The following is a 1,153,433-nucleotide window of genomic DNA, read 5'->3' as shown; positions in this document are numbered from 1 at the left end:
ATCCTGGTAAACCACTGAGATCCACATATCATGGCTGTTTCCTCTCTAAGTTTTTTCAGAAGCTTTTCTTAACAACCCTTTGTCTTGTCAAAGATACCTAGTAGAAAGTTGTGCTGTCACTTATGTAAAATGAAAAAAACTAATTTATGTTTCCTTTTGACAGAATTTCTCATTAAACTAGGATAGAATTTGTCAAACATCCATTAGAGTAAAAACTTTTGTAGGATCATGTCCTTTTAAAAGAGAATTGAAGATTTATAAATACATGTTGGAGTAACTGAAAATGTGAGAACCTTTAGAGATTCTAAATTAATAAAACTTACTAAATAATCTACAAAATACTATAAAAATAAGGTTGTTTGGTTTGAAGAGATGGTTCAGCAGTTAAAAGCACATGGTGCTCTTGTAGAGGACCATAGTTCATTTTCCAATGCCCACACTGAGTGGCTCACAACTACTTGTACCTTCAGCTCCAGAAAAGCTTCTGGCCTCTCTTGAAACCTGTACTTAAGTGCGCGTGCGCGCGCATACACACACACACACTAGAAGTTTTAATACAATTGTTAACATTAATCATTCTCTATAGCAGGTGTGATAAATTTCACAAGTTCAACACCTAGAAGAAGGAAATCAATAACTATTAAAAGAGGAAGAAACAGTCTTCCCCAGGGAATCCCAAACAGTCAGCTCTAAACTCATGAACACTGGAGAAACATTAGTGGACGTAGGAAACAATATATAAAACAATAATAACTACAGAAGAGGTCATGAATTTCGAGAATGTGGGATGGAGGAAGGGGAGAGGGAGGGATAAACTAACTGATCAAAACACAGTAGGCATTTAGAAAATCCTTAGGGAAATGCAAATTCAAATTACTTTAGATTTTATCTTATCCCAGTCAGAATGCTGTGATCAAGAAAACAAGTGACAGGAAAATTTAAATTTAAAAAATATATCTATATAATGCAAATGCAATAAGATACACTAAAATAGTAAGGCATATGGAGAAAGAAGAGAAACATATTTTACACTTTTGATTTTCTTTGTCACATGGTGTAACATTAGCTATGGATCTATAAATAAATTCCAGGTAAACAAATGATAAAATAAGAGCAAGAAAGCAAAATAGCTTGATTCTCAATTAGGCCAATATTTTACAAAATAAAACATAAATACACATGATCACAAACTTTCTAATGAATATGATGGTAGCTCAAGAAAAACAATTAATTTAACTGAGGCTCATAACAGAGCTTTGAATATGTGAAAATTATGAGACCTGAAAGCTAGAAAACTTTTAAGTCCTGATAAGTTTAAAAGAGATAAAATCATGTTATAAGTCCCATAATTGATGAGTATTGGGTGCCATAAGTAGTCAGTTATCTTACATAGGAACCCAGGGAAGAAGGCACAGGATCTATCTGCTTTCTGCTGCTTTGTATGCTTACCTACAGGTTGTTTCCATCTGGTATTGTTTTCCTTCTGTCTGTAGAACTTCCTTTAACATTTTTTTTTTTATATATTCAAGCCTGCCAGCCATAGATTCTGTCAGATTCTGTTGTCCCAAAAATGTTTTTATTTTGCTTTCATTTCTGAAATACAGTTTTGATGAAGATAGATTTCAGTGTTGAAATGGCTTTTTAATCACTTTTAAAGTATCTTTCTATTGTTTCCTGGAATTCTTTGCTTTATATGGATATCATGAATATATCCTTACTATTTTCTCCTTTCTATGGGACTTTTCTTTGCATAGAAAATTATTTTAAATGGTCAATTCTAAAGTTTACTATATTCAAGTTACTTTGTTGTTGTTTTAATGTTTTTGTTGTCTGTTTGTTTGTTTTGTTTTGTTTTTAATACATAGGGTCTCCCTGCGTAACCCAGGTTAACTAGAAATTCCAGTAATCCTTATGCCCAACCTCCTGAGAACAGGAATTATAGGGATAAAACACCACATTTGACTTGGAATTCTATGGTTTCTGAGTATCTTAGTCAGGGTTTCTATTCCTGCACAAACATCATGACCAAGAAGCAAGTTGGGAAGGAAAGGATTTATTTGGCTTACATTTCCCACATTGCTGTTAATCACCAAAGGAAGTCAGGACTGGAACTCAAGCAGGTTAGGAAGCAGGAGCTGATGCAGAGGCCATGGAGGGATGTTCCTTAGTGGCTTGTTTAGCCTGCTCTCTTTTAGAACTAAGACTACCAGCCCAGAGATGGTCCCACCCACAAGGGGCCTTTCCCCCTTGATCACTAATTGAGAAAATGCCTTACAGCTGGATCTCATGGAGGCATTTCCTCAACTGAAGGTCCTTTCTCTGTGATAACTCCAGCTGTGTCAAGTTGACACAAAACTAGCCAGTACACTGAGTATATGCTTTCTTTCTTACTTTTGTTTATTATATTGTTTCTTATAGTGCTTTAGGGTTTAAATTCACATCTGTAAAGTTAGAATCTCCATTGTTCATCATGTTGGGGTGTTCTCATCTCACTTATGCATCCTGTCTTGGGATACCTCTGTTGCTATGACACCTACTTCATCACTTTAGTAAAGTCTTATTATCTAGAATGTTTACACATAAAATTGCATCACAATTCCAACACATGTGCCTCACTGGGATGGCTCATGAGTTACAGGGCATACCTCAAGTGTTCCCCTTCTATCAGGCAATTCAGATGTGGACAGCCTTTTCTTCATAAAAGTGTATTTTCTTTAATGTTATAGAAATTCATCATGCAAGGATAAATTCTGTTTTATGGGCAGACACAGAAATCATATGCTAAATAATTTGGGTAGATATGTAGCTACAAAATCTGTATACATATTTTGGGTTTATTAGCATTTGAAACATTGGCTTAATTTTTAATAATACATTGAGAAAATGAAAATTAATTAATAGGAATTTTTTTAAATTGGCACTTTCAAACTAGAATTGGTGCTTAATAACTTGCAGACAAATGATGCAGATCCATTTGATGAAGGAAAACTTCAAATGAGCAAGGATATGTTAAATAGAGTTAATCTAGTAACACAAAGAGAAAATTCACCAAGTGTTCAATAACAGAAATAGAAGAACCATTTAACATTAGAGAAAAGTTAGAACTAGAAAAAAGATCTGTGTCTTTCTTTTCAAACATCCCATTTTACAGATGAAAAGGGATGGTACATTCAGAGGACAGTTGCACATTTCTATGGGTGAAATACTTTGTTCTCATGGGTGCTTTTGTTATCCAGTCCCCTGATCCAAATATCACTGTTTCCTCTTCCTGTAGAATTGAGTGTGCTGAAGTATATAGTGTGCAAAAATATTTAGTCAATATAAACAAAAGGGCATCTTTCTAAAACGTATAATTACTTCTCAATTTCCTAAGCATGCATTATATAAATTGTTAATTAAGAGAACTCTAGAATAAGTCCTGTTTTATGCTTTGTGGCTAAACTTTCTGCTAGGAGTCACAAATAGGACAAGTGAGCTGCAGAAGTGGGAAGGAGGAGGTGAATTGGTTTGAAGCCTTCATCTCACCTGTGCACGCTCAGTTCTACTGAGCTTGAGGCTCAGAAAACAGTTCCTATTTGATCTCATAGAGATATTGCAAAAGAATTACATCCTGCATCAAGGATCTCAAATCATTGTAAAGTATCTGATCCCCTCAAGAGTCTTTTTACAGTCTCACCAACCATTCAGGCAAAGAGGCAAATAATTCACTGAGTTGTCTGCAGCATGAGTTGAATTTTCAATGAGATGGTGATAGACAAATTCAATAATGTCCTGAATGAGGTTCTAAGTTTCAAAATTAGGAATCATAAATGAAGTACATAGTTCCCTTCCCATCTAACTACTGCTTTGTTATATCTACTTTACAAAAGATGATTGAGTTCACAGGAGACATCACAGGAAATGTACAAAAAAAAAAAAAAAAAGAGTATCCAGAGCTTCTGAGCTCCAAATAGCCTCATTTCTTTTTTTTTTTTTTACTGGCTTTTCAGCTTATATTTATTTTTTTTTAATTTTTAATATTTTTATTACATATTGTCCTCAGTTACATTTCCAATGCTATCCCAAAAGTCCCCCATAGCGCCCCCCACTTCCCTACCCACCCATTCCCATTCTTTTGGCCCTGGCATTCCCCTATATTGGGGCATATAAAGTTTGCAAGTCCAATGGGCCTCTCTTTCCAGTGATGGCCAACTAGGCCATCTTTCGATACATATGCAGCTAGAGACAAGAGCTCCGGGGTTCTGGTTAGTACATCATGTTGTTCCAACAATAGGGTTGCAGATCCATTTAGCTCCTTGGGTACTTTCTCTAGCTTCTCCATTGGGAGCCCTGTGATACATCCAATAGCTGACTGTGAACATCCACTCCTGTGTTTGCTAGGCCCCGGCATCATCTCACAAGAGACAGCTATATTTGGGTCCTTTCATCAAAATATTGCTAGTGTATGCAATGGTGTCAGCATTTAGAAGCTGCTTATGGGATGGATCCCTGGATACAGCAGTCTCTAAATGGTCCATTCTTTCATCACAGCTACGAACTTTGTCTCTGTAACTCCTACCCTGGGAGTTTTGTTCCCAATTCTAAGAAGGTGCACAGTGTCCACACTTTGGTCTTCATTCTTCTTGAGTTTCATGCGTTTAGCAAATTGTATCTTATATCTTGGGTATCCTAAGTTTTGGGCTAATATCCACTTATCAGTGAATACATATTGTGTGAGTTCTTTTGTGATTGTGTTACTTCACTCAAGATGATGCCCTCCAGGTTTATTCATTGGGCTAGGAATTTCATAAATTCATTCTTTTTAATAGCTGAGTAGTACTCCATTGTGTAAATGTACCATAATTTCTGTATCCATTCCTCTGTTGAGGGACATCTGGGGTCTTTCCAGCTTCTGGCTATTATAAATAGGGCTGCTATGAACATAGTGGAGCATGTGTCCTTTTTACCGGTTGGGACATCTTCTGGATATATGCCCAGGAGAGGTATTGCTGGATCCTCCGGTAGTACTATGTCCAATTTTCTGAGGAACCGCCAGACTGACTTCCAGAGTGGTTGTACAAGCTTGCAATCCCACCAACAATGGAGGAGTGTTCCACTTTCTCCACATCCTCGCCAGCATCTGCTGTCACCTGAATTTTTGATCTTAGCCATTCTGACTGGTGTGAGGTGGAATCTCAGGGTTGTTTTGATTTGCATTTCCCTGATGATTAAGGATGTTGAACATTTTTTCAGGTGTTTCTCTGCCATTCGGTATTCCTCAGGTGAGAATTCTTTGTTCAGTTCTGAGCCCCATTTTTAATGGGGTTATTTGACTTTCTGGGGTCCACCTTCTTGAGTTCTTTATATATATTGGATATTAGTCCCTTATCTGATTTAGGATAGGTGAAGATCCTTTCCCAATCTGTTGGTGGTTTTTTTGTCTTATTGATGGTGTCTTTAGCCTTGCAGAAGCTTTGCAGTTTCATGAGGTCCCACTTGTCAATTCTCGATCTTACAGCACAAGCCATTACTGTTCTATTCAAGAATTTTCCCCCTGTGCCCATATCTTCAAGGCTTTTCCCCACTTTCTCCTCTATAAGTTTCAGTGTCTCTGGTTTTATGTGAAGTTCCTTGATCCACTTAGACTTGACCTTAGTACAAGGAGATAGGAATGGATCGATTCGCATTCTTCTACATGTTAACAACCAGTTGTGCCAGCACCATTTGTTGAAAATGCTGTCTTTCTTCCACTGGATGTTTTTAGCTCCCTTGTCGAAGATCAAGTGACCATAGGTGTGTGGGTTCATTTCTGGGTCTTCAATTCTATTCCATTGGTCTATTTGTCTGTCACTATACCAGTACCATGCAGTTTTTATCACAATTGCTCTGTAGTAAAGCTTTAGGTCCGGCATGGTGATTCCACCAGAGGTTCTTTTATCCTTGAGAAGAGTTTTTGCTATCCTAGGTTTTTTGTTATTCCAGATGAATTTGCAGATTACACTTTCTAATTCGTTGAAGAATTGAGTTGGAATTTTGATGGGGATTGCATTGAATCTGTAGATTGCTTTTGGCAAGATAGCCATTTTTACAAGGTTGATCCTGCCAATCCATGAGCATGGGAGATCTTTCCATCTTCTGAGATCTTCTATAATTTCTTTCTTCAGAGACTTGAAGTTCTTATTATACAGATCTTTCATTTCCTTAGTTAGAGTCACACCAAGATATTTTATATTATTTGTGACTATTGAGAAGGGTGTTCTTTCACAAATTTCTTTCTCAGCCTGTTTATTCTTTGTGTAGAGAAAGGCCACTGATTTGTTTGAGTTAATTTTATATCCAGCTACTTCACAGAAGCTATTTATCAGGTTTAGGTGTTCTCTGGTGGAATTTTTCGGTCACTTATATATACTATCATATCATCTGCAAAAAGTGATATTTTGACTTCATCTTTTCCAATTTGTATCCCTTTGATCTCCTTTTGTTGTCGAATTGCTCTGGCTAGGACTTCAAGTACAATGTTGAATAGGTATGGAGAAAGTGGACAGCCTTATCTAGTCCCTGATTTTAGAGGGATTGCTTCAAGCTTCTCACCATTTACTTTGATGTTGGCTACTGGTTTGCTGTAGATTGCTTTTATCATGTTTAGGTATGGGCCTTGAATTCCTGATCTTTCCAAGACTTTTATCATGAATGGGTGTTGGATCTTGTCAAATGCTTTTTCCGCATCTAAGGAGATGACCATGTGGTTTTTGTCTTTGAGTTTGTTTATATACTGGATTACGTTGATGGATTTCCATATATTGAACCATCCCTGCATCCCTGGGATGAAACCTACTTGGTCAGGATGGATGATTGTTTTGATGTGTTCTTGGATTCGGTTAGCAAGAACTTTATTGAGGATTTTTGCATCAATATTCATAAGGGATATTGGTCTGAAGTTTTCTATCTTTGTTGGGTCTTTTTGTGGTTTAGGTATCAGAGTAATTGTGGCTTCATAGAATGACTTGGGTAGAGTACCTTCTGTTTCTATTTTGTGGAATAGTTTGTGAAGAACTGGGATTAGATCTTCTTTGAAGGTCTGATAGAACTCTGCACTAAACCCATCTGGTCCTGGGCTTTTTTTAGTTGGGAGACTATTAATGACTGCTTCTATTTCTTTGGGGGATATAGGGCTGTTTAGATCATTAACCTGATCTTGATTCAACTTTGGTACCTGGTATCTGTCTAGGAACTTCTCCATTTCATCCAGGTTCTCCAGTTTTGTTGAGTATAGCCTTTGGTAGAAAGATCTGATTGTGTTTTGGATGTCTTCAGGATCTGTTGTTATGTCTCCTTTTTCATTTCTGATTTTGTTAATTAGGATGCTTTCCCTGTGCCCTCTAGTGAGTCTGGCTAAGGGTTTATCTATCTTGTTGATTTTCTCAAAGAACCAGCTCCTTGATTGGTTGATTCTTTGAATAGTTCTTCTTGTTTCCACTTGGTTGATTTCGCCCCTGAGTTTGATTATTTCCTGCCATCTACTCCTCTTGGGTGAATTTGCTTCCTTTTGTTCTAGTGCTTTTAGGTATGTTGTCAAGCTGCTAATGTGTGCTCTCTCTAGTTTCCTTTTGGAGGCACTCAGAGCTATGAATTTTCCTCTTAGAAATGCTTTCATTGCGTCCCATAAGTTTGGGTATGTTGTGGCTTCATTTTCATTGAACTCTAAAAAGTCCTTAATTTCTTTCTTTATTCCTTCCTTGACCAAGGTATCATTGAGAAGAGTGTTGTTCAGTTTCCACGTGAAGGTTGGCTTTCTATTATTTATTTTGTTATTGATGATCAGCCTTAGTCCATGGTGATCTGATAGGATGCATGGGACAATTTCAATGTTTTTGTATCTGTTGAGTCCTGTTTTGTGCCCAATTACGTGGTCAGTTTTGGAGAAGGTACCATGAGGTGCTGAGAAGAATTGTATCCTTTTGTTTTAGGGTAAAATGTTCTGTAGATATCTGCCAGATCCATTTGATCCATAACTTCTGTTAGTTTCACTGTGTCCCTGTTTAGTTTCTGTTTCCATGATCTGTCCATTGGTGAAAGTGGTGTGTTGAAGTCTCCCACTATTATTGTATGAGGTGCAATGTGTGCTTTGAGATTTACTAAAGTTTCTTTAATGAATGTGGCTGCCTTTGTATTTGGAGCATAGATATTCAGGATTGATAGTTCCTCTTGGAGGATTTTACCTTTGATGAGTATGAAGTGTCCCTCCCTGTCTTTTTTAATGGCTTTGGGTTGGAAGTCAATCTTATCAGATATTAGAATGGCCACTCCAGCTTGTTTCTTCATACCATTTGCTTGGAAAATTGTTTTCCAGCCTTTCATTCTGAGGTAGTGTCTATCTTTTTCTCTGAGATGAGTTTCCTGTAAGCAGCAAAATGTTGGGTCTTGTTTGTGTAGCCAGTTTGTTAGTCTATGTCTTTTTATCAGGGAGTTGAGTCCATTGATATTAAGAGATATTAAGGAAAAGTAATTGTTGTTTCCTGTTATTTTTGTTGTTAAAGTTGGCATTCTGTTTTTGTGGCTGTCTTCTTTTAGGTTTGTTGAGGGATTACCTTCTTGTTTCTAGGGCGTGGTTCCTGTCCTTGTATTGGTTTTTTTCTGTTATTATCCTTTGAAGGGCTGGATTCATGGAGAGATAATGTGTGAATTTGGTTTTGTCGTGGAATACTTTGGTTTCTCCATCTATGTTAATTGAGAGTTTGGCTGGGTATAGTATCCTGGGCTGGAATTTGTGTTCTTTTAGTGTCTGTATAACATCCGTCCAGGATCTTCTGGCTTTCATAGTCTCTGGTGAAAAATCTGGTGTAATTCTGATAGGCTTGCCTTTATATGTTACTTGGCCTTTTTCTCTTACTGCTTTTAGTATTCTATCTTTATTTAGAGCATTTGTTGTTCTGATTATTATGTGTCGGGAGGTATTTCTTTTCTGGTCCAGTCTATTTGGAGTTCTGTAGGCTTCTTGTATGTTCATGGGCATCTCTTTCTTTAGATTTGGGAAGTTTTCTTCTATAATTTTGTTGAAGATGTTTGCTGGTCCTTTGAGTTGAAAATCTTCATTCTCATCCACTCCTATTATCCGTAGGTTTGGTCTTCTCATTGTGTCCTGTATTTCTTGGATGTTTTGAGTTAGGATCTTTTTGCATTTTACATTTTCCTTGATTGTTGTGCCGATGTTCTCTATGGAATCTTCTGCACCTGAGATTCTCTCTTCCATCTCTTGTATTCTGTTGCTGATGCTGGTATCTATGGTTCCAGATTTCTTTCCTAGGGTTTCTATCTCCAGTGTTGCCTCATTTTGGGTTTTCTTTATTGTGTCTACTTCTCTTTTTAGGTCTAGTATGGTTTTGTTCATTTCCATCATCTGTTTGGATGTGTTTTCCTGTTTTTCTGTAAGGACTTCTACCTGTTTGATTATGTTATCCTGTTTTTCTTTAAGGATTTGTAACTCTTTAGCAGTGTTCTCCTGCAATTCTTTAAGGGATTTTTGTGCTTCCTCTTTACTGTCTTCTACCTGTTTACCAGTGTTCCTTTGTATTTCTTTAAGTGTGTTATTAAAGTCCTTCTTGAAATCCTCTACCATCATCATGAGATATGCTTTTAGATCCGTGTCTAGCTTTTCCGGTGTGTTGGGGTGCCCTGGACTGGGCGAAGTGGGAGTACTGGGTTCTGATGATGGTGAGTGGTCTTGGTTTCTGTTAGTAAGATTATTACGTTTACCTTTTGCCATCTGGTAATCTCTGGGGTTAGTTGTTGTCGTTGTCACTGTTTAAAGATTGGAGCAGAAGCCGTGTTCCACTCACCAGCAGTCTCAAAATCCTGTGGTGGGGGTCATGGGTAGCTGGCGGGTGTCAGCCGACCCTGCGCTCTAGCTACCCCAGTGCTGGTCAGGCCGGAAGAGGCCTGTGGTCCTACTCAGGCCGGTTTTCTGCTTCCCTAACTAATGCAGTCTCAGGTCCAGCGCGCAATTGGATTGGAGCAGAAGCTGTGTTCCACTCACCAGAAGTCTTAAGATCCTGTGGCGGGTGTTGTGGGTAGCTGGCGAGTGTCAGGCGACCCTGCGCCATAGCTACCCCGGCGCTTTTCTGACCGGAAGAGGCTTGTGGCCCTACTCAGGCCGGATTTCTGCCTCCCCAACCAAAGCAGTGTCAGGTCCCGCATGATTGGACTGGAGCAGAAGCTGTGTTCCACTCACCAGCAGTCTCAAAATCTTGTTGCAGGGGTGGTGGGTAGCTGGCGGGTGTCAGCCGACCCTGCGCTCTAGCTATCCCGGTGCTGGTCCGGCCAGAAGAGGCCTGTGGTCCTACTCAGGCCGGTTTTCTGCTTCCCTAACTAATGCAGTCTCAGGTCCCGCGTGCAATTGGATTGGAGCAGAAGCTGTGTTCCACTCACCAGAAGTCTTAAGATCCTGTGGCGTGTGTTGTGGGTAGCTGGCGAGTGTCACCTCCTCATTTCAATGCTCCATTTCACTGTGTCTTTCTGATCCAGCATAACCAAACTGCCTATTTTTTTTACATATATCAAAATGTAATTATGAATGCCTAGCATGGTAGCTTGGAAGTCACTAGCCACAAAGCCCCCAAACACACACAGAGGCATAATAAAAAGCCAATATTTTTTATAATTAATACATGCTTATAACTAATAGTTCAAAGCACATTGAGTCCAGAAGAAATGGACATTCAGATGTGTGTTTCATGATTTGTTAGCAGATCATTCATTACTGAGATCCTACTAGGAGATATCTAAAGAATAATTCATGTCAAGCATAAGTCCCAAACATGTATATACTTTGTTATTGCCTGGTTTCTGTATTAATCATTATAATTTCCATCTAAGGATAAAACTCTTTCAGAATATTGTTTTTTCATATTATATCCTTACTTGACAGAGTAGTTCTTGGCATCATAGGCTCTCAATAAAAAGTTTCTGGCTCTTTAGGTAGATTAATGAACAAATGAATAGATAGATGGATGGATGGATGGATGGATGGATGGATGGATGGATGGATGGATGGATGTTACTACCTTTGCAGTTATTAACATAAGTTTTTACCATAAAGAGTTGAACAGAGGAAGGAGTGGGTTGAAGCTTCCACAATCTTTATACTAATCCATCCATATCGTGTTTGGATTATGCCAGTGTTCTTTCTATTATATTTACTTACCTGCATCAATTTATGTCACACTTTCACAACAATAAATTTGGCAAACCAGATAATAGAATCACAAAATGAAACAACTAGGGAAGAAGAAACTGGTAACACCTGAGTGAGGCAAGACCATGTGAATTCTCTATGATTACCTTAAGGTCTACTTGAGTTTGGAATCACCAGTATGTTTCTTGTTAAGGAAATTATAAATTCAAAGCAACTATCAAAAATATAAAATCTCTTATTTAGGTGACAATCAAAACAGAATTAATTTTCCACAATGGCAAATGACCTAACATTATCCACCTCCTGTCCTTCCCCTATTTACCCTGCAGAATGTAGGCAGTCCATTACCACTCACCTACAATGTGATCAAATCAAATCAAACAAATCATAACAAACACCACACAGTGTTGGGATACATTGTGTGAAGGTGTGTCTCTATATGTGGTTAATTCTGTACTGGCAGAGAGCTAAATACTGGCAGGATTTTGGTATTGTCATTCCATGACCCCATATTACTGCTCCCATATTTTTCAAATTTTCCTCCTTCTTCACCTGCCTAAAGCAATCTAGAATTGTACCTGATTGGCTGTAATAAAGATAGGAAGACCAAATAGCTAGACAGGAAGTTAAAAGTGTATTTTCTGGGCAGTTAGGGTTGGGTGTACACTGAGAGAAGAATCAGAGGCAGGAGAATCAGCCAGCAGATGTGGAGGTAAGTGGATGGATAAGAGCAGAGCAGAGAGGTAGAGTGGCCACAGAGTGGTAACATAGTGCCAGAATTTGTTGGGGTAAGTTTAGAGTAGCTGGGAGACTGCCTAAGTTAAAGGCAAAGACTTTAAAATATTAAAAAGCTTCTGTGTCCCATGTCATTATTTATATTGCTGACAGGTCCAGCATAGTCATTCTATAACACAGAAGCCTCTGCCTGAACACACAGGGGACATACTAATCAGCCAGCTATATGTGGCAGCTTGGTTCTGTATAACCACCTTTATTCATCTTAGTATAAACAAGTTTGCAAATAACAAAGATTAACATCTTTTACAAATTATTATTCATATATTACATATTTTATTAATCCTTTGAGAATTTCATGAATTATATTTCTGAATCCATTTTCCATTATAGCTAAGTAGCATTTTTTAAAACAATAAAAAATTTCTCCAAAATAGTACAGTTAATAAAGATAAGTAGTAAGTCCCCACTCATTGGCATACTTCCAAGTCTAGTGCTGTTAACTAAGACGCGCCTCCTGTAAGCAGTGTAATTTATTCATCATTTGCCTATAGCAGGCACTGCACCAAATGACCTACAAATGTCCTTCCTCATTGTGACCCAACTAGATATGTGATTACTCACATTCTACAAATGAGAATCTGAAACTCAACAAAGACCAGTTGACCATAGTCATACAGCAAGTAGCATAACACCATCTCAGCTGGATCCATCTGGCATTTTATATTGCTCTCCACCATCTTATTGTGAAGGTTTGGTCATTATGATACTCAGCCTATGACTTCACATCAATTTGATGAGTCTCTACTTAGACATCTTCTCTATAGATGATTTTCTATTTTCTGTCAAAAAAAAAAATGTCAGCAGTGTGTTGTTCACCACTGCTTGATCTTACCCATTCACATCCTGGATAGTCTAGTAGTAAGAAATGTATTTGTCTTAAGTCAGAGGTGGTTCTTCTTTAAACTAATGAGAACCATTGTTCTTTCCTAAGTGGCTGTAGACAGTTTTCATTAGTTCTGTTCTGTAGTACAGCTTTTCATATGTCCGATTCATTCTTTGTTCTTCAGAATCTATTTGATATATCTGTACAGAATTACATCTACTACAGATACAATTATAAGAATACAGGCTCCCTGAATTCTGACTTACTGTTGAGACAAACACTAATAAAATAACAACAAAATTGGCATATAATGACAAAATGTAATAAGAAGCATAATAATGAAGGAAATATAAGACTATCAAAGCATATTACAAGTAAATTAGGTGACACAGGCTATAATCTAAGCTAAGGATTTATATGGACGAAATAAGAATATCATTTTTAGATGATCCATCCTTTCATCACAGCTCCAAACTTTGTCTCTATAACTCCTTCCATGGGTGTTTTGTTCCCAATTCTAAGAAGGGGCACAGCTGACACCATTGCATACACTAGCAAGATTTTGCTGAAAGGACCCAGATATAGCTGTCTCTTGTGAGACTATGCCGGGGCCTAGCAAACACAGAAGTGGATGCTCACAGTCAGCTATTGGATGGATCACAGGGCTCCCAATGGAGAAGCTAGAGAAAGTACCCAAGGAGCAACCCTATAGGTGGAACAACATTATGAACTAACCAGTACCCCAGAGCTCTTGATTCTAGCTGCAAATGTATCAAAAGATGGCCTAGTAGGCCATCACTGGAAAGAGAAGCCCATTGGACATGCAAACTTTATATGCCCCAGTACAGGGGAACGCCAGGGCCAAAAAAAAAAATGGGAATGGGTGGGTAGGGAAGTGGGGGGGAGGGTATGGGGGACTTTTGGGATAGCACTGGAAATGTAATTGAGGAAAATACGTAATACAAAAATTAAAAAAATATAGAGTATCATTTTAAGTTCAAAGTCAGCTAGGGCAACTTAATAAGACTTGTTACCGAAATAAAGGGTAGAAAGGTTAGGGGTGTATCTTTAGGATGGAGAGTTTGACAAACACACACAGGGCTCTGGATTCAACCTTTTGTTCCAGGCAGAGTTAGTTAAACAGCAGAAGTAGATGCAATAAAGCCTCATAAAGATGGAAGATCATGCAAGTCTTCCAATCTGGGAAACATAAGACATCCTAGCAGCAAAGGAGGAATGAAGGCTGGAGACCCAGGGCCTCTGACAAACAATGGTATGAAGTTTGAATGGAAAAGGACAATTATATTACAGTAGATATATTGTTTACTAATTGTCACAAATGTAATTCATTAATGCAAGATGCTAATAAGGGAGATTTGACATATTATCATGTCCAATTGTTCCGAATTTTTTAAAAGTAATTTAAAGCAATTTCTTCTCCCTGCCAGGGATATATTCTCAACTCCCATGACCCATCTCCTCATCTTCATGCTGATGACATTCCCCTACCTGGCTGTGTTCTCATCTTCCAAAGTTAACATGTCCATAGCACTTTCTTATACAGTTCCACCATCTCTCACCACCTGATTTCCTGTAGCAGCTATCTCCTTAATTATCCCTCATCTTGATTACTCGCTCATAACTAACACTCTCCTCCATGATCACTTCTCTGTCTCCTTAGAACATTTTGCCATCCTAAAATAAAGATTTCTTGAATGTATTTTCCATTGTCAAAGAATACTGGTGCATTCATTAAAGACTTGTAAACGACTTTTTCTATGAGATAATGCAAAATTATGTCTCCAACCAGAAAAGATAACACTACTCAAAAACATAGGCATCACTAACCTGGGACACATCCATGGTGGAGTGCATGTTTTATGGTTCTTCAATGATTCAATTTTATTCATTTTTCTCTGTTGATAGAGCATTAACATGGGGACACTGTTACCCAGATGGCATTAGCCTTTTTCCTATTGAGTTAGGTTGTAGACTTGCCAAAGATTCATGTTGGTTTCTGTAATTCATAAATAATAAGGGTTAAGTAGGATATGTTGTGCTGACTTTGTCATAGGCTACTAACATTGACTTTTAAAAATTATTTTTAATAGTCTACCTCTAAAATGATTTGAGACTGCTATTTTTCTTTTTATGGACTACAGAGAGCATAAGAATGAGTGGTAGAGACCAAGGACCCTGACAATATGTAAGACCACACTTGCAATTTGTTTAATATAGATCTGCCTGCAGCCAAGCTGAGTCCTTGAGAACAGGATCATTTTGATGTGTATTTTGTGCACTGACTACATCAATGGGAGCTCAGGGTCAATAAATTGAGGGTGAAAGCAATGGAATAAATGAATACACAGAGCAATGGCATGCCTATCATCCATTTTTAGCTGTAGAATTACACAGTGTTTGGCCTTAAACATGAGACAATGAAAGTTAAATTCTTCAGTTTCAAAAGCAGAAACAATAACTGCACACTTAGCTGGTTTCAAAGACCTTTGCTTAGGGTAGTAACCACAAAAGAACAAAGTGTTGCTTTTTATTGAGCAGAACAAATCAATAGCCTACATTTCAGAGCCTTCCCCACCAATAGGACAAAGTACATTGCAACCAGTCTCCAACAAGCATTCCTTCTAAACACTTGGTATTTCTCTTTAATTAAAGATGCTGGGTTTGCATAGTTGCTTAATTAATTTGGGAGAACATCAGTCTCAATGCCTTTAGGAAAGTGATTACAATTGCAGTGCCAAGCTGTCAGTAAAAGTAAAAGGACCAAAACATTTTAATAGCGAAGTTATAAGAACAAAGACTGAATATACTAAGTAGAATCCATAACTAATAATTATTCTTGCTATTAGCTGAGTTTTACAGAAATTGTTCCAAGACTTTGAATACATAAACAACATATAAAATTAAATTTTAAAAAGAATCAGACTTTTCAGACTTTTAAGTGAATATGCTATCCCTAAAAATTTCAAGAAATTCTTGCATTCTACATGACATCCTTCATGTTTGAAGAAACAAAAATAAGAGGTGTGTGTATGTGTGTGTGCATGTGCATATGAAGCCCTGATAAAAGCCAGAAGTCACTGAATTCCTGAAGACCTAGAGGTTTAGGTAGTTGTGGACTGCCAGGCATGGTGCCATGACTTGAACTTCTGTCTTCTAAAGAACAGCAATCACTTTTAGCCATTGTGTCATCTCTCCAACTTTCTTTATTCTTTATCTTGCAGGATATATCCTAACAAACTGTCAGCTACTTTATTTATTATTAGATTTTTGAGGTTCTCTCTGTAGTTGCTTTCTCTAGAAATTCTTTCTCGTTTAACTCAGTATTATCATTCTGGTGCTCAAGGAGGGTTCTGGGGAGATGAGAAAAAATAAATATGAAACAATTTATGAGTTTCTGACATATTTACCAACTGCATGGTAGCGAAGCCCATATAAGACTTTAGATGAAGGTAAGAGCATTGTAAGCCAGGTAACCATAACTCAACTTAGAATCATACCTTTGCTCAAATACACATTAGTGTGTTCATTACACACATATTGCAGAGCCAAAACAGTTTCCAAATTGTCTCTCATCATATAGCCATTCAGGATCCAGACACAGAGATGAGTTGATATCCTTAAAGCATGTTTTGTTAGGTCACCCTGGACTTTGATAAAATATTAATAAAAATTAAAGTCTTCTTTGTGTCCATATTATCTCCCTAGCCTATTAACTGAAACTGAGACAGAGAGGCATTCTAGTCATAAGGCTGACTAACAACTGGAAAGACTCAGCTAAAAACGCAAATTATCAAAGAATAGGAGAAATTGGATCATAAACTTCTTCATCTTTTCCTTCCTTGGATGCCATCTTTTCAGAGCAATATTGGCTAACAGTGTAGAGAATAAGACTCCATTAAGGAAGGATAACATAAAGCTCTTAGTACTTAGTAATTTTTTAAGCTCATCTCTACATCCTGCCCCCAAAGCAAATATTGAGTTGCAAAGAAAAGTATGGCTGCTCCTATCTCTCAAGGTTCCTTATCCTTTGAACAGCAGACTTCATTCTTGCTAGTGGATCTTATTGAACTCCTGACACTGTGTGTTCAGCTAGACTATAGGCAGATGAGGCAACAGAAAGTGAGAAATCCTCATATTGAATGTTGCTCATTGGGCCTATTATCCAGACAGACTTCTCACACAAAACACAAGACTGAAAATAAAGTTAAGAAATTTTAGGCTAATGTCTGAAATTCAGAATCCTTTCACATGGTGCCCAGTGAGATCACACAAGCTCTAGTCTCAAACTGTAGCCTTGTGTGGCTATATGTGGACATATGGAAAAGTGTGTCTTCCTGAAAGCATAGCTTTCTCAAAGAATTAGTGTTTGGGAAAGAGAACCTGGATACACATGGCTTGACTGTTGTGTTTTATGTTCTATTTATAATATAGTCATCAACTGCCAATCACCCAGTATCAGACCTTTCATGAGTTTGCTCTCATATCAATGACCATGGAATATATATTGTTATTATCTGTAACTAAATAACATGAGAAAAGGAAAGAATAAATGGAAAGTTAAGTCTACAGACGTTAAGTGATACTATAGGATGACAATCCCATGCAATGACATGAATATCTATTTTACTCCAAAACTTTTTATCCTATAGATGTGAATGCTAAACATAGATTCTTAGTAAGCAGTTAAAATCATTATTTGAATATATTTTCACTACTTACAGTGCACTCACTACTGGTCAAGGCAAGCTAATAAACCTTAGAGTTGGAAAGAATTCTTATCTAATCAAACATAACTCCAGAGAGAAAACATGACTCCACTATGTGAGAATACTAAGTGGATATCCACCCCTGGCTTTACCAGTCCAAGTGGAGGAACTACATCTGTTTCCAGGCAGACATTCCATTTGCAAATAGTACTCAACAACAACAACAAAAAAAAAGAATCAAGCCAAGTGTTGTAAAATATTAGAGTGTTCGTTTTCATGCCATAAAACAGTATTCCAAATAAAATTTTGGCTAAGGAAATATCATTTCTTAGGAAAAACTATCTAGCCAATAAAAGTGTATGGAAGTCATGGGAAATAATTTTCTTTCATCTATTATTACTAATGTGTAATTCAATAATTTCCTATGGAAAAAGAAATCCTGGCTTTCAGACAGCTGGGGATACCTATCCTTCAGGTATACAATCCTTCAGATTGAAGACCCTGGTCTGGTGGGTCTCACATTTTGATGGGTAAGTGAGAGCGATATTGGCTACAATAGAAAAAATATTAGAAGGAACAATAGAAAAAGTCATGGTGTACTATCTTAATATCAAGCGTGCTTAAGTCTCAGTTCCAGAAGTGTGCTCATGTTGCTTGTGTAATGTTAAAGAAGTTTAGGGTTTGAGTCCTCATTTCTTCATCTGGAAAGGAAGAAAAATAACAGCTGCCTCACAGGTGTGTTAAAAGAACCACATGTAATCAGATGAGCTGGTACATCTAAATGGTGTCTATAAATAGCAAGCTGTTAAACAAGTAGAGGTGTCATTAGGAAGATGAAGGCCTACTAAAAACATAGAGAGCAAGAGACAAGAATGAAGGACAACATGAATGAGTGGGAGAATGAACTTGAGGGAAAAGAGTGATATGCTTTATACCAACCTATAGAGAATTTTTTAATCTGGTGTTATGCTGAATGACAGGAAAAAAACGGCAAAAAATGTGACTCTGACCACAACAAATGCCTACCAATGCCTCCCATCAGGATGTGGAAGCCATGTCACTTCCTGACATACCATCCAATAGACAGTTTCCATGATCTTGATTAGTGAGATAACACTTCTAAGTCACTTATATCTCTTGTATGTCAGCAATAATAATTTCTTTCTTCCTAGATTGTTGATGACTATGAGGAAGGTATCTGTGAAAACACATTTTGAGTCTGTGAACTACTCGTACTACTCTGTTGATAAGCACACACATCTGAGGGAACATCAGGAAAACAGAATCAGTGGCTTATAACTCTGTGTGAATCTCAAATGGTATTTGAAGCAGAAACTGGAGAGCAGCACGCTAAAAATCAGCATCAAGAATATTTGGGAAACTACATTTATTTGTTATAAGTTTTAGCTCAAGGAGACATGGTTGGTTGGAGGAGGTGAAGAGGTAGATAGGGGCACTGGTAGTGGAGGGAGTGAGACGTATAAGACAGAGAGAGAGAGAGACAGAGACAGAGACAGAGACAGACAGAGAGACAGAGACTTATGCTCTCTCACGAGGTTCCAGATTCTAAATATACACTTAGAAGACAATAACATCTGAGCTTGACAAATAGAGAAATCAACCTACAATAGGTCAGTCAAGCATAACAAGAGACTATTTTTGAAGACTGTAGTGTGGCACAGTTGCTAAAAGCATTTGCTGCTCTCAGCAGAGGTTCTGGTTTCTGTTCCCAACATCAAAGTGCTAGCTCAGAACATTGTGTGACTCCAGTTCCAGATAATCCAGTGTCCTCTTGTAGCCTCTCCAGGCAATACACCCACAATAAAATACATACATACATTCTCATACACATATTAAGAGTGCATGCTGGTATCTCCTTCCATGGGTATTTTGATTCTCCTTCTAAGAAGGGCTGAAGTATCCACACTGTGTTCCTTCTTCTTCACCTTCATGTGGTCTGTGGATTGTATCTTGCATATTCCAAACTTCTGGGTTAATATACACTTATCATTTAGTGCAAACCATGTGTGTTCTTCTGTGATTGGGTTACCTCATTCAGGATGATATTTTCTAGTTCTATCCATTTGCCTAAGAATTTCATGAATTCATCGTTTTTCATAGCTGAGTAGCATTCAACTGTGTAAATATACCACAATTTCTGTATCCTCTGTTGAAGGACATCTGAGTTCTTTCCAGCTTCTAGCTATTATAAATAAGGCTGCTATAAACATAGTGAAGCATGTGTCCTTACTACATGTTGGAATATCTTCTGGGTATATGCACAGGAGTGGTATAGCTGGGTTCTCAGTAATAGTATGTCCAATTTTCTGAGGGACCGCCAAACTTATTTTCAGAGTGGTTGTACCAGCTTGCAATCCCACCAGCAATGGAGGACTGTTCCTCTTTCTCTACAAACATGCCAGCATCTGCTGTCACCTGAGTTTTAATCTTAGCCATTCTGATTGGTGTGAAATGGAATCTCAGTGTTATTTTGATTTGAATTTCCCAGATGACTAATGATGTTGAACATTTCTTTTGGAGCTTCTCAGCCATTCAGTATTCCTCAGTTGAGAATTCTTTGTTTAGCTCTGTATCCCATTTTTAATAGGGTTATTTGGTTCTCTGAAGTCTAACTTCTTGAGTTCTTTGTATATACTAGATATTAATCCTCTATCAGATGTAGGGTTGGTAAAGATCTTTTCCCAATCTGTTGGTTGCCATTTTGTCCTATTGGCAGTGTTCTTTGCCTTACAGAAGCTTTGCAATTTTATGAAGTCCCATTTGTCAATTCTTGATCTTAGAGCATAAGCTAAGTTCTGTTCAGGAAATTTTTCCCTGTGCCCATGTGCTCGAGGTTCTTCCCCATTTTCCTTTTTATTAATTTCAGTGTATCTGGTTTTATATAGAGGTCCTTTATCAACTTGGACTTGAGCTTTGTACAAGGAGATAAGAATGTATCAATTTGCATTCTTCTACATGTTAACCACCAGATGAACCAGCACCATTTGCTGAAAATGCTGTCTTTTTATAACTGGATAGTTTTAGGTCCTTTGTCAAAGATCAAGTGACAGCCACAAATAACCCAATTTAAAAATGGGATATAAAACAAACGACATTCTCAAAAGCAAAAACCCAAATGGATGAGAAATACTTTAAGAAACATTCAGTACCTTAGCCACCAATGATATACAAATTACTTTGACATTTCATTTTATACCAGTCATAATGGCTAAAGTCAGCAAAGTAAGACATCTAATGCTGACAAAGTTATGGAGCAAAGGGAACACTTATCCATTGCTAGTACGAGTGCAAACTTGTACAGCCACTATGGAAGCTAGTGTGGTAGATCCTCAGAAAGATGGTAATTGATCTTTGTCATGATCCAGCCTATAACATTCTTGGGCACACACCCAACATACACTTCATCCTGCCACAAAGACACTTGCTCAACCATGTTCTCTACTGTTCTAGTCATTAATAGCCAGAAATTAGAAACTATCCAGATATCCACCAACAGAAGAATGGATAAAGACAACGTGGTACATTTACTAGGCCATTAAAAATGTAATCATGAACAAATAGTACCATTAACTACTTTGCATTTAAAGCAAATTGATACAGCAATTGATACAGTTACTTTGCCAGACATTGTTACTACAAAGAAAATAGCAACAGAAGCCAAACATACGTATTTACTGTATCTACTACCTTATTGATTACATATGTAAAAGTGTGTTCAGGAGCTAGAAATGTTTGTAAATCTGTTACAATAAATTTCTAGCTGATGTAAAAAAAAAAAACAAAAAACAAAAAAAAAATGTAATCATGAAATTTTCAGGTAAATGGATGGAGTTAGAGCAAATCATTCTGAGCCAAGCAATGCAAACACAGGGTCTTAATCAGGGTTTATATTGCTGCACAAAACATCATAACCAAGAAACAAGTTGGGGAGGAAAGGGTTTATTCAGCGTACACTTCTACATTGTTGTTCATCACCAAAGGAAGTCAGGACAGGAACTCACACAAGGTAGGAACTTGGAGGCAAGAACTGATGCAGAGGCCATGGAGGAGTGCTGCTAACTGGATTGCTTCCCATGGCTTTCTCAACTTGCTTTTTTGTAGAACCCAGAACTATCAGCCCAGAGATGGCACCACCCACAATGGGCGCTCGGTCATTAATCACTAACAGAAAATGCCTTACAGCTGGATTTCATGGAGGCATTTTCTCAAGCGAGGCACCTTTCTCTGTGATAAATCCAGCTTGTGTAAAGTTACAGAACCAGCCAGTACACCCAGTAAGACAAATATGGTTTGTATTCACTTATATGTGATATTACATTTTAAGCCAATGATAACAAAGCTATAATATATGGAAGCAAAAAGATTAGATATAGAGTAGGGAACTAGGGGAGGATAAATAGGTTTTCCTAGGAAATAGGAATGGAATAAATAGTTTTGGATGGAAGGGCAGAGACTGGAATAGGATTATCAAGTGGAAAGAGAAGAGTGAGAAAGGGAATATTGGAAGGACAGCTAAAATTAAGGGCCATCGGGGGTTGTATAGAAACAGTACAAGATTATTAAAATATATACATGTATCAAGGTGATCTAAGTGCAACTTCCCAATAATGGAGAGATAGAGCCCCAACTGGCAATCTTTTGCTACCAAAAGAAGCTTGCAGTATCTGATTGAGTCACTGGCCAAAACAACCCTCATGCAACCCAGGCTGTTGTAAAGGCTAGAAATTGCTTTATACAAACTGATAGAAAGGCCACATTGCTGAAGACAACATCTACACAACTCACTGATCATGGAAAAATTGAGTTGGTACCAACATAAACCTTTGATCTACAATGATTTACAATGGCACTACAAGATATGCTAGTGTAGTTAATGATTGCATGAAACCTTTGGGAGTTACCAACCAATTCTTGATTTGACATAAGGCCCATTTCATTAGATAAAACCCCTACCTGGCACTGCTTAGGTGACCAAGAACCTTAGACTAGATAGCTAAGGGACCCAGGGTAAAACCAAATACTACAGTCTAAAAAATAAACAAAATATAAAGTAACAATAAAATGACCCCTAATGACATATACCAGTGCTCTTAGTTATCATCAGAGAAGCTTCCTCCTGTAGAAGAAGGAAATGAATACAAAGACCTACAGCCAAATATTATACAGAGAGTAAGAAACCTTGAAACATTCAGCCCTAAACAGGATGCCTCTAACAAATACCTCACCTCGGGGCTCAGGAAACCTTGAAGAAAATGAGGCAGAAATAATATAAAAGCCAGAAAGGATGGTAAAAACCAAGGTCCTCTATATACACATGATAACTGCACAGAGACTGGGGCAGCATGAAGAACCTGCATGGGTCTGTACTAACTGGGGTCATAGTACTGAAAAAAGTAGACACATGTCCCCAAAAGCAATCTCCAATTAATAACCACTTACAAATGAAAATTTAATTTTCTCCAAGACTGTCTCATTGGTGAAACAAACTATTAAGGGCAGGCTGTATGACCAGCAGTACATAGCCAATAGAAATGGACTCAATGGCCTCTGTGAGGGTTCCTTGACTCATAATTTCATGTTAGGGTTCTTCATTCTTTTTATTTTATCTTATTACTTTTCTATATTCATATTTTATTCTCATTCTCTCTTTTTGCCCTACTTTGCATACATATTATGGCTTCCATTACTTTTTTTTTATGAAATTCTTGAGTATATAAAAGAAGAGATCTCTGGTTTTTTTTTTTTTTGTGGTTGTTTTGGGTTTTTTGTTTGTGTGTGTGTTTGCTTTCTTTTGGGCACTTTTCCTCTGTTAGTTTGTTTTGTCCAATTCTGTTGTGTTAGGTTTTGTTTTATCTTATTGTGTTTTATTTTATTATATAAAGAATAAACAATATTTTTGTTTAGATTCAGTAGCCTTTAACTGGGTTCATGGAGCTTAACAAAGGAATAAAATTCAGTTGGAGGAAGCAGGACCTCAGCCTCATTTGGTTGTTGTTTAATTTCCTCTTGAATCTAATCCATCTGCATATCTAGGTGAATTGGTACCAGGTAAACATTTCAAGGTCATATGCATGTTTTTTTCTTGAACGTTTGCTTGTTTCCTTTCTCTGGGAAGAGCACTTCATCTTTTATCTTTTAGAACTAGAACTTTATTTCTGCATAGACTTTGTGGACCACATACAAAGGTATGATTTCATTGTCAAGTGGAAGGTTGTGTGGGTTATCATTGGCATATTGCTAATAAGATATTGGTTATACATCGTGTTGGGGAGCTGACTCATCTGGTAGTTTTCTGAAGAGATTGTTACAAGCTTGTTCTACCCAGATTCTGCACAAGCTTCCATGATTCCTGATCCTTACATGATTTTCTAGCAGTCTGTTTAGGGATTTCATCTGAGGAAGTGAAACCTTCCCTGCCAGAAGAAAAATGGAGCCTCATAAGATTCAGTAAATAAACAAAAATACAAGGTTTATGAAATTTTGGAATCTAACAAGGTTCATACGGCTTCCCCAACATTATACAGGGCATAAGAATTATTGTTGAGAGGAGACACTATTAAGTGGAGCATCTTGCAAATTACCTGCAGAATTTCAGGGATATAGCTTTTATGAATGGTCACAATGCTGGGGTGGCCTTTGTGGTAATCCAGCTGTCTTTCAGTCACCTATGCTCCTGTAAGTAATTTCCGTAAGCCAACCAGTTCACTAAGATACACTTGACTGGTATCGTACCTTTGTCCTTTTACCAGAAGTGTGGGCAAATGAGGGGGTGTGGGGGAAGGAGGGGGGAAGAGAGCCCAAGTCTGGCCAGAGTTCCTCCTAGGCTCTGGGTAGGCAGATGTGGGAGGGCTGCCAGATGCTTTCCACTCGGTCCCAGGTGGGCATCTAAGCCACTGACCCCAACCGGGGGAGGAAGGGGGTGGACAAAGGGCAGCCCCCATACCTGGGGCCCCAGGGTGACACCCACAGCGCCAGGATTATGGGAGAAAGGACAGAAGGAGAGAGGTTCCCATGCAGGTGAGAGTCCTTAGTCCAGTCCTTGACTGGAGTACTGGAAGATTCTTCCAACTGGAGATTAGAAATGGCTCATTAGAGGAAAGCCTATCCCATTGTTCAAGCACAGCAGGCCTTGATGAACAGAGACAATCTATTGTTTTAGAGGTTTATTGTTGAAAGGCAGGGGGAAAGAGAGAAGGTAAAAGAGAGAGAGAGACCAGCATGGCCAAGAAGAGAAAGGGAGATAAGGGAAGAAAGGCTAGAGTAAGAGGTTAGAGAAAGAGAGCCACAGGAGAGAATGAGGAAAGCATGAGGAGAGAGTTCGAGGAGAGGAGAGAAGAGAGAAGGAGGAGAGAGCAAGGTGGGGCCAAGCAGCCCCTCTTATGGTGGGCTGTTATCTTACTGTTGCTAGGTAACTAGGAGGAATCTAGCCTGAATGTCAGAAGCTTGGGACATTGTCTGCGTGACTACTAGCCACACGTTTCTCCTGTGGGGGCTTAAGGGTCGCTAACTTCAACAGGAGCCTTGAGTCCAGGAGACATGAGAGAACACCTACCGTCCATGTAGGTGAATTATCACCATTGGGTTTCACCAGGGTTCACACCTCAGCTCGACTGGAGACCAGAATGTCTGTGTATAGTCCAATGCCCCACAAATAGATATTTGATCTAACTCCTCAAGCAACATCACAGAAGATAGCCCACTCATAACAACAAGTAATAATTTTCTTTTTGGAGCTAGGTCTGCTGCCACCCCCATTATTGGAACCCAATGATGTAGTGCTACTCCAACTTTGTAGACCTTAGAAAATGTTGCTCATTCAACTCTAAACTCCTGAAAACAAGGAAGCCTTTCTCAGCTGTGCCGTCAACAGGAGAAAGTCTCTAAATGATATAGCAGAGCTGTTCTTTGGCCTCACTGGGAAAGCAACTCACTCTGTGGGCATGTAAACCTGCACAGGTAAAAATGTTGGTAGTGTCTAACTTCTAATTTGGATATTTTGATTTTGTTCTGAAATCTGCATTATTCCATGAACTAGTTACTTTTCAATTGCAGTGATAAAATGCCATGATCAACAGCAACTTACAGAAAAAGCATTTATTTTAATTTATTGTTCTAGAGACAGTCTAAAATGTTGGAAGAGGCAGGGTAGCAATTGGCCAGCATAGGAAGCTGATAGAACACATCTTCACAAAGAAACAAACAAATAAATATAAAATAATAAAGAAAAAGGAAAGAAGAAAATGAATAAACTAAGCCCTCAAAGCATTCCTTCAGGGACATACATCTTCTTTCAAACTTCAAGTCTCCAACCTCCTAAATGTTTCTTCAGAAAGCTCCACCAGCTGAGGGTCATAACACATGAACCTATGAAGGAACGTTTCTTATTCAAACTACCTCAGTGAAACTCACCAAAGTAATAAAAGTAATAGCAGTAATATACCTTAAAAGAAAATTCATTAGACTGGCTTTGTGATATGGTCAGAATATTACAACAATGGCGGTCTCTCCAGAGAGGCTGACAAACGGGATAGTTGCTTAGTCCAAGAGGCAGGATACTTCAGCAGTCCCAATGTAGGCATAATGGCCTGGAGTATTCCTGGAGAACTGATGGTCCTCAGGTCACACAGGCAGCCCAAAACAGCAGCACCTAATATCAGTGAATATCAGTCAGCTGTTGCAGCAACAAGGAATATGACCTTGCCAACAAGAGGAAAGCTCAAGTGAGCAAAACAATAAAGTACTCTTTCTTTCATGGCCTTTTATTGAGGCTGCTACCAGAAGGTACTCCCACATTTAAAAATGTATCTTCCTGATGGTTGGCTGTGAGCCTCCATATTTGTATTGGTCAGGATCTGGTAGAGCCTCTCAGGAGACAGCTGTATCAGGTTCCTGTCAGCAAGCACTTTTGACATCCACAATAGTGTCTAGGTTTGGTGTGAGCCCAAAGGAGAAGTTAGGGGAAGGACTGGAGGAACTGAAGGGGCCTTATCAGCATCAATGGGAATGGAGGCCCTTGGTCCTGTGAAGGCTTGATGCCCCAGTGTAGAGGAATGCTATGGTGGTAAAATGGAGTGGGTAGGTGCAAGAGGGCACCATCATAGAAGCAGGGTAAGAGGGGAAGTCGGGAAAGGTGATAACATTTTAAAATGTAAATAAATAAATATAAAATAAAGACCACACATACAAATGTGTCAATTAAGGCAACCAAGACAGTCCCACTGGTCAAAGTGATATAAACAATCCAACAGTTGAGCTCTCATCATAGGTAATTCTATGTGGTGTCCAGTTGATAATTAATACTCACTATCAGAATATCTAGGAGATCATCTGATCATTTAATATCATAAGGTTCAGGAATGGGTTGTCTTAGGATTTCTACGGCTATGAATATATAGTTTAGTCAATTTTCATCATGGGAAAAAGAATCACAGGATGCAGGCAGGCATGGTTCTAGAGAGTAGTTGAGAGTGCTAAAATAAGAACAGCAGGGAACAGGAAAAGAGAGTGAGACACTAGGCCTGGCATGAGCTTCTGAAAATTCAAATCCCACACCCCTAAAACACACATTCTTAAAAAAAAAAAAAAGCCACACCTACTCAAAAAAGGCCATACCTACTAGTAGAATCACTCCCTATGGGAATACTGGAGGGAGGGGGCATTTTATTTATTTATTTATTTATTTATTTATTTATTTATTTATTTATTTATTTATTTATTTATTTATTCAAACCAACAGGAATCAGGAAGGGGGTATGCATTCAGGTCTTGTATTTAGTCTTTAGTCCAGTTTTCTTAGTTGGTTTCTGTATATGCTGTGCGTCAAAATGAGAAATTTAAGATCAAATAGAAGCATAGTGATTAGAGTTAAGAATACTTCACTATACCCTCAAAAGTTTCTGAGTAATCCCTACAATCTAGTGATCCTTAACATTTTCATGACACCCAAAAGTCGAGACTTTATGTTAATTAGATTGATGTGTATTACAAAGGACATACACTCCAAAGCTTTGTGTGATGTACAATAAATATGCAATATTATTGGACAAAACAAATATTGGATCTCTCTCTCAATGGAGAAAAAAGTAGTTTAAGCATTGTAATTCTCAAGCCCAAAGTAGTAGGTTATTGGGTAGGAAGGAGTGCTTACCATTAAAACAATGCTTCTGACATGTGTGGAATAAAAGAGGGCTGGAAAGTTGTGGCTTGGAGAGCTTCCACTTTCTTTTTTTTTTTTTTTTTAATATTTTTATTACATATTTTCCTCAATTACATTTCCAATGCTATCCCAAAAGCCCCCCATAGCGCCCCCCCACTTCTCTACCCACCCATTCCCATTCTTTTGGCCCTGGCATTCCCCTATATTGGGGCATATAAAGTTTGCAAGTCCAATGGGCCTCTCCTTCCATTGATGGCCGACTAGGTCATCTTTCGATACATATGCAGCTAGAGGCAAGAGCTCCGGGGTTCTGGTTAGTACATCATGTTGTTCCAACAATAGGGTTGCAGATCCCTTTAGCTCCTTGGGTACTTTCTCTAGCTTCTCCATTGGGAGCCCTGTGATACATCCAATAGCTGACTGTGAACATCCACTCCTGTGTTTGCTAGGCCCCGGCATCTTTTCACAAGAGACAGCTATATTTGGGTCCTTTCAGCAAAATCTTGCTAGTGTATGCAATGGTGTCAGCATTTAGAAGCTGCTTATGGGATGGATCCCTGGATACGGCAGTCTCCAAATGGTCCATCCTTTCATCACAGCTACGAACTTTGTCTCTGTAACTCCTTACCTGGGTGTTTTGTTCCCAATTCTAAGAAGGTGCACAGTGTCCACACTTTGGTATTCATTCTTCTTGAGTTTCATGCGTTTAGCAAATTGTATCTTATATCTTGGGTATCCTAAGTTTTGGGCTAATATCCACTTATCAGTGAATACATATTGTGTGAGTTCTTTTGTGATTGTGTTACTTCACTCAAGATGATGCCCTCCAGGTCCATCCATTTGGCTAGGAATTTCATAAATTCATTCTTTTTAATAGCTGAGTAGTACTCCATTGTGTAAATGTACCATAATTTCTGTATCCATTCCTCTGTTGAGGGACATCTGGGTTCTTTCCAGCTTCTGGCTATTATAAATAGGGCTGCTATGAACATATTGGAGCATGTGTCCTTTTCACCGGTTGACATCTTCTGGATATATGCCCAGGAGAGGTATTGCTGGATCCTCCCATAGTACTATGTCCAATTTTCTGAGGAACCGCCAGACTGATTTCCAGAGTGGTTGTACAAGCTTGCAATCCCACCAACAATGGAGGAGTGTTCCTCTTTCTCCACATCCTCGCCAGCATCTGTTGTCACCTGAATTTTTGATCTTAGCCATTCTGACTGGTGTGAGGTGGAATCTCAGGGTTGTTTTGATTTGCATTTCCCTGATGATTAAGGGTGTTGAACATTTTTTCAGGTGTTTCTCTGCCATTCGGTATTCCTCAGGTGAGAATTCTTTGTTCAGTTCTGAGCCCCATTTTTTAATGGGGTTATTTGACTTTCTGGAGTCCACCTTCTTGAGTTCTTTATAAATATTGGATATTAGTCCCTTATCTGATTTAGGATAGGTGAAGATCCTTTCCCAATCTGTTGGTGGTTTTTTCTGTCTTATTGATGGTGTCTTTAGCCTTGCAGAAGCTTTGTAGTTTCATGAGGTCCCACTTGTCAATTCTCGATCTTACAGCACAAGCCATTACTGTTCTATTCAGGAATTTTTCCCCTGTGCCCATATCTTCAAGGCTTTTCCCCACTTTCTCCTCTATAAGTTTCAGTGTCTCTGGTTTTATGTGAAGTTCCTTGATCCACTTAGACTTGACCTTAGTACAAGGAGATAGGAATGGATCGATTCGCATTCTTCTACATGTTAACAACCAGTTGTGCCAGCACCATTTGTTGAAAATGCTGTCTTTCTTCCACTGGATGTTTTTAGCTCCCTTGTCGAAGATCAAGTGACCGTAGGTGTGTGGGTTCAATTCTGGGTCTTCAATTCTATTCCATTGGTCTATTTGTCTGTCACTATACCAGTACCATGCAGTTTTTATCACAATTGCTCTGTAGTAGAGCTTTAGGTCCGGCATGGTGATTCCACCAGAGGTTCTTTTATCCTTGAGAAGAGTTTTTGCTATCCTAGGTTTTTTGTTATTCCAGATGAATTTGCAGATTGCACTTTCTAATTCGTTGAAGAATTGAGTTGGAATTTTGATGGGGATTGCATTGAATCTGTAGATTGCTTTTGGCAAGATAGCCATTTTTACAGTGTTGATCCTGCCAATCCATGAGCATGGGAGATCTTTCCATCTTCTGAGATCTTCTATAATTTCTTTCTTCAGAGACTTGAAGTTTTTATTATACAGATCTTTCACTTCCTTAGTTAGAGTCACGCCAAAATATTTAATATTATTTGTGACTATTGAGAAGGGTGTTGTTTCCCTAATTTCTTTCTCAGCCTGTTTATTCTTTGTGTAGAGAAAGGCCATTGATTTGTTTGAGTTAATTTTATATCCAGCTACTTCACCGAAGCTGTTTATCAGACTTAGGAGTTCTCTGGTGGAATTTTTAGGGTCACTTATATATACTATCATATCATCTGCAAAGAGTGATATTTTGACTTCATCTTTTCCAATTTGTATCCCTTTGATCTCTTTTTGTTGTCGAATTGCTCTGGCTAGGACTTCAAGTACAATGTTGAATAGGTATGGAGAAAGTGGACAGCCTTGTCTAGTCCCTGATTTTAGAGGGATTGCTTCAAGCTTCTCACCATTTACTTTGATGTTGGCTACTGGTTTGCTGTAGATTGCTTTTAGCATGTTTAGGTATGGGCCTTGAATTCCTGATCTTTCCAAGACTTTTATCATGAATGGGTGTTGGATCTTGTCAAATGCTTTTTCCGCATCTAACGAGATGACCATGTGGTTTTTGTCTTTGAGTTTGTTTATATACTGGATTACGTTGATGGATTTCCATATATTGAACCATCCCTGCATCCCTGGGATGAAACCTACTTGGTCAGGATGGATGATTGTTTTGATGTGTTCTTGGATTCGGTTAGCAAGAACTTTATTGAGGATTTTTGCATCAATATTCATAAGGGATATTGGTCTGAAGTTTTCTATCTTTGTTGGGTCTTTTTGTGGTTTAGGTATCAGAGTAATTGTGGCTTCATAGAATGAGTTGGGTAGAGTACCTTCTGTTTCTATTTTGTGGAATAGTTTGTGAAGAACTGGGATTAGATCTTCTTTGAAGGTCTGATAGAACTCTGCACTAAACCCATCTGGTCCTGGGCTTTTTTTAGTTGGGAGACTATTAATGACTGCTTCTATTTCTTTGGGGGATATAGGGCTGTTTAGATCATTAACCTGATCTTGATTCAACTTTGGTACCTGGTATCTGTCTAGGAACTTCTCCATTTCATCCAGGTTCTCCAGTTTTGTTGAGTATAGCCTTTGGTAGAAGGATCTGATGGTGTTTTGGATGTCTTCAGGATCTGTTGTTATGTCTCCTTTTTCATTTCTGATTTTGTTAATTAGGATACTTTCCCTGTGCCCTCTAGTGAGTCTGGCTAAGGGTTTATCTATCTTGTTGATTTTCTCAAAGAACCAGCTCCTTGATTGGTTGATTCTTTGAATAGTTCTTCTTGTTTCCACTTGGTTGATTTCGCCCCTGATTTTGATTATTTCCTGCCGTCTACTCCTCTTGGGTGAATTTGCTTCCTTTTGTTCTAGTGCTTTTAGGTATGTTGTCAAGCTGCTAATGTGTGCTCTCTCTAGTTTCATTTTGGAGGCACTCAGAGCTATGAGTTTTCCTCTTAGAAATGCTTTCATTGTGTCCCATAAGTTTGGGTATGTTGTGGCTTCATTTTCATTGAACTCTAAAAAGTCCTTAATTTCTTTCTTTATTTCTTCCTTGACCAAGGTATCATTGAGAAGAGTGTTGTTCAGTTTCCACGTGAAGGTTGGCTTTCTATTATTTATTTTGTTATTGAAGATCAGCCTTAGTCCATGGTGATCTGATAGGATGCATGGGACAATTTCAATATTTTTGGATCTGTTGAGGCCTGTTTTATGACCAATTATGTGGTCAATTTTGGAGAAGGTACCATGAGGTGCTGAGAAGAAGGTATATCCTTTTGTTTTAGGATAGAATGTTCTGTAGATATCTGCCAGATCCATTTGATTCATAATTTCTCTTAGTTTCTCTGTGTCCCTGTTGAGTTACTGTTTCCATGATCTGTCCATTGGTGAAAGTGGTGTGTTGAAGTCTCCCACTATTATTGTATGAGGTGCAATGTGTGCTTTGAGATTTACTAAAGTTTCTTTAATGAATGTGGCTGCCTTTGTATTTGGAGCATAGATATTCAGGATTGATAGTTCCTCTTGGAGGATTTTACCTTTGATGAGTATGAAGTGTCCCTCCCTGTCCTTTTTAATGACTTTGGGTTGGAAGTCAATCTTATCTGATATTAGAATGGCTACTCCAGCTTGTTTCTTCATACCATTTGCTTGGAAAATTGTTTTCCAGCCTTTCATTCTGAGGTAGTGTCTATCTTTTTCTCTGAGATGAGTTTCCTGTAAGCAGCAAAATGTTGGGTCTTGTTTGTGTAGCCAGTTTGTTAGTCTATGTCTTTTTATCGGGGAGTTGAGTCCATTGATATTAAGAGATATTAAGGAAAAGTAATTGTTGTTTCTTGTTATTTTTGTTGTTAAAGTTGGCATTCTGTTCTTGTGGCTGTCTTCTTTTAGGTTTGTTGAGGGATTACCTTCTTGTTGTTTCTAGGGCATGGTTCCTGTCCTTGTATTGGTTTTTTTCTGTTATTATCCTTTGAAGGGCTGGATTCGTGGAGAGATAATGTGTGAATTTGGTTTTGTCGTGGAATACTTTGATTTCTCCATCTATTTTAATTGAGAGTTTGGCTGGGTATAGTAGCCTGGGCTGGAATTTGTGTTCTTTTAGTGTCTGTATAACATCCGTCCAGGATCTTCTGGCTTTCATAGTCTCTGGTGAAAAATCTGGTGTAATTCTGATAGGCTTGCCTTTATATGTTACTTGGCCTTTTTCTCTTACTGCTTTTAGTATTCTATCTTTATTTAGAGCATTTGTTGTTCTGATTATTATGTGTCGGGAGGTATTTCTTTTCTGGTCCAGTCTATTTGGAGTTCTGTAGGCTTCTTGTATGTTCATTGGCATCTCTTTCTTTAGATTTGGGAAGTTTTCTTCTATAATTTTGTTGAAGATGTTTGCTGGTCCTTTGAGTTGAAAATCTTCATTCTCATCCACTCCTATTATCCGTAGGTTTGGTCTTCTCATTGTGTCCTGTATTTCTTGGATGTTTTGAGTTAGGATCTTTTTGCATTTTACATTTTCCTTGATTGTTGTGCAGATGTTCTCTATGGAATCTTCTGCACCTGAGATTCTCTCTTCTATCTCTTGTATTCTGTTGGTGATGCTGGTATCTATGGTTCCAGATTTCTTTCCTAGGGTTTCTATCTCCAGTGTTGCCTCATTTTGGGTTTTCTTTATTGTGTCTACTTCCCTTTTTAGGTCTAGTATGGTTTTGTTCATTTCCATCATCTGTTTGGATGTGTTTTCCTGTTTTTCATTAAGGACTTCTACCTGTTTGATTAAGTTATCCTGTTTTTCTTTAAGGATTTGAAACTCTTTAGCTGTGTTCTCCTGCAATTCTTTAAGGGATTTTTGTGCTTCCTCTTTAATGTCTTCTACCTGTTTACCAGTGTTCCTTTGTATTTCTTTAAGTGTGTTATTAAAGTCCTTCTTGAAGTCCTCTACCATCATCAGGAGATATGCTTTTAGATCCGTGTCTAGCTTTTCCGGTGTGTTGGGGTGCCCTGGACTGGGCGAAGTGGGAGTGCTGGGTTCTGATGATGGTGAGTGGTCTTGGTTTCTGTTAGTAAGATTATTACGTTTACCTTTCGCCATCTGGTAATCTCTGGGGTTAGTTGTTGTCGTTGTCACTGTTTAAAGATTGGAGCAGAATCTGTGTTCCACTTACCAGCAGTCTCAAAATCCTGTGGCAGGGGTCATGGGTAGCTGGCAGTACTCTGGTGCTGGTCCAGCCGGAAGAGGCCTGTGGTCCTACTCAGGCCAGTTTTCTGCTTCCCTAACTAATGCAGTCTCAGGTCCCTAGCGCAATTGGATTGGAGCAGAAGCTGTGTTCCACTCTCCAGAAGTCTTAAGATCCTGTGGAGGGTGTTGTGGGTAGCTGGCGAGTGTCAGCCGACCCTGGGCCCTAGCTACCCCGGTGCTTTTCTGACCGGAAGAGGCTTGTGGCCCTATGTAGGCCGGATTTCTCCCTCCCCAACCAAAGCAGTCTCAGGTCCCGCGTGATTGGACTGGAGCAGAAGCTGTGATCCACTCACCAGCAGTCTCAAAATCCTGTGGCGGGGGTCGTGGGTAGCTGGCGGGTGTCAGCTGACCCTGGGCTCTAGCTACCCCGGTGCTGATCCGGCCGGATGAGGCCTGTGGCCCCACTCAGGCCGGTTTCTGCTTCCCTAACTAATGCAGTCTCAGGTCCTGGGAGCAATTGGACCGGAGCAGAAGCTGTGTTCCACTCACCAGAAGTCTTAAGATCCTGTGGCGGGTGTTGTGGGTAGCTGGCGAGTGTCAGCCGACCCTGCGCCCTCGCTACCCCGGTGCTTTTCTGACCGGAAGAGGCTTGTGGCCCTATATAGGCCAGATTTCTCCGAGCTTCCACTTTCTTTATGAGGACCTGCTCAATCTTCCCAGCACTCCAATTCCCACCTCACCCATACCTTCATGATCCTGCTGTCTTCAGTGTGCAGTCAATGCCCCAGTGTGTATGTACTGGGGAAGATTTGGCCTTCATGCCATAAACACATAATTTCATTATCAGTATCTTAAAATAAGCTACTGGTATCTGATGAAAACATCACTCCATCTGCATTTATAGGACAAACTGAGACCCAAAACCTTCCCAATTCAATTAATCTTTAACTCATTTGTCCACTGATTTTGGTTTTTCATGAATACCAGACATCATGCTGAGATATAGAAACATAGCTATTACCAATGCCACAAAGAGCTCACTATTCAATTAAGAATGCAAAGATTACACAGGTGAGACTCATTAAAAATTCAAAGAACAGATTTCTGTCTGTACTCAAAGCACTGAAAAAGCTGAGGCAAGAGGATCACTTGAGCCCATTAGTGCCCATCCTGGAAAAATAATAAGACCACCTATAAAGCAAATAAATCATAAAAGGAATAAAGAAAGACAGGGAAGAGGGAGAGGCAGAGAGGGATAGGGAGGAAGGTAGACAATTTGGTATATGGAAACAAGAAAGTACTTCACCAGGAATCCTAATATGATTCTCCCCATGTGGTCAATTTGCATTCTTCTTCTATCATTTGTAATATGTATTGAGGGAGGTGGAAAATGGTTTAGTTGGTAAAAATTCCTGGTGCACAGAAATGAGAACAAGAGTTAGAATCCCAAACATCCATGTTCAAGCAGAATATGGCAGTGTGCATCTGTCCAAGGGACAGAGCTGGCAGATCTATGAAGCCCATTATCCATTCAGTTTATTAAAATCAATTAGCTTCAGGATCATTGAGAGAAATAGCCTCAAAAAAATAAGGTAAAGAGAAAGAGAGCAAGATACCCATCATTGAATTCCCCCCCCCTCCACACACACACACACAAGACACACAGAGAAAGAGAAAGAGAGAGAAAGAAAGAGGGGGGAAGGAGAAGGGGGAAGGGAGAGGGAATCTGGGGGACGGTATTTAGAATTTTATCAGATAAAAGATAGCTTGCACGTAGAACAGACATGGAAACTCTGCACAGTGCCATGGTATTATGATTCCACACTGCCTTAGGGGACAATGACTTATAGTGCCTCATTTCACTATGTTCTCATCAAATAGTACTTCCATTAATAAAACTGCAATCTCTACAATGTTGAGGTTCTGCACTAATGACAACCTGGGTCACAGGTATTCCATTAATACAGGCTACCAAGTTGCTGGCTTCTCACAGCTCTACTGTTCTCACCATATCTTTATAGTATCTAAGCTAAGGGCTCATACTTCAAAGAGGAATGACTTTGATTTTTAAAACCAATATAGGTTTACAGTTTCGTGTGTCTGTGTGTGTGTGTGTGTGTGTGTGTGTGTGTGTGTGTGTGTGTGTGTGTGTCAACATGTGTATTTGGAGGGTGGCATTGTGTTTTGTTTGATTTTTCATTGTGGCTACTATTAGCCTCAGTGAAAAGCCTCACTACAAAAGCCTCACTTGTCTAACTACAAGTGGTGACATTAAGCCATACCCACACATAGTCCTGTAGGTAGCTCTCAAAAATTTCAACAGAGTAAAACTGAGCCCATGACTCATTTTTATCAAAATGAGCCATACTTAATTCCAACAACTGCCTGTAACTGCTACACTAGGAGAAGGTGAGAATCTTGATGAAAAGCTTCCAGAGACAATGGAATGGATATCTAAAGTGGATCAGCAGGACAAAAGCACACCCATTCCTCATGTTTTCTGACATGAACAAACACTTTAGTAGCACAATAGTGTGTATTCACTACATGTCAGACCACTGAAAGCTTTCTGTAGACTTTCTGAAACGTCTTTCTAATGAGAAATTAAATCTAAAAGAATGATGGTATCAGAGAGCATTCTCTCTGCTTTCTTTAAATTTGAAACAAAATCCCTGAATAGACTTTTGTGGTTCTTCTTACTGACCATTTCTGGGGCCTTGGGGAAATTCTTTATGTGGTCATTGAGAAGATTCAATTCAGGTGGGAAATGTTGATGGCTGTCAGCTAATCCATCCTCTCTCCAAACCATGCAAACAAGAACAAACTGAGCGCCCAGCAGCAGCTCCTCAGACGTGCCATTCACCTAAGCTAGGAGACTGATTTCTTTGGATAATATCCTATTTTAGTTTACTGAGCAATTGTAGTACAGCAGACAACTGATCAAGAAATGATCTAACTGGATCACAGCTTGTACATCATAGGAAAAGACTGGAAAGTAAAAGCAGAGAAAGATGAGAACAAAGGAACTCAGTCTAGTCCTAGAAAGCTTGAAACTACTGGCCTTCTGAGGAAGCATATTACATCAATGGCCACCGTGGAAGTGCAACAAGGTGAAACTGAACCTTTGCCTTCCTTGCAGGTAGCTAAGCAGACATCTGAACTGCTGTCTGGCTTGAGAAAACGGGACATTAAATCTCAAATTCAAGTGTGCAATCCTCATGCATTTAAGATTCTAAGGATTCCTCTCATTGAATCAGGGGTATGACCCAGTGTCTGGGCCTCACTTTGTAACCAGCAAAGAACTCAACTGCCTCATCCATCATCTTGTCTCCAAGCTTGGCACCATGCCCAAAACACACTCACTAAGTAAGTGATAGATGGAGAAAGACAGAAATGCAATAGAATAAACCGGAAGTTATTGTGCACCTGTAAAGTGTGCCACCTGTTTCAATTTGGCTATCAATTTAGCTGTTTCTCTTGATTTTCATGTGAGATTTTATAAAATTGGATAGGCTGAAACCAGATTCTAAACAAAGAGTGTTTGCTTTAATATTTTTTTCTTTTTCTTTCTTTTTTTTTTTTTTTTTTTTTTTTTTTGGTTTTTCGAGACAGGGTTTCTCTGTGTAGCCCTGGCTGTCCTGGAACTCACTTTGTAAACCAAACTGGTCTCGAACTCAGAAATCCTCCTGCCTCTGCCTTCCAAGTGCTGGGATTAAAAGTGTGCGCCACCACGCCCGGCTTGCTTTAATTTTTGTTTGTGCTGAAGACTGAGACCACACATCACAAATGTGAAGTTGGTATCCTTCCTGTTGTTTGTATCCAACAGGATATAGGACTTTTCTCTAATCTGTTACAATGTTACCCCTTGCCTCTCTGATGAACTGTATATGCCTGCCTCTAGAAGAAAGAAGCTCACATAGGACCACAATAGTAAGTCTCCCATGAGCCATACCAACAGCAAAGTCCAAGGGCACACTATTTGTGTTTCCTCTGTTCTGTGCTGGGAATCCTCATCACACCACTTTCCAGACTGTCTTTACTTTCTTCTCTCTCTTTTCAAAGCAGTGTGTCTCTTTTCCTGTGACCAGACTCTCCTCCCCTGCAAGAAAGATGGACAATACAACCTTTCAATCTCAATTTCAGGATTTCTGTTATTGCAATTATGAGATGTTGAGAACATTAAGATTTGAGGATGGATTGATTAGCTGCTACTTTGGGGACAGAAATTAAATTCTCTTATACTTCTCTTTTGCTTACGTCCCTATGGTGACCCCAGTCAGTCTGACAGTCTGCTGTCCACTTAAATGACAGCTATGGCATGCACCAGTGCAAGAAATGGGTACCATCAGCATGAATGGTCCATTTGGTCTGTGATGGAGGAGTGCATAAATGACTTGTTGATTCAAGCCAGTAACTGTGGAGTACCGACTAGTATGGTCTAGAGTCTTGGTACCAGTTCCTTTGTTAATTGATTCTAACATTCTAAGTAAATTATATCTCTTATTTATTTTCTACATTTTTATTATGATCACTGTGTGTGTGTGTGTGTGTGTGTATGTGTGTGTTTGATGTTGCTAATCAGTCCATAGTCTCACTCATGCTGCACAACTGAAGTATATCACAAACCTTTATGTTTTAATTTTGAGACACATTCTTGCTAAGTTGCACAGGGTTGTTATGAATTTACTCTGTTGTTTTATCTGGCCTTGAACTTGCAATCCTCCTGCCTCGGCATCTTGAGAAGCTGAGATTACAACCTTGCACCATTGTACATTGATCCTAGGTTGTGGTTATCTAATGATGATAGATACATGATAATGGTGATGATGAGGATGATGGTGATGGTGGTAGTAATGGTGATGGTTATAAATAGAATATAAATAGATGATAGGAAGATAGTTGGTAAAGGTGAGCAGGTAGATGATGGGTAAATGGATGGATGGATACATGATCAATAGATTATAGATCGATAATAAATAGATAGATAGGTATGTAGATAGATAGAGATATAGAAAAATGATACATGCATATATATATACATATATATGTGTGTGGCCTTTTCTTAGTCTCTACTCCACTCTTTATTACTGTATTTCCTTAGACAAGAGCAATTCTGGGTCAAGATATATATATATATATATCCCAAAGTTATCTATCTTGCCTAGGATGTTCAAGTAACAATGCTGCTTACTTGATTAGCACAAAACGCTTTCAGGAGAGCAGCATCAAAAAAGGAATTTCAGAGACTGACAAAATAATAAAAAATCAACTAAGTCATGATTTTGTCAAAGCCAAGTTCACTTTACATGCTCTAATGCCACACCCTTCTTTGATATTTGAGAGACCACAACCTTATTGTCAATCATAGCTTTAATATTAGAATATAAAGTTGCTCCTAATTTTCATAGCATTCAGAATAAAGCAGATTCTTTCCTACATAGACTTTGTCAAACATCTCTTAATTAAATCCTATATTTTTCTAACATGCTGTTTATTGAAACACACCATAGTTCCCAGTGATTATGATCTTCCTCACAGCAAACAATTGTTACCTCAACTTTATCAACTTCTGATATTTTTCTTGTTTTTACCCCAAAAGGATAGATGATAAATAAAAGATAGATGATTGATGGATTTGTAGATGATACATGATAGAGATAGATAGATAGATAGATAGATAGATAGATAGATAGATAGATAGATAGGGTATAATATACACATAGACATATTCAACAGTGCCTGTCATATGGTTAAGTATTTGAAGAAGTTTTCTTTTTTTTAACTGTATATTTTATTTTTTACATTTCATATGTTATTCCCTTTTCCAGTTTCCCCTCTACAAACTCGCTATCCCATGCCCCCTTACCATATTTCTATGAGGGTGCTCCCCCACCCACCTACCCAGTCCTGCTTCACAGCCCTAGCATTCCTCTACACTAGGGCATCAAGCCTTCATAAGGGTCTCCCTCCCATTGGTGCCAGAGAAGTCCCCTTTAGCCCCTCCCCATAACTGTTTCATTGGGGTCCCTGTGCTCAGACTGATGGTTGGCTGTAAGCATCTGCATCTATATTGGTTAGAATCTGACAGAGCCTCTCAGGAGACAGCTATGTCAGAATCCTATCAGCAAGCACTTCTTGGTGTACACAATAATGTCTAGGTTTGGTGTCTGCATGTGTGATGGATCCCCAGGTAGAAAGTCTCTGGGTGGCCTTTTCTTAGTCTCTACTCCACTCTTTATTACTGTATTTCCTTAGACAAGAGCAATTCTGGGTCAAAATCTTGAAGATGGGTGGATGGCACCATCCTCAAATGGGAGGGCATGCCTAACCTCTGGATATGGTCTCCCCAGATTCCAAAACTCTGGATATGGTCTCCACAGGTTCTCCCTCCCATTTGTGGGGTATTTCAGATAATGCCATCTTCATGGGGTCCAGGGAGGCTCTTGCTTTGTTCACATCTGTGAATTTCCAGTTGCTACCACTTCTGTTCAATTTCCTGACACTGTACATCTCCTCCATCTCCTCCCAAATCTGATTCTTCCCCTCTTTTTCCTCTCCCCCTCCTCTTGTCCTCCCAAGTCCCCTCTACCCTATACTTCCCTTGATTATATTGTTCCCTCTTCTAAGTAGGACTGAAGAATCCACTTCAGTCTTCCTTTCTCTTGAGCTTCATGTGGTGCTTAAATTGTATTGTGGGTATTCAACGTTGTTTGCCTAAAATACACTTATCAGTGAGTACATACCATGTGTGGTCTTTCTTGACTGAGCTACCTCACTCAGCATGATATTTTCTAGATTCATCCATCTGCCTGAAAATTTCATGAAGTCATTGTTTTAAGAGCTGAGTAGTACTCCATTGTGTAATGCACCACATTTTCTGTATCCTTTCCTCTATTGAGGGACATCTGGGTTGTTTCTAGTTTCTGGCTATTATAAATGTGACTGCTATGAACTTAGTGGAGCATGTGTCCTTATTACATGCTGGAGCATCTTCTCAATATAGCTGGGTCCTCAGGTAGTACTATGTCCAATTTTCTGAGGAACCGCCAGAATGATTTCCACAGTGGTTGTACCAGCTTGCAATCCCACCAGTAATGAAGGAGTGTTCCTCTTTCACCACATCCTGGCCAGCATCTGCTGTAACCTGAGTTTTTTTTTTTATCTTAACCATTCTGACTGGTATGAGGTGGAATCTCAGGGTCGTTTTGATTTTTACTTCCCTGATGACTAAGGATGCTGAACATTTCTATAGGTGCTTCTCAGCCGTTCAAGTTTGCTCAGTTGAGAAGTCTCCATTTAGCTCTGTTCCCCACTTTTAATGGGGTTATTTGATTCTCTGGAGTCTTCTTGAGTTCTTTGTACATATTGGATATTAGCCTTCTATGGGATTGGTAGATATTATTGATAGATAATTATTGATACTATTGGTGGATGTATTTTCTGAATGTATTGTTTGTTATTTTGTCCAATTGACAGTGTTCTTTGTCTTACAGAAGCTTTGCAATTTTATGAGGTCCCATTTGTTGATTCTTGATCTTAGAGCATAAGCCATTCTTGTTCTGTTCAGGAAATTTGCCCCTATGCCAATGTGTTCAAGGCTTTCCCCACTTCCTCTTCTTTTAGATTCAGTATATTTGCTTTGATGTGGAGATCCTCGATCCACCTGGACATGAACTTTGTACAGGGAGATAAGAATGGATCAATTTTCATTCCTGGTGACCTGATGACCTGCATCCTGCTGACTGAGAGTTGAAGCTGCACCATTTGTTGAAAATGCTGTCTTTTTTCCACTGGATGGTTTTAGCTCCTTTTTCAAAGATCAAGTGGCCAGTGGTATGTGCGTTCATTTCTGGGTCTTCAACTCTATTCCATTGATCTACCTGTCTGTTACTCTACCAATAACATGCAGTTTTTATCACTATTGTTCTGTACTACACCTTGAGGTCACGTATGGTGATCCCCTCAGATGTTCTTGTATTGTTGAAAATAGTTTTTCCTATTCTGTTTTTTTTGTAATTCCAAATGAATTTGATAATTGCTCTTTCTAACTCTATGAAGACTTGAGTTGGAATTTTGATGTGGATTGCATTGAATCTATAGATTGCTTTTGACAAGATGGCCATTTTCACTATATTAATCCTGCCAATCCATGAGCATTGGAGATATTTCCATCTTCTGAGGTATTCTTCAATTTTTTTCTTCAGAGACTTGAATTCTTGTTGTATAGATTGTTCACTTGTTTATTTAGAGTCACACCAAGATATTTTATATTATTTGTGACTATTGTGAAGGGTGCTGTTTCATTAATTTCTTGCTCAGCCCTTTTATCTTTTGAGTAGAGGAAAGCTAATTATTTGTTAGAAGTAATTTTATATCCAGCCACTTTGCTGAATTTGTTTATCAGGTTTAGGGGTTCTCTGGAGGAATTTTTGGGCCACTTAGGTATATGATCATATCATTTGCAAATAGTGATACTTTGTCTTCTTCCTTTCCAATTTGTATTGCTTTGACCTCCTTTTGTTGTCTAATTGCTCTAGCTAGAACTTCAAACACTATCTTGAATCGATAGGGAGAGAGTGGGCAGCCTTTGTCTAGTCCCTCGTTTTAGTGAGATTGCTTCAAGTCTCTATTTAGTTTGAGGTTGGCTACTTGTTTGCTGTATATTGCTTTTTCTATGTTTAGGTATGGACCTTGAATTCTTGATCTTTCCAAGACTTTGAACATAAAGAGATGTTGAATTTTGTCAAATTCATTTCAACATCGAATAAAGTGATCATGTGTTTTTTTTTCCTTTGAGTTTGTTTATATGGTGGATTTCATTCATAGATTTCCATATACTGAACCATCCCTGCATCCCTAGGATGAAGCCTACTTGAACATGATGGACTATTGTTTTCATATGTTCTGGATTTGGTGTTCAAAAATTCTATTGAGTATTTTTGTATCGATGTTCATAAAGGATATTGGTCTGAAGTTCTCTTTCTTTGTTGTGTCTTGTGTGATTTTGGTACCAGCATAACTGTGGCTTTGTAGAACAAATTGGATACTGTTCCTTCTGTTTCTATTTTGTGGAATAATTTGAAGAGTATTGGTATTAGGTCCCCTTTGAAAGTAAGAGAATTCTGCACTAAACCCATCTGGTCCTGTGCTCTTTTTGGTTGGGAGAATTTTAATGACTGCTTCTATTACTTTAGGGGTTATGGGATTGTTTAGATGGTTTATTTGATCCTGTTTTACCTTTTGTATTTGTTACCTGTCTAGATAATTGTCCATTTCATCCAGATTCTCCAAGTTTTGTTGAGTATAGGTTTTTGTAGTAAAATCTGATGATTTTTTGAATTTCCTCAGTTTCTGTTGTTATGTCTCCCTTTTCGTTTCTGATTTTGTTAATTTGAATATTCCATCTGTGCTGGCAGGTTAGTCTGGTTAAGGTTGGTCTATATCTTTTTTATTTTCTCAAAGAACCAGCTCCTGGTTTTGTTGATTCTGTGTATAGTTCTTTTTGCTTCTACTTGGTTGATTTCAGCACTGATTTTGATTAATCCCTGACTTCTACTCCTCTGGGTATATTTTCTTCTTTATGTTCTAGAGCTTTCATATGTGCTATCAAGCTGCTACTGTATGCTCTCTCCCAGTTCTTTTTGGAGACACCCAGAACTATGAGTTTTTCTCTTAGGACTGCTTTCATTGTGTCCCCTAAGTTTGGGCATGCTGTTTGTTCATTTTCATTGAATTCTAAAAAGTCTTTAATTTCTTTATTTCTTCCTTGATCAGGTTATCATGGAGTAGAGTGTTGTTGAGCTTCCATGTGTATGTAAGCTTTCTTTTGTTTTTGTTGTTGTTAAAGACCAGCCTTAGTCCATGGTGATCTGATAGGAAACTTGGGATTATTTCAGTCTCCTATCTATTGTGGCCTGTTTGTGTTCAATTTTTGAGACAGTACCATGAGGTACTAAGAAGAAGGTATATTCTTTCATTTTAGCATGAAATGTTCTATAGATATCTCTTAAATCAATTTGATTCATAACTTCTGTTAATTTCACTGTGTCTCTATTTAGTTGCTGTTTCCATGATCTGTTCATTGATGAGAGTGAGGTGCTGAAGACTCTGATTATTATTACGTGAGGCACAATGTCTGCTTTGAGTTTTAGTAAAGTTTCTTTTATGAATGTGGGTATCTTTGCATTTGGAGCATAGATGTTCAAAATTGAGAATTCATCTTGGTAGATTTTTCCTTTAATGTTATCTTTTTTGATAACTTTTGTTTGAAAGTTGGTTTTATTTGATATTAGAATAGCTACTCCAGCTTGTTTCTTCAGACCATTTGCTTGGAAAATTGTTTTCCAGGCTTTTACTCTGAGCTAGTGTCTTTCTTTGTCCCTGTGGTGTGTTTCCTGTATACAGCAAAATACTGGATATGGTTTACATATCCAGTCTGTTGGTCTATGTCTTTTTATTGGGGAACTGAGTCCATTGATGTTAAGAGATACTAAGGAAAATTGATTGTTGCTTGCTGTTATTTTTGTTGTTAGAGGTAGAATTATGCTTTTGTGGCTGTCTTTTTTCAGATTTGTTGAAAGAAGATTATTTTGTTGCTTTTTCTAAGGTGTAATTTCCCTCCTTGTGTTAGAGTTTTCCATCTATTATCCTTTGTAGGGCTGAATTTGTGGAAAGATACTGTGAAAATTTGGCTTTGTCATGGAAAATCTTGGTTTCTCCATCTGTGTTAATTTAGAGTTTTTCTGGATATAGTAGACTGGGATGGCATGTATGTTCTCTTAGGTTCTGTATCACATACCCAGGATCATCACCTTTTACAGTCTGTGGTGAAAAGTCTGGTATAATTCTTATTGGTTAGCCTGGATATGTTACATGACCTTTTTCCCTTACTGCTTTTAATATTCTTTCTTTGTTTGGTGCATTTGTTGTTCTGATTATTATGTGAAAGGAGGAATTTCTTTTCTAGACCAGTCTATTAGGAGTTCTGTAGGTTTCTTGTATGTTCATGGGCATCTCTTTCTTTTTTATTTTTTAATTTTTAAAATTTTTATTTATTAGGTATTTTCTTCATTTACATTTCCAATGCTATCCCAAAAGTCCACCATACCCTCCCCCCCCCACTCCCCAACCCACCCACTCCCACTTCGGGGTCCTGGCTTTCCACTCTACTATGGCATATAAGTTTGCAAGACCAAGGGACCTCTCTTTCCAATAATGGCCAACTAGGTCATCTTCTGATACATTCGCAGCTAGAGACACAAGCTCCAATGGGTACTGGTTAGTTCATATTGTTGTTCCACCTATAGGGTTGCAGACCCCTCTAGCTCCTTGGGTACTTTCTCTAGATCCTCCATTGGGGGCCCTGTGATCCATCCAATAGCAGACTGTGAGCATCCACTTCTGTGTTTGCTAGGACCCAGCAGAGCCTCACAAGAGACAACAATATCAGGGTGCTTTCAGAAAATTCTTCCTAGTGTATGGAGGCAAATTATGGGATAGATCCCCTGGTATGGCATCTCTACATTGTCCAACCTTTCCTCTCAGCTACAAACTTTGTCTCTAACTCCTTCCTTGAGTATTTTGTTCCCAATACTAAAAAGGGGCAAAGGGTCCACACTTTGATCTTCCTTCTTCTTGAGTTTCATGTGTTTTGCAAATTGTATCTTGTACCTTGGGTATTCTAAGTTTCTGGGCTAATATCCACTTAACAGTGAGTACATATCATGGGAGTTCTTTTGTGATTGGATTACCTCACTCAGGATGATAGCCTCCAGGTCCATCCACGTGCCTAGGAATTTCATAAATTCATTCTTTTTAATAGCTGATTACTATTCCATTGTGTAAATGTACCACATTTTCTGTACCCATTCCTCTGTTGAAGGGCAACTGGGTTCTATGCAGCTTCTGGCTATTATAAATAAGGCTGCTATGAACATAGTGGAGCATGTGTCCTTCTTACCAGTTTCAACATCTTATGGATATATGCCCAGGAGAGGTATTGCTGGATCCTCTAGTAGTACTATGTCTAATTTTCTGATGAACCATGAGACTGATTTCCAGAGTGGTTGTACAAGCTTGCAATTCCACCAACAATGGAGGAGTGTTCCTCTTTCTCCACATCCTTGCTAGCATCTGCTGTCACCTGAGGTTTTGATCTTAAACATTCTGACTAGTGTGAGGTGGAATCTCAGGGTTGTTTTGATTTGGATTTCCCTGATGATTAATGATGTTGAACATTTTTTCAGGTGCTTCTCAGCCATTCGGTATTCTTCAGGTGAGAATTCTTTGTTTAGCTCTGAGCTCCATTTTTTAGTAGGGTTATTTGATTTTCTGGAGTCCACCTTCTTGAGTTCTTTGTATATATTAGATATTAGTCCCCTATCTGATTTACGATAGGTAAAGATCCTTTACCAATCTACCAATCTGTTGGTGGACTTTTTGTCTTATTGACAGTGTCTTTTGCCTTACAGAAGCTTTGCAACTTTATGAGGTCCCATTTGTTGATTCTCGATCTTACAGCACAAGCCATTGCTGTTCTTTTCAGGAAGTTTTCCCCTGTGCCCTTATCTTAGAGGCTTTTCCCCACTTTCTCCTCTATAAGTTTCTCTGTCTCTGGTTTTATATGGAGTTCCTTGATCCACTTAGATTTGGCCTTAGTACAAGGAGATACGAATGGATCAATTTGCATTCTTCTACATGATAACTGCCAATTATGCCAGCACCATTTGTTGAAAATGCTGTCTTTTTTCCACTGGATGGTTTAAACTCCCTTGTCAAAGATCAAGTGACCATAGGTATGTGGGTTCATTTTTGGGTCTTCAATTCTTTTCCATTGGTCTGCCATGCAGTTTTTATCACAATTGCTCTGTAGTACAGATTTAGGGCAGGCATGATGATTCCACCAGAGGTACTTTTATCATTAAGAAGAGTTTTTAGTATCCTATGTTTTTTGTTATTCCAGATGAATTTGCAAGTTGCCCTTTCTATTTCACTGAAGAATTGAGTTGGAATTTTGATGGGAATTTCATTGAATCTGTAGATTGTTTTTGGCAAGATAGCCATTTTTACTATAATAATCCTGCCAATCCATGAGCATGGGAGATCTTTCCATCTTCTGAGATCTTTAATTTCTTTCTTCAGAGACTTGAAGTTCTTGTCATACAGATCTTTCACTTCCTTAGTTAAGGTCTCACCAAGGTATTTTATATTATTTGTGACAATTGTGAAGGGTATTGTTTCCCTAATTTCTTTCTCACCCTGATTATCCTCTCTGTAGAGAAAGGCCATTGACTTGTTTGACATAATTTTATATCCAGCTACTTCACTGAAGCTGTTTATCAGGTTTAGGAGTTCTCTGGTGGAATTTTTAGGGTCACTTATATATGCTATCATATCATCTACAAAAAGTGATATTTTGACTTCTTCCTTTCCAATTTGTTTTCCCTTGATCTCCTTTTGTTGTTGAATGGCTCTGGCTAGGACTTCAAGTACTATGTTGAAAAGGTAGGGAGAAAGTGGGCAACCTTGTCTAGTGTCTGATTTTAGTGGGATTGCTTCCAGCTTCTCACCATTTACTTTGATGTTGGCTACTGGTTTGCTGTAGATTGCTTTTATCATGTTTAGGTATGGGCCTTGAATTCCTGATCTTTCCAAGACTTTTATCATGAATGGGTGTTGGATTTTGTCAAATGCTTTCTCCACATCTAACAAGATGATAATGTGGTTTTTGCCTTTGAGTTTGTTTATATAGTGGATTACGTTGATGGATTTCCATATATTAAACCATCCCTGCATCCCTGGGATGAAACCTACTTGGTTAGGATGGATGATTGTTTTGATGTGTTCTTGGATTCGGGTAGAGAGAATTTTATTGAGTATTTTTGCATCAATGTTCATAAGGGAAATTGGTCTGAAGTTCTCTACCTTTGTTGTATCTTTCTGTGGGTTAGGTATCAGACTAATTGGGGCTTCATAGAATGAATTGGGTAGAGTACCTTCTGCTTCTATATTTTGGAATAGTTTTTGAAGAAGTGGAATTACATCTTCTTTGAAGGTCTGATAGAACTCTGCACTAAACCCATCTGGTCCTGGGCTTTTTTTGGTTGTGAGACTATTAATGACTGCTTCTATTCCTTTAGGGGATATAGGACTGTTTAGATCATTAATCTAATCCTGATTTAACTTTGGTACCTGGTATCTATCTAGAAATTTGTCCATTTCATCCAGGTTTTACAGTTTTGTTGAGTATAGCCTTTTGTAAAAGGATCTGATGGTGTTTTGGATTTCTTCAGCATCTGTTGTTATGTCTCCCTTTTCATTTCTGATTTTGTTAATTAGGATGCTGTCTCTGTGCCCTCTAGTGAGTCTGGCTAAGCATTTATCTATCTTGTTGATTTTCTCAAAGGACCAGCTCATTGTTTGGTTGATTCTTTGAATAGTTCTTCTTGTTTCCACTTGGTTGATTTCACCCCTGAATTTGATTATTTCCTGCTGTCTCCTCCTCTTGGCTGAATTTGCTTCCTTTTGTTCTAAAGATTTTAGGTGCATTGTCAATCTGTTAGTGTGTGCTCTCTCTAGTTTCTTTTTGGAGGCACTCAGAGCTATGAGTTTTCCTCTTAGAAATGCTTTCATTGTATCCCATAAGTTTGGGTGTGTAGTGGCTTTATTTTCATTAAACTCTAAAAAGTCTTTAATTTCTTTCTTTATTCCTTCCTTGACCAAGGTATCATTGAATAGAGTGTTGTTCAGTTTCCACATGAATGTTAGCTTTCTATTATTTATGGTTTTTTTTTGTTTGTTTTGAAGATCAGCCTTAGTCCATGGTGATCTGATAGGATGCATGGAACAATTTCAATATTTTTGTAACTGTTGAGGCATGTTTTGTGACCAATTATATGGACAATTTTGGAGAAGGTACCATCAGGTGCTGAGAAGAAGATATATCCTTTTGTTTTATGATAAAATGTTCTGTTTATATCTGTTAGATCCATTTGTTTCATAACTTCTGTTAGTTCACTGTGTCCCTGTTTAGTTTCTGTTTCCACGATCTGTCCATTGATGAAAGTGGAGTGTTGAAGTCTTCCAATATTATTGTGTGACGTGCAATGTGTGCTGTGAGCTTTACTAAAGTCTCTTTTATGAATGTGGCTGCCCTTGCATTTGGAGCATAGATATTCAGAATTCAGAGTTCCTCTTGGAAGATTTTACCTTTGATGAATATGAAGTGCCCCTCCTTGTCTTTTTTGATAACTTTGGGTTGGAAGTCGATTTTATTCGATATTAGAATGGCTACTCCAGCTTGTTTCTTCAGACCATTTGCTTGGAAAATTGTTTTCCATCCTTTCACTCTGAGGTAGTGTCTGTATTTTTCCCTGAGATGGGTTTCCTGTAAGCAGCAGAATGTTGGGTCCTGTTTGTGTAGCCAGTCTGTTAGTCTATGTCTTCTTATTGGGGAATTGATATTAAGAGATATTAAAGAAAAGTAATTGTTGCTTCCTATTATTTTTGTTCTTAGAGTTGGCATTCTGTTCTTAAGGCTGTCTTCTTTTAGGTTTGTTGAAGGATTACTTTCTTGCTTTTTCTAGGGTGTAGTTTCCATCCTTGTATTGTTTTTTTGTTTTTTGGTTTTTTTTTTTTTTCCTGTTATTATCCTTTGAAGGGCTGGATTTGTGGAAAGATAATGTGTGAATTTGGTTTTGTTGTGGAATACTTTGGTTTATCCATCTACGGTAATTGAAAGTTAGGCTGGGTATAGTAGCCTGGGTTGGCATTTGTGTTTTTTTAGTGTCTGTATAACATTTGTCCAGAATCTTCTGGCTTTCATAGACTCAGGTGACAAGTCTGGTGTAATTCTGATTGGCCTGCCTTTATATGTTACTTAATCTTTTTCCCTTAATGCTTTTAATATTCTATCTTTATTTAGTGCATTTGGTTGTTCTTATTATTATGTGTCGGGAGGAATTTCTTTTCTGGTCCAGTCTATTTAGAGTTCTGTAGGCTTCTTGTATGTTCATGGGGATCTCTTTCTTTAGGTTTGCGAAGTTTTCTTCTATAATTTTCTTGAAGATATTTGCTGGCCCTTTGAGTTGAAAATCTTCATTCTCATCTACTTCTATTATCCATAGGTTTTGTCTTCTCATTGTGTCCTGGATTTCCTGGATGTTTTGAGTTATGATCTTTTTGCATTTTGCATTTTCTTTGATTGTTGTGCCCATATTCTCTATGGAATCCTCTGTACCTGGGATTCTCTGTTCCAACTCTTGTATTCTGTTGCTGATGCTCACATCTATGATTCCAGATTTCTTTCCTAGAGTTTCTATCTCCAGCATTGCCTCACTTTGGGTTTTCTTTATTGTGTCTACTTCCCTTTGTAGGTCTAGTATGGTTTTGTTCAATTCCATCACCTGTTTGGTTGTGTTTTCCTGTTTTTCTTTAAGGTCTTCTACCTGTTAAGCAGTGTTCTCCTGTATTTCTTCAAGTGAGTTATTAAAGACCTTCTTGATGTCCTCTACCATGCTTTTAAATCCGGGTCTAGCTTTTCCGGTGTGTTGGGGTGCCCAGCACTGGCTGAGGTGGGAGTGCTGGGTTCTGATGATGGTGAGTGGTGTTGGTTTCTGTTAGTAAGTTTCTTACATTTGCCTTTTGCCATCTGGTAATCTCTGGAGTTAGTTGTTATAGTTGTCTCTGGCTAGAGCTTGTTCCTCTCGTGATTCTGTTAGCTGCTATCAGCTGACCTGGGAGACTAGCTCTCTCCTGAGTTTCAGGGGTCAGAGCACTCTGTGCAGGCAAACTTTTCTCTTTCAGGGAAGGTGCACAGATATCTGGTGTTTGGACCTGCCTCCTGGCAGAAGACGAAGGCCTGAAACAGGGCCTGTCCCAGAAGCTGTGTTGCTTAGGCCTGTCCCAGAAACTGTTAACTTCTGTAGTTAAAACTCTCACCTGTGCAAACTAGTCTAGGAGTGATCCGGGAACCCAGATGGCTCCATCAGGTGCTCTGGCAAAGCCCTTTCGGGTGGGATGGACACCACTCCTCTGGCAGGGAAGGTGCTGGGATGTCTGCAACTGGAAACAGGGTCTGCCTCAGAATATGTGTCACTTCTGCCTGTCCCAGAATCTGTTAGCTTCTGTAGTCCACATTCTCACCTGCGCAGACTAGTCTCAGAGGGGAGCATCTCTTTCTTTAGGTTAGAAAGTTTTCTGCTATAATTTTGTTGAAGATATTTACTGGCCATTTAATTTAGGCACCTTTGCTCTCTTCTATACCTATTATCCTTGTTTGGTCTTCTCATTGTGTCCTGGATCTCCTGGATGTTTTGGGTTAGAAGCTCTTTGAATTTTGCATTTTGCATTTTCTTTGACTGTTGTGTCAATATTTTCTATGGTGTCTTCTGCACCTGATATTCTCTCTTCTATCTCTTCTATTCTGCTGGTGATGCTTACATCTATGACTCCTGATCTCTTTCCTTAGTTTTCTATCTCCAGGACTGTCTCCCTTTGCAATTTCTTTATTGTTTCTATTTTTAGATCCTGGATGTTTTTGTTCAATTCCTTCACCTGTTTAGTTGTGTTTTCTTATAATTCTTTAAGGGATTTTTGTGTTTCCTCTTTAATTGCTTATACCTATTAACCTGTATTTGGTATTTCCTTAAGAGATTTATTTATGTCCTTCTTAAAGTCCAGTATCAGCACCATGAGATGTGATTTTTAAATCAGTGTCTTGCTTTTCTGATGTTTTTGGGTATCCAGGGCTTGCTGCCTTGGGAGAACTCGGTTCTGATGACGCTAAGTAGTCTTGGTTTCTGTTGCTTATGTTCTTGCACTTGCCTCTTGCCATCTGGTTATCTCTGGTGTTAGCTAGTCTTGCTGTCTCTGATTGTGGCTTGTCCCTCCTGTAAGCCTTGTGTCAGCACTCCTGGGATCCTAGTTCTCTCTGGGAGTAATTTGTATATAAAGAGTTGTGGCACAAGTTCAGCTCCCAGGCTCAGATGGAAACTGGAAAGATTGTGTCCCCAACTCTTCCTTGGTTCTTATGTCCAGATGTCTCTGAGAGGGTCCTTTTTGGACCAGCAGAAGTGGTTGTCTTACCTGTGCTCTCAGGTATGTCAGCACTCTTGGGAAACCAGCTTTCTCCTGGAAGGATTTGGGTATGGAGACCTGTGTCACAGGGTTAGCTCCAGGCACAGATGGAAACCAGAAAGATCCTCTCCCAGGCTGCTCCTAGGTTCCTCTGTCCTGAGAGCTATGGGAAGGTTCCTCAGAACAGAAGTGATGGTCTTATCTGTGCTCTCAGGGGTATCAGCACTCCTGGGAAACCATTGCTCCCCTGGCGGGATTTGGGTATCGTGAGCTTGGCACAGGGTAAGCTTCAGGGTGCAGATGGAAACTGAAAGCTGAAGAATTTTCTTAATTTTAATATATACAGCTTGAGAATATCAAGTACATGTGAAACCACAAAACTTTTGATGTTCAGGCTTATTAATCAAATAATAAATGTTTCAACAACAGGAAGATTCTAAACAAGAATATAACATACTAGTTGTCTGGGGTTTTCTGAGGCCTGAGGTTGGGAAACATGAAGACATGATAAAGAGCAATGCAAAATACCTGATGCATAGACACATGTAGATGTAGGAAGCAGTATATTATACATTGGAAGCATGCACATTATGCTGAGCCAAAAAATGCACACCAAAATTTAACCACATTTTATCATCTGATTAGACTCTCAAGAAGCACTTGGGATTGAAATGAAGTTTTCTTTGTTTACTCTCTGTGCCTCGGGAAGCAGAAGCATACTTCATGCATCCTGGAGTAGCATATGACAAACTACCAGGAGGCTCTGCTCTTAGGGAGTACCTGGTATTCTTATCTGTAGCTGGAAAACTCAAATACATTTCTGTACAGCAATCATCATACAGTCATTTGGCATTTTGCTCTATGGCCCATGACAGTCATTTGCAGTGTAAATTCAAGTCACATCCCAGTGATTTTTTGCTCACTCTTACTGTAAAGTCACCTTGCAGGCTCCTCTACCAGTCTGAGATGATTTTTCAACTTTATTGCTAAGCTGATTTGTTTCCCATTTGCTTACTGATGAATTTTGCTGTTAACCAGAAGTATTTGTTCAGTGGCTAGTAATAAGTTCAGGGAACCCTTCCAGCACAAGTCTTATGAGCCAGCGGGAATAGCAGGTGAGACTAATGGGACTCTGCCTCTCATTGCTCATTCGGCAGCCTCTGTTCCAGCACTTATCAATTTATTCCACAGATAAGAGAAGCAGGCGCACAACAAAGTCATGGAGAAGTAAAAACAATATGTCTGTGTCCATTACTTATTCATGCCTGAGTCATACAAATGAAAAATGCAGACCGTTAACAGCATAACAGCAATCTTTTATGATAACTGTGTCATTGCATTCTTTACTGTTCACCCCATAGTGGGCTACCTGCAGGAAACAAATGGTAGTTGGGTAATTGGGTGTTAGTGGTTCCTCCCCCACAACAGGGCTATAAGGCCAGGGCACATAAATAGTTTCTGAAGTCTAGCATCCATATATTGAACAAAAATTCACACAACAAATCTCAAACAAAACCAGCCAGCATATGGATGATAGCCATACTTGGTTGTCAAGTTGACAACATCTGGAATTAACTAAACCTCAAATGGCTGGGTATACCTGTAAGGGATTGGTTCATAATTAAAACCTTTGAAGTGGGAACACTGAGTTTTACTATGGAACTTTTGAGGCTGGAAGATTCACCTGTAATCTAAGATATACCTTCTGCTGGCAGACTGTATAAAGATCATGGAAGAAAACTTGCTCCCTTTACCTGCTTGCTCAAACACTTCCTGGAAAGTTCATTCATGCACTGGCATTAGAGTTTACTAATTCATAATTCTGGCATATAATGAATACCAATAGGCATTCAGTCTTTTGTACTGAACAACTACAAGATTCTTGTACTTTTCATTGTTAGATGGCCATTGTGGGCTATGTATACATGCAGAAACATATATGTATATATGTATATGTATTTGTATGTATATATGAAGTATACATATATTTTATTTATACGATTTAATATGTATATTCATTATGCATATAATTTTATATGGAGAAAAAATATAGAATATAATTATTATATTATTTCTTTCATAGAACCTGACTAGTACAATATTAATGTGTTGCATATATAAGTGATCATGGTTATGCTATTATGACTTTAATCTAATTTTCTTAACTTCACTAATCATTTTGAGGTAATGTTCTCATATTCAGTGAATATTAAAAATAATAAATATACTGAGAACCTATTATTTCATACTCCCAAATCTGTTGTTACTGCTAGTACTTGAGCCATTTTTTAAAAATTTCTAAGTTTGTATGTAGATATATATGTATATATGTACAAATGCATGTACAGTTATTGACACAAGTGTGCATATGTATATACTCTATACATATGACTTAAAGACATATGCAAAGTCTCTCACAGCATGTATCATTGAATCCTCCTTGTAGATCAGACATATTTTTCAAGTGTTCACTAGAAACCATTAATCTACACCAAGTATTATTTTTTTAATTTTTATTTCCCTAGGTAAACTTATTTTTCTTACTATATAAGCAATTCAAAAGTCTTAAGTGCAGCCAGGTGCGGTGGCACACGCCTTTAATCCCAGCACTTGGGAGGCAGAGGCAGGCAGATTTCTTAGTTCGAGGCTAGCCTGGTCTACAGAGTGAGTTCCAGGACAGCCAGGGCTACACAGAGAAACCTTGTCTCAAAAAACCAACAAAAAACAAACAAACAAAAAGTCTTACGTGCAAGGCACTGAGCATGGCAGAATAAAGGGAGTGGAAGAAACCCCTCATCCTGCCAGAGTTCTGGTGCTCTGGGCAGGCAGATGCGGAGGACTGCTGTATGCTTTCAAGCTACGGACAAGGGGCAGTCTTAGGTCTCTGGGCCTCATGGAGGACAGAAATAACAGGTTCTCAGTCTTGGGCATCCCAGACACCGCTGGACACCATGGAAGAGCTGAGAAAAAAAATGGGGGCTCTGGGGACGGTTGAGTCAGCTCCCGGGCCAAAGGGAAAAGAGGGCAGGGAGAGAGGAGGCTCTGGGTGGTTCCCATGTGGGTGAGAGTACTTGGTCCAGTCTGTGGCTGGAACACAGGAAGCCCTTCTGGTGGGAAGTTAGACACGGCTCTTTAGGGGAAAGCCTATCCCCATTATTCAAGTACAGCGGGCCTTGATGAGCAGAGACAGTCTATGGCTTTAGAGCTTTATTGTAGAAAGGCAGAGAGAAAAAGAGAAGGTAGAAAGAGGAAGAGAGGCCAGCGATGGAGAGAGGGGGTAAGAAAGAGAGAGAAGGAGGGCTAAAGATGAAAATAAGAAAGGTGAGAGCTTAAAGAGAGAGAGGAGGGGGCCAAGCAGCCCTTTTTATAGTGAGCTGGGCTATCTTGTTATTGCCAGGTAACTGTGGGGGTAGAGACTAGCCAGAATGCCAGGAGCTTGAGAAATTATCTGAGTGACTACTTATAGTCACAGAATTATGGAGCTGGGGGCTCTGTAGTGTCAGACACCTGTCTCTGGGAACGTGACTCACTGTTCCATCCCTTGTAGAATTTCCTACTGGGTCTCTACTGGGTCACTGGAGCAAGCCTCATTCAACAGAAACAAGCTGCTTTTCATAGCCCCACACATCTTTAATATATTATTTTTGAGACTAGTGACATTGAAATATATATGCATATATATATATATATGTATATATATATAAATATATATGCATATATGCATATATATATACATATATATGCATATATATAAATATATATATATATATATATGTATGTATATGTGTGTGTGAGAGAGAGAGAGACAGAAAGAGAATAAAGACTATAAATTGATATTGGGTATGGGATGTGGATGATCACCTTATATTTTTAGACATACTTTCCCCCTGAACCTAGCCTAATCGTCCCCCCTCAATCCGTGAGAATCAGGGGTTCTGGCAGATGGGCATAGAGTAGGCAGGAATTGGGGTGACAAACAGACTCGACACAAGGGAGTGTGGATCTGAATGTAATTTGTCAAATCAAGCATCAAACTTTTTATACAGAAGAAAATAGGGAAGTTAGGTGACACACCAGCAAGGTACAATGAGGTTACTGGATTCTTACACAAAACAGAGGAATGCAAACAAGGAAGGACTGGCAGGAACCAACTGGGATAAAATTCAATGTTAACAACTGGGATCAAAAACAGCTCCACCTAAGGTCCACTTAATCTTAGAAGCCAGGGGCAAGGGCTTCATGCCCTTGACATAGTTCCTATTCTAGTCTATTGTATAGTCCACCTTCCCCCTAGGGCATTGTAAATTCTTGTGTATGGGTGTAACTCAGCTATCTATGGTTCTAAGTATCTTACTCTGGTTTCTGCTTATCACAAACTTCCTTCTTCCTAGATAATGGTAAATTCCTGTGTAGGGCAGTGACTTAGCTATCCATGCCCAGGATTGGCTCAAGAACTGACTAGGACTGGTGAAGAAACTAACTTAGCTATATGTCAAATAGAGGCACTTATAGTAAAGCAATATTAAGGGAAAGCACACAGATCCGTTTACCAACTAATGCAAGGACATTGGAACATTCTTTATACAGAATGCCACAATTCCAGGAGACTAAGTTTCCGTGAACTTTTTGCCTTGGGACAGCACCCAGGTCTTCGGGGCCTGTTGCACTTGTCACTACTGGAGTAGATGTAGCAGTGCTGGAGAGGTGGCTCAGCAGTTAAGAACAGAGTTTGCTGTTCTGGAGAATCTGGATTCAATTGCCAGCACTGACATGATAGTTCAAACTGTCTATAATATCAGTTCCAGGGATACAATCTTGTCTTCTACCTTCTAATGCACTATGCACACATGTGGTACACAGAAATATATGCAGGCAAAACACTCCTATTCAGAAAACAAAGCAAGTTTTTAAAATGTATGTGGGGTGGGGTGTATATGTATGACACTGTGTGTGTATTATATGTATTTGTAGGTGTATTCATATATGCATCTGGTGTGCCTGCAAGAGAATGTATGCACACATGTATGTGTGTGTGTTTCTGTGAGTGTGTGTGTGTGTGTGTGTGTGTGTGAGAGAGAGAGAGAGAGAGAGAGAGAGAGAGAGAGAGGGAGAGAGGGAGAGAAAGAGAGAATAAAGACTATAAATTGATGTTGGGTATAGGATGTGGATGATCTCCTTATATTTTTAGACATGTTTTCCCCTGAACCTAGAGCTAATTCATTCAGTTAGGCAGACTGGCCAGTCAGCACTTGAGTCTACCTGCCCATTGTCTTCCCAGCACTGTTATTATAGATTTGTTGCTAACCCTGGCTTTGTGTTACATGGCTGCTGAGACTACAAACTCAAGTCTTCATGTTTGCACAACAAACACCTTACCTACTGAAGCATCTCCCCAAGCCACAAGCAATTGAATTCATTTTTATGTTAGTTGCACATTACAAACCTTATTTCTCAGACATTTTAACAGTATTAGAGGTAACATATTAATGTAGGGTGACCGCTTTGATTTTGAACTCCTCTCCTCCTACTTAGGCACTGAATGTGTCTACATAGAAGCCCTTTCCAGTTTTATGGAGCTCCTGAGAGGGATATTAAGAGAATCATTCCTACAAATAAGATACATATTGCTGAGAGAGACAATGGACCAAGAACAGAGGAAGCAATATAGCAAGACAGAACTGAAGAATAATAGTTACAGAGAGAAATCCACTAGACCAGCTCCTTGCACACATTGCAATGGCTGGGACAGAGTTTGAAGATTTTGTATAATGAAGGAGCAATTAGAATGAGTGTAAAGCTGCCTTGTTATTTATGACTGAGCAAGGTCAACGTGATTAAGTCTCTTCCATTATTTATAAGTTTGCATGTAATTACTATAAATTCTAGGTGTTCCATATGTTATATTAGAATTCAAGGTAATGTTATTTTGATCCTATGTGATGCGTGCATCTGTTTTGCCTCCAAATTTTCAGTCATTAAACCAAAAATACACACAGTGTACTTTGACATTAATCAAGAGAAAGAGCAAAATAATTTTGGCATCCTGAATTTTTCTTTTAAGGAACATAGACTAACAAAACTATGGCCACTCATTCTCTGCCCTTTACTTCTTAAAAAGTGTGAGTCAGCCTTCAGAATGTTTTACAAAGTATCCATTTTGATAGCCACTTATAACTAAACACACAATTCCTATGATTCATGTCAATGTTTGTTTTGAAATGAGTTGATTGGAGCATCAGCTATCTCCCTGAATCATAAGAATGAACTATGAAAGAGCACTCTTTTCTGAATTTGCATGACTAATATTTCCATGTTGATGGGGGAGTCAGCATACAGCATCTGTTTCAGACACATAAAAAATCCAATTAAACTATCAGCTCTCAAGATCACAGTGAAGCAAATATCAACACAGGAAACCATGACCTAATTATATTATAAAGTTTAAACTAGAGGTAAAAATTATGTTCCAAGTCACTCACACTGACTGACTCATACCCCTGAAAGCTAAAATTTATTTCCAAAATAATGCATTCTTTGGAAAGGTATAAGAAATTCTTCTTTGGAAACAATTTTTTGTCAGATCTTTATGAGACAATTTAATAGTATCTCTTAATGTAAATTCTAATAATTGAAGATCAAAACTGGAATAGAAACAGGAGATTAAATTGCTCAGCTCAAAAATGATTTTTCATTTATTATTATTATTACTATTTCACCCAAGCCAGTAAGAATTCATAAGCTATATAACTACAAAGCACATAGATATGCTGTTAGAGAGTGGCAGGCCCAGGTTAGAGATGCAGTCATCTTGCCAGGAATGAACCTAACCTGGCTGAAGGACTGACATCTTAGAGAGAGATCATGAATTTAATATTTGTCCTTTAGGATTGATTAACCCTCATGGTATCCAAATGGCACCATTCAACAATCTTCTTTTTTAAGTCATAAATTGTGGGAACTAAAAAAGGGGGAACAGGGGAAGTGGAGGAAGGGGAAAGACTCATGCCCCCCCCAGAGTTTTCCATATTCTCTGGTCTCTCAGGCATGGGAGAGCTGCCATACACTTTCCACTTATCCCTGGGTGGGCATTCAAGCCTCTGACCCACTCTTCAGGGAGTGGCCAAGGGGCAGCCCTACCTGGGGAGCCCTGGAGCTTCTTTGCTAAAGCCACCAGGGTTATAGGAGAGAGGGATGAGGGAAGAGGTTCCCAACACCTGCGAGAGTGAGTGCAGCAGATCTTGATTGGAGCACAGGAAGGCCTACTAATAGGGAGATTAGAAATGGCTCATTAGGAGAAATCCTGTCCCATTCTCTAAGCACAGTGGGCCTTGATGAGCAGACAGTCTATGGTTTTAGAGCTTTATTATAGAAATGCAGGGAGAAAGAGAGAAGGTAGAAAAAGAGAGAGAGAGAGAGAGAGGGAGAGAGAGAGAGAGAGAAGGAGAGAGAGAGAGAGAGAGAGAGAGGCTAGAGAGGCTAGAGAGAAAGAGAGTAAGAGAGAGGAGAGAGGAAGACAAAGAGAAAGGAAAGAGGAGAGAGGAGTGAGAGAAGTGAGAGGCAAGAGAATAAAGGAGTGAGAGGTAGGAGTGAGGTGAGGCTGAACAGCTCTTTTTATGGTCTTTACTGTTGCTAGGTAACTGTGGAGGAGTATAGCCTGAAGGTTAGAAGCTTGGGCCATTGCCTATGTAACTACTGACCATGCTTCCCTTGTTGGAGCTGGGGGGAGGGGGGGCGGGTAACTTAGGCAGGAGACAGAGTTCCAGGAGCATAAGGGAATGCCTACCCTGTCATGTAGGTGAATTATGACTTCGGGGTTCAGACCTCAGCTCAATGGAGACCAGCCTGCAATTCCCCACAATAAATGTAGTCATGTTTACAGAGTGTACAGTCATGTCACAAAAAGGATACAAATGCTAGCATCCTCTATGATCCTTGAAGAACATGCCCTGAACAGTCTTGTATCTCAATCCCAGGATATAGTATGCTCTCATCTGACTGACAGATGGCAATATGAGAAGTCTCCTTCAGCAACTGGTGCTCAAAATTGGTTGATGTAGTGTTAAGGAAATGACTAATCGTTATTGATGTAGTTATTTAATTTTTTAACTAATAATAAACTGAAAGATGAAATTTTGTGGGATGAGAAATGACCAGCAGGCCCCAGGGTTGATTTTCCCTCTTAGCCTCTTTCTTCTGTTTTCACTGGCTTGATGAGTTTACCTTCCCTGAGAAATTTAAGTATTCTTTGTCAAAGAGTCTCCAAGACATGCTCATTTTGAACTTCACTTTCTCCAGTGCAAAGGAATCAATCCCCCATCCACTCAACATCTCCATCAGAAGACTGTAAGATCTTGAGCTTCCATGTCTGCAGCTGAAAGTCTCATCTCCTCCCAAAGCTTGAGATCGTCCCTCTCATTCTTGTTAGTAATGTAAGAGAATCCATGTGCTGAGGATGAAACTAATCAGAAATTCTTGACTAGTTAATCTTTATGCCTTATTCACTTTTGTCAGTCATTTTGGACTCTACCTTCAAAATATTAATTCAGGCAACTAACTATTCCAGAAACATCCATGGGAAGACAGTAGACAACTTTATCATATTTCTTCTCTCCCTCTCTCTTTTAAATTATCTTTAATCCCTTTTTACAAACCAGTCATTATCCCCTTCCTGGTCCACCCTCCGACAGTTCCCCATCCCTTCTCCAAGAGGATGCCCCACAACACCCCACCATGCCACCCCAATCTCTGGCCTCAAGTCTATTGAGGGGTAGGTGCTTCTTCTCTCACTGAGGCCAGACTAGGCAATCCTCTGCTATATATTTGTTGGGGACCTCAGACCAGCTAATGTATGCTGCCTGGTTGGTGTCTCAGTGTCTGAGAGATCTCAGGCTCCAGATTCGTTGAGACTGCTCATCTTCCTATGGGGTTGCCCTCCTCCACAACTTCTTCCAACCTTTCTCTAATTCAACCACGGGGACCCCCTAGCTTCTGTCCATTGGTTGGGTGTAAGTATCTGCTTCTGTCTCAGCTACTTGTTGAGTCCCGCCTCTCAGAGGGCAGCAATGCTAGGCTCCTGTCTGTAAGTGCACCATACCATCAGTAATAGTGTCAGGCCTCCCCTTGAGATGGATACCAATTTGGGCTGGTCCGTGGACCTTCTTTCCTCAGTCTCTTCTCCTGTTTGTCCCTGCAGTTCTGTTAGATAAGAACAATTGTGGGTCAGAGTTTTTGACTGTGGGGTACCAATCCCACACCTCCACTTGATGCCCTGTCTTTCTACTGGAGGTGGACTCTACAAGTTCCTTCTTCCAATTGTTGGGCATTTCATCTAAGGTCCATCCCTTTGAGTCCTGAGCTTCTTTCACCAAACAGATCTATGGTACATTCTAGAGGGTCCCTCCACCTCCTACTTCTCAAGGTTGCCTGTTTCCATTCATTCTTCTGGCCCTCAGGACTTCACTCCTGTTTCCATCTCCTCACACCCCACCCCCGATAACTGATCATGTCCCTCCTTTCCCGCCCTGTTCTCCCTCCCTCTGCACCCTCCTCATGATTGCTTTGTTCTTTCTCCCAAGTAAATTGAGACATCCTCAGTTGGGCCCTTCAGTTTGTTAACATTCTTGAGTTTTGTGTATTGTATCCTGGGTATTCTGTAATTTTTGGCTAATATCCACTTATTAGTGCGTACATACCATGCATGTCCTTTATGGTCTGAGTTACCTCACTCAGAAGGATATTTTCTAGATTCATCCATTTGCAAGCAGAACTCATGATGTCCTCATTCTTATTAGCTGAATAGAATTCCATTGTGTAAATGAACCACATTTTCTCTATCCATTCTTCCGTTGTGGGTCATCTGGGTTATTTTAGTTTCTGACTATCACAAATAAGGCAGCTATGAATCTAGTGAAATATGTGTCCCTGTGGCATGGTCCAAAATATATAAAGAACTCAAGAAGCTAACCACCAAGAAACTAAATAGCCCATTCAAAAAATGTGGTATAGAACTAAACTGAGAATTCACAGAATTCACAACAGAGGAATCTTGAATGGTCAAGAAGCAGTTAAAGCAATGTTCAACATCCTTCATCATTAGGGAAATGCAGATCAAAACGACCCTGAGATTCTACCTTACACTGATCAGAATAGTTAAGATCAAACCTCAGGTGACAGCACATGTTGGTGAGGAGGTGGAGAAAGAGGAACACTCCTCCATTGCTGATGATATTGCAAAGTAATACAACCACTCTGGAAATCAATCTGAAGGTTCCTCAGAAAATTGGAAATAGATATACATGATAATTCTTAAGTATTCTTTCACATCATCCCTCTATTAAATTATATTTTTTTGGATTTTTTTTTGTTTACATTTCAAATGTTTTCCCTTTTCTAGGCCTCCCCTTCTGAAAGCCCCTATCCCATACCCCTCCTGCTGCCTCTATGAGTGTGCTCCCCAAACCCACCCACTCCTGTCTTCCTGCCCTGACATTCCCCTACCCTGGGATATTGAACACCCTCAGGCCCAAAATCGTCTCCTCCCACTGATGTCCAACAAGGCCATCCTCTGCCACATATGCCACCAGAGACATGGGTCCCTCCATATGTACTTTTTGGTACATAAAAAGTATGGTTCAGTCCCCAGGAGCTCCAGGGAGTCTGGCTGGTTGACACAGTTGCTCCCTCCATGGGGCTGCAAAACCTCTCAGCTCCTTCAGTGTCTTTTCCAACTCCTTTATGGGGACTCCTGCACTCAGTCCAATGGTTGGCTGGTGAGCATTTGCCTCTGTATTTGTCTGGCTCTTGCAGAGCCTCTCAAGAGACGGCCAAGTCAGGCTCCTGTCAGCAAGCACTTCCTAGCATCTGCAATAGATTCTGGGTTTGGTGACTGTATATGGGATGGATCCCCAGGTGGGGCAATCTTTAGCTGGCCTGTCCTTCTGTCTCTGTTCCACACTTTGTCTCCAAATTTCCTCCTTGAGTATTTTTCCCTCTTCTAAGAAGCACAAACATCCACACTTTCGTCTTCCTTCTTCTTGGGCTTTATATGGTCTGTGAATTGAATCTTGGGTAATTGAACTTTTGGGCTAATATCCACTTATCAGTGAATGCATATCATGTGTGTTCTTTTGGGGTGAAACTGGAAAGCATTCCACATGAGCCATCAGAAGCAATTGCCTTCTTCCTTCTCTGACTACATTCAACAAAAGAAAAATTAAGTGTTTGCTGAATGTCTGCCTTATTGTTTTGTAAACATCCTTCTCCATGGAAACCATTTACTTCTGTTTATTATTATCAAGTGAATGTTCTTTCCCTTGCTCCTTTAATGTTTTAGATAGCCTGTTAATGTAATGTATTCCATTTGTGAGGATAATCAAGGATATATCATTTTTAGCTTATTAAGCTTGCATGACAGGCAGCAAAAAAAATCATTCATTTGTCACTATCTCTCTCTATTCAACTATCTCTCCTTTCTTTGTATGATAAAATATATATTTATATCCCAAAATGAACATATTATCCAATATTCTCTAAAGCTATAAAACATTTTTTATGAAAGGTGGTACAAAATTGCAAACTGTACATAGTAAGAAATTTACATTCATGTCACTGGGAAAAAGTATGAAAAAAACCCAACAGTTTGCTTTGAATGTGGCACTTACTGATCCCGCTTACATTATTGTATATTTATTCAATGTGTCTGGCACACTGCTGAAGAATGCTGACTCAACAGTACTTTACAGCAAATGTGGTTTCAGTCCCTCAGTAGGACTTGTAATTCTGATTCTTAACAAAGAAATATACTACAGCATTAACCTTTTGAGATGGAGGAAGACAAAAACACCAAAGAGGGACACTGGGGACAGCAGGAAAGGCCTCTTGGAGAAAACCACTTGTAAAGTGCAATCTGAAGCATGAGCCAGGTTGTTACAGAAAAGCAGAAGAAAAGTCCTTTGCTAAAAAGCAGAATCAGGAATAATAAAAACATTAGAGAAATCTCCTAGGATACAGAAGTGTTCTAAGGTAAAGATAATGAAAGTCCTGAAACCAAAAAAGCAAGACAGAGCCAGACCTAAATGACAGCAAGATCTAAGTCACAAGAGCAGCTTTTGCAGGAAGACTGCACTCATTTGTGAGCCATCGAACATGGGCTTCAGAATTCTCTCTCTAACTGTGCTGTCAGCAAGACACAAAGTAGCAAGATCCAAACCCAAACCTGGGTCTTAAAATAGTTGACATAATCTTGGAGAGGCACTATGACATTCTGATCTAAAGGAAGGAACTAGGCAGAAAGAGCGGAAAGAATTGTACAAGTCTGGATCCTAGCCAGAAAGAACCCCAGCAGCACATTGGAATTCAAATTCCAAACACATATCTTCTCAACAGAACTGTTGGGCATCTGCTACCAAAGTATGCAAAACATCATCTGCACACTAGCTCACGAAGAAGAAGTTAATTCAATTAATTAAGGTCATACAGTTAATTACTGGCATGTCAGCATCTAAAATAGGTCTTCCAACCCAATAACTACGGCTCATTTCGCTATGACTATGAATGTACCAGTTATTTTAATGAAATAAATGCATGAATGTTCATCTAAACTGCACTCACTTTAGGAAGGCTATGCAGTATCATGTGGAAAGCGGGCTCCATTCTGATCTTTAAGACTCATATTACACAAATGTTAGTTAGTTGGTTGTGTATCCCTTAACTAACAATCCAGGCCACTTAGACTTATTCTATACATTAAGCTGCACTTTTTCACTGAGAAAATCCCCCTTACTATCTGTCAGAGGTTGTCCTTGACATGCCAGTCAACTGTCCACAGCATTAGCAGACGTACCTATCTTATTCATTAACATGCAACCATGAGTGGAAGGTTACTGAAATAATGACAAGGAATATAAAAATCATGAATAAAATATGAGAATCAGTGTTGAAACTTGCAGCCTAAATGTGTACTCAAAGGTGGCATCTCGCCTTGGGTAAATCCAAAGGATGATGACTCTTATTTATGAAAGGGATCTCAGAGATGATCAGCACCTTGGCTTGGGTTCTGTCAGCAGTATTATCAGATGGATTCAAATAAAATGTGTTAATTTTTTTTTCTCAGAGTTCAGCTGTGAAAATGGAGATGTCTTATGTAGCAAAAGTAAGAAAAGAAGTGGAGATAAAATAGATATTTGCTAAAGATAAAAAGGTTGGTACATGAAGGAGAATGTTTGTATTATAATTTTTTTTCTTAGAACCAATACATATTTTTAGCTTGCTTAGAAAGAGTGAGGTATAGAAAATACCAGGTTATTTGTTGAACTCATCTGTGGTAAATCTGCAAAAGTGGATTATTACAATATAAAAAGAGTAGAGGTGGGCAGATGAGATAGAGCTTAGCATACAGAAAATATGTTGAGAGTCCTGGATTGAATTATCTAGGTATGCCTTGATGAAGCCATAAATATCTTTGGGCCATTCTGCTGACTCTCCACAAATTCACTCATAATTTAAAGACTGCAGACAGACTAGCAATTTGAAAGGGAACCAAGTCCTGCTGAAAAGGATCAGCGTAAGCAGAAGCTTAGCTGATCATTTCCCCTGCCCTGATGCTTCACCTACATCCCATGTTGGGATCTACTTTAAGTTGACATGATCATGGGAGCACTTAAGAATCTAGAGTGCTGTACATAAAAATAAGTCACTCTTAAAATTTAGACTTTTACTTAATTTAAATGTGTGATTATTCATATGTGAGCCTCCATTAGGTATGTTTGTATGAAATATATAGAATGATCATATGCAAAAGGTAAAGGTGGTAGCTGGGAGTCTTTTCGTTTTCTCTTTCAGGCACTGGCATGGCAATTAAAAGGCCCCAGTTGTAATGATGCCAGAGAGGATGTGGTCTCCCACAGAGGAATGCTTAGTAAACTTGTTTAACATTTCATCTTTACAGCAGCCCTGACTGTAGATTTGGTCAATTACCCTTGCATTAATACACCAGAACACTTGGTTTGACATTTACTCGTGCAGTAGGTGTTTATTCAGTGTTGCACAGTGAGCACCGGATAACCTTCAGGTTTTGGCCTGGCTAACTTTGGCAGTTTTAGTCAGATGAGCTATTGAAGGACCTCTAGATCTCTCCCAATTCAGCAAATTTCCTCACTCGGAAAGTCAGTTTATGAGTCTATAAATCCACCTCCTAACCTTCAGCCCCCTGCCTGCTAAGATAAGGTATGTGCAAGACACTGAGGTTGACCTGTAGCCATATTCTATGTGGCTTTTTCTTTACTGTGGCCAAGGAGAAGCCTGTAGTCAGAGATTAGCATCTCTTTTCTTGTCACTGAACTTGTATGTGGAGTCACTTGGTTGAATTTAACAACCATCGTGTCTGTTTTGAACTTATCTTCTACTTCTAGTTTATGTGTGAGCAGAACATGCAGGGTTATTTCATACTTGTCTGTCTGCTCCTTTCTGTTACTGTCTTCCTACACATCAACACCACCACACAGTTCTCCTGGGTGCCATGTCCATGAGTGACGAAGCAGGTATGCCAGCCAGCTCAGCTCTGTGATGCCACCTCTCCATCTGTTTCTAATACCAGTTCACCTACCTGGTTAACTTGTCTTCAATTGCTGCTCTCAAAAGACAGTAGCTTTTAGTACAGACCAGGGAAACTATATAATGCCAGTTTCTCTGAGTATAAAAACTAATTGTAATTATTTTATGATGCTCCTTTCTTGATTTGATATCACATTTTAACAACAGTCTGAGAAGCACTACTAGGTGCAAGTTAGAAGCCAAAAAGTATTTTTTAAAAGAGTGTAGTGATGTACATGTTGAATTCTAGCACTTGGGAGACAGAGATAATCAGATCATTATGGGTTGGAGACCAGCCTGATATACATAATAAGTTCCAGGTTGGTATAGCTACATAAAAAAATCCATATTTAGAACCAAAACCCAGCACAAATATTTCTTTATTCTATTATTGACACAATCATAATATTTTGTTACAATAATAATAATTATTATATGTGGATGTTTGGTGCTTATACATGTATAAGACTATAGTATACAGACTATTCTAATGTGTAGACATGCATTTGCATACAAAAGGAATGACTTCTATTGTCAATCTGGCATCTCTAAACATGAAAAACGTCCTTGACCTTATGCTTGTCAGTGGTGGTGCACACCTTTAATACTATCTCTTGGGAGGCAGAGGCAAGTGGGTCTCTGAGTTTTAGGCCAGCCTGGTCTTAACAGTGAGTTCCAGGAAAACCAGGCCTACACAAAGAAATCCTCTCTCCAAAAGGAAAAAAAAGAAAAGAGAGAGAGAGAGAGAGAGAGAGAGAGAGAGAGAGAGAGAGAGAGAGAGAGAGAGAGAGAGAAAGAAAGAAAAAAAGAAAGAAAGAAAGAAAGAAAGAAAGAAAGAAAGAAAGAAAGAAAGAAAGGATAGAAAGAAAGAAAGGACAGAAAGAAAGAAAGGACAGAAAGAAAGAAAGAAAGAAAGGACAGAAAGAAAGAAAGGACAGAAAGATAAGAAGAGAAACAGAAGCAAAAAGCCTCAACCTATTTAAATATCAACTTCCTTCTCAATGTTTTATTCTGGGCTATCTAAACCTAACACCCAATACAAAGGTCAGGATGGAAAAGGGCAACCTTTTGGCTTAGCTTTAATCAAACTTAAATGAGTGAACTAGTCTCCCAAACAATAAAATCACAGTCCCTTGCATTGACACCTTCCTGTATGGAGCTATATTCAGGGACTTCATAGCAAGGCAGCACAACCGAACAAAAGTCCAATTCCTGTGTCTGTCCTGAGGCTACAACTTGGTACACTTTGTGTTTGCACAACGGAATGCTCAAGAATGGATGTTTGGCAGTGAGTGAGAAAATATAGTTGGCTTAGGGATCTGTTTGTCTGAGGACTGGAAGGTCAGTGAGCTTGGTCCCAGCTTTGGGGAAGGTGTTTCATTGTTGTGTGACAGAAGGGAAAAGGCAAGAGAGCAGGAGCAAGAGGAAGCCAACTCACAGCCTTCTCTCTTTCTCTAGGGAGAACATTTGTCATGAGAGTACACCTCCTTGTACTGTTGTATGGAAATTAAATTCCCAAAACTTGGATCCTGGAATACATGATCGAACCCCTGTAGACATTATTGTACTCCAGTGATTTCTCTTTAGTAATCAATTCTTTTTTCCCCATTTAAATATTTTTCTTATGAGAGGTGAGACCTCAGAGGTTGAACATCTCTGTGTATTTTATGATATTAGTGACTATTCTACTTATAGAAAAGTGTTGCATAAAATTGATTGGAAATGCCCCTCTTTGTCAAATTAATTATAACTTATAAGACTACATTGAGGAAGTCTTTTGTCTGCATGATTTTCTGTCATTGGAAATAAGGACATTGTATTTTAAAATACAGATATCTATACTTTTTTCAAACTTGCAAGGCTATTTCCTGTGTCAGTTAGCCTCAGATCTACTCGCTACTGCCTTGCTTTGTGCACTGCAGATCATATAGTGAGTCTGTTACCTGGTGCTTCATTCAGTCACATTAAATCATCATCAAGAAGCTCACAAAGACTCTTTGACCCATTTTCACTTCAATCTTGATTGTTTTTTTAAATCTTTAATATATAAATAAGGAAGCAAAAGTTTATTTATTGGCACTAAGAATTTACTAAAAAGAAAAATGATGTGTTTGAATAAGCGGTTTTCCTATAAGGATTGAATGTGGTTGAAGGAAGCATGAAGAAATACCCTATTAGACCCGCAGTACACAAAAACGATGCTAGCATGTCAGTTAAAATTACCTTTTCATTACAGACAGTCTGCTGACACAAGCTATGCTCTGACTGTGTCAAACTTGATTTTATAATCGGGCACTAGCCTTATGGGGTTTCTCAGCAAACTACAAGATTTCATAGTTTCAATTTTAGTTGTATAATCAAATGGGCATAACCTGAGACAATAAAGAGGACTTTAAAATATTTTTATATTTGCTTATTTTATCTTACTCATGCATTTTGCCTGCCTATTTGTATGTGCACCCCACATGTGTACAGTGCCTGCAGAGGCCGGAAGAGTGTATCAGATACTCCAGATCTGGAGGCAGAGATGGTTATGAGTTACTATGTGGGTGATAGCAACCAAACCTGGTCTGCATGAGCAAAAAAGTCCTCATAGCCACGGAGCCATCTCTCCAAGTCAAGAGGTTTTAAAAAGGCATTCTTGCTTTAAAATCTTCCTAGATTATTAGCTTAGAAGAAAACTCCAGAAATGAAATGAAATGAAATGAAATGAAATGAAATGAAATGAAATGAAATCTAGAGCTCTCTGCTAATGTAATGATGTAAAGTTCAAATGTCATTGTGAAGATGAATCCATACTGCTGTTTGGAGTGGCATACAACTCAAGTGGTCCTTGATCAAGGTGTCTTTAATTATGATAAGCAAGTATTATATATCTGGCACACTATTGATTCAGCACCAACAACACTGTGGCAAGCAAGCACCAAGTTATATTCAAGACATAAGATAATAAATTATCCATTTCATCAGGTCTCAGAAATTACATCTACAGAACAGAGCAGGTCTATACACTCTAAGATGGGGATAATACCTTCTCTGTATGTGTGAGGCTTTAGCACATTCTAGACCCCATTCAAGAGAATGTTTAAACCATAAGTCTCATATTTTCACAAAGTGATATGATGAGCTGAGCAACTTCTTGAGGTGCAGAGAACTGATATTAATCAAATGCTTAGAACTTTACATGTATGATCTCTTTTAAGGCCTCCATGTGCCTCAGAGGTAACACTGCCACATCCTCTGTTGGGGAAGGAACTGAAGTGGTGTGGTTATGAATCAACCCTCATCACTTGCTATTATAGATAGCCTAAAAATAATACATGAATCTAGATCTAGACCTGGCTCCTTTTGTGTCTTCTCAAGACTTCCACAGGGTTTAGATATCAGGACATCTGATTATCATGCAGATATCTCCAATGTTGTCTCTGACTCTACTCTCCAATGCTAAACATGACAAGTAATTAAGTTGAATGCAGAGGAAATACAACTAAATAGTTGTACTGGCTGGTTTTGGGTGTCAACTTGACATAGGCTGGAGTTATGACAGAGAAAGGAGCCTCAGTTGGGGAGATGCCTCCACAAGATCCAGCTGTAAGGCATTTTCTCAATTAGTGATCAAGGGGGAAAGGCCCCTTGTGGTTGGGACCATCTCTGGGTTGGTAGTCTTGGGTTCTATAAGAGAGCAGGCTGAGCAAGCCAGTAAAGAACATCCCTCCATGGCCTCTGCATCAGCTCCTGCTTCCTGATCTGTTTGAGTTCCAGTCCTGACTTCCTTTGGTGATGAACAGCAGTATGGAAGAATAAGCTGAATAAACCCTTTCCTCTCCAAGTGCTTCTTGGTCCTGATGTTTGTGCAGGAATAGAAACCCTGACTAAGACAAATTGGTACCAGGAGTAGGGTATTGCTGTGGTAGGCCTGACCGTGTTTTTATTTGAAAGAATGTGGATTTTGGGACTTTGGGTTTGGAAAGCAGTGGAATGCTTTAAATGGGGCTTAATGGGTCATCCTAGTAGGAATATGGAAGATTTAGTTGCTGGGAGTAATTTGAACTGTGTTGACCTGGCCCAAGAGATTTAAAAGGAGAATTTCGGAATGTGGCATAAAGACTGTTTTTGTGGTATTTTGGTGAAGAATGTGGCTACTTTTTGCCCTTGTCTGAAAAGTCTGCCTGAGGCTAAGGTGAAGAGACTCAGATTAATTGCTTTGACAAAGGAAGTTTCAAAAAAGCCTAGCAGAGACTTTGTTCTCTGGTTAAGTCTTATGAAGAGAAGTTTGAACAAGCATAGCAAGCTTAGAAAGGAGAAATAAAAAATATATGGTTCAAGTATTAAAGGGAAGTGAAATAGAGCAAAATCTTGTGTTTTAGGAGATAACAGATTAATGGAGTGGGATCTTGGGGCAAGATCCTACCCAGCTAAATTTAGATCCAGGCATGGTGGTACACACTTTTAATCTCAAGAAACAGGCATGCTGATATCTACATTCAAGGTCAATCTACAGAGCAAGATTCAGAACAGCCAATCTTAAGTAGTGAAGGAGTTGGAGAACAGAAAGCTGGTGATAATGTAATAGAACAAAGGAGCCATATTCCAGCTCCTGCAAGCAGCAGAACTCTGTAGTTTCAGCCATGTGGCTCTGGCTTTAGAGTGAATAATAGAAGGGACTGCTTGGACAATTGATTCTGGCTAGCTGGAGCTAAGAAATTAGCAATGATTAAGAAGAGACCAGCATCACTGAGGTGAAATTTTCTGGGAAGTGTTTTCTGAAAGCACAAAGAGACTGTGTTCCAGAGATAGTCAAGGTTGTACTCCTGCTCCACAGGACTTGGTAATGTGTAAGGGTCACCCAGGTGGTACTGGTTTTGAAGGCATGAAGGGGTCATGCAGAGGAGCTGGGGCTCGGCACTGTGAGAGGCCATGGAAGGTCATTGGTGAAGGTGAAGCCTCAGTTGAAGTTGATGGCTCAGGACTGAAGGGGTCATGCAAAGGATTTGAGGCTTGGCACTATGAAGAGAGCCTATGAGAGGCTATTGGTGAAGCCTAGTTGGAGGGGAACACCCAAGTGTATTAGCGATGTCAGATCCCACCATGGGATGATCATCAAGAACAGAAGCCATGGTGGAGTAGATCAACGTGAGCTTAGACTGCTCTTGCGCACACCCAACTGGCCAGGAAGAATGACGCTCCAACAGGATCCTTCCGTACACGTTTATTGGGAGAGCTTGATTGCAGAGGTGAAGTGACCCCAAGCCCAGAACTGGTGCTGCTTATATAAGCCTAGGAGAGGCGTTCTCTCTCATCTGATTGGTTAACTTGTCTCTCATCTGATTGGTTAACTTGTCTCTCATCTGATTGGTCAACTTGTCTCTCATCTGATTGGTTAACTTTGGTTAATTCTCAAAACCTCATCTTGGCAAAAGAACCTTTACTGCCTGTGTATGTGTGGTGGCCAGCAGTAGCCAACTGCCACTCTTCAACTGCCACTCTGCAATGGCTTCCCACAGACTGCTACAGAGGGTAGAGCTGGAGAAGTAATGTCAGCCCTTAGGAGGAGCCCAAAAGATCAACTGGAATCCCAGACACTGAAACAAGAAGCTGTAGCATTGAAATTGCCTTGGAGACTCAAAGATATTAAAGATGCCAGTGCCATGGGATACATGCTGAGGAAAGCTGCTAACAGGGAGTGGAACCAGCCCAGGAGAAAGCAATTTGTTGCATTCAACAAAGATGAAAAAGGAGTGGAGATCTGAAGACCACTATGACATCAGCCATGGAGATGCAGAGTTTAGAATTTGCCCAGCTGGCTTCCTGTCTTTCTTTGAGGATTACAGTTAAGTGATTGGATGGATCTCAGAAGAGACCTTGAACTTTGGACTTTTAACACTGTTGAGACTGCTATAGACTATGAGTACTTTGAAAGTTAGACTAAATGCATTTTGCATTATGCTATGTTTAAGTATGGCCCCCATAGACTCATGTGTTTGAACAAGTCTATTGGGGCCAGGGAGTGGAATGTGATGGTTTGTATATTCTTGGACCAGGGAGTGGCACCATTTGGAGGTGTGGCCTTGTTGGAATAGGTGTGACCTGGTTGGAGTAGGTGTGTCACTGTGGGTGTGGGCTTAAGACTCTCACCCTAAGTGCCCGGAAGTCAGTGTTCCACTAGCAGCCTTTAGATGAAGATGTAGAACTCTCAGCTCCTCCTGCACCATGCCTGCCTGGATGCTGCCATGCTCTCACCTTGATGGTAATGGACTGAACCTTTGAATCTGTATGCCAGCCCCAATTAAATGTTGTTTTTTATAAGACTTGCCTTGGTCATGGTGTATGTTCACAGCAGTAAAACCCTAAGACAGTAGTCTCTGTACTTTAAAAGCTATACAAGATTAATTTGGAACGCTTCTTAGCAGGACAGTGTTGTCCTCCTGAACTCCCAGATGCTGTCATTACTCAAGTGAGATCTTCACAAGACTGGGCTCATTAAGGATCTTCCAGATCAGGGCCAGGCTCATGAAAGTCTGCCTTTCTCTGAGGATATACAAGCAGTTATCAGTATTTGAGAGAGACATTTTTTAAAAAGTATAATTGCTTGTAAGTCACCCACTACCTTATAAATGGACTTTTACCCATGGTCATACATGTAGAAGGATTGAGTAGAATAATGCATTTGATCTGCCACCGGTGCCTTGTTTAGGGTGAATAGATTTTTGTCCATCACTTCAAGAAAAAGTCATACAACAGGCAACTTGTCAGTGGTTGGTATATGAAAGGTGCTATAGCAGGAGTTTGTTGGCTTCTTTGTCATGTTGCCTTGTGGCACATTGGAGTAACACTGGTCGAATAACAAGAGCTCCAACATCACAATATCTATGCCACTTCATGAATGATAAAACAGTGTCTCCGCCAGTACCACTGTATATAAGCACAGACTGTGTTAGATTCACTGTCAGCTGGTCACTTATTTGATGGGGTTCTTGTTGTTGTTGCTGTTGCTGCTGCATTGCTGTTGCTGTTGCTGTTGTTGTTGTTGTTGTTGTTGTTGTTGCTATTGTTGTTTTGAGGCAGGATTTTAGCACCCCAGACTGACCTAGAAGTACAATCCTCTGGTTTCTGTCTCTTACTTTGTAGAATTGATGACAGGTATACAATAACACACCCAAGTTCCTAGCAATATTTTGCCACAATAGATTCTCAATACTTGTTAATGGAATCGATGAATCAGTAAGTGAAAGATGGCAGTGTGCAAAGCCATTTGCCTCAATGTAATCAATAAGCCATTTCTCTAGCTGATTGTCTGAAGACAGATTTTGAGATGTTGGTGCCAAAGGGAGCTCTGGACTTTGATGCAGAATCCGTTGTTCACCTCCATGAGGACATCACTGTCACTGAATATCTTTGAATATTTTCTCAGGAATAAACTGCAGCGTCTGTTCAAAGAGGAAACCTTGATGTATGCTGTAGAGTGCTAAGCAGTATTCTTTGGAAACTCATCTGTTTTATTACAAAGAGGAAGAGATTGGGTTGGACCTGTATCTGGTCTACAGATCATGTAAATAAAGAAATGACACAGTGCAGGAGCAATGATTCAAAAACCCCATCAGCTTCTACTGTCTCTGCAGTGTGTCAATTCATGAAAATCAATCTTCATGACACAGAAAAGATGATGTATCAAAGACCTCCTGAGGCTGGAGAGATGGCTCAGCAGTTAAGAGCACTAACTGCTCTTCCAGAGGTCCTGAGTTCAATTCCCAGCCACCACATTGTAGCTCACCACCAACTGTAATGGGATCTGATGCCCTCTTCTGGTGTGTCTGAAGATAGCTACAGTGTACTCATATATACATAAAATAAATAAGTAAATCTGAAAAGAAAAAAAAAGAGACCTTCTTGGTGCTTCACACACACACACACACACACAGAAGGAAGTAACAAGTAACAGAGATATGGCAAGCAATGCCTTGCTTATGACCAAAGATGTATGCATGCTTTGGCAGGTTATTTTTTATCTCCAATGTCATGGACAGAGAATATATTTGGATGACCAGCACATGGTTTCAGATTTTTACCTCCAACCATTGCTTTTGTCTTTGAATAAGCTGGCACACTTTTATGGGCTTTAGTGAACTCATTCGTGAAACAGATATAATTACAAATACCTCAGTGGATGTGTCAGTCTGCTCTCTGTGGCTATGACAAACCAATCAATATGGAAAGAGAAGATATTTAACTTTGTCCCTAATTTCAGAGGTTTTAATCAATGGTTATTTAGTCCTTACCTCTCCTTTTCTTTTGCTAGTCCTGATCTTCACAACATAAAGAATTTCCTATCACCAAATTGGCCATCTCATGACAGACAAAACAGCAAAAAGTGAGCGTTCCATAGAAAGAAGAGAGAAAGCCTTTGCAGCAAGGCTCTTTCATAGACACCTATAATCTATGCATCTGCAAATGGACCATCATTCATTACTTCACAGTATTTCAGTCCTCTAGTCTCAGAGACCTGATCCAGTTACCACCTCCATCAATGAACAAATTCATTCACAGAGTCAGAGAGCCTTCATGATCTATTACCTCCCACATGGATGGATTAAGAAACATTTTCTGCCTCATACACTATCTTAAAAATTTGTTAAAGTACATCAGGGAGTCATTTTTGAGAAATAGGTTGGCCTGCAGCTCATGGTATAAGCAAGGATGACTTTAAACACTTGATCCCTTTGCTTCCATCTCCCCAGTGCTGGGATTGCAGGCATGGCCCACACACACACTTGGGTTGGCTCTTTGCCAGCAGTTATCTGTGAGGAGAGAAGCCTGGACCCACCAGGTCTTTCCAGGGCTGAGCAGAATGGTGAGTGTTGGCGACCTGAGAAAAACCACAAGGGCCCAACACACTCAGGTAATTTTGTAAAGACTGATAGATAAGAGTGCTCTTGCAGCAAAGAAATGGAACCAGGAGCTGAGAGAGAGAGGGAGTTCAAATAGCAGTTACTCTACTTAGCTGCCTAAATATCAAGCCACTGGAATGTAGTTAGGCAAGTTGTTGACTTAAGTGGGACATGACTCTTACTTTGAATGCAGGTTATACTTTAGTGGGATCCTGGGTTGCCTAGTCTGGAACTGCTACCTGTTTCTTTGTCTTACTTGTCACAAAGATGCACCTCTGTGAAAGAAAGTTATCAGTCAACTGCTCCCTCCTCCACTGCACAAGCGCATTTCTCAGCAGCAATTACATCTCCACAGTATCTCCTCCCAACTTCCCTTTTTGCTTCCTCTGATGTGTCTTCTTCAATGTTCTTTTTTTTTTTTTTAAGATTTATTTATTTATTATATGTAAGTACACTGTAGCTGTCTTCAGACACTCCAGAAGAGGGCGCCAGATCTCGTTACGGATGGTTGTGAGCCACCATGTGGTTGCTGGGATTTGAACTCTGGACCTTCGGAAGAGCAGTCGGGTGCTCTTACCCACTGAGCCATCTCACCAGCCCAATGTTCTTATCACAAGATGGATTTTCTTAGATAAGAAGACTATAACCCCTCAAGATGGTGACAAGATTTAAGGGACATAAACATTGAAATCTCAAATACAATTTACATTCTAAATCTAAGCACAAATTTGGATTACATTGATTCCTGAGAGGGGAATATCATAAGGAAACCAACATAGTATGTAACTTCAACTTAAAAAGACGTTAGAAATAAGCCAGATTTTAAAACATATATATCATGTTATCTCTTATAGGAGAAATCTGGATTTAAATGTCTGTTCAAGTATATGTTGGTGGGTCATAAAAGTAGAAGGAGTGCATGAAAAGAGAATAGAGGAAAAGGCCTTGGGGGAAGAAATTTGAGGACTAAGAAACATATGTGAGATGAAAGCTGAAGGAAGGACTATTCTGGAGCAGAAAGTGACAGGGTAAGGGGAGTTGGGAAGTAGGAAGAGTTGAAGTAGGGAGAATGAACAAAAAAAAAAGAGCAGGGGTATCCAGGTATGAAGATGTCACAGTGAAACCCACTACTTTGCATGTAAAAAAAAATGCTGAAGACATAATTAATCCTGATCAGCGGTGTTCAGTATCTGCTGATGCATCACAGTATGCCAGAAGCTGTGAAAAGGCCTTTGCTGGAGCTTATTCAATCCCTAAAGCATCCAAGTTAACTTGGAATTAACTTCATTTTACATGAGTGAAAACTGAGTCCTAGAGAGTCCAAAATATCCCAAAGTAGTGCCTGAGATCCCAACTTCTATGAGGGATGAGGCAGTGGAATCCTCTGAAAGCGCATATGTTAAGCCAGCCTGAGCCATCAGTAAGACCCCATGCCAAAATAATGACAAAAGAGAAGAGTGGTGATACTTGTTTGCAACCCCTGCTATTGGGAGAGGAAGACGGGAGGATCAGGGGTTCAAGGCCAGCCTCAGCTACAGAGAAATTTTGAGCCAAATCTTGGCTACATGAAATCTATTTCATAAAACCAACCCAAACAAAACAAAAATAATAATAATAATAATGTGTGTACATATAAAGTTTGGTGGCTTACAAAGATATTTCAAAGATCAGCCAGGGATAAGTTACTAGGCAAAGATTTGAACCTTCTTCTATAATGCTCTAAAGATGAAGGTGTGGAGCTAAGCTGTTTTGTAGTCTTTCATATTTTTCTCATTTTTATTAATTATTTGAGAATTGTATACAATGTATTTTGATCAAATTCAGGTCCTCCCCAACTCCTTCTGGATCCATCTTCTCCTCCCAACCCATCAAACTTTATGTCTTATTTTTTAACCCATCAAGTCCACTTTCTTCTGTCCATATAATTTTGGATGTGTGTCCTAATAGTGGAGTAAGGTCAACTTACCAGGGACTACATTGTTAAAGAAAACTGACTCCCTCTCCTAATAGCAATCAAGTGCCAACAATCTTCAGTTAGGAGTGGGACTCTATGCCACCTCCATTCACTGTGCTAGGACTTTGTCTGGCTTGAGCTCGCACAAGTCTTGTGCATAGTGTCTCACCTGCTGTGGGTTGCCTGGCAGTGGAGGTACTGTTCTCTTGTCATCATCCACTGCCTCTGGGTCATAAAATCTTTCTGCTCTTTTCCCTGAGCTTTACGATGGGGTTTGATAAATATATGTTTTTATCTTTGCAATGACTGTGGATATTATATTATGCAGCTTTGTGTTTAATAAATGTTTTCTAAAATTGTTGAATTAACACAGAAAATAAACATTCAACCCAACATTTTGAGTCACAGTACTAAGTGATTTCCAACTATCATTTTATTTGAGTTTCAAAGCAACCTTAAAAGATAAGTAACTGTACAAATGTCTATATATTACAGATAATGAAGAAGCTCTGAGAGGCTAAACAATTAGCAAGGTCACCGAGCTCAGAAATGCCTCCTTGTAAATTCGAGAATGTGTGACTGAAGGGCAACCCATGTTCTTAGGTAATGAGATAGTGAATAGCAAACTGAGAACACTGAGAAGTTCTGCTTTCTAAAAGTTTCAGAGTCAATGTGATTTGTCTAGAAGTGGTATGTCTTCATTTTCACCTGTTATTTCCATGGAACTCGAATTTCAGCAAAGGCTCAGGAGCCCTGCAAGATCCTGGTTGAAGTTACAAACAGCTCTGATGGCAAAGGAGTGCACAATAAAGTGATTGCACTCACCATTCCAAACAAGAACCCCCACACGGCTCTCCCAGGAGATTTTGTAGGACCAAGGCTTCAGATGGGAGTCCACTGGACACCAGGAAGAGAACAGATAAAGAATCCTTCCAGGTTAAATACTTGGTGGCATCAGGTGATCAGCAGGCCTGCAGCTTTCTTATAGACTCCTTGTGGTAGCACTTCTTTCCATCTGTAGAGATGGCTTTCAGGACATTCTCTTTAGGAACTTAACAGGCACAAAACAAAACAAACAAACAAACAAATAACCTTAAGCATTCTTCTTTGTGTCATTTGGAAGTCCCAAATCTACATTATAAGAAAAGCTCCTAAAGTGACAGAGACATTATTCACTCCTCACACTGACACCTCATGTGCTGAGCATGTCACTTCGGAACACTAACTCTGGTGTGTGTGAGCCACAGCAAACCTCCTTATCTACTATATGGTCTTTAGTGATTTACTGTGAAGCCCCACAAAGCTGTTTGGGTTCTTTGCTGATAACACATACCACATATTCTGGGCCTGTTTGTGACATCTGGACTGCCTTACAGACTTTTCTGTCAAATCAGAAGATGCCCTTGTTTGTCCAAAAGATCACAAGACCTGCCTCATAGAAATGAGCTACAGAGATGTCTCAATGAGCTGTAGAGTCCTATGGCAAGAAACATGCTTGTAGTTTTCATAAAGGCCTACATGGGAGTCCATTGTTCACTTTGATGGTGCTGGAACCTAAAAGATGAGATTTTTTTAGGACCCAGGCTTGAGATGGTAGAAGTAGAAGGTAAGGTCCCTGCAGCTGAGTTTACTTACACAGAGATCACACTCACATGTCAGACATAAAGTGATCCAAAATAAGATTTACAGATGTTCACATCTGGAAGATCAATCTCAAATGTCAGTAGATGGAGTTGAATTGGTTGTACTGATGCAGATTATCTCCTCACATATGGCATAATTCCCTGGGAAGACAGTGCCAGTCATGTCTGGTCACCATCAGGCTAATCCTCTTTCCAGGCACATATAAGAATCTTATGCTGGCTATGGAAGAAACGTCCATCATTGAAAGGAAATCTATAACCTTTAGTATTTGCAGTTACTTACAATGCATGGAATTCATTCTTAGAAGGTGATGGAGTAGCTAGAATTCTGGATCCAGGCCTTCAGTTTACTTCGGTAGACTCTGAATCATCTGATGAGAATTTTAAAAAAAAATCGCTATCTATTTATCACCTCTGCTAAGAGATTTTTCTGCCAATAACAATGGAATTGCAATGCTGATATCTGTGTTTAATTACAGGAAGACTACAGCTCAAGCAACACAGATCAGTAAGAGTAGTAAAAGCCCTTGCAACAACACAGTTCAGCATTCCTCCCAAGCTTCTCCCTTCTCATAAACTATTTTTTGAATTGTAAAATTATTTTAGCAGACACAGAGCATGATGCATTAATAAATGATCAACCAGTATGTGTTTTTAAATGTTCGATTTGGTCTCCATAAAGAAACTGGCAAATATTCCATTAACTACAAACCATGTAGTCATTATTTAAACTTGAAACATATTTTTCCCATCTCCTGCTGGAGGAGCTCATGGAGGCTGCTTAGTCTGTGCACTTGAAAACTGACTTTTAAACAAAAAGACCGAGCTGGATTATTTATGAATGTGTGTAAATTATGTAATGATTTCATTGAGATCTCAGGGACTTCTAAGAAGCAGAAAGTCCCCTGCAGTGTACACATCTCATTTAATACCCCTGTTTCATCTTTTCCTCCACTTCAGAGATTTTCAACATTTCCAGATTCATTTTGAAACAATAGCTCATTTTGAAATGTAATTTAGAAATATATTTATTATGTGTTCTGGTGTAGAATAAAATATTGCTTTGTTGGGAAAAAAAAAAGGAAAGAAAGAAACTCAAGCATTACATACAATCTCAGAGAAAATTGTTCCTGAGAGCCGTCATTCATTCATGATAACAGGGGCAGGTGGTGGACTTACACCACCAAACAAAATCACGCTGAAGAAGGACAAGTAGGAAAGTCAGAAAATAATCGTTGATGTGAGAAACAGCATGTGCTTAGACAAATACCCTCTCCTGACTTTACCAAGAAAGGTGGAGGCAAGAATTGCTGGTACCATAGTTGTATCACACAGAGCACCCCAGAAACATAAGAGGAGAAATAGCTCTGGCTGCAGACAGCTGCAAGAGAAACGAACATGTGTGAGGAAGGAAAGATGACTTGAGAGTGAGGAGAAAGAGAAATCGTGAAATAAAGAGTTGGTGATGCAAGGTCCTGGAGGGGTTTTATGGACCATTTTGTATTGTTTTGTCAGAGTAAAGGAAGGACATATGTTAAAGAAAAAGGGCAAAGGAACAAGAGTCAAATGAGGTCCCTGGAGATAGCATAGCACCTTTGTGTGTTTTCTTTATGGCCCCTCCCTATCCAACCTAAATGGAGATTTTGGCAAAACAAGCAGGTAATGTTCTTCATGTTATAAATATTTAATATCTTAAGATGACACATAGACTCTGATGTGTGCTTTGACGAATGGGTATAAAGACTACTTTTAAAATAAAGAGATCTTATGTGAAAGTACTTCAAAGTCTATAACATGTTAGCTAAAATTATTTATCCACCACAAAATATTATTCTAATTGTTAATGATGTAAGGAAAGAATCAAGAAGTCATTAAATCAATTCTTCCATGAACCTTGCTGATCCTAAAATTATGGATGCTTTCTGAGGCCAAAACAATAATTAAAAATATAAATATGTATTTCTATGGCGAGTCAAACAATTGGAAAATGAGAACTCATTAAGAATACTTTAATCATCTCATTATTTCTGCAGCAAGGTTGTATATAAATTAGTTTAATTGTTCTCAGGCTGAATCTAAGCAAAACATTTGAAACAACAAGTTTGTTTTTGTTTATTTCCCTAGGTAAAAGCTGAGCTTGACAGAAACTGATGGACTTCCACTGGGATAAATTCTTCAGTGACAAAATAAGGTACAAAGGCATATGGGTGTAGTGACATTTTGGTTTAATTATCTATCCCACTGTACAAACACACATTGATAATAACAAAACAAGTCTAATTCCAAGTTGCTGTAAACAGAAATGAAAACTATCCAGGAAAGACATTTCCACCATAGAATTCTCAAAATGGCCTTTTCAGGTTTTATGATTCAGCTGGTTAATACAGATTCACTTATAGCTACTCTCTTGCTAATACACAGCCCAGCACACCAGTGGTGTGTGTGTGTGTGTGTGTGTATTTATTGTCTACACTGCCTCAGCCATAGAAGGAATGAATGGAGTCCCCTCTATTGCTCCCTTGTCTCCACCTATTGTACTTATTTTTATATGCACTACATAAAGAATTAGACTTTCGTAGCCTCCTCCAGATCAAAAGCAAGTTCCTCTCAAAACAATACATAAATATGCTTAATATGCTGAGATTTTTGCTTCACAGGGTGTCTGGCTCCTCTTCCAGGAATCTATGGATGAATATGTCTTTGATCAGTGGCATCAGAAACTGGTTTAGCAAAGCTTGACTTGTGTTCATTAGACTTTCATTCCCAGTGAGTCCAGAGATGTCACTGCCCCAAATCACAACAAAGTCTTTTTGTTTGTGTGACTGATGTTTCTTTGGAAATTCAGCACACATTTGTACACACACACACACACACACACACACACACACACTACTTACCCCAATACAGACTGAAGTATGAATACCACCAAAGTTCAACTTGGTGAACCAATGAATTTTATTAGGGTTGCTTATACATGTGAAAGGATACATAGAGGAACAGAATGACTCAAAGATAGTTGCATTACCAAAGCCTACTCCCAGGATGAGTGAAAGCTCACAGAAGTTGGGAACCTGAAGCACACTGTACAGTCTGACTTAATGAGTTTCCCTGCAGAATGAAATATTTTGATCTCAGAGGAAACTGCCACATGGCACGTTCTCTACTGAACACAACATTTATTTGCTCTATTGCTATAATCAAATGCCAGGCAAAAGGCATCTGAAGGCTTACAGTTCAAGGACAATGTCCATCTTAGCAGGAAAGGCATGGTGGCAGGAGGGTGATACAGCTGGTCACACTGTTTCTGTGTTCAGAAAGCAGGGAGAAATTCTTGTTGGTGCTCAGATTGCTTTCTCAGGTACACTCCCCGCAAACCTCTGAGATGTGTTGCTCATCTTCAGGTTCTTCCTCCTTAGTTAAATGTCCCTGGAGCCAACCCTCAGGACTACTCCACAAGGTTTGCCACACTAATGGCTGAAGCACGTATTAATCCAATCAAATTGACTGTCAGGATTACTACTTCATAGAATAAGGCACTACTTACAGGATTGTCAGTTATATTAATATCTCACTATGCACAGACCCAGATAAGGGCTGTCAGATTTTATCAAAAGAATAACAAACCCTGCCAATTCTTTTGGTCCAAGGACTGCTTGACAAATGTACATATTTTGAATTTGATTTTTAAAACTATAAGAATAAATTCTGCCTTTTAATGAAAAATTTCCACATCCTTTTTTGTCCTCCAATTTCATTTCTCATCTCTGTTACTAATAAACAAAAAAAAAAATTACAAAAATGAACCAACTCACTGGCCATGTAAGAAAAGATTCCCTTGAACAGAAAAGAATATACTTAAGGTACTAAAGACCTGTGTCTGTAGGACAAAAAACTAAACGGTGAAGAAGAAAGGTTTTAACATTGATAAGAAGAAAGATCAGTGCATCACATAGGGGGATTAAAGAATGATATTTACTCCACAGATGATGTAATCAAAGTATCTCACTACAAATGGGAAGGCTCTGTTTTTTTATTATTATTATTAGATATTTTCTTTATTTACATTTCAAAAGATATCCCCTTTCCTGGTTTCCCCTCCGAAAACCTTCTATCCCCTTTCTCCTTCCCCGGCTCTCCAACCCACCCATCCTGCTTCCTGACCCTGGCATTGCCCTATATTGGGGCATAGAACCTTCAAAGGACCAAGGGCCTCCCCTCCCATTGATGACCAATTAGGAAATCCCCTGCTACATAAGCAACTGGAGCCATGGGTCCCACCATGTGTACTCTTTGGTTGGTAGTTTAGACCCTGGGAGCTCTGGGGACATGTGACTCAGGATGAGAATGAGCCCCACTGTGCTCCCTCTTCCTGTTGACTCTCACTTCTGAGTAAGAGAAACTTTCTAGGACCCTTCCAGGGTTGCATCCACCACTGCCACCGCAATGGGTTTCAAACCACAATAAATAAATAAATAAATAAATAAATAAATAAATAAATAAATAAATAAATAAATAAATAAATAAAGCTAGAGGAAGCCTGTGAGCAAGGCAGAGTTATTTTCCTTAGTCTGACCAATAACTTATCAGCCTCAAAAGTTTTGCACTCTGCTGAGAAATATAAAATCTGATGCAGAGAAAATACAGGAAACTGCCACTCGATATGCTTAAGGCTTAAAGGAATCAACAGCCCCTGGTAGTGTTACAGGTTAGTATATTCAACAGTGCTATGGTTCAGTAAGATATAGGCTTATGTGTTCAAACACTTTGTCTCCAGCCAGAGAGAGGTTGTGGGTTCTTAAGGTTGCATTGTTTTTCAGAATAAATTATATTGCTGGGGTTCCCCTTCAATGTTATATCTGCCTGTAGTTATAGCTCTAGCTCTCTGTTTCCTGGTTCTCCAAGATGTGAGAGTCCTCTGCCAAACACTTCTGTTGCTACAGACAGATATGTTCCTATTGTCAATGCTAAAATCAGGAGCCAAAATAAATCTTAATTCCTGCTCCTTCATGTGAGCTTTCTATGGTCCCTGGTCACAGTGATAAGTCATTAGCAAAGGCAGATCCTGATCTAAAAACACAGCTCATGAGCATTTCGTACTCAAGGATGTGAGCTATGCTTGATCCAGGATGGAATAGGGCAGAAATACTCTTAACTAACTTAAAACTTAAACTTGAAATGTGGTCTCAACAATGCATATGAAGAGATGTAGTGTGAGTGTTCACACAAGGGGACAAAACACTGTGAAGCTCAGAGATGTGAGTAAGTATAGAATCATCAAAATAGACTCAGTAGCCACAGATCAGACAGATAAGCAACCAAAGAAGACAAGACACGCTCTGTGATATTTAAGATGAGCAAATACTGAGTCAGTAAGTATTCAAATGAGGGATGGAGGGACCGGTGTCTAGTCACAGAGTCACCAGTTTTTGCCCAGTCCCCTGTATTAGCACAAAGTTATTCAATAGAACCCCACATGTTTGCTTCTTTTGACTTCCCGTGGTTTTTTTTTTTTTTTTAATCAAGTAAAAAGGAAGCTGAAAAGTGAAAGAAGAAAAAAAAGATAGGTATATATTTCCAATTCATCTAGAGTCAAATTTATTCTTAAGTGAATGGCCACCATTTGCAACAAGGTGCAGACACAGAGCCAGCTGTTGGCCTGTCCCTCCATAGTGGGGTTTTATAAAGTTCCAGCATGGAAACATCTAAGCTCTCATCTTCCATGGAACCATTTAAGCAAATTTAAGTTTCCACATTGATTTTCCCTTTGCTGTTTAATGCAGTAATTGGTTTTTACAAAAAGAAACATGCTTTAGGTTTAGTGTAGAGTTCTATCAGACCTTCAAAGAAGATCTAATTTCAGTTCTTCACAAACTATTCAACAAAATAGAAGCAGAAGGTACTCTCCCCAATTCATTCTACGAAGCCACAATTACTCTGATTGAAAGTTCTGCTTAGTATAGTAGCCTGAGTTAGCATTTGTGTTCTCTTAGAGTCTGTATGACCTCTGACCAGGCTCTTCTGGCTTTCATAGTCCCTGTTGAGAAGTCTGTTGTAGTTCTTATAGGACTACTTTTGTATGTTACTTGGCCTTTTTCCCTTGAAGCTTTTAATATTCTTTCTTTGATCTGTGCATTTAGTGTCTTGATAATTATGTGATGAGAAGATTTTCTTTTCTGATCCCATTTATTTGGTGTTCTATAGGCTTCTTGTACCTTTATGGCCATCTCTTTCTTTAGGTTGGGGATGTTTTCTTCTATGATTTTGTTGAAGACATTTTCAGGTCCTTTGAGCTATAAGTCTTCATTCTCCTCTATTCTGATTATGCTTAGATTTGGTCTTTTCATTGTGTCCTGAATTTCCTGGATGCTTTGGATTAGGATATTTTTATGTTTTGAATTTTCTTTAACAGTTGTGTCAATCTCTTCTACTGTATCTTCTACACGTGAGATGCTCTCTTTTATCGCTTGTATTCTGTTGGAAATACTTATATCCGTAATTCCTGACCTCATTCCTAGGTTTGCCATCTCCAGGTTTGCCTCCATTTGTGTTTTCTTTATTGTTTCTACTCACACTTATAGGTCTTGGATCACATTATTCAATTCCTTCAGCTGTTTACATATGTTTCCTTGTATTTCTTTCAGTGAGTTATTGATGTCCTCCTTAAAGACCTTATTATCTTTATGAGATAGGATTTTAGGACAGATTTTTGATTTTCAGGTGTGTTGCTATATTCAGGGCTTGCTGTGGTGGGAGAACTGGGTTCTGATGATGCCTACATATTTTGGCTTCTGTTGCTTATGGTCTTGTGCTTGCCTTTCATCATCTGGATATCCCTGGTTTTTGTTGGTTTGGATGACTGTCTTGAGTCTGCCTCTTTTGTCCCTAAGTTGCTTCAGGTCTCCCAGTAGGCCTGTGGCCCTGGCTGTACCCTACTACCCTGGCCTTCCAAATGGGCTTTCTTCACAGGGGCAGAGAAGCTGCTTATCTGTTGCCCTGACTGCAGTAGATCTCCTGGGAGACCTTCAGACAACTGCTCTGACTGCAACGGATCCTCTAGTATGGATCAGAATATGGAGTCTTCACAGAAGTAGACCAACTATGGGTCTGCGCCAGCAGCAAGGACTGGGCAGAAGGGCAACAATTTTTTTAATGTTACTTATATTCAAAAGATATGTTCATCTCTGAATGGCTGAATCCAGTAATCAGAGGGAGGGACAAAAGCAGAGAATAAGGAATTTCTGAGAATGAATAATGAAGACAGCTTAGAGTTAAAGGGCTTGAGATCATTTGATCACATGGTGGCAGAACTTATGACAATATGTATGGATTTGGAAGTTTAATGGGTCAGTTTTGGACCACTGATACTGATTTTCATAGTAGAAAACAAGAAGCCAGGGATTAATGGCATCATGGACTTCAAGAGAGGAGAGAGACTTGAGACAGGCAAGAGAAGTGGCAATGTCTGGCTTAGATAGGAAAAACCCTATAGTCAGTGTACTGGCTAACTTTGTGTCAACTTGACACAGCTGGAGTTATCACAGAGAAAGGAGCTTCAGTTGAGGAAATGCCTCCATGAAATCCAACTGTAAGGCATTTTCTCAATTAGTGATCAAGGGGGAAAGGCCCCTTGTGGGTGGGACCATCTCTGGACTTGTAGTCTTGGTTCTATAAGAGAGCAGGCTGAGAAAGCCATGTGAAGCAAGCCAGTAAGGAACATCCCTCCATGCCCTCTGCATCAGCTCCTGCTTTCTGACCTACTTGAGTTCCATTCCTGACTTCCTTTGGTGATGAACAGCAGCATGGAAGTGTAAGCCGAATAAACCCTTTCCTCCCCAACTTGCTTCTTGGTCATGATGTTTGTGCGGGAATAGAAACCCTGACTAAGACAGTCAGTGAAAAGGAGTCTTGAGGATGGAGTTGCAGAAAAGGAATCCCAGTATTAGGGCTGAGAGTACATAAGAAACAGGGAAATTTCTTCTTTCTTAGTTCAGTCACTAGAGGCTGTAACAAGGAGATTGACTAGAAGGAAAAAAACCAATGATGTGTATAATCACCAATGTATATAATCACCAGAAGATAGGGATTACAGATAATGTGGATGAAAAAGGATAGAACAGTGAAACACATTGTGGGCAGGAGGCTGAGTTCAATAAGACAGAAACTGGGTCAAGGGGGCATTCACAAGTGGATTGTGGTTCCTCAGTAGAATGCCCAAATCACAAGATATGAGCATTTTCAACCAGATGACGGTACACAGTAGGGTATAGCCTAGCAGAGCATATAACTTTATAAGACAGTAGAATGTAGGTGGGCAGCCCTGTAGGTGAGGAGAGATGAGTGTGTAGTGGAAGTGGAAGTGAGCTAAAGAGACTCTAAAATTTGAAGTCAAATATAACAGGGGCAGAGGCAAATGATTTTTACTTAGAGAGGGATAAATTTTGGGGGTTTGTTGTTGGCTTTTATTGTTTCATTCTGCTTTATTTTTCTTTTAGTTTAGTTAAAGAGGGATAGGATACCCAAAAAAAGTCAGAGGAATCCTCTGTATTTTAGCCACAAATGTTATCAGGCATATCCTGAAACCACTGAACACAGCCATTCTACAAGGATAGAGAGAACAGTTTGTATAAAAGAAAACTGGCCTGCTGCCTTGAACAGTAGAGAACAGCAGCCAACTGTAAAAGCCTATTGGGTTATGGAGAGGTATATGAGGCAGGGAGGCAGCTCAGACAGAAGAGATATATCCCTCCGTAGTGTCCAGAAGCATTCAGGTGTTGACATCTGCAGTCAGGAGCAATCAGACAGCCATTAAGGGTTTCTGAGAAAAGCTTTTGGTTTTTGTTTCCTAGCAAAACCAAGCTTAGGTGAGGATCAATCAAGTCACTGTCATCAGCACTGCCATTTTGGGGACTGACACTTTTTGAGACCTAACATCCAAGACCTGGGAGGAGATATTCAATATAAATATTGATATTTAGTAGTGCATATATATTAAATAAACTCACATTTATCTGGCACTTTGTAAAGTTTTTCTACATTAAGAATCTTATTAAATGATTGCAATAGTCCTACAGGATGCTGCATTAATTACTTTTCTGTTATGATAAAATACCATGACCACAAGCAATTTAAGGAAGAAAGAGTTTATATTTGCTTTCAATTTCAGAAGGATAAGAGTTTATCATGGCAGTGAAGACATAGTTTGATTATAAGAGCAGAAAGTTGACTAATGACATATTCATCCACACACAGAAAGTAAAGAAAACCAGCAAGGATTGATGCAAGATGGTAAACCTTTAAAACCTACCTTCAAGGATGTTCTTCCCCCAGTAAACCTCTTAAAGGTTCCATATCTCCCCAAAGAGCATCTCCAATTGGAGTTCAAGTGTTCAAATTAGTAAGTCTATTTATTTATTCATTTATTTATTTATCTATAGATAAAAAAAATTAAGTTTTCTTTCAGACTACCAAAGTAATTATTATTCCCACTTTTATAGAAGGAATAATGACACCTTCCTGGACCCATGTTCTCTTAAATCCTTGATTCTCTGACTAAAGTCAGATTTGCCCCCAGGAGAATACTTGACAATGAAACATTCTGATTGTTACACTTGAGACATGACATCTGTCCATTAGGTATAAACCATGGCTGTAAAAACATCCCAACAAGCATGGAATAGCCATAGGTAAGAAAATGTATCAATACAATGCTAAGGGTGAGTAAGATGACACAGAGAATAAAGAAGTTACAGCTACCCTTGACTTCACCTTTGAGAAATAAACATTTTCATCTCTTCCAAAACATACACTAGTGACCATGGACAAAGAATGAAATGGTGATCACAGATCAAATATATTCCTTCCAAGAATGGATACAGGGCAGGACACAAAGTATATCCTCAGTTAGATGATAGTATTAATGCATTGAAATTAAGTAATTATGTTGTGATAAAGGAAGTCAATGACATCTTAGTGGAGGAAGAATAAAGGAAATACTATCAAGTTAGTGTTAAACAGAAGCCTGCCAGGCTGTGGTGGTTCACGCCTTTGATCCCAGCACTTGGGAGGCAGAGGCAGGTGGATTTCTGAGTTCAAGACCAGCCTGGTCTACAGAGTGAGTTCCAGGACAGCCAAGACTATACAGAGAAATCCTGTCTCAAAAAATAAAAAAGAAAAAGAAAAAGAAAAGGAAAAAAACAAGCCCAGGTCATGTTGGTATAATTGAAAGCAATAGAGAAATGGGATGATGAGAAAAAACTGTACAAACCTGATCCTCAAAATGTGCTGTATTTCTAAAATCCAGCTGTAGAGACAGCACAGTATCCATCACAGAATAAAGCTGTCTATCAACACTGGGTATTAAAAGTATGAGGAAAGTACCTAATACAAATATTTTTTTTAAAAGAGTATTATTGAGGTCTAGCAAGATGTTGCTGCAGGCAAATTCCCAGCTACTGAGCTTAAACCTGACTTTGATCACCAGAACTCATGGAAGGAGAGATCCTGCAAATTGACCTCTGATTCCCACATTTGTGCTTCAACATGTACATACATACATACACACACACACACACACACACATGCACACACACACACAGATAAATAACTAAAAAGATAAATAGATAATACATATTATTAAAATAGTGTGTTACAAGCCTCAACATATATAAAAATACTGAAATTGTCACATGCATCCTATCAGATCACCATGGACTCAGGCTGATCTTCAATAAGAAAATAAATAATAGAAAGCCAACATTCACATGGAAATTGAACAACACTCTTCTCAATGATACCTTGGTCAAGGAAGGAATAAAGAAAGAAATTAAGGACTTTTTGGAGTTTAATGAAAATAAAGCCACAACATACCCAAACTTATGTGCCACAATGAAAGCATTTCTAAGAGGAAAACTCATAGCTCTGAGTGCCTCCAAAAAGAAACTAGAGAGAGCAACATTAGCAGCTTGACAACACACCTAAAATCTCTAGAACAAAAGGAAGCAAATACACCCAAGAGGAGTAGAGAGCAGGATATAATCAAATATAGGGGCAAAATCAACCAAGTGAAAACAAGAACTATTAAAAGAATCAACCAAACGAAGAGCTGGTTCTTTGAGAAAATCAACAAGATACATAAACTCTTAGCCAGACTCACTAGAGGGCACAGGGAAAGCATTCTAATTAACAAAATCAGAAATGAAAAGGGAGACATAACAACAGATCCTGAAGAAATCCAAAACACCATCAGATCCTTCTACAAAAGGCTATACTCAACAAAACTGGAGAACCTGGATGAAATGGAGAAGTTTCTAGACAGATACCAGGTACCAAAGTTAAATCAAGATCAGGTTAATGATCTAAACAGTTCTATATCCCCTAAAGAAATAGTAGCAGTCATCAATAATCTTCCAACCAAAAAAAGCCCAGGACCAGATGGGTTTAGTGCAGAGTTCTATCAGACCTTCAAAGAAGATCTAATTTCAGTTCTTCACAAACTATTCCACAAAATAGAAGCAGAAGGTACTCTACCCAACCCATTCTTTGAAGCCACAATTACTCTGATACCTAAACCACAAAAAGACCCAACAAAGATAGAGAACTTCAGACCAATTTCCCTTATGAATATCGATGAAGAAATACTCAATAAAATTCTTGCTAACCGAATCCAAGAACATATCAAAACAATCATCCATCCTGACCAAGTAGGTTTCATCCCAGAGATGCAGGGATGGTTCAATATACAGAAATCCATCAACATAATCCATTATATAAACAAACTGAAAGAAAAAACCACATGATCATCTCATTAGATGCAGAGAAAGCATTTCACAAAATTCAACACCCATTCATGATAAAAGTGTTGGAAAGTTCAGGAATTAAAGGCCCATACCTAAACATGATAAAGGCAATATACAGCAAACCAATAGCCAACATCAAAGTAAATGGTGAGAAGCTGGAAGCAATCCCACTAAAATCAGGGACTAGACAAGGCTGCCCACTCTCTCCCTACCTATTCAACATTGTACTTGAAGTCCTAGCCAGAGCAATTTGACAACAAAAGGAGATCAAGGAGATACAAATTGGAAAGGAATAAGTCAAAATATCACTTCTTGCAGATGATATGATAGTATATATAAGTGACCCTAGAAATTCCACCAGAGAACTCCTAAGCCTGATAAACACCTTCAATGAAGTAGCTGGATATAAAATTAACTCAAACAAGACAATGGCCTTTCTCTACACAAGGATAAACAGGCTGAGAAAGAAATTAGGGTAACAACACCCTTCTCAATAGTCACAAATAATATAAAATACCTTGGTGTGACTCTAACTAAGGAAGTGAAAGATCTGTATAAGAAGTTCAAGTCTCTGAAGAAAGAAATTAAAGATCTCAGAAGATGGAAAGTTCTCCCATGCTCATGGATTGGCAGGATCAATATAGTAAAAATGGCTATCTTGTCAAAAGCAATCTACAGATTCAATGCAATACCCATCAAAATTCCAACTCAATTCTTCAATAAATTAGAAGGGGCAATCGGCAGATTCATCTGAAATAACAAAAAAAAACAAGGATAGCAAAAACTCTTCTCAAGGATAAAAGAACCTCTGGTGGAATCACCATGCCTGACCTAAAGCTGTACTACAGAGCAATTGTGATAAACCCTGCATGGTACAGGTATAGCGATAGATAAGTAGACCAATGGAATACAATTGAAGACTCAGAAATAAACCCACACACCTATGGTCACTTGATCTTTGACAAGGGAGCTAAAACCACCCAGTGGAAAAAAGAGAGCATTTTCAACAAATGGTGCTGGCACAACTGGCAGTTATCATGTAAAAGAATGCAAATTGATCCATTCCTATCTCCTTGTACTGTGGTCAAATCTAAGTGGATTAAGGAACTCCACATAAAACCAGAGATACTGAAACTTATAGAGGAGAAAGTAGGGAAAAGCCTCGAAGACATGGGTACAGGGGAAAAAATCCCTGAATAGAACAGCAATGGCTTGTGCTGTAAGATGGAGAATTGACAAATGGGACCTCATAAAGTTGCAAAGCTTCTGTAAGGCAAAAGACACCATCAATAAGACAAAAAGACCACCAAAAGATTGGGAAAGTATCTTTACCTATCCTAAATCAGATAGGGGACTAATATCCAATATATATAAAGAACTCAAGAAGATGGAGTCCAGAAAATCCAATAACCCCACTAAAAAAATGGGGCTCAGAGCTGAACAAAGAATTCTCACCTGAGGAATACGTAATGGCTAAGAAGCACCTGAAAAAATGTTCAGCATCCTTAATCATCAGGGAAATGCAAATCAAAACAACCTTGAGATTCCACCTCATACCAGTCAGAATGGCTAAGATCAAAGATTCAGGTGACAGCAGATGCTGGCGAGGATGTGGAGAAAGAGGAACACTCCTCCATTGTTGGTGGGATTGCAAGTTTGTACAACCACTCTGGAAATCAGTCTCTTGGTTCCTCAGAAAATTGGACATAATACTATTGGAGGATCCCGCAATACCTCTCCTAGGAATATATAGAAGATGTTCTTACCGGTAAGAAGGACACATGCTCCACTATGTTCATAGCAGCCTTATTTATAATAGCCAGAAACTGGAAAGAACCCAGATGCCCCTCAACAGAGGAGTGGAATCAGAAAATGTGGTACACTCACACAATGGAGTACTACTCTGCTATTAAAATGAATGAATTTATGAAATTCCTAGGCAAATGGATGGACCTGGAGGGCATCATCCTGTATGAGGCAACCCAATCACAAAAGAACTCGCACCATAAGTTCTCACTGATAAGTGGATATTATTCCAGCAACTTAGGATACCCAAGATATAAGATACAATTTGCTAAACGCATGCAACTCAAGAAGAACGAAGACCAAAGTGTGAACACTTTGCCCCTTCTTAGAATTGGGAACAAAGCACCCATCGAAGGAGTTACAGAGACAAAGTTTGGAGCTGTGACGAAAGGATGGACCATCTAGAAACTGCCATATCTGGGGATCCATCCCATAATCAGCTTCCAAACGCTGACACCATTGCATACACTAGCAAGATTTTGCTGATAGGACCCTGATTTAGCTGTCTCTTGTGAGACTATGCCAGGGCCTAGCAAACACAGAAGTGGATGCTCACAGTCAGCTATTGGATGGATCACAGGGCATCCAATGGAGGAACTAGAGAAAGTACCCAGGTTGCTAAAGAGATCTGCAATCCTATAGGTGGAACAACAATATCAACTAACCAGTACCCCCCTGGAGCTCGTGTCTCTAGCTGCATATGAATCAGAAAATGGCCTAGTCGGCCATCAGTGGAAAGAGAGGACCGTTGGTCGTGCAATCTTTATAAGCTTCAGTACAGGGAACGACAGGGCCAAGAAGTGGGAGTGGGTGGGTGTGGGAATGGGTGGGGGAGCATGTGGGGGTCTTTTCGGATAGCATTGGAAATGTAAATGAAATACATACCCAATTAAGAAAAATAGTGTTACTATCTTCCCATTTCACTATGAATAACTTGTTATTCTCTTATTTATCTTTTGTTTTGATGGACTCAATATTTTCAGATGCTACACATAAGCTGCTGTGTCTTATAGGGCCTAATGGAATGCCTTTCAGGTTCATAGGTGTTCCCAAAACTATTAGATTTTCCTTACCTTTATGAGGGACTACAAGTTTCTCATAATTTAGCATACAGTCTTTAGCCAATTATCAGTTAATGGACATCTTAATTGCTTCTACATCTTTGGTTTTGTGAATAGTATTTATGACTGCAGATATCATAATATACACTTAAACACAGACAATTCTATATGTACTTATACTTCAATAAAGATAAGGGTTATAGCTTGCATAGAATGGTGCAATTACTTTAGAAAATAATTTTGGATAGTCTTCGTATATTAAATACATAGGCACATGAGCCAGTGATTCTAATCCTACATTTATATGTGTGTATCCAAATGATCTCAAAACATTTATATACAATGACTTTAATCCATGGATTTAAACCATATGTGTTTATAAAACTTGCATTATAAGACTCCCAAATTGGGATGCAGATGAGTGTCACAGCTCTTATCTAGCCTACATGAGGCTCTCCGTTTCACCCAAGCACTGCAGAAAAAAGTTAAATTGGAAAAAAAAAACCCAACATTAATTTAGAAATGATAAATGAGAAAAAAAGGCATATTCATAGGCTACAATATGGATAAATATTGAAAACACTATATTGAATGAAAAACAATGTACAAAAGTCAGATATTGTTTGATTCTGTTTAATATTACCACAATGGTAAATTCCACAATCAAATAAATATGCTTGCAACTTCATAGGCGTAAGAGGAAAAAGGAAGAAGCAATGACTGGTAGCTAGCCTGACTTTCTTTCTTTCTCTTTTCTCTCTTTCTTTTAAAAGATTTACTTATTTATTTTATGTATGTGAGTACACTATGACTGACTTTAGACACACCAGAAGAGGGCATTAGATCCCATTACAGTTGGTTGTGAGCCACCATGTGGTTGCTGGGAATTGAACACTACCTCTAGATCAGTCAGTGCATTTAACCACTGAGCCATCTCTCCAACACTAGCATGTGTTTCTAGAGAGATCAATGAGAATGTTCTAAAATTTAAATAGTAGATTTAGTTGTACAAGTTTATAAATACACTAGAAAGTAGTTCCTTGAAAACATTCAAAGGAAGAATTTCACAGTATGTAAATTGCATTCCAGTAAAAGTGCTTTAAAGTATTTATTCCAGTGATAGTATACAATAACTTTACATTTATATTACCCTGTATGTTTAGCAAGTATTAAGCTTTGTCTTAGAAGAGGAAGTTGAGAGATTCTGAATTCACTGAGATATATCATGACTAAGACTTACAGATGATATCTGAAGGTAGCTTTGCTCAGGATCACTTTCCACAGCCAATATAGGACCATATCTCCATCTTAATCATCAAGGATCAAGGTGCAGCTAGATTTGCCATATGACTCTGCAACACACTCTTGGGTATATATGCAAATGAATCTAGAGAACCACCCAATAGAAACACTTTGATAAGAATGTTTACCCTAGCACTGTTTACCAGAATCAAGGTTAAGAATCACCTAAATGACTATCAGCACATAGTCATATATGGAAAATGTGGTATGTGCACACAATGTAGATGTAGTCACACACAAAGTGAAACAAAATTAGGCCACTTACAGAAACACCAGACAGGGAAGAGGAAAGAGGGCCAAAGGTACAGGAAGGACACAGGGAGCATAATTACAGTGGATATAATCTAGCAGCATGTATGAAAATGTTATGATGAAATCTATTATCTTACACAAGCAATGAAATATCATTTTTAAAACTCTTACTGTTTTCCATTTAATTTTTAGACCTTTTCTTTAAAGAGAGAGCACCTGTTTTATTTTCTTGTATTACCAGTTCCCAAGTCCTTTCAAAGCTATCAGGAAACTTTTGTTTTGAAAAGTCCATCTGCTGTCAGTTTTGAACTATGTCTATAATTATTCAGTATTTCCATCTCCATATTTATTCACTATATCAGCAGAAATAGTTTTAAAGACTAAATGCTAAGGGACAATCATATCTTTCCAAACTTTGTTCTTTTATGCAAACCATGGTCATTGACTGTTCAACCCATGCCCTTATTGGCCAAGTCTGCCTTGTGGGAAAGAAAGCAGATATGGACCATGTATTCTTTCCAAAGAATAGCCCAGAATGTTGGGTGATTTTAGCCACTTATCAGGAAGGTAAAGAATACAAAAGCAAATAAGTCAGTTCAAAGATTCTGTCAAACTCTATAGCAAATATATTGAGTGTGAAAGAACATCTTAGGCAGTTACACTGTCTTTCAGGTGCTCTAGAGTTCTTTCTGTACCAATGGGCTCAGGGACCACTGGAAGCATAGAAGTTCAACTTTTCTTAAAATACAGAAAATTTTTTTTACATGACTCAAATTTTATTTAATTTTCAAAGCTTATTATTTTTTAAACAATTTTTATTAGATATTTTCCTCATTTACATTTCAAATGTTATCCAGAAAGTCCCCTATACCCTCCCCCTGCTCTGCTCGCCAACCCACCCACTCCTGCTTCCTGGCCCTGGCATTCCCCTGTACTGGGGCATAGAATCTTTGCAAGACCAAGGACCTCTCCTCCCCAATGATGCCCAACTAGGCCATCTTCTGCTACATATGCAGCTAGAGACATGAGCTCAGGAGGTACTGGTTAGTTCATATTGTTGTTCCTCGTATAGGGTTGCAGACCCCTTCAGCTCCTGGAATACTTTCTCTAGCTCCTCCATTGGGGGCTCTGTGTTCCATCCAATGTATGACTGAGGGCATCCACTTCTGTATTTGCCAGGCACTGGCATAGCCTCACAAGAGACAGCTATATCAGGGTCCTGTCAGCAAAATCATGCTGGCATATGCAATAGTGTCTGTGTTTGGTGGCTTATTATGGTATGGATCCCCAGGTAGGGCAGTCTCTGGATGGTCCTTCCTTCCATCTCAGCTCCAAACTTTGTCTCTGTAACTCCTTCCATGGGTATTTTGTTCCCCATTCTAAGGAGGGATGAAATATCCACACTTTGGTCTTCCGTTTTCTTCTTAAGTTTCAACTGGTAATAAGAACACATGCTCCACTATGTTCATAGCAGCCTTATTTATTTTGTTTGTTTTGTTTTGTTTGTTTGTTTGGTTGGTTGGTTTTCTGAGACAGTGTTTCTCTGTATAGCCCTGGCTGTCCTGGAACTCACTTTGTAGACCAGGCTGGCCTCGAACTCAGAAATCCGCCTGTCTCTGCCTCCCAAGTGCTGGGATTAAAGGCATGCTCCACCACTACCCAGCAGCAGCCTTATTTATAATAGCCAGAAGCTGGAAAGAACCCAGATGTCCATCAACAGAGGAATGGATACAGAAAATGTGGTACATTTAAACAATGGAGTACTATTCAATATTAAAAACAATGAATTTATGAAATTCTTAGGCAAATGGATGGATCTGGAGGATATCATCCTGAGTGAGATAACCCAGTCACAAAAGAACTCACATGATATACACTCACTGATAAGTGGATATTACCCCAGAAACTTAGAATACCCAAGATACAATTTGCAAAACACATGAAATACAGAATCTTAACAACCTAGAGAAACCTCGTTTTAAATATCTCCTTCACAAGAAATGGCCTAGACCTCACTATCATCCCACCAACACCAATGGGATAGTCAGTGTGTACAGAAAAAAAAAAAAAAAAAAGAACTTCAAGTCCTATTTGAAGAATCAAAAGATAGAATATAATTGTTTTACTTTTTAAGTTAAATGTAGTTCACCAATGTTACCTTTCTCATTTTCTACTCTGAGGTTCAGGTTTCCATCTTGCTCTAAACCAAAAGACATAGAGCAGAGCAGATAGCAACTCCTAGTGAGACTCTCCCACCTTTCAGTCCTAAATGGGTGCCCAGCAGATAGAGGAGAATTCATCTGAGGAAATGATTGTTAATCTGGGTATTAAATACAATTCCAAAGTCAAAAGAGTGATGCAAAGAGAGTCAATGCATTTTCCTCAAAAATGAGTCAAGACACAAAGGTCAGTGGAAGAGACGCCACACTTTAGCTAACAAAACCTGCCTTGTGTGGCAATTTAAACTCAATGTTTAAAGTAGATCATGAAATATTTTAAATACAAAATAAAACCTTTAAACTTCTCAGGTGAAGCTAAAAATCTTCCAAGTTGTATTGATAGGTGTTTTAGTTAATAAGATTAAAATTCAGGGTTAAAAGATAGGAGGGTTTGGTAAAGAATAAAACAGAGCAAATAAATAAAACTTCAGTTTGATTGTGATTTTATTTAATCCACATTAGTTCACATAGTATTTTCTAGGTGATCAAAGATTTGGATACAGGCACTGCTGAAACTGAGGTAATAACAACCTGCTTAACATGTGTGATACTATTTCTTTTTATTTTAATATATTTTATTACGTATTTCCTCAATTACATTTCCAATGCTATCCCAAAAGTCCCCCATAACCTCCCCCCTCTCCCCCATTTCCCTACCCACCCATTCCCTTTTTTTTTTTTTTTTTTTGGCCCTGGCGTTCTCCTGTACTGGGGCATATAAAGTTTGTGTGTCCAATGGGCCTCTCTTTCCAGTAATGGCCGACTAGGCCATCTTTTGATACATATGCAGCTAGTCAAGAGTTCCGGGGTACTAGTTAGTTCATAATGTTGTACCACCTATAGGATTGCAGGTCCCTTTAACTCCTTGGGTACTTTCTCCAGCTCCTCCATTGAGAGCCCTGTGATCCATCTACTAGCTTACTGTGAGCATCCACTTCTGTGTTTGCTAGGCCCCGGCATAGTCTCACAAGAGACAGCTATATCAGGGTCATTTCAGCAAAATCTTGCTAGTGTATGTGTCTTAGTCAGGGTTTCTATTCCTGCACAAACATCATGACCAAGAAGCAAGTTGGGGAGGAAAGGGTTTATTCGGCTTACACTTCCATGCTGCTGTTCATCACCAAAGGAAGTCAGGACTGGAACTCAGACAGGTCAGGGAGCAGGAGCTGATGCAGAGGCCATGGAGGGATGTTCTTTACTGGCTTGCCTCCCCTGGCTTGCTCAGCCTACTCTCTTATAGAACCCAAGACTACCAGCCCAGGGATGGTCCCACCCACAAGGGGCCTTTCCCCCTTGATCACTAATTGAGAAAATGCCTTACAGTTGGATCTCACTGAGGCATTTCCTCAACTGAAGCTCCTTTCTCTGTGATAACTCCAGCTGTGTCAAGTTGACACAAAAATAGCCAGTACAGTATGCAATGGTGTCAGCGTTTGGAAGCTGATTATGGGATGAATCCCTGGGTATGGCAGTCTCTAGATGGTCCATCCTTTCGTCACCGCTCCAATCTTTGTTTCTGTAACTCCTTCCATGGGTGTTTTGTTCCCAATTATAAGAAGGGGTACAGTGACCCCACTTTGGTCTTCATTCTTCTTGAGTTTCATGTGTTTAGCAGATTGTATTATATATCTTGGGTATCCTAAGTTTTGGGCTAATATCCACTTATCAGTGAGTGCATATTGTGTGAGTTCCTTTGTGATTGTGTTACCTCACTCAGGATGATGCCCTCCAGTTCCATCCATTTGCCTAGGAATTTCATAAATTCATTCATTTTAATAGCTGAGTAGTACTCCATTGTGTAAATGTACCACATTTTCTGTATCCATTCCTTTGTTGAGGGGCATCTGGGTTCTTTCCAGCTTCTGGCTATTATAAATAAGGCTGCTATGAACATAGTGGAGCATGTGTCCTTCTTACCGGTTGGAACATCTTCTGGATATATGCCCAGGAGAGGTATTGCTAGATCCGCCAGTAGTTCGATGTCCAATTTTCTAAGGAACCACCAGACTGATTTCCAGAGTGGTTGTACAATCTTGCAATCCCAACAATGAAGGAGTGTTCCTCTTTCTCCACATCCTCGCCAGCACCTGCTGTCACCTGAATTTTTGATCTTAGCCATTCTGACTGGTGTGAGGTGGAATCTCAGGGTTGTTTTGATTTGCATTTCCCTAATGATTAAGGATGTTGAACATTTTTTCAGGTGCTCCTCAGCCATTCGGTATTCCTCAGGTGAGAATTTTTTGTTCAGTTCTGAGCCCCATTTTTTAATAGGGTTATTTGATTTTCTGGAGTCCACCTTCTTGACTTCTTTATATATATTGGATATTTGTCCCCTATCTGATTTAGGATAGGTAAAGATCCTTCCCAATCTTTTGCTGGTCTTTTTGTCTTATTGACGGTGTCTTTTGCTTTGCAGAAGCTTTGCAGTTTCATGAGGTCCCATTTATCAATTCTTGATCTTACCATGCAAGCCATTGCTGTTCTGTTCAGGAATTTTTCCCCTGTGCCCATATCTTCAAGGCTTTTCCCCACTTTCTCCTCTATAAGTTTCAGTGTCTCTGGTTTTATGTGAAGTTCCTTGATCCACTTAGACTTGACCTTAGTACAAGAAGATAGGAATGGATAGATTCGCATTCTTCTACATGATAACAACCAGTTGTGCCAGCACCATTTGTTGAAAATGCTTTCTTCCACTGGATGGTTTTAGCTGCCTTGTCGAAGATCAAGTGACTGTAGCTGTGTGGGATCATTTCTGGGTCTTCAATTCTATTCCATTTGTCTACTTGTCTGTCACTATATGAGTACCATGCAGTTTCTATCACAATTTCTCTGTAGTACAGCTTTAGGTCAGGCATGGTGATTCCACCAGAGGTTCTTTTATCCTTAAGAAGAGTTTTTGCTATCCTAGGTTTTTTGTTATTCCAAATGAAGTTGCAGATTGCTCTTTCTAATTCGTTGAAGAATTGATTTGGAATTTTGATGGGGATTGCATTGAATCTGTAGATTGCTTTTGGCAAGATAGCCATTTTTACAATGTTGATCCTGCCAATCCATGAGCATGGGAGATCTTTCCATCTTCTGAGATCTTCTTTAATTTCTTTCTTCAGAGACTTGAGGTTTTTATTATACAGACCTTTCACTTCCTTAGTTAGAGTCACGCCAAGATATTTTATATTATTTGTGACTATTGAGAAGGGTGTTGTTTCCCTAATTTCTCTCTCAGCCTGTTTATTCTTTGTGTAGAGAAAGGCCATTGACTTGTTTGAGTTAATTTTATATCCAGCTACTTCACGGAAGCTGTTTATCAGGTTTAGGAGTTCTCTGGTGGAATTTTTAGGGTCACTTATATATACTATCATATCATCTGCAAAAAGTGATATTTTGACTTCATATTTTCCAATTTGTATCCCCTTGATCTCCTTTTGTTGTCTAACTGCTCTGGCTAGGACTTCAAATACAATGTTAAATAGGTATGGAGAAAGTGGACAGCCTTGTCTAGTCCCTGATTTTAGAGGGATTGCTTCAAGCTTCTCACCATTTACTTTGATGTTGGCTACTGGTTTGTTATAGATTGCTTTTATCATGGTTAGGTATGGGCCTTGGATTCCTGATCTTTCCAAGACTTTTATCATGAATGGGTGTTGGATCTTGTCGAATGCTTTTTCCGCATCTTACGAGATGATCATGTGGTTTTTGTCTTTGAGTTTGTTTATATAATGGATTACGTTGATGGATTTCCGTATATTAAATCATCCCTGCATCCCTGGAATAAAACCTACTTGGTCAGGATGGATGATTGCTTTAATGTGTTCTTGGATTCGGTTAGCAAGAATTTTATTGAGGATTTTTGCATCTATATTCATAAGGAAAATTGGTCTGAAGTTCTCTATCTTTGTTGGATCTTTCTGTGGTTTAGGTATCAGAGTAATTGTGGCTTCATAGAATGAGTTGGGTAGAGTTCCTTCTACTTCAATTTTGTGGAATAGTTTGTGCAGAACTGGAATTAGATCTTCTTTGAAGGTCTGATAGAACTCTGCACTAAACCCATCTGGTCCTAGGCTTTTTTTGACTGGGAGACTATTAATGACTGCTTCTATTTCTTTAGGGGATATGGGACTGTTTAGATTGTTAACTTGATTCTGATTTAACTTTGGTACCTGGTATCTGTCTAGAAATATGTCCATTTCGTCCAGGTTTTCCAGTTTTGTTGAGTATAGCCTTTTGTAGAAGGATCTGATGGTGTTTTGGATTTCTTCAGGATCTGTTGTTATGTCTCCCTTTTCATTTCTGATTTTGTTAATTAGGATGTTGTCCCTGTGTCCTCTAGTGAGTCTAGCTAAGGGTTTATCTATCTTGTTGATTTTCTCAAAGAACCAACTCCACGTTTGGTTAATTCTTTGAATAGTTCTTCTTGTTTCCACTTGGTTGATTTCACCCGAGTTTGATTATTTCCTGCCGTCTACTCCTCTTGGGTGAATTTTCTTCTTTTTTTTCTAGAGCTTTTAGATGTGTTGTCAAGCTGCTAGTGTGTGCTTTCTCCAGTTTCTTTTTGTAGGCACTCAGAGCTATGAGTTTCCCACTTATAAATGCTTTCATTGTGTCCCATAGGTTTGGGTATGTTGTGGCTTCATTTTCATTAAACTCTAAAAAGTCTTTAATTTCTTTCTTTATTTCTTCCTTGACCAAGGTATCATTGAGAAGAGTGTTGTTCAGTTTCCATGCGAATGTTGGCTTTCCATTATTTATGTTGTTATTCAAGATCATTCTTTGTCCATGGTGGTCTGATAGGATGCATGGGACAATTTCAATATTTTTGTATCTGTTGAGACCTGTTTTGTGACCAATTATATGGTCAATTTTGGAGAAGGTCCCATGAGGTGCTGAGAAAAAGCTATATCCTTTTGTTTTAGGATAAAATGTTCTGTAGATATCAGTTAAGTCCATTTGTCTCATAACTTCTGTTAGTTTCACTGTGTCCCTGTTTAGTTTCTGTTTCCATGATCTGTCCATTGATGAAAGTGGTGTGTTGAAGTCTCCCACTATTATTGTGTGAGGTGCAATGTGTGCTTTGAGCTTTACTAAAGTGTCTTTAATGAATGTGGCTGCCCTTGCATTTGGAGCATAGATATTCAGAATTCAGAGTTCCTCTTGGAGGATTTTACCTTTGATGAGTATGAAGTGTCCCTCCTTGTCTTTTTTGATAACTTTGGGTTGGAAGTCGACTTTGTTCGATATTAGAATGGCTACTCCAGCTTGTTTCTTCAGGCCATTTGCTTGGAAAATCGTTTTCCAGCCTTTTACTCTGAGGTAGTGTCTGTCTTTTTCCCTGAGATGGGTTTCCTGTAAGCAGCAGAATGTTGGGTCCTGTTTGTGTAGCCAGTCTGTTAGTCTATGTCTTTTAATTGGGGAATTGAGTCCATTGATATTAAGAGATATTAAGGAAAAGTAATTGTTGCTTCCTTTTATTTTTGTTGTTAGAGTTGGCATTCTGTTCCTGTGGCTGTCTTCTTCTTGGTTTGTTGAGGGATTACTTTCTTGCTTTTTCTAGGGCGTGATTTACTTCCTTGTATCGTTTTTTTTTTCTGTTATTATCCTTTGAAGGGCTGGATTCGAGGAAAGATAATGTGTGAATTTGGTTTTGTCGTGGAATACTTTGGTTTCTCCATCTATGGTAATTGAGAGTTTGGCCGGGTGTAGTAGCCTGGGCTGGCATTTGTGTTCTCTTAGTGTCTGTAGAACATCTGTCCAGGCTCTTCTGGCTTTCATAGTCTCTGGTGAAAAGTCTGGTGTAATTCTGATAGGCCTGCCTTTATATGTTACTTGACCTTTCTCCCTTGCTGCTTTTAATATTCTATCTTTATTTAGTGCATTTGTTGTTCTGATTATTATGTGTCGGGAGGTATTTCTTTTCTGGTCCAGTCTATTTGGAGTTCTGTAGGCTTCTTGTATGATCATGGGCATCTCTTTCTTTAGGTTTGGGAAGTTTTCTTCTAAAATTTTGTTGAAGATATTTGCTGGCCCTTTAAGTTGAAAATCTTCTGTCTCATCAACTCCTATTATCCCTAGGTTTGGTCTTCTCATTGTGTCCTGGATTTCCTGGATGTTTTGAGTTAGGATCCTTTTGCGTTTTGTATTTTCTTTGATTGTTATGCTGAAGTTCTCTATGGAATCTTCTGTACCTGAGATTCTCTCTTCCATCTCTTGTATTTTGTTGCTGATGCTCGCATCTATGGTTCCAGATTTCTTTCCTGGGGTTTCTATCTCCAGCGTTGCCTCAGTTTGGGTTTTCTTTATTGTGTCTACTTCCCTTTTTAGGTCTAGTATAGTTTTGTTCATTTCCATCACCTGTTTGGATGTGTTTTCCTGTTTTTCTTTGAGGACTTCTACCTGTTTGGTTGTGTTTTCCTGTTTTTCTTTAAGGACTTGTAACTCTTTAGCAATGTTCTCCTGTATTTCTTTAAGTGAGTTATTACAGTCCTTCTTGATGTCCTCTACCATCATCATGAGATATGCTTTTAAATCCAGGTCTAGCTTTTCGGTTGTGTTTGGGTGCCCAGGACTAGGTGGGGTGGGAGTGCTGCATTCTGATGATGGTGAGTGGTATTGATTTCTGTTAGTAGGATTCTTGCATTTGCCTTTTGCCATCTGGTAATCTCTGGGGCTATGCAGAATACACTGGGCGGGGTCCCGGGACCAAGATGTCTGTTGTGGATGCTCAGGCAAAGCGCTCCCTTTCTGCTCAGACCCCTTTCCTCTGTCCGGTAGGTGGCCAGATGTCTGGGGCCTGTGCAGAATACACTCGGCGGGGTCCCCGAACCAAGATGTCTGCTGCTGATGCACAGGCAAAGCGTTCCTGGGCCGGTCAGATCCCTAACCACTGGCCAGAAAGTTAGCCAGCTGCCTGGGGCCCGAAAAGGGGGCTGCCTTAGAAGCTCTGTGGCTCCCCCCCCCATCCCAGAAGCTTTTAGCTTCTGTATTCTCTACTCTCACCTGTGCAGAATACACTCGGCGGGGTCCCGGAACCAGGATGTCTGCTGCCAATGCTCAGGTAAAGCGTTCTCGAGCCGGTTGGATCCCTAACCTCTGTGCAGAATACACTCGGCGTGGTCCTGGAACCAGGATGTCTGCTGCTGATGCTCAGGCTAGGCGCTCCCTTTCCGCTCAGACCCCTTTCCACTGGCCGGAAGGTGGCCGGGTGTCAGGGGCCTGTGCAGAATACACTCGGCGTGGTCCCGGAACCAAGATGTCTGCTGCTGATGCCTAACATGTGTGATACTATTTCTTTTTAACTAGCTCCATTACAGGGAAGACCTGGATGTCTATTAGGCATTTGAGAAAAACCTATGAAGCAATTTTGTTAAATAATCTTAATGCTGAGACCTAGATTCACCACCATCCACTCATCAAATATTTCCTTATCTTTGCAGATTAAGATGTCAATCTTATACATAATAAGATTTTTATAAGTTTATATTTTATTAAGTACAGATTTGTATTTTTCTGTATTTAAGTTCTATGGATCACATCTCTTTTTTTGCAAACATGTCTTGATCTAGGTTTACAGTATGAAACTAGAAACAATTCCCATTAAATCTTGTATAATTCAACATCTAGTACAACATTTACCACAGAAGAGAGACTGTGAAAACACTGGATAGATAGATAGATGGATGGATAAGTGGATGGATAAATGTATGTATGTATGTATGTATGTATGTATGTATGTATGTAGGATCCATAAATGAATAATATTTAAGCTTTTTTTCTCCATTTTAGCCCAAGTAAAGTTAAAAGAATTTTCATGAAACAGCCAAGGCATGTAATTGACTTAGGTTTCAATCAGATAATTCCTTCCACTTCTATTTCTGATGGGAATCTTTACTCTGAGTTAATTTAATCATTGCATTCACATTCTCTTTAGAGGAGCCTAAGGCACTAAGGTTGTAGGTTCTGTTAATTAAATTAGATCAAATAATAATGATTTTTAATTTCCTAAGATCAGGATCCCTGAGCATATAGGAGGTATTATTTAAAGAAATTTTATATCATTCCTTTTCTATAACAACAAAAGCATGGATATGCTCAGTGTCCATATCAAGAAGAGATTCACTGGACAAAAAAAGCCTTGAGTCTTTGCTTTAAAATAACCCCCCTGTCCATCTGGTCTGCTCTAAACATCCACCATCAATATTTTATTCCTTTAGGTCAATAAAGAACCGCTTTCAAAAAGTCATATAACTCATACCAGAAAAAGCAAATTATTGTCTGATTCATCAAATACTTCTCTTATGTTTTCTGTACAAGGAGGGGGAAACTGCACAGTTCACAAATGTTATCTACTTCACACTCAAATGCCATCAGCATGGAAGATAAAGTCAAGGGAGGCAGCAGGGCTGGGAGCTATGCTCAGCTTTTCTGGCGTTGTAGCTCCTAGACTTCATTGAGCTACTTTATGTCTGTTGAGGAAGAGGATCCCAGAGAGATACAAAGCTTAGGAATACAGCAATGACTGGGTAAAATTACATCAGCAACAAGGAGAGACTCTGAACTTCTGGTCTTCCAAAAAAGGCAGTTATGATATTTTCTGACCATAGAGAACTCTAGGCTCAGTAACTAATTATGGATGATACTTAGTTGAACAAAGTTTTTGTTTTGTTTTGTTTTGTTTTTTGTTTTGTTTTTTTGCTTGTAAATAGAATTCCTTACACAGTCAACAGCCATAACTAAACAAAATGCACACAATGAGGTGTTCTTTTCTTTCTATTGTTTTCAAAACATATAGAGTTTCCAAACATTGACTAGAAGAAACTATTTTCAGAGAAAGACTTCAGAGATTTGTAGTAGTTTGTGAAGGGAGAATTGGGAACTGCCCAGCAGTGTCAAAGCCTCTGGGTCCTTTTAATCTGACTCAGAACCATAGGGCTCTGAACCCAAGTGAGACTGACTTATGTGACCCATCCACCTGGTCATCCATGTTTACTAAGGCACTGGGCTGGGTGTTATGGAATGACAATGGAGATGAATCTGATTTATGACATTTAGTCTTCCAAGTCAAAAGTGCCCTGAGCAAGTCTGCATTAGACACTCAGGGTGACACAGCTACCTATTCAACCTCACTGCCTTTACATAAATAAGTTAAAATCAAGTCTACATGTCTACAAATTGCAGGTTCTTAGCAGATTTTCCCCTTTAATTTCATTAAAAGTCTCTATGGAAAAAAAAAACCTGCAACTTTTTATTTTCTAGCATGAATTAATTCTTTTCTTTTAACCTTTATGCTCCCTGGAACTGTAAGGCTGGCATTGAAAGGGTCTCAAGAAACTTGTAAAATCAGGTAGTAAAAGGCTAAGCTAGAAAAACAATGTGTAGCAGCCATAGCAGCCCTGGGTGTCTACTCAAAGGACTCCACAGCCTTCAGTAGAGATACTTGAACAATCCCTGTTTATTGCTGGTCTATTCATGATCAAAAGAGAATGGAACTGGCCTAAATGTCCATTAACTGATAAACAGATAATGAAAATGTGGTACATATGCATAATGGAATTTTATTCATCCATAAAAAATGAAATCATGAAATTTGCAGGAAGACTGGTAGATCTGGGAAGCATGGCATCGATTCTACCCAACCTTAGAACAATGGAAGCAGCATGCTCACATTCTCCGGGCCTGTAATATATGCATAGACGTTCCCAAATGGCTGTAATTGTGGTAAGACCTAAAAGTCCAGGGAGGGCACCAATCTTGTGTAAAGAAGATGGAAATGAAGTGGGAGGTGCAGAAAGATTCATTTGACATGGAAGTGGAAAGGAGATTGGAGGACCAGGAGGTGGAGTTGGGGGTGGGGGGGTGCTGAGGCACTTGATTTGCAAATACCATAATGATAATAATACCTCATATACTAATTTTATTCATTTAAAAATAAGGTTTGTCTTCATCTTTGATTTCTATTTTTAAAGGCCAGCTGCACCTGCACAAATATTAGCTGTGGCTGCTGTAATGCACATTGATGAACAATGAAAACTTTATTTAAAAAAAAAAACAGTCAGCAGAGACATACAGATCATAAATCAGAATAGAAAGACCTTACCCACAAAAAGAAAGGGAAGTCTTTGAGGGAACAGCCCCGGTGATGCAAATAGACTGACTCTTCCAGCCACACTGTCTCCTGGTGGAAGCTGGACAATAGGCTTGTTCCTTAAATGGCTGGAGAGAAGCTCTCATCCTTATTTGTATTCACTTTACCTTTTATTTTATTCCTGGGAAAAAGAAATGGCAGAGGAGAAGCTCAAACAGATTAGCCTGTGAGTACTGGATGCAGGATATTACATCATAACTGTCTCTAAGCACTCTCCCACAACTGACCTGTTTATATTACCAGGCAGGGTCAATTTCCATTCTGGGGACTCTTTTGATGTTGCTGAATAGTAATGCTTCCCTAGAATGCTGGCTTTAGAATTACAGCAATTGAGCCATTCAGCTTCTATGATGCAATCTTTCTGCAACTAGATAGGATTCTATGCAAGGATTCCATTGAGCCACACAGCTTGGCCTGATCAAAGGCTTTGCTAGAGCCATCAGAAAATAATGCTTTAAATAATAGAGTCATGGTAAAACCATTTTCATTCCAGTTTGTAAGGCTGCATGTGAACCTGTATATACATGTAGGCACACACTCACAAAGCCACAACATTGATTCTGTTGAATCTGAGTGATTAGGCATCAAAATGTTGCAATAGGGCCATTTTCATGACAATTGCCCCAAGACAAAGAAAGAGCTGTAGAGCTTCATAAAATACCATAGGAATTGCCTGGCTTTGGTGTGAGCCACACAATTTCAGCATCAGTGGTTCCTGCAGAAGTGTTTTTAACCTAATCCTCTAATGCCTCACTTCTTTATTTTAACTGACAGGTGAAAAGTCTCCAAAATTTTCATGTAATTTGGGAATGCCGTATTTTGTAAAATTGAAATGACCATTAACCTTATAAATGTTTTACAGCAGAATAAATGTATATACAACAATAACAATGAAAAATGGTGATCACAGTGTTTTACAGTAAACGTGTATTTTCTCAGGCAAATCTTCACAGCATCATCATGAAGTAAATAAACTATACAGTTCTGGATCCATGTAGAAAGAGTCTGAAAGAGACAAAATGTGTGGAGAAGAAAAGTTGTCAGTCATTCACCTGAGCAAATTCCCTTTAAGATAAGCCAGATGAACAGGTCCGAGTTTTCTGCCAAAGCCATACCTTGAGAAAGTAAGTTTGTTTTGGGTTGTTTTAACATTCATTTATTTTTGAGTATGGGTTTATGTTTCACATGTGGTGGTCAGAGGACAACCTCCATCATTGGCCCTTAGTGACTACCTATGACTTCTACATGGGATCTGGTAAACTGGACTGAGGTCAGCAGATGTGTGTGGCAAGCATTTTTATATGCTGAGCCGGGCACCCAGCCCTAGTGTGTATTTTTAAAGGGAAGGTAGTTTCATCTCCCTAATATTTAGTAGTGATTAATAAATTTACAGGATATAGACTCACCTAGGAGACAAGCATTTAGATATGTTTGTGGAATTTGTAGACCAGGCTGTTAAAAGGTAGTTAATGTCTACTGTAAATTTGAGTAACACTAGTCCAGGAGCTGGGATCTTAAATGAAAAAAATAAAGGGGAAAATCCGGGTGAATTGCAGCATGACAAATGTACCAATACAATGATCATTGAATCTTTCAACCTCAGAAATGGAAGACTCCTCATGTGCTGAACAGTCAAGTTTCCAACTCCTAGATCAGGAATTTAGAAGCCAGCATCCATAGCCACCATCCACACCACCATCTATGGTACCAAAAGTAGGCAAGTCACACATCAGCCTGATCTAGGCTTAGAGAGTAACACAGTACTTCTTCAGAAGATTTTATTCTATACCAGGAATCATAAAATTATTTTCATTGCTACACTAACTGTAATTTTTCTATTGTAGCTCCCACACATACCAAAGGACCCATGGGTCAGGAACCATTGCTTTAGTCCTAAAGGCACTCTTAAATTATTCAAAGAGTAGTAGTCATGTTTTCCCTAGCCTCTGTCAGGTTGAACTTCCTTCATTCCTCAGTGGTCTATCTCATTAGTGTGTTATCCCAATCCTGGTTTGCTAGTGCCTACTCTCCATTCCCCCAACACACACAGACACACACAGAGACACACACACACACACATACAGGCACAGACACACACAGAGACACATATACACATAGATACACAGAGACACACACACACAAACACACACACAGAGACAAAAACACACACACACAAACAACAGACACACACACAGACACACACAAACACACAGACACACACACACATACAGGCACAGACACACACAGAGACACATATACACATAGATACATAGAGACATACACACACAAACACACACACAGACACAAACACACACAAACAGACACATAAACACACAAACACAGACACACACACACAGACACACACACTAACCAAGGCTAGCTTCACTGTGGATGTACATTGGGTCTCCACTTTGATTTCTCATCAGTGTATAAGAACAGTCTGGAGATTTATGAAGAAGAGCATGGCGTCATCTCTCCTTGCCTGTGATTATCTACCTGGGACCCAGGTGTCAGGCAGCTTCTCTTCACCCCTCCATCTTCCACTGAAGGCTTCATGGCTACTTCCTCTGTTTCTACCAGAAAGGTCTTTGACATTCAGATGGAGACAAGTCATGAATTATTTAAATTTTATTTAAATGCCTTTCTGGAGTTTAATCTTCTCTAGCCAGCTGGGCACCAAATGTTTGATAGCTTAAGTTTTATACTGGCAGGTGAACCAGACAGAGTCTTTCAAAGGAAATACTGACTCAAAAAGCTTAATCACTGAAATTATAATTTGTTCCCTCTAGGGCAAGAAGGCACTGAATTAAAGACATTTTCTTCCCAGAAAAGTAGGGGATTCTTTATATATAGCAGTGGTCCTAGGGTTCAAATTGGTTAGATTTTTTGAATGTTTGATTCCATTTTTAAGCAGTAGTAAAATGTACTGATATTACTATCTGGTCATCTTGCCTATGGCACCTCTGTGTGTCAAAATTTTCTGTATAAAATGGGTATAACATTGATGTAACCAGGTATGCTCTGACAACTCTAATCTGCATGACAAAACATAAACATTTCAGTACCATTATCATAGCAAACTCACTCATCTTTTCTTGTCCACAGCAAGGCATACATGAAGGCAGGGAAGAAAGGCCTGGACTTCTATGATATCAGATCCGTCTTTAGAAAATAAATAAATAAAAGTACATGAAAACAGAAATGATGTCTACTGGAGGTGAGGAAGATGACCAACAAGACCTGAGCAGAAGGGAAAGAGGTTGGCAGCAGAGAAGAGAGGTGAATAGAAATAATGATGATGATGCGTGTATATATAAAGATGCCATAATGGAATCCTGTGCTTTGTATGTTAGCTTTAATAACTATAATCATTATCATCTTCACCACCATCACCACTACCACCACCACCATCATCATCATCAAGAGTGGATTGTGAAGTTTTCAGAATTCTTCAGAAAAACAGAAGTAAAACAGTGTGTGGATATATTAAGCTGGCTCACATGATCCCACAGACCCAGATATTGAATGGTACCCTTGCAAGGCAACAGCAAAACTCAGTTCAAAAGCCAGAGACTCTAATGATAATTCCTCCAGTGGAAACAGCCAAAAGACAAACCACCCAGTAAAAAGGACACAGAGAAATGCCCCTTTCTCTGCTCTCTCATTTCCTCAGTCCAGACTCCACTGAGCCTCCATATTTAGTACTGCCCTTCCAAAAACAGTGCCACACTTCTGAAATGTTACCCAAGGACGCTCTGAGGAGATGGTTCCATCCTCTAGGCATCCCAAATCAAATCAAAATCAAAACTCATACAAGTGGATTTTCAAAAATCACAGTAATAATGAATTTAAAGAAAGAGACTACACACAGGATGCAAATATCACAGAGCATACTTTACTGTTTTGAATAGGTTATGTAAGAAATTACAATAAAACTCAGATGTGGAAAGAAAGCAAATAAGCACTGGAGTTAAAAAAATAATTTTGATTTACTTGGAGAAGGAAGTTATAATTTTATTTAAGATCATATCCTAGGCAGCAACTGACCAAGAGGAAGGGATGAATTCTGAATATCTATAAGGAATGGGCTTCTGAATTGTTTAATAATCTAACCACCTGAAAACTGAGCTATCTGACTGATACAGTCTAGGGCCCTGAAATAACATTGTCTAAGGGTCTTTGGGGATTCATTTTCTCTGCCAGTCACAGGAAACATCCGAAAAGCAACATGTAGGATCAGAGAAATCTCAACCACCACACATACACAGAACCATCAATTGGAGCTATTTCTTGGGGTGAGGGAACAAATACACGCAGCAGACATACAGAGAAGAGGACTCTTTCCAAAGCAGAAAGGGGCTGGAAAACTGAAGACCTAGGAGTCTCTACTGGAGGGCTGCTGGCTCTAAGCCTCTGAAGAGCTTCTGTCATCCTACTGTATGGTTGGTCAGTTTGAAGGAAGTTAGAATGGTAGATTGACCCAGAAGTGTTCTATGACACATCCGGAGCAGACTTGACTTTGTTGAGCAGCCGAGGTCTGCTGATGGGAGACAAAAGCCTACAAAGCTGTTGTTTTAAGCTGCCAGGCATTTTTCAAGTCAGGAGGGTGAGGAAGAAGCTGGCCATCTTGGAAATTTGCCACCTTTATTACCTGGCCATGGCTCTCTCCGCCCTGTCTGACTGACATTTCTTGTCCAGAACTGTGCAGACCAGTGTTTCACTCCACAGCTGCTATTCTTTCCTCTCCCTGAGGACTGTAGATCTTGATGCTCAGAGCAGAGTGTAGAGCTGAGCTCTCAACCAGCACAGCCTTTTATTCTGAACTTTACTTTATGCCACTGGTTGAGACAGCCTAGTGGGACATTGTATTCTTGGAAACTATTCCAAGTCAGGCTAAGGGCTGTCAAAGGAGATTATTGCCAGCATTATGTGTGACCTCTGTGTGTGTGTGTGTGTTCACATTTGAGAAAGAGAGAGACTTCACTTAACACAAACCAGAAGGACCTTTATTTTTTTTTACCTTTACCTCTTCTTAGTAAGATATCAGGATTATCTGTGGCTATACCAACATCACCAACAAGAGGAAAAAAGATGGAGGGAGATGACAGGATAAAAAGAAACATGGCTTGCAAATTTTAGCTTATATATCTTATTCTGTATGTGTGTGTGTGTGTGAGTATGTGTATGTATATACGTATATGTATATGTGGGTGTGCATGTGTGTGAACATAGGCTATCACATCTGACAGATTATTGAAGTATTTTACAAGTGAATTGCTCTGAGGCTTAAAGTTCAGCCATTTTTATGGCCCATGTTCTTCTTCCTGGCACAGGAATATTTTGGTTTCTCCAAAAAGAACAGCTTTTAACAAATACAGGCCATCTCTGTGTCCCTGCTATCAAACTCATTAGTTTCCAGGTCTTTCTACCATCTAGTCCTTCCTCCCAGCATGGCTCTATCCAGTCCTCCCTCCTGCACAGCAATGCTTTGTGCTTAGGAAATCACAGATTTGGGTAACTTTCTTATATTTCTTATAAGTATATCAGTATTGGAAAAGAATAGACACTTAAGATTTCATTGGAAATTTTATCATGAATTATAAAGGACATCTTTACACAGTTATAAGTCATCTTCAATAGTAGAATCATTAATTAACAAATTGAGGAGACTATGGAGATGATGCTATTGGATAAGTGTCTCTTGTTCAAGTATAAGGACTAAATTCAATCCACAGCACACAAGTAAGAGCCGGTTGCCATAATCCCAGCATTAGAGAAATTAAGGCAGGTAAATTCCTGTGGTTTACACGGCAGCCAGACTATCCAGGCTCAATGGGAAATCCTGTCTCAAATTTAATCTGGAGATTAAGGAAGATACCCAATATTGATCTCTGGTCTTCATACACACCTATACATATGTGCACACATACCCAATAATAGCATTATGCATATCAATGAACAGTTAGAAGTGATTTCACAGCAATCAGGCATCTGAACAGAGAGATCCCAGACCCAGCAAGGAAACACTTTATCTCTTGGTGATATGCATTACCCCTGCATCCATCCTTTACCACATACACCATGGCCCCCCACCACCCACCCTTTCTTTTCTCCTTCCACCCTCTCCTAGAGGGTGCCTCTGACCCCTCCCAATAAATCTCTCACATGAGGCCTGCTACATGGTATGATTTGTTCTGGACCATGTGACTTATTTCTAACATTGGTGACACCAGACTTGATGCTCTCAGTCCAGGCAGTACAGGTCCAGACAGGTTCATGGTTCTACCACCACCACATGGGGCCCAGAACCTGCTGCCACATGGAGTGCCATGTGGGTTATACCCACAACTTTAATTTCATCCCAACAAGTCCACATGTTACACAGGCTCATTTTCTGGTTATCAGATCACTTTCCTCCATCCCAACACAGGCTATTTGGTAATTTTCCCACCCTAGTCAGTGTATAAGATCCCCAGTCCCTGGCTACCTGCTACTGGTTCCAGAGGCAGAGTAATCCACCGTCTTTATGACTGGCCTTCTCACTGATGCTTTCCCTTAAGTGACATTTTCTCTCTCCTCTAAGTTGGTTCCTTTTCTCAGTGCTTTGAAATCCTAGGCCTGTGTGAAACATTCTTCTCAGCTCAGGTGCTAGCCTGAACTCAACCCTCAAGTTCACCTCATAACAACTGGTGATCGGGCCTCCTACATATAGATCTGGCAACTATATTTGTCCTTGGGACACCAAAATGAGCAAGTGTCTATCTTCTACTCACCCAATGGGTACCTTGTTTCAACCATGTCTCCAAGCTCCCCAGTGGAATGTCTCCTGGAGAACCTCAAGTCCCTGAAACTAGTGCCTGACTTAAAGGCCTCCAAACTTATCCACTTTTGCAATCAAGTCTGATAGTTGGATAATGATTCCAAGTGGTTGCCTGTCTTAGTCAGGGTTTCTATTCCTGCACAAACATCATGACCAAGAAGCAAGTTGTGGAGGAAAGGGTTTATTCAGCTTACCCTTCCATACTGCTGTTCATCATCAAGGAAGTCAGGACTGGAACTCAAGCAGGTCAGGAGCTAGGAGCTGATGCAGAGGCCATGGAGGGATGTTCCTTACTGGCTTGCTTTCCCTGGCTTGCTCAGCCTGCTCTCTTATAGAACCAAGACTATCAGCCCTGAGATGGTCCCACCCACAAGGGGCCTTTCCCCCTTGATCACTAATTGAGGAAATGCCTTACAGTTGGATCTCATGGAGGCATTTCCTCAACTGAAACTCCTTTCTCTGTGATAACTTCAGCTGTGTCAAGTTGACACAAAACTAGCCAGTACACTGCCTAAATGATCCTATCATTTTAAAGAATCTTTGTACTTACTGTCATCTGAAAAATGGAAGAAGGTTCTCTGTGTCCAGAACTTTTCTCATCTCCACTCGAAACCTTCTTTTCTCTCTTCCTATTCCTCAACTAAATTCTTATTAGCTATGAAATCTCAACAAGAAGAAACTTCTACTATTTTAGATCTAGCTAAGGAATCTCCCTGTCACAGTCCCCAACCTGCCTCTACAATCTCTCCTACTTCCCCAGTCTCCTCAGCTTCCTCTTCTCACCAGTCCTCTCTAGATTATCCTTGATCAGCATCTCCAAACTATTCCCCTCCTGTGACAACTATAGGCTGCTCTATCCATCCTACACTGGCACCTAGTTTCAGCCCTCCAACCACTCTCTCTCAATATACAGCCAACTCTTCCCTCCCCCTTCATTCCTCTGCTACACAACCTAACCTAGCTTTGGACATTTATTTAATGGAAGTCAGTGGGGTAGATTGTCTGATTAGGGTACAAATCTCCTTTTTGGTAAATGAGTTTTCTCACATAGTAAAAACCCTGGGGTCTTATACCTCTAACTCCTCTGCTTTTACTAAAGAATTTCAGTATATCACTCAATCTTATAGTTTGACTTTCCCTGATGTCTATATGATTTTCAGTAACAATTTACTCCATGAGGAGTACAGATGAGTTTGGGAAAAGGCAAGAATACATGCAGACAAAGTGCAGCAAATCAGCTCACCATACATGATCAGGTCTAAGGCGGTACCTCAATGGAATTATAATACCCCAGGTAGTATTTTAGTTACAGACCATTTCATAACTTCCCTCCTGTACCCATAAATTTTTAAAAACTCCAAGAGGTCATCCAGGATAAACAAGAAATTCTGTTTCAATTTTTACAGCACCTTACAAAGACCCTATTACAATATACTAACTTAGCCCCAGAGGACCAACAAGGTAAGCAGGTAAGGTCTGATGATCTATGTCTATTCCCAAAGCTACCCCAATATTAAGTGCTATCTTAGATGCTTGGAGAGGGGATGCCTAACACCACAGGCAGAAGTCTTGGTGCTGGCCTTTAAAGTGTACCATGGGAGAGATGGAAAGGCCTGCAGTCAAAAATAGCATATGCTGGCATTTCCTGGCCTTCTAAGACTCAGGAGCCACCAGGCCAATGTTTCAAATGTAGTCAAGAGAATCACTGGGTGAGGGTGTGGCCTAACCCCTACAAGCCACCAAGGCCACGCCTAAAGTATCATCAGGAGGGACACTGGGCTGCCAATTGCCCTCATAACACTCAGTACAGAGGTCTATCACCCCCAGATCTCCCTCTAGCTGATCTTTTAGCTTGGCCCTGGAAAACTGAAGGGCCTTGAGCTCCCTTGACCTAACTACTTCCATTGCCACCAGGGAGCCCAGGTTGGTCATTGTGGTATCTAGGCAGCCCATCTCCTTCCTCTTGCACACCAGGGCTACTTACTCAGTCTTAACAGAGTTTGGTGACCCACCTCTCCTTCTCATTTCCCTATTATCAGGGTAGGGATCACCCTTATAAACCTCAACAGACCCCACCACTTTGTTGCATTTAAGGGGTGTTCCTCTCACCTATTCCTTTATGGTAGTGCCAGTGTGTCATGTACCCTTATTGGCAAGGGATCTTCTAGCTAAAGTGGGAGCCTTTATTTCTTTTGCTCCCCCATTTGCCTAAACCCAAACTCACCAGAAGTCCCTCTCTTCCTCATCCTAGCCACACAATATACTAATTCTAACATGTCATTTTCTTTGTCAGCCTCTTATGTAGAATCCAACATCTGGGATGTCCAGAAACCCTGTTGCTAAACACCATTATCCAGTTGACGTCCAATTACAAGATCCTACCAAGTACAGCACCCAAGCTCCCTGTTTCTCTCCAGAGCCTCATGAGACTTAAGCCTATCATCTCTGACCTCCTAAGGAAAAACCTCTCTGTCCTTCCTCTTCCCCCTTTAACATCCTTATACTAGCAGCTAAGAAATCTAATGGCACCTATCACCTGGTTCAAGACCTCAGGCTCATGAATTCTGAAGTGGATCCTCTCCATCCCGTTGTGGCTAATCCTTACACACTTCTTTCCACTATTCCCTTGGGAATTTCTCATTTCTCGGTCCTAAATATCAAAGATGTATCCTTCTCTATCCTTCTAGATGCCCACTTACAAGAACATCTGTGCATTTACTCGGACTGATCCTGATACCCAATTTCTACCCATTTTCCCCAGACTGTTCTACATCAGGGATTGGGGGACAGCCCACACCTATTTTGCCAGGCCCTGGCTTCCAAATTATACTTTCTTTCTCTCCCTAAATCTAAGATTGTCCATTATGTAGATGATATTCTTCTCTGCAATCCCTCTCTAGAAATTAGCCGCGCTGACACCTCTGATCTCATAAACTTCCTGTCCAGTCGAGGCTACAGAGTCTCACTTTCTAAAGTCCAACTGTCTACTCCTCAGATCACTTATTTGGGACTAACAATTATTCCAACTCACAAGGCCATTACCTTAGATTTAAAGAATCTGATTCAGTCTCAAACAGTTTCTTCTACAAATGAAGAAATTTTATCATTCCTAGGAATGGCTAGTTTTTTACATTTCTAGGTTCCTTCCTTCCTACCTCCTTTCCTGCACCTTATATGAAGCAGCATTAGGCTCCACCCATGAACCACTTCTCAAACCTGTTACCAAGCCTCTTCAAGGGCTCCAACAGGCTCTCCTCAGCCTTACACCTCCCTAACCTGACCCATCCCTTCTCCTTTTGTGTAGCTGACTAAAACAGAATTGCCCTTGGAGTCCTAGCCACAAACTGGGACCTCTTTTGTACCCATAGCATATGTCTAAAAATAACTAGACCTAAGCATCCAGGGTTGGGCAACTTGTATATGTACTTTAGCAGCCAATGAACTCCTCATTCAAGAGTGTTGCCTATCACCATCTTCTCTTCTCATAACCTATCATGACTCAGTTTCCTTTTTCTGTCAGCAGACATGTTTTTCTCATGACTACCTGACAATATCCTCATAAAAATCGATGTAAATTTTCTGTAGAAGTAAAATTGTTGGTGCTAGAGAGATAGCTCAGGAGTTAAGAGTAGTAGCTGCTTTTGCAGAGGGCCAGGGTTCAGTTTCCAGCAACCACATGGCTCACACTCATCTGTAACTACAGTTCCAGAAGATATAATGCCCTCTTCTAACCTCCTTAGGCAACAGACATGCACATGGTACTCATACACATGCATGCAAAAATGTAGATATAGCAAAAAGATAATTCAACACTTAGTTCTAAAGTCTGTTGTATAATTACTTTTTTGTTGCTATAAGAAAACACCATGGCTAAGGCAATTATGGAGGAAAGTTCGTAGTTCTGGAGAGATAACAACCCAGGATGATGGAGCAGAAGCAGCAACAACAGGATGCTAAGAGCAGACACTCAATGTTCACATCTCAAACCACAGGCACAGCACAGAACCGAGAAAACTAACTAAAAATGGCTCAAGCATTTAAACTTTCAAATTCTGCCTACTGTGACAAATGTCTCTTAAAAGGCCACATTTCCTGAAATTCCCAAACATATTGAAGCAAAAGCGTGGAGTACACAAACTTTCCTGAACATTCTCTAATTCAACATTATAACTTAAAAATCCTTTGGAAGTTAACATTGCAACCGTCACAGTGCAGGCACTGACCACTTACTAATGTAAGGTCCTGAGAGCTTTACAGTGTTCTCTCTTTGAAGTATGAAAGGGTGAATTAGTGTTCCCAGCCTGTGAAAAGAAGATAATTCTGAGCCTATCCAAACATCCATCACTTTGACCACTAGGCTACATGGTGCACTCAGCAAACAAGGAGATTCTTACATAGTTCTGTGCATTTCTGTGTAGCCATCCATGACAAATGCAAAGGACTGGATAACTAATAGGAGATAAATAAAGGCACAAGGGAAGAAAGGGGAGGAGATTCTTCAGTTAAAAAAAAATCACCAGCCTGTAAAACAAAATAGTATGTTATATGGTTGTGACAGTGGATGGAGTATCGTCACCAGGAAGCAGTCACAGAGACCAGTGTGTGTGCAAATATTTAGAGTTCTGATTTATATCCAAGAGGTTAGGCTGTGTACTCAGCTGTACTTATTCCTGGGTCTTTCTACAGCCTATAAATAGCACCAGCAAGATATAGTGATGATATAGGCAAAGCGCTCGTAGAGCTCTGAGTTCCAAGCGCCCAGATTTTGGGGGGCCAGGTCTACACCACAGAGAAAGGCTCTAACTGATCTTGGCTGGAGTCAGGAACACCTTGAAATGACAAAAGAGTTGAAAAGCCATAGTCATCAGCACTTGGTTGTCATTAAATCACAAGTCTGTTTACTCCAGAGAGTCAGATTTTATGGGGTTTTTTTGTGATTGAGTTTTCAAGCCAGCCACAAAAATCTCTCAGAAAATGGCACAACTTTGCCTAACACTCATCTTTTTCTTCCATCATGAACCATAAAAGGCTACCCTGGGCTAGAGGGATATCTCTGAGGTTAAGGGAGTTTGATGTTGCTCTTCCAGAGGACCAGAGTTCTGTTCTACCATCCAAATAGGGTAGCACACAACTGTGTATGACATCACCCCCAAGATATATGGTGACTTGTTCCCCAAGGCTCTGCTACTCTCACATGTGTGTGATGTATGTGTGTGTGTGCACATTCACACACACGCGCGAGCACGCACACACACACACACACAAACACACACACCACTCACGTTACTCATATATTTAAGATGATTCTAGTGTGTGCCCTATGCTCTGAATATGCTGTTGGGGAAGACTCTGAGATTTTGGGTTTGTTTTATTTTGTTTTGTTTCTTAATTTCTTCTGATCCAGTTGAGTGTTTGACAGAGATGTAAAGTGACAATTTGGAGCTCTCCATTAGTGAATGATGACCTTGATGCTGTTTTTAAATCTTAACCCTCATGGCACCAAAGCTAGACCACAGAGAGGATATTTTTAGAAAATATGGCCTTAGAGACTTGATGACTTTTTTAAAATTTATTTTCTAAGCATTGAAGATACTGGCTTTCACTGAGGTGTTTTCATGTGTCGTTTTTTAAAATTAGCTACTTTCTTCATTTACATTCCAAATGCTATCCCCAAAGCTCCATATACCCTGTCCCCATCCCCCCTCCACCCCACCCTCACCCCCCCGCCCCCCCCCCCAGGTCCTGCTCCCCAACCTACCCACTCCCATTCCTGGTCCTTGCATTCCCCTGTTCTGGGGCATATGATCTTCACAAGACCAAGAGTCTCTCCTCCCATTGATGGCCGACTAGGCCATCTTCTGCTACATATGCAACTAGACACACAGCTCTGGGGGTACTGATTAGTTCATATTGTTATTCCTCCTATAGGGTTGTAGACCCCTTCAGCTCCTGGGGTACTTTCTCTTGCTCCTTCATTAGGGGTTATGTGTTCCATCTAATAGATGACTGTGAGCATCCACTTCTATATTTGCCAGGCACTGGCATAGCCTCGCAAGAGACAACTATATCAGAGTCCTCAGTCTCTTCTTATTTGTCCCCTTACTTTTTAATTTTTTTCTTTTTTTTTAATATTTTTTATTACATATTTTCCTCAATTACATTTCCAATGCTATCCCAAAAGTCCCCCATATGGCCCCCCACTTCCCTACCCACCCATTACCATTCTTTTGGCCCTGGCATTCCCCTATATTGGGGCATATAAAGTTTGCAAGTCCAATGGGCCTCTCTTTCCAGTGATGGCCGACTAGGCCATCTTTCGATACATATGCAGCTAGAGACAAGAGCTCCGGGGTACTGGTTAGTACATCATGTTGTTCCAACAATAGGGTTGCTGATCCCTTTAGCTCCTTGGGTACTTTCTCTAGCTTCTCCATTGGGAGCCCTGTGATACATCCAATAGCTGACTGTGAGCATCCACTCCTGTGTTTGCTAGACCCCGGCATAGTCTCACAAGAGACAGCTATATTTGGGTCCTTTCAGCAAAATCTTGCTAGTGTATGCAATAGTGTCAGCGTTTGGAAGCTGATTATGGGATGGATCCCTGGATATGGCAGTCTCTAGATGGTCCATCCTTCCATCACAGCTCAAACTTTGTCTCTGTAACTCCTTCCATGGGTGTTTTGTTCCCAATTCTAAGAAGGGGCATATTGTCCACATTTTGGTCTTCATTCTTCTTGAGTTTCATGCATTTAGCAAATTATATCTTATATCTTGGGTATCCTAAGTTTTGGGCTAATATCCACTTATCAGTGAATACATATTTTTTTTAATTTTTAATATTTTTATTACATATTTTCCTCAGTTACATTTCCAGTGCTATCCCAAAAGTCCCCCATAGCGCACCCCACTTCCCTACCCACCCATTCCCATTCTTTTGGCCCTGGCATTCCCCTATATTGGGCCAGATAAAGTTTGCAAGTCCAATGGGCCTCTCTTTCCAATGATGGCCGACTAGGCCATCTTTCAATACATATGCAGCTAGAGACAAGAGCTCCGGGGTTCTGGTTAGTACATCATGTAGTTCCGACAATAGGGTTGCAGATCCCTTTAGCTCCTTGGGTACTTTCTCTAGCTTCTCCATTGGGAGCCCTGTGATACATCCAATAGCTGACTGTGAACATCCACTCCTGTGTTTGCCAGGCCCCGGCATCATCTCACAAGAGACAGCTATCTTTGGGTCCTTTCAGCAAAATCTTGCTAGTGTATGCAATGGTGTCAGCGTTTAGAAGCTGATTATGGGATGGATCCCTGGATACGGCAGTCTCTAAATGGTCCATCCTTTCATCACAGCTACGAACTTTGTCTCTGTAACTCCTTCCCTGGGTGTTTTGTTCCCAATTCTAAGAAGGGGCACAGTGGACACACTTTGGTCTTCAATCTTCTTGAGTTTCATGCGTTTAGTAAATTGTATCTTATATTTTGGGTATCCTAAGATTTGGGCTAATATCCACTTATCAGTGAATACATATTGTGTGAGTTCTTTTGTGATTGTGTTACTTCACTCAAGATGATGCCCTCCAGGTCCATCCATTTGGCTAGGAATTTCATAAATTCATTCTTTTTAATAGCTGAGTAGTACTCCATTGTGTAAATGTACCATAATTTCTGTATCCATTCCTCTGTTGAGGGACATCTGGGTTCTTTCCAGCTTCTGGCTATTATAAATAGGGCTGCTATGAACATAGTGGAGCATGTGTGCTTTTTACCGGTTGGGACATCTTCTGGATATATGCCCAGGAGAGGTATTGCTGGATCCTCCGGTAGTACTATGTCCAATTTTTTTTTTTTTTTTTTACATATTTTCCTCAATTACATTTCCAATGCTATCCCAAAAGTCCCCCATACCGCCCCCCACTTCCCTACCCTCCCATTGCCATTCTTTTGGCCCTGGCATTCCCCTATATTGGGGCATATAAAGTTTGCAAGTCCAAAGGGCCTCTCTTTCCAGTGATGGCCGACTAGGCCATCTTTCTATACATATGCAGCTAGAGACAAGAGCTCCGGGGTACTGGTTAGATCATCATGTTGTTCCAACTATAGGGTTGCAGATCCCTTTAGCTCCTTGGGTACTTTCTCTAGCTTCTCCATTGGGAGCCCTGTGATACATCCAATAGCTGACTGTGAGCATCCACTCCTGTGTTTGCTAGGCCCCAGCATCATGTCACAAGAGACAGCTATATTTGGGTCCTTTCAGCAAAATCTTGCTAGTGTATGCAATGGTGTCAGCGTTTAGAAGCTGCTTATGGGATGGATCCCTGGATATGGCAGTCTCTAGATGGTCCATCCTTTCATCACAGCTACGAACTTTGTCTCTGTAACTCCTTCCCTGGGTGTTTTGTTCCCAATTCTAAGAAGGGGCACAGTGTCCACACTTTGGTCTTCATTCTTCTGGAGTTTCATGCGTTTAGCAAATTGTATCTTATATCTTGGGTATCCTAAGTTTTGGGCTAATATCCACTTATCAGTGAATACATATTGTGTGAGTTCTTTTGTGATTGTGTTACTTCACTCAAGATGATGCCCTCCAGGTCCATCCATTTGGCTAGGAATTTCATAAATTCATTCTTTTTAATAGCTGAGTAGTACTCCATTGTGTAAATGTACCATAATTTCTGTATCCATTCCTCTGTTGAGGGACATCTGGGTTCTTTCCAGCTTCTGGCTATTATAAATAGGGCTGCTATGAACATAGTGGAGCATGTGTCCTTCTTACCGGTTGGAACATCTTATGGATATATGCCCAGGAGAGGTATTGCTGGATCCTCCGGTAGTACTATGTCCCATTTTCTGAGGAACCGCCAGACTAATTTCCAGAGTGGTTGTACAAGCTTGCAATCCCACCAACAATGGAGGAGTGTTCCTCTTTCTCCACATCCTCGCCAGCATCTGCTGTCACCTGAATTTTTGATCTTAGCCATTCTGACTGGTGTGAGGTGGAATCTCAGGGTTGTTTTGATTTGCATTTCCCTGATGATTAAGGATGTTGAACATTTTTTCAGATGCTTCTCTGCCATTCAGTATTCCTCAGGTGAGAATTCTTTGTTCAGTTTTGAGCCCATTTTTTAATGGGGTTATTTGACTTTCTGGAGTCCACCTTCTTGAGTTCTTTATATATATTGGATATTAGTCCCTTATCTGATTTAGTATAGGTGAAGATCCTTTCCCAATCTGTTGGTGGTTTTTTTGTCTTATTGATGGTGTCTTTTTTTTTAATTTTTAATATTTTTATTACATATTTTCCTCAATTACATTTCCAATGCTATCCCAGAAGTCTCCCATAGCGCCCCCCACTTCCCTACCCACCCATTCCCACTCTTTTGGCCCTGGCATTCCCCTATATTGGGCCATATAAAGTTTGCAAGTCCAGTGGGCCTCTCTTTCCATTGATGGCCGACTAGGTCATCTTTCGATACATATGCAGCTAGAGACAAGAGCTCCGGGGTTCTGGTTAGTACATCATGTTGTTCCAACAATAGGGTTGCAGATCCCTTTAGCTCCTTGGGTACTTTCTCTAGCTTCTCCATTGGGAGACCTGTGATACATCCAATAGCTGACTGTGAACATCCACTCCTGTGTTTGCTAGGCCAAAACATCGTCTCACAAGAGACAGCTATATTTGGGTCCTTTCAGCAAAATCTTGCTAGTGTATGCAATGGTGTCAGCGTTTAGAAGCTGCTTATGGGAAGGATCCCTGGATACGGCAGTCTCTAAGTGGTCCATCCTTTCATCACAGTTACGAACTTTGTCTCTGTAACTCCTTCCCTGGTTGTTTTGTTCCCAATTCTAAGAAGGTGCACAGTGTCCACACTTTGGTCTTCATTCTTCTTGAGTTTCATGCATTTAGCAAATTGTATCTTATATCTTGGGTATCCTAAGTTTTGGGCTAATATCCACTTATCAGTGAATACATATTGTGTGAGTTCTTTTATGATTGTGTTACTTCACTCAAGATGATGCCCTCCAGGTCCATCCATTTGGCTAGGAATTTCATAAATTCATTCTTTTTAATAGCTGAGTAGTACTCCATTGTGTAAATGTACCATAATTTCTGTATCCATTCCTCTGTTGAGGGACATCTGGGTTCTTTCCAGCTTCTGGCTATTATAAATAGGGCTGCTATGAACATAGTGGAGCATGTGTGCTTTTTACCGGTTGGGACATCTTCTGGATATATGCCCAGGAGAGGTATTGCTGGATCCTCCGGTAGTACTATGTCCAATTTTTTTTTTTTTTTTTTACATATTTTCCTCAATTACATTTCCAATGCTATCCCAAAAGTCCCCCATACCGCCCCCCACTTCCCTACCCTCCCATTGCCATTCTTTTGGCCCTGGCATTCCCCTATATTGGGGCATATAAAGTTTGCAAGTCCAAAGGGCCTCTCTTTCCAGTGATGGCCGACTAGGCCATCTTTCTATACATATGCAGCTAGAGACAAGAGCTCCGGGGTACTGGTTAGATCATCATGTTGTTCCAACTATAGGGTTGCAGATCCCTTTAGCTCCTTGGGTACTTTCTCTAGCTTCTCCATTGGGAGCCCTGTGATACATCCAATAGCTGACTGTGAGCATCCACTCCTGTGTTTGCTAGGCCCCAGCATCATGTCACAAGAGACAGCTATATTTGGGTCCTTTCAGCAAAATCTTGCTAGTGTATGCAATGGTGTCAGCGTTTAGAAGCTGCTTATGGGATGGATCCCTGGATATGGCAGTCTCTAGATGGTCCATCCTTTCATCACAGCTACGAACTTTGTCTCTGTAACTCCTTCCCTGGGTGTTTTGTTCCCAATTCTAAGAAGGGGCACAGTGTCCACACTTTGGTCTTCATTCTTCTGGAGTTTCATGCGTTTAGCAAATTGTATCTTATATCTTGGGTATCCTAAGTTTTGGGCTAATATCCACTTATCAGTGAATACATATTGTGTGAGTTCTTTTGTGATTGTGTTACTTCACTCAAGATGATGCCCTCCAGGTCCATCCATTTGGCTAGGAATTTCATAAATTCATTCTTTTTAATAGCTGAGTAGTACTCCATTGTGTAAATGTACCATAATTTCTGTATCCATTCCTCTGTTGAGGGACATCTGGGTTCTTTCCAGCTTCTGGCTATTATAAATAGGGCTGCTATGAACATAGTGGAGCATGTGTCCTTCTTACCGGTTGGAACATCTTATGGATATATGCCCAGGAGAGGTATTGCTGGATCCTCCGGTAGTACTATGTCCCATTTTCTGAGGAACCGCCAGACTAATTTCCAGAGTGGTTGTACAAGCTTGCAATCCCACCAACAATGGAGGAGTGTTCCTCTTTCTCCACATCCTCGCCAGCATCTGCTGTCACCTGAATTTTTGATCTTAGCCATTCTGACTGGTGTGAGGTGGAATCTCAGGGTTGTTTTGATTTGCATTTCCCTGATGATTAAGGATGTTGAACATTTTTTCAGATGCTTCTCTGCCATTCAGTATTCCTCAGGTGAGAATTCTTTGTTCAGTTTTGAGCCCATTTTTTAATGGGGTTATTTGACTTTCTGGAGTCCACCTTCTTGAGTTCTTTATATATATTGGATATTAGTCCCTTATCTGATTTAGTATAGGTGAAGATCCTTTCCCAATCTGTTGGTGGTTTTTTTGTCTTATTGATGGTGTCTTTTTTTTTAATTTTTAATATTTTTATTACATATTTTCCTCAATTACATTTCCAATGCTATCCCAGAAGTCTCCCATAGCGCCCCCCACTTCCCTACCCACCCATTCCCACTCTTTTGGCCCTGGCATTCCCCTATATTGGGCCATATAAAGTTTGCAAGTCCAGTGGGCCTCTCTTTCCATTGATGGCCGACTAGGTCATCTTTCGATACATATGCAGCTAGAGACAAGAGCTCCGGGGTTCTGGTTAGTACATCATGTTGTTCCAACAATAGGGTTGCAGATCCCTTTAGCTCCTTGGGTACTTTCTCTAGCTTCTCCATTGGGAGACCTGTGATACATCCAATAGCTGACTGTGAACATCCACTCCTGTGTTTGCTAGGCCAAAACATCGTCTCACAAGAGACAGCTATATTTGGGTCCTTTCAGCAAAATCTTGCTAGTGTATGCAATGGTGTCAGCGTTTAGAAGCTGCTTATGGGAAGGATCCCTGGATACGGCAGTCTCTAAGTGGTCCATCCTTTCATCACAGTTACGAACTTTGTCTCTGTAACTCCTTCCCTGGTTGTTTTGTTCCCAATTCTAAGAAGGTGCACAGTGTCCACACTTTGGTCTTCATTCTTCTTGAGTTTCATGCATTTAGCAAATTGTATCTTATATCTTGGGTATCCTAAGTTTTGGGCTAATATCCACTTATCAGTGAATACATATTGTGTGAGTTCTTTTATGATTGTGTTACTTCACTCAAGATGATGCCCTCCAGGTCCATCCATTTGGCTAGGAATTTCATAAATTCATTCTTTTTAATAGCTGAGTAGTACTCCATTGTGTAAATGTACCATAATTTCTGTATCCATTCCTCTGTTGAGGGACATCTGGGTTCTTTCCAGCTTCTGGCTATTATAAATAGGGCTGCTATGAACATAGTGGAGCATGTGTCCTTCTTACCGGTTGGGACATCTTCTGGATATATGCCCAGGAGAGGTATTGCTGGATCCTCCGGTAGTACTATGTCCAATTTTCTGAGGAACCGCCAGACTGATTTCCAGAGTGGTTGTACAAGCTTGCAATCCCACCAACAATGGAGGAGCTTTCCTCTTTCTCCACATCCTCACCAGCATCTGCTGTCACCTGAATTTTTGATCTTAGCCATTCTGACTGGTGTGAGGTGGAATCTCAGGGTTGTTTTGATTTTCATTTCCCTGATGATTAAGGATGTTGAACATTTTTTCAGGTGCTTCCTGCCATTCGGTATTCCTCAGGTGAGAATTCTTTGTTCAGTTCTGAGCCCCATTTTTTAATGGGGTTATTTGACTTTCTGGAGTCCACCTACTTGAGTTCTTTATATATATTGGATATTAGTCCCTTATCTGATTTAGGATAGGTGAAGATCTTTTCCCAATTTGTTGGTGGTTTTTTTGTCTTATTGATGGTGTCTTTAGCCTTGCAGAAGCTTTGTAGTTTCATGAGGTCCCACTTGTCAATTCTCGATCTTACAGCACAAGCCATTACTGTTCTATTCAGGAATTTTTCCCCTGTGCCCATATCTTCAAGGCTTTTCCCCACTTTCTCCTCTATAAGTTTCAGTGTCTCTGGTTTTATGTGAAGTTCCTTGATCCACTTAGACTTGACCTTAGTACAGGGAGATAGGAATGGATCTATTCGCATTCTTCTACATGTTAACAACCAGTTGTGCCAGCACCATTTGTTGAAAATGCTGTCTTTCTTCCACTGGATGTTATTAGCTCCCTTGTCGAAGATCAAGTGACCGTAGGTGTGTGGGTTCATTTCTGGGTCTTCAATTCTATTCCATTGGTCTATTTGTCTGTCACTATACCAGTACCATGCAGTTTTTATCACAATTGCTCTGTAGTAAAGCTTTAGGTCTGGCATGGTGATTCCACCAGAGGTTCTTTTATCCTTGAGAAGAGTTTTTGCTATCCTAGGTTTTTTGTTATTCCAGATGAATTTGCAGATTGCACTTTCTAATTCGTTGAAGAATTGATTTGGAATTTTGATGGGGATTGCATTGAATCTGTAGATTGCTTTTGGCAAGATAGCCATTTTTACAATGTTGATCCTGCCAATCCATGAGCATGGGAGATCTTTCCATCTTCTGAGATCTTCTATAATTTCTTTCTTCAGAGACTTGAAGTTTTTATTATACAGATCTTTCACTTCCTTAGTTAGAGTCACACCAAGATATTTTATATTATTTGTGACTATTGAGAAGGGTGTTGTTTCCCTAATTTCTTTCTCAGCCTGTTTATTCTTTGTGTAGAGAAAGGCCATTGATTTGTTTGAGTTAATTTTATATCCAGCTACTTCACTGAAGCTGTTTATCAGGCTTAGGAGTTCTCTGGTGGAATTTTTAGGGTCACTTATATATACTATCATATCATCTGCAAAAAGTGATATTTTGACTTCATCTTTTCCAATTTGTATCCCTTTGATCTCCTTTTGTTGTCGAATTGCTCTGGCTAGGACTTCAAGTACAATGTTGAATAGGTATGGAGAAAGTGGACAGCCTTGTCTAGTCCCTGATTTTAGAGGGATTGCTTCAAGCTTCTCACCATTTACTTTGATGTTGGCTACTGGTTTGCTGTAGATTGCTTTTATCATGTTTAGGTATGGGCCTTGGATTCCTGATCTTTCCAAGACTTTTATCATGAATGGGTGTTGGATCTTGTCAAATGCTTTTTCTGCATCTAACGAGATTACCATGTGGTTTTTGTCTTTGAGTTTGTTTATATACTGGATTAAGTTGATGGATTTCCGTATATTGAACCATCCCTGCATCCCTGGGATGAAACCTACTTGGTCAGGATGGATGATTGTTTTGATGTGTTCTTGGATTCGGTTAGCAAGAACTTTATTGAGGATTTTTGCATCAATATTCATAAGGGATATTGGTCTGAAGTTTTCTATCTTTGTTGGGTCTTTTTGTGGTTTAGGTATCAGAGTAATTGTGGCTTCATAGAATGAGTTGGGTAGAGTACCTTCTGTTTCTATTTTGTGGAATAGTTTGTGAAGAACTGGGATTAGATCTTCTTTGAAGGTCTGATAGAACTCTGCACTAAACCCATCTGGTCCTGGGCTTTTTTTAGTTGGGAGACTATTAATGACTGCTTCTATTTCTTTGGGGGATATAGGGCTGTTTAGATCATTAACCTGATCTTGATTCAACTTTGGTACCTGGTATCTGTCTAGGAACTTCTCCATTTCATCCAGGTTCTCCAGTTTTGTTGAGTATAGCCTTTGGTAGAAGGATCTGATGGTGTTTTGGATGTCTTCAGGATCTGTTGTTATGTCTCCTTTTTCATTTCTGATTTTGTTAATTAGGATGCTTTCCCTGTGCCCTCTAGTGAGTCTGGCTAAGGGTTTATCTATCTTGTTGATTTTTTCAAAGAACCAGCTCCTTGATTGGTTGATTCTTTGAATAGTTCTTCTTGTTTCCACTTGGTTGATTTCGCCCCTGAGTTTGATTATTTCCTGCCGTCTACTCCTCTTGGGTGAATTTGCTTCCTTTTGTTCTAGTGCTTTTAGGTATGTTGTCAAGCTGCTAATGTGTGCTCTCTCTAGTTTCCTTTTGGAGGCACTCAGAGCTATGAGTTTTCCTCTTAGAAATGCTTTCATTGCGTCCCATAAGTTTGGGTATGTTGTGGCTTCATTTTCATTGAACTCTAAAAAGTCCTTAATTTCTTTCTTTATTCCTTCCTTGACCAAGATATCATTGAGAAGAGTGTTGTTCAGTTTCCACGTGAAGGTTGGCTTTCTATTATTTATTTTGTTATTGAAGATCAGCCTTAGTCCATGGTGATCTGATAGGATGCATGGGATAATTTCAATATTTTTGTATCTGTTGAGGCCTGTTTTGTGACCAATTATGTGGTCAATTTTGGAGAAGGTACCATGAGGTGCTGAGAAGAAGGTATATCCTTTTGTTTTAGGATAGAATGTTCTGTAGATATCTGCCAGATCCATTTGATTCATGATTTCTGTTAGTTTCTCTGTGTCCCTGTTTAGTTTCTGTTTCCATAATCTGTCCATTGGCGAAAGTGGTGTGTTGAAGTCTCCCACTATTATTGTGTGAGGTGCAATGTGTGCTTTGAGATTTACTAAAGTTTCTTTAATGAATGTGGCTGCCTTTGTATTTGGAGCATAGATATTCAGGATTGATAGTTCCTCTTGGAGGATTTTACCTTTGATGAGTATGAAGTGTCCCTCCCTGTCTTTTTTAATGACTTTGGGTTGGAAGTCAATCTTATCAGATATTAGAATGGCTACTCCAGCTTGTTTCTTCATACCATTTGCTTGGAAAATTGTTTTCCAGCCTTTCATTCTGAGGTAGTGTCTATCTTTTTCTCTGAGATGAGTTTCCTGTAAGCAGCAAAATGTTGGGTCTTGTTTGTGTAGCCAGTTTGTTAGTCTATGTCTTTTTATAGGGAAGTTTAGTCCATTGATATTAAGAGATATTAAGGAAAAGTAATTGTTGTTTCCTGTTATTTTTGTTGTTAACGTTGGCATTCTGTTCTTGTGGCTGTCTTCTTTTAGGTTTGTTGAGGGATTACCTTCTTGTTGTTTCTAGGGCGTGGTTCCTGTTCTTGTATTGGTTTTTTTTCTGTTATTATCCTTTGAAGGGCTGGATTCGTGGAGAGATAATGTGTGAATTTGGTTTTGTTGTGGAATACTTTGGTTTCTCCATCTATGTTAATTGAGAGTTTGGCTGGGTATAGTAGCCTGGGCTGGAGTTTGTGTTCTTTTAGTGTCTGTAGAACATCTGTCCAGGATCTTCTGGCTTTCATAGTCTCTGGTGAGAAATCTGGTGTAATTCTGATAGGCTTGCCTTTATATGTTACTTGGCCTTTTTCTCTTACTGCTTTTAGTATTCTGTCTTTATTTAGAGCATTTGTTGTTCTGATTATTATGTGTTGGGAGGTATTTCTTTCCTGGTCCAGTCTATTTGGAGTTCTGTAGGCTTCTTGTATGTTCATGGGCATCTCTTTCTTTAGATTTGGGAAGTTTTCTTCTATAATTTTGTTGAAGATGTTTGCTGGTCCTTTGAGTTGAAAATCTTCTTTCTCATCCACTCCTATTACCCTTAGGTTTGGTCTTCTCATTGTGTCCTGTATTTCTTGGATGTTTTGAGTTAGGATCTCTTTGCATTTTACGTTTTCCTTGATTGTTGTGCCAATGTTCTCTATGGAATCTTCTGCACCTGAGATTCTCTCTTCCATCTCTTATATTCTGTTGCTGATGCTGGTATCTATTGTTCCAGATTTCTTTCCTAGGGTTTCTATCTCCAGTGTTGCCTCATTTTGGGTTTTCTTTATTGTGTCTACTTCCCTTTTTAGGTTTAGTATGGTTTTGTTCATTTCCATCATCTGTTTGGATGTGTTTTCCTGTTTTTCTGTAAGGACTTCTACCCGTTTGATTATGTTATCCTGTTTTTCTTTAAGGATTTTTAACTCTTTAGCAGTGTTCTCCTGCAATTCTTTAAGGGATTTTTGTGCTTCCTCTTTACTGTCTTCTACCTGTTTACCAGTGTTCCTTTGTATTTCTTTAAGTGTGTTATTAAAGTCCTTCTTGAAGTCCTCTACCATCATCATGAGATATGCTTTTAGATCCGTGTCTAGCTTTTCCGGTCTGTTGGTGTGCCCTGGACTGGGCGAAGTGGGAGTGCTGGGTTCTGATGATGGTGAGTGGTCTTGGTTTCTGTTAGTAAGATTATTACATTTACCTTTCGCCATCTGGTAATCTCTGGGGTTAGTTGTTGTTGTTGTCACTGTTTAAAGATTGGAGCAGAAGCTGTGTTCCACTCACCAGCAGTCTCAAAATTCTGTGGCGGGGGTCGTGGTTAGCTGGTGGTACCCAGGTGCTGGTCCAGCCGGAAGAGGCCTGTGGTCCTACTCAGGCCGGTTTTCTGCTTCCCTAACTAATGCAGTCTCTGGTCCCGCGCGCAATTGGATTGGAGCAGAAGCTGTGTTCCACTCACCAGAAGTCTTAAGATCCTGTGGCAGGTGTTGTGGGTAGCTGGCGAGTGTCAGCCGACCCTGCGCCCTAGCTACCCCAGTGCTTTTCTGACTGGAAGAGGCTTGTGGCCCTACGTAGCCCAGATTTCTGCCTCCCCAACCAAAGCAGTCTCAGGTCCCGCGTGATTGGACTGGAGCAGAAGCTGTGTTCCACTCACCAGCAGTCTCAAAATCCTGTGGCGGGGGTCGTGGGTAGCTGGCGGGTGTCAGCCAACCCTGAGCTCTAGCTACCCAGGTGCTGGTCCGGCCGGATGAGGCCTGTGGCCCTACTCAGGCCAGTTTCTGCTTCCCTAACTCGAGATCTGTTTTCTAAAAGAGCAGTAACACTCAAGAGTTCTAACGCTGAAATCTTCAGAGACCTCCTCACCAGGGCATTTATTGCCAGACCTGGATTCTGAAGACCCACTCATTTCGGACTTCATTTTATGTTTTCCTGCCTGGTGTGTATCAGGCACAGACACCTCACAGAAGACCTTCAAAGAAGACCTAATTCCAATACTCCTCAAACTATTTCACAAAATAGAAACAGAAGGAACAGTACACAATTTGTTCTATGAGACCACAGTTATGCTGGTACCAAAACCACACAAAGACCCAACAAAGAAAGAGAACTTCAGACCAATTTCCCTTATTATTATTGATGCAAAAATACTCAATGAAATTCTCAAAAACCAAATCCAAGAACACATCAAAAGGATCACTCATTATGATCAAGTAGGCTTCATCCCAGGGATGCAAAGATAATTCAATATATGGAAATCTATCAATGTAATCAACTATATAAACAAACGCAAAGACAAAAACCACATGATCATCTCATTAGATGTTGAGAAAGTATTTGACAAAATCAAACACCCCTTTTTATAAAAGTCTTGGAAAGATCAGGAAATCAAGGCCTATACCTAAACATAATAAAAGCAATATACAGCAAACCAGTAGCCAACATCAAACTAAATGGAGAGAATCTGGAAGCAATCCCACTAAAATCAGGGACTAGACAAGGCTGCCCACTCTCTCCTTACCTATTCAATATAGTGCTCAAAGTCCTAGCCAGAGCAATTAGACAACTAAAGGATATCAAGAGGATATAAATTGGAAAGGAAGAATTCAAAACATCACTATTTGCAGATGATACGATAGTATATATAAGTGACCCCAAGAATTCCAACAGAGAACTCCTAAGCCCAATAAACAACTTCATTGAAGTAGCTAGATATAAAATTAACTCAAACAAGTCAATGGCCTTTCTCTACCAAAGGATAAACAGCTGAGAAAGAAATTAGGGAAACAACACCCTTCAAAATAGTCGCAATATAAAATAACTTGATGTGACTCTAAGGAAGTGAAAGATCTGTATGATAAGAACTTCAAATTTCTGAAGAAAGAAATAGAAGTTCTCAGAAGATGGAAAGATCACCTATGCTCATGGATTAGTAGGATTAATATAGTAAAAATGGACATCTTGACAAAAGCAATCTACAGACTCAATGCAATCCCCATCAAAGTTTCAACTCAATTCTTCACAGAGTTAGAAAGGGCAATTTGAAAACTCATCTGGAATTTAAAAAAAAAAACATAGAATAGCAGAAACTATTTTTAACAATAAAAGAACCTCTGGTGGAATGACCATCCCTGACCTTAAGCTGTACTACAGAGGAATTGTGATAAAAACTGCATGCATGGTACTGTTACAGTGACAGATCAATGGAACAGAACTGAAGACCCAGAAATTAACCCACACACCTATGGTCACTTTATCTTTGACAAAGGAGCTAAAACCATCCAGTGGAAAGAAGACAGCATCTTCAACAAATGTTGCTGGCTCAACTGGAGGCTATCATGTAGAAGAATATGAATTGATCTATACTTATCTCCTTGTACAAAGCTCAAGTCTAAGTGGATCATGGAACTCCACATAAAACCAGAGACACTGAAAATTATAGAGGAGAAAGTGGGGAAGAGATTCAAAGATATGGGCACAGGGGAAAGATTACTGAACAGAACAACAATGCCTTGTGCTGTAAGATCAAGATCAACAAATGGGAACTCATAAAATTATAAAGCTTCTGCAAGGCAAAGGACACAGTCAATAAGACAACAGCAACCAACAGTTTAGGAAAAGATCTTTATCAATCCTAAATCTGATAGGGGGCTAATATCCAATATATATAACTCACAAAGTTGGACTTGAGAAAACCGAATAACCCTATTAAAAATGGTGCACAGAGCTAAACAAAGAATTCTCAACTGAGGAATACTGAATGGCTGAGAAGCACCTAATAAATGTTCAACATCCTTAATCATCAGGGAAATGCAAATCAAAACAACCCTGAGATTCTACCTCACATCAGTCAGAATGGCTAATATCAAAAATTCAGGTGACAGCAGATGCTGGCAAGGATGTGGAGAAAGAGAAACACTCCTCCATTGCTGGTTTGACTCCAAGCTGGTACAACCACTCTGGAAATCAGTTTAGTGGTTCCTCAGAAATTTGGACATAATTCTACCAGAAGATCCAGCAATACCACTCCTGGGCATATACCCAGAAGTTGCTTCAACTTGTAATAAGGACACATGCTCCACTATGTTCTTAGCAGCCTTATTTATAATAGCCAGAAGCTGGAAAGTACCCAGATGTCCCTCAACAGAGGAATGGATACAGAAAATGTGGTACTTTTACACAATACACTCTGCTATTAAAAACAATGAATTTATGAAATTCTTAGGCAAATGGATGGATCTGAAGGATATCATTCTAAGTGAGGTAACCCAGTCACAAAAGAACACACATTATATGCACTCACTGATAAGTGGATATTAGCCCAGAAGCTCAGAATCCTTCTTAGAAGGGGGAACAGAAAAATATAAACCAGATTATTTTCATGTTGGTTAACAAGACTCAACCAAACTTAGTTTATTGCATGTCTATAGTAAAGTAAAGCAAAAGTGTTCTGCTAATACTAACCAAGCATTAGCCCTCACTCTGGGTTTCATGAAGAACGAATCTGGAATGGAGAAGCTATCCTCTCCCTCACTATATCTAAGGGAATAGTCTCCGGCAAAGGCTACATCAAAGGCAGTGAGTGAGCCTTCTAAGAGGTCTTGAGTCCTGACCCTGCAACCAGTCTTTCTATGTAACACCTGCATTAGTGAGTGATCACTCAGTACCCAGTGCTGTGTGTGTATTTTCCCTGGGCAGAAAACACCAGACAGCTGCTCACAAAAACATTAAAAATCATGGAGGCTGTGTGTACTATGAGCCTTATCAACATGAAGTTCTATAATCTGGGGTTTGAGAATACTACATGTTGTCTTGAAGCCCTTTGGCAGAGTCTCTTCTGCTGTTGCTTACTGGATGGTTCTCAGGAGTTAGGAGAACAATTTGTTGGAGGCTGGTGAAATGGATCAGCAGTTAAAAACACTAGCTGCTCTTCACAGAACTTGGGTTAAGTTCTTAGCATCCACTTGGTGGCTCACATCCATCTGCACTTCCATTTCCGGGAGATCTGATACTCTCTGATCTCAGCAGGTACCAGAATAGATTTGGTCACAGACATACATACAAGCAAAATTCATATGAATTAATAACAATAACAACAACAAAATAAAACATGTTTTTAGAGAGACTCATTTCTTATGTCGAAAATGAGACTAGGAGCTGGGCCTTCATTCCTCTTTGTTCATAAGCCCCAAACTTTCTGACTCTGTTTACCATTAAAATAGTCTTGCTTCTTGCTGCATTATTTACATTCTTACAGGTGAATTAGCTCCAACAGATCATGTGAAATAACTCAGTCTACCTGCAATCATCTTTCTGGCATGTTTGTAGAAATATCTACCTGAAGGTATAAACCTTAAGAATTATAGTCTGCTTCACATAAGTCAAATACCAGTTACAACATGGTTCAGTGTGAAGCACCGCTTGTGGGGAAATAAAGGAGTGGGAGACCCGTGTCCCACCAGAGCTCTGGTAGACTGCTGGGGGACTCCACAGAACCACCCAGAACAGGTGTTGGGCCTTGAGGCCGCAGGACCCCACTCCCTGGGGTCGGTAGACAGTCTCAGCTCTGACTCTTGGACACCATAGATCGCTGGGTACCTCGGGAGAGCCAGTTTTGGGGATCCTGTGCAGCATGGAGCTATGGGCGACAGGTTCTAACTCTCGGACATCCCAGAACGATGTATGTCGTGGAAGAGCTGAGAACGGGCCCTTGGATGGCCCAGGGGCTGAAGGGGAGGGAAAGGGGGAGAGCTCTGGCAGTTTTACTGAGGTGACTGAGAGTCTGGCTAGCTCAGGTTGCTAGCTAGGAAGATGGCTTGGGTTGGCTGGCCATGACTGGAGCACAGGAAGGCCTCCAGGCGGGAGGTTAGATTTACATGCAGCTTGTTAGAGGGAAGTCATTGTTCCAGCATTGCAATCTCAGTGAGCAGAGATGGTCCATGGTTTTAAGGCATTTATTGTAGAAAGTCAGAGAGAGGGAAGAGTAGGGAAGTAGAAGCTGGCCATGGCCACATGGAGAGAGGGGAATAAGGGAGGGGAGAGAGGAGGCAAGAGGTAAGAGACAAGAAAGAGAGCGAGAGCTTAAGAGAAAGAGAGAGAGAAGGGGGCGGAGCAGCCCCTTTTACAGTGGGCTGTGCTACTTACTGTTGCCAAGTAACTGTGGGGCGGAACATACCTGACTATTGCCAGGTTAACTGTGGGGGTGGAGTCTAGCCAGAATACCGGGAGTTTGGGACTGATAGTCACAGTATTATGGAGTTGAGGTCTCATGGTGTCAGGCACCTATGTCTGGGAACCTGGTTCACTGTAGAGTTTTCTACTGGGTCTCCACAGTAAGCCTCGCTCTACCGGAACACTTACTGCCTTTCGAGGTCCCACAGTTCAAAGACATTTTATCATTGCAATAATGATGTGTCTCTTTACTGAACACTATAAATCATACATAGCATTAGGAGCTTATAACAACAGCTCTTGTGGGAAGTTTTCATCATTTCACAATATGTAAGAGAGAGAGAAAGCTTGCTTTTCTTCTCCTTCATTTGAAGTTCTGGGCTTAAGAAAACCAGAAACTGTCATTTATAAGTGAGAGAAAGAAGTTATTAATTAGTTCGGCTCCTAGCATCAGGCTTTATTAGGAATAAAAGACTGATAAGTGTTCTAGTTTGACATTGTACCTCCTGAGTTACTGGCATGTAGAGACTTCCACCAATGCAATTATATACTGTTGAGGAAATTGTTTTCATAAACTAAGCACTAGGCTTTAGACACATGACTTCAGGAATCATAATTATTGAACAAGAACTAGTACCTTTTTATTTTTTGTAGTTTGTGTACATTTGTGTAAATACCTGTGTTTCTGTATTTGTATGAATGTGTATACCCGTGTGTGTGTGTGTGTGTGTGTGTGTGTTGTGTGTGTGTGTGTAGGCTAACGGATGACATTGTGTGTCTTTCTTCTGTTGCTTTTCACCTTAATTTTTTGGAACAGCATCTGCCACTATACCTGAAGCTAGACTGGCTGGATAATGAGTTGCAGGGATTTGCCTGTCTCTGTCCCCTTTTCTGTAGCACTAAGGTGTCATTCATTCAAAGGTACATTGCCATGCCTAGCATTTCTCTCCTTCTCCCTCTCACCTCTCTCTGTTTTGTTTACTTTTGAGAAGGTAATTTAGTCACAGCATTTCCCTTTTCTTCCCTGCAAACCCTTTCATATATCTCTCTTCTCTCCTTCAAATTCATAGTCTCCTTCTTCCAATAATGGTTAATTGCATATATGTGTGCATGTGTGGGTATACATAAATAATTCATTTAGCCCATGCAAATATGAATGTTTTAAGACCTGCTCATTTGGTAGAGGACACCCAGTTGCTGTACTCTTCTCTGGAGAGGGCCAGCTCTCCTATTCCTAGCTTCCTTCAGTTTCTTCCAAAGATGCTGGGGATATCTGCCTGCACTTAAACCTCAGACGTCCTCTGACTGAGCCATCGCCCCAGCCCTAGGAAGTAGCACCTCTCTGGAAGTTTCTGGTTCACACTTAGAGAAGTTTAAATTAGAGGCAGGGTATAAATCTGATAGCTGCTGCTTCTGGAAAAATTCAAGGAAAACAAAGTTCTAAATCAAAAAAAAACCTAACTTTGTGTCAATTTACCAAAGACAAAGGCCATTGGATTCCTTGGTTGTCAACACTTTCATCTCAGTGTGTCAGAATCGTGATGGAAGATGAATATGTGAACTATGGTTTCTAAGTTGAAGACTTTATAAAGAGTAGGTTGCTTGCTTCTTTGCTTGAGGTCTTTGTGGTGCTGTTAATAAAATCAGGATGACTGATTCACCTTCTGCAGTGGGAGGAACAGTGTATAGATAGAATGACTGGAGAAAGCATGAATATCTCAGTGGTGTAGAAATGCATCTTATCAATAATAACAATGAGGAGCAGCAAGGCAGTCAGCTGAAAGAGTGAAAGGCAAGACACTGCTACGCTGTTTGCTCATAATTAGGAAACCTTTGGCTTTCTTCTGCATGTGTCACTTTCCATTGTGCTGGAGAGAATAAAATTTCTAGATACAGTATGAGGTCTCAGGGGTTCTTGAAGACAGACTTCTCATGAAGTCAAAGTCCTGTCACTCACTGTCTGAGTTTCCATGTTAAGATCATTAAAAGATCATTTGTTTACCCTTAATGTCACCTCGGCTGCATTCTCTGAGATCATCATAGCAGAAATGTAACCTGAAAAGAAACATTATCCCCAAGTTTACTTCAAATGGCCATGTAGTTCTTTCATTACTTGCATGTATTTCCCTATTTGTCCAGCTTTACAGGGATCAAAGGGTGAAGTGACTAGAAAGAGAAGAAGGGAAGATTTTATTTATATTTAAAAAGTTTTGAAATTAACACAATACAATGATGTCAAGCTTCAGTATTCTGGCAGTCTCTGTACTGAGTATCCGTGTATACTCATGACATACCTGTGAGTTTTCAAAGGTATCTTCCTGCTTTCAGCTGTGTGAAATCAAGCCAATCAACTGCTAACATCCATATCTCTCTATCATCTCTGTCTCAAATGTCAGTTTAGTTTTAGAAATCAATAGTACTAAAATATACATGGTATTATGTTAAGATAGTATATAAGATATTATATAAAATAATGAAATTCATTCAAAGGGGAAATTTTAAATATTTTATGATATTTACTTACATAGAGCACATTATGTGTATATATATTTTCCATGTGTGAGAAAGTATGATTCAGAGTAAATTCTATCGATTCAAGAAAATCTTTTCACACAAAGCAACCTTCCCATAAAGGAGATAATTAGAACGCATAGCCAAGGGAACAGAGCCTGTAGATCCTCAGTGAGAGCTCATGACACTGAAGTCTGCCCTTCACCTGCTGAACATAGGGAAAGGCAGACACTTGTTTCCAATATGGTGTTGGCCCCACTGATGCCAAAGGAGTGCTGGGAGTCTGAGGTTTGCATTCTGTGATTAAAGTGCTCTCATTTGAACATTTGTGCATAAGATGGTTTTTAAGGAAGATCAGAAATCAAGTTACCCTGGAGGAATTTTGTTTTTGTTGTTAAGCAGCTGCTCACAGGCCTGCAATCTTTAATAAGCCACAGCACCAGGGAAATGTTACAGACAGGGATGTATCCTGTCCATCACAGCTTAGATTGGTTTGGCAAAGAATTCAAATGATTTGGAAAATTCCAGAACTAGCTTGATGTCAGGATGTTAGGAAACACATTATGCTGAGGCCAAAGAGGTGACTTTGAATCTCTGGGGACAGTCAATTACCCAACTGAACTATACATGTTTTATTCAACACACTATCTTAAACCCTCAGAGAGGCACATTGAGAATTATATACTACACAGTGTCTGTTCTGAAAGACCTGATAACTTAGCTGGAGAAAACTCAGAAATGCATGGAAAATGAGCAGAACAAGACAAAATGGGTGTGAATGTGCCCAATGTGAAGCAGATGTAAATGTTAACAGAGAGCTATGGATGGGTTAGTGTTCTTTAAGTCAACAAAAAGATCTGGATGACTTGGACAACAGAGAATTCATTAGGATACCTTAGGAAGTCAAAATTTCTGAGAATTCTTGAGAGTTTGGCTTAAAGGCTTGGAGACATCAAAGTTGGGATGACCTAGAAATGTTGGGAAGACCTAGAAAGCATCCAAATAAGTGCTGTTCAGAGAGAGAGAAATGCTGGAAGTCCTGTGAGTCAAACATGTTAGATCTCTCTAAGCTCTGAAAATAATAGCTACATTCTTCCACTTTCTGCACTGTAGAAATAAATTCCCCAATGCTTTACCATATGCCCAAGGCAAGTGGTTCTTAAAGAGGTAAGGTTTCTTTCTATGACTGACTGACCCTACTGTTTCACAGCATATAAGGGTGACAGGTTGTGGTGCAGTCCTTACGGCAAGTAGGAAAGAGATGGGGAAAAGCCCTCCCATAAGTCTCCACCTCTTACAGTTTTCAACATTTTCCAAAGCACCAAGAATTAGGAACCAAATTTTTGATATAGAAGTCTGTGAACAACACTTCTAATCCAACAGATACCAGCAGTAGGGGCAGTGATGATATAAACATCATACCTGGTTGTTGCATACTCCAACCTCCTTGGATTAAAAATGTATGCACCAGGGAAGAAATACAGGTAGAGGTTGTTAAGTGTTGTAATGCTAAGTACTTGTCTCCAGGATCTGGTTGCCCCAACGGATAAGAAAATCCTCTGTCCACCTTGCTTGATAGTTTAAAACTATCAGTGGAATAAAGATGTCTACAGCCTATAGCTGGGCAGAAGAAGAGAGATAGGTGGAGTTTCAGTTCCAGAGCTTGGAGTCTGAGGCAGGACCAGGAGAAGAGGAGAAGGTGGAAAGAAGAGAAGATACCATAGGGTATGTCAGGAAAACCCGGCCATGAGGGCTGGCCAGTTGGAGTGGCTCAGATGGAACATAGCAAGTTATAATTTGGGGTTATTGATAGGGAAGTAGATACTAATAGCTTAAAAGGGTGACACTTGCACAGTAGTGTTGTTTAAGGCTTATTATAAATACAAACGTTCTGTGTGTTTTATCTGTGAACTGAATGATCAAAGGCAGGGTAGAAACCCACAATAGAGATTAAATATTTACTACAACAGTTGGAGAAGCCTGAGAAGATATAGGAGTGCCTTATGCACATAGCAACATTAACTTACTGCCAGTGCCATTAAGTAGGAACACTGAGCAAGGCCACAACATGCTGAAAGCTATAGGGGACAGCATGAAATACCAAGCCATTCTCTAGAGAGGTCGCTTGAAAACGTCTCGATTTGTTCTACAAATATAGCGCTACCACTTATTAACTGTGGTATCTTTTTTTTTGGGGGGGTTGGGTTTTGAGACAGGATTTCTCTGTGTATCCCTGGCTGTCCTGGAACTCACTTTGTAAACCAGACTGGCCTCGAACTCAGAAATCTGCCTGCCTCTGCCTCCCGAGTGCTGGGATTAAAGGCGTGCGCCACCATACCCGGCTTGTGATATCTTAATATTGTCAACACAACAAGTTCTTGAGTCATGTAGGAGACGGACTTCTGAGGATGTCTGTGAGAGATGTTTTGGATATGGTTAATTGATGTTGAAAGACCCACCCTGAAGTGTCGTCCCATGAGTATGACTCTCAGACAGAAGAAAGAGGAAGACAACTGAGTCCCACCGACACTGTGTCTCTCTTCTTCCTAACTGGAGCTGCACTATGATTAGCTGCTTAGCATTCCTGCTGTGGTGCCTTCCCCACCAGGATATATTGTACCCTTCAAAAATAAATTCTTCACTAAGTAGTTTTTATCACATACGTTGTAACAGTAACAAGAAAAGTAAATAGCACATTAGCTGTAGAGCAACTTTGGGCTGGGCAAGCACCATTCTCACTCTGAGACTCAGTTTCTACTTCTGTAAAATGACGTGTTTCTAGTGAGGACATAAGATTTAAAACACCAAGGCTGGGCACTCCCAAGATTCAGGCAATGCCACAGCTGACACTTTTTACTACTGTAGTTGTTTTCACAACAACAAGATTCATGATAGTCCCACAAGTTGCAAGTGCAATCATTTACTGAATGCATCTGTCAGTTATTTTTTACAGCAAGCTTATGGCAAGATAGCATTATCAGCTCCGTTTCTACAGAGGTGTTCAGGTTGTGCGTCTGAATCCTCCTCCTCCTCCTCCTCCTCCTCCTCCTCCTCCTCCTCCTCCTCCTCCTCCTCCTCCTCCTCCTCCTTCTCCTTCTTCTTCTTCTTCTTTTTTAAAGCTGGGATCCAAATCCAGCTCTGATGAGCTCCGAGGTCTTCCTTCCTTTGAAGGTGACAAGCTGCCTGTAAGGAGTGATTGCCACTTCAAAAATCTCACTCAGCCTTCTTAAAATACCGCTGTTCTTCAAAGGAAATGCTTCCTGTCAGTTCTAAATCTGAAAGACTTAGGGAATTAGAGCTTCCTGAGATAATGCTGCAATGCTTTCTTTGTAATACAGAGTCCTCAGACACAAGGGTTAGTATCCTCAGGCAGCTGTAGTTCACAGATGGCTAGTTGGTCACACTGCCATCTATAAGGTATTTACGAAGTCCTCCAAGCTAATAATGCTTATACGTTACTATTTCTGCAGATGGCATATTTTTTAGCACTACTGAATATATTAGCTCATTACACTCATTACCTGATCACTAAGAAAGATGTGTGCCAAGCATTAGGGAATGCATACATTTTGACTTTGAGCTGGCATCTTAGAAGTATCCAGTTGTCAACATGAATTCTAAGTATAGTTCCATGTCAGATGTAACCAATGGTAGAAAATACATTTGTAGATATAAATTTAAGAGGAGTTGTACTGTAAATGGTTAGGGCAGAAACAGAATCCTCTGACTAGAAATTGGACTCTTGCCAGATTTCTTCTGAAAGATCTGAGACCTGGGGAAAGTAGTCAACTTATAAAATAGAATTTCCTTTAGTTTTTGCTTTGTGTCTTGAAGTGCAGTGTACCCAGGCAACCTCATCAAATCCCATCAAAGCTAACTTGAATAAATTTTTTGTAACACTGAAAATATTTAGTAGAATAACACAGAGAGGCCATTTTCTACTTAAGTGTGAATAAAACCCAGATCATTAGGGCTAATTTTCAATCACCTTTCCTCTCTTCCCTCCCTCCTTCCCTTCCTCCTGCTCTTCCTTTCTCCCTTCCTTTCTTCATCTCTTCTTTCCTCCTTCTCCATGCTCTCCCTTTTCCTCTTCCTTCCTTCCTCCTTTCTTGTCCCCATCTTTCTATCTCCCCTCTCCTCATCTTCCTATCTCCCCTCTCTGTCTCTGTCTCTGTCTCTGTCTCTGTCTCTGTCTCTCTCTCTCTCTCTCTCTCTCTCTCTCTCTCCTTCACCTCTCAATCAGCTCCAATCCTTGAAAAGAATTAAAAAACAAAACATGGTGAGATAGATAAAATCAGGAGTAATGCTGTGGCCTGCTTTCCCACAAAGCTAAACCTCTTGGATTTATAAACATGCATACAGTCTGTTTTGAGATTAAATGCTTGCATTTTTCTGACCTAAAATGATGTTTTCCTTATGAAATGGTGGCGACAATGACTGAGACATTGCTTTTAATATATATGGCAAGATATTACATTACTAGATTTATTTCTGCTTGGAACTTTTTGTTTGCTTTTAATTTACTGGTTTGTGTGATGTTGGTCTGAAAATCAGTGGTGTGGCAGAAAGAGCCCAGCCTTTTAGATCGGAAGCTCCTGGGCTCACATTCCTTCTGTATCTGCCACAAACCAAATGCTTTGGGACTTAACTCATCTCCGTAGAATCCATTTTTATTGCTGTTGTTTCCATTTGTACTATGATTATACTGGTTAAGTGTCTAGAAGGCTGTTGTAGCTGTAGATGGGATACATCCCCAATCCTCTTTTTAGTCTAGCAGCAGAGATCAAAAGGAGAGGAAGAGGGTTATCACATGCTGAGGTTTTGGAGGTGCAGAAATAAAGTAGAAATCCTTTCTATAGGAATTGTTCTCTCCCCATTAACTAATGTCTGGGGATACCGAGAAAGGCTTTGAAGGGTAGGTTCATCTTATCAATGCATTGTTAGTATTGTGTAAGCCAGAGAAGAACTGGTACAAGAGATGTGGCTGTGATTTGGTTATTTGTCAAGGTAATTTTTGGGGTTGTACTGTTCAGTAAAGTCTGCAAGGTAAGAGCAAGTAGAGCCAAGAAGTCTCCCCCAACTCTAGGGAGTTTTGGACTTAGACTAATCTTGTAGAATTTCCCTGAAACAGGGCAGTGTCAGGCCTTATACACTGCTGCCTTGAATCATTCATACGTTAGACTGATGTAAAGAAGGAGTATAGCTTGAAAACAATGGCTTTCTATAGCTGAGAAAAATTATAGAACTTTATAACTGTGGACTCTAAGTTGCTCTTAAAAGAAACTCCCCCAAAATGTTGAAATCCTCCCAATACATGTGAATGTGACCTGATTTAGAAATTAAGTCTTGAAAAAAAAGGTTATGAGTCCATTGTGGTGGTTCCTCACACAATATTACTGTACACAAAATCAGATGTATGAATGAAAAATTAGAGGAGAAAAGAGGAGTGCCATTTACATGCTGTGACATTCCTAGGGTTGTATAACAAAGGGGAGAAGTTGGGAGTAGATACTCCTTCCTCAGAGCCCCCAGGAGCTCTTCCTTCCACACACCTTGATCATGGCCTTCTACTTTTCTGAGATATATGTGAGGTAAGTCAGTTTAGTTATAGTACTGTGCCATGAACCCTAGACTCACAAAGTCACAGATCAAGCTAAGCAGAGGTCCAAGGTGAGCCCAGTTCTGAACTGGGTCCTTCGGTTACTCATCACTGACTTCCCAAGGGAAGCTCACACTGTTGGGTATGGAGAAGCTGCTGTAGCCCAGTGCTGATCAATGCCTATGGTTCATTTCTATCAACTCAGACACACATTCATTCTTCTCCCCACTGAGGTTCACACATCTTGCAAGGATATGCTGAAGTCATCTCCTGGATATCTTCAGATACTTCTGCACATGATAAGGTGGCATACTTAGTCTGAGGTACCCTACAAATCAGAAAGACAAGTCTTCCTATTGCCACATGTCCACCCATTGTCGAGTAATCCTGTCCTCATTTATTGTGAGGGCCTGGAAATGCAAGCTGTGGAATGCTCAACTGGACAATGGCCATCATATCACCTATTCATAACACTCAACAAGTGTTTCCTAAGGAAGGAAAGGAACTAATTAAATTTCCCCCTTGCTCCTTGCTTTGACATTTAGATCATGTTAAGCATACCTTGTACTCACCTTGTGAGATCAGGGTGAAGCTTGGGGGAGAAAGTGACTAGAGAAGCCTAGAACATTCCTAGTGCAGGGAAGGCATCATCCGCTCCCACAGTTCCCTCCTTTGACATCTCCCAACCTCTCCTTTCTAGTACAGATCCACCAAACATGCCAACTTCAGCATGCAACACAAGATTATATTATTTTCCTCTTCTGTTCTATTCACTCCTTTAAAAATCTTCATTAAACATTTTGAGTATCACCTCCTTTCTTCCTTTTCTGTCCTGTTTTCTTTTTCCAATCAGAATCAACCAACACATGTTCAGCCTTTGCCATTTTAAGGGTTTGCTATGCATACCCACACCTAAACTGCCCATACATATGTGGTAGAAAGTGTTCTTTGTTCAGATCTAAAAAGTACCTTTCTGTAGTCTGTGGAGAAAGCAAGCACTCCATGTTGGGGGTTACCCTGTGAACTTCACTGATAAGAGTGAACAAACTGTCAGTCCAGAGCCATGCACTCTGGGTGAGAAACCAGTGGATCTCCCAGAGCTTTCTTCTTTGAGGACCCCACAGGAGGGCTGACATTTTGCCTGCTTCCACACAGAGATGCAGATGGCTGCTAAGGCTATTTCAGTGAACACATAAGGAATGGGTGGAGGGACTGTCCTAGGCATCAGGATGCTAAGATCAAAAGACAATTAAAAATGTATAACTTGAGGCATTGCATGTAGAGAGACTGTACACCTCACTGAAAAAGCATCAAAAACTTGAGGAAAGACAAAGAAGAATTATTCTAAATTTTAAGTTTTTTAAAAAGGAATACTCCTCAAGGCTAACCTGTTCTGAATAGGGTCACTGGAAGCATGACTAAGCAAATATAAATCTAATCAGTTTTCCTATAGTGTTTTTCTTTAAAATGGAGCCAAACATTTGTAATACTGCCAAGCTCCAAAAGAACAGACTGAAATATCCAATGTTGTAAATTCAAATTTTTTCATTTGAAATGGTATTTTAATTTCTTTCCATAGAATTCCCTGGGGCTCTCTCTCTCTCTCTCTCTCTCTCTCTCTCTCTCTCTCTCTCTCTTAAAAGATACTTATTGGGTTTAATTTTTAAAAGACTTTTAAATTCAAACAGGTAGAAATACTTAAAAAGGATTTGATTTGAAACCACCTGGGAATCCTTAGTGAAATTCTAGAAGAGAAATGATATCCATGTGTTAAGATAAACTAAGTTAAAGATATGATACTGCTTCCTGACAATCTAGGGCCAGGATCGCATCGACTTAGTTCCGTTCATGTGCTATAAGTGCACATTACATTTTGTAAAGGGTTTTTATTGTTGGTTTTTCCTAACTTGTCTTTACAGTATAATGTGTAAGAACTTAATCTGAAATCCCTGACTTGGACTTTAAGTCCATTCCATCCATCAGTGGCTAGTTGAGTGACTGGGTGAACTACCTCATTGTTTATAGGAGACCATTTTTCACATATGCCCCTAAGATCTCTGTCTGTGAGAATGACTTGGGAATCAATATGAACATCAATGAGGGCATCAGTAGAATAACAGGACAGGGATCTCATCCCTCCTTCTAACTGCATCAAAATCCACAGTGAAGCTGAGCCATGTGCATCATGGGTGTACCTCCCATTCACTAGCCCAAGTGTGCCATAAGCCTTTCCTTTTCACCATAGACACCATAGCCACACAAGTGTCCATAGGTAGTGTGTGAAAATGTGCAGGTGTCTCACTTGCTTTTTCAGATTAGAGGAAAGTACTATTCCTTAAGGACTTCAAGGAACCACTCTTGGGGAAGCAAATGTCAAGAACTTAGCCCCAAGACTGGCTTTGTTTGACTTAAAGAAGGTGTAGGAAGGGAAGAAAGACTTCTGAATGGGAAATACCTAAGACAAGTTCTGGAGTGCTGAGAAGTACCCACACAGGCATGCAAATGGCTGCCTGACTCAGTTCTTTTCACTCCAAAGCCTACAAATTATATATATATATATATATATATATATATATATATATATATATATATATATATATAAGTTTAATGTGGAAGAGTTAAATTTATTTACTAAAAGCAAAATCAGACTTTGTAGAAAAATTTAAAAAATAAAGTAACATGAACTTACCGAAGAAGCAATAGTTTTCTGCTGGTCCTCTAAAAACATGTAAATTCCTTAAGTGAATTCAGATCAAATTTTCAGGATAGCAGTTAATTACAAAAGAAAACAATGTTACACAATCATAGGAGAAAGAAAAAGAAAGGAACATGTAGAGCTGAGGATATAACAGTGAAAAGGGGAATAGTTTTAAGAACAGAATCACCCAAGCAGAAACACCTGAGAACTAACAGACAATTCACTGACTGAGTCACTTCCATCTGAAGCAAACTGAAAAAGTGAAGAAAGTCTTCCTAGTGGATGTATGAAATATAGTTAAGACAACCTCTATGTACTGTTTAGAATTCCAAGGAGAAAAAAAAGAAATTGAGAAGGAAATAGGGAAAGGGAAGGGGGTGGTGGTGGTGGGATAGGACAGTGACTTCAACCTGCTTAACAAAAACAAATAAGGCTAACCAAGAATATTATACATGAAAATTTTGTTCTTCAGGATGAAGGAAAAACAAACATTCCCAGACTTATTTTCAGAGGAATGCTAAAGAAACTCTGTAAGTTAAAAGGATGTAGATGAGACATATCAAAAGATACAGAGGTATAAAAGTCAGTGAATTACTGTATCCTTGTAAGTAAGTATACTGTCCAATTCAGAATACAGTCCTGGTGTAATGATGAGACAAGAATCTCTATTAACTCTGGCATAAAATAGAGAAGATGAAATTACTAGTGATAATTTATCATTATAACAATTTGTTAGTGAGTTCGTTATATAAAATAAGTTGTGTGATCAGCAACAATCTCCAAGAAGTATAGAATTAAAAGTGTAGTTTTATGTGTAATCAAAACTAAATTACTATCTGGAAAATGTGCTTTTATAGCTATCAGATGTTTTATGTAAATACTACAGTGACAAAGAACTGGAAAAAAATCAATGAATAAATACATAGAAGTGAAGAGAAAGATATTAGAGACTGCTTTAAAAATAAAGTAGCCTCAAGGATCATGGTAAATGGGAGAGAAAGTAATTACAAGACAGTCAGACAACATGCAAAAAAATTATAACTGTAATAAGGAAATAGATGGCAAGATAATTTTAAAGTAATATACCATGTGAGTAACCAATAGCTGTCTAATTAGACTTAAGGCTCACTTATTATGAGGGAATGCAAGTCTGGTATATATACCTAGCCAACTATGCATAGCTGGAGATGTCACGGACCCTAGAGGAGCACCTACTATTACCACTTTACTATACCAATATGATTGATAACTGTATTATAAATACTCATCTTTACCGACAGATAGAAGTATTTTTTACCCTTTATCAAGAAGACTCTTTTTGTATCAGTTGGAGGATAAATAAAGAAATCTATAGTTAGTCCAAATGCAGAGAATAAGTAACTCTGAGGTGCCTTGTTCCAACTGGCATATCTACTGTACAAGTCTTACATTTAAAGCTCAGAGAACACCTTAGAGGAAGGGATGGAATGCTTGTAGAAGATAGAGGATCAGAATTCGTGCTGGTAGTGAATACCTTCTAGACCCGATATGCTATGCGTGCTGCATCTGAAATCTCAATGGTATAGTTGCCTAAGAAATACCTGCATTATAACCACAACAGTTAGTTAACATGCCAGTGGAAATGGGAGAAATGTCATAAGGTCTCATCTGTAGATGAAGAAATATAGTCAATGAAAGGCTGCTGTGGGAGAATCAGACATCTCTAGGAACAATCTCCATGATAAGTTTTCTGGTCGCCAAGTAGTCACGCCTAACACAAATTCATACATTCAACACTAAATGGACTCAGTAGGCTACACATATTTGCCCCATAGTCCTGGTTTCTCAAATATCTTGGGGTCTCCGCTACAACTGAGGTTGTGCTTTCACCAGTGACATTTCTTAGCATCTAATGGGGACAATAATATTTATAGAAGGAGCTGTGGTTCAGAGAGGGAGGAGTGCAGAGGGGATTTGAAGGTGGAATAAGGAGCCTTGAAATTTATGTAAATACAATGCATGAAAATCTCAAAAATTTTATTTAAAAATTCTAAAAAACAATAATATCTTTAAAAGAAGTAAGATCTTACTAAACAACTTTATGTTTCAAGTTATTTAGAGCAATTACAAAAGAAGACCAGAACTAGTATAGGAAGAAGATAGCAAAGATAAGCACATATATAAATGGAATATAGACCGGAAAATTAGTGTACCAATTTTCCACGTCAAACAAACCAAGCTGGTTTTGAAAAGATCAACAAAGTATAGAATCTGTAGGTGGACTAAAGAAAATGATATAAAAATTAAGTAACTTATAAATGAAAGACAAATCATCAAAATTAATTCCTAAAAACAAACCAAGAGTTACAGGGAACTATCTTGAGTGATTAGGTCAAGAGGTTAGATATCTTAGAAGAAATTAATACATTCCTAGAAACATACCAGGATTGAACCAAATACACACACACACACACACACACCAGATCAATAGTGAATAAGGAAGTTGAATCAATAATTCAAACATTTTAACACAGAGAAGCCCATGACTAATTGAGTTCACTAGTAGATACTACTTAATACTTAAATAATTAAGGCTAAAGTGTCTCAAAATATTTTAGAAAATTAAAGAGAGTTTTTCTAAATTAATCTTTATATAAAATTCAGACAATGACACTTTCTTATTTCAAGATAACTAGGGCATAACACCAATTGGACATGTGTGTATCGCTATTTGCACACAATCCACAGTTTACCCCACTGAGATACCATACACAGTTGAATCTAGTACAATTTTCACAGCATTGTTGTTTGTATTCTATTTTTCCCCATAAGCAATGCCATGTTTACAAATATCAGTATTCTCAAAGTGCAGGACTCTTCTATGGGGTGCTAGGTTTTGACTCACTTTAGCATAATTCTGTCCTCTCTCTTCTGAAGGTATTCTCAGTACTATCTCAATTACAACCAGAGTTCCAGCTGTGCCATCGTAGACAAATCATTACATTTCTTCACATATTTACTCTCTGTAACTAGGGAAAATAATCCAATCCCATCTCCCAGAATTATTAAAACAAATGTGTTTTATTTATACAGCAAAAAGAAGGTATTTATTATTACTAACACAGATGTAAGTCAGTCTGTGGGTGATATAGCCCAAGCCAAAATCAGATATAATATTGGGGTGGGGTGTAACTTTTTTAAAAATTCTTCAAGCCCTGTGCTGAGAACATGTAGATGTAAATATAAAATGGCTCACTAGAATGATAACTACCTAGACATTTCAGCTGCACTATCATAAGAAATTGCTCAACAACCCTACAGCTGAGTTGCAACTCCAAGTGTCAATACTCATGTTTCTCTCAGGGCTGATGCTCTAGGGCTGATGACTTCTGAACCAGTGGTCAATGATTTCCAGACACAGTTCTTTTCAGGCTTACAAGTTATCCTAAATTCATGGAAGATGTCAATATTTCCACAGACAATGTCCCATATGGACTCTGCAGGTGTAGAGCTGTTCTTTCCTCAATGTAGTTCACTATACAGAGGTGCTTGAAGAACTGTGTTTGAACAAATAACTGTGTGGACAGATCTAGGGACCCGTTACCAGCTTCTCTCAGAACTGAAAACAATACAAACAAACTGAAGTGAAAAATGAAGGTTAGATACTGCATTCTTCTTGGATTTTGTGAGCAGGTTCATGGGGGATGTTGCAGCAGCTTGTGTGTGGTAGCATTGGTAATCATTGATGGAGAACTGGGGTATACTGCTATCCTCAAAATCACACTTCCTCAACCCTTTCAGGTTGTATCAGAGAGACAGACTGATCTGTGTGGGAGAGGCTTAGAGTGTATTGTTCCTTCCCCTACATTTCAGGAGCAAAGAGGACCATGACAAGAACTGCCTATATGTGCACCATCATTAGATTCCTGACTTCTGTATGGATAAACATTTGGTATAAGAAACTCCCTGTAATTCTTGGATTATCTTCTGCCTCTCTGTGGAGCTGCACTAAGGAAATATACAGTCTGAAATTAAGGAAAATTAAGAGAAAGGTGAAAATGGACACACTGAATAAAAACAATGAAGGATCTAGAGAAAGTACCCAAGGAGCTGAAGGGGTCTGTAGCCCTATAGGAGGAACAACAGTATGAACTAACCAGTACCCTCAGAGCTCATGTTTTTAGCTGCATATGTAGCAGAGGATGGCCTAGTCGGCCATCACTGGGAGGAGAGGCCCTTGGTCTTACAAAGATTCTATGCCCCCTTATAGGGGAATGCCAGGGTAGAAGTGGGAGTGGTTGCGTTGGGGAGCAGGAGGAGGGAGAGGGTATAGGGATTTTCGGAGAGGAAACTAGGAAAGGGGATAGCATTTGAAATGTAAATGAAGAAAACATCTAATTAAACATTAAAAAATACAGCTGTTTATTTTCTATAAGTAGTTTTCCACTTACTTCTATTACAAAGTGACATTCTAAATCAATGACCTTTAGAGGAAGGTCCATGCCCAGGGAGTCAGGCAGGATTTTCTGTTTCTCAAATGTGAAACACTCAGTAGTATATTATCTACTTTGCATTGACTGTTCAGTTCTGAAAGGCAGGGACTTTCATTTCCACCTTCCAGATAAGAAAAATAAGCCCATTGAGAGACTGCCATACATTCCAAACTAACCAGTTTAGTAAGTGAAAGGTCCCAAATTTGAGCCTAGAGTTCACCATAGAACAAAATACTGACTCTTGAGTCAGGTGACCATCTTTTAACATTAGCAGCAGAGCTGTGGGGACTGCTAGGTCCTCACCGTGCACCAGCTCTGTGATACCTGAGCAATCCCAATAGGAGCTTGTATGTGCAACAAAATTATTTCAAGTTATCCCATGTTAGTTGACTGAAGTTCCTAAGCCTCCTGTTTATACAAAGAATAGTAGCTATCTGAATTTGGCCTCTGATAACCTAGTTGCAAAACTGTGTTCATATTTATGTTTGATATCACCTAGGTCTAGATTTAGCCCCTCTATATTTAACTGTGACACTTCTCTGCTGGTAAGTCTCAACTTATTCATTGTCATGACAAAGAAATCATTTAGATAAACTATAAAATCCTTTCCATAAGTGTAAGCCATACACGGAATGAATGCTTACATGAGAATCCCATACTATTCAGACTGATAGCTGCCTGGATTCTACAGTAGAACCCTGGGCAGCAATAACCATGAACCTCTTCCCTGGACCCTGAGCTCCTGACACAGAACTAAGTTTCATGACTTCCAGGGACAAGCGTTGTCTTTACTGTAGGGGTTTTCTGTTTTCTGCTTTGTTTCTCATTTTACCTGTAACTTTCTTATCAAAGTAGAGATTTCTTTCAATGTAGGCAAAGTCAAAATATATGTTGCAAGGAGTGGGTATTGCAGAGGCAGAGGGTGGAGAGTCACCTTGCAAGGTCTCCTTTCAAGTTTAGTATAAGTGAAACCTCTTTATGATTCTTAGGTCTTTATCTTCATTAAAACATTGACCCAACAGAATTTCAGAATAACATTTTAAGGTTATATAGTGTATCTTCAGGAAAAGAGTATTTCCTGGGGACTTTATTTCATATTACCTTTATAGAAGTTTAATTCACAATGTTTAATCAAATGCAGAGCCTGGCCATTTGATGGCAAGAGGGAAGTCTCAGGGAAGAAGCCCCACATCTGTAAGAAGGAACCCACGTCCTCTCTGTGTCCTTCATCTCTATTTGCAGCACAGCTGCTTTGAGGATATGAATAAAATTTAAGTGTTCTACAAAATGCTCACTCTTATTCAGTTTAACATGAAATTTTAGAAACTCATAACTATTCCCAACTTGTCCACAGCAATAATGGAAGCCTTTGTCTCCAAGACTTTAATATCTTCTTTGCATTCTCTTTCTTTCCTCGTTTCATTTTCTCCCACTGACATGGAAAGACCAAAAATCCCATCTGTATCTTCACTAGGCCAGATGCAAGAGAACAATCTGTACTGATACATGCATGTGTGTATGTATATCATTCTCACACCATACTCACAGAAAGCATTCTTATCTGTTGAGCTATCTCCTTATCACTGGCAATGTCTTTTGTGACAAAATAAATTGTATGTACTTCTCAGTGCTTTGTGCATTGGAGTAGAGGTGCCCACTGAGCCCAGAGATACATGGTTTCCCCTGGAGCTGGAGTTACAGGAGGTTGTGAAGTGGCTTTTATAGATTTGGGGAAGCAAATTTGAGTTTTCTGAATGAACACCAGGCCCTTTTAATCACTAATTGCTGGCTGCATTTTATAAATGATAAAGAACTTGTTTCATATTGGTAAATGTTCACTTAATTTTAATAAAAAATTACTATTACTTTTTACTTCAATTAGACGAATTTAAATTTTGTTGAGCAGATACTACTATCCTGTTTAGTGGATGGATCTGAGGTCCAGCCCAGATTACCTTTGCATTACTTTTGTATTTGCTACCCATTGACTCCCCATTGAGAGGGCTGAGTGATAGCAATTCACAGATACTCTGATAGTAGAGAACTAACTATTAGTTGAGAACTTCTGTTGGTTTGCATCCTACCTCCAACTCAACACCACTATAGACTTTCAACGACACTGGACTTCCCAGTTTTCTCAAAGTGTGACTAACTCAAGTAAAGCATGTGTTCCACATGATCAATAAGAAGTGTCTGTATTTGGTGGAATTTTTATTTTCACTCATACCCTGACCTAGAAATGACTGCAGTTGTGTTCTTCCTGAAAGCACTCCCACTTATCTTTCAGGCTTTGCTTCCACATCCAAGACATTTGGTACCACAGATAATCTTGGGATGAGGTTCTGAAGTCAGATCCTTCATTGCCTAAATGGAGCTAGCAACCCCTTAAGTCTATGGTGAGTCACATCTTCATAGTCGTCGGCATGTTATAATAGTATAGTTGCAAAGATATGTGAGCTGGATTAGCACACATGGGAAAGGATGCCTTGGCTGTGGCCTCATTTAGGGTTGACATGTACAAGGAAACAGATGCTATAAGGACTTACAGAATTAGGAATCTGGAGAGGATTTCCTCTTTAAATGAATATTCTGTCTTTTGAAGATGGAAAAACACATACGAGAGTCAGGAGCAGGACTTAGAGGGCAATTGACCTTCCATAAACTTAAAATTGCAGCCTCTATATCTAAGAAAAGCCTCTATGCCTAAGCCACAGTCACTGTAGAGGAGGAGTGGGAATGTGAGATGAGGCTGGGAATGTCCTCCAGAGCCTTGAATCTAAACTGTCCTCTGCCTCCTGATATCCTGTAGAGTTAACTTCCTCTACACTGTGTTTGTGTTAGAGGACCATTGCTTGAAGACTATGAGGCATTTCAGATGAGGCAGGTACTTTTCATGATACCCTACAAATGATAACAGATCCTCTGCACCCAGAATAGATAATTAAGATCAAAATACAGTATGACCCAGATCTTCTAATGTATTTGAGGATTGCATTGCTATGTTCCGGCTGGAACTGGAGAGATCTCTGACTGGCCCCTAGTGATAGTGTGTTGAGGAAGAACAAGAAGCTGGGTAAGCAAGCTTATCTAATTGGAAGATACACTTCTGTGACACAAGATTTAGTTCCTTGGAAATGACCCTGCACACTGGGCAAGCTTTCAGAGTTTGGAAATAAGCAATAGATCATATTAGATAAAATCAAATCAATGTATGAGAATTGTTGCAGCAAACTGTAGAGAGAGGAAAAACACTACAGAGTAAAAAAGTCAACAATCTGGGCATATTAACCAGGAATGCCTACAGGACACTATTTACAACATGGTAAATAATGTGTTAGTGAGGAAGTCACTAGCATCACTGATGATATCTTGGTGGTTTGAAGGAGATCTAGCTACAGAACTGAACTTTGTATAGCAATAATAACAGTGATCATAGTGTTCAATCAAGAACTGTGACGACACTTAATAGTCAGAATTAGGAAAATATGATCACTGTCGTGGAACAGGATTGCAAAAGCTGACAGCGGGCATCATCATAAGTCGTGAAGATACTTCATGCAACAGGGTGTTCTTGGTGGCAATAAGGCTCAACTAACAACTTTAGTGCATATTGGTATCTATATCTCTATATATTTTCACAACTACAATAACTCAGATAAGGGGAAAAGATTGAAGTTAGGTGACCTAATGAAAATTGTATTTCTTGCCCACTTTCACAATTGAGAAAGTTCTCAGACTTGAAGGCTATCTATGAGCTGATGAAAAAAGCCATCCTTGATGAGGATCTCTGAGCCTTAGCATCAGTGCCAAAATGTGTGAAAATCTTGCTCTTACTAAGCTTACATGAATAGCCTATGGGCACTGGTTATCTAACTAAGCATTACCATTAAAAAAAGAACAACACATGGAAAATTCATTAATTAGATATTTGATCTTGATAGAAATTCATCCTGGGTGGCATTGACAATAGTCTAGCTGGTCACCTTTGCCTATCTATAGTTCCCCAGTCAACCCCACTGACTTGGGATTCCCCCAAACACTGTCTACTCTGCATAAAAGATGATATTACTCCACATCCATCATTCAGCGTCCACTGGTCCTTTATTCTGTCATAATATCTCAGTGACTACAAGCTTGCTGGTAAGTGCAGAAAGCTTTTGCCACAGCTAAAGCACCAACTTTGAGAAGCCACTATGAAAGGCAAGGATATATCATCTTAAATGATTAATTATTGTGATTTGTGGGTGGTGGGAAAATGACTTGCTTCACTCCTAATATTAACATTTACAGAATTGATGCTTTCTACTTCTGAACATTGATTAATCTCTAAGATGAGAGGTCTTAGGGTTGAAAGGAGGATGCTTACACCAGGGGATACAACAGAATTGTTCTTTATCTAAAGTTACAACTGCCCTTGTCCTCTCTGTCCACCATCAAATCCACAAATCATCAGCAAAAGGAAAGAGTTTCAGTAATAGCATTGACAGTTAACCCTGGGTATCATGAGGTGGTAGAAGTTGTCCTATGTAACACAATCAATGACTATATTTAGCTCGAGTACCTTAGTAACTACAAATTGGCAAGTAGAATAATTATGGCCCAAATGAAACACATATAATTAGGGGTTCACAATGCCCTGGAACAGAAATTAAGATAACATTTAGGTAAGTAACTTAGATAGGGAGGGTAGGATATATGAATTATCATCAAATCCTCAGTAGTGTAGCAGAGGCAATAGCTAATTCCAATTGTGAACACATAATGAGTTATTTAAAATATTGTAATCAATCAAGATGGAGTAAACTTAAAGTTAGAAACAAAAATCTATAAATAGTATGGAGTGAGAGTCTTGGGTAGATGCTGTTGCTACTGCTTCACCTAGGACTTTAAACTAGCTGATGTGTTCATAACTCACCTGCTAGGGATGCTGATTGGGTCTCTCTCTCTCTCTCTCTCTCTCTCTCTCTCTCTCTCTCTCTCTCTCTCTCTCTCTCACATCCATCTTTCCCTTTTTTCTCCTTTGAAACAATCTTAAGTAAAGACATTGAGTAGACATTTAAAAGGTGGGTCATCTGTCCCAAAGTGGCATGAAGTCAGTGTTCCGATCTGTCCTCTAAGCTTTCCTGTGGCATCAGGACAGATCATCTCCACCTGATTCCATCTTGCTCCCCTTCCTTCTGCCTCACCCACATCACCAAATTCTATTTCCTGAGGAGGATGCTTCCTGAATAATCCACCTCCATAAACTTTTAGGAACCCTTACCCAGCACATTCTAAAGCTATTATCCATTAGTTCTTTTTTAAAGCATGGTCCTTCAGATAACAAGAGAATTCTTAAATGACAAAGAAATGAATGATGTAGCATAATGTGATAATGAAAATTCTTTTCTCACCTTGAAACTCCCTCACTCTCACCTCTAGTTGTATTTCTTTGCTTGTCTACCCATAATTCTGGTTTAGTTGTAGGATGACTTATGGAGAACTGTCTGAAAAACTCCTCAGGCCTGACAACAAATTCAGGTTTTTGAAGCTTCCACCTTCCATTAGACATTTGTTCTGCTCTGACCCCGTGCTCCACTTCAAATCACTGTGATACAACTGCCTACACTTGAACCCCTGATTTGACAGCTTTCCTGTACTTGAGTCTGTTTAAAATGGAAAGATCTCAGAGTCTACATGAGTCTTATTCTGGTCATATTTCTACAAGTGGTGTCTTGTATCATGTTGTAAGCTTCTACATGTGCTAACTGCATAGTTTCCTTTAAGTTCTCCCATTTTTCTAAGTGGGCTTGTGATAGTTCATCTTCACTGGCAACATGACTAGATTCGTACTGAGCTAGAAATTTGGTATTTCGTCTGTATTTAAACATTGCCTCCTGAAGGGAGGTCCAAGTGACTCAGCAAGCAATGCAACTCATCAAGACTCTGGAGGACCTCTCACTGTGCAAGGGTCACAAATCCCCTCAAGGTTATAGAAACAATTGTTGAAGAAACAGAGACTCATTGATGGAGTTGACTTAGACTTTGTCAAGAAACTCCAGAGATGTGGCACTGTAAGTGTCACTCACTGTAGGATGGCCTTTTTATTGGAGCAGCTACTGAGGAGTTAGACTTACTTCTGTAAATAACTGCAAGGAATATATTGACACGGACTAATTTCTTATTCTGTTCTTGGTGTGCCCTGTCTAGAGTAAACAGACACTGGCCATGTGTCTCTTGGAGGAAGATCTTCCTTGAATATCCTGACTCCCTACTATGTGATGAGTAATTAAGAGGAATGAACTAGAAAAGCCAGTAAGTGCCTTCATTCCTCTTCTCTGTGATTCCTGGCTCATCATACATCCCTGACTGACTCAATGGTCCTGAGTCACTGTATCACAGGGCAACTTAAGCACACTCATGCTTGCACACACTCATGCTTGCACACACTCATGCTTGCACACACTCATGCTTGCACACACTCATGCTTGCACACACTCATGCTTGCAGTCCATACCTGTATTGCGCTCAGGTGCTCTTTGCTAAATGTTGTTCTCTTCAATTTTTCTTCATATATGAAGTAGAACAGTTGTTTTTATAAATTTAGTTTTAAAAATTATAAATGTGTTTGTGTCTGTGTGGGGATATGTGTGTATTTGTGCAGGTTCCCATTGAGGCCTGAAAAAGGCATTGGATTCCAAAGAGGTGGAGTTACATGGGGTTGAGACACCTAGGTACTGGAAACAGATCTTGGGTTCTCTAAAAGTACAGTGTGTGCTCTTAATCATGGAGTCATTTACCCAGCCTCATGGGGATAGTTCTTCCAGAAGCCCTCTAACCCCAAGAGAGCCATGGTGTGACTTCCCATTTTCCTTATGGAGTCATTAATTTGGCTGTCTGGATGAGAGATTCTTTGCAATAGGTTAACAGAATGCTCTCATTTTATTAGTGGAACACACAGAAATACTAATGTGTGAAGTGAAAGACCAGTTTTTTTCCAGGAGAGTTATTCTTCTGACTTGGGGTTCTAAAATCTTGTTTTTATGGACTGTGGTTCTTTGTACCTTGCTTGTTATTATATGAGCAAATTTTGCAAATGGAGGGATTTTAATAATCACACACAAAAAAGACACATAGAAGCAAGCAGTCATATAGACACAATGTAGACTTGTACACACAGAGGAAACACATACTCACAGGCAGAACATAGATACATGCCACATAGATACAACACAGATATATTAATATGTGCAACACAAATGGGCTCACACAAAAAATCAACACACACACAAACAGCATATATATATACATACACACACACACACATATACACACACACACATTGACTTTAAACATTTTTAGATATATTGATTGGTCCATCATCTTAATTTTATGCTGTTTCTTTGATCCAGGAGCTCATTCACAGCTATCTAGGTGGACATGCACCACTATGAATCAAGAAAGTAAAGGTGTGTTAAACAGAGAGGATCCCTGGATCACTCAGTCCCAGCTCCAAGCCTTTCTAGAGTTACCAGTTGTTCATTTGCAGTAAGGGGGTTTTTCACAGGTTAGTGAAGGTATTCATACAGTGCAGTAACTAGTGCCTTGGACAGGGAAGTACTTGGCAGATATTGTAATTGCTACAGCTTCTTTTACTGCCTTGCTCTTCCACAAACTGGAAGTTCAGTAGTTTTCAGTTAAATGGATGTATATAAAGTTTGTACATAAAGGATAGGAAGAGAATACACCTACAATGCTGAGCATCATAGGGAATGGTCTTCTAGGTCAGGATGAGCAAAAACAAAGCTAGACCAAGGCGAGCAGGGAGTGATCCCATGCCTAGCTGTGGCTCTCAATCTCCTTCCCTAAGCTTTATAGGAAGAATTTGCTTGCATCTAGTCTATAGGTGCTTCGGCAGCAGGGCTGACCAGCTGCTCTATGTGCACGTTGACCTCAGAATTTGAAGTGCTGACTATCTGGCCCAGCATAGAACACCTTTTCTTGTCTCTCACCTAGACAGAGAAGGGTCAGCATTATTCATTGAAGAGAGACCAGAGTACCCGCATCTATGGACAAATGTGTGAGAAGGGTAGGGCTGGAAAATTAGGCAATGGATTATAATCTTAAGGAAGGAGACCTGGGTTACATTGTCAAACCCACTAGCTTTTAGGTACATGATAGTGGCTGTTACCACTCCAGGCCTGAGTTTTCCAATCTGCAAAATGAAGAGGTTGTGTTAAGCTGATTCTATGTCCACTTTCACGTTCTGTAATTTTTTTGGAAACAGCCTAAGGCAGAACAGAGGTGAGACTTGGATCAACATTCTCTTCATACACTGAAGCTTCCGTGTCTCTTTAGAAAAGGTGGAACCTTTTTGAACCTGGCCTGGAAACAGGAATGGGTTCAATTTAGAGACGGTTACCAATGCACTCACTTCCTCCCACAATGGAAATGAAGCACAAACTTTAACACTTTCTAAAGTCTAAGGGGAATAGAAAGGCTGCATGTTATAAAGCTATTTTGGGGTTTGTCAGCTCCAATAACCATGCAGTACAGAAGAGCGAGCCAAGCACTAAAAGCTTTGGGCGGAACTCTGTCCCACAGAGCTTTGTCACTTGACATTGTGGCTGCAAAGCACTCAGGTTCAGAAGTTTCAAGAGGTTTTTAGAAAGTTCTCAGGAGAAATAGATTTTAGTATTTAGAAAGTTTATGCACATATATTTCTTTAGATATAGACATTGATATCTGAATATACCAGTACTTGTGTCCTGGCCTGAATCATATTTTTGAATAAATAAATGAAATTCACTGGAGAATATAAAGTAATGCAGATTTTCAACTCAGCAAGTATTCATTCTCTGTCTGCTATTTGAATTATTAGATTTTTTTTGAAGGGATTTCTACCTTAAACAAAGGGATGAAATCTTCCCAGCATCCAGGTCGGACCAGGAGTTCTCTGAAGGCGGCATGCAATAACCAGACACCAGAGCCTCATTTCTAGAGCCAACACCTGGGAGATACCCACATTACTGCCAAGATTGACTTATCTAAATGATCCATACCAAAGGAAATACTGAGATTACCCTTAATATTTCAGTTCAATGTGTTTCTTTTGGTACTGTTCTCAATATATAAACTTCATCTAAGAATGTAACAACACAGAGAAGCCTTGACCGCAGTGAGGGGTTGTGTGTCCTGTTTAATACCTCTAGGTTCTTTATTCCTTCTTCCATTACCAGAAGTATTTATAAACACCAGCTCTCTGGGGGGGGGGCAGTCCATTTCACTTGGCCAGGGATTAAGAAGAGGCTCACCTTCTAACAGTAACACAAACCCCTCCTGAAGAGAGATCCCCAAAACTCTCTTGCCCTCAGAACTATCTCAGGTACTGGCCCAACACATTATTTTATGATGTCCTCTTCCCATTCTAACACTTATAATCTTTAAGACGTTGAGGGCCACATCAATATCCTTGTCATCCTTTGGCACACTCTGGCTCTTCTTTCAAACATTTAATTTTGTGTCAACTGTAACTCAAGATCTATTTGTGAGAAAAGTATAGCTTGCTTGATTGCTTGGCACTTATATTAGAAACTGAATGTGTTTTCCTCACCACACCATGAACTCGTTGAAACCCTGACACAAGAAGGAAGCTTTTAGGAAAGGTTATGGGAGGTGACTGAGGTTAGTTAATGCCATGATAGTGCTGTAGGATTAGTGCTTTGACCTGAAACCAAAGACTCTTCTTTACCTTCTCGCCTATGCTCACAGTCTGAAGAGAGGCAACACAACAAACTGGAAGCTGCCTGCAACCCAGGAGAAATTGCCTTACCAGATATCCAAAGTCTAGATTCTTGAACCACTGAAAGAGAAACTTCTGTTCTTTAAGTTACCCAGTCAATAGTGATTTGATACAATAGGCAGAGCTAATTAATAAATTAGAGTTTAATATATCATTATAACTAGTATGAATACCAATGTCTTCCACAAACTTACAGCATCCAAAGCTGTGCAGTCTGTCTTTAAGTTTTAATGTTTTTCTAAATGAAGTCCACCCCCCTCCACTTGCCTAGTCTACCAGTTAATAAAAAGTCTGGCTGATTGAACATATTTTTCTTGGGTAAGAATTATGGGAATTTTATCTTCATCTGGTCAATAAAATGTATCTGTTCTCATTTCTAGAGGTTGGAAGTCTGAAGTCAACACATGACCTCCTCAAAGCCTTGATACCTCAAATTGCTCCCTAGTTTGGAGCTGTACATCTTCAGTCTATCTCAAGCTCTAGTCTAACTCTCACCACCTCTGTAACTGCTTCTCTTTGCACAGCTCTTTTCATTTCTTTTCCACTTTTGAGGAAATAGTTGTGCTGGATGAAGTCTACCCTAATCACCTCACACTAACTTATTTGTAGATAGTTCCACATCAACAAATGTTACCTGTTAGGACCTCAACACATATTTTGAGTGATGTATAATCTAATGTAACAACAACATTCACTAAAATACTATTTTTCCCTCCCACTTGCCATGATACTATCATCCATTACCAGTTGTGACTGCATATTATGTACCAAACATGCTGCTTAGGATTTAATTGTTTCAGTTTATCTTTTCAACAAGTCCCAGGGGTGGGAAGGATTGTAATTGTCAATGGCTGTGAAATTGGGTCTCAGGGAGGTTAAATCCCTCATACCAAGCCTTATAGTAAATGGTGGAGCCAGAATTTAACCCAGATAGATATCCATTGATTTTTAGAGGTCATGTTCTTAAAATTATGTTCTCTCTCTCCCCCATGGTCCTGTAAGTAATTTTTCCTGTTCTCTGTGTCTTTTAACTTCAATATGTCTTATTTCAGTACCAGCATTGTGGGGTTTCTGTTGTCATACAGTTGCATCTGCAGAATCTACACATAGGCACTGTGAGGCTCTCTATGATCTGATCCCCTCAGCCCCTTTCTGCATTATGCCATCTGGCAGTATCATTTTGTTTCTCTCTTCTTTTGTCCTGATAATCCATGCCATCCTTGGAACAATTTCTAGATGCCAGCGATAAACTCAGTGGCTTTCTGTAGGCTCTGTAATTCCAGTCTTAGTTATAATCAGTCTGTGTTAAGAGAGCCTAGCATTCATCTTGCCTTATCTGGTCACTGTATCTTTACCATGGGGCACAGACATGGAGTTTGATCAAAATGCCCTGGATTTGGAACCTTAGCTTCTACTTCTTTCTTTCACATTTTTATGCTTCTGTACTCAAATCACTTAGCTCAGGAAACTCAACACATTATTTGCAATTGTATTTCTACAGTTTGGAGCTGTTTGAAAAATTCCAGATTGATTTTCATCCAGGCAGTGCAGCCTCAATCCTAATAAGGTTCAAGTACTGAAAAAGCGCAGTGATGAGCCATTGATTAAGTTGACACTACAATCTATTTTCCCTGGCCCGGCTCGACTGGGCTGCCTTCTTGTACTTGAATTTGTTAAATGATCCAGGCTTTTGTCTTTGTGAATAATCTTATCTGAAGGCAGGGCTGGTCCTGGGCTTGGTTTCTTGCCCGGGTAACTGTCAGTGCCTCATTTCAGAGCTGAGAAAATGAAAGCTGAGGAAATTAAGGGAAGTACACAGGGAATTCTCTAATCTAAAAATTCTGTGCGTGGCTCTGCTACTGGGCACAGCCTCAGTTGTAGAGCTGGAAGGAAGATGGGGGTGGAAGATGAACATATCCATTGGGAAATAACAGCAGGAACACAGAGTATGCAGGGACTGTCAAGTTTAGGGCATGGATGGCCTTTGCACATTAGGCAAGTCTCCCTGGACAATGGCAGCTGTTGCTTACATAAATCATCAAGATATACAACACCAGATTCCCCTCCCTACATGTCAACACACATCCTTTTTCAGCTCCTTCCTTTGAAATGAAGTACTTCATGTTGAATCAGAGCTATGAAAGTACTTTTATCTGTGACCTTGGAAATGATGCCAAATGTAGCCTCTACATGCTTATCCCTAAAACGGGTAGGTAAGCATTTACTGCCTATATGGGTTATCATTTCAGTAATTAATCTGAATGCCACATGAAGCTTAACATACATACAGGCCACATACAGTTTCCTATAAATTAAAGCAAGGTTTCTGTTCAAGATGGATAAAATCAGCCCCTAACAGCAACTATATTTATATGTATATTTGCACACTCTTATTCAGGGCCTGGTATTTATTTATTATATATTTTTACTTTTAAATTTTGTATTAGATATTTTCTTTATTTACATTTCAAATGTTATCCCCTTTCTTAGTTTTTCCCTCTGAAAATCCCCTCCCACTCCCCAACTCACCCACTCCCATTCCTGGTCCTGGCAACTCCCTATACTGGGGCATAGAACCTTCACAGGACCAAGGATGGCCTGGTATTTAAATGTGTGATAAATATAGTTTATTCTGATAATGGGGATGATGGGAGTGGCAGCTTTCTTTCAGAGACATTGTATAAATCCCTTTACATTGAAGAGCTCCCACTGGGAGAAAGGAAGCAACTCAGTAAGGAAAGAACCATTCCACATCTCAGGTTCTCTTGGGAAAGGTCCACGGGCCCTCATCAAAGCTGTACAAGTCAAAACAATTTCTGGATAGATAAACTCTCTAGTCTTCTTGGGTGCTGCCTATACATGGGGCAGAGAGCTCTGGGTGGCACCTTCTGAGTCATACCCCAAGCTGGAGTGAGGTTTGTGATGATGCAGCTGGCTTGAGGTAAGTCATCCCTCCAGCAAAACACTGCCATAACTTCAATAAGCCCACTAGTACATGGAGGTAGACAGGCAGAATTGTTTCTGTGGCCTATTTTGGATACACTCTCTCGGCAGAAGAGATTTGCATTTATCTTCCTGTAAAAGTCATACAACAGACTCTAGAGAGAGCAGGCAGTCAGGGCCACAGTATCATGGATTGGTTTCTTTATATACCACTAATTGTGAGATTAAAAAGGAGGACTGCAGAAATTCATGTCCTCATGTTTCTCCTAGGTCTCTCACTCAGAAAGGTCCCCTCCTTATTCTCCTTTCGTCAAAATCATGTCTTCTCACACAACAGTTGTTCCAGCATGGTAAACATTAAGTCTTTCAAATCTAATGTGAATGAATTTTAATCATGCATGTGGAGTAAATACACACACCTATACATATATATTATCTATCATGAATATTTATGGGGAACTTATAAATGATGCAGGCTCATGCACCCACATCCTAGGAGAATGAAGCTGCATGCAGTTCTTTGCCTTGTGACCTCGCCACCCCATAAGAATGCAAATAATCTAACCCTAGACTTGTAATTATTCATATACAGGTTTGTGGGAACCAATTCACATGTGGAACATATATCCCAGAGAGTCCTATCAGCCAGCTTCCTCACTGATAGCCCCTAGGCATTTCATACCAGACCTGAGCTTGCTGCCAAATGATTCTGAACAGTTGTAGAAACCATGATTGTGCACAGATGTAGGCTGAGGGGAGCTGGGGTCAGATTCAGTGAAGTTGCTACATCAAGAGCTCAGGCTGAAGGGGACTGCTTAAGAGGCACTGTCCAAGAGAACTTCCTGCAAAGATAAACTTGCCAAAGTTAAGACAGTACAAAGTCAGAGATGACATGGGATTCTGAGGCACTTGAAATATGGTTATTGTGACTGGAGTGTTGAATTTTTAATTTACTTTACTCAAATGTTACCCTGTTGAAATTTAAGTAGACATGCACACTTAGACAATGCTATTGTGAAAAACACGACTTTTATAAGATAGGCATCTTATAAGACCTCCTGGCCTTAGGGAGAGGATCAGCAAGTAGTGGAGAACAGAGAATGAACTGCAGATGGAGGAACACACAAAAAGAGGACAAAAAAGATTTCTCCATTCATCTGTTGATGAACACCTAACCTGGCTCAATTTGGCAGCTACTGTGAAGAGCAGAGCAGAAAATATGGCTGTGAAGGCATCTGGTTTGCATGCTGTTTTAGAAAACTTCTGCGATATTCCCTGAGTGTTGTAGCTCCCATGTGGTGGCTCTGTTCATAGTTTTTGAGGGACATTCAAACTGAATATGCCAGTTCAGTTCTTACAGGCAGTGTTGATAGCTTCCTCTTTCCTCACATCCATGCAAACCAAAGAACTATTTGAAGAGAAGGAGACTCCTGAGAGAGGAAAAAGAGTCATGTTAGAACAAACCAAAGAAAGGGGACAAATCCTCTTCCGGCCGGACCAGCACCGGGGTAGCTAGAGCACAGGGTCGGCTGACACCTGCCAGCCTATCAGAATTACACCAGATTTCTCACCAGAGACTATGAAAGCCAGAAGATCCTGGACAGATGTTCTACAGACACTAAAAGAACACAAACTCCAGCCCAGGCTACTATACCCAGCCAAACTCTCAATTAACATAGATGGAGAAACCAAAGTATTCCACGACAAAACCAAATTCACACATTATCTCTCCACGAATCCAGCCCTTCAAAGGATAATAACAGAAAAAAACCAATACAAGGACAGGAACCACGCCCTAGAAACAACCAGAAGGTAATCCCTCAACAAACCTAAAAGAAGACAGCCACAAGAACAGAATGCCAACTTTAACAACAAAAATAACAGGAAACAACAATTACTTTTCCTTAATATTTCTTAATATCAATGGACTCAAATCCCCGATAAAAAGACATAGACTAACAAACTGGCTACACAAACAAGACCCAACATTTTGCTGCTTACAGGAAACTCATCTCAGAGAAAAAGATAGACACTGCCTCAGAATGAAAGGCTGGAAAACAATTTTCCAAGCAAATGGTATGAAGAAACAAGCTGGAGTAGCCATTCTAATATCTGATAAGATTGACTTCCAACCCAAAGTCATTAAAAAAGACAGTGAGGGACACTTCATACTCATCAAAGGTAAAATCCTCCAAGAGGAACTATCAATCCTGAATATCTATGCTCCAAATACAAAGGCAGCCACATTCATTAAAGAAACTTTAGTAAATCTCAAAGCACACATTGCACCTCATACAATAATAGTGGGAGACTTCAACACACCACTTTCACCAATGGACAGATCATGGAAACAGAAACTAAACAGGGACACAGTGAAACTAACAGAAATCATGAATCAAATGGATCTGGCAGATATCTACAGAACATTCTATCCTAAAACAAAAGGATATACCTTCTTCTCAGCACCTCATGGTACCTTCTCCAAAATTGACCACATAATTGGTCACAAAACAGGCCTCAACAGATACAAAAGTATTGAAATTGTCCCATGCATCCTATCAGATCACCATGGACTAAGGCTGATCTTCAATAACAAAATAAATAATAGAAAGACAACCTTTACGAGGAAACTGAACAACACTCTTCTCAATGATACCTTGGTCAAGGAAGGAATAAAGAAAGAAATTAAGGACTTTTTAGAGTTCAATGAAAATGAAGCCACAACATACCCAAACTTATGGGATGCAATGAAAGCATTTCTAAGAGGAAAACTCATAGCTCTGAGTGCCTCCAAAAGGAAACTAGAGAGAGCACACATTAGCAGCTTGACAACATACCTAAAAGCACTAGAACAAAAGGAAGCAAATTCACCCAAGAGGAGTAGACGGCAGGAAATAATCAAACTCAGGGGCGAAATCAACCAAGTGGAAACAAGAAGAACTATTCAAAGAATCAACCAATCAAGGAGCTGGTTCTTTGAGAAAATCAACAAGATAGATAAACCCTTAGCCAGACTCACTAGAGGGCACAGGGAAAGCATCCTAATTAACAAAATCAGAAATGAAAAAGGAGACATAACAACAGATCCTGAAGACATCCAAAACACCATCAGATCCTTCTACCAAAGGCTATACTCAACAAAACTGGAGAACCTGGATGAAATGGAGAAGTTCCTAGACAGATACCAGGTACCAAAGTTGAATCAAGATCAGGTTAATGATCTAAACAGCCCTATATCCCCCAAAGAAATAGAAGCAGTCATTAATAGTCTCCCAACTAAAAAAAGCCCAGGACCAGATGGGTTTAGTGCAGAGTTCTATCAGACCTTCAAAGAAGATCTAATCCCAGTTCTTCACAAACTATTCCACAAAATAGAAACAGAAGGTACTCTACCCAACTCATTCTATGAAGCCACAATTACTCTGATACCTAAACCACAAAAAGACCCAACAAAGATAGAAAACTTCAGACCAATATCCCTTATGAATATTGATGCAAAAATCCTCAATAAAGTTCTTGCTAACCGAATCCAAGAACACATCAAAACAATCATCCATCCTTACCAAGTAGGTTTCATCCCAGGGATGCAGGGATGGTTCAATATATGGAAATCCATCAACGTAATCCAGTATATAAACAAACTCAAAGACAAAAACCACATGGTCATCTCCTTAGATGCGGAAAAAGCATTTGACAAGATCCAACACCCATTCATGAAAAAAGTCTTGGAAAGATCAGGAATTCAAGGCCCATGCCTAAACATGATAAAAGCAATCTACAGCAAACCAGTAGCCAACATCAAAGTAAATGGTGAGAAGCTTGAAGCAATCCCTCTAAAATCAGGGACTAGACAAGGCTGTCCACTTTCTCCCTACCTATTCAACATTGTACTTGAAGTCCTAGCCAGAGCAATTCAACAACAAAAGGAGATCAAAGGGATACAATTTGGAAAAGATGAAGTCAAAATATCACTTTTTGCAGATGATATGATAGTATATATAAGTGACCCTAAAAATTCCTCCAGAGAACTCCTAAGCCTGATAAACAGCTTCGGTGAAGTAGCTGGATATAAAATTAACTCAAACAAATCAATGGCCTTTCTCTACACAAAGAATAAACAGGCTGAGAAAGAAATTAGGGAAACAACACCCTTCTCAATAGTCACAAATAATATAAAATATCTTGGCGTGACTCTAACTAAGGAAGTGAAAGATCTGTATAATAAAAACTTCAAGTCTCTGAAGAAAGAAATTATAGAAGATCTCAGAAGATGGAAAGATCTCCCATGCTCATGGATTGGCAGGATCAACATTGTAAAAATGGCTATCTTGCCAAAAGCAATCTACAGATTCAATGCAATCCCCATCAAAATTCCAAATCAATTCTTCAATGAATTAGAAAGTGCAATCTGCACATTCATCTGGAATAACAAAAAACCTAGGATAGCAAAAACTCTTCTCAAGGATAAAAGAACCTCTGGTGGAATCACCATGCCGGACCTAAAGCTCTACTACAGAGCAATTGTGATAAAAACTGCATGGTACTGGTATAGTGACAGACAAATAGACCAATGGAATAGAATTGAAGACCCAGAAATGAACCCACACACCTATGGTCACTTGATCTTCGACAAGGGAGCTAAAAACATCCAGTGGAAGAAAGACAGCATTTTCAACAAATAGTGCTGGCACAACTGGTTGTTACCATGTAGAAGAATGCGAATCGATCCATTCCTATCTCCTTGTACTAAGGTCAAGTCTAAGTGGATCAAGGAACTTCACATAAAACCAGAGACACTGAAACTTATAGAGGAGAAAGTGGGGAAAAGCCTTGAAGATATGGGCACAGGGGAAAATTTCCTGAATAGAACAGTAATGGCTTGTGCTGTAAGATTGAGAATTGACAAGTGGGACCTCATGAAACTACAAAGCTTCTGCAAGGCTATCAATAAGACAAAAAAACCACCAACAGATTGGGAAAGGATCTTCACCTATCCTAAATCAGATAAGGGACTAATATCCAATATATATAAAGAACTCAAGAAGGTGGACTCCGTCAAATAACCCCATTAAAAAATAAGGCTTAGAACTGAACAAAGAATTCTTACCTGAGGAATACCGAATGGCAGAGAAACACCTGAAAAAATGTTCAACATCCTTAATCATCAGGGAAATGCAAATCAAAACAACCCTGAGATTCCACCTCACACCAGTCAGAATGGCTAAGATCAAAAATTCAGGTGACAGCAGATGCTGGCGAGGATGTGGAGAAAGAGGAACACTCCTCCATTGTTGGTGGGATTGCAAGCTTGTACAACCACTCTGGAAATCAGTCTGGCGGTTCCTCAGAAAATGGGACATAGTACTACTGGAGGATCCAGCAATACCTCTCCTGGGCATATATCCAGAAGATGTCCCAACCGGTAAAAAGGACATATGCTCCACTATGTTCATAGCAGCCCTATTTATAATAGCCAGAAGCTGGAAAGAACCCAGATGTCCCTCAACAGAGGAATGGATAGAGAAATTATGGTACATTTACACAATGGAGTACTACTCAGCTATTAAAAAGAATGAATTTATGAAATTCCTAGCCAAATGGATGGACCTGGAGGGCATCATCTTGAGTGAAGTAACACAATCACAAAAGAAGGTCTAATCCCAGTTCTTCACAAACTATTCCACAAAATAGAAACCGAAGGTACTCTACCCAACTCATTCTATGAAGCCACAATTACTCTGATACCTAAACCACAAAAAGACCCAACAAAGATAGAAAACTTCAGACCAATATCCCTTATGAATATTGATGCAAAAATCCTCAATAAAGTTCTTGCTAACCGAATCCAAGAACACATCAAAACAATCATCCATCCTGACCAAGTAGGTTTCATCCCAGGGATGCAGGGATGGTTCAATATACGGAAATCCATCAACGTAATCCAGTATATAAACAAACTCAAAGACAAAAACCACATGGTCATCTCGTTAGATGCGGAAAAAGCATTTGACAAGATCCAACACCCTTTCATGATAAAAGTCTTGGAAAGATCAGGAATTCAAGGCCCATACCTAAACATGATAAAAGCAATCTACAGCAAACCAGTAGCCAACATCAAAGTAAATGGTCAGAAGCTTGAAGCAATCCCTCTAAAATCAGGGACTAGACAAGGCTGTCCACTTTCTCCATACCTATTCAACATTGTACTTGAAGTCCTAGCCAGAGCAATTCGACAACAAAAGGAGATCAAAGGGATACAAATTGGAAAAGATGAAGTCAAAATATCACTCTTTGCAGATGATATGATAGTATATATAAGTGACCCTAAAAATTCCACCAGAGAACTCCTAAGCCTGATAAACAGCTTCGGTGAAGTAGCTGGATATAAAATTAACTCAAACAAATCAATGGCCTTTCTCTACACAAAGAATAAACAGGCTGAGAAAGAAATTAGGGAAACAACACCCTTCTCAATAGTCACAAATAATATAAAATATCTTGGCGTGACTCTAACTAAGGAAGTGAAAGATCTGTATAATAAAAACTTCAAGTCTCTGAAGAAAGAAATTATAGAAGATCTCAGAAGATGGAAAGATCTCCCATGCTCATGGATTGGCAGGATCAACATTGTAAAAATGGCTATCTTGCCAAAAGCAATCTACAGATTCAACGCAATCCCCATCAAAATTCCAACTCAATTCTTCAACGAATTAGAAAGTTCAATCTGCAAATTCATCTGGAATAACAAAAAACCTAGGATAGCAAAAACTCTTCTCAAGGATAAAAGAACCTCTGGTGGAATCACCATGCCTGACCTAAAGCTCTACTACAGAGCAATTGTGATAAAAACTGCATGGTACTGGTATAGTGACAGACAAATAGACCAATGGAATAGAATTGAAGACCCAGAAATGAACCCACACACCTACGGTCACTTGATCTTCGACAAGGGAGCTAAAAACATCCAGTGGAAGAAAGACAGCATTTTCAACAAATGGTGCTGGCACAACTGGTTGTTAACATGTAGAAGAATGCGAATCGATCAATTCCTATCTCCTTGTACTAAGGTCAAGTCTAAGTGGATCAAGGAACTTCACATAAAACCAGAGACACTGAAACTTATAGAGGAGAAAGTGGGGAAAAGCCTTGAAGATATGGGCACAGGGGAAAAATTCCTGAATAGAACAGTAATGGCTTGTGCTGTAAGATCGAGAATTGACAAGTGGGACCTCATGAAACTACAAAGCTTCTGCAAGGCTAAAGACACCATCAATAAGACAAAAAAACCACCAACAGATTGGGAAAGGATCTTCACCTATCCTAAATCAGATAAGGGACTAATATCCAATATATATAAAGAACTCAAGAAGGTGGACTCCAGAAAGTCAAATAACCCCATTAAAAAATGGGGCTCAGAACTGAACAAAGAATTCTCACCTGAGGAATACCGAATGGCAGAGAAACACCTGAAAAAATGTTCAACATCCTTAATCATCAGGGAAATGCAAATCAAAACAACCCTGAGATTCCACCTCACACCAGTCAGAATGGCTAAGATCAAAAATTCAGGTGACAGCAGTTGCTGGCGAGGATGTGGAGAAAGAGGAACACTCCTCCATTGTTGGTGGGATTGCAAGCTTGTACAACCACTCTGGAAATCAGTCTGGCGGTTCCTCAGAAAATTGGACATAGTACTACCGGAGGATCCAGCAATACCTCTCCTGGGCATATATCCAGAAGATGTCCCAACCGGTAAAAAGGACACATGTTCCACTATGTTCATAGCAGCCCTATTTATAATAGCCAGAAGCTGGAAAGAACCCAGATGTCCCTCAACAGAGGAATGGATACAGAAATTATGGTACATTTACACAATGGAGTACTACTCAGCTATTAAAAAGAATGAATTTATGAAATTCCTAGCCAAATGGATGGACCTGGAGGGCATCATCTTGAGTGAAGTAACACAATCACAAAAGAACTCACACAATATGTATTCACTGATAAGTGGATATTAGCCCAAAACTTAGGATACCCAAGATTTAAGATACAATTTGCTAAACGCATGAAACTCAAGAAGAATGAAGACCAAAGTGTGGACACTGTGCACCTTCTCAGAATTGGGAACAAAACACCCAGGGAAGGAGTTACAGAGACAAAGTTCGTAGCGGTGATGAAAGGATGGACCATTTAGAGACTGCCGTACCCAGGGATCCATCCCATAATCAACTTCTAAACGCTGACACCATTGCATACACTAGCAAGATTTTGCTGAAAGGACCCAAATATAGCTGTCTCTTGTGAGACGATGCTGGGGCCTAGCAAACACAGGAGTGGATGTTCACAGTCAGCTATTGGATGTATCACAGGGCTCCCAATGGAGAAGCTAGAGTAAGTACCCAAGGAGCTAAAGGGATCTGCAACCCTATTGTTGGAACAACATGATGTACTAACTAGAACCCCGGAGCTCTTGTCTCTAGCTGCATATGTATCGAAAGATGGCCTAGTCAGCCATCAATGGAAAGAGAGGCCCATTGGACTTGCAAACTTTATATGCCCCAATATAGGGGAATGCCAGGGCCAAAAGAATGGGAATGGGTGGATAGGGAAGTGGGGGGGCGCTATGGGGGACTTTTGGGATAGCATTGGAAACGTAATTGAGGAAAATATGTAATAAAAATATTAAAAAAAATAAATAAATAAAGGTAGGGGGAAAGAAAAAAAAAATGACAGGTATTCCAGGTTTTGAAGCAGGGGCTCTCCAGGAGGAGTTGGGGTACAAAAGGGAAAGAAGAATGTGATGGAAGTTTATTTACTCAAAATATGTTTTTAAATGTTAACAAATTCAGATAAATTGAAATTATGTATCTTTTCTCATCATAATGCAATAAAATTTAATTTAAAAAATTGAAAAAAAAAATTAATAAAGAAATGAAAAACAAAAAAAAAAAAAAAAAAAAAAGAACTCACACAATATGTTTTCACTGATAAGTGGATATTAGCCCAAAACTTAGGATACCCAAGATATAAGATACAATTTACTAAACACATGAAACTCAAGAAGAATGAAGACCAAAGTGTGGACACTGTGCCCCTTCTTAGAATTGGGAACAAAACACCCAGGGAAGGAGTTACAGAGACAAAGTTCGTAGCTGTGATGAAAGGATGGACCATTTAGAGACTGCTGTATCCAGGGATCCATCCCATAATCAGCTTCTAAACGCTGACACCATTGCATACACTAGCAAGATTTTGCTGAAAGGACCCAAATATAGCTGTCTCTTGTGAGACGATGCCGGGGCCTAGCAAACACAGGAGTGGATGTTCACAGTCAGCTATTGGATGTATCACAGGGCTCCCAATGGAGAAGCTAGAGAAAGTACCCTAGGAGCTAAAGGGATCTGCAACCCTATTATTGGAACAACATGATGTACTAACCAGAACCCAGGAGCTCTTGTCTCTAGCTGCATATGTATCGAAAGATGGCCTAGTTGGCCATCAATGGAAAGATAGGCCCTTTGGACTTGCAACCTTTATATGCCCCAATATAGGGGAATGCCAGGGCCAAAAGAATGGGAATGGGTGGGTAGGGAAGTGGGGGGCGCTATGGGGGACTTTTGGGATAGCACTGGAAATGTAATTGAGGAAAATATGTAACAAAAATATTAAAAACTAAAAAAAAAAATAAGAAAACATTTCTCTGAGATGACAATTGATGAAACAGTGTGTACATTAACTTTATTCAGGGGTGAATCAAGGGTTGTATAAACCTTGGAAAGTGAAAAGGGGTTCTTCATAGAATAGAGTTTCATTGGCTGAGATTTAAGGTTCTGAGCTTAACATATTTGCATAGAATGGTATTTCAGGACATTGAACTTGTAATTTTGTCAAGGATTACATGACAGTTGTCAGGTAGAGTGTAGGGGTTGAGGCTCTCCATATGAGGTAGAGAAGATGAAGCCCTGATGCAAAAGGGAGTCCTCTATTTTTTGCCAAGCTTCTGCAAGCTATCAGGATATGTTAGACTTCAACCTTAAGTAGCAGGTTTTCCCAAAATCTTGCAAAACAGATTAAAATTAAGTCCATGTTGGTATTAAAGGCAGTCCTTACAGGGGCGCTCTGAGAACTTCCATGTTGGCAGAATCCAGTACATCATGGGAGAGACACGTATATAAATAAATACTCTAAGAAGCTAAAGTGTTTGGGAGAAAATACATGGATTTTACGGAAAAGAGTTCATTTTTGGCACACTCTTAGAGACAAAGAACTCAGCCTGGTAATGAAGTGTTAACAAGCACCAGCACAGATCTGAGTCTGCTGACTACATAGTCCTTGGTTAATAGTGTGAAAATTGGATGTGTGAATGCTAAATCTGTTTATTTTATAAAGCTAAAGTGCCTTTTAAGATTATTGATTCCTTATGGAGATTCTCAGCTCAGAGAATCCTAGTATATTAAAAGAGGATTCATTTGGTTACTCTGGACTAATTGTCCTGGTATAAATTCTATTTCAAACTGAATTTTATCTTACTTTTGTTTCAGTGTCAGAAATAGAAAATAGGGCCATATACATAAGTCTCATATGTATTTATCCTCAGCCCCTTAAACAAGGTATTCCTTAACTGTATACAGAAACTAAAAGTTAAGATGTTGTAAAACTTCAGACATCTTTCCTGTGAAATAATATAAATATTTGAGAAAGCTAATAATTGCAAGATTTAGAGTCTTTAAACTCAGCCATTCCTTCAATCAACCACAGAAAGATGAGGTGTTAAAGCCAATAAGCAGAGCACATCACTGTATGGGAGAATATAGTATAACTACTTTTGATGTCAGATGTTGTACTGGCTGGTTTGTGTGTCAACTTGAGTTTATGTATTTGTAGGAATATAAATTTACAGGAATCCACAGAAATGAGAGGGCCAGTGGATAAGTTTCATTTTATAATTTGAATATTCTACAATGTAGACTCCCCTTTTTTGTAACAGAGATATAACAAAAATGAAGGCTACGAACACAACACTTTAAATCTCTGATGATATTTTTGAAAAATAATTACATATGACTATTTCAATTTCATCCTGCTGCTGTAATAAAGAACATTCTGACCTAAAACATTTTAGGTAAAGAGGGTTTGTTTTAGCTTATAGTTCCAGAATGATGGAGTCTATTGTGGGAGTGAGGGAAGCCATGGCAACAGTCAAGGAAAGCTAAGAGACAAGAACAGGAGGCTGCCTAACCACATTTTCATCCACACTCAGGAAAAAGAAATTGTGAACTGGAAGAATGGTCAAGCTGTAAACTCTCAAGGCCAGGCTCTAGTGATGCCCTTCCTCCAGAAAGGCTTCACCTTCAAAGAGCTCATACCCTTCCCAAGTAGCAACAGTAACTGGCAAACAATGTTCAAACATGTGAACCTGTGAGAAACATTTCTCGTTCAAACTTTTGAATTTCTCTGTGTCTGGCAAGTATTGTTTTACAGAGGTGTAAAGAAGCACGGCACTAAAGTGCTCAAATACAAAATCAAACTGACGTTATTGCCAGGATCTTCCTTGGTTATGGCTATCCCAACTATAATATGCAAACTACAGCATTCCTGACTGTAATCATAAAGGCATATAATAGAATTACCGTATGATTACCCTCTTAAGCATGAGCTACAACTGTGAAGCAGGGTTTCTCACTTCAAACTTTCAAAGCACATTCTATTCCACACCTTGGAGTTATGGACTTTTAATAGGAGCCAGAAAAAGACGAACAGACATTCATAAGAACAAGATGAATGATATGAAGTGGAATGCTTTGCAATTAGGTCCAATCTATGTGTTCATGCCAAAGTTCTTGGAGACCCATTAGCATCAGAACAGAAAGTTAAGACCAAAAGTGCTCAGCTATGGAATACAAATTTTTCATGACATAAAATGAGATAGCTGGCAGTTTATTCTGAACTGGGTTGGACAGAAGGAATGACAGAAGCCATATGCTTACACAGACTCAGTTAGGGTTTTTTACTTGCTTAGGCAATGAGTGTTATTTAGCATACACCACTCTGATACAGGAAGTTAGAACAAAACTTCTAGTGATGTCATGCTACCAAAGGAACCTTGAGAAAGACACCACCTGTACGCTTAATACTTGCCCATTTTTTATAAGGCAAAGACCATGGATAATGCATCCAAGGACTTCTTGTAATAGCTTGAAAGAAGTCAGGTTGTCTTTGTGAAGGAAATAACTGTTCTCACAGACTAGTGTTTACTAAGCTTGCACTAAGATGTGTTGACACCCTGACATGACAAATATGAGGGTAAATCGTCTCCATAGCACAGTGGCACTGCCTCTTTCGTGTCTGCTCTCTAAAGGCACAGTTCCATGTCAGCCAATAGCATAGAATAGCTGCACTGTGGGTGTTACTAAGACTTCATTCCTGATTTATCCATGTTCTCACCTGCCCAGGGATACCTTAAAACATCTAAAATTTGCAAAGGACATTCTGGTGGCCACATTAAGTGCCCGTCCTTCTAGCCTCCTTAGATCATCAGGAAGCAATGTACTTGGACAACATTATCAGAGTTCTCCACAGAGCATCCATCCTCTGATTGATGGTTGGAGGTTTTGCCCTGAGCCTTTGCAGAGAGTGGATATGACACATCATCAGTGTCAGTTGCTCTTCAGAGCTGTTGCCAGGCAGTGCTTGCAAATGTCAGTTCTACAGAAATTCACCTCCTTTAACTTAATTCCACAAGGGTTTCTTTCTGTTGTAAATGTGTGGACTTTCTTTGGTCTAAAGTGAACATTAGGTAACTAATGAGGTTTCCTTTCTGCCTGGGGTCTCAGGAAACTTGACTAAATTCATGCATACATTATACATACTTTAGAAATTTACTCACCTCAGGAAATGTTCTTGATTCTTTTCTTAGGTTGTTTCTCCACTTACCATGTGCCAGCTTAGAAGAAACTTTTAAAACATTTTCAAATTCTATGACAAGGGAAACTAAATTCAGTGAACATCTGATTGATACTACATGATTCACTGTGATACCTTTCTTTTCTTTTCTTCTCTCTCCAAGACAGTCTGCTTATGCAGCCCTGGTTCATCTGGAACTTACAATGTAGAAGAGGCTAGCCTTGAACTCACAGAAATCAGCTTGTATCTGCCACTGAACGCTCAATTAAAGGAGTATAACATTAAGCTCAGCAAAACCTTCCATGTGTCTTGTTATCTCTGTGTCCTGGTTGGAAGATAAATTGCATATACTTCAAATAAAACTCTTAGTATTTCAGAACTATCAGTAGTCAGGGTTGATATTTGAAATCACTGCTTCTCCATCTGTCCAAAGCAAAAAGTCTGCCTAAGTTCCATAGTGTACACTAAATAGCTAATTAACAATTGAAATAGTGGGACTGTTTTGTTATCCTTAAATTTATTATTCAGGTAGTAAGATATCTATCTTTTTTGCATTGCACTTGCAGTATGATCATGGGGGTAAAATAAAATTAAAGTGATGAAAGCACTCTGAAAGATTTCTTAAATGATATATAAATGTGAAAGATTTCTTTTACCTGCAGTGAATATTAGATAAATATTTTTAAAAAAATGATAGCTTCTTACACTGATGATTACAGATTATTATATTAAATCTAGTGTTTATATGTGAGCATAAGGTTCTAAATCTTGATGTATCTACTACTTATACTATACAGATCAGCAATAGTATGAGCTAACTGAAAGGTCCAAAGGTGTTTTAACAATAGTCCTGAGATAAAATCCCGACTGGAAATTCATCAACAAGTATCTTATAAAGTAAACTGCAGCTCATAAAGATGACATTCCGACAAGAGAATTGACACATGCCTACAGTTCCTTTCTGAAGCTATCCATTTGAAAAACCTACTGTGAGCCTCTGATCCACAGGCAGAGAATTTCTATTTCAGTTTGTCAAAAAGCAGTAGTGGGGAGACCAACTGTTCTTTTCTGTGTCCTGAGGATCAGTTGTAGGCTTTATGAAGTGATCAAGCATTTCTCAACCCAGACAGAAATAGTCTCCTCACTCCATCCCAGCCCAAACCCTCAGCCAATATTTAACTGCAACTTCAGCATTTCCAATTCTGTTTTATTCTCTCTTCTCATTCCAACTCTTTACCCTTCCATAAAAGGACTTTCAATGTTGCCATTCTTGATTCTAATTATATATATTTTTTTAATTTTGGGTTTTCTCTGTTTCCTTTAACTTACAAGTAAGAACGTCTTTTAAAGCCCACATATCATAGAATATGCACATTCTTCCTTAGGCCTCAATACCAGATGAGCATAGTTTGTCACTTTACTGAAAAAGTTCTCTGTGCCTTCATGTTTTTGGTCAGCCACTCAGCAATTAGACTGTAGGACCTTGTAATGTTTTAAGACAACTTTCTACTTTTGCAGGGCATTTAGCAAGCTGCAGAAAACATGCTTTCTGCATTATATTTTTAGATTAATGGATTGTGGTAACACACTTGTCTTCCTCTCCCCAGAATCACTGATGTCTGAGCTGAGGAACTAACGTTTATTTGTATTATAGGACATTGAATAAATCATGCATTGTGAAATACTTTGTGAGCCTCGGGGGCTATATAAATGGTAAATGAGAGAACTGTATATTAGAACCAACATGGAAAACTTTTGCAGGACATCCATGGTCTCAGGTTACAGTTAGAGTCAGACCAGGAGGAAAGCAGAATGGAGATGTGGACTTTGTCACCTTTTTTGAAAGAAAGAACATTGATCCAGAAGATGAGTTAGAGGTAGCTGTGAATATGGCTCCCTAATAAAGCCACTGCAAACACAGAAAACAGTGCAGTGAAAGAGGCAGAAGAGCGGGAGGGGGAAGAGGAGGAGGAGTGCAAGTATGCATGTCAGGTTCTTGGGATGCACAGCCTGAGATGAAAGTAGGGATACTAGGACACACAAGGAAGGGCAAAGCACAGTGGAAGAGATTAAACCAAGTAAGGAAGCAGCACCAAGCACCTCTGAGCCTGGCCTCCTGGTATCCAGGGATGTGAAAAAGATGGAAGGACAGCACTGGAGGGGTGGAGGCAGCAAGACTGTTCAGGGCTACTCCAGCTGAAACTATAGATCAAGTTCTCCAAGCTAGTCTAGGACACATGAGACTTTCCATGTTTTATGAAAACAAATCACTATATTTGTCTATGCTTGTGTGGTGCTGTACACTTGTAACCAAATATCTGAAGCAAGAAATTCAGATGTTCCAAACTAGTCTAAGCTACACATGAATGCTTGAGAGCTTCCTGGGCCACAAGACTCTGACTCAAGAAAACATGTAACAACAAACTAAGCAACAGTTAAAGCTTTTATGAAATGGCACAAATTTCAAAACAAAAACTCTAGATAAGAAAATGCATTTATTAATCCCACGTTCCCTTTTGCAGGTGGATACTAATCATTGAGTGACTTCTTGCCTAACTAACAGCTCCGAGATAGCTACTTCTTTAAAAGAAGATAGAGCCCTTTGAATAAATGATCATTTATAAGTTTTTCCACATGGGTATATTGATGCCTTCATTAGTATTCATTGACATACTAATCCTTGTTAGGCTCTAATCTCTTTTGATAATATAGGCCATATTTATTTTCCCCTAATTTTATAACTAACATTCTCAAGAAAAAAGAATTCTATGCATTTCAAGGCTGCATTGAATCAAATTTCACTGGAGACCTTGAGACTGGTAACATATAGAAAATAAGGGTTTCTTTACTTAATTCCAGCTATAACTTCTAGCTTATTCATTTCCTTTATTTATCTTATCACAAAATATAATAGCATACAATTGTCAAATCTCAGTATTTCTGTTCCTTTACATCTAACAGTCTAGTTAGTATCCATGCATTCTTATGAACCATTATATCTGGCTCACAGACTTTCTACAAACAGATGACAGCCCCCAAATCTTAACATGTGCCTGTGCAGTCTCTTAAACGCCTATGGATCCTTAATGTGGGGTAAAATATATCTTGGGCCATATGTTTAAATATTAGCATCTGTAAAGCCAAAGAGAGAATGTGACTTGTAGTTGTGACAAGCTAACTGACCAGGCCAATCTATAGAATTAAAAATAAATCTACCTAAGGAGTAATAATTATGAAGTTACTTCAGCCCCAGTGTTCAGCTGTTAACTAATGATGAGAAGTAGAGCAAGCAGAATGTTAAAATGGAAATAGATATTGACTTTTAAAGGTCTTACTAAATTTAGGGTGTGTGAAATGACTCAGCTGGTAAAACACTTGCCACTCAAGTCTAACAAACCTGAGTTTAGTCCTCAGATCCCATGGTAGGAGCAGAGAATAGAATCCCTGACGTTGTGTGCTGACCTCCTTGAGTGTACATGGGCTCACACGTACTTAGACATGATTGGATGCCTGAGTGTGAATTAGTTGAGAGCTAAAGTACATGGTAGCAATCGATTTTAAACAAGTAAACGGGGAGAAAAAAGTATCCTATTACAATTTCTAATACCAAAGTGAAATGCTATAGTCAGGTTACGTGTGGTAAAATATAATGTAAGTTAAAAATATATTATAAAGTGACAAAGAGAGAGACAAAGAAAGACAGAAAGACAGAGACCTAGGAATGGGTCCCCTAATTGTTTATCCAGGACCACAGTACCCAATGGTCATTCCAGAAAACATACATATGCAAACAGCACTAAACTGACACATATTTCTCTTTCCTTCTTTCTCTCTCTCTCTTTCTGTCTGTCTTTCTTTCCATATAATAGGTGGTGTGTGTGTGTGTGTGTGTGTGTGTGTGTGTGTGTGTGTGTGTGTGTGTGTGTAAATAATAAGAGAAAAAGGCCATTAATTTGAGATGGAGTGAGGGGACATAGAATGGGTTAAGGGGAGGAAAGGTTGGAGGAAAAATGGTATATCTGGTTAAAATAAAATTTGGTTCAAAATAAAATGTCTTAGAACCATCACATATAATTTTATAATATTTAGTAAAATGACAAGTGGTAGTAAAAAATCTAAAAGATATAAAGGAAAAAATTTTAAAAGTCTGTATTTTTAAAAAATCCAGAAAGAACAAATCAGAAAGGGATAATCTGTGAAAAGGTATTTTGAAGATATCATACCAAAAGTTACATTGCTCTAGATCTTTAATTTATTTTTATGTTAGTCACCAGAAAAAGAAATGAGTACAAGATATTATGCTTTTCCTTTTTTTTTTTTTTTTTTTTTTTGGCACTTTAAACTGATTACAAAAGTTTGCCCCCTTGTTGCTGCTGCTATTTGTGGGGAGTTTTTTGTTTTTGTTTTTTATGTCTTGCTACATATTCCAGGATGGCCTAGAATTCCTTTTTCCTCTGCTTCCAGGGATTGAGCAAGGGCCTCATGCAAGCTGGTCAAGTGTTTTAACTTTGAGTCATATCCCCCAGGTTGGCGTGGGATTTGGGATCCATGTGCCTCATCCTCCCAAAAGGTGATGTTGTAGATATAAAATACTGTATCTGTCATTGAATACATTTGCTACCAAAAGAGAAGAAAAGGAAAGGAAAGGAAAGGAAAGGAAAGGAAAGGAAAGGAAAGGAAAGGAAAGGAAAGGAAAGGAAAGGAAAGGAAAGGAAAGGAAAGAAAAGAAAAGAAAAGAAAAGAAAAGAAAAGAAAAGAAAAGAAAAGAAAAGAAAAGGAAAAGAAATATCTTATTTGATTTTCTAGTGATGGCAGCAACCAGTTAATGGCTTGTCCGTATTTCCAAAGGATATAATCCCATCTTCCCAGTTTCTCAAACTATAGATCAGATCACCTCTGCGCCCTGACATTTCAAACACCAAGAGCAGTCTCTGCCCCCTTTGTTGCCACAGACACTACCTTCCACCAAACCACCAACAGCATCCTTGATTCCTAAGTATCTTTCTGATATTCTGTGGTTTCCTTTGACCTCTCAATCCATCTGCCAACTAACAGCCATAGAAGGATTCCAAAACTGTAAACTAAAGCTGGCGAAATGGCTCAAATGCTAAAGACACATGCACCAAGTCTGGGGGCTGAGTTCAGTTACTGGAACCCACATGGGGAAAGATAAGAACCAACTCCTGACAATTGTCCTCTGACTTCTAGCATGGGTCATGGCATACCCCAGCCCCCACCACTATGCACACATACATACATGCACACAAACAAGATAAATAAAATTGTAATTAAAATGTTAAAATATAAGCTGCATGTCACTGCACACCTGCTAACATCTTCCAGGGCAATTAAGTCTATATCTAATCATCTTAAAATGCACTGCAGGACCCTGTGCCATTTTGCTGTGATAATCTCAATGTTGAAACTTCCCACCCTAGCTTCCATCCCAACCTGTATGGAGTTGTGAGTGGTATAATACTTCTCTTCCCTAAATGATTATGAGTTCTATGAAGGGTCCATCAGCGTTCCATCATTTGCCTGTAGCAAGCACCTAACACACAGGTTCTCCACACCAAAATGCTAAATGAGCAAATGAACTTTGTAAAGATTACTGCACTGAGTGGGAATGTGTTAGTTCATATGCAGCCAATAAAATGGAAATTACAAACACAATAGGCAAAAGGTTTAATATACCATATGAGAAAAGCAAAATAGCAAAGTCATGTTGAATCTAGTGTGTACCATTTGCAGTGAGATTAGCCTCACACATACAATCTGATTGAACCCATTAAGATAGTGAATGTGAGCTTTCTAAAACCACTCGGCTTGTAAAAAGGAGGAGAGCTATTTAAAGCTTAAATGCAGGAACTGTCTTCCAATGTAGAAAACAAAGTTTTTCTTAGGAACACATGATTTCTGTCTGGAAGATGTTTTGGTACCAAGCCCGTTAGTTATTCTGGATGGAGCAAAGCTTCTTTGAGGTACAAAGATGTGACACCTAACTGTTCTTAATAAAAGTACTTTGAATGCAGTACGTAGTGAAAATCACATCTATGGCAATTTCCTTTTTGAAAAATCTGAGCTAAGTCTCCACTTCCTCTTTGTGGGTAGCAGGATCAATTTGGCCAAGCCGCTATGGCTTATGCCTGAAATCTTAGAACTCAAGGGGCTGAGACAGGAGGATTGACAAGTTAGAGGCCAGCTTAGGTATAAAATTAGTTCCCATATTCAGTGCAACACACCATCTCAAATGCTAATTCCAGTACTAATAATTACAGTGATATTAATAATAGCAGTAAATAAGAGGCTTGGAAGTTGAACTCTGTGAAGAAGAATGCATTAGAAATATCAGTGCTAAAGCCAGGCTACAGTGACTCTTAAGACCCAATTATTTATTTTTCAGAATTTTTAATTAATTGAAATTTAATTAATTTAACTTGTAAATGTAGACATTGTTTAAAAATTCAAATATATAATTTAGATTTAAATGCATTTCATTAAAAATAAAGGAAATAACCCTCAAAGCTCATTAATACCCTGATTTGTTTCTCTCACCTATGCTTGGGGTTGTTTAATGCCTATCACTTGTGATTGGTAGAGATCAGATGCTGCAAAAGTTCTGCTTTCTGATGGCTTGTGCATAGCGTTGAAGTTGACAGTTATGTTTATAATTGCAATTTTCAAATTGGCAGCTTCTATATAATGGTGCTCTGCTTATTTTTTCCAAAAATTTAACATTTATGAAAGTGCTATGGAATGCGGACTTCTGGACGTGATATGGGTGTTATGCTCATGGCTTTGGTTAGCTACCAAAGGCCTCACAAATCGGAGGCCTGCAATATTCCACCATGGACTGGGAAAGGGACTATGAGATCCCACTCTTACCTTGGGGAGTTATTTGCAGTTGATGGCAACTGGGAAGAAGACAATTTTCTTTTCAACAGTGTACACAAACAAATTGGTGCTGCTCCAGTATTTAATGTGTGTGTGTGTGTGTGTGTGTGAGAGAGAGAGAGAGAGAGAGAGAGAGAGAGAGAGAGAGAGAGAGAGAGAGAGAAAGAGATCAAGAAAAGTTCTTTGATTAAACTCAGCAGGTCACAAAAATGGGGTCCACAAAAAGGTGGACTTGTTGGGGTTCAGCAGCAGGCACAGATGGATAGTAGACAACTGGGACATGAAAATAACCAAAATATTATTAACTGATATAAAATAATAGATTAGAAAAAAGGAAATGATGAATATATGTGAATAATGTAAATGATTAAATTTGATTACATGTCTCTTGCATCATAAATAGCACAGAATATTGTAGAGATAAATTATTATCCAGTCCAGCCAAGACATTCCTTTTATCATAGTCAAGTGAGTGATATCCTGACATATGTTTTTATTGTTTAAATTTTGCTATAGCCTTGATTGCAAGCCAAATCTCCACCCTGTTTGTGCCTGAGCTCTAGTTGCTTGTTAATTACAGCCATATGTTGTCTATGAGCACTAAAATTCAGCAAAAATCAATGAAAACATTCTGTGAAAATCAATGACTATATAGATTTTACTATGAAAAATATTGTATATTTTATCATTATTGTAAATTGTTCTGTGTGGCCTTTTTATCAGGAACGTGAATATATAGATATATATTTTTTTCTTGGAGAGTTAAGTGTTGAATTATAGCATGCTGAGCCTGAACGACTTCTAACACCAGAATTTGAAACTATGAAATCCAGACCTTCTTTATGATACACAGACTGTGTGGGAAGGCAACCCTGCTAGGGAGCACAGAAGATCAGTACTCCAACTCCTGGTGCTTGTGATGAAACTAAAAGTAGAAACAGACATGGGTCAGCAGTTAAGAGCACTGACTTCTCTTGCAGAGAACCCAGGTTTGGTTCCCAGCACTCACGTAGCAGTCCACAACTCCAATTCCAGGGACTCTACACTCTCTTCTGCTTCCACAGGCACACAGGCAAGCACTTGGTGCACAGAGATAAATATAGGCAAAATACTCATGAGTCATAAGCACTATAGTAGTTGGTCAGCATTGTGCTACTAGGAGTCATGGATGGAACCCCAAACCCTTTTATTATATGAATGTGGGTGAAGCTATGCTATGTTTGTGTGAATTGCTTCTTTAATGGTCAGGGGACACCATGTCGTAAAATGTCTGCTATCTACCTCCAGACAGTACTTCATTAGCTGCCCTCAGTTTCATCTCTATCATTAATGTGACAAAAAAGGAAATATATCTTAGTAAGAATAAATATATATATGAATAAATTAATGTTCATTAATTATAGGAAGTGCTCTGTTTCCTAACTTGATGATGATAAATTAAATGTTCTGAGACAGATACATAAGTTGCCTCCCTACAAAGCCCAAAGGACAGTGCAATTTTGCAAAATGCCGTAGATGACAGCAGGTTCTGAGGATGACTGTCTCTATTTGGAAGGTCTTTGTATAGTGACAACACTGGAACTTCATGTAAAATGTTATGGAAAATAAATCCAAGATAATTGCCCTGTGAGATGGAAGTACTGTCAAATTGACATTCCTGTGGTTAAGGGGGTTGGGTCCAATTCACCAAGGAAATGTTATTTATTTTAATAAGTGACTTCCTACCCTCATTATTTTTGCTACTTGTGATTGGAGTCAACATGAGATCAATACCATATCCTTACCTCATTTGTTCCTATGAGGATTGAATATTATACATCCCATGAAAACAGGAAAGGATGCACGCTGCGAGTGGTTACTATTAATCCACACCATCACTGCCATCATTAACATCATTCTACATGTGGGCTGGGAAGGCCCTGCCAAGACATGGTCCCCAGAGGGTGTTGTTGGCACCTTGTCACTGTCAGAGAAAGCCTGTGCCTTAGTCACTTTCTCTGATACTTGTCTGATACTTTATCAAGATTTCTCAGGGAATCTCTGGCTAAGTGGCAGAGAGAAGTTCATCTTAAGTCCAGAAGGAAGCCTGCATTCCATGCCCTCGATTCTTAGAGAAGCCTCACGGGTTATAGTTGCTGTTCAGAACCTGGATTCATGGTCACACAGTAAATGCTATTCATAGTATTGTTTTGTTTCTTTAGTCATTTTAAAATTACAATGTGTTTTACAATTACAATGTGTAAGTGTACAATGTGTTTTATCCAATATAATTTGAGATTGATAACTAATTATTTTTCAATGGTCAACTTAAAATTTTGAGTGAGAGTCAAATTGAAAAGTCAATTAATAAAAATTAAAGAAGAAATAGTGAAACTCCCCGTGTTGATGTGAGTCTGTCCTCCCTCTACCACCTTCCTTTATTGATGAGAGAGGCCTGGCTTCTGCAGTTCTTAACGTTTACCTCTCTACCCTGCCCACCATAGAAGTAATTAGGTGACATAGGCTGCTCAAAAAATCAGCAAAGCCACGTCAGTGAGACTCTTGAGGGACACAAAGGATCCAAACATGGATGATAAATGTTCTTTGGAAAATGGTAAGAATGACAGGGAGGTGGGACATCCAGCAGTGAGGAGAGCTCAAGTCTTCTCCACATGGCAAACACCTTGCCAGTGAAGCCACCAATCATGCTGAATTCAAGCAGGTAGCATTTGCTGTGTTTGCTAGCCATGCTAGGTACTGTGTCTGTTACTTCAGACATATTACCTCCTATTTTTTTGTTCCTTTTGGCTTTGCTCTTTTCATTTGGGTGTGCTGCCATACTTAGTGTATGTGGTACTGTATAGAAGCCAGGATTGTATGGGGGTTAGGAAGCATTGGACCAAATGCTACCATCTCAGGCCTCAAATACATCATCACATTGGATCTTTGCAGCCCTGACTAAAGCAAATGTCATATTCCATTTTGTACATGATATTTGAGACTCAGGGATGTACCATATCACCAGAAAATGTCAGAGAAGAGATGCATAGGGCTCTTACCATCATCCCTGAGGCTGATCATTTATCTCAATGGACACAATTATAGTCCAGTACCTAAAACAGCTTTCCTTACTGTGATATAAAGTGTGAGTGTGTGTTCCTATACTGAGAAAAATACCATTGCCTACGTGGCTTCTGAACAACAAAAAACTGATCTCTGACAATTCTAGAGGTGCAGAAATCCAGGATCAAGGTGGCTGAAGATTTGGTATTTGTTGAAGGCCAGTTCCTAGGATTTTTGCTGCTTAGAAGAGGCATATAACTGTCTTGAAGTGCACCCATCCGGTGGCTATGACAAGAGCAGCCACAGACACATGTGCTTCCTTAGCTGTTTCACCAGGTAAATGTGATTTTGTATGCTGGATCAAGGGACGTAAAACAAATCCAGCTTGGGTGATGTGGTAGGTTCTATGTCAAGGTGATGGGATTTAAATATCCATGAAAATGCATCTCTGGGTGTTTCCAGCAAAGAAGACCCATTATGAATGTTAGTAGCACTATTCTAGTTTTATATAAAAGAAATAAGAGGAGAAGATTGAGGGGAAGGGGAAGAGAAGGAAGGAGGAAGAGAATGAGAAGGAAGAGAAGGAGGAGGGAGAGCAGGAAGGGAAGAAAGAGGAGGAGGAGAAGGAGGAGGAGGAGGAGGAGAAACAGCAGCAGGTATTTAGTCCAGGTCATTATGCAAGCAACATTACTTCAGCAAACCTCAGTGTGTCTAGTTCCAAAGCCTTTGATTTTTTTCTTATTTGTTTGTTCAACCTAAGTATAGTTCCCAGGATCAGAAGGCCTGAACTTAGAAGCTCCTGGCAACTTATGTGCGCTGTGCATTTGTCTGTCATGCTTGTGGTGGCCTTCTCTGGCATGAAGAGCTCACACATACAATCCTGCCTTTCAGCATTCACCCTGATTTTCTTTAGGAGTGTTACTGGACTGGTCACTCAGATAAGCTCTTATATGCCCCCAACCCACCCTGTTTAGTACCTGCAACGTGTTTATTTGATGTCGTCATCCTAGCCAGATACATTGTTTAACTACACAGACCAGCATGTGTGCCTATTTATACATTGCCTTCTAGCACTACTTTGCTTATATATCATGTATATTGTAAATCACAATGAAAAATGCTACATTTTAATAAGAACACTTTGAAAATAATGCAGTAATGTTATAATCATGGTAGTGGCTGCAGGCTACCATTACTGACAATAGCCAAGGATACAATTTACACTTACATAAAGGCCTGCCATTAGGGATGATAATAATTCAATATTTCAAATAGTCATTTTGACATCATTTGTATGTGACTGCTCAGTACATTTGATTTTACTGGCCTAGCGTTTTCCTCTGTGACTCATAAAATGAAAAAGAAATCCCACCTTGAAGATTTTTTTCCTTGCATTTGCCATTCCTGTTTTCCGATATCCATTATTTATTTTACAGGAACTTTTCAAGCCACTTCTTCACTTCGTAGAGGTTGGTTATATGTAAATCCACTTTGCAGCCACTTGTAATCTAGCAATCAGATTAAAGCAGTTTTGGTAATGACTGAGGAGACCTTTCTCTCCTGATTAGACAGCTGAGATACATCTGCACACAGGGTATTCTTGGATCACACCACATCCCCCTTGCTGACCAATGGAGGGCACGTGGAACTCAGCCTAGCCAGTGTGGCCTAGTCTGTCCCTTTTTTATGCATTACATAAAAGCAATGAAAGGATATAAATGACATTCCTGACCCTGTGGTGGCCTCCTTGAGGACACCTGCACTTGACTTCAGAGTTCCATTGCTCTGTACAGGCTCTGAAGAGCAAATGATATCTTCATCATTTTTGTTTGAATAAAAAAAATTAATCTTTTACCTTTCTGTGTCTCTTGTGTCTCTCCATGTCTCTGTGTCTCTGTGTGCCTCTGTGTGTCTGTGTCTCTCCTTATCTCTGTGCCTCTCTGTGTCTCTCTGTCTCTGTCTCTGCAGCCCAATAGTGAACAACGTTTTACTGTCATCACTTAATCCTCAGCCCTCTTCTTGTTTACAAACTCTTCTCATTAAGCAGAAATTCTCTCTACAATTGACAGGTGCAAAACTTAAGGCAGAGAAATATTCACTTGCCTGTGGTTGTGAATCTGTCCTGAACCACACAATTGGCAAGTTCTAGAGCTATCTGAGCCCATATGCTTTTAAACAATCCAGTTCTCTTCCCATTTTAGCAAGGTATGTACATGCATACACTAAATAAAACACATTACTGTATGTGAGACATATATACAAATATAGCAATAGATACGTATAATTTCCATCCACTCATATATTTATCCATTTACTTACTTCTCCAATAAGTTCTTCAAGAACAAATAGTTATAACACCATATTCTAAGCACAGAAGACAAAAGTGAATAAAGCAGACAATGTGTGACTGTCTGAGACCTTGTGGGTAAAAATAATAAATATGCATTTAATTTGTAAGAAACTTGAAGTCTATGCTAAGTTAGAAAATGGTGGACACTAAAAGTGGTAAATATTCAGGAAACTGTGGGTGAGTTTGTTATGAGGCATAGTTTTAAACAAGGGGTCAGAGAAAGCCTTACTGATTAGGGAATATTTGAACAGAGATTTGAAGATGTGGATGCATGAGCATGAGTTCTGCCTCAGTGTGTCTATGGAAATCAGAATAACCACTCCTGATGATGCCTTATGTTCTTATGTTAGGAAGCCCTGAGGATGCCTCCTTACAAGATGAAAGGGAGCTCTGCAAACTGGCCTGACTTAATGACCTTAGATGCAGTGGGTCCTTTGGTCAACTGAGAAAGTACATGTGTTTGGAGACAGGAAACAAGGGTCAGGTAGCAAATTTCAAACAAAAGCAGCAGTCTGAACAAAGCTGTTCCTAGAAGAGAGATGTGAGATAAACGGCAAGCCTGCTTTGCCATTGTGATGATTTCCAAGGCAGCCAGAGTGTAGCTTTCCAAACTGTAAGAGGGTTCCTTTGCCCTGTGTAAACCCAACATTTGTGTCAATTTGTCACGGAAGCAACAAGAAACTAATAAACCAAGAACAAGAAGAGCAATGAGAAAGAAGGCCAAAGAAATCAATAGAGTCACCCAGGGCCATGGAGCCCATACTCAGGCAAGATGGAGAGCAAGGAAGGGCTTCTGATGAAAGAGCCAGATGCCTGGAAGCAGAGTGCTAGGTATGAGTTTTGGAAGAAAGACGGACAACATGAAATTAGAAATTAGAAAATTAGAATCCCCAAAATAAAATGACACAGGAAATGATGGTAGTGAAGAGGTGAGAGGCAACCCACAACTGCCTCATTCTCAGCGGGGAACCTTGCGGATACTTTACCAGGTTGGCTGTGGAATATTCATAAGAAGAAATCAGAGATTTCCTGATTCTGCCTGACTGCGGATGGCATAGCCATGCATAAACTAAAGAAGGAGGGGTGTCTTGAGTGTGGGGCTGGGCTGCAATGTTGGTAGATGGATTGTCAGCTTCACATATGCTAAATTTATCCTTGTAAAAGCAGTTGAGATTTCACCCACACATCTTCAGTGACTCTCCTCACACCTCACACCTGAACTTCTGTCCATTCTCCTCTGGGTTTACCATTTTTATCTCCTGTGTTGTTTCCTGCTCCTGCCTTGTGCTAAAGGCACACACACACACACACACACACACACACACACTTTTAATGCTTCTGAGTTCTCCTTGTTATAGTTTACCTTTATTTTTTGTCTTTGTCGTGAAATTTTCTGTTTGTTTGTTTGTTTGTTTGTTTGTTTGTTTGTTTGTTTTGAGAAAAGGTCTTACTCTTGTGGTTTGGCTAACCTTGAACTCATTATCCCCTTGCCACACCTCAGCTTGCCAAGTGTGAATATTAAAGGCATACACCACCACAGTTTGCCTTACCCTTAAATTATGTCATAAATGTATAAATGCATCTATCATGTCTCAGGATTTTCATGATTAGCTTAAGACCTTGGCTTACTTATCACGTAATTTTCCACTAAAGACCTTCTTCATAACTGGCAGTGCTCCCTATCCATATTGGAATTACTTACTTCTCCATTTTAGTGAAGAAGGAAAAAAAAAAAAAAGGAGTTCACTTGCACTTAAAATGGCTGATTTCCCAGAAAGTTATCAGTTTCTGCTCAGCTGGTGTTCTTGTTTTCTTTTATTTTTCTCTTTGGTTCCATTTTTCTGCTTCCTGAAAGGCTGCTTCAATCAGATTCTGAGTGTGATGACTCCATAGAGCTTTAAACATATTAAGTTACTTCTTTTTTGCTCTAATTCTTAAATGATAGTTCATCTGGGTATATAAATTGGATAGACAGAGAAGACAATGATGTGAGGGAGGGAAGAATCTCTCTAGAATCAAACAAGATGCCTCTTGTGACAGAATTCAGAGAGGCTCAATTGTAAACCTGTCATGTGGGGTTTTTCCATTAGGAAACTTCTCCCTGTGATCTGGCTTCCACACAAATCAGAGGAAATAAATCCTGTGCTTTCTATAACTCGCAGCATCTGTTAGAAGTTGGCTATGACCATCAGTGAAACAATTTCAGTGAACTGGAGGGTAATAACAGCACTGTTTATATTAATTTTTTTTTTTTTTTTTTTTTTGGTTTTTCGAGACAGGGTTTCTCTGTGTAGCCCTGGCTGTCCTGGCACTCACTTTGTAGACCAGGCTGGCCTCGAACTCAGAAATTCGCCTGCCTCTGCCTCCCGAGTGCTGGGATTAAAGGCGTGCGCCACCACGCCCGGCGTATATTAATTTTAAGTATTGTAATAATAATATTATTAGTGTGAGATTCAAAATATTATTTTTATGTACCCTTCTGGTTCAGAGGTGTTGATTAGGTTTTACAATTCAGTTATTTATGCTGAGTTTCTTCAACTTTATTTTTCTCATAAGCAATTTAAACAATTTAAATGAACACTTGGTTAAGAGAGGTACTAAATTCCCCATTCTCTTTTACACACAGTAAAATCTCTATCTCCAAGTGGAAGTATATTTTAAATATATTTGTATTTGTGGTAAAGTCATGCTTTCTCTCTTCTCCTTGTGTGAACCTGGAGAATATCCATATAGAAGATACCCTCACAGTAGTCTTTCTAAATGGAGAATCACTTCAGGTGTGAGGATTGTTGTCTCCAACACCTGGCATTATTGTCACCTCAATGTTGAACCTGACTTTTCCTACCAAATACTTCTTCTAACAAGTAAAAATGAGTGACTCTATAAAGAAACGAGATTCCATGGAAGCAACCTTTGCTCCATTTGAAGATGACTGTTGTGAATGTCAAAATTCAAGAGCAGTAAACTGCCGTAGAGTGAGCTTTAATAGTAGGAGTTTGGGGATGGGCCAACTCAAAGCCCTGGTTCTGGGTCTGGGTGATAGCAGAGTTGGTCAGCCCATCAGCTCTTCCTCACCTGCACCACCATGGTCAGCTCTCCACCACTGTTGCAGTGGCCAGCAAGGGACAAGCAAACTCTCATGCTCTCATACGCTTGGGGCTGCTTCATCCAAGTCTTTGCCATCAGGGCCAGCTCTACAGTGTTGCCCAGCGAGGTGTAGGACAAGCTCTCCCAAGTGCTGTACTCAGTAAGGAGCATGGCCAGCTCCCCCAACTGCCTGAAGTGTCAAGGTGGCAGGGGTGAGGTATCTCTCTAGCACACCTACCACCTAAAGGCAGGTGGCAGGAAAGTGGTGGGACTAGCTCTCTTTTGCGCATTCCCTCAATAAAATACCCATCTATATGTTTCTAGAGAGTGAGAAAGGGCTTGTCCTACAGATCTAAAGCTGCAGAATCTCCGTGGCACAGGACAACAACTGGATAACAGAGATGATAACCATGAGAATCCAGTACCAATGGTGTAGCAGAAGCCAGAGGTCTCTATGCTTGACTCATTGCAAGTAACCTTTGTAAGGAAAGATGTGTGGAAAAGGGTGTACCTACTATGGGGCATACCGTGATACACTACAAATTCCATAATGAGATGTTTTATATGTTTTGTTTTGTTTAATTTTGAATTTCTATTTTTTATTTCCCTTTGGAGGTTTGCAAGGGTGGAGGGTAGATACAAAGGAGAAGGGAGATGAATGGGAGTGGGGCACATGATGTGAAACTCACCAATTACTAATAGAATGTTTAAAACAATAGTAGAAGTTGAAACAAGTCTACAGATGGAAGGAGAACCAGTTTGTTTGAATACTCAGAGAAAGATGTGTTTCCTAATAGAAGCTGACAGGTATGAAATGAGACCACAAAACCATTGGCATTTATAATATTATTTATATTCTTTCCTGAATACAGGTACCATACTGTGATTTTTACCCAGCAGTTAAAAAGCTGTGAAACCTGATAAATTTTAACCAGGAGTTATTGTACTTGCATCGTTACAAAGGAGACCCTTTTATTGCTCATCTTCACAGTCTGTCCACTTTCATCTTAACCCCGATTTCTGAAGTTTCTCATCTATGAGACTGTATAAAAGGTTAAGCTTGACATAAATTCTTCAGGGCCGTAGAGTTGCATCCATTTTTCTCCACTTTAATCACTTTCCCGTATTTTACTGTGATGGTCACACTGTAAAATGGTTTGCTCTGAAGATCAAACTGCTCTAATCCCTTGCTTGTCTTTCAAGGAGTCAAAAACCCTCTTTCTAGGTTGAGTTATTAATTGATTAGGCTGAAAGCAAAGAAGCTACTGTTTCAGGACATCTAAGGTGCTCCACTTCTTTATTATTGTTTTTGTTAACTTACTCACTTTACATCCCTCTCACGGACCCCATCCCAGTAACCCACTCCCACAATTCTTCCCCCAATCCCCCTTCTCCTTTGAGTGAGTGGGCCCCTGTGGGTATTTCTCAACACTGCATGTTCCACTTCTTTTCAGTATACATCCAATCTGTTTTCTGACTTTACAAAGCAGAAAACACCATCTCCATTGCCAAAAATTAAAAAGCCAGATCTCTGCAAGGTAAAGGATTTGCCCAGATCCATTTGTCTAAAAATTTTATAAATTCATTGTTTTTAATAGCTGCATAGTATTCCATTATGTAAACGTATCACAATTTCTGTATCCATTCCTCTGTTGAGGAACATCTGGATTCTTTCCAGCTTCTAGCTAATATAAATAAGGCTGCTATGAACATAGTGGACCATGTGTCCTTATTACAAGTTGGAGCATCTTCTGAGTATATGCCCAGGAGTGGTATTGCTGGATCGTCCAATTTTCTGAGGAACCTCCAAACTGTTTTCCAGAGTGGTTGCACCAGCTTACAAAACACGAGCAATGGAGGAGTGTTCCTCTTCCTCCACATCTTCGCCAGCATCTACTGTCACCTGAGTTTTTGAACTTAGCCATTGTGACTGGTGTGAAGTGGAATCTCAGGGTTGTTTTGATTTGCATTTCACTGATGACTAAGGATGTTGAACATTTTTTTAGGTGCTTCTCAGCTATTTGGTATTCCTCAGTTGAGAAAACATCCTGAGTGAGGTAACCCAATCACAAAAGAACACACATAAGTGGATATTAGCCCAGAAGCTCAGAATACCCAAGATAGAGTTTGCAAAACACATGAAACTCAAGAAGAAGGAAGAACAAAGTGTGGTTACTTCAGTCCTTCTTAGAAGGGGAAACAAAATACCCATGGAGGAGTTGCAAAGCAGGAAGAAGAGACTGAAGGAATGACCATCCAGAGACTGCCACACCTGGGGATCCATCCCATAAACAACCAGCAAAAACAGACACTATTGTGGATGCCAACTAGTACTTGCTGACAGGAGTCTGATATAGTTGTCTCCTGAGAGGCTCTGCCAGTGCCTGACAAATACAGTAGTGTATGCTCACAGCCATCCATTGGACAGAGCATATGGTCCTCAATGAAGGAACTAGAGAAAGTACCTAAGGAGCTGAAGGGGTTTGCAGCCCCATAAGGAGGAACAACAATATGAACTAACCAGTATCTCCAGAGCTCCCTGGGACTAAACTACCAACCAAAGAAAGCACATGGTGGGACTCATGGCTCTAGCTGCATATGTAGCAGAGGATGGCCTAGTCAGTCATCAATGGGAGAAGAGGCCCTTCCTTGGTCCTGTGAAGGTTCTAAACCCCAATATAGGGAACTACCAGGGCCAGGAAGCAGGAATGGGTGGTTCGGTGAGCAGAGGGAGGGTGAAGTGATAGGGAGTTTTCGGAGGGGAAACCAGGAAAGGGGATAACATTTGAAATGTAAATAAAGAAAATATCTAATTAAAAAAGGATGGATATATATATATATATATATATATATATATATATATATATATAAAGGATTTGCCCAGTGTCATGTAGCAAACACATGAAATGAGATTTCACTTCACTTTAAATGGCAAGTAGGTCTCTGGATAGAGGACTGTCATCTTGTTACTCAGAATATTGAGACTATAAGATCACAAGTTCAAGGCTAGCCTGGGCTGAAAAATGAGCTCAAAACTAGCCTGAGAAACTTAAGAAGACTGTCTGAAAGCAGGCTAGCTACTCAAAAACTTTCAGTGTCCCTCCTGTCTCTAACTTCTTTGTCACTCTAGAAGCATTCGGCTTATTCATGCCTGCAACTCTGCCTAGCTTTATGTGCATTTTGGGGATATGAACTCTGCCTGTCATGGTTGTAAGTCAAATTCCTTACTAGCCGAGGCATCTCCTCAGTTCTCTAGGAATTCTCCCCTTGCTCTCCACTGTACATGCAGGCCTGCTAGAAGATGTTTCACAAGGTTCTCCTGTTTCTACCTTCAATCCATCATAGCACATCTGTCTCTGTATTAGTTCTGAGAATATAAACTTATCCTGTGGTTTCCATGTCAAGGACTTTACATACTGAGTCATCTCTAAAACCCAAATTTAATTAGGGTAGGTTCCAATCCAACCAATTTATCGAAACTGTTTTGTGTAATTCTTATTTTCAAATATATTCATGTTTTAGGGTCTATGAGTTTAGGACTTTAGCCCATCTTTCTTCTGAATAGATCACACAATTCTTTCTACAACTTGGAGTAAAGTTTGCAATGGTTTTCTAAAAATTATGCTGTCAGTCTTTCATTCAACATACATTACGTAGTATATATATGGCATGCTGAACATGCTGCTGGAGAGAACTAACTGGCTTCTGTCCACAAAGAAACTGTAGACACATTACCAAGGCAGTGGACATTAGGGGAAAGGGAAGAACTGGAGGCAGAGCCCATTGACATTGTGTCAACAGAGCCAACACATCAGTTTGTGTACTGGTAACTTTGCCAAGCTCTTTACTCACTTTACAGAAATAGTTAGCTTGCTCTTATAGGGTGAAGTCAATATAATTCCTTATTCTTGTGTTTTTAACATAATCTTAGTTATCTGGGGAAAAAAAAAAGGCCGTGATATTTAAGATAAAATAAAGGAGCTGAGTATCATCAAAAAATTATATTAAGAAGACGCTGACTAACTTGATGGTGGAGACAGTTTCGTTGATCATAGCGAAGTGATAATGGGATATCAAGAGACTGTTGTATCCTTTGGGCTTAGGCACAATGTTTCCACTCCTCTGTGGGGTCACCCATCTATTTACTCAGATATAAAGCATTCACAATATGGAGAATATCAAAGAAAGCTCTGTGGTCATTCCTCCTGATCAATTACCAACAAGTTAATGGCTGTCAAGGGCTGTCTGGAGGCTTTATAGAAATGCAGATTAGATGTAGACTACAAGGCAGTGTCCAAACCTGAGCTGACACCTTCCTGCTGTCAGTGATCAGTCAGGGCTCTTCCACATCATTACTGCGTTAACAGCATCCTCCCACTATCCCTGTGCACTCAGCCTCACCAATGTGGCAGCTCCCACAGACCTGCAGATAGCAGACATCTCATCTCTGGAGCCCCTATTTGTAATTGAATTACAGTTCAAACACATGAACCCTTGATCTGTGAAAGAGACAAGGATCTAGATGTCACTGTGCTTCATCAGGCAGAAATGTGAATTTGCTTCTATGGAGCAGAAAAGAACTAAATGAAGGAAGAATTGTCCATCTATGTTTGTTTCTAGTCCTGAGATGCTTTTTTCTCTCCTATTTTAAAGATACTCCATGGTTATAGACAATTGAGGAAATTAAAGAAAATCTACAAAGGAAGATATGGACTAGTTTTCATAGCCAGAATCTAAATATAACACAGGCAACATCCTGGTTGGTTTTCTTCTTGTAACTTGTGTACATAAAGTGCATCTCATTTACAATTGAAACACAGAGAATAGACAGGTTGCTTCTTGTTCAGCTTTAATGTTGTGGGCATTAGCTCAGATCATTTTCATGAAATATTCTTCAGGAAGAAGTGTCTTTTGCCTTTAATTAACCTAGCAACACTCTAATCCTTATTCACTTTTCAAATTTCTTATTGTCCTATTTGGCATCCATAAGTCATAAAACATTCTTCCTATCAACATGTCTTTGTATGTATGTTTGTTTGTTTGTTTTGTCTCTTTGTTTGTTTTGTCTCTTTGTATTGACATTGGCTTTCCATCCTTCATATTTGACAGGGTATTATATGGTGGTGATCTGTTTGGAGAACAGTTCAAAAGAGTAGGAATAAGGCATAAGGTAGAGTGGCCAGAAAGAAGAGGGAGCCAAAACAGAAGCTGGAAGATCAGGGATATAAAAATCACTGATGGTTAGAAGGCAAAAAGAGACTCCATTTACATGCAGTTGGACAAGGACATCTTTATGCAGACCTTTGGGGATACACATACATGGATACCTGGTAAAGTCCTTCAGTACTAGCTTGAGGAATATCACTGTTAGGCTGTGCTTGGGTGAATGCACAAAAATCAGTGCCTAGCAGTAGCTGGGAAAACCTGGGTAGATCTGCTAGAATAAAAGAGGTGTGTGAGTTAATGCCTTTCTTCTGGGTCCACAATGTTATGCATATTAAGAACTAAACTGATTCAAACCCATGAAGGTTGTTTGTGTTGGTCAGATTTTCCTTGGAGACTGATAATAGAAAATATTTGTTTGGGCTCAGTTTAGGGATTTCAGTCTACACACAGCTAATCTCACTGGCTTGTGCTTAGGCAACGATGGTACAGAGCGTGTGGTGTGGCAGAATCGCTCAAATATTGGTAGTCAGAGATAGATAGCTCCTTCCCAGCCACACTTCAACCACTTAGTTCCTCTAACAGCACCCTGCCCACAGTTTCCATCCCTTCTTAATATGTGATTAGTGAGTTTCATCCACAAGTAAGACTAAAGCCCTCATGGTTGGTTCTCTCCCTAAAAGCCTATTGATTGGCAACCAAGACTTGAAATCATGAATATTTGGGGGAACATTTCAACACCAAATAGTAACACTGATTAAAGTAAATATTTTACTGTCAAATTCATAACACTAGACAGTGAAGAAGGATGAAGAAGAAAGCTGGAGTGAGGAGTTGAGAGTACCAAACACTAGAAAGAAAGTCATCAGTGCTGCTTTTCACTCATTAAAAACGTCTAATCCGAGATGCTCTTCTTTATATACCCCACCCCCAGGAGTCCCATAGCATCCTTGTTCTTTCTTCCTAAACAACCATCATAGCAATGTGGCAAGGCTGTGCTCTCAATGCAAGAGAAGACACTCCTAAGCTTAGTCTTTTCTGACTGTGCATATATTAAGGTTACAAAATAATTTAGGACAGAACTGTAAGGATAGGAATATTTCATTTCAATCAAATCTATATTACATTAGAAATAGCAGCATTATCTCCAGTTTGGTGAACACAAATAATTACGGAAGTAGAGATGGACATAAAGAGGCACAAATATATAATATATCATTCAACAAAAGCAGCATGATAATCTATTTATTTTTGCTAGCACAAGTAATATATGAATAAAACCAGATACAGCCATGCATTTCAAAGGTTTTGTAATGTCAGACTGTGTGTTTGCTACAAGCTCAGATTTATATATGTATAAATATAATGGGTGTTAACTATTAAGAGTTTTATAACATCCTCAAGAATTAGATGTTATGGCTTCAAGCTCTGAAAAGAGATGTGGATCCAGATATACCAGAGGGGGTGAGGATAAGGTAGAATTCCACCCTTATGGTCCAAATAAAGAATAATGGTGATATTGATTTCACTGGGATGTTATGAACACCAAATGAGGCACTTAGTACAGTGCCAAACGCAGAGTACCAGTGCATTTTAGCAATTTTTAATGTTGTCAAATTCCACAGAGAATTTGAAAGCATCACTCAGGATTCCATCTCTGCCAGTGCTAGACCCTGGCTTCCTGTGTCTCACTAGTGGTACTTCTGAGGTATAGCCTGCATAGGTCCAAATGTCAGCAGTACTTCTCTAACAAGCAGCATGACTCTGCAAATAATGGACCATCAATAAATGTCACTTCAGTATATCAAATTTACATTCCATTTTAAATTGTAGCATTGCATACAGTTGGGTGTACATAAAATTACATTGTTCCTAATATATAGTAAAAGTATGATGCTTTGCTTAGCATTGCTTTGGAGGACCTTAAAGATATTAACCATCATTTGTTTCTTCAATCAACTACAGAGTGATAACATTTTAGGTGCTCGTAGATCACAGCCATATCCTTCTAAGATGCATTGTGGTTTAGAAGTGTAGGACTGAATGCTAAGACAGACACTCAGGAGGGAAGTCCAGTGGTTATTGCCAAAGGAAAGGAAATTAGGTAATGGAACTGCTGATAAACTTCCTGCTTCCGCCTAAGATGAAGCATATAGCAGAGGCTCCTATACCCATCAGGGAAAGACTGAAAGGCAAAGAGTGCCCGAGTCTGTGATAAGACTGTTATACCCATACAGGTACCAAAGGGTCAAGTTATTCAACAAGATAGATTGTCTTTCTTTTGTATGTTTTTATTTTACATAGTGATTGAACCTGGGTATTTACCCATGCTGGGCACGATTATTTCCTATCGACAGTCTCCCCAGCTCAATGAAAGGTCAGAAGCCATATTTAATTTCAATTAGATATTTGATACTATCTAATGACAACATTTCTTCCTTCTCTTTCCTCCCTCCAAATCCTCCCATATATCCTTCCCCTTCAAATTTATTTTTTTTTCATTAATCATTATTGCATGCATCCTTGAGGAAGAACTATAGAATGAGATCTAAACTCCACATGGAAAACCATGCTTATTCTATAACAGTGGGTTCTGAAAAGCATGTAATTTCCTTATTTCCTGAGTATGTCCAGATTCTAGTTCCTCATTTTCCTTTACCGAGTATCCACTATATCCTGGACCATTACTACATATAATATATATGTATGTTAATATATTATATACAGTATATGTATATACATATTATATATGTGGAGTATATGAACATATGTAGTATATATTAATATATTATATCTATACATGTGTTAATATTTCATTCATATATAATTACTACATTCAAACCTCCCAAATTTTTATGTGGGTGAAAATCAGGTGGTCAGTACATGCCTGAGACAGTGCCTAGAACAAGTTCTCATCAGTCCTTACTGGGTATATGGAAAGAAAAAGCACTCACGTCCACGCCAGAAGCCTGCAAAGCAAGGTAAGTTTCCCCAAAATGAAAGGGTTCCACATGCATGAAAGGGCAGGTCATTTCCTCTGCCTCAGCCTTAGCTTTGCTCAGTAATTTTGTGGTGTCTCTGTCTTCCCTTTGTAATACAGCTTCTCTGTCATGCCTTCAATTCTCACAATCTTACTTCTCATTCTGTCACCTCCAAGCTGGAGGGCCATGCCATCTCTCAGCTGCCAGAAGACATTCAGACTGTCCAATAAACTCTGGTCTTCTCATTACTCTACATTTAATGTCATCACAAGGAGGCCCTAGCCTATGACTTTCATTGACTTTTGAGAATGACCTATGTGTTTCAATCCTCTGTATGATTCAGGCATATGTCACATTGCTCTTCTCCAGTGATGCCTTGCTCCCTCAGCAGCAAAAAGCTCAGGCTTCCATTGCTTGTCCTACTTTCTATACCTTGACACTATGCATCTTTCAGTCACCAGTGTTCATTTAGTAAGTGACACTTTCTTCCATTGCTACAGTGCAAACACACTGGGAATAAGAGTCGTGGTCAAACCCAGCTTTGTAATAAATACCATGGCAAACACTAAATCCAGCATGCACAAATTACTAGTTAGGGGCTGAAGAAATTGTTCAGCTCTCAAGATCATTTACTGTTCTTTCAGAGGAAGAATTTTCACAACCCACATGGCAGTTTGCAATGATCTGTTACTCCAGTTTCAGAGGATGGATACCCTCTTATGGCCTGTGAAAGCACTAGACATGTAAGTGGTACACAGACCTATATCTAGGCAAAAAACCAAAATTCCATACATATAAAATAGAAGTTATTTTTAATGTAAAGAAGGATTACTAACAGAATGCTTAATGCAACTAACTGGCTTTAGTAGATAAGATGCATTCTATATAGAACTGTATAGAAGAATGATTTGGAACAATTACCAAGTTACTATTCACTTCTTCTTAGATTTATTTGTATTTCTGTGTATGTACATGTGTCTGTGTGTGCATGAGTCACATATGTTCAGGTACCTGCAAAGGCATTGCATTCTCTGACCCTGGAACCACATGTAGTTGTCAGTCACTCTACAGGGGTGCTGGATTCAAATTCAGATCCTTTAGAAGAGCAGCAATCATTCTTAACTGCTGACCCATTTCTCCAGCCCTTCCCACTCATCTCTTCATACTATAGAATGTCCTCCCTTTTCATTTCTCCATTCCTTATCTCTTACTGATGAGAAAGTCCTTGCTTGTTTGCTGCAGAGAAGAATCAACAATGATGAGTACCTTCCAAGGCCACCCACATGGATGAGCAGGACTTCAGAGATCCTGGCCAATATTTCAAATAGTTTGCTGGACAGTGATGGGTGTTTCAGAGGTGGCTACCAATACATGATTATTACTACTCGATTTTTATCTGTGCCTTCAACAAGGTCATGACAGAACAGGACCCAACACAACAAGCCAAGCTGGGGGCTGACACTTTGAAAAGCAATAATTTGAAAAGGTTATAAACAATAATCATTTGGTTATTGTTCATGAACAACCATGATAGTGTCCTTCTTGGGACAGAAGTCTTCCTTCAGACAGAGCACTGTGATTCTTTCTAAATTAGCCAATCATAAAGGAAATGCCATTTGTCTATAAAATGTGTGCAGTGTTGTGGGGGAGGCCAGGGAACTGCTTTCTTGCTCCACTGACATCTACCACTGCAATAAATAAACAAAGAGCTGCCTGAGTCCATTCTCAGAAGAGCCATTCCTAATCCTTTTAGGGCAGGAGAATGATTTGTGCACAGCAATCTCCTATCGGCAGCTGTTCCTATTTCTCAGAGGATTCCAGTTGCTTCAAGAGGAAATATTTGGAACAGTCCCCTGGAGACTGTTCAGGAACCAGACTGAGTGAGGTCTCAGCATGTGGAACAGGCAGATTCAAGATCCTACTGGTGCTCTGGAAGCAATTTTCAAGTGATTGTTCGCTTAGAAGGATGTTTATCTTCTCTTCGCAATGAAAGCAGGTTGTGTGTGACACAGATGCTCTGACACGTATAGCCACTTTGGCATGGAAGTGGTTACAAGGAGGACATTGAATGACTCCTGTCTTCTAGGGTAGAGTAGGGCCAGGTAGATATGACTACTCCTGGAATCATGAGCTATGTGTATGAGATCAACCTCAAGCCTCTCAACTTCTGTAACACAGTAACACTTAGGAGTGATCTGTGTATAGTGTGACTGCCATTACAAAAGTAAATACATCTCCCAATAAATGAGAAACAACGGACTTTCCTGCTGTGCTCTCACTGACCGGATTAGTTCCCTGTTATTACTGTAGCCTTTGGAACTATTGTAGTATCCAAATGTATAGTCATTAAAAACTCATGGGTTTGTGAAGATGATTTAGCCCATAAAGTATCTGACGGGGAAGCATAAAGCCCCGAGTTTAGGTCCTCAGCATCCATGTGAAAGGCCAAGCACAGTGTAACCTATAACCTGGTGCTTGGAGGTGAAGGGTTAAACTCGCCAGATCCATGAAACTCATTGGCCAGCCAGCATAGCCAAACCCAAGAGCTTTAGGTTTATGACGCCATGTTCCAAACAAACAAACAAACCAAAAATCCAGATAGCAATGTAAGACACCCAATGGCAAACTCTGACCTCCCCTCCATGTGAACATGCACACACTTGGTTAAAATCACACTAACATGTACAGACACTACATCACACACACACACACACACACACACACACACACACACACACACACACCAAAACCAAACAAACTGCATGCTCTTAAATTTTTCTATAGCTCTCTAACATTCTAGCACAGCAGGCTGAAGAGCACATGCTCACTTAGAATGATGTTTCATGAGGTTCACACTTCCATCTTGAAATTCTCTGTCTATGAATTATGCAGTAATCTTCCTATGCCTGTCAGCCTCAGAAGCAGACCATCTTTCCATACTCTGCAGAGAAGTGAAACCACGGGGCTTCCTTCCAGGCCTGGAACATGGTGGCACATTTGCAGGAGGTTTACCCCCAACCCTGGCCTCCCTGCAAGCGTTCATGAGTGTCCCTTCAAAACCTTGTAAGACCATGACTGTCATCCAAAACAAGTTCAGAAATATGTACTGAGAAATAAAAATTTCTGCAGCTATTTTTCCCCTGAGCTTTCCAACTCTACTAGATAGAAGGCTCTATCAAGTGAGTCAATTTCGTCTTAAAGGCAAATAAAAAGTTATTGGCACCAGAGTTCAAATATCTCATAGAGAGTAACACTTGAAAAATGGCTAAAATATGTTATTGATTTTCTGTGCAATTTGAAAAGAATGGAACACTTCTTATGTAACTCCTGAAGCAGCACTCATCTTTCAGAATGCTTAGTCCTGTTAAGTAATTTGACTATTTTTTAATTTCCGCAAAGATTTCTTGTAATCATTTGCTTTAAGATCCCCCCTTTTCCAGGTTTCAGAAAGAAAGCAACACTCTTCAAAAGACGCATAGATTTACATCCCTTCTCACATCCTCGTAAACACACACCACAACAACCAGGGTGGCTGTGAGGCTATGCGGGAGAAGCTTGCCCAACTGATCTACTTCCTTTCTAGGAGTCTGATACAAGACAAACGCCCTGATGCTTTCCGAAGGCATTTGATACTGTATCAGAAAGAATTTCCTTTATCAAATAGGGGCCACACGGCAGCATAAAATTCACATAAACCGGAGTGGGAAGAAAGGGGCCAAGTGTTTGATTTCACCTCCTCAGCAGGTATCTACTAGGCTGCAGCCTGGAGGGATGAAGCTACAATGCTTAAAAATCCTGTGGACAGTTTGCCTCCATCTGTGCCTACATCAGCAAACTGAATTGGTTAATAGAAGAAATTACCTGGGGATTCAAGCTCAATCAGCACCCCCATCAAGAAGCAAACTGGAGAACTTGTATTTTACCAAATGAGTCAGGCCAAGTACTTTCTCCTTTCAGATTTTAAAGCTGTGTTTTAAAAAAGAAGCGTGGCAATCCATCTTAGGAACTTCAGATCAGGGTTTGCTGTTAACATGTGCACATGCATATGCGCATGCCTGTGTGTGTGTGTAAATTGTGTATGTTATGTATTATGTTTATAATATGAGTGTGTGTGATATGTGTGGTATGTGACCACATGTGTCTGACATGTGTGATGTGACTATGCATATATGTGGTTTGTGTATATGTTATAGGTGTATGTGTGATATATGTGATGTGTGTATGTATCATGAATATGTGTGGTATGTTTATGCATGACTTTGCATAAATATAGTATATGTATTTGTGTGTAATGTATATGCATGTGTAATATGTGTATGTGTGGTGTGTGCAATTTGTGTAGTATGTGACTGCATGTATATGGTATGAATGAGTATGATAGGTGTGTTGTGTGTGGAATAACTGTATGCATGTGTTATCTGTGTGGTGCATGTGCATGTATGAGTAGTATGTACATGTAGTGTATTATGATTGTACATGTATATGGTGTGCATGTGTGTGTAGGTTACTGTATATATGTGGTGTATGTGTGTATGGGTATGTGTATGGGTTTGTGTGTGTGTATGTAAATGTGGGGGGGGTGCATGTATGTGGTGTGTGTGTACCTGTCTGTCCGTTAGGAGGAACAGAACCTTGGTCAGAAGGCCTCAAGTTTGAGCAACTGTTAGAAAATCACCAACAAGGCTCAGTGTATGCAAATTTCAGGCTATGGACCCGTGATGATTAGCTCTAAATATCAGCTTAACGCAACATAGAATCGCCTAGGAAGAGAGTGCTGGTAAGGGGTTGTCTCTCAATCACACTGGCCTGTGGACATGTCTATTGTGGTGTCTTGATTGTTAATCAATGTGGGAAGCCCCAGCATGTAAGTGAATGCAGCAGGGAACAGATACAAACGCTGTTATCAACTCCTTGAATGGGCAAGTTTTGTAATGCCATGAACAAAACCCATCTCTTTTGGTTACTAGTGACTTGCAGGTTATCAGAAAAGAAATAGATGGTGCTGTGGACTTTTTTGGGAAACATTGTCACAAGCATTCCATCACTTGTCCAAGTGACAGTCTCCTTATGTAAACACCTTGGTGCAGTGCTTTTAGAAATCACATTGACATTAGTGGATAACATTTGCTCTGGTAAAATGAAATGGATTCTAATTTATTTAGCCAAAGTATGCCTCAAATCAGGGCAAATGGCCATTTTCATGAATTAAAAATGAAAATGTCATTAAAATGTTATTTAAGGCAATACTATGTATTGATACTTAATACATTTCTGATTCAATTAAAATCAAATAAAAACCAATTGGTCTGATGTACATGGTGGCACATGCCTTTAATCCTGCAGTTGGAAGTCGAGATACGCAGCAGATCCTTGAAAGTCTGGTCTGTCTACTTGTATGGCAAACAGCCAACAAGGCTGTTACATAGTAAAATATACTCTCCAGACCAGGAAAGGGAAATAGAAAGGAAAAAGAAGAAAAATTTAAAAGATAGACAAAAAGAAAAGAAGAAAGGAAGGAAGGAAGGAAGGAAGGAAGGAAGGAAGGAAGGAAGGAAGGAAGGAAGGAAGGAAGGAAGGAAGGAGAGAGAGAGAGAGAGAGAGAGAGAGAGAGAGAGAGAGAGAGAGAGAGAGAGGTGTCAATTGCTCTAATTTAAATTTTCTTTAATTTTTCAACAATATTTTGGAAATGCTTCCTCATTCTCTTTGGTTTTGTCTCCTCCCACCATTTCAGTTGTATTTTTGTTTAACTTTGTGTAGCAGTAATAAGGAAGAAGATAATGTCCTTCTTCCTCTTAGCAAGCACACACATTTTTCCCTGCATCCAGGATAGTTTTTGATAGGTACACTACTGAAGGAGACATTGAAGTTAACATGTATGTGAGATGGGCAAGTGGAAAGAGAGAATAGATTTAATTTCTTTGCAAAGATTTTAGGATGTCATTACCTCATTTTTAAATTTGCTTTGCAACTTTTCCTTTGGCAAAGGAACAAATCACACTCAAAGTCCACATGTGTTATCTTAAGCTCACAGTGCTCCTTTGTAGAAAAATACTCCACATCTGGCCTCACTAAGCATGTTCACATAGCATATTACATTCATCATGTATTCACTGAACTGAATTATAGGGACAAATAGCAAAAACCAGGAATTTACAAAAAAGAAAAAAGAAAAAAAGGTTTGAAGACAATAACTTTGAATGGAAAGAATCCTCAAATTGTTTAAAGAAAAACAAGTATGTAAAAACATGTGAAGTTAATGAAGTAGGATACTGGAGTTGATCACACTCTGGTAAGGGTGTGATCAACTCCTTACAGTATTATGTCTCCTTACAGTATTTCTCCTTACAGTATTATGTCAAAGTATGGAATAAGGACACCCCTAATTATATCTTATTATCATCAGTCATGGGTAATGTTGAATTTAAGTTATGAGTAAAATAGGGAAGGAATGAAGTTCTCAATTCACTAGCGTAGATATGGTAATTCAACCATCCAAATCACTCAACCCACAGCCCCTGTCAATGGTACATTACTTTATAACATCTTTTGATAAATTATGATTTCTAAATCAACCCAAGATCCATGAGAGTAGGTAACTCATTATACCCCAGTGCTTAGCAGAGCAAGTACATAGCTACTTAGAATTATGTTTGGATGAGCAGATGAATCATTGAACTTAAAAGAATCAAAGGAAAGGAGGGACGCCTAAAAAATGTAAGATGGTATGAGATTAAATGGCCGCTAATGCATGTATTGCTCTATTGGACAAAGAAAAGGGAGAGTTGTAGCCCAAGATGGATATATAAAAAAAATCAAGAATGTCAGATGGTAAGAAATTCATTAGAGGAGATCCAAGTTAGGTATAGCCAACTATGGCTTGGGTGCTTTTTGAAAATTAGGACTGGGCTGCATCAACTTTAGCATAAGTGAGTGCTGAATGCTCAGCTCTATAAGGCAGCATGGGCATCAGCCTCTTCCCAATGATGGAGGGATGTCACAGCAAAGCAGGGCAGATAGAGTAGAAGAGCTAGAGAATGAGGAGGATCACTGTGAAGCACTGTCTGCTACATATGATGTGGCCAATGTCATTATGAACACGTAGCAGCTGGGACTACCTGAAAGTGACCTGTATATACACACATGTGCACATACACCACACACACACACACACACACAAACACACACACACACACGAAAGTAGGAGAGGATTAATTGGAAACAAAAAAGAGGAGTCTGAAGTATTCAGAAGGAGATAAGAGAGGATGGTGTAGTGAATATTGTCACAATGAGTTACATACATGTGTGAAACAACCAAAAAAAAAAAAGGTTAGTTAAATGGCATGTTCAATAAAAGGGTGTGATGTGCCCACATATTTGCTGGTATAAGAGATATCTATAACATGTAGTACAAGGATTGATGGAGAATCTAGAAAAAAAAAACCAGCGCTTTAGAATTACAACCTCCTGCATTCCCATAAAACTGCAGTGGCCTACATCCTTCAACCACTAAATGTTCTACCATCTCCCAAGTCCACACCAGAAGCAAGGGACTCAGCCTGTGGGGGATTCTTCACATTCAATCTGCAATACACAATGTAGCATGATTTTATTTGGTCCCAAAAATAATGTTAAAGTCATCTGTGCTTGATTTAGTACTTCAAGGGAAGAACATTCTTCTGCCTTCCTGAATTGCCATCTAGTTATCAAAATATCTTTTAAATAAAACCATAATTCAGTGTTTTCAGAGTTAACAGCACAAGAGGCATCACCTCAGATGACATACTGAACAAATCTTCATGAACATAGAGACAAACTCAATGAGAGGAACAGATCTGGGTAGAACACGAGAGAGAGAGAGAGAGAGAGACAGAGACAGAGACAGAGACAGAGACAGAGACAGAGAGACAGAGAGAGAACTTATCACTGAGAGAAGTCGGTAAATACATAGAAATTTGGGGGTATATGTATTCCTGAGTACTACATACATATACATATATTATATATGTGAATTATGAATATATATTCATGCATTATCTTCAAATGACACTTTGAATCATAATTTGTCAGTTGCATAGAGTAAGAAGATGATTGTGAATGGCCATCTATATATTAGCTTGGAATTGCCAGAGCAGAGTGTGACAAGACTTACTGAAGAGGCTTGAGACATGGAGAGGATTAGAAAGATGGCTCAGTGCTTCAGATCTCTTGTTCACAGATAATCTACCTCAGTTCTGAGCTTTCCTGTCAGGGCAGGAAACTTACAACTGCCTCCATCTCCAAGGGTTCTGATGTCGTGTGGCACATATACAAATATGTACACGTACATGTAAATAAAAATAAATCTGAAGTAGACATTTCTGCTTTCTTAACAACTCAGTTATATTATATGATGTTTTTCTAGAAATTGTTTTGTAAAAAAAATCATGTAATATTTTACTGAAAACAGACATTTGAGAGGACATGCGATGTTTAGAAAGAATATATAGAATTCCACGTATGGTGACAGGATCCACTTGCATTGCTGTGCTGTGTAATGCTTCCCTGGACTTCATTGGTCTTTGCTGGTCTTCGTTGGTGTTTGTTGGTCTTCACTTTGTAGACAGAAGGGCACCAAAGAACTTCTCATAGTATTCTGGCGGGTTCTGGCTGCTTCTTCTGACTTGCGCTTTTATTTATTTACTTATCTATCTACCTATCTATTTACTTATTTGCTGATTATACCACCACTACTGATTTGGGTTTATTGTTTGGTGTTTGCTATTGAACTGGATTGCTGGTATCCTGACAACAAAGGCTGGAATTGCGTCAAGAAACTACTTCTAAACAGGTTCACAAAACCCTTTCATATTACCCTTTTCCGCCTCCCTCTGCTCAGTGGGTTAGAAAAGAAGATGATGTGTTCACGACCTAAATAAAGTAGGTTTTGAAAAAAAAAAAAACAAAACCTAAGCCTACATAATTTTAAAGCCTTTTCAATGGAATATTTTTGGAGTGTAAGTGTGATCCCAGGAGCACATGGAGGTCAGAGAGCCAGGACCGACTGAAAGGAAAGTTTGTACAGCCAAGCTGATGACTGCTTCTTGCAACAAGACCAACCCAGAAGCCATGTGGAACATTATCTGCCTCCCCAGTCTGTGGCAGAGAGTCGTGCATATTGCTAAACACTCCCAAGTCTTGTTCACTGAAGATTTCTCAGTGTCTAAACTCCTACATATCTAGGTTTCCACTCAATAGACACTTGGTGAGGAGTGAGCTACAAGACTGGATCAGGGCTCAGTACTATTAGTATAGCTTGCAAGAATCCAGATGAGCAAGTTGTTCAGTGGTCTAAAGGGAGAGATAAGGCCCAGAGGAGGTGGAGTGGGACTTCAGAAGTATGATAAAGCAGGTGACATGAGTATATATTTCTGGCTTTTCAGTTAATGCTCTCTTCTATGTTGTTAGCAAGTCTTACAGAGACTTTTCATGCTTTCTTCCCTTGTCTATTTTTGACTATTTAATATATTTATCCACTACACTAGGATTTGTACAGGGTACTGTACAATGTGACCACAATATCACAGGTACATAGTAGATTATGTTATAAAGAAATAGATGTTTTTCTGATATCAACAAGTATTATACCAAAGGGTGTCCCACTGAATAAAGCGTTCCACTCTATTGCAGAGTCATCTTTCCCTAGGTTGCCATGGCCCATTTCTGCCCTGGGAGTAGAGACTGTTTACTTTATTACCCACACTCTGCCTGAAGGCCGGAGGTAGAGAGTTAGACAGATTTCTGCACTTATGCGTAAAGTGCCTCTGAGGCATAAGAAAGTCTTTGGAGGGGCTGGACTCCCACCACATCCTTGCATCTTCAGTTACCTGGCCAGTTTCCCAGGAAGGAGGTGGAAGATGGCCTGTCCTGCTGCCAACACCAACTCCCTGTGCATCCCAGGAGCCATCCAGCCACCAGCTGACTCTCCTAGTCTTTCCACAGAAGCACTAGAATGTGAAATGCTTGAATCATTAAAATCTTTGATGCAACACTAGCAACCTTGGGTCAGTCACAAGGAATACACCATACCAGGAGCATATTTATATGGCAATAAATTTTTAATGCCCTAAGAAAGTGTTTGAATAAAAATAAAATCAGAATAGAATTATGCAAAGGACATAATTGGAGAGCAGGTAACTTCTTCTGGCCTCTCTGACTGTGAAGCCCTGGACAGCATCATGCTTCTGTCCTGGAATTAGTTGATGTATGGCTAGCTGTCAGTATTCCTTAGTATTTCCATTAAATGCTCAAGGCAAGCAAGCAGAGCATGCAGAGTGCTTTATGGGGCAGTCAAGGCAGTGCAGAGGCTGCAGGAGGCTTTCAAGGGGAACCTCCCACCTACTGAAAGTGGAGGGCTTTTCAGATCCTTAAGGCCCCAGGCTTGGGAGAGGAAGACCAAAAAGGCAAATTCTAGTAACTCTTCAATGGGTGTGACTGAGCACAAAGACTTTTAGGAGAGACAGACTCTGCTCCTGAAAGAGAAATTCAGGAATCAAGAAAAGGAGCAAATTTACCTATACAGCACGCTGCAGAACAATCTCTCTTGGAGTTACTGCTCAGGCCCAGAGTTCCAGAGAAGCTGCCCGGGACCGGGCACCCTAGGAACCCCCTGGGGTGAAAGCCTGCTTTAGACAGATGTGATTTGCTGTGCAGCAGTGGGTATTGGGTGGAGGCTGGCGCTGGCCCAGGTTTACCAGGGCTGGCCATTAGTTAGGAATGTTTCAGAGCTCACAGGCAAGGAACATAGGCTGAAGTGTAGCTCTACTGAAGCAGTGTGGGTGTGGTGGGGTGAGGTGCCCTGAATCCTCAGACTTGTGAGGATGATCCAGAAGTAAAAGGACCTAGAGGGCACACCAGTTGGTATTGCTAATCACCTGGCTCCCCTGAGACTGTTCACTCATTCCTGTTCTGAGTGTCTTCACATCCCACGGTGTTTCAGATTGGGTGGGGGTGATGAGTCACGTTACTTTTTAGTCTGATTCTCTCCCACACAAAGGTGATCCCAGATTCTCTCCCACACAAAGGTGATCCCAGTAATCTGAAAATGCGTGGGAAAGAAATGCGAGTCCCGGGTGGGCAGCAGGAGGTACAGCGTTTGATGGCGGTGCCCACTGTGCTTCAAAGTAGCCTGAGGAGCTTGGGTAAAACCATGTTGGTCTCATTGTGCCTCAGTTTCCTCATCTGGTCCAGAGAAGTCTAGTGCACTCTAGGCAGCGGCTGAAGAGCAGAGCAGAGCAGATTGAGTGTGGTGTGTGCGCGCTCTCTGAAAACGTCAGTCTGACTTTGGTGCGTTCTTCCAGCCAAGCTAGAAGCAAAGGATGCCTAGGCTCTAAAATTAGTCCAGCTTCCAGGCGAGGCGCCCTTAGCGTCCTCCTGCTGGCCGCCGGGTCTCCCTGCTCCCCTCCCCCTCCCCTTCTCTTCGTGTGGCGCTCGGAGATCTCTGGTCATCCCCCACCCCCTTCCCCCGGAGGACGCGGCTCTGCGGGAGGGAGGAGAATACAGCGAAGCTAGGGGGTTGGCAGTGCGGCGGCGGCCGCTGCGATGGAGAACCCGGTACGTCTCCACCTCCAGCAGTAGCGGTGCAAGCTGACTAGAGCAGACGCGAGAACCGCTCCCCCCCGGCAGGCTGCGCTGTGATCCGGGCTGCGCGTTGGGACCTCGCTCCCGGGTTCCCCACCCCTCCCGCCGCCATCCTCCTCCGACTCCCCTCCTCCGCCGCCAACCCGCAGCAGTGGCGGCGTCCTGAGCGCCTAGCGCCTCCGCTCGCCGCCCTAGCCTCAGCCGGGAGCACGCGGCGAGCACTGCGGCGGAGGCGGCGGGGTGGCCAGCTCGCCCCTAGACTTGAAAGGAAGACCACGGAGGACTCGTCGGGTGCAGGGGAGCATCGCTGACCAAGGCAAGGGTGCGTGAGGATTTTTAGCATGCTTATTTGGGTGCATGGTGCACCGGCTGGGGTGCACCTTTCTCAGAACAGCCTCAGCAACCTGGTTACAGAGAGGCTGTGATGGGTGCTCCGGAAAGCTAAAGCTCTCAGAGAGAGTGGGGGGAAACTTTTCACCTTGTAAAGTTCCTGCCTGGGCGCTGCCTGGAGCTGTGGTCATTACCGCTACCAGCTGAAACCCAGGGAGACAGCCCTGCGGCAGGAGCCAGGAAATGGCACCGGAGTTGGTTAAGTTTAGGGCTAGCAATAAGAGGAGGGAGATCTTTCGGGTCTGTGCATGCAGCTCTGGGTTCTCACTGAGCTTTGGCCATTGGCTGCAGGTGGATGATATCAGGCGGCGATTCCGCTGGGTAGCTGGCGCTTGCAGCACTCAGTAGGAAGAGGGGCAGATGCCAATGGATGCACTTGCAAGACCCAGAGGCGCAAGTTGGGTGCATGCTAGAGGAGGCTATGAGCGGAGCAAAGAGCCCAGCCTCCACTTCCACGGTGCAGGAAGGGTAGCCTAGAATGTTCGCCTGCCCCTGCATACTATGTCTGAGTCTTGTCGGGTTGTGAAAGGTTCTAAATGACAACCGACTTTGAACTGGTGCGACAGTTTAGCCAAGAAGCCAGGAAAGGATTTCTGTTGTTTTGACGGGAGATGGACCCGACTGCTTTGGGAGAACGCATGATTTTTGGCGGGCGTCAGGACGGACCTTGCTATTTGAAAAGAGAATAGCGCTAGTCTGATCATCCCAGGGATGCCGAACAGCCCTTGCGGCTCCTCGTGGGCACGTTGAGGGCGCACTGTTCGCCGCCCCGAGTTCTTTCCGGAAGATGTGGAAAAGAAACCATTGGCTCACCGGAGTGCAGTTGGGGATCTTAGGGAGCTGGCTGGGGGTGACAGAGGTGGACTGGACAGATTTCGCGTGGCGCTTGGTGAGCGAGAGGACTTGACCAGCTGGGGTCGCTGAGCTAAAATGCATCGGGCCGGGCTGGAGAAAGGTGGCGAGCCCGGGTCTTTTTGGCAGTATAATGCGGTCACTGTTTCTCCCCCAGCAGACTCTTCTCTCGTGTGTTTTCGGAAATGTTTAAACATTGTCTAAGATTAGACTTTGCGGAAAGCAACTTATGTTGCTGTCCTCTGCCCGGCTCTTGGGAGCTGTGGTGCGCTCGGAGAGAGGGTGGGATGCAGAGGGCCGGGTGTTGCGGGACGCGCTAAAGGCACATCTCTTGGCTCTTGCTACCAGAGGAAAGGGGGCGCTCCTAGATGTGCATGCTGGTGATAGCACCCACCTTGAGGTACAATAACGAGCAAGCTCGGCAATGAGAGTATCCATAAATGAACGTGAAGGTAGACTACACAGGCAGTGAAGATGCGGAGGTGGCTGGGAGTCTCCCAGAAGCAAGAAGCTCTGGAATGTGGAACCGAGGGCAGCCAGTGGCTCGAGTCTCCCTGAAGGAGACCCACTTCGCCGTCGCTTGCTCTCGGGACCTGGATCTTGGTGGGGGTATTCCAGAATCCTCGGCACAGCGGCTGGAGTGAGGGACACTGGGCTAGGCTGAGGATGAGAGAGTCCTTTCTCTGCCTTCGCCTCTTCCCCGCCCCCAGACTTTGGCGCGTTTACTTCCAAGTTGGATCCCACTTCCATTTACAAGTGTCAGACAAACCGCGCCAAGCACCCGCTCAGCCAGATGGGGGAGGGCGCCGGGCGGGAGCCGTGAGCCCACCGGGGTCGACTCCGGAACGGCTCTCCGGAGTGCTTTCCTAGCTTTTAGGCCTTGATGTTTAAAAGGTATATAAAAGAAGACTGCAAAGCCCATAGCACTCGTGTACACTCGCGTACCAGCCTTTTATCCTCCTTTCCATCGATACATTCATTTTCTGGCCCCACGCTTGCATTTTCAAAAGCGAGTTTGGGCAATGGGGGGAGGGGCGGGAAGCTGGCCGCCAGTCCACCTCTGTGGCTTTGAGCTTTGGGCTTTGTTGCCAGGATTTGATTGCGCCCGGGCCGAGTTTAAAAAAAAAATGTAGAAAGACAAAACAGGCCAGACACACTGCAGGCGAAGCTGCCTTGATTCGGGCCATGGAAAGGGAGAACTGCCATCCAGGAATTGAGGACCCAGAGGCCGGCATCCCAGAGAGCATAAGCTCTCTAGCTGCTGCAACAGCCCAACTCTGGGTTACCCGATGCTTGCGTGGGGGCGGGGATGGGAAGTGGAGGAGGAAGTTCAGTCTGATGTGGAGATTGAAAGAAAGGGAGGAGATGGGAGAAAGAGAGAAAGAAGGAGAAGACATCGAGAAATAAAAATGATAAGCGATTCTAAAATGTGAAGATCATTGACGGCTTCTTCTCCACACCGAGCCTCTTCCTTTTTTTTTCATTATTATTAAAAATTGAACAATTGCACATGGAGAATTAAAGAGTAAATTTAAAAGGCATGCAAGGTAAACAGGGCACCAAAAGACAAAGAGTTTCTTAAATGTATAATAACTTCTCCTCGATATGACTTTAATATAGTAGGGTTGGTGTGCGTGATGAGTTCAATTGTCTTTTTTTCTTAGCATTGGATAGGGAGTCAAGTTGCTTTCGAGAAATAAAGCAAATAATTAAAACCAGTTAAATCAGGAGTCCCCATTGTTGTCTCTGGAACTTGGACAATGGTGTTGGAATGTGTTTCTATGCCCTGTGCAACCGGGAGGAGAAAGTTCCCATGACTGTCCATGTTATAACGTCTTCATATCTGAGCCACACAAAACTCCGCGTGAGAGACAGCTGGCTGAGAGATCAGAGATTGCTGAGCTGCTGAGCTGCCTCCAGCTCTCCTCACTGCAGGTTTTTCACAGCCAGTGTTTGTTGACCAATGACTGGCTTTCCAGCCTTGCCTCCATCAGCTCTCTGCCTCTCTCAATTTTTATTTATTCTGGTTTCTGGCAGAGACATTTTGGGAATTTTTAAGTAGTCAGGATCCAGTCAGTCTGTTAAGTAGCAATTATATTTGTGCTGAGCTACTAAGGAATAAAACGAGTAGCAACAAACGGGGATGTGAGTGGGGCGCCCACTGACCTGTGTGTTGTGTGGGTATTTTGCTAGCTCACAGCTGTTTGTAAAGCAAGGGTTCTTACTGCTCTCACATAAGAACAGTTGAAGGTCTATTATCATACCTGCATGCTTCCCATGGAAGGAACTGCTCTTAATCTAGAAAGCAAGTTATGTCAAATAGAAAGAAATAAGCAACCACCATTCCAGAGGATTATTCAATCATAACCCACAAATTACCGACCAACAACCTGGTATCCTCTTTTCTTGGAGTCAGGACGGGTGTTTCTCTGTGCCTTGGATTTGTCCAGGCCAGTGATGGAAAGAGGGGAAGCATACTAGTGGGGATGTCTGGTGTTTCCCTCGGTGTTACCTCCAGTGTTGTCCTGCTGCAAGAACATTGAGTAGAATTCATCTCCTGGGCTCAGGCAGGGCTGCTCCTTTATATTGAGTTTTCTCATTGCAAAAGTGGTATTGGTGAACCCTATCTTTGCTGACTGAAGAGACACTAGGATTGGAAAGAGAATGTAAAATAAAGGTGCCTTCAGATGTGTGTAGTCCCAGCACTCAGGCTATGGAGGCAAGATCAGAAACTGAAGATCACTCTAGAGTCCAAAGTAAGTTACAGGACACTAGTCCAGCCTGACACACATAAAACCCAACCTGATCTCAAAAAGTGGGGAACAAATAAACTCCAGGGGAAAGATGAGTTTTCTGACCAGTGTCTCCTTTCAGAAGTATACAGATATTCATATGCTTATCAACACTGAAGGGAGGAACATGGATAGCTCAGTTGCTTATTAAGAAAATGTCTAAAATTTTATCTGCCTGTAATTTATTCCTTTTCCTTCCCCCGCCTTTTTTTCCTTACTGTTGATTATCCATTTCTCCAAATTGTGAGAGCTGAGGATATGAAGACCCACAATGTGACACTCTTCTTGGACAAACTGGAGGTGAAAACCTTTTCTTTGGGTGAACTCATTTGACTGCACTGATATTTCAAGCCCAGCAATTTCTCTGAGTATCTTCTCATCTTATAAGTTTTCTCCCCACTGACTCCTTTCTCTGTTCTTCAAGAATAACTTTAGAGAAGTCGGTTCTTAAAAACACTCATAATGACACAGATTGAATCTACTGAGAAGACATTGAGAACTTTGCTTGTGGGTTTAACTCTTCTGGTTTAGCTTTTGACTGTTAGGTACTCATAAAGAAACAAATGACTCATTAAAGCAATTATGTATTCAGGTGGAATTTCCAAGTTAGTGTCAGCTTCAGCCTCTTCCACCATAGGAGTTCTCCCCACCCCCTACTCAGCTAGAAGGGCAGACCTTTGAGAATGGATTCCTCATGTGATTCTGGGAAACCGAGGAAATGAAGAATTGACCTTAGAACATATTAGTCAATCTCATGAGCAAAGTGTTGTCTCCCTGTCAGTGTGACTAGGTTGTTATACAGTGATACAGAAATCTTGGAAGTTTTCTGGAGAGGACCAAGGATAGTCTTCTCTCAGACACTCCCTCCTGGAGATGATGCGTTCTTGGCACAAAGGTTATACAAGGGACATGGATAGGTCTTAAGACTGATTTTGGTGTCTCAAATTATGCAAAGCGATGGAGACTCTAAGGTCATTAGCCTTTTTCTTCCTTTTTCTTCCACGTTAACTTCACTTTCATTAGTTTCTACCTAATCTCTCACTATTTCTTGTATCACTTGACCACTCTTTCTGTTTTCTTATAAGAAGACCCTGTTATGTGGCCAGAAAATCATTTAGAGTCATGCTGGCTTCAAGCTGGGGGTCTTCCTTTCTCTATCTCCCAAATGCTTAGTAGGCTTGTACTACCATGCCTAGAACCCACTTAATTTACATCATTTTCAGTAATATTTACTGAAACTACCTCTATCTTATAAGATTCAAAGACTAGCTAGGTAGACTCATTGCATTGGATCTTTGTTTCTTTTCCTGTTGCTGTGATAAAAACTTAGTCAAAAGCAATTTCAAGGAGAAACTGTTTACCAGGTTCAGAGATGCAGGCTACAGTCCAGTTCCAGTTCCAGTGGCAGGAGACAGGGACAAATTGGTCAGCTTATATTTGTATCAAGAGACAGCAAGTAACGGATACTTATGCACAACTGCCTCTTTCATTCTCACTCATCCTAAGACCAAGACCATGAAATGTTGCTGCCCACATCAAGGATTGATCATTCAATCTCACTTAAGCCAATTAAGAAAATCCCTCACAGGCATGCCCACCATCTAAAAAAATCTTGCTAATTGCTCACTGAGACTCCTTCCTATGTGATCCAGATCCTGTCATGCTGACCACTAAAAGCATTCCTCATAGCTATGAATACTTATTGTTCCAATGGGAAGGCAGGGTACAGCCATGTGTCCACTCTGCAAATCGAAACATATTTGCAGTTATTAACTAGATAAAAAGAGTGACAATGAGCAGGAACCTTGAGTAGGGGTGGGGGAGGCTAGGAAGTGATATAAACTTTTAGGAGGGGTATAAAGAGAACATAGTTAAATTCCATAGTATTCTTTCTCAACGAATTGATTCTTTCATAATTACACACACACACACACACACACACACACATTTGGAGAGAGAAAGAGAGAAAGAGAGAGGAGAGAGAACTGGATGTTTTTTTTTTTTTTTTTTTTTTTTTTGGTTTTTGATGTGTGTGTGTGTGTGTACTTGACACAAACTAGAGCCATCAGAGAGAAAAGAAGAAATCTCAGTTGAAGAAATCTCTCTTCCATGAGATTCAACTACAAGGCATTTACTCATTATTGATCATTGACCTACTATGGGTGGCCATCCCTGGGCTGGTCGTCCTGGGATATATGAGAAAGCAGGCTGAGCAAGCCATGTGAAGCAGGCCTGTAAGCAGCATCCCTCCATGGCCTCTGCATCAGCTTCTGCTTCCTAGTTCCAGCTCTGCTTGTGTTCCTGTCCTGACTTCCTCCAATGACTGACTATAAACTGGAGGTGTAAATCAAGTAAACCCTTTCCTCTACAACTTGATTTTTGCTTTTTGGTCATGATGTTTCATGGTGATACTACACACACACACACACACACACACACACACACACACAGAGAGAGAGAGAGAGAGAGAGAGAGAGAGAGAGAGAGAGAGAGAGAGAGAGAGAGAGAATTGACCTTATTCCCCACCATTATCCCTTTCATTATTTTTAAGGAAATCTGAATATATAAAATAGTCACTGGACAGACTACACAGGACAGTGGAATCTTACTTGATATTCTATGATGGATTCCAGAATTCACTCAACCCTTTCTCCATTATTCTCTTGTGGTTGTCCACACTGACAAGATAAAAGGCAACTCTAGGGATTTAGAATGTGTCTGGAAGCCTTGAAACAAGTGCATGCGGTATATTCTGAGTTCCTACCTCTCTATAACTGAGTCTTAGCCACAGACGTAGAATTAGTTATGGCATGGGGAATTTTGAAGGTGTTCTATACTGTTCAATTTAGTTTTGTTGCTTACATTTCAGCTGAAACGACAAAACAAAGCTAAAAAGCCTATTGGATGCCAAGTGATCCAGATTCCCGATTGTGAGAGGGGCTCTCCATGTTAGCTAGTACTGGTGATATTTACAGGAGATGTGCGTAGTATTTTTACTCATATTTTTTTTTCTGTCATTTTTCTTTGTTTCAATCTTCTGTGATTCTAGAAATAAGTGCACATGTTAAAGAAAGCATAGCCACAGAGACATAAGTCAAAGGAGAATAAATGTATCTTAAGGATGGCCACCAAATTATAGCCCAAAGACTGGGGAAAATGGTACTCTTTTCAACAGCATGTGAGGTCAAAAAAGAAGAGTCTGGAGCAGCTTCATGCTTTGAGATATAACCCGATTATCACAATGACTAAATATCACTGAATATTACTTAACACTTACAAGCATCTTAAATCCTGACAGATGGCAGGCATTACATTGGGGGAAAGTGTGATTAATGACAGTGTAAATGTCAGGTTTCTTTGTTTTTGTTGTTTTGTTTTATTTTATTTTGTTTTGTTTTGTTTGTTCTGTTTTTTGATTGTTGGTTTGTTTTTTGTGATTGTTTTGGGGGTGTTGTTTGTCTTGTTTTGTTTTGTAAACATGAGCTTTTGGAGAGTTTGTTTTCTTTAGAACTATAATGAATCTATCTTGGTAGAAGCCTCTTGAGACGTTTTGGAGAGCTAGAACATCTATTGCAGGTGATATTTAAGTATATGTGTATAAGAAATATTTTGGACTCCTGAGATCTACTTTTAGGTGTAGTCTGGGTGACTGTGCTTGGCCATTAGTGGAAGTTGAAGGATAGTAGTGACTGATATAATAAATAAAATTTCAAGACAAGTGCCAACATGTCTTTAGCCTAGCCTGGCTGTGGAAAACCTCACATCAAAGAAATGAACCCATGAAAGTGGCCCAGATGAGCATGAATGTTATTTGGCTAGAATGGTATCCTTGAAGTAATGATATTTCATAATAGTCATCATATGAATCACAATTCAGAAGTGTGTGGTATTGCCATTGGGAACATAGTGCAACTCTCAAAGGACTCAAAGGTACTTCAGACTGTCAATAAAATAGACATGTCTAGAATTGACTATAATTAAAGAATGTTGAAGAATGGTATGTATCCACACTGAGATACTGTATACAATGGTTTAACTAGTGAACAAAGATTGGGGTTTATTGACAGGAAGGCTTTCCTGAGGCACATTCCACTCAGGGAAAGTTCATCATCTTTTGGATCTTCTCAGCTGTTACAATTTAACCATTTGCCACGTTGTGTTTATGACTTCAGCATTGTGCTTTCTCCATCCTTGCGTCTCCCCCTCTTCCTCCTTTTCTTCTTTTTTCCTTTTTATTTTTTTCTTCCTCTTCTTTCCACTTCATCTTTAACTTTGCAACAGTTCGAAATGATGTTCCTTCTCATCTTGAAGGCTTCTTCCACACAGTAAGCATAAATGTCTCCTAACATTTTGTCCCCTAATATAGGTCTCTAAGCAACCTTGGTGCTTCTAGGAGGGGACTGAGTCTGCAAAGCAAAGCAAAAGCATTGGTAGAATTTTTGTTCCAGCAATTCAGAAGTAATTTATTGTAATAATTTTATATCTGTGATGACAGAGTCTGTGTTATATTTATTTGATGGCATCATTTATATTCAGTTTTACATTTTTCTGTATCTTTAATGATTGTTGATTGATGGTCTAGTGGTTCAAATCCCCTTTATTCTTTATTGTTGGCAAGAACATCTTTCCATTCCTATAGGAGATTGAGAAATTCTTTTTCTTTTATCTTTGTGGGGCATATTTATTTTTGAAATGCCTCTGATGATTCTAAGTACTTAATCATGTTGCAGTTATTGAAGGGAAAACCTGGGAATGCTGGCTAACAAATGAGAAAAGGAGAAGGTAGAGGACTTTAAACATAGAGGACTTCAGTGGCTGCTTACAGTCTACAAGCTGATGTCCTCTGTACTGTGACATTACTGTGAACACCTAATTCTTAAACAGTTTTCAGTTGATCTGCCGATGTATATCCTTTAACTTGGAATTGTTTAAAAGCAACTCAGTATTCCATCTGTCTGGTAGACCTTCCAGATCATCTACAGTCTGGATGAACTAAGAGCACATCACACTGTTAGTCAGGCTGATGATATGTTCTGGCTCTTCACACCCAAAGCCTTGTTGGGGAAAGTGTGTTTAGAGTGCATCTATTATCTGGGACTAATGTTTTTGCCCAGTATATTGAACTAATGTGCTACCTAATTCTTCAAAAATTATATTTCTCTTTTATGATATTTATCAATTAGGAAAAAGGAGAGGCATCTGTGTGTGAACCTACTCAGGATGATGGGGTATTGAATTAACACTGGCTTGTAAGGCACTAGATTTTTACAAGGAGGGAGGAAAGTCTTAAATTCACATTCAGGAGAGATTAACTCAACTTGGGTAAGGAAATTGGGCAATGTAGACATTTGAATCAGACACGTAAGGTAACATCTCTTAGATGGCCTTGAATTATCCCAGTGATTAGATTATTGTCTCCCAGTTTGGAAGAATAGATTGTGTGCATCTAATTACTTGGGTTAATCACATTATTCCCAAATTGTGTGCAGCAGTGTACACATTAGGTACAATTTAAACTCTGTATATTTTCATTAAATAGTAGAATTAATAACATATTACACCTTTTCTCTAAATGGGGAATGAGAGAGGGGGAAACGTTGGTATTTATGAGATTCTCTTCCTTCTCAGCACTCATCAGTGGCTATTATCATAATCAATGTGAATAAGCCTAGATTGCTTTTATACAATAGCTATGTTATCAAATGTTGAGCATACATCACATTTTCCCAAAGCAAATCATATTTTAAATATATTCAATTAGGGAAACCTCACAGTCTGGAAAACTACTTCTTGAAGTAAAGAATATTTTGTCTCACAATCATCCATCTGTTTCTTAATTTTAAATTGCAGACATTGGGTTTCTTAAAGAGAAGGAAATGTGTAAGTCTTGTGGAAATATATTTTCCTTGAAATATGTGATATTTGGAAAGCATTTGACCTTTATCTTTCATACTGTTTCCAGGAAAAGCATCTAAGTGGAGGGCAATTGGCAAAAACAAGGCAAACGGATCTTTATGAATGTAAGGCCAGCCTGGTCTATGAAGGGAGTTCCAGGCTAGTCAAGGATACCTAGCAAGAGTGTCCCAAAAGATGAAATGTTCACCTGGTTTGTGGGGATACTGAGAAAAATGGTAAAGTTTGACACTACCTGGACAGTGACGCCAGCAGGATTTAACCTAGGACTACATCTCTGGCTTTGTCAGGATGCTCATGAAGACATGAAGTAAGATTGATCCTCATCTTGGTGTGTGAAGTTTCCTTGTTGATCTTTTTGAGTTCTTGTGCTTTCCTTTTCCCTAATTCTTCCCTGGTTGCTTCTTGATCAGATTGTCTCTTCCCAGGCCTCATGGTGGCTGGCTGGAGGCCTGTGCCCTCCAGAGGGTCTAGTTGTGCCTTGTCTTCCAGGTCCACCCCCAAGTCTTTGCATGACTGGCTAATCCCTGTGCCCTCAGGAAGGTGCTGTCTATACCTCCCATTCTGTGTTCCCACGTCTCCCCACGCAGGCCCCAATTACACTCTATACAAGGTGAATATTCATGATCTGAAGCACTGGTTACCTCCGGTTTGGGATTTACATAATTTCTGATTTTGTACGTGAAATCAAGTTTTATGGAATGGAGGTTTCCACTTGTGGTGTGATATCAGTACTCAGTGATGAAGACTCTGAAGAATGTCAGCCTTCCAGATTACATGCACTCAACTTTTTTTTTATTGCAGTGGCCCTTTATCACGAGTCTCACAGTGATATGGCAATGTGCTTTCCTCCATGCATGCAGCACCCTTTCCAGGATCAGTGGCATATGTCCAGTCTTTGGTGTGATACTTATTGATACTAGACCTTGTCGATTTTTAGTATTTAAACTTGAATGATTGTTTATATCCAATCTGGCAATCATTTTGACTTTCACTATTGAATATATATGGTCAGGTATTAAAGTTTATTCCTGTAAGGTGTTAGTATGTCCTGTTTTGTGCAGAGTAGGTATTTGAAGTCCACATTTTGAAGCAGGAAGAAAAGTTCTTAAGCATCTATATCTATCTCTATCTCTATCTATATCTATATATACTCGGATCTTGTTGACTGATCAGTCAGAACTATTATGTTTCTCTGCATGGACTCACCCAATGTGGTGAAGGCAACCAAGGAGGCAGGTTGGTGTGATTGTGTCTGAACACTTTTCAAGAGCACCACATTGTTTGCAAGACTGTCCCAGTACAAGAATTATCTACCTTACAGTGTGCTCTTCTGGAGTTTGGTGTTCAAAAGTTAGAACAGGAATACCTCGCAGAGGCAAGCTGTCCCTCTATGTCAAGAACACAAACGCATAGTCACAGTCAAGAAGGTTACTGCCAGAATCCCTGGAGGCTTTTTTAATTAGTGTTTGAACATTGCAACACTTGTAAATGCCATGGCATACCTGTTATCAATAGGTTACTGTGCACATGCTCCATAAGGAGTTAAGGTATTTCAGTGCACATTGAGAATTTATAACTGTTTCTGACATTGTGGGCAAGAGAACCTGGCTTTAGGGGATAATTCAGATTTAGGTGATGTTTGGGGGACATTCAAGAATTTTTTTCTGAGATATTAAATGGCAACTGTAAAAAAATGGAGATCCAGGGGGTGGCTTATGCTTTACTGTTTCGGGTCTGGCTTTAGCATCACCTGTGTTCTCCCAGATGCACGTTGGTATCTTTACTTTGCAGAGGACAATAATATGGGTAGGGACAGATGTAATGTTACACCTTTCCCCCTTCCAACACAAAGCCCTCATTCTTTCTCTCAGCATCTGAGCTAAAACTGCAAGTTAGACCACAGGCACATGATAACATTTGTGTTGCAATATAATTTGGAAAATAAATAAGATTCAAATTTCCAATGGTTCTCTTACTATGGTATTGTCCATGCACTGCTTAAAGCAAGGTTCTCAGGAACACAATAGTCAGAATAAGTTAAGCAGCCCTCTCAGTATCGACTGAAATGCCCCTTACAGTGCTTCTCAAACTATGGGTTGTAACCCTTGTCTGATATCCTAGTACATCAGTTATTTACATTACAATTCATAATGATAGCAAAGTTACAGTTATGAAGTAGAAACAAAATAATTATAAGGTCAGGGGTGACCACAACATGAAGAGCTGTATTAAAGATCACAGCACATATGTGGAGAATAACTTAGTGTAACAATGGTTATACTCGAGATAATCTTTGAGAGTTGAGCATTCTTCTTTAGAAGAAAATGATAATTTTATAGTCTTTGTGTAGAGAGAATGGCACTTTAATTTTCTTATCTAATATTCAGTTTCATCTCCCTTGCTTTTGAGTAAAACTGATACACCTTCTGTCTTGAGAGAGACCTTTGATATTTCAGCTAGGAAGCCAGTGATAACAATCTGGTTGGAGGTACTGGGGGAGACTGCATGGTGATTTAATGTGACCGTGACCTCTCAGGGTTAGGGAAGTATTCATACCATTGTTGTGGCTCATGGAAATCTGGGCCCAGGAAGCCTGCACAGAAACACTGTGCTTTCATCCTAAGAATCACAAGGGGCAATTTCATCGCTCCAGCTTTAACATGAGATGCTTGAGACAGGGAGGATGTACCTAAAGAATCATGAACAGTAGAACAATTTGCAATGCCCTACTTGTCAGCTGGCCCTCGGTCTCTAGGAAACTATGAAAAATGGGTTCTTTGCAATACTGCTTACAGTGACTCAAGACTTCTGTACATTACATCTGTACTGTTTACACTGGTATTTGCATTGATGTCAACTAATGTTGACAAGAGCCTTCTGTGTATATTTCCCAGTCCACTTCCTAAAGCCCTCTAGGTTCATGTTATTTCTATCTCTGCTTTATAGACAGGATACCAAAACACACGGGGAGACCTGGGCAAAGTCTGAGTTCTTTGTTGAGCTTTGGCTTTGAGGCATACACATTGTAGAATTTGTGACCACCTGATGAGTGTGGTATGGGAGATGACCTGGTTTTTAAAAGTTGGAGTCAGGATGCTAACCTAGGTTTTCTGAACTGTGGTTCTATTGGGTCCTCAGCTTGCTGACAGTGATAGAAACCCAGGAGAAACAGATGCTATGTCTAGACTACATACACATTTGGGGTATGAATGCATGTCAAGCATGTTATGAATTGTAGGGATAGAAATATTTCCCCAGCATTCCCAGGCTTATTGAAACCAAACTCAGAAATAGGAATCATCAAAATTTACTCAGACGTTTACATGAATGTGTGGTCTTCCAAAACAAAGATCCCAAAACCCAGGGAAAGTTCTGCCTGCCTTCCTGTCTCTCTCTGTCTCTGTGTCTTTCTCCCTCTCCCTCTCCATCTCCTTCTCCCTCAACCTTTCCCTCTTCCTCTTCTTCCTAACTTAGAGTTGATTAAGAATGTAAAACTCTGTGGATTTGCGGTCTCGTGGTAGAAGACTGAGCCAGGGATACCCTTAGAGGCCTATTTCTTTAGATTTTTCCTCACCAGCCTCTCTATCTTTCTTTCTTTTGTGAGGTAGTTAGTATGCCTATGAAACGAGTCTTCTCTCGATTATGTAGGTCAGAAACACCCTTATGGCTAAGTACTACAGAGGAAGGTGGAGAACGTAGACTTGTATTGCTGAGTTTTGAAGCTACCTTTGATGATGAAGATATGAAGCTTTTATAAACACCTCGGGAAAGAGGAATCTTAATTTCTATGACCTACTTGGGGAAAGAAAGAGACAGAAGGAATTTAGAGACTTTCCCTACGAAGACCCTTTCAATGCCTTCAAGTACAAGTTCATTTCCAGGCTTTCTCTTTGGGTGTTCTGCTCTGAGCTCCAATCATTTTTTTACAATTTGAGTGTACAGTCAGGGCATCTGTCAGCATACTCAGTTCCCTGGGGAGAACACAGATGTTCTCTTCTGAATATGGTTTTGCCCTTCTTGGTAACTGACTACACAACAGGAAGCAGATGTTAAAGAGGCCCTAATGCACATGGTGTCCCCTCTACCTAAGGAAATTGTATCACCTGACTTTGGAACCATGTCTAAAAATGAGTCATGGGTTCCCAGCACCTTTCTTTAGGTTCCTTGTTACTGACTATTTTGTATAGGAAGATGAAAATATGCTCTGTTTTGTTTTGTTTTTGTTTTTGTTTATAGAGCCTCAGATGAATATAAATTTTTTAAAAATAGAAGATAAAAATGAAAAAAATTGTATTAGCTTGATTAGGAGTCTTTTTGCATAAAAGAGTCTTTGAAAACAATTACCCTCTGGCTTTAGACCTGCTTTTTCTGACTTTCTTCTTATCTGGTCCAAGGTCATTACTAAAAGGCTTCCTGTTTCATGGGAGAGGACTTACTAAAATATTAATCTCATTGCCTGAAGTAGATTCATAATGTCTGGTGAATAATTCGAGGTCCTATCAAAATCACTCAAGTAAGAATTGGTACTTATACCTTTTGAAGGGTGGCACAGAAATTTGAGGACTTTTACTTGACATAGTGACAGAAAAGAATAAACACTCATATATTCTCTACCAAAACAACCTTATCTCGGTAGGTTGCTTGTCCAAGACATTATGAAGCAGAATAAGTGTTTTTCCTTTGAATTGTACATTGAATTTGATGTCTACAACCTGGAGAGAAGTGAACTTGTGCCATTTTAAGCTTGGAAACATGTTTGTTTGTTTGTTTGCTTGTTTATTAAGAACACACAGAGCTTGAGCATTTTGTTGAATGCCTTTGTCATTCGTCACTGCCTGTACAATGCTGCTGTTTCTTGTCCCTTTCATCATGTTAGCTGTGTGAATTGACAAACAGTGACATTCTTCCACAGTAGGGGTAAAAGTCTCCACTCTCCCTTGTTAGTATTTAAGGATAATAATACTTGCAAGCACAGTCCTTAGAATAAAGCAGAGAAAACAAAAACAAACCCTGAAAGTGATGGAAAGCTTCGGCATGATTATACAAAACAGCCTCAGGCTGCCTCAGATACGCTGGAAGTGAGCTTGGCTCCGCTTATTGACATATTGGCTTGTCTGTTTGTGAGCAGACATGCATTATCCTTGGCAACTTACCTGGAAACATCCTTAAAAGTTTGTGTTGCCCTTCCTTTCAGTTGCTCATGTTCACAGAATGACTAAGTCTGGGCCAATGGTACTGCAGTACATTTTACACACAGCTCCCCAGACCCACTGCTGGAATAATTTTGTTTTTACTTTGGATGGCTGTTTTGCTTAAAATCACAACAAAATGAAGCAGGGTTAGAAACAGACAGCATTGCTTTGTGGCATCTCATTGCTATGCAAATGAGATTCAAGGAGGTCATCCCTTTAGCAGTTGCTCTGGCCCTGGTGTCTACTTGATATTCCTTGGCCAAACTTCCTAGGCATTCATTACTGAGCAATCCTGGGCATTTAACTCTTTGCTGCCTTTAGGCTAGCAGTGAGAGTGCATTTCACAGTGCTTTGATGCCCACCCCACCCCCACCCCAGGAACCTCGTCTCAATGCACTTGTGTAGAAAATGGAGCGTCCACACTTGTATGATGCAATTGTTTGTGCTTGGCAAAGATAGGATTGCTGAAGTTCACTTGTGAAGTTTCTTTTACTGTATCAAGTACTTTAATCATTGTTGTATAATGTAACTCTTGATCGGTATTTTATTCATTCACATCTTCAGTGTTCTCACAGATATTTTTTTGTAGAACAATATATGCCTATGCTGGTAAAAGTATCTGAATTACTTAAATTACATTCTCTGAAATTTATATTTGATTTCACTTGAATTGGCAGGAGCGTTATTTGTAGAAAGACACTGACAGCTGATGTTAGGTCAGTAAGAACTGATGACTTGCAGTGAGTTCAGGTTGTTGATGGGGCTGATCTGCTTGGTTAGTTATAGTATTAGCTGATCAGTGTTTGCATTCACTCAAATAATAGGTAGTTTTGGCGTAGTTGCTCATTTCTCTTCATGATGCTAAGAATTGAACCCTTGTGCATGAGAGGGGAGCATCTGACCACTGAGCTGTATTGCCAGCTCCAATGGGGTGTTGCTTTAGGTTTAGGGTGTTGCTTTAGGTTTAGGGTGTTGCTTTAGGTGGTCTATCTGCTTTCTTTTGTGATCCAGGTTGAAAGCACTCTTACAAGCTTGAAAAGCTGCCCAGTTTGAGGTGGTAACAGTTAGCATTATTGCAATAGTAAATTTCATTTGCACATCTGCAGACACAAAGATGTCTAGATTTTAGCTTGCATACACATTGTACCCAGAGTAAAACATGACTTGTGTTGGCTATGAAACTTTTGGAACCATAATGAAGAACACTGAGTGAACAATGTCTCCCCCACATTGAGAAAAGGGAAACGTGGTCATACACAGTTCTAGCGCCAGGATTTTACAGACTTTTCACGGATTAGAAAGGCAGCAGTGGATTAAGTATTGAAATATATTTTTAAAACTTCTTTAGGATGCTATGCATGGCTTTTATAAATCTTATTGAAAGTGTCTTATCTAAGTGTCTGCTGGAGGTGAAGGACTACACAGACAGCTGATAAAGACAGGTTATCTTGAATTCTGCTGAGAGGGGCATTACTCCACAGTTTTAATGAAGGACATTAGAAAATGACTAGCGATTAAAGAAGTGGAACCATATTTAAATAGCAATATAATTGTAATCTTTAAAGTAAAAGTTTAAAAGCACCATTTAGTCTGGCTCCCCAACTGTACCCAGCTTTTTACTAACTCACACATATCACTCATATAAGATTATCTTACATTGTCCGCTTGCTAGGAGCTAGAGGGTCAAGCAGATAAAGCAATTGCTCTCAAGGTACCAAGTCTTGCGGAATAAGATAAAGCCTAGGGATAATGATCAAGAACTAGGACTGCAGGACACTTCACACCAGACCTGGGCAAGGTGGGTGCAACCCTGTCTCAGTAGGGAAGAAGTACTTGGAAAGTAAAGTTCGGTAAGCGTTGATATACCTATATATTGATATATCTACAATGACTCCCAGTCTTAGAAGGCCGAAATGGGATGATGATTTTGAGGCTAGCCTACAAAATGAAGCTCTGCACCAAAGTTAACCCCGCAAATGAACAAATAAAAATGAATGAATTAGCAAGTAAAGTGCTGGTCTTTGCAAGCAAGAAGACCAGAGTTCAGGGCCAGAACTCAGATAAAAGAACTAGGGATCATGGTACATTCTTGTAATGTCAAAATATGTGGGCTCAGATGGATCACAGAAACTGGCTGGAGAGCCAGTCAACTCGAAACTGCAAAGACTCAGTGAAAGACTCAAGAAGCAAGGTAGACAGATCCTAAGCAATGGTACAGAAGGATGATGGCATTGCTCTGTGTGGACACAGAGCTGGGGAACGGAGGAGATGGGAGCACAATTAGCTTGCACAAACTAGGTAAAAATAAATGTTATTCGGAGGGTTTTTGTTGTTCTTGTTTTCCTATCTTGACTAAGTCTTTTCCTTTCAAGCAGTGGCTCTCAATCTTCCTAATGTTGTGGCATTTTAATACAGTTTTTTTAAAGCATGTTACTATAATTTGTTACTGTTATTAACCAGAATGTATATAGCTGATGTGTAGGATATCTGGTATGGGATCCATGTGAAAGAGTTATTCAACTCCCTCCCACAAAGGGGTCATGACCCCATATGCAAAACAACTGTTCTGAAGAAACCTTAGAAGTTATTTTACAGAAACAAATTCAGTATATAAATTATATGTATAGGAGTTAAATTTATAAGACAATATGAAAAGATTATAATCTGAGAATACTTCTCTAGTCAAGCTGAAGTTTCCCCTGACACTAGCAGTCACCTTTTCCTGTGGTCCTCCTTTGCCTCATCTTTGATGCTGACACAGGGATGTTAGACTAGAGTCCACCAACACTGCTTAAATGAGAATAGACAAAGTTGAGAGTCCATGGTAGATAAAAGAATAAAGTATGCTTTCCACATTTCTCTGGTCTTCTTTCCATGTTCACAAATGACTTCATTGGATGTGTTCAGGCACAGTGAATTATAACAGTCACAGGTTTTCTTCTGGGGCTTTGAGGATAAGCTCTAAAATTGAGTTTGCATGGAACTAGGTGGAAATGTTCTTTGCAGAAGGCTTGATAGAAAAATCCCTTGCTTTCTGTTTCAGGAAATTGTACTTTTCCTAAATAGAAAGCTTCACTTAGCCTATTTTTGTAGAAGCAGGCTGCTTTGTTTCAAAGAGCTCTGGTGACATGATGTCTTATGCTATCTATTGTCATGGATGTTAGCAAATACAGCCTGAAAGTTTCTTCCTGGGCCCATATTCTACTAATGGGGTAAAACACTACCAGATGGGCTGTGGTGGGGAGCTGCATCAGTGGCTTGAACTGAACTTCATATTATGATTTCAAACCACGAAATATTCACTGTAAGTCATTTTGTTGACAGCAGAACCGATCATTATTAAAATTCCCTAAAATAGAAAGCCTCACCTATGTGACTACTCACTCTGTTCAGGATACAGGGAGGACAGAAGGCTTTGCTCCCCTCCCAGTTCTTTCCTTACGCAGGCTCAGCTCAAAAGTTTCCGTCACTCTGAGCACTCCCCACTCCTACACAGTTAGGATCACCTCTTTCTGAGAGATTTGGTTGTCTAATTACATATATGTGCTATGTGTGTAGTATCTACAAATCCAGAAGAGGGTGTGACATCCCATGCTTGTGCTTTTTTGTCAAGCTGACACAGACTTGAGTCACCTAGGAAAAAGCAAGCTCAGTTGATCTATCTGCATCTTATTGGCCCCATTGGCCTGTATGGATGGCCTCTGTGTAGATCATGTCTTAGGCCATATAGGGCCTTCTGAGTGACTAAATCAAAGCCTGGTAGAAATGTTTAGTTGTTAATTGAGAACACTAATTAGCTGCACAGCAGTTGAGTTTGACTTATGAATCAGCACCAAGAGTCTTCACTTAGGCCTCTGCAGATGGTTCAGAAGTCTCCCAGTGTAGAGTGTACCAGTTACCTGCAAGCTTTGCTGAAATGGTGGTCTTCAGAGTCTCACTCCCTAATCTCTGACGGAATAGGTTTAAGGGAGAGCTTAAAGAGTGGTTCTCAGGGTTCTGATTAACATCAATGCTGCTGCTCTGCGCTTGTTTTTTGAGTGCCATGGTAAGGACTATAGAGGAGATGTGGCATAGTTTTTGTAAAGGTCCAGAGAAAGCACACAGGCTTTGTTGACCATGCTGTCTTTATGACTTTTTATAACTTTGCCTAACTTGAAAGCAGACATCGATGAATACAGAAATAAAGGCTTATGGCTATGTTTCAGTAACAATTTATTGCAATTGACCTGTTTGGGCAGCAAAATTTGCAACATCTGCCTGATACTAAAATATGGCCCTTGAGGGTCTGGAAGAATCCAAGTTTAATAAGAGGGCAGAAGGGTAATATGGGTGACAATGGTAGAGCCAGGGATAGATGACACTAGGCAGCTCAGTCTCCTATCACATGGTAGTGACAGACACAGGAGTGGGGGAAGCTGAAGAAGACCATTGAGTCTGGCAGATAGATCAGTATCATTTACTGAACAGTCTCAGTTAATTGGTGGGAAGGGATGTTTTCTAGAAGAAGAGGCCAAACAAAAGGCAGAAGCAGCAAGGTTTGAATATTCTTCCAAGAAAGTTGTCAGTGAAGAAAATGAAGGAGTGGGTCAAAGCCTAAGGACAAAGTTGGTCCAGGAAGGAAAGTAAGCACGTTTGCAGGGAGGAGAAAGGATAGGAGGAAACACAAGCCAGAGTTACAAGCATGCTACCTCCTTTGCAAATGGTGTCCCAGGATCAGTGTAGCCTGTGCTGAAAAGAAAGAACTGAAAGATACAAAAAGGAAATGAACAGTGTTCTCCAGGATCAGGACTGAGACAGACTAAGAAATCTGCAGACTTCCTAGGAAATCAAGTCCTCTGTTGATGTGAGAACTGTGTGCTGAATGCAACCAGGCCAGAGCTGGTGGAGATTACCCCAACAGGAATATAAAGGACTGGAGAGGAGAAGGCAAAATAAAGGAGGCTCAGCTGACTATGAGAAGGTGGGGCTGACTGAAGAAGTCTGTAGGGCAAGATAGAGATCCCATGGAAATGGATCCACTTGCACAGTGAGCACAGATACGGATAAGACTTTGCACTGGCACAGAGCAGAGAGCAGATGAAGTGGTGGAGCCTTCAGGAGGGGAGCTCTCTGGGAAGATAGGGTACAAGGCATAGCAGTGAAGGAGATTTCAGGACTCTGATCCATCCTTGCATTTCCTGGCCATGATGAAACAAGCAGGGAAGGTGCTGTAGTCACTACCATAATGCACTGCTTCTCCACAGACCCAAAGTATTCAAACACAGGTCAACTCCTAATTATCTTGAACTGTGAACCAAAATCATTCATTTCTCCTCACAAGTTGATTAATTGCCAGTGTCCCTTCAAAGTAGCAGAATGCTGCGCCTAACTAGAGATTTTCCTCAGAAGCTCTTAGGGATAGGGATGGGCTAAAACGTGTTTATTAGAGCATGTATCACACTGCTCCATGGAACTTTTCCTGAACCCATGCCAACCTAGGAATTGTAGAAAAGAAAGCTGAGGCTTTACTCAGAATAGTTGGTTGTCAGAAAATGAGGGTGAGGGACAGAGCATGACCTGATGTAGCATGTGTATGATGAGAATAGAAAGGGAACATAGACCAGTGCATTGTCAGAGGCTGGGGCAATGTTTGAAGAAGGATTAAAATGAAGTGATGGATGTTGGGCTTTCTTGGTGGTTTCAGAGATGTGGTAGTTATAAGGAATAAATAAAGCCTACATGTAGATCTGGGCTTCTGAAGTAAAGTTCAGGTGAGCATACTGTGTGTAAGGTCAACCTTGAAGCCACTTAGAAGGATCTCAGTAGTCAAGGTTACTCCTGCCTTAGCAGGACTGCCTTCCCCAGTGTCACTCCATCTTCTCTTTGTGTTTCGGTGGGACTCTGACTCTTTTTTGCTTTTTGTTCTTCCACCCTTACACGGCAGAGTACATTGCTTTTGTGACTGTTTAAGTAATTTACAATGTATTTACACTCTCCCATTTTTCCATCTGGCAGAAACATAAAGAAAATGTTCAGACAAGTGAGACTGTTTCAATGTTTGTGACTTGAATTCTGGGACAATCATTTCCAAACCCAATGGCAAAGAAATTTCCCAACTTCCTCTAGGAGGGAGAAAGAATGAAGTAGAAAGGGAGAGACATGGAAAGGAGAGAGAAAGAGAGAAGAAGAGACAAGGGAGAGTGAGGGAGGAAGGAGGGAGGAAGGAGGGCGAAAGGGGGGAAGGGGAAAGGAGAGAGAGAGGGTGGGAGAGAAGGAGGGGGTGAGGGAAAAGGGAGGGGCGGGAGGGAGATTGGGAGACAGGGTGACAGGAGAGGAGGGAGGGAGAGAGGGAGAGCACCAACCTCCTCTATGAGAGAACAAGATTTCTCTATGAATGAGAGAAAGATAACTGCCAAGAGAAAGGGAATCTTCTAGGAGAAAGAGAGTGACGTTTCTCTGTAGAAAAGAGAGCAAGCCTCCTCTCTCTCTTTAGCAAGAGCCTCTTCTGCAGAAGGCAACAAGCCTCCCTCCCTGTGTCGAATTGCTGGTGCGACTTTATTCATGGCCACTCTGTGTTAGAGGCAAATTTAAGAAACCAATGCATCGTCTTTTAAGCTCTCACCTTTCTTACTCTCATCTCTAGCTCTCCTCCTCCCTCTCCCTCTCCCTCCCCTTCCCCTCCACATGGCCCTCTTTCTACCTCCTCTCTTTATCTCTGCCTTTCTACAATAAAGCTCTAAAACCATAAAAAAAAAGAAAGAAAGAAACCAATGCATCAACTGCAAAATGTTTGGGCTCCCCTCTCAGGCTTACTTCAGACATCAAGTTGCCTTATAAAAAACGAGAGATCTCCTTGCATTAAAGGCATTTAGGGCCTGCAGTGCTACATACCTGTAACCTGAGCACTCAGAAGGCTGAGGTAGAAGGATCTCCAGAAAACACTATTTCCCAGCAGTCCTTGCAGGCCCTTAGGATCCTTCCCTGCTCCTTTTCTAAGACTAAACCTGAGATGTCCCATTTGGAGATGAGCACTCCATAGTGATATCCATTTCTGAAAAGAAGTCACACAAATGCTCAAGTGGCATACGAGCTTACATGAAACGCAACCCATCACAGCCCATTTAGAAAGACAAAACTAAAGAAGATGCCAGTCAGCATGGGAGAAAAGGACATGCTCTTAATACTGTTTTGGTAGGATATTACCTAGTAAAGCTAATACAGCACACAATGTGAAAGCTGTTCAAAAATGTGAAATTTATGGACCTTATGATCCACCAATCCATTACTGGATTCATAGTCAAGAGAATTAATATCACAGCACCAGGAAAGACACCTTTGAAGAAATAAGCTCGACACAGATGTCCTTCAGCTGATAAATGGATAAAGAAACTGTAGTACACATAACAGAGATGAGAGCACTATGTAGCTTTATTAAGGGGTGGACCAATATGGGTAGAACTGGGCATCAGTCTGTAAAATAAGCCAGGCTCAGAAAGACAAACATCACATGGTCTCATTCATGGAGCCCAGAAAGGCTGATCAGAATCAGTGGGGACTTAAATGTGTTCAGGCAAGGGCAGAGGGAAGGCTGCTGATCACGAGGATGGTGTTGGCAGGCAGAGTGACTAAGGGCTAGTGATCTTTTGTATAACAGGATAAAGTTAAAAGCAATATGATAAATATCTCAATATAGGTAGAAAAGGGGTTGTGAATGTACCAGCCATAAAAAAATGTTAAAATCTTAAGGTGATGGATAAGCTAATTACCCAGTGCTAGCATTATACAGTATCTGCATGAATGGAGACATCATGCCTCCCTGTAAACACGTACATTTATGTGTTAATCTGTAGATAACAGAGACAAACGTGAGAGAAATCACTTCAGCATAACAGCTCCATCTTTAAAAAAATAACCACCCCAGCACTTCCCTTCTCTTTTCTTTCATCTTTCCTTCCTCTTTTAATGTTTGATTGCTTTAATAATTTTCTTTCTCCCACTGAGATAAAAAAAACGATGTCTAAAGTTGGTCTGTGTCATTGATAATTTTTCATATCAAAAATGGCTCAATTTGTACCTAACATTCTCATGTGTCACTTCAAAAACTAGAAAAGTTACTTACAAATGGGGTTATCTGTTCTGACTCAGGTCAGCATGCCCCACAATGGACTTCCTGTAATATGTGGATGCATGTACCCTCTGCCTATTTTCCATTCAGTTCAGAGTTGTCAAAAGGAAGGTGTAGCTATGAAAAGCAACACACATAGCAGACAGAGTCTGAGAACAGACACAGCACCTGCTGAACTTGATATATGTTTTTCTCTGACGCATAAAAGTTTATCCATTCACCTCTTGACTAAATTTGAGTAAATTAAATCCATACTTGACATCTATGAATATTCTAAGTACTAAAACATTAAAAACCAAATTTTGAAAAACCTGAAAACTCTTTCTGGGACTCACTTAGTTAAACTGTAATTATGAAAAACTACATCGTTAGAAAATGAAAAAGAACTACTGACCTGCTACTACCTAAATTCTAATGTAAGATCTCCAATCTCCCTGTATTAAAGTGACATGCCCACTTATATGTTAGGGGCCATGGGATTTGCCATTACTGCTCAGTTTGGGTGGTAAAATAGGTTCCCCCGGCACAGGTACAGCACCAACATTAAAAGGAGGCCAGGCCTGGTGATTCCCACTGCAATCCCAGGAATTAAGAAGGCTAACGCAGGAAAATCACATACTCAAGCCTTGCCTGGACAAGGTAGTGAAACCCCTGCCTCACAGCAAAAGTGAACAAAGAGTTGGTGTGTATCTCAGTAGCAGAGCATTTGCCTAACACTTGGCAGGCTTCAGTTCAATCCTCTGTCCTCAAGTAGAAAGATCTCAAGGGTAAGAAGGATGGCATTTCAGGGATAAAGGAACTATAGATGTTCACATTTGATTTTACAGTTGAATAGTAGATCGCATAACTAATTAAGATTAAAACCCCTTTTCTAAAATTTGACTTCTGGGGCTCACTATGTATGCACTGAGTTGGAGCATTTCAGCTTTTATTTTTTTCCCATTCAAAATTGTAAAGTGATGGTGGGCATTTTGAAAAACCCCTTCTTGATTTTAAAGTAAGTTAGAATGCCCACAGTTTGTTTTCTAAATATAAGATGTTGAATGTTGGTCATTTTAGAAACAAACCATATCTCCTTAGATGAACTTTCTGGAGTCACTAACATGAAATAGTTTTCATAGAGAGAACAAAAGTAAGGGGGTTCGTGCCCAGTCCAGGGTCCCACCCAAACATCATATTCATCAGCCCAGCAGTCTTAGCCAGAGACCGGATGCTCTCAATCCAGGCATGTCCGTAATTGCCATCGACCAAGCGCTCTGTCACACCTGCGTGCTTTCCTTTCGTTCAGTCTTTCTTTCTGCTGTACTTCATTACATATTGATTGACTTCTCGGTTTTGTAAGTTCATAAATCACATTCTTCTAAGAGCGTTCTTGGCTTTTGTGTGCACAGATGAGAGTCCTGGGAAAGACTGATACTGGAATCACCGTAACAGAGTGCTCATCTCTTCTTCTCCAGTTTCAAATGCAGACCAAGGCATCAAAAGAAGTCTCCTTGTGGTGAAACAGGTTTTAGACAGCACAAACACCTTACAAAGCCTTGCTGCGCTGGCAGTCAGCCATCTGAGCTGTGACTGAAGCTCTTACATTGCATGTTTGAGAACTGGATAGAATTTACAGCTCCAAAGTGGACCTACACTAATTGCACAGTGAGATTCCACTCTTGCACTTAGTTATAGACATCATTACCTGATTGCAAATCTATACTTCTGCAACAAGATGGAGCGGGCTCTCCCAGTCCTAATGGGCTGCCTTTTATATTGCGTGTGGATAACATGCAGGAGGAGAGAACCCTGTGATTTCTTCAACACTTCATTTTCTCTCCATTGTGTAGATATTAGGTATCAGTATTTGGATATTTATTTTGAAAGATCTACTATTCCCTCAATATGGGTATTTAAAATTGTTACTTTGTATATGGATTTTAAGCCATGAATTTCTTACTGATAATGCATGAAAAGTGGTTATAGAAAGTACCGTGCAACCACACTTTCTCTGCTTTTAGCACCTGAGTGGTTTTGGTTATGACATAAACCAGGAATTTGATATTTTAAATTCTCATTTATAGGTAGGTCTTACACATTTCTTTTTTCCCATTTACAGACACAGACTGGTATATAAATATCTGAAACTGTTTTCTATTTTTATCCATCTATGTATTTTTTATTCTACTATAGACCAGTTATATTCTTTTTTAAGGAAAAGTAATGTAGGCATATGTATGTACAGTGCTAACACTTAGAATTCTAATAACAAGTCAGTCAACTTTGTAGGGTGAGGCTAAAATATTAGAAGCAATGGACTTTGTTTAATATTAACTTGTACATAATTTGATTATTCATTTCCTAATTAATTTCTCGAAGCCAGTTGACTACATCCAAAGCAAAAAAGAACACCACTCGGCCTTTGGGTGTGTGTGACTGAGTGCTTGCTGCTGAGCCCCTGCTGAGCCCTCCCAGCAGTGTGAGAAGTGCTGCATCCTGGTGGCTGTGCGAGACCTGCCTGCAGAGGGACTCAGTACAGGCATGAGAAGGGGTCTCATGCAGCAACTGCTTCACTTTTCTCAGTGAGAAGGAGACAAAAGATGGAGAGAAAGCTTTCTGCGAATGCCTGTCACTTCTTTACAGAGTTTGCAAACAAAATTTATAGGAATAAGTGTACCTTCTGTATCACTTACTAAAATAAGATCCACACTCACAGTGTTGCTACAGAAAGTCAAATTGGCATTTTCCTGTGATAAAGACAGCCCTGTTTGCTGTAAATCAATCAAGCTGAGCTATTCTTGTGGTATTTACTCAAGACAGACTTAGTAAACCGGCATTTCCAAAGGAGTCCCCCTTAAGCCAGGCAGAATTTAAGTTCTTCATTAAAAAACTAAGCATTACTACTTCGGAGAAGCTCCACAGATCCGGAGCTGAGCACTGTCTGCGGTGGTCTGCCCTGCTCACCTCATTATTGTGGAGACCGGTGCCGTCTGGGACAGTGAGGGCTGAGAACCCCATAGGCACCAAGTTCAAATGTGCTCAGTATCAAGGTTTCCTGAAAGCTGGAGTTTCTCACAGTAACTGGAAACATCTAATTATTTGCCTTTATTAATTTAGAAGGACTGTTTAGAATGTAACATTTAGACAAAAAGTCAAATGAATTAATAGCTAGTGGAGCTATCAAAATGATATATCTGTTAATGTTCTGACCATAGTTTTTCCATAGTTATGTTTCCCTCTCCTTCCTCCCTCACTGGTGACTTCTCAGGGAATATACTTTCAGAATTAAAGTTTATTTTAGTATTAAGTACAGTAGGGATGTGATATCAGAAGGATAAAGTTGCTGGAAAAGCTTGCAGAAGCTCATAACTTTCTGCTTTTGGACGAGTTTATTAAATAAATAAGAACTCAGGTACTGCATTTCAATCAGGTTGAGAAGGGAGGACAAGGCCTCTGCTCAGGTGAGGCTCAGTATTTGGTTGAGAAGGAAAAGCTTGGAAGAAGCAGGTGAGATAACAGCTACTTTACTACTTTAAATTCTCCATGATCTTGGAAGGCTCTACAAACTAAGCATGCATTTTAAATGTCTGTTTTTACTTAGAAAACCACATCTTTCTTACGGTTTAGCTTTAATATAATTAAAAATTCCCCACGGAAGTGAACTGTTGATTACTCTTAGAAATGTGTAAGTTATCTGGTTGTCTGTGTTGCTTCACTGAGTTTAGTCACCTCTTTGTGAACCAATAAGGGGTAAGAGAGGTTTGAGATGATCAAAACCCCAGTAGCCATTTGGCTGGCTCCAGCTTCTATAGACTTCCTGAGTTTTAAGAATAGTCCTCCAGGCAGAGTGTCCACAGGAGAAGAGAGGGAAATGATTAAGCAGCTATGATCAAGACATGTCTTTTGCACAATCCTTGCAAAAAGTGCACAGTTTCATAAAGAACAGAACAGTGACACAGAACCACATGGACTCAAGTCGGTCAGCTTCAGCAGCCTTTGCCTGTGACTGCCTCGGCCACACCTACCTATCATATGGCTCAGAAAGGAATGACAGCACAGTGGCCAGCTGGGACTAGAACTGAGTTTGTCTCAATTTCACAATTAACTGAATGTTGAAGTAACATTGGCGACAACCTTCTGCTAAATCAAGTGAGCTGAGAATATACAATGGCTGCAAGAATCCCTGGGGCCATAGATTCCATCATTTTGCCTCCCTCCACTTTCCCTCCTCTTCTCCTCTCCTCATGTGTCTGGTTGGTTCATCCACCATAAAGATGACCTGAACTGCTACTTGGTCATGTGAATGCTACTTTTGACTCCTGGTCCCCAAACATGGCTCTGCATCAAAATCATAATAACCTTGAAAGACCATTTCCCTGGTTGTACTGTCTTGGGTCACTTAACTGGCCAAAGAAAATGGTAATAGTTGAAAGTAAACCTTCCTTGACCAGAACTAAGACTACTTCTATCTGAAACATGGCTGACAATACTCCTGAGAAGGTCTCTCTGTTTCATTACATGGCTGACAATACTCCTGAGAAGGCCTCCCTGTTTCATTAACCAGCTTCCTTACCTCATCTCTTCTAGATTCTGGGCTCAAGGGACTAACTCACAAATCTTACTTCCTCAAGAGGGTCTTGGTTATTAGTCTAGAACTGCAAATCTAGCCTGAGCACTTCCTGTTCTCTCTAAGTTGCCAGACCTGCCTTCTGCCAGTGGCTTTTACCCAAATCAAACATGATCAGAAGAAAGATTTTCCTCTTTTCCACATTCATTGGGCAGCCATTCCAGTCTGACTGTCTTCCCTTTTGGGAGTCATGGGGTTCTGGGCAGGGTCTTTGTATGGTCAGCCAAGTTTCTTACTGAACAGGTGAAGCTGTGTCTCCTATTTCACCATAGTGAATTGTGCTGGACAGTTTCACTCATAGACACAGAGTCCACCACTGGCATGTGCCTTCTCCCCTCCTCCTAGGTGGATGCTGCATCCCTCCCTCATTATGATAGATTTTAAATTTGGTTCCTCTTCTTTGTGAGGGGCTTTCTCCAGTAGACACACATTTAAATATGTCTGTAAAACATGTAACTTAGCAGGTTACCAGCTTTGCTTTTGTACTTTTAAGATTTTTTTTAAATTTAAATATAATTACATTCTTTCCCCTCTTCCATTTCTTTCCTTTAGCCCTCCCCATGTACCCCTTTGCTTCATCTGAGGTTCATGGCTCACATTTTCCAAATTGGTGGTGGTGGTAGAGATGTTAGTGTGTCTGTGTGTCTGTGTGTGTGTATATATGTGTGTGCATTCTTTAATATATAAATATTATATATTAAACCTAACCTCCTGTTCAGTCTATATAATCATGTACACATTTACACACACACACACACACACACACACACACACACACACACAGAGGCACACACAGTTTCAGGACTGGATGTATTTTACTTGTTCCTTAGTTTCTGTTCTGAGTATTTTCTCAGGAGCATGAGACCTGCTGTTTTCATTTGCCAGGAGCACCTAGGACATATTTATTGGCTCCTTGGAAATGAAACCAACTGGGCAGCTTAAGGGCTATTTTTCAGTGTTGGAATTTACTGAGAGCATTTCCTCACATAAACTTGGGTTTCTTTCCATGGAAAATAAAGCCTTTCTAAGTCAAAATTGTAGCTGAGATTTAGCCATGATTTTTCTCCAGTACATTTTTTTTTAAATCAGTGCGTTTTAAGAAAGCCAGCTGCTGTGAAGAATTTGTTTATTGAGCTGTCCAAGGTGAACCATAAAGGCTGAGGACAAATTTGCCGATCTTCAGGTTGGAAGGGGCCTAAGTGAGGCTCCTTCTCTGGGAAATTTGGGAGTGTTTCACTGTTGATGAATTCTGAATTGATATTGTCCTATTGTAGATTCCAGGATTCCTCTGAGATTTCCTTCATTTAGAGTTCACTAATTAAACTGAATCTGACCAGCTACCAAGAGTCCGTGGAAGCCTCTATGCAGGAGTTCCTTTTCATTATATTAAAGACCTCCATGAAGCAACAGATCCAAAGCAGACATTAGCAATATCCAACGCTTCAGGCTAGCGATCTCTGAGTTCTGGTGGGCTCCAGGTGGACAGTATCACCATGTCCTGAAGATGGAAGCAAGCTGTCTGCATCTATTGGGCACACAGCCTCTTCCCAACTAAGGGATGGAGTCTCCACACCCAAACATACAGTGAGATACACCCTAAGAAGAGCTGACTCCCTGAGAAAACTTGCAGCAGGATCCATGATCCTAAACTAATAACATATTTTACTCACAAGACCCACAAAATAAAAAGTTGTACTGTAGGTCATGTTTAAAGCTCCTGAAAGACAAGATGTGAAAAACAACATTAAAAAAAAAATGACACCCTACTAGATAGTAATGTTGGTCCTGCTTACTGAGCCTTTGAGAAACTGAAGGTGTTGCTATGCATTAAAACTTTCTGAGCACCAGTGTGGGTTTCAGGTAAGTTACAGCCTGAGGTGGGGTACCCCAATCCAGAAGCAAATGGAGCATCATGGAGGATGTCTTAGGAAGACAAGACACCCTACTGAAACTCTGCAGGAGCTGATATGTATCCTAGAGTTTGCAAAAAGCTTAGAAACTGGAAACCTCATTGGCAGCTAGGATAAGAATCTCTACCTTACACCACCAACCAGCTAGCAGCATTGGTCCTGACTTTAATTACTTGCATAATTTTCATCCCAATGTTGCGAAAACCTACACAACTACTAGGATAACTATTAATGTTAAGCTGTGAAATTCACAGTTTCTTACAAATATCTTCTAGGCAAATATATTATCTTCCCATTATTGTATGTGTCTATGTGTGAATTTGTGTATGTGTAGGCGCAGTTGTACATATGCACATGTTTGTGTACATCAGAGGACAAGCTCAGGGATCATTTCTTACATTTGGAGATGGGGGGTGGGTCTGTCATCAGCTTAACGTTGCCAAGGAGGTCATGCTGGCTAGCCAGTGTGCTCCAGTGATCTTTCTGTCTCTGTTTCCCCAACACTGGGATTTCAATAAAATTCATCCATGCCTAGTTTTTAACATGAAGTATAGGATCAAACCCATGTGTCTTTATCCTGGCAAGGCAGGTACTTTACTGACTAAAGTATCTCTTGGTCCCAATTTTTCATTATTCAATCCCTGCTCCCCATTTCTGTCTCTGCCATATAGAACAGAGCCACTTACACACAAAGAACTGGAGGCAACTCAAGAAAACTGAGAGCAGAAGAGGTGGTTCTTCCTGGGGAAGCACACGCCAATTGGTTCTCCCTCTTCTCTTCTCTTCTCTTCTCTTCTCTTCTCTTCTCTTCTCTTCTCTTCTCTTCTCTTCTCTTCTCTTCTCTTCTCTTCTCTTCTCTTCTCTTCTCCCCTCCCCTCCCCTCCCCTCCCCTCCCCTCCCCTCCCCTCCCCTCCCCTCCCCTCCCCTCTCCTCTCCTCTCTATGTATATATACATACACACACACACACACACACACACACATTCTATGACATGAATGACATGGAATTTGAAAACCAAAATACAAAAGAAATTTCATGTGGCATGAAAGAATCCAGGTATTTCTAATCACAAATCACAATGTACTGTATTTCTTTTAGTCTGAGTACTAATTTCAAGTTTTGCCCTAGCACTGCTCTCTATTATGGATTTATTCTGAACTACTGCAGGTTTTGTGCTAAATAGTTTATGTAATTTATTTCACGTTCTTAGTTCTTCCTGTGAGACTAGCTGTTGCTATGTCCATTTTAATGTGGAAAAGACAGAAATTAGATGATTTTACTTTGTCTGAGACTACATGGCTAATTAATTGTGTAGCAGTGACACAAACCTGGTTCTGCCTTGCTCCCAGGGCTGTGTACTAGGCATCACAATTAGATAACCAGGCAAGCTCAACAGCGGTATAACACTAGCAGGGGGTTCTAGGTTAGGGGACAGATGACAACTACTGGACTTCTGCTCTGTTGCTTTCTTGGGTTCTTGAGAACTCTACTACTTCTTCAGAACCAGAAATAAGCATTTCTCAGTGGACCATTGGGTGAGAACAGCCATGTCAGGACAAGCACAAAAATTCATAAAACCCTCATAAGTTTTCTTCCACCTGTGGTTTGGGTTCTCTGCTTCTGATCCAACCCCTGGGGGAAAAAATAAAAGCAGAGATCTTGGTTTTAATGGCTGCTTGCAATTTCATCTCAGTTCTTGTTATAAAGTTTACATTGAAAGCTTTATAGTGGTACCAAGGTTCAGGCTAAATTTGAAAGTAGTATTGGAGAGGTGGCTTTAACATTTCCCTGGGGAAGTGGACTGGAAAATTGCTGGAGAGTGAGCTGTAGGGAGCAATCATGAATTGGCCTCTTGGGTTGGACATAATTACCTAATGGATTCTCCATCTCTCAAAATTTTAGGAAAGAAAAAATTACCTTAAAAAATAACAACAAAAATGTGAAACCCACAACCTTTTCCATTTCTCTGCAGAACTATAAGGCCCCCGTCTTCCTGTGGAGCCTTTGAAGAATGAGTGTACCCTGAGTAGAGACCAGCAAGGGGCAGACATGTGGAAGAAAAATCAGCTTGTGTGTGATTGAAAACTCACAAATTACATAGTTTTACTTTTCTAATAAACCCTCAATGAATGTGGTGATGCAGCTTGTCTCAGGATTGTTTTGAGTACAGAATATATATACATATGTTCTCTCTCTCTCTCTCTCTCTCTCTCACTCTCTCTCTCTCTCTCTCTCTGTGTGTGTGTGTGTGTGTGTGTGTGTGTGTGTGTGTGTGTGTGTGTGTGTGAACTTGTGGAGGACAACTTATAGGTGTCAGGTTTCTCCTTCTACCATGTAAATCCGAGGGATGGAACTCAGTTTTTCACATTTAGCAGTAAGTGCCTTTATCTACTCAGCCATCTCTCAAGCCTAGCAACTGTATTTTAATGAAGAATGTGACTTAATTAGGACTTTTAGTTTCTGAATGACTCTGAAGGTAATTGTGGAGTGGCTCTAGCCATTGTGTACAGCACTTTCTGATCAAGGCTCCCACTCTTCAAACAGTTTTACCACATACATCAGTATCCCCTCTCTTGCTTGGAATTTTTGTGTCCAGAAAGATTAAGTGTAGCCCTCCAATTGACACCAGGTACATAGGATACCTTTTCTGTTTTAATGTAATTTGTTCTTATTACCCAGAGTGCCCTGGGGATAACAAAGCATCTACTTGTTCTCTTACTTATTATATTTTCATTATTAGCTCTGGGAATACATATGCTCCAGTACAGGATGAATACTGATATAGTCATTGAAAATAATGTAAATGTGAGTGCTTGCTGGGTGCCTAATATGTAGCAGCTAAGGTGGATGAACAACTATAGTTAATATCTACTCCTTGCATTCTTGATAAAGAGATATAAGGATGCAGGAGAAATTAAAACAATGCCACATACAATGACAAGAACTTCAAGGGATCAATGTGCTCTGAAATTCAAACCTGGAGAATTCATCCTGTCCTGAGGTACCACAAGCTAGCACCTTAGAATCAGCTGTAGTGTTGAGTGACCTACAAAGGAACATGTCATTTGAATACAGCCCTGGGATAAAGACACTCTGCTGGGTACACACGGACCATGGAAGGAATGTGTAACGGTTGCACTTTATCTGAACTTCTCTGTGTGATATCTGAGAGAGGGAATACTGAACTAGATCCTGAAGAGTACAGAACTTCTAGAGGGAATGTTAAACTTTAGTCATTTGGCATCTTGAGGACTTGGCATTGCTCTGAGAGTCATGATTACTTTGGAGTTCTGTGGAGATAGGTACTTTGTAGTGAAAATGGACAGAATGCTGGGGAAGAGGGGAAGAGGGGAAGAGGTGTCATATGGCCAGGTGAGTTAGGATGAACTTGATGATGCCGAAGCCTAGTAGAGGTAAAGTGACCATGTGGACAGAAACCAAAGGCAATGAAAGAAAAAGTTTGCCCACCAATTTGTTCTGAGGGAAAGATGAAAGGCTAGAGGATAGATAATAAAGAAAAAGTTGAAGGCATTGAGAGAATTAAGTGAGGAAGGAATGGTCTAAGAACTGTGGAAGAACTAGGCAGAGTGATTGGGGAAAGATGAGACTTGCCAGGTATGTCTCTCTGTCTCTTTCTCTCTCTGTCTCTGTCTCTGTCTCTGTCTCTCTCTCTCTCTCTCTCTCTCTGTCTGTGTGTCTCTTTGTGTGTGTGTGTATCTGTGTGTGTACACATGCATGTGTGTGCCCATATGCACACATATTTTTCTGTATTTAGGAACCTGGCAACAAGAGGAAACAAGGCTACATGGCTTTCTTCTCCACCTCAATCTAAATCTTCCTTACCAGATATCCTGTGCAAATGATTTTGCAATTTAGGTCTGCTTCAGAATCTTTAAATACACCCTCAATTCTTAGCCTTATTATTCTAATATTATTTCTTTAAGGTGTAGAGAGAATGGACTTTTCAAGTAACTCTCAAACATGGAATATGGGATATGGGAAGAATAGAAAGCATGACTCAGAAATCACCTGAAACTCTTTTTGTTGCACAAGATTCTTGACCTTCGAAGTGGAGAACACCATTTAAATGAATAATGGGCACGTATGTTAATCAAGGGAAAAGCAGATCTCCCCAACACTTAAGCTGTCAGTCACATGGGGCCACAAGTGCCCTGGCCACATTTATCATGGAAGCTGTTAGTGCCTTGAGTCATAAGTAAGAAACGGGCTGGGGTTGCAGAGACTGTCCCAAATATACCTTTAAAACTGTGCCTTCTTCAGGTTTCTTCCTTTCCTTAAAACACTGCATACATGCATACGGGTACACAGCAAAGATATGTCCACTGTGGAGAAACATCAGAGGTTATTTTGTGCCTGGAACTTAGTTCTTTTTGTTTGTTTCTTTGTTTTTTGTTTTTGTCTTTTGTTTTTTCTTTTTATTAGTTTTTTCCTATTTTATTAGGTATTTTCTTCATTTACATTTCAAATGCTATACCAAAAGTCCCCTATACCCCCACCCCTGCTCCCCTACCCACCCACTCCCACTTCTTGGCCCTGGCATTCCCCTGTACTGGGGCATATAAAGTTTGCAAGACCAAGAGGCCTCTCTTCCCAATGACTAGGCCATCTTCTGCTACATATGCAGCTAGAGACATGAGCTTTGGGGGTACTGGTTAGTTCATATTGTTGTTCCACCTATAGGGTTGCAGACCCCTTCAGCTCCTTGGGTACTTTCTCTAGCTCCTCCATTGGGGGTCTTATGTTCCATCCAATAGCTGACTGTGAGCATCCACTTCTGTGTTTTGAAACTTAGTTCTTAAAGAACTGAAATTTCTTTCTACATGTATTAAATACAAACAATTGCTTGGCTTCTAAGTTCAGAGTAGTGCTGAGCTGAAATGAAATGGAAAGGACCAGGCTTGCTCTTGGGAAAGATTGGGGTGCTGGAAGAGACCCAGTGACCTTCCAGCTTCCAAGGACATGGATTCCTGTGGACTACCATGTCTTCCCCTGGTGTTGTCCAAGCATGAGGTGGGGAGGAGAGAAAATGGGTTAGGTGCAAAGACTTGAAGTTTGTCCTCAAGCTGTTTGAAGATGGTTAGGTTTTTCTCATGGGGAGAAGATCCATTACCTGCCAAACAGCTGCCATTCTGAGACAGCAAAGTGAAGTTGAGGCTCCTTCTAAGCCTGTGTGGATTCCAAACACCCATTTTTTGTTTTGTCAATGTGCCCTGATTCCTGAGCTGATATGGCCATTTGCTGCATCTCTTCCCCTCCAGTTAGCTGCAGCTCTTCTCCTCTGTTCCTCTCTTTTCATGGATTTTGTTTCTATTCCTACATAGAAATGTTCAGTGTGTGTGTGTGTGTGTGTGTGTGTGTGTGTGGAGGAGACGTTGGAAATTGTGTGTTTTATTTTTTTAAGAGTATTCATTTTGTGCTACTGAGACGCTCAGTTAAAAAAAAAATCTGACCCTATAAATTTGCCTGTGGGGAAAAGGAAAAGCAAAGGTCTTTATCAGCTTTCTTACTTGGTTATAAAAGAGATAATGCATGAAATTGAAACAGATGGTATAAAAGCAGCTAGCCTTAGTTCAATTATCTGGCTTTTGCTGACAAGCTCTTTAATCTCTCTGAAAACCCCACTTCTGGTAATTCTTTCAAGGGCTGCGGTGAAAACCCCTACACAGTGAGTCCCTGGGAAGGTATGTTACAGGAGCTGGACCACACAATAATCAGTACCCAAAATAGGTCATGAATTTAACATTTTCTTCACGAATATAACATAAAAATTATTATGTGCAGCCTCTTGCTATACCAACACCAAGGTGCTGTGATGTTACACTGCCCACATATGTGCTACAACCTCTGTGTAATGATTTAAAGTAGACCTAATGAGATCCTTCATAGAAAGTTGAGGGAGTTTGAGAATATCAAGCTGGCTGTTTGTACTTATACAAAAGTTCTAAGAGAGACACAAAATGACATAAGTAGTGGTTATCCAAGTCACATTTGTCTAAAAATATTAAACAGTTTGAATATCTGGGAAGATTGTTAGATCATTATCTGTGTGTAGGGTCTGAGAGTTTATTATAGGCAGCTACTGAGAAAGGGACCACCTAATTATCCATATCTTAAAATGCTGGCACAAGGTAACACGTTGGAGAATAATGCTTCATAAAGTCACCCCCAAGTCCCCATGCCCCGAGGGTGATTTTAAAAGGTATGATTTTCTGAGGCAAAATCGTTCTACTTTTTCATTGGAAGATTTTGGAAGTAAGAAGAAGTTCATCCAAGTAAGGAAGCTGTTTACTGTGGTCAGGCCATTGAGTGGACAAGGCAGGAGCTATGTGGCCTGCACAAAGATGCCTCCAAACAGCAACACAGCCTCACAGCTGTGGGTGACTCGAGGTGGGGTCTGTGTGAATGGGGGAGACTGAAGTAGAACAACTGAGAAGTGTGCTCCACAGGACCAACTTACACACCTGTGGAGGACACAAATATCCCTGTCCTAGCACTTCGGTATAGGTCAGTAGGCTCCAGGTGTCCCTGCTACTTTCTTCTCCCTTCCTAGTTCCTTTATCAGATCTTTCTGATTCTTGAGCTAATATCTTGCCTTACCCCCAGCTCAAATTATAATTTCATTAAGTACTCTTTATTATTAGTTCTAAGGCACAGTTTGTCTTATTTTTCTCCAAACCTCTAATTTGGAAGATGCATGTCTATGGGCTAGATACATCTTAAAATAATGCCTACAAGTGCTTGAGTAAGAAGACCATAATAAATAAGCTATGTTTCTTTTTCAAATTTTGATTCATTTCTTTTTCCAGTTTTTGAACCTGATTTCAGTGTAAAAGGTGATGCATAGGTAATCTAGAAAGTGTACTTTCTCTTTAGTATGGGAAGAAACTAAAAAGTACCTCAAAGAACGGAATGCTATCTACCTTACACCTGACAGATGGACTTCTCCTTGGTAAGGAGTCATCTCTGGCTTCATTCTCTGTGATTCTAGTGAACTCTGATATGTCACCCATGGAGTTACATTCCATGACCAAATTTCCGATGGTATATGTCTATTGACTACTGTTCCTTGCTTGTCTTCAGGAAGGCCTTTGGTCTTAGCCACTGCAGCTGGTGTCGAATACAATGGAAGACTACCTGCTTATCACACACTCCCTGGCCAAGACCAAATCTTCCTAAATTTCCACTCTGCTCACTTTAATACCAATCCATTTGCTAGGAGGAGTGTCCACTGAAAAATAACCAGTTTCGTATTTGACAGCTTATCCTGTTCAATCAACACAGAAGACTCACGGGGCAGAAAATCTTATGTCTCTGGGGTGCTATCTGTGCCTCTCTCCATAGAATACAATGTAAAGATTGCTGGTAATAGACCCAGTCTCTGTTAGTATTAAAGAATTTCTTAGTGCCCTTGGAAACCTCTGACCAGGAACCTAATCAGTTAACTAGATCTAATGTGTTTTCTTAGGCACAAGAGCATAATAGGCATATTTACACTGAGCAAAGTGAAAACATATCACCAGGACTGGCCGGCAGGCTCCTTGGCATCCTGGAAGGAGTACATGCTTTGGCAGAAGGTCTTTGGATAAAGAGCAGCATCTTGGAGACAGTGGGTTTCAGAACACAATATTTTCAGTTTTTGTGCTGGAAAAAATAAGGATGGGGTAGGAAGTGAGCCCAGGAAACAGGTTCTCCCAGTTAGACACCTCAGCAACTTCTGCCTTAGACACCTTCAGAATGAGGTATAGACAGATTATTAAATGAAATAGGAATGATGTTCTTAAGGAAGCTTGGTTAAAATTACTTGCTCCCAGGAATTCTTTGTTAGGATAACTCCTCCTGTCCTTTACAGAACCACATAAGGCTGTGTCCTTTACCTGATAACACATTGGAAGCTTATCTTGGGTGGATCCCGTTTCCTCATTTGAGTGGTTACACTTCAAATGCCTTCTCTTTCACTGAAGCCTGCAGACAGGACAGACTTTCAGAGTATAAAGATTTTAGTGTCTGCCCTAGACCCTCCTTTAGGATATAGCCAGACAGCTAATCATTTTAAGAGATTTTAAAATTCTTTAAGATTTTAAGAGAGAAAAGCAAACAGGGGTCCTGACTAACTGTATCAGTCACTGTCTCTGTACTCATCCTCAACTTCAGCATGGTAGGCAGCTCCTCTTCTTTCCAATGAGGGGAAACTGAGACACAGGGAGGCCAGGGGACGTGCACAGAGACTTAGTAGGAGGCAGTAGAGAGATATATTTGGATCCACCTACAACTTCTTTCCAGCTTTTTGCCATATCCCCAAATGAAGACATTCCACATTTAGGGATATAGCAAATGGATCAGTACCCACTGACTTGCCCCTAGTCCTGGACACATGGCCATTCACAGGCCTCGTGATTTAGTGGGGAGGTCTGAGGGTTGCACCTCTTACAAGGTGATCCTTTATACATTACGGGGCTAGCATCGATGGGTTTGGTCCTCTCCACTGATTGCAGAACTTATCATTGTATTGTTACCATTCTTAAATTTTACAGTAAAAATCGTTTTCCTTAAGCCTATAATTTGAATATGCCACCTTTCTCTTTTAGTGGTTGGTTCTCTGCATAGATTTTAACTGGAGCTTTCAGACATATCACTAACCTAATTTTGATTTCTGGACCCTTCTCTATTTATTTCCTTTCCATTCAGATGATAAGTGTGTTGTGGTAACCCTGATTAATGTATAAAGTCCCTGGAACACATGAAAATTGACTAAGATATAAAATTTCCCTGGCCTCTAAAAACTTCTGATTGGCATTTGTAAACATGCACAAAGTATACCCCCTCGTGAACAAAGCTCCAATTTACAGTTTCTTCCTTATGGAAGAGGGGGGTGAGAAGAAAGAGGAATTCTTTTGTGGGATATTTAGGTTCCGCTAAAGTTAGCTTACGTTTTGGGAGCTGTATGCTCTTCATCTGCCCACTCTGCCCAGGAAGAATTAAAAAATGGATGTATTCAGGTGTTTTCAGCATGTCGAGCTGCAATGGAATGCAGAATCAGCTTTTCTTCCTCTTTATCTAAGAGCAAAAATACCACCATGTCATAAATTGCCTTGGGTCAGAACGCTGTTTGTTGAATTATTCAACAGATTGAACTGGTAGAATTAGAAGACTCATTAGACTGAAGGTCAAAAGTTAAGTTAAAAACATTTCCTTATAGTTATGATACAACTCAGGGTGTTGACAGATCCCAGACAGGCCCCAGGAGCTGAGAGACGTGTGGTCTTAATGAGCTACAAACAGGCTTGCCTGGCCGTTTAGCTTCCAACCACTTTGTAGTGCCTGGATTGAGATCCTGTAGGTCTGTACTGAGACCTGCAAGTGAATGAGATGACCAATAGTTACTCTCAAAGGAAGAAAAAAGTAAAAAATATTCTTTTATTTTTATTTTTTCTAAAATTACCAAATCCCATGAAAAAGTGTATCTGTTGCATATAACCTAAACATACAGAACTTCTGCTTCATAATTGATGTTTAGCTTATTTATTGGAGAAGCTTGGGCATAAAGTTGTAAGGTGGAAACTCTAGAGTATTTCTCAGAGGCTGGGGAGATGTATAAGAGCTTTTATTGGGCAAGCATGAGGACCTCTGTCTGGATCCATAGAACCCATGGAAGCACCAGGCCTTACCTTGTGCATATAACTTCAATGCCATATAGGGGGATACAGGGTGATTACTGGGCATAAGACAGCTCCAGCGTTAGTGAGACCCTTTCCACAGTATAAGGTAGAAAACAGAGAAGCAGTGCATCTGACATCCTTCTAGTCCAAAAGCATGGCCATGGACACATGATGTCCTCAAAGTTACCCTTCCCACCCACCAACCCATCCACACACAGCCCCCACTCTCTAACACACACAACTCTAACACACACACACATAAACACACAAATAAACACAAACACACACACTCACGAAAGAAAAGAGTATTTCTTGGGCTGGTGTCAGTGTTAGTTTTAAATGTCAACACTTTAGAATCATCCAGGTTGGTCTTTGGGCTCATAGGGGTTGTCTGATTGTTAACTGAGGTAGGAAGATGCTCCATGGATATGGATGGCTGGGTTGTGCCCCTCACTGCTGAAGAATGGAGAACCCAGCTGAGCAGGAAGTCCAAAGAAGGGGTGTGGTAAATATTCTCTTTACTCTTGACCATGGATATGATGTGACCTCTTCAAGCTCCTGCCTTGACCTCCTGCCATCATACAACCTAGTGGTTTAAGCCAACTAACCCCTTTCCTCCTTTGTGTTGCTTGTTGGTCTGGACATTTTTGACACAGACACAGGACAGCTGGGGATTGGCCAAGGGCTTGCTCAGAAAGAGCAAGGCCTGGGTTGATCTCCACCACAGTAAAAGATAAACTGTGTGTGATAACTCATGCCTGAAATCCTAAGAGCATATTGGAGGTGGAAGCAGAAGGGTTAGTACTTCCAGGTCATTTTATGCGGTGAATTTGAGTTCAGCCTAGGCGACATGAGATCCTATTTCAAAATAAAATTTGTGTTTCTTGTTAGGAGTGAAGACAAAGAATAATCATGAGATTGTATGTCTAGATGTTTGTAGTAAAGTGATCACCCACATTTCTTAATCACATTTATGTAAAGAGCATGTAGTGTTAAATATTACCTTTTTAGAAGTTGAAAGAAATGATTTTTGGAACACAGTCTTAAGATCTCCATTCGTAGATTCTAATCTAGCCAATGTGCTCCTTGGCCCTTCCCACTTGATTACATCCCAGTGAACTCCCAAATCCATTCCATCACTGCTTGTTGAGGTGTTATCCCGGTCAAATGCATTAAGTTATGAGTTTAGTAATTGGCAGTGAAACCATCTGGGAAGTGTGATGCTCACTTTGGCCTCCGCTGTGGTCTTCCTCTTTTGCAGTGTCTCATCAGGTAATTCATGATTGGTTCATCTGACTTTTAAGATTTTAGACTGCCAGATTCTGTGAGAATCTCAGCTGCATTTGTCAGAGACTCTTACTTCTTTGGTAATTTTTCTACCAAAGAAAACAGTTTTCTGAGCATCACTTGGGTTGTCTTGATCTAGTTTTCTACAATCACCCTGGTCTATCCTTCTCTATTGTTCTTCATAGCGATGTCTAAATACTGACATTTCATAATTAACCTTCAGCAACGTGTATCTCTTATTTTTTTACTTCTCATGATATTGCCTAGTCATTGATTTTAAGTGCATCCTATATTCTTAAGATTATATATTGACCCACATATAATGGTCTTGCCTGGAACTTTCCATTGTTTCCCATGGATAGACACCAGTTTACCCTTTACTCTGCACCCCAGGCAGAGAGTTCCTTACCAGTCTTGATTTCTTCTCCCTCTTTTGTGACACGTGACGCTTTCTCTGATATGTGGCTCCCAGATGTTCCTGCTGTGTCACCTTTATATCTGATTTCTTATGGGTCATCCCTCAGCTGCTTCAAGACTTCATTCCCTCTCTCAGAAAAGCCAGTCCTGACCACTCTAGCTGAAGAAATCCCTCCCTGCAGCGCTCTTGGCATTATCCTATCTATCTGTTTGAAGCACATTTTAAGGCTGAAAATGGCCAGAATTTATAATCTCCTGTCTGTCTCCCACAGAAGTAACTCAGGTCCTTGTGTCTATCTTGGGTTCACTGTCTAGAGTGTGGCATATAGGTACCTGTGCCATCAGTGCTCACTCATTGGCTGTCGCTAAGTGCTAATGATGCTAAATATCCTGTTTCCTTTTTCGTTCCTGTGACCATCTTTGATCTATCTCTGGAAAGGAGAAGTAACGATCTTCTTGATGTGCTGGGCTGGGTAAATTGGGTTTGCCCCATTCTTCAGAAGCAACCATGCTGTCTGATCTGATAAATCCCTTTAATGTGATTTGTCCTTACCTTATATCCTCTAGGTTTGCACTTTGGAAGTGCATGTATTTTGTGCCGCAAAACTGTTGTCTAGTTTTTAATCAGTGTGTGACCTTTTGAAGAAGTGGCTCCTCTCATTTCTCTCTCAGGTTGGCTGTAATTGCCTGGAGACTGCATCTTATTCATTATCCAGTTGGGTAAGACTTTAGACCAGCTCTTCCAATAGTTCTTATCATCCACTGCCATGCTCTATGGCCACAGATTTGGATTAAAGGATTTACACTAAAGAACACCCTTGCTATGATTTTGCTATAGATTCCTGTACAAATCAGGTGCAGAGATAATAATGAGAAAAGTGGTGAAGCCCTTAGAAGCCACTGGCAAGGATCAGGAGGAATAAGTGTTTTCATGAAGCTTCCTTCTTTGGGGTCCCACTTGATAGGAAGCCATCAGCAGGACACAAACCAGAACAAAAGGCTGAGCAAGGCTCTTCCTACACTCCAACTGGAGGTTCTGTTCTTACAATAATTTGACAATCCTTTAGTGTGACTGCAAGATTTTTGGTTCCAATAGGTCTATGGAATTTTGTGAATTTCTGAGCAGTGATGATGATGGGGGATGATGATGGTGACATAGGGTGTTTAGGAAAAGAAACATCTGTTCAAGAAACGTATAATCAATAAACATGAAAAAACTAACATAAAATATTTGAACATCAATAAAGAAGGAAGAAAGGTTTATCTAGGGGAATCACATGCAGGCGAGAGGGAAGCTCAGAGCGAAAGGAAGTCTGAAGAAGAGACAGATATGGAGTGGATGGGAAAACCTGGGGAGGGAATTCCACATTCCTGGAGCATTAGGACAGAGAGCTCCTTGGATCTCCTCCTCCGTGGTTTACCATAATCTTAAAGAATGCTATTAAAGAAAAGATTGTCAAAGAAGATAGCTAGGGCCTCTACTTAAGTGACACTTGTAACAAAAACAAACTCATGGCAAAGCCACCACCTTGCTGACAGAGAAACCTGGCACCAGTCTCACCCAGTGTTCTGTCCCTCAGCAGAAATGTTAGAGGAAGTCCAGGCACAGGCCCCAGAGGGCAGTCTTCCCACACACAAACACGCACACGCACACGCACACGTACACACACACACACATATACACACGTGCATACATATATAGTGAATAGATATAGAGATGAAATAGATATGTATATATGTATATGCACATATACATATATAGAGATTAGATACACTTATATATCCTCTATTCTAATTAAATAAATTCTATTTGCAAAATCATGAGTTTGATATAGCAGTTATGTATTTTTAAAATTGTAAACCTCTTAGTTTAAAATGTGATTTCTATAAGCGAAGTCAAATATCATCAGAGCACATGTAAGTAATTCTAGATGTTGGGGGGAAATCAATTTAATTTTCAACATCTTTGTGGCCGCTCCACTAAGCCCTTTTCCTCCAATTCCTCTGCCCTCTCGCCCAGTCCCTGGGTTCTCCACAGGTTGAGCCTGCAGGGGTTGTGCAGGACATATTAAGCAAAATCTTTAGGATTGGAAGCGCAGTGAAAGGAAATTACCGAGAGAATCGCCATTTAATGGAAAATGGTGATATTCATCTAGTGATGTTTCCTGCAGCCCTAGTTGTAATAACTGTATAATGTCATACACTTATCAAAATAATGGAAAAGCCTTCAAATGAAGTTGTTATGGAGCCTCTGAGTAAAATCAAGTGAAAGGCAGAGTTTCTAGACTATGGCAAGGGAGGGAACTGACAGCTTGTTTTCTAAATTAGGAGACCAGGAAATTCCAGGCCTCAACGCTGCCATAGCTCTATAATATTAATCTCTTTGTACTGTCTTTAGCTTCCTTGGGCACTATGGCTCCCATATTTGCATAGTTCCTTGGTGCTTATTCTTCACTGACTTCTCAATTCTCACAATCTAGAATATGGCCATGGAGAAATGGGTGGAAAAAATTAACAAACAGACCTTGGCTTTGTTTGGAAAACAAACATTTTATTTTCATGATAGCATTATAAAGTAAAATAAAGTCTCCATAATTTAGAATTTGATTAAAATATTAGAAAATCATTAATGATTGATCTTTGTATTTATATTAAAAGGGAGTTGCTAAGAAATCCAATATTTTAAATAGATTTCAAACAGTGGGTTTAGGTTTAAAGACTGAGATTTGGGGGAAGGTTAGGAGTAGGTATTTTCTTGACCACTTTGAGCTTATTTCAAAATCTCATGAATGTGTAATGTACTAATTTTCTATCATTATTAAATGAGTAACTATGAGGTCCTCCTAGAAAACACTTTAGCAAAGGGCATAAACTCTAATATTAATTTATAACACAATAACAACAAAGTAGCAGGAGATGTGATGTAACATATAAATCTTATAACTGCTCAAATCTTCATTTTATATTCTCCTCAAAACTGAGGGAACAGGAGCACCGAGTCAAGGCTTCTGTGTGACTGCCCAGGCTTTCTTATCTGTCCTTTGCTGGTTTGCTTCTATGGGTGCCTAGAATTGCTGGTGGAAGCTTTAGAATCTTAGGGATAGCGACTTTGTAAGTGGAGACTGTTAGAACCAGTATTGACATTATGACCCACATGAGCACCTGTTTGACAATGATTGCCTGTATTTACCAGGATTTTAAAGGGTTATAGTAAACATGACAGCAGTAACAGATGCTTGTGTGGCTGGTGTTGTAAGCTCAAAGCTATGGATTCCAGACTGTCTGGGCCTACAATGAAAGTGGATGCCTTCCATCCTGGCCTTCCTATTATTGGCAGGTTATTAGAGCCCTAGGGCAGATCTCAACTCTCTCATGTTCAATTAAGCCTTGGTGTCCCTAAGACATCCTCTTTTCATTCTCCCTTACAAACTGTCTACTGTGCTAGAGTCACTTTCTACCTTAGCCCCATTCATAGCCCTCTTGTCCCATCAAATTTCTGGCTCTGGATTTCCAATGCTGTGATAATAGACTTTAGTTATTTTTCAGTTCTGAATATTCTCTAAGTCTCATCCATCTCTGGCTGGTTTGGAAACCCTTTACTCAAGGCTTTCCAAACTCTTAATACACAGTTGGATTCTTTGGCATTCTATCTAGAACTGAACACTCATAAGGTTGCACCTGCCTCCTGCTTGGACTATGACCATCCCCTAATAAGTGGCTTAATTTCTTCCCTCGCTGCTGAGTCTGTGTCTCCTGAGGAACATAGGATGGGTCTAGGTTTCTTGAGTCAAACCCTAAGCTACTAAGGGCTCATTACTGTCAGGAGTAAGCATGAACACTTATGGCGCTAACAGAAAGGACTTCAGCTTCTAAATAAAAATGTGGATGACTGCTTTTATTGTTTGTAAGAAGAAAAATCTAACTAATTATCTTTTGCTACTGGTCTTACATAGAGTGCAGACATTATTAGGTAGAAAACCTTTAGTGATCACACAGTGCTATGGCTCCCCACTATGAGATAGTGTTATCTATAGTAATTTCAGGGAATGCCCAGATTGAATCCCTGACCTTTGCTCCTCTACACACAACTTGAGTGGAATGAATGTCATGATTTGGATATTTTGTTTTGCCTTTAATATTCAAAACCTGTTGTAATTAGGTTTTAAAATTATACCTTTTGTAATATAACATAGACACAATCATTTAAGAAATATCTAGCTACTACTTAAGGAATTGAGATCCAACCACCATGGGCCCTTTTCTACATGCTACTATTGTTGTATCCAGATCATCGGTAACTCCTGGACTATTGCAGGAGTCCTCACGCAAGCCTCTTACCATCACTGTCACAAACACGACTTTCCTGTGTTCCAAATACAATTGTGCTCCTGTTTTCAGTAAACCATTTCGGAGTTCCCATGGCTAGTGATCTGAGTTCATCTTTGTTAGTTCCCAGAGCTGTTTCTGCAGTTTGCAGACATGCACTCTCATACCAATTCCTTGTGTCAGTAAAATACTTCCCCTAGTATTTTGTTTTTGTTTCTTAAATCTCATCTCTATTTTATTAACAGTATTTTTCTTCTGACTTAATAATTCCTTTAAAGAGCTGTTTTCATTCAAATAAATTGTTATGTGCAAATATGCATTGCAATAGCCAAAACCAACAACAACCACACACACACACACACACACAAACCTGAACAAAACCCTGTATTTTTTCAAGAACCTGAAATAGAATATCTAGCAATAAGAAAATCTGACCTGATCAATTGATCTGACCAGTACTGTGGAATACTTGTTTCTTCATCCACTCAAGGTCTCCCTTATGCTAGGCTAGAACTCTACCACTGCGCTCCATTTCAACCGAGTACCATACTGTATCAGGGATTTATTCGATTTATATTCCACTGACTTTTGATAACCAAAGTGACTGTCTAAAACATACTATTATGTAAAAGTAATATAAAATGCAAAAATATATGCATTGCCTTTTATATGTTTTAATGTTTGTAACTGTTTGGTTAAAGGAGAAGAGAGATTCCAGTCACCACTGGAAGGATTATGATGACGTGAATAGTTAAATGGTGCAAAAAGTTATAGGTGGTTTCTATTTTTCTTTATATTAGTATGAATAATCTTTTGTAAGTGTGTACAAGTATGGGTGTATTTTATAATCAAGAACCACAATTTTAATTAAGCACATGCTAATGAGTTCAAGGATCGCTCTGCCTGTGAGGTCTGCCAGGAACACCCTCATTGACCTCACAATTCTTCTGCACTTCCACAGCCCAGTGCTTAGCTTCTGCTGTGCTTTCACGATGGGTCTCCACTCTTCCTTGAGTATCTCTATCCATCTATACTCACAGAATGATCTTAACCTGGGCAGGGTAATTACATGAATTTTCTGAATAGCCTAAGTGCCCTTAAAGAGTGCTCAACCAATGAAATTCATGAGTAAGTTTGAAATGAAAGCTTTTCTGGATATAATCAGCTCCATTTTTCTCTAATCACTTATTGGTCCTCTGGGATACAGTGTCCACCTTCATAAGCTCTCAAACCTGGAAGAAATTATTGCATGTTTAGTTTACTGCTTTTAGTAGTATCTCGACATATTTACGGGTTCTGCATCTCAGATCTCCACATCCACCTTCTGACTTGTAAAATCTATGTCTTTAAAGTCATGTTCAAATGCATCTTCTAATCTTATTTATTTAAAATGCAGAGAGTTTATATCTCTTTATCAGGATTTACAATCCCCTACGTTATTAGTGATTACGCTCTTTTCATTTCATTAAAAGACCTTAAATATTCTCTAGTAGATATAGATCAGAATATGGTCCTTATCACAAATGCAATATTTGGTTCACCAACTACATGGATAAATTTCAAACAGACTTTAAGCATTATAAGCATAAAATAAAGTCTTCTTTAGGTCTCAGTCCTCAACAGTGGCTCACGCAGTCTGTCAATCACTAACATCGTGTAAATGCCTTTCCTTACATCATCAATTTTGAGTATTTTTTTTCCATCCTTAGGCCTATTCTACCAAGGAAATTCAAAATCGAAATTTTTCTTTAATCAGGAGTTTCCTGATTTTATTTTGACCCTCTTGCTCTATAGGCAGCATTCCCATCAGACGCATTAAAGACTAATCTTCATCAATGCTATCTGTGTGTTTGAGTAGATACTGGTTGTGGAATAATAAAAAAGGATGGAGTTTTCCTCTTAAATAGTAGAGGACTAAATGAATACTATATACAAAGCACTGTGCAAAGATCCCAGCTAAGTGAGAGGTGCTTGAGCATGGCTTCTGGCTCACAGAACTCTTCTCAGCGTCAGGCATAAAGCACATTATCTGTTGGCATAATGGGCATGTGCTCTTCTTGGTGAGATAAGTACGGTACTGATGCTGATTGGAGTGAACTTGAGATATAAAAGATGTGAAATCTCTAGTTACATTCTTACATTTTTTTTTCAGGAGATTAAAGTAGGAGAGCCTGGTCTTGAAACACAGACAATGCCTAGGAAGCAGAACGAAAAATCGTACAGACTGTGTGGCTAGCTGGGACATAGAAACAAAAGTCAGACAAGAAAGGATGGATTTGAGCATGATAAAGAAGCCCATTACATAGGAGGGTGGCAGATAGAGTGGCTATCATGTTTGTGTCTGTTGAGCCTAAAATCAGGAGGCAGGTCATGGGAAAGGTAATATGAGGAGGAACTGAAGGCAAGGAGAGAAAAAGAAAACTCCCCAAAGAATCTATTGTGATCAGCCAGCTGGGATTTTTTTTGTTTTTGTTTTTGTTTTTTTTGTTGTTGTTTTTCAAGACAGGCTTTCTCTGTATAGCCCTGGCTGCCCTGGAACTCACTAACTCACTTTGTAGACCAGGCTGGCCTCAAACTCAGAAACCTGCCTGCCTCTGCCTCTGCCTCTGCCTCTGCCTCTGCCTCTGCCTCTGCCTCTGCCTCTGCCTCTGCCTCTGCCTCTGCCTCTGCCTCTGCCTCTGCCTCTGCCTCTGCCTCTGCCTCTGCCTCTGCCTCTGCCTCTGCCTCTGCCTCTGCCTCTGCCTCTGCCTCTGCCTCTGCCTCCTGAGTGCTGGGATTAAAGGGGTGTGCCACCACGCCCGGCTCAGCTGGGATTTTAAAGGGCGGCCTTTGCTGACTATGGGTGTGACTGGTGTCTGAGAGTTCACAACACAAAGTACTGTGCTGTGAATCTTGAACCTAGCAGATCTTGACTTCTGTTTGTTTCCTAGCTCGCAAAGCAGGACTTCATACTTGGAGTGGGCATGTCTTTACTCAGTGCTTAGAAATTATGACCAGATCTATGCTGAATATTAACTTCTGATGGGAAAGAGGATAATCCCAACAGTGAGTGGTCTGCATGTTTTATAACCGCTGAATTGATCCTAAGTTTACAATGTACTTTAAGTTTGTAAAGTGAGACTTTGAAGTAAGCATCTTTGTTACCAAGATGCAAAACTTGAAGCCATAGCAGCTGGATGATTTCTGCACCAACAGGAAACCAATAATTTCAAGGTCTGGAGGGGGAACCTGTTCTTCCACACCTACTTTTGTAAAAGTCCGAGTTCTGTGCCATGCTGCAGTGCAGCACAGTTCTGTCTACACCAGGAGCAATCCTGCTTCCTTGTTACACAGGCTTGAAAACCTCCACTCCCCCCCACCCCAGAATATGTCTTACCACTAGCCGCTGCATTTCCCCTGAAGCACGGTGTATCAGAGGGTTGCTGCAGTGACGCACTTTGCTCGGAATTCGGAAGGCATTTGAGTGTTTCACCTGACACGGAGGCTGAGCATTATAAAGTTCATCATTCAAATATTTGACACCAAACTGCCACCCTCAGAATTAAACCTTAAATCATTTTTTCTGAGGCACCCTAGGTGCTATGACAGCCACATAAGCCAGGTTCTCTTCTGACACTGGTTTGTGACACCTCCGAGATTCATACTCATTAGTCTCCTGGTTTGGGGTTCAGAGAGGATTTTGCTAGCAGCTCCAGAAATACCCAAAGTCCCGAATCTAGCTTATTTGCAGTTTTTACAGCTAATAATGGTCTTTCTTTTTGCTTGAAGAGGTTTCTGGTTTCACCTGTATTTCAGAAGCTGCTAAGCAGAGCTATTCTCCTATCTCTTTATCCCACAGACTATTATGCCAATATGGCTTGATAGATTTGAACCTGACCCACACCTTTTGTTCAAGTACTTTAAGGTCTACATGAGTGACAGCTGTCAAAGACACTATCACGTCAGGGACATCAGAAGCTGGATGCCTTTCCTGAGCCACCCAAGCAGATGATATTCTTTGTTTTGTTTCCGAGGACTCAATTTCTTGGGTCTTCATTAAATCTGGTATTCTTATGTATTGTGGTTTGATTCTTAAATACTTCTAAGAGATTTCTGGGAGCTTGGAACAAAATTGTCCTCATTCACCTCTATCTCCCCAGGACCAAACATAACCAAGTTGGTCCCTGTCAAAGTGTGCCATTAGTAAGTAAACAAGGAGCTGGGTGCAGAATAACTAAGTCCACATGGCCCATTAGGAGAGCAGTGGAGGAGGTAGTCTACCCCGGCTCTGATGGTAGACACTGATGTCAGGAGGCAAACCTGTTTTGCATATAGCACATTCAGCATGGCCTCTGTAAACTCAAGGACAGCACCCCTTGGGTGGGGGGCAAGGTTCACAGAGAGGAGAGCAGAAATTGTGTTGGAAATGGAATGCAAGGTTTGATAGCAGGTTTAATAGGAGGCAATGAATATCTACGCTTGTTTCTGTTCACTGGCCTTTGTTCAACTGTAAAGGCTCCATCTCTTAGTTTTACAATATCTGAAAGGTGAGGAGGTCATAAAAGAATCTTGTCCTGAGGGACAAAACCTGGAAAGTTCTTTGTGGAGCAGAAGAACTGTAGGGGATAGGAAGCCAGGCGGTTCAGTTTTGTACATAAAACTCACGGCGGGTCAGTGTTTGGGCACAGCACATGTTCACAAACACTACTTTTGATGTTTTTAAAGATGAATTCTGCAGAGTCTGAGGACAACAAGGTTGCTCTTCCAATAAAATCTCTGTTCTTGCTTCCCGTACAGTACCTCAAAGGCAGTTCTGGGGACACTGGCTGGCCAATGCTTTCCTCTGAACAGGAGCATGACTTGCTGCTTCTTTTGTTTTGCTGGAGCTGAGGGCAGTGCTGGCATGTGGACGAGCCTCTATAAATATCTTCTGAGTAGAATTGAATTCCTGAAATGTAGCCAAAGACACTATCACCTCAGGGACCTCAGAAGCCGGAGTCTTTGTCTAGCTTGATGTTCGATGCTTATAGCTCATGGATGATAGAATTTTCTATTTGGAAAATGGCACTACAGACATCATTTCTGCAGCTCATACACAGAGAAGGAACAAGTGAGCTGAGACATGGGAAGACAGTGCCTGCTTTCAGTGGTCATCTCTTGGCACAGACTGAGGGTGTTCATGAGAACTGAGGGTGCATGCTGAGGACAGAAGTTTGATATCCTCCATTTTTGATTAGGGGGAAGAGGGAGAATGGAACATATTTAAGATGGCCTGCTTGTGATTGGCATGCACAGTGATGAGGAGACGACTCCTGAACATAGACATTCCTCTATTGATTTTCCTGCTCACACTCACATTGTATGCACAGGTTTAAAAAAGGTAAAAAAATAGTTGGTACTGACATTCTATTATAATTATTGATGTTATTTTTTATATATACTTAAGCTTTCTAGGGTGGAAATAAACCAGGTCTGGAGTGTATATTGATATGAGGGTTAAGACATTGGGCAGCTCAATTGTCGTCTGTCAAGTGCTGAACTTGATCTATCCATACAGTGACTGTGCTCTTCATTCCTGCTGCTTCAGAGAAGTCTTCAGAGGAGGCACACTCCAGTGTCAAATCATCCTGTGACATCTGGGGACATCCAGTTGGGTCTTTTCTATTCTTAGGAAATAATCTGTCTCAGCCAAAATTGAAATTATCGCCTTTATGCTCAAAGAAAAACAATCATCTTGGCAGAAGAATCTTGTAGCAGTTCCTTCCTTTTTCCCCTCTGCATTCCTTGCTCTGTCTCAAAAGGAGAGCATTCATATGTTTCTACGTCAGGGCCAAAATTAAGAAAATGGTTTTTTTCAGTCAATTATGTATCTCTGTCTGTACTTTATACCAAGACAGTGCATACTGGATTCTATGTCCTGTTTTCTAGAATATTTTTCCTGCCTTACCAAGCTTTCCTCACAAAGATGTGATGGGCAGGATGGCAGTCAGGGGGGAAAGCGCTTGACAACCACCCTGAATGTCACAGTTCGTGCTTTTCCCCAAGAGAGGATAGGCAGAAACTGCTGCCTAACAACTGCATCCCCTTCCCCTCCCTGGAGACTGAGAAAATTCCCTTCTCTTTCAGCCCCAGGCTGTGGATTAGACATGACTCCTAATGGAACCCCCCCAACTTTGTCAAGGGTAATAACAACTCTGGTAAAGCATTGTCATTCCAGCTGCTGATTTATTGCAAAATTCCGTATGCAGGGTCTGTGGGCTGAAAACTTCAAGGTTCAAGTCGTTTTTATTGACTTCCAGGCAGACAATCACAGTGCCAGGGTTTTTGCTTATTCCAAATTTCATATCATCAAAGCCTGGATCATCTAGCAATGAGTAATGGATATGAATGTTGAGATTCTGGAAATAGCTTTTCTCAGCTTTCTTAAACACACAAGAGAAGAAACACACTCCGTTTGTTCAGCCAGCCTTTTGTGTAACCAGGACATGGTAACTTAGTAGAATGGATTGCATTATTCAAATGTGGAATGAGATTGTGTGTGTGTGTGTGTGTGTGTGTGTTGCTGTTACCTTGAATGAACATACTTGAATTAGCAATAGGCTTTGATAACTGGTTTATTTGGAAAAGCACCACAGTTTCCTTGTTTTAATAATACATACCATGCCTAAGACATGGTTAAGGGCACTTTGCTGTAGTGGCAGAATGGGGGAATTCTAGCTGTTGCCAGACATCTCTCAGTGTGCACTAAGAGCTCATTTGCCTTTTGCTATTAGGGCTGTGGCAGTTGCCAGAGAGAGTCACTCATGGCGCTTGATGTTATATCCCAGGAATGTAGCCTGAAATATTCAATAAATCAAACTGTGACACCTGCTTGGATGGTCCCTCCTCCTTCAGCTAATGACAGCATGTGAAGAATTCTTATTGCAGCTCAGATCTTACACTCGGAGAAGTTGCCCTTTGAGCCTATTCTGTAAATAGTGATTAGCTGCGAACCTTCAATTTCAGTATTCTATCACCCATATCAGTGCCTGGGTGCCAGAGAAAAATGCCTTCCCTTGTACAGCAGAACTTTAAACAGTGGGCTCTTAGCAAGGAGACAAAAATAGGTTTCCTATTGTTCAAATGAGTGTTTTAAGTGCTTTGCAGGTGTATCTTGGAGAATGGAGGTATTTATATTTAATGAGGAGAACTGAAGAATAAAAAACAATCATAGCCTTGGAGAATTGAAGATCAAAGCTTTCTTCATTAAGAAACAAATGAAGGCCTTAGTCCTAGGAGCTGGTGAATTCATTAATTTTTAATAGAGGGGTAGGCTATAATGGTAATTTAATTCTTTGGGGAGAAGGTCATTTAGGTGGTGTTTAAGCATCCACGTGTGGTTTGGAGTAAAGACCTGCTGTGATATCTAAGGTGGGAAGTGTGCCTCACAGGTGAGGAACTTGTTTCAAGCTCCGAAGTCTTTCAGAACTGTTGATTTTACACAGGAAGACACATTATGTTTCTGTTGTCTTTTGTTCTCCTTGTAGAGCTGTTTCAACCAGAGGTGCTATTGCCAGTAAGAGTCGTATATAGAAATAAGAAGCCTCTTCTAGTCCTCTGGCTGTTCTTCTGTTCCATGATCTTCCTAGCTGGGGAAATGTCCCCTGACCTTTGCACAGTGCAATGCACTTCTTTGAGGACCTCTAGTGGGTGCTTTCTTTCTTTTATTTGCCCATCAGAAGGCGAGGGATTTATTGAAGAAGAAATTTCTTTTCTCCAGATGTTGACTCCATGAGATAGTGGGGCTGCTCAGAATTGTTACAGGTCATGAAGGGCAGCTCTTCCAAAGTTCATCTGTGCTATGAACTAACTGTGCCAGGATGTCATCAAATTAAGGACAGTGGCATTAACCAAAGCAGACAGGGGAAGGGATATGTTCTATGCACAGAACAAGTGCAGAGCAAGTGGGTGATAACACAGACTTGTAGATTGAGGACTATATGCACATAAAGGAGTGAGTACACATGGATGCCTGAGCATGAACTGAGTGTCACGTGTTCTAATCTCTACACAGGAGGCAGACACACGCAGATCCATGGGGTTCTGTAGTCAACCAGCTTTGCCTACTCTGGAAACTCCATGCAAGTAAGCTACACACACACACACACACACACACACACACCAGAAAGTGAATTTTTAAACCAGGAAGATAAAAATTTAAGAACAGACTAGTGCAATTCACAGAACCAACATAGACTAGAGTTTTGGCCATTAGCAATGAAGGCAGAAAATAAGGAATTGTTGATGAAAAAAGTGTGGCATCTTAGTTGGGCTGAAGAGTCTGATCTAAAGATCTGCTGTGTGACTCTAGCTTATCCTCAAATACTCAACAAGGAAAGGTCGTCTGCTTTGATGCCTTGGTTTAGGGATAAGGAAAATGACTCGGAGTGATGAGGAGACATCCCCATAGCCATCAACCAATAAGAGCAAGTTTGCTTCCTGTACTTCCTTTCCTCTAGCTCTGAATGGTGGTGCACACTCTATCCATTACTGTGTCCTTGCTCATCAACCCATTGCTGCAGCACTTTTATGCATCTACAGGCATATTATTCTGAATTGTATCCCTTCGGTGTAACCCAGCTTTAGAGATACATGAAGGATTGACACTGTGTAAACTGCAGGAACTGACAACTTCTAAGGACCCTGCCATGTGCCTGTGAGGATTCAAAACATTTTGCAAGGGTGTGAGCATCAAAATCAAGGTTTACTGAGACACATGTAGCTGTTTGGTGACAGATTGCTAAGCCTGATTTGGAAAAACAAAACAGCTTCCCATGGCAAGGACTTCATTTGCATTCCCTGTGAATGTGCTGAGAACTTCCCTTTAGAACCTGGGGTTTGAACAATAAACCACTGTATGCTTGGGTCCCTGTTTGGGAGCTCCCCGTTGACTTGAGGTCAGAGGGCCAGGTTGGATCTTAATGCAGAATTATGCCAGGCTGTGAAAACAATTGCTTACATCATCGCCTTTCTGATCTAACCAAGAATGTCTGCTCTCCAAGTCACTCCCATCGTGATGCAATTCACGTCTTGGCTAGCCGTTTAAAAGCTTCCAGTTTTTGAAGGGTTAGGTAGGATGATTCCAGTGGTTGTATGAGTTTTGCTGATCTGTTTTTCTTGCTTCTAATCCCTGTCTAACCATCCTCTATTGTCTACATAGGAAGCAAAGCCTATGCCTTTCTCCTGGGTAGCTTCTTCAATGGACATCTGAATTCAACATGTCCAAATGGACTTCTAATTCCTCCCTCCTTACATTCTTTACATTTCAATAAATATCTGCTTCATCATCTTTCCAAGACACCTCCACTCTGTGTGTGTGTGTGTGTGTGTGTGTGTGCACATACTTGCACGTGTGTGTGTCTGTGTATTCTTTTGTTTTCAACACTTGAACAAATCCTGTGACCCTATCTTTGGGATATTCCCAAATATAAATACTTTCCATTGTTACTGCCTAATCTAATTCCTCACCATCTCTTTCTAAAAGTCCTAACAATGGATCTGCAAAGATCCACTAGTGCAGTGCTTCTCAACCTTCCTAATACACCTACACTTTAATACAGTCCCTCATGCTGTTTTGACCCCCAAACTTAAAATTATTTTTGTTGCTATTTATTAATTTAAATTTTTATTAAAATAAATTAAATTATTTAATTTAATTTTGTTACTATTTTATTTTGTTAGTATTATTAATCAAAATGTAAATTTCTGATATGCAGGTTAACTGATATGTGACCTCTGTGAAAGGGTCATTTAATCCACAAAGGGGTCCTGATCCAGAAATTAAGAACTACTATCATAGTGGTTAAGAGTATTGACTGTTTTTCCAGTGGACCTAGGTATGTTTTCCTGTACCCACATGGTGACTCCTGTCTAACTCCAGTTCAGTAGATATACAATATCCTCCACTAGCCTCTACAAGCAATAGTTATGCACATGGTGTGCAGAATATAGCATGCAGACAAAGTACCCACGCACCCTTATAATTTAAAAATGAAATCACTGCAATGACCATTAGCTAGTTGCTGGTCTCCTTGATTCTTCTCGTGAAGGCTAGTATCATTTGTCACCTTGATAGTATCTGGAATCACACATTTTGGAGCATATCTGTGAGGGATTTCACAGATTGGGATAATTGAAGTGGTCGAAGGAAGGCCCATCCTAAATATGGGTGTCATCAGTCAGAGGGCTGGGGTCTCAAATGGCATAAAAAGAGACAGTGAACTGAGCGCCAGCATTTCCCCTCTGCTTCCTGACTGTACTTGCAGTGTGAACATCTGCCTCTTGTTCCTGCTGCAGTATCTTCTCCACCACAATGAATGGTAACCTCAAATACAGAGTCCAGATAAGCCTTCATTCCTTAAGTAATTCCTGTCAGGCATTTTGTCACAGCAGTGAGCAGAGTAATACACCACCTTTTTTTGTTGTGTTCCATTTATAACAAATGAACTCAGAAATATCATCAAACGTCAAACACTGGTTATAGATCTCCATTTCTCTTCTGCTATAAAAACCAGTGGCTTCCTAGTTAATCCAAAAAGACCGTTGCAAAAACATTCATAATATATTACCTCTTTTTCCTTGACTTTAGTTTGACCCTTCTCCAAGCATTGACTCTTGCCACACAATTCTGTACTGAGACTTGTTTCTGCTTGTGAGCTTGTGTCTTGCTCCATCTACAGCTTCTGTTTCCCTCTCCAGCCATTGCTCAGTCTTTTCTCTTCTTAGCCTTGCTCCACATCCTTATCAGTGGACCTCTTTCTCATTAAGGCCTTGCTTTAATACTTTGCCTTATGCCTTTCTTGCATTTTCTATCCTCACTGTCCTTGGCATCCTCTGACCTTCATCTGTTTTAGGTATTGTCTTCATTGTCTTCATTCCCTTTTCTTCTCTCTCACCTAGAACATAGATTCCCCTGGGAGGAAAGATTATTATCTGTCTTTTTTCTGGGCCTGTATTAGTAGCTCCTCAGTGGAGTCTATCTCATAATAAGCCATCAGCATTTTGAATGAGTGAATAGATATTTTTTAAGGAAAATTCTACCCTTTTGTGACCCATAGGTTCTGTTTTCTGTGTTGTTAATATTTAATGAGAGAAAGCCCAAGCTCATGGGCGGGAGGAACAGATTGAGCTTATATGGCTGTCTTCAGATGCACGTCTGAATTGTACATCCAATCATAGAATTTACACTCAGTTACACTATTCATGTAACAAATTCGGGCCTTGAAGAGTTTAGGATTACATAGTCATAGAAGGTGATACCCTTGATTGTTTCTTCCAGAGACCAACCATGGCCAAATTGAATAACACACTATCAGTGTTTATTCCAGGCTATGCTCTACTAAAGGTCTCCAGATCCCATCCCCATGAGTGCATGCATGTGTGTGTTAGTGTGTGCATATGCCCCCCACTCCCTGTTTTTTTCTGTCATAGTCTCTCCCAACCCCATTCCTTTCTCCCCACCCCTCACATTTCCTAGGAGGAGATAGACATATCTTGTCTCCATTTACAAATGCATATTCTGAAATTTAAAGAGATCCATTAATTTGTCAATATTTAAAAGTCAAGTGGCAGCAACAGGACTAAGCTCAATGTGTACTATATCATCAAATTAGTAAAATGCTTTTCTCTGAAACATTTTAGCTGAAGGAATTATCTTTCCAGGTAGAAGCTACTGTTTGCTTTCACTGGAAACCTGATTTCTGCCCTCATTAAAGCAAGCTCAGAGTAGAGGAAGGCAGAGAGTAGAAGGCAGAGTGAACACATTGCCAAATTAGTACTGCAAGAGCAGGAGCAATATGTAATCCAGAGCCCTCATCCCTGGACTTCAGGCTACAGAGGAGGGGAACATTAGCTAATTAGAAATCCAGCAAGAAAGAAGAGCCCAGAGTCATTATCATAATTGGGCAAAGTTGTACCCTGTGCTTCCTCTTTCTGAACAGGGATATTTTGTCTAAATCTACATTGTGCTCTGGAAGCCAGAAGTAATTTCTCCTTCCCAGAACTGACACACAGAGAACAGCCATACTACTCAGGTATTCTAACTGACAGAATTTCAGACCTGGGACAGTATATGAAGGTCTGTGCCGTTTGAGTTTGAGTTCTCCAACCTGGTGAAGTTTTTCTCAACTCAGACCAATGTAGTCTGATCTCCTTCCTGTCCTATTAAACCTTTCCTCTACATTTCTATGGCAACCTCTACCCAAACTTTAGGCTTGAGTCCAAGAGAAAGAATAGGATTAAATATTTTTTAAAAGTCTCCAAAGGAAAGTAGAGGCAACAATGTTATAGCTTCCTTCTGTGTTTGCTGTTTATCCCTCAAGATGAAATATTAATTTGTGTAATGACATATGTGAATGCCAGTAAAAGCTTGGCTAATGATTAAATCCCTTTTACCTAATAGAAGGCAAAAATGTAACCATGGATATGGACCACAAGCAAGCACAACTCTTAACAGCTATTGATGGCTTGTAACCAAGACAGAGCCTGTTGGTTAAATATAACCTTTGATTAATGCCAAACTGAAGAATAATTTGTAAAAGATGCCAAGTATGTATCTTTAGTGTGTGACTATGTAAAACATAAGTTTATCATTATCACCCCTAGGGAAAGAAGGCAGTGGGATGTTTTTTAATGAATCCAGATGTCCAGACTGTATTTTTCTTTATTTTTAGACTTACCCACAGCAGTAGTTCCAAAGCTGAGCTGTTAATAAGACCATGGGTATGGTAGGTGAGATGAGACGGCTGCTTTTGTCTGTGAAAAAAGTTAATTTGTGTGACACCTGCCTTATGTCTTCCAGGAAATTAGCGTCTGAAGTTTCAATACTCTAAGTCGGGGTGCACTATGTTTATCAAGCCAATCCAACGATGTCCCTGCATATCTGAGTGATAATGCTTTTTATGCATATCTGGTGCATAATGTTTTTTAAATTACACAGTATGTGCAAACTCTTCCCACCTGAAATAAAACTTACTTAAAAGAGACTGTTAAGTACAGAGTCCAGGAGGAAGTGGGTATTGGCATTTATGAATAGCCTTCTTTCTGCCTTGCAGTGAGCTAGATGCTGGAAGAAAGAGAATTGACATTTATGGAGAATCTTCCTTGAGCCTGGGAGCACAAAGACTTGTTTTTTTGCTGGTCACTGACACCACAGGTCCTGGACTGACCAACATGTTTCTGAAAACAAAAGCTCTCTGCTAACTGATCTGCTGCAGGGGAGTAGCCTTGTAGGACTCAGAGCAGATCACTTCCCAGAGTCTTCTTGGTGCCTGAGAGAGGCAGGAGCTGGGATTCAGAAATTAAGGTGCTGCTGATGCTACTGGGTAGAGGCTCAATTTTGATGTTGCAGGGAGCTTATCAAACTATGTAAGGAAGCCAGTATTGTGTTTAAAATGCCGGCACTGGTCATCAAAGAGTCATGAGATTGTGTGTCTGACTGTAACTATTCTTTGTATTCCTGAATCTTCTCTGCATTTCCAGAAATCTGGATGAAGTCTACTCGTGCTCTCAAAAGGTCAAGAACCTTTAGCTTTTTTTTACTTCTAATATAGTTCAACCATTTGGGGAAATCTTTTTTAAAAAAGAAATATTTTCTTTTTAAAAAAAAATGCAACCTTTATATCATTCGTGAATTTCACATTATTCACTTCAGTGTCGCTCATCTCCCCATCTCTCACATCTGCCTCCTACCCATGCAGCTCCCCATCTCTCACATTTGCCTTTTACCCATGCAACTCCCCATCTCTCACATCTGCCTCTACCCATGCAACTTCCCTAGTGCAAGAAAAATTAAAACAAAACAACACAAACATCTCATTGTGGAAACTGCAGTATATTACAGTGTGTCAATTTGGGGAAATTTCATAAAATACACATAAATATAAAGAAAAAGTCACAGCTGGAGAGGTGGCTCAATGCTTAAGAGTGCTTATTGTTTCTGCAGAGAACAGACTTTCGGTTCCCAGCATTGAGTGTCTTGCAATTGCCTGTAACTGTAGACAAGGGATTTGAGGTCCTATTCAGGCCTCTAAGGACACTGAACTCATGCATACATAGATTCACACATATATAGAGATATAAAATAAAACACAAAAAAGAAAAATTATAATCATAGTTCTAGCCCTGTCACTCTAATATATAATTATCACTTCCATTTTGAAGTAAAACCTCTGATACCACATATAGAATTTTTTTCTTACTCAGTTTGATTGTATGGTGCATACCCCTTTTGTTAACTTACAGCAAGTGTTTCTCTTAATTGACCAATTAACGATAATAGACTTGTAATCTGAAGCACCTCAAGGTGAGAGTCTAACGGGGACTTCTGAGGCTTCTTCACTCGTGGACACTGATTCCTAGTGCACAGAGGAAAGACCCTGCTCTGTTTAAAATAAGAGCATAACCTCAGTGTCACAGAGATCTTTAGTTATTTAGTGTTCCATGCCCTAATTATGCAGTTGCCACCCCAAAGAGAAATGGTGGAACAGATGTTCCGTTTTCTAAGAAAGTGGTTTCCTCCCACCAAACTAAAGTTTGTCAATTCTGGTTGTCTTAGTTTGTTCAGGCTGCCATAAGAGAATAGCACAGAGCTAGAAACTATAGATAACTGAGTTTTCTTTGCCCTCCTAGATTCTGGGAAATCAAAGAGCAATGCTTTGGAAGATGTGATCTCTGCCAAGATCTCACTTCTGACATCTGCATATCATCTTTTCACCATGTCTCAGCCATCTTTAGAGTTTGTAGATGGAAAGTGGGGACATTCTCTGACTTTTCTTATTATAAGGACACCAAGACTATTGGAAGAAGGTCCCATACGTTTGACTTAATTTCTGTGGCAGATCCATCTCTGGTATGTCCACTGTGCTGGCTAGAACTTCAGGATGTGAAATTAGAAAATGGGGAGGGACACACACACACCATACACAATATTTATTCAACAAAGTATAATGGCTGCCTGTTGCTGTTAGATTTCTAAGGGGTCTAAAAAAATAGAGATTGATCATGAATCACTGCCATATCATACTGGAGTGGAAGTGAGTGTGTGTTGGTCCATGTTTGAAGTTGCATCCAATGGCAGTCAGGCCTTAGGAATTAAGTGTATATGATGTAGTAGCAAGCACAAAGAATAGAAGAGCTTGGTTTTCCTTTTCTTATTTTGTTGTGTTTAACACTATTTTACTACATCAAGCCAAACTTTGTAAGTCACAAAAATCCTCTATCCCATAATCTCTTTTTGGTTTTGTTTGCAATATGAATACCTAGGGCTAGGCAGATGCAGGTTATTAATTTCAGGCATGAATCTCTTTGTTCCTTCTTTCAAGTTTTCTCTGTCTAAAGACCTGGTTAAAAAATATATCAGCATTTGCATAATCTCCAGCAATGCTTCCTGATCTCTCTTAATGGCATTTGCTTGCTTTATTCCGTGGCCATGGGCAAAGCTCCTTCTTTCAGCATCTTTCTCAACACCCAGTCAGGAGCAAACTGAAGGCTTGGTTCATCACCTGAGAAAGAAACATGTAGAGCTGGAGGTTTCCACGCTGTGGGGCTTCCTGTCAGACCCTCATGTACTTGACTCACATTTACTGAGCACTCATTTCTAGCCATTCACTGCTTATAGGGAGCATTGACTTCACAGTGCATTAGAGAGCTCTTCATCCTTGGTGCATGGAGGTTGTTGCAGCTAGGAGACACCTCTCAGACAGGGTCTACAGACAGGGGTTCTTTGAAGCCCTGTGGCCAGTGTTTTCTTTCTTCTTGTTTTTCATAAAACTTTCATACAAATGTAGTACTGTTCCTTACTGTGATTCATTGTCTATTGTCTATAATCTTCCCCATCACTCTTTTCTCCCTCATTCTGGTATCCTTACTACTTCCAAGAAGTCCTCCTCTCTATGAAGACATCTTTTGAGGCTGCTATGAGGTCTACCCAGGAGGCAATGCTGGCTTAGTGAGGCTGGCAGTCTTCAATGGGAATGAAGTGGAAGGAAAAAGAAAGAGTGACCTGCAATGCAAGCTGGTAGGCTGCTCTCCTGAGTTGAATTGTGTTGAATGCCGTTCTCCCACCGAATTATGGATGCGTGGTCAACATTAGCTTTATCTTTCACAGGAAAAATATATCAGTCTTTCACCATTATCAACTATTTTATGTTTTTATCATGGTTTTAACTTACTTTGATCTTTTGAAAAAAACAATTCCTATAGATTTTCTTCCTATTCCTCCTCTAATTTTAAGTTACAGTTGGGAAATTGTTCTCTTCTTGGAGCAACTGTACCCTCTCACTTAAGATTTATTAATGTGCACCTACAAGAGCCCAACTCTCACCAGCTGCATTTCTGAGCATGGACAGAATGGACCTTTAACCATTGTCTTTGGTGTAGTCATAAATACTCCTGGATATATGCTAATATTTTAAGAGCCACATAAGACCATAACATGTGTAGGATGGACAAAAGCTTCAGACTCTAATACACAGCATGGAGATCTGATGGCAGGTGGAAATCCTGGGATGCAGCTAATAGGAGAGCTGATATACAAGCAGCAGCCTTGTAGACATGCAGAAGAGGTCATAGGAATAGAGACCTCTCCTGGCTTTGCAGTCATCGATGAAACTCAAGGTGGAGACACAACTGATCTCTCAATGTCATCTCTGACCTTAGACTTTCCTAGTGCCTAAAACTTGGAATTCCACATCTAACTCTCACACAGGGTTTGGGAAACAGTACAGAATTGTGGCTAGTAACAAACAATCCAGTGATGAAGAGGAAGAGGAGGAGGGGGCAGTGGAGGAGGAGGAGCAGGGCAGAGGAGAAGAAGAGTGGGAAGAAGGAGGGCAGTGGAGAAGAGGAGTGGGAAGGAGGAGCAGGTCAATAAAGAAGCAGAATGGGGAGGAGGAGGAGGAGCAGGGCAGTGGAGAAGAGGAGTGAGGGGAGAAGGCAACTTTGGTTCACCTGCCTCACTAGAAGATTACAGTTGACTGGATTCTGTTCATCGCTGGCAATGTCCTGCTTCAAGAAGCCGCCTTTCAATCCTTGTGATCTTCGCTATTTTCACAATCCCTTCAAAGTTCTCAGTTACCTCGGCACAAACTTCTACAGACAGCATTTTGTGAAAAAGCTCTGCATTCGATGTTTTTAAATACTTCCATACTAAGGATTTATATATAAGCACCAACTTTCATCACATATGTTAATATACAACAACACATTTACAAGAAATTCGCCATTGTTCTGATCACCTAATGACAACTGCTATTTTTTTTTTTTGCCTTAGTTTTTGATGAGTGTATTGAGCTATGGCCCCATCATAAGCTGAGAAGAATTTGATACTATAAAAATTGAATAATTTTTAGATTTAACCCTATAAAATACAAAACCTACAAAAACCTGCCATCTTTAAAAAGACATTTAACTACAAGGTTGATATCTAGACAATTTAGACTTCTTTTAATATTACTTTAAACCTTAATCTATTCTCTAGACATAACACGTGAGTAAACTCAGTGCAGAGCTCCCAACATTATTTTTTCCTCCAAACCTATAATCATTTTTTAAAGCACAAATGTGAAAAGACATTGTTTCCTATGTTCTTCAGGTTTGTAAGTAAGTGTAGTTACCATTTGGAATTCTCCCACCTGCTTCCAGATGTCAAAGCAGGGGGTATTACTCTTGAGAGCTCATCAATTCTGCTTCAGTGGATACTGGGAGGAAGCAAGATGAATCATTTTGCCTATCAATTCTTTTTTGAAATCTTAAATTGCTCGCAATCGGTACAAAGCATTGGTTTATTGGGTAGGTCGAGAAGGTGGAATAGCAATCATTTAGTAAGAAATTCTGCCCAGCATACACTGGACATAATAAACCAGCCTTTGCTGGGCTACTGGTAAGCATTTTTTGGAGGAATTAGCTTGTTTCTGTGGGGGTGGTGAGAGCATCCAGGAACGAGGCGAGTGGTGACTGACAGCCCAGCTGGTGGAGATGGGTAATTGGAAATTCATGGCACATAAATCTCCTGGTACTTATCTCAAAGCACAGGAAGAGTGGGGATCTGAGCAGGGGAACATTTAACTCTTTCAAAGGGCTCTAAGAATGTGGTGTTTCTTTAGTTTATCATCTGAACTTAAATTATGGCTTTCTGTTTTAAACCAGTGTGTTGTGTTTAAGGAAAGGACTCTGCATAGTAAATGGAAGTGTATGCAATTATTGGAGAGAGTCTCCAATTGCATAAGATACACCATTTCTCCATCCACAAACTGCGCAGTTGTGGCCACACACAATTCTTAAAAGTGTGGCGTTCTTAAGAACAACATGCAATCTTTCCCCATGAGGTCCCCTGAGACAGTAACTGGTCCCTTACTCTTCATTAGTTTCGGGATTTCTATATGTGTACTTGGTTTAGCTTCAAATAAAGGGCCTTTATACTATTTTTAAATTGGGGTAATATTAGGTTACTATCAAGCAGCCAGAACTATAAAGACTAGCATAGAAATGGGGCATTGTTCTTACTGTAAACTCATGTATTCTCTGGTAGCTTCAGTCTTTAACATCTCAAGATGCACATATACATTTGTAACATTCATGATAGACCTCTATTTCATTAAAGATGCCCATTAAGTTACGTCTAATTTATTAATTTTTCTTCAGGCAGGTAAACCCCATTCTTTCTAATTTACTAAAAAACAAACAATCTTCCTGTACTTATAGCTTACAAGGTAAATTGAGAGAAATGCATCAACTTTTGAAACTCAGCTTATCATTTGAATTCTACTAGGTATTTTGATGTCTGCTTTGGACTAGATCTCTCAGATGAGAAGGGAGGGGCTGGAGATGTATCTCAGTTGTCTAAATGTGTATCTAACATGCATAAAGCCCTTCAATTGGCTCCCCATTCCTGCATAAACTGAATGTGCTGGTGCACACCTGAAGTTCCCAAACTTCGGAGTCACCTCAGAAAAAACAGATACCATAAATCTTTCCTCCATTTCCAAAGGCGATTAAAGTTGCTCCCTGATACCAATGTGTAGCTCACATAGACTGACTGTCACCATGTGAACTAGATAATGGCAGGGGTGGATCCCAGAGAATGGGTAAGGACTTAGATGTGATAATCACAGCAGGAATGCTTGCGTAGAAGCAATTATCAAGCTTTTAAAACCACCTTTCATCTCTTCCAATGAACTGCAAATAATATATGTCTCTTTAGTGAAGGAAACAAAAGGCCATGTTATCATTTGAATAATATCAGTAGGGCTGGAGAGTTGGCTCTACAGTTAAGATCAAGATCACTTGTTGCTCTTGCAGAGGACCAGGTTTTGAGTTGCATCTCCAAAGTGGAAGCCCCCAACTGTCTGTAATTCCAGTCCCAATGGATCTGATTCTCTTTTGACTTCTGAGAGCACCAGGAACACACATGGTGCACATACATGCTCATACACATAAAATACTAAAATAAATCTTTTTAAAGTATATAGAAAAAAGAAGCTTCATAATCTTTATAAATAAGATATTAGCAGCAATGATAGCTTTATAAAGGAGGTTCCTGGATCCAGAGCTTAAGTTCACCTTAATCCAGTTTCTTGTGAACTGTAAAGCCTTTGATAGCCTGAGTGTGCACTGGAAGAAAGTTCACTATGTTGCCTTGCACATCCAGCCTTAACATCCTATCTAGTCCTCTGTCTCCACCCACAGGTCCAACAGATATTCACTTTGGACCAGGCACATTCTAGGATCCACATGAATCAACATAAATCTGTTTCTCATGGGGAAAAATATGTGCCTTTCAACAGTTGGGGTTATGTAGAAGGAGTCACTCTGTGCTCACCAGCACAGTGTACACACGTTTGCTGTAGAGGTGTCCTGGTCTCCCCGCTTTTGTTTTTCATGATGGTGTCTTGTTAATCATCAATCTAAAACCAGCTCAAATTCATTGATTAATCATGTCTGTACTTCCAGGAACCTCTCGTGAACCATTTGTTCATTTCTACTTGTGAGACAAGCTTTCTGTAGTTCAAACTAGCCTAGCATTTCCTTTGTAACCCAAAGTGGTCTCTCATTCATGTCAATCCTCCTGCCTCAGCTTACCAAGCCTATAATTACAAATATCGTCCTACCTTCCTCAAAAACTCTTTCTGTTGGTGCTTATGGTTGTTTGTGTCTTTATTTACTGTGTTCCTGAGTTTGTGTCCCTCACTAGAGTATGAAAATATCAAAGGTAGGCCACCTGTCTTCTTTCATGAGAGGAGTTCAATTAGCACATACAGAAATGCAGCCAGGCTGTTGTGTCAGAAGTTTTGAACTGCTGCTTCTTCTGACTTGAATGCTTTTCCATAGGTGGTTGAACTGACTGACCCCTTTATTCTCAGAAAGCAAATCATTTCCTTTATCCCACTGTACTGGCTAGCTTTGTGTCAACTTGACACAGCTGGAGTTATCACAGAGAAAGGAGCTTCAGTTGAGGAAATGCCTCCATGAGATCCAACTGTAAGGCATTTTCTCAATTAGTGATCAAGAGGGGAAGGCCCCTTGAAGGTGGGACCATCCCTGGGCTGGTAGTCTTAGTTCTATAAGAGAGCAGGTTGAGCAAGCCAGGGGAAGCAAGCCAGTAAGGAACATCCCTCCATGTCCTCTGCATCAGTTCCTGCTTCCTGACCTGCTTGAGTTCCAGTCCTGATTTCCTTGGTGATCAACAGCAATGTGGAAGTGTAAGCTGAATAAACCCTTTCCTCCCCAACTTGCTTCTTGCCAGGGTTTGCTTTCTGAAGTCTTTTGTGTTTCTCAATTATGTTTGGCTCCACCTAGCTGGAGACTCATTCTGTGAGAAGGGCCATATTTGAGTTGTTGGGGACATTTTCCCATCTCAAGATGGCTAACAATTCCACTAAGAGTTAAAACCCTTTGTTAAAAAGGAGGATGAATCCATGGCATGGAGAAAAGGCCCCTGCCTCAGCTATGTGTCTACTGCTGTGAGGAAACATCATGATCCAAACCAACTTGAGGAAGAAAGGGTTTATTAGGGTTGCAGGTTATAGTTCATCACTGGAGAAGCCAAGAAAGGTACTCAAGACAGGAACCTGGAATTAAGTACCAAAGCAGAGCCCCCAGGGGAGTGCAGCTTATTGGCTTGCTGGTTTGCTCATTTGCTTTCTTATGCACACTGGCTGGGTCCTTCATATCAGTCATTACATTGAGAAAATGACCCTCAGAACTTGCCTACAAGCAGTCTGGATGAAAGCATTTACTCAACCAAGGTCCATCTCCTCAGACAACTCTAACTTGTGTCAAGTTGACAAAAACCAAAACAAAAGCAAACAGAACAGCTCTATGGTGCTGGCTAATATGGTCAGGAAGGCTTAAAGTTTGAGCCGCTAGAGGTTCTGAGTATCTGGAAGGCAGAGAGCCTGACTCCCTCACCTGGATGGAGCTGGGGGAGCATCTGGTTTTCCTTCCCCTGGAAGGAATGTTCCCCTCGTAGAGGGAAAGAGAGTAGGTAGATGGTAGGGATAGCAGCAGATCTCCACCAGCAAGCCATCCTTATACCTGTCTGTTTTCTTGTCATCCTGGTCTGGGACAAGGGTTCGAGAAGAGGCACAGAACCAACCTTGATTGACAATGGGCCCAGCATTTGTGTAGACTGGGTTCACTTCCATCTTTTAGTCTCAGCTTGAAGATGCAAACAAGGCAGTTAAACAATGTTCCTTTATGCTGACTGAACTTCAAATTTATTTTACAGACACTTCAAAGAAGCAAAGTTCTCACTGATGGATGTACCCAGTATCTAACTCTATCATTTCTGTGTGTCTCAGGTTAGGTCTGGCTTGCTGCCTCTCTGTTCACTGGGTTAAGCTCCAAGCAATAGAATTTGCACCTCTCACCTGTCTCCATGGGGATTGGAGAAGCTGGGGATCTTTAATATGTAGCCTTACTCTGAAGAACATTGAAGAATCTCACAGAAAGGCCAGAGTCAGCAACTACTTCTGCTCTAGAGTTGGATATATACACACATGTGCCTATACATCCTCCCCACCCCTCCACATGTGCACATGTGTACCATGACCTCTAGTACAAGGAAGTGATGTTTGCCTTTTCATTGAAGGTTAAAGTGGTAAAAATTGCCTAGCAAAACATGTAGACTATTCTCTATGAAGATTAAAATAGCATTGGATATGAATATTTAAATGTCTTTCTGGTTTTATGTGACAGACACTGGAATTCTAAGACAAAAACATTAGCCTTTTAGAATGTTTTAGAATGAATCCGTAATAAAGCAAACTGTGTTTAGTCAGCTGAAAACTCAAGCAGTTTATTATAGAGATGCGAACTGTAATTACTACCTAAGCTTTTATTTTACTTCCCAAGTTGTTTTGCCCCCTTTTCTTTTAGCATTATTGCATTTTATTTGTTTTTGAATTTAGCTTAGGGGAAAAGAATACAATTACTAAAGCCAAATAGTGCAAGTCACCTGAGTAGAATATTAGCCTATTCTACCTGCAAAGAAGTTTTTTGGGCACAAATAGGCTCTGTAGTTGTATGCATTTCCTACTGCATACTGGTAGAAAATTCCAAACAGAGCACAAGAGTCCCCATTGAATGAGAAATAATCTCGAGTTGGGGTTTATTATTTTAATCACTGTTTTTATTAGTCATTTAACAATTGTCTGGTACTGATTAATTATCTAGCTGTGTTATGTTAATAAGATTTCCAGAAAGGGAAAGAAGTCATTTTGCTTATGTGTGTTGAGTCTAATTTTGTTCACCAAAATGGTATTTACTTAATAACAATGATAGGAATGAGCAAAGATACAGGCTGTGTTATCTTCGTTCCTAGGCACAGTGAATGAGCAGAGCCAGTCAGAGGTGTGAGTCATGGAGATGATTTCAAGCTCATTAGAAACTTTGTAGCAAAGTCCTGCATCTTCTGCAGTGTGATGCATTGGTCCATGGATTCTCACTGGATAACCATCCACAAGGAAGATGAAGTACTCCTATGCAGCTTAAAACCTGCACTGATTCCCAAGGAAAAAGTCAAGGTTACTTCTTTGGCTGTAGCTGGATGGGTTCGTTTTCCAAGGTGTGATCTTTCAGAATCAGGAAGGAGGATGTGGCACTAACACTTTGTCTGCATGTTTTAATCTCACTCTCAAAACCTTCTCTTCATTCTGTTATGGGATGGAGAATGATTTTCCTTCTGTCACCAGGAGAGCCCTGTCACCACACAGCAGCTCAAGAGGCTGTAAATGTTGCCAGAAGGATCGGATTAGAGATCATATGCTTTGCAGACCCCTAGAAGCACAGGTCTTTGAAGAAGCACTCTGGGGTTAGCCATGGTGTTTGAAGAACTGAGTTCTATGCTTCTATCCAAGTGGAGATATTTTAAAGCTTGGTTCTTTTTGATTTTGGCCTCTAGAAGGTCTTTGAATTTGTTACAATAAAAATGAGTTAAAACCAAGAGAACTTTTTAAACCTTAAACCATTTTTGACAATTTTGTGCATGTATACAATGTATTTTCATCAAATTACTCCCCTCCCTATCACACTCTTTCAAGGTATTCTTTCTCCTATTTTTCCAATTGGTCCACTCCTACTTTCTTGTCTTTAATTTTGGTGAGTTCAGTTTCAGTTGTTGGCTTAAGTTTGGGCAATTTACCAGTGGCTACACCACTGAGGAAAATGACTTTACCACACAGAGAACCTGTTAATCTCCAAGAGCCTCTCCCCTATGCAGGCCGGAAAATTGGCAAGTACCATCTGGTTTAGGTCTTGTGCGGGTTGCCATAGCTGCTGTAAGTCCTTTAGTGCAGTAGCCAGGCCATGTGCAGAAGAAACTGTTCCCCTTCCCCCCCACACCCTCCATGAAGAAACTGTTTCCCGCCCTCTACACACACACCCCATTTTATGGCCGCATCCTCTATTAGGTTTTAATTATTTATTTCAGAATCCCCATTATGCAGCTTAGGTGATGAGCCCTCTCTATTTTTGTTTTTGTTTTGAAACTTCACTACTTGGTGTGCAGAGAGGGAAAAACAAGAGTCATCACTGAGTTCCTCCAAATCAAGTCATTGCTCAAACATTTCATTTCGAACAAGAACTTAGCAGCTTGTGCTATAAACCGTGAGAAAGTGCTGACAACCTATTAAAATGTAATTTAGAGGGTTTTAGAAACCAATAATAAATAATGAAACAAGGCCCTGTTTTAGGAATTTCATGAAGATTTTAGTTGAAAGCCCAAAAGATTTGACAACATATTCTGCTTGGTGTTTTCAGGCTTTGAAAGGGTGTTTTAAAAATATGTATCTAGAAAATACAAGAACTGTGTAATATGGTTTTCAATCCTCTCTGGATCATTTGCCTCATAAGAAGTTCCCTTTAATCCTCTCCAGGTGGGGTTCTAGCCCTCAGAGGCCTGCAGAAGCTGAACTAACTGTGTCTTCATGTCTCTGGCTGGGAAGCTGAGCAATACTGTGGACAGGTCCTTTCTCGCCGGTATCTTTGCCTCATTGATGATGAGGCTCTGTCTTATCTGGGTGACAGTTTTTAGAACAGCTTCTTTAGAAGCACATAGTCCCCCTTACTTCTCTCAGACTTCTTAATCTTGGAAATCTCACTGATACAGTTGGGAAGGTGTCTTGGTAACAGTGTGGATCCCATAAAATTTCTTCCATATAGAATTAATTTTATTCCTATTATCCCCATTACTGAAAATTAAGCTGAACAGGTGGCAGCTGAGCAGGCTCTGCTGCAGTGATCTCTTGTTTGCTTCTAGATGTGAAATGGCAGAGATGACTGCCTTCTGGATGCTGTCTTCATTGAGCACCCAGGGGTATTGAAAGAGGTGAGGTCAATCCTATCCTAGCAGGGAGGGTACCATCTCAGGATTGAAAGTGACTCAAAGCAACTCGAGCCTTCCTTAACTAGACAGAGATGAGGTAAGGCCAGGGTGAGAAGAAGCAGCTATGTGGTGGTCTAAAAGACTGTGTACAGAGATAGTGGTCAGAGGGTGAGTGCATGGATGTCCTTGCTACTGCTGGTCTGGCTGATTCTTCACCTTTGTCAGAGTAACCTGGGCATTAATTTTCAGTGTAGGACCCTGTCCTCAATTGTGAGTCAGAAAAATAACATGCATGGGGCATTATAAATATATGAGCTTGATAGCATTTCTAAGAGAAGTTAGCACTGGTTTGGGTGTTCTCTCATGTTGAGTCCTTGATGCTGAGAAGCTGGTGACATACTCCTTTTGTCTCTTGTTTGTGTCCTTCTCCTGCTGCAGAAGATCTTGTCATGCAAGTAGAGGTAAGGGGAAGGCGTCAGGTTTTCTCACCTTGTCAAAGAGGCTTGTATCACTGAAAAGTTCTATTATGTATATGTATATGTATATGTATATGTATATGTATATGTATATGTATATGTATATGTATATGCATATGCATATGCATATGCATATGCATATGCATATGTACATAATATTTACCAATTTTATTTGTTTGGGGTCATCTAATTTTTATAATTTTTCTTTAAATAATTGTTCTAAGGGAATATTTGTTTTTCTTATACTGAGATCCTAATTAATAAATGTAAAAAAAAAATGGAATAAATAATCACCATGTGACATCCATCAAAGCAAATGCTGTTGTAAACAAGGGTCATGGATGGGTACCAAAGTAATGGGGTGAAGGGTACAAAAAACAAGATACTGCCTGAGTCTCAGAGTAAGTTCTCATAAGAAAGGAGTTGACTAATGGGGGAGAAGTATGTTTCTAACAATGAGGCCTAGAGAAAGCACCACATTAACTCAATGACCAAATTTCTATTTGCCAAGAGACCTGGAAAGATCTCATCTTCTGGATATGGTGGTATAATTAATCTTGAGTATACCTCAGATAAAACCAAACTGAGAGAGATGATTCACAATACAATAAGCCATCACACTTTTCAAATGTCAAAACAGTGTGAGACAAAAATTGAGGGAATGTTATAGACTCCGGAGACTGGGTAGGGTGACAAGAAAGGGCTGTTCAGACTCCTGTGTTGAATTCTAAACAAACAAAATGACGTAACCTGCAGCCATTGGCAAGGATCAGTGATCTGTTTATTAGTTCAAATTATCAACAATAGTTAGCATGGAATTAGCATAATCATATATGTTAACATGTGGGAATGCTGAGGAAAGGGTAAACGGAAACTTTTTTTTTTTTTTTGGATTTTCGAGACAGGGTTTCTCTGTGTAGCCCTGGCTGTCCTGGCACTCACTTTGTAGACCAGGCTGGCCTCGAACTCAGAAATCCGCCTGCCTCTGCCTCCCAAGTGCTGGGATTAAAGGTGTGCGCCACCACACCCGACGCCCGGCTAAACGGAAACTTTTTGTATGAGTTTTTCATCTTTTGGTGAGTTTGTTTAAAACAAAAGTCTTCTTTTCTTTAGGGACGTTAGCTTTACTGAATCAATAGGCTGAGTGAGTCTCTGGAGTTACCTGTACACATTTATACTACTAAGAAAACAGAAGCAGACAATAGGCATCTCCCTATTGTGATTCTTCTTTCAGCTTCTCAGGGTGTCAGTCTCTTCCTACTAACTTCCATGATCTTGCTTCAGGGACTGGGCATCTAGCCTTGTCCAATGGCATGGCCATCTTCAGCAGTGCTCCCCCAAACTCTCAAGGCTAAAATTCTGAAAGGATTTGCTTCTTTCAGTGATTTTTTTTAAAACTTATATTTAAGTTGATCACTTGTATTCTTTTCCCAGGTTGAGTTAGCATCAGACCTGAAAACACTCAGATTTGCTCTTGGTGCCACAGAATTCTCTCTCTGCAGAGCTCTGTAAAGGACAGTTCAACCTAGTGACAGACAACTCAGTTCATTTCCAAAACAGCACAGGAGGAAAAAAAGCATGATATACAAGTCAAATGGAATATTTAAAAGTTTTTCTTTGTTTAATTTGGCTTACTGTCTGGCCAGGCAGAAATACAATCAAAGGAGACATAAGTAGCTTTCCAGAAAACAATGTATCCATCCCTTTGAGTCAGAAAACAGTGTATCTATCCCCATCAGTCAGACCAGCTTTGCTCATCCAAGTAACCCTATTCCTTAGGGATGCCTCTGGGAGGCTAGGGAGGGAAACTGGAAAGGGAAGCTGGGGAGGCTCTCCTGTGAACTGCAGATGCAAGTGCCAGCTACCAGCCCAGTTCTAGTCCTTCCTGGGTCACCCAGTCTCTCAAATAAGCTCACAGTAGAAGTTCCTTGGCAGTAGATGTTAAAGTACCAGACCCCCCAAGAAGAAGCAATTATTCATAGGGAGATCTGCATTAAATAAAACAGAGTTAGGCCAAGGAGCATGAAATTCAGGGTTAGTGATGACAGCCCCTCTTTCCTGGCCCTTACTAATTTTATGTCCCTCTTCTGCCTGTGTCATTGCTTGAAGATTATTTAAACACAGACTTTCAGATTCTGTAACTTAACTGTTTGAGACCTTTACTGACTCGTGGGAATTAGTTATCTCCTATTTTATGAAATTTTTAAATTGGGCTTATTCTTATGGAAATTTAATCTTTAACAGTTTTATCAGATGGTGGTGATGTAGCCAGATGTGTGCCTCTTACTGAAGCTCTGAACTTATCATGAACATTTTATTTCTAGTCACACACTTCTGAAACCAGAGGATTAGAACTGTAATAGGAAAAGAATGCTATTCTCCTTCAAGTCCCTTCTAGTGTGTGTGTGTGTGTGTGTGTGTGTGTGTGTGTGTGTGAGTGAGAGAGACAGAGAGAGAGAGAGAGAGAGAGAGAGAGAGAGAGAGAGAGAGAGAGAGAGAAAGGAGGAAGAAAGATACAGAGAGACAGAGACAGAACAAAGACACTTGAAGCCATGTCTAGAAATGGGTGTACCCCAGATAAAACTAGTTCTACTGAAATTAAGATCCTGTGAAGAGAAGAGCTGAGAAAGGCTGCAGCAGAGCCGTCTCCTTTTGTAATGAAGAGATAAATGAAGATGTACATAGTCCTGTGCTGCTTGTGATTTTGCTTTATCTCTGGGTTATGACAAACTTGATAAATGACAATGAAACAGAACTAGAACCAGTGAGGGGAAAAGGAAGGAAGGAAGGAAGGAAGGAAGGAAGGAAGGAAGGAAGGAAGGAAGGAAGGAAAGAAGGAAGGAAAGAAGGAAGGAAGGAAGACAGGAAGACTTACTGTGAAGATCACTATGGAAGGAAACACGGTTGCACTTCCCTGAGAATGTTCTCTAGATTGTCTTCTGTTCCATCATTTGACAAAGCCCTAGGATTAAATCAACAGTTCAACAGTCAGGCTGACCTAGAAAAGCCTGACAGTGAGAGCCACTGGGCTAGGAAGACCTGCAGATGTAGGGGAGAAAAACTCCCTTCAACCTGAAGGTCTCAGATTCCATCAAGTCACTCCCTTTATGGCCCTACTTCCTGTCTGATATCTGGGTATTCCCTCCAGACACACCACTTGGCTGTCACTCTACAGAAGATATAAACTTGAGGAGGCACTTTTATTTTGAGGTGATGACAAAAAGTGAGCTTATGTCATATTTATCATACCAGGAAGCTGGCCAAGTCTGAGGTTAATTGGGTCCTCTGGAATTCAGCACCCCTGGGTCCAAAAACATTGGAGCAAGGAGGGAGGTAAGCCCACAGGCTGCATGAAAATGAAATCCAAGAGTCTTTACTGTCTGGATCACTGGCTCCTGGTAGTGTGGCCATCTCAGTTTGTATCTCCTTTCTCCTTTCAATTGCATGTTTTGTGTTATGTGTCACCACAAGCCTTTCCTGCAAAGCCATGAATCCTTGTTTGAAAATCTGTTGTCCCAGAATTCAGTCCTCTACAGTCCTGGTCTCATTGTTCTAAAACTCATTGTTCCTTCCCATACTCCACTCTCTTCAGACCTTCCTCTCCTCAGGCATACATTGATGCATGCTTTCTCTCTTTCTTACACACACGTGCATGTGTGCAGAGATGAGGAGAGGAGGGAGAAAAAGGGAGAGAAAGAAGGAGAAAGAAAGAAAGAAAGAAAGAAAGAAAGAAAGAAAGAAAGAAAGAAAGAAGGAAAGGAAGGAAAGAAGAAAGAAAGGAAGGAAGGAAAGAAGAAAGAAAGAAGGAAAGAAGAAAGAAAGAAAGAAAGAAAGAGAAAGAAAGAAAGAAAGAAAGAAAGAAAGAAAGAAAGAAAGAAAGAAGGAGAAAGAGAAAGGGGAAGAAAAACAGAGGAAAAACAGAGGGAGGGAAAGAGAAAGAGGGAGAAAGAGAGAGGAAGAGAGAGAAGAAGGAGAGAAAGAAAAAGGGGAAGAGAAAGCTCAACACACTCTTCTCCCCTTGAGAGACAGAAGTGGGGCAGACTCAGGACTTGGAAGCAGCACTATTCAAACTTAGGGGTTCTTTTCTTGGTGTTGAGTTCACAGCTAATTCTTCATCAGCGTGAGAGTGATTATCAGGACCCTCTCAATTTTCCTTCCAACTTTCTTCTCTCTTCTTCTGGGACAAGGTTTTAAGAAAGGGAGATCATCGTTTTCTTGCCTGAGTCTTTCTTGTTATTCAGTCAGTAAATGAAGGATGGAGCAGACAGGCTGGAGTGCTGACACATAGTTCTTTGGGGACCACATGAGGAGTTTCCTGAGAAGTGTGCACTGCAGGCTTGCCTGCTGAGTTTATTATGCTCTTATCTGTCACTTACTCTGACTGAAAAGTGAGGGTTTTAGTAATTTGTTGCTGCAAAGAATTGGTGCATTGTTCTTTTTCTAAGCCTTCCAACTAATTGGGTCTTGAGGGAAGATTGAAATGAGAGATTTTTTTTTTCTTGACTTTTGTAGCTTATCTTATTAGACCCATCTGGATTGTTTTGTTTTTAATATTTGAAAGAAAAACAATCAGAGCAATCTATAGCTGTAGATAGAATGTTTATTTCATTGTCTTAAAGGAAAAACAATCAAAACTTTTTTTTAATTACATGTTTCCATTATTTACAATATTTCTTTTGCCTTTGAAGAGATGTAGTAGACATAAGGCCATATTTTCAAAGATGCCTGTAAACTTTGGGAACAGGAACTGAGAGCTTCTTAAGCCTTGCCAATTAAAACTTGCAGAGCATGTTAGTAATCAGAGTGGTGTGAAGTGCTTAAGGCACTATCAGTGGAGTAAAGGTTGTTACACTTGTTGAGCAGTTAGTTTGATAGACACGAATAGCCATTCAGAATTCAAATATGAATGGAACCATAGGTAAATGGAATCTTAGCTAAAAGAACTAACTGAGAAATATATAGATCTTAAGGTTGTGCTTTTTAGCCTTACTCCCCTAAAACAACTGCACATGAATAGCAATAGATACTTATTTTAGAGAAAAATGTGGGCTTGGATTTCAAAACAATTTAATGACACTCTTGGGTTCCTACAACTGGAAACCAGTTAAGCATTTATTTTGTTTATAAAGACTCCACATTATTTTTTGCAGGAGCTGGTGACTTACAGGGGCTATTTGGTAAGGAGTAGGGTGTTTGGCTGGAGGCAGAGTTCTCTTTAATGACATTGTCTCCTAAGGCTGTGCTGCTCAGTGTGTGATCTGTGTTACTCTATTTATGAAGCCATCCCATGAGTCATAAATGAAGAATATATATAGTTAAATAGACAGTTTAAGTTAGCTTATTTTATTTATTTCTTTATAGGGTCTCAGGACTAGATCCTAGGACTGTTATGATTCTGTTTTTATTATCCTTTTTTATTCTTTGTATATATGGGTGATGTGTCTGTGTGTCTGTGCATATTGGTGGCTGAGAGTTGAAGTTAAGCATCTTCCTTGATTAAGCATCTTCCTGCAGCTTATATATTGATGGAAGCAGTATCTTTAACTTGAATGGAGAGCTCACTGACTTAGTTGTAGCTTGTCCATGTCACAAGTGTTTTGTTTAGAAGTGGTCCACAGTGTCCACACAGCTTTTTCATATGGGGGCTGGAAATATGAACTTTGGTTTTTACCTGTTGTCTGACATCTTATCCACTGAATCATGTCCATAGCCCCAGGATACTTTAACCACATGGAGTTACGGTCTAATAGGGCTCAGGTAACCCCTAGCCACTTCCTGCTGGATGATTGCTTATTTCATCTCTAAAGCTCCCCTTCAGAATTTTTCCAAGGCATTGAGCCTCACTTTGTCTGGTATTGATACTATTGGCAGGTGGTAGGCTAAAGTTGTGCAAAGGCTGCACCAGTGCCCTTATGTGTTATCTCTGTGGCCACAAAATCAGGAGCTTTAGTTAGTTCTTCAATTAGTTCTCCAACTTCTTCACTAGACGTTTTACTTGGAAAACTTTCTGGCCATAGCCATCATATAGAAAGGAAGGTCACATGCATATGTACAGTCACCTGAATGTCAGCATAGTATCTTCTGTTAGACATACTCAACTTGATCTTTTACCCATAAACATGCATGATGAACAAACATGAATAGATTTTGGGTTGAGAAGAGAAATCATAAGAAACACGGAAGTACCAATAAAAGTGACCAAAAAAACCTTCAAAAGTAACAGTCACACTCATGCTATGGAGATTGTCTTGAGGATTTTTTCAAGTTGAGCTGATCGCCATACTAATACTGTGTATCAGGTTGTAAAAAATGCAAAACAAAGTGCCTATTCTATCTCATTCGCTCGCTAATCCATCAAGATTAAATATTACCCATGCACTCTGTGGTTGTCAATAGGTTATAAATTAAATCCTGGAATGGTGGAAATTGAAGAACAGTTCATTTTTAAGTATGTGTGTTGCATATACCTCTATCATCAAAAATCAAGTTTATATTTATACGATATTGATTAGTTGGAACATTTTAATATGACTTGATCCTAGGTAAATAAATAATATCTGATATAATGCTTTTTCAAATTTTAATCATAGACAAACTACAATTCTTCTTATAAAATAAATTTGAAGTAAATTAAACAGAGTATATTACTTATACATGAGGGAAAGTTGAAATTTGTCTTCATACATAATGAATATTATTAAAGTTGTATTAAATGAACTTTGGGGTAAAATCTTTAATAATGTATTGATCTCAAGTGAAATGCTTTATTTTAAATCTTCTCTCTCATACCATGCAAAAATGATGAGATCATTAAAGGATTTCCCAAAGGGTTTATCATGACAAAAGTGAGTCCTCAAAACAATGAACAGAAAGTACTCACTGAGTGACCTCCAGCCTCTCCAGAGCCTGCTCAGCCAGAGATGTCTGGAGCAAAGCACAGTGATGACTAGATGACCCTAGGAAGATGAAATTAGGAAGTAGGAAGAAGATACTAGGAAAGCAGAGGAGGTCTCATTTAGCTGAAGGGAGATGAGGGTTCAGGACACATGAACAACCTGTGTCCTGAGATAAGATGCTCTTTGGCAGTTTTAACTCTTGGTTATTGAAGAACATCTACCAATGCATATGTATTAGTTGCTTTGGTTAAAACAAAAAATTAAAACGGCTTTCTATTAACAATAGTTCTTTCAATACCATGCCAGATATATGCCCTCCACTACCCATGCTTAACAAGTTGAATTGGATAGTATTCACATTTTGACTACCTCACAATTAACTGCTTAAGTTAGTCTTGGAAAATTATACAACCAAATTGTCAATAAATATTCTAAATGCCTTTTACAATGAAGCTGAAAGTGCACATGAAAATAAGTTGCTGCTGGAATTGCATATTTTTTTTTTTTTACTTTCCGTTTATTTTAAGGAAAAAAATGCTTAAGTCACATTTGGAATCACTCATTCCATCAGGCTTGTTTTGCTTTTCAGCCTAGAGGAGAGCAGAGAGCCAGGAGACACTGAGCTGCTGTTTGTCCAGTTAAAGAGATTGTTAATGACCACACTGTCTTCCCCTCACAACCCAGTTTCTTATCATGTTGTCCATACATAACACTCAATATATGGGCAGTGCCACAAAAGAATGATAGATTTGGGACCACAGGAAGAATTATTCTCAGTCTTGACATCGTGTTCAATCCATTTAAATGGCTAGGATTCTAGAGTGTTCCAATTACTTAGCCTTATTGGAAAGAAGTATTTGCAACTGTCTAAATGAAAATGAATGAAGAAATAAAATCAGGAGCTTGCAAGAGCAAAATGGTTCCCTTCCTTTCCTCCTGGTCATGTAGACATGGAGACTTACACCACTCTTCTTTGGTGATGGTTTTGGTTTAAGGCAGTTTCTTTTTTTTTCCTAGTAGATTTTTCTTAAGGTTTTTCTGATGTAGCTAAACACTTGCAGATCTGCCACATTATTTGAGGTTGGAGGGGCTCTTGTTTGTTTGGTTGTTTGGTTGTTTGGTTGGCTGGTTGGTTGCTGCTTGTTCAGTTTGTTGGTTGGTTGGTTGACTGGTCAGTTGTTTGGTTGTTTGGTTGTTCGGTTGGTTGCTCTTTGGGTTTTGTTGTTGTTGCTATTGTTTAACTCTATTTGCTTCTGGGACTAGCAAAAGGCCCTTTGCAGGAAGAGGTGTAGCTAGTTTGGTAGAGCAAAGAGTTTGTTCTTCAGAGCGCTTGACACCTGGCAAGTGTGCTTTGAGCAACACATAAATGAAGTCATGCTCTCAGATGTTCCTAGTTATCAAGTGTCTTTACTAGGCCAGCATCTGTTACAAATGTCTATGGCTCCTTCATGGTTGTCACTGCACAATCAAGGCTAAATTATGACACCTGATATCTTTTTAGAGTGCTCATGTTTTCCACAGCTTTTTTTTCTCTTGCTGCAGTTCCACAGTAACTTGACAAGATGCTTGACTTACAGAAGAACCAGTGAAAGAAGCCTGACCATGGCAGGAGATGCTGAACTAATTGGTCCAGATTATTTTCTTCTAAGTGACTTCTGCCTTCTCAGGCTTTAAACATAGTAATTTGGTTCTAAAAGGCCAATGTTTTGTTTGTATTTATTCAGTACAAACGGCCTCACCTGTCCAAGAAGTTGATCCAGAAAAATAGGAAGAGAAGGGTTATTATTAATCTCCTGCTATCTCCAGGGCTCTTTAGGGAACATCATCTCTGTCTTTCAAAATACTTTGTGAAGTATATTGCAAACCACAAACCCTTCAACATTTTACAATATAGTGGAGACTCATGATCTTAGCATGGGTCAAACTGACAACTAGCCAAACGAGTGGCAAATTTGGTGTCCCATCTCTCAAGGACCAACCAGTGAGTCAGGAAGTGGCCACCCTGGCAGCTCCTCTAAGTTTGACTGTTTCTCCAGGAATGGAAAGATGGTCTTTTTCTGTGCTTTTGGGGGTGTTTTGTTTTGTTTTTTTGTTTGTTTGTTTGTTTTGTGTGTGTGTCTGTGTGTGTGTCTTTTCTGGATTAAACTTTTCCAGGCTTTTGCAATTTTTGCAATTTTATAATACAGCTACAGTCCTGGAATTTACTTCTTGGTGCTGTGCTTTGGAAATTAGAGATAAATTTCAGAAGTGAGAAATATAAAGATATCTAACTCAGTGAGACATTTGTATTTTAGAGTGTGTGTGGTTCTAAGTAAAGAATAGTCCCTATTTTATTTAATTTAGTCTTAGTTGACCATTTTCTCAGCCTTTAGATTCTTAGAAGATGAAATCATGGTAGAAACGCTCAATTTATAAAAATAAATCTGTTTGTAGTTCCCTGGATTTGAAATATCCATAAAGGTAAAAGCATTGCTTTACTTAAACATATTCAACATAAATGAGCCCTTTACTGCATAATTAGAAGTTCCATGAAAGCTGAGCTCAAGGTAAATGTTTGGGGAACATACCTCAGAAGCCAGGAGGCTCACATCTGGACTGGTGAGCCTGGATGGCCAAGTGTTGAGGCAGTACAGGTAGGTGGTAAGTGCTGAGGGACAGATGCTGTGATCTGAGTCTTCATTGTCAGTAGGTAGCCATCCTCACTGTGCTGTTTGTCATTGCATTTATCCAGTTGACTATTTAGAGAGCCAGTGCTATGCACTGAGTTTCCACAGCAATGAAGGGAGCAAGCACCTCCTCATGGAAAGCTCACCTAGTGGAAGGAAGTTAATGTCTACCTATATTCAAGACCTGATAATTTCATGTGATTCTTAAAAACTATAAAAGTCTTTGGGAAGAAATAGACCATGTGATCAATGTGTTTCTCAGAGCCTTCCTCGGGGTATTCTGTGTTTTTCTTCATTTTGGAAACTTGACTGGGATGTAATTGCTTGACACTCTAAAATCACTCAAGCTGGTGACCAAGGTAGAGAATTTCTTATCAGTGACACTGAATGATGGGAAAATGTTAGTATGTGTATGACTCAATTCAAACAATATTTGATTGCTCAAGACTTTAGAGGGCATCAAGCCAATCTTGCTCCTTTTTATGTGGCCTTACCTAAGTTGTTTGTTTGTCTGGTTTTTACCATGGCTTTAACCACTCCCCATGCTCAATATGTGCAGAAGGGTGAGCCTCTCCTATCCGCACCAGTATCAAATATTGATTTCCTTTATATCTTGTTCAATGTGCTACTGATGGAAAAAATGAAATCATGTTCCCCACATTTAATGAGCTTATAAGACTGAGAATCCAAGGAATTCTGGGAATCAGCTTCTAAAAGTCATTTCTTCGTGCACCCTTCTATAAATGCATGTGCATGATAACAAGGGACACTGAGTGTGAGACAAGGCACTGAAGCGCTACCTGCTGGGATCATTTGCCATGTCTAATCAAGCATATGTGAAAATGAAATTCTGGATAGAATTTTTTTTTTTTTTTTTGGTTTTTTGGTTTTTTGAGACAGGGTTTCTCTGTATAGCCCTGGCTGTCCTGGAACTCACTTTGTAGACCAGGCTGGCCTCGAACTCAGAAATCCACCTGCCTCTGCCTCCCAAGTGCTGGGATTAAAGGCGTGCGCCACCACCGCCCAGCTGAAATTCTGGATAGAATTATACAAGGCTTAAACAAACCTGAACTAGTCCTTATTTGTATTGTCCCTATTTTAGTTTACTAGGTAGGGGCTGGTGCTGAGTGGAGAGATAGAATGAGAGCAGCAGATGAGTTTTCCATTTCTAGATGAGTTTTAATCATTGGGCTAAAAGACGTGAGTGAAGTTTTCTTCCTAGTGCTTGCTCTCTGGCTTTTCCTTTGAGGTGTGTGTTGTGTGCTATCCTCGGCATTAGTTGCCCATTTGGAATCCTGATCCAAAGTCCGGACCCCAGAATTATACAGATTCCAAACTCCAGCAAATAAAAGCTGATAATTTTCATTCAAAAACACATCTGAGAGACTCCTTTTGGACAGTTCTAGTTTCTCTTAGGTAGTGGATATGTTTCAGACCATGCCCCAGATGATCCTGACACCCCCCAAACTGGAAAGCACCCACAAAACTCAACACAGCAGAACCCTTTGCTCTCAGATATGCATGCTGACTTTCTGGGATACAACAGTTTTGAGAATTGCTGACAAGCACATTCTGTTACAAAAGTTTAAAATATAGTTGACATGTCCATTGGTTTGAAACTGGACTCAGTTTGTGTGGTAGCTCAGATGCCACCGAAGATAGTCCCTATTTGAGAGAACACATATTTTAAAAAATGGTACATATTTCCTTATCCTTTGACTTTCTCTTCTTTTCAGCTGACATGTCCACAGAGCTTGAGTAATACAGAGAAAACTGTGTTTCCTAATTTTCCTAGAGAATAATGCTTAAAAAGTGCTGCATTTATGAAATCCAGATCCCCAGGGATGACAAATTTTATACTTAGAGAAAATTTGGCAAGAATTTTGTAAAGTGGGTAAGTCTTTAAGGAGAGGAAAGTCAGAGGTATAATATAAAATACTCCCTCACTGATGTTCTGTGGCATAATAAATATGATCTCATTAGTCAAAATAAGGAAAAGAAGTAGGAAATGGAGGGTACAATACAGGACAGAGGAGAAGGAGGGAGGAAGAGATGGAAGGAAGGTGAGAGGGAGGGGAGGAGTGAAGGACACAGTTGCCCACAAGAAGATAACCTTTCTGAGCAGACTTGTCATGGTTAGTTGTTAGGTGACAACTTGACACTACCTAGAACAACTAGGAAGTCATTCTCAATCAGAAATGATCTCGATCAGTTTGGCCTGAGGGCAAGTCTACGGTGATTGTCTTGTCAGTTGGGTAGAGAAAACCCACTAATGGGATTAACACCATTTCATGGTCTGGGTCCCGAGCCATGGCCATGTGAAGAAGGCCAGCTACACATAAGCAGCAAGCCACCCAAGATATCTTTATTGTCTCTTACTTCTTAATTGTGTATGTGACGTGAGTAGCTGCATCAGTTCCCACCTCAACTTTCCCTGACATGAGGCACCACGAGCAGAAATCCTTAGCCAAACAAACCCCTATTTCTCTCTCAAGTTGCTCTTGTTCAGGGTACTTAATTATAACAACAGAAATGAAAACCTGAATTGGTGGAAAAGTGGGAAATCCCCTACAAAGTCTGTCTGTCTCCCTGTCCCTGTCCTTGTCCCTCTTGATCTCCCTCTCCCTCCCCCTCTCCCTCTCCCTCCCCACCTCTCTCTCTCCTGTCACCTTTTAGAGCACAGCTCATGTCCAAACTGAGACCTTGAACTCCCTAGTTTGTAGGTCATGGAAGTAGAGCTATGGAAAGAGATGATGCCTATCAGTCATTTTAAAGACATGACATCCAGGGAAATCTAAGTGAAACAGGCAACTAGAATGTTCAGTGTGGTGCTATCTGCTGTTCGACTGCTTTTGTTAAACTCACGTTTGAATTTTTACCTTATTAAGACATTCAAAGATGATGTAAATCATACCAGACTCCTGTTAGACAACTGTGGCTGAAGCTTAATTCCAGATGCTTCAAGACTAAACACTCAGGAACGGCCTTTGAAGCTGTGTCTATAGTCACTAAAATCTTAGTTGCTGAAATAAGATTTCACTAATAATAGTTAAGTGAAAGACTTATCTGAAGGTCCAAGGAAAATAGAGGACCATATCAGGGAACTAGTGGTAATCAAGTCGTGGCTGATTCTATTGATCTGCATGTATGCTGAAAAGATCAATTTCTACAAATATTGCTACAAGCTGGAACCTCTGTAGGATTCTGGGTGACTTTCACCTGCTTACACCAGGACTTGGAATATGATTCTGTTGAGGTATTTTTAAAACACTTAAGACTCACTTCAAACATGTTATATGTGTTCCAAGTCTCCAGGGAGGTTCTTCTGGAACCTGAACATCCTCTGGGGACTGTCATTTGACACTCAGAGCAGATGATGTTTCTACATGTAGTGTGTGGAATTACTAAGGTAAGGTGACAACAGGCTTGACTTGGCCTTTCCAGTGTACATGCTAGCTGGGACAACTCTAAGCAGGTGGTGGAAGGCCAAGGAGAGCTCTTATTCCTCAGAGACCAAAAGTGAAAACACCTCCCCAAACATTCCCTCACTGTGGCTAGAGATGCTATGATGAAATCTTTTCTGAGAAAGGTAGTGGTTTCTAAGTTGATGTGTGTTGTCATGTCAGAACCCTGGGCCTGTTTATCACATCTAACAATGGTTTGCCTTTCTCTTTCTCCTCTTCCAACACCCTTCTCCTTCCTCCCCTCCTCTTCCTCCCCCTCCTCTTCCTTTCCCTCCTCTTCCTCCCCTCCTCTTCCTTTCCCTCCTCCTCCTTCCCCTCCTCTTCCTTTCTCTCCTCCTCCCCTTCCTCCTCCCCCCTTTCTCCTCCTTCTCCTCCTCCTTCTTGGGGCTAAGATGATGTGGTGCTGTTCATTGGGACACTGGAGAATGGAATGCCTTTAGGAATTACAGTGGTATAGATTAGAGCCCATTCTTTGTTGTGGGGTAGTGTGAATTTCTTTTATACTCACCTAAAGCCTTAGATCTACAGTTTGGGTTCCAAGCATATTCATATTAGCTTATATAAGTGAGGCATTGTACTACTTACACTGAGTACTGTGACTAAACACACCGGATTATTTGCTAGCTATGTGATTTGGAGCAAACAATTTAGCTATGAAGCCTCTGTCTCCTCATTTGTGATAAATGGCCAATAGATCTACTTCATAGAGTTTTGCAAAGGTGAAGCCAGAAAGAGTGTTAAACATGCCAGGCTGCGCCAAGCACACAGAAATGTTCTATGTTTATTGAGTCAACTGCACTAATCTCTATATTTTTCATCTTCTGAGCTATAGAGGGCAATTTTATGACATTCTGGGAAAGAATCATGCGGGCTGTGGTTGTGGGCTAAGATGTGGACTGGACACATCTCTGCTCTCAGGACATGATACAGACCATGAACACTCAGTAGCAGCTGCAAGCCTTGGGTTGTAAGAGGACTCATTCTTTCTTAAATTACATTTACTTATGTGAGTCCATGCACATGTGCTGAGACATATTTGTGGATGTCAGAGGACACTTGAGGAAATGGTTTTCTCTTTCCACTATGTGACGACTAGAAATTGGACTTAATGGTGTCAGGCTTTAGTGAACACTTCACAAAGCCATCTTCGTGGGCCCCAGTTTCACAGATTCCCCCCCCCCCTTGATTATATATAAACTTATTTATATATATATAACTTGTGTCATGTTGGATGACAAGAAATAGCCCTCTGCAGCAGCCTACAAGGGCTTTGTATAACTCAGTTGTCTGGCAGTGATCCAGAGCATAGGTATAGTATGGGTAGTGTTTTTGAAATTCTCTTAGATTTCCCTTCACCTGGTTGCAAAAGAGTTGCCATATTCAAGAGAAGGAGAGGAGAGGGGCAGCGCCTTCTATCTGCCTCTCACGTTCATGCGGTTACATCATTTCCCTTTGGTCTTTTTCATGGCCCCCAGATGCTTTCCCACCTCTCCCCCCTCTCCTAGTCCTTAGGCTGGTTTTGTTCTCCTCACAAATGGGCGTTTTTCTTCTTTCATGTCACACATTACACTCCCCTGCTGTGTCCTCCCTTCTCCCATTAGACCTTCTCCTTGTCTCCCATTGTTCCTAATCTACTTTCACACACAACGTACACATATGGTATGCACATATGTACACAGATAAATATATGCATTTCGATCTACAGTATATGAGGGAAAACATGGTACACATCTGAGGGTGGTTTGTTTCATTCTATGTAATAATTCTTTAATATTTACAGGGATGGAGGTTTCTAGATTTAAAATTCACGGAAACAGCAAAACTCAGCTGCTCTCTTACCGTAGTATTGTGGTAAGGAAACAAAACTGAAGGCCTTTTTATGTCACTTGGCCATTCTTTAAGTTGAATTAGGCTTGGGTATGTCTTGAAGGAATTCCTTATGCAATGAAGACTCTTAAAATTATATTTATGATTAGCCAAGGGAGTTTTGTTTATCATGCTTCTTGTTAGTGACTTTTTCTCATTTCTTTCCTCATGAAAAGAATTAAGACTTTTGTAGATTCCATATTAAAAGGCATCTAAACTGAACAGGAGATTTCCTTTTATTACTCATTTCCCCTATTTGCAAAGCCGGGAGTCAGAACCATGGAATCAGAGGTTTCAAGTGCTTTATAGTTAAGCAGAGTGAAGCAGAGACTGGGCAGAAATAGGTCAGACAGCTTGAAAGGCTAGAGCTGTGAGCAGTAGCTGCGACTCACACTGATGTGTTCTTATTCAGGAGGAGACTGTTTCACAAAAATTGGAAAGCAAACTCTATGCTTTATGACAGCCAGGAAATCATTTAAAAACCACTAGTGTGTATATACTTCACCACTTTCCTGGGTATTAAAGGCAATTACACATCCTTCTCTATGCCTGGAGCCCTTGAATGAGCTCCAGAATTGCTAATCCCCCAGTCACTGGAGTAGTGGGCTTTAGACTACTTGGGTCTTCTGGCAACTGGGTTTTGAGCATAGCATTGGAGGAAGTCATTGAGCCTGAGAATCCTTTCACCAGTGAAACAGAGCAGCTTTTGGACCACTTGAATTTCTAAACTGATTATATTCATCTCACTTCAGAGTGTGCATCTTTTCAAGATAACTGGTGTATTTGTGGGCTGTTTCTGAGAGAGAGAGAGAGAGAGAGAGAGAGAGAGAGAGAGAGAGAGAGAGAGAGAGAGAGAGAGAAGAAGAAGAAGAAGAAGAAGAAGAAGAAGAAGAAGAAGAAGAAGAAGAAGAAGAAGGAAGAAGAAGAAGAAGAAGAAGAAGAAGAAGAAGAAGAAGAAGAAGAAGAAGAAGAAGAAGAAGAAGAAGAAGAAGAAGAAGAAGAAAGGAGGAGGAGGAGAGAGAGAGAGACACCACCTCCATCTATCTCTGGTCTATGTTTCTCTTATTCCTCCCAACAGAAGACAGTGTGGTACCCAGGACCCTGAGGATTTTATTTCTGCAGACCTACACTGGACACTCCCCAGGCTCGTTTCTTCTCTATTCTTGCTCCACTGAGGGTTTGGCTCAGTTATCCCTTTCTTTCTTTTTGCTTAATTCTGTCTGGGCATTTTTAGTACTGTCAATGTCCATTCCAAACCCAGACTTATCTTCTCTTAAAATGCTAGCCTTCAATCCTGCCAGCCTCTCCATTCTTTCTACATTATATCAAAGCTACCTAGTTGCTATATTATTATTTTATCAATATAATGGGCCCTAGGATATCAAATGATGCTAGAAATTTTTAGGTTACAGTAGAACTATTATATCTTTTGAGCAGCCAACCAACTTCCTTTCCTTCCTTCCTTCCTTCCTTCCTTCCTTCCTTCCTTCCTTCCTTCCTTCTCTCCCTCAAATCTCCTACCCCTTCTTATTTTCTCTCTCCTTCCTTTCATCTCTCTCTCTCTCTCTCTCTCTCTCTCTCTCTCTCTCTCTCTCTCTCACACACACACACACACACACACACATACACACACACACCTCTTTCTTAACTTTATTTACATTGGTTACATATGCCAATTAGTTTTTGTTTTTAGGAACAAAAACCTGTTACCTATTACCCTATTCCCACATAGGACATAGGGTAAACTTCTAAGATTAGTTATTTTAGGAAAGGAAGATACAAAATTTCCTCACAGAACTCCTAGTGACCCAAGATCTATAATCACATGGGTAAACTGATGATCTACTGTTCCTAGTTCCCAACTGAAATCTCAGAAAGGATCCACAGAGCATAGCCCTGTTTATATCCCTTCAAGTGTGCTTTTGGATTGGTCTCCCTATGACTGGGGATTCAGAAGCAGGAAAGGATCACGTGATTTCCTCATGAGGAACTTCTGCTGAGAGGCAGCTTCCCACAAAAAAGGGGAGGTTCAGAGGGGTACAGTAGAACACACTTGGGCTTTTCAAGTTTGATTTTCTTAGCTGCTAATGCAGAATGTGACAATAACACAAGTCATCATGATATATTTAGACAATAGAATCATCATCTTACATGAAAATGAGGCAAATGAGGCTAGACCAAAACTGCACCAAGATGGTGCCTACATCAGCAAACCTTCCTTCGAAACATGAACGCTGAGGTTTTTTTTTTAATTAGGTATTTTCTTCATTTACATTTCCAATGCTATCTGAAAAGTCCCCCATATCCTAACCCCCCACTCCCCTGCCCACCCACTCCCACTTCTTGGCTCTGGTGCTCCCCTGTACTGACTCATATAAAGTTTGCAAGACCAATGGGCCTTTCTTTCCAATGATGGCTGACTAGGCCGTCTTCTGATACATATGTAGCTAGAGACACGAGCTCTGGGGGGTACTGGTTAGTTCATATTGTTGTTCCACCTATAGGGTTGCAGATGGTTTTATGATCCTTTATCGTTCATTTGTTTTGTTAGATCTGACTGTGTGACCCAGTCTGGACATAAAGTCATGATTCTCCTGAGTCAGCAATTTTAGTGCTGGAACTTCAAATGTGTAGCATCAGAACTGCTCACTTAATATCTTGTGATCTATTTTGAGATCCCTGCAGCTCTGTGGAAGGAAGGAAGAAAGGATTTAAAGTATGCATGTATCCAAAAGTTCTATGTAATAGCAGTGAGGGCAACCCAAGCTCTGCCCAGTCCTGAGCCTGTCTGAGTGAGACAACTAAACACACATATGGTGCACATCATACTGAGATAAAACTCTTTCAGAATACATTTCCCAAGATTAATCTTTCCACAAACCAGTTACAAATTGAAGTTGCATCTACTAAGGAGCAGTGTATTCCCCTGTGTATGGATGCACCCCTTCTCTGTCTTGAACCATAGCAGAGCTTGGCTTGACTGTGGTCTCCTGAGTTGTTGTGTTTGAAACTTCCTCTCCAAATTCAAGGGTGATAATATTTGCATGTGAGCCATTGGGGGACAATATGAGATACTGTGCAACTTCAAGTGCAGGGCTCCTGAATGGGATTAGTGGCTGTGAAAGAGGAAATGAAAGCCCAGAGCCCCATACTCTTGTTTTATGCTCTTTCCACAAGTTCTACATGGTCTGACAAGTCCCTGACTGAGCCAGTTTTTCATGTGAATTGTCCAGTGTGGAGCATTCTTCTGACACTGGAAGTCGTTCTTAGCCTCAGTTTCTCCATCTATGCTAAGAGAAGTATATAACTCCCCTCTTACCTACAGAGAAAACTTTTAGGAGTCAGTGCCTCAACCTGTGAACAGTGCTAGGGCCAATATATCTTGTTTTTCCTATTTCAGTATTCACACATATGATGGACCTCAATTTATAAATGAGACAGAGCAAAATGAACAGGGATAAGCAGTGTAACAGAACAGCCAAGACAATAGTCTGTGACAGTGTGGCTTATGTTGTGAGATAGTCATCCCAAGCCTTTCAACTGGGTATTTCTGATGGCATTTAACCTTCAGTTACTGTTACTGCAGAAAGGGGAATTGGACCCGATTTAAACATTGGCTGTGGAAAAGCTAGGAAAAGTTTAGAATTAACCTGAATAATTTGAAAAACTGTGCAGATGGCAGATATTATAAAATATATTAGTCACAAAAAAGATATCTTTCTGATATAGGTCAAGTTTCCACTACTGCCAGCAAAACTTTTACATTGCATCATGGAGTCCTGAAGCAGGTGACATTGCCAATACATTTTAAGGAATGTGACATAAGGAGGGAAATTTGAATGACATGTTCTGGCTGGCAGAGGGGAGGGTGGTGAGCAGAGTTTCAGAGGGCAAAGGTCATATTGTGGATGGACGGCAGCTGTCAGATAGATTAGCACATAAAGGATGGCATCTAAGGTTTACTGAGGATCATGGATAACCAGAACAGTCCAAGGTTACCCGCGATCGGGAGAGCTGGGGCTAGTGATCCCGTTAGAATTTCTGGTTTTCTGGAATACTTCTGAAAACAACAAAGTCAAAATGCTTGAATTGAAGATGTTGTGTCAGAAAGTCTCCCCACCTCTCTTCATTGTGAGCTAGTGGGCTGTCTAGACACAGAAATGAGCATCTATCTGGCCTCTGTCTATGTTTTGATCTTCTTTGCACCAAAGACCTGGGTTGTCCCATTTGCCTCCAAAACATCAACCTTGGAGGATGTGAGAAAAAGATGGATCTGAGCAGCCAATTTCTCAACAGGCATCAATGCTGTCAGCATTATGCATTTTTAAGGGTTGTTTGCACCTTGTCTCTTAAAGCCCCTGCCAGCAGAGCCCTGAGGAGTCAAGGGGTTTCTGGGAGACTGCTGCTATTGACTCTCTGGCTTAAGTTCAGCTTCTGAATGCTGGGGCCAACTTAAATTCTTCCCGCTGTGCTCCTGTTGCTGGGCACCTATCTTCCTTTGTCTCTCAGCTGAGACTGTGCACACAGGGTAATGGTTGCCAGCTCTTTTGTGAAGCCTGTGAGCCTCAGACAAGGAGTCCTAAACTGGGTTGGGGAGAAAAGACAGCTGAATGACAAAGAAAACAAAGCCCCCTAAAGCAAAGCAGAACCCCTCTCCCTGCTAGCTTGTTAGCTTTTGCTGAGCCTTTGGGGTCCTTACCTATCAGTGATTCCAAAACTAGACTGCTTCTACAGTAATAAATGTTGGGGAGGAAAGAAGCTGGCTGGCTGGGTGATAAATGGGGAGCCTTTAGCTGTGCTTAATAAACTGCAACTTCATTTGAATGTATTTTTCTCTATTACCAGAAATCAAGCAAGCTCTTAAAGCCAAACATTAAAATGACTTTGTGCTTCCCATGTCTGCAATTGAATGTTGGAAACCCTTCACATGAGAAAAGTCACAGGCACTTCCAAAGCACTTAAAGCATAGTGGGAAGAGAAATAAAGAACACAGAAAGTGGAACCATCAGCTGGTATGCTGCCTTTTGCCTGTGGTCCTAATACTTGAAGGTCTAAGGCTTGAAGTTCAAGGCCAGACTGGGCTACATAGTGAATTTGAAGCTAGCACATATATGGTTATATAACAAAACTCTTTCTGGTAAAACCTAAAGGGATCAGGACTGAATTATCTTCAAGGTGATCACATAGACACTCAGACATCCAAAGGTGAGAAGCCGGTATACCAGCCAAAACTCTATTTCTGAAATGTGACAAGTCTTCATTTATATTGAAACATGACAGAATTCATATATGCTGAAACATGCATTTCTAGATTTCATGACTGCAGAATTTGTTATCATTAAAGAAGCTGCTGCAACCTCACTCTCCTCTCTTCCTCTTTCTGTTTCTGATTCTCTCTGTTTCTGTCTTTGTCTCTGTCTATCTCTGTGTCTCTGTCTCTGTGACTCTCTCTCTCTCTCTCTCTCTCTCTCTCTCTCTTTCTCTCCTTAATTAGCTGATGTTCTCACAATTACCTTTCAGAGCCATCAGGAATCTAGCAGAGCAATTTTGACTCAATTGCTCTTTGACTCTGAGCTAGGCATTTTGCCCTTCTTTCCTTCCCTGGGAATACAGTCAGAGATTGTGGTTTATGTTTCAGAGTGTTCTTGAATACATGGTTGCATGTTACAGAGGTAAATCAGAGTCCTGATGGCACCTGCTGATATTTCCAGGTCCTTGAGTCCTGGAGCAAAGCAACAAACAAACAAACAAACAAAACAATAACAGAACAAAACCACTACCACCATCACTAACAACAACAAAAACAACAACAACAAAAACCAGAAGGAACCCCTAGCTACCAGCATCATGATGGTTATTAGGTTCTTTCTAGGCACATATCATCTCCCACATTTGGATATGCTGAAATTTTTTGTACTCATTTTTTTTCATGAATACACTGTCTTAGTAAGGGTTTCTATTCCTGCACAAACATCATGACCAAGAAACAAGTTGGAGAGGAAAGGGTTGAAGCTTAATAGTGATGCATTTATGTGTCAAGTTCACAAGGGGTCAATTGTACTGGATGATTTTGTGTTGACACAGGCTGGAGCTATCACTGAGAAAGGAGCTTCAGTTGGAGAAGTGCCTCCATGAGATCCAGCTGTGGGGTATTTTCTCAATTAGTGATCAAGTGCGGAGGGCTCCTTGTGGGTGGTTCCATCTCTGGGCTGGTAGTCTTGAGTTCTATAAGAAAGCAAGCTGAGCAAGTCAGAGGAAGCAAGCCAGTAAGTAACATCTCTCCATGGCCTCTGCATCAGCTCCTGCTTCCTGACCTGCTTGAGTTCCAGTCCTGCATCCTTTGGTGATCAACAGCAATGTGGAAAGTGTAAGCTGAATAATCCCTTTCCTCCCCAACTTGCTTCTTGGTCATGATGTTTGTGCAGGAATAGAAACCCCGACTAACAAGAAAATCAAGAAGAAGGAAGACCAAAATGTGAATACTTCATTCCTCCTTAGAATAGGGAACAAAATACCCATGGAAGGCGTTACAGAGACAAAGTTTGGAGCTAAGACGAAAGGATGGACCAGCCAGAGACTACCCCACTTGGGGACCCATCCCATAATCAGCCACCAAACCAGACACTATTGCATACACTAGCAAGCTTTTGCTGAAAGGACCCTGTTATAGCTGTGTCTTGAGTGAGGCTATGCCAGTCCCTGGCAAACACAGAAGTGGATGCTCACAGTCATCTATAGGATGGAACACAGGGCTCCAATGGAGGAGCTAGAGAAAGTACCCAAGGAGCTGAAGGGGTCTGCAAACCTATGAACAAAAATGTGAACTAACCAGTACCCCTGGAGCTCATGTCTCTAGATACATATGTAGCAGAAGATAGCCTAGTCGGCCATCATTGGGAAGAGAGGCCTCTAGGTCTTGCAAACTTTATATGCCCCAGTACAAGGGAATGCCAGGGCCAAGAAGTGGGAGTGGGTGGGTAGGGGAGCAGGACAGGGGGAGGGTATAGGGAACTTTCAGGATAGCATTTGAAATGTAAATAAAGAAAATATCTAATTAAAAAAAGAAAATGTCAAAAAAAAAGAAAGAAAGAAAGAAAGAAAGAAAGAAAGAAAGAAAGAAAGAAAGAAAGAAAGAAAAAGAAAGAAACCCTAACTAAGACATACACATAGGTTACATGCAGTATGAAGTGGTATGGGAATTGGGATTTGCCTCTGTGGGTGATATCTTTCATGTTAGTCCTGATGCCTCTTTCTTCAAGTCCTACTTTCCTGTCCTGTATCTTCTGAGACTGGTGAAGAGGAACAAAGTCCTAATTGAACATTTTTCCCAGTGTCAAAACTATATGGGACAAGGAAGCTACTTTTGCTGTAGTGTAAATAAATGACTGCAGACTCTTGGGTAAGGTAGATAGACATAGGCTTCTGTACAAATGCCCCTGCACCTTCCTGCCAAATAACCATCTAGACAGAAAGCCATGGAAGAGAACTCTTAAAAATTGTGGCAAAAATTATAAACTGTAGCTCTCCACAATCGATGACTTCTGGTAGGTGGAAGGCAGGGAAGAACTCAGTTTTGTTTAAGGGGCTGGCCACCAGAAGTTTAAAACCATGCCCGAATGAGTATATGGGCAACACAAATTAGACTTGTCTTCTCCTCTTCCACTTCCTTCTCCTCTTCCTCCTCTTCCTCCTCCTCCTCATTTTTATGGGGTGGAGAAAGAAGATCATAAGGGTGCAGAGAAGAAACTGTGAGGGGTGGGAAGTATCTCTGATCAGCATTCATAATGTGAAATTCCAAAATAATCAATAAAAATATTATATAAAAAAGAGAACCAACAGGTCAACTCATATTTCCATGCTTCAAACCCAACTTCACCCCAGTCAGTTCACCATGTACCTTAATTTATGATAAACTCTAAGACAGGCCACTGGGTAAGGGCAAAGGTAGGCAATAGAACCCTGAATAGAGTATGCATAAATATTCATTTTAATTTTGTTATTGTCTCACTAATGTGTAAACTGTTTATTATTGACAATATTAACTTCAAATATCTGATAAATCCAGGAAATGTTAAGTAATGTGAAATATTTTAATTAGTTTTCATTGACTTCGATTTGTAAGTTATAGTAATGGAACAATTAAAAGCATTTCTTGCTAGAGACACTAAAAACAACACTGTGTGTATGCTTATGTATGTGCCTGTGTGCATGTGTAGCTTCTAGTTATATTTATAGACTTTAAAATACTATCATTGAATGCTGTGCACAACTCTGTAAATGTTAACATATTTAGTTCTAAAATCAAATGTTTTATTGTGATTAATAAAACACATAGTAGGGACTGTTGTTCAGGATGAGGTTTTAGCTTGTCTTTGAAAGCTGAGAGAGATCTCACGTACTCCATATCACCTCAGCCCTGCGGGCGTAGTGCTGCTGTCCAAGGCTGAATGGTTAGCAGAATGCAGTTTGCATGAAGTCTGTTTTCTTCTCTTTTCCTTCTATATGAGAATTCCATCCAAACCACTTTCAGATATTAAAGTCCTCTCTTTGATCTGAATAAATATTTTCTCTTCAGGCAGGTCATATTGTAGTTTGTTTAACAGAATAAAGGCTGTGGGCAAGACAAGTGGCCATCATTCCCCAGGGCAGGTGAGCACTGTTATTTCAGCAGTAAAGTCCCCCTTATTAAAATGTCTGTCACCAGAGCTTTAGAAGCAGCTGACCTTCTAACAAAGGGGGCTGTAAAACCACAGCCTTGTTCCTATTCTTTGTCAGGGACCAAGAAATCCCCAGCTCCCTTGCTTTTGGCTCAGTGAGTGGCCAGCACAGGAGAGGTAGAATACAATGGGAAACTGAACTGGAACCTGGCCTTTACAATATGGATCTCCCATCCTTTTATGAGAAACTGTTGCATCCTTGAAGCAACTTTTCTAGCCCAGTGGTTGCCTGGACATTACAAAGGTAAATGTGTCAGGGAAGCTTCCAAGATAAACTCTGTACTTATTCAGATGTAAATACTGCCTATCTGCTGCTTCACCTTCTCTGGTTTAGCTAATCCAGGTCACCAATTATTTGTTGGACACAACCTACACATTGGGATTTATGTCCTTTGCTCTTTCTGGATCTAGAATCAAAATATTGCCATTAGTCATCAGGGTGATCTTTGCCCATGTGACCACTTCAGAAAGGAGTTTAGTGCTGTGCCAAGAGTCTAGGCAAGGAAGGCAGACATACCATGTTGGAGATGCAGCTTTAACAGGTATGAAGAAACACAATGTGAGCCAAGAGCTTAAACTCTCCAGCCCTAGTCTCACAATCTGCTATGTGCATATCATGGTGCTTCATCAGCTACTGTGACAACAAAGAAAAACAATACACGCAGCAATATGTGATTACCATTCTGGCTTTTCATGAGCATTTGATAAACAGTGTGCAGGGTCTGCTCATTGGCAGGTTGCTGCCATATATTCTGTTCACTGAATAGAGCGATTTGTGTTTTCTGCAGTTTTCTTCCTTCAAGTGACCACAGATTGATCTTTACCTGGTGTTTAGTGGGAAAGATATAAGTGTTTTATATAATTAATATTTCCAAAGACATGCTGAAAACATAGGTATCACACTTGTATAATACAGAAACAACATGGACTAAAAAGCAATTGAACAGAAGGGCAGATCCATACATTAAAAGATCTCCATAAAGGAATGGGATTGGTGGCTGTCTGAAAGCCATTCAGTTATCTAGCAGTGTGTCCCTGTAGTTTCTGGGCTTTGGCACCCTTGGTCTGCTGGACATCTGTCTTTTTAGTTTTTTTTTTTTTTCTCTTGTGGGAATTGCATGCTACTGATTGTGTAACTTGTACAATTTATGTGGCCCATAGTTATGGCTTCTGAGAAGTTCAAGGACATGGTGCCTATCTGGCATGCCATGTCTTAGACACAGGACAGGGTATGAAGGCATGAGTGTTAACAAACAACATGAACCTGCTTCTGTGAGAATTAACTCATTTCAGAAAGAAGCATATCCATTCCTTCAGGAAGGTGGGGCAGAGTAGCAGATTCTGGTCAGGCCTTACCTACCAACACTACCATTTTCTAACAAGAATGTTGGAAAGCCCATTCAAAACAAGCACCACTATTTGTGAAGCAACAGGTATTTACTGTAAAAGCGACTGATGTGCGTTTTATATCCTCATCAAGCCATAATAGTCATGCTATTTATGCATTAGTTGAAATAACTGATTGCCTAAAATCACTGAGAGTCTAGAAGTAAGAGAATCAAGTTCAAGGAAACAATGGCTCACCTTGGTCTCTGGTAGGAAAAAGGTGCAGTGAGTTGGTATGGACGTCTCTGCAATCTTTGTGAGTTTGCCTTTGCTTTTCCTGTTTGCTGGGAATATGAAGCTCTAAATCCTGGCATCTAGATCTTTTACATGCTGTTCTTGAAACATCAAAAACTAGTAGGAAGCCCATTGAAATGCCATTCACGTTCTAATCTTGCGGAGGTGATTACACATCCCACTTCTGCCTAATATATACCTTCTATCCTCCGCAATTGGGATTCCACCGAGGGCTTTGTACACCTGAGGCAACTTCTCCTTTGCTAAGCTTCATCCACAGACCCCTTTTGTCTTGAGATAGAATCATACTCAGTTGATCAGGCTGATCTTGAACTCATTTCTGAAATTGAGGCAGATCTTAAACTTGGATCCTTTTTCACCAGCCTCCTGTATAGTTGGGATGCAGACAGATATCAGTAAGCCTGGCTGCACAAATGTCCCTTAAGTTATATGTATCTTCTCCCCACCCAGGAAGGTGCAAGGTACCTTTAGAGGTGTAGATGTTGGGTTGCTCCATACTTGAGATGCACAGAGCTAAAATTCTTCCCAAAGTGCTTCAGTAACCATGCCTTTCCCTGACATTGCCACCAAAGCTTCCATCCTGTTCTTAGTTACCTAGATTCCAAGCGTCAAGAGAATTGAGGAGGGAGTGTATTGGCCGGTATTCCAGTATTTGCCCAGTAGCTTTCCTTCTTGTCAGGAAGGAGGAAAGGGAAGGAGGAATAGGAATTTGAGGGGAAGAGCACCATTGTATTTAGTAAATCACTAAATTATGAGTAACTTTAATATTATCAAAAATGTAGTAAGAGTATGCCTTATGCCTTTTAAAGAATCCATTATATTTCTGTCATCACAGGGCGAAAATAGTGCCTAGATTTTCATTCTGTATATTGTAATTTTACTTATCTTTAGAGGGATTATAGAGAATGTAAGGAGTGATCCCTGCAACACAGCGTGCAGACATTTCCATTCTTACAGAGTTCATAATTCTACTCATGGTAGGATGTGGAAATTCCACCTTAAGGAGAAAGACATCTGCCTCAATTACTGACAGACCTTGAAACAGCCTCTGGACTGCACCATGAAGCCTGCCCCGAGCTCTCTTCTTCTCTCAGCAGAGAGCTGACTCAGATAAGATTCATCCACAATTAAATTAGACTTTCGTGAGGGATGTCAGGCTGGAGGGGGTGCCACCTGTACTCATCACAGATTGTACTTCTTATCCAGAAGGGACATGCATTATCACAATCACAATGAACTCTGCATATATTAGACACTATCAGTGTCTAGTGTGCTCAGCAGTGAGATTGGCCCTACAACTGTCTGTCATTTGCTCCATTAGAGTCAGTTTCACAACTTACATCCTTCATCGTGAGAGTTTTGTTTTTTGTTGACTTACTTGGGGACCTAACCATTCATTTTTCTTTAAAGCCAGCAGGATCAAAGAATAGTGGCTATGTCTCTCTCCTTACATCCACATGTACCGAATGCTTCCAAAACAGCTCAAATGATTTCAAATTGAAGGTTCTACTCTTTGGCTTTTTATTCAAGTTAACTGGTTTATTGTGTCTTTTTTTTCCTTTTTTTTTTAGTCAGTTGGATGATGGACAGAAGATATTGTATTACAGTTATTGTACATTTCCATGGGTTTCTGTAATTCTTGAAATTATATATTCTGTAATAACTGCTCACTCCTACCGTCGAGAAGAAAAATTAAGGCTTTACTTACAAGCTCAGATGTTCTGGGTGATATAAGGACATAAGCTGTACACAAAATGTTTAAAGGTAACATCCTGAAGAAGAATTTACATGTATGTTTCTATGTAAACATATTAAAATATAAGTAGTAGGAAAACACACAAAATATCAAAATGGCCAAATTATCCCCTTCTGAATATAGAGATTGGTAGTGTTGAGTCAGTATATGTATACTGACTTTGGTAAATTTTCGTCTTATGAAGAAAACAAGGGGGTATTGTGTCAAACAGATGTCAACATCTAAAATGGAATATGAAGGAGAAATAGTTTTTAAAAAAGAGTTATTTTAAACTTTCTCCTTAAATCAAAGCCTTGGGTTGATTGAGGAGTATGGCTACATATTCTAAATGCCTTTCATGCCATACAGTTACACAAGTAATTATTTGTTTTGCTCCATGATTACTTACCAAGAGATCAGTATTATGATGACTATGAACAGAAGTGAAGTTTTGTCAAATTAAAAAAAAATTCTAGAATGAAATAACCAAAAGCTATTTCATAGTAAAACCAGAAAATTTAATTATCAGATAATGTTTCTTGAGGGTTTCTGAGAGATATGCAGACTTTTAAGAAGACCGTAAGAAAAATTTAAACCATGTGGATTTTATCTTAATAAAATAATAAACACGCTCTTTCAACTCCAAGAAAATCACTTTGAAATGCCATATTATTACAACCTCTTATTTTTAGTCTGGGACTTGTTCACTCACACAGACATCCCTTGCTGGATACTGTATGGTATCATCTTAGCTTACAGCACCATCATTTTACACTTAAGGCCAAGACACTGCTCTGCTCTGTCCATGGCTCTTTTCTTTCCATCTCTGATGGTAGCCACACCACCACTAGGTCATTATATCACAAAGCAATAGGTTCAAGTGATACAGCAATCTAGAGAACACCCCGGGCTGTATTACTTATCATTATTCACCAGCTTGCATACTTCTTGGATGCTCAGTATTTGTTCTTGCAGGGTGCATACATGTGAGTCAAAATATATTTGTTCAAATATATGCTCAATGATATTTAGTTTAAGTAACTTCTTACTAGTCTTGCAGTTTGTAACATGAATCATGGAAGGGTGACATTGTTGTCCAAGGGATGCAGAGAGTTGGCCTCTCTCTTTGATGTGGAATGTGGCAGTTCTTTGAAACAAACAATAATTTATGTAGCCTGGTGGGTTCTTGAAGCTCAGACCTTGAAGTGTTTGGTACACAGACTTTTCTTTTTCAAAATTTATATCATTTACTCATGTCTCCTAGGATTTGCTAATAGCACACAGACATTGAAAAGCAAGCTTCTGAGCTTATATTTGTAATGTCTGAGTGACATTTGCTCAAAGTGGTCAAATCACTAGGGCTCCTTTCTGGAGTGAGGGGGGAAAAAGAGGAAATGGGAGGCATGTTAAACAAAATGGAAATCTATTCTAAGGGAACATTCAGATCTGCACCCCTTGGGAGATGAGTTTGGTAAAAGGTTAAACAAACCTCCTCTCACCCTTGTGGGAGCTTAAAATAAATTTCATCTCCATTCGTCTCAGCCTTCCTGTACAGCTGTCCCTAAACATCTGCTGTGGATTCGCCCCCTCACAGTTTACATATGCTTGTGTAAACTATTTATTTGTAATACATAATTAGCAGTAAAGTGTACACTCATGTTTTTAACTACATATACTCAGGGGTGGACTCAGAAGAAAACTCTTTAACTACGTCAAATGAGTCTATGAGGTGTAAAGCTTGCCAGAGCAACAATCCCACTTCCTTTCCAGCAGCTGTTGATCATAAGGGTTGTTTTAATATGTTTAGGTTATTGTAGCTTTGGGTAGAATTGTAGAGTAGTGTGCGGACCTCCATCTGGGACAAAGCTTGACAGTCCCTGGCCTGTGAACTAAACAGCAGAATTAAATCAGCCTCCAGGGCTATGGATAAGTGTGACTGCCCAGATACTTGGAGGCTACAGTCTTCATAGACATGCAGAGAAAATTAAGCAAACCTCTGGAGACACAACCTTGTGATGACCTGGAAAGATCAATCTTCCAAGGTCTTGATTTTGTTGGCAGAATAAATGCTTCTGTAAAGATCGAGATCCAACTGAGGTTGGGCAAAGACTGCAGAACACTAGTTGTTGGGAGCAAACGGGGATTCTAGCTGTCAGGGTGACTGATGGTCTTGCCACATGTGAATGCTTTGTGGAGAAATGAGGTCAAATGGTCTACCACCAGCAGCAGGAGGTTCTTTTATTCTCTTCTGTGAGCAGGGAGCTCAGAACCCATCAGGTTAACTTGCTGGAGATGGCAAGCATCTCATAACAGAAAGGAGCCCAATTCAAAGCACCACACTCCCAGAAGTGACCATCTTCAGGAAACCTCTGTTATGGCAGAAACACTCTCTATCAAGGGAAATGTGGTTTCTACATGGTTCAATTTATCCTTCTCAATTCATGGCACCACTTCCTCTAATCATGTGTCTCTGCAGTCAGCCTTTCTGGCATGGTAAGATAATTCTCAGCTTTGGGGACTAGTCCATGAGGTTCTATAATGACATCTGTGCCCTACTTCCCTGGCCAACAACAAAAGATTTACAAGTATCACCCAGTTCTTACTGAAAGCAAGTTTCCTAGGAGAAATTTGTTCTTCAATTAATAAACACTGCACTTATATTTTTTCTGAACATTATGAGACAATAGAAATGTATTGAGTACTTACCTACCATGGATAGAAAGTGTTCAGTTTGGGTGTAAGTGACATCCCTTAGAGATAGACTCATTCTTTGTATAATTTATAGTTAAGTTGGATAATAGTAACAGCTTAATTAAAAAAAAATGTTCAGAATAATAGCAAGTACTACAAAGAAAATATTCGGAGGCTGTGCAATAGGGGGCCATAGCTGGTCCTGAGAGTCAGAGAAACTTGTCTGTGATTTCAGGGCACTCATGCTTTCATGGTGGAAAATTGGGAAAAGGAAGAGAAGTAAACTCAAAAAGCTGTAAAGGGCACCAACAAAACCAGAAAGTGTTTGAGAGAGTTCCCAAGACTAGGGACAGAGTTCCTGCAACCCTCTCAGCTTTGGACTTTGTTGTTCTGGAAGCTTCCAAAGGCTTTGAGAGGAGGCCAGATGACCTGGTAGTTGAGATGTGCTTAGGGTTAGGTGTGTGACTGACTGCGAGTAGCAGGAACGATTTGGAGGGGTTAGGCAGATACACAGGCTAGTGGGAACATTGGAGATGCTCGCTGCTGCTGTCCTTTGCCTGGCAGCACAACATTCTCCTTCTTGTTCTGCCTGAGGTTTGATCTGTTCCACCCTGAGGGTCTGGCTTTGAACTTGTGTTCTGCTTTCATTTTCTTCATAAATTGCTACATTAGAATATTTTTCCCATACCTGGCTTTTTATTTTCAAAAATTATACCAGGAGTGGAATGAGAAGAAAAACAAGATATTCTTGGGTAACTGAAGTTTGGTGGTTGTTGTTGTTGATGATGATGATATTGGGTTTGGGACACAGTGCTAAATCACTCACTGGGTTCTTTAGCCCTGAGGATTGTTTCCAACAACAGCAGAACCCATCAGTCACCAGGAGTTTTGATGCACATTGGTCAGTAGTGACAAGATGAGACCATTCTGACATACCTGCATAATCAGCAGATTTCTAGATGGTGTTTGTATGTCCACATAAAAACTGGTTTAAACCCTGTGAACATTTCTTCATATATATCTCTAACGAATCCCCCTTGCTTCTGGTTATTGAGATCAACTTGTCCACAGTGCTCTCATCTTTTCTGTGTGTAAAGCTGTTTGGTCATCTCTTCCCATGTCTCCTTTCACACAGATGGTATCCTTGCAATTGTTTTCTCAATGGCCTGATTTGTTATTGCCTAGTTTCTCCCTATCCACCCCTTCTCAACCCTCACAAGACAACGTAAAAAATGACATCATGTTGTAGTATCTCTTGTATCATTAGATTAATTTAGCAATGGCTTCTACCACAGGAGACCCATGCTCTACACTATCTTCTGGTATAAACATTTGGCTAAATGGGCACGTGTATTCAAGCAAGGCCACTTGCATCTGAGGCCTCCTCTGTCCAGGAGGAGACCTAGTCCATATGTAACTTTGCAAGGATTCAAAATTGAGTTACTGTTATCAAATCCTCTACAACTTTATGCTGCCAGTCAATTATTACATCTCTGATGATAGTTATTCCGGGAAAGGACACTCACCACCCCATTTCTTCACTTGGGCCCAATAAACATACACTCCTATCTCCTTTCTTCCAGCCCCTTGTGACTTCCTTTCTTCATAGGAAAGAAGGCCCTGATGGGTACCAGTTCCCCTCATATTCCTCTTCCTGATTCCCGATGTTACTGATCACATAGTCTTTCCCTCAAACGAGGACCAGTTCTTACAAAGGCATGGCACTTGAGTTGGGTTTTCAAAAAATGTGGAATTTATAAAGAACAGCACTGACAGAATGGAACAGCAACATAGACTGTGTCAGAGTCTGTCACACAGATTCTGGGGATTACCAAAGAGCTCCCTCCATCTCAGTGGCATCTCAGCGGCATCTCAGCGGCCCCAACAACTATGGAAATTAATACTATTTAAAAGATAGTTCTATTATAACACCGTGGCTCTACTCTAATAGACAGTTATCACAAAGTAAATAGTGGCAGTGGTTAAGTGTATGTTTGATTTTTTGTCTTAAACTTGAATCTAAGAGAATGCCAGTGCGCTTACCCTTTCCGTTCTGTGTGAGAGACTGCCAGAAGAAAACTGAAAGCGGATTTCTTTTCTGAGCCATTTTCTCAGATAGGCAAGCACAGGAACAAATGATATTCTCTCGATACATGCTTCTCTGCTATAATGAATTTCTTTCTCTGGAGGGAGAAGTCATTTCTAAAAGCCTTGAACAACATGCTAATCTTTCCTTCTGATAGCCTCTGGTTGAATTACCCCTGAATTTGAAGAATTTACTGATAAACTGTTACTTGACATTAACCAGCATTGTATGGAAACATTTCCTGCAACTGGGGAGACCATAAAAGAGAGTAATCGTAACCCAGTCCTGTGTGGCCATTTCCATCTGAACGAACCTAGCTAATACTGACTGGCTTTGTCTAGTAGGTCACTCTGAGGCAACAAAATGTTTTACAATAATGGCAGCAAGCTAGAAGTTACATTATTAATAAAAAACCGACAAAGTCTTTGGCTAGCTGGCAAAATCAACTGTAGGCTTTGGGATTTCTGTCTTCCTGCTGTACAGTGAAACAAGTGATGCAGCCTAGTAAATCAAATATTCTAGTTACTCAGCACAGCTCTCAGGTGGGCACTTGAGAGAGCCAAATGGAGAAAATAGAAAACTGGTATTTTTTTTTAACATCTCAAAGTAATTGAGCTTAATTTTGACTTGGCCTTTGGCTGAGTAAAAATAGATAATATAAATTTTAGAGATATCTGGATTATTCACCAAGCTGCTGCTTCTATGTCATCTGGAAGAATAGTGTATATTCGGTGCTTGCTACTTGTTCACGGGATTAGAACAAAGAAATCATCAGAACTGTGGAGCTAATGTGGTGGGATGTGGGAGAATGAGTATTGGGGCAGTTTCTTGGGACATAATGCTGAAATTAGTGAAGATGGGAACTTGAGAACTCATCCAGCATAGAAGCCTGCAGAGTAGGATCTTTGGCCTTCTGTACCACCCAGAGCTCTTCATCCACCACTGTTTCCTCAGCTGTGCTCCACAGCACTGTGTGTGTGTGTGTGTGTATGTGTGTGTGTGAAGATCAGGCCTTCAGGGTCATAGAAAGGTTTTTAAATTAAGAAATTTGTATCATAGGAATCACAATTCACATGGTGTATGTTTAGAGTATATAAAATACCTAGTCATGTAAACCAAACAGTGTTTTGGTCACTGAGGGACTGTGCCCACTAAAATACAATGTTCTCATAAGTTTAGAATGACACTAACAAATTCCTGTCACCTGGCAACATTGCAGTTACCACAGGCTGTGATGACTCAGGGATAAGCAGACATGCCCTGCAAGAGGGGTTAAAGGATAGCACAGGCAGATATGGAGCATAAGAGTTGGATGTGGTGTTAATAAGTACCTGTGATCCTGGACTATGCATTTGCTGTCACAGTTAGAAGGGGTGCTAATGTCTGTGATTCCAGGCTGTGTATTTGCTGTTCTGTACTTTTTGTTTGTTGCTTTAGAATATACTACATTTACTTATACGCTAAAGTGTGCAGCTGAGCAGCCCACCCTGTGAGTCTGCAGCATTCTTAGGTGCCACATCTCATGATTGTGCTTCTCAGGATACATACCAGCTGAAGGGTGTATGACTGTACTTACTGTGTTCTGACTGTGTAACATGGGACTTCTGTAGACTCCAGACTCTATAACTTCACGTCATCCAGAGAGAGCAATGCAAGATAATATTTTATATGTGTCTAAGAGCACTGGAAGAAAAAGTTTTATTTGGAGACAGCTTAAAGGCTGCAAAGAATTCTAATTTAATTCTCCTTCTGTATTTCTTTGTAAAGTTTTGAGACAGAATTCCACTGTGTAGCTCTGGCTATCCTGGAACTCACTTTGTAGTGCAGGCTGACATCAACTCACAGAGATTCACCTGTCTCTGACTCCTTGAATGTTGTGCTTAAAGATCTCTTCTACTATTTCCTGACTTTAATTTAAATGTTTACTTATGCCCAGCCACTATTTTCATAAGTCTTCTAAACCACATTGATGACTTATCTCATGTTCATTTTTATTTTTTAATTTTGCTATAATTGCATCCCCCCAACACACACATACTTGAATAGTTTCCATGGTATCAGAAGGTATCATACAAATTCCCATGAAATGGAAACAACCAGTAGTCCTATGTAGATGCAATGCGTGTAATTGGTAAAGACAGCAAGGCAAGCTAAGCCTGTAGGCACACAGGTAGCAGGCTCACTTTGCTCTTCCCATTGGAGCTTGAAGTAGAGTTCTGTAATATCCAGGCCATTTCAGTTTCACTACATTAAACCTGTACCTTTTAAAGATACTTTGTCAGACTCCCAAAGAAGGTGAAAATGTGGACCAGCATTTTCCCAAGCCTTTTCTCTGCCTAGTATGTACTTTGAGTGACACTTTAATAACTAAAACATAAAAAAGATAATACTACCACTAAGATAGTCAAAGTTCAACCTACCCAGCAGAAGCTCTCCAAGTGGGCCTCATGGGACCGACCCCCTGGGAATTTGTTAGAACTTTATATTTCTAGACCTACTGGCCCTAAGCCAATCGTCAGAAACTCAGGGAAAGAGCCCAGCAATCTCAGTTCTAACAGGCCAAGAATAACTCTGATGTGCACTAGAAACTGCTGAGATAATTCAAAACTATGTGGCTAAAGTAAGTGCATGTAAAGTAGACCTGCATTACAGACCTGAGAAGTAAGAGGAGGTAGAGCCATGTGGTTCTCCATCGTGGAGTTATGTTGGTTCTGGAGATCTAAGGTTCCATTTAGCCATGATATGATTCTGCCTATAGTATGAAAGCTGCTGTCTTTCTTTGGTGGTAAAACTACAGTGTTGAGCTAGTTCATTTTAAGACACTTTTGGCTGTGACATTCATTGACTTTGAGTGGGTTTGGTTCAATAGTATCATCATAGTGTCTGTGATAAAAGGGATATCTAACTTGTATTCCTCCGAAATTAAGTACCAGGTCTGAGAAGAGCTCCCCAATACGGCTGTCCTGCCATGAGTTTGAAAGTGTATTATATGAGTCGGGGAGTGCATAGCCAAGCTGTGGCAAGAACCTGTGACTGGTAATACCCAGACAGGACTCTTCTGTGATGCTGACTTTACCCCTGATTTGAATCTGGGGTTTGTGAATGGGAGTTTGCACATGAGGGATGTCCCTCACTGCTAAGGGCAAACCAGGGTTCTTCATTATTTTCGTGTTTTGGGTTATTGCTTCTGTAATTATAAAGTCAGTTAGTATTTATGGAATTTTACATTGGTTGCTTATTCATTGAGATAGGCTCTTGCTCTACAGCCTAAGCTGACTTCAAGCTCTCTATATAGCTCAGGTCAGCCTCCAAACAACATCCTTTGCTCAACCTTCCAAGTTTGTACTGTGTACAACACTATGCTCACCTTCTGGTAAACATTGAGTGTAGCCGTAGGGTATGTTACAAACTCCATTTTGTAGAACAAGAAAACTGAGACTTAATACTCAGAAAATCTGACTAAGCTTTCTCTGATCATTGGGATGTGGCCACGAGTCTTTATTGACTTGGACCAGGCATGAGGCATCCATTCCTTTGACTTGAGTGTGCCTTTTACTATTGGAGAAGAAAGGAGCAGGTCATGGATTCTTTCCAGTGACTCAGGAATTATATTCTCTAAAATTGAACTTAGTAAATAATGACTAGTTAAATTCACATACTTAAACTCACTTCCAGAAGATGAATACTTCATAGTTTTAATTAATAGAAGAAACCAAAGTACTGTTAGATTAAATACACTTTCATGTTTGCTCATCTAATGACAGGGGTCAGTTTAAAGCCCAGGTCATATGTCAAAGGGTATTTTCTGTAACTTAAGGAGCCTTTTGTTAGTGAGAGTTTTGCCACAATGAACATCTGATTGATAACTGGTCATGTTTGGACAGGTAGAACAGCATACATCTTTCCCAAGGGTATCAGTAGGGGAAGATGCTGCATGTGTTGACATTGCTGTATGTTCCACTGTTTTGTGCAATGCACATTTTGAATTCTTTCTGGAAAACAGACACTTTCAACATGTGTAACTCAGAAAGCGAGAGGGCTTGAGTAGAATAGTTCTTCATGTGGCTTGTTACTGGTTGCAACCTAAAGAGGAGAGCTTTAGGGTGAAGACAGTAACATGAGGTTATAAACTCATCCCTGGGTTTTCACTTGCTCAAGGCTGTCCCAGTCAGTACTGTACCTGGCCCAAGGTCTCTAGCATTTGTTCAACCCCTCTAAAGACAGATAGATCTGCATGCTCCTTCAGAGTCCTACACTGAGACCCATGTTCACAGTGAAAAGGCTGTCTGGGAGGCTTGCCAGCACTCCCTCTGAAAGACGAATGTCTCCAAGATTGATAGCTCAGTGATCTCTTTAGAGATTGTATAAAAATATCGATTATGTTGCTAAGTTGTAGAAAATGGGCTCTGGGGTTCAGAAATAGCTTCTTTCTTTAAAATAATCCAGAAGCAGTAGAATAAATCAATGCACAGGGTATCCAAGACATCATAGCTATCAGAGCTTCACAAACAGCTTTGGATTCCATTTGGAAAGGCCAATACCTTTCTGAAAGTAATAGAAACTGTTATCTTGGCATGCTAAAACAGAAGCTAGGGTTTGCTTGGAGTGTTTATGTTACAATTGTACTGAGTTCCTAACATCTAACACTCTTGTTTTTCTCGAGCCTTCGAGGAAGACTGCCAGGCAGCATTTGTGCCAGTTGCAGTTTCAGTTTTTCCTTCTTTAAAACCACATATAAAGATGTCATATGAGATATTTTGGGTTTGACAGCTGAAGCTGACAAAAGTACTCTTGCTTAGTGGGCTTTTTGTTTTGTTTTGTTTTGTTTTTACGTTAAGACCACTCATTCTCATTCACAAGAGAAGAAAAATAGCAGTGAACTTGCTGAAAGAACAGCTCAACTTTGGAAAGCATCAATTTGGATTAGTTAATTTGAACAGTCGGTTTTACATTTTAACAGCATGCTTTGCTTTGAAGGATTAATAAAGGGCTTTGTAGAGGTAACCCCCCTTGAGACATACAGAGGACCACTTACAAGTAACTGCTCCAGGGTGATCATAGTGAGGCTGAAGGCAGCACCTCCACTGGTCTTAATCATCTTCAGAGAATGACAAGAAGACCCATCAATGTACACAGAATATCATTAAAGCTTCTGCAGACTTCAAAGTGGGATTGCTAGAGACAAGGCTACCACACTCAGAGTTTAGTTGTGTGTGCAACACAAAACACAAGTCAAGTTACATCTGAAGTGCCCAGGAGCCAAACAGCATGCTTCTTGAAACTTACTAACTAGCCTTGCTGGCTGCCACATCCCTGGCCTTATTCCTGTCTCTCCGAGTAAAGGCACAGCTCTCGTTTATGTTCTTAGCCTATGAGACAATTCCTGATGACAATCAGAGCAGCTACATGTAAAATTAAAAACTTAACTTTTTTTAGATAAAAGGTTATACCCTTTTTCTGCTTTTCACTACTGTAGTCTGTGCTGCCTAGGAAACTGAGATCTCTGAATTTGCTCCCAGGAATTTAGTATTTTCTAGACAGTTCAGCTGGCAGTAGTAGCAAGGCACCAACCAGCATCCCAACAGGAATCCAGTCTCCATAGGCCCACAGTTTTATCTCATTGGAAACAAGTTGAAATGAGGTAGGAAAGCCTAGTGGTCTGGGAAGAAAAACTGCGTTCAAACTAATTCTCTGACACTAGGAGAAGGAAGTTTGATGGTCTTACCTAAAAAAAAATAGCTATAATAATAATAATAATAATAATTAATAATGTGCTTTGCCACCTTTTAATTTGAAAATACTTTATATGCTACAAAAATAATCTGTAATGCTTTAAAATGTTAAACTTTAGTTGGGTTTTTAATTTGTCATAACACCAGTAATATGAACCCAGAAAACAGATAAAGAATTAGAGATGCTAGATGGGTCTATGCATTTTCATCAATAGTCCTTACCGACTGGTTCAGTAGAAGTACATCACATCATCTATGTATAACGATGATGGCTTACAGATGGATTAGCAACAATGAAGGTGTGGCTGAGGAGCACACACACGAGATACATTCAGAAAGGCAAGGATCAGAGGGTCCACTAAGCCAAGTCTATCTGGCAACAATGAGTGAATCAGAGGCTCAACCAAATAAGCTAACTTACTTAGCTGTGCATTTCCTAATATGTGATCAGGTAGAATAGTACCTATTGTTCAGTATTAAATGCAGAACAGTAGGAGTCTAGAGAGAATGCTCAATAGTTAAGAGCATTTGCTTTTCTTCCAGAGGACCTGTATCACACAGCTCACAACTATCTGCAACTGCAGTTTCAAAGAATTGGCCATCTATGACCTCCAAGGTCTCCAGTCCTTCCATGCACACACCCATATGCAGACACACATACCTACACATAATAAGAATAATAAACATAAGTGTAAATGTAGCACAGTGAGATCATCTTGCATCTACATCTCTATTTTGGCACATCCTGAAGGAGACTGTCAGGAACCTGACAGTGCTACTTGAAATAATAGCTCATTCTTAGAGTCTCTCAAAAAACAAGCATCAAGATAACCTGGTTTGGCTGCTCCTTATAAATGGCTTCTTTCCACAAGTATTTGACATATTTTACTGGTAAAAAGAGGGAAATATTTTTGTCTTTTAATCTGGATGGTCAAGAAACTATGAAAACTGATAAAATTTGGCATTCACTGATGCAAGGAGCTGGAGGTCTCTTATGATTCCTTACATACTTTTGGGAAAGTACTGTTACCCTCCTTCTGTGATGTGTCATGACTGAGGAGTGCTGCTTAGATGATGTGGAGCCTCGACAGACTGTCACCTGTGCTTTTTCAGACTGAATCTTATTCCTTCTCTTGACACTCAACTGTCCACGCATTTCGATCAGTTTTAAAGTAAAGACAGTAGAAGGCAGTAACACCTTCAAGCAGATCTTTACAAGATTATAGTTGTATAAAAGAAATTAAGTAATCATCAGAGAACCACTTTCAATAAAAGAGGTGGGGGGTGAAATAATCTTTCCATACCCCACAGTAGTAGCCATTTTAATGCTAAAGATGCAACCATCTGTGTCAATATTTAAATAGAATGCTCTCAGATGCATCCTGGACACCTTGTCTTACCTTAGCCCTTCATCTTTATGCATCTAAAAGCATACATCTCTTGCCATCATTTTAGTTGCTATACTGTAGTTTTAACAATGTACTCAACGTTATTTAATTTTCTATCGATAGTTTCTTAGTGTCTTTAGAGTCTTTCTTTTGGAATTTGGAACTGTGCTGTAATGAATATATCTAAGAAACTTTCTCGTATAATTGTGGAAAAGGCTACGGTAGGTTAAAGTTAAATGCATTTAAGGTCTCCAATTATACATTTCTAAGTTGACCTCTAACATATAATAAATTTGGTGCCCCAAACCAATCTCAACAGTAGTGGGAAAGTGTCACTTATGAAAGTTCAATCAAGATAAGGTTAAATTCTAATGACTTTGAATTCTTTACTATCTAGTAGCAGTGAATGTTATAATTTTTGTATTGATGCTTTAATGAAAAGATTTTCTATAATACAGCCTTCTGAACACACTTTTTTCATAACAGTTCTTTTTGTGTGTTTCTTTCCCTCACTTTCTTCTGAATTAATCTATATCTTTTCTCTGTGTTTACTTCCAGGACGGACATGTGATATGATGAGTGTGACTATGGGACACTGTATGGGCACAAAGCCTCCTTCTTGCATCATTCTCCTGCTCCTGAAGCTGTTTGCCACTGTCTCCCAGGGGTTGCCAGGGACAGGGCCCCTGGGCTTCCACTTTACACACTCCACCTATAATGCTACAGTGTATGAGAACTCAGCAGCACGGACCTATGTCAACAGCCAGAGCAGAATGGGCATCACCTTAATAGACCTGTCCTGGGATATCAAGTACAGAATAGTGTCTGGTGATGAGGAAGGATTTTTCAAAGCTGAGGAGGTCATCATTGCAGATTTCTGCTTTCTCAGGATAAGAACTAAAGGTGGCAATTCTGCCATATTGAACAGGGAAATCCAAGACAATTATTTATTAATTATAAAAGGTTCAGTCAGAGGAGAAGACTTGGAAGCATGGACCAAAGTGAACATCCAGGTTTTAGACATGAATGACTTGAGGCCTCTGTTTTCACCCACCACCTACTCCGTCACCATCGCAGAAAGCACACCACTCAGGACTAGCGTTGCCCAGGTGACAGCTACAGATGCAGACATTGGTTCCAATGGAGAATTCTACTACTACTTCAAAAACAAGGTTGATCTTTTTTCAGTTCATCCCACAAGTGGTGTCATCTCTTTAAGTGGACGATTAAATTATGATGAAAAGAACAGATACGATCTAGAAATATTAGCAGTGGACCGGGGGATGAAACTCTATGGCAATAATGGAGTGAGCAGCACTGCCAAACTTTATGTTCACATTGAACGCATAAATGAACATGCTCCCATTATCCATGTGGTCAGTCACACACCCTTCTCACTGGACAAGGAACCAACATATGCAGTAGTGACAGTGGATGACCTGGATGAGGGGGCCAATGGAGAGATCGAATCTCTTTCCATTGTGGATGGAGATCCTTTAGAGCAGTTCTTCCTGGCTAAAGAAGGAAAGTGGATGAATGAGTATAAAGTCAAGGAGAGAAGGCAGGTAGACTGGGAAAGCTTCTCTTATGGCTATAACCTCACCATTCAAGCAAAAGACAAAGGGTCACCTCAGAAGTTTTCAGAATTAAAGACAGTTCACATTGCCAACCCCAGGAGAGACAACATCCCAGTCAGGTTTGAAAAAGATGTCTATGAAGTCAGTATAAGTGAGTTTTCCCCACCTGGTGTCCTGGTGGCCATAGTCAAGGTAAGTCCTGAGCCACTGGATGTAGAATACAAACTATTACCTGGTAAGGATTCAGATTACTTCAAAATTAACCCCCGGTCAGGTCTGATTGTCACAGCACAGCCCTTGAATATAGTGAAGAAGGAAGTTTATAAGCTGGAAGTGTCAGACAAGGAAGGAGATGCAAAGACACAAGTCACCATTGGGATTGAAGATGCCAATGACCACACCCCAGAATTCCAGGAGACACTGTATGAGACTTTTGTGAATGAGAGTGTTCCTGTTGGTACAAATGTTCTGACTGTGTCTGCCTCTGATAAAGATAAAGGGGAAAATGGCTACATCACCTACAGCATCGCCAGCCTGAACCTTTTACCATTTGCCATTAATCAGTTCACAGGTGTGATCAGCACAACTGAAGAGTTAGATTTTGAATCCTCCCCAGAGACATATAGATTCATTGTTAGAGCCTCTGACTGGGGGTCCCCATATCGCCATGAAAGTGAGGTGAATGTGACCATTCGGGTAGGAAATGTCAATGACAACAGCCCTCTCTTTGAAAAAGTGGCTTGCCAGGGAGTTATTTCATATGACTTTCCTGTTGGGGGTCACATCACAGCCATCTCTGCTATTGATATTGACGAACTTGAGCTTGTAAAGTACAAAATCATTTCTGGAAATGAACTTGGGTTTTTTTATTTAAACCCAGACTCTGGTGTTTTGCAGCTTAAGAAGTCACTGATGAATTCTGGCATTAAAAATGGCAATTTTGCCCTCAGAATCACAGCTACTGATGGGGAAAACTTTGCAGACCCCATGGCCATTAACATCTCAGTCCTCCATGGGAAAGTATCTTCAAAGAGCTTCAGTTGCAGAGAAACTCGTGTGGCTCAGAAATTGGCAGAGAAACTACTCATTAAAGCAAAAGCTAATGGGAAACTGAATCTAGAAGATGGATTTCTTGACTTTTATTCAATTAATAGGCAAGGACCGCATTTTGACAAGTCTTTTCCTTCTGATGTGGCTGTAAAGGAGGACATGCCGGTTGGAACTAACATCCTGAAGATTAAAGCATATGATGCTGACTCTGGCTTCAACGGGAAGGTACTATTTACAATAGCGGATGGAAATACAGACAGCTGCTTCAACATTGATATGGAGACTGGACAACTTAAAGTCCTCATGCCCATGGACCGAGAGCATACAGACCTTTATGTCCTCAACATAACCATTTATGACCTTGGAAAGCCACAGAAATCATCATGGCGATTGCTGACTGTCAATGTGGAGGATGCTAATGACAATAACCCAGTGTTTCTTCAGGACAGCTACTCAGTCAGCATTCTTGAAAGTTCAAGTATTGGCACGGAGATTATTCAAGTGGAAGCAAGAGACAAAGACCTGGGTTCTAACGGTGAGGTAATGTATTCAGTCTTGACAGACACACACCAGTTTATCATCAATAGCTCAACTGGGATTGTTTATATAGCTGACCAATTGGACAGAGAATCCAAAGCCAACTATTCTTTGAAAATAGAAGCCAGGGACAAAGCAGAAAGTGGCCAGCAGCTGTTTTCTGTTGTCACTCTGAAGATCTTTCTGGATGATGTCAATGACTGCTCTCCAGCTTTTATCCCCAGCAGCTACAGTGTGAAGGTCCTTGAAGATCTTCCTGTTGGTACAGTCATTGCTTGGCTTGAAACTCAGGATCCTGACCTTGGATTGGGGGGTCAAGTACGTTACTCGTTGGTCAATGATTATAATGGGAGATTTGAAATAGACAAAGCAAGTGGTGCCATCCGCTTGAGCAAAGAGTTAGACTATGAGAAGCAGCAATTCTACAACCTGACAGTCAGGGCCAAAGACAAAGGGCGGCCTGTCTCTCTGTCATCAGTTTCCTTTGTTGAGGTGGAGGTGGTAGATGTCAATGAAAACCTTCATACACCCTATTTCCCAGACTTTGCTGTTGTTGGATCTGTAAAAGAAAACTCACGGATTGGAACAAGCGTGCTGCAGGTGACTGCCCATGATGAGGATTCTGGTAGGGATGGAGAGATCCAGTACTCCATCAGAGATGGCAGTGGTCTTGGGAGGTTCAACATAGATGATGAGAGTGGTAAGTTTAATCTTCTGTGCTGAATGTGTTCTTTTACTTCTTCTTCTTCTTAGCAGCATTGGAGAAGGTGTGAACCAGGGCATTGGAGCAGATGGGGAAGTCTCCATTTGAGTAGAAATGACACAGAGCATAAGCCATGTCTTAGAATGGCTTGGTTTCTAAGTAGATTCATTTACACAGTGACAGTCACAGTGCTCAGTGAGTCTCCTATCTGTGTTGTGTTGTTTTTCCTTGCTCAGCATGTCTGTTAGGAGGTTATCTTCTGAGAAGCAACATCATTGTTGCCCCTGGTGATTGTATTCCTGACCCTAGCCAAATGGATGGTCCTGATGCAGTAATTGCATTTGAATTGGCTTTAAATTAGAAGTGTGAAATTGATTTTTGAATGCATCTTATATATGAATCTTTCCCTTTACAGTAAAGCTTTGCTGTTGGGAATTGTTGCCTGTTTTTTCATGTTGAACTGGTACATCCAGCCCTTGAAAAGTGGGTATTCATATTCTGTGTCCCTCATCAACACATTGGCAAGTGGCCTGAAAAGCATTTCTATAAAATACTCATATCACAAATTCTATTTATGAAGAGTTGTTTGTAAAACATTTGTGACTTTAAATAGTTTATTTTTATATCTTTCTTCTTTTATTGAAAATGGGAGTTTTAAAATATAGTATATCTTAATTATGGGGTTTTTCCTTCCTCTCCTCTAGCTTCTCCCCTCCTCCCCAGCTCTCCACTCATCTGCATCTACTCCCTTTCTGTCAATCATTAGAAAATAAACAGTCAGGCTGGAGAGATGAATCAGCAGTTCAGAGCACTGACTGCTCTTCTAGAGGTCCTAAGTTCAATTCCCAGAAACTACATGGTGGCTCACAACCACCTGTAATAGGATCTGATGCCCTCTTCTGGTGTGCCAGAAGAGAGCAACGGTGTACTCCTGTACATAAGGGTGATGCTGTAGGAGGACCAGCAGTCTGAATTAATCTGAACTCTGAGATTTCTCAAACACTGGACCACCAAGCAGGCAGCATACGCCAGCTGATATGAGGCCCCCAATATACATATAGTAGAGGACTGTTGGGTCTGTGTTCATTCAGTGATGATGCTCCTAACCCTCAAGAGACTAGAGGCCCCAGGGACTTTAGAGGTCAGGTGTGGTGGGGGGGTGGGGACATCCATGTGGAGACAGGGGTGTGGGGAGGAGGTGTGGGATGTGGAGCAGTTGGAGAGTGGCTGGAGTGGGGTGGGAGCAAATAAAATATAGAGTGTAAAAATAAATTAATTAATTAAAAAAGAAAACATAAAAAATGAGAAAAATAAAGTCTTCTAAGAAATAATGATAAAATAAAAATAAGATAAAACAAAAGCAAACACACCAGAATAGAGGAAAATAAGAAAACAGAAAGAGCCCAAGAAAAGACAGATACAAGGAACAGCTATAGATACACAGACCCACTCAGTTTGCACACCAGGAATCCCATAAAAACACAGCATAGGAAGCCATAACACATATTCAAAAGACCTGTAGTATTAAAAAGAGAGAGAAAACAAATAAAAAACAAAATGAAATTAAACAAAGAAGAAAAAGTTCTGACATTAGATTATGAGACAAGGAACCTAGAAAAAGGCCACTGAGTTCTCTTTCTGTTGGCTGTCTACTGTGGGGCATGTGGCCTAACCTTAAAAGTAGTTAGTCCTATCTGGGGATTCATCCCATATATAGTTACCAAATCCAGACACTATTGTGGATACCAAGAAGTGTATGCTGAAAGGAGCCCGATATGGCTGTCTCCTGAGAGACCCTGCCAGTGCCTTACAAATACATAGGCGGACACTAGCAGCCAACCATTGGACTTATCACGGGGTCCCAAATAGAGGAGTTAGAGAAGGGACTAAAGGAGTTGAAGGGGTTTGCAACTCCATAGGAAGAGCAATAATATCAACCAACCAGGCCCCTCAGAACTCCCAGGGACTAAGCCACCAACAAAGGAGTACACATGATTTTTCAGCTACATAGGTAGCAGAGGATGGCCTTGTCATGCATCAATGGAAGGAGAGGTCCTTGGTCCTATGAAGGCTCCATAGATACACCAGTGTAGGTGAATCGATGGTAGGGAAGTGGGAGTGGGTGGGTGTGTGGAGGAACACCCTCAGGGGGAGGGAGGATGTGAAAGGGTGCTTCTGGGAGGGAGGGAAACCGGGAAAGGGGATAACATTTGAAATGTAAGTAAAGAAAATATCCAATAATAATAATAATAAAAGAGGATAGTTTTCCCAGGGAGACTCCCTTGAAGACAACTAAGTTATCATTTACAAGTGGATTTTAATTATAGATAGCTTCTGGGTTAGGGATGGAGACACTTCTTCTTTTAGCTCTGGGACCCCATCTACTTTAGACCATTGCAGCCCCTGTGCATACCACCTCCATCTCTGTGAGTTCACATGTGTATCAGTGATGTTGTGCTTGGAAGACCTTGTTTCTTTGGTGTTCTCATCTCCTCTGGCTGTTAGCATTCTTTCCACCTCCTCTTCTAAAGGGTTCCTTGAGAATTAAGGGGAGGGATTTGATGGAGACATACCATTTAGGACTGAACATTTCCAGGACTCTCATTCTCTGGATATTGTCTAACTATAGATCTCAGTATTTTTTTCCCATCTGCTACAGAAGGAAACATCTCTGACAAAGGCTGAGCAAGACACTGATCTACTAGTATTGCTGAAAGTCATTAGGAGTCATTGTAGTTCTCCTTTCTTTTAATAGAATGGTAGTATTTGGTTTTACCCAAGGTTCTTGGGCTACCTAGTCTCTTGTTCCTGGCCATTCAAGCAATACTGGGTACAGATTCCATCTCATAGATCCCGGCTTAAGTCAAATTAGACATTGGTTGAATACTTCCATAAGCTTTATGCCACCCTTCCATTAGCATAGCTTGCAGGCAGAACACTGTCATACACCAAAGGATTTGTGCCTGGATTAACGTTTATAGGTATCTTTTTGTCATGTTCTAAGTGCCTTCTGGTGTCAAAAATAACAGTCTGTAAGGGTGATGATTATCTGCAAACACCAGCATTACTTCTCCATGTCCAATGAGTTATGTGTCTTCAACAAGAGTGTTTTTCTCTCAGTTTGTGAAGAGCAACTTATAGCCTTAGCAACAGCCTGGGTTATTTGGGGGTTCCCATGGGACCCATTTGGCCAATAACTCAGATCCAATACAACGCCAGTACTGCAAGCTTCATTTGGTGATAAGAGATGTCCAGTTGGCACGCTTATTCCTCTGTTATTTGACATTTTATTTAGGTTCCCTTCATGTATTATATTTTTTACAAAGCTTCGGCTGTATTAGATTCCCACACTAGCCCTCAAATAGCCCTTAATCTTAGCTCTCTCTATGTATTCCTTCCCTCATATTTCCTTCTTATTTTCCTCCCCTCTCCACTTGATCCTCCCTCTCTAGTTCCTCTTCTTGTCCTTTCATAACTATCTATTCTGTTTTTCTTTCTTAGGTTGTTCTATATGCCACCCAAGTCCCTTACTCAATATCTAGTTTCTTTGGCTTGTAAGTTACTACCTGGTTATCACTGATTTAACAACTAATAACTACTTGTAAGTGAATACATACCACATTTGTCTTTTGGGGTCTAGTTATTTCACTCAAGATAACTTTTTTCTAGACCCATTTCTAAGAATTTCCTTTTTTTAATTGAAAAGTAACATTAAATTGTGTATATATAATTTATTTCTTTATCTATTCATAAGTTAAGGGACTTCCAGTTTGTTTCTAATTTATGGCTATTATAGAGCAGCAGTGAACATGGTTGAGCAAGTCTCTTTGTGGTAGGATGAAGCATCTTTTGCGTATATTTACAACAGTGGTATGACTGGATCTTAAGGGAGACGAACTCCCAACTTCCTGAGGAACCACCACACTGATTTTCAGATTAGTTGTACAACTTTGGATTCCTACCAGCAATGAATGAGCGTTCCAGTGGATGAATTACTAAAAATCCTTCACAGCAGGAGCTATCTGTCACTTATTTTATTGATTATTAGCTATTCTGACTGGTGAAAGAGGAAACCTCAAAATAGTTTTGATTTTAATTTCCCTGATGTCTAAGTACGTTGAAGACTTAAGTGTTTCTCAGCCATTTGAGTTTCTGCTTTTGAGAGTTGTCTGTTTAGACCTGCATCAATTTTTAATTAGATTATTTGTTTTCTTAATATCTCGGTTTTTTTTAACTCTTTATATATTTTGAATTTTAGCCCTTTAGCAGGTGTGTAGCTGGCAAAACTCTCATATGTTGCCACGTTGTCTGCACGATGACGTCCTTTCCATTCAGAAGCTTCTCAGTTGCATTGTGTCCATTTATCAACTCTTAGACTTTGTGGCTGCGGAAATGGGACTTGGGTTAGAAAGTCTCTTCTATGTTACTGATTTCAAGAATATTCCCAACTTTCTTGTTTCCCTTCCTTCCTTCCTTCCTTTCTTCCTTCCTTCCTTCCTTCCTTCCTTCCTTCCTTCCTTCCTTCCTTCCTTCCTTTCTTTCTTTCTTTCTTTCTTTCTTTCTTTCTTTCTTTCTTTCTTTCTTTCTTTCTTTCTTTCTTCTTTCCTTCCTTTCATTCTTTCTTTTTTTCTTTTCTTCTATTTTTTATCAGATTCAGTGTATCTGGTGCTGTGTTGAGTTGTGGATGAGTTTTGTCCAGAGTAATATATATGGGTCTATTTGGATTCATCTACATGCAGATATCCAGTTTGACCAGCACTATTTGTTGACCATATTGTCTTTTTTTCCCCAGTGTATATTTCGGCTTCTTTATCAAAATCAGATATCCATACGTGTATGAATTTTTGCCTCAGTCTTCAATTTGATAGCATTGATCTAGGTGCCTGTGTGCCAGTACCATCCTGACCATCTCACTATAGCTTCATAGTCTATGTTGGGATCAGGGATGATGATTCCTTCAGCACTTCTTTTATTATTTGGGATTTTTAAAGCTATGCTGGGATTTTTATACAACACATTATTTATAATAGTTGATTTCAAAGATGTTTTAGAATAAAGATCAAATTTGGCAAATATTTCATTTCCAAAGTATTTATGTACCTTCCATCATATACACCAGCATAATTTTAAAAATGCTTCTTATGATTATCATTTGTACAAATATATATGTGTGTCTGGGCACATGTGTATGTGTATAAGTTTGTGAATGTTACAAATTCCTTTCCATGTGCAAGTACATACATACATCTGTATGTAGGGGTATGTGTTGCATGCATGTGTATGTATGTATTTTCTGTTGTTAACATCACATATTCTTCTATTATTAGTAGAATGTAAAAATCACAAAAGAGGAAAATACATCTGCTCTATTTTTCTGTATATGATGATATTTGTTTGTTTTGTTTTTAAACCAAATTCATATATAATAACTAACTTTCTACAACCATCAGAGAATTGCTTGTCTCCTATCTTACTCAGTCTGGGCTGCTAAAAAGGCCCCCTACAATCATGGGTGGCTTTAATAGACATTTATTTCTCATACATGTTCTTGCTGGAAACCTAAAATCAGTGTGCCCACATGGTCAAGGCAGAGACCTTCTTCTGGACTTGTAGACTGTCCTGTTCTTGCTTCGTCCTTAAGAAGGGGCTTTAGAGCCGGGCGTGGTGGCGCATGCCTTTAATCCCAGCACTTGGGAGGCAGAGGCAGGCGGATTTCTGAGTTCGAGGCCAGCCTGGTCTACAAAGTGAGTGCCAGGACAGCCAGGGCTACACAGAGAAACCCTGTCTCGAAAAACCAAAAAAAAAAAAAAAAAGAAGGGGCTTTAGTTTCCTCCTGCAATATGCATTTTTAGCTTGTAACTCAGAATGATGTCAGTAAGAGATTATATACTTAAGTTATAAGTACTTCTATCTAAGCTACAGCAAGTTTTTCAATTAGGAAGCTACATCTTGGACTTGATTAAAAGAGTCAAGAGCAAGTTTCTGCCCATGAGTTGGGCAGTTTATTTTTTTACTTGAGTTTTTAATTTAGAAAATGACTCCAAATATTTAATATCTTGCTAGAAATGCCCCACCAAACAAACAAATAAAAAGACTTCAATAGTTCATAGCTGTTCCCTTGTATTCTAAACTTAGTGAAATAGATTTTTCTCACTTATAAAAATAATGTCAATTGTACTGTAACAATGCTTGATGAATTAAAAATGCATTCGATGTGAACATTAACTTCCTTGAGTCAAAGCTAAGTGAACTGTGAAGATCACCTTTATGCTAACTGGGGAATCAAGCCAGACCAAGTTCCTTGGCCTCCTGAGAATGAACATGGTACTCTCTTTCTCCACAGTTGTTGTTTGTTTCTGAGATCTGTTTTCTCAGAGCCTCTTTTACGTTACAAAGGTGGAGCAGTATCTCTTTCCCCTTTCATTTCATTCTTTTCTCTTAGATAATAAAACTTCCTACACCCCTTTTATTTATATTATAGAAATTATGTCTGGTTGTGTAACTGAGATTGCATGTTTAAAGAAGAGAATTCCCATAAAATATTCTGTACCCCATCCCTTCCTTGTATCTCACTAACTCTAGCTCTCAGAATCTAAGTCCAGGATCTCCTGAATAATTACTGTGTGCACTCGTGCCAGGTACAGAGAAATGAGAGGTTTTTCAGCAAAGAATTCATAACCATGTAGCTCTGAGGCTCATGTGATTCTTGACTCCTTGCTTTTAGATACTGAAAGCATTACTAGAACCAAGGTTCAGGACATGGTTTTTGGGCCTGGCTGCAGACTCAGGCCTAACTAAACTCTACTGCTGAAGGCAGACATGACTTCTGCTTGCTTGGATTTTTGTCTTTTAAAACTTTTAACTCAACTGCCAAAGTTGCTCAGTGCTTTGGATTACTTACCAGCTTTCAGATTTGGAGCAAGAATCCTAGGGATTTTTTCACAATCTATGATCCCTGGCAAGGTCTCAGACTGTGAGTGAGTAGATCTCGGGTGAACTGAAAAACTTAATGCCAGTTCTCTAAGCTTTCCTGCTGCACAGGACTTCCAAGGACTGCTCTAGCCCTGGGCTCCCAGGAAATGGGCTGGCGATCTGTATTTTTCCCTTAGCTCTTTTTTATCTTCATCCTTTTGAATGGCAGATTTAGTTCAGGTGCTAGGTGCATTGTACATTTCTTTTCTAATCAAATTTTACAATCCAAATAAACCTTTTATTATTCCTCAGTGACAATCTTTTTCTGAATGTCTTTCTTATGGTTCCTAAACCTGTGTGTGCTTCAATAATTACGGATGTTTCAGCCATATAAAAGAGAGATGCTGGAGTTAGTTGAAGCCTTCCTAGATTTATGTTCTTGACTCTTTGGTGCTTAGCATACAAAACCACACCTTTGAAATTCTTTACCATGCATGGGCATTTATGAAATGTTTAATAATATTCATGGTAGCTGGATTAACTCTCTGCATGCTACATTGAGTCTGATCACAATTTAAATCACCAGTGTGCAAGATGCAATTTAATCAGAATTTCCTTCACACAGAATGGATTCTTATTCTTTTCCACATCAATAATCCATATTCTTGACTACTCAGAGGTATAAAATAGTCTAGGAAGAGCACAATGCATGTTTTAAACCAGGACTTTCTATTAGATTGTTTTGTTAACTACAAACTACAACATAGATTTCCCTAATTTGTTTACCTGAGGTTAATTAAAGAAATATTTAATCAAGACAAATGATTTCCATTTTGGGACTTTAATCAGTGATGATTGGAAAGACATTATATTACCTAGTGTTAGCATTTATTTCTTTCACTCATTGAGGCTCTATAAAGGACTAGTCTTTGAGCAAATTGATTTTAAAATATTACCTGTCATCATCACAGCCATCCACAAGGTATTTCTGAAGGCTTGCCTATCCAAGGTCATGTGTCACTAACATGATAGGATCATTAGCCGTTCAGATATTTGAACTCCAGTGGAACAGATGCTAGATCTACAGCATTTATACCATTTCCCTTCCTGCTCCAACAAGCCATCATGCAGCCCCTATGTCTTATTCACAAGAAGGTCTTCAGAGAGACTCACGAAGATTCTCCATAGAACCTTCTCATATTCTAAAAGTGAGAACATATCACAAGGAGAAACCCAGCGCTGACCTGGGACACAGGGATAGTTTGAAAGTGTCTACAAGTCAGCATCAACCTGGAGTCCATATGTTGGAAACTAATAGCCTGAGGGGGCAGTGTGGAAATGTGGGTTTTGTGGGAAACAAACCATGAGGGCCTCACCCTCAAAAATGGGATTAATAATCTAGGACAGTATCACAAGAGAACTTCCTTCCCCTAATATCATGTTAGGGTTCCAGTGATGCTATTTCTGAGGAATGGGTATACACCATAACTTGGGTCTGTTTTCACCTTGATTAAGCAGTATACTTGTGTTTGTTCATAATCTACCCAGTGTAAGATGCTTTGGTAAGCGCCTTTCCTAAGGGAGAGAGATGCAAATGAATCATTACTGAATGATACCACAATGAGACAGTGATGAGAACAGTCACTATTGTCACTGCCTCTCTAATCAAGTAACACTGGGTACATATTACTGATGGAAAAATATGCAGGTGTAAGGTGTGGACCTTTCCTAATGGTGGCCTTTCCAGAATATTCCACAACAGCAATGCTAATATTTTAGAACACTCTCTGTTCGTGTGCCACATTCTTCATAAGACACTCATATATGTGATCATACTTGGAAGTCCCATGAGACAGGGTTCATTTCCTCTGGGTTTTGCACGTATGATGTTGCAGGGGACACTCACATGCACACTACATCCATCTTGACCTTTTCTTGTATACAGGCTCTATGCAGCATTTCTCCAACTTGTCTGGACAAAGAATGCTTTTTTATTTCACTTTTTTAATTTTTTATTTGTTTTTAGGGAATCTGTAGAAGCCAGCGAACTAATATATGCCTATATTTAATTTTATGTTCCAGACAAGGATCTGAGACATTAATTACTGGAAAAGTAATTACTCTTTTGAACAATGTATTTCAACAATCAAGAAATAAAACTCCATAGTTTCATAGGTACCTTCATGTGAGTGAGTTCTCTCCCATTTGACTCTTGAGATCTACAGTGCCATGTATCTTGTGTGTGTCCAGACTATTAGCCCATTTCTGCTTATGTTCTCTAACTCAAGATTGAGAAGGAGGAGTGTCAGGATATTTCTTCATTTGACTCTTTGCACATTAGACGTTGTGGACGTCCCTTGATGGATGGGCAGCCTGCTATTACTAATCCTAGAGTATCAAATATAAAACATTGACTTTCCTTAACCTCCACCCATACCTGTGTAATCAGTAGATGCTTCTCCTTCAGCTTAGCAATGCGTGCTGTCTGCTCTTTTTCCAGGAACCTAACTAGAATATCCTTCTTAAATAAATGTTTTTAAAACAGATTTAACTATATTTTGAGGACTATTTCTTCCAATTTTTATTAAATGTGGTTTCTATAACTACATTATGATGTATTGGGGCCCCGGGGAAACAATAGATATGATAGCTATCTATTTTATAGGAAGGAGAATAAGCAAGAGGGCTTCATCTTGCCATCTAACTCTTTCCCTATTTCTCTGCTCCATGAGTGGATACTTTTTACTGTGTTGGAGACCTAGTCCCACCAGCTGAAAAAGAAAGAGGTTCAATGAACAGCAGAGCAACGTGAATATTTTAAACTGTCCATCATTTTCATGTTGTGCTTTGGTCCTCAGCAAAGACACCGATTCATCTCACCTGGTAGTCATAGAAACATTAAAGACATGAGATAAGCAGCATATATCTAGTTCTCCAGAAGAAGTGAGGCCAGTATAATGCTTAGAAAGAGTTCTCTGCAGTCTCTGATAATCAGATAATCCAGAAGGTAGATGCAAACTAAGAAAGGGGAATTCTGAATTGTTAGGAAGAACTAGAGAGCCTTGTATTTAATCCCTGCAGGGACATCTTGAGTTACTGCACTGTAAGCTTCCATTCCCTTTTATTCAGACACACTGGAAACAATATTTATTTCGTTGCCATATGCTTACTTTTCTACATTTCTTCAAACTTGGTGGTAACTCTGATAAGCTGAGCATGAAGATGCTCATCATTTAAAGACTTTGATGTAGTTCATGACAACTTTGGACCAAACAGTGTTCTTGTTTCTCATGTTCTTCATACATTATGTCTTTCTGGAATTTATTTAACTGAAAAAAAAAAAAGACTAGACATTGGCCCAACCCTGCCCTTAACCTTCCCTTGAGATCAGAACGAGCAAACGGGAGAAATGAAGTTATGATCAAGTGACAGCAGAAACTTTTCTTCGCTCTGGAATTTCTGGCCATAATGACTTGGAGGAAAGAAAAAATGCTTCCCAGAGGAGCTCTAAACATTCTACAACGTTCTGATGAGCTTAGGAGTCGTCATGTAAGCCAGGCAGAAAAGAAGAAAAGAAGCTTCTGGAAGTGATGGATGGGGAGTTTCTATCACCGTTTGCAGCAGGTGCTTTTCTCTTGACCGTTTTTAGTTGTTGGCTGAAGGCAATTTAGATTTAATAGAGGACAGTAGGTTTATGTCTACACTGTGTATCAATCTTGGGCTGTTACTGTCCCCCTTATAACCAGCAAATGGTGAAAGTAATGACAACGCTAAAGAAGTAATCCAAGTAGAGTAGCAAGCTGACCACCGGAGACATGTGTGATCTTTTCTTAGTGTGTGGTCTTCCTTTAACATTTAAAACTGGCCATAAGCAGAAGTGAAAATGCATACAATAAGGAAGTCTGAATACATTTGAGTATCAGAAGACTGTGGGATGGACTTAGCGTCCTCAGTGACTTTGGATAGCTTGTATCAGTTCAGTTTTCTCACCAGGGCAATTTTGGGAAGTGTTTTGCATGTATCTTGAAGGATATTTTCATTTATCATTACAGTTGGAAGAATTATAGAGTTTGATAAATATTTATGTGATGCCACTACACCGTAGTGTTTTTCTGAAATGGAAATGAAAGTGGGCTGCAGCCTGTATTTGCAGCTTGCCAGTTTCTTATGAAAGCACATCATATCAAGAGAGAATCTGCAAAGAATGGTGAGTAGGACTCAGTTCGATTCATATTAAAATCCTGAACACCACTTTGCAAGTTATTGAACATAATAGAGATCTGCAAATTTTCCCCTTGGACACTGTAGAATTTAGTGGTTCCTATGGGTCATCCATTATGACTAAATTCACAGATTTTTATTCGCATAGCACAGTTAATATTCTAGTTGTTTTTAAAAAGCAACATACTAGTAAAAAATGATTGCTAGTAAAATATATCAAATATGAAACAGTCACCTCTCATTTAGGCAGTAAGAGAGATACATAGACCAGTCTCACTGTGTGCTTTATTACTAGGTAGTGAATTCATGTTACCTCATCTCTCTCCCATGTTTCTTATATGAGAAAACAAGCCTATTTTTGAATTTCTTGTCTGAGTCTTCCTCGTTTTGATGGAGCTTCAATTTGGGCTTGGCAGCCCAGCAATAGAGTCTGAGATTTGAATCAGATCACTACAGTCATTTTCTGGATTAACAACCTCAAGCATTCCTTATAGGTTCAAGCCAGAAAGAGTTTGTCAATTCATTAATACACAGTAAGATAGTGGCCATTGTAATGAAGAGACAGGATTATCACCACTGTCCAGGTTCCCTATGAGAGCTGAGAGAAGCCACAGTACCTGATATGTCCTAAGGGTACAATCCCAGTGGAGCGCATGTGAGGACAACTGGAAGCCAGGCCAGATGGAATGGAGTCCAGGCACATACTGGCAAGTTATTAAATTGATCTCAGCTTCACAACAACCTCCAGATTGTTTCTCAGTACCCTGAGTGTCTCCAGGAGACCACAGAGATCTCTAGGGTAGGATTGTTTCAGCCTGGACCTAGAGGAAAGGTGAGCAGAAGCTAGCTTTGCTGTCTCCTCCTTGTGTCTGGCCTCATATTAATATAATCTTTCTCACAAGGTAGTACCAACTTCTCAGCTAAGGCTTCTCTGATGTGCTATGATGTATCTGGGTAGCTGTTTGGGAATCCAGAACTTTCATATGGGTAGTCCACTCATTTTCTGCTATCACCACCTCCCTTTTTTATAGGTGTATTTGGAGGTGGAGTCAGGGGTCTCGTCTGTTTTATCGATGACGAGTTCTAGTTAGGAAGCAAGATGAGAATTAGCAGTTTAGTCTAGGTTGCCTCAGAGCAGGCTTGACATTGATGGAGCACCACCTGAAGAATAAGCAGAAAAATGAACTGTGCTTTGGAAAGATTTTATACCCAAAACAAAACCAAGAAACAAGACAAACACCCACACATTATGATCCTTGTGTGCATGGGCATTTTACTACACAGAAACTCGTGATACAAATCACACATCTTTCAAAACTCTGGTTTGTCAAAGCTTCACAATTTCAAGTTCTCTGAAACCTAGAATCTTTAAAAGTATAAAACAAAAAGAACAGGATGGTTGACTCTTTGATCATTATGGCCAGAATCTAGCTTTGTAGCCTTCCTTTCTTGTGAGTATCCAAGGTCAGTATGTAGTTTTATAAAATATACATGTATGAGTCTGTGGGCTAGAAATTGAGAGAGAAGAGACTGGGGATTGAAGATCTAAAGAAATGCTATCTGTCTAGCATTTTTCCTGTCTTCATTCCCCATCCCTACCTCCGATATTGTTGTGGAGGCCTCCAGAATTAGTTTCTAAGCTGGAGAGCCAGGGAAGCTGGCAGCGTGGCTCAGCACTAGTCTGAAAAAGACTAGTTCTAGGTCTAAGTCCTTGTCCACATGCTTTTAGTTACTCTCTGTAATTGAAAAAAAAAAGTGAGAAAATTTTAAAGGAGGAAAGACATTGTCAACTGGTATCATTTTCCTTGGGCTTATGTCAGGTACATCATGGGAGAATGGTTTGGTAAAGCTGAAACACTAAGCTCATTGGGAACCAGGATGTAGATAGAGAATCAGAGTAGCAAAAATAATAGTCCAGGGCTAAGAGACAATCTTCAAACACATCCCTGTAGTTAATCCACTTCCCTACCTCCAGATAGCCTACCCATCAGCTGAGAGCTAGTTAAAAGGTTAGTTCTCACAAGCTCAGTAGTTTCGGGATCCACTAGTAATCCTATAGTGCCACTAGTTGGCCACCAAGACTTCAGCATGTGAAGAAAGATTGTTTATATTTAAACCTAAACAATCTTGGAGTTGAGGACACTGAAGTCCCACAGTTCAGTCCAGACGAGCCTTGAGCTCTGCTGTCCAATAACAAGATAAATTGTTCAATATCCACAAGAGGAAGCTCACCTAAGTCTTCTGCTCCACAGCCTAGAGCTCTTCATGTAAGATGATGGCAGGTCTTGCATACTTGCACTGATGCAAACTCCTAGCCGTGTTCAATGGCATACCCAGAAACAAACTGCCCTTGCCATCCTAGACCTGAAATCCGCTATCATTCATTCTAATGTAGAAAGTCATAGTCAGCACAGATTAATGCAAGGGACAGCAAGCCAGGTATGTGACAAGGAGAAGAGAATATACAGGCAGCTCTGAGTTATAAAGAAAGAAGCCCCAAGAAACAGCTTTCAATGATGTATCTAAGTTGAAGAAAGAATAAATGGTTAGAACAAGGTTGGATGTGTGCCATAAACTCTGAAAACTACTCTAAAACAAAGATATAAAGAGACTGGAGAGATGGCTCAGCAGGTAAGAATTCATTCTCTTTCTCAGAAGGACCTAAGGTCAGGTCTCAGCACCCACATTAGCTGTTTCACAACTTCCTGTAACTCTAGCACCAGGAGATCTAACAGCCTCTTCTGCTTTCTGTAGGCACCTGCGCATATGGGGGCACACATAAATACACACATGAATTTAAAAAAATAAAAGTAAATCTTAAAAAAGAAAGGACAATGCTGATTTCTAAAGAATTAGCTATTCAAAAATGTTTTCTTAAATTCTGATTGGTTGGATTTTTGTATAACTGTTGGTCATTCCTTGAAACATCCAGAGTCAATATTTCTAGAAGTGAAACTATGGAAATGATGTCATTTTCCCAGAGCCCTCAGCTGCTCAGTGAGATAGCTCAGCCTAGAACCCAACACTTGTCTATATGGCCACTATTCATCTCAAGTCTGTCTTTCTCATCTAGAAGGTACTTTGGATGTCTGAGGTTATCATTCTTTAACTGAGTGCATCCCCTAGATGTCAAGTTTCTGATCAGGCTCCAAATAAAATTTCCTTCTTACTAGAGTTGGTGTCATTGTGTATGTTTCAAATTTATAGTGTGAAGTTTTGGGTAGTTGTCCTCTGAGACTCTGTGTGTGTGTGTGTGTGTGTGTTTGTGTGTGTGTGTGTGTGTGTATCTCTGTCTGTGTGACTGTATGTGCATGCATGTGTGTGTGCCTGTATGTGCCTGTATGTATTTCTGTGTGTCTATGTGTCTATCTACGTGTGTGTGTGTGTGTGTGTGTGAGAGAGAGAGAGAGAGGGAGAGAGAGAGAGAGAGAGAGAGAGAGAGAGAGAGAGAGAGAGAGAGAGAGAGAGAGAGAGAGACTGTGTCTGTGCGTTCTCTGTGACCCATGAATGAATGTGTATGTGTGTGGGTGCAGGCTGACAGTCAACATAGAGTTTTAAAACAGCAACATTAAAATGCAGTCCATAGTGCTGCTATAAAGTATAAGAGGGTAATGGCAAAACCCCTGCATTCCTGGCTGCAGGCAGTGAATCCTGGGAAACTCTATCCCTCTGCATTCCAGTTCCTCAGGGCTGAATGAGTAGGGGAAGGCACTGAAATTTTTCTGCTGGAATTCACTTGCAGGGGGCTACCTGTTGGGGGTCAGAGAAGAGAAGTTTCCATGGCCTTTTATTCAAACCACTGCAGTTTTCCCAGCTGTGAGGAGAGTTTCTCACCCCTTTTTACATTTAAACTCTTAGTTATTTTCATTGTGAGTCTGGCTCCAGGTAGACAAAGCCACCTGGAAAGCACCCTGAGCACTAATGAGCAGGCATGCCATTGGCTCTTCTTCCAGTAATCATCTGGGGGGAGCAGAGTGGGAGGTGGCAGGGGGTGGGATGGAACTCTTGTTCCACAGGCAGAGCTTGTCAGGCAGGCAGCTATTGTCAGCAAGAACCTGCCTCTGTGAAGGGGAATGTTTTCTACTTAGTCTGTGGGGTTCTCTAATGATGCTGGAAGCAGCTGTCTTGTGTGCATTGGCTTCTAAGCTGAAGATGACTGAACTCAGGGGCCATTGTCCTTCTCCTGTGAATCTTCCAGCCATTCACTATGGAGAGCGTTTTCTTTGAATGGTTGCTTGGTGGTATGGTTCTCTGTCTTCCTAGTGTTTCTAAGTTGCCCTGATTTTACAAGTCTTGAATAGACATATGGGCCCCAAATAATTGTACTGAAAAATGCAGAAAATATTGAGCAAGAGGCTATTGGATTTCCATAAGTAAGCAAATATATTTTAAGAACTCACTGGTGAAAATTGCTTTTTATTTAATGAGTCATTTTTATTGGAAGGTAATGATTATGTCCAAGCCATAAATACAGTATAAATTCTCTTTGGAGGGCATTAAAAAGATGACTCTCGACTGCAAGCAGCTTTTTAAAGAGTGTAGGGATATTGAGGTATCAATTTCCAAACCTGAAGATTCTGTCCATGTAGGGGGAGCATGAAAAAGTGAAGGAGATTGCACAAGGGCTTGTGCATGGGAGCAGATGGTTACGGCGTGGCCGAGCTTCATATAAGGATGTGTAATGATGAAGAGCTTCAGTTTTCCAAGGTCAAATTTCGTGCTTTGTCTTATTGTCACAAGTACTAAATGAGTTTCCCATTCTGCTTCCCATTTTATAAGTGGGAAAATCGAGGTTCGGGGAAGTTTAGAGCCTTGCTCGTATACTCAGCAATTTCTCTCAGTTCTTTGAGTATCCCAGCAATACATATAATTATCACAGTTAGCAATCTGTGTACAAAAGGGTTGTGGTAACAGTCAAACAGAAGCAAGAATTTTGTTTGTGATTAAAGATAACGTAACTTTTGTTTGTTTGTTGAATTTTTGTTTGTTTATTTTGTTTTTGTTGGTTTTGTTTTTGTTTGATTGTTTGTTTGTTTGAAGCAAGGTCTTTTTTCCATTTTTTAAATTTTTATTTATTTATTTATTTATTTTTAATTTTTTCTGCTTATGCTGTTTTATTAGATATTTTCTTCATTTATATTTCAAATGCTATTCTGAACGTCCCCTACACCCCCCCCGCCCCCACCCTGCTCCCCAAACCACACACCCCTGCTTCCTGGCCCTGGCATTCCCCTGTACTGGGACATATGATTTTTGCAAGACCAAGGGCCTCTCCTCCCAATGATGGCCGAATAGGCCATCTTCTGAAACAAGGTCTTAAGTAGCCAGTTAACCCTAAAATCCTGATCTTCCTGCCATGACTTTCTTCTCTGGAATGCCATGGCTGTAGGTGGATATCACCATAAAGAATTCAGGCCACCAAGTAATATTCATATTCTGTTGTGTATTGTGTCTCTGTTAAAATTCTGGTTTATTTCAAAATAACATGAAGAAAATAAAATGATGATGATGATGATGATGATGTTACAGAGGAGGATCCTGTTTAGCTGGCCAGCTTGCAAGTACAAGTGAGAGGGCTTTTCCACTTGATTTTCATGCCATCAAGATTCCTGACTATGCTATCAGCTATACTAGTCAGCTACTTTTCTTAGGGCACTGAGCACACCGCAGCTGTAGGCATAAAACCTACCTTAAACTGCCATCACTGACGATTCTCCTCATAGTTCAGGATCAGTCGTCTGACTTCCACTTCACTGCAAATTCTTTGGAGTCAAGATTTCTGCCTGGTAAACCACTGTGTATGTCTCATTCAATACTTGCCATTGTAGGTATTTGTGGAAGAAGACTAAGAGCAGTACCCATTGAATAGGCAAGTGTGGGTGAGGGTCTTGATTCCATCGTCTTAATCACTTAAGTACCATGCAGAAGCTGTGCCCGATGCATATCACTTCCAAGTCCTGTAAGGACAATCCCTTCTGCTTCCTTTGTTCTTGTGTGGCTAAAAGCTTTGAATAATGTATATGTCCATAAAAAATAACTGAAACACTGAGGGGCTTTGAAGGTCTTGACTGTGAACACTTGGTTTTTCTCACACTGTTTCTCAGCCATTTAAGAGTCTGAGGACTGAGATGATGACAGGTTAGGTTTAGAGAAATCAAACTGAAAATCATTGACTGTTAGATAACTTTCACTGTGTTCCATTGGCCACCAACAAAGATTTTCAGCTTGCACTGTGACTTCTGTTCTTTCTCTTTCTCTCTCCCCTTTCCTTCACTCTCTCCCCCCTGTGTGTTTGTATCTTTCTCCCATCCTCTCTCCCCACCATTTCCCTCTCAAAAACAAACAAGCAAATGCACAAACAACAAAATAGCCCATAGATGTATCCAGTACACTCTTGCATACACAGTCAACTCAGATTTGTGGGTTTTATTTTGTTGTCTGTTAGTTTGTGTCACCTGGCTTGTTTTTCTACAATGATGTGTTTACTGCTATTGTGGTCAGCTTTTAAGGAGGCTTTATCTATGGGACATTATCTGTTCTCTCATTCCTCTGCACCTTTACTTGCATCAGCACCACAGTCTTGCCTCCCCAGTTGCTTTCAGCTTAGACTACAGGATTTTCTCTAAGGTCTTCCATGTTACCTCAACTTGGCCCTGGGCGTTGATATTCATTCCTCCAAGATTGAATAAATTCCGTAATGTTCTCATTTTTATTTTGTATATATTAACTTAATTTTGTATTTCTTTACAAAAATGTTCTCTCTTAGTCCATACAGGCTATCAAAAACATTTGTCTGCTTTGGTCTGTGTTCTATTGCCAAGGCAGTGTCACGAGGTTAGATCCTTATGCCATGGAAGGGATGCACATTTTTCCCAGGCCCTTCTTCAAGGGACGTTACATCTTTCATTGGAGACTTTGTTCCTTTTGCTCTTTATCTCCCACTCTTGTTTCCAGGGTGAAGATATTTTCATGCTACTTTTGGAAAGACAAATATGCACATCTTAGAGTTATATACTTTCATTTTAGATCTCTGACCTTGTCATCCCCTCAACCATCCTAGCCCCTTTTCCATCTACTTCTGGTAGGCAACACTTTCCTAGCCTCTTCAGAATTCTGCATCTTCTATAACATGGGAAACTGTGTTTGCATACTTTCTTCCTATTCTTTTCATGTTGTATGCCAATGAACAATGTTAGCGCAGATTCTTCACATAGTTTTAGCCCACTTCCTCCTTCCAAAAGAGACTCCAGCTTTGATCCACGGGATTCTAAGTAGCTATCATATCCACCTTAAACAGGCCTTCTGCACTCCTCGTCTCTGGCAGGTAGCAGAATCTAGTTTTCATAGCTTCATTCAGCTTCGTGGGACTAAGTCAAAGCCACCAAGCTGCTGAATAGGGTTCATCGCTTTTCTTTGTACTCCGTAGTCCTAGGGCTGCTTGGTAACTCAGATCACTGACAATTGTTCTGTCCTTGAAGTGCTGAAAAATCTTTTTGGTTGGTTGTTGATGAGAAGAAAAGCAAAACAGCAGCAACAAGCAAGCAAGCAAACAAGCAAACAGAAACCCCTAAGTTTTAGACAAGGAAGTGTGCTTTCCCCTAGCAGGCCAGCTGTGCGTTTGTAACTCACTCTTGGCTTTGGCATCTTCCTCTTTTCAGAGTCAAGGTCAGAATCTTCAGAAATTAGAAACCAAGGAGATAAAAATCATCTTTTGATGTGGCTTTGAGCTTTCCTTGTCACTGTTGTGGAAGTACTCTAATGACTGGAACAGATCCTTTGAAATGAAGAAACTTGGACTTCTAATTTCTAAATACTAGAGGAAGAAGTTCAAGAAGGAATCAGACAAGGCCTGGAAGAGTGATGCAGAGGGGTAGGGCTCCAGAGTCCGGTGAGGCTGAATACCACACTGCAGAATCAACTGGAGGAACGTAGGAAGATAGACCCAATAGAGATGAAGGGACAGCAGCTCTGCCTGGTGATTCTTTGGGCAAGCCCACCAACTGTTACATTTTATAACATAGATTTCATGAGAGAACTGGAAAATGACTTGCCACATACAGTGAATGTTTTTAATATCTATAAAAATATTTTTGCCTTTCCAGGATGTGAGGAATGAGCATTTTGTACCTGATACATGAAGTGTCAATTTCCCTTAGCTTTCAATGGAATCTACCAGTTTTGTGGCTTTATTTAATCTACTTATCCATGGCTCTCAGCATCTTAGAGCCTCTTAGCACTATTGCATCTCTGTCTTCTTCTGTGAACTTTGTTTCACCATTCATATGCAGTTTATATCAGCATCTCTTTTCTCCCATACTGAGTTCCATTTTGTAAGATGGTACCCATGTGACCAACTACTATCCCTGTAAGACACAATTATGTTTCAGAGATGAGAAAATATTGTGTGATTTAGCGTTCTCAAAGATCTCAGGCAGAGCAAGTTTTCCTAACCCCCAGGCCACCTATCCTTTGAGAAATGCCTTCTTCCTAGTGATACATCAGGCTTTGAGTTCCTGTTAGTGTATTTCTACAGGTTGGGAAAATGGGGAGGGGTCACATTTCCATCAGTAGTGCTGCAAAATAAACAGGCATTATTCTCCCTCACCCCTAGTTGACATCACTGAGTCTGTGAGCTACTAATGAGACAAAGTCCTCTGAGAAAATGGGATTGTTAAGGTTTATGCTTGTTTGTTTTATTGAGATGAACTTCACAGAGCATACATCTCTCATTTTTGAGTGTATATATCCAGTGGCTTTTGGTTTATTCACAAAATTGTACATCCATCACCACTTTCTATTTTTTTTAGCATTTTCCTTGTCCTAGAAAGAAACCTTAACCTGAGAGGTAATCATTGCCAGTCTGCTTCTCTTGACCCCTTGGCAACCACAAATTTCTTCTCTGACTTCGTTTATATTTTTATAAATAGAGAATACTGCTGTGGCATGGTGGTGACCATCTGTCATCCTAGCACTTTGGAAGTGGCAGCAAGGATGTCAGGAGTTGTTGGATAGTTCCATACAGAGCTTGAGACTAGCCTGGCCTACGTGAGACCTTGCCCTCAAAGAAAGGGAGGAATGAGACATATGTTGCTGTGGCAAAAGAGAAGGGGGAATCTTAAGACTGAAACTGAAATCTGTTTTTATGTCATTACATATCTAGGCATTGCGGTTGAGAATAAACTTGCCTGACTCTAGAAACTAAGTACATAAAATTCTCCTCAAATAAATCGCCAAGTAGCTAAATAGTTACTTGATGAACTATTCTGCTTTCTTTCTCCTTTCCTTTTCTTTTCTTTTCCCAATTATTATTGAGATAGTTTCATTACATAGCCCTAGATGGTCTGAAACTTACGGTGTAGAAAAGGCTGCATTTGGCATTGTGGTGATCCTCCTGTCTCTACCTTCTGAATACAGCTGTGAGCCCCTATGCTGAAATAAAGATTCTGATTTTTTTTGCTACTGTTTTGTTCCCTTGTTGCAAGGAACTAAGAATTGAACCTAGCACCTTGCAGGGGCTGCGCAAATGCTCTGTCGATGAGCTGTGCATTAAGCATCCTAAATATTTATCTCTTTGTTTGCTTTCTTATTTATCTTGAAAAATTGAATTCTTAGCAGCACTCCAGGAAAGACTGTGATTTAGCCTCCATTTTAAGTTCATAATTCTGGCCATTCTCTTAAAGGACAGTGTTTGGGGGACATTGGTTACTCATGTGGAGATGTATACAGACAATAAACATGAAATGAAGGTGACACTCCTGAAACGCTTCTCTGAGACATTGAAGGGCAGTTTCTGTGTTTTCAGCAAGATTTTTCCTTCATGCCCTTCTGCTGAGTTTTGCTGGTTCTTCATTGCAGCACTGAACTTACTTTAGGGAAAGGAAGTCTAATAAAACCAGGAGCTCAGGGAAAAAAAATTAAACTCTGCTCTGGCTGGAATCAATCCTGTGTTATTCTAGGAGACCCCGGCTTCTGGGCATCTGACTTTTTTTTTTTTACTTTAAGGGGTAGGATCTGTGTTCTTTTTTGATTTGGGATTTAATACAGGCTCCTAGTGCTTAATAGTGAAAAAGAAAAGAAAGAAAAGGCATGTCTTCACATATATTTTAATTTCCTCGGTTGTGAACTTTGCATGAGTATTGTGCTGGCCCTCAGAAGTGGTTTTCAGAGCTGGTATTTAAAATGCAAAAAAAAGCAGGACCTTATGGTGGGGTGTCTGCCAGGGTGTTGTTTAAGGAAATATTTCTGATGCTCCTGGCTCTGTGTTGTTTTTTTTTTTTTTCCCCCATTTCTGTTTGTTGAGTTGGTTGTCACCTAAGTACAACACTAATAGAATTATGTGCTGAGGTTCTCTCACCCAACAAGGTACTGGGGATTAGATTGTCCTATAGCTCAGAGAACATTTGGAGGTCCTAACTAGAACTTGTAAGCTGGGGAGGACACCCTCCATCCTACCCCTGGTTTTGGCCTGAGGCTTCTTGTAGCCCCTTGTTTTTCATTGCCATTCAGTGTCTCACCATCCCAGCTCCAGCTTGACTCTTCTCTGGCCTTTGCCTGAAGTTAAAAACATCAAAGCAAGAGCTTGAGCAATCATGCAGCCAGTAGGTAAAGTGCTTGCTACACAAGCATACAGGGCTACAGTTAGATTGTTATCCCCTAAGGCAAGAACTGGCTGTGCTCCTGTGTAGCTGTCATCCCAGTGCTCGGAACATGGAGCCAGGTTCATTGGCCAACTAGTCTAGAAATTTGGTGGGTTCCAAGTTCAGTGTGAAGCCCTGTCTCAAAAAAAATAGAAGTGCTGAAAAGATGGCTCAGCAGCTCAAAGCCTTTGTAGCTCTTGCAGAAGACCAGGGTTCAGTTCCAGCACCCACATGGTGGCTCACAATCATTCGTAACTCCAGTTCCAGGAGGTCTGATGCATTCTTCCTTTCTGAACTCCTTAGGTACCAAGTGTGCATGTGTAGGAAAACAGTACTCATATACATAAAATAATCAAATCTTCAAACAATGTAAGGTAGTGAGAGATGTGGGGGCAGTTTCTATAGGTTGACCTCCGGTTTCTATACATAATATGCACATTCATGCACACCACACACATAGATGCACAGAAAAGCACTTAAAAAAAATCAAACCAAACCTTTTTCTCTTCTGTTAGGTTCAAGTCTTAAAATAGCTGGTTTGCTGGCCTTTCTCACATATTTAAGCAGAAGACATCTAAGGTCAAACCTAGCTATGCTTCAGGAGCTTCCGTGGTGTTAATAATTCCTAGTGTTAAAGCAGCCTGCACACCCACAGGAATGCCAGTCACACTCAGAGACACACTGCACTGGCTTGAGCTTGATGTACATATTTGTTGTTTGTCCCAGTTTTGTACCATGTGAGTCTTTGGTCATTTGTGAGATAGAAGATTGAATTCAGAGCCCAAGGAAAACTGCTACAGTGGGCATTCTTCCTTTTAACTACTGATGACAGTCTTCTAGGAAGCCCTTCTCATTCGGTGCCACTTGAGTGTGTATGTGTGTGTCTGTCTGTCTGTCTGTCTGTCTGTCTACCTGTCTGTATTTGTGTTGTGGTGCATACATGGATAATAGAATGTGTCCTATGATAATCAATTCTCTGTCTACCATGTGAATATTGGGAATCAAATTCAGATCCTCAGAATTGAGGGTAAGCCCCACAAATGTGTTTTTTAAAAAGATAAATAAGGAAAATAGGTAGAAGAAGAAGGGGGGGGGTGAAAAGAAAGGGAGGGAGAGGGATAGGGAGAAGAAAAAATGAAAAAGTAAAAGGGTGGTATGGTATCTCATTTAGCATGATATTCCTGCTCTTGACTGTCTGATGGTAAAATTAGAACCAGCAAATTATTTAGTTATTTTATGTGGAATCCTCAAATTGTTAGGCAGCTTTCAAGCAGTCAGTAAATCTTAACAAAGAAATCCATGTGCATTTTACAGAACCCCAACCCCCACTGCCACAGGAACGTGGGATGACCTCGAATGTCATTACTCTCAGCCTCTTTTGTGTGGTGGGAAGGGGTACTATTTCTTAAGCAGTGGTTTGGGGAGAGGTACAGAGAGGGGCATTTGGGTAAAACAATTCAAAGGCTTCAAAGGGGTCATGCCTCACTTTCTCATCCCACTGGCCACCCTGAGGGTTCACTCTGCCTCCTCCATCATTGCTTATTGGTTCTGATGACTTTGTCTATTCTCTTTGTGCATCAAGTAGGAAACCAGGATGAGTTGCTACCCTGAGGAGAATGGGCAATTGGGAAGCACATTTGAATGACAAAACAGAATTTCTCTGACAGGGAGTTGGGGGTGGGGAAAGTAGTAGCGGTGGGTGTGGCTTCCAATTCTGACCAGGAAACTACAGAAAAGAATTTTCACTCTTACCTCATTTAAGCTAATTCCTCCCGAGTCCTAAATCCCACGGCCTGGTGAACTCATTGTTAAAGTCTGAAACAAACTGAGTCAGGGAAATCACACACAGCTATCATCCTGCAAGAGCTGCTTCAAAGCTCTGCTGATATACAGATCGAAAGAGTCTGGAAAGCAAATTAATTATATTCAAAAGGAATTTAAAAGAGGCTAATCAGCATAGAAGAGACAGAGATGGGGAGCTGTTTACAGATGTGCCTGGATGGAAGAAAATCAGTGTTGGCTTGATGTGGGAGAAGAAGTGGGGCTCCTCTTCCCCGGCTAATTAGAACAGGCTTATCTGTACATTTACTTATTCATAAAGCTTGCTTCCACAGAACTGATGTTTCTCTAATAGGACAGGAAGGCTGCTCATCTGTGGATGTGGGTCAACCCTGTGATGGAGTGACCCAGATTCCTGCAGACACCATAAGAGTGGGGGGGGGGAGAGGGAGGGAGGGGAGAGAGAGAGGGATAGAGAGAGAGAGAGAGAGAGAGAGAGAGAGAGAGAGAGAGAGAGAGACTACAAAGATGTGTGAATTGCAGGTAGCTCAGCATCAGAGCATGCCCAGCCCCTGTTCCATTTGGGACAGCAGCTGCACATGAACCTGAGTGTCTCCACCTAGAAATCTTAAGATCCCTCCACCCTATGAACCTGGACCAACCACCAGCTCTTTCTGTGTATTCTCAGTTACCTCCTAAAGTCAGATCTATCTTACCTTTCAATTAAAGTGAATGTTTATCATGTGAGTCTCTGCTTGCCCTAGCCCTAGTGGACAAGGAGGTGGGTGACCAGGAGTGCCCATAGGTGGTCAGTTTGGAACTGGATTCTGCCTGCCCTTTAGACAGCCATCTTAGCATTTTGTTATCTCTCAGCACATTAGCACATTTTCTCTATCATGTCACTGTTTTCATGTGCTAGTCAGCCAGTGTTTTCTCTATCATAACAATGTAACAAAGATTGCATATTCATTGCAGAAAAAAAAACCCAAAAGATAAAGAAGCAAAATAGAATGAATAATAAAATTAACAGCTCAGAGCTGTTTGTCTTTCCACCAGACAGAAGAAACTATACTTAGTGTTTGAGGCAATGAACAAGAGACAGCTTCTACCCGATTTATTACACAGCTCTTCTGCTGCTGGCCTGCAGCATTCGGACAGCTCAACGTGGCCTGTGTCTGTTTCCTCCTCTGCAAAATGGAGATGGTCACCTGTGGAAAATACCTTGGTACATATAAAAGACCTTGGATATGATGAGTGTCCCACTGATTTTGTTGGAGAAGACATTAAATGAGCTCTCGGATGGAATGTTTCCCATGTGGCATTATGCCATCTGTGGTCTGCTCCCAGTTCAATGCTGACAGCATTCCTCAGAACCTGATGGAAACAGCTTGGGCCAGAGCTTGAGCAGTGTGTTCTGGGTAAACATTAGTTAACATGTTGGCTCTCTTCTTCTTAGTGGTCCATGTTCTTAGAGAAATTATGCAGCCAATAAAGAGTTATGGAGCTCCATCCTTATTTTAAACAAGGTACAAGGGCATGGGTCTTCATCTGAACCGCTTGTTTGCATTTTGAGATTTTGCCAACCCTTATAAGCACTTAAAAACTTAAAAAGGGGGAAAAGCAAATTAGCACTGACTATAGCTTTTGATGTTTTCACTCCAAGCTGATAAAGTAATGAAATTTTAAACTTTTATTTCAGCATGGTTTTGAGAAAATACTACAATTTTTTATCTGCTTTTTTCCTGAGTGTGGGAAATGAAATTGTTTCAGAAATTTGTCCTTATCTTGTGGCTGACTCTATTTGGTCCTGTCCACTCCTCCCCCATCCCCTTCTCCCATTTACTTGGTTGGAATCATTTTTATTATATTCTCTATAGAAATGCCTCTTAATGTTGCTCATTTGTTTTAGTATGCACAGTGCCTCAGGTAAAAGTTATCTCTGGAGGAGAAATGGCAGAGGACAGTGTACAGGAGGATGAAGACATAGCTATAATTTGTTTCTTAGTTTTCCAGTTATATATTTCTTCAAGATAAGGGATTCATTAGATGTTTCTATGACATTTCCTTATGACTGTTTACAGTATGGCACATATAAAGGAGTTGCCTGGAAGAAGAATAAAGCGTTGCTCATCCAAAGACCAACTGACAAACCTTGTAATTCCTGAGAAAGACAGTCTTTCATACAAATAAATTCAAGGCAGTGAGGAAAATAACATTAAAAAGGACACAGGGATCAAAGCATGGCTGCCGGGAGAGAACAGTCTGGTGGTCTCTGCACCTCCACAGTCTGGCGGTCTCTGCACCTCCACAGTCTGGCGGTCTCTGCACCTCCACAGTCTGGGCGGCCTCTGCACCTCCACAGTCTGGGCGGTCTCTGCACCTCCATACCAGGTTTTGCCTTGTGAAGGTCATGACCCTTTCCCTGGATTCACATTCAGTGACTTCCCTGAGGTCTCTGCTTCCCTCTGTCACTTTCTTTGATGTGAATCTCATTTACACTTTCTACCAGGACATCTTCAGGAAAAGATGTCTGTTTGCCCAGCTCTCCCTGGTGCCTTGCACAGCAAGCACCATTGCATGTGAGCACTGATAGTTCAACAGCACTATAATGCTGCTGTTTTTGTAGCCTCTGAATTACAACTCAAGAAACTAAAACTAGGAGTTTCCATATCACTAAAACATCTTCATGCATTTTTGGGATGCTTTAACAAAATGTACTAGATTGCTAGCTTAAACATCTGAAATTTATTTCTCATAGGTATCTGGGGAGGCTGATCAGGATCCAGCACAGAAAAGTCCTGGTGTGGGTTCATTTCCTGACTTGTGGACTTCTCTTCTCTCCATGTCTTTCTTCATGAGGGAAACTGAAGGCAGAACTCTTTTAGTCCGGTGCTAGGGATGGCATATGATGAAAGTTGTTCCTCGTTGTGATGAAGTTAGGAGACAGGGCTAACCTGGATCAGGAGGAAAGAGTCTACAGGAATGGGCCTATACCCTTCCTGAGGAAAGAAAGAAATTCCCAATTTCATATCATTGGATTAGTTGCTGCAGAGCTGGGCTCATGTTGCTTGTGGTGCCTTATTCTCTTACCATGAGTCCCTTACCAGACTTATCAGTCTGATGAATGCCTGATCAGAACAGAAGCTGAGAATCATAGACTCTTGCCCTTGACTTCTATAATATGCTTCTATCCCCTATAATTATGCACAATCAGATATTGTATTGTAGCTACAAGATCTGGACTAAGACAGGTCTCAACCTCATTCATGAGTGGTCCATCTACATTGTTTATTTACATACTAAAAAATCTCACCCCTTAATACCATCATGCTAGGAATGTAAGTTTCTGTATATGAATTTTAGGCAGATACTCAGTTCAGCACAGAAAGTCATATAGTTCACTGAGAACAAAAGCCAACTCCACATTTTCTGACTAAATGTTCGTTGAGCCCATTTCTTCATTAGCTAAAACTCCCATATTGGGAGACAGGCATTGTGTGATTGTACTTTGTAAAATATGAACTCCTACTCTGGACTTGGAATTTTTAATACTTGAATTTAGGAAGGAAATTTGGGAGAACACTGAGCACAGCTGAAATTGTGAGGAAGAAACTTAAGGAAAGTAAAAATCTAAGAGAATTGTCCTACTGTTCATTTATGTAGTGAATACCTGAGGGGTTATCACAAAAAGACAATCTAGAAAGTCAAGTGCAGTTCTGAGGTCTATTGGTCAGGATGAGAGGAAAATGGAGTTCTTGAGGACTGTTCACTTCAGACATTATTATGGATCAATAGTGATGGAAGATTAAACTTCTCTAACTACACGTCCTCCTATGAGTTGGCAGAGTACCCTTGATTAGTCCCAGAAACAACAATAGAAATATAATATTTAAAAAACAAAAAGCAAACTCCTCACTTCTGGATTGCACAGAGAATGCCCTGGTGTGGCAGTAAGGATCCAGAGATTTGAGTAAGCCCTGGAATCTCCTGCAGCTACCATCACTTCCTGGGCCCAAGATTAGGAACATTCTTGGGTACCTGGGTTTTTCTATAGGTAATGTAATATGATGGTTTCTAATCTCTTCCTTAAATTGGGTTTAATACTCACAAACAGGTCTGTGTAATGTTTACAGCTTCACTGGGCAAGTTGTTTGTAGTGTTGCTCTACAAATGGGAAAATGCTATAAAAACTAGAAGCAGTGTTGGAGAAAGAAGGTTTACATGTACAGGCTATTGAAGAAAAACAGATACAAGTAACAAGAGACTGATTCCTTTAGGAGGCATAAGCCCCAAAGCCAAATGTGTGGTGTCTCCCAGGAGCCATCACTTCCTGAGTACTCTAGATGTGAGGTGTTCTCACTAAAGCACTTCAGAATCATTTGTTCCCCAGGTAGCAGGCAGAAATGAAGACAATTACTTCCTCCTTCTACTTAGGATGAGACAGCCCTGGTGAGCTAATTGCTCATGGATAAGTGTCAGATGTGGTAGCTTGGCTTTTTCCATGTTTTTTTTTCCTCTTAAATGGTGTGAGAGCAAAGCAATTCACGTTTTAGGAGAGTAAGTTTTAAGCTTCCTATCTACACTGTGTCATCTTTAGCTAGTGGACTTCACAGGACCTTCTGAGAGTCAGAGGAATTACAGGAAGAGAATAAAACAAGCAGGAGACAGGAGGCATGCTGGAGCAAAGCGAAGAAAGCAAAGCAGGGGGAGAGAGAAAACCCATCTTTTATATAGAAAGAAAGAGAGAGAGAGAGAGAGAGAGAGAGAGAGAGAGAGAGAGAGAGAGAGAGAGAAAGGAAGGAAGAAAAGAAAAGAAAAGAAAAGAAAAGAAAAGAAAAGAAAAGAAAAGAAAAGAAAAGAAAAGAAAAGTTCCAAAAACATGCTTTTGAAGTCCACATCAAAATGACAGTTTTAAAAGCAAAGTTTTTGATCTTTAAGAGCTAAGTTTTGTTGGACAAAGAAAGACTATTGAGAAAAATACAGGAAAAAAGGAAAGTTTCTAAAAGATCTAGGAATACAACTTATGCTGTGATGGATTACAAAGAGCCAGAAAGATGACTAAAAGCTTTCCTACATCTCTCAGGTCTCTCAAGTGAGTAATGTAGGTCTGATCTAAGAATGCATTTTCAGACCACAACATTGAGCAAAGCCAGGTGTGGAGAATGTGCCCATGCATGTCTGAGGGCCCAGCGTAACACTGTCTTCGCTGTCTTTTTGGTGAGCATCCTAAATTACTTGTATCAAAGAGGTACTGTGTTACCTGTCATGGTTTACTGAGTTTTGATGGTTGCCTGTGTTTTACCTCTGAATTACTTAACAGAATTCCATATATTTTCCCTGTGCCTGGTCTATGGCGTGGCTTGTTAGGAAATTCCATTTCTTATGCCCACAATAATCAGAACAACACAAAGGAAACCAGTTCTCATGTGGATGCAATCTCTGTACGTCGAGAGAAATGAAGAGTATTTTAAGGTGACTTCCTGATTGGTACAATGGCTTATAGTGTAAAGGTATTGGCCATGTAAACCTCTTGACAAGAGTTCCATCTCCACACCACATAGAAAGGTGGAAGGAGAAAATCAAATCTGCAACATACTCATACTCCACATGGCTATGACTTGTGCTCCACACACATTAGTTAGAAATAAAATAAAATAAACAGATGGCTTTTTGAAATTGGTGGGACCCAAATAGGATGGGACACAATAAGATGTGTAAGTACTGGTAGTACAGATAGTGTAGAAGAAGACTTGGTGACTTGGATCACAATGTGCAAGGAACTGTTCTTGGAAAGCAGCTATGTGGTAAATGGACGAACCTGCAGATGCAGACTGAAAGTACAGTCTAGTGTGGGGGTTTTAAAGTAGCAAATTAGACTCTATGCTTCAGCTTCTGAGCATTGAGAAGCTGTTGAAGTGCACTATTGCTTTTTTATTGGTTTTCATCCTGGCTCACCAAAACCCTAATTAATTAATTCATACAGACCTAAAGCGTGAGTATTCCAACTCCGCAGGGACTAATAACTCCATGTAGTTCAAGCTCTGTCACTTCCTATGGGAGGAAATGATTTGATTTCCATCTGCATGACTCAGTCTCCATATTGTTCTAGTTCACCATGCTGTCCTTCAGCTCTCTTTCCCAGCTAAGACAGTGCTTGTACCAGGAATCATGCTTCAGCTGGCATCTCGTCCACAGACTGCGGAACAGCCAGAGGCATACCTTTAACCCTGAAAATAAAAATAAAGGCTGTAACATTCAACCAGCCCACAAACGTTTCATAGTTTGGTTACTCCTAGGTTCTGTCCTTCCTTATTCTCCAAAGTTCTACCTAGACTGTCACTGCGGTGGCATTGTGTCTGGGGCTACAGGCAAAGAGTTAGCAGCTCAGGTCCTGGATCCACATCTTGAAAACCCCAGTGTACAATCCTTCCTTCTCACTTCTTCAGAGCAGCTTAACCCTTCTGTGAAGGGGGACAGCACTGTGCTTTCGGTGGGCTATTATTCAAATGTGGGTTAGATCTCTACTCTGTCAGCTCATTAATTTGTCTACTTTTCATCCGGTTAATGACAAATGTGGGCTATGCAAATGTTTGACATTCAAAACAGACAGGTCGGCAGTTTTGTGCTATTAAATCATTTTCTCATTCCGACTTAGAAATTTATCTAAATTAGTGTGACGGTGGCAATGTTTCCTAGTATTTGTATCTGTCTTTTCTGGAGTCATATTTGGCGCCTCAGCATCAGGACCCAGGTCTGTAAATATGAGCATGCCTCTCAGATGGACAGGCAATATTACATAGGAGGCAGCAACAGGACATATGCCCTGGTGCTGCTGTCAGGGTCGTGTTCATTGCTTCAAATGTTTGATGCTGCATGGTCACTATTTAGCCCCAAACTCACTATAGACATCACGCAAGCTCAGACTTCAACTCACAGAACCCATGTACCACAGACATCCTGCTCTAGCCCAGCTGACCAGTCTTCATCTTCTTACCCAGAAGTCTTTGAATAATGAAAGCTGTTGATTATTAGATGTTATGCTCGTTAATTGCATCCTCACATTTGTGTCATTTTGGCATTTAAAAGATTAGCTGATTCCTGGAACATTTGGTGAACTGGTGTATAATCAATCTGCCCACTATGATGGTGAACTGGTGGGTGAGCATGTCTGGCCATGCTAGTGAAATGGTGAGTGTGTGTGTGTGTGTGTGTGTGTGTGTGTGTGTGTGTGTATCTTTCCTAGACAACCTGATTATAGTGAGTTCTTGGTACTCTGAAAATCCATCTGTTATACCTAATACCTACCCAGCTCCTAAAAAAGTGTAAAAGTACCATGTGTATAAAGTATCATGCTTCCTAAAGGGCCCCCCACACCACCCATTCCTTATTGGAATAAGGAATGCATGCGTGAGTGCGCGAGCATGTGTGTGTGTGCACATGAATGCTAAATAGTATCTGGGCAGGCAGAAGCAAACACATTCTCTGGTTGTTGATTCTTTCCTAACTGGCTTCATACCATTCAGTATGTGAATGCAAGCAGTGTAGGAAATATGACCTCATCTAGTATTACATGCATGTGCACTTGCATGTTTGTGTCTATGTGTTTGTATGTGCCCATGTATGTGAGTGAGTGTGTAAGTGTGTGTATGTTGTCTGTCTTGAAACTGGAGAGGGCTTCTGTTTTGCTACCAGCCTCCTCGAGAGAAACATTGCTGTCATCGCAAGAAACATGTGGCATCAAAGTGCAGTATCAATTAGGCCAACATTCAGATGTCTGAGCTGTGCAGCATCTGTGGATGCCTTCCAGACTCTTATGCCAGGATTCTGCCTGCCAAGCCATCCAAACCATATGTTCTCATCAGCAGGAACACCCTCATCCCAAGCCTTTAAGGAGCAAGGCATCGTAGATCAGTGGCTGACACTGCGATCAGGAGACAACACAGTTCCTGTTTGACTTAGCGAATGGAATGGAACTAGCAATCTTGCTTTCAGACACAATAGGTATTAAGAAGAATGCAGAATTTACTTCTGACTTGCTATCATCGACAGTATAATTAATGGGTTAATTAAATTCCACGAGAGCAGTGTTTTCCAGTGTAATCTGCTGGCTGAGTATCGGTGAGCAGTCATTGAGGAAGGCTGTGTGGAGGGTTTTACTCACAAACTGCTGTTTAGCTAAATGGGAGAATCTTTTAACTTCTGGTTGGGGAGGTATCTACTTTCTGGGGGTGCTGACACAGGAATTCACATACTTGTTATCTTGCTCTATTTCAGCAATTGCTCTAGATTGTTTTATGCTTTTTACAATGTGCATGCTTTGTTTCATACCATTCCCTATTCTTAAAGATTAGATACGATGACAAAGGGTGGGGAATGCATCACAGTACCTCACAAAAGCATTGTCAGTGGTGAGTGCCTGCTGACAGTACCCATGACCCCCAGTGTTTCCAACCATGTTATAAGTGGCATATATGACTACATTCCTGCTTACTAACACTATTAAAACGGAGTCAGTATCATATGGATTTCCTCATAATTCTTCTAGCAATACTCCTGTAATGTCCCTGTAAAACTAAGACTTGGTTTTCAGGGATTGAGGGGATAGATGTTATTTAGCACCTGAAGTCTTGCCCATAATGTAGTAGATGTCACATAAGCTGAAGCATTGCAGCCTAGCTATGCAGCTATCAACTCCCTTCTTTCTCTGTCTGGCTCCTCTCCATTCAGTAACATTAGGAAATAAGACTGTGCAGGAAGGACCAGGTCTTCTGTGTGAGCGTCATCTGCCAAGAGTCCCAGTTTCCTTGGAACTACTTTCTTCAATTTTCTACAAAGATGTTCAGTGTTTTTACTGAGGAGCAGGCCAAATCCAGGTTTTGCTTCTTCATCCAAACCATTATCTGGCGTGGTCTGCTCCCTCACTAGCTTCTTGAAGGGGCTTTATGTACCAAGACTTGTATACTATAAATGTCTCACCACTGCTCCTCCATCTTGGACATTGGTGTCATCATTGAGGTCTTTGTTGACAGTGGGGATTTGATGGGGGTGAAGCAGGAATCAGGCTCCTCTACCCAGAGGTGAAATACAGCCAGGTTCCTAGGAGAGCTGTGATGTCATGAAAACCTGCTGTTCGGGGGCGGGGGGGGGGGGGGGGAGAGAAGCCAGTTGCACGTGACCTAATGAGATCATCATCCTATGACAGAATGAACCCTTAGCTTTTGTTTTGTGTCCTTTTGGTAGGTGTATTGGGCATGCCTTTATAAATAAGTAAGCCTTATGATAATGCTATTTTCTCAGTAAATGGAAATCATACCCTATCCTGCAGAAATTTAGTGGCGTTTCATTTGTATCACCAGCATGTGCTGTGCTAGACTGCAGCAAGGCAAGAATAAAACTATTTGCAAAGTGCTTTTTGGTTTGGCCTATGTAAAAATAAAATTTAACCAGGATTTTTTTTTTTTTTTGAGGATTTGGGCATTAAGAAGTACACTTTCCCAGATGCAAAAGGCTAAGTTCTAAGGGGGTACGGATATCTTGTTCGTGGTATATAGAGGGAGCTTAAAGGGAATTAGTTTAATTGTGTAAGAATATTAAGCAATCTACTACCGTCTGCTGTCAACAGCACATGGGTCCCTGAAGGTCTGGCTTTCCATTCCTCTGATTTTTCTCCCTGTCTGGATGGAGATCCCAATATCATTAGCACGCCTCAGATAGTTTCCTTTGAAGCTTTGGCTGGGTTAAATCATTTTTACTTATGCAAAGAGGATGGCTAAAACCTTTTCCCCAAATACCTGCCAAAACTAGCACATTTTGTTTGCTATCTTGCAAGTGCCACATGGCCAGTCTCACACAGTGTGTCACCAGCTCACTGGCATCTCTATTTAATGATGCTGTTTATCTTATCCATCTTTCCTTTCTTAAGTTGCTGCTCTCCACCCCCACCCCCCCACTCCCATATCACATATTCTTTCACATACTTTTTACATTTTAACTTTGGTCTGAATCCAGTTTTAAAAGGGTTAGAGATAATCTACTTGCTTGTTTATTGGACTGTTTTTGAAATCTTCCTTTAACTGAAATTCATAGTTGGAATTGGATTTTACACTGTAACTAACCCAGAATATAAACACTGGCACATACCCATACAAACTCCTACACACAAATGAAATAGTGTTCACAAAATAATCCAGTATTCATTTCCAAATTCAGGGTGGGTAAGTAATAGAAATTTATTGTCCCACAGTTCCATGTAGCTGATGTTTGACATCTTCTCCGCACTGTTGTCAGGGCCATGGACCCAGAAAAGGGCTCTGGGAATCCTGACTTATCTCTACCTACTTCCGGTGGTCCTCAGCATCCCTCGCCAACTGTTGTGCAAAGGCGATTATTCCAGCCCCATTCTGTCATCTCTCATGTAATCTTCCCTGCTGCATTTGTGTCTGTGCTCAAGTGTATCTTGAGATAAGAATACCAGACACATCACAAGGCCACCTATGATGTTGACTTGTCTTGTAATTTGATATTCTCTTCACAGATGCCAACAATATGTAAAGCCTGGGGTGTTGCAGTCAGAGGATATGAACCCAGTAATACTTTTCAGGAGACAGAATTCAACTCATAACAAAAGAACATAGGCATAAAGAATATCTTCTGGGCTATTCCATTTTGATCTTTCATTTAGAATACAATGGTTGCTTTTCACTAAAATATGGTCATATCAGTTTGAAAACCTTATATCAAGCCAGTGGTCTGAATCAGTGTAGGCATCTCTGGTTTTCTTTTCCACTCATAGATGACCCAGTCTTGCTTTACAGGACTGCAGCAAGAATTATAAAGAAATGCAGGAAAGAACTTGGTAATTTAAATGTAATAAAGGTAAAGCAAATGGTCGGGGACCCATAAGTATTAATCAGCTCCAGGAATCGACACAGAAACATTGGTAAATATGATGCAGCTATCACCCCTATTTTCTCTCTAATTAGGATACTCATCAACTGTCTCATTCGTTACAGTTTACAAATATGGGGAAGATGTGAATGCTAACTCTTCAGGCTTTTAATGTACGAAGAGCTTCACTTTTGTTTTATCACTATTGTTCTATAAATACTCCCGTGAATTATATAATTTTTCTTTACTACAGTCCAATTCCCTTATACTTTCCTATTGCAGACTCTACAAGATGCCTTTGGAATGAAAAATACCTAATAGCCCTAGTGTTGAAGTCTATAACCATACAGGGCATGCTATTTCCCTGATAAGCCCAAACTTAAATTTGATGACTGATTTTTGTAAACCTATTGTCATTCAACATTTCTTTCTGTTCGGAATGATACTCTTTGGCTTGTGAAATAGTTAACTCATTTACAACAAACTTTTAACAAGTCACACTAGCTTGTATAAACGTAACTTGCTGGTAGCACAAATCCAGCTTCAGCAACAGAGAGCAGATGTCATAGGGAATGAGCTGATGTAACCTAGCCAAGGGCATGGCACTATTTTACAGACAGAATGGAGAACAATGGCTGAGCTGGATACAGCAGTGGATTAAGGACACTTTTTTTTTTTTTTTTTGGTTTTTTTTGAGACAGGGTTTCTCTGTGTAGCCGTGGCTGTCCTGGCACTCACTTTGTAGACCAGGCTGGCCTCGAACTCAGAAATCCGCCTGCCTCTGCCTCCCGAGTGCTGGGATTAAAGGCGTGCGCCACCACGCCCGGCTAAGGACACTTTTATGTTTTAACAGCCACTTACATGAGTCTGTTCTCAACCATAGACAGACAGGATAGGTAGCTGGGGGTGGCTTTCCCATATCTGTATATCTCTTGCTTGGGAGGCTTTCAATCAATAGGACAGAAAGGAGGTTCATCAATGTTAGAGCTATAGGGAGGAAGAAGTGAGTTTGGTACTTGTGTCCGCTCATACCAGCTGCAGTCCAGCAGTGACCTTGGTAAGAATTGGATCTGTGCTGTTGTCTGTGGGCATGGGTTGTCACTGGCTCTTACCCCAGACCTCTGAGATGTCAGGACAAAAACTCAACCATTATGGAGCTGTCTTTTTACTTATGTACATGACATTTTTTTCTTTGTCTGTGTTCATATTTTTTTCTCCCAAAATAGGCATAAGTTGAACTTTTAGAAAGGCAGATGTGTAACTTCATTAGGTGTTTATTGTGAAATGTCAAACGCTGATTTATTAGCTTGGCAAGGTAATGCCAAAGAAACCCAGAGGAGGCTTACAGCCTGGCTGGAGACACAGCGAGTCTTTTTCTCTGTAGCTGCTCTAGCTTTGGATCGCTTATCAAGAGGAGGAATGTGCTTTTGACTTTGAATTGTGTTCTTTCAAGTGTTTTCTCTATGGATCAGAGTCTTCAACAAGCATACATAATGTTCAGAAGATAAGGTTGGGGTGAATACTGTACAGGAGACAGGCTCTGAAAGAATCTGACATGAGGGTATTTGAAATTAAAGTATTGTAAGCTGCACTAAGTGGCAGTGCCATCTGACATTTCAACTCCATTTAATCAGACACAGCTCTTCCTCCACACAGCAAAGTCACTACCGGTTCCTAGAAATAAGATCTCATGGTATCTTGCTGAGAACAAATGAAATTATTAGTGTACTTACTTATAGCTAATTAGGATAGCCAAATAGAAAAGCGGGTTTAAGGAGTTTTGAAAATGGACTTTAATGACTGGCAAATCAGAGAAAATGGTGGCTGTGTGTGGAGCTTAAACCGAGACAGGGAAGAGAAGGCTACCCCTTTGCCTGTCCTGACATGTATTTGGTCCTAACAAAAGTAATGCTGTCTTATGCTACTAGGTTTGGGTGTTGCTTCAATCTCTAAGTAATTTAGAGACTCTCACAAATGCTGATGACAGTTTTCTAACAAATCCTCATTTTTTAGAGTCTAAATGTTGACGCGTATTTTGGAACATCCACTTAGGCAGCTAAGTTCAAAGGTTCAGCTGTGGAAATGTGTGAGACCATCTTAACAATAACCACCTGGCCTGATTCAGTGCTAGATAAATGGCAATGTTGATAGCTCTCCCATATAGAAGAAAAATAAATACAGAAGTTAATACAATATATAATTAAATACTGAAGCAGATAAGTATGATCAAAACCTTGAGAAAGCACAATCAAAAGAATACACGTCTTCCAGATTAGTAAAAATTAGGATATTTGTACGAATACATTCACAATTAAATGAGAGACTCACATAGAATGTGTATCTTAGTAATTTTACAATGAAAAGCTCTGGAAACTACAGATTACTTAAATCAACTATAAAAAATAAGAAACCTGAAAATATGAAAATCATCAATGGGACAACCAACTTGAATTCTAACAAGGGGAGATCTAAAAGCCATAACCTTTGCCATTGAAAACAGAAGAGTGAGAAAACTGGACTTTTGTGAAATTTGCTTCCCCGGCACAGAAACTGGAAGATGCCATATTTGGCAGAGATATTTTAGTATGATTTTGATAAATTGCTGGGAGCTATATGGATACCAGACAGAAATCTAAATTCCCTTACTTGCTTCTAATGAGGACCAGTCACTTTCACAGCTTTTCTCCCTGGAGCCATACCAGATACTCAAGAGGATGATGCTCAAATGTTGCCTCGCAGTTGAAAAGTAGGGACACACCAGCCTCCATGGCTCCTTCCAGTGCAATACCAACAGCAGAATGTTTGGGAGAAAAGCTTTTCTGGGAACAACTTAGAAATCTTATTCCAGCTGGGAGGAAGTCACTTGGTGCTGAATCCCCAATCCATCCTTCATAGTAAACAACCAATAACTGTGCATAGTCAGGAGTTATGAGAGTTTCAAAAATTTAGGTTAAGGTAGATAGAGAAGGAATAGGGGGGCAGGGAGCAGAAATGTCTGCCTAGAAAGAAGGGCAAAGATGCCTCTGAACTCCATAGACCAGAGGCCATGGCTCCTGAAAAGAGTGAGGCTTGGATGACTTAAGAACATACATGCATGTCCAGGAACACACTCCCTATAAAGAGTAGAATTCTACTGAGAACACTCCAAGGAAGACTGTGCCTGCGGATCTGTGCCAAGGAAAACATTAGGACTGGAAGAGGAAGGACAAAGAAACCCAGCATTGAAACCGAAGGCTTTGGCTTATACCATGCACACACACACACACACACACACACACATACACACACACACAGAGGCATATACAGCAACACACACACACACAGGCACACACACACATACCCTGGTACCCATTATCCTACACAGCTTTTCTGACTTCCAACACTACAGCAAAAGAATATAAAATGTGCCCAGGGCAAGGGAAGACTAATGTCAGGATGCAAAGCCATCCTCAGCATCAGGTGCAGGTGGAACACAGGTTTTACAATGATCAGAGACTTTAACATGATTATAGTTACTATGTTAAAGGCACTAGTGGAAAAGTTGTATATCATATAAAAGCAGAGTTCTATGTAAAGTATAAGCAAGAAATGGGAGAGCGTTCTAAAACCAAAAAGCACAGTAACAGAAAAGGTATACTTTCAAAAGGCCCACCAATAAACTAAATGCAGACAGCTGGGGGAAGAGTTGAGCTTGAAGGCAAATTAAGGGAATTTACAAAATTGATAAGTGAAAAGAAAATGAGATCAGGAAAAGGAGGCTAGCGGTACATTCAATATCCATGAGACTCCCTAATAGATGGAGTGGGTATAGGATTAGATCCTGGGAACAAAAGAAAAGGAGATTTTTCTCTCTTTAGGATTTTCTAAGTTGAATGATGAAAATGCCAGTTGAAGAATCTCTGAAACCATACAGGGGAAAAAAAAATCAAGTGAGCAACAAAGAAAGTCCACATTTTAAACCACAATTAGACATGTCATATGTAAACTTGATAAAGCCAGATATAAAGAGAAAATCTTAAAGGAAGCTGGGGGAAGGGCCATTACAGAATCCAGATGTGTGTGTCCAACATCACCCAATGCCAACTCTACCAGGTCAATCTTCCTTCATTAACCAGACCCCTGGGCTATCAGTCAAGAGTATCTATATAATTTGCAACTTATACATAATAAAATTCTAGGAAATGAGTAAATGTCTTCCAGATCATTAAAGAAAAAAACAAAGCAAGGGAACACTACATTATTATGTTTGTTTAAAGTTTATTTATTTGAAAATTTTATACATATATAGAATGTATCTTGATTATGTTCACCCTTATTCCCTGCAGGATCCTCCAGTACACCCTTTCTTACTTTCGTGCCATTCTTTTATACATTTCATATTTACTATTTGATACTTTATTTTTTCATTTATTAACCCACTAAGTCCAATTAGTATTGCCCACATGCTCGTGGACACAGGGTCATCCACTCGAAGATGAGGAACCCATCAGTGGCCACACTCCAGAAGAAAAGTGACTTTTACTTCCTCAAGAGCCATCGATTGCTAATAACTGTTTAGCTAAGACTGATGCTCTCCTCAGCAGCTCATGCTGTTTTATCTTTTTTAACTGTTTTTATCATACACAGTTCTCATGTATGTAACTGCGGCCACAGTGAGTTTGTGTAAAAAAAAAAAAAACATGTTATACGCAGAGTCCAGCATATTACATGCTCTTTTCCTTCTCTGGGCATTCAAGTTCTTCCACCTGTTCTTTCTCAATGTTCCCTAAGTCCTGCATAAGACAAGGTTTGGGGGGAAAATACAGATATCCCATCTGTAGCACTCACTCTTGCTTATTTTCAGCATATTGAGCAGTAATACATTTCTGCATTAACCAGTACCCAATGCTTCTCAAATTAAGATTCAGAGCCGCACAAACATATAGATATAAATGTAAATGATTAGGAGAAAATTTCACAGCATATCTATATAGGAAAAAAAACCATCAATAGGTTCCTTCCTAGGGCCTATCACTTCCCTAGACATGCTTTAACCATATTTATACTGCAAGGTATAAATTCCATCCCATGGAGAATACCTTCAATACAATCAAGAGAGCAGTTGTTTATTTCCATAAACAGTCTTGCCACTATTGCACTAATGGGGACACTTTGCCTGGCTGGTCCATATTCGAAGATACAGGGTCTGGTGCTGGATAAAACCACTGAGACCCTTTTCCCCTAACAGCCTGCATAGCATCTTCCAAAACTATGAAAGCAAACCAACAGGAAGAGAATGTCCTGATCACTGTAAGATGGATGCTGCTGTACTCTGTACCCACAGTGTGGTGTCTTCAGCAATAAGAATTTGTCATTTAGTTACGGTGGGCACTATGGACAGTCACAATAGCCTTTAATGCTTTTGCTGACTTTGGAGTAAGAACTCATAGGCAGGAATCCTGTGCCTGCACAGAGATATTCTTTTATAAACTATGTCTCAGAATCTGTTTTATAATTTTAAACATGGATGCACTCTGGGTAACAAAACTAGGCAGTTCTTTCTCCCTTGTAAATGCTCACATGAAAATCCTAAGTAACATATTAGCAATTGGAAGAAATCTAGTAGTACAATGAGGAAAAAAATGTAGTATTTCTAAGCAGGATTTAGTTTAGGAGTGAATTCAGCATTGAGAAATTTTACAGTTTGGAGCTGGAGAGAAGGCTCAGTTATTGAATTTGAGGACACATAATGCTCTTCCAGAGGACCTGGGTTCAAATCCCACACCCACATGGCAGCTCACTAGCATCTGTACCTCCAAGATGTGACACCTTTACCTAGACATTCATGCAGGTAAAACACGAATGCATATAAAATTAAAATAAATAAATTATATTAAAAAGAAACTTGACAACTTAAAAACCCGATGAAAATAAAGAAGCTAAACTGTTTACTAGGTTGTTCAGCTGTTAATTGCTCACATTGTGAGTTTGACTTTCACTCCAGAGTCTAAGCTCTTCTCAATATCCCCTACAAGATAGAAGGACCCTTGGGGCTCTCAGAGACTGAACCAACAACCAAAGAGCCCGAGGGGCTGGACACACACGTGTAGCAGATGTGCAGCTTGGTCTTCATGGAACAGGAGCTATTCCAAAAGCTGTTGCCTGTCTGTGGGATATGCTTCTAGCTGCGCTGCCTTGTCTGGCCCTAGTGGGAGGGTGTACCTAATCTTACAGACTTGATGTGCCAGGATGCGGGGAGATAACTAGGGGGCCTCCACTCCCTCAGAGGAGAAGAGGAAAGGGGATGGGGGAAGGATTGTGGGAGAGGTGACTGGGACAGGGACAGTGAGCTGAATGTAAAGTGAACAAAGAAGAGAGACAGCAGAATCCGTGGATGGTAGTGGGCACACTGGAGTGGTGGCTAGAGGGACAGACATGAAATGGTCACAGGAAAATAAAGGCTGATTGTATTAGCCTTCCATTTATTTCTCTTTGTTATACTAAATCTTTTAAGTCTGGCCTTGTGTCTTCTTATGTTTTAATTTATAGTTTTCTTATTAATGGACTGTGGGTTTTTTTTTTCACCCAGTCTTATTTACTCTTACACCTATTAGGGTATAGATAAGAACACCCCCCCCCCAAAGGGCAAACAAAACAGGAACCATTGTGTTATGGGGCAGTATCAGGTTAGCACCACCAATGTAAACAAAAAAAATGTAAAGTCCAGAGATAATCCAGGAAAATAAACAGTATTTGAGCATTGGCATTGCTAAGGACTTGGGTGTGACTATGTATAAGACATTGTTATGATGAGTCTGTTCCATCTGCCCTACCTGGCATCTTTTAAACATATACCACTTTCCAGTGCTGGGACAGTTTCCTGTTGCCCTTATATAGATATATCACTCTGCTCTTGGGAGCTGCCAAAATCTCCTGGACCCTGTTAGATTAACACCTAAAATTCATAGTTGCAATCCTTTATAAGCCTTTGTCCAAAGAAGCTTATTGCTTGGCAGTAATTTCTCAAGTGTATATATATATATATATATATATATATATATATACATACATACATATATATTTTAAATACATATATATTTTAAATACCTCTTCTGCTGTCATCTTGGGATGTCAGTGGAGCAAGCCTCCTGTTTACACAGTAAGATCTGTTTAATATATCAGAATTTTCAATGGTTCCATTGACTCTCTTTTAGCAAAATTGTGTTATTTTGGGCTTCCCCTCATTTTCCAGTTAGATCTGTGAATATTTTTACTCCCTGACTATTTCAAGACTTTTTCTTGAAGTGTTTTATGTCTTGTTATTGTAAAAGCTGTAAAAATCCTTCCATTGTTTGGTTCATGGTGACACATTGCTTGATTTATAACCAAGTGCTTTAAATATCCTTTTCAAATTCTACTAACTTCAGGTTTTTAAAATCTGGTAGGAAGACTTCTTTGCCATTCACAACATACTTTCTACGGTTTTAAAAAATGTTTCTATGGATAATGTTATATGCTTTGAAAATAAACTATTTTAGAATTTATAGTCTAAAGAAGCAAATCTATATTGTTTCCGGTTCTATGTGTTGCACCAGACTTTTACAGAATGTGGCCACATTCTAGAAACAGGTTAATCTTACTCACTGATTCTATTTTCAGTACATAAGGTATCCTTACAAATTCTTTCACAGCCGGGCGGTGGTGGTGCACACCTTTAATCCCAGCACTTGGAAGGCAGAGGCAGGCAGATTTCTGAGTTCGGGGCCAGCCTGGTCTACAGAGTGAGTTCCAGGACAGCCAGGGCTACACAGAGAAACCCTGTCTCGAAAAACAAAAAAAAAAAAAAACAAAAAAACAAACAAAAAAAAAAAAAAAAGAAGAAGAAGGAGGAGGAGGAAGAGGAGGAGGAGGAGGAGGAGGAAAGTAATTTGTCTATTTTATCCCAGGAAGGTTCTCTGGGTGAGCCATACCTGGAGGGACATTGGATTTCAAATACTTTCTAGAAACTAGTACTAGCCAATCATGGGATTTCTCTAGTGCAGAGTGGAACCATCTCTAGATGGTTCTGGAACTCAGGCAACTGAAACCTCCCCCGTGGGTTAGACACAGCTTTTCTGCCCGGCACTCCCTAGACTTCATATGATACACAGTTTTCCTGACTCATGCAGGACCTATCCTACTGATCCTAGAGGCAGGAGGCTTTGGATTCACTTAAAGCTATTCAGCCAATGATTTGTTGCTTCTTTTTAACCACAGTTTAGAAGATTTTTACCCATGAGGACTATCATAGAAAAGGGCCATAGGAAGCTAAATGTTTTTGAAGGTGAAACAGTTATTCTAGATTCGTGGTATGTTGTACAGGCTTACCCACAGGATGCTGTTAAAAAAAAAATGCTTTAAAAGACATTGCAAGAGATTGTGGGAGAATGGTGTAGTCATTGTCTCTGAATTGAATCTGCCTCTCCAAGAGGAAGGAGAGAAGTGCATCCATGTTTCCTGGATCAGGAAGCGCAGTAGGAACGAGTCACGTGACCCAGCCTCAAGGCGAGAACAGCAGCAGCAACTGCTGGAGAGAGAAGACTCTTTGGTGAGTCGCCAGCAAGTTGAGCAGCCAGCTTCAGGCATGAGCGTTTCCTGAGTTACTTGTGGTCTTGAGATCTATCCGGGTAAACTCACTGGTCTACAGGCTGAATGTGGACGGTTAGCCATCAATACTCTATGTAAGGTACATGGAGTTTCCGTACATCTCCCCAGGAAAAGGCACAAAAAGGTGATGTGTTTTGGGAGAAAGAGGGAGATGGAGATGGACTAGTTAGATTTCATGGTATCATTTCAGTTAGTGTGTTTGTTTTCTTTTCTATTAGTCATGGAGCAAACACCTAGGTCAGGCAGTGTTTTAGCATCTGGGCATACAGTGGGAGAGAGAATGCACATCCAGTCCTGAAGCATTTCTTAGAATTAGACCCTTTTCACTCCACAATCCTTAAACATCTTCCACCCTACCTACTGCATAGCATTTACTCAGAAAATATTTACTGAGGGCTGTGATGGATACATGATTTGATTCCATTTATCTGATACATATCTTGTTGCAAATATTTAGGTTCCGTGACTGAGCTGGTTTCAAGCATTGACCATAATTTCCTGTGTCTGTGGGGTGATGTGAGAGGAAATGCCTTTGATTACAGAAATATAACTGGTCAAGACTGATCAAATTGAAATCTAATGTAGGCACCTAATTTAATGACGAGAGAAAAAAATTATCCAAATGAGAGCATATGTGATTATGCTAAATTCCATAACTCCAGGGTCACAAATGGATTTTCTTTGCTGTCCATCTGACATGAATTAATTCCAGTTGTTACTGACTGTTGGGCAGACATGTGTGTGTGTGTGTGTGTGTGTGTGTGTGTGTGTGTGTGTGTGTGTGTGTAGGGCCCTGTATAATAAGAGGGCATTAATTCCTGTTAAATTACAACAATCTCCCGTAGAGTAACACATCTCATTCACATAAATGCTACTAATAAAGAGACAATGAAAAACCATGAAGATGAGAGAGAAGCTTTGCTGGAGAAACTGATGGGGAATAAATCTTCCTTTCTCAAAGCAGAGTGATAGGTGAGAAAGCCCCAGTGAACTGTTGCTTCATCTGTTGGGATGCCATAAAAGATGTGCCAGATGGCATGGCATGCACAGTGGAAATGTACTGAGCAAATACAACTGAACATGTCCAGGTCAGGGGTCCAACTTTCAACATTCAGTCTCCACTATTGCTAGTCAATAGATCCTTGTAGGTTCTTGTTTAATTCACAGAGGGATTTGTTTCAAGGTGGGAGACAGAAAATAAACGAGATAGTCATCAGGTGTTATTCCTTCTGTGGCTACTAACTCTATGAGAACCTATCCCCCATGGTCTCACCTACACTTTGGTTTTATAGGCCAGCACTCCAAATGCCTTTATTTTGGAGCTTGGATTTTTCAGCCTGTGAGTTTTAAAGGTGATGAAGCTCAGTGCATAGTCACAGGTTAGTCGCTTGTCTGATGCCGAGGCTTTCGAAGCCCTAGTTCTTCTGACCCTAATGCACCACTTAATGTGCTCACTGTTGCTGGCAGGGGACTCACAGCAGCTAGAAGCTTCTCGGGAAGCTGCAGGAGGAGGCTTGCTCACATCTCAGTACAGCAGGAGTAAAGGGAGAGGAGGGAGAGAGTCTCAGCACTCTGTCTCACTCTCCTCTTGGTATTCAGTCTGGGACTTGATGCAGGACATCATGGGATGGAGCCTCTCAAATTCAAGGTGGATCTTCAACCTAGCATTACCTTTTGAATATACACCTACACACACACACACACACACATACACACACACACACACACACACACACACGAGTGTCACAATAATGTCCTAGGCATTTCTTGATTCAGTCCAGTTGCGAGTCAAAATTCCACCCCCCACCTACTGAGCCATCTCTCCCAGCATTGGAAGATTACAAAGAATGAGACTAGCATAGACAATCTCTTGCTTTGGCTGGGCAGACAGCAAGTGTGGGGACTTCTGACCTGGTAGCTCATGGGTGCCTGGGCCTCGTTAGGGGTTTTCAGAGACAGCCTGCGTGCACAAGTCCCTCTCAGGGACTGGATTATTATTCAGGAGGGAAGAACATAAACTCTTCAAAGTCACAGATTAGCGAGAGTGTAGACTAAGTGGCAGTGTGGAGAGGGAATGATGGTTACCACAAAGGTTGATACCTGAGGTGGTTCCAAGGACAACATTGTAATGATGTCCTTAGATGAACAGGTGACCCTAATTCTATTGTCTGGCATTATGGTATGAGGTAGAAGCCTTTGATGAGAAAATAAAGCGACTATTTCTCAGCAGAATTCCATTTTGAGAACTATCCCCATCTTTAAGTGCTTTTTCTCTAGGATCCTGTTGACTGTTAATGAATTAAACATCATGTATAGAAGTGCTGGTTATGTCCCCCATGCAGCATGTCAGTCTCTCAGGAAAAGATTCTCCATCTTCTTTGTACTTTCTGTTCATAATATTCAAAATTAAATTTCCCTGGCCAAGTGTTATAGATAATCCTTATTCGTGATTTTAGCACAGATGTTCATAAATGTCACCTTAGTGTATTTGCTTTCTTTGTTAAGCTGAATTAATGAAGCTTTCATATACATATCTATAAATACATAAAAACACATCAGCACCACGTGAACCTCGAGGCTTTTAAAGAGATAAGCATATTTCCCTCCTTCTGTACATAAGAAAAGACAGTGTTATCATGTGTATGTTACAGCTGCATTCCAGCATCCTTGTGGGTTTGTGAAATGCACTGTGTGTATTCCTGTGTATGAGGCCCACTAATGAGATAACTCCTATACTGCAGTTTGTCTGTGGAATTTCCTCAGCTCAGCAAATGCATCTTCCATTCATCCAGTCCACAGAGCCGTTATCATTTGGTGTGATTTATGGTGACAGGAGGGAGGGAAAGAACCACTCTTCTTTAAAGTGCTGTCAAATTATTGTCACTTTTTTTTCTTTCCTGGTCCCAGTCGTCGTATTTGATATTCAAAAGAAACCTTTATTTTAGGGCATTGGGCATAGGATTAGATCAGTTCCAGGAGATAATGACCATATTTGCAGTTGTGAGCCTTTGTGATTGCAGGGTGGTGCTTATAGCCCAGCGGAGATTCTCTGCAGTTCTGCAGATGAAGCACACTAGGAGTGTTTGCTGTCTTTTCTACTTGACCAAGCTCAGCATTCTGTACTGGGTGTGTGCGGGGTTGGGAGGGGGTTTCCATTTTCCTAACTAGAGAGCACTAGAATAGACCAGATTTTTATGGCTAGTGAGTGTGCTGGTGTGCAGGTTCATCTCCCATTTGTGAGAGGAGGTAACACACGTTGATTCCTAGAAAGAAAAACTTGGTGTGTGTAATAACCCAGGTAGTAATATAAGTGAAAAATATGTTTTCTTATTGTTTCTCTCACTGGAAGGTCTTTTCAGGATTCCGACTCTACCCCCGGCAAATGGTGGTCAGTAATTGCCTTGTCATATCAATAACAGTAGTGACACTGGACACACCAGAATTCCTTCGTGTAGTTTACTTCCACACTGTGAGCTAACTCCATTATATGGCCATTTTATAAGAGTGTTATTCTTTTAAAAATGTATGTATTTTTGTGTATTGGTATATACACCTCTATATAGGCACATGTGTACATAGATGCACAGACCTCTGTGGTTGTACATATGAAAGCCCAAGGTTTGAAGGTGTCATACTCCATCACTATCCACCTTGATTTTTGAGAAAGGGTTCTGTAACGTACATGGAAGCCACTGATTCAGTCAGCAAACCCCCGTGACCACTGATTCTCTTCCTCCTCACAGCTGCAAATATGTTCAGTGCTGTATTTACATGCATGTGCCTCATTGCCAGAACTAGGCAACATAAAAAAATAGGAAAAATAGCTCTTCCCTCATGGAAAGGAAATGTTGAAATGTTCATCTCTCTCTCTCTCTCTCTCTCTCTCTCTCTCTCTCTCTCTCTCTCTCTCTCTCTCTCTCTCCCACCCCAGCATGTGTGTGTGTGTGTGCTTGCACAAGTGTGTGTGTGTTGTGTAGATGGATAAACACTAGAAGCAATACATATCAGCCAACTGAATCGACTGTACTTTTTAAGAGAAAATGTTAAAGTCAGCACTTGTACATTCTGTCATGGCCACGGCACTGTAAAATTTATTGTAGGAATGATTCCAATATTTGGTACACACCAAGGTACATGTCTGCTCAGTGAAGAAGAGAACACGGGATTCCTGGAGAAGGTGGTGGTTCAGTCAAGCAGGCGCAGCTGGCCCAACCTGAGGAGGCTCTAGGGGCAAACAGTGCTCAAAAGCCTTAAGCTGCTGCATGCTTTAGTGCCTCTGACTCTTAGGATGAAAGATTTATTTTCTATTTCATCTAAATTCGCCATGCTTCCTCCTAAGCCTGCTTCCTCTGTTTTCCTTCTCTGTGGAATTGTGAATCACGGTGATCATATTTTATACAACAACCTCTGCTGCATTTCAAGAAGGCTACCGAGTTCCCCATAGTGTTTCTTGAGATGGTAATTAATAATCATTTGTCAGCCTTTTTTTCTTACCTTCAAACCGGTTTGTTGCTTTCATCACCCCTGCCTGGGCTTTCCCAAAATTATTTGTATGTCTCCAAAGTTACAAAACTCAAATCAAAGCTGGCTTAAGGTCTTTGCCTCCACAAGTATTGTGAATGGACAGTTGATGCCCCATATTTTCCTAGATCCAAAACAGTGTCTGCAAACTCTATCAGGGTCTCCACAGGCAGTACTTTTCCATATAACATACTTAATTGTAACAAGGGTATACTAAATTCAAAAAAAATCTATATTATCTTTCTTATGACTTTATACCAAAAGTCCAAACATTATAGTAGGAATATACACACATTCATGTATGAATAATATATATTCGTGTATGTAACTTGAGCAATTTTAAATCATGACAAAACTGAGAAGAAATCAGGGCTTTCCCCATGTCCTTCACTGTCATACATGCATTTCCACTCCTCTACCTGTTAGCATCCACCACTAGCATGGTGCATCTATTATAATTGATGAACTTACCTTGTATCATTCTTGTGGGGCTGGAGAGATGGCTTAGCCATTAAGAGTATGGGTGTTTGTTTGTTTGTTTGTTTGTTACTTCCAGTGGATCCAGGCTCAGTTCCCAGCATCCATATTGTAACCCTGTCACTCCAGTTCCAGGAGTCATGCAAATTATACACAGCACATACATCCAGGTAAAACATTTATACATATAAACTAAAAACAAAAAAGACACACACACAGAGAGAGAGAGAGAGAGAGAGAGAGAGAACACTACCACCCCTGCATTGTATACATTCTCACTGTAAGATTTTGACAATGACCCTCAATCACCTCACATTGTATTGAAGGCATCTTCAGGTGCTGGGACCCAATCCTAGAGAGGAGACTGAATCAGTAGAGCTCTGTCCACCTGGATGCACTTTCAGATGGAGTAGTAACCTGGAGGAAATGGCAGGGGTTTGTGCTCAGTCTCCATCCTGCCTGGTGTGAGGTGGGCAGTCTCCAATGCGGTTCACTCCCCACTGTCATGGTCAGCTTTCTCTCAGCCAGAGCGATAGTTCCATAATCCCTTGGCCTGTTGTCTCTGAGCTTATGAGCAAAGGTCCACCTCTTGAAGTTGTTTCTCTCAGGTTTTGTCACAGCAGTACCTGAAGCATGTACTGCACTAACTTCCATGACTGTCTTCAGAGTCACTGCAGGTGTTAAGTACTCTGTCTGTCTAGGCAGCTGTGCAGAAAATCTTCATGCTCTGAAAGTCCTATCTGTTCATTGTGGGTTACAGGAAGTCCCTTCCTGTAACTCACAATCTTTTTGTGGTCTACACAACATTTACTTCTCTGAAAATCAAATAGATAGAATCATACTTGATATATTTTGAATATTAATAAAAAAACTTTTCTGTTTTTTTCTGAGAACACATAGGTTGGTCATTAGACCACACAGAGGACTGATAGCCAACCTTAATCTTTACAGTAGGGAGGACAGTATGACTTTCCACAGTCTCTATTGTGATAACATATAGTCATGTTTAAGAGAACCTGGTACATGTTAGCAGATGGTAGGTACAGCTTATGTAAATTATTATGTCTTATCTACCTTTACCTTACCCTGTTAGTTTGTTTGGATAACTCTATGATCTCTGGAACATCGCCGTATTCTCATCATATTCTTGCATTTATGTTTCTTTGCGTAGAAATGGAAGAAACAAAGCGTTTAGTTGTGAGAGTGCCGTGATTCTGAGTTTGTCTTCTCTGTATGTCTTCTCACCACAAAGTTTCCTCATTACATTCTCCTTTAGGCTTAGAAGGGTAGCTTTTTTTCTATTTGCTTTTTGCTCAAGGGTTTTTCTTGAGTTTTCCCAATAGTACAAAAATGATAAGATATTTTTCTCTATAATCATTTATATTTTTACAATAAACACTGTGGCCATGTATGTTGATGGAGAATATCATGTTGAAGCGCTAAATGGAAATTCTCCTGAGAAGTGATGTGGTTTGGCTGTTCTCAATGACCCATCTTAAGAATGAGATGTGTTTTTGTGGGCCCCATGTCTTCCTGACTCTGGAGTTTGTGTGTGAAAGCTGGTAGTAACATGGCTATGACTTCAGTGGTTACTGTAAAACAGGCAACAGCCTGACCTCCATTCTTACTTCATGTTTTTGAGGAAGTCTGAGTTTGTACCTTTACCATGTGGTCAATGATGCTCAGGCCATATAGCATCTTTTTCAGTTGATATACCAGATTATCTTTTCCTGTCTTTGTCATGTGTGCATCTGTATAATTTTTGGTTTTACTCTGAGTTCTTTTTGTTGCAGAAACTCCACATATTTGAAAATGAAAACAAGCTGCAAGAGACCACTTTTAAAAAAAAGTCAGAATCAGGAAAAAGAAAAAAAAACAAAAACAAAAACAAAAACAAAAACAAAAAAAAACAACTGATGGTTGAGCCTAGTATTAATGATGGACTTCAAGGATGATTTTACTTTTTCAAACTCAGGGGTGCTGGTTGCTTTGCATTGCAAAAACAAAACACAATTAATTCCACAAGATTTTATCTTAAACATAGCTTGTTGTTTCTTATGCTGGGTTTCCAGGGATGGCATCAGCATTGCTTTCCTTTGCTACTTTTTGACCTAGAAGAAATGCAGTCCCTGAATGAGGGTGACTTGATTTCTTAGAAAATATTCCACAAAACTGTGTATAATAAACTGATAATTTTCACTGCAGGGGTGCCAAATACACTGACCTATTTAGAATGGGCTCTTATAAAAATCTAAAGAATGCACTTACTAAAACGAATTTGGCATGGATTTTTATATTTTTGTAGTGATATCTCTGTTACAGAACATTCTAAATTGCAAAACATTCAGCTTTCTTTCCCTGACGAGTTGGGGTGGGGGAGGGAAGATTTCCTGCCAATTCCAGCATGAATAGCTTCAGTACCTGTTTAATGCATTCTCTTTATGAGTTACAAGCCTAAAATTATCCCACCATTCCACTATTTAAGATGTTCTCTCATCTGATCTAATTTTTGCAGCATTGAGGATGCTTGTATTCTGTAGATTGATCAGTCATCCATGTGTTTCCTCAATAGCATTTTCTGGGCATGCTTGGCTAGGGGAGGGCATGAGATCAGAATCTTTGGACTGGGAGCAGATGCTAGCCTCTTCCCTTTCATCAGAGTAACAGGATAGTATATGATTTGCTTCATGCTGGCCAGGTTCAGAAGGACGATTCTGTCCAAGGCTGACCCTGCCTCCATGCCTCAGATGTCAATGGCTATGGCCTGAGAAGACACAGGATGGTTAAGCTGGCTAGTTCAGGTAAGAGATCCTTCTAAAAATTAGACACAAGCAAGAGTCATCTGAGAAGAAGGACCCTCAACTGGAAAATGGCCAAGCCTGTGGTGTATTTACATTATTGATGATAGATGAGGGAGAGCCCAAATCACTGTGGACCTTGTCACACTTTGCTCGTGGTCCTGGGTGCTATACAGAAGCAGATTGATCAAACAATGGAGAGAAAGTCAATAGGCAGCATTCCTCCATGGTCTCTGGATTAGGTCCTGCCTCCAGGTTCCTGCCTCCAGGTTCCTGCCTCCAGGTTCCTGCATCCAGATTCCTGCCCTGACTGCCACGGATGATAGACTACAAACAGTGAAACAAAATAAGCCCACTTCTACCAAACCTGCTTTGGTTCAGGGTGTTTATCACAGAAATAGAAAGCTAACTAAGACATTTTAAAAAACATTTTATTGATTCTTTGTGTGTTTTATATCATGTACCCCAGTCCAGCTCATCTCCCAGTTCCCTCATCTTTCCCCATTGCTCTTGCAACACACCCAAAAAATCACACACACACACACAAACACACACACACAGAGAGAGAGAGAGAGAGAGAGAGAGACAGAGAGAGACAGAGACAGAGAGAGACAGAGACAGAGACAGAGACAGAGAGACAGAGAGAGGGGGGAACATAGCATGGAAAAATATCTCATTGTGGAAGCTGTACTCTGTCCCACTGTATATCCCTATATTGTCACATGCAAATAACTGTTCCTTTTAATGAGTCAGTGATCAGGTGAAGGTCTCTGGCTAGTGTGACACTAGCCAGATCAATTTTGGATATTCACAAGGATTCCTTTGGTCATCCTGTTGTTGCCCTGTGCCATAGTGATCCTGCAGCTTTGGATCAGCTATTTTACGTGTCCTATGAGGTAGGGTCAGCTCTATGGTTAGGTCTGCTCTCATACCCTCAGAGCTGGCTCACTATGCCTCTAGAGCCAGCTACACTGTGCATCCCAGTCAAGATGCAGGACCCATTCTCCCAAGCTCTTCAGCCTGTGAAGAAGCAGGATCATATCTCCCTAGCTCACCTGCACCCTCTAGACAAGGCCAGCACTATGCTGCCCAGGTGAGGTGTACAACCTGCTCTCCAGAGTGCTGCATCTGGTGAGGGACCCGGCTGCTGCAGGAGTCCAGGAGTTAGGAGGAGGATGCTGTTTATTTTTTTTAAAGAACTGTTTATTTTTAAAAGAATTTTTTAATGACTGAAAAGAAGAAGACCAGTTCTCACTCCACATACACACAGGCCACAAAACCTGATATCCAAGACTAATATTAAAGTTTTCCCAGGTTTGTTGGCTTCAGAAGGTACAAACAGGCTCTTAGGAGCACTTGAAGGGTTGGAAGAACAAACTAGCTCAGAGAGTTCTTGTCGCACAATTGTCGAGACCACAGTTTTATCCCAAGAAGCCATGTGAAGAATCTGAGCATTGAGGCGCTTGGTAATTCCAGCACAGGGGAGCCTGGGTTCACTGACTAGACTGACTAAGTCTAGCCTATGAAATGAGTTCCAAGTAAAAGACTCAGTTAAAAGTAATGAAGGCCTGGTCTACAAAGTGAGTTCCAGGACAGCCAGGGCTATACAGAGAAACCCTGTCTCGAAAAACCAAATAAAAAAGGAAGGTAGACATTATAAGTAACAACATTGAGATATGTCCCCTGACAGCTGTGTCCTTGTACATATGCCCCATGAAGCACACCCACCTCGTGCTGTCTTGTAGCCTCAACTATTTTAGCAAAGGCAAACCACATGAATAACCACGTCTAAGAAATATTTCACCTTTCAACATAGGATCGTTTATGTTGTTTTAAGCCATACCCCTTGCACTTCAGGTTCAACTGATTTCGCCCAGTTAGACATAATTCTTCAAAACCCCAGTTTAAAAGCAAACTTTCAGTAATTCCATTAGTCAGAATCAACTTATACAAATGTTGAGCCAGTGTGCTTTGCACATTTTTTTCTAATTGGGAAAAATGGAAATTTTGTTCTATTAAGTACATATGAGAAGGCTCTGGAAGCCTCTTTCTAAACTTTGTGTGGGTCTTGTTTTGCTATAAACAAAACAAAAGAAACAACAAACAACCCCCCCCCCCCCCGCCAGCTCAAATAGAAATTGTCATCATCCCTACAAAGCAGTTAACAGTTTAGTAATCATCTTTGGGACATTGCCTGATGAATGGGTCTCTGATAGAAAGTTGATGGTACCACCAAGGTGCAGGCAAGCATGTCTGTGCTCTTCGATGAAAGATAGATGTGTTAGAACTTTGGAAAGAACAGAGGATGTATCCTAGAACAGACATGGGTGAAGATGTATGCATTGTGTTTTGAAGCTTTCATCAGGTCTCTTGAATATTTGACTTAAACAACAGTCAGGTACTATGAAGTTGATTGTAAAGCATGAGGGTGGTAGCTAAGGAAAGCATTAAGCAGCTTTCTGATTCTACAGGATCTCATTTGGAGATGTGAGTCTCACGTCATTTATATGTCCATGCAATCTACTGGCTTGACGCTTCTTAAGAATTCATAGCAGTTTTGTTCTTAAGAAACCACAGTGATTATTTTGTTTGGGTTCCATTTTAAAATCTCGAACCTATACTATTTATATAAAAGCTGAAGAAGCTGAGTGTAGTGGCACATGTCGTTTGTCCTATAACTCTGAGACAGGCAGATCTCAGTGAGTTCTAAGCCAGCTTTGTCTATACAATAAATTCCAGGATAGCCAGGGCTATGTAAAAAAGACCCTGCATTAAAGTAAATAAATAAATAAGTAATAAATAAATGTTGATAGGAATGAGTTTATGATGAATTGGATTGTGTTTCTCATTAAATTAAAAAAAATCCATTTAGGGGATTAGAGTTTGAATTGTGTGTGTTCTCAAATTCAACATAGAAAATGTTTTTTGTTTGTTTGTTTGTTTGTTCAGGTTGTTTGTTTGTTTGTTTGTTTTCCATTTCTTAGATGCTGTGTTGGATTCTCAGGACACCCAAATAAGGCAGTATGAACATTATATTATGTAGAACATATTATATACTATAGGAAGGAAGAAGGCCATGTAATCCAGTATCACAAAATAGTGTTTTAATTAGTTGAGGCTACATTAGTTGAGGCTAAATTTACATAAGGCAGTCAGAGGAAAAGAACATTAAAAATATGCATACTAGTTCATCTTTTTTTTTTCACTTTATATGGCCCAGATTTCTCTGCCTAGGGAATGCTGCTACCCACAGTGGGCAGTCTTTCCAGCTCAACTAACATAGTGAAGATACCCCCCACAGGCATACCCAAGTCCCTTCACCAAGGTGATTTTAAATTTTGCTACACTGATAATAGCATTAACTGTTGTGAAAGTATTCAAGTATTCATCACTTAATTAAGAACTGAAATCAATCCCACTGTTAACCCCCAGCATTGTGAGGTAGGAGCCCCTTTCATTTGGGTTAGTACTTTGGGGGTATGATTAGTAAATCACCCACTAGAGTCTCATTGTTATCCAAATAAAAATGAGCTGTTTCTATGTATAGTATTTAAATAATTTACTAACTTGGATTCCATCACCTTTGTAATCAACTTTTAATGCATTTTTTTTAACTGTACAAGAGAAATAATATGTTCTTCTGAAAAAAAAAAAAAACTCTCATTGGATGACCCAAGGCATTCTGTTTATTTACCAAATCTCCTATCCATTCCCTCTTAGCAAATATTCTTTATGTTGTGGTAGCCTTATACATTAGATGGTATCTTTTACTAAACTGGGAAGAAATTACTTTCAAAACAATTATTTGGTAATCACTATAGTAACAGGAGCAACAGTCTCACTGAAAGTTTAAAATTTCCCCCTAACCCTAATAAAGGAAACAAGTTCCATCATAGGCAGACATCTATCTGTAAGACTCTACCTCATTGTCATTGTTCTGTTGTGACCATGAACTTGATGGCATCACAAGGCACTGACCTCTGTGGTGAAGACATTATTTACACAGGTCTTTCATACTGTGCTTGAATGCACAGGACCCATCTGAAGTGCTCTGAGGACCTTTGAGTGCCAAGAGCACTCATTTCTGTCTGCATTGACAGTCACATAATATACTTCACTAGAGGAATTGGCTTAGATTCCTTTTGATATTAAAATTCTCTCTCTCTCTCTCTCTCTCTCTCTCTCTCTCTCTCTCTCTCATGTGTGTCTGTCTGTCTGTGTGTGTCTATGTGTGTATCTGTGTGTGGGAAGGTATGTGTGATGTAGTGTTTTTTGTGTATGTGTCTATGTGTTTGTGTGTCTATGTGTATGTTATTATGTGTTTGTTGAGACATGCTGAGAAAAACTAGCCAATATGTATAATAACACTTTCTTTCAACATGTTCTAATAACACTTTCAGTCTTTGCAAAGCAAAGATATATCTTTTGTAGCTTATAGGAAATCATTTTTATAATATCTGGACCTCTAGCCAAACAATGTATCTTTTAAAAAGTTAGACAAAACAAAACAAATTTTAACACATTCTTTGCCCTTTCCTTGGCTGATTTTTACAAGAGTCATGTTTTGTAATCCCAACTGTTCACCCTCAGCCACCAGCTCTCCTCATCCCCTCCATACTCCAGGCAATACTCTTATCTTATCTTGCTAGTACTCACAATGATGCCCGCTTCAAGACTCTGTATTTTCTTTTTCTTATGTAACCATTCTGATTTTAAAATGGTCTTCAGGAAGCCAACACTGCTACAATGTTTCTATGTCCCCAGTGCCACATTCTAATGCTTCTGTTCTTTCTGAAGAGCACATTCAACCTTAGCGTAAAGGCATTCCACATATCTGAGTAGACATGGCTTTCCAGAAATGTTTTCTTGTGTTGCAAATGACAGGCATCTAGTTAACCTACATATGCACAACTATTTACAGGCGCCTGTTTTCATCAGTTTTGTTAAGAGGGGACTCAGGCAGAGAGCTGAAGACATGCAAAGCTGGGGTTTCCTGAAGGTAAAGTGTCAGGGACAGAGGAGGGACAGGACATTTCTGAGTGTTCTGTTTGGCTTTGGATTGCTCTTGTTGTTAATCATGAGGTGTGCTGGGACAGAACTTATCCTGTTAGGAAGAAAGCAGAAGGATTTTTAGTTTTTACCTGTGCCTCCCCCGTGATCAATATTTTTTGCTGGCATTATAACATTTTTGTTTATCTCCAGCTGTATTTCTATCATTTAAGTCCAGGACCCCTGACAATCTTAAAGGAGATAAGTGAGAATCTATAAGTAGGTGTCCATTCGACTTACTTTTAATTACTAAGACATGTCCAGTGATACTTCAGCTTCATAGATTCTTAAGTATTATTGTCCATGTTTTGAGGATAGAATTTCAGAGCCTGTAAGGATAGGAACTTTGCTATTGTAGAATATCATTTCCTTAAAGATACATGCATTAGAAAAAGCACAAAGGCATCACTTAGATTTTTGGCGCACTCTGACTTGTGTGGATAATTTGCAAACAGATTTAATGGAACTCAGCTTCTGCTATGTTAGGGTGCAGCTTAATATTTGTACATAAGAGTAATATATTATGAGGTCTGAATTTCTCCTGTCTGGTCCTTCCAGCAAAAGCTGCCCAATGCCTTACAATATAAATGATACTTAGTAGTCATTCGCTTCTTTTATTTGGTGATTATAAATCACATAAAGAAAATATTTTATTGATAACTCCACTCCTGACTTCTACTTTCCCCAAAGTGGCCCAACTTCTCTTCATCATGCATTGAGTGCAACAAGGTGGTGGGAAAGAAGGACTCTAGACCTCATGTGCACAGTTTTACTCAAATATGGTTCTGGGAGGCCCAACCTCCTAGAAACTTCAGTGGTCCTTGTTACCTCCCTCCTTGCTGCCGAGTGTGGTCTCCCACAATCTCAGGCACCCACACTATCCACAAACTCTCCATTGCATGATGGAATAGGGGAGTAGAAAAAGTTGTCTATCAAACTAAAGCTCTGGCAACAAGTGAAATTGTACAGATCCCAGGAGTTTGGCATCTCCACTCAATAACTCTCTGCTGTGTGTCCCTTTCTTCACCACAAGGAGGGGGAGACACACAAACAGATTAAAGTACACTTAGAAACCCAGCTGACTTGTCTTCAGCTCCCAAAGGGCCACTTCACTCCCAATTACACTATTTTTCCTTTTTATCAAATTGGTAAGAAACACTAACTCAATTGATTTAAATGATTTCTATCACTATAGCCTTTAAGACAAGTAATGGGTTTATTTTGCTCAGTCATAAGGATGGCATTTTATGTCTGTGAGTGTAGTTTCTGCTGTGCTCATAAAATACTCAATTTGACTTCATTTATTAACTTCCTCATTTTGCATTAGCTGGTGTTTTCCTGTCTGAGGGTAATTCTCCTGCCTATTGATAGTGTACAACATGATAAGTAGATGTCTCTCGAGAATAAACAGAATAGTGTTTTGAGGTTTGAATGGGATGGCTCTGTGTAAACCTCCCAGAGAGTAACTCTTCAGCTTTTGTTTTGTCAAATTCAAATGAAATTCCTAACATCACAGCTTGCCTAGTCCCTGGAATATCGTTTTTTGAACTTCACAGTATAAATCCTACTGGTTGCTGTTTATTAGTTTCTGGCTTCTGAGAACCTATGCTCTTTTGTTTTAGATATAATTCAGTCTTTGTTTATTTTTGTTTCAAGAATTAATTAGAAAGATGTCTGCTTGATCTTAAATTACTAATTTTCAGTTTTATTTCCTTTTCTGCTCAGTATCTATTTATCTATCGGCAGGCATAACTCTTTCTTATTCTTTTTCTGGCTTCCTTCTGATGTTTTTGGCCTGTGTGTGCGAGTATACGTGCATGTGTATGGGTGTATGGGTGTATGGGTGTGGCAATTGAGCTAGTGTATGCTTACATGGGTTTATAAAATTTGCATTAGCAGCTTTTAGAGATCCTAAATTTGCTCTAAACATAGTTGGAGAGGAAGCTTTCAAAAGTAGCTTCTTTTAAATTTTTATTTAAAAATACATTTTGCATTTTGTTGATTGGCAGCCTCACAATCATAATGATTCATGTTTCTTTCCTCTTATATGTATCTTGTGTGTTTGTGCTCTTAAAGACTGGGCAAGTCTCCACCATAACATGGTGGATGAAATCTGGGAAGAGAGCATCATAGGGCAGACAGTTGGGCAGAGATATATGCCCTCATGCATGTGCACAGTGCCTCTAAGATCCTGAGCTGTTCGCTGACAAATGCAATCCTGGCAGTTAGACTGAGATGACTCTGTCTTAGTGCCATCACATGCATACTTTGTATATGGGTCTAACCGGCATTGTAGATACCTGATCCTTTAGCCCTTTGACTCAGCTGTGAACTAAGTCTTGTGCTATAAAATGTTGGGTTCTGGCCAGATTCACTGAAAGAAACATTTCAGAGACACCTAGCTTTCTGTACATCCATGCATTGACCAACCAGAGAGATCAGCCTGTCTTCTCTTCTCACATACAAAGTCTTCTCCTTGTCTACACTCTGACTTGCTTAGACCTGTATCTAGTACCTGTTACTTGTACCTTCTCCTGTCACTGGAAATCCTGCTTCTGCCCTTTGGCTCTTGCTCATACACCTGGAGCTTCCTTTATGTGTTAATATCTAGAAGCAACACTTGATGAGAAAATATTTACATTGACATGAGGCACCTCTGTCTGGAGCCAAACTCCATGTTGAGTGATGGAACCCTTTCTGGTACTTCCACCATGTAAGAATACCCAGTTCAGTCATTGTGCTGATTAGGTATGAGAGCCCAGATGGAGCATGAAAGTGACATGACAGGTGAGCACAGAGCTTGGTTTTAGGCTGCAGCTATTGTCATGCTGGGTGTTGAACACACTCAGTAGAAAGCTGAATCTTCACCAGCAGCTGAGAGATTACTCTTCATACTGATGACCAGCTTATCATTGTAGAACTGTAGACCCTCCCCCCTTGAATAGAGTCATAAGCAGGGAAATCCCGAGCTGATTAAAAAGTTATCCCTTTCAGATTTTCAGGATTTTTGTTTTCTTTTTTCATTAGATGTTTTCTTCATTTACATTTCAAATGCTATACACTTTCCTAGTTTCCTCTCAGAAAATCCCCTATACCCTCCACTGTCCCCCTGCTCCCCAACCCACCCACTCCTACTTCCTGGCCCTGGCATTCCCCTATACTGGGGCATAGAATCTTTACAAGACCAAGGACCTCTCCTCTCATTGATGGCTGACTAGGCCATCCTCTGCTACATATGCAGCTAGAGTCATGAGCTCTGGAGGTACTGGTTAGTTCATATTGTTGTTCCTTCTATAGGGTTGCAGACCCCTTCAGCTCCTTGGGTTCTTAATCCTCTTGATCCTCCATTGGGGGCCCTGTATTCCATCCAATAGATGACTGTGAGCATCCACTTCTGTATTTGTCAGACACTGGCATAGCCTCACAGGAGACAGCTATATCAGGGAGGGGTCCTCCTAGCCTTGTGTCAACTTGACACAGGGTAGAATTACCTAAAAGAAGGGAATCTCAATTGAGGAAATGCCTTCATAAGATACAGTTGTAAGCCATTTTCTTAATGAGGAGGGCCCAACCTACTGTGGGTGGTGCCATCCCTGGGCTGGTGGTCCTTAGTTCTGTGAGAAAGCAGACTGAGCAAACCGTGGGGAGCAAGCCAGTAAGCAGCACCTCTCCATGGCCTGCATCAGGTCTTGCCTCCAGGTTCCTGTCCTCTTTGAATTCCTATCCTGATTTCCTTAGATGGTGAATAGCAGTAAGGAAGAATAAGCAAAGAAACTCTTTCCCTCTCAATTTGCTTCTTGGTCATGGTGTTTTGTTGCAGCAGTAAAAACTCTAAGACAGGGAGTTTGAGCAACACTGCCTGACTGTCTGAACAACAACACATAAAATTGAACTTTGTAGCATTTTGCAGGTCACAAACAGCCATACTCCAACAATCTTTTAAACCTTTGGTTGGCAAGTTTTCAGGAAACTGTAAACTGTGGAGAGTATGGGAGACAACATTTGAGACAAATGACATCTCTCAGGGGTCTCATTTGCTCGGGACCACAGTTGGTCAAATCCAGCTATTGGAATTGTTATGCCTAGTTCAAGGGAACCCCAGGAGGCCACCAGAGATTGTGACACACTGATGCGAAGCACAAGAGTCTTACTGGAGTCCAGACTCAGATCACAGCCTTCCTTGCTCAGCTGCCTTCCCTGCTCCACAGCAGCACGGGCTTCATTTTTCCTAAGAGAAGCAGCTGTCAGGGATGTGGAGCTTGCTTTGAGGAACTCCTTCTGGGTGCAAGACATGATACAGGTCTCAAGCTCTGCTCTGTAAGGAAGCAGGCCAGTAGTCCTGTGAAGAGGATGGTCAAGTCAGTAAATTCGTGGAGCACTCCAGGGCGGAGGATCCATCGCTGCTGAGCAATCTGTCGGAGAAGCTCATGCAGAGCAAGTTTAGTTGACCAAGGCTGTGACTTCTCAGAGCTGGTGATGACGCATGGAGTCAGGGTCTTTTGTATCACAGACAACTGGGTGTGTAACCAAAGATGACCTTGAACTCATGATTCTCTTACCTCTGACACTTCTGAATTGTTGAGATAACAGTTATGTATAACCACTGGGCAATTTCACACTTTTTTCATTTGGAGGTGAAGTGAATAAAAGTAGAAATAAAAATATAAATAAATAAATAAATAAATAAATAAATAAATAAACAAATAAGGCTTTTGCTGCTGAAGCCTGTGCAGTCTGTGTGTTCTTTCTTGGTGGTGGCACCATCCACCTTCCTTGCAGTTATTAGCAATGTACTTGTTGCTTGGTGTTATGAGGGCTGTGCTAGCTTTAGAAATAATATGAAAAATATTCATTTTGCTAATTTACATAGCTTATAAACTAGGTGCAAATTGTATGTATTTATTTAACAGAGGCTATTTTAATATTTTATGAAATGTCTTATGAAATATTTGGACAGACATGTTTCTAAGTACTATGTTTGTATCAAAAGATGGCGTAGTCGGCCATCACTGGAAAGAGAGGCCCATTGGACTTGCAAACTTTATATGCCCCAGTACAGGGAAACGCCAGGGCAACAAATGGGAGTGGGTGGGTAGGGGAGTGGAGGGGGAGGGTATGAGGGACTTTTGGGATAGCATTGGAAATGTAAATGAGGAAAATACCTAATAAAAATAAAAAATTAAAAAAAAACCACTATCTATTCTAAGAGTGTTAGGACATTGGCATGTAAGGAATTGTCTATCCACATGTAGTTGCTTCTGCCTCTGATTGCAGTTGAGCAAAAAGGATCATGATTTGTTCAGTGAGCCTGGGCTAAAGAGCAAGATATTGCCTCAAAAAGAAAAATGAAAATAGGAAGTAATTTATCAGCACCTTACAAGTTGCCGCTTAAAGTGTGAGCTGAGTTCCTCACAGATGCTCAGCAAGGCTTCCTGAGAGACAATCTCAACACACTCAGAAGGTTTTTGCTAAATAAAACATGATTTCTGGCTTCCTGCTAGGACTCTGACGCTGTGATACTATGAATATATAGAACTGTATATGGCCTAAGGCTGTCTGCCTTACCCTCTCCACACCTGCGGACCAATCTTTAGGCAGCTACACTCACCTGGCTTTGTATTCGGAGCGCCTTTATAGAAGAACGGGTTGTGACCACAGCCTTCTGCACTGCCAGCTCAGAGTGCTTTGGGGCCCAGCTCTTCAGATCCAGGTCCAAGAGTTGTGTCTTTAGTGGCTGGCTGGCTTCTTATGGGCAAAAGGGAAGACTGTTCCTCAAGTCCTAAAGCAAGTGGTGGCTAGACAATCTTGTAGGTTGGAAGTCTGCTTCCATTCAGGGGCCCATCTGCACTGCTCTGGGGACTATTTGAACTGCTTTGCCCTCTGCATTTGGATATGCTGACAGGTGCACTTTAATACCCTGCCCCTGCTCTCTCTGGTTTTGCCCCCTATGTACAAGCCAGAGTGAGTCCTGAGGCATGATGCAGATCAAATCCCAGAGGAAGTACATTTCTGTCTCCTGATCTGACCATGACACTTGATTCCAGGCTCTGTCAGTAGCACTGTTTTCAGATTTGCTTAATATGCTTGCTGGCATTCCCAAAGTCAACTGATTTCAAAGAAAGAGCAGTGCCACGGGCTTGTTGATTCAGTATATCAAGATTGTTTTCATTCTGTGGCTAGTGAATTTAAGAGGCAGAACCTTATTTATTTAAGTAACATTTTGAGAAGACAGCAAGTAAATGCATCTTTATTTTGAAAGTTGCAGAACTGATTACAGGGAGAAATTACATAGGAAGGGGAAATGGAACAAAAAGTTAAGTATGAGGTAGAAATAACTATTTCCAACCATGAATCTCCAACCATGCACAGGCCTGCTTCTGCACTGGCCTTGGTTCTGCATGTGTTGTTGCATAGCTGTGTGTCTTCAGGCTGGTCCCTCAAGGCCTCTGTGACAGCAACTACCATTTTGTAAAACAAGGCAGTTGTTGACAATCTCATAGACACTGAAATGCAATTTATAGGCATTGAGAGATATGGTATTACTCCTTAGCACTTGTCATGTATTAAGCTCATGAGTGTATTGCATGTTAAACAGAGAGTAATCTAATTTCACAGTTAAATAAAGTGCTAATTTAAATTACTTTTGAAATTAAAATGTTAATGGAATAAATTTCCTGGGTCTAATAAATGAACTCTCTGCATCCTTCCCCTCCCCCACCCATGCTCTCAATCCCGCAAAGGGGAGGGGGAGGGGTGTGCAGTCTGCCTCTGCATTTTCCACTGCACCTTACATCCTGGAGCTCCTTTTATTTCAGGCTGGATTACTTTTATCTGTAGCTGTTGGGGCAGGAGGAATTAGATCCATTTTCCTGACAAGAATTTTACATGGAACACATATTTGAAAGATTAATGTAAGCAGTTGCTGCCGAAACAATTTAATCTTGCTTTCCATAGTAATGAAAAATGAATAATCAGAAGAATAAATTGTGTCTAGGAGATAATAAATACCCCTTAAAGGATCTTAGCAGTGAGTATGAATTATAACTGCCCCCCCCCCCAGCTTAGAAGGTCATGGCCAGTGGGTTCTCAACCATATGTCTGCTGTAGCCTTAGTCTCAGAGGCTGATTCATCTTACCTCTGTCTATCAGAGCCAAGCTCTCTGCTGTCTTCCCACTAATTTGAAACTGCAAATAGCAGTTTGTGCCAATTAGAGCAGTGTATATAGAATGCCATGAAACTCATGTTTCCCTCCTGTCTCTTGACCAGCAGCAGACCTAACATGTCTGATATAAGCATTCAAGATATAAACTTAACAACCTAGATTCATTAGAGTCAATGGCTCCAGGCAGGGAGCATTGACACATGTTTTATCCTCTGCTGCCTGCCCTTGGGTAACTCCAGAAAGATCCACTGAAGCTCTTCCATAGCAGAAGTTGCCTCTGATTTACAGGATTGTTCAGAAGCAAGGATAACTCCAGATTAGTCATTTCTCTAAGAGGATGCTTTGCGAGGTTTAGAAACCCCTCAACAACAAGTAATGATTGTTTGCCTCCTACACGAAGGGCTAAAAGGAACTGAGATTCCCCAGTACATCTGTGTGGCATGGCCCAGAGCACCAGTCTTCCTGCTGCTCTGGGACCCAGGAGACCAACATCATCATATCACCAAACAATACAGCACCACACACATCAGCTGATAAAAGCCATGCGACTCACCCCTGCTGTGTGCAGTATGAAAAGCAGTTCTGGAGCCTAACCAATGAGCACTTGTGGTGCAAACATTAAGACTGAGTTGCTTTCCATGTAAAAAGCTGGGTGTTGTGGCAAACACTTGAAATCACAGTGCTGCAAAGGCAGAGACAAGAGGATCCCTCAGACTCATTGGCTTCCAATCTAACCCAACCGGTAGGTACCAGGTTCCAGTGAGAGACCCTGTCTCACAAAACAAGGTAGATAACAACTGAGAACTAACACTGTGGCTTACACACACACACACACACACACACACACACACCTATACCCCTGTGAACACACACTTATAAATAACAAGTCCTATACAGTTCTTTGATTTTATTTGAAATTTTGAGAATCAACTATTCTTGTCAAACAAGTAATGGATTTAATTGAGACATTTCCGTGCATATTGCTATGAAGGATTCTTAGTCCATCCTCCTTATTTCCTTACATCTCCCCCTTGCTGGTCCCCTTCCTCTGCCATATTGATATCTTGCTCTCCTGACATACACTTACCCATAACCTCTCTTCGTTTCCCACTGCCCTTCCTTTAGACTTATGTGCACATTGTTACTGATGTATCTATAACTACAACTATGTGAAAGATCTAGACAAGAAACATTTTTATGTTACCTACCTCTGTACAACTTTATCTTGTCAAAGCTAGATGTAGGAATTTGGAGGTGTGAAAAACCATCAAACAAGTCTTTTGCAAGGGGAGAGGCTTTTCTTCGTTTTCCTAAAACGAAGCTTCCCTAACTTGGCACAGCTGCCATGAAACAGAACTGGGAAACCAGTAGCCCAAAGACCCCAGTGTACACAGTGCTGTGTTATCAATTCCTTGTGGAACTACCAATCGATTTCCTGGCATGAGTGTTTTCTTCTAACATTTTCAGCCAGCTTGGTTTTAAAATCTGTTTTCATAGAAATATTCAGGTTCTTCTGCATTCTTTGGAAGTATTGCCAGGATGTGATTTAGGCTCTTGACTTGGCCTTAAGAAAGAGGTTGAGAATCAAAGATGAATGGCCATACAGTCTCTTAAACAGGACAATCACTCAGTTAATTTTTCCATCACCAAGACCAGTGGAAGAAGAATCATGTTCTAAACGTGACATTGTGAGATGTTTCCTGAAAGTTTTTGCAAGAGATCAATCCCTTCTCCATGGGAATATGGCAATCTTCCAGTGAACTTTTTATGATCATAGGTCCAGATCATGGTGATGATGTTACAGGAGGAAGAATGAGGCAGAGGAAAGGGCCATGCTGTGTACAAGCTTACAGAGCTGAGTCTGATCTCTGATTGAGAACGAGGTTACTGATAGAACTAAGTGTTCAAGATCAGAGTGGTACCTGTACCACATAGGCAGGAACTCCTGGCTCAAACCCATAGTAGTTGGTGACTTTGAATGAGTCATTATTTTGTTGTTGTTGTTGTTGTTTTCTGTGGCCAATTCCTTTACTTTAAAAGTGAGAAGAAAATATAGCATTTAATTTCTCAGGCTGTTGTAGAAGTTTAAGATTATGCTAAGCAATATCAGTGTTCTGAAAACCTACCTTACCAGAGCTGCATGGCCTGGGCTTCACTATCCAATGTGTTGTTATTTTTTCTTTGCATGAATTGAACCCCAACTTAAGTAAATTTTCACCTGATGTTTGCCAGTTTAGACTTTTCTGGGGGTAAGTCAATGAGTTTATGAATTAAAAGTTCAGAGCCCATTCTGACATAAATTATTGTCATGGAAACAGTTCCTTTCCCTGTTAGGAACTGCTTCCCACCCTTTATAATCTTTAAGATGCCAAATTTGTGGTATAATAAAAACGCATCAGCACAGAACACATTTTCAGGCAGAAAAAAAAACTCTAAATAATCGAACATTTCTGAAATTAGACTATAAATTGATGTTTAGCAAAAGAACTTGCTTAGTATCTTAGGGCAATTTCATTCTGTGAACAGTTTTTAAGTCCAGCTGTAGCTGAGGGAATCCTGAACTGTACCCCCACCCATCACTTCAACATCAATTTAGCATCATTGTTGACTGGTAAAAGTATAGCAAGGAAAATAGACTGGGCACATTTCTGGTTCCTTCTTCCATGTTCCCTTGCATCAGACTCTCAGGAAGTTGGTTGTCACAGAGCCCAGTGTACAGCCAGTGATCCTTGAATTCTTCTCTTGGGTTTCTCAAGAAGAAGCTTACAGATGTCACTACAGAGGCAGTTATAAATGGCAGCATAAAGTTGCTCAGATAGTCTCTCTAAGTTTAGAGCCCTATGGTGCTGGGTAGCAGGTGGTGCTCCATGCAGAGTTGTGCTCCATCCATCCCTCAGTGAAACCTTACATGGGAGTCTGCTCTGCACTAGGAGGTTTCAGAGGCCTGCTCATTCACTCATCAAGACATTGTTGTGTTATTTCAGCAAAATTCCTGACAAGAGCCGTTTAGGAGGTTTATTTTTGGCTCACAGTTCAAGCGCAACTGTCTGTCATGGTTGGGAAGTGATAGAGGAAGTTACATCGTCATGGACTTGTGGCAGCTGGGGCTTCATGTCTACAGCCAGCAAGCAGAGGGAGATGAATGCTGGTACCCAGCCTGCTTTCTTCTTTTACACAATCTAGGATCCCCGTGCATGAAATGTTGTTACCCACATTTAGAGTTGGCCATTATAGCTCAATTAACCCAATCTGGAGACTCCTCTATAGCCACACCATGAGAGATTGTGAAATGCTGTTAGTGGTCACCATTATTTTCAGGCTGAGAAAGTAGTGGCTGAAATATCTTTACGAGTTATAGATGCTAGATTGTTAGATGTAGGTAATACGAGAGCCTGAGACTCATTCAAAAACAAAACCTTAGAGTAACACAAATGTACACACCATTCACAGCCACAGCACAAGCCTCCCATGTACCCATTCAGCCCTGCAGCATCTGTGCCCTGGGGAGGGCAGTAAATCTGGGATTCCTGCAGGTGACTCAGCGTCAAGAGATGTGGAAGTACTGAGGTGAGCACAACACTTCTCTTTGTACTCAATGTACAATGTTGTGTCAATGTACCATCCTTCCTAGATTTGAGATGAATGAATCAAGTATTGGAGAGAGGCCAAGACACCCTTCAGGGGGAAAAGCATCCCCGTGAAAACCCCATGAACCTCAGATGAGGAAAACAAAGACTGGGAAATTTGAACAACCTGCAAAAGGCTTTCTAGTTCCTTAGCACAGAAGCTAATTTGAATAGCATCTTCCCACCTCCTTGTGCTTAGAGGCACCTTCATGCCAAATTGAAGAGCTGGAACTCTTCCACTGGAAGAGCTGTGTTTCTCTCTTCTCTGGGTTCAGATTTGTCAAATGCTCAATGTAGTGCACCTGACCCCTACTTTCTGCAATGAGGGATGAAGGTCATTCATACTCTTTAATCAAAAACTGAGAGCTTAGATGACTCTCCACTAACAAGTAGGCATTTTACCTCTGGAGTTAGCTATTTTACTCTCGTGGCTCTGACCACTTCCTTCACGTGGTGCTACCTTGACCACTGGCACCTTTCTCCTGAAACTGGAATTCTGGATCTCCTGGCTTCCTTTCCCAGGCCTGGTCTTGGTTTACTGTAGTTGCTTCCTTAGCTATGAGTGAGTAGCCCCAGCACTGAGCTGTTTCAGCTGTATGCATACCCACTGCTTGAGGTCTTAAACTAACAAGTGCTTCCTTCCAATTGCATTGGCTGTCTAAACTGCACCTCCTTCAAAGGCAGCAAGCAGAAGTAGCTCTTGCTTCAGTTTACATTGGTGCTCAGAGGACTGCTTCCTGGTAGCTATGGTGGGAGGGGAGTAAAATGGAGAGGATTTAAGGGGGAGCTTTATGAGTTAACCAGAGAGCTACACTGATGGAGAGCCTGTGTCAGTACCTCTAGTTTCTAGAAGCCCTTGCAAACCACATATTATTACCACACCAAGTTAGGAACCATAAGAATTGCATGAGAAGTAAAAGGGAGAGGCCTCCTGTATTAGACTGAGACAAGGGGATGTTAAATTGCAACTCCTCCAGAGTCAAGAGATGTTCCCCAAAGCCAAGAAATCCCCAAAGACTGCTTATTCCACACATGGTAATTTTAGAATCTTAAAATAGCCCTGCCTTCATAGCTGAGCCAAGATGAGAGAGGGACAAGTTATAGACTGTATTCCCTTGAGCTGTTATTAGCAGAAAGACTTGCACCACTGTAATCTTGTTTTTCAGTCTGTCCTATTTCAGGCACAGAACAGAAAATCCTGCCTAACATGGGCTTCTGAATTCAGGATCCTCCAAAGGTCCAGAAAAGAAGCTGACAAAAAAGAACCTTGGTCTTTACTGGTGACAATTTACCAGTTTCAAGGGAGAAAGTATAGAATGGATTTTGTGTAGATCTGTATCAGTCAATTATGTTATTTTTTTTCTTTCCTCCTTGACTGAGCCCTCATCAGATGATTGCCTAAGCACATGCCTATTCATAAAAGGGATTCCGCCCTACCCCAAGAATGCCCAGTACACCCTAGAGAAGAGTTCCACCTTATTTCCAGGTTCACTGGGAGGTCATTCTGGGAAGGGTGTCCTAGTCAGTATGACTTTGGTGACAGCTAGGGAATAGTCAGTAAGGGGTTATAACCAGCCTTCCATAGCTAACCCTGTCTTTGATTCCTTTGTGATAGCATTATTCTTTGGATTACCAAACTGGCCCCTTTGGATATTTCTATGACCTTGAAAATTAGAATAATTAAGTTTCCTCTGGCACAGCAGAGACTCGATACGCATAATTAACAGCAACTAGAGTTCCCTGGAGATCAAATTTATGAAAGACATTAAAGGAGAAAAGAAGCAGGCCTTTCTAAGACAGGAGGAGTGAACATTGTACTGTGGACTACTAGTGTAAGGGTGTTCTGTGTCCTGTGCACAACTGTCTCCCAGAATTTGCTAGGACATTACCTATTTTATTTTCCTTTATTACACCAATCACATGAAACAGGACAGTGACTAACAGACTCTGAATCAAGGACCAAAGATAAGAACTGAAAATTCCTTTATAGGAGAGAACAATTTAATTGCACAGTCTATTAATTATTAACTTTATTATGGGCAAAACACCTTGTTTGTTTGTTTGTTTGTTTGTAGCCTCAAGGGTATTTTTCAGATGCTCACTACCTATATTTTGAGACAAAGTTGCCTATTTGCCTGGAACTATTCAGTTAGAATAGGCTAGTTGTTCAACAACCCTTAGGGATCTCTGTTTCCTGTTCCTATGTGCTAGGATTACACGCATCCCAGACTTCTGTACATCAAAGTCATAATCTCACAAGACATGTATTTTAGTTAATAAAATGCATACTTAGCCTCCAAACAATTTTTAGACCAGAACAATTATATATGAATGTTTTATGTTTCCAAGCTGTGACCTCATCTTATGTGTTTTGGCCATACAATAGACACCAGAGCAGTGAATTTGATCAAGTTATCTTGCTAACGACTTTGTCAAACAACTTTTTTATAGCTCTATTTTCTCTTGAGTTCCCATCATATGTTCATTCATGGTTAGGCAGATATAATTAAAAGATACAGAGCTCAAAAGGTTTAAGGTCTATAAATATCTCCTGATCATTTTTGATAGACATAGGTGTTCACTTTCAGTCTATATGAGTTAAACACACACACACACACACACACACACACACACACACACACACACACACACACACTGTGGATATTCTCTCAACCAATAAAATTGAGTGTCCCAAACATTAAGTGCCTCCTGTTGGGAGTCTCAGAACAGTGTGCCCATCACCTGGGTTCTGTTTTCACCTTTGGATTCCATTGGTGGGAACTGATTATAAATGTTCTCAAATTGCCCAGCTGTTCATAAAGACTAACAAAAATACAAATGGCATAATGATTCTAGAAACGTTCAAGGAAACAATCCAGAAAGCCCATGGTAGAAGCAGCAGAGGGTAACAGTCCTTCAGCAGTATTGATATATTTACACTGTGGGCTAAAATCAGTGGTACAGTGGACAGAGCAGAGTTTGATAAGATTTGATTACAGGCAGGAAAAGGTTGTTAACGTTCTTTGAAAGGGTGTCTTCCCCTTAGGCCCTGCTTGTGTACTATGATTCTGTGTTGCTGAATGGGAAAAGTAAATATTTACTCTTGAGGGACAGGTAAAGTGTTCCATAAACACTTCCCACAGTGATTTTGATTTGATATCCATGCTTATCCCATTTTCTGTACCACCAGTGCACTTCCCTTGACAGATGGACTCCCCTTCTCTCCCCAAATAATCACTATTGAGAGAATTAGAGCATTAAGAAACAACCCAACAAGGACACAGTTAAATATCTACCCTGGATTATTACTGGCATTGTTAACTTTGACCCAGACCACATAGTTTTTATCTTTCATTAAAAGTGTGTTGGTTTACTCAGTACTTCAAGCTCCTTGGTATGAGATAAAAACATTTTTCTTGTGACTTCCTATATTTTAAATTAAGACCACAATAATTTCCTATTTTTATAAGAAAATAAATGAAAACAAGGAAGGAAAGAGATGACAGGAGGAGAGAGAGAAGGATAGAGGAGGATAAGAGGAGGGGAAGAAGGGAGGGGAAATACAAGGAGAGGGAATGACACGCATCTGAGGCCTCTGACCACTGTATATTTCTTGAGAATCACACCATCCTTGAGGGTAGCATCCCTGATGTCTTTGTCATGAGAATGTTGTTTACACATTTTCTCCAGTAACATGAATGTAAGGTAGTGAAATTCCAACTATCAAATCTGTGGGCCCATTTGAATCTATTCTATATTGTCAAATTCATTCTGCCTTTCGTTTGTGTTGAGGCATGCTTGCAGTTTTAGCATGACTCTGTCCACAGAAGTTGTGGCTCTGACAAGCTCCTGCGGCAGCCACTTCATTAATCTTACTCTACCAGGACACCTGCTTGCTGCTGTGTGGTGTCAGCGGATATCATAAAGTAATTATGTTGTTAATTCATGAGCTGATATTTTCCAGGCTGAAGCATGGCTTCCTGTAGGCAGTGATCTGGGAAATCAAATCAAGGAGGCCAGAAAAAACATTGACAGTTGTCAGCTTCTGCTAGTTTAGTTGTGCGACATAACCATGGATGGAAAGAATTCCATTTGTGGAACAAGATCACTTTCTTAGCTGCAGTTCAGCAGCAGTCCTGTTCTGGGGCTGACATAAGCCAAGAATTCTCAAGTGAGAGTCTGTCAGACCGGAACTCTCGCTCCAATTCCTTGCTCCAGGATCTTGAACTCACTGACCTTCAGTGCCTTTATTAGCATGAGAAGTGATAACGGAGTCCATACAGACATAAATTCTTAGTCCATTGATAAATGTTAGCTTCTGTTATTTAGCACATGGCTGCTTTCACTTAGCAATACAGACAAGCTACTTAGAGAAAATGGTACTCTTTTACCTTTTATTCTAAAAGCAAAGAAATACAAAACAAAGGATGAAGGAGCAACAGACCAGACACAAGTGGTCTTGAGTTTTCAGAATCTGAAAATGAAAATATCACCATATAATTTTTAATGGTGATCTGATTTCCCTCCCATGATCAAGCTCAAAACTAAGTAACTGTGGTTCTTTCTAGTAATGCTATTGCTTATGCAGTTGTGGTTTCACTGAGGAAGCTGACCTCGCATAGAAAATAGTGAGCAACCTATAATTCACTGTCGTATGCTGTGGATGTAAGCTTGTGTATACATAGACAGAATATAGATAGATATAGACACATGGTAGGTAGATGATAGATAGATAGATAGATAGATAGATAGATAGATAGATAGATAGATAGATAGATGATAGGCTAAAGAACATTAATTTCTAAATTTTTACCTATAAAATGTTTGTTATCATTTCTTTCTCCAATGACCTGAGAATAAAGCAAAATCACAACACAAAATGTTTTACATGTTTTCTAATTGTAAAGTCAATGAAAGGATACTGTAAACAAATTACAAAATACAGATACAAAAAGAAGGAAGGGTTTAGCTACTGGGAATACCCCCCTATGCCAGCTTCTTAAATGATACTCTTTGTGTGTTTATATCACTTGACAAAAAGGAATTATGTTATATGAACAGTATATAATCTAGCCTATTTTTGGTATATTCTGGAGATATACCTGGAACATACTATGTAAACCAAACTGTCTCAAATGTGTCAATCCTGCCCTCTAACTTCTGATCTAGGTTTATATACCTATCTTGTACTTGGTGATGTAATATGTATTATTTTATTATTACAATGTTTCTCAACAACCCTATGCGTGAGACAGCACCATTCTTCTGTATTGATGTAGTAGAATTCATGTACAGGCTCTCCGGTGCTGGACATGGAGAGCTTGCCCTTGAGTGCTATGGTAACTAGCTCCAAAATGAGATTTCAAACCTACCCAGCCTTGAAGACTGTTGTGGTGTTATCTATCTCTGAAGTCCTCAAGAAAGATTCATGGTTGGGTCTACAGCCAAAAGGTAGAGAACTCAGTGCTGTGGTCCATGTACCAGGCAGGAGGGGATATGAGAACTGAAGAGGTTAACTCCAAACCATTAAGGTCTCAGTCACAGGGCAAGTCGAGTATGTATGAGAACAGTTAGGCACGCTCAGAATGTCTTCAGGCTTGGATGTGGACTGGAAAGGCCTGCACTTGTTAGAAATAGTCTTCCTGGAAGTGCAGTCTTTTGACTTGCTTAGTGGCAAATCTACATACTTCTACCCCAGAGAACAGACAGAGCACCAAGAATTTTGCTAGCTGGGATGCTAGAGAAGGAGGTAGTTCTGGAAATAAACCTGTTATAAATAGTTATTAAGGAAAGACAATCCCTACTTTGTATGGGAGGTTATATTTACAAGTTGATATAGTTTTCACTTATGAGCTCTGAGGAACAGATATGAGAATGCATCCTCGATTCCACTCTAAGAAATCTCTGGGAAGTAACTGTGATTTGCTTTGCAAATTGTGACTGGACCAGCCATGGTTATCTGGAGAAGCTGGGGAATAACCAATTACCATTACTGGAGATCTTTCTTTTTTATATTTATAATTATTTTGTGTGCATACATTTTGTGGTCATACATATATGTGTATAGGTGTTTATGTGCATGTTGTGAGTTTGTAAGGCAAAGAAAAACTTGGGTCTAGTCTTCAAGTGTCTTGATCCTGTTGGGTTGAGATATGGTTTCTCACTGGCCTAGAATTTTACCAAATAGGCCAGAATTTCAGAGATCCTCTCATCTCTGCCTCCCATTTCCCCTTCAATGGTATTATAATTTTGTTTCTCCACCTCTGGATTTTTGCACAGGCTCTGGGGATCCAAACCATGTTCCTCATCCTTTCAAGGCCAGAAGCTGAGGTATTTGTCTAAATTACTCCATCTTTGTCTAAAAAAAAAAATCCATTAAAATAATTATATACACATCACATTAATATTTCATCTTAATACTTTTTAATTTAGTCAATTGTAGAAATAAACATATCTTGTCCCCAAAGGGCTAACTGTCCCTCACTTAACTAATAGCTAAAAATAAAACCTCACCTTCTACTGCAAAGTATCTTATGACCAAAAGACTCTAGTTCTAACCCGTACCCTCTCGTGGCTAGGTGACCTCTGTTTCTTTTCTCATGCAACAGTCCATGGCCGTGGTGAGATCAGAGCGTTCCAGCTGCATGCTTTAAAAAAATTAACTAATGAAATGTTGCTGCATTTTTGCCCTTGGGGGCAGGAAACAATAATCAAACTGACCCAGGGCTAACTGGTAAATAATAGCTGCTGCAATGCTTTTAATCTGTGTTTGAGGCGACGTTGGCCCACTGGTTCCTGGTTCTTGCATCTCCTTATGCTCTATTTACTACTTACTGCAAAAATGTTTTCTTTAAATTTCTTTAAATTTCCACAGATTAGAATATGTATTTTTCTGGACCTAATTCAATGGAGGAGACTGTCATATTAGAATGAGTGCAAGCTTGTCTTCAGTAATTTGCAGTGGAACGCTGGAAGCCAGCACTCTAGAAGCTAGCACTCAGGTCAGCTCCCCTTATTTCTTCTGCTGTTCCCTTTCCAGTTACCAGTTTCCAAGGTGAAGGAGGACATGGGACTGTGGCTTTAGGGAGATAAGTGGTTTCCATTAGCATTTCCAAGGGAATGCTTCCTGTGTTGTAGGTACTTATATGAGACATACTATATTAAGAAATCATAAGATGCTGTAAGATGTCACCTTTTCTTTGGTCTAAGAGGACTGTGAGAGGGATGGGGACCATGCCTACAAGCATCAGTGTCCCTTTCTGTAATCTTGCCTCAGTGTCTGTCCACTCCCTTCATCCTGCAAGACTGGCCATCTGCTTTGTACTTCCCTTCCAGAGGAGCTCTAGGTGGCCATTCTGAGATGTTTTCTATGGCACTGGAGGTGAGTGAGAGCATGCAATTGGGTCAGGAGTGAAAACTCTAGGTCCCTTGTTTCTTCCTAGCTTTGTAGACTGGGTAAGTCTCAACATATCCTCTACATATATGGCATGGATAACACTTGGATGCCTAAGAGCTGGGACAAGGGCTGATTCCATTCGATTAAGTCCAGTGAGTTCTCACAGCTCTCTGACTTGTCTGCCTATATCTGGAAGAGGAAATGCTCAGGAATACTTCATAGCAGACTGATTGTAAAGCAGTGCAATCTTAGACTCAGCCCAACACTTATTTAATTTAGAAAGACTAGGTCTCATTCACTCCTTGCCTCTTTGAGAATGGAACAAATGCCATACAAATTGACAGAATAGTCAACAGAGGAGTTGGTGTCATCGTGCACACATTCTATGTGATGAGATATCAAACGCTCATCTCCCTGCTGCCTAAGAACTGGAATCTCCCTGCTACAGGATAGATTTCTGCCACCGCTTCAAATGCCTTTGCATGCCCCTCCCTGCTTTTTCATGCCTTGGGCTCCTTCTGTAGAACAATATTCAATAAGAGGAGCCATAATTAGCACAAGCCAAAGAAGAAACTTCTTCCTTCCTTGATCTTTGGCCCCAGGTTAGTTGCTGTCATGGTTGTATTTGCTACTCAGTGTCAGAATACCCAGTGTCAGAATGTGTCTTCTCCCTCTCCAGTGACATCTGCCTTGGGTATCTGGGTGACAACTTTGTGTTACAGTGTTCTGAAAAATGGGGCCTGGGAACTGTTTTCAGTATCATTTCAAACGACAAGAGATGTGGCAACATAGCTATTGAGTCTGTGTGTTAGGAGAGGATAGATAACTAAGCTCCTGGCTGGTTCTCAGCAGGAAGTTTTTATTTTCTAACAGTTTTCAAAGGGCCCTTCCATCTGGGAAATCAGAATGGTGTTGAAGCATGTTCGCAGTCCCTGCCTTTCCGTGTTCTGCACAGGTCCACCCCTAAGTACTGGCAACGGTGGGGCTGGACTAACCACATAGCTGTCAGAATCACACATAGGAATGACTGGCAGTGCTGCTTCCTTATCTGTGACAGTATTTGGTGGCTCAGATTTCACTTTCTTTTTTTTTTCCTTTTTCTTTTTTCTTATTTTTCTTTTTTTTTTTTTTAGACAGTGGTTTTGTTATCAGGCAGGAGCAATTGTAAGAAATGATAAACATTGTGAAAGCAGTCTTTGAAAGTGTGTCTGTACATGGTTTGGCTCAGTGATGGCTTGCTAGAAGCACACAGCCACTACTGCCTACAGGCCAAATGGAGGAGATTGAATGCTGCATCTCAAGGGAGAGATCTAAGCATCCCATGAGAGCATCCTCACCCATGTTACAACACACGCCTGGTGCCTACACTGTAGCTGTTCTGTGTCATGATGTTGCATACCTAAAGCATAAACATCTTGGAGACATATTCTGGAAAGTTTTCTCTAGAAAATGGAGTACCAACTCCTAGGTGAACTGCCATCATTGCCGTATAGGTACATGGGAAAATCACCCAGAATGCTTCCAGGAGGCCAGGAGGTTGTTATTGTTCTGAGCCACGAGGCTTGTGGCTATTGGTGCTTAAAGGAAAAATCAGCAATGCTGATCCTGTCCTAGTAAAATAACGTATCATTTTAGTGGATTTTATTTTTATATTTTAATGTTGCAATACTGTGTTATTTAGGTAAATTATGTGGATTTTTTTTTCCTTTAGCACTTAACTTTCTTATCCTGGGAGGGTGTTCACTTGTCTTGTCTCCTTTCCAGCCTTTCTGAAAAGTCCTTTGCACTTTTCTCTGACAACACCAGAAAGAATGGCTTTCTCTATACTGCCTCCTCTGCCCAGATACTTGCCTGGTGATGGGACAGAAATCAAACCAGACATAGTCCCCACATTTATGTAGTTAATGATCTGGAAGTAGTAATAGGCAAAATCAGATTAAACACATTTAAAATTAGAGTAAACACATTTATAAAAATTAGAGGAAAGTCATTTATGAATTTTTTTTCACAGCATGAAAAGTGCTATGAAGCCATGGACTTGGCAGAGTTTAAAAGGCTTGGATGAGAGTGGTGTTGAAACTAGAACCATTTGATCTGAGGGCTAAGCCTGCACTAACAAGGCAGAGGCATTGCAAGATGATGGGGGCAGAGAACTCCAAGCACCAGGCACAATCTCTGTGGGTCAGTACCCACAGAAAGAAACTTATTCTCTTTCTGTGTGTTCAGAGACTGAGTGAGGGAGGTGGGGGCCCAGCGATGTGACCCTGGGTGAGGTTGAGGCAACTCTCAGCAAACAAGCAGTTAAAGGGGAAATTCAAGTCTAAAGAGGGGATTATTGGCCTAAGGAGATATCTTCCTCCATAGCTGTCCCTGTTCTCTAGAGCAGGCGGCTCTTTGGCTAAGAGTACTGGCTGCTTTTGGAGAGGTCCCTGGTTAGGTTCCCAGTACCCAGATGGTGGGTCACAACTGTTTGTAACTCCATTTCTGGAATCCTGATATCCTTCTGGCTTCTGTGAACACTGGATATACATGGTACACAGGCATATGCAGGCAAAACATCCAAACCCAAACTTTTTTTTAACATTTAAATAATGCATTGGAGATCTTAAAGGATCTTTTTCTCTGTCCACAGAGACTTGTAGGATCAAAATACTGTGGCCTTTAAATATATAAACATTTTATGGTGATGTGTTTCCTCTTGGCTTATGAAGATGATGCCAGACCATCTCTTCTTTAAGAGTATGCTAGACAGAATTGGGTAGTAGCATAACAAGTGTATGGAAAGGGGATCTGAGTGAGAATCCATCAGAAATCAGAGTGCTCCTCAGGCAGCCCCTTTCATCCTCTGAGGAACCTTCCTGTGTGCTCCGACTGCTGTGTTCACCCTATCCCTCTACTCTTCTCAAAGACTTTCCACACTAACATTATAATCAGCTTTCATACGCTAACCCACATTAATTAGGTCACTGGCTCCTCTCTCCCAACACCTTTCATGAGTTGGGGAGCAGAATTCAAGAAAATATGAAACATAGTTAAGGCAGTGTTTGTCTTTTCCCCCTGCTCAATACTATTTCCACACATCTCACCCCCTTCTATCTTGCGAGAGCCACCACCTCATTGTAGCCAACTCTGTCACCCACGTGGCACCCTTCATACCTTTCAGTCTTCTTTTCTGTACACATGCATTGATGCCTGGTGTGGTCAGAGCAGGGCTAAGCCCCCAGGCCTTCGCCAGGCCTGTTGCGGTGAGGTTTGCCAAAAGACTCGATGTGCTTTGAGAACTGGGCTTAGTGGGAGATTTATTCTTCCTGGCTACTTTGAAAGCTTCATATCTGTGCCAAAACTTAAAATTGCCCAATGACATGTGATATTGACTAATATATTTTATATGTTGTTAATGAAATAGTTTCCTCAATGTTCCTATTTTGTGCTTTGCTGTTTTGGATAGATGAGCAGAAAATACTATTTAGCATATTATTGTATCTTTAGTGTGTATGCATACCAGTGTGTATGCAATCATGTACAATGATTAGAATAGCTGGCTCAGAACAAAATCATCTATAGCAATTCCAGCTCTAGCCATCAGTCCTGGGTATGACATGGTGACAGTCTAAAGACCTTCAAGTCAACTTCCATGTCAATTGGGTGGGATGGAGACCAATACATACCTGATGGTACTGTGAAAGCATGTGGCTAAGCCTTGGAAAGCACCATTTGTTGTAGGTATTGGAAAATAATAAGTGCTCAGTCTCTGGAAGCTGCTTTTGCTCTCATCAGAATTGCCTTGAGGAGTTTGTTACAGTTCCCAGCTTTTGGGTCCCTCAGAGACCCACTCAATCTGCTCTTCTAGATAATTCTCAGCATCTGTGCATCTAGCAAGCATTCTACATACTCTTGCCAAGGTAACCTGGCATCACATCTTTGATGGGACTTATCTTCAGGGCTGGGCAAGAAAAGTCCTGAACTTGAAAGTTATAAACCACAGAAGCAAGGTACCTTTTCCACCCTTTCAAGCTCCTTTCCACTTAAAAACTCTGGTGTTTGCCTGATTGCCCTAACTCTGTTTGTTTGTTTTTTAATCTCTGAAAAACATTAATTATTCTTTCATGATTTGGGAAAACTACATGGATGTTCCATTGCAAGAACACAGCATGGACAAGCGAGCATGGCTGTTGTCCTCACAAGCATGTACTTGTGCTGAGAATACAGAGAATGTACCAGCTTTCAACTTTGCAACAGGAGCATAGAAAAAGACTAGTGCTTTAGTCTAGAATAATACCCAATGGTTGGAAAAGACCTTTAAATTTAAAGTACTTTCATGTGGTAAAAGAAGTGTCCTCTAGCATTCCCCTCAAATGGCACTCCTTTAAGTGACAAGTCTGTCACATGTCACAGCAAATGAAAGCATGCTTTCTTGTTATTGATTCTTTCAGACAGGTCCCTGTGGATCCACGCAGAGTAAGTCTCAACCTTGGACCAAGCTTCTGTCTTGAAGTATTTGAAGGCAATGTCATATTTACTCCCAACTCTAATTTCCAAGTCAGCATGATCTGATTCTCACTTAGCAGGATTGCAGCTTTTCTGTGCCCTGTTCAGCTGCCATGGGCACCAAAGATTCCCTTCAGCCTTGGGGAAGCTTTGACAAAAGGCTTTGTGGCACTGATGCCTTGGAAGAGGTGTGTGCACACCCTCTCTTCAAAGGCTTCTGTAGGAACAAATTGGCTGCTGATGTCAAAGTGGAGAGATTTGGTAATTGTGGGAGAATATGAGAAAAATGGGTATAAAAAAAAACAGTGCTTCTTAGCAGCTCTTGGAATATCTTCAGCCTTCATTTACGCCTCCAATTTCTGTTTAAAAGTCATCTCTTTGGAATGTTGAAATATTCCTAGCACATAAAGCCTGTCTGCTTCACTATGTCTGTAAGAAATGAAAACTCTCAGGGGCTATGCGAGAGGACAATGCCAGTTAGAGCTGGGGGCTAATGAGACGGCCAAGGCAGACATTTGATAAGCTTTGTCATCTTTTTGTCTGAAGATCATAGACTTCGCATTTTAATTTACTACACATAATGCTTTCTTAATGAGTTCCAGTGGATGGCTATTGAAAGATGCCAGAGCAGATGCCAACGTGATTAAACGTGGGAGGGGGGAAAACATTTATTTGATTTACATGATACGCAGTTATGGTAACTAATATCTGTAGCTAGGGTACAATAAAAGCACAGAAAAAAAACCCATCGGTATTACTGTTGGTAGGAGAAAGGTGCTAAATCAATTTATTTTCTCTCCTGTACGTGTGAAAACTACTAAATGTAAGCTAATGGAATTGCATGTTGAACAGTGAATGTCTTGCTAGACACTGGTTCACTTTGTGCCAGAAAGTTCATATTAAGCCAGTGCAATTATCAGAATTATTTTTTAAGTGAAAATTGAATGGAAGCTTCTTAGTAATGATTTGGTTATATTATAAAGCACTGCCCTCAGAAATAAGTGGGGTCTAGAGAAGTGATTGAAGCTAACCTCAATGAGTAAGCCATGGGCAAAGTCACAGATGTAATGATGACGGTCACAAGAGTGGCCCAGGAAATTACTCAGACATTATGTAATAATGTTCTTAAGAACACTATACCTTGGATACAGTTCCCACCTCTCTTATAGGGAAGCCACAGAATAATACTTCTTCAGAAATCTTATCAAAGGAGCTAGGCAGATGCCCTCAATCACACCACTAGGCATTAATTGCTTGGGATTGGTCTGTTGGATGTCACCAGTCCCTTATTCCTGTGGCTATAGCTCTAGACTCATGGATCCTCACTTCATAAGTCCCACTGCTGTGCCCCTCTGTGTTAACAAAAGTATTAATGTGGATACAGCATTCTGATTGTAAAGTCTTGTGCATCAGATAGGTATCTGAATTGAGAACTTAGAAATGCAGTGGGGAGAGAGCATGTCACACAGGGAGCACATATAACAGACATGTGACATCTTCAGAAGGGTCCAGAAAGTGCCTCCTGACTATAACTGTGACCCCCTCAGAAGGATGGAGGTGATGCCTCCTGACCAGGTATTTTGACATTTCAATGGTCAAAGGGTACCCAGAATCATCCTTGGAGTCAGAATGTGGCCTCAGAGAAGGCCTGTGGGCTTCTCATTCAGTTTCTCCTGGTATAGCCAGTGAGCCATCAGAACTTTAGGGATTTTGATTTTTAGACCCATGAAGAGAGCCTTTTACTAACCAAAGAGTAGCTGTTAAAAAAATGGGAATGAGTGGGTAGGGAAGTAGGGGGGAGGGTATGGGGGACTTTTGGGATAGCATTGGAAATGTAATTGAGGAAAATACGTAATAAAAAAAATAACTCACTGTCATGTGTGTTGTAGGAATTTGGTGTTCCATTTTCTAGGCAAAAGTACACATTTGTATCATAAAACAGATTAGATCAGTATATGGTTGGCCTGGCCAAGTGTCTACAGCTGGTATCTATCACTTCTCCCTCTCCCTATGAGATGATGAGGTTATAACAGCAAGTGACTGAAGGGTACTTAGAGACTTTAGTAGTCTCTATAAATCATATTTTCCCTGATAATTTTTATTTTCATTTTTCAGGATATAAACAACTAACATGTCTTTTTAATCCCCAAATAATTTTCAAATGTATTCGGAAGACTGATGTCCCCACATGGTTTCATTGTCTAGCAGGCTTGTAACTTCATGAACCATCAGGCTGACCAAGGTCATCTTGTACATTATAGACAATTAAGAGCAAAAAGGCAGCCACAAGGGGTCCTGATGGTTACATCTGAAAACTCAAAATTGTTCAGGAACTCATAAATTAGCCCTGTTTAATGTTTATGAAGATAATTAGGGAAAGATTGCTTCAATGTAATAACTTATAAAAGTGAGACCTTCTCTTTTAAAACCTGGTTTAGAAAGCATTCATTTGCCTTCAAGAACTTTGGAGGCTGATTTATAAGATGCTTCACCATCTGTCTTTTTTGGGGGCAAACAAAAGGGAAAAATGGTTAGATTCTATTTTGGGAGGTGAATTAAAATAGTAACAGTACATTTCACAGGAGCAAGAAGTAGAGGGAGCTACTATTTGCCACAGACCATGGGTCCTCTTTTCTGCAATGTTCCAAATATATTAAAGGGAAAGAAATAAAATTGGCAGTAGAAAAAGTAGATCATGAAAAGTGTTGCTAGTAGACTCTGTGTATGTGTGCATGTACACATGAGCGTGTGTGTACGTGTGTGTACGTGTGTGTGTGTGTGTGTGTGTGTGTGTGTGTGTACTTGTGAGAGCAGGATAGGTGTGGGACAGGCTGGTATGCATGTAGAGGCCAGAGTTCTTACCTTGGGTATTATTTCTCAGGGGTTATCCACCTTGTGCTTTTTGTTCTTTGTTTGTTTGTTTCTTGTTAAAGGATCAGCTCTCACTGGACCCTGGGGCTCACCAAGCAGTGTGGCCTGATACCCGCCTTGGCTACCCAGCACTGAGTTTACAAACACAGCACTGCACTTGCTATTTGGCTTTTTATGTGGCTGCTGGAGTTTGAACTCAGACCCTCCTGCTTGTACAGCACTCTCCTGCCCAGCTCCCCGTCACCAGGCTTGTAATCAGCCCTTCCCAGGTTTTATTTTTATTGTACTTGTTGTATATATGGAACCTATTGTACAAATCAAATTTTAGATTTAAACATAATCACTCGAGTCCCACAATTAATAATTTTTTTTTACTTCGTGGGTGAATCTGGTAGGCTACTCAAATGGTTTGTTTTCAATATCTAAAGGCCCTGTACTCAACAAACCCCATACATGCTATTATCTCCTTTGTGATGAACGCTTTGAAAGCACAATGATTCAGTAATTGTCCCAAGGCTTAGTTCATCTTTGTCTGATTCTAAACACTCTTTCACTCATACTTGATTTTTAATTCTGCCAAAATTATTGGTCAATTATAAGCACATACCACATAAATGGAAAACAGTCATTCTAGTGTTGCAGGACACCACAATCAAGGTCATGGTGGTTTTTTGAGTCACTTCTCTCATCCAAGTGGAGTTGATACCCTGTCATCAGTCACATGGCATGAATCATACATGCTGTCCTATAATGCTTGATATCCAGTTCTGGCCATAATTCCAAATTTATCTGGAGTGTAAATCATCATAAATTGTCCTAAAACCCAAGCCTGGGTCTGGAAGCCACATGTCTACTCCATGATGTGAGGACAAACTACCTTCCCCACCTCTTGTCTATTGGCCTTAATTGTCTCATCCATCTTATTTAGATCATGAGCCATTGGTGAAGGTGGAGGCTATTGGATGTGGACCCAACAGGTCTCCATGGTTATCATTTTCCATTAGGTAAGACAGCGCTGATCCAAGGTGATCATTTCCTGAGTGTCTGGCTGACATGTTTGGCCTCAGACACCAAAGTCCTGTACATGTGTCCACATGGGTCTTATTTCAGTTTTCACAGTGATTTGCGATTGAGTGTTATCCACTTTATAGCTCTTAGATTATTTTTTCTCACATACTCCGATTCTGAGTCTTCCTAATATATATACATGACAATCATTTGTAAAAGGACTCATGTCCTACATGAAAATTTCAGAAAGGAAAATCAATAAGGTTGAGAGAAAAGTAGAGTTGGAGTTAACAAATTATCAGTGTCACTGTATAGAAGAAAATCTAACATTTTCAACAAAACAAAAACTGTTTGAAACCAAACCAAAATGGCCTCAGCACTTTACCCAGGAAGACACTGTGCTCCCCTTCTGCGACCTAAGGTGACAGAGGAAGCAAACTGCAAGAAACATCACATATACAGAAGATTAGCGAAGACTCTAAACAACCAGCTTTCAGGCGGTGAAGACAACAGGGAAATGGGTTATTATGGGAAGGCCACAGGGATCTTCAGGGGCTTTGGAGGACTTGGAGGTACGCAGGACATCACAGGTGACACATACTTAAGCAAACCATTCCCTAAGAAAACACCCCCTCATGTGCACAAAGAATGATTATGATATTGTTTCTAATTGAAGGAACCTGGAAAGAAGCCAAGACTCAGGCTTGATCACCAATACATCAAAACAAAATCAAACCAGCCAAAGCAAAGGCTGAGCTACTCGCATATTCTTACCCAAATCAATGTCAGCAGCAACACAGCATAACTACTATGCCCCACCCTGCTCCCCAGGAATTAGCTTTATCCTTTGCAGCTTACTCATGTCCTTGGACTGAATTCTTCCTGAGATGCTGAGAGATGGACATCTCTTCCCATCAGCATTTGAGGTTGCTCGTGATCAAAGCAGTAGCATACTTCTGCTCATCTCTCATGCTACCTAGTGCTGTGGTACTAAAAATAAAAAATTAAAAAATAAAAATAAAGAGAGAAAGAAAGAAAAAGGAAAGAGCGCCTATCTCTTCTGAGTGCTTCTCCCTTATCAATCCACTTATCCTTTAACACTTAAATGTAAACGCCGGAGGGAAGTCTTTCCAGAGCTTCTACAGCTCAAAAGTACTTGCATCCCTGCATGGTATCACTGTCTGCACATGGTGGCCCTTCGTATGTGTGTCGACCTCTCTAATTAGGCTTATAAGCTTCTTAGAGTGAGAGATGGCATTCTTTATGTTTGTATACTTGATTGGCATAGTACTTACTGTAGAGAAGGCACTCAGTCAATGTTTGTTAATTTAATTGGAATTAGCAGTGTTCATAGTTGTTTGTGTATTGTATGTGGGGGAGTAAGAGAGAGGGGGTAAGGAGGGAGGGAGAAGACATAAAATCAGTTAACTACATTTGTATTTTTAAAGCATTTGCTTTTGCCATTTCGTTTTTCTTGAGGAATATTTTTAGTAGATGACAATGATTCTAAGTTCTGCCCAGCTTTTCACAGGATGTGGATTTAGCTTTACTACCAAATTTAGTAAGGGAGTGAGCTTCGCTTTCTTATTTTAAGTATCAACATAGAGAGGAGTGGGTTGAATTTTAGGACCTGTTCCTAAGAAAAAGTACTGTGAAACTCTTCAAATGTTTACTGGACAAATGTTTCATTGGGTTTTTCATTTAGGTTCATCAACAACCATGCTAAAGATGAGGGTCTTGGGGGACACAGGTTGGGCATCTCTTCTTCAAGAGATGTAAGGATTTTGGCCAATAACCTGTTGTATGGAGACCATGCTCAGTGATTACAATGACTGAAAGAAGAAACTCAGAATGTATCTTTTTACACCGATAAAGAAATATTCGTTCTTGGGGGGGGGGTGGCAAGCTAGCTCAGTAGACCCAACGTGCTTGGTCCTAAACTTGTAGACCTGAGTTCAGTCCCTGAGACCTGAGATTCACATGGTTGAAGACAAGTACTTATTCCCGTAAGTTGTCCTCTGAACTGACATGCACACAACACTACACACAAAAGAGATACACACACATACACACAAACAGAGAGAGAGAGAGAGAGAGAGAGAGAGAGAGAGAGAGAGAGAGAGAGAGAGATGGTGGGGGGAGGGAGAGGTAGAGGAAGAGAGAAATTATTTATTCCTATAGTCATAGACCAGAGTGAGGCCTAGGTCATGATGTCTAGGAAGACATGCATTGGAAGATAGTAGTGATCTCCACAAGCATCTGTGTGATTGTTTCCGATCCTTTGTCAGCCTTGGTTTATTTCAGGATGCATCTTCTATTTGCTTGCTTGACTGACTGATTGATTGATTGATTTCAGTGAGGATATGTATATATGTGGCTATGTGTGCACATATGTGTGCATATATATACACACACACACACGCATATATATATGCGTGTGTGTGTGGGTGTATGAATATGTTTGCATGTTTGTACTTCTCTGTGTGTGAATATGTGTGCATGTGTGTGTGTCTGTGTATGAATATGTGTGCATGTGTGACTTCTCTGTGTGTGAATATGTGTGCATGTGTGTGTGAGTGTATGAATATGTTTGCATGTTTGTACTTCTATCTGTGCATGTGTGACTTCTCTGTGTGTGAATATGCTTATATATCTAATTTCTTGAAGTCTCATGCAAGAGTCGGCTGATTTCTCTAGTAATCCCCTTCTCAAGTACAGTTTAGGTATCCATAGTGGGGCTCAGTAAAAATGTTGTACAAGCTTCCAGCCATTCGACCCAATATTGTTCTGGGTCATCAGTGGGAAGGGCATGGACTCTACCTGGGTAGAATGGATCAGAACTCCTGTGCTGAGCATGGTCATGCAAGAGGAAGTGGCTAACCATCATCTTAGCTCTTAAAATGCTTAGAGCACAGGGTGGAAGGACTATGGGCCCTGGCAAGTGACTACAGGGCAATGAACATATCAGTGAAAAAGAGACTCCAGTGGCCTAGAACAGCAGTAACTACTGGAAACCAGGTCCCAGGGAAAGGACTCTAGATGTGAATATGAAACCAGCACTGAAATCAGAGCTTGAGTAGGATCTCCAAAGTAGGATGAGGTGCTTCTTTGGGCATAATTGGTGATAGAGAAAACCTTGGCCCCATGTGACTCCAAGGCTTTGAGCTTGAAGAAGCCAGCCAGTGAGAAATCACTAGAGAGAGATCACAACTTGCTACATTGTCTCTCTAGCATCCTTTTCTTACTGATGGATTTGATTCATGTTTTCCTCAATTTGGAAAAATTATGGCAGCAATGTTTTCCTATCAACTTGCACCTGGGAGGCCTTGGGAACAAAGCCTTTCCCTGAAGCTGACTGATCCAATACAGTTATCCCTGGTACAATATCCAAACAGTTTTAGGCTTCATCACCTACTGATTTAAGCTGTTATGTTGTTGTTGTTGTCGTCTTCATGGTTGTGGTTGTTTTCTTTCATTGTTTTTTTTTCTTTTTTTTTATTTGAAATTTTCTTTATTTACACTTCAAATATTATCCCCTTTCCTAGTTTACCCTCTGAAAATCCTCTATCCCCTCTCCCCTCCCCCTGATCCCCAACCCACCCACTCCCATTCCTGGTCCTGGCATTCCCCTATACTGGGTCCTAGAGCCTTCACAGGACCAAGGACCTCTCCTCGCAATGATGATTGACTAGGTCATTCTCTGCTACATATATAGCTAGAGCCACAGGTCCCACCATGTGTTTTCTTTGATTCCTGATATAGTTCCAAAGAGCTCTGGGGTGGGGGGATACTGGTTAGTTCATATTGATGTTCCTCCTATGGGGCTTCAGTCCCCTTCAGCTCCCTGGGTATTTCTCTGGCTCCTTCATTGGGACCTTGTGCTCCGTCCAATGGATGACGGTGAGAATCCACTTCTGTATTTGTCAGGCACTGGAAGGGCCTCACAGGACACAGCTATATCAGGCCCCTGTCAGCAGGTTCTTATTGGCATCTGCCTAGTGACCGGGTTTGGTGACTGTTTATGGGGTGGATCCCCAAGTGGTGCAGTCTCTGGATGGTCATTCCTTAAGGCTCTGCTCTGAACTTTGTCTCTGCAACTCCTTCCATTGGTATTTTGTTCTTCATTCTAAGAAGGAATGAAGTATCCACACTTTGGTCTTCCTTCCTCTCGAGTTTCATGTGTTTTGCAAGTTGTATCTTGGGTATTCTAAGTTTCTGGGCTAATATCCACTTATCAGTGAGTGTACAACATGTGTGTTCTTTTGTTATTGGGTTATCTCACTCAGGATGATATCCTCCAGATCCATCGATTTGTCTAAGAATTTCATAAATTCATTGTTTTTTTAATAGCTGAGTAATACTCAATTGTGTAAATGTACCAAAGTTTCTGTACCCATTCCTCTGTTGAGGGATATCTGGGTTCTTTCCAGCTTCTGGCTATTATAAATAAGACTACTTATACTGGAACGTAGTGGAGAATGTGTCCTTACTACATGTTGGAACATCTTCAGGATATATGCCCAGGAGAGGTATTGCTGTATCTTCCGGTTTTACTATGTTCAGTTTTCTAAGGAACTGCCAAACTGATTTCCACAGTGGTTGTACCAACTTACAATCCCACCAGCAATGGAGGAGTGTTCCTTTTTCTACACATCCTTGCCAGCATCTGCTGTCACCTGAGTTTTTGATCTTAGCCATTCTGACTGGTGTGAGGTGGAATCTCAGGATAATTTTGATTTGCATTTCCTTGATGATTAAGGATGTTGAACATTTTTTCAGGTGCTTCTCAGCTATTCAGTATTCCTCTGTTGAGAAATCTTTGTTTAGCTCTGTACCCCATTTTTAATGGGGTTAATTGAATTTCTGGAGTTCAGCTTCTTGAGTTTTTTGTATGTATTGGATATTAGTCCCCTATCTGGTTTAGGATTGGTAAAGATCCTTTCCCAATCTGTTGGTGGCCTTTTTGTCTTATTGACAGTGTCTTTTCCCTTACAGAAGTTTGCAGTTTTATGAGGTCCCATTTGCCGATTCTTAATCTTACAGCACAAGCTATTGCTGTTCTATTCAGGAATTTTTCCTCTGTGCCCATATCTTTGAGGCTTTCCCCACTTTCTCCTCTATATGTTTCAGTGTCTCTGGTTTTATGTGGAGTTCCTTGATCCACTTAGACTTGAGCTTTGTACAAGGAGATAAGAATGGGATCTCCTATATGATAACTGCCAGTTGTGTCAGCAGCATTTGTTGAAAATGCTGTCCTTTTTCCACTGGATGGCTTTAACTCCCTTGTCAAAGATCAAGTGACCATAGGTGTGTGGGTTCATTCCTGGGTCTTCGCTTTTATTCCATTGATCTACCTGTCTGTCGCTTTACCAGTTCCATGCAGTTTTTATCACAATTGCTCTCTAGTACAGCTTGATGTCAGGCATGGTTGTTTCTTTCTGTTTCCTGACAGTCATTCTGACTCAGTCCTTGGATTGGGGGGAACTGTGTGTCTTTCTATTTTCTGGAGGTAATGTTCCACATTTCTCCTGTCTGTCTGCAGAGTCTAGCACCAACATGGCCCTCCTTACCTGTGCTATTCTTACTTGCATCTTCTAACACTGGACTAACCTCTCAGTAAAGAACCCCATGAACCAGGCCTCACCTGTTGGCCATTCTTTTCAGGATGCCTTGCTTGTTTCATTGTTTGTTGTTTTGTGTTGTGTTGTTGTTATTGTTGGTTTTGGTGTTTGTGGTGGTGGTGGTGAGTTTTGGTTGGGTTTGGTTTGGCTTTGGTTTTTGTTTGTTGTTTATTTGGGGCTTTGTTTATTTGTTTGTTTTTGGGTCACTTCATAACACGTGAAGTTGTATCCTGGACTATTTTTCTCTGTGAGAGCTAGTGTCAGATGTAAGACAATATTTTAGAAAGAAGCTAACTATTCATAAGAAAAACCAGCAAGTTGCCACCTAGAGAGACAAAGCCTGAGGTTCCTAGTTTCTATCACTGCAACATGTAGTTTGCATTAGTTCTTCGGGCCTTTTTGCTCAGAGGAATACAAAACAGAAATGAAGCTAAAGAACACTTCAAGAGAGTAGCAATCAGATGCGTTTTATCAAGTTCTGAGAAGACACATTGACTGCCGTGCCTCCTTCTTTGGAATGTGGATCCTTATATGTTAAATCTAAAGCCATGGGGTAGAATCATCATGAATTATAAATTGAAAATTATTTTAGGGAGTCACTTCTGTACCAATCTTCATCAAAAACTTTTATGGAGAGAGGAGGCTATGAAACCAAGTGAAAAGTTAACATGGAGCAAAGAAAGATGCTTCAGTGACTCATAAGACAATTTAGAAAAGTTCCCTTTCGAGTGGAAGGGGTCTGCAACCCTATAGGCGGAACAACACTCTGAACTAACCAGTACCCCCAGAGCTCGTGTCTCTAGCTGCATATGTAGCAGAAGATGGCCTAGTCGGCCATCACTGGGAAGAGAGGCCCTTTGGTATTGCAAACTTTATATGCCCCAGTACAGGAGAATGCTAAGGCCAAGAAGCGGGAGTGGGTGGGTAGGGGAGCAGGGTGGATGGAGGGTATAGGGAACTTTCGGGATATCATTTGAAATGTATATAAAGAAAATAGCTAATAAAAATAAATAAATAAATAAATAAATAAATAAATAAATAAATAATTTTTTAAAAAAGAAAGAAAAGCTCCCTTTCAAGGTTCATGTGTCTGGAGGTAGCTGACCACACAGCAGACAAATAGATGCATGCACACACATACACACACACACACACATACACACACACACGGAGAGAGAGAGACAGAGAAGAGAGAGAGAGAGACAGAGACAGAGAGACAGGGTGACAGAAAGAAATGAGGAGAGAGGGACAGATGTGTGTAAGCATGTGTTTTTGATGGGGGAGTAGAAGGTGAATGAACAGGAGAAAACTCTAGGACTGAGTAGATAGATAGCTGGTAACTACATCCTACTGAGCAAATTTTTTGAATCACACTTACCAGCAAAGCAACTGTTCACTGGTATACCTGTATTCTGTGGCGACCACTTGAAATCAACTGTCTAGGGTTATATACTCATAGCAGTATTTATCATTTATGTAACTCAGTTTCAAAGCCATTCTTATGATACATCTAAGTTTCATAAGCAAAGGCACATCCAATTCAATTTGCTTCTGTCTTTCCTAGGCTTCTCTATCTTATCATGGAGGTCAAAATGTTTTCATGGACTATCAAGTTGCCCATATACCACCTGCTTCACACATATAAGAAGGGCAAGCCCAAAGACTGTCACAATTGTCACTGAAGAAATTGAGGGTAGCAGATAGTTACTTACACTGTCAGATCACAGTAGGTAGGCTATGCAGTTCCAGTGTGAAATGTTCCCAGGACATTTGTGCCCAGATGGAACTATTCCTAGAGATTTTAGATCACTTGGAAGATGGAATATAGCTTCAGAAAATGAGTTGTTGGTGGCTGGGCCTTTATTTTTATAGCCTGGCCTCACTCCTTTTCCTCTCTGCTTCTTGGTTTGGGAAGAGGTGAGTCAGTAGCCTCTTGTTGCTATCACCATGGATGAGTTGGCACGCAGGGCTTCTGCCCACACAAACTCTGTGCCAAAGTAAACCTCTCTACTCTCAACTTTCTTCATAGTGAGGTATAAAATAACTAAAATACATATTTGCTGATCTGTGAGAATGAAAATGTTAGCCCTTGCTCTCATGAAGATTTCTTCAACATCGATGGAGAAACTCATGGCCACTAAACCACCGCACTATTGATCAGATAAGCCAGTTGAAAACAAAGCATAAAACTAAATTCCATCTTGAACGTGGTAGCACTTGCCAGCATCAAGTCTTCCCTGTAGCATGTTGCTCCGCTTGTTTATTTCTTCTGTACCCATGACCAAAATGGGAGCTCCTATCTTGTGCAGAAGGCCAGGAGTCAGAGTGGTAATACAAAGTGTAAATGGGATCCTCTCGCTCTGGTGAGCCTTTCTCCATGTGCTCTTGTTTAAACTCTGAACACCTGGTGGAAAGTTCATTAATGGACTTTATTAGTAAATCCAGAGGGACCATAATTGGTCTTCCATTTGTTATTTTTAATTGAGACTGTCTGACAGCTTTATAAAACACTTTCCCACAGACGAGGATGGGGATTTCTATGGTAACATGAGGCCACTTGCTCTGGATAACAGATGACAATGAAGATGCCTCTATTTTGGGGGTTTAGGGTGTGAAGTGTATTTTTGTCCATTGCCTCATGCTGTGTGTAGGTGGCAAACATAGCATGCTAAAAATACAAGCTGTCAGACTCTTACTTAGGGATGGAATAAATAGGTCCAAAGTACTATATGTGTGTATATATATATATAAAATCTAAACTCCCCAAATACAATGTGTCTGTCCTCTTTTCTAGATAAATCTTTTCTATTCTTCACAGAGACTTGTTTAAGTAGATGCATCCTTATTTTAAATGCTCTGTTGAGTTCTCCAGACCTTACACTCTCACCAAAATCACCTGCTCACCCACACCTACCTTGCTAGTCTGCTAATTTACTTTATTGTCTATATTCAAGCTTGGAAACAAGGTTATTGAAAGTGGAAGCGGTGGCTCACAGTGCTGTAGCTCTTACATTTATCACAGCTGTGACGTGATCCCAGAGCAGATGTTAAGTCGACATGAAGGTTGAGTTCATTCATGGTTCACCGAATTCTTCTGTGTCTACACTGGAACACACGGACAGTTAGAGAGCTCTGGTCTGTGCAGGTCATAACCATGTTTGACCTGAAGTCACTTACAACTCTTTCTGTTAAAGGGTAGCGTGGTGTGCATCTGTGAGAGTATCTGGCTCATTAGAAATCAGGACTACTTTCCTGGATAATGTTTTTCGAACAGAAACCAGAAGACTTACATACTTGTAAGTTAGGATGGTACATACATTCATGGAGTGTTCTTGGAGATTATTACAGCACAGATATTATTTAAAGAAACTAGCCATAAGTTAAACACTGGTTTTATAAAGCCACATGGACATTTCCAAACTTAATACAACAGATTTTGGCTCTTGAAAACTTGGGTTTTTGTTTTCAAGTTTTTTGTTTCAAAATGTAAAAAATCTATAACTAATTGAAGATAACAATGCCTTGGCCTCTCTGAAGCTAAGCTTGCTCCTAAAACAAATGTTTCAACAGATCATGGCATAAATGTCCCTGGTCCTGACAAATTGTAGTCATTTCATATTATTTTGCTTATTTTTCTCATTAAAACTATGTCTTCTCCAGACATCACACTCTGTGGTTACATGTCTACATAGTCGTTGACATCTCTTTCTTTCTTCTAGCGCCTGCAGCATTATCCCTCATTTCTGCCACCCTAGTGATTATTAGTATTCTATTACTACTACTGCATAATCCCAACTGCTTATCTCAAGAAGTAGCACGAAGAGTTGGAAACTGAGGTTTGGGGGCGAGGTGTGAGGATGACTGACTGCATGTGAATTGTTTTTGTTGTTGTTGTTATTGTTGTTGTTGTTGTTGTTTTTCTTCGAGACAGGGTTTCTCTGTGTATCTCTGGCTGTCCTGAAACTCACTTTGTAGGCCAGGCTGGCCTCGAACTCAGAAATCCGCCTGCCTCTGCCTCCCAAGTGCTGGGATTAAGGGCGTGCACCACCACCGCCTGGCGTGAATTGTTTTCTATGAGAAATAAGCTACCCTAGCCTCATAGCTGTCTTAACATGTTGGAACTGTAAAATAAAGATCATTGCAAACACAGCAATGTTCAGACCATTATGACTTTTAGTAAAAAGAGTTTACTCAAATATGCCATCAATGATCAGAATGTGGTGAATATACATAGTTATAGTTACACAAACTGAGCTTTATGTGGCTACCTCACAAGAAAATAAGCATATATCATGGCACATATAATAATGCTATCCATTTTATATTGTGTTCTTTGTCACCCTGGCTTCTTAGTTTGAATCTACTTGAAGCACTTGTTTTTAATTTCCCCCATAGTTGTAAGGTATTTTATTTCCTTTTTGAGCATTCTGGGACAACACTACCCTGTGAAATTCCACTCCTATACCAATGTAAATTTCTTAAATGAAGGCAATAAGCATTCCCTTCTACCCATACACAGTTCCAGGAACAGTGGAATTTGTAGATAGTAGGTAGTTTTTCATCTCTAAAAATGAAGTTTCAATATACCATCCTCAAAAAAGCCACTTAGGATGCTTGGTTGCTTGATTGACATTTAAAACTTCCTCTTCAAGATATTTTCTACTCATTTATTTCAGTGAGAAGAAAAGTTTTTATTGCCTTGGTGACAATAATAAATACTTTCAAAGATGTGAAAAAAATTTTAAACTTGTATCATTTGATCTTGCTTTTATTCATCTCTATGCATTTCCCAATCTCCTGATCAGCAGATATGCAAACATAAAGGGGAAGGAACTAGAAAACAAGGGATGGAGAATTGGGGCTTGGATTTCAATCCCATGACTGTAGGCTATGAGTATGCCTCTGGTAAGCCACTATGAGGTTTTTTGTTTACTTTCGTTTCTTCTTATTATTTTGTATGTTTTTGTATTTTGTGTGATTATTTTGTATGTTTTCCTTGCAGCAGAATCTTTCTTTGTATACAAGTATCCTGAATCCGACTGTCTTAGAATTCACTTTTTCATCTAAATTGACCTTGAATCTGTGACAACTCTTCTGCCTTAGCCTTCCTAGAGATGAAATTAGAGATATAGTCACTATGCCCACCTTATTTTTCCCATCTTAACTATTGGGATATATGACTGCCATAGTCTCTTCTACAAAAATAATGTTTTGTTTTGTTTTGTTTTGTTTTGTTTTGTTTTGTTTTGTTTTGTTTTGTTTTGTTTTGGGGGAGTTTTTGTTTTGTTTTGTGTTTTGTTTTGTTTCTAGCATGCTGTCTAAAAATATTGGGAAAACATAATTGAAACCTCACATCTCAGTTAAGGCAATGAGTTTCTTGTACTCTCCTGTCACTTTCATTTCAGTGTAAAAGAATGGTCATCCATGAATGTTGAAAATGTTTCTGATATGGTGTGAGTGATTGGTATGGCTGTTGGCCAATGCCAACTTGGACATGTGCATCAGGAAAGCCTAAGCTCCCTGACTTCAAGCTTAATAGGAAATGTCTGTGGTCTATGGTGCAAGCAGCACCTCTGCTGTGATATGGGGAGAAGGGAAGCATGTAGTCTATAGGGAGGTGGAAAAAAGTCCTATTCATTGCTGGTTGGTCACTTGGTACCCAACATTATTCATATACTTTACCCACAGTGTATTTTTTGCCTGTAACACATACAGGCAGAGAGAGAATGAGAGAGAGAGAGAGAGAGAGAGAGAGAGAGAGAGAGAGAGAGAGAGAGAGAGAGAGAGAGCTATCACAATTGGACTTGTAGAAATGCTAGGATATGTAGTTTGGGGTGTTTTAAAAGCATTTAAAGGGACTCTTTCACCTTCTATTGCTTGAAGGACTAGGGAGTTGGGAGCTGTTGATTGAGAGATGGCTGATGTGCCTGGAGCTCAGAGGAAATGAGGAAGATGGATGCTCTAAGGACTCTCAAAGGACTCAAGATGTTGTCCACATGTGGTAGCAATTTATTTCTCCAGTCTGTTTCCTGAGATAAATAGAAAAGACAAGCAGCTCCTACCTTCTACAGTTTATAAATGACTAAAATATGACAGAGGTGTGCAATGACTTGCCCAGGGACATGGCCCAAATACAGCAAGTTCTAAGGTTCTAGAATGTTTTGCTTTCAGCACACTCATTCATCTACTGGTTTTGGAAACATTTTAAATCATTTACTATGTAATTTTCATGTACCAAATAATTGACTCTTAATATTTTCAGTATATTCCCTTATCAAAGAGACTTGGTAAAATCACTGCTTACTCTGAATAGCAGGTCCCAACTCACAACCAATCTGCAAATTTATTTCTACAACCATTTGGATCATCCTGTGAAGTACTGTGTTTTTACAACATCTGCCTCCCTTGGTACTCCATTCCCAAGTACATAGATTAGGCTCTGTGAAACACATGATAGCCTCTTCTCTTAGACTGTGAGATCACATCACAAACACAGAGCTCCTGCTCTCATTTGACCCGTGTGTCACATTGAGATTAAAGGCAGGTTAGAGCTATGCATCTCACAGAGGGTTTTGGAGTCAGTTGAGCAAACTTGAGTCAGAGCTTTGCCCTAACCCTAAGGAAAGTACTTATTTCCAGAGGTTCCTGATACTAAAACTAGACTGTCATGGTTCATCGTTGTTCTGTTTTGGATTTTGGAGTACATCCCAAGAGGTGAAGGGCAAGAGGAAGAGCTGATGTTGTGTTGCCTAGTTAATTATCATTAAACAGGTCTCCTCCTTCCCCTTGTGATTATTAGGAAATACTCCCCAACTGTCCCATCTTTCATTGTTTTCCTGGTAGATTGGAGAGATGCAATGGTCTAGGAAATAGAAGTGATGCAGGTGTTATTGTGGCTTTACATGAACTTAAATGTTTAGTTAAAGCATACAAGTTTGCCAGTGTCTGACTTTAAAGTAAAACATTTCCATGTGTTGCTATGTAGACAAAGCCATATGTAAGTCAATCATAGGGTGACATTATGATTTATTTCAGTTATGAGTAAGTTAGAGGAGATACTGATAGAAATGCCTGGTGAACATCTGTGCTGTGAATGAAGCAAGCTTTCCCTGAGGGGTGTTATTATACGTCTATGCCAGCCCTTGTACATTCATTCATATGAATGCCCAGCTATTATGACAAAGGTAGATGATTTGTCCTTGAAAATTATGGTTAAGATCTTACTTTATGACCATAGGACCCAGAGAGGTTAAAGACACCACAAAAAACCCCACAGATTTACAGAGCTGGACTCATAGGGGATCCCTGAGATTGAACTGACAATCAGGGAGCCTGACTGGGTCTAACCTAGGCCATCTATATATAGGTTATAGTTGTGCAGTTTGGTGTTTTTGTGGGACTCCTAACAGAGGGAGCAGGGACTGTTTCTGACAGCTTTGCATGGTTTGGGGACTCTTGTCCTCCTACTGGATTGGCTTGTCCAGCCTTAATATAAAGCCTTATTGTACCTTCATATGTCACTTTGGTTGATATCCCTGGGAGGCCTGGCCTTTTCTGAAGGGCAGGGGAAGGAGGAGGTGAGGGGAATAGAGGATGTGGGAGACAGAGAGGGGAGGGAGAACTGTGGTCAGGATTAATATGTAATACATAAAAGGATAAATTAATAAAAATCTTTTAAAAAGGTCTTGGCTTCTGTATAAGAAACTGAACTATTGACTAGGAATGGAGACTTAGTAAATATTTTCTCACTTTCTTTGCTTTATTAGCTGAGTTGACTTTTTAGAATGAATATGTACCACGAAGAAATTACTAAATTATTCTAGGTCATCATACCAGACTTATAATCTAGTAAGTACCCCTCACATTCTGAGAATTAGCAATGATAATTTGAAATAATCAGTTTGTGAAGATTATATACCTTTTCATATTCTGTATTGAGTTTCTGGTGACAGTTATAACTCTTTATAGTGATTTCAGAAGTCAAATAAAAAATTGTTAAGGAACACACACACAAACATACACACACTCCAGAGTATATTGATGAATATGTTTTATTTTTTAATCATTTCTAATTTTATATTCAGAATATTTATAGAAATAAAAACTCTTGTAACTAATCTAGAGTTGAGAATTGCTACATCCCCTAGAAACCAAAATTATGAGTCTTTATGAAGTGTCTGATCTGCTGCTAGGTATGTATGATGTTTAATCATTATATCAACCTGACTACATGGGGTCTTTGTTTCTTTATTTTGTAGATGAATAAAGGTAAGTTTTGAAGACATTAAATGGCTCCCCAGAATCCAGACTGAGGTCCAGATCTTTCTGACCCTGTATCTAACTCCAAGCTCCTGGCCCTGTTTGCACTCACAGCAGGATGTGAATCGTCCCACCTCACTACCTGTCTCTTGACACTTGAGTCACACTCTGGACTCACACACACTTGAACACACTCTTAGTGTGTGTTCTGGATGCCCCTGCAGCTCTGGTTCTTACAACCTAATATAGAAACCTCCTAAATCGTTTCCCTCATCTCTCTAAAGTCAGACCTCAAGTATTTATTACCTAGTGGCATAGATTCTAAGAGATTGGCTGATTTGGAGAGTTATTACTGACTTTCACAAAGGTCTGTGTTGCACGTCTCCATTGTTAATGAAAGCATTAGCATGTGATACAGAAAGGTAACCAGGGGCTGAGCTCTTTTCACTTTTTCCATAAGAACATCTGAATGGCCTTTCTCATAAATGTAACCCTTTGCTCCAAGTCCTGCCTTTCTGGCAAAGGACTTTCAAATTGTCTCTGGCTCTGTGTTATAAAAACTAGTGTTCCCCTCTTAGTTGATTTATGTTTTCTTTTGCTTTTGTTGTTATTTAAGTTTTTAATTTCCTGAGACAAAATCTCACTGTCTAGATCAGGATGATCTCATAATTATCATGTAGCCCAAGTAGGCCTCAGACTCCTGGCAGTCCTCTTGTCTCAGCTGCTCAGTGCTAAGGTTACAGGTATGAGGCACAATGCATGGCTCTTTGTTTTACAGTTTGTTTATTCTATTGGCCTAGAACTGATATAATGCAGCATACAGGAAAGGGCAATTTGTGTGCCTAGTGAACAAGAAAAATCTCTGGGAGATACAGTGTAAGATGCTGTCAAGGACACCCATCTTCTCTGCTAGGGTAGAGAGAGACAGGTACAGCATGGTGCTCACAAAGATAAATCTGAAAAAATAAAAATTACATTAGAACAATGGATATAGCTTTCATCAGGCCTCTGCTGAGAAGGGAAACAAATAATATGATTTCATCAATGTTGTCTTATGTAAGTCACTGAGCTGCAGGGAAAAATCAGATCACCCAATCCAAACCCCAGCTTATTGTATGTAAGTTTTATTAGAAGGCTGGCTCACCCTTGCTCCTTCTCTGTAGGGCAATAACTGTAAATTCCACCCTATATGTTCACTTCTACATTGCATCTTCCACTAATAAATACAGTTAATAATATTCTGAAATCAGACTCCCAGGTTGCTAGACTGTAATTGTACTGAGTTTGTGGTGAACTGAATTTATTTGTTCATAAAGAAGTTAATTGGACAAGTAATTTTTGAGACATGTCAGAGAGAGAGAGAGAGAGAGAGAGAGAGAGAAAGAGAGAGAGAGCATGCACGTGCATGCGCATGCCATGAAAACACAAAGGAGACTATGAGAGGAGAGAATGATATCTTAAGGGAAGAGAGAATAATGTGGTTCATATAATATAAAACAGCTGAGGCTGTTTCAGGGGAGAAAAGGCACCAGAACAGGGGTCATTAGAGGACAGCTAGGAAAGGAAAAAGTATATGAAAATGTTGTAATGAAACATATTGCTTTGTATGCTGACTTGGAAAGTTGATAAAAATAATAAATGCTGAAGATAGAAAAATTTGTTCAAGTCTTTTCTGTCCTGCTTGTTGATTGGCACATTTTATGTAGAAGATGTGGCATAGACTGTGGACCCAAAGAAACAGACATGGCCACCTCCAAAGTCAATCTTTTATGGAGACAGAAGAGACCCTAACTGTAGCTCTGCCTGAACTATCAACATCACTGTACAATGTGTATTGGCAGTGTTGTTTATTTTAATCACCATAATGATAATGCCACATTGAATAGATTACAGCAAAATACAAGGGCTCAAAGAAACCAATTCATGAACAATGAATTCTTTGGCCATATATCTATTATCTGAATGCAAACATTTGTCTCCTCCCCCTTCATTTCATAACACAAACACACCATCACATTTACAAATTCATATGTACCAAGTGCCCACGAGAATTCTCAATTAGTCACTAGCAGTGGTTTTTAAGCTATTTGTCATGACACATCTGTGGGTTGCTTATCAGATATCCTACATATCAGATATTTATATTACAGTTCATAATAATAGCAAAATTACAGTTATGATGTCGCAATGAAATGATTTGATGGTTAGGGTCACCACAACACAAGGAGCTTAATCAAAGGGTCATAGCAATAGCAAGGCTAAGGACCACTGTTCTAGAGCAATCAGAGGTTTTGAAGGCAGCTCTCAGTGGTAGAGAATGAAACACCAGATTCTTGGTACCCTAAGAATTGTACTGAATTAAATTCATAATGATTTGACAACAGGAGAACTAGGTGGCTTGCTGGCTAATTGCAGCCTTGTCAATCTTCCTGTAGCTACTAATAGATCAATACTAGTTGTGAGCAGGTAGGTATCTCTGTGCCCATGTTGCATCCACAAAATTGAAGAAAGTGAAGCCACAAGCAGAGATTTCACACGGTCTATTTGTACCTGAACAAAGGAGACATAGGAAAGATGTGGATAATTTCACAACTGTCTCTGAGGACTCATATGTGAAACAGACGAGAGTCTGCTGGTTTTTTGCTAGACTCATCTTTGCTTTGCTTTAATTTGCTCTCCAAATAAAACATTCCGGAACTGTCCTTTGGGGGGCTGTTACTATGGATTGGTTAGTTACTTTATTGACTGTGCATTAACAGTCTCTGAACCACGTGTTCTGCCTGTTGTTTTACTAAATTATACTTTGCAACCCAGACAGATGGTAGTGTCTATTTTAGCCAAACATTTTGTTGTGATTTTTCTTCTCACAAGTCTGATGTCTGCTAGTATCGTGTCTGTCTCATATCTTAGTACTAAACAACAAGAGGTCAAAATAGAGGGTACAGGAAAAAACATGTGGGATTTCATTCCATTTATCCATTCATGACTTGGCTTGTTCTAAAAGCATTTAGTAGACACTCTCTTTGTGCCAGATGCTGTAATCAACTTGCATTAAAAATCCTAGATCTTTCAGGGGCTAGAGATATGGCTCAGCAGACAAAGCACTTGCCATGCAAGCAAAAACACCTGTGTCCAGATCCCTAGCATGCATTTACAGCTGGTCACGGTGACATAGACCTGAAATCCTAGCACTGAGAAGGTGGTAACAGGAAGTTCCTTGGGGCGAAAATTGGCTAGTCAATCGAGACGAATTAGTGAATTTCAGGTTCACTGTAAAACTCTCTCTAGAAATAAGGTGGAGTGATTGAGGAAGAGACCAATGTTGCTTACACTCATGACTATGTGTGAACACACTCACAGACACAGGTACATATTAACACATATGAGCACATTCTAACTATACACGTGTACATGCACTGCATGTAAATTTATACATTCACAGGTACACATAGAAACAGTCATGCATTACTCATAAACATATATACATGTACTTTTGCATTTATATGCAGACACACACACTTGTATATACACACATACACATGTACATATGCACCTTCCTCCACATGAATGCATATGTGCATAAGCATGGATATACCTCCCCCTTCTTCCTCTTTCTCCACTTTCTTTCCATAAAGATGAACTCTGAGCTGGGCAGTGGTGGCACACACCTTTAATCCCAGCACTTGGGAGGCAGAGGCAGGCAGATTTCTGAGTTCAAGGCCAGCCTGGTCTACAGACTGAGTTCTAGGACAGCCAGGCTACACAGAGAAAACCTGTCTTGAAAAACAAACAAAACAAAACAAAACAAAACAACCCCCCCAAAAAAAACAAAAAACAAAAAAGATGAACTCTGATCCCTATGTCATAGGCATGAAAAAAAACACAAGAGAGTCTGAAGTTAATTTCATCATATTCTGAGTATTGTGTCTGTGCTAAACTCCCTGAAGAGCTTTGTAGCAGGTTTTTCTTTTTCTCTTAATTTTTTTAAGTGAACATCTCAGGTTTTGGGGAGTGCAACCTTTACTGGAGAGGAGGAAAGTTGGCACTTGACAGCAGGAGAGACAGAAGGGCAGAGCTTAAATTATATCATGTTTCCAAAATAATTCTCCCTCCCAAAACAACAGGGTGCTGCCTGTTGCTAAGGGGATTTAATCTTATAACTGCCACATTGTGTGAAAGAATGGAAGCACTGCATTCTGAGGAGTTCTTACCATGTTAATTCTTCAGTCAAGAGTCCTGTGTAATTCCTATTCTAATGCCATACACAGAAGCCGCAACCAAACCCAGATCTGTTAACAGCAGCAACAAACCTCCACTGAATGCATCTTTTAAGTCAGACATCCAGGTGTTGTTACCCTGATGGTCTCTCACTCAAGCCTTTGCCCAAAGTAGTAGACCTACAGGAGTGCCATTTTAACATGAAGGCTTTGAGCTCAGTGAGGGTAAGTGAGTTAACCAAGGTCATGCAGGAAAAGATAGAGACTCAAACCACATCTTTATGTCTCTAAAGTCCATGTATTAAATGCAGTACTAGTGTGAACTTGCTAGCATCTCTAAGTCCTTCTGATCCTACCTTGGAAATGCCTGTCAAAGCCATGGACTGAACTAGAAATTCTCAAGTAAAAGGCATGTTATACAAAGAAGACTATTAGGTCTATCTGGCAAGATGTCTGGTGACCCTAAACCCCTGCCTTCTGGTGTTTATATCTTGGCAAAATACTCTTCTCTTATATAAGTGGTTGATATTGTTTTGTATCCCCTAGAATATTGCAAAAGTGACTCTCATGATTACAATGATTATAATATAATATTGATTAAGACTGTTATGAGCATATTATTCTAAAATTGTGTGTGTGTGTTGTGTACATGTGTGTTCACATATTTTTGGGTACACCTACACATGTTGTGTATGTGTATCCATGTAGAGGCTAGAGATGGATGCTGGGATCTTTATACATCTTTTTTATCTGTTGTGATGTTCTCTCATTAAATCCAGAAATGAACCCACCAATTCAGCTATTCTAGCTGACCAACTAACCCAGGAGATTCCATGTCTTCATCTCTTAGACCCTGGGATTTTATGGGTGGGCCATCTTGCTTACCTGAATTTTATATGGGACTCTGGAGAGTCAAGCTCCATTTCTTATGCTTGTATGGCAAAAGTTTTAATTCCATTCTAGACTCTTAGTGGGTTTGAAAATGTAGGCAACATGCCAAGCATGCTCATATGATGAGAAGGCTGTGGACAGGCTCCAGGGACCAACAGCAGCCTTCCAATGATGGCCAGCCCGAAGCAGCAGCTGTCATTTGCACAACCACAAGTAGAATAATTCTGACAACATTCTGGATAATCTTGGAAGCAGATTCTTACCTACTTGACTCTCTGCATGAGAACATAGCCTGGCTGCCACTGTGATTGCATCCTTGTGAGACACTAAGCCATGCCTGGGTTCCTGATCCAAAGGTACTATGAAATAATAAACACTCTATATTCAGTTGCTAAATGTGTATTGGGTCTCAACTCTCCCACTCCCTAACAATGGGCAGTAAATAAATGCATTAACCTTTCTGTGCCTCCCTCTCTTCTACACTAAAGACTAATGTCGGAGAAGTAGGAACATTCACATCTTTTTCTTTGAGATTGAGGGGGAACAGGAAGCTATTTCACCAGATTAGGAGAAAGAAATGCAGGAAGCACATGGACCATTACTGAAAGAACAGATTCCCCACCTACTTGGAACAATCTGATGATCCAACAGCATGAACCTCAGTTAATGTGAGGAACTCTGTCACTGGCTGTGTTTGGAGTGCAATCCTCTGCACTTAGTCCCTCACTCCACCACCCATTGTCTCCCATTCTTTGTTCCATGGCTATAGTGAGAGAATATGGTGGGTTTCTTAGTTGGCCCTTGGCCTGGGATTCAGATGAACTCCACCAGTTGGAGTTTGTTTTTTTCCCCATGGAACATAGAAAAGAGTTAGCCTCACATTACTTTATTTGGGTCACACTAGTGTATGTTTGATTATAGAAATCTTCTTACCTACTTTAAAGTCTGTCCAAAGTATAACATCTACCAGATGGTAACAGGACATTATTATGCCAAGTGCAATCCTAGGAGTTCTCTCTGAGATCAGGAACTGGTTGTTCAGAACTTTCTACTCTTTTTCAGTGCTGCTAAGAGTGCTGGAAAATACATTATGATACAGCCCTCTGCAGAGGACTGGAGAGTAGCTTTCTTGCTTTTTTGATAGGGAAAAAGAGATGCATTTAGCAGGGCTTTTATTTTTTTAACTTTCACTCAAGAGCAACAAAGAGACAGCTCTGAAATCTGCAAGATTCTCTGGAGACATCTTCCCTTCCTACCCCATTTCATTAACCTTTCTTCTGAGACTACTTATGAGTGCCTGGGTTTAATTAAGAATTTTAGTGTGCAGTTCAGAGGGAGCCCATCTCTCCCCTTGGCGTAGGGCTTCATCTGATTTGGGTTGAGCACATACGGTTTTTGGAGAATTAATTATAATTGCATCTGACAAAAGAAATAACTCTTTTGAAATGTCTGCAAATCCTTAATGCTGGTTTATTTGCAAGTAATGATGATAGCCATCAACATACTCAGTTCCAGTGGCCTCTACTATCTACCTAGTTTTGCATAGAGCAATACAATTCCAATTTCATAAAATTGGGGCTGAATGGTTCTTTGTTCTGCACTAAATATTACTTCAGAGTTTTTAACAAAGAGCAGAGAGTGGTCTGTTACAGCAAACTGGACTCGTGCCATAGCCTTAAGTGGATATGGATAATATCTTAGTTCTAGCAGGCTGCTGGCTTACCATTCAGGTTATTGCCTCCTAAGCAGTATAGATCATCAGAAGACCTCTTCTGTGTCAGGACTTTGTAAATAGTCAGGGGTCTTCCATAGGATTTTATTTCTAATTCAAAGCATTCTTTCAAGAATTTCTTCAAAATTTCTTTGGATTACACCAAGAGAACTTAGGTCAACTCGTGTCATAGATGATTAAAACAATACTATAGTTTATCATGAGCATTTGTACACTTTTTGGGTCATTTTTGTATACACTAACCTGTTCTTGGTCTTCTAAGGAAGAAGAAAAGGTGATATTACAAGGCAGTTTAATGGGTGTATTTCATTAAACACAGAAACCTTATAGGTTAATTAAAATTAGTTATACTCTTTACATTAGAAAACTTAGGCTCAAGATTTTTATTTTAGAATTCAAGATTCACTTGACCTTACAGCCATAAATTTTTGGTACAGAAGACTGAAGTTTGCCACAGTAGATCACTATTTAGATTCTTTCAATCTCAGCTTTTACTTCATTAACAGAAAAGCATGGGTCTAGAAAGTACCATTTCATCACTAATATCTAGGTACAAGACTAATTTCAGTGAAATAGGAAAATGAGCATCTTCCACACTGAGTATTAACAGGAAGCTGTTCCATCTGATGAGGAGAACAAGACACATGAAGCATGTGGACCTTTACCTAATGGGAAATGAATTTCCATTTGGGGGCAGTGTCATTCATTATCTTTACAGCTGTAAGGATTACCAGGGCAATCAAAGAACAGGTGTAGTACCACAGTCTTCAAGTTCTCCTGCTATGTCCCTGGTACCCAGGATGTACTGGTAGAGATCCTAGACAGGCTTCATTGCAACTGGACAGGTGCTGCTAGCCTCTTATGGGTCTCATTGGAGTAGACAATGCCAAGCATACTGTAATGAACAGGACAAATGCAATTTTTTACAACAAACAATTTTTCTGTCCGTGTGATGACAGTTCAGACTTAAGAGAGTTTGCTAGAACCAGAGGATCTGGGAAGGTTCCTAGAGGAGTGTAACACAAGAAATAATCCTTAAAGGAAGGGAATGGAAGGGAGAGGGAGAGAATGGAAGGGAGAGGGAGAGAATGGAAGGGAAGGGACAGGAAGGGAAGGGAAGGGGAGGGGAGGGGAGGTTATTCTAATCATCATGGAAGGCATTTGAAAATTTGGCTGTCGTGGTACATGGGTTTATATATATTCATTCTTAGCTGGGGCAGAGTTGTCCCTTTAGTAACTCTGAGCCTGAAGCAGTGCTATGTACTTAGTCACTCAGAAATTGAAGTAGAGCTCTATAGCAACTTATGCTTGAACAGTGCTTAGTCTAGCTGAGCCTAGGACAGTACTATGTGTTTAGTCTTTCTGAAACTGGAGCCACACTATATTCAGTCAATCTAAACATGAATCAGAACTATGCATTCAGCCCCTCTGAATCTGGGTCAGGGCTATATACATCATCGTTCTGGTATGTAGTACGGATGAGTCTGTTTTTCTGATCTGACTCTGGCCTGTATATTTAGTCACACTAAGCTTGGATTAGGATTGTATATGCTCTTCTGACTTAGAGCTAGGCTGTGTATGTGTTCTTAATTCTGAGTTGTTTGTTCTACAGCCTTCAAGAAGGACGACGTTCTGAGTATTGCCGTTAGAAGAGTGTGTAAAGGTCTTTTATTCTAGCAGTGGTTCACATTAACACTTGAACTGAAAATGCATTTTTTCAACCCTGAGGATAATTCTTTCTTCTACCAGCAATTCTTAAAAGAATCTCCCCAAAACTCCTCAAAGGGATGCAGTAGGCACAGAGTTATACTCAGTTTGTTTCCCTTAGATGGGCATTTAAAGGCTTAGCTCTCTGCAGATGGTCTTCAGTGTGGGACCACATTCTGAGCTGCAAATTTTCCTGGCTTTTGTATACACTGCCCCCATGCCTGTCTGCAGTATCTCAGATCAGCTCTCTAGAGATGATTGCCTAGGCAGGGACTCCATGCCCTGCTCAGGCTTGTAATGCGTGGATCTCTAGACAATGTAATTTGTTGAACTGAGTGGTTCTGAGGAGGCTTATAATTATCTTTGAGCACGTTGTCACAGGTACTTGTTTCAATTTGGTTAAACTTTTTAGTGAACCATGTTCACCAATTTGCTGACAACTCTTGGTTTGAATCCCAACTTTGCTATTTCCTTGGTGTGAAACTTCTGCTGTGACTTCTATAATAACCAATAGGGTTGTAGTCATAGATAGAAGATGTACAGAAGATCCCCAAAGAGATGTATAATACACTCAATTGAAGTTAGATGTTTATTCTTATCTCTGTTTCTAAGTTTTGGAAAAGGTATTTTCGTTATTAGAATTGTCTTGGGAGTATAACAGATAATCATATCTGCTCTTGTCTGAAGAGCTCATTTCCAGAGCTCTTCAGATGGACCCACCATGACAGGTGACCTGGACTTGTCTTGTCACCTAAATCTATTACCAACCATGGCCACAGTCCTTAGCCTGAGCTTTGTGACTTTGATAGGTTATTTAACTTCTCTGAGCCTCAGCCTGTGACAGGAAGAGTTAGAGGAAACAAAAAATTTAGCATTCTTGGTACACAGAGATTCTAAACCTACATTGGTTTCCTTATCCCTGAGTCAGCCATTATCAAGATGTTCTGAGGATTTTATTATGGGCAACACAAACGAGGCTAAACAAAAGTCAGAGGGGGAAAATATGGTTTCTGTTTTATTAAACTTTGTTTTCATCAAGGTTTCTTCTTGTTCTCAAACTTGAGGAGGCTTCATCTTACTTACAGTTCTCCAAAGTGGACCCTACTTCTTTGTTTCATTTGTAATAGACAGTTTTGACCTTAGATGGAAGTATTTAGACCGTTCCATTTCTTTTTTTTTTTTAATATTTTTATTACATATTTTCCTCAATTACATTTCCAATACTATCCCAAAAGTCCCCCATAGCGCCCCCCACTTCCCTACCCACCCATTCCCATTCTTTTGGCCCTGGCATTCCCCTATATTGGGGCATATAAAGTTTGCAAGTCCAATGGGCCTCTCTTTCCATTGATGGCCGACTAGGCCATCTTTCGATACATATGCAGCTAGAGACAAGAGCTCCAGGGTTCTGGTTAGTACATCATGTTGTTCCAACAATAGGGTTGCAGATCCCTTTAGCTCCTTGGGTACTTTATCTAGCTTCTCCATTGGGAGCCCTGTGATACATCCAATAGCTGACTGTGAACATCCACTCCTGTGTTTGCTAGGCCCCGGCATCTTCTCACAAGAGACAGCTATATTTGGGTCCTTTCAGCAAAATCTTGCTAGTGTATGCAATGGTGTCAGAGTTTAGAAGCTGATTATGGGACGGATCCCTGGATACAGCAGTCTCTAAATGGTCCATCCTTTCATCACAGCTACGAACTTTGTCTCTGTAACTCCTTCCCTGGGTGTTTTGTTCCCAATTCTAAGAAGGTGCACAGTGTCCACACTTTGGTCTTCATTCTTCTTGAGTTTCATGCGTTTATCAAATTGTATCTTATATCTTGGGTATCCTAAGTTTTGGGCTAATATCCACTTATCAATGAATACATATTGTGTGAGTTCTTTTGTGATTGTGTTACTTCACTCAAGATGATGCCCTCCAGGTCCATCCATTTGGCTAGGAATTTCATAAATTCATTCTTTTTAATAGCTGAGTAGTACTCCATTGTGTAAATGTACCATAATTTCTGTATCCATTCCTCTGTTGAGGGACATCTGGGTTCTTTCCAGCTTCTGGCTATTATAAATAGGGCTGCTATGAACATAGTGGAGCATGTGTCCTTTTTACCGGTTGGGCCATCTTCTGGATATATGCCCAGGAGAGGTATTGCTGGATCCTCCGGTAGTACTATGTCCAATTTTCTGAGGAACCGCCAGACTGATTTCCAGAGTGGTTGTACAAGCTTGCAATCCCACCAACAATGGAGGAGTGTTCCTCTTTCTCCACATCCTCGCCAGCATCTGCTGTCACCTGAATTTTTGATCTTAGCCATTCTGACTGGTGTGAGGTGGAATCTCAGGGTTGTTTTGATTTGCATTTCCCTGATGATTAAGGATGTTGAACATTTTTTCAGGTGTTTCTCTGCCATTCAGTATTCCTCAGGTGAGAATTCTTTGTTCAGTTCTGAGCCCCATTTTTTAATGGGGTTATTTGACTTTCTGGAGTCCACCTTCTTGAGTTCTTTATATATATTGGATATTAGTCCCTTATCTGATTTAGGATAGGTGAAGATCCTTTCCCAATCTGTTGGTGTTTTTTTTGTCTTATTGATGGTGTCTTTAGCCTTGCAGAAGCTTTGTAGTTTCATGAGGTCCCACTTGTCAATTCTCGATCTTACAGCACAAGCCATTACTGTTCTATTCAGGAATTTTTCCCCTGTGCCCATATCTTCAAGGCTTTTCTCCACTTTCTCCTCTATAAGTTTCAGTGTCTCTGGTTTTATGTGAAGTTCCTTGATCCACTTAGACTTGACCTTAGTACAAGGAGATAGGAATGGATCGATTCGCATTCTTCTACATGTTAACAACCAGTTGTGCCAGCACCATTTGTTGAAAATGCTGTCTTTCTTCCACTGGATGTTTTTAGCTCCCTTGTCGAAGATCAAGTGACCATAGGTGTGTGGGTTCATTTCTGGGTCTTCAATTCTATTCCATTGGTCTATTTGTCTGTCACTATACCAGTACCATGCAGTTTTTATCACAATTGCTCTGTAGTAGAGCTTTAGGTCCGGCATGGTGATTCCACCAGAGGTTCTTTTATCCTTGAGAAGAGTTTTTGCTATCCTAGGTTTTTTGTTATTCCAGATGAATTTGCAGATTGCACTTTCTAATTCGTTGAAGAATTGATTTGGAATTTTGATGGGGATTGCATTGAATCTGTAGATTGCTTTTGGCAAGATAGCCATTTTTACAATGTTGATCCTGCCAATCCATGAGCATGGGAGATCTTTCCATCTTCTGAGATCTTCTAGAATTTCTTTCTTCAGAGACTTGAAGTTTTTATTATACAGATCTTTCACTTCCTTAGTTAGAGTCACGCCAAGATATTTTATATTATTTGTGACTATTGAGAAGGGTGTTGTTTCCCTAATTTCTTTCTCAGCCTGTTTATTCTTTGTGTAGAGAAAGGCCATTGATTTGTTTGAGTTAATTTTATATCCAGCTACTTCACCGAAGCTGTTTATCAGGCTTAGGAGTTCTCTGGTGGAATTTTTAGGGTCACTTATATATACTATCATATCATCTGCAAAAAGTGATATTTTGACTTCATCTTTTCCAATTTGTATCCCTTTGATCTCCTTTTGTTGTCGAATTGCTCTGGCTAGGACTTCAAGTACAATGTTGAATAGGTATGGAGAAAGTGGACAGCCTTGTCTAGTCCCTGATTTTAGAGGGATTGCTTCAAGCTTCTCACCATTTACTTTGATGTTGGCTACTGGTTTGCTGTAGATTGCTTTTATCATGTTTAGGTATGGGCCTTGAATTCCTGATCTTTCCAAGACTTTTATCATGAATGGGTGTTGGATCTTGTCAAATGCTTTTTCCGCATCTAAGGAGATGACCATGTGGTTTTTGTCTTTGAGTTTGTTTATATACTGGATTACGTTGATGGATTTCCGTATATTGAACCATCCCTGCATCCCTGGGATGAAACCTACTTGGTCAGGATGGATGATTGTTTTGATGTGTTCTTGGATTCGGTTAGCAAGAACTTTATTGAGGATTTTTGCATCAATATTCATAAGGGATATTGGTCTGAAGTTTTCTATCTTTGTTGGGTCTTTTTGTGGTTTAGGTATCAGAGTAATTGTGGCTTCATAGAATGAGTTGGGTAGAGTACCTTCTGTTTCTATTTTGTGGAATAGTTTGTGAAGAACTGGGATTAGATCTTCTTTGAAGGTCTGATAGAACTCTGCACTAAACCCATCTGGTCCTGGGCATTTTTTAGTTGGGAGACTATTAATGACTGCTTCTATTTCTTTGGGGGATATAGGGCTGTTTAGATCATTAACCTGATCTTGATTCAACTTTGGTACCTGGTATCTGTCTAGGAACTTCTCCATTTCATCCAGGTTCTCCAGTTTTGTTGAGTATAGCCTTTTGTAGAAGGATCTGATGGTGTTTTGGATGTCTTCAGGATCTGTTGTTATGTCTCCTTTTTCATTTCTGATTTTGTTAATTAGGATGCTTTCCCTGTGCCCTCTAGTGAGTCTGGCTAAGGGTTTATCTATCTTGTTGATTTTCTCAAAGAACCAGCTCCTTGATTGGTTGATTCTTTGAATAGTTTTTCTTGTTTCCACTTGGTTGATTTCACCCCTGAGTTTGATTATTTCCTGCCGTCTACTCCTCTTGGGTGAATTTGCTTCCTTTTGTTCTAGTGCTTTTAGGTGTGTTGTCAAGCTGCTAATGTGTGCTCTCTCTAGTTTCCTTTTGGAGGCACTCAGAGCTATGAGTTTTCCTCTTAGAAATGCTTTCATTGCATCCCATAAGTTTGGGTATGTTGTGGCTTCATTTTCATTGAACTCTAAAAAGTCCTTAATTTCTTTCTTTATTCCTTCCTTGACCAAGGTATCATTGAGAAGAGTGTTGTTCAGTTTCCACGTGAAGGTTGGCTTTCTATTATTTATTTTGTTATTGAAGATCAGCCTTAGTCCATGGTGATCTGATAGGATGCATGGGACAATTTCAATATTTTTATATCTGTTGAGGCCTGCTTTGTGACCAATTATGTGGTCAATTTTGGAGAAGGTACCATGAGGTGCTGAGAAGAAGGTATATCCTTTTGTTTTAGGATAGAATGTTCTGTAGATATCTGCCAGATCCATTTGATTCATAATTTCTCTTAGTTTCACTGTGTCCCTGTTTAGTTTCTGTTTCCATGATCTGTCCATTGGTGAAAGTGGTGTGTTGAAGTCTCCCACTATTATTGTATGAGTTGCAATGTGTGCTTTGAGCTTTACTAAAGTTTCTTTAATGAATGTGGCTGCCTTTGTATTTGGAGCATAGATATTCAGGATTGATAGTTCCTCTTGGAGGATTTTACCTTTGATGAGTATGAAGTGTCCCTCCCTGTCTTTTTTAATGACTTTGGGTTGGAAGTCAATCTTATCAGATATTAGAATGGCTACTCCAGCTTGTTTCTTCATGCCATTTGCTTGGAAAATTGTTTTCCAGCCTTTCATTCTGAGGTAGTGTCTATCCTTTTCTCTGAGATGAGTTTCCTGTAAGCAGCAAAATGTTGGGTCTTGTTTGTGTAGCCAGTTTGTTAGTCTATGTCTTTTTATCGGGGAGTTGAGTCCATTGATATTAAGAGATATTAAGGAAAAGTAATTGTTGTTTCCTGTTATTTTTGTTGTTAAAGTTGGCATTTTGTTCTTGTGGCTGTCTTCTTTTAGGTTTGTTGAGGGATTACCTTCTTGTTGTTTCTAGGGCGTGGTTCCTGTCCTTGTATTGGTTTTTTTCTGTTATTATCCTTTGAAGGGCTGGATTCGTGGAGAGATAATGTGTGAATTTGGTTTTGTCATGGAATACTTTGGTTTCTCCTTCTATGTTAATTGAGAGTTTGGCTGGGTATAGTAGCCTGGGCTGGAATTTGTGTTCTTTTAGTGTCTGTATAACATCCGTCCAGGATCTTCTGGCTTTCATAGTCTCTGGTGAAAAATCTGGTGTAATTCTGATAGGCTTGCCTTTATATGTTACTTGGCCTTTTTCTCTTACTGCTTTTAGTATTCTATCTTTATTTAGAGCATTTGTTGCTCTGATTATTATGTGTCGGGAGGTATTTCTTTTCTGGTCCAGTCTATTTGGAGTTCTGTAGGCTTCTTGTATGTTCATGGGCATCTCTTTCTTTAGATTTGGGAAGTTTTCTTCTATAATTTTGTTGAAGATGTTTGCTGGTCCTTTGAGTTGAAAATCTTCATTCTCATCCACTCCTATTATCCGTAGGTTTGGTCTTCTCATTGTGTCCTGTATTTCTTGGATGTTTTGAGTTAGGATCTTTTTGCATTTTACATTTTCCTTGATTGTTGTGCCGATGTTCTCTATGGAATCTTCTGCACCTGAGATTCTCTCTTCCATCTCTTGTATTCTGTTGCTGATGCTCGTATCTATGGTTCCAGATTTCTTTCCTAGGGTTTCTATCTCCAGTGTTGCCTCATTTTGGGTTTTCTTTATTGTGTCTACTTCCCTTTTTAGGTCTAGTATGGTTTTGTTCATTTCCATCATCTGTTTGGATGTGTTTTCCTGTTTTTCTGTAAGGACTTCTACCTGTTTGATTATGTTATCCTGTTTTTCTTTAAGGATTTGTAACTCTTTAGCAGTGTTCTCCTGCAATTCTTTAAGGGATTTTTGTGCTTCCTCTTTATTGTCTTCTGCCTGTTTAGCAGTGTTCTCCTGCATTTCTTTAAGTGTGTTATTAAAGCCCTTCTTGAAGTCCTCTATCATCATCAGGAGATATGCTTTTAAATCCGTGTCTAGCTTTTCCGGTGTGTTGGGGTGCCCTGGACTGGGCGAAGTGGGGGTGCTGGGTTCTGATGATGGTGAGTGGTCTTGGTTTCTGTTAGTAAGATTATTACGTTTACCTTTCGCCATCTGGTAATCTCTGGGGTTAGTTGTTATCGTTGTCACTGTTTAAAGATTGGAGCAGAAGCTGTGTTCCACTCACCAGCAGTCTCTAAATCCTGCGGTGGGGGTCGTGGGTAGCTGACGGTACCCCGGTGCTGGTCCAGTGGGAAGAGGCCTGTGGTCCTACTCAGGCCGTTTTTCTGCTTCCCTAACTAATGCAGTCTCTGGTCCCGCGTGCAATTGGATTGGAGCAGAAGCTGTGTTCCACTCTCCAGAAGTCTTAAGATCCTGTGGTGGGTGTTGTGGGTAGCTGGTGAGTGTCAGCCGACCCTGCGCCTCAGCTGCCCCGGTGCTTTTCTGACCGGAAGAGGGTTGTGGCCCTATGTAGGCCGGATTTCTCTCTCCCCAACCAGAGCAGTCTCAGGTCCCGCGTGATTGGACTGGAGCAGAAGCTGTGTTCCACTCACCAGCAGTCCCAAAATCCTGCCGCGGGGGTCGTGGGTAGCTGGCGGGTGTCAGGCAACCCTGCGCTCCTGCTACCCCAGCGCTGATCCGGCTGGATGAGGCCTGTGGCCCTACTCAGGCCGGTTTCTGCTTCCCTAACTAATGCAGTCTCGGGCCCCGCGCAATTGGATTGGAGCAGAAGCTGTGTTCCACTCACCAGCTGTCCCAAAATCCTGCGGCGGGGGTCGTGGGTAGCTGGCGGGTGTCAGGCAACCCTGCGCTCCCGCTACCCCGGCGCTGATCCAGCCTGATGAGGCCTGTGGTCCTACTCAGGCCGGTTTCTGCTTCCCTAACTAATGCAGTCTCTGGTCCCGCGTGCAATTGGATTGGAGCAGAAGCTGTGTTCCACTCTCCAGAAGTCTTAAGATCCTGTGGTGGGTGTTGTGGGTAGCTGGTGAGTGTCATCCGACCCTGCGCCCCAGCTGCCCCGGTGCTTTTCTGACCGGAGGAAGAGGGTTGTGGCCCTATGTAGGCCGGATTTCTCTCTCCCCAACCAGAGCAGTCTCAGGTCCCGGACCGTTCCATTTCTTGGTGTTACACACTCACCTCCATTTCTAGTTTTGTCCTTGAAGAGAGGACAAACTAGACCCAAGCTACATCCTTTTCTGGGATCATACACTTGTCTCCATCTGTAATTTTAACCATGGATGGAATTGTCTAGACCCCACCTGCACCATTCCAGGGTGTTTTACTGTCCTTCCCACATCATGTGTACCCAGAATTTCTTCTTTAGTTTCAATATTTCTGCTTTTGCATTTTGCATCTGCTTGCATTAGTTCCCAGACTTTAGGAAAATGTTTAGTGCAGAGGCTCCAGCTACTTTTCTTTCATGTTTTGTCACCTCTGAGCAGTTCCCTACAAGCATTCTGCCTAAAATCCTACAGTGCCCCAGGCACAGATTCAGCGTTACAGTACAGAGCTTGAAGAAGCTTGCACCCTGTCTTCTGTTATATTTTCTTATTCCTACAATTATAAGACCACATTGATTCTAAAATTGCTGCCCTATTTGTAAAATATCCCAGGTTATCTTGGGGAGTAACTAGAGTACATAGGTTTAAGAGGAGTAGGAGATGGGACATTGGTTCTATTTGTCTATGGGAAACCCATGCTGGGTTAAGACTTTACAGTGGGCTGCTTTGTGGACACACACACACTCTTCTTAATAAGCCCTCAATCATGCCCTGTAAGCTCAATAAAGTCATTGGTTCCTCATGGGGACTCTAATGAAATCGAACTTTAGTTTGTCATTGTGACCTTAGGAAAGGGGGAGAGTAGGTTGTTATTGTCTGGCCCCTCTCATGGAAAACTTTCTATCAAAAGTAACTTAAAAGGATTATGAGGTCTTAGAAGACATATGTCATACAAATGGAAACTTCATTGAGTCTTCTAGGGAATGCTTTGAACATACCCCATTAGGGAGATAGGCATAAAGGCAAAAAGACAGAGTGATCAGGACACATACAGTGTTTCAGTTCTAGTACCTTGGTGGCTTGCAAGCATGGCACATCAGCAGTGCAGAGACCTGGAGATGCAAGCTCTTTGTCAATGAACAAGAACTAGCACTGGTTCAGGGAGGTGGCCTGGAGGTTGGAGAAGGAGCCAAAAGAGCTGCTGATCATTTTCACTTGGTCACTTCCTAAGGACCTTCCTAGCATACATGGGGCATGTAACTCATACCCTATAAAATCTTGTACTCTAAAGCTTCAAATTTCAACCCCATAGGAATGGACAATAGCATCAGAAAAATGTAACAGGTTACTAGAGCAATACATGTTTGCTGTTTTCAGTTCATTGATTCAACAACTGAACATAATTTATCCTCATCACGAAGCAGTTTTAGAAGACCTTGATGTCTTTCTTCAAAGTACTCAAAGTGGCAAAAATATATAATAACTTATAATAAAAACTCAATCTAGCATGCCTTTTCTTGCCAGTTCATACCTTCATTAAGAATTACGAATCACTTCAGTTTGCTACCAGGACAGTATCTTGGCTCTCAAATCTTACTTCTGTGTGCTTTTGTTCAAGTCCTCTTCAGTGCACAAGGCAGCATCCAGGTGAGGTGGGCCGGGCAAGAGTCACTACTCTCTGCAAATAAAATGGGTGGCTGAAGCTCTTAGCTAGGGTAGACTGTTCAAGGTCACATGGCTAATTAGTGCCAGAGCTAGGGCTGCAGTCTAGGTCTGCTCAGCCTGCCTTTCCCAAGTGCCTATTTCAGAGGGATCAGACAGCTGCAACAATTTGTATACAATGGCATGTTCCAGCCGTGTGGACTGGCTGATTTGGCTGCAAACAATTGAAGATATTTGTCACTGAGATTCTCATTGCTGCTCTAAAAGAGGCCGTGTGCTCATTACCTCCTCATTGCTGGTGTGCAGGAAAGAAGCAGCAGGCAAGCACTGATCTGCTTTGAGAGCTGTGTACTGAGTACCTAGAATTTTTTCAGAGCAGACTTTAGCTTGTTTAAGCCATTGAGGAACACCTGTTCTCCTCACCATCATGGCTAGGAGGGGACATCCATCCAACACCAGTGACTCAACATCCATTAGAAGGCCCAGAGAGAGCAATGAAACTATGATCGCAGCATGTTGGGTATTGAATCCATGACTGAGCAGTTTAGCTGAGTTCTTTGTAGTACATGCCACATGGGCTGGAGATGATTTCGGTCATAAACTCTTGGCTATTCAAATCCAAATCAGCTGGTTTAAATCAGAGTTTCTGAGATGCATCCAAGTTTTGACTATTTATTTTAGTAATCTGTGAAATCTTCATTAGATGTGGCATTTTTTTTGTGGTGTTGATCCATCCAGAAGATGAGTACTGACAATTTTCAATGCATAAACTCAAGGACTGATGGTTATTTAATCTGTTCTGAAGATTAGGGACACAAGCACGAGTTAGGATCCCTCTGCCAGTGTCTAACGACTCCATCAGATACTTCCCAGACATAATGGGCATTTAATAAAAAGCTATGCCATTTTCTGCATATGCAGACTTTCACTTAGAAATTCAATTTATGTAAGAAAACATTATAAAAGACTTAATTATAAGAGTCCATCTAACTCCAAATTAGAATAGTTGTCTTCAAGGAACTAAAAAATAACAAATGCCTTTGAGGATTGGAGAAAAAGGAAACTTTTCTACACTGTTCTGAAAATGTTAATTTACTTGGTCCCTCTATAACTCAGTAAAGCCATCTCCCCACAAACTACTATATGACTGAGCTAAACTACTCCTGGGGATTCAAACGTGTCAGCGTGATCATACCACAGAAATGTCTATATTCATGCTTACTGCTATATGAGTCCAATAACTAAGCATGTACAAGACTAGGAGCCTATCAGCAGATTAGTCAATAAAGAAAACATTGTCTTTGTACATAGGAAAGATTTCTCAAGTCATAAAGCAATATATAAAGTTATATAATAAGTTAAAAATATAAAGTTATATAATGATGTCATTTGCAGGAAAAAAAATGGATGGATCTGGAGATCATTATGTTAAGCAAAAAAGTTAGACTTTGCATGTATTCTCCAATATGTGGATAGATTTTTAGATGTAAATATAGGTAAGAGAGAGAGAGAGAGAGAGAGACAGAGAGAGAGAGAGACAGAGACAGAGAGAGAGAGAGAGAGAGAGAGAGAGAGAGAGAGAGAGAGAGAGAGAGAGAGAGAGAGAGAGAAAATGACCTGCTACTTAGAAGAAAGGCAAAGGCATGAACTCATGGAACATTGGCAGTGTACATAAAAGAGACTAATGGGTTTGATGAAAATATAATCAAAGTACCTAAAACACACATATGAAAACTCATAACAAGAACTGGGCAGTGGTGGCATACACTTTTAATCCCAGTACTTGGGAGGCAGAGGCAGGTCGATTTCTGAGTTTGAGGCCATCCTGGTCTACAGAGTGAGATCCAGGACAGCCAGGGCTATACAAAGAAACCCTGTATCAGGAAAACAACAATAACAACAACAACAACAAAAAAAACCACATAACAAGACCCAACATTTATACAGTTGGAAACACAAAAATGTGTATTAGTTAGCGGAGTTGTTAATCAGTGGATATGTGGGTGAGTATAAGGAGGTGTCTGAAACCTCTTATCTCACTATAATCCAACTTCTCCCTTTGTCTCCTGTTTCTAACCAAAATGTTGTATTTTTTTCCATGTTATAAAATCTTTTTCCTGAATAGCCTGCCTCCTGCCTGAGAACCATATAGGACACTTGTGAAAATCAGAACTTATACGCACCCTCTTGATAGCTGTTTTCCTTGACTTTCCTTGCTAATGTTCAATGTATCACTGCAGGCTCGTAGACTGTAGCAACAGGGGAAGATCTGACATTTACCTGTTAATCTGGGATGGTGATCAAACACTTGGTAATTTCCTGTCCGTTAGAGGGAAAGTACTCTACACCCACCTGCCATTTTTAATTCAAGCTTAGAGTATGAGAACATGCTCTGTTTTAAGTGCAGAGTTCCAGAAGGTAGAGTTAAATGTGCCACTTGATAGGTGGGAGGTAATATAGCTCTACTTAATGTGCCGGTACCATGTTCTTTATACTGCACAGATATCACTGAGGGAACTTCAACACACAGCCTCCTAACACACAGCATCTGCCTTTTTTGCCCTTATTTTTGGGAGGAATACGTTTTGTAATATCCCTGTCATCTGCGAGGGGATCCTGTAGCTTTTGTGTAGGTTTAATTTGAATCTGACAATTGCAATCATGTCTCCACAGAACTGGTCTGTACAAGTTCAAGGGCACTTTGATATCCTTCTTGTGGCGCAGTGTCATTTCCCCTCTTTCCCTATACCCTGCACCCCTTCACTCTAACTCAACCGGAAACATGGATCATCTCTTCGACATGACAATTCTGGTCTGAGCCATTTTTGTTCAATGATGAACCGATGCAGGGGGTTGTTTCCATGAGAAGATACTGAATGGAAAAAAAAAGAAATAATAAAAAAAAGGATGACTGCTCCGAGGTAAGGTGAAGGAGGTTTATTATAGATATTCAGGAAAGGAAAGAGAAACAGGCATATCTGGGAGAGTCTAGAGAGAAGAGAACCCTGAGCTAGGATGTGTGCGGGAGGGGAAGAGGGCCTGGCAAGAGAGGGGAACCAGGTGCAACAGTCAGCATGCCCAAAAGTACAAAGAGAGATGGTAACCAAACTGGTTGGATTATATAGAGAAGGGAAGAGCAATCTCTCTGCTGGAGAGGTTTAAGGTGGGGGTGGTGCATACCAGCTAGGAACACCTCTTAACAGGTAGGGACTGAGGGATTGCAGGGAGAACCTGATGGCCAGGTCTGTTTTGCTATGTTAAATAGGTATCACAGCCAATTGTATGGGGGGTAGAAACCTGATAGCTACAAGTCAACATACAGGCTGTCAGTTTTAAGCACTATCAACAGGGGCATAACCGAACAGCTTTTGATAGAAAAATATTTTTGGTTGGCAAATTTTATGGAAACACGGAAATCTATCTTTCTCAACCTTTCTACGTGTTTCTCAGCAGTTATCTCAGTGCTCTGTGGACTGGGTGTCCCACTTCTGTTTATATCCACATCTTAGTAAGAAGGAAGCAGATATGGGGAGAAATTTGTTGGCTGGTTAGAAGTCACACCATCACTTAATGACAGAATTAGACCCTGATCTGAGCATGTCCCCACATTTTATAACATGATGTCATATGGTAATTATTGAGATAATACAAGTGAAAGTGTCAGAATCTGTCCATCAGTTACTGTTTTAAGGAATTCAGACTATGGCCACTTTGGAGAAGTCCGACAAGACAAATGAGAGCTCTTTTCTGAGGTCTTTCTGTCTCTCTTATAATCTGGATTAGAGGCAACGTTGGATGTGAATGGCAGTCTGTAGGTACAGTCAGGGTGTGGGGACAGATCTGCTTTCACCCTCTAAGAACATATTGTTTTGCATTTAATTTACTCTCGCTGGGTGACTTGTAAAATGAATTTTAACTTTATATGTGTTTACTCATGTGATTAGTTTTCTTAACATCTATATTGTATTTTTCTACTTAGGCTATTATTTTAGCAAGTATTCTTAATAAATCTATGTGCCCTGCCTTGTGTTCTGTGCCCTTCAGCCTGAGACTTCTGACTTTTGATGCCCAGTCAGCATATTAAAGTGGAAACTGATGCATACTGTGGTTAATGGCTGTTGGTGGTGCATGAAATTTGCCCCAGAAATTTGCTTTGGAGTTCCAAAGGGTGGAATGACCAAGTCTACAAGAAGGCAGAAAAGGAATAGAGAAAAGCCACCACATGGCGTGAGCTGCCCCAAGAGCTTTATTCCGTCCCTGGGAGGTACCAGAGTTCTATCCACTTCAGGACATCATACAAAGTCCAGCTTTCATTTTGAATGTTTCATGGAAGCAAGTTGTAAACAAAGACAGCAAACATCTCCTCTACATAGGACCTTGCTTTGGCTGTTTCCTGTGTCCATTTGAGTCAGTCTGGCCAGAAATCAAGTCATGTTGCTTCCTGAGAAGTGACCATCCTTTATCCAGTTGAGCCCTGGATAACTTCGGAAACCAGTCAGTCAGTTGTCTTGTGTTAACAGAGACAATTCAAGAAGCATAGCTTCTCTCAGAAAAATGATAGCCTAATGTTGCAAGAGCCTGAAACAGACCCTGAGACTTGGAAAGCACACATGTTGAAAGTTTCATGGAGAAATTACTGATACTCAGATTGGGTTGAGCTGAAGTCAAAACAGTAGGCTAATGGTGCCTTCCTGTGTTCGCAGTCTAGTCTGCATCAGCAAGTAAAGAAAGTACCGGTGCATATTGGTTTTCTTGGCTATTTTCTTTATTTATATTTCAACTGTTTTCTGCTTTCCAGGTCTCCCCTTTGGGAACACCCAATTCCATCCCCTCTCCTCCTGACTCTATGAGGGTGTTCCCCCACCCACACATTCCCATCTTCCCACCCAGGCATTCTCCTACATTGGGGCATTGAACACCCTCAGGTCCAAGGACCTCTCCTCCCACTAATGTCCAACAAAGCCATCTTCTGGCACTTATGTGTCGCTCCATGTGTATTCTTTGGTTGGTTGTCCAGTCCCTGGGAGCTCCAGAGATCTGGCCTGCTGACAGTGTTGCTCCCTCCATGGAGCCGCAAACCCCCTCAGCTCCTTCAGTCCCTTCTCCAACTCCTCCATCAGGGACCCCTGAGCTCAGTCCAATGGTTGGCTGTGAGCTTCCTCCTCTGTATTTGTCAGGGTTTGGCAGAGCCTCTCATGAGACAGCCATATCAGGTTTTTATCAGCAAGCACTTCCTAGAATCCACAATAACATTCAGGTTTGGTGGCTGTATATGGGATGGATACTCAGGTGGGACAGTCTCTGGATGGCCTTTCTTTCAGTCTCTGCTCTACACTTTGTCTCCATATTTCCTCCTGTGAGTATTTTGTTTACCCTTCTAAAAAACACTGAAGCATCCAAATTTTGGTGTTCCTTCTTCTTAGGCTTCATATGGTCTGTGAATTGAATCTTGGGTATTCTGAACTTTGGGGCTAATATCCACTTATCAGATAGTATATACAGTGTTTGTTCCTTTGTGACTGAGTCACTTCACTCAGGATGATATTCTCAAGTTCTATCCATTTGCCTGCGAATTTCATGAAATCATTGTTTTTAATGGCTGAGTAGTACTCCATTGTGTACATGTACCACATTTTCTGTATCCATTCTTCTATTGAGGGACATCTGAATACTTTCCAGCTTCTGACTATTATAAATAAGGCTGCTATGGACATAGTGTAGCATTTGTCCTTATTATAGGTTGGAACATGTTTTGGGTATATGTCTAGAAGTGGTATTGCTGGATCCTCAGGTAGTACTATGCCCAATTTTCCGAGGAACCACCAGACTGATTTTCAGAGTGGTTGTACCAGCTTGCAATCCCACCAGCAATGGAAGAGTGTTTCTCTTTTTCTACCTCCTTGCCAGCATCTGCTGTCACCTGAATTTTTCATATTAGCCATTCTGACTGGTGTGAGGTAGAATCTCAGGGTCATCTTGATTTGCATTTCCCTGATGACTAAGGATATTGAACATTAATTTAGGTGTTTCTGTGCCCTTCCACTTTCCTAAGTTGAGAATTCTGCCAGGATACATAGGATTATTTCAGTATTTTTTATCTGTTGAGGCCTGTTTTGTGACCGATTATATGGTCAGTTTTGAAGAAGGTACCATGAGGTGCTGAGAAAAGCATATATTCTTTTGTTTTAGCTCTGTTCCCCATTTTTTAAATAGTTTTATTTGGTTCTCTGAAGTTTACCTTCTTGACTTTTTTTTTTTTTTTATAAATTGGATATTAGCCGTCTATTGCTTGTAGGATTGATAAAGATCCTTTCCCAATCTGTTGGTTACCATTTTGTCCTATTGACAGTGTCCTTTGCCTTACAGAAGCTTTGAATTTTATGAGGTCCCATTTGCCAATTCTTGATCTTAGAGCATAAGCCATTGCTGTTCTGTTCAGGAACTTTTCCCCTGTGCCCATGTCTTTGAGCCTTTTCCTCACCTTCTCTTCTATTAGATTCAGTGTATCTGGTTTTATGTGGAGGTCTTTGATCCACTTGGACTTGAGCTTTATACAGGGAGATAAGAATGGATCAATTTACATTCTTCTACATATTGACTGCCAGTTGAACCAGCACCATTTGTTGAAAATTCTGTCTTTTTTCCACTGAATGGTTTTCACTCCTTTGTCAATGATCAAGTTCCCATAGGTGCGTGGGTTCATTTCTGGGTCTTCAATTCTATTCCATTGATCTACCTGTCTGTCACGGAACCAATACCATGCAGTTTTTATCACTATTGCTCTGTAGTACAGCTTGAGGTATGGTATGCTGATCCCCTTATTGTTGAGAATAGTTTTTGCTATCCTGAGTTTTTTGTTACTCCAGATGAATTTGAGAATTGATCTTTCTAACTTTATAAAGAATTGAGCTGGAATTTTGATGGGGATTGCATTGAATCTGTATATTGGTTTTGGCAAGATGGCCATTTTTACTATACCTGTGAATGTTGTTGACCAGAATTAAAAAGCGCCATTCACATTAAAAAGCTAAACGTGCTCAAGCTTCTTCTTCCTTTATAGATCGTTTTCCAAATATTTGTATTAAACTGTAAAACATTGGTTTGAGTTGAAATATGCAATTTAATTTGAGATCACTGAAATCTATATTTAACATGGTGTTATCTATATGATATTTTTTTCTTCTAAGAATGAATTTGTGTTGGTGATGAATGCATCTGCATTGATTACAGCATTACTGTTCTAAAATGCTGACAAATATGATTAGACTGGTTGTACAAGAACTTCAATGGAGGAAATATGCCAGTGTTTCAAAATAGTGCCATCTGCTAGCTCACACACACAAGGCCTAATGTGCAGTCTTCCTTATAGTTCTCAATTTCAGTCTCCCTGAAAACACTTCCAGGAAGTTTTCTCCTTATCAGAACCAAGTAGCAAAGAGGTAATTTTTTTTCAAGCCAGATGTGACAGAACATACATCAGCACTCAGAAATGAGGCTTTTGCAATGGGTAATAGTGTAATCGGTTTTGCCAGCAGCAGAATGTACAATCCTATTAGAGATGGAGAAAAGAAAGTGCCACCTTAATTTACCTCCAGGCATTAGAGCAATAACTTGAGGTGCCTGGGGCTGCCTGTGTAAAGATACTTTAATCACATGGTAAAAACATTTTTAGTCTACCACCCGCATTCTATGAGGGACAGCTTTCCTAAGTTAATAAAGGAAATCCATCCAGCTTCTACCCTGACAATCATGACATGCTATTTTTAATCTTTGTCAACATTGAATCTGTGGAAGACATTGAACAGGTTAAAGTGAGATCACCCCATGCCCTTTATGTCTCCTGTTGTTGCAGTGAAATTAGCAGATGGTTGTCCTGTGAGATTGATAGGTCACAAGGAAGAAGTACTCTAGAATAGAGGGAAGCCAGACTTTCATCCTGATACCTTCGGATGGAAGCTGCTTTTTGTTGTCTGGTACCTCAGGGACCAAATTCATTATAGTAACCATCAAACTAGAAAGTCTTCAGCTGAAGGTATTCCTTATGTCTGCTCCCTAGCTGTATGGGGGATGTGATCTTTAATTAGTTCAGGTTGTAAAATATTGCAGGGAATTTCCCAGCACCCTTTGCTTTGTCTCCAGGTCAGCTAATGCAATTGTTTTTAATTGTGGCTGAGCTATTGTCTTTGACTAGATTTCCTAGAGTGCCCTTTACCAATTAATGGTAATATGCTACTGGGAAATCATGAAGCTTGTGGAAAGCTGTAAATAGAAAAGCCCTAATAGGTTTCCTGCTAATAGTGATGCAGAGTTGGGGCCCTAATGCCATTAAATGGCAGTATTCATGTGTAAAAACCTAGCAACACTCAGGAATCCAGCAATCAGCTGTGCGTGGACTGTATGTATGCATATGAACTCATGCTCACACGGACTTGCTTCCTGTCTCTCCCCCTCCCTCCACCAAATTTCACTGAGCTCCTTTTTAATATAGATTTCCATTTTCTGTTAGCTCTATGATGGATTAAGTTCAAGGAAGTGACATGAGCATGCTGTTGCCTTTGAACCTGTACTTCAGACATACTGTGTTTTATCTTCCTCCTGCTTCTTGGCTTGTCATCAGTTCTACCAGTGAATTTTGACATGTGCAAATTAATAATCATTCAGTCCAAATGAGTAGGGTGACCTCTGGCCCACATGACTTCCACAGAAGAAAAGGAGGCATCACTCATAGGCTCAGAGAGCTTTCAGTTTAATGAGAGAATAAAGTACCTCCTTATTATGTCTGTTATATGTGTACACACATGTGTGTGCATGTGTATATAATCCTACCTATTTCTCATAGGCTGAGGACTTGCAGTTATTTAGTGTAACCACATTTGTTCTATATCAGCATGGGGTAGACTGCAGAGAAGAATGGTTACTTTTATAAAAGACTTAATTATAAGTTGGAATGTCCCCCAGTTTAGAAACAGACCAAAAGCAAGTCAAGAACATATTGCCAAATAACAGAAAGACTCCCGGTGCATAAATGCAGGGTAGAAAGACAGCCTGTCAGTTTGTTTGACAAACACTGTGATGTTTCTATGGCTGGGGACAAAGCTGAGGGAGGAGGTAGTTTGTTCCTTAGAAGCCTCCTTGGATAGTGATGGACAGATGCAGGCTTCTGTCTCTGCTGTTCAGTCATGATGATAGGATTTAAGAAGTAATATTTGATTCTTGGGTTTTAGGAAAATGCGTAGTTGCAATATGCATATTGCCTTATAAAAACAGTAATAATTTTACAATAATCATGTAAACATCAATGATGACTAATAGATAAAGTGTTGATTACAGACTGGAGACCGTGCTAAACAATGAGCACAGTATACAGTGTTTCTTTCCATTGTTGTGAGATGTAGATTAAATACGTCATGTCCTCAAATCTGTAGCTTTATAAAGTGACATCTTCACCAAAGTCAGTGATCTTTAGAGATGCCACTCATTCTGCAGAGGACATCACTAACAAAGGACAAAGAAGGTACAACGCTCAATGTGCCATTTCTAGAGCCGGCCTGTGCCACCTCTCCCTCTCTTACATATGCATTTTATCAAGTATAGATCATTATTATTACATGCAGATATTCTAATTTTCCATTTTATCATATTTAATTTTTAAAATCCCAAGTCAAGTTCGGGAGATGGCTTAATGATACAAGTGCTTGCCTTGCAAATATGAGGGCCTGAGTTCATGTACACACAGAGACACACACACACATCAACACACACACACACAAGGATAAAACTGTCACAGTGTAGGGATTCCACAGCTTATGAACTGATTACTACTAATTATGACTAAAATCCATGAGCACTGTTTTTTTTTTTTTTTTTTTTTAATATTTTTATTACATATTTTCCTCAATTACGTTTCCAATGCTATCCCAAAAGTCCCCCATAGCGCCCCCCCACTTCCCTATCCACCCATTCCCATTCTTTTGGCCCTGGCATTCCCCTATATTGGGGCATATAAAGTTTGCAAGTCCAATGGGCCTCTCTTTCCATTGATGGCTGACTAGGCCATCTTTCGATACATATGCAGCTAGAGACAAGAGCTCCGGGGTTCTAGTTAGTACATCATGTTGTTCCAACAATAGGGTTGCAGATCCCTTTAGCTCCTTGGGTACTTACTCTAGCTTCTCCATTGGGAGCCCTGTGATACATCCAATAGCTGACTGTGAACATCCACTCCTGTGTTTGCTAGGCCCCAGCATCGTCTCACAAGAGACAGCTATATTTGGGTCCTTTCAGCAAAATCTTGCTAGTGTATGCAATGGTGTCAGCGTTTAGAAGTTGATTATGGGATGGATCCCTGGGTACGGCAGTCTCTAAATGGTCCATCCTTTCATCACCGCTACGAACTTTGTCTCTGTAACTCCTTCCCTGGGTGTTTTGTTCCCAATTCTGAGAAGGTGCACAGTGTCCACACTTTGGTCTTCATTCTTCTTGAGTTTCATGCGTTTAGCACATTGTATCTTAAATCTTGGGTATCCTAAGTTTTGGGCTAATATCCACTTATCAGTGAATACATATTGTGTGAGTTCTTTTGTGATTGTGTTACTTCACTCAAGATGATGCCCTCCAGGTCCATCCATTTGGCTAGGAATTTCATAAATTCATTCTTTTTAATAGCTGAGTAGTACTCCATTGTGTAAATGTACCATAATTTCTGTATCCATTCCTCTGTTGAGGGACATCTGGGTTCTTTCCAGCTTCTGGCTATTATAAATAGGGCTGCTATGAACATAGTGGAACATGTGTCCTTTTTACCGGTTGGGCCATCTTCTGGATATATGCCCAGGAGAGGTATTGCTGGATCCTCCGGTAGTACTATGTCCAATTTTCTGAGGAACCGCCAGACTGATTTCCAGAGTGGTTGTACAAGCTTGCAATCCCACCAACAATGGAGGAGTGTTCCTCTTTCTCCACATCCTCGCCAGCAACTGCTGTCACCTGAATTTTTGATCTTAGCCATTCTGACTGGTGTGAGGTGGAATCTCAGGGTTGTTTTGATTTGCATTTCCCTGATGATTAAGGATGTTGAACATTTTTTCAGGTGTTTCTCTGCCATTCGGTATTCCTCAGGCGAGAATTCTTTGTTCAGTTCTGAGCCCCATTTTTTAATGGGGTTATTTGACTTTCTGGAGTCCACCTTCTTGAGTTCTTTATATATATTGGATATTAGTCCCTTATCTGATTTAGGATAGGTGAAGATCCTTTCCCAATCTGTTGGTGGTTTTTTTGTCTTATTGATGGTGTCTTTAGCCTTGCAGAAGCTTTGTAGTTTCATGAGGTCCCACTTGTCAATTCTCGATCTTACAGCACAAGCCATTACTGTTCTATTCAGGAATTTTTCCCCTGTGCCCATATCTTCAAGGCTTTTCCCCACTTTCTCCTCTATAAGTTTCAGTGTCTCTGGTTTTATGTGAAGTTCCTTGATCCACTTAGACTTGACCTTAGTACAAGGAGATAGGAATGGATCGATTCGCATTCTTCTACATGTTAACAACCAGTTGTGCCAGCACCATTTGTTGAAAATGCTGTCTTTCTTCCACTGGATGTTTTTAGCTCCCTTGTCGAAGATCAAGTGACCGTAGGTGTGTGGGTTCATTTCTGGGTCTTCAATTCTATTCCATTGGTCTATTTGTCTGTCACTATACCAGTACCATGCAGTTTTGATCACAATTGCTCTGTAGTAGAGCTTTAGGTCCGGCATGGTGATTCCACCAGAGGTTCTTTTATCCTTGAGAAGAGTTTTTGCTATCCTAGGTTTTTTGTTATTCCAGATGAATTTGCAGATTGCACTTTCTAATTCGTTGAAGAATTCATTTGGAATTTTGATGGGGATTGCATTGAATCTGTAGATTGCTTTTGGCAAGATAGCCATTTTTACAATGTTGATCCTGCCAATCCATGAGCATGGGAGATCTTTCCATCTTCTGAGATCTTCTATAATTTCTTTCTTCAGAGACTTGAAGTTTTTATTATACAGATCTTTCACTTCCTTAGTTAGAGTCACGCCAAGATATTTTATATTATTTGTGACTATTGAGAAGGGTGTTGTTTCCCTAATTTCTTTCTCAGCCTGTTTATTCTTTGTGTAGAGAAAGGCCATTGATTTGTTTGAGTTAATTTTATATCCAGCTACTTCACCGAAGCTGTTTATCAGGCTTAGGAGTTCTCTGGTGGAATTTTTAGGGTCACTTATATATACTATCATATCATCTGCAAAAAGTGATATTTTGACTTCATCTTTTCCAATTTGTATCCCTTTGATCTCCTTTTGTTGTCGAATTGCTCTGGCTAGGACTTCAAGTACAATGTTGAATAGGTATGGAGAAAGTGGACAGCCTTGTCTAGTCCCTGATTTTAGAGGGATTGCTTCAAGCTTCTCACCATTTACTTTGATGTTGGCTACTGGTTTGCTGTAGATTGCTTTTATCATATTTAGGTATGGGCCTTGAATTCCTGATCTTTCCAAGACTTTTATCATGAATGGGTGTTGGATCTTGTCAAATGCTTTTTCCGCATCTAAGGAGATGACCATGTGGTTTTTGTCTTTGAGTTTGTTTATATACTGGATTACGTTGATGGATTTCCGTATATTGAACCATCCCTGCATCCCTGGGATGAAACCTACTTGGTCAGGATGGATGATTGTTTTGATGTGTTCTTGGATTCGGTTAGCAAGAATTTTATTGAGGATTTTTGCATCAATATTCATAAGGGATATTGGTCTGAAGTTTTCTATCTTTGTTGGGTCTTTTTGTGGTTTAGGTATCAGAGTAATTGTGGCTTCATAGAATGAGTTGGGTAGAGTACCTTCTGTTTCTATTTTGTGGAATAGTTTGTGAAGAACTGGGATTAGATCTTCTTTGAAGGTCTGATAGAACTCTGCACTAAACCCATCTGGTCCTGGGCTTTTTTTGGTTGGGAGACTATTAATGACTGCTTCTATTTCTTTGGGGGATATAGGGCTGTTTAGATCATTAACCTGATCTTGATTCAACTTTGGTACCTGGTATCTGTCTAGGAACTTCTCCATTTCATCCAGGTTCTCCAGTTTTGTTGAGTATAGCCTTTGGTAGAAGGATCTGATGGTGTTTTGGATGTCTTCAGGATCTGTTGTTATGTCTCCTTTTTCATTTCTGATTTTGTTAATTAGGATGCTTTCCCTGTGCCCTCTAGTGAGTCTGGCTAAGGGTTTATCTATCTTGTTGATTTTCTCAAAGAACCAGCTCCTTGATTGGTTGATTCTTTGAATAGTTTTTCTTGTTTCCACTTGGTTGATTTCACCCCTGAGTTTGATTATTTCCTGCCGTCTACTCCTCTTGGGTGAATTTGCTTCCTTTTGTTCTAGTGCTTTTAGGTGTGTTGTCAAGCTGCTAATGTGTGCTCTTTCTAGTTTCCTTTTGGAGGCACTCAGAGCTATGAGTTTTCCTCTTAGAAATGCTTTCATTGCGTCCCATAAGTTTGGGTATGTTGTGGCTTCATTTTCATTGAACTCTAAAAAGTCCTTAATTTCTTTCTTTATTCCTTCCTTGACCAAGGTATCATTGAGAAGAGTGTTGTTCAGTTTCCACGTGAAGGTTGGCTTTCTATTATTTATTTTGTTATTGAAGATCAGCCTTAGTCCATGGTGATCTGATAGGATGCATGGGACAATTTCAATGTTTTTGTATCTGTTGAGTCCTGTTTTGTGCCCAATTACGTGGTCAATTTTGGAGAAGGTACCATGAGGTGCTGAGAAGAAGGTGTATCCTTTTGTTTTAGGTTAAAATGTTCTGTAGATATCTGCCAGATCCATTTGATCCATAACTTCTGTAAGTTTCACTGTGTCCCTGTTTAGTTTCTGTTTCCATGATCTGTCCATTGGTGAAAGTGGTGTGTTGAAGTCTCCCACTATTATTGTATGAGGTGCAATGTGTGCTTTGAGATTTACTAAAGTTTCTTTAATGAATGAAGCTGCCTTTGTATTTGGAGCATAGATATTCAGGATTGATAGTTCCTCTTGGAGGATTTTACCTTTGATGAGTATGAAGTGCCCCTCCCTGTCTTTTTTGATGACTTTGGGTTGGAAGTCAATCTTATCTGATATTAGAATGGCTACTCCAGCTTGTTTCTTCAGACCATTTGCTTGGAAAATTGTTTTCCAGCCTTTCATTCTGAGGTAGTGTCTATCTTTTTCTCTGAGATGAGTTTCTTGTAAGCAGCAAAATGTTGGGTCTTGTTTGTGTAGCCAGTTTGTTAGTCTATGTCTTTTTATCGGGGAGTTGAGTCCATTGATATTAAGAGATATTAAGGAAAAGTAATTGTTGTTTCCTGTTATTTTTGTTGTTAAAGTTGGCATTCTGTTCTTGTGGCTGTCTTCTTTTAGGTTTGTTGAGGGATTACCTTCTTGTTGTTTCTAGGGCGTGGTTCCTGTCCTTGTATTGGTTTTTTTCTGTTATTATCCTTTGAAGGGCTGGATTCGTGGAGAGATAATGTGTGAATTTGGCTTTGTGGTGGAATACTTTGGTTTCTCCATCTATGTTAATTGAGAGTTTGGCTGGGTATAGTAGCTTGGGCTGGAATTTGTGTTCTTTTAGTGTCTGTATAACATCTGTCCAGGATCTTCTAGCTTTCATAGTCTCTGGTGAAAAATCTGGTGTAATTCTGATAGGCTTGCCTTTATATGTTACTTGGCCTTTTTCTCTTACTGCTTTTAGTATTCTATCTTTATTTAGTGCATTTGTTGTTCTGATTATTATGTGTCGGGAGGTATTTCTTTTCTGGTCCAGCCTATTTGGAGTTCTGTAGGCTTCTTGTATGTTCATGGGCATCTCTTTCTTTAGATTTGGGAAGTTTTCTTCTATAATTTTGTTGAAGATGTTTGCTGGTCCTTTGAGTTGAAAATCTTCATTCTCATCCACTCCTATTATCCGTAGGTTTGGTCTTCTCATTGTGTCCTGTATTTCCTGGATGTTTTGAGTTAGGATCTTTTTGCATTTTCCATTTTCCTTGATTGTTGTGCCCATGTTCTCTATGGAATCTTCTGCACCTGAGATTCTCTCTTCCATCTCTTGTATTCTGTTGCTGATGCTTGCATCTATGGTTCCAGATTTCTTTCCTAGGGTTTCTATCTCCAGTGTTGCCTCATTTTGGGTTTTCTTTATTGTGTCTACTTCCCTTTTTAGGTCTAGTATGGTTTTGTTCATTTCCATCATCTGATTGGATGTGTTTTCCTGTTTCTCTTTAAGGACTTCTACCAGTTTGGTTGTGTTTTCCTGTTTTTCTTTAAGGACTTGTAACTCTTTAGCCATGTTCTCCTGTAGTTCTTTAAAGTCCTTCTTGATGTCCTCTACCATCATCATGAGATATGCTTTTAAATCCAGGTCTAGTTTTTCAGGTGTGTTGGGGTGCCCTGGACTGGGCGAAGTGGGAGTGCTGGGTCCTGATGATGGTGAGTGGTCTTGGTTTCTGTTAGTAAGATTCTTACCTTTACCTCTCGCCATCTGGTAATCTCTGGAGTTGTTATAGTTGTCTCTGTTCAGAGGTTGTTCTTCTGGGGATTCTGAGTATCCTCTGTCAGCAGACCTGTACAGACTAAGTTCGGAGGAGTCCCGGAGCCAAGATGGCGCTCCCTGCAGGGCAGGTCACTGTTCTCCGGCTGGGAGGGTGTCGGATGTCTGCGGCCCCAAAAGGGTGCTGCCTCAGCGGTTCTGTGGCTCCCGCCTGTCCCAGAAGCTGTCTGCCTCTGTGGTCCTCACTCTGACCTGTACAGACTAAGTTCGGCGGAGTCCCGGAGCCAAGATGGCGCTCCCTGCAGGGCAGGTCACTGTCCTCCGACTGGGAGGGTGCCGGATGTCTGCGGCCCCTAAAGGGTGCTGCCTCAGCAGCTCTGTGGCTCTCGCCTGTCCCAGAAGCCGTCTGCCTCTGTGGTCCTCACTCTAACCTGTAGACTAAGTTCGGCGGAGTCCCGGAGCCAAGATGGCGTTCCCTGCAGGGCAGGTCACTGTCCTCCGACTGGGAGGGTGCCGGATGTCTGCGGCCCCAAAAGGGTGCTGCCTCAGCGGCTCTGTGGCTCCCGCCTGTCCCAGAAGCTGTCTGCCTCTGTGGTCCTCACTCTAACCTGTAGACTAAGTTCGGAGGAGTCCCGGAGCCAAGATGGCACTCTCTGCAGGTCAGGTCTCTGTCCTCCGGCTGGGAGGGTGCCGGAAGTCTGCGGCCCCAAAAGGGTGCTGCCTCAGCGGCTCTGTGGCTCCTGCCTGTCCCAGAAGCCGTCTGCCCCCGTGGTCCCCACTCTGACCTGTAGAGACTAAGCTCGGCGGAGTCCCGGAGCCAAGATGGCACTCTCTGCAGGGCAGGTCTCTGTCCTCCGGCTGGGAGGGTGCCGGAAGTCTGCGGCCCCAAAAGGGTGCTGCCTCAGCGGCTCTGTGGCTCCCGCCTGTCCCAGAAGCTGTCTGCCTCTGTGGTCCTCACTCTAACCTGTAGACTAAGTTCGGCGGAGTCCCGGAGCCAAGATGGCGTTCCCTGCAGGGCAGGTCACTGACCTCCGACTGGGAGGGTGCCGGATGTCTGCGGCCCCAAAAGGGTGCTGCCTCAGCGGCTCTGTGGCTCCTGCCTGTCCCAGAAGCCGTCTGCCCCCGTGGTCCCCACTCTGACCTGTAGAGACTAAGCTCGGCGGAGTCCCGGAGCCAAGATGGCGTTCCCTGCAGGGCAGGTCACTGTCCTCCGACTGGGCGAGCACTGTTTTTTTTGTTGTTGTTGTTGTTCCTGTGAAAATAAAGTGTTCCGGGCCCATCTGCTCGATTCAGTTCCCATAGACATAGAATGACTTGCTTCTGACTCCTTTGAGATGGTACCCTGATGTGCCATCATCCATTGTGGCAAAGGTTACAGTGAAGGAGAAGGACAGTACATGAATCACATTATCCAAATGAATTACTGCTGTCATCTGAACTCAGAGAGATAGGCTGTTCCAAATGGGAGTCCTAAGTGACTTGTGCTTGTCCACTGGGGCTTGTAAATTATTATGTAATGGAAGCTAAATCATTGTAGTTTTTCATTTTAGAACAATTGTGACTGTCGAATTCAGATCACTCTCCAAAGGCAAGTTGGGCCATGGGAAGCAGGGTGAAAGCCAGGGGACCACATAGATCCACCCAGGAGCCAGGCTTCGTGGGAGGTCAGTGTGCAGCCAAGGCAGAGGAACGGGCACAGATTTGTTTCCGGGATTATTATTATATATTACACCACTCATTGGTTTTGGGTGGTTCCTAGCTGTCACCATACCTGTTTAACCAGCCTTTGAAACCTCTCTGGTTTGTGCTTGCTACTTCAGTGTGATAGCAGAAAGAGAAAATAAGGTATTTCTGAGGTCTTCAGTTGTGAACAACTGTTAGTTAGGGGTTTAATATTGTTTCTCTGCAGGAAAGCAATTAAAGCTAGTCATTAAAATAAAGTATTTTTATAGCTGATTCAAAAATCCTGTGTTGGCCATGTCTTTGAAGCAGTTAATAGTTATTAATAAATATATTTCACATTTGCCTCCCTTGCTTACCATCCTTGCTGTAAAAAGTGTTCGCAGTAGGTTTTATGGTCTTCCTGACAAGGTTTTCTGCTCTTTACCTGCTGGCATGGTCTCTGGCAAAGTGCTGCTTGCAGGGCAGTGGTTAAGGGATGGTTCTTTTCACTGTTGGTGCTTTCTGTCAGGCACAGGGAAGAAAGAAAATGAGTTGCACACTTCTCCTTAAGGAACTGATGGATGGACAGAAAGAAAACTGAAGGATTGTACATTAAATGTCACAAAAGTGCAGATATAAATACAGTGAAAAATAAGAGGTCATATCTACTCGGGGATTTGTTTTGTAAGAGTGTTTGTAAATTGGGGAGAAAGAGAGATTGTGCACATCTGTATGTGTTAAAGGAAGGCTTCTCCAGGTGACTTGTAACATGGTAACACATGGAAAAGAATTCAGAAAGTTTTATTGTACATGGAGTACCTAGGAGGATGGAGCCTGAACTGGAGAAGATGAACTTTCAGGATGGCAATCTCAGTAGATGGCAGCCCATTTGCTGCCTCCTTTCAAGGGACCCAGAAGCTGTTGAACTGGTTGGGCTGTATCCAGGCCAGATGTTTCTAGGTAACAACTGGGCTACTAGGACACAGCTGGAAAGAATACCACCAACGGGTGCTTCCTCTGTGAGAATTCTTGAGTCATCTTGTCATGACTTGGGCATCTATGTGCCTTTCTGATTGGGGACATTGGCCATGCTAAGGAGGCATGTTGGAAGACCACTGGCCAAACAAACATGGTACTTTGCTTCTTATATATGTCACTGGGTTCTCTAGGGTGTCTCTGTAGTGGAGGGATCTCACAGGTCTGCATCTGCTGTGTTTGGGTGGGTGATGCACAGCCTGTGCCAACCAATGAGGAGCTGGTTGTATCTGGGCCCCTACAATTTTCACTAAACTTTGCTTTCAGCAGCAGTTTCTGTCTCTTCTCCTGGGCTAACTCAGTGCGCTCTTTTGCTGTACAGCCTATTGCCACATGTTGAACACTGTTAATGGATATGACAAAGGCTGATAATTCTCTGCTAGGTTCTCTCTGTGTTTCAGGAGCCACAGGGCTTCTGGAGATAAAAATAGCACACAATCACTCAAGCCTAATTTATGATTTAGATACTATGTACAATATTTGCCAGGCACTCTGAATGTGTAGAGTTTGTGCTGAATAACACAGGCATGGTCTGATATGCCCTGGATCATAGTACCAGTGAGTTAATGGAGTATAGCTATTATTATTAAGACTGTGAATAAACCTACTCCTTGGAAAGGTAGGACAGTACTTCTTGGCTGCTGAGAACACATAAAATATAGAGCAGGCAGCTGGTCTGAACCCATCTGAAAAAAGCCACCTGCGTTATGTGCTGGGGAGAGCACTCATCTTCAGAGCATGGTGACACATGATTGTAACTCTTGTGCTGGGGAGGTGGAAGCCAGAGGATTGCTGGCCAGGAAGTGTAGTCTAATTAGGAGTCCTAGAGAAATAGACCATTTCAAAAACCAAGACAAAAAGTACATGAGGAATAATACTTGAGGTTAAAATAGGTACATTTATTCCCATATATAATTCACACACACACACACAAATACACACACATATGTATACACACACACTTCACACACATGCACACTCACACACTTCACATAATTCTTTCACACACACATATACAATCACACACATATACAATCACACACTCACTTCACATACACTCTTATACACAGTCACACATACACAGTTTCCCATGTGACCTATGTTTAGGATCATCTTCTGGAACTCCAGAATTACCTACTTATCCTGCAGGGTCCCCCTTCCAACTCTTACGGAGCTCCCTGGACTTTAGCTATGTTTATTTCTGAACAGTGTGAATACAAGAAAGAAGGTATATGTAGCAACAGCTCAAAGAACCCTGGTTCTCATTTCTAGATAGCTTCCCTCATTTCTCTTTGACTCTAGCTAGCTAAAGAACACTCTATATTTAACGTAGAGCTATGCATGTGGAGTAGAGGTCGCCACCTCCCGGGTCTTTTGTCCTACTCCAGTAAGGGAGCTTCTCTCTCCCTCCCTCTCTTTCTATTTCTGTTTCTCTCTCTCTCTCTCTCTCTCTCTCTCTCTCTCTCTCTCTCTCTCTCTCTCTCTCTGTGTGTGTGTGTGTGTGTGTGTGTGTGTGTATGTCTTACTAATACCACAAACACATTGATTGTCCCTAGGCTCAGAACCCTTTAGCTGTATTAAATAGGACTCCCTACAGACAGAATACCAAGACAAAGCCAGGGCAGTTTACATATAATCACGTAGTTTGACAGTATCATTGTCATTTTTAAAAATCATCAACTATCTATTTCTGATTATATATATATATATATATATATATATATTATTTGCTTAGCCTTTTGTGCAGTTCCTGAATAAATGTCTTTATAGAGGGAGAAAAATCAACACTACTTTCCATCCCTGCCTTGCAAGGACAAGAAGATTTGCTCACAGATCTCAGTCACTTGCTTACAAAATGCCATTACCCTGCATTGTTACTTAAATAGCTTGTGATCTTGAAGTAATTTAAATATAGGAATATTTTAAGAGATTATCCTATGTGCAGCCAAAGTTAGTATGGTAACAAAGTAGTACTAAAATAACCTTCTTTTCTCTCCTGTCCTTTTCCCTTCCCATTCAAAGTCAGCATCTAGGTACTTAACATATACACAATCTGGCATCACGGAGTTCTGTTATAGGGACCATAGAACTCCTTTGTTCTTTGTCATAGTATACTCTAGCACTGTATTTATCTGGGTCTCCTCCATGCCTCTGGCACTGTCCATGGCCCAAGTGGGCAGGCACATTTCATCTCAATTAGAAGCAGAAGAAGAATGCAAGGTAGGGGGATGTCAGAGGTTGCAGCCATTTAATGGGATGGAACTGAAATGAAAACTGGAAAACAATTCAAGGCAACTATAGACAAGGAAAACTGGGGAAACTCAATTAGGAAAACCATAGACTTTCCTCCTCTGGGGGCTTGGCTTCTTTATGCTGCACTAGTGGCTTCTCTGGTTATAAGTAAATAGAGAAGCAAAGGGTTTATTGTTTCCATTGTAAACAAAAGTAAGTTGATTATCACTGTTATTCACATATTCCAATGCCTTTGTATGTGTGCACTCCTCTATGACCTTAGCAACCAAAGATGATCACAGGCGTATGACATTGTCTGTGATCCTCCATCATTGCTCACATGGAAAAGCAGTCTTTAATCCCAGCACTCAGGAGGCAGAGGAAGGTAGATTTCTGAGTTCGAGGCCAGCCTGGTGTACAAAGTGAGTTCCAGGACAGCCAGTGCTACACAGAGAAACTCTGTCTCAGGAAAATAAAAAAGCAATTTGGTGAGACTCAACATGAATAACTGAAGAAAACAGAAGTTTTGTGACTATTTTCCCATGGTAAGCTTCAGTAAGCAAGTTATGATAGACATGGATGGGGCTTTTTATGTCCCAGCTTATGAACCAGGGCAGCAGCTCCACACTTAGACCTGACCCATCTTGCTTTGTAGCACGTTTCACTTTTGTGGCCTAGAATGTGTTAGACATGGGAAATAAATCCAGTTATTTGTTAAGTAGCCTTTGCATGGTGTGTTCAACTATTTGTGAGACCTGGGTTACCCCAGTAAACATCAAAGCACTATAAAAGTGAGAAGGCATTCTCTTGAGGAAAGAGTACTGCAGTGTCTGCTTTGGTTATTTTATTGGGAAGTTATTTGAGGCTGTTACTCCTTCTGGAATTCTAAGTATAAAATTCAGATCTGTGAGGATATAGCTTTGTTTGCAGCTTTCTTATCTGATAGAAAAGACATAGAAATTTTTCCCCAAAAGAATCACAGTGGCATTTTTGTAATCTGGGGGGGTCAGGAGTCCACCCCAGAGAACCTACTGAATTCATTTCAGTCCAAGGAATCTTTTAAGAGAAAAGGCATTTCTAAGCAGAACTGGAATTCCCAGGCTACATGCTAGCCAACCCAAACACTGTTTTGCTGAGTTAGAGAATTGCAGACCTGTAGTAAATTGGTCTAGAAATTGGATGATGGTACAGGTAATACTGACAGCACATCGAATGAAGACATTCTCAACTCAAAAGCCAAAGGTTATGTTCTGACATTTCATTTTAAAACTCCATAATTTTCAACTCCGAAGATATTGTGCTATGAACATACTTTGACTTAACTAAAATTATACCCCTTGCAACCTGTAACAAAACTATCAGCATCTTCCCTGACAAACATGTTTTGTGTTACCACAACTGGTACATTTTTCACTGAGGTAAATTATTAAAATTGAGATAAGAACGATTCAAAGACAGAGAAGATGGCCCCATGCCTTAAAGTACTACTGTTCTTACAGAGAACACAGGTTCAGCCCCCAGTCCCCACAGCAGGTAGTTCACAACCACCTGTAACTCCAGTTCCAGAGGATCTGAAGCCCTCTGGATGTCACTAGCACTGACACATGTAAACTCCTGCAAACACACACACACACACACACACACACACAAACATATACCCAAGTAAAAGCAGTCATTATATTTTTAAGATGAAAAGAATGAACTCAAGAAGGTAGATGCCAGAGAACCAAATAACCCTATTAAAAATGGTGAACAGAGCTAAACAGAGAATTCTCAAGTGAGGAAACTTTACTGGCCCAGAAGCACCTAAAGAAATGTTCAACATTCCCATTCATGAGGGAAATGCAAATCAAAACTCCCCTGAGATTCCATCTCACACCAGTCAGAATAGTTAAGATCAAAATCTCTCGTGACAGTAGAAGCTGGCAAAGAACTGGAGAAAAGGAACACTCATCCATTGTTGGTGGGATTGCAAGCAGGTAAAACAATTCTGAAAATCAGTCTGGAAGTTTCTCAGAAAATTGGACATAGTACTACCTGAGGACTCACTAATACCATTCCTGGGCATATGCCTAAAAGATGCTCCAACATATAACAAAGACACGAGCTACACTCTGTTCATAGCAGCCTTATTTATAATAGCCAGAAACTGGAAACAACACAGATGTCCCTCAACAGAGGAATGGATACAGAAAATGTGGTACATATACACAATGGAGTACTACTGAGCCATTAAAAACAATGACTTCATGAAATTCTCAGGCAAATGAATGGAACTTGAGAATATCATCCTGAGTGAGGTGACTCAGTCACAAAGGAACAAACACTATATGTATCTCTGATAAATGGATATTAGCCTAAACGTTTGGAATACCCAAGATTCAATTCACAGACCATATGAAACCTAAGAAGGAAGAATAAAATGTCGATGCTTCAGTGTTTTTTAGAAGGGTAAACAAAATACTCAGAGAAAGAAGTATGGAGACAAAGTGTAGAGCTGAGACTGAAGGAAAGGCCATCCAGAGACTGCCTCACCTGGGTATCCATCCCATATACAGCCACCAAACTTAAATGTTAATGTGGATGCTGGGAAGTGCTTGCTGATAGAAACCTGATTTGGCTCTCTCCTGACAAATACAGAGGAAGTCTGCAGCCAACCATTGAACTGAGCGCAGTTGTCCCCGATGGAGGGGTTGGAGAAGGGACTGAAGGAGATGAGGGGGTTTGCAGCCCCATGGAGGAAGCAACAGTGTCAGCATACCAGAACACACACACACCCCTCGGCCCCGAGCTCCTGGGACTGGACCACTAACCAAAGAATATACATGGAGCGACCCATTGCACTGGCCACATATGTTGCAGAAAGTGGCCTGGTTGGACATCAGTGGGAAGAGAAGCCCTTAGGCCCAAGGGTGTTTAATGCCCCAGTGTAGAGGAATGCCAGGGTGGAAGGATGGGAGTGGGTGCATGGGGAAATACCCTCATAGAGGCAGGGGAGGGTGTGTGTGATAGGATAGGGTGTTTACAAAGGGGAGACCTGCAAAGGGGAAAGCATTTGGAATGTAAATAAAGAAAATATCTAAAAAAAAATAGAAAAGAATGATTCTAAGGCTCTGACTAATGATTTAAGTTGTTTTCACTCTGGGTGTAAAATTGTAATATATTTTAATCTTTGTACTTTCCATCATAAATATTACTCACTATATAAAGATCAAGATTTCTGGTAGCATCCTTAGAGCATCTACTCCTGATGTATGCTTTCCTGAAGACAGTAGGTCAAGCCCATTTAACAACACACATAACTTGGCAAGCTGCTGTTTTTTCTTTACTAATACTCATGTACAAATCTAGGTATTAGAATATGTACTTATAACCCCAGAACTGGGCTAAATCAGACAGGTTTGCCTGGGACTTGCTGTCCAGCCAAACTGGAAATTCTCCGGCTAATGAGAGATTCTGTCTCAACAAAACAAAACAAAACAAAACAAAACAAAACAAAACAAAACAAAACAAAACAAAGCAGTAAATAGTTCCCTAGTATACTTGGGAAACACAAACACATACACACAAATATACATGCTTTAGCCTAACAAATTTGACCAAAGAAATTATTTTAAGAATTGAGAAATATATAGGTAAAAATACTTTTCTTAGTATGAGTTTTATTATTAAAAATATTTCTTATAAAAAGACTGGCATCTCAATTTAATCTTCTTTTATGCATACGTTGGTCTCTGTCTCTGGCACTGTGACAAATTCATGGTGGTAAGTAACTACAGCTGAGGCTACAACATCAAGTACTACATCTCTTTGGAAAATCCCACCTCTTCTGTTAGGCACTCATCATTAACTATTCTAACCCATGTCTACATAAATGTTCCCTCCCTTCCCAGTGGCAACACTTAATATATACTTTTTCAAGGACTTCAGGTCAAATTGTGTGCCAAACTTAGAAAAAAAACCCAGTCAGACTGTAGATCATAGAGGATTGAAGGAACAGAGGGTTAGCTTTTCTGTGGGACTGGTCCCTGAAGCTTTATACTTGCCTTTTCTAGTTTGTGTATTTAATGAGTCCTAGGAGCATCCTGACTAATTGTGAAATGTCCTAAGCTGGACCCTGGTATCCCAGAAAGTTCCATCGTTGCTCACAACTCTGTCCCCAGGATAAATTTCTGTAGCTTGACTACTGGCATGATGGTTGTGGTCTGACATAAGAAAGCAGTTTCATCTCTTTGATGTCTCTGTTGCTTTTCTGTTTGGCTCTTGTTTCAACTATGAAATAAGAAAGCCAAGAGAAACCAGCTTAGGCAAATTTTTGCACTGAATTTAAAATGACTGTCCGTGAGTCTTCTCAGAGTGGTCATGGATTTATTTAGGGCCCTCAGTCAAGTCCTTGTGTATTGATATGGCTTCTTCCCTGACTGCTGCAGAATAGCTGTGATATTTGATTTTTCAGGAAAACAGTATGGTGCAGGCTTATGTGTTTGCAGGTAAAACATTTTTCATTCTAACAGATGAGAAAATATTTGAAGGGTCTATTTCATTCCTGTAATAAGTAGATAAAATTATTTACCTGTGAATAGTGTTTGTTTTGTATGAAATCAATTCAGCATCACATCAAATAGAGAGATTAGCTTGCAAAATGGGACTTACTTAGACTCTTGCCCCATTGTCTCTTCATTCCTCCATCATTTTGTCTCTTGTGTAGATGTGATGTGGTGTGTGTGTGTGTGTGTGTGTGTGTGTGTGTGTGTGTGTGTGTGCAGGCGCGCACACGCACGTGACCTGCTGTCTTTGTCTACCCTCACTCCTTTGTGTATTCTATGTGCTTGTGGAGGGACTATGTGTATATGAATTCAAGCACGTATGGACCTTACACATTGATCTAAGAAATTCAAATTGAATGTAATTATGTTTTACTGATAAAAGAGCTATTCAATTGAGTTCTTCAGAAAATCATTTCCTTATGTAAAGAGTGACAACTCAATTCAATCTTATATTATGCATATGTTAATCTTCTATTTGCCAAGAGTATTTATGCTGCTCTCAGGAATTCTGGGTGACTTACTCCACTGTCTTCCTTTGCTAGCACCATCATGTGCTCTGTGCTTTTTTTCCCTAGGAGTCATCACTGCTGCTGACATTCTTGATCGAGAGACAACAGCATCATACTGGCTGACAGTGTATGCCACAGACCGGGGTGTGGTCCCTCTCTATTCCACCATTGAGGTCTACATAGAAGTAGAAGATGTGAATGACAATGCCCCACTGACCTCAGAGCCCATCTATTATCCCGTTGTCATGGAAAATTCTCCAAAGGATGTGTCTGTCATTCAGATACAAGCTGAGGACCCTGACTCTGGTTCCAATGAAAAACTGACCTATAGGATTACAAGTGGAAACCCACAGAACTTTTTTGCCATCAATATCAAAACAGGTAAGGACGTGCTTGGCTGCTTTGAAATTGGCTGTCCATTTTCAGTGGGTTGTCTGGCTCTTGCTGTACTGGCTTATCTATTTTATTGTCTAGAACACAGGATCTTTTTTTTTCTGGGCATAGATTTTTACAAGATGGATGTTTTTCCTGTCTACTTGGAATGTTTTAATCTCACCTATCACTGAGGTGAGCTGACCTAGTAAGAATCAGAGGGATCACAGATGGTCTCAGGTTTGCCTCATTTATTGTAAAATATGGTCCTGGATGACTGAGATGGTCAGCTGCCTCCTCTCTTTATTGAGAACAGGATGGCTGGCCTTTGCTGGCTACTTTATGTGAGCTGACATTCTAAGATCTTTACCTCCTTCTTGCTTAACTTAACTCTCAGGTTGCTATAAATGAACCTCTTAAAGGCTTAAACCTTAAGATTTTCTCGAGCTCACACTAGATTAGTGAAGATTATCCCCTAGGTTTGTTGTCCTTTTATTAGCCATCAGTGAGGTATCAGGGTTCCAAAGAACTCCCCATATCTACATCTATACCAAGAGAGAGAGAGAGAGAGAGAGAGAGAGAGAGAGAGAGAGAGAGAGAGAGAGAGAGAGAGAGAGAGAGAGGAGAGAGATAGGTAAAATTTAATATTCTGAGGTTTTGTTTAAGAGGTTTCTAAAGGTTATAATAAGAATTTGATTTGTTCAGTACATATAAGAAATGCATATTGTTTAGGAAAACGTGGAGTTTGGCTGACTGTGACCTGACCAGGAGGCACCCTGGAAGATAGCTTTGTGGACTTTGTAGCTTTGACCTTGGCATGCCACTGCTTTCCTGTGATGTGCAACCTTTAGACCTGAACAGAGATATTAAGCCCTCAGGAAGAATGTGATGAGTAGGACTTTAGCTCATTTAAATGTAGGATAATGTAATTCATGATACTCTGGATTGATGTTGGTTGGCTTTGTCCTTGGTTGCTGCTTGTTGGTGTACACAGAATTTTCTCAGGAACACTGACTGAATTTGTAATTATTCCTCTTTATTTGTCAAAGTAGAAATGTGTAGTGGACAATACACACATAATAAAATGCACATAACAAAACCTGAAGGGGTTTTCTGTAAGTCTAGTTCTGAGTCAGTCAGTGAATTTTTAAGCATACTTCAGTGCCCTTAAAAGTATGCAATCAGCACTTGACTTCTGTTTCATTATAAATGAAAGGTGGTGATCAGCCAGCAGTGTCTGATCAGAGGCATACTTAAGCTAGAAGGAGAGGGCTCAGACAAAGGAGCCTGGCCCAGCATCTGAGACACACTAAGCATAGAAAGCCCCCGTGTACCTGATGACTAAGCCCTTGTACTGTGCCAAAACCCTCTGCTCTACTTCTGTGCTCTGACATAGTATTGTAAATTGTGGAGAGAATGGAGGTATTGAAATACTTTTTTATATTTAACAGAGAGAAAGAGATGGAATGAGGATGGAGAAAAACAAAGGGAATGTCAATAAATAAGCTGAGTGTGTGACATCTGATACCCCAGACTCACACTCTGCTATTCCTTTGTGATCTTGCTGCCATTCAGTCATCAGAGGAGCATCACTGAGTGAAAGGACTCTATAAATGGAAAAGTTCAGCTGATGCTGGCTTAGGGTTGAAAATGGAAAATAACTCGTAAGGGCAGATGGATGCCCTGGCCATGCATCCTAGCCTACCCTCATGGGCTGCAGGCCAGTGAGAGACTTTGTCTTAGAAATAAGATACCCAGTGTTACTGAAAGGTGACACTCAAGGTTCTTCTCTGGCTTCCACATGAACATGGCCACATAGGAGCGCACGTGTGCACACGCACACGCACACACACACACACCTTCTTGCAAAAAGAATAACTGTCATGGTTAAGAGTATGTAACTGATGTGAGGAGCTTACACTAGACCTTGTGTGCATTGTGCTTACTGTCTTTTATGCACATGAATTTTCAGAAAGCCTTACATTATCATAATGTGGCTTAAATTGCATAATAAAAGCCTTAATTGTATTCATAATTTCTCTGTCTTTGCCAGAGATTTTTAAAAAATATACCCAGAATGTCATTTTCATCTAAATTGTCTAATTGTTTTAAATAAATGAGCAGCAAGTCTTGGTTTCAGATACAATATAAGAAAACAATGTATATTGTTTATTTGGTTGTTAAGGTCACTGCACCTATTAGTTTTTGTCACAAAGTCCAATAAACAAGACCTTAAACTTAACATACATTTTGAGCTTACAAGAGATTAGAAGTAATAGAAAAGTAACAGAATAGTTGCCATTAATCCAGTGACAATATGAACTCGTAACTGGTATACAGGAGCTTTAGTGAATATGGGGTTGGCAAGGGTGATGATCAGGCATAGATCACTTTATCTTTAGGATCCTGGGTTTAAAACACTTGCCCCAGACTTCATAATGGTGAAACTCCGTGAACCACCAGAGAGTACACCCAATATGTCAGTCAGTACTGGTGTTACCAGCTTTGTGTCCTTGGGAAGATACTGATTTCCTTTGAAACTCAGTTTTCATGAGTGTGGTGGTGAACTATGCCAACTTGATACAGGTGAAGCAATCACCTGAAGGAAAGATTCTAGATGAAGTATTGCCACCTTCAAGTTGGCCCATAGCCATGTTTGTGGGGGACTGTCTTAATTAGATTAACTAATGTGGAAATCCTTAGCCCACTATCGAGGGCACCATTCCCATCAGGAGATCTTGAACTGTAAGAGTGGAGAAACTGAGCTGAGCAAAAAAAGCCAAAGGACATGCATGCATTATTTCCCCTGTTCTTGACAGGTGTAAACAAAGGTCTCAAGCTCTTGTTTGCATTGTTCTAGATGTAATGTGAACCAACATCTCAAGCTCCTCCCACTGTGACCTGAAATTGTGAACTAAAATAAACTCACTCTTTTCTAAGTTACTTTTCGTAAGGGTGTTTTATCATAGCAACAGAAATGAAGCTAGAACAGTGAGTAATGACTGCTGCAAGGAATTTAGAAGTTGTTGTGAGGACTTACCTCACTCCCCTAGCACAGCCAAATCGCAGGAGAAATCATGGTCCCCTGTCTGCTTGATGCTAATGGCACAAATATGTGTTAGTGATTTTAAGCCTAGGTTTTTTATCTGGAAAGTGAATACAACTTTGCTTACCCCACAGTTATTACTCATGAACAAGGAAAATCACAGCTCATGTGGAGGATGCTTGTAAAATGCATAACTCTTTAAGAAATGTGTTTTATTATGACTACATCTTTTTGTGTGGGGACATGGGGTGTGTAGGTGTCTATGTGTATATGTGTTTGTAGGTGATGGATTATATTTTTACATGGACACTTGGAGGCAAGAGGCAAAACACAAGTGTTGTTCTTCAGATAAGGTTCCACTTTGGTTTGGTTTGGTTTTAGAGAGGGTCTTTCAACAGCAGGAGGGAAGCTTGCCAAATAGAATAGTCTGGCTTGCCAGTGAGCCCCAGGCATACATATCTCTCCACTACAGCAGGCTGGTATTACACACCCATGCTAACAGCTCTGCTTTTTATGTGAGAGCTAGGGATTGAACCCATGTCCTCTCAGGATTGTAAAATAAACATAAACGTTTTGCTGACTGAACTATTTATCCAGGTCACAGTCTTTCTTTCATTTCTATAATACAAGGGATCAAGCTCACTGAAGCCTGTGAGCTCTTGGTTTAGGGTATTGCTCTTGTCCAGAGAACCAGGTTGGCTCCTTAATAGTAGTTTTAATCTTTGGCATTTCCTTTGTCCTAAGAAAGTTAGTAGTGTGGAATAGTGGCAAAAATTAAAATAAAATAAAATAAAAACATTGATGTGATGTTTTTCAACTGTGAATCCAGGGCTAAAGCTAACTAGCACAGTTAGCAAAGATTTGTGCTTTAGTTTTTTGTTTTTTTGTTTTTGTTTTTGTTTTTTAATCCCAGAATGTTTTAAAGCATAGTAAATTAACCCTTTTGTCTCTCTGTGGTAGAGATGAAATTTATAGTTTTGCTTTGTTCTGGAAATGTGTTACACAATAACTAAAGATTAAAGTGGTTAACACAAATGTGAATTGTGCCAATGTTCTAGGTCCACATCCTGTAGCACATAATGGGCACCACTGCCTTTCAAATAAAGAGTGTCCCTGTTGAGCCAAACGCTATTTGAGTTTTCTCTACCAGATCTCGAGCCACATAGAATAAGTGGGTTGTAGACTTTTTTCCAGTACTTTTTGCAGGTTAATCATAGAAATAAAAGCTGACAACAGAGCAGGAGAGGTCTCTCTCATGCAGCTCATTGTTGGTGCTGCACAAGTGTGATGAACAAGAGGCCGTGCAATCTTTAGACTCAGGAGAAGAGAAACTATACATCTTTCTAGAGAGATGCAAACTGGCCACTCAGTGCTCATCATGACAAAAGTAGGAAGGAGTGGGGGAAACTTTCTTCATTTGCTTTATTTCTGTGTGGCATGTTCACTCTACTTAGTACAGGCTGAGCAGTCTACCATTAGATAGTGCTCTCAATATATACATTATATGTTATTCTTGCTATTGGTCTATGTTCCTCACTAGACAAAAGATTGTGTAGAAGCTGACTGCATCTGGGTGACACTCTCTCATAAGGAAGGACTCTTGAAGGAACTTTGCATCAGTGTCTGATGTGTAGCACTGGGGCTTTCCATTCAGTCTCATGAAGTCCATTTTTGGTACTCCTATTGGTGGGTAGGAACATAAGAGAAGATGGTTTCTGAATGAAGGAAATTTAGTCTCCTGAGAAGATAGATCATCATACCTCATACAAAGCAACTGTGTAAGAAAACTTGAATAAAGTATGAACTACTGAACTCTGTAAACGATCAGCTGTGACTGGGGTAGCATCAGACCAAGCAGGTAGTGACAGGAGCCTTGTGCCCCTGAGTAGTCGACTGGTCTGCAGAGGCAGTCATGATCACCACCCAGTGCATAGAAACTAGTTCAGTTAACCTCCCAAGCTAATCTGGAGATATTCCAGCTTCTTAAAGAGGCATGCTACTGCTATAGAAAGGATTGTAAAAGTTTTACAAATGTTGTGCGAGATCATAACCTCCATATATTTATACTAGTTTTGTTTTGTTGGGGGTTTTGTTTGTTGGTTGGTTGATTTGGAGGTTCAATGATATTTTATGTTGAGAGTGTCTTGATATTTCCTGTTAAATCTTTCCTTGAGATAACTGCCTCCTCAGAGATTATTTGGAGGGAAAATCATGGAAGAGAAAAGGTTTTGACTTTTCTTTCTTCTGTTATACATAGGATCAGGGTAGCATCCACTGTTTTGATGGTGTGTATCTATGAAACAGGTCCTTGCTTAGCCCAGATCTTCTAATGGTTCTTTATCAGGGCTTATAAAGACCTTTCCATAGTTTCTGTCACTTCTGATCTCTGATCGTTGGTCTGCCCATTGACCTATTAACTCACCTACACTGAATGGTAGTTTAGGCTTAACATCTTGGAATAAGTCTGAGCAAAGTATACCTTATCTGCAAATGGACTTGCTTAACATACACAGACAACACACACACACACACACACACACACACACACACACACACACACACTATACCTAAGTCATTTGAGAGACAGAAATCTTCAAAATTGTGTCTTCTATGAGGATGCTTCAAGTTCTACCTGGCTGTTGGTTCTTTGGGATGTAGACATGACTTATAAAAATATTGGATGAGCTGAGTTTTTTAATCAGTTCTAAATAACAGCCTCTTGCCTGTGGGTATGTAGTGTAAGAGATAACAGGCAACACTCAACATTAATAAGAGAGTTAAGTGGGAAACCCAAGCCATGCATCAGCCTGGTAATGACCAGGTAAGCTGATTAGCTATGGAGTCCTGTGGAGAAGCCTGGTAATTTGTGTTTCTGACAAATTCCCAGCACAGGCTGAAGCTCTCCTGGGGAGCTGGGTGTGCATTCTATAGATTTTGTTGACCTAAGAGGGTATCTCTGGCAGAGAAACCCCTGCAGAAGAGGCAGCCAGCTTTGTAAATTACCCCAACTCTCTCACTTTTCAGTGCTGTGGTTTTGAGAATCAACTGTGAATTCCCAGTTCTTTCTCCACCCATTCTCCATTAATCCTCACATTAATCCTCACACCTTTGTTCTCCTTCCTGCTTTGTGAACTGACTGAAAATGAAATCCATGTCCCTTTAGTTGTCAGTGGGAGTCAGCATCACAGAATCCCTGGACATTATATATTTGTACATAATTTTTTATTTATAACTTAATTTATGTTGAAAATAGATATTTGTGCACCATATATTTTGGTCACGGTTTCCCCTCTGGTAACTCATCCCAGATACTTCCCACTTCCCCACCCATTCAAATCCACACCCTTTCTGTTTATCATTTCTAAAACACACAACAAAGCAGAACTAAGAGGTAGCTTAAACCTACTTTGATAAACAAGCAATCACTGTCCAGTTTTAGTAAACCCTTTGAATACATAATTGTCAAAGAAATATTATCTTACAAGATAGGAATATTAAAAAACAATTTGCCCTTCAATGTCAGTTAAACCCTGAGTTTATGCACAGGTCCACTTAGGGGTAATCTGCTTAGAACACTACCTCTTCTAAGAAATCAGAAGGAAAATGCCTGTAGAATTACAGAGATTTCTAGAGGGAAGTAAAAAGCAAGATGGGGAACAGTGCAAACAACAATGCTATTCCTCATTAATTCTTGTGTGCTGGGCAGCAGGCTTGGGGAATAAAGTGGGTGGAATAAAACCCAAGTCCCACCAGAGTTCTGGTGCTCTGGGCAGGCAGACACGGAAGACTGTGGCACGCTTTCCACGGGGCCCTGGGTGGGTGTCTGGCTGTGGGAAACTATGGACCCTAACCCAAGGTAGACAGGGGACAGTCTTAAGTCTCTGGTCCTTATGGAGGCCAGAGATAACAGGTTCACACTCTCAGGCATCCCAGGTGCCACTGGACACCGAGAAAGAGCTGACAACAAAGTGGGGGCTCCTGGGGCAGCTCAATCATCCCCGGGGCTGAAGGGAGAAGAGGGCAGGGAGAGAGGGGGCGCTGGGTGGTTCCCATTCAGTTGGTGTCTTTTGTCTGAGTGCAGGAAGGCCTTCCAGGTAGGAGGTTAGACCCGGCTCTTTAGGCCTATTCCATCATTCAAGCATGGTGGGCCTTGATAAACAGATATAGTCTATGGTCCTAGAGATTTATTGTTGAAAGGCAGAGAGAAAGATAGAAGGTAAAAGAGGGACCACCACCATGTAGAGAGGGGGCGGGGGTGGGAGAGAGAGAAGGAGAGCTAAAGATGAGAGTGAGCAAGAAAGGTGAGAGCTTAAGAGAGAGAGGAGGGGACAAGCAGCTCCTTTTATAGTGGTCTGGGCTACATTGCAGTTGCCAGGTAACTGTGGGGAAGAGCATACCTGGCTATAGTCAGGTAACTGTGAGGGTAGAGTCTAGCTAGAATGCCAGGAGCTTAGGGCTTTGTCTGTATGAATGATAGTCACACAATTATGGAGTTGGGGGGTCTGTGGTGTCAGGCACCTGTCTTTGGGAATGTGCCTCACTGTTCTGTCCCTTGTAGAGTTTTCTACTGGGTCTCTGGAGCAAGCATCGCTCAACCAAAACAGGCTGCCTTTCACGGTGCATACTTGTGCTGCCTTCACAGTGGAATAGGAAGTTCTCCCAAACCAGCGGAGATACACCAAATGGCGCTTTGATATTCATAAGGCCCAGGCACAAAGTAGATAACATGGTAAATGAGTTTGTATGGAACTGTAAATCACCCTTGCACCTTCCTTCAGCCATGAAAGGAGGCCTTGTCTTATAGAACATTAAATGGTATTCATTGTTCAAATTCATAGAGAACAAATGGGGCTCATGCAGATTTATCATTGGCATTATTTAAATTCAGTGATGACCTCTTCATCTATGTCAACGTGCTCTATGTGAACAAAGATAACAGGAAAGTCCTTGCAGTGTCCTTATGTCCAGGCTGAAGCTGAACTGGAATCAATTGTGGAGCCTATAGGATACTAAAGGACAGTCAGAGTGCCTATGCCCAAGAGACAAACTGCTCCCTCCTGCTGTGGGCACTGGCTATAAGTTGTGAGGTCCAGCTCTATCTGAATGCATGTTGTTAATGACTATTTTAGAATTTCTCAGCCCAAATACTTTTAGCATGTTAACTCTAATGGTGCTGTTTGTTGGGAGCTTTCTTATACCATTTGAAACACACCTTAAAGTATTTATGAGCTTCGTGGCCTCTCCTCCACCCTCTATTCTCAGTTGTCACTTGCAGGCAGATATGTTCTTGCTGAAAACCACTGAAGCATGGTAGAACACTTCATATGACCATGTTCTCTATGACTGTTGACAAAGTATCCATACTAAACAGATGCCAGGGTAGTGTAATTTAACAAAACATATGTAGTAGGCTATGTATGTGTGTGTTATTACTAATAACACATGGGAGTGGTCAGATGGAGGAAAGGAAAGGGGAAGTGAAGTAATTATATTTTACTCAAAATGAAATAAAAGGAAAGAACCCAAAGCTTCCTCTTGTCCCTTTAAAATTCTAGATTCCTCACATTTTATAGGACCTGGGAACACTTGATATCGACTCTATGCCAAACAAGAACAAAACTTCAAACTTAATGAATGTGAATAAAGTTATTGGCTCCTTAGTATTTGAAGAGGATTTATCCAGCAACTGAACTCTCACCTGAGTCTGTTTTGAGGAACTCTCTCAATAAAGCAGCAGGAGGAGATTATTTGAGAGTTTTAGGCTTAAAATCTTTATAGCTTCAAATCCTGTTCCTATTTAAGGCTGGCCATCTGATGGATCAACACACAATGTGATTTCATTCTGCAGTAGAGTGAGATGAAGCAGGGATGTATCAGCCTTCCAGCCTCCAGTATGGCTCTACAGCTCAGGCTCTCAGGACATTTGGTGTCTGCCAGAGCAAACAGTACATGGATACAATCCCCAGGGAACTTCTGGGTAGGTTCTTGGTTGCTGAACCTGTGTTAAATTACACTACCCTGGCATCTGTTTAGTATGTGTTCAAATACATCATTGAGTTAGAAAGATTTAGGCCAAGTGGAAAACTGTACAACCATCAAGGCAGTGAGATCTTTGACTCCCCAAATAGATACAAACTCCAAAGAGCAGGCTGCCAGTTAGATGATGACAAGTGTTTTATGTCATCTACGAGAAGTGGCTTTGGATTCAGTGAATATGATTACTGGGGAAAGGATTCTTTAAAGAGCTGGTCAATTATAATTACTTCCTACAACAGGAGGTTTTGGTAAAAGGAAGAGAGGGCTGGGCAGTTAGCAGCTATGTGATAAAAGCTTACAGGGAAGCTGATGATGCATCACTGGCTGCTAATGAGAGGCCGAGGCTCCCTGAGCTAAAAAGTTTGCTGGCCATTTATGAGCTGCTCCCTGCTCCTCCCTTCATCCTGAGCTGCTCAGGAAAGCTGTGAGAAATTATTGAAGATTATTCGGGAGGGAGATGGAGTCACGTAAATAAAGCAGATGATAGAGACGTATTTATGAGTGAAAAGGAGATTGATTGGGGTCATAAATTTCTCTTTTATTTCTTGTATCTGGGTGTGATTTCCAGAGCAATAATTTACTGTGTTGGTTTATTGCTGTCTTTCTGTTCTGATAGTTGGAAACCTTGGATTTTAATTGAAACCACTGCCAGCCTCCTTGAATCACTGGATGTTGGATGCCACTGTGAGAGTGTCCCAAATGTTTTCTGGCTCTGATAACTCCTACCAGGGCTACAGCAGAGTTTGAACCTGCTAAGTGCTGAACCATGATAACATGTTCCATGGTCTTTCATTCAGCGTTTATCAGAAAACTGGAAAGGGATCTGGTGATTGGTCCAAAATCACTCAGGTATTCAGCCCTGTGAACATTGTGCAAGATATAATCTGAAGCAATCCAACATAGCCTGTATCAAAGTTAGGAACTATGGCATGTTTGTCCTAGTTTTTACCTAGATATTTGTGGTAGTGGTTTGAGTTGAGGTTGCACAAAAGTCATTATTGACTGGTTTTAGGTTATTTGGAAGTCAAGATCTCATCCATTTTAATTCCCTTGTCATTTGTCAGGCTCAGATTATCTGGAAACACTAAATGAATCCTGAGTGTCCCACATGGACAGTTACTGAAAAAAAAAAAAGAAGAGTTGAGATTTCCTAATTGATTAGAGTACAACAAGTCCACTTTGCCTCGATACTAGCAGTTTTGGTTCTTGGGGTTATAATATCTTTGAGTGACTTTGATCTTAATTTCTTGAAAGTTTTACAAACAGTGCACATGTTTTAAAGATCTATAAATTGTATTCATATTGAGATAGATTAATTTAGGAAATTATATGGAATGCCAATAATAAAACCAGCCTTATATCTTATTAACTTGTAGGAAAATGACATTTTTTTAAACTTTGCATGGTCATCCAAAGCTTCATGATAAACCTGGAGACAAAATATGCAACAAAGATTGTGTTCAGGAGAGTAAACATGTAGGCCAAATGTCCTCACATTTGAATCCACCTGTATCACGTGTTATAGCTTCATTCAGCTGCTGTGATAAAATAGCATGACCAAAAAGCATATTAGGAAGAGGGGGGTTTATATGGCTGACAATTCCAAGTTGCAGTCTATGGTTTCAGAGAAGCCAAGCTGCGGATGAAAGCACCTAGTGCCATCATATTCTCAGCCAACAGGAGAAGGAAATGAATTCATCTATGCTACTTGTTTGCATACTTTCTAGCTTTCTTCACTCTTCGACAGTTCTGGGGTTAGCCTAGGGGATAGTGCTGCCCATAATGACCTGCTTCTACCTACATCAATTGCTAAGCAAAGAAATTCCTCACAGGCCAATCTAGATAATTCCTCAGTTTAAAACCTTGTCCCCAGGTGATTCTAGGTTATAGCAAGTTGAAATTTAAGATTATCCAACATAGAACCTGGCTGTGTGATGTCGGGAAGATTACTTAACCTTTCTGTGCTTCAGTTTCCTCTGAGAAACTGGGAAAGATCATAATAGCACATTGGTTTGCTATTAAGATTAAATTATTTAACATATGTAAAGTACTACTAGAAGCAACACTTGGCACATAGCATACTCTCAATAAATGTTGCATATTAAACAAATCTGCACACACAGTTTGTTTCAGCTAACTGGCATTTACAGTGGATGATTAAGGTTCTAGACAGTTTGTGTTTGCAAACTAGGACTGAATATAGAATTTTCCTCGAGGTTCATTAAGTTCACCATAGGGTTACAACTTCCATCTCTGTTGGCTCCTGCGTATGTCATCGCTTGATTTGTGTCTGACAAGTGGACAGTGAAGAAACAAGAGATGCATACTCCCAGAGACCTCCCTATCTATCCAAAATGGTTCTACTTTTTAATCATATGTCCATATGATGCCTTGACAATGCACTGAGAGAAGCAGTGGGCTTTCTCAATTTCAGTCCAACCTCTGCCATTTAGTTGCTCTAGTTCCAAGAGGCAGATGTATTTCATTTGCCTTGGCCTCGGAATTGTTACTTGTAAATTAGAGTTGGAACAAGGGTCAAATTTGTTCCTGTTGCTAAACCCTAATCCTAAATTGCTTCTGCATTTCCTGATACTGGGCAGACATAACTAATCAATGGTAGCAATGTCGCACCATGTTCTCACACTGGCATGGACAGGCAGCACTAAGCAATGACAGCATTGTCTCATCATCTTACCCAGCTGGCACGGGCCTACATCACTAAGCTATGGCAGCATTATCTTACCATCTACCCACACTGGCATCCATTACTACATAACACTGGTAAGAGCAGATGTTATAAATGGAGCCATGTAACATTGATGACTCTAATAATACCTCTACCCAGGACTGTCTTGAATGACGATGACACTGAAGACAGCATTGTAGATGTAGTGGAAGGGATGCCTGGAAGGAGGATCCCTCCCCATAGGCTGCAGCTTATAGCAGCATCCCTGCTATTTGACTACTAACCTCCAGTCCTTTCTTCCTTATTGCAGTTAGATTGAGGTAGAGGCATAGACCAAGGTTCTTTCTTCCAGAAATTTGTTGCTGGGATTCAGAAATAGAATCTGGCTATAGTGGAATATAGTTGTAAATTTCAAAAGCAAAACAAAACAAATAACAAATAACAAAAAACTGAGTGCCTTCAGTTGACATACAGACGATTGAACAGACGAGCCCTGGCAGGTAATCTATTGCTGCTAATGTACAACTTACCACTGAAGTTAGAAATGGGTTCTCTTTATAAAACTGAAAGGCCCATGACAGTCTGTTACTGTGGAAACCCTGTGGAGAGTGAGAATGCTGCCCAATGACTAGTAGTGAGCGGTGTTAAAGAGGAGAAGAGGCTGACACCTTTACATATGCTGGTCTAGGAAAGTGCAGTGGAAAGCATCTGTGTGTAACAAGACTCTCCATCTACATCACTTGCAATCACTGCTCTCATTTTCACAATAAAATTCTGTGTGTGCTAACATCATCATCATTGGTGTGAGCTTCAAGAATGGCTTCGAACTCTGGTAAAGAGTTTCTAACTGTTAAAGTTCTTAGATAAAAATGTGCTGATTTAAAATTTATCCTTAGTGCTCAGTTTCATTTAGTGTTACTATTGTGAGGAAACGCCATCACCAAATTCAACTTATAACGGTCCTTAGAACAACTCATCACCAAAAGCAGGCACTCAAACAAACCAGGAACCTGAGGGCAGGAGCTAATGAAGAAGCCATGGAGATGTGCTGCTCAGTGGCTTGCTCATCAAAGCTTGCTCGGTCTGCTTTCTTATAGAACCCATGACCTCTAGCTCAGGGATAACACCACCACAGTGGACTGGGACCTCTCACACTGGTCACTCATTAAGAAAAAGCTTTACGGCTGGAACTTATGGAGGCATTTTCTCAATTTGAGGTTCCCTCCTTTCAGATAACTCTTGTTTGTATCAAGTTGACATATATGTTCCATAAAAACTTCTCAAATATTCTGTTAAAAATTAATTATTTCAGTTTATTTGTGTCTGCATATCTGTAGCCTCTTGAACAATGTGTGTGAAAATTACCTATCTTCTCACACTAACTCTGAGAAATCCACCTATGGTGTACCTTCAAACAGTGGGTTCCACAGCCATACGACAATGAACCAGTTTCTTAACTCCCTTATGGCTCAGATTCCCCATAAATATAATAATGATAATGAATGAGTTATTGATCATATTTAATGATTTAATCAATGTTGTGAAGTATCTGGTTTCGTTTCTACATATGAAGTATTTAACAAGTAGTAACTATTGTAACTGGAGTGAAAAGGATTCAAAATTCTTCTCTTCAGAATTTTTACTTAATATAATTCTTGTTTGAAAATTTGATAGCAAGCAGTCTGATGAGAAGCTTGAAGGATTCTTAAGTCTGCTATGTTCATATTCTATGACTGCACACTACATACCAGGAGCTGTGATAGGCACAGGACAGAGAAGGTAGGAAGGAGCAAAACTTCCCCTTTAAGATATGCCAATCAAAGTCATTTCACCACGAGCTGACATTACTGTCACTGTCACCTCGCTTAGAATGCAGCAATTCATGGTAAGGGTTTTGCGTGAGAATTATATTTCTAATGCTGATAAATTCTAATGATAATAATTAGTGGTTCTAGGCAGAAACCCTCTGAGAACATGAATGAGAAGAAGGGACAGGAATTCATCACATTATGCTGACTTTTACATGTAGAAAGAGGGGCTTTGCAGTGCACCATTGTAAACATGTTGGCATCACATACTTTGTTGGAGTAGGATGAATCCAATTTTCCCTCCCACCACTTAAGCAAATTTCTCATCTCTGTAAAATGTCATGTTTTATAAAGACATACTTCATCTTGGCTGTGTACATCCTAAATAGTCCATTTTTATTTAGTTAAATTGTTTTCTGTCATGGTGAGCAATGCTTTCTTCTGAAGAAATGATGTTCAGGTCCGGGAATAAGGGACATTTATTAAAATAGTGTATTAGGAAACTAGATATAAATATATATTATTTTTACAATTTTAGTTAGTATTTAAGAACTTTTAGTGCCCCATGAAATTACTTTTACTGCAAAGCAGCCTCTACTGATAAAAGTCTCTGAATTCTCACTTTTGTAGTTAATTGAATTCATCCGTGGATTTACAGTTTTGCCTGCATATGTTGAGAAATGTCAGGGATGTTTCAGCGTGTCTCCACGGAGGCTGTGCTAGGTCACGGCATCCAGTTAACAATGTAAATAAGTTGGTGCTTTTACCCTGCTCTAACTTAATGAGGCTTTATTGACCTCAGATTCTAAAACGAGGAAAGAACACAAGGCAACCAGGAGCTTCTCAGTCTCTGTTCTCAAGGAAAAAAAATCACTGCAATCAAGCAAAAAGAAGCCTGATTTCAGGGGGAATTCTTAGCTCATTATTGAAGTATCTTCTTAGAATTTTGATCATGTCTCAATCCTGCCAAACCCTAGAAATAATGTGTGTTAACAGTTTTCCCAGATAACAGCCCTGACACCATTAACCATCATTCTGGACCACACTCTAAACTCTATCAAATGTGCCCTTCAATTTTTCACAAAGTCTCTCGAACATTTTCCTGACTACTGGGCTAGAAACACCCTACAGTGACATACATTCAGTGCTTGGGAGGTCCCATATCCTGTCACTTGCCCTCTATTCTCCTGAACAAAGGCCATTGTGTTTCTATTTTGTACTGGGGCCTGCAATGCTGCAGGCCATTCTGCATACCTGATTTCCATTTCTGTCTTTACCATTGCCTGTGCCCCCTGCTGCAGCAACTCCTGGACTCCTAACTTGAGTCTGCTTGCTAATACTCACATCTGTGCTCACCCTGCCTTCTAACCCACACCTTCTAAATTGTGTTAAGATCATACACATAACATTGAAAATAGTAACAGGCAAGGATTTGAAAGCTGACCTTGAAGATGCTTCCCAGGAACCAAATATACCATGTTAGCAGCCATACTCTACAATGGGTAGATCTAGACTACAAGGCTGGTGTCTTCCTTGGGGGATAACTGCATTGCTAAGGGCCCCTTATTACACATCACATGGAAGCATGTAGTTCTCATTCGTGCCCATGGAAAGAAAGTGGTTATAAATTATTTTAAGGGGAGATGTTTCTGTTATTAAGAGTCTTGTTTTTCTTTATGTTACACTGTTTTCTGTTGACCTTTTGGACTTACTAAATTGCAATAATTTCTGTGTCTGTCTTCGGATTGTTATCCAAAACCTGGAGAGTCCTCACTTGGAACTGTCTTGTCTTCAAGTGGTTATGGGAACCTTTATGGCCCAACCTCTGGTTGCCAAGCTACTCGGATAGTTTATGACAATTGTTTCTCAATATCTACACAGCCTCCTACCAGCTGTATAAAAGATCAAAGTGTCTCTGTGTTGTTTTAACCTTTGTTTTAGTGAATATTTCTAGTTTCTGAATGGCAACAAAAGAAAGCATCCTGGAAATAAGGTCAAGGTTTTTTTTTTTTTTTTTTTTTATAGTTTCTTTGTCTATTCATAGGATGGGAAAATGTGCTGGCATGTAAGCTACAAATAAATAAGATTCTTAAGGAACAGAGATGTGACTTATTTGGTAGAGTGCTGACCTAGAATGCAAAAAAGCCCTGGATTTGATGCATAGCAGTTCATAAAGTCGGCACCACAGAGCAAGCACATGCCTATAATCCTAGCATTTGGGAGTTAGGACAGGAGGATCAGAAGTTCAAATCATTCTGAGCTTCAAAGTAAGCTGGAGACAGCCTGCTTCATCTAAGAATCTAGTTAGCAGTGGTCCACTGTAATCCCAGCACTCCGGAGGCAGATACAGGAAGATCTCTGTGAGCTCAGGGCCAGTCTTCTTCACAGTATGTGTCTACCTATTTAGAACTACATAGTGAGATTTTTGTCTCAACAAACAAATAAACAAACAGCAGGTCAAACAGATAAGTAAATGATTATTAAGAGCAAGAAATTTTATCCTTTTAGATAAAAAAATTTTATTTTATTTTTAGGCTTCTTAATTCTTAGATAAGCAAATGCTTGCAGAACTTTCCTCAGGACCATAAGTGGGGGCAAATTTCCGAAGTGAGCTATTTTGACAGCAAACAAAATCCTATAAATCACCTATGCTAACAGCTGGTTTGCATCTCACAGTTTAAAGGGTGTTTCAGGTTGGAACCACTGAGTGTGTAAACTGACCCAATCAGTGTCAATGTCCCCATACTTTCAATTGTTGGAGAATGGAGTTGAGAAATGCACATCACTGCACACGGTATTAGAGGCAGTCTGAACACTTGTTAAATAAAACTCAAAGTTTGTCCTGGAGAATAAAGTTTCCGAAGGTGGTATCAGCATCAGCAATGTCTGCAGATAGGGGACACAGGACAGCCAGAGCAGAAGCTCAGCAATGTCCTTTTCCTGTACTCAAGCAATTCATACAGTGACGGACAAAGGCCTGGCAAGGTTGCTTTCAGGGGAGGGCAGTAAGGAAGACGGGCCACCTGATTCTCAGGTTTGCTATAGACTGCTTCCCATGCTGACACAGGGTCCTTCGGATGGCATTGCTCTCCAGTAATAATTTTTATGTATGCGAGTGTTTTCCTTGCTTGGATATCTGTTCACCATGAACATGCTGTGACCATGGAGGCTAGAAGAGGGCATCCAATCCCAGGGAACTGTAGATGCAGATGGTTGTGAGTTACCATGAGGATGTTAGAATTCTAACCTGGGTCCTCTGGAAGAGCAGCCAGTTCTCTTAACTACTGGACCATCTTGTAAGCCTCCAGGAGTATTATTCTTATTGAGTAATTATTCACCTATTTAGTCATTCTTTGTTAAATATTAAGTATCATTGATTGCAAATTGGCTAGTTGTCAGGTATTTGTATTAGGCATTGGTGACATAAGCCTACAAGAATAGGACTGGGTATAGCCTACAAAAAGAGAGCTTCCCACGTTTCAGGGGCTCCATGCCAATGCTGAATAATTGGATGGAGAAGCACGGGTTCAGGTTTTCTGTATCACTCCCATCAAACCAGGGGTTCTACACTCTTCTTTGTAGCAGGTAGTCCTTACTAAAATTATTGAGGCTGAAATTCTCCTAGTTGCTTTTGCTTTTATTTCCATTTGACATTTGAAGTGGTCTTGTTTGTTTTGAAAGAAGGCTTCTCTATGTATCCCCAGATATATGGGAACTTGCTTTGTAGACCATGTTGGCCTCAAACACAGAGAGATCTGCCTGCCTCTGGCTCCCAAGTGCTGGGACTAAAGGCGAGCATCACCATGCCTAGCCCTTTGAAGTGTTTTCAAAATGTCATCTCTGGATTCCCCTGCCTCTGATGAACTGAAAGCAGCTTTTTAGCATACAAGTCACCAGGACATGCACAGAACTGTCGCTTTCATAGCTGTCCAGATAGGACGACTAAGAAGTCAGTAATCTCACTTTAAATTGGTTTATTCTCAGTTACCATAAGCTATGTGAGTCACATCAGCTTTGGGCCAGACTTTAACACTGACTGATGTGGTTAATGGCTTTGCCCTGGTTAGAACAACATCGGAGTACCATCCTCCTTGGACATTATCTCTCTCTGTGCTTGATTTAATGTGATATAAGGGCAACAGTAGGCAATTATTTGTGAGGTGCCTTTTTACTTTCACATATAGGAGAACTACAGGAGTTTGGCCCTTGTTTGTAGAAATTCGAGTAGTGATTGTAATATACACCCACTTCACAGCACTAGAACGCTTATGTAGCCTGTGACAGATTTAGAAAAACTGTTCTCTGTTTCCCAGCATCGTTACAGGAGCTCAGTTGTAAGAATCTCAGAATCAAGAGAAGCTTATCTAAGTGTCATAGGCCCTCTGCTTAGGCCTGTCATCTTTTACCAGAGGTCAACCATTATATTGGCACTTAAATAAGTGGTGGGTAACAGAATAAGTGGAGGCAGATGCCTGTCAGGCTATCCACAGGAAAACTTGAGCAAAGTGATTTATGCGACTGTCTGTCATTAGTAAACAAACTAGCCAGGATCTTCTCATCTTTAGTGAATGAATTGTTTTATTCTGCTTAATTGGTATGTTAAAGATGAAATACTTAATTTAACAATCAGATATGAAAACCAATTCTGTATCAGCTACTGCTCCAGGTGCTGGACATAGGAATAAGAGCAACCCTTTAGTCCTCATCCCATGATCCATGCGGAAGGGGAGCTGTCTCTCAGAGCACTTCCCAATCACTGCTGCTGATTTGTGTGGTGCTCAATCTCATTTTTATTGATCTGTATGGAACAATGGTTCCTTTTTCTGCCTTTTTATTTCCTCTACATTCCAAGGTCCTTGTAAAGCCAGAAGCTGTAAACAAAGGCTTTTAAACATGTGGGTCACTGAGATAGCTCACCAGGTAAAGGTACTGAACTTGAGTTCAATCTCCAGGACCCAAGTAGCAGATGAAGATAACTAACTATTGTATGCTATCCTTGGACCTACACAAACACACACATACACACACACAGAGACACACACTCACACACACACACACACACACACACACATTTTCATGTGCATGTACATAAAATAAAAATATAAGAAAATATGTGAGTTTTGTGTGCTAGTGGTATAAATTTGTAATGCCAGTAACTCTAGAGCTCTAATTGCAAAGCCCTGACAGAACTCTCTGGAACATAATTACCCATTATGTTTTTTATAGTAGTGCATTTGGGCTAATGTGATCTGTGACTAATTTGATTGTATTAAGGGATATATATATATATATATATATATATATATATATATATATAGAGAGAGAGAGAGAGAGAGAGAGAGAGAGAGAGAGAGACTCAGCATCCCCTTTCTAGGCTACCAGATCCTCCAAAACTTTGAACAATCAGCCTTATCTCACCAGGACAGATGTTGGTTTCTCTGCTATGATGGGCTTAGTCCCTTGACCCATGAGTCAGATAAGCTTTCTCTCCCAAAGTTGCTTCTTGCTAGGTCACAAACAATGAGAAAAGTAACTAATTCACTCTTCTGAAATGATGCTGATGCAGAAAATGATAAATAAAGAATAAGCAGTTTGTTGCAGCCGCCAATCTAAAGTATACTGGGGCAAATTCTGACCCTCATCACCTGCATCTCTGGACCTGAGGAGCAAATCACCCCCCCCCCAAGGACATGTTCTCACCTGAGATCATAGAGCCCTATCATTAGCCAATTATTCAACATATATTTGTTGAATAGATTAAAAAACAGATGAATTAACATAGAATAAATTTCTTAATATTAATTCTCAAAGAGAACCAGCAATAATAGACTCTGAGTGTATCCTTTGGCCAGCAATTCCTGACCTGGGATGCTGGATTTGCCTGGGCAATCACCTGGGTAAAAACATGTCTTTCCCCTTTTCAGTCCAATACCACACATCAGAAGTGGGCACCTCTGGCTGCATCGTCTTAGCAGTCACGTTAGATCCTAACTGAACATTTCGGATTTGCCTCCTGGAGCAAATTTGTCTTATTCTTCCTACTTCCCTCTACATGTTCTTCGATTTTTCTCCGCAACGTGTTTATCACAACTTTCCCTGTGGTTGGAGATAACAGATTTCTGCTTTTAATTCAAGAAATGTCTGCTGTAATGTTTCACAACATGATACTTTCCTATTCTGAGGGAGAGGATGCTGCCTGGTGTTTTTTGTTTGTTTGTTTGTTTGTTTTGTTTTTTTCTTCTCTGAGTGTGCTTGTGCAGAGGTATAGGCTGTCTGGCCTGGGCACTGCATTGCAGCAAGCCCCTGCCCCCTATCTCTGCCAGGGTTTGGAGCAAATGTAAAGGACTTTTTTTTTCTAATTTAAATTCAGAAAGAGCCTATTTGTATGGTAATCATAGCTAAGGAAAACAGTGTTACATTCCTCTCTGGGACTTGCTTTCTGACATCTTCACACTCTCTAGTACTTTCACCTGCATATTACAGGCAGTTCTAACTCCATATTTTAATAAGCGAACAGTACCCAGAAGATTAATCCACAGTGACAACAGGAAAGAAAAAATCGAGGTCGAAGCAGTAATTAATGTTGCCCTAATATGCTGTGCTGGTGTATTCTAGTCTTCACCATGGCATTTTACTGTTATAACAGAATGGTTGTGTGTGGGCAAGAATGAATAGCACTGTCCTTCTTTGAGACGTGCATGTTACAACATGGGGATACAAATCATATTCTTATTGTTAGAATCTATTATTCAATGGGGCTGATGGTCTTATTTTTGGAGAAGTGTAATTTTTCCTGCCAGAAAAAATAGGAAGCGGCTTCCCTCACAGGCTGTTTGCCTGGCTCTTTCTAATCAGAAAAAGGTCAAGAGTGAAAGGTTTCTTCTCTTCCAATCGTAGTGATCTTAATGTGTCCTTGTATTCAGAAGATAATCATGAGGCTTGTAGTTGCACCTTGAAAAACACAAGTGACTCTAGTTTGTTTGCTTGCAAACTCAATTAGAATATTTCTCCCCTTAATTTCATTGTGGGGTGGATTAATCTTATACTCAAGGTTTCTTTGGGTCAGAGATCTATGTTCAGATTCCTGTCCAGGCACAGGTGACATTCAGGATGAGATGTGGCTAGGCAGTTTCTTCTTATTGAGAAGGAACCAATGGTTGCTTGTCTCTGAAAGCTTTACTGGAAGCAGTCAAAGGGATCCAGTGGGCCAGACCACCAGGCTAATGAGACTGCCTTCAGTTATTCTCAAGGGGAGATCACATATTTCACTTACAAGGCTGGAGTTCTTTCTTGGAGCCCTTCTGAAAGGTTTCACATTCACATGAATTTTCTGACAGTTATACACATCACTTCACCTCAAAAGGAAACAATCTTCATACTAGCTGAGCCCAAGATGCCTGTGACTTCAACATTCAAAGAAATGAGAAAATACTACCTCTGCAAGTATAAAGTAGGGAGAGGAGGTAAAATCAAACTAAGGAACTGTTAATAAGGTCAACTCTACCTCTACTGGTAACAGATGCTCAAATAAAAAAAAAAATAAAAATAAAAAGCCAGTTTTAAATTAAAGTTCTTCATGATCTCAGAGAGAAAGAAGGAGGCATCATGGGAAGGAGGAAATCACACCTGTCCCATGTCCCACTAATGTCCTCTTCTTACCACTGTGTGTTATAGATACCTTAGGTTCTTAGTGCAGCTCTACTCACTAACCCATACTGACCCATGGTTGACCAACCATTAACCTCATAGACTGGAGAGATCTGGTCTACTATAAGGCAAGAATGGACCTGAAATAATCAGGCCAGGCAGGTAGCCATTTGAACAAAGGAGTCCAGCATCCAGGGAGCCAGAGCTTGGTTTAGAATCTGGACTTAGGTGATCTATGCAAGGCCCATGGAGATAGACACACCTCCTCTGCCTTCTAGGCTCCTGTCCCAATGGGAAGATGAATGGCTGAAAGAGGGCTCTGGAGACTTTCTGCCCTGAGGTGGCTACAATTAAAGAGACAGCGTCTGTTGGAACCATTACTTTGTCCCAGATTAGATAATAGAGGAACTCTAGTAGTTCCAATGCCTCAATATAAAATAGAGAATTCTGGGTCACTAAGCTCAGGCCATCATCCCAAAACATGTGTGTCCAGGTCAGAAACCTTGAACTTACTGTTTAGTGATGTTACTTGAGTGTTGCTGACATGTTTCCTGGATTCCCAGATCCTTCTTTGTTTGTCTGGTATCCTCAGTGGGTAGATTTTATTATAATGTTAGGGCTTTCCCCTCCCATCACAAAGCTGAATTTGAGCCCTCTGGACACGGGGCCACTCTTTCCCAGGGAATGTGGTCTCTCATGGATCACTCAGGAATCTTTCTTAGTGTCGTTCTTCTGCTTAAATACAAGGGAGAACATACAAAGACATTAGATGTGATGAAACTCATGCCTTCTGGAATCTGGTATTAATGATCTTTTAAATTTTAGGGTCCTTAGAAACATTTCAAAACTATGCATAGTTTTGAAGATTAGTTTTTGTAGAAGGCTTGGATTCCAGAAGTTTGACTAGGCACCCTCCAGGACAATTTCACCCCAGTAAGACTTCTGTGAAAAGAAGGCCCCAGAGGGAGGAGGAAAAGAAAGGGAATGAAATTGTCCTTACTTAAAGGACACCATCTTCAGTGACATTTAAGCCACAGAGTTTCTTCTATTAGAAACTCTTGGCCTGAGAGAAAGCAAAAGCTGGTCTTGGCCATTTTTATCCATCGACTTGTTGACCGCTGGAAGGTGCACTGAGCCCGGGGTCTCCTTTTTCATGTACTGAATCATTTGTTTAAAATTGAAGTCTAGAGAATGAGCACACCAAGCTCATAGTGCTAAATGCATGGTTCTAAATCTCTGTCAGCCTCAGAACCTGACTGGGGACCTATAAGCTGAGTACTTCTAAGTGCCTAAAAATGCCACCATGGTCCCTTGGAGGAAGGAGAAACCTGTTAACAAAAATCCACTTCCTAGGACTCATGTTCTTATCTGAGCCATTATTCCTACTGTGAGGAAATTTCTTTGAGGACAATCAGAACCCTATATTTGGGTTGATAGGCAGGAGATTTAGTTGTGTGTTAGGAGATTTCCAACCAGGGATGTCACTTAGTGATAAAATGCCTGCCATGGAAACATGAGGGTCTATGTTCAAAACTCCAGCATTGATGTCTAACATCTGAGGATGGTTGCACACATCTGTAACACAACTGCCAAGCAAGCAGATCCTCAGGCATCCCTGGCCAGTCAGGCCAGCCAATGATTTGACACTATTCAATGAAAGACCGAGTAAGAAATCAAAACATAAGCAAGATAGCCATCTCTAACTTTTGTCTGGCACATATGTGTACACAGATGCACATGTAGACACAACATACACACAGAGAGAAAGATAGGGAGAGAGAGGGGGAAGAGGAGAGAGAAAGAGACAGAGAGACAACATTGCACACATAAAAAACCTACTCTGCTTAGGATATCTGAAGGCAAAGGTCTGGTTCAAAGTGTCTTGGTCAATAATAGAGCTTTGTAGACTCATGTTGGAACTCAGATTTTAACAGAGGAAGACTGCAGAAGTGTTAGGTGAAGGTACAAAATAATGAGGAGAACTTCTGTGTCTTTTCTGAGAGCACACAGCATCCACCTTTTATTTTCAAAATCCCACCTTAAGTGTGAACAATGGTGTCATCATTCCTAAAGAATGACTGAAGGAAATGAGGGTCACGGATATAAATAGTTAGAAGTCGTCACTAAGTTGCCGTTATTAGAATCCAAAATTAAATCTATCGATCCTAGATCATGTGGTTTTGCCTGACACATGCCATGGGGAGAATTATACATGATAGTTGTTGTTTTGTTTAATTAGAATATAATTATATCACTTCTACCCTTTCCTTTCCTCCTCCCAGCCTCTCCCATGTTATGCCTCACATCTCAAAAGCAATAGTCTAATTTTCCTTGATTATTATTGTTATACACAGATATACAGATATAGATGTACAAATAAACACAACCTGCTGAGTCTGTTCTTGTTATTTGTGTATATATGCTTCAGGGCTGACCATTTTGAGTTGGATAACCTATTAGGGGGTTCATCCCTGGGTGAGGCTAATTCTCTGTCACTCTACAGGCAGTCATTAGTTGCCTACAATTCACTGGACAGTTTTTTAAATATTAAGTCTGGCTCACATAGGCATTGTCACTGCACACTTATCCAGCAAGAAGAGTGTGTACCTTCCCTGTAGACAAAGATGCTGATGCTCAGGGTGTTTCAGGCATGAGTCCCAGGAAAAGGCTTATAAACACACTGGAGCATTATTGCTCTGAAGCCCTGCAGTTCTCAGAGCACTGCAGCTACTGCTGAGAAGAGGAAGATGTCTTCAGAAACTGAAAGCCCCTCTTTGTTCAGATCTCTTCTTTAGGAACTTAGATTACACTGACTCAAGCAGTAAAGCAACATGGAGATGTCTATATTTTATGTTTTCAAAATAAAAATTTTCAAAAGGGGTCACTTTTCAGGTTGTGTAGTCTATTATGAACTGTTTTGCCACCCAGCTTAAACAAGAGGCTCCCTGCCAAGAGACGAGCCAGCAAGCTGGGACTTCGAACATTCAGTAATTAACAGAGATAATTATTAGATTTATTTTATGACTTATATTTCAACAGAAATATTTATCTGCCAATTTAAGTATAATTTGGGGCTAAAGAGTCAGCAGCTTTTCCAGAGAATTGTACAAGGTGGTCTCAATCCTAAGCTTTTCCCTGGTCTTCCCTTGGGATGACCACTGCAAATACTGATGTGTGCTCTCCACTGCTGCCCACAGTTCCCTCTCGAAAGAGTCCCGCTGAGACAGAGATTCACAAACAATAGGTGGCTATTGCCAGCAATTGAAGCACAGCAGTTCTGGCCTTTGGCAGCAGTTGGCAGCAATTGGCAGCCTGTTTTCCAAGTTCCCTGCCAAGAGAGAGCTGGGCCTTGGAGTTACCTTGTTCCTTTCACCTAGTAGCCATGCTTTTCTCTTTAAGAGAACAAAATAAAACAAAAGAAAGAAAAACGAAGCTACACACACACACCACTACATTTTTCAAGCTAAAGTCTCCTGGCACAATTGCATGTGAGTCTCTGTACGTGCTAAGCAATATGTGTGTTATTCCATGTTAAAATCAATTCTTTCCCTGACAGAGAAGGACTAGGATATCCCTTTTGATACACATTGATGTCACAGTTGAAATGTGTGTGGGAAGATAGTTTGTATTATAAGTGTAAAAGCACATTATGTTTGCATGTGTTGAATATTATATACATTGTTTGCATGTGTTGAATATTATATCCATCTGATTTTCCCTTTCAATAGACACACAAAATCAAAATGATTTAGAACTTCGGTGATCTGCACTTTTCAGCAAGGCAAACCATCAATATGCATAGTGTTTAATTGGCAGAATAAAGTTCCTAGCCTGATTCAATTTAGTAGCTATGCTTCAGTTTGTGATGACATCAAAGGACTAGTGCTAACTCTCTCTCTCTCTCTCTCTCTCTCTCTCTCTCTCTCTCTCTGTATGTGTGTGTGTGTGCGCACACATGTGTTTACATGTGTGTGCATATACATGAGTTTATATGTGTGTGCATATACATGAGGAAACTAGACAGAGGTCAATTTCTTGCTCAGTTGCTATCCATTTTATTTTTTTGAGACAGGATTTCTCACTGAACCTGAAACACACAAATCCAGCCAGTTTGAATGACCAGCCGGTCTCTTGGATGCTTCAGTCTCTGTAGTCTCCCTAGCACAAGCACTGAGTGTTGGGAGTGTTGGAGATCCAAAAGCAGGACCTCTTGCTTGTACAGCAACCCCATTACCAACTCAGCCACCTCCCTAGCCATATTTAAAAATATTTAAAAAATAAATTTTATATGCATGTCAGACAAACTAAAGCATGCACGTAGATGGTATTAAGTACAATATAATCATGGTGGTAGTTACATTAGGAGAGAAAGGCACATGGAGTCTACTGAGCCCAATGCAGAGTTAAAACCTGAGCCTACCCACCCACATATGTTTTCACAGAGATGGAAGAAGCTCTTACTCTTGAACCCAGCACTGTCTAGATACCCTGGATAATTCAGTGTCATTTATGGGTTTAAAGTTAAATGGCAGGCAAAGTTAATTGAGAATAATTCCACAAAGTGATGGGAAGGGGCTTATGAAAACTAAGAGTTTGGGAGGTACTGAAGCCAGAAACTAGGGTTCTACCAAAAGGCCAGATAAAGAAAAAGAGCACATTTTCTTCAGGGTTATAAGGCTCATTACTAAGGTTAAGACAATAAAACAAGATAATAAGATAAAGGCAAACATTTTACTTTGCAAAATTTTGAGGCAGATGCACGGGACCTTTGAGAAATGAAGGCTTTGTGCAGTCAGTGCACATGTTTGCTTGTGTTGGGGTGTGATGGGGCAGAGGGCAGCTGTGTAAAGAACACCTGTACCAACAAGAATGTGATCCAACTGCAATGAACTGGAGAAGACGTGGATCGCTTCCTGGATCACTTGTAGCCCCATTTCTCTCAGTGTGTCAGGCACAGCGTATTTAAGAAGACAGCATCCTCCATGATAGGAGGGAACAGATAAAATGGGGCCTGCTTAGGTTGTTTGACTTGCACTGCTTTCTCAATTTCCAGAGTGCTGTGTGTGTGTTTACATATATGATAGATATATATGTGAAGGTAAATTTTAAGAGGGGCTCACAGGAAAAGGAAGACAGACAAGAAGCCACAAGGGAGACAGCTTGATAAGCACTTCACCTGCATAAAATCCTTTCTGAATCATTCCAACCCAATTGCACTGAAAATATGTTCTACTTTCTTTCTTTGGATCTGAGTGATTTATTGTTCTTGTGTGCATATTCCTCTGTCTGTGTGTGTGTGTGTGTGTGTGTGCTAGTGTATTTGTGTGCATATTTGTGTACATACCCATGTGTGTCTTGTTGATATTGTTTGTGAATGCACACATATGTGAATTTGTGTGCATATTTGTGTACATGCCCATGTGTGTCTTGTTGATATTGTTTGTGAATGCACACATATGTGAAGAGTATATGTGTGTGTTGCTTTGGTGAGTTTGAGTCTCACCACAGCAAAATATTAACTCAGGTTAAGGAATGTGCCAAAGGCCACAAGGCAGCACATAGAGGAGCAGGAGAGCAGGATTTGAACTTAGATCTCCAGGATGTAGGGCTCTCTTGCAGGAGTCTAGTCCCCTCTTCCTCTTCACCAATCAGTGATGGAGTATTTCAGTTAAAATTTAAAACATGCCTGCTGGAATTAGTGAGGCCTCTGCAGACAGTAAGGTGTTCACAGTGGAACCAGGGTATGTTGGACCCTGAGTAAATTCAAAAGACATTGTCTTTGCCTCCAGTTGCAAACTGCCCTGAGAGCAGCTACCTCTGGGTCTCCCTGTGCTCCCCCCCCCCCCACCTGACCTGGAAACATTTAAGCATCCCAAGTGAGCTACTTCACTGCTTCCTAGGACACCCTACAGTTTTTAAAGGACCACTTCTTGCCCTTCATAGAGCTAGACTCCCACTTGCTTGAACCTCAGTTCCTTAACTCAAGAATTGACCCAGTTTCAATCTGAATATTACTCAGCTGCTAGACTCAACTTCTGAGATCCAGGTGAACTTGAAACTCAAAAGCTTATACCTATCAAAACATGATACTCTGAATTCTTCACTAAGGATTGAATGTAGGGCCTGATGCATAGCAGACAACCAATCTACCACTAAGACTGTATCTCCAATTGATCTCTGTTTTCTTGAGTTGCACTTTCTTTGGCCAGGATGAGCCCTAAGGCTGATATGGGCCAGTTAGAGACAAATACCCACAATTTCAGCAGATGCCTGGCTTCCATCTGGAGGTTATACCTGAAAAGAACTTGCACTAAAAGCACAAAGTTCAATTGTGCTCATCTAGAACTTTGTCTACATTGAGAAAACGCTTCTGAATCCTTCTAACCCAATTGTACTGAAAATACGGTGATGAACTCTATTCTGCATTCTTTCTGATTAGACCTTGGAACTGAGTGATTTATTGTCCTTGTGTAAATATTCTCTCTCTCTCTCTGTGTGTGTGTGTGTGTGTGTGCTAGTGTATTTGTGTACATACCCATGTGTGTCTTGTTGCTATTGTTTGTGAATGCGCACATATGTGAAGTGTATATGTGTGTGTTTGCTTTGAGAGTTTCTCTTCAGCAAGCTGCAATTCAGCCTCTCTGTAAAGTTTGGATGAACACACTCTTTTCAAACCCTGCAATCTCACCTTTTGTATTTTCCAAGGATTGCTGCTATTGCCGACAGAGAAAGCAACTTAGAAATTTGTCTTCCTTCATGGTTCTCTGTACCTTACAGTTCTCACGGAAACCATTTCTTATGGAAATAACTGTACTTGGTCATATTATTACAGAAAATGGGCATGCTGCTTTGACAGTAAAATACTGTAGACCAAAATCTTAAATTACTTGTCCAGACAATGCTGTTCATAATGTTCTTTGGGAGATGCCTGCTAATTTTCAAGGTTCGTTCTCTCTCTCTCTCTCTCTCTCTCTCTCTCTCTCTCTCTCTCTCTCTCTCTCTCTCTCCCTCCCTCCCTCCCTCCCTCCCTTTAATTCTATCAAGTAAAAAGTAACAAATTCAGTGATGTATAAAGAAAGACTGCATGTTTGCTGAGGCAAATAATATTTTATCTTAGGGTAAGCTTTCTGCCTTTGGTATGCTCAAAGAAATTAATTTGACTGTTTATGATGTTACTTAATTTTCAATAATCATTCAAGCATATATAACCACAGACATCCATGTAGTATGCAGATGGATCAGCAAGTATGCATGTAATTAGAAATAACCCTTGAAATACAAAAGCAGATTTTAATATTTTACATCTGAGAAACTGCTAATATTACAAATTGTCCATGCTCTCTGTAGGCAATGATGTGAAAATTTAAATATAAGAATTCAGATGAAAATTCAACCATCTCAGCATCAGGCATTTCCTGAATCTACACCAGCAAAGTACAGACACTAAGTTGATACAGTCTCTCTCTCTCTCTCTCTCTCTCTCTCTCTCTCTCCACACACACACACACACACACACACAGACACACACACACACACCATTAGTGTAAGCTGAACAGGCCATCTTGTTCAAGTTAGACAACTGTTCTATTCTTGTGCCATGTTCCAGCTACATTTTTATTTAAATGTAAGATGTGATATATTTATATAACTAATTGTAACTTAATTTTAAATATTGATCTACATTTAAAATAATCTAATTATCCCTTTTATAACAGAAGTTCCACACTCAAATGTAAAAGTGAGATAACTTATTTTTAAGGTTATTAGGAAGGAGCAAACATAATCTATAATCTATTTTTAACATGAAAGATAAGGTTCATGATTACAATATTCAATAAACATAGGGACAAGCTTAATTTCCTAGTGAGAAATTGAGAAAAGGCCTAAAGAATCATATGGAGAAGTGCATTTATGTCATAAATTCAGAGTTCCCTGGGAAGAGTATCGTTGAATTTATCAATCACCCTCCAGGGCAGGACCTGTCCAGGAGTAGGGCCATAACTGACCAACTTCATGGACTATATCTTGTTGTTGCTTGTTAATTTTGTGTGGGTATTTTTGTCTTGTTGCTTTATTATTATTATTATTTTCTCTGTTTTTATTTTCAGGGGATTTTTTTGAGAGAGAGAGAACATGGAATTAGGTAGTGGAGGATCTGAGAAAAGTTGGGATAAGTAAAGAAAATTATTACAATATATTGTATGAAAAAGAATAAAAAGTAAAATTATTTTTCAAAGATTAGTGAATTCCAACTGAAGTCGTCACAACCTGCTTTTTGTAAGCAAAAGCTATAATTCTAAGATTTATTGATTTTTCCTTTGCTATTGTTTTAAGAATACTTAACATTGTCCCTGACACTGTAACATACCTTAAATAATTTACTAAAGAAAGGAAAGAATAATTAGAAATCTGTAGATAAACAGAAGCAAAATGCTAAGATAAAAAGAAATAGATAGTGCAAAAAATAAAAACAAGTGAAAAACACCTTGGTGCCTTTCCAGGTTCCCAGGAAGACAAGCCCCTCTGATGGTGCTGTGCACTGGTACTGTAAAGGTTAGCAGCCTGCTTGTACTTTTCCAGCTTCAAGCACTGATATTGCATCACAGTTTAGGTTCTGTGTCTATGTCACGTGTTTTTGAGCTTCCTGTGTTGTGCCATTGGGCTGTAAGTACAAAGATAAATTAGACAAGGGTTCAAATTCAAAGAAGGTAGACTCTAGAACTTTCTGGAAGAGTGCTTCTTCTTCAAAGAAATAAGTTACAGCTGGGGCATGGTGACACCAGACTCTGTCAGTCACCACTTGTGTGCTTGGCTTTCGAATGAGGAAATGTGGCTTTCGTGCAAACACCAGAGGTTCTGTGTAACATAATGCAACAAGCTCAGCATTTTCCCAAACCAGAGGTAGAACTAGGTGCCCAGGAGCACTGGTGGGAACATTGCAACACCAATCCCAGAACCTTCCATGCCTCACTTATTCGGGAATGCCAAGTAGGAAAAGAGTCCATCCAAGGAAGGAAGGGAAAAAAATGGAAAAGCTGGAGGATTCCAGTTCTATTTCAAACCCCTTACTAAAATGTCCCCGGTGGCAGGATGAAGTAGCCACTGGCTTGGTGGAAGAGGTCAGTGCTTTACAGCATATACCACCTAACTCAGTTGCCAGCTTTTTATTTCCCTGCCTCTAAACACAGTAGAAAAGTCAGCAATGCATCTCACTCACAACTGTGTGTGTGTGTCAGAAATTATGAGCGGCACTGACAATTTAGCTTGGTGCAGAACAGGAAAACATATTTCTTTGGGTTATGCCAAAAATAATTTTTTGCAACTTTCCATTGAGAATAGATTGAACCACATGGCATAAAATTAGCCCTTGCTGGAAACAGGAGGTGATGGCTGGCTGTGGGTGCTTTCCTTCTCTGTGTGATAATTCTAGGATAACAGTTTGTGCACCTTTAGCTACAGGGCCAGGTCTGACTTTTCTTTAAGATTTGTATTGGTTTGTTCATTCAAGCATGTCTAGGCCACCTCTGGTCAGTCTCTTGCAGCTGACTCCCAGGCTGAGCTGAGCAGAGACTCTGTTCCCTTATCACAGCTTCTTTGTGCCTTGTGTCTGAGCTGAAAGGGAAAGCAATGGCCCGTGCTGACTAATCCTGGCAGCCACACTTCCCCTCTGGATGGGCCAGACACATCTCTGCTCTGTCATTGGCAGAGTCAGCAGAATTCACAGAATCCTTCTGAGAAGCTGTGGTGTTTACATTCTCAAAGACACACAAACACTTGTAAATTACAATTCTCACCCCCACCCTGCATTTCCTCATTTCTTTCTCTAACTTATTTAGTTAAAAGAAAATACTTTCGTGTGCATGCTGATTATACTATCAGCTTATGACCAGACAAGCTAAAAACCAACTCAGAGAGCCTGTCTGTTCACTTGGGAGGAAAAAAAAAAAAAAAACCTGATAATGATTAATAGTCCCGTGGCCAACTCAGCCAAGTTGGAGTGTTTATTTCAACACCTGGGATACAATAGGCACTCAAGAACTGTAATTATGTTGTCTTACGGGTTTCTATATCTCAGCGCACTGCAGAGGAAGACAGAATGCTTTCTAAACCCTTTTAGGTAAAAGTTCTACTGTTCTGCATTAAGACAGTGCAAAAGGACCCAGATAGTTGATATCCAGTCTCCTGCCCTGCAGTGCCTCCATTCTTATAGCTTTTATCTAAGCCTCCCAGATGTCCTCCACCAGCCATGGGCTGTGCTTCTAGCTTTCCATCATCTCCTCCCCATTATCTCAGGGCCTACAGTACCTGTGAGGAAGATGCTTCAAGAAGAGCATTTCCATCTAAAGCAGCCTCGATGCACCCCAGCTTGTCGCCAGGGCAAAGCTTGCATGCTGTCCTCATGACACATCCTGTCTGCCTTTTGGTCTACTTTCCCTATCAGAGTGTGAAAACCATGGTGGGTCATTCGTTCATTCATTCATTCATTCATTCATTCATGTCCTCATCTTCTTCCTGAACTTGGGTGCTCAGATTCCATGTTGATCCAGGTGCTTTTCAAGCTGGTGGAGGAAGAGGGCATGGGGTGGAGAAAGAGAGCAAGGCAACCATTTTTCCAAACATGGTCAGTTTGCAACCCAGTTCACTGTGCTATAGCTCTGGGTAAATGCAGTTGTTGGGTAGTTTGCTAATTTCCAGCTGTCAAGCCCCATAAAGATTAAAAAAAAGCCACAAAATTGCTAATCAGCCTCAGCATAAGGCATTCCTTCCAACATTGTATAACTGGCAAGTCATAGCACTCAGACCCAAAATGTAACTTCTTCAGCTCCTCACAGTGCCTGTTCCCTGAATTAAACCTGGACGATGGATTCCATAACAGCTGTTAAACTGTAGCCATTCCCTTCTTATCTGAACCTACCTCATCTCTAGTGGCTGTTTGGCAAGTCCATCTCCTCCTGTTTGTTTGTCTTCTTTGATTTTCTTCTGCCTTGCCTATGACATTATTTCCGATTTTTGTTTCAAACGTTTCTAGTGGCCTGAGTCTTCTATCCTTATCTTTACTCTCTGTGGGAAGATTTGGCTCAGATATCACAGAAAATGCTGATACACTGCATTCTCTGAACTTCACTTCAGGTTTTTGCTCCTTTATGATAATGACTGCCCTATCCTGGGGACGAGGAGGAGGGAACTGGGTCTATCTGTCTCAGAGACTCCTCTGTCTGTTCATCTTATTTGCCAGGCCCATGACCTAAGACACATCACTACCTCAAAGAAGTTTGCCTGGAGCACTTCATCTGGAATTAGCCTGATTTCTCTCCAGACTGACAGCTCTCTGAACTCAATAATTTTCTAACAGAATAGGAAGATGTTGGTCCATTCTCTTCAAGTTACAGAGTCATAAGCTGCTGTGTTTCGTGTGGAGCAGGCTTGATGCAGACACAGACTGTACATCTCTGCCCCAGGGAGACTTCGGAAAGCTCCAAGATCCATCCTGAGCAGCACAAAGTGCTGGAACCTGGTTAGTAGGGGGAAACAGAATCCATAGTGCTCTCCAGTCTTCTGAAATCTTGGTCTCTCAAATATGAGGGACTTGGAAATACTGTCTATTTAATAAGTAAAGTAAAAGTCACTCGCTGTTCCTGAGGGCTGACTATGTGGGCTTAAGATGTGCCAGGCACCTTTGAAAAATGTGCTTAGGCATGCAGGCTCTGCCCCACATTTTATGAGCCTCATTCTATGGTAGCTTCCTCTGTTTGGCTGGGTAAATGTCTCCTGTTATCACATCCAGCCATTTGCCTCCAGCTTGTAAGAAATGCTTAGTGATGTGCATCATGCCACTGTGTGCTCACTCTCTATTGAGGGCCTGGGCTGTGACAGGGGGGCAGTGAGAGCTTGCAGGACTCAGACTCAGGAGAGAGGAAGGTATTTTCTGCCTGCTTAGGGACCCTTGGCTATCACGGTGCTTCTTCCGGAGAACATAATTACAAGCTATTGATAGGGATTTACTTCAATGACTCCAGAAAATGTTGACTTAGATAAGAGGGAATTTTCGTTTCTGGAAGATAAGCCCTTGCTAACCAGCAATAAATTACCTTTCAGACAGTCTCTCTGAAGCCCTAATGTGGATGTGACACGCAATATGTCCGTGTGCAGGCATGGCATGCGTGCATGCTTGCATGCACTTAAGCTGCTGAGTACTTAAAGCCTGCATTTGTATGTTGAGGGCTGTTTCTAGTGGGAGACGAAGCATTCTAATTTATCTCTGGCACAGAGCAAGCCCTATTTGTCTCTGGCATGGAGCAGGCTTAGCTCATCTGGTGCCGTCTCTGGTTATCACACTGCTCAGCAGGGGTAATTTGTTTTGTTTTATTTCAGTCCCAAAAGGTAATTAATAATACAGGGACAAAATTGTTTGTATGCTGTTTTTATATTTTGATTACCCAGCGAAGCATTTTTTCAGGAGCTTTTCCAAATGGCTGCTATGTACCTGGCTGGGAGACTGTAAGACAGAGAGCAGACCTTGGAAATCTTCCAGTGGGCTATTCCTCACCTTCATGCACCCCTGAGCCTAATTTAATGTGGATCAAGGAGCCTTTTAGAGGGTATTCATATCAACAAATGGCCTGTGGTGCATAGGAACACCAGGACAGAATACCTTTCTAGCTTCTGTGGGCAGCTTAAAGAAATGTTTTGTAACATTATCACCTCTAAGCTTTGCCCAGCTATCTCCACACATCTTTCTTAGTCTTCACAATGGGCGGTAGAAGACCATAGTTCTCACATTTCAGAGGGGAGGAAGCTGAGATGCTCAAGTGTCATAATATTTAAAACCTACCTTCATGTCTCTGTGCAATATCTCTCAGCACCAAGCCTCTCATCTCTGTTCCAGACCTACCCCTGCTCTTCAGGGCCTGGCCCCTGGGCTTGCATCTCCCCCAGCACCTGCTCCTCCTTCAGAAGCAGCTGATCTTTTGCACCTGTCTGTGGTTGCCAGGGGACGGTGCAGGTCACTGACATCAGCCCACCAGAGTCTTCAGTCCACAGGGGAAGCCTACTGCCTTTTGATGTAATGTGTTTACTTTGCACAACTGTTGCCTCATTTTATTTTGGTTTCCAAATGTGGTGAGCCAAGACTTAGAGAGAAATTTTACCTTTCAAAAAAAAAAATCCGTTAGTGTGGCTGGAATTGAAGCCCATCTCGCAGAATGCCACTGTGCGTGAGACTGACTTCATTTGTGTCTCTGTATGCATTCACCAGTAATCCCAGTGCCCAGCCACATCCAGGTCCTTGTTGGTTACCATTGTTATTTTTACCCTTTTTGTTGGGGGATGGAGTTCATAACTTTTACCTAGATTTGTAATTCATACTCTATTCAACTTAAAATGTGAGGTTCAAAGAAGACTTGTATTAGGTTAGAGAAGAAACCTGTACCTGTGTGCTATGATCCTTCAGGTACTGTGCCCTGGCACAAAATAGTTGCATACTTGTTCGTCTCTGTGCATCTGGCTACATTGATGCTTCACTTATGTGGCTTACTGTGCCTCTAACTCCTTCCTGATAGGTGTGTTTCGTTTAGCAACTGTTCTCAGAGTCTGTGAGAGCACTTCTTGGCTTTCATTTCTCTCTGTTTTATACACACATGTTACTGGCACCACTCCTTGCTGATTCTTGCATCAGAATGGGTGTTTTTTTTGATTTTTTGATTTTTTTGATTTTTTACTATTCTGAGTAGCTCCTCCAAGAACACCCATGCATTAAGTTGTGTGAAATACCTGCTTTTGAGAGGACATTCAGGAATTGCACTGCTAGGGCTCAGAGTTTGTCTTCATTTACTTATTTTTGGACCTAGACTACTGATTTCTTTTTTTTTTTAATTAGGTATTTATTTTATTTACATTTCCAATGCTATCCCAAAAGTCCCCCACACGCTCCCCCACCCACTCCCACTTCTTGGCCCTGTCATTCCCCTGTACTGAGGCATATAAAGTTTGCAAGACCAATGGGCCTCTCTTTCCACTGATGGCCGACCAGGCCATCTTCTAATACATATGCAGCTAGAGTCACATGAGCTAAGGCGACTTCCATATTACATTCTCACTTGGAGAGGTGAGAGATTCAGTGTTTGCACATCTCCCTTAACCTTTCTATCTCTTTGGTCTTGGCAGCGTACTAGGTGAATGGTGGGTTATTGTGGTTTGATTTCTGTGACTAGTGCCTCTAAGTGTTACTTGGCTATTTATTTCTCTCTTTTTTTTTTTAAACAAATTCTAATCTTTTGTCCAGTTTTAAACTGGATTGTTTTTCTTTGGGGAGGGGGGTGTAAGAATTCTGTAAATAATCTAGATAGAAATATTAGATATATAACTTACTAATATTTAGGTTTTCCTGTGTTCATTTTCCATGTTGAGAAGAAGATTCATGAAATGACAACTTAGAAATTTATTTTTTTGGATCAGAGATTCAAACCATGGCTGCTTGATCCCAGGAGCTTAGGCAGCACCAGTAACTCATGGCAGCAGGAGATGGGGGTGAGGTGGTTCTTGGTCCCTGCACAGACAGGGAAGAGAGAAAAAGGTAACAGACTTGGAGTAACCTTGAAAGCTCCAGTTACCTGATTTCTCCTGCCGTTTGAAGGAGCCCCACCAGTTAGGGACCCAGTATTTAACACAGAAGCCAGTGGGGAGAGTTCAGATGCCAGCTGTGGTGGGGGACTCTTCTTTACTTTCTTAATACTCTCCTTAAACAGATAATCATTTTAAATTACACTTTCAGTTAAAAACAGTTTGTGTTTTCTTTGTTTATATTGCAAATGCCTTTGGTTTCATGTCTCAGAATTCATTGGCAAACACACTCACAAAACAAGGTTTTGTTTTTCTACTGGAATTTATTTTTATAAAATGTTTCTTCACTTCCTTTCCTTTTGTGAATCCATTCTCAGGTTATGGAAACTAGAGTTGATTGGAAAAGTCCAGCCTTGGACTTTCTAAAGACCTCATTCTGCCTATCCAACACCATATTTTGTTTATTACAAGTGCTGGAAGACATCTGGTCAGCCCGTGGGGTTATTCATTGGTCTTGATGTCAATGAATCATGTACTTAGTTTCCATGTTTACTATGATTTTTGTTCATTCATTGTTCTACTGTATCACATTTTAACCTGACAAAACTACTTCTATGGAAATATTAGAGAATTATAAAACTTCTTCTCTAGACAGGAAATTTTTCTTCAGAAAAACTTTTTATTCTTTTAAGATTCTCAGACAAGCATTTACCAAAATGAACCACATCTATCAGGATGCTATGTTTCTCACAGTATTTAAGGGGGGATTTGAGCCTGGTTAGGGATCACTTAACTGCGGAAGAATGTATTCTTCCTTTAGTTCCTTTCTAGCTGATTTGAGACACTTACAAAGTGAAGTCTCCAGATTTCACAGGCATGTCTGTCACTCCTGACCCCTGGTGAACACAGTGTGGCTGACCCTTTATAGCTATCCTTCTTTCACATTGGCCATCACTCAGATCTACATGGTATGTATGTGTGTACCTGTGTGCATGTGTATATGTGTGCAGTTGTGTGTGTGAGCGTGGGTGTGTGTGCAACTGCTTGTTTGTGTGTTTGCCCCAAATAGTTCCCTCATGACATCTTATTTACCTAATTCATCAATAATGTTCTGAGAGAATTTTGAAGATTTGTCATTTATACAAAGAAAAGTCAATTATTTTTGTTTTATAACTTTAAGATTTCCATTAAAAATTATAATTAAAAGTATTATAGATTATTCAAATATCCAATTTCATAAAACATTATCTTGGACTTCAAGCTTTTTATAAGGTTCTTTAATTCTCATTTTAAAATTAATGTCAGCTGGGCGTTGGTCTCGCAAGCCTTTAATCCCAGCACTTGGGAGGCAGAGGCAGGCAGATTTCTGAGTTTGAGGCCAGCCTTGTCTACAAAGTGAGTGCCAGGACAGCCAGGGCTACACAGAGAAACCTTGTCTTGAAAAAAACCAAACAATAAAAATAAAATAAAATTAATGTCAAATATTTGATAACATGAAAAAAAATGGAGTCTGACAAGATGGGTCAGTGGGTAAAGACAAGGTTGCTGCCAAAGTGGTCAAGTTGAGTTTGCTCCTCAAGCCCCACACAATGAATGGAAGTAACCAACATCCATAAAATGTCATTTGACATCCACACTTATGTCCTGACAAACGTATGCATCTACACACACACACACAGAGACACACACACACAGACACAGAGAGAGAGAGAGAGAGAGAGAGAGAGAGAGATTGATTTTTTCCAAAATAAAGAAAATCAGTAAGTAAAAACTGCTGTTGCCCAGAAGAAAGGGAATGTGGGGCGTTAATTTTAATAATATCTATACTTATTTGCTAAATTATATAACTAAATACCAGGCTACCCACTGCCTACTACTTCTTTGTCCTGTTTCCAAGCTCTCTACCTACCAACTAGCAGTGTTCACTGAGGCTTTCTTGAAACTAATGAGCTCTGATGGTTGTCCAGCCCATCATTAACAAACAGGAAGTTGTATACATAGGAGCCAGGACTTGGATACTTATATTCATAAAGAAGGGTCTATATATACATGTCCTATTCAAAGCAGCTGCCTCTACTGCATAGAATGTGAATGTCATCTTAGACATTCACATTACTGCTGACATTCATCTTACTGCTGACTGGGTTTCTTTCTGTATCTTTCATGCTTTCCAGGGTAACCCAGTGTACATAGAAGACACAGTAAGTATATGTGGTACTAGTTTCTATGATATAGATTATTGACATTTATAGTTTACTTCAATTTTCTTACATAAAACACAGATATGGTATCTTATTTGTCAAGGTCCTCTAGAATGTCAGAACTTACAAAATGAATCTCTCTCTCTCTCTCTCTCTCTCTCTCTCTCTCTCTCTCTCTCCATGTGTGTGTGTGTGTGTGTGTGTGTGTGTGTGTGTGTGTGTGTGTTTGTGTGTGTGATATTAAAATGACTTACAGGCTATGTGGTCTACCTTGTCCGGCAATGGCTGCCAATGAACAGAAGGTTCAAGAATGTAGTAGTTGTTCAGTCCACAAGGCTGGATGTCTCAGTTGGTCTTCAGTATACACCACAATCCTGAAGATGTGGGTTCTAATTCTAGTGGATAAATGGATTTGCTACTGAGAGTAAAAACGAGCAAGCAGGCACAGAGGCAGAGCTTCTTTCTTCCAAGTCTTTAAATAAGCTTCCAGTAGAAGGTATGATACAGTTTAGAGGTGGATGAAAGATCTGGATTGAAGGCCTGTCTTCCCAACTCAAAGATCTAGACTAGAATTGTATCTTCCCACCTCAAATGATTTAATTAAGGAAAAAGTCCCTCACAAGATGTGCCCACTCCTTTGGGTTTTAGTTAATTCCCAGTGTAGGCAAGTTGACAATCAAGAACAGCCATAACAGTATCATACAACATGGATTAGCCAAGGTTAGAGATAATAGCTTCTAATTGGCTGATGGAAAGAAGGAAGCCTCAGGGTGTAACTTAGCCCCAGTGTGAACGCTTGGGAATAGGAGAATATTAAACAGGAACGTGGATAATTCTTATATAATTCCCAGTCACTGAAAGCCTAGGAGTTATGTGTTCAAGGACAGAGGTAGTAGGAATTCTGGTTAAGGAAAACTAGATCTACACCTTCCTCTATCTGTCTTATCTTCATGTCTAGTCTCTCAGGGGACGACATGAAATCCACCCACACTGGTGGATGCATCTTTTCTCAGCTGACGGATTGAACTGCTAATCTCTTCTAGAAACACCCTTACAGACACAGGCTTACTGCTTACCACCTACCTGGATATCTCTTTGCCATTAAGTTAACACATAAAATACATCAGCACCGTGATGCAATGTGTCTGAACTGAAGAGGTTTTAGGACCAGCCTTAGCATGGGAACTAACCCAGGAAACTGCTGCAGAGAGTCTGTGCCCAGTTTCTCTGCTTTTTTTTTCTCCCAGACCAATGTCATCGGCAGAGTAATTGCTCAGAAAACACTTTCTAATTGGTTTCTGGGCAGCTACTTAATTCTCCAAATAGAACAAGAATCATCTGTACTTAATATGGATTACATAGACACAACAGCAAGCACACAGAGGGGAGGTTTGGAAGTAATTATAAGTTTCTAAGAAGGTGGGTTTCCCACCTTGTGTGGGCACTACTTTGAATAATTCATTTTAATCAGGAAGCCTCTCTAGCCCAGTGGTTTTGTTTGAATGGAGAATAGATTTATGAAAACCAACTTCATAAAGTCAGAGGTCATCCAAACTTACCACTGTTATCTCTGATGAGTTTTGAACAAGCACCCCAGTCAGGTCAAGAGTGTGGGTTTTCTATGTAATCCCAGCACCAGGAGGCTAAAACAGGAGAATTCTGATTTCAAGGCCATCTTGGGCTTTGCAGCGAGTTTAGGCCAGTCTGTGCTTAACCAGGAGATCCTTTTATAAAACAAATATTCTCTTGGTCACTTCAAGATACAGTTGTAATAAAAGGTAGAGATCATGAAAATTATTCTTTTTAACTGAAAATTCAAAACATGCTTGAGGTTCAGTTTTCTTTGCTCTAATCTTCATCACATTCTATAAAACCTTGCATAGAGCTGCCTCTTCTCCATCTATCCAAAAGTATTTGCTAATGCCTTCTAAATAATTTGGGTACTAATGGACACATCAGCAAACTCTCAGCAATGAGTTAACAGAATGGAGATGCTAAAATGCATTCTGATATTTCTAAAGAATATCCACTTTTAATTCAAGCACCTGCAAGGTCAGAAGCAATTTGAATGGGTTTTTAACATGAAGATTATTTCAGGGACAGTCCTTTCACCAATGATTTTGATAAACCACCAGGCATAATGTCCAGGGTTATCTCAAAAGCATCGCTAAACAGTGGGGAAAGGGAAAGTTCATATAATGCATATGCTTTATGCTAAATAAGCAAAAGAAGGCACTCAACGTGTGATGCTTGATCACTGAAATTAGCTGTAGCAGCAGAAAGAACCAAATGTGTGTCACTGTTAGGCCAAGTACATTAAGCTGTAAAACAAACAAACAAACAAACAAACAAATGAACAAACAAAAAAGTCAGGCTATACTTGGCATGTTGTAATTGTACATATTATAACATAGTTATTGAGAGTCTTAATGTGTCTCTAATTTCACAGGTTGGAGTCTGTACTCTTTCCTGGGACATGAAAGACTCCAGTCTACCCTCTTAGTCTTGGGAACCTCTTTAATATGCATTATGCCTGAAATGTCACATTCAACATTGCTTGCCTGACAGTTCCCAACTCGTCCTTCAGAACTCTGCTGGAATATCAACCCCCCTGTGAAGTCACTCGGGGCTTTCCAGACAGGTGTGCACACTGCTGTGACCTCCTGTAGCATTTTCCAGTGGATACCTGTCAACACTCGGGGCACCTGATTTTAATCATTGTGTTCAATCTCCCTGGCTACACAGTGATGTAAAGATAGCAGTCTATCCTCATGGACCCGAAAACCATTCACTTTGTGGTTGCACGATTGCACTCTTGACTGAAATTGTTGGATATGGAAAAGACCTTCTAATGTATGAACCCCATCAATTGCCATATGAGTTCAATTCGTGCTGTAATTTTCTAAGACATCTACTGCAAATAAAGTCAACCTGGCTACAGTAAAACCTAATGGCTAAGGATGAGTATCAGTTAACCTTGGAATGTTCCCTCCTTTGCTACATAATATGTCTTTACTTCATTTTATATCCCTCTACAGGCCTCAGTTTCCCTTTCTGAAAACTGAATATACATAAGCATCACAATAGGTGAAAATAATGCGATGTCAGCAAAACTTCCAGAACATTCTATGAACATCAACCTAGATGTGCTACATGTAATTCAAATGCAAAAAATATGTGATTGCACAATTGTGTGCATAACCTCCATTAAGGGAGAAATGATTGTTTTGAATAAGCATGGCACAGTGGATAGAGAGAAGATATGTCAACCACAGGAAGAATAAAGGGAGTTTCTCCAGTTTTCACCAGAGAAACCTATACATTTGCGAGCTTCCCATTATACTTGTAGAAAATTATACAGAAATATTATTGGTTATATAATTGTGTCTCTTATCACTGTCCCCACGAGAGATGGTCAACTTTGCTATAAAAATCCTATTGAATTCATGAGAAATTTAGTGGGCACATGCACAGTTAGGGCCCTTCCCACATTTATTTTTCTCATTTTGCATATTTAACAAAGCTAGAGACCTTCATTAGGAGCCTCGTGTGTGTGGTGAGAATTGAAAGCCCTTCCTGGCTCAGTGGCTCATCACAGTAAATGGTTGGGAATGTTATTTCCAGCAGCTCATGTCATCAGCAGCTTCAACTCTGAATGGTGTATCTTTCCGCAGGCCTCTGGGTCAGCCTTCTGATGTGTGGCTTCTGTCTTTTGTCTGATTGTATGGATAAACTTAATATATATGACAGCAATGTCTCCAAAATCTACTATTTCAAAGGGCAACAAAAACAGTGTCCAGTGTTCACTGGACTGTTGCTTAGTCAAACCTAGGGATACAAGTTGAACATGCATCCTCTCCAAAGAGTGGAAAACTACAAAGAATATACAACCACTGGGACATGTATAGAATACAACTGATTCAAGACTACATTTATTTTTATTTTTTTATTAGGTATTTTCCTCATTTACATTTCCAATGCTATCCAAAAAGTCCCCAATATACTCCCACCCCACTCCCCTACCCACCCACTCCCACTTTTTGGCCCTGGCGTTCCCCTGTACTGGGGCATATAAAGTTTGCAAGTCCAATGGGCCTCTCTTTCCAGTGATGGCCGACTAGGCCATCTTTTGATACATATGCAGCTAGAGTCAAGAGCTCCGGGGCACTGGTTAGTTCATAATGTTGTTCCACCTATAGGGTTGCAGATCCCTTTAGCTCCTTGGGTACTTTCTCTAGCTCCTCCATTGGGGGCCCTGTGATCTATCCAATAGCTGACTGTGAGCATCCACTTCTGTGTTTGCTAGGCCCCGGCATTGTCACACAAGAGGCAGCTATATCTGGGTCCTTTCAGCAAAATCTTGCTAGTGTATGCAATGGTGTCAGCGTTTGGAAGCTGATTATGGGATGGATCCCTGGATATGGCAGTCTTTAGATGGTCCATCCTTTCATCACAGCTCCAAACTTTATCTCTTGTAACTCTTTCCATGGGTGTTTTGTTCCCAATTCTAAGAAGGGGCACAGTGTCCACACTTTGGTCTTCGTTCTTCTTGAGTTTCATGCATTTAACAAATTGTATCTTATATCTTGGGTATCCTAAGTTTTTGGGCTAATATCCACTTATCAGTGAGTATATATTGTGTGAGTTCCTTTGTGATTGTGTTACCTTACTCAGGATGATGCCCTCCAGGTCCATCCAGTTGCCTAGGAATTTCATAAATTCATTCCTTTTAATAGCTGAGTAGTACTCCATTGTGTAAGTGTACCACATTTTCTGTATCCATTCCTCTTTTGAGGGGCATCTGGGTTCTTTCCAGCTTCTGGCTATTATAAATAAGGCTGCTATGAACATAGTGGAGCATGTGTCCTTCTTACCGGTTGGAACATCTTCTGGATATATGCCCAGGAGAGGTATTGCTGGATCCTCTGGTAGTATTATGTCCAATTTTCTGACTTCCAGAGTGGTTGTACAAGCTTGCAATCCCACCAACAATGGAGGAGTGTTCCTCTTTCTCCACATCCTCGCCAGCCTCTGCTGTCACCTGAATTTTTGATCTTAGCCATTCTGACTGGTGTGAGGTGGAATCTCAGGGTTGTTTTGAGTTGCATTTCCCTGATGATTAAGGATGTTGAACATTTTTTCAGGTGCTTCTCTGCCATTCGGTATTTCTTGGGTGAGAATTCTTTTTTCAGTTCTGAGCCCCATTTTTAATGGGGTTATTTGATTTTCTGGAGTCTACCTTCTTGAGTTCTTTATATATATTGGATATTAGTCCCGTATCTGATTTAGGATAGGTAAAGATCCTTTCCCAATCTGTTGGTGGTCTTTTTGTCTTATTGACGGTGTCAAGACTACTTTTTAGCCTCTTCTCTAAGGGTGTGTTTCACTTCTGCCTATGTGATAGTAATAGTTACCCTACTGGATACCTGAAGACCGACATGGTCTCTGGTTATCCCCATGTCTGCACCAAGGTAAATTTGGTGTGCACAATATGCTTATTAGCTGCCTGACAAAGGTCTTTGCAAGAAAGTCTCACAACAGTGCTGTTTGGTTATAGAACTCATTTTTTAAAATATGAAAAATAATAGAAAGACGTAGAGTGTCCTCTGGTGCCTACCAACCAGCTTTAACAGCCACAGGTTGCCCAGTTCTGTGCCATCTATGATGCTAATATCTTATCTGCCCATCCAGTAGTTTAAAGACAACATATTAAGCTGATTTTGACATGTTCATGAAGATATTTGGTAAGCTAAACAAATACACAGATGTCAGCCTGCAAGGGTTTTACTAAAAGCAAGCTCCGTGAGGCTCTGTGAATGGCTGCCTCCATGAGTCAAGACCTTTCTCTATTTGTTTTGTTTTGAGTGTAGAGAACTATTTTGTGTGATACTAAATTACGAGCAGGGTATAATTTCAGCGTGTCAAAATGCAGCACATTGTATATTCATTCTTCTTGCACTGATCATGGAAAAGAGAAACTCCTCCAAGGACTTGCTCTGAGCAAGAAATGTTTGCCATCTAATATGACTTCAACAAAGATTACTTATCGATTCACAATTCATAATTATTCTATGCCAGGAACTGTGCTGGGCTCCAAGATTTACAAGACCAGATAGACAACATCAACTCCAGCTAGATGCACCAAGAACATTTGGATTCTGCTAGAAGATCTTAGATATGAAGAATGAATGAGGGAATAGAGTATTACTGAGAACATGGGAAGGAATCTGGATAAACAAGCCAGGTGGAGAGGAGGAGGGGCAGGTGTTTGGAGGATTCTTTAAGGATGATTTCAAATCTGTGCAGCTCTGTGCTGGGGTCTGAGCAGCTAGGACAAACTGGATTTCTTCAGAGCTCTGAGAATCAACAGGAGCCCCCACCACTGTGCATCTGGTCAGCAGGCACCTTCCCATTCAGACAGAGTTCTATCCCCAGTTTTAATCTTGACCTTAATGCCATTCTTTTCTTATGATGGTGATACCACTATTCAGTAACTCTGCACTTCTCTCTGTAGATTTGGCTTTAGCTGAAGATGACCTCATTTAAATGTCACCCTGAGCTGCACTTGAATACAGGATTCAATAGTAACATCAGTCCTGTGTCTTTGCAGGAGCTGGTAGGGCAAGCACGGCTGTTCTTGTACTCTGCTTCTCAGTAGGTGCTTAGAACTGCTATTACACAGTCCCTTGGTTTTCCTCCCTGTCCCTAAATCTTCCTCCTATGCTCAATCTCATCAATCCTCCCCATTTCAATCTCTCTGTGTATTTAATTCCCAGCTTTCCTCTGTAGGCTGACTCTGAAAGAACACTCAGGATTGTGGCATTCCTGCAATCCTTCTAAGGCATGAGTAAACTGCAATGTTATGTCTGCCACATATTTGGAGAGAGAAATCTCACCCTTGGGTGACATTTGGCTCTTCCAGCTTTGCTATCTGCCTGATCATCTAGCCCTTCATTCATTTCAGTGGTGTGAGATCCCTGGTGTGCCTGGAAGTTTATGTGAGCATAGCCTCTGCCCTGGTAGGATTCTATTCACAGTAAACCTTATGCTGAAGTACTGTCCCCCTCCCCCCCAAACACACTTTTAAGTCTAAGTAAGCTGTGCTTTCTTCCTGGAGTCCCCAATTTTAAAGATACTATTTAAGTGTCAGTGAGTTTCATGGGTAATGTTCATGCCCCAAAGCTGATGCGTTCTGTAATGAGCTTTGGAAATGATGCTGTCAGCATCTCAGTGGAGAAAATTCAGTGGAAAATGCCCTGTGGAGAGTCAGGCATCTTCTCTCCTGTGCACTGAGGTCAAGGGATACTTAAAATACTGTGGTCTCCCAGATCAGTTTATTAGCATCTGACCACAGCTTTGTTTAACTCCTGTCAACCCTGCCATCTCAATGATGAGTTAAATGAAAAGCAGCATAGAGGACACATCATTATAAACACTCACATGTAAGAGAAGGAATAATAAATAGAAGTCTTTCAGGAATGGAAGAATGGAAATTAATTTATGTGCAGGTATTTCCACCTAGTTAACTGGTAATTGAAACAGCTAATTGCTGAATGGGTGAGTTGTCCTTGTTCACCCTGTTTTGTTGCCATGACAACAGATCCCTTCATCTTTCCTAATATTTACTGAACATTCAGTAGTTACAATTTAAGGATTTTTTTTTCTTCATGACTTCACTGCAAAGTAGAAGCTGCTAACCAAATTAGAGAAACAGATACCATATCAAGATGATACTTAGAATTCACAAAAAAAGTGGATAGTATTATAAATAGATCATGTCAAAAGCTGACAAATGTCATGTTAGATTTTTTTTTAAAGACTGAAGCCACTATCTTCTAGCTTATATTCCATTTCCTTTCATTTTCCCCAATTTTTCGTGGAGCTTATATGTGTTAATTTAACATGCAGTATATGGTTCCTTCTCAGGTGCAGAATTCACAAAGACATAAAAAAAAAAAAAAACCCACATTTGTCATATACTGAGGGGACCTGTGGGAAAACCTTAGTAGGTAAGAGTGGCCTTGAGTTGCAAATGCTCATGCCAACGGATTCAGAAGGTACCTGATGGATTGGTCAACTCTATTCTTCTTTCCAGTCTCCCCTGGACCTGGTAAGTGGCAGGGAATACAGGAAGCATCCCACGGGATCTTGGCTTTCTCCCAGCAGGCACTTGCCATGTTCCGGGAAACATTCCTCTGCCTTCTGTTCTGTCAAGCAGACACACAACACAGCTATTGCTGACTCTATTAGGATAAACAGTGGCTCTACCATCCTTAGGCCAAGTCCTAAGCTGCAGCATCAAGGAAGCTGTCATCAGGAAACAGGTTTTCCAAAAGTTCAGATGTAATTAGGTTAAGAATATTAAAATGATATCATCCTGAGTTACCTGTGGGCTTAATCCAGTGCTGTCTAAGAGCCAGAAGACCTGGTGGCACAAGGAGTAGTCACAAATGGTGAAGGCAAAAAAAAATGAGTCACAAAACCTCAAGACAATGATATCAAAGACCACCCCAGATTCTCCTTTCACAGTAACCTGGCTGATATTTTGATTTTTGACTTCGGGTCTCTGGAATAAATGCCTGCATTTTTTTTCAGCAGCCCAGATTGTGGTCTTTTCCTATGACAGCCCAAGTAACTAATAGACTAGTCAATTGAAAAACTAATAAAGGAAATTGCAATTACCTACAATGCAATTCCTCCCTTTGGCCACAGTGTGCAGCTGACACATTCCTCTCTAGGCAGGCTTAATACAAGATCAAATGTTTAACTCCATAAGGCTGGCATGCACCAAACATCCCCAGAGTCTGGAGAGAAGAGAGGTTTGATATATCTCTCCATGCTAGTTGAAAACAGCATAGCAGTGGATGACACTGGCTGTGGCATGCTGTACCACACACCTGTGTAGAAGCTTGATGCTTGTCCAGGACTGAAGTTAAATAGGAATGTCTGAGATAACACAGAAATTAATAGGGCCAGGGAAATAAAGATCCCACCTCCAAACCCTGATTTGCACAGGGAGAATACATGATCATATGTGTGCATGGTATAAACCAGCAATGCAGAACCCTCCCTTCCTTGGTGTCCTCTCCTCACAGTGGGTTCCAACTCTCTACCTTGGCAGCAGCTCAGGTGGGGACAGGTCTGAGCCCTGCATTGCCTCTGCTATATGCCTTGAGCCTGGGCTAAATTTGGCTAGTTCTTGTTTCATTATTGATGAACAGGGAAATAATGAAAGTCAGCATAGGAAACCTTGCTACTCAGTCTCCACAGTGTAGGGGAAACAGTTCAATCCTCCCAGATAGTAGTTTGTTTTATTCCGATACAGCACGTGAGTTGTGAAACGGGTATTTCTTTCCTCTTACTTGAAGGTTTGAAGCTGAGAAAGATCATGTCAAGCTTCTGGTAAATGGTCTGTCTTGTGCACATCTGTGTGCTTCATGCTTTTTGCTGTTTCTGGCATTGATGACTACAACCTGTGGTGATTTGCTGCATGTCATGAATAGAGCTAAGCTTTCGGCATACATTCTTGACTTTGTATTATGGTTATTGTATAATGGGATGATGACATCTATCGTTACTTTGCAGATTAGAAAACAAAACAAAACAAAGCAAACTCTAGGCATCACTACCCAGAATCCTCCCATAATTGAGAACCAACAACCAAGACTGTTAGCTGGCTCTCATTCAGGCCAGATGTCCTCAGAGCCCAAGAACACACAGGGCTGTTTGTGTGCCCTGTGGCTTGACTTCTAAAACACTGTCAGGTCATGGTTTCGCCTTTACCAGATTTTCACATTTATTAGCTACGTGGCCAGGGTGTGTTTTTTTTTTTTTTCTCTTTCATAACATTTGGGAAGACAACATTCAAAACTAAAGGAGATGGATGGATGGATGATTCAGCTCATGTAGGCAAAAACATCTTAGATCCTCACCCTGGAGTCATTGCCCCTCTGGATTCTGGCACAATTTTCCACCCCAACTGGATATCTCTGATTCTCAGGCAATAGCTGCTCAGAGATCAATAGGAAGAAAACTATATTGTCTAAGAATCTGAACTAGATGATTCCCAATGAACAGATGTACATGCGAACACCATTGTGTATGAAGTCTCCTACATTTTTAACTGAATTACGTGTAAGAAACATGGGTGTTCTCTGCAGACCTCTTAAACCAGTTGTTTTATGAGTGCTGGGGTGAGTAGGGAAGGGGCCGTTTTCATTAGTAATGACAATTCTATTTCTGTTTCCTCCCTGTTCTTTAAAATGGGTGTAGGGTGGAGACTTGTCATTATGACGTAGTGACAGGGGCACATGCTAACTCTATATCCAGAATTTCTAAGTAGAGAGAATAAGCAACATGAATGGATTTTGTTGTATATTTATTTCTTCATCTTATTACCTGAGAGTAGCTGCTGCCTTTAATTTTTAATGATGTAATTAAGTTATGAGGCAGAAGGAAGGAGGCATGGCTAGAGTGTTGGCTTGGGGTGTTTATTTTTGGGTCTTAACTTTAACTTAACCAAGCCTGTGTTGTTAAAGAGCATTTTGTGGTGGGGTCTTTGAGACATATTTCAAACAGGTAGATTGAATCACAGGTAAAATTATAAATGTGTAGCCCTAGAGGAGAGTTTGTTTCCCTCTACTGTTCTATGTTTCTTTGCAAGCAGAGTGCACATGCTGCTGCTATTTCAGTTCGGGTAGCCATTGAAACGCTCTCCTTCACTGGGGAGAGTAGACTCGTAGTCTCCCCTCAGTGATGAGATACCAAAGGTTACAAGGTTGGGCAAGCTTGCACATTCTGGAATGCCCCCACCAAAAGTAACAGTAACCTCCAGGCAAACACTACAGCTTGTTGAGACTTTGTCATATACAGGAGGGAGAAAACTTAAGCTAGTCCACATTTCCTATTCAAGAACAGCTTTCTATAAGGAAGTGGGAGAGGCAGGGGAAATGGCTGGGGAAAAGTTGTGAGGGTGGAATGACTTTCACTTGCGCATTGCTGTTGGTGATACAGAGAAATAATCAGTACAATCACTAACCCAAGAGTACACATGGAGGGACCCATGGCTCCAGCTGCTTAATGTAGAAGAGAGTTGCCTTATCTGGCATTAATGGGAGGGGATGCCCTTGGTTCGTGAAGGCTGGTACTCATAACAGGATGTGAGGTGGGAATGGATGAGTGAGCACCCTCATAGAGACAAAGGAGAGGGGGATGAGATGGGGGTGTTTTTATATTTATTTATTTTTTATTAGATATTTTCTTTATATACATTTCAAATGCTATTCTGAAAGTTCCCTATAACCTCCCTCTGCCCTGCTCCCCTACCCACCCACTCCCACTTCTTGGCCCTGACATTCCCCTGTACTGGGGCATATAAAGTTTGCAATACCAAGGGGCCTCTCTTCCCTGTGATGGCCGACTAGGCCATCTTCTGCTACAAATGCAGCTAGAGAAATGAGCTCTGGGGGTACTGGTTAGTTCATCATGTTGTTCCACTTATAGGGTTGCAGACCCCTTCAGCTCCTTGGGTACTTTCTCTAGCTTCTCCATTGGGGGCCCTGTGATCCATCCAATAGATGACTGTGAGCAACCACTTCTGTATTTGCCAGGCACTGTATTTGCCAGGCCTCCTACAAGACAGCTATACCAGAGTCCCTTCAGCAAAATCATTCTGGCATATGCAATAGTGTCTGGGTTTGGTGGCTGATTATGGGATGGATCCCCAGGTGGGGTAGTCTCTGGATAGTCCATCCTTTTGTCTTAGCTCCAAACTTTGTCTCTGTAACTCCTTTCATGGGTATTTTGTTCCCTAGTCTAAGGAGGAATGAAGTATCCACCCATTGGTTGTCCCTCTTCTTGATTTTCTTGTGTTTTGCAAATTGTATCTTGGGTGTTCTATGTTTCTGGATTAATATCCATTTATCAGTGAGTGCATATCTAATGACTTCTTTTGTGATTGGGTTATGGAAATTTAAATAAGAAAATAACCAATAAAAAAGAAACTTTAAAATTTGCCACAAAAGGAAACTATTCCAAATAAATTAATATAGTAACATTGAGTTTCCTGATGACAGGGACCTACAGTAGAGAAACACATTGGTCATTCTGTAGCCAAAAGCAGACCTGTTGCTGATAGAATCTTCTTGTCCATTGATATGCAAAAACTCATTTTCTTCAGTATGTCTTGTGGGGAAAAAGAGATCAGATGATAAGGGACATTGAACAAAACCAATGCAATGTGCGTGTGTGTGTGTGTGTGTGTGTGTGTGTGTGTGTGTGTGTTTGCTAAGTCAACAGAGCTTTATGACGTTCCTATAAACTACTAGTGTAAAGAAATGCCAAAATAGTTTCCACAAATTAGCAGTGTGAATTTTAAATGTTAAGGATTAGCAAAAGAAAGCAATTCTATTTTGAACAGCACTGACTAGACTGTTCCTAGGATTTCTTCACCAATGGGGTTTAATAAAGAGTCATGGTAGTATTTGTTTTCCTTACTAACTTTCATAGTCTTGTGAAAGTGATGAATTATTTGAAATGTTACAGACCACACATTTAACTTCTAACTTTTAGATTTGAAGGTAACTCACTCATAAAAGGTGTTCTTCAGAACCCAGTTTAGAAACACCCTTTAAAAAAATAAATGTATTGTGTGTGTGTGTGTTCATGGAAATGTATGCCATGTATGTGGATGCCCAAAAGAGAATGTCAGATCCTCTGGAGTGGGAGTTTTCCATGCTCATGAGCCACCCAGTATGGATGCAGAAAACTGAGCCTGGGTTCTTTAAAAGAGGAGCAAGTGGTCTTAACTGCTGAGCTTTCTCTTCAGACTCCAGAAGCACTTTTGTCTGTAGGTGACTTTCCCTGTAACTACCTGCTGTCCTAGTGACCACTCACCAACCAAACATCTATAGAGTATAGGCAACGTTGGAAGTCAATGTGGCTGAGTAATGCTTACTGAGTCCCTGACTGGAGGACCAATGAGAGCTGTACAGAGAGCAGTGTTACCCACACTCAGCTCCATGGCAGGCATTTCCTATCTCAATAATGGACTGCAATTTTGGGTCATTATTACTCTGTACCCTCACCCAGCTGCATTAGCGATGGAGCTGGGAGAAGCATCCTGTTCCAGCTGGCTTCTGCAGTCCAGCTCACCTTAATCATGTCATCTTCTCTGACTTCCCCTCCTCTTCTTATGAAATGAGGGGTAATAAAACCTCCCATTTCTCAGGGATGAGTGTTTTAAGGACACGTTAGATCACTTTCGAGAGAATCCTTATGTTCTTCAGAATAAAAGTACATGGGAAAGTTACATTTTTACCATAACTGTCTAATATATCATAAAGCTGATGCTGAGAAGGTAATTAAGAATGTGGCTTTGACAGAATAGTAGAAAGGAATGAAAATAAAAATAGCTATCTTGGTAAGTGGAATGTATTATTACCTTATAAGGGCATTTCTGAGCCTGTTTCACTAAGACAGCTCTTTATTTAAAAATAAGATGAGTATCTATAGAGCCTCATTGCTGTTCACTGAAGTACAGATTACATGAGTAGTAAAATTTGTGACATAAAAGACTGCTAGTTTGTTTTCATTAAACAGTTCTGGCAAGATCCATCAGAAATGAAACATTTGGTAAAGACTAGGAATGGATCCATGGGAAAGATTAAAGATTTAGGAGACACAACCTGCTTGGGAAAAATTGAATGGTAAAACAAAGTAGGAGATAAGGCTAAAAATGAGAGAAATATGAGCAGCAGATGGTGACCAGAGGACAGAAGGAAAAGAAATTGGATTAAATTATGACCAGAGGATTATGGGGTGCACCCAAGGGAGCCCCAGTGCTCCTGAGGTTGTAAGCTACTGGAATGTGCTATTGATTGTACTTATGGAATCTTTTTTTCTAGAGATATATTCAATAATAGGCTACCTTCCCATTTCAGTGAATTGCTGCAGGCTGTGGATAAAGGGAGCATTCCATCATAGATTGTGGTAATGCCCTAAGATAATTAAATTTGGGGACATAGTTCTTCACTGAGGAAGTGTGTCACTAGAAAGGGTGCCATATTTCAGGCCTCCCGTCTGTCCTGAGCATGCTAAGTAAAAGCGTGTGTTCTATTGTAGAGAGAAAAATGCACAGTTGCCATTTTCTCATTGCATTAATGGTGACCGTAGCTGTGGCATCAGAAAGTGTCTGTATTAACAGCATCTGTTAGGATAAAGAAATATGCACACAGTGTATTACCCTCAACAGTGAGATACCTCAGCTCCCTAAAAGGTCATGAGAATTTGATTGTCTTCTTTAAAAGCTACCAAAAGTTTATTTTAAAGCTAGTCATTGTATACTTTCTGAGTACTGGAATTTAATTACTGTGTATGCTTTAAATGCCCAGGGTAAGTAAGTACTCAGCACAGACTAAAATCCTGCAGACACATGGTTATTTAGATACACCCTGGACAGCAGGTGCTCCAATTGCTTTAGTCATGGAAAACTCCTTGGGCCATGGTCTTGTTTTTGTCACGTGTGTTAAGTTAGTATCGAGTAGTACAGCTGGATGGACAGAACCTCACACAATCCCTTACTGGAGGCCTCACTTATCTTCTTAATCCTGGTTTCGTTCTTCTCACCAACACCAGGTATCTCCAACTAGACTCCTCTGTCTATCTCGGCACTAAGTGATATCCAGGGTCCAGTGACTCTAACTGTGCCCCTCACAGTTCTCCTTCTCAATGAAAAGCTTCCCTCCTTCCATCCTGACCCTCCGGTTGGGAGGATGGCTTTTCAGCATGCACACACCCACAGGACTTGCCTAGGAAAGGATTTCTGCACTACCCTTTATTTTCTTTTTCTATCAGAAGCCTTTGGAAGCTGTCATTCTGGACTCCTATAGGAAGCTTCCTGACCTTGCACATATGGAATACATGCAGACTGTCTGTTCAGCTGTCTTTACCACTGTCTATCCCTAAAGTTTTCCTCCATGCCTTTGAACATCCATGCCCCTCCCATTTTTGCTATTATGATTTGTGAGGCTCTTGGTGTATATGCCTACATTTTTGTCCAGGTCTCCGACCTGAGGCTAGTTGACTCCTAGAACACCACAACTTCTCTTGGCAAACTTTAGGAGCACCCACTCAAATCCTAGAGGTGTGATTCAGCAACCCATCGACTTCCATATTGACTTTTCTACTCAGCTCCACCCCATGCTTATTTGAGGGTTCCTGAGTTCTGGCCTCAGCCTCTCTATACATTTCCTCTATACATTTTGGTGTAGCCATTAAAGCCTCCTAACTTCTTCCCATTTGTACCCAAGTATCACCTACAAGATTGATATTGAATGGATTATCATCATCTTATTGCTTTGGGAATGGGCATCTCATATTACCAGCTTAGAAAGCCCTACAAGGTAGAGGTGATTCAATGAACTTACCTGTCATGCCGTCTTCCTCAGAACACCGTTCATACACACAAGTCTGAATGTCGGATTGCGTATTGCAAATGCACACTGTACCATGCATAAATTTTGATAATAGATGTTTTATGAAAATTACTTTATAAACCCTATATGCCTATACTTACCACATCAGCTTGCTGTGATGGCTCATGCCTAAAATCTCAGCACTCAGGAAGCTGTAGCAAGAGGATTCCTATCAATATAAAGCCAGATCAGGTTACATAGTGTCAAGTTAGGCAGACACTGTGAGTGAGACTGTGTCCAAAAATCACTATATATACCTTGACTCCACATCCTTTCAGGGTTCCCTTCCACTTCCCTTCTCCTTTAAAGAGTTAATTATGTAATCTATGGATCACCCTCATGCCTCCTGCTGCTGACACTAGGCAAGTGTTCCATAAGGCAGAATTCTAAGCATTGCCTAACATGGGGACAGGCCTCTGCTGACATGAAATCCAAGTCCAAGTCCAAATTTGGCAGTCAGCACTGTGGAAGGCAGTGCAGGTGTACTTGCTGTGAATGATAGAGTGCCCTTTAAACACCATTGTGTAGTTGTTTTGTTTGCTTAACAAGCTTCCTTGTAAATACTGTTTTTCATTATTATACAGTTACTATATTTAAACCATACTAGCACTTTGAATAATTTTTCCTCCAAATAACACCACTGATCTTTTATAATCACATTATACTAAACTTGTTTCAAACTGCCTTGTCTAATCATCACTACACAAACCTTTCCCACAAACAAAGGGGACTCAGTGGTGCTCTCCTTGAATAGACACCCTCCCCTGCAGACTAACAAGACCAAGAGAGGGCCACAGAGTTATAAGCAGCTTTCTTTTTCCTTAGTTCTTCCTTTGTTTCTCTGTGGGGAGCCCAGATTGTAAAGCAGAAAGCTTTGCAGGTGCTGTCCAGTGGAAACTAAACTTCCTGAAGGAAGCTGTAAACTTGCAACCTCCGTAAGGAATTGACATTTCGGGCCAATTGTGACTATCCCGAGGTAGTATTCATCTGATACATCCTTGACCTGTAGAAATGGAGTTTTGAAAGTTATAAGGTGTCCATTCAGCTTAACCTAGGTTCCTCCAATTTTTCACTTCTTATTATGAAGTGTCGTGGCATTTGTTGCTAGGATAACCACTCACACAACAGAGTTATTTATCAACTCAGATAGAAATTCACAATCAACCAACCTTCTGGACTGAAGCCCTTCCTTGGCCCAGTGTGAGTGTATTCTCAACACCCACTGCCAGGAGCATATCCTAAGGAGCCATTACGATCATAGCATGTATACTTTCTGTCCAGCAGTTCCTGCAGCAGAGTCTCCCATCACAGTGTACAGTATCCTGTATGGAACCAGGCCCAGCTCTGGTAGGGGCAGAAGTGGCCAGTCCAGCTGGAAAGCATCTCCACCTGGAAAAAAGAGGCAACTCACTAGCAATGCCCCGCCAGAAACTCCCACCACCTGTGTGAACCACATTACCTTAATACAGAAATGTTGGGGTGTCTTTGGAACAACACAGCCTTTCTTAGGAATCAAAGGTTCTGGAAATTAGATGGCCACCAAAGCTGCCCTGAGCCAGGGGCTTTCAGGTTCTTGTCTTGTGAATGTAAAGAGTAAAATTCATGGACCACAACAAGTGAATTTTACAAAGTTAATTGTAGATTCTTAGCTGTGAACTTAAGGATAAGGGAGGTGGGAAGATAAAAGGGAAACAAAAGGTGATTCTATAGAGTAGACAGGTTCTGTGAATGAGGGTCCCTGAATCTGCTAGTCTGGGACTTTTTAAAGGACTTATGGTAGAAACGGGAGTGGGTTATAAGGAGGGAGATTTGATGGTGAGTCCTGATGTCCCAGCCACATGTAGAGAATATGGGAGATGGCAAAGAAACAGGAGCTGTAGTCTTCCCTGATATCCCTGTCACTCAGCAAGGGCATTTTCAAATGGTGACTTTGGGGTGCCTGCCTTGTCTGACCAGTATTTATTTCCTGTTCCCATCACTATGGCTGGTAAACATCCTGATGAAAGTGAAGAGCTGCAAGGTGTTGGCTGCCCTGTCTTCCTTTGCCTCCTGTTTTGAGTGGTTCTTCCTTTTTGGATCCCTGATGCCAATAGTTCTCTTGCTTCTCCTTGGTCAGTTTGCTTCTGATATGCCAAACAGCCTCCAGTGCTCATGGGGCTCAGACCACCCCACATTTGCTAATGCAGTAGAAAGAACATTCTGTTTGAAACATTTTCTCTCAAGCTAGAATTTCTTCATGGCTGCCCAGGGTTGATGGACATGTGCTTCTTTGCATGGGTGGGGTGGGGAAGGAGACTATTCTATCTGGCTGCAGAATATAGATGCAAGCAGTGCAGTGAACTAATGCAAAGCACAACTCTCCCTACAAAGGATGGGAGAGAGAGAGAGAGTTGGATCTTGAACCAAATATGGATTTCAGAAAGTTTTGTTCCATTGTCAAAATGGTTTCATGAAGTGTTTATTGTTATATAACCAAAAAAACCTCTGAGAGTCATAAATCAAGGTATTGTTTTCAAATACATGGGTAGAAATATCAGGTAGGTGAGCGTTCTCTTTTCATTTCCATCGCTGTGATAAAACTCCCTGACCAAAAGCAACTTAAGGGGAGAAAGGGTTTCTTTCAGCTTTCGGTGCCAGGACATAGCCCATCATTGCAGAGAAGTCAAGGCAGGAACTTGGAGCAGATACTCATCCCACCATCCCGGGCAGAAAGAATGAATGCATGCACGCTTACTCCCAAGTTTACTCTTTTCTTTCTCATTCCCATAAGGTCCCCGACTCAAACCCTAACAAAAGTGCTGCCCATCTACTGCCCAGATCTTTCCAATGAAGAAAACTAGGACACACACAGCCAACCTGATCTGTACAGTCTCTCATTGGGATTGCCTGTCTTCTATGATTTCAAGGTCACCCTGGTCTACATAGCAGATTCCAGACAGCCAGGGTTATAATAGAAAGACCCTGCCTCAACAAACAGAAATTTTAGTTATAAACTAGATATCTTTATTCTCACATTTGGTTCTGGACCTGGGACCGCCCCAAAAATCACAGCCATGTCTTACTTTTATTCATGTGTCTTTCTTCTGAGAAGAACAGTTCAGAAAAAACAGAGACAGAATATAAGTGGAATTTGAGGGCAGAACCCACAGTTTAAATGCTCCAACAGCCTTTAGTCAAATTCTTGCCCCTGCAATGGTACAAAGCAGAGAGTTTGTTTGATGTCACCATACTTTGAAGAACAGACAAGAGACCAATGACTCCAAAATATGCCTTCGGACTGTGACAAGGAACTCAGCTTCAAGTCTAAACAGAGCAAGATGGGGGCAAGGGCAAGGCATCTGCATACTGAAAGATGTGTGCTTGTCAATTACTGGCTCAGCTCTGGTCTGGCAACGTTGGCTGAGGTTATCACCATCATTACAGTCCGAGGGGCCAACCTCTGTGTCTGATCCTAAGAGACAGTCACTTTTGCTCAGGGCATGGTCCCATCCTCAAAGACAGTTGTCTTCATCTGGGAGATAGTTTGAGCTTCCCTCTTTCTGGGATCCTCCAAAGGGACCTGCAGGTTTGACATTAGGCAAGTTTCATACATTTTGATTGTTTCTTTGTCTACAAAGTTAAGTTTAAAACACAGCCACCTTTATGGATTTCTAAGAGGATTAAAGGGGGAAAGGGATGGCTTGACTGCTTCTGAAGCTGCAGTACCCATAAACTGTGTCTATTGTATGACAGGTTTCAGTAGGGCTGTTTCTCCAGCCCCGTCCAAGTGCCTGAAGGCCATAGTGGCCTTATCTGGTCAACCACATAGGTAGTAGTAGCCCTTGGATCCTGCAAAGACTTTTCTTTGGGTTTTGTTTTTATAAAGGTCCCATGCAGCCCAATCTGGCCTTTCCCATGCTGTGCACTTACGAATGAGCTCCTGATCTCCCAGCCTCGCTTCTCTCAGTGAGTTCTGGGATTACAGCTTGGTCACAATGCCTGTTGTTATTCTTTATACTTTTAATCATTCACAAAACTCATTTAACTGTGATTCAGGTTTGTTGGAGTGAGTTTTATGGTACAGAAAGCTTTTGTGAGTTAGCACATAGGCACACTTGCTCCCAAAAGGAAGAAAAAAATGTATCTGGAAGCTTTTCTCCACCTTTTCTTTTTAGCTACCATGGTGTTACATATTTGTGAAATGTTATATTCAAGAATATGAAGCAGATGTGAGCAGAGGTCTTTTATAGACACCTGACAAGACAAGGTGACAAGAAGTGAGGAATGTATCCAAGTTACTTTTTTTTCATCTCTGATCCTCACAGACGTCTGCCTGATAACTATGTATAGATCATAGTATTTCTTTGGGGTAAATCTTCATTTTTTAAACACATGGAGTAACATTTTCAGAGGTCACCCCATGATCAAAAGCAACTGGAGAACGGAAACATTTATTAGACTTACACCTCCTCACTAATGTTCACCACTGAAGGAAGTGAGGACAGGAATTCAGACAAGGCAGCTGACCCTAAGGTCATGTGGGGGCTACTGCGTACTGTCTTACTTATTGCGTACTGTCTTACTTACTGCGTACTGTCTTGCTGCCCATGACTTTCTCAGCCTGCTTTCTTAATAGAACCCAGAGGTTGCTGCACCCATAAAGGGCTAGACCCTCCAATATTAATCACTAATTGAGAAAATACCCTATAGACCTGCCTATACCTTCACTTATTTATGTATTTTCTTAAGGATCCCCTCTCTCCAGTGACCCTAACTTGTGTTAAATTGACATAAAACTAGCCAGCAAACCAATATTTATTTGCAAGGATATTCTGAATACTTTTCCTTATAGCACAGATAAGTGTAACTCCCCCCTCTCATCAAAGAAGCTTCCTTTTGAAGCAGGCAAACGCTGTTACAGAAATCAAGAACTGGTTGAAACGCAGAGAACTACTGTCCACATATTGCACATTCTCAATTGATACATCTACAACACAACCCCTGCATCTAAGGCTCAGTGAATATCATAGAAGAGGGAGAGGGTTGAAGAAGGGGCAAGAGCCAGAGGACAAGGATGTCTGCTGCAAGATAGTCATAGTGAGTGCAGGGTGCTGCACTCACAAAATTTTGACAACATGGCTTTCAAAATGAGATCTGCAAAATGGCAACACTAAATGACGTTCTAATGTGGATAGGGGAAATATCACAAGGCCCCACCCACAGATGAAAATTTATAGGCAATAATGTCTACTAAGAGAGAGAAGACCAGCCTTCTTACATTTTCAGAGATCAGAAAAAATGTATAAAAAATTCTGATTGGGAAATTAAGTGATTATCTCAGCTGGAGAGTAGAGTGTTATCTTGTCTTGTGATCTTAAATAATCCCCTGATGGGTTATCCAATCCCAAGTGGTCATCCTTAAACGCATATACACAAGAATCAACATATAATAAACTCAGCAGTTTGTGTGTGTTGTGGTGTGTGTGTAACAGTAATAATTGCAGAAGAGGTGCTGAATTTAAGAGGGTGTACAGAGGGACATGGGAGGAGTTAGATGTAGAAGAGGGTGGGGTGTCTAAAAGCTTTTATTAAAAATTCTTTTGCAATAGATTAATAGTGGAACAAAACATAGTGAAGAGATATAATCAATGTGGCCACCTTACGGAAGGCAAAAAGAGTGTTGCAGTGATCCAAGTCTATCTCTGGGTTATTGACAGGAGCTTTAAACTTAAGGAGAGGAAGGAGTGAGGCAGAAGGAAAACAGCATGGGGAACGCACGGACAAGGTCCTTCCATCACTGTCTCAGCTCTCCGACTCTTCAGTGGGTCTCAGAGGTGGTTATTACAACTGTCATCTTCCAAGGTGGCTAGTTTTATTCTGAGGAGTTGATCTGATCTGCAGTGAAGACTAGCTGTCATAGATAAGTGTCCTCATACTGCAATGGGGTTTCTCCTGTGATATTTTGCTGTTTCTAAATTCCACGTTTCTTCAGGTTCAGGACTATGACTTATCTTTGTGCCTTCAGCCTTGAAATAGGGTAAGATGGGTTAGGCAGGCAGACACTCCTCAGTAATTAAGGATCCTATGGAGAGTCAAGCAGAGGTAGATCTGACCTGACTTAAAGGGAATACAAAGTGAGGACAGAGATGCCAGTCTTTCAGCCTGCTTTCAGTTACCATGTGACTCTTATGAGACATCGGTGCTTAGAAAATTTAGCTGTCTTTTCTACTTAGATCCCACCCTGGAGTCCTCAGAATGGGAGGCCATGAGGGTCAAGGGACTGCAGACTGTTTTTCTGAATGAGAAGACTGAGGCTTGAGCCTACTCCAGTGCCACATGTGGCCACACCCTGTGAACATAGTGGTGACTGTTAGGACAAGCAGTCACACTTTAGACATCTCTAAGGAGTATATGTAAAGTCTTGTATGTGAGGCCTTGTTTGTGTCCCATTTCTTCCAATTTTTGCAAAGCTTGAAAATAAAAAAAAAAAAAACACGGAAATATGTAACAATAATAACCAAGATATAAGCCATCTTGTTATTCTCTAGCTCTTTTTCTCCATAAATTCAAATTTGGGGAAACTGACCAGAGTTGTTCCAGAATCAGGGGCTACAAAACTCTACTAATTATGTATTTAAATGAGTCTCTGTTCACTGCAAGTAATGAGCCTGGATAATGGCAATCTTTTCATACCTTCCCTTTGGCTAGTGTACTCTGATTCACTGAATACCATGCTTTTAAGAAATGGGCTGTGGTTCAGCCATCAATTTCCCTGGATTGCTTTTGTTAAATTGGGGAAGAGAGGTTTTTATAACATAGGCCCCCAGGTAATTAAACAGGAGAGAGGTTTTTAGAACACAGGTCCCTGGCAATTAATGAAAAGACTTGGGTTTTTTTTTTTTTTTTTTTTTTTAACTTTGGAATGATTTCAGTTGTGAATGCCATGGCAGAAATGCTGTGCACAGTCACACAGCATGTTTCACCGTAGTGTATGGTGGCTAGGTGGCACTGAGCAGTGTCATCCACTTCTGGCTTCCTTCTTAGCTTCTTGCGTTCAGAAATGGACAATATTGACATGAGGTTTCCTAAGGATTTTAAAACGGTATGTTAAATCAGGCAAAGCTTTATAATTCTCTAAACTCAAATTAAATCAGTGATTACTTGGGCTCCTCCAGACAGGTGTATTGATCTGCAGGAAGTGCTGTGTGGAATTAGATGCAATTGCATCTTGGTATATAATTTCATTACAGCTGATCCCATGTAGTGCCTATTAATTTATATTTATTCATTTTCTTCCTTTGTTTTTATTTCTTTTTCCTTTTGCCATTCTATCTTTCTTTCAGTTTTTCATTTTTTTCTGTTTCTTTAGGAATAGACATAGAATTAGAGATCAAAATCTTTCCCAGTTCTTCTGTAAGCTTTTTTGGACTTTACTTAAAGCCAGAACTCTGGAGGGAAGGAATTTGCTCCTTTGTATTTTCTTTCTCAGTAGTGAAACTGACACAGACTGGTTGGCAACACATTCTGCCCCAAATCTCATCAAATCCCTCAGCTCTGACCATTCACTCTCAGGGGGTGCACAAGACAGATGAAAGGATCTTCCAGCTCTGGCCTTCCTAGGCAGGCGCATGCAGGGGACCTGGCTTCACTCAGTTTTTTTCCACGAACCTGCAGACTGCTTTTGAAGTGGTGGCATTTCTAATGGCAGCCTCACTCACTTTTCCTTTTTGGCACAAATAACACATTTTTTTTCTTGCAATAAGATGCTATCCCAGGGCAGAAATGAAGTGTTTTCTTTTTTCAGTAACTTGGAAGTGTGCTACATCCATTAAATCCAGGTACACATGTAGCAAAATGTTCTGTGGTTATTGCTAGTGACCTCATTGATTAATTACAGTCTGACCCTCTTGACAACTTCCTACTGACTTGACTTCCTGAGTGATTAGCTCCAGCATTACTTGTGCAGTTGGGGTGAAGTGGGCTTAAGACCAGCCCTGCACTAGAGAAGTCTCTGCTCTACTGACATCAATTACAAAATGTTGCACAGGGGCAAAGAAAGAGCCTGAGACCTTATTCAGACCATTTGGCAGATAACTGAGACCTGTTGATAGAAAGAGAAAGGAAGCAGTCACGCTCAGACTGCTGCCAGGTGTGTTTGGAAGGGAGCAGTAGCCCCAGGTTAACACACAAGCCATTAAGACCTATCATACTCCTGAGAAATATGGCTAAGCACAGCCTGTGTGTGTTTTGAATGTAGATAGAAAGGTGAACTATAGCTACCCTCTCAGAGTTGGAGAGATTTATATTAGGGGATTAATGATAAGTTATATTAATTAATGTAAAATTAGACCATCAATACAAAAACAGCCCATAAATTTAGAAACCTTTTGTCCTCCTTATTATGGCAGGTGTGGATACATCCAGGATCCAGGATATTAGCCAGATCTATCGAATGCAATAAAACATAGGCTAAAATTTTCCATGTTCTGATCCCACCAGCTCCTTGTACATTATCATCATCGCTGTAATGATGCTGGGCCACAGGCCTGTTTGTTTATATCTCACAAGAGAGTAAAGGGCAGAGGCATAGGATATTCAGTTCACCTTTTGTATTAAAAGTGCTCAAGTCTGGGGGAGGGGATAGGGGATTTTCGGAGGGGAAACTAGGAAAGGGGATAACATTTGAAATGTAAATAAAGAAAATATCTAATAAAAAATAAATTAAAAATATATAGTTAAAAAAAGTGCTCAAATTTGCCTTCTGCAAGCTTGGAACAGCCAAATCCAGCTGTAAAAAAGGCTGAGGAATGTTTGTAGCTTCCAGATGCATGGCCATGGCTCGTCACTACTGCAAAAGCAAAGAACATACGCTGGGAAGCAGGACTCTGGTGCACTTGCTATAACTTGTTTCCTTGGCAAGTATATGAGGGCATCCATTCAATATGGGTTTGCATGAGTGGCTCTCAAGTTCAAAGAAGGTATAAAAGTACAGTTTGTGATTTCTGGTCTGGGCCATGTATAAGCATTGTGCAAAGATGAGATTCTTCTTTTAAACACACCTCCTACTTAAGCCTAAACTTGTTCAGGGGCTCAGCAACTGGCACGTCTACAAAAGGTTTACTTGAGTGAACTTTGAACTTTTCTTCTTCAATAGGTTTGGATGTTCTCTCTCTTTCTCTCTCTCTCTCTCTCTCTCTCTCACACACACACACACACACACACACACACACACACACATGTAAATAAAATTCCATTTCAGATCACAGTAACAGAGATATGACACTTGTAAGTGAGGCCTAATTGAGGCCATTCATATTGTGAAGCTGCTGTCTGCTTCTATATTAAACACTGTTTGTCATAAGACAATGTTTAAATACAGAAAATCAATCTTGTACCAAAGCAACCACGTGGAACACCAGCTCGCTACATCAAAGCAGTATCAATGGATGTCTGGAAATTTGTGTTTGACCTAAATTGACTAAATTAAATCCCAGTACATTTTAAGTTGCAAAAATCTCACCTTATAATTTTACTCCTTTTTTATTACTCTGTGGTGGTTTGAATATGGTAGGCCCAAAGAGTGGCACTATTAGAGAGATATGGCCTTGTTGGAGTGGGTGTGGCCTTGTTGGAGGCAGTATGTCACTGTAGCATGGATTTTAACACCCTAGTCTTAGCTGCTTGGAAATCAGTCTTCTCTTGGTTGCCTTTACAATAAGAGGTAGAACTCTTAGCTTCTCCAGAATAATGCCTGCCTGTACTCTGCCATACTTCCCACCTTAAACACAATGGATTGAACCTCAGAACCTCTGAATTATAAGCAAGTCCCAGTTACATGTTGTCTGTCACAAGAGTTACTATTGTTGTGGTGTCTCTTCACAGCAATTAAGCCCTAATTAAGACACTCTTGTGTTTTGGTCTCATTTAATACTGTTCCAATAAATGTTATATACGGCTTTTATTTGACTCAGATTCTATATATAACTCAAATATTTATAATTTATAAGTAATATTATCAGTATGTAAATAGTGTATAATATAGAATAGGGATGGAACAGTGGTGTTAGTCACCTTTCTGTCATTAAAACAAAATAGTGGAAGATATTGGCTTATAAAGAAAGAAGGTTTGTTTTGACTTGTTAAATGTCCTGATTTGTTTAGATGCCAGGTTGACAAAGCCTAGAAAAATGAGAAGAGAGCTTCAGTTGAGAAAATTACTAGATCATATTGGTCTGTGAGGATTTGTGTAGGAGGACCAAGCCTACTGTAGGTGGAACCATCCCTAGCCAGGTGGTACTGAACTGTATTTGAACCCTAGCTGAGTATAAGCTTTTTTTGGAGCTAGCTAGCAAGCCATATCTTCCATGGTTCCAGCTGTATTTCTCTGGCTGTGAAATGAGTTCCTTGGTAGGAAGCAATGCTTTCTAGAATAGCATACAAGCGTGCCTTTAAGATTCCTACAGGAATACTCTGTGATTTGGAATTGTAAGATGCAATAAACCTTTCCTTCCATAAATTTTTTTGATCATAGCATTTTGCCACAGCAATATAAATGGAATTAGAACAATGGTTATGGATGTTCCTTTATAAGATTTACTGACTTGGTTTCTTTAAGCATCTGGGGGAAAGGCAGCTCATTTGCAGCAAGGGAAGAAAAGTTTCCCTTTGTGAACCAGCAACACAGAGACATAAGGACTGAAGGCCTATGGTCTTCTTCAAGGGCATGCATCCAGTGACCTAGGCACCTTCCAGAAGGAAGACCCTGCCTCATAGGGACTCTACCACCCCCAGAACTATTATCACTAGGACTGAGCCTCTAACATATGAACCTTTAGTGGACATTCACCATCCAGAAGCTAAACAGAAATGACTTGGGAAGAAGTCACATAAGCCAGGATTTTAACACAATACCTAAGCTCTGCTCAGTTGATTATCAGAGTCAAGGTGGTTTAGACCCTACAAGTGTCAACAACCCAGACCCATCTCCACTCCTGAACAGATAATCCAAAATTAAGTCCAATTATTTTGAGTTCCTTGTATGTTCTCAATCAAATACAAAAGAGTTAATAGCCTGGAAGGTTTATGGTATGTTTCCAAAATTGTAATTTAGATACATGACCCTTTGAAATATTTCTATAGCCAAGCCAAATATAAATTTACCTACCCTTGGAACAAAGCAAAAAGTGTACTTCTAGTACTTTGATTATGCTCAGGCACTGGAAATGTAGCTTTGTGCTCTCATCTTGGCTGAAATATAATATCCCTCTCCTTCAAATAAAAGCAAGAGGACAGCTCACCTTCCTAATAGACAAGGCACTTCCTGCTAATGGGTCTCTCCAGACAAGGTTGGATCCTCTAGGCAGGATTTATGTGTATGTACCTAAGAGGGAAATAGTCAGGGAAATGTGAGTTTAGAAGTATCTGGGAACACTGACTGCATTCATGCACTCCTATCAGTGCAAAGAGCACATTAGTTTCATATAAACCACCATAAGCAAAGACAAAACAGAGCAGCTAGAACACTCTGTGCTAACTATATCATTCTTAATCTCCTAATTTCTACTATAATGTTGAATTTCTACAAAGGGTGTTTATGTCTAATACAGTTTCATGTTATCTGTAAAACGACTCTTTGGTTTCACAAATCTAATGACAGCAGCTTAAAATAGCTTTAATCCCCCACAAAGCATAGAATTGTATCACTTTAGCAGCAGTCGGGGATGAGCACCCAGTTCTGACCCACAAACTGTTGCAGAGGAAAAATGAACATTTCCTGTGTCTCTTTCTTTGCAACACCTTGTCCTAATGATAGTTAACGTGAAAATAAAAATCAGTGCCCAGCAATTTAATCCTCTCTAAAGGTTTTAGTAATATATAACTCTGCCCCATTAGTATTGTGGTCGGGAGAATGAATCACTTCCAAACTTATGCAGGCACTAAATCATTTTTAGACAATAGCACTTATTTTTGAAGTGTGAGAGACATTTTTAATACTAATTAAAACAGTTACATTACAGAACATTTTGAGGTGACTGGGCATTTAGCATTGTGCTTATGATATTATATAGCTCTTTTCTTTAAGCATTGTGGATATTTGACTTGGCTTGTTTCTATCAACCTTGCTGTGTTTTGGTTGGTTTTTTTTTTTGATAAAATATCTGTAGTATAAGATTTATTATCTCAAACATTTTAAGCACACATTTCAATAATGTCAAGTGCACTCTCATGGTCATACCATTTCAGAACTCATATTACAGAACTGAGCCATTCTAACCATGAAAGAACTCTCTTCTCCACTCTCCATTACAACCATTCTGTTTCTGACTACCACGCTGACTGCAGAAAATGTAAATGAACTCTCCTAAGTACATCTTACAAGTAAAACAACATGGCGTTCGTTTATCTGTGAGCAGCTTGTTTGACTTGGAAGGCTATGACCAAGGTTACATGGCGCAGATGATCCCTTTTCTTTGAAAGGCTGATCATCATCCCAACACATCCTATGCTGCATGTTGTCTACCCATCTGTCAAAAGTCACTTTCATTGCTTGTATCTTTGGGCTAAATTGAACAACATGAAACTTCCTTGAGACGCTCATTGTTTTCGTTTGGTTTGATTTTCTGACACTCATACAAAAGAAAAATGTCTGAATCAGAGCTAATTTTATTGAGGAATCCCAAACTTTTCTGTGGAAGCTCCCATCATTTTTTATCCCCAGTAACAGTGTTCCACATGCTTACTAACACTTGTTTCCCCTTTGGTTTTTGAATGATTGTGCAGTAGAGATGAGGTCTGTCTAACTGGGAGCACATACTGAGTTAAAGACTGAGGCTGGTTGATGGTGGTACATGCCTTGAAATCTCAGCACTTGAGAGGCAGAGGTGGGTGATCTCTGTGCATTCAAGGCCAGCCTGGTCTACAGTGAGTTCCAGGAAATCCAGGCTTACATGGAGAAACCCTGTCTTAAAAAACAAAAACAAACAAACAAAAAGACCCCCACCAAAACCAAAACAAACAAAAAGAGTGAGCTGGGGTTCACAGCTTGTAGGATCTTTCCTATGCAGTCAGTTCACAGATCCACCATGACCATTATTATCATCAGCAATAAAGTGTTTCAGAATCCTCCACATTCTAGAAATATAATTGCCCTTTGGCTCAGAGCCTACAGTACTGGTCTAAGACGTAGTACAGTGTGTAACCAGGCATCATATAAATCCAGTACCCCAGTGACCAGCATAGTCTTAAATACATTTACTAATCTCTTGTTGAAACACTTGCCAGGACCGCAGGGATTCTACTCTATGGGGAGGCCAAGAAGGCCACAAAAGCAGGGACATGATGACCAGGTACCGTTGAGTTTTATTGTAAAACATTGTGTCAGCCACATAAGTTCCCATTTTTAGATTGTGATATCAGAAGCATGAGGCCCTACTCCATAATACCTACATACTTTTATTGACAGGAGAAACCAGGATCCCTCCTCTCTATACTTTGCTCCTTCACGTTTAAACAATGGCAAGTGCCATGGTAGGAACTTGTCATCAGCTCCAAAGGGAATCTCAACTCAGAATGCAAGTCTAGGACAGCTGTGCATGAGAAACACAAGGATGACAATTGTTTAACATATACCTCTTTATACGAGAGTGATTTAACATGATCACCCTTGCTTTCCAGGGATTCTGAGCCATGAATCGATGCCTATTTTCTCCTTCGTATTTAACCCTTCTATCTTTGTCACTAAGTCACTTACACTCAACCAACCAGATTTCTGTTGTACACATCTTTTTGATTCTTTGTGTTTGTCAGTAATGAAAAAGACAAGTTGGTGTTTGAAGTTCTAGCTCTGAATGTTTGCTGGTGTTTGTGGATGTTTCACAGTGGCATGTTCCTGGTTGAAAGGATGGCCTGTGTCACAAGCAAGACTCTTGTTATTTGTTGTTAAAATATACATTATGCTTTAGAATGTTTTCTATTTTGCTTCAAAATGGGCATGAGGTAGAATTGCCTAAGGAGAAAAATGAAGTAGGATTAGTGTAAAGTACAGTGCAGGGTGGAAGAAAGCATGCAGTGTGAAGTGCACGCTATCCTATATCATCCCCTTACACCTAGAGGTAAAATTTTTATCGATTTCCACATATATCCATGTCAATACAGTGAGCGCTCATTTCCCTTGCTTCCTTGCCCTGGTTATAAGGAAAGTCTCTCTTTTTTAGTGATTATGTATGTTCCAATATGAAAACTTCTCCTCTGAATCTGACTTTGATAGCCCATGAGAGACTAGTAGAAACTCAGTCTTTCATATTCTGAGGAGTCCATATCCCTATCAAAGTCTCCTTTAAAGATTCCTCTACTCCCCAGCCCATGAATCCTCTTGACTTTACCTTAGAATCCATTTGTGAGAAGCCTGGAATCAGTTGAATTGAGTGCAAGGATGTGGGCAGCTAACGCAAATGTTCCAGTTGTTTCCTGACAGTCTTTTAACAGGCTGTGGTAATAACCAGAGAGAAATGCATTCTGTCCACAGAACTGCCAAATTGTCTTTCTTTCTGAACATAGCGGTAGCACTTCCTGACCCAAGGCCCCAGCGGTTGTTTTCTTTGATCTTTCTTTTACTCATGTATGAACTAAGTACAAAAAGAGAAAAAGTATTTCTATTCAAATAAATACAAAATTATCAAGTCATTTATAATGATAAGTTTCTTCCAACATCTTATTCCAGGGCACATAAGATATGTCCTCTTTAGGAAAGACTAAGATCTCCCTGGAGGCATATGGTCTGTCAGACAGCATATATGCATCTGACCTGTTCTGGCAACACTTGGCCTTATGCACATGTAGCCAGATACCCCTGTTCTCTCTAGTACTGCCAGTCAGGCGTTCTTGTTATCATGTTATTGAAATGGAAGTATGCACATGACCCCTTCCTCTGCTTTACAAGTCTGTAACAAGAGTGAGCTCTGTGGAATATCTCTGTGTGGGGAATACTTCGAGAGTTAACTAAGCACTTGGAGCTGTGAAAACACTGAGGGAAGCAGTTTCTCAGGTCATCCTAACACACTCCTCAGAGAGGATCAGAAGATAACCATCATTTTATAAAAAAAAATAATTAAACAATATGTTAATGCTTTGCTTTTGAAGAATTTGAGGGAAGATCAAAACCATTTGGGGTAAATTCACAATATAGCCTTCTACATCAAGCAGTCTAAGAGCTATAGTCACTGAATCCAGTCCTCTGCAGAAAATTGACAGCTTCAGAAATGCTGTAGTTAGAGTTCATGGAAGCAGGAACACTGTTCTTGGAAAGGATTTCAAAGTTTTACCATGAATTTATTTTTAGAGTTTGCACAGGTATTTGTCTATATTACATGTATCTTCAATGTATGTCATGGAATGACAGAGGTTCTAGGTACCATGCTCTCATGAGTCTCTGTGCAAGACTGGGTCCTGAAATCATTATGCACCAATGTACCAGACCACCATACATTGCTTCTCTAATGAGAAAACCATATTTCTACTGACATAATCATATCATTAAATAGCATTTCTAGAATAGGTGAACAAAATTTTGTTCTTCCTAAATAAGAAATTGCTGAAAGAAAAAAAAAAAGATGTTGGTGGTACCTAAGTCCAGCTTGTTGAACCAATGAACTGTGGGAGTTGATTACAAGAACATGGGTGGCTGGATCAGCTGGATCACTGGAAAGCCCACTCCATCATGGGCAGTGACACCTTTTTTCACACTAGTTTCAGGAAGAGCCACTGAAGAGTCTCTTCTCTGTGGCAATTGTTTACTGCTGCTATGATGTGAAAGAGAAGCTCTAGAGTTCTTACAACTTTGAGTTTTGTGAGCCTTTCTCATTCTATGCATCACATATGTGTGTACAGAGCAAGAGAGTAACATATAAGCACAGCTCATCTTCCTGTATTAGACCAGGTTGCATACTCCTTTGTGTCCAACAACAAGAACAAGCAAGTTCTTTTATACTCAAGCTTATATAAAAGCTCTGACTACAGTCTACACTAGGTTTCTCTTCTGTCAAACACCAGCATGGCCCAGTAGCCCCAAATGCTGGCCACGCGTCTCATATGGTTAGTTTAGTTCTGACTGGCTTCATAACAATTACTATGAACTTCCATCCAATGGTTCCCACCCCAAATTATGAAGACTTCACAGATTTTGTTTCTCGTGCTCTTGGATAACCCACATTTATTAGTATTCTCTTTCTCAGCCTTAAGGGGAGATCAAAATCATTTTGTATAAAGTCGCTATGTGGCCTTCCAAGTCAAGCAATCTAAAAACTATATTCACCAAATCCCACCCTCAACAGGTAACTGACAGCTTTAGAGGTATTGTAGTCAGGGTTCTGGGAAAGTTTGGTCTCTTTCCAGATCCCTGTGCTTGCTCCATAGTCCATAAGTTTATGACCCCCTGCTCTCAATAGTATTTCTCCTTACATATTTTTATTCTATCTTCCTGCACATTGGTGCATAGCTTACAAATGTTTATCATAACTAAACATAGTATTTATTGTGTCAGAATAAAACAAATCATTTACTGATCATACTCGGATTGAAAATGACTCTAGAAATTTTACAGTCTTTGGTTGCCTTAGTTTTATTTGGTTTGGTTTAATGATATGTTTTTTTCTATGTTGTTTAGGCTGGGCTTAGACAATACCCTTGCATAAATCTACTGAGTAGCTAAGATCATAGGTACACCTTACCATACTGTGATGAGATACATTTTTATAAAAACAGCAAGCTGCCTCATAATTATAGATATAATAAAACACACACAACACATACACACACATATTTCTTCACATTTATCAAATACATTTTCTCTAACAGGTTTTGCATAAGAACTTAACAGTTATAACCATTTTGTGATTTGTATTATAAACTCACTACATATCAATTTTATTAATGCTTAGCCAAGGAAGCAGAAACTCTTGAGTTTATCATTGGTCCAAATTGTGGCTTGGGAACTGAGCTATGGTTTAAACTCTGTCCTCTGTGGCTTCATCCACCACACTCTCCCATTTTGGGTGCTGGAGGCCACTAATTGATAGTGATATCTATTTTCACAGGAAGCATTCCTAGGCACATGCTAAAAGTATTGGTTCAAATTCTAGCCATTTCCTTTTGAAAGGGCTACCAAATAGGATAAGAAAATAAATGGCCAAGGATGCCTTGCTGTCTCAAGTTTGTAACCAAGTTCAACACAACAGACAAATGTATATCAAAATGAGAAAAAGCCAATGGGGGAAATATTTGAAATAGTGAAATACTTAAGTTCATGGAAAACCCATGGAAAGACAAATGGTCTTATTCGTTTTAAAAACCTCTATTTTAATTTAAGCTTCTTAGAACAATCTTTACAGAGTAAGTTTTTCTTTGAAGCTTATAGTTGGAAAATATGGTTGGAACCAATATGAAGGCCCTCGAGGGGATTAGGAAGTGATTCACATATGAACCTGTGGTGTAAAGATTCCCTAGCCTTTTCTATTTAAGAATAATTTTCCTAGGTCATCTATATAAACTGGTTTAGTTTTACACAAAACAAAGTTTCCACTGGATTTGGAAGAGATCATCTTATCTTCATAGAATTCTATAGGTGTAAGAATGTGAATATTCTCCTTTGTTAGGTTTTCCTTTCTTGCTGATTCTGGTGTGAATTCAGGTTCTTTGTCCCCAAAAATTTGATATAACTGACATCAGGGCTGAGCAAGGTAGTCAGGCCTGAGAAGTTTTTCCAGGTCAGTTCCCACAACAAAATAAACACCCAGTGTCCTTTGTCATAACAATGGCTTCAAGGCCCCACATATATTATTTCCTGCTTACCACACCACTCCTTTAGTTACAAAAAAGCAGCTAGGACTAGAACCCATTGGGCTATGCCAGTGCTGGAACACTGCAGTTCTCTGATATCTCCGACTTCTGTGCTGGATTTAGCTACCAGGGGGAGAGATTGTCTCAGAGAACGAGTCTCAAACCCCTCAAAAGAAACATCCATGGGAAGTGCATACCTTCTACCCCCAACCCCATAATTATCACAGTTAAATAGCAAATCAAACTCTGGTTCCTTAGCAACAGAATTATTATTTACAGAGATGAAAGATCACTTTCTAAGAAAATATTTCTATTATCAAAAATTATGTGCCCACCCTTGTGCTAAGCCAACAAGAATACTTCATTTACTTCACTTCACTATAGAGACAGTATCACACATGCAAATGAGAATTCTAGACATATAAGTCCTGTAGCTTTAACAATTTGCATATTAAGTAATTATTATTTAGATGCTGCAGTTCAAAACCAGGACCTTTGCATGCTAAGCACAGGCTATACTTCTAAGCTAGCTGCCCACCACAAAGAACTAGATTTGCTTGAAACATTTCTGAGATACAGCATTCTGATTGAAGTGAGAGCTACCTGTGACCACGCTGGGCTGCATGGACTTGCCTTTTCTGACACTTTACACACAGAGAAAGTAGGTCATCTGCAGTTTTCCTGTGTGCATCTGTGCTGTTTGAGTTTATAGTTCTACCTTGTCCTTTTTATAGCTGTCCTCTTGACCTCTTACTCTCAGCATTCACTTCTTGCCGGACCTATTTTAATCAGCTTTATCTCTGCTGTAATTATTCCTCTGTAACCTACAATTTTGAGCTAAGGAGCTACCCAAGCACACACTGAAATTGTGCCTAAGTAAGGGTGTGTAGACCTTTGTGAGGCCCACTGGCCTCTCCTGTGAATTAAATGCATAAACTCTTGATCACCCCTGACTTCAGGACATTTATGATGACCAAGGTTACTGTCCTCAAGAAAGTTAAGACCCTAATGAGGACTTAATAAAACAGAAAAAAATGCTTACAATAAAGTGCTACTTCTCTGCGTATGTCTATTAGTAGCTTCAATATGTAGAGATATTTGAGAAGGCATATGAAGAATTTAAAATAAATCTCAAAGAACTACTTAAATCTACATAGTCAGTAATTACTTATTACTCATTACTTATTTGTGTGCCTTTGTGTTCCTGTGCATGTATGTCTGTGTATGTATGTCTGTGTGTGAGTATCTCTGTGCCTGTACATGTTTGTATGTATGCCTGTGCATGTGTGTCAATGAGCATATGTGTGTCTGTATGTGAGTATGTCTTCCTGTGTGTAGGGAATGTGCATGTGTGTTTGTGCATGCATGCATGCATGTGTAAATATTGAAGTAGCTGATCTTATTAGGAGCAATACAATGGAGAAAGACATCAAGTTGTAGAGATGACTGAATTGTATAGTGTTAGAATGGACTTTATTACATAGAATTACATACTACATTTCTGTAGCTGAATGATCACTTGTCCGTGTTTCTGGAAAGAAGTTAGGGTTGCATCCACATCATTATTTCCCATGATTGCCACTGAAAATTCCCATTTCATTGTGGCTAGTTCCAGATTTATAAATGAGTAAGTTCCCTGGTCCTTTGACCTGGGGTTTGATAGCCCGAGGCTCTCAGGCTGGTCTTCATGACATTATTACATCTGTTTCTGCCTCTTTCAGAATACGGAGAGCTTGCGTGCACTGAACTCACAATATCTGCAAGGCATCTTCCATTGTATTGTGTCTATTTTGTCCCAAATTCCTGAGGAAAAAGAGATATAAATCGACTGATTATTTTGTTCAAGGTGACAGGCAATGTGAGTGGTGGTGTCAGGACTTGGACTTGGGAAGTTTTATTTCCAAGTGCATGTGATTAACCTTCTTGACTTCTAAGATATGATGGCACATTCCTACAATCCAGTGGTTCTCAACCTTTCTAATGCTGCAACCCTTTCATATAGCTCCTTAGGTTATGGTGACCCCCCAACCATTTCATTACTACTTCATAACCACAATTTTGCTATGTGGTTATGAAGTAGTAATGAAATGGTTGAATCGTACTTGAAATGAATTTGTTATGAACCGTAATGTAAATATCTGATATGTGATCTCCAAGGGGGTTGAAACCCACAGGTTGAGAGAGGCTGCCAGTACTTGGGAAGTGAAGGCAGGTGGTTCAGGAGTTCAAGGCTAACCTGAGTTGCATATTGAATTGCAGGCTAGCCTGAGTTACATGAGACCCTATATGCAAGGAAGGGAGGGAGGGAGGGAGGGAAAGAAGGAGGGAGGGAAGAAAATCACTGTGGTAAGATTCTATTGGTTAAAACCCCTCAAACTTTGGTAACAAGGGATGAAAAATGAAACTTCTCTAACATAGAAGCTCCTCTGTGGACTAGACTCCATGGTACTGAAAGGTGCTGCCTGAGGAGAAAGGCACCAGTCATACCCAGCTGTGAACCCTTCGCACTGGATCCATCCTAGCAAGATCTATCCACAGATGCAACAATGGCATGAACATTGTGGGGGTAACCAATCCCAACAACTAGCATTATATGTCGGTTACCCCTGCCCTGTTAGTTGTTTGTTGATTGCTGCAAGCTGAGGGGAAGTCAGTTTTCTTTAGGGTGCTCTCCTTGGCCTTGCTGCAGTAGAAGGTCCATATGTATGTGCATTCAACAGCACTAACTAGACTCCATGAGTTACAAAGAAAAAAAGAGGACATGAGGTTGAAAGTTGAGGAGATGGGAAACTGAGTCGAGTTAGAGCTGAGGAACAAAGACTTGAATGACTAAGGTACAATGTATACCTGTATGGAATGCTTGAAATAAAAAAATAAAAATAAAAAAAAACCTAAGTTACACAAGAAAAAAAAATCAAAGACAAACAAAAGGATTGTTTCCCTCCTTACAGCTGAATTTTCTAATGTCATATTCCAACCAGACACTTTCAGGGTACAGGCAGGACTGAAACATGCTGAGAACCATGGATACTCAGAATAGCAGCCCCATTGGGCTCCAGAACAGGGCCTATGATTCACTTTGACCTTATCCTGCTGGTTTTCTCTACTGTTGAACGCTTTTATAATTCACTACAGCCTCTGAGTAATTCCCCTATTGACACATAGTTGGTAGATGTTCATTCTTGGGTATATTCCAAAAAGTAAAATAAGTAGAACAAACTTTCTGAGCTATTGAATAAATAGAATCAGGTCAGTAGAGCGAGTTGCTCTACTCCTAGTCCATTTATTGTGAGTTTTGCCGGGTAATAGACCCAGAATAGAAAATTGTCATCCAGCAGCTTCTACTTGCTTTTCAACTATTTTTTTCAAGGTCTGTCTATGTAGAACATTTATACAGCAAAGACGTTCTTACTTTCAGTATGTGTCCTGTGAGACAATGTAATGTAACCAAAGATAATTAGAATACATGGGATAGTGGATTTAAAAAGAAAATGTATATTTTCTTTATTTACATTTCAAATGCTTTCCCCTTTCCAGGTCTCCCCTTCAAAAATCCCCTAACCCATCCCTCCTCCCTCCCCTACCTCGTGAGGGTGCTCCCCCACCCACCCACCCATTCCTGTCTCCCACCTCACCCCTCCTGCATTCCCTTATACTGGGGCATTGAACACCCTCAGGCCCAAGGGCCTCTCCTCCCACTGATGTCCAACAAGGCCATCCTCTGCCACATATATGGCCTACGCCATGCATCCCTCCATGTGTATTCTTTGGTTAGTGTTCCAGTCCCTGGAAGCTCCAGGGGATCTGGCCTGTTGACAGTGTTGCTCCCTCCATGGGGCTGCAAACCCTCTCAGCTCCTTCAGTCTCTTCTCTAACTCCTCCATCCAGGACCCCCACACTCAGTCCAATGGTTGTCTGTAAGCATTTGCCTCTGTATTCATCAGCCTCTGGCAGAGCCTCTCAGGAAACAGCCATATCAGTCTCCCATCAGCAAGCACTTCCCGGCATTCACAATAGCATGCGGGTTTGGTGACTGTATATGTATAGGCTGGAGTTTGTTCAGTAAGCCTTGGAATTTGGTAAGATTTGCTTGTCTCCAACTCGTTAGGCAGACTTTCAGGCTCTTACAAGCTCCTTGCTATGGCAGCTTGAGTCCCATGAGAGCTGATTCTTCCCTGGGATGCTCTGGGGGTCCCTATTCTTAGGGCCATGCATCATAGAGTGGCTTCTACTTCCTTTGTATACAGAGTAGTTACAAAGAAGCCAAAACCCTGCTTCTCAAGAATAAGAAACAGGAGCTGTGAGATTCTCAGGGTGGGCTGCCTGACCAAGTCAAAGGTACTGTGCTGTCACTACAGTCTCTTGAATAGAATTGCACCAAGGTCTTGGCATCTCAACATGTCTACATTTCTAACAAATCCCAAAGAGATAGATCATTGAGTGTTTGGTTATGTGTCTTCATGTCTTCCTGTCTTTGCTAACATCTGCTCCTGTGCCATTCATTTCTAGACAGGCACAGTCTCTTGAGAATCCACTTCCTACAGCAGCAGTCTTCTACAGCAAACAGTAAAAGATTGTTTTAATGATGTTTTTTAAAGCAAATGTTAATATATGTGGACTAATTTGCTGGGTAGAGCTTGTTTTCTTCACTTTTATTAAGAATTTGTGCTTAGGGAATGTAGAATAACCTTATAAACTTAATGATATTTAATTACTCTTTAATAACTTCTGTCTCTATCGTGGAAAGCTGGGAGATCTGAAGAAATAGTGCCCCAGGAATTGTTTTCTCTCAGTGGATGGGACTGCAGTCTAGCCTGGGGATGCTCCAGTCTGATCACGGTCCCTGAGATTTGATGAGTACAGACTGTAACAAGCAGAGACTTTGCTTTCTCTATTGAATTTTGTGTATTGACACTACTGTATCCTCTTCATCCCCTAGCTCTCTTCTCAGCAGCGGACCCCAAGAAGACTGTTCTGCCCTTCTTATTCTCCTCAGTGTATGACACCGATACTCTCCTGAGCCAAGCATTCTGTTCGATGTTCTTTCATTGATGATGAAAGGGATGGATTTAGGGTTAAATAGATCATGTCAGTAGGATGGCTCTACTAGATATTATCAAACACCCATGAACAAATGCTGTAACTCTTTGAACTTGGTCTTCTTCATCTGCAGATGGAATAACTACTATGCTTTGTCTATAGAGATGCAATTCAGATCGAGCTGTTACTACTCTAAATGCAGTAGTGTTCTGACACAGGTGTCAGTGTGTGAGGATCAAAGTGACCCAATCTCTGTTCTTCCTTCTTTGATGACCCAGTCAGCACAAGGATTTCCCCTGTGCCTGTGAATCTACCACATACCAAGCTACATATGATGTTTGTCTTCTTAATCCCTAACAACTGCCTACTTACAAACAAGAAGTACCTAGCAAACACTGGCACCTGCCACATCCACAAGTATCCCTCCTCTTTTCACTAAAGACAGAGATGGACAGGACAATCTTGGGAAGAAGGAATTGAGAAGACTCCAGTGAGTGACAAGGTTGCTAGGATTTCTGAGCAGGCTGAGCAATGTCACGCTAAAGACTCTTAGCAGACTCTGATGCATAAGACAGACACATCCCAGCCAGGAAATCAGGTGGCATCAGGTATCTGATGTGACATCATGTGAGGAACAAATCTTGAAATAAATATACACATCATGGAATAATGAGGACAATAAGAATGTTATAGGAGAAAGAGAAAAGAGAAGGAAGAAAAAAGAGATAATCCTATACAGTTTATAATTTGTCCTCACCAAATACAATGGCATCATAATGATTAAAATAACTTACATAATACCCTAGGTATTCTTCTATACTTCTCAAAATCAAAGCTCATCAAAATTAACCTCAAAGTAATATAACAAAATAGCTATGATTTCAAGGCCTTGTGTCACATGCCTGTAATGGGACCGCTCAGGAAGTTGAGTCAGGGGGATTTCATAGACTAGAAAGCACAGACAGACTCTGTCACAAGAATCTTAAATAGTAATAAAAAAGAAAGGGCTAGCTCATATTGCTTGCCTAGCAGAAACGAGACAGCAAATCTGCAAATATCTGACAAGTTTCCTAGTCTACCCCTGTGAGTGTCAGAGTTTGGACCCTTGCCAAGAGTTTTTGCAACCTTTTACCCAGGTGAGAGACAAATCTGTGACAGTCGCTGCTAGCACCTCTTTTGCCAGATGGTTTCCACATATGAATTTTCAAAGGGAGCTGAGCCATAGAAATACATCTGTGGGACAGACAGTGGACACAGAATGCCATCCTTTTACCCAACACCTCATGCTCCCTCCTCCTTTACACGCTGAATGAGCTAGGAGTGTGATACAGCTTCTGTTTCCCCTCACGAGACCCCCAACAACTGGTGGCAAAATTACTTCCCTTGCTTCCTGTAGTCCTCCTCACGTGTCGTCAAGAAAGCACCTCTGTGATCTTTCTGCTAGAGGCCAGAGATTTCTGTTGCAATATTTATTGCTCATAATTCTTACCGGATAGTTTACTAAGGTACCCATCCATCCACCATCTACTTATCTAATCTACCATCTATCTATCTATCTATCTATCTATCTATCTATCTATCTATCTATCTATCTACCTACCTATCTATCTATCTATCTATCTATCTATCTATCTATCTATCTATCTATCTATCTATCTATCTATCCATCATCATATTTCCACTTGTTTTCATGGTTTCATTGTTTTAATTACTAGACACACATTCTATTCTATTCTATTCTATTCTATTCTATTCTATTCTATTCTATTCTATTCTATTCTATTCCATTCCATTCCATTCCATTCCATTCCATTCCATTCCATTCCATTCCATTCCATTCCAATCCATTCCATTCCATTCCATTTGAGTTCATTCCATTCCATTTTTGTTTGAGAAAAAAAAAGTACATTAGCATTGCCAGCTGTACCTGGGCTGTAAGCATCCCTCTTTTTTTGGAGAAGCATGCTGCATGTGCACCTTTCTTCAGGAATAGATTACAGATTAGGCAAGGGATCTGGTGCTCCAAAGCTACCAAAAATGCTAATTGAATTCCAGGTTTCAAAGTGAAGACTTTAGCCAACAGTACAGAAATGAAGAGAGAGGCCTTAGGGGAGAAACCTCCTGCCTCTTGCTCCAGTGACTTAGGAGGTCTGCTCCACTGATCCACTTCTCAGGGTGAGGTGGCTTGGAACAGAGTTAGGAGACCCTCTTAGCACTGACTGGGAGGCAGATAGGAAATAATGATGCTCAACTTTGCTGTTTGAATCTCCCATTTACTTCTAACTCACTAACGAGCAGAATCTTCACTAGTGAGGTGATGATAACAGCAGTAATAAACTTACTGTCATCCCTTGAGACCCGTGTCCATTAGTCATTCTGCTAACCACTGGCACGGCTTGGCCCTTCCTCAGCAGCATTTGCTCAGTGTGCTATTATGAAATCATATCCTAGGGCTAAATAAACATGAGCTTGAATATGCAGGACTTGTTTGCTTAAGGTGCTCAGTTAAAAACTGAAAATGGGGCTTAGCTTTCTCACCCTGTTTCAGTTCCCTGTGTGAATCCTAACCCTGTTGCCTGGTTCATACAGGAGTGGGAAGCACCAAGTGCCATTCCTATTTTAATTTCTTGTCATTAGTCTCCCAGGAGAACCTCCACCCAGCTGAAGTCACAAAGGGGTGGGACATAGCTTGCTGCTGTAGCCTCGCACTTCCAATTGCAGATGGGTCTCCTTACCCTCTGTTCCAAGCCACTTCACCCTCAGAAGTGGAACAGAAGAGCAGACCTACTAAGTCACTGGAACGGGAGGCAGGAACATTCTCTCCCAGGGCCTCTCTCTCCATATCTGTACTCTTGGCTAAAGTCTTCACTTTAAAATCTGAAATTCAATTAGCAGTTTTGGTAGATTTGATTTTCTTTTTTAATGCTGAGACATTTTGTCAGTTATATATGAGCAGTTGCTAGACTTTACTTGGTGACATAACTTATGTATGTCGTTTTACATTCTGGCTCAACACACAGGCAGGTGAAGTAGCTTGGTGGGTTCAGGAGACTGTCAGAAGAAAAGTGGCTTCCCCAAATGCATGCACCTTGCTGACAGTGTCACCCATTGGATTAAAGAAACATGGCAGCAACTACATCTGTCCCTTTAACTTCTAGCAGCACTTGATTAATAACACAATATTCAGTGGTTTTTAGGAGACATTATATTCCCCTTGCTGTGTTAAAGTTAGCTCTTCAGCAACTGTTTAGCAATCTCTTGCATATAAAAGGGATAATTATTGTTTTGCTGTTTAGTTTTAAGACAAATTAACCAAGCAGAACTATATTTTAAACATGCATTTAAGAGTAAGATAAACAATTCAAATGTTAGGCAGCCTGTAAATGCCACGTACCCGTATTTCCTGCACTACATAATACCACAATCTTCTTATCCCATGAGTCATAGTATTTAGTCATAGCATTATTACCAATTTCTCTTTTACTTTTTAAATGAAAAGACATTTACTTTTCCCAGTGACTTATTTTTGGGTCCATTCTCTATGTGCCTTTAATGTTGGTTCCTTTCTACCCAGTTTCCTTTGTTCCAGTTACACAGTATCATCCCAGAAATCTGAGATTCCTGACCACATAGATAGAACATCTGTCTTTTCTCTGAACCCTCTTTTTTTTAAGCCTAAAATGAGGGAATGGTATAATTACTGTGATGTTCAGCATTGTGGCTGAATGCAGGTTGTAAGTGTGTTCAGGAAATTAAAAACTAAGATCCCCACAGGAAGAGGGAGATGATGATACAAAAGTGTACAGAATTGCACACCTCTGCAAAGCAGCTGAGAACAAACCAGCTCCCTGATCTCGGAATCTTCCAGCATTGATGCATTTTCTTGACTCCTGGCAAGTTGTTTGAGGCAGTATTGCACACATTGGCCCTGATGGGTTTTTATCTTACCAGGATCTTGATACTGCCAGCTCTCGTTTAATTTACTTTTCATTTCCAGCTCCTTATGGAGTGATATGCAGGTAGTGGCTGCTTCTCAATCCTGTGTTCACGCTTTCATATTGCAATTATTCAGCTTTTAATAAAAAAAATTAACTAAATGGAAAAGTCATGCTTGAGTGTGAACATGTGGATTTGTACCTCCCAGACTTTCTACCTCCTCCTGTCATTAGACTTCAGAACATCTCCAGGCCAACCCTCTCCTGACAGCATACTAGAACAGAACAGAACTTTTAGATTGGGTTAGCTGTCTATGTGGTAGGATTTGTGTAATTATGCATAAAAGAATCGAGAAATTGATAAATCCAGATAGGCCATATTGACTGAATCTGGGAATTCAGAAATAACTAAAATGAACTCTTTGTATGAAATACTGCCAGATTTTGCTCCAGTGTCGATGTCAAAGAAAGGTGAGGTCATTCTGTGAGTTTGGGAGCTGGAGGATGCTTTCAATATTTTGTTTGCAAGAGCTTGCTGGGCAGAATTGGAAAGGAAATTATAACCATGGCCCAGAAGAAAGTATTGTCCCCAGGAGGGAGGTAGGAGACTAAAGCAGAAGAGACCTCCCTCAGGAGCCCTTATACTTGGTTTTGTGGCCATGGAAATGCTAAGGCTGGTGCTCTATGTCCACTTAACACTAACCAGGGAGGCCTTTTCTCTCTTATGGACCCTGAAGCATGATGGGTGATTAACTGTATGGTTGTTGTTGTTGTTGTTCTCAGACATCTAGTGAACTAAACCTTTTTTTCATAAGTTTTTATGTTGCTCTATTGTAGAAATAAACTTTCAATGCATTTCTTGATAATATCAAATGCTTAGAGAAGCTTACAGTGGAAATAGGGAACTTTGTTTACTAATTGATATGATCATTAGTTAAAACCTGCTTGAAATTTGCAGTCAACTATGTATGTATGTCTTGCCTTAGTATGTGTATATTTTCTGATGAATTTGTGTGCAGTGTGTGTATGAGTATGCATGTGTCTATACAACATGTGTATATGTGTGTATATCAGGGCATGTGTGTATATATGTGGGTATATATTGTATGTGGATCAGTATGCATGTGTATCTATATCACAGCAGTGTACAGATACCACTCTATGTATGTGAATATGTATGTGTGTATAACAGCAGGTTTGTGTTTTGTGACTGTGTGTATGTTTCCAAATATTTCCATGTTGTGTCTGTCAAATGTTATTTTGCTATAACAGAATGCCTTACACATTTCAGCTCACAATTCAGGGGTTTTCTGTCCATGGTCCTCAGCCCTGTTAACTCTGAATTCATTATGAAGGAGAAATTATAGCAACAGGAGCCATTGGAAGAACCACCATATGGTAGACAGGAAGTAGAGAAGGTGACAGAGACAATAGGAACTAACCAGTAACCCCAGAGCTGTGTCTCTAGCTGCATATGTATCAAAAGATGGCCTAGTCGGCCATCATTGGGAAGAGAGGCCCATTGGTCTTGTACATGTCATATGCCCCAGTACAGGGGAATGCTAGGGCCAAGAAGAGGGAGTCAGTGGGAAGGGGAGCAGGGTGGGGGAGGGTATAGGGAACTTTTGGGATAGCATTTGAAATGTAAATAAAAAAAATATCTGGAAGAAGAAGAAGAAGAAGAAGATAACAGAGAGTCATGCCTAGGACAACTCACAATGACACACCACACAGACCTACTTTCTCCAGCTCCATCCACCTTCTGAAGGTTTTAAAATCTCCCAAGATTTTGCTCTGAAAACTAAGCCCCCAGTAAGAGATTTTAGGTACTTGCACTTCACATGCACTTCACAGAAAATTTAAACCTGTGCTTTAAAAGTGCACAGTGTTCTCTCTCATCTATCTCCAAGTGTGTGGTGTGTGTGTGTGTGTGCATGCATCTGTGATTGTGTTTGAAAGAAAGTGTGTGGATGTTTTTGCGTGTGTGCAGCCTAAACACACAGTTTCTTGTTGGTATTTTCAGTGTGTATGTGTGTGTCAATATACTTTCCTGTAAGTATGTTGATATTTTGTGTGTGAACATGTGCATATATGAGAGAGAAACAGAGACAGAGACAGAGAGTTTATGCATGTGTGAGTTTGTGTATGCAGTCTGAACACACAGTGTTTGTACATTGATGTTGTGTATAAGTTGTGTTTATGAGACTATGTGTGTGAAAGACAGAGACAGACAGAAAGACAGAGAGACAGAGGGAAATAGAGCAGTCTAAGCACACACTTTCTTGTTGGAATAATGATATTGTAGTAGTGTGTGTGTGTGTGTGTGTGTGTGTGTGTGTGATAGAGAGTATATGTACGTATGTATGTGTAGTCTAAGCACACACATTCCTGTTGATGTGTTGATATTGTTTCAATTGCTCTGCAAATTGGCCCAGGAGGTGCATCATTTGTTATCATTCTGCAGCTCCAGACACTGGGTAATTGACACTGAACTACTTGAAATTGGCCAACTAAAGCTGCCTTTCCTTGTTAGTAAGAAAAATGAGAATTTATTTATTAAGTTTGGACCTTAGTCAATAATTCTAGAAAAAAATTTCCAATAGGGTTCCTCATGTTTTTACATAAACACTGCACAAAGCCTTTAAAACCGTGTTTTTATGGAATTTTTCCATCCAATATAAATAAGTAAGTTGAGATTAAGTGGAAATTTTAGTACCTTTGACTGAGTTGATATTTGAATTTGTACTGTGTGAAAAACCACCTTTTTTTTACTATTGTCTCAAACATGATTTATTCTATGTGGATAGATATCAGCGAGCTTGAAAGACACTGTAAAAGCTTAATGTTCCTAACAATGCAGAGAATCAGCAGCCTTACTTCATCAGTTCAGCTATCAGAGTACTGAGAAAGTCGAAGAGTTAGTATGCTGCGTGCTGTTAAAACAGCATTGTTCATGGATTTTGATTTTCACATTTATGAATACTCAAAAATCACTAAGACAATTTAACTTTTGGTTCGTCCCAACTAGACAGGAAGGTGTTTATATCCAATGGGAGACTGGGATGTGCAGGCTCTTCTGTGGTGCTGAAGAAGAAACAGAGCTTTGGCTATCATCTAGGTTACAACTCTCTGGGCTGGAGATAGATGCATGGCAGACACACTGGTGACAGGTGCCATTAGTGTTTTAAAATTAAACAACAACAACAACAAACAAACAAACAAGGCAGGATATTTTTGTTACCACTTCAGCAAATGGCAGAGTATCTTCTTGAGTATCTAGTCTATGGGCAGCAGTTTGTCGGGGGCATTTATTTTTCTTTTTGCATGAGATTAAGATCAGCCCCAGACCTTGCACACACTAGGTCAGCACACTGCCACTCCACTACAAACTCTCCTTAAGGAACTTCCATTCATATTTTATATTCTAATGGGGCTTTGTAGAGTAATTCTAATGAGTGCGCTAGGTCTTGAAACTCAAAATAAGGTTGGAGTTATCTCACAAATGGCTTCAATACTACTTATTCCATGATATGAGTTTGAAAACTTTTATTGATTCTTTGTGAACTTTGCATCATGCATCTCAATTCCACATATCTCCCCATCCCTTGGTATCTGTCCATTGCCCTTGCAATCTGCCCATGGAAAGAAAATAAAAATAAAAACAAAACAAAACAACAACAACAATGACAACAAAACCATCTGTATCATGGAAGCTGCATTGTGTCACTGTGGAAGCTGCAGTGTGTCACTGTGTCCCACAGCATACCCTTTGACCACATATTTATACTTACAAATGTCTATTGCAATGAGTCACTGGTCTGGTTCAAGGACTCTGGCTTCTGCTACACTATCAATAGTGGATCATCACTGGGACTCTACTCAGGTATACCAAGTATGGCTACATATGCATTGGTGGTAATATGAGCCATACACATTAACACAGACCTCTACAATGCCATAGGCCCAGATATTTCCCTTAGAGCAGAACAGGTAGGGAGCTGAGCATGGTTTCTTTGGCAGCTCAGGACAGTGTGGGTTCTCTCCTCAATAGAGCAAAGCACCTTACAGATCTTTAATATACATCCCATAATTGCACTGCATATTAGATGCTCATTTGTTATTTGTTCCTCTCACTGACTTCCCTAGATCTACACCAGAAGTACCTGTCATACAGTAGGTGCTTTCCTCCTTGCTAAATGAGGAAAGACTACAAGCCACCTCCCACCCTCTGACTACATAAGAGGAGAACCTCCTGATGTAAAATTTTAAATCAGCATTTATATGAAAATCCTTTCAAATCCCAAACTAAGGAGTAAATGAAATTTGTTTCTCTAACTTTGAACCATTTATATATTCTGTTCTGATGATATTTTGTTATGTCTTTGGTCATCTGAAATATGTCTTTTATTTTTTTAGTTCACTGGGGGAAAAGCACAAAGCCAAACAAGATGCTTGAGTGAGTTCTTTCTGTTTCTAGATAGTCTGATGATCTAGGAGAAAATGTGGGAAGGGAAGGATCAACTTGTAGTGGTCTTAGCAGGGATTAATCGAAAGATTCTCTGATTGTGGCCCAAAGAACTAAATATCTGTATACCTCATGTGCCAAAAATCTTTATACCATTGGGCTAGATGCCTGCACACCTCTGGGGCTGAATGCCTCCATATCTCCAAAGCTGGATGCCTGCAGACCTCAAGGACTGGATACCTACACACTTCAGGGTCTAGATGCCTGCACAACTCAGGACTTGGGGACTCACACATCTCAGAGTCTGGATACCTGCACGTCTCAAGGGTTGGGTGTTTGCATATCTGAGCAGCTAGATACCCACATTCCTCAAGGGCTAAACGGCCCAGAAAGTAGGCAGTTGGCTATGACTAGGGGAACCTTGGTTACATACTGGCTCCTACCAGGTGACATTTATAAAGTATAACCTTCGTCTACCTCTGTTTCTTCATCTTCAAAATGAAACAACATAGGTGAGGAGTCAATGGTTTTATAAAATAATAAAATGCAGAAAAATGCTGAATCAGCACATTATAAGCATATTTGTGCAAATTCACTAATACTGTGGGTTTTTGTTTTGTTTTGTTTGTTTGCATTTACGTTTGTTTTGGGCTTTTGGTTTGTTTGCATTTGTGTTTGTTTGTTGCATTTTCAGTTAGCAGAGTGTTGCCATCTCCACATTCTCCAACCCTCCTGATACTGGTATTGTTTTCCATACAAGACCATTTCCACATTACAGCAGCACTATCCCCACTTTGTTACAAAGCAACCATAGAAATGACAATTGGCTCCTTTCCCACTATTCTTTCCAGTGCTCCACTTGACTAGCTGATGCAGAGCAGCATCTCACCTCAAAAGATAAATTCGGTTAGTTTCCTAATGTCGTCTTCAGTTAGAGACACCTAAGAGGCTTGGAGATATCACAGGCTTTGAGCCCCCCCGTATTCAAGCAAACAGGCAGCAGAGTAGAGAATTGTAACAAGAAAGGCCCAAAAGCTCTGTAATGTGAGTGTGGCCAGAATGTGATACTAACTGGCCAGCCCTTACTTGGGAGAGTACGGGGTGTTTTCTGAGCACAGTAGAGCCTGCATACACCTAAGCTCTAGTTCCACTGGAGACCAAGCTACTCTAAACTAAAACACCCAACAAGAGCTGATCAAATAGGGCCTATAATGTGTGTGGGAGCAGAGATGACATCATTGGAAGTATCAGAAGCTTTCTAGGACATATAAGCCTTGAAAACAGTCCTGAAAAGAGGGGGTGCAATTTTCACAGGTGAAGATAGAACCCTCAAAACACACCAACTGCAGAGGAATTGGGATGCCTAAGGGTACAGGGCAGAAAGTGTGGACGAGAGTAGATGTTGAAAATTACATAAACACACACAGGCTCTCCAACTACCAGATTTTAGTTCACTTCATCCTCTCTTCTCTCTTCCGTCTTGGGGATTATTCTCTTAACCCATGTACCAGCTAGTTTGAAACTTGAGCATTAATTAGCCCTACTCATAGTACCAGCTACTAAAAAGCTGCTCTTTTCTATTCTGGTCATGACATAAGAAACAAAACATGTTCTATTTGCTTGGTAATTTTTTCGTGTGAAGTTGAATGATGTTTTGCATACATGGAACTCAGTCCCCATTGGCACAATCAATTTTAAAGTGTGGATAGTCCTTCCACAGGAAACCTGATTACCAGGATATCTCACGGGCTGCTTTTGATTTGATTTGTTTTTTGATTAGGTCCTTATTCATTGGTAAGCACATATCTCCTTGCATCTTGTACACAATCACCTGTTTTCATTTGTTTTTAAAATATATTTTTTAGTTTTTTTGTTTTTTGGGTTTTGTTGTTGTTGTTTTGGTTTGGTTTTTTTGGTTTTTCAAGACAGGGTTTCTCTGTGTAGCCCTGGCTGTCCTGGAACTCACTTTGTAGACCAGGCTGGCCTCAAACTCAGAAATCCACCTGCCTCTGCCTCCCAAGGGCTGGGATTAAAGGTGTGTGCCACCACGCCCGACTCTATTTTTAGCTTTATGATGAGAGTGTTTGTTTACCTGTTTATTAGTGTACCACAGAAGTGTAGTGCTTGCAGCAACCAGGAGAGGGCAGTAGATCTCCTGGAACTAGAGCTAGTGATAGGTGTAAACCTCAACATGGGTGCTAGGATCTGAACCCTGATCCTCTGCAAGATCAGCAAGTGCCCTTATCTGCTGAACCATCTCTCCAGCTCCACAATCTGAGCATTCTCATAAGATGGTTTACAGAGGATGCCTGTCTTCCTTAATTCCTATTTGGGAGGACTTCCATTCCACAGCACGTAGCAGTATTTCACTTCTTTCACTGAAGAATAACATTGTACATATTATTTTAACTTTTCATGGATTGATGGAGATTTAAGTTGTCTCCGCTTTTTGGTGGCAGTGCTTGTTTGAACATCTATGTCCATGAGTTTTAATATAGATACCTTTTTCTTCTTTTAAGGTTATACCTATGGATGCAATTGCAACACCTTGTGATTACTCCATGTGCATAGCCTTGATTACTTGCCAGAGTACTTTCCAGAACTGTTCTACCCATTAATCTTCCTCCATTCAGTGTATGCCGGTTCCTGTCTTCCCACATCCCCTTCCCCCACTGACAATGTTGTTGTCTCTTTGTTTTGGTAAGTCACTCTAGTGAGTCTGAAGTCATAGACTTTTGCAATTTTAACATAAATTTCTTGTCTGAATAATGATGTTGTGAATCCTTTTTATATTCTGAATGTCTTTTTCTGTTGTATTCCAAGCTTTTTTCCATTTTTAACTGGGATGGTTGTCCCTTTACCAAGAGTTGTATATGTTTGCTTCACACAAATCATTTCCTGGATACCTAATTTGCAAATGTGTTCTCCTGACCTGTAGGTTGTTTCCTTGATGCTACTCTTGGAAGAAAAAAATTGTGAAAATTTTTGTGAAACTCAATTTCTCTTCCCTTTTATCACCTAAGCTTTTATCCCTAAGCTTTTCTGCCTGTATTTAGAGTCATTGCCTAGTGCCAGGTCTGGACAGTTTTATCTTATATCTTTACCTATGAGTTACATAGAGTTGGGGCTTACATTGAGGTCTATGACTTGTTTTGAATTTTTAATTTTACTTTCTGTAAGTGGAGATCCAACTTCATGATTTTCATTTGGGCATTGATTGTACCATGTGACACCTATCAGATTATTTTATTCTTCATCAAATGATCTTGACATCTTTCCTAAGGTCAGTTCCTCGTATGTGAAGATTGAGCTGAGCCTGTCTCAACTAGTGGGATACATACATAACATGCAAAAAACTTTGAGTTCCAACCAACATGGTGGCACATGCCTATAACACCAACATCCATTAGGCTCATGGATGCTGGAGTGAGGCTGGAGTATCAGAGGCTCAAGGTTCTCTTCAGTTATCTAGTGACATTCAGAACAGCCTAGGCTGTCTGGCACTATCTCTCATAATTATCTAACTAAATACATTCACAAATAGTCTAAATTCATTTCAGTATATTCAAGAATCTGAGAATATAAGCTCACCTGCTGTCGCCAAACCTGTGTGATTTTGTAACTTTTCAGTCATTTTTAAAATTAGAAAGTGACACACTCAACTTTGTTTTTTTTCATTACTATTTTGTTATTTTGTTCTTTGAATTTTTTAACAGTTTATAGAGTTGGTTTGTTCATTTCTAAAACAAATAAGAGCACTAGGTAGTATTTTGTTGTGTAGCAATTAATCTATAGGATAATTTGTGAAGCACATCAATTTTTTTTCTTCAGTACTAGGGATGCAATACTGGGCTTTGCACATTCTAAGTAAGCATTCTACTATTGGGCCACAGCCAAGCCTGCATGATTACCATCTTAAAACTTTTAGTTGTATATGATTCATGAACAAGGAATCTTTCTATCAGTCTCTTAATTTTCTTTAAAACTTATTTATTTCAGTATGCACATTTTATATGTGTTAACTTTAATTCCTAAAGTACTTTAATTTCAAAGTTGGGGTTGTTCATATAAATTGAACTTTTTTAAAATTTCATTTTTGGATTGTTGGTTATAATGCATATAAATACAACTGATATGTCTTACACATTGAATCTTCACATAATTTACTCTGTTAGTTCCAATTATTTTCTTTATGCATGGGATGTGTGTGTGTGTGTGTGTGTGTGTTCCTTTGTTTTCAACATATGAAATCATGATCAGCTAGCTTTCCATTCATCTTTTCTACTTGCATGACTTTTATTTTCCTTGTTGGCATCTCCAATATGAATTTTACTGATAGTACCAAAATTTCGACCCTTTTCTTATTTCTTATTTTAGAAAAAACAATCAGGTTTTTTTTTTTTTTATTTTTTTGATCACTGACTAAACACTATCCTGAGTGTAGGTGTCCTATATGGGTATTAGTTCAAGTTATTTCTCTGTGCCTAATATCTTATGTATTTAAGAAATGCAAAAAGATATTTGAATTTATTTATGTTTTTTGAACATGGTGTCTTTTACTAGACTTTTATTCTCTCGATACTGGATGCCATAGCAATTGACTTTCAGATACTAAACATGCCTTGCATTTCTGAGAGAAACCTTCTATAATGCAATACTGACTTCAGTTTTACAGATCAATAATTTGTTGAGAGATTTCTGAATATATGTTTGTAAATATTATTAATTTTAGTTTATGCTTTCATATATGGCTTAGAATCAGGATCACATCAGTGTTATAAAAGAAGTTAGGAAGCATTTCATACCTGATGTATCTTGGAAGAATTGATCATTATAATTTAATTTATTAATTTAATTATTAGTATAAATTAAAAATTACAAATTTAATTATTGATTAAATAAATTCAATTTTAAATACTAGGCAGAATTCATCAATGAAGTTATCTGTGGTTGGCTTCTCATCTGTGGGAGTTATTGTTTTAATTATTAATTGGATCTCTACTTGTGGAAAAATCTACTCAGAGCTGAGGTTTCATGAAAAAGTATTTTTCCATTTCTCCTAAGCCATCAAGTCTTTTGGAAATTACCCTTCAATATGCTAATGGCTCCTCTCTTATTCCAATTCTTACTAAACCTTTTCCTAGGTTAAGCTTGTCAAATGTCCTCCATGTTCATTAACATTTTCAAATATATAACTCTCAGTTTTATATTACAGTGGTTTCCATAATAATCTACATTATTTGGTTTCTTTTTCTTTCTCATTTTTCCAGTTTCTTAAGTGGAAATGTACCATATTGATTTCAACTCTTAAAACTTTAGTCTGTTATAAAGTTTCCTCTGAGCTTTGCTTTAGATGTATCACAGGACTTCAGGGTTTTGTGCCTATAAATTTTTCTCAAAGCATTACAAATGTTTCCTGTGACTTTTATATACATTTAGTAGCCTACCATTGCTCTTCATTTTCATTCTGTGTGGGGAAAAAAAGACCACTCAGTGTAACATCCGTATTTTTAAGTGTACTGAGACCCATTTCTTGACTTAAGAGATGGATTGCTCTGAAAGACACTCCTAAGCCTGTGAGAAAGATCTGTGTTCTGTTGTAGCTGGTAAGGTGATGTCATATGGATATCCATTTAGCCTCATCAGTTTATGACGTTGTAAAAGTGTTTTTCCACCTTGATGATCATATCTGATGCTGTTCTTTGGTGTAAACAATTCGATACACAAGCCTCAACAACATAAATTTTATATAAGTTCATGCTACCCAGTAGCTTCCTGTGGCAAGATTTTAGTGGTTTTTCTTTTGCATTTAAACTAAATTCCAAACAAACTCCATCTCCAAAGTTAGAGGAACTATTTTACTTTTATGATTTATTCAATGCATTCTCCTTAATTTCTATTTCTAAATTAAGTTAAATATTTTTTTCTGATTAAAGGGTTTAACTAATTTAAGGTTTCTGACTTTATTTCTAAAGATCTTTTATTTGAGTTTTATTCTAAGTCACACCATCAAACTTAGTCAATTTGTGTGACCTTAAATAACACAGTTGCAGAATCTTACACCCTATGTGATTTAAACAATACACAATGCCTCTTATGTCTCTGGAAGCTGCACAGTTGCAGATCTGGCATCCAGTGAGGCTCCACATTTTATATGGAGCGTTCTCATTGTATAATAAGGCATCATGGAGAGAAAGGAAGCAACTCTCTTACATTGCTTCTTCCGTGAAAAATAGCTCTCACTTGGAAGACTCTATATTCCAGAACTCATATCCTAATTACTCTACCAAGGTCTCATCTAAGTATTCTCACATCAGGCTTAGTGTTTCCATGCAAGAGTTCTTGGCAAAAGCACAAACCAGAAATTGCAATATGAGTCTAGGCTTGAGCTTGAAGACTTTTTTCAGACTTCATTCTAAGCTTTCTTTCTTCATTACCCATACCTGAATGTTTCTTTACAGTCGGTAAATTTCAGTTGCACCTATTCTGCATTCATCACCAAATCAAAAGCAGACTATGAGCAGAGCAGTGGAAAGGGTAGAATGATTTGTTTTGTGTAGGAGATGGAGTGAAAGGTCTTTGAAAAACCATTTGTCTCCAAATGGACAAATCCACCCACTCATCCTGAAGCAATCCATTCATTTCCAAACCCTGCTCCAGGTGCTGAAACTCAAACAACAAGATCAAGATCTTCTGGGGTGGTGGAAATTATCATGAGCTTTTTGAGTTCGATCTGACCATCTCCTTCAGAGCCACTGCACTAATATCCTCAGTAGAGCTTGCGTTCTACACTGCCCTCTTTTACAGTTGATAATTGGCAATGGTTGATAATCAGCAATGCAGAGATTTGTTCCTTTTACAATGAACGCTTCTCCTTTTAGTCTGGGATTTTTTTTTTTAAATTTGTAATTACTAAGGCCATTTTTTGAGTTGTTGAATTTCCTGTAATAAAAATGGTGTTAAACTTCTAGGTATCTATACTAAAGCCAAGCTCAGTGAGGGCTTAAATCATTGTTTCTCATGCCATGGTCTATGGAACCACAGTATCCCAAACCCTGGAATAAAAGATTAAAAATTTGGACTCAGACACAATACTTCTGTGTTCCAGTTGAGGACTATTCATGGTAACAGTCCACATTATTCTAGTGCATAGAGGTTTTGATGCACAGTGTGGTTCTTGTTAAGCAGAAACTTCATGTATGGAAGAATTCTTGCCTTCATCAGTATTATATTCTGGTAAATTTTGTCCCAGCACCTTAGAAATTTTGGTAGAGCATAATTCTTTGAGATTTACTGAGATTGATGAACTTAATTAAATTTTTACCAACATGGTTATTTTGCATTAAATATTCATTATTGTTCAAAGTCAAGATTCCTAATCATCTAGTAGCAAGATGATCAGAATCAGTCTAATACATAATCAGCAAGTGTCCATAAGCAGGAAGAGAGGCATAAGGAAGAGCTTTGTTGAATAAGGGTGGACTATGAATCTGTCATTGCCACTTCCTCAGCCTTGACTCCTGGGGAGCATCCAAGGTTTGCCCTTGTGATAAGAAGCAGTGTGTGTATATCCATCTCCAAGCTGAAGCATTGCATGTCAGACTTTGTTCCTTACTTGCTTTCACCAGATTTTAGGTAGTACTGAAAATCAGCTCAAAGGAGAAAAAGAGGTTTTGTTTTCCATGGTAGAATCCCGTGGAGTTGTTGTCTGGGCCCTAGTCATTTCAAAGCAGAGGCACAAAATTTATTAAAAAGAAATTTAAATCTTCTGCCTGCAACAATGTTCTTCCCTGAGACGCCCTGCAGCACACTTGTCTGCAACACTACAAGCAAGCTGCTGGGAGAGTTATGGCTCAGTTCCTGGGTGGTTCTGTGACAATATATCAGTCACTGACCTCTAGACTCCCAGAGAGGCCTCCCAGCAAGTTGAATTCCAAGCCTTTCTCATAATGAGGTTGACCCAAGCACTGTCTTTGAAGGTCTTTGCTCATGAAATCCATAGTGTTCAGCCAGACACTATCTTAAAGGCTTAGGAAACAAGAATAGCAAAGTGCATACAAAGTTTCTGTTGTGCCAACTCCTCAGAGCTGCACAATCAAGTCAACCTCAATTAAATCTGTGAAAAAATCAGATGTGCATCCTCCAGTGATCTTAGAGTCAGCCACAGTCGGGTGCCTTGTCTTATTCCACTTAGCATACCACTCTCTCCTTAGATCTTACCAATTCCAATGTTTTATTTACTGTTCAGCACATAGTGTAATGTGTTCATTACAGTGACTTAGAACTGAGTTGAAGACCTGGTCTTAAATAAGATGTGTTAATACAGGATATACCAACTCATTATTTTTGGTATGTGTACCCAAAAAAAATTGAAATCATATCATATTATGTTGCAAGCAAGCAAGATAATTCACTTCTCACTACATTAGAAAGAGTAATAAATTGTGTGGTAAAGATTAGATATCGGATTGCTTTTAAAATTATAGCATATGGAAGTATTGCCTGCTTTTAAATAGTAAAACTTTTCACCCCTTACAATAGATATTTATGAACTCTTTGCTGTGAGCTGATTACTATGCTAGATATTAAAACAGTCAAGGCTTCAAAGACAAACAAGGCAAGGGCTGCTCCCAAGAACCCCACAGACAAGAGCTATTACAGTGAGATTCAGTGAATCTTGATATAGCCACACACACTACTATGAGAGCAATTCAGGCAGAAACCAAGCCCTTCTGGGGCAAGTACAGGCTTTCCCAGAGAAGCCCCTGAAGAGAAAGACAGCTGTCTGCAGCTGTGCAGTGCTTTATCAAGTAAAGGACAAAGAGAAATGCATCAGAAGATAGAGAAGGAGGGCCAGCAATGCAGAAATGAGAATACCAGAAATGAGAATACCAGAAATGAGGAATACCAGAGCTCGAGAAGCAGAGATAAAAGAATTAGGAATTCAAGGCTAGCCTTAGCTATAGAACAAGTTCTAAAAGCAAGAAAAAACTGAAGAAAGAAAGGAAGGTGACAGAAAGAAATGGATGCAAAGAGAGAAAGAACAAGGTAGAGTTGCTAAAATTATTAGAATTAAGTGGTCAGGTAAATCTGGGGCCACGAATTTAGAGAAAGACCTGCCATCAAGAAAAAGGGCTACAAGTTGGTTAAGAAAACCACATATTGAAGGGGGTAGCATACTGACTAAGGCTACTTTATCCACCCAATGCCAGCAGACCTGAAAGAAATATGTGGAAATAGATTAGCAATGTAGACTTCTTGGCCACTCTGAGAATTCAGTCAGCAAAAGCCAATAATTCTTTTTGCTAAAACATATTTATTGCTTATATTGTGTGTGTATATGTGTACCTAAGTGTCTGTAGGTTCACCATGTGTGCAGTGTGTTCAGATACAGGAAGAGGGTCTCAGATACCCTAGAGCTAGAGCTACAAATGGGTGTTAACATCTCAATCTGTGTCCCCTGGAAGAGTAGCAAGTGCTTTCAATGGCTGAATCAACTCCCCAGGACTCAATGATAAAGTGAGAGATAGCAACCTGAAAAAAGTCAAAAGATGAGATAAGAATTCAACAATTCCTAAGCTAGTATAAAAACAACTCCCAACCAGGTGACTGACTTCAACAGCAGAGAATTAGCATCCCACAATTTTAGAAGACATACACCTACAATGAGTGTTTCAGCTATGCTGATTCATTCTTAATGGAAGACATGCTCAAGATGTCTTGGAAGGTAGGAAGCTATGTTGACCCCATGCCTCTTGACATCACTGCCCCTCTGTCTTTGTTGATATACAAAATTCCTGCTTCTGCAAGAATACTTACTATATCAAATTAAAGTCAATATCAACTTTAATTTGATAATGTAGAGAAACTCGTTTTCTGATGCCACCCTTAAGAGTAGTGTGTGGCCATTGCTTGAGACAGAATGTAAGATGGAATTAGGTAGATGAAGACTGAACTGGCTCCAAGCTGTGTTCTCTTCACCCTGCATTTTTCACTATAATAATATCATGGTCCATCGGCACCTGCTCCTGTGATTTTTATATTATGTACCTGGAGCACCTTCATGTGATCCTCTTGCTTTATAGTTAAGGTGTTCTGACAGTACTGCAGGGAGTTAGGTTGTAGAGAAAATCCAGGGTGCCAGCTGTCAGATCCCATAGTACCAATGGCATTCTGTTTGGATGACAATAATCTATGTGCCCCTCCCTAAGACTAGCTGTTATTGTTAGAAAAAAAAGCAAAACACATAAAACTCAAGAAGAAGGAAGACCAGAGTGTGGATACTTTGTCCCTCCTTAGAATGGGGAGCAAAATACCCATGGAAGGAGTTGCAGAGACAAAGTTTGGAGCTGAGACGGAAGGAAGGACCATCCAGAGTCTGACCCACCCGGGGATGCATACCATAAACAGCTACTAAACCCAGACACTATTGCATATGCCAGCAAGATTTTGCTGACAGGACCCTGATTTAGCTATCTCTTGTGAGGCTGTGCCTGGCAAATACAGAAATGGATGCTCACAGAAGTGGAACACAGGGACCCCAATGCAGGAGCTAGAGAAAGTACCCAAGGAGCTGAAGGGATCTGCAACCCTATAGGAGGAACAACAATATGAACTAACCAGTACTCCCAGAGCTGGTGTCTCTAGTTGCATATGTAGCAGAAGATGGCATAATCAGCCATCATTGGGAGTAGAGGCCCTTGGTTTTGTGAAGATTATATGCCCCACTCAGTACAGGGGAATGTCAGGGCCAGGAGGCAGGAGTGTGTAGGTTGTGGAGCAGGGTGAGGTGCAGGAGGGTATAAGGGACTTTCGGGATAGCATTTGAAATGTAATTGAAGAAAATATCTAATAAAAAAAAGACACCTGAGACCATTTCCAGCCTCTGAAATTTCCTTCTAATTATGTCGTCAGTTCCTCTCTTGTCTCACTGAAACTTAGCCCACATTCAAAGAGCAAAGATGCTGCTGTCCAAGTTAGCAGCTAAACATACTCAGCTGGCGTGCCCTTGGCTCCTGATTTTCCAAAATTGTCATTGTCCATGTCCATTTGGTGCTGTATTGGGGCCACTAAACCAAATTGATTGTCAGCAATCTGGTCAGCAAACATGTTCTGTCCTTCAAAAATTAAAAAGAAAAATATTAGTCAAATCCCAAGACACACTTGACAAACCCCAAGCTGAGATTCTCCTCTCTTGTCACTTTGAAACATTCCGTCCAGTTGAAGGCAGAGATGAAGTGTGACCCAGACAGGAGAATCACATTGGGCCAGGGGACTTCCTGGCTTTAATTAAAGTATTGAAATTGATGAGTATTGTAAGTGACTTGCCAAATTGCCTGACAAAATGATTTCCACAGATAACTCCTTGTTTTCAGAAAAATGCAAGAAAGTAGCCAAAGCTTTGAAGTGAACCAAACAAATGACATCTAATGGAGGATTAGCTGGGAGATGCCTGAGGTTTGGACAGAGACCAAGCACTCCTCTGGAAATGTCTTTTTATTATACTCCCTGGAGAAGCCCCGGTGCCTGACTGCAGATTTATCTCCAGTTGTTTTTCTCCCAATTTTAGTATGGCATTGGAATTATACTGGCCTGACTTATTATTATGGAGAGTTCATTTTAAAGAAAGACAATTGAGATAATAGTTTTTAAGGCTGGAATTTAATTTAATAGCTGGGCTTAATTTTTATCTAATCAAAGAGTTTGGGGAAAAAACAGCTTGAGAATTATTGGGGTAGGAACATTAAAACATGAATTTAATTCATCATTTTTTGCTAAGGAGAAAGACTATTTTACATCATAAAATCAAGGATTTTAAGTAGGTGTGGTATCCCTCCTATTTGTTCTCTAAAAAAGAATAAATGAAAAGAATCTGATGCTCTTTTTACTGAGTTCATTAGCATACTTTAGGTAGCTGCTCCAGTGCCTTGAAACCCATCATCCTAGCCCAGACTCTGAGCGTCTGCAGAATGAGCTGGCAGGTTTGCTACTGCTCTCAGCTATCATCCCACGGGCAGATGATAGATATCCTTAAAGCTGTCACCAGAGTAAGAGCTGTTTGACCCAGCAGTAGTCACCCCACGATATGCTGGGGAAAGGAATCCTGGTGAATTTTAAAACAAAGATTTAACATTGTTGGGATAGACACTGACTTCACTACTCTGAAGTTTAATCTGTTGGAAAATCAACTCTCATTAACTGTAGGTAATCTGCAATGGTAATCTGCCACAGAAGTCATACTTTCTAAAGGACTTTGGAGAAATGTCCACATTGTTTTGGGCTCTCCTATGATATGTGTATTGCTCGTATTAACTTTGACGAATGTCACAGATTAAAGATAATTACCCTTTTATAGAGAGTTTAGGATGAATGGTGGAGCCATTTCGTGACTCTCCATGAGCAGGAATGGTTCTTGACTTGGTTCTAGAAGGTTCTTTTAATAGGAAAAGTAGAACCCCACCTAAGGAGGAATTGTTTCTGGGTGTGCTGGAGAGAAATGGAGAAGGAAGCTGTCACCTTCTAGAGCCTCTCAGCTAGCAGATAGTACACAGACTCGGAGTCTTTTCTCAAGGTATTCTTTGAGATCTAAATTTTATTATGTTATCTGACTTCCAACCCCCCCTGGTCTTTATAGTTGGGTTGAATGATGACTTAACAATATAAATAGCAGATTAGGTCTTGGATGTATGAGGTGGATACACGCAGTGAACAATGAGGAGAAACTGTGGCTCTAGTCTCATTTCTGTAAGAGGAGTTTACTTTTCTACTATTTTCCTTAAACAACGAAATGAGAGAGTTGGACAGCTTCTCTTGACTTGCCCATTTCCTCTAAGAGCTGATGATGATATGGTAGAGACAGTGTTGTGCATGCCATTGGGAGGTGGGCTGAGAGCATCATTGGATTGAGTGGCTAACATTAATCTTGAAAGATTGCAGGAGCACACAGCATGAACAACTTTACAAGGGAACAAGGCAGAGCGAAGGCTACCGAGCCCCTTGAGTAGGGGGTGTCAGGCTTCTGAGGTGTCAATCCTAGCTTGATAACCTTTGAGTAAGTTGATGTTCACGATCCTTCCTGCCTCTGCACAACTAGGTAAACGGGAGAATGCTGGGTTCCCCATTTTCTTATTTTCTTATTCTGTAGGATAATTTAGACGGAGCTGCCTGTGATGGGCTGTTTACTACAGTACACTGCATATGTTCACAAGTTACATACTGTCTGGCTTGCAGATATTTTCTTAAAATTCACTGTTTAACTAACTCTTAGAATGTAAATTTCCTCTATGTTCACCAAGGGAGCTTGCTATTTCAAATCTCGATTCTTCTCATAGGAGATTTTATGGTGGTAATTATCTACATATAATTTATCTGGTTTATTAAGTTCAACTTCTGTTCTTCAGTGTTTATTGAAGCGGATCAGGCCCTATATCTTGTTCACTCACATTTGCCCTCTGCCGTGAGCTTTGTGATGAGTGATCACTGGTGTTGAGAGCAGTGAGCTCTTCCTCAGCTCTTGAGCATTAAACCGGAGGAAGCATTTCTTCCAATGATTATTCTCGTAGGTTGAATAGTCTTTAAATTGCAATTGACAGAGTGCTGGTTGGATGCTATATTTAGGAGCTATTGTGTACCTGCATCTATTATCTGTGTTTCTCTTTCTTTTCCACAAGGCAGTGTTTCCATGGAAAAGGCACATTTGTTGCTTAGGAGATTGTCCACTTTTCCATTCTTGTTTTTTTCCTCCCATTTAATCCCACACAGGTTTGTAATGTCACTCCCAGTTGCTGTGGAGACTGTTGTGATGTCATGTGTGTGGAGCTATTAAACTGGTGACTTAGCAGCCAGAGATTCTGAAATGAGATGGCTACTACAAAGGTCTCCTTCAGACACATACAAATGCACAGATTTGCGTGCACACACACACACACACAAACAGAGACAGAGAGAGAGGCAGAGAGACACACACACACACATAGAGAGAGAGAGAGAGAGAGAGAGAGAGAGGCAGAGAGACAGAGACAGAGGGAGAGGGAGAGAATTCTTGGAGACAATCCTATCACAGAATATACTCATGGAAAGTATATCAGGCTTTCTTTTCCTAATATAGGCAAACATATGCTCTGCTCCCTGACAGCTTGGCTCTCCAGTCATTCAGGATTAAGATGCTGACAAGATAAAGAAAAATGTACAACTTTTGTTACTTAAGATACCACTAAATCTCTAGTGCTCTGGAACAAGGCTAATTAACGTGTAACTTACATCCAGACTTCTCCTTACTAGCTTATCGTCCTTTATTAATCAATGTGGCTGGAAATGAAGCAAGACACAGCAGCAGTGGGCAAGTTCAATGACTTGTAAATAAGCTAGATGTTTCTGCAAAGGGGTAAAGGGCAAGAAAGATGGCCTAAATTTTATTGAATTACTTCTCTGTGCTGAGTGGTGACTATCTCCAGAATCCACGGAATCTTCAGCCTATTTCCTCTCTCCCCTGAACTTAACCTCCATTCCCTTCTCCAATGCCAACACCATAGTGGGACTGAATCTCTTCTAACCCTCATCTCACCCCTGCATGTAATTCTGATTTTTGGCCCATTTATGTCATTCCATTTTATGTCATCTTCAAAAGCTAACCTATTTTCCCCAATGAAGCAACCCAGTATAATTACTAGGAAAGCATATAGAATGTAGATGTTACATTTCATGGGTTCAGAGGAATTTGAATGTGGCTCGGTCCTCAACATTTCAGTCTGATTCCTGGGTGATCCTGGTGCTCTGAGACTGTGGAGCCCCCACCTGTCCTCATTGCTTCTGACTCTCTCCGCCTCCATCCATTAAGCAGTATTTCCCAGTCTAGCTTCTATCCTTATATCAGTGAGCATGCTTTTACTCGGAGTTACCAGAGGACACCCTCATTGCTAAAACCAAAGCACATCGGCCACTTGAAAAATGCATGGTACTGGCCATACTCTCTTAAGATCTCCTCCCCCTTGAGCCATGGCACATACATTCCCAAACATTCTATTTTGTCCTTTCTTGGAATCTCATGGACTCTGTTTTCTCGCCCTATACATTAAAGGCTAGTTTTCCTCATGGTGCCACACTTATCCAGCACTGTTGATGATGCTCATGGGCACCTGACAGTTTTACAATCTTTCTGAGCTTCAGCCCAGTAAATATACCCATGTGCTGAGTATGTGTGTCCTATATTCTCTGTAGACTCAACATTGCTTCCTCATTTAACCTAGTAGAGAATGCTTTCTCACCAGGCTCAAACATGGGGCTGTCTTGGTCTAAGTTATCTGTGTCATTAAACGCTTATCAAAATCTTACCGTTTTCTCTGAAATATTTCTTGAATGTGTCTCTTCTTAGTGTCCTACCTTCAGGCCCACATTATCCCGCAAGAAAATTTGCTCCCATGGACCCAGCAATAATTTATTTTCTTGAACCCCCAATTAGGTGCTTAACTTCATGAGATTATAGAATATGGACATTTTTATTCTGTATTCTCAGCACCTAGCCGAATGCCTGTCAGGTGATCAATAGAGTTAGATAAATGGAAGCATGAACTGTCCAGGACATAGCTCCTTGGAAAGCATCACTTACAGATCAGATGTAAAAAGTAAGAAGCTTTTGGGCCAGAGAGTTTAAGACCTGAATTGCCAAGAACCCAGATTAGTAATGGCATTGTGTGTAGAGTTTTACAATTAATTTTCCTACTTTATTCTTGAACATGGAACTAGGTCAACTGAATGTTTCCTCAACCTGAGAGAATGCTTGCCACTTTACTTCAAAGTGACCTTCTCTCTCTTCATTGGCACAAACCCTAACTTGACAGAGATTTGTTCAGGCTTACATAGCCTTCGCTGAGGTTTTAAGATCAGCAGTGCATGGTAGGTACTGCCAGGATGACGTGACTCTTCTCTGTTCCCAGGGCCACCAAGGCAAGGCAGCCTGCTCAATGAGTCCTTGATTACTCTGTCATATCAGAAAGCAGGGACACTCAATGACAATAAAAAAAATCCTTGGTAGACCATGATATACTTTATGGCAGCAAGTGCCTGTCCAATCAAGCTGGTGACCTGTGGAAATCCTCTATCTCTATCTATTGCTCTCTCTCTCTCTCTCTCTCTCTCTCTCTCTCTCTCTCTCTCTCTCTCTCTCTCTCCTCTCTCTCTCTCTCTCTCCCCTTCCTCCAAATTTTCACCTTCTGCTACAAAGCCTGCCAGGGTCTCTTGTTTGTTTTGGTTTTGTTTGTTTGGTGTTTCTTTCTTGTTGTTTGTCCCCCACTGTAGAGTTGCTTTATGTATAAAAACAATCTATAGTTTCTTGGAGGAATTATATCAGATAAATTAATCACTATCAGTGTATCTGTAACAATTGAATGCCTATGTTTACAGGTGCTGTTTTTATGATTGTATTCATAGTAAGTTTTGGCTTAAACTTGTTTTTGAAGAAGAAAACCATAATATCTGTAAGACTGTAGAGTCTAGTTATCTATGTAACCTTCCATGGAGTAAACACAGCCATTCCAACAAGGCTTAGACTTCCATCCTCCATGATAATGAGGACTAGGCATGCTATGGATAACTTAATGCCATGGATACTATAAAAATCCAAAGGCCCACAGTGTTTTATATCTTTTGCTGCTGTCAAACTGGCAGAGATTTGAGTTTTGTGTCCCCTTCCTTCCCAGCTCACTTTCATAAAAGGTGCTAATGAGAAGCAAATGTCTGAGAGTCAGACGTGTTAAAGTAAAAAGAGCTGTGGAGAGGACAGGAGCCCAGGCCACAACTGCATAATCAGTTTCCAAACCCAGCTACCAACAGCACTGCTACATGTCATCCATTGTGTCTGCTTTTGCAAGCCGGACAGCCCCGTTCTGCAGTATGAAGTCAGGCCTCCTCAGGCAAGGCCAACTCAACAGTTCATGAGAGGTTGAGAAGCAAGCACCATGAGACCATGCATGCACTACTACAGCAAAGCAGGCTCTGACCGTGTGAGAGGGGAAGTTCTTTGTTATGCAGGTGCAGTGACATGGCCAAGCCAATTGCTCCTGCTGTCGGGTACTTTTCTCTTCACATTTCCCTGTGGAGATGTACTCAGGTGTTAATTGTATCAGGTGATATACGACATGCTTCTTTCTACCTCTCAGTCCTTGAAGAAAATGAATGTCTGGGAACCCCAGGTGACAGTGGGCAGTTCTCACCACCACTTCCAAAAGAGCATTTTGTGTTTTGTAAGACACGGCCACCTTTGCCTGTTCTTCCCTTATTAACAATAAGCAGCCAAAGTCTTTGGTTCACAGGTGCAATTTTCATTTAGTAAGTACATGTCTGTGGCTCTTCATTTTCTGCTATTCTTTAATGGGCTATCATACATGTGACATACTAATTACCCTTCTTGCTGAAACAAAATACCTGACCAAAATGACTTCAAGGAGAAATGGTTTGTTAGGGCTTACAGATTAAGGATAGAGGTTGTCATTGTGGGGAAGGCATGACAGCAGAAATGCGAGGAATCTGGTTACAAGAATCTACAGTCAGCAAATGAGAGATGAATGTTAGTGCTCAGCTCATTTTCTACATTTTATTCAGTCCAGAACCTCAGTCCATGAAATAAAGCTTAAAGATGTTTCCTCTATCTCAATTATTCAATGTATAGCATCTCTCATAGACATTCACAGGGTGTGCTTCCATACAGATTCTAAAGTCCATCAAGTTCAAAGTCAAGATTCACCTTCCCACATGTACAAATACATGTGTTCATTAATGTGGGCATGCATGTATGTATAAGTCACAGGTCAATGTCAGATGTCTTTGTGCATCACCCTATACCTTGTTTTTTGAGACTTGGATCTCTCTCTGAACATGGCATTTACCAACCTGCTAGACAGACTGAACAATGTACTCCAGGGTCTCATACCAACATCCTCCAAGAACTTTAGTTATAGATATGTGCTTTTCCACAGAGAACCAGGAATCTATTTCTGGTCCTGATGCTTCTAGACAAACACTTTATCAACCGAGTCATCTATGCGCTCCCAGTTAGTTCTTAGTATAGAAGACAGAGCTTGCAATCCTGATCCCAGGGGAGCTCAGAAAGCTATTTTTTATTCAGTGGGTGTTTGTAGAATACAATCCATTTGATTACTGTGTTTTTCAGGACAACATTATCCAGATATATTGTCAAATAGTAACTTTCAAAGTATTCTTTTATAGCCAGTATACCAAGAACTGATTTGATGGTCCTGTGATCTCTACAAATGCCAATGATGAAACTGGGGCCAGCAGAGCTTAAAAAGTTGACTAATTGCATAGGATGCATTCTATATCCCTGTCCTCTTGCACAGATGACCGATGGGTGAGGTTAACAGAGGATACCAACTTGGAATATTATGACTCAGTTGAGTTTGGCATCAACAGAGGGATGTCATCATTTTCAGAGAGTCTATAACTCTTCCCCATACAGGGGTCCTGTGCTGAGTTTTATTGATGAACACACATGCATATATACTAGCATATACATGCGTATGAACATTCCCCTTTTTCAGGAAACATAGACAGATATTGGTGCATCCACAATGCCTACTAATCTTTGTAGCAAGAGGGGCTTCTCTGTCCAACGTTGAATAGAAGGCTACCATGAAGTTAGTAACTTCCTCCTTGACCATATAGCAGCTCTAGTTCGAGAAGAATAGATTCAGATAATCAGAGAGTGTATCAGCAAAGTCTTGTATGGATAGCTTAAGGTACAACCCAGCAGGACCTGCTGAGACAGTATTTATGCTGACTATATTGGACCCTAGCCTAGACACTATTTTGACAACTCAGATTCCTCTTTTATAATGTTTTCAAAGATAATCTTGCACTACCAGGTTGGTTTTCTATTAGACCTTGCCTGGGTTTCTCCCTGTGCTGTAGCATAATCATGGTTTTCCTCAAGTGATCCCTAGAACTAACAGGAGTCATTTAGAATTCTGTGCATAAGATGTCCTACACTGACGATATAGCTGCCTCCATACTCTCTGGCAGCTGCTTGTCTCTTTATTTGGGTTATTATAAAAATCATTGTACCACCTTCATAGTACCATAACCTATTTAACCCAGGAATTTGTGCAGGGCTTCTTCTCAGGCCCGAGTAAGCACAAGGTGAGAGATCCTCTGAAGGATCTATCTCACCTCTGAGGAAAGGAGCAGGCGAGCATAGTATGAAAGGAAAGGAACAGTTTATGGGCTGAATCCTAGCGTCTCCTCAACCACTAAGCCTATAATCCCCAATGAGACTGTCCAACTACGGTGAGCTGGTCATATTCAGTATAACCACCATGTCACATAATGTGCCTGAAATAACCTCTGTTGCTTTATATACTGAACAGGCCTATAAGGAGGGGGTGGAGGTTAAATAAGATCATAGGATCAAGTTTGATCCAGTAGGATGAAATGAAGTGAGACTAGATCTCTAAATCTACCTCAACCAACCACAGCTCTGCCCCCTCTAGCCCCAAGAGCATAAAGATAGAAACCATTTGAGATCTTCGCAGGAACGTAGTTGTCTACAGACCAAGAGGGAAGTCTTCAGGCACTGTACTTCCATATCCAGAACTGGGACATTGTACATGCCTACCATTGGGCTACCCACATGCAATATTTTTCTAGGGAGCCAGAGTATTTCACATAAATACTTCTTCTTCTTCATTGCGATCACCATGCAGTCTATGCTGTCAGGAAATATGATAGGTTTTCCCCAGTCACCATGACCCTCTCCCACTGAATACTTAGAACACATTTTTGTGCTGCCATTGGTAAAAGGAGAATTATTTAGAAGGATTCTACTCCCGAGTCAGGCTCTTGCTGCATGCTGTAAGTTTTATGCTAAAACTAATTTAATTGGCAGCACATTCAGATATAATAATAAGCCATATGATGAGGGCATTCTACTTTATTATTAAAATACCAGGAATAACTGTCTGATGAGGCCTTCAGCATTATGTTTTAATTATATGTGGAGTTAAAGAGCTCTTAGGCTACATCTCAGGGTATAATTTCTTAAAAAAAAAAATGACTTAAATTAACTCTGAAGCACCTTTCAGCCATTCATTTGAGTTAAACTTCCCAAAATACCTGCTGTTTCTCCCTAATCTTTGACATTGTTATCTTCCTAGAAACAGAGTTGTTGTTTAGCTCAGTCAGCACTTAACAGAGACTAGAAACTGGTTATGCTCTGGATGTAACGGGAGTGATTGAAATACAGTCTTGTGTTAAGGATAAGCATGAGAAAAAAAGTGTTCTCTCTTATAACTCAAAGTGAGTACTTCTCCATGGCATGACTAAAGTTGCTCCAGGAAATGCAGACTGGATCATTAGTTACTCAGTAACTAAGCCTTAGAATCCCCTGTATGAGCAGCTCTCGTGGGACTATTTGTAGATGATAGAAAGGCTTCCCTACACACTCGTTACAACCCACAGCTACACAGATGAGGCTGAGACCAAGAGATGCCTGACACTCTTCTTTCATAAATCAGAGACTTGTCATGACCTTATCCATAATCCAAGTTTTAGAGAGAGTTCTCCAGAAATTACAATTTAAATCTCTTACTTCATCTTCTCACAGGACTCACAGCCTCAAGGATGTGTGTGTGTGTGTGTGTGTGTGTGTGTGTGTGTAGTGGCTTGGGTAGAATGTCCACAGATTAGCTCATCATCACCATAACTAGCCTCTGAGAAACAAAAATCCACAATAAAAGAGAAATCAACATGTTATAAAGATTATAAAGGCAATAACAATGTCAGCAGGATTCCTAAGAGATGCTAGGCTTCTCTACTCCATGGAATTGACTGAAGATTGTATTGTCCTGGCTTCAGGCTTCACAGCTCTTCCAGTGTTCAGAAAAGGATGCAAGCTGGATTGCTCAGAAAGTCCAACCTTGTCAGAAAAAAAAAATGGCAACAACCACACTATGACTTTTAATTGGTGCCTCAGCCTTTCTACTCTATTTATTTTCATTGAGAATTTCATACTTTACACACTACATGTTATGCAGTTCCATTCCCATTCTCTCCCCATTCTTTACTGGCAACATGTTTTATTTCTTCCTAACACCCCTCCCACCAAGTTCATTTAGTGTTGCCTGTACAGCAGAGGTATAGAGCCATATACTGGAATATAGGTAACAATTTAAGTGCCCCATTCTTGGAGAAAACTCTCCCTCTAGCTAAATGGACATAGTATTAAACTGTGCCCTGTTTTGTCACCATACTACCCACAGACTAATAGGTTTGTCAACCCTCATTGGAAAAGTTTCTCTTGTCAGTAAATGGTGATCAATACAGAGCCCCACTATTGATCCATGTGCATGGAATAAGGACTATGAAGTCCTCTGCAGTAAATGCAACATCTGTGTCCATCCCTTCCATTTTTGAATGACAAATCTCATGTAAAATTAAGTTATATTTCTAGAAATTTTAATGTTACTCATGACTTGTTGGACCCACTCTGCGCCTATTCTGACTGATCTTCAATGATGCCTGCAAACCGCACGTATCTTCTCAGAACTATCCTTCCGTCCTCCAAGTGGTCTGTTTGTGAGAAACAATATTCAAAAACTCACTCACAGTCCCCCCCCCAAAAAAAAACCCTTTCTGAGAAAATATATCAGTTAGCAGACACTGTTTTGTGAGAGATCAAACCTAATGAAGAAGGGGATACAAACACATAAAAGAAAGGACACCCCTTATTTCATGTTCAGTGCTGAGTAGTCAGCCCTGAAAACACATATAGATCAGCAACAAAAACATATATAACTGCTGAGTATATATGTATATATTCCAAGAGAAATGGCTAACAAGAATGGAGGGAGGAAAGAGAGAGTTCAAAGGAACATAATTCTATTTCAGCTATTTTTTTTTTCAAAAGAAGCCCTTGGCTTGCCAGAAGCAATTGTCTGTGTTAGAGGGCGCATGATTGAAAACTTAGGCTTCATCAAATAATGGTTTTTGAGAAAGCCCTGGACAGTGTGCCTCCTCTTTTTCCTTAGAGTCCCAGATCTGACTTAGGCACAAGTAGATAGATGTACTATGCTGCAGCCTGGGAAAGAACGCGGCTTAGGAGAGATTGACTGAGGAGACCAGGAGGCACCGGCTCTACTTTCATATGATTTATCTCACTGAGGACAAAACAAAGGCTATTAACATGCTTCATCTCTTGCTGAAAAGATTCAGTAAATTCCCCGTGTTTGCAATGAGTTGCTATAAAGAATAGCAGTGGCCGTGGCATATCTCTTCATTAACACTGCTGAAGCCACAAATGATTTTCTGAGCCAAGTGCTGGGCAAGCAGCAACACAAATTTCAATTTTACTGGTTGCAGCAAGCCTCTTCACGCAGTGGCTTTTGTTTCCAAAAATAAATGAACTAGTGTGTCAGGCATATAGAATTTCTAGAAATAAACTGAACGCTCAGTGGAAGCTGCATGTTGTTTGAGCATCATCTTTTTGCCCTATTCTGTTCTCTCTTGTCCGTCTGGGTGACGGATGCCCATTGAGGTCTGGGATGATCATGGAGCTCACATGATATTTAGTGCATACGTCATCATGGGTCACAGTCAGGTGGAAACAAGAATCTCTACATATGAACCTCATCTACTTGATCTCGCAACAAATGGACCCATGTCATATGACAATTGAGCGGATTGAGGGGTGCTCCTTGGCTTGAGAGAAAGGATTCCTTTTTACATTGGTACACTGGATAATAATGGATAGTGTAGACATGTGAGCCAGCATAGGAAAGACCCTGCTCTCGGGTCTCTCCATGATCTCCTAGCCATGCCCTTTCCCTAATGCAGAAACACAGTCAGGGCCTTTCCGCATGACTTCCTTAGGGTATTCTTGACTCTAACGTTCCTGTCAACTTGCTTTAGCTATGATCTCATCTATGCAGCATCATGGCTGTCGGTTCTGCAAGCACCTTTCTGAGTCTTCTGTTACTTCTAAAGGAATTGACTTAGGCTACATTTATACATACATTTAATTTATAAAATGACTTATTCATACATTTAAACTTTTAGCGTCTGAGTTTTGGGAGCAGGTAAAGGAATTGTGAGCTATTTTATTAAATCTAAATGGATATAAGTTCAGAAATACAGTCTATCCACTCTTGTGAGTGACTGGACCCTTTGTGGATTTTGCAAATGAATTAAGACTGCATTACTATACAACATGGCAAGGATTAGCTCCGTAATAGAAGTGAACACAGAAGCCAGAAAAGGGTGTTAATTTCTTTGGAAGTGAAATTGCAGAGTGTTGTTAGCTAGTCGATGTGGTTACTACAAACAGAACTCAGATTCTCTGATACAGCAGCGAGAAAATTTAACCAATGATCATCTCAAAGCCTCTGAAAAATTCTTTACAGCATCCTTGGTTTCTAGTCTCCTAGTGTCTCCTAAAATTTCACTGTTCTTTAAAAGAAGCATAAACTAATTCAAAGTTGGTACTAGTCATATTTCAATGATTATAGTTTACTTACTCATTTGTTATTTACCCCATAGAGACCATGCTAGTCTGATATAAACTGTCCAACAGAGAAAAGAGAGTCCACAACCTGCACAGGTCAAGACATTATATTCTCTATGAGACTGCATTTCTCTGGGCTATTGCATTCACCAGTTTTTACAAAAGCATGGATATGTAAATACTGGTATATAGTGTCATAAATGCATAGGAATTATCGGTTGCTTTCCATACTAATCACCCACCCAGCTTTCCCTAATTATGGATGAGTATATACATGATGTGTGATAGATGCTGTAAGCATCATTCCCTTCCCTCCGGAGGATCTCAGGCACTTCAGATTCACTGTCTGCCACTCCAAAAATTTCTTGTAGTACTATCTCATTCCCATTGACCCAGTTCTTCATTGTCTAGTAAACTGTGAAGGCCATGCATTCTCAGAGCTGCATGACTCTCTATGTGATATAGGGAGGTTCAGTTTCTGTGGCTCTCCCCATATACAGCTACAGAGGGAAAGTATTAACATCACAACCCACCTGCTCTCTCTGACGTGTCTAAGCCATCTGGCCTGTCCACTCGGTTGGGAATGACTCAGTTCACTAGGCTTTACACTAGGCAACACCTGAGTGCAGAAACAGCCCGCGAGCAGCAATGTCAGTGAGTTGTGTTTGTTCCTCTACCAGCAAGGACAATGCTCCAGGGCTACACACAACATAATTCTTCTTTTACTAGTTAGTTGACTGAGTTGTACACAGACTTTGTTATTGAGAGCTGCCTCTTAGTCTGGAGGACTGTGTAGATTTTACTGTGTAGGTTGTTTCTTTTTCTTTCTTTTTTTTTTTTTCATTTTTGGTACAGAAATCCAATTCACATAATTCTCTTACAGGAGAGCATGGGCCCTGCACTTAGACTCTCAAGCTTGACTCTGATGAATTCAATGGACAATACCAGGTCCTCCAATGGTTCTCTAGTATAGCTCTCCATTCCACCTCTGCATCCTCTATTCATGTCCTCTACTCTCCCTGTATAGATGCTAATCTTCCTTTTTAACCAGCCCAATTCTGCACTGGCTTTGTTTCAGCATTATTATTAAAAGACAAAACTAACAACAATAATGCATTCATGAATACGCCCACCTTTTACTTTTTCCCAATATACCCAGCCAGAGAAATTAAAGAGGCCCCGTTAGGGTCCTCAAAATATTTATGAGGAATCAAGAAAATCCCACAACAGATTTCAGGAACTGCCTGCTCCCTGGCTCAAGTACACAGCTGTATGCTTCTGAGCTTTGGAGCCCAACAGCTGGAGCTGGAGCTGAAGCTGATCAATCCTGTTCTGAATAATAACATCAGCTCAGAAAAAATCACTTCATCTTGCCAAAGATAGTGTTAGCTTTTATATCTGAAGAGAGAGAGAGAGAGAGAGAGAGAGAGAGAGAGAGAGAGAGAGAGAGAGAAACATAATAGCAGCCCTTGAAGGAGTTCTATATAGATTTGTTAAACAAAGTAATGTGCATCAATGTTTCAGAGTGGAGTCTGAGTCACAGTAAGTGCTCAGTAATTATTAATTATGGCATGCACAGCAGCTATTTATTGTTATTAATAGAACAACCTAGAAATGGTAAGGTTTGCTCTAAATGCATACACATGAAAGCAAGAACACAAGTCATGAAGGGTTTTAGCAACTCTTACTTGAGATTCATATTGTAGAATTTGAAGAATACAAGAAGCTCAAAGTAATAGTTTCCCCAAATCTTTATGATTTGGTTGATTACATGTCATTAATTAAATGAGACTCTACTTTGTTTTGTATTTAATGATTCTTTCTGAGAAATGCTTGTATAATTTTCTCTCTTCTTGATTTATATTTTATTGTTTGGCGCATCATTTGATCTCCTGGTGAGGCACAGTTGTTTATTCCAGCTGTCTTCCAAGTAACACACAATTCACACAGAGTGTTTTAAAGTCCCCTCATGAAACTTGGCTTGATAAGGAAATTTATATCACATTTGATAAAACAAGCCTTCACCAAATAATGTAATACTCACTTGGTCCATATTTATATATGTGTATAAGGACAGAAAATATATGTAGCGCACCGAGGACTTATTCTCTGTTAGTTTCTTAGAGTCCTGTAATGCTATAAGTTACCACAAACTTCATTTATAACAGATCAGAATTGTATTTTGTCACTCTCTTAGAGAAGTCTGATATCTACAATTAAGGATAACAGTGTTCTCTTAGAATGGCCCTTCTTTGCTTTGTCCAAATTTGGTAGCTGCTTATATTCCTTGGTATGGGAACATATGAACCTAACCTCTGCTCCAATTTTTGGCCTTCTCTTCTGTGTTACAAATCACAACAAAATTATATCTTAGGATGAAAGCTGTCATTTGTTTATAATTCTCACCGGCAATCCAAGAAAATTTCATCTCAAGATTCTTAACTCTAATCTCAAAGACCATTTTTCCAAGTTCAAATTCAGAAATTCTGTAGACAAGATGTGTGTAGTTCATCTAGTATGGACTAGTTCATTTAACCTTTCACATACATGCAGCAGGCATGCTTGTTATCATATATCTTACATATGGGAACGGAGTGAGTGTATGTGCTATGTAACAATAAACACTCAAGTTCTTAGAAAAGTGATTTGTCCAATGTGCACCATGTATCAGGTCTCCCAAATGGGATTAGCTAGAATGGGTCTCATATGCCTGATCTTGAAGAAGGAATTTTGACACATACTCTGCGATAGAGGAACTGATCCAAAACAACCATAGTACAGGGAATTATAGTACTATGTACATTCAGCCAGACCTGCCCTGACCTTGAGCCTCATCTTTCCTGTGACCAACCTATCAATGCTTCTGGACTCAAGAGCCCAATTTATAGATGCCCTGATATAGAACATGACCCATTTTCTCTTCTGTTTGTCTGTATGTTGACAGGGTCACTCAGCATTAGCATAGAGAGCTGATGACATTGGAGATATTCACTTCTAGTGCCAGACTGGACTATGATCTCAGTTCTTTTCTGGACCTTACACAACCATGTGATTGTTTAGAAGCCCATTCTGCTAAGTGGATAGTAGAAGGTATTTTTTTATTTTGTCTTAACCAGAGAGTTGAGACTGTATTCAAACCAAGAGCATCACCGTAACCTTACAGCAATGCAGAGACTGCATTTTCCCCTTTAATTTATATCTTTAAGAAATGGCAGGCAGTGAAGATCTGTTGCCTGCTTGAGTATTTCTGGAGCACACTAATATAAAAATTCTAGACACTGAAAAGACTACATTAAGGCTAATGCTTCCCTTTGACTTCCCTGCTTACATGGGAAACAAGTCATCTCCATATTCCCGGTGTTCTACCCACTCCTTCCCCCTCTCGGTGGGTGTATGTGTGAGTGTGTGTGTGTGTGTGTGTGTGTGTGTGTGTGTGTGTGTGTGTGTGTCAGAGGTTCACCCGTAGTGTTGTTCCTCAGGATCCATTCTTTGAAACAGAATTTACTAGGAAGCCCCAGGAATCTATCTGCCTATCACTACCTGCTCTGCTCTGAGGTTACAAGAACAAAGCACTGTACCTAACTTTTAAGTCAGCCCTGGGATCTAACTCAGGTCCTGATGCTTGCAAAGCAAATACTTTAGTCACTGAGCTACCCACCCTGTCCCTGCTGCATAATGAAAACTATTATGGGTTACCTCATTTCCTGTCCATAATAGAACAGAACTTTGTGAATATTGTAAGTTTCAGAAACTTCTTGATACTGCTAAGTTTTATTTACTTCCTGAGACTTGGTGAATCTTGCTCCTTCTTCTGAGAAAGAAAAGTTCCAATTCAGAAGAAATAACTTCACAACAAATTTTTAATACTATCTACGATTGGCCCTCACAACAGGAAGAGAGTCAACTCTGCTAATATCTGCACTTACAGATTTTCTTGCCTTAATGCCTCACACTAAGTAAATGGCTAGTACATATCTATGGAATGATTAGAAGAAAGATTTTGCATCTTCAAGATTTTGCATCTTCAAGGTTTTCTTCAGTGTGTTGTGACATTCTTGTCATCATATCAATCGGACATAGTGTTGACCTTGCAGCCATCACTGTTATTACCTGGATGCCTGGACCACTGCTACCAGGGCAGCCTCAGGCCATCTCTGGTTCAGTTAGCTAATGTGACAGAGGTCAGACAGGTCATGGGCCAACTATCAAACTGTGCTAACTCATAGCATCACTCTGTGGTAGAAGTGTCTCCTGGAGCCACACACCCCTGGACTCTAGTTCATAAACCTGAATTTCCCTCCATCAACTGTTTTCAGATCCCTCCTCTCCTGTGGATCAGTGCATCATGATGCTGCACTGTAAGATGTAAGGTAGACATTCTAAGTATTCTCAACCCCCTCACTAGGACATATCAGAGACACTAGCACAGTGTCTGATGTGCATCACTGTCCGGGTGTCCTCTTGCCACAGAAAGCACACATGTCTGCTGATAACTCTCATCTTTGGCATTATGCCTAAAATAAAATGATTAGCTTCTAAAGGGCCTCTCAAGTGTACATCTCCCTGGAAATAGATTTTGGTGAACTCTCTAATAGGGATCACACCTGCTTTGATGTGCAGCTTGGAGATATTGTTATATGCTACTACTCTCTTGTGCCAAGGCCAAAATCCCCATAAAGATAGCATTCCAAGCTTGTCGCATGCTCTGCTAACTCTCCACAGCTCATTGCAGGCCCAGGTGTTACACTTTAGGACAGAGTCAGAAGTTAATTTAAATAGCTGCCAAAGGATACTGCACAGAAAATCTTTCTCCACCATGCTCCACTGCCTATGTCTCTATGTAGGCATTCTCTTCTGGTATGCAAATCAGAAAGGAAACAAAGTCTCAAGGAATAGGAACTTTGTTCTAGATGTACATGACCATGTGTCTGGCAGAAAAGTACCCTGTGTCATCAGTACTTTCTCTAACACAGTTCTCCATGTGTTTATAAAGTGTATTTTTAATACAGTACTGCAGGACCTCACTTCAGTCCATGTTAAGAAGTTTTCTGGGTAGATGACATAGAATAATTCTTAAAATGTATGAATACCAAATGCAAGATAAAAACCATAATTGCAGTTTAGACTTCAGATTTATTTGAAAAGGGGATAATGATGGTAATTAGCCAGTTTGAGTTTTGTGGAAGGCTAATTAGATCCCCAAAGCATGTGTATGCATAAGGAAAACCATAAATACAAAAGACCATCTGGTCCTTATCAGCTTCCAGCACTAACACTGTCTGTAATTATTTTTTCTATATTGTTTTGATGTTGACACTTTATGGAGCAATACTTCCTACCCTGGTTAGGGGACAACCTACACTACTGAAAAAGCAGGGGCATACCCAATTTTTGCTAATAAAAATAGTTTTAGGAATCCTCAGGCAAAGGAGATGGTGTCTTTTAGACAAAAAGTTAATTACTCCTTCCTGGTGCTGATCACATCACAATCGTGATGTTGATAAACTCCTTTGATTTATCTGACTTTGCAACAGTCTTCTAGCTGTACTGATGCACTTCATTCGTCATTCGTTTTGTATTTCATTTTCTTTTCCTTGTTTAGGTGAAAACTTGCAAAAAAAAAAAAACCCACACATACATACTGCACTCAGTAGTCACTTTTGGGAAACTTAGATATCACATAAGCAAGATTGTTTCCGTGGTCTTTTTCTTCCCTACCCCATCATATGTCAGTTTCCCCAGGACAGAAAGTTTTCTTTCATCCATTTGACTTTACCTCCAACCCTGTGTGGCCCATGGCACATAATCCATAGCTATTTGGAGAAATGAATGAATGAATGAATGAATGAATGAAGTCAATCATGACTCTAGGCTCTGATCCCTCTGGTCAATTGGTTATCAAGTATTACACAAACCAATCCAAAAGGCAGTCCTTCAGCAGCTAACCTTTCATTGGATTATAAACCTTGGAGGAATAATTCTTGTCCTGCGTGACACTGATGTAAACCGTGAGTGAGACCTGGCAAACTAGTGAGTGAGTCTAAGGTAGCATTTCTCAACTTTTCATTACCCGTTTGGGATCAAATGACCATTTCACAGGGGTCACATATCAGATATCCTGCATATCAGATATTTACATTATGATTCATAACAGTAGCTAAGTTACAGTTATGTAGTAACAAAATAATTTTATGTTGTGGAAAAACCACAGCATAAGAAACAGTATTAAGTGGGTGCAGTGTTAGAAGGTTGAGAACCACTAGTAGGGCTCCGCAGATCCTTTTCACACATCTTCAAAGCCAGGCTTAACTGAAATATAAATCAAAGCACCAGAGTTTGTCTTGTCTTTGTGGCTTAGTTTCTCTACAACATGGAAACTTAGAGTTCTGGCTTGTCTGAGAGAGGGGATGGACCTGGAGTGAGCATTCCATATTCTGCTGGCCTAGCATGCAAAGCAGAAGGTGGTCCTGATTCAGAGGAAGATAATGGGACTTCTGCTTGCATGAATATGTAACTAAAACCATTCTAAGACTATCATGTGTCCTGTTGTTTAGTAAAGCAAATGGCATCCCTGCTAAGATGCCTCAAAACAATATCAACTCAAGCAAGAAGTGAAAGTTCCGGACACACATACCAACAGCATGCAGACTGAGAACCCAACAACAATACAGATAAAGCAAGATTAAGACTATCGATGTGTGTGCACAGGGCCTAAGTGAGGGAATTGAAAAGATGAAGGTAACAGAAGACAGTTCTAAAAGAAGAAGGGCCATGCTTAAATGTGAATACTGAATGGAATGACATGACCAGACACTGTGGGAAACTACAGAGTCTCAGCTATATTTTCATTTCTATGTTCTTCATATCTATCATGTGTGTGCATATGTATGTGTGCGTGTGCACATGAGGACTATGCCAGGTGTCCTGCTCTATTACTGACCACCAGATTCCCTTGAACAGATTTCTCCCCAAGCCTGGAGTAGGCTGGCATGCAGCAAACCACAGCAGTTCTCCAGTCTCTGTCCTCCAGAATGCCCAGGCTTTTATTCTCAGTTCTTAGGCTGGTACAGCATATGCTCTTATCTTCTGAGCCACTGCTGCAAACCCCAGCTATAACTGCTGTTGTATGCTATGCCCTTCATCTTAGAATCATTGTGAGACTTATCACTCAGATGTACCCTAGTCGTAGCTTCATTAGGACTGATCTACTTTCTTCTTTCTCTTAAAAAATAGCTAGGAAATGTCATTATTTATTTTCTTTTCCCCACTGCCTTCTGGAAATGCAGTCCCGAATTTCAGCCTAAAGTGTATATATACTTATCATTATGTTTGGCATTTTGAGACATCTCCTTTACTTTGAAACCAACACTTTAATTTTTTCTGTTTTACCTCTTCCCTTGTATGAACCTTTTACTTTAATCTACCACAAAAGCTTTAGGAAATCAATTGGCAATCATGTGCTAAGCACTTAATGTGCTTAGAGTTAGAGAAAAGATATATGGTTATAACAAAATAAAATAGACTCTTATCCAAAATGAACAAATAATTTAGCAGAGGACATTTTGCAGGAGTTTGTTAAGAACAGCTACAAATCAAGATGGACAGCAAATGAGGTCACCGATGAGTGTGGTGAGCTGTAGGTGCTTGGCTGAGTGATAACAAAAAGCTTACTTCTAACTGAAGAGCCCTATGTCAATATGACACGGTGCTTCAAACCGATACAGAGTGTACTTGCTCACGAAGGTAAATATTTCACAGATATTTTCTTTTAAATTGATCTCTTATACAGGAAATAGGGCAGAGTCCTTAAGATACTTCTTACTCTAATAGCATTGAGGGTCCAACAGGAACAGTAGCTTCTAGATGATGTCAGGGCCACACAGATACAAATTGTGCTTCTAATGAGCATAGATTTCAGAAGGGAAAAATCATACTGGCTTGTTGGCAAGCTACAAGCCTATCAGGTAAGCTGAGTGTCTCCTTGTCATGTCTCTGGGTCCAACCTCCTTTATCCCTTTAAACCAAAATTAAAGAACAAGGTAAATATTTACCTCATGCTTGATCAGAGATTTTGACAGCTCTGTCAAAATCTAGGACTTCTTACTCCTACTTGAACATGGAGAGCAGGCCATCATTAAATAAATTGTGATCTGAATCTTTGTTATCCACTCTATCACTGTAATAAATACTGTAACACAAGCAACTTTATGGGAAAAGAGTTTATTGTGACTTACAGTTCAACATACAGTCCATCTTGATGGGCACATCCAGGTAACAGGACCCTATCAGCTGGTCATGTGGTATCCATAGACAAGCACAGAATCATGAATGTCTGTGTGCTGGTACCAAATTCTCTTTCTCTGTTTCATAAAGACAAGCATCCCCTTGTCCAAAGAATGATTCTGCTCACAATTAAGATGCTCATCCACCAGTTAAAACAGTCATGGTAATATCCACAAACCTTCAGAGGTCCATCTCAAGGTGACTGCTGATCCTTTCAAGTTGGCAACACTAACTAGCCTACCCTGTTACTCTTGAAACTTATGAACCCTATTCTAAAGTGGACCTACCATTCCTCTTCCAGTAGATGTGGGTTTTAGATGATCAGTTTTACCTACTTAGGGAATTATTAACCTGGACTAAAATACCTGACCAAAGCAGCTTACAAGTGGGTTTCTTTTGGCCCACAGTGTGAGGGTATGTATTATCATGTCAGGAAAAAAAAATAGTGCAGAGGGAAATTGAAGCAACTGGTTGAATTGCATCAACAGTCAGGAGGCAGAGGGAGGAATGCTGGTATTCAGGTCATTTTCTCCTTCTCTCCAAAACAACACTCCATGGGATGGTGCCCCTCTCATTTAGGGTGCATCTCCTCACCTCAATTTCCCAATCTAGAAAATCCCTCATAGGTATGCTCAAAATCTTGTTGTCTTGGTCATTCTAGATCACGTCAAGTTGACAATAAGTATTAACCTTCGCAATATTGAAGGGTTCTCTGCAGACCAGTGAAGTTAGAGGTGGATATTTTCCCTTTGTTCTGAAACTTCTGCCTGCCATCAAAGTGCTAGCAAAGGTAGATAGGTGGGACAGTACAGATGGCAATGATCTTTCTGGGTTCCAAATGGCAGGAAAAGCTGAACAGGAAAATGGTTACTTACAGGATAGCATAGAGCCAACTGTGTAGTACAGGCAAAACCTTTCCTGGGAAGAGGCAACACACACCTCTGTTTACCCCAGATATAGATCCCACAACAGACCAAAGTACAGATACTACCAAAGTCCATCAGTGAGTTTTATTGGGGTTATTTATAGTATGATGGGTGAATGGTTACTTACTGGAGCACAAATGATTCAAAGACAGATGCATCACCAAAGCTCATCCCAGTGTGGGTGACTGCTCACAAAGCTGGAAACATAGAGCCCACTGTACAGCCTGCAGGCAACTCAATCTATGGAGAATGTCTTGTTCAGGTGCCTCAGTTGGTCTAAACCTCTTCCAGGCAGTTCAGCTGGTTTCTGCTTCTTCTGGGCAGCTTCTCTGGACTCAATCTCCATGCAGCTTTTCTCCTCTGAAAGTATTCTTTGTAGCTCATCTTCCACCTGTCTAAGCTAACTCTCAGCTTTTATTGCTTACTCTGGCAAGGAGGAGCCTAGGAAACCTCGTCGATTTCAGGGATTTCCTGAAGCTATTTTTGAGTTGTTTAACCTTCCTGCTCAGAGACCTTTCAGAAGGATAGAAGGCTTTAATCTAGGAGGAAACTGTTATACAATGAAGGCTATCTTTTCCAACGGGTCAGCTGGGACAAGTTTTGGGATTCAGTTCCACTTGTTGCCCCATTCTGCTACTTACAGAATCCTAGGATCTGCTCATCCATCCTTACCTTGATCAGCTTCATGGAAGAGCCAAACTTCAGATGTGCACCAGCTACAAAAATTATAAAAACTGCTTATATACTAATTGTGAAAGACTTATTGGCATGAGGCACACACATATATATATAAATCCTAGAGATCCCACAATATCACCATCTCCAGGCATCCATGAATCCCTCAAAAATGCTCCCAAGTATCTCTGAGTAACTTCCTGCAGGCTGAACAATGCCTCTCCTTCCTGCTTCCATCTGTTCTTCTGCAGTTCTCGACTGGGTCCCGCTGCCTCTATTTGTCTTTATAATTCAGTTTCTTGTACCTGCCCAGTGAGGCATATGGGGTGATATTTGTCTTTCATAGTTAGTGCATAGGAAAGTGTCTGGGCTTATGATGAAGCGGGCCTCTCTCTGCGTTGTGATGAAGACTGATATTTTGAACTAATTATACAGAGTATAAGATTCCTAGGTCTATTGATTTCCATTAAAGTTATGTGGAGTTATAAATTTCAGAATGGAAGTCCACAACTATAGCCACCACCCTAGCACAATGTTTTATGGCAAGCTAGACTCTAGAGGGCTTCAAAAAAAATCAGCCATTGGTGCTTGTCTTAGGCTCTTGTGTCATGAAAAATCATTTATACTTTATCTGAAAATGTTTTCCAGCTATCTTTGTGGTGCTGGACTGACTGGATGAACATAGATCTCTAGAAGTTTCTGAAAACTGGTTCTCTTCATTCTTAGCTGGTGTTTTTCATTTTTCTGCCTTTTGTAGAGGAGTTGCCTCCTTACCATCATTTTCTGTGAGTCTCCATGTTTTAGAAAGATTCTCTCCAAGTGGCACAACAGCCATTGTTCTGACTGAGTCAGAGTATACTCATGGCTCTGTAAGGCAAGGACCTTCAGAAAGAGGAGGATGGATACTGTGTCCTCCTAAAGGCAGGCGTGCACATCATAGCTGGCTAGAGAGCCCCTGTGAATCATAAAAGAAGCCTTTCTTTCTGATTTCTAAAGCAACATTTGCTAAGTACGCACTCTTTTGAGTATACTCCTTCTTGATCCTTCTTAGGCTTTACTTCTATGGCAAATAAATAAGAAATAAGCCTCCTTCTAAAAAGCACTGCTGGGGGAATAGGTCTATAACTCAGGGACAGAGCATGTGCTTAGACTGTGCCACCATAGAAACAAACAAGCCAACCTTTATTATGGAGAAGAGCAACTTCAGCAGCTCACTCTACCCTGTCCCCAAAGTGAGCAAGCATCGGAGAAGCAGTGATTGGGTTTATCCAAAGCTGCCTAAACTTTCACTACCTACTGATGCAACTGAATGTAACTATTTCTAACTGCCATTGAGAAATTGTGAGTTTCTGCTCTTCCTAGATATTGAAGAGGGCACCTGGTAAGGAAGGCTAAATTATTCCTCTGCCTTACACTGGCGTAACTTACAGGAAGTTGGGGTCTCACTGATACAGGTTTTTCCCAACAAATCCCAGTACCCTGTCTCTTATTTATGGTCTCTCTGCATCTCTGTCTGTCTGCAGTTTGTACTGCACATTGTCCTTCTCATTTAACATCCAGCTGTTGCTGAGTCTGTGTCTACAATCTATTGGATACATTCAGAGGATGGTTCATTAGCAGCATCTTTCAAATCAGACAGCCCAAGCAGTGGACATGGAAGTATGAACTGGCTACAAAAATCTTTATTAGCTTGCTGATTTTTGTAATGTTAATAATATTCTTACTATACCTAGCTTCAGGATATCCAAATGAAATCTCTGGACTCTAAGTTGGTAATGACGAGAATGTAATGGGTTCCTATGGGCTGACATACAAAGACCTAGCCAAACACTCACCCTTGGCAGCTCTAGAGAATATTTGCCAAAGTTGTATTTGCCAAGGTAGAACTACTTTGTTAAACACGGCTTTGCACTGAGACATCTTTACCCATCAGTAAGGGTAAACTGGTTAATGAGGTGTTATAGGTGCATCAATCTCATCGGCAGTCCATTTCTGTCTCTGGAGACACCATTACTTCTGATGACATTTCCAGTATAAACCAACTCACTTCATGAAAGCGACTGCCCTCCATTAAGTATTCATTTCTTAGCAACCTGGGGATGATGGCCCTGTTCATTTCTTCAGGTCCATCTTCTTACTTAAGAAGGACTTGCCATGTCTAGACCATTTTTTTTTCATGAATGAGCTGTGCTAGATAATGGGAGGAGGGATATATGAGTGTAGATATAGATCACTCAAGCAGTTTACAGAAAAGAGCTAGACAACCTATGAACACAGAGCTGGAAGACAGATGGAATGACGAGGGACCCTCTGAAGGGAAACAACTGGCAGTCAATACCTTCAGCAGTAGGGACTAGCAGTTTATGAAGCATTCCTCCTTAGCATGTGAGACCTGAGTAGGCATGGAGGAAAAAGAGTCACCATTCTTCCCATCTCTCTGAACCTATCTTTGCACTAGCGACTCCCAAGAGAAGCCTGTCTCTTAGGAAGAATTGGACACAATTCCTTTTGCTTCAGAATAAACCCCCACTCCCCTTCTCCACTCTATGTCACTCAAACAGAGTCAAGGGCATACAGCATTGATGGGGTGGGACAATCCCTCTGCAGAAGGCATAAAGGGACCCCTGCACGACTCAGATATTCAGAACTGTGGGCTTTCTAAATATTTAATTTCACTGAGATTTATAGCCATACAGCTTACTGCTTTTAAGAATTTATTGAGACATTTTGAAGAAATAAACTTACACAAAATCTCTACCTCACATTTTCCAGTAAAATGATCCTGGGCTTATACTTTACTCTTTTCTTTCTTGCCAAGGGCAAAGTGTGTGTGTGTGTGTGTGTGTGTGTGTGTGTGTGTGTGTGTGTGTGAGAGAGAGAGAGAGGGGGGGGGCAACGAGAGACAGAGATAGACAGATACAAAGACAAAAGTAGGAGCAGAGACAGGAAAGCAGGCAGAGAGAGACAGGGTGTATATGTGCTTATGTATATATGCATACGTGTATATGTTCTTCAATCTCCAAGTAAAAATGCTACTCTCTGTGAAGCCTATTTTAATCTCCAAGGCAGCCTGTGGGATCTTTTTGGTTTTTTGATAACATGTTGTACCTTTCCTGGCCTCTCCTTTTAGTCCTGCCTCTAGTATCTATCACAAACTGCAAATACACCTTCTTAGACAAATCAGACTCTAATTGGAAACATAAGAGCTTGCAATCTCAGCCCCTGGTCACATCTTCTGCCCAGCTTCCTTCCAGGATGATGCTGTATATCTCTGCTTTCTGTTCTTTTAAACGTATAGTAAAGTATAACTAGAGTGTGTATTCACTCTTCCTGGGTTACTTTTACTGAAGCAGCTGGTGTTTCTGGCAGTAATGAAGTCTCAATCACCATGGCTCTAAGTCTTTGCACAGCTGTTGTTTCTGTAGATGCTCATTGTCCTTTTGGTTGTTATTCTTTCCAACCATGAACCTAACACATCACATCTTTTAACTGCCAATATAAGAGCCTAATTGCTTTTAATTATTTAGTCAATTTTAAATATATCCACCTTTCCTATTTTATTGAATTATTATCATCATCTTCTTCACCATCATCATTAGATGAAGGCTACCTTCCAGACTTTGAGCTTGCTAGCTAGGCACTTTACCAATAAACTAAATACCCAACTCTTTTCATATTTTATCTCAACTCGAAAGAGTGTTTATGTTGCCTCTAAAAGAAGACTTCCCTGGTTCTAGAGAAACAATCCTAACATGTGTTGTCTACAGTGTTTCTCAGTGTTCATCACATATCCCAGGGAGATATTAATTTTTTTTTGTTTTTTTCATCTTTGGCTTTAAAATTTGACTGCAGGGAACTAAATCATCCCATTTTAAGCTATTTTTCCTTTCTACCCTGAAGCATATTTTGAAATTAGTTTGCAGATCTTTCCTCTTAAACAGTTGCAGAAATGCACTTCCCCTAAGGGGCTCAAGGGATTGCAGCCTTCCAGAAACAAACTCTAAGAGAGCTAGTTCGTTAGGCTTGCTTCTGAGTCCCAACCCACTTCCAACCTGTTTTCCCTTTTCTGTTTTTTTTCTTCTTGAATCCTCAGCTATAGTGAACATGGTTTTTAAATCAGAGGGACCTGGACTTGGAACATCTATGCCAAGATGAGTTCCCATAATGTCCCAGCCCAGGCAGACGATCTCTGCATAGCAGTCAGATGGCTGCTTCCAGCTTAAGATTGATGGAACAAAACTCTCAATTTATGCATTCCCTGCCCCTTACTCCTTATTCAGCATGCTCCTTCTTGCTTTTCCCCACCTCCACAAATGATTGCACCTTCTACCTGCACCCATTATTGCTTTCCTCTGCCATTGGTAGGCCTACTGTCATAGCCTGGGCCCCACCATTGCACCATGTTTTCTAACCAGTCCCTCTACTGTCCCTACTCCAACCTCAACCCAACCATAATGGTTAATTTTGATCGTCCAGCTGATCGGATTAAGGACCATTGATGGATTAATGATGGAGTCTCTAGACACAGATCTCAGAGGCTCTAATCTATGTCTTGATCCTCACACAGATTCACATTATTGAGAGGTGCTGAAAGTGGAAGGTAAAGCCTCATTGAAGGAAGCCTCTCATGTGGAGAGTGTCCTTGGGGATGGTTCAGCGATCAGTGCCCTGTTGGCCTCAGCAGACTGTCTTCTCCCTTCATACTTCTGTGCAGTGGGATCTCTGCTGCCTGCTCTCAGTCACCCCAATTTATTCCAATCACAAGGAACATGTGACCTCCTCCATCTTCAGAGATTTCTCCTGTGAACTTCTTATTGTTCAGGTCTCATTTCAAATGACCTCTTTAGTAATAATTTCAAACTTTTTTTACTTAATTAAGTCACTGAATGCAGTGTGAGTGTGCACAAAAGCACACATACCACATGGCCTGCCTCTTGCTGTCACCTCTTCCTAGCAGTCATCACTATGTATAATGACTGAGTGAATGAGTGGCTTTACTTCACTCTTCAGCAGAACACATTCCCTTGCGGGCTAGAAACACGAACTTCTCTTCTCTTTTCTCTCCTCTCCTCTCCTCTCCTCTCCTCTCCTCTCCTCTCCTCTCCTCTCCTCTCCTCTCCTCTCCTCTCCTCTCCTCTCCTCTCCTCTCCTCTCCTCTCCTCTCCTCTCCTCCCCTCCCCTCCCCTCCCTTCCCCTCTCCTCCCCTCCCCTCCCCTCTCTCCCTCCCCTCCCCTCCGCTTCCCTCCCCTCTCCTCCCCTCCCCCCGTCTCTCTCAAGAATGAATCCTGGAACTGTGTAGACAGTCAGTTAATATTGGGTGAAAGGACTGATGGACTGATGGGTAACAGACTCTGCTCTTTGTGCTCTAAGGACATCTCTTAATTTTCCTCATTTGCTTTGGGGTTTGTTTTCAAGACAAACCATAATGAAAGTCTTAGGGAAATAAGCCATAGTAACCATTCATCAGTCATCACATGCTTACTTTTCCTTATTATCTTATCTGCTTGCTTCAAAAGTTTGGGTTCAGCTCAAACAAGGCCCTCAGTAGATTTCCCCAGCCACTCCAGGACAAAATTATTTTCCCCTAACACTCTCTTTGTGCTTGTTGTAAACCAGGTACTCTCTGTATCTTATGTTTATCTTTTCAACATTTATGTTGTGCCCACAATGTTCTGAGACAGGCAATGGGCACAATGTAGTAATTTCCTCGGGATTATTTGAGATTAATTATCATTAACTAAACCCCTGTTCCCTCTCTGTTTCTAACTCGGCCATGTGTATGCAGTGCATGTGTTCAGACACTAATATACATTCCCACTTTTAGCATTCCTAATTTAAATCAGAAATCTTAAATTTAGGGTCATCAGTATTCCACTTGAAAAGTACCATCGTTTGGACAGTGTGGATTTCAGGTTGAGGGCTAAGTGGTACTGTATTGGTAAGAAATATAGAAATATTTCATAATTTCCCAAATTCACAAATCTGAAGCTCATCTAGGCAAAACCATTTCCAATTTAGAAGCTTCTTGGGGGCTTCTGTTCTACAACCTCACCTTGCCCTGCATGATACTGTATAATCTCGCCTCATTTCATAACTATGCAGTAAATGAATGAGGGAGGCTACTGGATATCCTAGACCCTTCACATCTGCTACTGCATGTCACCGGGACACACACTGATGGAGCTGTGAGACGTTTAGTCTCTGCATCACATGCTGGCAGAGTCCCATAATCCTCTGCATTTTGGATTTATGAAGCACTGAAGCTGGGTTGCCTAACCTGCCTTTGACTCCAGCAATTGGCTCTGGTCTGTAACAAATGTTGACAGTAGTAACATTAATCGCCATGCCATCATGTAGGTAGAAATGAAATTCTGTGGAGTTCAGTGAAATCTATTTCTGTCCTGGCTCTAGGATACAAATGGTGAATGGTTGCTGATTTCTGTTCATTACTAAAATTTCCTTTGGTGCTTCTTAGCTGCCCTGGGGCTCAGAAGGGAGTCCTTGCTGTCTGGTAGATCCATCAGCCTTATCTTCTACTTCATCATTTTACACCTACATGTATTAATTTATTTCTCAAAATTTGTTTTTGTAAACTGGGCTGCTCATTGCATATAACCAGTTTCTTAATGTGATGGGATAGCCAAACCACCAGACACATGAAATTTCCACAACAATGGCAAAGGCAGCCATTAGTTCAGCTATTTTTTGCAATTCCAGTAATGTATTCTCAAGTTCAAATCTACTTTTTAATCCAGAGCAACTGTAATTTTACTAATTACTTTAAATGGTTTCCATATTAAAATACTTAGCATTAATGGCATTCTTTGAACTCTAAAGAGTGAGTTACAGTCATTAATTAACCAATTAATGCCGCATTGTAGGGTGGAGGACTCTTTCAACTCAGATACCGGTTTTGTACGTGGAGAAACTCACAGTGACTCAGACATGACTCTTAAAGTTCAAGCCTTAAACACTTATTTTTCTGTTCTTTATTTCTTAATCTATGAAATAGTCTTTTGCTAAATACCTGGACTAAAGATTTATGTGGAGGGGAAGATGGGGAGAAAGGAAGGGAGGGAAAGAGAGAGAGAGAGAGAGTAGTGGTATGTGTTGCAACAATACAGAGGTGGCACTAAATAAAACTTAGTGAATGACCAGCATCAGGATCTGAGGTAGAGACAGTATTTCTGTATTCTCTTAAAGGAACAGTTTGGTTTAGCAGAGTCTATCTCATTGCTAAGGTTTTTTTTCCACACCTTGTATCTAACATGACTGTTTTCCATTGACATGTCAAAGACCCCACCAGTCCCTGAGATGGTGGGGCTGAACTGCTTCTGCAGCGACCAGTTGGCCTCCCTCAGACACTTCTTACAGGGCATCCAGTCATCTGTCCAGTAAACCACAGTTTGCAGTTTTTGTAGTTGACAGTAAGCTTCTCCTGTTTCCTGGCAGAAGGATAGTTAACAGGGTTTATTGATTCACTGCACCACACCGTGCACTGAGAACAAAAGGATGTGGCCTGGCCTATGAGGCCATCATCAGTCCAAAGCTTATACAGGGCCATAAAACACAAGAGAACAGATGAATACAGTCCATGGAATGGTGAAAGGAGAGTTCCTCATGTTTACAGACAGCAATGGGAAAAGTTGAAGTATGTTGTGTAACTTTCATGTCCTCCCAATTGCGTACAGTTTTCTGCCGTTTAATCAAGTAGCTATATTTATAAATTTTCAGAAAACAGAAAGATAAAGGGGGAAAATACTTTGAAGTATTACATCAAAATTCAGATGGCAAGAATAGGTTGGTGATATCATAGTAGAAGACAGACTCCAATTTAGTTGGTAGCACCAAAGCCTGTGCCCCATTAGACCAGTAAATCCAGTAGAGATCACATGATATTTTCCATACATCTTAAGTGGTCAGACCATATCTGAATTTGAGGTTTAATTCTACATTTATAAACCATTGTTTTACAGTGAACATGCAGAAGGGAACACATGTATGGTTTTCATGTTTTTACTAGTTACATTAAGAAGACAAAAATAAAAAGGCAAAAATCAATTCTAATAATATGTCTCTTAAGATAATATATAAAACATTATGATTAAAATATTCAATAAGTATAAAATGTTAGTAATATATTACACTTTTGCAAATTGTCTTTATCTTTAAAATCCAATGATATTTTATGCTAACAATAGATTTTTTTAAGGTGAACAGTACATTTTCTTCAGAAATCATTAGTATTTCAGTTCCATGAAATTTATAGCTGAAAATCAAATTCACAAATCCAAGATGTTGAATGTTCCAAGCATACTCAAATGTTTTCTGAAAATTAAATCAAACATCAATTTTAATATTTAAGGTTGAGCTACTTAAAATTGAGTTAACTTAAAAGCCAGCTCCTCTGGGTATACTGGCTTCAGACTCTGTTTTCAGTAGGCATATGGAGACATTGGTACCATGCTGATGGCAGATCTCAAAACAGAGATACAGTGTGGTCCCCAGGAGACATTATTCTACACAGAGACTGTGGTGGAGTGGGACAGATGCTTGGGCTTATTCCAGAGAATAGAGGGCATGGGGTGTGATGCTACAATGACTTTGTATACGTCCAGTTTGTTAAAGCCAGTGTCCAAGGAGTTTTCTGGGTTTTGCCTTCCTTCCAAATGCTCAACAAAAAACGAAAACAGTAAAACAAACAGACAAACAAGCCCCCCCCCCAAAAAAAAAAACAAATAAAAAAGGCCTGGCATTTTTAGTTTTTTGATTAGTTACTGTGCCTCCTGTTGTCTAGAGTTTTTCTCTAAAGGTGGGTATGCTTATGTAATTCCTTCAGGACCCATTTCCTTTCTGGAATATATGGACTTTATTTTGGAAAGATAGCTGGCTCAGCATGCTGCAGCAGCTTGGCACAGTCCTTATTGATGGATCCTTTAGTACCATGTGGGCAGAATCAAAAGGCAGTTACTGTCTTCAGTGCCTTGACCATTGTCTCTGTCACCACCACCACTGTCATCATTGTCCCACCATCATTGTCATCATCACCGTCATCAGCATCACCACCGTCCTCAAAATCCATCTAGCAGCCTTTCACTCCATTACGCCGTCATTATCCAAGCTTCTTTTTGAGGACACAGAAATTCTTCTGTTAGATTGTTGGACCATTTGCCAATCTAAGAAAATTATCGAAAAGAAATAAAAATGCCTTTTCACATAATCTCCACAGGTTGGCCTGTTCACCATTCTGTTCTAACAGATGAAAATACAATTCTAAAACTCACAAACATTGATTACAAGCATTGAGCCTGAATTACGCAGCAGGACTCAGGTATGAATCCATGGGAACTGAAGACTATTAGAGAACAAGGCTAAGGGAATCCAAGCATACTGCAGATCCTTAGGGTGATATCTGTGATGGATGCTAATCTCTGAAGGCCACAGTGTGATGCTTTTGTTGGCCCAGAAAGCACATGGGAAAAACTTCTTCCTGCCCACAAATCACAAATCCATGAGACACTACTCTCCCTTCTCCTTTGAGAAAGCTCCCGCATTTTACATTGGGCACTTTCCCTGCTCTTCATGGCTATCATCTTATTGATGACAGAACAGGAAGTTTCAGAAGAAAAACAGGTGCTGTAGTAAAAGAATGTTTTCCTTGGGAAGCAATATTAGGAGAGGGTCATTATCCAGACTTAGACCCCTGATATGAATCCTTTAGAAGGAAGGAAGTGAGGCTGATGGTGGAGGATGGTCTCATTTTTACCATATGAGTGAAGAGGGCTAAGTGTCAGTGCACTTAAAGGCATTGCAGGGATCCACCATTAGGGAGACATGAGGAGCAGCTGCAGAGAGCAGCCCAGGAAATGCAACCTGGATCCCTGTACATGTGCAAGGCAAGTCGGGAGTGCACTGCAGATATTCAGCCACTCTTGAATGGAGGTAGGTACTCAGGTGAAATCATGATTAAACAGCAGGTGAGGGTTAAGGTTTCTTCTTGGGATTTTCCCCTTAGCCTCATGTGCAGACTATGAATGTACCTTTCAGGGCCCACAGGAAAAGCTGAGAACAAATGTGAAGAAGAATTGCTGTCTCCATGATAACAAAACTCACAGTCTCATGTTTCCATCTTAATCTGATGATCTGTGAGGAACTTTACATAGAAGAAGCACATTGGTGAACTATTTTAGCAACTACCCTAAATGTATATTACTGATTTAAAGCACAGGCAGATTTGTCAGGGATAGGAATGAAAGACAGGCAGTTTGTAAAGGTATAGTAAGGACAAGGAAGGATGTGTTTCAAGTTTGACATTAGAATTCTCAATTTGAATAAAGACACTCAGGGTATGTCAGGTTCTTTTACAATATTCTACAAATGTCAAGCCTGGAATAAGTATCCAGGGGTCCCCAGAGCCTGACTGAGTGAGAAGATAAACAGGTTCAGAGCAAAGGTCTGCCTGTAAAAATGTCCAGTTGCAATAATCAGCCCTTCAGTGCAGAACCACTCCAAAACCTAGGCTTCTCTCCCCTAACGAAATCTCACATGATGGAGTGATACCTCATAATGATACCTTGACTTTGTTAGTCTAGCTAGTTTAAGAACTGCGATGCTAAGAGGAAAATACTTTGGGTCTCTAATTCTATGATATTGTTTCTTAAACTGTGAACGTAGCCATTCCTCGCAGTAAGAATCAGGACTTGGAGAGAAATAAAAATCATTTTTCTTATCTGAACCCTATGAACCAAATGACTTTTTCAGTCTTTCAATCTGTCAATCACAATCTCCTAAAAAGAAAGCACATAAAAGATTTCTCATCATAGATCATGTTTTAAACAGCAACAGCTGTTTTCACAGTGGGGCTATTTCAAAGTCTGACCCTCATGACTCTAAAAGTTATGTCAACAGAATTAGTAAAAGCTAATCTTCAGAAAATAGTATCCTAGGGGAACTGAGGATGCAGCTCAGTTTGTAGAGTCCTTACCTAGGATGTGTGAACCCTGGATGTGATCTCCAGATGCTTACCTGTAATCCCATCACCTGCTTGCTCTCTTTCCATATGTGCAGAAAGGTGTGCGTGTGCGTGTGTGTGTGTGTGTGTGTGTGTGTGCGTGTGTGTGTGTGTATGTGTATATATATGCATACATATTTTAATCTAAAATGATTTATTATTTATATGCTTCATTATGAAGCACAAATAATTACAGATTTGAACATCAAAAGTCCACTGAATGATGCTGGAATTACCTTAGAATCCCATAAAGCCTGCATTTGAGAGTTGGGACATTAGGGATTAAAAGAAAGAAGTAACTGGCCTAGGGAGGGTTCTGCAGTGAGCTCTTCAGATACTGGTTGTCTGTTTCAAGCTTAGCACAGTATTTCAGAAACAGTCACATCATGATTTAGTAAAATGTGATTACATGGTAGGGAGAGGAAGGTGTGCAGTTCTCTGAACCTTGAGTCATGGGGATAGAACATGTGCTGCAGTTCTGAGAGGAAATGATCTTTCCAGATATAGTAAATACTTGAAAAGAACTCAAGTCCAAGATCCATGCCCTGCCTCTTCCTTCTCTCTCTCTCTCTCTCTCTCTCTCTCTCTCACACACACACACACACACACACACACACACACACACACACACCAGATCTGTGGACATGTTCTCACACATGGATTAATGGATGGATGTGAGGATGTGTGACCGACATTTTTCTCTTATGTCTGAGAGTTTGCTGCTAAAACATGTTGACACATGTCCTCTTAAATAAATACACTTTCTCATCTCTACTGATCTGTTTAGAAGTAGCAATGAATTTGTATGTGGGGGGGGAGGGGGGAGGGAAGGGAGACAGAACACATTTGTCCTTAGAATTAAAAAAAGCAACTAATTCAGAAAGATCTGGCAGGAGAAGAAAGGCATTTTATAAATTATCAATAAATCAGCATATAACCTTTTTCCTAAAATAAACTGCAGCTATTTATATAATCCAGGTGGAGACTGTGAGAAAGGAATTATATGCTGGAGAGATACAAAGAATCTTTGTTTTTGAAAGCAGATGTAAGATGCATGCCATATACATCTGCCAGTGTGGATGACTATTATACAGAAAAGTGACTCTCTTGAAACTTAAGCACATGATTCATGTTTTTTTCCATACCTCTCTATTTATATCATTGTTGTATTTGAAATTACTCAAATTATATTCACAGGCCAGACTAGGACACATACAGAAGAAGTTGTATTTTATGACCAAAATTATCACCACTTACAGCTGCTTCCCCCCTCCAAGCTGCTAATTAATTGTTTTACAGGGTGAGAGCATCTTACCAAGAGACATTGTCATGATCATGAACATGGTGACATTCTCTTAAGTACAGCAGAAACTAGGGGCACATTTGGAGGTGGGGAGTGTCTGCCCCACTTGTTTCTCTGGTCCCAATTTTTGGGAGTAAAAGGTTTACAAAGCACAATGCTGTGGACTTTGAAGTCCTTCTTGACTATAGCTAGAATTATATTGTTCCCTTGGACAACATTAAACTGTTGACAGCTGAGGCCACATGCTTTCCTGTAAGATGTGATGTTTCATTTTTGATGAGTTCATAAACTTTGAAACACAACAATGAAACTGTTATGGTAATGCACTCGTCTCATCCTGCTCTGCCACAGAAATCTTGATGCTCTGAGCTAAACAGGAAGGGTCCTGACAAGAAGACAAGTCAGATGAGCACAGGAGGAGCATGGAGGTCTAATCTCTGCAATTTTGTCAGTCTACTAAGTCATTTGTCATGTTTCATCACATCATCTCAAGCTTTCTATCTCCTCTGGGACCTGGCTGATCAGCCCTGAAGCTTTTAGCTGTTGATGTGATAGGAAGCCTGTGCTCCCATGAGCAGAGCAGACTATTCTGTACGTGCAAGGCCCAAAGAGCCATTTCCACTCAGCACTTCTTTATTTAGCACGTCCTATGGGCCTGCTTCCAATAAAGTCCTACTCCACACCAGGAAACTGGTTCATTAAGCTTGTGAAAGGGCAGGCTGGAGGAGGAAGGGTTGCTCACCAAAGCCATGAGTCCACCTAAGCCTAGAGTGACAGAAGATTGAGTGCCATTGACCCAGTTGGGGAGCACGTTAATGCTATACTGATATTTAGGGGAGATATTGAGATGATACATATTTTGCTCTGAAGTAAATGTGGGAAGAGAAATTCTAAAGCTGAGGAAATTAGTACAAATTCCACGGGGAAGTATTTGGGATACACTGAGTGAATGTTTTTCTTGAACATCCAGGGTAAGAGAGGTAAGGACAAAGGAGTTTAGGAATAAGTCATAATATGCTTTAAGAATGAGGACAAGAATTCATACTGATTCTACACAGAGAGAAGTTCATATTACAGATTAGTAACCAGGAAGTGACATGGAGACACAGAATAGTAGACAGGATGTGACATAAGATCATAAGAGAACATAGGAGACATAAGAGAAAATAGAAAGTAAACCACAAGAGATAATAGGAAGTAACAACCAGAATCACAGGAGAGAACAGGAAATAAAGTAATAGCTTAGTAGAGACCAGAAGTGACATAGAGTCACTGGCAAGAACAGGAAATTATATAGTCAGAGTCAGAGGAGAGACCAGAAAGTGGGAGTGTTAACTACAAGTGGGAGATTGGAGCTTCTGCTGCTGGTCTGCCAGATGAGCCCACCTCTCTGCCATCTGCCTGTTCTCCTGTGCTTGAGACTAATCATATTCCATCTGAATTTTACATTTTTCATGTAAAACATACACCCACACTCTAAAAGTGCTGCAGTCTAAGCTTATTCTTCCATTTGAGAAATGGTTCATCCACCTACTCAATTGTTCAACTAAAGAACCAAATATAGAAAGCAATATATCTTCGCATCCTCAAGTACTCCGTCTCCCACTTCCCACATCAAACCAATAATAGCCTGCCTCCTACCCTGTGAGTCTGCTCAGTTCCTCTTACTCATTGCCATTCCACTGGCTTAAAGCAAGACCTTGCCAACAAATCCAGCTAAAATTTTCTTCTTCCCATTACAGCTTTCATGCAGCTGCTAGTTATGCTAATACCATAATGTTAAATCCATGTAAGTTGGAACTGCTTAGATAAGCCCTCATTGCCAATGATGAAATGCATCCCTTAGACTGTCATGAAAGCATCTTCATGGGCATGTCTGGACTTCTGTTTTCCAAGTATGTATTCTTCTTCTCACCACTACATTTTCCCACAAAAAAGTATAGACAACATAGAATGTCCTTTTCCTGATTGGCTATATCAGACCCATCCTCTAGAACCCAAGATGAATCTTCCCTTTCTTGCATCTTGACATCAATGATCTCATATTCTATACTGGATACTTTAACTCAGGAAACAGAGCTATCAAGTATGTCTAATTTGTTGGATTGTAACAAGACAAGTTAGCAAATGGCCTTTCATATCAGGCTGCCATCTGCTTAAAGATAGTGACAATCTGACTGATCTTGGTCTTCTGTCACTATGTATAAAGACACAACTGAAGTTCTGTAGATCAAGGGAAGGACATAAATGATAATGGAACCTTGGTGTGAGAATAGCTCTCAGTGTGTTGTTTCTTTACCAGGGTCTCTGGTTGTCATTAAGTTTATTTTGCGTTCTTCTAGGAAATGAGTTAACAAAGAAAGCATCAACAGTGATGTCTGTGCAGAATCTATATGGGGTTACACCCACATATCACATTTTAAATAAGCACTTACATCCCTTTAAAGAGTAATGATTACTATAATATCTTAGAAATATAAACATAAGCTATGCAATGAATTTGTTATATTATTTGAGAATTTTCATCCCAGAATTTCAAACATTGCATCAATATATGATACGTTAGAGAAACATGGTCCCTATAGAATATATTCGAATTTGAGATTGTTCATTTGATTGCTTTTTGCATGGATACCTTCTCGTTGGTTTTTCTTCCCCTTCCCTCTCTTGATCATCTAGCTCTAGCAAGGACAGGTTTTGTATTTTGTTTGCAATATTGGATTTCATACAGAAGTAATCATTTGGCCATATATTTGTCCTGAAGTTTTTACTCTAAAATTTCTCAACAAGAATTCATTCTGGTCACATTTCTCATTGTGTCAGATTCAATGCTGATTCATGCTCAGCTTCTATGAGGCCTTCTTAGGTAGCTTTTATCCAAGTAGATTGTATAGCCAAAGCCATTTTAATACTGAGAGGTTGGAGAGCTTGGAGGGAACTTTGTTTGCCTCAGGAACACATGGCATTTCTTTAGAGCTTCCTCCCAAGGCATGCTGTCCTGCACATTAGGTTCAGGAGCCTAATATCACCTAACTTCACACTGTCTCCAGGGTTCACTTGCAAGAGAAGAAAGGTTAACCAGATACCTCTCACAATAAGATGTTATTGAGCACAAAATAATGGTTCTAGGGAAAACTAGAGATTTTTGAACATTTAACAGGTACCAACTGTGGCTATTTCATCTACTTCTGATAGCAACGACTCTCTGTCTAATTCATAAGAAGGAAAGGGAGAAATTCAAAGACAAAATCCTCAAATAGGGAAGACAAGTGATGAAAATGGGTAATCTTTTCTCAATTGGTATTTTTCTTCCAAAGAGTTCCTCCAGATTTTGTGAAACTTCCTGAAATTCACTTGTCAAGAACGAGATGTTCCTTCCATTCCTGCTCACCAAACTCCTAAGAATTAATGCCATTGCTGGGATCATTCAAATGTCAACTCCTTCGACCTTGGTTCATAGTCAGCTCTTCATTCAAGAAGGGAAACAGTCTCTTGATGAGGCCCTCATTCTTGGCTCTCCATAAGGCTCCCTTGAGCCTGTTTCCATTCATGTGTAATAAGAATGATGACCATTGCATGACAGTGGTGGAGATCCTGCCCAGATCCTCTAATTTGATCTTTTTTTTTTTTACTTAGAAGTTTCTCTCATTTGGAGTTTTGTCATCTCATGCCAGTTTTCACTGTGTTAAAAAGCTAGCCAGCCTATACTAAATGGCAATGACAATTTCCAATCCAAAGCAGTGAGAGATCAAACTAAGAAAGAAAATTAGGCAAATCTGGATAATGACAACAAATGCTGTCCTTTGGCCTCCCCATGTACTCAAACCCACCATAGGCATTCATGCACTAAGGTTGCCTTTTTATTTATTTTTTTCTCCTCTGTCTGCTTTCCTATTTCCCATTTAACCCCAGCAAGCTCATAAACAAAACAGCACAATCCAAACAACAAAAGAAAAGCACTACACCACCGGCCCCTCCCCTCTGAGATAATTCAGAACCTGAGCCAAACAGCTACAGAATGGAGGCCAAGCATTCTCCTAGAGCCTGGGGGATGCTAAAGAGCGAGAGATGGCATTTGGGGTGATGGTGAATGGCCTATGAAGAGGAACCAGTGCTGATGAACTACTTATACACAAGTGGCCTAAAGAATGTTGGTTCTCACAGGGACAATGCTGTCATCCCAAGCAATAGGTGGCAGCCCTTTCTCTCCATTCCCTCCTTTGGGAGGTCCGAGTGTTCTGGAATGAATGAAGAACAATGAAGAATACCTGGGGCTAACTGCCACTTCCACTCAGCTCTCTCTGGAGCTGGGAATTTTCCCAGAGAAATGTCAGTGGCTTGAGGTGATTTCTCTCTCGCTTTTTTTTTTTAATTCTGCCACGCAAAATGTCAGACTTTCATATAAAAGTGGATTGCAGGCAACTTTTGCCACAGAAACATTTTCAGTCACAGCATAATGACAGGTGGATCTGTCTCAGGGAAGGGTAACAGAGCAGGAGTCTGACCCCAGGTTCCCCTCAGGAAATACCAGATGAGGTAACACTAGGTCTGCTTTGCCTGAGGAACTCAGGTTGTGCTTTTTAATCTCTTCTGGTTTTGGAACAAAGGTGTTTTCATGGTTGAGTAGCAAGACCACTAAGGTATGAGAAATTGTGGAGGAGTCCTTACAGGATGTTGCTAGATGAATTTCTTTCAACCTATCAACATAACTCAACAGAAATCAATGGCTGCCCATTACAGAGTATGAGATGCTGGTTCAACTACTCCACATGAAGCAACTTACAGGTGCTTTGGCTCACAGTTTAAAGGGACACCAGCTCACACAGGAAGGAAGTCATAAGGCAGCTGCTTACAATGCATTCAGTCAGGGAGACAGTGAGGTAAATGCCAGTGGTAAGCTCACTTTCTCTTTTCCATTCAGTCTTAGACTCCAGCACCCAGGATAGTGCTACTCACGTTTACTGTGGGTCTTCTCACATCAATTAGCATAATCTAGAAACTTCCCAATTCTCCAGGATGATTCTAGACCTTGTAAAGTTGACAATCAATACTGACCATCACAACCAGGAAGGAGTCTTTTTCAAAAATGGGACTCCTCAGCACTCCTGTGTTTTCTCCACATAAGGGGGAAGTCATAAAGAATAAACCAGGTCCTCACAACAGGAGACTAAAAGAAATCAGGAAAAGCCTGGGCAGGTCTCTCTTTCCAGGAATCCTGGCAATTAAAATTTTGAGACACATTGTCCCCAGGCTGCTTCAGATCTGTCTTTCAGAGACAGATTGGGGGAAACAACAGGAGCTTCACACATAATCAGTGTAAGTTTAAGTCTGGGCCTTGCTGCCTAAAGCTGTGTGATTTTTGTCAAATTATTTAAATTTCTTAAACCTTGCTCTCTGTTACATGTGAAACAAGGAAAATGGAAGTGTCCTCTAGGGCCACTGAAAGTCTATGTCAAGTGCTTAGCATGGCAGATGTGGAGAATACTTTTAAAAGGGTTTTAGTCCAAAAAGCACTAAGAGTCTCCCAATAATCAGAGCAGTACTTTTCCTAGTAGCTAGGATAAAATGTGGAAGATATATGCCATGCAAGACACTTAGACAACAGCACTGAAAACTGTCTGTTTCAGTGGCTTCTCTGAAACATGCCTAGGTTTTCAAGACACTTTTTACAGGGCTGTCAGCCATGATTTAACTAGAACTTTCTTCTACTTATTTATGCTTTCCCCCTGTCCTGTGTGCTGAGAGAAAACATCCAAGTCTACTGTCACCATTTCAAGTGACACTGTTTCTGTTTGCAGAGCTGACTCTCTCTTCAGAACTAAGATTTGCCTTTAGATAGACCAACCCTACTCTGAAACTTCCTAATTCCATGGTTTCACAAGATCCCATGTGATCCCAAGCCCATAGAGCAGGCTCCTGAACTTGTACAGCTACTATGCCAGTTGGATAAAATGAGCCATACCCTCTGTAATCACATGACAGTGTCCTCAGCAGACAGTCCCCCTCTTTGATTTCCCAGGCAAACCTGTGTTAGTTGTATCCATGCTTTTCTTAATATACTGATTTGAGCATGTTTCTTCTTGGATTATTTTCAACTTGTCAATTATTTCGCCCTCTGATTATATCCAGCTTTCCTATGGCATAGATGAAAGAAACAGCCTGTTTTCCATTGTGGGTTAGGAGAAAATAGGCTAGCCATTTTATTGTGAGTCAATGGGACAGTGTTGTGTTTTAGAATAATATGCTTCTGAAAAAGGCTACTTTGGCTACTACATTCATACCAAACACTTTCTAACCACAGGTCCTGGAAGAATCCTTTACTGTGGAAAGCCCTGTACCTGATTTATAAAACTGTAATATTCTCATGAAGGTCTAAGTGTGTGTCTGTGTGGTTGCATGAGAGAATATTGTTCAATCTATGGGTTCTGTGGGTAACTGATACCACTATGAGCTGGAGTGATAGCTCATCTGGTAAAGCATCTGCCCCTAACGTGTAAGAACCTGAGTTTGGTTCCCAGCATCCCTGTAAAGATGAGGGGCATGGTTCCCTGTGCTTGAAGTGCAGTACTGGACAGATAGAAACAAATCAATCTCAGAGGCTTGCCAGCCAGTCTAGCCTACTCTGTGGAAAGCTCCTGGGTAATGACACCCAAGGTTGACTTCCAAACTCTATGGGTGTGCATTGTACATACCTGCAAATACATGTACACCCACATTCCCACACACCAAAAGAATCTGTGCTTAGCCTTCGGTCCTTTTCTGTATGTGGCCTATAGGTCAAAGGCATGACTAGTCTCATTAGGATGCCACCATGGCTATGAGAGCAGATGAGAGCCATTGCTTTTCTTCATGCTTTAATTACCCTGTTTGATGCTGTCCTTCGAGGGTGTTCCTTCCCACTAGCTGAAGACTCAACTTTCATTTTATCAGCATGCTTTTGAGGCATAGGCAGGCTGTCATTTATTTCAAAGGAGTATTTTTTATATGATAGGACTACTTAACTCTTTTTCTGTTGAAATAACTGCTTTCCACTCTGGAAGACTCCTTAAACCGGTCATTGCAATTCACAAGTTTCTGATGACTCCTTGCCTGATCACCAATACCAGAGATTCTTCCTGCCCTATTAGATCAAATCACCATGGGGATATTTCTAGAAAGTAATCTGCAACCATGTTTCCTGTTTCTTTCTTTATTAACAAAATGCAGCAAATAGCACCCTTTTAATGGATACTCAAATTACCTGTAGAGGAAGCACTTTGTTAATGAGCTTTACTGCCTTGTTTGGGGAGAGTCGTGTGGACATATCAAGTTTCTTTTGAGCTAGCTCACAGAGTGCTTGGGGATTGGGGCCAGGCAATGTTTCATGATACAAGTTTCCTAAATTTTACTGTAGCGAAGCAGGCGCTGGATTATTTACACTGCGATAACATCTACAGAGGAGTGGCATCGAATTTCAAAAGAGAAAGAACATTTTATAAATGGGTAACACCTGCATCAGGAAAATGAGACAGGTTAGGATGGACGGATTGTCTGGACACAAAAACATCCAATGTCTAGCCGGAGCTTACTCAAAGGATAAGAGCAAGACTCAGGAAGCCATGGATCACCATGATGATAATCAGTCATGTCACTCAGTCCCTCAGAAACCCTTAAGTAGCTTTCCACAGCCGTAAAAAATAAATGTAGAACAAGAACCTACAGTTGCTATTCAAAGACTAGACAGAGCCTTCCCCCTCAAAGTATGCAGCTCCGAAGATGTGCTGAGCTCTTTTCGGCCAAGACCATTAGCTCTCTGGTCACTCTAGTGTCCCTGTCTTCAGCTTAGTGTTACTATATGCTTGCTTCTGTTGATGGTGTCTTCCTACCACCCACTGGTTACTGCCTGAAGTGTCTCCTCTTCCCTAATCCTGTCCTCCCTCAGAGCTCATCCTGCTTTTCCTGGATGCTGTCATCTAAGTTGTTCCTGTTTGGATGGCTTCAGTGTTCTTTATTGCAAGCACCTCCTCCAGTTCTCTCTCCAGGATCTATGCATGTATTCAACACAAGCTTTCCTGATAGACTATAAATTTACTGTGACCAAGGAGGAGCCCAACTTGGTTCTTCATTTCATCTTTCTATATCAACAAAGTGCTTAGATAATGGGGCTTACTAAGCAACTTAAGGGTAAATAGGTGAATGAATGTGGGCCTGGTATTTTTCACTGCCAAGCTCAAATAATGAAGCATATAAGGGGTAACATCACCTCAACTGGTGGACCCATCTAGCCATGTCACAAGGCTATTACTCATACACCAGGTCATTAGAAAGGCCCTTTTGAGTCAAAATGTCTGCCACAGTACTACTTCAAGTAAGAAAATCTAACAGGAGCATCTTAGAAGGCATACCTTTTGCAATGTCTCTAGACATTGGAACTTTGAAGCCGATGGTTTTAGAGCCTGTGTTCTTGGCCTTATGTAGTTGTCACTGATGATAGAATGTCATGTTTGTAATCCCTAGTGATAGGCATTCCTGGCAGAAGGACAGTAGACATCAGTTCCAATAGAATGTTACAACCTTACCCAGCATGGAGGGCTCCACCTTTTTGTCTTTTTTTAATCTGATGAACTCAAAGCCACTGAGTTACAAAGAGTAGGATGGACAGCATTCCTGAGGAGTGGCACCTGTAGCCTTTAAGTCTTCATACATGTACATAGTACACACAGATTTTAAAGAAGAGAGAGAGAGAGAGAGAGAGAGAGAGAGAGAGACTTCTTAGGAGTGTCAACTGATAGGCACCTGATACAAAGAAGAATGAGTCACGTGTCCTCTCTCTTCTGCATTTTTGCAATTTGGTTGGCATCTCAGTACTCACACAATGTTCATGGGTGGTACACAGTTCTTTAGGTGTTGGACTGTCCTGTCATTTTCTTGGCTATTCCATGGTTGCTTTTCACATTAGTCTGGATTCTAGACTTCCAATTAAAAGCAGGGATGTGGTTCTGAATCTGAAGACTGACTGGAAAACAACTGAGATCAGAGATCCTCCCTGACTTTCCCTCGTCTGTGTTTGGAAGACATACATGTCCTATGGTCCAGACAAGGTGCTGAGAGGGTCTGATATGGAAACCATGAGGGATGCAAAAGCCTAGAGGTCAAATACTATGGTACTGTTTCCTGAGAGGCCCAAAAGCTCCTGTGGTTTAGAAGAAGGAGCTAAAGGAATGGAAGTTAGGGTGCATCATGGGATGAGGTAGGTTGTGATGTGGTAGGATTGGGTGTGGTATGGTGAGGTAGGGTGGGGTGTAGTGTGGTGTATTGGTGTGGTATGGTTGAGTGGGTAAGGTGTGGGAAGGGGATAGGGTGGAATGTGTGTGGTGGTGTAGTACGGTTGGGTGGGGTGGGGTAGGGTGGAGTGTGGTGGGCTGTGGTGGGGTGAGGTGTGGTGGTGTGGGGTGGGGTGGGGTGAGTTGGAGTAGGCACTGAAGAGCACATGCTCAGTTGGTGCAGCCTCCACAAGCCCAAGACAGTTGCCATCACTCGTTTTTCCTTCTCACCTGTCGTAACTCTGCCTCTTAGTTCTCTAATTAGCTTTATTTCACAATTTCATACTTGTGAATAATAGATTCTGCTCTCTCTCCCCCATTTCATTTAATTCCCTCCTTCTCTTTTCTTCCTGATACTTTCCCAAAAGCAGAAACATGACTTCTTTTATCTTTTGATCCATTTAATCTATCCAGAGCCCCCATGTGGCCACGGTGCTAAACCTATCCTATATGCTGAAGTGTGTGTATGTGGAGTGGGGGTGGGGGGTTGGTGTTGTCATTAGTGGGCACATACCCAAAGCCAGTGATTCTCCTTTCTTCATTATTTTGCTTGCTAATATAAGTATGACAAAATAACCAGGAAAATATACACAATTAATATTTTGGAGAGAGCAAGGCATGTGAGGTATGATCATTAACATATCTTTATAATTTGTGGGTGTCCAGCAGGTATCAGAGTGGGCAGTTTGGGCTAAATATGATCAAAATATATTATGTGTATATATGAAATTCTCAGAGGATAAATGAAAGATTTTTTGTAATATCTTCATAATGTGATGTTCTTAACTGGACCTGTTGGGTTCCATTGATAGTCGCCCTCTGAGGCAGATCTTTCTCTCACTTACTTTGCTCACTGTTTTAATGGGATAAGAAGGTTTGTTTTCCTCATTATCTGAAAAGGTGCTCAGAGGATTCAGCTTCAGGAGTTGACAAAACTTATTTCTCAGGCGGAACCATGATTGCCTTCCACTTAGTGGTCCTCAAGGGACACTCACTGTCCTGTGTTTTATTATGAGGCCAACTGAGCAGTGAGGGAAGTCACACAATTCAGAAGGCACTTGTCTGTGCAATTGGAGGAAGGGAAAACATTTTCTAAGTGTATAGCTAGCTCTTTTGAGAGATTTTCTCTTTGAGACTGTTTAGCTGGGAACTTCTCTCAGCATTGAAAGAGCTGAGGTCTATCCCAATAGCACTTAAACTTAGAACACAGTGGGTAGCAATTAGGAGAAATTTAAAGCATACCCAGGAGGCCCCAAAAGTAAATATTTCTCTGGGCAGATGTGTTATAGCTGAACCAACTGGGTGTTTTTTTGTGACTGCAGTGAATCGGAGAGATAACAGTCTTTATTGCCTGTAGATGTAGTCTGTGATTTCAAAATACAAGTGGTGTTAAATGTTCCCAGCAGAGGCTCAGACACTTCACTAAGCAGCCATTGCTGCTGCCAGGTTATAATCATGTTGCCTTAGGTTGTTTGGCCAATTCTAAGTAATAAGGTTGCCATCACCCCCCATTTGAGACTTGTTTATCGTGCAAGAATTAGGATCAAATTGAACTTTAATTTCACTTGATCTTATTTTCTGCCGTTTGGAAAGGAGTGAATCACGAGATTCATTTCCTTCTATATTCTTGTTTAAAAGTTTTGCGCAAGAAGGAAAATCAGTATCCCCTGAAACCCTGATTGGATAATTTGGAGGTGATTACTACATCCTTTTACTTAGTTGAAAGTTGTAAAGAGGAGTGCCTTTTGGAGCTCTGGTCTTCTTTGTGTTCATCCTTATATGATTGACATCACAGAATTTTTTGAGATTCTACCAAAGGGTAAGGTAAAACCACCTACAGAGGGAGTCATATATGCACTGATAGAGGCCACAGCATATAAACCCAAAAGCAGTGAGGGTTTACAAACCAGGAACCAGCAAACACCCATGATGCTGATACAGCCAAAGGGCTGCAGTTACCTTTGTTGCATTGTAGTCTATTTACCCAAGATAAAAATTATTCCAAAATGTATTTGGATTATATTTTGATCCAGCTTATCAGGCAGGTATTCACAGGTGCAGTTCACCTGGAATGCTGGCTGATTTAAATGCATCATCATAATTTACTACTAAGCATGTTAGATTCTTGCTTCCCATTGCCTAACTGATAAGAAAAGAGCATCCCAGAGCCATAAACAAATAAACATCTGTCTTATTCTGCTGCTCAAATGTATATGAGTTCTGTGTGACTATCTAGAAGTCTTACATACACAGAGACATAAAATAGCAATAATGCTCCCACAAAACCTTCCAGGAGAAGCTAGGATTTCAAACATCTCATCCGGAAATTTTAAGATTTGTCTTAGATACTTTTCTTTTGCCATGACAAAGGCAACTTATAAAAGAAAGCATTTAATTGGGAACTCACAGCTCCAGGGGATTAGAATCCATGACAGGCATGGCAGCGAGTATCACAATGGGCAGGCATTCATGACACTGGGCACTAGCTGGAACTTACACCTGTTCTACAAACATAAGGCATGCACATAGCAGGGTTGGGGAATAGGGAGTGGTGTGTGCTTTTGAAACCTCAAAGCCTGCCCCAGTGTCACCATTCCTTTAACAAGACCACACTCCCTAATATTTTCTACACAGTTCCATCAACTGGGAACCAAATAGTCAAACATGAGCCTATGGAATCATTTGTATTTCAACACAAGTTTCAATATGCTTTGTCAAGGGAATCAAGGAAATGAAATGAAAAGCAAGCTGTGTTTTAAGTAGGTCAGGTTAGATGTGTATGTTAGTTGAAACAGGACTTGAAGAATTGAAGTTGAAGAATGGTGGCTAAGTTTATTAATGTACATAATATTTAGTGAGCATCCTTATATTGATGCCTGATAGCAAAGACTTCAGTCCATTACCTTCTCTTGCCCCACTTTAAACCTTCTTCCTTCTTATGGTTTTCTTTCTACTGTGATGTCTATCTCACAAACACATGTGTGAGTATGTGTATGTGTGTGCATGTGTGTATGTGCTTTCATTTGAGGAGTGGATGGGTGTTTTTGCATATGAGGGACAGTGGGTGATATTTCACTTTCTGAGTATGGCTTGTTTTGCATCTGATTCCATCTTCTCCAAATTGATCTTCCAGCAAAGAAGAGCACTCTATTCTTTGCAACAGACTGAAACTCCATTGTGCATATGTACCACAATTTCTTTATCCATTTATCTACTGGTGGACATCTGAGATTGTCTGCATCTTGGCTCTTGTGAGTAGCATAGGGAGGAACATGTTCTGATATCTCTGCGGTGCTGACACAGAATTCTTTGGGAATGTTCAGGAGTGGGATCCATGACTCACGCCATTGCTCTGTTTTCATTTTCTTTTTTTTGTTTTGTTTTCTTTTTTTCTTTTTTGGTTTTACAAGACAGGGTTTCTCTGTGTAGCCCTGGCTGTCCTGGAACTCACTCTGTAGTCCATGCTGGCCTCGAACTCAGAAATCTGCCTGCCTCTGCCTTCTAAGTGCTGGGATCAAAGGTGTGCACCACCACGCCCAGCTTGTTTTCACTTTCATGAGGAATCTCCATACTGGTTCCAATCGTACAAGTGATCCCGTTCCTCACAACCTTGTTAACATTCGATGTTTGCTTTCTCTTTTCTGTTTTTGTTGCTGTTACTTTCTTGATGACAGCCATTCTGACTCGGGTGATATGGAATCAGTGAAAAATACTTTAATTGCTGTTTTCTTGTGACATAAATCAATGCTTTCTTTATGAAATAAAACTTCTCCAACCTCCAAACTTGTGTTTATGTATAACTGTGTGTTGGAACACCACTCAGAGGAAAGCTAGGATAAAGAGGCAGCTGGATTATGAGCATATCAGATTTAAATGTCAGTCTGAGCTGGCTCCTTCCTAAAGAGGCTAAAGACTCAATGAAGGGTCCAGGATCATGCTGTTATAGTAGTTACGTCATCTGTAACAGGTGCAACCAGGAGGATGGGTGGTCTCAGTCTCCAGACTCATTACCATCTTCTGCTAAGACTGGTATTTCCCAAGCTGAAGTCCATTTATCTGAGAATGGAGAACAAAGTAAAAGAAAATAAACAGCTGCAAACATCTACTCAATTATACAAACCCCATTTATACAAGATACAGAGTACACAGGACAAAAAGGAGGGCATTCAGTCTTGCTTAGAGGGGCAGAAACTTGTTCTGATTATGTGGCTTGCTAGAGAATGAAGACCTCTCAGGCTTAATTCAGATCACCAAACAAAAATGTTGGCTTTATCCCTTCATGTGGATCCGTGTGTATGCTAGTGAAATAGGGATCTGTCTTCCTGGAATTCCCTGGTATAATCATAAAGCATTGCTATGGGAACAAGTTTCTAAGTATCTTTTCCTAAAAATTAGTCCCTTCAAGTCCCTATGTCTTTGTTACATTGTTGTAAAGTTTTTCTGAATGTATTCCAAACTCAAGTTGATCACTAACATGATTGCATTTCTATCTGTTTCTATCTGGGTAGCAACATGAGCATATAAAATGTCAGCATAGATAAAAGATCAAGGGCCACACTGAATACTAGCCATGGTGTAGATGGCATTGCATTCACACATTCAGTGCCTCCTGTATTCTTGAGAGCAGATTTGGGTATTACATGGGTGAAAAAAGCTGAAATACAGAGGTTGAGTTTATTGCCCTCAGTTACATAGCTGAGAAGCATTAATCTTGGAGTTTAACCTGGACATTCTTTACTAGTCTGTCTTCCAGGTTTCCTCTCTCAGAGCATCCAAAAGACTCAATAGTAGAGTTAAAACCAACAAATTAAATAAACAAACTTATGCAAATTATTGAAACAAAATGACAGCAATGCTTTTATGTTTTTTTTTTTCCACAGAGATATCCATTCTTATACCCAGCGATTTTATACCCAACAGTCTTATACCCCAGCATGTGCCATAGTCCTTAATGGCACTTATAATAAAGTGTCAGTATTGAGTATTAAATTCTGGCCTCACAGGTTAAGTGTGTGTAAGCCACTGAGTGGTACTGCCCACTCTAGGTTTTTCATTGCTCATGTTCCCCAGGAGGATAGCAGGAAGATGATAGGTAGGTGGCATGGATACCAAATAGATAGCTATAGTTCCACAGAGTCAGAAGAAAGAAAATGTCCATGGGACACTGCAGAGGAGTTTCAAGAAAGGGGAGTAACATGTGAACTGATATTCTTATATTATTATTAAGAAAAAAACTAACCATTGAGTCAACTCTGTAGACCAGAGAAGGGAATAGACACTGGTCAATGGAAGACCAAAGACAATGTCTTAAGGGAACAAAGTAAATAGAGATAAGATTTATGAGGTAATAGAGCTGGAAGCATATAGATTGTGGTGGTAAATAATAGTATAGTGAATTCATTGGACTTTATTTTGAGTATAAAGAGTGCATTCAAAAGAAAGTGGTTAGCAAGATTGGAGCTGGAGAAGGACACAGCTCAAGGGGAAAAAATTCCCTTTGAACGAAAGCTGGATCCAGAAGAGGAAGTCTTAGCAGAGCCCTTAGGAGAATCTCAGCTCCTGAATCCCTTCAGGTCTCAGTGAAGGCATTCTAAAATAGCCCACTGTCTCCATATGAAAAGCCTCCCAGATATGCAACTATTGTTTTCCTGAAGCAGTACTGAGGCAGAAGGGAGTGAGAGAGAATCCCAAGCCCACTGGGAACCAAAAATCTAGTGCAGTCTTATTATCCATAGTTAGTGGAAGAACAAAGGGTGAGACTATTATAATAGGGCACTCTGGTGGAAAGTTATAGCACACATTTTATAGAAATTATTGAGGAGAGAATTTAAAAGAAGCAAAGTCTTGGGTCCTCGTAACTTAAAAATAAAAATGCTACCACCATTCAACAAGATGGAAGTTTCGAAGCCCTATCATTAGACTAACTACAAGACCTATGGGAAGTGAATTGAACCTGTTGGAACTCAAACATGATATCCACTGACTGTCATTGTCTTAGTAGTCAAGTAACATAAATTCAGAACTATTTTGAAAAATAAATGCAATTTCATATGTATGTAGGAAATGGGCAGAAAATGTCATTTGATGTCATCTGCCTTGGGAAGAGGCTGTGGAGATGTTTTGGAAATATGAAAATACACAAGTAAAGACAAAGAGAAGCTCTAAAGCAGCTAGGGCTGGGATGGGAGCTCTGAGTAGAATCCTTACCTCCATGGATCTGAGTATTGTACAAATTGCTGCTCCTGTCTGAGCCTCAGATACCTCCGTTGCAAACCAAAGTTGATGTCATGGGACAGCTGCAAACACTTTCAGCAGATTGCAGTGTTGAACATCTTCTCCTTAATGAGTGGATCTCAGGAGCTCAGCTCTCAGATGTGGTCTGCAGCTCAGCTCCCCCAACCAACCCTGCTTGCACAACACTGGATTGATGACAGAGCTTTCACTCAGGACAGTAACGGCACATCAGGATTACTCCTAATCAAGATCAGGATCAAGAAAGCACTCACATGCTTTCTGTCTGAAAAGAGGACAGAGGGTAGGAAGGAGCTTGCTTCATGCTTATGGCCTGGTTTCCTCCTGCAGCCCCATCTATGGTTTGGTTGGGATCAGTTGCTTCATTTTAACATAGTCTTAGTCTATTCCTTTCAGTTCATTCTCAATAGCATGTAAGACATGATTCCAGGGTTTATCCTAAGACCTCCTAGAATAATGTGGGACAGTTCAGCAAATCCTCACCTCTGTGACTTTTCTACCCTGAAGCTGCTTCACTTCCTTGACTGATGCTGCCCTGGCAAATCCTCCCTTGTCCTCTGCACATTCATGTCTCTTTATATAACTCTGCCTGCATTCACTACACATTTTCTATGACTCTAAACACGTTTAAAAGGGCACATGTGCAGATTCACAGCCAGAAATAGAGCTAACCTTGTAATCCTCGTGGTCAGCTGTAATTGTCAAGCCTACACAATCTAGAGTCACCTGGGAAGAGGATGGCTTGAATGTCTACGATGTCCAATGAAGGATTGTCTAGATCAGGTTGCCCTGTGGGCTTCTCTCTGAGGAATGCTCTTGATTGTTTGCTAATGTAGGAAGACACAGCTCCTTGTGGAGAGCACCAGTTCCTGGACAGAGGGTCCTGAACTATAGAAGGCAACAGACAGCTCTAGGGTGTGAATGTGATGTGACTAGTTGTCTCAATCCTCTGCCTCTCAGACTGTAATCTAGAACAGAAACAGGAAAGCCTTTCCTCCACTGTGTTGCTTTTATTGGAGATATTTTGTCACTGCAACAGAAAGGAAGCTAGAACATCACTTCATGTCCCATTAGAGACTCACAATGTCTCTCTGTCCACCAAAAAAAAGAAAACAAAGAGCAATTGCCAAGAGTAACCTGTTAACACACTTCCCGCTGTCTTGTCGTGCTAAGGAAAAAAAGAATCTTCCAACAACTTTTGTCCTTATGATAATAAAACAAAACATATTGATACAATTTCAACCTTGATTGATCTAGCCTTGAGCCCAGGTCTTTCTGCAAGTAGGGCATTAAGGGGACTCCAAAGAATTAAAATTGCAGCAGCATTCACTAAACTCATCAGATGCATATGAAATGAGGAGCAACTTCCCGGGCACACAGCAACTTATCTGACAATGGCAGCCACGGTGGCAGCTCTGTCTGTGCCCATTCTCAGTGTGGTAGGCGGCTTGAGAATTCCTCCTCAGGCTCTGTGCACCCTCATCTGTTCAGAAGAAACTAGGTTTTCCCAGAGTGTGAGCAAAGAAGCTGAAAACGTCTTCAGTCTGGTGGCAAGTCTTCTTCTCCAGTGCATTTTTAAATTGTTTGGCTACCTGGTATAAATCTCAGGAAAAGAATGTGGAGCTGCTGAAGGTGCGAGGGAAATTTTACAGTTGTATTCTGGACTACAAGTTCGGAGACATGGTCTGTCTCAGGATGATGGCAAAGGAGGAAGGAACAACCTGCACTTGGGGGTCCAGTTGGCCCACCATCTGCTGTAAGACTGAACATTTACCAGAGAACATAGCACTTCACTCATTCCAGAAAGCAAAGTTGGAAAATTTTCCTCCAACCCCCACAAGAAAACCAGAAAGTGAGTAACTTTGGCTCACCAGCTAAGAGCACTAGTTTAGGCGTGAACACAAGCGGCCTCTCAGGAATGAAAGTTAGAGTAGATGACAAGAGCCTACTCCTGGCTTGCAGGTAAGGATGAGGAAAACAATATCTGGAGTTGGGTGAGGTGGCAGTCTTAAGACTATCACTCTCTGTACACCCTCCCAGCCCGGATCCTCAGAGCCAATGTCTGCTTCTCGCTCCATGTCTTCACCAGCTTTTCCATCTCATGCAGCCATTTTCTGACATGATTGACAATTCTCAAATAGCAGCTAACTTACCCATTAGACAAGACATGGCCAATGCAATCCATAGCACACTCCTTGCTGACTCATATAGACAATTTGGGACGAGTAACCTGAGGCTGATGTTTTCTTATATTTTGGAAAGTGAAATATAGGCTGAGTTCTGAGATTGACAGGCTAACAATCTCTGCTTACATGTGACATGTTCTTGGACAAATAACATAATTTAGTTAAACAAAAAGTAAAAGCAAAAGAGAAATAAACTACATATTAGAAAGTCAGGAACGTTGGCAATCTGCCATTTCCCCCCCATTAACCTCAATTAACTGCACAGACTGCTGCCTCTGAGGTGCGACACAAACAACATGGCTCTTTGCGAACCTGTAACATTTCACATTGAAAGCCCAAAACAATAATCATCATAGCACTGAGTTTTTCTGGTAGCGCCCCAAAAGGCATGACATTTTTAAAAGGCCATGGTATCAATGCTGAGTGAATAGTCTCATAATATAGACCATTACCAGCTTTCTTTTTTGTTTGTTTGTTTGTTTGTTTGTTTGTTTGTTTGTTTTTCGAGACAGGGTTTCTCTGTGTAGCCCTGGCTGTCCTGGCACTCACTTTGTAGACCAGGCTGGCCTCGAACTCAGAAATCCGCCTGCCTCTGCCTCCCGAGTGCTGGGATTAAAGGCGTGCGCCACCATGCCCGGCTCATTACCAGCTTTCAACAGCACAGAGCATGTGAACCTATACATACATACATACATACATTTTTTTCTATGGGGCTAGAGAGATGTCTCAATCAGTAAGTATTTGCCCCATTAATGGAAAGCTCTGGGTTTACTTCTTGGAATCTGCCTGTCATAGAGGCATGCACTGACCACCTGACTGACAGTTCTGGATAGGCAGAGACTTGCAGCTCTCTGAGATCCGTGGTCAGCAAAACTAACCTACTGAGAGAGTATCGGGCCTGTGAGAAACCTTGTTTCAAAATACAAGGGGCTAATTCAAAGGCTTGGCAAATCAAGGTGCCAGTTCTCTGACTTCCACACCTACTCAATGGGATACACACACACACACACATACACACACACACACACACCACTACTACCACCACCACCACCACCACCACCACCACCACCACAACCAGCAACAGCAGCAACAACAACAACCAGAGTAGGTTGTGTCTGTGTAATAATACTTAGAGTTGATATCTGACCTCCACATATGCTCATTTAAGTACATATAGTACCAAAAATATTTAACTAGATGCATTATGGTTTTTGTACTTATTTAATATATACAGTTCCTCTAATTGATTCCTTGGCTTTGTTAAGATGTCCTGCTCCCCTTTTACAGAGCCTGAGTTAAGTCTGAAAGGCACCAACACTAGCTTCGCCTCCTCAAAATGCACATCATATCTGTCCCGGGAAAGCCATGGGCTACTACAGAAACTATATCCAACGTTTATAATGGGATTGCTTATAGCATTTTCTACAAAACAAGATAGAGCTCTCCTCATCTGAATTGACATAGTCTTTCTTCCAGAGTATTACAAATTATTACAAATAATGCCAAACCCTCTCTTTATTTCTACTTTGTTTTATGTAAGAAGAAACTATCACATGTTAACCCTAGCAGGGAAAGCCTTTGTTATTTTAGAGGGAAAAACTGAAGCTCACATTTTAAAGTCACATCATCTATGTTGATAGATGGTGTACAGATTTCATCACATGCAATGAGTGGCACTTCCTCCCAAGCATAGACAAGCAGTGACACGGCCTTGGTTCGGAGTCTCATGGAGGATGTGTTAAAGCAGCTGCACCTGTGAATTCTAGGCCAACGAAATGGCTGAGGAGAAAAATGGCTTCCCCCAAGTCTGATCAACTGAGTCTAATGCCCAGGACCCTCTTAGGAAGGCGAGAGCTGGGTCCTGCAAGAATCCATGACTTTCCCATGGTTGATGTGAGACATGCACCCCTGTGCATACATAATGCATTAATAATGTAGCACACTTTTTAAAATTACAGAAAAAAATGCCGATTGCAGAGTATTTCAGGAAGTGTGACATGACTTTGTTTTAGCACACAGCTACTGCTCTTAACACAACATTGCAAAGCAGAAGACCTGTTGGACAAACGCTAATGATCGGTTACATAGGCCATTTGCAATTAGAACATCAAAATGGCGGTTGTTAAAATTAAATTGCTTCACAAATTGTTTATCTTGAAGCCATTAAATATTCTCCTGAGACCTCTCTATCCTCTTAATTTACCTAGGTAACAGAAAGGTAAACCCCAACCAGCCATGGAGCTATCACAGATTTTCAGACAGGTGGCACAGAAAAAGCATGAGATTTTACATTACATACCTAAATTTAAGGCAAAAGCTTGGATTGTGTGAAAATTAACTGTAAAATGTGTGTCTTTTCTTGCGCCCACCCCCTTTTTAATTGCTAACAGGATTCTGATAACATGCAAAGCTTTCCCAAAAAAGCAGTATTTCTTTACTTGATTTCACTATGTTGCTACTAAGAGATGTTGTATGATTTATAGAATGAATGTGGTCTTTAAGAATTTGATGTCTTCAAAGCACACATGCATTTTCAAGACTTTACACATCCTCTGAGTAATTTGCACTTTATACATCCTCTTGATTTGAGCTGTCACATGGAAACAGATGTGAGAACAAATTATTTGCAGTGAAATAATTTCTTAGGGGAGTACAGTGCCTATTTTCACACCTCTGGAGTGAATTAAAGAATGCTCTGTGAACTTTTGAACAAATAGGAGGACGCTCCCTCTCTCAGTTGTCTGGATACTAAATTCGAAGACATCATCAGTGGAACCACACTGAGTTAATAAGGGTTTCTTCTGAGTATAATGAGAAATAGTACCCAGTGCTCTTAAGGTTTTTAACTCAAGAAAAATATATACCTTTTTTTAAAACTTTTTCAAAATTATTTTTAGTTTTTAATACTTAAAAATGTATGTTGAGCATATTCTCCACCCCCTATGTTACCTCCCATTAGTCTCATCTATTTCTCCATACAATTTCACAGCTACTTTTCTGTCATGTATAATACATGATGACTTTATGTCTCTATACGAAATCCAGGAAGCACAAGCAAGAGAAAACATATGCTATGTCGTTCTGGCATAAGATTTGGTTAATTCTCTTCAAATGATGGGTTCAGTTGCTTTAAGTCACCACGTGGGAGAGATACTTGAGCATCAAGTTCTTTTGCAGTCCTTTGCAGTACTGCTCACAGTAGCTGTTCCACAGCCAACTGGGGTGTCTAACAGCAGAGAAATGGATGAGAAGATCATGGTTTACATGCACAGTAGATTCCTTTTTCAAAGTTAAAGAAGAATGAAGTCATGGTATTTGGAGGAAAGAGGTTGTTCTGCTTTTTATAGATGCTATGTCTGCTTTGCTTTTCTCAATATTAAAACATTCAGTGTGTGTGTGTGTGTGTGTGTGTGTGTGTGTGTGTGTGTGTGTGTGGTAGTTGCAGGTTTGTATGTACCATGGTACACAGTAGAGATCAGATGACAGCTTTGTAGATTTGATTCTTTGTCTCCAATCTGGGTTCTGGGGATCAAGCCCAGGTCATCAGGCTTGGGGGCAAATGACTTTATTGTCTGAGCCTTCTTGCCAGCCCGTTTCTGCTTTCCCTGAAGTTCCTTAGACTCCAGGTTAATCCATCACCTGTGTGCACCCTAATGAGAAGATTGATGTCTGAGTACTCAGAATGCTTCTTTTTATATAGCCAAGAACCCGCAGAGACAAGGTTTGAGAGCCATCTCACCTCTTCCTTCAAGCTTCTGACCTCTAACCTCAGGCTGACTTGGCATGTATCCAGAAATCTTACAGACCACTCGTGTTCTGATGTAAACACACCTTACTCCCCTTTATCTCTCCAATAGCATGGTTTATCTGTGATCTTTCCTCAGGGCATCCTGATTTTCCTAGTGTGTGTGTTGAATTACACATTTTATTGAGTGTTTACAGTGTGTGACCATCTTCTTCACTGGACTCCCTGTACTATAATTCTGAATGTGGCCATAGTTTTGTATCTACTGGGCTCTTCCCATGTTCTTCAGTGCTCAGACATGGAAGTGGAAAGAGAGACCAGCACCAGGAGATGATATGTGAACCTCTGCTAGGAGGATCCATGGGGCTGCTGGGAGCAAGGCAGGGTGAACGCTACAATTGGGAGAGAAAGCAAAAACTCCAAAATGAAGTAGCACTGTAGCCAAGATGGGTCATAGTAAGACAGGCAGAATCATGTCACCGTCAAAGGCAGGACACAGGACATCTACCTAGGGTGCTGTAGCATTTGGGACAGACTTCTGTAGAATTCAGGTGAGAACATTTAATGGACTTTATTCCATGCCCCCAATTATGGGCCTTTCCATTTTCCTATAGTGTAAGTATGGTTCATAGTGAAGAAACCAAAGCATTCAGATAAGCCACAGCTTAATGTCTGTAACCCCATCACCAAGATATAGCCACTATAGACAGTGGTTTTCAGTTTTAACTAAACATAAGAACAATGGGTTTACCCAGAATGCTTCAGAAATACTGTAGGCCCAGGATTCAATCTGTAACAGAATTTACAGTCAGGGACATGACATCCATCAACATATAAAAACCTCCTCCAAATGCTTCCAGCACACAGCTGACATTAAAACCCAAAAATGATCTAGAGAAGACCCCTACTTCTACACTGCACACCACCCCCAGGTAACACTCGATGCTAATCCCTGTCACAAATCACTGAAGATGTATACTCTCCTCTCAATGAGATGTAACAGACATATACTGAAAGTACTTACCCATAGTCTTTGAGTAACTTGCTTAACCTATAAGCCCTGGATTCTTTACCTAGCAGAGAATAGGGCAAAAAAAAAAAAAAAAACCAGGTTGGTTTTTGTTACACTAACATTTGAAACAGTAGGAGGGAATCTTAAGATGGGAATAACAAGGTTAGACTGTGGGATGCATAGGCTAGCCCCGTGGCTGTTCTTCTGGTTGATAAGAATAACAATATCATTTGGACATTTAGTATGTGGCAGGATCTATGGCACAAGTTTTTAACTGATTGCTTAATTTAATATCAGGTCATTATACAAAAAATTAGGAAAGATAAGTAACTTGCCAAAAGGCATGCAGCTGCCCAGGCTGGGCCTGAGGTGTGAAGGTAGACACACAGAGGCCAGAGCCTGCTGTCGGTTGGTACTCTGCTAGCACATCTCCTCCTGCCTCCCTTACCAGATAACCCCCAGGCCCTTCTATTAAGCAGAATTTCGATTTCCAGCCATTTCTGCTTTTTTTTTTTTTCATCACACAGTATTTGGAATTATGCAAAAAAAAATATCTTGGCAGAAAGATAAAAGAGATCCGTGCCATATTGCACATCTGAGTCCACACACCACTGATGTGTTAATGACACCTACGAACAGCATCATTTTCTATGACACCCTTAATACTGGCTTGCCATCTGCAGCTTAATTTCTCTGAAGAAATTCAATAAGCATTCAAAGCACAGCAAAGCAGCCTAGAGACACGTACAGGTGCATACATGCCTCCTCAAGCTAAGCAGAGTCAGAGAGCAAAGTCTAAGAGTTCTGTGTGATGTGGACGATGCTGATCTGGAGGAGAACTGGAGGAACAGATGGGTCTGGGGAATATCCAGGCGTCCTGGCAAAACCAGCCTTAATCATATGTGTGTGCAAATTGGCACAGGTGTATGCATGCATGCCACAAGGCAGAAACACCAGCTATGGGAGAGAATTCTACAGAGAAGGAATTTGGACAAGCCCTTCCCCTTCGGTGTCATGACCATTACTCCCTGGCTTGCTGGCACTACCTCATCCTTTACTCTGACAGTGAGTCAACTTGACCCAGATGCCCTTTGCCCATCTACTTTACAGTGACCAGAACTATGGTGGTGAAGGACTACCTGAGCCTCACAATGCCCCAAGTATGGGCACCTCTCCCAGTCAGCTAGGCATGAAAGGGAATGTAGAAGGGTTGTGCAAACCTATCCTTTTCTTTCAAAAGCTGATTTTCTCCCTTTTGCACTATGGCAGCTACAGACTCCTCATTACAAATGGGAAAATGTCTCTCTCTGGCAGAGATGAGCATTGAGACTCCTCTGCTTGTAAAGACAGACTTCAAATATGTCATCCACTGGCTTGCACAGACAGAAATTGAAGTGTATCTGTTACAGAGCCAGCAGTTGTGAACCATGCTTGTGCCAGAGTGTCCCCATGCTTCTGTTTAAAACACTATCACTAGTAGAGTTTTAAAGCTTCTATTAGCATCTTGTAAATTACTATTTATAAAGAAATACACATGTTGCAGGCTTATGCTCTGTTGGTGTCCCCTGTCAAATTTTCTTAAGAAAGTTTAATAGCAGCGCTTGTGTGCTCAATGAAGCAGCTAGAGATCTTCACGCCTGATCAGGCAAGCCTTACTTAAGAAGCATGTCAAATGGGGCCAGTTTCCACAAGCCTTTTAACCCCTTCCTAACCAATATCTCAGCTCTTAGCCTTTCTGCTTATTCTTCTTTATAAGGAGTCACACACAGGCATGCACATGCACACATAAATCTAAGATATATATATATTCAATCTAATTTATGGTAAAATTTAAGATTACATATTTACATATTACCTAGTTATTCTAAGTGTTTATATTTTTAAATACTTGTATGTTTATAAGTAGTACATATTTGTCTGTGTAACATTTGTGTGCATGGTGCCTGTGGAGGCCAAAAGAAAGCTCCAGATCTCCTAAAACTGAAGTTCTAGAAGGTTATGAGGATGCTGGAACCAAACCAGGGTCCTCTTCAAGAACGGCAAGTCTCTTAACCTCTGAGCCATCTCTCTAGCACAAGTTTCCTTTGAAGACTCAAAGCTGAGGAAGGAAAAGAATCTCTAAGTCAAAATCTTCTAAAAGGAATAAGAGAGATGACAGTCACCAGTACACAGGGTTTCCCACTAAAAGCATTTTTGCACTTTCCTTATAGGAAAGTCTGAGCATCAGTGTTTTATTTGAGAGAAAAACCAAGAAGAACAGAGCACAGTTTTTTTTTTTTTTTTTTTTTTTTTTTTTTTGCCACTGAGGAGTGACTTGGGACCTTTCTGCAGAGTCAGTTCATAGTTTGAGTGAATACATACATCATGGCAAGGAAAACCTGGTCCAGGATATGCAGTGGCTTGTCACATTGCATCATAGCCAGAAAGCAGGCAGAGGGGAGAAGATAAATACTGATGCTCTCTTACTTTCTCCTTTATTCCTTGTTTCTAGTGCAAGACTGTGACCCATGGACAGTCCACCCATATTCAGGCTGGTTTTCCCCTCTCTGAAACTTCTCTGAAAACATTCTCAGAGACATATTAAAAGTATATATCCCAACTGATTTTAAGTCTCTAAAGTTGACAAAGAAGATTAACCATCCCAAATCTATCCTTTGCCAACTTATCAAGCAACATGAAATAAAAAAGCTTTCTGCATTAGGTCACTCAGTCACTCCCCAAGCTCACAGACATGTGCGCGCGCGTGTGTGTGTGTGTGTGTGTGTGTGTGTGTGTGTGTGTGTAATTTAGTTTATTTCCAACAGTCTTCTAAAGCTTAATGGTTCAAATATTGCCCCAAAGCCTCAATCCCAATGACTCTTCTGGGACTCAAGATAACATCTTAACTGTTGGGCCATGCAAAATAAAAGTTCAAATCAAATACTTCCAATATATACTAGAACAAATAGCAAGAAAGAGCCAATGCAAGGCTGATACCAGACAAGGTCAGTATAAACTCCTACAGCTCTGGGACTCTTGATGGTATCATCTGGGCTCCAACAGGCTTGGTAGCCTTATACCTCCACTTCTCTTGTCTCCAGCACACAATCTGGCTACTCCTGATAACTTAGGTTTTCCTTAGAAGACAGTCATGGCACAGCCCGAATCTCCATTAGGTGTCACCTGTGTGACGCATGCAACATTCATTCAGGGTTTCTTTAAGGGCATTTCTCTTTGACGAATCTACCTGATCTGAATACCTCTCAGGACCCTTCATGTAAGCATTCATAGCATTGGAATATTTGAATTTTCATATCTGCAAAACCAGTATGACGTGGACAAGACAGTCACATTCTCTTACCAGCAGGAAGTGTCATCTGGTCTCTGCACAGCTCCACCAACCTCTGTATGCCTAGGTAACAACTTCCCTAAGTGATTGTTTTGAATCAGGGACCCATCCCTACACCCTGCCAACTGCATTCTCAACTCTAATTCTCTCTCCTTTCTAACAAAATTGCTATTATTACAAGTTGTAGCAAGACTGATGTCTTGTCCTCAGGGCACCTTTTCTATTGTCCAAGCAAGAGAACATATTTTCTCTTTAATGACAGTAATCTCTTTATAATAGCAGCAACTTTCTGCACAACTACCCTGCTTGCTTTCTTAAATTCATCCATTCCCTTTTCCTCACGAAGCTGCATATTTCTTACATCGTCTCCCTGCTTCAAAGTTTACTATGATCAGTTGTCAATAATCATGACACAGCCAGGATGTTACATTGTCTCAAAATTTCTTCTAGAAAAATATGAGTGCCAAGACTTGTATACCATGGGAAGTATGTTTCTGAATTCTTTGTCAGAATGACACGATAATAATCTCCAACCTGACTCTCCTGCCCCTTCCAATGTCATATAAGAAGTCTTCACTACCTGCCTATCTACTTTGTGGTTTGTCATACTCAGGAGGGTCCATTAAACTCTACTTAATGCCAGGCTTGGTCTTTAGCCCATAAGTCCACACTCTTCCATAGTTATCCTCCAGACTAGTTAAAATTCCTATAAACAGTCAGATCATCACAGCAACAATCTCACTTCAAGGTAGTAATTTTCAGTATGAGTTATTTCTTTAGTGCTGTGATAAAACGTCTTAAAAAGAAATTTAATGAAAGAAAGTTGAGAAGCACTCATAGTTTAAGGGTCACAGTGTGCTGTGGTGGTGAAGACATGTCAGAGGGAGTGTGAGCTGGCTGTATTGTGGGTACAGTCCAGAATGTTCTCCTTTGTCCCCTTTCTATTCACTCAGGGAGCCAGTCATCTTCCCTTTGCTTGGGCTCTATTAGAGAGAACTCCCCAACAAACAGAGAAAAACTCTGGAGACCCTCGAAGCCACATTTATGCACCCAAGAAGCACTTAACCTGGGCTCATGGGCAGTGGGAACTACCTTAAGTCTCTGGCTTCTTGAATAAATAAGCTCCCTACAGCTGAGGGTAGGAGGAAAGATCTAGGATGATTACATGGGAACACTAATACGTGGACCATCTGCAAGTGTGAGGAGGAATTCAGCAGACTGCTGGGCATGGACATAGGAGATTAGGTCCGAAACATGGAGAGTACTTAGGGAAGCACTAATTCTAGTTAGATGTTTTAACAGCAAAGCCAACATTCTGCCCTCCAGGAGAATTATGCTGAACCAGCCAAGCCCTGCACTTGTTTAAGTAGCACATAAAGTAAATGTGAATGCCCTGTTAGCAGTTATGCAGCTGTGACCCAGGACACACACACACACACACACACAAAGAGAGAGAGAGAGGGGGAGAGAGAGAGAGAGAGAGAGAGAGAGAGACCCAGAGAAGAGAAGACATGCTCAGAAGTGGCATGCTTCTGACCACAGCTGCTTAGAGTGTCTTTGGGCCTTTAGCTCAGGCAGTCACAGTTCTTGGTCTGCTTCAAAGAGGAAGCTTGTTAGAGTCTCCTGACTCCTGGTCACCACCTTACTGAGTGTCATTTCCTTAGGGCCAGTGTTTTTCCCCCTTCTAATTAGCAGTCTGCATAAGATATCAGATTAAATTATGTGTTTGTTCTTTTATTCCCAACCACACTCCAAAGTGGGCCTCTGGTTTGATTTTGAAACTGGATTTCATCATTTAAGTCTCCAAGGATGGGTATCTCACATGTATATCTCATGGGAATCTATGTGTGGTGTCCACATTTCTCTCTTCTGTAAGTTTCAGAGTGGGATTCCTTACCACATGGCTGAGTCAGTGTGGCTAAAAGGAAGTCTTGCTCCTGTTTATCCTTTGCTCCATGTTAGGGCTTTGTGTGTTTATGTACAATCCAACCATGGAAATGCATCTATCTAGGGAATCCCTCTGGATGGTGAGTGTCGATTTCCTGAATTTTTTCCTGGCTGTAGAAAAGAGCCAAGCCTTTGAAGTCTTGCTGTCCATTGCAAGCATATACCTCTTTATAAAGTGACCTGTAACCCTTTCTAGGTTTTCTTGGAACTGAGCAGATAACAAGATTTGATTTTCAGTGCAAATAACCATGAATTCTTGTTCTAGCACAACCTGCCCCACAAGTTCACGATGTCTTCCTTCCAGATTCCCATATAAAAACACTTGATAACTGTTCATTCTCTGAAACCCCAGCTCATGACTGATTGCTGAGCTCATTCATTCATTTATTCATTCATTCAAATATCCTCACTTTATAAATATGAAGATTTGTTAAACCTGAAAGACAGCTTACAGTTTCCCACAGAGTTTTGACCACTTTGTACTATACATATACATATACATATCTTATACAAAACAGCGTCTGCCCATATGAAGGAAGCAATATGAAAGTTTTCAGAGTATAGGACAAACTATGCACACATTATGAGCATCACCTTGCTAATGTTTAAAGGACTCTTCATTACTCTCAAAGGAAGTGGACCTATCAGTAGTGTTTCACTATCTCCACCCAACCTCACTTGCCTGCCTAATGACTTCCACTTTTAACTCTTTCTGCCTACATTTTACTTATGTCTGTGAACACACAGGGCTGGGAGCTCAGAATCCCAGGGTGTGCATGGTCTCCTTTCTGGCTTCCCTCTAGCAGCACTAACTACTCAGCTTCCCAGCTCCAGCTCACTGCTGAGCAAACTGCCTCAAGTTTCCAGGGATCCCTGTCTCCTTCACTGTGAGCTGATAAACACACCTGTAAAGACAGAGATGGGAAACACTGGGTTGTTCTCCCAGACCCTTGTGAGCATTATAAAAATATGAGAATTTCCTGAAGACCTAAGAATTACCAGGAGGGAAAGCTGACCATTGCCCTGGGCGTTGATGCTGAGTGAGCCCAGGATGCAGGAATACTGGTAACATGAGAGCACTCAGGGGCCCGGAGGTCAGCGGTACCTGTTCTTCTTTGCCTAGAAGCTCCACGGTGCAATAGGGAACAGAACTCCTCCCTCCAACCACCACATGCTTATAAACTTCTTACAGCAAGCATATCCCTTCTCCATTGTGTCCTCTAACATAGGTATGGCCCTGATGAAGCTGAGGGTAGAAAGAAGAAAGCCTCTCTCACTGTATGAGAATAGCTACTACCACTTGCTTGGAAAAAGCCTCCATGACACAGGACCTCGTCAGACAGCGTGGTCCAGAACTGGAGATTATCCATTACACCAAGCAGAACCTCAGTCGATTTGAACCCAGGAACCATGCTTGTTTTCTGCCTTTCCTTGTTACAGCAACTTCTGGGTGTGGCTGATCGGGTGGAAAGATGAATGCCAATGAAAAGTGATAGTCAGATTCAGCAAAGAACAGGATTGGACAGCTCCTTGCTCTTGGGAGCTGAGCACCAAGTCAGACCTCATCCCCAGAGATTCTGATACAGGACACTAGAGACAAAGTGCAATAACAGATCTGTGATTTTAAACTTCCATGGGGCATTGTGATGATGAAGAGGAAAGGGAATCATTGACCGTATTATCTTTGACACTGTTGAGGTAGTGTTGAAGGTGCACTTTGTGTGGATTTATTGAGCTCTGCAATGGTTTAAACAAAGCAAAGCCACCTTAAACCATCGCAGAGCTCAACAAATCCAAAGGCAATGGCAGGACCCTCTTCTTTACTCTAGGTAAGGAGCAAGCCGGGCAACAGTCTTGGAAACAAATGGCAGAGCCTTCCCCTCATGTCATGCCCATGTGTCCAGTGGAAATTTTCAAACTTTAGAACAAAGAATTATAATGATGACAGAGGAGGAGAAGCAACATGTGGTGTATCAGATGGGCTAATACCTGAGTCAAATTGAAAATAGCCTGTGGGTACAACTAGTTCCTAATAGTGTGTTGTACATATTAAATTTGCTAAGAATATAAGTTTCAACTGTTCTCATCACAAAATAAGTACTTTATGTGATTGATATGTAAGTTCATTTAGTAAACTTTTCCACATGTCACTTATGAATCATAACATGACTCTGTACCCCATTAAATATATATCTCTATAGTCAATTTACAATAAAAAAGAAAGAAAGAAAAGAAAAGAAGAAAAATCTAAGGTGAGACACACAAATGAGTTCTTGGTACAATTGGAGCACGGGGTTTTTTGTTGTTGTTGTTTTTTGTTTTTTGTTTTTTTCCTTGTGAGGTGCCAGGGCAAGATGGGTGTGCAAATTTGTAGATGGCTGTGCTACTCTACACAGGATATTATTTTTTATATCACGAAGGCATCACTTAACTTCCTGTGGCCTCTTGCTTCTCTAGACTCCATGTCCTCCCTCACGTCCATCCACAGCTCAGCAGCCTCATGTCAGGAGCTCTCCTGTGGACCCCCCAGAAGCTTCCATATAAAGTTTTCCTTCACTCTTTTCTAGTTAATCGGCACACACCATGAAAAAACCCAGTTCATGTTTTCTTCAGAGACATTATAATGGAGAAGTGGAAAGTAAATTTGGGTTCCTAATTGCCATTTCACAATAAGAATAATAAACAGTGCAATAAGCCGAAAGGCCTGGGAGGTCTGACTTCTCATCCCTTTGTCTTTATAGACTCTGGGAGAAGATATAGATGCTTCCCCGTGCAATATCTTAGTATAAAGATCTGAATTCATAAAACATAATGGTAAAATTGCAGTGAACTGTTGGTTGTAAGAGCTACTAAATTTGGGACAATTATGTGTACAAGTATCTATTGCAGAAATCACCTTCTTAAGAAATATAACCCAAAATATATAAGTATATAAAATTAAATGAGAAAGTGCTATCTCACAGCAAGAATCTAATCAGTGTCAACTACCTGTTAATAATGTAAGGACCTTTAATCTGGCTCCTAAGGTAGAGTTGCAATGCTGGGTAAATGAATCTTTGGGCTGTTCCGTCATTAGAAGAACAGTGTTTCCTAGGGAATTTTTGCATTCTTCCCAGACAACAATGGTTCTTCTGAGTCTCCCACAGTTCCTTAGCATATTTGACCTTGCTTTAAGACTAGGTCTAATCATCCTGGGAACTGGAGGTTGGCATTCTCTATCAATTTTTAGCTTTCCCTTTAACCCGGCTTTTTATTTTTTATTTTTTGCCATATTCAATGAGCCCCAGATATTTAAAAGTCAAATATTCTCATTTCTACACAGGTCTGATTACCACGACTTCAAGGAAATTGGATCGAGAGCAGCAGGCAGAACATTTTCTGGAGGTAAGCACCTAGAAAGACGCGGCACTCATAAAAATTAACTTTCACTACCCACGCCTCCCCCAACCTTCATCACCGAGGAAGAGCCTTAATGTATCTAAGCAGTGGGTTTCTAGGGCAGGTGCTCCTTCTGGCCTGGTCGATTCTGAATTTGGAGGTTTTCAGTGCCTTTCTCTGTGAGTCGAGTAGGACTCGAAGAGAGCACTTAGCCTCTCTCGAGGACAGGCAGGTCTCTGCCTGAACTTCAGACTCCTATCAATAAACAGAGAACATTGTGGAGCAGAGCACTGTGAACCTCAGCTCCAGATGAGTGCAGGGAAGAAGCAGCCTCATTGCTGTTAGAATGAGGCCCTGCTTACCTCATTTCTTTTCACGAAGAGATGGCTGAGGACGAGAGGTGCTTCTTAATTCATAGCCCAAGATGACTGCTCCTGAAACTCTACAATCCATACCAATAATTTATTAAGACAGGAGCAGCCATCCACAGTGGAAACTCTAAGAGCATTGCTGCTGAAAGAGAAGTTAAAAAGAGTATAACGCAACAGATGAGAACAGAGACGTGAGCGAGGTCTGTGGATCTTCTTTCTTTCTATACATTTCTAGGATCTTTGCTGGGAAGTTTGGAGGAGTTTTATAGGACCATGATTTAAGTGTGACAGTGTGATATAGTATGGCAGATGATGGCCAATGAGGAGGATGTTCAGAGCTGATGATGTACACATGATTTTGAAATGTTCCCTTTATCCCTAAGACTTGCACACACATTCCACACCTGCACACATACACTCTCATACACAACCACATGCCTAGACACATATATGTCTGTATGTATATGTGGGTATATATATATATATATATATATATATATATATATATATATATATGTATATATATATATATAACCACATATCTATATACTTCTATATACTTATACACACACCTACATGTCTAGACATATTTGCACACTTTATAGACATACCTACACAAACCTACACAAATACACACATACATGTATATGCACATACACAACTCTCAAATCTTGTACAGGAATCCTCCTTTATTTATTTGTTCACCATGAAGGATCTATTTAAGGAACACTGGGCATGGAAGTGGCTTGTGTAGCTTGAAGTTTTTCATCATGCTATATAACTAATCACCCTGGACTCTTTGTGAACCATTTCCTTGCCCTGAAGTATGGCAGAGCATGCATGGTATATATACCTCACAGGGACACTGTTAGAAGTAAACCTTGTGTTCTATAGCAAAGTAATTATCAGAACTCCAAGTCCCCTGCATAGCAGAGTGTTGTTATTACAGCAAAGCACTACCTTTATCACATAAAGATAAAGACTACAGGCTGACAAAAATAATACTTTTTCCAAAATCCTATTAATAGGCTGATACTCCAACTGATTCAGGTCAATCACGTCTGAGTTTTGTGTGTTTTTATGCTTTCCAGGGACAGCCCTGGAGAGGCTGTGTTATGGGGCAACTAAATCTACTAGCTCTGAGAAGAAAGAAAGGAAGATACTATCTCATTAGGTGAAGTCCTTAGCATCCTGGGAGGGGTAACACAGAGCAGTAATGAGGTTGTGTTGTGGAGAAGTGATACAAGGTTATTTGAGGGTCAGTAGACTTTGCTCCCCATGCAAATCCTTGATGCTTTCAAGTTCTTCAGAAACTTAGCTAAGTATTGAGTAACACACTGATATTTTGAATTTCAGGTCCAGAGCCTAATTGTTCAAATGATATCAAATAAAAAGGAGGTAAAGCATCATAGAAACTAGAGTCCCACAGTTGTTACATGGTCACAATTTATGTGAGATGCTCAGTCCAGCCACTGACATGAGGAAAGTTGAGGAAAGTCAAGCAGTTATTGAGGTCTTAACTATTATGTGGCGATCTAAGGATAGAACCTTCAGATGTAAAGTTTATCTCTATTCTCTGAGAAAAAATAGCGATCCTGGGCAACTATACATGCAGCCTAGCTTCTGCCTGTGGCTGGGGATTAACCAGTCTCTCTACAGACCGAGGACAGGAATGACTAGCCATGAGATAGTCAAAGGAAGAAGCCACTAAAATAGTAGCGAGAGAATGCAAGAGAGAATGGAGGACGCTCTGTTCAAAGAGGTGACATTTGGTGGCTTGAATGTGAGACTGTCCAAGAAACAGAAAATACGGAAAAGTCTCAGCGTGGAGTAAGGGCAGAAGGTGATGTGGTGGAAAGTCAAAGCGAAAAGCAAACAGGTTCTTGAAGTAAGGATCCCATGGTTTTCCTTGAGTAACAGAAAGCCATTAGCCTTTGATAGATTGATTGCAGTCAATCTAGGGTAGGGCAGTGAGGACAATGGGAGTCTATGGGAAGATCCTAGTGAGACTCGGGTAGGGCAGTGTGGTCTGGAGGAGGGTGAGAACAATGTAGTCAGGCTAAGAAGGGAATTATCTTTTCCAGACCCCATCAGGGATCCAAGACAGGCAGTTGATAAGGGCTCTGGGTCATTTGAGTCAGACCATTGTGCCATGAGATACTCCTAATTGTCTTCCCAATTTTGAGTCTACTGAGACTCAAAAACTGAATCTCTGTCTCTGCCTCTCTCTCTCTTTGTCTTTTTCTCCTCTCTCTTCCTCTCTCCCCTCTTTCTCTTTCCATTTCTCCATTCCCCTCATCCTCTCCTTTCCTGTTTCTCTTCTTTTCATTTTCTTAATCTCAACCTTTAAACTGTATTTTTATAGCCATTGTGTTTTTATTTTATGTAACATCACAAGAGAGTTTAAATAACACCCATTTATATTTTAATTGATCTTGCTTTAGGTTAGTCCTGCCTAAAATAGTAATTTTGTAGTGGAGACACAGATTTCTGTAACTGCTGATCCATTTGGAAAGTCCTGCGTGCAGAACTTAATCTCTTAGGAGTTTAATTGCCCAAGTAACACTGTGATTCTCTTATGCTCATAGAAACTTCTAGGTCTGTTTTATACCTTTTCTTTCCAGTAAAAATGAAGGTGATTCTCCTCAAAAGAGTCAATTTGGAAGCCAACAGGGCGCATACACCCTGTAAAGAAACCCAGAGGGCATAAGTGGTTGGATGTCAGTTGCTGTCCTCATGATAGAAGGCACTTCAGTTATACCTTGCTTAAAAAATACTTATTTTTATTGTGTGTAGGATACATGAGCTTGTGATTTGGTAGAGAAGTCACATTAATCTGTGGCTGTCATTACTGTTCTGGCACATAACTGTGACCCATTATTCAGGAGGCAGAGGCAGATGAACCACAATTCTGACTAGTCTAGCCTATGTAGCTAGACTGCCTCATCAAATGAACAACCTATGAATATCAGAAGTTGGTTGTTATCAAAATCCAGAGAACTTGCCAACACAGTAAGAACATCAAGAAACTGTAGACAGACGTGCATGTGCAGTGCCTGCTTCCTCTATGATTTCTGAGTGTTAATTCTCACCTACCTTGGAAGTCACTTATGTGAAAATATTCCCTGATCTTTTCTCACCTCCATAAATACAAAAATAGGTTTGCAGCTCACATATTCAAACTTTATACAACCCTTGACAGGCAGTTGCAGCTGTGGTGCCAGAGGCCAGTTCCAACACCCATATGTAGTGTTGGAAAAGACACATTAATTAGAGAATAAGCACCATGGTTGGTAGTTTTAACTTGGGTCTGGTTTACTCCATTTTCAGAGAAGTCATTGTGAAATAAGCAATAAAAGGACTAGCTCTTTCTTGTAGTGTAAGCACTGATGAAGACTGGCTTCTCACCTATCAGATGCTGAAGCACCCAAGGGCTTGAAACTCCATTTCTTGTAGTATTGAATCAAGGCCGTGTGGAGACGGCTGCCGTTCAATAGACTCTCAGAGCTCAAGTGAAGTCTTGGACCTCTCTAGATGCTATGTTCCTCACCCATGAAGAGGAGTAGCATTTCCTGCCTCTCACTTGGTGTAAAGAGTAGATGAAATAACAACCTGAAATGTGCTCAGGGTATGGATGTGTGTCTGTGAACACTGGGGTGTGGTCAGGACATACTGGATTTCTTGCCTCTGTGTTCTACACCTGGGAAACTCTGAATATAGTGTGTGTGATGTAACTGGTGTCACTCTAGAAACAGTGTTGGGGGCACTATCAGCATTATGGAGAGAGTGTAAGCTCAGAGACAGAGGCCAAGAGTTCTCTGCCTCCTTTCATTTGTAGGAGGATTTCCAAGTTAAATTATCTCGTCATAATTTTTCTTATCTGTAAAACAGAATAGCAGCTGCCTTATATTCACAAGGTGCAGAGAGAGCCAGGCACCCACAAAGTCTCCAAAATATTGCTGTTCCCTCCCTTTCTCATCTCCTTTCTCCCTGGTCTTCAGAAAACACTGTCAGTTACCTTTTATTCATTTATATTTTTTATAACTACTCCAGCAGTTGACTCTAATATTGTGTGTTTGTATGTGTGTGTGTGTGTGTGTGTGTGTGTAATTCTAAAGTTCTAGCTCTATTGTGTGTTTCTAGATTCTGCTCCTATTTTGATTTCGAAATGATGATCTGTTTGGAACTGGATGCTCTGATTAAACTCTCCCAAAGGGAACAGAGAAAGTATTTTACTTACAAATCAAGAACTGTGACAGGACCCAGTAACCAGTGTAAAGATAGCTGGTGAGAAATTTTGCTGAATATGTCTATAACTTGAAGTTGGTAAAAGAATGTGGTAAGACTTTATATGGTAAAATTGGCATAAATATGAAGTCATATCAGAGATGTACATGAGACCTATAGGCGTGTGTACTGTTTAGCATATGTCTTTTTCACAAACTCATCCATTATCTTCTGTAGAATACACCTCATGTGGCTATGATTTTCTTCATGCTTAAAAGTCTCTTCACTTTCTTATTAATTAGATTTGTCCTTTGACAATTTTATTCAGGTATGGGATGCATGCCAATTGCTCTCTCCCCAACAATAAGAGAAATGTGCTGTACTTTAGTAAGTTCTTAAACTACTTCCTCCTGCTTCCAATGCAAATCCATTTGCCAGTGTATGTGTCTCCTGGGGACTTCCCTACTTTGGTAAGCATCTGCTTTTGAAAGGATGATAATTTGTGGAGAAAAGTAAATACAAGACTACTTCAACCTCCTATTTCCAGAGCCTAATCCTTAGAGGAATGGAAGGCTGTCTCCCTAGTGTCCTGTGCTAGCCATATTTCCTGTGCTGTGAAGGAAAGACTTTGTTCTGCCATCCCACTCTGCAGAGGATGGTACTGATCGGACCACAGCCAGTGTTCAATTCTGAAGAGCAGTTCCTAAATCACACTCCCCTGCTGGCAATCCATCACCCACAGGAGGTGACAAATATCTAATTCAGAAGGAAGATCTTAGATTTTCATGAGGCACCACTGTAATTCCTGGTGTGCCACCAAGCACTTTCAAAACTGCTGTTGCATAAGGGCTGGACATGGAGCTAAGCCCTATGCTAATGTGAACTTTCCCATGACACGATTGAGATGGTGACTACTTTCAGGTGACTACTCTCAAGTAAAACATAGAATTATCAATATCTGTTTACAATATAAACATTGTAGCTTTAGCTCTCCAGCCCAGGCAGCCAGAGTCTGCAGAGGACTCTGACCAATCTAGAAAGTCTTCTCCACTGTAGAGGGACATGATTCTTTCTATGTCACCTCCCTGTGGAGAAAAAAAATATCTTTTAGGCAAAGTGTCGCTTTTCTAAGCTTCAGGACCCTTACCCAAAGTCTCTGGGGAGCTGAAAGAGAAGGCAGGGTAGCCATTGAAATTCAAAGCTCTACTCTGGCCTTATTGGGCAGAGAGCCAAGTCAACAGCAGACAGGCTTTCAAAATGTACAGGAATTGGAGACCCTTTTGTTTGTTTTGACAAGAGAACATGATAAGGGTTTTTATTTATTCAGCATTTATAAAACAGAGAATGATGTTATGTTTCTATCAGCTACAGCCAGAGCATGAGGGTGCCATCTCTACATGAAAAAATCACAGACCTCCCTGCCCAAGGCCATGACAAATCCATGATCTATACTTCAATACATGTATAAAGCCATCTGCCCATCTACAGCAATATTTCCAAGGGCAAATCATTTAAAAGTCCCTGTCAGAAAACAAAGACATTAACATGTAAGGAGGAACACACACAAATTCTGATGTCTTTAAAGCATATGCATACATACACACAAACACACAGAGAGATAGCGACGTACATACCTATATGTAATATATGTACCCACATGCACACATACACACTACATATACAGAGTCATATGCATACACACAAACATATACATACACATACATATGTATGCACACATATACATGAATGCATATGCACACATACATATATACACAGAGACATATATACAACATGCATATACATACTCAGACATATGGAAGTATATACACATACATATACATACACACAAATACATAAACACAATAAATACAAATGCACATTCACAAATATATATACAAATGCAGTTACATACACATATGTTTCCACATGTCCACATACATATGCATACTTGCATACATAAATATGTATACATACACACATACATATATTTATCTATACACACAGAGAGACACATACATAGTACACACCCACCCTTCCTACTCACACAAACATACATACAGACACACATACATATGTATAAGGGAGACAAAAACTAAATTAATAAATCTCTTTTAGAATCTTAGAAGACTGGGATTTTAAGGAGTATAATTATTTTGAATTATGGAATAGTTTCAAACACAACTGAGATGTACAAAAATATAGAATACAAAACAAATATTTATTGTAGGGGAGAAAGAGAGACACTTAAAATGACATAAACAGCTAGGAAAATTTTAATAAGAAAAATTTCATAGCATCCATAATTTTCCCAACCAATAATAACTACCTTTTCTAATTTGTTCTGTGATTTTCAGAATATTTTGCATTTACATACATACACACATTTAGTAATATAATCTTGCATAAAGGTGTCACATATGACTAGAGAGGGATGTAGTTTGTGATGGTGCATGATTTGCCCAAGAATGACACCCTGGACTCAAACAGTATGTAAGCAAATGCAGTGTTTTATTCTGCGGAAGTCCAGCATGCTGGGGACTCCCATTACCAAGACAGAGACACAATCTCTACAAGCCATACAAAATAGAGCTCCCAGGCCAGATTTAAAGAACACCAAAGGAATTCTGGGGGGTAGGGTGACCTTTATCTTGCTCCATCTCTAGGAACATTCCAGAACCATTACCAGGGAGCAGGGACTGAAAACTATTGCTGGGAAAGTCTGAAAACCGTTGCTGAAGAAGTCTGGAAACTGCTGCTGACCCATTGTTCTTGCCTCAGGCCAGGTGGTGAGGCAGCTGCTGAGGCCTGGACTTGCCCAGTTCTTGGAAACAGAGATTTAGGCTGCTTCTCTGGAACTGCCAATTTGAAGCTTGTCATGGAGTCAGCCTAGACTTCTCAAGTGCTTAAGTTCTTTTCTGCTCTTGCAGAGGATCAGAGCTCAGTTTCCAGTACTCTTATCACAATTCCAGCTCCAGGGCTCCTACATATTCTTCTGGCCTCTATGGGTACCTTCATACACACACACACACACACACACACACACATATATATATATATATATATATATATATATATATATATATATATATATACACACACACACACACACACATACCCAAATCATCAGTTATTCCTCTCACTTTCAGTGTAGACTGACATTCCACACCACAGCATGTTCTCATTGAATCCACATTGTAACCATTTTTTGTCAAAGGTAGCAATAAATCCTATACAACCATTATATCTCACCATTAAACAACACCTAGAAACAGCTAGTCTAAGTGATGGGGGTATTTAAAACTCAATTAAAACCAGGATAAACATTTACCAAATATGATCATATGAGCAACATTCATATCTAACATTGTTGCCTGTCCTAACGGTGATACTCAGTGGTGTCAATGGAGACAAAGCACTACTGTGGCTGAAGCTTCATGTGTTATTAAGAGAGTATGTATGCCATCATGGGTTGGAAGGCAAAATCCTACCATCTATATCTGGCTCAGTTGATAAGAGCACTTACTGCTCTTGCAAAATACTCAAGTGCAATCTCCAGCATTGACATTGCAGCTAACACCTGTGTTTCACTCCAGTCCCATGGATTGTGACACCCTTTTCTGACCTCTAAGGACACCAGGAACACATGCAGTGTGCATATATAAAATTCATACACAAAATAAAATTAAATAGTAAATCTTTAGTAAAAAGGAAAGGCAAAGCAAAATGCAGCCGGGTGATGCTTATGGATGCAGCAGACAGAGAAGCAGCCATTGACTGATTGTCATCAGTTTGCATGGAGGCTGAGCTACCCAGGGACTCAGAAAACTTGGTGCCCTCAGCTAAACTCACTTTCACACAGCCTTAAGATGTGGCTTGGGGGAAGGGATGGCAGGGAAAATAATATACTCCTGTGAGATATCCTGTTCGAGGAGTGAAATACAAGTGAATATATAATTTATGGATGAGTCTGTGGAGACTAAAGATTACAGGGTCCTTTAAGATTGCCTTTGCTTCCTTCCTGGCTATGTGTTTAAACCTACTAGAATCTTAAGTATAGCTTAACTGAACTGAAAAGCATTCTTCCTCAACTATTCATATTTAAGAACAGAGGAAGATGACTATTTTATTTCCATTCCTTGAGCCCTACTTGTTATTTAGCATTTTGGGCTCTATGCAGTGTAGTATGTTTATACTGTACTTTATGGCTAATAGCCACTTATAAGTGAGTAAATGCCATGCATGTCCTTTTGGGTCTGGGTTACCTCACTCAGGTTGATATTTTCTAGTTCCATCCATTTGCCTGCAAATTTCATGTCCTTGTTTTTAATAGCTTAATAGTATCCCATTGTGTAAATGAACTATTTTTCTTTAGCCATTCTTCAGTTGAGGGGCATCTGGGTTGTTTCCTGTTTCTGACTATTATAAATAAAGTTGCTACCAACATAGTGGAGCAAGTGTCCTTGTGGTAGGGTAGAGCATCTTTTGGGTATATGCCCAGGATTGAGTGGCAGCTCAGCTTTACAGCTAGATTTATCTAAGAGAAAAATCTAGATTCTGGGACTGTGCTGGAAATTTCCAGAGATGTGAATAGGAAACTAGATAAATCTACTTCAGAAACACCAGAAGAGACCACATCTATGTAGATTCCAACTGAGGAGAAAAATCAGCTTGGTCCCCATTATTACATCACCCACCATGAATTTATTTGACCCCAGTAGGACACAATTCACATCTCTGGGAATAAATAAAGTAGAAAGCAGCACTCTGACCAATTTACAACTGACATTACATACTAATTGCTTAGCTCTTTGCACAGGTGTGTGGACTAAAGGCTTGGTGCAGCACATTAAGGAAGCAAGACAACAGTGTATAGCTGCTAGAGACAAGATCAGAGATGAACTTATAATCACAGGAATGATGGGTTAGAAGTTCAAAGCCACAAGAGTTATAAGTAGATGGAGAACCATTGTCCCATTGCCTTCTTGTTCTCTTTTTAATTGCCACACATTTCAGTCACATCCAGATGTTCTATTATTGTGGCTACCAACTTGGGAAATTACATTGTAGTCACTTTCAGAGCTGTCAGATCACGAAATCCAATAATGACAGTTTATAACCCATTTTCTCTTAAGTGCTTAATTTCTTCCTGATGGGTTGTCATTTGCATAAAGAAAGTCAGGCTTCTTAAACTGAGTTATCCCCATATATGTAAAGTTGCTCTTTATTGATCCCCACGAGTGTATTGATTCTATACCCGGCTGGAGCCCATCGTAGTTCACCATCTCTCTTTGTACTTGGGCCATTTGAAAAATGGATACTACTGAAAACTTCAAGTTTAAAAAGTTGGATTTTATGAAGAAATTCTTTAAATGCCTTTGATGCCTTTGGGGTGTGTGTGTATGCATATGTTCTGAAAACTGAAGGCTAATTTAAAAATCCCAGTGCTATTAATTTTGAAAATGCATGTTTTCCTACCTAAACAAAAAATATAATAGTGTAATTTCTGTTTTACAACTAATACGTTTAATATTACCCAGAAAGTTTTATCTGTAATTTTCAGTTGCAATGGGGATAGAGTTCTTCAGTTCAATGCCTTCAGCATTCTTATGGTAATTTTGAAATTGGGAGACTTGGCCGCATTCATAGATGGTAAACTGCAGAGAGGCGGCCACTTTCAAATCAAACAAAGGCATAGAGAACCTTGAGGTACTTTTGAATGGAGACTGTTTCTAACAAGTCAAATTATAGTGTCTATTCCTAAAGTCAATGAAAGGGTGAATTCCTGTGAGATGGTTGCTGTTGCTCTTTTGTGGAGACTGCTTGCATAATCTGTCTGACTGTGCCTAGCAGGCCATTGAACTCAATAAATATGTAGTGCTGGTAATGTTACTGCTCAGAATTCATTTAGCACTTTCACAGCTTTTGAGTGTCATGATGTTCTGCCTACTAGGTGCAGGGAATTTTAATTTAATGCCCTCTTCGAGCTTTGGAGGTGTAATGACCCGTGTAAGGTAATCCTCTACTCCAGCAGGACATTTTTGCAGCAAAGCCACAGAATTGTCCAAGAATTCATTAAAAAAAATCAGAGAAACTTTTCTTCCCACACTAAAATACAGAGGCTTAGCTGGCTGGCTTTCACAATGTCTCTCCTCTAAGCCATCTACATCATTATTTTCCAACACAAACATACAAAACCAAGAAAAGTAGAGAGACTTGGAGTACATCTCTAATACTTAAAACATTCTAATCATCTTCAGTTATGCTGTGATCCCTGACAGAAGTTGGAACAGGAAGAAAATAAATAAAAAGGCAGAAACAAGCCACATAGCCAACCTACCTCACTGTCCTTTAGCCTGACTTAGCTGGGACTAGTCTTACGGATATTTGCCAGGTCCTAAATATCTTCTCCAGTGAAGTCAAGATTCCTCTTGGCTAAAAGGAAATTGGTGACGACAACTGTGGCTTTGTGCCCTTTGTTTGCATGGTGCTGAGGATGGAATCGAGGGTTTTCTACAGGCCAGGCAGGCATTCTGCCCCTGACTCATACTCTTCATTTTAAAGATCACGTTTACATCAATTCTGTCTTTATTGCTGGCACATTTTCAGGCATCTAATGGGCACTGCAGACACCTGTTTATCTAATAAATAATAAATAATCCATAAAGGGAAATATAAATAATCCATAAAAAGATAAATATAAAAGTATAAATAATCCATAAAGGGAAGTACCACTAACTATAAAAACCACTGTTAATTATTTTGTTTTCTTTTTTCTTTTATTCTTTATTCTTTTCTCATACATTACAGGCTGACCCTAGTTTCCCCTCCCTCCACCTCTCCCAAATCCTTCCCTCACCTTCTCTTTCCTCTAGATCCTCTCTGTTTCTTTTCAAAAACAGAACAGGCCTCCCAGAGATATCAACTGAACATGGCATAGCATATTACAGTAAGACAAGACATAAACTCTCGTGTTAAGGCTGGTTAAGGCAACTCAGTAGGAGAAAAAGGGTTCCAAGTACAATCAAAAGAGTGGGAGACAGCCCCCCTTTCAGGAATCTCACTAGAAAACCAAACTATACAGTAATAATGTATATGTAGAGTTCCTAGCTCAGACCCATATAGGTCTATGTCTGTCACTTAAGTCTCTGTGCACCACAGTGAAACCTGCTCAGTTGATTTTGCAGGCTGTGTTCTCCTGGTGTCCTTAAACCCTCTGGATTTTATACCCCTTCCTCTGCATTCCCCAAGCTCTGCCTAGTGTTTATGTCTGATCTGTTCCCATAAATTGCTGGACTATGACTCTCTGGTAACAACTAGGATAGGTACTGCTCTGAGTCCAGCTGAATGCCATTAGGAATCGTTTCATTGATTTTTTTTCCCCAGGTATATTTGGTTCTATCCTGGGTCTCTGGGCTGTCCTGCCTCTGATTCCCAGGCATCCAGGCAGTATCAGGCATAAGCTCCCTCTCATAGCATGGGCCTCAAGTTGTACTAATTGTTAGTTGACTACCCCGACAAGTTCTGCACCACTCTTACCCGAGTACACCTTACAGGCAGGATAGATTGTAGATCGAAAGTTTTGTGGATGAGTTGATGTCCTGGTTCCATGGCTGAGAGAGAGCCTTAAGTGGTTATAAGATGGCCAGTTTGGGCTCCTTATGCCCTATTACTCAGAGACTTCACTAGGGTCACTCATGTAAGATTCCAGAAGTTTCCATGGCACTGTGTTTGTACACTGCTCCTAAAAGTCTCCTTATTCCAGTTGTCTCTCCCTCATCCCCTCTCACCCATTGCCTGATTCCCCCTTTTCCAAAACCCACCTGTCCCCAGGTCTCCATAAAACTATTTTAATTCTCCTCCCCAGGAAGATTTGTGAGCCTCCTACCCCCACCTCTGAGCCTTCCATCTTACTTAGCCTTCTGGGTCTCTGGATTGTAGCATAATTATTCTTTACTTTAGAGCTAATGTCCACTTTACAAGTGAGTACATATCATGTTTGTCTTTCTGGGTCTGGGTTACCTCACTCAGGATGATTTTTCTAGTTCTATCCATTTACCTGAAAATTTCATGATGTTACCTTTCTTTAACAGCTGAGCAATACTCCATTGTGTAAATTTCCTTTATCCATTTTTCAGGTGAAGGACATCTAAGTTGTTTCCAGTTCATGGTTATTATAAATAAAGTTGCTAATAACATAACTGAGCAAGTATCCTTGTGGTGGAATGGAACATCATTGGGGTATATGCCTAATAGCTGTATCTTGAGGTAGGTTAGTTGTCTGAGGGAACTTCACAATTGATTTCCATAGTGCCTGTAAAAGTTTACATCCCCCCAGCAATGGGGGAGTGTTCTCATTTGTTCACATCATTATCATGAGATGGGTCACTGAATTTTGATCTTAGTCATTCTTACAGTTATCAGATAGAATCTCAAAGTAGTTTTCATTTGTGTTTCACTGATGGATAAGGATGTTGAACATTTTTTGTTTCTCAGCTATTTCAGATTCCTCTTTTGAGAATTCTGTTTACCCCTATGTCAAGTGTTTTTAAATCACATTTTTTTGGTTTCTTGATGTTTAGTTACTTGAGTTCTCTATGTGTGTTAGATATTAGCCCTTTGCCAGAAGTGGATTGGTGAGAATTTCTTTTCCCATTTTGTAGGCTGCCATTTTGTCCTATTGACAGTGTTCTTTGCCTTATAAAAGCTTTTCAGTTTCATGTGGTCCCATTTCTTGGTGCCTACACTACTCTCCTGTGCCAGAGTGTTCTACTTTATTCCCCACTGTGATGGTCTGAATAAGAATGGTCCCCATCCACTCATACATTTGAATGCCTGGTCACTAGGGAATGGCACTGTTAGGAGGTGCGGTCTTGTTAGAGTAGATGAATTGTTAGAGGAAAGATTTCACTGGGGGGGGGTAACTTTTGAGGTCTCAGAAGCTCAACTAAAACCTAGGGGATAACAGTTCTCTTCCTGCTGCCTACAGATCTAGATATATAACTCTATGCTCCCTATCTAGAACCATGTCTGCTTCATGCCACCATGCTTCCTGCCACAATGATAATGGACTAAACCTCAGAACTGCACGCCAACCCCAATTAAATGGTTTCTTTTATAAGAGCTGCCATGGACCGGGCGGTGTTTGGCACATGCCTTTAATCCCAGCACCTGGGAGGAAGAGGCAGAATATTCTATAATCCTAATAGGTTCAGCTGACCTGGTTTTATATTGAAGTATTTGATCCCCTTGGACTTGAGGTTTGTGTAGGGTGATAGATAAGAATCTACTTGCATTCTTCTGCATGCAGATATCCAGTTAGACAAGCACCGTTTATTGAATATGCTTCCTTTTTATCTATATTTGGCTTGTTTATCAAAGATCAGGTGTCCGTGGGTGTGTGGATTTACGTCTGGGTGTTTGATTCAATTCTATTGATCAACCTCTTTGTTTTTATGCCAATATCATGTGGCTTTTATTACTCTGTAGTAGAGCTTGAAATCAGGGATGGTGATACCTCTTGATGTTCTATTATTGTACAGGATTATTTCGCTATCCTGGGTTTTTGTTTGTTTTGTTTTTCCGTATGAAGCTGAGTATTGTCCTTTCAAAGTCTGTGAAGGATTGTGTTAGAACTGTTTATCTGAGAAATAAATAATCCACAAAAGGGAGTGTCAACGAAGGATAAAACCTTTTTCTTTAAAATATAAACTATTTTGAAAACCTTACAAAGTCATTAACTTTAACTTTTCCTTTCTCTCATTTAGAAATTATGGCATAACTAGATTACCTTTGAAAGATCAAGCTCATCAAGAAATATAATACAATATAATATAATATAATATAATATAATATAATATAATATAATACAATGTGGGGGGAGAGTTAAATTACTACCAAATCAAAGTGAATTATCATTCATGTGAGCACAAAACCAGCTTCATATTTTACCTAACTGACAAAATATTAGACAAAACGACTCAATAAAGGAAGGAGGGTTTGGCTGTAGTGTCAGAAGCTTCAGGCCATCATGGCAGGGATGGAGGAACAGAATGACTCCATTCAGAAATCACAAGGAGAGCAGGCTTTGGCTGGAAGCTGGTCTCTATTCCTCTTATTCTATCTGGGCCCACAGACTGTGGGATGATCCCATCCATCATCAGGACTATTAGTACCCATTGATTAATCCTTTCTAGAAATGTCCTCACAGACATCCAAAGCTATTCTTATTAATCTCCTAACTACTTGTAAATATAATGAAATTGATGGTGAAGATTCACTATCACAGCCTATGATAACTGATTAAAAACCAGAGGCAAACATAAATGCCATAAGTAGATTTTCCACTTTAAAAAACCTAGTAATTACCTACAAGATTGTCTTTAAAAAACTCTTCTCAAGGATAAAAGAACCTCTGGTGGAATCACCATGCCGGACCTAAAGCTTTACTACAGAGCAATTGTGATAAAAACTGCATGGTACTGGTATAGTGACAGACAAATAGACCAATGGAATAGAATTGAAGACCCAGAAATGAACCCACACACTTACGGTCAATTGATCTTCGACAAGGGAGCTAAAACGATCCAGTGGAAGAAAGACAGCATTTTCAACAAATGGTGCTGGCACAACTGGTTGTTAACATGTAGAAGAATGCGAATCGATCCATTCCTATCTCCTTGTACTAAGGTCAAGTCTAAGTGGATCAAGGAACTTCACATAAAACCAGAGACACTGAAACTTATAGAGGAGAAAGTGGGGAAAAGCCTTGAAGATATGGGCACAGGGGAAAAATTCCTGAATAGAACAGTAATGGCTTGTGCTGTAAGATCGAGAATTGACAAGTGGGACCTCATGAAACTACAAAGCTTCTGCAAGGCTAAAGACACCATCAATAAGACAAAAAAACCACCAACAGATTGGGAAAGGATCTTCACCTATCCTAAATCAGATAAGGGACTAATATCCAATATATATAAAGAACTCAAGAAGGTGGACTCCAGAAAGTCAAATAACCCCATTAAAAAATGGGGCTCAGAACTGAACAAAGAATTCTCACCTGAGGAATACCGAATGGCAGAGAAACACCTGAAAAAATGTTCAACATCCTTAATCATCAGGGAAATGCAAATCAAAACAACCCTGAGATTCCACCTCACACCAGTCAGAATGGCTAAGATCAAAAATTCAGGTGACAGCAGATGCTGGCGAGGATGTGGAGAAAGAGGAACACTCCTCCATTGTTGGTGGGATTGCAAGCTTGTACAACCACTCTGGAAATCAGTCTGGCGGTTCCTCAGAAAATTGGACATAGTACTACCGGAGGATCCAGCAATACCTCTCCTGGGCATATATCCAGAAGATGTCCCAACCGGTAAAAGGACTCATGCTCCACTATGTTCATAGCAGCCCTATTTATAATAGCCAGAAGCTGGAAAGAACCCAGATGTCCCTCAACAGAGGAATGGATACAGAAATTATGGTACATTTACACAATGGAGTACTACTCAGCTATTAAAAAGAATGAATTTATGAAATTCCTAGCCAAATGGATGGACCTGGAGGGCATCATTTTGAGCGAAGTAACACAATCACAAAAGAACTCACACAATATGTATTCACTGATAAGTGGATATTAGCCCAAAACTTAGGATACCCAAGATATAAGATACAATTTGCTAAACGCATGAAACTCAAGAAGAATGAAGACCAAAGTGTGGACACTGTGCCCCTTCTTAGAATTGGGAACAAAACACCCAGGGAAGGAGTTACAGAGACAAAGTTTGTAGCTGTGATGAAAGGATGGACCATTTAGAGACTGCCGTATCCAGGGATCCATCCCATAATCAGCTTCTAAACGCTGACACCATTGCATACACTAGCAAGATTTTGCTGAAAGGACCCAAATATAGCTGTCTCTTGTGAGACGATGCCGGGGCCTAGCAAAAACAGGAGTGGATGTTCACAGTCAGCTATTGGATGTATCACAGGGCTCCCAATGGAGAAGCTAGAGAAAGTACCCAAGGAGCTAAAGGGATCTGCAACCCTATTGTTGGAACAACATGATGTACTAACCAGAACCCCGGAGCTCTTGTCTCTAGCTGCATATGTATCGAAAGATGGCCTAGTCGGCCATCAATGGAAAGAGAGGCCCATTGGACTTGCAAACTTTATATGCCCCAATATAGGGGAATGCCAGGGCCAAAAGAATGGGAATGGGTGGGTAGGGAAGTGGGGGGCACTATGGGGGACTTTTGGGATAGCATTGGAAATATAATTGAGGAAAATATGTAATAAAAATATAAAAAAAAAAGAAATAAGCTCTTAAAAAAAAAAAGAATGGGAATGGGTGGGTAGGGAAGTGGGGGGCGCTATGGGGGACTTTTGGGATAGCATTGGAAATGTAACTGAGGAAAATATGTAATAAAAATATTAAAAATTTAAAAAATAATAATAATTGTGCATACCAGAATAGCACCGATTCACCGTGGGAGAATGTAGAGCAGAACTCTTATGCAAATGTGAGAAGCAACTTTATTTTTTTTTACTTTATTGAATATTTTCTTTATTTACATTTCAAATGCTATCCTTTTTCCTGGTTTCCCTTCCAAAGCTCCCCTCCCCCTATCCTCTCCTCCCTCCCCCTGCTCCCCAACCCACCCACTCTAGTTTCCTGACCCTGGCATTTTCCTACACTGGGGCATAGAGCCTTCACAGGATCGAGAGCCTCTCCTCACATTGATGTCCAATTAGGCCATCCTCTGCTACATCTGCAGCTGGAGCCATGAGTCCCACCACGTGTTTTCTTTGGTTGGTTGTTTAGTCCCAGAGAGCTCTGGGGCTACTGGTTAGTTCATATTGTTGTTCCTTCTATGGGGCTGCAATCCCCTACAACTCCTTGGGTTCTTTCTCTAGCTCCTTTATTGGGTACCCTGTGCTCATTCCCATGGATGGCTGTGAGCATCCACTTCTGTATTTGTCAGGCACTGGTAGAGCCTCTCAGAAGAGTTATATCAGGCTTCTATCAGCAAGCTCTTGTTGGTATCCACAATAGTGTCTGGGTTTGGTGATTGTATGTGGGATGGATCCCCAGGTGGGGCAGTCAGTGGATGGTCCTTCCTTCAGTCTCTGCTCCACAGAGAAGCAACTTTTAAGTGCTATGAGGTCCAGAACTTCACTTAGGAGGAAAGGGGGAGAACTTCAGGCCTTGAATAAGATAAAGGACAATATCAAGAAAAACAACGTTCATGACTCTGACACAGCCATACCTAGTGATGGATGTGATACCACTGGGAGATGGTGACACAGGGAACATGATTGTCAAGCAGAGTAGGAATTAGAAAAGAAGGAAGAATGAGAAAATGCAGTGCCCATGGAGGCTGAGCAGAATGGCAGCACATGAAATACATGGCTAAAGAGAATCACCAGGAGGAAGGTGCCTTTCTACTGGATGTGCAGAACTCTGGTGCAGAATGCCATTGTGGAAAGGAGAGGTAGAGTCCTGATCTGTCCCAGAGGTCAGAGCTGAAGCTACCAGTCACCAGTGCAGACATCACAAGTTCAGTTTGCTTTAGTGGTAACTCTATGTAAAATCCTTTGCTTCCCCCACTAGCCACCCCATGGTTTTTTATATCCTCCTCTTCATCATATGACTTCAGTGGAAAAGATGTTTTGGGTAAACATCTTCTGGAAAAGCAAAAGGTCATCTTTCATTCATTTTCCTGTAAATTTGCATGTGTTCCAATTTTGCTCATTTTCATGACATTCTTGATTCCCAGAATGTCATCAGTTGCCTTGTTTGCAGTTTTTGAGTTAAGGCTGGAGCATTTCTGGGTCCTTAGTTGTGTATTTAGTGGTAATTTGACCCAAGGAGTCAGCCATTCACCAGCATTATCTGAAAAATATGTCCCAAAGGCATGCTATTATAGACTCTTTGGGGTAAAGGCAAGACGTATTCCTTTTGACATAGTGAGCATTTGTTCTTACTGGGAAGAACACCCTTTAAAATATTTGCATAGAGGGAGGAACTCATTGTTATTGCAGCATGTATGGAAAGAGTCTCGTGATTGTATGTTTGGCCAACCATGTTTGTAATAAAGATTCTGTCAGTTATCACTGAATGGGTGAGAGAAAAGTCTTACTCCTTGACAACTTCAGTACCTTCAGCTGTTAATGGAGATGACTGCAACCAACTCATTGTATATTTGGAATGCTATATAAACAGAGCAGGAGAGTGCCTAGTATTCACAGAACACAGAAACTACTGCGAGTTATCTAAAGTTAAAAAGGCACACATAGTAAAAATCCTACCTCATCTCTAAAAACTAATATAATCTTAGATTCATGGTTCAATAAGAATATTGATTAATCAATGCAAAGGAGAAAGACATTTTGATGGTTATGAAAACATGGCAACCCCCATATTCAAGGACACACTTTTGCCCAGCAGGGCAGGCCCTTCAGCTCCCCTGCTGACAACAACACTGCATTTTGGGTGAGTGCAGTGCAACCCAGAAGGTGAGTGGTCTTATCTTCTCTTATCATGAAGATCTGTCAGGAGGACCTCCCTGACTCATGCTCCCACAGAGGAGCTTGTTAAGTACATCATTAGAATCTTAGAGTTACATGGAATGGCTTTGTCACTCAGGTGACAAGAGACTTCACATTGATACTGCTAAATCTGAACAGTCTGACAAGTAAGGATGCTGTATGAAAGGATGATGACATGGGAAGAAGGTTTGTTTCAAAGTGTCTTGTGGCCTGGAGTGGTGGCACACGCCTTTAATCCCAGCACTCGGGAGGCAGAGGCAGGTGGATTTCTGAGTTCAAGGCCAGCCTGGTCTACAAAGTGAGTTCCAGGACAGCCAGGGCTATACAGAGAAACCCTGTCTCGAAAAACAAAACAAAACAAAAAAAATGTCTTGTGACAAACCTCTTTTCCTCTCTCCTGCCATATACTTTGGCTAGTATATTGCTCTTAATTTAAATTTGATATTAGATCATCTATAAAACTATTCCTTGATACCATAGAATGTGTGGCTTCTGTCCTCAGTATGATGAGAAGCAGGGTAAACAAAATATGGCTTGTTTGAACCCCATCTCCACTTACTGAGGTCCAGAGGAGCCTTTATCCTGGCAAAGTGGTCAGCCATGATCTCCATTTTAAAAGCTTCTGTTCAAAATGGCACTGCTAGTATGAATATTGCTAAGCTTTCTCTGAAGTAACAATGGAGTCAGGTCATCAGGCTGATTCCAAGAAAGCCGGCTCTACACTTACTGTCATTCTTTCTCATCCTGAGATGCTGACATGTTTCCTGGTGTGCTCCCTCCCCAAAAGGCACAACTTCCAAATTTTGCTTCTTGATGCTCAAAGAACCAACAAGAGCATATGACAGTGTTCTACTTTCTGGAATAGATAATGGAGGAGACCCCTAAATGTGTCTGTCAATGTCTTTGAAAGCATGAAAAAAATACTACCTTGGGATTATAAATTGGTTGGCTGGAGCTAGGTGGAGGTTAGACTGACCCAGACTTAGCTTTCTACCTTCAGGTTCTCAGCAATGCTCCTACATGGGGCACACATGGGAAGGTGGGAGAGGTCTGGAATAGGAAAATTTCGCTAATCAATCTGGAATTCCTGTCAGACTTGACTTCAAGCACTTGGAACCTGGGATTATTTTTCTGCTTTCTTTACTTGGTGTTTATTTTTGTATCTCCTCCAGACCATAAACAAGTTATAGCTAAGATGAAGTCGACATTGTTCTCCATGATTCTACAACTTCTAGAACAATGCTTGGCAAATACTAAATTTTCAAGAAATATTTGTGAATGAGTGAACTCCTGCAGATGTTTTGCTATATAAAATCCCAAGGCAGCCATTTACAAGGACAGCTGCATTGCAGATGACTCAAATAAACCCCACATCTCCTATCAGGTTCATCCCAGAGGGGTGCCAGAGAAATATCTTTGTGTAGTGTCAGATAGCAAGAATATATGTGGTCTATATGCAGGGAATAGAATATTTTAGCTTTCTGTGGCAACATTTTAAAAGTATCTTGTTCTTGAATCTTATTGAATTCTTGTACGATGGTTGTTATACTGTTCAGCTATCACAGAATATTTTGTGACAGCGCTGCTCAAAATGGTGTCTGCTTTCTGGCTCATACTGCTAATGACAGAGCTGTGCTCCAGGCATCTCAGAGTGTACAGCTGATTTGGGGAGGGCATTAATCCCTCCAATAGTAGATGAGAATGTTAGCTGCTGGATTTTGATAGCTTTCTGTACCCTACGTTTTCTCCTATTGTCTTCACAATAAGCCCTGTTCCTGTCCTTTACCTTCATGGTAGTCATATGTATGTGTATACATTCTGTATATATTCTTTATATGTTTTACACGTAGTTATTTAGGGTTTTTCTTCTGTAATTCTTTTCAATTTTTTTTCAGTAGGCATCATATTAGTAATTCATAATAGATCTTATGCAGAATCTGAGTGTACTGTCCAGGAAATTCTGGGACATGGAGAAACCCATGAGCAATGTTGTCTGCTTCCCTAATGGCATGGTGTGCAACATTTAGCAACTGCTGTAGCCATTTAAGGGTTAATGTGTGTTCTTGCATTGCTCTGCTTGATCTGCTCTCCCTGTTTTTTGGGTTTTTTTGTTTGTTTGGTTGGTTTGGTTTTTCTTTTAGTTTTCTGGAGTTTAGGGGGTTTGTTTTGTTTTGTTTGTGTAGCTCTGTCTGTCCTGGATCTCGTTCTGTAATCCAGGCTGGTTGCAAACTCAGAGATCCACGTCCCTCTGCCTCCCAAGTCCTGGCATTAAATGTGTGTGCCACAATACCTGTCCTTCTCCCATGGGTTTTATCTCATTCCACAGGGACTTGATTAACGATACTTGTGTTCACCACTTGCAGTCTATGGACTTCTAAGATTTGAAACACATACTGTCTCCAGGGGTGACCTAAAGGATACTTTGCTGAGGCATTCCTTTACTTTTATCTCCTCACTGTCTAATATAATATCTAACCCTCAGGCCCTGAAAACTATGGTAGGATAATTGCTGATTGATCTTCCAGAGAACTTTAATATCTTTGCAACTGTAGGATTGATTATCTTCTTAGACCTAGAGTTTGACACTCCAAAATTAAGACAAGAAGCCACTACTAATACGATTGCTTGACCTATAATTTAAAACACTTAAAAATATAATCCAGTTAACTTTTCTTTAGGAGCAAGAAAGACACAATAAATTGGACTACATGGTTAGAAAAATCACCTTTTCTTCCTCTTATTTTATTCATACAATTGTCTAAACCACGGCTTAAGGAGGTGAACTGTGATGGCTTAGATGAAGGAGGTAACTCATCAGCATTGTGTTTCACAATGCCCAAAAGAGCAGGAAATAGATTGTTGATTATTTTTAGAAAAATTCAGTGCACCCCTAATGCGCTGTTTATCCTGCTTCCTTCATTATTACTTTCAGGTTCAGGAAATTAATCATTTTCTGTCACAAAATAGTGGTTTGGATAATACTAATAGCCACCTACATTTGCTTAGTGTTTTGCATTGTAAATGAAATATCATTAAACTTTATCAATGCTTCAAATTTGAGCTCTGCTAAATTACCTCCTTTAATGTAAATGTTTTTCATCTTCTGGGGTCTTCTCTACAACTGTGTAGGAACTCCAGTTTAGGGTTCAGAAGTAAAACACACACAGCATGTGTCTCAAAGGAGTAAATCAGACTGGTGAAAGGAATAAAACAGCAAGTCTAAGCTCACAAACTGTTGGGGACAGAAAAAGTAAGAAATAAACAGCTGTACACTTTTCAGGTTTATGAAGTGTTCTAAAATTAAATTACTCTAATGATTGTCACAGCCTGTAAATTTACAAGGAATATTTTAACTACATACTTTGGGTATGCATGTTACATCTCAATAAAGCTGATTTGTAAAAGCTGTGTCCTGGTAAGGGATAGAAATAATGGTATGATTTACATACAGAGGCAACATTATTCTAAAAATCCCTCACTTGAAACAGTCCTCCACTGTGGCTCTCAGAACATGTCACCCCACTGAGGAACCTCCTAAAAGTTGTATCTTGTCATTGGCTTCCACTGAATCTTTCTAGACTCAGAAGCTTGACCTGACCTTGCTGTTCAGCAGGTGACGCTGGGTTCCATTTAGGTGGATCTAGTCTTGAAATGTGTAAAGTATAAGACCCAGTTACATCAGGAACTCATCAACATGTAACGACCCTTGATGACTTAGCTTGCCAGTCATTCATCTTCTTTGGCTCTTAGTAGGTAAGTTGCTGGTGTCTTCACAGGCTCACTTGAGTTCTGTGGGGCTCATGTGGATTGTGATCATGGGGTCCAGGATAACTGCTAGCTGTCTGGTATATCCTGCAGCAGTCAGGGCCCATTTCTCCTCTGAACAGCCTCTCACTGCTTAGTTTGGCACTGTAATGGTCCAGGTTCACATGTACAGAGAGAGAAGAAACTAGAAAACCCGTTACAGCTCAGGATCAAAACATAGCTTTGTCCTTTGGCATATACTTCATTGACAAAAGCAAGTCTCCAAGCGAATTCCAAAACTGCTTGGAGAACAGGCTACATAGAGAAAATGGTAAAACTTCCTGACAAAATGGTTTCAATTTCATTTGATAGAAAAACAAAACAAAACAGGTGGCAGCAGTTTTACAAAGAGATCTGATATCTAATTCATGGGGCACAACAAGAGCCCAGTGTTAGACAGGCAAAGCTTGAGAATGGAAGGCAGATGCTCTAGTGCAACCCAACAGTGCAGCTAAATCTACTGAGGTTATCCTATCTTGTGAAAGGATGCTTTGGCCCTTGGAGGTATTTACTAAGCATAGAACGTTGCATATTGACCAATCTTTGAATTAATTACCCCACTGAAAGTGGCAGGCAGATCTGCCCAAATTGTTTAAATTTCATTTGATAAAACAAAACAAAACAACAACAACAATGCAGGTGAAAGCAATCTTATAAACCACAAACTGAGCTCTAAATATGGTTACATGTCAGTGCTTTAAGCCAAGCATTGTATTTGAGTCGAACCCCTTGTATAAAGACTGACAATAAGGATTGCTTTGTACTCCTGAAGACTGCACCGTTCGACAGAAACCCACAGCTGTGCAGAGGTATGAAAGCCAGAACTTACATCACAGTGTAGTCAGTCCACACTAGACAGTTGAGAATCCACCACTTAGAACAAATGTTCAGACTCTGTACATATGCAGCTAGACCTTTTCTCACTAGTAGGAAAAGCATGGAGGATGGGCAGATCCTTCCAATGAGATCAAGACAAGAATGAGCAGAAATCCCCTAACCCCTACTTACAACTGTTACAGCAGGAGTCATTAAATTGGAAGCCTTGGTTAAGACACATGCCATTAGGAAAACCAACAACTGGTAACACAGAATTAACAGATATGAGTTTATAACCATATTATAACCATGAGCGCAGCTGTTCCTAAGAAAGGGCCTCTCCTTAAATTAGATAGTTGAGTACCCAATGCTAACCCCACAGATAGTCCCACTATGCTGTGTCAGCACCAAAGACATCATTTTATATATTTAATTTTCATACTTTAAGAGGGTAGACTACATAGCTTATAAGTCACATCTCAATGAAAGGCTGAATTTTGCTGGAAGAAATAGGGACTTAATTTGTATGTATTAATGAATGGAGCCATGACTCTCATAAATCCTCCACTGAAACAAAGAACAATTTACATTAAAGAACAGACCTCACTTGCCTATGGACTTTTCTGAAAGTTGTACTCTGCACCTTGAAAATCTTCTTTAGATTCAATTTTGTTCTTATAGAAGAAAAGTTCACCCAAACTACATAATCAAAGTGCAGTATTCAGTTTGCTCCCAAGTACCCACTTTCTGTCAACCCAGACTCCAGGGCAAGAGTAGCAAACTAAATGTCCAACTCCAGGCTATCTGATGGAATTTTTAAAAAATAGAAAAAGAGAGGAGAAAACTGAGAAGGGTGGAGCGATGAAGCAGCCTAGAGGAGCGCAAACTATGCCAAAAGCAAGAGGGGCACAAACCATGCCAAAAAAACCTCTCTGGGCACCAAGCCACAGGTTCACAATTAATTTTTGAAACTGTAATATTCTTAATTTTTAAATCAGTAAGTTACTAAAAACCCTGATTTCTATAGTTAAAAATTATAAATTACTCTAACAAATTTACTAATGTATCAAATATGGTGTTTAATGAAACTCATATCGGATGGAGTTGCTAACAGCTATGACAATCTATGGGACATTTGGACCAGGACGTTCCTTTCCTATGCTGGTAGTAGCATTTAAGGGTATTCATGTTCTCAAAATGAAAGTCATAAGTGACTTAGTCGTTTTATCAATATGAAATATTCAGTCAAATATAAATAATGGTCAATAACTAAAATTTCAGATCTCTCTAGATTCCTCATAAGTCTGACAATTGGTTCACAAAGATGTGACTCAATAATCATACTAAAATTTTAATTGAATCCTTGTTGAAATGTGAATCTTAAACATGTGAATTTTGATATGTGTACATATTAAATGACATTATATGTATTATTGCAAAAATGCCTAAATTCTATGTATTTCCAATGATACTTGTAGAATGGACAGCTATCATGCCTGAAGCAAACTCTCCACATAAGATATAACAAAGGTAACAAGAAGCTTGCTGGAAGCACAAGGTTTAGGTTGAAAGTCAAACTGGTTGAAAGAATTGAGGTGATTATCATGAAATCATACAAAACCAGATCAAGAAAGCAGAGCTGTTCAAAATCATCTCATCACAAATGATAAGCTAATGCGATCCTACCTGGCAAGTGCAACCTCTAACAAATAGGATGTGGCAGCTGAGTAGATCTGTGATATAGACTCCACCTACAAAGGGAATACCAGGGTGGTCAGAAGGAGCAAGTCTTCCTCGAGAGAGGACACTAGTGAAGCATCTCACTGTTAAATCTATCAGCAGAAATCTAAGACTGATTCTCTTAATAAAGTGGACATCCCATAAAATACTGTTCTTAAGACCAAATAAAACAATCGTTACCTCCAACTTCCTTGAGGTCTATAAAACCTCCTCAAACTGCCGGTTCTAATATGAGTTTCTATTAGCTATGCAAACAGTTACAAGAAAGAAATGTTTTGGTAAATTTAGCACATTGATTTTTGGCAAATTGGCCTCCGGCAAACTGGCCATTTTGTATATTGTTTATTTCAACATATTGATTTTTTTTAAGTACACTGGCTTTCTTCTGATATCTGGTACCCTCAGAGAACAAACTGGATAAAGATTCATTTTTTAAAATGTGCACCAAGTGCCACAAGATACTGGCTGGGGAACTATGTGCATACTAGTGATAGAGCAGGCATACTTCTGAGTTCTTGGGAGCTATGGATATGAAAGGAAGGCAGGGATTAGGCGAAGGCTCAGAAAACAGTTACATGGGGTTTTGCTAACACTCTAAGAATCATGATATGATAAAAAAATAATGTCTAGGCAGGCAGTGGTGGCACATGCCTTTAATCCCAGCTCTTGGGAGGCAGAGGCAGGCAAATTTCTGAGTTCAAAACCAGCCTGGTTTACAGAGTTGAGTTTCAGGACAACCAGGGCTATACAGAGAAATCCTGTCTCGAAAAATCAAATAATAATAATAATAATAATAATAATAATAATAATAATGTCTAAGAGAAGAACCTGGTAACAGTACTCAGTCCACAGGTAATCTGCAGAATATAAAACTTGGTTTCCTCCCATGGACACAGACAAAGGGATGAGACCTGACCATTTGGTTAACCTGCCAGGTGAGCAGATGATACAGTGCAACTACAAGAAGACAGACATAATTAGAGACCCTTTTCTCACAGCTCAGATGTTCACCTCTGACAGGGTTCTTTTCTATCTGTCTCACATGGTCTCCAGTTGACATGTGCCTCTAAACTGACATCTTAAACCGCTGCCTGCTCACCTTCTGAGGATTTCTGACCTCAGAAGCTGAGGTCACCAATGGTTTTAGTTTCACTAACACTGGAAGACATGTAATTATGAGAAGTTCTGCTTCTTTTCAATGTGTTAAAAACAGGTAAGAAACACCTGGGCCTAATATATGTATGATTACCAGGCAGAAGTGGCCTTTGTTTGCAACATTCGGAAGCCAGACACAGGTGATCTCTATGAGATGAGTGAGATGGAGTACTGCACAACATTGGTATAGGTACATGTTTTAAAAAATCAGGGATTGGGTGGGGTTCTCCAATAATCTAGACATATGGAAAGCAGAGGCAGGAGGAAAAGTAGTTCAAGGCCAGCATGGGATATTAAACAAAACTTTGTCTCAAAATAAGACAAAAAAAAAAAAACAACAGGCTTCAAAACCTAGGAGGTGAGAAATGTTTTATCTGTAATATTTACCGAAGAGCTTCGATTAACTGCCCAGCTCAGCTTTGGCTGACTTATGTTTTAGTCTCTCTCTTTTTTTATTAGATATTTTCTTTATTTACATTTCAAATGTTATCCCTTTTCCTGATTTCCCCTCTGAAAACCCCCAATTTCCCCTTCTAAGCTTCTGGGCTAATATCCACTAATCAGTGAGTACATATCATATGTGTACTTTTGTGATTGGGTTACCTTACTTTTATGATGATATAATCCATATCCATCCATTTGCCTAAAAATTTCATAAATTCATTGTTTGTAATAGCTGCATAGTACTCCATTGTGTAAATGTGCCACATTTTCTGTATGCATTCCTCTGTTGAGAGACATCTGGGTTCTTTCCAGATTCTAGCTATAAATAAGGCTGTTATGAGCAGTTGTGATTGAAAAAGAAAAACTGCATGGTATTGGTACAGTGACATACAGGTAGATCAATGGAATATAATTGAAGACCCAGAAATGAACCCACATACCTATGGTCCCATAATCTTTAGGAGCTAAAACTATCCAATGAAAAAAAGACAGCATTTTCAACAAATGGTGCTGGCTCAATTGGCGGTTAGCATGTAGAAGAATGGGGATCAATCCATTCTTATCTCCTTGTACAAAACTCAAGTCCAAATGGATCAAGGCCCTCCACATAAAACCAGGGACACTGACACAGAGGAGAAAGTGGGGAAGAGCCTTGAACATATGGGCACAGGGGAAATTTTTCTGAACAGAACGCCAATGGCTTGTGCTGTAAGATCAATAATTGACAAATGGGACCTCATAAAGTTGCAAAGCTTCTGTAAGGCAAAGGACACTGTCAATAAGACAAAAAGGCAACTCACACAATATGTATTCATTGATAAGTGGATATTAGCCCAAAACTTAGGATACCCAAGATATAAGATACAATTTGATAAACGCATGAAACTCAAGAAGAATGAAGACCAAAGTGTGGACACTGTGCACCTTCTTAGAATTGGGAACAAAACACCCAGGGAAGGAGTTACAGAGACAAAGTTCGTAGCTGTGATGAAAGGATGGACCATTTAGAGACTGCTGTATCCAGGGATCCGTCCCATAATCAGCTTCTAAACGCTGACACCATTGCATACACTAGCAAGATTTTGCTGAAAGGACCCAAATATAGCTGTCTCTTGTGAGACGATGCTGGGGCCTAGCAAACACAGGAATGGATGTTCACAGTCAGCTATTGGATGTATCACAGGGCTCCCAATGGAGAAGCTAGAGAAAGTACCCAAGGAGCTAAAGGGATCTGCAACCCTATTGTTGGAACAACATGATGTACTAACCAGAACCCTGGAGCTCTTGTCTCTAGCTGCATATGTATCGAAAGATGGCCTAGTCGGCCATCAATGGAAAGAGAGGCCCATTGGACTTGCAAACTTTATATGCCCCAATATAGGGGAATGCCAGGGCCAAAAGAATGGGAATGGGTGGGTAGGGAAGTGGGGGGCGCTATGGGGGACTTTTGGGATAGTATTGGAAATGTAATTGAGGAAAATATGTAATAATAAAAAAAAAAGACAAAAAGGCAACCAACAGATTGGAAAAAGATCTTTACCCATCCTACATCCCTATCGGATGTAGGGCTAATATCCAATATATACAAAGAACTCAAAAGTTAGACTCCAGAGAACCAAATAACCCTATTAAAAAGTGGGATACATAGCTAAACAAAGAATTCTAAACTGAGGAGTACAAATGACTGAGAGGCACATAAAAAGATGTTTAACATCCTTAACCATCAGGGAAATGCAACTCAAAACAACCCTGAGATTCCACCTAAAACTACTCATAATGGCTAAGATCAAAAACTCAGATGACAGCAGATGCTGGCGAGGATGTGGAGAAAGAGGAACACTCCTCCATTGATGGTGGGATTGCAAGCTGCTACAACCACTCTGGAAATCAGTTTGGTGGTTCCTCAGAAAATTGGACACAGCACTACCAGAGGATCCAGCAATACCACTCCTTGGCATATACCCAGAGATGCTCCAACATGTAATAAGGATACATGCTCTATTATGTTCATGTTTTAGTCTCATATTTATTTCTAAGGCTTCTGTCCAAAGAATGACAACTTACTTGTCTTATAACAACCAGAAATAGTTTGGAGGACCAGAAGTTCAACATTAATTTTCTGAATCAAAATTAACAGGACTCTAAATTAGAATTTTTCTTGGATATTTTCTTTATTTCCATTTCAAATGTTATCCCCTTTCCCTGTTTCCCCCTCCCAGAGACCCCCTATCCCATCCTCCCTCCCCCTGCTTCTGTGAGGGAGTTCCTCCACTCATCCACCCAATCCTACCTCCCTGCCCTCAGTTCCCCTACACTGGGGCATCTATTGAACCTTCATGGGACCAAGGACCTCTCCTCCCACTGATGCCTGACAAGGCAGTCATCTATTACATATGCAGCTAGATCCATGAGTTGGTGGCATAGTTCCTGGGAACTCTGGGGGATCTGGTTGGTTGATATTATTGTTGTTCTTCCTATGGAGTTACAAACCCCTTCAACTCCTTCAGTCCTTTCTCTAACTCCTTTATTGTGGACCCCATGCTCAGTACAACAGTTGGCTGTGAGCATCCACCTCTGTATTTGTAAGGCTCTGTCAAGGCATCTCAGGAGACAGCTACATCAGGCGCCTATCAGCATGTACTTCTTGGCATCCACAATATTGCCTCAGTCTGGTAATTGTATATAGAATGAATCCCCAGGTGGGACAGTGTCTCGATAGCCTTTCCTTCAGTCTCTATACTTTATCTCCATATTTGCTCCTGTGAGTATTTTGTTACTCTTTCTAAGAAGGACCAAAGCACCCACACTTTGGTCTTCCTTCTTCTTGGACTTCATGTGGTCTGCAATTGTATCTTTAGTATTTGGAGCTTTGGGGCTAATATCCACTTATCATGAGTGAATACCATGTATGTTCTTTTGTGATTGTGTTACCTCACTCAGGATAATATTTTTTAATTTCATCCATGTGCCTAAGAATTTCATGGATTCATTGTTTTTAATAGCTGAATAGTACTCCATTGTATAAATGTACCACATTTTCTGTATCCATTCCTCTGTTGAAGAACATCTGGGTTATAAATAAGGCTGCTCCAGCTACTTTGCTGTCAGACCTCATTCAAAGCTGTCAGCAGGTCTGTATGACTCCTCTGTTTATCTTATGTGTATATTTGGGGTCAGCTAGAACCATGCAGGTTAATCCAGGAGGATCCCATCACCCCAAGATTCTTGGTCACGTCTGGGGTGATAAATTTCCATGTGGAGTCACATGCTCACCCTTCGGATTTGGTTTTGGTCCTTTGGTGCTATCACTCAACTCAGTGCCTAGGGGTTCCAGTATTTTAACTGTTAAACAAAATTCACAGGTTTTTCCAATGCTTCTTTTGTGTTGTTTGTTGGCTTGGTTTGCTGGAGGATATAAAATGGTCATTACCCTCCCCCAAATTTCCCCTATCCTCCCCCCACCATCCAGAACATGGCTCCTGTGATGTAGAGTCTTCAATGAAAGAGACTGGATAGCCCAGACACCTGGTATAGAACCAAACACCTCTGGAGAAAAGGTCAATGAAATGATGCCTAATGATATTCTGCTATACTCATAGATTGGTACCTAGCCTAATTGTCATCAGAGAGGCTTCATCCAGGAAGTTCATTCATGGAAATGGATACAGAAACCCACAGCTAAACATTAAACGGAGCTTTGGGAGTCCTGCAGAAAACAGGGAGAAAGGATTGTAGGAGCCAGAGGGATTAAGAACACCACAAGAAACCCACAGGACCAACTAAGAAAGGCTCATGGAGGTTCACAGAGACTGAGCCAACAACAAGGGAGCCTTTGTGAGTCTGACCAAGAGCATCTGCATGTATGTTATGGTTGTGTAGCTAGGTCATCTTGTGGGACTGCTAACAGTGGAAGTAGGGACATCTGCCTTTTTTTTTTTTTTTTTTTTTACCTGCTTTGGGAACCCTTTTCCTCCTTTTCAGTTTCCTATCCATCCTTAATAAGATGGAGGTGCCTAGTCTTACTGCAATTTGATATGCTGTGTTTGGTTGATATCCATTGGAGGCCTGCCATTTTCTACAGAGGAACTAAGGAGGACAATGGGGTGGTCCTTGGGAGGAGAGAAGGGAGGGGACACTGGACATAATGTAATATATGAGAGAAGAATACATTTTGAAGGAAGGAAGAAAGAAAGATGCTCATTGTTGACGTGTTTGCTGTTTGGTCCACACATAGGAAAACAGACTGATGTATAGTGGGGAAAAACTAGGCTAGATAGAGGGAAGAACTAGGTAACCAAATTAGTTTTTTAAATTAAGTAAAGTTTTAATTTAGAAAACATTTTAAGTGTGCATTTAATATGAACACTCTAGAGACTGCTGTAGAATTCACTGTCCATTCCTTAGAGCCTCTTATAATAATGACTACCTCCCAGTGACTAAAGGCATTATGGTTTGTTTTATTTTCTTGTCTTCAATGATTTTGCTACATCAGTTCTATGCTGACCATATACAATTGATTGAAACGTATAAAATTGAACATATAAATTTGATTGATGTAACTGTTGGGTTTCAGAGCCTCCAGAATCTTCTCTTATTAAATGTTTTAGCTAGTGACTAAAGTAGTGGGCTGCATGGTGACATTTTATACGTGTATATCACTGCACTTCGCTCCTGTTTGCACCACCCTCCCTGCTGCCCTCCTCCTCCTCCTCCTCCTCCTCCTCCTCCTCCTCCTCCTTTTATGGTCCTCTTCTTCTCAGAATCTCATTTGTGCTTCATTTTGCTGCTAATGTCATTTTATATGTATTATTTCCGGTACAGTTCTATGAGAATGATACTCTTTCTTCCTTGCAAGGCAGGGTATCTAGCTTTGCAAGGGCTTTCAAGCTTTAGACAGCAGGGAAGTATGAAGCAACATAGCCCTTTATCTCTTGATTAGAAATCTAGTGGCTTATATGGAATTTAAATGTCTATTTATAAATTTGTTTTGGAAGAAAATATCTTTTTCTTAATCCACCCCAGTTTCTTTAGAAGTTCATCATGTGTTTATTAGCTACTAATTCACAACATTCTGTTTAGTTGCACAGTCATCATTATTTATGAGAAATACCTATTTATATCTATTCGTATCTCATAAAAGACAGTTTTCAATAATGAAAACCTTAAATGATATTTAGCTTCTCTGGTCTTACATCTAAGAATTGATCCAATTTATATAAAATGAACACAGTAAAGTTCTTTTTTTGACCACTGATCCTTTCCTACAAAATTTTATAATAGGATAATATCATTTTGGGTGCTCTCTGTCCATCCCTACTGCCTCCTTCAGAATGTCATTGTTGTTAGAGAGTCTCACAGGTCAACACTCTGGATCACTGTACTAAAACAGCATTTTGTTATGAAGCCATGAATTTTTAAACAGGGAACTTAAGCACACTGTTTCATTTTCCACTTTCTATTTAAGCAAAAAAAGTTTTCACCTGGGTATGAAGACCCTAAAATCCTGTCTCATAAATAAATAAATAAATAAATAAATAAAGGAAGACCTAGAGATCGTTCCTATGTGTTACATAGATTGTTATCTCACTACCAGGACTAATTGTATCCCTAGAAGACAGTTGCTTTTCTCTCAGAATAAGATTCATTGAGGGGAGAGGCTAAAGATTGGCTAAGTCTAAGGGAAGATAAGCCTAATGGAAGACTAAGCAATTCATGGAAGATACCCCCTACTAAAAAACTCCATTAAGCTAAACTTAAGGGGGTGCTCCTGAGAGCTGAACAGTCTCCCTCTCTTGGTTCTCTCTCTGAGACAGCCTGATCTTTCCCACTGTAGGGCGCAGACACACAACTCCTACCCAGCCTGCATGTGCACTGGGAGACCTGTTCTGCTTTTTCTTATGTCTTTAGCATGTCAGTGGCTTTCATGTCCTCTCATGTACAATCAAGAAAATGTCTTGCTTTCTGATCCTTAAAGACTTCTGAGAGGTCTTAGAGCCATTCCTTTAAAAAAACATTATCCCCATGGAATGACTCACAAAAGTACAGTTAATGGGTACAGTACCAGGGTCTTTACCATCTCTAACACAAGAATGTTTGCTTTTTCTTTGTTCTTTTTTTAAAATTAATTTTGCTTTTGACAATTTCTTACTTATAAATAACATAGTGTGATGATATTCCATTCTCTCACTTTCTTCCCTTATATTTTAAAAACATTATGGATTTTTTTGGTGTCCTCAATAAGTTCATTTATTTCATAATAGCAACACATAAAAGTCACTTTGTGGATGGTTGTTGAGTGAATGACTTTAATCCTGTGTTTTGGACAGTGATACTTGGTTACTGATCCTGAATCCCACTCACCTTTTGTCCCATGGTTTCAGAACATCACTGCCTTCTATTTTACTCCTTCTGCTGGCTGCAGGATCTTCTTTTCAAACCCATTTTATTCATGGCCACATGGCCTAAAAGATACAAAGTCTCCCATGAAAAGAAAGCAAACCATGAGTCAAGGTGCCAATAGGTAACCTTATTATTTAACGTGGAAGGGCTACGTGCTGTAAGATGCTGCTTTGTAGAATTAAATGGGATTAATTCCATAAAGAAGTGTGCAAGTGAAGCCTCAACCAGTGCTCCACTAAATAGAATGGATGAAACCATTTCTCAAATACTCACCGATCCCGTAGACAATTTGCACTCCTGTTCTGTGTCTAGGGACACCAAGATAAGTACAGTATTATTTTATCTCTTCAAATGAGTTGTAACCTCATAAAGTAAAGCCTCAGTCGGAACCAAAGCTCCTAAAGCTGGTGGCTGCAAGCCACTGGAGGGTCCACAGAGCATGCCATGAAGGGTGGAAGGTGAGGAGAGCCAGCTTCCCGGAGGGAATTAAACAATAAAAACCAATGTTTAAACTTGAAATTTAAATAAACCTCATCACTGACCAAAAAAATGTATAAAGGTGGGACCCAGGAAGAAACTGAGCACAAGTTCCAGATATGCAGAAGAGCTATTGAAGGAGAGGTGATTAGCTGGGGGCTCTGGGAGGGAGACATGGAAGAAGAAGGAGACGGGGACAGTGTAAACTTGAACAGTTGTCACCAAGGCATGAAGTGGCATATATAGAGAATTTATATGCCTTGTCAGAGACTTTGGATATAACTGCACTCCCTGGCCAGTTAACAAATGAATCAACTAATTCTGTGGTCTAGAGGCTTGGTGTTAAAACAGGTGAACTTACACAAGTCTGGTCTTATTCACCTAAGACATGTGTTTGAAAGTTCAAGAAATCAGTTCGAATGGTTTAGGCTAGAGTGGAGTGTGATGATTTTGATTGTCTCCCTGTTTATCTGTCAAGTGATAAAGGTTTTCAGAACCATGTGTGTGATGTTCTATGATGGAAATCCCTGGGAACTGCATAGCAGATATGTAACTGCTCCTTCATCATCAAATTATAAACACTATAAAGGGGGGCAGCTGAAAGAAAAATGAAGGAATGGACAGCAGACTTCTAAAGAGAAGAACCAATAGTGTGGAAAGAAATGAGAAGAATGTCTCACTCCACAAGCTTAGCTAGTGAATATGTGACCATCCTGCACCACACAGACAGATGTGCTTTGGAAGAGACCATATAGGTTAAGTTTGACAGCTTATGTCTAAGATGCACAGAAGCCAAAAATATGAAATTTCCCATGAGCACTTTGGATGCATATGAGCAAAGCTATCTGAGACATTCAAACTGGAGTCACAGATATGGGAATCCTCAGAATATAAATGATTATTTAAAGACTACATAAGTACTTCTTGATTTTTATGTCAATTCTGAAATGGGTTTTTATAATGTGGCTTACATGCTTTGGTGTAACATTCCACTAGTGGATTAACAGTTTTCTCTGTCAGTTTAATATGCACTGGTACCTAGCATGCCGGGATGCTCTTAATCGATAGTGACACCCTTGTGATAAATTGACACTTTGGAAGCTTTGTCAGATTTATCATCAGCTAAAATACTGTCCAATAGTTCTATAGGTTTTGTTATATTTGGGGTACTAGTTACTGAATCCCATTTCTTCCCACATGCTAAGCACATGTTCTACCTGAAATATACTACTGGCCTTTGATATTTTAACATATAAAAACATGGCTAATTAAATTAAGGTAAGAGATCTTAATAGCTGGGTCTTGTGTATGGGAGCTTTCCTAGTTCTTTCCTGAGAAAGAAAAACTTCTAAGGGGAGCAGAAGCCATATGAGGTTCATTTAATGTCTCTTTCTCCATGAAACCCAATGCTGAATCCTAATTATGTCATGAATTGGGTTAGATAATGGGGAAATAGCATTGTCCTTGAGGCAAATAAAGCAAGCAGCTACTGTTGAATGTGGAGAAAGGGTCAAATAGAGAACTCTAGAATTAAAGATAGCAGAGGTAGCCTTGCTCAGGGATATAAACTGAGAGAGTCGCAGAGTGATTCTATTTGAACTCAGCCCTAAAGGCTAAGTTGTATTAACTTTAGCAATTCTTTGTGAAACCTTCCATTGATCACCCTCATGGAAATGTTCTGAAGAATATACTCAATTAATTTCACAGAAATGTGCTTGTTTTTTTCAGAGCATGATGTCTTTTAAAATGGAAGACAATATGATAGTTATTTGTCAAGTAGACAAAGAAAGAAAAGGAAAAGGAACCACGTGCACACTTGAGGAAGAGGCAGTGATGTGAATAGAATCATGTTCATAAAGTGTGTGTGTGGTGTATGTCACTGTTGTAAGATCATCGTAGAATGCCAACAGATGAATCATCACAGTTGCCTTGGAATCTGGTGTCTGAACTTATAAAGGTAACATGGCTTGTATACAAAGTAAAACAGGATGGCATGGCCCTATTTTTGGTAAACAAGAATGGAGATCTATAAAAATAAATGGACACCTGAATTAAGGAAGCAGGTATAGAAGAGAAGATGGATTTAAAATAGTCTTGGGCATTAGAGTCTGTAGAACTCTACGGCAAATTGAATATGGGAACAGTAGACAATGGTTGTGGCAAGCAGTCTTCAGAGATTCCTTATGGCATTAGCATGAGAAGAGTCATCCCCCACGGACCTTTGCGGAATGAGGAAGCAGAGTTTTCTGCACTCGCGCTACTCCCGAGTTTCTTGTAACTCTTTCATGTCTCTAAGGCACTAATCATAGCCAATTTTATGGTTATAAAACTGATTTAGTTTGGAGGGAATAACCATGGCTTGAGGGAGGGCTTTCCTGGAAGATGATGTCATGTCTTAGGACAAAGTCAACTGCATTAAAACTGTTCCATAAGGCTTGCATCATAGACAGAAAAGGTTATGGTGCTTTTGTTCTCAAACTCTTAGCCACTTCTGAGGCATATTGTGTTCTAAAGTCTTTGTTCACTCCAGATATATTGAGTCCATAGATACAGACTATCTAAAAGAATGAACCCAGTCACAACCCACATGCTTCAGAAAGGACATGAGAATGACTCATGTCTCGGTCTTGCATGGCACACACAACCCAGTGGTATACCTACTGAAGAGCCAGCTACAATTCCCAACCACTGATTACCATGATGATAACTGATGCAGTAGGACCAAATCACACTCCAAAAAAGTTAGATTTGGAAAAAGTATTTTTCCAGTGATAGAATCATTCCATCTGACCCATGAGGTATCGGATTAAACCTCCATCAGACTTCTGAGAATAAGGCAGTTTTAAGGAATTTGCCCCATATCTTCATTCAGGCCATCAGTAATGTCTTTTCAAAGTCTCTAGAACATCCTTGGGCCTTGAGTAGCTGTCAGTATTACAGAGTCATAAATATGACAACACTTCTGTTCTTTGAAATGGAAACATTGCTGGTGTCTGCGCAATAGCATCGTAATTGGAGGATCCGTTTACCTGAACATTCTCCCGCTCAGATGCAATTGCAGTCACTTCGAAGGTGGTCTTTTATTTTTCTCCTCCTCTCACACATGTAAGACGAGAGGTGATCTCCCCACCTTGGCCCTTTCTCTGATACATTTACAAAGCTGGAGCCAGACTGATTGCAGACCTTTGTTGCTATAAAGACACAGCAGAATGCAGTTGCAAGAGAAGAAAGGGCCTTAACTAGGATTTCTTCTCCTGTGATGGCTAATTACTTTCCTCTGATACCTTTCCAAAACCATGGCAAGGTGACATCTGATTAGAATACATTTAATCACAGCTTTCCGAAGGTTGAAACCGTAAAACCTCAGAGGATGCAAAGTCACAATTCTAAATGTTTGGAAAAGCAGAAGATGAAGTGTAGTGTCAGCGGAGAGGGGGAGAAAATGGAATTTTGAATAGTCTGCCCAGTCTAGTGATTACACTCCAACAAAGAGGATTGCCAGCCTGATTTTAGTCTCTGATTTCCATTCATGTAGAATCTGCTCATTACCATCAGGGTCTTTCTGAGTAGCCGCAGGACATAGGATCTGAGGAATAGCTAGAGCTTTTTGTTACACTATAATGTGGTAGCTGCAGATACAAGAAATTCAATCCCTATTCCTGTCTAAATCAATCTTAAGGCAGGTTGAGGATCTCACCTTAACTACAATCAAAGCATGTGTGTGTGTGTGTGTCACTCTGTAAATATAGATGAACATGCATTATGAATGCTTATGAATAGAAGACACCAAAATCTTATGTGAATATCCAAATATAATGACATATATCAGTGGTTCTCAACCTTCTTAATGCTGCAACCTTTTAATATAATTTCTCAACCATAAGATTATTTCATTACTACTTCATAATTGTAATTTTGCTACTGTTATGAATCATACTGTAAATATCTATTATGCAAGATATCTGTTATGCAACCTTTAAAGAGGTTGAAGCCCACCTGTTGAGTAACACTGACCTAGTGGCTGAAGAGATGGTTCAGCAGTTAAGCACATATACTACTCTTGTAAAGGACCCAAGTTCAATTCCTGCTACACGTATCAAGTACCTCCCAGTGGCCGTTACCTTCAGCTCCAGGGCATCGAATGCCTCTGGTCTCTGCAAGGGAACTCACTTATGTGTACATGCACACACACAGAAGCACATCATAATTTGTTTTAATTAATGACTCAGACATTGGATATGAAGCGTCCTCATCTAATTTTTGTATGAAATCTCTTAAAATGAGGCATTGGGAATTTTTACTATATATATTAATAATCTTTGATTATCAGTGGAATTAATAATCATAATTTGGGAAGAATAGCCTTTCATTCCTTAACTTGGCACAGGTATGCTACAAATCACTAGCCAGAAGTTCATGGCTGTGGTGTGACAGGAGGTGTTCAGCTGACACGGATTTGTCAGTCCTTCCATCCCCATTGCCTAGTCATCCAGTGTCTTGTTTTGTCATGTGAGAAGCCATAGCTATGATCCTCTGTTCACACTGAAGCCAGGTGGAGGGGCAGCAAGGAAAATACTCTCACTCCTTTATAAGCTCATAATTCTTTTATCTGTGAAGGGTGTATGGAACCTATGATTTTTGTCCTCTAGCATTTTGTGAGAAACACAGATCTTAAGAATAAGCAGGACACTGAAATCCTCTGGGCAGCTGTCCAAAGCAACACAAATACATCACCCCAGATGGATTTACAACATCCCATTTTATGAAGAATTCTATAATCACCTTATAAAAAGACAACTCAATAATACTGATTTCTTTGGGGGAGACATGTGATTTCCCAAAAGTAAAGGGCATTGCTTTTTAAAATACCAATTTGCCCATGACACTGCTCTGGCATCTGAATAATACCACGGCATCAGTGACAATGAGCGACTCTTAACTTGATTGGTTTCATACACAGCCCATACACTGAGCCCTCTTCCCTCCTTCTATACATTCAATATTTATAGCATAACTGACACCCCTGAGATGGGCAGCTCCTGGGGGTGGATACTATATTTTAGTTCATCCTCTTTTCTGACTCCCACAGGGCTTTCCTATTACAGATTTTCCAGGATCAGTGAGTACAGAGAGGAATCACACAGATCAAGAAGAATATTGATAGAAGCAATACAATTTTTTCCTTGGAAGGAAATACCCTATGCCTCAACCTGTGCAGTAGTAATGTAGTTAGTATTTTCTAGGACTGTGAGCTTCTGGGGTGCCATGCAGGTCAGCAAGAGCTGCATAGCATAAGCCTGTATTTCACAAAGTGCTAAGTTGGCCAAGACTGTCCCGTGACCTATGAGCCAGCAAGTCATAGGAAGCCTCTGACCTTGTTGAGTCTTCTATCTACCATCACATGAGATTAGAATTGCTTCATCAACTTCCCTAGTTAAGTTGCTAAGAGGTTCAAATGGAATCACAGATAGCAAAGCGCTCTGAGAGTGGGATGTGAAGGAGACGGCCGAAGTATCATCAGTGCTAATATCAGAACATCTTGGGTCCCTCCAGCATGTGTCCTGGGTGGCTGACTGCTTGTTTTTTACTCTGGCAACCCACCAACCAAACCCAAGAACACCAAGACTTGAGAAAACTCAGGGATTGAAGTCTATCCAAGAAGCTATTTAAGAGGACAGAGGCTCTCACAGTCTGCCTTGCACTTTAGTGATGTGTTCAAACCTCTGTCCATCAAAGGTCCAGATCTTAGAGAATATTCATTACTTTGCCATCTGGTCCTTGACTGCCATCCAGGCACTGTCCTGATATCTCTTCCCACAGTCTTTTCATTTGTCTAACTTCTTCCCACTTCAAAGGAAGTAGAGCGGGTCCCCTGCAATGGTAATGAGCCTAGGCATTGGAGTATGGAAGCTGATAACTCTGTAATCCACAGATATCATCACGTTCTAAATCTGTTTTGATCTGGAGTTCCTGCTGGGCTTTTCATTATACAGAAAAAAATTCTACCGAATTTGTGAGTTTCAGAAAATGATTCCACTTTCTGTCTCTACATGGGTTCCAAGGATCTTTGCTATATATTTTGTAGATTATTTTTTCCTTCTTTGAATCCAGGCTTACTCTTTTGATAAGTGCCAGAGAAAAAGAGGGGTACTGACTCACAAAATTCTGTGCTTAAGTGTATAACAAGGCTTATCAGGACAATTAGTGCTCAATTTCCCATGAGTGTGTGCTGCCATGTTAAACGTGGCCAGCATTTGGCAGTCTCCACCACCTCCCACATCCTGTGGTGTGGTTTGGGAATGTGTCTCCCGAAGTGCTTTTGCCATGAAGTAAAAATAGATTCGGCTGCCCACTAAAGAGAGTTCTTACAAAGACATATCCATTATTCATTGTTCAGGGCTTCCCACCAGAGATCTCAGAGGCCTTCACACAGAGGCACTTATGGGCCTGACCTTCTGAGAAGAACCTTTTGAGAGGAAGTGGAGGCAGTAGAGCTCTCCTGACAATGTCATCCCATGCTTGCAAGCTGAGTGATGTAGGGCAATCTGCTCAGCACGAGAATAACTCTGGTCTGAATTGCTAAATTGACCACCATTATACCGCTCTGAGAATGCTTTCAGGATTGTGTAACTTCATCTGTCCGATCCAGGTGAGTTAGGATTTTTACCTAGCAAAGAAGCCAACAGCTTACTGGGATGCTTTCTGTGCAAGTACCTTTTGTACATTTTCTGACTAGGCAAAAAAACTCTTTCTAGAGTTTCCAGATACACATCTAGCTCTTCTCTTTAACTGATTCCCAAGGCACTGTAACTCACATTTATCTTTCATGACTTAGCACATTTAATGTAGTTCGATTTTGACATCGCAGAAAGCTCATCAGCCACTGCTTTTACATTAATTGGGCCTGAGGACTGGGACTACCTGGGGCATAATGGTGGGGACATTCGTCCCTAATGTTCTGCCTCTGCTGTCCACAGAACCGAAGACACATCCTATGGCTATGTGTGGCAGCAGATGAATGCCCACTGGGAAAGGGTGGGAAATTTAAGCCTTTAAGAATTATCCTTTTGGGAAATTACACATTTTAAGTTGTAAGGTTTCTGAGTTCGTGTGATTTCACAGTTGAAGGATAGATTCTCTACTAATTTCACAGAAGTGAACTTCAGAAGTAACATAAATCCACAAAAAAGCTCCATTCTTTGCCAAAGTTGCTTCAAATTTTAAGAATATATGACAGACTATGAGAATTCCAATATAATTCTTTTTTTTTCAATTCTTTACTAAAATATTGCATTAAGTGTTTTTTTTTTCGACTTTACTATAGCAGATACTTAAGAGAAACAACTTCAAAAAGTAAAGATTTATTTCAGTTCCTGCTTCTGGAGGTCTCACCTGATGGTTATCTGGTGCCATTGCTGTGCATGTGTGAAAAGGCAGAGTACCCTGATGGCGAAGGCCAAGGAGCTCAGAGCTTCTCTTCTCACTCAGAGAAGCAAAGGACAGGACATAAACTTCCAAGGCAAGGCCTCATGGGCTACTCTCCCCATCCGGGCTCCACCTCCTGTTAGTTCCTTCACTTCCTAATAATGCCCCATACACGAGTCTATCAGTAGATGAATCTATTCATGAAGACAAGGCACCCATGACCCAATCATTCCTACAGTCACCACCAATGAATTCTACTGTGTAGGGATCCAGGCTGTCAACGAAAGATCTTTCAGAGATCATTCTTCATTATAAATCATTAAAATATTAACAATTTTAGACATTTCTTTTGGTCACTTTTGTCTGTATGATTGGTGTCATTTTCTAAACACACAGAATTATTTCACTACTAAATTATTCATGTTTGAGTTCTCCTGTCTCTGACAGTATACAGTTCCATACATCTCCTTCATTTTTTTCTGACACAGACCCTGAAAGTGGAAAGCTGAAACACTAGTAGTGTGCTTGAAGAACTCACAAGTGTACTCTTTGGAGAGAGAATTTTATATGGGGTCAGAAGCATTTTGATCGAAAATGGCATGAACCTTTAGGAATCAGAAGAGTAAAAGTTAATACCAGTAGCTTGTCCTTATGCTATATTCTCCTGGAAGACAGGGTGTGATAGATATCAATACATACATACATAAATTTGCTGGATACAGAGAACTATGCTTAAGGTATTTGCTTTTGATGGTATTTAACCCTTGAATTTGAGTCTATTTAAGTCGACTATGTTGATCTTTATTTAAAACTTACATGTACTCTCTGTCATCTTATCCAAGTAATTAAGATACTTTAAGTACCTGAGGGGAGCCATGTGTCTCTTTTGATAGCTGAATGCTGAGACACATTTTCTGGGTGATTTTCATTTTATTATGTGTAAAGAACAAACATGACCTGTTGTGAGATGAATACAAATGTGCATGAGGCTATTAATTTCTCTGTTAATGGGGTAATGAATTATGTTTCTTTCTAAACAACAGGATTTCTACCTAATTCATTAGCAATCTAGGAACCTTGATTTGGCTATAAAAGCAACATGCCTTTATGAGTGGTAAAACAAAATAGAGTAAGTAATTTATTCTCTGATGCAGGGCCTTGTTCTTGGCACCTCATATGAAAACTAGATGGAAATTACGTTAGACCTGTGTCCGTTGCATATCAGAACTCTGTCAGAAGCTGGCAATGCAGTGCTTGATACAGCATCAGCATCACTCTCAGAGGATTTACAATTTGGTTGCATGTTGGATGTTTGTGATAACTAAAATATGCGATCAGAGATCATGTTGTTGAATAAGCAAGATCTACCAAAGTCGAAAAAGGAATAATTCTTCCTGAATGTGCTCAGAAGATGCCGTAAAGCAGCAGACAGTTAGATCAGGCCCCAGGGGGTTATGGAAGAACTAGAGAATAAGGAAGATTCCATGCATGGGAACCTGCAACAATACCGTAAGGGTCTAAAATGAAAATAGTTGAGCTTCCAAGGAACTCATTCTTGCTTACTACTGTATAGCCAGAGCCCAACTGGTGTCCACAGTGGCCCACTAAAGAACATTAGCAAGTGTGTGTGAAACTGAACCATGTTGCTGTGTGATCAGAAATTTGGGTATGGATGGATTGATGGGGCAGTGGCCAAGTACTATCAATCATACCTCCAAAACGTAGCATGTCAATAATAGAGAGTGTGGGCTTTGTCCTGTAACTAAGCATGCCCTAAACACACTCCTTGAAATGGCAAGCATGGGATATTCATGAGCTTCACTCAAGGTTCTTATCTGTATAAAGCTCAGGAAAGACTGGCCTAAATGAAGTTGAGCTAGTGGTCTAGACTTCCTCATACATATTATAAAGTTCAAAGAGGAACCTAGATCATTCTTCAAATTTCTAAGATCCTGAATCTTGACCAAAGGTAATTTCCTCTCTGGTCTGAAGTTCTCTGCATGTTTACAAAATCTACTCTGAGCAATGAAAAGCCATTATAGATTTTCTAACAAGTAATTGACATTCAGGCCTTAAATTTCAGTTTAGGAGACTTTGGGTAGGGAACAGAAGGAAATGAGGCAAGGGAGGAATTTAAAAGCCCCTGTGGAAAGCAGGTGCCACTGTTTAGGTAGAAGATAGTGATGATGACTTAACATCCAGGGATCCATCCCATAATTAGCCTCCAAACAATGACAGCATTGCATACACTAGCAAGCGTTTGCTGAAAGGACCCAGATATAGCTGTCTTTTGTGAGACTAGGCCGGGGCCTGGCAAACACAGAAGTGGATGCTCACAGTCAGCTATCGGATGGATCACACAGCCCCCAATGGAGGAGCTAGAGAAAGTACCCAAGGAGCTAAAGGGATCTGCAACCCTGTAGGTGCAACATTATGAACTAACCAGTACCCCGGAGCTCTTGACTCTAGCTGCATATGTATCAAAAGATGGCCTAGTCGGCCATCAGTGGACAGAGAGGCCCATTGGACACGCAAACTTTATATGCCCCTGTACAGGGGAACACCAGGGCCAAAAAAAAAAAAAATGGGAATGGGTGGGTAGGGAAGTGGGGGGGGGGGACTTTTGGGATAGCATTGGAAATGTAATTGAGGAAAATATGTAATAATAAAAAAAAGAAAAAAAGAGAATAGAGTCGGAGGGGCTTGAGAAATATCTCAGTGGTTAAGAACTCTGACTGCTCTTCGAGAGGCCCTGAGTCAATCCCCAGCAAGCACCTGGTGGCTCACAACCATCTGTAATGAAGTCTGATGCCCTCTTCTGGTGTGCATGAAGAGAGAGATAGTGTACTCACATACATAAACAAATAAACCTTTAAAAGAAAAAAAGAACAAGAGAAGGAGACATGAGCAGTAACTGGCATTCCAGAGTAGAGTGTGTCAGAACCATGAACACGTACAGATGGTGTCCTGTACAAGGACAAAGTCAGTGGGTCCGAGAGCACTGAATCTGGCCTCTGCTCTTTACTGCCAAATTTTGCACCAGGCACAGGGCTGCAGGCCCTCTTGAGGATATCTGTACTTCTAGTTAGTGGCTGATGAGATGCTGAGATGGAACAAGATGAAGACTATTTCTACACAATTGCCTTGATAAGGTTGTTTTATATTTTTTCAGACGTTTTTGAATACTTTTCAAACTATTGTTCTTGAAATAGGGAAGGAATAATGAATGTGTAACTCTGCTGTTCTCAGTAGACTCTGCCAAAAGCTAAGGTTTTATCTTTATCCCATGTTAAAGTATAGGTACTATCACATCAAAAAAATCTCTTCTGAGATTTGAAGCGGGGGTTATACGTCCAAACACTTACAGTGTTCATCCGAGCATTGTAAATAAGCAAAGTGCACAACAGGCTCGGTATCTGTCTATGAAGCTGACAGGAAATCTCTCCTTTACAAAAAAAAAAAAAAAAGCATTGCTATTCGTTTGCTTTTAAGTGAGCAGTCTTCTCTGTCTCTACTTAACCTTTTTTAAAGGACTTAGGGAGTGAGACACATCTCCCCACTCTAAGAACAGCTTTTTCAGAAAAGAAGCAATGAACGGCACCCTGCACACCTGCACTTTGTGACACTTTGTGACTGCTGGGTCAGGAAGTCTTAGTTTTCAGGAGAATCTGAAGGTTTCACTGTTTTATATAAAATCTCAGACAGTTTAAATGGTTCGTGGAGATTTTTATAATATGCTGCATGGAATACATAAAGCAAGCACGTGGGCCACGGTTTATGATCTCTCCCTCGGTCCATATGGACTATCCTCTATACACATGGATCTGATTTCTGTGAAAGTTTGAAATCCATATTTTTACGCAGACAGGTGTTTAATGACCTGCTAAGTTTCCCTGAAAAACTTTCGTTGAATTGGTGATTGGTGAGTGGGAAGAGAAAATCCCTGTTTCCTGAGCCAGTAACTGGAGCAGTATCCTTATATTTGCATTAAGACTTGGCTGTGGAAAAAAAGTATATACATATATATATATATATATATATATATATATATATATATATTCATGTGAATGAGTTAGTGCTCAAATTTAAGTAACACCATCAGTGGAGTAGAGGCCCAGAAATCTTCCAGGACAAAAATAAGAGACTGCATGAAGTCCAGAGCTGTGCATTGGAAGGCAATTTACTAACATGAATTTTCCACTGGCATTGAAACCTGGTGGATTTAGTTTCACAGAGAGTGCATTGTAGAGCTGTGTATCAGTAAGAACCTTGATGTCAAGAGAACTGTGAAGTAGGGCAGGGGATTTAGTCTTGGAGCTAACATGATGTCACATTGTGGTTCATGGCAAGACTTAATGGCGCACGTGTGAGTATGAAGATCAGATCCATCTGTTAAAAAGGGGAGTTCTCACATGGGTGGCAATCACCATCATTCTAAGGAGACTTGGAAGAGGTGTTTAGTCCCTGCTGATGGGGAAGATTAGAATCAAGCAAGTTTTATGAATAGAAAATGATGAGCAGATAAGTCAGCAAGGAAATGGAAATGTGATGAGATTAGTAGCTGATGCACACCTCTCTGCAGGGAAAAATACAAAGCTTGAAGGGCTGTCAGGCTAGAATGGGATTTATTTCTTGAAGTGTAAAGAAGAAATTTGAACAAAGCTATAATTTTAGTAGACACTGCAAAAGTGAATTGGCTATGGCTCTTTCTTAAAAAGCTGCCATTTAGGAGTTGCTGGGTCACACATGGTGTGGAAACGATGTCATTGTCACCTTAAGATGCCAGATTCATACATGCCTTCTACCAACAAATATTGAAGGAAACCCATCCATACAGTATCACCATGGTATACCCTTCAGTCACTCAATATCTTGGGAGAATAAAGCCCCTTTAGATGACAGTCCTTGGGTGTTCAGAAGGGCCCTTTGTGGGGAGCAAGGCCTGAGTTTGCCCTGAGTTTTTCAAGACTGTGAGTTCACTCAGTTAAGATAAAAATGGTGACTTTGGGGTCCTAAGTCTGAGGATCCTGGATCCAAAGATCAGGCGATACCTTCAGCAGAACATCTGTGGTGTGTAAAAACTCCCTGTAAGAACACCTTTAAAAAAACCAAACTCCGTGAAAGGAAGGTAGCTAAGCCCAAATCTATCAGCTGTTTTCCCATCTGTTCACAAGAGACTGGCAATCACAACACTTCACAAGTGGATTCCCTTGTTTCTGTGTAAATAGTCATCCCTGCATAGAAGAGTGCACTTCCTTCTCTTCAGAACACTGCCCCATGCCCTTCTAGATCACGTCCTCAGGAAGGGTCACCACACACCTGTCCTTCATGCTCCTTTCTTCCTTATCTCCTTCCTTACTGAGTCTTTTCTCCTTTTTCCTCCTCCTCTCTTCCTGTCCTTACTTTGCTAATTTCAGATTTCTTCTTGGGCCAACCATCTTAGTCATTTTAACATAGTATTCTTGAAATATCTGAAGAAGTGAAGTTAAAAATAGCAGAGACACTTATGTCCCAAGGTCACAGAAAATGTGGGCCTCAACTCAACCCAGTGGGCAGCAACATGAAATACAGCAGGCAAAGTGGTGAGCTAGAACACCCCCATGCCTCCAGTTGACTTCTTAGTACCAAATTGTAGGTCAAATAAGAGAAACTGCCTGTAACAAAACCAAGGGTGGATGCCTTGATGCGAGCTTCCAGTTGCTTTTCCAGTGTGGAGAGAATGGGGAACCACTGAGGGTAATTTTTGCTCCATGATTTCACCTTTAAAGTTTATCTTCAAGAGTGGCTGCTCCTTTGAGGCCTACCCTTTAATTTACTGTTTCCTCACAGTTTTCTTTATGGAAGTGTCAGGAAGCACTTATCTTCTCAGAAATGCAGGAGTCTGAGCTCACAGGCAAGCAAGGACTGCATCCCAGCCCCAGCCTTTGTAACCACTCCTGAGTATTCTTTGAGAAGGTCATTTCTCTGCTTTTACACCTGCAAAGAGGAGATAAAGTAACTTTGAACCTATTATCTTAAGAGAATTAGGCATCTAAGATTTATAAAATTTTCTGAAGATAAAATAGTAGAGAAATATGTTATCTACTATAGAAGAGTAATTTTTTAAGGAGCTTAGTGTTCTGGAAATACCTAAATTAAAACCTAAAAATACTGAACTATATTCATACACACACACACATACACACATGCACGCACATGTGTGTGAAATATATATATGCATCTTATATTATACATATATGTATACATAGATGCGCATGTCCATATATTTGTGTGTGAGTGCATCTGTACACTTGCATATGTGTGAGATTATCAGAATTCATACAGATTCATGAATTCATGCTTTGTCTGAAACTCAAAAACCAGCTTGGAATTTTGGAATTATTATTTCTAGCAGATTGAGGTTATTTCTAGTAAAATGATGTCAGATTAAGAAACTTCTCTAAGTGAGCTGAACCAGGATGTGGTTGACACTCCCTGTCACTCTTGAGTTCCCTTAATAGATATTGACATTGTAGGGTATGAAGGCAGTTGTTCTTTGAAAGGCCTTCCATATACATGAGAACATTTGAATAGGAAAACATTCAGTAGAGCATCCATCCATCTAATCTCTTTATATTGCTAACTAGGAATAGAAGTATTCAAACACACACAAACAACAAAATCTAACCCCAATTTATCACTGGGTAAATAAATATTCAGCAGAGGATTAGAGAGATGGTTGTGTGGGTAAAGCCCTTTTTGTAGGCCAGGATTTGGATCTCTAGAACCCACATGAAGCCAAGTATAATAGCACATGTTTCTCACCCCAGCATGCCAAGATGGAAGATGGAAAGATGAGAACCCCTGAAAAGTTACAGGCCAGCTAGCTGGACGTCACAGAGACCTGTCTTGACACAAAAACAGGATAACAGCCAAGGTTTTCCTCAGATCTTCACATGCACAAAACACCATGAAACATGTACACCTGTACATATGCATGAATATGCACACTATTTTTTTCAAAAGTGAAAACAATTATTTTCACCAAGATTATTTTATCGTCCATAGTATATGAAATTCCCCCAAAGAGTCTTTTGCATTGTGTGATCACTTCAGGTTTGATTCTTTTTAAATTTTCATTCTGTATCTCCATTGTACAAAAGGATTCTTACATAACACCTCTTACCACAGGTATATATTATATGGTGAAGATATTCCCTGGCAGACAAGCCTTCCCTGTTTTTTATTACTCCCTCTCCTATAACCATTTGTCTCTTTGTTTCCCTAGTTTCAACTAAGCTTCTTTGAAAATTGTGATGAGAGTAAAGAGAATGGCAACATGCTTATATTAGTAATCAAAGGACCTGCATTATTTATCAGAGGACTTCCTAAATGATACACAAAGACCATGGCAGTACATGTACACAGCCTTTAAGAGTACAGGGAAGGCTAACCCCAGATAGAAAACTCGAACATAACAGGCCACCATACAGTGACACTCATCTGTCCAGTAGCTCTAGTGGTATTGGAGCCCCTCTGCGTCTACTTACACCATGTGTCTAGATACTCTCTCTTAGTTCAAATGGCTTGATCTTTACCTTTGATCCTTGTCCCAAACCTGTAATCTAGGCCAGGAGCAGATAATAAGAGGCTGTACAGAGTTGTAAACCTCCTTTAAGAACTGTTTCCTTTAGAACAATAGTGAGTGCTGAAATAGCTCATAGCAATCAAGAGGCCCAGAATAAAGTGCTGGCAAAGGAGAAGAGAATTGTCAAGATAAGACAATTGCTGGAATAAGAAAGAAAATGATTTAACCCAGATGGTTGCAGACCTATGATAGTAAGAGTTGCCTGCTGAACTCCATCTCAGAGAGGTCTGGGGATCCATCCCATCTTTGACTTAAATAGCAAACTACTGATGTTTACTGTGGCCTCTGGGTACAGCAGCCACACGAGGGATCAGCCACAATGCACATGCCACACACTTGCCATTGTTGCTCAGGATATGACACACAACAGAGCTGAGGTGGGGAAGGGTTGTGTTTGAACTACGTTCAGTCAAAAGGGATGGAGTCCTGGAGTTTTTCCAGGGGGCTGAAGCAACTATTTGATGAGAGGAAGCATAAGGCAGAGAGAAGGCAAGAAAACAACGACCAGGATGAAGGCTCTCTGTGTCATCCAGCATGGGATGCTACTCACATAGTTTTTCCTGCAATTGGTTTAAGTATAAACAATTTATGTTCCCAAGTGTCTAGCACAATGCCTACGATCTTCAATGTGGAATGGAGTTCCACATAAAATAGACATAGTTCATAAAATAGACATAATAGAGAAAAACAGGGATTGTATATCTTCTCTCATGTTTGAGGTCAGACAGATTCTTTTCTGTATTTAGAATGATAGAGCACACCTTGTGGAAGCAGGCTAAAAATAAATCTATCTGCACTCAAAAAGGTTGGGTCTCAAGAATGAACTTATGATACTGAAAGCATTGTACCTATGCCCCATGGCCAGTGACAGTTTTCAAGCAACAGAGAACAGGAAAAGTGCCCAGAGAAGGGAAACAGTCAAACGATGTTCCCAATTATCAAGGAAGAAGGCTTGATTCTAGATGCACAACTCCAGGCTTGGATTTAGATCCAAAGCCACATGGGAGGGACTTTCAACAGATGGCTGTCAGATGCCACCCCATGGACTGCACAGGGAGGGGACTGGGGGTGGGCTGTGATGCCAAACTTGTCAGACATAGAAACCAGGATTCTGCCACCCACTGGCTGAGTGGCTTTGCACATGCTACATAGCTTCTGAGTTTCAGCTCCTGCACATGTAAATTGGAAAACTGAAAGTTTAGAGGGAGTGGTGTGTGTGTGTGTGTGTGTGTGTGTGTGTGTGTGTGTGTGTGAGTGTGTGTGTGTGTGAAGAATATATGTTGATAGTCTGCTTCTTTCTTGGGATTTTGGTTGTTCAGATTATCCCCCAATTTGACTCCAAGTTGGTTTTTCATAAAGAGTAATGGATATAACTTTCATTAATTCAGAACACATTTATTAAGTACTTACTATACTCTAGGCACTTATTCTAGTTTCATTTCTGTCACTGTGATAAAATGCTCTGACAAAAAGTAACTTATGAGAGAAAGCATTTGTTTTAGTTCACAATCTCAGTCTATATTCCATCATAACAAAGAAGCTGAGGTGATGGGAACTTAATACATCATGCCTACAGCCAAAAGCAGAGAAAAATGAATGGAATGCACATTTAATTACATGCTTGGTTACTTAATACTGATCAGAACCTCTGTCTAGGGAATAGTGTTGCCCATAGTGGGCTGAGTCAATTAACAATCAAGACAATCCTTAAGACATGCCCACAGACCAACCAGATAGAGATGACTCCTTATTAAGATGCTCTTCCTAGGTGATTGTAGATTTTGTCAAGTTGACAATCAAAACTAACCTTCATAGTACTGTGATACATGGCAGAGAATATCCATGAACAAAATAGATCAGAATCATGTCTTCTTGATCTCATACTGTAATGAATATTTCATAAAGATATGTAACAAATAAGCTCATAACAAACAACAACAAATGATCAGATTATGTTAGAGAATCAAGGGCAAATATAGAACCTGAAAGTTCTTATGTAATCCTCAGAGAAGGGTTTGAAATTTTAAACATGATGGCCTTGAAATAGCTTGATATGATCAGTTAACACTAGGAAGGAATGTCAGATTTGAACTCTCCAGCTCCGAAATAGTAAATATGTTGTCAGATATTCCTCTGATCACTGGACAATGTGAGGGTCTCAGCTTTCAGAAACTTATATTTTCATCTTTTAGGGACGAAGAAAGACAACAATAATAAATATCAGTTTAAGTTTGCTGAAGGCAAAGTAAAGCCTCCCCTTGGCTGCTGTTATACTAAGTATCTTAATCTCGTTTTGGTCCTCTGAAGTTCATGCAACTTCCAGAAATAGATTTAAAAACATACTTTTTCTGTCATTGTGTCACCTTAATCCAGTAGCCCCTTATAGGGTATATTCTGCCTCTGATTCTGCTTGGTATTCAAAAGCTACAAGGAGATAGAGAAAACTGAGATAGGCTTCAGAACACTCTCAGGACACTGAATTGGCTGCATTCTCTCCTTTGTTAGGAGCTAGCTGCGGTCCCTCTAGAAATTAATCTCTCAAGCTTTTTATTAATTGTCAAGACTACTGACTATTCTAGGTTAGCATAGCAATGTTCTCTTGTCAGCTCACAGCAGAGCAGGAGCATGTTCACATGGATCCTTCCTGAGCAATGGTGGTTCTGGTTCATGGAAACTGATACAGCAGAGGTGATTAGGATTTGTCTTGGTTGGTTTTGCTTTGCTCCACAATGTAATTTTTCTTCCCATATTGACAGAGCCTAGTGGGTGGGGTGAGGCCTAGGACAGTGTATTAGACTTGTTGCTACTGTAACAGAGCACCTGAAGTAGTTTAAGTAAGGAAGAATTCATTTTGCCTCACAGTTTTAGAGATTCTGTCCATTCTGAGGCCATGGTGAGGCAAAAACAAACAAACAAACCAACAAACAATTCACAGCAATGGAAACTCCCATCATAGCAGACAGGACTTAGCAGTGTCAGCATGTGGATGACATTGCTTACATTGTGGTGGATGAGAAGCAGAAAGAAGAACAGAGAGTGGCCTGAAAAAAGGTAGAACACAAGGGCATACCCATGGTGATGGGCATCCACCAACAATGTCCAACTGCCTAGTGTTTCTAGAATCTCTCAAGATACTGCTGACATTGACTTAAGAACTCAATGAATGATCTCTCTATGGAGTCATTCTATATCCAGAGCAGATCGGCAGTTTGGGGTTCAAACTCTCAGGGTGTGAGTCATTGGTGACTCATGCTCTAGATGGAAACAGCAATGTAAAAGAGGGAATTTAGAGAAGTAGTCATGAGAATTGAAGACTGAGAAGACGGAGCTCAGTAACATACTGCAGCAATCACTGAAAAAACCCTACATTCCAGAGGAAAGCAGAAACAGTAGCTCACCATATACCAAAGGAGGAAAACACATGAATAAGCCATTTCAGGATTACAGATGAATCTCCACAAGGTTGAGTACCACTTTCACAGTAGCCCAAAGGCATTTCATTAGATTGTGAGCTGGTCACATTCTCAGTGGTATAAAGTGAGAACCAACTCCAGAGTTGACAGTTCACTCAAGTCACACCACAAAGCACTTGGGAGAAACTTTGTTCTCAGAGACTCTTCCATGTAAAGTTGAAGTGATCAATATCGTTCATGACACCCCAAGACCAAGTGCTCAGCACAAAGGAAATGTATCTTCCCCAGAGGGATAGAAGGCAGGGAATAAGAGACAATAATGGAATAGAGAGGATGAGGGAGAAGGTGAATGGAACAAGGAGAAAGGGGAAGAGGTATTTGTCCCAGTGGGAGAGGTCAAAGGACTGCCTTTGGAAAGAAAGGAGACAGTCATGGTACATAGGAAAGTGGCAGTTTATAAAGGTATAAGGGGAAACCCACGCTAGGATTTGGCATTTAATTATAATTGAGCATGTTAAGTGGTGAACCAAAGGGAGCTTTTCATTGTTTGACTTCAATACTTTGATAGCTAGATCTTGGTAGTCAACCATAGGAGAGAATAAATAAGGCCAACTAAGGGACTAGACCTTGGTGTCTAGCTTAAAGAATATAATCTAATGGTTTTTAGCAAGGCAGAGGGAATGGGGGAGAATGGGAAGGCCAGCCAGAGCCATGTTTATAATGATACAAAGATTAAGTAGAAGCTCTTCCAGGAGTTTGTGGCTAAAAAGGCCTTACATGGTTATCATTACACAGCTCTGTTACTCACTAACTGTAGATCTTTCCATGTATAGTATGCCCCACTGGCTGATGAGGATATTCCAGAAGTGGCTGAGGTCACACTTAGAACCGTATGCCATTTATGCATTGGTTATTAATGTCATAGCGACTATTGAGACTCAAGAGTGTCTTAGACCCAGAAGGTTCTTTATATTCTCTTCCGCGTGTTCCTTTTTCTGTTTTCACAAACACATTTCAGAAACATAGGAAGTGGCGCTTGGTCCCTTTCATTTCCCAAAGAGGGGGAAACACTATTTTGTAGTAGTTAAGCAACAGGCTAGCTGTCAGCTGTACTTAAAATAAGCTATGTGAATTATAAATTACATATCACTATGGCACAAATCAACTATTCCATGCTATTCTTTTTGTTCCATAACAATATAAAAAAGAGACACTAGATGTTTCCATCGCTGTCTGGCATATGAACAGACAGTAGGAAGTTAGTTTTGCAAGCCAGGGAGAGCCTTCATAAGAAGCAAGAATTGGACATTGGACTGCACATTCTCCATGTTCTAGTCTGAATGCTCGTCTTCTTCATCTCAATGCCTAGTACAACAGTGTCAGCAAGCAGGACCATTAACTATGGTTAAATCAAATGTAATTGATATCCTTATATAAAAGGACAATGGGGCTTTTCTGTACCCTTCTGTCATAGAAGACACATCTAAAATAGCTCTATCTGAGAGAAGGAGGCCTTTACAGACCTTCTTAGGACCTTGACTGTGGACTTCCCAGTCCCTGGAACTATGAGTGAGAAATTTCATTGCTCACAAATTTCCATTCTAAAGCATTTTTCCACATAAACTTGATCACATGAATGTAAATCCCAGTGAGTATTTCCCATGTATGGAACTTTCTGTACTTGTTCTGGGGTAACAGAGAAGGACAAAAATATCACTTTTGGCCTCTTTTATAAGTAAAATAATTCCATCCATGAAGCTTTAATGATGAAGGCTACCCAAAGACATTACCTGCTAATATTGTTATTTTGGGAAACAGAATTTGAGCATGAGACAAAAGGAGATAATAATATGGAGACCAGGAAGTCCCATGTCAAAACCTGGTGTGGCTTTGCTTCTTTATGACCTGCACCTTCTCAGTGTGTATTTGCACCACAGAAAGAGATGGGGATAACAAGCATCTTCATGAAGATCCCGTTAAGTCAGGATTCCACCGTTATGGCCTCATTTGATCTTAAACCCCTCCCCCTCAAAGATCCCACATGCAGTACAGGCCCAAGGTAGGAGTAGAGCTTTAAACATATGCATTTTGAGGGGAAACAATTCAGCTCACAATATGATAGGAAAAAAAGAGAGAAGAGCAGAGCTCAGATGTTAAAAGCCTTGCCTGTGGATTTGATGAAACTCTCATGGATCAATGTACCATGATTACATGACCATTGTGTCTGTTAGGGTGGCATATTTTATATCCACTTGGACTCTATAAACCAGGAGTTTTGCAAAGTCAGTTCTTCTCTGCTGTACTCTACAGTGAGCCCTTGCAGTGGCCTTCCTATTTGCCATGCCCCCACTGAAACCTAAGTAGAAATGAAGACTCCAGGGTGATGGCATCGCAAAGAGGGGCTTTGTGATCTGACTAGGTTATTAAAGTGCTTATCCAGAAGACCTCAGAGACTAAGCTAGCCTCTTCCCTTATGCTCCAGAAAAATAAAGCCTGCCTCTTAAAGTCACTAGTCTATGCAATGTGACTCAGAAGCAGAGCCCAGTTCTGAACCACTCTGCTTACTCCAGCAGTGACTTCTATTACTTGTTCGGAGACATTCACTCTCTTATGGGCTAACTAAGAAAATGTTGTCTATTCTATAGAAATCATAGTGCTCAGAATTGCTGAAATGGCCCAGTGAGTAAACTGCACATCTGTGGGGCAGGCAGGGCACACACAGGTGACAGCATGTGTACTTTCTGATTGCATCATACTTTCTCTTTCAAAACTCAGGTGACAGTGACGGATGGCGGTTCTTCTCCAAAACAGTCAACCATTTGGGTGGTGGTTCAGGTTCTGGATGAAAACGACAACAGGCCCCAGTTCCCCGAGAAGGTTTACCAGATCAAACTTCCAGAACGGGACCGCAAGAAGAGGGGCGAACCCATTTACAGGGCTTTTGCATTTGACAAGGATGAAGGCCCCAACGCAGAAATCTCCTACAGTATTGTGGATGGAAATGATGATGGAAAGTTTTTTATTGACCCTAAAACTGGCATGGTCTCTTCCAGAAAGCAATTCACAGCAGGAAGTTATGACATCCTGACGGTAAGATCTAATTCCAGAGCATAAGTGGGATGGGGTGAGCCCTCTTATTCATGCCTACTTCTTTGATCAATAAACGTAAAGAGTACAGAAATAGCTTCAGGAGGCTGCTTTCAGGAAGCCAGTTATAGGTAAGAACTTTTACCTTCCTGGGTGATGTTCCAAATAGTGAGAGTTTCCTTCACTGTGTCCTATCAGCAAACTTCCACTGATTCTATGGCCTGCTTGGAGACCCACAACCACACATCTTGGGCCCTAAGTTATTCTCAAGGTGCTGAACATAACAGGCAGTATATATCTAGTTCAAAGCAGAAGAAACTATGATACACATGCACACTGGTACATATGTTTACACAAATACATATGATCACACAAATGCATACACACTTGCACACATATTCCCACACACATATGCATGCATATTACCACACATTGCACATACTCATATATATGATCACACACATGTACATCACACATACATAAACATAAACATATGTGTACACACATAATATACTTATACATATTTGCATATGTATGCACACACTCATACACATAGACATGCACAAACAGTGCATACACACAAACTTACACTTACAAACTTGTATATATATATATATATATATATATGCACATAATGTACTTATACTCACACATACATAGATTCACCTACACATACATTCTCACATGCATGTACCCATGTGCTCATGTATCCTAACACACAAATAACATCTCACATTCATTCCCCCTTCAACTCTCAATAGAGATGAAGTTTCAGAATCATGCTATGAGGAATTAAATTAGTTATTTCTACTCACATAAACCATTACTCTTGCCCCTGATATACTATGAATTTTAAGAACAACATTTATTTTTTATGGTTTCACATCTCAAAAGTCAGCTTCTGGCAAATGTAGTGCCAGCCCTGTTTGCAGTCTCCACTCCAGAGTGCACTCTGAAGTCTCAACTGGAAACAACTTTTCTTCTTATGACACTGTGCAGAAACTGCTCCTTGGGCTTCTTACTGTGTGAGTAAAAGCCTTCCACAGACTCACAGCACTAAGCCATCTTTCTGTGTCCCTCCCATGTGGGAATAGATCAAGGCTGTGGACAATGGCCGCCCACAGAAATCCTCCACTGCCCGACTCCACATCGAATGGATTAAGAAGCCCCCGCCTTCACCTATACCATTGACATTCGATGAACCATTTTACAACTTCACCGTCATGGAGAGTGACAAAGTAACCGAGATTGTAGGAGTGGTGTCAGTGCAGCCAGCTAACACCCCTCTATGGTTTGATATTGTCGGTAAGTTCAAGTCTCTAGAGCATATCAGAAAATGGACTTGAAGGAACTTGTTGAAGGAACTTGCCAAACAAGCCAGTAAATAAGTAAATGAATGAATGAATGAATTGTAAAGACAAAAGGAAAAATTAAAAGGTAGCAATTAAGCCTAAGATTAAAAATAGTGCTGGAATGCAAAAGAGCCAGTAAAATGAAAAACCAACCTGTGCTTTCGTTCCGATTCCGTAGCTAAGCTGAACAGAAAGTGCTCTCTGGCTGGATTTCTCCATAGTTCGTGATTTACTGCGACCTTACTGTCCTTCTGTGTGTCATTTTAATTCTATTGTCACACTTGGCTAATCTCATTTCTAAATGTATTGATGGTACTAGACTTGCTGTCCTTCATTTCTCTCTTTTTCTTCACCTTTTTTTCTGCATTCTGTTTTTTTTTCTGCTCCCGACTGCCCTGCTTCAAGGTGGCAAGCATGCTCGAGAGATGTTCTATATTCTACAGACAGCTTGTGGGCAGAACTGTTCAACAGAAGGTACCCTCAGTGCAAACACATTTGCTAAAATACAGCTATCCAATCTGCCTTTTACGGTTTTTTTTTAAACAAATTGAATTACATCTTTCATAACTGCCTGTGACAGACTGAAACGCAGCCCACAGGTTTCATACACACCTCTAACAGCAACCTCATTCCTCATATCCAATGACTTCTTTGTTTGAAATTAAATGGGTTTAGGGTTTGGGGGGTTGTTTTGATTTTTCTCCCATTGCTTTTGAGGTATGTGGGGGTTTTTTGTTGTTGTTTTATTTTTATCTTTTTGGAGGTTGGTTTATTTAACTGGGAATATTCCAATTGAAAATAAATGAAAATGTAATTCCTGCCCCCCTTGCTTTTCAGCAGTAGTGTCATTCACAGACCAAAAAGCCCCACCAGGAGAGTCCCCTGGCTGCTGTCCACAAAAGGAAGGCCAGGAAATAGAACCTAGATGTGTAGCCAGTAAGCCTCCACTCACCCTGAATAGAGAAAACAGATGGAAGGAAGCAGGCAGGGCAGACCCAGGGAGCCAACTTTTAAATTCCTTGAAAGCAAGAAAGCAAGCACACCAGGCTGCAAAAGGAAAAGGGCAAAACAGCCCTTCCACAAACCTGCAGGGAGAGGACTGGAGAGGAAGAGTGTGTAGGAAGGGAAATAAAACAGGCTGTTTGTTGTCAAAGAGAGAGGAGAGTGTGCCCTGCCAGGGGCGGATTAGGGCTGAACTAGAGCTCACTTCCCAGAGTTCTCTATGAACAGCGAATAAGCCAGAAGCACACTGTGTGGGAGAATCATTTCCTTCCTCATGATGCCTGGACAGGATGGCCAGCAACCTGCCTCCCCTTTAAACAGCTGGATCTGGAGAAAGCATTTAGGAGGCTCCATATCTGGTTTCATGAAACGTAGAAAAACAATGTTCTATGTCTCCCAGTCAAACCTCAGAGAGTCCTCTGAACTCCCAACAAGTAAGGGCTTGCCCTCTGCATTTCGTTCTGTGAAATACAGGGTATCTTAGTTTTAGTTAACTGAGATTAATCTCAACATCTTTTCATATAACCATTCTTCCAATTCCTTCGTGTCTGCCAGCGTATTTGAGATGGAACATCTTCTGACCCATGAGAAATGTTTCTGCCACCATCTCAGTAGTTTCTGACTTATTCAGTCATTATATGATACTGTCTCTTCTTTCTTGATGCAATGAAGCATTGCATGTGGTACCAGTTATTTGTCTTTTGCCTGCCTGGACATCTTTGGTCATCCCTTTACCAATTCTCTTTGCAAAGCATCTCTGCTGGCTGACAGAGCTTGCTGTTACTTTTCCAAGCTGCTCATGCATAGGACATCTCACTAGCATACCTTTCTTTGATGCTAGGTGTGGTGGGTCACCTGACCCCAACTCCTCGGGCAAGTCTACAGTTCTACAGCATCTCTACAAGTATGTCTAGGTGTAGGCTAGCATGCAGCTAGGAGTACTCTGTGTAAGATTACACATGGCTTTTTCACATTATGTTATCAATACTACTAAACATTTTCATTTATGCGTATCCTATCTCCATTCTTCACCCTCAAGGTCAAAGCCCATATCTCCATTTTCGCTCTTGCTGGAGCTTATGTTGCTCTTTACCCAGAGTGAGTGAACTAAGATACAGAGACTGGTGGTGATGCCTCAGGCAGCCATGTTAACCCTATTGTAGTAGCCTCCTGGCCCTACAGAGAGTCAGTATAGCATTCCATTTTACCCCAGCGCAGATAGCCTCACTGTCCAAAGAGAAAGAGCTGTTTATAGAGACTCTCCTTTCTGACATTCACACATAATCCAGGAACCATATGCAATGTGCGGCCATAGCTATTATGACTCTTTCTCTTCGTGCTCCCAAGCACTGCTCTTCTCCGTAGATTCTGCTTCCTCCCCATCCCCACCTCATCCATTCTACTTTGTGAATGAAAGTAGTTTTTATCAATGAAGACTCCCAGGACTGTCCCCTGATCTGGAATCCTCCATCACAGACATTTCTCTGTGAATCTGGTAACAGATTGCTAAATTTCTTCTACAAATTGAAGTTACTGGGCCTGCTGCCCAAACAGATCATGATTTTATTTCCATCCCCAGGTTCAGCCAACAATGGCTGGAAATGCCAACTTTTTACTTTCCTGTAGAACTCGGAGTCCTTTCCCAGGTGCTGGTGGTTTGTGGCAGAGATGATCGCCTTTATCAAATCTCATAAAAATATGGCTTGCCTGCCAGAGTCATAATTTACCCGCGGTGCTGACAACCTCTTCCTTCTTTTAAAACCTTTTGTTTGCTTTATCATCATCAGGTGTTTCGTCCTTACTGACAAAATTTACCTCTTGTGAATCTTCCTTTCCTCCTTGCCTAAGCATCATTCTTGATCAAACTAGCACAGAGGGAACCAAGAGTGGGCAATGCCCCTTAGCACATAATACCTATCTGTGAGCTCTGCAGGGAGACAGAGAATAACATGAGGTAGGGAAGGTCAGCATGGATCTGAAATGCAGCCTCGGATCCTGCATTTGCCAAATCCTGTTTTGCCCAAATCTTCTTGTGAAGAATAAGTCAACCTGAGTTTGCACCATAGACCTAGTTGCATTTGGCTAACCATGGAGAACACACTGAGAGGCTCAGGGCATAGCATCCTCATCTGGCATGTCCCTTTAAACTGCTCAACCTGGCGAAACCTCATTCAGTAAACAAAGACAGTGCTTCTGACTGCCTTTCATCCCCATTGAGAACCTGTTCTCACTTGCACATTTCCAAACTTACAGGACTCTGATTTTGACTCAATTTTCTTACCTCCTACCAGAACATGAAGTCACAGGAACTCCATGTGAGCAGCAATTTGTCCCCAAGCCTAAACACTTGCATTTTCTCAACTCCAAATGAACTGTGTTTCCTCTGTAGCTAGACCCTTCTGCTCTCAGAAACAAGCTCTACTTATAGCCAAGCTAAGAAAGCTGTAATTAACAGGCAACATAATAAAGTTCAGCTGTTGTGGAATTAAACAGCCCAACACACAGCATGCTTCTTTTCCTTGTTAAAGGCGACAGAGAATAAAGGGAACAAAAATAACCCACAATCCTTTGCGGCTTTGTCATGTGTCTTTGCACTTCTCGGGAGGCTCTGACTTCCCCTCAGCTGTTCCTTGATTTACATACCTCCAATGTGCAGGCAATCTGGTTCTCAGCTCAGCCCCTGAATCATATTCTAATGGTAAATATTTGATTTGTAAAGGCTGCCATCATTAACAATTCTGCCTTGAAAACTGAAGCATGCTGCCTTCCAGTTTTTACCTGACTTTAGTTTTACCTGAATCATCATAGAAACATGCTTCACCTTGCAAATAGGAAGCATATGCACTGCCCTGATTTGCCTCGCCCATTTAGGAAGGAGAAAGGCTATGAATCTCTAATGGTCCTCTGTGCTAGCCTCTCAGCCATCATTCTCTGCTGAAGGTAGACAAGGGCTACCTTGGCCCTCAGTCGACTGTAGATCTGTAGATTGCTGTGACTTGAATCATTAGCTATTGCCCTTTCAGCTTACTTCTGTCCTTTTTGAACCTTGTCTCTGTGCAGCCACAAATGATCTAGTTCTGAGTCAAGAAGGCAAGCCACATTCCTGATAGCACAGGCAGTCACTTTGTCCTCTCTCAGATGTGTCTAACCTTTTGTAACTGAGACATAATGCAATCCACAAAGTTCATGCTGGAGAATTATGGGATTGCTTTTTTAAATGTTAAAAAGAGGGAACCACAAGTTTTAAATAACTCTACAATTTTGTGGGTCTGTTTTCATCGCCCTCCTCAACCACATGAGATTGGACACACCTCAGAGTTTGGGCACCTCTGCATCTCTCCTAACCTGGCAGCCATATTTCTCTGTCACCTTCTTTTACCCAGCCGGTATTTAGAGAAGCACCATCTATTTTTAACTCACCTGCTCTCCCAACAGAGCATGCTCTGCTCAGCTAGTCAAGGGACATCCAGCACTCCATTTCCCTTAGTCTGCCTTCATGCCCTAACTTGACCTCAAACATGACTTGCTTTTCTTTATAGCAATAATCTCATTTATGGAATCATACTGGAGAGATTCTAGAAAATAATAAAGGCCAAAAAATACTTCATATTAATTATTTTAAGAAAAGGGGCCTTGGACTAAAGTCGAGGGTTTTCTGTTGCTCCTTCCTACCACCATTTCCTGCCCTCCAGCTCCTGCCCTCCATTGAAATATCAGCCTGCTGTGTGCTTGCTTCATTCCAAGGCAGAAAATTATTTGTACTCACACCGTAACTGGCACTGAATGCCTTTCCTTCAGTTGGGTGTGCATGCTGAACTTGAAGGAACAGCTTGCGGGCTCCCTTTGTTCAGTGGGATTCAGCTGTTCGGTATTTTAGAAGCTTCTCAGTGTCCCCTCCCCTGGGTGACTTCTAGACTTGGGTCTGTATTTATACAATTACATGTGCAAGAGTGGAGCTATTTTTCTAGAGGAGGAACTTGAATGCTTCTCTACAGGAGAAACTGTGCCATTTCTATCACTGAGTTTCTTAGAAATAGCACCAGCAGAAGATATCTCCTCAGTCAGGAGTGTCTAGCCTTTTGAGACTGAGAGATGATGTCATCTAAAAATCTCAAAGCTCAAATGAGATACCCCCCTTTAAAGAAAAGCTCAATGTAGTCATCTCCCAGTGAAGTGGGCCATAGATGATGGCCTCCACTGTTTTTATTCATGTTCTATTTCTAGAGCCTTTTCAGGACCCCTCTCTTCGATGCATTAAAATCAATATTGTATCAGAAATCCAGTATGCCTCTTCTGCTCTTTTTTTATTCCATGACACCTATCTTGACCAAAAATGGTCCAAAAGGAATGAACCTAAAGTGAATTATTGTCATGTGGGCTGTTCACAACCTCGCTTTTAACTATCTCTGCCGCACACCCCCGCAGCAATGCACAGGCTGTGACATTCTGAACCCCACCCTGTTGGGACTCGGGCCAGCTCTGCAGTGTCCTTTTCTGCCCACCTTTTATTTGGCCTCATGCTGTTGCACCCAACACACTCTGGCTTTGCATGTTCTGTTACTGGCTCTGAGGAAGCACATCTTGTTTAAACGAAACGCTGACAGTGAAGTTGGACTCCTTGTATTTGATTGATAGTCCTACCCCAGATGATTTGGACTTGTTTTCCCACAAAATTGAAATCACCTTTCAGGCTAAAGGGGAGCCCAGAAAAACAAGACCTAGGGGGAAGGCATGGAGTCGTTTATGAAATAGGATGCTTAAGTGTAGTGAATTAAATTGTGTGTGGGTTGATGGTGAACTGCTGGTCTAGATTCTGTGTCCCTTGTCAGAAATTCATTTGAAATCTTGGGAAGATTTTGACTTAAATGAAATTTTGGCTTAACTAGGAGCAAATGTCCCAGAAATGAGTATTATAGTAAGCTGGCCACATGAGCTTGTGGAAAAAGGTACCAACGATGATAATGATCTTTCTCTCCTATGAAGTTAGGAGTTTCTTATCCATAGTATTAACACAGCAAAGAATAATGAAAGAAGTAAATACATGCCAAGAGGGAGAGAGAGGATTATAAAAACTGAAACTTGCAAACGTCGCCAAAGTATTAACAAGAACGAAAATTATGAAAAAGCATACAAACCATATAAATATGCAAATGGTACACTATTATGCAGGCAGAATGACAGTGTATGTTTGCACAGACTTTAAAGGGTGATAATCAGTGAGCACGAGATCTGAAATTGGAAGCCTTTACCTGTGTTTTCTCTAATATTCATTTCCATTCATCTTTCAGCTACAGAGAGTAATGTGCACAATTCTTTCTTTGACCCACAAATGTTTGCCCTTCTTGAACATGACCCTGGAGAGTTAACAATATCGCCCCCCCCCCAAAAAAAAACAACTTAAAATAAAACTCTCAGTCTTAATATTTAGGAAAGTTAACACTGGAAATCAGGGCAGAAAGTCTAAAGTTGGTTGAGCTCTAATTGGAACCATGAGTTCTCCAGAAGCAATCTGAGAAGTTGTATCCTTGTCTTCACAGGTTGTTATTCCCTTTCTTTGAAGATTTCCATGGCAAAGGTCTTTGGTTGGTTGGTCAGGTTTGGATTTTCCCCAGCATTTACCTCTTATAGGTGAATGATTTGCCTTGCTACATAAGATGATTGTTGCCCATGTCAAGCACACCACCCACAGTAGTCATGTCACCCATGTCACCCACATCAGCTTTCTATTGTATTTCATGTATGCATCGAGGACACATCCTCTCCAATAAGAAGCACCCCTCGAAGACACACTTCTTTCACAGGCTAGGAACCCCTTTTCTGAGCCTCAAAATCCTTTTTTGGACTTAGCACCTCCTGCTTCTCAGTAAATCAATTAAAGACATTAATTGGAAGATGAGTCTCTTTTAGATGAAATTTTTGAGAACATATATCATCTCTAAGCAATTTTCTCGTACCCCTGTATCTCCACAGCTTTAATTAAATGTCAAAGGCAATTATGTTCTCTCCAGTAATTAAATAATCCTAAGTGAACATAGTATCTGCAGGCATTTGGTACTTGGAATATACATGACTACATTTTTAGAAAGTAAACCATATTATTTATTTTTGACACTGTAGGACAAATGCCAGCCATCCGGTACGACACTTCATCCCTTCACTCATCCACCCACTTAATATTATAATATTGTAATCAGGAAAACATGGTGCTCAAAGGCCAGAAAAATAAAATGCACAAACCATAGGATATAAGAAAAGCTAAGCTTTTCTTTTCTAAAATATGAAATTCAATAAATACATTGCCCTACATACTAAAGTTAAATGGAATTACCATCTGAAACCAAATGCATTTCACACATGTATATTCAGACAGAAATAAATAGTGATGGTGAACATGTACTCACATTTAATTAAACTTTTTTTCATTGCTTAGACTGTTATATTTTCTCCCATTTAAAAAATGTATCTAATTTGGGAAGTTTATAAGTGGTACTTCTGTTCAGAGATTCAAAGGGCACAATTCTAAGTATGTCATTTAAAACAAAAGAACAGATGACAACTTTTTTAAACGTTTGTGTAGATTACCTTAGAAGTTCGCTAGTGTTGTATTAACAATATGATACCTACACACTACCTCTCAGAGTTTATGTCAGTGTGTGGTAAAATCATCAGCCTCCTGGGAGAAAGTGAATTTACACTGCTACAAGGACAAAATCATTTCTCTGAATATCACAATATTCAGAGAGATTTTTATATGAAATTCATTTTTAAATATTTCTTATCTTCCTGTAGTCATAATTTATTTCTGACATTTGATTGAGGGACACTGAATTCTAACCAGTCAAATGTATACCAACAATCCTAGAACAGACCTAAAAGTTTCAAACCATTTGTATTCATTGTAATTGGAATAGTTTTTTTATTTAAAATGTATTCTACTAGAGAAAAAGCTAAAGTATCCCCCAGGTTCCCAGCATGGTGGCTGAGAGGGGTTGGAGGGCTGTTAGTCTTCTCCATGTTTTATGGATCAATTTATGCTCCACAACTCTAACAATACTGCTGAGGTTTTTATTTACAATATGTTGTTATTTTGTGAGTCATTTGTTATGCTTATAGAGGATGGCTTTTGAAATATAAATTAAGTTAGAAATAGTAAAGGCCCATTGAAGATTTATGGAATTGAGCCATAGAGACGCCTGCCAGAATATATATTTATATAAAAGCACCCTGTAAACTTAATACCTTCTCAGATGTGCTAATTTTGTGTTGTTTCTGTGAAATCATTAGGGGGGAATTTTGACAGCTCTTTTGATGCAGAGAAGGGTGTTGGAACAATTGTCATTGCAAAGCCTTTGGATGCAGAGCAAAGGTCGGTGTACAACATGAGTGTGGAGGTCACCGATGGAACAAATATTGCTGTCACTCAGGTGAGATATTAAGTTACTGACTAGCAACAATGTGTAAATATCTGCTAAAGAGAGAAACAGAAGCTATGGAAAAATAGATCTGGAGAGTAATAAATTATGTCCAGGGTTTCTGTTGTTCAGAAAATCATTTTAATGAGCAACTGAGACAAAGGGTTCTATAGGTGGTGCAGACTTTGGCTGCGTTGTTCATGTCAACTGTGCTTGTTTGTGTATGAAAGAGTGATGTGCATTTGTTTCCTGGTCATTTACTGTATGATTCTCTCTGACAACAGTCAACTTACAACGAGACATCCATGTTGTCCGTGTCCGCAAAGCATGAGATTCTTTCTCTCCTTATTTCTCAAGTCACTAAAACTTAAAGCTAGGGACACCTAAGAGTCCATATGCAGTTACATACTGAGATGGAAGTTATCTATCCAAGATCAAACAGCCTCAATAAAGGACAAAACTGAAGCCTGAATATTCATGGTAGCCTCTGTGTCATGGGTTCTCTATCCTAGCTGCACATTATACCTCTGACATAGAGCTTAGTAAGAGCAGGTCCAATAGCTGATGCCCAGCCTCACAGGTCCTATTGATGTTATCATACATCTGGGGTTGAGGAACTTCTACTCTGCTTCTTGAGTTCATATGAAAGACATTAGGAGTTAGAAGAAAACTTCTGGTCTTGTCTGTGACTCAAAACATCTCAAGCTTCTTCCCAAGTGGGAGCCAACACAATGCCAGCTCTTAGCACAGTGGAGTTACCTTGAATATAGGAATTTTTGGTTTTGTTATTCAGCACCTTAAACCCAGCCTCACATGGCATGCTCTGCAACTCTACTCTTCCTTCCTGCTTCTCTTTCTGTTGTTCCCACAAGCCCGGAAGACGTGAATGATTGATCTGGGCCCTGGTCTCTCTTTGACCCAGATGGATATTCGGAATTCCTCTCAACACATTTAGATGTTAGTAAGAAAGGTTTGCCAAATCAGAAGCAAGAGAGTGATGATTTATTTTAAATATGATTTACACTTTTATGACCATAAAATTTGAAAGCAGGAGGAGCGGAAATTCATATGTTTGTCCAGACAATTTTTGTCTTGGTCTGACGCTGCTACAGAAATATATAACTTGACTGTTTTAAATAGAGAGTGGTAGAGGTTGACAGGGATAATAGCATTCATTTAATGCAACCATTTGCTTTCCATTTGAATTTAGCTATAAATGGAAATGACTTGCAGATAGACAGCCAATGTGTGATGGTTCTTGATTTTCCATTCCTGCTTATCAGGTGACCACAGGACCCTGTTTTCCTCAGAGAGTCCCATTTGCACCCATTACCCTAGAGTAGGTATTAACACCACCTCATATAGTCTGATAATTGACCGAATTGGGACAACAAATTATATATTCTTCCAATTTAAAAACATACCACTTCTTGGCATTTTCAAAGCTCAAATCTAGACACATGAATGAGATAATCTTGCTGAGATTCCATGAGAACTATACAGTTGAATAGTATGCTGGAAGGCTAATGCCAAACAATCCATGTGTATGATTGCTATGTTGTCAGTGTAATTCATCCTAAATGGGAACTTTAAAATAGAATTTTTTTTTTTTTTGGTGTTTGGTTTTTGGTTTTTCGAGACAGGGTTTCTCTATATATCCTGGCTGTCCTAGAACTCACTTTGTAGACCAGGCTGGCCTCGAACTCAGAAATCCGCCTGCCTCTGCCTCCCAAGTGCTGGGATTAAAGGTGTGTGCCACCACCGCCTGGCTTAAATTAGATTTTTTTAAATTAGTGGTTTCTTGGCATATTCAACTCCAGATCTTCGGTGCTACTTAAAAACCTAAGACATATTTAAGTAAAATACCAATAAGCATGGCATCCTATTCACTTCCAGACTTTACACTAGGGCCTTAAATCAGTTGAATTAAGCAGTATTCAGTCCATCTAGAATCTATAATTCATTAAGTATTTTTAGAACAAGTGAATAACTAGATTCTACATATCCAGAAGGGTCTATCTAGAAGGTACAGCAGGTCTCTAAGGTACAAAGCACTCATTTTAACAATGGTAATGCAAAAGGTAGCAGGAAGACATTTAGAATTTTATTAGGATGAGAGAAGCAACATTTTAGTAGCATCTATTTCATCAATGTTTCTTCATGCCATATACAATGCACTAAGGTGTTTAAGGTTATAGTTTTGATCGTTGTTTGAGACAGGATACTATACTGCCCATATTAGCCTCAAACTTCTGGGCTGAAGAATCCTTCTGCCTTAGGTCCCATAGTATGTGGGACTAAAACACACATTATTATACTAAGCTACTGTAGATTTAAGGCTATATGTATAATATGCACTTGTTAAACTAACATGGAAATGTGCATCCTTGAATGCAGTGTCTGAGACCACATTTTTTTCAAACTGATATACAGCTAGACTTGACTCGCAAGCATTTGTAAGCAGTCTGAGAATTGGGGTGAACTTGGAGGTCCCCCTAGCAAGAGCAATATTAAAGAGATTAATAAATGGCGTCAAGAGAATTTTCTCGTCTAAAATATCTAAGTCATGACCTAAGGAATGAGAACTCAGTTTCCAAAGCATGAACCATGTGTCCTCATCAAGACTGTTGCCATCAAAGGCCAACAACTATGTTAGACCGTTCTACTCACCAGCTTTGATGAGTCCAGAATGATTCATCTTTACCCAGGCTTCCTTGGACTTGACAGCAAAAATAGTTCTCTGCTCCAGTATCAGATACATTTGAACAATAGGATATTTGGGCAATAAACAGTGCAGTCTGAACTTCCTTTAGAAAATGCTAAAATATGCTCAAATCCATGACCCTAGACAATATAATGATTCTACCATCAAACCTTTCATCACTAGATTAATGTTCTCTAGTTTCCAAACCACCTGTTCAAAATTCCTTGGGGGACATTTTTCTCCTTTGTTCACATGAGATCATAAAACATGGTAGGACATAGGCTTGTTGTCAGCCATAAACAACATGTTGAATTTTACTTCACAAATATCAAATAAATCAGAGCCTCCAGGATTCAGTGTCAACATGAAACCATTCCTTCATCTTCAGTCTTGTCCTGTTCTTTCGACTCTGACTCTCACTGGGTTTTTTCCTCAGAGCTACAAAATCTGATGCTACATAAATATCCCTTTCTTTCGGGAGAGTGCCTGGTCTAAGTGTTGTAAAATGGCCTGTGCACTTCACACTACAAGTAGTACAAAGAACAAAATATGAAATCAAAGCATCGCCACCTGGGCAGAAGCCCCCTGATGAGATGGACAATAGCGTCTGCATGACCTCGGGTGGGTTTGGTGATGGATATTATTGCACTTTTCATATTACAACACAGAGCAGAAGTGACCGCACATTACCTTAGAAGCACAGAGATAAGCAAGAAAATCCAGGTTAAAAGGCGAAGAGGGAAGAGTGAAGTTGTCTCTGGACCATCTGTTTCAAATAAAGATGAAGAATCTCGAGAAGTCCTGCTTATTGCAAGCAGCAGGATTGGGAATTACCCAGGGAGTGGGACAGGGGGCTCATAAAGGACAGAATGGAACACCAAAGAAGAGTCACCATCTACCCCAACATAAGCAGAATTACAGGGGACCTGGGTCTCAGACAAGACACTGGCCATTGCTCTAGAGAGGAACCAAGACACTTTATAGAAATAGTTATCCCATGTTTAGGACAAGAGTATCAATCCCTTTATCCTACTAAAGACTCATGAGGTCATGTTAAAGTGCAATAATATCCATCACCAAACCCACCCGAGGTCATGCAGACGCTATTGTCCATCTCCTCAGGGGGCTTCTGCCCAGGTGGAGATGCTTTGATTTCATATTTTGTTCTTTGAACTACTTGTAGTGTGAAGTGCACAGGCCATTTTACAATCTGCACTTAGACCAGGCACTCTCCCGAAAGAAAGGGATATTTATGTAGCATCAGATTTTGTAGCTCTGAGGAAAAAACCCAGTGAGAGTCAGAGTCAAAAGAACAGGCTACTTAAATTGGCTTTTACTAGATACACATGGGTAGGTCTATCAACTTTCACAGTGACTTTACAAAGCAGGCACTACGAATACTCATTACAGGCAGAATTTGTATCCCCTGCCTCTCCCAAGAAAATGTTTACACCCTAAATTTTAGAATTTTGATTTATTGCATTACATGACAGAAGGAATTTAAGAGATATAATAAGTCAGAGGTCTTCAGGTAGGATCTGTCTACTAACAGAAGCTTAACTGTCAAGTTTCTCCAGTTGGCATGAGAAAGACAAGAAAGGAAGAAGACAGACAATTTGAATATGGAGGTAGCCTCAAGATAATGGTGAGCCATCAAGGAAATGGGGACTCCAATCCTGTAACCAGAAGATACTATATTGAGCCTGAATGAGAAAGAAGAACATTCAAAGGGAATGCATTTATTCCAATCTCTTAAGTTTGGCTTTGATATCTGTATTCAGAACTATGAAATAATAATATCAGGTGTGCTATTTTTGATATCTAAAGTGGTAATAACTTTTTGTGGCAGAAATATGAAAGTCATTGACTACTGTCTTTTCCATTTTATTGTTAAGGAAGAGTCCAATCAAGGGCAAGCAACCTGTACTCAGACCCACACAGGCAGATGCTAGAGCCTACTTACACTGTGCCAACTCTTAAAGGGAACATTAAGACGACAGGAGCTACAAGAAGCTTTTTAACTTGGTCTCCTGAGAAACATGAAACCACCCGTAACCTTCAGACCATCTCCTAGCTATCCATAGGTCCAGCCTTCTCTTAGCATAGCTTTAACCCCAAAGACATATCACACCAAGGATCCATTATGAATATTAAGACTCTTTGTACATCTCCCAAATCAGAGCTACTGCATATTTATAGAAGATTTAAACAAATACAGAACATGGCTCTTCCAAAGGCTCAGTGGATAAAAAGACATACAAATATACAACATTTAATGTTACATAATGAGAATCAACAAGTCTAATTATTAGAAAGGTCCATTTCCCTGTAACTCTGGAAAAGTGAAATCAGGAGCTATTGTCTTTCTTTTGCAGGAAGAAATCAAGGCTCAGACTACTTAAGTAGCCTGCCTGGATTCACATAAAAGAGATACAAGCCCGCTTCTCCTTTGCAACATTCTTCTACACATTTATATCTACAAAATACACAACTTCATTCACTAGTTAAAGCATCCTGTTTCATGAAAAAGTATTGACCCAGACTCAGGTGGCACAAGTCCAAACTGGCACTTGACCTGTGTGTATTCCCATGGAAGACAGCTCACTCTAAGTCTTAATCTTAGTCACAACGAAATGACCCTATGTGCTTCACAGATAGCTGTAAGAATGAAGAAAAATGACAAAGTTCTTGGAACTATCACATGCTGAACACATATATACTTTATTAATACAATCTGGTACTCAATGTAAAATTGGAATAATATACTGATAGCTATAAATTACTTGAGTGACCTTTTTTGTTATAGGAGAAGAAAAAAAAGATATAGTCTGGGCCAAATAATAATCTAAAAGCTAAGTAGATTTGCTTCAGGGATTCTGGATATGGTATTTTGTGATATTTTCTAACATATTATTTTATTCAGGGCATGCTTTTGGGTTTGTAAAGCTAGAAAAGCAAGCTTGTCCTTGTGGGATCCGCAACCAAGTCTAACGATAAACATCTCCTTTCATAGCCTCCAAAATTCTCAAGTCCAACACAAGCTATCATGTGAGTCTGACCTGTGTCAATTGGCATTGGAGTGAGAAAAATCTATGACCCTACTCCTAAACCTAGCCTGGACCTTCATCCTGTGGATTTCATCACTAGGACTGCTTAGAGTCAGTATGTCACTGCCCTACTTACTTAGAACACAGATTTTACTCAGACAGTATGTCTCCTTTCTTGTTGATTTTCTGTGTCCACATATTTTCAAAAGGTAGAAATGCAAATTATTTTTTTTCTAAAGATGCTCGTTAGGTCAGGAGACTCACAGATATTTCTCCTCCCATCACGAATTCTCTTACATCCACTTTAATTTCATTTGCCTCTTACATGTAAAAAGCGTCAGTGGCCCAAACTTTCCTTCAGTGTTTAAATTAAGGAATGGCTGAAGTGTCCCAGCTACATACGATAAAATACCATTTAAGGCTTCCTATTTTTTTAAATCTAAGAATGATAACATTTCACTATATGTAATAGATCTACACCTGATATTCATGTGAATCGATTTTTGAAAATAAATCTAATTTTCAAAGTAACAGGAAACTTTCTAAAATAATTTTTTAATTAATGTTTCTGAGATGAGACTAGGCATACCAGTTATCTGTTTTGTGAGTTATATACATTTGTTAACATACATATAATGTAAATTTATTCTGAATGTATACATAACCTTAAGTGTATGAGAGGGTGATTATGAATAAATATAGAACTGGCACTGAAGAAACCAGATTTGGATCCAGCCTTGTTTTTGTGACGTTGGGCACAACCCTTAACATTTTTCTCCTTTGAGAAACCAGATATAATAAGTCTTAGGGGCAAATATGATACACATTTATACACAGAAATAACTGTGATATAAGTTTCCTATTCATATATTCCAAAATAAAATTTATGTACTGGAGAAGTCTGCAAGGGGCATCTCTCCTGGAAAAGTAGATGTTTTAAATATGGCTTAGAAATGGCAACAGAGGCAGACCAGAATTTCAGTTATTTAGTATTTAATTGGTCTTGCCCAACAATTTGCCCCCAAGGACTATTCTACCATGAGCATTTGTAAAGCAGGGCTTTGGCACCTCCCCAGGCTTAGCTTAGAGGAGCCTGGAGAACACAATGTGGTTGTGGGGGACAGCATTGAAATAAGCCCTGGAGATACTTCCCAAGCCTGAGTTTCCTCCTGCCTTGAGTCCTTTGTGCCTTTGTTAGCTTTTCAATCACCACTTTGAACACAACATCTTTGAGAGTTACTTTGCTTTGTTAGTTCAGGAGCTCACAAATGGCCCCAACTGTGGGAAATAAAAAGCAAATGAGGAGAAGGAAGTCTTTTACAGAGGAACACTTGTTCCAACTGTAGATTAGGCTTAGGACAAAGCAAGCAGAAAGAGGCAAGCATTTCAAGATCACATCAACTTTGAAACTCCATGAAGGTCAGGGCAGCCTGCTGGCCAGAAAGGCTTTTACATCTGTTGATGTAACTGCCACCCTGAAAACAAATATTTTAGCATCTTGACTAAGTTGCTTGAACTTTTTAAAGATTTGGCAGTCAAATAATGCAATGTGTTTTGCAAATACATTGTAGATAAAAACAATACCCAAAACTCTGTTGGCACAGTCTTTGACCTTTCTTGCAAGTGCAAACTAGGGGATAAGGTCTGTGCCTGTTAGTGTGTCTCCTAAGTGTAAACTGTGAGCCCACAAATGTGGTGAAATGGTTTTCATCCCACTCAGCAAAGCTCATCTCAACCACGGTAAGCAGCTGTGCTGCTATTTGTAAGTGTAGTACTATGTCTGGATATATTTATATGAAAAAAATCAATGATTTTCTAGAATACAGTCAAATACTAAGATATTATTTTTGGTTGTGAGCCCAGGCTTTAACAGCTGAGCCATCTCTCCAGTTCAAGATAAATCATTAGTGATTCTTCTGTTAGGCATATGATAACAACAGCTACCACACTGATTGCAATGTAAAACTGTGCCAAAAGGGACAGAGCAATCAGGCAAGATAAAGCACTTTGACCCAGAAAAATTATTAGAAAAAAGTACCTCTAGTTCTCCATACATCCCTAAAAATGTAACATAGAAAGAAATGCAGAGTGATGTGTTTATAAAAAGATAAAGAGAAGGGGGACTATGTTCTATGGAGGTGTGGGAAAGGGGTGCCTCCATGGGCTCAGGCTGAGGCATCCTTTCCCCCTGAGGAATCAACCACAGGACAAGGGAATGGGGAGGGGAGGTAAGAGTGTAGTAGAGGCAAAGAAAGGCAGAGAGAGGGAGAGGGAGAGAGAAAGAGAGAGAGAGAAAAAGAGAGAAAGGAAGAAGAAGAAGGAGAGGGAGAAGGAGAAGACGAAGAAGAAGACGAAGACGAAGAAGAAGAAGAAGAAGAAGAAGAAGAAGAAGAAGAAGAAGAAGAAGAAGAAGAAGAAGAAGAAAGGGGAAGGGGAAGGGAAAGGGAGAGGGAAGGGAAGGGTAAGGGAAAGGGAAAGGGAAGGGAAGGGAAGAAGTGAAGAGAGGATTAGAGAAGAGAAGAGGAGAAGAGAAGAGAAGAGAAGAGAAGAGAAGAGAAGAGAAGAGAAGAGAAGAGAAGAGAAGAGAAGAGGCCTTCCATGAGTACGTGGAGAGAGGTGGGGCAAGGAAAGCAGAGAAAGCAAGAGAGAAGCAAGAGAGCGAGGGCGGAGCAAGCAGCCCTTTTATAGTGGGCCAGACCTCCCTGAATGTTGCCTGGTAACTGTGGGGTGGAGTTTACCAGGCTGTTGCCAGGTAACTGTGGCGTGGAGCTTAGAAAGAATGCTAACACAGAGCCATGTAGAGAAAAATAAAACTAGACCTTGACCTCACATAATATTCCAGGAAAAAATTTAAATGTACCAGAAATGAAAATGAAGGAAAATAAAACATACAAACGCTGTCCATAAAAACAACATATATTTATCTACACCATGGAGAGGAGGGAAACACGCACAACTGACTCACCACCCAGAACCAATAGTTAGCTGGATGTGTTTCCTTCTGCATGGCATGCTAAAGAACTCCCATCCCCAAAAAAATCCATGGCAGAATTTAGCACAACCTTGTCATTTATATCACGTTTCCAAAAGAAAAGAAGGAAGAAAAACCTAGCCCGCAGAAGAATAGCTGGCATACACAGCTGAACAGAAAAAGAAGTGCAAACAGTTTTGAAGTATATGAAGCTATGCTCTTAATTGTCACTCATAATAGGAACATGCAAATGAAAGCAACATTGAGGTACCACTTCTCATCCAGCAGGCTGGCAAGGGCTCCAAGTCTTCCCACATACCCTGTTGGCAGGCTGGAGTGACAGTCGTTTATACATATTGTTGTGGGAATGCAATGCACATTGATAAAGCCTTGGAAGAGTGGAACATGAAAATGATTTCACAAAACTATAGAAACATTTATCCTTCCATCAAACTGTCTTAACACTAGGACCCAACTGTATGCCAGAGAATTTAAGAGATATTGGCACATTTATTTTTCTTACATACTCTAAGAACAAATAATAGGAAAGTCTTAATGAGCCCAAAAAGGATGACCTGAACTGACCAGGATATCCAGCGAGGTCTTCAACACTGCAGTGGGCTGTGAACAACACCTCGGGCAGATAGCAGCTCTGCCCTACATCCACTAGATATCTCCTGCACCCCTCCTTTCAGTTGTGACAACTAACCCTGTCTCCAGACAGACTGTCTTCACTTTTGAAGTGACTGTTAGACCAGTTGGGAACATTTTATGCCCTTTGTAATTCCTAATTCTAATAATAAGTGAGGTGGTGTGGTAGGAGAAATGTGTATGTACACCATATTGACAAAACAGATGAGAAACCGTGTGCTTTAGATAAAAGTTATCTACAGGAAAAACAGGAGGGCAGGGAAGCCAAGCTTCTTTAAATTCTTTCATTTTTTTCTTCAACAGTCTAATGACTATATAATGTATCTTGATCACATCCACCCCCATTCCCTCTTATCCCTCTCCCTGTCCTTTGTACATCCTTTTTCTTATGACTCATTGAGAAACTAAACCTCCCTGAACACCCATTTAGTATGATTTTAAAATGACAAAACAAAATATTAAATGTTGAAAAAGCAAGTATGTGAGTTAAGCCTGTACCCAAACAGAACTGACATGGTTTCTTCTTTAACAGCGACATAAATTGGGCACATACTCAGGGATGAACCCTTTAGGAATCCTAATAAATCTGCCTATCCCTGGTGCTGTCTTTTGTGAACATGTCTAGGTTCCATAATAAAGTCCCCAGGCTCCTTGGTTTAAAAAGCCACTGCTTCAAAGTAAGTCCTGAACTCTTCTTATTGGTTCAGGTAATAAATCATTCTCTATCCTGAAAATAATTTCTAAAATTTGGAAATAAATGGAAGCACATTATATGTGAATCCGATTCTGGAGGAGAAGTAAGGCAATGGATGTTAATCATCTAATCCAACTTTGAGTTCCTCCTTGGAGATTCATCTCAGGAACAAGAGCACTGAAAAACAATATCAACTTGTTTTGGATAACTATAATGGAAATGCAGACTTTATTATTCTGAGTCCTTTGCATTCATATTTCAAACAAAACAATGACTAATTATGATCTTGTCACTGATTATAAAAAATGTCAGCATCAGAAAGGGGAGAAACAAATGCAGAAACAATGACACCAAGTAAAAATCACTAAAATTGGAAACATCTGGGAACTCATGAAATTTTGATTATTATTTAGTTATCTCCCAATTTTGTCCAGTTGATAAAAGCAAATTTTAAGTCGGTCTACTGAATTCCCAGTACTGGATCGCAATCTCAAAATAGCATTTCTAACAAAAGAAAGAAAAGGAGAAACCAAAGTGAATTTCTTTTGGAGCAATGGATAATGCAAGAATAGAAAATTGTTCAAGACAATCCTGAAAAATATTACCAGTCACGATTATCAGAAAGTAAGGAAGCTGTCTAGGATCATAGTTCAATGCCAAAGTGCTTACCTAGAAGAGTAAGGTACAGTAAGACCCTAGGTTCTGGCCCTAGCACATGAAAACAAATCAATCAATCAATCAATTAAAGAAGAAAAAGAGGAAGGGAGAAAAGAAGAAAGGGAGTAAATGGAAGAACAGCAGGACAGTGTCTAAAAAGATCTTCAGGCTCCAACCTAAAGACAATGGTGTTGGCCAAGGAAAGCCTGCCCATTGCAGTAAGCATGAGTATTGCAATGAAAGGATGGAAGAGTCAAATATGTTCTAACTAGTTAGGGAACCAGAGGGTGAATTCTCATTGTGCTAGAAAACTTACCATTATCATTGTGCTATCTCACCCCTCCTCTGGCCAGTGCTCAGTAAGCATAACAAAAGTGGAGGCTGAACAATGGGAAGAGCCAGGGGTTGGGGAGAACAAGAGCAAAACAGTGTCTTCTGGACATGACAGGACAGTTGCACTCAAGTCCTCAGAGCAACTGTTGTTGCCCAGCATAAGACTTGCGCAATATCAAGCCAGTCCACATCCCAACAGAGAAAAGAGTCATGAGCTCTCACTTCAGCTGATGTTCTGGGGGAGGGAGAGTCAGTTTATTTAAGGGTGTGGCCACTGGTAGCTAACCATGCTTCAGTGACCCCTTGAGTATATGAAGCACAAATTGAACAAACTGAGTGGGTTAGTTTTAATTTTTACTTTAAAATAGATTTATTTTTTAAAAAGCCACAGTCATTTGGAAATAGGGACTCACAATTAAGAAAATGCTTCCATAAGATTCCCCTATGGCACATCTGTTAAGTATTTTCTTGATTAATTATTAAGTGATAGGGCCCAACCCACTGTGAGTGGTGATACTCCAAGGCAGATGGTCCTGCGTTGTGTAAGAAAGCAAGCTGAATAAGTGTCTCTTCATTGCCTCTGCTTCAGTTTCTACCCCAGGTTCTTCCCCCGACTTCCTTTGATGATGAACTGTGATATGAAAATGTAAGATGAGTTGTTTTGGTCTTGATCTTTATCACAGCATATCACATAGAAACATAACTAATAAAATAAATGCAGACCAAAACTTGATAGAGCATAAATCACACTTAAAAATATTCACCATTGCCCTCTCTCAGTGGAGCTAGGGAAGCATCAACTTATTTTGAAATAAGGGAACGAGTTCGTAATTACCCTGCCTTTCCTCTACGTGATAATCAAATAGCAACTAAAGACCTGGGAAGTTTCTTTTATGGAGCTTTTTCAGCTAATAAGCAAGGACATACTCTAGAATCGGTACATTAAACATTTTAAGTTTTCCCACTGAATAATCTTTAATGCTCTGCAATGACTGCTAGCATCATAATATAAGAGAGCAAGCATCATAATATAAGAGAGCAAACCAGAAGAATACATCTTCAGAAATGCACGGCATGACTCTAGAAGGATGTTTACAAAACTAAGTAAAATTGAATAGGAACTCAACCTGAAGCACATCATGCTTCCTCAACCATCCTAGCAATGGATAACAAATATGAGGGCTGAATGTGTTGAGAAAAGCCACGGGGATGCTGCAAGCAAAATCAGACTGGAAACTACACAAGAAAAATCTCAGTCTTTTGCATGCAATAATCAGCATGGGGAAGAGAAAATCATGAGGATTTACAAAGAGATAGAGGGAGATTCTATAAAGTAAAATACAAAGGGGCATGTTAAATACAATGCTTGAACCTTTTGTACTACAAATAAAATTAGTCTATTTATGCATGTATATAGTGTATTTAACAATGGAGAAATATTAGCACAGTGTGTATATTTACCATTAAGGAATTGCTAGAATTTGTTTTTGAGATAGGGACAATATTGCTATCGTAAGTATTTGCCCATGTGTTTTTATTTATTCAACGAGACCCTACCTCTTAGCAACACATACTGAAATGATATGATAACTGTAACTTGCTTCAAAACAATCTGGGGTGTCAGGTGGGGATGATTAGGAAGACAGATGAAACCAGATTAGCCTTAAGCTGATCTCTATCAAAGCTGAGTGATTAGCATAAATCCTGCCCAGAAAGTTCCACAGCACAGTGTCTTATGAAGAAACAATGGTAGCTTCATACTATAGCTATCTGAGCAAGGGTTTGGCTAGTCTTCTCTCAGATAAAGGACAAGCACAGGGTAAGGCACTGTAAGGCTGCCAAGAAGCTCTGAGCACAGTCCATCTTACCCGAACGAACGCCCTCCTTCCTGTACCCTAGCGCATATTGATTGCTTTCCCCCTGTCACACTAATTACCTGTTTCATTGTTGAAACAAATACCTGGCAAAATTTCAGGGTTGATTTTGCCTTATAGCTTGGTAGGATATGTTTCACAGTGATGGGCAAACAGGTTTCAGGACTGTGAGGAGCTGGTCAGCTTGCTTCCTTCTTTTTTTTTTCCCTTTTTCTCAATTTGGTACTCCAGGCCATGGGATGGTGCCCCTAAAATTCTAAATGGGCCTTCCATCATCAGATAAAACTCTCTAAAAACATCCTCAAAGTTGTATCTAAAAATGTATCTCCAAGGAGATTTCTGATCCAGTCAAGTTGGCAAAGAAGTTTAATCCCTGCACTGTTATCATGTTTGTCCACAATAAGAAATGACACATAGATAGGATTTGAGGCAATAGAAGCCTCCAAAGGAAGGTCACCTTGTAATCACGCACATTGTGCCCCAGATAAGTCCATAGAATTACCACCTCTCATAGCTATCTCAGCTGTTCAATTATTAATGAGATTACAGATCCAACCATAATTGATGTTGGCGCTAATGTGAACTGATGGTTTGCTGTCAACCAGTTACTGCCAGAATGTTTTCATAAGAGAGCTTCCTCTATGCTGAGATTGCTGCTAGAAGCTAGGATCCAAGTATACAAAGGGGGAAAACAAAAAAGGTGACCTCTTTCATTAGCAACGGATGAGTTGATGTTTTTTATCACTCTCATTTTCTTTTAACTACAGGTATTTATCAAAGTGCTAGATAATAATGATAATGGCCCAGAATTCTCCCAGCCACATTATGATGTGACAATTTCTGAGGACGTGCTTCCAGATACAGAGATCCTGCAGATTGAGGCCACAGACAGAGACGAGAAACACAAGCTGAGCTACACCATCCACAGTAGCATCGATGCTGTAAGCATGAGGAAGTTCCGGATGGACCCCAGTACAGGCGTGCTCTACACTGCTGAGAGACTGGACCATGAAGCCCAGGACAAGCACATCCTCAACATAATGGTAGGACCAGACTTATAGTTTTGCTCTCCTGGCAGAACTGTCAACCAGCGAAGGCACATACCTCAGGAAGCCAGGGACTTTAAATTCTATAAACCTAGATTTTGCACTGCCAGGTTGCATGTGGTTTTTGCCTTTGTATTACAATGAAGAAGTTACTGTTTTAAGATAGCAACTTCATATTTCTTGTCCACCTGAAATATTAGATGTATTCTGCAGGTGCTGGCTGTTCAGGAAATGCTGCTGGCGTTGGATTAGAGAGAAAAGCAACAGATGGTGTTCTAACTTGGGTTTGTTTGGAGCCATAAGGTTGTGTAGAGAGTTTAGAAGAATCACCTGATTAGTTCTTCACAAAGTAGTATGTGTTCAGTCCACATGAAGCTCTTGTCCTTGGAAGTATTCAGAGACCCAATCTATGAAGATGTACTGGTATTGGACCTACTGGTAATACTGGTGACCCAAAAAGAACTGAACATACATTAAATCTTCAGAGGTCCGTGGTTCTAAATTCACTTGCCTTCCTTTAAATTATGTAGAAGTGTCTTTGCATTTACAGTAAGGTTTTTGGTTAATCCATACAGTGGGTAAGAAAGAGGAGTAAAAAATACCATTGATTCACTTATTGCTTATAATCTGTCCCTGTAAGGAGCCTCAGAGCATCATTGGCATGTACAGCCTATGCCTATCAGGGCCCCCATTATACTCCTGAGGAACAGGAGGGATGGCAGTGGTTTCGCCTTATGTACTGACTTAGTTTCGGATGCCTTATCCTATGAATACCCAAGTCATCAACAACAAAAACAACTTTTTCCTTCACTGGGAATCTTCTTGAACATGAGGTAGCTTGAGGGCCATCCCCCCAGCTATAGTTTCCACTTAAGGCCCCAGGAAACCAAGGGTTAGTTCCTAGAGGCCCCCAGTACAGCACTATAGCCATTCATCCATTCATGGACACCCAACACTGAAATAGACAGTCCTCACATTCTTGGGGCTAATGTTCAATTCTTAAAAAAAAAAAAAAAAAGAAAGAAATCCACAAATAGAGTTTGGTTTTATCTTTGGGCATGGCCAACCAAGCTCTAGAAGTCCAGCATGGCACACTGTCCATCATGGTGCTTACAGATCTTTTACGATGAAGCCTTACAGTGCTGACTGACCCCATTCTCGTTGTTTTTCATGTCATTTATGTTCATCTTTTCCTCAGAAAATTAAAAAATGAGTTAGGTTCCTCACTGTTATTCATTGTTTATATAGGTAATACTTAGAACAAACAACTGTTCTAGGTCACCTTTCCCAAGCTTTGCCTATTCATTCCCTCTGTGCACTAATCAGGAAAATGCCTTTCCCCTCAATAGCTCTTCACGTATGTGCTCAGTGTCTTCACTTCTCTCTGGAGTTACACAGTCTAAAACAGAGCCAACCATGGGCATTCAGTTAACAACACAGCAGATAATAACGGTGCCACATGGATAAAAAATAGATTATATACAAGCTTCAGCCACATTCAATTCAGGGGAATCTTAAAGTTATTTTTTTTTTTTTTTTTTTGGTTTTTCGAGACAGGGTTTCTCTGTGTAGCCCTGGCTGTCCTGGTACTCACTTTGTAGACCAGGCTGGCCTCGAACTCAGAAATTCGCCTGCCTCTGCCTCCCGAGTGCTGGGATTAAAGGCGTGCGCCACCACGCCCGGCTTGAATCTTAAAGTTATTAAGCAGACTCATTTGGTAAAATAACACTGAGATTCCCAATCTTAGAAGTTATTATTGAATGCATCTTTCCAGGGCTCATGTTTCTCTTATAGCTCTGAGCTGTGTGCCTAAAAACATCACTTGTCCCTATTACCATCATGTCATTCCTTCTACTTTTTCCTTTGTATTTCATCCAGGAAGTTGATGTTGTTAGGCTACTCTTCCTCCTCACAATCAGGGCCTTATATATGTATTGCACGCTGGCATTTAACTGTTTTGTATTATGCCTTTCTCTTGGCTTGCTTGTATCACCCATTCAGAAGACTGTAATCTTCTTGAAGGTAGATAATATCTAGTTCACTACTGGACTGTTTTACTTACACCATGAACCTGACAACATAAATAGCAAGAAACATTAGTAAAATGAATGAATGAAGGAATAAATGGCAGAAACAATACTGTACTCATTAATTCCTTCCCTTAGCCAAGTCTCTATCTACTATTTCATGGCTGTATATAAACACATAGCAAGGAGGAAGTGGCTGTGAAACTAAATGAAAGGACTGGACATGAGATGCCCAGGAATTAAATCACAGGCCAAGCATCCAGTGAAACAATAGAGATGATGTTGCCCTGCTCTCAAATGGCTCCCAATCTCTCTCTCTCTTTGTCTATCTCTGTCTCTCTCTCTCTCTATGTCTCTCTATTGCTCTCTGTGTCTCTCTCTCTATGTCTCTCTGTTAATCTCTCTGTCAATCTCTCTCTCTCTCTCTCTCTCTTTCTCTTTCTCTCTCTCTCCTGTTTTCATAGTGCTTTGTAGCTTTGTAAGACTGGATCAAGCATTTTGCATGCAACATCTCATTTTGTCTTCTTAACAAACTTCCATTGAGTTCTTTACAATTCATGTTTTCAGTCCTACTACTTCTTATATTTTGCCTAAAGGTCAGAGATCAGGAATTTCCTTACCGAAGAAACTTGGCCCGAGTCATTGTGAACGTGGAGGACGCTAATGATCATAGCCCCTACTTTACCAATCCACTGTATGAAGCATCAGTGTTCGAATCAGCTGCTCTGGGATCAGTTGTTCTGCAAGTGACAGCTCTGGACAAAGACAAGGGGGAAAATGCAGAACTCATATATTCCATTGAAGCAGGTGAGAACTGCAGAGACCATAGCACAAAGCATGACGCCCCACCCTCAGCAGCACATCCCATCCTATAAACTTGGCAACCTACTTATGCAGTGATGTATAAAGTTCTTAGCATTTAAATATTGGCAGCAAAGGAAGAGCTTCCTTCCTTGTATTCAATCTTGGAGTTTTCTGAAATGAATAAAAGAAATGTATAATAAATTCAGTGGGCTGAACCCAGAAACCAACAACCTATAGACTGAAACTAAAATAAGCAAAGTTGGGTTCACTTACCAGTGGGTGGGCTGCAGACTTTAGAATCCCAGTGTGCTCACCATGAACACAAACACCTTTCCTATGTGGAAGAAGTCTGACCAACAAATTGGTTGGTAACTACAGGGACTGAACTGCTTGCTTAACCAGACAGATAAATAAATAAGAGCACTTATGTCAAATTTTTGTGTTATTCAAAGGATATTAATATCTAAAGAACAATTTATAGATGGTTTGAAGATGGATAGCTAAAAACCATTTATGACAAAGATGAATGTCCAAGCAGGAAAAGAGCCATGAACCTAAAAGAGACAAGTCTCCTTTATTTGTTCTGTGTTCCTTCCTCCGTTTTGTCATTTTTGAATATTCACAAGGCACATTCCCAAAGTGTTCTTTGGCATGTCTGTACTGTGAAATGCCAAATGTACACTCTTTCCATGCCAGCAATTTTCCTTCTCATAAATGTAGAGCACTTGGTTGAGCAGCTGAATTAAAATAAAAATGGTAGGAGATTAGTTTAGGAATAGAAGTTTGAGGAAAAGCAATGCCAATTATATATGTATATGTGTGTGTGTGTGTATATATATATATATATATATATATATATATATATATATATATACCGCCTCTATCAAGTGTACAAAAAACCAACTTTCTAGATTAGGTGCCCAAATTTTAAATAGGTCAGTGTTAACATTCACGTGGAAGAAAAGGAAAAAGGAAAAATACTGGTCACTAATGACCATGTTCCTAAAGAGTATTCCCATGTATTACTGTTGGCTTTCCAAAAATCTAAACTTATTTAGAAAATCTGTTTTATACCCTTTGGTTAGCCCATAATATTGGTAACACTGCATTAAGTAATTCTTATTCCTTTAGTTTTCAAATAATGAATCTAACAAGAAATGAATATTAACTATCACAGAAGGCATGAGTCAACCTGTGCATCCTCAGCTGCTCTTCCCAAGGTGTCACCTAATCTTATCTTTTCCTTTCCCTGCCTTCCCCATATATATTTATCTCATGACACTGTAAATATTTTGATATAAGAATTTATTTCCATCATTCTTATCATTTTATGGACATTTATCTATATGGCAAGCTGTTTATTACATTTATAAAATTACTATTTTATCTCTCTTAGGCTTCAGATAACTTTTAAACCAATATTTAGGTTCTCAGAAACAGATCCGTTGCATTCTCCCAAACACTGCATCACTTACATTTTTACCTCCATGACTGGAGCATGGAGCACAGTCATTTCTTTAACAACTGATTAAAATACAAGATAAAAGCTATTTCTTAAAACTTTTTTTTACATAGAAAATCTGAATTTCCAGAAAAAAATCCAGCAATGATAGATATATCAAAAACTAGCTTTTGATTATAAGCATGAGTCTAATGAGAATTATAGAGTGCATGACAAACCTGTCACAGTCAAGTTAACCCCTTCTAAACACACAATGCAAACCCTGGCTTATACAGCCATTATACGCACAGCTTGACCCTGGGTCTGTCTGTCCCTCAAAAACAGATAGCCAAAACCCCAGGCCTTCCCAATACACACACACACACACACTCACACACACACACACACACACACACACACAGAGTCCAACCTGAAGCCTGCTTCTCTCTCTGTCTCTCTCTCTCTCTGTCTCTGTCTCTCTCTGTCACACACACACACACACAGAGTCCAACCTGAAGCCTGCTTCTCTCTCTGTCTCTGTCTCTCTCTATCTCTCTCTCACATACATACACACACTCACACACACACACACACACACCACAGCCCAATCCCCGGCCTACCTGTCCATCACACACACAGTCCAACCTGGGCCCTGCCTGTCTCTCACAGGTACCTAGGTGGACCCTAGCCCTTCAGAGCCCTCACAAAGCAGCTCAGCAAGCTCCTTTCCAGATGATGGAAACAAATACAAGAGATGGCTGCTTGTATAAAACACTAGGTTTTATTGAACTTGTCTCACAAACCTCAGATAAGCCAGATTTTATCCTGTTTAGTGGTGGACCATAAACTTCCTATCTTTTACTTGGCCTCTAAAGTCACTACTAAAGCTTTTACTTTGGACTGAAGCAAAGCAGGAAGGCAGAGCTTTGAATCTTCAAGTATGAATCTTCAAGGAGAATTCAAGTTTGACATTTATTGCTAGCATTGCTTGTAAAGCAACAGAATAGAAGTCAGCAAGTGTTGGGAATACACTGGATCCTAAGATCCAGTAACATGGCTTTCCAACCTACCTCTCCTATTGAGCATTCCACAGTAATTATTGAACCTAATCAGTGTGGCAGGGCTGTGCTGTACACCAGATAAGCAATAGGAACACAGCTTCAGCCATATTAGCAAAAGTCTACAGGAGCCACATATTCTAAGAAAACAATGAGATTTTAATTTTCAAACATTTATGAGCTGAAGGAAAGAATAAGAAGGTAGCCAAAGCCAAGGGAAGGACCCATGAATTGAAAAGGGAAAGAGTGGGAAGGCCCAGCTTGGACCTGACATGGGAGCACAGTACCCATGTGACTCCAACAGTGATGGAACAGCAGGACTACAAAGGAGTTAATATATGCCATAGCTTCATTCCTTCTGTGAAACTCTGTTGACCAAGTGTGAGGCAGGACTGACCTAGAGACTGTGAAGTAGGACATCAGCATCAATGAATGTAGACATCATCTAAAGCTATGTGCCACTACATCACTTGGAGAGGACCATTGCTCAAGTGACACGGGTTCTGGGCCCACACTTGCTTAGCCAAAACGTTTCTACTAAAATCCCCCTTATTTCCCATGCCAGACCTATCACAGCCACACCCATGCCTCCATTTCCTGGGAGGTGTGCCTTCCATTCCTAGTTTCAAGGACAGCTCTGATCATCTACTTCATCTGAAACCTTTCTGATGAGTAAACACAATGACTACAGACTGGAGTAATACTTTCGCATTTCTATGGCTGTTTCTACATCTGTCTCTGTGCCTGTGTGTGTTCTTATAGTGTAAGAAAGGTATAGAACAAAAGGAAAGAATAAAGGGAGGGAAGCCTGAAGAAATCCTTGCAACTTACAAAGCAAACAATAACTTAGAAGAATTCCCCATCTAAGCAAAGTCACCATGTGGAGAAAGTCAGTTTTTATGTGATAAAGTAGCATGGGTTACACATGCAAAGCCTGCCGATGGCACACCCTGAAACCAAGCGACTGTGAGGAGGTTCTGAAACTATGCCTACAGTGCTCTCTCTAAAGATGAAGACTGAGCTTAATACAGCACTGTTTAGGTGAGGATAGATAGATAGACAGACAGACAGACAGACATAGATAGATATGTGTGTATGTATATATTGATTTTATATTTGCAGTTATGACATATATACATTCACATAGGCAGATGTATTAGTGGTGATATATGCCAGTCCCAGCTATCCCTCTTCTCATGGGTCCAGGAATGAGGAAGCCCCAGCAGAGGCACTCTCCTGTAAGTGCTCTTATTTCCAAGTTCAAATGTGTACATAGTACTATATTGTTGTTGCTGATGATGATTTTATCTGGGATTGAGATATCTTATTTGATATCATTTTTACCACAGAAAAGAAGATCTGCATTTTTAATATCAGAATAATTAGGATGGAATCTAAATTCTTTCTTACTGCTGACCACAGTATAGACAAGCACCTTGAGAAGAAGGTTTAATCTCCATGGGAGTATTTTAATGACCCTCTTGTAACTCATTTTCCCTTTGATCTCTGTGCTTTAGGGAACACGGGGAATACATTTAAGATTGAACCAGTCCTGGGCATCATTACCATTTCCAAAGAGCCAGATATGGCAGCCATGGGTCAGTTTGTCCTGTCAGTTAAAGTCACAGACCAAGGCTCACCACCAATGTCTGCCACTGCAATTGTACGCATCTCCATCAGCATGTCTGATAACTCCCACCCCAAGTTCACTCACAAAGACTACCAAGCTGAAGTAAATGAAAATGTGGATATTGGAACATCTGTCATCCTGATTTCAGCCATCAGCCAGTCAACCCTCATCTATGAAGTCAAAGATGGAAACATCAATGGAGTCTTTACCATAAATCCATATTCTGGAGTCATCACCACTAGGAGAGCACTGGATTATGAACATACCTCTTCCTATCAACTCATCATTCAGGCCACTAACATGGCAGGCATGGCTTCCAATGCCACCGTCAGTGTGCAGGTTGTAGATGAAAACGATAACCCCCCTGTGTTTCTCTTTTCTCAATATTCAGGCAGCCTGAGTGAGGCTGCCCCCATCAACAGCATTGTCAGGAGCCTAGACAACAGCCCACTTGTGATCCGAGCCACGGATGCTGACAGTAACCAAAATGCACTTCTGGTGTATCAGATTGTGGAGTCCACTGCCAAGAAGTTTTTCACAGTAGACTCCAGCACAGGAGCCATCAGAACAATTGCCAACCTAGACCATGAAGTTATCGCACACTTCCACTTCCATGTACATGTGAGAGACAGTGGGAACCCACAGCTAACTGCAGAGAGTCCGGTTGAAGTCAACATTGAGGTGACAGATGTCAATGATAATCCACCCATGTTCACTCAGGCTGTGTTTGAAACTGTCTTACTTCTCCCCACCTACATTGGTGTGGAGGTTCTGAAGGTGAGCGCCACAGATCCTGACTCTGAAGTACCCCCTGAACTGACATATAGTCTCATGGAAGGGAGTGTGGATAATTTTCTAATGGACCCAAATACTGGAGTGCTCACCATAAAAAATAATAATCTTTCCAAAGACCACTACATGCTGATAGTCAGAGTATCTGACGGAAAGTTCTACAGCACTGCCATGGTCACCGTCATGGTTAAAGAAGCCATGGACAGTGGCCTCCACTTCACACAAAGCTTCTATTCCACCTCCATCTCAGAGAACAGCACAAACATAACCAAAGTTGCTATTGTCAATGCAGTTGGAAATCGCCTTAACGAGCCATTAAAATACAGCATCTTAAACCCAGGAAATAAATTCAAGATAAAATCTACCTCAGGAGTCATTCAGACCACAGGAGTACCCTTTGACCGTGAAGAACAGGAGTTATATGAGTTGGTGGTGGAAGCCAGTCGTGAGCTAGACCATTTGCGTGTGGCCAGGGTGGTAGTCAGGGTTAACATTGAAGATGTTAATGATAACTCTCCTGTCTTTGTGGGTCTTCCTTACTATGCTGCTGTGCAAGTTGATGCTGAGCCAGGAACTCTGATATACCGGGTAACAGCCATCGACAAAGATAAAGGTGCCAATGGAGAAGTGACCTATGTCTTGCAGGATGACTATGGTCACTTTGAAATTAACCCTAATTCAGGGAATGTTATTTTAAAAGAAGCATTCAACTCAGATCTCTCCAACATTGACTATGGAGTCACCATTCTTGCCAAGGATGGTGGCAATCCATCTCTGTCCACATTTGTGGAACTTCCCATCACCATTGTTAACAAAGCAATGCCTGTGTTTGATAAACCTTTTTATACAGCATCAATCAATGAAGATATCACAATGAACACTCCCATTCTCAGCATCAATGCCACCAGCCCAGAAGGCCAGGGCATCATATACCTCATCATCGATGGAGATCCCTTCCAACAATTCAACATTGACTTTGACACTGGGGTCCTAAAAGTCATTAGTCCTTTGGATTATGAAGTCACATCAGTTTACAAGTTGACAGTAAGAGCTAGTGATGCTCTTACAGGTGCCAGAGCTGAAGTCACTGTGGACCTGCTAGTGGATGACGTAAATGATAACCCTCCTGTCTTTGATCAGCCCACTTACAACACAACACTATCTGAATCATCTCTTATTGGAACACCTGTTCTGCAACTTGTCTCAACTGATGCAGACTCAGGAAACAACAAGCTGGTGCATTATCAGATTGTCCAGGATACTTACAATAGCACAGATTACTTTCACATAGATAGCTCAAGTGGCTTAATACTGACAGCAAGGATGCTAGACCATGAGTTGGTGCAACACTGTACCCTCAAAGTCACAGCAACTGATAATGGTTTTCCATCCCTGAGCAGTGAAGTCCTGGTTCAGATCTATATTTCTGATGTTAACGACAACCCTCCGGTTTTTAATCAGCTCATTTATGAATCTTATGTTAGTGAACTAGCTCCCCGGGGTCATTTTGTAACCTGTGTGCAAGCCTCAGATGCAGACAGCTCTGACTTTGACCGGTTGGAATACAGCATTTTATCTGGGAATGATCGAACCAGCTTTCTGATGGACAGCAAGAGTGGAGTTCTCACACTGTCTAGCCACCGGAAGCAGCGTATGGAGCCTCTGTACAGTCTCAACGTGTCTGTGTCTGATGGACTATTTACTAGCACTGCCCAGGTTCACATCAGGGTCCTTGGGGCTAATTTGTATAGCCCTGCCTTTTCACAAAGCACATACGTAGCTGAGGTAAGAGAGAATGCAGCCTCTGGGACAAAGGTTATTCATGTCCGAGCCACAGATGGAGATCCAGGAACATATGGACAGGTCAGCTATTCCATCATCAATGACTTTGCCAAGGATCGGTTCCTCATAGACAGCAATGGACAGATCATCACAACAGAAAGACTGGACCGTGAAAATCCTCTGGAAGGAGATATTAGTATTTATCTGAGGGCCTTGGATGGCGGTGGGAGAACCACATTCTGCACTGTGCGGGTGATTGTGGTGGATGAGAATGACAATGCCCCTCAGTTCATGACAGTGGAATACAGGGCCAGCGTCAGGGCTGACGTAGGAAGGGGCCACTTGGTCACTCAAGTTCAAGCTTTGGATCCAGATGATGGAGCAAATTCTAGGATTACATATTCTCTCTATAGCGAGGCCTCAGTGTCAGTGGCTGACCTCTTGGAAATTGATCCTGATAATGGCTGGATGGTGACCAAAGGCAATTTTAACCAACTAAGAAACACTGTGCTGTCCTTCTTTGTGAAGGCAGTAGATGGTGGCATTCCAGTCAGACACTCCCTCATTCCCGTCTACATCCACGTCCTGCCTCCTGAAACATTTCTGCCTTCCTTCACCCAGTCACAGTACTCCTTTACCATTAAAGAAGATACATCCATTGGAAGCACAGTAGACACCTTAAGGATTCTGCCCAATCAAAGTGTCCGGTTCAGCATGGTTAATGGAGAAAGGCCAGAGAATAACAAAGAGGGTGTCTTCATCATAGAACAAGAGACAGGTGCTATCAAGCTTGACAAGCGCCTTGATCATGAAGTCAGTCCAGCTTTCCACTTTAAAGTAGCAGCTACTATACCCTTGGACAAGGTGGACATTGTATTCACTGTGGATGTAGATGTCAAGGTATTGGATCTGAATGACAACAAGCCAGTCTTTGAAACCTCGACCTATGAGACAATCATAATGGAGGGGATGCCTGTTGGCACCAAGCTTGCCCAGGTGAGAGCCATAGACATGGATTGGGGAGCCAATGGGCAGGTCACTTACTCCCTACACTCAGATTCCCATCTTGAAAAGGTAATAGAAGCCTTCAATATTGACAGCAACACGGGATGGATCAGTACACTGAAGGACCTGGACCATGAGACAGACCCTGCCTTCTCCTTCTTTGTGGTGGCTTCCGATCTCGGAGAGGCTTTCTCTCTTTCTTCCATGGCTCTGGTCTCAGTCAAGGTGACAGATATAAATGACAATGCACCAGTCTTTGCTCATGAGGTGTACCGAGGAAGTGTGAAGGAGAGCGACCCACCAGGGGAGGTGGTAGCCGTTCTCAGCACCTTGGACAAAGACACCTCCAACATAAATCGCCAAGTGAGCTACCACATTACAGGTAAGTCTCATCACTCAGGTTTCCCATGTGCTCTGCTTTCTGAAGACAGGTGGCTATATCAATGACAGGAGGCTGAGATGAGGATGAGGGTGGTGGAGTCTGGTTTTGATTAAGAAGTCTGATTGCATAGGGAGTTAGTTGTTGGATATTCACTTGGCTATAGTTTACAACACCTCCTGCAGTTTTGAAAAACAAACACTGAGCAAACTATTTTAATTGAAGAAATTAAAATAACAGCTTTTTTTAGTGGAAAGAGATGTTTTTCAACTATAATCCCCTTATGAGCTTTCAATAATGCTGAAGAACCATAGTATGTCCCTCATTAAGCTTTATGTGTGGCTTTCTTCTGGTTGAAAGAATGCATCATCACACACACATGCAAATTAGAAATCTCAGTTTGACCTTTTCTGAGAATTCTAAATTTATAACTGAGGATCGAAGGATATGTCTGCTGTCAGCCCTGTTTCCTTGCCACCTCTCTCTGTCTCCCCCAATAGTAAGTAGCTGCTCACCAAAAGGAAAAAAAAAAACCTGAGATAAACAAATAAGGTCACTAAGCGTGCTCAAAAATGTCACCACGGCTCTGGAACACTGCGAGATTCACAACAGAGTGAAAGGTCTTCCCCTGTTCAGGAACAGCTTTCTGGGATGACACACTTTCAGCGATGAAGGAGGAAGGGTTGGAAGTCTAGAAAGGTCCCTTCTAGGAACCACTTGGGACCTGGGAGACAACACCTTGATTCTGAGACTTTCAGAGCCAGAGCATAAGCCATGTGTCAAAAGATTTTAAATAATTCATCAATACTTGTCGTCAGGTGGCTTTCTCCTTAGAAAAACCACATTATTCAGTGTGAGAAATGAATTAATTAGGATGCCCTTAGGACACAGATTCTGCTTAAGTATGTTAGTGGAAAGTTGATTAATCACTGCAGAATCAGATCTGTATTGGAGCAAACACCAAAAGCTTGAGGTTGCCACGCTTCCCCAAGATTCTTCTTTGTGTTTTTCAAGGTGCTACTCCCTTGATGACATTTCTCACTTTTATATATCTTGTGCTTTCTCTGAAAGCTGCCATATTATTCCATAAAAAAAAATTGTATTTCTGCAGTTAAAGACATAGATAGAGCTTCTGGGTAAGGAGAGACAAAAATAAAAGAATAAAGAAAGGATTTGAATTATTTGTATTTAGTTTTTTTGGGGGGAGACACTCTGCGGGACCCTTTTGTACTTGCAATAATTTGGTTCTCAGCCTTAATTATTTTTATATAGTCTCTGAAGTACCAGTAGATGATACAAAGGACCATCCCATCAGCTTCACTAAAGTAATGAGTGCAGTGTAGTTTAAACTCCTCTTACTATTAGCAGAGTCAACCACCAACTGATTTTAATTAGATTTAAGCTTTGCTCTTGATGTAGCACAAGTTGGCTGTGCTGCCTCAGACTAACAAAGGAACATTAATCATTTTATGTAACAAAGGAATGGTGTAGGCTCGCCTACATTGAAAGCATTTAATAGAGAGGTTAAATTTGTGTGTGCTCGAATAATATTCAACTGAAGCACAATTGGATTCTAGCCAGCGGTGGCAGAAAGTGATATTACAGGGAGGACCCAGAGCCTCCTGAGACAAGGTTTCTCGGTCACTACCACCAGCACCTGGGGACAGGTAAGTGTCTCTTCTGGTAGGTAGGGAGATCTTTATATATTGTAGGTTATTTCACAGCCATGCCTGGCTCCTCAACCACTTGATTCTAGTAGCATTTAGACCTACCACAGTCCTGTGACAACCAAAACTGTCTACATACACTAGAAAAAAACTCTGAAAGGGGGAGCATCATTGCTCTGGAGGACAAGTGTGCCTTCTATATATGACTTGGGGCGATTTGTCCTGAGGTTTCTTCACACTGAAAAGTTATAAAGGGGAACCAGGGTAATACTCAGAATTCTAGGACCATATGCTTGTTTGTTTGTTTTTAATGGGTTACAAAGAGAGCCAGTGCCATCCTTACAGTGAAATAACACTTTGCAATATATTTTTCCTTATATTTTGTTTATTGTGTTAGAAAATAATTTTGGGCACATTCATTTCATTTGTTCTGCACTGATTATGTGGCCCAGTCTGGCTTTGGACTTATGGCCTTCCTGTCCCAGTCTCACACTATTGGCATTACAGGAGTACACCACCATACCAAGCATCTCATTAGCATGGTAAACAGTTTATTTGAGGAGAGGGAAATCCATGAATTGTGCAGCTGCAGACTGTTCAGAGCCTCACTGAAGCAGCAGGAGGGACAGAGGCTTCCAGGAGGCTCCCCAAAGTGTGTTTCATTGGCTAATGTGAAATAATCAGCTTCAGGTTACCCCAGCAGAGGTTCTTTGTTGGATATTTTTTTGGTTGTTTGCCTTTTAGCATTTACATAAGGTGGAGATATGGACTCCGCCTAGGGGAACCCAAGGCAATGGGCTCTCTGTGTCATGGCCTCTTACACGGTTGTGTCACCTATTGTCAATCTTCCCCTTTATAACTTGAGCTGTAGTGGTGAAGCAGGGAAATTTTGTGGTCCTGGCTGCCTCTGTGGCCCTGCTGTCTAGAAAAATGGCCTTGAGCAGAGGATAAATAATCCTGAGTACCAGATAAAGGGCCACCTCACTCTTGCATCTGACTACTGTCTATTGTCATTGGCCAACCCTTTCTGGGCATCAGAGCTGACATGATTTCCCTCTTAGGGATGAAATGTCAAGTGTCCTTCTTCCCTCTTCCTGCCTGTGTCAAGATGCTCTAGTGTTCACCAAATTCGTGAAATGGAAAAGAAATCTGTTTGGGCCATTCCTGTCTATCTTGTCTTCTTTCCACCCACTTTCACCAGCCACTCTCTTCAGTTTGACTTAATTATGTCAACTGTGTTTCTTTGAGCTGCTTCTTAAATGACCCCTTGTTAAGACTATTTAATACCATTGGTTTGCCCTCTGTGGTACAAACTTTTCTCCCCCAAATTCCAATCCTCATGAGAAAGTCCCCAGCAGTATGATAAAGCATTCATTAAAAGATTCCTTAACAGAACTAGCTGCCTTGTCTTGATTGTATAATCAACTCAGCAGCTAATGAAATTGTCTTGGTGACAAGGACTACAGTGTATTACAGCCTCTCTCGAGGCTGAGTGGAAAGACAATTGCATCATCCCAGGAACCAATTGATGGTTCACAGTTTGAATCTGATTATCTTTAAGGGAAACTAAACAAAAGATCATCCCAGCTTCTCTCTGTGGATTTTATTCTCTTGTAGATTTTATTCTTTTACTTTCTACACAAGATGAACATATAGATAGCATGCATTTTTGCAGGAGAAATTAAGGGAGTCTCCGCCCTTTTCAGCATCATAAAGATACAGTGTGAGGGGCACTTGAATATCCCCATATGGACTCTCACATGTGTGTCCCACTGTGAGTTCTCAGAAGCTCTGTTTCCACCACAGGAGGGAACCCCCGAGGACGGTTTGCCTTGGGCATGGTACAGAGTGAGTGGAAGGTCTATGTGAAGAGGCCTCTGGATCGAGAGGAACAAGACATTTACTTCCTCAATATCACTGCCTCTGATGGACTCTTTGTCACACAGGCCATGGTAGAAGTGACTGTCAGTGATGTAAATGACAACAGCCCAGTGTGTGATCAGGTGAGCTTTGGGGATGAAACTGCTGTTTAAAAACTTGACTCACCCCTCTAAGATTAAGTTCAAACCCATTGCACATTGTTTTCTTAAATCCAGGCTAATATCTGCTCTTGTCTTCAACTGAATATAAGAGGGTAAGAAGTAGAGTCTGGGATAAAATGTCCCAAATGTGAAAGGAATCTAGATAGCTGGCAAGACCATGTGCCCAATCCCTATGTCTCTCTTCCAATTAAACAGAACTGGTGATACTTAAAGCTAACCTTTAAGGAGTTCATAAAGGATCTCACACCATCTTTGTAAACCACTGGATGAGAGAGATGAACCCTACACTGCGAGCCTGTTTAGAGATTACACAGCGGTCAGTGGCAGCACTGTTGCTGAGTTGGATTTACATCAGAAGAGTCTTTCCATCACTGTAGAAACACACAATGCTGACACAAGAACGAGATAGCATTTTTTTTTCTTGCCAAAATTAAATAACTGTTCATCTGTATTTCCTAAGCTGTGGACCAGAGGACAATATACAATATTTGTGTTCGGTAGCTTAGAAAAATGATGTATGTAGATTTAATCTCTTATGCTAAAGCCAGATATTACCCAGGACTACTTAAAGAGGTGGAAATAGCCCCAGGGGCCTATTTGGTCTCAGCACAGAAATGGACACAGTAAGTGTGGAATGAGCATTGAGTTTCCCAATGCAGCAATGTTATCGGCTTTCTACAGCACCGTCTTCTTACCAGCCATATCATCTATGCATGATACATACAATAAGTGCACCATAAATACTGTAAGTGAATGTGCACAGAAAAGGTAAGGCAAGGAATAGACTAAGTTTTATTACACACTGCAATATGGTCTGAGGCAAGTGGGGAAAACTGCAAAAGCTAAACCACAGGAATGAATCTTAAACAAATGTGCTTTAGTAGTATCTCTAAAATTGTACCGCAGGTAGTAATGATTGACTTACTCTTGCTGACCTCTGCCCAGGTTGCATATTCAGCATCACTTCCTGAAGACATTCCATCAAATAAAATCATCCTGAAGGTCAGTGCCAAGGATGCGGATATTGGATCCAATGGAGATATACGATACTCACTCTATGGATCTGGAAACAATGAATTTTTTCTAGATCCAGAAAGTGGTAAGGTGAAATTTATTCTTTGTGGAAATGTCATTATTTATCCATGTAAGCGTTTACCTACTCATGTAGTCTCATCATGAATAGATAGTTACTTAGCTAGAGCCTTGACATGAGACTCTGCTCTAGATGTTAAGAAATAAGCGCTTCACAGTATACAGATGTGGGCACTCTGGGCCACAGGAACTTGATTTGGGTTAGGGTTGGAACTTTCTTTTTCCCCTCCCCCTCCTTTTCTTCCTTCCTTCCATCTACTTTCCCATATTACGAGCACTAAATGACCATACATATCTCTGTGAGTTATGGCCAGGCTCACAAACAGTGGAACAGGAGCTGCATCACAAATGCTAGTAGCCATGCAAACTGAAGTTTGATGCTTAGCAAGAAGAGTTTCTTCATGATGAAATACCTTTGGTTCCCTTCTGATTGTTACAGCACTGTTGTCTGGATTTTATTAAACATTCCTTCCCTATTTAAGGGGCAATGAGGCCCCAAATTTCCTTGAATAATCAGACAAAAATGATAAGGCAAAGGGTTATGTAAACTGAAGTCAGATGCCTGAACTGAAGGCCAGAGCTGATGGAAAAGTCGTTTTGTATGGCAGCAAGTTATTTCCATGTTGTGGATTAGGTGGTTCATCTAGTGACAATTTTTAAATGAAGTGTAAAGAGTGAATAGCTTGCATATTTCACATTCTGTGTTCATACCAATGAACTAAATCTTCAAAAGTCAGAGGTTTACTTACGGATCCTAGTAGGAAGCATGGATATAGTTACATGAAAACATGTTCCTTAGCTCTCTGGACCCTATTGGAAGATAAGCAACCTATAACCATAATAAAGAAAGGAACAGTGAAAGGGCTGCCCAGAAGTGCAAAGGAAGCCATATTGGAATATCACAGATGTAGCTGATACTGTGAGGAAATAAGATGGGAAACTGAGGCAAAATTCTAAGAGTTGAAGCAAGACACTGAAGGTTTCAGGAAAGAGAACGTCAAGCAGAGCATGAAAGAAGGAGGCAGCATCTCTAAACAGACAATCCAGGGTCTTGGATGTCCTCCTGAACAGCCAATTGGAACTTTTTAAATAAGAGGGCTGAATGACTCAGTGTGGCCTGTGTTGTTTTGTCTACTAAGGTTGATCCTTGTGGTGCTAAATCCTACATTAGTTACTTTTTTAGGCTCTGTGAAAAAGAAAGGCAAAGCAAAGAAGGAGGGCTTTAGCCTGGCTCTCAGCTCTAGGGTCCAGTGGATCACAATGACAGTCACATGGCAGGAGCTTGACATAGCTTTCACAGTCAGAATACAGAGAAATGAACGCCAGAATTCAGCCGACTCTTTCCATTTACAGAGTCCAAAGATTCCAGCATGGGGAATGGAGCCTCTCATATTTAAGATGGGTTTTTGCTTCCCAGCCAGCCTATTCAAGACAATCTCTCAGAGAAATCTCTGATTTAGATAATCCCTCTTAATTGTTCCAAGAACCGTGACTCCTATGGGATTCTAGGTAGGACCTGTCAAATTGACAACCAATGTTAATCATCACAGGGGCCCTCAATATTTTTCTGTGAAAGCCAGCCAGTTTTGATGGTTTTATTTCCCTCTAAAATATGGGATTAAAATGGCCTGTTTAGAAACAGGATATTGTGTTCCTGGTCTATCGGCCATGAACACCAGGGACAACAATGTACCTGGAGCCATCCATCCATAAAAGTCTCCTCCATTGCCAAAGGGGGGAAAAAAAAACTCAGGAAATTTTGCAAAGGAATTAATTAACTTGAAGGTCAAGGAGTTGTTTTGCCATTGCATCTAAAATTCTGTGATATTTTCCATGATGCCTACAAAATTGAATTTTCTGTATTTCTTCAATTTATAGGGCACTTAGGCTTTATGTCCTTGGTTTTTCTTGTATTTGGAATTTTTCGTACAATTGATTTTCTGTTTTTCCATGAAAAGACCATTTTTGAAGAGACAGACCAACTATGCTGCTATCTCGTTTCACAGGTGAGTTAAAAACCTTGGCCGTGTTGGACCGAGAGAGGGTCCCGGTATACAACCTGATTGCCAGGGCCACTGATGGAGGCGGCCGCTTCTGCAGTTCCAGTGTCCTCCTGCTCCTGGAAGATGTGAATGATAACCCCCCTGTGTTTTCTTCCAACCACTACACTGCATGTGTCTATGAGAACACGGCCACCAAGGCTCTGCTGACCAGAGTGCAAGCCATGGACCCTGATGTTGGTAAGTTAATTCCCCAGCCAGGCTTCTGCCACATTGGCACACTGCATGTAGGAGAAGGTTTTAGAGGCTTCTCCAGCTAGAACATGTACAGTAAGCCAGGTTTTAACCCTGAGCTGCCATGCCTCTTGTCTTGATTGAACTCCACATCCTGGTCCTCTCCTCTTTGTCCTCCTCCTCCTTTTTTACCTCCTTGTCCTTTAGAGTCCTAGAAAGAAACTAGGCATCCCTCTATATTGTAACTAAGGATGTGGGAATAGGTTATAGGCTATGACCATTTGCTTTCATGGTTTTCTTTTCTTTCTCTTCTTTTCTTTTCTTTTCTTTCTCTCTTGCTTTCTTGCTTTCTTTCTTTCTTTTTAAATAAAAGCAATAGCATTTCTACTTGCCTATTCCTCCCAAACACAGTTAAGATGCTGTGTTATACAGCAGGGAGAGTTCACTTCTAGTTCTATGAAGACTCACATCACAGCCTCAGCTGAAATATGGCAATATTTATTGTACTGCCCCACAGTGCAAAGACCAATTGCTAAATGTGCTACAGGTCCAATGTGGATTTTCTTTTGAAACTGACATTTTCAAAAGTGCCCCCCACCCCAACCCCCACCCTGTCACTGACAAATAGACATCACTAGGCAGGGTGAGGGTGAAAACATAAGGAAGAATTAGAACTGAAGTTGCTAATAAAGTTTTTATGTGCAAATCCTCTTGACATGATGAGATGATGGGTTAGAAGAGATTGGAGTTAATTGCAAAGTAGACTTCCTTAAGAATGCATAAGTTATTGAGGTGACTATATGATGGAATATAAATATGAAAGGGCACACAGAGCCTTTGGTTGTTCTTTTTAAGAGCTGTAAATCAGAGGACTAGAAATGATGGGGTGTGTCTCTTATGCTAAGCCTTTATGCAATTCAGTGCCTTATGGCTTAATTCTGAATTGACAGAAAAATTATTGGACTAATGGAAAAGCAAATACATTATAATTAGCTGAAAACAAACGTAGCACCCAGGGTCTCTTCATATTTCTCCTTACAGGAATTAGAGGCTACAATTGAATTATTGCTCTTATCACATTAGCATAATTTTAAGGTCAAGAACTTATTCTTTAAAAACATGTATATTATTGTGGAAAAATGGCAAACAAGAAAAGACTGTTTATTAGTACATAATTTTGTAATAACTTCAGATAATCTTTTAAAACAAGGATTATAAAACATGAACACATTTGGGGAAAGAGGTCAGAATTAATGCTAATGAGTCTTTTAATAATTTAAAATTTGACTTAAGGATACATAATTAGCCCATAGATAATATTTCAAAAGCTGAAAGCCTGAATTCTGTCACATGCTCCCTTCATGAGGTGACCAGATGTATTCATGCTGTCAGAGATAGAGAGTAGACACACAAGTCTGGTTGCTGCACAGGTCTTAGACCGTGTGAGGGTGGGGTGGGGTAGAATTGCAAGATCTGACCCCAGAGCCTAGTCTCATGCTGTGGTGAACAACACAGTTAGCTATGTGTCCTTCTTTCACTTTTGTCTGAAGAGAAACAACATTGGCAGATGGAGGGGGAGGAATGTCTAAATTCTGGTTGTTTATCAGGACAGAGATGGAAAGACCTGGGGGAAGAAAAGATTAATGGAGATCTTATTATACCTTGATCTTCCATTTCTATGATAAGTAAACGGCTTCTCTGCAAAGCCTCACATTGAAACCAAGGACCTGGGTGCCACAGACACCAGCCATCTTAGTTGGGGTCTTATTGCTATGAAGCAACACTATGACCAAGGCAACTCTTCTAAAGAAGACAATTTAAATGGAGATAGCTTACAGTTTCAGAGGTTTAGTCCATTATCATCACGGTGGGGAGCATCCAGGAAGATATGGTGCTGGAGAAGGAGATGAGAGTTCTACACCTTGATCTCCAAGCAGCCAAAGGAGACTGTGTTCCACACTGGGTGGAGCTTGAGCATAGGAGACATGAAAGCCTTCCCCCACAGTGACACACTTCCTCCAACAAGTCTACACCAACACCAACAAGACCACACCTTCTAATATTGCCACTCCCATGGGACCACACATTCAAACACATGAATCTACATAGCACTAAACAGCAGCTGCTTGATAAGTAGCCACAGATCCCCTCTACAGACCAGTCCTATACTAACTGATGGCACAAGCTGATTACAATTGCAAACCATCCTTTAAAATAATGAAGAACTTTCCATCTTTACAAAAAATCTTTATAAAGTTTCTATCTATATAAAAATTATTTCATGTTGAAATAATCATAGATTCATAGAAATTTTTAACTTTGACCAAGCCCAGTCCCCAGTGGAGATATCCTGCATAGCCTTAAAATTGTTACTAAAATCACAAAGCTGACATAGTTTCAATCCACCATGCATCTTCACCTTTCCTGGAAGTGAACATGGCTTCATCAGTAACAGTATCACTGTCTACCTTCACAAAGTCTCTACTATCTTTAACCAGCACAAGGCTCTCACACACACCACCATAACCATGCCCTCCTCCTTGGCAGTTTCTATGCACTATCAAACATTTAACTTTATTATTATTTTTAAAATGTTATTTAACCAATTCATATCGTTTGTACTCTCATGAGGTTGGCATGTTTTCTTTTAGCATAATTTGCTTCAGGTTCATTTAAGTTATGAATGAACTTCAAATGACAAGTTATTAATCAATTTGACTCATGAGATGTTTGTTAACAATATTCCTTCACATGAAGTGGTAACCCAATTTTATTGGTGTTAATTCATGAATTTTTGTGTCCTTCCAAAATGCTTTTGTTGAAATCTCACCCTTAGTTTGTATTGAGATGCAGCCTTTGGAGAAAAGGGAGTGTATCTAACAAAGGTATGAACTCATGAAGAGTGTCTAATCCTTCTATCAAGGAGTCCTTGGGAGCCCATTACCCCTCTGACTGTGAAGATGCACAGAGGGAGCACCTGTAGGGATTCAGCCTCCTCAGACACCATAACTGCTACTGCCTGATTTTGGATTTTCCAGCCCCCAGAACTGTAACAAAAATTTGGCACCTCAAAATTACTAATGTGAAATATTTTGTCATAACAGCCAAAATAATTAGGCTGCATCATCTACTTGGCCACTTCACTTGTCTTTGTAGAGACTTGATAAGCTACTAATCAAAAGTCTAATTCCATGAATTTATGAGTCCAAAGCTCATGCCATGAGTCCCTACGCCCACTCTATAGATTTCTCTTTTTTAAACATATTTTCTTTTAGTCAAACAGCTCCTTCCTATGAATCATTCATACTGAACCAAAGATAGCATTATAAGAATGTCTTACATCAGGAATAAAATAAAACATGGAAGATAGGGTAAATTTACACCCATTTTATGAGTTCTAAGAAATAGCCTGGCAACTAGATTTTCGACATTAAGTTCTTAATTTTCCTGTAGAAGGGAAGTATCCTGAGCTCCATAAAGTAGTGACATGACTTCATGACCCCAAATTTATGAAAGGTTAACAATCTTTTCAGTGAAGACAAGGAGGCCTTGCTCTTTTAATGCATTGCCTCTTAGGAGTTAGTATGTTAGATTTAGCATACCTTTGGACACTAAGAGTTCTTAGGTTCTCAGGGTTTTGTTTTGTTGTTGCTTGTTTTGTTTTTCCAAAAATTGGGTGAAACCAAAGCTCATTCAAAGAGGACAATTTTATTAGAGTTTCAATAAAAACAAGCAAACATGCAAACAACAACAAAAACACTAGGGCAGGCAAGATATAAATTTCAATAGTTTCCTGGAGAGGAATGGAAGAGAGAAAGGGGGTCAGCTGGCACTGGTTGGTGGTCAGCCACATGTGAGGAAAGGGTCCTTTGAGAAGGAATGAAGACCAAGTGTAAGGTAAACCATGTTTATAAAAGGTATACGAAAAGGAAAAGTCACACTTTTCTGAGTTAGTCAGAAAAGTCACCTGACTTGGGGAGCACTGTGGTTTCATGCTTTGAGAGAGACAATGCTGGGGAGGAAATTCTGGAAGGGAGGAATACAGCAGCTCCTTAGATGAGTGACTATTCTCCCTGTTAGAATCTCGTTTTGAGAAGTGTTCTGTTTGTCTATCAAAAGAAACATGCAGCATGAAGTATCAGAGCAAAAAGCCTGTGACCATTTTGAGCAATATGGCATGAAAATATGCCACACCCCATGGTTCATGGGATAGTGGGGATGTGGGGAGGGATGTTTTTCCTTTTATGAATGAGGAGCATAAAGAAATGAGTGTGTTTTAATGAGTCAAATGTTCCTTCCTTATTTCATAATTCCCTTGCAATTTGGAATTTGAGAGATCTCAGAAGTATAGAGGCTCTGAACACTCATCAGATACTTTCTAGTCAACTTAGCCAATACTTCATGAGCAACAGGGCAACAAATCACTGTAAAGGGACAGCAAGATGTTCCAAGATAAGTTATGTAGAGTGATAGTCCTCAAGCTACTCAAAATTCAAGGAGTAAATCACACATGTAGAGCCTTAGAATAGGTAAGACTTGGGGAGAGTCTTCAGGAAGAACAGTCTTAGGATGACATATACATCAGGAAGATGAAGCCATAAAGATAGGACTCTTAAACCAAACTAAGAGCTGGAAGAACAGCATATTGTCCAAGATAGCGGAAAGGAGATAAGACCAGAAAACTGGGCAGGGTGTGTCTGTAATCATTCAGGAAGCCTAGGGATCAAGTATTCAACCAGAGAAAGAAAATGGGTGACTGTCTTTAAGAAAATGCATAATCGATTCTTTGTTGGGGAGGTAGAACACAATACAAGCATCTTTAGCAGATTAAAACAGGACAAAGCAGAGTATGAAAAAGAATTCTAAGAAGGTATTGTAAACTACCACTAGGACCAAAGTTAGAAAGAGCAGAGGAGGCCCAGAATGAGATTTCAAATGTGAAAATATGAAACCGTTGGCAAGGTCCTGGATCAAATGGCAAGCAAGGCTCATCAAGATCTGCACCTTAGGGAACAGATAAACATTAGCAGAAAGACGATAGGTGTTCCAAGCTAAGATATGGTGTCAACAGGCAATTGCATTAAGAGAAAGTGTAAAAAGCTCAGAATCTGCCAGAGGAAGGGGGCTGTTCCTCTGAAGTTGAGATTTGCATCCCTCGATTAACAGAAGGCAGGAAGACCAAGAACTCTTCCATTTTTATCTGACTGTGATTCTGATGTCCCTGTGTCCTCCTTCATAGGAGACATTTATGATAATCAGCTCATTGTGCACACTCTGTAACAAATCCCTCATGAGAACCATGTCATTATGGGTCCTGAACGATTCATGGAACAGAAACTAAAATGAACCAATCTTCCTGCACATATAAGGGCATACAGGACTTCCCTGGAGCTTGGTCAACTATTCCTCCTGATCAAAGAAGAAGAGCTATGTGAGGGATCTTCTCTAACGGAAGCACTGGAGGGTTCCAGATCTCTTGGATAAAGTATTTTAGATAAAACTGCCCAGTGTTCCTACTGATTCTTCTAACCTACCCTAGCCTTTCCAGTCTGCCACTTCTTGAGAACTGTACAGAGGAGTATGTGAGTCAGATGCTTAAACCAACAGAAATGTCCATTAGGTGTCCTGGCCTCTTCCTGGAATGGAGTGTGTCGAATGCTTGTGCCATTCTGAGAGAATCAGAGATGCCCTCTGTGGTTTTACCTGGGCTTCTCAAAGTGGCCAAAGTACAGAGCCACCTTCCATGATTACTTTTAATGTCAGGAAGTAAAGTAAATATAGTGAACATTTACTCTGCGAGACCAGTCTGGCAAGAACTTGGCTAAATGTGGCTCCATTACACCACACCTCAAAGGTAAACACAGAAAAGCCCATGGGCAGAAGAGAGAAACCTTATTCTGAACTATCTACAACCTTCAGTATGGGGGAGGGGAACAGCCTGTGGAATCTGGAGGAAATCTGTTCATATGTCCTTAAAGGAATGAATATATGTACCCATCCTGATACTTCTCCTACTCAGCTTTCCTAAGCATTCTACATCCTCAAAGCCTCATACCCCAGATGAAACTGTACCTAGCCTTCTATGGATCCTATGGATAAATCCATGGGGATGTCCCCAGATGTCCCTAAAACATATATCTCCAAATAAATAAATGAAACAAGATCCCATATACCTGTAAGGAAAATCCTGGATGATTAGCAGCCAATGGCCTTGGGGAAGCCTTTGGTCTCCCCCCCCTATCAGTTCCTACCTGTATAATATTAGAGCAACAGTAACTTGCTTCATCAACCTCAAAGTGTCAGCATGAGATTTGTTCAAGAAGAACAAGGATGTCTCTCAGAACTTGTAAGGCCACATTTTCCCCATTGCCTTTCCATCTCCTCCTTTAAATTTCCCCAGCACATCATGTCATTTTGGTCACACTTCGCATGACTCTTCTCCAATCCCACACCTTCCCAGGCAAGAACAGCACTTCTCAAGGACTTTAAATGACAGTAATGATAACGTTGCTGCTAACCTCCACTTTTACAGCTACTGCTCCCTGGCAGGCTCCGTTCCAAGGGTCTCAGATACATTATTCCCACTTCTCATAACCACTCTATAGTTGGCTTGTTATTGTTCAATTTACTATGTGAGTAATTTGAAGGCTTAAGTAACTTGTTCTGAGCCATAAGCTAGTGTCCGGACAGCAGACATTATGACAAGGGAGCTCAGGAGAGCTGGGCACCCAGCTGATAGTAATGTTCAAGTACAAGTCATTAGTTCCCTGGACTACCTGTGACTACATTGGTGTCACCAGAGGGTGGGATCAAAATGAGAGACTCCGGGCTAGTCAGTAGCTCTCAGAAGTCATAGAGCAGCAAATTCACAAGGATGACTATGCAAAATAAGTCAAATGCCCCATTGCCAGAGACTCTTTTTTAATGTCCCCCATCCAGAGTTTAAGATTCTGTGGTCTAAGAGGCAAAGCAAGGTGGAAATTTTCATTCCAGATAGTTCCAAGTTGAACACAGCTTCATTCTGTTAGGATGTTCCTAACAGGCATTGAGAACCACTCAAGAACTCTAATTCTGTGTTTCAAACACCTTAGCAGTTTGGTAACACCTATAGATCATCCCTCAGAATAACATTTTATAGTTTATAAAAATAGAAACATAATTAAATCAGTCCAGTGTTTACTATGTGCCGGTGTGCATTTCTGCCTTAATACAGTAAATACCATGATCCAGTACAGAATGGCTACAAAATCACAGGCATTGTACATACCACTGGCTTTGTTGCCAATATCTGTAATTGAACATGCTTTTCAGATCCATTTAGAGATTAGTGAGCATGAAGGTCTCAGATATTGTTTTAGGAGCTGTTCTATTGCTGTGAAGAGACACCAAGATCAGGGCAACTTTTAGAAGAGGAAACATTTAACTGGGGCCTTGCTTACAGTTTCAGAGGTTTAGTCCATTATCATCATGATGGGAAGCATGGCTACATGCTGGCAAGCATGATGCTGGGGAAGCTTGAGAGATACATTCTGATCTGCAGGCAGAAGGAGAGAGGGAGAGGGAGGGAGAGAGAGAGAGGAACTGGGTAGGATGTGAGCCTTTGAAACCTCAATAGCCTCAAAACCCAACCCCAGTCACACACCTACTCCAACAAGACCATACCTCCTAATTCTTCTCAAATTGTTCCACTCCCTGGTGACAAAGCAGTCAAATAATGAGCCTGCAGGGCCACTCACATTCACACTACTATGGCCATTCTCCCTCAGGTAGCTACCTCTAATATTGGCCCCAGGAACTCTTGCTTCCTGGATGTGGCTTGATAACCACTTTATATTTCTTGATAACCACTTTAGCAATTTGGTTTAAAGGGCCATGACATTATATACTTTCTGTTAGCCTCATGGGGTCCAACCAGTTCAGCCACCTAGGGACCACAGCTACTTTGATATGGTTGGGGGATGGGTGGACATGAGAGCTATTGGCTCTGCTCTTAGGAGGCTCCAGGCTTGTTTCCTATGAAAATGTTGTCCCAATAGATGTTTACAATGTCACTACTTAAATCTAGTCCAAACTACTCCTTTTTCAAGAGTTTCAGGGACAAAAGGATTGAACATAGATGACTTTAAAGAGGGGACTTCAACACCTCCAGCCAGTATTTTATATCACTGTGATTTCTCCTGGAAATACTCCAACAGGGATTCAATGCTGATTCCCACCTCTCTCCTTTAAGCATCATATAATCAATGTTTATCCTCATGCCTTAGAAATCATTACCACTGAGCTGCTTAGGTTAGGGCTTAATGTAGGGTTTGTGTGTTTCTTCCCCCAAGCTCCAATATTGTCTGAAGTATTAAATCTCTGAAAGTGGCTGAGGGATTATTAAAATATCACTAAAAATTAAATAACCCTCTGTGAGGATTGAGAGATTTAAGATGTTCCGAGACTTTTGTCTATTGTAGATTTAAAAGCTAGGCACGGTGGCAAATGCTTGCAATCTCAACACTAGAGACGGAGAGACAGATGTCTCTGGAGATCGCTGACCAGCCAGCCTAGTCTCATAAATCAATGAGCTCTCGGCCAGTGAGAAACGCTGTCTCTAACAAATAAAAAGCAACAACACCTGTAGTTGACTTTTGCTCTACTGACTTACATGCGAGTGCCTACATGCATGCAAATATGTACACATGTAGAAATACACTTTCTCCATACATACATATATTTGTGTGTGCGTGTTTATAATATTAGGTGTAAGGCCTTTCTTCAGAGACCTCAAATGAACCCCCATTACTGAAGGAAAGGCTCTTAGTATTCCCACCTGCAGACGGAGAAACTGAGCAGAGTCAGGTGTCTCAGCCAGGGAGGCAGAGGCAGGCGGGTTTCTGAGTTCGAGGCCAGCCTGGTCTACAGAGTGAGTTCCAGGACAGCCAGGGCTACACAGACAAAACCTGTCTTGAAAACCAAAAAAAAAAAAAAAAAGAGTGGCTTGGGGACAGTGAAGGACTCTGAGGCTCTCTTGAACACCCCTGCTCCCTTGTATTTTTGCTTCTCCCAACATCAGGGTCCTTTCAGTAGTGTTTGTGGCTCAAAACAAGCTTGAGATGCGCACCTTTCCACTCTGGGAATGAACCCAGAGTGCCTTTAGGATAAGACTGGTTTAACTATGACAGGTCTGTCCTTTACCAGCCATCTGAACAATGTTCCGAAGCCTCTGGACCTCCATGCACTCCTCAGACTCTGGCTATTCCCCTAAGCAGCATCAGGATCCCCCAGGAAGCTAAGCAAAAACAAAGGGTTAAATGAATAAGCAGCCTAAAATAATAACAGGACACACTCTGTCTCAACAGTCTGATTCAGGAAGACTGAAGTAAGCTGGATGGGGGGGGGGGGGGAAACCTACTTTTTTTTTCCTGTAGTGAATATTAAAATGCCTTGCTCAGCTTAGGAGTCTGCATTTGACACATAAGTTACTGTTATTACTACCCTTTATAAAATCCAATTTCTCTAAAGCTCCGATCAAAACACTAGTTGTCAAATGAAACAGAGATTCCTTCTAAGGAAGCCTGCGTGGAGAATTCTGATTTCTACCAAATGACCACAGGAGCTTCTTTCAGCCCCCACTCACATGAGCACGTTGGCACCGCTCAGTCAGCTACACCAGACCAGACCTTTATTTGCAGCGCTGCCCAGCCGGGATGGCCTCAAGGAAGGCTAGCACAGCAGGAATTTCTCCCATTTGCTTTAAGTTCCTGCCATTTCGGGCTCATTGAGACTCTTATGTGTAGTCAATTCCCAGGATAAGGCCTTCCTGGCAGGTACTGTGCTGTGCATCATCTGCTGGCAATTTCTTTAAGCTTTGATATCTCAGAAAACTTTCTGCTTATACAACCTTTCCGAATAACCCTTTCAAGCCTCTCCCTCTCTCTCTCTCTCTCTCTCTCTCTCTCTCTCTCTCTCTCTCTCTCTCTCTCTCTCTCTCCCTGATTTCCCTTGTCATTAGGCCGGGCTTCTAGTTGACTCTAGAAATTATTAGATAAAATGCTCTATAGATACATATAGATATATGTTCTAGAGAACATATAGGTATGTTCTCAGCTGGCATCTGAGAACAGGCCATTTCTCCCTATCCTCATCAACACAGAGCCTTTGCTTCCTTGTGAATGAGTGACAGTTTCAGCATCCATAATTTCTGGTGTTTGTGCAGCTCCCACAGTGCTCTCTTTGTCTGCCATGTCTCACCTGATGATATCCATCCTTCATTCGTGACTCAGTGTAGCAGTTTTAGTCTCTGAGAAACTTCTGTTTGATTCTTTCCGGTAATCAATTCTGCATGTTTAAGGAACTGACTACATTTGAGGTGACATAGAAATGCTGAGAGACCCAGTGTGCGCTGTGCATCAAGGGGTCTTTGGGTATTTATGGAGTAAATACATGAGTGAGTGAATGACGATGTGGAGATGGAATGAATTAGTTCCATGTTCATCCTCAGGGGTGCGTGTATGAAACCTTTGATGTATCATCGTTGGGTCACAGTATAGCATAGAAATCTAATGTACTGACTGGTAAAGATGGAGTTTTACAGCTCTTTGTGGATGAATTCATTTACCCACAATTAACACTGCCAGGCCTAGGCCAAAGCCAGGCTGTGGGTGCTGTAAGTTTCTCCATGCTTCAGGGAATCTCACTGCACAGGGACCAGCTTCTTGCGTACATAGTCTATGCAGTTCACACAGAGCAATGCTGCTTGCTTAGACGTGCCTCTGCCTGACTTAACTTTCGGATTTGGTTGTGCTGGGTATCTTCATGTTTCTAAACAAAGGGGCTGGGGTTTTGTTTTGGATTGGGGCCACAATCTTGTTATTAGACCCAGTGAAACAGCTGCTGCCTTCTAACTTGGCAAACACCCAGGCGATGCTGGATGCCGTCGCCAGGATCTCCCTGACCTATGAGGCAGCCTTCAGGCTTTTTTGGACATTTTAAAGGGAGCTTCAGACCCTGGGAGTTGATGTCATGCCCAGGAGAATGTGGCAGCTTTAGTCATCGCCCAATGAAAAGCTTTTAAAAGGCACTTAAAACAGAAGTCCTGAGAAAGTCTATTATAAGGACAGTAATCACTAAGCTAAAAGTATTGCTAATTCCTGGACTCTGTCATAGGAACTTCCTGTTTAATTTTCTGTTATCCCAACATATATTTCAAAGATAAAACAGGGAGGCTCAGTCTAAGCCGTTTGACTCCCTGGAATTGCATTTGCCTTCTACTGAAGATGAGAGAAAAATTTTAGGCCAGCCATTTCCTTTAATTGCCTTAATTAAAGTGTAAAATTTAGTTTAAAAATACTCTTTGCAGTAACTTTATAATGGGGCCTCTGACAAAAGCAATTTTCTAAGTAGCATTAGTGTCTTTCTAAGCAAAGATGAGCTAAAGTGAACAATGTAAACCCTCGGCAGAAAGCCTATACAATATGTAGGCCTAATGTTCCGCAATTATTTCAAATGATATGTTCATTAAGAATTAAAACTGGGCTGAAAAAAAAATGTCTTGAAAACTTGGATACTTTCCAAAACTAGTATTAAAGAATTGTTTTCAGAGTGCATGATTTTTTTTAACATTTCACTTATATATTACAGTGTCATGTGCCCACTGTATAAAATCTAGAAGGTTGAGCAAATGTGAAAAGAACTTTAAACCAGTTCAGGTTTTGACTAAATCCATTCTGCACTTTTTCTTCAGAAAAGTAAACAGAAACTTCATATTTTATAATCTGCACTTTTATGCTGACTCATAAACAGATTTCCATCTCATCTATCCATTTATATTAAATGACAGTGAACAATGCACTCTATTTGCATATTAATGTGCCATAATTTATTCAGTTGGTCTCTGTTGTAGAAAATTGGGGTACTTACTAGGTTTTCTTTTCCATAGAGTTAATATCAACTCACCATTGTTTTTATGTGAAATGTTTTATCTGCATTGCCTTTATTTTTAAGATTTATTCTTATTATTTTTTAATTATGTGTGATGGGTATATGCCCATGAGTTCAGTGCCCACAGAGGCTAGGAGAGGGCATCAGATCTCCTAGAGCTGGAGCTACAGGTGGCTGTGAGCTGCCAGACATGGTTTCTGGGAGCCAAACTTGCCTCCCCTGGAGGAGCAGGATACACTCTTAACCACTAAACTGTCTTTCCATCCCCTGAAATACACTCTTAATCTCTGACCCAATTCTCCAGTCTCTTACCTGCATTTTCATAATACCTCATGTCTCTCTGTGTCCTTTTGAGGCTATTTGATTCTTTCTACATGTGTGTTTTTAGAGGACATGCATACAATGCACCCATCACCTGCACTCACTTTATTAAATTAAGATTCGTAATAGCAGCAAAACTATAGTTATGAAATGGTAACAAAAATAATTTTATGATGGGGGTCACCACAATATGAGGAATTCTATTAAAGTATTGCAGCATTAGGAAGGTTGAGGACCGTTGCTCTATAGAATCTCAAATTAGGCCTGGCCATTACAATCCTTAAAGAACACATGGAAGAGTGTCCAGATGTCTCGTATAACAAGCCTGCCCTCACACTAGCCAACTTACTGTTAACTATTAACCACTGAGAGCAGAGTTTTACTACGGCCTATTTGTATCTTAAATGTCTCATCTCTAAATACCTCACAGTGATCACGCATTCTCATGGAGACAGCAAGTCTTTAGCAGTGACTATTTTGAGCTCAGGGTTTCCTGCAACAGTCTCCAGGGGTGAATGGGACACACATCAGCACCAGCACCAGCACCACCCCATGGATGTCAGTTCTAACCACAATCTGCCCAGCACATTGCCTTGGGCATTTTTATAAGAACCTGATCATCTGGTTCAAGTAAGAGGGAGACTCAGAGGCACAGAGGACAACCTAAACCACTGCTGTACAGAACTGCTCATCATACTGCTGAGATGCCAGAGGGAGAGATGGTATCTCTCTGCTCATTCCCCTCAGCTCAGGGCCAAGGGCAGACAAACAAGAAGGTGTCGTTTTGGGAATCCTCTTCAAATGGGGAGATCATTCCAGTTCCTCCTTTTAGAAACAACAGTATCTTTTCAGGTTAAAGTCATAGCAAAAAGATTCCATGATAAGAACCAAAGTTGTGTTATCATTCTTTGTTGGTGATATTCTTTTACAGTTTAATCACTCAGCCTGGGTATAGAGACTGTGGTATCTAAACATACTCATGGGATATCCAACATTGATGACTTTACAGTAGTAGGTATTTGAGGAGGTGCTGGTTGATGACAAGTCATAAATGACTTGGGTTGTGCCTTGGGGGCTGATGACAAAATAACATGAAGGAACTTAAAGTGATTGACATGTTCCTGATCTTGATAAAAGCATTGGTTCCCTGTGGTAGATATTTGTCAGAGCTTGCTCATGAGTTCTGTGTTCATGTTATTATCACATATAAATTATGACATGTCGAGGTGAAATAAAAATGAGCAAAAGTGTGGGGAAGAGAGGAAGGAAGAGTGTCAGTGACGGAAGATAGAAGAGAATGCTATGGAATTCGGTCCTCTAACTATGACATGGATGCTGCACATCCTAGAACTCACAGAAGCTGTGGTTACCTACATGCACAAGACCTCCACAAGGTCAGGCCTGTTAAAAAATCACAGCATGAGCCTCAATGGTGGCCTGTAATCCCAGCACTCGGGAGGCAAATGCAGGCAGAACTCTCAGTTCCAGGCCAGTCTGGTCTATAGAGCAAATCTCAGTACAGCCAGGGCTACACAGGAAAACCCTGTCTTGAAAAATCAAATCAAATCAAATCAAATCAAATAAATAAATAAATAAATAAATAAATAAATAAATATCCCAGCATAGACCTGGGAGAGGCACCTGAGGTCCACAACACTCTGATGGGCTATTGGCAGTTAGTGGCTACCAGGGAGGCAAAGTCACTTTGTTTAGGAGTGTTTCCCTTGCCTCAGCAAAAGAACCAACACCCACATGCACATGGGCAGGATTAATTGGATTCAGTAAAGAACTAAATGTAAAAGAGGACATAAAGTTGGGCAAGAGAAGCAATGGGGATTCTGTGTCTGAGATAGATATTATCAAATGCATCAAAGAATAAATAAAAATGGCTTTTTAGAAAATCTAAATAAGAAAACCTGTTAAATAACCTCTTCTTGTGGTATGTATGTCATACTTCATTATAAATGACCCCTTGCAACCATTTGGTACTAATTGGATGAGGGGGGTCTTAAAGGACAGATCATGTAAGTGACAAAGAGGACAGAAATAGATGTCACTGACAAGACTCTAAAGAGGGGCTGTCAGAGAAGACATACGCATCAGACACCAGGTGGGTGAAGGAACTCTTTAAGCTCCTTATACTTACGGAGCCTCTAAGGAATGCAGAGCACACACACCTTAAAGTCAAAAGAATCTCACTATGCTTGTAGTGTTGGTGACTCTTGTCATTTGTGTTTGTGATGGTGTGTGTGTGTGTGTGTGTGTGTGTGTGTGTGTGTGTGTGTGTATATACATGTAGAAATCAGAGAACAAGTGTTATTCCTTGGGCATCATTCACCTTTTGGTTTTTGAGACAGAAGCTCTCACTGACCTGGCATTCACCAAGTAGGCTAGGCTGGCTAGCCAGGAACCCCAGGGATCTTATCTGCTACCAATCAAGCTTTAGGATTCTTCTGTATGCCTGCCTCTCTGTCTGTCTATCTATCTATCTATCTATCTATCTATCTACTAACTATTATATATATATATATATATATATATATATATCTCCACATGTGTTCTAAGGATTGAACTCATGCTCCCATGATTAAAAACAAAGCACCCAAGCAGCTAAGTCATTTCTCCAAACCTGATGGTTAATGTCTTTGACACCCTCAGATATAAGCTGAGTGGTTTGACATTGTGTTGGGTCTTTGGGGATGATCCCAGTACACTAGGTATTACTTCTCACAGAAGTAATAAAACTTTGTTTAAGCTCTACGCCTGAATTTGACAGTCACTGAATAGTGTCTTCTGGTTTCTTTCCATCCACAAGGATCCAGCAGCTCGTCTTGGCCCAGTTTGCAGGAAATGGATTTTCTGCATTAGGCAGTAGGTCCAGGCAGCAACCTCATGAGAGGGGCTGGAATTCCACTGAAAACACAAGTAAAACTAACTATATTGGCTGGATTTAAAAATGTTTAGGGAGGTGGGGTTAGGAGGAGTGTAGGACAGCAACTTTGGAGAAAGCAGAGGTGTGGCTTTCTGCTATTTTGCTAAAGTAAAGCAAAAGGCCTTGGCACCAAGTTCACCAAGTCTAAATGAACAGAATCAGCCTGGAATGGATCTCTGGCCTTAGTGTGGCTTACTCACAAGAGCCTTGTAAAAGTAGCTCTCTCGTCCATCAGGGTCAGCATGGAGTTAGGAGAATACCATCTCCTGTTAGAGAGGTAGAGTCTAGCCAGGAGGCTGGAGGAGAAAGGTGCAGATCTGGAATAGGTTGTTTCTAATGATGCATCAACTACCTCTCCCAATAAAGGAAACACTGTCCCCATTAAAAGGCACAGTTCAGTTGGCCTTGCTTGAACCACCCCTTCTTGTCCCTCTTAATTTATCTTGCTTTTGACCAGGGAATCAAAGATTGCCAATCTCCCAAACTGACCTTTGGGTCTAAAGAGATAAATACAATGAGTAGATCCCACTCAACACCTCCAGAATGCTGAGCAAGGGATCCATGGAAAATAGAACTTACCTGTTGTCCCTCATGTCTGTAGATGCTGACAGGTTCAGGCCAGGTCATCAGTCCTGGGCTCCTGCATCAGTGGAATTTATTTAGTAGCTTCCAACACATACTCACATGAGAGGCTCTGTGTCTTCTGTTTCCTTTCCTTGTTGGCAAGAGCTGTGTGCCATATGCTAGGGATGGAATTCAAACCTTTAGGGAATGTGTGTGATTTGAAAACCTGTGTGGTGTATTCATGTCATTCACTGATGTGTTTCTGTAAACATACCCCCATGACTTTGAACAGTGTCCTGAGAACACTGAATCAGCTTAGGCAACATCCAGAGCATCTGTTCTGACACCAGCAAGGCAATTGTTTTCAAGGAACAAACTTGATCTCTTCTGCATGTCTGCCCATTCCCATCTATCTATGAGAGAATTTATTCTTCTAGCCCCTCCAGCCAGAAGGCATCCCTGAAGCCATAGTTCCCAGGGAGAAACCTTGTTGTTAGTCAGAGTACAAATATTAGAGGTTGATGGTTATAACAAGATAGTTGTTTTGCAACAGAAATGAAAGTAGATGATGAGAAATAAGGTAGGAAAAAATGGGCTCTTGGGAATGGGACCAAGAACAAGTCCTCTGCACAGGCCTTTTAGTCAAAGCCACACAATGCAATTTATGGAATCCCTTCCAGATACTTGATTTTATTGGTTTGCTGGGAATTTATTCTTCAAGGAAACTGTACACGGGGAAGTAAAATGTTCAGTTCTTATCTGCCAAATTCCTGCCCTCTTGGTGAGGTATCATGATTGCAAATATACAATGAAGCCTTCCCCTAGAAAAGCTTGTGTTCCAGGTCCCACAATTCACGAACAGCATTGCAGAAGGCCATCGTAGCCAAAGGCCTCTGGCAGATGATCCTCTTCATTGACAGTATTTATGAGGACTGAGAGAGATGGCTCAGCAGTTAAGAGTGCCTGCTGTTCTTGCTCTTGCCAAAGACCAGAGTTAGATTCCCAAATCCACACTGGGCAGCTCATGATAACTCTAGCTCCTGGGGATCTGACATCCTCTTCCAGCCTCTACAGATATCCACACAAAATTGTGATACTCACAAAAAGGCATACACATATAAATAACTAAAATATTGAATTAAAATCTTCTTTAATGAGAATTTTATTATCAAAATGGAGCTGTTTCCACCTATAATTTCATTCTATTTTCTTTGTTATGAATTTTACAGACTAAAGCAAATCTTAGTTTCATAACCCGTTTGGAAGGGCTGGAATTATCTAATCTCAGGCAGATGTCATTCAGAAATTTGTTGCTAGACATTTCTTGCTTGATATGTTTTTGCTTGAATGTATGTTAAGATGACATTTTGAGAGTTAAATGCATTTCTTAAGATCACTGAGTCAGATCACCTTCAGCTAGGAAGTCCCAGGCTTGCTGGCCCTCAGAGTTCTCTTATCCCTCTGTGATCCTCATGGCCACAAACATTTATCATTTTGTGTATTAGTCATAATTGATGATAATCAAAAGTGTAGCTCCAGTTTGAGCTTGTTTTCTGAACTCCAGACTCTTCTACCCAACATTTTTATTAAATATCAAGTGCCCACCTTCAATTTCACATGAAAATTCTGGTCCTTCTCCCCAAGCCTAATTCTCCCATGTCTGTCTCCTTCTCAACAAACTCCCTCTTTCATCTGCTCAGACTACACAGAAGAGTCATGTTTGAGGCCTGTATATTCTGGTATCCCATGTGCTGTCAGCCTCACCATCAGATATCATTTCTTCCCTACCACCTCCAAGTTCAACACACAACTCACATCCCTCCCCTGCTAGCACCTGGTACTCAGAAGAAATGGAATCCAGTGCTTTCTAATCACTACCAATACTGGACCCTTGCTCAAGCTGCCATTATGCTATGCCTACATTCCTGGGGTGAGGGGCCAGTCTTATTGTTGCGCTGCAACCTGTTAATGAGCAGTACCTGGAAGAATCCTGTCCATGCTCCAGGCCTGACCCATGATTCTCGTCTCAAAGCTGTCAAGTGGTTTCAGATTCTCATCGGTAGCAAGAATTCACATCGTCTTCTTAAGTTCTTGGTCGATTCTCAGTGAATACATGGGGAAGTGATTAGTTAGCTATTGTCTGCTTCTCTTCGGGCTACATTGCTTAGCTACACATCTAGTGGTATCTGAATTTTGCTCAGGAAAAAATTAATGTGAAGGAGGTTATATATTAACAATAACCAAAGAATTTGGGCATTTGTTCTCAACTTCCCGGTGTTAATTTCATTATATATTTTGTAAACTGAAGACTGAATTTTTGTAAGGTCAGAGGTACTTCTACAGTGACCTTTTCTTGGTTGGCTTTCATAAGTCAGGACAGCACAATATCTTTGTCCTCTGTTCTTGTCTTTTCATTCTTGTTTTGTTTCCTGTAGGCATCAACAGGAAGGTCGTGTACTCCCTGGAGGACTCAGCCAGTGGAGTCTTCTCCATCGACAGCTCCTCTGGTGTCATAGTTCTGGAACAGCCTCTAGATCGAGAGCAGCAATCATCCTATAACATCAGTGTGCGGGCTACAGACCAGAGTCCCGGACAGTCCCTCTTCTCTCTCGCCTCTGTCACCATCACTGTCCTGGACATTAATGACAACCCTCCTGTGTTTGAAAGGAGAGACTACCTGGTAACAGTGCCTGAGGACACTTTCCTTGGCACCCAAGTCCTGTCTGTTTTTGCCACCAGCAAAGATATTGGTACAAATGCTGAGATAACTTATCTCATCCGGTCTGGAAACGAACAAGGGAAATTTAGCATTAACCCAAAGACAGGTGGGTAAATAACAATGCCAATAATAGTCCCTGTTTATTCTCCAACTCCAGTCACCCCCCTTCTTGGTGGAATCTGTGTGTTCCCCTTCCTCCACACCAGGTCTTTTATATAGACCTCAGTACCCTGTTCCTACAAATGGTCTTTCTGACTCAGGAATGTGCACTCTAACCCTGTAACAACGTAACTACTGTGTTCAAATGTAAAGATATAGGAGGTATATGTAACCTTGAGTAAATGAGGCAGAAGTATTGATTGGGGCAGGGGGGGGCGGGGGCTGGATTAACAGAGCCTCCCAGCAGAAAGTGTTTATATATTAGGGCCATTGCTTCAAATTAAACTGTATGTGGAGTCCACTTATTAAGACATGCACTAGCTTTGCCCCATCCAGCTCTGACCATTCTATAAGACCACCATGGCGAAATAGCTAAGGATGGTTTAAATGTTGCACTGTGCAACTAAATTGGCAAGGTAAATCTCCACCAGTAGTCAGTGCTCAGAAAACTCAATTATGGATCCTAATAGGCTTGATTTCAGTTTCCACAATAGTTTGAAGGAGCCTATTGGCAGTCTTAGCCCTAGAGAAGTTCTCTGACTGGGTATGTCCAAGAAAATGACCCTCTCACTTGTCCTAATAATTGTTTTCCAAGTGGGAGAAAGATAAAACCTAGCAACTGTTCTGTGGACACAAAGACTAGCTATCAGCTTGAGAGCATGGCACAGGGTTACTACCAGGCAATGCTGGGACAGCATTCTCAGACCCCATTTTACTCCTCATGTAGTGACCTCAACTAGCAGTCGTCTTTTTTTTTTTTCTTTTTTTTTCTGCTTGCTTAGTTTAAAAGTTTAAAATGGCATTATGGTAGGAACATCTAGGCTATGTGAGTGTAGACACCATGGGGGTCTTTTCATGTCTTCCTGCCTTGTGATTCCCCATGTCTTGGTCTCTGTGGATAATAGTTTTAGATGGCTGCAGTATAAGTTGGCAAAGCAGCTGTGCACTTAATTCAATCACATGTCGGCTGTGGGTGGTTTCTTGATGATAGACTCACATCCACACATCATTTGTTTTTCTTCCCCTGAGTCCACTCTGGGACTCTAGAGACACTCCCTGGGGTGCTGTCCTTGCCCAGCTCTCTAGCTTCACAAGCAGAGACTTCCATGTTGCCTAAAGGATGTTTGAAATTATCATGGAACTCTGCAAACACTGTTCATGGCTTCAGACCTACGTCCGGTGGATAGCTCTGCTTTAACTGACTGTGTTAACCAGACTTCTAGGCTGTTCTCGAGGACTCAGTAAACAAACTCTCAAACATATAAACTTGGCTACAGATGATATAAACAGCACTGTGCCTACAGAACAATAGGCCCAGGTTTTCCTCTAACAAAATATAAAGTTACCTATTTTCCTTCAAAGGGGGTATTTCTGTCTTGGAAGCTCTGGACTATGAAACGTGCAGAAGATTTTACCTGGTGGTGGAAGCTAAAGATGGGGGCACCCCAGCCCTCAGCACTGCAGCCACAGTCAGCATTGATCTCACAGATGTAAATGATAACCCTCCTCGGTTCAGCCAAGATGTCTACAGTGCTGTCATCAGCGAGGATGCTTTAGAGGGGGACTCTGTCATTCTGGTAGGTGCCAGAAGCATCCAAATTCAGGGACAAAGTATCCTCACAGTGAGGAAACAAATGAGGTCTGTCTTGGAGTTTGTTCCCCTTCCCCTTTTCAACGATTTTGTGCACCCTTCCTCTACGTCCCTCACACAGGGGCTTTCAATAGCTCCTTCTCTGGTTTATGTATTACAAAGAATTTTACAGATTAATTTATATAAAGATACAAATTACTAACAATTGCTTTCCTTACAGTAGTATACAATTCTAAAGAAAACACAAGGATGAACTTTTAAAGACCATGCCTCCTGGTCTAAAGCACCTAATTCGTGACTACAGAACAACTGACCTGTGCCTAACTAGGAAATTCATGGGTATATTTCCCCTGGCAGATGGGGGTTTGCACAGAAACACTGAAAGGGTGAACATGAACAAATCCCATGATTAAAGAGGCAATGAAGCCCATTGTGGTGGAAGGGCATAGGGACAGGAATATGGACCTGGTCACGATGTTCACAGTCAGAAAACAGAGATGCTCCACTAGGTTTCTGTATGGAACCAAGAAAATGTTCCTCCTTTACCATTCCATCTAGGGCCCCACCTTGAAGGGTTGATGCCATGGATATTCAAGGTGTGTCTTTCTACAGTTAAACCTTTCTAGAAACACTCTCATAGTCCTCAGAGCTGGGACTCCCCATCCAGTCACACTGGCGATGAAGCAGAACCATCACTAGTGACATTATTTGTTGCACTGTAAAGAAGCCATGAAATCAACCCTACAAGTTAGCCTGGGGCTGTCATCGTTATCTCAAACCCTGATGAACATCAGGCTGAATAGATATCAGGCTCTGAGAGGTGCAAACAACAAGGAAATTCAAGTGCCCTTGCTAGTGTTACCTTTTTGGTCCCACCGATTGCTTCTTCTACCAGGTACTTATCATGGGTAAGGGTCTCAGAACACCAACAGAGAGAGACCCTGAGCATCAACCTTTTGTCTTTCTCTTGTCTTTGTTTTGTTTCTTTCCTATGAAGCTGATAGCAGAAGATATGGATAGCAAGCCTAATGGACAGATTCGATTTTCCATTGTGGGTGGAGATAGGGACAATGAATTTGCTGTTGATCCCATCTTGGGACTTGTGAAAGTTAAGAAGAAACTGGACCGGGAGCGGGTGAGTACATTTAGGTCACCCTTCACCATTCACACCTACACTATCACTGACCTCATGGGCACAGGCTCCAAGTGAGCAGTAAGGAAGTGCATGTAGGTATTTGGGTTGAACTCATTAAAGAATTTTCTACTAATAATAGCTTTTGGCAGATGCTGGGGATCTTAAGGAAAAAGACCAATGCGTACCTTTCAGCATAGTTTGAACTTTAGTCCTTCATGAGTGAAAGAAAGGAAAACACCTTCAACAGGATGTGTGCCCTGGTTTCTATGGCAACTTCAGCCTGAAGGCTAAAGTTTTCTTGTCAGGAAAGATTCTCCTGAAGGCACCCTAGGAAAAGAATAATCCAGAAAATGTCTTTGTCTGAGATTGAGTTAATTTCTAAATATTGTCATTCTTCCCCAAAACATGTATTTTCAAAGATAAATATAGAAATGAAATTTATAGCAATAACACTCAAAAGATTGGATCTTCTAGGTAATAGAACCCGCTCACTCAGGAATATCAAAATGAGCAGTATAGATCAGTGGTGACAATTGTATTGAACAAAGGCTCAGGCAGAGCCTCGAAAGTAGAGGCTTCTCCCCTCAGGGAAGGACTGCAAGTGCTGGGCTGCCTTTTTTCGTTGGCACAACTAGATTGAGTGTGATATTGTATCCAGTGGGCAGAGATTGGGACAACTCTAAAGAGCCTGAAATACATAGGTGGATCCCCAACAAAGAATTATTCAGCCCCAAGTGTTGATGGTGCACAGGTCTGCAGAATAGGAGTGAAGGTGATATAGCCAGAGACTCCAGGTTATCTGAGCATGAGCAGAAGAGAGGAGGCACTGTTGTTTCTTATTGCCACCTCCATGCCTTGGCAGGTGTCAGGATATTCCCTGCTCATCCAGGCAGTAGATAGTGGCATTCCTGCAATGTCCTCAACAACAACTGTCAACATTGATATTTCTGATGTGAATGACAACAGTCCAGTGTTTACACCTGCCAACTACACTGCTGTGATTCAGGTAAGCAATTCTTGCCTGCCAGGTACTACCTGTGTGGCTCAGCCTTTTCTGTCTGCCCCGGCTTGTTGGGTTGGGTATTCTCTACAGATTAACTCAGGGTAGGAGACTCTAGCAGCTGGAGCTTACAACCGACAGTTTCAGAGGCTGAGAAGATCAAGGTGAAGGCCTTCACGGATCTTGTATCTGGCAGATGCTTTCTTTTTGCTCATGTTGGTGACTGCTAGATATGTTCCCACTTGGCAGAAAAGACAAACATGCTCCTTTGGGATTTTCTATGAGAACACTTATAGTACCTCAAGAGTCTATCTCTTAGCACCATTGTATTGGGACCTAGTTATCAGTCTGTGGGTAATTAGTATTTAATATCAACTTGTCTATTCCTAGGGAAGGTGTGAAAACAACCTGTATTCCCACCACAATTTTTGAAAAGCATTATTGAGTACTGTTTCTTCTAAGTATTAGATGTTCCGTATACACAGCCTGTTCCCATCGCTATGTGTCATGGATGGTCCACTGACACAGATTTTCCCACACCTATAAACACATACCATAGAATTGAAAGAGCCAAAGGTCTATGAGCTTCACTAGACATCTCAAGATCATGCAGCTGGCACATGGTCAGGATTTGAACCTGACTCTGTCATGTAGACATATAATATGAATAATCTTTCTGCAGTAACAGGCTATCTTTAAGGATTCTTCTGACAGAGAATAGAGATCAGTATGAAGCATCCCATAGACTTCAGGACAGAGCTCCTTAAAAATTCACCTTCCATAGATGATTTTTTAGGACTTTAAAGCCATCTGCCTTTAAGTTGGGCTTTAAGATAGAGTAACTTACAGCTGGTGTTCTCCTTTCAGTGAAAGTGGCCCATTTCTCCAGTAGTTTATTATTCAGAAGTTAGCTTGGGAACAAGGTACCTGAGTTTCCTCTGCTGGTGGCTGGAAGGCTGTGTAGGAAGAAAAAGAGAACCCGACTGAGTGTGGAAGGCTTGGAGACACAGCAAATTATCTCTATGCCTTACAGATCCATAGGAATTCTGGAAAAGTACAGTGGCTCTCAGGTACTGCCAAGGGCTTTGTGAAGGAGCAAAGTAAGAATGGTTAGGTCTCTAGAGAACACTTTGTGATAAGATGGAAGCACTTGAGTGTGGCTGTCTGAGTCGCCTCCTTCACCCTACTGACACTGAACTATCTGGGAATCAGGCTGAGATGTTCATGAATAAGCACAACCACTGTCTGCTTATCCCTGGCCCCTTTGTCAATGCAATCTTTTTCCTTCCTGGAGAAAATGCAGGTTTTCTCTCCTCTGCTGCTGCCGGCAGCCATGCATGTGATTGCTCTCCTGCCTTCATTCCCTGCACCTCCTCCACTCTCTCTTAGATTTCAGTGGCTGTGGCCTCAGCTTTTGGTTTTATGACATGCTTCCATCAGCTGGACAGACTATTTGCAGGTGTGGAAGTCAGCGCTGAGAGCACATGGTCAGGGCCCCTCCCTCTGCAGGCTGGGCCTGACTGTAATTTCACACCCTTCCTTCTTAGACAGTGACCCCAAGGACACACATTCGCTCACTCTTTCAGTTTTTTTCTGTGGAGGAAATGGCCCTCAGAGAATGAGCAAACAAATCAATAAATCTCCTGTTTTGTGCAGTGCTGAGTATGTTGTCTGTGGAAAGTAGTAAATCTTCACTGGATGACATGGTCCCACGGTAGGCTCCAAAGGGAGGCGGTGCCTGGAGCTTGATAACCAAGCAGGCAGGCATGTGGCAGAAAAGAAACCTCTGTGATTCTCTCCTAGTCCTTTTTCAAGACTGTCTCTCCTTTTACACAAAGAATAATGGGCTTACCCTAATACATGGTTATCTTTTTTTCTTTTTTCAATTTTAAATTTTTATTATTTAATTTTTGAGACAGACTCTCACTATTTACTCCTGACTTACCTAGAACTCATTCCTTATTCGAGGCTGGACTCAAACTCTTGACAATCCTCCTGTCTCTTCATCCAAGTGCTAGAATGATAATGTGAGCCACCATGCTTGGCTATACTTAGCTATCATAAACTAATTCAGCATATGAATTGCTGGTCACCCAGCACCACATATCATGGTCCTTATCTCTGGAATGTTTCATTTCCATACAATAATAAATTCTGAAGCTGGCCATTCACAAGTTAAATAAGAAATCTACTATCAGGCCAAACGATTCTAAGGCTAAACTATTACACAGAGGATTGAGAAAACCAATATTGATCCTACCTACAAAAACCTTCATCTGATGCTTTCAAAGTGAAGAAGATAAACTTTGACCCAAAAAGGAGGTATGACCTATCTTCATGTTCCTGTTTTGAGCCATGTTTCCAAAATGGCTGTTGAAATTGATTCTGTCCCTCCTCATTTTGATAAATGTGCTGTCTACTTTCTGTCCTGTAGAGGAACATGACCCAACTGTGTTGTGAGATGGATTATAAAAACCCATTTGGTTTTATATATTGACTAGAAGGTTGCTTACATGCAAATGTCTGATGTGACATTCATTATATTACAGTGTTAGACTTCATTTAACCATATCTTATCTAGTATGAAGACTCTTCCCATCCCAGCAGGGTGATGCTTTCTGGCCCTGGATGGATTTCCACCTTCATCACAAAGGGTAGAAAGAATGTTGCTCAGTGCTGAAAGTGACAGACAGGTGGGACCTGGTTGTGTCTTTGGACCTAGAATCCCATTCAGCCAAAGGCTGGTGTTATCATCTGAGGAGAGTACAGTCTCATGACACAGCTGTGAGGAGGCTGCTAGAGATGGGAAAGAGGATGCTTGCAACTCCAGCCTGTTTTCAGTAGACATATTAAATACGGTGGAGAGGGAGGATTTTGTCTGCCAAATGCCTGGTGTTCTAGCTTGGCACTCCCAGCCTGTAAGGATTTTTTTTTAATGTGATGAGAGGTATAATTTTAACTTCCTTTTTAAAACACTCCTTTATACAGGAAAATAAGCCAGTGGGTACCAGCATCTTACAGCTTGTGGTGACAGACAGAGACTCGTTTCACAATGGGCCTCCCTTTTCCTTCTCTATTTTGTCGGGAAATGAAGATGAGGAGTTCATGCTGGACTCCCATGGGATCCTACGGTCTGCAGTGGTCTTCCGGCACATGGAGTCTCCAGAATACCTACTGTGCATCCAGGTACAGCTTTGCTCTCTGTCCACACTGGGTGCTGCTTTCCTCCATGTCTGCTCTTCTGCCTGTTAGTTGGGTTTTCCCTTGTTCACTAAGTCAACATAGCTCATGATAGTGAAGGAATTTTCCTCTTCTAACCACAAATTCAGTTTCTTACCAATAAAGACAACTTCTGTGAATGAAATGCAAGTGAAACTGAGCAGGAAAGAGGAGTGATCATTACTCTGTGTATCAGGCGATTGTTCCTGGGGGTGGAGGGGACAGTTGGCAGATCTCAGTGTCTACTGTAGTAAGTCCCAGGGTTCTACCTGACTCTTACCCATGCTTCTGGTATGCTAGCTAGTGTCTGCCTCACTGAGGGAGGATGTCAGTCACTGTCATAGAAGACTTGGCCGTGTCATGGCCTCTGCTAGATATGCCTTCCCCAGTGAACCAGGGACTCAGATGACACTGGCTTTCCAGTATCCCAATCCTTCAAGTTCAATGGCCTGTATGACAAAAAAGTCAGCACAAGGAGGCAAAAATGACAGGTGTGCAAGGGTCACAAAAAAGAGCTGTCACTGATCAAAACCATGGAATTTCTGTGACTTTACCTATAGCAAGATTTAGATTTCAGCCATAAAACTGAATGATGTTTCAACCCACTGTCACCCACAGAAAGCTGCCTAAGGGTGACAACCCACTGTTACCCACAGAAAGCCATTTTGAAGGGTGGCTTATGGTGGCTCAGTGATTCTCAGTACTCACATTGAATTAATTGTCATCTTTTTAAATAAACAAAAGCTTGTTCTCTTCCATCCCCAGACAAATTAGGAAATACTGGCTCTGAGGACATCTGTGACCTCTCCAGTTAAGACCCTTTGTCCAAATATTTAAATAATGCCACATCCCAGGACATAAACTCCAGGTACAAGGGGAATTTTCGGTGTCCTCTTAGAGCCCTAGTAGAGATCTCTGAACACCCTATCCATCCTCTAGAAAGTAGGCATCACACCTCCCACAGTCAGTTTTCTGCTTTCCTCATAGGAAACATCCACCATTACTGGAAAAGTCATTGTTCTGCCACCTTCTTTCCAGTGACTTATGCCTTTCTGATACTTTTCTGGCCTGTGGCATTGGGGTGGGCAAATTCTGGCAGGCCTGTGGAACTCAACTCATCAATGTCCTTTGAGGTATCCACAGTTTGATTTCAAATTCAACCTAGTTCACCAAACTCCCTTCCAATTTCAGGAGTCTCCATTTCAGGATCTCTTAACTCATATAGCCAAACATGGCAGGTACTTATGCTAACTGTACTTATGCTAACTATGTGCATATGCTTAACTATGTGCTAAGTATTTCTATGGGTGATACCTCTGCTATATGCTTTCTAATAACACTTGCTTTGAAATCTCACGATCCTCAGGAGGCTAATATTATTGTTACACTCATGTTAAGGGTGCAAAGCTTAGAGAATTCATGTAACTTACTCAAAACCACAAATAGATTGTATACAAAGCTGAGATGCAAAAGGAAGCCTGTGTGCTGTCCAGGGCTTGGCTCTCCATTGCTGTCTGCACTTGAGGACACAGGTCCTATGTTCCAGCTCTGACTGCAGGGTCACTGGATCCCTGCGGATCTGGACCACATGGACCTGGCTTTAGTCTGGGACATGACACCACTGACTCCTTCACCAGGCATGATAGGTGTTCATTAAAGCTCTGCTCTCACAGGGAGTTCCTCTATTAAGAGAGAAAGGGGTTTAGCAAGCTGCCTATTTTCCTTCTGGTTTGTCATCTTTTGTACTCTAAAGCTTACTATGATGTAATTCTCATTTAACTAATGGCACTTCTTCTATATGCCAAAAGGTGTTACCTGGTCCAAGAAAAGGAAAGAATCCAACAGAAAACAAAAGATTCCTTTTCAAAGTGGGAACATTGTTTATGAGATATTTTCCTCTGCTTTCTGTCCCAAATGAAAACAAGACAAACCTGATTCAGGCATGCTGGGTCTTATAACACTCATGCTGCTAGACTCTGACTCAGCCCCACTGGCTTTATTGTGTTAACACATTGTATGGCCCATAATACAGTACCCAGAGAATGACTGAAGGTGATAAACCACTCCTCTACTTAAATGTCCATCCTCAACATGTTTCAGAATAGTGACAAGGGAATGAGGAGGACTTGAACCTGGTAGAAGGGGCAGATACCCTCTGCCACAGGGTGATATTTTAATAATTATTCTTAACTCCTTGTTTGTCCTTTTCTTGTTGTCCCCAGGCAAAAGACTCGGGAAAACCACAGCAAGTTTCTCACACCTACATCCGTGTCCGGGTCATTGAGGAAAGTACCCACAAACCCACAGCCATCCCTTTGGAAATTTTCATCGTCACCATGGAGGATGATTTTCCTGGTGGTGTCATTGGAAAGATCCATGCCACGGATCAGGACATGTATGACGTGCTCACGTTCGCCCTGAAATCAGAGCAGAAGAGCTTGTTCAAAGTGAACAGTCACGATGGGAAAATCATTGCTTTGGGAGGGCTGGACAGCGGGAAGTATGTCCTGAACGTGTCTGTGAGTGACGGCCGCTTCCAAGTGCCCATAGATGTCGTCGTGCACGTGGAGCAGCTGGTGCATGAGATGCTACAAAACACTGTCACCATCCGCTTTGAAGATGTGTCCCCCGAGGACTTTGTGGGGCTGCACATGCATGGGTTCCGGCGCATTCTGAGGAATGCGGTCCTCACCCAGAAGCAGGACAGCCTGCGTATCATCAGCATCCAGCCCGTGGTGGGCACCAACCAGCTGGACATGCTGTTTGCTGTGGAGATGCACAGCAGCGAGTTCTACAAGCCAGCCTATCTGATCCAGAAGCTGTCCAATGCCAGAAGACACCTGGAGAATGTCATGCATATAGCAGCCATCCTAGAAAAGAACTGCTCGGGGCTGGACTGTCAGGAGCAGCACTGTGAGCAGGGCTTGTCACTGGATTCCCACGCACTCATGACCTACAGCACAGCTCGCATCAGCTTCGTGTGTCCACGTTTCTATAGGAATGTGCGCTGCACCTGTAATGGTGGGTTTACCTAAATGGATTACTTCCTACATGTGGCTATTTTTAATCACAGCTTCTACAATCTACTTGCCAAAAGCACCCAGAGAAGGTCAGAGTTTGAGGGTGCGGTCTGGCCTCACAGGGGAGTCGTAGCAGTTTGAGGGTGCAGCCTGGCCTCGCAGGGGAGTCGTAGCAGTTTGAGGGTGTGGTCTGGCCTCACAGGGGAGTCGTAGCAGTTTGAGGGTGCGGTCTGGCCTTGCAGGGGAGTCGTAGCAGTTTGAGGGTGCGGTCTGGCCTCGCAGGGGGTTGTAGCAGTTTGAAGGTGCAGCCTGGCCTCGCAGGGGAGTCGTAGCAGTTTGAGGGTGCGGTCTGGCCTCGCAGGAGAGTCATAGCAGTTTGAGGGTGCAGTCTGGCCTTGCAGGGGAGTCGTAGCAGTTTGAGGGTGCAGTCTGGCCTCGCAGGGGGTCATAGCAGTTTGAGGGTGCAGTCTGGCCTCGCAAGGGAGTCGTAGCAGTGAGAAGCAGATGCATTTGGTTTCACATGTACCTGGAGTCATAAAGCAGTGTGAGAAATTCTGGCACCCTACTTTTTCTCTTTATTTTATTCAGTCCAGGACCCCAGACCATGGGATGATGCTGTACACATTCACAGTGAGTCTTCTCTAATCAAGGAAAACTTTCTGGAAATATCTCTGTAGATACACTCACAGATATTTCCATAATGACTCTAAATCTAATAGAGCTGACAATAAAGATTAATCCTCACACCTCCCAAATCTGAAATGCCACTTTTGCAATTATTCACTCATTGAACTAAATAGTAATTCTTACATGCTCAATATCCAGGATGGATGCTGGGGGTGCAGAAGAAGCAGGAAGTGTGATCAGTCGGCCACCACAGCCATGGAACTTTAGTCTGTGAGGGATGTTCACTTCCAAGTACCCATCAGTATCATTGTGCATGCGAAGCATCTGGTGCGAGAACTTCTGCAAACCACTGCCGCCACCTGCTTTGATCTAACTATTGGAGTATAAGCCCTTGCAGCAGGCTCAGTGAGAGGCGGCATCATGTAGGCTGAGAGAAACTCAGGTAGGGATCAGAGAAGGACTTGCCCGAGGAAAGCTTAAAGGATGAGAGAGAAACCCACCCCAATGAGAATGAAAGTGCTTTCTTCTCTGGTAGGAAGTGGCAGCCTTGACAAATGAGACCAGAGAGAGGGCTGTGTACAACCAAAGTCATTAGCTAGGATGAAGAATTAGAAATGACCCTGGGGTAGCAGGAGCCATCAACTGATTAGAAGGGAAAAGGTGATGGGGTAGGAGGCATCCTTTACAAAGGGTGCAGAGTGGGCAGGCTAGAGCCTGCTGATGGAAAATCAGTTAGGAAGCTGTAGCAGAGGGTAACAGCAGTACCATTTGCCTCCATGAAAAACAGGCCAGATGTCTGAGAGCACAGTCAAGGGGCAGACGGACCCTAGCTGCAGAGACTAAGCTTCCTGCTTGCCATTGAACCTTGATCTTGGCTGGTCAAAGGTCATAACTGTACAGTCACAGGCATGTAGTAATCAGTGAGAAGAATTGCTTTCTCTGTCCCTCTTTTCTCTCTTTGACTTGGGAGCCATAAATTTACAGCCCTCCTCAAAGAAAAGCATACTGTGGTTACTCTATCCAATGCAAACTTGGTCCACAGAGACTGTGGCCAGAAGGGAAGCCATTTATAAACCATCCCTGTGGGTAGCTGAGAACAAGCAGCAGCTCTGGCCTCTTCTCTTGAGGCACGATTTTGGTTGCAGTTTTAAAAATGTGCTCATCAAAGGGAGGACCTATGGTCCTCAACATCCTGCAGGAGGCACTTTGACTGCATCCAAGCTTCCTAGAAGAATGGGTGTTTGCCCTCTGGTACCAGTGACTTTGGTTTGCATTTTCACCAAGTGGATGCAGAGAGGACCAGACCTGTGACATATGCACTATAGTTGCAAAGTAATTCAGCACAAACATGATAGGTGAAATGCATTTCTGGCAGATGCCACCATGAACAATTTATGAATGCCAGCTGTCCAGGCCTTGTCTAGATGTCCTTTGCAGACAAACTGATTTATGCACCAAAGCTATGCTAGAGAATCTGTGTAGTGATTCACAGCAGGGTTCAGGAGGAGTTCAGGATAGGACAGGGCAAACTCTGCAGGGAAACTATAGAAACACATCAATCCTGCACTCTGAGAACTAGGAAAAAATAAAAATATTTTGAGGCAGCCATGTTCTAGACAGTGTGGATTCCAAATGAAAAGCACACAGTCTCTTCCGGAGCTGAGGCTGAACTTGCAAACATCTACCTGCAACAAGAAGCTCAAGAATGGGAAACAAGTGTCCCTCCTACAGCCAAGGAAAGCCTTCTGTGATGTGGGGACTTTTCTTTTATTTATTTATTTTTCTTTTATTACGTATTTTCCTCAATTACATTTCCAATGCTATCCCTAAAGTCCCCCATAACCCCCACACACACTTCCCTACCCACCCATTCCCATTCTTTTGGCCCTGGCATTCCCCTGTATTGGGGCATATAAAGTTTGCAAGTCCAATGGGCCTCTCTTTCCAGTGATGGCCGACTAGGCCATCTTTCGATACATATGCAGCTAGAGACAAGAGCTCCAGGGTACTGGTTAGTTCATCATGTTGTTCCACCTATAGGGTTGCAGATCCCTTCAGCTCCTTGGGTACTTTCTCTGGCTCCTCCATTGGGAGCCCTGTGATCCATCCAATAGCTGACTGTGAGCATCCACTTCTGTGTTTGCTAGGCCCCGGCATAGTCTCACAAGAATAAGAATGAGAGTTCAAGAGATCTGAGTGAGCTGGCTTAACAGTATCTTTACAGGAAAGACATAGAGGATTTCTTATTTACTTACCTGTTTGATGCTTATTATTTTAGTGCAAAGATTTGGTCTGTGGCTTGTAAATTATTCTGGTATTCTAAATGCAATGTTTCAAGATGATGTCCCTACCCAGGATTTCTATATTCCCCTTAAATTCTACTCTCAGTAAACCTAGAATGCTATAATTTCTGTGACTTGGCCCCTTGGTAGGCAAGAGGTAGCCTTCCGGGTATGTATTAAACCTTGCTCTACTGAAACTAGGCATGGTACAAAAAGTCCTCAACTTAAGTCATCCTTAAAATGAAGCTGAGGGCAAACTTCTAAAACACAGTAGTAAATAGAGCTGAAAATATTACCTGGCCCAGCCTCATTTCAGAGTACAATGCAAGGGTAACCTCATGTGTCCTGCCTAAGACCACAGTGAGACTAAACACTGGTTCAGTTCAAAGATGAGAAACTGTCCTCAAGGCCTGTGTGTCAAAGGATTGGTTTTCAGCTGATAGAATTTTTTTAAATGTGTGTGAAATGTGTATATTTTATACATGTGTTGATACATGTGTATGGGTACTTGAGTGTGTATATGTGCAGCATTAGGAAAACAGATGCCAGGTATCTTTCTCAATCGCTCTGAAATTTTTATATTGAGGCAGGATCTCTCCCTCCCTCCCTCTCTCTCTCTCTCTCTCTCTCTCTATATATATATATATATATATATATATATATATATATATGTGTGTGTGTGTGTGTGTGTATGTGTGTATTAATCTACCTGGCAAGCTTGTTTCTGGCATTCCATGTCAATGACTTCTATGCTGTGGTATTATTTTGTGGGTTTGGGGGATCTGAATTCAGGCCCTCATGTTTACATGAAAAGCACTTTATCCATAGCCCCACTGCTGTGCTTTGGAGTGGTGAATAGACCCAATGGGCTCTAGAATCATCTGTGGATTAGTCCATTGATGAATGCATGGTTGAGTAGTCTGTTAGAAGGTAGCTCTAATGGATGAGCTGCTCCGTGTGGCACACCTTTGAAGAGAGTACCTTACACTCCAAGTCTTTTCTGTGTCTCTCTTCCTCCTGGTTGTTGTGGAGAGAGCAGTGCTGCTCCACTGCTGTCTTTCACCATTTCAAGGCAGTGGAGACAACTGACAGTGGATCAAAGGCTTTGAAACCAGGAGCCAGAGCCAAAAATCTCAGCTAGAGCTTGCTTTACTTGGGTATTTAGTCAAAATAACGCCAAAAAAAAAAAAGTAATGTGTCTACTTCATAATAGCAAGGACCCTCCTTTTATGTAAATCATAATCAAGAGTCCTCAGTTAAGCCCATTTCCTGGTCTTCTAGAATAGTGTGATCCCAGTAAGGCAGATCTCTCAGACAGTTTGGACTAGCTTGCCAAGCCTCATATGGGAAAAATGCTTGGGTTACATGACTTTATCAATATTTGTGCCTCTATTGCTGGCAGGCAGGAGACCCAACATGGAGGCATGTCACAAGTAAAAGAAGAATAAGTTCTCCTTCAGGCTCCGGGGACAAGCTATTGTCCCTCTCAGTTCTTCCAAAGTTTCCTTTTAAGTAAGAATAAAGGAATGTAAAATGTTAGCAGGAGCTAATTTTTAAGGCATCTTTTCATTTATTAGAAATCAAAAATACTGAATTTGACAGACATTCCTTTCCCCCAACCACACACACACACACACACACACAGAGAGAGAGAGAGAGAGAGAGGGAGGGAGAGAGAGAGAGACTAGTGTGGCTGTTCTTCTGTTTATCCTGGGAGGCTGACAGATTCATTAAATGGTCTTTCCCACCACTTGGTGGAGTAATTAGTGTGATAAATGAATGTAGTGATCATTTGGGGCTATACAGTGATGTTTATACAGAGTTGGCCACAGAACTCCGCCCCCTCCCAACTTCCAGCTCCTCTTTTTCTCATGCAGATTTTTGGGTCCAATTATCATCATTAGCATCTTGAACCAAAGTGCTGAGTTGTGCTAACAAGTGAAACTCAATGTGAATCTCACTGCCAAATAAGCTCATTAAATCCCAGGCACCGTGAAACCGCTTCTTTTAACAGAAATAGAGAGATGCAGAGTTCTGATGTCCTGAGATGACTCCCCGTGAACACTGTCACGCCAGTCAGGAAGTCTGACAGCAAGTTTAATGGGGAGTGATAGATGTCACGGACCTCTCATGGGTAAGCAAAAGGAAGGGACATCAAAATAACTCAGGAGACTATACTGATTATCCTCAGTTTAAATTTTTCATTAGCTGCTCAAAAAATATGAAATAGAAATATATCAAAAAGGACATACTTGTCTAGAGTAGGCTCCCAAGGTAACCATCAGCATTTAAAGCCAGTGTGTTTACAAAAGCCATGGCAGCAGTGGCTGCCTAGTTTGTCATATTTATTCAAATAAGAAACGCAGGATGGAAGTAGAGGGCTTTAGTTAAACAAATGGGACGTTTCCATGAGTGACATGCCTGCTAGACAAATGAGAGGGACAGTAGCCATGCCCTCCACCAGCAAGGGAGGATACTCCCAGCCCTGGGGAACAGCACTTAGGCACTGAAGGTGGTGGTGTCAGCTGTGGTGGGGATGGGCAGCCTGAGGAGTTCCCTCACCTAGTCTCCATTCAGATAACCCCTAAAATGAATTCAGAAAGAACAATTGTAAGTAGAGAGATGGGGGTTATGAAAAAGGATTTAACTTAGATCTTAAGCTCAGGGATTAGTAGAGAGGCACACAAGAAGAAAGAAAGACCCAAAAGCTTAGATGTGGGCTTCACAAAGGACAGTCACTTTTTACTATCTTTCTTATAGTCATAAACAGGGATTGAGTTTTTCAAGTTAGTATGGTTGAAAGACTGCTTAAAGAATTTAAAGAGATCACAGGGTGTTTCTTGAGGTTTATCTGACAGGATTGCAGTTGATTAGATAAAACTCTAGATCCCAAAGAGTCAGGAAGTTGGGGTGTCCTCATACACCATAAGCAAAGTCAATCTTCATGTTGGGAAACTCTTAGTAAATATGCAGAAGAGGGTTCAACCCTCTAGAGGGTCATAGGTACTCAGGCCTTAAGCTGAGTTTATTATTTTAATATTCTTAAAAGAAATATTGTCTCTATACAGGCAGTCTTTATAGTGACTATTGCTTGTGCTAGAATTTTTGATTGTTACCTGGCAAGAGGCTTTAACCAGATTCTGGGCTGAGAGATTTCTTGTTTTTCCAAGGCCCTTTTCATTCTCTTGTCTTTCTGTCCTGCCTCACTGGGACCTGAGTGGGTCTGGCAGAATGCCTGGAGCTAGGCAGGTGGCCACAGGGGGATCCCAAATTAAGAGTGAGAGCCAAGGCATGGAAATGAAGACGTGTACAGTCCACCCACAGATCACAGGGGTGATGGACCAAGAATTTAACATTTGTTGGTCCATGACCAGCTTCCAATTCTATTTCACACTATTAGAATTGCATTGAACACTCTCTGTGACCCTATAAAGGAGTTATCATCAACTTCCTCAAAACTTGAAGAAAGAAAACCTTGGAAACCTCAGTTGACAGGCTTGCAGCTGCAGAGCTCATAATGGCTGAACCAAGATTCTTATGTGATCATCTTACTGGAACTGTTAGTTAGCTACAGTACCTTTCTACCTCTGTGCAACTGTGGAAGGAACTTGGAGGCCACCCAGCCCAGCCTCCCACCACCACAGACATCCTGTCTGCTTTATTCCTGGTATGGAAATTCAGTTAAGTTTAAGAATGAGTCCAAGATCTCTCCAGATGATCATACGGCACTCCACCAAAGTTCATCTTCTTATATTGCACAGCTTCAGCCTTTATCCACACAGAGCCTGGCTAGCTCATTCCTGTTCTACTGCCTGCCTCAAATAGCTAAGGAGAACAATTATGATTCCTCAGGTTCTCTTTTCTCAGCCAAACACCAGTGTTCTTTACTCCTTGATATAAACAATTGCATCCTACCAAGATCAAGAAAGTGCATAATTGGGACACAGAGGAGATATAAAGGAGGAAAGTATCAGATTTAGTTGGAGGAATTCAAAAAGGAAAAAAAAATACACTGAAAGCAATGAAGTTTGTAATGTTGGGATTTTGCCAATCAGAAATGCAGGTTGAGCAAAGAAAGCAGTGAAGAGGAAAGCTGCAGCTTTGGACTGGGTGTGAAGATGTATGGTGAAGTAGAGAAAGGCTTTATCCCAATGAAGCCTAAAACAGCATCATGATGTCAAGAGGGTAGCAGAGCTTGGCTGGGAAGGATGGGGAGGAATGAGAACAGTTCTTGGAGTAGACACTATAGGACAGGGAAGGAGAGCCTGTTGGGTTGGAAGATGGCCGTGGTGATGCATTCTTAAAGTTTAAAAGAATAAAATGAGGGGTTCTAAGGTAGTCTAACACATGAAACTTGGCTTTGAGATTTTCTTTTAAGTAGACAAAAATTAGAATTGGGTTCGTTCTCTGGCTTGAGTTTGTTGGTGATAATTGTCTGAGGACATTGTATCCATGTAAGATGGCTCCAGGGAAGATGTCTTAAATAGAACCAAGCTTGGCCATTGGTGAAATAATACACAAAAGATGGCTCAGCCCAGTATTCTATTGTCTGTATATGTCTCCACTTCTGGGAGAGCCACATAGACTGCCTCAAATCTGGATTCTCTGGGGGAATATATCCCATATCTGTTTGTCGGCCATGAATTAAGAAGGCTTCTCACTGACTTACACAGCATTTACCCAGATACAGCATCTCAGCAAAGCATGTGCGTTTCAGATCAGGGGACTTAGCATTAGTTATTGGATTCTTCAGCATAATGAGGCAGTGACATAAATCAAGAAATGGACTCAGCTCAAAGTGGCAGCTTAATAATCCCAGCTAGCTGCTGGCGCAGACATAATCCCGAGGGGTGTGGGAGTACTGAGGCAATGAGGAGACTCATAAATAGGGAAGCAAGACCTTACAAAAGTCTCCAGGGAACCACCCTTTGCCCCACACAGAAGTACAGAGACTTCATCTCAGTTCACTTTTCTGTTGTCAGTGCTGTAGAAAGCAACCAGAAATTTCCACCTGAAGACTTTCAGCAAGTAGAAAAGTTGCAAAGAACAGACAGACACATCCTCTGTGCATTTATCCAGTGTATAAAGAGCACCCGCAATTGGGGTAGGGAAGATATGGCTACACCTTAAGAGGTGGAGGAGGAGGAGGAGGAGGAAGAGGAAGAGGAGGAGGTGGTGGAGATATGTCTGAGGTGGAAAAGGCAGGGGACTGTACATGAGGTAGGAAACGTTAAAAGACTGTGCATGACATAGAGAAGGTACAGTGTGCCTGAGTATACATGGTAGAGGCTGTATTTGATGTGGAGAATTTGAGGGAGCTGTGTCTAAAGTAGACAAGGTGAGGGGCTCTACCTGAGTTGGAGAAAGTGGGAATCATGCCTGAGACCTTGAAGGAGAGGGGCTTTGCCTAAGGTGGAGGTGATGGATTGTGAGTGAAGTAGAAAAGGTCCTGGAGGACTCTACCTGAATGACTTAAATTGGCTTTGGATCAGAGTTGGAGGTAAGGGACTGTACACAGGTTGGAGACTACAGGAGCTTTACCTGTAGTAGATAAGGCAGGTGGCTCTACTTGGAGTGGGGACGAAAGCACAGACACAGCTCCATGAATCCTGTGAGCCCGAAGAGTAAAAGGCTCTAGGTCTTTTTTGACACCTCCAATACATATGGCATTTCATATCATCTCTCAGCTTACAAATCTGACTCAAATCAGGGAGCAGGTAGAAAGATCAGGTCCCTGCCATCTTGACAGGTTGTGTTAGCTTTGCCAGTTTTACAGGCTGGTTCAAAGTTTTCCTTACAACTCTTTCCTCAGGTACTGGCCCACTCACTTTTCTCAACACTGTGAAAAATCTGTGTCCTGATTCTCTGAAAGGCAGTCATGATCCAGAAAAGCTAAGCAACATGTTCAAGACCACGGAGTAAATACATTAACTAACTAGCCAGGTCTGCAGCTTGCCAATAGGATCTAGTCACTTTCCTGTCACACTCCCTCAGGGGACCTGGAAACAGGAAATGGAGCTTTTTCTTCTGCATCTGGTTGTGACACAGGCTGCTACCGCCTGGTCTTGCACTGCCATATGACAAATGTACTCATTTGGCTTGATAGAGAGGGAGCCCTTCATGCTCGCTCCACACTGATGGATGTCTGGATATGCAGAGCCTGCAGGTCTACATACAGGCCTCCACTCCCTGAGCTGTCACGGAGCACGGCACAAGTTCATTAAACCTGGATTATTTAATGATAGTTAATAAGATAAACTTCCTCCCAGAAGCCAACAGGAGTTGACATTGTCATCTCTTAACTGGTACTCAGGAGCTGATGAAGCACTTTCTGCCACCAGAGACTGGGTCTTTAAGGCTCTTAACAATAATAGGTGTGCACAGTTGCCTGAGATGGAATCTTATAAACATGGGATTTTTAAAATCAGGTTAACCCCTCAGCACCCACACAAGGCAGTACAGCTTCTATGTACCTAGAAAACTTTAGGTCTCTGCTGAAAAGAGCATTTATCCCTAAAGTATTCCCAGGGCCCCATACCTAGGTCCATCAGAGGCCCAGGAGCACATGGCTTAATTCAGGCTCAACATCTGAAGCCAATCCTTGCAGACAATATATGCTTCAGAAAGGAACCAATCTCTATGATACTTTGTAGAGAGCAAAAAAAAAAAAAAAAAAATCACTATACTAGATATGGAGACTCACCTGTCTGGAGGAGGCTGGTCCTCAATAATTTTATGTATTTTCTTGGAATAAACTTTGTCGGCCAAAGGTATGTACAAAATGCAGACTGGCTTTCAGGCTCAGGTTTGCTGTTGTAGTTCTGTCAACTGCAGGAGAGTGAGCCTGTGAGCTAAGCTCCTTGACCAGCATCGGATGAACTATTATTTGTGGCTAAGGAGATCCCAGGCTGCAATAAAAGCAGAAGACTCCTGCAGCTATCTAAAGCAGCCAGTCACATTCCTTACCCATAAATGTCCCCGTCACAATAGAGAGGCTATTAAAAACAAAAGGAAGGAAAAACTGATCGAAGTCACAAGCAGATAGAATAAAAGCACACATACATTATTGTATACTGAATATTGTTATTCACTTTATAATTCACTTGCAATATTAATAGTGCTGTTTTTCATACACACTCATGCTGCATTTTTCCTAGTGGGGACTGGATTTTAAATAATCATTAATTGGTAGCTGTGGCTTAATTATGTACATTTCTGTATACTGTGACACAAAGCCACAAGAAGAAAAAGAGATGTGGGCTTGAGATCCAACTGCTGGTTAAGTGAATTTGTGCTTTAACTCAAAGTCAGAAATATCAAGTGACAAGTCCTATGCTAATCATTGTGATGAGTGTGGTCAACAAAATGCCCAACATGAATAAACTGGAGAAATCTCTCAGTGCTGAATTGTCTTGGAAATATAGTGAATAGCTTTCATTATATGTACGCAAAAATGTTTAGTTTTATTTGATAAATATCACAATTCTTTCGTTTTTTTAGATATTTCTTCATTTACATTTCAAATGCTATCACAATTTCTATGGCAATAAATATCATTACTGTCACAAATCTACACTTACCTAACCATCCTTTTTTTGTTGTTGAAATGGTGGCTTTTAAATTAAGGTTTTGACAATGTAGGATTCCTTAGCACTGTAGCAGTTACAAAAAATAAGGATAGACAATGAATAACATCTCTAGTGGCATGTCAAAGATGCAGTGACATATGGAGATGGGATCCCTGGGTGTACTGAAATAGAAAAATAAAAAGGATAACCAAGAGCAACAGATTTAGGTACATACACCACTGCATGTGAGTCCTCTTGGAAGTTACTGCTAGCTGGAAGGGTAAGCCAGATAAGCCAGAAACTATGTCTAATGATAAGAAGCTCTGTGGTATGTGCCTATTGCTGCTTCCATGTAGTTTTTGCTTAGTTAGCTTCAGGCTCTTGTACTTTTCAGCATAATTTAACTATTGTCCAACATTAGAAAGTACCCTAAGAGAGTATAGGCCATCATTACCTGAGTCAAAGATGCTGAGATGCTCACAATAAGGCAGAGCCAGCTGTTGAGAGCATAAGTTGGCTGTGAACAAAAGTTTAGCCATTCACAAAGCTGCACCATCAGCATGGTTGGCTCGTCCCTGTTACTCAGAGGATCTCATCCTTGCAGTCTACAGTTAGAGCATTCTCTTCCTAATGAATAGGTCTAACATTCTCCCAGGACACAGAGCATCCCTTTGATGGGATATCCCTTGCTCTCACATACCCATCAAAACAGTCACCTGGTAAGTAATGTGTGTGCGTGTTTCATGTCTATGGATATCATTTTCTGTCATCTTTGTGAACTTATTAGCTCACTGGTCTCAGGAAATTTATCAAATTAATACTTCTAATTCAACAAGTTATTATTTGTTGAATGAATATGCTTGAAGTTATTTTAAAACTGTTCACCAGAGCTCCTTGAAGTGGCTTCTGAGATGGTCAAATATCAGGAAACATTCTACCAATACTGAAAACTACGTGGAAAGCATAAATGTGTAGTGTGCACTAGATCTCAGGATGTGTTTTAGGAGGTTGGATCTTGTAGAATCACTAGTAGAGATTGTTCTAAATATTCAGTTTACAATTCCTTCACCTTCAAGACTGAGAGCTGGACCAACGTCAAGAGTGACTTTGCAAATCGACTGTAGCTAATGGCACAGTGGGATTTATGAATCTTAAATTTGCTACTACTGGCAAGATGGCTCCTCTTCCAGATTACAGTTCAAAACATGTTTGTATGTAGTTAGCTCCACATACCTGCTTTCCCTCGAACAAAGAGATGGCTGTCATGGGACAGTCCTTAATGATCAAGAAAGGCATCATGGAGAAGAGTGGGATCAAGGACCAGCTCCTGCCAGTGAAAGGAGAAGCTGAACTCTGCTGTGTTCCTCATTTAAAGAGAAGGAGCACTCCAGTAAGAACTCTATCCCATTAAGAAAATTGCCACTTCGTTTGAAGCTTAATTTTAGTTGATTCGATTTTTCAAGAGTCCTTTGCCACTTAAACTCTTGCCCGGTTGAAAAGGTAGTAAATACATTTGAAATAGCCCAGGGCCCTTGACAAACGTGCTGCTTTCAGTGAGGCCATACCTGTCTTCATCTGGTGCTGACCTAATTCACCTGAGTCCTAGTCTGCTTTAATCTTCTTCCAGGGATTCCCTCCTAAGGGATTAGACTTTCATCTAAGCTTGAATCAAGCAAGTGAAATGGACTCCTGACACAGTCAAGGATAAGTCTGCTGTTCTTTTTTTTTTTTTTTTTTTTTTTAAGTAGCTGGCAGGGACTCCTCATAGTTAATCAATAAAATCCCATGTGGCAAAAAGGATTAGGAAACAAAATGAGTTTTGCTTTCATAATTTAGAATGTACTCACCGCCTCTCTACCTGCCCTTCCACATCCCTCCCTTCTCCCCTCCCCCTCCCTGAAATCAACAGCTAACATCTCTTACATCCTGCCCTCAAGTTTTTCAGAGTGGTAATAGTCTGCAGAAAATAGATACAGCCACAGCGCTTATAAATGACCATTAGGATGTTGGGACCTTTCTTTAATATTGTCTGACAGAGTCTTGAAGTGACGATCTTTCTTCAGCTGAGAGACAGCTTTGGCCTAGTAGGGTAAGCTTTGGATTTTCCTTTGCTTTGATCCTACTCAGCCTGGCATTAATGAAATGTTGACAGATACAGAGAGCTGTGATGGGCACTGATGCCTAGTGATGACAATCCCAATGCCCATGCTTCTGGGTGGCCCCTTTGTTGTCACTTGAGATCACATATAGCCCAGGCCTAGATGGTTTCTTATGATCTATACAAATGGTGGTGAATCTCTTTGTGTCCTGATCGTGTTTCTTCTGCCTTTATCACAGGAGGAGTTTGCCCAGGGTCCAATGATCCTTGTGTGGAAAAACCGTGTCCAGAGGACATGCAATGTGTGGGTTATGAGGCCAGCAGGAGACCATTTCTTTGCCAGTGTCCACCAGGGAAACTCGGAGAGTGCTCAGGTACAGAGTGGTATGGACAGGACAGGGTTGGGACTCCCACTTCCCAGCGAATTTTCCTTGAGTAAATGTCTCTGACTAGACTTTTTGTGGAAGACATGTTTATGTGTATACAACACTTACCTTCAGCGTGACCAATGCTCACCCTCATGTTTAGTTGGGGCATGCCATAGCCAGTCCATGCTAAGGAGACATGAACACAGGACTTCTATGTAAAGTGGAGACCATCTCATGGGTCCACAGTCATGTCACATGGTTGATGAGAGTGTGAAGTTATGGAAAACTGAGTGCTGCTGTATAGACAAAGCAGACCCTTCCCTGGGATTCAGAAGGCTGCATGAACCTGCAGCCAAAAAGGAAAATAAAAACCCAAGCAAAAAAAAGGTCGATCTGAGCCAGTCTCATCAACTTCCCAGAGAATAAGACCACCTTTGAACACCAAGTAAGCCAGCTCCTCCCTGGGAAGCTCGAACTAATGCCATGTTGCAGGAAACTGAGCTGTTTGCCTCTGCATTTTAAAGAGGAAAAAAAATCAATATTTACATCATTTTCATCCAAATAACCTTCTCCTGGTGGTCTTCATCTAATTTTAACGTTTTTACTCAGTTCTTTGACTTTATCTTACCTTTTTCTCTAAAAGTGTCTTCTTCCATTTTCACCCCAGTAGGATCATCTTCTGTGTTAAGGTATATTTAACATCTAGGCACATTGATACCAATTTTGGAATCTAGGAAATAATTACTATCTCTTGTAAGTCAAACCCAACAGCATGGCTGTGGGTGATGATAAGTGATGGAAGAGATGATCATCGTAGTACTGATAGTAGCAATATGAGTTCTCATGCCTAATGTGGAAAGCACTTTGCTTCCCATGTGGTTCTAGTCCAGCTTTTGTGAGACATCCTAAGTGGGGATCAAACTCCATCGTGGTTGATGTCCAGAATAGACATGACCATGAAATGAAGGGGAAACCTGGAAGTTTGAACAAGTCACTAAGGCAGCCCTACCCCAGCACATATACCATGCACACAGCATCCCTTCCCATCAATTTCTAAATGAAGAATGTTCTATTGTTGATGACAATCACCCACCCATTTGCTGTATCTTCATTCTCTCTGCTTTTCACTCTACAAAGCTACTGACCTGTTTGCTGCAGTGTTAATACTGACAAAAATGCTAAGAAATAAAAAAGATGGCTAAATTAGAATCAGGCAAATTTAGAATCTGGTAAGATGGGTTAGGCTAGAGTCTAGGAAGGGGTAAATCTCTTTGAGAAGCCAATACCCATACTACCTGGTGTGACTTATTTTCCTCTGAAAACCCCTTTTCTCCTAACCCTCCAGCTTAAGCCTATACTTTTCAGAGAATAGAGGGAGAAAGTAACAGAGACCAAGACAAAAAGACACAGAGAGACACAGACACAGACAAAAAGACACAGAGAGACACAGACACAGACAAAAAGACACAGACACAGACAGGCACAGGCACAGGCACAGGCACAGGCACAGGCACAGGCACAGGCACAGGCACAGGCACAGGCACAGGCACAGGCACAGGCACAGGCACAGACACAGACACAGACAGGCACAGGCACAGGCACAGGCACAGGCACAGGCACAGGCACAGGCACAGGCACAGGCACAGGCACAGGCACAGGCACAGAGAAGAGAGTCTGAGAATGGAAGTCTCATAGTTAATGATTGACGATCGGTATTGTGACAGCTCAGTACTTCCTTCCTTAACACCTAACACCAGTTGACTGTTTGGTGTTAGCATGCCTGGAGAATGAACACAAGTATTCATGACTTGACTGAGTTTTCCTTGTTTTATGGGACTGAAAATTATTCTTTTATTTATTTATTTATTTATTTATTTATTTATTTATTTATTTTTGCTATTAATTGACTTAGGACCTCGTGTAAGGCAAACACTCCACCATTTAGCTACAGCTTTACTTTGCTTTTTCATTTTGAGAACAAGTCATCTAGGTTGACAATGAACTCACTCTATAATCTAGGGAGACCTTGACTTGAGAGCCTCCTGCAGCAGCCTCTTGCTACTGAGATTGCTGGCATGTTGCTGGTAGTTACTGGGATTGCTGGCATGTTGTTGGCAGTTACTGGGATTGCTGGCATGTACCAGCTGACCCAGAGAAGTTCTAACATGTCTGAGGGACATCAATGGTCCAGAAGAAATCAAAGGATATCTTTTAATAATAATAAATTTGGAAAGAGGCAGTTAAGGATCTAATGATACTAAAAAAGAAATCCACATTATGGAATTTACCAAGTGGCTCTGAAAATGAAGCAAGTGGGATATTTTTGGTTGCTAACTGGTTAATATTTAAGGATGCAAAATTGTAATCTGACAAGATCCCTGGGTTCCATCCTTAACTGCTGAGTTCTGCAATCAGCTTTCCTGATGTGTGGGTGGCTTCCTGGGTCCATGATTATTTCTGGATTTTTAAGAGAACATTTGTGCTATTGGAATGGTCTTTTCAGGGCATACTTCTCTCAGCTTTGCTGGGAACAGTTACATCAAGTATCGGCTTTCTGAAAATAGCAAAGAAGAGGACTTCAAGCTAGCGCTGCGCCTGAGAACCCTGCAAAGCAATGGAATCATAATGTACACTCGGGCCAACCCCTGCATGATTCTGAAGGTTTGTAAAATGGACTGCTTTCTTCTGCAGCTTGATTTTTGTTGTTATTTGTCATTGTTGTTGAGAAAGTCTTATGTTGAAGCCTAGGGCAACTTTAAACTCAAAACAACCCTGCCTCTCAGTGCTGAGATTATGGCCATGAGCCGCCATACCCTGCTCACAATCATTTCTTAATTGACTATGTTCAATCTTACATTGGGAGAAATTTAAAATTACTGTCTTGTGGGTTTACAAGACCACAACAGACTTCAGGATAAAAGAGAGAGCAATGGGCTTGAAAAGTGTGGCAGCATCCTACTCCATTTTAGTATTTAGTAATGTTTAGTATTTCAAAACTGGCTGGTAGAGGTTAGAAATCTCCCTATAGAAAGTGCATGAATGTTCACCTCCTTTATATTCCAATCACTCCACAGGGCATTAGGACAGATGTCTCAATCAATCCCATGACAAAGCTAATCCTTTAATGGGTTGGCTCTGTGCTTGTTCACTGTGTTCTCACCACACTCTCTGGATAGCTACACTGTAGCTTGGAGAGCAAGTAGGAGATCTTCGGCATAAATATTCCACGTATCCTTTGATGACCCAAGTCTCTCAGTTTTTAAGTCATTTCCTGACCTCAGAAGTCCTCTTAAAGCAGCCAGATTTCCTTCAAAATAAATCTGGCATTTGTATGCAGCTTGAGGCGCCTAGTGCCTTCGTGATTACACTAAGAATACTAACAGATGTAGCTGCATCTTTCTAATTTTAAATTTATTACAAATTTTCTATGGATGTGTTGTCCCCACTTCCTTGATCAAGAACAATCTGGAGGGTTTTACATATTCACTCAAGGTTGCTTAGCTACCAAGGGATAAGGCTGACTCCACTGTAGTGCATCCCACTCTGCTCCTCTCCTCCAAGCTCTTCTTCAGGTCACATCCTGTACATGTATAAACCACACCCAGCTTTATGGTCCCAGGGATGTACAAGACCACACCCAGCTTTCAGGAATGAAAGAGTGGGAGGAATAGTCGTTCCCTGATCTGTGTTTAGGGGCTTTATTTTATGCTATAGTTGCTCAGGCTACAGGTTGCTGAAGTCTTCAGAACCTGCCAAGTGAAAACAGACCATTGTCTCTGGCCTTCCCTCTCCTCTTTCAAGCTCTAACAGATTACTATAACACCAGTACTCTCTGTTAAATGACATCTATACTGCTCTGAACTTGAGAGGAACAGAAATGTCAGATAAGGATGGCTTGATTCTAAAATGAAGCTTGTCATCTTCCCATGCCTGGCATGTGTGTTACTAGTGCACCTCTCTGGCGACAGAAAAGAAGAATAAATCTCTGACATAACACTGGCCATGCAAGTATACTTCATGAAATAAATGTGTTTCTGAAGTTAGAAAACTGAATTCCTAAAAGTGAATTACAATAAACATAGGTGGTTGCTATTTGAAGGACTCTTTATGAAGGCTTTTGGGGTTGTGGATCATCACTGGCCCCTCTCTGTTATCTCCCTCATGTTAGGTTTGCCCAGAGCAGGTGGCAGCTATACTGCACTGTGGCAGATATTCATCCATGTTACCAGGAGTATCCTTGTAGGAGACTTGCTGAACACAGCCTTGTACAAGATTTGATCTTACTGGCTTCAGGTACATTGTGGGCTTTGTGCTTTGCTTCAGCCACTAAGCTGAAATGCTTGGCTTAAACTGCATCTCCAGGTGGCCTGTATTTTCCTAGGCAATGTGTGTTCTGTAAACATGTATTTAAGACAGTAGGGGGCAGAGGGCATTCTCTGGCAACTATTAAGGAGTTGCATGGTGGTCAGAAAAACAAAGCCTTCATGGAGGGAAATGTCACTGGATCCTGGCTGCACTAGAAAGCCCTTGCCTTCCCATCTCCCATTTACTACCCTGGCTTCTAACAGAGATGTGAGACTTAGCATAAACACACAAATTCAATAAAAAGTTAAAGCACCATTGACATGAAAATAAATGATTACAATGCAATTAATGAAGCAAAAAGAGTAAAATATCGTGATTTTGAAAAATCAGAAAAAAATATATTAGTTGAACACAAACCCAGTTCTGATTTTCCTTGCTGCAAAACCATAACAGAAGAAGGGGCTGTGCTTATGCCTATTAAGAACAAAGTGTCAGATTTCCAGAGCAGACTTGGGGAGAAATCACAGCAGTGCAAGGAGTTTCTTGTCAGACTTTTTGGCACCAAGTGGAAAGCAGACAGAAACATGGTTGCTAATCTAGAAAGACTCCTAAATATAGGAAATATTGAGAAAAGTGGTATGTCACAGGGTCCTTTAGTAAGATGATTCTCAGACATGGCTTGGTATCCCAGAACAGAAAGAAAGATAGGGTAAGTTCATAAGTTGTGTGGGTGGGTCTTACAGAGCATGGGACATGGAAGCTCTCAGCGTGCTTTAACATAACATTTATTTCTGATACCCACTCCCCTCCTAAAAGGCAGGAGTACCCATGTCTGCCTGTGAGGAGACTTGGAGGCAGTTGGTGATTTCTTTAGTAAGTGTCGACTACTGGACAGTGAGTGTGGATGAATGACAGGTGAGCAGGTTCGAAGCTCCTCAGGAGTTGCAAAAGGTCCAGGGACTGATTGGAACATCCACTCATTTATTTATTTCCTGAACCAAATATTTTTTCCTGAAGGTACCCCATGTGTCAGATAAACATCATATGGCTTGGTATCCTTTCCAGAAACTGTTTAATAACACTTGTGATGATCGATGGGCCTTAATTGAGAACTTGATTAGATTTAGAAGTGCTTGGGGGATGGGTGAGGCACACATCTAGCTATGGCTGTGGAAGGGTTTCAGAGACAATTTACTAAGAAGGAACTACTTTAAATGTGGCCACCAAGATGGGAGCTTGGTGCTCTGCTCCCACACCCTCCTGGGTAGGATGCACCGGGGCCTCTAAAAGTGTGGAGTGAAGAGTAAATCCTCCCCTTATTCACTTTCTATTAAAAAAAATGGTCACAATGAGGATAAAGCCAAATAACACAGACACCTGGCTAGACTATTCTACACTGAACCCTACACTAAGGATACACTGAGCCATACACTAAGAAACCAAAGCAATGAGACTCATAATTTATCAATTTCTACTCAAACTCCTACTTTCTTATGAAAACTACTTTTATGGATCTGGTTTCCTGTCTCTTAATCCTCTAATCATTGAAAATTGGACAAAGCACACCATTGATTTTGTACAACTCTGAAGATGTAGATATTTTATAACAAAGGGACATCCATCTTTCTCTGAATTGTGAATATCATTGAAAATAATCACTCATTTGCCTGACCAATAAGCCATTTCAGTAGTGTGGCTACAGACTTCTCACAGACCAGACACACTTCAGTCTCCACTGCTGTGCCTTGCTGGCAGTCTGATTCGAGAACATGTCATCTTTTGCAAAGAAGAAGACTTTAGAACTTGGTAGACAGAACTTGGTAGACTTGGTATCAGAGTGAAGTTTCCAGTGTTAAGATGACTCAGATACTCAAAGGGAAGGGAGTGGTGTATTATCTCCCTGGCATGGCATGCCTCGGGTTATTAACTTTTCACTGGGTGACTTTGGGCAGCCATATTCTAGAATATCACAGCAACAAACCTGATGGTTCAAAATGCTTGATGCTTCTTTAGATAAAGGTGAAATGTGTGGGCACCTAGATTCCTTCTCTTAGCAATGCTGCAGCTGTTATATTATTCTTAAAAAGCCCAGGGGGGGGGGGGGAGAGAAGAAACTTAGCTCTGTTTGGAACTCACAGGGGATAAATTTTAGTTCCTTAGTAGCAGAATTTTTATGTGTGTAGGTACATCAGGTTTGTGTCAATTCTTTCTGATTATTACCCAGAGGCAATTGGTAGTGATGGGGGAGGAGCATAAATCAAATAATATGTTAATTAAACACTCTTTTATAGAAACTTACATTAACTGCACGTTCACCAGCAGATTTTTCCATGACTGACTGAGGAGGACAGTGTTTTGTAGCCATGGAGTAAAGCAGCAGATGGGCTGTGGCAGGAGACAGAGTCTCCAAAGCTGTCCGTATTCTATCACTTTATTACGTGCACTCAAATGCACATGTGGGTATTATCTAATCATTGTCACTGAGGAGTTTTGCTGTTATTTACAATGGCCATTCAGTCTATTTTGCTAAACAACAGCAAAAACTAGCAATTGTATATGATTATAGGTGAAAGCCCTCTGAAAATAAATGTTTGCTTTCAGACCTGTCCATCCAAGCATGGATATTGCAGAGCAGTGTGTGTGTGTGTGTGTGTGTGTGTACATGCTTCATGTGTGATATAGGCAGCCATTCTGCTGCAGAAACCACAGCCCATCTTTGTCTCCAAACCCACCAAGATAGAGCAGTGCTTTCCAGAGAGCAGGGTGGTACAGGCAGGCCTGGAGTTAAGGCTCAGCATTCCCAACTCCCTGGCTCTGCCCCACTCAGAGTGGCAGTGTTGATGGGGCATGAATGCATGAGCTGGACTTGCATGTGAGAAAATCCACGAGTCACAAAGCATGACATGAGAGTCACTGGGTTGTTTGCTACGGGAACTTTCTGAAACAGAACATTTGGACGGATGAGTGCTGCAGAACCTGCTCACTCTATCAAGCACACCATGCAAAGACCAGCTGGGCTCATTTCTATAAATTCATTCAACATTTTACTTCTTAAGCTGCTGGTGACATGGAAGGAGTGTTCCTGTTGGCCTGTCATTTCTGCCCTTTCACAAGTGTCTATGTATGCTATGCACAGAAATGCAGATGTCAGGACATCTCAGGACAGACAGACCACACACTCCTGGGACACTAGACTCCACAAAATAATTTCCTAGATCTAGACCCTTTTGTCTCACTGAGCCCAGCGGTAAGCCCCCTAGTGGCCAAATGTAAGCTTGGTTACATGGAGACCTAGCCTTCCACCCCCCAATCCTAATACCACAGAGCATATCTAAGAAACATAGTCCAGAGGGGACCACCAAGAGTCAAAGGCCATCTCCTCAATACAAGGGAAGCCTGAGTCTACTGAAGTCTGCCTGTGCTCTCTGCCAGCTAGGATCTTTGGGTGGTTCAGCTTTCTCTCCTATGGACAATGAATGCTCCCTGGTGGTGGCCTTCATGGGTTTGGTAGATGCACTTTCTAAAGCAGACAGGTCTCCTCTGGAGCACCCTGACCAGGGATTGGAACAGCTGCAAATTGTGAACAGCTGATCAAAAGGTTCTGTGGCTAAAAATTCATAAACTGTAAGCCAAGGGTGCCGAACTCTCAGTCAACGTGCCCTAATATAGTTATGGATGATTTAACACAGAATTATAAACTTACTTAAACTGTTAGTAGATTTTTTTTGTAATTTTTTTTCTATTGTGCAATTCTAAACCGTAAACTTCGTACTTTTATAGATGACAAAATCATGTCGCAGTGCCACTCAGAACAAATGTTTACATTCTTTTCCAAACCATCTGGTGGGCTATGAGTTGTTGGACACCCATGACATTTAATATGTGGCCCAAGAAAATTGATCTTCACGCAATGTGTCCCAAGGAAGACAAAAGGCTGGATACCCCTCCTATATGCAGTCGCCAAGCTTAGGCACTCTGGGAGTGCCTCTTGTCCATTTGTGAAAAGTATAGGAAAAGGCGGGCTTAAGGATAACACCAGTGTTTAATATCCAAATTACACACAAAGTTGGGTACCAGGCAACCCTTGCTTCTATTTGGCCTCTTCTCTCCACTATATCACACTTTTGTAAACTTGTTTGCGGAGTGTAAGTATATGTGTGTGCAGAGTTAACATGTGACCATGCTCCTGCCAACTAGACTAGTGAACCCCAGAAGGGCAGAATAGCTTAGCCTTACCCGCCTTAGCTTATTGTATACCACATGGTGAGTGTCCCGTGGGAATGGGTGATTTCATGGAAATTAGTGTTGTGACAGAGAGGGGTGCAGAAACAAACAAGATATCACCGTGGATCTTAAAGGGGCATGATCCACAGAAACGTTCTTAAATACCACCATGCGCTTCCTGGACATCCCTATGATTGGTAGCAGGAAGATCTGAGAAGTGTCCTGCCTATGTTTTCCTGGCAGACAGTAGAGGGCTTTAGTTCACACATATGCAGACGCACAATGGATGGAACATCTGCCCAGCTGGGATCATACCGTTACGGGTCTAGACTCATGAGGGCTCTGCATTTCTTCTTGCACAGATTGTGGAAGGCAAGCTGTGGTTCCAGCTGGACTGTGGCAGCGGCCCTGGGATCCTGGGCATCTCCAGCCGTGCTGTCAATGATGGGAGCTGGCACTCTGTCTTCTTGGAGCTCAATCGCAATTTCACCAGCCTGGCCCTGGACGACAGCTATGTAGAGCGTCGCAGGGCCCCCCTGTACTTCCAGACGCTAAGCACTGACAGTGCCATCTTCTTTGGTGCACTGGTGCAGGCTGATAACGTCCGCAGCCTGATGGACACGCGTGTTACTCAGGTCCTCGGTGGCTTCCAGGGTTGCCTGGACTCCGTGGTGCTCAATCACTACGAGCTACCCCTCCAAAACAAGCGCAGCAGCTTCGCGGAGGTTGTGGGTCTGACGGAGCTGAAGCTGGGCTGTGTGCTCTACCCAGATGCGTGCCAACGCAGCCCCTGTCTGCATGGGGGCAGCTGCAGCAGCTTGCCCTCTGGCGGTGAGTGCATATCTGTGCAGGCGAGGGGAGGGAGTGCACCTGAGGTCTGCCCACTTCACAGCCAGCCCCTCCCACCTTCTCCTGGACCCTCCCAGAAAGGATGGCCCTTTGGATATAACTTTACCAGTGCCTTCATGGGTTGGAGGAGTGGACCTGCAATCCTGGGAAGAGAATTAAGAGGAAGGGTCTTTGGAGCACACTTGAAAAACGAGGAGAGGGGACTTGGGATAACCTAAACTAGTTGGTGCTGGAATGAAAATCTGAGTTTTATCTCTAGGAGCCCCATACTAAAAGCTAGATATGGTGACCTGCACCTGTACCCCAGCACCAGGAAGGGAGAGGTAGGTGACCCTTGGGGCTCGACAGCCAGACAGCCTAGCCTACATGGAGAGTTCCAGGCTGGAGAAGATCCTGTCTCCAAAACAGAAAAAATGGGAAGTGCCTGAGAAATAGCCTTTACACCTTCCTAATTACTCATGATACTAATCACACACACACACACACACACACACACACACACACACACACACACACGCACACACGCGCGCACACATGCACACGCACGCACACACTCACGCACAAGTAGGTGAAACTATACAGAGACTCTCAGGAGGGAATCCAATCAAGCTCAGCACAGTGCTCTCTAGTCATTTCTTCCCCAGGTACATCCTCCATGGAAGGAGAGGGAAGCAGGAAAGCAATGGGAGATGATGGAGAAAGGGGGAGAACAGAGCCACAAAGTCTGTCTAGAGTTGTTTAAGGCCCAGGAGCCTGAGGTTGAAGACTCCCTTTTCCTCCTAGATGCAGCGTCTGTGTGGAGAACCTCTAGACAGGTTTCCCTCTGGCTGCACCTTGCCACCACCTCTCAGCAGCCCCAGTTAGCCCGAGCAGCCCCTTTGCAGAGGTACTCAGCAGCCATCTGATTGGTGGACTTAAACCTTCTTCACAATCACTTGAGATTCTGCTCAGCCTTAACATCTACTTTGGGTGCAGCCAGACTCTGAATTTAGAGTCCATTTTATTTTAAGAATGTTATAAACTGTCCATGGAGTGATGCAGTACAGGAACACAGACAGCAAAGTTGTTCAGACTCACATACGTCACTGTCACAATGAGGGCCCAGTGCCCTGGGGGGGAGTTACTACTGTCTCGATTTAAGAAATCTATTTGCTGTTTTCTCAGCAGTATATGTAAATAAAGGGTGGTTATGGCTCCATAATTCCCGAATGATGGACAGTGACTCTCCACTAGCTGTTCTGCAAACCAGCCCCTCATGACAAATCATGGCCAGTTTTTTATGAGACAAAAAAAAAAAAAAAATCCCTGCCTGTGTGAGCCACTGACGGTATATAAAAGGGCATATAATTAAATTGGGTTGAAATTGAACACCATGCCATGTCAAATCCTGCGTATGCAGCCACAAATTGTAATATACTTTAACCATGCCAGGACATGGTTTTCCTGGCAAAGCTGTGGTCTTCCAGAGAGGGTTATCTTTATAACAATAATAGTCACTGAACAAAGGCGAAAGACTGTGGAGTCTGGCTCAGCAGGGTGCATTTTAACTGCCATGAAATGCTTTAGTTAAGTACTCAGAACAGGTATGTTATATAACTAAATGGCTCTAGGGCCCCTCTGAGAAACACTAGTTATTTTTCTGGTTTTTGTTTTGTTTTGTTGAGACAGAGTCCCACTGTGGAACCAAGGATGGTCTTAGGTTTCTGGTCTTCCTGCCCCTGCTTTCTGGGCACTGGGATTCCAAACAGGTATCACCACACACCAGGCCTTCTGCATTCTACCAGCTGAACTACACACCCTCCTCTACTTTTTCTTATACCTTTCCCTCCCAAATGGTCAGCCTTGCCTGTGTATGTGCAAACCATCTTTCTTGGTTCCACATACTTGACTTTCTTCTATGATGGGGCCATCTTCTTGATTCTGGGCTCCTCAGTAGGTTCTCTTCCCTCCAGGGTAATGTAGTCTCTTTTGGGCTCCAGTCTCTTCTTTGCACCTACCAGTGTATGCTTTTCTAAAATAATCAGTGCATCCTCCCTCACCCCCATCTTGAGCAGCAACCTCTTGCCTCAAGGCCACCATCTGGCCAAAGTGAGGAAGCCCTACAAGAACAGCCATCCTCCCAAGCCGCTCCAAACCTGATGTAAAGAATCTAGTTCTGGAAGCATGGTTGAAGGTGATTCAAGCCCCACCTAACAGAAATGTCAGAGGTCTTCTGGGACTTACTGTGGAGCCAGGGACACAGAATTCCTTTCCTGGATATGCAAGGGGGGACCTACAGGCTTCTTTGCTGTAAAGATGAGGCCCTAGCCTCAAAGAAGAGACTTTATTTTCTAAACTCCATCTTCTATTAATATCATGGACATTTAAAAAAACTTTTATTTATTTACTTTTTCTTTATATGAGTGTTTTGGCTACATAGGTATCTATGTACCACATACATGCCTGATGGTCAAGGAGGCCAGAAGAGGCATCAGACCCCCAGGAACTAGAGTTACAGGCAATTGTGAGCTGCCATGTAGATGGTAAGAATAGAAGTTGGGTCCTTTGGGAGAGCAGTCAGTGCTCTTAACCACTGGGCCATCTCTCCGACACCTATCATGGTCATTTTTGTCATGTCCTTGTTTTTCCTAGCTGAAAAACATCTCTGCTGCCAAATTAGGAGAGTGGGTACAAGAAAGGAACCAGCAAAACTCAGGTGTCTACTTCCTGCTGTGGAACCATAAATTAACCATATTTACTTACAAGAAGCACCTTCTTTAAACGAACAAAGACATTAAGTGTAGTCATGCCCTCATAAGTTCCCTCTGGTTGCCAGAGAGGTCTGATCACAAGGCTATGGTCTTGGGCTCCCAGATCAACAGCTAGGATGTGTACGATACTGCAAGAGGATATTTGAGTTAAGGAAGTAGACTTAGGTTCTTAGAGGTAAGCACCTGCACATGACAATCTGACAGCAGAGTTCATTTGAACATCAATCTGTTCTGTAACTCTCTCCCATGGGTCACTGGAAAATGCCAAGACACAGTTTGCCAGCCTCATTCTTCACTCACAGAACAATCCTGAAGGACTGGTTGTCGAATCTCCTGGGAACAGACTTCATTCTCAAACTGTGGCATATTGTTCCAGAACGTTAATAACCTTTAAAGCAGCCAACCCACAGCAAGGAATATTCCTTTTCAGGGTTCCTCCCCAACTACCCCAAACCCAACCAAAAGCCTTGGCACAAGGACCAAAGGGTTGCATCTACTGGTCTGGAATGGCATGCTCAGCAGCTCTGACCAACCTTATAATTCTTCCTGCCTAAGAAGCAATCCTCAGGAACCCCAGGGGAGTCAAAGCACAGAGTGTTAAATTGTAACTCAACTCTATAAATCAACCACAGAAAGAAGGCTTCCCCTTGGTAGTGCCTTAAAATTATATATATTTCACAAACATGACCTGGAAACAGCAATCACCATGGAAAAGAAATGGCTAGGACCCGTTCTGACCTTTGTATTCTCAGAGCCATTGGGTTGGGTGTAGACCAGGGGGTACCCACATTCTGAATAAGGCATGATCAATTCTCCACGCCTCATGATGCTCAACTCAAGATGATTCAGGGAAAACACACTGGGAACTAAGCTGTAGTTTGGTGAAGCAATGCACCAAGCCATGCTGTCACTAGGCCCAAGCAGTCACTCAGACAACTTTGTATTCAACTAGAAACCTCAATCCTACAGGAAAATCGATGAATTCTCAGTAGTCAGAGATACTAGTTTGAGTGTACATAATACTAGAATATCACTCACCTTGAAATGCTTACACACTAAGACATTTGATTTTTCAACATTTTTTCCTTCTATAGCCCTCTCCTATTTTAAAGAATAAACAACCCCCCCCCAAAAAAAAGAAGAAATGAGAAATCTAGCATCATAAACCTGAGAAAATGTGAAGCCAGAATTTTGCTCCTTGCTATGCTCAATTGTGCCCCAGGAACAAGCTACAGTGTAGTTGCTGAGGATGCTAAAAAGATATAAGGTGCTACCCAAACCTAGAGATTCAGTCTGTGCCTCAGCACAATCCCTAGACAATAATCTGATTTCACTTCCGGCTCTGAGATGCCCTGGAATCCGGAGAACCTTTACCTCCTGTTTCCCTCTCTATTATATGGAGGTTCTCCACCTCTGACATGCATCAGGTCACTTGAGGAACTTGTAAGGTTTTGCTGTTGAGGAGTCTCTTCATTATTCATTTAAAAGGAAAATGTTTTTGTTTGTCTCTGTCTCTTGTTGTCCACACCCAGAAGAATCTTCTTCTGAATAATCAAATAATACTTGCAAACTCCTGAATGTTTTGCCAAGGAAAGATCAAAAACAGTAGAAAGCAGACACAAGCCTGAAGTCTCAGAATCTACAGAAATTCAGGCATCGCTGTGTTAACAAGGCAGACTCCGTGTACATCCAAGTTTGAGAACCACGGCTGCTGGTGGATCTTAGTTTTTTATCTGCAGGAATGTGCTCTGTGAGTACCAAGAGAGGTAAACAGAGAGGTCGTTAAAAGAAGTTGAAAGTCAGATGAACGGACCCAGAGTATCACTCTCTTGTCAGCAAAATTAGGTTACCCCAGAGATCCTCAAAGATAAAACCAACAGTGTCTGCCCAGCTCAGCAGCCCTGAGTATTCTGCACATCAGGTTGCATGATGGGCTCTTAGATGGTGAAACAGACAGACACAGAAGTGTCCTTGGCAGCAAATTCCTTATGTTGATTTACCCTGCTTTGTGAAGGATTTGGTTCCCCTTCCTTGTAAGTCTGAGTAAGTTCAGTTCTTCAAAGTTCATCCAGTGGCAATGCTGTGCTGACCCATGTCCATGTTAAGTCCCAAGTCCCACTGCTTTCTTAGTGACCAGCACATGTCACGTGTAGCCAGCTTCCCCTCAGCTCTACATGTGTTCCACCATTGGCCTCCTGATCAGAGGTGCAAGAATGCAGAAGCAGCCTGCTAAGCGTACACAATGGAGGTCATCTGAATGAATACTGCAGCTTATGAAAAATGTTTTTCTTTTTTGAGTGACATTTCTAAATTACAAGTTGATCAATTTTTGTTGTTCTTTTCGACAGCATTAATAGCAATAGATGCTAAATTCAAAAAGTCTAAGTCATGTTAAGGCACAAAAGAACATTCTAGAAGATGAGATTCTACCATATACCTCTTTCTGTGGGCACATAAAGACTGCCACATTCCCAAGGAAATGAATCAAGGCCTCAATCAACACATTGAAACTGAAATGTGGGCCACCTGTCCTAAGAACCAGTACAGTTTTCTCCAGAGGTTTTTGTTTGACAAGGTCCTAAAGCATTGAATAGACCTTGCTTGCAGAAAGGAAAAACTCAAATTAATGAGAGAGGATGGTCAGCAGCAGCTAGAGCATCCCCAACTGTGATTAACACTCACCTCACACACACACACACACACACACACACACACACACACACACACTCATTTCCCACATTAACTGAGATCTTTCAGAGATTGGTAGTCTCAGTACTGAGCCTAAAATTCATATTAAAAAACCTTTTCTGACTTTAGCTGGTAGAAAGAGAAGAACAGAGACAAAGGAGACAAAGACAAAGAGAAGGAGACAGACAGAGAGACTAGGTATGCTTTGGTGCATGTACATGTGCGTGTGTGCATGCAAGTGAAGGTCAGCAATCACCTCCACTGTTGTTCCTCAGAACATGGCTTACCTTGCTTCTCTTTAAGATCAGGTCTCTCTGGCCCAGAACACAATAGTTTGGCTAGGCTAACTGACCAGTGAGCCCCAGGGATCCGCCTCTATATATCTCTCAAGTGCTGGCATTATAAGCATTCACCCTCATACTGGACTTTTTCCAGTTCCTGGGAATCTGATCAAACTCAAGCCTTCATGTTTGTGAGTCAAACACTTAATTGACAGAGCTAGTTCCCCAGCCTGCAGTAATTGGCTTTATAAGCAATAGGATGGTAAAACTGACTTTAGAGTCTGCAGTAATTACAACCTAACCCTAAAGTACCTAGTACCTGTATTGACTTACAGAATCTAAGAGCCCTGTTATTCTCTCTGACATGAGCACTCCTGAATATGACTGATCATAAAAAGGAAGGAGGTTCTTAGAAGTCAAGCATCTTGGGCATGGCCACACACCATCGATGGGCAACACCCAGGACTCAGTCTGGGACCCAGGTCCTCACCATATCCAAATACCTCCTCAAGTCATGATCATTCTACAATTCAGCCAGCATGGCAGCAGATGAAACTAGGTCTCTGGTGCTTTGTATGTGTCTGTCAATATTTTCACCCCTGTGCAGCAGGCATTGCTTCTTTATCAAGATGTGGACCCAAAGTATGATGTTCACCTTGCCCTGGTGAGCAGAGCAGAGGGTTGATGCCATTGCTTGGGTGAAGTGGGGGAAAAAAACCTAAGCAAAGAAATAAAACAGAAATTGTCTTGATTATTTGCCTGCACCACCCAAATTTGCTCTATAACTGCTTGTTCTGATTCTATTTTTGCATTTAATAGGTTTTATGATGTTCTTCTTTAAGTAACAGAAGAAGCATTTTAAGTTTGTCTGGATGCAGGTTTCAAAACCATCTGCATGGGCTATAACTAGGCGTGTAAACAGGAACACAGATTTGGAGGCAAGGCTTAAAAATATACTTCCCATGTCGCCAAGATTTGAAGGGAAAGAAGCTGTGGGGCTTTTTGTACACATATTTCAATGCTAGTAGGGCCATTTCCTCCTTACAAGCTGTGAAGTACTACACAGTCCATCTGCTCACTGGCTTCAATAACCACAAGAGAACCATCTCACCTAAGTTCGTGTTTTCTTATTTGTAAAGAAGCCATGATAATAAGTGTGATTCAGAGATGATAATGCATGCAGTTGTTACAAGAAGTAAATGAAATACAAGCCATAGAAAGTTCTTGGAATTTTTCCTAATCATATGGTAAGTTATTATTCTGGTTAGTTATTTTGTTACTTCTTTCCCACCTCCCAAAAGCCCAACTCTTATTCAGACTTGAGAAAGTATACCATGAAAAACTGTTTTTAATATTTGTGACAGGGTTAGATAATATTTGCAATCAATTTGATGCTTTCTGGTTCTTTTTAGAAAGTGTGTGTGTGTGTGTGTGTACACGCGAGTGCGCACGCATAGGTGTATGTTTATAAATAAATGTATTAGTGTACATAGGAGTAGTTGTGCATGTATAGGTGCACATGTATGCAACTGTATGTGAATGTACATTTTTTAATATGTAGGTATGTAGATATGTCTATGTATTGGTGTATAAGTGTATGTGGATGTATATGTATGTATTTACATGTGTTAGAGTGGTGTGTAAGTGTGTGTGTTAAGCAACATAAGGGAACTCTTAAGAACAGTAACATACATGACTTTGTTCATCTAATTATTGTTTGCTCCTAAAAGGAATGTCTGTTTCTGTCAGTCTTACTTCTGCTCCCCACCCCCATGAGGAACTGTGTGAAATTATCTCTTATTCTTGGCAAATCATTAGTCTCATTTAATGATAATTGATTCCAGGGCCCTCTGTTCCTTTGTTGTGTGGGTCAGAGATGACAATGCAGATCTGAAATAGTCAGCCTCTTTCTGATGGCAGAGATGTGCTCAGTGAGTTGTAGTTACAGTAACAGGTGGTGTTTGAAACAGGTCAGGAGAGCCTGGCCGGGCCTGAGTCTACCCAGCTTTGTAAGCATGGGAAAGTCCTAGCATCTCTAGGACTAGGTTTCTGTGGCTGTAAACATCTCTGAGCCTGTGTAGATGGTGCTTATCACAGTTTCTATTCTAGACGTGCTGGTAACAAAGTGTTTATAGTGTTTGCTCTTTTCTGTACTCATCTAGTTTCCAACTGTTCTAGCAGTGGTTTCATAACTGCCCTGTCAAATACCCAATCACTATAAGCAGGCACCTGCACACCTCCACGTGTCAAAGAGTATCTTTAAAGACAGGAAGTCAGTCAGGCTGACTGCTACAGCAAGTAGTCATAGATGCCTTATAGAAGATCATGAGGAAGTTGCTTAATTGGAAAGATAATGTTAGAGTTCTCCAGAAAAGAAGAGAATCAACAGGAAGAAATTTATCATATTCTATCTATCTATCATCTATCTATCTATCTATCTATCTATCTATATATATATATATATATATCTTTCACACAGACACACATACACACACAAATGCGTATTTATATCATGCAAAGAAAGGGATAAGATAATCTTATGGGATTATCTAAATGCGATTTGGGGCTAGCAAGCCTAAAATTTGTAGGGCAGGTTAGTGGTTGGGAATCCATATAAGAGCTGGTTTTGCAGTATTGAAATGATAACCCATAGAGCAAGCCAGTTGGCTAGAAATGCGGAAATATTTTCTCTGGGTGTTGACTTAAAACAAAAATTCTTCTTGAGCTCACACACATTATGGACAATAATGACTGATTGTAAATGTTGATATATCCACAAAACCTAAACTATAAGACCAGGGTTTAAATGAGCAGGGTTATAAGAGCACGGTAGTTTAGTTGATCTGAAACACAAACTAACCTGTTATGGAGATCAAAAAACAAACCAGGAGAAACTACACAGGTAGAAAAACATCATGAATTATTATTACTCTCGGGAGGTAAGCGAAGAGGCTATGGCCATAGTATGCAAATCTGGGGCTAGTGTTACACAAATGCCAAAAGAAAAGGGGGAGAAGACAGAGTTATTGAAACACACTTGTCAGACAGTCTCAAAAGTAATCCAAAATGATAAACTGTCGGCAGAAATAAGCAAGTAAGAATTTAAGGACACAGACAAGATAAAGAGTTTCAGGAAGGTCTCAATTTCAGATGCAAATAGGAAAACTTCCAAGAAGACAGAAGAGAAAGCAAAGGAAAACATCAATAAACAGGTGCAAGAACATGTACAATTTACCAAAACTAAAGGATGTGAGTTTCAAGATTACAGGGGCCTACTGAGGATCCAGCACTGGCTAGAACAAGTCCATGCTAAATCACAGCATAGCTAAATAGCATGAAATTCCAAAAATCTGACCTTCCAAAATATTTGAGAGGAAAGCAATCTGGTCTCTTGCAAGCTTCAGAGACTTTGGAGTTCCCAAAAACAACATGCAGAAGATTGCTTCAATTTCCTAATGTAATCTAACTTTCAATGAGGTCTTAGGATTTAACTAGACAAAATTCCCTAAAATTTGCTTCCTTCAACCCCTTCCCATGGGAAGCAATTATAGAATCACCAAATGAAAGAGAGAGTAAGCCAGATGAATCCAGAAACTGATCTTTAACACAGGTATTTGAAAATGCTGGGTAGGTCAGCTGTTCAAGGTGGAGCCCCCAGAGGTATCAGTAAAGACCTCCTTAGCAAGTAAGGATGTGAGCTAATGTGTGCAGCTCAGCACAGGAAGGCCTGGTTGGCAAAACGTACGGGGAAAATTTAAATAAGTATTCAGAAAAAGAGGAATCCAAAGCACAGGTTCATCTTTGAACTGTTTTTTAAAGACAAAGATATGCATGAAAATAAAAGTCAGAATTCACTAGATAGCTTAGCTACAAATAGCATATGACAGTTAATTACAATAATACAAATACTGTTTGTTTAATTAACACTAAAAGATTACAATGTATTGGGGGGAAGGGCCATAGAAGACTGCCCATATGTGATGTGATTGATGTTTTGAAATCAAAGACATAATGGAAATCCAGCAGAAAACTGTGATTGTTAGAAACAATCACAAACTATCAGCATTCTACAGAAGAAAATGCTAAAATCCTGACAGGGATATCCAGGTTGTTCCTAAGGCGTTATCAACACTGTGATTGACAATGCAAAACTCAGAGCATCCCTCATTTACTAAGTGTGTGTCTAAGGCTAAGGACAACAACTTCATAGTCATAGTAATGTATCGTTTCTACCCCAAGGCACATGTAAGACTCTGAGTCTTCATTTGCCTGATAGTTAATGTTGTCTGTGGTACAGATATCAGTGCCTATTTTTGTATGACAGGTTCATGAATAGAACATGAAAGAGATGCAAAGACGAGGCTCTGCACAGGGGATATGAAGGTTAGGCACTGAGTTTCAGTTGAGTTGGCTTGGCCTCGCTCGAAGCTCAGGGCAGAAGGGAGCGTGGCACCAATGGCTTCTCCCATCTGGAGCTGTCACCATTTGCAGAAGCCTGATAAAGAGTGCACTGCCATCTCCCTCACCATCCTGGTCTCTGCTCTTAGGGTCTCTAACAAGATCACTAGAGTTCTATAAAATATGGATAGTTAGGTGAATTTTTGTACTACCATGGACTACCATGGAATACAAACTACACCCTGGTATTTTTTTCATGACAAATGAATTCTACCTAACCAGTGTGCTGATCAACTTTGGAATTCAGGCCTTGCTTAAGATAAGGAATCGAGAGGACCTATCACAGCTGAGTCTAAGGATGCATATCACTGAGGCATCCCCAGCTCATAAGGCCCTCTCTTTTCCCCAGGCTATCAGTGTTCCTGTCTCTCGCAGTTCACGGGAACAAACTGTGAATCAGAGATCACAGCCTGCTTCCCTAACCCTTGCCGTAATGGAGGATCCTGTGACCCCATAGGAAACACCTTCGTCTGCAGCTGTAAAGCCGGCCTCACAGGTGTCACGTAAGTGAGACTGCACAAGGACCTCTCTTTACACGCTTCTTATCCTAAGGAAACAACCCAGCATGTAGTTCATTCGAGTAAATGGGTACTCTGCTGTCTTTCCCACACGGTGTTCACATGGGCTGGCTTAAGGTAAAGTAACTGAAATACAAACAGGAGATCCCGAGTTCAGATTCCTGGCACGCTCCTTGAAAACCTGGGTAGGGGGCATGAACTTGAAACCCTAAGGCTGGGATTGCCTGGGATTTGTGAACCAGTCAGCCTAGCCAAACTACTGTGCTTTGAGTTCAGTGAAAGACAGGTTCTCTCACAAAACAATAAAGACAGAAAGTGATGGAGAAAGACATCTGAGATCAAGCTCTTGTCTCCACAGGCATGTGTACACAGCCACACTGACAAGGAAATACATTACATACACACAGGAGCATGTGCATACATGTACACACACATGTGAGCACACATACACACGGCAGTTATATCTAATTGCATGTTTTATTTTATCCTTTTGTCCCCTCAAGCTTATTCAATCCCCATGCATTTTGTAATGTTGAAGACACTTCTTAAATGTACTTAGCACCACCTAAATCTTCCAGGATGATTCTGAGACACACATAAAACTCCCTTCCCAGAGCCTGACAACTGGACTCCACTACCTGGTGCTTAATGACTATTCTGAGAAATTAAGCCTTACCTTCCCTTTGAAAACCCTTTTCCTCCAGGAAATGGGTGAAATTAAAGTGTAAGGCAGACAGAAATGGAATGCTTTAAATTGTGAGTAAAAGGCCACTTCCAGGCATCCTTGATCAGTTCAGAAGTACATACGTGTACTCTTCAGCAAGTGAGAGCCTAATTACAGATCAGCTTGGCATGTTCATTAGAGCAAGTCTCTGAGGACTCCACCAAAAAATCCTTAGCTGAGGTTGACTCGCTGGGTGTAATTTAAAGTATTAAAGCTGCACTTATTTTTAAATTCTCTGTGATTCTAACTAATTTCTGATTGACCTAGCTCCAGTCTGTTCAAATTAGGGATATTTAGACTACATTTTAAATGGTAGATTACCAAAACTATGGGTGAAGAAGGAGGGAAGTTTTAATTATGTGCTTTGAGTGTTAAAGTAAGACAGATTCAGACTTTAAAGCTACGGGGAAGCTACTGAGAGATACACCTGAATTCAGGTCCCAGCAGCCATACTGAGTGGTTCCCAACCACCTGCAATTCCAGCTCTAAGGGATCTAATGCCCTCTACTAGTCTGTGCAAGCACCTGTACATGCATGGTACACACATGCACGCGCATGTGCGCAATGCGTGCGCGTGGGCACATACACACACACACACTTAAAATAATTGTAAAAGCCTACTGTGTAGCTCTATAGTACTGTGGGGATGAAAGCTGTCTACATGTGCTTCAATGCTCCATCCCTCTCACCTGGTGCAACCATCCATAGTTCCCTGTGGAAATGCTGGTGAGTTTGATTATGAAATCCTGTGTTGCACTGTTAGGGAAGGGGTGCAGAAATATTTTACACAATACGACAAATGTTAAGGTGCACCTGACTCGGGATTTAGAAAGGATATCTTTTCCACATGAAACATTCTCCTCTTTATACTCTTCTCTAGTCAGTGCATCACTTTCCAAATCTCATGAAAACCTAAGAAGTCACACCTTTTGTAAAGTACTGGGCAAGGGCTCAGTGGACACAGAAATGGCTGAAGTCACCCTTGGGTATATGCACCTGTGTACATATACTCACACACACACATAGGAACACATACATGCATATGAACATACACACATTAGAACACATAGACACAAGGTACTGTACTTTGTAGGGGCTTCCTTCTGGTTTAAAGCTTTTGCCTGAGCTCTGGTACAATCGTTCTGATGTTGGAAAGGCTTTCTTGTGCTTTGTCCCTCAAGGTGCGAGGATGACGTGGACGAGTGTGAGCGAGAAGAGTGTGAGAACGGGGGCTCCTGTGTCAACCTGTTTGGCTCCTTCTTCTGCAACTGCACCCCAGGCTATGTAGGCCAGTACTGTGGCTTGCGCCCTGTGGTTGTACCCAACATCCAGGCTGGCCACTCATACGTGGGAAAGGAGGAGCTGATAGGCATCGCTGTAGTCCTCTTCGTCATCTTCACCCTTATCGTACTCTTCATCATCTTTCGCAAGAAGGTCTTCAGAAAGAACTACTCTCGCAACAACATCACATTAGTGCAGGACCCGGCCACAGCTGCACTGCTGCATAAGAGCAACGGCATCCCCTTCCGCAGCCTGCGTGCCGGAGATGGGCGCAATGTGTACCAAGAGGTGGGGCCCCCACAGGTGCCGGTGCGCCCCATGGCCTACACGCCCTGTTTCCAGAGTGACTCCAGGAGCAATCTGGACAAGGGTCTGGACGTACTGGGTGGTGAGCCACAGGAGATGAGCACATTCCACCCAGAATCCCCACGCATCCTGACCGCAAGACGAGGAGTGGTGGTGTGCAGTGTGGCCCCCAACCTACCAGCTGTGTCACCCTGCCGCTCAGACTGCGACTCCATCCGGAAGAATGGCTGGGACACAGGATCTGAAAGTGAGTAAGATGCAAGACTAGACAGGTGTCCTAGGAAGCCCCTGGGTCTTGGCAACTTCAGCCAATGCTGACCTCTGAGAAGGAGGGAGAAAGGAAAGACAAGTCTCATGCAAACAGAGGATGGGAAAAGGCAGGAGAAGCAGTCAGAAGCAGGTGCCTGCCTGTGTTTTCCTCTTCTTTGACTTCCTGCTGCAAGATTCTAACCTCTGAGGAAAGCCCTGAGGGTAGAAACCCTGGAATGAGAAAAACCTTGGTGCACACTAATCACAGTGTTGACTGTGGCTGGGAGGTGGCTGAGTATCGGGCAGAAGGTGGGACTTGGGATCCACAGAGGTGCAGGAATTTAAGCAGATAAGGGGCATGAGCTAGTTACAGTTTTAAGACAGCTCTGACAGACCTGCAAGGGACTGAATACAATCTAGAAGGGAGGTGGAGCCAGCAAAGCAGCGTCGGCAGGTTCCCAGCCCTGGCATCAGAATGAGACTAAGGCAAGCTCTGTCGTCTACTGGCTTATCAGCAGGTACACAGCTGTTTATGTGTCCTCACAGTTTAACAAGTCCTCGGCAGCAGGAGTTTCTGTGCTATGCTATATATTCTGTGGGAGGAGGGCGGGGATGGGTTCCACATGGTCTTACAGAGCATGTGCAGACAATGGAGTAACTGGTGCTTCTGGATAAGGGGAGTATGACTACAGAATCCTTAAGCAATTTCAGTAGGAAACCATTGAAGAGCATCTCCTAGGGTCAGAAGCAACCAGCTCAGTACTGAGGATGCATGCCTGAGTTCCTTGGATGGGGGCGAGGGGCATCTAGATGTCAAAGAGGTGACAGTTGAACATTACCTGCATACTGCAAATATTACATATTACATATTGTAGGAGTCTCAGCTCACTGAGGGGTGAGAGAAAGTAGTCCTCGCAAAGAAACTGGGAGATGCTTGTTTGAGAGCAGAAGGCAAAACAGAAAAGAAAGAGGAGGAGGAAGAAAGGTGGCTTCTATAGAAGCCAAGCATGTGGATAAGGTTCACAGTATGAATGAAGTACCAGGAACAGAGCAGAAAAAGAAAAAGGAAGATATGGATATAGATGATATAGATATATATAGATATATACAGTTAGATATAGATATAGATGATATAGGTACATATACACATGAGGAGTAGACCCCGTGATCTGGCGAGAGTGCTGAGGTAGACCGACCACTGCTCCACTGCTGTGTGCCCGTCAGTTACTTGGACCATCACAGCCAAATAATGGGCTGCACATCACATCATGGGGAGCATTATCAGCTCCTGGAGAAGTGATGGGTAGAATCTGGGCACCAGGTTCCAAGTCTCAGCAGCTCTTAGCAGAACTGCTCTAGAGGCTCAGTGAAAGGGGGCAGAGGAGAAGATGAGACAGCATCTTTCCATGGGAGGGGAAACCTGAGGTGAGGCCTTTCTATTCTAGTGCCCTGTGAACATGGGTATTTTAAATCATGCCCTGAGGTCTTAACAGGAACTGAGGATCATAATAGTGCTGTGGAGAAGCTCTGTTTTGATTGCTGGGTTGTGTTTGTTTATTGGGTCTTACTCTTTAGCACTAGCTGGCCTGGAACTTACTATGTAGAGTAGGGCCTAGAACTCACAGAGATCTACCTGCCTCTGTCCCCCAAGCCCTGGAGTTAAAGGTGGGTACAATAACACCCAGCCAAACAACTTGTTTTTATTTAGGAAGTAAAAGGGATTTTAGGTAAAGGCAAACAAAGCACAGGACTTGGGTGGGCCACTGCAGCCACCAGGTCCAGTGACCACATCGTCCTCAGTGTTCAAGGACACCTTGCCCTTTGCTAAAATAGTGTCGTCTTTTGTGGAACTACTGTTGGGAGGTGAATTTCCCCTTTGTGTCTCTCTGCATTTCTATCACTTGTTTATCCAAAGCTCTGACTTCATTATCTAAAAGCAGATGGGGAGTCCTCATGTTTCCTGCTGATATTCCTCTTTATGGGGGAACAATAATTTCTGTGGCTGCAAAACAGGGTGACTATTCCCTTAATCACAGGTCCATGTCTCTTTCTACAATCACATTCCGGGATACTTTGAAGGTTATCTTAGAGAGCATTTTCCATCCCCACCTAGTTATATGACAGTTTTATTTCCAGAATTCACCTCAGGCCCAAACTCAAATTTTCCCATGAAGTAGTATTGGATTTTATAGAATAGATTTCCCTCTTTGTTAAACAAGACAGAGTTAGAGCTGGTGAGACAATCTCTTGGCAACTAATTCATTTTGGACTTGACCACCTCAAGAAATGGAGCCTTTTATTGCTTCCTGCATCTATTAAACTGGAAAGCTGTGTGCCTCTGTGTGTGTGTGTGTGTGTGTGTGTGTGTGCACGCGCGCACTTGCCTGCCTATTTTTCTATAGCAGAGAGAGAGAAAAAACCAACAACTAAGGGAAAACTCACATCTGCCTCTCCTCTTACCAGACACAGGGCAGAGAACATTAGCAACCCCAAGATGAAACACCACTGCCCTCTAGAAGGCAGAGCCGAAAATCCCACTGATCCCCAGAGAGGGAAGCTGGAAGAAATGGGACGGCTTTCTTCCTATAAAATATTTATGCCCCTGTTTTTAAAGTAATTTCATTTAACCTGGTGTTGACACCACATCGGCTCATGTAAATGACATAAATTAAGTCTGAATGAAGAGCAGCCCCACTCCACCAGCCTCCCTTCAGTCTCCCCACAGCCCTCACTTTGAGGCAGGAACAGTTACTTTCAGCTGACAGCTATTCAGAAGCTCATTTACCATGGGTTAAGGGTTTCGAATCCATAATGTAAATCACTTGATTGACAGACCTTTGCCCCCTATGGCACAATCAATTTTCCATTGTGGAGCTAACTTATTTTCTTGAAGCAAATAAAAAAAAAAAAAAAAAAAAAAAAACTCTAAGAAAAAGGGGTAGGAAGAGAGAGAGCAAGACTGAAAGACTGCATAAGGCTGAACGTTGTTTCTGCTTTCTCTTGCTGTTCATGAAGACAAAGGGACTGAAGACACAGGAGAAGTGACCTGCTTCACGAACAGTAACAAAGGCAGCAACTCTGAAGTTCAGTCCCTCAGCTCCTTTCAGTCAGACTCTGGAGATGACAATGGTAAGCACTTTCCTGCCAGGTGCTGGGGACAGCAAGTGAGAAGGGGACACCACTGTATTGTTTCTTGTCCTGCTCCTGGTCCTTCTCGTTGGCCTTTAACTGTTTTTCACCCATTGTTTGGAGTCTTTGACAGAAGACCTCATAAGGCACAGGTTAGAGCAGGATCTACATGGTGGAGCACATGGATGACAACCTCCTCTACCCAGGGGTTTTCTTTGACATAGATGATGACAGAATTGCTTCCTCCCCATTGACAGTTCACAGCAAATAGGATACTATGTACCCTTTCTGGGATGCTTGGGGCTCCTCACCTTTCTGTTCTACACGAAGGCACCACCTTGCTAGACATTAGTTTGGAGATGGAGCAGCTTCTCTGTAGAGCTGGTGATGTCTTTGTTCCATTGAATTTCATGTCTCATCATTTGGGGTCATTGTATTTTGGGTAACTGATAAAAAAAACTATGACCCAGCTCCTTAGAAAAATGCCTGTCTGCCCAGAATGCGGCACTCAAGTCCTTGCAGCTCACAGAAGTCTTTGATAATCCCAAGTCTGACGCCTTCAGCTCCCATGAACCTGTGCTGCTGGAGAAAGGCCTGGTGTCTCCAACTAGGAGAACAGCTGAGGAGGACAAGCTGGGAAGGAAGAAGCAAGTCACACTAGCAAATATCTGTCATGTGGTGCTAAAGCCAGAGTCACCTCAAATGACCATCCAGCGGCATGCAGACCCCCTGAGCCAACACCTTAGGCTGCCCTAACCATTTACCAGCAATCAGCAAGGAGAAAATGAATACTTGATCATGTAATTTTCAACACATGGACCTTGTTAATCCACTGTGTGCCAAGTCTGGGCTCAATGGTTTGAACATGGAAAAACAGAATAGCCGAGCCTCTGGGCACACACAGGGAAAGTGACAACGGTTTGCTTTTGCATACATAACCTCTGTCTCTCCCATATGTTCACCCAACACTAGCCACCTCTGACGTCCTTAGTAAGAGTGCCCTTGTTCTGTACACCTCAGCACCTACATAAAATCTCATGCAGGTGGTACATTTCTAATCTGAGCATTGGGGGTAAGAGACAGGCCAGCTGGCTGAGCCAACATGCCAAGATTCCTGTTCACTGATAGAACCTGTCTCAAGGTAATAAAGCTTACAAGGGAAAGAGAAAAACACTTAGACATCCTTCTCTGATCTCCACATGTAATTGAGCAGGCCCATGAATGTGCAAACGTGCATGACCACACACAAACATACACTCAAGAGTATGTGCATTCATAGACACACACACACACACACACACACACGTGTACCTGTCTGACAGGATAACAAACCATGTAACTACATTTCTTTTGACAATTTTTAAACCAAACACACAAGCCTCTGTCCTGGGTATGTTTGCTTCAATGCATCCTCTTTCCTTCATATCTAGCAAGATGAAAAGCCACAGAAACTTTGCATATTGTGTTAAACATGAAGAACTTAGAGTTGCAAAAAACCAGATACCAGTTCCAGCCATAATATCTGGCTGATGACTCTCAAAGGGTCTATAATTCAAACACCTATCCCTTCATGATCAGCGTCTGGGCAGATAGCACTAGGCCCTTTCATCTGAAGTCATGAATATCTAAGAAAACTCAATAGACCAGAGATCTCCTCCACATACCCCAAGCCTCACAGCAAGAGATGGGCTTCTGGTTGATCTGAACCATCCACCACATGTGTGAGGCCATTAGACTCATGTCAGTTCAAATGTTGCCTACACCATTGACATTGGATTCAGAGCATGTTGCCAAGCAACAAGGAATCTCCCCAGGAACAGTGAAATATTCCTCTGAGGGCCTCCATGAGCACTAATGAAAATTGTCCTTGAGTTCCGTAGGCCACCATCTTCCTGGTGACAGGTGATGGGTCATGAAGAAGTGACTCAGAGATCTTTGACCACCATGCTTTTTAGGAGCACTGCCTCCCATCCTTTTACTCTTTTCCTTCTGGGCCAGCAATCCCAGGCACCCATATATAAGCATCCTCTTGACCCCTGTCCTGAGGGACAGACTTTGGGAAGGCTGTGGGGTTTGTGTATAACGTCTTCATTATTGTTGTTATTACTTGTTAACCTGTGTTTGAAATATGTAGCTAACCAGGACCTGTCCTCCCCCTCCCTCCTGTCTTCTTTTCCTGCCAAAAGCATCCATAGTGACTGTCATTCAACTTGTCAACAATGTAGTTGACTCTATAGAGAATGAAGGTATTTACAGTTTGGTTTTTTTATTTCTGTTTGTTTGTTCATTTCTTCTATCATGTCTGTGCTTTTCTGGAAAGTTTGCTTTTGTGGTACTTTATCTAGGGCTGAAAGTGCAAGATAATGGCGGTTTTAAATAAGGTAACAGGGTCGGGGACTGAGCTCACTGATAGATGTCTTGTCCACCTAGCCCAAGACTCTAGATTTGGTCTCCAGCACCAGAAAAAAAAAATCAAATAAAGAGCCAGACATACCTCTGTGGATTGCAATAAATGTAATAATTATGAAAGAAAATCTAGTTCAAATTTACTTAAGTATCTATGTTCTCTTATCAAATCTCTTCAAAGTAAAGAATATTCATTTGCAACCCAGGTTAATCAGCTAATATTACATTCATTCTACTATCTGTTGAATACCTGCTGCTAGCTGTAGAAACTTATAAAATCATCAGAAATGGCAATGTGATGAGGCTTAATTTATATCAGGTAATTTTGCTAGTGCTTTTATAAAATTATAGCAAAATACAGATGGAATTTGTGTATTGATTTCCTAGATAGCAGTAGGGAGAGATTTTTCTAAAAATCTAAACTCAGGGTTAGGCCTTGGTTTTCTGGGAGTAGTTTTAAAGCTTCTGGAATATCTACTTTATCTCTTCCCATGGCCTGAGTGGCCAGTTTCACGTTTCTCTTTGTGTTTGAACAGTGTCTGTTATGGACCAAGGACAGAATTACAACAGAGGTGACTGTGCCACCAGCTCGTTTCTGTGTTCCCCACTGCTTTGCTACTCCTACCATGCCCCTCCCTCCAGCCCCTCCCAGTCTCCCAATCTGAGTTTTGCATGTTCCAGGTGTCTTGTATGCTCAGCTCAACATGCATTCCCCAGCCCCATTCCCTGTGTGAGGAATTCACCCGCTTACCTGCAAAGCTCCTTGCTTTTGGCAGTTCACAGTATGTCCGTGCATCTCTCTGCTGGCATGCTGTCAGCCCAGCCTTGTGCACAGCATGTGGATATTGAAGATTTTAAATATGTGTCCATCAGCATGCCTTCGGGGGCCACATCTCTGGGCCTAGTGAGTATGAGTCTGCACCAGCCAGGCATTCTTTCTCCATACTCTCTCCAGGCCAAAGCATGGCTGGCCCTAATGGGCCACTGTAGAGAGCTAGCATATGACCTCGGCTTTTAGGGTCTTCTAGTCTTTAGTAACCCATGGCAGACTCATACTGCTCTTCATACATCTTTGCCCTTCCTCTAGTCTAGAGAAAGTTAATCATCTAGATTTTCCCCTTACAGCCTATCACTGGGACACCTCTGATTGGATGCCTGGGGCACGACTGTCAGATATCGAAGAAATGCCCAACTATGAGAGCCAAGATGGAGGGGCAGCACACCAGGGTAGCACACGAGAGCTGGAGAGTGACTACTACCTAGGTGGATATGACATTGATAGTGAATACCCACCACCTCAGGAAGAAGAGTTCCTGAGTCAGGATCAGCTCCCCCCACCACTGCCTGAGGACTTCCCTGACCAGTATGAGGCCCTGCCTCCCTCCCAGCCCACCTCACTCACGAGCACCATGAGCCCAGACTGCAGGAGAAGGCCCCGGTTTCACCCCAGTCAGTACCTCCCTCCTCACACACTCCCCGGTGAAACGGATTTGGGGGGCCCATCCTCCAGCTGTGATTTTAGTACTTTTGCAGTAAACATGAACCAGGGCACAGAGGTCATGGCCCCCACAGACAGTGTGTCTCGGTCCTTGCACAATTCCAGAGGCACCTCATCTTCAGAGATGTCAGCCCGCTGTGGCTTTGATGATTCTGAGGTAGCCATGAGTGACTACGAGAGTGCAGGCGAGCTCAGCCTCACCAACCTTCACATTCCCTTTGTGGAAACGCAGCAGCAGACCCAGGTGTAGAGGACACACATTGGTGCTGGGCCCTGACTATTAAAGCATGGAAGAAAATAAGCTGCACCTGTGTTGGATGGAGAGAAGTCCGCAGAAATGTGGATCTCCTATGAGGAACACCTTCGCAAGTCTTTCTGTCACAAGCAAGCTTGACTCCCAGAGTGACAAGAAGAGGCTCAGAATTGTTTTGGGGGAAAAGGGGAGTGGACAATCCTTGTTGTGGGTGTTTGTGGACTGGAATGCAAAGGAGAAGAAATTGGTTTACTACGTTAAATGGGGGATCATGAATGGCTTTGTGCATTATTGTGACCCAGAAAGTATGGAACCAGAGTTCCTTTGCAGTATTGACCCCGCCACCATCACAGGGGCATCGTTGCATGTGATTTGGAGCCAAGGATGTGAGAATAGTAGAGATGTCTGTCAGAAAAGTTAGTGTTCTAGATGAAAGAAAAGTGAGCGCTAAACACGAGGGTGGGTGGAAGCCTTTGAAACCAACTCTGTTGTTTAAAGGAGCTGCCTAATTTTCAGCTATAAAATTAGGTTTGAGTAACATGCTCAGTGTGCTCAGGTTTTTATTTTTTTTCTCACTTGTGTTAAGCATCCAATATAACATTGTTGGTTTTTGTGATCTCTGAGAAAGTGACCATGAAAGAGCAATAAGAGACTGTCCAGGGGGTGGGTGGTGGGCGGTTAATGTTCAATTGTTAGAAAAACTGTGGCGATCTTGTTTTTGTGTTTTCTGTGAAATATTCCTGGCCATATCTACGGTTCTAACATTGCTGCCAAAACTGGGCCCTATTGGTATATTGCTCTCTAGGATGAGGTGTATTTGAAAGTCTAAGCAGAATTCACAATTCAGAGGAGAGGGTAGTTGATACGGTCAGAGGTTTCAGCCTAGGTAATCACAATTCTGCACACCACAGGTGAAAGTTGTGTGTGTTATTCTAAACTGGTAATGATATCATTATAAATACTCTTAGGTTTTTAAGAAGAAAGTAGGTAATGACTATGTATACATTAAATTGTGTGTGTATGTGAGTGTGTGTATGCGTGTATGCATGCGTGCTTGTGAGAAGGACCTAGATATCACTCTGAGTGTGCACTCACTACAGCTGCTCTTGAGGAAGCTGCCCCAAAGGGTTTAGGATTCAGTGTTAGAAATCTTGAGGTGAGCAAAACCTGCTTACCTTCGATTTCTCTGATCTTTAGTGTTATAGGAACACCAAATGCCATATCTTACTCCAATTCAGTTAACCTTATTTTAGTACTGCCATTTATATTAACTTAAAGCAAGTACTGTGATTTTTTTAAAGACAGTGTTTTATAATTTTCAGAACTACTATTTGAAACTATGTAACATTTGGTTACAAGCTAGGGTTTCCCTCCCATCTAACAGATGGGCTTCAGGCCATAACAGAAGGCTCTTCCCACTAAAAATACAGAAGTCCAACATCCTAAAGATAAGGTTAACAGTGGAGTTGACTTTCCTCTCTTACTTTGATCAGCCGTGGCCACTGCCTTTGCAGTGACCATGGGAAATGAATGCATATTTGCACATCTGCCTCATGAGCAAATCTCTGTATGGATGGTTCCTAGTGACACCAGCATTGGTGTGTAAAGGGAGCTGTCTGAGATCTGCCCCAATCATCTCCTCAATTGTCTCTAATCCTCTTACTTCATTGTAGGAGTCAGTGTTTCTGAGTATCTGTCATTAAAAAGAAAATCCCTTTCATTCCCAAACATCCTGAGTTAGTAGATACACTTGCCGGGTCTCTCTGCACTTCTCTTCCATTCTCTTGGTTAGACTCTCCATAGAGGCATTATCCACACTGTGGTTTTGAAATAAATGAATTTCACTAAGGCGTCTTTCAAGATTCAAGTCTTTAGTGTTTTTCTTACGTAAGACGCACATTTGCAAGGATCACAAAGTAAATGACAAACTAATGGTCCAGAGTTGAATCACTGCTGTGCTTCTAATAACACAACAGCATAAAACCATCAAAGTAAAAACAACAATTCATTTCTTGCCCCCAGGAAATATGAGACGAGATTCATGCCAATGAGTCACCAGTGCTTAGCCAGCATCTCTTCCAGAGAGAATGCCTGGCTGACCCTATAATGAAGGCATAAATAGAGCTATCTGCAGGCAGTGGTGGAGGCACTGAAGAAATCCCTGCCCAATCTCCCCTCTGACCTACATAAAGTACTTCTTTCTTTAGGACAGCTTCCTGCTAAATTTCAGCAGAATAGCTCTGCAGACTTTCCAGATGAGCACTGAGTCTATCGGATTACTTATCTGTAAATGTATGAAATCGATTGTCCTTTTTTAAAAAATTATATTTTCTTACAGATTAGGAAACAGAGTGCAGTGAGCTCTACAAGCAACCAGGAGAAGTGGCCACAGTTCTAAAGAACTCATCCTTAAGATTCCCTGTTCTGGGTCCCAATTTTACAAGATAGGAAGCATGCCCAGAGAGAGGAAGAGACTTGCCCAAACTCACATAGAAGCTAACTCATTGACAAAATCTATCACCTGTCCTTAGGCACTATCCTCCATCCTTAATATTGCTCACCTCTAAGCTGCACTGAGCTGGCAGCTGCTTCCTTCCGCTTAATCTCTCACTTCCCACTTCCCTTCACTGAAATATGCAAGAAAACAAAACAAATAGAAACCATTTCTCTGTGGACTCTGGTGGGCCCAGAGATATGGACATTCATCAGAATGCTGCTTTTGCCAAATGAATGTTTCTAGAATGGGGGTACAGTAAGCACAGGACTGTCTTCAGACTACAGTCGTCAATGGTGATGAAGCTGGTGGTGTGTAACACCCCCCACCCCGTGTGTTTGATGGTTTTAATGTTGCTTTCTTCTCATGAGCTCTGCCTACCGGCTGTTCTTGTCTTGTCCACTATGATGGAAAATTAGCCAATTAGTGAGTGTCTTTGTATCTGTTGGAGGAAGTATGGCACACATGCTGGTCAGGATGAGCCAAGCTGTCGATCTTTGCCACCCTCTAAGCAGGAGCTACAAGGTTGTTAAGGATAGACAGCATGCTGCATTTATTCCCTTCTTCTGAGAGTATTTTGCTGCTGAGCCTCATCCTATCCCTGCTTTCTGTGTACCCCTATCCTGCCCACTCACACAATGCAATGGGAAAGTCATAGCAATAGATGTAGGTCAAGGCCATAATCCTAGGGTTCAAGCTGTTGGAGTCACAGGAAGGGCTGGGTAGATTTACCTGGGTCTACCACTGGAAGTCACCATCCCAGAAGAAAAGGGAGTCCATGTCCCACTGGCCTTTATCTGCTGACTGCCTAGCCACTGAGCTGTATCGATTTGTTGAAGCTGGGAGGGCCAAAGCACAAACTAACAAACAATCAAAGAGAAAGATGGTTAAAGACCCAGAAAACACCTTCAGATGAAATACTTCAGGACGATCTAGCATTCGTGGTCTGTGGGTTGCATGGCTTCTCACTGCTGCACACACTAGTCCTGTGGTTAGATTTGGACATTCTGTGCTTCGTGGGACATGGAACTTCCAAGGGGTATTTCTTCAGTGCCATCTTTCTGTGTGGTCTGTGAGGAACTAGTGTGTGTTCTTGTTAGTGTGTGTCTTGCAACCTTCAGCTGCACATCTCTGATTCAGACCCACCTCTTTGAGCTTCTGGTTGTGTGTCGGAGGGGGTTTAAAGTAGCCATTCGTGGGTTTGACATCAGTGAATATTTAGCCAGCTGGATAAGACAGGAAAAGAAGAAGGTATTTCTTTCCTTATGTAATAATGAAAAGCAATAATTACAAGTATGTAACAATACACAAAGGCCATAATTAGTCTCTTCCAGTGTTCAGGATGCGCTAGAGAATTCTGTAGTCATTTGGAGTACGTTGGACCCATTATATGTCCTATAGCACCCTTCAGTAAACAAATACCTGAGTTGCTCCTATTTAACAATTTTATGAGCCCATACTACTGCATTTCAGGAGTGACAGATATGTCTGGAAATGGGGAGGGTTCTTGCAAAGCACTGTACCAGAGACCATGTTGTACATTTGTCTGTTATGAACAGGCTGGTTTGTAAAAGATGTATGTTTTTGGTGTTTAAAATGTTTATAAAATTGTATATAGTTGGTTTCAATTTTCCAGGCGTTTATAGATACAGTATCTGATGCCTATCCGGATGCTTTAATTTGGAGGGTCGAATAGAATTCTTAGTCATCCACATTATTGTTCTACAAACTTTTGGGGTACACCCACAACAAAGAGGACTTTAGATTTGAAAACAATGGTTTTTATTCATTTTGAAATGTATTGTGTCTTTCCTTTGCTTCCACAGTTTTCATTTAACTCTTTTCAAAAGAAGAAAAGTGTTTCTATCGACTTCTTTTCAAGATGAATGAGTTTTGCCCAGTTTTTAAGCACTCCACCTTCATGCCATTTCCTAGTCAGAAGGAGCTGTCATTTCTTCACATACATGCACACTCACCTTGCCTCACACACACACATCACAAGCAAACTTATGCAAAGGGGAAAGTGAATAACACATCATTGAATCTGCCCCTTATATAAATGCATTATTTCTACAGATATTGCTGTTGGCAGTATTCAGTCTTGTGTTCTTTTCTTTAAAAAAAAAAAAAGAAAAGAAAAGAAAAAGAAAAAGAAAAAAGAAAGCAGAAAAGAAATGGAATAAAAAGACACAAAAAATTTTAGCCAAAAACTAAAACAAGGTGGGGGGAGGGCGGGAACCAACAGTATACAGGTTTGTAACTGCCAAATTTGATCATGAAAACAAGTTTTCAAGTAAAAGGAAAAAATACTATGAAACTCTATTGCGTTGGCTCTTCTTAAGTGTCTTTTTGCATTCTCTGGCACGGCATTTGAGAGCAAGTATGGTTATCGGCAGAACCGTCTAGCACTATCTATATCTCAAAGAGGGTCTCTGGTCTGAAGTAGGTGGTCCAGGGATAGGGGGCTGATTTATCTCATAGGTTTTTAAATGATGATCTGATGCCCATATAGAACAGTCTTGTGTAATGTCTTATGGGCATATGATCTGTGGGCCCTTGCTTGATAAGAAGCATGAAACAGAGTGCTGGAGCTCAATGATGCAAAGGTCACAGATTTCCACCTCAGCTGAAATCACTGAACACAATTCCAGGTTTCCAAAACAGGGCTGGGCTCCACTTTCTCTCTCTCTCTCTCTCTCTCTCTCTCTCTCTCTCTCTCTCTCTCTCTCTCTCTCTCTCACACACACACACACACACACACACACACACACACACACAACTTCTTTTCAAAAGCTTGGGTCATAACTGATACCTGAGTCTTCTAAGCTACAAAAATGTTTCTGCATAAAGTGAAGGTTATGAAGGTTAAAATGTGTGAGAGGAGAGAAGACAAGGACTCAAGTGCTAATCTGATGAACTGATGTCACCAGCAGGTGTCCCAAAGACTCTGAAGAAGGGACACTCTGTGCCTGGCCTCTGTGAGGTGGCTCAGAGCCAGCAGAAAGGCCCTGGAGCTGCTATCAAATTGGGCTGTTCTTTAGCTGGGTCAGGATGCCAGAGCCTTCAGCCCTTAACTCCACTGAAAGCACTACAGCTGAACAACACTCCTTTTCATGCTTGAAGTCCTCTGAGGGCCCACTCAATTTTGGCAGAGCAATCCTTGGTGATTTGCCTGTCTCTGTGATGCACAGGTAAGGATTAACAGCTGAATAGAAGGTGGGCACCAACTGATGACATGCACCAATTCTTTGGGTAAATACTTGTTTCATGGCTGACTTTGATAAATGACAGAAGGGGTGCAAAGAGGCATTTCATATTCTCTATCATGATATGTTGTATTCCATATTACAGAAAGGAATCTGCATGTGTGTGTTATTACAAGCTTAGCATAGACACACAATGTCAGTAGTTTGCTCTGAGTCAACCATTCCCTGGAGGAAAATGTGGTTGACATCAGCAGATGGTAATTTGACTTGCTTTTAGAAAGACTTGCACTCAGAAGAAGTGCCTGAACCATATATCCACAGAGGGAAGGAAGGAGGCAAGAGATGATGGTGAAGGAAGCAAAGATATTAGTCTCAGAAAAAAAACCTAGCCATGCTGTACTTTTCCACTAGCTCCCTCCAAAATGCCCTACTAAAGACCCTCCCCTCTCCCCAGCCCTCTGCCGTCTCTGCTCCAGGTCAGAGGTAGCCGCCACTTGTTCTTACCAATAAATCTCGTGTGAGGTTTGTTATATGGTGGGACTTTGTGGTTTTTCTTGGTTCCAAACTGCCAAGATGCCCTTGCACCAGAAAACCCTTGCATACATGACCTAGGGGGTGGGGGGCTGAAACCAAGTGCCACAATAGCTCATGCCTTTGTTTCCTCTGCTGCTTTTCATAAGGTAGCTCATTTGGGGATGAATTACAGAACAGTTCTTAGTGTGCTCATCTGCTGCTTTCTCAGACTGTTGGCTCTCCAGATAAAGCAGGATTCAATTACCATCTCTCAGCACTGACTTCTGTGTAACAGTCATTCCAATTATAATTTCAAGCTATAAGATGATGGGAGTCTAGTTGTTGGCCCTCACAAACCAATTTGAACCAGCTGGATCCCCAAGAGCACCCCCCCCCATGCCAGAAGCTACCTGCAAGCCAGTGATTTTCCTTTGCATAGTGTCTTTGTATACCTATAAGTACATGGCCTTCTTAAAAGTTTTTGATTGAAAAATTAATCCCATTTCCAACTACATACCTTTGTCCTCAATCATTCTTCATTTTGGTAAATTTGGTCACTCTGGAAAGAACTTCCTCAGAGAGCAGTGTTGATGATGCTGGTCTACACACACACACACACACACACACACACACACACACACTGCCTGCACCACCACAGCTCATGACCTAAGGGGGAATAAGACCTTTAATCACAGGTGTGTCTACCCTGTACCATCTTTGCAGAAAAGCCATGGATTAAATCTTCACCCTTCCTTGTAAAGAAGTAGGGAAACCCAGAGATGAAAAATAGCACTGGTCTTTCAGATAAGGTGAGGGCAGGTTGTATCTGTCTTGTTTCTTTGCCATAGTTTTGCAGTAGAAGGGCTGGATTCTAACTTGGAAATAATTCTCTCTAAAAAGATCTCTCCTTGGGTCAATCCCCAAGAGCAGTGACTCCAGTTTGATAAGTCACTAGGAAGATTAGCAGGACTCCATACAACCACACTCACACCTATGGTTTACTTAAAGGAAAGAATGCAAAAAGGACTCAGTGTCAGGAATAGCTGGGAGTAAGGTGTGTTCACATGCTTGCAAAAACAAAGACGAGCCACCCTGACCAGTTCTGGAAACTACCAGAACCTGCGCAAAGCCTAAGCCCCAGACATCAGTAACTCACAACCTTCTATAGGACTGCAGTCAAGTTATAAGGTATTTTATGCACAGTTCCTTAAAATTGTCACTGAAGTGACACCTCTGATTCCCGGAGTCAACAGTGAACAAACTGTTCACTGCTCTTCCTTCCGATGCACGGTGGGAATGAGACTGAAGTCCTCCAGAGCAGTGTGCAGAGCTTCCTGCTCTGATCTTCCCTTCACCTCAGCAGTGAAGGCACTGGCCTAACATGATTCTATCTGAGCATCCTGTGTGAATATATGCTGGCAGATGGAATGATTGTGTCAAAAATGGGGCTTGGTTAAATCACCAAACTTTGCTTTTGGTGTGAGAAAGTGCGACATCTTCACAAATACAAGGTTGTCCTTCAAACTTCTATGATTTCTTTCTTCACAATTTTAGTTTTAAAATTCTAATTACATTTTAGACAGTTTCCAACTTTATATTGTTTTAATAAGGAAATTTTGGATCAATATCAAACAGTAAATGACAATACTTACCTACACACACACCCACACAAATGCATAAGTGAGCTTAACAAACTTAAAAATGGCTAAAAGTAGAAAAAATAAATTTTAGACTTAGCATATAAGGTGTCACATATTATGATTTTTTGAACAAGGTAAGTTTTAGTGGTTCTCTATCCCTTCATCCCCAGCCACACCCCGAGTCTTATTGGCCTCAGCAAGCTCCCTTCCTCTCCCACAAGTCCCTTTGTGTCCCTTTGACATTCTATTCCTCCCCATCACTCAACAGCATCCTCTCCTTCTTGGTGTTATAGACTGAACTCTGTACTCAGAACTGAATAAACAAAAGTGCAAGACCTTTCTCTTATATAAAAAAGTTCCTTCTATTTATGCCCTTTTTTCTTCAATTATTTATTATACTACAGGTTGATTATCTCTTTCCCCTTATTCATGGATCCAAATGTGTTTCAAATTTCAAATTCTATTTATTTTTTACTTCTTATATATAAATCATGACCCATGATGAGGATGTGACAGGAGTCTAAGCATGAAATTCCTTCAAATTAAATATCAAAAAGGATATGTTAGGGGCCTGTACCCTGTCTTGTGAGGTGTGTTCCCTGTGTTTCCTGTCATGTGACTGTAGCATGTTCCTCTGGTGGTCTTAGGTTTATGCTCAGATGTACCGATTTTGTAGCATTTGATGCTACAAAATTTATTTCTTTCCTTTTATTATTTCCTGAGAAGTACAAGTTCATTACAAACTGAGAAAATGAAGACAGGGAAAAAATGTCATATGTATGTGTTCATCAATGACTACCAGCATTTTATAAATTATACATTTTTAATTTATAGTAGATATGTACACACAAACCAATACCAAGATTCTATAAGTATTTCAGTGTGAGTAGATACTGACATATATTTTTCTCATGAATATACAGGATCTTTATAAAAACACTCAGCATAATAAAAGACTACTTCCTCATGAACACAGAAGCCTACATAGCTGTGTGTGGAGGTTCACTTTGCCTTGTAGCCAAGTTTCCCACCATTCCCACCTTGACAGAAACAGGGTCACTTCCTTAAGAATGTAGGAGGCATCTGTAAGCATCGTGCAGATATCCTTCTCTTCCTGTGCCTTGTTGAGCCACTCCTTCCCCTGGGCTTTATGGTCTGCCAGCTCTGCATATGTGCCCACTGCATTGCATAGCACTTCTGCTGGCTCCCCACTCCCCTTCCTCAGGTTTTGCAGACTCTGTCCTGCTTTCCAAAAGGAGTGCCCTTTGATTGGACAGTCTCCCTGACTTTCATAACTGCTGAGAAGTTCAGATGAATCAGATTTCACATATATGAGCTATGGACTAAATAGGATGTCTCCACAGAATGCATATATTGAAAGCCTAACCCTAATACTCTGGTTTGGGGTTGAAAGGCGAACAAGTTATGAGAGTGGTGCTCTCTCAAATAGAATTAGCACTCTGAATTTAAAAAGGGGAGGGGGTCATGAGAACACTTTCGCCATCAACTGCCATAATAAAAGTTGGTAGTGCAAAATGAAGAGGTCCCTCCAAACCCCCAATTATGCTGGTACCCTGGTCTCAAACTTTTCCTCTCCAAAACTGCAAAAAATGAACTTTTGCTGTTTATACACTTTATAGCCTTATGATACTTAGTAATCACATCCCAAATAAACAATTATAGCCCATCGAGTCACATGTCCAGATGAAAGGAGGGTTCATAACTGTCCTGAGCTATTGTTCTCGCCGGCAAGAACACACTCGGACAACCGGATTCTTCTGCAGCAAAAAGCTTTATTGCTTCTTCAGGAGGGAAGACCCCGACCCTGGAAAATGGCGTTGCTTATATAGCCCTCAGCCATGGCGTTTCAGCACCTGATGTGGCGTGCCAGCTCCTGATTCATTGCTCGCCCATCACCCCATTACTACGCCCCAAGATGCGCAGTGACTAGGCGTGAGTTCACTCTCGCACCTGCGTACAAGGCTTGTTTACTAGTTAGGCACAGTGGAGGCCAGCGCCATCTTATAATAGTGATTGCTCGCAGCACAGCTCTCCACACATAACAAGATGTGTTTTGTATATGTAAATAGTCCTGGAACTCACTGAGTTACCTAACATCCTGGATACCTCCGGCATCCAAGCTGCGTAGACAGATAGCTGCGATTTGAGTTCATCTGTCTGTTGTGTGTCTCTTTGCAATGGTTTTCTGTACTAAGATCAGTCAGTGGTTTATAAAAGCAAGCTTAGCAGCCGGGCGTGGTGGCGCACGCCTTTAATCCCAGCACTCGGGAGGCAGAGGCAGGCGGATTTCTGAGTTCGAGGCCAGCCTGGTCTACAAAGTGAGTTCCAGGACAGCCAGGGCTATACAGAGAAACCCTGTCTCGAAAAAAAAAAAAAAGCCAAAAAAAAAAAAAAAAAAAAAAAAAAAAAAAAAAAAAAAAAAAAAAGCAAGCTTAGCGATGGGCTAATATTTGACATTGATGCTTCTGTGAAAAACTTTTTGAAAATGGGCACACATGTGGATATTTCTGAAGGCAGGTTGCTGGAAGGAAAACTTTTAAGACAGAAATGGGTTTTTAATTCTAAGAATCTCTTCCCATTTTAACTACCTACAAATCCATCTAATAATTATAAACAGAATATGACAATCTCATCAGTATTGCACAGTCCACTTCTGACAATCTATACAATGCACCCACTCTGTCAACTGTGCAAAACTGGTTTTGTGTTATTCAAGATCCCTAGAAGACCCTTGGTTGGAGACATCATGGCTCTTCTCTGCCATCTTGAGACCTGGCTTTCACATTTATAGATAACTGTTAACCCTAATGTCCTTCTGTCTGTCCAGAGAAAGTACATAGATAAAGTCCTGATCACATACAGGCAGAACTTTAGATCATACATGTTCAAAGGCACTGCATATGTGGCTCTCAGGCCAGGGGCTTGGAAAGTAAGGTCTCAGGAAAAGCTTCTTATGAGCAGTTCCTACTGGTGTCCACTACAGAAACTCACATTGGGATGATCGTGGCCTTACAACCTTTAGTCTTAGCACTGTCAATTTCTGCAATCTAGGAAAACCCAAAATAGGCCATAAAACACAAATTTTCAGCCTCGGTAGATAACTCAGTTGATTAAGTGCTTACTGCACAAACAGAACCAACTTTTAAAAGCTGGGTGTGACACAGCATCTGTGAAATCCCAGCCCTGGGGAGACAGAGACAGGCAGAGCAATGGGGCATACAAGCCAGCCAGCCTAGTCAAGTGATCTTCAAGCCAACTGAGAAGTACTGTCTTAAAAAAAACAGTGAGTATCAGAGCTTTAATACACTGCCTAGCCACAGGTTCATACTTGACACCCACCCACCTGCTAATGAAGTCAAGATTCCCATCAATTTCAGAAGCTACTTCTTGAGACAGCCTTTAGGACTGCATCATTTCTGTGACCCAGAAAGAAACAGCATTTAACTAGGTCACAAAGGAACGTGGTGACAGCTGAGGCAGTCTGAGCTGGAGAAAGCTAACAGTCTGGTGCTTGCTCTAAACGATAGGAAATTGACTTGAGAGGAACGAGATTAAAATGACCAAAAGGACAGAAACTTCAGGGACAGCCCTGAATGATGGTGAGAAGAGATCATTTATGCAGCACAGAAAAAAGGCTTCAGAGTGTTCAGTGCAGAAGGGAGCTTACTTCCTCATCCCTCAGAATATAATTAATTAAGAATTCAGGGTAGAAGGTAATTAGAGGAACTGTAACCTGGAGGCATACTACTCAATTATTCTGATCATTTTTAACAATGAGAAAATTTAATTTTCTGGTCACATGGCATAGATCTCAAATTTGGATAATGTGAAGAGCGATGTTTATGTAATAGCCTCAGAAAATTAAGCTATTTCCTGTGATTTTGATTTTCCAGTGAAAATCAGTATCAAGTGATTGACTCAAAACTAGGCAAAGGCTTGTAGAAAATGAAAAAATACTTGAAAGAAAAATGACCACATTTCAATTGAATTGTGTATCTTCCTTCACATGAAGCTACAGCCACTCTATTTATAATCTATGTATGTGCATACATATGTGTGTATGTGTGCACATGTATGTATGTATTTTGTGTATATATGTGTCTATGTGTGTATAGGTGGGTTATGTATACGTGTATGTACATGTATGTATAGATATGTATGTGTGTATATATCTGTGTGTATTAATGTGTTTGTATACATGATATATCTACATGTATGTATGTATTTTGTATGTGTATTTGTGTTTGTGTGTATGTATACTTTGTGCATTATGTGTATGTGTATGTTTTTATTATATGAGTACATGTATGTGTGTATGTATGCATGCATGTATATTTATGCATGTGAAACCCAGCACTTACATATGCTACAGTTTATTCAGAATTCCCCACTTTCCACATAACTCCAGGCACTGATTCTGTCAGTGTTTCCAAGGCATCCCATAACACTTAGGAATTAATCAACTGTCCCAGTGAGTGTGTTCAACCCTGTCCAGCCTTCCTATATGCAAATGACTGGTAAAACAAATAATGAAAGGAGCTGATGGGGTTTGTAGCCCCATGGAGGGAGCGACAGTGTCATCAGGCCAAAACCCCAGAGCTCCCAGGGACTGGACCACCAACCAAAGAATACACATGGAAGGACCCATGGCACTGGCTGCATATGTGGCAGAGGATGGCCTTGTTGGACATCAGTGGGAGGATCGGCCCTTGAGCCTGAGGGTGTTCAATGCTCCATAGTCAGGGAATGCCAGGGCAGGAAGATGGAAGTGGGAGGGTATGTGGAGGAGCACCCTCATAGAGGCAGGGGGAGAGGGGATGGGACAGGGGGTTCCCAAAGGGGAGACCTGGAAAAGGGAAAACATTTGAAATGTAAATAAAGAAAATATCCAATAAAAAATAAAAACAACACCCTTCTCAATAGCCACAAATAATATAAAATGTTTCTGGGTAACTCTAACAAAGCAAATAAAAGACCTGTATGATAAGAACTTAAGGATTTGAAGATAGAAACTTGAGAAGATATCAGAAGATGGAAGCTTCTCCCATATTCATGGATTAGTAGGATTAACATAGTAAAAATGCCCCTCTTACCAAAAGCAATCTTCAGTTTCAACACCATCCATATCAAAGTTCCAACACAATTCTTTATAGATATTGAGAGGAAAATACTCAAATTCATGTGGAAAAACAACATTTAAACAAACAAACACCCCATGACATCTAAAACAATTCTGAACAACAAAAGAGCTCTCAAAGGTATCGCCATCCCTGTAGTAGTAAAAAATACATGGTGTTGACAGAAAAGCATACACCTTTATCCATGGAATTGAATCAAAGACCCAGCTATAAATTCACACACCTATAGACACCTGGTTTTTTAATAAAAAAAGAAGCCAAAAATGCACAATAGAAGGTAGTGAAAACATCTTTTAAAAAATGGTGGTGGTCTAACTGGATGTAGAAGAATGCAAATAGATTCATATCTATCACCCTGCACAAGACTCAAGTCCAAGTGGATCCAAGACCTCAACATAAAATGAGATACACTGAACCTAATGGAAGATCAAGTGGGAAATAGCCTTGAATGCATTGGCACAGAAGACAACTTCCTGAACAGAACACCAAAGACTCGGGCACTAAATCAACAGTTGATAAATGGAACATCATGAAACTGAAAACCTGTAAAGCAAAGGACACTGTCAATAGGACAAAATGGCAGTCTATAAATTGGGAAAAGATTTTTACCAACCTGCATCTGAAGGAGGATTGATAGGCAAACTATATAACTAGACATCAGCAAACCAATTAATCCAATTAAAACATAGGGTATAGAAAAAACAGAATTCTCAATAGAGGAAACTCAAATTGGCTGAGAAACAGTATAAAGAAATGTTCAACATCCTTAGACATCAAGGAAATACAGCTCAAAACTACTTTGAGAGTCCATCTTACACCTGTCATAATGTCTAAGATCAACAACACAGTGACAGCTCATGTTGGTGAACAATAAAAGAACTCTCAAAGGTATCACCATCCCTGATTTTAAGCTATCCTATAGAGCTGTAGTAGTAAAAAATGCATGGTATTGACATAAAAACATACACCTTTATCCATGGAATTGAATCAAAGACCAGCTATAAATTCACACACCTATAGACACCTGATTTTTAATAAAAAGAAGCGAGAAATGCATAATAGAAGGAAAAGAAAACATCTTTAAAAATGTTGGTGGTCTAACTGGATGTCAGCATGTAGAAGAATGAAGATGTGGAGTAAGGAGAACACTCCTCCATTGCTGATGGGAGAGCAAACTTGTACAACCACTGTGGAAATCAATATAGCAGTTCCTCCAAAAACTGAGAATCAATCTACCACAAGACCCAGATATACCACTGCTGGGCACATACTCAAAAGATGTTCCATCCTGCCACAAAAACACTTGCTTAACTATGTTCTTAGCAACTTTATTCATAATAGCCAGAAACTGGAAACAATCTAGATGTCCATCAACCAAAAAATGGATAAAGATAATAGTATATATTTACACAAAGCAGTATCACTCAGCTGTCAGGAAGAAAGAGAGAGAGAGAGAGAGAGAGAGAGAGAGAGAGAGAGAGAGAGAGAGAGAGAGAGAGAGAGAGAGAGAGAGAGAGAGAGAGAAGGAAAGAAGGAAAGGAAGGAAGGAAGGAAGGAAGGAAGGAAGGAAGGAAGGAAGGAAGGAAGGAAGGAAGGAAGGAAGGAAGGGAGGGAGGGAGGGAGGGAGGGAGGGAGGGAGGGAGGGAGGGAGGGAGGGAGGGAGGGAGGGAGAGAGAGAGAGAGAGAGAGAGAGAGAGAGAGAGAGAGAGAGAGAGAGAGAGAGAGAGAAATGGCATAATGAAATTTGCAGGCAAATGGATGAAACTCAAAAAGTCATTCTGAGTGAGGTAACAAGAACAAAAATCATTTTAAGTAAAGTAAGCCAAAGTCAGAAAGACAACATGATATGTACTCACTTATAGGTGGATATTAGCTGTGAAGTAAAGGATAACCATGCTACAATGTGGTTCTGCATTTCTCCTCACCTGCTGGGGTATCTGAAACTGAAAACAAAACACAGGGAACCACTCAGGGAAATAAAACACAGGGGTGCTTGGCTCGTGAGATACCTACACACTACTCAGAAGAGCTGAAAAACCATCTAAGTCAGGGGTCCCAGGCCATGTTTCTCCGGGAGGGAAACAGCAGGGAGCAGGGCAGGGGGCTGAAACAGAGGCTGTAGTTCTCAAACTTCTGTGTACCCAGATGCCACTGGGAACCATTAGGAGTTGGTAACAGGGCTTGCAATGAACCCAGGCCAGGGGGAGGGGAGAATCTGACATACCTCAGAGTAAGTTCCAGGAATATGGAGAGGCCTTCTACAGGAGACATAGGCACAGGCCTATATGATTAAGGCCTCCCACAAGGTAGTCCTTGATGAAGGAGACACTCCTTGCTTGTCCAAACTGCTTTATTCATGACAGATGAAAATGCATACAATTCACTTGGGGTGAACCAGAGATTAAATACCTTTTGCAGGAAGGGCTGCCTAGGAAGGGATGTTCATTGGCTACATTTGGGGTACCTAGATACCTCATTAGCATAGTGAACTCTAGGCTCTAGTTAGCATGGTCCTCTTAGTAGGGTGTTATGGTCACATGCTCCAGGACAGAAATCTAGTCAGGAACTAGTTTGAACTCCTGGCATTCTCAAATATGAGTTTTATTGGGGTTGTGAACTAGGCTACAACTTTAGCAGTTCTTCTGTCTGGTGGCACGGTCCACTGATCCACAACTCTTGCTTTTCCTTTTTCTAAAGGAGAGGTTTCATTGGAGTGACTGTCTCCCATGTTATTTGTAGTTAAAATTTTGGACAGGGTAAGGTACAAGAATTAAAATAAAGTATAGCATAAGCCAGAGGGGTAACAAGGCCTGGGAAGACAATGAGTTATGGAACCAACTCAATTGCTCAGTGGATTAACATTGAGAGTAAGTTTGTACAGTTTTTTTTTTTTGAAGGTATTAACATTGGTCTCAAACATCATTTGATTTATCTACATAGACATAACATTTTCCTTGCTATCATACAAGTATCCCTAAGTTTAGTAGCCATTAGGCTCTGGCAAGAGAGCTCATCTGTTGCTGAAAGGACCCAAGGCTGTCAGCAGTGGTACAGTCCACTGCCCCAAACTACAGCCCATAGACGCAGAGATGCTAAGGAGGGCCCTAAGGAGGGATGCATGGATCTCCATAGGAAAGGGAAATAGAATTAATGTTGTGGGTGGACTTAGGCTAGTGGGAATGGGAACAGGAGGGATGGAGGTGGGGCAGGGCAGAGGTAAGGGGGAGTGTTCAGGGGTGGCAGAAAAAGCTGCCAAATGATCACCTACTACTTACTGATTTTTATTTTTATACCTATAAAGTTCCCACTTTAATAGCACTATCAAAAACTGAGTACCTCACACGGGGTTTTAGAGATTTGGCATTGTTTCTATCTGTCATAAAATCTACTATGTCACTAACATTATATATGTATGCCTTCTTGTCCAGTGCCTGTGAACAACCATAGTTGGCAGTAGGCTTTTGGCAATGTATGTGAGTTTAAAATGAGAACATACTGGATTATATCCCATATAAAGAAGGAAAGAGACAAAAGAGAAAGCCATGCGGCCTCAAGGCTGTGTACCACTTCTAAAATCCAAGGAACAGCAAGGGTCACAGTCAACCCTGAGACATATGGGAGATGCCTAGAGTAGATACACCCTCAGAGACCCAAGGAAACAAAATCTATTCTACAGAGCCCTTGAATTCCAGTTTCTAGTTTAAAGTCCAGGGGAGAAGAGAAAGAATGAAAGAGAACATGAAAGGCATGACATCAAGGAAGAGAAGAGAATGTGTGATGCCCATTTGAATCTTGTTTTGTCAGTGCCAAAGAGAAGACACTGTAGCTCCATGGGTATTGCATAACCACTATCTGTAGGCAAGCCCCAGGACTCACAGCTCAGACCTGTTGTTACTAGAACAAAAGCCCTTAGAGCCTAAGCTGAAGAAAGTAATGGGGAAACATTTATTTAGTAAATGAACAGGTGAAAGTGGGATTCACTGATGCTAGAGTAAGGAAGGAATGACGGCCATTGTACACATTCACAGGACACACTGAGTAGCTGCTCTTACACACACTGAGTAGCTGCCCTTACACACACTCAGTAGCTGCTCTTACACACGCTCAGTAGCTGCTCTTACACACACTCAGTAGAGTAGTTGCTTTTATACTGTTACGGACTAAATTATAGTATCAGGAATTAGCCAATTGTCTTGTCACCAAAATACCACTCCACATTGTCCCATGTAGGGTGTCTTCATTGAGGGACTTCCTTTAGAAGAAGATTCAGGCTCTATGCTGGGACTCCAATTTATACAAGGACAGGAACAAACTGCTAATCGGGGCACATTCTGGAAGACGCAAGGCAATCATTTAAGTGATGTAGCCATGGCTTCAGGCTTCATTTCCCATATTTCACACTTGGGTATCTGGCAGCTTGCTATGTGCTGTAAGGCATCAAAAGAGGAAAGAGAAGTCAAGTGGTTGCCTCTCAAGGCTTTCCTCTTAAAATATGCAGACCAGTTTTCATGATGGCATTGTAAGACACTCATTGCACAGACACTGTGTGGGCTCTGCCCCACAACCCGTAGATGAGACAATTATACTATTTGGGATAATTGTCTTGTAATTGCTGCTGTGATGTAAAAGCTAATGTTATCCTCCAATTGTTCTGATGTCTTTTCATGAATAATGCAGTTGTCCCGAGAGCCCTCTGCCAGTTTCTCATTTAGACTGGCTCTGTGTTTGAGTTATGCACCATTGTCTCACAAAACTAATGTGGCAGAGACAATACAGAAAATAATGAGGGCTTGGTAATTATGGGAAAATGCAAATGCAAGTAGAAAGGTCTAGCCATAGAAATTTTTCTACCCCTCTGTTAGTTCGTAGGAAAATAGGATGACCATGGTGGTGAGGGGCAGGATTTAGGTTGGATGATATCTGTGTTTGATTAGCTTATTGTTCTGGGTGGCAATAGGACTTGCTTTGAAAAATAGAAGGAAAACAGGTTTCCCACAGGGTGACTTTTCTCATTTGGATTGTGTTATCATAAAATACAAACAGCTCTGACAACACGAGCTGTTGTGCCTCCCCCAAAGAAGCTGAGATACCAATTGTTTATTTGAATGGGCAATAGAAGCTAGGGTTTCTGTTTTTTATATCTAGGACTTGGTTTATTATGACAAGAACAACTGTGTTCCAATGAATGTCAACAGAATCTTCTCAGAATTTCAATTAAGCCTAAAGCCAGAGAAGGGACCATCTTAGTCTATTGTAGTGTTGATTATTTCTATGACAATGACGTAGATAATCATTCTGACTGGGCCATATCTTGGGTCCATCAGAGTGTCCATCAGGTCAAGCAGACATTGACTGTGTCTTAGATGAGAACCAAATCTAGTTCTGAGGAAGCTGAGAGCCCACACTCCTCATTTAGAGAAAAGTCAGCCATCTACACCCTAAACAGCTCATCTTGGCCTCCATATCAAGGTCAAGCCCTCAGAGCAACATGAAGCAGCTTAAATAGCTGCCTGGCCACTCACCTACCCGCGGAGCAGGACATCCACCTTGTACTTCGTGCGCACCATCCAAAACCTTTGCACATACTTTCACAGACGTGAAATTGTCAACTTCTAGAATCAGTTTGCTCTTGTTCTCCAATCTCCACTGTTAACTCTCACATTCTTCCAAAGCCTCGTAAGTTATCCCAACCATTGCCCTCCTTCCAACAGACCATTTCTCTTTTGTTACTTGTCTGTCTCACTATTGGACTGTGAAAATTGGATGTGAAGCCTTCAGTCACCCCACATCACCACAGTCACCATCCATGGCTGAAGCACTCTCCATTCTGTCAGATCCAGTTGGAAGCAATAAGCAGGATGACCATGTGACTCTGAAGAAGACATGATGACTTTGTACCTTCTCATAAAAAATGGAAGTGATAAGCATCAGTCTGAGGAATATAATACCTAGGAGGCTGCATGGTGAGCCTTCTAATATATTTGCCATACACAAAAACGAGCATCGAATAATTTCAACTAAGATAACTCAGATCCACTTACATTGTGCTAAGGTCTCCGTAGGGTTCTAGATCACCAGACCCCTAGTGACCCATCAGAGGACAACTCCAAAACCCTATTCTCTAGAAAAGGGATGAGGTTCTTACTCGTCTGTATGCAGTAGCCACTATTTGGTGTGAAACTTCTGAACCTAGCTGCTTTGTTATAGTGCGGCCCCCAAATGCTTATGGGACTGGACTGCCCAACCACCAGAAAATGCTGTATTGTATTTTTTCCAAAAGATGCTTTTGAATGTCTATTGGGGGGAGAGGGGGAAATTATCAAGAAGAGAGCAAGGTGCTTGAGAGTTAGCTGATGTACTGGTTAGTTTTTATCAATTTGATACAAATTACAGTCACCAGAAAAGAGGGACCTTCAGTTAAGAGATTGCCTGTGGGCATATCTGTGGGGCACTTGCTTGATCAATAATTGATATGGAAGGTCCCAGTTTACTGTGGACAGTGGCACCCCTTGGCAGGTGGTCCTGCCTGTATAAGGATGCAAGTTGAGTAAGTCATAAGATGGAATCCAGTATTAGTACTTCTCTGTGGCCACTACTTCAGTTTCTGCCTCCAGGTCCCAGCCCTGCCTTGTTTTCCCTTGGTGATGGACTGTAACCTGCAAACCAAATAAACCCTTTCCTCTTCAAATTATTTCTTGCCAGTGTTTTATCACACAGTCAGAAACCAAAATATGACAACTGATATTTTAAGTTTTCTTTGCAAATTTAAACCATTCTTAAAAGCAAGCACCTGAGCGCAGACATCTTTAAAACTTAAGAGTGAACTGACATCCATTCATCCCTTCTCTTCTTTCTGTAACTACATACTGGCATCTAGTCATTGCATACATTCTTATTGAGTGATACTAGAACTCAGGGTGCTTCTGGATTAACTGTGTCGTTCTCATTCATCTTTAGAAAAGCTATCATTATTATATATACAAATCTAAAAAAAGGATTCTTGATAAAATGCTTCAGAATTTGAACAGGCCTCAATAAGAAGATGAAACACAGTCTTTGAGCATTCTGCACCTGATTCTGACTACCCACTTACCTGCCTCCATCCCCTGTTCAATATGGGTGGCTTTTGATGACACTGACAGTTTTAGGTGCTCCAGAGCTTGGTCTTGGTCCCAGTAGGCATGCACTCACTCTGGCAGCAGCTGGACTCTGACAGCACTGGAGACAAGTGATGCTCTTGACATCTGTCTCGTGACAGGGCTGATCCTCTCCTGCTATGAAATCCAAGTCTCTGCTGGTTCAGTGTTTCCCAGGAGGTCTAACCTGAGAGGAAACCAACATGACAGGGGAAACAGATGATTCTGAAAGCTGGAAACTGAGGAATGACACATCTAGCCTATTATGTGAACCTCCGAATCTCAGGAATAGAAGTGATGCTGGTCTCAACTTGACTCAGAGAAGGCTTGAGAGACTGTCAGGAGATTGACCCAGTCTAAGTCAGAATTTTTGGTATTTTAGGTATATGGTCATAGAACAGTTCTGTGCTCTATAGGGAAGGTAATGGCTACAGAAGTGAGAAAGGGGTCCTAACAGCAGTCACAAAACCCAGTACTCTGAGTAGGAAATGTGTGGAAGGTGATGGCTGAGAAGGTGAGGAGGGTCCCTGCCAACAGCTGTGCTATACTCCTGTGCTCAGAGTAGAGAATGTAGAGGAAGGTGACAGCTGAGGAGGTGAGGAGTAGAGTGGTGTACGTGTTCTCTAAATTGAAAGTCTAATTGCAGGTTTCTTATGCTTAAATACCTTGATTATTCTTTATTGACCTCAGGGGGAAGTTCTACTTTTCATCCTGTGATGAGCCACTCAGAGCCCTTAGGCACCAGATCAGCTCAGTGATGAGCATATCTAAAGAGAGGGTCTGCACTGGTTAGTTTTATATCAACTTGACACAAGCTAAAGTAATTTAGAAAGGGGAACCTCAACTGAAAAAATGTTCCTACCAGGTTGGCCTGTGGTGCACTTTGAGGATTGCTGATTGTTGTGGGAAGGCCTAGCTCACTCTATGCGGTGCCAACCCAAGGCATGTGGTCCTGTGTGATTTAAGAAAGCAGGCTGAGTAAGCCATGAGAAGCAAGCCAGTAAGCAACACCCTTCCATGACCCCTGCAACAGCTCCTACCTTGAGTTTCTGCCCTAACTTCCCTCAGCTATGGCCTGTGACCTGAGAAATATGAGCTGAAACAAACCCTTTTCTCCCCAAGTTGCTTTTATTCACAGTATTTTATCACAGCAAGAGAAACCCTGAGGAAGACGGGGTTGTAAGGAAGCAGACAATGGAAGCTAGAGAGTGTGTGTGTGCTACCAGGGCACCTAGGAGACAAACCTCTGAGCATGTCTGTGAATGAGTGTCTAGAGTAGATGAATTTGGGTGGGGGCCTCCCTCACTGTGGGGAGCACCATTCCTTGGGCTAGGGTTCTGGGCTGGATCAACAGTAACAACAACAATTGCAAACTGAGCAGCAGCATGTCTCTCTCTACTTCCTTACTATGGGTGTAATATGGCCATCTCCTCACACTCCCACCACCACGCATGCCTGAGCCTGGTAGACTATACCCTCACCCTGTGAACCAAAATAAATCCTTTTGTCCTTAAGTTGCTGTAATAAATACTTTTCTGTTGCTGTGATAAAATACCAAAAGCAACTTAAGAGGTGAAAAAGAATCTCTTTTGTCCTTCAGTCTCAGAGGAAGAGCCATCGTGTCTGGGAGAGCATGGCAGGCTAACAGAAGCAGGAAGGGGCAGATCATAGTTTAGCTGTACATTGGAAGCAGAGGAAACAAGCAGGAGCTGGGTGAGGCTTTAAATCCCCCAGCAAGCTCTACCACCTATAGATTACATAACCTCCCCAAGCAAGACCACCAGCTTGGGGTCAAAGTGCTCTAATGGATAACTCTGCGGGGGTGGGGGTTAGGGAGATCGTCACCCAAACCATCACAGTTTCTTTTGCCACATATTTTGTCTCAGTGATGAAAATAAACTAATACAGAGAGGAAAGACTTGGCTCATGGTTTCAGGAGCTATAAGTCCACTATGGTAAGGAAAAGCATGGTAGCTGGGATGTCATCATTCAGAGGGTGAGGAAACAGAGAGACCCAGTTTGGGAATGGAGACAGGTACAATACCTAAGTCCTGCTTCTAAAGTCTTCCCATTAGACAAGCACATCCCAAAGGCTCCACAGTAACCACAACAGCACCACTAACAAGATATTAAGTTCTCAAAACGTGTGTCTCTAAGGAGCATTTTACATTCACATGACATGCCTGGCACACAGCTATGATCAATAACTTCAATCTACTGCTGTCCTATCATCTTTTCCCAGCCTGCATTACCTGCTCTGAGCTAAAGTGCTTACATAAGCAAAATGACCTGCCCAAGGTCCCAATGTGAATAAGCAGAGAACAAAACTATAGTTACTAGATAAATGAAGACTCCGGGTGACACCTCTTGGCCTATAGGTTTCCTACCTTCTCCTGAGCTAGATTGTCTTCTCAAGAATTAGTATTGCTCTTGCTCCATTTGAGCCATTTACACAGTTAGTGTTTGTTATGTTCTTGCTGGACCCGAACTGATGACATAATCAGAGTTAAGAAACCTCCTAACGCTGTGACGAAAGGATGGACCATCTAGAGACTGCCATATCCAGGGATCCACCCCATAATCAGCTTCCAAATGCTGACACCATTGCATACACTAGCAAGATTTTGCTGAAAGGACCCAGATATAGCTGTCTCTTGAGACTATGCCGGGGCCTAGCAAACACAGAAGTGGATGCTCACAGTCAGCTATTGGATGGATCACAGGGCCCCTAATTGAGGAGCTGGAGGAAGTACCCAGGGAGCTGGGGGGATCTGCAACCCTATAGGTGGAACAACATTATGAACTAACCAGTACTGGAGCTCTTGACTCTAGCTGCATATATATCAAAAGATGGCCTAGTCGAACATCACTGGAAAGAGAGGCCCATTGGACATGCAAACTTTCTTTATATGCCCCAGTACAGGGGAATGCCAGGGCCAAAAATATGGGAATGGGTGGGTAGGGACGTGGTGGGGGGGAGGGTATGGGGGACTTTTGGGATAGCATTGGAAATGTAATTGAGGAAAATACATAATAAAAAAATATTTAAAAAAAAAGAAGAAGAAGCCTCCTAACACTAAAATAACCAAAGGGTAAGTGTTCCTGATTGGATGGCTTCTGTGTAGTGTCACATGATGATGATGATGATGATGATGATGATGGGGAAATATCACCATTATTTATAGATTCGGAAGAACCTGGAAACTCCTTATCAGTTTAATTCAAAAAGGACTTTATAATTCAAAAGCATAAAGTCACTAGGTTCTCTGCAATAAGATGGAGAGGAATTAGAAATGAGTTGACACTGATAGAATTATCAATTGTTTTCCAATGTAACCATCTAAAATGGCAAGCAAAATGCCGAGGAGAGCCTCTGGGACAGGCAGCATTCCATGTTGGGTTATCTCTGTTGTGTAACTATGTAAACACGGAGATGAATTCTGGTAAAGCAAGCAAAGAGGGTGGAGTTGGCGCCCAAGGGAACAGATAAGGTAAGCCACAGGATGCCATCTATAAACTGCTTCACCATCTAGATGACTAGTGAACAAGGCCCTTTGGGGGCTACAGAGAGCAGTGGTGGGGTGACTTGATTTTTTACTTTTTCTGGGTTTCTAGACACAGATGGGACTTCATAAGTGTGCAAAAGTGTATTACAATACTCAAAGTGAAGCAAACTGGAACTGGTGATGGGTTTTTAATGAAGAGTCAGCATCAGAAGGGATGCATCAGTGTGGCCAAGAAGGCAAAGACTTGAGTCACAGGGCCTCAGGGAAACATGAAAGAGGCATGAATGGTCTTCCTACAAACTCCAGGGTAACAGAGTCCTGCAAAGTAGCTGGCAGGTTTGTACACTGTGAAGGCCAGGATTCTGTTGTCTGTTACATTGCTGTGTGTTACTCTATAATCAAGGAAAATCTAGTTATCATGATTTATTTGTTCTTACAAGGCTACTCTCAAATGATCTCAAATGAATCACTTAGTTAAGACTCATTCTTACTAGATGAATCAGGCAGCACCCGAGAACTCTTCTGAGTTCTGAACTCTTCTGAGGGTTTGCATTGATGCTCCCCATGTAATACCAGGCTCCTTTTTACAATTTTCAGTTCAGCCTGAGCACTGAATGCTTTTGCCTACAGTTTTTAATTGTATGAGAAAACTAAATTGGGTTGAAGAAAGCAATAAAAACAAGCCTGTAGAGAGTCAAAGAACAAGAAACTCTACAGATTCAAACGTTTTTCAGGTCTAATAGCTCAGAAAGGTGTGATCTTGTAAGCAACAAGAAAATATTCTAATAAATGTTTTTATGGCTTTTGAGGTCAACAAATGCTGAAATAAAGATAGAACAAGAATAAATCTGTTCTCTTGGAAAAAACAAAAGCAGAGACTATCTACAGTGGTTTACTTTTGTTAAGTCATTCAAAGAGACCTAAATTAAGTGTTGGAACTCTTGAAATGGTATTCATGAACTCTGTGTCTGGAAGACATAAATTCATTCTACTTTAGGAAAATTGAGATTATTTCCTAGGAATTATGTGACTTATTTTCTCTGGTCCCTCTATTAACCAAGATTCTTTTATCCTGACTTAGAAAACAACATTTTTAGTCAAAGAATTACTTGGCCAAAGCCACCTATTTTTTAAACATGTGAATAAGCAAAAAAACCTGGTTACATACATAAAGAGACAGCACCCTTGCCCTGTAGGCTTAGATTTTTCAAAATAGACTTTAATGAGGGTTCTCAAACACTTCAAACCCCACCTTCTAGCCCACCATTCAAGGGTAGGGTAGAAAAGATGATAAATAGGACAAGGGGGTGTGGACTTGTTTAGAAGTAGTTCTTTGGGGTCATGATGGTGATGGTGATGGTGATGATGATAATGATGATCTGTTGTTAGGATACCAGCAGTCCAGTTCAATAGTACAGTTCAAACAGGAATCAACAGCAGTGGCACAATCCAGCCAAGCCTCCATCGAATCAGCATAAGTCAGTGGGAACAGCCAGAACCAGCTGAAAAGCCAAGAGAAGTTCGCTGCTGTGCCTCTCTCAACAAAGTGGAGATCAGCAAAGATGAGAGACCAACAAAGCATTGCACAGCTAGCAATGCAAGCGCTCTATCACTCTCTGTTGGGTCCTACTTATACTCTCTCCAAATATCACGTCTTCTCACAGACAGCAAAACATCACATGAATCTGCTTCAGCAAAACATGGCATGAGTCTGCATCACATGATGCAACCAGAAATCTCCACTTCACTGCCCCATCCTTAGATGTCTCCACTCCATCCGTCTACTACTCATTCTTCCTCTTAGAGAAGTCCGAGATGTAGGAAAGTCAGATGCAAAGTGAGTTGACCTTGCAAACATTGTTAGCCCAAGGACAGTAAAAGAATGATTCTCACTTGCAGAAAAACCCAGGCCAGCTAAGGAGACAGGCCAAGCATCCAAGGACCCACCACTGAAGATTGCCCACTAGGAGAAGCCTGCAGGAGTGTTTACATGACTCCTTTCTCCCCAGTCTCCAGAGGCCACATCTTTCTTCTAGAACTGTAACATTCATTTTAAGCATCCTAATCTTTACCTGATTTGAATCACAAGCTTGGATCACAAAGTAGACTCTGCACCTCAGTACAGAGGCAGAATAAAGGAGGAAGAGAAGAAAGAGGAGGAGGAGGAGGAGGAGGAGGAGGAAGAGGAGGAGGAGGAGGAGGAGGGGGAGGGGGACAGAGGATAAAAGGAGGTAATGAACCCACATCCCTAGTATTTGCTCAAAACACTGTTCCAGGAAAAGGGGAAAGCCTGAGCAGCAGAGGGGTCCTTCCCTCTGGCTCAGCAGAGAAAGAGATGGCACGAAAGCATGAAATGAGAAGGTGAAGGGAAGGATGCTAAGGACTTAGTGGTAAATACCTCAGCATTTGTCTTTTGAAAGTTTGAGAGGTCAGCAGGGGACATCAGCAGAGAATTTCCAAGTCATTTATTCATTAACTCATTCATTCAAGGAGCGATGAGAGCTGCATATTTTCAGTTCTAATCTTTTTATTTGTGAGCCATATGAAGCGGTAAACCAGACCTGAATTTATTGTACATTCATTAGAATTTCCCCCTCCCTTGGGCCTAGAAATCCAAGTTCAGATTCTGTCTCCACATAACTTTAGGTAAATCACCAAGTCTCAAAATTGTGAGACTTCCCCTACAAAAGAGATGGTTAACCAGTTCTGCCAGACCATTGAATCAGGAAACAGTTTGGATGTAAAGCCAGTAGGCTGCATGAGGAATATACAGAGCAACTGTATTCCAAGTGATCAGAGAAGTTGGGAAGAGAAAAGTGATGTGATGTGGATATATCCCCAGGGGGCCCCTCCTCCTTGAACTCTTGGCTGGCTAATTCAGTTTCCAAGGCAACACTCACAGTGACTTGCAAAAGGGAAAGTCCTTTTACTGACAGGTGTAGTGAAATGGTCAGATGTCTATGTGTGACCTTGCATGCTAACTTGTGAACACACACATGCACTCATGAACATCTTGGCACCTCAGAAATCATTTGATTAATACATAGGAGGTAAGAGGACAAAAGAAACAATGGAAGGAAAAGTTAAGGGTAAAAGAGTTGGGTGCATGTCAGAAAAACAACTTCAATAATTAGCCTGATGCATATCAGATTCTATTGAATTGTGGTCACAATTTAACTGTTATTTACCATGTAAGTATAACACACATATTTGCAAGTTGTTTTTACTGTCATTATATAGCTGTTATGTAAGAGATAATTAAAGCAAAGCCACTTTAAATGAGGTATTCAAAGGGACACCATTGTTTTGCCAATAATGTGCTATGTAAATGCAAATTATCAAAATCCCTATTATAGGGAAAATTGTTTTTATAATTTCTTATTAGACCAGCATGTAAATATTTTAATAGTGCTCTAATTTATAAAGCACTTTTCTCCCTAAAAGATCAACATGCTTATCCATGCATTATTTAACAGATCCTCCCAACCCAAAGGCATGAGTAAATCCATTCATTCCCTAATCCTTCCCCTGAGATACTGTCACATTGCCCAGATAAAAACAGGTACTCTAGGCTCATCAACTGATGAAAGGAAGAGGTGGCATCTCCACAAAGCTCACACCCATCAGCAGCCTTCTGTAGAAAATGAAGGCTGCAGTAGGACAGGTTAGCCATGAACCAGAAGATGTCAAGGTGTCTGGGGAAGCACCAAGGGATTCAAGTGACTTGGCAAAGATGGAGAAGATCAAGGGACTTGTGTGCGTGAGTGAACTGAGGCAATTGCCAGCACAGAGGAGTCTATTCTTCTAAACACTCACTGGGAAATGAAACTGAGAGAGCAAAAAAAAGAACTTGTGGGAAAATTTACTTGTAATTGCTGAACTTAATGTTCTGAAGAAATAACCCCAGTGGAGCTCTAATCTGTACATGTTAAGTGTCGGCGAAGCCAATAAAAATGCAATCCCAAGAGGGCTGCATCTTCATTTGCCTGGCAGAGCCAGAGCCTCATCAGTGGTGTGAACACAGCCGCCTACACTTGAGATTCTCCAGGAACCTGACTAATAGGCAAAGCTCATCTTAGAGTTCATACATATACTTAACTGCAGAACCTATTTTTAGAGACATACTATTAACCCCTTGTGAAACTCACAGACTATGAAATAGTCTGGAACATACTAGTTCAAAGACTAGAAAAACAAAACGGAGCAGATGCCCCCATGTGCTCATATTTTCTGAAAAGAGATAAACCCCTTTCTTGCCTATTTTGGCCAGTTAACAATATTAAGAGTTCAGTTCATGTGCATGCCCAAATGTCTGAAAAACCACTGTCATGTATTCTTGATATTCTGTGAATTTAACTGGGATGTGTGTGTGTGTATGTCACCTTTAGCTATTATTGATTGTACATGAAAATACAGTGTTTTATGGGAGTTATTACTATCAATTTTTCACACCATCAAAACACAAACCACTGCCCTGTCTGTGATAGTTGGCTGAAACGTGCTATGCCTGAGCAGGTCTGTGGATCCCACAGAATGCACAGCCAACTGTGGGCCCTAGTTGAGTGATAAAAATGCCATACTTCTGTCCTATTCTGAAGACAGATGGAGAAAGCAGTAGTCTGATTTCACAGAGCCACAAAGACGGTCACTTGGTCACCCGGGAGATCTGTGTACTCATAAAAACACCGTCATAAAGGGCACATGGTGACCTTTTCTAAGCCTGGAACTTACTCAGTTTTCACATGGTATTTTTTTCCATTCTCCCTGTTAGCCCAAGGCAGATGGGATTTTATGATGGAAACTGATCAAATATGGGGATATGCCACTATTCTAGTAAAAAGCAAATATAAACATTATTTCCAAATCTTCATAGTCCATGTAGAAGTTTACATGGGCCTAAAAGACAACACTGGATATTGTCAACTGTAATAAATAGTCTGAGACCCTAAGCAAAGGACCTTAAAGAAAAAGAATAAACCTACAAAGTTGAAATATAAGCCATTAAACCAGTTGCTGGGAGCCTCTAGAAGTGTTTCTTTGTGAGCAAAATCACAGATAATACTAAAAATTAAAATGTTTTATTTAAAAAATTTATCAAAAATGTATTAATGTGGACATTGCTTTAAACTGTGTGGTATATCCCTTAAGTAATTTCCGCAAGTCCTGAGAGATTGACATCTGTTAGTCTGTCAATGAACTGACCCTAAGAATAACCCTACCCCATCCATATACACAGGGAAATCTGGAAACTGAAACAGGTCACTACAGACTCCATACCCAAGTCTTTATATCCACCCAGTCCTCTTTTGCTCTGTCATCTCTTCATTCACAGTCTCAAATCTTTACCTGACTTAGAACCCAGTTTCTTTTCATTTTTGGTGTGTGTGTGGAGGGGGGTTCTTTTCATTTTTGGTGTTGTGTGTAGACTCCTCCTTATACTTTGAGGCAGGTTCTCTCAACTGAACCCAAAGCTCTACCATAAACTAGTCTAATCAGATGGCTAGTTCTGATTTTCTTTCTGTCTTCTGCTACCCTAGCTACACAGTATTAACATGGGTTCTGGGAATATCAATTCCAGTTCTCACAGGTGTGGGGCAAGAGTGAGCCATCTCTCCAGCATATACTCCAGCCTCTAAAGCTGTGGGTAGCAAGCCCAGACAGGGCCCATAACTAAACATTAAGGAGACATGCAAAAAAAGTAATGGCAACAGCAAAAGGTTTCTGACCAAAAATTAACTCAAATCAAAGGTATAAGGAATCTGTGCTGTCTCCTGTGTGTTTGCTCATGTTGCGGCCATGGCACTGTGTGCACTGTGCACCTTGCATGCTGCTGTTCTACAAAATATCATCAAATGATGGCTTAACAGCCGCAGTTCTGATTCCAGACTATTATATGATTAATGATTTCAGAATGTTATATATAAAAGCATATTGATATGTTTTTAGTGTAGGTACAAAGTTGTCTGCTCTTATAGAAATGTAGTGGATTAATCACTGGGAAAAGACTTTTAATATTTTAATAACAACCTCAGCATGTATCACATCAGTGTATCTTTGGATTGTACTGTGCTGTGGAAATAGAGTTTTAATATTTTCCTATGGTAATTTCTCACTGTGTATCAAATTAGTACATCTTTTGATTTTTTTTTTGTTTTGAAAGTTATTATATGCTTTTTCTTTTTCTTTTTTTATTAAGTATTTTCTTCATTTACATTTCCAATGCTAACCCAAAAGTCCTCCGTGCCCTCCCCACTCTCCCCCCCCCCTCAATCCCACTTGTTGGCCCTGGCGTTCCCCTGTACTTAGGCATATAAAGTTTGCAAGTCCAATGGGCCTCTCTTTTCAGTGATGGCCCACTAGGCCATCTTCTGATACATATGCAGCTAGAGACACGAGCTCCGGGGTACTGGTTAGTTCATATTGTTGTTCCACCTATAGGGTTGCAGATCCCTTTAGCTCCTTGGGTACTTTCTCTAGCTCCTCCATTGGGGGCCCTGTGTTCCCTCCAATAGCTGACTGTGAGCATCCACCTTTGTGTTTGCTAGGCCCAAGAATAGCCTCACAAGAGACAGCTATATCAGGGTCCTTTCAGCAAAATCTTGCTAGTGTATGCAATGGTGTCAGCGTTTGGAGGCTGAATATGGGATGGATATGGCAGTATCTAGGTGTTCCATCCTTTCGTCTCAGCTCCCAGCTTTCTCTCTGTAACTCCTTCCATGGGTGTTTTGTTCCCAAGTCTAAGAAGGGGAAAAGTGTCCACACTTTGATCTTCGTTCTTCTTGAGTTTCATGTGTTTTACAAATTGTATCTTATATCTTGGGTATCCTAAGTTTCTGGGCTAATATCCACTTATCAGTGAGTACATATCATTTGAGTTCTTTTGTGATTGGGTTACCTCACTCCAATGGCTCAGACCACTTTGTAAAAATAAACTCAGGTATGAAGCATGTGCAATTTATGGAAGTGTGCTTTAGTCTATGAGGAAGATAATTACAGGATCCTGATCACTTAGATATAACTTGGAGAGTGTAAAAATGAGGAAAGTTCAGAGCTTTGCAGAAAGAGAAAAGGGACTCATATATTTGACATAGTATGATAGAGGGTAAGTGGTGGTCCTGTTAATCAGTGGGCATGATGTTTTCATATAACTAATAATACATCTTTCCCTCCCCTGTCCTTTGCTAAAGTCCTTGTGATCTCCAAAATAAGGTGCGTGCTTTGTCTGCCATGAGATAATTTACATTTCCAGTCCCAGTAGCTTTCAGGTGGGGGTGGCTGGTTGCCAAGGGAACTAATCTTATTGCTAAATGGTCCTAACCTCCATCAAGGGAAATGGAACAAATGGTCATTGGTGACCAACTATTTCATTATCAATGCTCACATACTAAAGTCATCCAGAAGAAAAGGGTTGGAGGCTAGATTGCTTAGCATGTGGAAGAATCTGCAGGAGGGGGTCAGAAGTACAGGTCACAGCCTGAGACTAACACCTGGTGTCTGAAGTGATGTGAAGTCGGACCCTTAATCTGTGCTCTTCACTAACTCCATGCTAGTTGGCATCAGAGAGTTGGAAAATTGCTTAATATGGTGAAGCTAAACTTGTACTGTCAAAAATTATGTCATTGATGAAAACAGGAAACCTGTATAGTGATGAAAATCAAAGAACAAATGTCTGGTTACCAAATGAAAAAGATCAAAAGAAATACAGGAGAGTGAGTCGGCGTCTAAGTTCTATGGATCTGGCTTTTCTTATAGACATGGAGATAGTGATCTATAGTGGTTTTTTTTTTTATTTTAATGTAAGTTATCAGAACAATGGCACTGCCTCTCTTCAGCATTTTCAGGCAATTGAGAAATTCATTTTATATTACAAAGAAACTGTGTAAGAGTCATAGGGCTCAAACAGTCATCTACTATGAAATATCTCCAGGAAGCAATAATGTGTTTTCTCATGAGCTGGACATTATTATCTGAAGAGTCTTTCCTGTCCAAATTTGGAAGTATGGTGGGCATTGACCTCCACGGACTGGCTGGAGGGACCCAGAGCTCTGGAAGAAAATCAATTACCACAAGGCATGCCGTGTTCACTCTCATATGAAAGCCAGTACAAAGTCTACTAAGTCCGGTCTGAAGTAATGCAGCCTCGAATCCTAGATCTTGCACTTAAAGAAGGAACCTATGGTGGGTGATGGAAGGAGCCCTCTTTAAACCTGTTTCCCTAACTGTAAGAGGAGAAAAGGCAGCCAACTGTGCACAGATGATGACCAGAGTCTCAATATTATGCAAGTGGATCATGATTTTGTCTTATATCTATCTGTTTTATCTTCATTACTTTCTAAGACATTTAGTATTTTCATCTTTATTTAAAAAATAAACTAGGAGCCAAAGATGTGAAGTATCTTGCCCAAGGCCTCTTAGCTGGTGATCATCAAGCTGGCCTGCTTGCAAAGTTGGGATTTTATTCCATTTCTTTTCTTCAAAAAAGTTGTTTTTGTTTGTTTGTTTGTTCAAGTGCATTTATTAAAGCTGTCACCAGGAGTTCATGAGGCTTGCTACTTTCTGACACTGGGCTGTGCATTAAGTATCCGTGATATGCTTGGTCACTACAGTTGGCCACCACAGTGAACTGTGATGTCACTGTAACGCTCTTCCACAGAAGATATGCCATTCTTTTGAGACTGGAGAGCCACTGTGTGGTAGATGTGGGCATAATCCAGATGCCTGGATTTCAAAGCCTGCTTTCTTCCTGCCACACAAAGGTGCCCCATCAAACCAAAGGAATGTTTAGAGCCCCTCGGTAGATCGTAACAAACTAGCGTTATGCTTCCCAGTGCTTCTGACTCAGTTTCATGCTGCTCTTACAGAAACCAATAGAAAGGATGGGTGACTGGTGGGGGAAGTAACTTCTAATAATATGGTAATATGATACTGAGGTTGACACAACCAGTTGTTTCAAAATAGCTAATGTATCCTAAATATTTCCAACTTAGGCAAATAATAAATGTGTTACTCAGCTTCTTGTTAGCGTGAGAAATATTTGACAGGATTAAGATTAAAGGTTTCTTTGAGGTTCTAGTTTTTGATTGCACAGATTTCGTTGCTCTTTTAGGTCTCAGATAGGGATGCTGAATGGCAGGGAACATCATCAAGGAGTAAAAGAAAGATGGAAATAGAGCTTTAACTCAGTAGGAGAGGCCTTGTCTAGCATGAATGATGTCCTGAGAGGGGAGAGAGAAAGAGAAGGAGGGAGGAGAAGAGAGGGGGAGAGAGTGAGAAAGAAGAGGGAGGGGAAAGAGATGGACAGAGAGAGAGAGAGAGAGAGAGAGAGAAAGAGAGAGAGAGAGATATCAATTTGGTATAGTCTCATATGACCTGAGACTTCCCAGTTGGCTCTACACTTGTAAGTGTCACCATCTCCAACCAGTGCCACCATAAAGACCACCAATATTCCAGATCCAAAGTCTCTTTGGTTGGTGGCTTAGACTCTGAGAGCTACCAGGGGTCCAGGTTAGCTGATATGGTTGGTCTTCCTGTGGAGTTGTCATCCCCTTCCATTCCTCCAGTGCTTCCCCTAATTCTTCCATAGGGGTCTTCAACCTCAGCCCAATGCTTGACTGTGAGTATCTGTCTCAGTCAGCTGCTGGTAAAGCCTTTCAGAGGACTGCCATGCAAGGCTCCTGTCTGCAAGCACAACATAGCATCAGTTACAGTGTCAGGGGTTGGTGCCTGCTCATGGGATGGATTCCAAGTTGGATGGACCTGTCACTGGACCACCATTCCTTCAGTCTCTGCTCCATTTTTGTCCCTGCATGTCTTTTAGACAGGAACAATTCTAGGTCAGAAATTGTGATTGTGGGTTGGTATCCCCATCCCTCCACTGGGGGCCATATCTATCTACTGCAGGTGGTCTCTGAGGGTTCCATCTCCCCACTGTTGGGCATTTCAGCTAAGGTCACCCTTATTGAGTCCTGGGATCCTCCCCCATCCCAGATCTTAGACTTTCCAGAGGTCTCCCTGTCCCCTCACACGTAATGGCTGCATGCTTTTATTCATTCTCTTGGTCTTTGGCGTTCCCTCCTGTCCCCCCTCATAACTGATGCTGCCCTCTTTCCCTTCCCCCTCCCCTCTCCCACCTAGGTCCCTTCCTCCATCTGCCTCTCATGATTTTGTTTCCTTTCTAAGTGAGATTGAAGCATCCTCACTTGGACTTTCTTCTTGTTTAACTTTTTAGGGTCTGTGGGATGTATCATGGGTATTCTGTACTTTTTAGCTAATATCCACTTATCAGTGAGTACATACCATATTTTTAAAACACAATGCTGGGTCACACAAAGGGCATGGTGTTCCTAGTTGAAATGGATGACAGGGAAGAAAACTGTTGCCTGAGACTACCACGTCCCTATCCCTCATTCATCAGCCCCCCCCCCCCCCCCGAATTTCCAAGTTCAGTTGTATTTTTTCATTGCTACCACTAGGGGGCACGGGTGCCCACAGTAATGTACAAGTCTTTTTTTAAAAAAGCAAACTCGTTCTTCTTGAAAAATGGGAAATGCTTAGCTGAATTAAATAAGGTCTTTTGGCCATTGGGTGATGCAGCAGAAGGGTGGAACAGTGTGGACAGGGGAATATGGGAATCACAGTGGAGGCGGATTGAAGGGTGGAGAGCGGGTTTTACTGTTACAGCAGATGTGAGATTAGCACAGCATGTGTAGGTCACATGACCTCCCTAGGGGATGCCAGTGGGCAGGCTGGGTCAAGATGCACTGGGCTCAGGTTGAAGCCATATATTTTTTAGATTTATCTTAGATATACAACTCATGTTTTTACATTTATTGCTGCATGATTTACTTCATTGGATTGAATGACTTTATTTAAAAGGTGGGGTTTTTCATCTATTTGATAATTCTTCCATTTAATCAGAATACAACATTTGTATACAATTGGATGAAGTTACCACATCTATGTAAATATCATCTACCATTCAAATTTTGGACAGCCCTGCCCCTAGTCAAAGAACTGTAGACAACAAATGACTGCTGGGAGTAGAGTTGGCCTCTCAAAGATAAGCTACCTTATCATTGTCCACTGCAAAGTGATCATCCCTGAGAGGATATACATACAAACAAGAAAATGAGTTCACTCACCACACTGTATTTATATATCTATGTATGTATGAAGATAGATAATAGATTAGATAGATAGATAGATAATAGATTGGGTAGATAGATAGATAGATAGATAGATAGATAGATAGATAGATAGATAATAGATTAGATAGATGGATGGATAGATAGATACATACTTACATATAAACAAAGATAAATGATAGGTAGATAGATAGATAGATAGATAGATAGATAGATAGAAACAAAGATAAATGATAGATAGATTAGATAGCTAGATGATAGATTAGAATGATAGATGATAGATTATAGATTAAATAGATAGATGATAGATATATTAGATAGATAATAGATAGATGATACATAGATTAGATAGATAGATAGATAGATAGATAGATAGATAGATAGATAGATAGATAGAAAATAGTAGTAATGAAAGAGGCTATCAACTGGCTGGAGAATGGGGTTGCATAGAAGGGGTTGGAAGAAGGAAGTTAGGAGAGTGGTGTCTATTTTCAATTACAAATGTACTAAAAGAAAAAAGAGAGTCTCTCTTCAGAGAGAGACAAAGCTTATTTGCCAGAGTGCTTGCCTAGCATGCACAGAGCCCTGGATTTGATTTCCAGAACTTCAGAAGCCAGATGTTGTGGTGTGCACCTATAATCCTGGAAGTTGAAGGCAGGAGGATCAGGACTTCATGGTCATTCTTGGCTCTATAGCAAGCACAGGGCTCCATGCGCCCTGAGAACTTGGGCTGCCATCCTCAGGAAGAGAGTGTGTGACAGGAGAGAAGAGTGAGCCACAGAGAGAGGCACAGGACAAAGTGCTGAGCCATCTCTATTGGTGTTTCTTACCCCACAATTTGTTGAGGCTTGGATGCCTCAACAAATAAGCTTAAATGCTTACCCTATATTATTTATATAAATGTATGTGCTATAATGTTATAAAATGTATATGTAAATTATTTTATACAATTAATTTACAAATTTTATATATATCTTAAATTACCTAATCTTTGACTTATTAAAATTAAAAGTAGTTTAGCGTTTGCTAGAGGAACATTACTTACAGTAAACACTAACCCAACATAACAAGAACAGTGTCTCCTATCGGTAAGCGAGAGAGTTGCATCTGACCATTGGGACACAATTTTCTGTCCCTCTAGTTTCTTTGGTTCACATTTCTAGATGTTCAAAAGCATGGCTTCATCATCAGTTTAGCTCTAGTGCATGGAATTACAGTGGAAAGCACATACATAAAAGAGATAGATCACATCTTTAGTCTCATGAGACCAACCTTTGTCCCTTCTAGCCATCACCTCTTTGGAGTTCTGCCACCTATGACCATTTCTGCTCTAGGAACCGAGCTTCTCGGAGCAGAGCTTCTAACAGCAAACTCACCTCAGAGAAGAAGTTGAGAAGAATCTTGACCTTAGAACAGGCTGCAGATATCTAATGACTCTCTCAGCGGATTCCCTGTGCTAGGGATGACTCTAAAGCTCTTAGCCTCACTCTGAAGGACTCTCTGGTTCAATTCTCTGTCCACTTTTCTAGCCCATAGTCTGAGATCACTTCTTATAGAATGTCTTCCTTGAACATGAAACCCACTCTCTTTGTCTGAACACCACCTCCATTGCTTGAATGCCAGCGCTCCAACCTCCTATCAGGACTGCTTCTCTGAATCTCCTTTAGTTAGTCTCTTTGATGTTTGGATAAGTTCTCTTGGGTTGAGGGTGTATAGATACAAAATCCCTTTCTTTTAGAAAGAGCTTTGTTTTAGAGTCACAGTAAAATTAAACCAGAACATGAATAGTTCCCACAGAGCCCCTGTTCCCATACACACATAACTTTCCTGACACCATATTGGCCCATTCTTGTCATGCAGACTGCACAGTTTCCATTAGCCTTTGCCTTTGATACATGTACTATGGGTTTTAACAGAGTCCACGGTCATGGAATAGAAGCAGATTACTATCAAACCTTTCATGATCATGTAGAAGAGACTCAGCCCTCCCCTAGTTCCTGGTAATCTTGAATTTTGGTTCCCAGTTTTGGAATATTTAGGAGGTGTTGCTTTGGATGAGATATGTCACTGTGGATTGGGGCCCATGCCTGGCTCAGTCTTCTCTGCCCCATATGAGCTCTCAGCTACTCCAGTATCATGCCTTCCTGTGCTTGTGCTCCCTGCCGTGATGGTTCCAAAACTGTAAGCAAGTCCCCAATTAAATGCTTCCTTCTATAAGGCAACCATAAGGCTTGCTAGTTTTATGCCAACTTGAAATAGGCAAGGATCATCTGAAGGGAGGAAGCCTCAGTCAAGAAAATGCCTCCATAAGATCTAGCTTTTCTTAATTAGTAATTACTGGAGGAGGACCCAGCCCATTGTGGGTGGTGCCAGACCTGGGTTGGTGGTCTTGGCTTCTATAGAAAGTAGGCTGAACAAGCCAGTAAGAAATACTCCTCCACAGCCTCTGTATCAGCTCCTGTCTCCAGGTTCCTGCCCTGTTTGAGTTCCTGCCCCGACTTCCTTCAGTGATGGACTACAATGTCAAAGCGAAATAAACCCTTTTCTATCCAACTTGCTTTTGTAATGATGTTTCATCACAGCAGTAGAGCAGTAACTTGAGACACCATCTATGTGAAGGCATAGGAAATTGTGGTGGTTTGTTTTTTATCTTCAAGACAAAGTCTTACCCTGTAGCCCAAGATAGCCTCAAACTTTCTGCAAATATGTGGTACTTATAAACCCACTCAGTTTCACACACAACTACATAAAAGCAGTGAACAAAGCTTTGTAAAATGGTATGAATAAAAACTATTGAAGCACACAAATGTATTTAGCTTTGACATTTAAATGGACTTTACAGTTACCTTACGGTGCCTTCAAGACCCAAGAAAGCCAGCTGTGTGGATGCTGCACTGACTTCAAGTACCCTAATTCCAAAGGTCTGGAGATACTACTGTGCATGCAGGCAAGGTCAAAAATTATATTCCAGGAGAGCTCAGAGCTGAGCCTTTCAGCCTGGGCATAGATCAGTGAAGTAGCCATGTTTACAAGCACAAAGCTCTGAGTTCAATACCCAATACTCTGAGACAGAAAATGAGGGGACTTCTCATCTCGAAGCACTGGCTTTTAAAAATAAAACAACTCCAATGATTTTACTTCCTTCTCCAGCTAGAATGGTTCATGCCAATTCTCCCTCTGTCCTGAGCAGCTCTGGTTTGTTGATTGACACCCATCAAGTGGTTAGTTTAGTTTAAAGTCATACACAGGCACACTCATGTTCCTGACATGCCTGCTTCTCTTAGGGAGAGTTTTCACTCTCTGAAATGTCATTTTATATCCTTTCCTGTATTTGAACCCTCACCCCATCCCCAAGCCTGGTTTATGGGGTAGCCTTAAACTCCCCAAAAATACAGAATCTGAGAGGAGCCCAAACTTTCCCTCCACTTTAGAAGCCCTTTTGAATTTGCACCTGCCTTCAGCCTTCTCTGTGCTCAGGGGAAACAACACTTCTCTCCACAACATCATCCCTCCCAGGATGGAGATGTGCTCACCTCACCAGGTGTGCAGTGTTCCTTTGTCCCTGTCCTCATAGCCCCTCCTCCTACTGCCTTTCTTCTGTTGATTTCTAGGAAGAACAGGACTTATATAAAGTCAAATGCACAAAAATAACATTGCAGAGCCCAGGCTGTAGCTTGGCAGTGGAATGCTCATCTATCATTACAATATTCGGAGCCCCAGAACTGCCAGATTAATTACGTAACTAAATCTCTATCATAGCGCTAGTTCTGAGTTCTATCAGATAACTAAGATCTATCACAGATGAATGTTAGATCTCATGGAGTGAGCAAATTACTAAATACTTTTTGTATGCATAGTATTTGGACTATACTGCCTTCTTTTATTTCACTTAATACACATATGCACATGAAGGTGTGTGTGCGTGTGTGTGTGTGTGTGTGTGCGCGCACGTGCATGTGCGTGTGTTAGGTAAATATGGGTTCCACCTCTGGCATTGTGTGATACTTTGACATTAATCCATGCAGTTGTGTTTACAAGCAATTTTTATCCCAGTGTGTGAAGCTGACTTACCCACCCTTCTGTTAGTGGAGTGTTTTGGGCTTGGGGTGATACACACAAAACTGCTGTGGCAAATGTGGGATAAATGGTTTGGAAAGGATAGCCTTTGGTTTTCATGTTGATTCAGTTTAATTCTGAATTTCTGCCTAATCTCAACTGTGTGTCCTTTGATGGTGAACATAGGATTAACTATATAAGGCAGGCACAGGCACCTATCTTAAAACCCCACTCCATTTGCCTTATCCTTGGGGCAATATGAGATCCCCTTTGCAGTCTCTCGATAAACTCAGGTTTCCTGGTCAGCTGGTGTTAGTGGTTCTAGTGGGGCCAACATAAGCAGCACAAGCAAGATCAGGGAACATTATAAGTACCCAGTGGTCAAATTTCTTTCTATCCTGTGCTCATGCTTCTCTGACCTTCTTGCCCCTCCCCCAAGCCCACATTATGATAACCTCCACCATGGACCATGGACCCATATAAGCACCATTCTTAAACCAATATCCACACGTGTATTTTTAGAAGTGTTTGTTTTCCAGCACTAACCTCATGGTCATTCACAATACACAACACATAGCTGCTGGATACCTTCCCTGTCACCTACCAGAGTTCAGCACTATTGGCTTCATAGATTTGGGGTTAATCCTCACTCCTCAGGAGTCACCTGCTCTTTAGAGCAGCTGTGCCTAGCAGAGGGGGGTCTCAAACCCCATCCTTCTGATGACCAGACAGCTCTAACCAGTACCTGCTCCAGTCCACAAAGAAGGGTGTTCCCAAATGGACACAGCTTCTCCACGTAGTAAAATATCTACCTATCCCTGGTTTTTAGATGGGCCAGACACTGGCTGGTCTCTGGCAGTCGCGCAGAGACGCAGAGACCCTGTAATGCTGTTCCTGAGCGTGCCACTGAGGGACGCGTTCTTCTCTACAACACCTGAGTCCCAGTCCCTGTCTGGACCTTTTATTTCTCTCCGCCCCTCTGCTCACGTTCAATTAATTGTCTCCTCTAGGTCCCTCCCCGCAGCCTCTTCTTAACACTCACTGGGCGAGGAGGGGACAGCGGGAGCGCCCCAAGCAGTGCGCACCTTGTGCATCTATCCCAGGCAGCATCGCGATGCCTGAGAACAGCTCAATCGCTAACTGCTGTGAGGCCAGCGGGCTGGCAGCGCGCCCTAGTTGGTCTGGGTCAGCCGGAGCCGGGCCCCCTGTGACTCCCCGGGCACCCTGGGTGGCTCCCATGCTATCTACAGTAGTCGTCGTCACCACAGCTGTGGACTTCGTGGGGAACCTGCTTGTCATCCTCTCAGTGCTCAGGAACCGCAAGCTGCGGAACGCAGGTGAGTGTAAGCTTCCTTGACACTGAAATTCCACCATGCCTCGCCACTGGTTCGAACTCCGAACCTTAGATCCTTAACAGCTCCTCACACACCTGTCACCCACATGTCCCTGTTCTGTCCTCAGTGGCAGGTGTCTCTTTCCATTCATTCATCCAATCCCAGACTTTGGTTCTTTGAAGAAGTTAGAGGAAGTTCTGGTTTCCTCCTGCGAAGTTGGTCTGGAAGCTGCCCAAGACACACTTGACACATTAATGCCAATATGAATGAGCCAGGCTTCTCTTGAGCACTGGTTTGTGGCAGGCTGCGAGAGCTGTAGAGCTACACACTGCAGCTACCTATGGCGTTTCAACTGTTTCTGCTAGACGGAGCGCCTCCGGCCATAGACGCTCCTGACCTGTTACAGACTGCCTCTCCCTACCTGCCAAACTGACTTCATACACTAGGTAATTTAAAGGCCCTTGCTGGCAGAACGACCGTACACTGTATGGACGTGAGCAATGGATGGATGCCAGCATTCTGCTAAGCTTTGTGTCAAAAATTCATCTAGTCACTAGAAGATCCAATTCCAAGTAAGAGTGTAATTTAGACATTGCAGGCGCGACTTCTATCAACACCAGCTTTTCTGAATGAAGACAGGGAAATTGTGGGATGCACTGTGAGAATTTAAGCAATGATTTGGCTAAATTATGTGTCAATTCTTAAAATGCTTTTTCTTTCCAATCTATTCTCATTTCAATTTTTTTCCTGAGGCAGGGGTGTGTAAGGTCACCTCCTGATGGGGTGCTGCAATGTGTGACCAGGCGAGCTTGAGAGGGCCCTCAGTGACACACTGATTCTTATCAATTCTTATCAATTCTTATTAATTTTGTCATTCTTACCTTGAATGTCAGGACCAACTAAAGTGGAAATGGTGTGAAAATTAACAACGGGAAAGCTTTAAACTGCCTTTCTAAGATGCCAGGCTCTTGGCAAAAGCCATTCTTACTAAATTATATAAATGTCTTGAGGAAAGAGGGTGCCGAGAATTTTTATCTATAAAAGAATCCAGGAGTCAAGTTTGAGTTTTTAGTCATCCTGTGGGAAAGTTATCATTACTAAGGAGCACACAGGCACCAGTCACTCTTTCCTGGAATACCTTTTCAAGACATCATTGTAGCTTTGGAAAATAAACCTGTAATAGCAAAGAGTTAGCTTCTCTTAGAAAACTATGCATAACATATATATCCAAACACACACACACACACACACACACACACACACACACACACACACACACACACACTGCCCTAACACTGCAGCCTCAAACATTCATTTCCTGAACAGGAAGGCCGGTGTTCAGCTGCTCAGGCTTTGTCCCTGTGGACCAGGGTGCCTAGCCCTCCAGGTCCTCATACTTTGCTGGGTGCCCAGAGAAGCCTGTTCCACCCCTAGGTTGTCTGCCATGAGAGCGATGGTTGAGGAAGTGTTCACTGCTGCTTCTTGCCTGAGGAAGGTCAGAATCCTGCCCCTTTTCCATCCCACACAAGACTATCCAACTCTGTGCTCCCCACCATCTCCAGGAAACCTTACGGACCTGAGAGTGCCGTCAGGCCTGGGGAGAATGGGAAATTACTGATGCTTCATCCTATCCCTCCTATCCCCTGCTGCCTGTGCACTGGTGCTCAGCACCAGAGAAATGAATTAACATGCTATCCAGGAGCATTTCTTCCTGCCCTGCTGGCAACTTGCACAGTCATGCAATTTAATCAGTGCTTGCACTTGCTTGCTTTCTTGCTTGCTTCTTTCCTCCTCCTCCTCCTTCTTCTCCTCCTCCTCCTCCTCCTCCTTCTTCTCCTCCTCCTCCTCCTCCTCCTCCTCCCCATTTTGTGTTAGGAATGGAACAAAGAATCGCATCCATGCTAGGCAAGTCTTCCCTGTGTCTTATGCCCAACCCTTGTTTTTATGACTGTTGGCTTTATTGGTGACAGTCTTTTTTTTTTTTTTTTTTTTTAATGTAGTGTTGTCTTAAACTAAATGACCGTGGTAAAGTGATGTTTCAAAATGCTCCGAAAACCTGCATCCACTTGAAACGTCAGCACCTATTCATTCTTTATTAGTCATTTTTAAACTGAAGATGTTATCTTTACCTCAAGAACAACTTCCCTCAGACTTTTTGTACTCCTCTGTTCCCTCTCTCTGTCAATACTGTATTGGTTAGGCTTCCACTGCTGTAAAAAAATTCATGAAAATAAAAGCAGCATAAGGAAGGAATGGTTTGCTTTGTCTCAGGATTTGAAGGATTTGAAGGTCCTTCGTGCTGGGCTGGGCAGGGCAGCAGGAGCCTGAGCCAGGTGTCCACACTGTCTCCACAGTCAGGAACCAGGGAGAGGTGAACACTGGTTCTCAGCTCAGATGCCTTTTTGTATTTGGTCTGGGAATCACTCCATAGATTGCTGCTGCCCACATTTAAAGTGCGTCTTCCCACATCAGTTAATTCAATCTAAAATGTCTATGTCCCACAGACATGCCCAGAGGTTTGACTCCTGGGTCATTCTAGATCTTGTCAGGGTGACAGTCAACATTAACCATCATAAAATTCTGACTACACATATAAAGAACATTTATTTCCAGCAGCCAAGACATGTAGTCCACCTGAGGTTCCAGCATGCTTCGCAGGAGACATGAGGACTCCTTACTGACTATCACAAGACCAGCTCCATTGTGGGAGTTGTTGGAGCGGGGCAGGGGACTTGGGGACAAGGGGGTAGATTCGGGGAACTGACCACTGAGAGAACAGTCAGGTATGTGTCATCCTCTCTATACCAGAGCCTTGCCCACAGTGCCTTGTCACCTCACATTATGCTTCCTGAGGGCAATAAAAGCCTACATCTGGATTAGTCACAAAGACCTGCCGGCTCTAGATCCTAGATGGCTGGAATCTCTCAGCAGCCTCAGCTGCACCACAGCTCTAAAACTTGCTCAGTGCCTCCTTGACACTCTGTCTTGAACCACCATAAACTGTCTCAAAGGCTGGGGTAGACGGCTCTCTGGGTAAGGTACTTGATGTGCAGACCTGAGAGGAACACAGTTCAGATTGTTAGCATCCACATAAGTGTTGGGTGGGCATGGTGGCCTACCTGTAATATCAGCACTCTGGGAGCAGAGACAGGATCCTTGAAGCAAGCTGGTTAGCCAAACCAGCTGAATCAATGAACTCCAAGTTCAGCAAGTTGCCTTACCTCACTCAATATGGAAAGTGGAATGCAATCAAGGACACTAATGTCAAGCTTTGGTCTACACACACACACACACACCACACATACACACCACACACACACACACACACACACACACACACAGAGCCTATAAACATGGGGTTCTTGCTACCACCACCACCATATAGTCCCCAACACAAAAGCCTAGGAAATGACACTGCCCTCTGTGCATCCCACCATTATCTCCTCTCAAACAGCATTTAGGAACACACAGCAAGGTTCCTCACCCCTTGCTTTGTCAGCTATGCACCCTGAGTTCCTGGTTACCAGTCAGGAGCCATGATCTGACCATGGATATTCTTCGTGCTAGGCTGTGGTGAACAGGTGATTTAGAAGGTGTTGCTAGTGAGTGGACACTGCCATGTCTGAAGTGTTTTGTCATTTGTAAAGCAGAAGGGCCTCAGGGGCTGATAAATTCCTAGGTTCACATGCAATGTCTGTTCTTCCACACCACAGCTTCTCTCAGGGCCCTGTGGTACTCAAGGCTCTCTTTGTCCCTTATCCAGATCCAGGGCCCTCCTAGGAGGTGCAGGTGGCTATCCTTCCCCACTGTATGATACTGTGCAAAGAAGCTTGTCATGACATGCCCTTCCCTATAAGGAAGCATACATAGCACATGATGTCAGAATAAGGTGGGTGGCCCTGTACAAAGGCACTTTGAAGGCATGCAAGGAGATGATTAGTAAGCTCGTGGCCCCTTCCCCCAGGAGGAGAGAGAAAGAGGAAACCCACTGCAATCAGGACTTAACCTGCCACCAGTCACTCACCAAGATGCCACTTGATGTCAGCTGTGCCTGTTGCTGAGCTAGCAGACAGGGTGTTAGGTGTTTAACGTCAGCTGAAGAACAAGTCCGACTGCCCTGGCCTCTCTCCCTCGTGTATGTGAGATCTCAGTCTCCACAGTTCAGAGGTGAAGGCCTTATTATCTTTTCATTGCGCAAAAATCAATGCTTTTTTAAAAGTCTATAATTGTGTCTTTAGCTGTGTAAGGGGGAGAACTCTTAGTCCTTGCTTGTTCTCTCTGCAGAGTTCTCAGCTTCCTGGGGACATAGAGACTCTTCAGTCTAACTGCCTTCATTTCCAAAGCATTGACTTCCATACTTAGACAAGATGTCGTGCAGGACGTGGTCTGCCATGACTGTGGTGTCTGCAACTCACAGTGTAAAATGTGTATAGTGAAGCAGGTAAGAGTTAGGGAGCAAACGCTAGGGGAGTTTAATGCTTTCTCTATTGTCTGTAGTCATCAGGACGATTGCAGGCAAGATCAGGCTGCAATGTCTTACTTATGTAAGGGCACCCTGTAAAGTTCCCAGGAGGATTAAATCACCTAATTCGCATGTGTTAGAACACACCCCCACCAAGATCTGGCACATGGCTCTATACCTCATGTCTTACCTCATGGGGAAATCCTATTTTGTCTCATGAGCCAAATGCTCAGTTCTTTCAGTACAGCTGATAATAAGAGAACAGCACTCATAAATAATAGTTGGCATGAGTGTGATCATTAAATTGTCAACTAGGCAGAATCAAGGAGACAAACCTCTGGGCAGACCTGTGAGGGAGTTTCTTGATTAAGTTAATTGAGGTTGGAAGATCCATCTGTGGGTGGCTCCCATTCATGGGCTGTAAATATAAAGAAAGTGATCTGAACCCATCATTCAACTCCTTTAGCCTCCCAACTGAGAATGGAAAGTGGTCCGTTGCTTCAAGCCCCTTCTACCAAATCTTCCCTACCATAATGGACTATACTTCAGGAGAGTAAGCTATAATAGACCTCGGTCTATTTTTTATCACAGAAACAGAAAGGCAACTAAAGCAACGACTAAGTATTTCTCCTGTGTCAGACAGAAATCTTCATTTGAGAAAGAAAAGGGAAGAGGATGAATGGTTAGGGGGAGGGGAGAAAGGAGAGGGTCCAATGTACATGATACACTTCAATGAAAATCTACATATGAAGCCACTATGTAGATACAAAAATATACACTAATAAAAAGAGGAAGAGAGAAAATAGCTAATATAATTGTAAAATTCTAAAATCCCTCATCCAATGGATATCCCTGTGCAAATATTATTCTATCTCTCATTCCTTGAAGTCAAAACTGATTGAAAGAACAGGTAACAGACCACCATTTTATTCTCCTGCAAAGAGCATAGATTAGCTTGCTGATGTCTTGGCTGAACTGTTCACTGCCAAGTTCTGCTGGGTCCTATTTCTGCCCTTCACTTATGATGAACATCAATACTCTACACCCTTGTGAACTTCCATTTCTCCCCTAGCTTTCTTGTCTTCTGGTTCTTTCTCCAGCCTTCTGCTGTACACTCTTATGACCTGGTACCTGTTCCATTATCTAGGAGATAGAAAATTATCTGGTTAAACACCATTGCATATGCCAGCAAGATTTTGCTGAAAGGACCCTGATATAGTTGTCTCTTGTGAGGCTATGCCGGTGCCTAGCAAACACAGAAGTGGATGCTCACACTCAGCTATTAGATGGAACACAGGGCCCCCAATATAGGAGCTAGAGAAAGTACCCAAGGAGCTGAAGGGGTCTGCAACCCTATAGGTGGAACAACAATATGAACTAACCAGTACCCCTGGAGCTCGTGTCTCTAGCTGCATATGTAGCAGAAGATGGCCTAGTCGGCCATCATTGGGAAGAGAGGCCCCTTGGTCTTGCAAACTTTATATGTCTCAGTACAGGGGAACACCAGGGCCAAGAAGTGGGAGTGGGTGGGTAGGGGAGTGGGGGAGAGGGTATGGGGGACTTTTGGGATAGCATTTGAAATGTAAATGAAGAAAATACCTAATAAAAAAATGGTCAAAAAAATAGAAAATTATCTGGTTAAACTTAGAGGATTCTTACAAGAAGCACTGAGTGCACACCATGGAGTCTGGCGGCACATTCGCTGTTGTCCTGCTCTTACTGTTGCATTTGTTAAAGTAATAAGACAACACTCATCCTGGTTCACAGACGACCTCTTCCCGTCATTATGGGATAATGTTCGCTGACACCCTATCAGCAGTTCTTTCAAACAGATGCTTCAAACACTCTTAAATATGTCTTCTTTCTTTAAGGTTTCAAAATATCATCTTTGGTATTTTCCAGTACACTATTACTTTTATTTAACCAAGGAAAAAGCAGTTTTATCTCCGCCTTCCTAGGAGTCATCCTGACACCCTGAGGGTTTTTCATAAATAATAGGACTTGGAAAGAAAACAATTTCTGCCCTCCAGGAATTTGAGAATCTAATTGGGAGATTACTTTACATTCATTCATTGCTTCGGTACTTGTAAAGAAACCAAATTACTAATGAAGTATTTGTTCAATCTTTCCAAAACTGCTTATACCCAAAATGTTATTAGAATGCTTCACATGGTTCATGTTGACATCTCTTAGGCTAATAACCTCTCATGGTAAGATCCTGTTTGAGGTGCCCTGCTGTTCTTGCATGGAAGCAATCTTGTTGACGTGTTTTGGGGAATTGTTCTGCCTGAACAGCACCATCCCTTTTTATTGTCTGATTTAGAAACTTCCACTCTTCCAACCTCCTTGCTCTGGCATGGACTACGTTGGTCAATGTTCCTCTGTGTTGGTACATCCTGGTAGGTCTTTCTCATGTTATGACCTTCCTGTATATGAGAGAGAGCATAATATATGGTCTATTGAGATAAATGATGAAGGAAGATGGATCTGAAGGTAGTTAGCCATCAGAGGACTTCTCTCACTGTCCTGTGCTTTCATTCGTTGGCTGTCTTCTCTGTGAAGGGATGCCCTTGGGTTGCTCACCACCCGTCACTAAGCCCCTAGCACAGTCAGAAGTGCTATGAGGAGATTCTCATGGGTACCTGCCAAATAAATGACTAACTTGAAGCTCAGTGCCAAAGGTTATTTTAAACGCAAGTAAACTCTTCAGATTTCAAGAGGTAAACAAAAAGGCTAGAGATGGAAGTCGCTTTGCCTTTCAAAGTTCTATCTGATGAAGACTAGACAAAGTAGCACTAACTTCCTCCTCAGATACAAAATTCCTGGAATGGAGACAGGATAAGAAGAGACTGAAGTGGGGGGGGGGGTGCTTTATCTGTGAGTAGTGGAGGGATTCTACTTCAAAGAATGCAACCAAGCTGTGGCAGCTCCTTCCCACTGGCATACCTTGTCTGACAGAGGCAGGCAGGATGAGTCACTCCAAGATTTGTGTATGGCTGTTCATTAACAAGCCATTGCACACATGAGGAGCAGATCTGCATGCCAGCTGATTGATTTCTCACCTGGGTGGGGAAGAAATTGATATAGCAGGGCCCTCCTCTGAATCTCATCCTGAGCAACCCCATAACCTCAGCATCTCACAGATGGGTGACACCATAAGATCCAAAGTCATCTAATTGGGATTCATGCCAAGAAAGCTAGAAGACAGTAGGACCACTGGGCGGATGACTCTCCAGCAGGGACTGGAGGGTTTCAGCCTTTTAGGAACAGCAGGCTTAATAGGGGAGAGTAATTGAATCACTTCCCACATGGAGCTAATGCGTTCTGCTCGCTATTTACAAGCTGTTTGCAGCCTCTGGGGCATTATTAGGGGACAAGCCACATTAACACAGCAGTGCTTGCCTTAGCTTTCCCAGGGAAACAGCTGGTAGAGCTGGCACCAGCTTCCAACCAGTTTTGACTTTTTCTGCTCAAGTTTGTACATGCCAAGAGCCTGTTTGCCATCCATCCTGAAACTGTCAGGACCTGTAGCAACCAACTTTCCTACGTTAGAGAAATGTTCTTTACAAAAAACAACACTAAGGAGTGTAGGGGTGGTCTCCAGTAGAAGAGGCAGGTATTGATGAAGAAGTCACAGAGAAAGTTCAACAATAGTCCAAATGCCTATGACCAGAAATGAGCAGAGCTAAGTACATCTCAGGCTGCTCCAACCTCCAGCACCTCTTCCAAACTTCTAAAGGAGTCTTAAAATCCCAGAACTGAACTTGATTGTGATCCTAAGCTGAAGCCCAGAAATGTGGAACAGGACATGGTCCCTGCTTCCTGGGACTCAGTGCAGTTTGAGCCGATGCATCAGCAGCTTTTCTAGATGCTAGGACAAAACACCAGACACTGGCAACCTGGGGAAGAAAAGGTTTGACTCACTGACTGTTTGAATGGGGCAGCTCATCATGGTGGAGAAGGCATAGTGGCAAGGCCATGACAAACAATTGCACTGCAGTCACTGCCAGGAGGCAGAGAGTAGAGAATGCTGCCTCTCTCCTATTCAGTCTAAGATCCAAGCATACTGCATTTATCTGTCCTACAACAACAGGATGCATTTTGTCACATGGCCAAAAAAATTTAAAGACCATGTCCTGTGTATACTGTGCCACTGAGAAATCCTCCCCATGGACAGCCTGCTGTCTTGTAAGCATACAGCAAGTGCTCAAGGAAACACAGGGCTTGGGGGGAGGCGGGGGTGGGGGGTGTGTTTGGGAGGTGCATGCACTCAGCTTCATGTTGAAGCTTCCAGTTCCTGGTGCTATGCCTTCAGTGCCCTGATGCTCTCAGACAGCAAAACTGGAGGAACAGAGGCTGACATTCGAGCTATGTTCCTGGATGACTGTGGCTTCCTGGGGCTCTGGCTGGTTGGATTGATGACACTGAGGAGGGCTCCATTCAGAGGAGAAATCTCAGAAAGCCAGGGAATGTGCAGACAAAGGAGGAATTGCCACCACCCGACCCCTCCAGTGATTTGAGACAAGAGGAGAACAGTTGGGTCTCTGTGTGTCTTAGTTAGGGTTTCTTTTGCTGTGATAAAACACTATAACCAAAAAACAACATGAGGAGAAGCGGGTTTATTTTATATCCCATGCTCTGTTTACAGTTCTTTATGAAGGGACATTAAACCAGAAACTGAAGGTAGGAACCTGAATGCAGGAACTACAGCAGAAGCCATGGAGGAATGCTGCCAACTGTCTGGCTTGCTCCCCAGGGCTCAGGTGCTTTCTTTCTTTGTTTGTTTGCTTGCTTGTTTCTTTGATTGATTTTTCTTTTTGCTTGTTTACTTACTTTTAAAATTACATTTTTATTCACTTTACATCCTGTTCATAAGCCCCTGCCTCCTCTCTTCCCTGTCCCATCCTTACAGATCCCTCCCCCACTGCCCCCACCCATTTCTCCTCAGAGAAGGGAAGCCCCCTTTGGGCACCACCCCACCCTGGAGTATCTAGTTCCAGCAGTTCTAGGCACATCCTATCTCACTGAGGTCCAACCAGGCAGTCCAAGTGGTGAGGAAGGGGACCCAGTGGCAGGGAACAGAGACAGTGACAGCCCCCACTCCACTTATTAGTGGAACCACATAAAGACCAACCTGAACATTTGCTACAGATGTATAGGGGTTATAGGTCCAGTTCCTGCATGTTCCCTGATTGGTAGCCCAGGCTCTGGGAGTCCCCATGATCCCAGGTTAGTTGACTCTGTGTGTCTTCTTGTGGTGTCCTTGACCTTTCCGACCTGTTTACTTCTTTCCCCCACTCTTGCACAAGACTCCCCAAGCTCTGACTGATGTCTAGCTATGGGCCTCTGCATCCTCTCCATCTGCTGATGGATGAAGCCTCTCAGGAGACAGTTATACTAGGCTCCTGTCTGCAACCATCATCAACAGTGTCATGGGTCAGCTCTCTCACATGGGATGGGTCTCAAGTAGGGGCAGTCATTGGTTGACTGTTCCCTCAGTCTCTGCTCACAACCTGCTCTTGCTGGGCCCTCATATAGCACTCATGAACCAAGGAAATGCCTCCGCAGACTTGCTCATAAGCCTGTAGGCCAATCTTAAGGAAACGTTTTCTCAATTAAGATTTCCTCTACCCAGATATGTCTAGGTTTGTGTCAAGTTGACACCGTGCCTCTGTTCCTGTCCTAGAAGCAGTTCTTTGATAATACCCACTCCACTGGACATTGCTTTCATCACAGCTTTGCAGGTTACAAAGGGAGGCACATGAGAACCTGAGTAGACAAGCACAGATGCAATCTGAGCCCTCGATTTTGTCTTTAAATGACATGTGATTTCTACTTTCAGTGCAAATCAAAGTGGCTCAGAGAAAGACAAAATGTCATGTTCATGTCTGTGTGTCTGTGTATCGTGTGTGTGTGTGTGTGTGTGTGTAGATGCAAAAGTAAGTGTTCATGTCTGTGTGTCTGTGTATCGTGTGTGTGTGTGTGTGTGTGTGTGTGTGTGTAGATGCAAAGGTAAGTATGGTCTAAAAGCCATAGATAAACCTTGGGTGTCATCCCTGTATTCTCAGGTACCATCTACCTTATATCTTCAGACAGGATCTGTTATGAATGTGGAACTCACTTATTAGGCTATCCTGAGTGGTGGGTGAGCCCCAGGGAGCTGCCTGGCTTTCCCGGAGTTTTAAGAATTATCACCATGCCTGACTTTGTTTTCTTGTTAAAGTGTTGGTTCTGTGAATCAAACTTGGGTCCTCATGCTTGAGGTGCAAGCATTTTACCCAAATATATGTCCCCTGTCACCCAAAGTAATGACCAGAAGGTGTGGGACCCCCTACTGATTACTGATCTGTGTTTCCTGCTTCAGGTAATTTGTTTGTGGTGAGTCTGGCCTTGGCTGACTTGGTGGTAGCCTTGTACCCTTACCCACTGATCCTTGTGGCCATTATCCATGATGGTTGGGCCCTTGGGGAGGCCCACTGCAAGGCCAGTGCCTTTGTGATGGGCCTGAGTGTCATTGGCTCTGTCTTCAACATCACAGCCATTGCCATCAACCGCTACTGCTGCATCTGTCACAGTGCCACCTATCACCGGGTCTGCAGTCACTGGTATACTCCCATCTACATCAGCCTCGTCTGGCTCCTCACTCTGGTGGCTTTGGTGCCCAATTTCTTTGTGGGGTCTTTAGAGTATGATCCACGCATCTATTCCTGCACCTTCATCCAGACAGCCAGCAAACAGTACACGGCGGCTGTGGTGGCCATTCACTTCCTCCTTCCCATCGCTGTGGTGTCCTTCTGCTACCTGCGAATCTGGGTACTGGTACTCCAGGCCCGAAGAAAGGCCAAGGCTGAGAGGAAGCTGCGTCCGAGACCGAGTGATTTGCGCAGTTTCCTAACCATGTTCGCAGTGTTTGTGGTTTTTGCTATATGCTGGGCCCCTCTCAACTGTATCGGCCTTGCAGTGGCCATCAACCCAGAGGCAATGGCTCTCCAGGTCCCAGAAGGGCTCTTTGTCACCAGTTACTTCTTAGCTTACTTTAACAGCTGCCTTAATGCCATTGTTTATGGGCTCCTGAACCAGAACTTCCGCAGGGAGTACAAGAGGATCCTCTTGGCCGTATGGAACACTAGGCGGCGCTGCATACAGCGTGCTTCCAAACGCTGCCTTACTGAGGAGCCACAGGGCCCGGCGCCACCTGCTGCCAGGGCTACCGTGCCTGCCAAGGAAGGTCCTCTCTAGCCTGCATCAGCTCGGTGGGCCTAGCAGCAAACCTGTGAAGTGAGCAGAGTGGAGTTGCTGCTGGCATTGTGCAACAACTGCTCACACTGCATCCCACAACTGGTGAACTCAAGTGACCACTAGTGCAAACCTGCAGACAATCCTAGTGGCAGATTGGGCACTGGATTCCAATTGGTTGGGGCAGAAGTCAAGCCCTACCCATGAGAAGTCATTTTCCCTGCCACATTGACCTGTTAAGAGATCTCTTTTGACTACCTATGCTGAAAGATCAAAATCTGCAGTATTGAAGGTGAGTGACTTCCAGGGACCCATCAACTTTCCCTACACATCATGATGTACCACACCATATACTGTATCCACACACACTACAATATATACACAAAATGCATACCATTTACACCAGATATATACCATACACACACACACCATGTGCATATACACACCATATACCACGTATACCACAACCATAGCACCATACATATGCAAACCACATACATATTTACCAGACATACACTACACTCATATACACAAGAAACATACACATAAAACACTTACACCACGTACACAGGAAACATATGCCATATACATATACAACACACAAGTAACACATGTGCATATTACACTGTTTTCTTCAGATACTGAGTATGCTTGGTGAGTGTGGTCCAGCAGGAGAACCATGATGCCTGCCCTGTGGGAGGTCTGTCTTTTGGCAGACTGGTATCAGCAAAAGTTTGAGGGTATTTTCTTTGCATTGGTCACTGTGCTAATTGCTTGATATACATTATCATATTTAATCCTCTCAAAATTCTTGGAATAGATACAATTGTGTGTGTGTGTGTGTGTGTGTGTGTAATAAGAAACTGAAACACAAAGAACTGTACTGATTGGCTGAGCTCAAAGAGCTGCTAAATTCAGGGTTAGGGTGAGAGAGCCTGTCAGCACCGGATTCTGCCCCTCCTGACCTTGGGGAAAGTGACCGAGGTGCACTGAGTCAGGTTAAGTACCTTACATGCATGTGATCCACTGGAGGGACAGGACAGTTACCTCAGCTAGCCACAGGGCTTCCCTGGAGGTAGACCTGGGGGACCCTGGTGTGCTGCCAGCTTAGCATTAATTACAGTATCACTTCCCTGCAGTGGGAGAAATCCAAGCTGGGCTGAATGCTTAGTGGCCTAGTTACCGGGACATTCCTTTAAAATGTGTATTCCCTGGACCCTGCCAATGTTTCAGGTGTGGAAGTCTGATATTAGAGATCTACTAGGGGGATGACTGGGGACATGGGTGGCAGCATTAGTGACTGAGAGCAGATATTCCCACTTAGGTGACTTCGAGGTTCATACTTCAGTCTGACAGAGCCCCCAGAAACGCCGGAGTCCTCGGGCTCCTTGCACTGACTCTGCTTTCTAGGCTCCGGGGGGAGGTTGAGGCTGACCTGCTTAGACAGATGTGGCTATGTCTCTACGTCCTCTCTCCAGTCACCAAACATGGAGGATTCCTGTGACCTCAGCTTATGAAGAGGTTGTCATCACTTGCTTGTCAACAGGGTGACCCTACCCTTCTGATCATCCCTGTCTCTTAGTGCTAACTGTATGTACATAAATGTAGGTAGAAGGACTGCAGCATCCCTTCACTTTCCTAGCCTATTGATGCCACTGGTCCTCCAGGTCCCAGCATGTAAGTGTAATAACCAGGACCCTTTTTGTGTTCTTAGGTTTCGAGGGATGAACCAGTATCCCAGAGAACAAAGGAATGTGGGGACAGCCAGAACATAAAGCAATGTTCATATGCCATGGAGTGGTCTCAGGCCACTGGACCTTAGTTTAAGTACAGATAGTTCTCTTCAAGCAGTGCAGAGACGAATCATGTTCTGCTTGATAGACTCAATAGTCTCTGCAAAGGTGCTTCACAGCCATTTTCCTTCTGTGAACTTTCTTGGGATGGCTCTGTTTTGAGAAGTTTCCTCACTAGGAACCCTCAGCTGTCAAGGGACCCCAAGTTCAAGTGCAGACTTCTGACTAGTTGACACTGATGGTCATCGAGCATTTTGACCACCATGGATCACCACACACACATAGACACACCTTGTCAGAGATACATTTGAGACATAGACAGTCACAAGAGCCTAACAATTTTTCCTTAATAAATTATAGCCAGCCATATGCAAGAAAAAAATGAGCTAAAATCAGAACTGTTTAAATTGTTCAAGGTGGTTGGGGAAGATTTTAAGAAAGGATCTCATATGGTCCAAACTGACCTTGAATTTGGTATGTAGCCGAGGCTGACCTTGAACTTCTGATTTTCCTGACTCCTCTACCTCCTGAGTGCTGGAATTACAAGCAAGATTACTTCTACACCTGGGTCAGAGAGGCAAGTTTGTCAAGTGCGAGCTGTGTTGTATAGTACAGCACTAGGAAACTTCTGCATGCACAAACCCCAAACCATTCACCCACTGAGTGAGCATGAGCTGCCTTCTCCCCATGACCCATGTCTGGCTTTGGGGAGTGATGTATTTAGAACGCTCTGACACTGGTTCATGCAGCACATGCCCTTCTGTAACTGGGCTCTTTCATATGGGATAATATCCTCCATGTTCCTTTGTATTATATGAGATTTCGTTCCTATGTAAAGAGGAATAACCTACATTTACACTCATTGAACTACCACTGTAATCCAGAAATCACAGTTCTGAGAGTTCAGCAAGAGGAGCTGAAGTCAAGATCTCACTGACTTATGTACACTCCCATGTCTGTGGTGGTACTGTTCAAAATGGCCCAGATGTGAGAACATCTGTTGTATCCAAATGTTCCACTACCACTAGGAACTCAGATGGATTTCAAGTGCTGGTTCCATTCTTAGTGTTCCGTGGAATGCTCATTCTGTGTGTCACATGGCTGCATGATTTTAGTCCAGCAAAAGTGCTGATACTCCAGCCTCCACATCTCCTTGCTAATACTGGCCAGGGATTTCACTTTCAACCTTTTCATAACAACTGCCATCCTAAAAAATAATGGGATGTGACTGTGGCTTCTATTTGAATTTACTAATGCTCAATGGTTCTGAGCCCCATTTTGGATTCCTGTTGCTCTTTTGTACATGTATTCAACAAATTTACCTGTTCAAATAAAGGTATAACAAGACAAGCACAAACTAAGTAAGTTCATGACCATCATACAAAATATACTGAAAAAAAATACTATACACAGTAGACAAAAATGACAGTATCAGTCACAAAAGCAAAGGAGTAGAAAAGACTGTGTTCAGATGGATTCACTGCTAAACTCTATGAAACCTTTAAGGAAAAGCTAACGCCAATATTCCTCTAACTACTGCACAAAATAGAAATGAAAAGTCTAACAACAAAGTCATCCTATGAAGCCTTATTGTCCTTATTGAAAAAACCTGGGTTTTATATTTGCAAACTGAAGATTATGCCAGGAGCCATCTAGCAGAGGCAAACACGAACAAGTAACTTTCCTGGAGATAACATATCATTTTGCATGGGTGTGATGGATAAACCCTAAAATTACAAGACTTTTAGAGAGTTCATCTCAGAACTGATTCTTATTATTATGTCTTTCCTATTATTATCAAATAGGATAATGATGCCTTGGCATTAGCCCACCCTATTGGGAAGATTTTCTGCAGATCAATGAAGATGTATTCTCTTGTAATAATGCTATACAGACAAATAGATCATTTCTTAATTCCTAATTATGATTCTATAAAAATCCCAAATTTATACAAGTAATTTTAAGTCCTCTGAGTATGAAGGCTGCAATTAGGGCTCTGAAAACATTCATGTGACATAAGTTAATTGCACTAAGATAGAAAGCAGGCTTGGAAAAGATTTATGATTTATGATCAGGAAAAACATTCCTTTTAGGCTGGATGTGAAACTATTATCTGATAACTAAAGGTCACAAACTGAGAATAAACTGAGACTTTATTGTAGGTGCAAGGACAAAAATAAAATATTTACTGGATTTATCTATACAAAACTTCAATACTAATGAGACACAAGGCAGATGATTTACCTCTTGACAAAACCATGCTAACTTAGACATAAGAATTATTGTTTCAAACACTTAAAGAACCTGTGAAGCTAGTAGCAGACAATGAATGTTTAGTTAGATAACTAGTCTTAATGGAAACACATGTAAACCTCTCTGTTGTAACTACTTATTTAATTTTTGATTTGTATTTATGTTTGGTTCTATTTTTGAATGACGCTGATGTCTCCACCAGAAAACTCTTATCCCTGATGCACACCTTCAGCAGAATACCAGCATGCAAAATCAACGCATGACAATTAGCCTTTCTACATACTAATAAAAAATTTTCCAAGAAAAAATGAGAAAATTTGTAATTGCTTCATAATACCTATAAAATTTATGTGTGTGGATGATTAAGCCTAATCAAGGTGAAAGACTACTGTACTGGCTAGTTTTGTGTCAACTTGACACAGCTGGAGTTATCACAGGGAAAGGAGCTTCAGTTGAGGAAATGCCTCCATGAGATCCAACTGTAAGGCATTTTCTCAATTAGTGATCAACGGGGAAAGGACCCTTTTGGGTGGGGCCATCTCTGGGCTGGTAGTCTTAGGTTCTATAAGAGAGCAAGCTGAGCAAGCCAGGGGAAGCAAGCCAGTAAAGAACATCCCTGCATGGCCTCTGCATTAGCTCCTGCTTTCTGACCTGCTTGAGTTCCAGTCCTGACTTCCTTGGTGATGAACAGCAGTATGGAAGTGTAAGCTGAATAAACCCTTTCCTCCCCAACTTGCTTCTTGGTCATGATGTTTGTGCAGGAATAGAAACCCTGACTAAAACAACCACTATAACAGAAACTGTGCAAAATTGAAAAAAAAAATTAAAGAAGAACCTAGAAGATGGAAAAACTCATGTTTATGGACTGATGTAGTTAATATTATAAAAATGCCAAGAAGCAAGCTACAGATTCAAATTCAAAATTCCATTGACATTCTTCACAGAACTAGAAAGCAATCTTAAAATGTATATAGAAGTACAAAATACCACAAGTAGCCAAAGTAACCATAAGTAGAAAGGGTAATGTTGGAGGTTACAATACCCAATTGTACTACAGAGGAGTAACAAGAACTGTATTTGCACAGAAATGACATAGAATATAACAGAGTATCAATAAGTAAACCAATATAGCTTTAACCGCCTAATTTTAAACAAAGATGCAAAACACATTCATTGAATGAAGAGAATCTACTTAATAAATGGTGCTAGGAAAACTGGGTGTCTACATGCAGAAAACTGAAACAAGGTCCATCCCTATCAACCTGCATGCAAATCAATTGAAAGTGGATCAAAGTTCTTAAGACTTTAAATTTTGAGTCTGCTAGAAGAAAATACTCTAAGAAACAGGCATAAGCAAAGACATTCTGAAAAGCCTCCAGTAGATTAAGAAGTAATTAATCTTAGGGACTGGAAATTGGATTTCATAAAATTATACACAGCAAAGGAAACAACCATCCCGCAAAGACACAGACTGCAAATGGGGAGAAATTTGGCCAACTATGGATTAGAGAGGGAATTCATATCTAGAAAAATAACATCAAATGTGAAATGCCTAAACTATTCCATCAATACATGAAATAACTAAACAGTTAATTTTCAAAAGAAGAATTGCAAATTACCAATAAATATCTGGAAAAGTGTTCGATATTCTTAGACAAGAAGGAAATAGAAATTAAAACTCCTCTGCCTCCCCAGAGTCAAAATGAGTATCTTAAAGAAAATAAATGGTCACAAGTGTTGGGGAGGAGATAAGGAAACATTAATTCATTCACTGTGGAGAGCCATAGAGAGTGTAAGCCAGCATGGATGTTCCTCATAAAACTAAAAGTAGGACAACCATATGCACCAGCTACACTATCCTTGAGTATGCACTCAATAAATTCTAGGTCACTACACCACAGAAATACATGCACATATGTATTCAGTGCTGCATTGTTCACAACACCTAGAAAATGGAACCAGCCTGGGTGTCTATCAACAGAAGAATGGACGATGAAAATGTAATGCTTATACACAATGGAATATTATGCAGCCATAAAACAAAATGGAAGTTATTATGTTTGCAGGAATGTGAGTGGAACTAGAGCATATGGTATTAAGTGAAATAAGCCAGATGTGGAAAGACAAACACTCTATGTTTTCTGTTCTGTGCAGACTCTAAATTCAAGTGTGGAGAGATTATTAAAGCATGATGGAGGGCACTGACTGTAAGAAAGAGCTCTTTGAGAGGTGCAAGACAGAATATAAATGACACAAAAACCAATAAGCAAGAAAATTTTAGGAGGAAAAGGACCATCAAGAAGGGCTCAAGGGAACAATGAGAGAGGCACAGAAACACACAAGTAAGAACAAGATAATTGCATGTGTATGTAAAATCACCATTACAAAATCACTTCTTTATGTCAACTTAGCCAAAATACCAGCATGGATGGAGGTGGGATTCACAAAACCTCAAGCCTATCTGAGTGACTGTTGGCATTTGATAGCTACTGAGATAGTCAATTTTCTTCATGCAGCCCCAATCGACTACCTATGTGCCAATGGATGGCTCCACAACCACTTTACATTAAGGCAGCAGTAAGTGCATTCAGTGGATTTAAAAGGAGCACATGAAGCTGGGGATGCATGGGAGCAGTGGGAGGGGAGTGACTCACAGGTAGAGTTGATCTAAATGCATCACATTCATGTATGAAGTTCTCAAATACTAAATAATAAATATTATTATTAAGTAATAATATTATTTAAATAATAAAATTTTAAAAGAAAATACTGACAACATGTAACATTATTTATAATACATCATACATATATGCATATTAATATTTGTATGAGGATCTAACTTTGTAGCTGTCCAGCAGCCACGGAGAACTAGATACACCTGAAAGGGAGGCTGCAAATGAAAAAGGACCGCAGAGAAGAATGAAGCAAAGACAAAGATTTCTGATCATGGTTCAAAGATTAATTTTCAGCTCTGCATTTATATGGACAAAACCCAAAGACCCACCCTTTGTTTTGACTGGGTTAGATTGCTTTGTTTCACCTGGATTGAGTTGCAAAGTAAGCTCAGTAGGTGTTCCGCTCCTCAAGGCTTCATAGGAAATGCGAATGTGGCAAGGTCAGGCACCAACTTCAGCCAGGTTGTAAAACAGTAGGAGGTTTGTTCAGACTATTCAAAGCTTGGGTAAAATCTACCAAGAGGAACTCTCAATTCTGAATATCTTTGCTCCAAATGCAAGGGCAGCCACATTCATTAAAGAAACATTAGTAAAGCTTAAAGCACACATTGCACCTCACACAATAATAAATAAATAGTGAGAGACTTCAACACCCCACTCTCGCCAATGGATAGATCCTGGAAACAGAAACTAAACTGAGACACATGGACACTAACAGAAGTTATGAAACAAATGAATTTAATAGATATCTACAGAACATTTTATCATAAAACAAAAGGATATACTTTCTTCTCAGCACCTCATGGTACCTCCTCCAAACTTGACCATATAATCGGTCACAAACAGGCCTCAACAGATACAAAAATATTGAAATTATCCAATGCATCCTATCAGATCACCACGGACTAAGGCTGATCTTCAGTAACAACATAAATAATAGAAACCCAACATTCATGTGGAAACTGAACAACACTCTATTCACTGATACCTTGGTCAAGGATGAAATAAAGAAAGAAATTAAAAACTTTTTTAGAGTTTAATGAAAATTAAGCCACAGCATACCCGAACTTATGTGACACAATGTAGGTGGTCCTAAGAGGAAAACTCATAGCCCTGAGTGCCTCCAAAAGAAACTAGAGAAAGCATATACTAACAGCCTGACAGTACATCTAGAAGCTCTAGGACTAAAGGAAGCAAATTCACCCAAGAGGAGTAGACGGCAGGAAATATTCAAACTCAGGGGTGAAATCAACCAAGCAGAAACAAAACGAACAATTCAAAGAATCAACTAAACTAGGAGCTGGTTCTTTGAGAAAATCAACAACATAGATAAACCCTTAGAATAACTAGAGGGCACAGGGACAGTATCCTAATTAAAATCAGAAATGAAAAAGGAGACATAAAAACAGAACCTGAGGAAATCCAAAACATGATCAGATCCTACTACAAAAGGCTATACTCAACAAAACTGGAAAACCTGGATGAAATGGACAACTTCCTAGATAGATACCAGGTACCAAAGTTAAATCAAGATCAGATTAAGGATCTTAACAGTCTCATTTCCCCTAAAGAATAGAAGCAGTCATTAATAGTCTCAGAACCAAAAAAAAAAAAAAAAAAAGCCCAGGACCAGATGGGTTTAGTGCAGAGTTCTATCAGACCTTCAAAGAAGACCTAATTCCAACTTTCCTCAAACTATTCCACAAAATAGAAACAGAAGGTACTCTACCCAATTCATTCTATGAAGTCACAATTACTCTCATACCTAAACCACACAAAGATCCAACAAAGAAAGAAGGTCATACCAATTTCCTGTATGAATATCAAAGCAAAAATACTCAATAAAATCCTCTCGAACTGAATCTAAGAACACGTCAAAACAATCATCCATCATGATCAAGTGGGCTTCATCCCAGGGTTGCAGGGATGTTTTAATATACAGAAATCCATCAACATAATCTATTATATAAACAAACTCAAAGACAAAAACCACACGATCATCTAATTAGATACTAAGAAAGCATTTGACAAAATCCAACACCCATTCATGATAAAAGTCATGGAAAGATCAGGAATTCAAGGCCCATATCTAAACATAATAAAAGCAATATACAGCAAACCAGTAGCCAACATCAAACTAAATGGAGAGAAACTTGAAGCAATCCCACTAAAATCAGGGACAAGACAAGGATGCCAACTTTCTCCCTACCTATTAAATATAGTATCATGTAGAATACAAATTGATCCATTCTTATCTCCTTGTACAAAGCTCAAGTCTAAGTGGATCAAAGAACTCCACATAAAAACAGAGACTCTGAAATTTATAGAGAAAGTGGGGAAAAGCTTCGAAGATATGGGCACAGGGGAAAAATTCCTAAACATAATAGCAATGGCTTGTGCTGTAAGATCAAGAATTGACAATTGGGAACTCATAAAATTGCAAAGATTCTGTAAGGCAAAAGACACTGTCAATAAGACAAAAAGACCACCCACAGATTGGGAAAGGATTTTTACCGATCTTAAATTTGATAGGGGACTAATATCCAATATATACAAAGAGCTCAAGAAGATGGACTCCAGAAATACAAATAATGCCATTAAAAGATGGGGTACAGAGCTAAACAAAGAATTCTCTGCTGAGGAATGCAAATCAAAACAACCCTGAGATTCCACCTCACACCAGTCAGAATGGCGAAGATCAAAAATTCAGGTGACAGCAAATGCTGGTGAGGATGTGGAGAAAGAAGAACACTCCTCCATTACTGGTGGGATTGCAAGCTGATACAACCACTCTAGAAGTCAATCTGGCAGTTCCTCAAAAATTTGAACATAGTACTACTGAAAGATCAGCAATACCTCTCCTGGGCATATACCCAGATGCTTCAACTGGTAATAAGGACACATGCTCCACTATGTTCATAGCAGCCTTATTTATATTAAGCAGAAGCTGGACAGAACCCAGATGGCCCTCAACAGAAGAATGGATACAGAAAATGTGATATATTCAGAGACTGCTGCACCTAGGGATCCATCTCATAATCAGCCACCAAACCCAGACATATGCTAGCAAGATTTGCTGAAAGGACCCAGATATAACTGTCTCATGTGAGGCTATGCCAGTGTCTGGCAAATACAGAAGTGGATGCTCACAGTCAGATATTGGATGGAACATAAGGACCACAATGGAGGAGCTAGAGAAATACTCAAGGAGTTTAAAGTGTATGCAACCCTATAGTTGGAACAACAATATGAACTAACCAGTACCCCCAGAGCTCGTGTCTCCAGCTGCATATGTAGCAGAAGATGGCCTAGTTGGCCATCATTGGGAAGAGAGACCCCTTGGTCTTGCAAACTTTATATGCCCAGGGCCAAGAAGTGGGAGTGGGTGGGTAGGGGAGCAGGGTGGAAGGAGGGTACAGGGAACTTTCGGGATAGCCTTTGAAATGTAAATAAAGAAAATATCTAATAAAATATAAGACTAAATACAAGGAAGTTAAAATTGGCATCCCATTAATAGCACCACAGCAGGTGGAACCTATCATAGAGCATCACAAAAAGAAATACCTAGTGTAGCCTCCCCCAGGCTGAAGCAGGTTGGTATAGACCTTGTTGCCACTGAGTTGGGGCCACCTGTGATGCAGCTTTCTGACTTTGCTGGCTTCTTTTGAAGTGACAACTGCCCTGCTCTTCTGCTACCTGCTGAGAGGCTGAACCTGTCTTCCTGAGATATTCCTGAATAAGCAACCAGCCTGGTGACTGAGTGCTGACAGAATGGCTCCAGACACCAAGAGTGGACTGGCAGGGGGGTGGGGGCGGGGTTGAATGAGCCTTCCCCCTTATAAGCGCTGTCTCTTAATAAATTCGCGGGCCTTGATCAGACGGTTGTCTTGGCTCCATTATCTTTCTCGCTGTCTAAGTCTCTTTCAACCTCAGCCTGCCTCTCAGGTGTACCCGGTTCATGTAGGTGGTGGTGGTGGTGGGGCTGGCTTACAACAGATTGGTGCCTGAACAGGGATGAACGGGAATCTGGAGATGGCGGGAAAACACTGAGGGAACACTGCTTCATGTGGAGCTCCACGAGAAGGAAAGAATCAGAGGATTGTATTGGGCACAGCGAGCAACAGGTATTTATGCCAGCACTGGTTTTTCAGCTTGGCCTTTGTCTGATATACTTACTCACCTTCAAGGAATTGGTTATGCCAATAACCCAAAACAAAGCTCCAAATTGCTAACCTGGAAAGATGAGGAAGGCAATTCAGGACAAATTCAGCTGTATGTTATGTCAAATTTTCCTGTTACCCTATGGGGAAGAGATCTCTTGTTACAGATGGGCGTTATAATGTGCAGTCCTAATGAGGCAGTGACCAAGCAGATGCTCAGACAAGAATTTTTGCCTGGTCATGGGCTAGGAAAGAAAGGACGAGGTATTAAGACTTTTGAAGGTCCTAAAACTCACTCTAACACAAGAGGTTTGGGGTATTTTCAGTAATGGCCACTATCTTGCCTGCATCCCAAATTCATTGGCTTAATGATATTCCAGTGTGGGTTGATCAGTGGTCTTTACCTAAAGAGAAAATAGAAGCTGCCTCTTCGCTAGTGCAGGAGCAGTTAGAGTCAGGACATTTAGTAGAATCTCCGTCTCCTTGGAATACTCCTATTTTTGTTATTAAGAAAAAATCTGGTAAATGGCGATTGCTAGAAGATCTAAGAAAGGTTAATGCAACCATGAAATCTATGGGATCTTTACAACCTGGACTTCCATCTCTGGTAGCCATCCCTAAAGAATATTATAAAATTGTGGTAGATCTGAAGGATTGTTTCTTTACTATTCCTTTACATCCTGAGGATTGTGAAAGATTTGCTTTTAGTGTTTCTTCTATAAATTTTAAAGAGCCTATGAAGAGATATCAATGGACAGTTCTCCCATGGCTAATAGTCCTACCTTATGTCAAAAGTTTGTGGCACCATGGTCATCTCGTTAGATGCAGAAAAAGCATTTGACAAGATCCAACACCCATTCATGATAAAAGTCTTGGAAAGATCAGGAATTCAAGGCCCATACCTAAACATGATAAAAGCAATCTACAGCAAACCAGTAGCCAACATCAAAGTAAATGGTGAGAAGCTTGAAGCAATCCCTCTAAAATCAGGGACTAGACAAGGCTGTCCACTTTCTCCATACCTATTCAACATTGTACTTGAAGTCCTAGCCAGAGCAATTCGACAACAAAAGGAGATCAAAGGGATACAAATTGGAAAAGATGAAGTCAAAATATCACTTTTTGCAGATGATATGATAGTATATATAAGTGACCCTAAAAATTCCACCAGAGAACTCCTAAACCTGATAAACAGCTTCAGTGAAGTAGCTGGATATAAAATTAACTCAAACAAATCAATGGCCTTTCTCTACACAAAGAATAAACAGGCTGAGAACGAAATTAGGGAAACAACACCCTTCTCAATAGTCACAAATAATATAAAATATCTTGGCGTGACTCTAACTAAGGAAGTGAAAGATCTGTATAATAAGAACTTCAAGTCTCTGAAGAAAGAAATTCTAGAAGATCTCAGAAGATGGAAAGATCTTCCATGCTCATGGATTGGCAGGATCAACATTTTAAAAATGGCTATCTTGCCAAAAGCAATCTACAGATTCAATGCAATCCCCATCAAAATTCCAACTCAATTCTTCAACGAATTAGAAAGTGCAATCTGCAAATTCATCTGGAATAACAAAAAACCTAGGATAGCAAAAACTCTTCTCAAGGATAAAAGAACCTCTGGTGGAATCACCATGCCAGACCTAAAGCTTTACTACAGAGCAATTGTGATAAAAACTGCATGGTACTGGTATAGTGACAGACAAATAGACCAATGGAATAGAATTGAAGACCCAGAAATGAACCCACACACCTACGGTCACTTGATCTTCGACAAGGGAGCTAAAAACATCCAGTGGAAGAAAGACAGCATTTTCAACAAATGGTGCTGGCACAACTGGTTGTTATCATGTAGAAGAATGAGAATCGATCCATTCCTATCTCCTTGTACTAAGGTCAAGTCTAAGTGGATCAAGGAACTTCACATAAAACCAGAAACACTGAAACTTATAGAGGAGAAAGTGGGGAAAAGCCTTGAAGATATGGGCACAGGGGAAAAATTCTTGAATAGAACAGCAATGGCTTGTGCTGTAAGATTGAGAATTGACAAGTGGGACCTCATGAAACTGCAAAGCTTCTGCAAGGCAAAAGACACCATCAATAAGACAAAAAAACCACCAACAGATTGGGAAAGGATCTTTACCTATCCTAAATCAGATAAGGGTCTAATATCCAATATATATAAGGAACTCAAGAAGGTGGACTCCAGAAAGTCAAATAACCCCATTAAAAAATGGGGCTCAGAATTGAACAAAGAATTCTCACCTGAAGAATACCAAATGGCAGAGAAGCACCTGAAAAAATGTTCAACATCATTAATCATCAGGGAAATGCAAATCAAAACAACCCTGAGATTCCACCTCACACCAGTCAGAATGGCTAAGATCAAAAATTCAGGTGACAGCAGATGCTGGCGGGGATGTGGAGAAAGAGGAACACTCCTCCATTGTTGGTGGGATTGCAAGCTTGTACAACCACTCTGGAAATCAGTCTGGCGGTTCCTCAGAAAATTGGACATAGTACTACCGGAGGATCCAGCAATACCTCTTCTGGGCATATATCCAGAAGATGTCTCAACCGGTAAGAAGGACACATGCTCCACTATGTTCATAGCAGCCCTATTTATAATAGCCAGAAGCTGGAAATAACCCAGATGTCCCTCAACAGAGGAATGGATACAGAAATTATGGTACATTTACACAATGGAGTACTACTCAGCTATTAAAAAGAATCAATTTATGAAATTCCTAGCCAAATAGATGGACCTGGAGGGCATCATCTTGAGTGAGGTAACACAATCACAAAGGAACTCACACAATATGTATTCACTGATAAGTGGATATTAGCCCAAAACTTAGGATACCCAAGATAGAAGATACAATTTGCTAAACGCATGAAACTCAAGAAGAATGAAGACCAAAATGTGGACACTGTGCCCCTTCTTAGAATTGGGAACAAAACACCCAGGGAAGGAGTTACAGAGACAAGTTCGGAGCTGTGATGAAAGGATGGACCATCTAGAGACTGCCATATCCAGGGATCCATCCCATAATCAGCTTCTAAACGCTGACACCATTGCATACACTAGCAAGATTTTGCTGAAAGGACCCAAAGATAGCTGTCTCTTGTGAGACTATGCAGGGGCCTAGCAAACACAGGAGTGGATGCTCACAGTCAGCTATTGGATGTATCACAGGGCTCCCAATGGAGAAGCTAGAGAAAGTACCCAAGGAGCTAAAGGGATCTGCAACCCTATAGTTGGAACAACATGATGAACTAACCAGTACCCCGGAGCTCTTGTCTCTAGCTGCATATGTATCGATAGATGGCCTAGTCGGCCATCACTGGAAAGAGAGGCCCATTGGACTTGCAAACTTTATATGCCCCAATATAGGGGAATGCCAGGGCCAAAAGAATGGGAACGGGAGGGTAGGGAAGTGGGGGGCGGTATGGGGGACTTTTGGGATAGCATTGGAAATGTAATTGAGGAAAATATGTAAAAAAAAAAAAAAAAAAAAGTTTGTGGCACAAGCCATTCAGCCTTGGAGACAACAATGGCCTATGATTTACACCATACATTACACAGATGATGTTTTGGTGGCAGGAAAAGACCCCCAGGATTTGCTTTTGTGTTATAGAGACTTACAAAAGGCCTTAGTTGATAAAGGACTACTAATAGCTCTCGAGAAGATACAAACTCAGGATCCTTATAATTATTTGGGTTTTAGACTTACAAATCAAACTGTTTTCCCCCAGAAGATAGTTATTCGCGGGACAACTTAAAAACTTTAAATGATTTTCAAAAATTGTTAGGTGATATTAATTGGCTTCGCCCCTATTTAAATCTTAATACAGGGGAATTGAAACGTTTATTTGATATTTTTAAAGGGAGTTCTGATCCCCTAGATCTTTAACTTCAGAAGGATTGCTGGCCTTACAACTAGTGGAAAGAGCCATTGAAGAACAATTTGTTACTTATATAGATTACTCTTTGCCAAAATAAGTTAGTGCCTGTTTCCTTCCAAGTATGATCATCTGAGCTACTGCCTCATAATATGGCAGGATATTACGTTTAGGAGAAATCCTCAAATGTATCCACATTAGAGGAGCCTTTTATCACAACAATCTTGTGGGCATATGGATCATATTAAAATTTAACAGATTTAAAGGCAAAGAAGCATATTCAGTATATATTGTGGCTTTGGTCTGATTTGGGAATAAGGTGTGCTATGAGGGCCGGTTAGCCAATGACGGGCAACCAGATTTCAGAACTATATCAATCTAAGACAGAGGTATATGCCAAGAGGCTGTGGTTTATTAATTAAACACCACAGAGCTATGCTTGTGCAAAATAAACACAAACAAGTTGCATATATTCTCCATGATGGATAAGAAGAGTTCAGGAAAATCTGAGATATCCCAAGTCAGACAGGGCCACCATAACTCCCAGGCAGGACTTTGGAGCATAAATAAATTTTATGCCTCGGTCCAGCTATTCTTATATAATCAGGGAGGAATTGTAGCCTTCCCCAGACTGAAGCGGGCTGGACCTTGTTGTCATTGAGGTGGGATCACCTGCTGTGCAGCTTTCCTACTTGGCTGGCTTTTTCTGAAGTGACAACTGCCCCTGCTCTTCTGCTACCTGCCGAGAGGCTGAACCTGTCTTCCTGCGAAATTACTGAATAAGCAACCAGCCGGGCGACTGAGTGCTGACAGAATGGCTCCAGGCACCAAGAGTGGGCTGGTGGGGGGGATTGGCCTTCCCCCTTATAATCACTGTCTCTTAATAAACTTGCAGGCCTTGATCAGGTAGTTGTCTTGGCTCCATTATCTTTCTTGATGTCTAAGTCTCTTTCAGCCCCAGCCTGCCTCCCAGGTGTGCCCGGTTCATGTAGGCTGTGGGCCGGCTTACAACAACCTAGTATTCAAATGAAGACTGCAATCGATCTGGATAAGGATAGACTTATAGGCAAAAGACTGGCCATGAATATCACAAAACGATGGAAGGACTCCAATCCTTTCAAAAATGCCTTAAAAACAAGACCTACCATCACTACCAATGACAGCCTCCTGGCTTCAAATGCCAGTAAGGGGTTCCAGACATACTGACCCCATGAAAGTGATAATGGAAACCAGAGCATATACCCCATGGAAACTTAATGAACTTAGAATAGACTATTCTGAGAATGGCATGAAGGATGCATTCTATATAATGAAACTGTGGGAGAAGGGAGCAGATACAAAAATGTTATCAGAACAAGAGATTAGCTAAATTAGGAACATGGTGGAAAGTCCACCATGTTTGATGCTTTGGAGCAAGTGTTAGATAGCTCCTGGGGAGATACACACACTGCTTGATTGGATAACTGGAACTTTGAAACATGTGTTCCCCACCTTAGATTTAACTTAGTTTGAGGCCTCAGCAAAATAGAATAGTTTACAGGAAGCAATTTAGTTACCAAGAAAACTAGGGATATGCACCTGAGAGCTGAGGCTATTCTACTGCCCACTGTGCATGGGTCCCTCCAGGAGAGACCTGTTCTCCCAGGAGTGTTTTCACTCCCAGGCTCAGAGGTGAGACAGCCACTTTCTCTCCAATGACTGTCTGGAACTGGGCTTCGAGGAACACACTGGGCACAAGACCATTGGAACAGCTGGGACAGGATCTTTGCAATCATTATCACCACCCAGAGGTTGGGCTGTTCCAAAGCCCTCTGTAAAAAAGTTCTTCCATAAGAGAGCTGGTCTCCCAGGAGTGCTGACACAGGCTTAAAGAACCACAGGAGGAACAAGCTCTAGCCAAAGACAGCAAGAACATCTAACGCCAGGGATAACCAGATGGCAAAAGGCAAACACAAGAATCTTACCAACAGAAACAAAGACTACTTGGCACCATCAGAACCCAGTTCTCCCACCACAGCAAGTTCTGAATTCCCCAACACACTGGAAAAGTAAGATGTGGATTTAAAATCATATTTCATGATGCTGATAGAGGATTTTAAGAAGGATGTAAATAACTCACTTAAAGAAATACAGGAGAAAACAGATAAAGAGGTAGAAGCCCTTAAAGAGGAAACACAAAAATCCCTTAAAGAATTATAGGAAAACACAAACAAATAGGTGAAGGAACTGGAAAAAAAAAAAGCATCCAGGATCTAAAAATGGAAGTAGAAACAATAAAGAAATCACAAAGGGAGACAACACTGGAGTTAGAAAACCAAGGAAAGAGATCATGAGCCATAGATGCAAGCATCACCAACAGAATATAAGAAACAGAAGAATCTCAGGCACAGAAGATACTATACATAACATTGACACAACAATCAAGGAAAATGCAAAATGCTAGAAGGTCCTAACTCAAAACATCCAGGAAATCCAGGACACAATGAGAAGACCAAAAACCTAAGAATAATAGGTATAGAAGAGAGTGAATATCCCCAACTTAAAGGGTCAGTAAATATCTTCAACAAAATTATAAAAGAAAATTTCCCTAACCTAAAGAAAGAAATGCCCATCAATATACAAGAAGTCTACAGAAAACAAAATAGATAGGATCAGAAAATAAATTACTCCCTTCATATAATAATCAAAACACCAAATGCACAAAACAAAGAAAGAATATTAAAAGCAATAAGGGAAAAGATCAAGTAACATATAAAGGAAGATCTATCAGAATTACACCAGAAGTCTCACCAAAAACTATGAAAGCAAGAAGATCCTCAGCAGATGTCATATGAACCCTAAGAGGAAACAAATGCCAACCCTGACTACTATACCCAGCAAAATTCCAAATAACTGTAGATGGAGAAACCAAGATATACCAAGACAAAACCAAATTTACACAATATCTCTCCACAAATCCAGTACTTCAAAGGATAATAAATGGAAAACTTTAACACAGGGAAAGCAACTATACCCTAGAAAAATCAAGAAAATGATCTTCTTTTAAGAAACCAAAAGAAGATAACCACAAAAAAATGTAATTCCACTTCTAACAACAAACCTAACAGGAAGCAACAATCTTTCTTCCTTAATATCTCTTAATATAAATGGACTCAATTACCCAATAAAGAAGCATAGACTAACAGACTGGATATGTACAAAGGACCCCACGTTTTTCTGCATACAGGAAACCCACATCAGTGGCAAAGACAGACACTACCTTAGAGTAAAAGGCTGGAAAACAATTCTCCAAGCAAATGGTCCCAAGAAACAAGATGGAGTAGTCATTCTAATATCAAATAAAACTGGCTTTCAACCAAAAGTTATCAAAAAAAAAAAAAAAAAAAAGATAAGGAAGGACACTTCATACTCATCAAAGGAAAAACCTGACAAGAACAACTCTCTATTCTGAATACCTATGCTCCTAATGCAAGAGCACCCACATTCATAAAAGACACTTTAGTAAAGCTCAAAGCACACATTGCACCCCACCAAATAACAGTGGAAAACTTCAACACCCCACTCTCAGCAATGGACAGATCATGGAAACAGAAACTAAACAAAGTCACAGTGAAACTAACAGACATTATGAGCCAAATAGATCTAACAAATCTATAGAACATTTTATCCTAAAAGAAAAGAATATGCCTTCTTCTCAGCACCTCATGGTACCTCCTCAAAAGCTGACCATATAATCGGTCACCAAGCAGGCCTCAATAGATACAAGAAGACTGAAACAATCACATGCATCCATCAGGTCATTATGGTCTAAGGCTGGTCTTCAATAACAACATAAATATACATCCACATACATGCTGAAGCTGAACAACACTCTACTAAATGATAACTTGGTCAAGGAAGAAATAAAGAGATTAAAGACTTTTTAGAGTTTAATGAAAATGAAGACATGATATGTCCAAACTAATAGGAAACAATGAAAGCAGTCCTAAGAGGAAAACCCATAGCTCTGAGTGCCTCTGGAGAGAGCATACGCTAGCAGCTTGACAGCACTTCTGAAACCTCTAGCACTTCTAGAAAGAAGCAAATTCACCCAAGAGGAGTAGATGGCAGGAAATAATCAAACTCAGGGGTGAAATCAACCAAATGAAAACAAAAGAACTGTACAAAAAAATCAACCAAACCAGGAGCTGGTTCTTTAAGAAAATCAACAAAATAGATGAATGCTCAGCCAGCCTAACTAGACAGCAACAGAGACAGTATCCTAATGAACAAAATCAAAAATAAAAAGGGAGAAATAGCAACAGAAACTTATGAAATCCAAAAAATCATCAGATCCTACTACAAAAGGCTATGCTCAACAAAACTGGAAAACCTGGATGAAATGGACAATTTTCTAGAAAGATACAAGGTACCAAAGTTAAAACTTAAATCAGGATCAGATAAATCTTCTAAACATTCCCATATTCCCTAAAGAAATAGAAGCAGTCATTAATAGTCTCCCAACCAAAAAACACCCAGGTCCAGATGGGTTTAATGCAGAGTTAGACCATCAAAGAAGACCTAATACTAATACTCCTCAAACTATTCCACAAAATAGAAACAGAAGATACTCTATCCAATTCATTCTACAAAACCACAATAACTCTGATACATAAACCATACAAAGACCAAAGAAAGAGAAATTCAGACCAAATTCCCTTATGAATATCAATGCAAAAATACTCAATAAAATTCTCACAAACTAAATCAAAGAACACACCAAAATGATCATCCACTATGATCAAGTAGGCTTCATCCCAGGGATGCAAGAATGGTTCAATATACAGAAATCTATCAACGTAATCCACTACATAAACAAACTCAAAGGAAAAAAAAAAAACCATGTGATCATCTCATTGGATACTGAGAAAGCATTTGACAAAATCCAACACCTATTGATGATGAAAGTTTTGGAAAGATTAGGAATTCAAGGGTCATACTTAAACATAGTAAAAGCAATATACAGCAAACCAGTAGTCAACATCAAGCTAAATGGAGTGAAACTTGAAGCAATCCCACTAAAATCAGGGACTAGGAAAGGCTGCCCACTCTCTCCCTACCAATTCAATATGTACTTGAAGTCCTAGCCAGAGCAATTAGACAAAAAAAAAAAAAAAAAAAGATATCAAGGGGATACAAATTGGAAAGGATGAAGTCAAAGTATTACTATTTGCACATGATATGATAGTAAACTTAAGTGACCCCAAAAATTCTGCCAGAGAACACTTAAACCAGATAAAAAAAAACTTCAGTGAAGTAGCTGGATATAAAATTAACTAAAAAAAAAAAAATCACTGCCCTTCCTCTATACAAAGGATAAACAGACTGAGAAAGAAATTAGGAAAATGACAACCTTCACAATAGTCACAAATTATATTACATACCTTGGTTTGACTCTAACCAAGCAAGTGAATGATCTGTATGACAAGAACTTCAAGACTCTGAAGAAAAAAAGGAGGACCTCAGAAGATGGAAAGATCTCCCATTCTCATGGATTTGCAGAATTAATATAGTAAAAATAGCCATCCTGCCGAAAGCAATCTACAAATTCAATGCAATCCCCATCAAATTTCCAACTCAATTCTTCACAGTTAGAAAGAGCAATTTGTTTGCAAAGCTTCTGTAAGGCAAAAGACACTGTCAACAAGACAAAAAGGTCACCAAGAGATTGGGAAAGTATCTTTACCTATCCTATATCAGATAGGGGACTAATATCCAATATATATAAAGAACTCAAGAAGGTGGACTCCAGAAAATCAAATGACCCCATTAAAAAATGGGGCTTGGAGTTAAACAAACAATTCGCACCTTAGGAATACCGAATGGCTGACAAGAACCTGAAAAAATGTTCAGCATCCTTAATCATCAGGGAAATGCAAATCAAAACAACCCTGAGATTCCACCTCACACCAGTCAGAATGGCTAAGATCAAAAATTCAGGTGACAGCAGATACTGGCAAGAATGTGGAGAAAGAGGAACACTCCTCCATTGTTGGTGGGATTGCAAGCTTGTACAACTAATCTGGAAATCAGTCCGGTGATTCCTCAGAAAATTGGACATAGTATTACCAGAGGATTCCACAATACCTCTCCTGGGCATATATCCAGAAGATGCTACAACCGGTAAGAAGGACACATGCTCCACTATGTTCATAGCAGCTTTATTTATAATAGCCAGAAGCTGGAAAGAACCCAGATAGATGCCCCTCAACAGAGGAATGGATACAGAAAATGTGGTACATTTACACAAAGGAGTACTACTCAGCTATTAAAAGGAATGAATTTATGAAATTCCTAGCCAAATGGATGGACCTGGAGGGCATCATCCTGAGTGAGGTAACACAATCACAAAAGAACTCACATGATATGTACTCACTGCTAAGTGGATATTAGCCCAGAAACTTAGAATACCCAAGATATAAGATACAATTTGTAAAACACATGAAACTCAAGAAGAACGATGACCAAAGTGTGGACACTTTGCCCCTTTTTAGAATTGGGAACAAAACACCCATGGAAGGAGCTACAGAGACAAAGTTTGGAGCTGAGACGAAAGGATGGACCATTTAGAGACTACCATATCCGAGGATCCATCCCATAATCAGCTTCCAAATGCTGACACCATTGCACACACTAGCAAGATTTTGCTAAAAGGACCCTGATATAGCTGTCTCTTGTGAGGTTATGCTAGGGCCTAGCAAACACAGAAGTGGATGCTCACAGTCAGCTATTGTGTGGATCACAGGGCCCCCAATGGAGGAGCTAGAGAAAGTACCCAAGGAACTAAAGGGATCTGCAACCCTATAGGTGGAACAACAATATGAACTAACCAGTACCCCCTGGAGCTCGTGTCTCTAGCTGCATATGTATCAGAAGATGGCCTAGTCAGCCATCAACGGGAAGAGAGGCCCATTGGTCTTGCAAACTTTATATGCCTAAGTACAGGGGAATACCAGGGCCAAGAAGTGGGAGTGGGTGGGTAGGGGAGTCGGGGGGAGGGTATGGGGATAGCATTTGAAATTTGAAATGTATATATGAAGAAAATATCTAATAAAAAATAACAAAATAATAAAAAGAAAGAGCAATTTGCAAATTCATCTAGAATAACAAATAACTAGTATAGATAAAACTATTCTCAACAATTAAAGAACTTGTGGGGAAATCACCATCCCTGACCTCAAGCTGTATTACAGAGCAATAGTGATAAAAAACAAAATAACAAACAAACAAAAAAACCTTAATGATATTGGTACAGAGACAGGCAGGATGATCAATGGAATAGAATTGAAGACCCCAAAACACACACACCTATGATCACTTGATGTTTAACAAAGATGCTAAAACCATCCAGTGAAAAAAAGACAGCATTTTTAACAAATGGTGCTTGTTCAACTGGTGGTTAGCATGTAGAAAAATGCAAATCGACCCATTCTTATCTCCTTTTTCAAAGCTCAAGTCCAAGTGGATCAAGGACCTCCACATAAAACCAGATACACTGAAACACTGAGAAAATGGGGAAGAGCCTCAAACACATGGGCACAGGAGAAAATTTCTTGAACAGTATACCAATAGTTTATGCTCTAAGATCAAAATTCAACAAATAGGACCTTATAAAAGTGCAAAGTTCGGGCTGGTGAGATGGCTCAGTGTGTAAGAGCACCCGACTGCTCTTCTGAAGGTCCGGAGTTCAAATCCCAGCAACCACATGGTGGCTCACAACCATCCTTAACAAGAGATCTGACTCCCTCTTCTGGAGTGTCTGAAGACAGACAGCTACAGTGTATTTACATATAAATAAATAAATCTAAAAAAAAAAAGTGCAAAGTTTCTGTAAGGCAAAGAACACTGTCAATGGGACAAAGAGGCAACCAACAGAATGGGAAAAGATCTTCACTAATCCTCTATCTGATAGAGGGCTAATATACAATATATACAAAGAACTCAAGAAGTTAGAATCCAGAAAATCAAATAACCCTGTTAAAAAATGGGGTACAGAGCTAAACAAGGAATTCTCAACTAAGGAATATCAAATGGCTGAGAAGCACCTGAAAAAATGTTCAACATCCTTACTCATCAGGGAAATGCAAATCAAAACAACCCTGAGATTCCACCTCACACCAGTCAGAATAGCTAAAACCAAACCCTCAGGTGACCGCAGATGCTGGAGAGGATGTCAAGAAAGAGGAACACTCCTCCATTGCTGGTGGGATTGCAAGCTGATACAACCACTCTGGAAATCAGATTGGATATTCTTCAGAAAATTGGACATAGTTCTACCTGAGGACCCAGTACTACTCCTGGGCATACACCCAGAAGATGCTCCAACATATAATAAGGACACATGCTCCACTATGATCATTGCAGCATTATTTATAATATTCAGGAGGTGGAAAGAACCCAGATGCCCCTCAACAGAGGAATGGAAACAAAAAATGTGGTACATTTACACAATAGAATACTACTCAGCTATTTAAAACATTGAATTTATGAAATTATCTTTTTATTTTTTTCAAGACAGGGTTTCTCTGTATAGCCCTGACTGTCCTGGAGCTCACTCTGTAGACCAGGCTGGTCTCGAACTCAAAAATCCACTGGCCTCTGCCTCCCAAGTGCTGGGATTAAAGGCATGTGCGACCACTGCCAGGCAAAATTCTTAGGCAAATGGATGGAACTAGAAAATATTCCCCTGAGTGAGATAACCCAATCATAAAAGAACACACATGGTATGCACACACTGATAAGTGGATATTAGCCCAGAAGCTTGGAATACCCAAGATACAATTCACAAACCACACGAAACTCAAGAAGAAGGAAGACCAAAGTGTGGCTACTTCTTAGAAGGGGGAACAAAATACCCACGGAAGGAGATACAGAGACAAAGTGTAGAGCATAGAAGAATGACCATCAAGAGACTGCCCCACCTGGGGATCCATCCCATATACAATCACCAAACTCAGACACTTTTGTGGATGCCTATAAGTGCTTTCTGACAGAAGTCTGTTCAGCTGTCTCCTGAGAGGCTCCTCCAGTGCCTGACAAATACAGAGGTGGATGCTTGCAGCCTACCATTGAACTGAGTACAGGGTCCCAATGAAGGAGCTAGTGAAAGGACCCAAGGAGCTGAAGGGATTTGCAGCCCCATAGGAGGAACAACAATGTGAACTCACCAGTACCTCCAGAGCTTCCAGGGTCTAAAGCACCAACCAAAGAGTACACATGGTTGGACTCATGGCTCCAGCTGCACATGTTGCAGAGGATGGCCTAGTCAGTCATCAATGGGAGGAAAGACCCTTGGTCCTGTGAAGGCTCTATGCCCCAGTGTAGGGTATTACCAGGGCCAGGAAGCAGGAGTGGATGGGTTGGTGATCAGGGAGTGGTAGAGGGGATAGGAGGTTTTTGGAGGGGAATTCAGGAAAGGGTTTAACATTTGAAATGTAAATAAAGAAAATATCTAATTAAAATGAAAAAGAAAACTAGGAGTGTTCTACTTCATCTACAACCAGTTACGCACCTCACAGGCAACACCAATGTTGGCCCAGTTCAGAAAAATCACGTTAAAAGGAGCTCCAGAACATCTCAGGATGACTCTAGCTGGACCATTGCAAGGATGTCAAACTGTGGTAGATGCCACAGACTTCTTAAAATCATACATAGAGTTAGATTCAGAGAAGGTGGTATTCCTACCCATTAAAATTAAGAAATATAATGTTGTGAAGAGTCGGCTCAAGAATATAAGACTGTTTGGAAGACAAATACCAACCTCCCAATTAGATCAGGAACAATCCAACCATGGAATCCCACTAGACACTTGTTTGGGCAAGTTCCTCACAGACCTTATTTAGGGCAAGGGGGACCCAATGGCCGAGGGCCCCCTCACCTAGCATGCAACAACCAAAGGCCAAGTGTAGGCGCAAGACCTATGAACAGGTTGCCACCCAGAAAAAAAATCTAAGAGGACAATGATGTTCCTTTCAACTTCAGGGACACAATATCTAAAACCCAGAGTAGCACTACCCATTACACTACCAGACAGCACCACCAAAGTGGTCAAATGGCTGTTGAATATGGGTAGTGAAATTAATATATATATACCCTAGATGAAGGTCAGATCTTGAATACAGGCAAGATTAAAGACTACATAGAAGTAGAGGGAGTTGGAGTCAAAGTCAGAACCCCTGTAACTAAGTTAATATTGTAAGTGTATAATAAAAATTATGAATCAGATTTCACTATGTTCAGTGACCCAGAAAATATCATAGGACTGCCCACAATACACAAATTATTTTCAAAATTTTTTAATTATAAAAGAATACCAAAGATACTATTGGCCACAGTCAAAATTCCACAGGTCAAACTATCTAAAATGCCACCCTCTTTCACACCACAATAGGTGTGAAGAGGTGGGATGGAGGAAGTAAAGGACACCATACAAACATTATTAAAAGAAGGTATTATAGAACCAACACAAAGCTTTAACTACAGCAACCCCATTTGGCCAGTAAAGAAACCAAATGGCAAATGGAGATTCACAGTAGACTAAAGGAACATAAATAACCTATCGGAGCAGATGCCCAGACAATTGCCAGATGTAGAAGATATATTCCTGCAAATCAGGCAGGTGGCACCCATAAGGTTAGCCACAATAGACCTAACAGACATATTCCCCTACATCCCAACTCTAGAGAAATCACCACATTCTCATGGGAAGAAAAACAATACCAATTTACTAGAGTCCCACAAGGATACAAAAATAGTCCAATTATAGCACACAATGCATTGAGATGGGCTTTAGATTGATTCCACACACCAGAATAAGTAACAATTTTCATATGTAGATGACCTTCTATTAATATCAAATGATAACAAAATTTTACATAAAACAGTAGCAGACTTAATTGCACACCTAACAAATGAACATTTACAAAGACAAAGGAAAAGGATCAGCAGAGGCAGTGAAGTTCCTTAGAGTACACTGGTCAACTCAGTGAGATCAGTTCCCCCAGAAGTAATCAACAAATTAAAAAACTTACCAAGACCTCAGAATAAGACAGAAACTGAGCATTTAATAGGTTTATTTGGGTACATACCATACCTGCAAATGTTGCTCCAACTATTACACAGCATAGTGAAAAAAAGCATCTGACTTCACCTGGGGACCACCCCAGGACTGCCACAGACCAGACTCAGTCAGTCCCTCAATTTGCAGGAGAATCAGGGTCCTGGTACTCAGGTGGGCAAGGAATCGACAGGGTGACAAACAGACACAAACACCAGAGAGAGTGTTGGATCTGAGTGTGTTTTCTCAAAGCGACCATCAGACTTATATTACAGATGAAAACAAGGAAGTTAATTGATACATTAAGTTCATCCAAGGTACATTGAGATTACCCAATGCAAAATGACTCTTTACACAAAACAGAAATGCATACATAAAAGGGAAAATGAACCAGGCAGTGTTTACAATTGGGATAAAAAGTAGCCCCACATAAGGTCAGCTTATTCTTAGAAGCCAGGGGCAAGGGCTTTATGCCCTTCCCATAGTTCCAATTTTAGTCTATTGTATAATCCACCTTCTCCCTAGGTCATTGTAAATTCCTGTATATGGGAGTGACTCAGCTATTATTCTAAGTATTTACTCTAGTTCCCTCTTAGACCACAACCTTCCTTCTTCCTAAGCCATTGTAAATTCCTGTATATAGGAATGACTCAGCTGTTATTCTAAGTTTACTTTGTAGAACTAGCCCTGAGATTTCTAGCTCTTTTTGAGTAAATTGTAATGCCTGATTTCTTTCACTATCTACACTGGAGACATTTCATTTGAATGAGTAACATTCTTACTAAATTCAAAAACTTAGGTCAACTCAATGATTTCCTAGGATCCTGAAACACTGGTGGAGGCCAATCTAACCTAGCTATATGTCAAATAATTTCTTGGAGGCACTTATAATAAAATAATACTAAAGGAAAGCACACCAATTGACATAAGGACAAGTTTGGAGCATTAATGCTACAGGATGCGAAGACTCCAGGAGATTAAGTTTTTGTGAAACTTTTTGCCTCAGAACTAGGTCCAAGCTTTTGGCCCTGTCACACAGTTTCCACCTGAGTAGGTGTGGCACAGGATGAAGCTGTAAAAATTATATTAGTATATATAGTACAATTTAGTAATTTAATGTACATGAATGCAGATAACAAAGTGATGATAGATGCCCTCTTTATAAAGGAATATGGCAGTTGGAATGTATTTGCTGAATAACCACTGATTAAAACAATTGGCTTTTATTGTAAATGCTTCCCTTGGTCAGACACCAAGTATTCACTCTTTGAAAAAACAATATGGACTGCCTATGAAGCACTCCGCACATGCCACAGTATCCTAAGATGGTACCTTGTATACTCTGATCCACTGTGCCCATTCTTGAATGGGTAAAGGCACCAGAAGAGACATGGGCAGGGCTGTTGATGGTAGGAAAGGTTTTACAATGGAAATGGTACCTCTCGGAGTTCCTTTGAGGAGCAAACCTGACTGCACAGGAGATGGTACCAATGGCTTCAGAGCACATACTGGCATTGATTAATGAAAGTCGGGTACCAATCACACTCGACACCTCCCTTTCCCAGAAACAGGTACCCATAGGAACATGGGGGTTCAGGTCAATACTCCCCCTCAGTGGTTAATGCCTGATTTACTGATGGCTCACCCACCACTAAAAACAATGTAGTGTGCTAGAAAGCAGTAACTTTCAGGCCGGAAGATGGAATAGTAATAATAGAGGAAGGAAAGAGCAAATCAGCACATGTGGAAGGGATAGCAGCCCTATTGGCAGCTAGACAGTCCCCTAAGGATGGAAACATCTTATTCCTTTATTACAGACTCTTGGTGTGTGGCCAGTGGAATAGCAATTTGGTCAGGAAAATGGAGATTAACAGAGTAGAAAATCAATGGAAAAGACTTATGGTCTAAAGAAGCTTAGATGGAGATAGCTCAAATCAGTAAAGACCTAAGAATTAAGGTATATCATGTACACACCCTCCAAAACAAAGATGACCTATGGTGGTAAAATCTGAAGCACATTACCAAATTGAACTTACGGGGCCTACAAAACTTAGAATTAAGAGGAAATGGACAAGATTGACTCCCCCAACACAAGCAAAGCTTACAAGAGAAGAAATAGAACAAATACACAAATTCCTGGGACATGCAGGAAGCCATGCAACATACAAATGGTTCACTCAAAGGAACATAGACATAACATGGAATACAACTAAGAATGCCATACAAAAATGTAAAAGATTTAAACCTGCAACCAAAACCAGATTTAAGCACATTTATCATGGAATATTAACTCATAGACTACATTTTAATCACATACTTCAAATTGATTACATAGGACCACTAAATGAGTTTAAGAAACAGTACAAATGCACAATAGTAGATGTCTGCACAGGATTAGAGATGGCCAAATCAGGATCCAAACCAAACCAAAAACTAACAATATTTACATTGTGGTCATGGATTTCAAACTGTGGTATACCCTGACTAATACAAAATGATCAAGGAACCCACTTTACTGGTAAAATTATAGGGAGACCAGCATGAAATCTTGACATAATGTGAGGATTCTACCTGGCCTATAACCCAGCAGCAGCAAGCAGTATTGAAAAATTCAATGGGTTACTGAAAGTAAAATTAATAGCACATACATCTAGTTCACTCTCAGAAGCTCTGGAGAAAGCTACTTTTGAACTACATAGCAGACCTAGAATCAACAGACGATATCTAACTGAAGAAGTCCTCAGCACACAACAGATATAGATTATCCAGATGAAAAAACTAGAAATATAATCAAACACTATGCTTGCATTTACAGGCACAAGGATAAACTAACCCAGACAGAAATCATAGTGCCGGGCACTGGAAACTTTGTATGGGCCACAGACAGCAAGGGAGGGCTGCAACTAACCAAACTGGAGGACGTAGCATCACGATAACAAGCAATGTGTTATAATGATAATGCTGTGAGCTACCTCATGTGAGAGAGCACTGATATATACAGTGATCCTTATCATTATTGTCTTTCTGGGAATCGTTCCAGTGGTGGACATCAGTGTACACTTCTGTGACAGAATACACAATCATACTACTACTTGCCTGATAGCCAACTATACCATTTGCTGGCTAAATACTGTGACAATAAGAAATTGGAAGTAACATTGTTATTACTAACCCTATTGGCTATTCGCTTTTTGGAGCAGTTGGTGGAATAGTGCTATACATGTTACTAACCATGGGGCACCCATTGGTTATGCTTGACGTGCTCTATGTCACATTATCATTTAATGTTAAACACCCTGGAATTGGTATACATGGCATCGCTGGCAACAGCACTGGGAATATTAATATGCCCACTATCAACCCCAAACCACAAATACCATGGCCCACCTATAGGCCTAAAATTCTAGACCTACTATAAAAAATACCTAGATGGTGGAGAGATGATAGGATATGGGCAACATACCAACTAAGAACAGACAGCTTTTGGACCAAGTATGTTTACTGCTTCAGTTACTCCTAGTACCAGGGCTGCGACCACCTCAGACGACAGGTAGCACCATACCACGCTAACAAAAATTATATATTATCTCAAAAAGATGGTTATAATATAAATAAATATGAACAAAATCCCACAAAATTCTACTTTAACAAAGTGTGGTCCAATGCCTCTTGTGTTAGAGCACTCTTTAATAATTATTGGTATAGACCATCAAAGATAAAATAGAACATACTTAAAGGAGTCTACAAAACAACCATTATAGGAATAGATATAGAGTCTACATTCAATTGCAATTTAGCTAAAAATTCAACCTTTCCTAAATTATATACAAGTACTTTGATACACACAGGGTTAGAAGGTAAAGCAGAGGGAGGTGGTTCAACCTTACATTAACATGGGAAGAACAAGTGTATGACTATGAATATGATGAATATGAGCCTGGAGAGGAAGAGGGAAAAGAAACTCCCTCACCTACACCACCACCAAACCCTTGTAAACACAGTTCAAATATGAACGGGACCCAATGTACAGAATTTGCTGTACCTTACCCACTTAAGAGTGGCATACCCCCTCTACCTAAACCATGGGGAAATAGGTGCCCCAGGGAAATAATCTGACCACCTGTACTCAGAACTCCAGAGGACATGGAACCAGACAAATTGGCTCTGTGTAGCAGGCTAGTTAGACAAGCTAATCTACTACCCCGACTAAAGATGGGCCACCAGAATATAAACATAACAATGGCCCACCTGGGAGGACTGGCTCTCAGCCATGGCCCTGGGAATGGAACATTATAGACAACCACTAGTACTAACCAGCATCCTACCACAACCATGGCACGGCATTACATGAAAAAACACCAACATCCTCACGCACAATGCCGAAGGTAACACATGAATGTTTTTGGTAGCTCAGGGATACTCATGGATGTCAAGATGGAGTAGAGAAAATGACATCGAAACGAATGACGACCACATGGTCCTCCTCCAAGAGGATGGCCTGGTCTACCTGCCAGCCATTGTGCAGATATGGAAGCCTGTACGACATCTTGAGGGCGCCTGTGTGGCAGGACGCTGTGAGCTACCTCATGTGGGTCCACGCAGCCTGACCACTGCGATCTCCACCCAGCAGCAGCTCCAAGGATCACACGTCCCGACCACCATGTCCTCCACCCAGCACCAGCTCCTAGGACTGCGCTGCAGCCCCTTTCTTGACTTCTTCATGCTGCTATCAGATTCTGTTCAGTACTGTTCTGACTGCGTATCGTGCAGGTTTCCGCCTGGAATGCCAAACAGGAAGTGGGGACAACTCGAGGAGATCCCCAGATTTTGGCCTTTGCATTATTTATGTTTGTTTGTTTGCTTGCTTTTTCTTGGAGTAGGGAGAATCATCAAGTGAGTCTTCTTGCCCTCTGCCCCTGTGGGGAAAGCTACCTACTCTTGCTCTCTGTGGAAACTGCCCATGTCCTGCACAGTCCTGCCCTCCCTCTTTTTGAAGAAGAATGCTCCCTTTCCTGTGGGAGAAGGTGATAGGTGTTGGACTAATACGCAAGCAGAATTTGTAGATCTAAGGAAAGAACACGCAGAACATAAATTGCATTCTGTAACCTGAAAAAATAAAAATATAAAAAGGAGTACAAAGAGAGAGAGAGAGAGAGAGAGAGAGAGAAGAAAGAAAGAAAGAAAGAAAGAAAGAAAGAAAGAAAGAAAGAAAGAAAGAAAGAAAGAAAGAAAGAAAGAAAGAAAGAAAGGGAAAGGAAAATGACACCAAAAGAATGCCAGGCATTTGACTAATACAGAAGTGGATGCCCACAGTCATCCATTAGATGGAGCACAGGGTCCCCAATGAAGGAACTAGAGAAATACCCAGGGAGCTGAAAGGGTTTACAGCCCCCAAGGAGGAACAATATGAACTAACCAGTAACCCCAGAGCTCCCTGGGACTAAACCACCAATCAAAGAAATCACATGGCAGGACTCATGGCTCTAGCTGTATATGTAGCAGAGGATGGCCTAGTCAGTCATCAATGAGAGGAGAGGCCCTTGGTCTTGTGAAGCTTCTATGCCCAAGTATAGGGAATGCCAGGGCCAGGAAGCAGGAGTGGGTGGGTTGGGGAACAGGGGGAGGAGGGAGAGGATGGGGATTTTCAGAAGGGAAACTAGGAAAGGGGATAACATTTCAAATGTAAAAAAAAAAAAATCTAATAAAAAAAAGAAAGATCCACTTTCAATAAAAGAAAAAAGTTTCAGAATTTTTTAAAAAAAATATTGTTTAAAAAAAGAAAAAGGAGAGGACAGGTGTCCGCCCTGCCCGGGAGGCCTTTGCCTCAGGATCAACAAGAGCCATCTTGGTTCTGGGACTCCGCCGAAAGTAGTCTGAACAGATGAGAGTGTGCACTACAGAAGCTAACAGATTCTGGGATAGGCAGGAGCCACAGAGCTTCTGAGGCAGCACCCTTTTCGGGCTCCAGACATCCGGCCACATTCCTGGCCAGAGGACAGGTGTCCACTCGGCCAGGGAGGCCTTTGCCTCAGGATCGGTGGGAGCCATCTTGGTTCCAGGACTCCACCGAAAATAGTCTGCCCAGGTGAGAGTGTGCACTACAGAAGCTAACAGCTTCTGGGACAGGCCAAAGCAACACAGCTTCTGGGAAAGGTCCTGTTTTGGGCCTTCATCCTCGGCCAGGAGGGAGGTCCAAACGCCAGATATCTGTGGACCTTCCTTGTAAGAGGAGAGCTTGCCTGCAGAGAGTGCTCTGACCACTGAAACTCAGAGGAGAGAGCTAGTCTCCCAGGTCTCCTGATAAAGGGTAACAGAATCACCAGATGAACAATATCTAAACAAAGACAACTATAACAACTAACTCCAGAGATTACCAGATGGCAAAAGGTAAACGTAAGAATCTTACTAACAGAAACCAAGACCACTCACCATCATCAGAACCCAGCACTCCCACTTTGCCAAGTCCAGGGCACGCCAACACACCCGAAAAGCTAAACCCAGATTTAAAACATATCTCATGAGGATGGTAGAGGACATCAAGAAGGACTTTAATAACTCAAAGAAATACAGGAGAACACTGCTAAACAGGTAGAAGACATTAAAGAGGAAGCACAAAAATCCCTTAAGAATTGCAGGAAAACACAACCAAACAGGTGATAGAATTAAATAAAACCATCCAAGACCTAAAAAGGGAAGTAGACACAATAAAGAAAACCCAAGTGAGGCAATGCTGGAGATAGAAACCCTAGGAAAGAAATCTGGAACCATAGACGTGAGCATCAGCAACAGAATACAAGAGATGGAAGAGAGAATCTCAGGTGCAGAAGATTCCATAGAGAACATTGGCACAACAATCAAAGAAAATGGAAAATGCAAAAAGATCCTAACACAAAACATCCAGGAAATCCAGGACACAGCAAGAAGACCAAACCTACAGATAATAGGAGTAGATGAGAATGAAGATTTTCAAATCAAAGGACCAGCAAATATCTTCAACAAAATTATAGAAGAAAACTTCCCAAACCTAAAGAAAGAGATGCCCATGAACATACAAGAAACCTACAGAACTCCAAATAGACTGGACCAGAAAAGAAATTCCTCCTGACACATAATAATCAGAACAACAAATGCACTAAATAAAGATAGAATACTAAAAGCAGTAAGGGAAAAAGGTCAAGTAACATATAAAGGCAAGCCCATCAGAATTACACCAGATTTTTCACCAGAGACTATGAAAGTCAGAAGAGCCTGGACAGTTTAATGAAAATAAAGCCACAACATACCCAAACCTATGGGACACAATGAAAGCATTTCTAAGAGGACAACTCAGAGCTCTGAATGCCTCCAAAAAGAAACTAGAGAGGGCACACATTAGCAGTTTGACAACACACCTAAAAGCTCTAGAACAAAAGGAAGCAAATTCACCCAAGAGGAGTAGACAGCAGGAAATAAACAAACTCAGGGACGAAATCAACCAAGTGGAAACAAGAAGAACTATTCAAAGAATCAACAAAAAGAGGAGCTGGTTCTTTGAAAAAATAAACAAGATAGATAAACCCTTAGCCAGACTCACTAGAGGGCACAGGGACAGTATCCTAATTAACAAAATCAGAAATGAAAACGGAGACATAACAACAGATCCTGAAGAAATCTAAAACACCATCAGATCCTTCTACAAAAGGTTGTACCCATCAAGGCAGACATCTATAATACTCAGAAAATTAACAGGAAAACAGCCCAGGCACTCCACACACTGTCAAGAAGCATAAATTCTCTCCACATCATGGTAAACACCATGAATACAAAAATGCAAGTATTGCCGGGCGGTGGTGGCGCACGCCTTTAATCCCAGCACTTGGGAGGCAGAGGCAGGCGGATTTCTGAGTTCGAGGCCAGCCTGGTCTACAAAGTGAGTTCCAGGACAGCCAGGGCTATACAGAGAAACCCTGTCTCGAAAAACCAAAAAAAAAAAAAAAAAATGCAAGTATTTAGGGAACAATATAAGCAGGAACATAGTAGAACAAGGAAACTTATAACTCAGAACCATGACTTAATTATGTGCCCAATATATAAAAGTAATTTAGCAGAAGTGGAGAGAGAATTAGATACCCATTTTACAACAAGACTTGAAAGAAGGATCTCAGGTTTCCAAATGTTATTAGATCACAAAAAAGGATCATATTGCACAGAAGGAATATGTGAAATACACCTAATACAGGTATTCCTGGACAACGCATACCCGGGATATTGCACTAAAGCCGTACCACAGAAACTAGGCAATGAATTTATAATACCGGTTGATTACTTCCTGTGGTCATCAGTTAATACCATAAATAGTTCTATAAACATACAACTTGAAGACACCACATGTACCAGACACAAAAATGCAACACACATCATTCGCAACAGTGAGACAACCACCCATAGTACAAGACATGGGGAACTATAACTTTATACTATGCACACCCACACCAAAAACAGCCACATCTAGATGGCTAAATGAATCATTCATGAACACTTCTGAAGCATATTTTAATTTAACAGGGAGATGTTACCTGATGATGAACCACTCACAGGCCACAATGGATAATACAACAATGATAACTATGCTGACCCTGGAGGAAAAACATTACTTTGACTCTGATGGTCTATTCAATTTTGAACTAGAACAAGATCATTATAACAACTTCATTCAAAAAGTGAATGAGATCTTAGAAATCATGACATACAATGAAAAACAATTAGCAACATTAGATGCCAAAATCAGGAAAGAAAGCATCACCCTGGGTAATGCTCAGAGTGAAGTACATAACTTGGGTGTTCGATTGGAAGCCAACACCATAATCAATAAAAAAAAATGGACTAAGGAAATAACAACATGTGGCCTGCGGGACACCATCGGAAGACTAGCATGCCTAGACTTTGTATGCATCCTGGTGTACTCATGGTGGCACTGGGTTAAAGAAACATTTTGGTTCCTCATATTTCTGATCATTTTCCTTATGCTATTAAAAGTATCTTTGATATGTTTTAGAAGCAACTACAGAAAATATGCCAAAAAGAAGGCCCTCGCTCAGACAGAAATATGACCTCAGAGCATGGCAAGAGCTAATACATTTTTCAGTAAAATATTCTTTGATAATGCATCACCATTTGGAATTCTGTATGATAGATTAATTAGAACTAAGCTATTTGAACCAGAAAATTGCATGTTTTGCTTAAGACCCTATGCTTTATGCTATGTGTGGCCCAATATGGATGATAAATTACTCACTTTGTTTCGTCATTACTGTTATCAGAATCATGCATCCTGGAACCAGTACTCAAGCCCCATCAGGGCAACCCAAAGCTTATTGGGCAGCCCCATGGCCTGCTGTGTTAGCAAAGGGAGCCACTTCTGGTACCACACATGTTACAACATGTTGGAGCATGCACCCAACTCCACACACAAAATGTTGGAGGGAGATTGGTATGGGAATGACCCCACACAATCACACAACCAGAAAGTCTTATAGGCTTACTGCCTGAGAACAATATTAAAGCCAGTATTAAAAGAGTGCATTTTCCAGTGGAATGCATACCATACATGGAAAAGTTACCACAAAAATGGGCTACGCAATGTATATGATTTCCACTTTGCAAGCCTTCGGGTTTTCCAGAGGCTCCAGGGGATGCAATGTAAAGAACACATGGCTTCAGAAGGCATTTTTTCTGATGCTGTAAATCTGCCCTCTGTGCCACCCGCGGCCCCAGATAGCTATGAAAACCAAGCCATAGAGAGTGGATGCGGGTAATAAGGGCAGCTCATGCTGTAAAGCTGCCTGCTGCCCCGAGCCCTCCGTGGGGCAGTGCCATGGACCCTTGCCTGCGGCCCCAGGTAACTGTGAAAACCAAGCCATAGAGAACATGTGTGCGTGCGTGCAGATGATAAGGAAAGCCCATGAAGTGATGTATGAAATGTCCTAGTTGTTATTGGTTGAAGTTAGTTTTAAAACCTCCAGTGTGGCACAGCAAAATCGCTCAATGCCCGGGACCCAACTGAGAAACATCATGGCGAGAAACAATTCACGCAGACCTCACCCACTGCTCAGAGGACAAGCCTGCACGCTGCGGTATAGCTCTAGGGGATCAGAAAAGCAGGGGAGGATCACCTGAGCACCGCCCCAAGCCAGACTACACCAGCCAGAGCGGAAAGGTTAGTGAGCTCTGTGTGTGTGTGTGTGTGTGTGTGTGTGTGTGTGTGTGTGTGTGTGTGTGTGTGTGTGTGAAAGAGTGTGGGCCTATTTCGCCATTTATTTGCTTGTTGCTGTTTAGGAATAAATAAAAAGCTGTTAGAACCTTTCCACCAAGTTCGAGAATTTACTTTCCAACTGTCATTAACCTCGATTCATGACAATTCACAACATATCGGGAGAGAGAAGGCCTTCTCTGAGAATCTTAGTGTTATGGCTCTTTCAGGCAAAGGTCTTCTCTAATAATCTTTAATGAAGCAGCTCTCCAAGACAATCTTAACTTGTTCATATTTCTTTGTTTGGGGTGGGTTTGAATGCATGTACACTTTATTGGGGTGAACCAGGGTTTATATAGTTTTGGGGTGAGAATATCCATGGACGGAAAAGGTCACTGGCTAAAAGCTAAGGTGCCTCATTAGCATGGAGAGGTGTTACAGGCGCTGGGTTACGTGACTGACTACCTGTGACCACCCTGTTGGGGGTTGTCTAGTTACATGCTCTGAGGCAGGCATGGAAAAAGGAAGAGAGCTAATTCCACTTCTGCCAGTCTCAAGTTTTGAGATTTCTGGGTTGTGAACATGCTGTACCTTGCTAGTTCCACCAGTTCCTCTTGTGGCATGGTCCACATGCCCTATAAAGTGAAAAACTCATTTTATATATACCAGAAAATCCCATGCTGTAGAGGAAAGGGCCCCAGCAAACACAGAGAACAAAGTGTCACTGGGCACATCTTAATTGGGGTTTCTATTGATGTGGACAAATGCAGTAACCAAAAGCAACTTGACGGTTTGTTTGTGTTCACACTTGCACATCACAGTTCATCATCGAAGGTGCTCAGGGCAACAATCTGGAGGCAAGAACTGAAGAAGAAACCATGGAGAAGTGATGGTTACTAAGCTTGCCCCAGTGGCTTACTCAACCTGCTTCCTTTCCCTGTCCGGGACCACCAACCCAGGGGTGGCGGTACCCTCAGTGAGTGGACCTCTCCCGTATCAATCATCAATCAGGAAGATGGAGGCCTTTCAGGCTAATCCGGCATGGCATTTTCTGAATCCATTTTCCTTCTTCTCAAATGAGTCAAGCTTGTGTAAAGTTAATGAAAAACTAGGCACCACAGTGCAATCTGGCAGACGCAGGTACAATTTTCTGGGAATCACAGAGGACATTACTCCAGTGGTGCACAGATGTGCAGTCCTGTGATGTACTGTCTGCCAGGGAAGCTCGCCAGAGCCCCACTGTCTAGAGTCTTAATCAGTCAGTCACATAGAAACCCTTTGCTAGCATTAACCACTCTAAGCGCATGACAACATACGGCCATGTAAACTTTGCTTGAAAATGCTTGTGGAAGCTTTCACTCAGTTACCACAGACTATAAAAGCCTGATACTCATTAGCAAAAATGAGTGATCTGCCTCTGTCCTCCATACTAAATGAACCCCTGAGACACACATGAGCTTTTCTAGAAAGATTATACCAGTACAGAAAAACTCAAAAATTGGTTTTGGAAAGTGTACCCACAACATTTTATTGGGACATGTTTGTTTGCTTCTTCTCTTTGTTTATTTTCAGTACTGTGGATTGAACCCTGGGCTTCATGCATGGTAAGTACTCATGACAGAGACACAGTCAGAGCATATCGTTATTGTTGTTGCTGTTGTTGGTAGTAGCATAATAGTATTTACTTGTTTATCCATTTATTTGTTTATTTTGAGACAAGTTTTCAAAAGCAGGTTGCCCCTACTTCATTAAAACTTGGAATCCTCCTGTCTTAGCTTCCCAGATTATAGGCCATAGCCATCTAGCAAAGGTAGTATGTTTATGGTAGATCTAAATCTTGGATGCTGCTAAAAACCATTCAAAGGTAAGTTGGGCATGCCTGTTAAAGAAAGAGGAATTGTTCTCAGCCTTTGCCATAATTACTTCTATCAGAGAAACTGGACGACAATGGTGAACACACAGCATTTCCGCAGCCTCATTAGCTACACCCTGCTGAAACACGGAGCGTTCTGCAGCATGCCACCAAGGCTGAAAACTGGCTGGAGGAGAGGCTGTTTTCTTGTGTGTTTTATGGTTTGGCTGGCTTCTCACCTCCAAGACAGGCCTCTAGAATATTGGATGAATGAAGTATACACCTTCCAAAGATGGATATTTGTGAGGGGGAGTTTGAAAGCACAAGCTTAGTGTATTTTTTACTAGACATCTGTCACTGAATGTACACAGTAGCAGAACAGTAAGGGCATAATATTCATTCAGCAGATTTAGCAAATAAATTCAGGTGGTTAAATATATCATTTTCTGGGGTACAGAGCTAAAAATATAATTCTCAACTGAGGAATACCAAATGACTGAGAACCACCTGAAAAAATGTTCAACATCCTTAATCATCAGGGAAATGCAAATCAAAGCAACCCTGAGATTTTTACCTCACACCAGTCAGAATGGCTAAGATCAAAAATTCAGGTAACAGCAGATGCTGGCAAGGATGTGGAGAAAGAGGAACACTCCTCCATTGTTGGTGGGATTGCAAGATGGAACAACCACTCTGGAAATCAGTCTGGCGATTCCTCAGAAAATTGGACATAGTACTACTGGAGGATCCAGCAATACCTCTCCTGGGCATATATCCAGAAAATGTTCCAACTGGTAAGAAGGACCCATGCTCCACTATGTTCATAGCAGCCTTATTTATAATAGCCAGAAGCTGGAAAGAACCCAGATCTCCCTCAACAGAGGAATGGATACAGAAAATGTGGTACATTTACACAATGGAATACTACTCAGTTATTAAAAACAATGAATTTATGAAATTCTTAAGCAAGTGGATGGATCTGGAGGATATCATCCTGAGTGAGGTAACCCAATCACAAGGAAGTCACTAGATATGCACTCACATAAGTGGATATTAGCCCAGAAACTTAGACTACCCAAGATACAATTTGCAAATCACATGAAACTCAAGAAGAAGGAAGACCAAAGTGTGGATACTTCATTCCTTCTTAGAATGGGGAACAAAATACCCATGGAAGCAGTTACAGAGACAATGTTCAGAGCTGAGACAGAAGGAAGGACCATCCAGAGACTGCCCCACCCTGGGATCCATCCCATATACAACCACCAAATGCAGACACTATTGCATATGCCAGCAAGATTTTGCTGACAGGACCCTGATATAGCTATCTCTTGTGAGGCTATGCCAGTGCCTGGCAAATACAGAAGTGGATGCTCACAGTCATCTATAGGATGGAACACAAGGCCCCCAATGGAGAAGCTAGAGAAAGTACCCAAGGAGGTAAAGGGGTCTGTAACACTATAAAAGGAACAACAATATGAACTAACCAGTATCCCTGCTCCAGAGCTGTATCTCTAGTTGCATATGTAGCAGAGGATGGCCTATTCGGCCATCAATGGGAGGAGAGGTCCTTGGTCTCGCGAATATCATATGCCCCAGTACAGAGGAACGCCAAGGCCAGGAAGTGGGAGTGGGTGGGTGGGGACCAGGGCAAGGGGAGGGTATAGGAGACTTTTGGGATAGCATTTGAAATGTGAATGAAGAAAATATCTAATAATAAATATATATATATATATATATATATCATTTTCAAAATGCATTTGCAGTTTTCTGAGGGGCACTACATTAAACTCTCAAATCAAATATTTTATTATGATTATTTAGCTTCTTTGCTTTTTCAGTATGTAACAAAAAAGATTTTTAAACATTAGGAATGATTACATAAGGGATATAGGTCAGCCATGAAAAAGTAAGAGTTAAATATATACATATGAAAGATATAGTTTTAAAACTATGAAAGATGGCTGGGGATAGAGCTTAATGGTTAAGGCACTAGCTGGGCAAGCATGAGGACCAAAGTTTGGATTCCACAGAAACCCATATATGTTCCAGGTAGGCAAGGCAGCCCACCTGTCATCCCAGGGGTCCTCAGAGGAAGCTGACTAGTAACACTAGCTATGTCTGCAGAGAGCTCATGCATTTGATTGTGAACCCCTGCCCCAGTGAATACAGTAGAAAGCTAATGAAGATGATTGCCCACAACAACCTCAGGCCTCCACACATGTATGTGTGCATGGGCATGTACACATACACATACCACATGAAAGGGGGAGGATTTAAAAGTATAGGTATGCCAGGCGTGGTGGCACACGCCTGTAATGCCAGCACTGGGGAGGCAGAGGCAGGCAGATTTCTGAGTTCGAGGCCAGCCTGGTCTGCAAAGTGAGTTCCAGGACAGCCAGGGCTATACAGAGAAACCCTGTCTCAGAAAAACAAACAAATAAACAAAAGATATAAATTAAAATGTATATAAATATAAAGTTATAAAGAATACCTAGTAACTCCGTTCACTGTTGCCTGAGGAAGAATCCCATGCTTTCAAGGGATCTTAGCATGTGCATGGTCACAGGAGCAATGTCTTCCATGGTCATTAAGTTCTAAGCTGGAAATTGGCTAGCTCCTTGTAAAGCTCTTAGGCCAGGCCAGATTGTACCCAGTAGCTAATTTCCCTTGAAGTCAGGCCAGCAACGGAGCCAGTGTGCCATTCCAGCAATGGAGCTAGCAGGCCATGCCAGCAAGCAAGCCAGCTTGGAGAGAGAGTTTTCAACACCAGCTGCAGGTCTGAGCCTCCGATGTGCTTTGTGCCAAGTCAGAGGCTGCACTTCACAGTTCTGTGACAGCTCACCTGCACTTGGCACTGTAAGATGACTGACAGGTGTTTGACAGAAAGAAAGGGTGTGAAGACATGATCACACATGGGCTGAGCTCACAGGACAGTCTCCACCTCTCTCTAAAACACAAAAAGAAAAAAGCTATGGCTTTCCAGATGGCTCCAGGACTGTTTTGGTCTCCAGCCACAGCTGTAGATAAGCTGGCAGTAATGACAAACAACCATGCTGTGAGCATAGGTTAAGGAGGGTCTCAGTGACTGAATGAACATTGATGGCCAATGCTTGCTGTGGGCCAGGCTCTGCACCAGTGCTTTGAACCCATTATCATCTTTATTATTTCAGTGAATTAGTTAATTGGGTGACAATTTCACAGAGGCAGAGGAAAGCAGGAGTTCTTATTAAGTCATTTTCCTGCATTCATACATGAAAGTACCTCTCGCTCAGTGGAAAGAAGGCGAGACTCCTTGTGGCTCGCACTCTCCCCAGCCATCAAGCAGAGAAATCACAGTGAGCACTGACTGCACAGCTGGTGATAAGACTGAACTCCTAAGACATCTGTCCCTTGGGATATGACATGTGACTGCTTAAAATAGAACTGTATATCAAGCCCAGAATACAAATATCTCACAATGTGTCTGCATCTGTTTGTTTGAAAAGCACTTTGGTTCTGGCATCAGTTTACATTATCTACAAGCAAGGGTTTTGATTCCCTGCGCATGAACTCTATCTTGCTGCATTGTCCAATCAGAGTGACTGAGAGAGAACTTTTTCTTCCTGGGCACCCCCTAATCAGAAGGTAATTGCCCTTTAAGAGCCATAGAGGCACAACACGGTCCATGTTGCACATGGAAGTTCAAAAGAGAAACAGGGGTCTCTTATTATTTCACCAAATTGCAATTGCCAAATTAGGTACAGCTAATAGACCACGGACAGCGCAACACACTGCTGCTGACAAGTGTTGTTGAGAAAGCATTGCCACGGAGGAAAATTAATCATTTTTTTCCTTTTTTTTTATTAGGTATTTTCTTCATTTACATTTCCAATGCTATCCCAAAAGTCCCCCATGCCCTACCCCCACTCTCCTCCCCCCCTACTCCCACTTCTTTTCCCTGGCTTTCCCCTGTACTTAGGCATATAAAGTTTGCAAGACCAATGGGACTCTCTTTCCATTATGGCCGACTAGGCCATCTTCTGATACATATGCAGCTAGAGACATGAGCTCGGGGTTGGGGGTACTGGTTAGTTCATATTGTTGTTCCACCTATAGGGTTGCAGATCCCTTTAGCTCCTTGAGTATTTTCTCTAGCTCCTCTATTGGAGGCCCTGTGTTCCCTCCAACAGCTGACTGTGAGCATCCACTTCTGTGTTTGCTAGGCCCCGGCAGAGTCTCACAAGAGACAGCTATATCAGGGTCCTTTCAGCAAAATCTTGTTAGTGTATGCAATGGTGTCAGCATTTGGAGGCTGATTATGGGATGGATCCCAGAGTATGGCAGTCTCTAGATGGCCCATGCTTTTGTCTCAGCTCCAAACTTTGTCTCTATAACTCCTGACATGGGTGTTTTGTTCCCAATTCTAAGAAGGGGCAAAGTGTCCACACTGTGGTCTTCGTTCTTCTTCAGTTGCATGTGTTTTACAAATTGTATCTTATATCTTGGGTATTCTAAGTTTCTGGGTTAATATCCATTTATCAGTGAGTACATATCATGTGAGTTCTTTTGTGATTGGGTTACCTCACTCAGGATGATGCCCTCCAGGTCCATCCATTTACCTAGGAATTTCATAAATTCATTCTTTTTAATAGCTGAGTAGTACTCCATTGTGTAAATGTACCACATTTTCAGTATCCATTCCTCTATTGAGGGGCATCTGGGTTCTTTCCAGCTTCTGGCTATTATAAATAAGGCTGCTATGAACATAGTGGAGGATGTGTCCTTCTTACCGGTTGGGACATCTTCTGGATATATGCCCAGGAGAGTTATTTCGGGATCCTCCAGTAGTACCATATCCAATTTTCTGAGGAACTGCCAAACTGATTTCCAGAGTGGTTGTACAAGCTTGCAATCCCACCAACAAGGGAGGAGTGTTCCTCTTTCCCCACATCCTCGGCAGCATCTGCTGTCACCTGAACTTTTGATCTTAGCCATTCTAACTGCAGTGAGGTGAATCTCAGGGTTGTTTTGATTAGCATTTCCTTGATGATTAAGGATGCTGAACATTTTTTCAGGTGGCTCTCAGCCATTCGGTATTCCTCAGGTGAGGATTATTTGTTTAGCTCTGAGCCCCATTTTTAATGTGGTTATTTGATTTTCTGGAGTCCACCTTCTTGAGTTCTTTATATATATTGGATATTAGTCCCCTATCTGATTTAGGATAGGTAAAGGTCCTTTCCCAATCTGTTGTGGCCTTTTTGTCTTATTGATGGTGTCTTTTGCCTTGCAGAAGCTTTGCAATTTTATGAGGTCCCATTTACCGATTCTTGATCTTACAGCACAAGCCAGTGTTGTTATATTCAGGAAATTTTCCCATGTGCCCATATCTTCGAAGCTTTTCTCCACTTTATCCTCTATAAGTTTCACTGTCTCTGGTTTTATGTGGAGTTCCTTGATCCACTTAGGTTTGACCTTAGTACAAGGAGATAGGAATGGATCGATTCGCATTCTTCTACATGTTAACAACCAGTTGTGCCAGCACCATTTGTTGAAAATACTGTCTTTCTTCCACTGGATGGTTTTAGCTCCCTTGTCGAAGATCAAGTGACCGTAGGTGTGTGGGTTCATTTCTGGGTCTTCAATTCTATTCCATTGGTCTACTTGTCTGTCGCTATACCAGTACCATGCAGTTTTTATCACAATTGTTCTGTAGTACAGCTTTAGATCAGGCATGGTGATTCCACCAGAGGTTCTTTTACCCTTGAGAAGAGTTTTTGCTATCCTAGGTTTTTTGTTATTCCAGATGAATTTGCAGATTGCTCTTTCTAATTCGTTGAAGAATTGAGTTGGAATTTTGATGGGGATTGCATTGAATATGTAGATAGCTTTTGGCAAGATAGCTATTTTTACTATATTGATCCTCCCAATCCATGAGCATGGAAGATATTTCCATCTTCTGAGATCTTCTTTAATTTCCTTCTTCAGAGACTTGAAGTTCTTATCATACAGATCTTTCACTTCCTTAGTTAGAGACATGCCAAGGTATTTTATATCATTTGTGAATATTGTGAAGAGTGTTGTTTTTCTAATTTCTTTCTCAGCCTGTTTATCCTTTGTGTAGAGAAAGGCCATTGACTGGTTTGAGTTAATTTTATATCCAGCTACTTCAATGAGGCTGTTTATCAGGTTTAGGAGTTCTCTGGTGGAATTTTTAGGGTCACTTATATATACTATCATATCATCTGCAAATAGTGATATTTTGACTTCTTCCTTTCCAATTTGTATCCCCTTGATCTCCTTTTGTTGTCGAATTGCTCTGGCTAGGACTTCAAGTACAATGTTGAATAGGTAGAAAGAAAGTGCGCAGCCTTGTCTAGTCCCTGATTTTTGTGGGATTGCTTCCAGCTTCTCACCACTTCCTTTGATGTTGGCTACTGGTTTGGTGTAGATTGCTTTTATCATGTTTAGATATGGACCTTGAATTCCTGATCTTTCCAAGATTTTAACATGAATGGGTGTTGGATCTTATCGAATGCTTTTTCTGCATCTAATGAGATGATCATGTGGTTTTTGTCTTTGAGTTTGTTTATATAATGGATTACATTGATGGATTTCCATATATTAAACCATCCCTGCATCCCTGGAATGAAACCTACTTGTTCAGGATGGATGATTGTTTTGATGTGTTCTTGATTCGGTTAGCAAGAATTTCATTGAGTAATTTTGCATCAATATTCATAAGGGAAATTGGTCTGAAGTTCTCTATCTTTGTTGGGTCTTTCTGTGGTTTAGGTATCAGGGTAATTGTGGCTTCATAGAATGAATTGGGTAGAGTACCTTCTGTTTCTATTTTGTGGAATAGTTTGTGAAGAACTGGAATTAGATCTTCTTTGAAGGTCTGATAGAACTCTGCTCTGAACCCATCTGGTCCTGGGCTTGTTTTGGTTGGGAGACTATTAATGACTGCTTCTATTCCTTTAGGGTATATAGGACTATTTAGATCATTAACCTGATCCTGATTTAACTTTGTTACCTGGTATCTGTCTAGAAATTTGTCCATTTCATCCAGGTTTTCCAGTTTTGTTGAGTATAGCCTTTTGTAGAAGGATCTGATGGTGTTTTAGATTTCTTCAGGATCTGTTGTTATGCCTCCCTTTTCATTTCTGATTTTGCTAATTAGGATGCAGACCCTGTGCCCTCTACTGAGTCTGGCTAAGGGTTTATCTATCTTGTTGATTTTCTCAAAGAACCAGCTCCTTGATTGGTTGATTCTTTGAATAGTTCTTCTTGTTTCCACTTGGTTGATTTCACCCCTGAATTTGATTATTTCCTGCCTTCTACTACTCTTGGGTAAATTTGCTTCCTTTTGTTCTAGAGCTTTTAGGTGTGTTGTCAAGCTGCTAGTGTGTGCTCTTTCTAGTTTCTTTGTGGAGGCACTCAGAGCTATGAGTTTTCCTCTTAGAAATGCTTTCATTGCGTCCCATAAGTTTGGGTATGTTGTGGCTTCATTTTCATTAAACTCTAAAAAGTCCTTAATTTCTTTCTTTATTCCTTCCTTGACCAAGGTATCATTGAGAAGAGTATTGTTCAGTTTCCACGTGAATGTTGGCTTTCTATAATTTATTTTGTTATTGAAGATCAGCCTTAGTCCATGGTGATCTGATAGGATGCATGGGACAATTTCAATATTTTTGTATCTGTTGAGGCCTGTTTTGTGACCAACTATATGGTCAATTTTGGAGAAGGTACCATGAGGTACTGAGAAGAAGGTATATCCTTTTGTTTTAGGATAAAATGTTTAGTAGATATCTGTTAAACTCATTTCTTTCATAACTTCTGTTAGTTTCACTCTGTCCCTGTTTAGTTTCTGTTTACATAATCTGTCCATTGATGAAAGTGGTGTGTTGAAGTCTCCCACTATTATTGTGTGAGATGCAATGTGTGCTTTGAGCTTTACTAAAGTTTCTTTAATGAATGTGGCTGCCCTTGCATTTGGAGCATAGATATTCAGAATTGAGAGTTCCTCTTGGAGGATTTTACCTTTGATGAGCATTAATTGTCCCTCCTTGTCTTTTTTGATAACTTTGGGTTGGAAGATGATTTTATTAGATATTAGAATGGCTACTCCAGCTTGTTTCTTCAGACCATTTGCTTGGAAAATTATTTTCCAGGTTTTCATTCTGAGATAGTATCTGTCTTTTTCCCTGAGATGGGTTTCCTGTAAGCAGCAAAATGTTGGGTCCTGTTTGTGTAGCCAGTCTGTTAGTCTATGTCTTTTAATTGGGGATTTGAGTCCATTGATATTAAGAGATATTAAGGAAAAGTAATTGTTGCTTCCTATTATTTTTGTTGTTAGAGTTGGCATTCTCTTCTTGTGGCTGTCTTCTTTTAGGTTTGTTGAAGGATTACTTTCTCGATTTTTCTAGGATGTGGTTTCCATCCTTGTATTTTTTTTCTGTTACTATCCTTTGAAGGGCTGGATTCGTGGAAAGATAATGTGTGAATTTGGTTTTGTTGTGGAATACTTTGGTTTCTCCATCTATGGTAACTGCAAGTTTGGCTGGGTATAGTAGCCTGGAATGGCATTTGTGTTCATTTGTGTCTGTATAATATCTGTCCAGGATCTTCTGGCTTTCATAGTCTCTGGTGAAAAGTCTGGTGTAATTCTGATAGGCCTGCCTTTATATGTTACTTGACCCTTTCACCTAACTGCTTTTAATATTCTCTCTTTATTTAGTGTATTTGTTGTTCTGATTATTATGTGTCGGGAGGAATTTGTTTTCTGGTCCAATCTATTTGGAGTTCTGTAGGCCTCCTGTATGTTCATGGTCATCTCTTTCTTTAAGTTTGGGAAGTTTTCTTCTATAATTTTGTTGAAGATATTTGCTGGCCCTTTAAGTTGAAAATCTTCATTCTCATCTACTCCTATTATCTGTAGGTTTGGTCTTCTCATTGTGTCCTGAATTTCCTGGATGTTTTGAGTTAGGATCTTTTTGCATTTTGCACTTTCTTTGATTGTTGTGCTGATGTTCTCTATGGAATCTTCTGCACCTGAGATTCTCTTTTCCATCTCTTGTATTCTGTTGCTGATGCTTGCATCTATGGTTCCAGATTTCTTTCCTAGGGTTTCTATCTCCAGCGTTGCCTGACTTTGGGTTTTCTTTATTGTGTCTACTTCCCTTTTTAGGTCTACTATGGTTTTGTTCATTTCCATCACCTATTTGGATGTGTTTTCTTGTTTTTCTTTAAGGTCTTCTACCTGTTTGGTTTTGTTTTCCTGTTTTTCTTTAAGGACTTGTACCTCTTTAGCAGTGTTCTCCTGTATTTCTTTAAGTGAGTTATTAAAATCCTTCTTGATGTCCTCTACCATCATCACGAGATATACTTTTAAATCTGGGTCTAGCTTTTCGGGTATGTTGGGGTGCCCAGGACTGGGCCTGGTGGGAGTGCTGCATTCTGATGATGATGAGTGGTCTTGGTTTCTATTAGTAAGATTCTTGTGTTTGCCTTTAACCATCTGGTAATCTCTGGAGTTAGTTGTTATAGTTGTCTCTTGTTAGAGCTTGTTCCTCTTGTGATTCTGTTAGCCTCTATCAGAAGATCTGGGAGACTAGCTCTCTCCTCTGAGTTTCTGTAGTCAGAACACTCTCTGCAGGCAAGCTCTCCTCTTACAGGGAAGGTGCACAGATATCTGGCATTCGGACCTGCCTCCTGGCAGAAGATGAAGGCCCTAAACAAGCCTGTCCCAGAAGCTATATCGCTTCGGTCTGTTCCAGAAGCTGCTAGTTTCTGTAGTCCACACTCTCACCTGCGCAGACCAGTCTCAGAGGGATCCAGGAACCAAGATGGCACCCCCAGGTGCTCTGTCAAAGCCCTCCTGTGCCGGGTGGACACCTCTCCTCTGTCAGGGAAGGTGCCCAGATGTCTGGAGCCCGAAACGGGGTCTGCCTCAGAAGCTGTCCTCTAGGGACCTTGGGAGTGTCCGCTGACTCTGCGCCCAAGGTGACCCGGTGCTGCCACCAACCGGAAGGGATTTGTGACCCTGGTCAGGCCAGCTTTTCTGCTTCCCGAATGCTGTCCCGTGCAATTGGATTGGAACAGAAGTTGTGTTCCACTCACCGGTGGTCCAAAGATCGCATGGAGAGTCCTCTAGAGGACCTTGGGGTTGTCTGTTGACTCTGCCCCCAAGGTGACCTGGTGCTGGTGCTGACCAGAACGGGAAAAATTAACCTTGATGTGGGCATGAACATTCTCACCCTTCCTGTTCCCTTGGCTATTCATTTTCCTGAGTAAGAGTTGCAGATCCTATTATTTCCTTCTTCATCTAGCAAAAACAAATTGCACCCTGAAAAAAAAAGTGTGGATACTTCATTCCTTCTTAGAATTGGGGAAAAAACACCCATGGAAGTAGTTACAGAGACAAAGTTTGGAGCTGAGATAAAAGGATGGACCATCTAGACCCTGCCATATCCGGGGATCCATCCCATAATCAGCCTCCAACCGCTGACACCATTGCATACACTAGCAAGATTTTGCTGAAAAGACCCAGATATAGCTGTCTCTTGTGAGACTAGGCCGGGACCTAGAAAACACAGAAGTGGATGCTCACAGTTAGATATTGGATGGATCACAGGGTGCCCAATGGAGGAGCTAGAGAAAGTACCCAAGGAGCTAAAGGGATCTGCAACCCTATAGGTGGAACAATAATATGAACTAACCAGTACCCCCTGGAACTCGTGTTTCTAGCTGCATATGTATCAGAAGATGGCCTAGTCGGCCATCAGTGGACAGAGAGGCCCATTGGTTGTGCAAACTTTACATGCCTCAGTATAGGGGAAAGCCAGGGCCAAGAAGTGGGAGTGGGTGGGTAGGGGAGTGGGAGGGGGAGGGTATGGGGGACTTTTGGGATAGCACTGGAAATGTAAAAGAAGAAAATACCTAATAAAAATAAAGAAATTGCACCCTGCTCCTGGGCAGGGGAAACTTATACTTCATAGTTTGTGGAGGTAACCACTGCGTGTACTTGGAACCCATTATCATCTTTATTGTGATAAAAAAAATATGCATAGCTCATGTGAACACAGCTTCACTGGAGTCCAGAGAAAGGAGATGATAGGGCATGTGCCCTCTACATAAATGCAATGTTTACTGACCATAGTTAGTTTGATATCATTAGCAAATCTTTAACCTTCCTGAAATTGAAGATTAGATAAAATGAATACTTCAAGGAATGAAAGGGTGATACTGTTAATCATGTAAGAACAACAAGTATAACTAGGCCTGACCTGGTAAAATTAGGCATGGTCTTCTGATGTTTGGGAAACAGACACTAATAGAAGGTACAATGGTCTGAACTTATGTTCATATATGGAAGGTCCAACATCTATGTAATGGTATCTGCAGGAAGATAACTGAGTATGAGGGAGGAACTCCCATATATGTGATGAATATCTGTGGTGATTTGAATATGCTTGGCCCAGGGAGCAGCACTTTTAGGAGGTGTGGCCTTGTCGGAGGAAGTGTGTAATTGTGGAGGTGGCCTTTGAGACTCTCCTCCTAGCCATTTGGGAGCGGTCTTCTATTTGCCTTCAGAACAAGATATAGAACTCTCAGCTCCTCAAGTACCATGCCTGCCTAGATGCTGCCAAGCTCCTGCCTTGATGATAATGGATGGAACCTCTGTACCAATTAAATGATGTCTCTTATAAGAGTTGCCTTGGTCATAGTATCTCTTTACAGCAATGAAACCCTAACTAAGACATAAGTTGGTACCAAGGACTGGAGTATTGCTGTGATAGGCCTGACCATGCTTATGTTTGGAAAAATGTGGATTTGGGAAATTTGTATTTGGAAAGCTGTGCAATTCATTAAGAGGAGCTTAACGGACAATCCTAGTAGAAATATGGAAGGCATTAGTATTGAGAGTGATTTGAACTGTGGGGGCCTGTCTCAAGGGTTTCAAAGGAGAAAAGTGTTAGTGTGGCCTAGAGATTGTTTTTGTGATATTTTGGTGACTAGTATGGCTGCTTTTTGTCCTTGTCTGAAGTGCCTGCCTGAGACTAAGGCTAAAATGAAGAGAATAAGATTAATTGCATTGACAAAGGAAGTCTCAGAAAAGCCAAGCATAGACTTTCTCCTCTGGTTTACTGTTATGAAGAGAGTTTTGATCAAGTGTAGCAAACTTAAAAAGAAAAAAATGCAAAATGTATGGTTCAAGTATTAAAGAAGCACCAGGAAATGCAAGGGAGTTAGACCCTGTGTTCATGGAGATAAACAGATTAAGGAAGTGGTGACATCTGGGCAAGATCCCACCCAGCTAATCTTATTGTTTATATGTTTCCAGTTGAACAATGGATAGTTATATTATTATGACATACTTATTGCTTTCATTTGGACATAAGGAGATATAATTGTGTGTCAAATTGACACAGGACAACACAAGATTTTGATCTGGATTTTGTGGCATATTCACCATGAAAAGCTTAGATCCAAGCATGGTGGTACATGCCTTTAATCCCAGCATTCAGGACACTGAGCCATGCAGATCTGAGTTTAGGGTTAATCTACAAAGCAGTTCCAGGACAGCCAAGCATAGGCACTGAAGGAGTTGGAAAACAGAAAGCTGTTGATAATATAATAGAATAAGGAGACATGTTCCAGCTCCAGTAAGCAGCAGAGCTTGACAGCTTAGGTCATACGGCTCTGGCTTTAGAGTCAAAAATAGAAGAGACTACTGGGACAATTGATGATAGCCAGCTGGAGCTAAGACATTAGCAGTATTGCTGAGGTGATATCTTCTGTTTTCAAAGAACACATATAAGCTGTGTTCCAGAGATAGCCAAGGTTGTACGTCACGCTGTAGCTGAACTTGGTAATGTGTAAGAATCACACAGATGGTACTGGTTTTGAAGGCATGAAGGGTCATGAAGAGTAGCTGAGGCTTGACACTGTGAGAGGCCAGGGAATGCCACTGGTGAAGGTGCAACCTCAGTCACAGTTGATGGCTCAGGACTGAACGGATTATGCAAAGAAGTTGAGGCTTGGCACCATGAAGAGAGCCTATGAGAGGCTAGTTGCAGTGAAAAACCCCAGTATATTGGAGATGCCAGTACCATGGGATAACCACCAAGAACAGCAGCATCAGTGCAGTGGAGTCAACCAGAGCACTACAGAGGACAGAGATGGAGAGGTAACCCAAGCCCTTTGGAGGAGCCCAGAGGATCATGTGTGGATTCCAGACATTGAAACAACAAGCTGTGAAGTTGAAGTTGCCTTGAATAACCCAAGATGTTAGAGATGTCAGAGCCATGGGATACCTGCTGAGCAAAGCTGCTAGCAGGGAGTAGAGCCAGCCAAAGAGAAAGATTTGTATTGTAGTCAATAAAAAAAGAAAGAAGTTGGACATTAAACCTGGAGATGCAGAGTTTGGAGTTTCCCAGGTGCCTTTTCATCTTGCTTTTGTCCATGATTTCCTCACTATGTCATTTTAGAATGGTAACATATATCCTGTGATGTTGGATATATGTGATCTTCCTTTTAATTTTGATTTTATAGGGGATTAGAGTTAAGTGATTGGATGAATCTCAGAAGAAACTTTCAACTTTGTTGTGACTGTTATAGACTACAGAACTTTTGAAGTTGGACTAATGTGTTATGTATTTTGTTTTGTTAAGATATGACCCCATAGACTCATGTGTTTGAACAAGCATATGGAGGCCAGGGAGTGGAATGTGGTGGATTGAATATGCTTGGTCCAGGAAGTGACACTGTTAGGAGGTGTGGCCTTATTGGAGTAGGTGTGACCTTGTTGGAGGAAGTGTGTCACTGTGGGGGTGGACTTTGAAACCCTTCTCCTAGCAATGAGGGAGCAGTCTTCTCCTTCAGAACAAGATGTAAAACTCTCAGCTCCTCCAGTGCCATGCCTGCCAAGCTCCTGTGTTGATGATAATGGACTGAACCTCTGAACCTGTAAGCCAGCCCCAATTAAATGATGTCCCTTATAAGAGATGCCTTGGTTATGATATCTCTTCACAGCAACGAAACCCTAACTAATAGAGTGCCCTTATAAGGGGCCAGGAGAACTATACTTCTTTCCGTCTGTATTTAGTAAGCAAGCAGCTGGCCATCTGGAGACCAGGAAGAAGGTTCCTACCAAACAAAAACTCTGTTCTTCAAGGGTCTTGATCTTAGACTCTCCATTCTGCAGAACTGAGGGAAATAAGTTTCTTTTATTTAAGTCATCTTCTACTGCTAAGATACATAGGAAATCTAGGAGGAAGAGGAGGAGGAGGAACAGGAGGGGGGAGGAGGAGGGTTTCCTTTAAAATGACATGTTGGCAGAACTATATTAGGGTCATGTTTGCCTCTGTCTGTATGATGTAAGAGCTTGCAAGAGAAGCTTAGAGGACTCCTGCATAGTTACTAGTAGGTTAGTTCATACTGGGTGGCCAGAGAAGGTGGAGTCTGACAGCAGCAGAAGATAGTGATAAAGAGCAACCCATTCAAGAAGAAGCAAAGGCTGGCTGGGGACACTGCTTTTCCCTCAAACCTCTTTATATCTGGGTTGACCACTAGAGAGTGATGCTTACTTTCAGGTTGTGTCTTCTTACTCAATAACACTCCCAATTAACACCTCTATAGAAATACCCTGAAGTATGTCCTCTGGGCAAGCCCAGATTCTGTCAAATTAACAATCAAGACCAACAACCACACTGGGGTTTTTGTTTGTTTGTTTGTTTGTTTGTTTTGTTTTGTTTTTTGTTTGTTTGTTTTTGTTTGGTTGTTTTTTTTAGTTCTTTTCTTCTTGTTTTCTCCTCCTTCCCCTTATTCTTATGCTTATGCTTATGCTTATGCTTATGCTTATGCTTATTCTTATTCTTATTCTTATTCTTATTCTTATTCTTACTCTAGAATTCCAGGTGTATAATAGCTCACTAAGAAGAGTCATGTTAACTCGTTTAGCTCTCTCCAATCTCTTCTTAATTATGAAGGGAAAGAAAGTTTCCAAGCTCACAAAATCTCCCATCCCTATACGTACTCTAAAATCTTTGTGTCCTGGTATCTCAGTGGTTTCTAAGGTCATACAACAACTTTTCAAATATTTCTCATGAAAAATATGACACCTGATTATGTACTTAAATTTTTACATCATTATCTTATAGATATTTAGCTTGGTACCCAGTCAACATTTCCAAAAGTTGTGTTGAAAATGTAATTCCAGTTGGAGATAACTTTTACTCTAGAAACACACTCAGAGGAGTATGTTCATCCCAGAAGAGGGAAGAGGGGAAGAAGAAGAAGAAGAAGAAGAAGAAGAAGAAGAAGAAGAAGAAGAAGAAGAAGAAGAAGAAGAAGAAGAAGAAGAAGAAGAAGAAGAAGAAGAAGAAGAGGAGGAGGGGGAGAAGGAGGAGGAGGAGGAGGAGGAGGAGGAGGAGGAGGAGGAGGAGAAGGAGAAGGAGAAGGAGAAGGAGAAGGAGAAGGAGAAGGAGAAGGAGAAGGAGAAGGAGAAGGAGAAGGAGAAGGAGAAGGAGAAGGAGAAGGAGAAGGAGAAGGAGAAATAGGATATTCACCACAGCACATATGGTGGGGGAATCTGTGGTGTGATGAGTGACTCTCTGATGTGGTGGAGGATCTGTGGTGTGTGGAGGATCTGTGGTGGGGGAGTCTGTGGTGTGGTGGGGAGTCTGTGGTGTGGTAGAGGGTCTGTGGTGTGGTGGTGGGGTCTGTGGTGTGGTAGGGGGTCTGTGGTGTGTGTGGGATCTGTGGTGTGATAGGGGTTCTGTGGTGTGATGTGGTATCTGTGGTGTGTGGGGGATCTGTGGTGTGTGTGGGATCTGTGGTGTGGTAGGGGTCCTATGGTGTGGTATGGTATCTGTGGTGTGTGGGGGGGGAGGTCCATGGAGTGACAGGTTCCTTCCTGCTTGGGTGTTCCTTACATTTGGACACCCTACTAAGGGAAGAGGATACACATATATAGACTGCATCTGGATTTATTCCTGACTTAGCACAAGAATCTCATTCTGAATTAAAGTTGAGACATAAACAGACAAAGCTTAGTAGACTGGCAATGTGTTGGAGGTAGAAATGACACTACCCTGGAAGATGACTAAAGCTTAAGAGAACCATCAAGGGTTCTGGTCTCATTATCACAGCAAGTAATTGATGTGGAACTTGGGTCAGCCAAATATACAGCACATACAAATTAATTGCAAACTTTTACTTTGTTACATTCATCTTCCCCACTCCCAACTCCTCCACAACTCACCTTCTCTGCCTTCCTGACTCCTTCACCCTGTCACCATAACAGCCAAATCTCACACTAGTATCTGTAAGTTTCGCAATAGTTCCCCCACTCAAGTTAGTCTTCACTGTCCTTTCTAATTGTCTTCCCCGCCCCCCCCACCCCCCAGTTATCAATCAGTGTCTGGAGACAAATGAGAGCTGTTTGCATACACAGGAAGTCACTCATTCCCTAGAATCATGAAGAGCAGAGGGCTACAGTTATGGCCTAACAATAACAGAACAAACTGTAACTTCAGAGGAGCCGGAAGGTGTGTGTGGGCGCTCAGCAGAGCTGCTAACACCTGAGGAGCAGGTGACATATTTGAAGGCCATCCATTCTCAGTTCATAGTCTGACTTTATCTGAAAAGAAAATAAAGAGGTAATAATGCTAATCTGTGCAACTGAGAAGGGGCTTCCACCACCAGGATCAAAGCTAAATGCCTCATATCATATGTGGTCTCACATGAAGATTTTTTAAAAAATAGAGCATGCACATTTTAAAGAAATATGAGAAATAGCACTGATGCAAAGTGACCGCTTCCAGAATTTCTGATATCCATGCCAGAAAGTAGACTTCTTATTCTGAATCTGTTGAGAGTCGTTAAGAATGAAGGCACTGATGATGCTGATACACACCTCCACATTAACGATGAGCTCATCAATCCCCAGGGATCTCTTCCTGAGTTCTCCCGAAGCTCACACCTGCTTGGAGATGATGGAGTACCAGGCAAAATGAGAACCGCAGTCCTGATTTATGACCTCTTTTATCACTCAAGGGAAGGACTCAAGAATTCAGAATATTAAATTTCTTGTCTAACTCACAGGACTAGATTAAACGTTCAGCTACCTGATAGATGAAGCTGGAATTAATTAGTGTCAGTATTCATATAAATTGCTTGTGATAAGGAACAATGGCATCATGGGAAGTAGATATGATACATCATCATTTCTCTTCATTTGCTCCATCTGAGAGGTGGGCCAGGAGGAAGACACGGTGTATACTTGTGAAACGTGGACAGAGTGGTGATTAAATTATATCCATCTCCCTTTCAAGTAGCAGGGAGATGTTCCAGGCACCCAAAATTCAAATTCATTGTTCAAGCTAACCAAATGCTTCCACTCAAAACCACAAGCTGGCAGTTGGGAGCACCTGTTTATCACTGAAGGACCAAAGATCAGTTCCCAACACCCATATCAAGTGGCTCACAACCACCTGTAATTGGTTCTAATACACTCTTCTAGCCTATGTGCACATGTGCACACACCCAAAGGCAGACACTTACAAACACATGTACATGTAGTTAAAAACAAAAAGAAATCTTTAAAAAAAAAAAGGCTAATATCTGTTTGTTTCTTTTTTCTGTAACATAATCTTTCATTTTGACTATGTAAGTGATCAAGGGAATTTTTCAATGGCAGAAATACTAGTATTCTCACACTCAGACTAGTATTCTCACACTCAGACTAGTATTCTCACACTCAGATGAGTATTCTCACACTCAGTGGAGTTTGGGTTCAGTCATCACTGGGCTGTGTTCACTCACACTGAGAAGCCAATCTGGCTGCATCGGGCAGTACAGGGTGAGTCCCGGTGATCACAGGCTTTCCTTGTCCTTTGCAAGGATGCGGATGTGGTACCAAAGTCAAGAAGAGTCCTGAGCCAGAGAGGTCCAGAGGCTGAGTACCACCTCTAGATGTCTGGGGCGGTGGGGGGGGGGTGTAAGGTAAAGCTGAGGTGAGAAAGAGGGAGATGCTGCTTCATAGATGCTTAAAAGTGGATTTGTTTTAGTTCCCAGTTGCAGCCGGATAAAGGCCATCATAGTGGGAAAGGAAGGCAGTGGCAGGGACACTAAGTAGGCTCAGCACATGATCATCCCCACACATGATGGAGGGGGATGAGGGGGATGAGGAAGAGAAAGGGGAGGAAAAAGGGAAGAAAGGGAGGAAGGGAGGGAGGGAGGGGGAGAGAGAGAGAGAGAGAGAGAGAGAGAGAGAGAGAGAGAGAGAGAGAGAGAGAGAGAGAGAGAACAGGAAATGAATCAAGCCTATAAAGCCTCCCTCCCCGCCCCCTCAGTGACACACTTCCTCTACCACCTCCTAAGGCTCTAAACCTCCCAAAGTAGCACCAGCAGCACCTGGGCATCAATTGTTCAAACACATATGCCAGTGAGGAACACAAGCACCACAGCAGTGCTGAAAAAAAAAGTATGATAATTTTATCACCAACATAAATGTATCTAAATATTATTATTATTTATAGATTTCTTATACATCTGATAGGACTGGTGCTGAGATTGAGACATCAAGTAAACAAGCTAAAATTCCTCGGTTAGACACCTAAGGTTCAAGGAGATGCGTACTTAAACAGCATGGGAGGAGTGGAAACATGGAAAGGACAAACTGCTGTGCGCATCCAGTACCCATGGGAGCCCATACGTGCCTGCACAGAAGCATGGCCATGAACAGACATGGATGGAGACAAGGTCAACAATGAATCATTGATGGGCAGGGCAGATGCAACTGCAGAAGGAAAGGCAAGGAAGCCAGGCGCGCACTTCTCCTTCCTACCTACCAGACTGCAATCAAGTTAACACTACACAGGCTGCTGTATGGGCCACAGTGTTGGAAACAAGCCCTCTGAGGCATTTCTGGCTGGATCAGGAGTTGGTGTGAGCCTTCATGAGGAGAGTGTGGCAGGGCCATCATGATATCAAATGCCTTTAGTCTATCCATTCAGCTGTGAGACACTTACTGTCTGCAAACAGCAGTAGGTGACTCATGGCAGCACCACTTTAACATTTTGATGGCAAAAAAATAAATAAATAAATAAGTAACCATGAGAGAGTATCATGTGACTGTGAAAATAAATTCCAGTGCAGTTCCCCTCTGTGACACCATGGCATCAGACCATCAGGGGAAGGCACGTCACCTTTAAGTTAGCAGTGATTTCCGAGATGTAGAGTGGTAGGTGCTGAACCACCATTTTTACAAAACAATGTGAACAAAATGGAATAAATATAAGCATTTCATCACAGTGGTGTAGACTTGGCTGAGATAACTGGACACTTGTATCACTGCTAAAGCGTATGTCTGGATGTGCTTGTTGGAGGGTGTTTCTGGGAAAGATTGGCAGGTGGACCAGTGGCTTGAGTAAGGATCCACCTTAAGCAATGTGGGCAGGCACCACTTCAACCCATGAGGGCTTTCACTGGGAAAAGGAGCAAGATAGGATTGGCAGCCTCTCTCTCTCTTCTAGAGCTGGGACATCTATCTTCCCCCACCCAGGAAAGCAGAACTTCAGGCTCCTAGGAAGGTCCCCAGAAAGGCCTGTTTCTCTCAACTGTGGACCAAGAACTGAAGGAGTATAGACCTCCTGACCCAGCCTGAGTTATAGTACTGGCTTTCCTTATTTGCCCTTTTACACATGGCATTTTGTGGCACTCGGCAACCTTTAAAATGTCATGAACTAGGGCAGTGAGATGGCTCTACAGATAAAAAGGTATTTGATCCAAAACTGACAAGCTGAGTTTTAACCTCAGAACCCACAAGGTAGAAGGAAAAAACTGACTCCCACAGTTGACCTCTTAGTTCCACACATGTACTACAGCACACATGGGCATGCACACACACACATGAATGGTAAATATAAAAATAAAAAAATGAAGAATTAAAAAATGAAATTAAATGTCATGAGCCAACTCTTAGGATGAATATGCTCCTTTAGATCTACTTTTTCCTGTATGCCCTGATAATTGAGTTTCCCTGGATAGCCTTGACTAGGACAACAATGCCTCATACAATGTCTGTGAATAGACACAATACTTAAATATTCTGTACATTTGAGAGGAGGGCCACCTTGGGCAGGTGCAGGAGTGGAGGCAGGTTTGCTACAGTTCTTTTCTGGGCTAACTATATCATCTGTGATCTCTGCTATTGAATATAATCAGAGCGTTTGCTTGCTTGGGTATTTTTGTGGTTTTGCTTAATTTTTGTCATCTGTTTCTGGTTTTGTTTTCACAATGTTTCACTATGTAGTCCAGGCTAGCCTCAAGCTTATGGTCCTCCTGCTTTAGCCTCCTTGGTGCTGGTATTACAGGTATGCACCACCATGGCCAGCAACTAGATAGCAGTGTCTAGGACATCGTGTGTTTGCACCATGTGCCTACACTATCCTCTCAGCTGCTTTGGAACATTTACCTCCCTGGAGCAAATGACACAGGAGATGCCCGCCTTCCAAGGATATGGTCAGTTCAGACACCAGGCTAGGATTGTTGGCCATCAACTATGGTGACCGCCTGAAACGAAGATACTGGGGTAAGAACACAGGCTACATGTAGTTTGTTGAGTAAAGATTCAAATATAAGGGCAGCTTTAAGCCATATTCCATTTGTTTTAATACCATATTAAGCATGTGGTAAATGATTGTGACAAGTGCAGTTGTAGAAGAAGAAACAGACCGGAGATGAAAGTCTTTTATGCCAGCCTAAAGGAAGGGGAAACCTGTTTTCAGAGCACTGATCAGTCAAGAAAATAAGTAGCCTTTTAATTCTTTCCCTGGGTATATTCCAAAGTATGGGGGACGAGCTATATGGCAGTCAATTTTAGCTCGATGATGATCATCCATACTCGTTTCCATAGTGGCCACACCAATTTACACTCTTAACAACAGTACAGGGGTTAAGAGTTAACAACACCTGTTCAGCACATGCATGACAGACTAACAGCCAAGGTAGGGATGTCCAAACTAGATGTTCATCATCAGGTGGACAGCTCTAAAATGAGACTTTCCAGGAACTGTGGACTTTGATGGATTAGGTCTTTGTTTTAGTTTTGGCAGGTGGTACTGTCTGCATGCTGAGTGTTACAGCATGAATGGTACTTCTATCATGGAATCAATTGTGACAAACGACCTGGGGGCTTACTAAGGTCTGGGGGGCTATTACATTAGGACTGTTTGGACCCACAGCCCTGGTGACGACAGTAAGATGGTGTCTCCAAAGGCAGGAAGACATTTCTGTCAGACTGCAAGAGATCCCATGTATGTTTATTTTGCATAAAAGGTAATATTTTGGGTTACTATATTTTTTACAAATTGAGGAAAATGTCTCTAGTTCTCCAAGCTTCTTTTTTGGGGGGAGGGGGTTTCGAGACAGGGTTTCTCTGTGTAGCCCTGGCTGTCCTGGAACTCACTCTGTAGACCAGGCCGGCCTCGAACTCAGAAATCTGCCTGCCTCTGCCTCCCAAGTGCTGGGATTAAAGGCGTGCACCACCACGGCCCGGCACCAAGCTTCTGACCTTTACATGGGATCAAACTGAGACTGATACTTCTCCAAACCTGATACTTCTCTAGAAAGACAGTCAAAAGGCACAGTGGGGCTAGGAATGCGATTCGGTTGATAGAGTTCTTGCTTGGTATCCATGCACGCAAGAAGCCCTGAGTCCAGTGCCTATAACAGTATAAAACAGGTCTTGGTAGTATATACCTATAATCCCAGCACTTTGGTCCAGACAGAAGGATCAGAGTTCAAACCCAAGCTCTTCTTCAGCTGTGTCAAGAATTTGGAGCCAGCCTGAGATACCTGAGAACACAAAAAATGCAGGTGTCCTTCTTTGCTTTTTCTGTTGTTGTGATAGAAAATAAGAATGGGCTTATTTGACTTATACATCCTGATCAAAATCAATCACTGAGGGAAGCCCAAGCAGAAAGCCCAGCAAGGCAGGAACTGATGCAGAGGCCATGAGGGAACATTGCTTACTGGCTTGTTCATTATGGCTTGCTCCTCATGGCTTTCTTAGCCTGTTTTCTTATATAACCTAGGACCAGCTTCTTAGGAATGGTGCCATATACAGTGGGCTGGACCCTCCCATATCAGTCACTAATCAACAATATGCCCTACAAATTTGCCTATAGGCCAATCTGATAAAGGCAGTTTCTCAATTGAAGGCCTCTTGTCTCAGCTGCAGATGACTCTAGCTTGTATAAAGTTGCAAAATAAAACTAACCTGCATGAAGGATTAAGGGGTTAGGGACACGTAATGACTCTTCCACAAAGCAGCACAACCAATCAGAGACTGTGGTCTATGATTGGCTTGTGTGCCTACCTTTATTTTGGGTGAACATGTACGCATACACTTTACTCAAGGTGGTCAAGGCCTGTGTATGAACCTTCAAAAGTGGGAAGGAATTTTCAGGATGAATAAAATCACTGCTAGAATTTAAAGTACTGTGAATGCCTCATTTATATGGAGAGGCATTCCAGGAATCCCAGGCACTTGCTGGGTGAGTTCTTATTGGGAAAGAGGAAGTTGAACTTGTAGGTCTCCCAAGGACTATGTGACATTCCTCAGGTAGACGATTGGGAGTTGGGCTCCCCATAACAGGCTGAGAACAGGAAGCTCAGCTAAGAAAAGGGAGTCCTCCATTTTGAGTCATGCTCAGAGGAGCTATCCATACACTGTAGACTTGGACCTTAAGTAGGGAGGTACAACAACAGACAAGCAGGCTTTATGTTTCTCCTGATGAAATGGAAGCACTCACCATCCTCAAGAAAAAGCAGTCCCACAACTCCATCACATAACATATTCAATGAGATACTGAGCCTTGTTGTCTAATAAAAACTCAGTATTCTATTGGTAAACACCTTAGATGATGTTTCTATATTCTAGCTTCTTGGTGTTGGTACCTTATACACACTTCCCCAACACTGACTAGGGCTACTGCATGCAGTAGCAGGGTATTGTGGAGCAGACTGTGGGTAATTCCAAGGCTAGGCTGTAGAAAATACCTTGACTGCTGTCATCATAGATTTGTTTCTGTAGAAGCTGGTCACAGTGCTGTGAGAAAGTCTCACAGAAAGGTTCAAGTTATGAAGAACTGAGAGCTCCCAACAAAGTCAAAACCATCTTGCCAGACTTTGGAGTCAGAGACCTTAGAAGTGATGCCTCAACCTCAAGTAAGACTTCAGACACGGCATCTCCAGGCCATGTGTTGATTTTCCTCATAAGAGGCCCTTCCTTGGACAGAGTACAATGGAAAACATCCCCAAATTCATAACCAAAGAAAACAAATGTGTGAGGGGAGGAATTTAGCTTCATTTCTGTCCTCTCAGCCTGATTTACTGTGAAGACACTTGTGCTCTACTGACCTGGGTGCCTGCCCATCATGTCTCCTGTTCACATAGTAACAGGAGTACTTAGAGCTTTCTATTTGGTACTCTGTTTCACTGATCATATATGTACCCACTAAATCAAACTAGTTCTATCACAATATCTCTTAAAAGAGTCTTGATTTCTTAAAACAAAAACAAAAACAAAAACAAATTTCCTACTCAGATTTTGATCCTTTCTTGATTTTAGTAATTCCCATGAGAATTTTAGAACCATCTTATTGAATCTGACAAAGCAAATATCATTGGGATTTTTATTGGGATCATAATAATCTCTACACAAATTGGTCAACTTTTATATTTTAACAGTATCAATTCTTTGAATTTTATGTAGATTTGCTTTCATTTCTTCCAGAAAATCCTGGACCTTGTTTGTAAGCTTTACTGAAGATACTGCGGACACACAGGATCCAAATCCCAGAAGCTTCTCTTCTCCCGTGTCTTCTGTGGCTGTAACACACCTGTCACGTGGTTCCCATCACATGGTTCACATCACGTGGTCCGACCACTAAGCTCACTCACATACGTGTGACATGGGGAGGCCATCCTGGAGACAGAATCCCTCTTCTCTGGAGAACTGTCCTTGTGCTGTCCAGGGCTGGGGTAGCCATTAAATTCCAGAGTGGGATGAGCATCAGTGGCCCTTCCAGAGTGCCTGGTTACCTGCTGGGATGCTCTCTTTCCAGTAACCTCTGACTCCACTTGAGAGCTCCCCAACATGTAGAGGCAGAGACAGTTCTGTGTTTGCCACTAATTACACTCATTCATCTCTTAAAAGGATGCTGCTTAAAATGTAATTTCTATCTAAGATGTAGAGCCATGACTCACATATTTTTAATTTAAGAATCTAAATTGTTTTATCAACTGCACTTAGATTTCCAGATGTGTTTATTATCTCCAGTGATGATGGTTTTATTTCCTACTACCTAACCCCCTTAATTTTTCTTCTCATTCTCTTTCATATATGGCTGTATGCTTGTATACATGCATGTCCATGTTTGTGCAGGAGTACAGATACAAGTGTTCATGGGAGGGGGGGACTAATGGTCAATTTCAAGTGATATACCCAGAACACCATCTTCATTGTTTGGCCGTGGGCTTGCTAACTTGGCCAGGCTGCCTGGCCAGTGCTTCCTGTCTCTGCCTCCCCTGTGCTGGGATTATAGGCACTGGTCTCCATGCCCAGTACTTTACATTGAATTCAGGAACTGAACTGAGGCCATCATGTAAATACACAGCAAGTACTTTACAGGCTGAGCCATCTCTCCAGATGAACCATTCCTTGTTCTCATTTCCTCCTCCTTTCTCCTCCCCTCCTGCTTTTTTGTTTTTGTTTTTGTTTTGTTTGAACATTAGGAAGAATTTGCTTTGGAAATTAGCTCTGTGTGGGGAAAGACTTTGTTACTCGATTAAATCTGCTGTGCGGTTTTCGCTTGGTTCAAGGTTTTGTTCCTTTTGATGGATTTCACTCCTCTGTTGCTTCATCTATTCATATAGTTTCGTATCTTCTTACACTGTGTTACTGACTCTCTGAAGCATCTATGTAAATATCACCTTCAATTTCTATTATTATTTGTACCTTCATGTTTATTTTACCTTTTGACTCTAGCCTGGGGTCTTTTACCATGACATTCTCAGTGTTTGTATTTTGTGGAGGAAAGTTGGTCCACATGATTCTTTCTCCATGATTGAGTCCCTTTTAGAATGTCTGCTGATATACAGGGTCTTGGCACGCATCTCTGGTTACAAGTTCCTCTGCTTCCAAGTGATAGCGTGGGCTGTTAGAAAGCAACCTGATTCTCCGACATCCTTGGCTCTTCAACTGTGAACATTTCATTTACTTTCACAAGACTGTAAACCTTAACCACACACTTCTTATAGCTACAAAACTTGTTTAACATTTATTTTAGGAAACTTTATTTGTTCACTTGGACTGTTAAATATATTTGTTAAAATAAATTGGTTTTCCTCACCCTAAAATGTACTTACTAAGTCTGTAGTTAATGAACCTATAACTCTCTTACTCTTCAGACTGAATATTAATGACCACGCTAGTATATATATATATATACTTAATGGTTTTGTTCATTAATGAAAATACACCAGAATCTAGTGAATTCTTTCTCTGGTGTCTGCTTAAAGTAAATAGTACCTCTAGGAGATTCAAAAGAAGACAAAGGCTGAGTGTATTGAACCAAAGGTCTTCAAAAAGGAGATACAGAGTAATGCAGACAGGCCAGCTCACTGACTTCATGTACGTGACATTTTTTAATAGTAGTTGGTAAAGTGGCTCCAGGCCAAATCTGTACTCTCTGCTTTGTTCACTGCTTTGATATCCTGTGTGGAATGACCCTGAAAATTACTTGTGAAAATGGCATCTCTCTGCCTGGGCTTTTGGATGGCAAGAAGACAGAGACCTCTTCATGATGGATGTGAAATGAATTCCTATTGAAGTAGACACCCACATGTGAACACAGGAGACCCTGGGTGGAGGGTGATCAGAGGATGTCTAGAGTGTGGAAATGAGACACACTGGGTCCAGTGAACAGATGACAAGTTTGTATGAGCCCCTAGCTAGATAGAATGGATCTGGGACTTTCATTATTCAAAAGGTAATTAAAACTACAGGTGAACAGGATAACCTAAAAAACAGGTGATCATGGTTTTTCTCTCTGGTCCAAAGCTGATGTTCAGTGCTCTGTCATGATGGCCCAGATCTATCTCCTCAAAGGAGTGCTGCCTTATGGTATGACCTGCTATGCAACTGAGCACAGGACCTCTGGAAATTAAGAGTGACTTGTTTTGTCACTGAGCCCCAGAGCAAACAGGTGAGGGGAGCCCTCTGGCCCTGCACCCTGGCCAGTGAATGCTAAGGAAAACTGCTGCCCTTCTTAATGCAAAGATTGCAATCAGCTGGCAGCTGGCCACTCTTTATGACCAATGGAAAGACCAGACTAAGGATGTGGGCATACTTTTGAAAATGCTCTTCTCCCTGGGGACATCTGCTGTTAGAATGAATGACACTGTCAGTTAAATAGACTTTGGGGGTTAAAACAATTTAAGCTTTTTGTTTTGGTACACATATTTGTGGAAGAATTCGGTGATGTTAAGATCACTGTAAAACACATTCTTCTATCTTAAATTCATTAGCTTTTCTGCATTCCAGCACTAGAAAGTCAAAGAGCCCTCCAGCACTAGAGGGCTGTGTGCTTAACAGGTCAAGGGCAACTCACAAAGTACACATTGCAAATGGACCTTGGATCTATATTGCCATTTAAGTGTTAAATTATTTTCAAAATAGTATCATCCAGTGATAATTAAGTGTTATGGTGCAGGACTTTCTGAATCCAATGTTTTTCTCCTTAGCGTATTTCTGATAAAGGAAAAGTAACCAAGTCCCACCACAACCCAGAAGTTTATTCACATAGAGGCACAGAATAGCCTTACACCTTATTTCCCTAAGCAGAGAAGTTCTGCTCCCTATCCTAGGCACCTCCATAAGTACCCGGAAACTTCAACCGCAGGCAGCCGATACAATATTCTGAAGCTTCATAGTAAGAGAACAGAGGTTTCTCTTCCACGAAGTGGAGAAAACAGGGCACTAGAAAGGAGTCTAGGTATTTGTGTCACTGTGAAGATGCTGGGCTACAAGACTTGAATCTTGTGTTTTCCTCAATAAAAGTTTCCTTAAAACCACGCATTTAGAATGCCACCAATTTCTTAATAAAAAGCTACTTTTCTCATATCCTTATATCTGCTGTGGAATCTGATAATAGTCGAAGGGTAGCCATCCACATCTACTGTGTGAATTTCTGAATACTTTCTTTCTTTTTTTTATTTTTATTTTTTTATTGGCTATTTTTTATTAGATATTTTCTTTACATACATTTCAAATGCTATCCCGAAAGTTCCCTATACCCTCCCTCCGCCCTGCTCCCCTACCCACCCACTCCTACTTCTTGGCCCTGGCATTCCCCTGTACTGGGGCATATAAAGTTTGCAATACCAAGGGGCCTCTCTTCCCTGTGATGGCCGACTAGGCCATCTTCTGCTACAAATGCAGCTAGAGATATGAGCTCTGGGGGTACTGGTTAGTTCATATTGTTGTTCCACCTATAGGGTTGCAGACCTCTTTAGCTCCTTGGGTACTTTCTCTAGCTCCTCCAGTATTGGAACAGTAGTTAGAAACACAAGCTCCACAGAGCATGGCAGAGGTTCTGAAGGCTGGTTAGGGAAAGGGAAAGGCGGAGGGTTAGGAAGGGGGCGTTCAGCAGGCCTGAGGGGTTGACTTCAGGGATGCTAGTGAACTTCTTTGTACCTACAGCTCAGGGATCCCAGAAGAGAAAGGATACCTCTGAACCACATGTCTTTGTTCAAAAGAGGAGCAACCCAGACTTTCTGGGATGGACTGAGGAGATGGTTCCTGTAGCCCCTCCCACCCAAGTCATAGACTGAAAGCTGAGGACCCTGCAGGAGCTGTGTAGGACTGGAATTACCTACGGGAAGTGTTCCACGTATATTTATGGCTTAGTTTGGTCTTCTTTCTGAGACAGAGTCTCCATGAGGAGCTCTGGCTGGCCTGGAACTCACTATGTCAACCAGGGAGGCCTTAAAATCCCAGACATCACCCTGCCTCTGCCTCCCTGGTGCTGTGATTAAAGGTGTGTGTCACCATGCCATGTTAAACTGACAGAGCACTGAATATAACTGACAGATCTGGGAAATCCAATCCAAATGCCTTATTTTACAGAACCCTGGAGTACGAGGACGTAGAGAATTGTGGGCAGATATGGGTCCAGCAGCTTCCATCTAGCCACCATTGTCAATAGGGCCATTGCCAACACACACACACCCAAGTTGCTATAATTCTCCTTGCTGTAGAGCATGGTAAAGCTCACTGTTGACCTACTAATAAAGAGTTCTGTGAGTAGAGACTGGGAAAGAGGCTCACGGGAAGAGGAACTTCTTTCTTCAACACATACCACTTCTGCATGGACCCATCATTCCTTTCTGAACATCTGAGGTCTGAGGATCCCAATCAGTGGTGCCCACGATGGTTGTTGGTAAAAAGCAGCCATGACTGTGAAAATTATTTTCTTCCAGGATGCCTCATGGGCTCCCAGAGAGAGGCTACAGAGCTACTACTAGACTACCATTGCTAAAATGAGTCAGGCTCAGGACTGGTTCCACTCTCTCATAAGCCACCTCACAGGAGGGAATTTTACTTGTCTTCAGAATCCAGGGCTCCTCTTAGGAGGACACTGAATAAATGCTATCTGTTTACTCCTAAAGCCAAAAGGGTAGAGAGACAGGGCTCAAGAATGATAGTGAAAGTCAAAGTTAATATTTATCTCTAGGGTACCCAGGCTAAAGTTGCCATCTAACCCTACTAGGTTTGTAAAGCGTTGGTGTGGGCTGCATGTGCTGCAGGAGTAAAGGGAGTGTTTCTAAGAACTAGTGAAGTCTCTGAGACTGGGTTCTGCAGTCTACATACATCCTGCTGGTCGGATCCTCAAGCCACCATGAATAGAATAGTGCTGTGGTTTCCTAATGGGGAGAGACTATGAGAGAGCAAACAGAATATATTGGTGTGTTATCACAAGGAGGGTTGCTCTGAGGTTTCAGTATATTAAGAACCTAGCTGGCTGAGGAGGAAAGTTGAACTCTAGTGTCTGGTAAGGAGCTTTTCAACCATCAGTTTCTACCTTCAGAACACATGAAATCACAGAGATGGTATGACTGCCATTTATTTGGGAGGATGCTCAGGTCCCACATAAACTACAGCAGGCTTCAGAGCCTGTGTTGTTGCAGCATGTGTGGAAGAACATACCTGATCCTCTCTCATGGTCAGCTCTACAAAGAAAGACTTGCCCTGCCTCAGAGGGCTTACTCTGGAGGACATTATAGTGGGCTGCTCCCAGGGACCCACACTGGAAGCTTTTTTTCTTCAGACCTTACATGGTACAGCACAGAGATCAGATGGTACTTGAGAAAATAATATCACACTGAATGCTCTGAAGGGCCAGAGTCCATTTTGACAAGCAGAAAGGCCCCAAAGTCTGATGATTTTGAAAAGAAGAAAAAACGAACCCTTGATCTTTGTTGTGCAGCTGCCTCTTATGTGATAGATGCAGCAGGGGTAAAGAAAAGGCCGAGAAAGGAACTCATCTAAGGGCTCCACCTGTGTGATTATCAGGATGGTGAAGTGTGCACCTCTGTGCTTTCAAGTCAGAAATGCTAGGAACGGCCCCCTCTGTGTGTGTGTGTGTGTGTGTGTGTGTGTGTGTGTGTGTGTTTCAAAAACCAATGGGAAATAAGAGATAAGATGTTATCAGCCATTTCTTAGAAACTTGCCTAGTGCCAACAGCCTTTCCACCGCCAGCAGCCGTCTCCCAGGCCTTTCATCTGTGGAGGCAATCCTTCAAGACTTCAGTGAAGCAGCTTTGCACACTGGCCTGGAACAGCAAAGATCAAAGCATGACAGAATGTCATGCCACCCTCACTAAGCTCATTCTAGACATGCTCTGACCACCGAGGCAAGGCAGACTGTGTGAACTACACAATTACAAAATATGTAATTCTTAACTGCATAAGGCAAAGGCATGCATTCACCCATGCACGCTTCCTTCTGATGGCCCTACAGAGGCCTCAATGCATGTTAAATATTCAAGAGACTGACATTTCCTTGGCAAACTCCATAGAAAACCAATGATTTATACCCAATTGGTTGGGTTTGTGTCTCAAGGAATCTTCTGTCTTGGGAGCTGAAGGATAGGGACTCTACCAGAAGCCTGTAGCCACAGGCCTGTGCACCTCTGCAGAGTCTGGTATGGATGAGGAAGCTGGGTCTGCTGGAATTGTTCATTGCACATCCATAAAACAAAGCAAAGCTACAGATAATCTGGAGAGCTCAGGCTTGCCCTTAAAGCAAGAGTTAACTTTAATTGTCAACTTGATGAATCCTAGAATTATCTGAGATGAAAGTTTCCATTAAGGAATAACTTAAATTAGACTGACTTGTGGAAGAGTGTTCCCATTATTAATTGACAGGTAAAGGTCCATCCCATTATGGGCAACACCATACCCTAGTCAGGTGGTCTTGAAGTGTTTCAGAAATCTAGCTAAGCATGAGCCCACGATCAAGTCAGCAGCAGCTTTCCTCCATAGCTTCAGCTTTGGCTCTTGCTTAAGTTTCTACTCTAATTTCTCTTAATGATGAACTGTAGCCCGGAAGTAATCAAAAAACTTATTGGCTTTACTCCCCTAAGTGATTTTTTGGTCAGGGTGTCTTATCAAAGCAACAGAATGGAACTAGAAGAAGAAGTAAAGGGATGAAAAGTGTGTTTATTCACATCTACAAATATTTTAAACAAAGGTTGTTTCTTGGTTAGGCTTTTACTGCTGTGATCAGACACCATGACCAAGAAAACTCATAAGTGCAACATTTAATTGGTGCTGGCTTATAAGTTCAAAGGTTCAGCTCATTATCATCATGTGGGAACCATGGTAGCATGCAGGTAGACATGGTACTAGATAGGCAGCTGAGTTCTATGTTCAGGTAGGCAGGCAACAGGAAATGAGTGACATATTAGACCTGGCTTGAGCTTTTGAGACATCAAAGTCCACCCCCTAGTGATGCAGATCCTCCAATAAAACCACAGCTAATCCAACAAGGCCACAGCTCCTAATAGTGCTACTCCTTATGAACATATAGGGGCCATTTTTATTCAAACCACCACAGGAACCAACTGGATGAGCTACAAGTAAGACAGTAAGACAGTAATAAAATCTTGTCTCAGAAGGCACACTTGGCAAACTCATTAGATTAGATAGAACATACAAAGAACACACCATTTCCTCTAGAGAAAACATGGTTACTGCTTCTACCCTTATGACAGTGCCATTCATGCGGCAATCAAGCACTTGAATTATGCCTGCTGGAAGGAAATGGGCTCTCCACATAAAATATGCATCAAATTTTTAAAATAGTCTTTTTAAAAAGAAGGCTGGGTATGTAGCTTAGTTTGTAAAAACACTTTTCCATCCCCAGCATTGTTACGAACTGGGCACAGCAGTATATCTACGGTCCCAACACTCAGGAGGTAGAAGGAAGAGGAGCCAAAATTCAAAGACATTCAGAACTATATAGTGAGTTCAAAGAAAAGGTAGCAGGGACCATAGGAGATCCTATGAGGCAGACAGACACACATACACACACACAGACACAGACAGACAGACACACACACACCTATATACACAAACCATGAAATATTCCATTACTAAAGTTGTAATATCCATTACTTTAGGAAGATATTTTAGGTATATTTGACTAACAGAAGTATATCCTTATGTATTCCACCTCTTTCTTATTTACTTTTTAAACATAGCTATTAGGCACTATCTTTTCAGTGCCATAGTCTTTCTGGAGAGCAGTTTCTGAAGAACTTCATCCCACTCTCTTTCAAACAGTGGGAAATACCTGCATGCAACCATGTCCAACATGAGCAGCCAGTGGAGGTACCTGGATGGTCTTCTCTGAGCATCGGTGTATCCAGTCTGCCCAGCCTTCACCATAGAAAAATTGGACATAGTACTACCAGAGGATCCAGCAATACCTCTCCTGGGTATATATCCAGAAGATGTTCCAACCGGTAAGAAGGACACATGCTCCACTATGTTCATAGCAGCCTTATTTATAATATCCAGAAGCTGGAAAGAACCCAGATGCCCCTCAACAGAGGAATGGATACAAAAAATGTGGTACATTTACACAATGGAGTACTACTCAGCTATTAAAAAGAATGAATTTATCAAATTCCTAGGCAAATGGATGGACCTGGAGGGCGTCATCCTGAGTGAGGTAACCCAATCACAAAAGAACTCACATGATATGTACTCACTGATAAGTGGATATTAGCCCAGAAACTTAGAATATCCAAGATATAAGATACAATTTTCGAAACACATTAAGCTCAGAAAGAACGAAGACCAAGGTGTGGATACTTTGTCCCTTCTTGGAATTCGGAGCAAGGCACCCATGGAAGGAGCTACAGAGACAGAGTTTGGAGCTGAGACAAAAGGATGGACCATCTAGAGGCTGCCATACCCGGGGATCCATCCCATAATCAGCCTCCAAACACTGACACCATTGCATACACTAGCAAGATTTTGCTGAAAGGACCCTGATATAGCTGTCTCTTGTGAGACTATGCTGGGACCTAGCAAACACAGAAGTGGATGCTCACAGTCAGCTATTGGATGGATCACAGGGCCCCCAATTGAGAAGCTGGAAGAAGTACCCAGGGAGCTGGGGGGATCTGCAACCCTATAGGTGGAACAACAATATGAACTAACCAGTACCTCCCCACACCCCCACCCCAGAGCTCATGTCTCTAGCTGCATCTGTATCAGAAGATGGCCTGGTCGGCCATCAGCGGAAAGAGAGGCCCATTGGTCGTGCAGACCTTATATGCCTCTGTACAGGGAAACGCGAGGGCCAAGACGTGGGAGTGGATGGGTGGGGGAGTGGGTGTGGGGGACTTTTTGGGATAGCATTGGAAATGTAAATGAAATAAATACCTAATAATAAAAAAATGAAAGAAAAAGAAAAATTAAATTCATCCTTCATCCACAGAAATCTAAGCTGATGTGAATTTCTGCTACAGAGGAAACATAAAGTTTGCACTGAGGTAGATGCAGCCAAGAAGCAAGAGGTTCTGAGGTCAGAGGAGAACTATGGGAGACTGGCCTGGCTTGATTCACAAGCAGGCCCAGCCTAGGGAGCTTCCAGATATGCTTGTCTGGTGAGTTTGCTACGTAAGGTGTAAGGGAGGCTCTGTGATGAGTGACCTCAGTAGATACCATTGCCCAGTTTGCTTTGGAAAAAAAAAAAAGGAATTTTATACATCCCACTTATCTTCTTTTAAGATAAAGTGAAATAAATTTCTTTCTTTATTAATGTATGAGACAGGCTTGAAGGAACGGTGAAAATGTGCCATGGAGAAAGTTAAAGGTAGTAAATAGCATGATTCAGTTTTTAACAAACAGATTACAATAGTGTTTATTACAGGAGCTTATGGGACTCCTGGAGGGAGACACTTGTCTGCAGAGAGCGAGTGATGGGCAGAGGTAGACTGTCCTTGCCTCAGAGCAAGATGAGTTATTTACAAGACAAATAACCATTCCATTATTTATATGGAAAGTAGAATGCATCTTTACCTTCTGGGGGGAAAAAGCATCCGTGCCAATGAAGATAGAAGAATCAAAAAGACATGTGTTACAGAATATGAAATGATCCAATTCTGAAATGTCACTGGTATATTTATAGATTATGAAGGCTAATATTCTTTGACAAGTAACTAAAGAGGCTAAGAAAAATAATAATTTCTCTAAAAAAATGGACTTAATGGGACAAAAAAATTGCAGTAATTTCACCACCAGAGAAAATAGAATAGGGCAGGATGGGAGGCACATGCCTGAAATTCCAGCTACTAAATGCTGAGGAAGGCGGACCTTGAGCTGGGGTTGTATAATCAGATAAAGGAAGGGAAGGGAAAGAATTGTTTATTAACCCTGCCATACCAAGCAATAACAGTCCTAGGCCATCAGGAGCCAACGTTGGGTAATGAATGCAATTGGAAAGTGGAATTAATAAGCCATTGTTTCCTAACTTCGTCATAGTAATTAGTTCTGGAGCCTTTCATCAATGGTGGGTGCAAGTAGGTCAGGCCAAAGTGTTAGCATGCAAAGTTCTCTCAGTGTAAAAGTGAAAATGAATGTTGTATCGAAAGGTCCTGATGACCACTCCCTTAACTGAGTGACGAGACAGGTTGGTCATTGTGAGACACCAAGGACATCTGGTGAATAGTGTGTCATCTATGAAGTGTTCTTTACCGAGCCCAGAAAATACCCAACTCAGTGTTATGGTATCGGAGAGGAAGATCTGCCTTAGCCTCCAGAGTCCTCGTGTCAGTCTCAAATTAACATCAAATTGTTAGACCTATATTCCAAGATTATGCAGTAAATATATTTTATATTGTCAGGCTATGTGAAGAGACAAATTAATTCTAAGTTGTATTTCCAGGGAAAAAAAAATCCAATTTAAAAAGTATACTCCCAGGGACAGTGGCTGACTTGTCAAGGGTAAATGATTCATTCCCTTTACAAAGTTGTTTATTGAGAGAACCTTTTAAAGAACTGTACATTGTCATCCCAAACACACATGCATAATGAGAGTTGTGGGGGCGAGGGAGAGTGGTTACCCACTTACCCTGGGTTTGGTGGCCTTATCCAGTGAAGCCAGATATGGATATAAATATAAGATTTAGGGAAAAGTAGAAGCAAAACTCTCATTTTTACAGATCATGAAACTTAAGACTTTATTTTGGCATGACCATGGAAGGCAAGGATAGTGTATACAAATTGATCTTCTATGTACTGCAGTAACTAATTAGAAATGAAATATTTTTTAAATAATTGATAATGAACCAGGAAAGATTGCAATATCTCTGTATTGAAAACCATTGAGCAGCACTGAGTTAATCTTTATTCTTAAATGAGTACAGGGTGATAATACGACCATAGATTAGAAAATTCAATATTGTCACGATGTCATTTGTTTATAAATTGATCTACACATTCAAAATAATATCAATGAAAATTTTCGGCAGGGTCGGCTGACACTCGCCAGCTACCCACAACACCCTCCACAGGATCTTAAGACTTCTGGTGAGTGGAACACAGCTTCTGCTCCAATCCAATTGCGCGCAGGACCTGAGACTGCATTAGTTAGGGAAGCAGAAACTGGCCTGAGTAGGGCCACAGGCCTCATCCGGCCGGAACAGCACCTGTGTAGCTAGAGCGCAGGGTCTCCTGACACCCGCCAGCTACCCACGACCCCCGCCACAGGATTTTGGGACTGCTGGTGAGTGGAACACAGCTTCTGCTCCAATCCAATCACGCAGGACCTGAGACTGCTCTGGTTGGGGAGGCAGAAATCCGGCCTACGTAGGGCCACAAGCCTCTTCCGGTCAGAAAAGCACCAGGGTAGCCAGGGCGCAGAGTCGGCTGACACTCGCCAGCTACCCACAACACCCACCACAGGATCTTAAGACTTCTGGTGAGTGGAACACAGCTTCTGCTCCAATCCAATTGCGCGCGGGACCAGAGACTGCATTAGTTAGGGAAGCAGAAAACCGGCCTGAGTAGGACCACAGGCCTCTTCCGGCTGGACCAGCACCGGGGTACCGCCAGCCACCCACGACCCCCGCCACAGGATTTTGAGACTGCTGGTGAGTGGAACACAGCTTCTGCTCCAATCTTTAAACAGTGACAACGACAACAACTAACCCCAGAGATTACCAGATGGCGAAAGGTAAACGTAATAATCTTACTAACAGAAACCAAGACCACTCACCATAATCAGAACCCAGCACTCCCACTTCGCCCAGTCCAGGGCACCCCAACACACGGGAAAAGCTAGACACGGATCTAAAAGCATATCTCCTGATGATGGTAGAGGACAGCAAGAAGGACTTTAATAACACACTTAAAGAAATACAGGAGAACACTGCTAAACAGGTAGAAGATATTAAAGAGGAAGCACAAAAATCCCTTAAAGAATTGCAGGAGAACACTGCTAAAGAGTTACAAATCCTTAAAGAAAAACAGGATAACCTAATCAAACAGGTAGAAGTCCTTAATGAAAAACAGGAAAACACATCCAAACAGATGATGGAAATGAACAAAACCATACTAGACCTAAAAAGGGAAGTAGACACAATAAAGAAAACCCAAAATGAGGCAACACTGGAGATAGAAACCCTAGGAAAGAAATCTGGAAGCATAGATACCAGCATCAGCAACAGAATACAAGAGATGGAAGAGAGAATCTCAGGTGCAGAAGATTCCATAGAGAACATCGGCACAACAATCAAGGAAAATGTAAAATGCAAAAAGATCCTAACTCAAAACATCCAAGAAATACAGGACACAATGAGAAGACCAAACCTATGGATAATAGGAGTGGATGAGAATGAAGATTTTCAACTCAAAGGACCAGCAAACATCTTCAACAAAATTATAGAAGAAAACTTCCCAAATCTAAAGAAAGAGATGCCCATGAAAATACAAGAAGCCTACAGAACTCCAAATAGACTGGACCAGAAAAGAAATACCTCCCGACACATAATAATCAGAACAACAAATGCTCTAAATAGAGATAGAATACTAAAAGCAGTAAGAGAAAAAGGCCAAGTAACATATAAAGGCAAGCCTATCAGAATTACACCAGATTTTTCACCAGAGACTATGAAAGCCAGAAGATCCTGGACGGATGTTATACAGACACTAAAAGAACACAAATTCCAGCCCAGGCTACTATACCCAGCCAAACTCTCAATTAACATAGATGGAGAAACCAAAGTATTCCACGACAAAAACAAATTCACACATTATCTCTCCACGAATCCAGCCCTTCAAAGGATAATAACAGAAAAAAACCAATACAAGGACAGGAACCACGCCCTAGAAACAACAAGAAGGTAATCCCTCAACAAACCTAAAAGAAGACAGCCACAAGAACAGAATGCCAACTTTAACAACAAAAATAACAGGAAACAACAATTACTTTTCCTTAATATCTCTTAATATCAATGGACTCAACTCCCCGATAAAAAGACATAGACTAACAAACTGGCTACACAAACAAGACCCAACATTTTGCTGCTTATAGGAAACTCATCTCAGAGAAAAAGATAGACACTACCTCAGAATGAACGGCTGGAAAACAATTTTCCAAGCAAATGGTATGAAGAAACAAGCTGGAGTAGCCATTCTAATATCTGATAAGATTGACTTCCAACCCAAAGTCATTAAAAAAGACAGGGAGGGACACTTCATACTCATCAAAGGTAAAATCCTCCAAGAGGAACTATCAATCCTGAATATCTATGCTCCAAATACAAAGGCAGCCACATTCATTAAAGAAACTTTAGTAAATCTCAAAGCACACATTGCACCTCATACAATAATAGTGGGAGACTTCAACACACCACTTTCACCAATGGACAGATCATGGAAACAGAAACTAAACAGGGACACAGAGAAACTAAGAGAAATTATGAATCAAATGGATCTGGCAGATATCTACAGAACATTCTATCCTAAAACAAAAGGATATACCTTCTTCTCAGCACCTCATGGTACCTTCTCCAAAATTGACCACATAATTGGTCACAAAACAGGCCTCAACAGACACAAAAATATTGAAATTGTCCCATGCATCCTATCAGATCACCATGGACTAAGGCTGATCTTCAATAACAAAATAAATAATAGAAAGCCAACCTTCACGTGGAAACTGAACAACACTCTTCTCAATGATACCTTGGTCAAGGAAGGAATAAAGAAAGAAATTAAGGACTTTTTAGAGTTTAATGAAAATGAAGCCACAACATACCCAAACTTATGGGACGCAATGAAAGCATTTCTAAGAGGAAAACTCATAGCTCTCAGTGCCTCCAAAAGGAAACTAGAGAGAGCACACATTAGCAGCTTGACAACATACCTAAAAGCACTAGAACAAAAGGAAGCAAATTCACCCAAGAGGAGTAGAAGGCAGGAAATAATCAAACTCAGGGGCGAAATCAACCAAGTGGAAACAAGAAAAACTATTCAAAGAATCAACCAATCAAGGAGCTGGTTCTTTGAGAAAATCAACAAGATAGATAAACCCTTAGCCAGACTCACTAGAGGGCACAGGGAAAGCATCCTAATTAACAAAATCAGAAATGAAAAAGGAGACATAACAACAGATCCTGAAGACATCCAAAACACCATCAGATCCTTCTACCAAAGGCTATACTCAACAAAACTGGAGAACCTGGATGAAATGGAGAAGTTCCTAGACAGATACCAGGTACCAAAGTTGAATCAAGATCAGGTCAATGATCTAAACAGCCCTATATCCCCCAAAGAAATAGAAGCAGTCATTAATAGTCTCCCAACTAAAAAAAGCCCAGGACCAGATGGTTTTAGTGCAGAGTTCTATCAGACCTTCAAAGAAGATCTAATCCCAGTTCTTCACAAACTATTCCACAAAATAGAAACAGAAGGTACTCTACCCAACTCATTCTATGAAGCCACAATTACTCTGATACCTAAACCACAAAAAGACCCAACAAAGATAGAAAACTTCAGACCAATATCCCTTATGAATATTGATGCAAAAATCCTCAATAAAGTTCTTGCTAACCGAATCCAAGAACACATCAAAACAATCATCCATCCCAGGGATGCAGGGATGGTTCAATATACGGAAATCCATCAACGTAATCCAGTATATAAACAAACTCAAAGACAAAAACCACATGGTCATCTCCTTAGATGCGGAAAAAGCATTTGACAAGATCCAACACCCATTCATGATAAAAGTCTTGGAAAGATCAGGAATTCAAGGCCCATACCTGAACATGATAAAAGCAATCTACAGCAAACCAGTAGCCAACATCAAAGTAAATGGTGAGAAGCTTGAAGCAATCCCTCTAAAATCAGGGACTAGACAAGGCTGTCTACTTTCTCCATACCTATTCAACATTGTACTTGAAGTCCTAGCCAGAGCAATTCGACAACAAAAGGAGATCAAAGGGATACAAATTGGAAAAGATGAAGTCAAAATATCACTTTTTGCAGATGATATGATAGTATATATAAGTGACCCTAAAAATTCCACCAGAGAACTCCTAAGCCTGATAAACAGCTTCGCTGAAGTAGCTGGATATAAAATTAACTCAAACAAATCAATGGCCTTTCTCTACACAAAGAATAAACAGGCTGAGAAAGAAATTAGGGAAACAACACCCTTCTCAATAGTCACAAATAATATAAAATATCTTGGCATGACTCTAACTAAGGAAGTGAAAGATCTGTATAATAAAAACTTCAAGTCTCTGAAGAAAGAAATTATAGAAGATCTCAGAAGATGGAAAGATCTCCCATGCTCATGGATTGGCAGGATCAACATTGTAAAAATGGCTATCTTGCCAAAAGCAATCTACAGATTCAATGCAATCCCCATCAAAATTCCAAATCAATTCTTCAACGAATTAGAAAGTGCAATCTGCAAATTCATCTGGAATAACAAAAAAACCTAGGATAGCAAAAACTCTTCTCAAGGATAAAAGAACCTCTGGTGGAATCACCATGCCGGACCTAAAGCTCTACTACAGAGCAATTGTGATAAAAACTGCATGGTACTGGTATAGTGACAGACAAATAGACCAATGGAATAGAATTGAAGACCCAGAAATGAACCCACACACCTATGGTCACTTGATCTTCGACAAGGGAGCTAAAAACATCCAGTGGAAGAAAGACAGCATTTTCAACAAATGGTGCTGGCACAACTGGTTGTTAACATGTAGAAGAATGGGAATCGATCCATTCCTATCTCCTTGTACTAAGGTCAAGTCTAAGTGGATCAAGGAACTCCACATAAAACCAGAGACAGTGAAACTTATAGAGGAGAAAGTGGGGAAACGCCTTGAAGATATGGGCACAGGGGAAAAATTCCTGAATAGAACAGTAATGGCTTGTGCTGTAAGATCGAGAATTGACAAGTGGGACCTCATGAAACTACAAAGCTTCTGCAAGGCAAAAGACACCATCAATAAGACAAAAAAACCACCAACATATTGGGAAAGGATCTTCACCTACCTAAATCAGATAAGGGACTAATATCCAATATATATAAAGAACTCAAGAAGGTGGACTCCAGAAAGTCAAATAACCCCATTAAAAAATGGGGCTCAGAACTGAACAAAGAATTCTCACCTGAGAAATAACGAATGGCAGAGAAACACCTGAAAAAATGTTCAACATCCTTAATCATCAGGGAAATGCAAATCAAAACAACCCTGAGATTCCACCTCACACCAGTCAGAATGGCTAAGATCAAAAATTCAGGTGACAGCAGATGCTGGCGAGGATGTGGAGAAAGAGGAACACTCCTCCATTGTTGGTGGGATTGCAAGCTTGTACAACCACTCTGGAAATCAGTCTGGCGGTTCCTCAGAAAATTGGACATAGTACTACCGAAGGATCCAGCAATACCTCTCCAGGGCATATATCCAGAAGATGTCCCAACCGGTAAAAAGGACACATGCTCCACTATGTTCATAGCAGCCCTATTTATAATAGCCAGAAGCTGGAAAGAACCCAGATGTCCCTCAACAGAGGAATGGATACAGAAATTATGGTACATTTACACAATGGAGTACTACTCAGCTATTAAAAAGAATGAATTTATGAAATTCCTAGCCAAATGGATGGACCTGGAGGGCATCATCTTGAGTGAAGTAACACAATCACAAAAGAACTCACACAATATGTATTCACTGATAAGTGGATATTAGCCCAAAACTTAGGATATCCAAGATATAAGATACAATTTGCTAAACGCATGAAACTCAAGAAGAATGAAGACCAAAGTGTGGACACTGTGCACCTTCTTAGAATTGGGAACAAAACACCCAGGGAAGGAGTTACAGAGACAAAGTTCGTAGCTGTGATGAAAGGATGGACCATTTAGAGACTGCCGTATCTAGGGATCCATCCCATAAGCAGCTTCTAAACGCTGACACCATTGCATACACTAGCAAGATTTTGCTGAAAGGACCCAAATATAGCTGTCTCTTGTGAGACGATGCCGGGGCCTAGCAAACACAGGAGTGGATGTTCACAGTCAGCTATTGGATGTATCACAGGGCTCCCTATGGAGAAGCTAGAGAAAGTACCCAAGGAGCTAAAGGGATCTGCAACCCTATTGTTGGAACAACATGATGTACTAACCAGAACCCTGGAGCTCTTGTCTCTAGCTGCATATGTATCGAAAGATGGTCTAGTAGGCCATCAATGGAAAGAGAGGCCCATTGGACTTGCAAACTTTATATGCCCCAATATAGGGGAATGCCAGGGCCAAAAGAATGGGAATGGGTGGGTAGGGAAGTGGGGGGCGCTATGGGGGACTTTTGGGATAGCATTGGAAATGTAATTGAGGAAAATATGTAATAAAAATATTAAAAATCAAAAAAAATTTTTTCCCAGGCTAAAATAAGGTTATTTTAAAATATCTGTGGAAATGCAAAGGTCTAGAATTGACAAAAATATTTTTGAAGAAATAAAAATAAATAGAGAAAATTTGAATTTAACTGACAATTTTCTAAACTCATCTTGATGCTGTGATATCAGAAGTTCATACTAGGAAATAGGGCAGTGTAATTGACAGAAATCCCACAGACTATCTATACTTATGCTGTTACTTTATTTTTTAGAAAGATTCTGCTGGAGAAACTGTATGCTTCTTTTTTAAGTAGCCTTCATAGATTCTTTATATTATATGCAGAATTAGCTCATATGGATCAGAGTCTTAGATGGTAAAGTCAAAATAGTAAAAAGTATTACTATGGCTTCATGGTATTCAAGTTTCTAAAATAATATCAAAAGGCACCAATCATGCAAGAGAAAGCTTTACTATTAGGGTATCATCAAATTTAAGAAGGTTGTTCCTTTAATGAAAATAAAGGGCAGATGTTTACTGAAGAAAATATTGGCAATGATTCTATCCAACAAAGGCTCGTGTCCCAAAACATGAAGAAATTGTCTATATCACTAAGGAAAAGACAGCTCAAAGTTTTAAAAAGAAAAAAAATCAAGGTGATTTTTACAAGATAATTTCCAGAGGATCAATAAATATGTAAAAAGTGAAAATTATGAGTTCCCAGGAGACTGAAATTAAAATCACAACAAAGTACAGCTACAGCTACCCTAAAAACTAAAATTTCAAAAGAATGAGAACTTCAGGTGGCAGGCAGGATTAGAACCCTCATCCTAGAGCAGGCACAGAAGGATGAAGCAGTTTTTGAAAATCCATTGTAGTCTCCATAAATACCTACCCTCTAAGAACAGTAAGAGGATAGTCTCATGATGAGACCTATACAGGAGACCTAAGAGGAAGACATCATTAGTCCCTGCAAAAACCCAGACATAGTGGTGTGCACCTTTAATCCACAGGCCGAGCAGGCAAAGACGGAAAATCCCCAGATGTCACTGGATAACTAGTATAGCTAATCAATGAATCCCAGCTAGAGTGAGAGACCCAGTCTCAAATACAAGGAGAAGGGCAATTGAGGAGGATACCCAACATCAATTTCTGATCTCCACAATTACGCACATGTGCACATATGTACACACACAAAGATTCATGCATATTCAATCAAAACATTAAATCCACTTCTGCCTTGACCTTAGACTTTCAAGCCTCCATAATGGAGTAAATATGTGAACATATCCATAAATATACATTCATATATATACATGTGTTTATGTATGTATGTATGTATGTATGTATGTATGTATGTAAATAATCTTTGGTTGCTTCTGGTATTTAAATAGGAGGCTAATGGACCAGGGTAGTAGGGTGGGCCCTCTGAACATGCTGGCTGTTTTAAAGCCATAAACAATTAGATGCCTAAGGCCTGACAAAGCCTCAGGTCTGGTATCTGGTCCTTACAGGGGCCTCCAGGCTCAGGAAGAGCAGCCCCATGGTTCCCCAGCACAGGCAGAGCAGGTCCAGGCTATCACTTCCTCTCTGTCTAACTTCTAGTTCCACTCCAGCTTTTCCCTCTTGTCCAAACCTGCATTTTTGTCTGTCTGGAATCCCACGAGAACTGCCCTTTGAACTCAATACGCCTTCTTATCTCCCAGCCTTATGGGCCTTCTCTTCTCCTCAATGCCCTGTAAGGTCTCCCTGGGTTTGTCTCTTCCTTAGCCAGTGCCCTCTGTCCTCTCCCAGTCCTTCTCTGTCTTGCCACTGCCCTTGAGCCTTATGAACTGGGAGAGTTGTCTACAGGAGCTTTACAGGTTGGTACTGAACTGTTGATTTAAAACAAGGGAATTAAATGTAACTGTGGACCTTTAAGTGGTCAAACCGGTTTACAGTGGGAATCTCTAAACACAGCTTCCTCGAACTCCTTTCTATGAAGCCACATGATGACTTAAAGATGGGTTGGAGCCTAGTGTTTTGCAGCACCCTTGAGAGATGACAGAAGCTTCAGTAGGCTGGAGCCAGTGTGAGAGTCTTGGGGCCATGGTTTTAATAGGGTCCTGGGTTCGTTGTCCTCCTTTGCTTTCTGTCTCATGATATGAAAAGCTCAGCTCTGTCACAATATGCTACCTCCACAAAGACCTCAAATAATGAGGCCGTTTGAATTTAGGTCAGGTGTTTCCATAACTGTGAGTTGAAATAAATCTTTGCTCACTGCAAGTTAACTGCCTCAGACACCCTGTTACATTAATGGAAAGCTAAGAGGCAGGGGAAATGGACTGGGAAGATAGAGGGCTACAGGGTGAGGAACTGATTCAAAGAGTGAGCAGGCTCTCGCAGGTTCCTTAGCTGCACCAGAATTCTCTTCCGTGGGAAGAGAAGAATGAGAGCAGCACTACCCCAGGTCAGATCCATAAGTCTGAAGAATTGGGAGAGATGATGAGTTACAGGAAGAGCATGTGGTCTTCGCCTGTCCTGGGAGGGAAAGGCAAACAAATTACATTCATTTCCTCGGAAGTTTAAAACTTGTGCTTCAGTCTTTGAAAAGAAGTTCAATGTGTTTACAAATGCAGGAAGTGTTCTTTCTCTAGACCCCTGAGTCTACAATTAACAAGACAAATTGCCAGCCTGCAAAGTGACCAGGCCAACTGAAGGGGATGCCGTCCTGAATAACACAGGGCACAAGCTTGCTAGTTTCTGAGTTTGTTAGTCAGACTTATTTTTCCTTCCCAGATTTAAAAGCTATTTTTCTTAGGGGAAGCTGTTGTTTTATGCTCCTTAATAATACCTTCAACTTGACATTTCCTTGAATTCTCAGTACACTTGAGAATTCTGCATCTCCAGAACCCTCATCAGTAGAGACTAGACTGCTGGCTGCCACTGGCTCTGCCCCACACCTATGCTGAAGCTGGAAGTTGCTCTCTCTCTCCTCACATGTGACTCTGACAGTATTTTCTCTGCCTCTGTGGAGGGTGGACAAAGGGCTCCACGGGGTGTGTCTGGCAGTGGACATTGTTGTGCGTGTTCTGCTATCACTCCAGCTGCTGCTGAGGATGGATCTGCGGGCCCACCCACAGCAGGTGCTGAGGGCTAAGCTCTGGCTCGGTTCTATACAAAGAAGTCTCTGCAAGCTTTTCTCTGCATTTGGGCTCAATTAAAAACCTGCTATGGTAATCCATTGCTGTTTCTGTCTTCAAGGTTTTAAGACAAAGACGAAGTGCATGAAATGTTAAGTAGTGTATAGTAATAGTCTTCACCTTATTGTTAAAGAGGTTCTCGGAACTCTTTCCTCATTTTAAAACAGGGTTTAATTTAACTGAGCCTGGACTAGGTGTTATATTCCTATACCTGAGTCCTCTATTATCCTGTCTGTATAATATTTCACTTTCTCCTATGGCTTTAAATATGTGTGTAGAGCTATCCACAGCTGTTTTCTAAATCCTGACCCTCTCCATGTTTCTAGAGTCTATAAAAGTTTTTAAAATATCTTCTCATTACACTAACCTGAAAACTGCGGTCCCTTAGCAGGCATCCCTTCCTCAGTGCCCCATGTGAGATCTACCACCAGTCTCCATACAAATATCTCACTCTACCCAGGCATGACTGTCTTGCTTTTTCAATTTATTCACAGAACCAATTCTATCTGAAAGTGTGTTTTTGTTTCCTTTCAGTGCTTTTTGGTTGAATCTCTAACAAAAATACCTGTATTCAAAAGATATCCTATCAGAAAAGGTGGTCAGATGAGTCAGGCCAAGACTATAGCTGCGGATGTCTCTACACTCACCAGGGATTTAAAGCCACGGGAGAGGGTGGAATATTATACAAGCAAGATAAATATAGATTCAGGCATGGTACATGACACCTATAATCCAAATGCTTCAAGGTAGAGATAGGAAGGCCAGATACTTAAGGCCCGCCTTGATTACTAGTGAGTTCAAGCTGAGGAGGAGGGTGACCCCATAGGAAGACCAGCAGTCTCAGCTAACCTGGACTCAGATCTCTCAGACACTGAGCCATCAACCAGGCAGCATACACCAGCTGATATGAGGCCCCTGACACATATACAGCAGAGGACTGTCCGATCTGGCCTCAGTGAGAAAAGATGTACCTAACCCTTAAGAGACTTGAGGCCCCAGGAAGTGGAAAGAACTGGTGGGGTGGGGTTGGGGGAGCATCCTCTTGGAAATGGGGAAGGAGGAATGAGATGAGGAACTGTCAGAGGGCAGACCAGGAGGGGGATAATGACTGGACCGTAAAAAAAGGATTTAATAATAATAATAATAATAATAATAATAAATGTTAAAACCCAAGATTATATAGATGCTTTATATGTAAATAAGTAAATGCTATGTTGTGGCTCCTGTAGGCAGCTTGGAATAGTGTAAAAGAGTCCATTGTCAAACATTCAGTCAGTTATCAAACATGGCCTTTGTTAAAGCTAAATCAATTCACAATTAAATAAACTCTATTAAAATAAAAGTAACAAATACTCATCCAAGCAAAGGCTGCTTATGGTACCCGATGAAGGAAATACCTTTACATTCTGTAACACCATTATCTGAGCTGTGAGGTCATTATGTCTGATAGAGACATCTTTGAACAATGACTCATCTTTGTCCCACTCAGTATCCTGCATTCTCTCCACGCAAGCAGCCACAGTGGGAGTGCTTGCTCAAGTGTTATAAATCAGCTTGGCTTTTCACTGGAGATACAGTTGTGAAATAGTTACCAGCACACTACAAAAATCATACAAAGGATGTCTTTGAGGGGTGGTATAGATCCATGTATTTGGAGTTAGGAGGATGATCCTCAGAAATAATCACAGTGGTTTCAAATACACACAGGAAGAATCTAAGTGGTCATTATAGAAAGATCGAAAGCTCACAGGAAGAACCGGAGCTCATGCTTTGACAGTGCTTGTGTGGGTTTGGGAGCATCAGGGAGAAGAATAGACTCTGCAGGAGGACCTAGCAGGTCGGGCTGAGAGACCTAGGCTTTATCCTGTAGGGACAGACACTACTGACATGAGTAAGCTGCTCTGTGGCTTGATGAACCGAAGGCACACAGCAAACATTCAGCAAGGATTCAATGAAGGAAACAGAAGGAAAGAAGACTCCCACAATGCCTCACACGCCACCAAATCTGCAAAGAATTGAAGTGATCATCCAGAACGTGTGAGCCAAAGACACTCACACACGAAGAAAGTGATGTGCTTCCAGGGCCCACAGAACACTAGGGAGTAAGGGTGCCAGCTGGCACCTCAATTCTGGGACCCTCAATTCAATCCTCAAGGCCCTGGGAATGAAAGAATTGACTATGTGTGCTCTGACCTCCTCCCCCCTTCCCCCCTATACACAAAATAGAATAATAAATATGTCTTAAAATATGGGCTGAAGACTCCACATTTTACCTTCTCAGCAAGTCGAGAGTGCTGGACTCTGGCAGAAGACGTTGGTTTGGTTCCTAGTACCTTCAGCATAGACCACAAATGTCTATAATTCCAGTTCTGAGGGATCTGAGGACGTCTATGACCTCCTCAGGCATTGCACACATGTGGTAGACAGACATACATGCAAGCAAAACACTTACACACATAAGATAATAAAATAAAAATAATTTTTAAAACTACTTTGAAATCTGATATTAGATAAAAATGTACCTCCCCAGGTTTGTGTGAACTTCATGAAACTAAAGTGAGCTATAGTCTGAAAACCTCTGGGCCTGAATAGTGAAAGCTCATGAAAAAGTTGAATCAAAATATACAATAAGGGTGCTATTTGATGAAGTTCAGTACAATTAAATCTCCACAGGGGGAAAAATCCTCACAAACCTCCCAGCACACCCCCTCCACAGACCAAAACCGCCCAGGAGCCTCTCCCCTGAGCGGAAAAGAAGTTTTCACTGTACTTAAGGATGTGTTCCTTAGCTTGGTTAAAGCTCATTAGTAGCAGCTGAAAGTAATTAGACGGCTAATTAAAACAGAGTAATAGGTAGTTCAGCACTAATGATAGGAGACTCTTTGTTACCCACTCAATGGAGCTCTTTGTGCCTGCTCCTTAACTGGGAGAAGAGCATGTGTTCTACCAGAAACAAGGGATCTTGCCACTTTCATTTTAACCTTGCAATTATGAACACAGAAAAGTCACAGAGGAAGAAAAACTCGCCACCTCATCACTTGTGTAAAGCAAACAACGCACCCAATATGTGAGTGGCATCTGGGCTGTAGTGGCTAGTCTCTCGTTTTAATATGAGGACAGGTGTCTATGGAAAGAGCCGCTTGCATGAAAAGGGAGAGAACACAGAGACCTTAGGGTGGCATGGAGAGTTATTGAAGGAGAAGGGACCAGCTCCAGGGAGGATGTGAGACTTTTGTCCAGAAAAATAACTATAAACTATTGAGCGCTAAGAAACTTTGCTTAGTGTTGTTGCTGCTGGTTTTGTTTTGTTTTGTTTTGTCTTGTTTTCTTGAGACTGTTTGGTAACATTAACATGACTTGGAAGAAAATGACTATATTCCCAAAGGAAACAGCCCCAAGGGACAGAGCATTTCGACTGCAGAAAATGACTATATTATAAATATTCTTTTTCCTGGAGTGAGAAATCTAATAGAGAAAATGATGCCATTAGTGGTTCAAAGCAAATGTTTGCATATATAATCATAAAAGCCCACAGGACTATTTGAATATGTTGATATGGACGTCGTATTATCATTCCTAAGGAAATATAAGAATGTGATCTAGATAGAGATGCCTGCCTGTCTCAGGACTGATTCCAAACCAGCTGACACAGTACAAATAAGAAACTTTGGGGATGGAAATGTCAATGGGCTCCCCAGTTTAGTGGGAGTTTGCTCTCTAGAAAAACTGACCTATCATGGTGTCTGTCTCAGGTCTAGTTGTATATGTCTCTAGTGCTGACAGAAATGCTTGGCTTTCTGGTGTGAGACCCAATAACCTGTCTGTTCCCGTGGCCAGGTCTACCCCAGGAAGACTGACTGAAACCATGAGCAAAAATAACCCCTCACTCGTTATGTTTTTCTGATGAGCAGTTTTGTCACAGAAATGTGAAAAATAACTCATATATCCCCAATGGTTAGTTTAAGCCTCTTGCCCTATTCAGAGCTAATGAAGTAAAGGAGATTAATCTGTTCTCTCTATCATGTTCTTCTTCCTGCCTTGGCCTCTGAGTTCTTGAATTATAGAAATGAGCTGTTGTGGTCAGCTCAAACCAGGCTTGTGTGGGGTGGTAAGCTGTGATAGGCAGCCTGGTCCCCAGTTGAGTTCAGACTCAGAACCCCAGAGACCCAGCAGTTGACTATTGTCTGCAAGGGACGGCAGGTGTTCAGCCACACCCTTTGGGACCCTGGCTCCTGTCTGAGCTACAGCCTCCCACACCCCCCCCCCCCAAACAAACACAGAGAGATGTGTGGCCATCAGTAGAGTAGGGCAATGCCCCAAGCTCCTGCTTCTCTGTCTGGACTCCATCCCCACAGTTACCTGGCAACAGCCAGACATGCTCCTCCCCACTGTTACCTGGCAACAGCCAAGGAGACCTGGCCTACTATAAAAGGGGCTGTCTGCCCTTACCTCCCACTCTTACTCTCTTACTCTTGCCTCTCTCTTTTGCCTTCTTTCTCCCCCTCTCCCCGAATTCCCCCCTCCCCACACACACACACCTTCTACATGTGGCCATGACTGGCCTCTGCTTCTCTATTCTCTCCTCTCTGAGCTCTTCTCTCTGCCTCTACTACCCTCTTAGCTCCCCTTCCCAGACACTCCTCCCTGCAAAAGGTATAATAAATGCCTTAAAACCATCAACTTTCTCTTCTCATTGGGATCCACCATGCTGGAGGAATGGAACAGGTCTTCCTCTAAAGAGCCACCACTAATCTCACGCAGGTGGCCTCTCTGCGTTCCCAGCCATGGTTTCCACTGAACCAAGCCACCAGCCCAAGCAAGGCTGGGACTCTTCCCCCAGAGAGAAGCAGCTGGAGCTCTCCTCCTCCCCCTTTCTCTCCGGCCCCAGGCCAGACCAGAGCCCGCCCACAGACCCCAGTCTGTTCTCCGCAACATCCAGCGGTGTCTGTGGTGCCCAAGAATGAGAACCTGCTGTCCTCAGCCTCTGTGCAAGCCTGGGCACCCCAGAGTCGGCTCTTCCTCGGCACCCAGTGGCGTCTGTGGTGCTCAACTGACTCTGGCAGTTCTGCTGGGAACCTCAGACTATGCTACCCCACCCCCGGAGCAAGGTCCTGCGGCTTCTCATAGCAAGATGCCCGCCCTGCGTAGGCATGGGTACACACCGTCAAACTTCCCTCGTCCTCCTTCATGAGCAGCCCTAGCCCTGTGGCAGGCTGGACGCAGGACACCACTTTAAACCCACAGGCTTGTATATGATACACGCACTGCTGATACTTGGAGTCCTATAACCACTTGCTGATCTGTGCACCTTATGGTGTGCAGAGGCAGACCTGGGATTGAGCAGCGTCTTTGGCAGGACTGTTTAGTCTTGCTGCTCTAAAGGCATGGCGATCATGAATAGCTCCAGTCAGTGCCAAGTGTTCTTTAGGAACAAAATTGCACTAATCTGAAAAACCAGTGATTACAATCCCCCTGCATTTATCAGCAACATGGGCTAGGGGCCTTTGTCCAATTCCTTTGCCAGGCAATTCACACAGACTGTCATTCTTTGTTTGTGCTCAGAAATATCAAATAAGGAGCAACAGCCTCATTTCCACTGAAGGACAAGTTGGTAACTAGCTCAAGGTCACAATGCTGGGGTGGTAAGGAAGTTCTTCTGACTCCAGAGATAATGCAGGTAACAGCAGCTGCCCAGGCTGCCCACCTTTCTCAAATTCCCACCAACATCTACCCACATCACCCACAGATATCACCACGTGGCTTCTCTTCCCTGCCAGAAGCAACAGATGTCCCCATGTTCACAGGGCCACCATTAATGTGATTCCCAGTGACTCCAGGACTTTAGTATGTGTCTCCTCCTCACAGGGCTGGGTGTCATGTCTTGGTGTCTCTTTATGCATAGGAGTGCCAGAAGAGTCTTGGGTCATCCTCTGTTCCCTCTGCCTAGGTGGTGGTCCCCACCAAACACCAAATGTCTCAGTGTTGGACATTTACCTTCTTTCTCTTGGTCTGCCAGCTCAGCATGGTGGCTGCTTTCTGAACTTGGTGTTTCCACATTTTTTTTATCCTTTATTCTTGTTATCATTGTTGTTGTTATCAGGGAATTCCACACATGCACAGAGTGTATTTTGATCATATCCACCCTAACACTCCCCCTCCAACTCCTTCCAGATTCCTCCAGCCTCCAGCAATTTCATACCCTCTTCTTTTTTTTAATAACTCACTGAGTATGAGATTAGTGCTAACCTAAAGCATGTGGGTAGGAAGCTATCCAGAAAAGCATAGTCAACCTGCCCGGGCCATACCCCTGAAAAGAACTGATCCCCCATCAGCAGCAACTGCCGCTCCTCAGCTGGGGAGTGGAGCAACTCACTAGCCCCACCCTTACCCATCCTAGAGAACTCATGGGCTTCACTTTGTCCAGGTCTTAATACGGGTAACCACAGTTGCTTTGAGTTCCTAAGTGCATCAGCCTGTGCTGTCCAGAAGACACCATCTCACAGACGTCTACTCCAACTCTGGCCCCTACAATCTTACCATCTTCTCTTTTACAGTGCTTCCTGAGCCTGTGGGCAGAAGATGAGATCTCTGTGATTCATAATTGTTTTCTCTTGACTGTTTAATTAATTAATCAGCATTAATACCTAAATAGGGGCCTTTGGTACTGTTGTTAATCTCTCTTGTAAAAACAGCTGACTTGATTCTCATCTTCTGGTTGAAGCCTAACAGCAACAGAAGCTGGCTAACATTCATGAAGACCCATCACTGAACATCCCTAGAGGCAAAAGACAGAACTGGGAACTTTTCTTATATAACTCAAACAATATGCACACAGCGCTTTGCATGAAGTCTTGGACATTTTTGCTCAGCATAATCCTAACATATCTGATCTATGATCTGATCATTTATGAAAGAAAATAAAATAGAGGTTGCTCTAGTGAGATGGAGAGACTTAGCTTGTACCTTTGACTCTACTTCCAGGTGAGGACTGAACATTAAGAAGACTGAAATCGATTGCAAGCTTGTACAACCACTCTGGAAATCAGTCTGGCGGTTCCTCAGAAAATTGGACATAGTACTACCGGAGGATCCAGCAATACCTCTCCTGGGCATATATCCAGAAGATGTCCCAACCGGTAAAAAGGACACATGCTCCACTATGTTCATAGCAGCCCTATTTATAATAGCCAGAAGCTGGAAAGAACCCAGATGTCCCTCAACAGAGGAATGGATACAGAAATTATGGTACATTTACACAATGGAGTACTACTCAGCTATTAAAAAGAATGAATTTATGAAATTCCTAGCCAAATGGATGGACCTGGAGGGCATCATCTTGAGTGAAGTAACACAATCACAAAAGATCTCACACAATATGTATTCATTGATAAGTGGATATTAGCCCAAAACTTAGGATACCCAAGATATAAGATACAATTTGATAAACGCATGAAACTCAAGAAGAATGAAGACCAAAGTGTGGACATTGTGCACCTTCTTAGAATTGGGAACAAAACACCCAGGGAAGGAGTTACAGAGACAAAGTTCGTAGCTGTGATGAAAGGATGGACCATTTAGAGACTGCTGTATCCAGGGATCCGTCCCATAATCAGCTTCTAAACGCTGACACCATTGCATACACTAGTAAGATCTTGCTGAAAGGACCCAAATATAGCTGTCTCTTGTGAGACGATGCCGGGGCCTAGCAAACACAGGAGTGGATGTTCACAGTCAGCTATTGGATGTATCACAGGGCTCCCAATGGAGAAGCTAGAGAAAGTACCCAAGGAGCTTAAGGGATCTGCAACCCTATTGTTGGAACAACATGATGTACTAACCAGAACCCTGGAGCTCTTGTCTCTAGCTGCATATGTATCGAAAGATGGCCTAGTCGGCCATCAATGGAAAGAGAGGCCCATTGGACTTGCAAACTTTATATGCCCCAATATAGGGGAATGCCAGGGCCAAAAGAATGGGAATGGGTGGGTAGGGAAGTGGGGGGCGCTATGGGGGACTTTTGGGATAGTATTGGAAATGTAATTGAGGAAAATATGTAATAAAAATATTAAAAAAAAAAAAAAGAAGACTGAAATCTCGATGTACTAGAAAGAGCAATGGAACACATCCAGTAAACTTTTGAAAAGGAAGACATTTAATAAGGCAATAAACTGTTGGAAGGAAATTAAATTGAAATACTAGAACAGAACTAGTTCCTTTGGTCAGTGCCTGGGGAAGGGCTTAAAGAAAAGAAGCCTGTTAAGAATAGAGTCCTGGGTGACAAATCTCAATGCTTCATTCTGATTATAAAATAATTTTTCCCTCCTAGTCACAAAATGTGAACAGCAATGAGTTTTAATCACAGAAAAATCATGCTTTATACTTATATCCCAGCATGTAGTTCTAATACCTTTTGTAGGCACTATTCTGTGAAGCACCGTCTGTCTCCAAAATGTCTGAGGGCTTCCAATTACTGCTCTTGTAACAAGACCCGTCTTGATCCAGGTGTCTAACCTTCCATCCAAAGCACCCTTAATTCATTGCATTATTTCTAGACCCCGTCCTTGGGGGTTTCCATTAGTTAGCCAGGACTAACAATTATGTACAGGAGACCAGAAATCTTACAAAGACAGCTTCCTATGGAGACCCCAGTCCCTCTAGCTTGAGTTACAATCTCTGCCAGGACCCCTGCAGTCCTAGCAAAGACTGAGTTACCACAAGGACCTCTTCCTGTTTCAACAACCACTCAGACTCCTACAGGGACCTTCCTCCATTGAGAAATAGCACATCCAGGTGAGTTGGCCAAGATCCCTCTGAAATCCTTTTGGGTGCTTCTTTTCCTCCACCATATAATATCCAACAAGTTTTGATGTTTATAATCTCATGATTCTCATAACTATGCCTGGAAGTCAAAAATTAAGATTTCTGAAGCTAGGGCTGCTTACTTGAGATTTCTTTTAAAATGTTCATTATACTTTAAAATATGCAAATAAAACCTATGAGTAGAAACAATCTGTTCTATCACCAGTGAGGACTGGAAGCTGAGATGAGTTTTATAATCTTGTTTGGGCCTAGTTTGATTTTCTATTGCTGTAACAAATACTATGACCAAAACAACTTAGGAAGAAACATTTCATCAGTTTACATTTCATTATCCAGGGAAGCCAAAAAAGGGTAATGAAAGAAGGACCTTGAAGCAGAAACACTGTAGGAAACTGCTTACTAGCCTCACCCACTGGTTAACGCTCACCCACTCACTATTCTCATATGGCCCAGACCTACCTGCCTAGGGATAGTACTGCCCACAGTGGGCCGGGCACTGCCACATCAATCAAGACATAGTCATAGGCCTATCTGAACTGTCCAATACATCGCTTAAGATTCCTTGTCAGGTAACACTAGATTGTGTCAAGGTGGCAATAAAAACTAATATGTACATCAACAACCCTGCCATTCTCCATGGGGGCATGGCTGAATTTGGAGCTGGGTAGGAAACATCCAGAGATGCCTGGGACATCTTTCAATACCAGGAAGGGGGAAAAAGTGTGAGAAACAAAACGCCTAAATTGGCAGGGACAATTCAACAAAGCATAGTAAACTACTGGAAAAAAATCCTCAATGAGCAAAACTAGGAATTTTTGAGCAGCAAATAAAGTGGAATTAGATTACACTCCAACCTGAAAAATAAATGCCCATGAGTTTACACTTACAAAAGTAAATGAGTGACTAAAGGAGAGACGAGAGGCAAATGATGGGTATAAACAACAGAATTTAGACTGCAACTAAGCAACTTTTAGCAAAATAACAATAGCTGGCTCTATCTCTGTGCCTAGCATCCCCCCAGTCGTGGGCTTTTGATCAGGGTTACAGAAGCAGGCGTAGAATCCTCTTCTGTGTAGCATGCTTTAAGTCCTATCAGAAAGCAGTTCTTTATTCCATTATAGTCCCACCAGTATTGCCCCAGTAGGTACCTCTTGCCTGGCAGGTAAGTGCTGAAGGAAGAATTCATAATCCAGCACTGACTGCTCTTAACCCAGCTGCAGTGTGTGTAGAAGCAGAAAGCCGGTCAAAGGCTAAGAAGAGGCTTGAGTGTTCAGCCCTAGATGGGACATGTCTATCAACAAACCTCCTACCGACTGCCAAGGCTCGGGGACCATTGCAGAAGACAGCGAAGAGAGACTGGAGAGTGAGGAATGCAGTGAAATGCTCCTCTCAACATGGCAAGTGGACCCATAAAATCATACTGTGATTGCCTATATAAGACCAAGATGAATTGACCCGAAACCCAAGCATAGATGGGGTAGGCAATGTGCAGGCCCCACTCCTTAGGAGCTCTTGTCAACTGACAGCAGCTGAGGAAGGGCGTGGCCACTGAGAGGCTTCCTCCCATGCTTCTGCAGGTGGGCCCACATCCACGCACATAACAAGCATGAATTGAACATAGTGGGTTACCTAAAAAGGAAGATGTTAAATTAAGGAGTGATGGTGTAAATGGGAGAGTTGGAGGGGAAAATAGGGTTATATGTGAACATGTTTCATCATACACATGTGTGAAACTCTAGTGAATTTAAAAATGAAAAAAAAAAAGTCAAATGATGAATGTAGATAGAGAAGCCCCCACTCTCGGTATGTGAACTGTGTGCTCCTGCTGAGGAGTAGTGTTGGTGTTGGGAGCAGCTGGAAGAAACGTTGTCATCATGAAGAAACCCAAATCCCACTCTGGTCAAGGGCCAAGCTCAGCAACCACCATTAGTCATGTAAACATCATGTCCTCTTTCATGATTTGAAAAAAGTGACCCTTCCCAAAAATTATTAACCTTAGTTAAATAGAGAGAAATCCGGAGAGTTCCCTGCTGCTCACAGCCTGTGATTTGTTGTGGAAAGGATGGATCAAAATGGGCAGAAGGCTTCATCAACCTGGACTCTTTCCCATCGACTTTCTCTTCTTCAACCTTCCCTCTGGGGTGCTGGGGAAATTGCACCCTACCAGATCCCATTCAGTTTCCTTCCCTCCAAGAGTTATACAGTATTAAATGTGCCCCCTTTTAAGTTCATTGGGGGAATTCTAAACATATGTTCTCAGTACAACTTGAAACTGCCACAATCATCAGAAAATTTGAGAGATCATCACAGCCCAGAGAAACACAAGGGATTGAGGAAATCCAAAGCAGTATGTCTCTCAGAATTTTCTGGAATGGCAAACATATTCAGGAAAAGTAAATGAGTAAACTGCTCCCTTGAATTAATAAAGTATCAACATTTATTGAATGTACCAAACTGAAAAACATTATAGAAAATGGGGTGAGGGAGCTAATTTAAAAATCTCTCCACTACTATTTATTGTTCAAACTTAAAATTACTCTGTTAAAGTCTATTCTTAAAGATAAAAAAAAATTTAGAAATCACTCACATAAAAAGAAAAATAAAAGACCCAAACCTCCTAGATGAGTATAAAGGTGCACATCTTTTAACCCCAGCACTAGGAGGCAGAGACAAGCAGATCTCTGTGAGTTCAAAGCCATCCTGTTCTACGAAGCAAGTTCAAGGAGAGGTGGGGCAACATAGTGAGACCTTGACTGCATAAAAATCCATAGATGGCATTATGCCTTCCTTTAGGTTTTCAAATATTAAAGAACAAAGGATATATAGCAAATACTGAATTAACATATTAAAAGCCATGATTATTTCTCTTTTTTGTCTTGTTTTTTTCTTCTCTAACAATTTTTTTCAAAATTTCAACATGATAAAGATCATTGAACCAAAGCTAGAAGCAACCGTTCTGAAAATTCCAGCTTCATCTTTGCTCAGGGGTAAAAATACCTACTAGCAATAAACCTCTCTTAGGAGGAGACCGTTTGGCTACCTTAGATTCCGGTTAAATACAGCCACTCCTATCACAAGGACACAATCTGGTTCTGATCATAGCAAAGCAGTTGGTCAGTTCCCTTCAGCCAGAACAAAATAGGAAACATTGACTTAATGAGGCATGCAGATCCGATGTTCACTTTCTCTTTATTCCAGTCTTTGATAGACTGCTGCACTGTAGCCTCACACATGTAGCCTCACACAGTCCTTCCTCAGTGGACTGACAAATGCTGCAGACAGCGTGACATCCCAACAGTCCAGTGCTTCCTCCATTCTGCCATCTGAAGAGGCATGCAATATATCTTCCTTTCTGATAATGGGATTGCCTTTCTGCCTGGGCTTCCTGGAAATTTAGAACAAAATGATATGCTAATTACATTAGCCAGGCTATTACCAGGAATTGCTGATGGTCTTTTTCCTATATTTTTTTCTATTTTAATTCCATTACCTAAAGGAATGTCTTTTAATATGAACTACATTAAAATGCTTTCAAGTCATAGAAGGAATGCAAATAGCATCCTTTTATATCCACGTAGTTTGGGTAAGGTCACAGAGCAAGCTCTGGCGAAGGCAGAGCTTTGAAAGCCAATTTGCAGTCATAGAAATGAGTGCATACGGCTTCTCTCCCAGGCCAGCTGCTCACTCATGTCTATAATTCAGGAGACGACATCATAAACTTCTCCAGAAGCACTGAAAGTAAGATGGCCGGATGGCTCCCTACGGAGCACAGCTCCAAGGCTTTTGAAGGTTTTCTAGGGAAAAAAAATGTATACCAACATCAAAAGGGGAAAATGGCATTTATTATCCCGACGCGGGAATGAATCCATTGCCTTGCTGTTTTTGTTGAGCAAACTGTCAAATGTTATCTCAAATATCCCTCAACCCTCTTCTGTATCTTTTTGTTTGTTTGTTCGTTTGTTTTATTATTGTTCACTGTTTCATTCTTTGAAAACAAGACTATAAAGTTTAACTTTGGAGTGAGATGACTCTATGAGTCAAGGTGCTTGCTGCTAAGCCTGATGACCTGAGTTCAATTCCCAAGTCATATACGTTAGAAGGGCAGTAAGCTCCTGTCTGACTTCTACATTCATCATGACACATTCTCAATCTCTCTCTCTCTCTCTCTCTGAATGAATAATAAATAAATGTAATTTTTAAAAGAGCTAAGCTCAAATAGTTAACAGCCTTGATAATATAAACTGACAGAGAAGGGCACTTCTAGATAAGAACAAAAGGCTTTAGAATTGAAGTTTAGTTTTCTTTTAAATCTATAAAGTGTGATGATAAAAATAAATAATATAGATAATACTGCAAACATAACATTTATCTTAAGAGAGGCCTATCTTAATAAATATATCCATTTATTTAATCATCAAGGCAACCATATAGACAAGTGTTGACAAGATCCATTATACAGATGAAGAAACTGAGGCACATTCCAAGATTGAATATTGTCTTAGTTTGCTTTCCATTGCTGTGATCAAAAGCCACTTTCAGAGGAAAGTGTTTCTTCATCATACAGCTTACAGTTCATCATAAAGGGAGGTCAGGGCAGTACTCAAAGTAAGACTGAGACCTATTACAGGAAGGGACTGAGACCTCTTACAGGGATACAGGTGATATAAAGGGGAAATGGGAGAGACAGGGATGGGGCTTTAATCAGGTAGAGGGAGGGGTCAGTACAGAATGTAAGAGTGGGAAAAGACAGACAACACGAAAGTTGTTTGAAATGCCTTAACTCATATTGTTTTATATTTATAATATAAAATTACACACACACACACACACACACACACACACACACACACACTTGACTGATAGTGTGCCTCACAAGAACCATAGATTCACAAAATCCCCATTATCAGGCATGAGGAACCTTTCAGGTTGTAGGTCAGGAAACTCTCAAAACAACACAGGTTATTGTTGTCTTCTTTGGTTGCCTCCCAGAGGCTGAAGGTCAATCCCTATTGCTGAGATACCACCCACTTAGAATGTAGGATTTAGAAGATTAGAGCTGGTTGTGACCTAAAAGCCTCCTTCTTAAGGTCTAGCTTTCAGAGTGTCAAAAGATGCCATGCAAGCTGTCAAAGGAGGGACGTGATCAATAGTCCTACAGAGCCCTGTCGCTATCTACGAGCTACAGTAATCAGCACGGAAAGACATCAGCGAGGTGAAGTCCTGGCACTCGGATCTCCATGGTGACCATCAGTGAGCTGTCTCTGGATTTAAGGCTCACTCGCAAGAGAGAAAGCATGCTTGGTACTAGCAACCTACATAACTCCTTGGAGTTAGTGCGGTTGTGGATCTTAGAGGAGAACACACTGCTGCCGCTGGGGTACACAGCACAGTTCCTAAATGCTTATTCCTATACGCACATGTGGTTCCTCAATTTGCCCAGCCACTGGAATATGAGAACGCCACTGGACAGACAAAAAGTAGAGACATTAGACTGCATTTACCCTATACCCGCTGCTGAGTGATGGTCTGGGGGAAGCACAGAAATACAGCTCAGTGGGTAGGAGAATGCAGCCTTGGGGGTGGTGGGGGTCAGTGGGGAGCTGGGGTTCCCTGACTCCTGGGTGTCCTGTCGCTGCTGGAAACAGTGCAGAAGAGTCAGGAAGGAGAGTTGGGAGTCCTCAGGCCTGTGGTGAGAAATCCAGGGCCGGAGTCTCCCAAACTCCTGGACATCCAGACACTGCTGGGTCAAGGGATGTTGGGAATGGAAGAGACCCTCGGACTAATGAGACCAGGGCCCAGGGGAGGGGGGACTCTGGCTTAGCTCATCAGAGATGTCCATAGCTTAGCAGCAAGTGTCTGGGAGGCAGAGGGGCCTTCTGTGGGAGACTTAGATATCATGGCTCTGTAGACAAAGGCTTCATCCATGCTCCCTAGGGCCATTCTTGATAAGAGAGATAATCCTTGGTTCCAAACTGTTTATTGATTGTTCATCGTGGAAAATGGGTACATACCATCTCCTCAGAGTGTCGCAGAGATTAAATAGCCTTTGAAGGAAGGAATGTCCAAGAAGGGGAGCTGATTGTCTGACTCTCAGAGCTTCTGGATACCTCATTAGCATGGAGAACTCTATTCTGATCTACTTGACCATAGGTCACGTTCCTATGTAGAGTCTAATCACCTGACAGGGGCCTGGTTGGAAGCATCCCCTCTAGTCCAACACGTTCAACCTTACCAAGTTTCCTATCACAGTCCACTGCCCCACACCCACAGATAAGTGTGCCTCTCATTCTCTTTGCAGCAGACAGTCTCTGAAAACCACAACTGCTCTAAATGCAGAGATCAACTGCTCATGGGCTACCCAGCCCCAATGGATACGTCCTCAACACAACTCCTACCCATTAAGCTCAGGGAACAAGGTGGGAAATGAGGTGAAAGGCTTGTAGGAGTCAGAGAATCAGGAAGTCTGATGTAAAATTCTGATTCCTAGAAATAACTGGGAAGCTATACCCATAATACCCCAACAATATGGCTTCCTGCACAGGACTGAACAATGACAATGCAAACAGACTAGTTAACAACGATGAGGAAAATATCTCATAAGTGGCCTAGACCAAGACAAAGAACTATAGGCAACTAATGGCTGCTGAGAGAGAAAGAATTAGTCTTTCCCAGGGATAAATCCCTTAATTGCTTATCCAATAGTAAGCCTTGAGACTATATGCACATATATCAGGTCTTCACAAATGTGCCTGGACACAGGAAGGGTTCTATATTAGTTGTTACATTTTTACTGTCAGACTCACCACTTATCCATAGACAGTATGACCTTGGACAGTGTGTATTTTTTCCTACCCTTAATCTCTGTATCAACAGGAACTGAGTTGATAGTATTGGTGCTTTTATAAGAGGATGACCTTTCTAGGAGACCAGGCCCTGAGGAGACTATTCTGCATAGGAGGAACTCCACTAAAGGTGTCTTCCTGAGAATGCGCCAGTCCAAGCCAGTCTTACTTTCTTTGGACTTTGCTACTTATCTAGTTGTCTCCGGACTTGAAGATTTCAATATGAACAATATTTCCTCTTGGTGCATTCGTTCCATAGGTTGGCACAGTCTGGGATGAAGCTGTCTACAGACTGGAAAATCTGTTCCTTTTCCCCTACTCCCTTCCAACACCAGGTACTTCTTGGCTTATGAATGGCATGGAACCCTGATGAGGGTTTAGAGCCCTTGTAAGACCAGACACCACCACCCTCCTATCTCCTTCTCCTCCTCCCCATCCCTCTGCCATGCAAGAATATAGACAAGAAAGCTATGCAAATCACAATAACTTCTGAGCCTCCAGACCAATATTTGTTAAGTCACCAAATCTAGAGCAGCCAGTTATGGCAGGCAAAGTGATGGGTCTTGAAACCATGCAGCAGACAGCTCTCCCCAGCAGCCATCACATCCCACAGTCATTTAGGATTCACAGTCCACTACACACACACACATTGTTGAGAGGAATTGCTGTAAGCCATTCCTTTCTCCTCTTGTGTTTCTTCCTCCTAAAGGTGATTACCTTTAATGTCTATTCCATTTGAGCTTCTCACACCTTCTGGACAGATGAGATACTTGCAGTCCTGAAGCAACTTGTCTAAGTCAGTGCTGTGAAGTTCGTGAGATTGCTGCCTTCATCTTAGAAAAGGTGCACTTTAGTAGTTTGTATAGCATCATTTATTTAAGGAAGAAAGTAATGAAATGGAACGTGGCCTATGGTTTGCTGACCGTGCCTTAAGAGAATCTATTTGATCCTCTGATATGTAATTTCATCTTGAGTACATGTCTTTTTAATGAACTCCAGCAGCAGAAAATATTTGCCAAATTATTTTCATTTTTGCAGTATAAATGTTAATGAAATAGCAATTCCTAAGGGAACACTTCTTGAGATAAAATCCTAACTTCTCCATCCTAGTAAATCACAGACTGTGGGTGTGCTCCATAATTTGGAAATAACTGAGGTTTCATGACTAGTGATGCTCATTGGGCCTGTGGCATGATAAAAATCTATATCTGGATTTGGTCTCATGCTTATGTCTGATTCCTAGCATCAGTATGTATTAGTCTGAACTTAGGGAACTCATTTAGAGTCTGAGTCATAACTGTTAAGGTAATAATATAAAATCCATCGTGTATAGTTCTTGTAAATACTGAGTTATAGATAAAGCCAAACTGATTGTAAGCTTAAATACAAAAAAAATAAAAAAATAGTACTCAAGACTTTATCAAAATCTAGAAATCTTATATTGTAATAGTGACATTGAGAAAGTGGAATGCGGCCTCAGAAAGCAGCTTGTTATGCAAGCCTGAAGACCACAGTTCAGATCCCCAGACTGCAAGTACAAGCTGGGCAGTTGAACTGTAACCCCAGTGCCTGGAAATAGAAACAGAGAATCCCTGAGCAAGCTGGCTAACCAACTGACCAGTCAGCATGACAAGGTCCAGGATCAGTAAGCAAGCCTGACTCAATATATAATGTAGGAAACAATGGAGAGAGACACCTGGCATCTAGCTTGGGCTTCCACATATGTGTACACATATGTCCACTTGTGAACATATTTATGCCCTAACATGTGCAAACTCACATACACAAATATATATATATATATATATTTGGAATTCAACAAGTATGAGAAAAACAAGGCTAGCCCAAAGGACAACCCAAACAATATAGTATCTTGGGCATCTGATCCCAAAACTCCACTACATGTAGGATACAGCTGTAGCTCCTGGTATACTGCCTTCCTCTACAACAGGTCTATCTCCCAACTCAACATGCAACACATCACCCTCTATAGTGGTAGAGAAAAAGCAGAAGGCGTGTGAGATCCCCATGTATGCCACAGATCACTGAGTGCCCAACATCTCTTGGAAGCCTTTCTTTAGTGTGGCCCAGGGAAACTCATGTCTGTGGAAGGCTCAGATTAGCATAATTATAACTTCATCTCATAATTTATTTTGGAGCAAAGTGAAATGTAACTAATTACCATATGTAATTGCTTCTATTTAATAAGATAAGTATTCCCTTTTAGAAACTAGTATTCAGAAAATTGCACAATCCACAGCAAAACTGATCTTGGAGCCCTCAGCTGAAAGACAAAAACAAAAGGCTCTGTTTCATCACTGTTGAGACGTGGTCCTGGAGCAGATTCATAACAGTGACTTTAGAGAACACAGCCAGACATCTCCAACAGGTCAACAGCTACACTGAATTTCCCACAAACAAAACAAAAATTAGCTTCTGACAGGCTAGGAGATGGATCAGTTGGTAAAGTGCCTTCAAGCACAAAGACATAGCTTTAAGCCCAAGCATACTGTCACAAGCTTGAAATCCTTCAGCTGGCGGATCCTATTAATTCTCTGGTCAACTGATGTAGTCTGCTTGGTGAGTCCTTAAACCTTATCACAAAACAAATTAACAAAAAAGAGTACATGCCCAAAGAATGCCCAAAGTCCAAGACTGTCCTCTGTCTTCCCATATGTACAATGCACATATACGCACACGCGTGAGCACGCACACGTGCGCGCGCGCGCACACACACACACAGAGGAAATTAGCTTTAGAGTTAAGAGATGCCCTCAAATTTCAGGATGGTTGTGGTGCAATGCCTTTAATTGCAGCACTTGAGAGGCAGAGGCAGGCAAATCTTTGGGTTCTAGGCCAGCCTAGTCTACAGAGTGAGTTCCAGGACAGCTAGGGATACACAGAGAAACCCTGTCTGGAAAAGAGAGAGAGAGAGAGAGAGAGAGAGAGACAGAGACAGAGACAGAGAGAGAGGCAGAGACAGAGACAGAGACAGAGACAGAGACAGAGACAGAGACAGAGACAGAGACAGAGACAGAGACAGGGAGAGAAAAGAAAAGAGTAACTTAACTAGTACATGATACTTTGCTACATGACCTCCAACTCCTATGTTGAATGGATGAACTAAGTAACCACTTTTTACTCAGTGCCCCTCCCCTCCTCTCCTGCTGACGACACAGACAGGCCTGTTGTGGGGGTCTTGAGAATTGAAGTTATAATGTCTTACCAAGCCCATACACTTTGAGTTTCTGGGACAGTTAAAGAAATCTGTTTGCAGGCAGGAGATGGGGCAGAAGTACAGTGAGAAACCATGAGTAAGGATCACTAGACACTCAGTCTTACTGAACTGGTGAGTTCCGGGATATGTCAGGGGCCAGCCTCTGTGGTTCTTCTTTTCTGTTCTTGGTTCTTCTTGAGGCAGCAGAGGGGAAATTTGGTCCTATGAGCTATTTAGGGTTGCTCTATAATAATAAAACATTTACCTATCTTAAGTCTGTGTTACTATGCTTCTGTAGCTGACCTGCCTTCTGAGTTCCCCTGAGGTAAGAAACTGTTTAGCACCTCCTCATGAAACAGTAGGGGATTAAGTAAAGTAGCCTTTGCTTTATCTCTATAGGAACTGCAAGAATCTAACTCCAGCCTGCTAGTTAAAGTCATAGGAAGAAAAAGGGACACTTGAAAAGTGATGTTAGCGGTATTTGTAAGTTCTTCAATTCTCCCAAAAAGTTGATATAAAAGTTCTCCTCCCAGAAGTTCTCTCTAAAAAGTTATTGCTAGTCTCTTCTTCTAATCTTGCTCCTTCCTCCTGCTCTGATGTCACAATAATGTCCTTATTCTCATGCCATTACTCCCAATGCTATCCCTTTACTTGTAAGTTCTTCTTGAGTTCTACCTAAAAAGTTCTCTCTTGAGTCCTGTCCAGTCCTGTCTAAAAAAGTTATTTTTCCTCTTTGTCCTCAGAACTTACACATCTTTCAGAATACATGATCACATGGTAAAAAGTACATCATAAGTTTACACATAAATTCCAATAATAAATCAAGTATTAAGTTTACAACAGAAAATGTTTCCATACATATCCATTAGGAATAATAATCAGGCTAAACATTCGTCATCTGTCACCAGATTTACAGGTTCATAGAGAGTTAAAAAACATAACTTTTAAGCCACAACATACCCAAACTTATGGGACGCAATGAAAGCATTTTTAAGAGGAAAACTCATAGCTCTGAGTGCCTCCAAAAGGAAACTAGAGAGAGCACACATTAGCAGCTTGACAACACACCTAAAAGCACTAGAACAAAAGGAAGCAAATTCACCCAAGAGGAGTAGACGGCAGGAAATAATCAAACTCAGGGGTGAAATCAACCAAGTGGAAACAAGAAAAACTATTCAAAGAATCAACCAATCAAGGAGCTGGTTCTTTGAGAAAATCAACAAGATAGATAAACCCTTAGCCAGACTCACTAGAGGGCACAGGGAAAGCATCCTAATTAACAAAATCAGAAATGAAAAAGGAGACATAACAACAGATCCTGAAGACATCCAAAACACCATCAGATCCTTCTACCAAAGGCTATACTCAACAAAACTGGAGAACCTGGATGAAATGGAGAAGTTCCTAGACAGATACCAGGTACCAAAGTTGAATCAAGATCAGGTTAATGATCTAAACAGCCCTATATCCCCCAAAGAAATAGAAGCAGTCATTAATAGTCTCCCAACTAAAAAAAGCCCAGGACCAGATGGGTTTAGTGCAGAGTTCTATCAGACCTTCAAAGAAGATCTAATCCCAGTTCTTCACAAACTATTCCACAAAATAGAAACAGAAGGTACTCTACCCAACTCATTCTATGAAGCCACAATTACTCTGATACCTAAACCACAAAAAGACCCAACAAAGATAGAAAACTTCAGACCAATATCCCTTATGAATATTGATGCAAAAATCCTCAATAAAGTTCTTGCTAACCGAATCCAAGAACACATCAAAACAATCATCCATCCTGACCAAGTAGGTTTCATCCCAGGGATGCAGGGATGGTTCAATATACGGAAATCCATCAACGTAATCCAGTATATAAACAAACTCAAAGACAAAAACCACATGGTCATCTCCTTAGATGCGGAAAAAGCATTTGACAAGATCCAACACCCATTCATGATAAAAGTCTTGGAAAGATCAGGAATTCAAGGCCCATACCTAAACATGATAAAAGCAATCTACAGCAAACCAGTAGCCAACATCAAAGTAAATGGTGAGAAGCTTGAAGCAATCCCTCTAAAATCAGGGACTAGACAAGGCTGTCCACTTTCTCCATACCTATTCAACATTGTACTTGAAGTCCTAGCCAGAGCAATTCGACAACAAAAGGAGATCAAAGGGATACAAATTGGAAAAGATGAAGTCAAAATATCACTTTTTGCAGATGATATGATAGTGTATATATAAGTGACCCTAAAAATTCCACCAGAGAACTCCTAAGCCTGATAAACAGCTTCGGTGAAGTAGCTGGATATAAAATTAACTCAAACAAATCAATGGCCTTTCTCTACACAAAGAATAAACAGGCTGAGAAAGAAATTAGGGAAACAACACCCTTCTCAATAGTCACAAATAATATAAAATATCTTGGCGTGACTCTAACTAAGGAAGTGAAAGATCTGTATAATAAAAACTTCAAGTCTCTGAAGAAAGAAATTATAGAAGATCTCAGAAGATGGAAAGATCTCCCATGCTCATGGATTGGCAGGATCAACATTGTAAAAATGGCTATCTTGCCAAAAGCAATCTACAGATTCAATGCAATCCCCATCAAAATTCCAAATCAATTCTTCAACGAATTAGAAAGTGCAATCTGCAAATTCATCTGGAATAACAAAAACCCTAGGATAGCAAAAACTCTTCTCAAGGATAAAAGAACCTCTGGTGGAATCACCATGCCGGACCTAAAGCTCTACTACAGAGCAATTGTGATAAAAACTGCATGGTACTGGTATAGTGACAGACAAATAGACCAATGGAATAGAATTGAAGACCCAGAAATGAACCCACACACCTATGGTCACTTGATCTTCGACAAGGGAGCTAAAAACATCCAGTGGAAGAAAGACAGCATTTTCAACAAATGGTGCTGGCACAACTGGTTGTTAACATGTAGAAGAATGCGAATCGATCCATTCCTATCTCCTTGTACTAAGGTCAAGTCTAAGTGGATCAAGGAACTTCACATAAAACCAGAGACACTGAAACTTATAGAGGAGAAAGTGGGGAAAAGCCTTGAAGATATGGGCACAGGGGAAAAATTCCTGAATAGAACAGTAATGGCTTGTGCTGTAAGATCGAGAATTGACAAGTGGGACCTCATGAAACTACAAAGCTTCTGCAAGGCTAAAGACACCATCAATAAGACAAAAAAACCACCAACAGATTGGGAAAGGATCTTCACCTATCCTAAATCAGATAAGGGACTAATATCCAATATATATAAAGAACTCAAGAAGGTGGACTCCAGAAAGTCAAATAACCCCATTAAAAAATGGGGCTCAGAACTGAACAAAGAATTCTCACCTGAGGAATACCGAATGGCAGAGAAGCACCTGAAAAAATGTTCAACATCCTTAATCATCAGGGAAATGCAAATCAAAACAACCCTGAGATTCCACCTCACACCAGTCAGAATGGCTAAGATCAAAAATTCAGGTGACAGCAGATGCTGTCGAGGATGTGGAGAAAGTGGAACACTCCTCCATTGTTGGTGGGATTGCAAGCTTGTACAACCACTCTGGAAATCAGTCTGGCGGTTCCTCAGAAAATTGGACATAGTACTACCGGAGGATCCAGCAATACCTCTCCTGGGCATATATCCAGAAGATGTCCCAACCGGTAAAAAGGACACATGCTCCACTATGTTCATAGCAGCCCTATTTATAATAGCCAGAAGCTGGAAAGAACCCAGATGTCCCTCAACAGAGGAATGGATACAGAAATTATGGTACATTTACACAATGGAGTACTACTCAGCTATTAAAAAGAACGAATTTATGAAATTCCTAGCCAAATGGATGGACCTGGAGGGCATCATCTTGAGTGAAGTAACACAATCACAAAAGAACTCACACAATATGTATTCATTGATAAGTGGATATTAGCCCAAAACTTAGGATACCCAAGATATAAGATACAATTTGCTAAACGCATGAAACTCAAGAAGAATGAAGACCAAAGTGTGGACACTGTGCACCTTCTTAGAATTGGGAACAAAACACCCAGGGAAGGAGCTACAGAGACAAATTTCGTAGCTGTGATGAAAGGATGGACCATTTAGAGACTGCTGTATCCAGGGATCCGTCCCATAATCAGCTTCTAAACGCTGACACCATTGCATACACTAGCAAGATCTTGCTGAAAGGACCCAAATATAGCTGTCTCTTGTGAGACGATGCTGGGGCCTAGCAAACACAGGAGTGGATGTTCACAGTCAGCTATTGGATGTATCACAGGGCTCCCAATGGAGAAGCTAGAGAAAGTACCCAAGGAGCTAAAGGGATCTGCAACCCTATTGTTGGAACAACATGATGTACTAACCGGAACCCTGGAGCTCTTGTCTCTAGCTGCATATGTATCGAAAGATGGCCTAGTCGGCCATCAATGGAAAGAGAGGCCCATTGGACTTGCAAACTTTATATGCCCCAATATAGGGGAATGCCAGGGCCAAAAGAATGGGAATGGGTGGGTAGGGAAGTGGGGGGCGCTATGGGGGACTTTTGGGATAGTATTGGAAATGTAATTGAGGAAATTATGTAATAAAAATATATAAAAAAAAAAAACATAACTTTTTGTGAGTAAGCACTAGTAAAATTTGGTATAGATAAGCCCAGTCAATATTTAGCTTCTGCCCTTGCACCTATAGTAAATCATTATAACCTTTTTATGACCTTTGGTTAAGGGTTTTACAACCTCCTGGCATGTGCTCTAAGTTGTAGATGCCTGCTTGCTATCTCAGAAGCAATCAACTCATTACACTTGAAGACTGGAAGAGTTCTCAATGTAGTTTTGATTATTAGAGAGAACCTTATAGCAGTCCCACTATAAAAAAGCTTAATACTTACTAATATAATTTTAGGAATTCTTATAGGACCATCATTAAGAATCAAGAAGTCATCTATTTGTCTATATAGCATCACTACAAGACAGTACATCTTTGTTGTTCTGCAGAGATATGCTCAAATTGGTAGGTTAATATTTACTGATTATATAAACCAACCAAACAGAAAACACCCATAGATATGCCCATAGGCTAATCTGATAGGGACAGTTCCTCAGTGAAGCTCTTTCTTGCCAGGTGACTCTAATTCACAAGCCTTGTCCCAGAACCAGAGACACTCGGCAGGGGAGAATTGTTAGCATTAATCTTTAACAATAGAGTATATCTGTGCCCACAGGGTTCACTGCCTGTACTAACACGACTTCATGTGCTGCCTTTATTAGCTTGACTTCATAATTCTCTGTTGCTCTGCCCCAGAGGATAAAGTTGTAAATAATTTGATCATTTCTTTTAAGAATATCCAGAAACTTATTTTACATGAACCTTAAACTACTAAACAAGTGAATCTTTTTAAACACACAGCTTCCAACATCTGTCCAACACATCCCTGGAACCATTGCCCTTGTCTTTGTTTTTAAATATGTTATGGATTTACTAAACATAAATAAGCTCTCTATAACAAAAACCCTGTTTCATACCAGACTCTACCACATCACAAATACTCTTTTCTTGTCCTTCCTGCTCTGACAGTAGAGTGTTGCTTTGAACAGAAGGCTGGTATCCTCAGGAAATTCATATGCTGAGATCTGTGCATCAAGCTAATGAGCTATGCAGATGGGAACTCTGGAAGGTGGCTGGGTCATGAGAGCAGAGTCCTTTGTGAGAAAGTTTGGTTAGACAAAGTGGGGGGAGGGAGGTGTTTCCTCGCCAGTGGCTCAATCATCAGCTCCTTGCTCTTACCCTCCCCAGTCTCTAGAGTTACCAAAACCCATTCCTATCACTGAAACCCCCTAATCCATAGTATTTGTTATATCATCCCAAATTCACCAAGATAAGAGATATTCTGTATGAAGCCAAAACCTAAACTGACCTTTATTTTACTAAACAGATTATTTGGGTGGTGACTTGAAGTATGTTAAAATAGATTTTACTTCATGAAATACAAGTTCACGGAAAAGTCAAGTGGAGAGTGTAGGGATTTTACACATACCTCCTGCCTCCACCCAACACACTCACAACCTCCCCTAGTAGCAGTAACTGATGAACCTCTGTTGACTCATCACAATCACCCCACAGCTGTGGCATTAGGATTCCCTCTGGATGTCATACCTTCAATAGGTTTCAACAGACCTGCAATGGCCTATATCTATCATTATTGTTGTACAAGTCCTCCATGGCATGCCTCGCCTCCACTTCCCATCTCATTCCCTGGGAATTACTGGTATTGTTCTATTCCCATAGCTTCATTATTTCCAGAAAGGTCATGGCTGGACTCACCGAGAGTCTACCCTTTCAACTTAGCTTACTCTGTAAGACACACTAATGTTGTTTCCTGTCTTGTTATCTTGTTATCTTGTATCTTTCTAACTTCCTAAAGTTATCTTGTATCTTTCTAACTTCCTAAAGTTGCTCAATCCTTTTGTACTTAACAATATCCCTTCACATACAGCAATGTATCCATCCTCCAATGTGATACATGTTGATTTGAGACTGTTCATCTCTATAACTGTACCTCCCCATATATGGGGGAAAGAAACAGAGGTAAGCGCTATTGTGAGGGAGGCAAAGAAGGAAATAGGGAAGCCGGGAAGATGAAGAAGGAAAGAGAAGGAAGGGGAAACTGAGGTAGTCTTTATGTCATGTCTCATATCAATGATACCAGAAGCAAAGCCACTTCTGAGACCCAAGTTCCACTCAGAGTGAAGGACCCCTTTCCCAGTAGATAGACACTTCATTAAGACAGGGGCTGCCTGTCTCCCTAGATTTCTATGCTATTAATCTCTAACACAAATAAGAATGTTGTTACTAAGGTGAAAAATAATTTATTGGAGTAAATTCTAACCGTAAAAATGTATGTTTTTACTTCTGAACTAACAATGAGCAATCACTACACATACAAAGACCTATTTATTTTATGACTTTTGGTTACTAGTAATTAATAATTATATTTCTGCTCAGATAGCCATAACACAGTCTTATTTATAATATTCTTATTCTGATGGTGAAAATGTATGTTTTCCTCATCTCCTTATGTGTTTTTTTAAAGTAATCAAATAAATGTGATTTATTTCTGATAATTTTAATGAGTATGCCTCTTGTTCTACCTTCTCTAACTGTCCTAAGGAAAGTTTTATATAGCTTCTATCACTAGAGAAAGGATGACTTTGGAATGGGCAGTAAAAGATCACTGGGTAACCTTTGCACAAAAGACAAAAGACTTCAGGAGTTATTCAGTTCCACACAGCGGTGAACTTTCCTATACAATTTTACACTTCCATCAAGTATGAGTTATCCCCTAATAAACTAATAGTGTAAAAAATGGCTGTCTATGGACATTTAAATTAGAGGGGACCAGTAGTGAGAAAAATTAACTATTACCTTATAGGTAAAATATATTCTAGGTTCATTTCAAAATTTTCTTACTGTATTGTGATTCATGTACTTACTCAATAAAACCTTTAGCATGTGTTGAGTGTTGACTTGTATCTGGAAGTCATAAATTCCATCGATTTTTGAAAATTAGCCTCTGAGGACACAAATTTCAGTTATTAGTATTATCAGATGTAGAATATAGAAGTGGCCTCCTGCACTTTTGGTCAATACAATAAAATGGACACAAAATACATAGGTCTTAGCAACAAAAAGTTTTCCTGAAATCCAGCCCTGGCCCAGTGCCTTTTACACAAATTTCTAATTAACTTGACAGGGACTCACACATTTGCTGTGCACATCTATTGCTAGTGTTACAACAGTGATAGAGATGTCCACATAGAGGACTAGAAGGGTTTTGTTGTTTAAAATGTACCTGGGCTATGGTGGAACATCTTTTGGGTATATGTCCAGGAGTGGTATTGGTGGGTTTTGAGGTAGAACTATTCCAAATTTTCTGATAAATTGATTTCCAAAATGGTTGGACAAGTTTGAGCTCCCACCAGCTATGGAGGAGTGTTTTCCTTGCTCCACAACTTCACCAGTATGAGCTGTCACCTGAGTTTTTGATCTTAGCCATTCTGATCGATATAAGGTGGAATCTCAGAGTCATTATGATTTCCATTTCTCTGATGACTAAGGACATTGAACATTTCTGTAAGTGTCTCTTCTCAGCTAGTAGAGATCCCTCTGTTGAGAATTTTGTTTCGTTCCGTACATCTTTAATTGGGTTATTTGATTTGTTGGTGTCTAATTTCTTAAGGTCTTTATATATTTTGGATGTTAGCCCTCTATCAGATGTAGGGTTGGTGAAGATCTTTTGTCAGTCTGTAGGCTGCTGTTTTGTCCTATTAATGGTATCCTTTGCGTTACAGAAGCTTTTCAGTTTCATGAGGTCCCATTTATCAATTGTTGATCTTAGTGCCTGAGCTACTAGTATTCTGTTGAGGAAGTTGTCTCTTGTACCAATGTATTCAAGGCAGTTCCCTTTTTCTTCTATTAGATTTAGGGAATCTGGTTTCATGTTAAGGTCTGATCCACTTGTACTTGAGTTTTGTGCAGGGTGATAGGTATGAATCTATTTGCATTCTTCTACTTGCAGACATCCAGTTAGACCAACACCATTTGTTGAAGGTGTTTTTTATTTCCATTGTACAGTTTTGGCTTCTTTGTCAAAAATCAAATGTCCATAGGTGCGTGGATTTATTTCAGGGTCTTTGATTCTGTTCCATTGACCAACCTGTCTGCTTTTCTACCAGTACCATATGTTTTTTTTTCTACTATTGCTGTGCAAAGCAGCTTCAAATAAGGGACAGTGATGGCTCCAGAAAGTCTTTTATTGTACAGGATTGTTTTAGGTATCCTGGGGTCTTTTGTTTGTTTGTTTGCTTGTCTGTTTTTCCATATGAAGTTAAGAATTCTTCTTTCAAGGAATTGAGGAAATGAGTTGACATTTTGATGGGAATTATGTTGAATCTGTATATTGCTTCTGGGAGATGGTCATTTTTACCATGGTAATCTACCAATCCATGAGCAAGAACACTTGCTCAACTATGTTCATAGCAGCTTTATTTGTAATAGCCAGAAATTGGAAATAACCTAGATGTTATTTTGATGTTATCAATCAAAAAATAGACAATGAAACTGTGATACATTTACACAATGGAATACTACTCAGCTATTAAAAACAAAGACATCATGAAATTTGCTGGCAAGACAGATTGACCAAGCCAGCTCAATCAGTCAACATGATCTTGAGGGAGGGAGTGAGGATTAAAGAAAAAAGAGACAATTAGATAACTATAACATGACCCCAGCAATTGCTGAGAAGGGTTTATTTTTTTTCTAGTTTTTATACCATTCTAGGTACATGCAAAGAATAGGGTCAGTTCTAGGTCAAAGACAAAGTAGTTAAGGAAGAAACAAGGATAAACAAAGTAGTTAAGGAACAAACAAAGCATAACCAACGGTCTCATGATTACTGTATTCAGGGACTAAACAAGATGATCAAGGCACAAGGAACACATTACTCAGCTGTATTTATCTTGAGCCTTGTCCTAGTCCAATGTAAATATTCTTCCCAATATCCTTGAAGCAGCACCAAGAGCTCTCCACAATGGATAGAACTAGAAAATATCATCCTGAGTGAGGTTACTCAGACCCAGAAAGGCACTCATGGATATACTTACTTATAAGTGGATATTAACTACAAAATAAAGTAAAAACCATGCTGCAATCAACAGACCCAAAGAAGCTAGATAACAGGGAGGGCTCGACTCTCACTCAGAAGGGGAAATAGACATCAGAGGTGGATGGGAGAGTGAACTAAATGGAAGAGGAGTGGAAGATTAGGTATGTTGGGGATGTTAGAAGAGAGTATGGAAATGGGGGCATCTCTGGGATGAGCTGGAGACCTGGGATGAGCTAGAGACCTGGGACTGGAGAGGCTCCTGAGAGTCTATGTGGGTTACCCTAACTGAGATTCCTACCAGTGGTGAATATGGAAACTTGAAGTAGCCACCTGCTATAGCCAGGTGAGATTTCCAGTGGAGGAAGATGGACATCAACCCACCCACAAAACCTTCTACTCAAAATTTGTCCTTCCTATAAGATATGCAGTGATAAAGATGGAGCAGAGATTGAGGGAACAGCCAAACAATGACTGGCCCACCTTGAGACCCAGCCTACGGGACAGAGTCAACCTCTGAATATATTAATGATACTCTGCTATGTTTGCAGACAGGAGCCTAACATAACTGTCTTCTGAGATCCTTCATCTAGCAGATTATGGAAACAGATGCAAAGACCCACAGCCAAACATTAGTCAGAGCTCTGGAAGACTTGTGGAAAAGTAGGGGGAAATGATTGAGAGAACTAGAAGGATCAAGGACACCACAAGATGATTAACCTGGGCCCATAGGGGATCATAGAGACTAAACCACCAACCAAAGAGCATGCATGGGCTGGCTAGGCCCCCTATACATATGCAGCAGATGCAGCTTGGTCTTCATAAGGTTCCATAACAACTGAAGCAAGGACTGTCTCTGACTCTGTTGCCTGACTTTGGATCACCTTCCCCTAATAGGGCTGCCTTGTCTGGTCTCAATGGGAGAGGATGCCTTTAGTCCTGCTGTGACTTGATGCACCAGATGATTGGTACTCATTGGGGGCCTCATCTTCTCTGAGGAGAATGGGAGAGGTTTGGGGAGAGGAATATTTGAGGATGGGACTAGGAGGAGGAGGGAGGGGAACTTCTTTCAGGATATAAAATGAAAAGAAGAAAGAGGAGGAAGAAGGGAGAAGAAGAAAAAAGAAGGAAGAAAAGACATGCAAAAATAAATAAAACGTACTTGGGACTGACAAGTATTTCTTAAAGTATCACAAATAAACTTAGTTATGAACTACTTCATGATTTTACAGTAAAGGGTTACAGCCAACAGCAGCATTCTCTGCAGCAATCTGTCAAACACCACTTGCCTATCTGTGACTCAGTGGAAACAAGCAGTGGTATTGTTGAATAAATGGGCAAATGCATAAACCAATGGCCATCCTCAGACCTCAGGCAGCATGTCCCAGGAGCTAGCAACTGTAGGAACAACAGAGCTGTTTGGAAGCCTGAGGACTGTTGCAGATGTCTACTGACAAGTTCTAAGGAAATTGTGCAACCCAAGAAACAGTAAAATTAACTGTGGTTTTTTTAAACAACTTATATTTTTTCCTATGAAAACAAAATTTAAAAATATGGTATTTCTGGTGAAGAAATGTATGAATTTTTTGATGTTTTAAAAAAGGGAATCTTGCTCAAAAGTTTGAACTATTTTTCTCAAAGAGCCCTATTCTGCTTCTGACCATCTTGTCATAATTCAAATATTAATTCTATTGACACAAATCCCCATAGATCCCAGAGGACTTTCCAAGACTTTAATTCAGCCAGGTGTCTTGTGCTGTCTCTAAATTGACTACTCTGTGTCAGTTGTATTCACTCCTCTGAATGATTATTGAATCATCTGGTGAGAGAGTTTGCTTTCTGTTGTTTATGACAAGGTTTGCTACATAACCCATGCTGATCTAAGTTAATGTGTTTAATTCCAACAAGTGCTTTTTCTCTATTGAGCTAATTGTGGTTTGGGGCTTCCTTCTATTGACACAGTGCATTACATTGGCATATGAAGGCTTAAAGGATCTTGGAATTCTGGGACAAAACCCCCCTTAGGTATTATGGTGGTTTGAATAAGAATGGCCCCATAAATTCATGTATTCAGACACTTATAGAATGGCACTATTTGAAAGGAGGTACAGCCTTTTGGGAGAAAGTGTGTCACTAAGGGTGGACTTTGAGGTTTCAAAAGCCTAAGCCAGGCCCAGGGGCTCTCCCTGCTGCCTGCAGATCTGCATATAGAATTCCCAGCTCCTTCTCCAGCACTATGTCTGCCTGGATGCTGGCATCCTTCCTGCTCTGCTGATAACGGACTAAGCCTCTAAAACTGTAAACAAGTCCTAATTCAATGCTCTCCTTTATAAGAGCTGCTGTGATCCTGGTGTTTCTTCACAACAACAGAAATTAAGTAAGACAGTTATTTTGAATATTCTTTTGATGTGTTCTGGGGTTCTTCTTTCAGGTATCTTTGCCTCTACACTTAAAGGGAATATCGATTCCCAAACTTCTTTGTGGTATCTTTATCAGGTTTCTGGATCAGGAATGTAGTGTCTGGCAACACTGTATGAATTATGTTCTAAGTTTTGGAAGACTTTGGAAAGAGTTAGCTTCGGCTTTTTAAAAGTAGGTCAGTTTTCAGAATTGGAGGTTGAGGTGAACTGGCATGCCCAGATCTTCTGAAGATAGGTTTGTGATTAATTTCCCTGCTCACTCCTAACTTCCGTAGCCAGAGGCAGGGAGGTTTGTGCTTCCCAGGTTCCTCTGAGATCTCTGTCTGCTCCCACAGCAGTGTTACGATCATTGTCTGCACTGAGCTTCACTCTGCTATATTTCCTGTATTTGCACACTTTCAATTACATCATATTTCAGGAGTCCTTTGTTGGTTGATAGCTCTCCTGAAATTCTTCCTGCTTTAATGCATTCATTTCCTTTGGTATCTCTATTGTGCTGTCAAAGGGGTCTCATAGTTAAATGTGGGCCTTGCCATCAAGAAATGGAAGCCAACTTGTTATCCTTGACTAATCCCTGGCAAACTTGACCTTGGTGTGTGTGTGTGTGTGTGTGTGTGTGTGTGTGTGTGTGTGTGTGTGTGAAGCAGAAGTGAATTAACTCAAATATATTAGTACCTTGGAAACTAGACTGTGCTGCCTTGCACGTAACCTTAAGGTTTTCATGCTTACAAAATGAGAATATCATTTGATTTGTGTTAGAGCCCCAAACATGCAACACAAAAATCAATGAATCAGTTATTTTTTAATTTTCATTCAATCATATATACATACCGTAGAGGGATGTAATCTATATGTGAGGGTATATGTGTGTTGTCTGTTGTTGTGACTGTTGTTCTAGTTTGGTTTCTATTGCTATGATTAAAATTATGACCAAAAGCAACTTGGGAAAGAAGGAATTTATTTGGCTTACAGGTTCCAATCACAGCATGACACCGAGGGAAGCCATAAACGAAAATGCAACTTCCAGTTCTAGTAAGAGATCATGGAGGAGTGCTGCTTACTGGGTTACTCCTCCTAGCTTGCTCAGTGTGCTTTTCTATAGATGGCACCACTTACCGTGAGCTGGGCCATTTTATATCAATCAACAGTCTAGAAAACACCTCCAAGACAGGCCTACAGGCCTGATGGAGATAATTCTTCAGATGAGGTTTCCTCTTCCCAGATGACTCCAGCCTGTGTCAACATGTCAAAAAGAGAAACCAACACACGCACACGCACACACACACACACACACACACACACATGAGTGTATGAGTGAGTGTGTGTATGTATATGATACATATATCTATGGTGCATACATACATATATATACATATCTGCAATTTTAGCCATACAAAATTAACATTGAAATATCACATTATATGGCTCACTTAATTTCCTTTAAATTCTTAAATAGCAGTAAAATATTATCAAAACCTAAGTTTTCTAAATAATTCCTACATCCAGAGAGAATTGGTATTGTTTGATACTTCCTAATTATAATAATCAAGATATTAGGTAAATGTTATCAAGGAGTTGAATTTGAGGTTGGGATTTCCTTAGTAGTGAAAATAACTGATATTTTTCAAAATTAAGGTAACCAGTTTCTCCTGCACCAGGCCAAATCCTTTAAACCTTTTGAGGATGCTTTAACACATTCCATTTCTGAGTCATAAATTTCCATAGTTATTACACTCATAGGAAATTCTTCTTACATCTGGCCTGCTCCAGTTTGAACTTGTCTCCCTCTTTTATCTCCTGACATTTTAAAGGAGACTAGAACATACTGGAAGCATCACGTAATCACCTCCAAGAAGTCCTTACCACGTTGTGTGACTTTTGAAAAATGCCAAGGGCTATTATCGTTAAAGTTGAATAATGCCATAGAATGGTAATTAATTCGATCTTTAACTGCTCGGTGTCATCCCCCTGCACAGAGAGGCAATGGATGTATTAAGTAATATATTGGCTAAAGGCATGAGGTTTAGTGTGGGCCAGGTCAAGGGGTCTTTCCTAACCCCTTGGGCATTCTGTGAACCTTATTAACTCTCATTTCCCTTTCTCGAAAACAGTTATACTAATAGTGCCTCCTTTGTGTAGCTGTAAGATTTAACAGGTGTGACAGTGGCTAGAAAGAGCTCTGCACTGACATGGAGAATTTCCTTCGCTTGACCTGGTCTGTCAGAGCATCATGAATCCTAGACTGCCCGTAAAGACAACCTAATCTCATCTCTCCACATGGTCAAAGCTGAAAAGAAGCATGGGAGTTTTATTGATTTGCTTAAATATTTTTCTAAGCATATAAAAGGAGGGGAAATTTTTTAATGTTTTCACAAACTTTAAATAATTACCTTTTTAATTGAAAATAAATATTTTTCACACAGTATATTCTGATCCTGGTTTCATTCCCCCAACTCCTCCCAGATCCTCCCCACCCATTATTCTTTGTTTTGTTTTGTTTTGTTTTGTTTTGTTTTGTTTTGTTTTTTCTCTTTTTCACAGCAGTGTCCTCAAAGCTAGCTGACCAGGCAACAATGGAACCCCTGTGGTGACTCAGCTACTGTGACCAAGTGTTTGTCAGGACTAAAGGGGCTAATTTGTAGACTGTTTCATTCAAGCCATCAGACCACTATTAATTGACTCGTAGAAAGAAGAGGTGGCAGGATAAATAACACACAAGCTACAAAACCCAGAGGTTAGACAGTGTTATACTTGGGGTAGTGAGAGACTGCATGTGAGGGGACACTGGGGTGCGCTTGAAGACCTCAGCCTCCTTACTGTTTGCACTGTTCCATGCTCACACAGAGAGTGTGTTACACTGCCATGCTCAGCACGCACTCTACACACAGAACCTGGAACTCTCCAGAAACAAGGTAGCATAATCAATGCAAACTATATCAATCACACAATGGCCTATTGGCCATTATGTAAGCCATGAGCAGATAGTTTAGCTGAAGTAGTAGTTGCTGGTGAAAACTAAGCGCAAAAGAGCATGTCTTAATCTGACTTGGATGGGGTCCCACTCTTGTTATGAAGGAGGTCTGGTTGTATATTATCTGTTACTCTGGCAAGGCAAAATTCCAGAGATAAACTATTTACCAAGATAGAGAGGTTCATAGTTCATGATGAAAATCTGGTGAGAGCCCCAGACAATCTCATGGAAGCACATGTTAGGAGCTAATAAGTACATAGAGAAACAGTAAGTCAGAAAGAGGCTGGATTCCACATCTGTCCTGAGGGCCTGCCTTCAAGGAACTACGCATGGCTCTCTCCACTACATCTCTTAAAGGGTCCAGGGCACCACTCCTCAAATCAAGGACCAACTCCCAGCATATGAACCTTTTGGATGAACATATTTAAACCATACTCAAACCAGAGCCAACAGCTTCTGAATTACCTATATCCTCCAAAAGTATTCACTTCAATATTGTATTAAACAAGGCTTTTTACTTAAAATACAAAGCTTGCAGCAGGTAACCACTTCCATCCATGCCATGATCCAGCTTGCTACTAAGACTCTGGAAATAAAGTGAAGACTCAAAACATCAGGTTTAATTACTGATTTTATCTTTTAAATGAATAATGGTAGAGCCTTGGGTCCTGAGGTGTTTAGGCTCTGCATCTGTTCCTCAATTCATCAAATGTTTATTGACAGTGTCTAATGCCTAGAAGAGAAATTTGCATGCATCTCAGCATCTACACTCCTTGAATGGTGCTTGCATAACTCTGAGAATTGGGGGTTGAAATGGAAAAAGTAGATGCAAATCTCAGAATCGAAACACAGTGGAATATTACCCTGTGTTCCCTGAAGTCAAGGTTTCTTTATTGCTTGTTGAATTCTAAAACCTGAATAGAAGAAAGGAGGCAATGTGAGGAGAGGGAAAGGCATGGGGCTCTGAAAGGGGGCAGTGGACAAAGGACCTAACCGAACACAGTATGATGCCAAGGCTGTATAGGAAAGTACCACCATGGAGCCTATTGCTTTGTCTGACAACTTGCACTAATCAGGTTAGTGCAGGAGGTGGCTCAGACAATCCAGTAAGCAGCTGTGATGATTTTAGTGAATATGGCCCCTACAGGCTTATATTTGAATGCTAGGTCCCTAGTTAATGGAAAGGTTTTGGAAGAATTAAGAGACGTGACCTTTACGGAATAGGTGTGTCACTAGGGAATGGGCTTTGAGATCTAAAAAGCTCACACCATTTCTTAGCTCTCTTCTCTTACCTCTCCTGTCTTACTTCCCCCTTTCTCCTCCCCCACCTCTCCCTTCTCCTTTCTCTCCCCTCCCCACCCCTGCCTCTGGCTTGTGGGTTAGAAGCAAGCTCTCAGCTGCTGATCCAGCAACATGTCTGCCTACCTACTCCATGCTCCCCACCATGATGGTAATGATCAACTCTCTGAAACCATAAGCAAGCCCCCAATTAAATATTTCCTTTTCAAAAGTTGCCTTGGCTGTGATGTCTCTTCACAGCAAAAGCAAAGTAATTAAAACAACAGCCCTCCTCCATGGTTTCTGCCTCTGCTCCGGACGGAGTTCTTGCCCTGACTTCCTTCTATGGTAGATTGTGCCTTGAATGCAACCCAAATAAAACCTTTCCCCTCCAAGTTGTTTTTCATCAGGGTGTTTTATCACAGCAACAGAAAAGAAAACTAGTAGAAATTTAACTGTTTTAAACGCTGAGTAATCCAGCTTCCTTTCCACCTTATTGCAAGAGAAAGTTTCCACCATTGCCTCTTTAGAGTCCCATGTCGGTGCTCAGCTGCTAAGGCAATTAGCATTGCACAGCTTTGGGGAAGTCTCTTATCTCCACAACGTGGGAGGATGATGTGTGGGCAGGGATGCTCTAAGTGTGGCCCTGTATGTGCTCTGGCTCTCCATGCTCACGACCGAGATGAAGATGAACCCATATGGACAGCTCAGAGTGAGACAGTTCTTGCTAACTTCATCACTTCTGCTGAGGAGGATGAAAAGTCCAAAGAACAATTTGCCAAAACAGCTCCTGGTCAGCAGTGCCAATGAGTTTCCTCAGGGATCTACAGAAAAATCCCAAAACAGGATTCCTGAAATTCAAACTTCCTTAGGAGTGTAGTGCTTTAGTCTTAAATTACATATTATAAAATCATACTTAAGAGCAAAAATTAAGGTTTTCTTAATATAAAATAATACTCTCACTAGTGTCTCAATGACACTCAACAGATGTTTTCAATGCTACTTCCTCTGGACTGGTGTTGAACCTGTGAGTAGTTCCAGGCATTACCATGAAGGTAGAAATAGCATCTCTATTCTAGACCATGCTTATTTTTTTTTCCTCCAGTGGTGAGTGTGGTGATGGCACTGATGAAAGACCTGGATGCTGCTTCACATGGAGGAAGGACTAGGGTTCAATGTGTTGTAACACAAATCAGGATAAGATTTTTATTAAGTTTAGTTATAGATGGTGGGACAATTGGATTTGGCTTCTCATGATGGGGACATCCCTCTATATAGTACAGTGGAGAGAGAGGGATGAGTTGCTATTTCTTCTCTTGTGAGGCAAACACACATTCCATGAATAAGGGAATGGTTTTCAAGACAGGGTTTTCTTCAGTAGGCCAGCCTGGCCTGGAGTTTCAGATCTTCTGACTCAGCCTCCTTAGGATGCTCTGCCTGCCCAGCAGGGCTTTGCTGGTATTTTTTTGTGGTTTGTTTGCAGTTTTTCTCTTGGTGAAGATTCTCACATACTTCAAGATGTCCTTGTCTCAATGTCACAGGATCAGAATTCCTAGGAGTCAGTATATAAAATCTTTGTTTCCTTTGGTAAGGGGTTGGGATAGTGCTTTCTGAAACCATTGTTCCATTTTACAAATCCAGTGATATGACCTAGTTATCTCAAGGCTTTTCCAAAGGGCACATCAAATTCTACAGATTTATGGAACACAATATGAGGTATTAAAGCACGTATACAATTCATGGTTTTCAAGTCGCAGAGCTGACACACCCATCATCTCAACGTTTATGAGTCCTTCGTGAGGTCAGCACATTTTAGCTCCTTTGACACTGCTAAGTTGAGTGATGCATGTCACTGGGCACATAGGTCTCGGTATCCTCTCTTTTTTTCATCACACTCTTAGATCTCTGAGGCTCTGAATATCCATAAAGACTGTTCGCACTGTTAACTAAGAAAATATTCACACATCTGTCTCACACATACACAGTAATAAGAATGCAATAAAACTTAAACAAAAAATTAGGAGGGGATACCACAATGTCTCAGTGGCTAAAGCTTGCCTCCCAAGCCTGAGGACCCAAGTTTAATCCTAAAATCCCAAGTAAAGATGGACGGAGAGGAGCAGCTCCACAAAGTCGGCCTCTAACCTCTCTATGCATCGTGGCACATGCAGCCATATAACAATAAATAAAATAAAATTTAACGCTTTAATAAAGAAAATACTTTGCTTGTGCAATTTTCAGTTAGGATATTTCCTATACTATTTAGTCTTATGAGTAGAAAACTTAATAGGCATTTATTAGCAAGCAAAATAATTATACTTTATTGACAATTCAGAAGTCACAGTACTTTTAGGCATTTTCAAACTCTTTTACAAAGAAAAATAAATATAAGAAATGATACAAGTCCAATACAACTTTACTTTCAATAAAGCTTACAAAATCACTTTTGGAAAACAAAAATCTATAGCCTGAACTGTTCATGTCATGAATATGGATTTTCCAATGTGATCACCATCTGGTCCTATCTGGGGTAGAGTAGTTGAAATGGATTCAGATGTGAGTCCCTGTAGGGTAACATGCATGGATGCACACAGGAACGAGCCAATTCTAACAGGAAATCCAAACAATTGGGTGATTTGTCATTTCACTTGATAGGTGATAAATTCTAGACCTAGCCATTTCTTAAGCATATTTCTTTTATATCTTAGGTCAGAACCAACGAGATGCAGAAAGTCATGTATGGCCAGTAACATGCAGCCATTTAATGACAGGAAGAATCCTGTTATCTGTACTAGATAAATCCCTTACATTTTCTTAACTAAGGAAAGATAACTGAGCCAAGCTAATCAAATAAACACAATTTCCAACATTTTATAATTTTACATTATTGATGCTTTATAACAGTTTTATTACTCAACAGTTAACATCTGCTGAACCACTCATGTTCTATAAACAACTGCATTTATTATCTCCATTGGCTCTGTTCTGTATCTTTCCCATCTTGACTGAAAAAAGGGAGTCGTACACAAGGCCTAATGTATGCTGCCAGTAACAGATGTGCTGCATCTGTGGGCACCACAGTGAAATGGTGAGCTATGTAAAACCTAGTTAGAAAGGGTATCGATGTGCACTTAAGCTGGCATTCTCTAGGACCACAAATACACATATACCAAATAAGATCAAACCCTGATAGGAAATTCACAAGCCCACAGCCATAAATGGCTTATAAACACTTTAAGTACACCATCTAACAAGACTCAGAGCCAGCTTTGGTGACAGGTCAGAGAGAACAGAACAGGAAAGCACTGGAGCAGCACAAACATAGCTTTCTTTACATTAACTGGCACATCTAACCTGAAAACTTCCCAGCTCCTACTTCTTCAACTGTGGAGAAACGGGGACACATGGAGGGAAAGAGACTGTGTTAAAAGTCCTGTGGGAACAGTGTTTTGAGTGGACTCAGACACCAATGAACTCCTCGGAGCATCAGGGAACAGAGAGCCACTGGGAGTAAGCAACAGCTTTCTTCTCAATGCTTCACAGAGAAAATAGCACCTATGCAACGGACTAGCTTCCAGGGACAGTTCCCACCATGACAGCAAGTAACTGCTGGGGTCATTGCAGTCACCATGTGATCCAGCAAGACATCGAACATGAGTTCAACACGTGTGCCTGCTTCCCCTTCCTCCAAGCCCCCAAACAAAAGGAAGAGCTGCTAGAATCAACATATCTTCTCCAAAAATCTTTAGAAACTATAATTCTGTAAAGCCAAATATCAGAGAAAAATGATCAAATGGTGAGTACGTCCTCAGGCACCCTTAAACAAGTGTGTGTTTCTTTTATACTTTGCATATAAGCAGTGGTTCACACTATAAATTAAAACTCTCTCCTCTTCTCCCAGCATATCTTCCTTTCTGTAGTGTGACTCCTCTTGTGTTGATAATCTGGGGGCTTTCATATGAGCTGTTGATTCAGCAGCCTTACTCCATAAGAAATCCGGGCTGATAAGATGCTCACACCCTGTGTGTGGAACTTAAAAAGCCCTGCAGTGACCCGCCAGTTAAAAAACCACTGCACTTGAATTCCACAAGGAACAGGTGAAAACACCAAAATAAACCGAGCATGCATGTGGAGTAGAACACACCGTGAACACAGCTGACAAAGAGCCACATGCTGCTTCCTGGGCGGGGAGTTTGTAACTCACCCTGTGCCACGGTACATTTCCCACAGTCAAATTCCAATGAAACTCCTTTCTTCACATCCTCATCCACTGCCTAAGACTGAAGACTTGAAGTAACAATTTAACATAAAATAATATAAACAATTACTAGAAATATCTAACATAAATGCTCTTAAAGTTTTGGTTCTTATGACTGCATAGCAAAATAAAGCTTCTGGTATAGTTATAGGCCCACACCTGAAGGCCAGGTAACGACATAAGCAAGGCCCACCTGAATAAGTTAACATTTACATAAAGAAAATACAGAACTCCACAGAAAGCTTGGTAACATCTTCCAGCTAACACAGTATAGAGCCAATGGGCAGAGATGTCCAGGAGATGACCTCACTCAGTCCTTCAAACTCCCCAGTTCTCCTCTTCCTCATCAGATGAGCTTGGTTGCTTTGGCTAGTGTGTTTGAAGACTGGGTGAAGGCCACATCTCTCTGGACAATGCCTAAGTGCCTCAGTATTTATTAGACAGTTCTCTATTGTTTTGCGTTTTCCTAAGCATTCATTCAGCAGCTCCTTTACTCTGCCCATTCAGATTAATGGAAGACTGCAGTAAGGAATGCTACATGGCTAGGAAATCCAAGAGTTCTGTATGTTGCCAGCTATTTATAATGCCTGCAAACCTAGGAGACAAGAAAGCGTGTGACTAGAACACTCCACAGCCAGCCCACAGTCTCCTACTGTTTAAGGGGCCTCACCTCCTGTGACCTCTGCCCTACAGCACACCCTACAGCAAGCAAGCCAGTCTCCTGCTGTATAAAAGACTGTGAGCTTCTTTCCCTGTTTGGGATCTATGAAGCCACCAGGCAGGTTTCTTGGATTTCTTTTCTGGCTTTTTATCATGTCACATATACTATTCAGACATAAGACACACATTCCCAAAGGATGAAACTATAATTAAGCTTTACACTAAAATTAAGCTGAATGTGTTTTATCATTACTGACTATGACATGAAAAATAATTTTTCTTCCATCTCTGAATTGGGTCAAGTATCAGGTTTTCTTGACTCAAGCTTAAGTCACTTCTGGGACTCCATTTCCTACAATGGTAACCATTCTGGCTGGTTTTATGTCACCTTAACACAATCTGGAGTCATTTTGGAAGAGAGGCGAGGCTGTGGGGCATTCTCCAGATTGATGATTGCTGTGGGAGGGCTATGCCCACTGTGGGCAGCACCACCCCTGGGCTGGTTGCCCTGTGTGCTGTAAGAAAGCAGACTGAGCAAGCCATGAGAAAGAAGCAAGGCAATAAGCAGCACTCCTCCTTGGCCTCTGCATCAGCTCCTGCCTCCAGGTCCCTGCCTTGAGTTGCTCAGCCCTGACTTCCCTCGATGATGGATTGTGATGTGGAACTGTAAACAGAAGCCCTCTCCTCCGTAGTTACTTTTGGTTCTGGTGTTTTATCACAGCAACAGAAACCCTAACAAGACACAGCTAGGGCAGCATTGTTCCAGATCCTCACTGACCCTTTCACCTACTGCTGAAAGAGGAAGTCAGAACCTTGTCAGAGCTTCCCAGTGACTCCTCTACACTGTGTAGAGCAGAACAATAGCGTGCTTCTGGCTCTGGGAGCTTTCTAATGCTTGCATGGTGGTCAGCTGGAGTCTACTGTACCTTCAGGGCCTGTCAGCACCATCACCCATGGAATAAAACACAATCAATGCATCTCTGTGCACATACACAGAAGGTGTACTTTGCTATTGTGGAGTGCTTCAAAGAGGTTTTTAAACCTTGTGCCTATTTGATTTATACCATGTTGAAATCCTTTATCTTCTCAATAGTGGTAAGAACTCTTACTCAAAGTGTTTCTTACAGAAACAGAATAATAGGCTGTGCTTATTGTTTACATTTTGAATTTTAAATTTTTTCAATTTTTCATTGTCATTAGATAAAAGCAATAATCTTCCACAGTTTATCATAGCTGCAAAAGATGCCCGGATCACAGTCAAATTACAATACTCTGCCAACAAAAACTACGAGTTTGGCACTGCTCAGTGTCTGGGGAAGCACTGTAGTCGTTCTTGATTGCTGTTAGAATTGGGGTGACAGGAGAGGGTTCACCGCTCTTCTCCCATGATTACAAACCACTTGTTATGCATGTAGAGTTCACATTCAGAAAGGGACTCTGGGAGGTGCCAGCAACAACTGCTGTAGTCGGATAAATAATTTCTTCAACAGTGACATATGTGCCCAACAAGAAGCCCACGACTCCAGTGAAAGCTATGGAAATGTTTTTCAGGATCATCCATATGTTGTAGTGGTCCTTAGAGAATGTAAGGATTTCCACAAGTGGGGGCAGGATCAGGGCTAGTGTACTGCTGCTCACAGCCCCCACGAAGGAGATCACAATGTCTAGGCGAGGAATGAGAACCGCCCCAGCACCTAAGAACAAAAAACACAATTCCTGTTGACATGTGTGCTACACACGCAGGGCTAAGTGCACATCTTTTTTAACACATGAGAGTAATTAGCAGAAGTCACCACTTATGGGAAACTGATAGAATTTATTCTGATCTCAGGAAAAACAGACCAGAGAACATTTCCTGAACTCATACTTATCAACATTTCTCATGTAAACAACTCATAACTTTTTGCTCAGAGATTCCAGCTTCTATTTCGAAGCCCTGATTCCTGTGCCAGTCACACAGCAGAGTCTATGACACACAAAACAGTGTTAGCCATGAATACAGGAGCATGGAGAGCATCCATTCTTACAGTGGGATTCTAAAAAACCATTCTCCAGGACACAATGTACCAGAAAGCCATTATCAAGAGTGCATACCACACCCACCGAGAGGGAGGAGTCAATGAAGGATACAGAAAATCAGTGGACAAGGCAGGATGTGCTGTGTGGTGGAGCAAGCTTCAATCCCAGAAAGTGGGTTTCTAAGTCAGGAAGACCATAAGATTGAGGAGAGCCTGAGCTACAAAGCAATGTCCTGTCTCAAAATCCAGGATCTGAGGATTAACTCTGTGTGTGGCTGGCTCAGGCAAGGACCTGGGTTTGTTTCCAGTACCAAAAATTTAAAAATTGAATGAGACCTGGATATATGTATAGTCACAAATTACCTCTGTGAAGTAACTGTGTCTTTACAGTAGGGAAACACAGAGGCTACTTTATCCAGGTGAGCAAAGCTGGTGTTCTGAGCTGGTACACTGAGCACTACTCAGCTCATTCTTGTGCAACTCTTGCCAACAGTTTAACCCTAAGCCAGGAGCAGTGATGCAAGCCTATCACCTTGGGATGTGGGAAGCTGAGGCTCTCAGAAGGACACTGAGTTCGAAGCTGCCCTGATCTGCAAACATAGAAACATTGCCATGCTTCTAAATATAACTATTTGCAAAACCCGTAATTTAAGCAGTTCTCATTTAAACACATGCAAGACAACCATTGTGACAGACACGCACTGATACTTACAGGTGATACTAACCAAGAGGGTCCGTATCCCAAATTCACAAATGCGCTTCCATTTGGCATGAAGTCTAGCAGTGACTCCAGGGATAATGATCTCTGCTGGGACATAGAACTGAATTGAATAGGTCACAAAAATGCCAAAGGAATACAGAATTTTCACTGACTGATACAACCTGTTGGAAAAAAGAAATTCACCATTTAGTTTTTCTGACTTTGCTCTTTTTTCCTTTTCAGAGAGTAAACAAGAACTATAGAACAGAAGCCACTTTAGAAACCTCCTAATCAAAGATGCCTGTCTGAGCACAAGCCAACCCAGCTAGATGTGGGAGGCACAACTATAATGCCAGCGCTCAGGAAGCCACGGCAGGAGGACTGCTGTAAGTTCCACATCAGTCTGGGCTACATACGTAGGAATTTCCAGAGCAGGCTGAGGCTACAGAATAAGAATCCTGTCTAAGGAAATAAAGCCGTGACTACTTCATTCCTAGTCCTCATGCAGACAGAAGAGCCTGTTGAGGCTGAGCACACTTAGGGACATGGTGCCTTGAAGACTGCATCTAGGGCCAAGCCAGTACGCCATGCTTAGCCTCAGTCCCAAGGAGAGATGGTCAAGCTTTTCAAAGCAGTTTTTTTTTTTCACCACTGTAGAAACATGAATATCCTTGTTACTTCTTTAAAATATTGAGTCAGAGTCAATGACCTACATGTAGAAGTAAATGTCATATTAGGCTCCGAATTTGAGCTCTCCTTACTTGACATTTTTGTAAGCCAAAGGTCACAAGGAGGGCATCTGAAAAATTTCAACTACCAGAGTTCTCTAAGGTGTACCTGATGCCTGTGTTAAAAATCACAGAACTATGGGAAGTAGTGAGGCAGTGCTGTGACTCTGGGGCAGTGCTGTGACTCTGGGGCAGTGCTGTGACTCTGAGGCAGTGCTGTGACTCTGGGGCAGTGCTGTGACTCTGGGGCAGTGCTGAGACTATGGGGCAGTGCTGTGACTCTGGGGCAGTGCTGTGACTCTGGGGCAGTGCTGTGACTCTGGGGCAGTGCTGAGACTCTGGGGCAGTGCTGAGACTTGGGGCAGTGCTGAGACTCTGGGGCAGTGCTGTGACTCTGGGGCAGTGCTGAGACTCTGGGGCAGTGCTGAGACTCTGGGGCAGTGCTGAGACTTGGGGCAGTGCTGAGACTCTGGGGCAGTGCTGTGACTCTGGGGCAGTGCTGTAACTCTGGGGCAGTGCTGTGACTCTGGGGCAGTGCTGTGACTCTGGGGCAGTGCTGAGACTCTGGGGCAGTGCTGTGACTCTGAGGCAGTGCTGAGACTCTGGGGCAGTGCTGAGACTCTGGGGCAGTGCTGAGACTCTGGGGCAGTGCTGTGACTCTGGGGCAGTGCTGTGATTCTGAGGCAGTGCTATGAGTGGGGCAGTGCTGTGATTCTGGGGCAGTGCTGAGACTCTGGGGCAGTGCTGTGACTCTGAGGCAGTGCTGTGACTCTGGGGCAGTGCTGAGACTTGGGGCAGTGCTGTGACTCTGGGGCAGTGCTGTGACTCTGGGGCAGTGCTGTGACTCTGGGGCAGTGCTGTGACTCTGGGGCAGTGCTGAGACTTGGGGCAGTGCTGAGACTCTGGGGCAGTGCTATGAGTGGGGCAGTGCTGTGACTCTGGGGCAGTGCTGAGACTCTGGGGCAGTGCTGAGACTCTGGGGCAGTGCTGTGATTCTGAGGCAGTGCTGAGACTCTGGGGCAGTGCTGAGACTCTGGGGCAGTGCTGTGATTCTGGGGCAGTGCTGTGACTCTGGGGCAGTGCTGAGACTCTGGGGCAGTGCTGTGATTCTGGGGCAGTGCTGAGACTCTGGGGCAGTGCTGTGACTCTGGGGCAGTGCTGTGACTCTGGGGCAGTGCTGAGACTTGGGGCAGTGCTGTGACTCTGGGGCAGTGCTGTGACTCTGGGGCAGTGCTGAGACTTGGGGCAGTGCTGAGACTCTGGGGCAGTGCTATGAGTGGGGCAGTGCTGTGACTCTGGGGCAGTGCTGAGACTCTGGGGCAGTGCTGAGACTCTGGGGCAGTCCTGTGATTCTGAGGCAGTGCTGAGACTCTGGGGCAGTGCTGAGACTCTGGGGCAGTGCTGTGATTCTGGGGCAGTGCTGTGACTCTGGGGCAGTGCTGAGACTCTGGGGCAGTGCTGAGACTTGGGGCAGTGCTGAGACTCTGGGGCAGTGCTGAGACTCTGGGGCAGTGCTGAGACTTGGGGCAGTGCTGTGACTCTGGGGCAGTGCTGTGATTCTGGGGCAGTGCTGAGACTTGGGGCAGTGTTGTGACTCTGGGGCAGTGCTGAGACTCTGGGGCAGTGCTGAGACTCTGGGGCAGTGCTGAGACTTGGGGCAGTGCTGAGACTCTGGGGCAGTGCTGTGATTCTGAGGCAGTGCTGTGACTCTGGGGCAGTGCTGAGACTCTGGGGCAGTGCTGTGACTCTGGGGCAGTGCTGAGACTTGGGGCAGTGCTGTGACTCTGGGGCAGTGCTGTGACTCTGGGGCAGTGCTGTGACTCTGGGGCAGTGCTGAGACTTGGGGCAGTGCTGAGACTCTGGGGCAGTGCTATGAGTGGGGCAGTGCTGTGACTCTGGGGCAGTGCTGAGACTCTGGGGCAGTGCTGAGACTCTGGGGCCGTGCTGTGATTCTGAGGCAGTGCTAAGACTCTGGGGCAGTGCTGAGACTAGGGGCAGTGCTGAGACTCTGGGGCAGTGCTGAGACTCTGGGGCCGTGCTGTGATTCTGAGGCAGTGCTGAGACTCTGGGGCAGTGCTGTGACTCTGGGGCAGTGCTGTGATTCTGGGGCAGTGCTATGAGTGGGGCAGTGCTGAGACTTGGGGCAGTGCTGTGATTCTGAGGCAGTGCTATGAGTGGGGCAGTGCTGAGACTCTGGGGCCGTGCTGTGATTCTGAGGCAGTGCTGAGACTCTGGGGCAGTGCTGAGACTTGGGGCAGTGCTGTGATTCTGAGGCAGTGCTATGAGTGAGGCAGTGCTGTGACTCTGGGGCAGTGCTGTGACTCTGGGGCAGTGCTGAGACTCTGGGGCAGTGCTGAGACTCTGGGGCAGTGCTGAGACTCTGGGGCAGTGCTGAGACTCTGGGGCAGTGCTGTGACTCTGGGGCAGTGCTGAGACTTGGGGCAGTGCTGTGACTCTGGGGCAGTGCTGTGACTCTGGGGCAGTGCTGAGACTTGGGGCAGTGCTGTGACTCTGGGGCAGTGCTGAGACTTGGGGCAGTGCTGAGACTCTGGGGCAGTGCTGAGACTCTGGGGCAGTGCTGAGACTCTGGGGCAGTGCTGAGACTTGGGGCAGTGCTGAGACTTGGGGCAGTGCTGAGACTCTGGGGCAGTGCTGTGACTCTGGGGCAGTTTTGAGACTCTGGGGCAGTGCTGAGACTCTGGGGCAGTGCTGAGACTCTGGGGCAGTGCTGAGACTCTGGGGCAGTGCTGAGACTCTGGGGCAGTGCTGAGACTCTGGGGCAGTGCTGAGACTCTGGGGCAGTGCTGAGACTCTGGGGCAGTGCTGAGACTCTGGGGCAGTGCTGAGACTTGGGGCAGTGCTGAGACTCTGGGGCAGTGCTGAGACTCTGGGGCAGTGCTGTGACTCTGGGGCAGTGCTGTGACTCTGAGGCAGTGCTGAGACTCTGGGGCAGTGCTGTGACTCTGAGGCAGTGCTGAGACTCTGGGGCAGTGCTGTGACTCTGAGGCAGTGCTATGATTCTGAGGCAGTGCTGAGACTCTGGGGCAGGGCTGAGACTCTGAGGCAGTGCTGTGATTCTGAGGCAGTGCTGAGACTCTGGGGCAGTGCTGAGACTCTGGGGCAGTGCTGAGAATGGGGCAGTGCTGTGACTCTGAGGCAGTGCTGTGACTCTGGGGCAGTGCTGAGACTTGGGGCAGTGCTGTGACTCTGGGGCAGTGCTGAGACTCTGGGGCAGTGCTGAGACTCTGGGGCAGTGCTGTGACTCTGAGGCAGTGCTGAGACTCTGGGGCAGTGCTGAGACTCTGGGGCAGTGCTGTGACTCTGGGGCAGTGCTGAGACTTGGGGCAGTGCTGAGACTCTGGGGCAGTGCTGAGACTCTGAGGCAGTGCTGAGACTCTGGGGCAGTGCTGAGACTTGGGGCAGTGCTGTGACTCTGGGGCAGTGCTGTGACTCTGAGGCAGTGCTGAGACTCTGGGGCAGTGCTGTGACTCTGAGGCAGTGCTGAGACTCTGGGGCAGTGCTGAGACTCTGGGGCAGTGCTGAGACTTGGGGCAGTGCTGTGATTCTGGGGCAGTGCTGAGACTTGGGGCAGTGCTGAGACTCTGGGGCAGTGCTGAGACTCTGGGGCAGTGCTATGAGTGGGACAGAGCTGAGATGGAGCATGCTCCAGTTGACTAAGGAACCATCTCCTATGTTCTTTCCCTATGGAAAGGAAACATCAAGGCCTACAGCCTCACCAAAAGTGGCATACATGTGGAAGAGCACTTCTCATGGAAACGCATCCTATTATCTGACCAAGCAAGGACTCAGCAGGCTTTAGCCATAGCACAGGAATGAGCAGACAAAGTAAAAGTGAATCTAAAATGTGGCAAATTAAGTAATTAGGACAAGGAAAGTCCCCAGGCCTAGAAATAATAAATCTTAATTTAAAAATTACCCAAAGATTTATTTAGCTAGAGCCTTAAAAGTTAAGTATAAATGGTTGTGGCTGAAAATATGCAAACTTACTAAGTGACTATTTGTTCAAGTATTCTGATAAGCAATTGTAGAGAATTAAACATTCTCATTAGTTCATTATTCCTTTAAAAGAGGAACATTGCTTTTTTCTAATTATACTTTATTGTTGTGTTTTCAAAATATGGCTGATAATATACTTTAAAATGTAAATAGGCCCACAACCACTTTGCATATAAATATAATTATACTCCACTGACATAAAGTAGGAGTTACACAGGCTAAAATATGATTAGTGTTAATACCATTCTGCACTGTTATTTAGTGTTATAAGGAACATTGTTTCTTCACAGGTATGTGCTAGAGAAGTGAGCTCTATACAAACTGGCTTTTCAACTCTGGCAGAGTAATACAGAAATGACCATGTGTTCAAACAGGCCACATAAAAGCACCCATTTCATTTTTACCTGTTTTCTGTTTCAAAAAACCATTTATTTCTATGGTTGGCATCTGTACTTTCAATAACACTTAACAGTTTTTCTCAACTTTTCAACCTTTGTTCTCATTTCAGTAATAAGTACCCACAGAGCTGTGCATTCTGAGTTATTCACAGAAGACACACAGGAGCATATGGCCCAGGGCCAGTCTGCGCCCTCACTTTCCAGAACACTCTGACCTCTGAAAGGCAGCTCCACCCGTGTCTCTCAGGCAGATGGCAACAGGTCCACAACTGCAGACAGGAAGCAGACAGTAGGCTGCACCCAGCCACCCTGAGAAAAGGCTCGGAAGACCTCTCTAACCAAATCTCTCTTTACTCTGATTTGTTCTCCTGCTCTTCGGGATGTCTTCTGTGTCCTGGGATAATTTCTGGAGGCTTTTTTTTTTTTTTTTCTGGCTGAATATCAGGTGACTTGCAAAGGCTTTCTTGAGGCTAACCTATGATTGGACAGTCTTTGAGTTACAAGTCCCAACTTGCTCTATTCTAACTTGAAAACCACAGCAAGCAGGGATGGGGTGAAGCAGTGCTAGAGAAATTGAAATGGATAGTCCAAGGGGAACATATGAGCATGCCTTCATATGGTTCTGCCCATCCTCCACGTCTTGGCTGGGAGCAGAAGCATGTATTTCTCTGCATGCTTCTCTTCAGTTCCTTTTGCAGTAAGACTTTCCACAGATGCCTCTGTGGATAAAGACTGTTCTTGTTTCTACTCATGTCTCATAATTGAAATTTTAAGCACCTCTCAAATGCATCTTCAGTTTCCACTGATAAGGAAATCATAGTAAAAATTTAAATGCTTAAATCATAAATCTAAAAACTTATCTTGGTAAATTACATCTAAAACACATAGCTAGGACTGATAAGTCATCTCCACCTACCACATGTCCTGGGGAAGATTCAGTGTTATGCTGCCTTTGATCTCATCACGGAAACACATGTAGCCTAAAGTGGCTAGGCTGATGTACAGCACAGTGACGATGGCCATGCCAATGTTCAATGCCTGAGGGAAGCGCTTGGACTCTCTCATTTGGTTTTCCAGTGGTAGCACCTAAGAGGAGAATAACATTAACTGCTCTTAAAGGAACAGGATATAGGAATTTCAGAATAACTAGGGTCTTGTTAGATAGACAAGTTGGTCCATCTCCTGTAGTCTGTGTGGAAAATCTTATTTTCAATCCACATGTAAGTGCCATTTTCCTGTGACATATAGACATATCTATGTATGTAGGCTTGTGTGTGTGGCATGTGTATTCTCATGTTTGCATGTGTGTGTGGTTGATGTCCATCTCCTCCTCTATTGCTTTCCTCCTCAGAATTTTGCCCCATTGGGTTTTCTTAGAGAATGTCTCACAATGTACCCCCTGGTCAGCCTAGAACTACATAGACCAGCCTGAACTCCCACTCACAGAGACTTGCCTGCCTCTGTCTCCACATGCTAGGACTAAAGGTGTGCACCATCCCACCAAGGTTCCAGCTGTTTTATGGGAGTTTCTCACTGAATCTGGAGCTTCCTGACTAGGCTAGACTGCATGCCTATGAGATCTAGGACTCCACCTGTCTTCACTTCCGAGCACTGGGATTACAGATGCACCTCTACCCCGCCTTTTATGTGGGTGATGGGGTCTTCCTTGTTCTGCAGGCACTTTACCAACTGACCTGCCTCCTCAGCCCCTGGATTTGTATACTATGTTTTTCTTAATTCCTAAAACGGTTTGAAGATTAGCTCTGAGGCGGTAACCTGCTGGTTATTTTTTAATTATATATTCTAAAGAAATTTTATACACACACACACACACACACACACACAGTAGCTGTAGCTGTCTTCAGACGCACCAGAAGAGGACGTCGGATCCCATTACAGATGGTTGTGAGCCACCATGTGGTTGCTGGGAATTGACCTCAGGGCCTCTACAAAAGCAATCAGTGCCCTTTCCTGATGATCTATCTTACTAGCCACCCCCCCCCCTTGAGTATTTTTAAACACCTTTTCTTATTAGAATGACTTTAGATTTGTTTTTTTTTAATGCAAAGGAAAACACAGATGACTCCCATATGCCCTTGAAACAGCTTTTCCATGATTAACATTTTATATTACCAGTTGTCACAACTGAGCCAACCCTAGTGACTGAATCCTGAATTCCACTTTGATTTCTCTAATGTCTGCATGAACAACCTTTTTCTGTGCCAGAAGCCCATCCAGGACCCGATCCAGGACCCCAGGCTGCATCAGTCATGTCACCTTGCTGCCTCAGTCTCCAAAGGTCTGCCTGGTTTCTCGGTCTTTCTTTGCTCATTGCCTTAACTTACTGCAATCCTCTGCACAGCACCCTCTGCACAGCATCCTCTGAACAATCTGGGTCTGCCCTGATGCCTTCCTTCCTGATGCCTTCCTTCCTGATGCCTTCCTTCCTTGTGATGAGATAGTGTCATTTCAGAGGATACCACACTCTGAAGTGCTTTTCCTGTCACATGTCTCCATCATGACTGATGAGTGGTGTGGTTCGGACCGGCCACTGTAAAGCCACCTTCCTATCCCCCTCATTGTACTCCGAGTCTCTAGCTCTAGTCCACTCTCCAAGAACTAAATGATAATTAATCTATTCCTGCTGGCAGGAGGCTCTTCTGGGAATTCAGCCGAGCAGTCATTAGTTCAACCATTTATGTCACTGGGGACTTGGGGAGACTTGTTATGTACACTGAGTAGCAACCCGCCACTGTCACGCCCTCCGTCACTCATCCTGTTCTGGCCTTTGTCACTGTGAAATGAGGAGGCATTCATGCATCCCTGATGCTGGCTGCCACATTGTCCCTCGGAGTATCCCCTTCCTCTCTGGCCTACAAGAGCCCCACACTCATCCTGCTCCTTGGTTTTGATTTTCACCAGACATTTTTCTCCACAAAAGAGGGTTCTTTTCTTCAGCCCACACAGCATTTAGAATTAGGGTTCCCATGCTGAAAGTGCTATGTGAAGAGTATTGCGTCTAACCCTCAGGAGACAGAGCACGTAAATTAAGCTCACATGCATATGAACACACATATACATGTCCATAACTGCTCTATATATTACATGTGTGTGGGAGTGTGTGCATGCATGTATGTGTTGGGTGTGAATGTGAGTGTGTATTTTGAGTGAGTTCAGTGTGTGAATGTGTGTGCGTATGTGTGTGAGTTCAGTGTGAATGTGTAAAGTTACTGTCATCTGAAAATCGGAGATAATTCTCCCTTTCGGGGGGGGCACATCATATTTGTTTTGAGGTACAACATTATGGAGATGTCACTGCCGGGAGATACATCCTGCGGCTCTAGCATCTTAAGTATTTCTACTCTAAACACTTCCAATACTTATGGCCTAAAGTATGGATGTGAGTGTGCAAGTTCACTGTGAATGTGTGTGAGTGTGTATGTATATCTGTGTGAGCTCAGTGTGAATGTGTGTGTGTGTGTGTATGACTTCAGTGTGAATTGTGTGTATGTGAGTTCAGTGTGAATGTGTGTGTGTATGTGTGAAGTGTGAGTTCAGTGTGAATTGTGAGTGTGTATGTGTGAGTTCAGTGTGAATGTGTTTGAGTGTGTGTGTGTGTGTGTGTGTGTGGTGTGTGTGTGTTCAGTGTGAATGTGTTTGTGTGTGAGTAGGTGGCATGAAAGTAGAAAGGGGACTACAGAAGAGACCAAGAGCTCTTAGGAAGGTGACAGGAGATAGTAATGGAACGTGAGACTTGTCCTAGGTTTGAGACCTAATGGTCAGTGGGGTAGACTTGAACTATTGTTTGGCTTTTCTACCAAAAGGAAGGAGGAGGAGGAGGGGATACATGGTGTAGGGAGGATCAGCCAAGCAGGAGGGGGGAGGGGAGCAGAACAAAGGATATGACTTACATAAATACCATGAGAGACCCTGATCGGTATCCTAGCTAAAGAAAATTTTAAAAATTAAAAAGGGGAAGAGGAGGTGGGACGGTGAGGCTGGTTTTGAATGAGAGTGGACTTGGCAGCTGCTGTCAGAAAAACAACATTTAACTAAATATCCAATGATTAGGACCTAAATTAATAACAGACATACATTAAAATCCATAGCTCCAGCTACAACAGCAGTAAGAGAAGCTGTGAGAATATCTAGAATTTGTAGGAATTCAGCCTGCAGACAGTCCACAAAGGGGCAGAGGGGTCTGCCTTTGAGACTCATCCATTTGCACTCACAGGAAGAAACATTTCAAGTGCTTTTGTTCTGATACCAAGCCATCAGACCTTGAGGAATTAGCTTTGAAGACAGCTGACATTAATATTCTAATTTCCCTAAACCTACACATTTTAGGCCATAAGTACTGGAAGTGTTTAGAGTAGAAATACTTAAAAAGCTAGAGACTCGGGATGTATCTCTCGGCAGCAGCATCTCCATAACGTACCTCAAAACAAATATGATGTGCCCAACTTAAAGGGAGAATTATCTCCGACTTTCAGATGACAATAACTTTACAATTACTTGCATGGCCTTCAGCTATTCTAGTTTATAAAATGTGATGTTTGGGCTGGCAGGTGGGCATGCAAGCCTGATGACCTGAGGTTGGTCACCAGAAAGGAAGGGCTGGGGACGGCGGCTCACATCATAACCCATCGCCCCTGGGTAAGGTGGGAGGTAGAGAAAGGAGAATCATCTAGAAGCTCTCTAGCCAGTTATCCTACAGTATCTCGGAGCAGCAGAAACAAAAGACCTTGCACCGTGAAGTGAAAGGAGAGAGAGCGAACTCTTGAAAACTGTGCTCTGAATTTCCCAACCCACACCATATACACCTTTTACAAATATGTTCTCACAGGGCTCGGTGAGCAAGAGCACAGGCTGCTCTTCCAGAGGACTTCGGTTTGATCCCCAGCACCCACATGGTGGCTCACATCTCCCTGTAACTCTAGCTCCAAGGTCTCATCACCTTCTGGCCACCATGCAGGCGTGCACTTGGGTGTACAACCACACTTGCAGACAAATCACACACATACATAATAGAAATTTCAAAATTAAAAAAAATGCTCTATTTGGGCATACTTAAATATGCGTGACACAGACAAAACAAAGTCGTTGTGTATTTGAAGTTATATGATACAAGAGTTTTCAGTATGCGACCTTAAGGCTTTTATAGGCTTATACTTCCAATAATTATTACCATTAATCCTAAAAGTCTAGTCTAATATCATCACTTAACCTACCAAGGAAAAGACTTAGACCCTAAGAAAACATGTCTAAGATTAAGTTACTGGTCAGTAGAAAAGCCAAACAATAGTTCAAGTCTACCCCACTGACCAGTACAAACCTAGGACAAGTCTCACTTGGTAGACCTGTGACTCTGCCCAGCACTCCTCACCCAGACCTACCATAAACCCCTCCCTCCCAGGGCCCGGCTTCCCCATCACTTTCCCCAGTCTGATCCTTATAGAACTCAGCCATTCTGGCTACAGTGACCCCTTGGTCTCTTGGCCAGCAGCCTCTGTTGGTCCTTGGGTAGAGCCCCCTCTCTTGCTCTCCCTCCCCGTCTCCTCTCATGGTCTGGTTTAATCTGCCAGCCATTTCAGCCGGGACTCTTTCCTCTGACCATTTTCTCTCTTATATCTATAATAAAAGTCTTCTCTATCTCTTAGGAGTAGTCATATCCCCCTCCTTCTGTTTCATTTTGTCATTCGTCCACCAAACTGGGAGTTATGACCTATGCATAAAAGAAATTAAAACACTGAAATAAAATATGTATTTTATATAGTTTTTCTATATAAAATCTTGTGTTAAACTCTTGCTTAAACTTAAGAGTTTAAAAACAAACCAAGTAATGTCTAATTCTTACCACTCCTATGCCTTCAAAAGCAAACACAGCAGTGCCAAAAAACAGTGGGTATTTCTTCCAACCAGCCACTATTGGAAGGTTGTGGGGATCTGGCATGTTCTGCAGAAGACAGAAAAGAAAAAAGAAACCAGGTCACAGCTTTATCTAATTCTAATTATTTAGAATTGAACAGCAGAATCACACTCTCAAAAGCTTCACAAAGCAACTGGGATTATGACATTTAGTAAACACTTTATGTATCCTATGTTAAGGGAGGTTAAGCTATTAGAATATAGTTGCTAAAAAAAACTGCCTCTCTGACAATCACACAATCCTCCTGCATACCCATGTCAGTGGCCAGTCACAGGCAGCACATGAGGTAAATCTCCTGCCAGATAAGAAGTATACAGGCATGCTCAGAGACCCTAAGTCACTAGACACCTCCCCGTGTCCCTCCTCTTCATTCTCCTAAGACACCTGGCCCCTGACTTCCTCTCTAGCTGTCCCTGGCACAGGTCTCCTGGGGTTTCGGCATGTGCTGTGACACAGCGTGTATAACCTATTCCTCACTGTGGATGACCAACTCCCATAATGCTTCCCACTGGCCTGCTCTAGGGAAGTCACTGCAGCACACCTGGCTGAAACCACTGACCACAATGACCTTTCTTCCAGACACCCTAATTCTAGCCTTCCTTGCCACCACCCTCTTCTCTGCCTTGCCTACTGAAGTAGAATTCAAGGCTAGGGAAGAAATATCTGCAGACGGACATTTGAAGGCACATGGTAGTCTGGGGAACGTGAAGGTTGGGAACAGTTGCAGCACGTGCAGAATTTCATGATGTGAAGATGACATGTGATGGGGAAGCAAGGACCAGAGTGAGCCAGGTGCCAAGGGGTCTTCATCATCTGTGACTGCTGAAATGTTCTCAAGTGCAGATGCTGTCATGCCTTGTGCTCTTCCCTCTCCTGGGGGAGCCACCTTTACTGCTCCACCAAGTCTAACATGACCAGCTGGGGGGTGGGGAGCCTCAGAAAGGCTCAGGCAGCCCTCTTCCCTCCCGGTTAGAGAATCCAGAGGAGGAAACATGAAGCAGATGCAGCATGAGTGTGTCTGAACTGCTAATGGAAGCGCTGTCATTACCTTAGAAGTAACATAGTTAATCAATTAGATCATGAGGAAATAAAACAGGGATCCTCAACTTTCTTGAGGTCACTTGTCTCTGCCTGATGTAACTGGGTTAAGAGTCCTGAGACTTCAAAGAGTTACCTCAGTTCTCATTACTTCAAGGTCTTCAAATAAAGGAAGAGTCACAAACTTGTGTGGTGGCAGCAGAGGGCATGTGGCATCAAGCACAAAAGCTTTAAGAGTTATATACACACCCATCCTTGTGACTAACTCAAATCTCAAAAGCACAAGCCCAAGAACTGTGTGAGCTGAGTCACCGAAGGCTGAGTGAGAGCACAGTCCTAGATCTCCCAGACGCTCTAACAGGGAAGGCGGGATGTTTGGAAACAGGGATATAAACCCACAAGCAGCCTCATCAGTGTTAAAACCAGACTCCATGCCTTAGCGTCCACTTCATGCGTTAACATTATACCCTGAAGGGAAATCAACATTTACTGCCTATCCATGTGCCAGGATAGGGTATGTGGAACAGGTCTCTCCACGTCATAACTCTCACCTCCAAAGAAAGCTTTACCCATGTGGGAACACGGGATGGTTACCCAAAAGCACGCTTACCCTAACAACATACTGGTAAATTATCACAAGACTGGCAGCCATGGAAATGTTGGCAAGGAATGAAAGTACAAAGAGATTCTTCAGCTCGCGAATGAAGACCAAGAGGATGATGAGTGGGAGAAAGCAGAGCATATAGACCCTGAGGTCCACACTTCTTCTCTCACAGGCATGAGACAGGTCCGAGCCATTTGAAACAATCACTGTGCTCTCCAGGAATCCTTCATGAACCTGCAGTCGGTCACCAGGAGAGGACAGAGGAAGAGAATTACCCATCAGCTTACAATCACGAGAGAGACAAATCAAATAAAACCCACACCCTCTACAATCAAGCCCTGTGACACTGGTGACCAGTGAGGACATCCCTCAGTGTCTCACTGTGACACTGGTGACCAGTGAGGTCTTCACTCAATGTCTCACCGTGACACTGGTGACCAGTGAGGTCATCTCTCAGTGTCTCACTGTGACAGTGGTGACCAGTGAGGGCATCCCTCAGTGTCTCATTGTGACACTGGTGACCAGTGAGGGCATCCCTCAGTGTCTCACTGTGACACTGGTGACCAGTGAGGTCATCTCTCAGTGTCTCACTGTGACACTGGTGACCAGTGAGGGCATCCCTCAGTGTCTCACTGTGACACTGGTGACCAGTGAGGTCATCTCTCAGTGTCTCACTGTGACACTGGTGACCAGTGAGGTCATCTCTCAGTGTCTCACTGTGACAGTGGTGACCAGTGAGGGCATCCCTCAGTGTTTACCGGTGGTGGTAGTGGTGGTGTGAGAAATGAATTGTAACAAGTATGTACATGGCCACCAAATGTAAGGAAACTTCTTCCAAGAGTGACAAGTCCCAATTCCACACTTCTGTGACTGCTGCTTGCCCTGCCCGTGTAGGTGTTCACTGCTGTTCTTTAAAGTCTGACTGCATGTCTTTTTCTGTGGTGCCCTTTATGCTTCTAAAAGACTTTCATCTTCTAGCTATAAAAGACAATTTCTCTTTCTAACCACCCAGGGAGTAACGTTTTCTACCTCATCTTCTCTTGACTTAAATTTTCCATTAAACTCTGGAACAAATATGTTTCCCAAGAGAAGTCATTCAAAGCCTTTAAATGTTTCTTTCCTTCCCTCCCCTCAGAGAGAAAGAAAGAAAAAAGAAGGGAGGGAGGGAGGGAGGGAGGGAAGGAGGGAGGGAGGGAGAAGGGAGGGAGGGAGGGAGGGAGGGAGGGAGGGAGGGAGGGAGGGAGAAGGGAGGGAGAAGGGAGGGAGAAGGGAGGGAGGGAGAAGGGAGGGAGGGAGGGAGGGAGGGAGGGAGGGAGGGAGGGAGGAGACCTAACAATGTACCCAGTGATAAAACTGTTAGCAGATCCCAGGGGTGCTAACCAGGTGTGATGATAGACATCTAAGAGCCCAGCACTTAGGAAACACTGAGGAGGCACCAAGATCCTGAATTCCAAGGCAGACATGGTAGGGAGCAACTGTGACTGAGGGCTCCATCTCAGGAAAATGTCCAGTAAGCTCAGGGGAGGGATGTTAATCATAGACACAAGGCTGGGCAGTAGATAACTTCCAGAATAATTGTCAAAGTTAATGCTGTGTTACAGTCTGTAAACAAAATCGCAGGCATTATTCCTAGATTCCAACAGGGCCTGTTGGCAACTCTCTTGGCAGAGTTAGGAAAGTCCCACCAATCACCAGCCGTGGTGGTACATGTCTGTGGGCCAGCACTTGGGAGGCAATGCAAGAGGATCAGGAGGTTGAAGGTCAGCCTGAACCCCACAGAAAGTTCAAAATGAGCATCTCAGAAAAGCAAGTAAAAGGGGTGGGGATGGGATACCAAGCCCCAGCACTGCCACCCTGCACACTCACAGACACAATCTTGTTCTACAGGGATGACTGTAAGATGCCATGTGATATCAGAACCTTCTTAAACAACAGCAACAATTACTATATCTTAGGAATAAACACTCCTTTGTACCCCAGGCTTTCCGTTGCTGCATACTATCTTATACCTCCTTTAAAAAACATCAACAATGTGAAGAACGCTACCCCAACACCTACGCACGTACTTTTGAGACTTAAATTTGAAATAATCAAGAAACAGTGAATCATACCATAGCCCAGCCCAAAGGCACAACCATGGTTGATATGATGATATCAGGCACAATAATGCCAACAATAACATTGGAAACCCAACTCATAAAAGAGAATGTGAGAAATGACTGCAAGTGGAACACAGCTTTATCCTCATCCATGGCACCCTCCCCTGTGAGATAAACAAGGTGGCAGAAGAAAGCAATGCCACAGAGCAGCAACATACTCACCTGTTTCACATTCTCGGCTAAGAAGACAATGTAGACGCTGCAGAATCCCAGCTGTGTTATCACCAGAAAGAAGTCGACCACACTCCTGAAAACACAGTCCCACAGAAAGGGTCACCAGGAGCTCTGAACGGGCAGCAGAGCTCACTTCTTTATAACAGTGTTTCCCTTTCCTCACTGAGATAACAAACACTTAAATACTGGGTTCTTAGGAAGGTCACATGCCACAGTCAGCGAGGCACTACACTGGAACAGTAGAAGCAGGCTTCACTCCGTTTAAAGGCAAAGATTTTTACATCACTTCCTACTTGAGCGATTCTGGGTAAGAGTAGCTGCTTGTCGTCCAATTTTACAGAAATATGTTCCGAACTAGGGTGTGGCTTCCTAGGGAGGCCTTTCACCACATGTGCCCAGGGATCTGCATTCAAGTCTCAGCGCTAAAGAAAAGTCCATGCCTTAGACTAAACCTACCCCTCCTACTTCTCTCCATCTTCCTCACGTCATGCACACATGGTGAGGACACCTGCTACTTCCCAAATAATAAGGAAGTACAATGCAAGAGGTGGAAATGGGCATCAAGCTTCTAGAGACTTCTTTGGTCAGTTTTGTATTTAGTTTTTACTGAGCCTCACTGCAAAGGTGCAGAACATCAGGCAGCTATGTGGGAGGGAGCAACCGCTGCCAGGTATCTGTGTGATGTCATCTGAACATGGAGGCCCCAGGTATAACATCCTGCATCCTGGACTTGCAGCAAGGACAGAGCACACAGTCAGACTGCCTGATTGACTGATGAATCCTGTTAACTGACTAGAACCAGAATCTGACCATTTACTGTGTTCCCACAACTATGTCATATTTTGAGTTATGTCTTGTTTGATGAAAACAGTTAAAAATTAGAATAACTTGAACACAGAGCCATTAGAAGCAAGGCCAGCGCTCACCGCCCCCATGCTGCCTGTCGCTGAAGGCAACTCCACGGACTAGCCTCCATGGCAAAACTCACGGTGTCACTGTACCCCAATGTTGACTTCTTAAACCTGAAATTTAATGACAAACATGCACAGAAAAGTATTAAGTGGGTCTATAAGGCCATTTCGTGAAAAGAGCATCAAATCAATCCAGATTTGCAAACCCAGGGATCTACACCAGCAGATCTGTTATCAAGGTGTAAAGATCCCTCCATCTGTGTACTCTAGAAATTTCAAATTATCCGTGCCCTGGCATAGGCATGCAAAGACTTATCCGCTGCTCAAGTTTCCTTATCTGTAAGGTCCAGGCAATTTTGTGTTAGTGCTTCATTGATTTAAATTTTGAGTACTTAAAACACCGACTATACTGTTCTTCTGCAGATTATTCCATCCTGACCACACTGTGTAACAGTGTGCCAGGCTCTGCAATGCGGTTCCATTTAAACTGTCTTATATAACCTTCAGAGCATCTCCAAGATGTCAGCACATGTCTCCATTCTCTATGCCATTTTCTCCTCTAGAGTACACATCATTATTTAAACAACATAAATGATATAAACAGTTTCAAGAACATTTAATGAAGGGTTGGGTCCAGATCACTTATATCTGAAGCCCGTTTACAGGCAGATTTATTGTCCAGTAGGAGCATTTCATGACACAGAACCAAAAGGGGATCTGTTACTTTTATGACAGTATGTCAGCCCATATGTCAGGAACCATCACTGAGGTACTATGCCCCAAACTGACTCACTAATGACCCGAAGGGCTGGCGTTGTCACTCCTTGGGCACAGCCCCTCGGCTTCCTCTGCACCTTCCCTTTCCTCTTCTACTAACTGACAGAACCCTCCCGTCTCCCCAGCAGACTTCTGAACATCTATAGTCATGGCAGCGTGATGACTCAAAAGCTAAGGTATTGACACAAAAGCCTGACAAGCTGAGGTCACGCCCCAGGGCCCTGTAAAGCATAGGGAGTACCCTTGCCACAGAGTTGTCCTCTCCTTCACAGGTGTGCTGTGTCACAGGTGTGCCGCACACATGCATCATATACACACAGACAGTGATACACATTAAAAAGAAAAAAGGAAGTACACTCATCCCTCCATACCCACAAGTTCCTCGTGTGTGGCCTAACCAATTGCATATGGAAAATTTATGAAAAAAAAAAAACATATGTCTGTGTTGACTACATTACAACTTTATTTTTCTTGTTATTATCTGGTAAACAGTATAGAATAATAATGTGCATGGCACTTAGACTGTCTGAAAGATGACTATAGTATCTGAAAGGCTGTGCAGAGGTTTCATCATTTTATGTGAAGGGCTTAACACTACCCATGGGGATCCTGAGACCAATTCTCTAGGCACACTAAGGGATATCTGGGACCAGATCCTGACTCATGTAAGTATAGAAAATGCTAGCCAGTCCCATGGTCATTATCTTAGCTGTGTCTATACAGTGGAAGGAAATACAACCTCTAGATGCAAAGCACAATAGGTACAGGGGACAAAGATGCCGTAAGCAAACGTGAGACTTTACAATTAATCAAATAGACTTAATGAGTCCACATTTACCTCTGACATAGAAAGTGACTGCAACGTACCAATATGTGCATACAGTGGACGGAAATAATTCCTATAAACACAAGGCTGATTGGTCCAAGCTGTGAAGAAAAAATATGAAGATTTAAACATTCATTTTTAAAAACTTACAAGCAATGAGTCAATGAGCAATTTATTTACAAGGAAAAATTGCTGGGTTCATTGATTAAATCTTCACAGGCATGAACAACATTAGCATAGAGAAATTATTCCAGGTGATAGTTTAGACACTGATGCTGCCTTGCTGACTTTGCAACCGAAACCTCTGTTACAGAGTACAGACAACCAACAAAGGATGCAGAATACAACGTCCATTTACAACAGGCCAGATCTACGGCATCCCTGTCTCACAGGCACGGTACGCACTTGCACCCTTATCTACACAAAAAAATTCATTATCCTTCTATAGGCCACTCTTGGAGAACCAGAACATGTGCCAGGAACAGCAATTGGGAAATAATAAGTGGTCCATGCGAAGTTTCAAGTTTGCACTTGCCATACTCAGTGGTGCCTGGGTTACAGCAGGGAAACAGAGCCAGGCAAAGCTTACCTAGACAATCAAAACTCCAGAGTTAATTTACATACAGGACTGTTAAACACAGTGGGGGAAGGGAACAGCTACAATCTCTATGGAAACCAATCCATTTTAAAACAATTATATCCAATTTTCTTCCTCCATGAATCTGCCTCAACAAGGTTCTCAAATGCAGTCATTACAGTAGCTGTCTCCAACACCCTTTGATATGTCTTTAAAGACATTGCTACTCATTTCAACTATTTTCCTTAGATATAAATGCTGCATACAAACTTATGCTGACTCTAAGATACTAAAGAAGTTACACTATAATAAAAGCAATCCATTCCTTAATACATTAGTCACTATGGGTACATGGCTTAAGCCCCTGATCACCCTCCCCCCCAAAATGAGACAAAACCATTTTCAAAAAAACTTGTGAGGGTTGTTGTTGTTAAATATTAAAATGAGTAACCACATAGAAATGAAAGCAGTAAATATCACTCTGAGAAAGGTACCATAATTACAGTTCACAGAACTATCAGGACAATATCCAATGGCCACCTACATGTCACCTGACCAGGTTATATTAGATCAGGCTACATGGTCCCTAGAAGTCATCTTTGCAGACAAGCAAGTGTATCTGCAGTGGGGAACATGACAGGCTTACCACGATGCCCGCGTTCTTTATAGCCAAGGGGAGCCCTAAAAGGCCAGTCCCGATGTTCCCCTTGAGAAGATGCACCAAGGTCTGCAGGAACCTGGGAAGTGAAAATCCTAAGTTACGATTTAAGCATTCAACCTAGGGACCCACACACCAAAGAATGGTTCTCATCCCAGCAGCAGCACCAAGTCACCCGAGGCTCCATCACCCTTGGCTCCAGTCCTGCCTACACTCACAGAAACAAGCACAGAGATTTACTGTGGAAATCAAATGAAAGGTTTAGTGAAAGTGTTGTGCACATAAAATAGCAAGTTTCTCATAGGATACTTTGCTGCTGTGGTGTCAAGAATACTCAAGGTCTGACTGGTAAAATATAACAACTTGTATTGTCTAATTACAGTGTTAAACATTTGATCTGTGATTGTCACCCTAAATGGAGGTTATAGACAAAAAAAATATTTATACAAGCTTTAAAGCTATTCGCAGGTAAAATAACAATTTATATTATCATGAGCTCCCTCAAGACTTGACCATGGAGGTTTCTACTTCACTGGAGTTGAAGTGACCAAGAAGAAACAAACTAAAATTAAGAAGACTACAAAATTCAAACTTAAGAAACAAGAATACCTGCCTAGAATTACTTGTTTGGGGGTTGTTTATTTGTTTATACTCTTGATCAAGTTTCAAGTGACTATGTTTAATCATTAAATTACTATTAAGAAGGTAATGATCATAAGATAAAGAGACAGGCTTTTAACATTCCACCTGCAGCCTGTGTCCTCAGGCTGCACATCCATTCCCCACTCCCTCAGGCTCCCTCCCTCTTCTGAGATCTTCCTCTGAGGGACACAGCATTTGATATCTATCACTACTGAAGAAATCCCCATGATGTTCAGTTAGCCTAATATCCCTCCCTCATAGACATAAGTGTTGAGGAGTCTGACTCCTTAATCTTCTTAGTCATAAAACACTCAGACCTATGGGAGACTGAGAAATGCAGGCTGCGGTAACAGAGCTAAGGACCCGTGACCCGTGACACTCACGAAATCCCATGCTGCTCATCGAGCTGGTAGTGCTTCTGCATGGGCAGAAGCGTCTGTTCCTGCTCCTCATCGGACGACCCATCGAAATTCTGCTCGTTTATTAAGGGCCTCATCACGTCCATATCTATAAAACAGGAAAAAAAAAACAAAAACGGTCCTGCACCACTGCTGGTAAAACTGATGTATGGTTACGACTTGTGAATGTTTAAATATTAGGAAATATCAGGCTAGAGAGTTGGCTTGCTGGATAAACCATTTGACCCTCAGCTTAAGGACCTGAGTTCTGATCCCTGACACTCACAAGGAAGCCAGGAAGCCATGGCAGCTGCTTGTAACATCAGCACTTGGGAGGCAGAGATAGACAAGCTGAGTGGCCCACAAGACTAGCAAGATATCACTAACTCTGGATTCAGTGAAAGATCCCCTCTCAATAATAATGCAGAGAACAGCCTAGTAAGATATTCAAGTTCCACTTCCAGCCGACATACACACAGATGCAAGCATGTATACCCTCTGCACACTACACACACACACATGTGCACCCACATATGCAAGTATATATCCACTCTGTGTATACACACATACACACAGAAATATCATTTGTAATCACTGCAGCTGAGTACCTTAGCACACCTTAGAACCCCCCCCCCCCCCGTCTTGATATTATCACAAAGAAACAGTGAGACTTACTTTCTGGATGTTCTATTTGAATTATACAGTGCAGAGAAAAAGCTTACGTAATATAGAAAACATTTCTTATTTTATCCACATGAATTTTACAAGACAAGAAATGTGAAGAAATAATCAAATATATTTTCTATATCCAGCCAGCTTCAAACCATACTGTAACAGATAAATAATAATCACATTTTTAAGTACTTAAGATTACATCCATCCCAATGTTAAAATTTTAATATCAAAATGTTCTGTTCTTCCTAATGACATTTTAATGTGGTCGTTCACCACTGTCCTCTTACTATAAATTAAAAAAAAAAAATCCTTGAATCTAAGTTCATTAAGACTGAAATACAGAGATTTTAAAGTTAAACACGTTCATCTACCACTCATGGTATGCATGCCAGGGGACAGAGTAACTATAGTGAGAAATGATCAACCTCGCCCTTCAAACTCTTCATTTTAGAGTAATTTCAGGTTTAAATTTGCCAAAGGGAGAAAACAAATAGGACTCACACTTTGTGCATTCTGTGCAGATGTTCTCTAACTTTCACCATTTGGTTTTTTTCCCCCTCCCAAATGCAGACTCATCTCCACAAGTTACCACAGAGCAAGGACACATGGTCTCAGTTCACCATATACAGCACCCTTCCTAAGAACTAGAAAGGCCTCTTGAAATTCCACATTCGAGTTCTAACTTGGCAAGCTGCACTAACTCCTCTGAGCTGTTTCGGGACAGGCGGCCAAGGCCAGGGCCACAGATCCCATTTACCTGGGCTGATCACCTCTGTCACCGCGTCTTTTAGAATGTCCTTAGTTCCCCCTGTCCCCTTAGCTTTTTACCATTGAGACAGTTCTTAGAACTTTAAATCACGTGTATACGTGCGTCTGTGTATACATGCATCTGTATGTGAGTCTGTGCAAGTGTGAGCACAGGTGCCCACAGTCCAGAAGGAACCATGGGATCTCTTGGAACTAGAACTGTAGGTGGTTGTAAGCCACCTGGTGTGGGTACTAGGAACAAACCTCAGGTCCTCTGCAAGAGCAGTGCGCACTCTCCGCAGCTGAAACATCTTTCCAGCCCCTGTCGTGAGTTCTGAGTGCTGTACAATCTCCACCTGTCACCTGAATGCTATAGTTCAAAGGCCAAGTGCCCACTGTTCATGTGTTTGAACACTTGGTCCCCAGTGGGAAGACTGCACCTTTAGAAGTGGAGCCTAGCTAGACATGAGTCTCTAGGCAGGGTAGGCCTTGAGGGTCACAGTCCAGCCTTTCTGTCCTGTCTCTACTTCCTGCTCCACTGAGATGTGAGCTAGCTCACGCATGCTCCCACCAACACAGGGCCACCTCAGCCATGCCTCCTCTGCCATCATGTTCCCCTGCCATGAAGGACTAGAGCAGAGACAAGGCTTCACGTGGTGCTGTTGGTCACAGCAGGGAAGTCAGGCACACTGCATAGCCATGGCTTCCTTCTCCTAGGCTTCCTTCTTCCTTATTCTTCCTGCTACCAGCCTGGGCTTCCTTCTTGCTCCCGCTGCCAGCCTGGGCTTTCTTCTTCCTCCCTCTGCCAGCCTGGACTTTCTTCTTCCTCCCTCTGCCAGCCTGGGCTTCCTTCTTCCTCCCACTGCCAGCCTGGGTCCTGCTTTCACTTGTCCTTTCTGTATACATCCTTCCCACCACGTCTCCATTTGCACCTTAGATTCAGGTCTAGTGGTCAACATCTGCATTCCTGTAGTTTTCTGACAGTCTCCTCAACCATCCAGAAGTGTATACCAACTAGACTGTCTCAGAGAGGCCAGGTAGGGCTTGCTAACAAACTGACATGCTCCACCCCAGGGTTTCTGACTAGGTGTGCCTACGCTGAAGCTGAGAGCAAGGCCTTGTGATCCTGATGTGCTGCAGACTAACTCACACAGCCCTAGCAGGTTCTTCAGGAAGGACTCACAGCTACATTATTCTCTGAGGAATTCTCAGTCTTCAATCAAAATGTAGTATACAAAATACCGGCATTGGTATTCTCACTCCTCCTTTGTTTGTGTTGCTCTCCACCCCTCCTACATCCCTCTCCTTTCCTCCTCGTGCTCCCTCTCTTCCCTGCACGGGCCTCTCTTCGGCTTCCATGCCGTCTTTCATCCCCTTCACCATCAGGGTGTGAGGAACCTCTGCCCTGCCTCACTCTCCTCTGTAAGCAATCTTTGACAAGGCTGCCCCTCAGTCCTGCTACCGATAACATTCCTTTCCTGGCCTTGGCCCTGAACTGCTAACTTGAAGATCAGACCTCTCTCTTAGCACTTCAAGATGATCGCACTGAAAGAGATTTCCCCCAAATTTCTGCCTATTCTCCTACCCCCTACTCTTCACAGAGGGGGACCACCTTTGTCCTCTCCATGCTGTGCTCCTGTCCCCTCCATGCTGTGCTCCTGTCCTCTCCATGCTGTGCTCCTGTCCCCTCCATGCTGTGCTCCTGTCCTCTCCATGCTGTGCTCCTGTCCCCTCCATGCTGTGCTCCTGTCTACCCTCCATGTTGTGCCCCATACACATTAGGATCAGGTATATGTATCTCATCTTAGCACAGATCCTGCTTCCTTTTGTTATACTCTGCCCAAAGCAATGCCATTGTTTCCCTACAAATCCACCACTGGTGTTTTGTGGGGGTCACTGTAACAAAAAGGGACTTAAGACAACATCATCCCAAAGGTCCAGAACTCCAAAATAGAGTCTTGGGAAAGGAGGTTCCTCTTGGGGCTGGGAAGGCTCTGGCCTGTGTCCCATCTTACATGTGACCATTTTTATATTCATGTAACATTCTCCCATAACTGAGTCTGTGCCCAAGTCTGCTTCTCTGTAAGGACACAGTCAAATCGCCTTCTACAGCAGGTCCTATCTCCAAGTAAGATCAGCTCCTGAAGTACTGCACAGGACCAACAAAGGACTTCTATGAAAGTTCATGAACCCACATCGGCCATGCTATTCGTTTCATCGGCTTTGGTTTTATACCTCAGTGCACTCTGCTACCCTGTGGACTGCTGATATCATTCGCTTTGATCAGTTTAGCTTGTCCAAACTACCAGTTACGCCCACTTTCTCATTTCTGCCTTGTGCTGTGCTGTAGTGAGTTCACGTGTTCTCCATAAAGATAGCTATCTCTACCAATCACTTCAAACCTTAACCATCTATTATCTGAAGCTCACTGCCCGAGAGATCACAGCAGCCATGGAAAGTCAAGGAAAAGGTAAGTTCTCTCACAACTTTAAAAATGTATCAACTATAAATGAGAAGTTTGCTTTTCTTGGTAAAGGTGGTGAATTTATATTCAGTATCTTTTTAGATTAAAACCTGAGACTGTAATTTGCAAGTATTAAAATGGCTGTAAATAGCAGTTGTGTAATTTATGTTTGGCTTTCAAACCAGCATTACAACACTCGCTTGACTCCCACACACAGGTCAGCTGGGCTCTCTGTCCCTCCTAATGTAGGTTGTTTAGCAAGTGACTTTTCTGTGGTTCTAAAGGCATTCTCGATGTTATAACCATCTCGGAAACATGAGCGCATGACTTACTGAAAAATCTTTTTCTATATTTCTTTGCCTCCAATCAATTTTCTTACCCCTCATATGTGAACATCTTAATAAGTTAATTATTCCATGACACTCTTCTAACCTTCTCATAACAGGATTTAAAGGAATTCATTTGTAAAAATTGAAGCTGAGAGGAAAGTAGTGAACAGGTTAGGCCCTCATAAGTCTACATGCATGCATCATTCTGTCTCTGGGGCATGATGTGCAGGCAGCTGGTGCCTGCCCCTGTGCTTAAATGGTGCTTAAAGCAGCTGAAAGTCCCCGTGACTTCCCCTTGCTTCAGACTTCATTCCTTGGAGCGACGTTACACAATACAGATACAAATATACATATGTACCTCCTTTAACATATATTTATGTAGTTATACGTTTATATAAATACATATATATTTTTTAACTAGATTAAGAATAGTTAAAACAGGGTCAAGTTCTAGGACTGACTATATTCCCCTAAAGGTCACAAAGTAACTCAAACCTAAATAATTAAAGATCCTCAACTGCTAATCCCTGGAAAGCAGTGTCTACAAGGCTACAATTGAAAATGTTCCTTGTCTCCCACTTGAACCAGAGCCTCTAAGGTGAGATCTGCTATAAACAAACTCAGTCACTCATAATTCTCCGAAACCCCATGAATCACTAAGTATACTATGTGAAATTGTATTTTGTTCTGAATTCCAGGATGTAGTATGTAAATACATCAATAATGCCTTGCGTTTGGCCCTCTAGAAAATGCAATGGTGTCTTCTTGCATCTACTCTGTAGCACTAACCCTGGCTTTGGTCAGGAGACCGCACAGCACACACACACCAGGCCTGAACCTCTGCCTGCTGATGAGAAGACATGCAATAGTGTGTATTGTGTAATCTGATGAGTCCAGCATACTGTCCCCTGACCAGATAACCAACATAAAGTGTAGGATGCTTTACATCCTGTTTTCCACACTAATTACCTGAAATCCAGGGTGAATTTACTGGGACACACACTGCAAAGACTCAGAAACCAACTTCATGTAGGCAGTAGCTACCCTAACAGAGACATGAAGTTAGCGGGATGACCTCCTACCAAGGTCTCTGCTATATACATGACAAAACTCACAATTTCCACCTCGCAGAGGACTAGAGGATAAAACGAGACAGCAGGCATGAAGCATGGAGCCCCTCCAAACACATGAGCCACCCAGGAGCAGCAGTTCCACCCCTGCTAATCAATGTTACAAACAAATTAGACTGTCTAAGACTTTAAACTACAAATATTTGACAAGAAATTAGAACTAACTTAATAAAAATAGCCAATACTGAGCATTTTGGAGCTACAATGTATCCAATAAGACTTAGTTTGCAAAGATGGGATGTTATATCAGCTAAAAGGAAAGAGAAGTAGAAACTAATGCAAAAATCATAGTTAAGGAGAGCCAGAGAGACAGCTCAGCAGCTAAGGATGCTTGCTACCAAGTTTGAAGCCCTGACTTTGATTCCTGGGACCTACACAGCAGGCGGAGAACTGGCTCCACAGGCTGTACCCTGGGCTGCATTTGCTCATTAGTAAATTAATCTTCTAATAATAACCATGGATAACGGTATCTAAAGACCCAACATGGTAAAAGATTTGGCAGAGTTAAGAACACATGAAATAGCATCTGAATACTCTCCATTGAGTAATTAAGATTCTCATGAGCCTATGTAGTTCACACATATTCGCTGAAGTTTTTATGTTAATTTTTGGCCAAGCAATAAATTAAACTATTCTTATAAAAGCTGTGGTAAAATAGGTAAAATTAGTAATTCCTGATAAAATACTATTAAGCAGTGGATTTCAAACTACCCAGGTATAATTATTTCTATTTGTAAGTGTTTAACATGTAACAATAAAAAACAGTCTATTAAATATTATACACCTTAGATATAATGTAATGTGTGCACAACGAATGAAGCTTAAGTTAGGGAGAATACAAATGCTCTGTCATCCCAACTTTTGTTTCAGCCTCAACTGCCTACCCTGAAATCAGCTCCAGGTGTAGCTACATAAAGATTGACAAATTTAGTAATACATATTAGAATCTTTCAGTGCTCACTACTCTCATCAAGTAATTCTACTTCCGGCAAGCTACTAATAAAGATGTTTGCCGAAACATAAATTCTTAAAGTCCGCTAAGTACACGGCAATAAGCAACTTACTATGCTCACTACGGTGTACCCACCCTAGAAAATCCAACCCTGCCTTCCCAGTGTGATTGCCAAGGCTCAGACAAGGGCAGTCATCCAATGAGTCAGGAGAGGGACTGCGGACTCACACTACGCCGCAGTGTTTTAAAAAGTAAAGTGGAAATAGAAGAAAACATAGCAAAGTGGAAACCAGCTCATGGTGCAGATGGACCACACAACCATCTCTATCCTTTCCTTCCTCTGAAAATACTAAAAACATTTAGTAATGCTATATTGCTCTTAATATTCCTGCAAAATAAGAAACCACTTATATACCAGCAATGGGAATAAACTATGGTGGGCATAGTTTCTTTTATGAAAAACAGCACAATGTTGCCACACAAACCTATGCACCACCACCTTGATCGTAAAAGCAGACTTCTTTATTCCTGTGGTTGAGAGAACAGAACGTGAGAAACAGGCTAGAAACCTGCAATGGCTTTTGAGCGTAAGAAGCCCATCCTCTGTCCCAGCGGAGTTCTCCACAGATGGCCAATGTTAAACTGCCTTCTACATTAAGTAGCACTGCCACTGTACAAACCCAAACAGCATGAGTAACAGTGGAACGGTGCTTTCTAAAACATTAACTCTCTCACCACCCTGAATCTACCTCAGTAATAATGCAGAGTATTTTTGTATCTCTTCTCTTTCTCTTCCTCACTCCCTTGCCTCATCTTCGTTCCCTGCCCTCCCACAGCTTCAGGGTTACCTACGTGCTGACAACTTCCAGACTTTCCTCCCTAGACCCTACCTTCCAGTAACTCTACACCTGATCAGCTCTAAAGGAAATCCTTACTGTCCTCTCCACACCACATGACTTCACCCATCTGACAAGTCACCTCTTAAGTCTAGGCTTTGGGGGAATCACTCCTATGGTTGGCACCAGTGTGTCAGGAGGCCTCTGACCTGCACCCCATGGACACTGTCTTTGGGCTGCCTGAGTGTCCTCCTAACATGGCAGCTGGCTTCCCTTCAAGTGAGCAGCCGTGACTGAGATCACAGAGAAAGGCACAGGGCCTCACATGATCTAACTCAAGTGGAGAGTCTCCCGTCAGCAAAAACTAGTCATGAGAAGTGAGGTTAAAGAGGGAAACATCAAAGGCTGGACACACTATAAAACTGTCCTAAGCCCTCAGCCCTTCAGACATTCGGGTCCCTGGAGCCATCCTGCCTGCCTTCACCCAGTCTCTTCGGAAATCTCGATAGTCTATGACATCCCAGTCTAACCACCTCTCTCCGTTTCCACCAATGCCACTATGCTGGTCTGAAGAGCATGCTGGCCTCTTTCCTGAGCTTGTGGAAGGGCCCCCAGTTCCCACGTTTGCTCTAAAGTCCATTTGTCACGTGGAAACCACCATAAGCACACTTCACTGTAGAGGACAGAACCAAGGAGCTTTCCCAGTTAACAGATGATGCAGGGTGAGTATGTTTCCATGTCACTTCTAACAGCTGAGCAGTAGGTGACCGTACGCTAAGTGACAGCTGAGTTCATGGCTTTCCATCGGACCCTTGGACAATAACGACCTTGACCCTTACAAATGCTGCAATGAGTCTTCTGGCAGACATTTGTGTGTGCGCTGTGTGTCTGTGGAAGCACTTGTGGCCCAGCTTGTGTACGAGGGATCTGCCGGATGCTAACTGTGGAGACTCTATTCTCCCTCCCACCTGGCTTGAGGCAGGGACTCTCTCTTCTCCACTGCTGTGCTTTGCAGCTGGCATTCAAGCACATGAGCGACTCCCCTGCCTCTGTCTCCCACGTTCCACTGCTTTCCATGGGTTCTGGGAGTCCCAATTCAGGTCACTGGTCTTGCATGGGAACTGCTCTCACCCACTTAACCATCCTCTCACCCTGATACAGTTTAATTGCATGATTTACTTTGAGAAATAATAAAACTGCTGAGTGAAAAGATGAACTTTTCCAGAGGGCGGGGCACAGTCAGGACCTCGGTGTGTGGACCACACTGGCCTAGAACTCACTGTGTGGCACAGGCTGACAGTCCGCTTGCCTCAGCCCCATAACACTGGGTTTGCAAGTGTGTACTACGACCACACCAGCTTTATACATGCTAATGATAACATACCACTCCTGCCAATCTCCTCACAGCTCACCAACATGGGTTATCAATGAACTGAAGAGTCACATAAACTTGGGTTTGTAGTAACAAGGCCCTGCCTTAGGCAAGAACAATTGCAAGACAAAAGAACTTGCCTCCCTGAATTCTTGTGTGGATCAAGTAGTCATTGGCTAGCATAGTGTACAGCACCCTGCTTGACAGTCTGTTCTCAATGAAAGTTAGACTTACAGTTTCTACCTTTGTTGAAAACAACCATGAAGTGATGGCACATTATTATAGGCATGCCAGCCTATAAATTACTTCAAAGTATGTTTTAATTTAATCTCTTTCTTCAACAAATATTTAACACAGTGTGCTGCTAGGAGGACATCTTTCTATCCTGATCCTGGCTTCTGTTTTCTTTCTGGCAGTAGTAAACAGAAGCAAGCCTTCCAAAACCATGGAAACAGAGCGCTCAGGGCCGGTCAGAGCCCAGGTACGTGCTACTCTCCAGGCAGCAATGTCCTGTTAGAACAGCTGCGCAGCGAGGAGTCAAAGGAGGCTTCAGCTGGGGATGCCCAGAGTTGAGATCCAGGCTCAGAAAAGAAAACAATGATAACTTCCTTAAAGCATCCTGGAAAAAAACAGAGTGGCAGCAGCTCCCGCCTCCCTTTGACGTGGACAAACGGGGCGACTCCCCGCGCTGACGCACAGTGCTACAAGCACAGGCCCGTGGACAGACAGATGGACAGAATGACAGGCATACAAAGACTGACGACTCAAAGGCAGCCAGACCTCACACTCGGTGCAGCGACCTGCAAGGCCCCGCCAGGCCTGGGGACCACTGTTCTGTGCTGGCCCTAGAGGAACTCACGCCAGCCAGGGTCCTGGGACCCAGCAGCCTCTGCCTGGAGTCTCTGCAAACGCCGTCACCCCGCCATCCCGCCATCCCGCCACCCTAGTGCTCAGTGCGCGCGCAAGAGACACCCCCACCCCCTACCCCCCCACGGCCAGGCGCGCGAGACACCGGGAGCCCGGATGCCGCCGCGGCGGACGCGAAGGCCGGCACGCCCTCACAGCGAACGCGGGAGACGCCCACGCCCCGGGTTAGGTCGGGCCGCCAGACACCCACCGAGCTCCTCGCATCCCGCCGTCTCCGCCGGCGCCGGCGCTTCCATCCCTCGGGGGTCTCCAGGTCGCCGCCGCCCGCTCTGCCGGCCGCACCGCCGAGCATGCGCAGAGCCGCACCGAGGGGCGGGGCCCGGGCTGGCCTTGACCGTAGCCCACGCGGGTCTGCGCCTCGGGGTGACAGGCGCGGCGCCTACAGGCTGAGGAGCGATCCTCTGAATCCCCGGGCTTCTCGTGCCCGGAAGACAGGGCCTCGGACCGCGCAGAAAGCAGGCAGACTGCAACTCCGACGACCGACTGGCAGTGTACCTCCACCCTAGTTGACACTAGCAAAGGCAGCTAGATGTAGACTCCTGCACTGGCATCTTAAAGACAGCTAACACTAGGGTTAAGGCAAAGAGGGAAGTGTCGACACCCACTATCAGGCACTACACTACATTGTCATATGGTTCTTTGGTCACATGAGAGACAGCGCTATGCAGTCTGTAAGCCACTGTGCTCACTGTCCACACAAAGGGTAAGACCCTTCAGTACCACCACCACCACCACCACCACCACCACCACCACCGACAGTAAGCCAATGAAGGCAGGGGAGGGATCTGCCACTGCAGCAGGGATTCTCAGTCTGCATACAAAGCTGGCATGCGGAAACCATTTCAGCCTGCCTATTAAGTATTGCCTACTTTCAATTTTAAAGTGGCTTCACTATCTGCTGACTTCCAGAAAGGAGGGGCACCTTCTCCCTATCTTCGGAACAACTCACGTGTTCTATGGGTGGACCTAGGAAATACAATGACAGTACCTGGAAGAGTCCTCACTGTTGCTAACAACATGACCTTTACTGCAATATCTTTGTTTACTCTTCGTGACTGACTCATCCAACTGAAAACTAAGAAAGACAATGGTGCGTAAGTTTAACTTACTTTGAAAAGGCTTCACACTGTGCTAACATAGGTTTTTTTTTTAATAAATATATCGCATGGACTGCCTTAGTTAGGGTTTCTATTGCTATGATAAAGCACCATTGACCCAATGCAACTTGAGGAGGAAAGAGTTCACTTCACTTGGAAGTCCAGCACTGTGAGGACAGGAACTCAGGTCAGGAACTGAAGAAGCCATGGAGGGATGCTGCTTACTGGCTTGCTCTCTGTGGCTTGCTCACTCTGCTTTCTTATAGCACCCAGAAAGAGCTCCTCATTGCTGGCTCTGAGCTGGGACCTTCATCAATGAAGACAATACTACCACAAGCTTGTCCTCAGGCCAATATGGAGGCATTTTCTCAATTGGGGTTCTCTCATTTCAGATATATCTAGAATTGTATCAACTTTGCAAAATATAACCTGCACATTTACAAAAGAAAAATAGAATGGCTCGGAAAGGTGAGGAACTCGGGAGCCAAAAGCAGAACAACCGACAAGGGAAACCAAGGTCTGGGATCCGTCCAGCAGCTCTGAACTCTCTAGTCAGAAAGTTGAGAGAAAGGCAGCAACTACACATCAGAGCTGAAGAACACTTGTCACCCAAGGGTGTTTGTTTCCAGAACTGAGCAGAGCACTGACCTCCCAGTGCAGCATGCGAAAATTAACCAAAGCCAAGAAATATTATTATAAAATGTTAGAAAAATGAAAGAAAGATGCTAAAACTTCTGTTGGTTTAAATACTAAATGCCATTGGGAAGAGGCTCCTTGGCTTAAAGTTCACCTGCCTACCAAACAATGGCTACCAACAGCTAGGGCTCGATGAGGTGGTGAACTCCACTATTTCGAGGAAAATACACTGGCTAAAACTATGCCTATTGAAACTGTGGATATAATGAAAGGATAATACAGACACATAGTATAACATAAAGCTCAGCCTGGACAACTCGTGTGCTCTGTCTATGCCTGCAGGAGTGTTTTACCTGAATAAACCCACCAGGAGTAAGTCTACCAGCAGTAAACCTAGTTAGAAAACACACCAAGCAAAAAAACAAGAATCCAATGCAGGATAGGGTCCTGAGAGGATCCCAGGCCACAGCTGTATCTCAAGAGATGTCAGTCCACCTGGAGTGCCAGGAAGAGACAAAAGAAATGCTGAAATTAAGGAATAATCTGAAAATGTAAACTTGGGCAAAGAGTTTTCTCCAGTTTGGGGGAACATCTAAACACTTTGCTGTAGACAGGGAAAAAGCCAAGTAGTGGTAGGAGAGGGTGAAGGGCCAGGTAGACATTCGGACAATGACTCTAATTAACAGTGTTGCTGAAGGAAGTATGGGAAATTATAATCATAGCACTTAATATGCCTTGGCCATGAATAATACACACAGCCATAACCAAAGACATCATGAACAATGGTGAGCATGTTATGATTCTGCAGATGGAGGCTGATGTAAAGAAGCTAAGCTCTTAGTATTTCTAGTTATGGTGGAATTCTAGTAAACAAAACTGAAAAATTTTTAGAAGCATGAAGGTAAGCACTCTGAACAGCAACCTCTCAAAACAGAATCATAAACAGGCAAGAGTCTGTCATTCAGTATGAGTCCTGTTTGATTTTAAGCTATATATACATGGTAAAAATACTAAATTCACCAAAGAAATATTGGCCTTTGCAAAATATTAATTTTTATTAAGACAAACATCCCAGAAAATCATCTACAACATGAAGCGTTTTAGTTTTTAAAATCATATGGTTTCCTCTTCTGTAGTTATTTCAGATGCTGCAGTGTTTTGGTGGTGGTGATGGTGGTGGTGGTGGTGGTGATGCTGATGGTGATGCTGACGCTGATGGTGTTAATAGTAGGGAGTTAGGATTGCCGCCCCCCCCCCCCCGACTCTGTCACAGTCCTTGTAGTATGGAGACAAATCCAGAATGAATCTCAAACTCGAGCTCTACCTTTGAGGACAGTGGATGATTTGAAAACACTTCAATGCTTTCTACATGCCAGCCTTTAGAATGTACTAGTGTGCTTGTCCAAAGACTTTCCCAACACATTGCCCTCTGTGCTCTGTTGTACATGTACGGTTACAGGCTTAACAGTGTCTATTGATCCACAATTCTGAGTAAACTCACTGAGCCCAGCCTTTCTGGGGCAATGCTAACTGCTGTGAGGCAGCTCTTCAGCTTGGCCTTCCTCTTTCTTAGTTGTAACATGCTTTCCCAGACACCTCCTCAGGCCAGTTAGTGTAGCAACCAGTGTTTCAGTTCATATTGCAGTCTGTGGAACGTTAACCTTTCCCAGCCCCAACGAACCTGACCTACACCAACAGTCATGCCTGACAAAATTTTACATGTAAATGATTTTTAAAAGGGCATCATCACTGGGTGATTAGTATTCGTTTAAACTTGTTACTTATGGGTCAGTAGTCTTTACTTCATATGTGAGTTCCTTTTGATTCTAAGTTTAATAATTTAATGAACATTTCAGAAAACATATTTTCTTCATTATTTTGCAAAGACTCTAAAAATTTAGAATCTGAGATGCTATGCTCTTAGCCATAGAGGTGGTTGGCACTGAAACAGTGACTTTATGCTGGACAAGATAGCACATTCTTGGCTATTGGGAAGACTGAGGCAGGAGGATGAAATATTTGAAACCAACCTGAGAAATTTAGTGAAATTCAATCTCAGAAAAGAAAACAAAAATGTGCTAGGATGTGGTTCAGTGATGGAGGGCTCACTTGGCAGTAAGACTCTGAAGTTTAATCCCAGCACTGAGATAAACAACACACACATGCACATGCTCATACAGTTTTGTGTGTCCAGCCTTTGATGTTTCCCTCTTTAACCTCACTTCTGATGACTAGCTCGATTTTGAGAATCACTCTGGGTTTGTCTCCACAATTCAAGGATTGTGATGGAGTCGGGTGGGGGTGGGGGGGGGTGATAAAAGAAGTTGGGGGAAAACCCGCATCCTGCCAGAGTTCCAGTGCTCTGGGTGAATGGACATGGAAGGACTGCCACACACTTTCCACGTGGCCCCAGGTGGGTATCTGGCTGTGGGAAGCCACTGGACCCCATCTTGGTGGGTGGTGGACAAGGGGTAGTCCTAGGTACCAGGTTCTCAGCCTCAAGCATCCCAGACACTACTGGACACTGCGGAAGAGCCGAGAACAGAATGGGGGGGGGGGGGCTCAGTCAGCCCGGGGACCAAAGGGAGGAGAGGGCAGGGGGAGAGGTGGGTGCTGGGTGGTTCCCATGTAGGTGAGAGTGTTTGGTCTGGTCCATGGCTGGAACTCAGGAAGGCTTCCAGCCGGAGGTTAGACACAGCTCATTAGGGGAAAGCCTATCCCATCCTTCAAGCATGGTGGCGGGCCTTGATGAGCAGACAGTCTATGTTTTAGAGCTTTATTGTAGAAGGCAGGGGGGAAGAGAGAAGGTAGAAAGAGGGAGAGAGGCCAACCATGGCCACGTGGTGAGAGGGGGAAGAGAGAGAGAGAGAGAAGGAGGGCTAGAGAGGAGAGTAAGAAAGATGAGAGCTAAAAGGAATGAGGAGGGACCAAGCAGCCCCTTTTATAGTGAGCTGGGCTATCAGGTAACTGTGGGGGTGGAGTCTAGCTAGAATGCCAGAAGCTTGGAATATTGTGTGATTTATAGTCACAGAATTATGGAGATGGGGGCTCTGTGGTTTCAGGCTCCTGTCTCTGGGAACATGGCTCAGTGTTTCCGTCCCTTGTAGAGTTTTCTACTGGGTCGCCACAGCAAGCCTCATTCAACCAAAATAGGCTGCCTATCATGGCCCCACAGTCAAGCAACATGCTAACTGCCATAGCCTTCCCTTCCCTGGTTAATGCCTGCTCCCTATGAAGTTCACATCAACTTTATGCCTAGCTCATTGCCCTAAATGCCCAGTGGCTCCCATATGTTCTGCTTCCAGTGAGAATTTTCCAGTGTGTCTGGGAGGGGACCAGAGGGCAAAGCTGAGCTAGGTATTCGCTCCCCTTGAGCCCTCTTTACAGAGTAAAGAATACCAATCCTCTGAGAGTCTGACCAAGGGAGCCGTACTCTCCCAGAGTCTGACCAAGGGAGCCGTACTCTCCCATGTTGATTTCTCTAAACACCTGGTTTCTTAATAAAGAGCTTTCAGGAACCAAGTTCCATTCAGTGGGTGTCTGGTAACGAAATTGACTGCTCATGGCTCTGTGGGCTGGAATCTGAAATTAGGGTGTCAGCAGAGTCCAAACTGTGAGCCTCCTCCAGGCCGCAGAAGCTGACGTCTCAGTGTGCTCTCACACAGCAGAACAAAGAGCACATGCTCTCAGGGGTCCCGTTGGTAAGTATTGACCTTGCTCATGAGGCTCTAATCCTTATAACCTCTCAAAGACCACACTTCTTGTCTCACTGTGGTTAGGGTTATCTGGCCCTCAGGCCTCAGCCCACTCTTCCTACACACAAAAGCAAGCAAACAAACAAAACTGGTAAACTGTCCTTTCCTTACTCTGCCGCCTGTAGTTAGCCCCTCTGTGTGTCTCTGTCTCGCCCCTCTGTTCTGTCCCCCTATGCAAATCTATGTGCATGCACATCCAGGGCCTTATGGGTTTATGAATAAGTTATGGAATTCTAATTTACAGCTTGGAAGCTATAGTCAACATACAGTGTGCATGGTATGTTGGAAATTTACAAACATAGGTGGTCAATGATCTTACTACATATTCGTAGCACAAGGATACCACACAAGGTGATGGGTGTATTGCTTGACTATGATAACCATATTTCACAGTGTATAATGTCTCTCAAGATATCACATACACTGTTCATGAATTAATTTATTTAGTTAGTTTTGCTTTTGTAGGACAAGGTCTCAAGTAGCCCAGGCTAGGTTTAATCATACGATGTAACCAAGGCTATCCTTCATATCGTGCTCCTCCTGCTTTCACTTACCCCTAACATACACACACATCTGCTAGGATTACAGGTAAGCACCAGCCCAGCTGGCTTACATTCATTATTTTTCCATTATATAGCAATAGAGCCAGGAAGGGGATTCCCAACCTTGTGGCACAGCCTGTGATGCCAGCTACATGGAACTCTGAGACAAAAGGATTACAAGTTCAAGACATGACTGGGCTACACAGTAAGTTGAATCAAGCAAGCCTGTCTCAAAACAAAAATAGGCCAGTTTGCACCAGTTTACCTTGGGCGCAAACTCCTCAGCCAGTCCCACAGCACACAGAGGAGGTTCCACTCCCAGGCGCTCTAGCACATCCAAGATCTTAGTATCAGAGGTGAGTAGGACACAGTATCTGTTCCAACACCACCAGGAGTAACTGGGACCAGCAGGGTCCAGAGATGTAGGAACCCCACCAGACCAGTGGCAAGGTTTCCTTCCAGTCTGGGCCAGTTTGCCTTAGGCACAAACTCCACAGACAGTCCCACAGCACCCAGAAGAGGCTCCAATCCCAGGCATGCTAACACACCTAGGACTACAGGATCCCAGGATCCCAGGAGCTTGGTCACATCAGGACCTCAGGGTTCCAGAGGCAGCTTGACTGCCAAGGAACTTTGACACACCCAGAATCTTAGGATCACAGGATTCTGAAATCACAGTATCACAGAGACAGCTGAACTCTGAGGAGTTGTGACACAACCAGGATTGCAGGAAGGACAGGTTCCAGTCATATTTACCGAGGGCAGGTAGCACTAGAGATAATCAGATGGCAGGAGGCAAGGCTAAGAACATAAGCAACAGAAACCAAGGTAATTTGGCATCATCAGAACCCAAATCTCCCACCATAACAAGTTGTGAATATTCATACTATCATACCAGAAAAGCAAGATTCAGATCTAAAATCACTCCTCATGATAATGATAGAGGACTTTAAGAAGGACATAAATAACTCCCTTAAAGAAATACAGGAGAACACAGGTAAATAGCTAGAAGCCCTTAAACAGGAAACACAAAAATCCCTTAAAGAATTAAAGGAAAACACAATCAAACAGGTGAAGGAAATGAACAAAACCATAGAAACAATAAAGAAATCACAAAGGGAGACAATCCTGGAGTTAGAAAATCTAGGAAAGAGATCAGGAGTCACAGGTGCAAGCATCACCAACACAATACAAGAGGTAGAAGACAGAATGTTAGGGGCAGATGATACCATAGAAAACATTGACACAACAGTCAAAGAAAATACAAAAAGCTCCTAACCCAAAATATCCAGGAAATCCAGGACACAAAGAGAAGACCAAACTTAAGGATAATAGGTATAGAAGAGTGAAGATTTCTAACTTAAAGGCCCAGTAAATATCTTCAACAAATTACAGAAGAAAACTTTCCTAATCTAAAGAAAAAGATGTACATGAACATACAAGAAGCCTACAGAAATTCAAATAGACTGGACCAGAAAAAAATTTTCTCCTGTCACATACTAATCAAACACCAAATCATTAAATAAAGAATATTAAAAGCAGCAAGGAAAAAGGTCAAGTAACATGTAAAGGCAGACCTATCAGAATTACACCAGACTTCTCACTAGAGACTATGAAAGCTAGAAGATCCTGGGCAGATGTCATATAGACCCTAAGAGAACACAAATGCGGGCCCAGGCTACTATACCCAACAAAACTCTCAATTATCATAAACGTAGAACACAAGATATTCCAAGACAAAACCAAATTTACACAATATCTTTCCACAAATCCAGCCCTACAAAGGATAACAGATGGGAAACACCAACACAAGGAGGGAAACTACACCCTAGAATAAGCAAGAAAGTCATCTTTCAACAAACCTAAAAGAAGATAACCACACAAACATAATTCCACCTCTAACAACACAAATAACAGGAAGTAACAATCACTTTTCCTAATATCTCGTAACATCAATGGACCCAATTCCCCAATAAAAAGATGTAGGCTAAGAGACTGGATACATAAACAGGACCCAACATTTTGCTACATACAGGAAACACACTTCAGTGACAAAAACAGACACTACCTCAGAGTAAAAGGTTGGAAAACAATTTTCCAAGAAAATGGTCCCAAGAAAGAAGCTGGAGTTGCCATTCTAATATCAAATAAATCAGCTTTTAACCAAAACTTATCAAAAAGGATAAGGAGGGACACTTCATACTGGTCAAAGAAAAAATCTACCAAGATGAACTCTCAATTCTGAACATCTATGCTCCAAATGCAAGGGCACCCACATTCATAAAAGAAACTTACTAAAACTCAAAGCACACATTGCACCGTACACAATAATAGTTAAAGACTTCCACACCCCACTCGCAGCAATGGACAGACAGATCACGGAAACAGAAACAAAACAGAGACACAGTGAAACTAACAGAAGTTAAGAACCAAATGGATCTGACAGATATTTATAGAACATTTCATCCTAAAGCAAAAGGATATATCTTCTTCTCAGCACCTCATGGTACCTTCCCCAAAACTAACCATATAATTTGTCTAAAAACATGTCTCAACAGATACAAGAAGATTGAAATAATCCCATGCAACCTATCAAATCACCACGGATTAAGGGTGGTCTTAAACAAAAACAATGGAAGACACACATACACATGGAAGCTAAACAATGCTTTACTCAATGATAACTTGGTCAAGGATGAAATAAAGAAAGAAATTGAAGACTTTTTACAATTTAATAAAAATGAAGGCACATCATACCAAAACTTGTGAGACACAATGACAGAAATGGTAAAAGGAAAACTCATAGGTCTAAGTGCCTCCAAAATGAAACTGGGGAGAGCTTACAGTAGCAGCTTGACAGCACACCTGAAAGCTCTAGAACAAAAATAAGCAAGTAAACCCAAGAGGAGTAGAAGGCAGGAAATAATCAAACTCTAGGCTGAAATCAACCAAACAGACACAAAAAGAACTATACAAAGAATCAACCAAACCAGGAGCTGGCTCTTTGAGAAAATCAACAAGATAGATAAACCCTTAGCCAGACTAATCAGAAGGCACAGAGACAGTATCCTAATGAACAAAATCAGAAATGAAAAGGAAGACATAACAATGGAAACCGTAGAAATTAAAAAAATCATTAGATCCTACTACAAAAACCTATACTCAACTAAATTGGAAAATCTGGATGAAATGGACAATTTTCTAGACACATACAAGGTACCAAAGTTAAAACAGGATCAGATAAACCATCTAAACAGTCCCATAACCCCTAATGAAATAGAAGCAGTCATTAATAGTCTCCCAAGCCCAGGACTGAATGGGTTTAGTGGAGAGTTAAGAAGACCTAATACCGATACTCTTCAAACTATTCCACAAACAAGAAACAGAAGGAACACTGCTCAATTTGTTCTATGGAATCACAGTTACGCTTATACATAGACAAAACAAAGAAAGAGAACTTTAGACCAATCTCCCTTATAAACATCGATGCAAAAGTACTCAATAAAATTCTTGGCAAACCAAAATCCACAGTACATCAAAATGATCATTCACCATGATCAAGTAGGCTTCATCTCATGGATGCAGGGATGGTACAAGATACAGAAATCCATCAACATAATCCACTATATAAACAAACTAAAAGAAAAAAATCACATGATCATTTCATTAGATGCTGAAAAAAAAGTTTGATAAAACTCAGCAACCCTTCATGTAAAAAGTCTTGGAAAGATTAGGAATTCAAGACCCATAGTAAAAGCAATATACAGCAAACCAGTAGCCAACATCAAACTGAATGGAGAGAAACTTAAAGCAATCCCACTAAAATCAGGGACTAAACAAGGCTGCTCACTCTCTCCGTACCTATTCAATATAGAACTTGAAGTCCTAGCCAGAGCAATTAGACAACAAAAGGAGATCAAAGGGACACAAATTGGAAAGAAAGAAGTCAAAATATCACTGTTTGCAAATGATATGATCGAATACTTAAGTGACCCCAAAAATTCCAACAGAGAACTCCTACAGCTGATAAACAACTTCAGCAAAGTGGCTGGATATAAAATTAACTCAAACAAATAAGTAGCCTTCCTGTACTCAATGGATAAACAGGCTGAGAAAGAAATTAGGGAAACGACAACCTTCACAATAGTCACAAATGATATTACATACCTTGGTGTGACTCTAGTCAAGCAAGTGAAAGATCTATATGACTTCAAGTCTCTGAAGAAAGAAATTGAAGAAGACCTCAGAAGATGGAAAGATCTCCCTTTCTCATGGATTGGCAGGATTAATATAGTAAAAATGGCTATCCTGCTGAAAGCAATCTACAGTTTCAATGCAATCCCCATCAAAATTCCAACTCAATTCTTCATAGAGTTAGAAAGAGCAATTTGCAAATTCATCTGGAATAACAGAAAAACTAGGATAGCAAAAACTATTCTCAACAATTAAAGAACTTTTGGAGAAATCACCATCCCTGACCTCAAGCTGTATTATAGAGCATTAGTGAAAAAAAAAAAAAAAAAACTTCATGGTATTGGTACAGAGATAGGCAGGACGATCAATGGAATAGAATTAAAGACCCAGAAACCCACACACCTATGGTCACTTGATGTTTGACAAAGAAGCTAAAATGATTCAGTGAAAAAGACAGCATTTTTAACAAATGGTGCTTGTCCAACTGGTGGTCAGCATGTCGAAAAATGAAAATCAACCCATTCTTATCTCCTTGTGCAAAGCTCAAGTCCAAGTGGATCAAGGACCTCCACATAAAACCAGATACCCTGAAACTTATAGAGGAGAAAATGGGGAAGAGCCTTGAATACATGGGCACAAGAGAAAATTTCCTGAACAACACACCAATGGCTTATGCTCTAAGATCAAAATTCAACAAATGGGATCTCATAAAATTGCAAAGTTTCTGTAAGACCAAGAGGCAACCAACAGATAGGGAAAAGATCTTTACCAATCCTACATCTGATAGAGGGCTAATATCCAATATATACAAAGAACTCAAGAAGTTAGGATCCAGAAAATCAAATAACCCTGTTAAAAAATTGGGTACAGAGTTAAACAAAGAATTCTCAACTGCAGAATATCTAATGGCCAAGAAGCACCTGAAGAAATGTTCAACATCCTTACTCATCAGGGAAATGCAAATCAAAACAACCCTGAGATTCCCACCTTACACCAGTCCAAATGGCTAAAATCAAAAACTCAGGAAACAGCAGAGGCTGGTGAGGATGCAGAGAAAGAGGAACAGTCCTCCATTGCTGGTGAGACTGCAAGCTAGTACAACCACTCTGGAAATCAGCTTGGCAGTTCTTCAGAAAATTGGACATAGTACTACCTGAGGACCCAGAAATACCACTCCTGGGCATATACCCAGAAGATGCTCCAACATGTAATAAGGACACATGCTCCACTATGTTCATAGCAGTCTTATTTATAATAGCCAGGAGCTGGAAAGAACCCAGATGTCCTTCAATAGAGAAATGGATACAGAAAATCTGGTACATTTACACAATGGAGTACTACTCATCTATTAAAAACAATGAATTTATGAAATTCCTAAGCAAATGGATGGATCTGCAGGATATCCTCCTGAGTGAGGTAACCCAATCGCAAAAGAACACATGTTATTCACTCACTGATAAGCGGATATTAGCCTAAAAGCTCCAAATAACCAAGATACAACTCATAGACCACATGAAGCTCAAGAAGAAAGAAGATTAAAGTGTGGGAGCTTCAGTCCTTCTTAGAAGGAGAACAAAATACTCACAGGAACAAATATGGAGATAAAGTGTAGCACAGAAACTGAAGGAAAGGCCATCCAGAGACGCCACCTGGGTATTCATCCCATATAGTTACCATACCTAGGCACTATTGTGGATGCTAAGAAGCGAATGCTGAAAGGAGCCTGATATGGCTGTCTCCTGAGAGGCCCTGCCAGAGTCTTACAAATACAGAGGTGGATGCTCATAGCCAACCATTGAAATGAGCTCAGGGTCCCCAGTGAACGAGTTAGAGAAAGGACTGAAGCAGCTGAAGGGGTTTGCAACCCCACAGGAAGAACAACAAGACCCCCCATAGCTTCCAGGGACTAAGCCATCAACAAAGGATTGCACATGGCTCCAGCTGCATATGTAGCAGAGGATGGCCATGTCATGCATTAATGGAAGGGTACATTTGAAATGTAAACAAAGAAAATATCCAATAAAAAAAGTATTTCTGGAAATCCATCATAGATATAGGTAATGGGGACCAGAAAGTGATGGGGGAAAAAAAGTAAAAAATAGTGCTGGGGATATAGCTCAGGGATACAACACTTGCCTGGTGGACACAAGTCTTGGGGCCAAGCCTGAACATCACAGGAAATTAAAAAAAAAAAAAAAAAAAAAGCAGAGGTAAAATGCTTCAGACTAAGCAACTTGTCCCAAGTGTCACACCTGGATACCAAGTGCAACCATGACTCAAGGAAGATGTTCACTGCTCTACCTTACAGGGGCTCAAGGGCCTGAGCAGGCAGCTGAGTACAGTCCACACTGCACCTCACTGTACAGTATGTGTCTCAGTCATCACGCGCCTGTGAACTTGTCCTCATAGGAGCAGTGGATGATCAAGAAAGGGACAGGAACTCCACAGGAAGAACAACAGAGTCAAATAAACTGGGCCCTTGGGCTCTCAGAGTCAACCACCAACCAAAGAACACACATGGCCTCCCTGCTCATATGTAGCCATTATGCAGTTTGGTCCTCACGTGGGTCCTGACCACTGGAGCACAGGCTATCCCAAAAGCTGTTGTTTGTATGTGGGAAATGTTCTAATAGCTGTGCTGCCTTTGTCTGTCCTCAGTGGGAGAGAAAGTGCCTAGCATGGAAGACTTGAAGTGCTGGGGAGGGGGGAGATACCCAGCAGGAGCCTCCACCTCTCAGAGGAGAAAAGGAGGAGGGAAGAGGAAAGAAGGAAGGATTGTGGGAGGGTGTAACCAGGATGGGGCAGTGAGTGGGATGTAAAATGGTTAAGTAAATAAATAAATAAATTTAATTAAAAAAAAAAAGGCCACTGTGGAATCAGGTCACTAACTGCTGCAAATGTCACTTCTAACACGCAAACATACTATTCATATTCAGAAAATACAGTTATACAGAGGAAAATAGACATAAAATGGCTCATGGTTAGAGCTGACAAGCACAGGAATGGCCCAAGCAGCTCAGATTTTAATAAATGTGTGGTTTCAGACACTCAGATGAGAGACAGCAAGCACACTCTAAAGGTTTTCCCATTCTGTTGTAAGCATTCTATCTCAGTTAAACCATGAGGATGTTATTTCACTTGCTCTGTCTTCAGATCAAACGTGCCCTGCTGAGCACGGATGTCTGGGATTTCTCCGGACACTCAGATCCTCCTGTGTAAATTTAACTCTCTGTTTCAGGGTTTTAACATCAAGGTTGGCTTGGGATTTAATCTCACAGGCTGTGCCTGTCAGCTTGTATGGAGCCCACTTTCATCACAGTTCAGAGAGAATGGGAAAGACTTCTGCTAAGTAGGTCACTGGAGAGCCGTGGTATTGGTGAGGAAGCCTGGAATCCCTGCATCCGAAGCCCTCTTGTGCTGATCTGAGCAGCATGCCGGTCACCTGGTAACACTGTGGAGAATGTCAGCCCCTCTGAGGACCCGGGATCACGAGGGACGCTGGCCTGGAATACACAGGTCCCTAGTGCTCTAGATTAGAGGAAATGAGCACCAGCATCCAGCTTCTCACAGTACAGACATTAGAAAGCTTCAGGAAGAAGTTCCAGTCATCACATCCCCATCCCTGCAGCTCATGCCACCAGGAGTTTATGGGACTTCAAGAGAAGCCCTTTTTAAAAAGAGGTTGCATTTAAAATAAGGTGACAGGAGTTAGACCCTAGCCTGTTTCCCCCACAGCCTGGTTGGTAGCCAACCACACTGTCTTTGTTAACAGATGAGTGCTTTCCTGCCAGTCTTGTTTGTAGTCAGTGTAGCTCATTGTCTATGTCATCCAGTATTTATAGGATCTTCCTGTCCTCAGCAGACCGAGAGCATGACTTACCCTTAACTGAGATACCTTCTTTTACATGAGACTACTGAGCAGGATTTATCAACTCAATCTCCCAGATTTCTTCAACCATTTGAAAATACAGAATATTCAGTTTGTCTCTGTGACATCTGTTTCTTGCTATCTCTTGCCCTTTCTTGTCCGGCCCTTCAATTCAGTTGAAACAAGGCTCCCTTCTGAGTTGAGTGATATCTATAGGTAGGAGCCTGTTGATCACCCAACCCCAGTTTGCCCAGGAATTCTGCATTTTTCTCTCTTGTTGCAACTGCCTCTTTTTGAAGAAGTTATATCCTCATAAGAAAAACATTAAGTATGGCCCAGAGTGCTGCTAAGTCCCTTTTACCATCAAAGCAGCCCTGGTTTTAGTATTTGCTCATAAGAACATATAGTCATCAGAGACAAAACCTTAAGAACATAAGCTGAAGGAAAGTCCTAAATTCTTTTAAATACATCCTCCCTCCAAGACCATCTGGACACCCACCTCCCAGGAAGGAACAGGAAGTTGTCAGACATTTTGACTTTGTGTGTTTCAAGAACCCATCTGATACTCCAGCCCTAGGCAGCTCCTTCAATTCTGAATACCTGAGAAAATGTAAGTGCCTGGCTTTGCCACTGATGGTCTGCATCCTCTTTATGCTGCACAGAAACAGCTGGAGGGCTGAGCCCAGCAAACACCAGACATGTTCTGTTAAACAAATAGCAGGTGCAGAGCACAGGACAGTGAGGAGCAGCCACATGCTCCACAGATGTTCTGAGGGTGATGTGCCAGGACCATGGTGACAGGGTACACTCAGCAAGGCCTATAGAGCTTCTTTGTCCCCTCTAATTAAGAGTCATCTTGCTATATAATTATAGGTTTTTCTTTTTTCTCCTTTTCTTTTCTTTTATTGAAAATAGATTTTATTCTCACATCATATATCTTGACTACAGTTTCCCCTCTCCCTACTCCTTACAGCCCCTCTCCCTACTCCTTACAGTGTCTCCCAACCACCCCTCCCATCCAGATCCACCTCCTTTCTGTCTCTCATTAGAAAACAAATGGGTTTATATAGAGTAATAATAAAATAAAGTAAAACAAAAATTGGACAAAATAAACAAAAAAAAAAGAGCCCAAGAGAAAGCACAAGACACAGAGACCCACTGAGGAATCCCAAAAGGAAAAAAAAAAAAAAAAAACACTAGATTGGAAGCTTACATATATGTACATATATGTATGTATATGATCTGTAGGGTAAAAAAGGGAGGAATATAGATAAATAATACATATGTGTATAGATTCATAGATAGATCCATAGTTATATAGATGCCTATGTATTATGTATTTATATATAATAAAAATTTTTAAAGATATAATTAGAAGGAAAAAAACAGGAAGAATCCTGACAGGAAGTTATGAGACAAGGAACTTTCAAATATGGCATTAAGTTCATTTTCTGCTGGCCATCTACTGATGAGTACTTTGTTTGCCCAGTGAGACTCCCTTGGAGGAAACTAAGTTTTCAGTTGTAGAGGTTGTCAACGGAGGTTGCTTCTGGGTTAGGGATAGGGACATGTGAACACTTCTCCTTTTTGCTCTAGGATCCCATCTGGTGCAGACCTATGCAGACCTTGAGCATACTGCCCCGTCTGTGAACTCATGTGTGCATGGATCCTACCACGAGCATACGGCCCCATCTGTGATCATGTGTACATGGATCCTGTTGATTTCCAGGGCCTTGATTTCATGGCATCCTCCACCCCTCTGGTCCTCATACTCTTTCTGCCTCCTGTTTCTTGAGAGTTTGGTGAGCCCTGAGAGAAGGGATTTGGTGAAGACATCCTGTTTAAGGCTGAGTGTTCCAAGATCTCTCACTCTCTGCATCATGTCTAGCTGTGGGCTTCTGTATTTGTTCCCATTTACTGCAGGAAGGAGCTACTTTGATGCTGTCTAAGCAAGGCACTTCTAGCAGAATGTCATGAGGATTCATTTTATTGCAATTATTTCTGGGGTTTTGTTCACTTTGTTTTGGTTTTGTTTGTTTGTTTTTAAGAACAAATACATAGCTCCCTGGGCTAGCTAGCTAGTCTCAGGTTCTTGATCACCTACGGAGTGCCAGGTATGGGTCCATCTCATGGAGTCAAGTCAAATATTGGTTGGTTACTCCTACAAGTTTCATACCACCATTGTACTGGCATACACTGTAGGCAGGACATCACTGGTAATCCAAGGGTCTGTGGCTGGGTTGATGCTCACATTTCTCTTTTGGTAGCATGCAGAGGACCTTCTTGTACCAATGATGCTAACATGTAGGGGTGAAGGCTCCCTTTAGGTATAAGCTCAACTTCTCCATGTTCAATGAGTTGTTTTCAAGATATCTTCAGCAATGGGGATTTTCATTCATGGAGAGCTGTTGTACTGGCAACAGCCTAGATTATTTGGTGGTTTCCATGAGACCCTTTGGCTAAAAATTCAATTAGACATAACTGATTCCCAAAACTGGAAGCTTCATTTGGTGACAATTTGACCATACTTTTAAGGGCTCTGGGTCAGGTTTCCCTAACTGAGCAAGAAGGCAAAGGTAGCAATCCTCACAGACTTTATGGAACTCAGAAGACTGTAAGTTAACTCAGCACCATTATGGCTGGGGTGTGACATGTCCCCCATAGTCTCACATGTTTAAACCCTTGGTCCCAGATGCTGCTGTCCTTTTACTGAATGTTGTGGAACTCTTAAGGCCTGACTTCTGGCTAGAGGAGGTCACTAGGGCAGGCTACTTCACATCCTCCTCTGTTTCCTCTCCAGTGTCCCAAGTACTGAACAAGCTACAAAGTCTAGCACCAAGGCCAGAGGTCCACTTGCAACACAGAAACTTAAGTAAAATGACTTGCTCTTTGTTGTGTGATAAAACACCCCGAACAAACAACAACAACTAAACTACTCAGGGGAAAGAGGGTTTATTCAACTTACAGTTCCAGATTATGGCCCATCATAGCAGGAACTAGAAGCAGCTGATCATATCCAGTCAAGAAGATAACCGAATGCACACATGCTGTTCATTTCCTTGTGCTCAGCTTTATTTCTCCACTTTTATACAGTTCATGATCCCCTGCCTAGGGGGATAAAACAGAAATGGCCACAGAAGTGACATTTCCAATGCCAAGGGTGGCACTCTTTCAGAGACAAAGTGGCCCAGCCAGTGTGTGCTGCCAGGATGAGGACCTTCCCCAGCTGACAATGTGTGTGTGTGTGTGTGTGTGTGTGTGTGTGTGTGTGTGTGTGTGCAATGTTACTAGCAACAAGGTCACTCATGGGCAACAAGAACCCTTGAATGGATGGCTTCATGCTGCCTCTCAGGTCTTTGGGGACAAGGTCTATTGTCTTGAGTGGCTTATTGCCCCCACACAGTTGCCTCTGGTTCTTCACATCTGCTTAGGACCTTTTCAGTGTCCTTGTTGCAATGTATTTATTTACCCTGTACGCCCTTGTTACCAAAATTGTTAGCCAAATAAACTTTTTTCTTAAGTGTAATCCAGAAACACTCCAGGATCCTACTGGAGCATCAAATAGACTAAGACAGACCCTAAGATATTCAAAAATTTTAAATCAATATTAGAGATGCATTGACATAACTTTGAGTTGCTAATCATGATCTTTTGATTACCAAAATGAATTCAAGCATCTATAGACAAGAACCAACCGACAGGCTAGCCCTGGGTTCTCATGTGCTTAAGGGAATAACATTGTGAATGCGAAGATACAGGTCCTGAAAAATACCAATATCCCTGAAAACCACCCCTAAAATCCTTGAAGAGGACTCTGGGCTTAGCTGCTATATCATGCTCCAGCAAACCCTACTCTCCGCCGAAGCAGGATTAGAAGGCTGTAATGCATGGGTCAGGTACTCCATTATGGTTCAGGAGGGATCAGGAGCAGGCTTAGCTCTTCATTCATGGAGGACTTGAGTCCTAGAGATTCTCAAAGATGTAGTGGCAGGAGCCTTGCACGGTCCTGACAAATAGCAAACGCTTTGTGAATACTAATTCCCCACTATTTCTTTAATGGATATAGGTGTTTCTATAAGTTCTAGTGACAGATATAAAAACTTAAGATCTACTTTTTAAATCTAGAGTTAGTTGTCTTGGGATAGTAGTTACAGCACCGCACGGCATACATCACAGTCTCAGTATGCTGTACCCTTCCCCACCACCCTCAGAAGTCTCTCTCCAGCCCAGGCGAGAGTGATGGTTAACAATGCTGCGGGCTTTGCTGCCCCCTTGTGGGAAGTTGAATTATTACTAACTGAGCTAAGAACAATTGCAGACGTCTGCTGATAGCAGAGGTCTGTGTGAGGTTAAATACTAAATGCAGCAAGTTCCTTGCGAGCTGCCCAGTTACAAACCCACAGATGTAGAGAACATTCCTTAGTAACCTGGTCACTGAAACAAGTCTGATTCACTGAGCCTTTGACCGGTAACTTTTAGACAGATGCTTGCTACTGTAATTACTGACAGGAAGGGACAGTGCCTACTCAAAAAAATAAATAAATAAAAATAAAAATAAGTCAGCCTAGCCAGTTAATCACATTTACCATGTTTTCAATCATAATTTCTTACCTTATTTTTGGAAAGACTTATGCAGTGGCGTACATTTTAAAGTGGCGTACATTGTTCTTCTTGTGAAGAACAATGCATCTTGGAGCTGGAGGGGTTAGGGACACTCCACCTCCTGAGTTCTTAGCCTGGTCCCTTGGATGCTGTGGTGGGATCATCAGGAAAGACCTTAGAATAGACAGTATATCTGTTGCCTTTCCTATTGCTGTGTTAAAATACCCTGAAAAAAGCAAGGAGGCAGGTATTTGTCTCACAGTTCAAAGGTATGCAGTTGTCATGGAGGAGCGAGAGCTTGCTCTTACATTGTTTCCATAGTTAGATGATGAATGTTGCCAATCAACTCATTTTGTCCTTCTTATTCAGCCTGTCCCATGGAGCAGAGCTGCTTACAACAACCCAGTCACCCACCTCAAACTAATCATGACAACCCATCAACAACCTGCTCAGAGTTAGCATAATTCAGAGAATCCCTCACAGGTATGCCTTGAGACTTGACATTACAGGGATTCTGGATCCTGTCTGGTTGACAGTCGGTCAATATTAACCATCACTGAAGGTAACAGCTCTGCATGTTTAAAATGTCTGCTCACCTAGATTGGAAAGTAGTAGATGAAGATGAGGTTTCTGTAAAAGTCAGCTTGATGGGTGATGAGTTTCTTGAAGTCACTTACAGGTGCATGGGTAGCTCATGGGCAGCTCCACTGCCCGGAGGTCCCTGTCAGCTTACAGGCAACCACATTACCAAAGAGTCCCAGCCCGGTGCTTTACAGCCTCTGTGTCCTCTCTAAGGAAAGGGGACCGGGAAGGATGCCATTAATGCCCCTGACCCCCAAGCCTCGTGAGCCTTCCACCTCCCTCCACAGGGAAACCTTACAGACCCAATCTCATGAGCATCTCCTCAGGTGGTCAGTGCTGCTCTGATTCAAGACAGCAAGAAAAACACAGAACAAGCTCAGCAATATATGTATCTATTACTTTCAATTTCTTTGAAGTAATTATTTCAACCTGTCACTTGTCACTTTAGGCTACTGTTAAATGTTCTTCCCTTTTCATTTATGTATGTGTATGTGTCCATTCATGTGCACCACATGTGTGATCCCCAGGAGCTACAATTACGGGTGGTCATGAGCTGACATGAGTGTGCTGAGAGCCGGCCCTGAGTCCTCTGTAAGAGCAAGTGTTCTTTAATATATATATATATATATATATATATATATATATATATATATATTATCTTATTACAAATTTTAAAAAAACGCAGCATCCTAAAAAATCTTTTTACTGGTAATACAAATTCTTATAAAGTTTTTTTGCTACCATAAGAAGTTAAACCATTAAATATTTAGAAACATTCAACATCAAAAGTTTTAAATCTAACTGTACGTTGTAGCCCCTGAAAAAGCTACAAACACGTTTTTAAAAGTATTTTCTCTACAAAGAATCTCATCAGCTACACAAAAATCTGTTCAGTTTTTATACTGAAGCTAATGTTGAGCTGTGCTTGGATTTCACATTCTTAGCAAAATAATTGCCTGAGCACAGATACTCCACGCTTGATGACAGCCACTTCTTCTTCTTCCTCTTCATCATCTTCTTCCTCTTCCTCCTCTTCTTCCTCCTCCTCTTCCTCCAGTCTTCTTCTTTGAGCCTGCTGGCCTACCAGGACCCTTCTTTCCTGCTTCACTTTTGCCCTTGCCATGGTATGCAGCAATGTCCTTTTCACACGTCTCCTTTAGTTTAGCTACTTTCTGCTCATTCAGTTGTTTATCTTTGGCAAATTGTTCAGACCACATCATACCCAGTTTCTTTGCAGTATCTCCAATAGACAGGCAAGGGTGTTCACTTTTGATTTTTTGGGCAATGTCCAGAGCAAAACATGAAGAAGGCAGATGGCAGTCTCTTTGAAACATTTGGATCCTTTTTCTTTCCTGTCTTATCTAACCTTTGGGAGGAACATTGTTCTTCATCTCCCTGTCTTAACCAGCTTTGTCGCTCTTGGCCAAATCTTCAAACTTCGACTTTTCGTTTGCAGACATGGTCTTCCATCTCTCAAAGCATTTCTTGGAGAACTCAGAGAAGTTAACCGACGAATCGGGATGCTTCTTCTTGTGCTCCTCCCAGCAGGTCTGCACGAAGAAGGCATATGAGGACATTTTGCCCTGTGGCTTATTGGGGTCATCCTTGCCCATGATGATGGCATGGTATCTATCAAAATTTCTGCCCACCATCTAAGGCCTCCTAAGTGGCCATGCAGAAGCTCTACAGACCCCTCACACATACACACTACACAGAAAGACTTGGGCCACCAAGCCTGGGGACTCTCAGCTGATTCAAAAGCAAGTGTTTTTTTTTTTTTTTTTTTTTTTTTTTTTTTTTTTGGTGCTCCAGTCCATAAAAAGTCCTTTCTATAAACCTCCTTAATTTTCACAACAGGAAACTCCATTTCTGGAAGACTCTATACTTGCTTGGCTGATCCTAAAATCCACAAAACATAGTTTGCAAGTTGCTGCACACACCCTTACTCCCAACACTGAATGTGTATGCTTCCATTTGCTTTTACACTGGGAAAATGCCTCTTTGCACACATAAGATTTAGGGATAGTGGGTTTCCAGTATACAGCAGAGCTTTGAAGTCTGCCAATTCATCACATGGCATGCTTTGATTTCAATAGTCCTGTCAAAGTCAGCTGTGCAAGCCTGCGGTGGTATGTGGGAGGGGTGGGCCAGCAGGAGTCCAAGAGAAGACAGCCTTGAAGTGCACAGAGAGGGAATGTGTCTTCTTCTGCCTGACTCCCTGATCTGTAGTGTACATGCACACTTACCAGGAGAGCCTCTGCCCTTGCCCGGATGAGGCTGGGACAGCCAGAGGGAGGGGCCCCTGGAGTAGGTAAGCCTTTCCTTTCTACACAGTCACTACTCTCTCTCCAGCAGGAAGCTAGGCTTCCAAGCAGGCTTGTTTCTCAAGGATCCTAATCCTGACACTAGGCAGACTGTCCTCATGGTGGCAGTGTGGCCTTAATTAGCAGCTGCTGGTACCTGCAGGACTGCAAAGATGCTCAACATGGCCTGCTGATGCTGAGCCTGGTGTGAGTGAATGCTGGTGTTTCTGAAGGACTCTGTTCCCAGTTCTTCAGACAGTTATTCAGCTACTGTGTGTGTGTGTGTGTGTGTGTGTGTGTGTGTGTGTGTGTGTGTGTGTGTGTGTCACTTTATAACCTACTATACATAAAAGCTCAGGTACAGGGGGATACAAGATTTATCTTTGGTTTTAATAATTTATATTCTGCTCCAGGACCTGGGGTTTAAATGCCCAGTCAAAGAGAGGTGACTTGTTACTGCAGTCAGCACTGAGTACTGCAGTGGTGGAAACGGAGGGTCACATAAAGCAAGACAAAGTCTTCAAATCTCATCTTAAACGTGGCTTCCATCCTAATTGCTGGCTCTGGCCCTTCAGTCGGGTTGTGTGGCCCTGTTCTGTGGCACCTCAGTTCCCTGTGTGTCTCTGTTGTGTCATTGTTCCTTGATTATCTTTTTTCTTTCCTTCCAGATGGAACAAGATGCTCTGACAGGAGGGGCTTCTGTCCAGTCCCGAATCACATCCCCAGCATCCATCATTAAAGTCATGCTTATGGTAGGAGGCTCATAAACACTACTGAATGAAGGGGAATGAGGGTTCCATAGTGCCTGCAACATACACACACACACACACACACACACACACACAGTCTGTATTTTTCTAAACCAAAGAAAAACATCAGTTTACCAAGCTTTTGGCTCCTAAGGGCCATACCAAAGTCCTATGGCAAGTGCCCCTGGGGAAGTGGGAAGGAAAGGCCTCCAGTCCTCCCACTGTCTCCTTTACAGGGGAGCTGCGAGCTGTCCTTGCCAGTTGGGCCATTGTGCTGCCCAGATTATACCAGCACCTGTCTCCAGTATTGCTCTGCCCTGCCTGCTGCACCTCTCATCTCAAAACTGCCCACCAGGAGTGTCTCACTGCTAAGTGAGGCCCAGAGCACACTGGTGCCCTGCCCTCCCCTGTCCCTGGAAAGACACCTCCAGGTCAGGCCACTCCAAGGTTAGCCCCTCTGCTCGATCTCTCCAACCGAGCACCTCTGTGATTCTTCTTGTATGGGAGGGGGAGGGGAAAAGATTTCCAAAAGAACACTGGCTGATTGGCAGCTTCAAAAAAGCAGGCACCAGCTGGCCCTGCAAACTCAATTCAGAACTTACTTTGAGTCTCAGAAAATGGTCATGCACCACAGAATGACATTTTAATCAACAACAACCAATAGGTTGTGCTCCATTACCATCATAATGGAGCTAAAAAATAACTATTCTTATGGTTTTCATTTCTATGTTTAATATGTTTAGATATACAAATACTTGACATGGCTTATAGTCTACACAATAGCATACAAACCAGGTTTGTAGCCTGGAAGCAATGGTCTGCACTACACAGATCAAGAGTGTAGTGAACTTTACTTCAAAGACCAGTGCAGTGAGCAACACCTCTGAGACGAGGAATACAGCCAAGTTTACCTCAGAGACCATAGGTGCAGTGGACCTTACCTCAGAGTCCAGGGGTGACTTGACAGGAATACAGCAGACTTTACCTCAGAGACTGTCTTAGTCGGGGTTTCTATTCCTGCACAAACATCATGACCAAGAAGCAAGTTGTGGAGGAAAGGGTTTATTTGGCTTACACTTCCATGCTGCTGTTCATCACCAAAGAAGTCAGAACTGGAACTCAAGCAGGTCAGGAAGCAGGAGCTGATGCAGAGGCCATGGAGGGATGTTCTTTATTGACTTGCCTCCCCTGGCTTGCTCAGCCTGCTCTCTTATAGAACCCAAGACTACCAGCCCAGAGATGGCATCACCCACAAGGGGCCTTTCCCCCTTGATCACTAATTGAGAAAATGCCTTACAGTTGTATCTCATGGAGGCATTTCCTCAACTGAAGCTCCTTTCTCTGTGATAACTCCAGCTGTGTCAAGTTGACACAAAACTAGCCAATACAGAGACTATAGGTGCAGTGGACTTTACCTCAGAGACCAGGGGTGACTTAACAGGAATACAGTAGATTTTATCTCAGAGATCATAGGTGCAGTGGACTTTACCTCAGAGACCAGGGGTGACTTGACAGGAATACAGCAGACTTTACCTCAGAGACCATAGGTGCAGTGGACTTTACCTCAGAGACCAGGTGTGACTTGGACTTTACCTCAGAGACCAGAGGTACAGTGGATTTTACTCAAAGACCAGGAGTGCAGTAAGATCCATGTCAAAGACCAATGTATAGACTTTGCCACAGAGACCAAGTGTGTCATGTCAGAGGCTCTACCATTTGAAGTGTAAGAGTATTATGTAATGTTACCACAACAAAAATGCAGACAATGTGCATCTCAAGGTGGGTCCCAAAGTCAAACAGCTCATGACCATGCTTACATTCTATGAGACTTAATGAAGATCATGTCTTTGAGATCTCCTTGGGAATAGAAGGCCTGTATAAACATAGAAGATTGTTATCACCTACTGGTGATTTCTGTATTCCTCAGCCAGAAAGATGACATGATAAATGACTTCTGGGGGCTCTTCCAATTCTCCCATGATAGCGTTTTAGCTATAAAAAAAATCATTTTGTAGCTCTTCATTAGTCTAGAAAGCACTGCTGTCCTTAAGAGGCACCCATCCGGGAGTTATCACATCTTTCTCTTTCATCCTGCCCTCAAATTCAGTTCTGAGGTCTTAAAGTGTTTGACCTGAAGCTAGTTGTGAAGGCAGTAGACAAAGAAGAAGTACCATAAGTCTCTGCGTTCTCAAATCCTATGACTTATCAAGACCCCTGTATGATAACAGCAAACATCTGTGTCTGCCTCTTTTTAACCTTTTCATTTGGAGACCATTTGCTTGGCACCTACTGTATACATGTGTCATTCTCAATATTTCTTACGTTGATAACTGACCAACAAAAAACCCCAAGTACTATTATGACAATACCTGATATTTGGTTCTTTTAGCTCACAGATCTCTTCACTTTCTCCACAAAACACCCCCAACACTATAAATTCATCCTTCAGAGCCCCAGTCACAGGTAGCAGAGATGGCTCGGTGGCCACAGCAAGCACAGGGACCTACATACACATCCCAGAACCAATGTAAAACTGGACTTAACTGTAATCCCAGTGCTAGATGAACAGAGACAGGTAGAATTTAAAAATGTAAAGACTTGTAATGTCCAAGAATCCTCTAGTCAGCCATCCTTGCTGAATCAGTGAGCTTTGGGCTCAGTAAAGAGTCCATGTTTCAAAAAAATAAACTAGGGAAAGTCATAGATGAAGACATCCCAATATCAACCTCTGGTATGTGAGCATGCGTGCTTGTGTACATGTACATGTGCATGTGCGTGTGGGGTTGTGTGTGTACTAATGCACACATACACATGACATCCCCCATTATGCACATACTAAGCATTATACACTGAGCACCAACCCATTTTCTCTGTTTTCTCTGTCTTTGAATGCTCTAGGGAGAATGTGCCACCACCTCCTTGTCAAGGTTCTCCACTGTTCCACAGTCTGTTTAGTTGATATTATTAGAGGAAAGGATTCTGAACGCCCAAGAGAAACAGCTCAGAATAAAATCTCAGCATGATACAGAATAGAAATGTTGATCTCATGAGCAGCCACCTGCTCTGCAGTAGCTGGAGACACAGCCAGATATGATGCAGGGATGGGAACACTGAGGCTGCATGTCTGCCGCTCAGACGATGAACATACAAAGGAACCATTTCATCTTAATAATGAAACCATTGGCAACACAGTAGGAATTTGTTCTGGGCCTGCCATTCCTTGCTTCTTTTCTTATTAAGTCTTATCTGTTTTACCTGCTGCTTCTCTAAAAACCCACCTGGGTTTGGTTCTCTGTTTTTCTAACCCCACTCTTCCAGTCCAGCAGGTACAAAGTCAAGCAGCCCCCTGAAGGAGGAGTGAGGCTTATGGGAAAGATGGAAAAGAAGACTCAGGGACAAAGGTTAGAAATCAGTAGGGCTGTCCAGTCAGTACTGCGGCAGCCTCGAATTGAATCCTCTTAGGCTTTAGATACTGAGACAATGGCTAATGCACATTTGATATCTGTACACATCTGAAGGCCTCCCTATTCCTCCCTGTTTCTTCCTCCAAGATTAATAGAACATTCAACCCCTTGCCTTGAGCTTCAAGTGTACCTCCTCTTATTGTTCCATGAGTCATCAGGCCAAGAAATCTGTCAGTAGACCCTGGCCTGACCTGACTCTGCCTGAGGAGCAAGCAACACTCTTCCATGGCTATGGCTTCAGCTCCTACCTTGAACTCCTGCCCTTGACTCCCCTAGTGACCAACTATGACCGGAGTTATAACATGAAATAAACCCTTTCCTTCACAAGTTGCATTGGGTCATTGTGTGCTTTATTACAGCAATAGAAAGCCTAACCAAGACAGCCAGGGAGGGTCTACCTTGTGGGTTACAGTAGCTGCGGCTACAGACTAACACTGCAACATGCCCATCCAGCCTATGGTTCACATACCAGTGTTTCCGGTTTGAGGTCGTTATGAATACTGCTACTGGAGACGTTGTTCATGCCTCTCCGTGGCCAAGTGCATCATTTCTGTTGAGTCAAGACCTGGGATCTGAAAGGTTGATCTTCAACTCAGAGGTCAGAAAACTGGGGAAGGATAGTGAGTGGAATGACTTGATAGTTGGCTCCTAGGGAGAGCCCCACTAATCAAGAAAAATGTTCCCCAACGCATTTAATAAACCACCACTTATAAAAAATGTCTTCTTGAAGGCAAAGCTCTTTTACAGACAGCATGTGCAGAGACAGCATGTGTTTCAGTCATGCCTGACGAACACTAAACCCACTATTGTTTGGATTTCTACCGTGGACAGCATAGACACAGAAGATTAGAAGGTCACATAATGGAATGGGTGCAGCTAGGGAGCAGTGCCCTGAAGTCTCAACCACCTCAGCACCCAAAACCCAAGAACCCTGCAGTCAGCCTGATGCCTGGCAAAGGATTTGTCCAAAGCTCACGGGCAATGGCTGGACGGATTGCACTTAGAGTGGGATATAGATAAAGCTGAGCGGGGGGCATGGGGTGGGAGGGAGCGCTGAGGGGATGAAGCTGCTCTAGCTGGTGTCAGCACGGACAGGGTGATGTCAGCATTCTAGTCAGTGCTGTGTCTGCCTGGTGCAAACTCAGAGCCAGCATCAGCATCCGTGAGTGTTCCCACCTACCCTCCTGCTTCATCTGCTGTGTCTAAGTTCAGGCTATTCATTCAGCTTCTGTAGTCTCGTTGTTTGATTCGTGAGTGAACAGGTGGAAGGTCAGGTTGCTCTTGTGACCCTCAGTCTCCCATTCTTAAGGCCAGGTTCCCCCCCCCCCCTGGTTGTTATCTCTTCTGCTTCTCTTCCCACGAAAAAAAACAATCCAGAATTCCCTAGATCCAGATCTCAACAACTGTGTGAAGGATAGCTACTCTGGAATAGACACCCCTCGATCATGGACACTGTCCCATAGTATTTCTGTGATGTCTCAGAGACTTATACCATCCTCTGCAGAGGCCCACGCCCAGGCGCTACATGGGCACTTTCCTGAGACAATGAAGCCAGGGAGAATGATTCTTTAAACTTTGATTATTTACTTCATGTGGTCTTTATTTAGACCACTGTATACTCCAGGCAATTCTGCTAAAGGAAATCTGACATTGACCCCCTGCTTGCTCTTTGGCCACTGATGAAATAGAGGGTTGGAGCTCTGCTTAGTAAATGTTGCTATCTGTGATTTAAGAAAATATTTCTTAAGACTCAACCTGGCCATGCTGTTGATTAAGACAATATAATTACCATAAAGCAGCTGCCTGACCTCTGGCTTGATCTGAAAAGATGCTGATACACAAAGTCCTCCGTGGTACACAATCAACTCAGAGCACACAGTGTCTGGCTGTCGTTTTCTTATTCACACTGCTCAGTGGGATGATCAGCTCAGGTCTCCGAGAGTTTGAGGCAGGGTTAGTAGGGGAAGAAACTGCCACAGTCTAGCCGTGGAAGGTCATGAATTCTTAAAGCCGGTAGGAAAGAAAAACACATACTCCTTCCCTGCCCCAACAAGGTTTTGAGCAGTTATTTGGAAAATGGGTTTGTTACCAAAGCTAGCATGGCTGTCTCGTGCTCAGTCCCAGAAATTAGCTCTCGCTACACAGTGTCTTCTCCCACACTGTTTTATCAAGAATACTTCTATGAGATGAAGCCCCTTGACCTTGAAAATTCCTGATTTGAGCACTGCCATTGGGATGCTCATTATAAATTACGCAGCCTCAAGTGTTTTCTTACAGCCCTGCAAAATGCCTAAGATGCCCCCCCCCATTATTGCTCCAGCACACATATGCTTATGTTCATGGCACCAAAACCTGAAACATCTGACAGACCATTAAGAGAAAGAAGTCTGAATATTCACTTTGCATGAACCCATCATTCCAGCCACAGATTGGAAGAACTGAAGTGAATGAGGAGCAAAAGATAAAGGGCGATTTGAGCACTATATGAACTGAAAGAGAACCAACTGTGGCGGTCTGAAGGACAACTATTCCCCCATAGACTCGGGTTTGAACACTTAGTTCCCAGTTTGTGCTGCTGCTTGAGGAGATCATGAACCCTTTAGGAGGTGCAGCCTTGCTGGACAAAACACTCACTGAGGGAAGGGGCAATTGAGAGTCATAGCTCGCCACACTTCCAGTTGTTTCTCTGCTCCCTGTTGAAGATGTGATCTTCCAGCTTCCAGCTACGACTGCCAGCTGCTGCCACCTCCCCCGACCCCGATCCCATCTCACCCCACTCCTGTCATTATGGACTCTCCATCGGGAAATCAATCCCCAATAAGCTCTGTCATCCTTTGGTCACAACAAAAAAGTACCTGATACATCAACAGATCACCCACGATATGATTTCATATTTTTTTTCTTTTCGTTTTTTTGAGACAGAGTTTCTCAGTGTAGCCCTGGCTGTCTTGGAATTCACTTCATAGACCAGGCTGGCCTCAAATATCAGTCTGTCTCTGCCTCCAGTGCTGGGATTAAAGATATGTGTTACCGCTGCCACTGCCGCTACCAACACCAACACCACTACCATCCCATCTCTGATTTCATCTTTATAATAATACAGGTAAAACTACAAACACAGCTTGCAAGAACACACACGTGTGGCAAGATAAGAAGTTAAAAATGATGCACTAGTAGAGTAGTATCCATGCTCCTCGCTACCTGCCCTAATGTTCTGGGTTCCCAAATGAAAGGCACACACAGCCTTTATATTTTGATATGCCTAAAACAGCTCAATGGCTGGGCCACTTCCTGACCTCCACAAGGCTAATCCACCTCCCTCAGATATTCCCAAGCTATTGCTTACTAAATCCTATCTTCTGTCTTTGCTGCCCTGGACCCAGTCAGGCAGCCCCCTTGGACCACTGTATCCTGGCTCCTACATGGTGGCCATGCTCTCTGTCCTGTACCTTCTCAAGCACTGCATCTCTCCTCTCCCTCTCCTGGCATGGTGGACCTTTTTCTCCTTCCTTTGGTTCCTCACCCAGGAATCCTAAAAGTACCACTTCTGTCTGCCCTGCCCAGCCATTGCTGCTGGCAACTTTCCTTACCAGTCAGAACCAACTTGGGGCAGGGTCCCTCAGTGTCTTATGTGTAGACAGGTGGATTCTCATGCCAACAATCTTAGGGATCCAAATTAACATAATAGAAGCAACCACATACTAGATCAAACAGTGAGTGTAGATGTAGATTTGTGAGCTTTGTACAGATCAGGTCCTTTGCATTGTTAGCTAAGGATTATGGCTAATACATTCCCAATCATAAAAGGGGAATAACCCCAAAAGATACCATACCTGATTAGTGTGTCTGGTGTTACTGACCTTTTGGTACAGTCCAACTGTCTGTCTACCCAGGCAAGTTGTCTATGTCAGCCCATTCCACTCCAATCTGACTCTTTTTACTGTGTAGAAGGCAGAAAAGTATAAACTGTAATCCCAGATTTATCTCCAGCCAAACCAGACAATCAGATGAGAGCCTGATTTGGAGCTGGACCACATAGCAAGAAAGTGGGGAGGACACATCCACTTGTTGATGGGACAACAGCTTTGGCAGAGAGGATGTGGGCTCAGCAGCAGATGGCTAGAGCAGTGGTACCCTGCATCACTAGCCCCGAAGCCACTGCCTGCCTGGGTGTTTGGCTCCAGGAGTTGTTCTTAGAATTTCAGCTAAGAAGACAGTTCTCTGGCTCTGGTTCCAACTAATGAAATAAGCCTTGCAATACCCTTCAATAAAAGTCCTCTTTTAAATTCTTCAGAATAGATTCTGTTCTTCACAAGTCAATACCAGCTTATACAGTCTCCAAAAGAGGATGTCTCCTCTTTCTTGACTCAAATGATAACTGAAAAATAAAAGTAAATGCCATTCCTTGGCCTTCCTTCTTTTTTCTCATAAGCTTTATTTTGGTCAAGAAAGACTTAGAGCAGGTGGAAAAGGAGATGGCTTAGTGAATAAGGGCACCTGTTCTCTGCAAGTGTGAGTTCTGAGTTTGAATCCCCAGCACACATGAAGAAGCCAGACATGGATGCATGTGCCTATAGCCCCAGCACTAGGAGCAGAGACAGGTGCATTCCAAGACCTCACTAGTCAGGTTGCCTGGCCAAAATGGTGACCTTCCAGTTCAGCAAGAGACTGTCTCAAGTCAATAAGACAGAATGATAAAGCAAGACACCTGATATCTACTCCAGACTCTGTTCATGTGGACAAGTTGGTACATCTTCCCACACACTCACATCCATGCATCATAAACACAACACACTTATGTAGAAAAGAAAAGAAAAGAAAAGAAAAGAAAAGAAAAGAAAAGAAAAGAAAAGAAAAGAAAAGAAAAGAAAAGAAAAGAAAAAATGACTGACTGTTCCCATGTTTTAGTTTAAATAAGACTGATCCTTATGTCCTGAAAGTGTGGCAGATAAAAAAAAATGTTTATTCTTCAGGGTTCATCTTATGTGAGCCAAATGACAGATGACTTAGCAAATCCATGTTATGTGACTATCAAATGCATTTACAGTGAAATCACAGTGTGCTTGAGTATTAAAACTCTATAAATGTTGGAAAATGTGTGATCGTATCATAATTAAGTAAACTTCAACGTGCTATTAATGTCAGATCTACTGAGAAAACCCTAATCCATACTTATGAACAAGGAAGGCTTGTCACAGTCCGACAGTGGCCAGAAGTGTATGTGACATAGGCAATTACTCAGACAGGTCACCATCCAGCTAAAAGGATTCAGTAGGGTGCCTGTTCATCTTCAGAGAATGGCTTAGTATCCAGGCAGGAGTCCTGCCTGATTATGCATCGTGACTCTTAACTGAGAGATCCTCCACAGGAAGCAGTCTCTGCAAATGGCACTTCCTGGTGAGGAGCCTTCTGCTTCCCACATGTTGAATGCATGGCAAGATGACAACCTAGGGCAGGAGAAATTACAGAAGCATGATCACAGCAAGGCGACCTCTTGCTGCTGGGGCCACTTCTTATGGCTGCTTTTTATTTGAGTAATATAGGTTCGCATTAAAACTTAGCTGAGCACAGTGGAACATACTTCTGTAATAGGCAGGAAGATTGTGAGTTCAAAGCCAGTCTGACCTGTGTATTAGCTTTGAGGACAGTCTGAGTTACACAGGCACCTACTAAAGTGTTTCTATAAACCATTAACTGTGTTAGGAAGCCACATGCTGAAGTGGATGGCACCATCCTGTGGGCTGGTGGCCCATATGGAATAAAAAGGGTTAAAGGGGTGGGCAGGGCAGCCAGCATTCATCTGTCTCTACTTTCCCGTCTCTTCAGATGTGAGCAAGCAGCATTCTGCTCCCACTGCCATGGTTTTCCTGTCCTTACACTGTGTGCCCTCCTTCTCTAGCATTCAGTCATGACAATGGGGAAAGCAACAAATCCAGACACACTGGTCAGTCACTGTGCGAAGATCATTGTTTCCAAGGTCTTACTATGGCTCTGATGACACACATATATCTTAGCTTCCCTGGGCCCTTTGTGCATCAGGAAAACATTATGTTTTATAACTGCATGGACTAGATATGCTCACAGCCCTGACAGTACTGTGGGTCATATGCACATGGGGACAGTGTTGTACCTAGTGGATAATGGGACACTGGGAATGAGAATTAGGCAGGTGGAACTTTCATCAAGCATGCTGTATTTCCATCATTTCCTTGAAGAACATGTCAGTTTTCTTTAAGATCTGCTTTGTGTTCTTAGGCTGCTGTCTTTGAAAACATGTGACTGGTCTGACAGCAGACGATCCCTGTTTTAAGCTGTCAGTCTCTCAGTGGTTGTTAGTCCCATCCTAAAATTGATGCATTTTACTCCCTTGTCTCCCTTAAAGAAGTGTGTGACTTCATATTGGTTCACTGTAAGGATGTGAGTAGCTTTTAAGATTGAGAGTATCACCTCAGAGCATCAGTAGAAGAGGCCTGATCAAAAAAGAGATGGGAAATTCATTAGAAGAAATTACTAAGGCGCTGACACAAATATATTTATTTATGTACATATATTGCTTTTTTCAAGGATATATGTGAACAACTTATTCCAGACTTAACCAACTTTAGCAAAGTGACTTGGCTCTGTTTACCACTATCCTTCAGGAAGCCAGATTCTTCGTGTATTCTACTCCAGTGCCTGAAATGAAGTAAGCAAAGCTTAACGTTATTCATGAAGTGGATAAATAGTAATTACATATGCAACTGCTTCTCTGTGATTCTGTATATTAATAAAATCATTATAATCTTTATTTATTTGAGAATTTGTTTTAATATGAATTTAAATTGTATTCAGGAACTTAACATCTCTTCTTAGTTGGTCTTTGACAGATCAAGTTAACCAAAAGCTAGAATTTCTTAATACTTTGGGGATTAAAAATTGTTCTAATAACCAAAAAAATTTTTTTTCAATCTATGAATTTTCTCCCCGCTCCCCAAATGGCACATAAAGCAAAGTTAGGCAGGAGCTTCGCAGCAATCAGCCAACAAAGCCAGAAAGATCTCAAATAAACAAGTATCGGTGCACCTCAAGGGACTCCAAGTATAAACCAAACCCAAATTAGTACGAGAGGAAATAATAAATGTTAGAAAGGAAAGAAAACAGACTAAAAATGCACAAGATCAATGAAACATGGCACTCTGCTCTTTGCAAATATAAACAAAACTGGAAAACACTAAAAGAACCCTTCGGTTTGCATTCCTCTGTGATTTTGTTTGTTTCCTGGCTATTCGGTTTGTTCTGTACTTTTTTTTTTTTTTTTTTTTTTTTACTTTTCACCTAAGCACTTAGGACCCATCAGTATGGGTCTCAAGTAGGAATCTCCTTCCTTCGATGTTTGGACCTGACGCCCTCCCCACTGGGGGCCAGTGACTGACTGGCAGACTGATGCCTGTCATTACTCATCTGGAACAACACATCTGCTCAGCTCAAACCTTCAGAGAGCAGAGATTTATTACACATTAGCGACTACTTCAAACATTGCAGATTAATGAGGCGCGAGAGACTACTTCAGATTTCCCTGGTCTCAGGAGTTTGGTAAACATAACAAGCATTTCAGTCAATGTTGAAAGGTCAGATAGGGCCCCAGCAGGCCTTATTTATGGAAGGACTGGTTCTATCCAGTTCTGGACCTGCCCTTTTGCTTTGAGAGAAGATTCAAAAGACAGATCAGGGTGACTGCACATGATGCTTATCTCAGGGATATGAAAACTCTCCAGCCAGCCACTTCCAGGATTAGGCATGCTCTTGTGTGGTTATCTGAAAATGTAGAGGCTAAAGGCCACCTGTCTGTTCCTCGGTGACTTAGCTTAAGCACTTGTCACACACTGTGAACACCAGAGGCATGCACAAGAGGCAAACCAGGTGAGAATATACAAAGACAGAATTCCTGCATCAAATGCCAAATACCCGGGCAGCTGGATTACAAGAGGAAAAGTCAGGGTTCTTGGAGAATCCATAGAGTCCTGCTAGCTCTGGAGAGGCACTGAGAGTAGGCAATTAAAAAAAAAAAAAAAAAAAAAGATGGTTGTTTTCACCTTTGTGTTTGGACTCTCACTTCTGCTGTGGACTCCTGAAATCCAAGCACATGGCATTACTCTCTGTGCTGCTTGTGGAAGAAGCCTCATGAAATCAGTCATGGGCCCCCAACTGCCTGAAAAAACGTCTCTTTCCTATTCCTATCAGGACGAATCCCTCTTAGAGGCTCACTTCCAGTGGAGTCTTCTTTTCCAGAGAATTCCCTATCTCCTTAGTGACTGAATAAAAGTCAGTCTCAGAGTGTCTGTGGCTCCACAGCCTGTGCTGTCCCAGTGCAATGGGTGACTGTGCTGTGTCATCCTTTGATGATGCATTGTTCCTTTCTGGACTCAGAATACCTTCAGGAACAAACAAAAACAGCATCGACTTTCCTGGGCCTCAGGCTTTCAGAAAATAGACCATGGAAATTCCCCACTCCATAACTGCATGACTTGGTCCTATATGAATTCCTCTGTATCTACAGAGACCCTTTCCTAGGATCTTCACTAACTTCAGAGTAAGGAACACTACACTCAAACACCATCTTATAAGTTGGGAGACTTTAGAAAGTTACTTACCCTCTTGGATGTAAGAGGATATTCTTTCTATACAGATTTACAGGTTGCAAAATAAATCTAAAGAAAGAATGGGCAGGCTGTAGAGCATGGCTGATGATGGGGAAGGAGCAAAGACAAGGACAAGAAGATCAAGTACCAGAGGGGCTCTGTCACAGAAGACTAAACGGCTTAAGGCTTCCAATGGGAGATGAGGCACAAGGTAGAGTCCCTCCAGATTGCCTCCTGTCTGAGAGGAGGCTAGAGGCATCAGATTAGATATTTACCTTGGGAGTTTGGAGGATTGAGGTCACTTCTCTGATAATTAAAATATTGAGCCTTATTTCCATCCTTCTGTCGCTGAAGGCAGGTGTCATGAATGAAAGGAGAAATGAGAAGGAAGCTTAGATGGAACAGGGCTGAGCAAGGAGAACTTCTAAAGCCAGCCATAAGCTCTAACCACACACAGCATTGCACATGGCTGAAAGCATGGCTGGAAGAGGGGGGTCAGCCTGCAGTTCTGGACATGAGAGACAAAGCACATGTAGCTACAGAGACATCCGAGAAAAGTGCATAGAACATGTCCATAACCACTACTTACAGCATGTGTGCCTCATAGGTAGCCCGTCTATGGAATCCATCCATCCATCTTGAGGTAATTAATTATTCACCTCAGCTCTTCAGCTTTTCCCTTCTACCAATGAACACACTTTAATGTTAAAAATCCTGCCTGTTGACTATTACACTCACTTTCATTGTGAGTCTTTCATTAATACTTTTATAAATCTTTTAATTATTTAGAAATACCAGAAGTGTATTGAATTGTTTGATGCCACTTAAATTTTGTGGCTGTCAAATAATTTCTATCCGTTATTAACATAATAATTCATTGCACAAAATAATGGGTTTCATTATGACACTCTCCTGTGTATATACCATATAATTTGTTTTTTTTTTTTAATGTAGAATGCACAAAACATTGATGAGACCTGGTCTCATCATGTTTTCTCAGCAGAGATCTGCTAAGCCTCTGTGACAACTGTGGGACAGAGGATACAGAGATCTGAGAACACAGCTCTTCCAACAATACTCAATAGAATTTCTCTTCCAGTCAAACCTTAACACATTTTTTTTTAAAAAATCACTGCTATTTCCATTTATGACAAAATAAATATTTAATTATTTTCAATAAGTTTGGTCAAACATTCCATTTGGTAAAGGAAAATGGAGAAAGAGTAGCTCTGGGAGACAGGGGAGGAGGAAGGAGGGGTGGAGGAAGGGAGAAAGTGTTCCATTTGAGAATCTCATCTCCCTGAGAATGTAGGAAAACAAAAGAAACTCTTGATGCTCTCAAGCTCTTTGATAGCTGTGGTATCAAGATCAATCTGTAAGCAGCAACAATAAACAGTACAGGATACATTCTAGAAGGTCCAACAAATGCTACGTGTAAGCCAGGTGTGGTGGCACTCAGTGTCACGAAGCCTTTGTAACTGGTTCAATGTCACAGACAGGTCGGTGAGTGTGGGAGTTGGAAGCTGAATGTCTACATCTACACAACCAGAGGCCATATTCCCTTCACCTATAACCTGCGCCACGGCCGGGCGTGGTGGTGCACGCCTTTAATCCCAGCACTCAGGAGGCAGAGGCAGGCGGATTTCTGAGTTCAAGGCCAGCCTTGTCTACAAAGTGAGTTCCAGGACAGCCAGGGCTATACAGAGAAACCCTGTCTCAAAAAACCAAAAAAAAAAAAAAAAAAAAAAACCTGCGCCACGGCCTCATTCTGTTTCTGCTCTCCCTTTGCTCCATGTGCACGACTGAACTGTGAACTCTTCGCCTCTGCCAAGTGTCCTCATTGTGACCTGCTACCTCAAGAAGCCAGGAGAGCCAGAAATACAAAAGTCAATCTAGAAAAGGCTTAGCTTAGAAATTAGGAAGGAAGGCTACGACAAGGTCACAGATATGCTGGTTCCCACTACATGTCCCTGAAAAATATTTAACTTCCAGCTTCAAATAGGTAATATGGTATGCCATAGAATCAAAAATATCACATGAGCAAGTTTTTGGTCCTTGCTCACTAAGAAGACCAAGCACAACAATGTTCATTTGGAGGCAATGTGTTAGTTCACTTTCTTTACTGTCACAACCAAACCCCTCACCGGAAGCAGCCTAAAGGAGGAAGGAATTACTACAGCTTACAATTGGAGCTTACATCCTATGAGAGAAAGCAGACACGGAGGATAGAGCAGGAGGTTGCTGGTCACTGTCATTCTGTCAGAGGCAGAGAACAGTCAGAAAGTCGACTGAGCTCAAGGCGCCACTAAAGTGACCAACTTCCTCTATCTAGGCTTCACCTCCTAAAGCTTCCACAACATCCCAAAGCCACATCTGAAGCTGGAGCCCATGAGCCTAGGGGAACCATTTACATTCAAACGGCAACTGCTAACAACAAAATACCAAGTGAACTGCGGTGACAGAAAGCCAACCCAGACAGTACCCAATGCACCATCCACATACTGTGCTCTTTCAATAATGAAGCACTCCATGAGAATACGGAAGATAATTCAACTGTGAACAGATGCCCACTAAGAGCTTACTTGAAACAGTATCTGAGAATGAGTCTGAGAGACTTGCTAGTTTTTCAGACCTTTAGCGTCTTGGAACCCTCTCCCAGAACTAAATTGGTTCACTTCTGAGGGAAGACTTCAGGCCACGGTTGGACCTAAAGGGGAACATTTGAGAAGCTGTTAAAATCATTTTCCAAGTCTGGCTTCACTGAATTGGAGCCTATAATTCATGTACAACTTTTTCTACCTTGGCTCTGGTCACTGATTTTTCTAAAAATAATTGAAAGAGTTTCCTAACAACTTTTAATACTTTACATCTTCCCCTCTATTAATACTATGACCTTTGAACAACACACACTCTCCTTATGTTCTGTTCAGGTGGCATTTACATTTCATCTTGCTTTATGCTGACCTGGTGGTGGCTTTTTAGCATTGCATGACGACAGTCCTAAGGTCATTCTTGGCTGCTTTCCAGATTTCTTAAATTAAGTGAAAGATATGTTCAAAGGACGCCCTTGACTCCTGTCCTCTCTGGCTTGGAATTGCTTCTCTTAATGAAGCGACTATCTACCCTGACTTTGAGGCAGATAACCTTGAGGTCAGTTTTTCCCAGACTCTTCCTTTCTTTGTGCCTTACAGTCAATAACATTTACACTGCTTTAAGAATGGTCCATTTCATGTCTAAGGAACAATGTGACTTGATAGTGTAGACAGCCCCTCTCCTACATGGAAGCAGGAGATGGGGTTCAGGTAAAATCTGTCCAAATGGAAGTCATGGTTTAGGTGGTCTGAAGTTGCACCTGATGTTCTATATCAATATGTTTCTGGTGCTGTTGGTCCCGGCTGGCAGTTGTAGTAGCAAGAATGTAAACTCTTTGTAGACCTCTGGTGACCTTTAAGTGAGCCAGGGTTCATCACCAGCAAAGGCAAACATGCCAGTCTGATGCCATTGTCCAGTTCCCAGCCCTTGATTGGTGGAGTTTTCTCTACTCCCCTTCATCATTTCAGAGGTCCTATCAGTGAAGTCCTCATCCCAGGAGCCCATTGTGGCTTCCTCACTGTGGCAATACCATGAATTCAGTATATTGAAATTCTCAACTTAAATTGTCTATAAGATAATCTGAACAGCCAACTTACATCAATAATGTGTCAGTGTCCATTTGGATTAGGGTGTTAATTTCTGTTTAAAAGCAAAAGTCCTTAGTTTGCATTCTTTTCTACCATTCAATAGCTATTGATCGCATTAAATCCATTAGTGCCAATAGACACTGAATAAAGCCCCCCTCCAATGATGTATATACCCTTATGTCTAGACCTGGAAATGTTACCTTTTATGGAGAAAGAGGCATGAAAACATCAGGATCCTGACATGAGATCAACTTGAGTTTTCTATGAGATTACAACGGATACATTGTAATCATGGGGGTCATCTCAAGTGGTAACTCTGGTGAAGAGAGAAACAGATTGGAATAATACAAGCCAGGTCAATCTCTAGAAGCTAGAAGAACTAAGAAATGGGTTCCCACCTTCAGGATTAAAGAAGATAGAAGAATAGGATAGAAGAATCGGCCACACCCATTCCTCCATGAAGATATATGGGAGGAATTCGAAGGAAAAAAAAGAGAAAGAAGGAATATTATATGTATTAGGGTTGTCTAAAGGAACAGAACTAGGGGCCTGAGGTAGCACAACAATGGCTGTCCAATGGAAAGTCCAAGAATCCAGGAGTTGTTAGTAGATGTTCAGTCCACAAAACTGATGTCTCAACTGGTCTTCAGTGTACTCTAGAATCCAGGAGAAGTATTCTTTAATGCCAGTAAAGAAATTAACTTGCCAATAGGAGCAATAGCAACCAAGCATAAAGCAATTGTTTCTTTCTTCCGTGTCATTTATACAGGCTGCTAGCTGATGGCAAGGCCTAGATTAAAGGTGGACCTTCCTACTCCAAATGATTTAATTATGAAAAATCCCTCACAGGTGAGACCTACCCACTTGGATTTTAGTTAATTCTAGATGTACTCAAGGTGACAACCAAGAACAGCCATCGCATTATGTAATTATTTTTTATTTAAAACTAAAAAAAGAATTGCAAAACATGATATGTGGTATTGCTTCTCTGATATAAACCCTACAAAAAGTCCCCAATATCCTTAGCTCTAGATTTTTCTTTTTTCAAGACAGGGTTTCTCTGTGTAACACTGGCTGCCCTTCTTAGCTCTAGATTTTAAGTTGTTAACCCACCCTAGACAGTCCCATCAACTCTGCCTCTATTTCTAAGCTTATCTGAATCTTGCTACCAGCCCCTGGCCACTGTGCCCCAAACACAAGGGTTTTGTTTGTTTGTTTGTTTGTTTGTTGTTTTGTTTTTGTTTTTTGTTTTGTTTTATTCTTTTTTATTAGATATTTTCTTTATATACATTTCAAATGCTATCCTGAAAGTTCCCTATACCACCCCCCCCCCCCCGCCGCCCTGCTTCCCTACCCACCCACTCCCACTTTTTGGCCCTGGCATTCCCCTGTACTGGGGCATATAAAGTTTGCAATACCAAGGGGTCTCTCTTCCCAGTGATGGCCGACTAGGCCATCTTCTGCTACATATACAGCTAGAGACAAGAGCTCTGGGCGTACTGGTTAATTCATATTGTTGTTCCACCTATAGGGTTGCAGACCCTTTCACCTCCTTGGGTGCTTTCTCTAGCTTCTCCACTGGGGGCCCTGTGTTCCATCTTATAGATAACTGTGAGCATCCATTTCTGTATTTGCCAGGCACTAGCATAGCCTCACACAAGTTTTTATCTTTTCTGTTTTTTGCATGCATTGATCTTTTTCTGAGCTCAAGGTCTTTAAGCTTAGGGTTCCTCTGTCTGTGTTGTGTTTTCTCCCTGTTGCTCACTTGTCTAATCTTATTTCCTGTTGCGTTGCCATCACAAGGCATCTCTGCTGAGCACACAGCCTAGGACAGACCCCTGGTGCTCTCTCAATGCATCAGTAAAGTTAATTCATAATAATTGCTGTAAGCTGACTTATATATCTCCTTCCTTGTTCATGCCTGTCTCCTTGACACAAGATGTTACTGTGGAGACAGGACAAGGAAACAAGACCATGACCAAACCTTGTATACCACTAGCACTACACAAGTACTTTCAGTGGCTCTCAGAATTTGTTGAATGAATGAATCAGGAACTAGTCGGCAATCAAAATCAAGCATCATGTGGTTCTAAATAAAATGGTGCTAGGCTGGAATCACCAGGAAAAGAAGAACTCTGGGATCCTGGGAGAGTTGAGGAAAATGAACCCAGGAAGTACCTATCTGGAATAGAGGGTGAGTGAGAGGTTAGCAGGTCCTGATGAAGCCTGTGGAGAGAAGCTTCATTGCTCAAGGCTAGGCTAGGACTGCAGGAATAGTATGCACTGACCAGGAGGTCATGAAAGGGTCACACTTGGACACCAGTGAGAACCTGGCTTTGCAATGTGACACTGAGGCCAAGAAGCAGCTATTATCTACCTAATCCCTTGAATAGGTGCATTCATGAAGTGCAAGCCTCATGCCAGACTGACATTGACTGCAGAGGAAATAGCAAAGTACCCCGAATCTCTTCAGTCCTATCCCCTGAGACTGGACATTGCTCCCTCAAGGGGAGATGGTTTGAAACTCACAGCATGCTGCAAGCTTTCTTCAAAAGTCATTCACACCAGGTCCTCTCTCAGGCTCCAGTCGTTCATGTCATCAGTCTTCTGACATTGCCACCATGTAAACTGCTCTCCAGCCTGTAGCTGTCATCTCTGTTATACCAGAATTCCAGCTCTTCTGCATACAAGCACTCATTTCTCTGGGGTAACTCCTACTTTCACAAGACAACACAGCTCTTCAAAATATAATCATGCCCAGGATCCTGCCTCATATGACCTAGTCTTAATATGTCTGTTCTTCTTACCAATGATAAGTTCAAGAACCAATGCATAAGATAATAACAGAGATATCTTCATGGTCATTCATTAACTCAGGTGAACCAATGTCCTCAAGTCACCTAGTGACATAGAAAACCAGGATGTTTCCTCTCTGTCTCGCTTGTATGGTAGACTGCCCTAGTAGCTCTTGGAAAGTCTTCTTATAGTCCTAAAGAAAGATAATCTGAGGCTAGTGCCAAGCTGTGTGTTGGCAGAGCTGGACCTAAAGCCCCTAGCATGGTGTAGCCGGAAGCAGTTTATCTTAAAACCTCTTTTTGTAAAAGGAAATTAAAAGTCCTTATTACTTTCGTCAATTTGAGTCAGAGCTAGCAGTGACCTTCTGTGTACTCCCTGGACCATCTCACAGTGCAAAGAAAACCACGTGATGACTCTGGGGAAAGGTCACTTGATTCTTCCCTAGGAGTGAAGGTAGAGAATCGAATGGCTCCGTCATATGGTGGGATAGAGGGGAAAGGGGGAAATCCAGAAACGGGGGAGTCCTCTGAGATGATGGGCTGCTGCTTTGAACAGTAATCTCCGAAGCCCTTTTCTCTGTGGCTCAGAGTAAGGCTGTGGCTAGAAACACCTAAGATATTTTGAGATACTCAGTACCCACACTGCCATGGTCCACTATGATTGATTATTACCTTTCCAGCATTTTAAGCCTATACTTTTATTGTTGATGAGGCCACTGAGTGGTTTTTTTTCCAAGACTGAAAATGTATTTTCTAGGAAGATAGCAAATCAGAATGTGGCCTTCTGAACTTCAGTTTTAATTACATAATGTCTTTATCGGAAACTGCAGTTTCCAGCCAACAAAGCTCTTTTGTTAACTGTTTTTATTTTAATTCCATCTGTTTGGTGAATTCTCTGTGTAATCTGAGTATTTCTGGGAGGCTCAGACATCCTTAGCATTTTAAAGGAACATGACCATATTGTGGGCAATGCCTGCTGCTTCGAGCTGCCTGTGGCATCAATGAGAAAGGGACAGGAAGAAAGCAGAGAGAGCATCATCTGTGTCACGGCTGGAGAGATGATGATTCACGACCTCTGAGTGCCTCTTTCCCTTCCCGCTCCATACTTCATTCAGCCTTCCATCATTTTGCTGGATTACCACAGAGCTACTGAAGTGGCTTTCTTTAAAATCCCTTGTCTTCCTTCGGTGCAGGCTTCACACCGTTTCCACACATAAATCTCCAAGATGCACTGCTCCCATTGTATATCTGCCTCATTCAAGAGCCTTCAGGGACCCTCCACTGCCAGACAAAATCAATAACACTGGGGACCCTGGTGTTCAAGAGACTTTCATGTGACCAAAATATACTTTTCAAACTTTTTTTTCTGACTGCTCCTGCAAGCTCCCTGTGACTCAATCAACAAGATTTCTGTATTCTCCCAACTGCCACCCCAACCCCACCAATCCAAGCTTGGCCTGCAATCTTCTCTTCTTGGAGCCTGGTCCCTGTCTTGCCAGCCCATTATACCTGTGTTTCTTCCTTCGTACTTATCCTTCAAAGCACATCTCAAGGGAAGACTCTCACTCCATGCACACTCACTGTAGAGAAGGCACCAGAGGGAAAGGCTAGAGAAACTGCCTCTGCTTCCAAGGATTGTCATTCCCAGGAGTTTGTCAATTTTTCTGAGCCATGAGGGTCAACCAGGAAGGAAGAAGATCACTCACTTCGTGTTACAGAAGAGAAAGCATCCCTGTCTCTTGTAAAAAGCAGTGAGAACTACTCAACAAGAGGGACAACTGCCACAGGGAGAAAGTGTACTCCCCTCCAAACACAAAGAGGACAAGAAGAGACCAGTGAAGAGATGGCACATAGAGGCTAGAGAGAGGCTGGCTAGACCAACTCAAGAGGATTCTAAAAAACTGCAGACAGAAAAGGGCACTAGTATGCGGAGTCCATCAGATACTAACGGGATGTTGCCTAATGGATCCAGCAAGATTCTGTTAAATCTAGACTAAGTGGACTTAGAACAGAGCCAATGATTATGACCTAAACAGAACAATGAACACACAGTGTATTATTTGAGTTGGAGAGATGGCTCTGATGATAAGAGCACTTGTTGCTCAATTATGAGTATCAGTGTTCAGATACCAGCACCTATAGCAGGCAAAATGCTGTAACTCCATCCCAAAGGGATTCCATCCTCTCTACAGGTACCCCTTCTCCACATACTAAAACTCACAAAGAAAATGTATCGTCCTGTCCTAGGCTGGTGTATTAGTCAGGGTTCTGTAGAGAAATAGAGCTGACAGAATGAGAGAGAGAGAAGGAGAGAGAGAGATTAGAGTACCTGACAGGCTGTGGTTCAAGTAATCCAAAAATGGCTGTCTCCCAATGAAAAGTCTAATAATGCAGAAGATGTTCAGCCTGCAAGACTGGATCTCAGCTGGTCTTCAATATGTTGGAATCCTGAAGAAGCAGTCTCTAATGTCAGTGAATTGAGAGAGAGGCCCAAAAGCAAATGTTCTTACTTCCTTGTCCTTTATTCTGCCACAAGAAGGTATCCAGTGTCTTAGGTTTTACTGCTGTGAACAGACACCATGACCAAGGCAAGTCTTATAAAAGAACATTTAATTGGGGCTGGCTTACAGGTTTAGAGGTTCAGTCCATTATCATCAAGGTGGGAGCATGGCAGCATCCAGGCAGGCATGGCACAGGCAGAGCTGAGATTTCTACATCTTCATCCAAAGGCTGCTAGTGAAAGACTGACTTCCAGGCAACTAGGGTGAGGATCTTAAGCCCACACCCACAGTGACACACCTACTCCAACCAGGTCACACCTATTCCAACAAGGCCACACTTCTAAATGGTGCCACTCCCTGACCCAAGAATATACAAACCATCACACCCAGATTTATGGTAACTCTAAATGATCCCAATATAGATTTAAGGTGGCTTGTCCTACTGCTGGTGATATGGATTAAGGTGGTTCTCTGCCCTCAAATGATCTAATTAACTAAAATTCTCATAAGTGTGCACTTGGGTTTTTATTTCATTGTAGATGCAGTCAAGTTGACAGCCAAGAAAAGTCATCACAGATGGTATCCCAGTGGAGTCCTGGAACCACAATTTCTAACGCTCAACAGTTTATATTACCACATTTATATATTCCTTGTTTTAATATAAGGACTTAGACTTACTTTCTCTAGTCCAGCTTTGATTTATACCTCAATTAGTTGTTGTCTGTGTGTTCAGAAGCATGCACAGAGATTCATTCTACAGAATAAAACCTTAGTAGGTCAATAGCAGTCCCTTGGCTATCTCAGGGTCATACCTCATAGTATAACATCTTCATTTCAACTTCTTACTCCTTGGAGTGCTTCCCAAATTGACTCAAAGAGTTACTTTTCCTTATCTGGCCATGTACACCTATGTTCTAGTTCAACAAACATGGCTTAAGCCCCTGTTCTGCACCAGGCACTGGTCTACACAGTTGCCATGGCAATGGGGAGCCCTTTGGAGTCTGCTGTCTGAATCGGCTAAGGAGTGAGGTGGTAGTCATAATGCACTTCAAACAATTGTCCCAAAAATGAAGATTAAAGAAAGGAAGCAAAAATGAGTCAGTCTGGTGGTTTGGGGTTTGGTAGGCTTGTTTGTGATCTGGCTGCGTTAAGGCTGGAAATTAATTCCTTATAGATCTGACTGAGCAAGGGCCCTTTTGCTGTTGTTGCTGCTGCTTTTGTTGCTGTTGCTGTTGTTGTTGTTGTTTTCCCCAAAGAATTGATAGCTATGTGGTCAACCACTGCTCAAAGGACAAATTTAAACCCCAATTTACTTCACCAAGGTCTCTGATCAGCTTCAGTGAGACCACTTCATGAAATCTCATATCCAAGCTTATCAAAAAAATACCCATTTAACTTTAAAAACTTGTTTCTTGATACTACATGGGCTCCGTTCTCCTGCTGCATCTCCATCATACACCTGAACCATACAGATAAGCTTCCCTTCCTCCAGCAACCTTCCCTGCTCTCTGAGTCCTCTGGAACAAGCCACACTGAGCAGCCAGCCATGGCAGGGGGACCTCCACTCTACTGTCATCACTCTACTCACCTTCATTGGACCCGAGGTTTCTGAACCATACAAACATGCAGGTCTGGAACCATACATCCCAAGGAACAGTGAGGTTCACACTCTGCCTCCCAATACCGACTACAACAAGAACATTAAGGAACCAAACCCATCCATATGGCTAAAGGCCCTTGAAAGAACACAATAAACAAGAGCCAGGGCAACATGACACCTCCAAAGCACAGCCAACTCCATTACAGCAAGTCAGATATCCTAACACAACCGAAACACAAGAAAATAACCTTGATTCTGCCACACCCACTCCAGTGAAAACCATGTGACAGGCCCAAAAGCTTGGATGCAGTTCTGAGGCAAAAAGTTTCATGGAAACTTAGTCTCCTGGAGCCTTGGCATCCCATAGCGCTAATGCTCCAAACTTGTCCATACGTCAGTCAGTGAACGGATCTGTGAGCTTTCCTTCAATATTGTTTTATTATAAGTGCCTCCAAGGGATGATTTGACATATAGCTAAGTTAGATTAGCCTCCGCCAGTGTTCCAATATCCTAGGAAATCATTGAGCTGACCATGGGTTATAAATTTAGTAAGAATGCTACTCATTCAGACAAAATGTTTCCAGTGTAGATAGTGAAAGAAATCAGGCATTGCAATTTACTGGAAAAGAGCTAGAAACCTCAGGGATAGTTCTATAAAGTAAACTTAGAATAACAACCAAGTCACTCCCATGTGCAGGAATTTACAATGGCCTAGGAAGAAGGAAGGTTGTGGTCTAAGAAGGAACTGGAGTAAATACTTAGAATAATAGCTGAGTCACTCCCATATACAGGAATTTACAATGGCCTAAGAAGAAGGTAGATTAACTATGGCAAGGTCATGAAGCCCTTGCTCCTGGCTTCTAAGAATAAGCTGACCTTAGGTAAACACTGATTTTTATCTCAGTTGTAAACACTGTCTGGTTCCTGTCAGCTTTTATGTATGCATTTCTCTGTTTTGTATAAAGAGTCTTTTTGCATCAGGTAACCTCAATGTACCTTGGATGACCTTAATTATCACTTAAATTCTTGGTTTTTTTTTCTGTAATATAAGTCAGATGCTTGCTTTGAGAAATTACACTCAGAACCAACACTCTCTCTGGTGTCTGTGTCTGTTTGTCACCCCACCAACTCCTTGCCCACCTGAGCACCGGAACCCTGATTCTCCCTCTGGTTGAGGGACCGACTGAGTCCAGTCAGAGGCATGAATCCAATCTTACAAAGAAAATGGTAGAGGCTTTTAAAGAGGAAACTAATAAATTCCTGAAAGAAATACAGGAAAACACAATCAAACAGATAACGTCTTTAAAAAGGAAACAAATCCCTTAAAGACATACAGGAAAACACAATTAAACAAGTGAAGGAAATAAATAAAAGTGTGCAAGATCTACAAGTGAAAATAGAAACAAGAGAGAAAACACAATCTGAGGAATTCCTGAAGATACCTTGTGGGCGGTAGACAAAGTATTTGGACAAAATGTTTGCATCAGAGGCTCCAGACTGGCCCCGAGGCTGCAGTGTGCCTTGGGTGAGAAGACTCTGGAAGGTTCATTTTCAATGGCAGCCAGCACACTAGCAACAGACACTCTTCCTTTTCATCCCCCTCACTAGTCAAAGCATCCCTTTTTCTCTCCTACCTGCCATCTCACCCCTGGCATTCCCAGTGAATAAATAGAATATGTTACAGGGCTATATGACTGTTTAGGAAGAGATGTTGTTCTCATCAGCCATGCCACAGCAGTCAAACTTTGGGTCCTGTTACATTAAACTGTGATCTTTTAACACAAGGAAAAGCCAACTTGATAAAGGTTAATGCCTCCTTAATATTTATACACTTGACTGATGTCAAAAATGCATTTTGAAACTTTGAAAGTCTGAATCTTGAATTAATAGAACAATGTGCAAAGATGGTGTGACACCATTTGTAATTCATTAGTACACACTTTACAACACATTAGTAGCAAACGAGGAATTGATCACCCTGGTCCCAGCAAGCGTCTGAGCTTCATCTTTGCCTATTATCTTGAACTTGAAGGTTTTGACATGGGTGTCCAGAGATGTTCCCAAATGTTTCTAGCAGATTAGAAATAAATCAATTATTCCAGCCACCTGCTAGGTATAATATATTACCTGGAGAAACATGCTTACCCAGCAGGCACACAGCATATGTTTGTCTCCTCTGGAGCAGACTTTGAACACCAGACTGCTATGGTGTGAATGAATTGTGACATGATCTTAGTAGTTTGGGGACAACATCTGCCACACTGCACCTGGCACCATGTCTCCCTCTCACAGTGAGTCAGCAGGTGATTAACTGTCCCTGCCACTCACATCTTTTGAAATAGTGCCTAGATAATCCCACATGGACTGTCAATAGTTCCTGGAACAGATGGAAATCTAACTTCACCATGGATTTCATAAGTTTGTTCTCTGCTGAAGCAAAGCCCTCTAGAATATTATTTATTTTAATCATCACTTCTCTTGGGACTCCAAACACCAGTCTCTAATTGACAGATGCACCCTGTCTAAAACAGAAATTTAATGGCCTAATTTATTTGACTCTTACTTCAAATATTTTTGTCTTTACTCTTTAAAAAGAGTCCCCAAATGTGCAGATGCCTGGACATCACCAAGGGCTCCCGAGCATAGGAACTTTTGTAAGGAGCACTGCACAGGAACTGAAAACATCAACAGGCTGAGTATATTTCAGTTACTGCAGAGAAAAAGAATGCACCTGCATCTGGGGACCAACAGGCAGCTTCGTATTTATTACCCATCTATGACACAATTATTTCCACCCACTGTAGAGTGCTAACATTTAGTATATGAGTGTGCCTGATTTCCTCATTCCCTTTCTTTCAGGATTTAGGTAGCCCAGGCTGGCCTCAATCTCCTATGTAGCCAATGATGATTTTGAACATTTAATCCTCCTGCCACGCCATCCCAGGACTAAGATTACAGGGATGCACAGCCACATCCATTTGGTTGGAACTCAGGGCTTCATGAAAGCTAGGCAAGCACTCTACCAACTGAGCCACACCTCCAGCCCTTTCTTTGTATCTTCACACAATTACAGCTTTGCCTTCAACCTCACCCCAGCCTTGCTATTTCTCCCCCCCCCCCCCCCGCCCAGTACTGTTTCAGGGAAACCTCATTTATTCTATTATATGTCTATCCTCTCTGAAGTGATTAAACACTGAATTTCAGATTAATATATTGTTGCCCCCACAAATGATCCATTTTCTGGTCTTTGTAGCTTGATGTGACCCAATAACCTCTTTCAGACAGGAAGAGATAAACAGACTTCTGTGGAAGACATGATGTCTTTGTTTCCTTTCACTGCCCACTGCCTGAAACACCAGCCTGATGTCACAGGTTGCAGCATCTGTAAATCCCACTGAATGTGAGTAAAGACCATTACCCAAACTCTTGGGTCAAATTATGCAAGCTTTATTTTCTGTCAGACAGTGCTATATCCCTAAATTGTAGCTTGAGAAAATAGCACTGAACACAGGAGAAGGGGTGGCTTTTATAGCCCCCAAATTGCAGGGCTAGGGGGTTTTCCAAGTGTTGGGAGATTTCCAGAGGAATTTTGGTTACATGTTATCTGGGCTGAACATTTCAAAATTATTTGACAGAACATCTCAGTATGGAGGTTAGGGTATAGGGTTGAAACGTCAAATTCTAGAAAATGGGTCAAGACATGGTCACATTTAAGTTTTACAGAACACAGGAATGAGCTTATTTTTTACTTTCAAATTTATTAATCATTTTATTTGTTTACATTTCAAATGTTCTCCCCATTCCCACCTTGTAATAAGGTGGTTTCTAATCATAAGATTGAATCAGTCTAGTCCATCACAGCCATCCCCCACAATTATCAAAGCCCACACAGTGAACTAAGAGACTTGTGCTCTGACACTGAGACCCTCACCAGCCTCGAGCTGCCTGTGTTATGATTGTTTTGAATGAGAGAGGAACAACTATTTTCTCTTCCTGTCATTGTTACCTATGCAGGTAAACTGAGTCAGAGCTGATAAAGGTGCCCTGGCCATTTCTTCTGCCCTTATTGATGTTGCCATCTTTCTTCTTCTGAGCCTGGATGCTCTCACAGCCACCAAGTCCTTAACATCCTTCTCCTGCCTGTTTCTTGTTCCTGACAAATTTTCAAGAGCCACTGTGATGAGGCAGCTAACTCCCTGCCCAGCCTTGTCTGGTCTTCCTTGTAGTCTCCACTAAAGCCATCAATCTTGCTGGCCTTTCTCACACTTCAGATTACTGTCTGTTCGTCTGTCAAGATAAGCACTGTCCAAGATGACACCTTAACATCCTAAGCCAGGACAATCTGGCTAACACCCCAGAGTTCTAAGTTATGAAAGGATAGGTCTGTTGAGACACTGCAGTGTCTACAGCGCTCGCTGTCATGTCCAATGGCTTGAGTTCAATCTCAGATCCACATAATGGAGGAAATACAACTTCTCCTGAAAGTCGTCCTCTGACCTCCATGGGCTGGCCATGACACACACGTGCCCACGCACTCGTGCACAAACACACACACACACACTCACATACACATATATTATACATATATACATATATATATATGTATATATATGTGTGTGTGTATATATATATATATATACTCATATATATATATATATATATATATATATATATATATATATATGAGTGTTGTAACATTTTTAAGCACAGGAATAACAATGCCTTCTGTTTAGACTGCTAACTGTTAGGATAATTGGCCATGTAGACAGTCCTAAGTATTATAAGCCCATGCCAGTCTGCTGTTTTCTCCTCTCTGTTTGATATAACTGTGAACAGTATGATAACAAATTTTCATATATGGATGTCACCATGTTCTCATGACTCATTTCTGGAGAATCCAGTCTTAAAACTAAAATTGTGGGTCTTCTGCATTTTTTAATTTATAACAATAGTGTGGGGGTTTGAGTGTTGGCTCAGTTAGTTAAAACACTTGCTGCACTTGCAAAGAACCTGTGTTCAGTCTCCAGAACCCAATGGTTGCTCACAACGATTTCAAGGATTTGACCCTCTCCAGCCTTTTCAGAAACTGGGTGTGTAAGTGTGCGTATATGCACATAAACATTCATACATATAAAATGAAAATAAACTAAATAATCTAAAACATTTTGTATGCAGGTGCCTGTGGCAGCTAGAAGAGTATTATTATATATTATATTATTATATATATTAGTATATATTATATCCTCTGGAAGAAGAGTTATAGATCATTATGAGCCACCCAACATAGGTGCTGGGAACTTGTCTGTCTGTCTCTCACGTGCTCTTCATCATGAGCCTTCTCTCCAGCCCCTGTTTTGGTCTCAGGCTGGGTCTGGTTAAGTGTCTCAGGACAACTAAAACCACAGTGGTTCCCCTTCTCTTTCCCAAGGGCCAGCACCCAAGCATAAGCCACCACACCTGGCCACGCAAATTTTGTCTCATATCTTTTTTTCCATTTTCCTCAACCTTGAGAGAGATAGAACCCCACCACTTTGGTTGTTATTCTTTAACTCCTGGTAAAGGGAAACAAAAAAATATTTATTGAATATTTATGGGATGACAAAGGTATTTTCTTTATTCTAGATGAAGTTCTCTTTGTGTGTTCTTATCTCTCATTTTTCTTTTTTTCTTGATTCTCTCTCTCTCCTCCTCCCTCTCCCTCTCCTCCCTCCCCCTCTCCCCTCCCTCTTCCTCTCCTCCCTCCCCCTCCCCCTCTCCCCCTCCCTCTTCCCCTCCCCCTCCCCCTCTCCTCCCTCTCCCTCTTCTCCCTCTCCCTTCCCCTCTCCCCTCCCCTCCCTCTCCCTCTTCTCCCTCTCCCTCTCCCTCTCCCCCTCCCTCTCCTCCCTCCCCCTCTCCCCTTCCCTCTCTTCCTCTCCCTCCCCCTTCCCCTCCCTCTCCCCCTCTCTCCCTCCCTCCCCCCCCTCTCTATTTTCTTTATTTAACTTTCAAATCTTATTCCCTTTCCTGGTTTCCCCTCTGAAAACTCCCTATACCTTCTCCCTTCCCCCTGCTCACTAACCCACCCACACCTGCTTCCTGGCCCTGGAATTCCCCTACACTGGAGCATAGAACCTTCACAGGACCAAGGGCTTTTCCTCCCATTGATGAACAAGGTCATCCTCTGCTACATATGCAGCTAGAGCCATGGGTCCCTATATGCGTACTCTTTGGTTGGTGGTTTAGTCCCTGGGAGCTCTGGGGGTACTGTTTAGTTCATATTGTTGTTCCTCCTATGGGGATGCAAACCCCTTTGGCTCCTAGGGTCCTTCCTCTAGTTGCTCCATTAGGGATTGTGTGTTCAGTTCAATGGTTGGCTGAGAGCATCTACCTCAGTATTTATCAGGCTCTGGTAGAACATTTCTTTAGGCACTTCTCAGTGATTTGGTATTCCTCAGTTGAGAATTCTTTGTTTAGATCTGTACCCCATTTTTAAATAGGATTATTTGGTTCTTTGGAGTCTAACTTCTTGATTTCTTTGTATATATTGGATATTAGCCCTCTATCAGATGTAGGATTGATAAAGATCATTTCCCAATCTGTTGATTGCCTTTTTTTCCTATTGACAGTGTCCTTTGCCTTACAGCAATTCTTAATCTCAGAGCATAAGCTATTGGCATTCTGTTCAGGAAAAATTCCCCAGTGCCCATGTGCTGGAGGCTCTTCCCCACTTTCTTTTCTACTATTTTCAGTGTCTCTAGTTTTATGTGGAGGTCCTTGATGCACTTGGACTTGAGCTTCATACAAGGAGATAAGAATGGATCAATTTGCATTCTTTTACATGCTAATCACCAATTCAACTACCACCATTTGTTGAAAATGCTGTCTTATTTTTACACTGGATGGTTTTAGCTCCTCTGTCAAAAATCAAGTGACCATATGTGTGTGGGTTCATTTCTAGGTCTTCAATTCTATTCAATTGATCTATCTGCCTGTCTCTGTACCAATAACATCATGCAGTTCTTATCACTATTGCTCTGTAATACAGCTTGAGGTCAGGGATGGTGATTCCCCCAGAAGTTCTTTTCCTGTTGAGAATAGTTTTCACTATCCTAAGTTTTTTGTTATTTCAGGTGAATTTGCAAATTGTTCTAACTTTGTGAAGAATTGAGTTGGAATTTTAATGGAAATTGCATTGAATCTGTAGATTGCTTTCTGCAAGATATCCATTTTTGCTATATTAATCCTGCCTATTTTTGGGCTCACTTAAGAATATTATCTTATCATCTGCAAATAGTGATATTTTGACTTCTTCCTTTCCAATTTGTATCCTTTGACCTCCTTTTGTTGTCTAATTGCTCTGGCTAGGACTTCAAGTACTATATTGAATAGGTATGGGGGGAGTGAGCAGCCTTCTCTAGTCCCTGATTTTAGTGGGATTGCTTCAAGTTTCTCTCCATTTAGTTTGATGTTGGCTACTTGTCTACTGTATATTGCTTTTACTATGTTTAGGTATGGGCCTTGAATTCCTGATCTTTCCAAGACTTTCATCATGAAGGGGTGTTGGATTTTGTTAAATGCCTTTTCAGCATCTAATAAAATTATCATATGTTTTTTTTCTTTGAGTTTGTTTATAAAGTGGATTATATTGATGAATTTCCATATACTGAACCATCCCAGCATCCCTGGGATGAAGCCTACTTGATCATGATGGGTGATCATTTGAATGTGTTCTTGGATTTGATTGGTGAGAATCTTATTGAGTATTTTTGCACTGATATTCATAAGGGAGATTGGTCTGAAGTTCTCTTTCTTTGTTGGGTCTTTGTGTGGTTTAGGTATCAGAGTAATTGTGGCTTCATAGAATGAGTTGGGTAGAGTTCCTTCTGTTTCTATTTTGTAAAATAGTTTGAGGAGTCTTGGTATTAGATCTTCTTTGAAGGAATGATAGAACTCTGCACTAAACCTATCTGGCCCTGGACTTTTTTTGGTTGGGAGCCTATTATTGATAATTTCTATTTCTTTAGGGGATATGGGACTGTTTAGATTATTAATCTGATCCTGATTTAATTTTGGTACCTGGTATCTGTCTAGAAAATTGTCCATTTCATCCAGATTTTCCAGTTTTGTTGAGTATAGGCTTTTGTAGTAGGATCTAGTAATTTGTTTTATTTCTTCTGTTCCTGATGTTATATCTTCCTTTTCATTTCTGATTTTGTTAAGATGGGTACTGTCTGTATGCCCTCTGGTTAGTCTGGCTAAAAGTTCATCTATCTTGTTGATTTTCTCAAAGAACCAGATCCTAGTTTTGTTGATTCTTTGTATGCTTTTTTATTTCTATTTGGTTGATTTCAGCCCTGAGTTTGATTATTTTCTGCTGTCTACTCCTCTTGGGTGTATTTGCTTCTTTTTGTTCTAGAGCTTTCAGATGTGCTGTCAAGCTGCTAGTGTATGCTCTCTCCAGTTTCTTTTTTGAGGCATTCAGAGCTATGAGTTTTTCTCTTAGCATGTGTCACATAAGTTTAGGTATGGTGTATCTTCATTTTCATTAAATTATTTAATTTCATACAAAGTCTTTAATTTCTTTATGTCTTCCTTGGCCATGTTATCATTTAATAGAGCGTTGTTCAGCTTCCCTGTATATCTGGGCTTTCTGCTGGTTTTATTGCTATTGAAGACCAGCCTTAATCCATAGTGATTTGATTGTGTCCTGAGGGTTCCGGCATGTTCCTCTGAGCAGCAGTGATAGTCCTACCTGCACTCAATGGCCTGTCCACGCTCCTGAGAGACTCCCTCTTTCGCGGTGCTATTTGGGTATGGAGCCCTGTGGCACTGGATCTGCTACAGGCAGAGACGGAAACCGGAAGCATTTCTCTCATATATTATATCCTGACTGCAGTTTCCTTACCTTTTCTCCTCCCAGTGCCCTCCACACCCATTCTTCCTCCATTTCCCTTCAGAAAAGGGCAGACCTCCCAGACATATCAACCAAGCATGGCATACCAAGTTGCAATAAGATTTGGCCCCTCCCTTCAAATTAAGGCTAGAGGAGGCATCCCAGTAGTGGGAAAGTGCCCCCCCCAAAGGACAAAAGAGTCAGAGACACAGAGAAATCCCCCTACTCTCACTGTTAGGAGTCTCACAAGATGACCAAGCTACACAACCATAACATATATACAGAGGGCCGAGGTCACACCCATGTAGGCTCCCTGACTGTAGGCTGAATCTCTATGGATCCCCATGAGCCTAGGTTAGTTGATTCTGTGTGTTGTGGTGTCTTTGACACCTCTGACTCCTAAAACTCTCCTCCCTCCTCTTCTGCAGAATTCCTTGAGCTCCACCTAATGTTTGGCTGTGAATCTCTGCATCTGCTCACATCAGTTTCTGGATGAAGCTTCTCTGATGACAACTATGCTAGGCTCCTGTCTTTTTTTTGGGGGGGGGGGGGATGCGGTGAATAAAGGTCTTTATTCAGCAAAGTTATCTTACCCAGTAACAAAACAACAGGAGGTAACAATTCCCCTGAAGATCTGGAACAGTATCCACCCTTGCAGCAGGCAGTACAGCCTGCTTGTGGGAAGCCACATGTGCTGTTGCAGGGTGGCGCTGGCTACTGCTGGCCACCATGCATACATAGGCAGTAAAGTTTTTTTGCCAAGATGAGGTTTTGAGAATTAACCAATCAGATGAGAGACAAGTTATCCAATCATATGAGATACAAGTTAACCAATCAGATGAGAGACAAGTTAACCAATCAGATGAGAGACAAGTTAACCAATCAGATGAGAGACAAATTAACCAATCAGATGAGAGACAAGTTAACCAATCAGATGTAGACATGCAAATGAGGTGGTAAGCAAAACCCATGCATAACCAATCCAGGTGTGAGACACGCCTCTCCTAGGCCTATATAAGCAGCACCAGTTCTGGGCTTGGGGTCTCTTCACCTCTGCAATCAAACTCTCCCAATAAATGTGTGCAGATCCCTGTTGCAGCATCATTCTTGCTGGCGAGTCAGGGCACGTGCAAGACCTACTTAAAAAAAAAAAAAAAAAAAAAAAAAAGCAGCTGCAGCCAGGGTCTCTAGAAGCCACTTTTTCAAAGATCATAGTTGGAGTTCTTCTAAATAACAACAAAGTCTTCCAGAATGGGGGTGACAGGAAGAAGCTCCTCAGTGGCCAACTCTGCCTGTTCCCCATGGGCCAATAACACTGGAGTTGTATCAGTCTGGAAGTCCATGATCATTTTTTGGCTTCCCAGCCTGGCCCACCACATCCACTGCCTGACCCACACGGACAGAAACTGGCAATGGTCACAACTCCTTATCAAATGTAACCAGCATCCGAGGCTGCATGGCAGTCACCAGCCCACACAATACATAGTGAGATTTGCCTAGGATGATGTTTCGAACATCCAGGAAAGAAACAAGCACCGTGAGCAGTCCTGCCACAGCTACTTGACTCATGAGCTGCTGATCACTGTGATGGGGCAGAGGGTAAGTGTGCCCTTCCCTAAATGTGTTCAGGCTTGGTGCCAAGTGCACCATGAACAAGTTATTGGGATCCTTGGCATGATATTGAGCTAACTGGCACAACATTGCAGCCAGACGGGCATTATTGGTAGTACTGCCCACCATGCCTATAGCAAAGATGTAGTTATAGGAAACTTCTGGATCAGCATCATGAGACAATCTGCTTAGAGTATCCAGGATGTTGAGTCATGGATTTGAAACAGATTACTGCCAGTGCTAAAGGTACAGCCTGACAGAGGGTGGGCTGCCTATATCTCAGCAAGTGACCAAAAGTTTACAATGCCATCTCTGCACCAATCTCTTCCCCCAGAGCAGTAAGTGCAATCCCCAGAACAGCTGCTCCCTGACATGCTCCCATGGCAGCAGGGACGTCCTTCTTGCCCTTGTCCTTCTTTACCTTCTTGTGATACCACAGACAAGGAGAGCTCCTGACTTGATGTAATCCTCAGAGGAATACAGATACTTGTCAATCTGGGTGAGGCCACCATCCACATCCCACAGCAGAATCATGCCAAGAGATTTTCTAGTTTTCTGGGCTATCCAGCCTCTGGTTCCTGGCCCTCCTGGAAATGTCAGGGGTGGGCTCTCTCTCATGGCATTGGTCTCAAGTTGTGCCAGTCACTGGTTGGCCACTTCCACTATTTCTGTTCCACCTTTACCCCAGAACATCTTGTAGGCAGGATGAATTGTAGGTGGAAGGTTTTGTGGCTAGGTTAGTGTTCCAAACCCTACACTGTAAATCTCGCCTGGATACAGAAGATGGTCAGTTCAGGCTCCATATCCTCCATTACTAGGAGTCTTAGCTAGGTCACCCTCATAGGTTCTCGGAAGTTTCCATTGCATTATCTTTCTACTCCACTCTCCAAATGCTCCTCAATTCCAATTGTCTCTTCTGGGGCTCTCTCCCTCTAAACCTCTCCCCAACCTGATTCCTCCTGTTCCCATCCCCACTGCTCCCAGTCCACCCACAATATTTATCCCATTCCCACTTCCCAGGGAGATTCATATGTCCAGCCTTGAATCTTCCTTGTTACTTAGCCTCTCTGGGTCTGTAGATACCCACTTGTAAGTGAACATACACTGTCCTTTTGGATCTGGGTTACCTCATTCAGGATGATTTTTGCCTAATTCCATCCATGTGGCTGTAAATACCAGGATGATTTTTCAACTGCTGTGTAATATTCCATAATGTAAATGTCCCACATTTTCCTTATCCATTTTTCAATTGCGGGGCATTTAGGATGTTTCCAGTTTATAGCTATTATGAATAAAGCCACTATGAATGTTGTTGATCCAGTGTCCTTGTGGTATGGTAAAATGTCCTTTGGGTACATGTCCAGGAGTGGGATAGCTAGGTCTTGAGGTAGATTGACTCCCAGATTTCAGAGGAACTGCCATATTGATTTCCGAAGTGGCTGTACAAGTTTGCCACTTGTGGTTTTGATCTTAGCCATTCTCACAGGTGTAAGGTGGAATCTCAGGGTCGTTTTGATTTTCATTTCCCTGATGACTAAGGATGTTGACCATTTCTTTAAGTGCTTCTCAGTCATTTGAAAGTCCTCTGTTGAGAATTTTTTAGATCTGTATGCCATTTTTTTTAACTGAACCATTTGGTTTGTTGATGGTTAGTTTATTAAGTTATTTGCATATCTTAAAAATTAGCTCTGTATCATATGTAGAGTTTGTAAATATATTTTTCTATTCTGTAGGCTGCCATTTTGTCCTATTGATGATGTCTTTTGTATGACAGGTTTTCATTTTCATGAGGTACTATTTATTGTTGATCTTAGTGCCTCCTCTATTGGTGATCTGTTCAGGAAGTTTTCTTCTGTGTCAATATGTTCAAGGCTGTTTCCCACTTTCTCTTCTATGCAGTTCAGTGTATCTGGTTTTACATTGAGGTCTTTGAACCACTTGAACTTGAGTTTGTGCAGGGTAATTGATATGGCGCTGTTTGTATTGTTCTACGTAAAGATATCCTGTAAACCATTATTGTTTGTTAAAGATGCTTTTTTTTTTCATTGCATAATTCTGGCTTCTTTATCAAAAGTCAGGTGACCATAAGTGTGTTGATCTGTTTCAGTCTTTGACTCATTTCCATTGATCAACCTGAATATTTTTATTACAATTCCTTGTGTTTTTTATTATTATAGTTCTGTAGTACAGCTTGATATCAGAGATGGTGATTCCTCCTGAAGTTCTTTTATTGTTCAGGATTGTTTTAGTCATCCTGAGATTTTTGTTTTTTCATATGAAGTTGAGTATTGTTCTTTTAAGTCTGCAAAGAATTGTGTTGGAATTTTGGTGGGGATAGCACTGAATCTATAGATTTCTTTTGGTAAAATGGACATTTTTACTATGTTAAGCCTACAACTGATCAGGGGAGATATTTCTATCTTCTGATATCTTTCTCAATTTCTTTCTTCAGAGACTTGAAGTTCTTATCATACAGGTCTTTTTTTCACTTGCTTAGTTAGAATTACATCAAGCTATTTTATATTATCTGTGGCTATTGTTAAGGGTGTTGTTCCCTTTATTTCTTTCTCAGCCCACTTATCATTTGTATATAGGAGGGCTACTGGTTTGTTTGTTTGTTTGTTTGTTTGTTTGTTTGTTTGTTTGTTTTTAGATAATCTTGTATCCAGCTACTTTGATGAAGGTGTTTATCAACTGTATTGGTTCCCTGGTGTAATTATGGGGATCACATGCATACTATCTTATCATCTTCAAACAATGATACTTTTAACTTCTTCCTTTTCCATTTGTATCCCCTTGACCTCCTTCATTGTCTTATTGCTTTAGCTAGAACTTCATGGAAAGAGAACTTGTTGCTGATTATACTAGAATTGCTTTGAGTTTCTCTCCATTTATTTAGATGTTGGCTATCAGCTTGCTGTAAATTGTGTTTAGATATATTTCTTGTACCCCTAATCTCTCCAAGACTTTTATCATGAGGGGATGCTAGACTTTGTCAAAGGTCCTTTCAGCATCTAATGAGATGATTTTTTTCTTCTTTCAGTTTTTTATATGGTGGATTATATTGATAGATTTTCATATGTTGAACCATCCCTGAATCTCTTGGATGAAACCTACTTGATCATGGTAGATAATCTCTTTGATATGTTCTTGGATTCAGTTTTCTAGTATTGAGTATTTTGCATCAGTGTTCATGAGGGAAATTTATTTGTAATTCTCTTTATTTGTTGAGACTTAATATTGTTTGGGCATCAGGATGATCATGACTTCATAAAATAAGTTGGGCAATGTTCCTTCTGTTTATATCTTGTGAAATAATTTAAGGAGTATTAGTATTAGCTTTTCTTTGAAAGTCTGGTAGAATTCTATGCTAAAACCATCTGGCCATGGGTTTTGGTTTTTATGGATTGTTTTGTTTTGTTTTGATTGGTTGGGAGACTCTTAATAATTGCTTCTATTTCCTTAGGGGTTATAAGTCTATTTAGATTGTTTATCTGATCCTGATTTAACTTTGGTATGTGATATCTAACAAGAAAATTTGTTCATTTCTTTTAGATTTTCCAATGTGGTGGAGGACAAGATTTTGAATTATGACCAAATGAATCTTTGGATTTCCTCCATGAGTGTTGCTATTTCCCCCTTTTCATTTCTGAGTCTGATCATTTTCTCTGTGTTCTTCAGTTATTTTGGATAAGTATTTGTCTATCTCAAATTCTTTGTTTCATTGCTTCTTTGTATTCTTTACTTTGTTTCAAATTTATTGATTTCAGCCTTCAGTTTGATTATTTCCTGCTGTCTATTCCTCTTAGGTATGTTTGCTTCTTTTTATTCCAGAGCTTTCAGATTTGCTGTTAAGTCCTAGTATAAGATCTCTCTAATTTCTTTGTGAAGGCAGTTAGTGCTATGAACTTTTCTCTTTACATTGTTTTCATTGTGTTGCATAAATTTGGGTATATTGTACAATCATTTTCATTGAATTCTAGAAGTTTTTAATTTCTTATTTCTTCCCTGAACAAATTATCATTGAGTAGAGAGTTGTTCAGTTTCCACAAGTTTGTAAGCTTTCTGTTGTTCTGTTGTTGTTGAAATCCAGCTTTAACCTGTGTAAAATAGGATACAGGAAGTTATTTCAATTTTCTTGTATCTGGTGAGACTTGCTTTGTGACCAAGAATGTGATAAATTTTGGATCAAGTTTTGTGAGGTTCTGAGAAGAAGATATGTTGGGAACAAAATAAAGGGGGAGGCCCAGGAAGAAGTGGGATAAGAAAAAGATGCCCACACCCCATCAAAGTTTCCCTATTCTCTGGTCAGTCAGGAGTGGGAGAGCTGCTACCTACCCTATCTACTCATCCCTGGGTGGGCATTCCTCTATCCCACTCTTCAGGGGTTGGCCAAGGGGCAGCCCTGCCTGGGGACACCCCCCACCCCGAGCTACTTTGCTAAAGCCACCAGGGTTGTGGGAGAGAAGGAATAGGGGAAGAGGTTCCCAACACTGACCAGAGTTCACAGCGGAACTTGAAGGAGCAGAGACACTCTATAGTTTAAGAGCTTTATTATAGAAATGCAGGGTAAAGGTAGAAAGGAGGAAAAGAGAGAGTGTAGGAGAGGAGAGGAGAGGAGAGGAGAGGAGAGGAGAGGAGAGGAGAGGAGAGGAGAGGACAAAGAGAAAGGAGAGAGGAGAGGAGAGGAGAGGAGAGGAGAGGAGAGGAGAGGAGAGGAGAGGAGAGGAGAGGAGAGGAGAGGAGAGGAGAGGAGAGGAGAGGAGAGGAGAGGAGAGGAGAGGAGAGGAGAGGAGAGGAGAGGAGAGGAGAGGACAAAGAGAAAGGAGAGAGGAGAGGAGAGGAGAGGAGAGGAGAGGAGAGGAGAGGAGAGGAGAGGAGAGGAGAGGAGAGGAGAGGACAAAGAGAAAGGAGAGAGGAGAGAAGACAAAGGGAAAGGGAAGAGGAGAAGTGAGAGGTAAGAGGATAAAGGAGTAAGAGAGGGAGGTGGGGGCTTAACAGCCCCATTTATGGTCTTCACTGTTACTAGGTAACTGGGGAGGAGTGTAGCCTGAAGGTAAGAAGCTTGGGCCATTGCTTACATGGCTACTGACCATGCTTCTCTTGTAGGGGCTGTGGGAGGTGGTACCTTAGGCAGGGGCCGGAGTTCCAGGAGCTTGAGGGAATGCCTACTGTGTCATGTAGGTGAATTATGACCATCGGGGTTCAGACCTCAGCTCAACTGGAGACCAGCCTGCAATTCCCCACAAAGGTATATTCTTTTTTGTTTGGGTAAATTATTCTATAGTTATCTGTTAGGTCCCTTTGGTTCATAACATCTGTTAGCTCCATTATTTTTTAGTTTTTGTCTGGTGAGAATGGAGTGTTGAAGTCGTCCACTATTAGTGTGTTGAGTTTGGCATATGATTCAAGCTTTAGCAATGTTTCTTTTACAAATGTGGGTGCCCTTGCATTGGGGACACAGATGTTCAGAATTGAGATGTCATCTTGGTGTGTTTTTTCTTAGATAAGTATGAAGTGTCCTTCCATATATCTTTTCATTATTTTTGGTTGGAGGTCTATTTTGTTATATATTAGAATAGCTACACTAGCTTGCTTCTTGAGTACAGTTGCTTGTAAAAATCTTTCTCCAATCCTTTAAGAACAATGTCTATCTTTAATGTTGAGGTGTGTTTCTTGTATGCAGGAAGATGGATCCTGTTCTCTCATCCTTTCTATTAGTCTGTGCCTTTTTATTAGAAAATTGAGTACACTAATATTCAGAGATATTAATGACCAGTTAGTTATTGCTAATTTCTGTTATTTTAGTGGTGGTAGAGGTGGTGGTGGTTGTGGAGGTGGTGGTGGTGGTGTGTGTGAGTGTGTTTGTGTGTGTGTGTATGTGTGTGTGTGTGTGTGTGTGTGTGTATGTGTGTGTGTGGAGAGAGAGAGAGTTAGTTCTTTGGTTTTGTTGGTAAAAGATTATTTCCTGTGTTTTCAAGGGTGTAGTTATCCTCCTCAGAATGGAGTTTTCCTTAGACTACCTTCTATAAGGCTGTATTTATGGATAGATATTGTTTAAATTTGACCTTATCATAGAATATCTTGTTTTCTTCATCTATAGTGATTGAAGTTTTGCTGGATATAGTAGTCTGGTCTGGCATTTGTGGTCTTTTTGAGACTGCAAGACATCTCCCCGGGCCCTTCTGGCTTTTTGAGTCTCCTTTGCAAAGTTGAGTATAATTCTAATGTCTGCCTTTATATTTTATTTGGCCTTTTTTCTTGCACTTTTTATAATATTTTTTCTTTGTTCTGTGTACTTAGTGTTTTGATCATTATGTGTTGGGGGAACTTTCTTTTCTGGCCCAATCTATTTGGTGTATTTTAAGCTTCTTGTAACATTTTAGGCATGTCCTTCTTAAGGTTAGAGACATTTTCCTCAATGACTTTGTTAAAAATATGTTCTGGGTCTTTGAGCTGGGATCCCTTGTCTTCTCCTATTCCTATTATGCTTAGATTTGCTCTTTTCATAGTGTCCCAGATTTCCCGGATGTTTTGTGTCAGGAATATTTTAGATTTAGCATTTTCTTTGACCAATGTATCAATTTCTTCTGTCATATATTCTTAGCCTGAGATTCTCTCTTCTATCTCCTCTATTCTGTTGGTGATGCTTGCATCTGTAATTTCTGTTCACTTACCTAGATTTTTCCTAATGTCCTCAATGTCTGTTTTCTGTATTGCTTTTATTTCCATTTTTGGGTCTTGAACAGTTATAGTCATTTTCTTCATCTGTTTGTTTGCTTTCTCTTGGCTTTCTTTAAGAGAGTTATTTGTTTCCTCTTTAGGGACCTCTAGCATTTTAATAAAAAAGTCTTTTTGTGTGTATATGTGTACTTCAGCTGTGTTGGAATATTCAGTGAGTGCTTGCTGTAGTAGGCTGGCTGAGTTCTGGTGGTGTCATGTTACCTTGGCTGTTGTTATGTTCTTATGCTGGCTTTTAGGCATCTGGGTTTTGGGTAATTATAGGTTTAAGTGCCTATTTCTGAGTCTATTTTGTTGGATGGGTGTTTTTCCCTGGATTTCTGCTTCCTTTCTGGTCTTCTCGTGTGAATGGCCTATGTTTTTGGGTGATAAGTGAGTTCTTGGGTCCAGTGGAGTGCCTCTGCTGGGGTTTGGAGTACCTCTGGAACTCTGGAGCTCTGGGAACTGGCACGGCCTCTGGAGTTCCAGATCCTGGCATGGTCTCTAGGGATCAGGGGGCTTCTGCTGGAATTGTGAGCCAGGATACAGAAATGAGGGGCAGGAGTGCTGTTGAGGAAATCTGAGAAGACTCCGAAGAAGCCTTGGATGTCTGCTGTCAGTGGCAGGGTCTACTGGGGTTCTGGGTACTGCATGACCTCCTGTTGAGGAGGGGCTTCTGCTGAGTTTGTGAGCTGGGCTATGGAGATATAGGGAGGGGATGTTGTGGCCTCTTAGCCTACACAGTTCATATAACACAAACACACAGTTCAAAATAGATGAGTGATTGAATAAATGATGCTTAGAAGTACAGAGTTTCCACTGATCTCTGTGTCATTGACTTTAATTGGAGAAAACATTTACCTAATTATCTTTTCCCGTCCCACTTTTCACTATTCAGTTTCCACTTGAGTATTCTCTAAGATCATTATCTTTAGAGAAAAACAACAACAAAGACACTCAGCTTAATCTACTTCTAAAAGTAGCCATGGACTAAAAAAAAAAAAAAAAAAAAAAAAAAAAGATTATGAAATAAATAGCCAAGACAACATTAGTTATGCTAATATTAACTATTGGGGAATTATGGACAGTGCACTGTGTACATAACTGACTGAACATAATCTTTGTTATTGCTCTGAAACTGTACCCACCATGAAAAGGGGAAAAAATAGTGTTTGATAAAGCTGAATGAGTTAACTCTGTTGGACAACTGCAAAGGGTAGAGTATAGATCCAGACTCTTGTCTATAAATTCTTCCCACAGTTCTCAGCTGACTTAAACATAATCACTCACTTCACTGTTTTCTCATACTGAAAAGAAAAGTGGGGGCTTTCCATAAATAAGTTCCACAATTTAAATAACTCGAATACTTTTTTTTTCTTTTGAGAAAATGAGATGGCAGCCTATTATTCATATTGCTTATGTTTTTATTAACTTCTAGAAAAAAAATAAAAGGTTGAGTGAGAAAAATTATATTTTCACATTCTTTGTGGTTTAGAAGCTTAATACAACCATTGGTGAGTTAATGACCTGTCTCAGTTCATTTGTGGTTACTACAATAAAATGCTAAAGGCTGAATACTTTATAAAGGAAAGAGTTTTCTTTTGACTGATTGTTTGGAAGACTGAGAATGTCCAAGCCTGGCCAGCCTCCTGGTCCCTGAGGGACTTATATGCTGTACCACACCATGGCAGGTGGTAACACAGGGGAGGGATATGTGTGAGAGAACCCACTAGCATGGTAGACAGACTCAAACTTTAAAACAACTGCTCCAGTACTGGGCTCCAGTTCCATGAGATAAACATAACTCCTTCCAAGGAAGGTGACCTGAGACCTACTGACCACCTGTAGACCCCAACTAAAAACTTCCAGCTCATTACAAAATATCCACGTTACAGCTTGACCGATAGCTCAAAATGAGAAAGTAGGATTGAAACATTTAACTACAAAGGGAGAAAAAAATGAAATTCAAAATAATCTCCCTGTGATAACTCTTTACTGTCAGAGGATTTATGTCAAGCTGTGAAAATTCTCTCAGTCGAGTCTGAAATAAAACTGAATAATGAATCTTAACACAACGCCATATAGATAAGACGGATGGCTTCTTTAAAAAGCAATTTGCAAACTTTCAGAGATAATTTGGGCTTCAGAAGTTGAGGTCACCACGGACTAGAGATGACACCTTACATGTTCTATGAAAATGTTGCAAAATGATTATTTTTTAGGGATGATAACTCCTAGTAATGTCAAAAATTACATGTTCCACCAGAATGCTACAAAATGATGTTTTTAGGGATGATAACTCCTAGTAATGTCAAAAATTATTTCTGAAGAGAACCAGCACATGATGGTCCTCAGACATGGGTGTTGCTGAAGCAGTGTGTAACTTAGGTTTTATTTACATACCTCTTTTTTCTAAGATCTGTCCTGAATGTTCATAAAATTCAGTCCAGAAAAAGGGCAAAAGAAAATATTGCTTTCTTCTGTTTTCCTGCTGTATGTGGCAAGTCTGTGGTCCCTCAATGCTGAACTTGGTTGTGACCTAGAATAACGACATATTTCTGAAATAGTCTATATGCAGCAGTGGGGGCCATGGGAGCAAAACAAGCAGCAGAAAGCCACAGGATGAAGGGACATAAATGACAAGCCGTTTCTCTTCAGTCAGGTGAACCTGGAAGATGACACCAGGATGGACAAAGCACTGGTCTCTCTCTAGAGCAGACTCTGCACTGCTCCTGCTTCAGCATGTTCATCCACCCACTCTTATTTCCAGGACTGGTCAAATGTCTCTGTCTCGTTCCTCTCCATTAACCACTGCTGTAGGTAGGGTTAGCAAAAAATGTGAGAATCAGAGATCACAGAGTGATTCTCAACTGTGGCAGATGTCTCGGAAAAGTTAAATAGTATTAAAATAATAATAACTGTAAAATTATACTTTATGCACTCACATACTGGTTGTTGTTTTTATTTCTGAGATGAGCTAGCTCAAAAAATGTAGCTCAGGCTATCCTTGAACTTGTTATGTTGCTGAGAATAAATACCCTTGAATTTCTGATCTTATGTGTCCACCATCCAAGTGTTAGGGTTACAGAGGTGTGCCCCTACATCCAGCTTTCAAAATAAATCTTAAAGACATAGCTTTTATTGTATAAGCAACTGTACTGTGCTCTTTAGTCTTTCTCTAACATTATTTGTAATAAATGGTCTTTAGTCACTTCCTATTTAATCTACTCAAGTTTGCCTCCCCATTTCCAAAAAAACAAAAACCTAAGAAAATTTAAAAGATATTTATATATAACAAAATTTGGAAGAGGTGGGGGGGTAAATTAATGTAGAAAGAACTTCTATTATTGGTAGCAGACTTAACTACTCCTCAACAAGTCTGTGAATTAAAACAAAAATTTCTTAAAATATTAATATATTGTGGGTTGGAATGAAAGAATGGAATGCAAAGGTGGCAGACCCTAGGTAAAGGTAAAACTGCCAACTAGGGGGCAAATCCTGGAAGTAGTTCATGCCTGGAGTTCTGCTCTGTGCTGATTCCAGCAGAAGTTTCTGCACAAGATCAGGGTCTCAAAAGACCGACTCAGCAACAGATGAGGCACAAAGAGCTTAGCATGTACAAATTTAAAAGCATTTAGGAAGTTGGAAGAACAGAATAGAATGCATGTGGCAAAGCAATACAATCATATTAATCATATGTGAAACATTCTGTTGAAAGAACTAGAAAGAAAGGGAAATGATAATCGTCTCTGCCTCATCCCCATGCTCTGAAAGGCTACCCAACTTTCATTCCTGTTGTTTAGAAAATACCGTCAAGAAGCAATTTAGGGGAGAGCGTGTTTAATTTGGCTCACAATTCCAGGTTACAGTCCCTCACTATGGGGAAGTGAAGATGGGAACCTGAGATGCTACATCACATTTATAGTCAAAACAGGAAGAGAATGCATGTGTGTGTCCATTTGTGCACAGCACAGTTTGTCTACTCTTACATGGTTCAGGAAATCCTGCCTAGGGAATGGTACCACCTACAGTAGGCCCTGTCTTCCACCATCAGTTTACTTAGGATAATCCTCTTCAGACATACACAAAGACCAACCAATACAATGTAGATAATCCCTCACTCAGACTCTATGTAGTTCTAGGTTTTATCAAGTTGACAACGCTAACCAACAAATGCACTGAAGGCCAGATTAACTGCTGAGCTCTGACTGATAAAGTTTTTCCCAGATGCAGGTTATTAATTCCATTATTATTATATTAATATTGTTCTAAATGCTACTACAGTTGCACAACTAAATACATAGACAGCAAGGGTCAGGACTCACAGAGCAAAAAAGGAAACTCAAACGGCTTATGGTCTCTCGCTCTCTTCCTGATACCTTTGGCTCGAGATGTAGCACTCTCAGTTCCTTCTCTGGCAGATATCGGCCTGCATGCCACCATGCTTCCCACCGTGACATTAATGGGCTGAACCTCTATAAGCAAGCCCTGCCTAGATGCTTTCCTTTATAAGAGCTGCCATGGCCTGGAGTCTCTTCACAGCAATAGAACACTGACTAAGACAGTATATAACAGGATTGGGGATATCTGTATAAGCACTGTTTGGCTTAATAAAGACTTGATGAGATGGCTCAATGGATAGGAACACTTACAACAAAATCATCGGGATAAGAGTTCAGATCTCAGCACCCATAAAACAAGCCAGGCATCCCATGCATGTTTATAAAGTCAGCACTGAGGCAGAGACGGAAAGATGGCTGGAGTTTGATGGCTTCCAGTCTATCCAAGGAAACATGAGGCCCACATTCATTGAAAGACTCTTCTCAAGAGAATAAGCAGGGAGTGCTAGAGAAATATGGCCCCACACATAAGAATCATGTGCAACCATATATGCACGTGTGCATATACTCTCACAGACACATACAGAAACAATTTTTTAATAATGAGACACAGATGACTACATATAGAAATCTGTATGTCTAGTTGCCTAAGAAGCTAATAAACACACACATATTTCCTTCCTCTCTCAGCCAAGAGGACCTAAAAAATATGAGATCCAACTAGCACTCGGTGCTCAGATATCTGTTTCTAATTACATTTTTAACTAAAGCTACCATGTCCCCCAGGGAAACGACTGGCTGTAGAACTGGGGATGATACATAATAGACCAGATGAGCCCGGAATGGCCCACACTGGAGGAAGCACTGAAATTAACTAAAATGAGCAATGAAGCCCCAAACAAAAAAACAAAATTTGCACAGTGATGAGGGCATGTCAGAATGGCACAGGACCCATGCAAAAGTGCTCTCAGTGATAAAAAGCTGGCAACATCATAGAACAAAATGCTGTACCTCTGGCTTACAAGTCAAAGTCCACAGTAAATACAATTTTAAACTGATAAAAAGCAAATGGAAGAGAGACACAGCTTCCATGAAAAAAAATTTTAAATAACTTATACAGATGCTTTATCACGCATTAAGTGGAACACAATTTTGTACACCTCAAGACTGGGCCATGCATGTGACTGTTGTCTATGAGCTTGGTATGGAGATGTGACAAAGATTATCTCAACCAGACCACCCAGGTCACGGTAGCATGGTCTTTGTATAGTGTGCAGCATGAGGCAGATGACTTTCATGACCTTCCTTCCCCCAATGGAAAAACAAACTCTACAAGGGGGAATTCTACAGGATACATAGCCACCCTGGGTTGTCAAGACATTCAAACTCATCCAAACAAAAAGCTCTGGAAACTGAAAGCCAAGAGGCACTTAGAGAGGTGAGAAGATTAAGTGGACTGCAACAGCAAGCTTATTAGGTAAAAACTGAAAAGAATTTATGAGTAAAGCTGAGGCTTTCATTGGTTTTTAAAAAATCAGTTTGGGTTTGTTAAGTAGCCGGGCAGTGGTGGTGCACCCCTTTAATCCCAGCACTCAGAAGGCAGAGGCAGGGGGATTTCTGAGTTTGAGGCCAGCCTGGTCTACAAAGTGAGTTCCAGGACAGCCGGGGCTATACAGAGAAACCCTGTCTTGGGAAAAAAAATTATATATATATATATATATATATATATATATATATATATATATATATATATATATAACAAGTAGATCTTGCCAGTCTAAGGTGTCCACATGACGGGTTACTGGATGAGGGAACACAGGAACTCTGCATCATGTTTACAGATTTTCTGTAAATGCAAAACTATTCTAAAGACTTTAAAGACATTCTATTTAATGTCTTTAAAGCAGCAGTACATGCCTGGTCTAAGTGCTTTCCAGGTGGAGGCAGGAGGATATAATTAACCCTAAGGAGTGCAGCCCAGTTCTCCTTTGAGCTTGATCCAGAGTGAGCAGCACAAAGTGGCCCCACTTTTAGAAATTATCAGGGATGGGAACATAGTTCAATGACAGCACAGTACCCCAGATGAGGAGGCCAGATAGTCCATTGGAAAGAGCTGGATTTTGGAGGGATGACATAGTGTCCTTATCCATGAGATGCTATCCCAAGATGATCTTTGATTCCTTCCAATTCTTTCCCTACCCCCTCGCCACTTTTCCCTTTCAAATGCTCATGCTTTGTGTTTTAAGATTCACGGAATCCACTTAGTGTCATTGTATATATGTGGATGTAGGACCATCTGCTGGACCACAAGAGCCCTTTCCTGTCCTGTATCCCTGAAGAAAACTGACTCTCTCTCACCCAGCAAGTCATCAATTGCCAATAGCTCTTCAGCTATGGGATAGGACTTATCCTGACTCACTTCATTGTTGTTCCTCTTGTTGAATTAAATGAAGGGCAGGAAGAATCTAAATAGAAAGCTTAGACTTGGGATTTCTGTTTTCCTTCCCTCTTCTCTATCCTTTCTTTCCTGGGTAAAAGGAAGGAGGTTGAAGGGAAAAGGGAGGATAGATTAATATTATAAGAAATTAAATACATGAGATGGATTACTAAATTTATTCTCAAACAAATCATTGTATAGCCATAATTTCTTACATTGGTAGAAATCTTTATAATTGATGCAAAATTGAAGTTATAATTTCTTACATTGGTACAAAATGTACATACTGATACAGATTTAAGGTTTGCATTGGTATAAATCTTTGTATATTGATACAAAACTTGAAATTAATATTTTTACTCTTAGATAGGCATTGTACCTATGCAATTCATTTAAGAATACAAGGCTTAGAGCCAGTCCTTCTATGGCTCCTACTGTAATCTCTTTAGGATGACTAAGTAACACATATCAAGGGCCAGATAGTCAACTCATGGTTATATTAAATTCTGATTTAATTTCATATAATAAGGTGTTTTAATATTAGTCAAATAGAAATAGCTAAGAGTAGTAAAGGTTTAACAGTTCAGATATACTTTATACAGATAGATAGTCTTCAAAAGCATCAGAAATCCACAGACTGTGGCATTTATAATCATTTCATTATTATTAGATTTTTGACTAAGAGGTATGTCTGCTCCTGACAGAATCCCTTTCACAGTTCAAAGATACATTATAACCTCCATACTGAGTTGCTTCAGTTGTGGCAAGGTAGCCACTGGGAAAGAATTGCCCTACTTCATCTACAGACAAAAAAAAAAAAAAAAAAAAGAAAAAAATACACACACACACACTCCAGGAAAGGACACAAGATGAAGGATAGTCAACAGCTTAGCTCTGCCAAAACACAGTAAGATAGTCCTTCATAGTTCCTGCTTCACTCAAGGTCTGTCAGATGGTTCTGGGCCAGAAAGCTGAAGACAGAAGCTCCAATGTTTTGAGGAATGGGGTCCTGTCCAGGTAATCAGCTGTCTCTGAAAATTGGTTAAGTTTTGGAAGATTTTGTGCTTCCTATATATTCAGTTAATATTTAATTCATTCTCAGATCTCTGACAGTGTTAAAGACTAGTTATAGTCTCATAATGAAATGTAAGTTGTTTAGCATAGAGGAAGATGATATAGATTTGAAAGGGTGGTTTCCAGATAGTAATGAAAGTTAAAATCAAAACATAATTCAGATATAGAATTGAAAACTCTTTAAGTTAGAGTAGATGTTAGAGTAATGTACCTAAATTGACAAAATTGATGGACTAGATGTTATTAGTGTATATCATACTTTATAGTTTACATAACTGTTATAACTATCTTTATTGTTTTTCTGCCAGAAAAGCTTTTTTAATGAATGAAAAAGGGGAAATGTTATGGATTTGGTTTTAAGCTTGTATTGTAATTAGGTTCCCAAAATTGCATGAGAATCCCACATGTAAGACAGTAAGGGTCCTTGCCCCCTAGCTGGTTCTGATTGGTAAATAAAGTTGCTGGCTGCCAATGGCTAGGCAGGGAGATAGAGGCAGGACTTTAGGAATCACAGGCAAGGGGACCAAAGAAAAAAGAAAATCACCATGCCAGGAAAGTAATAAGATGTAGGCTTGAGAGCTGCAGATGACAGAGTACCAATTATGTAAAAGCTGGGGAAGAGTCTCCCCAGGCCCCCATCATGGGGTATAGGGCAGCAAAAAAGGATTATAGATTTTAGTAAGTAATAATTCAGGAGTATAGGAGAGGAGGAGTTAGCAATGTGAAAGTTTGGGAGTGGCCCAGTCATTGAGCTGATTAAGGCATATTTAATACAAGGCTCTGTGTGTGTGTGTCTGTGTGTCTGTGTGTGTGTGTGTGTGTGTGTGTGTGTGTGTGTGTGTGTGTGTGTGTGTGTGTGTATGCGGTGCCCTGCCACAGCAGGGGAGATCAAAGGAGAATAATCTACTACTGCTACAGGCAGCTCTAGTCTACCTATATACAACTTCCTAAATTCCATTATCATAGCTGTCCTCTCAGGCTTCAAAAACCCCTCCCACATCCATCTGAAAATCGGAAATCAAGATATTTTATATTATTTGTGACTATTGAGAAGGGTGTTGTTTCCCTAATTTCTTTCTCAGCCTGTTTATTCTTTGTGTAGAGAAAGGCCAATGATTTGTTTGAGTTAATTTTATGTCCAGCTACTTCACCGAAGCTGTTTATCAGGCTTAGGAGTTCTCTGGTGGAATTTTTAGGGTCACTTATATATACTATCATATCATCTGCAAAAAGTGATATTTTGACTTCATCTTTTCCAATTTGTATCCCTTTGATCTCCTTTTGTTGTCGAATTGCTCTGGCTAGGACTTCAAGTACAATGTTGAATAGGTATGGAGAAAGTGGACAGCCTTGTCTAGTCCCTGATTTTAGAGGGATTGCTTCAAGCTTCTGACCATTTACTTTGATGTTGGCTACTGGTTTGCTGTAGATTGCTTTTATCATGTTTAGGTATGGGCCTTGAATTCCTGATCCTTCCAAGACTTTTATCATGAATGGGTGTTGGATCTTGTCAAATGCTTTTTCCGCATCTAACAAGATGACATGTGGTTTTTGTCTTTGAGTTTGTTTATATACGGGATTACGTTGATGGATTTCCATATATTGAACCATCCCTGCATCCCTGGGATGAAACCTACTTGGTCAGGATGGATGATTGTTTTGATGTGTTCTTGGATTCGGTTAGCAAGAACTTTATTGAGGATTTTTGCATCAATATTCATAAGGGATATTGGTCTGAAGTTTTCTATCTTTGTTGGGTCTTTTTGTGGTTTAGGTATCAGAGTAATTGTGGCTTCATAGAATGAGTTGGGTAGAGTACCTTCTGTTTCTATTTTGTGGAATAGTTTGTGAAGAACTGGGATTAGATCTTCTTTGAAGGTCTGATAGAACTCTGCACTAAACCCATCTGGTCCTGGGCTTTTTTTAGTTGGGAGACTATTAATGACTGCTTCTATTTCTTTGGGGGATATAGGGCTGTTTAGATCATTAACCTGATCTTGATTCAACTTTGGTACCTGGTATCTGTCTAGAAACTTCTCCATTTCATTCAGGTTCTCCAGTTTTGTTGAGTATAGCCTTTGGTAGAAGGATCTGATGGTGTTTTGGATGTCTTCAGGATCTGTTGTTATGTCTCCTTTTTCATTTCTGATTTTGTTAATTAGGATGCTTTCCCTGTGCCCTCTAGTGAGTCTGGCTAAGGGTTTATCTATCTTGTTGATTTTCTCAAAGAACCAGCTCCTTGATTGGTTGATTCTTTGAATAGTTCTTCTTGTTTCCACTTGGTTGATTTCGCCCCTGAGTTTGATTATACCTCTCCTGGGCATATATCCAGAAGATGTCCCAACCGGTAAAAAGGACACATGCTCCACTATGTTCATAGCAGCCCTATTTATAATAGCCAGAAGCTGGAAAGAACCCAGATGTCCCTCAACAGAGGAATGGATACAGAAATTATGGTACATTTACACAATGGAGTACTACTCAGCTATTAAAAAGAATGAATTTATGAAATTCCTAGCCAAATGGATGGACCTGGAGGGCATCATCTTGAGTGAAGTAACACAATCACAAAAGAACTCACACAATATGTATTCACTGATAAGTGGATATTAGCCCAAAACTTAGGATACCCAAGATATAAGATACAATTTGCTAAACGCATGAAACTCAAGAAGAATGAAGACCAAAGTGTGGACACTGTGCACCTTCTTAGAATTGGGAACAAAACACCCATGGAAGGAGTTACACAGACAAAGTTCGTAGCTGTGATGAAAGGATGGACCATTTAGAGACTGCCGTATCCAGGAATCCATCCCATAATCAGCTTCTAAACGCTGACACCATTGCATACACTAGCAAGATTTTGCTGAAAGGACCCAAATATAGCTGTCTCTTGTGAGACGATGCCGGGGCCTAGCAAACACAGGAGTGGATGTTCACAGTCAGCTATTGGATGTATCACAGGGCTCCCAATGGAGAAGCTAGAGAAAGTACCCAAGGAGCTAAAGGGATCTGCAACCCTATTGTTGGAACAACTTGATGTACTAACCAGAACCCCGGAGCTCTTGTCTCTAGCTGCATATGTATCAAAAGATGGCCTAGTCGGCCATCACTGGAAAGAGAGGCCCATTGGACTTGCAAACTTTATATGCCCCAATATAAGGGAATGCCAGGGCTAAAAGAATGGGAATGGGTGGGTAGGGAAGTGGGGGGCGCTATGGGGGACTTTTGGGATAGCATTGGAAATGTAATGAGGAAAATATGTAATAAAAATATTAAAAATTAAAAAAAAAAAGAAAATCGGAAATCAACCATCACCTCTACAAAACCTGGACTCCTGCATATACGGATTCCTGAATGCTTGAAACCCTAATTCCTGGGGAGATTTTGTGAAGCACTGAATCTGAAGTCACATTTCAGTTGTTCTTGAACTAGATGTACCCTCCGCTGAATCCTTTATTCTAAGTCTGGGTTTGCTGATGTTCTCTAAAAACTCTGAGCATTGCCTGCTGCCTGTGTCTCACTGGTGTCCCTGCAGCTTCAGCAATAGTGAAGAGATGTAAGTGGGTACAGTCTTGGACATTTGAGCCATCATGGAGTTTTCTTTCTCCTTCAGTTTCTGCTTTTTCCTGCTCGCTCTCATCTGATGGCTCAGCTGGTGAAGGCATGTGCTGCCAAGCCTGAGTATACAAGCATGATGCCCAGGAATCAAAAAGTAGGAGAGAGCAGAGCCCTACACTTTGTCCTCTGACACCTACAGTGAACCATTCATGTGCCACCTTCCCGATACCAACAATCAAAATAAGTAAATAGCAGGGCATGAAGGCACACACCTTTAATCACATGCAGTACTTAAGAGGCAGGGGCAGGCAGATCTCTGAGTTTGAGCCCAGGCTGAACTACAGAGCAAGTTCCAGAACAGCCAGGGCTACACCAAGCAACACTGTCAAAAACAAACAAACAAGCAAACAAACAATAATGATGGTTGCATTTCTTGACAAGAAAAATACATTGTGTGTTTCAACTTAGGCAAGAATAAAGGGTATGACTAACATTCTCAAATAATGAAGTTTCAGGAAAAAGATGTTATGATCATGCTTCACTTAGTCGCTGTCAGAACTGCGCAACACTAATCAGAGCTCACATCCTGAATTATTCCACATGACTCATCTGAGAGCCAAGCAGAACTGGATGGAGGACTGTGGGTTGGATTAAAATTGACGGCCATGTTAAAGTGGCAAACTGACATGAGTGTTAAAAGGAGAATGCAAATGAGAGGTTTTAAGAACTTGTAATCAATCATCCAGATGTGCTGAGAAACAGTTATGTTCCTAAAGCAAGCTAGCAGCATTCCCATCCAAGTGCTTAGAAAGTCTGCTTGCGGCACATCTATTTATGTATGTGTTTTATATATATATATATATATATACAAACATATATATACATATATGATACATGTACTGACATATATATATGTATATACTGATATACATATATATCAGTACACGTATCAGTGTATTGATTTCTATATCATGTGTGCTATGTCATATATACACGTATATTTTTTTTAATTTTTAATATTTTTTATTACATATTTTCCTCAATTACATTTCCAATGCTATCCCAAAAGTCGCCCATACCGCCCCCCACTTCCCTACCAACCAATTCCCATTCTTTTGGCCCTGGCATTCCCCTATATTGGGGCATATGAAGTTTGCAAGTCCAATGGGCCTCTCTTTCCAGTGATGGCCGACTAGGCCATCTTTCGATACATATGCAGCTAGAGACAAGAGCTCCGGGGTACTGGTTAGTTCATCATGTTGTTCCAACTATAGGGTTGCAGATCCTTTTAGCTCCTTGGGTACTTTCTCTAGCTTCTCCATTGGGAGCCCTGTGATACATCCAATAGCTGTGAGCATCCACTCCTGTGTTTGCTAGGCCCAGGCATCGTCTCACAAGAGACAGCTATATTTGGGTCCTTTCAGCAAAATCTTGCTAGTGTATGCAATGGTGTCAGCGTTTAGAAGCTGATTATGGGATGGATCCCTGGATATGGCAGTCTCTAGATGGTCCATCCTTTCATCACAGCTCCAAACTTTGTCTCTGTAACTCCTTCCATGGGTGTTTTGTTCCTAATTCTAAGAAGGGGCACAGTGTCCACACTTTGGTCTTCATTCTTCTTGAGTTTCATGCGTTTAGCAAATTGTATCTTATATCTTGGGTATCCTAAGTTTTGGGCTAATATCCACTTATCAGTGAATACATATTGTGTGAGTTCCTTTGTGATTGTGTTACCTCACTCAAGATGATGCCCTCCAGGTCCATCCATTTGGCTAGGAATTTCATAAATTCATTCTTTTTAATAGCTGAGTAGTACTCCATTGTGTAAATGTACCATAATTTCTGTATCCATTCCTCTGTTGAGGGACATCTGGGTTCTTTCCAGCTTCTGGCTATTATAAATAGGGCTGCTATGAACATAGTGGAGCATGTGTCCTTCTTACTGGTTGGAACATCTTCTGGATATATGCCCAGGAGAGGTATTGCTGGATCCTCCGGTAGTACTATGTCCAATTTTCTGAGGAACCGCCAGACTGATTTCCAGAGTGGTTGTACAAGCTTGCAATCCCACCAACAATGGAGGAGTGTTCCTCTTTCTCCACATCCTCGCCAGCATCTGCTGTCACCTAAATTTTTGATCTTAGCCATTCTGACTGGTGTGAGGTGGAATCTCAGGGTTGTTTTGATTTGCATTTCCCTGATGATTAAGGATGTTGAACATTTTTTCAGGTGCTTCTCTGCCATTCGATATTCCTCAGGTGAGAATTCTTTGTTCAGTTCTGAGCCCCATTTTTTAATGGGTTTATTTGACTTTCTGGAGTCCACCTTCCTGAGTTCTTTATATATATTGGATATTAGTCCCTTATCTGATTTAGGATAGATAAAGATCCTTTCCCAATCTGTTGGTGGTTTTTTTGTCTTATTGATGGTGTCTTTTGCCTTGCAGAAGCTTTGCAGTTTCATGAGGTCCCACTTGTCAATTCTCGATCTTATAGCACAAGCCATTGCTGTTCAAGAATTTTTCCCCTGTGCCCATATCTTCAAGGCTTTTCCCCACTTTCTCCTCTATAAGTTTCAGTGTCTCTGGTTTTATGTGAAGTTCCTTGATCCACTTAGACTTGACCTTAGTACAAGGAGATAGGAATGGATCGATTCGCATTCTTCTACATGTTAACAACCAGTTGTGCCAGCACCATTTGTTGAAAATGCTGTCTTTCTTCCACTGGATGTTTTTAGCTCCCTTGTCGAAGATCAAGTGACCGTAGGTGTGTGGGTTCATTTCTGGGTCTTCAATTCTATTCCATTGGTCTATTTGTCTGTCACTATACCAGTACCACGCAGTTTTTATCACAATTGCTCTGTAGTAAAGCTTTAGGTCCAGCATGGTGATTCCACCAGAGGTTCTTTTATCCTTGAGAAGAGTTTTTGCTATCCTAGGTTTTTTGTTATACACGTATATTTTTATATGTGTGACTTATATATAGTACATGTATCTGTGTGATTTCTCTATTGTCTGTATTGTGTCATATAAATATATACGCATACATATACATATATAATATATATGACTTGTATAATAGTACATGTATAAGTGTATTGTGATTTCTATATTGTGTGTGTGTTCTATATCATATATACACATATATGGTACATACTGTCATTTTCTCAGTGAAATCAACAGGGTCAGACTGAGAATCTGTCATCAATTATGGTTGGAATGTGGCTGAACAAGGAAAGAATTTGGAATCAGTTACCGAGAATCCGGGTTAGTGCCCACCATTTGAAGCTACACCCTTGTCCCCAATACAGCCTGATCCACCTAACTGGCAGTTTCCCAAGGACGCAGCGAACTGTGAGGAAGAGAAGGGTTTCAATGGTGCTATTACAGTGACAGTGGAGTGAGCCTAACCAATTCCCAGCTGGAAGTTACTAAGGTGAATTCAAAGAGTCTTTGACTGGAGTTTCTTTCCCACCCCTACTATAGTCTGGGAAGAGGGCTGAGGCCCAGTCTCTGTGGAGGCGTTCTTGGTGGCCCACTGGTTCTCTGGTTGGACACTGTCCTCCCGCGTTTCTCTCGCGCCCCTGGGTAGCCGTGGGCCGCAGCTAAGCGGGTTGGGCTGGCTGGGGACTGACCTGACCGCGCCAGTGCTGGGAAGTTCCCGCTAGAAGGTAGCTGACTGGTGCGGAGGCCGCGTCTCCATGGCAACCCACTGGGAACCAGCAGCCAACTGCGCTGGGTGGGCGGGCACTGCGGGCGGGCCCTGCAGCCCAGGCCAGGGCAGACCTCTCCAGACAGCAGTACAGGTAACAGGTGATGGACTCCCTGTACCCAGGCCCTGTCCCTCCCCTAGGCAGCAGCTAGCAAGGAGATGGCCGGCCGGACCGCTGCTTCCAGAGACCCAGGGAACTGTGCCTCAGTTTCTCTCCTTAATTTGTCTGAACCTTTTGACTTAGCTTTGTCTCCTGTCGACTCCAGTGTCTGTCCCACTGCTGCAATTCCTGTGGTGGCAAATGGTCTAAAAGGAGGTTCTTCCTCTCCCCTTCCCCCTTCCCTTCCTACTCATCCTGTTCACCTCCCCCCTTCCACCCTCTTCTTTCTCCCCTTATGCTCTCCTCTCTTTCCTCCTTCTCTTCTTCCTCTTCATCCTCTTCTTTTTTTCCTTCCCCCCTCCCCCCTCCGCCTTCTCGTTCTCAGTTCATATACTTCTTAGGAAGGTTAAGTTCATTTTAACACTTTGTTCATTTATCCTTTTAAATTAGTCCACTAATGGGACAACTGTGTGTGTGTGTGTGTGTGTGTGTGTGTGTGTGTGTGTGTGTGTGTGTGTGCAAGAGTGCTTGCGTGTGTTGAGGCATGTAGGTGCCAGGGAGGAAGAGGGCATCTGATTGCCCTGGGACTAGGTGGTTTTGAGCTACCTGACCAGTGCTGGGTCCTCTCTATGCACTCTAAGCATGATGACCTCCAACTGCTGGGCCAGTTCTCCAGCTCCTGTTTTTGGACTTCGTACTAAATTTCATGCTCTATTGACTCTTTTAAAAGGTCAAGACAAACCAATGAAAGAATACACTCAAAGGCAAAGGATAGGCACTCCACTAAGATGCAAACTGTGAGGGCTTCTAGACAGCACTTCTCCATCCAGGAATTAGGAGCCGTTGCACAAATTAGGCAGCTGACACCTAGCTGCCTACCTGAGTTAAGGAGGTATGCTTGTTGGTTTCATCAAGCCAAAGAAACCCCACCCCACCCTCACCCCCACTGTAGGCCTTCTCTGTTGAAACAACAGCGTCCATGCTCAGAGAACCTATCCTAAATGGTGTGCCAACAGCAAAAATAACAGATATTAATATGTTTAAGCATTTTATAATTCTAAATTATTTCCCTCCTCACAGATTAAATATCAAGAAGTACCAAGCCAGATGTAGACATTTCTTGGCATGGAGAACCAAGCCCATACTACAGCAGGGTAAGTGCTTCAGAAATTCTATCTAATTAGCTCATCTTAGCCCAGAAGTCTGGAGGAAGCGTGAGTTCTGAAATGAATTGTTAGAAGACGGATGTGCTGGCTTGGGAGGCAGTAAGTAGACTGAAAATCTCAAGTAACTTATGAAGTATCTACTGGTGTAAGTCTTTCTGATATTGTCTGCACCCTGGAAGACAGCACTTCCTGACTGATACTGTTGGTTTTATAGATTCAGAGCCCATGCTGGCCTCCTCTGCCCTTACAAGTCCACAACACAGCGCTTCCTGACCAGCTTTCTCTTTTCTCGCTGTGATGAGTGTTTCTCTGCTCCTATCCTTTTTTTTTTGTTTTGTTTTTTTGTTTTTTTTTTGTTTGTTTGTTTTTGTTTGTTTTTTTGTTTTTTGCCCTAGAAGTTTGAATTTATTTCCAGCTAAAGTTAAAAATGGTTATTTCTTTTTAAGATGACAATCTTTTTTTTTCTTTTTTTTTTATATTTTTATTACATATTTTCCTCAATTACATTTCCAATGCTATCCCAAAAGTCCCCCATAGCGCCCCCCACTTCCCTACCCACCCATTCCCATTCTTTTGGCCCTGGCATTCCCCTATATTGGGGCATATAAAGTTTGCAAGTCCAATGGGCCTCTCTTTCCAGTGATGGCCGACTAGGACATCTTTCGATACATATGCAGCTAGAGACAAGAGCTCCAGGGTTCTGGTTAGTACATCATGTTGTTCCAACAATAGGGTTGCAGATCCCTTTAGCTCCTTGGGTACTTTCTCTAGCTTCTCCATTGGGAGCCCTGTGATACATCCAATAGCTGACTGTGAACATCCACTCCTGTGTTTGCTAGGCCCCGGCATCGTCTCACAAGAGACAGCTATATCTGGGCTCCTATCCTTAAGACTGGCCACATTTTCTCAACATTTAAACACAGCTCCACAATACATATATTTCCATAGCACAGCAAGAACTGGATATTTTAGAATGGGGTTTAGAAAATATTCACTGTGGTAGGAAATGGACCAAATTCCTTTTCACAATTATTTGTCCTCCCTCTTCTCCCACATCAGCACCATGAATATTTTACTAGCCATCTGACCTCTGCTGGACTCAGACTGGGGCAGCAGAGATACTTCAGAGCCCAGACCTGACTGCAGCTGCTTTTGACCCTAGTCACAACTCTAATGTCTCACTTCCAGTGACTCTGCTCCACCTGTGACTCTGACATCAAGTAAAGGAAAGTAGAGAGGCATGAACAACTAAGACATTTTGAGCCCTGCCTCCTGGACATAGCCCTTACACTCAACAATAAAACAGAATACATTACGGTAGAGCAGGGGCCGCTGAAACACACACATGCACACGCACACACACCCCCCCCCCCAAATGCACAGCCTTAAGTAAGAGAAAACTCATCTCTATGTCAGAGTGAGTGGTTTCCTCTTTACACTCAGAGTGGATGCTCCAGCATTGTGACAGTTCGCCTTCCATCCTGGTACTGAGTGCTCATAATGAGGGGGAAAGCAAGGGCAGGAAAGACTTCCCTCCTAGGAGTCTGACCTAGAGATGTTGGGCTTCCCTGTGTTCACTAACATTGGCCAGAACTCAGTCTCAGTTGTAAGAAAGGCTCAGAAATGTGCTTTCCAGCTGGGTGGCATATGTTTAGCTGTAGTTCAGAAATTCCATATATAGTTGGTGCTGGACTCAGGATTGCTCTGCTTGCCTGGTCACCTGCATGCCTGTGTGCCTGCATGCCTGTGTGAAGCTGTAAAGAGGATAGTAGAAACCATCCTCTAATGTCTAAGGTGGATCTTTTCTCCAGACTATAAATCTGTGGATTCCCTCTGACAATGCTAGTAATTCATGGTTAGTGGTGCAACTGTGAGGGTAGACAGTCACCATCACCACACCACAGGACACTGAGGGCTGAGCTGTTGGTTCTCAGGCTCACTGGGTTAATACTGTGCGTTTTCAACCTTTTTTGTTTTTTCAATATATAATGGCCCTGTCCAGCCACAGCCAACTCCACTGTAAGTTGAAGGGTGAAGGGTATTCATTGCTGTGTCCCTGCCCCATTGAGCCTCAGAGAGATGGAGACAGGAACAAGAATTTATACCAGTAGAATAGCAGTCAGTGAAGGAGGCAAGAGTTGAATTGAAATACATCTAGCTCCAGTCCCTGGATCTTTCCTACACTGGAAATTGAGCACATGGAGGTGAGATCCATGCTTAGAGTTCACAGCACAGCCAGGTCAGGCTAAGTGTGTGTTGAGTCCCTAGAGAGACTGTGACATTGGGTTATAGTAAGGCAGACTGGAGAATTCAAGCGTGAGCTTGTGTAGCAGATTGTCTTAGCCCTGCAAAGCTGAAGACCTGGCTGGTCCTCTGCATTCATTCTTTGAAGACAAAGTACCTTGTCCTGAGTGTTAACCCCTGAACTGCCAAGGTTATTTAAAAACAGAACTGGTCCTTAAAGAGTTTAGAACGCAGTGGAGAGAGTTAGACTTGTTTGGGTACAAGATAGTTACAGTTAGTTACAGAAGTTACTGAGCACACCAGTGTGTTCTGAAGGACTGCTGCTCATCCTGGTAGGCTATGGCCATAGTGTCCCGAGCTCAGAGCCCACTGGCTCCCATGTTGTAAAGAATCCAGTAAATGTGGGTGGTTCTCCAGGGACTTGTTAGCAAGTTTATGGACATGTTCCTGTGATGTTTCTTGAAGCAGCCCACTTTCAACAATTATTTAGCACCTACAGTGAGCTTATGAAGCTCTGAAACTACATAAACATATAAATATATACCAAACACTGATAGAAAAAGTTATGTGCACAATATAAAAAATTTATTTGGTTCTATGGATTACCAAAACAATATAAAGCAAAATCTAGTTGCGTTGGTGCCTGGCCAGATTTCTACTCCCAAGGCAGCCACTGTGAATCCTTTTGGCAGGGGCCCTTTCCCAAGGGTTTTAATGTCTAACTTAGTATCTTCAAATAATGGGTTTTACTGCTGCTTTTGATTTTTAAATTTTAGGTATTAGCTATTGACTTTTACACTGGATCTCTCTCTATCTCTGTTTCCCTCCCTCCCTCCCTCCTTTCCTTCCTCCCTCCCTCTCTCCCACTCTGTCACACACACACTTCGAACTCCCCTGTCCCCCAATATGACATGATTTTGGTCGCCTCAATAACCTTCTTATGACTTTATAAGTCATGTCCATCTCAGAGTTTGACAAGGATCAATCTTTTTCTTTCCTGCTCAACATTTTTAGCTCCTGAAGTTAGTAATCCTGTTGTCACAGACTTCTGAAGTTTCCTTTTTCCTCCAGTTTCTTTCAGATGTCTCTCTTTGGAGCTGCCCATCATTTTTGTCCTGTGAACTGCTTTCCTTGGCCCCCTGAGCTCACTTCTTATTCAGTCCAGGACTCACCCATGGTGGGGACCAACTATACTTAGGGTGGGTTTTACCTCCAGAAATCCCCTGACAGGCCCACCCAGAGGCATGTCTCCCAGGTGATTCTAGATCCTGAAAAGGTGGCAGCCAACAGTAACCAACAGTAACCAACAGTAACCAACAGTAACCATCACAGGTTGTTGCTACTTGGCTCCCATTCTTTTGCCTTTGTAGGTTTAATGTGTCAGGTGAAAACTATCCATCTCCTTCATGTTAGCAAGTCTTGGGAAAGGAGCAAATTTTGTGGGTTCATCCATCTTTACCCAAAACCTGTTCTCCTCCCTGACTCCCCTACTTGGCCTTCCATTCTGAGACATACTTTGCATTCTGTAACTAACACCTGAGCCATTGATCTCTCTCATAGAATCTTGTCAAATGGTTTCTAAAACTTGGGATGCCTCTGCACCAAGCCAACAAACTCTTCTCCTCTTCCAGAGAACTGAGATAGATGGGTTATTAAAGAGCAGCTTCCCACCTGGATTCCAAAAGCCCTCGCCAACACTGCTTCTTCTGTGTGTCTTTTTAACCCTCAGGGGTCCTTCTCCAGAGAGACACAGAGTCACAGCCTCAGTTGCTCACTTTGGGGTGGATTAAATTCAGTTTTATTTATAGTTGGTAAAAAGAAATTCTGATTTTCCTGAGCTAAGCCCCTACAGCAGGACCATAATGAATGGTTGCAGTGTTCTTTTCCTATAATTGAAAATTCTTTTCAATTGCTGTGACTTCCAGATGGCCCATACCACACCTTCTTGGCCCAGACCAGACCAGACCATCCTTGCCTAGACACATCTTCCTGCTCTCCCCACACTGCTCAGTACTTCCCCTGCCCCTCCCAATATCCAGTTCTCACCAGAATAGTCTCATTTAACAAGTTCCACTAATTTCTTGTGTCTTGAATGAAGAATTAACAGAAAAAGAGATGGGGGAGGGGCAGTGTTCCTGGTATGTGGTGTTGTGAAGGTGAACTCTGAAGCTAGCATGGGGCTGATTGCAGGGCTGAATTAGTGACTTCCAAGACAGACTCAGGAGGGATGGAGAAAGAGAAGAAATATTCCTTTGAAACAATATAAGACAAAGATTCAGAAGTGCCACCACTCAAAACACATTTGCCTGCACTTTTTATAGGGCACTGTTGGGTATATTGGCAACTCATTAGGTTACAGGAGGAGAGCCTGAGGTATGCAGACCTTACCATAAACAATGGCACCAGGCACATCTAACCTGACCTAGTTTTCAACATGTTCAAACACCTAGAACAGTTGAGAGCCTCTAGGCAGTGTGCCTGGCACAGGATGCTTAGCAATGTGAACAGCCTCCAGGTTCCTCACCTCTGAAGAAAGGAGTGATTTTATTGGAAAAAGCTATGCCTTCCTTGCACCAAAGTCAAGAAACAGAAAGAAGGAAAGCTAGAAATAGAGCTCGTAAAGAGGAAAGAGCAGACCAAGGGTGACCAAGAACCAGCAGGAGCTGAACTTAACCCAGCAACAGCACCATGCATCTCCTGTCACACCACAATGACTGGAAGAGCATCTCGCACAGGAAGGGTACACTGTCAGAAGTGATGCCAAAGACAGGCAGAGCAGAATGAACACCATGTGCGGAAGAGCAAACGAGAGGGAGTTGAGAGTTCAAAATTAGGTAGAAGCAGGATGGTGCGAAAAATGACGGAATCCAGGAAAAGCAGAAATGTGTGGGGCATGCAGTCGTTTGCAGGAACTCCCTGACAGAATCTGTGGGTCCTGTGAGGGTAACACCTGAAACACACTGTTTTCACCTCCTAACATTGCTTAGGTAGCCTATACCTTGAAGTTAACAGGGATATTTGCTGTTGTTCCCACAAAGTCGCAGAGCATCTGGCTTGGGCTCCTCTTGCTAAGCCATTGCATGACAACAGTGTGTGCAAATGGCAATGCATGAGAGACAGAATAGAGCTGGTGGGCTTTGTCTATGGAAATCCCTTCCAAACCTTCTCTATACATGGTTAATGAAAAACACAAGCATTTTACACCTACCTTGCATGATCAAGTTACATGCTTCTTAAAGTGGTTCAAGGACAGGAAAACACTGGTCAGTCAACAAAACTGCCAACCCAGAAAGGACAGATGATTTGATTATTCACAATGTTGATATCTACACAGTTTAGAAAATGAGGTGGGGATGGGAGTGTGGCTCAGTGGAAGAGTACTTACTCTGCAATTGTAGGGTTCTGGGTTCAAATCCTAGTATTGCAAAGGAAAAAGAATGAAGGTAGAAGATGAGACATGAGTTGTGCTCTTCATCAGTAGCCCAGGAATGTCCAGACCTCCCTTCAAGCCAGTCTCAGGGGATATACACCTGCCCTTAGAGTGGCAAAATCGGGCAAGATAATTTGAGCAGCGATGACACTGAGGTCCTCCCTCACATTGTTGAAGACCCCATGTGCTAAGGAACCATCATTGCAAATACCATGAAAACTCTGTTAACATGTAAGAATAAAAGGATGGATGTTAGGGAGGTTATTGTCCCTTTTCTGTTGCTATAACAACATACCCAAAGCTGAATAGTGTATAAGGAACAGAGGTATATTTAGCTCAGTTTTGGAAGCTGAACGCTCAAGAGCAGGCAGCCTTACCTGGCTGATTCTGTTAATGGCATCAGATGGAGGGATGTAGAAGAGAAGGAGGCAGTCTGGGGACACCCAGGGACTAGGCTTCTCTTTAAGGCTCAGCCCCCACAAGACCTAAGCAGATTCCTGCAAGAACTAAGTCTCTTCTGAGGACAGTCCCACCAGTGCCAAGTTGTCTCCCACAAGGCCAGACCTTAAAGGTACCACCCCCTTGTGCTTCGGCGTAGGCGGACACACTGCTTCACCCTTGGGAGAAGCACTCCAAGCACCCTGACAAGAACAGTTGGCAACTGCCGACAGCGGTTGATGGTATCTTGGTCAGGCTTTATCACTGACTATGATGAGAGGTCAGAATTTAGGATATGGGGCAGAGCTGGCACCAGTATGCTCTCTGATCAGAAAGATTCTACTCCTGGCAACTGGAAGCAGTTGTGTCACATAAAGATGCAGAGCAGAGGGGAATGGGAGTGGGTTTAAGCAACAAGGGTCAGGTAGTCTGTCTGGACATGTGATGTCTTAAGGGTCCATGACATCCTGTGGAATTGCCAGTTGTGAACAGCACTGGTCTAGAATGCCTGAAATTCAGGGCTTGAGGCTGCAGAAACTTCTAGAAGTCAGCACAAGCTAGCAAGAAAGGTTTGTGGGAAATCTCAAGCATGTAGAAAATAGAGTGTCTCTTAAACATTTTTTTCATGTCTAGTATTAGAAAACAGGTCCTACTATTGCTTCCCTGGCCCTTTCTATTGAGGCCTAGTGAAGCGCCTGGCCCTGGTGTCAGAGGGAAAGGCAGAAGTCCTGTCCTCACACCATTGCCGTCACAATCTCCTTAGATCAGCCTTGTTTCTACCAAGGCATACAGGTGATTGTCCTGGAGACTGGCTTACACAGCACAGGCATTGTGTATGAGAATAAACATTATCATTTTCCTCAGACTTACATGGATCACTGTGTGAGAACAGGGACATCTGAGTGCTCTTTAGAGCTATGAAGTTTCTGCCTTGAAGAAGAGGCCAGCACCTTCCAACATACACTCCCTGTCTGTCTGCTCACCCCTTGTCTGCTCACCCCTGTCTGTCTTCTTACCTCCTGTCTGTCTGCTCACCCTCTGTCTGCTTACCTCCTGTCTGTCTGCTTACCTCCTGTCTTCTAACCCCCTGTCTGTCTGCTCACCCCTGTCTGTCTGCTCACCCCTGTCTGTCTGCTTAGCCCCTGTCTATATCTCTGTCTGTTCACCTCTTTGTCTGTCTGCTTCCCCCTCCCTGCCTGCTCACCCTCCTGTCTGCCCACCTTGCTGACTTTCTGCTCACCATGCTGTCTGTCTGCTCCCCCCATGTGTTCATTTAAAGGTTGCTCACAGTGTAGAGAGTCATCACAGAGGAGACCTGTGATGTGTACATAATAGCATAACATCCCCCACTCAGAAAAAAAAAAAAAAAGGTGATGCTTGAGGTTTTTCTGTCATTGGGGACACTGAGATGTCATAGAGCATTTCATCTCTGTTAGGGGCTCCCTTTCACTGTCAGGCCAAAGGCTCAGGACAGGCCCTTGCTCATGCATACCTACACCCCTCCTTCAGAACAAGGTAGTTTATAACACTTCCACATCCAATAAGCTTCTCTCTCCCTCTCTCTCGTGAGGAGAAGCCTGGGTAGAATATGAGCCTCCATCGCACTCAGCAAGGGAACAGGCATTGAGTACTGCTGACCCAGCAAACACCAAGGGTGATGGTAAATAACCGTGTGGAAGAGGAGGAAAGCACCTGAGGGAACGCCCGTCCACGCTTCAGGAATTAGATTTGAGTGAGGGAGCCATAAGCTGTGACCTATAGCTTTGCGAAGAACAGCATATCTGCTGTCCTGTTGAAGAGGAGCCACGCTGACCACTGTGAGCTCACGAGGATGTGGTGAGCAGGTTCTGGGTCACCTTCACAGCCCCTTTGCCTGCATCTGTCTCTCATGCGGCACAGTATCTGATGTGAGCCACCTTTGAGAGGTCTGATTACATGCCTGTTAGCTCAGGCAAATGGGTATGTAATTTATTTCAGAATGAGTTTTCTTAAGAGATTTTGACAAAGGTAAGGTCTCCTGAGATTGCTCACCAGCCTTGGAAACTTGTTTTCAGATGATTCCATGTCTCCTGAAAAAATACACTCTCTCCCTGTCTCTTTCCTCCCATGATTGCCTCCTTAGTCATATGACAAGCTGCCTTTTCTCTTTCTGAGCTCTAGACCAACGTTTGGTGACATCCCTCCATTCCTCCCAGTACAGCCCTGTTGTAGCTACTAATTTGCTTTCTTGGATTTCAAAGCTGCCTTGCTTGGATAATGGCAGAAGGCTGGCACAACTGCTGGCCTCATGCAGTTGAGCTCTCTCTCTCTCTCTCTCTCTCTCTCTCTCTCTCTCTCTCTCTCTCTCTCTTTATTAGATATTTCTTCATTTACATTTCAAATGATATCCAGAAAGTCTCCTATACCCTCCCCCTGCCCTGCTCCCCAACCCACCCACTCCCACTTCCTGGCCCTGGCATTCCCCTGATACTGGGGCATAAGATCTTCTCAAGACCAAGGGCCTCTCCTCCCATTGGTGGCCGACTAGGCCATCTTCTGCTACATATGCAGCTAGAGACACAGCTCTGGGGGTACTGGTTAGTTCATATTGTTGGTCCTCCTATAGGGTTGCAGACCCCTTCAGCTCCTTGGGTGCTTTCTCTAGCTCCTCCACTGGGGGCCCTGTGTTCCCTCCAATAGCTGACTGTGAGCATCCACGTCTTTAAGAACCAGAATAGGAAAACAGACACTCAAGCCTGTAATATCAGGATTCGGGAGACTGAGGCAAAGGGGTTGCTGTCATTTTGAGGCCATCCTGTGCTACATCCCGAGTTCTGGGCCAGCCTGAGCAACCTAGTGAGACACAGTCAAAAAAAAAAAAAAAAACAACACAAAGGAACCCAAACATAAGCCTATGTTTCAAAACTCTTTGAGGGAAGAATCCACCAACTACTGCATCACCCAGGTCACTTCCGGATACTTCCACATGTCTTCTGTGAACTCCATTTTTGTTTATGTGTTCACAAATGACATCTGTATATACTTGGGAAGTACAATGTGAAGGTCTGAGTCATGTTCATACAAGGCAGAGTGAGCCGAAACCAGGTGATTGTGATTAGCATGGCTCGTCGTCACCTTAAACTTCTGTCCTTTCTAAGTAACATGTGTTGATTAGTCAGTCCTTGTGTCATCTTCACAGTGCTGCACCACAGGACACCAGAACTCACTGCTGTCTGCAATCCTGTGTCTCTTTCTCATCCACTCTCCCTCCAGACTGGCAATGGTCATGCTGTCAGCATCTATGAGAGCAGCTGCTCCAAAAGTACATGAGTAGATGCTGCCTGCCTGCCTGCCTGCCTGCCTGCCTGCCTGCCTGCCTGCCTGCCTGCCTGCCTGCCTGCCTGTTTGTCTGTCTGCCAGTACCATCCATGCTGTCACAAGTGTCAGGACTGCATAGGTTTTATTACTGAATAGTACTCCACTGGGCCTTTGTACCACCTTCTCTTTGCCACCTGCTGGTAGACATTTGGTTTGAGTCTATATCTTGGCTCTTGTAAATAAATTTGGGTTGTGGGTGCCTTTTCCACGTGTAAATTTAGTTCAGCTCAGGTGTAAAACCTGTGGTGGGGTTGCTGGATCATATAGTAGTTCTACTCTGTGTTTAGTAATGTCCACTGTGGGTACGTTAATTAATCCCACCAATGCCACACAAATGTTCCTCTTGTGTATCTTATCACTTGCTCTATTCCTTTTGATAATAGCTGTTCTCACTGTGGTGAGACCCAAAAAGACAAAGCAGTCTTGGGCAGAAAGAACAACTCATGTCATTATATCTCAGAACACAGTGAGAATCAGCTGTGCACGGCATCAGCATAAAGACAGACATGCAGACCAATGAAGCAGAACAAAGTCCAGAGATAACCTCACGGGTTTACAGCCAACTGAATTGTTACAAGTCGCTTGGCTTGAAGCATGGGGAGAGCTAATTGTTTGAACAAACTGCTGGGTGTGCTGGACAGCCACAGAAAAGAAAGCCTCTCCATCTCACCAAATACAAAAGCAAGTCACAGTGGGGTCTAGCCTCAAACGTGGGACCCAAAACTGGAAAATTAATAGAAAAAGACAGGAGAAAAATATAGGGACCTTAACCTTAGCAGTGATTCTTTGGTTTTTTTTCATAGAACCCTGAACACAGAAAATAAAAGCAAATTAACAGATGAGATTCCACCAAACTAAAGAGTTTCTTCCTAGCATCTAACAGATACAATCAACAGCACAGAGGCCAATGAACAGACAGCAGACCGCAGCACAGGCAAATATATTTGCAAATTACTTATCTGACAAGAGCTCAATATCCAGAATACACCATAAACTCACATTACCAAAACTCAGATAACACAAGCTGAAAAGCTGGCTGAGGCCCATGCCTTAGGTCTAAGCACAGCCTCACACTCCGCCGGGGCACCCTCCACACAGTTGACCTCTGCTGCAAACCCCCCCCCCCCCCACACACACACACACCATTGATATCACCAGCTTTCTGTGTTCTTCTCTCTGCTTTTCTAGATGTCATTTCCTGACGTTTAATCGCAGACCATCCCCTCACCATGCAGGCCTTTGTGCCCTCTTCCTTTTGTCTTTTTCAGTCAAAGGCTTAATGGCAAAGGGTCTAGCCTGACCCAGAGCCTTCTCTAGTGAATTATTTCCACGGATAAACCCAAAGATAAAGATTAGGTTTGCATGCCTTAAGAGGACACAGCCCACCTAGTCCCCAAGTCTGGTGATTCTAAGAGCTTCTTTTTCTTCTCTTTGGGATCTTCAGTCAACTCTCCTAAAATTGAGTTATAATAATACCTACTTAGGGGGGATGTTGAAAGGACCCATGAGAGAAAGTGAAGAAAAATCCTTAACATAGTATAGAGCTGGAGTATGGCTGAGGGGAGAAATGAGGATACGGAGACCAGCCGTTCCAAGCTGTGAGGAGGAGACTGGACATCACTCTTTGCTTTTATTTTAAAGTTCATTGGAATTGCAGCTTTAAAATCCCACTCCTTTCTCACGAAATGCACATTTTCCTGACTTTCTGCTTCCCTTCCAGCCTCCCACCCCAACTCTCTGTGCATCAGCAGCAAGCAGTCGCCATGGATCACAAGCTGTCCTGAAACGTTCTCCAATAAACAAGCCAGCCCCTTGCATTTAGCACAGCCTCAGTCAAGTTCTCAGGACATGGACAGAATAGAGGCCAATTCCTTACAGAACATAGCCATGTTGTTGACAGAAACCTCTAGGACTGTTCCTTGTGTTGTTGATGATCCCCACCCATAACATTATTTTGTTGCTACTTCAGAACTGGAATTTTGTTACTGTTAAGAATCATAATCTGACATGTGACCCTGCAGGAGTCATGACCCACAGGTTGAGAGCCGCTTCTGTAGAGCATGTCCTCCATCGTCAGTATGTCTCTTGTCTTTCTGTTCTTCCGACCCCCTCTAGAATGGTCCATTAAGCTCTGCCTATAGCATCCCATGTCTCCTCTGGCCTGCAATTCCATTCTGTGAAGCTGATCCAAAGGCCCCTGAACCACAAGATCGGGGGACCACAGCAATAGCCTCACTCCTCAGTAGCAGTTTTCTGTGGAATTTACTTTTCAACTTTCCATGACAAAATGCCTATCAAAATCGGCCTAAGGAAGTATCTTAGTCACTTTTCTATTGCTGCGACAAAGCACTGGGACAAGTTATAAAATCAAGTTTAATTGGGCTTAAGGTTTCAGAGGTTTAGAGTTCATGGCAAGAGGAACAGCTGGGAGATTACCTTTTGATCTACAAGTACAGAGACCTACGTAGGGACAGGAGGAAGCTTCTGATTCCTCAAAGCCCGCCCTGGTGACACACCTCCTCCAACCAGAGTCCAATCTTAGAGCCTATGGAAGCCATTCTCACTCAGGCCTCTAAAGGACGTTTATTTGACCTTGTGGTTTGGAGGGATTCAGCTCTTCAGGGTGGGGCAGACAGTGCAGCTAGTGTCTTGTATCTATAGCTGAAGGAGAGAGATGGATGCCAGTATTCACTGGGCTTTCTTGACCCAATTCCCCTTTTACTCAACCCCGTCAACTCACCTGAGTTTACGGTAGATCATTCTTCCTCAGCTAAACTTCCCTCATAACACACTCACAGATCCACCCAGAGCAGTGGCTCCAGGTGAGTCGGAAGTCTAGTCATGTTGACAATGAAGACTGAACATCACAAATGCATTTGCAGATAGGCAAGGAAGCCTGTGGAAAAGCTTTGTAGAAAAGGCAAGGCTTTGGGTCTGCTGTGGCTGTGGGCTCTTGGCATGGAGAGGTTAGAGAAAGGCTAACCAGTAGAGAGGAATCCCAAGAGATTGGTCCAGGGAACATACTTAGCCTTCTCTAGTTTGATAGCTGGAAAGGGAAACAAAAATAAAAGAAGGCCAGTGGCCACGTCCACCATCTGGAGATGACACTGCAGACGTGGTAGTTTGGTTTTCTGAACTGGCTGGTGAAGACGATACAGGTCAGAGTCTGCTGTCATGCGGTCTGGCCATCATTCACGTGAATCTCCAGGTTCTTTTTTTTTTTTTTTTAATATTTTTTTTATTACGTATTTTCCTCAATTACATTTCCAATGCTATCCCAAAAGTCCCCCATACCTCCACCCACTTCCCTACCCACCCATTCCCATTCTTTTAGCCCTGGCATTCCCCTGTATTGGGGCATATAAAGTTTGCAAGTCTAATGGGCCTCTCTTTCAAGTGATGGCCGACTAGGCCATCTTTCGATACATATGCAGCTAGAGACAAGAGCTCCTGGGTACTGGTTAGTTCATCATGGTTTTCCCCCTATAGGGTTGCAGATCCCTTCAGCTCCTTGGGTACTTTCTCTAGCTTCTCCATTGGGAGCCCTGTGAACCATCCAATAGCTGACTGTGAGCATCCACTACTGTGTTTGCTAGGCCCCGGCATAGTCTCACAAGAGACCGCTATATCTGGGTCCTTTCAGCAAAATCTTGCTAGTGTATGCAATGGTGTCAGCATTTGGAAGCTGATTATGGGATGGATCCCTGGATATGGCAGTCTCTAGATGGTCCATCCTTTCATCACAGCTCCAAACTTTGTCTCTGTAACTCCTTCCATGGGTGTTTTGTTCCCAATTCTAAGAAGGGGCATAGTGTCCACACTTTGGTCTTCATTCTTCTTGAGTTTCATGCGTTTAGCAAATTGTATGTTATATCTTGTGTATCCTAAGTTTTGGGCTAATATCCACTTATCAGTGAATACATATTGTGTGAGTTCCTTTGTGATTGTGTTACCTCACTCAAGATGATGCCCTCCAGGTCCATCCATTTGGCTAGGAATTTCATAAATTCATTCTTTTTAATAGCTGAGTAGTACTCCATAATTTCTGTATCCATTCCTCTGTTGAGGGGCATCTGGGTTCTTTCCAGCTTCTGGCTATTATAAATAGGGCTGCTATGAACATAGTGGAGCATGTGTCCTTTTTACCGGTTGGGACATCTTCTGGATATATGCCCAGGAGAGGTATTGCTGGATCCTCTGGTAGTACTATGTCCAATTTTCTGAGGAACCGCCAGAATGATTTGCAGAGTGGTTGTACAAGCTTGCAATCCCACCAACAATGGAGGAGTGTTCCTCTTTCTCCACATCCTCGCCAGCATCTGCTGTCACCTGAATTTTTGATCTTAGCCATTCTGACTGGTGTGAGGTGGAATCTCAGGGTTGTTTTGATTTGCAATTCCCTGATGATTAAGGATGTTGAACATTTTTCAGGTGCTTCTCTGCCATTCGGTATTCCTCAGGTGAGAATTCTTTGTTCAGTTCTGAGCCCCATTTTTAATGGGGTTATTTCATTTTCTGGAGTCCACCTTCTTGAGTTCTTTATATATATTGGATATTAGTCCCTTATCTGATTTAGGATAGGTAAAGATCCTTTCCCACTCTGTTGATGGTTTTGTTTTTTTGTTGTTGTTGTTTTTTTTTTTTTTTTTTGTCTTATTGATGGTGTCTTTTGCCTTGCAGAAGCTTTGCAGTTTCATGAGGTCCTACTTGTCAATTCTCGATCTTACAGCACAAGCCATTGCTGTTCTATTCAAGAATTTTTCCCCTGTGCCCATATCTTCAAGGCTTTTCCCCACTTTCTCCTCTATAAGTTTCAGTGTCTCTGGTTTTATGTGAAGTTCCTTGATCCACTTAGACTTGACCTTAATACAAGGAGATAGGAATGGATCAATTCACATTCTTCTACATGATAACAACCAGTTGTGCCAGCACCATTTGTTGAAAATGCTGTCTTTCTTCCATTGGATGTTTTTAGCTCCCTTGTCGAAGATCAAGTGACCATAGGTGTGTGGGTTCATTTCTGGGTCTTCAATTCTATTCCATTGGTCTACTTGTCTGTCACTACACCAGTACCATGCAATTTTTATCACAATTGCTCTGTAGTAGAGCTTTAGGTCCGGCATGGTGATTCCACCAGAGGTTCTTTTACCCTTGAGAAGAGTTTTTGCTATCCTAGGTTTTTTGTTATTCCAGATGAATTTGCAGATTGCCCTTTCTAATTCGTTGAAGAATTGATTTGGAATTTTGATGGGGATTGCATTGAATCTGTAGATTGCTTTTGGCAAGATAGCCATTTTTACAATGTTGATCCTGCCAATCCATGAGCATGGGAGATCCTTCCATCTTCTCAGATCTTCTATAATTTCTTTCTTCAGAGACTTGAAGTTTTTATTATACAGATCTTTCACTTCCTTAGTTAGAGTCACCCTAAGATATTTTATATTATTTGTGACTATTGAGAAGGGTGTTGTTTCCCTAATTTCTTTCTCAGCCTGTTTATTCTTTGTGTAGAGAAAGGCCATTGATTTGTTTGAGTTAATTTTATATCCAGCTACTTCATCGAAGCTGTTTATCAGGTTTAGGAGTTCTCTGGTGGAATTTTTTTTTTTTTTTTTTTTTTTTTTTTTGGTTTTTCGAGACAGGGTTTCTCTGTGTAGCCCTGGCTGTCCTGGAACTCACTCTGTAGACCAGGCTGGCCTCGAACTCAGAAATCCACCTGCCTCTGCCTCCCGAGTGCTGGGATTAAAGGCGTGCGCCACCACCGCCCGGCTATCTGGTGGAATTTTTAGGGTCACTTATATATACTATCATATCATCTGCAAAAAGTGATATTTTGACTTCATCTTTTCCAATTTGTATCCCTTTGATCTCCTTTTGTTGTTGAATTGCTCTGGCTAGGACTTCAAGTACAATGTTGAATAGGTATGGAGAAAGTGGACAGCTTGTCTAGTCCCTGATTTTAGAGGGATTGCTTCAAGCTTCTGACCATTTACTTTGATGTTGGCTACTGGTTTGCTGTAGATTGCTTTTATCATGTTTAGGTATGGGCCTTGAATTCCTGATCTTTCCAAGACTTTTATCATGAATGGGTGTTGGATCTTGTCAAATGCTTTTTCCGCATCTAAGGAGATGACCATGTGGTTTTTGTCTTTGAGTTTGTTTATATACTGGATGACGTTGATGGATTTCCGTATATTGAACCATCCCTGCATCCCTGGGATGAAACCTACTTGTGCAGGATGGATGATTGTTTTGATGTGTTCTTGGATTCGGTTAGCAAGAACTTTATTGAGGATTTTTGCATCAATATTCATAAGGGATATTGGTCTGAAGTTTTCTATCTTTGTTGGGTCTTTTTGTGGTTTAGGTATCAGAGTAATTGTGGCTTCATAGAATGAGTTGGGTAGAGTACCTTCTGTTTCTATTTTGTGGAATAGTTTGTGAAGAACTGGGATTAGATCTTCTTTGAAGGTCTGATAGAACTCTGCACTAAACCCATCTGGTCCTGGGCTTTTTTTGGTTGGGAGACTATTAATGACTGCTTCTATTTCTTTGGGGGATATAGGGCTGTTTAGATCATTAACCTGATCTTGATTCAATTTTGGTACCTGGTATCTGTCTAGAAACTTCTCCATTTCATCCAGGTTCTCTAATTTTGTTGAGTATAGCCTTTGTAGAAGGATCTGATGGTGTTTTGGATGTCTTCAGGATCTGTTGTTATGTCTCCTTTTTCATTTCTGATTTTGTTAATTAGAATGCTTTCCCTGTGCTCTCTAGTGAGTCTGACTAAGGGTTTATCTATCTTGTTGATTTTCTCAAAGAACCAGCTCCTTGAGTGGTTGATTCTTTGAATAGTTCTTCTTGTTTCCACTTGGTTGATTTCGCCCCTGAGTTTGATTATTTCCTGCTGTCTACTCCTCTTGGGTGAAATTGCTCCCTTTTGTTCTAGCGCTTTTAGGTGTGTTGTCAAGCTGCTAATGTGTGCTCTCTCTAGTTTCTTTTGGAGGCACTCAGCGCTATGAGTTTTCCTCTTAGAAACGCTTTCATTGGGTCCCATAAGTTTGGGTATGTTGTGGCTTCATTTTCATTGAACTCTAAAAAGTCCTTAATTTCTTTCTTTATTCCTTCCTTGACCAAGGTATCATTGAGAAGAGTGTTGTTCACTTTCCAAGTGAATGTTGGTTTTCTATTATTTATTTTGTTATTGAAGATCAGCCTTAGTCCATGGTGATCTGATAGGATGCATGGGACAATTTCAATATTTTTGTATCTGTTGAGGCCTGTTTTGTGACCAATTATGTGGTCAATTTTGGAGAAGGTACCATGAGGTGCTGAGAAGAAGGTATATCCTTTTGTTTTAGGATAGAATGTTCTGTAGATATCTGCCAGATCCATTTGATTCATAACTTCTGTTAGTTTCACTGTGTCCCTGTTTAGTTTCTGTTTCCATGATCTGTCCATTGGTGAAAGTGGTGTGTTGAAGTCTCCCACTATTATTGTGTGAGGTGCAATGTGTGCTTTGAGCTTTACTAAAGTTTCTTTAATGAATGTGGCTGCCTTTGTATTTGGAGCATAGATATTCAGAATTGATAGTTCCTCTTGGAGGATTTTACCTTTGATGAGTATGAAGTGCCCCTCCCTGTCTTTTTTGATGACTTTGGGTTGGAAGTCAATCTTATCAGATATTATAATGGCTACTCTAGCTTGTTTCTTCATACCATTTGCTTGGAAAATTGTTTTCCAGCCTTTCATTCTGAGGTAGTGTCTATCTTTTTCTCTGAGATGAGTTTCCTGTAAGCAGCAAAATGTTGGGTCTTGTTTGTGTAGCCAGTTTGTTAGTCTATGTCTTTTTATTGGGGAGTTGAGTCCATTGATATTAAGAGATATTAAGGAAAAGTAATTGTTGCTTCCTGTTATTTTTGTTGTTAAAGTTGGCATTCTGTTCTTGTGGCTGTCTTCTTTTAGGTTTGTTGAGGGATTACCTTCTTGTTTTTTCTAGGGCGTGGTTCCTGTCCTTGTATTGGTTTTTTTCTGTTATTATCCTTTGAAGGGCTGGATTCGTGGAACGATAATGTGTGAATTTGGTTTTGTGGTGGAATACTTTGGTTTCTTCATCTATGTTAATTGAGAGTTTGGCTGGGTATAGTAGCCTGGGCTGGAATTTGTGTTCTTTTAGTGTCTGTATAACATCTGTCCAGGATCTTCTGGCTTTCATAGTCTCTGGTGAAAAATCTGGTGTAATTCTGATAGGCTTGCCTTTATATGTTACTTGGCCTTTTTCTCTTACTGCTTTTAGTATTCTATCTTTATTTAGTGCATTTGTTGTTCTTGGCCTTTTTCTCTTACTGCTTTTAGTATTCTATCTTTATTTAGTGCATTTATTTAGTGCATTATGTGTCGGGAGGAATTTCTTTTCTGGTCCAGTCTATTTGGAGTTCTGTAGGCTTCTTGTATGTTCATGGGCATCTCTTTCTTTAGATTTGGGAAGTTTTCTTCTATAATTTTGTTGAAGATGTTTGCTGGTCCTTTGAGTTGAAAATCTTCATTCTCATCCACTCCTATTATCTGTAGGTTTGGTCTTCTCATTGTGTCCTGGATTTCCTGGATGTTTTGAGTTAGGATCTTTTTGCATTTTCCATTTTCTTTGATTGTTGTGCCGATGTTCTCTATGGAATCTTCTGCACCTGAGATTCTCTCTTCCATCTCTTGTATTCTGTTGCTGATGCTCGCATCTATGGTTCCAGATTTCTTTCCTAGGGTTTCTATCTCCAGCGTTGCCTCACTTTGGGTTTTTTTTATTGTGTCTACTTCCCTTTTTAGGTTTTGGATGGTTTTATTCAATTCCATCACCTGTTTGGTTGTGTTTTCCTGCAGTTCTTTAAGGGATTTTTGTGTTTCCTCTTTAATGTCTTCTACCTGTTTGGTTATGTTATCCTGCAATTCTTGAAGGGATTTTTGTGCTTCCTCTTTAATGTCTTCTACTTGTTTAGTAGTGTTCTCCTGTATTTCTTTAAGCGAGTTATTAAAGTCCTTCTTGATGTCTTCTACCATCATCATGAGATATGCTTTTAAATCCAGGTCTAGCTTTTCGGGTGTGTTGGGGTGCCCTGGACTGGGCGAAGTGGGAGTGCTGGGTTCTGATGATGGTGAGTGGTCTTGGTTTCTGTTAGTAAGATTCTTACGTTTACCTTTCGCCATCTGGTAATCTCTGGAGTTAGTTGTTATAGTTGTCTCAGTTTAGAGATTTGTTCTTCTGGTGATTCTGATTACCGTCTATCAGCAGACCTGGGAGGCAGGCTCTCTCCTCTGAGTTTCAGTGGTTAGAGCACTCTCTGCTGGCAAGCTCTCCTCTTACAGGGAAGGTGTACAGATATCTGGTGTTTGGACCTCCTCCTGGCCGAAGAAGAAGGCCCAAAACAGGAACATTCCCTGATGCTGTGTTGCTTTGGCAGGTCACAGATGCTGTCAGCTTCTGTGGTGCACACTCTCACCTGTGCAGACTAAGTTCCTAAGTTCGGTGGAGTCCTGGAACCAAGATGGCACTCCCTGCTCCTGAGGCAGAGGTCTCCCGTGCAGGGCGGACCACTGTCCTCAGGCTGGGAGGGTGCTGGATGTCTGCGGCCCCAAAAGGGTGCTGCCTCAGCGGCTCTGTGGCTCCTGCCTGTCCCAGAAGCTGTCTGCCTCTGTGGTGCACACTCTCACCTGTGCAGACTAAGTTCCTAAGTTCGGCGGAGTCCCGGAACCAAGATGGTGCTCCCTGCCCCTCGAATCTCCAGGTTCTAATGCAGAACACTGAGAAGACAGAGCACAACCATAACTGTGCCCACACAAAGATGACTCCGTACTGTGTGGTCATACTGTGTTGGAAACCCTAGATGACCTCAGGATCACAGTAGGGCTAGAGAGTGGGAAAGATGTCACTGTGAAAACAGTACCTCTGTGACCCTTTCTGCTGAAACAACATCATCTCAGAGACTGACAGTTGCCTGTTCAGGAAAATCTCGAACCTCTGCTGGGTGACATCATTGTGATGATTTTGTAAAATAGATGACTGTAGAGAATCACTTGATATTTGTCATTGACCACAAGTTTGTCAAAGGCCTACTCAATCTGGTCAGCACTGTGTGAAAGACACTCTTCAGAAATTCACGTGGAAAGAATGCACACACTGCACATAGAGGGAAGTTAGATGGTCTGTGTGATTCCTTCTACCCTGGGAGTCCGTGTTCTAACTTATTATACCATAGTCATAGACAGGACATAAGCCATTCATTTAATAATTTAACAAAGCCAATGAAATAGATTCCATTATTCCACACTCTATTTTGGGTCAGTATTTTAATCCCACTAGCATGTTGCATTCCTACATGCCAGAGAATTGAGCACTTGCCGCCTGATGGAGTACTACCCACATGCTAGGTTACTCACCGCATGCTGGAGCACTGGCCACATAATGGAGCACTCACCACATGCTATAGCATTCACCACATGCTACGGCACTCACCACATTCTGGAGCATTCACCACATGCTACAGCTCTCACCACATGCTACAGCACTCACCACATGCTACAGCTCTCACCACATGCTACAGCTCTCACCACATGCTGGAGCACTCACTACATTCTGGAACACTCACTACATGCTGGAGCACTCACCACCACATCCTGGAGCACTCACTACATGCTGGAGCACTCCCTCTGTGTTGGAGCATTGGACAGGGAGATGGTGAAATAGTGATGAACAAAACTAACAGCTTTTTCTCAGAGCCTACACTAACAAAGAAAAGAAATCTTATTTACACAAAAGGATAATACAAGTAGTTATGAAAAAACAATGTGAAAATGCAAGGCCATGGTTCTATTCTTCTCAACATTGTGACTCCAATTAACAATTAGTCATGCTGTCTATGAAAGAATTGGCATATTTCCTTGGATTTAAGTTTTAAACAAAAATTAAAAAGCATTTGAGGCCCTAGTCCAGGACTACCATGAGATGTTTCCAAATGACACTTGGTGAATAGGCCCTCTCTAATGTCAGAGATATCTTCTGGATAAACTAAATAGACAGCATTGCTCAGATGGTCTGGGTAATTCTGGAAACAGGACTTGGAGGGCTATTGTGGTCAGAACCATAGATTGTAAGCCAGTTCTTGTCAAAAGAACCTGCCACAGGACTCCACAGGTAGGAAGCTGAGACCAGTGTCTGACACTTCTACAGATGAGGGTGAGGCCTTGGACCTGACTGGCGACCCATTGTGCCAGTCAATCTCCTTGAAGTATGATGTCTGTCTTCACGTGTTGGATCCCTAAGTGCTAAGCATTTTTCAGAGTTACCATATCCCTTAGGATTAGCATATTCTAAAAAGATGGCGTTTGCTTGTTAGATGTGGTTTCGTTTCAATTCTGGTTTTTGTTTTTTTTTTTTTTTTTTTTGAGATATGTGTCTGGAACTTACTATATAGTCCTGACTGGCCACCTGGGCAATCCTCTTGAGTTTGATTCCTGAGTTCTGGGATTATAGGTGGGCGACAAGTTGTTGTTGTTTTTAAAGACATATATATATATATATATATATACATATATATATATGTCTTTAAAATATATATACACACACACACACACACACACACATATATATATATATCATGTGTTGGCTAGTCTTATGTCAACTTGACACAACCTAGAGTCATCCAAAAGGAGGGAACCTCAGTTGAGAAAGTGCCTCCATAGTATCCAGCTGTGAGGTATTTTCTTAATTAGTGATGGATCGGGGAGGGCCCCGTCCATTATGGGTGGCTTCATCCCTGGGCTGGTGGTCCTTTCTCTATTAGAAAGCAGGATGAGAAAGCCATGGAAAGCGAGCCTCATGGCAGCACTTCCTAGCAGCACTCCCCATAGCCTCCACATTCACTCCTGCCTCCAGGTTCCTGCCTTCCTTGGGTTCCTCCTGTCCTGACTACCTTCAATGATGAGCAGCAATGTGGAAATGTCAGCTAAATAAACCCTTTCCTCTCCAACTTGCTTCTTGGTCATGGTGTTTCATCACAAAAATAGAATCCTAGCTGAGACAAGTACTGTCCGCTCTGAAGTTCTCTTTTTTACTTAAGGGACTAGCCAGTAGCCTGGAGGCTTCTTCCCACCTAACCAATTGTTCCATTTAAGGAAGTGGTGAAGCTGCATGGAGTAATGCAGGGATCCTTCCTGCCTTGTCTTTCTCCTATGAAACCTTCCCACTTTTCTGCTTTTCCCAGAGCTTCTCCTTGTGAAGCTGAGCTTCAGGAACTGATGGAACAAATCGACATCATGGTAAGCAACAAGAAGCTGGACTGGGAAAGGAAGATGCGGGCTTTAGAGACACGGTTAGACCTTCGGGATCAAGAGTTGGCCAACGCACAGACTTGCTTGGACCAGAAAGGCCAGGAGGTACTGAGCACACATGTCAGAAGAGTGTCCATGTACCAAACTCATTTGTCACAGTTCTGTCGGCAAATATGGTGTTAAGTGTATGCTATCAAATAGATGCAGAGACTAAACTAAACCAGGTATCTACTGATGGAGACAGATGTAACCACATCAGTGCTGCCAATAATGTGAACAGATGTTTAAGATATATGTGAAATAACATTGTTTGCAAACAAAGGTTAAAATGCTTTTGGCTTTTGGTGGCCAAAGCTGTCTTCATTCAGCATTCAGGATCATTCACTGCTTCTGATCTGCTAGGAAATATTTTGTAAACAACCAAAAAAAAAGGCATATCAAGGATAAATTGCCAAAGGAGAGTATATGGGGGAAAGTGTGCATGTGTATAGGCACATCCATGGATGCACGGGGGCACATGCCTGTAGTGCCCACTTAGGAAGGTTTCCTCCTCTCATAGCTGCTCAGTGCTGAGCCAGTGCTCACAGGAGAATGTGGGGGTGCACAGGCCTTGGGCTTGAGGAAGAGCACACACAAACGTACATGCCCGATGCCCTACTCTTCTAGGGGAGACATGCAAGGAGAGAGCTCTCCAGGCAGGTCCACAGCATTGCAGATGCTTTCAGCAGCCACCTTCCGGCTCTGTTGACTTCTGGGTGGAACCTGATTTTGGCAAAGCTGAGGGATCAGTGTTTTGCAGGTGGATGTGGCCGTTGGTTCCTGCTTCCCTATGCAGGAAAGGCAGGTCCACTGGCCCTGGCATATGCAAGGACCTACAATGACACAGTTTTGTAAGTAGGCGTCTTGTGGGCATTTAAAGAAAATAATCCAAAGTCTTAACAAATACTCTTAAACATTTTATGTTCTCACTAATGTTAGTTCTTATAAATTAGGACAATTATCCGTAGAGCCACTGAAGTGGTAAGGAATGGAAATCTTTGAGTTACATTAGCAGACGTTTTATGTAAGTAACAGTGGCACAGCCTCCCAAACAGATGATATGAAGTAACTTCTAAATCTTAATTTAAAATGCAACAGTGCCAAGGATCTTCTGTTAAGCACACTTCCACACTATCCTAGAGCACAGCCAGGGGAAGGGCTGGTGCTGTCTGGTTTCTGTGAACTCAGGTATTAGTGCTATCTTAAGAACTGCATGACAAACATTTGCCCTTGGCTCTGTGCAGCGCCTTTCTGAGGACGGCACTTCTCCTTTGCACATTCTCTGATTTTCTTTAAGGTCAAATTCATAAAGAGCTAATGTAAAGTTTGTTTTTAATGTAGGTGGGGCTGCTTCGACAGAAGCTGGACAGTCTAGAGAAATGTAATCTAGTAATGACTCAGAACTACGAGGGGCAGCTACAGACCCTGAAAGCTCAAGTAAGGGAATCTGTTCAATGGAACTTTATATATTTTCATACATATTTTAACCTATAAAATTGTGCTAATTTTTAAAATTGTTTTACACACAAGCAAATGTTCTTGAGTCTTACTTGCATGTTTATCTCAGACTTTCATTATCTCGTGGGTCCTGATTTGTCTCTCTTAATAGACTGTCAGCTTAGATAGCATTTGCACTGCCTTCACTAGTGTCAGAGTACTAGACCAATAACTTTCTGTTTCTCTAGAGGCAATTTCTTGTAATTATTAGTTATGAGAACAACAGAAGCTGAAATTCTCTTCTGTGGCCGTTTCCTGACCGGGATAGGCTTGCTTCCACAGGTGCTTGCTACTACGAAGTAAGCAGCTGAAAGAACCAAATGCTCCAGCTATGATAGGTTGTTAATCAATGGCAACACATGCCACGAAAGGGGTGCTGATTTCCTGGTCACTCATCTCTGCAGCCCCTACTAAGCTCTCCTCAAAGTCTTGTCGCCTACCACAGATATCCCATAGGGCAGGAATCGCCTCAGCACTGCAGGCCCAGAAGTTGTTGGGGTTTAACCTAGAGTATAAGTCAGCAGGGGAGGTGGCTTCATTTTGAACTCATACCACAATCTTTTTTTAGAAAGCAAAGATTTCATATGACATAAGCTAGTCCAAGGGCCTGACGCTTTCAATGCTCCTCCATGAGCACCTTTGCTAAGAGGGGAGTCACCCACTGAGAATGGAATAGGAAACATTTAAAGCCACTGACTTAACTGATAGGATCTTACAAAACTCATGGTTTACATTTTGCCTGCAATTCAGGCATGTTCCACTAGGAGGCAGCTTGTATTACAAAATTTCTGATCTTAGACCAGAGCATCTAAGACCTATGACAACCAAGCTTGGCTTCCCGGACCCCTGCTTTCCCCTACAAAGATGGCAACCTAAATCTGAAGTGACTATGCAGAGAAGCTGGAAGTAAAAGGAAAGACAAAACCAGTGTGTTACTATGTTTAAAAACGTAAGGCAAATGTGTTGCCAAGATGATTCAATAGAAGAGATTAGCTCTTCAACAAACACCCTGCTAAAGAACGCACTAGGAGACGCAGATGAGATGAACTCAGAGTCTGTCAGCAGCAGCAGCTCAGCAGCCAGCTTACTTACTTCATTCAGCACAGAAAGAATGAATAAAACCATAAACAGATACTCAGAAATCTCAGATGCTACGACATGGTGCTACAGGCATCCATGGAAGACTGACACACCAATTGTGTTAGTGAGATTAATTGTTGGCACATATTTTGTGTGTGTGTGTGTGTGTGTGTGTGTGTGTGTGTGTGTGTTAAACTGTTAGCTTTGCTGCCTACACAGTTAAAACAAACATCAAGTGAATCTGCTCTCTGAAGTTAATGAAGGCCCCGATTTACAGACACAGAAAATCATGTTCAGCCTCAGTAACAGTTTAAATATCAGGTCCCATCCTCATCAATTAGGACTTAAAAGTCTTACTGCACTTTCTCATCATGACTTAAGTTTTGAAGAGCTGTGACCAAAAAAAAAAAAAAAAATACTGTGGGAGCCAGCTGTGCTTAACTGTTACTGTCTCCTGGCCTCTGCAGTTTTCTAAGCTAACCAGTAACTTCGAAAAGCTGAGGTTACACCAAATGAAGCAAAGCCAAATTCACCGAAAGGAGTCCTCCAGCAAAGAAGAGCTGCCCTTTGAGCTGAGCAGTTTGAACCAGAAACTGGAGGTGAGTGCACAGGCCCAGTCACTTGTGTTCCTAAGATGGTTTGCTGCAGATGTGCAAGAGCTTGGTTTCAGACACACAGCACTCAGTATGGCCTCAGTGCATGTTCTGCTTCAGGCACTTAGGGAATTAAACAAATATCTGATTTGCATTATATCTTATATCTTATATGTTATATATAATTGAGAGAGCTAAAAAAAATGTACAAAGACTTTTCAGCTCTTGAGTGTAAATGAATGACCCCTGGGGTCAGTTAAACCAATACCTCATAAGTCTTTTAATGTCCTTTTAACTGTTAGGTACTAAATCCCAATGAACTGCTAAATGTTTTCAGAGTAGGGCCAGAAATTCCAGGTTTGGTTTGGTTTGGTTTGGTTTTTCTTTGTTTTGTTTTGTCTCTTTAAAGGCACAGTGGCCATCCATTTAAGTTGCCCCATGTCACCAAGAACTTCTAAAGTCCATCTCTGAAAAGGTCCAGTTGCCAAGATCCTTCTTCTTAGCCTCTTAACTCCATAGCTTTAGAAAACACAAAGCAGCAGGCTTCCTTCCTGTGCTCCTGAGAAGCCCTGTGGAGAATCCCAAAGGTGTGGCGTCTCTGTGAGCCCCTGACATCTGGCCTGCTGGGCTCCTGGGCTGCTTGGGGTCACTTTCTCCTTAAACTTTGTGTCACCCAATTCCCTTTTTTTCATTCTTCTCAGGACCTAAGCCCAGAGACCCATCCCCAGCCAACAGTCTCATTTTCTCCTACTCTTGAGCTCAGGGCGACCCTGTGCCTCCCAATGACCAAGGTCAGAGACAGTTTAGGGATCATCAACCTTTCTCTTCATCATCCTCCAGCTGCACTGCCCTTGTCCTTCCACACAGCCACCTTATTCTATCTGCTCTTTTTCTTACTCCTTCTGCTCCAAATATGTGTCAGAAACAGTTTAGGGATCTAAACTGCCAGAAAGGTCATCACAACAGAATCTCAGGTAGAGACCGCAGCCATGGAACTAGACAGTTTGGTAGAAAGCCGAGGTCTCACCTTCCAAAGCCCCAGATTCTACATCTTTCTAGGTAGGATACAGTTCTTCAGATATAAAGTCACTGCCACCCAGTGAATAGCACCCAAGGAAATCCTGACACCTCCTCCCAGCCTCTCAAGGGGTAGGAGTGGCCTTGCTGGGTTGCTCAAACACAGGTTCTGTAGAACCCACCCCTCCTTGACAGGAAGGTCAGACACTAACTGTCCATTTGGTTGGTTCTTTGCGAACTTCTGGATGGGGCCATGTTTCTGACACACACATTCTCATGGATATGTTTATATTTATGCAAAAGCTTTTTAAGTAGATGCAGTATAACTTGAATGGTTATAATGCATTCTTTGTGGCTGTTTTTTGTACAACCATCCGAAAATAGCATGTAAGAGATGAACTGTCCTTGTTTTAGAACATGCAGTATGTTCTCCTTTGGGACAAGCATGTCCAACGCTATAGTACTATCACTGGGGACACTGTGTATATGCAGTAGGGGACATCATGGCTTATAGCACAGAACATCCGCCAACCCACTCTTTTATTCACTTTGTGACACTTAAGCAGTGTTAACCTTTATCTTTCCTTCAGTAAATTATGCTGATGGAGGGGGGGGGGGACAATTCCATTCATAAAGTGCTTTTCTCAAAAGCATGAGGACCTGGGCTCAAGCTCCAAAATCTAAGTGTAAACACTGGACGGGAGTACACACTTGTAATCCCAGCACAAGTAAACTGAAATATGTGAATGCCCGATCACACTGGTCAGTCAGCCTAGCCCAGTCACTAAGTTCCCGGCCAAGTAGCACATACTGTCAAAACCCAAGGTGAACAGCTTTGAGGAATGAGGCAGACCTGCCCTTGGTCTTCCAATGTACGTGTGTGCGCGCACACACACACACAGACACACACACACACACACCAGAAGATACTGTATGTATACACTCATGAATTGAAAAAGATGTATGTAGACAGATATATAGATAGATAAATCACATGTAGGGGTGAAAATGCATGAGTTCAGAAAGTTCTCTTAAATACTTCAACAAATAAGAGTGAGAAATTAGACTGATAATGACAGTTAAATTGAGTGAAGATCATGTGGTTTTTGTTACTCTGTACTTTTATGTATTAAAAAATTCCTAATGAAAAGTTAAGATCATTTTGTGATTTGTAGAGTGACTAACAACACATCACTAAACACCATTTCCCAGTGTTTAGAAGAAGGGCTCTTTTTTTAAAGATTTAATAAACTCTGCTGTTTAGTGACCATGACCCACTCTCAGCCTAAGTCATTCAGAGAAGACTTTACCACCATACGAATATCCACTGGAGGACTGGGTGACCCCACAGGGCTGATGTCTGCATCCAACCTCCCACTCCTGAACCATGCTGAACCTGAGCCATGCTGGCTGCCTAACTTTGAAACCAATGCCCCGGACTATCCAAGGAATCAGTACCCATTGATAGGTCTGTGGCACTGTCTGGCCGGGCTGGACCTTCTCTATACCTGTTTTTGCTCTTACGAGCTAAGGTTAATGTTGCTGTCTTCCCTAAAGCATGCCGGGGTTCTGGGGAAAGAGGAAGTGGGAACCCGCATCCCACCAGAGTTCCGGTACTCTGGGCAGGCAGACGCAGGAGGACTGTCTCACCCTTTCCATGTGGCCACGGGTGGGTGTCTGGTTGTGTTAAGCCACTGACCCCATGTCAGCGGGTGGTGGACAAGGGGCAGCCCTAGGTACCAGGTTCCCAGCCTCCGACATCCCACGCTAGATATGGTGGAGGAGCTGAGAACAGAATATGGGCCCCAGGACAGCCCTGGTGATGAAGGTAGGAGAGGGCAGAGGAGAGGGGCCGCTGGATGGTTCCCACATAGGGGAGAGTCTTTGGTCCGGTCAGTGGCTAGAGCACAGGATGGCCTTCTGGCGGCTCGTTAGGAGAAAGCACATCCCATCGTTCAAGCATGGTGGGCCTTGATGATCAGAGACAGTCTATGGTTTTAGAGTTTTATTGTAGAAAGGCAGGGAGAAAGGAGAGAAGGTAGAAGGAAAGAGAGACCAGCCATAGCCACGTGGAGCTGGGGGAAGGGAGAGAGAAAAGGAGGGCTAGAGAGTAAGAATGGTGAGGGCTTAGGAGAACGAGGAGGGGCCAAGCAGCCCCTCTTATAGTGGGCTGGGCTATCTTGCTGTTGCTAGGTAACTGTGGGGAGGAGCATACCTGGCTATAGTCAGGTCACTGTAGGGGTTCAGTCTAGCCAGAATGCCAGAAGCTTGGGACATTGTCTGCGTGACTGAGTCACAGAATTATGGACAGGCACCTGGCTCTGAGAACGTGGCTTGCCTTTCCGTCCCTTGTAGAGTTCTCTACTGGGTCACCGGAGCAAGCCCCATTCAACCAAAATAGGCTGACCACACCAGGGGAATATTCATTTTAAGATTATTTTAGGATTTTTGAGGTTGTTAAATAGGTGATAAGTATATTTACTATCTAAAAGATAGTTTCTAAACTGGGCAAATGGGTCATATCTCTGATCTCAGTACTTGGGAGGCTAAGGCAGAAGGATCTTGAGTTCAAGAGCTTAGGCTGAACACTAAGTCCCTATCTGAAACAAAACAAAGCAAAAACAAAAACAAAACATTTACTGTTAAAGTCAACCTTATTCCATTTTTTGCTATCTTTCCCCAAAGAGTTCTTTTTAAATTAAAGTTTTAATTATTTCCCAAAGTTAGCATAGAAACTAATGGCTTTCCTCATAGCATCGTCACAAATATTAAAATCAAACTCTTGAAATCTAACTTATATGATTATTAAATGTTACCCAGCATCTGTTTGGAGCCTAATTTTGGTAAATGTCATTGTTACCTTTGCTACTTAATGCTTACATCCTTGAATGTCAGAATTGGTCCATAACACTAAGTGGACTGTCTCCATTACCTTAATAAATGGAGGCTGTCATAAGGTATCTTTATATATGTAGATGGGGCGGTATATACACCATTTCCTTGGTGATGTTACCACCACTAATTTCAGATTGCTTTGATCACTATAAAGTCTTCCTCACTTATAGATTTCCTTCATTGATTAGGATATATATATCTATATATATATATACATAGATATGTATTTTAAAAAGTAAACTGTAAACTTCCCCAAATATTCTTCAAAGCCATTTCTGTGTAGGAAATATGAAAAGTGCTGTTTTCTCATTCTAAGCAAGATGCAGTTTGCATTCTCAGAATCAACACACAGCCCAGCCAATTCCTGTAGCCATTTTTAAAACACCCCAGCAGAACACACAGATTCCAATTTAACATGGAAGGAAAAAATATCCCTGCAGCTTTTATGTGACAGTTGTATTGTACTTGTGTACCGTGAATAGCTTACTTATGCACGCATGCTGCTCCTTTAAGAGTGGGGCAGAGGGTTAATCATAAAGCAGGTCCACCAGGTGCTGTAAGCACAGCCCGATCATGCAGTCAGTCCTCTGTGCTTGTTTCCTACAGCCTGGACAGAAAGGCACACTGCAGAGGCCAGCCCAGGGAGAAGCGCAATGCAGGGACATCCTCTCTGGCACCTGCGAAGCCATGTTCTTTGCTCTTAGTGTTCCATTGTGAGTGGACCATCACACTCTACACCACATTGCCTGAGTGGGCATGTGAGCAACTGAGCATGCTGTATCCAGCTGGTCCCACATTTTCTTCACCAACTGACACCTGTTCCCCCAAGTGAGCTGATTTTATTTAGCTTCACCCTATACATGATGGCTTTGAAAACCAGAGGCCAACAAAGACAGCGCCTTAGCTCAAGCTACTGTAGCAGAATGCAGAGGCTGGGTAGCTTAGACAAAGAGCCAATAGGGTGAGATTCTGAGGAAAACCTCCTCCAGGTTCATGAACAACTGTCTGCTGGTTATACAGCAGGAAAGGGGGTAAATGAGAAGAAATTCTTTCCCTTTGCTGTGGTGGTGTATGTGTTCATGCAGATGTGTGTATGTGTAGAACCAACAGTCAGAATCAGGTGTCTTCCTCATCATTTTTTTACCCTCCCCCACCCTTTTAAAGATAAGGATCTCTCACTGAAACCCTATTTGGCTAGAATGGTTAACCTAGGGATCCTCCTGCCTCTGCTTCTCCAGAAGATAGGGATTATAAGTGGCCACCAATGCACCATCCAGAATTTTTATACACCGGGTGGGGATTGAACTCAGGTCTTCGTACTTGCACAGTAAATGCTCTCCCAGATCCCTGACTGTCTAGACGTCTGTCTGTCCTTCTCCCTTTCCATCTCCCTTTCCCTCTCTTCATCCCTTTGCCCCACCCCCACCCCTCTCTTTATTTTTATTTTTCAAGACAAGGATTCTCTTTATAGCCCTGGCTGTCCTGGAACTCAGTGTTTCACCAGACTCTGCCTCCCAACTGCTGAGATTAAAGGTGTACACCACCTTGCCCATCCTGATCCCTGCATTTCTTTTGTTTTTTAAGATTTATTTATTTTATGTATATGAATACACTGTAACTGTACAGACGGTTGTGAGCCTTCATGTGGTTGTTCGGAATTGAATTTAGGACCTCTGCTCTACTCTGGTCAACCCCGCTCGCTCCAGCCCAAAGGTTTATTTATTATTATAAATAAGTACATGTTGCTGCCTTCAGACACACCAGAAGAGGGCATCAGATCTCATTATGGGTGGTTGTGAGCCACCATGTGGTTGCTGGGATTTGAACTCAGGACCAATGGAAGAGTAGTCAGTGCTCTTACCTGTTGAGCCATCTCGACAGCCCCCCTGTATTTCTTAATATTTTATTACAAGGACACTCATCCAACTCACACTGGCTCCAGGATCATAACTCAGTCACTTCCCAGAGGCCCAACTTTTATTTTCCTTACAGTGAACATTAGGCTTCAATGTATGTATTTAGAAGAGGCGCAAACCCTGAGTTCATAGAACTTGATAAATAGACATTTTATTAAAAGGATTATTTTATTTTTAATTATAGGGCAGGTATGTGCATATGAATGTGGTTGGTACCTGCTGAGGCCAAAGGTAGTAGGTCCCTTGGATCTGGCATAGGTGCTGGAAACTGAGCCCTCATCCTCCAACAGAGCAGTGCATGCTCTTAATCGCTGAGCCATCTCTCCAGCTCCTAGACCCCGCTTCTCAAGTAGTGAAAGAATGTGTTGAGTGACTGAGTGTAGAGAATGAGAGAAATCATCGGAGGCATAATAGCACAAGTAATAACAGAGGCACAGCATGGAAGGCCACAACATGTGTGCACCAAACACAGCACACAAGGTCACCTTTTAGCAGAGTGCACTCATGCTGTGTGCAGCAGATGAGTGTGTGTTAAAACATGGATGGCATCAACAAGGCATCTCATTGTGAATATGCAAATAACCCAAAATCTGAGATGAAACTCCCTGTCCCAAGTGGTTCTGATGCAGAATGCTGAGCCTGCAGTAATTAATCAAAGCACAACTCCATCAATTTCTTGTTTGCTTTCCTAATAGAGAATAGACTTATTTGTTTTTATAAGGAAAATACACAAAGGAAGAAAGTTTATTGCTCTTTTAGTGACTAATAGCTTCCTATTTGCTGCCTGCCTCCCCATGCACAAGGAGTTCCGAGCAAAGTCGAGGGAGTGGGACAAGCAGGAGGTCCTCTACCAGACCCACCTGGTGTCGCTGGATGCTCAGCAGAAGTTGCTCTCTGAAAAGTGCAGCCAGTTTCAGGTAAGCTGCTACGACCGGTTACTACCTACCATATAAATCAGAAAGAAAGTGCCACCAGAGGTTAGGTACTGCTGTCCTTGCGTGACACTCAGCATGGAGTCTACTTTCTCATGGAAGTGGAAACTGAGAGGGACAGTAGCCATCGTGGTTCAGGAAACAGCATATTTACAGGAAGCCCTTTGTGACCATGACTTTAGCCTCTGGGTCTGAAAGTTGGGTGCTGTTACAGCTTTAGACAATGTGTGCTTTTAGGCAGTTTGGGAAAACGACTATAATCCCTGCACTTGTGGAGGTCACACGCAGGAAGGCCATGGGTTTGAGGCCAGCCTGCACTGTATAACAGAGTTCAGACTCAAAACAAACCAAAACCAAAACAAAGTATATGGTGTGTGTGTGTGTGTGTGTGTGTGTGTGTGTCTGTGTGTCTGTGGTTTGTTTTACATGCCCCACCCACCTGTAAGGCTCAGCATGTCCTATGTACATGTTAGCATTTTTCACTTCTTCCTCCGGGCATGATTCCCCCATGTTCCACGCATTTGGCTCTGTGCCACTGGCTTTTCCTATTGATATGTAGAGGGTTTACAAAGAGAGAATTGCTAAAAACAATTCTGTGTTGGCAACTATTTTTCCCTTGATCTGTTTCTGGTTTTTATTTCTTTACCATAGAGGCATTTTTTGACTAGTATGTGATTTAGTTAATATTTTTCTTTTTTTTATAGCTTCTAGATTTTCTTTATTGATTTATTGAAAGACCTCTCCTCCTGCACACCCCTTCCCTTCTCTATATCTTTGCTCCAGAGTTACACAGATTTTCTCTCCACATCATCTGAAGTTGAGATCAGAAACAAGTATAACCTATACTGTACAAGCCAAACTCCATACTAAAAGATCTTTACTAATTATTTTATTCTTTGCCTCTGTGGAAGCTTAAATATGATATTCCTCACTCCATTTACCTGGTTGTCATATTTCTCAGAAACAGGCACAAAATTACCAAACTCAGCTAAATGGGAAAAAGCAGTGCCCAGAGGACAGCAGCTCTGAGATCCCTCGCCTGGTGTGTGAGTCAGATCCTGGCTGTGAAGCCACTCAAAGAGATGAGTTCATTATTGAGAAGTTAAAGTCGGCCGTGAGTGAAATCGCGCTGAGCAGGAACAAGTTACAAGATGAAAACCAGAAGCTCCTGCAGGAACTGAAGATGTACCAGAGGCAGTGCCAGGTGAGGCTGTGCGCTCAGCTTCATCTCCAGCCATTACTGATGGGCTGGACAGGGATCCAGAGAGCCGCAGGACAGCCTGCCAATGTACTGTCAACTCCAGTCAGACCTCCCTCTCTAAGTGGTTCTCACCTGAGTAAATCCAGTAGCCCAGTGGGTATGTTAGCCTCTGAGTCCTGCATCAGCATGATGATAGTGTGACAGTGTGTAACCAGTGCATTGGAACAGCAGTCAAAAGCCTTTGTGCCTAAAATCCACACAGCAGTGTCCAGTCACCACCCTTCCCCCTCCTATCTTATTTGCAAGTTTAGACCTTGGGGACCCAAGTGGAGTACCCTTTCTGATTTATCAGTGCTTGCTCCACGTTAGTCTACTTCCCATCACTTAACAAAACACTTGAGATAATCCATGAAGATTTAAGGTTCCTTTAGGCTCCTGGTTTGGGAGGGACCTGGTTACTTCAGGACTATGGTGGGGTAGAATATCATGGCAGGAAAATGAGGTAGACTAAATCCTCATGTCCCACAAGCAAAGGGGAAGGAGGATAGGCTGGGGTCCCCACTGGACCCCATCTCCCAAAGGCCCAACCATCTAGCCTGTAAAGACTCTTTAGAGATTACGGCTACAGCACACAGGCCCTTGGCCAGATCTGGTGATCAGATATTGATAGTCTCTGTTGAGCAGTGATAGACTAACAGCTTTGTCTTCCTTAAGCCAGCTTTTAAATGTTTTCCTTCTACTTTTTGCAATTAGCAGAGAAGTTTTGGGACCAGCACCCTTCAAAATCAGCCCCTGCTGAGCCTCTTCAGATCTTCTCTGTGTTCATTCAGCCTTTCGAGACATCCTCACTAGCCTTCATCCTCCCCAGCCTTTCTCTGCTTCCATTCTAACTTCCCCACCTCCAAATGTGTTCAACCATCTCTCAACTCCTCTCATTTCCCCATCCTAAAACACACTGCCTAGCAGACCCTGTTTCTCTGAGAAAGTCTGCCCTGTAGCTTCTGCTCTTCTACTCCCAGGCTCATTTCTTTTTCTTTCTTTTTTTTTTCTTTATTTACATTTCTTTTTTTAATATTTTTTATTACGTATTTTCCTCAATTACATTTCCAATGTTATCCCAAAAGTCCCCCATACCCTCCCCCACACTCCCCTACCCACCCATTCCCACTTTTTGGCCCTGGCTTTCCCCTGTACTGGGGCATATAAAGTTTGCGTGTCCAATGGGCCTCTCTTTCCATTGATGGCCGACTAGGCCATCTTTTGATACATGTGCAGCTAGAGTCAAGAGCTCCGGGGTACTGGTTAGTTCATAATGTTGTTGCACCTACAGGTTTGCAGATCTCTTTAGCCCCAGGCTCATTTCTTAGTCTTGGGCCAGCCTCCCCTCCCTCACACTTCAGTGTGCTGTCCTGGAACATCTGCATCAGCATCTGCATCCTCATCAGCATCCTCATCAGCATCTGGGAGGGCTCAGATCTCTCTCTTCCAGTGGCATTTCTAAGAGACTGTATCTCCCCCATCATGAACTCCAGCTCTTTCTGGAGAAAGACATTATTCTAACATTAACTAGAATACAGATGTAAATGAACAAATCAGATTATACTGAAAATACTAAGCTTGCTGGTCACACACACACACACACACACACACACACACACACACACCTGGGAGAGCTCTGTGCAAAACTGTTGGGTCCAGCAGGATCCTCTCCTCCTCTGGGATATGGGACATTGGTTCTAGTTTCTGTCAAAAGACAACTTAAGCATACATTTCATTGCTATCTTCACTGATGGAGCCTGTCCCAGGATCACACTCAGTGAATTCTTTTTCTAGGTCTCTCCAAAGTCCTCTGTCCTGGGCTTCGGTTCAAGCTGTATGAACTGAAGAGCTTTCTGTTTTGCCTCTTCTTGGGGTCTTTTTCGCTCTGGCCCCTCCAAGTCCTTTCCCTGCAGGGCTTGCTGAGCCAGTGGGGACAGGCATGAAGACCCACGGGGTTTTGCTAGCCAGACTGTCTTGCTGAATAGTGAGTTTCAAGTTCAGCAAAAGACTTTGTCTCCCTGTCTCATTAAAATCAAGGTGGAGAGCCTTGACATATACACATGTGTACTTTCATGCCACAGGCACACACACACACAGACACACACACACACACACACACACACTACATATATTAAAAAGTAAACCAAAGCCCGGTGTGGTGGTGCATGCCTTTAATCCTAGCACTTGGGAGGCAGAGGCAGACGGATTTCTGAGTTCGAGGCCAGCCTGGTCTACAGAGTGAGTTCCAGGACAGCCAGGGCTACACAGAGAAACCCTGTCTCGGAAAAAAAAAAAAAAAAAAAAGTAAACCCAATTATTGTAGAACATGTTCAAGAGAAAAAATATCTGTTGTCCTAATAAAAATATTTTTGAAAAGTAATTCAAGATTTCTCTTTGGAAAAAGCACTTAGCACCCTGCTTCTTCACTCCTCCCTGGGTCAGGTCCAGGTGTCACTCACGACCTGTCCTCGTGCTTCCCACAAACGTGGAGAGTGCACTGCTTGTCAGTTCATTTGAAGGGTTAAAATCACTGCTCCTTTCCCAGCATCAGACACATTCCTAACTAAACGGATGGACCTTAGATCTGGTTTTCAAAATTTGCATTTTACCAAATAAGGATAACTACAAATAAATAATCTTGGAACCAGAGTATACATTTGAAAAAAAAAAAAAGCTGTCTCTTTTTAGTCACCTGATGTTCCACATCTTTCATATGAATGCAAAAAGACAACTATTTCAATTTAAATCGCTGCCATTTAATATGTTGCAGCACACTTGACGACAGCTGTGTCTGCATCATCTGAGACACACCATCATTTGTCTTTCTACAACCCTGAAATGTGCCAGCACACACAGCCCAGTGCACATGTTTATTTACTATGCTACAAGCCCCTCGGGTTTCTAAGTGTGCAGTATTCCCCACTAGAGATTAATGACAAAAATAAATGCTTCTGCGTATTTCAAACATCTGTGCTGGGAAAGTTAACTTCATTTGCTGGTTAATATATCGCTAAGAACTTGAGCAATGCTGCCCCAAAAAAGTACAATCCACCCACAGCTCTAATTTAAATTCTGGAGTCTTTGTTACTGGTTTCTGGTGTGTTTCATGGCTTTCATTTTTGAGATAGAGTCTCAGGTAGCCCAGAATGCCCTCAAACTCCCTGTATAGTCTAAGGTGACTGAACTTTTCAGCCTCCACTCCCTGGACTGAGATTTGGGGTGCATACCATCATATTCAGTTTTCACAGAACAAAAGGTAGAAGCCAGGGCTTCGTGGATGCTAGCTAAAGCACTGTGCCAACTGAGCTCCAGAGTCAAACTTGATTTAAAATCTTCTTGTAGCACATTAAAGAGCTACAGAGAGATGAGAGAACTTAGAGTAAGTCATATATTTATCCAAGCCAATATATGTGTGTATCAAAACATTGTCATCTAAAATGTAATCAAGATGTAAAAATTATCGAGGTCTTCATATTAAGTCATCAGAAATCTGTATATATGCCATACCTACGACATTCCTACATTTCAATGTTAAATGCCTGATCTATATTTAGATTTCATAAAATATCACAATTAAGGGAGCTTCTGGAGCTTAAATTGATCCAGGAATGCTTGAGAATATCCCAATAACAAAATCATCTTACCACATATTTGACACATTGCAAATCATTGATTTGACTCTCATACAAAATTGTACCAATTTCAAAACTACAACCTAGTTTTAAAAATCAATTAATTCTCATGTCAACTCGGGCTTATTGAATCCAAAGCTAAGAAGATAATTCTAGATTTATCAATATCAACAAATCCTTCTAATTGTTCTTATGTTCTTGCAGCCAATTTACAGAATTCTGTCAGCTACAATCTATTTTACCTATTCATCTGTCCAATCATTATTACCAATTTGTCTAATGAGATGTTTCTGTCTTAACTTACACCCTCACACCTGTGTCTCTGGATCATTAAACAGAGAGTTTCTTCTGGATGCTCGTCACCACACACAGATGTTTTCTTGTAACAGGACAGACCACTCTGCCAACCTGACACTGCAGGTCCCCAGCCTGGAGTTAGGGCCTTCCCACTCCTCTCCCCACCCCAGAATAGACACACCCACTTTCTGCCTTCTCCTGTGTGTTTTAAAGCCCAAGCTGGTCCTTCTTCACCTGCATGACATAACAGGTGACATTTACAAGAAGGAAAACCGACTTTTAAACAATGAACAATAATGTATGGTTTCATAAGGTAAACTGCATTTCTACTGTACGATTTATTGTTTCATGTCTCTCTGGGTTTTGAAATTTTAACTCTATCTGAAAACTTCCTGCTGTTCAAAACAGCGTGTCTAAACTAATCTCAGAAGACATCATACTTATGTCTGAAAGCATAGTAACCTGTCCCTCCCAAACCCAGGCTGAGAGGCCCTCGGGAGGGTGTATAATCAAAGGGGGTTTTGGTGTTTTGGGTTTTTTGGTTAAAGAAAACTTCCTGAGAACTTCCCTTGTTTAAGTGAAATCGTTGCTCACGTTGTAAGAAGTAGAATCAAGCCACCATGCCTACCAACTGCTGAATAGAACAGAATGTGCTGTAGCCTCAGAACAGGACACAAGTCAGCCATAGACAGGGACAGATGGAATACGGCAGGGATGAGCCCCGGGGGAATGTCCTGAGGGAAAGAAACAGCTATGGGAGCTGCATGCCATATTCTCACTCCTAGGAACTGTCAGTACATCCAACAGATGATCCAACAGGCCCCGGTCATGAGCCTGAAATGGGTCCACAGCACTGTCAAGGGGTGCCAGCATGCTTGTCCATAACCCCGCTCCTGACCCCTCCTCTCTTCCAACAGCAGCCAGCCAAGCTCCGAGCTCCCCTTATCCTACTACAGAATTCCTTCTCTCCTGCTACTGAGGGGAGGAGACTCCAGGTTCTCTCACTGATGCTTTGGGCTCCCACTGCTACTGCCCTTTCTTCTTGTCCTGAGCTTCTCCTTCACTTTGAACTGCTCAAGCCTCTTGTGGACCCACAGGGTCCCTGGTATTCCTAGTTGTTTCTGCATAGCTCCACTGCCATGGGGCACGAAGGGAAAAGCGCTCCTAACGCATCATCCTGCTGCTGGCTATGCCGGAAAGCACACTGATGGCTTTGGTCACAAGATTACCTGTCATTTACTTACTATTTTATTAATCAGAAAGGACCAGCATTGACTAGAGTTTAATTGACTAGAGTTTACACTTTGTACTTTATTCAAACTTCACTGCTTCAGGTTCACACAGAGTGGGAGCACCTTGAGGCCTGTGGCTTGGACGTTTGCTCTTCATCCTGATCCTCTGTGGTGAACACTCTGAGGGCAGTTAGTATCTGTGCTCCAGTGCACATGGTAGGAACTCAATGGATGAAAGGTGAAGTAAACTCTGTAAGACTGAGGGAAGAAAAGAGTGAGCAGGCTTCACTTAAAACACACTGATTTATAGGTGGGAAGTGTTGGGTTTTTTATTTTTCTTTTAAATTATTTAACAATTCCATGCATGCATATGTATATAGTGAATTTTGGTCATTTTCACTCATCATCACTCTCTCTCAGGCCCCTCCCTCTCACCCTTCCCAATAAGCCCCCTTCCAACTTTCATGTCTCTAAGTGTGTCGTGTGTATGACTGTATTAGTGTGCGTGTGACTGCAATGTTTGTGTATGAGTGTAGGTGTGAATGTCAGTGTGTGTGCATATGAGTGTGTGTCAGTGTGTGTGCATGAGTGTGTGTCAGTGTGGGCATGAGTGTGTGTGTCATGTGTAAGACTCTGTGTGTGTGTGTCTGAATGTGGGAGTGAATCTCTGTGTGTGTCATTGTGTGTGTGTGCCAATGTGTGTGCATCTGAGTGCATGTGTATGAGTGGGGGGTGTCTGTGTGTCAGTGTGTGTCTGCCTGAGTGTGTATGAAAGTGGGTGTGTTTGTGTGTGAGTGAATGTGTGTGTGAGTATGTATGAGTGTGAGTGTGTGTGTGGGGGAGTGTTATGCAGGTGTGAAAGGGGGTGGGGGAGTACATATGAGCATGTGTGAGAGAAAGTGTGTGTGTGTGTGTGTGTGTGTGTGAGAGAGAGAGAGAGAGAGAATGTGACCTTGTGGGTCAGAACATGGGCACCTTGGCTGTTACACCAATGGCTTCCCCTTCCCCGGTAGCCATTAACAGCCAGTAGCTTCTGACGGAGAAGTGAGACCTCAAGAGCTTTCTCTCATCTTGAATGGAATGTCAACAGGCCCTGTCTTGCACAGATAACCACAGCTGCTATGAGTTCATAGGTACAACGGTGATGGCGTGTCCACTAGACATGGTGCCAAGGAACTCTTCCTGAGACCTACAGGAGTGGGTGACATAACGTCTCATTTAAGGCTGAGCACCCACTGTGACTTACTTTCAGCATTTTGGCCGGTAACAAGTCTCTGAATTAAGCACTGCCCTTTGCCAAAAGAAGCTTCTATGGCCAAAGCTGAGGGCACGACTGCTAACTTAGTCATAAGCAAGTCTTTAGAAGGCAGTGAAACACGTCTGTTCAGTAAAGTAACAGTAGCAGCTTCTTCCTGAAGACCTATGATCTCGCCATCATCTGTCAACTTCTTACTAGACTTACAACCATAGGTACGAATTCCTTCCTGTGGAGCAAGACTCATATCCAATCACAATGTGACTGGTTATCTCCATAGCATTCCTGCCACTATTGCACCATGGCTCTTGGCACATTGGTAGCACTCAGGGCCATCCACTAGGTTGTACCATTGATGGTTTTTCTCCCGCAGCACATTCTGGTGCCGTGAAAGCTATCCAGCAAGGAGGACACCACCAGGTTCATTTCCCTGTGTCTTGCAATCAAAGTATGCACTTCAGCAGTAGGATCTAGTGGGCAACCAAGAGCAATGGCAGTAGACTGTGTTGTTTTAAGAGCTAGATATTAAGTGTTTTTTAATGTATTGTGCACCATAATTCTAAAGTGAACATCAAAAAATTATTAATGCAGGCCATGGAAGCAGGACTGTCAGAGGTGAAGAATGAGTTACAATCACGAGACGATCTCCTGAGGATTATAGAAATGGAAAGACTGCACTTGCATAGAGAACTGCTGAAAATGGGAGAATTGCAGACTGCTCAAGATAACAGGAAAAGGTACAGTTCTCAGAGGAGCCTCCCAAAGCAGGACGTGTGTGTGCAGGATGTGTGTGTGCAGAATGTGTGTGTGTGTGTGTGTGTGTGTGCAGGATACATGTATGTAAAGGATGTGTGTGCAGGATGTGTGTGTGGGCATCCACACCCTTCACATTTGAATTAGAATAAAGTTTAATTTGGATGCATTCTTTAGGATAGAGTGCATTTCAGTAGAAACAACAGTGTAGAGCTGGTGTTTAATTACAGATTTGCAGAGAAATTGGATTTATTATTTATTCTAATTGCATCTACTTGTTTGCCTATAAGCCTGATGCTAACCTTTTCACTTGCTGATGATATGGTAACTCTGCCTCTGAATTCATGACCTGTAGCTCCACATAAGGAGTCCTTGCTTGTCCTAGATGGATGGCTCAGTGGTTAAGAGATCTTGCTGCTCTTCCAGAGGAACCTAGGTCAGTCTCCAAAACCCATGTTAGATGGTTCACAACCACTTGTAACCACACGTCCAAGGAATCTGATGCCTCTGTCCTCTGAGGGCATCTGCACTCATATACACAGACAGACAGACATACACATAATTTAAAATAAAACAAATCTTTTCTTAAAAAGTTATTATTAACACCAATTTTTCCCTCCTTAAGAGTAGGCATATACTGCATATCCACCAAAAAGTGGGTCGTCTGAGAATTCTCAGTATTTGAGGTTTTGAAGAGATAGTCTGATTTCTTTAGCAGTTCACTGGTATGGAACTTTCTTCTGAGAATCAGAAAGCTAATGAAACAAACATGGTTTCTAAACCTCTGAATAGCTAAGTGATCTATTTTACTTTAAAGTTGTAGGACATGGTAACATGGGGAGATAGCTCAATAGTTAGGAGCAAAGACAGATCTTCCAAAGGACCAAGGTTCAACTCCCAGGACTCACATGGCAGCTCATAGCTTTCTGCAGCTCTAGTTCCAGAAGGTCCAATGTCCTCTTGGGACCTATGCTGGCACTATACACACTCATATGGTGCACAGACATGCATACAGGCAGAATGTCCATATACATAAAATAAAAATAGATCTTTTTTAAAAAGCCAGTGTCAGGCCAGGCATAATGGTGCAGGCCTTTAAATCTGAATACTAGGGAGGTAGAAGCAGGCAGATCTCTGTGAGTTCTAGCACAGCCTGGTCTACAGAGTGAGTTTCAGTGTATCCAGGTGCTACAAAATAACAAGATTAATAATGTTCTGTCCAAATGTAGCCAGCTGTGCTTCAGTACATGGTTCCTACACATCTGGCCAATCCTTCTGTCAAACTGGATGAACATTATAGTCCTCAAACTATGTCTTTCTCGTTTGGAGGAACTCCCTCAGAAGTCATCTCCTTCTGGGACTTGACGGTGCCACATGCTGAGGGTTAGAGCTTTCTACTGTGTGTCACTCTCGCTGCCTTGCATCTTTCCCTCTGCACATTTCATATCCTTAGTCTGGTCTCTGTGGCTGCTGCCTGTCTGGTGTGTTGTCTGGGTTTCTTTGATTTGGACTCTGCCTCTTCTGCATGGTTCACTAAGGTGAAGCTGCCAGGCACTGGTATGGTGGTTAAGGATGCTTCTGTTCATTCCCTAAACCTTCCTCGATGATATTCAATCATTAGCATTCCATTCCCATCATTAGGACACAGACACCATTCGATGACATGGTTTACATTAAGAAATAATTCTAATGTCCTTTCCCTAAACACAAAACCATCCCTCCTTTATCCATCTATGTTAGCGTGGCCTCGTTTTCTGTCCACCTGTCTTCATAGGAATCACATGTTTTCCATGCACTTGGTGAACTTGACAAGTCCAACCACAAAACATGGTTGGTTCAGAACTGCAGCTCATGAGAATGCTTGGGAAGACTCTAGGAATGGGAACATCCTTTTCTCCCTTTGAAAATCTCACTTAGTGAGAAATTTTAAGGCCACTTTAGAAACCGATGCTTCATAAGAATGTTAGATGAAATGGAAAATACTCACAACACAGTCAGTGAGAAACACAAGCACACTGGACAATAATATGAAGTCTATATATAGTCAGATGATATGGGAAAATAATATGTAGTATGCACTCTGATCACACAGGAAATAACATGTAGTGTGTACACTGATCATACGAGAAGCATGTTCATTTGTATATACAGGGGAGAGGCTAATGTTCACAAAGGCTGATAGCGGTTCTTCAGGCTGAGTACACAGAATGGTGATTGCATTCGTATGCTCTGCTGGGCTAAGGAACCCCGACAGACCATGGGAAGAGTGTATTGGCGGGGTGGGGGATGAGGGGTATGACAACTATGGTGGCCAGAAAGGTCAATCGGCTTAGAAATCCCTGTACCTTGAGGGTATCACCATGACTCTGCACCTTTTGAGAGCTCCTTTATTTCCAATCTTTAAGCTAATTCTCTCTCTGCCATTACTGAGATTTTGAGCTGTGGTTTGCTTTTGTGCAGTTTGTGTTTTGGATCTTGGGAACCCCCTCAGGACATCTCTGGAGAGCCAGTTACACTCACAGGTGACTCCTACTGAGTCACAGCAGGCATAGTGGTGGCCTCACATGACTTGTATAGCTGCTGCCCCTCCCCGATTCTGCACTTTGTGTTTCCATGATTGATTTTGGCTTGCCCTCCGGGAAAGTGACTCTCACCAGCTGGGCTTCTCTGAGCATCACTCGGGGTCCTAGTCATTCTTCTTCTGGGAGTTTCCACTCCCTCACTGCCCCACCCCAACATTAATAAATGGCTACCATCCCATTTTACAAGTAAATAGCTGAAAAAATAGGCACATTTGAGTTTCCTTCCTGGCTACATGGTCAGATGTCCTCATGTTGAGCATTTCTGTGGACTGTGTGCCCCCCCCCCCACATTCTTCTGACATGTTTCTTTGCCTTGATGCATCAGGTCAGCAGTTGGGTTTATTTCCACTTAGGTGTCTATGCTATTTTATTACAGAAAGCAGTCTTTTCAAAATCCATAGAGATGGCTCAGTGGTTAAGATCACTGGCTGCTTTTCCAGAGGTCCTGAGCTCAATTCCCAGCAACTACATGATGGCTCACAACCATTTATAATGGGACTCTCTTCTAGTGTACAGGCATACATACAAAGTACTCATATGCACAAAATATGTAAATAAATAACATTTAAAATGTTTATGCTCATTTTAATATAGAATCGAAATGCCTATTAATGCTCCATTTTCTCCCATTAAAACTGTACTCACTCAGAGACAGAAATAGAAATACTCCCAGGGCCGGAATTATTAGAATTTGCATTTTTTGTAGCTAGCAATGTTGTCAACCATATTACAGCGTCCATGATCTACACTAACAACATAATTACCAATTCACCAACTTAAGCTTAAGTGTTGCCTGCTTTATTTGTAATTCGTAGAGTTGAGTCATCATATTCCCCTTCTCCTAAAGAAGCAGAAAGGAAAAGAAAGGAGTTGTTTTCAATGGTCTCAGATCAACCCAATCATGAAAAGGAATTAAACAAGGTAAGGAATACAACAGATCCATTCTCCCTGCTCTAGTGTCTCTGCATCAAACTAACTCTGAGACCTTCCCTCGGCCTCCTAAAGTAATAATCTGCCAAGCTGCAAATTCGGACATTTTTGTATGAACACAAATCTTCAGGTATGGGGCGAATTCAATGTAGATGTGTGCCCAGGCTGGTACTCAGTGTATGGGTGACCTTGGGGGACAGACCTCCCTGTACACCTTGCCTGAGGGCCCTCGTCTAGGATGTGGTTAGTACTGTTTGGATTACTCGTCTTGTTCATTTGTAGCATGAACAAATGTCTGTCACTCCAGATGGAGCACTGACTATAAGCCGAAGAAGGATTCTACTCAAGGTTCACGTGGTGAACCAGTGAGTTTCCTGCCTTCAGAAGTGTGTGTGTGTGTGTGTGTGTGTGTGTGTGTGTGTGTGTGTACTTACAGAATCATGTGTAATTCAAAGGCAGCTGCATCAATGAAAAGCCCATGCTGGAAGGGTCATTCATCACAGAAACTAATCCCTGAGCTCCTGGCAGCCGCTCACTGCAGTCTCCTGGTCCTAGCAACTGTTGACTGCTTAAAACAGGCTTTGCAACCCTTACCTTGTGGTGTGTTCTGTTAGGTTCCTGAGCCTTATGAGCTCTGCTTTCTGTACAAGAAATGTTTCAGCCCAGAGGAAACAGTTACACAACGTCCACCACCCTGAGGTTATGATGGGTATGAAATGAGCCAATACCTGCTGACACTCCTGTGGCTCTCACCATGTGCCAAGGACACTGCCCCAAGGATCCTCTTTTTGCTCTTGAGAAAACTAAGATGCAGGGAAGTTGAAGAGATTCTCCCATATTACACAGATAATAATTTGTAGACGATAGTTTTGAATGTAGCCTCTCTCACCCCAGGAACTACATGCTTACCTCTGTTAAAATTCATGAGCTAATGAGCTAATGCAAATTACATGCTGAGAACAGGACCTGGCTCAGAGGATCACCTGAAAGATGTGGGCTACTGTTGGTTTGGGCCACACCTACATTTCTAACTAAGGGCCTAACAAGGTCCAAGCACTTTGCCAGATGCTAAAAAACCTAAGATGAGGAGGGTGTGGGCATGGTTCTCACAGAGCACTGGGTTTTTCATTCATCCACAACCAATATACCTCCCTAGTAACTATTTCATCAGTTTCAATAGGAATACATTGGAAGGAAAGATCTTAACTAGGTACAGTAACTCACGTGAATAATCCCAATATTTGTGGAGGTTGAGGCAGGAGGATTGCCACAAGTCTGAAGCCAATCTAAGCTACATATCAAGACCCTGACTCCCCTAAAGGCAGATCCTGGCAGAGCTGGGTGTCTGAGAAGGAATGCAGATCCAGCCTACGAAATTTGTTATAGAGCAACTGTCATTTCCTTCCTGTTTTGAACACTGATACCACTTGATTTTACTGATTTTAAAAATATAACTTTCAGCTGGACAGTGGTGGCACATGCCTCTAATTCCAGTATTTAGGAGGCAGAAGTAGGCAGATCTCTATGAATTCGAAGTCTACAGAGTGAGTCCCAGCACAGCCAGGGCTACACAGAGAACCCCCCCCCTATATATATATATATATATATATATGCTCTTTACTGGCATTCCATGAGACTCTGTCATAGTAAAAGGGGTGCCTAACACCACGTATGATTACACTCTCCTGAACCTCAGAGGCTTCTGACAAAGTCAGAACTACAGAGTAAAATCAGAAATCCTGTATGAGTGGGACTCTGAGGTGAAGGAGAGGTCAAGGCACAGATCTTCCAAGCTCCTGGCAGCCCAGGCAGCTGCGCTCTGCAGGGCAATAGTGGATAGCGGAAGTAACTAGCTGCAGCTTCCAGAAAGATCTACAAAGGGCATTTCCATTCCATTGCACTAACACTATTGAGGGCCATGTGTTACGAATTTTGTGAGTGTTTTTCTTTTGTGGGTACAGAGCTGTTTTTATTCACTTGTTTGGTGATAAAATTCACATTTTAAAAAGGCCATGTCATTGGAAGCACAGATAAACCAATCTCATTTAGAAGCACATTCAATGGAAGAGCATATTGTTTTAATATCTAACCACTGGAAACTAATAAAAAATATCTTAATCCTCTTTCAGAATAGCATATTTATTTTCTTAATTTTCCAAGTTTTGTCTTTAAGAGGCTTGTGTTAAAGTATACCACAGAGACATAAACAGTAAAATCCAGACTGTCAAACTGCAGAACAATATGACTGATTCACCAAAGAAACTGCCAGGAGAATATAAATAGAGGAGGTGGGGACCAAAGAGATTCAGAGGGAGTGAGCAAGGTGGATAGTAGATAGAGGGGCTTGCAGCTAAGCCTGATAACCTGAGTTCCATGCCCAAGACTCGCGGTGGAGGAAGGGACCAACACCTGTGAGTTCTCTGAACCTCCCTCCACACATGTGCCATGACATGCACATGCATATGTAAACACATGTAATTAAAGAGACTCATAACATATCTAGTTCACATTTCTAGCTTTAGCATAGAGCAGGACCAGATAAGGAATGGGTGGTACCCAGCCTAGGATGCAGCAGATTGGCCTCTGGATACAGGAACTGTGCATTAGCTCATCCTCTTTCCCTAGGTGTCAGTCCTGAACCTGGCTGTCCCGGGGCGTAACCCAGGATGGAGGGGGCACAGGTTTTAGAAAGTGACTGCCTTTCGTGAGAGCTGTAACTAGAACAAGGTTATGGGATCAGACGAAAAGCCAAACAGACACAAAGACAGGGCAGACAGAAAGAGCTGGGCAGGTCTGATGAGATCCTAATCCAGTTTCACAGACTTGAAAAACATTGGAGATTTGGGACAATTTCACATCTGAGTTCTGCCTGAAAATATTTGGTGATATAGAAGAGCTAGTCATTAAGATGCTGTCATGGAATTCTGGGAAGAGAGAGAAAAGACAGAAAGGAGGGAGAAACCCTTATTCCTTTAGAGATGTACACTGAACTTTGAAAGAGCAGGTATAGTCTCTTGTCACCTTTTAAGTGTCTGAATGCATTCAAAGAAGTTTCTTTGTGGATTTTTTTTACTTCCTTCTCTGGCTTTATGTCTTAGGGCGCGGTTGATCAGACCCCAAGTTCTATGCACCCTCCCCCCACCCCTTTGGCTACATTCTTTGCTGGGAACCTGTGCCCTGGCTCTCTGGCTCCCATCTTACCCTCAGTATTTTGTGTGATAACCTCTCATCTGGGAAGAGCATCCTGATGCAATCCCCACCCCCACTTAGCTGGGTTATGCACCCTCCAGGACATCCCTCAAACAGCACTTACTTCCCTGTGATATCAATGTTTCTTTTTCTCCCCCTGCTCTATATGTGTGTGTGTTCTGAAAGAGGGTACATTATCTGTGACTCTCAAAAGTGAGAAGCAATGAGTTGGCTCTTTAAAACAATGCCAGGGAGAGTGAACAAGGTGTAGGCAAGGTGTGAGCAATGGGGACAGAGAGCAGAGGGTCTGAGAGGGTGGCCTGGGCTGTTGCTGGCTGGATTTGGAAAGCTGAAGGCTGTAAGGAGGCCAAGTCCAGCAGGTTCTGTTATGAAAAGACAAGCGAAGATGGTGAGGGACTCTAAGGGTTCCGAGAGGCAGTAAGACATTCCTACCGACACAGCAAGCTTAGTGTGCTACAACGTGGTTCTGAGACAGAGTGTGGAGACACCGCTGCCACAGCAGGATTTATGTTTCTAGTCAAGGACCATGAGTTCCGGTCTCAAATCTGGCACGTTCTCTTATAATGATTCGAGCAAGCTGCTTACCCTCCTTAGGTTGCTGTTTCTCCATAAAGAAGGTGATTATGGCCAGACTTCGTGGTGGACACCCGTGATCTGAGAACTTCAGAGGCCAGAGCATGAGGAGCCAAAGATAGGGCAGTCTGGGCTGTGCAGGGGGACCCTGCGTCAAAACCACAACAAAGCACTTAGCACCAGTCTCTGTCAAGTCTGTCAGAGAGCTGAGTCCAGGTGCGCTGCACATGACAATAAGACGCTGAGGATTTGGGAGCTGGGAGGAAACTGACTTAGGATGCCCCTAAGTTGGTTAGCAGTGATCAGAAGTAGGCTGTCATGAGCCGCAGCCATTCAGGGCAGGAGGACTAAGAGAGCCCAGCACAGGCTGCAGCTGCTCTGTGAGGGAGGGGCTGCTCATGTCTCTGCTCACTCTTACCAGATGAGAAGCCAGCTCTATCAGGAGGAAAGCCTATGCACCGAACAGGAACGGCTGAGGAACGAGATCTCCGAACTCACCCAGGAACTTCACCAGAAGGAGGTCACTATAGCAACTGTCATGAAGAAAGCTGCCCTTCTGGAAAGACAGCTAAAGATAGAATTAGAAATAAAAGAAAGAATGTTAGCAAAGCAACAGGTATGCACGCTTGAGGGAGAGCCTCTCCAGGCTTGGCTCTTGCTCCTGCTCATCCTAGCCCTCACTCCAGTCCGTCAAAAGCCTTGGTGCCTGATCAGTTAATGAGACTTACCCCATAAAACCCTGTGCTGTGGACAAAGTACCATCAAAGACACACTAAGTTCCGACCAGACGGTGCACACCTGTGTGAGTGGTCGCATGCCAAGGTCCTGCAGCTGTCCTCCCAGGTCACACGACCCTGTCCCTTCCTCAGTCTTTTGCTATAGGACCTTGCCACTAAACTTTATTTTGTAGAAAGCAATTCCAGCTTGCTTGAGTCCCCTCCCCCCTTTTAATGGATTGTCAGTAGAAAGAAAGCGATTCCAGCTTGCTTGAGCCCCCTCCCCATTTAATAGATTGCCAGTAGTGTTTTAAACATGGAGGCAACAACATAGAAACCAGTACGTAGTTACTAGGCATCCACTCAGCACGAAGCAGTCCTCTGAGACAAACAAAGACCTTGAGGTTCCACATTAAAACCCAGCAAGGCTCGTGCCTGCCTTCCCTCCTGATGTCTTCTTTCCTTTTCCTTGCTCTAACAACTTGTGGCCTGCTTTTGACAGCGTGGACTTTATGGCCCTTTCACTCTAAGTCTAGGTGATTTCAGAGCACAAAGCATGAGTCAAGACAATTTCCATAAGAGCAGTTCAATCATGTGTATTTACAAAAACAGGAAAGACTGGGCCTTCATCCAGCCATAGGCCGCAGACTGACCAGTCTGACTGCACACAGGAAACCAGCACAGGGCAGTGCACAGCAGGGTGCCTTGCTGTCGATAGTCGGGGACAACAGCACAAGAACAACTCCCAAGTTCATCTTCATACCACCATGCTTCCCAGACTTTGTCAATGAGCATATATCTTATAATTCACAAAAATAAGTATTTTTAAAGCAAGAGTTTTATATAGAAATGAGCCTTAGATATACAAAAGAGCAGGCTAGGCATGGAGGCATGAGTCTGTCATCCCAACATTCAGGTAGACGACAGACATCAGGGAAAGAAGAAAGAACTACAAAAGAAAGTCATAGGCACACAGGGAACTCAGCCAGAATACCAGAAGGAACGAATTAAACGCCGAAAGCCATATACTGCTTACTGTAAATATTAATTGGGCATTGAAGAAGTGTAACGGGCAAGAGTATTTTCAAGAAGGTTTTTCTTAATTGTGATTATAATTCCTATACATGAGAAGTGGAATTTCAGATTTGGTAGGGAAAAAATAAATCATGATTAAAGTGTTTTAAATTTCACACTGCTCAAACTGGAAGAGAGGCGGGGATGGGGGTGGTGGGGGTTGGAGCAAGGCGGGAGTGGGGGTCTGGGCACGGTGGGGGGTCGGGGGAGGCACAAGAGAACCCGACTGGTGGGAGGACCTTGTTTCCCTCATACCACAGAAAGTATTTGCACCACCTCTGACAGGGTTTATTAACATGAGTTTTACACGTGCCTTTTATCTGCTAATCTTTCAGGTTTCAGACAGAAGATACAAAGCTGTCAGAACAGAAAACACCCACCTGAAGGGAATGATGGGCGATTTAGACCCTGCACGGTACTTGGTAATATGCTGAATTCATTCCCCCAGACTGAATAGGCTGTGGCTTGGCTGGTCAGGGCTGACCGTCAGTGTGGTCACTGAGCATGCGTGCGACGAGCGCCAAGCTGCGCACTGCCTAACACCGTAGCTTGCCCAGTTGGGGCACCTGATTTGGGCTCATTTCTGATCATTTCCCAGACATTGAAAGCATGCCGTTGTCTGGCTTTTAATCCTGCAGTTGCTTGAAACCCCATATCCTAGACAGCCGGAATTCAGTGCCAACCTTATGCTCAGAGAAGCCCTCCCCACAAACCCGAATCAGAACGATTTGTTCTGTTCTTGCTTGATTCGTATTTGGCTGACTTGTTTTGTGGCTTGTCCCTTTCAACTTGATGACAAGCAGGAAGTTAGCAAGATCAACAGCTCAGGATAGAGCAAGAGTTCAGTGTTTGTTGACTGAATATATGAATTAGCCCCTGGCTCTACCTGTACTCATAAACAACTTAAATGGCTCCAAGCCTCTCACTTTCATTGTCTGATGGTTGGATTTTTGTAGAACTTTTGTTGGTCAAAATATTGAAATATTAGCATTCTTTGTTACATTTTCTTTTATTCACTTAGAAAAAAAAAATCCTACCATTATCTTGTTTTAACTGTTCAAGGAACAGAAAAATAATATTAAAAAAAAAAAAAGGCATCATGGCTGCTTAAGCTAGCCTGTTCCTTTAGCCATAATAATGTGAGCACATGGATCGAGACCTTGGCCAGCCCCCTCTGAAGCCAATGTTCTATTTCTGTCCTGTTGTGCACTGTTCTCACATGAGTCCATATTCCAGCATCAAGACAGTAGAAGCATCTGGAAGCACTCTCCCTTCTTCCTTGAAAATGGCTGTGGATCCTGTGATTGGAGCACAGATGGATAAAAAGGGAAGCTTGCTGGTCTCCCTGTCTGCTACATTAAACACCTGCCCGTCACCTCTGCCTCTTCATTCCCTAACGTGGGACACAGAAAGCAAATCCAGGCTCCATAGAGATAAATACATACACATATATACACACATACACATGTGTATATTGTAAATATTTGTATATATACATGTATATACATATTGAAGTCACACACACACACACACACACACACACACACATATTCAGTTCAATTCAAGTGTTTGTATATATCCCAGGTCACCAGAGCCCAGCTGAGGGGCTTCACTTTGCTCCTGTAGGATTTTGGCTTTGTTCATTTGTATCTTCTGCTTTTTAAAGAAGTAAAACACACAAAGATAAAAAAGCAGCTGCTGATTACCTACACCCACCACCCACCCTGACGATTCCTCCAGCCCCATGTGAGCAGCAGAGGATGCTGGGCTGACAAGCAAATGGTGGCTCCTGTTGCTTCTCCTGCCCCTGACCGTTTGCACAGCTAAGCTGGGGAGACAGTCTCCATCAACTATAGATGTGTAACTCAAGCATTGTCCAGAGCCGACCTCCAGCTGTGTGTGTGGACAGCAGTACAGTGAGCAAGTGCTCGGAACGTTTATACTCATTCAAACTCTACATGACTGTCTATGAATTAGCCCAATATGTGCAGGCAGGTGACGTCAGAACACAGTCCCTGCTTTAGCCTCTGCGCCCCCTTCCTTCTCTTCCACATCATGTCCCATGTGCCAGACAGGGGTAAAGAGATGGCTCAACAGTTCAGAACATTTGTTGTTCTTAGATAGGACTTGAGTCAGTTCCCTGCTCCCACGTGGCAGCTCACAGTCCAGTTGCAGGGGATCTGAAACCATCTTCTGACTCCTTCAGGCTCCTGTGTACAAAAGGTGTAAGGTGCGCACACACATATACAGATACATATAATTTTTTTAAACTAGGCTCACATACATAGACATATTTGTGTGTGTCTTATTTTTGTTTGCTCCAAAGTGTCTTTCTATACCAACTGGCTCAAGCATAGTTTGCCCTTTGTGATCGTTTTATAATATTCCATGGTGTGTATATACCAAAAACTTACTAGACTTTCTAATAACTATTTCAGCCCTAGTGTATTTGAAAATATTTCATATTTTCACCTGACTAAGTATCTCATAAAAAATCCCAGCATGAGAGGCTTCCTGGAGGAGGAACCATCGGCTCACTTGCACTCCAGGATGTGTATTGTAATGCTAACACGAGCTGTCCAAGCCTGTTCCTTCCTCTCCTTTATGCCGTCCTTTTTCATTGCCGCCCTGTTCCCAAGGTAACTCTCTCTAGCACTTTGATGCGCAGCTCCCTGACAACAGGTGGGCCCCATTCGTTGGTAGTTTGTAGCAAGGTGGACTAGATACATGTAATGTATTTTTCTCTGATGTTAGTTTTCCTTTCTTTGCCAATTTTTAGGAGCATTTTCCAGTCTGTTTTCTGTAACTTTGTTTTTGCCATAAGTGAAGTTTTAGTTTGACTTGTCAAAAGTCACTGTCTCTAGATGGATGCCTTTAGAGCTTCCTTCTCTAGAAACAGGGTTCTCCACATGTGCATACATACTTTTGGGTTTTTTTCCAGAGGTTTCATCTTTTCCATGCAATTGTTTGATCCATTTAAATTGTACTTTGAAAGGCAATATGTACGAACACAGTTAAACTTTTCATTAAGACCAAGCTCAATGTACCAAGTTTCTCCTTGTAATTTCCTGTGGGTTCTATCTGAAATTGAATTCATTTTTGTATTAACTTTGAAGACTTAATGCTTTTATTGTAATAAGATATGGCGTGATTCCTCATTTCTTCATAACACATTTCCCAATAATGCAATTTTTCTTTGATAGTTCGTTTTCCTTCCTTTAAAATTATTCCCCAAGTTATTTACAATTCCTGTCTCTGTTACAAATGGAGAGCTTTGTTTTTACTATATCAAGCAGCTAATTGCTAATATTGAGGAAGGTCCAACTTCTTCTGTACCTTCTATAGAACATTGTCCTAGTGCCGTTTGGCTGCCCCTTCCCCTCTCCTCCTCACACCTGCTCTTGTCACTGTCATTCTACCTTTGCTAAGACAGGAATATCTTGAGCCATGACAGTACTTGCTGGAAATTTTTCTAGGTTCTGACTATAAATGTCACACTTTTGGAGTTTTGAGGGATATAAATTTGTTTTTCATTCATGATTCCATATTGGGAAATATGGCTGCTAGTGTTTCTCTGAGCCTTTTCAACCGATGACTCTGTGTGAGTGTTCTCCTTTCACTTGTTGATGTGTTAGGGACTATGGTTGACATATTTCCCGATTTTGTCCGAATTTGGGTTCCTGGAATAAATCTTCCCAATCCTAAATTGGCTTGATACCACAGTGTGTTTGCTTAGAACCGAAGGACATACTAACTCACAGAAGTTCCAAACAGGTGTCCTCAGGGCCACACTCCTCTGATGTGTGTGTACCGGATTCCTCCCTCTTCTGTCTCCGTGTGCTGTGGTCCCATGTCTGCGTGATTCTCATGAGTCAGATTTTCGTTTTAAAATAAGGCCATATTCTAAGGGACTAGGGGTTAGGGCTTCAACAAGCTTTTGTAGGGAGCCACAGTTCAAACCATAGTAGTCATGCTCTGCTCTGTCGGTGTTAGCACAGTGCTGGGTTTGGTGTGATGACACTTTATTTAAAGTTTGTCTTAGCTCCTTGTACTTGTTTTAAAGTAACACTGTTTTTAAACTCACACTGGAGGTTCCTGGCGATGGGATGTCCACTGAAAAACTTAAACCAGCCTTTACCTTCCCCTCTTTCATTCAAATCTCTTTATTTTTTCCCTGAGGTCATTTGGATCAGCTGTATCTTTTTAGAAAAAGTTTCCATTCCATTTATTTCCTTACTACTGAAGTTAGTTAGAACTACACCGTCATTCATCTCCCATCCCCCAAGTTCTGTTATTAGGTTTCCTGTTTGAGATAGGGTCTCATTACTTGTCCGAGGCTGCCCTTGAAATTCTATCTCAGCCTCCTGTGTGTCAGGGTTACAGACATAAACTGTCATACCCAATTCTGGTTTTAGTTTCCTTTCTTCCTCTTGGTCTTGGATAATTGAACACATTCTCTTCCATTTGACTTAGCTATGACTCACATGTTCATCTTACTAGTGTGTAAAAGTAATGGCTTTGAGGGTTCTATTACTTGGATAAATTTTAACCTTTATCTTTATTTTGTTTGTATGATAGTTTACATCTATCCACAAGTGTGTCCCACAAGTGTGTAGTCTCTGTGCAGGCCAGGATAGAACATCAGATTCCCTGGGGCTGGAATTACAGATGATTGTGAGCTATGGGTGCTGAGGATTGAAGCTGAGTCCTCTGGAAGACCAGCCAGGACTCCTACCTACTGAGACCTCTCTGCAGCCCCCTGCTTAATTTATTATTAGAGTTTATCAGTTTCTACATGCTGGTTTATTTTACTTTGTTACAATTTTCAAATTTTATGAAATGAAGAAAATTATTATTCCTGTGTATTAGAATCCTGTAAGTATAAAAAAAATCCATAATCAGATTACTTCAGCAATAATTAGAAGAGATAAATATAAACTTAAATGATTAGAACTGAAACTTCACTCTAGGCAGAAAAAAACAAAATATATACATTATTTTCAGCCTCCTAACATTTGTGATATTTGGATAATATTAAAATAGTAGTTGTTTTTTCTTTGCCTTTCTTTTTTGGGGGGAAGGGGTGCTGCATGTAGGTCTGATTACCACATGCGCATGTTGTTCGCAGAGACCAGAAGGGTGTCTGATTCCCTGGAACTGGAGTTAAGGATTAAAGGATATTTATGAGTTGCCATGTCCATGCTGGGAACCAATCCTGGGGCCTCTGCAAGAGCAGCAAGTGCCCTTAACCAGTGAGATATCACTCCAGCAGCCCCAGTACTTGAAATTGGCCCTGTCTAAATAAATGCAGATTTGAGAATGTTTCTGGTTGCCTAATTCTGAAGCTCCTTGCTTGCTTCCTTGGAGAAGAAAGTTTGACCAAAGATGCGAGTCACAGTGATGAGAAAGCCACTTTGTAGGCCACTGCCCCACAGGCAATGGAGAAAGATTGGCTGGGTCAGCCACAGAATGGATGGCTAAATTTCTCCAGGTCTCAGTGAGATGCTTAGATGCCCTTCTGTGAGTCTTCACCCAGAGCCAGACCTTTCTCTGCCTTTCCTAAGCTTCCATAGTATGCAATACTAATATGATGGTATGAATGATTATCAATATGCAGTTATTCACAGTGTGAGGAAGTTTGGAATGACTATGAATGCCATTCTATATGGATGGTTCTCAATGCTTGGAAATTTAGGGAGTTCAAAAAAAAAAATGTCTAAGCTCCAAACATTTAGTTTTCTAGGCCTCAAATCCCAAATGTTTGGAGCTTCAGAAGTGATGTGTTGCTTGAGTCAAGCATTTTATACTAAGGTATTGCTCTTCTGATCCCAGAGAACTGCTGTGCCATCAGTCACAATGCATCTTGGGATGTTCAATACACAGGTCTGGAAGACGGAAGAGGGCAAGCGAGAACCAAACACAGCTTCCTTATGACTTGTTGTTGTGTGAGAATAGAGTCTACTTTACAAAGCTTTATGAGAAGAACAGTGCATGCACACATGCGTACTTATGCACATACAAGCAAGCAAGCATACACACACACACACACACACACACACACACACACCTGTCCTGGAAACTTCTACAGTGCCTAATTAAAACAGCCTGAGAAATCTCTAAGCCTCTTGTTTTAACCATTCATTTTGTAATTTAAATATATTTCACTTTACATCCTCGGAGTGGGGCATTAATATATCAGGTAGCAGAATTCTACTATGAATCGACCCTGCTCCAAATGTGCAGTGCTAGCTCTGTCTCAACTGTAAGATCAATTCAGCAAAATGGTCCAGATATCAACCCCAGTTCACAATAAGTTCAGCATGCAATTTGTTACATCACCCAGCAGTGGGGCATGAATATTTTAATCAATATGCGATTTGAATAATTGGAATAATTTATTATTTTACTGCCTTCTCTAGTTTTATAGCAGAACTAACTCAAAATATGCTAAAGAATTAAAGGTGGAATAATGAAATCATAAAACAAATAGAAGAAAGTGAAAGTAAATATTTAATAGTTCTTTAAAAAGGAAAAAAAATTGGGATGTGAGGCAAAGAGGAAGGAGCAAAGGAGAGTTGGCGCTTTTAAATTACAACAACAAAGTCCCTTCCTAGAGAAAACATGGCACACAACACAACTAAAACTTTAAAAATGCCTTTAAAAACCCCATGCTTTCTACCAACTGGAGATAGACACTCTGGATTTCTGTCTCTAGTGTAAAACGTATTTTGATATTAGTAAGAACTCTTAAGTGGGAAAAGAGCCAAAGAATACAAGAAGCAGCTGAGACCACATAGTGTGAAGTTGCCAAAAAGAACATGGGTATCCATTCAAGTTCAGCGATGAAGCTTGCCGTTACCTGCCATTGGCAAGTGTGACAAATAGCAATGATAAATTTTGAGTGTAATAAAATAAGACCTTTAGGCTATTACTAATAGGAATTTATGAGATTCTTTTTAGGATTATTTTCAGTTTTATTTGTGTGTGTGTGTGTGTGTGTGTGTGTGTGTGTGTGTGTGTGTGTTTATCGTATGTTCATATGCCCTTGGAGGCCAGAGAAGGGTGTCAAATCCACTGAAGTCAGAATTACATGTAGTTGTGAGATGCCCGTTGTGGGTGCTGGGAACTGAACTCTGGTCCTCTAGAAGAGATTGTAACCTCTGCACCATCTCTCCAGTCCTGAATGCAAGAGAGCAATGTAGCACAGGGGTAGACTTCCCATTGAGGTCCTCAAAGATCTTCATTCAGTTTATCCTTGTGTTGTAAAGAACTTCCAGTGAAGGTCTGCACGTGAGAAAGTCACAGTTCTGTTGATGACTCTGAAACAGACTGTTTTCAAGAATAGAGGTGATTAAACTTTAACACCTCTTTAATGCAGCCATTAAAAAGTATTTTAAATATATTTTAATTAATTTATTAATACTAATAATTTGTATCTAAAATCTTTAGGGGGAACAAAGTTCACAAAAAACGCATCACCTGGTTCAAATGAAGGGTCTTGGCAACACAGGAATCTAGACACGGAAAATTAGTGTCCCGTAAACGTCCACTCAGTGGGGGTCTGTTTTACTCCCTAGGCTGTGGACTTAAGTAACAAGAAGCATTCACAGTACACATCGATTAATAAGCTTGAATATGAGAACGAAAGACTCCGAAGCGATCTCGCCAAGCTCCACGGCAATGGAAAAGCATCGTGGCCCAATCAGAGCAGCTATGGTGAAGCAGGGGCATACGTCTTCCAGAGCCAGCTGAAAACGGAGACCAGTGGAGACAGGTATGCCAGCTTGGCCATAAAAAAACAGACATTTAGAAATCCCTTGGGGAAAATGTGTAAGTATTATAAAGTGACGACCTCTGCAGGTGTTTGTATTCTATGTGGTAGTGATAACACAGGAGTCTGGACACACTGTTTTGTAAAAAGTACAGGCTGGCAATAATTGCTGTCCAGAAATAACGGCGAGCCAGGTGCAAAGCCCCTGAGCTGGGTGCAGAGCCCCTGGGGATTTTTGTTTGCTACTCACTTCAGAACACTCGTGCAAGAAGACATGCCCTACAAATAAGTAATCTCATTTTTTTAACAGTATGAGAAGTGGAGGGGGGGACCAGAATTTACTCTGTTAGATCTGATGTTAAAGCAAAACAAAAAAACATAAGGAGGTGTCACTTCTTTCTGTCCTTCCCTGATGCAGGTCCTTGGTGTTGTCACCTGCTGTGGTGACTCAGAGCTGGTCACATAAGCAAGGGCCCCATGGGCAGTGAGAGCAGTGAATAGAAGAACAGTAACTGCTGTCCACTTTACTCCCATGATCTCTAAAATGGGTCCACTCACAGCCAGAGTTGATGTGTTTATAACGAGCCATGCTAATTAACTTAATCTTAACAAAGGTCTCTGGGGGCAAATCACTGCTTCCTCAAACCTACAACTGCTCTGCAAAGCAATTCTTTACCCACATAACTTCTCAGGTTTCTGAGAAGGGCTATGGTATGCTGGCTTGGCCAAACTTCTCTGGCACGAGCCTTTCATTTTTCATGATCATTAAGAAGATCCAAACCTCACTGCAACTGAGGTCCAATCCTCAGAACCTGAGATACTTAGCATGAACAGCTAGCAATGTTTCCAGTTTTTTGTCTGTAGGGTGTTAGTGAGGATTGTATGAGAGAATCCATGTAGCATGTGTAGTTGCATGTGTGTTGATCACTATCACTAATATTATTAGTAATGTTATATTTGCAATATTAACACCTTAATGATAATTCACGGTAGCTAAAATGCATATTTTGGTGACCAATCTAATAGCTAACCCTGAAGTCCGAAGAAGGTAGTGCCAGAGTTCATCTTGGTAGCTAAGCAAAATCGATGGAACAGACCAAAATAGGGGGCGGGAGTCCACTCATTCTTTTTGTAAGATTGATTCATTCTATATATGTGACCACACTGTCACTCTTTTCAGAGACACCAGAAGAGGGCATCAGATTCCATTACAGATGGTTGTGAGCCACCTTGTGGTTGTTGGGAATTGAACTCAGGACCTCTGGAAGAACAGTCAGTGCTCTCAACCACTGAGCCATCTCTCCAGCCCCCTCTCTGTTCAGTATTCTTAAGACCCTAGAGCAGTGTGCTCCCTTCACTATCTCAATCCTATGGTTACTAGAAGGATGGGTTCTTTTCAATTTTAGGTTTATTTTTGTGTATGTGTGTTTTGCCTGCATATCTTTACATGCTCCATGTGCATGCCTGGTGTCCACAGAGGCCAGAAGTTAGGGATGGATTCCCTGAAACTAGAGCTGCACATGGTTGTGAAGTGCTGGGAACCAAACCCTGGCCTTCTGCAAGAGCAACAAGTATTTCTAGAAATTGGAGACCCCTCTCTAATTCCAAAGATGGATTCTACCAATTCTAATGCTTCTTGAAAGTAACCCCAAGACTCTCCAAAGTGCTAAAGTAATCCCTCTCTAGAAAGGGGAGAGTGAGGGAAGGTCAAGGTGCTGTGGTGGGGACACCTTGCTAAGGTAGTGGTGGTACTATAGTGAGGGTGCCAGGATATGGGTACTGTGCAGGAGGTGCCGTGGTGGGCATATTGTTGTGGGTACCATGGTAGGTCGTAACTGGGAGTGCCACAGTGAGAGTGATATCCTAGTGGAGGTGTTCTAGTGGGGATGCCATGATGGAGGTGCCATGGTGAGAGTAATGTCACGTGGCTGTCATGGTGGTGTACCACTGTGGATATTTCACTGTGGTAGCTATGTGGTGCAGGTGTCAGAGTGGAGTCTCGTGGTTGGAGAGCCATGGAGGGAGTGTCCTTGTGGTGTTCTGCTGGGTACCTGGAGTCTTCAGAGTAAGCCCTGTGGGGAAATGAAGAGGCCCTGGCCACAGTCAAAGCCATCGGATGGCTGAGCATCACTCAATAGGACTGGGAACCTGCTCTAAGGGGTCATTTTCTAATCCAAAATAAGAACCCCACAAAGTGCTTCACTACTTTCAGTCTCCATAAAACAAGGCACAGCCCTGAAGATGCCAGGTCGGGTTGTGTGGCTGCTGGCTGATGTCAGCGAGTCACTGAGGGCTCTGGGCTCCCACCTCTCTCCTGGCTCCCTGGAGCACCTCTGGAAGCCTCAGGTGAAGAACCCTACAGTTACACTGCAGTCTGTTATTTCAAAAATATTTTTCTTGGCCCTTCACCTTCCTTTGTCGGGCAGTCTAGCATGTATTAAAAGTGCCCAACAAGCCAGGCGGTGGTAGCTCACACCTTTAATCCTAGCACTTGGGGGGCATAAGCAGACTGATTTCTGAGTTCGAGGCCAGTCTGGTCTACAGAATGAGTTCCAGGACAGCCAGGGCTAACCCTGTCTTTTAAAAAAAAAAAAAAGTGCCCAACAAACCCAAAGCAGTGGGGACAGGGGCAGGGAGAGGTAAAAGGCTCAGTGGGAGACTATCTTAATAAGCAGCCTGGAAAAATGTTCCCACTGCAAAGCTGTGCTCTGCCAGTTCCGTTTGCTGAAAGTTTCCTTAAATTTGTTTTAATGCTTTGTCTGATTTCAGTGTTCTTCGGTGACCTGGTTTTGAAAAGAAACAGCATTTCAAATGTCCTGAATAAATTATTGCCATGTAAAACTCACAATGGGGAAAAGCTGTTGCGATGTGGGGACTCTTTGAGCTCAGCGGTGAAAGTGGAAAGCAGGTAGCTCCCTGCTGATGCCAGCAGCGAAAAAAGGAAGGCTCCCTTCCAGCCTGGCTCAGGGAGTCAACTAGCAAAAGTTATATGTACATATGTGTGCATGTGCATGCATGTATGTGTGTATGCACACATGTATGCATAAATGTGTGGTGTATATATGTGTATATATGTATATGAATGTATGGTATGTATATGTTGTGGTATATATGTATCTGTTTGTGTGAGCATGAATGTATGTGTCTGTATGTATCTATGTGTTTGTTTTATTTATATATATATATATATATATACACATATACATATATACATATATATGTGTGTGTGTGTGAGCAAGTATGTATGTGTCTGTATGTATCTGTGTGCATGTGTGTATATATGTATATATAGTTTATATGTGTATATGTATGTTGTGGGTCTGTGCATGTAGGATATATCCATACATTTGTCAGGCATAAGTTAATCAGAAAATACCCATCATCTTTATATATCAATGGGTTAAACTATTTGGAGAAGAAAAAATAAAATTACTCCACAAAGCCTCAAGGTCACAGTCTGTGAAATTACCCCTTGTAATGGAGGAACACCCAAGAAGTCAGTGAGTTACACAACCTGTTAGCTATTGTTCCCTTCTGAAGTGACCTCTTGGTGTCATTCACTCAGTGTCTAGAATAATAATATAGTCATCACTTTAAAAAGTTTATGAGACATAATGGGGTTTGGTTAAGATGCTCTGAATGGTCTTCTTAAAGATGGCGCTTTGAAGTTGCAAGGCAATTTACAAGCGGATTTAGAGTACTGGGACCCAGAACTATTAATATACAACTAATTTTAATGTCAAACCAATATTGTAATAAATGGAGCTTGTCTTTATATGAGAATACACACTTAAAAGTGAAGCCACAGGGGCTGGAGAGATGGCTCAGTGGTTAATAGCACTGACTACTCTCCCAGAGGACCTGAGCTCAGTTCCCAGAACCATATCAGGTGGCTCACAGCCTCCTGTAACTCCAGTTCCAGGGAATTGATGCCCTCTGACCTCCACCAGCATCTGCATACATTTGGGGCACATTAACCCACATGGGTGCACACACAAATACACATAAAAATAAATCTTTTAAAAAGTCAATGCATGGTTTCAATTCTTATATCATGAACTGAGAAGAGACTAGTAACTGGAAACATTAGTCATTAAGATGGGTTCATGTATAGCTAATACATTGTTTAACAGGAAAACCCCACAAAATTAACAGGTTTGCCATTACTGCTTGCTAGGTCCCTTATCAAGGGACAAATCTAAAAGCCAAAAATAAGTTATGAAAACTCTATACTGTGGTATTAGCCAATAAGGAGCCGGTCCCAGCAGACCAAACAAAGGTTCCAGGTCAGGAGACAGTGCAGGTCACAGAATGGGGGATCTTCTGGAGACTGAGAAGACAAGGCTGGAAGGAGGTCACTGACAATGGGGGTTCTCATCCCTGGCTAGGAAATCACCCCCTAGTCCAGGAGAAGGACCTGGAGAAGAGACAGGGGCATATGTGTGAGGCCGTGCCAACTGCAGTCAGGACCTCACACTCCATGAGGAGTTCTGCCTGCCCATCAAGCAGACCAGCCTGCCATACTTAGTGGCCCAGAGCAGGGCCCATGGGAAAGCTAATTGAACAGTTCAACTGTGGATATCAAAAGCCTTCTGCAGTAATTTTGAAGCCCACTTTATACTGATCCATGCAGCATTTTGTGCAAGGTGGTTTTATGAAGTACTTGAATAGCTATGTTCTAGAAGAGCTTCCATCCATAAAGATGATTTCAGCCAAGGCACTTTACTTCATAATGTAGTCTTTCCCTTCAATCTCAATATTTTATTGATCTTATAATATAAAAAATATTCCTACATAAATCTTAGTAATTATTTCCATAAAGCCATCTCTGCATTCACAGCAAAATGGATAATTGGGATAACTATTTAGATAATTTAGAACAAATAATACTTTCTATAAAATTTCTGCACAGTTGAGATTACACACATACACACATATGCATACATATATAAATACACACGAACACACATACACAAACACACATATATGCACATATACGTACATATAATGTTTCTCAGATCACCTCTGTAATTGTCTTGTTTTTCCACCCTGAAGTGTCGACACTAGGCACAGGCCAGAGATTCTATGAGAATGCATTATGCAATTGATACAGCTCAGTTTGAAATGTGAGATGTTTCATCTATTGTTCATATCATAAACCATAGTATTTCCATTTAATTTGCTGTTCTGTTTCCATGGTAATTATGGTGTGAAATAATGGGGAGAAAGATTTATTTCAAGATAAGTAAAACGGAGAAACACATTGTGTTTGTTCCTCTGAGCTGATCTGCAGAGGCCTAGCACGGTGTTTAGTGCCATTTGTATGCACAGGCTGCAAGCCTGCGTAAGAGGCAAGTCTATGTGGACCGGGCTTTGGATGAGAACAGAAAACCACAGTGTGGGTTTTTCAATTGTTTCAAAACACAGCTTTGAAAATGGTTAGCACCTGTGGGAAACCTGGGCATATTAATAAGGATAAAGAGTTTTCAAACAGATTTTTATGTTTTCAAGGTCCTTGATGATTTGATTAAACCCCTGGGTGGGGTGGTCTTTGGTCAGATTTTATGAGATGTCATTTTGTTTCATTATTCAATTATCAGCCCAATGTTTGTTTGTTTTTTACTTACATTTCCCACCCAGCATTTTAGCACAATCGACAAATTCCATCGTGTTTTTCATCCTTACTGTGGGTTTCAGGTTCAGAAAAGCTTGAGCTTGTATTCAAAGTCACAAGCTATCTATTCTCACTTCTAGAGGAACAACTGTTTGTAGGGCTGAGTGTTTGGTGTGGATGAACATTGGAGTTTCTGGAAGATTACCTCTCCCTTCAGCCTACCTCGGTTGCCTGTAGCTCCCTGTAGAGTTGAAACACCATGGCCTTTCTCCATCCACTCTGGCATGTCCACTGGTGTCTCCCTTGCTCTGCTCACATCTGGGTAGTCATGTTGGGGAGACTATGGGTGTAATTTCCATTCCTAGGAGACAGTCTCACAGCAAACACCATCCTCTGGCTCTCCCAGGCTTTCTGCTCTGTCTTCTGCAATGTTCCTGAGCCTTAAGTATGCCAGCTTTATTGTAGATGTATCTACTGGGAACGGGATCCACAACTCTACATTTTGTAGGTATGATTTTCTGTAATGGCTTTTGATTGTTGCAAACAGAAGTGTCCTTCCTGAGGAGTGACAACTGTCATATATAGTTAGGGACTATGCTGATTTAGTAAAAATTGTCAATTCTCCTCCAAGATGCACGACTTGACTAGTCCTGGGGAGTTGCTAGGTTTCCAGCACATGCATGATTACCCTCTTGAGTGGGTCTTAAGTCCAATTAGAGAGTTGTTGGTTATTGCTAACTTGTTGATGTGGTTCATAGGTATCATAGCTGTGTAAAGATGTTGACTGCTTCCCTACTTTGGAATCTAAAGTAACATTAGACAGACTGAGCAGTCTATCTTGAGGAATATGTAAATATATACGTATATGCATGCAATAATTAATGAAAAAAAAAGAGGCCATGAATTTTAAAGAGAGTAAGCAGGGTTTAAGGAGTGTACTGGCTAGTTTTGTGTCAACTTGACACAGCTGGAGTTATCACAGAGAAAGGAGCTTCAGTTGAGGAAATGCCTCCATGAGATCCAGCTGTAAGGCATTTTCTCAATTAGTGATCAAGGGGGAAAGGCCCCTTGTGGGTGGGACCATCTCTGGGCTGGTAGTCTTAGTTCTATAAGAGAGCAGGCTGAGCAAGCCAGGGGAGGCAAGCCAGTAAAGAACATCCCTCCATGGCCTCTGCATCAGCTTCTGCTTCCTGACCTGCTTGAGTTCCAGTCCTGACTTCCTTGATGATGAACAGCAGTATGGAAGTATAAGCCGAATAAACCCTTTCCTCCCCAACTTGCTTGTTGGTCATGATGTTTGTGCAGGAATAGAAACCCTGACTAAGACAAGGAGGGCTTTAAGGGTGTATAGGAGGGTTTGGGGAGAGAAAAGAAGGAAATGATGTAGTTATGTTGTAATCTCAAAAGTAAAAGAAAATTGTATAATTAAAATAAATTATTGAAGTGCGCCTGGTGACTCAAAGGCATATAATCCCACACTCAGTGGTGCTAGGGTGTCAGGAGAAGACAGAGGCACTAGGACAAAGGAACTTCAAGTTCAAGAACAGTCTGGTGAGACCCTATCTCAAATAAGAGACAAATAGAGCTAGGGGTATAGCCTGTGGTAAGGCACTTTACCAATATTCTTTGCAGAAACCTGGGCTCAATTTCCCAGTACCAGAAAGAAAAAAGAAGCAAATGACTGGGTAACTAATTTAACTTTACATTTTAGTTTCCTTATCTGTGGTAATATCCACTTGTGCTTTTTTTGAAGATCAAACGAGGAATCAAGATGACACCTTATCCTTACTGGGTATCTAGCCTGCAGCAGGCACTGTGCTCTAGCTGTTTTACATGCAGGAACCCTCTGCCTGTTCTGAGAACCCTTTCCATAAGCGAGGGGGAAAGGCAGAGAACACAGTCAGATGAAGTGTGTGATGAGTCTGGAAGGGTGTGAGCGGGAATCAGGGTGTAAGCTAGTGAACCCAGAGGAGCTGGGTAATACAGTGACACAGTGCCCTATCCACAAAGCATGTCTTGTTATGAGCGCCTATAAACACAGCAAAGAGCCTTAAACGCTCTCCTTAAAACTGCCCTCGGCAGTGCTGGTCTGTCTGTCAAATGTGCCTCAGTTATTTAAGTGACCTGGAAACACAAAATCACCACACAGAATTAGGAAGGCTGAGGCTACCTAGCAACCATTGCGCTTTCTGCCTCTTCATTCTACATTTCAAGCTTTTAAAGTAAATTTGAGATTATTCAGAAAGACCATTTATTTGCAAAGAAATACCCAGACAAACTCAATTATTTGATTGGTTTTCCCTGGTTGAACAACAGGGAAATCAAAGCCTTCAGCTACAAGAAGCAAGGCCTTTGGTGGATGGTTTGAAGGAGAGTGGCTCCCATAGCCTTGTATATTGGAATACTTGGTCCCCAGTTTGTGAAACTGTTTGGAAAGGATTTGGAGGTGTGGCCTTGCTGGAGGAGGTGTGTCCCTGGGGGCAGGCTTTGAGGCTTCAATAGACTCAGGCCATCCATTCCCAGTTAGCTCTCTGCTTTGTGGTTGTGGAGAAGATGTGAGCTCTTGGCTGTCCTTTCGCTCCACCATTGTGAATCCTAACCCTTTGAAACCATAAGTGAAATTAAATACTTTCTTTTCCAAGTTGTTTTGGTCATGGTATTTTATCACAGCAATAGGAAAAAAGGAAACTAAGATAGTTAGGCAAGGCGCTGATATCCATTTCTTCTCTTTTAGAATTAGCCAAGACTGCGAGCTGAACAGAAGCCCGACACCCTTGTCGCCTTTGCCATTTCAGACCAAAGAAATGGCAAGCCCATTGGTTGGTGACAATGAAGTCCTCCCTCTGGTGAGTTCCTGAAAGGTAATTTTCCCTTTAAAGGTGGATTAATTAATCCTGTGTCTAATATAGAAAAGGATGGTTAGATTAAAATGTCACTTCTTTTTGTTTGGGTTGTTGCTGTCTTGAGGCAGGGTCTCACTATGTAGCCTTCTCATAACTCACAATGTAGACCAGGCTATCTCAGTGATCCACTTGCCTCAGCTTCCAGTGCGCTAGAATTAGACATGTGCAGCACCATTTCTGAAGTAAGACTATAGGTCATTTTACCACACCTATCTCCAACAGAAAGAGAACCTGATACCCCATCACGAATTAATAGCTGTACCTTTTAGGTTTTTGTTCCCAGTATCTTAGAGACAGGATCTCATTCTAGCTGAAGCTAGAATTCAGGCTGGCTTTGAACTTGAAGCAGTCCTCCCAAGTCAAGTTCTCAAGTGTTAGGATGACAGGCATGAGCCAATAAACCCAGATAAGTTTTATACATGACCACATACCTGGTCATCCCACAAAGCATCAAAATGAGTCCTAAGTCCCTGAGGTGAAAGTTTAGCCAGGAATGCAGATCACTTCCAGTGCAGAGAAAACCCTCCCCTCTCCACAGTGTGTGGGACCCTGTGAAGTCTAGAAGCCACAGTGTTCTTGAGGGGTGGCACATCTGCTGTGCTCAGGTGGCCTGAGAGTCAACAGAAGGTAAATATGTAGCTCTCACTGAGAGACTCACTCTGCTATTAGACCCATACGTAATATCCTCTGGGGTTGCCAAGAACATAAGATGGGCAGGTAACATTGTGTGCCTGCTAGATGCTCTGTGTCATCCTCACTCAGCAGCAGGAGAGAGAGTGACCTGCAGAGCGTGCACAGCCTCACTCTGGTCTTAAACTTCTGCAGCACGGCCTTCCCCCTGAGGCTTATGAAATGGACAAGGTATTCTCTCCACAGGATTTACCATTCACCTCACCTCAGTGGCAGGATTTCTAACCTATCCTGAACCCACTGTGGAACCCCACACCCCTTTGTTCTAGGCCTGGCAGCCTTCTGTGCTGCCCAGTGATAGCATTAGGTCATTCTATCCAAGAACACAGAACTTTTGTGCATGTTAACTTGTACTCTACACGGATACCACACAACCTAATGACATGTCAAGGCCCTGGGGCTTGTGTGGGGCTTTGTTTCACCCTCTAAAGTAGATGCATACTTTCAAGCCTTGCGTTCATGGGCTTTACTAACCTGATGTTAGTCCACAGGGATGGTCTTTTGAGTGTCCGTATGGACAAGGGCCTATGCAATTAACTGTGACACATAATCAGCCCAGGATGGGAATGTGGTGTCAACAGTGTCTAACCCACAAGTGGACGGCTGCTTCTGATCCTCTTTGCCCTATGTTTGCAAGGCAAACACAGTGGGCTCAGGGTGTTTGCAGACACTGCATGTTCCAGGCTGTTTCCTCAGATTTGGGAGTAGAGGCTGCAGCCAGTGCAGAGGTACAGTTGGGATTTAACACTTGGATAAGGCTGCTCTGCCAACACCTGCTATGATCACAAGTTTTTATGTATTGATGAACTAAAGTTCTAACCAAGTTCACTTCCATAGGGCTTCATTCTTCCTAACAAACAAAAGTAAACGACAATAAAGGCAGCCTAGTGCATTGGTGTATACCTGGAAACCAGCTAGCACTTCTGTGCTTAAAATAGGATGATAGCTAGCACTACTGTGGTTAAAATAGGATGATCAGGAACTCAAAGTCACCCTCACCTACCTGCCAGCCTGGGCCACATGAAACACTGTCTCAGAGACTAGTGAGGAGGAAAAACGATAGAAAAAAGAACTGGAAAATTAAAAGATAATTTTAAAATAATTCTCTATTTTAAAAATAAAACTAATATTGTCCTTTATTCCATAACATTTTCCTTCTTGCTTAAATATACACTAAACATGTCAAAAGCTGTGACATGCCCCCACATCTCTCAGCCAGGTACACTGGACATCACTCAGATTTCTTCCTCTAAGCCTGACTCGTGAGGAAGAACTGAAGTCACACACACAGACACACACACACACACACACACACACACACACACACGCACAGGCACACAGGCAAGCAGCTACCTCCACCAGGATATCCTCAGCCAGCCTCCTCCCTGACTACTCTCCTAAGCATTCAGGCCCCTCATCAAACCTATCCTGATTTCTGTTTCCTCATGAGCCATCTTTATGCAATCTGCTGCATCATCACTTTAGATTTGGGACGTGCCGTGTTCTGGAATGCTGGCTTGTAAGTCAACAAAGTGTGTTCTGCTGGGATCTCTGGTCCTTACATCCACCTGGATTTGTAGCTGGTCACTGCAGTTTTCTTTTCTAGAGATCTTTAATGGGTTGGTGCTGAGATGTCTTAAATCCTCGAGAGTTTCAGTAACATGGACTATGTTACAAGAGGAGGAGGGCTCTGTCCAAAACTCAGTATTTCATTAAGTTGCAGAGTTGACTGTCAGAGAAGTGCATGCATCCAGCTGTAGTGCTCTGCATTGGTCTAGCCTCACTTACCTCTCCTCTCTCCAGTCTCCACCAGATATATCCTTCCGGGCTTCCCTAGCTGCACAGCACTTCCTGATGGAGGAAGAGAGGCGGGCCAAGGAGCTTGAGAAGTTGCTCAACACACACATCGATGAGCTGCAGAGACACACCGAGTTCACGCTTAACAAATACACCAAACTCAAGCAGAGTAGACACATATGAGCTTTGCACCTTTTCTGTTTGCTTCCTCTCCAGGAGAAAAAGAAAAGCTTCCGGGAAACACTTGCAAAGCGGACTCATAAAACCGAGAACTCTGGCTTAGTCTCCACAAGTAAATCACTTCTGTAAGGCAGCTAGAAAATAGGATTTTGTTCTATAAAGCTGATTCTGTTCACATACTAATTGTTCTGTTAGGGTAGCATAAACATGCATAGCCCCAAAGGGCTTCTTTCCTGTATAAAGAATGGCTTGGGATTATAACAGAATTATTTCTGACTTTAATCATGTATGTTAAGGTCCCATTGCCTGCGTAACAGGCAGCAAGAAAGGGAAGTGCTCACCTCCCAATGTGAGGAAGCTGAGTGCAGCCAGTCTGTTCTGGGCACAAAACCCAAGGACTTCTAAAGTGGGAGGACTATGCAGACACCTAAGATTTGTTTCAGAAGCAAACGGAATGTCTTTGCTGCTTTTACATTCACTTTTGTAATATTCTGCCTTAACACCAAGGACTTTGTGCAGTGTGCACAGTAACCGTCACTGTGCCAGAGTCATGCTGCCACTGAGACACAGCAGATGCACAGCTTCATGCTGCCTCCGTTTCACCACTGTTTGTAATACAATAAAGGAATGCAAAACTCAATTGCTTTGCAAGAGTGTCCAGTTTCTACAGAAGTAATAGCAAGAAGATGAACAATGAAATTCACATAGCAAATACACAAGAATGATAAGCCAATATCCTGTTCTTTAAAGATGGAATACACACAGAGACAAGAGACACTTGCTATATAGTATGCATGTATGCTCATCACACACACACACACACACACACACCCCACATATCAGCACCATTTAAACTTAAGCATTTGATATCAGCAAAACTAGTGTGTTAGGGGTCAGCATGGTGCCTCAGTGAGAACGAGGGCTTGCTGCTCAATCATGAAGACCTGAGTTCAGGTCCAGGCAACCATGTGAAGAGACAGAACATGGTGATACATACCTGTAAGCTTCATGTTATATATGCAGAGACAGGAAAATCACTGGGGCTTGCTGGCTGCCAACCTAGCTCCAGGTTCAATGAGAGACCCTTTCTCAAGAAAGGAATGTGAAGAATGACAGAGCAGGACACCTGAAATCACCCTCTGGCCTCTGCTTGCACCCACAGGTAAACACGTGTTCATATGCATACACTTGAAAACCAGTAAAAAATAAAAGTATCCTGTAGTAAGCAGGATAGAAGCAAACATGTGGATTTCTGACTCTTGGCTCTCATTATAATAGCATTTCCTGTAAGCAGGCAGATGGGAAATAAAGATATATTCAAAACATCAGAGGAGTTCCATGCCTTTAATGTGCCCACAAAAGCCCCTTGTGAGGAAAACCATAGTATTTGTGGTACCTTTACATTATGGACTAGTTTCTAGCTTGGGCACAATAAAAATAAAACACTGCTTTAAGCCTTGAGGTTGATCCTGCACTGTTGTGGATTTGGTTTATTGCTTGTATTATGTTAATTGGGCTCCTGAAATTATGGGAATTTCCATGTCTGCATGTAGGATGCTGAGGGTCCTGCTTCCAGCTGGGCTTTGATTGGTAAATAAAGTTGCCAGCGGTTAATGGCTGGGCAGGGAGACAGAGGTGGGACTTTTAGGATTCCCAGGCAAGAAATATAGGAGGAGGAGGAAGGTACTAAATGGGGATGGGGGTGGGGTGGGGAGGGTAAGGTCCAGGCCTGAGAAGTGCAGGACAGAGAGACAGAGAGACTGCCAATGTGTAAAATTCAGGGATCAGGGCCCAGGAAGGCTGTAGGCCTGTGTCCAAGGTAACAAAAATGGAATATAGATTTTAATAAGTAATAATTCAAGAGTATTATAGGGGAGGTGTTAGCAATGTAAGTTTGGGAGTGGCTCAACCATTGAGTTGTCTAAGGCATATTAAAATAGAAGGCTGTGAGTGTGTGTGTGTGTGTGTGTGTCTTGCATTTGAGAATCCAGAGCATTGGGGTGGGTAGCAAGGAATGTGTTGGCTGCCAAGGGAATTCGAGTGGATTAATGGATTAAGCAACTACAACAGTATTGCACTGAACCACAAAAATAAAAAGGACCAAAACTCCAGGGCTGGAAAGATAGCTCAGTGGTTAAGAGCACTGACTGCTCTTCCAAAGGTCCTGAGTTCAATTCCCCAAAATCATGTAGTGACTCATGATGTCCTCATGTCCTGTAGGCATATATGCAAACAGAGCACTCAAATACATACATACATACATACATACATACATACATACATACATACTTTAAAAAAAAAAAGGACTGAAACCCCAAGCACATAGAGGAAAAAAGCTTGTGAGTGTTACCATTAGAAGATGGGAAGAAAGTGTTTGTTTAGCAATGGAGCCTATGGCTAAACCACCCCAAACCCATCTGATCTCATCTACATCTTGTACATACATCCCAAACCAAATAGAAATGATTAGAATTCACTATTTCCTAAGCCCTGGACCACTTGAGTCTCCTCAGGGAGACTTCATAGATGAACCTTGCTGGCTGAAATCAAGATCTCTAGGACACAGCATTCTTAGACCTTAGAGAAGGCCAGGGAAGAGTTTCTCCTTAGGACCAGGTGTCGCCATGCGGCACGCGATTTATCAGTCCAAGAGCAAGCTTGCTTTAAATCGCCCCTTCATCGCCCCTGCAGCACTCCACCTTTTTTCAGGTTTCAGCTTGTTGATTTTTTTTCTTAGCAAGAGGGAAAAAATGTAATAAAATAATTATGGGGCTGGCAAGATGGCTCAGCAGTTAGAGTATTTTCTGCACAAGGCTGATAACCAGAATTTAATTCCTGGAACCACAGAGAGGTGGATGGAGAGAACAGACTCCACAAAGGAGTCCCCAGACCGCCACAGGCAGGCTGTGGCATGGGCAAGCCTGTAAGCACACACAGATAATAGATAATTCTTTTAAAAAAAAATTAAGCTTCTCACTTATCCAGTCAACTTGTGTTTTTTCAAGTGTGATGACCTGCTGTTTTAGTCTATTTATGCCACTGTAGCAAAATACCTTAGCTCAGATAAGTTGTAAATAACAGTATGCTGTTCACAGCTCTAGAGGCATAGATGCACGCTGTTAAGCAAAGGTGAAGGCAGAGATCAAAGTTGTGTTTCTATCAGCCAAGGATTGCCAAAGATTGACAGCAAACCACAGGCCCCTAGGAAGGAGGACCGACCCCAGATTCCTCTTCCCAGCATGCATTGGGAACCCAGTCAACACCTTGATTTCAGACTTTTCAGCCTCCAGACCCATGAGACAGTGTATTCCAGCTATCTGAGATACCAGTCTGTGATACACTGTTAGGGCGGCCCCAGCAACCCAATGCCCTCCCATATCCGTGAACTAGAGCTGGAAAAGCTGTCAAAGTATCGAGCCAA

At 41.2% G+C, this 1,153,433-nt stretch overlaps 4 protein-coding genes and 1 pseudogene across 14 annotated transcripts; 3 read left to right on the top strand and 2 right to left on the bottom strand.

Moving 5' to 3' along the window:
* Positions 1–212,354: 212,354 nt before the first annotated feature.
* Fat3 (FAT atypical cadherin 3) lies at positions 212,355–801,291 on the top strand. Of its 3 annotated transcripts, XM_029481730.2 has the most exons (29): positions 212,355–212,904; positions 322,809–326,114; positions 466,054–466,368; positions 627,865–627,926; positions 683,141–683,455; positions 684,547–684,757; positions 685,210–685,278; positions 693,091–693,230; positions 706,917–707,192; positions 709,819–710,029; positions 714,043–718,116; positions 721,587–721,783; positions 722,768–722,921; positions 724,921–725,154; positions 743,326–743,715; positions 745,131–745,345; positions 746,357–746,494; positions 747,357–747,500; positions 750,483–750,680; positions 752,936–753,734; positions 766,548–766,682; positions 769,180–769,337; positions 775,568–776,036; positions 786,581–786,734; positions 788,655–789,307; positions 792,325–792,438; positions 794,625–794,684; positions 795,381–795,416; positions 795,970–801,291. In XM_029481730.2, exons 2-29 carry the CDS (start codon positions 322,823–322,825, stop codon positions 796,590–796,592), a joined length of 13,836 nt encoding a protein of 4,611 aa, XP_029337590.1. In that variant the 5' UTR covers positions 212,355–212,904; positions 322,809–322,822; the 3' UTR covers positions 796,593–801,291. The 3 variants fall into 3 exon arrangements, with proteins under 3 accessions (XP_029337590.1, XP_029337593.1, XP_029337592.1); XM_029481733.2 differs by lacking the exon at positions 685,210–685,278; XM_029481732.2 differs by lacking the exon at positions 794,625–794,684.
* Positions 801,292–836,563: 35,272 nt separating this feature from the next.
* Mtnr1b (melatonin receptor 1B) lies at positions 836,564–848,484 on the top strand. Its single transcript, XM_021173286.2, has 2 exons — positions 836,564–836,786; positions 847,610–848,484. Exons 1-2 carry the CDS (start codon positions 836,564–836,566, stop codon positions 848,482–848,484), a joined length of 1,098 nt encoding a protein of 365 aa, XP_021028945.1.
* A 120,148-nt stretch (positions 848,485–968,632) lies between these two features.
* On the bottom strand, positions 968,633–1,003,513 carry Slc36a4 (solute carrier family 36 member 4). 3 transcript variants are annotated; one of them, XM_021172145.3, is made up of 11 exons: positions 1,003,421–1,003,513; positions 993,784–993,907; positions 992,747–992,837; positions 991,536–991,624; positions 989,936–990,031; positions 988,998–989,082; positions 986,683–986,910; positions 984,963–985,061; positions 980,022–980,191; positions 973,975–974,144; positions 968,633–972,938 (listed from the first exon to the last, which is right to left on the bottom strand). In XM_021172145.3, exons 1-11 carry the CDS (start codon positions 1,003,464–1,003,466, stop codon positions 972,634–972,636), a joined length of 1,503 nt encoding a protein of 500 aa, XP_021027804.1. In that variant the 5' UTR covers positions 1,003,467–1,003,513; the 3' UTR covers positions 968,633–972,633. The 3 variants fall into 3 exon arrangements, with proteins under 3 accessions (XP_021027804.1, XP_021027805.1, XP_029337611.1); XM_029481751.2 differs by having other exon boundaries at positions 972,784–972,938; positions 973,988–974,144; XM_021172146.3 differs by lacking the exons at positions 993,784–993,907; positions 1,003,421–1,003,513 and having other exon boundaries at positions 991,565–991,624.
* Positions 1,003,514–1,023,446: 19,933 nt separating this feature from the next.
* Positions 1,023,447–1,024,119, bottom strand: LOC110301438 (high mobility group protein B2 pseudogene; annotated as a pseudogene).
* A 55,999-nt stretch (positions 1,024,120–1,080,118) lies between these two features.
* Deup1 (deuterosome assembly protein 1) lies at positions 1,080,119–1,150,065 on the top strand. 7 transcript variants are annotated; one of them, XM_085844426.1, is made up of 15 exons: positions 1,080,119–1,080,265; positions 1,081,722–1,081,795; positions 1,103,528–1,103,699; positions 1,104,975–1,105,070; positions 1,106,678–1,106,809; positions 1,113,435–1,113,548; positions 1,114,525–1,114,767; positions 1,121,811–1,121,956; positions 1,125,370–1,125,475; positions 1,129,689–1,129,883; positions 1,131,393–1,131,479; positions 1,138,635–1,138,831; positions 1,144,849–1,144,950; positions 1,147,177–1,147,288; positions 1,149,839–1,150,065. In XM_085844426.1, the coding sequence occupies exons 2-15, from the start codon at positions 1,081,767–1,081,769 to the stop codon at positions 1,150,013–1,150,015; spliced, it is 1,908 nt and encodes a 635-aa protein (XP_085700552.1). In that variant the 5' UTR covers positions 1,080,119–1,080,265; positions 1,081,722–1,081,766; the 3' UTR covers positions 1,150,016–1,150,065. The 7 variants fall into 7 exon arrangements, with proteins under 7 accessions (XP_085700552.1, XP_085700556.1, XP_021028976.1 ...); XM_085844430.1 differs by having other exon boundaries at positions 1,147,177–1,147,303; positions 1,149,839–1,149,888; XM_085844427.1 differs by lacking the exon at positions 1,080,119–1,080,265 and adding an exon at positions 1,080,561–1,080,635.
* The last annotated feature ends 3,368 nt before the right edge of the window (positions 1,150,066–1,153,433 follow it).

This window comes from Mus caroli, unplaced genomic scaffold (genome assembly GCF_978045245.1).
Source record: "Mus caroli unplaced genomic scaffold, Mus_caroli_1 scaffold_11, whole genome shotgun sequence".
Classification (NCBI taxonomy): Eukaryota; Metazoa; Chordata; class Mammalia; order Rodentia; family Muridae; genus Mus; species Mus caroli.
The sequence above is the reverse complement of the archived record's forward strand: the minus strand, read 5'-3'. Positions and strand labels throughout refer to the sequence as shown.

Bases quoted from the DNA above. Each gene is read 5' to 3' on its own strand.
- Fat3 (XM_029481730.2), top strand. From the start codon at position 322,823: ATGATGAGTGTGACTATGGGACACTGTATGGGCACAAAGCCTCCTTCT. The intron at 707,193-709,818 runs GTAGGACCAGAC...TTTTGCCTAAAG, and splicing joins AGCACATCCTCAACATAATG to GTCAGAGATCAGGAATTTCC. The intron at 710,030-714,042 runs GTGAGAACTGCA...TCTGTGCTTTAG, and splicing joins CATATATTCCATTGAAGCAG to GGAACACGGGGAATACATTT.
- Mtnr1b (XM_021173286.2), top strand. From the start codon at position 836,564: ATGCCTGAGAACAGCTCAATCGCTAACTGCTGTGAGGCCAGCGGGCTG. The intron at 836,787-847,609 runs GTGAGTGTAAGC...TTCCTGCTTCAG, and splicing joins CCGCAAGCTGCGGAACGCAG to GTAATTTGTTTGTGGTGAGT.
- Slc36a4 (XM_021172145.3), bottom strand. From the start codon at position 1,003,466: ATGGAAGCGCCGGCGCCGGCGGAGACGGCGGGATGCGAGGAGCTCG. The intron at 990,032-991,535 runs GTAAATGTGGAC...ATTAAATTTCAG, and splicing joins AGTCACTTTCTATGTCAGAG to GTTTAAGAAGTCAACATTGG. The intron at 986,911-988,997 runs GTGAGTATGTTG...GACCGACTGCAG, and splicing joins TAGCCGAGAATGTGAAACAG to GTTCATGAAGGATTCCTGGA.
- Deup1 (XM_085844426.1), top strand. From the start codon at position 1,081,767: ATGGAGAACCAAGCCCATACTACAGCAGG. The intron at 1,106,810-1,113,434 runs GTGAGTGCACAG...CCCATGCACAAG, and splicing joins GTTTGAACCAGAAACTGGAG to GAGTTCCGAGCAAAGTCGAG. The intron at 1,114,768-1,121,810 runs GTGAGGCTGTGC...TTATTAATGCAG, and splicing joins TGTACCAGAGGCAGTGCCAG to GCCATGGAAGCAGGACTGTC.